The sequence below is a fragment of the Typopeltis vanoorti genome, chromosome 24, assembly GCF_054136105.1.
Source record: "Typopeltis vanoorti isolate ZY-2024b chromosome 24, IOZ_Tvanoo_1.0, whole genome shotgun sequence".
NCBI classification, from domain to species: Eukaryota; Metazoa; Arthropoda; class Arachnida; order Uropygi; family Thelyphonidae; genus Typopeltis; species Typopeltis vanoorti.
Window position 1 is genome coordinate 86074393 of NC_143572.1, and position 1153211 is coordinate 87227603.

Genomic DNA, 1153211 nt, shown 5'->3' on the forward strand with positions numbered 1-1153211 from the left:
CGTAAATTTGTATATTTTTCTTCCACCAAATAAAATTTATAAAAGTCCATCAAAGCAATGTTGTTAAATTGTGATTTTAGCACTAAATCCACCTGAAGCTCAATAAGTTCCATCTGTAACTTTTCTGGCACATTATTTGCATCAGCATCCATCAGACGAGCAAATATAGCAAATGTGGAGTCTTTGTTTTTGAAGTCGGCAAACTTTGTATCAAATTGCTCTATTAGTGCCTTCAGTTCATCTCCATAACAATTATAAGGGATATTTTTATGAGTTGCTAGAGTAGGAAAATGATAACAATTTTTAACTCTTATCTGACTTTCCAACAATCTTGGTTTATTACAAAAAGCTTTGACATGTCCATGCAGTTCATGAACCAATTGTCTTTGTTTTTGCAATTTAAGATTCAGTTAGTTTAGGTATCCAGTGACATCTACAAGGAATGCTAAATCACACACACACATTTGTTAATTGTGTTTCCTTTTATGTCCATAAAATCTGCAATGTCTTGTCTCAGATCATAAAATTTTTAACATTTTATGATCTGAGAATTCATTTTATGAAACGTTTTAACATTTTACCTTTACTCAACCACCTCACTTCACAATAACAAGACACATCTTCATAATCCAAAAATAGGTCTGCCAAATACTCCTTAAATTGGCAGTGATTAAGTGCACATGACTTAATAAAGTTAATACTGGCTACTGCAACTTCCATAACATTTGTGAATTTAATCAATTTTGCACACAGATTTTGTTGGTGGATAATGCAGTGAAAATTTGTTAAATCTCCGGATGGATCTGTAGCTCTATTGCTCTTTCATAAACTATTCCAATAAATCCCTTCTGTGCACCAACCATTGCAGGGGCTCCATTAGTGCATATGCCAGATAGTGAACTTCATTTAAGCCCAAATCTGTCGAAGACCGTGTTGACTGTTTCAAATATATCTTTACTGGTAGTTGTTCCTTTTAATGGCTGAAGTGCCAATAATTCTTCTGTGATGTTGAAATCCGCATCAACTCTTCGAATAAATATTGCTAGTTGTTCTGTATCAGTGCTGTTATCCAAAGCAATTGAAAATGCTTCCAATATAGCAATCTTCTGTTTTAAACTTTTTTTGATATCATCAGCCATAATTTCTATCCGTCGGACAACAGTATGTTTCGATAAACAAATATTCTCAAAGTCATTTTTCTTTTCAAGACATATTATACTTGCAACATCTAGCAGACATTCTTTGATAAATTCTCCTTCACCAAATGACTTAGAATGCTTAGCGATTTTTTTCGCTTACCACAAAGCTGGCTTTGACAATGCTGTGGTGCTGCGTTCTTTGTTTGTTGATCATTTGCTGCTGGGTATCCAAGTTCTTCAACTTCTGTATTTCATCTTTTCGTAGTTTTCCATCAATTTTTGGGTGATCCGCATATCTCAAAGTAAAGTGTCTCTTCAAGTTGTATTCTTTGTTGATGGATACGGATTCATTGCACAGCAAACATACAGGCAGACCTTTATTCAGAATAAAATAATAATCCTCTGCCAGTTGTCTTGAAATTGATGATTCTCTGCATCTACTTTTCTTTTTTTTTTTTGCAATAACCCCTGACATTGTCTCAGATTTATAAGCGATATTCAGAACTGTCAAACAAAACTGTCTTCTACACTGCAGGCACTGAACAGAACACAACATCAATGCAGGCACTGAACAGAACATAACATCAATGCAGGCAGTGAATAAAGCGCAACACCAACACAAGTGCCGAACTGACACGTTGTAACACATTCACACACGCCGCTAGTCAAAGTGAGAAAGAGACCTTGGGTGGAGAAAACAAAGTGTGTTTTGCGCAAGTCATATGATGTCAGCTTAATGTGAGTTAGTAAAACACACCATGTTTTCTCCCACCATGAATCAGACAAACTTCGCTGAACTAGATTAGGGCCGTATCCAGGCCAGGGGTTGCCCATATGTGCTCTACACCATTCCCAGAATTCATGTTGTCTTCACAATTTTGGTAATATGTCCTCTAAATTTCCCCAAGATCTCTAATTTCTCTCATCACCAACAATATATCCCCACTAAGAGTAAATTCTAAATAATTCTTTGATTTCCAAATTTTAAAACCTTACATTTCAGAACATTGAACTGGCATCTCCACTCTCATGCATATTCACTCAATCTCTTCAAGTCTTCTTGTAAGGCCACACTGTTCTCCCCCTCATAGTTCATCCCAACTTTGCATCATGTGCAAACAACTGTGTATCCTTATTCAGATCTTCCCCAATATCATTTACTTATGGGTTAAACAGCAATGACCCTAAAACAAGTTTAATAAAACTAAACAAATACAATTCTACAAGTTTGTATCATCCTGATGCATCATCAGGAGTATTAGCAAAAGTTATACAAAAAAGAGATTAGAAACAATTAATTAGACATGTATTATTATTATTATTATTATTATTACGGGCAACTCCAGGGAGTCATTAGACTCATCGAGGGAGGCCCCAAATCATTTTCATCACAACTATTCGACATTCATACAGTATCTATCATACCTCGCCTTAAACTCATTCACTGTCACAGCATCCACCACAGACTCAGGGAGCGCATTCCACTCATTCACTACTCTAAAAGTAAAGAACCCAGCTCTAACACCTTTACTAACCACACTTTTGCCCAGTTTCCATGGATGTCCCCTAGTCCTCCCACAACCAGCCCTGTTCTCAAAAATATCTTCTGAATTAATTTTATAGAAACCCTTCAGTAATTTGAATGTCTCAATCATATCTCCCCTCCTCCGCCTATCAACCAATTTTTGCAACCCACAAATCCTCAACCTGTTCTCATACGGTTCATTCCACAGACCTGCTATCATCTTGGTCACTCGCCTCTGGATCCTCTCCACCTCCTCCCCATCAAGAAGAAACCTAGGTGACCAAATCTGAGCACAGTAGTCGAGATGAGGTCTTATCAAGGCTCGATACAGAGGAACAATAACCTGCTTGTCTCTGCTTGTCAACGTATTCTTCAGCAACCAAGTGATTTGATGAGCTGATTTGGCCACTTTTGCAATGTGTCCCCTAAATTTCAATTCCTTATCCACCAACACTCCTAAATCTCGTGCCTCATCAATTTCCTGGAGCACGGTTCCACCAATGCAGTAAACTGCCTCCCATCTTTTCACCCCAAAATGCATAACCTTACATTTTGCCACATTAAATTGACATCCATTCTCCCTAGCCCAGACCTCCAATCTATCCAAATCATCCTGCAAAATTTTGACGTCATCTGCATTCACTATTGCCCTACCCAACTTCGCATCATCCGCAAACAAATGAACTGTTCCTCTCAGATCCTTTCCTATATCATTTATGAACAAATTAAACAGCAGTAGTCCAAGAACAGATCCTTGTGGTACACCACTAGTCACAGGCCGTCTTGTGGACTCAACTCCTGAGTAAACCACTCTCTGATATCTCTCCGTCAACCACCCTCCTATCCATCTCACCAACCCTATGTCCATTCCCATATGCTGCAGTTTATTGATTAGAATTCCATGTGGTATCCTGTCAAAGGCCTTAGCAAGGTCCAGCAGAATCACTGTAAACCCATTACCCTTATCCAGTTCAGCCGTCACTGTTATAATACGTGAGCAAGTTACTGAGGCATGACCTACCCTTCACAAAACCATGCTGTCCCCGATACAGTATCCCATTTTCTTCTATCCAATCTTGTATTTTCCTCTTGACTATTTTCTCTAAGACCTTGATAATGATTCCTGTTATGCTGATTGGCCGGTAATTTTCAACAGCAGCCTTGGAACCACCTTTGTGCAGTGGAACTATTTTCCCCTCTTTCCACCCCCTTGGGACTGACCCAGTCCTGAGGCTCAAATTAAACATAATGGTCAAGGGCACTGACAATTCTTTGGCCGCTTCACGTACGACACGAGCTGGTATACTATCCAATCCCACAGATGTATTGACATTGAGGTTCTGTAATAGACTAGTTACCTCTACCTCATTCACCACAATTCCAGTATAAGCTGTTGGTTCCTCCATTTCCGCAAAGCCACCACCTGGATGATATACTCTTGCAAAGTGCTCGCTCAGTAATTCCACAACATCGACTGATTCAGTTACCTCCCTACCCTCAGCATTTTTTAAGATCATTCTACCATGAGCATTTTTCCTTTTACTTGCAACATATTGAAAAAACTGTTTGGGATTCTCTTTAGCCTGCATGGCCAATTTCCTTTCGTAATCTGCTTTTGCTTTTCTTACCACCCTTGTTACCATCCTGGCCTGAGCTTTATACTGTTCATGCACCTGATGGTCACCCTTCTCCTTAAATTCCCTCCACAATTGTTTCTTTTTTTTTGCAGCTCAAGCTTAATAGTGTTATTCATCCATTTAACCCCTACCTGATTTATTATTCGGACTCTTGGTATACAGTCAACCATTGCCTCCTGCAAACAGTTCTTGACCACCTCCCATGCACCATCAACATCCAGCCCTTGCAGTTTTACATGCCATGGCATTGAGCCAAGCACACACCTAAGCTTGTCATACTTACCAGCTCGGTAATTCCACATATACCCTGTCTTAATTGTAAATTCGACTCCTTTAGCCACCTCCCAAGTCATGACCTTATGGTCACTCTCACCAATTGGTGGCAACATGGTCATGTTCGTTACAGCTACATTCTCAGTTGCAATTACTAGGTCCAGCACTCTCTGCCCCCTGGTATTTTCCAATACATGTTGCCGTAGATAGTTGTCCCTTAATAACTGCATAAAATCCAATTCCTTTCTCCCATGTGCCCTCTCCTCTTTCCAGTCAATATTACCATAATTGAAATCACCCATAATAATTACCCTCCTTCCATTCATTTCTTCTATTTGCTTATGCATACTATTCCCACCATCCACTCCATCACCCGGTCTATAGCAGCACCCAATTGTATATTTTATTCTGCTAGATTGTATCTCACACCAAACAGCCTCAAATGTGCTTTTTTCCCCATCCTGCAGTTCAACTTCTATACTCCTTGGCTGAAGCTCATCAGCTATCATCAATAACACTCCTCCCCCCTTTTTATTCACCCTGTCACTCCTGAACACGCTATACCCATCGCATTCAATCCCACTAGCTTTATCATCTTCTGTCAGCCATGTTTCACTAATACCGACAACCTGTGGCCTGGAAGTGCCAACCATGGCCAAAAACTCTTCCTTCTTGTTCCTAATACTCCTGGCATTAGTGTACATGAATCGCAGAAGCCCATTTGTCCCATCCCTACTTTGATTCCTTATACTAATTATCCCATTCTGATTTGTTGTCCGTCGTACTCGCCCGGGCATAATATACTCATTCATACACTTAACTGCCCCCCCTAAAGTCTGCATATCTACTCCCCCCCCTCTTAATAAATCTAGTTTCCCTGAGTCTGTACATCCACTTCCACATCATTCATCAACACTCTTTCTAGTCTCCGTACACCAACTCCATTCAAATGTAACCCATCCATCTTATATAAGTCCTTTCGCCCATCGAACTCATTCCACACATCCACAAATTCCACACCACTCTCCATGCATAACCCACGCATAAAGTCATTGGCAATTATGGCCCTCCTTCTAAACACTTCGCTGTCATACTGCGGTAAGATACTCACCATCCTAACTCTCTCACTCTTCTCTTTTGCTACCTCAAACAACTCCCTCACATCCTCTATCATTTCCATTTTGTCCTCTTTCAAATCATTCGTTCCTGCCACTATTATCATCTCTTTCACCCTCTGTTTTTGCAGTCGAATAGATTCGCTGACGTCCTTTATGTTCGCACCCGGCTGGTACAACTTCGTTAAACTCTCAATTATTACGCCTCTTAATAGCGAATCCCCATACAGCATAATAAATTTAGTTTAATCCTTTATCCAAGTGTGAGCAAACAAAGTTTGCGCCTGAAAGTATCTTCAGGACTGGGTTAAGGTGGTACACACCAGGGCAACTCGTTGCAAAGGTGGAGCAAGCTACCAACACTCCTATCCTAGTATCTCCTATAATGCAAAACACATCTCCTTGCGGATATGTCTATTGTTATGCATTAAGGGAAGGGCCACTACCCAGACCGGTTTCGACCTTTATTGAGGTCTCTTCAGTGGGAGCCAGGCCCAAGTCGAGATATCAGGCCGAAGCATTTGCAGGTCATCTCCACCTATAGGAATTGCCAATTGGTGTGCCACCCTTTTTTAATAAATTACTCTGGATTTAGAGAAAGATGTTGAAAGATGCGGTAAGATACTCACCTTCAGGACTGGGTTAAGGTGTGTACCACCTTAACCCAGTCCTGAAGATACTTTCAGGCGCAAACTTTGTTTGCTCACACTTGGATAAAGGATTAAACTAAATTTATTATACTCTAACCAAGTGGAAAATAAACTTTCCCCATACAGCACTCGCTCCTTCATTTTATTGACGTTTACGTACATTCTATTATTTGCCGTCACAGACTTCCGCCGGTTATTTGTCGGTACGTTCAACACACATTTTTGCATACGCTCCAGTTGTCGTTTGGCTCTGTGTATCGCGCCATTTAAACGGGCAATTTCGCTACTCGCATTTATCTCACCATTTTCATTATCGATCAAATCATCCATTCCTTCGGTGTTTCTACCTTCATTTACACTTTCAGCGACGCTCTCACACATATCTGGCACTACCACGCAATTCTCTAGTACACCGCCATTTTCTACATTCTGACTACCGTTAACGATATCAGTCTCGATACACGAAACACGCTTGAAGTCCTCATTCTCTTTACACTTTCTACACATATTAACTCCACTATCACTTGCTAACCAGACTCCTACCGCTCTTCGCAAGGCATACATCTCACAGACAGCACATTGCATAAATTCTTTTACATCAAAACTCTTAAGCAAGCATGGCGACCTGGCCGCCATTTTTTTCTTTATCGGTGCCATGTGTACGCTATCTTTTCTTAAAAATAATAATTAAAATAACAGAAAGCACGCAAAAATTGCACAGACACACAAGAAACAAAAAGCAAACAATACTACTAAAAATTCTGGTAAAATATCTAATGTTAACACAAAATAATACTGATCTTTTCAGGAGCTCTCGACAAGCCGACGATCTAATCCGTGCGACACCAAGCGACTCCCCTCACATAATGTATCCCTCATTATACGTGCTATCACATATAATGAGGGATACACGTTTTCGCTATAATGCAATTTTAAAAAGTTAATTTTAAAAAATCACAACTGGTAGCAATTTCGCAGTCAACCTGTGCATGGTCATGTGACTTTGTGCATGCACCACTTTGACAAGGTGGCATCATGCTGCACGTCAGTCTCACAGAAAGTGTAGAACTAGTAAGCTCCATTGTTGGAGTCTTCTGCAATGCAAACATTAATGAAAAAAGAGGTAATTGTGATCAAAATACTTCCAACACTAAAAAGAAGAGAAAAGCTATAACACTGGAGGAAAAATTAGAAGTTATAAAGAGGTATGAACGTAATGAGTGCACAGTCAACATAGTCAGAGCTACAGGAATTTCAGAATCAACTTTAAGAACAATAAGAAAACTAAGCTAACGCAGATAAGGGCACCAATTATGGAGAAATTGGAAAGGATGTTTCGCCCAATGGATTCAACGTGAAAATTAACATGCTGTTCTGTTATCCACCTTGATTATCCAGGCTAAAGTGAAAAGTTTGTTTGATGATTTGAATGCTATAGATCCTGATCCTAAAGTGCAATCTTTTGCTGCAAGTGCTGGTTGATTTGAATGTTTCAACGTGTGACATGGATTCCATAATCTCAAGCTGACTGGCGAGGCTGCAGGAGCTGATGTTGCTGCTGAGAACTTTCCAGCAAAATTTCTAAGTGTAATTCAGGAACATGGTTATTTGCCGCAGCAAGTGTTCATTCTCATCGAAATTTGTGTGTTTTGTTTATAAGTTTAAATAATTCATTCATTAAAATTTCTTTTGCTCACAGGTATAAAGTTTTCATTTTTTTATCCTGATTGAAGAAATCCCTATCTCACCCATGCTAAATTCAACTCACTTTATGCAATATCGTGTTACGCAATTATTTCATAGAACCAATGAATTGCGTAAAGCGAGGGACACCTGTATTAGATCTTATGAGAACTTCATAATTGGTACATATTAATAAGTAACCAGAATAAAAATGTTAAATTAATTATTGTATATGTGTTGGTACAATGCTAGTTGCTGCTGTCACATGCATGTCATATTTAGGTCTGCAGCGGTTAGACTTTTATTAGAAGTATTTCTGATAAAAATAGACTAAACTCGATGTAGGATTAAACCTTGATTTTTGTTACATGTGGTTATCCACAGTATATGCAAGACTTCCTTGAACTTTCTTTTAAAACAATTATGAATAATATAAAACATTTTTGTTTATCATCAAACTACTTGATGGCATGTGGTAGTTGCATAGGATGCCAAACCTGATTTATGCCGTCTTCTTTTTTCGATGTCTCTTGCCTGTTCCAATATGTGGATATTCTCTGACCTTCTCATCTGGCCTATATAGCAAATGCCACAAAAGCAATGAATCTCTTAAATGTCTGACTTTTTCATGGGATGATGTCTAGGTTTTGGTAGATGTAAGAATCTGGAGATTTTATGCATTGGTAAAAGAGCTGCTTTAATGTTGTACTCATCGTGCAACTTTTCCACTTTGTAACATTCTTGATGGTAGCATGATTGCATTCTTAAAATCTTATTTAAGTAAAGGAGCTGTCAAAGATGCCTTACCAATCTATATTGCTAACTCACTGCTACTTTCGCACACTGTCTTACCAGTGCTGTTCAAGCACTCAGCCATACTGTCAGCTCCACTTACTTGAGTAACTACATCCATGATCTTTTGCCCACTACCACTCACATTCAATGACATTTCATAATCCATAAGTATGCTACATTTCTTGCACACCCAAACTCTCTCGTGTCTCCTTTTAATTCTCTCCACATAAATATCTTCAATCTCACCCCAAACATACATACTGCATTCATGGCATCTTACAATTTTTGAAAAATCCATGCTACATGCATTCATCTGTTCTGTCTTATTTCTCACAAAAAAGAACCATTTTCCCCCAGCATTGTTTTCGATAACACTCAAATTCTCAGACAAGATGAAATTTCTCTTCTCGGAATTACCTTGACATCAAGCCTCTCCTAGCATAAACACATCACAACCATTGCATCCTCAGCTTCCAAAAAACTAGGTTTTCTCTTTCGCTCAAGACGCTGCTTCACCTCTAAACAGCTGTTAACACTATACAAGTCATAAATCCGCCCAGCTCTCGAATACTTCTCTCGCATCTGGAGTGGGCTCCAAAAAGCTCCCTCAAAATGCTTGACTCAATACATACAGAGGAGAGCAATTAGATTAATAAATGACCCATCCCTCACCAACTCACTCCCCCCCAACTTTCACATAGATGCTTGGTCTCTGCAATCTGTATATTCTATAAATATTTCCATGGGAAATGTTCATCTGAAACAGCATCAATGATTCCCCCCACCCTGTACTAAGCCCATTGGAAAATGTACAGCTGCCGCCCAACATCCTTTCACAGTACACCTCAAAACCCACAGAACAAGTTTCTTTTCCGCCTCCTTCATCCCTGCTACCGCAGTACTGTGGAACAGTCTTTCTCCAGACGTATTTCCCAAGGAATACAACATACAGGTTCAAATCAAATGTAAACAAGTTTCTCCTTTTGCAACCCGCCACCCATATCCGGTACTAACGTACTATAGGTTGACCAGCCAACCTCCTGTATATGGGCTCAACATAAAAAAAAAAATAAATAAATAAAAAGTTCATCTTTTGCACCAATCTACTTTTCACTATCATTTTACTCATGCTCAAAGCTGCACACAAGAAACAAAGAAATTTAATAAATACAGAACTTTAACTACAACGCCTACTGATCACAGCTGACACAACATTTAAATAACTAATTATCACTATTTCCACATACACACAATTTTAAAATTTAAACTTATCTTTTCGCAACAGTCTCTACAAACACAGCTCTCTCTCTCTTCACCACCTTGTGGCCACCAGGTGGTTTTTCAATAGCATCCATTTTGAAATCTTCCATAAAGAGGTTGGCCAAGGCTTGAAGATAAGGGCAACACATGGCAAATCTTTTTTGTTCTCAATATTTTTCCCAAAATATGAAACGTATTTTCCATGCAGTGTTTGAATAGTCTTACTGCGTTTGGTGAGAAAAGGTTTAGCAGATCCCCTGTGTTATCCATAGGTACATTGGTAAAAAGACTGACTACATCTAAACTTGCTGGGCTATCAGAAGGCTCTATATTTAAATATTTTTACCTTTTCAGTAAAATGTAAGCTGCTATTCACATATGATTCTGTCTTTCATATGTGTGGAGCTACCAGCTTCAACAGATACTTTGCGAAGTTTGAGATTGGGGAATCTCTCCCATCTATAATTGACCCTAATGAACACAGTTTGAACATGTAAGAGATATAAAAAAAATAGGACAACATAACATAGGGTTTGGCATTCCATACAACTAACCACAGGCCATCAAGTATGGTCACAAACAAAAATGCCTTATATCGATCATAATTGTTTTACAAAAAAGTTTCAAGGAAGCCTTGCAAATGCCACAAAAATCAAGTCTTAATCCTTCACCAAGTTTGGTCTGCTTTCATTAAAAATCTAACTACCATGGACCTAAGATATGCTACAGAATGTGACAGCAGCAACTAGAATTGTTCCAAAACAAATACATATATACCAGAACGAGAACAATTGTATAGTTCTGGTAACATCTAATATGTGTAATTAATTTGAACTTTTGCTAATACCCTGGGGACTAAACTTGTTTATTTATCTGAAAACATGATCCCAATAGTGGAAGCTGTCTACAAATAATACACTAATTTGGAGGAAAATTGTTCATTGGATATTAGTAATAATGTACACTTAACTCCTTGAGGATATATATGAGGAAATTGAGTATGATGCTAGATTCTGATTAATTGATCTGGTTAATCATTGCAGCATTTTTTTTGTGGGGGGGGGGCTAGTGTAGAAAACCAAAAAATGAAAGTATAATAAAAATTAACCTTGACAATATGGGGTGTTAGAAAAATTACCAAATCACTGTAGGATTCATTCAATCAGTAGAAAAAAACACTATAGCATTTTATTATAGTGTTTTGTTTGCTATTGTAACTGGATGAATAGTTATACTTAAGTTTGTATAATGCTGAAAAGGAGCAGTTAGCTAGTAAGCTGATCAGCATTCAAAGCAGCAGATGGATGGTTGTCATGATGGAAATCATGGTTGCCATTAAATTTAAGTAAGCATATAATTGCCGAGCAATGGAAATCAAAATAGCCAGCTGCTTCAGAAATTTAGTATTGATGGCATCTACAAAGATCATGAAATTGGGCTATTTTTTATACCACACTGGATGGTTATAAACATTCTACACTGTTTGGATCAAAGAACACAATGGATCATGTAACACTTTCATGCTGTTCGAATATGCCAGGAACTGATAAATGAAAGCTGTTTATTATTTATTTTGAAAAATGATCAGGCATTAATGATGATGCTTTAAAAGGATTAAAATGCAGAGTTTATCAATTCAGTACCCTGCCAACAAAAATGTGTGGATGACATCTGAAATTTTTAAGAATTGGCTTATGAGGTGAGACACAGAATTACAGTAGAAATCTAGAAAAACTTGATGATTGTGTGGCACATCCTCACTGAGATTCTCTGAAAAATATTCAATTAGAATGTATCTCCCAACACTACAAATTTGCTATTACCAATTAATACAGAAATCATGAAAAAGCTGAAGATCTTATATCATGAAAGATTGGTAAATTACATAGTTCAAACAATTGAAGAAAAAAAAAAAATCTGCTAACCTCATCTTCAACAGTTAAGGAGGTCTGCAAAAAAGTTTTTTTATACAAGCAATACAGCTTACAGCTAATAGTGAAGAATGAGCATGACCAAAACTGTTTGGCTCACTGTAGTCTTAAGCATTCAGTCACGAATATGCTAGATATGGCTGATTGTGATAATGACACATTAGAAGTGAACAACACTAGGAAATATGACAAGTTTGCATCCATTAATGATTGTCTTTAATCCTGTATCTTAACATTGGAGGACATTAGAAGAACATCAAGGTGATGTGCGTGACACTTCTGAGCTTAAACAAGTGACTAACCAGGACTCTTGAAAATTTCTTGCTGGATTCTCTGTTTACAACCTCCAAAGGCAAGCCATTCCAGTCATACACCACTCTGTGAGAGAAAAATCGAGTTCTCACCCCCCCCCACCTTTCTTGACTGCATTCGTTCTCAACTTTCAATAATGCCATCTCATCCTCTTCCCACCCACCATAAAATAAATTTGATATACTGGTATCCTGTATGATCCTTTCAATAGTTTGTAGGTCTCTATCATATCACTCCTTTCTCTGATCTGCAGTCCACAAATTCTCAACTTCTCATAATCTACATTCTCCTGTCCCGATACCATTTTTAATACTCTTTTACGACCTCTCCGCTGTATTTGCACTACCTTGGAAACCAGGTGTGTGCAGGGAAGTCCAGGTGAAGTTATATGCCTTGTAAAAAGACAAAATGGCTTCCTGATTCTTACATGTCAATATTTGTTTCAGCATTGCAATTATCCAGAGTTGTATTTGCAGTTTTTGCTGTATGGTTTCAGAACTTCACTCTCTTGTCTACTAAAACTCCATGATTCCTACCCTGGTCAGTTTCTTCTAGTATAATATGACATTTGGATATCTCACACCAAAGTACATCACTTTACTAACATTGAACTGATAGCCATTTTCATATGCTCACAATTCCATCTTATTCAAATCATTCTGCGAGTACTGAATGTTACTTCCTGATCACCCTGCCTATCTTTGCATCTTTAAATTTGGGTGTAGAATTCTCCCTTTTTTTTGTAACAGGCTAGAGTTGTGATAGCTTTCACAAATTGGGGTAAGTATCTATTTATTATATGTGGCTATTGCTGCAACATTTGAGAACAACTGCAGAGATTCCACCAGGAACATTTTTAATATCCAAGTTATGAGCACCTGTGGAAGTGGCATCTGCTGCCCCCAGTGATAGACTGCCTGGAGAAAGAGCGTCGTAAGTTCAATTCTGATCGCAGACTAGAGTAACTTTTACATTTTTTCGCCCGGTTACCGAGTGAATTGATCTCTGCCTCGGGGAAGTGGTTTTTTTTTTTTTTTTTTTTTTTTTTTTTTTTTTTTTTTTTTTCTTCCCTAAACTTGAGAAAATCGATCGTAGAATCCATTCTAGTTTTGCACTGTGAACAGTGTTGGGATTTGGAACCAGAAGATGGTGGCACTTGTCAGCCGCCTATCTCGATTTAGCTGCTGGTGGAGACTGAATTGCTCTCTCAGCCTCCAAAAGTTAGATACGGCTAAAAAAATGGCCTCACCTACTCCCTATAGGGGAAGTAAAGTGTCTTAGCTGATTTCAGAAGTTATTCAATTTTCTGATGTCGCTGTCAAAAAAAAAATACGTGAGGCATACATATATTTGTCAGAATTGCTGTATGGCGATTTCCATTCATCATTAATGCAGGAGTTTGAGGAAGAGAGCGATACCAGCAGGTCAGCTTTATTATTTGGGTGAAGTAGTAATGGTAACATCAGGAGGAGAAAGTGGTGGAAGTGCAGGTGAGCAAAGTTGCATTCCATATTCTTAGCAATGGACCAAAAACAAAAGCTTCCATCTAGTCAGAGGCAAGTTTCATTGTGTTGACCTTTAAGTAATCAGATTTAGATCTGCTAATGACTTGTATACGGAGAGTACGAAGATAGGGTTCTTGATGCGAGCCACTTGCTGTTAGCTATAGTTTTTTTATTCGATTGACTTTATACAGAGCCTCCATAACTCACTCGGCATAGACGAAGCCCTTTATTTGGAAAGACCTGTGTTCGATTTCCGTCCATGACACGAGGAACCTTTATCTGGTCTCTTTCGACTAAAAGTAAGTTAACCGGCCTCATATGGTGGTGGAGAGTTTTTCTCCCGAAAACGGGTTTTTCATTCCTCAAAACAGACAAACTGGTCTCATAAACACAGCTACAGTCATAAATACAGCAAGAAAGGCAACCACCTTGCGTCATTATCTCCCTAGTAATCAGCTGTAACTCAACGAGGAAACCACAGAATTAGGATTAGGACTTGATACATTTCTGCTGGACTAGAGAAAACAGGTGAATCTTTGTAGATTTGAGAAGAATGCATGCATGTGAAGATCAATAGATTATAGATAGAATGAGTAGAAGTTCAGATGTTCATCCCATTTGCAACCATTGTAGTGCCAGATGATGCCAGTTCAGGATTGGTGCGAAATAGGGCGTTCTGTGAGAAAGGAGACTTGCAAAATGTGAGACTAAATGTGACTAAACGAGACTAAATGTGACCTCTACGGTTAAGTGGAAGAGAACTGGGTAAAAAAGAGATAAAGAGTTTTGGAAGTGTGAAAACGCTTATTAGCAAAGAAGATGAACATGGAGAAAGAATATGAATAGGTTGGATTGGTTATCAGAGTTTGGAGAACTGTAAATGCAGAAGACGTATATTACTAAATGAGGCAGGTAACCTTCATACAGAGAACGTGGGTAGCAGGAGATCCTAGTTTATAGTTTGTCTATTCTCTGGCATGCAATGTCTGATTTCACAAAAACAGTGGCACCACCTTAGGAAATTATGAAGTGTGAAATTTCGACATTGGAGGTGGATAATAATGGATATAGATGCTGTAGACATAGGTTTCTGTGTTAAGCAGTTCTGTAGGTAGTTTTCGGAATTGAGACCACATTAATATAAAGAATTAATTAAAAAGAAACAATAAACTCGACAAGTTTCGTGTGTTGTAAGACTTACATCATCAGGGGCAATGGTATATAAAAGTTTTACACAAGAAACTGACAATTAATTACACACATTAGATGTTTTTAATAACTTCATAACTGCTAAATAATTGAGAAACCAGAATACAAATGATATATTTTACTGTATGCGTGTTGGAACATTTTTGGTGGTAGGTTGACACGTTCTGTTGTGCTATATCCTAGGTCGGTGGCAGTTGAATGCTTGATGTAAAATCAAACCTTGATTTTATTGCACTGGGTAGGGATTCTAAGCACCTTTACATTTTCTTGTGAAACAGTTATTATCAATATATGACATGTTTGTCTGTTGCCAGAGTACTTGATGGCCAGTAGTAGTTGTGGAATGCTAAACCTGATTTGTGCTCCCTTCTCTTTTCGACGTGTTTTACATGTTCAGACATGCGGATCTCTCCCGCCCTTCCCATCTGGCCTACATAATAAATGCCACAAGAGCAATGAATCTCATAGACGCCTGGTTTTTTCATGGGGTGGTGTGGCGGTTTTGGTGGATGCAGGCATCTTGATATTTTTTGTAAAGGCAGAAAAGCCACTTTTATGCTGTACTCGCGGAGCAACGTAGCCACTTTGTCCGTGACATTTTTAATATACGGCAGCGTGATTGCATTCTTGAAATCTTGTTTGTGTAAGGGAGTTGTAAAATTTTAATCATGCCTATTTTTTGCAATGGATGGTGGTGTGAAGCGATATTTAAAATTCTTCCCGTTATGGTGGGGTTTCTGCATACAGAAAAAGATAATCTTTTTTCCCTCTTCATTTACTTCAACAAGGATATCAAGGAAAGGTAATTTTTTGCGCTGCTCTAGTTCATTAGTGAATTTTTTTATTGGGATGCAGGTTGTTTCAGTGGCGTAGCTAGAAGGGGGCGATCCGCCCCGGGCGACACTTTGAACCTTTTTGAACTTTTACAGTTAATTCTAAAATACAGTCTCGAGAACTCAGTTCCAAATATTGTAATACTGCTGCGAATTTTCCTCGCAATTGTTGCTCGTTGTGAGAGGAGTTTTTCTAAACAAAACTGATTAACAATTACCTATATTACTGTGAAATTGACTTCGCCTATGTCATGGATGATTTTGCTAACATAAAATCAAGAAATATAACATTTTAGAATGTTGAAATTACAGTTTTAAAAATAGACATAGCGTTTTAATTTATTTCCGTATACGTTGTTTTGACTTTTTTGTAGTATTTTTGGTGTATATTGAGAGGGGGCGGCAAACTCAGGGATCACCTGGGCGACCAAAGCTCTAGCTACAACACTGGATTGTTTAGCTAATCTTTAAAGGCAATCAGCTCATCTACCGTTCCCGACTAAAAAGACTGGATAAGAGAATTGGACAAGATGGCGGCTCGCGTGTTAGTGTTTCGTGTCGTGTATTTTTGATGGTGAATTGTGAATTTGACTGATAAGTTTTTAGAGATTTATGTTTATTCTTTAGTAATATCAATTATTTGCTGCTGCCATAAACAGGTATTTTATTTCCCATACTGGTTTATCCAGGTACAGGTAAGTCAACTGACTTCACAAAGGCGATACGCTAGGCCTACTACCATTCGTATCGCCATTGTTGTTGTACTTTAACATCTTATTGCTGGTTGACACGCCTATGCTTGATATTGCAGGCAGTCCTTTGCGGCTGCGGGATATTTTACAAACATTTCTGCTGGCAGGTCTTCAGACCTGCGGGATATTTTATTAACGCACATACGAAGTTAAATCGATATGAGCGTACCTGACGTAGACGTATTCACTGACTTGCTCGATAAAGAGCCAGCTCTTGAACTCATTGATAAACTCCAAAAGAAGTTCAAGCTGACGTGGCCCACTAGTATGATTGACCCCGACACTATTATCGAGTCACTCGATAAAAAGCTAGCACTCAGTTTTATTAAAAAGCTCCTCAAAAAGTTTGAACGGGATTGGCCCGGCTACTTAAATTTGTATTCCTCACCTGAAGTCGATGCTGAGGAAAATGAAGACTCCCCTCAAATGGAGGAAAAACTCAATCTAGTTGTCTCTACCTCTAATCCTTCTGGTCAAGAAGAAACCCACGCACGTAAGAAGAGAAAAATTCTTGCTGCTGAGTCAACAAATGTTGTTGGTATGGACGAGGATGTTCCCATTTCAGATCCCTCTGCTTCCCCCAATGAAAAGGTGCCACCGATTATCCTAAGGGAAAAGCAGAGATGGTCATCACTCAGAACCATCATGGCTAATTCACAGATTCGTTACACGTCTGCTAAAAATTCAGACGAGGGAATACGTATCCAGCCCACCACGGTGGCTGACTATAGAAATCTTACAAAGGAACTGGACACTAGAGGAACCCAATATCACACATTTTCACTTGCCTCCGAAAAAAATCTGAAAGTAGTCTTACGTGGAGTCTCCGAGGATATTGACACTGATGAAATAGTTGCTGACCTTAACCTACAGGAACTACCCCCCATAAAGGTTACTAGAATGTTTAGATCAAATAAGACACCTATGCCTTTAGTTTTAGTAGAAATTCATAACATTTACAAAGACATAATTTAAAATCAATCTGTGGACTCAAAATCACCCCAGAACCATTGAGAAAGAAATCATCTTCTGGGCAGTGCCACCGATGCCAAAAATTTGGCCATGCCCAGAAGCTATGCAAAGCTCAGTTCAAATGCCTAAAATGTGGCGAGAATCACCCCACAAACACCTGCGCCAAGCCAAAATCCACTCTGGCTAAGTGCGCTAATTGTGGGGGTCCTCACCCTGCTAATTATAGAGGGTGTATACATCACCCCAAAAACAGATGGAATGATACAAGTCATCAATCTACCTCGTCATCTAGTGCGAGAGTTCCTGAAGCTCAGGCTACTCAGTTCTCCAAGAGTGAATACATGACAACAGGTGCTCGCCCATCGTTAACTGAGCCCCTTAAGAAAACGAATCTTCAACATCAAGTAAGAACATATGCTGATGTGGCCCGCTCCAATCAGATAGTACAAACCCAGAACCGGAATAATCCACACTCAAATCTATCAGCTGTTATCACCTCTTCTCTTGCAAACATGCTGCAGGATTTCAGCAACTCAAATCCATCCTTAAGTGTCACAAAAAGATTCCTACAGCAAACGCAATCCATATTATCTGCACTCTCTGATGCATAGGAAAAAAAAATCGTCCCAAATTCTCTTAGGATTATCGGTTGGAATGCCAACGGTATAAAAAACAAACTGTTAGAAATCCAGGAATTTAATAATAGATACAATCCAGATATACTGCTAATTAATGAAACTCACCTGAGGCCTGCTGACACCCTGAAAATCAGAGGGTATCAGATTTACAGAAACGACAGGCTTGGGTATAGAGGTGGAGGTACAGCCACCCTTATCAAAAACTATATCAATCATCACTCAATAACCAACCCTACTACCACCAACCTCGAAATCACAGGAATCAATGTTCTCACAAACTCAATTGGAAACCTCAAAATTTTTTCTGCATACAACCCTCCATTAAAGACATTATTGACCTCAGATCTGGATGCCATCCTTGGAGCAAAAGGACCGGTCATCATTGCTGGAGACCTCAATGCAAAGCATCCTGCTTGGAACAGTAAATCTACCAACAAAAATGGTCGCATCCTCTCTAGCTACACAGGATTAAACCATGCTGTTGTGGCTGGACCTACCGAACCAACTCATCTCAGTACATCTTGCACTGCTGATATCCTGGATATAGCCATCCTGCAAGACATTAAACTACAGTACAGCCTTACATCACTAAACGAGCTGTCGTCGGATCACAACCCAATTCTACTGCAATTGGGTGAGCAAGAATGCCTGCCTCCTCCTCATTCAGGCATATCGTGGGAGAGATTGTCTAAAGCACTTCGGGATCAAATAGGACCCATCCCTCCCATTTGCACACCAGAAGATGTGGAATCTGCAGTGACTAGCTTCACCCAACAGATTAAGTCCGCTATAATGGTTGCATCCTACCAGAAACCTGTTCCCAAGCCTGATCGTTTGCCTGAGGACATTATGGACCTGATCAGAGAGAAGAGCAGAGCTAGGAAGAGATTTCATAACACTCGCGCACCTCAGGATAAGACAGTGCTTAACAGATTGAATGGAGCAGTAAGAGATGCACTTAAAACACATAGAAACGAAGTCTGGGATAAAAAGTTAGCCTCTATCTCACCTATTGATCACTCTATCTGGGGTCTACTGAGAAATATCAAAAATAAAACCAGATCCCTCCCCCCTATAATCTCAAACCAGGGCCTAGTCCACACAGATGCAGATAAGGCAGAAGCCATACTTAAAAATCTTGAGGATCAGTGCAAACCTTATAACAACATTGATTTCAATCATCTGTACAAAATCCACAGACAGGTTAGGCATGCGCTAAACCTCCCAGACACCAGTGCCGATCATATTGCACCCGCATCACCTGTTGAATTATATGATATATTATTAAAAAACTTAAGAACAATAAAGCTCCTGGACCAGACAGCATCTCAAACAGGGTGATCAAGCTGCTGCCTCGAAAAGCTATAGTGCATCTGACCAATATAATAAATGCAATCTTAAGACTTCACTATTTTCCTTCCACCTGGAAAATGGCTGATGTGATTCCTATACATAAGCCAGGCAAAGACCCACACTTATTGCAGAATTATCGTCCAATCAGTCTCATATCCAATCTGGGTAAGGTCGCAGAGAAGGTCATCCTCTCACGACTCCAAACCTCAGTAAATGACCTAGACATCCTCCCTAAAGAACAGTTTGGATTTCGACAACACCATAGTACTACCCAGCAAATCCACAGAATTGTGGAATATATCACCACCAGCTACAACTGGCGCCAGTGCACAGGTGCGGTATTCCTAGACCTATCTAAAGCATTTGACAAAATCTGGCATTTTGGACTCCTGCACAAACTTATCTCAGCCGGTATCTCACTAAAAATGGTTCATCTAATCCGTTCATATCTTCAGAATAGATCAATGCAAGTTAAAATTAACGGTTCTACATCGTCCCAGCGCCATATCTTTGCTGGAGTGCCGCAGGGATCTCTACTGGCTCCATTGCTGTTTTCTGTATACATGTCAGACATCCCACACAATCCGATGACTTCCATTTTAGCACTGTATGCGGACGATACGGCAATACTAGCCAGATCTCTCAGACCCCACTTCGTTACTAGAAAGCTTCAAGAAAATCTTCTAAAGCTGGAGGGTTGGTTCTCCAAGTGGAGATTGGAAGTCAATCCCCTGAAAAGCTCAGCGGTTCTCTTCTCAAAAAGGCCAATGTCTCCTGCTGGAGATGTGTTACTATTCAATACTAAAATTCCCTGGCAGAAAGAAACAAATTACCTGGGTGTGATTCTCGACAAAAAGCTATCTTTCAACCAACATATCAAGTCTGCATGTGTAAAAGCATCTAAAGCCATAGCTCAGATCTACCCGCTAATTAATAGAAATAGCAAACTCAGCAACAGAATCAAATTGCAGCTATACCAGATGTCGATTCGTCCTATAATCACCTATGCCTCTCCAGCCTGGAGCCACACCTCTAATACTAACATTATTAAGATATAGCGAGTGCAGAACAAGTGCTTGAGAATGATTTTGAACGCCCCGTGGTATGTTAGAAACAGCCAACTCCACAGAGACACAAATATTCCCTGTATTCTCTCTTATCTACAATCCTTAGCTGCCAAATTTTTTCTAAAGACGTCCACACATCCCAACGATTTCGTTCAACAAGCTGCAGCATACGAGCCAACGGACATATTTAAATATAGAAGACCAAAAACTATATTAGCCTCTTATAGCGATACATAATCTCCATGCCCATTCAGGGCGAGCAAACTGCTCGTAAATTTTACCCTCACTGTAACCACGACAGATAGCGGGGAATATGAAAAGCATCTTGCTTCACCCCTAAAGACATAAATATCAATTGTCAATTCCCGACTAAACGAAAAATCCATTGCAAAAAATAGGCATAATTAAAATTGTGCGAGACAGGGCAATATATCTAGCACACCGATTAAAAGAAACGAAGAATTACACTATCTGAAGTGAACCCCGCACTTAATGGTTTTGAATCCAAGACGATCAAAAAAATTCTTAGTATAGCCCCTGCAACTCCCTTACTTAAGATTTCATGAACGCAATCACGCTGTCGTACATCAAAAATGTCACGGACAAAGTGGCTATGTTGCTCCGCGAGTACAGCATAAAAGTGGCTTTTCTGCCTTTACAAAAAATGTCAAGATTCCTACATCCACCAAAACCGCCACACCACCCCATGAAAAAACCAGGCGTCTATGAGATTCATTGCTCTTGTGGCATTTATGTAGACCAGACGGCAAGGGCGGGAAAGATCCGCATGTCTGAACATGTAAAACACGTCGAAAAGAGAAGGGAGCACAAATCAGGTTTAGCATTCCACAACTACTACTGGCCATCAAGTACTCTGGCAACAGACAAACATGTCATATATCGATAATAACTGTTTCACAAGAAAATGTAAAGGTGCTTGGAATCCCTACTCAGTGCTATAACATCAAGGTTTGATTTTACATCAAGTGTGGTCTGCCTTCATCAAGCATTCAACTGCCACGGACCTAGGATATAGCGCACGTGACAACCTACAACCAAAAATGTTCCAACACGCATACAGTAAAATATATCATTTGTATTCTGGTTTCTCAATTATTTAACAGGTGTGAAGTTATTAAAAACATCTAATGTGTGTCAATTGTCAGTTTGTTGTGTAAAACTTTTATATACCATTGCCCCTGATTACTTACAATTTCAAGTAATCAGGGGCAATGGTATATTATATTAATATAAAGAATTAATATAAATTCTTTATATTAATATGTAGTCTCAATACCGAAAACTACCTACTGGATATAGATGCTATTTAGGTTTCTGTCACGAATCAGAGGTCTCGTCCGGATTGCTATAAGTGATGGTGAATGTCGCAGATATTTGTAAACTATATGTGAAAGTACATTTTTAATAAGATTCTGGCATGGCTTGTAGGTACCGAATAGTTGCATCATGAATTTTTTATTGGATGTACTTTATAAACTGGATTTTTTTTTTTTTTTTGTCACAGTGTATCACTATTATTATTTTTAAGAATCATGATTAGTTCTTTCATGGTCACATGGAAGGATAAAATGGAAATGTACAGATAGAGGAGATAAATTCATGGACATGACATCACAGAGAGAGAGAGAGAGAGAGAGAGAGACTAGTGTTCTTGCCATAACATGGCCTGGACAGTGCCTTCCATTACTATTATTCGGACTTCCTCTCCAGGCTCGATCCGGCAAAGTACGTGATAGTCGAATTATGCACCAGTTGATAGGGATGCTTCATGATTATTTACTGACAGGTTTATATCCGTGCACTGGCAGCCAGCCTGCTGCACTATCGTTTTAATTGATGTACCCTCGAAAATCAGGAAGTTATGGATCTGTAAGTATGTTGGGAATGATCTCGATGGGTATCACCTACCTGCTATGGAGAAGACAAGGGGAACAAAAATCGAAATTTCTCCTGTGGTTATCAAATATGGCATATGCAGTCAGACCTCCAGTAATTCAGGAGGTGGTGCTTCTCTGAACAATTAAGATAATCAAACATGGTGTAGTCTAGTTGGAATTTCATCCAAACAGGAAGGTATCGGTTTATAGCAAATACTCGCTGGTATGGCCACAGCCAATTTTGTGGAAACAGGCTCCACCACAGGACACGGGCGTTGACTTGATACGGAGTGATTGTACGTGGGCTGTTCAATAAGTAATAAGACTAATTTTACTGTGGCGAAACCACTCATCACAATATTAATTTCTGTGGAATAAAGAAATGTTGCTGTCTGTATTAACAAAAGAGGTTGATAGATGGCGTATACGGGTTGATGTGCCAGAGTGTCACGTGACTAAACGCAAGCTTGTTTCGGCGCGACCTGTCTTCGAAATGGAAGCGTTCTTGGAACAGCGTTATGCTATTAAATTTTGTGTGCGTTTGCAAAATTCGGCATCGTACACTTTTAACATGACACGTGAAGCTTTCCACGATGAAGCAATGTCGAGGGCAAGTGTTTTTCGCTGGCATAAAACTTTTAAGGAAGGAAGGCAAAATGTGGAAGACCTTCAACGTCCATCACAGAGACAATGATCAACACAGCAGCGATTATCATCAAGCACGTCAAAAGGAAGCGTCCATTGCTGAAGAATGGCTTCTTATTGCACCACGATAATGCAAGGCCACATATTGCTGGTTGTGTAGTGGACGTTTTGCAGAAGAACAACACATATCCTACCACATCCTCCATACAGTCCTGATCTCGCACCGTGCGATTTCTGGCTGTTTCCTCAGCTCAAGAAACCACTAAGAGGCCGCCATTTCGAAAGCAACAAAGCTGCAGAGGCAGTTTTGAAATAACTCTCAAAAAATGGACTTTCACATGTGTTTAAGAAGTGGACGCAACGTTGGGACAAATGCATCGCGTCTCACGGTAGTTACTTCGAAAAAGACCATGTAAATGATGACGACTAAAGGTAATCTGTTTTCTGTATAAATATAGTCTTATTACTTATTGAACAGCCTACATATTTTGTGCATCGGAATGACAATTATCTGAATATCAATTAGGTAGCAGAGAATACTCATGATAAGATTGAAAGAGAATTTATCGAGATATTGGGGGTAAGATTTTCAAGCAGCCTGTGAAGGAGCACAGGCTGCTTGAAATATTCGATCATAATATCAGAAGGGGAGTGGGGGGATTCATTTAAGAATGTTGTTTCCACCAGCTGGTGATAGAGATCACGCCGTACTGATCTCGGAAGTTATTAAGTATACGGCAGGGCCAATTAGAAAAACGATATATGTTTAACTAGAATTATCATCATCATCATCATCATACATATCAAGGATTTAGGCCTAGTATGGCCTGTTCCGGCCTTAGAAGTCATCGTTGAATCGTTTAAGAGGACGTCCTGGTTTTCTTTTTCCTAATGGCTTGTACTTTAAGGCTTGTTTTGGTAATCTTTCTGTTTTCATTCTTTGAACGTGTTCCATCCATCTATGTTTATATTTTTTAATTTTTTCAATTACTGGTTCTTGGTTTAGTTCTTTCATAATATCTTCGTTTCTTTTGTGATCAAATAGGGTATACTTTGCAGTTTTTCTCATAAACTTCATTTCTGCTGTTGTTAATCTTTGTTTGTCTTTTTGTTTTATCTAGAATTTTTTATCTAGAATTTGTTTTAACTAGAATTAAGAAAGGTTATATCGTTAACTACAATAAGGAAAGATATATTGGATACCACTGGAGTCATGCATATATATATGCATGACTCCCCTGGTCGTCTTAAACTCGCCATCCCATAAACAATCCGTTAGGAATGCTCACAACTGAACCAGTTAGGCTAATGATTAGTTGTATACTTTGAATAAGCCAAGAAACTCTCCGATAAGAAAGGGAAGACGTATTCATGGTGATGTCGGTAAGAAGTCGCATAGAGATATGGGTTGAGAGACGAGATATACTCGTGTCCAAAAGCTAAGGGCAAACTACATTTTTATCTATATTTCAAAAAAATTTCATGGATACAGCCAAACGTGGACATAATTTATTGCCAGCATACTAATAAATTATACATCACAAAAAAACGTGCTAGAAATTTCGTACAAATTAAATTCAATACGTTTTGGGCAAAAGTTACAAATTTCCTAAGGATGTAATTAAGGAATGATGTACAGTGCTTACCGAAAACTATGACGAGAGACATTTCAGTATTGAGAGTATAACCATGCTTAGCACCAAGTGATTCAGGAATTCTTGAGGCAAACTCTCCCACTCGTCCTTCAAAGCAATAATGAGGTCTTATTTTCTGGAGGGTAATTTCGAGCAGCAGTGCGTCTCCTTATTGGATCCCAAACGTACTTTATGGGGTTCAGATCTGGCAAGAAGCATGTTGGCCACTCTATTCTATTAATATCTTGGTCTCCGAAAGTGCTTCCTCTGCTCGTGTACGATGTGGTATCGCATTTTCATAAAAAGGAATTCTTCGCTTACAGCACCACGGGACAATCGAACATGATGCTGAAAAACATCGATCCGATATTGTTCACCAGTCATAGTTCGTTTTTCCAGCAGTTGTAGCTCGGTATGTCCATTACGCAAAATATCTCTTCATACCAAGACCCCAGCACCGTTATATCCCTTTCAAGAAAATTCTCGCGATGGCAAGTAGTACCACTATCACGCCAGATCAAGTGTGATCGAGAATCGGGGGAAAGACTAAAACGAATCATCTGCAAAGAGTACATAAGTCCATCGGTGCCTTGTCCATTTTTTATGGATACAGTACCATTGAAAATGTACTCTACAACGACTTCTGGATAAAGGGATGCACCCTTCGTTCGTATAGGCCTACTTGTCGCAGACTTCCTGTCACAATTTGTCGAGATATTCGGGTACTTGTAATTGAACGGAGCCATTTGCAAGCTTATGTACCATGGTGCGTCGATTACGTTTTGCTGTTATAACCAAAAATCTATCTTCATGCTCTTCGGTAGAGCGATGGCGACCTCTTAACAAACGTATGGAATGAAATTACATATGGAATGAATAAAAAATATGGAATGAATACATTGCATTCGAATGAAACGCTGCCCAGAGCTTGGCTAGAACGCCCTCTGAGATTCCAAACTCTCCAGCAATATCAGTAATTCTGTGGCCTTCTTCAGGCTTTCGGTAATTCTTTCCTGTATGAAATCATCGAGATAATTTGAGACTTTATAAGACCTCCAAGTTTGCAACTTTATTCCTTTGCAAAAAGAGCCTCCTTCCAACACAATTCGCTTATCATAGCGTTTTCACTTTTATCCTATTGAGAGCTACCAAGTGACATTTGAATGTGTACGCTTTGTACACATTCAAATTTTCAAATCGCGCTCAAAAGGGTATCCCTCAACAGGATAAAAGTCAAAAGGCTATGGTGAGCGAATCATGTTTGAAGGAAGCTCTTTTTGTAAAGGAATAAAATACTCAAAATCGTCAGTTATACTGATTGCCACAAGTCGATTCGTCTGAATTTTCGGTTTTAATCCTCAGAAATGGTGTTCTTTCTTAGGTTTTGGACACCAGTCTGTTTCACACGGAACACCAGGGGTTTTATCATGGCTGAGTTATTTCTTATATTTTTAATAATATTATGCTTGAGTTCGACAAAAGGAATGGATGCTCTATGACACAATGCGACTTTCTTCAGGCATTTCATAGGATAGCACATGAGACGCTTCAAATAAACCGGAGATGCACTATTTGTTTCTAATTTACACTGTTGGCTTCAGTATAGTGGAATATTGATGGTCAGGCATAAGTGAGTGGTAATGGGGAGGAGGTATGAATTCACCAGAAATAACATGACTAGTGACGTGCCTCAAGGATCAGTCATTGAACGCTATCATTGTTTAATCTCTACATTAATAATACTTAAAAAGTACCTGACAAGATATTTTCATTTGATTGCTGACGTGCATAATATTCAATGCAATCAGGGATGCTATTAACATGAACGAGTACGCGTAGCACAAGCAGAATGATTTCAAATAGGTTGTATATGTGCGCAAATGGCAATTCAATCTGTGTAAGGGTAAAGGTGCATTCTTTGGCCTAATGAGATTGCGAACGGCATCTTATATTTGTGGAGTTATATTTGGAGTACATGACCAGAGGAATGTTGGAGTGATGATGGATAAGAAGTTGAACATCAGAGGTAGAACAGCAAAAAATTGCAAATATAGCTCATGGAATAATTGCACTGCCAGAACGATCATTGATTTGTAGGAATATGGATGTCATTTCGCCTATATCCAAGGCCTTGATATCATCCAAAGTAGATTATTCCATGGAGATTTGGTCTTCTGGGTTACAATGGAATAAAGAAGCAGCAGGAAAAAATGCAAAGAGAAATAAAGATTTTCGAATATGAAATGTAAATGGCACATTGAGGGTATGTGGACTTTTCAAATTTTAATGCATACAAGATTTAAATAAAAATAAATAAACCAGCTAATGCCCTTTATTCCCTAATAGGGAGTAGGTGTGGCCTTTATATCCTATCTAGCTTTTGGAGATGGAGTGAGCTGTTCAATCTCCATCTGAAGCCAATCAGAGATTGCTGGCCCATGTCTATCACTAATTTTAAGTGGCTACTGATGAAGAGACCAGCAAACAGGTGTTGTCATCTCTTTCTGCCTAACCCTAACAGGATATGTTATTGTCTGAAATAATGTGGGTACTACAGTACGGACAAAAAACCCCGAGTTTCTGGGAGGAAAAACACGCTTGTCTGTGCCACAGATCGACTAACTCGGGAACCGGTCGAAGATAGGCTTAGAAAAAGTTCCTCCAGTCGGCGACTAGCCTTTAACCTAAGTCTAACTTCGAGCAGCTAAGTGATGTAAGCTAAGGATGCAAGCGCCACTTCCACTGAGCTACACAGGCCTCTTTTAATAAATAAATCAGCTAATGCCTTTTATTCCCTTATAGGGAGTAGGCGAGGCCTTTATACCCTATCTAGCTTTCTGGAGTCTGAGTGGGCAGTTCAGTCTCCATCACAAGATTTGTTATTGTTTAAAACTATTTTATATTTTTGAGTAATATTTGTACTTGTATGTACAATTCACTTGTGAAAAGCGCACGAGTTGAATCTATTTAAAATTCTATGCATTTCTCTAGGCTTATTGCAATAGCACATGGATACACAATGCTTTGCTGAAAGAGTGTTGTAATTTCTATTCCAGTCGCTAAGTAGTACAGAAAATTTATCTAATTCTACCTTCGACGAGAGGTCTTGTGTCAGTCAATCTCTCACCCGAGCAAGTTGATTTTTCCTCATGGGAACTTCGGTTCTTAATTTCGCAACACAAGAAAATCAATCTTAGAACTCATACAAAATTTCGGACAATAAATACTGGTGCCAGCTTTAGAGAACACAAAATGATGCCAGTTTTTTTTACCATACTTTCCTTTCTGGATGCCTATTAAAATTCATTGATAACCTTCGGGCAGCTCTCTATGACCGATTTAGGGTTATGATTGGCTGATCATTATTCTTGAAAATTTAGGAGAAAATGGCCTTGCCTACTCTCATTGGGGAATAAGAAGCTTTAGGGTTTTTATCGTTTTATTTTAAATATTTTTCTTGTAGATATTCATTTGTTTATTGTGCCCCAAACTAAATGGTGATGACTTCCTAATACAACACTCTGTGAACATTTTTTTTCTGAAATAGTGTCAATAAGCGGCAAAACACAGACGCGAAAAAAGTGTTCTTTCCGTCCGTATTAAAAAGTATGAAATGTGTGGTAGACGCGACATCAGCAGTGGACAAACAGAAAATAATTCCAAATGAGCAATTTGGGTTTCGCGAAGACCACAATACAGTGCAACAAATTCACCAACTAACAGAACATATAACCGATGGTTTTGACCGGCACCTTCACACTGCTGCTATATTTTTAGATGTTGCCAAGGCCTTTGATCATCAAGCCTTTATCTTCAAACTAATTGAAAACAATATCCCAATTAAACCAGTGAAACTTATATACTCATACATTAGTGAAAGATACATGCAAGTAAAACTCAACGGAATTGTGTCATCAAATCGCAAAATCCTGGCTGGAGTGCCTCAGGGTTCTCTTCTGGCCCCAATACTTTTCACAACTTACATGTCAGACATCCCTCTCAATTCAAGAACAACCATTACGGCCTTCTATGCCGACGACACCGCTATTCTAGCAAGGTCGCTCAGCCCTCGTCTAGCAATCACTAGACTTCAAGGAAGTATCAACGCGCTAGTAATCTGGTTCACCAACTGGAGGATTCAGATAAACCCCCTCAATAGCTTAGCTATGCTGTTCTCAAGAAGAAAGATCTGCATTAAAGAAGACATCTCGCTCTCTGGTCAAAAGATTCCATGGGAATCAGAGACCAAATACCTTGGGGTATTGTTGGACAAGAAACTCCTTTTTAGCAAACATATCAATCTCATTGGCTCCAATACTTCAAAAGTCATTGCACAATTCTACCGAATGATCAACCGCAAGAGTAAATTAAACTTACATAATAAATTGCTTCTTTACCGGATGGTAATACGTCCAGTTATTACCTATGCCTCACCAGCATGGAGTCACACTTCACGATCAAACATTTCAAAACTACAAAGAATCCAAAATAAATGCCTGCGAATGATTCTCTACGCCCCGTGGTTTATCAGAAATTCACAGATTCATCGAGAAACCGGCATTCCATACATTTCCTCCCTTCTCAGCGATCTCGTAGAAAAATTCTTCGTCAAGTTCACGTTCAAACCCGCTGATCGTACAAGCTGTCAATTACAATGAAATAGATTACTACAAATATAAAAGACTGAAGGCTATTCTACTCCCACCTGATCATATCTAATACAACTTCCCCCAGAGGGAGAACTGAATTGCTCACAAAATCTCCTTTCTCAAATAACTCTCATCACTGACAGAGGGGAATATGAAAAGCACTTGTGCTTCACCCATCCTGACACTAGCGTTAATGGTTAATGGTAGACGCGACCTGAAATGGATTGCTATGACGGCGAAGGAGTCATTACGCAGAATGTGCAGGACGAATGCTTTAGTAGTGTTTGTGGTATTGTGGAGTGAGTTTGATGGACAGAAGGATTTATATAAGGTGAATGGCTTGCATCTGAATGGATTTGTTGTCAGCAGTCTTCACAACCTGTTCTTCAACACTAGTTCGAAAGTACAAATTCAGGGAAACCACAATATTTAGGGATCACGCGGCGAACGTGGGCCCAGCTAACCTAGAGTTTAGTGAATGGGAGAGTCGTCATATGATCAACATGTAGCACCTCAGGTTAATTTTAGTGAGCTGAGTGACAGAAGCTGTAAGGGAGGTTGTGGGATGCAGGGAGTGTTGCAGTTTATACACCTTTATGACATTATGTGTATATCCTAATGTCAGAAGTATTTCAAATAAGATTGAAGAGTTTTTGGCATTGGTCAGCAAAACTCAGCTGAAAGTTATAGGCATTAGTGAGATGTGACTGACTGAAGACAATATAGTCATAGGAATAGAATGCAAATGATGTAGTGTCTTCAGAGAGAATAGAAGAAACAAGATATGGGAGGAGGTTTGCTAATGATAGCAGAGGAATTAAAGCTAAAAAAAAGTAGAAGTACGTCACGGGTCAGAGATTCAGAGGGAGTATTGTTCATTTGAAGTTATCTGGTGCGAGATAGAGGCCAAGATTTCCCGTATAATCCAGGAGTTATGAGGACGAACGTTGATGACAAGCACTCGCAAATTAGCATGACGAGTACGGGTTGAGTAATTATTATTGGGCATTCAACTGTGGGGATATAGACTGGGAGGAGGAACGGTCACAGACAGAGAAGGAAATGGAATTTATATAGCTGCTGAGAGATAATTACCTGAGGCAACATGTTATGGAGGGAAAACATTGTTTAAGAGCACTGGATATGATCATTGCATCAGAGAACTTAACACAAACCAATCTAGCTATGCTGCCTCGCTTAGGGAAAGTGATCATGTAGTTTCGACCTAGGATATTGATAGATATGGAGAATTTTCTATTAAGAAGGAATATTATTTCCAGTTGAGTGGAACGTTTTCTGCAGAGCCATGACATTAGAATTTGCAGGGGAGAGTGATGCTGGTAGTGTCTGTGAGCTGGTCAAAGCATGTTTGAAGAAAGCAGTATCTGAATGTATACCTAGATTCAGAAGGATAATCATGTAGGAGTTCAATGGATGAATAAGTTCATTAAGTAGGATTGTACTCAAAGAAAATGTTGTAGAGAGATTATAAATAAAAATGTAATCAGCAGCCCATGAGTAGTATAAAGAGCAGGCAAGAAGGGTAACCGTACAGTATGCTAAGGAAGGCAAATGTAATTATGAGGGAAAGCTAGCTGACAAAGCCAAAAGAAATCCCACAGAATTCTTTCGCTATTTAGCAAGTAAAAGTAGGATGACTTGGAATATTGACTTTAAAAAGTGCCGATAATGGGTAGTAACAGAATGAAACGAAACAGTTGAATTACTGAGTGAGCATTTTAAACGTGTGTACCTTCTAGAGCAGTGATGAAGAACCTATGACACGCGTGTCAGCACTAACACACTTGAGGGTTTCAGGTGACACACCTTGGATGTTGAAAAATATTGGTATTCTGATGAAAAAACTGCGATAAATCGTGTAAGATCGCTCTCAGTTAAGGCGAAGGCAGGTTTGTTCATTGAAAGACCTTTCTACCAGTAGTCAACAACAGAAAAGTCATTAAATGTAATTTAAGTTTGTAAATTCAGTTTATTAAATTAATCGTATAATATGAATTAATACATTTTATATCAATGTTCTATTAAATAAACAGCCTAATATGATATGTATAAGTCACCAACTATGATTATGTAGTTAAATTTATAATGCATGTATGCAAGTGGCTCATCAACAACGTCAATATTTAAAAAAAAAAGTTTGACACACCTGGGTAAAAAGGTTCGCCATCACTGGTCTAGAAGGCGACATTGACTGATAAGAAAATAGTGGTTGAAGAAATGGAGGCGCTTAAAATATTGCAGAACCTCAATACGATCACAGCCGTGGGATGAGATGGCATATCAGCGTATGTGTTATAGAATGTACAAAGAAATTATCAGCTCCTCTGACCAAGTTTAATATAAGCTTTATTGGGAAGGTGCCATTGTGTGGAAATAGGGCAAATAATCTCATTACATAAAAAAGGCAAGTAGTAATTTATAGACCAATCATCATCTCAGGAGTGGGGTAAGGGTGTGGGAGAAATTATCGAAAGACAGAATTCAGGACTGGGTGGATAAGAATATGATACTCTATAAGGGGCAGCATGGTTGGATAAGGGAAATAGTTACTCAGTGGTTTGCTAGATTTTGCAAAGGCATTTAGAAAGGTTCGCGATAGAATTCTGCTGTATAATAGGAGCAAATGGGGATTGATGTAAATTTGGTGATTTGGATTAGAGTGTGGCTGATATACAGATATCAAAGAGTGGTTTATGGAGGAGTTAAGTCTAGGAAAAAGATGGTACTGGTTGTGTTTCACAGAACTAGATACCTGGTCCTCTACTGTTTAGTTTATACATAAGTGATATAAGAATTTATTTAATGGAAAATACTCACGTATGACAGATCTGGAAAGAACAATGGTAAATGATGTAGAGATCCTGTAAGTAAGATTTAAACAGACTAGCAGTATGGACAAAGGTGAATTGCTGCTAATTTAATGTAGTTAAGTGTAAGGTAATGCACTTTGGGTAGAGATCAAAAGAGTCCAGATCTGTGAGCAGAAATTGATGAGACCAGGGATTTGGCTGTGATTGTGAATAGATGGCTGAAATTAGAAATACATGTTGGGATGTAACCAAAACAGCACATCAGATTACGTGGCTATCGAAGAATACAGTAACAAGCCGGGATAGAGAAGTTGTTGTTATTCTATAGAATGATTTAATAAAGCCACATCTTGACTACTGCACACAGATCTGGACTTCCGGATTCCGTGAGGATGAAAGGGTGGAGAAGATCCAGAGGCGAGCGACAAAGATTATGGCAGGTCTGTGGAATGCTCTATTTGAGAATATGACGGTCTAGAGGCCTGGGTTCAAAGAATACCTGGTGAGCGAAAAAGAAGAGATATCATAGAAACATCGAAATTAGTAAGGGGGTTTTATATGATTGACATTGAAGACTTTTTTAGTACATGGCAAGAAGTGAAAGAACAAGGGGTCAAAAGTTCCAGTCATGTAAGGCTGTGATTAGCAAATGTGTTAGGACTAAATGTTTTTGCTTGAACGATGGTGAATGTGTGGAATGTGGTGCCAGAGTTGGTTATGGGTGCTTCATCAGTGAATGATAGATATCGTCTGAATGTTGGATCCCTCTTGATGAGTCTTCTGACTCCATGGAGATACCTGTATAATAATAATAATAATAATAATAATAATAATAATAATAATAATAATAATATTGTTATGAACTACAACATAATCAGGCTTTTCTTGTCTTATTCTTTTGTTCTCTCTCTCTCTCTCTCTGTGTGTGTGTGTGTGTGTGTGTGTGTGTGTGTGTGTGTGTGTGTGTGTGTGTGTGTGTGTGTGTGTGTGTGTGTGTGTGTGTGTGTGTGTGTGTGTGTGTGTGTGTGTGTGTGTGTGTGTGTGTGTGTGTGTGTGTGTGTGTGTGTGTGTGTGTGTGTGTGTGTGTGTGTTGTCAATATCTATAGATAAATATGTAAAAGATATATTTAAATTTTTATATATTAAGATAATTTTAAATATATAAAAGATAGATATACACAAGTGTATATCTATCTTTTCCGGTGGAACATATTGTTGATATTAAATAACCATGCCTTCAAGAGAAATCCATTAGGTACATACCACTGTTATTAGGTTTTCTCTTTTTCCCAAATTTCTAAATTGGGTTTTCATTTACTACTCTACTCTATACATCTTCAAAGAACCAGGTTTTTTTGCTTTGTCATATGCTCTCTCTGATTAATCGAAATATTCTTGTATCTGTCTTATAATAATCTTCAGTGGTTGAATTGGTTCGAATAATGTCATCGTCTAATGTTCCATTCTGAAACCTTCCCTCATCACTTTATATATGAGACTGCTTTCCATAGACGGAGTTTATTTCATATGATGTGTTGAGTATTATGTCTACTCTTTTCTCCTCCAGATACCACTATATTGTCTGAATATAACATCATATAATTATTAGACAGTATCATATTTGATTTAATCTACTTCCTTTTAGTAACACCAGTCATGTGGCCGTGATATGCTTCTTTATTTGTTTTAATGCAGTGGTTCTGAAACTGTGGGGCGCGACCACCAGGGGGCGCGAATAGCTTGAAAGGGGGATGCGGCATACTTTCCTACAGATAAAAATTAAAACTGCCCTAAATCAGTTTTAAAAATAACAACAAATAAAAATGCAGAAAGAAAAACTTTTGATGATACTGGTTTTAATTATCATGAATTTCAAAATAACTAATAATTATTTTCTTCAGTCGCACTTATAAAACGTGTGTGCCAGAGGTGGTGTTGATAGTTCGGCAGCGGCCGCATCCTCTTCAAGGCAGCACTATACACACGCAGCTGAAAACAGCGACTTAATGACAGCCCATTGGCGCTTGTTTCAGTGCAATTGTGCTGATTTGTTTACCTCTTAAAGTTGACTTGATTATGAACAATTGATTACGAAGCGTTTCCTGAATAATGATAGAAATGAAGCTAAGAGTGCTTCTTCAACAAGTGGTGGCAAAGAAGCTACTCGGAGTGTGAAAACAAGAAGGTATGATGAGAACTATTTATCACTAGACTTTACGAAAACTGTAATCAATGATGAAAAACGTCCGCAATGTGTAATCTGTTTAAGTATTTTAGCTGCAGATAGTATGAAACCTAGCAAATTAAAGAGCCATTTTAAAACCAAACATCCTGAGTTTGCAAATAAACCAAAACATTTTTTTTTTTTGTTAAAAAGCTTAGTGGCTTGAAGTCCACCCAACAGAACTTTGATAAAACTACAAATGTCACTTTCAAAGCTCTTTTAGCCTCTTATCTTATCAAGTTTCTCATAGAATTGCTAAATATAAGAAACCACACACAATTGCAGAAACACTGATTTTACCAACAGCGATTGACATGGTATCAACAATGTTCAGTGACTCTTCTGCTCAATAATTGAAAAATATCCCCCTCTCTAATGACACAATTTGCATAAGAATTTCAGATATTACTGAATTTCAGAATAAACTGAATAATCAAACTTAGTATGGCTTCTATTTTGATAAATAAAACCGGAGGGGGGGGGGGGTCGGCTGACAGTGCTTTCTCGTGTCAGGTGGGGCTCAGAGGTAAAAACTTTGAGAACCACTGTTTTAATACATTCAAATGGTTTTGATGTTAGCTCTGGTTTCCTGAGTATACCAGCAGGAAGTCTGTTTCCATTAGCGATCACCAAGCCTTTGTGATATATTTGGATACCTATTATCCAAACACCAAACAAAGATTTTTCGGTTATATTCCGAATTTCTAGTTAATCCCTCTTTAGTTCATTGTCCAGATGGATACCCAATGATAGTCCCATGTAGGAAACTACTTCCTTTCTGTTTTATGCTTATATGTTTTATGCTAACCTGCTTGGCCGAGGGGTTTGAGTATCTGCTCTCCAGCCAAAAGGCTGCAGGTTCGAATCCCGCCGTGGGCATGGATGTTTGTGATTGTCTGTGAAAATTCTAGTGGTGGTGGTGGGCAGTAGATGATGAGGATTGTTGTAGTTGGAGGATTGAGTGGTGGAGACAGAATTGTAGAGTAGGTGCCCTCCCTTGATGAGTTTTTGGACTATAATAATAATAATAATAATAATTATTATTATTATTATTATTATTATTATGAGCCTGTGTAGCTCAGTGGATGTGGCGTTTGCACACCACCGCGCTTGGCCGCACGAAGGAAGACTTCATTTCGAATCTAGTCGTCGACTAGAGGAAATTTTTCTAAGCCTTTTTTCGACCGGTTCCCGAGTTAGTCGATCTTTGGCACGGGCAAGCAGGTTTTTCCTCCAGGAAACTCGGGTTTTTCGTCCTGTAAACTCAAGAAAATCGACCGTAGAACCCACATTATTTCAGATATTCAATATATTATGTTAGCGTTAGAGACCACGACTTGGCGGCACATTTGCGCCGTCTCTCTTCACTGCGTACCGCTTAATTAGTGATAGCTTTGGGCCATCTGTCTCTGATAGGGTACCATTGGAGATTGAACTGCCCACTCAGTCTCCAAAAGTTAGATAGGGCTAAATGGCCTCGCCTACTCCCGTATACGGGAATAAAAAGGCGTTAGCTGATTTTATTATTATTATTATTATTATTATTATTATTATTATTATTATTATTATTGTTGTTGTTCTGGGAAACTCCAAGGAGTGGGAAGACTCGTCGAGGGAGGCCCTAACATCATGTCAAGAACAACTATTCGACATTAACACAGTATCTATCATATCTTGCCTTGAACTAATTCACGGTCGTAGCACCCACAACAGACTCAGGCAGCTTATTCCACTCATTCACTACTCTCGAAGTAAAAAACCTAGCTCTAACACCCTTCTCAACCGCGCTCTTGCCCAGCTTCCATTCATGGCCCCTAGTCCTCCCACCACCAGTCATATTTTCAAAAATATCTTCTGGATCAACCTTATAGAAACCCTTCAGTAATTTGAATGTCTCAATCATATCACCCCTCCTTCGCCTATCGACCAATTTCTGAAACCCACAAATCTTCAACCTATTCTCATAAGGTTCATTCCACAGACCTCTTATCACCTTGGTCACTCGTCTCTGGATCATCTCCACTTCCTCCCCATCACGAAGAAACCCGGGTGCCCATAACTGGGCACAGTAGTCCAGATGGGGTCTTATCAAGGCTCAATACAGAGGAACAACAACTTGTTTGTCTCTGCATGTTAAAGTATTTTTCAGAAGCCAAATGATTTGGTGAGCTATTTTAGTCACTTTTTCAATGTGCCACCTAAAATTCAATTCCCTATCCACCAACACTCCCAAATCCCTGGCCTCATCAATCTCCTGGAGTACTTTTCTACCAATGCGATATACTGCTGCTATTCTTTTCATCCCAAAGTGCATAACCTTACACTTTCGCACATTAAATTGTCATACATTTTTCCTAGCCCAGTCCTCCAAACTATCCAAATCATCATGTAAAATTTTGACATCCTGTGCACTCATAATTGCTCTACCCACCTTTGCATCATCAGCAAACAAGTGAGCACTTCCTCTCAAATCCTTTCCTATATCATTGATGAACAAATTGAAAAGCAGTGATCCAAGAACAGAGCCCTGTGGCATTCCACAAGTCACAAGCCGTCTTTTAGACTCCACTCTTGAATGAACCACTCTCTGGTATCTCTCCTTCAACCACCCTCCTATCCATCTCACCACCCCTATATCCATCCCCATCTGCTCCAGTTTACTGATTAGGGTTCTATGTGGTATCCTATCAAAAGCCTTGGCAAGGTCCAGTAGTATTACTGCAAACCCATTACCCCTATCCAGTTCAGCAGTCACTGTGTTATAAAACGTGAGCAAGTTACTGAGGCATGATCTACCCTTCAAAAAACCATGTTGTCCCCCATACAATATCCCATTTTCATCTGTCCAATCCTGTATTCTTTTCTTGATTAATTTCTCTGAGACCTTGACAATGATTCCTGAAATGCTAATCGGTCGGTAATTTACAACAGCAGCCTTCGAACCACCTTTATGCAGTGGAACTATTTTCCCCTCTTTCCACCCACTCGGGACTAACCTAGACCCGAGACTGAAATTAAACAAAATGGTAAAGGGTACTGATAATTCTTTAGCTGCTTCTCGTACAACACGAGCTGGTATACCATCCAATCCCACAGATGTATTGACATTGAGGTTATACAATAGACTACTCACCTCCACTTCATTCACCACAATTCCTATAATCTATTGGTACATTCGTTTCTGCAATGTCACCACCTGGATGATATATTCTTGCAAAGTGCTCACTTAGTAACTCAACTATATCAACTGATTCAGTTACCTCCCTACCATCGGCATTCTTTAAAATCATTCTGCCATGTACATTTTTCCTTATACTTGCTACATATCTAAAAAACTGTTTAGGATTCTCTTTAGCCTGCATGGCCAATTTTCTCTCGTAATCCTTTTTTGCTTTTCTTACCACAATCGTTACCCTTCTAGCCTGCGCTTTATACCGTTCGTGTGCCTGCCGGTCACCTTTCTCCTTAAATTCTTTCCACAATTGTTTCTTTTTTTTTTCAGCTCGAGCTTATAGGTGTTATTCATCCATTTAATCTACTTGATTTATTATTCGGACTATAGGTATATAGTCAGCCATTGCTTCATGCAAACACTTCTTAACTGCCTCCCATACACTATCAACTTCTAGACCTTGCAGTTGTACATGCCATGGCACTGAACTAATCAAACTCCTAAACATGTCATACTTACCAGCCCGATACTACCACATGTACCCTGTCTTAAGTGTAAATTCCACACCTTTAACCACCTCCCAAGTCAAAACCCTATGGTCTCACTCACTAATTGGTGGCAATGTAGTCATATTTGTTACAACCAAATCCTCAGATGCAATTACTAGGTCAAGTAAACTCTGACCACTAGTATTTTCCATTACACGCTTTCGCAGATAGTGATCCATTAATAACCCCATAAAATCCAATTCCTTCCTCCCATGTGTCCTCTCCTCACTCCAATCAATGCGACCATAGTTGAAATCTTCCATAATAATTACCCTCCTTCCACTCATTTCTTCTATTTGCTGATCATACTATCTCCATCATCTTTTCCATCACCTGGTCTATAACAGCACCTTGTATATTTTGCTCTGCTAGCCACAATCTCACACCAAATGGCCTCAAATGCGCTGTTTTCTCTATTCTGAAATTCTCCTTCTATTCTCCTTGGCAGCAGCTCATCAGCTATCATCAACAATACTCCTCCCCTCATTTTATTCTCCCTGTCATTCCTGAACACACTATACCCATCACATTCAATCCCACTAGCTATATCATCTACAGTCAGCCATGTTTCACTAATACCTATAACCTGTGGTCTGGAAGTGCCAACCATGGCCAAAAACACTTCTTTCTTGTTTCTAATACTCCTAGCATTAGTGTACATGAATTTAAGACCCCCATTAGCCCCAACCCTCCCTTGATGCCTTATATTAACTATCTCACTCTGATTTGTTGTCCTTATTTGCTCTAGCATGTTATATTCATTCTTACATTCGACTGCCTCCCTAAGGACTGTATATCTATCCCCCCCTTAATAAATCTAGTTTCCCTGAATTTGCACATCAATTACATTCAGCAACACTTTCTCAAGTCTCCTTACACCGTAACCGTTCAAATGCAAGCCATCCCTCTTATATAGATTCTTCGCATATCGAACTCACTCTACACGTCCACAAATTCCACACCACTCGTCATACATAACCTACGCATAAAGTCATTTGCAATTATGGTCCTCCAAAATTCTTCGCTGTCATACTGCGGAAAAAGACTAATCGATCTAACTTTCTCACTCTTTTCTTTTGCTACCCCAAACAATTCATTCAGGTCTTCTATCATTTCCATTTTGTCTCCTTTCAAATCATTCGTACCTGTCACAATCATTTCTTTCACCCTTTCCTTTTGCTCTCTAATAGACTCAGTTACATCCTTTATGGTCGCACCAGGTTGGTACGATTTGGCAAATCCTCTACTATCACACTTCGTACTAACGAGTCTCCGTACAGCACTCCATCCTTCATTTTGTTCATGTTCAGACTCATACGTCTAATTTTCCTGTCATACTTTTTATTATTGGCTGGTTCATTCAGTCGACTTTTGCTCATACGCTCTAGCTGCTGTTTTGCCCTTTTTATCGCACCATTCAACAACGCGATCTCACTCATTGCGTCTATCTCATCTTTTTTATTCTCAGTAAAACCATTAATACTATCATTCACACTCTCACAATTCTCTGGTACAACCTCGCCGTTTCTTGTCATATCCCTATTTTCTTCATTCTGAAGTTTGACAAAAATATCACACTCACGATATGAAATACTCTTTAATTTCTCATACTCCTTACATTTTCTGCACACATTCACTCCTTTATTATCATCTAACCCCACTCCGCAAAGCGTACATTTCGCAGCTAGTCCTTATATCCTTAATATCCTTATAAGGACTGGCTTAAAGGGGCGAAGCAAGAATGCTTTTCATATTCCCCGTTATCTGTAGTGGACAGTGTAGGGATAAGGTTATTGAGCTATTATTAAAGCTCTGATCATGGCAGGAGGGTAACAGCAATAGCCGAGCCTCAGTTAGAGCTTCATTAGCTACAGCATTGCTATTCATTACCCTCCAAGGGTATTGGATTGAATGAATCAATCACCGCATCTCACGGTCGATTGATTCCTTCCTATCCTCGCAGCTAGTACACTGAATCATCTCTTTTATACTACAGTTCTTTGTTAACACGTTCATTGGCAATCACGCGATGCGAGTTCTCACCAAACGGCCGATCACGCGTTATCGCGCGGACGTCGCTAACTAAATAAAAAATAAAAAAAATTTGGCCACCACACGAAATTACAATTTTCACCTTGGCAATGAAAGTGTTAAAGATGGCGAACCATCATTACTGGCCGCCATTTTCCTTCGTACTGGGGTCATACATACTTGCAACGTATTTTATCAAATTATAAATTATAACACAATAAAAACACACAAAAAGATGCACTAAGAGACGCAAGGCAAACAAAACTACGCAATATTAAATAAATTTATCAACGATAACTGAAAATAATACTTATCTTATCCGGAGCTTTCACGAACACTACACACTACACACTACGAATCCCTCTAGCGGCGATAATAATAATAATAATGTAGACCCATATTGTACCGTGCAGGCGCTCGAAACCAAATCAGATGGAACATGGCAGATAACCCATATTCCCGTTGTGTCCTATATCTGTATATTGCATGTGCTGTTTGACCAGTTTGTCTGTTTTGTAAAATCTGAGTTTCTGTCAGAAGAAGCTCGTCCACTATATGAGACTTTGGTAACTCACGCTCAGATAAAAAAAAAATCCCTGATAACGCTTCTTTGCGTTGTAAACGGGAAGCGAACCCAGGTCTTTCCTACCAAATAGCATAATTGAATCCGACTAAACTACAAAGGCACTAGGTGCCTGTTTAGCTTGTGTGAGTTGCTTCCAATCATTATCCTGCCAGAAGATTGACCCTTTTGGAATTTCAATATCATATCTGTTCAGAGGAACTTTTTTCTAGGTCTTTTAGAGTTACTCGATCCTTTGAACGAACAACTAGTTTTTTCCCCTGGAGACTTGGATCTTTTAATGCTACATCTCAAAAGTTGCCCTACAACTTATATTGTACTTATATTGCTACAGACAGTAATACGAGTATTAAGATTTTGAGCCATGATATGGCAGCAGTTGTATGTTTAATATATTCCCCCCCCCCCTCTCTCTCTCTCTCTCTCTCTCTCTCTCTGCTGAAATCTAGTTTGTTAATAGCTTGAATTCACTATCAGTGAAGGGTTGAAGATACAGACTGCTGTGTCCTTGTCTTCGACAAGATAATGATGCTTTAAGGAGTCTATACCCGTTTTTGAAAGAGAAGGCAGTAGAAGGTTTAGTTCTTTTTAATGATGGAGTGCTGTAACAGAAAGCAAGAAGTGACGTTGTATCAGAAGCCCTGTCATTTCTCCACATTTCTTCGAAGGAATTTGCAGGCCACTTCATAATTACCTAGTTCTTACCATTAAGTGACCAAGTTATTACTCCGATTAGATTCCCTTAATTAATCCATTTAGCTAAAAAACATTCGCAATCTTTGCAATCATTCCTGATAGCAGTGTTAGAACCAGAACTAGTTTTTATGAGCCCTGTACAAGATTTTATCCCCCACCTTTTTTTTTTTTTAGAAAACAGAAAACAAATAGATAGGAATAGATCGGTTAATTTTTAACTTGAACCAAAAACATTTACGGAATCGGCACCCACGAAGGGAAAATTCAAAATTTGAAAAGAAAATATAATACTGATTATTTTTTGATACCCCATTTCAGGTCGCCTTCGTGCTGGGCCCTGTGCTTGTGCACTCGTTGCACCTGCCTAGTTATGGCACTGCTCATATGTTCACTGAATAGGGTCAATAGAATAAATTATTACGCTTCCTCGCAGGCATTTTACTTCACAGTTATCTATTATATGTCATTATCATCAAATTCCTGCAATGTACCATCAAGAGATGTATAGTCTATTATATGTAGAGTTTCTAATATATCTATTCATTCAGTGGTCGGCAAATGATGCAATATCTTACCGCCGCGAAAAATACGTACTTGCGAAAGGAATCTCCCTCTCTTTATTTTGCAAATAGGAGTTACATAAAATCATTAAAGGTGCTGTATCGTTGTTTGTGAACCAATCGAGGAAGGAGAAGATAATAAAATAAGAATGGGAAAAAAACAATGTTAAAATTGATTGATTTTTAAACAATATATCATTTGTTACATTGATTTTTGTTACAAGACTGGCTTGATATCATGAATATTTTTTCGTCAAAAAAAAAAAAAAATCAGCTAACGACTTGTTATTCAAATTGAAGTATAGGGAGTACGCGAGGCCGTTTTAGTCCTATCTAACTTTTTTTAGGCACACTGAGTGGGGAATTCAATCTCCAAAGGTAGCCAATCATAGATAGCTGGCCCAAAGCTATCAGTAATTAAGCAGCCCCGCAGTGAAAATACGGCACAAGTGCCGCCGTCTCTTTGTCCCTAACCCTAACACAATATTTTTTATGTTTGAAATAGTCTCGGTTCTACGGTCGATTTTCTTGAGTTTACGGGACGAAAATCCCGACTTTCCGGAAAAATAAATAAATCTGCTTGCTCGTGGCAGAGATCGGCTGACTTATGAACCGGTTGAAAAAAAGGCTTAGTAAAAGTTCCTCTAGTCGGCAACTAGAACTCGAAGTCTTTCTTCAGGGAGTTTAGCATTGAGAAGTGCCAACACCATTTCCACTGAGCTACACAAGAGCTCATGTTCTTTCGTGTTTTCTTGAAATAAACGATAAATATACCATATGACGTCTTTTATTCCCTATAGGGACTAGGCAAGGCCGTTTCAGCCCTGTCTCACTTTTCAGAGACTATGTGAGCTGTTCAATGTCTGCCTGTAGCCAATAACAGATAGCTGGCGCAAGACGATTACTAATTATTAATGGCACCCAGCGAAGAGAGTCCTATAAGTGCTGCCATTTGGTTGTCCCCAACTCTAACGCAAAACATTGATGTCTGAAATCATGTTTGTTTAAGTCACATTGGGTTTGTCTGCTTCCACCTTCTTCAGTGCTAGATTAAGGGGTGGGCTGACCGGGAAATCGCCCAGGAGCCAAACGTGGGGCGAGCCAAAACTAAGGCTGGTACTAGGGACTTAGAATCTGCACTCTTTCCAAAAATAATGAAATAATGATTCGCAAATTTCAAATTCAAAAATGTCAGTTGTTTACTTCCGGAAGACATCAATTTTCTGTTAGAAACTTTACAATTTTTAAAATTAAGCGATTTTTAGAACATGGTCCCAAATACGCGGGTCGTATTGAGAATTTCGTTGACAATTCCTATAATGGCAGCAACAGCTGAAAGAAGTTTTAGCAAATTAAAACTTATCCAGACATATTTGCGATGTGGAGTGAGAGATTAAATTCTTTAGCCTTGTTATCTATTGAAATGCTATTCTTCAGAAAATAGATATTAGTGAAAGAATAAAAGCTTTCGCAGATTTCAAATCAAGAAAAAATAGATCTAAATTATAACTTATAATTTTTTCTTTTCATAATTTTTATTTGTAATAATTGTATTGTTTCTTTTTTATGTAATATATAATTAAGAAGTAATATTAAGAAATTAATTAAAATCAATCAATTAATTTTTATTTTAATTAATTAATTAAAATTAATTAAAATAATTAAATTAATTAAGAAATAATTAAGTTATGAAATTATTAATAATTTCAAAAAATACTTATACTTACAATTAGAAAGTACATACGTATATATATATATATATATATATATATATATATATATATATATATATATAAACTTAGGGATATTACACACGGAGTCTGCCCGGGGCGCGAAATTATCTTGGTCTGGTACTGACCTTCTTGAACGCTAAAATATCAATTTTTTCTCTAAAAGCTTTATTTTTAATATTATTCTGACATTGAAGTTCATTTCCCTAGTTTTCCTCCAAATTCTCATTATCTGTGGTCAGTATTCTGAATAACGGAACTTTCTTATTCTAACTTAAAGTTGTTGGAACACTCTTGGCTGATTTCTTTTCCGCATTTCTTTTTACTTATTCCATACATTTACTTCATTCAGAACAAATCTTATTCCATAAAAAATTATTCGATCGCCTTTTCGCCATATTAATTTTTCATATTTGTTTATCTATTTCAATTTGTTATACTAAAACTATGCATAAATATGCATAAATCTTAATGTGTGTGTATGCGTGTGTGCGTGTGTGTGTGTGTGCGTGCGTGCGTGTGTGTGTGTGTGTGTGTGTGTGTGAGAGAGAGAGAGAGAGAGAGAGACAGATACCAAGAAATTATATTTGCTTAAATTATTATTGCTCTTTACACCTATGAGGTGCATGAGGTCATGGGTTTAACTCGCCATCCTCTTCGGTCCAGTGCTGCTTCTCTTGCTCGACCATCCTAATTTGTTTCGTTCATCGATTACCATTCGGCGACATAATTTTGGGTCGTCCCCCTCTTCATTTTACCATCAGGCGCCCAATTCAATGCTGTTCTTGTGTGGTCTGATGTTGGTATTCTCAACCCATGGCCTATTTATGTCCATCTGCGATTCTTTAACTCTATTGTGATTGGTTTGCTTTTTGTTTTGTTGTACGGGTATATTTCAATATTTGAAATTTTATTTGGCCAGTCAATTTTGAAAATTCTACGAAGACATCTTGTTTGGAAGACATCTTGTATGGAAGCCATCAATTTTAGTTTCTTGTCGTTTGGTTAATTTCCATGATTCACTTCCATGAAGTAGTGCAGATTAAACAGTTGCATTAAAAATTTGCGCTTTAAGTTTATTTTTAAATTTAATGATTTCCAAATTTTCTGAAAAGTTTTAAATGCGTAGCAAGATTTTTTTATTCTTATTGTAATGTCTTCGTCGGTACCACCTCCGTGTTGACAGTTGCTCCGACGTAACTCCTACTTGATGTCCATTATAAAGATTGGTCATTCTTTTTACTGTTGAATATTAATATTTTGGTTTTTTTCTTATTGATGTACAAGCCTATTTCTTTAGCAGTTTCCTCTAGTTTTGTTGTCTCAATTTTCATATCTTCAAATCTAGATGATAGTAGTACAATTTCGTCAGCATAGTCTTTATCTTCTAATGTTGCATCAATGTTAGATCTTATTCCAGTTTTCAGGTTTTTCAGGGTGCGCCGCATTATGCAGTCTATGACAATGAAGAAAATCGTTCCAGACATGTCACAGCCTTGCTTAACATCAGTTTTGATGTCAAAACTTTCGGAAGTTATTCCATTTAATAGAATTGGTCCTTTACTTCCATTATTTTGTCTGGGTATCCATAAATGTTCAAGATCTCTGTCGAATGCTGTGATGAAATCAATGAAGTTAAGATATATAGTTGAAATTAGTTCCACACTTTGTTCAATTATGTTTCTGATAATAAAAATTTGATTCCGTGTGCTTCTTCCATTCTAAAACCTGCTTGCGCTATTCTCAGTATTTTCTTAGTGCTACCTTTTATTCTATTTATTATAATTCTAGTGGAGATCTTTGATAATACTAACAATAGACCGATTCCTCTCCAGGTGGTGCAGTCTATAAGATCACCTGGTTTTTTTTTTTTTTGAATTGTTTATTTGTGATTCTTTCCAAGTACTCGCAACCTTCTCAGATGCCCAGATGAAATTAAACAGTTTATACAGTATAGTTGCTAATGATTTTAGGTCAGCTTTGAACAACTCATTACTAATGTTATCATTTCCACTTGCTTTTCTATTCTTTTGAATCTTGATTGTTTCCATAATTTCTTGCACTGTGATTTTTCCCATGTTTATCATTTGGTATGTCCTCGAAAGGGGACTCAATATTTGGATTGATAGAATCATGTTTAACATTTAATAGTTCTTCAAAGTACTCTTTCCACCGTTGTTGGATTTCTTTCCCTTGAGTTAATAGTTGACCATTTTTATCTTTAACTCCACATTCGTCATTTTGGTAAGTTCCTCCAAGTTGCCTTATAATTTTATAAACTTCTCCAAGATTTCCAGTATCATTTGCTCTCTGAGCATTTTCAGCCAACGGGGAAATAATACTTTCTCTTGTCATTTCTGGGGGACCGCTTCACTATCTTATGTACTTCTTGGTATTGCTTTTGGTATTATTCACGTAATTTTTCTCACTTGGAGTTATTTATTTTTTCTTTTATCTTCTTCCTTTTTTTTCAATCAGTTTTAGTATTTCTTGCAATCCATTCTAAGTGTGACTTCTCACGTGCCACTCTTAAAATATCTTCTGCATTTTGGTTCGAAGCTTCTGTACAATTTGCCCAGTTGGCTTCAATCGTATTTTCCTTGTCATTACCATTTGATTCTTCCAAAACTGAGAATCTATTCTTCAGTACATTGGTAAATTTCTCTTTTGTTTTCTTTTTCCTTCAGTTTGTTGATGTTATATTTAATTTTCTTATTCTTTCTTGGTTTTGAATTTCTTGCTAGTAATAGTTTGATTACCGCAGATAGCAGAAAATGGTCTAAAGCTACATCGGCTTCTATGTTGTCCCTCACATCTTGTAGTGTCCTCTTGAAAGTGTTACATATAGCAATGTGATCGATCTGATTTGTTGTTTTTACATCAGGGGAAATCCATGTTATTTTGTAAATTTCCTTATGTTTAAAGATACCACCTACAATAATCGGGTTATTTAATTCACAGAAGGATGGAAAAAGTTCTCTATTTTCATTTTGTTCACCACTCGATTCATTTCCTATAGCACGTTCATCATCCAGCTTTCTTTTTCCTACATCAGCTTTCTTTTTCCTACATCAGCGTTCATGTATTCCATCATAATTAGCAGGTCATGTTAAGGAAATTTTTCGATCACGTTTTGAAGTTAATCATAGAATTGAACTTTATCCATTTCTTCTGCATCATTTGTGGGTGCATATGCTTGTAAGATGGTCAATTTTGTGAACCTGGAGAAAAATAGAGTTTTAATTATTCGGTTATTTACTTGGTTCCATGAGACTTTTCCTTCTTTTCTCACTTACAATTATCGCAACTCCTTTCTCATGTCTTTCATCGTTTCCAGAATACAATATGCATATTTATCAGTCGTTCTTATCTTACCAAAGCCTGTCCATCTTGTTTCAGCAATTACTAAGATATCAATATTGTATTTACTCATCTCGATGACTACCTGCCTAATTTTACCGATTTGATACATGGTGAGAAGGTTCCGTGTCCCGATTTTAAGCTTAATTTGAAGGTGAGTGATTGACCTCATCTGCAAGTGAGGTTCCATAAAGCTTGGCCTCACATGCATCATAGTTGTTGGCTCCTCTCCAAAATCCTGTAAGTAGTCAACTATAAGGGAACCAGGGGTCGTCACTATGCTCCAAAGCATTTCTTGCTTCATTCATAGTTTCTGTAATCACAAATTTTTTACGACGATGATGGGCGATTAGCTCTTTGCTCAACCTTTCTCTTTTACCCAGGCTTAGGAACGAGATAGGGACGAGCATAAGATCTACCTATGGCAGAATTAAGAAAGATATTACATACTTGGTTTTAAGTTTCTCTCTCTCTCTATATATATATATATATATATATATGTGTGTGTGTGTGTGTGTGTGTGTGTGTGTGTGTGTGTGTGTGTGTGTGTGTGTGTGTGTGTGTGTGTGTGTAAAGAGAATTGAATGACTGAGACTGAGAATAATTGCAAGGTTTTAATGGTATAACACACTACTAGTTTCGGCTTTTGACAGCCTTCTTCAGGTGTCTTTCAAAAATGGGAAACAGCAATAAAAGCACTGAAGTTTAAAAACACTGAGAAACAGGAAAAAATTGCAGTACATAATTAACATGAAAAAACGTTGTATAGTTACATTTAAGTTGTTCTTTCAATCGTGGCATTGTTTGGTGAGTGCGTGCTTGCAGTCTCTCTTGAATGCCAGTACTGAACAACAGCCGTGGCTCCAAATAATATAAAAATATCATATCCACGTAACGTTTCCAAAGTTTATATATATATCCTCCTTTTTAAAAAACCTTTGTGGTTCTTCCTTTTCTCATATAAAAAACTCAGCTGATTTTGTCTCTAAAATAAAAGACATCAAACTCTACACATCAGATTTAATGGCAAGTTTCGATATTGTTTCCTTCTTTACGAATGTACCTACTCAAGAGGTTCTTAACCTTCTCCAGATGAAACTATCCAAGAAATTTTTCTCCTTACTCTCGCATTGTGTAAACGCAGGATACTTCAAATATGATAACAAAATTTATAAACAAAACTCAGGTTTAGTTATGGGCAGTCCGCTCTCTCCGATTCTTGCTGATATATTTCTTCAGGAGTTTGAAGAAAAAGATATTAATTCCTCGAGTATTAAACCTAAAATATGGTATAGTTACATTGACGATGCATTCCTCATCTGGGAACACGGCGTTGACAACCTCAACCTTTTTCTAGACCACCTCAACAATTTTCATCAGAAAATTAATTTCACCAGTGAACTTGAATCCAACGACTGTCTCCCCTTTGTGGACTTGAAACTTTCGAGATGCGCTGAAAATATCAAAATCTCCATTTTTAGGAAACCCACTCACACAGACAGATATCTTCATGTTTCTTCCCATCACTACCCTCCACAAAAGTTTGGAATCATTTCAACCCTGGCACATCGACCCAGATCGTTACTTACAGATGAAACAGAAATTGATTACGAACTGAATTTTCTCAAAAGGTCTTTTGTTAACAATGGATTCTCTCTTAAGAAGATTAATAAATTTCTCTCTTTCCACCGCTCAACTGCTGCTGAAGATTCTTCTCCACCAAGAGCATTTATTTCATTACCATACATCAGCTCTCTCTCTCTCTCTCTCCCCAAAAATTGCTAAAATGCTCCAGAAATTCAACATTAGAACTTGCTTCACCACGTTTCCAAAACTTCGCTCCATACTAAGTAAACCTAAAGTAAAACATCTCCCTACTCAATATCCAGGAGTCTACAAGATTCTGTGTGATTGTGGCAGACCATACTACGGCCAGACATCTAAATCCATCCTTTTATGCATGGAAGAACATAAAAGAGACATTTCCTACAACAGAACCAGAGCCAGCGTTCTCTCTAGCCACGTTCTCTTCTCTATCAACTCGGATGAAGGCCGCTAACACCTCGTAGACTGGCCACTAACTTCTAGTATCCATGTGTGCTATGATGAACTCGAAAGAAAAATAATTGAATCTAGAGAAATATCGCTTGATTCATCTCATATTAACAATAGCCTTAGCTATAATATCTCTGATATATTGGATACTGGATAGTGGCAACGCACACGTTGCCACTATCCAATACTGGCGCACTCACACCAGCTCTCTCACGTGTCTACGTCAGTTGGAACTCAAGCATGCATTCCTCTCTTTTAAATGTAAATGTACTTGTGTGTTTTATTCCTAGATCTGTTAATGTATTTTATCATGTCCCTGTTATTTTTTATTTAGTTCTTTGCCAGTGATACCTAAAGAAGGTGATGTATTCAACGAAACTAGTTGTATCTTAACATTAAACTGCAACATTAATCTTATACATAAAAAACGTTGTATTTTTTCAAGTTGTTCTAACAGGCGTGCCATTGTTTATTGTAAGTGTGCGCGCAGGCTCACGTGAACGCCAATATTGAATAATTGCAGCATGGTTATCTGGGATGTTATAACTCAAATTGTTGTTTAAGTGGACAGGGTTCAGTAGGATTTCCCTTGATGCTACAATTTTTCTCTCAAACTCATCATCACAGCGAAAGATATTTTCTGATCTATCCCAGCAAACGGAGTGGCTTTGTTGCTCATCATTAGGATTATTTGAAAAAAGAACATGACTGGATAACACAGTTGCATGAAATCTTTTGTAAGAGATGTCTCTCTTATGCTCTTCTATACGTTGTTCAATAGATTTGTTAGTTTGTCCAAAATAAGGGATATTGCAATCGCATCCTAATTGATATACACCTGGATATTTTAGGTAGTGATGAATAGGCTTTGGATGGCTGATTAGAGAACGGATTTTAGGAAGTGTGGTGAAGAACGTCCTGATATTATATTTTTTAAGGACTTTAGCTAATTTTGTAGAGACTCTGCTAATGTATGGAATGGAGATGCTACCTTTAAAATTAATAGATTCTGTTGTGCACTGCCTAGGAGGATCCAGAAGAAATTTCTTAATCGTTTTTTCAGAGTATCCATTTTGTTTAAAGATAAGAGTGAGGTGATTTATTTCTTTTTGTAGTTCATCTGGTTCATTCAAGAGAGAGCGTGCTCTGTGTCCTAAGGCAGATATAGTTCCAAGTTTTTGTGGTGGAAAATGATGAGAAAGATTATGCAGATATCTATTGGTATGAGTAGGTTTTCTGTATATCGAGATTTTTAATCTTTCAGAGCATCGTGTAAGCATGACTTCCAGGAAAGCTAAGGAGTTATTATTTTCTAGATCAGCAGTAAATTTTATATTGGGATGTTGGATGTTTAGATGACAAAGAAAATCTATGAGAGATGTGTGCCCGTGATTCCAAATAATAAAAATATCATCAACATATTTTTTATATATTTTGTAGTGTGTAGTGTTCGTTGAGAGCGCCTGATAAGATAAGTGTTATTTTAAGTTATCATTTACAGATTTATTTGATTATTACGTAGTTTTATTTGCTTTGCGTATCTTAGTGTGTCTGTTTGGAGGTTTTTGGTGTTTCAATTATTAATTTGATAAAGTATACGATAGAAGTGAGTATGGCTCCCTTAAAAAGGAAAATGGCGGCTAGTAATAATGGTTCGCCATCTTTATTCAATAACTGTTTTTTAAGGAGATTATTCAATCTACTATCTGCAAAATGTATGCTTTGCGCAGTGCTGTTGGTGTATGGTTAGATGATAATAAAGGAATGAATGTGTGTATAAAATGTAAAGAAAATGAGGAATTAAAGTGTATTTCAGGTCGTGAGTGTGATATTTTTGTCAAACTTCAGAATGAAGAAAATAGTGATATGACAAGAAATGGCGAGGTTGTACTAGAGAACTGTGAGGGCGTGAATGTATAAAGTGTGAATAATGGTATTAATACAGAACAAATTAATGCTTTAACAGAAAATAAAAAAGATGAGATAGATACTATGAGTGAGATTGCGTTGTTGAGCGGAACGATACGAAGAGCAAAGTGGCAGCTGGAACGTATGAACAAAAGTCTACTGAGTGTACCAGCCAATAATAAAAAGTATCATAGGAAAAATAAGAGTATGAGTGTGAACTTAAACAAAATGAAGGAGAGAGTGCTGTATGGAGATTCGGTAGTACGAGGTGTGTTAGTAGAGGATTTGACAAAATCGTACCAACCTGGTGCGACCATCAAGGATATAACTGAGTCTATTAGAGAGCAAAAGGAAAGGGTGAAATAAATGATTATTGTGGTAGGTACGAATGATTTGAAAGGAGATAAAATGGAAATGATAGAGGACCTGAATGAATTGTTTGAGGTAGCAAAAGAAAAGAGTGAGAGAGTTAGAATGATTAGTCTTTTTCCGCGGTATAACAGCGAAGAGTTTTGGAGGACCATAATTGCAAATGACTTTATGCGTGGGTTATGTATGACGAGTGGTGTGGAATGTGTGGACGTGTGGAGTGAGTTTGATGGGCGAAAGGATCTATATAAGATAGAGCTTGCATTTGAATGGATTCGATGTAAGGAGACTTGAAAATGTGTTGTTTAATGAAGTGGATGTGCAGAATCAGGGAAACTAGATTTATTAAAGGGGGGGGGTAGATATGCAAACCTTATGGAGGCAGTTGAATGTATGAATGAGTATAATATGCCCGAGCGAATAAAGACAACAAATCAGAATGGGATAGTTAGTATAAAGCATCAAGGTAGGGATGGAGCTAATGGGGGTCTTAAATTCATGTACACTAATGCTAGGAGTATTAGAAACAAGAAAGAAGTGTTTTTGGCCATGGTTGGCACTTCCAGACCACATGTTATTGGTATTAGTGAAACATGGCTGACTGTAGATGATATAGCTAGTGGGATTGAATGTGATGGGTATAGTGTGTTCAGGAATGACAGGGAGAATAAAATGAGGGGAGGAGTATTGTTGATGATAGCTGATGAGCTGCTGCCAAGGAGAATAGAAGGTGAATTTCAGAATAGAGAAAAGAGCGAATTTGAGGCCATTTGGTGTGAGATTGTGGCCAGCAGAGCAAAATATACAAGGTGCTGTTATAGACCAGGTGATGGAAAAGATGATGGAGATAGTATGATAAGCAAATAGAAGAAATGAGTGGAAGGAGGGTAATTATTATGGGAGATTTCAACTATGGTCGCATTGATTGGAGTGAGGAGAGGACACATGGGAGGAAGGAATTGGATTTTATGCGGTTATTAATGGATCACTATCTGCGAAAGCGTGTAATGGAAAATACTAGTGGTCAGAGTTTACTTGACCTAGTAATTGCATCTGAGGATTTGGCTGTAACAAATTTGACTACATTGCCACCAATTAGTGAGTGAGACCATAGGGTCTTGACTTGGGAGGTGGTTAAAGGTGTGGAATTTACAATTAAGACAGGGTACACGTGGTATTATCGGGCTGGTAAGTATGACATGTTTAGGAGTTTGATTAGTTCAGTGCCATGGCATGTACAACTGCAAGGTCTAGAAGTTGATAGTGTATGGGAGGCAGTTAAGAAGTGTTTGCATGAAGCAATGGCTGACTATATACCTATAGTCCGAATAATAAATCAAGTAGGGGTTAAATGGATAAATAACACCATTAAGCTTGAGCTGCAAAAAAAGAAACAACTATGGAGGAATTTAAGGAGAAAGGTGACCGGCAGGCACGCGAACTGTATAAAGCGAAGGCCAGAAGGGTAACGAGTGTGGTAAGAAAAGCAAAAAAGGATTACTAAACAACATTGGCCATGCAGGCTACAGAGAATCCAAAACAGTTTTTTCGATATGTTGCAAGTAAAAGAAAAAATGTATATGGCAGAATGATTTTAAAGAATGCCGATGGTAGGGAGGTAACTGAATCAGTTGATATAGTTGAGTTACTAAGTGAGCACTTTGCAAGAATATATCATCCAGGTGGTGACATTGCAGTATATGTGTTTCTTAACGCCTGAAGAAGTCGGTTTTTACTATGAAGAAACACAATGTTTCTTCCTAGTGTTTTTTTATTGGCTTTTTGTGTTTCTTAACGCCTGAAAGAAGTCGGTCTTTCGATGAAACATGTTGCGTTGTGAATAAATGTAATTGTTTATTCTAACTCTGGGATCTAAGTCAGTATATAAAAATATGAACATATCCCAATTCCGAGTTAATATAACAGATAGTCATATATATATATATATATATATATATATATATAATATATATATACTTTTGGCTTAAGAGTAGATGAGGAGATTGCCTTTTTTCGTAGTCTTCTTAAAAGGTTCTCGTAGTAAAATATTGAGAACCTTTTAAGCAACAAGGTTTCAAAAAAAGATGTTTTCCCTGCTATCACATTGTGTAAACTCCGACTACTTTCAATTTGAGGGGAAAATGTACAAACAATATAAAGGATTAGTAACGGGCAGCCCCTTATCCCCAATACAAGCCAAGATCTTTTTTGAAGACTACTAACAAAAGGCAATATCCTCATCTACTCTTAAGTCAAAAAGTCTGGCTGAGATATGTAGATGACATATTCCCTATCTGAGAAGACGGTACTGATAACCTTCACACTTTTTTAGATCACTTAAACAACTTCCACCAAGACATCAAATTAACAATGGAGGTTGAAGAAAATGGATCTCTTTCTTTTCTGGACGTAAAACTTACCAAGACATCTGACTCCATAAAAATCTCCATCTTTAGTAAATCTACACACATGGATAGATACCTGCATGCGTCTTCACATCACTATCCAGCACAGAAAGTGGGTATCATCTCAACTCTAGCGCATCATGCCAGATCTGTACTGTCAGATGATGAAGAGCTAAAAAATGAACTACAATATCTAAAAAGAACCTTCACGAGTAATGGCTACTCTTAAAAAACTATTAACAAGCATCTATACCGCCACCATCAAACCACCTCAGAAACACAGGACAACCCCAAAGGTTATATCTCCTTACCATACATCAGCTCGCTCTGCAAGAAACTACGAAGAATTTTAAGAAAGTTTAACATAAAAACATGATTCTCTACTCTTCCCTAATTAAGATCAATTATAAGTAAACACAAACCAGCTCACAACCATCTATAGTTCCCAGGAGTACAAAATCACGTGCGACTGTGGTAAGCCATTCTATGGCCAGACTGAGAAATCCATTCTCCTACGTTTCGAAGAACACCAGAGAGACATTGCTTACAAAAGAAATAGAGCAAGTGCCCTGTCAAGCCATGTCCTGTTTTCAGTAAACACAATTAATGAAGGCCGCCAACATGAGATAAACTGGACAACTTCAAACCTTCATATATGCCACGACGAGGTAGAACGCCGCATAGCCGAGTCTAAGGACATTTTTAGGGACCCTCATCATATAAACAGTAACCTTAGTTACAATTTATCCGACTCATTCAACTCTGCTATCAGATATTGGCACACTCGTGAAGTCACACGCGCACAGATGCCCAACAATAGAACTTTAACACAGACTGTAGCTCCAGTTCAAAGTTAACTGAAGTTCATAATAGTCGAATCTCAATGACAAAATGTTTCTTTATAGTGTTTTTTATTTGCTTCCTGTGTTTCTTAACGCCTGAAGAAGTCGGCCTTCCGACGAAACATGTTGCGTTATATATATATATATATATATATATATATATATGACAGAATGATCATTGATTCGGTTAACATACATAGCTTTATGAAAAAATTGAATGACTAGAACCGATTTAATTAAAAAGGTTTTAATATAAACACACTACTAGTTTCGGCCTGTAACAGCCTTCTTCAGGTGACATTATAAAAGAAAAAACACTAAACATTGAGGGTTAAAAGACTATGAACAACATAGACAGTCTTTATACATAATTAGCATGAAAACGTTGTAGTTTTATTTGAAGCTGTTCTTTCATTTCTTGCATTGTTGGGAGAGTGCGTGCTTGCTGCATCACGTGAACGCCAGTACATGATTACAGCTGAATGACTATCTGGGAGGTTGTAGCTTAAGTTGTTATTTAGATGAACAGGATTGAAGATGATTTCTCTCGATTCCACAATTTTTCTCTCTATTTCGTCACTGCAACGGAAGATGTTTGTAGATTTTTCCCAACAGACTTTGTGACCTTGGTTATCATCATTAGGATTAGCCGAGAAAAGGATATGACTTGATAATGCACTTGCTCGCTGTCTCTTGTAAGTAATGTCTCTCATGTGTTCTTCCATACGCATTTCGACAGATTTGTCTGTCTGCCCGAAATAAGGAATATCGCAGTCACATAATATTTTATATACGCCAGGGTATTTGAGTTGATGATGACAAGGTTTTGGGTGGCTAATTAAGGAACGGATCTTTGGAATTGGAGTGAACAAGGTTCTGATATTGTATTTTTTTAGAACTTTTGCTAATTTATGTGAAACAGTACTTATGTAAGGTATATATATTGCTTTTGAATCTATTTGTTTCTTCTGAGTGATGTCTAGGAGGATTAAGAAGGAATTTGTTAATGATTTTCTTGGAATATCCATTAACTTCGAAAGAAGTTTTCAGATGGTTTATTTCTGTAAGCAGTTCATTGGATCATCAAGAAGAGAACGGGCTCTATGTCCCAAAGTGGAAATTATTCCAAGCTTATGAGGAGGGAAATGATGGGACTGACTGTGCAGATATCTGTTGGTATGTGTGGGTTTTCTATATATCGATATTTTTAGTTTACCAGAAGAGCGTGTCGAAATGCGTATGGAAGAACACATGAGAGACATTACTTACAAGAGACAGCGAGCAAGTGCATTATCAAGCCACATCCTTTTCTCGGCTAATCCTAATGATGATAACCAAAGTCACAAAGTCTGCTGGGAAAAATCTACAAACATCTTCCGTTGCAGTGACGAAATAGAGAGAAAAATTGTGGAATCGAGAGAAATCATCTTCAATCCTGTTCATCTAAATAACAACTTAAGCTACAACCTCCCAGATAGTCATTCAGCTGTAATCATGTACTGGCGTTCACGTGATGCAGCAAGCACGCACTCTCCCAACAATGCAACAAATGAAAGAACAGCTTCAAATACAACTACAACGTTTTCATGCTAATTATGTATAAAGACTGTCTATGTTGTTCATAGTCTTTTAACCTTCAATGTTTAGTGTTTTTTCTTTTATAATGTCACCTGAAGAAGGCTGTTACAGGCCGAAACTAGTAGTGTGTTTATATTAAAACCTTTTTAATTAAATCTCGGTTCTAATCATTCAATTTTTTCATAAAACTATATATATATATATATATCCTTACTCAGTGATACTGCTTGACTTTGCAAAGGCTTTTGACAGGATTCCACATGGAACTCTCTTACATAAATTAGAGCAAATGGGTTTGGATCCGAAGATGGTGATTTGGATTAAAGGATGGCTGGCGGACAGATATCAAAGAGTGGTTTACGGAGGAGCTGAGTCCAGGAAAAGGCAAGTGACTAGTGGTGTACCTCAGGGCTCAGTTCTTGGTCCTCTATTGTTTAATTTGTACATCAATGATATTGGAAATACCTTGAATGGAAATATCCACTTGTTTGCTGATGATGCAAAATTGGGAAGAGCGATAATCAATTCAAATGATGTGGATATTTTACAGGATGACTTAAATAGGCTGACGCTATGGACTGAGGTAAATAGCTGTCAGTTCAACGTGGCTAAGTGTAAGGTGATGCACTTCGGGAGGATGACATCGCATGCTGTTTACTATATTAACGGAACTGAACTGCAGGAAGTTGGTGAGACAAGAGACTTGGGAGTTATTGTGGACAGAGAACTTAAGTTTAAAGGGCATATTGCTAAGATTGCCAAAACATCACATCAAATTACATGGTTGTTGAGGAACACACTAACAAGCAGGGATAGGGAAGTTATTATTCCACTCTATAAGGCATTAATAAGGCCGCATTTGGACTATTGTGCACAGATCTGGTCGCCAGGATTTCTTGGTGATGCGGAAGTGGTAGAGAGGATTCAGAGGCGGGTTACAAAGATTGTTGCAGGTCTGTGGGATGTTCCCTATGAGGATAGATTGATGATCTGTGGGCTCCAAAAACTAGCTGATAGACGTAGGAGAGGAGATATGATAGAGGTATTTAAATTGTTAAAGGGATTTTACAGGATTGATACTGATGATATTCTTAAGACCAATGCAGGATGTGAGAGAACGAGGGGTCATCCCTGGAGATTGTGTAAGAGTGTGGTTAACAAGGGTGTTAGGACTAGATTTTTTACTTGGAGGGTTGTGAATGGGTGGAATGCTTTGCCAGAACTGGTTGTGAATGCTTCAACTGTGAATGAATTTAAGGAGAGGTATGACAGGTATTGTCATACCTCTCCCGCGAGAGGGGTCTCCCGCGAGAGTCTTTTGACTCCATGGAGACACCGTTAAAATAATAATAATAATAATAATAATAATAATAATAATAATAATAATAATAATAATAATAATAAGATATATATGTTTACACCTGAAGAAATCCCGTGTAATTAGAATGGAACGTCATGCTGTCAATTAAAATAAATGTCATCATCATATTCCGATATGTACATTAAAATTTGCATGGAATTAAGTAAATGTATGAAATATGTAAAAAAAAAAAAAAAAAAAAAATACATGCAAGAATAAATTAGCCAAGAATGTTCCAACAACTTCAACTTCGAATAAGAAAATTAGAATCCGAAGAGTAGTGACCAACATATAATGAGTTTTTCAATTGAAGGTCATTTAAACGATCTCATACAACGGTAACATGGTTTTCTTCAGAAATTCGAGTGTTTAATACAGTGTACAGGCAAATTGGTCTTTGGAACACATGCAGTTTACAGACAAAAAAATACTTGTGGTAGTGGGGTATATGTGGCGCTTTGTGTAGATGCTGATGGTAATAACGGTTCTGTTTAGTTGGTGGATTAAATGGGGAGACGGAGAATTGTAGAGTGCCCTCCCTTTATAAGTCTTTGGACTCCTTGGAGTTGCCACGTAATAATAATAGTAATATAATTTTTTGAAATAAATGTCATAATGTTACATAGAATATTAATTATCAGTTGAAAAAAATCGCTAGAAAAAAATTGTAATTAAATTAGCAGTACTTTGTACTTTTTGTGCGTTTCGGTCCACTTCTCCTGCCGAACTTGCAACCATCCAAAATCGCTGAGTTCTGTTCCACTCATTAAGTTTTTTTTTTTTTTTTTTTTTTTGGCTTTTAATCGTGTGTTCTTTGATCAGTTTGTTTGTATTGGGAGGTAAGAGCTGACTCGCCTTGAGTTAAAAAAGTTCCTATAAAGGTTCCTCACATCATTATTTTTTAATTTATATATTTTATTCTAATATAAATGTTAATAGTAAGTATTATTCAAAGAGAAGTAAGTATTATTGAAATAATTTAAAATGATTCACATGAATCTTATTCACATTACATATTATTCACATGTAACAATAATAGTAGTATTAAATAAGTGAATAAATATTCTAGCATCTTGGCAATTCTGAACTCTTGGGGTTCTCGTGTTCCAATGTTGGCGTCTGCTGCGTGTATGGATGGTAGGGAGGTAACGCTTCGCGTACTTATCATTGGAAGTGCGCCAGGATTGTAATATGTAGATATTTTTTCATGTGTTTTTATACCAGATTTGAGAATATTGTATTTTTTGTTAACTGTACATGTGCTTTGTGATTCAGTAATGCCTCTTCAACTTGAAAATGATTTCGGAAGCAGAAGAATCATCTAATGTTGCTTTAACTTCGCAAGAGCTAACTGTTCTTCGAGAGATTGACAGGTGAGATGCTGAACTGTACTTGTTCAATTATATCTCTTAGGCCTAACGGCAATGTTTTATCCTGATAATTTCTCATCTGTAAGAATCAAATTATTAATACAAATATAATGATTTCAAATAATCGTAATGAACATTGTTCTCTAATCGTGTCAACTGAAATTTCAGTTGGAAAAAGTTTTATGACATTTTGGCAACTTTCGAGGTGGAAGGCCTTTTCGTGTAATATTTTCCTTGAGGAATAAATCTAATTTTAATCAAAGTATTAATTGAAAAAAAAACATTTATAAATAAGATTTAAATAGGAAAGTAGCTTCAAAATACATACAAGTTTACAAATAATATTATGCGAAAAATTTACAGGTGAACGAAATTGCTAGGTGCGCTACCACATTTTTCCGTGGATAGTATTCTCTTAACAGCGGAGTGAATTCTGGCCGACATCCGTCTGTATGATTAGCCAGTTAAATATTATCTTTTACAACCATAAAGAGGAAGACACCGTGACATAAAAATTACCTTCATAAAGTAAGTAGAGCAGCGGGCACGATATGTTGTCAAAATTCGAGGTTATTTTTTTTAACCTAATGTTTCTTTTAACTCGTCTCTGTTCTTTCGTAAGTTTGGCAATATAGCAATTCTACACTAATTTGAAGATTATATATATATATATATATATATATATATATATATATATATATATATATAAAAGCAAGAAAGATTTTTCAAATTTGAAGATTACACACACATTAAATGTATTTGGGCAGTCCTTTTTTTTTAAATTGCTGATTAGTTGCAATCTGAATGTGGTATACACCCACCAGTTCAGTTAAATATTTCGACCTTGCTTTCACTTGTCAGATGATTTATGAAATCCTGTATCATTTTTTTGTACTATATGTATATTTCAATATAATATATGGTACCATTTCTGCAACAACATCTTTATTTCAACATAACATCTGACAACATTTCTGCAACAACATCTCTATTTCGATATAACATCTGACAACATTTCTGCATCGGTGTCTCTATTTCGATATAACATCTGACAACATTTCTGCATCGGCGTCTTTATTTTGATATAACATCTGACAACATTTCTGCATCGGTGTCTCTATTTTGATATAACATCTGACAACATTTCGGCATTGGTGTCTCTATTTCGATATGACATCTGACAACATTTCGGCATTGGCGTCTCTATTTCGATATGACATCTGACAACATTTCTGCATTGGTGTCTATTTCGATATAACATCTGACAACATTTCTGCATTGGTGTCTTTATTTTTATATAACATCTGACAACATTTCTGCATTGGTGTCTTTATTTTTATATAACATCTGACAACCTGTTCACAACATGTGCAATGTGGCCCCTAAATTTCAGGTCCTTGTCCACCACTATGCCTAGATCTCTCATCTCCTCTACCTCCTTTAAAGTTTTCTCACCAAGTGTATATTTTATGTCCCATTGTCGCTTACCAAATCTCAAAACCTTACACTTTGTAACATTGAATAGACAGTTCCACTTACCTGCCCATTCATGCAATCTATTCAGGTCCTCCTGTAAGGCAATAACATCTGCTTGACCATGCATTGCTCTCCCTGATTTTGCATCATCTGTAAACAGCTGCATATCACCAGTTAAAGTCATCCCAATATCATTAATATACAAATTGTACAGCAATAGTGATCCTCCTCCTTCAGGACGCACTGCTCCCATATATACAACTTTCTGATACCTATCTCACTGCCCATCTCCGATCCAACTCAGAAGTTTGTTATCTAATTGCATCCATTTCAATTATTTAACAGGTTGTTGTGTGGCAGTCTATCAAAAGTTTTGAAAATCTAAGTATACCATTATATGTGCATCTCCCTTGTCCAAGACATTTGTCACCTATAGTACATAAGTTAATAAAACATGATCTCCCTTTAACAAACCCATGCTGATAACCACCACAGAGAATACTGCTGTTATCAACCCATTCCTGTATCATACTTCTCACCAATCTCTCCATTACCTTCACAGACAACTCCTGATATATACAGATTTGCCTATAATTTGAAGCCACAGCCTTATCATCACCTTTATGCAGTGGAACAATTTTACCCTACTTCCACTCTCTTGGACCCTGTGCTGTTATAAGACTTATTTAACAGGCATACCAATGCTACTGTCAATTCTCGGAACAGTAGCTTAAGATGTGTGGTGATATGCCATCAAATCCTATTGCCCTATTTATGTTCTTCTCCCATTCTGTTTATGAATGGGAGAGGAAAGATTGGCAAAACAAGTGTTCTCTGTGAGGTATCAATCCACCTATACCAAGGTATAGGTGGATTGATACAGTAAAAAGTGCCTTAGAAGACAGAAATATAAGATCTGATAATGTTGGAGTCTTGACAGGTAACAGATTGATTTGGAGGAAAATGGCAGATAGGAAGTTAGTAATGATATGTTTTTCATGTAGTACTATCAAGTCCTGTACACCCCTTGAGGGTACATGTCAGGAATTTGATGATGGTTATTTATTTTCTCAGATACCTCCTGCTCACTCATAATTAAGCCATCCTCTCTTATGTCCTCTACACTTAAGTTCCTCATGATTGCACCCTGATCAGGATGAAACACCCTTATAATTGATCATTATAGCTCAATGATCTCTTCTGCAGCAGTTACCATTCTACCATTTTCATCCATTAACATCATCTTACCATGATTATTCTTCCTTCTGTTTCTACTATATCTAAATAAACTCTCTGTGTTTTTTTTTTTTTTGTGTGCCTGATTTGCTAATTTCTGTTCATACTGCACTTTTGTTTTCCTTACTTAGTCACTCTCCTGACTTGTTCTTTATACTCTTCATGTAACTGTCTATTACCATTATTCATCTTGTACTTCCTCCAGATTTCATGCTAAAGCTCCACATTCATCCATTTTACACCTACTTTATTTAGCCTTTTGGCCCTTGGAATACACTCACACATTGATGCTGTTATGTATTTCTTTGTTAGTTCCCATACAGCATTTATTTCCTTATCGCTCAACTCCTCGCTCCATGTTATACCTCCAAGCTGTTTCCTAAGCTTGTCATAATCACCAACGTCATAATTCCACATATATCCTTTCCTCACAAAAGTCTGCATTTGGCTAGCCACAACCCATGTGATCACTTCATGATAACTTTCAGCAATGAAGCTTATTGGTGAAAGTGAAACTCATCTCACAATTACATCCTATGATGAAATGATCAGATCTAGAACTCACGATCGTCACATGCCCTCCTTCACGTGCTACCTGAGATAGTTATCTCTCAAGAACTCAAATTCATTTTCCTTATTCCCAAATGCTATCTCTTTATTCCAATCTATACTGCCATAATTAAAATCACCCATAATAATTACCCTTCCTTTCTTCACTAATCAAAGTTGTTTATACATTTCTTCATCACCACCCTCCACATTTCCAGGCCTCTTGCAACATCCAACTAAATATACCTTCCTGTCTACTTCCACATTACACAACACTGCCTCATAACCATTACCACTATTTTCATCTTTCATGCCTAACTTATGTAGACATAATTCCACTACTCTCATCAGTACTCTCTCTCCCCCTTCATGTTTTTTTCTATCTTTGCAAAAAATACTGTATCCTTCCATTTCTATTCCCATTAGAATATCATCTTCATTCAACTATGTTTCACTTATCGAATGATTTTGGGGCGAATAAACTCAGTCAGGGTGCTTAAGAGAAAAAGCTGTATAACTGAGAGGAGACCTCCACATATCCTTTAAAGGAATGCAGAGAACCAACCAGAGCTTCTGACTTAATGTCCAATTATCACCTTCTCATGGTGCACCCTGTTAGGTATACACTTGGATACTGAATGAATGAGGATGGGCTGGCAATTTGGGATTTAGCCGACCAAATTGTATTCTTATTGGCTTAAACCAAAATATAAAATGATGGTACAGCATGACATGGGCATTGCCTGGTTAAACAGTGACCCTGTTGTGTTCACCAGGGAACCATGGCAAACAGTGAAAAGTCAGCTACTGGAACAAATCCTGAAACACACTCCAACTCAACATCACCAGAGCTCAAGATCAGTACTATCAACATAAGAAGCCTGTATGGCAAAGAAATAGAGCTAGCTGAGGAATTGGATAAGTACCAGATCAACATAATAGGGGTGACTGAAACAAACAAAGACAAAATCTGGTGAGATTTATCTGAGCAATAAATACAAAATGTTATATTCAGGCAATGACAATTGGGGCAAAGGAGGTGTGACTATAGTATTGAACACAAAATACGAGGCTAATCTTCTTGAATGGCAAGCAATATCAAGTAGAGTGATGTGGGCAAATATCAGAATGGGGAACCGGACAATGAGACTTATTTGTGCCTATGGTCCCACAGAAGGTTCTATTAAGAAGTGGTGGAATTTTTTGAGGCTTTAGAGAAAGCAAGTAACATAATGAAAAAAAAGGAAAAGTTGGTCCTTGTTGGGGATCTAAATAGCAGAGTAGAAAATGATTGGCAGACATACAAAAATAGTTTGGAAAAATTTGGAGAAAAGAGCAAAGCTAATAAAAATGTCAAATAACTGTTGGACTTCTACTTAGGACATGGACTTATTACTAACACAATGTTCCAACATACAAATGTGCACAAATTCACATGGAGAAAAGAGACAAGGAATAAGAAAGGTCTCATTGACTATTCTATTGTTGATAATGATGTTTTCCCACTGCTGCAGGACACCAGAGTGTACAGAGGATTTGAATTTGGAAGTGATCACCATTTAGTCTTGAGCAGGATAAAATTGAATTTCATACCAAAAAGAAGAACATGTTAGAAAGTTTTAAAGCGAATAAGAGTTGAGGAGCTCTCAGATGTGAACTGTAGATTAAAATACACAAACATTATTGAAGAAAAAATGAAAGAGTTTGATAACAGGAACCAAACCTTGGAAATTCAGTGGCAAGCTCTGAAGAAAACTCTGATTGATTCAACCAGAGAGGCATGTGGTGAAGTCGAATGTGAGCATATCAAAAGTCCCTGGCAAATAAGTCAGCTTGTGCTCTTAAAGAATACAGAGAAATCTAAGAAAGCTAAATATTGTGTAAAACTAGTTAAAGAAAAGTCATATGAAGACTTTGGTAAAAACATAGAAAATAAATATTATGAAGGGTGGCAAATTATTTTGGAATTAGTAAATGGAATTAGAGATGATAACACTGACATGAAAACTGATGAAAAAGATATCCTTGATTTATTGAGAAATTATTTTAAAAAATTGCTACACGAAACAATCAGTGACAGCACAGTAGTAAAAAACACTCAATAGACATGCAATCAGGAATACATATCCATACTTGAAGTAGAAAAACCCATCAAAAGCCTGAAATGTGGAAAGCAGCGGGACTAGATGATATTTGACCAGAAATGGTCAAGTATGGAGGTATAAAAGTTTTACAGTTGCTGAACTGCATAGTTCAGAAGGCTGGGAGAGAGAGGGGATGAATTCCAGATGAATGGAGTAAGCTCTCATAGTACCCACGTATACATATAAAAAAGGGAAATAAAACTGAACAGAGGTATTTGCCTATTGAGTATTCATGGTAAGATTTATGCAAGTGTACTTGAGAAACGGATGAGAAAGATCATGGAAGGGAAGCTTGGTGAAGAACAAGCTGGATTCAGGCCATATAAAGGCTGTGAGGATCAGATTTTCACTTTACGACATATAGTTGAGAAGTCAGGGACGATAAAGATCTGTATTTAAGTTTTGTAGATCTGGAAAAGGCATATAACAAAATGCCAAGAGAAAAGCTATTCAAAAACACTATAGTTGTATAGTGTCAATGGGGCATTATATCAAACAATGCTTAGGCTTTGAGCTGTAAGTCAGCAGTTAGAATTGAAGGAAATACGGGATGATGGTTTAATGTTAAATCTAGTGTCAGACAAGGAAGTACATTATTTCCTTTATTATTCATTATCTATATGGATCACATTATGCAGGAAAGTGGTATTAAACCTGATTATCAAAATTGGAAATGTTAATATCTTAGCTCTTTGCTTTATGCGGATGATGTTATACTTCTAAATAAATCCGCTGCAAGTCTGTAAGATTCCCTGACTAAGTTGAATAACTCTGCTCAGCAATAACAAGACAATATAATGAAAATAGGCAGAAGCATTGAAAATATCAACTGCATTGTGAATGGAGAACCTATAGAACAGGCAAAACATTTCACCTACTTAGGCACAAATTTTAGTGAAGATGGGAAATTAAATATTGAAATAGACAACAGAATCAACAATGCTGGTATGGTAGGAAGTCAAATGAATAAATTTATTTGGAATACGACAGAAATTAATCAATACACTAAAGTAGCTGTATACAACAGTGTTCAAGCCAATTTTAACTTATGGATCTGAGAGCTGAGTTAGAAATAAAACACTTGACCAAAGACTAGAGATTCCAGATATGAGAATCCTGAGAAAGATTAGGGGCATCAATGGCAACATCGTATTAAAAATGAGGATATTAGGAAAGAACTTGACATTATCATCCAGAAATGTGTTAGCATAGCTAATCTCCGGTGGTATGGTCACTTAAACTGAATGAGATAGGAAAGATTAGCGAAACAAGTGTTCTCTGCGAAGTTGGCATTAAAAAGACTCAGAGGAAGATAGGTGGATTGATGCAATTAAAAAGTGCCTTTGAAAACATAAATATAAGATCTGATAATGTTGGAATCTTGACAGATAAGATTGATTTGGAGGAAAATTGTTGATAGGAAGTTAGTGATGATATAAGTTTTTCATGTAGTACTATTACATGATGATGATAAACTCAATCAGTGAAACCATTTCAACTCCCTTATTTCTGATACTCCTGACATTTGTAAACAAACACAGTAATTAATTTTTAGATCTGTAACTAGTCTTATCCATGTCACTTGTTGTGATTTCTTCACCACACCTGCCAAATCACCTTTATCACCACTCTACATATATCTGCTCATTCTCAACTTCCCCACTCATATCTCAATATACTCCAACTTCATACACATTCACAGCCACTTTCAACATCCACTCTCTCTCTATGCCTTGTTTCCCTGTCTACCTGGCTCGCTCTCCGTTTCCCAATTCCTCTTTCATTCCCATTTACTCTTGCTACTAATGTTTCATGCTACTAAAATCTCTCATGCTATTACTGCTTTCACTACCAATCACTTCTGTCTCTTCAGTATCATTCTCCTGATTTTTCACTTTATCACTTCATCTCTTGCATTCATCACACACTGTACTTCCACACACACAGGGCTTCCATCCAGTAAAAACTTTCTCCAGTGCACTCAGTACAAATCCATTCAAATGCAACCCATCATGCCTGTATAATTTTATGCTTCCCTCAAAGTATATGTCTATCAATGATATAGTTCAGGGTGTGAGAGGAGATATTCAGTTCTTTGCTGAATGATGCTTAATTAGGAAGAGCAATTTCAGGCAGTCGTAGAGTGATGTTATTACCTGAGGATTTGAATAATGTGGTGCTTTGGTCCAAACAGTAGGGATTCATTTCAGTGTTACTAAGTGGAAAGTAATGGACTTTGGCTAGAAAAGATATGTGGTTTATCATATTAGAGGAAGTTTGCTTCAGGTGGTGGAGGAAGCAAGGAAACTGAAGTTTAGTTGATACATCTCAGAAGTTGTGTTACCCAAGAAATTTCTGTAATGCGAAGCACATTGACATATCCAGATAAGGAAGTGATAGTTCCTGAGGCATTAATTTGGCTCATATGGATTTGTTTGCATAGATCTGGTCAGCTGGCTATATTGGAGAGATTTTGAGAGATTGCAGAGACAAAGATCTAAGACTATCTGAGGACTGTAGAATATTGAGTGTGAGAAGAGATTGAAGGAATATGATCTTCAGAGGTTGGTGTGATTAGTTGAAATGTTGGTGAGAGGAGCCTGTCAGATAGAAGGGGAAATATTACATGGGATAATGGGTGATGCAAGAATGAGAAGTCATCCATGGAATACAAAGGTCATGACTAAAAGGAGTGAAAAGGAGGTTTTTTGCTTGACAGGTAGTGAATGCTTCAACACACTACATTCAAGGCAAGGTATGCTAGCATCATCCTTGTTCATCGTTTAGTGTTCATCCTAAAGCACTGAGTCTTTGGATTCCATGAAGGAATGTAAGTAATACTAATACATGATAACATTTCTGTATCAGCAGTAAGTATAATATAGGATACTTACTACTGATACTGCACAGTAATCCAGATATGGTCTTACCAAAGCCTTGCAAAGTGGGGGGGGGGTGTCTTTTAAAAATCAGTTGTATTCTATTCAGCATTGCTGTTAACTAATTCATTTCTTTCACTATCAGCACCATGGGATTAAAGACATCAAGCTGCATATTATATATTGTTGGAACTGAACTAATAGAAAGTGATGACGGTAGAGATTTGAGGGTAATTATTATTATGTCATCTTTATCAGACTGGAGTCAAATGGCCCATTGCAGAAGGATTCAGTGTCACACATCAAACCATACTTTAAAATTTTATCGAGTAACAAGTATGCATTCTAATCATCCACACGATAAACCCATCCTCACTTTTTCTCTTCCTTACACTTTCATTATACACCTTTCAAAGATGACATTCTCTTCTTCTCCTATTTTCTCCCATTCTGCAAAAAATCTGAATAATTTCCATATTATGTCTCAATCATACCCCTCTTCCTGCTATCTGCTGGACTCTGCATATTGCTCTCAATCTTACTTCTTATCCATCATAGTGTTAGGCTTTGTTTAGGTACTTCTGCTCTTTTCTCCCCCCATACCCCAGTGAAGTTTTGAATGGGGGGGGGGGTTGCTAGAATGCTAGAATAGAAAGATAGAATGCTGAGTACACACAATCATTGTTTCCTGAATTTTGAAGACCTTGTAAAAGTCACATCTCATCTATTCATAATTCTTTCCAGTTTTGCATCATCAGCAGCAAACAACTGCTGATGATGCAAAACTTTAATGGCCCAAAACAGACTCTTTGGAAACACCGCTAGTGACGTTTACTCTTCCGGAATATTGCTCCCTTGTACATAACTTGCCAGTACACATCATACGGTCATTCTATAATCCAGCACTAATCTGTTATCCAACACCAGCCATTCCATTTTTATTACCAACTTGCAATAATCTATCAGAGGCCTTGTGAAAATCTAAATATATCACTGTATATGCATGTACCTTGCTCAATACATTCATCACCTTGTTGTAATAAGTAAGTAGATTTGTTAAAATACAATATCCCCTTGAGCAAACCGATATTGTCTATCAAAGAGAATGCTGCTGTTATCAACTCAATTTTGGATCTTGGCTCTCCCTAAGCTCTCAAACACTTAAACCATAACTTCAGACAGACAGATTATCCCTACAGTGCTACATAAGGATAAGCCTCAGTCTTATCATCTTGTTTATGTATCAGAACATTTTTCCATCTTCCCACTCCTTTGAAATTTGGTCCATTTACATGTGACAAATCTTGTAGTGCTCCAGTATTAGAATCTGCAAGATCTGCCATGATTAGGCACCTGAATTCAGATCTCCTAGCTATATCCAAACACAATCAGATTTCTCTTCTCGGACTGACCTACACCTCTGATCTTTCCTGGCACAACCCATATTTCAACTATAGCTTCTGCCTTAGTGTACTTTTTTGGACAAGACACTTCTTCATACCCTCACAGCTGCTAATTCTATACAAAGCCCATATCCACCCAGCCATTGAATATTACTCTCATATTTGGGGTAGTGCACCAAAATCCTCTCTAAGATGGTGGACGGTAGATGACATTGGTGTAGATGATGCGGTTCACTGTAGTTGTTGAATGGTGGAGGAAGAGGAGTAGATGTCCACCCTCAATGAGTCTTTGGACTCCTTGGAGGTGTCATATAATAATAATAATAGTAATAATAGTAGGATTGCTTGATTCTAACCAGATCCAGCTAATTAATGATCTCTCTCTCTGTCACAAACTCGCTTCACAGATGATCAGTGAAGCCTTTTGCTTCACTGAACATCTGTGAAGCCTTGTGCCTTTTCTGCAGATACTTTCATAGACAGTGCGCTGCTGAATTGGCCACTATTATTCCTCCAATCTCCTCTGAAATCATTAAAACATTAGCCACTGCTAACAGACACCCTTTTACAGTCCGTGAAACTCACTTAACCAACTTCATGTCTCCTCCTTCATTTCATCTACTCTGCCTTCCTCAGAGATTACAACCCTCAGCTCCTCAAGCAAAATGCGAACAGATTTCTCCTCTCTTCTGTTCCTCTTTCCCACACATGGCTCTAGTGTGCTATGGGTCTTGTTGCCTTTCGTGTGTGGATCAGATATTTAAAAATGAAATAAAAATTAGGACTCATCATCATCATCATATTCCTGATATATACCATCAAGGGATATACAGGATATGATAGTACTACATGAAAAATTTACATCATTACTAACTTCCTATCTACAATTTTCCTTCAAATCAGTCTGTTAAATGTCAAGACTCTAATATTATCAGGTCGTATATTTCTGTCTTTTAAGGCACTTTTTACTGTATCAATTCACCTATATCTTGGTCTTCCTCTGGGTCGTTTTCCCTGCCAACCATGCAGAGAACACTTGTTTTGCTAATCTTTCCTCACCCATTCTGCTTAAGTGACCATACCACCTGAGATTAGCTCTGCTAATGCATTCCTGGATGCTGATAATGTCAAGTTCTTTCCTAATATCCTCGTTTTTAATATGATATTGCCATCGATGCCATCTGTTCATGCCCCTAGTCTTTCTCAGGATTCTCATATCTGCAGTCTTTAGTCTTTGGTCAAGTGTTTTACTTCTAACCCAGTTCTCAGATCCATAAGTTAAAATTGGTTTGAACACCTGTCTTGTATACAGCTAATTTAGTGTTTTGACTAATTTCTCTCTTATTCCATATAAATTTATTCAGTTGACTTCTTACTATACCAGCTTTGTTGATTCTATTGTCTATTTCCATATTTAATTTACCATCTTCACTAAAAATTGTGCCTAAGTAGCTGAAATGTTTTACTTGTTCTATAAGTTCTTCATTCACAATGCAGTTGATATTTTCAATGTTTCTGCCTATTTTCATTGTCTTTCTCTTTTTAATGCTGACCTTCATACCATATCTATTACAACAGTTATTCAATTTAGTTAGGGAATCTTGCAGACTTGTAGCGGATTTATTTTTTATAGTCTAATCAAGTGCAAAATAAACTTCCAAAATTTATTATTTAGAAGTATAACATCATCCGCATAAAGCTAAGAGCTGAGATTAACACTTCCAATTTTAATATCAGGTTTAATACCACATTCCTTCATAATGTGATCCATATAGATAATGAATAATAGAGGGGATAATGTACAGCCTTGTCTGACACCAGATTTAACATTCAACCATCTTCCTGTACTTCTTTTAATTCTAACTGCCGACTTACAACTCAAATAAAGACTAAGTATAGCCTGATATGATGACCCATTAACACCATATAACTAACGTTTTGAATAGCTTCTCTCTTGGTACCTTGTCATATGCCTTTTCCATATCTACAAAACTTAAATACAGATCTTTGTTATATTCCCATCATTTCTCAACTTTCTGTCGTAAAGTGAAAATCTGATTCTGATAGCCTCTATTTGGCCTTAATCCAGGCTTGTTCTTTACCATGCTTCTCTTCCACAATCCTTTTCAACCGTTTCTCAAGGATACTTTCATATATCTTACCAGGAACACTCAGTAATGAAATGTCTGTAATTCTCACATTCAGTTTTATTTCCCTTTTTAATATATGGGTACTATGAGAACGATACTCCAATCATCTGGAATTCGTTTCTCTGTTCAGGCCTTCTGTACTATGCAATGCAGCCATTGTAAGACTTTTATACCCCTATACTTGAGGATTTCTGGTCGAATATCATCTACTCCTGCTGCCTTTTCACATTACAGACTTTTGATGGCTTTTACTACTTCAAGAATGGATATGTATTCCTGACTGCATGCCTGGTTAGTGTTTTTTACCACTGTGCTATCATCACTGCTTGTTTCATTTAGCAGTTTTTCAAAGTCATTACTCCATACTTCAAGGATATCTTTTTCTTCTCTTTTCATGTCACCTTTATCATCTCTAATTTCTTTTACAGCACCCTTTCCTTCATTTCTGATCTTCTTCAACAACCTCCAGATTATCTTGCCACTTTCGTGATATTTATTTTCTATGTTCCTGCCGAAGTCCTCCCATGACTTTTGTTTAGCCAGGTTTACACAGTGTTTAGCTTTCTTACATTTGTCTCTTTATTCATTAATAGCACAAGCTGACTTATTTGCCAGGAACCTTTTGATATGCTTTCTTGTTTTCCTTCACTGCCTCTTTATGGCAGTGAAGGACACAGTGAAGTGTCCTTCATGGAGTTCTGATTTTTCTATCCTTACAGACAACCTCACCACATTTCTCCCTGGCTGAATCAATCGGGTGTTTTCTTCAAGGCTGGCCACTGAATCTCTAAGGTTTGGCTCCTGTTCTCTAACTCTTTCATTTTTTTTCTTGAATATTATTTGTGTATTTTAGTCTTCAGTTCACATCTGAGAGCTGCTCAACTTTTATTCTCTTTAAAACTTTCTTACATGTTCTTCTTTTCAATATGAAATTCAATTTTATCCTGCTCAAAACTAAATGGTGATTTAGTCTTCCAATTTCAAATCCTCTGTACACTCTGGTGTTCTGCACCAGTGGGAAAACATCATTATCAACAATAGAATAGTCAATGAGACCTTTCTTATTCCTTGCCTCTTCCCTCCATGTGAATTTGTGCACATTTTTATGCTGGAACACTATGTTAGTAATAGCCAGTCCATGTCCTGAGCAGAAAGCCAACAGGTATTTGCCATTATTATTAACTTTGCTCTTTTCTCCAAATTTTCCCCAAATATTTTTGGATGTCTCGCAATCATTTCCTATTCTGCTATTTAGATCCCCAACAAGGACCAACTTTTCCTTTTTCGTTGTGTCATTTGTTTTCTCTAAAGCCTCAAAATTCCTCCACGTCTACCTTAGTAGAACCTGCTGTGGGACCATAGGCACAAATAAGTCTCATTGTCCAGTTCTCCATTCTCATATTTGCCCATATATATCACTTTACTTGAGACTGCCTGCCATTCAAGAAAATTAGCCTCATATTTAGTGTTGAGTACTATGGCTACCCCTTCTTTTCCTTGATTGTCATTGTCTGAATATCACATTTTTTATTTATTTCTCAGAAGGTTCTCACCAGTTTTTGTCTTTTTTGTTTCGGTCACCCCTATTGTGTCGATCTGGTACTTTTCCTCAGCTAGCTCCTCAGCTAGCTCCATTTCTTTCCCATTCAGTCTTCTTATGTGGATGGTACCAATCTTGAACTCTGGTGATGTTGAGTTGTGGTAAGTTTTAGGATTTGTTCCAGTAGCTGACTTTTCGCTGTTTGCCCTGGTTCTCTGGCGAAAACAACGGGATCCTTGTTTAACTGGACGACACCCCAGCCTGCATGAAATTCTGTCATGTTGTACCATGATTTGAAATTTTGGTTTAAGCCAATAAGAATACAATTTGGTCGGCTAAATCCCAAATTGCAGCTCATCCTCGTTCTTTCAGTATCCAGGTAGATACCCAACAGGGTGCACCAGAAGGTGAGGATTGGACATTAGGTCAGAAGCCCTGGTCTGTTCTCTGCATTCCTTTTTAAGACTATGTGGAGGTCTCCTCTCAGTTATATAGCTGACTTGGAAGCTGACATCGGGACCGTAGAGGAAGAACTTCGGCGGGAGTTTATGAAAATGAAAAACGACCTTCATCTTCTTCATGAGGAAGTGGAAGTGATCGGTAAGGAGATACTAGAAGTTAAAGCTAAGTTTAATGTGTTAAACAGAGAAATTAGGACTATAGAGATTACTTTAGCTGAAGTAACTAGAACAGGATTACATATGGGTGAGTCTTTGGTGAATGATTTAGTAATAAATAGTATGGGAGTGATTGGGAGTCAACATAATAAAACCACAAGTGGCCTAGAAGAAATGAGATGTAGTGAGAGTGGAGGTGGTAAGTAATAGAGAGTTGAGTAATGAAGCTGGGAGAGTCATGCTGAATAGTGTAGAGAATGAGTCCATGAGTGTGGACTTGAATGAAGTTAAGAGTGGTAAAATATATGGTGATTCTATGATTAAGGGTATGGAGAGTGGTATGCATGAGGAGTGCTTGGCTGATGGGACAATAGAAAGAGTGGCTTTAGCAATAAAGAGAGGGCATGAAGCAGACAAGATGATAGTTATGGTGGGTACGAATGACCTGAGAGGTAGTATAAATCGGGTAGGAAATGATTTAAGAACATTATTAGATATTGTGAAGAGGAAAAGTGTCAATGGGAGAATAGTGTGTGTGCTGCCTCGTTTTGACAATTACGAGTTAAGTAGACGAGCAATGATAATGAATGATATGATTGCAAGAATGTGCAGAAAAAGAGGTCTGGAGTTTGTTGATGTTTGGAGTGTGTTTGAAGGAAAAAGGCAGTTGTATGCTAGAGATGGACTGCATCTTAACATGGAAGGACATAAGCGATTGAAGAAGTTATTGTTTTCTGAACAGGTTGAAGTTATTGGGCAGGGAAACTAATATTGAAAAGGTTGAGTGTAAGAGAGAGAAACTTTAGCACTGATTATGTATCTATTGATCCTTATAGGCAGAATAAATTGCAGAAGAGAGGGGATAAAAATCGGCATAGGACTACAATAGTTAGTGACTTATATTTCAGTTCTAAAGTCGGTACAAGATCTAGAGGGAATCTGCAATTTTTGTATACCAATGCTAGAAGCATTCGAAATAAGAGAGAAGAATTTTTGGCATTAGTCAGTGAAATCTCACCAAAAGTTGTAGGCATTAGTGAAACTTGGCTGTCAGCAGAAGATGTGGTCACTGGAATTGAATGTGATGGGTACAGTATTTTCAGGGAGGATAGAGAAGATAGAACAGGAGGAGGAGTACTGTTGATGATAGCTGATGTGTTGCAGCCAAAGAAAGTAGTATATCATGATGATAGACATGTGAATGAGAGTTCATTTGAGGCAGTCTGGTGCGAAATAGTGACCAATGCAACCAAATATACAGTTGGATGCTGCTATAGGCCAGGGAGTACGGGGGGAGATATTGAATTCATGCATCAGCAACTTAGTGCAATGAGTGAAGGCTTAGTGATTATTATGGGGGATTTTAATTATGGTGATATCAATTGGAAGGAGGAAATATCACGTAGCAAAAAGGAAATGGAGTTCATACATCTTCTACGAGATAATTACTTGAAACAGCACGTAACTGAAGGGACACGTGGTGTGAGAGTGTTGGACCTGGTTATTGGTTCTGAAGTTATATGCATAAGTAAGGTGTCCTCGTTACCTCCAGTTGGTGAAAGCGATCATGTGGTATTGACTTGGGAGGTTGCAAAATCTGTGGATTTTTCTATTAAGAAGGGGTATGTACGGAACTACAGGTTAGGCAATTATAACAAGCTTCGAAGTGAGCTTGCAGCCATCCCATGGCAGAACATATTGCAGGGGAAAGATGTTAGTCAGTGCATGGGATAAAATCAGCAGGTATCTCAGGAAAGCAATATCAGATTGTGTCTCCATGGTCAGGAGGTCAAACAAGGCAGGCATTAGATGGATGAGCAGTAGTATCAAGCTTGAACTGCAAAAAAAGAAAATGTTATGGAGAATTTACAAGGAGAAAGGCGATCAGGACACCTATGAGCAGTACAAGGCTCAAGCTAGGAAGGTTACCAGCATAGTAAGAAAAGCTAAATCAGATTATGAGAAGACCTTAGCCAAAGAGATCAAGGGTAATCCCAAAGAGTTCTTCCGCTATGTGGCAAGTAAGAGGAAGAATGACTTTGGAAGGATAACCTTAGTGGGTGCTGATGGTATTGAGGTGACAAAATCAGATGTAATAGTCGAGTTACTGAGTGATCACTTTTCAAAAGTCTATCACCCAAGTGAGGATATCTCTATACCTATAGCAATACCAAATATGAGAATTGAAGCTAAAGAATCAGAGGTATTAAATATATTGCAAAACTTAAATGCAAACACTGCGGTAGGCTTAGATGGAATATCAGCTCGTGTGTTGCGTGAATGTGCAAATGAATTGTCAACCCCTCTTACCTGGATATTTAATTCAAGTTTGAACTCTGGTATGGTCCCTAGGGAGTGGAAGTTAGGCAAAGTGGTTCCTTTGCATAAGGGTGGCTCTAAAACTGCGGTATTGAATTACAGACCAATCACCATCTCAGGAGTAGTGGTAAAAGTATTGGAAAAGTTGGTTAAAGACAAAATTCAAGAATGGGTGGATCAGGATATGATACTCTATAGAGGCCAACATGGTTTTGTTAAAGGTAGATCCTGCCTTAGCAATCTATTAACTATTCATAATAGAATAACATCTGAGTTGGACAAAGGAACTGGCTACATAGTGGTACTTCTGGATTTTGCTAAGGCTTTTGACAGGATACCCCATAGAACACTGTTACGCAAATTGGAGCAGATGGGAATGGATATTAAATTGGTGATATGGATAGGAGAATGGCTCAGGGAGAGATACCATAAGGTGGTGTATGGAGGAGCCGAGTCCAGAATGAGGCAGGTGACCAGTGGTGTGCCGCAGGGCTCTGTGCTTGGGCCAATGTTGTTTAATTTGTATATAAATGATATAGGAAACGGCTTAAAGGGAGATATTCAGTTGTTTGCTGATGATGCAAAGTTGTGTAGTGCAATAAAAAATCAAGCTGATGTTGAAAGTTTGCAGGAGGATTTAAATAAGCTGGTAAAATGGGCAAAAGAAAATGGATGTCAGTTCAATGTGGAAAAGTGTAAAGTCATGCATTTTGGGATTAAAAGATTACCAGCTGTGTACTACATCGATGGAAAGGTACTCCAAGAGATTGATGAGGCTAGGGACTTAGGGGTATTGGTAGATAGGGAGATGAAGTTCAGAGGACACATTGCTAAGGTGTCCAAGATTGCACATAGGATTACTTGGTTGTTGAGGAACACACTGACATCCAGAGATAAAGAGGTTATTATTCCCCTTTATAAAGCATTGATACTTCCACATTTGGATTACTGTGCTCAGGTCTGGTCACCTGGATTCCTTGGAGATGAGGAGGCTGTGGAGAGGGTTCAGAGAAGAGTGACCAAGTTGGTGAGTGATATAAAAAATGCTCCCTACATTGATAGATTGAGAGCTTGTGGATTGCAGAGATTGGTTGATAGACGAAGAAGAGGGGATATGATAGAAACATTCAAATTACTAAAAGGTTTTTATAGGATTGATGCAGGGGAAATGTTTCAGCTGTGTGATAGTGATGGAAGAACAAGAGGTCATCTCTGGAAATTAAAGAAGAGTGTGGTTAACAAAGGTGTCAAAACAAGGTTTTTTGCCTGGAGGGTGGTGAATGAGTGGAATTCATTGCCTGACTTAGTTGTGAGCTCTTCGTCTGTAAATGAATTCAAGAAGAGATATGACAGATATTGTTTTGCTAGTTTGGGTCTCCCGCGATGAGTCTACTGACTCCATGGAGATACCCGTAATAATAATAATAATAATAATAATAATAATCATGGAAATGATTAAGAGAGAACATTTTTGACTTTGTGTTTGTCCTGTTCAGACCTATCAAACATGTGCAAAATCTCTGCATATATATATATAAGGCACATGAGAAGAAACAGAGATATGCAAGTTGTCCAACTATGTCATGCAGACTACAAGAGTATACAAAAGAACATGAATGTAGCTTAATATGTCTGTACATGAATGCTAGAAATATCAGAAACAAAGGAACAGAGTTTGTTGTCTTGGTCAATATGTTGGAACCTGAGATTGTAAACATTAGTGAGACCTGGTGGTTATCAGAATCAGACATATGGGAATGATAGAAGAATAGCGAAAAGGAGCAGTAGAAGAGAGGGAATGATGGAAGAGGGGAGAATGGAAACAGTCAGAGAGGAAATGAGAAGAATGCGAGGCAGTGCTGGAACCAGGATAGAGTGATGCCAGAATTGCTCATCTTGATTGCAGGTGAGCAATCAAGGAACAGAGTGGTAACAGGTGTGATGTATGGAGACTCGATGCTCCATAGTGTATAAGATAAGATGCCAGAGGAGTGTTTGCCTGGAGGAATGATAGAAAGTGTGGCTATGGCAATTAAGCGGGGTGAAAGGGTGGATGAAATGATTGTAATTTGGGCACAAATGCTTGAGAGGCATTGTAAATCGGTGGCGTGAGATCTGATATTTTTGCTTGAGGTTGTGCAAAAGAAAACACGGGAAAGATTGTGTGTATATTGCCCATGTATGATAGTGACGAGCTGAGCAGAAGAGCAGTAATAATAATAATAATTATTATTATTATTATTATTATTATTATTATTATTATTCCGGGCAACTCCAAGGAGTTGACAGACTCATCGAGGGAGGCATTAACATCATGTCAAGAAAAACTATTCGACATTCACACAGTATCTATCATGCCTCACCTTGAACTCATTCATGGTCGTAGCACCCACAACAGACTCTGGCAGCTTATTCCACTCATTCACCACTGTCCAAGTAAAAAACCTAGCTCTAACACCCCTGCTAACCACATTCTTGCCCAGCTTCCATGTATGGCCCCTAGTCCTCCCACCACCAGTCATATTCTCAAAAATATCATCTGGATTAATCTTATAGAAACCCTTCAGTAATTTGAATGTCGCAATCATATCACCCCTTTTCCGCCTATTGACAAATTTTTGCAACTCACAAATCTTCAACCTATTCTCATATGGTTCATTCCACAGACCTGCTATCATCTTGGTCACTCGTCTCTGGATCCTCTCCACCTCCTCCCCATCAAGAAGAAACCCTGGCGCCCATATATGGGCACAGTAGTCTAGATGGGGTGTTATCAAGGCTCGATACAGAGGAACAATAACTTGTTTGTCTCTGCTTGTTAAAGTATTTTTCAGACGCCAAGTGATTTGATGAGCTGTTTTAGTCACTTTTGCAATGTGCCCCCTAAACTTCAATTCCCTATCCACCAACACTCCCAAATCCCTGGCCTCATCAATCTCCCGGAGTATGGTTACACCAATGTGATATACTGCTGCTATTCTTTTCACCCCAAAATGCATAACCTTACACTTTGCCACATTAAATTAACATCCATTTTCCCTAGCCCAGTCCTCCAAACTATCCAAATCATCCTGCAAAATTTTGACATCCTGTGCACTCACAATTGCTCTACCCAACTTTGCATCATCAGCAAACAAGTGAACAGTTCCTCTCAGGTCCTTTCCTATATCATTGATGAACAAATTGAAAAGTAGTGGTCCAAGAACAGAGCCCTGCAGCACACCACTAGTCACAAGCCGTCTTTTTGACTCAACTCCTGAATAAACCACTCTCTGGTTTCTCTCCATCAACCACCCTCCTATCCATCTCACCAACCCTATATCCATCCCCATCTGCTCCAGTTTACTGATTAGAGTTCCATGTGGTATCCTGTCAAAGGCCTTGGCAAGATCCAGTAGAATCACTGTAAACCCATTACCCTTATCCAGTTCAGCCGTCACTGTGTTATGAAACGTGAGCAAGTTACTGAGGCATGATCTACCCTTCACAAAACCATGTTGTCCCCCATACAATATCCCATTTTCATCTATCCAATCCTGTATTCTAAATAGCATAATGAATAGCATAATAGCCAGAATATGTCAGAAAAGAGGATTGGAATATGTGGATGCTTGGAGGGTATTTGAGGACAGAAGGGAACTGTATGCGAAAGACCATTTGCATTTGAATGAGGAAGGATGTTGGCATCTGGAGAGATTGCTGTTTTCTGAACGAGTTGGGGTGTCAATGCAGGAAAACGAATTCCCAGGGTGAATGGTAGCTGGGGTTGGCCTCTTGTGGGAAGGGGGGCAACATCAGGTAACACAGAGTCCAGTAGGATCTGAAGGGGATAATGATAGGCATGGAAGCAGTGACATTTTTATGCTTTATAGTAATGTCAGGAGTATCCGAAATAAAGGAGATGAATTGGTAGTGCTGATAGCATCAGCCTGGCCAAAGATTATTGGGATGTCTGAGACATGGTTGATGGAAGATGATATAATAACAGGAATTGAAGTAGCAGAGTACAGCATTTTTCAGCAGGATAGGAAAGGAAAACATGGTGGTGAAGTACTGTTTTTGATAAGTGATGACTTATGTCCTCTAAGAGTGGAGGCTTTGGAAGGCAGTGACACTAATGGTTTTGAAAGCATAAGGTGTGAGGTAGAGGTGGCTAAGACAGGATATTTAGTGGGGTGTTGCTACAAACCAAGGAGCACAGAGGGTGGGGACCAAGAGATGTTTAGACAGTTGAGCTTGGCAAGTGCAAGAAGGATGATTGTTATGGGAGATTTTAACTACAGCATTATAAATTGGGGAGAGGAAGATGCATGTAGCAATAAGGGAATGGAATTTCTAGAATTCTTTAGGGACAAATGTATTAGGCAACATGTAATACAGGGAGCAAGAGGGTGAAGAGTTTTGAATTTGGTCATAGCATCAGAAGAGCTGATAATAACTGAGATGGCATCTCTCTCTCCCTCAGTTGGAGATAGTGACCATGTGGTTTTGACTTGGAAGATGAATAGACATGCAGAAGTATCAAAGAAAAGGGAACGCATGCAGAATTATAAGGCAGGTGATTATAATAGTCTTAGATATCAACTTGGGGCAGTTCCATGGAGGGCGGAATTGGAAGGCTAGGAAACCATTAACCTTGAGAAATTGTGAAGGAATATTTGTTAGCAGCAATAGTAAGCTGTATTTCATGAGTGAATGGTTTAAAGTGGATGACAAACAATATCAAACAGGAAGAACTGCAGGTGAAAAAGATTATGGAAGAGATATAAGGAGAGGGGTGGAGAGCAGATGCAATATAAGACTCAGGCCAGAAGAGTGACTAGTATGGTGAGGAAGGCAAAATTGGAATATGAGAAGAGATTGGCACTAAGATTCCAAGAAAATACTAGGGAATTTTTAGCTATGTGGCCAGCAGGAGGAAAAATGATTGTTGAAGAATTACATTGGCAGGATAAAAATGGGAATAGAGTGACTGATGCAGAGGACATAGTGGAGTTGTTCAATGAGCAGTTTATTGGAGTATTTCATCCTGGAGCAGAAAGTTTTGATACTAGAGGGATAGGGCAGGGTCAAGGTTTAGAGGTGCAAGAGGAGAGTGTGTTCCAAATACTGAATACTCTGGATGTCTGTAAAGCTGTAGGACTGGATGGTATTTCACCACGGGTTTTGAGAGAATGTGCTAAAGAATTGACAGCTCCGTTGACCTGGCTCTTCAATGAAAGTGATTGCGAGAAAGGTACCTAAGGAATGGAAGGTAAGATAGTGCCATTGCATAAGGGCTGTAGCAGACTGGAAGTGTGTCTAATTATAGGCCAGTTTGTGTGTCATCAGTAGTTTTTAAGGTCTTGGAGAAATTAGTGAGGGGCTGTATACAGTGTTGGGCAGATGAGGGTAATGTTATCTGTGAGAATCAATGGATTTGTTCAATGGTGCTCGTGCTTTAGTAATATGATTACTAAAGCACGAGATAATCTATTCGGGCGCTAGAGGAGGAGCTTTCCGGCACGCTGAACCACGAGCTTTAGACGATTCTCTATGACGTCTCATGTGCTTCGGCAACATAAGAATTTGAAAAAATACGTAGTCAGCACATCACGAAATTTGATAACTTGAAAAAGGACTCTACTTCCGTACCACAGCAACCACTCAACACAGGTTAACTTCTCTTCCATTGTTTTGAAGCCTGAAGCACTCATCGCTCTTGCACATGGCCACAATTTCACCATATCTCCTAAAAAAATACCTGCCGAAGAAATAATGATCCAGATAGAATGTGGTATCCGCAACCTTCCAAACCATATTGCCAACAATGTCAGACTGGATGCAGCCGCTCACCAAAGCAAGACCACCAAAAACCAACACATCCAAAGGTGAATTTAAAGCTCTACAGGAAATGAAGAATAACAAAGAAATAGTAATCACCAAAGTGGATAAGGGAAATGCCACTGTGGTTCTCAACCAAAAAGACTACACAGGTAAGCTTAATGCTTTATTATTAGATCGGGCTACCTACCCCCCTATTGAATATAATCCCACCAGCTCTCAAATTAGAACACTCCATAGGCTCCTTAAGAAGGTCACTTCTTGGCCTGTGGAAGTTACCAACAAACTAAAACCTTTTAACTCTAGACCCACCCGAATATATGGACTTCCAAAAATTCATAAACAGTCTGTGCCATTATGTCCCATAGTGAATAGCATTGATTTCCACACATATAAATTAGCCAAACATTTAGCCAAAGCACTCACACACTATACTGGCAACATACCATCACACATAAAAAAACTCAGCCCACTTCAAAGCCAGTATATAAAACCTCTCACTCCAGCATACTGACATTATGGTCAATTTTGACGTCTCCTCCCTATTCACAAATGTCATACTCAAGGAAACCTTCGAGTTCATCCAAGCCAAATTTCCTCCCGATATCTCAGCCCTTTTTCAGTTCACAATGAACTCAGGCTATTTCGTTTGGCAAGGAAAATTCTACAAACAGATAGAGGGGACAGCCATGGGTTCACCACTCTCCCCACCCTTGGCCAATTTCTTTATGGAAATTTTTGAAGAGAAAGCCTGCCCCACATAACCCACAGTTTTGCTTTGCTATGTGGATGATGTGTTCGCTATTTGGCCACATGGCTCAGATACACTCCACTCCTTCTTAACACACTTAAACAACCAACACCCCGGAATCCTGTTCACCTTGGAAAAAGAGGAAAACAACTGCCTCCCTTTCCTAGACACCCTAATCATGCGCCAGCCTGATGGATCCTTTTCTATAAACAGTTTTCTCTGTTTATAGAAAACCCACCCATACAGGCAGATACATTCACCAGCAATCCTGCCCCACACGCAACAATATGGAGTTATTAAAACACTATATAACAGGGCAAAATTAATCTGTTCAGATAACAATGCCCTAACCACAGAACTAAACCATATCCTTAAAACTTTTTTAGCCAATGGCTACAACCCCAAAAAAATATTAAAATCAGTAAACCACAACCTCCTTTCACAATAAAGATTACACTAAATCTGTCACCATTCCCTACATCCGGGCACCTCTGAAAAAATAACCAAAATCCTCAAAATCCTATGATTTGACTTCTTGTTACAAACCATATAAAAAATTGGCATCCCTTATCTGCTCTATCAAAGACCAACCACTTCCCCTAGACCTACCTGGGGTATACCAGGTCCCTTGCAGCTGTAAACTGTTCTACTTTGACCAAACAGGCAGGACAGTGAATATCAGAATTTCAGAACACAAAGACTACATCCGGTTTCACCAGTACAGCCACTCTGGTCTTGCAGACCATGCTCTGGATACCTGCCACAGAATACGTTGGAAGAAAGCCAAAGTAATACACTGCAGCAAGTTTAAGTATAAAAGATTATTCATAGAATCTGCCTCATCTCTAAAAAACGTTCCAAACCTCAACAAATTTGGGTACATGAGACTGCCCCAAATTTGGGAGACTTACATCATGAGAACATCAGCCCAACGGCCAAGACAACCCAATATAGCCTGCTTGGGGAACCATTAGGACTTTAGGAACAACAATAGTTTCTTACCTTCTGCCTCATTTGCTTTATGTAGTGCCTGCATGCACGTGTCATATTTGTATGTTCCCATGAAAATGACAACGTGACGTTGCCGAAATATAGGAAGTATTTATTAAAGTTTCTTTTAATTAATATTCCAGTATACATTGTGAATTCCTTAAATAATTTAATAGTCATGATTGCCTTTTATAATAAAGTGACAAGAGCAGTTGATGAGGGAAAGGCATATACTGCCATTTTTTTTGGATTTTGCAAAGGCATTTGACAGGGTGCCACATGATAAGCTGATATTTAAGTTGCACATGGGTTTAGATGTTGGGTTAGTCATTTGGATTCAGAATTGGCTGTCTGATAGGTATCAGAGAGTTGTGTATGGTGGGGCAATATCAAGGAAGCAGAAGGTTACAAGTGGGGTTCCACAGGGCTCAGTACTGGGACCTGTATTATTCAACCTTACATCAATGACATGTCAATGGATTGCAAGGGGATATTCAGTTGTTTGCAGATGATGTGAAGCTGGGAAGGGTTATCAGTAATAGTGGAGATGTGGCAGAACTACAAGAGGATTTGAATAAACTAGACAGATGGGCAAATGAATGGGGGTGATGATTGATAGAAAACTAAAATTTAGGGAGCATATTGCAAAGGCGGTGAAGGTAACGCAGAGGATTGCTGCAATACTGAGAAGGGCGCTGACCTGCAGAGATAAGAGTTATCATTCCGTTGTATAAGACCCTGATCAGATCACACTTAGACTATTGTTCTCAAATTTGGTCCTCAGGATTTGAAGGGGATAAATTAACTGTGGAAAGGGTGTAGAGGCGGATAACAAAGACAGTTTCCGGACTGTACAATGTTGGTTATGATGATTGGCTGAGGGAATGTGGACTGCAGAGTTTGGTGGATGGAAGGAGAGGTGATATGATTGAGACTTTTAAACTGTTGAGAGGCAGTTACAGGGTGGACACTGGGGAGTTCTGCAACTACAGCACTTAAATTTCATATATGGATATATATATATATATTTTTTTTTTCTTTTTTTTTTTTTTGTTGATCTTGGTTTGAGATGTCATTTCTCAGCTTTCAACCTCGAAGCTTATTATAAAGCTTATCTGACACCGGTTAGTTATTATTTATTGGTTTGTTTGCTGTGTTGTGTTTCATTAAGTTTGTAAATTGTGTAGGTGCGTGTTTCTTGTTCATAGTATGTCTTTAGCGTTCTTTTCAGGCTGTTTGGTGTTCTGCTATTTATATGATATAGGCAGGAAGTAGTGATAGTATTTCTGAATATTTCTTCTCTAGTCTTCTTCTTCTTCGACACTACAGCCTCATGTAGGGCCTTGGCCTCCCATTTTTGCATTTCATAACTCACTACGAGGTGGGGTCATTACCCCCATGCTCAACCATGTGTAATTGTCTGTGTGCATTGTGTTCGTAAGACCAGTTTGCCTGCTTTGCAGGAGGAAAAACTCCAGATAAACTGGGGAGAAAAACCCTGTAGTCCATGCCCAAGACCGGCTAACTTGGCTATGTCTGAGAAAGATCCTTAGCTCCTTACGTTGCCGACAAGAATCGAACGCAGGACATTCCTTTCCCAGGCATATGGTGCAGAGCTTGTAACCACTCAGCTAACCCTGCGGACTGTTTCTTCTCTAGTACATGATGTTATTGTTGGTATTAGTTTATACATGGATAGCATGTCTAGGTATTGTATGGTGTTGTTCTGGTTTTCATTTGCAATATTTGTTTATGTCACCGATTATTATTAAGTATTCGGTTGAGCATATTTCTTAGCGTGAAAGCCAGCAGTTGAGTTTGTGCAGGAATTTTATCACATTTAAGTTAGGTGGCCTGTAAATAGCATTTAGTATTATGGGATGCTGTCAATTGGTGGTATTAATGATTTCGATGCAAAGGGTTTCAGCATGCTCAAACTGATAAACATCTTCTTTTGCTATTAATTTATGTTCAATAAATATTAATATCCACCTCCTTGTTTTGTTTGGCGGCATGATCTATATTGTTGGAAGCCTGGAATTTGGAAAGCAATCGCTTCGTCATTAGTTATGAATTACACCGGTGTAATTCCTAAGATAAGCCTGTAACAATAACCAATGTTTTCTGATGTTAATATGCAGGATGGAGAGTCTACTCGTTTGTACTGTGTGTTGTTTCCTTGCGTCGAGCAAGTCAAAAGTACAATTGCTGGTGTATTCTGGTGTTATTACATCTGTCTGATGGTATAATAATAATAGTATTAGCCAGTATCAAGTGTTAAAGATACAATATTTTTAGGAAGGATAGACACAATTTGTTCTGTTAATGATATCAGATAACTTGAATCCAGTTAGAGTTCAGCCTATAATTGTATTCTAGTAACAGTTTTTCATGTGGCAGTGAGTTTGGAGCCATCTAGGTGAAGTGGAATCTCACAAAATTAAATACATAGTGGGGTGTTGTTACAGACCTGGTGGATTGGTTGCTAGTTATGAAGAAATGCATCACCATATAAAGATGATGGGTGCAAAAAGAGTAATCATAATGGAGCACTTTAATTATTCAAACGTTGATTGGGTAGCAGTAAAATCTCATGAGAATGAAACTGAATTTATAGAGCTGTTGTGAGACAACTTCCTCAAGCAGCATTTGACAGAAGGAACTCATGGTCAAGGAGTAATAGATGTGATTATAGTGTCAGGTGTTTCAGTTAAAGACGTAGCTATTCTGCCTCTGGTTGCTTACACTTTGGTAAAGGATAAAAACAAGAATATAATTTGTCTGTTATAATTTACAGAACCTTGATTGGCTGTCCAATAGGTATCAGAGAGTTGTGTATGGTGGAGCAATATCAAAGAGGCAGAAGGTTACAAATGGGATTCCACAGGGCTCAGTACTGGGACGTATGTTGTTTAACCTTTATATCAATGACATTGTCCGTGGATTGCAAGGGGATATTTGGTTGTTTGCGGATGATGCGAAGCTGGGAAGGATTATTAGTAATAGTGTAGATGTGGTAGCCCTGCAAGAGGATTTGAATAAGCTAGATAGATGGGCAAATGAATGAGGGTTTCATTTTAATGCAACAAAATGTAAGGTTTGGGACACATCGATGGGCCGCTGCATACTCTATGGAAGGAGTTAAACTGGAGGAAGTAGGGGAGACAAGAGATCTGGGGTTGATGATTGATAGAAACCTGAAATTTAGAGGACATGTTGCAAAGGTAGTGAAGGTAACACAGACGATTGCTGCAATAATGAGAAGGACACTGTGTAGAGATAAAATGGTTATCATTCCATTATATAAGACTCTGATCAGACCACACTTAGACTGTTGTTCTCAGATCTGGTCCCCAGGATTTGAAGGGGATTAATTATCTGTGGAAAGGGTACAAAGGCGGATAACAAAGATGGTGTCAGAACTATACAATGTTAGTTATGAGGATTGGCTGAGGGAGTGTGGACTGCAGAGTTTCTTAGAAAGGACCTCCCACGATGAGTCTTTTGACTCAGTGGAGGCCTGAATAATAATAATAATAATTAATAATTATGATGTTAACTAATTATTTAATCCTTACCAGCTTTGATAAGTTAACATGTCACTAACCACATGGATACAAAGTGGCTATTGAAATTAAAATAACATGAATACAAAGTATAAATTAATTGATATATTTTATACATATGGCCATTTGAGTGGTTAACTCTAGTCTCAGATGTCAGTGAGGCTTAGGGAGTTTAAACAGCAGAAAATAATGTTATAGTAATTGTTGTTGTAACAATTCTTTATTTCATCACTAATTGCTGCATAAAGGAGGCTCAAAGAAAGAGAGAACAAATTATCAATTAATCAGCATTCCAGGAGTAGTGTCTAACCACTACTCCTGAATTTCAGGAGTAGTGGTTAGACACTACTCCTGGAATGCTAATGAGAGTAAGTAATGAGACAATAATTATTATATCAAAACAAAGAACTATATTTGGAATCGTCAATTTCACAGATTTAAAATAATCTCCCTCCAACTCCACACAACCTTTACATCTGTCGTACAGGTGTTCAAAGGCACAGTGAAAGTCCTGAACAGGAACCACCTTCACCATATTGTGTTGGGTGTCCTCAGTGTCACTGAAGTGCTTCCCTTTCAAGGCACATGTCATCTTTGGGAAGAGGAAAAAGGCTGCAGGAGTCAAATCTTGTGAATGGGGGGGGGTGATGTTTGATCACCCAGATCAACTTCAAAGCCAGAAACTGCTTCACAAGCACCGCACAGTATGTGGGCACGTTGTTGTGCAACAAAAACCATTTGTTGCCACATGAAAACTGCTGCATCACCTGACTCAAAAGTTGCATCTGCGATTACAACACACAATCGGTCAAAACTATAAACACATTTGTTTTTTACAGGACAGACCTTTGAATAAAAGTACAATCTTATTACTTAATGGACACACTGTGTATGGTGAGAGTTGAGTTGGTTGAAAGGAAACTATGTGATAATACTGCTAGACTTTACAAAGAAGGAGATGTTGTGGAACAGTTATTTTCTGACATGTTGCATGCAGGTGTACAGATGTTGCATTACTCCTAAATATTATTGACCATTCACTGTGGTGACCAGAGGAACAAATTCAGACAAAGCTGTCTGAACCATACACCTGTGTATGGTTCAGACAGCTGTCATTGTAAACTTTTTTAGGTCTTGGTACACTTCTGTAGTAGTTTCCCTAATTTACAGTAAAATTTTATCACAGCTCTTTGCTCCATTCACACACTCCTACTTCAACAGTTGCCATATGAAAACTGCTGCATCACCTGACTCAAAAGTTGCATCTGCGATTACAACACACAATCGGTCAAAACTATAAACACATTCTTTTTTACAGGACAGACCTTTGAATAAAAGTACAATCTTATTACTTAATGGGCACACTGTGTATGGTGAGAGCCAAGTTGGTTGAAGGGAAACTACGTGATAATACTGCCAAACCTTACAGAGGCATTTGTGAGGGTATTGCATCTGTTATGTCAGTTGGAACCAATGGGTATGAATATGAAGGTGGTGGATAAGTGGGTGGCTAATGGCTAGCTCTCAGAATCCAGGAGAAGGGTTTGACTAGCAGTGTGTGTGTCACAAGGCCTTGGTATTTGAGCTGCAAATGATATAAGGGGAAAGTTTTTGGTTGTTTTGCTGATGGTGTAGAACTGGTTAGAGCAGCAGCTACCGAAGATAGAAATCAGGGAGATTTAAATTGATTTACAGTATGGGCAGAGAAGAATGATAAATTTAATGTTTGAAATGATATGAGAAGATTACTAACTGTATGCTACATTGGTGGAAATTGAATGCAGGAAACTGATAAGGCCAGGGATTTAGGGGTGCTGGCGAACTTTGAGTTAAAGTTCAGAGGATATATTGCAAAAGAGGCTAAAATAGGTCATAGAGTTGCATATTTATTAAAGAACATCCTGACAAGCAGAAATAAAGAGGTTATCATATCTTGTTATAAGACTTATGGCTTCTTTTGGACTATTGTATATAGATCTGTTTTCTTTGAGGAGGGGGGGGGATGAGAAAAAGGTGGAGGAGATTCAGAGGCAACTGATCAAGATGATTGCAGGTCTATTGAATGCTCTTTACGAGGATAGGTTTAGATTCTTGGGATACAGAAATTGGTTGATGGGCAGAAAAGGGAAAATATGATGGAGGCACTTACATCGTTAAAGGTTTTTATAGGATCGATACAAAAGAAAGTTTTTGGTCCATGTTTAGTAGTGGCAGTGGTGGTGTGGGAGGGACTAGTGATTCCTGGAAATTGAGCAAGATTGTGGATAGCAAAGGCATGAGGACTAGATTTATTGATTGGAGAGTAATGAAAGAGTGGAATGGATTGCTAGAGTCAGTTGTGAGTGGTTTGACCATGAATGAGTTGAAAGCAGAGGTGCAAAAGATGGTCAGTGCTCATCGAAATGTTTCTGGCCTCCCTTAATGAGCCTGTGGACTCCATTAAGATGATAATGGAATAATAATAATCAACTCTTCTTTCATTTCTCTAATATTTCAGACTTTTTTTATAGTTCAATTCTTAATGTTTCCTGGGTCTTAATATTATTATTATTATGTGATATCCCCTCCCCCCCAGGACCAAACGTAAAACTTTCTTCTGTATCAATCCTATAAAAACCTTTAATGATGTAAGTGCCTCCATCATATTTTCCCTTTTCAGCTCATCAACCACAATGAGTCCAAGGACTCATTGTGGGAGGGTACTCTACTCCACTACGCTGCAAAATAGTCCACGTGAGGTCTTATCAAGGCCTTATAAAGAGGCAAAATAACATCCTTATCTTTACATGTGAATGTTCGTTTCAGCATTGCAATTATCTTTTGAGTTGTATTTGCAGTCTTTGCCACATGACCCCTGAACTTCAAACTCCTATCTATTTAACACCCCAAGATCCCTAGCCTCATCAGTTTCTTCTAGCCTAATCCCACCAATATAATACGACAATGGGTATCTAATCACGCTGAAGTGAATGACTTTACATTTACTGACTTTGAACTAACACTCATTTTCCCATACCCACAATTCCAGCCTATTCAAATCATTTTACAAGTATACTGCATATCAGCAGGATTCCTGATTACCCTACCTATCTTTGCATTATCAACAAATAGCTGTATGTCAGCTGTCAAATCCTTCACAATATCATTAATGTACACATTGAATAACAGTGGACCAAGCACTGATTCTTGGGGTACACCACTAGTTACCTTAAATATTGCAGTCTCACACCCACATATACCCCTTTTTGATATCTGTCAGTCAGCCATCCTCTTATCCATGCTAAAATTCTATAATCTACACCCATTTTCTCCAATTTATGCAGCAGTCTACCATGCTGTATTCTGTCAAAAGCCTTAGCAAAATTCAAAAAGTATCATGGTGTATCCATTCCCGTTGTCTAGTTCAATGGTAACATTGTTATAGAATGTGAGCAGGTTGCTAAAACATGACATTCCCTTAGTAAACCCATGTTGTTCATTGCAAAGTAGAGATTCACTCTCAACCCATTTCTGAATGCAAGCCCTAACCAATTTTTCCAAAATCTTCACCACCACTCCTGAGATACTAATTTGTCGATAGTTGGATACATTGGTTTTTGCACCATCCTTTTGCAATGGAATTACCATACATTCCTTCCATTCGTGCAGAATCTTCCCTGTTCTGAGACTCATATTAAACAGCCTAGTCAAAGGAATGGCCAGTTCAGCTGAACTCTTTTAGCACATGTGCTGATATCCCATCAGTCCCTATTGCTGAATTCTTATTCAGTTTGTACAACAGTTCTAATACCTTGTCCTCATACACTTGATTTTTTTCATCCAGTGAAAAGGTAGCAGTGAGCTAAATGATGTGTATACCAGGTTGATAGCTTTTAACAAAACGGGCACTCATTAGTTGAACAACCTGTTAGATACTGAATGGAGAACTTCTTGACAAGTTATTCATTCAGGATTTAACATGTAAGCTTTACAAAATTACAAAGAAATTTGCATAATACCTGCTTACCAGTGGAAGGTGAGAAACATCTAAGTTGTTGTATATTAAAGTATGTATCAGTATGAATAATATATTGGAATTTATTTATTGTAAAACGGAAGGCTAAAAATCAAGAATAATGTCAGATTAGCCAGATTATGTAATTAGTCAGATTCATGTAAAGGAATAATGGCTTAATTTATGTATTATCAAACTATCATAAAATCGTAAGTCGCTAGGTAAGAAATGAACTAATAGGATCAACGGTCACATCTAAGCTGCAAGTACCTATCGTAACGCCACAGGCTTTAGCTTACGGGGAAGGCTGACGTAAGCGCTTTTCCTCGAAAATAACACCTAATAGCAAGGAGAGAAAGCAAGGGGATCAACCTAAGGGCAATGTGCCAAGCTCATGACTTTTTTTCCTGTTTTCTTTGGGGATTTTGGAGATCGAGGACTCTCGACGAGTGATCGGAGATAGGACAAGCCAAGGGTGTTATGTCGACGACAGCTGGCCGTATTCATGACCTGCACTGAGAGGTATTCTGCAGAAATCCGTATGAGAATCAACAGCTCATGCAGAATGGTGCCAAACGCTGAACGACCCACCCGAGCGAGCAGAGAAAGCTCGTAACAACAGCCATTTCTTGATTTGTGTCCAGTAGCAGAGAACGGAACAACTCAGTCACAAGACGAAGGATGACCTGAGCAACACTTGGCAACTAATAGACCTTCGGAGGGATTTGGTAAAATAAAGACTTTTTGTTTTATATCTTGAGATTGTTTGAAGGTAGAATTTGTGTCTTGATAAAGCCAAGACTGAGGACATTTTAGAGAACTTTGATAAGATAGAGTAATTAATACAGCCAATTCTATTAAACAAAGAATTGTATATCATAAATCTCTAATGTGTATATGAGTGAAATAGTGAAAACCCTTTGTTAATTGAGTAAACTTAACTAAAAGAGAAATGATTTGAGAAATATCTATTTAAAGTAAATGTGAATGAAGGAACTTGACTTGAGTGTAACATTGTTTAAATTATCCATTGTATTACATCTTGCATGTCAATTTATGTGAGAAAGTCAGATTCATATTGAACAGTTTGTATAGATAAGCATAAGACATTAACTTAGCTAGAAATTCAGAAGTTTTGATAACTTGATACAAGATTTAATGTACCTATCTTTTAGCATTAATAAACATGTTTTGTTATTTGAATCCGAGTCTTGCCAGAATTCGAGGTATCAACCTACCATTTATAAAATTCGAACCAAATAGCAGGAAAGAGTTTAGAAAATTATATAATAGAGATTAGATCTTAGGTCACGACTGCAAGGAACCGAGATCTATATACTCACGTGTCAATTTTGATTAACACATATGCCTAAAACCTAGGAATATTTCCCTGAGCCTGAATTATATTCTTGTTATAGGAAGCTGGCTGGTGCAGTTAAAATATAAATTTACCAGTTTCTGAAGAGGAAATATCCTTAGGGGTCAACCCAGGTTATATATTAAGGAGAAAGATATAAAATTTAGGTAGAAGGATATAGAGAAGACTGGATCAATTTGGATCATACTTAAATACATACTCTAATAAGGAAACGAAAATACAGAGACGTTACAAACCTCTTCTGCATCTGTAACCCTCATGCCATCTGCATTTAGAAGAGTTATTCTTTCATGTTCATTCATTCTTTTACTTGCAGCATATCAATAGAATTCTTATTCAATTTGTGCAGCAGCTCTAATACCTCATACTGACACACCTGAATTTTTTCATCCAGTGAAAGGTAGCAGTGAGCTCACTGGTTAGGGCTTGCATTCAGAAATGGGTTGACAGTGAATCTCTACTTTGCAATGAACAACGTGGGGGTGCACAGCAGCTAGGTTCTCATTCCTGCACCCTGTTAGTATCTATTAGGGGAAGCTAAAACTGCTATCAACCAAACACAAGTGATCGAACTAAATTGCTCCCAAATTCCTGACCTAAAGGATCTCACCTGGGGTCAGACCTGAAAATAATATCATTTAATATTGAAGGTTTCTCCAGTGTCAAGCAAGATCTTATTGCAAATATTTGCAGAGATAATGACTGTGATGTACTCTGCCTGCAAGATACTCACAGAGGGGAAGGTACCGCAAGACCTTATATCCATGGCATTAAATTCATCAAAGAACTACCCCATGATAAATATGGTAGTGCAATATTTACAAAAGAAAACTTAATTCCATCGTCCATTGACTCAACGAACAACAGAAACATTGAGATTATTACAATCACATTTAAAAATATCTCAATCACCTCAGTTTATAAACTGCCAGAAGATTCTTTCTCCTTTCCTGACATCCTCCTCAATAATAATGCATGCATGACTAATGTTGTATTAGGTGATTTTAACAGCCATAATATTAACTGGGGTTACACAAAGTCCAACGAAGATGGAAAACTTGTTGAAAAATAGGCTGAAAACTTTCTCTAAACCTGATACACAATCCAAAACTCCCTGCATCTTTCAACAGTGGCAGATGGAAGTGAGGCTCTGACCTCATATATTTTAGCTCAAAAATATTCAACATTTAGTTTAAAAAGGTTTTAAATCCCATTCCACATACTCAACATAGACCTATAATGCTTCAATTCAACCCAGCCATTATGCCTAACACAATCTCTTACAGACAATGATTTAATTTCAAAAAAGCTAATTGGAAGGGTTTCATGGAAGATTTTGACTGCTCCATAGAACCATCATCATCATCATCAAATTCCTGCTATGTACCCTCAAGGGGTGTACAGGACTACATGAAAAAATTACATCATTACTAACTTCCTATCTACAATTTTCCTCCAAATCAGTCTGTTACTTGTCAAGACTCCAACATTATCAGATCTTATATTTCTATCGTCTAAGGCACTTTGTACCGTATCAATCCACCTATATCTTGGTCTTCCTCTGGGTCGTTTTTCTGCCAACCTGGCAGAGAACACTTGTTTTGCTAATCTTTCCTCTCCCATTCTATTTAAGTGACCATACCACCTGAGATTAGCTCTGCTAATGCATTCCTGGATGCTTACAATGTCAAGTTCTTTCCTAATATCCTCGTTTTTAATATGATATTGCCATTGATGCCATCTGTTCACGCCTCTAATCTTTCTCAGGACTCTCATATCTGCGGTCTCTAGTCTTTGGTCAAGTGTTTTACTTCTGACCCAGCTCTCAGATCCATAAGTTAAAACTGGTTTGAACACTGTCTCGTATACAGCTAATTTAGTGTTCCGACTAATTTCTCTCTTATTCCATATGAATTTATTCAATTGACTTCCCACCATACCAGCTTTGCTGATTCTGTTGTCTATTTCTATATTTAATTTACCATCTTCGGTAAAAATTGTGCCTAAGTAGCTGAAATGTTTTACTTGTTCCGCAGTTTCTCCATTCACAACACAGTTGACATTTTCAATGATTCTGCCTATTTTCATTGTCTTTCTCTTTTTAATGCTGACCTTCATACCATATCTATTACAACAGTTATTCAATTTAGTTAGGGAATCTTGCAGACTTGTAGCGGATTTATTTATTATAGTCTAATCAAGTGCAAAATAAACTTCCAAAATTTATTATTTAGAAGTATAACATCATCCGCATAAAGCTAAGAGGTGAAATTAACACTTCCAATTTTAATATCAGGTTTAATACCACATTACTTCATAATGTGATCCATATAGATAATGAATAACAGAGGGGATAATGTACATCCTTGTCTCACACCAGATTTAACATTGAACCATCTTCCTGTACTTCCTTCAATTCTAACTGCTGACTTACAACTCAAATAAAGACTAAGTATTGCTTGATATAATGCCCCATTGACTAGAACCAGTGCCTCCAAAACCCTCAAGAGTATCCCAAATTCATAAAAATACTGAGGAAAATCTCCACCAAACACATCTTCCGAGGATGCCGCACAAACTACTTTCCAGTGACATACAAGTCCAGTATGCTAATTACTTACAACTTTACAACACCAACCCCTTTCTCAGAGGAGACTATCCAAGCAGGAGAAAAATTATGCTCCAGGATGGCAGAGGAAAGGCATTCCTCATGGAAAAAAGAAAGAGAAGCCCTTGATATGACCCATAGTAGCAAACTTTATCAACAGAATTAGGAAGGATTTTACGAAGCCATATGAGCATCCATAGGTAACAGCTAATCAAATTGCTCACCAGCTGCTGCTGAATGGAAAATTAACTAAAAAGCACCCAAAAAATAAAATACTTAGAACCCCAAGTGAGGAACAAAATATGATTAACTCAGATTTCACTATCACTGAACTCAATGCTGCCATAAACCTATTAAAACCTAGAAAATCTGCAGTCCTTGATGATATCTGTAATGAACAAATTAAACATTTTGGATCCAGGACTAAAGAGTGGTTATTAAAATATACAACACTTACCTCAGAACCCTAAGGATAACAACTATCTGGAGGCATTTTCTGAAACCAGGGAAAATTCCAACCAAAGCAAAAAATTACAGGCCTATATCACTACTCAGCAACCTCTTCAAGCTCTATGAATGATTAATTATTTTGAATAGGCTATGACCCCTAATTGAACTCCATCTTATTGCTGAGCAGGCTGGTTTTAGACCAGGCAAATCCTGTACACAAATTCTCAACCTCACTCAATATATAGAAAATGCGTATGAGCAAAAACTAGCCACAGGAGTAGTCTTTGTAGACCTAACTGCAGCATATGATACCATAAACCATCTCACACTCAGAGATAAAATATACAGAATAACTAGAGATTATTGCCTTGTTTTCCTGATCCAATCACTCATGAAAAACAGACGCTTCTTTGTGGAACTGGGGGGGGGGGATAGGAAGAGCCCCTGACTTCCATAAAAAAAATTACCTTCCCCAGGGAAGTGTGTTATCACCATTGCTTTTCAACATTTATGTCAATAATCTCCCCATCATTCCAGGAACTAGAAATTTTATCAATGCTTGATGACCTTGCCATAGCTACTCAATCAAAAAATTTCAAGTCCATTGAAACTACTCTATCACTTGCCTTAAATAGACTAACCACATATTATAGCAGCAATCAATTAAAACCAAACTCCTTGAAAACCCAGACACTGGCCTTTTCCACCTTAACGATAAGGAAGCCAACAGGAAGCTACGGATTTCTTGGGAAGGCTCTAATTTAGAACATCCTGGAACCCAATCTACCTCGGCGTGACTCTTGATCGCACCCTTTCATATAAAAGACACACGGAAAAAACAAAGGCAAAAGTGAATGCAAGAAGCAACATATTAAGAAAGTCTACCTCCTCCAAATGAGGTGCAGACCTTAGCACACTGAGATCTGCTGCTGAATATGCATGCCTGGTATGGTCCAGATCCTGCCATGCTGAAAAACTTGACCCAGCATTGAATGAAAGCTGCTGCTTAATTACAGGATGCCTGAAACCAACACTACTAAAAGACCTGTATACTTTGGCTGGTTGCATCCTCTTCAATTCTTTCATTTGCATTCTCAGCTGATAAAAGAAGCAGACAAATGAATGATGAATGCCACCCACTATTTGGCCAGACCACAGTACCCCAAAGACTAAGATCCCAACATAGCTTCCTAGCAACTGTTGAACCACCTAAAAACCCTACAGAGACAAGACTTCAACAGTGCCTTGCACTATACCCTGAGAGTAATACTGGTATTCCAACAGCCAAATATCTTCCAAGTGGTGCCCATTGGACTGGAATATTTGGAAAATCCTGAACAGACTTCAAACGACAGGATGCTGCAAACAAAACCTCATCAAATGGAGCTACTTCACTGGACCAGCTAATTGTGAGTGTGGAACAACCCAGTAAATGCAACACCTTTTTTCTTGTCAACTTCTTCAATCACTTTGCACAAAAGAGGACCTTATATCCTGCACAGAAAGAGCAGTTGATTGCTCAAAATACTGGAGGAACATCTGACCATATTTATTGTATATAACTTACATATAGTTTTCTTTTTCTTCATATTTTACTTATTATTCCCTGTATAATTCACCAACCAAATTTAAGCTGTTCTCATTTGTAATGTATCCTAATTTGTTGTAAATAATTTATACCACTTACTTACTACTGTACCACTCGTGTTTGGATATGAAATAAATAAATAAATAGAATGCTTGTTGGCTGTTTTTAGTATGCAGAGCCAGTTTATTTTCATACTCAGACTTTGCTTTCTGTTCAACAGTCGTGATTATTTTAGCCTGCTGCTTATTACTTTCATAATGGACATCATCCTTATGCACACATTATTCCTTCCACACCATCCTTTTCTTATGAATCTCTTACATAATAAGATTACACATCCATTTGACTCCGACCCTATTTATTCTTTGAACTCTCGTGAAACATTCTGATATCACATCATTTAAGTATTAAGTATAAGTATTAAGTAAATGTTTCCCATGCACTCTCGATATTCTTTCCATCCAGCAACCAATCCCATTTCATTGAACTCAGTATACTCCTCAGTTGGCCATAATTTTTTGCTTTGTAGTTCAGCATGTAACCTTTTCTGAATGGAACATTCATAAACTTAGTCACTTCCCAAGTGAGTACCGCATGATCACTGTCACCAACCGGAAGCAGAATAGTTACGTCTTTAACTGAAACGCCCTCTGACGCTATAATCAAATCTAACACTCTTTGCCGTGTAGGTCCTTCTGTCACATGCTGCTTGAGGAAGTTGTCCCACAACAGCTCAATAAATGCATTTTCATTCTTCTCATGAGATTCTAAGGTTATGCACTTCAGGATAAAAATATCACATACTTTGCATCATATTAGGGGACATATTGCAAAGGTAGTGAAGGTAACACAGAGGATTGCTGCAATAATGAGAAGGACACTGACCTGCAGAGATAAAATGGTTATCATTCCATTGTATAAGACTCTGATCAGATCATACTTAGATTATTGTTCTCAGATCTGGTCCCCAGGATTTGAAGGGGATAAATTAACCGTGGAAAGGATACAAAGGCAGATAACAAAGATGGTGTCAGGACTGTACAATGTTAGTTATGAGGATTGGCTGAGGGAGTGTGGACTGCAGAGTTTGGTGGATAGGAGGAGGAGAGGTGATATGATTGAAACTTCTAAACTGTTGAGAGGTGGTTACAGGGTTGACACTGGGGAGTTCTTTCGCTTGGTTGAACAGTGGGAAGGAGTCATGACAAGGGGCCATCCCTGGAAGTTACGAAAGGAAACTGTGAGAAAGAGGGTGAGGAGTGGTTTCTTTGCATGGAGGGTGGTTGAAACATGGAATGCACCACCTGATGGAGTAGTGAGAGCGAGAACGGTCAATGCGTTTAAGGAGTGGTATGATAGACTTTGTGTTTCCTAGGAGGGACCTCCCTCGATGAGTCTTGATAGACTTCTGTTTCTTAGAAAGGACCTCCTGTGATGAGTCTTTTGACTCCATGGAGGCCTGAATAATAATAATAATATTGATGGTACTGGATTGCAGGAAATCAATGAGGCTAGGGAATTTGGAGTAATGGTTGAGAGAGATATGAAGTTTGTGGCATGTTGCAAATGTTGGTAAAAATAGATCAAAGGATTACTTGGACATTGAAGAATATAATGACAAGTACAATAATGATAGTGATGTTATCTCTTTATAAAGCTATGTTTCAGCTACATTTTGACTACTTGCACATTTTTGGCTACCTGATTTTCTTGATTATCTGAAGATAGTGGAAAAGATCCAGATGAGCAGCCAAGCTGGTGACAGGTCTGTGGAATGCTTTCTGTAGAAGAGAAAGGATATGATATAAATCTAAAAGTTACTAAAGGGATTCAATAAGATTGACACAAAATTTTCAAGTAGGGATAGAACAATGGGTCACACATGGAAGCCGTGCAAGAGTGTGGTTAGCAAGGGTATGTGTGGACTACATTTTTTTGATTGGAGATTGGTGAATGAGTGGAGTGAAATGGATTGCCAGAAGTAGTTATAGTGTCCCAACTGTGAATGAGTTTAAGAATAGGTATGATAAGTATTGTGTGAATAATGGTTAGCCTGGGTCTCCCCTTGATGAGTCTGACTCCATGGATATATCTGTATAATAATAATAATCCCCAAACTCTGCTCTGGAAACCAGACATAGACTTTTTTCAAGCCATTTTAGGCTTTTGATAAGAGTGGTGGCCTCTTATGACCCCAGAACTGAGCTTTCCCACCTAAAGATATTCACAAAACATCTATGCTCATGACAAGATTCAAACTCACAGCCTGTTGGTTGGAGAGTAGATATGCTAACTGCTCAGCCAACAAGACAAGCTGATTGGAAGAATTAAATGTAATTCAATTCTTCCAATAATTCTGATTGCATTCCTTTTGAGTATTTTTTTTTTACTAGGACAGAGTTAAAAAATTCAAAAGGAATGCACTCAGAAGAATTTTCAATATTTGAAGTAGAACAGCCGTCAAAAACAACAAAGCATAGAAAGCCAGCTAAAGAAATGGAAATATAAAAGACAGCATTCTGAATTATTATTATATGGTATCTTCATGGAGTCCGGAGACTTGTCGTGGAACCCACACTGACATCTATACACGAAAAACCTATCATACCTTTCCTTAAACTCATTTACTGTCGAGGCACTCACATCTAATTCTGGTAATCCATTCTACTCGTTCAGCACTCGCCATGCAAAAATCTAGTCCACACACCCTTACTAACCACACTCTTACCATCTCTAGTGCTCTGACTTTTTGCCATATATTGAAAAATTTCCTTTGCATCAATTTTATAAAACCCCTGTAATATCTTTTAAGTTTGTATCATGTTTCCCTTCCCCCCTATCAACTAAACTTTGTAACCCACAAGCCTTTGTTATAATGTCGTAGTAGTAGTTAATATTTAATAAATATGGTTTAACTCCTTTACTTAACTATCTCTTGAATAATTTGTCCTGTCTCAGCAGCACCTATAATGTGTGTCTTTGTCTTACTGTTATATACTTCAGCCCCTCAGTTTGTCACGTGCACGAATCTGATCTACAAAGAGATTGTCTCAAGGTTAAGCCAACTCGTTAGTAACAAAGCTTCTGAAGTTAACCTCTCTTAAGGTTCTGGGAAAATTTATTTGTTCCGCTGCGCCACCCAGAACCTTTAGATTGGAAAAACTTCTCAGTCAAGAAGTGAACCTGGTGGTTAATCTAATCTGTTTCTATACTCAGTTAACAATTATCAATACCTTCTATAATCAACCATGTTTGCAGTCGTGGTCTTAATTAACAATTACCTCCTGCTTAGATCCGAATTGTTTATGAGTTGTGCATCGGATTCTTAGACACAGGCAACCAAATTAATAAGAGCAAAAGGTTTATTTAACATAATGATCATCATACAGAATAAAGAACTCTCAATTATCTCTGTACTACTAGATTACAAAGTAAAATTAATCAACACACAGTAATTAATACTACAAAAACATTATGTTCAAAGATTCAAAGCTCACATTCTTAGATTATAAAACCAATAATGACCTTTAAGTGTTAATCAAGCTGTCTGGATTAGACATCTTTACAGCTCTTAAACATAGCTAGCAATCAACACAATACAATTATAATACTTAGCACATATTGCTCACCGACTACGATTAAAATATCACAGTTCTGTCTTAATTTTGGATAGAGTCTCAAAATTTATGAAGGTTTAAGATTCTTAAGTACAATTACCTTCCTCTCTCAATTACTTCATTAAAGGTTTACTATACCGAACTCGAGGTTTCCTCATGCATGTCCTTTCGATTCTTGGATTCCTTTCCTTCCAAACATTTTCTTCTCTCTATGTTAAGGCTATAATTCCTGTCAGCTTAGGTTGGTCCTCATGGAGTCTGCATACTGATCATCTATGTCTAGAATATTCTTAGCGTGAGGTGATTCTGCATCCATAAGGCATGCTACCTGGCCACTATCTTTTCCGGAAGTTGCCCGTTGCTTCGAAAATCCACTATTCGTTCATCATAGGGCTTGGAATCCGCGATCCCTCTAATCACAACCTGACACCTCTGACTTCTGCCACCGAGTGAGAACAGAGACTCCAGACAAAAAGTTTTGTGGAGGGTTTTTCCAGCCCTTTTATATCAACCCCTACCAGGACCCCTTGTAACCCTAAATTTTCACCTGACACATTATTCCTTTGCACTCGTGGGTCTTGCCTTTTCATAGCGTCTTCCCCGAAAACTTAGGTCGCCACGTGTCGTATGCCCGCGTGACCACTTGAGGCAACTTACTAATCCGGTGTCATGCCCGTGTACTTTGACCTTATAATCTCAGTTGGTTATATGCAATTTACACAGTAATTCTTTTATATCATTTCTAACAGAAAATATGTATATAACAAATTCATTGTCTAACATACAATTTAGTAGGTATTTTACACAGGAATATTCACAAGTTTTACACTAATTACGGTATCCAACATTTGTCAGGCTATATACAACTTATACTAAAATACAAGCATATCCTTTTCAAGGGTTTTAACTTGTCAAATTATGAATGAAACATTCCTTAGTGAATTGTATTCATTCACATTTTAACACCTTCAACACATTCTCATAGGGAGCATTCTGCAGTTCCGTCACAAGCTTGGTCACTTATCTCTGAATCCTCTCTACCACTGCCTGACCCCCAAGAAACTCAGGTGACCAAATTATTGCCTTCTAAGTGGGATAATAGCTTCTCTATCTTTACTTGTTAGCTCTTTATATGGGGATTACTTGTTTGTTTGTCAACAACCAAGTAATCCCCATGTTAGAGGCTTAATGGACCACTAAGAATGGATTTTTAGATGGATCTTTGCATGGAGGGTGGTTGAGCCATGGAATGGTGAGGGCGAGAATGGTCAGTGCATTTAGGGAGTGGTATGATAGACTTTGTGTTTACTAGGAGGGACCTCCCTCGATAAGTCTTGATAGACTTGTGTTTCTTAGAAAGAACCTTCCACGATGAGTCTTTTGACTCCATGGAATCCTGGATAATGATAAGAAGAATAGGAAGAAGAGTAAAAATAACATTGAATGTTTGGAAAATATAATGTGTTATATTAAATTTTGTTACTAGAATGGCCATTGATATTATTTTCTTCTGTGATTTTTTTTTCCAAGTTAAAAAAATGTTGAGAAAGTTATTTTTCATTAAATAAAAAATATTCTTTGTCCAGTCTGCAGCTACTCACCATTCTGCAAATTCTATTTGCCATGGGCAAACAGAATTTGCAGAATAATATTTGTACACGTGAGCTTGTGTATATAGAAAGGAAGGTTAAATTACCTTATATAATCTTTAGCAACCATGCCACTAATATTGATGCACTATAGACCTTTTGTGAGTGACATTCACATAAAAAAGATTATTGTGGACATCCATAATATCTTTAACTTCAGTTTTTGTCTTCCCTATTCCCTTTCTAACTTGTTGCTTCATTTTTATGTATTTTTAGTAGCCATCAGAACATTTTCCTGCCTTCATGGTTTCTCCTATATCCTTACCAAAATCTCATTATCTTTGGTTAGATATTTTTGCACATAGCTTAGCCCCCTTTTTTTTTTTCTTTCTTTCTTTTTTTTTATCATATTCTTTCAGAATACCTGCATACTTCTTACCATGGACTTTTAATACGATATCTTCTTTTCTAGGACTTTCTATTCAATTTCTTCAATCCACCACAAACTTCTAATGTTTCTTTCTTTGCACAACTTCACTATATGCATCCCTAGCTAAATGAATTACCATTTTCTGTAGATTTTGCCATTTGGTCTCCAAGGTTTGCTTCTTGTTTGCAAACTCTTTTCTTGAATAATATTTATATATTTGACACTATAGTTCACCTTGAAAACTGCATAACTTTAATTCTGTTTAAAATTTTATAGATTTTTTAAAAATTTCTTTTTATCCTGTTCCAACTAAATTCATATGGAGAAAACACGAGGAAAAAAAAAGTCTCACTGATTATATTACTGTTAGTAATATCTGAAAGGATACTAGAAGATGAAGAACTGGATCTTTCTTACTTACGATCCTATGAATGCTTTTGTATCCAAATCCTAGTAAGTAGGTACATAAGTAAGAAAGCTCCAGTTCTTCGTCTTCTGGCATCCTTTCAGATATCAATATTACCAACAGTAATATAATCAGTGAGACTTTTTTTTTCCTTGTGTTTTCTCCATGTGAAGTTATTATTATTAACATCTCACCTACATGGAGTCAGAGAATCATCTTAGAAAGAACACACTATCACACACACAAAGCTCATCCAACCATGCCTTAAACTGATTCAATGTGTCTACATTCACAACACACTCAGGCAATACATTCCACTCACCAACTACTCTCCATGTAGATGGCGTTGATGTAAGTGATTGGTAGTAGAGGTTCTGTGTAGTAGTGGAGACGGAGAGTTGTACATTAGGTGTCCTCCCGTGATGAGTCTTCGGACTCCTAGGAGGTGTCACGAATAATAATAATAAGTGTATACTTTGCTTCCCATCGTTGCTTACCAAATTTTAATATCTTACACTTTGCAACCTTGAATTGATGGTTCCATTAACTTCCCATTTGTGCAATCTATTTAAGTCCTCCTGTAAGGCAATAACATCTGCTTGACCTCACATTGCTCTCACCAATTTTGCATAATCTGTAAACAGCTGCATATTACCAGTTAAACCCATCCCAATATCATTAATATACAAATTGAACAATAATAGTGACCCTCTTACTTCAGGACATAGTCAGCCCATATATACAACTTTCTGATACCTATCTGACAGACAGTCACCGATCCAATTCAGAAGTCTGTTATCTAATTCCATCCATTTCAATTTATTTAACAGCTTGTTGTGTGGCAGTCTATCAGAAGCTTTTGCAAAATCTAAGCATACCACTGTATATGCATCTCCCTTGTCCAAGACATTTGTACATAAATAAGTTAGTAAAACATGAACTCTCTTTAACAAACTCATGCTGATAACCATAGAGAATACTGCTGGTATCAACCCATTTTTATATCCTACTTTTCACCAATCTCTCCATTACCTTCACCACAATTCTAGATATATAGATCGGCCTTATAAATAGGCATGGCAATGTTATTGCCAATTTCCAGGAAGGGAATTGAGGGAATTTGCCATTCCCTTAAGACATATGGTGATATGTCATCAAATCCCATCACCTTATTGACATTAAGCTTACTTATTTCCTCATATATCTTCTGTTCACTCTCAGTTAAGCAGTTCTTCCTATGTTCTCTATACTTGAGTTTTCTATGATTTCACCCTGATGAAGATGAAACGCCTTTATAAATTCATAACTGAATACTTCAACCATGTCTTCTGCAGCAGTTATCATTCTACCATTTTCATCCATTAACATCATCTGACCATAATCATTCTTCCTTCTACTTGCCATGTATGTAAAAAAAAAAAAAAAAAAAAAAAAAAAACTAAGATTTTTTTCTTGCCTGGTTTACTAATTTCTGTTCATACTGCATTATTGTTTTCCTTACTGAGTCACTATCCTGGCTTGTTCTTAATACTCTTCATGTAACTGATTATTACCATAATTCATCTTGTACTGCCTCCAAAGTGCTTTCTTCTTCTAAATTTCATGCTTAATCCCTTTTGATCTTTGGAATACATTCACACATTGATGCTATTATGTATTTATTTGTTAGTTCCCAAGCAACATTTATTTCCTTACCACTCAGCTCCTTATTCTATGCTATACCTCCAAGCTGTCTCCTAACCTTGTCATAATCACCAGCCTTGTACTTCCACATATATCCTTTCTGCACTCTGCATATAGCTAGCCACAATCCAGGTGATTACTTCATGATCACTCTCACCAACTAGAGAAAAGTGCAAAACCACACTTATTATTACATCCTGTGATGAAATGATCAGATCTGAAACTCTTGATCCTTACATGCCCTACTTTACATGCTGCCTGAGATAGTTATCTCTCAAGAACTCAAATTACCAAATGCTCTCTCTTTATTCCAATGCATACTCATCATCATAACACAAAATACGGGTATAGACCATATTGGTCTGTTCTGGTCTCATTATCCATCCAATATCCTTCTTTTGAGGTCTACCCTGCCTTCTCTTTCCATTTGGCTTATATTTTAGTATTTGTTTAGGATGCCGGGTGTTGGCCATTCGGTTTGCATGTTCAATCAATTTTTGTTCAATCAATTACACAGCAATATAAATGATGTGCACTACCACCTACAGTCATCTAAACCAGAACTACTATTCCTTTCAGAACCCCAACTGGTAACATCACCAGCCACCGTACAGTTTTAGTACTACGCATTACACAGCTCTTTCTGCCACAAGGGTGGCACTTGTGCATTTGTGAGAACCAAATTTTGTTGTGGTATCCGACCATGCCAGAGACTGCAAATCTTTGAATCCCCACTATTTGATCTGCTCAAAATTTCTCTACCAAATTAACCTGCCCTTTTCATATGCTCACTCTTTTACTCTCTCCAAACTCCATCGACCACTCTTCAACTGACCTCTTCAACTTTCTTTCTCTAAAGCTTGACTTTCTACAGTCTAAGTACTTCAATAGTGAAGTCATCCTTCTTGGGAACTTCAATATCCACAGCTCATATTGGCTCCCATTCTCCAGTTTCACTGATCAAGCAGGCAAGGATTGAGGTGTTCACCATCAACAATGATCTATTTCAGATTATTAATCTTCCCATCAGAATACCAGACTCCATCCAATTTGCCAACACAGTTGACCTCTTCCTAAGAAGCTCCCTTTCCAGGTATACTGTGGTTATCAGTTCTCTTGGTGATTTGGATCACAACCTCACACAAGTTTCTTTTGCAATAGAACAACTTTCATCCACCACTTCACAGTCTTCTATCCTTTGGCCCCACAAGGGTACCAACTGAGAGGACCTCCATGACTTCTATTCCTCCTTCCCATGGTCCAACTGCTGCTTCAGTTCTTCTGATCCAAACATATGCTCAGACCAAATAACACTTGCCTCCTGCCCAAATGGCAATCACTCCTTCTGTTCTCTTGCCAAGGCCATTTGGCACAACTTCTGTCCACCCAGGTTTCCACCACTCTCAAATCCAGATGGTACTATAGTCATCTCACCAAAAGACAAGACCAACTTACTTGTATCACTCTTCTCTTCTAATTCCTGCATTTGATGACCCAGGCAAAGTTCCCTCCACTCCACAAAGAACAGCTCCCATAGTTTTCTGACTAAAAGAAATCCGAACAATCCTTAACAACCTGAACAGAAGCAAGGCATCTGGTCCTGATGGTATCTCACCTATTGTGTTAAAAAATTGTGCCCCAGAACTAACACCTATCATGTATCACCTTGAATCTATCTTATTCAACTGGCATCTACCTGGCAACATGTAAACAGGTCGACATCCAGCCCAACCCAAAGAAAGGTGATAAAAGTCAACCAATGAACTATCGTCCAGTTGCTCTCATTTCTGTTCTCTCAAAAATTATGGAGAAGGTCCTCTTGAACCATCTAGAGAAATATCAACTAATCAGTGATCAGTATGGATTCCACCACTTGCGATCTACAGCTGATCCTCTTGCTTTCACTACCTATGGACTCAAGATATGGAGAAATATGGAGAAACTCACCTGGTTGCCCTCGATATTTCAAAGGTATTTGATCGGGTTTGGCACAGGAGCATACTCACCATACTGCCATTCTGTGATCTGCCTTCCCCACTCTGCAACTGGATCACCAATTTTCTCACTGGTCGCTGACTACAAGTCATGGGGGGACGGCTTACTCTACTTAGATTTCCCCCACCAATACAGGAATACCTCCATGGTTCTGTTCTTTCACCCACTCTTTTCCTCTTGCATATAAACAACCTGCTCTCACAGACTTCCAATCCTATCCATAGCTTTGCTGACTACAGTATGCTCCATTCCTTCTTTTCATTTGACAAACGTGTTAGTGCTCAAGTATAATAATCCTTAAGATTTACCATGACCTAGACCCTGAGCTGAGATCTCCCTAGCTATATCCCAGTTGGGCAAGGACAACCTTGTAAACTTCAATGCCACAAAACTTAGTTCTGTCTAATCTCTTGCAAGAAAGTGCTCCATTCCTCCCAATTATCTTCACTAATACTGAAATATCCAAACATGATCAGATTTCTCTTCTTGGACTGAATTGCACCTCTGATCTTTCCTGGTACAACCAGTGGTGAGATATAAGGGGCTCGTGCGAGCCCTTTGTTAAATTTTTCTCAAATTTGTGAGTCTCTTGTTCTTGTTTACTTTTTTATTTTTTCAAAAAAAAAATTTTTTTTGAAACATATTAAGCGACAAACTCATACGGTAACCTAACAAAAATTAGTCTATTCAGCAGTGTATAGATTATTTGGAATTATAGTTTCAACTCCTCTATAACGAATGCGTCCAAGTTTGAAAATAAAATAAGTGTATGCGCTATCTTTACCCTTCTCCCTTCTGGTAGCCAATCAAAGTTTTATAAAAGATTATAAAAAGATTTCATTCTTATTATATTTTGATACTTAAAAAATGTTTTTCTTATGTAAGATAAATTAACACAGTTGATTGTGTGCAAATTTTTCATGTTTAGATCATGAAATATTTGTTTAAAAATGATGGCCTTTAGAGGTTGATTGTCCTCTCATACTTTTTTGATTGGAATTTGTACACAAGCTGTATTAATAAAAGTTTTTGTGTGAAATACTGCTTTTTTTTTTTTTTTTTTTTTTTGTGATGTGAGCCCTTCATTAAAATTTCCATAGTTCTCCACTGGGTACAACCATATTTCAACTATAGCTTCTGCAGCCACCAAAAAACTTGATGTACTTTTTTGCACAAGACACTTCACACAAGACACTATTTCACAGCTGCTAACTGGCAAAGGTTGGTCGATTGGTAGAGCCTCTGCTACTAATGGCTCAGTTAAGTAAGTTTGAGCGCGGTTAGTAGTTGGAAGGGGCCAATCGTTCGATGCTGTCGGCACACTCTCCCTCGATGAGTCTTTGGACTCCCTGGAGGTGTCAAAATAATAATAATAATAATAATATAATAATATAAACCCCAAATCTACCCAGCCATGGAATATTGCTCCCATATTTGAGGTGGTGCACACCAAAATTCTCTCTAAGATTGCTCTATTCTGTCCAGAAGAGGTCCAGATTGACCTCTTCTGGATCATTAATTAATGAATGATCCCTCTCTCACAGACCCTTCAGTCCTCTCTTAGATATTCGGTTTCTGTCTTGTGTCTCTTCAGATACTTTCATGGACAGTGCTGTGCTGAATTGGCCACTGTTATTCCTCCACTCTCCTCAAAAATCATTAAAACAAGAGCCACTGCTAACAACAATCTTTTATAGTCCATCTTACTCACCAAACCAACCTCACTGCCTCCTCTTTTATTCCATCTATTTCTGTCCTTTGGAACAGTGTAGACTCTTCTATTCCTTTTACCCATACATGGCTCTAGTGTGCTATAAGTCTTGTGGCCTTTCTTGTATGATGACCAGATATAAAAATAACAAAAGTACTGCATTACTGTGTACCCATTTCTTAATTTTTTTCTTAATCAACTTCTTCAGTACCTTGACCACCTCACCTGAAATGCTGATCTGTTGATAATTTGCTACCTCAGTCTTGAAGCTTCCTTTATGTAATGGAACTATTTTTCTTCTTTCCACCCCTCTGAACCAACTCATTGTTAATTTAACAATGTGGTCAAAGGCATTGCTAATTATCTAGTGCTGACTCGTAATACCCACGCTAATATCCCACAGCTGCAATCACATCGTGATAATTATACATTTTCTGTTCACTTGAATAAAAGTACTCCCCAAAGTACTCCATTCTGATCTAGCTTGAGTTTTTCTCTATCACTGAATTCCAGTCATGTCTTTAATCTCATCCTCCCACTGTCTTTTTTTTTTGGTCTTCCTCTAGCTCTCTTTCCATCTCTAGGATTCCATTCAGATATCAGCTTTGACGATTTTTAAGTGTTACTTCTTGCAATATGACCTGCCCATTCCCATTTGGATCTTTTAATGGCTGTTAAAGTAGCTCTTACCCTGGTATTCACATCAAGGTTCTGCAATATTCTGTACACTCCAGCTCATTTGTCTGTATTTCCACATTAGCCCTTGTTAGTGCAATATCTCCAACAGGATGATATACCCTTGCAAAGTGATCACTTAATAATTAACTGATTTGTTTGCTTCACTTACTCCTTACCAGTGTTCCCTCTAAGCTGGATGTGCGCAAAATTTATGCTTTCAGAATTTCTAAATAATTTTTGAATATACAGTGGTATCTCGCTAATCCGAACTAATAATAATCGTGCTCGTTCGGATTAGCGAAAAGTTCGGATTAACGAATTTTCCCCCAAGAGACAACAATAACTAGCGTTTAAGACAAAAATAATCTGATTCTAATGGTACATCAATTTAATTCTGTAAATAAATGAAGTAACTGATAGAAAAAAAGCTACTGTACTGTAATGTAAAAAATAAAAATTAATACAGCACACAAGTTTATTTTAGTAAAACATTTAGTTTGTATGTATCTGCATTGTTGAGGATTCTGATTTAATAAAATTGCATAGTTCATTACATAAATTAATTTGTGTAAAAATATCACTTTCTGGTACACAACACAAAAAAAAATTTCACAAAATAACACAAAAAAAAAGTTTTTTGATTTCTTTGTAAAAAAGTCACTGATTTTCTTTGGCTTCTTGGAAGCTAAACTTTTTCGAATGCTTCTTCTAGGAGCTGCATTAGCAATAAAATTTTGTGGAATGGCGTATCATTCTGCTTAGCCCATTCTATACACATATTAAAACTGTCAGCTGCCCTTCACGTTTTATTTTTTTTCCTTCAAGTTCTTTATTGTCATCTAATTCATTCTGTAGTGTGATATTTATAATTTCAGCATCTGATTTCATTTCGATTTCACTTTCAGTTCTACCCTTAATCCATTCCATAATATCTGTTTGAGAAATTTCAATATCTGGATTTATATTTTTAACCAAATTATGCACATTTTGAATTTCCTCTTTTTGTGTATCACCGTAGTTATACTGTACTGCAATAATAATAAAATAAATAATAATAGTTAAAATAATAATTATTAAAAAAAATAGTACACAAAATAATAATACGTCATAAATAAAAAAATTTTTCTTTCAATCCGCAGTTCGGATTACTGGAGGGTTCGGACTAAAGAGGTTCGGATTAGCGAGATACCACTGTACTAGTAAAATGAATTGTATGATAAATCATACTTGTAACTTATTTTATTTAGTAATTTCTCCAGTGTCTCCACTCTAATAGGTTACTTTTAGCCTGTTTTGTGGGTGAGCTAACGTTGACAAGCAAGTTGCAGATGCATTTAGCAGCACTCGATGTTCAAAATGCCCCCTTTTGCCTTCATACATGCTCAAAGTCTGTGAGGCCACGTATTGATGGCATTATGCACACCATCCAACAGAAATGGCCACTGCTAATTCTAAATCCACGTTCAGACTGGCGATGCTGAGGAACCATATTCTTGCAGGCTACTTAAGCTCTGACCACAATTTGAAGTCTAATGGTTTCAGATCAGGACTTCCAGATGACCATTCAAAAGGTGATATGTGGTCAGGCGCATTTGCTTCCGACCACTCTTCTGTGGCCCTAGCCTTGTGTGCTGGGGCTGAGCTCTGTTGGAAGGTTCACTACCTACTGTGAAACAAGGTGTTGTTCAGAGGTTGTACCACAGGCTCCAGCATGGTTTCTTGATACACTTTGGCAGAAGTTTTGACCCCCCCCTTTCTTGCAGAAAATGCAACTTGGATTCCTTCTGATATGCTAACCCCCCCCCCCCCCCCCCACTAAACCATCAGTGATGTGGAGTGATGACCACTTTGAATCCTGAGTGCTATGGCACATGCTGTGCTACTATCCAGGGCATATACCTGATCATTTTGGCAGTTAAATTACTCTTCAGTGGTGTAAATCTCATTTCTGAAGAGGATATCTCTCTCTCGTTTGCATAATGTCAGAGAAATGCCTTTGATTTTATCACCCTCTGTCATGTAACTTAGGGCTTTAGGAAGTGTCCAGTAGAATGATGATAGGCTCTCACCCTATGTCATAAGTTAGTACACATGACATTGTTCTTTGCAAAACATTCATCTCTCTCTACATCAATTTTTGTGTTCTCATAGGATTATGGTGGAGGCATGCCTTCACAGCCCTCACAAGCTGTTACATCCTAATGATGTATAATTGACCTGATCACTCAGATACACCTTCTGTATTGTTATAATGGTTAATAGTCTGACACACAAACAAACACATTCTACTGATCCTGAGTGTTTTTAGCATGTTGAAAATAACAGGTGACTGCATTTTAATCTTGTGAAGTGCTATTACAGGTACATGGTTTTCATAATCTCCCCACTGTGTGTTAACCTATACAGCTAGACCTCTCTCTTTCTAATGATGAACATGCAAATGTTGACTGTGCACAGTGACACTAATGGAACTGGGCTTGTGTGAATCCGTGGGCAGCGCCAGGGTGTGTGGAAGTCATAACAGTATTTATGACAAGAGGGTGTCACATAAATTTGTAAATATTTTATAAAAATAGGAAAAATCAGTATATTAAAATGCAGTTTGTATTCGAAAGTAAACTGCAAGGAGGGGGATTTCTTTTTTTTTTTTTTTTTTTTTTTTTTGGCAGGGAAAAAATTTTAGTTCAAATTTTCACAATAGCAGGTGCTGTACCACATGCCTCATTTGTGGGATACGTGCAAATGAGAGTCCTATAAAATGCAGTGTGTCCCGCTGGCACCTCGTAATGAACGCATGTAAATTCTCAGTTGTTGGTAAGAACATAAATGTTTTTGTGAAAAGAAAGGGTTGTTGCTGTGATGCTGACATTGGTGGATAATACATTGTTAGTGAAGTTGTTTTACACAAGCAGGGAATTAGCAGCAGAAGCTTTATGAAAGTTTCTAATGCAGAAATTAATGAAGAAAGGTGGAGGTCTTATCACTCCTGCCAGACTACAATCTCTAATACGACATTTTCAGGAATCTAGAAGTTTGTCAGATTGCCCTTGCACCTGCAGACCAGTGTTATCCAAAACCCTTACCAGTACTGTGATATTGCAAATAAGTGCCTAATGGCAGAATGAGTGGGTGGTGTAAGCAGTGCATGGGAAGCTGCAAGAATCTCAGGCACATAGTGAAAACGTCCGTATTCTGCATAGTGTGTTAAACTTGTATCCATATAAGCTGCAATCTCTTCACCAGCGTTACCAAGTGATACCGCTAAGTGGGAGGAATTCTCAATGTGAGGTTGAACAAAAGTCACAGAAGATCCACAATGGTTGGACAACATCTTCTGGACGGACAAAGTGGATTTTTCATTGCATGGAACAGTTAATGCACATAGCTGTAGAATTGGGTGCAGGACAATCTGCATGCTACTCAGAGGAGCCATTGTATTCACTGCGACCCACTGTGGTCACTGCATCCATTATTGTGGGTCCCTTTTTCTTTGAATAGCTATGTGCAGCAAGGGGCTGGAAGATGTGCTCAGTAAACGTACAGCGCTACTTGCAACTGCTATGCAAAATGTGGTGCGATACTTGTGGGAAAATAAATTTTCTTCACACAGTCGCATTCATGCAGGATGGGGCACCACCTCATATCCCATCTCCCATAAAGCAGTTTCTCATCAACACATTTAGTCAAGAACGACTTATCAGCTGTAATCGTAACTCCACGTTGCCCCCTTGGTCCCTGGACTTGACACCAATAGATTTTTGGTTGTGGGGCTATTTAAAGTCCCCAGTGTACCCAGAGAATGCCATTTTCTGAAGTTGCTTGCATCCACCCAGATATCCTCTATGCTTCAATAAATGGCATTCTCACCTGTTTGCAGCATGTAATTGCTTGTGCCATTGAACACTGAATACACTGAGTAATTACTGTAGTAATATCTAACAGGTTTCCTGCATGTTGATAAGTTTGCAATGCCATCTTGACTGTCTTCACTGCTTTTGCCCTCTATCAGTGAAATTTTGAATTAAATTGTTTTTCCCTCCCAAAAAAATCCTCTCCTTGCGATTCACTTTTGTGCAAACCGCACTCTGATATACCAATTTTTCTGAATTTTATGAATTATTGAAATATTTACAAATTTATGGGACACCCTGTATATAAAGCAAAAGAAAAAAAATTTTTTTTTTTTTAAATAATAATTAAGTGCAATTTTTAGTAAAAGTAGTCAAGTTGCTCAAAATTTATCAGCTTGTTATACTTGAAATCCCAACAGTTTCTGTTCTTCTGCTATTGTGGTTGATGCAAATAGCCTCTTCTTGTCTTTTATACATTTTTCAAAAGAATATATCTTTCTGATATCATTTTTTTCTTTATGCACAAACTCGTAAAATTATTCCATTTCATTCCTTTGACTTTGGTTATTATTTTATTGTGTCAATATGCAATCACTTTTTCTCTTTGCTCCATAATAAATTCACTCAACAGAAAACTTTATACAGAAGCAGTGGATACGACCAGCATCAAAATAAAAGTCAATTGTTTTTATATTTTCAAGAGAAAGGCTTTTATTATGAAAATGTTGGAAAATTTCTTTTCATCTATCACTAATGGAAGTCTGACAGTCATGTCAAAATGCAATTTTTTCTTCAGGTAAACATTTCAGGTAGTAGCGTCCATTAAATCAGGGATTCTCAACCTATGGTACGCATACCACTGGTGGTACGTTAGCTTCTGCCGGGTGGTATGAAAACAGAGTATAAAATAAAAGGGTAAATTAACATATTTTTTTACTCGCAACATGAGTTGAGAATTAAAAATGTATGCACAAATATTTAACAGTTCTACTTAAAATATTTCATGCAATTAAATGAAAACAATTAGATTTTACATTATCATTAAAAACTTTTGTATAATAATATACAAAAATAATACGGAAGTTCAATTTGTATTTAATAAGTATTATTCAAATGACAATGACAGAAAGTAACTCGAATATATTTGATCGGACAACAATGGGAAACAGTTTGTCCATTGTCGTTTGTTTAGCCTCGAGCCGCAGTTACAATTAAGAAAGTAGTGGTGTAAGATTATTGTCTTTGAATGTGAGATTTTATTTGTAAAATTGTCATATTTATATGTAGTTTGTGCCAGAAGATAGAAACTGGAACATGTTTAAGTGGTTAACGAGCGGGTCCTCAAAAAGATCGAAGGGAGAAATGAGTGTAAGCAGGGGAAACAATTCTTCTCTGTGCAGAAGCCACTACTTCGAATCCTAAACAACCGATGGAGGACATCATTGTACAAGAATGCAACAAAAAGCCCTGTACAGCACAATGTAAATATAATCTTAGTTATTTATCATATGGTTTCACATAAATTGGAGAAGAAACTGCACCTGTTCCCCAATGTGTGATTTGTTATGAAATGCTATCAAAACATTCAATGAAGCCTTCTCTTCTTCAATGTAATTTTGAAACCAAGCATGGCGATTTAAAACACAAACCTTTGGAATATTTCCAGAGAAAACTGTCCGATTTGTTAGCAAGGAAAAAACAAATATCTTCATTTTCAAGATTTAACACGGAGGCTCTGGAAGAATCTTATGAAGTCAGTTTAAGAATAGCTAAGGCAGGAAAACCTCACACATTCAGAAAGTCATTAATATTACCAGCAGCTACAGATATGGTTAGAATAATTTTGGGGGAAAAGGCAGCAAAACAACTTGAAATGATTTCATTATCCAATGACACCGTATCACAAAGAATTTCAGATTTGTCTTCAAATGTTAAGGAGCAGTTAATAGAAAAAAATTTAGGCTAGTAAATATTTTTCCATACAATTGGATGAAACTACTGACATTACCAGTATGGCCCATCTTCTTACGTATATAAGATTTATAGATGGGAAAACAGTGAAGGAAGAGTTCTTGTTTTGTGAACTACTGCCTGCTCGAACAACCTCAAATGAAATATTTTCAAAATTAGACCAATTTATGAAAATGAATGATGTAGCAGGGGTGAATTCTCCATTATTATTGTTATTATTATTACGGGTATCTCCATAGAGTCAATAGACTCATTGTGGGAGACCCAAACTAGCAAAACAATAACTGTCATATCTCTTCTTGAATTCATTTACAGACGAAGAACTCGCAACTAAGTCAGGCAATGAATTCCACTCATTCACCACCCTCCAGGCAAAAAACCTTGTTCTCACACCCTTGTTAACCACACTCTTCTTTAATTTCCAGGGATGACCTCTTGTTCTTCCATCACTATCACACAGCTGAAACATTTCCCCTGCATCAATCCTATAAAAACCTTTCAGTAATTTAAATGTTTCTATCATATCCCCTCTTCTCTGCCTATCAACCAACCTCAATCCACAAGCTCTCATTCTATCAATGTAGGGAGCATTTTTTACATCACTCACCAACTTAGTCACTCTTCTCTGAACCCTCTCTACAGCCTCCTCATCTCCAAGGAATCCAGGTGACCAGACCTGAGCACAGTAATCCAAATGTGGAAGTATCAACGTTTTATAAAGGGGAATAATAACCTCTTTATCTCTGGACGTCAGTGTGTTCCTTAACAACCAAGTAATCCTATGTGCAATCTTGGACACCTTAGCAATGTTTCCCCTGAACTTCATCTCCCTATCTACCAACACCCGAAGTCTCTAGCCTCATCAATCTCTTGGAGTACTGTTCCATCAATGTAGTACACAGCTGGTAATCTTTTAATCCCAAAATGCATAACTTTACACTTTTCCACATTGAACTGGCAAACTTTCGACATCAGCTTGATTTTTTATTGCACTACCCAACTTTGCATCATCAGCAAACAACTGAATATCTCACTTTAAACCATTTCCTATATCATTTATATACAAATTAAACAGCAATGGCCCAAGCACAGAGCCCTGAGGCACACCACTGGTCACCTGCCTCATCCTGGACTCTGCTCCTCCATACACCACCTTCTGGTATCTCTCCCTGAGCCATTTTCCTATCCATATCATCAATTTAGTATCCATTCCCATCTGCTCCAATTTGCGTAACAGTGTTCCATGGGGTATCCTGTCAAAAGGTCTTAGCAAAATCCAGAAGTACCACTGTTTAGCCAGTTCCTTTGTCCAACTCAGATGTCAAATCTATTATAAAAAGTTAATAGATTGCTAAGGCAGGATCTACCTTTAACAAAACCATGTTGGCCTCTATAGAGTATCATATCCTGATCCACCCATTCTTGAATTTTGTCTTTAACCAACTTTTCCAATACTTTTACCACTACTCCTAAGATGGTGATTGGTCTGTAATTAACTACCGCAGTTTTAGAGCCATCTTTATGCAGAGGAACTACTTTGCCTAACTTCCACTCCCTAGGGACCATACCAGAGTTCAAACTTAAGTTAAATATCCAGTTAAGAGGGGGTTGACAATTCCTTTGCACATTCACACAACACCCGAGCTGATATTCTATCTAAACCTACAGCAGTGTTTGCATTTAAATTTTGCAATATATTAAATACCTCTGATTTCTTAACTTCAATTCTCACATTAGTTATTGCTACAGGTACAGAGATATCCTCACTTGGGACTTTTGAAACGTGATCACTCATTAACTTGACTATTACATCTGATTTTGTCACCTCAATACTATCAGCACCCACTAAAGTTATCCTTCCGAAGTCATTCTTCCTTTTACTTGCCACATAGCGGAATAACTCTTTGGGATTACCCTTGATCTCATTAACTAAGGTCTTCTCATAATCTGATTAAGCTTTTCTTACTATGCTGGTAACCTTCTACTGCTCATGGGTGTACTGATCACATTTCTCCTTGTACATTCTCCATAACATTTTCTTTTTTTGCAGATCAAGCTTGATACTACTGCTCATCCATCTAACGCCTACCTTGTTTGTCTTCCTGACCCTGGAGACACAATCTGATATTGCTTTCCTGAGATACCTGCTGATTTTATCCCATGCACTGACTAACATCTTTCCCCTGCAATATGTTCTGCCATGGGATGGCTGCAAGCTCACTTCGAAGCTTGTTATAATTGCCTAACCTGTAGTTCTGTATATACCCCCTTCTTAACAGAAAAATCCACAGATTTTGCAACCTCCCAAGTCATGATCGCTTTCACTAATTGGAGGTAACGATGACACCTTACTTATGCATATATCCTCTGAACCAATAACCAGGTCTAACACTCTCATACCACGTGTCCCTTCAGTTATGTGCTGTTTCAAGTAATTATCTCGTAGAAGATGTATGAACTCCATTTCCTTTTTGCTACGTGATATTTTCTCCTTCCAATTGATATTACCATAATTAAAATCCCCCCATCACTAAACCTGCACTCATTGCACTAATTTGCTGATGCATGAATTCAATATCCCACCCTGTACCCTCTGGCCTATAGCAGCATCCAACTGTATATTTGGTTGTGTTGGTTACTATTTCACACCACCTCGAATGAACTCTCATTCACATGTCTATCATCTTGATATACTACTTTCTTTGACTGCAACACATCAGCTGTCATCAACAGTCCTCCTCCTCCTCCTGTTCTATCTTCTCTATCCTTCCTGAAAACACTGTACCCATCACATTCAATTCCAGTGACCACATCTTCTGCTGACAGCCAAGTTTCACTAATGCCTACAACTTTTGGTGAGATTGCACTGACTAATGCCAAAAATTCTTCTCTCTTATTTCGAATGCTTCTTGCATTAGTGTACAAAAATTGCAGATTTCCTCTAGTTCTTGTACTGGCTTTAGAACTGATATACAAGTCCTCTATCCTTCCTGAAAACACTGTACCCATCACATTCAATTCCAGTGACCACATCTTCTGCTGACAGCCAAGTTTCACTAATGCCTACAACTTTTGGTGAGATTGCACTGACTAATGCCAAAAATTCTTCTCTCTTATTTCGAATGCTTCTTGCATTAGTGTACAAAAATTGCAGATTTCCTCTAGTTCTTGTACTGGCTTTAGAACTGATATACAAGTCATTAATTTCAGTAGTCCCTTGCCGATTTTTATTCCCTCTCTTCTGCAATTTATTCTACGAATAAGGATCAATAAATATACAATCACCGCTACTAAAGTTTCTCTCTCTTACACTCAACTTTTTCAATATTAGTTTCCCTGCCCAATTACTTCAACTTGTTCAGAAAACAGTAACTTCTTCAATCGCTTATGTCCTTCCATGTTCAGATGCAGCCCATCTCTCGCATACAACTGTCTTTTTCCTTCAAACACACTTCAGACATCAATAAATTCCAGACCTCTTTTTTTGCACATTCTTGCAATCATATCATTCATTATCATCGCTCGTCTACTTAACTCATCTACTTTTCAATATTAGTTTCCCTGCCAATTACTTCAACTTGTTCAGAAAACAGTAACTTCTTCAATCGTTTGTCCTTCCATGTTCAGATGCAGCCCATCTCTAGCATACAACTCTCTTTTTCCTTCAAACACACTTCAGACATCAATAAATTCCAGACCTTTTTTTTGCACATTCTTGCAATCATATCATTCATTATCATCGCTCGTCTACTTAACTCGTAATTGTCAAAAAGAGGCAGCACGCACACTATCCTCCCATTAACACTTTTCCTCTTCACAATATCTAACAATGTTCTTAAATCTTTTGCTACCTGATTTATACCACCACTCAGGTCATTTGTACCCACCATAACTATCATCTTGTCTGCATCGTGCCCTCTCTTTATTGCTAAAGCCACTCTTTCTATTGTCCCACCAGCCAAGCACTCCTCAGGCATACCGCTCCCCATACCCTTAATCATAGAATCACCATATATTTTACCACTCTTAACTTCATTCAAATCCACACAAGCATCACTCATGGACTCATTTTCTATGCTCAGTTTCATTACTCAGTGCTCTTTTACTTACCCCCCCCCCCCACTTTCACGACATCTCGTTTCTTCTAGACCATTGTAGTTTTATTTTGTTGACTCCCAATCACTCCCATACTAGTTATTACTTCATCATTCACCAAAGACTCACCCATATGTAATCCTGTTCTAGTTACTTCAGCTAAAGTAATCTCTATAGTCCTAATTTCTCTGTTTAGCACATTAAACTCAGTTTTAACTTCCAGTATCTCCTTACTGAGCACTTCCAATTCCTCATGCAGAAGATGGTCATTTTTAATTTTCATGAACTCCCGCCGAAGTTCTTCCGCTACAGTCCCGATGTCAGCTTCCATTCCTAAACACTCCAGCCTATCCCAACACTTCTCGCATATGTCGACATTTTCGTTGTTCTCATTTAGCCAGACCGACTACAGATCCTTCACATTCTTCGGCGCATACATGTAGCAGTTTCCGCAATGCATCCATTGCGAAAAATCTAACGCTTAGCCAGCCTTTCATGTAGAAGTAGAAGTTTTGTGCGCCACTGACGTACGTTTCTTGTTACACGTTGAAGTAGTGAAACAATAACGCCACTGAAGGACACTTGTATCTAACCGATGCACAACTGCAGCACAATTTGAGACAAAAAGCCACACTATACTTAAATTTAAAACTACGTTTTCAAGCCTAACTAAACACGACTGCCACATTCACCACTTGCTGTGCTTGCTGCGCAAGCTCATTACTTGAGAAAGAAGTAATATTTATTTGTTAATAAATGTATGCATTTATAAGCATTCCATTTTGGCTTTTATTTTTGTAGACAGAAGATGTCTTAACTTGCACCGCAATAATTGAGCTTTGCATTGTGTATTGAAGGCTGATGCTTGCTCGTCTAGTGAAAGCTACCTTGGCTTGCTCGGTTGTCGGAGCTTCCAGGTCCTCGCAGCAGCACTGATTTAATGGCCGCGCATAGCCATTTCATCTTAAACACAGGCCATGCACAGTCAAAGTAGCCCTAGCCAGTGAGCTTCAGCCAGCCTTTACAAGTGTGTGTGTTGCTTGGGAAAATTAAGTTACAACCTTTTATGACGATGTTATTGACCAGTTCATAAAGAAGAACCATAGGGTTGAATTTGTATTCAAGTAGCTAAATTGAAAAAGATAGAATATCGTTTGTAAAATAAATGCTGTATTTGTATGATTAAATGTACATAGATTTCTAAATATATAGGTTTAAATGGTCAGTAATTCATTATTCCGCTAATCAGACTTGAATCACTCCTCTCACTCCCTGAATGATAACAAGAGCAAGCGTGAATTTCAAGACCAGCATTCGCCCCTGTGATATAGAATGGAATAAATGTGTTGGTATTTGTTCTGATACAGCACGTGCAATGGCTGGGAAACAGTGGCATTGTTGCAAAAATTAAAGAAGAAGCTCCACAAGCAAAATTTGTACATTGTATTATTCACCGTGAGGCTTTAGCCGCAAGAAATATGCCTGTTGCTCTGAAGACAGTTTTGAATGAAAGTGTGAGAATTGTTAACATCATTAAGTCCAGAGCTATGAATTCACGACTATTTTCCATTTTGTGCAATGAAATGGGTGCTGAACATGATTCTCTTTTACTTCACACTGAAGTTAGGTGGCTGTCGAGGGGAAATGTATTGAGCTGCCTGTTTGAACTTCATTCAGAAGTGCAGATTTTTCTCTCTGACAAACCCTCAGACTCAGACTTGAATTATTTCACTGATGAACTGTAGCTTGCCCAGTTAGCTTACCTGGCAGATTTATTTTGCCACCTCAACCAGCTGAACACAAACTTGCAGGGTGCACATACTTCCTTATTCTTAGTACAGGATAAAACTGCAGCTCTTAGGAAAAAACTTGGCTTCATCATTAAAGAAATCGATACTGGAAACATGTGTTCTTTTCCATTGTTGGATGCTTTCTTAACTAAGAATGAAATTCTTCTTCATACTGAACTGGCAGTGAATATAAAGAAGCATCTTGGGAGTCTAATCACTGATTTCAAGGAATACTTCCCCGAAACCCTGGCTTCAGAATTTTGGATTAGAGAGCCGTTTTCTGTTGATGGCACCTTACCAGAAACATTAACTCCTTCCGAGAAAGATGAACTGATCAAGCTCTCCTTCGACAGAATTCTCAAGCAAATGATTAAGAGGGTGGATTTAACAGACTTCTGGTTGGCAAGAAGAAATGAATATCCAATGATCTCAGAAAAAGCCGTAAAATTTCTGTTGGTGTTTGTAAATACTTACTTTTGTGAACGTGGGTTTTCTTCTCTCATTTATATCAAAAACAAGTACAGGAATAAGTTGAATATTGAACTCGATTTAAGACTCAAATTAAGTCAATTGAAACCAGACATTAAGAAGGTGTGTTTAGCTAAACAAGCACAACCTTCACACTGAAACAAGAATGTGGGTTCTGTAATTAAAAATATGTTACATTTATAGCTTGTACTGATTGTAAGTTTATTTGAGAACTGGAGTACCATTATCAGGAATATCAGTTTGTCAAAATTTGTTTATGTGTTCACTCATTATTATTTTAATTTTTAAAAATTGCACATTTTACAGAACAATCCATTGAATAGATTCAAAGAGTATCTGTTTCTCCAATAAATATCTGAATAAAATAATAAATAACTAAATAAATCACTAGTGTTATAGAGAAATGCTCATTTTGCCCCTGGGATCAATAAATCGTGCTTGAATTAAATGTAGTGGTATGCCACTAAGAAAAGGTTGAGAACCCCTGCATTAAATAATATTGCTCCATGACTTGTGTTAATGTGGAAACTGAATTAATAGTTGTCAAGTTAGTGATTGCATTTCCACTCTATAGTTTTACTTAGTACTGTCTAGGACATAGAATAAAATTATTTTGAAAGGATAAGTCCATTCTTGTACATATTCCATTACTGTATTATAAAATTCATCTACATAAAATTTAAATTGTGAATGCATCAGAAACCATTATTAATCAGATTATGTAATAAGTTTTGATTAGTGGCAGGTGTATATTCTTCATTTTGTTTCATCTTAATTTCATCAATAAAAATTTCAATCTCAGCTCTGACTTAAAATCTCATTTCTCTGAACAACTGTAAGTGAAAACAGTTTACATTGACTTTGTAAGAAATGCATTAATATAAGCAGAAGCAGATTAAAGAAAAAAATCACATGTTATATAAATGTGTTTTGGTTCAGATGTTTACACTCATACTAAAATTTAATGGAATGAATAAGCACAACGGTGCTGGAGGTGTCATGTAATAATAATAATAAAGAGAAATATTTAAACGGCAGGTTCAACTGTTCCAATATTTTATCTCTACAGAGACATCTTCAGGGATACAATATTACAATTGTTAATAACAAACACAAAACAATAAGGAGAAGATATTAGACTATTTAAAGCCTAAAGTCCTATGAGAGGATGCCTGCTATGGGTGCTGTTGGCTAGCCTTAGCAGTTTGGCAGAAGGCCTAAGAATTAGTTTCCAAAATCTTGGGAAGTTTAACAGAACCATATTTATTAAGATTATGTTTTTTTTTTAAAAAATCTGCTGCTGAATCTAAAAAGGGTCATTCAAGTTTGTATTTGCTGTGATGAAGCATAATAGTGACAATGCCTTGTGGATACTTTGCACAGGACTAGATGGAATGAAACTGTTATGCTTCATAATAGCAAATACAAACTTGAAAGAATCTTTTGCTATATATATATTATTTTTTATTTTTTCATATTACAGAATATTTCACTGTTATCTTTTTACTCAGAAATAATATCTTATTTGTTTTTAGTCGTTTTTTTGGCTTCTTGAAATTGAATATTCCCGAAAACTCTAAAAAGAAAGCTCTTCTTGTGAAAGTAAGTTTACTAGTAATAAAACTAATTTTTGAGAGTAATTGTTGCTTGGTTAATTTTTAAAATAAAAATAAGCTGTCTTAGAAATGTGAATACATAATTTATTATTCATCTATGCTTTGCTTTCTAAGGTTTATTTTATTGTTGAAAAAAAAAGTAAAAGTGAAACAGGATCACAGTAAGCAATGCATCCTCTGCAAAAGGGTGGGAGGTGTGCTTTTGTGATATTCCATGCCAAAGGTTGTCAGACCTGAAATCCTTTGGCTCAAGATTTTTTTTTTTACCTCATTTTGTTACATTCATTTGCTGCTTTTATTCTTCTACTAATTGTGATAATCTTTCTTGGAGATTTCAACATCCACAGGTTTTGACTGCTCTCTTTCTCTAACTTCACAGACCAAGTAAAGCTTTGTTGTCAGTATGGATCTAATGCAAACTGTTACCCGACCTACCAGAATTTCATATAATCCCTTTCTTTTTTCTAGCAGCCTGGACCTTTTCTTTATTAGCTTTCCCTCCAAATACACTATGGACACCAGCTTTCCTCTTGGCAATTTGACCCTAGCCTCAACCATGTTTAGGTTGTCATCCTCCTTGCCTCTTATTAGCTATGGCACTACAATGGTGCCATTTAGGATAACCTTTGGGATTTTTGTATCTCTGTCTCATGGTGTGATTATTGCTTCTGCTTTCCTGATCCAAGCATTTGCTCTGATCTGTGTTTTTGATGACACATCAAAAATCTCTTTCAGAATGCATTGATTGTATCAATTGTCTTTTCTTTAAGTATTTCCATAGATGCTGCTTCACTGAAAAGCCCACCACCATGCCTCCAGTATCTTCTACTCATGTATGAACCCTGACCAGCTGCTGGTCATTTTCCCTCTGTCATTTGGTACTTTAAGAAGCATGTTAACAGATTACTTTCTTCTTTCTAATCACTAGCCCTTACCTGTTATATGTCTTGAGACCTCTCATGTCTAGGGATGATATATAAAAACCAAATTAACTCAGAATGACAATGATAAACGTTGATGTTACATCATTGTTTACTAATATACCTTGACTGGACACTATTCAAGTGTTGAACAAAAAATTTTCCAATGATATTAGTATACTTACAGAATTTGTTATGAAATTGGGATATTTTATGTATTTATTTATTTTTTATATTATACCACACATGAAAGATCACAAAACCTATAAGCAAATTAATGCTGTGTGTGGGCAAGAGGATAAGAAGAATGGAGGAATCTGCTCACTTTTTTTTTTTTTTTTTTTGAACAGTTGAAGTTGTATTCTTTAGGGAAGACAGAATGGGGATGGGTGACTGTTCAAAAGAGCAGAAGTTAGCTAAGACTTCACATCACTTGCCTTAGTATCCCATAATGCAAAGCACATCTCCTTGTGGACATGTATAATGCTGTGCATTATGAGAAGGGTCACTACCCAGATTGGTTTCGACTTTGATTAAGGTCTCTTCAGTGGGAGCCAGACCCAGAGGCGATACTAAGGTTGAAGAAATGCAGAAGTCATATTTTCATATACGAATTGCCAAAAGATCTTGCACCTTATTATGAGAGAAGAAGTAGATGGAATGAAAGAGGAGGCGGTGAAGTTGGTTCAGTTAGTAATAGTTAGAAGTGGCTCTTGGTGTAATGATTTTGGAAGGAAGTAGATGGCCAATTCATCAGAGCATTGTCCATGAAAGTATCTGTATAAGAGGTACAAGACAGAAACTGAACATCTGTGAGAGAGAGGGATCATTAATTAACTGGATTGTCCTTTTCTTGATAGAATAGGACAATCCAGTTGCCCTTTTCTTGATAGAATCGAGCAGTCTTAGAGAGGATTTTGGCACATCACCCAAAATATGGGAACAATATTATATGGTTGGGCAGATTTGGAATTTGTATAGAGTTAGCAGCTGTGAAGTAGTATCTTCTGTGAAAAAGTACATCAAGTTTTTTAGCAGCTTCTGAAGCTAGAAATGAAATGTGTTTATGCCAGGAAAGATCAGAAGTGTAGGTCAGTCCAAGAAGGGAAATATGATCATATTTGGATATCTGGGTATCATTTGAAGGTAAGGTGGGATGCAAGCTCTTTCGTTTGAGGGATCTGACAAGACTGAGTTTTAGTGGCATTAAAGTCTACAAGGTTGTCTTGTAGACTTCAATATTGTCTTGGTCCCATTGGGATATAGCTAGGAGATTGGAGTTCAGGCCATTTATCATGGTGCAACTTGAGAATTCTAATACTTGAGCACTACAAGGTTTGTCAAATGAAAAGGAGGAATGGAGTATACTGTCATCAGCAAAGCTATGGATAGGATTGTTAGTCTATGAGAGTAGGTCATTTATATACAAGAGGAAGAGAGGGGGTGAAAGAATAGAACCTTGGGTACTCCTGCATTGGTGGCGAAATCTGAATAGAGAATACAATCCCCCATGACATGTAGTGTGCAAACAGTGAGAAAATTGGTGATCCAGTTGCAGTGTGGAAGACATCCCATAGGATGGTCATTTGCTAAGTAGACCCTTGTGCCAAACCCAATCAAATGCCTTAGTAATGTCGAGAGCAACCATGTGAGTTCCTCCAAATTTTTCCATTGTTTGAGTTCAGATATAGTTGGTGAAAGCTAGAAGATCAGCTGTAGATTGCAAGTGGCAGAATCCATACTGCTAGTTAGTGAGTAGGTAGGTCTCTAGATGTTTCAAGAGTTGGTTGTTGATGACCTTTTCCATAATTTTACAGAGAACCGAAATGAGAGCAATTGTATGATTTTTATGACCTTCTTTGGAATAGGCTGGATATAGGCCTGTTTCCATGTTGTAGGATAGATGGCAGTTAAATAGAATAGATTGAAGAGGCAATACAGAACAAATGTTCATTCTGGAGCAAAATTTTTTAACAATAGGTGGGATACCTTTAGGATCAGTTGCCTCCTTGTTTGTGTTAAGGTTATTATTGATTCTTCAGATCTCTTTCTGGCAGAAGACTGTAGGTGATAAGCATATCTTGGTGGAGTGGAGGGAATTTTGAATAGGTCATCAGTGCAACAGTTGGTAGATGTTGAAAGTTTATTTTTCACTTGGTTAGACTATAATAAATTTAGTTTAATCCTTTATCCAAGTGTGAGCAAACAAAGTTTGCACCTGAAAGTATCTTCAGGACTGGGGTAAGGTAGTACAACACCGGGAAACTCGTTGCAAAGGTGGAGCAAGCTAACATCACTCCTATCTCAGTATCTCCCATAATGCAAAACACATCTTGCGGATATGTATAATGCTATGCATTAAGGGAAGGGCCACTTAATGTTGCCCAGTGTTGTACTACCTTACCCCAGTCCCAAAGATACTTTCAGGTGCAAACTTTGTTTGCTCACACTTGGATAAAGGATTAAACTAAATTTATTATAGTTTAACCAAGTGAAAAATAAACTTTCAACATCTTTCTCTAAATCCAGAGTAATTTAATAAAAAGGGGAACACCCTTTGGCAACGCCTATAGGTAGAGATGACCTTGCTAATGCTTCTGTATGGTATCTCCAACTCTGGGCCTGGTTCCCACTGAAGAGACCTCAATAAAGGTCGAAAAACTAGTCTGGGTAGCGGCCCTCCCCTTAATGCATAACATTATACATATCCGCATCTCCTTGTGGATATGTATAATGGGAGATACTGAGATAGGAGTGATGTTAGCTTGCTCCACCTTTGCAACGAGTTTCCCAGTGTTGTACTACCTTACCCCAGTCCTGAAGATACTTTCAGGCATAAACTTTGTTTGCTCACACTTGGATAAAGGATTAAACTAAATTTATAACAGTTGGTAGGGAAAAGTGATTCCTGTTTGTTGGCCTTATCTTTAGGTGAGGTAACTACAGTAGAAGTTAAAAGAAACATATTATTTAACATATTAAAAGAAAGACAAATACCAAATAATATCCTAAAAGCTATCACAAGTATATATGAAAATAATCAAATACAAATAAGATTAAATCACGAGCTATCATATACGAGAGAGATAAACCAAGGGGTCCGACAGGGATGTCCCTCTCAGCAACTCTTTTTAATATCTACTTAAATGAAATAATAATAAAATGGAGTAAAAATTTACATCAAGGAATTAAACTTTCACCTACAGTTAACTTAAACACTCTCCTCTTTGCTGACGACCAAATAATAATTACAAATTCTGAAGATAACTTACAGAAAGCTATTTTAGATCTAAATGAGATATCCAAAGATTATGATATAATAATATCAACAGAAAAATCAAAAACTATGGGCCTTTAAAGGACAAGATCCAGCAAAAACTAAAATAGTAATAGATAACAAGATCTTAGAATAGGTGAATTCATTTAACTACCTAGGATGTATGATCACATATGAAAATGAAAAAGATATAAACGTAAAAATTGCAAAATATTTAAAAATAACAGGTGTAATTAACTCTATATTTAAACCAAACCTAGTTCAAAAACAAACCAGACTAAAAGTATACAATACATTAGCCTTACCAGTCTTAATGTATGGAAGCGAAATCTGGACAATAAAACAAAAAGACAAACAAAGATTTGTAGCAGCAGAAATGAAGTTTATGAGAAAAACTGCAAAGTATACCCTATTTGATCACAAAAGAAACGAAGATATTATGAAAGAATTAAACCAAGAACCAGTAATAGAAAAAATTAAAAAATATAAACATAAATGGATGGAACACGTTCAAAGAATGAAAACAGAAAGATTACCAAAACATGCCTTAAAGTACAAGCCATTAGGAAAAAGAAAACCAGGACGTCCTCTTAAACGATTCAACGATGACTTCTAAGGCCAGAACAGGCCATGCTAGGCCTAAATCCTTGATACGCATGATGATGAACTACAGTACCACCTGGATGTACAAAAGTTGCAATGAATGGCTTTAGCAAGAGACCATAAGGATGACTACTATTTGGGCAGGAGGTGATTTGCAGCATTTGGCCCTTTCAAAGTCTGATTTGTTGATGATTCTTTTACAGCTGTTGCAAGTTGCAATATAGGGGAGTGAGCAGCTGAAGTTTTGGTCTTTAGCCATTTGTGGTATGCACAGATTTTTACTGCATTGGTGCACTTTTTGGAATATCAAAGCTTGGATGTTGGCTGTTAATTTGCAGTGGAATAAGGGATGAAGGTCTTCATACCTGTGAGGATGATTTCTATTATTCTCTGTGAGCAGAATAACTGATGTAGTAGGTGTTTGAGTTAAAAGAACTGAAGCAGTATACAGATCATGGTGGAAGACATTCCATTTAGTGCCCTTATAGTGCCAAAAGGACACAAATTGTGGGATGGGGTTGTCAGGTATTCTGGTACAGAGATTGATAATCTGTGACAGGCCATTGCTAATGGCAAACACCTCAGCTTCTCTGCCTGCTTTGATTAGTGAAACTGGAGAAGAGAAGCTAATGTGAGTTGTGGAGATTGAAGTTCCCAAGAAGGATAACTTCACTATTAGTGAATTTCTACTGTAGAAAATCAATACTAAAATTAAGGGGATATTAAATCCCACATAGTTTTAAAACCGAATAAGAAACTCAAAGATTGGAATCAGAGAGTTTCTTGCCGAATATAGTAAACTATAAAGTATCGGCGACACTAGCATTAGCCAGTGCAAGTGATCCTAGTACGTAGTACAATCTCGGGCAACTCGTTGCAAAGGTGAGTAAAGTTCAGATCGCTATTCTTAGGTATTTTCCATAATGTAAAAACACATTTCCTAGGAAATGTATGCTGTTATTACATTATGGAGGGAGGTCACTACCCAGACCGGTTTCAGCCTTTTTTGAGGCTTCATCAGTGAGTAGCTAGACCTAATACCGAAGTGTATAGCGAAAAGAACTTATATACTCTGCGAACGAGTTTTCCAAGTAGGTGCAACCATTAAGTTGCTTAAGTATAAAGAGCTAATAAGCTTCATTTCGGCAATGAAAACATTACTAAAATTAAGGGGATATTAAATCCCACATAGTTTTAAAACCGAATAAGAAACTCAAAGATTGGAATCAGAGAGTTTCTTGCCGAATATAGTAAACTATAAAGTATCGGTGACACTAGCGTTAGCCAATGCAAGTGATCCTAGTACGTAGTACAATCTCGGGCAACTCGTTGCAAAGGTGAGTAAAGTTCAGATCGCTATTCTTAGGTATTTTCCATAATGTAAAAACACATTTCCTAGGAAATGTATGCTGTTATTACATTATGGAGGGAGGTCACTACCCAGACCGGTTTCAGCCTTTTTTGAGGCTTCATCAGTGAGTAGCTAGACCTAATACCGAAGTGTATAGCAAAAAGAACTTATATACTCTGCGAACGAGTTTTCCAAGTAGGTGCAACCATTAAGTTACTTAAGTATAAAGAGCTAATAAGCTTCATTTCGGCAATGAAAACATTACTAAAATTAAGGGGATATTAAATCCCACATAGTTTTAAAACCGAATAAGAAACTCAAAGATTGGAATCAGAGAGTTTCTTGCCGAATATAGTAAACTATAAAGTATCGGCGACACTAGCGTTAGCCAATGCAAGTGATCCTAGTACGTAGTACAATCTTGGGCAATACTTTATAGTTTACTATATTCGGCAAGAAACTCTCTGATTCCAATCTTTGAGTTTCTTATTCGGTTTTAAAACTATGTGGGATTTAATATCCCCTTAATTTTAGTAATGTTTTCATTGCCGAAATGAAGCTTATTAGCTCTTTATACTTAAGCAACTTAATGGTTGCACCTACTTGGAAAACTCGTTCGCAGAGTATATAAGTTCTTTTCGCTATACACTTCGGTATTAGGTCTAAGCTACTCACTGATGAAGCCTCAAAAAAGGCTGAAACTGGTCTGGGTAGTGACCTCTTTCCATAATGTAATAACAGCATACATTTCCTAGGAAATGTGTTTTTAACGAGTTGCCCGAGATTATACTACGTACTAGGATCACTTGCATTGGCTAATGCTAGTGTCGCCGATACTTTATAGTTTACTATATTCGGCAAGAAACTCTCTGATTCCAATCTTTGAGTTTCTTATTCGGTTTTAAAACTATGTGGGATTTAATATCCCCTTAATTTTGGTAATGTTTTCATTGCCGAAAAGAAGCTTATTAGCTCTTTATACTTAAGTAGAAAATCAAGTTTTAGAAAGAGATAGTTGAAAAGATCAGTGTGGTTAACAGAGTTTGGATAGCAATAGAGAGAGAGATGGTGCATATGAAAAGGGCAGGTTGTTTGGTAGGAATATTTAAAGACAAAGCAGATCAAAGTGGGGGATTTCAGTTCTGATGAATAGACAACTGCTGCCCAGACAATTGTGGCAGAAAAAACTACATAATATGTAGTTCTTTGTGTAGTTGAAATGGACAATTTGTGTTGAGGTTGCTAGTTGGGGTTCTGATAAGAATGGTAATTCTGGTGGTGATGCACATCGTTTATGTTGCTGTGGCTGTGGATGTTGATTAAGTGGCTGCAGAAACTTTTTTTGGGGGGGGAGGGGGTTTGATTTAAAATTTTTTTTATGATTTTTAAAAAATATTTTTTGTGGTAGAATTTTTATGATCCTCAGTAAAGTTGCATTTCTTTGGATTGTGATCCATTGTATGTGGTGAGGAAGAGATAAAAAGGAAATATCGCATGCAGTGATAGATGACAGGCTAACTAACATACCACCCAAACAGTGTATTTGGTTTTCCTCCAGTCATGACCTGCAGAACCGTTTTACTGTTGTACCCTCAAATGGGACAGAGTCTCCCCCCCCACACACACACAGTATGATTGGCATGTTATTGAGGGTACTCTCTCATTGCATGTGAGAAGAGTTGAGGGAGTGCAGAAATAAATCAGAACACTTTCTCTAGTAATCAATCATGATTGCAGCCACTTTAGATCTCTAATAAGCAAGGTGGTGGTATTTCACTGGGTGATGAAAGACATTTACCACCTGTAGGTTAAGATGGCATTTCCTCCAACTAGGGAAGCTATGCCTTCGCAGTGGCAATGCTTACCAGGTTTGCCAGAGCCCTGTTTGTGGAAACAGGCTATACTGCTGGAAGATGGATAACTTGACTGTGAGAGACTTTATGTTGCACATTAACAGATCTTTAGTATCCCTGCACAACCCTATTTCTCCAGAGATGGCCCAATTTCCATATGTTTCATTTTAAACACAATTTTACTACCATTTTCTCAGTCTCTTCTTTGGTCTTTCATTATGGTTTGCTGACTCTTCTGGTTCAGAGAATGACCTTCAATATTTCATTCAGAAGATCAACAGCATCCATCAAGCACAGCATATTTACCTGAGAACTTGAAAATGATTACTTTATGTTATCTAGCCTTATTTTCCAGATAGTTAATTTAATTGCTGTCCAATCAGGTGGTTATAGGTGTGAATACAATTATAGGCATTGGTGTTTTATGAATGTCTTTAGGTGGGAGATGAATTTCTTTACTTAGTGTGAGAATACAACCCTGCTTATTGTAGATCTGAAATAACTTGAAAAGAGTTTCATACTTCACCTCTGGAAGACAGTGTCGAGGTTATCTGGCCCCTTACCAACTGTATTAATACTATAGATCACAGCTTTTTATGAGCAGGACTCACTTTAAAAACATATCATCATCATTATCAAATTCCTGCCATGTACCATCAAGGGGTGTACAGGATATGATAGTACTACATGAAAAATTTACATCATTACTAACTTCCTATCTACAATTTTCCTCCAAATCAGTCTGTTACTTGCCAAGACTCCATCATTATCAGATCTTATATTTATATTGTCTAAGGCACTTTGTATCGTATCAATCCACCTATATCTTGGTCTTCCTCCGGGTCGTTTTCCTGCCAACCATGCAGAGAACACTTGTTTTGCTAATCTTTCCTTACCCATTCTATTTAAGTGACCATACCACCTGAGATTAGCTCTGCTAATGCATTCCTGGATGCCGACAATGTCTAGTTCTTTCCTAATATCCTCTTTTTTAATATGATATTGCTGATGCCATCTGTTCACGCTTCTAATCTTTCTCAGGACTCTCATATCTGCAGTCTCTAGTCTTTGGTCAAGTGTTTTACTTCTGACCCAGCTCTCAGATCCATAAGTTAAGACTGGTTTGAACACTGTCTTGTATACAGCTGATTTAGTGTTCCAACTAATTTCTCTTTTATTCCATATGAATTTATTCACTTGACTTCCTACCATACCAGCTTTGTTGATTCTGTTGTCTATTTCCATATTTAAGTTACCATCTTCAGGAAAAATCGTGCCTAAGTAGAAATGTTTTACTTCTTCCACAGGTTCTCCGTTCAAAACATAGTTGACATTTTCAACGATTCTGCCTATTTTCATTGTTTGTGTCTTTTTATTGCTGACCTTCATACCATATCTATTACAACAGTTATTCAAGTTAGTTAGGGAATCTTGCAGACTTGTAGCGGATTTATTTAGAAATATAACATCGTCTGCATAAAGCAAAGAGCTGATATTAACATCTCCAATTTTGGTATCATGTTTAATACCACTTTGCTTCATAATGTGATCCATATAGATAATGTACATCCTTGTCTCACACCAGATTTAATATTAAACCATCTCTCTGTACTTTCTTCAATTCTAACTGCTGACTTACAACTCAAATACAGACTAAGTATTGCTTGATATAATGCCCCATTAACACCATATAACTGTAGCATATTGAATAGCTTCTCTCTTGGCACCTTGTTATCTGCCTTTTCCAGATTCACAAAACTTAAGTATAGATCTTTGTTATATTCCCATGCTTTCTCAACTATTTGTCGTAAAGTGAAGATCTGATCCTGACAGCCCCTCTATTTGGCCTGAATCCATCATGTTCTTCACCAAGCTTTTCTTCCACTATTCTTCTCAGTAATGAAATGTCTTTGTAATTCTCACATTCAGTTTTATTTCCCTTTTTTATATATGAGTACTATGAGAGCTCTACTCCAATCATTGGGAATTCGTCCCTCTGTCCAGGCTTTCTGAACTATGCAGCCAGACTTTTATACCACCATACTTCAGCATTTCTGGCCGAATATCATCTACTCCTGCTGCCTTTCCACATTTCAGGCCTTTGATGGCTTTTTCTACAAGTATGGATATGTATTCCTGACTGCATGCCTGTTGAGTGTTTTTTACCACTGTGCTATCACTGCTTGTTTCATTTAGCAATTTTTCGAAGTAATTACTCCATACATCAAGGATAATTTTTTCTCCCATTTTCTTGTCACCTTTATCATCTCTAACTCTTTTTACAACACTTTTTCCTCCATTGCTAAGCTTCTTCAACAACCTCCAGAATATCTTACCACTTTCTTGATATTTATTTTCAATGTTCTTGCCAGAGTCCTCCCATGACTTTTGTTTAGTTTTACACAGTGTTTAGTTTTCTTACATTTGTCTCTGTATTCTCTAAGAGCACAAGCTGACTTATTTGCCAGGAACTTTTGATATGCTTTCTTCTTATCCTTCACTGCCTCTTTAACTTCCTGTGTCCACCATAGAGTTCTGATTTTGCTATCCTTGCAGACAACCTCACCACATGCCTCTCTGGCTGAATCAATCAGAGTTTTCTTCAGGGCTTGCCACTGAATTTCCAAGGTTTGGTTCCTGTTATCAAACTCTTTCATTTTTTCTTCAATAGTCTTTGTGTATTTTAGTCTACAGTTCACATCTGAGAGCTCAAGTTTTATTCACTTTAAAACTTTATTACATGTTCTTCTTTTCAATATGAAATTCAATTTTATCCTGCTCAAGACTAAATGGTAATCACTTCAAATTGCAAATCCTTTATAAAAAAAAAAATAATAATAATAATAAAAAAATAAAATAAAAATAAAAATAACATTGACAAACAGAAAGTTTATTTTATTTATAGAAAGCCTGCTTTCATTCATCTTCATGTACAATTCCATCACCCTTATGTCCACAGAATGGCATACTTAATGCCTTTGCAAATTAAGCTGATGTTATTTGCTTTAATGAGTATATATTACATGTGAATGTAATCCCATATGATCTCAGTTTAAATGGCTATGAAATATTCCTATAGAACAATATAACAATGTTCTATGACAAAGTTACCATGGGGATCCAAAATCCAAAAGTATCATGGATACACCATGATACTTTTGGATTTTGCTAAGGCTTTTGAGAGACTGCAGCATGGTAGACTATTGCATAAATTGGAGAATATGGGTTTGGGTTATAGAATATTAGTGTGGATAAGAGGATGGCTGACTGACAGATATCAAAAAGTGGTATACGGGGATGTGAATCTGCAAGATTTAAGGAAATCAGTGGTTACGACAAGGAACAGTCCTAGGTCCATTGTTATTCAATCTGTACTTAATAATATTGGGATGGATTTGACAAGACACATACACCTATTTGCTGATGTTGCAAAGATAGGAAGGGTAATCAGGAATGCTGCTGATATGCATCACTTGTAGAATGATTTGAATAGGCTGGAATGGGGGCATGGGAAAATGGATGTCAGTTCAATGTCAGTAAATGTAAAGTCATTCACTTTGGTGTGATTAGATATCCAATGTCGTATTATTGGTTGGATTAGGCTAGAAGAAACTGATGAGTCTAGGGATCTTGAGTGTTAGTAGATAGGAAGTTGAAGTTCAGGAGCCATGTAGCAAAAATTGCAAATACAGCTCAAAAGATGATTGCAATGCTGAAACATATCTTCACATGTAAAGATAAGGATGTAATTTTGCCTCTTTACAAGGTGTTGACAAGACCTCACTATTGTGCACAGGTCTGGTCTCCTGCTTTCCATTGTGATTCTGATATATTGGAGAGAGAGAGGGAGAGTGCAAAGGAGAGGGATGAAAATGATATCAGTATTATGGAATTCTGATTATGAAGACAAATTGAGAATTTGACACTACAGACACTAGCAAACAGGAGAATGAGGGGGTGATATGATTGAAACTTACAAACTTCTCTAAAGGTCATTCAGGATTTCAGTGATGGAATTTTTCAATTTATTGAGTGTGGGGAAAGGACAAGAAAACATCCTTGGAAGCTGAGAATGAATACTGCTAAGATGGGGGTGAGGGCTAGATTTTTCTCTCATAAGGTGGTTTGTGGTTGGAATGGATATTGTGAGGTGCAAGCAGTGTGAATGAATTCGAGAATAAGTATGATAGCTGGTGTGTAGTATGTGGCCTACCTCAATGAGTCCCTGACTCCCTGGAGGTCTCTCTTAATAATAATAATGATAATTAATTGCACACTTAATCTTCTATCAGACCCTACCAGATATCGCACTCTGTTCACATTTGCATCCGTCATCTTTGTTTTTGGCTTCCCACTTCTGGGAAGCCAAATCATCATTGTTCACATCTTCTCACCCACCTTTGAATCTCTTATGCCACTCAAAGACTCTTGACTTTTTCAGAGCATCCACACTATATGCCGCTTTCTACAGCTCTGTTTCAGTAGCAGTTTTGCTGATTTTCACACAAAATTTGATGTTAACGTGTTGCTTCAAATTTTGAACACACATTTTTACACCAAAGTTTACAAGCAAATCTCTGTTGTTTTTGCAATAGCCAACTAGCAAATGGCTCTATTGGCTTGAGGTTTACACATGCATTAGTTAAAACATGCACAAAGACAATTACTCACATGACTCCAACCAGATGACCACACAGATAACACTACATGTCCATTCCAGGAATTAAATTGTCGTACCTTGTATATCAAATCTGCACTGATCAGAAAAGCATTAAATAAGATGGATACTAAAGAATTTTCTGGTCTTGATGGCATCTCACCCAATTGTTCTCAAACAGAGCTAACACCCATCCTTCATCATCTCTGTAATATTCATTATACATATCTAGTACTTTTTCCAAAGTATAGAAGCCATCTCATATCTATCCTATCCTAAAAAAAGGTGATAGAAGTCTGCTGACCAATTGCATCACTTCTATCCTCTCCAAAATAATGGAGAAAGTCATCAATAGCCAACTTCTGTGTTACTTTGAGGTCCACGAATTAATCAGCGAGCACTAGTATGGATTTCACCATTCAAGATCAACAGCTAATCTTGTTGCTTACATCACCCACCACTGGACACGTACCATGGAAAGGTTTGGAGAAACTTGTGCTGTCTACCTTGACATTTCCAAAGCTTTCGACCGTGTGTGGCCCCGAGGCCTACTAAACAAATTGCCATCCTTCAATCTCCTTGCCATCCTCTGTAATTGAGTGGCCAGCTCTCTCTCTGGTTGTTATCTGTGAGTCATGGTAAATATCTTCCTCTCTTCGAACTTTACCACCAATGCTCGAGTGTCTCAAGACTGTCTTATTACCTTCTCTCTTTCTCCTGTACATAAATGACCTACTCAATATCCACTAATCCTATTCACAGCTTTGCAGATGATAACACTCTCCACTCATCATTTGACAAACCATGCAGTACTCTGACATCCCAGGCTATAAGATCATCTACAACTAGTGCTTTAAACATTGATCTAAATACTATTCTTCAGTGGAGCGAGAAGAACCTTGTCACATTCATTGTCACCAAAACATAGTCTTGTTTTTTTATCACAAAAGAAATCCCAGGTCACCTACACAGTAATACACAAATTAGTAGACAATATCAGATCTCTTGGCTTGGACTAACATTTACCTTCAGTCTTTCCTGGCATAAACGCATCACATCAATAGCCTTCTTAGCATTCAAGAAACTTGCCATTCTCTTTCATTCAAGAGCCTACTTTACATTTAACCAACTCTTCACTATATACAAATCCCAAATCTATCCATGTTTAGAATACTACTCACATGTTTGTGGTTGTGGTGGATCTAATACTTTCCTTAAAATCCTTGATGCCATCTAGAAATATGCAGTTAAGCTCATAGATGATCCGTCTCTTATATACTCACTTCAGCTTCTATCTCACAGGTGCAGTATTTCAACACCATGTGTATTCTACAACTTCCATGTTGCAACAGAAAGTGGAAGAATTAACATTCCTCCACTTTCTGTTGCCCTGTTCATATAAGAACAGTGGCTGCCCAGCATCCCTTTACTGTGCAACTGCAAACACACTGAACCTGATTCTTTTCATTCTCTTTTATTCCGTCTACCTCTGTTCTCTGAAACAGCTTCCTCAAGAACCCCCAAACCATAACCTGCGATTCTTCCAGAAAAAAAAAGTACATTGATTTTTTATTTTTATTTTTTTTTATCATCATCTGCATCCCACACACACCATACTGATATGCCTATAGGTCCCTTAACTTCTCATGTATGGGATCATTATTAAAAATAAACAAAAAAATCCTTAATAGGAGAATTAGGTATATAACATTATCCACCTGATAAAGATATTTTTAGAGCATAGTGTAGAGTAGCTCTCTATAATATAACAGTAAAGGTAACTGAAATATACAACTAGATAACTGCTTAATATTTAAAACATAATAATAAAGTTGTAAGCATATGCATTACAAAATAAATATTGATGCAATAAAAACAAATGTATAGTAAAAAAAATTACAAATATAACTAGATAACAATATCATCCCATGCATTTATGCTAGTTGTACAACTATATGAAATGATTGTTTACTTCTTTCTTTGCCAAACAGTTTCAAAATATGCCATAAGAATGCAATATTTGTCAGAAGCACTATTACCATGTTCAGCTATTTTCAGCACATTTTTTAAGGTTTTTATATGGTGTTATATTCTACATGTTAGTTAAAATCATATAACGACTAAAATTGGTCAACTTATTTTTGAACTTGTTATTCAGATACTAGTACAGTATAAGAATTTAAAGGGGAATAGGTTTTGATCTTAGTAAATTCACTTTGTCTAGAAATTTTTGGTGTTAGTTAACTGAGGATGACATAACAGGAATTGAAATTGAGTCTAACCTATTCAAAAAGGTAGGTGGGATAAATGAGCTACAGTATTACTGATAACAGAAGAAATAACAGAAAAAAGGAAAAAAAAAAACCTATAGTGTGATGAACAAGGATGAAAATATTTTTGTGACTCCCACCTACGAAAAACTAAACCTATAATTTATTAACGTGGGTTGGCTAAGGATTTTTTTTCCTGTTTTTATTAATTTAATTTTTTTTGTATTTACATAATCCAGATACCTGAGATCACCACCCTACTTATTAGAGACCCGAAGTTCTTGAAGTTTCATGTTTAGTCTTTAAGGCACTTCAGGCCTTGGTGGTCTCGCACTGGGTGATGAAATTCATCTCACAGACGTCCATGCTCACAGTAGGATTTGAATTCATAGCCTGTTAGTTGGAGAGTGGATATACTAACCACTTGCCAACCAGGTCAGTAGATGGAATGATTTTGAAAATGTGTGGTGTTGGGTGCAAGAAAGCTAAATAAAATATTTACGTGTTGCTTTATTATTTATATATTTAGCAGAGTTTTACTGTAAATGTTAAAAGCTGAAGGGAGGGGGATAACAAGGGTATGTATGTTTAAAGCTATATAAAGTTTTCTTCATTTTGTTGTGAAGTAAAATTATACTTGCCAAGAAAATATATTCTTGTTTAATCCTTTATTTAAGCATAAGCAAACAGAGTTTGCATGTGAGTATCATCATCATAACTAGCTATTTGTATATAGAGGCTGTTGACTGCACATCAGTTACCTCTGTATCTCATAATGCAAAGCATATTTCCATATGGACATGCATATTGCAATGCATTATGAGAAGGGTCACTACTTACTGTTTTCTGGTAGCCAGACTCAGAAAAGTACCAAGGCTATATTAATGCAGAAGTCATATATTTTCCATATAAAAGTAGCCAAGGGTGTATCACCTTATCCTTAAACTGCTTTGGATCAGAGAGTAAAAAAAAAAAATTTCTGTAAATATCTCTGATTCAAAATATTTTTATAATAAGGTGATACACCTTACTATCTTTCTGGGTCTGGCTCCCACTGACAAGACCTCAATAAAGGTCAAAACCGGTCTGGGTTGTGACCCTTTCCATAATTCATATCATTATACATACTAAGGATATGTGCTTTGCATGATGTGAAGTCATCAGCTTGTATATACGAGTTTCCCCAGTCCTGAAAATACTTCAGGCGCAAACTTTGTTTGATTACACTTGGATAAAGGATTAAACCAAGTATATAATTTCTTGGTATCTTTAATTTATAGTATAACCAAATGAAAAAACTTCCAACAACTACTTCACGAAGATCATCTTATTACTTATTTTATGAAGTAAAAGTAAGAGCCAGTAAAAGGTTATAAAGGGGAGACAAGAGATGTGGGGTTGATGACTGATAGAAAACTGAAATTCAGGGGACATATTGCAGAGGTGGTGAAGGTAACACAGAGGATTGCTGCAATAATGAGAAGGATGCTGACCTGCAGAGATAAGAGTTATCATACTGTTATATAAGACCCTGATCAGACTACACTGACTATTGTTCTCAGATTTGGTCCCCAGGATTTGAAGGGGATAAATTAACTGTGGAAAGGGTACAAAGGCGGATAACAAAGATGGTTTCAGGACTGTACAACATTAGTTATGAAGATTGGCTGAGGGAATATGGACTGCAGAGTTTGGTGGATAGAAGAAGAAGAGGTGATATGATTGAAACTTTTAAACTGTTGAGAGGTACTTACAGGGTTGACACTGGGGAGTTCTTTCGCTTGGACAGCAGGAAGGAGTGATGACAAGCGAAAGAACTCCCCTGGAAGTTACAAAAGGAAACTGTGAGCAAGAGGTTGAGTAGTGGAATGCATTGCCTGATGGAGTGGTGAGAGCGAGAACGATCATTGAGTTTAAGGAGTTTATGATAGACTTTGTGTTTCTTTGGGGGGACCTCCCCTCGATGAGTCTTGACAGACTTTATGTTCTTAGGAAGGACCTCCCACGATGAGTCTTTTGACTCCATGGAGGCCTGAATAATAATAATAATAATATTTGAGCATTTTTGGTCGAATATCATCTACTTCAGCACTGCCTTTCCACATTTCAAAGTTTTGATGGCTTATTGCTACCTCAAGTATTGATATGTCTCCAGATGGAAAACACTACTATCTTCATAATGAGATAAGCTAACTAATCTTTAGTTTACAAGCTCTGATAAAAGATTCTTTTCATCATAGATGGGATTTGATGGATTTTTTCCCCAACCAGAGGGCATCTACTGCAATCAGGTGAGCTACAGAGGCTGTCCAAATGGCTATATGGATGAAATATATCAAATAATGTCTGTTTTATATCAATGTTAATCTAATATATCCAAACATTATTTCAGTTTCAATGTGCTCTTCAGATCCATGTATTTATAAGCATGACATATAAACACATCAAGGCTCGTCCATGGGCAAAAAAATTTACCAAAATTATTGGCATGATTAATCAGGGCCGCCGAGAGAAATTTTCGGGCCCGTGACAAGTCTGTGGTTCGGGCCCCACTTAAAAAGTGGGGCCCTGACCACAAGTTTCTCCTTTCGTTTTTGATTTCCAGATTTATGATGATACATTTCTGTTGGTCAAATTTTTATTATTAAAAATATAATTTTAATAATTAAAAAATCAAATTAATAAGAATACTTTTATTTTTTCGTGCACAGCCTACACCATACAGTTGCTAACTTTATAAACAATCACAAAACCTTTGTCTATCAAAATACTAACAAGAACGAAGCGTTCTGGCAGGGAACACTACTGTGAATGCAATTACTAGCTAGTGCAGCCAACTGCAACAACCTTGCATGAATGCCTATTGATATCATCACCTGCTGTAACTACAGCTATCCGTGCCAAGAGAATCAGTGTCTTCCGGACACTCACGGCGAACTAAAGAGCTTAGCCGTCTGTCTAAAACAAAACACAGTATCATTCTCAATATGCCATTATCATTATTGTATTATTAAGAATTAAAACCATGCATTATAAACACAGTTATGTGATGTTGGATCCTACTTCGTCTCAATCTATACTTTGGATCCGACTTGTTAGTCACTACGATGTTCTTAAACAAAAAAATAGTTGCTAGTTGATTTCTAATACAAATATAGAGAAAATTTATATTTATTGACTGCGCCACTATATCTGAATTAGTTCAAGAATTGAAGAAAAATCAACCCTCAACTATTTCTCCTTAATATGTTATTAATATGCTGAGTATATTTGACTTACTTAATTCGTCCGCTTTGGTTCGAATATTTTATGAATGGTGCAGTAAAAGAGATTCAGGCAAAATACAACTTTTGATTAACAAAAACAAACATTTAATTTTAAAATCACAAATTTTACACTTAAGTTCAAATCGGTAATTAAGTTATTAGAAACACTTCAGCCTTCCTGACAATACAGTCATACAAACTCAGACAATGGTAATTCTGCTATCTCTATTACAGTTTTCTCACAGTTCCTTAAGTTCCAAATACAATAAAATTGCAGTAACACCTCTTCACAAACAAACACTTTTAAATTTACACTTCAGCTAATTCTCCACAATAGTTACTGTTAGTATAAGGAAATTCTAGGATGAAAAAACTCACACACTTCTCTGTATAGGAATATTAATGGTTGGAATAATCTTACCGATAATCTTCTTTCTTCATCAACTTACACACAAACATTTTTTTTTAACTGTAAACTTCACTTATTAAAATAAATCTTCTAAGCAATAACTGAATTAATCATCGGTCACAATACACATAAACAAACGTTGTTGCATAAAGTACTACTGATCACTCATGAAATAAGGCAACACACAATAATTCCTTAACTTGAGGTTTTATATGCACAGTTGTTCACTCTTCCAGCATTCAATTAATTCTTTAGACACTACAATTCTAAACACAGCTACCGGTAAACTTCAACTTTACAGCCTCTACTATTCGCTCATAACTCTGTGCTTTGCTTCAAGGTTCTGTATGTCCTTGAAAGGTCGGCCCTGAAATTGAATCTCAACTCAAATATCGCTAGTCTATTTAGTAGTCACTCAGTTGTCTTCCGTAGCTATAATTGTTATTCTACAATTTATTAGCTAACCGCCTCTCGACTAGTAGACTTTATTAGCTGCTTGAGTGACTTGCCGACTCGCTATTATCGCACTGTGATTCCCGAATGCTCCGATTCCAACCTAATGCCAATCCTCTCCTTTTTCTCTCTCTTAATTAATCTAATCTCTCGATATTTTCAGCGTTCTTCCCTTTTTATATCCATTCTTCCCGCCTAAATTATTCTTGTGATTTCTTTCTAAAACTCTTTTCAATAAACCTTCTCCTCATGTGGTGTTTCAAAACTCGCACTCGCTTACTTACATGCGTCTCCATGACAACAAAACAAAACATAATAAAATTGAGCTATTGCATAACGTTAAACTTCTACCAACAGGAATAAATAGAGAATATTTACATTTCAATTAATGCGCAGTTAAATTATCAAATACAAGTTCTTATAATATTAACATAGTAATAATTAAAATAGCTTAATAATATTTAATACGGTCTTTTCATTATTGATACATATATCTTTGGTTAAATAATTAAATATTAGACAAAATTAAAGTAGTTATATGAATATTAAATTGTAAAATAAGTTGTTTACATTAAATAATATTTACAAGTCTAACCTTTGTGATGGAAGATCATGTTGGATTCTGAAGCAAATAATAATTACTCCAATCTCTATATATTCAGAATCCAACAGTGACACATCGGGGCCTGACAGTTGGGCCCATGACAAAAGTCTCAGATGTCACCACCTGTCAGCGGCCCTGTGATTAATGATATTTTTAAGCCAGATTCACTCACATATCCTGCTACTCCCAGCCATTTTTCATTCCTTCCACCTTCATTCTGTTGGAATGTTCTCCCCTCCTCCTCCCCATGAAGTATTTCCAAAGAACTAGAATCTTCAACAGTTCAAGAAAAATATCAATAGATTATTGTTCTCCTCACCCCGAACACACATGCCATTTGTTTGCTATAGGCTCTTCTGCCTTTCATGTGTAGGGAAAAAAAAATTTTTTTTTCCTTTTACTTTTTTTAAAATTTTTACTTTTTGTTTACTTTTGGTAAATTAGTGTGTTTGTGTGATCTTTGGTGTTTTTCTGCATTATTTAAATTAATATTTTGATAAGATACGATAGATAGCGTAGCACATGGCACCGATGAGAAAAAAACAATGCCATCCAAATCGCTGTCTTTGTTCAAAAATGTTAACATAAGGAAGTTTGTTCAGTGTAACGTATGCAGGATGTACGCTTTGCGGAGAGCGGTTGGAGCTTGGTTCAATAATGATAGTGGAGGGAATGTGTGCCAAAAGTGTAAGGAAAGTAAAGATTTGAAGTGTGTCTCAGGTCGCGAGATTGATGTTGTTGTTGAAAGTCAAAATGTGATAGAGAATAGTGATATGATAGGAATTTGTGATGTAGTACCAGATAGCTTTGAGAGCGGTGTTGAAAGTGAGAGTGAAAGTAAAAATACAGAGTGAGAGAATGGTTTAACGGATAAAAAAAAATGAAGAGTTAGTTGCAATGAGTGAGATCGCACGGTTGCGTGGAGTGATACATAGGGCGAAGCGGCAGCTGGAGTGTTTGCAAAATTGTTTACCGAGCGCATCAGCTAATAAAAAGCAAATGTTTGATAAAAAAAAAGAATATGATCAGGAGTGTAAGAAAAATGGAGCGAGTGTACGGTGATTCTTTAGTAAGAGGTGTAATAGATGAGAGTTTGTTAAAATTGTACTTACTGGGTGCGAAAATTAAGGATGTAAGTGAGTCTATAAGAGCTCAAAAGCAGAGGGTGAAAGAAATGATAGTAGTGGCAGGAACGAATGATTTAAAAGGAGAAAAAATTGCTATGAGAGAGGACTTGAAGGAATTACTAGAGGTAGCAAAAGAAAAGAGTCCTTGGGTGTGGACAGTAGTGTTTTTTCCGCCAGTTTATCTGGGGTTTTTCATCCTGCAAGCAGACAAGCCTGCCCCATGAACACACAGGGATACAGCCAGGAATACTTAGAGGCATAGGGGTGACCATCCTATCCTCGTACTGTGGTTACGAAATCCAAGCATGCTTGGAAGGTTGTGGGCCTTAAAGGACTATTAAAGCCATTGGGATAAGAAAAGAAAAGAGTGAGAGAGTTAAGATAGTGCGTCTGTTGCCGCGGTATGACAGAGAAGAGTTGAGGAGGGCCATAATTGCAAATGACTCTATGCACAGGTTATGCAGGAGGAGTGGTATGGAGTTTGTGGAGTGAGTTTGATGGGCGAAAGGATTTATATAAGATGGATTGTTTGCATCTGAATGGATTTGGTGTGTGTGGAGACTGGAAAAAGTGTTGTTGAATGAAGTGAAAGTGAATGTGCAGAATCAAGGAGGGGGGGGGAGTGGATATGCAGACTTCAGTAAGGCAGTTGAGTGTATGAATATGTATAATATGCCCAAGCTAGTACGAAGGACAACAAATCAGAATGGAATAGTTAGTATAAGGCAGGGGTCGCCAAACTTCTTTGACCATCAACCCCTTCAAGGGTTTCTTGATGTTTTATTGACCCCCTCTATTTTACTATTACGTAATTATAATAGGACAAGCGAAAAAGACGCTTATGTGAGTTTTTAGATTATTTTATAGTTACAGTGTTTATTGTATGTATAATATAGTATATATTATTATATTACTATTACTACTACTATCACTAGCGATATCACTGGTATTACTAGTGATATTAATATGCTGATATTAATAAACTACTGGCATTAATATCACTGGTAACACTACCAGCCCTTCTCAATTCTTCAACATAGAGAAGTTTAGTTCGTGAATGAATAACGATTGAATTATAATATGCATGTTGATGAATTTTAGAACATTAACGCTCACTTGTATGTCGATGGCAAAAATGAGACTGGGATCGAATACATGTAAGTATAAGTAAATAAGTAACCGCGCACGTGTTGCCATCTCGCTCCTTCCGTACCAGCGGGGCGGGAACCACAACATCCGTTTATTAGTAAATATGTCATTTTGGCCTACTTGATCGTCCTCCGTAACTATTTTCATGACCTTGCTCCATCTTACAGGTCTTATTCATGTCACTGTTCCTACGATTCACTCTTAATTGTGTCATTCAGGATGGAGGTAATCCAAGTTAACCAAATTAAATATTAACTGTACAATGATGTCTTATATTTTTCTATCGACCTCCAGTCGACCCCTGAGCCCGAATCGACCCCTAACAATGTTATATCGACCACTTTGGCGACCACTGGTATAAGGCATCAGTATAGGGGTGGGACTAACCAGCTTCTGCATTTAATGTATGCTAATGCTAGGAGTATTAGGAACACGGAGGAAGCATTTTTGGCCTTGGATGGCTCTTCCTGGCCACAGGTTATTGGCATTAGTGAAACATGGCTGACAGAAGTTGATATAGGGGTATAGTGTGTTGAGGAGGGATTATTATTATTACTACTACTACCCCAAGACCTCATGGACTCGAAGACTCATCTGGGAGGTCCTTTTATCATACATACAGCTCATCATACCATGCCTTGAACACATTCAAAATCCTTCAGACACCACACTCTCAGGCAAGGCATTCCAATCATTTATAACTCTGCATGAAAAAACCTGCCTCTCACTCCCCTACTCACACTCTCTTTATACAGTTTCCAGGGATGACTTCTGGTTCTCCCCCCGATCTCCCACTATTTTCTGTAGATAGAACTTCTCCAGCATTGATCCTATAACAACCCCCTTACCAACTTGTAGGTCTCTATCATATCTCCCCTCTTCTTCCTGTCCACCAGACTCTGCACATTACATCTTCTCAATCTTTCCTCATACTCGACACTCCAGAGGTCAGAAACTACCCTAGTCATTCACCTTTGGACCCTTTCCAACATCTCTTCATCCTTCTGAAAACCAGGTGATCAATCTGGGCACAATAGTCTGTGTGGCCTAATCAAAGCAATATACAACGGAACAAGAATCTCCCTACTTCTACATGTCAGTGTCCTCTGCATCATTCCCAGAAGCCTTTGTGTTGTCTTCACAATTTTGGCTATGTGTCCCCTGAATTTCAGATCCTTATCCACTATCACCCCCAGATCTCTTATTTCTTCCACCTCCAACAATATATCCTCACCAAGCATAAATTTTGCATCCCATCTTTGTTTTCCAAATTTTAAAACCTTACATTTTGCAACATTGACCTCACATCCCCATTTCCATGCCCAATCATTCAATTTATTCAAATCTTCTTGTAAGGCCACAACATCTTCACTACCCTTCATGGTTCGTCCCAACTTTGCATCATCTACAAACAACTGAATATCTCCATCCAAATCTTCACCTGTATCGTTAATATACAAGTTAAACAGTAATGGCCCAAAAACAGATACCTGAGGGGCACTCCACTAGTGCCTTTCCTCTTCCTAGATATTGCTCCCCCATACACAACTTGACTATCAGATAGCCAGTCCCCAATCCAAATGCACTAATCTAATATCCAACCCCATCTGCTCTGGTTTGACTATCAATTTATTATGAGGTACTCTATCAAAAGCCTTTGCAAAATCTAAGTATATTACTGTGTCCTTCTTCTCTGTCCAAGGAAGCAGTCACTTTATTGTAATAAGTAAGTAGATTACTAAAACATGACCTCCCTTTAGCAAATCCATGCTGTCCATCAAAGATAATACCATTGTTGTCAACCCAACTCTGGATCCTAGTTCGCACAAACTTCTCCAACAACTTAACTACAACACCTGACACACAGATAGGCCTATAGTTTGATGCTTGAGTTTGATCACCTCCTTTATGAAGTGGCACAATCTTTCCCTCCTTTCACTCCTTAATTACCTGGTCTATAACAACATCCCACCAAGTATTTGATTCCATTCACCTCTATCTCACACCATACTGCCTCAAAACCACTGGCACTATTTCCCCTCTTGCATCTCTACTTTGTATGGACATAACTCTTTCTCTATCATCAGTAGCATTCCCCCTCCCTTTTTACCCCTTCTATCCTCACGAAACACATCATACCCTTCCATCTCTATTCCTGTCAGCATGTCGTCCTCTTCCATCCATGTCTTACTTATTCTGACAATCTATGGGTGAACAGATGCAACTAATGCAACCATTTCATCTGCCTTGTTTCTTATACTTCTAGCATTCGTATACAAACACAACAGCTCATTTCTGGATCTACAGCTAGTTCCACTGTTACCACTCACTCGATGTGATCTCTCCATGCTCGACTGGGGCCATTTCCCTTTCTTTTTAAAACCCTTTTCAATTCCAACTGTTTCCTCTTGATCCCAGATCATCCCATTTCTTTCCTATCTAGACATTATGCCCTCATCTCCTCTCGGAGCATCCACCTTTCTCACGCTGTGTACCCCTGAGCTTCCCCGTTTCCCTGCTCCCCTTGCACACCCATTCTCTCATTTTCTATACTCATACCACTCACTTACTCATTCATAACCACCTCTTCAATCTCTCCTGTCTTACTCTCCTGCTCTTCCACATCACTTCCCACTTGATCTGATTCATTCTCTCTCACTCTACTCACTTCTCTACCTTCCAGCAACAGTCTCTCCAAGCGACTCACACCATAACCACTCAAATGCAGTCCATCGCTCCCATACAGTTCACTTCTTCCTTCAAACTTATTCCACACATTAACAAACTGTACCCCGTCTCCTCACACATTTCAGCCAGCATATCATTCATAATCCTTTTTCTCCACCTCATCTCACCACAGCCATACCTAGGCAACACGCTGACTACCCTTCCTGTCACATACACTATTCTCTTTTACCCTTCTAAGCAGACTGCTGATATCCATTCTAACTTGCTCTTTGTCCTTTGTCAAATCATTCGTGCCGATTAAAACCATGCTCCTTTGCTCGCTCCCTGCTCATATTCAATGCCTCAATCACTCTACTCATTTTACCACCTGGAAAACATACCTTATGCATCCTATCATCCTGTACACCTTTAATAATGGAGTCGCTGTATAACGTGACTCGCTCATCTTTCATTAACTCTTTCATGCCATCATGATTAGTTTTAATAGTTTTTACCTGAATTTTCTTAATTTCATTCCACATCCATTTCATCTCTTTCCTCATCCAATCAACTTCCGACTCTTGCGTCACATTCTCTCTATCATTCATTTGTTCTAATTTTCTAACTCTTGACTCCCTCTTCTCACTTTCAATGTCATTTATCCTTCTGTGCTTCCGTACTTTCGGTCCAACATGCATCCAACTTTCGCTATCATTCATTCTTTTGATTTTTTCCACTTTCGATTCCGCATCATGCCATTTCCAGTTTCATTCATTCTCTTAATTTCATTTCCTTCCACCACTCTCGCCTCACTTTCCTCCTTTTTAACATCCGTTACGGTTTTTAAATCACTCATTTTCTTTGTTACTGATTTTTTAACATTCTTTCCCCCTCTCCTTCACACCATCCTTCTCTTTCGAACATGCACTCATTTTCTCCGCAACATTCTCGCTACTAACACTTTCTATGATCTATTTCATATTTACATTCATCAATATAGATGAATGCAAATATGAACAAAAGATAGAGAGAATAAAATGGGGGAGAAGTGTTATTGATGATAGCTGATGAATATCCAAGGAGAATAGAAGTTTAACTGCAGGATAGAGAAAAAGAGCACATTTGAGGTTATTTGGTGTGAGATTGAGACTAGCAGAACGAAATATACAGTTGGGTGCTGCTATAGACCAAGTGATGGAATAGATGGTAGAGATACTATGCATAAGCAAATAGAAGCAATGAGTGGAAGGAGGGTAATTGTTATGGGGGATTTCAGCTATGGTAACATTAATTGGAAGGAGGAGAGAACACATGGGAGGAAGGAATTGGATTTTATGCAGTTATTAAGGGATAACTATCTGCGACAGCATGTAATGGAAAACACTAGGGGGTTCGAGAGTGCTTGACCTAGTAATTGCATCTGAGAATTTGACTGTAATGAATATGACCACGTTGCCACCAATTGGTGAGAGTGATCATAGGGTCTTGACCTGGGAGGTGGCTAAATGTGTGGAATTTTCAATTAAGACACGGTACATGTGGAATTTCTGGGCTGGTAAGAATGACAAGCTTAGGAGATTGCTTGGTTCAGTGACATGGCATGTAAAACTGCAAGGGCTGGATGTTGATAGTGCATTGGAGGTGGTTAAGGAGCATTTGCAGGAGGTAATGGCTGACTGTATGCCTAGAGAGTCCGAATAGTAAATCAAGTAGGGGTTAAATGGATGAATAACACTATTAAGCTTGAGCTGCAAAAAAAAGAAACAACTGTGGAGGGAATTTAAGGAGAAAGGTGACCTGCAGGCACACGAACGGTGTAAAGTGCAGGGCAGAAGGGTAATGAGTGTGGTAAGAAAAAATGTATATGGCAGAATGATTTTAAAGAATGCTGATGGTAGGGAGGTAACAGAATCAGTTGATATAGTGGAATTACTGAGCGAGCACTTTGCAAGAGTATATCATCCTGGTGGTGATATTGCAGGAATGAAGGAACCATTAGTTTATATGGGAATTGTGGTGAATGAAGTGGAGGTGAATTGTCTATTACAGAGCCTTAATGTGAATACAGCTGTAGGATTGCATGGTATACCAGCTCGTGTTGTACGTGAAGTGGCTAAAGAATTGTCAGTGCCCTTGACCATTTTGTTTAATTTGAGTCTTGGATCTGAGTTAGTCCCGAGGGTGTGGAAAGAGGTGAAAATAGTTCCACTGCATAAAGGAGTTTCCAAGACTGCTGTTGCAAATTTCCAACCAATCAGCATATCATGAGTCATTGTCAAGATATTGGAGAAGGTAGTCAAGAGGAAAATACAGGAATGGATAGATGAAAATATGATACTGTATGAGGACAGCATGTTTTTGTGAAGGGTAGATCATGCCTCAGTAACTTGCTCACATTTTATAACACAGTGATGGCTGAACTGGATAAGGGTAATGGGTTTACAGTGATTCTGCTGGACCTTGCTAAGGCCTTTGACAGGATACCACGTGAAATTCTAATCAGTAAACTGCAGCATATGGGGATGGATATAGGATTGGTGAGATGGATAGGAGGGTGGTTGATGGAGAGATATCAGAGAGTTGTTTATTCAGGAGTAGAGTCCAAAAGACGGCCTGTGACTGGTGCTGCAGGGTTCTGTTCTTGGACCACCACTGTTTAATTTGTTCATTAACGATATAGGAAAGGATCTGAGAGGAAGTATTCATTTGTTTGCTGATGATGCAAAGTTGGGTAGAGCAATAGTGAATGCACACGATGTCAAAATGTTGCAGGATGATTTGGATAGTTTGGAGGACTGAGCTAAGGAGATTGGATGTCAGTTTAATGTGGCAAAATGTAAGGTTATGCATTTTGGGGTGAAAAGATTAGCAGCAGTATACCACATTGGTGGAACTATAATCCAGGAGATTGATGAGGCCAGGAATTTATGAGTGTTGGTGGATAGGGAGTTGAAGTTTAGGGGACGCATTGCAAAAGTGGCTAAATCAGCTCATCAAATCACTTGGTTGCTGAAAAACACTTTAACGAGCAGAGACAAACAGGTTATTGTTCCTCTGTATCGAACCTTGATAAGAACCCATCTTGACTACTGTGCTCAGATTTGGGTGCCAGGGTTTCTTCTTGATGGGGAGGAGGTGGAGAGGATTCAGAGGCCAGTGACCATGATGATAGCAGGTCTATGGAATGAACCTTATGAGAACAGGTTAAAAATTTGTGGGTTGCAGAAATTGGTTGATAGGCAGAAAAAGGGTAATATGATTGAGACATTCAAATTACTGAAGGTTTCTATAAGATTAATTCAGAGGATATTTTTGAGAACAGGACTGGTGGGGGAAGGACTAGGGGCCATACATGGAAGCTGGGCAAGAATGTGGTTAGCAGGGGTGTTAGAGCTGGGTTTTTTACTTGGAGAGTGGTGAATGAGTGGAATAAGCTGCCAGAGTCTGTTGTGGGTGCTACAACTGTGGAATGTGTTCAAGGCAAAGTATGATAGATATTGTGTGAATGTTGAATAGTCGTTCGTGACAACTATTCAATGTTAGGGCCTCCCTCAATGCGTCTAAGGACTCCTTGGAGTTGCCCGTAATAATAATACTATATATATATAAACATTCAGATTATTAAACTTATAACAAATCTTCATGGTATCACATAGCCTTGCATATTTTTTTTTTTTTTTTTGTTCTGTACATAAAACAATTTGAATAGTGTATCCATTGATAAAAATCCAGTGCACAACCCAGTATTCAGTTGGAACGTTTTGCTCAGCTGATGTACATTCCCTTACAGATGGAAGTTTTTGAAATTTCAACCACTAGTGTTAAACACCAGCGAAATTTAAACATAACAAACCGCAAAATAATGCCTATATCCATATGCATTCTAAAAAAAGCAAGGAGTATACATTATTCAAATGCAATTTTCTTAACCCAATTCTAAACCTGCACAATATTCCACCACAATGCCACCAATGTATGAAAGGGAAATTCAAATGAATAGCATCGGCAGACATGAAATTTCAAGGAAAACAGATACACTGAATTGGGGGGGGGGGATTACAAAAGCTATACCAAAACCCAGACTTATTATTATAAACAGAGATAATACCTATAAAAATAAATGGATTCAGCATGTGAATAGAATGTCATGATCATTATCATCATTTATTTATTTATGTATAAATAGCGAAATATATACAGGAATGTTCATATAACAAAAACTCATGGGAATAAAGTCTATTAAATAAAAGTGCCCCAGGCTGCTTTGTTTTGTACCAAATGGTAAATGCCTAATGGTTTGTAAGCCTCGCTTCAAAAAGAAATTTACTTATGTATTGCCAAAGCTGTTTTCTTAGTCATTGTCTTCTTCGCTGTTCATTAGTTAGCCTCTATGCAAGGGCACTGAATGTATGTGAAAGTGGATGTCTAAGTTGGTGTCCCAACCACCTCTGTTGACTTTTTTGAATTATTTGTATTAGGGGTACTTTGCTGGCTTTCTTCAAGAATGAGAGTATTAGGAATGTGTGTGTCCTAATGTGTGATCTTACTGTGTGTATCCTAATCCAAAGCTATTGATGATGTTAACTGCACACTGAGTAGTACTGTTCCTTGTCTGGTCACCATATGTAAATATGGTTTATCTGGTGGTTTTGTAGAGATAAATTTTGGTATTTGTGGTGATGAGATTGGATTTCCTGGTATTAGATTTTTATGGAATTGAAGAGCTTTGGGCTTTCATTTCACTATGTCAGTTAAAGTACTGATGTAGGAACCGAGATATTGAAAATCATTTGTTTCTTCAAGAGTGTAGAACATTTAGCCTAATATTTCCTGGTATTAGATTTTTATGGAATTGAAGAGCTTTGGGCTTTCATTTCACTATGTCAGTTAAAGTACTGATGTAGGAACCGAGATATTGAAAATCATTTGTTTCTTCAAGAGTGTAGAACATTTAGCCTAATATTTTCTTGTATTCTGTTCTTTAGGACTTTTGTTTTACTGCTGCTGGCTGTCAATCCTACATTTTTACATAAATAATGTAAGTGGATTTGGGCAGGCTAAATGTTAGTCAATTAACACATTATCGTCTGCAGAGCAGAGACTGCTTATATGGTTTGTCTTGCCAAACCTTTGAGAGTTATTCCATACTCATTTCCCATGAGTCTGAATACATAATCAAGGATAATAATAAAAAGATATGGTGCCAGAGAGTCTCCCTAAAGGATTCCAGCTCTTTTCCACCATCTAAATCAAGTGCTTTCTCATTCTTTTGGGTGTTTAGTGCAGTTTCAAATTATTGTATTGTAAAATTGTTACACATGATGAGAAGTTCTTTTTTGGATTATTATTTCTGGCAAAGCATCAGTAGTGAAGTTTGCAGGTAAATTATTAAGCAATTTTTTTTTTTAAGTAGTTTTACCACACCAAGAATTCTTCATTTTTGCTTTAAGGTATCTTGCTATTTTTAGCTTTTATTCTTAATCTTTTGGGCTTCCTTTCTTTGGTATATGATGAATTAGCTATGTGATACATTTCTCTAGTTTCATACATATTTTGATATAGTTCTAATTTCTGACATATAGCCTGGATGTGGTTTTCTTTGTCATTTTGAAAGGTCATATATACTTTATTATTTAGTTATTTTATCTGAGTATGTAGATTGTGCAATCCTCTGATTCCTGTATTGCTGCTTATCATTATTTCTTTATCATTTCTTTAGTGGTTTGTGTTACCCATTTCTTTTGAGAAGATGAATTCTTGGTGACCAAAGTTTTGCTACTACTTCATGGGTTGATTGTACAATGTGAGTGAAGCTCTGGAATGCTTCTTCGGGCACTGTTAGCTTGTTTTGTAGTTCTCTTTATACTGAGTTTGTGTGGTAAGAAGAGTTTGGTCATTCCAGTAATATTTATTTGTTATTCTTGTTTTATGTTTAAAAGCACCAAGATGAAGTTTTATATGTACACTTTCTGTTCTATCATTGGAGTTTAGTTCTACACTATTGTAATTTCTTCAATTTTGAGCTGATGTCATCCACTTTCAATTGATTACAATATTATCAGTTTGTTATTTTGTTCCATATGGATGTTCTCAGGTCCATTTTCTTCCATGTTTGTGTGTGGAAATTTGCTCTGTAGATTATGAGTAGATTACAAGTTACGAGTGTTGCATAGCTAGAATATATCCATCTTCATTTGTTGTGTTGTACATAAAAGGCCGTATATTTATTGTGATTCCTGAAACATCTGATCCTATTTGTGCATTAAAATCTCCACCTATGATGAGATTGTGTTGAACAGTGTAGAGAAAGTCTGACAGTTGATTGTAGAAAGCATTCTTGGTATATTCATCTGAAGTCTCAGTGAGTGTGTAGATACAGGCTATTGTTGCTTTTGGTTTTGAGTTTTACGTTCATTATTCTCTCACAGACTTTGGAGGTAGATGAGATGCGACTATAAATCCTTCTGTTGACTAGGATTCCAATTCCATGAGCAGATTTATCTGCTAATGTATAGATGAAAGTCCATTTATTGCAGCTTGATGCGACTTCATTCCATTCAAAATCTGTTCTCGACTCGTGTTGTTGGATGCAGACTGCATCAAGTTTTGCTTACTCTGCTCTTGTGCAAAGTTCACAAAGTTTTCCATATTTCAGTAGGGATCAAACATTGTGAATGGATATAATGAGAGGGTTTCTCCAGAGTTGATGTTTTGACTGCCTACCTTTTCCTGCTTTAGCTTGTGGACTTTACTGACAGGCTTCATAACTTCCCTTTTAGAAAAAAAAAAAAAAAAAAAAGGAGTGGAAGTTGCACCACACGATCTATCTGTACCTCTTATTCATTTTGTAATCAGCAAAAAAACAAATCCCCCATATCTAGTGATTGGCCCTGACATGCTTCATCAGCTCTGTAATGCTTCAGTCATCTATTGACTACCAAAAAAAAAAAAAGCTACTAAAATATAAACTAAAAGCTTTAAAAAAATGAATACTTTTATGAGACTGGAACAGGCAACAAGGCATAAATGCTGTGAAAGGATAACAAATTCCATTTGTTTTTAGCATTGCCTTCACACCTTCAAAATTCATTTCAGTTTTTTCTTTCTTTCTTTCTTTCTTTTTTTTTTTTTTCATTTTATTATTATTATTACATGGCACCTCCAAGGAGTCCAAGGACTCATTTTAGAAGGAGACACTATCCATTGCGACTCACTGTCTTCCTTACTTAATTCTATGACTACACGACATGCTACCATCAACACACATTGCAATTTACCACCCACCATTACTAGTATATATTGTCTATAAATTGTGCATGTTCTCATGGCCAATTTGCCTGTATGGGGGGGGGGGTCAATTTACCTGATTTCTGTAGTATGAGATGATTTGCTTGCAGTATTGAATTAAATTCGTTTGATAAGTATTAATTTGTTAAAGTGTACTGTTTTTCTAATATAGGCAGTGAAATATTTAGAAAGAGTTCTTATTCAGCACCATCAAGAAAAGGATAAAGCACTACGTGTAGCTAAACAGCAGCAGCAATCCTCAGTGCCATTAGCTGTATCCCTGCCTCTCCCACCACTTCCAGAAAAAGTAGTTGAAAAATCAAATACAGGTTCAGCCACTACATCTGCCACTACGCCAGTCACAACTACTGCCAGTATTTTAACTACTACTACTACTACTACCAGTACTATATCTTCAGTCAGATTACAGCCTGAACATGCCAAAAAAGAGCAGACACTAACTAAAAAGGAATTGGATCCAAAAACATACTGCAAATTAGGCCACTTTAATCTTCTTTTAGAAGAATATGCAAAAGGTAGCTGCTGTTCAGTATATGTCTATTAAAATATTTAAGTGGTTGATTTTATGATTGCAAACCAGAATAGTACATAGTTCAAGTATTAAAAAAAATGAATTTGTTGTTCCTTAATTTAAGTGTTTTTGAAATAAATTTGAATGGAAGTTATAATTATTTTAATAAAGATAATTTAATAGCTTGAAATTTTTGTAAATTTGCAAGTTATTAAAGTTATGCAACATACACCTCTGCATTCTATAGTACTTATCATACCTCACTTTGAACTTATTCAACATTGGTACACTGACCACTTGCTCCGGCAAATCCCTCCAATCACCTGCCCCTCCATCAAAAATCTGCACTTACTCCCTTGCTCACAACATCATTATGTAGCTTTTAGGGATATCCTCTCATTTCCCCACCACCTGCTATCCTTTGCATATGTTCTCTGTGCCTGTCCAGTAATCATCTCACATCAGCTTATATGTCTGTCATATCTCTCCCCCCCCCCCCCTTGTATCTACTGAACTCTGAAATAATTTTCTCAGGTCTGTACTCATACCAATATTGCACTATCCTGTTACAATTTTATAGTTACTCTACTCTTTGTAGAATTTCATTATCTCATGGATATCCATTGACCAGAGCACCGCAACTGATAAGCAATGATCAGTCAATGTTTTATGCATTATTATAATCATAAAATTTTATCTTGACTTGTGAGCACTTTCTCTTCATGATAGCATTCTTGAGTGAACATTTCATAGCTGTTGAAATGTGGTCTCTAACTTTCACTCCTCTATTTAGCATCTCTCCTCACATCCTATTTTACCTGCTGGAGAGAACCACCAATACAGCATAATGCATTCCATTTCCTATAGACAGATTGTAAAAACCTTGTAATTTGCATCATTGGTGCATTGTTCCCATTCATCAGTCCACTACACTGATCTATTCAGATCCTTCTGAAGTGACATCACATCGGAATTGTCTGATATTACTCTTTTCAGTTTTGCATCTGCAAATAACTAATCATCTTCTTCCAACCTTTGGATTGTATTATTAGTACAAACAGTCCCCCAACTACTTACATAAGTTAGCTTCTGCAAACTTTATATAACTCAAATTCTGAGTTGGATTAACCCCTCAGTCATTAATCACACCCTATTGCTTATGTGTTTGCAGTTCAAAGTTCAGTGTGTTTGCAGTTGAAATTTAAAGCATCAACATGCTTTAAAGATTATTTCTATTACTTTCATTTACAGGATGCACATACAAATTAGATTTCAGTATTAATTATTCATGCAAAGTGTAATAATAAAAAGTAAATAGTAACAGAAAGTAGGGAAAAAAATTAATTTGGTCATTTAGCCTCCAATATGAATTATCAAGAGATGACTGAACAGAGTCTTCTTTCTTCTCTTCATAAAGCTCTCATTAATAGGCTAAAAGTGTAATCTATTTCTCTTTGGACTCTTTAAGAGCATTAGGATCCATGCATCCAGTTTCTCCAGTTCACCTTCATGTTGACAGTAGAAATGCCTTTACTGCCATTAGACAGAAATTTTTGTCATAAAAAACTTTATTTATTTATTTTTTTTTATTATGGAATCATTATGTTATAGAAGTATCATGTTTAAAAGTATTGTAAACTTATTGTAAAGATGTTTTTATTGCTTCCTGTGACACAAAAATCAACTTCAAAAACTTTTAAATATGCAGCAGGATACATTATGTATGTAGTACAAAAATTTTTTAAATATAATTATCCAATATGTATCATATAATTTCCTACAAAGCAGGAAATTATTATGACCATCTGAGGAGTGCTGGGTTCCTCATCATGGTATCGGTTGTTGGATGAGAAATGTTTAAAAAATACTTAAATGATGCAATATCAGAATGTTTCCCTGAAGTTTGAAGAATAAATTGGATAGGAGTGAAATGGGTGTGTTATCTATTTAAGCAAGCATTCATAAGAAAAAGATTATGTGAAAGGAATACCATGTGCATAAGGATGTTCTCATTTATGAAAATTATAAGAAACAGGCCAGAAGAGTTACAACTGTTGTATGGAAAGCTAAGTCTGAGTATGAAAAGAAACTGCAAGCTAAAGACAACCGAAACAATCCTATCGTTATGCTGCAAGTAAAAGAAGGAATCAGTATGAATAACTCTACTGAATGCAGATGATATTCAGATGACTGATGCAGAAGAGATTGTTCAACTCAGTATCTGTTTTGCTAAAAGCTATTAACCTGGTATATGCAACATTAAACTAACTGCTATCTCTTCATTGGATGAAGAAACTAAGGTGTATGAGGAGGAGGTTCTAGAGCTGTTGCACAAACTGAATAAGAATTCTACAATAGGGACTGATGGAATATCACCACAAATGCTAAACGAGTGTTCAACTGAAGTGACTATTCCTTTGTATATAATTTTGAGTCTCAGCACAGGGAAGATTCAGCAGGGGTGGACAATATGCATGGTAATCCCATTGCACAAGCGTGGTGCAAAGACAGATGTATCCAACTATTGACTTGTCAGTATATCTGCATTGGTGGTGAAGATTTTGGGAAAGTTGTTTAGGACTTGCATACAGAAATGGGTGGATACTTTAGGATTTGCTAAACTTTTACAGAATACAGCATGGAAGACTGTTATATAAATTGGAGAATATGGGTTTGGATTATAAAATATTAGTGTGGATAAGTGTGTTACATTTAGGCAATGACAATCAAGGAAAAGGAGGAGTAGCCATAGTATTCACTAAATACGAGGCTAATCTTCTTGAATGGCAGGCAATTTCAAGTAGAGTGATGTGGGCAAATATCAGAATGGGGAACTGGACAATGAGACTTATTTGTGCCTATGGTCCCACAGAAGGTTCTGCTAAGGTAGAAGTGGAGAAATTTTTTGAGGCTTTACAGAAAGCAGCTGACACAATGAAAAATGAAAAGGTCCTTGTTGGGGACCTAAATAGTCGAGTAGGGAATGATTGTCAGACAAACAAAAATATTATTTCAGTGGGCGTGGATAGAGAGACGAATTCCAAATGATTGGAGTAGAGCTCTCATAGTACCCATATATAAAAAGGGAAATAAAACTGAATGTGAGAATTACAGAAGTATTTCTCTAATGAGTGTTCCTAGTAAGATTTATGCCAGTATACTTGAGAAATGGTTGAGAAGGATTGTGGAAGAGTAGCTTGGTGAAGAACAAGCTGGATTCAGACCAAATAGAGGCTGTCAGGATCAGAATTTCACTTTACAACAAATAGTGGAGAAATTATGGGAATATAACCAAGATCTGTATTTAAGTTTTGTAGATCTGGAAAAGGCATATGACAAGGTGCCAAGAGAGAAGCTATTCAAAACGCTACAGCTGTATGGTGTCAGTGGGGCATTATATCAAGCAATACTTTGTCTTTATTTGAGTTGTAATTCAGTTACAATTGACGTAAGTTCAGGAAGATGGTTTAATGTTAAATCTGATATCAAAATTGGAGATGTTAATGTCAGCTCTTTGCTTTATGCAGATGATGTTATACTTCTAAATAAATCTGCTACAAGTCTGCAAGATTCCTTGACTAAATTGAATAACTGTTGTAATAGATATGGTATGTAGGTAAGCAATAACAAGACAAAGACAATGAAAATAGGCAGAAGCATTGAAAATATTAACTGCATTGTGAATGGTGAACCTATAGAACAAGTGAAACATTTCAGCTACTTAAGCATGATATTTAGTGAAGATGGTAAATTAAATATGGAAATAGGCAACAGGATCAATAAACTCTGTATGGAAGGAAGTCAACTGAATAAATTTATATGGATTAAGAGAGAAATTAGTCAACACACTAAATTAGCTCAATTAAAGATACCAAAAAATTATATATTTGGTTTAATCCATTATCCAAGATATAATTTCCAAGTATATAATTTCTTGGTATCTTTAATTTATAATATAACCAAGTACTTGGATAATGGATTAAACCAAGTTTATAATTTCTTGGTATCTTTAATTTATAATATAATTTACAATTATAAATTAGCTGTATACAAGACAGTGTTCAAAGCAGTTTTAATTTATGGATCTGAGAGCTGGGTTAGAAGTTAAACACTTCACCAAAGACTAGAGACTGCAGATATGAGAGTTCTGAGAAAGATTAGGGGCATGAACAGATGACATCAATGGCAATATCATATTAAAAAGGAAGATATTAGGAAAGAACTTGACATTGTTAGCATCCAGGAATGCATTAGCAGAGCTAATCTCAGGTGGTACGGTCACTTAAACAGAATGGGAGAGAATAGAATAGCAAAACAAGTGTTTCTTTGCCAGGTTGGCAGGAAAAATACCTAGAGGAAGACTAAGATATAGGTGGATTGATATGGTAAAAAGTGCCTTAGTAGATAGATATATAAGATCTGACAATATTGGAGCCTTGACAGGTAATAGATTGATTTGGAGGAAAATTTTAGATGGGTTGTTAGTAATGATGTAAATTTTTCATGTAGTACTATCATATCCTGTACATCCCTTGAGGGTAAATGTTACCAATTTGATGATGATGAATTCATCTGTAGATCAGTTTTGGTGCATTTATGCATGTTCACATTTTTCCATTCCTTTTTCCAGTCATTATTGTACTCTATCCCTTCACTCACAAACACTAAAATTATGAAAATCTATGAATACAGATATGCAGCAAATTCCACATTCAGTAGTAAGGAAGGTGTAGACATGCACTTCATAGGCTCTCTGCTTTGTAGACAACTTTGTAAACACCTTCTCTAAGAATGTATATTTTGGACATCCTCTTCCCTGCTCTCTTCCTTTCGGATATGTTTATAATGCATTCATTACGCCTCCATACATATCCCAGAGATTTCATCTTTCTTTCTGTGATTGTCTTATTCAATAATCAGTTCTGTTATTTCATGCAAAACATTTTATTGGTTTTTCTTTCTCTCCAATGTACTATTTTCAGTACTCTCCAGTGGCACATTTCAACTGCTTCAGTTTTTTTCCAGCCTGCTTGGAAAAAAACTGAATTTGGAAAAATCTATTTGGAGCATATAAGAATATGCTCCAAACAGATTTTTTCATAAAACTTTTCTGCATGTCTTTATTTATGATAAACATTTCCATTCTTCAGGCTGTTTATTCAAATTCTACTATAGTATGGATGCTTATGAATATCTTTAGATAGATTTTTTTTTTACCATCTGGTAGAAGATCATTGTCCTGTTTAATGGGGCTACCCACTTGAAAAAGTATAACTTTGGGTCTCTGAGCAGGATTTATGAACTATGTGGTCCATAGACTACTAGTGATACTGATGTGTCTATAAATTTAGAACCTTTAGTGGATGAGATTGCCATAAAAAAAAACTACTCTTCTGTGAATGATATCTTCTGACTAACCATATCCAAGCTTCCAATCTGTAATCCATTCTCCTCTTCATAATTTGTTATATCAATTGCTTTGATAGAATCTACAAAAAATTATGTGTATGACTAAGAAGTGATTCCAGGCAGCCAGTAAGAAATGTGGAGAAGTGACTAGGACTTCTGATTCATTGTCCAGTCCTCACCTCCTTGCCTTCCTGCTATTAGATATCTACCTGGTTATATGAGAATGAGCTGCCAATTTGGGACTTACCCAGTTTGCATTTGGTATTTGCTTAACCACACACAAATATGATGGTACAATATGATTGGATGTCACAGTAGCTGGGATGTGCTTAACTAAACAAGATTGCACTGTTTTGGCAGGAAAAAACCAAGGCAAGTCAGTTACTGGAACAACCTTAATCTCAACAGAATTGATGACAGGTGCCATCAATAAGGAGTATCAATGGAAAATACACAGTGCTAGCAGAGGAATTGCAGAAATGACATGTCAACATAATTGGTGTTACTAAGACAGAGATAAAAACATTTACTTCTGAATAATAAATATAAGATAGTATTCTGAGGGAAAATAAGGAATAACTAAGAGTACAGCAATCCCTCGATTAATGCACTTAATGCGTTCTTTAAAATGGGCATATTAATCGAAAACACACTAATCAAATATAATAACCTATGGGAAAAAGTATAATTCATTCCTCAAATTTCTTTTTTTTTTTAACAATTAATTTTTTTTTTTATAAAAGAATTAGGGTCATATTATAAGAATTAGAATCATATCACCCCTCTTCCTCCTATCCACTAGAGTATGTAAATTGCATCTTCTCAACCTTTTCTCTCATATTCGACATTCCAGAGATCGGAAATTACTTAGTCAGTCACTCTGGATCCTTTCCAACATCTTTTTGCCCTTTTGTGGATGAGAGTCACATTAAAAAAAAAAAATCAAGCTTTTTGGAGGCAAAAGAGGCTGTGGACCTGACTTACTAGTTCCAGAATAGTTAGATGTGAAAGTTAATCCAAAGAAGAACTGATTCTAGTTGGGAATATTGTCAAAAGTAGCAAAAGAGTGAAGCATGGTCTTCCATCTGGAAAATGAGAGAGGATTTCATTTTGGTGGCAATAAAGTTATCTGATTATTCTCACTTCAACTAGATAATGGCAGATTGGTGTTTAAGGCATGGGATATAGAGGATCTTGAAGCTTGAATCACCTAAGCAATGCAATGTGTTTTGATAATGAAAAAGAGGAATGAAGAGTACTTTCATCAACAAAGTTATGAGTAGAATTGGATGTCAGAGAGAAAATATCATTGATGTATAGGTAGAAGAATGTAGGTGAACGCACAGAGCCCTGGGAGATACACCAGTGGTTGATTGAAAAATCTGATGAAAGGAAACTATCCACCATGACCCACAATCAACAACTGGAGAGGAAGCTGGCCATCCATTCACAAAAGGGAAGGAGGAATACTGTAAGATGATAGCTTGGTAAGAGGGCCATGATACCAGACTCAATCAAATGCCTTGGATATATCAACAGCTACCATTGGGTCTCACAAAACTTTTCTAGGTCATCTATTCAAAGGTTGGTGAGGTTGGCTAGGAGATGTGCTGTGGAATGAGAATGAGGGAATCCATATGGTGATCACCAAGTAATTGGTGAATCTGCAAGTCTAAAAGCAGTTGGCTGCAGTGATCTTATCCATTATTTTTGATGGTATTGACGTCGGAACAGTGGGACAATAGTTGGAGGTTGACTTTTATCTCCCCCCTTTTTTTAGAGAGCCAGCTGGATAAAAGCTTGCTTCCAAGCTGTTTGATGGGTGTGTATGACGGCTTGAAGAAATGAAAGAAGATGGATGGGAGTTCTGGAGTACAAGCCTTCTAGTAGAACTGGAGGAATACCATCAGGATGAGACTTATTAGTATGAAGAGTTTTTTTCCCTGATGAAAATTCTGATATTGTGAATAGTTTGTGGAATAATGGGAGGAGATTTGCCTTTTCATATACACAAGAGTTGGAGGATAAACTGATGCCTTATGAGAGGCAGAAATTTAGATGGACAAAAGTTGAATTTGATCCTTACAAAGTCTACTTTGGATGTGGTGATTTTGTTGCAGTTAATGAGCTGTGGTATATGCTAAGTGAGAAGCTGGAGTATTAAACTTGACTTGTTGGGCATATGTTGATTTTTTGTCTTGGACTACTTTGGCAAAATTGTCGGAGAATCAGCTTCATGAGAGATTTGAAGAAGGGTTGAGGTTTTTGAGTGGATTGGGGGAATAAAAGTACTTATCTCAGGAAGAATAATTTCTGGCCGAGTGAAAGGTTGTGGTTTTTGACTCAAGCCAATGGTTTAAGTGAAATACTACAAATCATCTCCAGCAAACAGCTTTTTCTTACCATAATATTTTTCCTGTTAATCTACATACTCCAGCCCTCTTCTTCCTATACATCCTAATTATCATTCCATTCATGATCATTGCTCTTCTTTTCATTTTCCTACTTATCATAGAGCTAGAGGGAGAATTGTGAAGGTGCTATCAACAGTCCAAATTCCTTGCTATCTCTTTCACTGTTCCTTGCAAATCCTGACCAGGACTTGCATTTCCTCTCTTCTGAAACACACCTTCAACACCTGTTTCATTTTTGCATCTTTTACCATTGAGTTTTCTCCCACCCTTTCCACATCGCTATAGTACTTATTAGCCTTCTGCTTCAATCACTCATCTTTGATTACTTTTCTACTGACATCTACCTTCTTATGTTTTAACAACCAATCTGCTTTCTGTAAATCTCCTATTTCACTGAGATAAAGAGCCAACAGACTTCACTTCGGCGATGCAAAAATTATTCAAAATTAAGTGGATATTGAATCCAACATTATTTCTTAGCTGAATAAGAAACTCTAAGCTTCTATATCCGGCATGAAACTCTTAGATTTCCTATCTTAGAGTTTCTTATTCAGCTAAGAAATAATGTTGGATTCAATAGCCACTTAATTTTGAATAATTAATCTCCTATTTCACTTTTCCTGTACTTAATTCATTAGCAAACCTCACCAACTCATTTCTAATATCTTCACTCATGTTCATATCTTTTATACCAGCCTCTTTAACATTCTGCCATCATTTCTATGCTGTTCCACTGCCTCTCACTTCTTCCTCTTTCTTACCAACTTACTGTTTTATTCACCATTGTTACATCACATTCACTCTTTCCTACTTTAATTTCACTTATGCTGCTTACACCATTCCCTCTTCTGCTGCTCTTTCATCTTAACATTATCTTTTTTACCTATATGAATGAGTGTTCATTCTCCTTGTCTCATTCTGGTTACTTACGTGCTCATTCATGAATACATTAGCAACCATCACCTCCACATTCAAGTTGTACATTACACATACACACACTCTCCTTCCATGTGCTTTAAAAATCCACAATTTATTCACATAAACTAATGAGTGCAATATAACACAGTTTTCACTTTTAAAAATGACTTGAAATGCTTAATATTAGAGCCCTCAGCATCTGATGACTTTTAGAAGTCCAAGCTAAGGCAACTCAGGAATTCCAAGGATTGTATTCTCATAAGCTCTTGGATCAACTTACAAAACTTTCATGTCACTCGACAAGTACTTGCTGAACTCAGCGATGTCTAACTGCAGTGAGTAGGTGAGAACCAGTGAATTCAGTACAATCTGGCAGCTGGCTTAAAAAGAACTTGTTCCATTTCATTGAGCTGGCTGTCACTCAGTACCTTTCCTATCCAAAGCTTTGCTGACAATAGTACTTTCCATTTGTCCTGCTCATTCGACATACTTAGCAGTACTCTGACATCCCAGGCTATAAGATCATCTACAACTAGTGCCCTATAAACAGATCTTCATACTATCCTTCAATGGGATGAGGACAAACTTGTCATGTTCTGTCCCACCAAAACACAGTCTTGTCTTTTCTCTAGCAAAAGAGATCTCATTTCACTTACCCTCAGTAACAGAGGGTGACCAACTAGTTCAAAACAGCTGTCAGGCCAGTGAAACTTTTATCAAATGGACTAATAAAAGGCGAATGTATGACACTCAGGCAGCACCCATGACTTTTAAATAGTCCAAGCTAAGGCAACTCGGGAATGCAAAGTATTGTATTCTCATAAACTCTGGGATCAAGTTACAAAACTGTCATAGTTTTTACAAACATTCAGTTTTGAAATAATGTTGGATTTAATATCCACTTTGCCTATGTAATTACACATCACCAAAATGAAGCCTTTTGGCCCTTTCTTTAGTAATATATATCTGACTAGTTTTACTAACACTAAACTGGTGGCTTCATCAGGTTTAAATAAAGCACATAAAGTATAGAGAAACAGATAGCAAAATTATCTAAACACTGAAAAATCATCACAGAAGATAAATGATTTATTCTAAAACACAAATGTCAAGTCTCAAGCCACATTAATTGTTGTCATGCAGAGACAGATTGTTGGCAAAATGAAATTCCCAGTTGTTGAAGAATTTGATGAGAGATTTCCAGATGGAATTTAATATGAGACCTTGATTCCTAATCAAAGATCTTTTGTGAATGGATAACTGTAATGGATTCTTTTAGAAGTCTGGAATAAAACTTCTCTCCCAACTATGACATAGTGGAAATATCCTAGTTTATTGTCTAGTTAGTGGATGTGGTATGGTTGGCCAGACAAGATCATTCTTTTATGCTTAACATCTCCCACTTTTTTTTTTTTTTTCACTTCAAATCCACATCTTGTCTGCCATATGTAGTTAGGCCACATAGGCATAGTATTCTATGTACTTGGTTTTTGTGAAAAAAAGGAGGATGCTATCCCTAGGAGACCTGAGTAGGCTGCAAACTGTTTGAATTGGACTTGATTGGATTTGAAGTTTCTTTGACTTGAGGGTGTGGATGATGTCTAGCTGTTGAGAAGAATGGAATGGATGAATCATGGCGATCCTGTGTGAGTAGGCTTACAATACACCTAGAATAATGCCATTATCAGGTTTGTTTGTGATGAGGACATCTAAGAAAATTTCTAAAACATGAACAGTCTACAAAGAGACAATAAATGACAGGTATGTCATTATGAGAATTAAAAGTGCACACACACAAAAAAAAAGCTTCATTGATTAATTGCCTAATTTTTCTTAAAAGATGTATGGATAATAATATTATTCCAAATTTTCTCGACATTAAGAAATGCGTATTTTCAGAAAGAGCTAAGAGAATTTATTGCACATGAACATATTCATCACACAAAGTTTGCTATTAACCAGTTAGATTCCACATGCTTTGATTTGCACCTTGTTCTGGCTAACAAGTTGATGTGGATTGTTGGAATAATATTAGCAGTGTGGTTCGCAGTTCATATCCTGGAAAATATTCTGGAGGCTATTGAAAAAACTTAGAATAAGCAAAAGAGCCTCCAGAATATTTTGCTATCTTCGTGATATTTATTTTCTGTTTTCTAAGGAGATGTGTGATAGGTATTGTGTTAATGGATAGTATTGGTCTCCCACGATGAGTCTTTTGACTCCATCATGGAGTACCCATATAAATAATAATTATTGTTGGTGGATAGGAGGAAGAGGGGAGATATGATAGAGACCTACAAGTTAGTAAGGGGTTGTTATAGGATCAATGTTGGAGAGGTTCTACAGAAAATAGTGGGAGTGGGAGATCAGGGGAGAACCAGAAGTCATCCCTGGAAACTGTATAAAGAGGGTGTGAGCAGGAGAGTGAGAAGCAGGGTTTTTGCATGTGCCTTGCCTGAGAGTGTGGTGTCTGCAGACAATTTGACTGTGTTTAAAGCGTGGTATAATGAGCTGTGTGTATGATAAAAGGACCTCCTAAATGAGTTTTTCACTCCATGGCATCTTGGGTAATAATAATATAATATAAAGTCTTTATCAAAGGTTTCCCATTACTTTTGTTTGGTTAGTTTTACACAGTACTTCACTTCCGTACATTTTTCTCTGTATTTTCTAAGACTGCAAGCTTACTTACTTGCCAAAAACTGTCGATATGCTTTCTTTTTGTTTCTGTGACTAGCTTTACCTTCTTGAGTCCTCCATGAAATTTTCAATCCTTGCAGATAACCTCATCATATGTCTCTCTGGCTGAAATCAATCAATGTTTTACCACTGAATCTCCAAGGTTTGATTCTTGTTTTCAAACTTTAATTTTTTTTTGAATGATGTTTTTGTTTACAGTTCATCTCTGAATGCTTAGACACCTCTTTTTAATATGAAATTCAATTTTATCCTGCTCAAAACTGAATGTTGATCACTTCCAGTTTCAAATTCTCTGTATACAGAGGATATCAAATACTTTTGTACTTGCGTCCTGAACTAGTGTGAAAACATCGCTATCAACAATAACATAGTCTATGAGACTTTTCTTATTTCTTGCTTCTTCTCTCCATGTAAATTTGTGCACATTTTTATGTTGTAACATGGTGTTGGTAACATTCATGCCCTGAATGGAAATCCAATAGGTACTGACTTATTATTAACTTTGCTCTCTTTTTGCAGAATTTCCCCAAACATTTCTATATGTCTGATAATAATTTTCTACTCTGCTGTTTAGATCTCCAAGGACCAACTTTTCATTTTTTGTTTTGTCATGATATAACTTTGTAGTACTATCATAATATCCTGAACATCCCTCTGAGGATATATATTAAGAATTAGATGATGAAAAAGGCATTCACCAACTTTCACTTGATGCTGCCAATGCCATCAGACTGAAAACTGCTGCTCTTCTCCTCTCTTCATCTGTACCAAAATCTAACAACATCTAAGAAAGGAAAGTTAATCAGCAAATTTTTTTTTTTCTAAGTTGGTACATCTATCACATCTGTTTCACAAGCATCCATGTGAAATTGCAAGTCATTCTATCAAGAAGTTTGTTTTATACACTGTCTGAAGCAAAAGTGTTGTCTGTATTCCTTGAAATGGTAAAATTGAGTATCGTGCATTTACAAAAAAAGGCGTTAAAATTTTTTTTTGTAAAAAAAAGATTTAACGCCAAAAGAAATTCATTCAAAGTTCATAAAAGTTTATGGTCACTCTTCTCCTACGTTTTCAACAATTAAGAAATTGACTATTGAGTTTAAATGTGGCCGTACCAGCCTTGAAGATGATCCACGTGAAGGATGTCAAAAAAGTGTAACAACACCAGAAATCATTGATCAGGTGCACAATATGATATTGGATGACCAGTGAGTCAGAGTACATGAAATTGCTGAGACTATAGGCATTTCAAAAGAACGTGTGGGATATATTTTGCATGAAGAATTGCAAATGAAAAAGCTTTGCAAAAGATAGGTGCTGCACTTGCTCACAGCAGATCAAAAATGCACTTGCATGAAAATCTCTGAACAGTGTTTGGAGCATTTTAACAAGAATAAAACTGATTTTGTGCATTGATTTATTACTATGGATGAGACTTGGATTCACCATTCATCACCAGAATCCAAACAGCAGTCAAAACAGTGGACAGAAGCCGGTTTTTCAGCCCAAAGAAGACAAAGTCGGTTCCATCAGCAGGAAAGGTCATGGTATCGGTGTTTTGGGATGCTAAAGGCATTTTGTTTATTAATTACCTTGAAAAGGGTAAGACAATAACCGGGAATATTATTCCAATCTTTTAACAAGACTAGACGAAAAAATTCACAAGAAAAGATCCAGTTTGCTGAAGAAAAAAATCATCTTTCATCAGGACAATGCACCTGCCCACAAAGGTGTTTTGACAATGGGAAAATTAAGGGATCTGCACTATGAATTATTGGAACATCCACTATTCACTAGCCCCTATTCCCCAGATTTGGCTCCCTCTGACTTCTATCTCTTCCCAAAACTAAAACACTTCCTCGCTGGTCACCTTTTTTCTTCGAATCAAGAGGTGATTACAACTGTAGAGGGGTATTTTGCAGATCTTACTGAGAACCACTACAGGGACGGGATAATGCTGGAGCATCGCTGGAATAAGCATATTAGTCTTAAGGGAGATTATGTTGAAAAATAAAAATAATTTTGAAATTATAAATTTGTTTTTCATTGTTAGTCCAAGAACTTTTCAGACCACCCTCGTATATTGTAATTTTGAGAACAGATAAAGGAAATGGTGGTTATGAACATGAAAGATTATAATACTAAAATTTCCCATTTACTCTTTGACCTTCTATCCACCCAATCCTATATCATGCTTTTGCTTAAAAATATATGAAACTACGTCCAAATCTGGACACCAGATTTTCTTAGAAAATTTTTTAGAAGATGCAGCAATTTGAGTTTTCTAAGAAAACTCAAATTGCTGCATCCTATCCCTCCATGACTTTACACGCCTCTTAAAATACATCAATTTGAAGTCCCCTTAAGACCAATTGTGGATAACATCAGCTCTCCAACTTATGCTTTATCAAAACATCTTGTTAATCTTTTAAGACATCACATCAGGTTCTCTGATTGTTTTTTCAAAATTGCAGGCCCATTTCGTCCAGAAACTGTATTATAGAGATCATCTTTGACATCCTTGCTAGGTCTTGGCATATTATCTCTGTTTACCAATGTTACAGTGAACAGAGTATTATATCAGAGATGGGGGGGGGGACTACATCCTTTGGGCCACATGCAGCGTTGTTTTGCATATTTTGTCAGTTATATATCTTCATTGTTTCAAAATTATACATTCTCAAACATTGTGTATATTGTTTAATTATACTTAAAAATTTTACTTTTAAAGCAAAATGTTAAAAAATCAGCCACTATTATTGATCTATCCATTATTCTGTTGTTGGCATTTCATCCTTATCCAATGGTTAGTGCACTACCATATAATAATTTGTCACTAGAGGCCACTATGAGTGCTCATCGCAATGTCAGCTTGACTCAAAAAAAATTTAGGTTTGCACGTGTTGCTATATTGCATATAGCAACACATGCAAAATAATAGCACTATGCTTGCATATGTATTGTTGTTTTATAACAATCTGAACAAGTAGAAATTTTTGTTTAATATGTTTATTAATTTTTTTGAAAATTTATTTGATATGCCAAATGCAAAAAAAAAAATAATAAAATAATTGAGAATTATTTTGTGTACGTTATGTGTACCATAATTATTATTATTATGTGGCACCTCCAAGGAGTCCAAAGACTCATCGAGGGAGAGTGTGCCAACAGCATCGAATGATTGTATCCCTTCCAACTACTAACCATGCTCAAACTTGCTTAACTTTTTGCTGAGCCATTAGTAGCAGAGGCTCTGCCTATCGATGAACCTTTGCTGGCAATGCTCATCAGCATTATGATACACATAAGGGCCACAATATGCCAAATTAAAATGAGAGTCAACAAAATCTATATTTATAAATATGAAGCTTCTGAACTCCTCCACTGCTATCCATTGCATTGCTAAGCTAATCATCCTCTCTCTCTCTTTCACACACACAAAATTTACTACTTCCAACATCTACTCTCCCTATGCTGGGTCTCTCTGACTACCCAGACCTCCTCACCAAATTTTCCTGTTCCTTACCATTGCTGTTGCATTACCATTCTGTTTCTCTCTTCATCTCTCAGACTATTACTATTTCCCTTGCAGAGTATTTCATTCTCTTGACATTGTCAGTGGAATATTCAGTTGTTTGCAGATGATGTGAAGCTGTGAATGGTTATTAGTAATAGTGCAGATGTGGCAACCCTGCAAGAGGTTTTCAATAAACTAAACAGATGAGCAAATGAATGGGGGTGTCGGTTTAATGTCGGTTTTACATTGATGGGAGGCTGCATACTCAATTGGAGGAGCTGTACTGGAAGAAGTAGAGGAGACGAGATTTGGGGTTGAATGTGGGTGATGATTGATAGAAACCTGAAATTCAGATGGCATGTTGCAAAGGTGGTGAAGGTAACCCAGAGGATTGCTGCAATACTGAGAAGGACGCTGACCTGCAGAGACAGAGATAAAAGAATTATCGTTTCATTGTATCAGACCACACTTGGACTATTTTTCTCATTGGTCCCCAGGATTTGAGGTGGATAAATTAACTGTGGAAAGGGTACAAAGGCAGAGAACAAAGATGGTTTCAGGACTGTACAATGTTAGCTATGAGGATCGGCTAAGGGAATGCGAACTGCAGAGTTCGGTAGATAGAAGAAAGCGAGGTGATATGATTGAGACTTTTAAACTGTTGAAAGGTAGTTACAGGGTTGACACTGGGGAGTTCTTTCACTTGGTAGAACAGCGGGAAGGAGCAATGACAAGGGGCCATCCCTGGAAGTCACGAAAGGAAGCTTTGAGGAAGAGGGTGAGGAGTGGTTTCTTTGCATGGAGGGTGGTTGAACCATGGAATGCATTGCCTGATAGAGTGGTGAGAGCAAGAGCTGTCAGTGAGTTCAAGGAGTTGTATGATAGACTTTGTGTTTCCTAGGAAGGACCTCCCACGATGAGTCTTTTGACTCCATGGAGGCCTGAATAATAATAATTCTTCAAAAAACTGCCAACAATTATTTCATTTTATGACAAGACAAAGTAATCAAATTACTGAAGCAACTTATAAAGTAACATATATACTTGGGAGAAAAAGTAAGCCTTAGAAGTGATGTGGAAATCATAAAACAGTGCATTGTCAAAGTTGTAGCATGTTTGGATTCAGATAAAGTTAATAAATACAAACAACTTCTTCTTTCATGAAGAACTATAATAAAACAACAACAACAACAACATGAATTGAATGTGTTTAAGGCACAGTTTGATTAACTGTGTGTATAACAAAGGGACATCCTAATGAGTCTTCGACTCTATGGGATCTTAGGATGATAATAATAATAATGAACATGATAGTGTGTTGTTTGCAGTAATTATGCTATGTTATGTTATGCTAAAATATTAGTGTAGACATTTGTATTAACAGTTGACAGCTGGTAATTCATGGACATTATTCACTTCTTCTTGTGATTCTTCAGAGAAAAAAGTTATAATTTTGATAAATCTTTGAACAATTCACTTTTATATGTAATTGATTGCAGTATTATATTAAAATTAATAATATATTTCTGGTTTGAATTTACTGTTTAAGAGCAGTTTACTAATGTTGAAATATTTTAATTAACAGCACTCTCAGCATACCAAAAATTTTATTCTTTGAAGGAGGATCATTGGAAGGTTAGTAATTCATTTTAGTTATAATTAAACTTCAAAATATACAAAAACAAAATAATTTTTTTATATTTTAGTTTTGTCTAATACTTTTTTAGGACTAAAATACTGAACCAAAAGGATTCAGTTCAGCTATGCAAAATTATATAAGTCAAGTGGATATTAAATCTAGCATTATTTCAAAGCAGAATACACTCCCTGGGATTCAGGAGTTGCTTTTGTGTGGACTATTCAGAGGACACAGACTCTTGGGCACTGCCTATGTCTTATAAGTAGTCCATACTAAGGCAACTCTTGAATACCTGGGAGTGTATTCCTCTAAGCTCTCTGGTCTACCTACTTTATGAAACTTTTATAGTTTCTACTTTGGGCCTTGAAATAATGCTTGATCTAATATCCACTTGACTTATACTTTTTTTAGGAATTCTCATGTAACTAATTTTTTCATGGGATTTGATTTTAATTTCATTAAAATTGTATTATTAATTTTAATTTTTTTAAAAATGCATATTAATGTACAAAACTGTGAGTAATCAATAATGGATATTTCTAATACTAACAAAATTAAAAGGTATGGCAACAAAATATAGAGGAAAATTAGCTTACTTGTGTGGGCTAACTCATATGTGTGTGTGAGAGAGAGGTGTTGCTATTTCCATCTTCTATATGAAAAAGGGGTAGTATGAAAATAATACCCTGTAGGTTTATTTTTATTAAAGCATGGAAGAAAGATTTACACATTATTGAATGGTCAATAGTGATGTCTTGTTCCACCAGAGTGAATAGCACTATGATTGGCCACATGAGTGCAGCACACGAGTAATTCAAAATGGCCACTGCTATAGATAGGTACAAGCAGAGAGTGGTGATTTAATTCCTTACTGTGGAAGATGTGAATTGGATAGAAATTCATACTCAACTGAAAAATGTGTGTAGAGAGGGTACTATTCACATGAGCACTGTTAAGATACATTTAGATGTTAGACACTAAGAGTGGTGAAACTGAGCTGGACTGGATTTCTCAATCCCACCTGCAGCCCAGATATGAGACCTTCTGACTGACACTTGTTTTAAGTTATCTGTGGAATGCATTCTGAGGATGCCATTTTGCAAATGATGTGAGTTGAAACAAGCTGTTTGTAAAGAGCATTAAGTAAACACTTTTACAAGGTTTCCGTATAGCATCTCACTCAGCAGTGGCAAAAGTAACAATTGAAAATGATGGAGACGTTTTTGAAAAATCACAGAATAGTTATGAAAGATTGAGGATTAATCCATGTAAAAGTGATTGTTAAATAAATTATATTTTATGAGATGAAAAAAGTAATAGGCCTTACTTTTGTACTGCCTCTGATATATGTGAAACTATAGGATATTGATGATACTGTATGAAATGGAAATAAGAGAAAGAAATAATCAGTAATGTTGGAGAGAAGGAATATTTGGAAATCAGCAGGAGTTTGTTAAAATTAGTGAGTTAATAGAATTTTCTTGTCTTTTTATCCATCATGTGTGTTTTAGGGGTTTATTATAAATTTGAAAATTACTAGACAAATTTACTGGGTTACATGTGGAGGAAAAAACTATGCTGTGTCACCTTTTGTACTCATAGCTAACTCATTGTCGTGCTGCATTGTTCTGCAGTATTAAGTTATTATTATATTGGTACCTCCATGAAGTCTGAAGACTCATCACGGGAGACCAATCTATCCACACAATCTATCATACCTCTCCTTGAACCCATTAACAAATTCACAACTATCCAAGCAAAAAATCTGACTCCCTTGTTCTGGTCCCTCTAGCCAATTGCTGAAACATTTCTCCTGCATCAATTTTATCAAAAAGTGGTATATGGAGGGGCAGAATCAAGGCGAAAACAGGTGACTAGTGGTTAATCAAGTTGATGTGGAGAGCTTGCAGGATGATTTAAATAGGCTGTCAGTATGGGCAAAAGATAATGGGTTTCAGTTTAATGTGGAGAAATGTAAAGTTATGCATTTTGGGAAAAATAGACTGCAAGCTGTGTATCACATGTAAGGCACTGTACTCCAGAAAAATAGATGAAGCTAGAGATTTAGAGGTGGTGGTAGACAGAGAGTTGAAGTTTAGAGGATATACTGCTAAGGTTATCCATAAGATTATTTGGCTATTGAAGAACACCTTAACATGCAGAAATAAGGAAGTTGCTTTTCCTCTTTATAAGGCCTTGATATGCTCACATCTGGATTACTGTGCTCAAGTCTGGTCACCTAGGTTTCTTGGGGATGAGGAAGTGGTGGAGAGGATTCAGAGGCGAGTGACCAAGATGGTGAATGGTCTGTGGAATGTTCCCTGTGAGGATAGATTGAAGGCATGTAGGTTGCACAATTTGGTTGATGGTTGAAAAAGATAGGATTGATAGAAACATTTAAGTTGCTTAAAGGGTTTTATAGGATTGATGCAGGGAAAATGTTTTAGCACTTGTTCCAGCAGCCTCCCTCTTATCCACTTAACCAGTGTCTTGTCCATCACCATTTGTTCTAATTTGTCTAACAGGGTTTCATACAGTATTCTATGATGGAAAACGATTTAATGCATAGATGTGAGTTTTTGAATGTGTGGAGTGAATTTGAGGGAAAATTGGATTTGTATAAGAGGGACAGCCTACACCTGAATGCTTTTGATATCAGGAATCTAGAAAAACTAATAACTGGTATGAGATTTAACACAGAGAGTCAGGGTAACCAAATTATAAAGGGTGGAATGGTGAGAATGTGAGTGTAAGAGCAATAATGTTATATAATTGTGTTAATGTCGGTAATCAGCTTTTTCATGGAAATGTTGACGAGAGACAATGATTTTTACTTTGTGTTTGTCCGGTTTGGACCCATCAAATATGTGCAAAGATGTCTACATGTATAAAGCACTAGAGAAGAATAGAGATCTGCAAGTTGTCCAACTGTGTCATGCAGATTGCAGACAACAGCATACAAAAGAACATTCAGGTAGATTATTATGCTTATACACGAATGCTAGGAGTATCAGAAACAAAGGGATAGAGTTTGTTGCCTTGGTCAATATGTTGGGACCACAGAGTGTAGGCATTAGTGAGACCTGGCTATCAGAATCAGACATACTAACTAGTATCGAGTGTCAAGGGTATACTATTTTTATGAAGGATAGACAGGACAGGATAGGAGATGAGGGGACTGTGCTTCTAATAATATCGAATGTCTTGAATCAAATTAGAGTTGCAGTCATAGGTCTCAACTCTAACTGGAGTCAAGACATTTGATATCATTAGCAGCACACACCCTCCTCTCCTATCCTGTCATTCCTCCCTAAAAATACTGTACCCTTGACACTCGATACCAGTTAGTACGTTTGCTTCTGATAGCCAGATCTCACTAAAGCTTGCAATGTGAAGTTCCAACATATTGACCAAGGCAACAAACTTTATCCCTTTGTTTCTGATACTCCTAGCATTCATATACAAGCATAATAATCTACCTGCATGTTCTTTTGTATACTCTTGTCTGCAGTCTGCATGACACAATTGGACAACTTGCAGATCTCCATTCTAGTAGCAACAATTTTTCATGTGGCATTGAGTTTGAAACCATCTGGTGTGAGGTGGAATCTAACAAGATTAATTACATAATGTGGTGTTGTTACAGACCTGGTGGATCAGTTGCTAGTGATGAAGAAATGCATCACCAAATAGAAAAGATGAGCGCAAAAAGAGTAATCATAATGGGAGACTTTAATTATCCAAATATTGATTGGGTAGCTGTAGAATCTCATGACATGAATGACAGTGCATTTATTGAGTTGTTGCAGGACAATTCCTCAAGCACCATGTGACAGAAGAAACTCGATGTCAAAAAGTGTTAGATTTGATTATAGTGTCAGAGGGCATTTCAGTTAAAGACGTAACTATTCTGCCTCTGGTTGGTGACAGTGATCATGCGGTACTCACTTGGGAAGTGACTAAGTTTATGAATTTTCCACTCAGAAAAGGTTACATGCTGAACTGCATACATACATAGTTTATTCAAAATATGATACAATGTGAAAAGGGAAAAGAGATATTATAAATTAAATATTGCAAATTATGGTCTTCCAAGTCTCTCTATCTTGTGCTAACTGGTAGATGTCAGATGGAGTTTTGCAGTTCAGCCTACTTATGGTTTCACATATGTATTGCCAAAATTGTTTACATGGTCTCCCTCTACTGCGTTTGCCATCTTCTGGTTTGTACAAGATGAGGGATTCCAAAAAGGACGAGACTTCAGGATGTCTTCAGTTGATGCCCAAGCCATCTGAGTTGTAGTTTTTTGACTATATTGACAAGTGGTTCTTGCTTAGCCAGATTTCGCACAGCAGAGTTAGTGATGTGGTCCATCCAGGTGTAATCAGGGATCAGTCTGAGACATGTAATTCCAAAGGAGTGAATTAGATCTGTAGTTTTTTTTGGTGCTTATTGTCCAGGTTTGAGAACCATACAAGAAGATGGATCTACTGGTTGCATGGTATATAGTCTAATTTTTGTCTTTAATGATACTAATGATGATTTCCATTAATCTACAAAGCTGAACTACAAAGCAGGAAATTATGACTAACTGAGGAGTACACTGAGTTCTGTGAATTTGGATCTGTTGCTGGATGGGAAGAATATTGACATTGCATGGGAAGTATTTAAACAGTACTTAAATGATGCGATATCAGAATTGTCCCAAGAGTTTGAAGAATAAATAGGGTAGGAGTCAAATGGATGTGTAATCTTATTAAGCAAGAGATTCATAAGAAAAGGATTATGTGGAAGGAATACTGTGTGCATAAGGATGATGTCCATTATGAAAATTATAAGCAGCAGGCTAGAATAGTTACTATAGTTGTACAGAAAGCAAAGTTTGAGATGATAAAAGAAACTGGCTCTGCATGCTAAAGACAACCCACAAGAATTCTATCGATATACTGCAAATAAAAGAAAGAATAAATATGAAAGAATATCTCTTCTAAATGTAGATGGCATGAGAGTTACAGATGCAGAAGAGGTTGTTCAACTAATGAGTGCCCACTTTTTGAAAACAATTAGCCTGATGTACTCAACATTGAGCTCACTGCTACCACTTCACTGTATGAAGAAACTCAGGTGTATGAGGATGAGGTATTAGACCAGCTGTACAATGAAGTTGCTGAATTCTTATTCATTTTTACAGCTGAACAGCAGTAATAATGAATAAGCAATAGGGACTGATGGGATATCAGTAAGCTGAACTGACTATTCCTTTGACCAGGCTGTTTATTATGAGTCTCAGAACAGGGAAGATTCTGCAGGAATGGAAAGCATGTTGGTAATTCCATTGCACAAGGGTGTTGCAAAGACCGATTAGCAACTATCGACCAATTAGTATATCAGGAGTGGTGGTGAAGATTTTGGAAAAATTAGTTAGGGCTCGCATTCCGAATATCCCCTTGCTGGATTGCAAGGGGATATTCAGTTGTTTGCGGATGATGCAAAACCGGTGTAAAATATTATGTATTGTTTAGATCTTTGATCTTTATGCTTTAATTCACTTATAGTTCCTCTATATGATGTTTCTTAACTATTGTTTAATTTCTTCTCAGTTTCTCAATCAACTCTTGGCCACCACTTAATTTACTGATAGAGTGTGCAAACTTGGCTGACAAAGGGATTGCCTCTTGCAAGAGCCAATTCCTTTGTTTCAATTCTGGTGCTAATCCTTATTCAAATTTAGGAAAAATTTATTTGATTATGCTGTGCCATCCAAAATTCTAGACAAGGGGAAATTTCATTGTCAAGGATGTAACAATCAGAAATGCACACTATTCCTTAATATGGTATACGGCGGGTCTGGGTCTGCAAGATTTAAAGTAACAAGTGGTGTACCACAAGGATCAGTGCTTGGGCTACTGTTATTTAGCCTGTACATTAATGATATTATGAAGGACTTGACAAGCAGTATACAGCTATTTGGTGATGATGCAAAGATAGGAAAGGTAATCAGGAATGCTGCTGATATGCAGTACTTGCAGAATGATTTGATTATGCTGGAATTGTGGGCATGGGAAAATGGATGTCAGTAAATGTAAAGTCATTCACTTCGGCATGATTAAATATCCAATGTTATATTATATTGGTGGGATTATGCTAGAAGAAATTGATGAGGCTAGGGATCTTGGAGCGTTAGTAGATAGAACTATATTCAGGAGCCATGTGGCAAAGATTGCAAATACAACTCAAAAGATAATTGCAATGCTGAAATGAACGTTCACATGTGAATACAAGGATTCGATTTTGCTTCTTTACAAGGCCTTGATAAGACCTCGCTTTGACTATTGTCCACAGGGCTGATCTCCTGGTTTCGTTGTGATTCTGATATATTGGGGAGAGTGCAAAAAAGTGTTAAAAACGATATCAGGATTGTGGAATACTGAGTATGAAGACAGATTGAGAATTTGTCGACTGCAAATATTTAACATATTTACTCCAATCTTCTCTGTGTATACTTCTGGAAAGCTTTCTGACTTCAGCCTGTAGTTTATTATATTCTATACAGTCAGCAGCATTTTTACTCTGCAGATAGATTTTAAAAGGCTGTTTTTTTTTCCTTTTGATTAATTCCTTTAACTTGTAATTCCAAATTCTGAGCGATTTTTTTGTTTTTCCTAGATTTGTATCCTACACTTTCTTCTGCTGCTTTTAGTATGGTTTCCTTTATATTTTTCCAGTCAGTGTCAATATTGTTTGTGGTTGGTTTTATTTTATCTCTTATTCTGCTTTTATATAAGTTTCTAATACTTTCCTGTTCTAGGAGGTGAGTTTTACACTGTTTATTAGATGTTGATTCATTATCTTGTTTTCTTTTGAAGTATGTGGTTCTTTTTATGAATTCAAGTCTGCTTTCAACTAACATGTGATCACTATCAGTTTCACTTCCTCTAAAAACCCTTGTATCCTTGATATTATTATTTAATTTGTTGTTAATAATAATGTTATCTATTACTGATTTTGTTCCTCTTCTTTCCCATCTGTACTTATGTATATTTTTATGCCTGAACAAAGTATAGCTGATTTTTAGATGCTAACTATGCAGAAGTCTCTTAATAAATTCCATTGTTATTGATTACTGATATTCTCTCTGATCCAATGCATCCTGTTATTGGGTTATTTCCCACTCTAGTGTTGAAATCTCCCATCAAGATTGTTGCTTCGTTTTCATTTGTTTCATCAATACATTCCTGAAATTTTCCGTAAAATTCTTCTGTCTCTTCATCTTTTCCATCTACTGGTGCATAAATTCTGAAAATATTGAATGTTCGATTCATAATTTTCATTCTAACTTTGATTATTCTGTCAGATACCCAAGTATTATCTGAAATTTTGTTTTTCCATTTTTTATTAATCCAAATTGTAACCCCAGATGAAGCCCATTTGACTTCTAGAACTCCAGAGAAGATCATGGCATAATCTTCCAGAATTTGAGATCCCTTCTTTTTTGTTTGAGTTATTGTTGCTATATCAGTGTTTCTATTTTTTAGTTCTTTATTTAGCTCATCAATTTTGTGTGTGATTCCACGGACATTCCAAGTAGCTATTTTTAATTTCTCAAGGAGAAGTCCCTGTCCATTAGCCGGGTCAATTCCGATTAAATCCATCCTATTTTTCTTCTTCAGAGCTTTGCAAGTTATTTGAAATTTCTCCCGGATAGGCTACAACCTTTCGCAGGGTGAATTCGGTGGTGGTGCTGCCACCTTAAGGTCTCAGAACTTGCCTTTTGTGAGGGAAAGCAGACTTCCACTGCTATATAATAGAAAAGATTCACCCCTATCCCTCGACTATGCTAATAGCATTGGAGGGAAGGTGCAAGAGGAACTATAAGAAAGAAAAAAAGAAGAGTAGGGACTAGTCTACAGATAATATACAGATGTATATTACATGAAGCGTCCGTGCGGTTAGCCAAGTGGTTACGCGCTCCTCAAACATATGCCTGGGAAAGGAGTGTCCTGCTTTCAATTCTCGTCACTGATGTGAGGTGCTAAGGATCTTTCTCAGACATAGCCAAGTTAGCCTGTCTTGGCCATGGACTGCAGGGTTTTTCTCCCCAGTTTATCTGGGGTTTTTCCTCCTGCAAAGCATGCAAACAGGTCTTAAGAACACAACACTTCACAGACAATTACTCATGAATGAGCGTGGGTGGTAATGACCCCACCTCGTAATAAGTTATGAAACCCAAAAATGGGAGGTCAAGGCCCTACATGGGGCTGTAGTGCCAAAGATGAAGAAGATATTACATGAAGTAAGGCATGGTCCACTATTAGGTACCTCGGGTTTGCCACACCCATACTCACTAAAGTGAGCCCTTGAGGGTAAATAAAACAGTCATTCCTCCCATTCTTCAATTGTCTGATCGGATATCCCTCAGTGTTCTGTTGACTGCTTTAACAGATGTTTAATGGGACACTGTATATTATCCCAAAATCAAAAAAACCATGGAAATGACTTCTATTTGAATTTATTGACCAAGCATGTTTTCGAACAACTATGTTATACCAACTAGTTTCACCAACTGAGGCTGTTGGCATCTTCAGGGTACATAACTGATATAAGGCACTTAAAGCTAAAAACTGTTACAGACTATAAATCAACTGATTCCAATTATATTTGACAAAACATAACGTGTACAATACATCATAGCGCATGTATGATCTCACTTGTTGTTATTTAGAAACTTTCTATAATTACCACTATAATTCAGTTCTTGTATGTTTAGAGATGTAATGAGGGTCTTCCAGATCTCAGGCCAGATAAATCCTTGGTTCCTGTTAAGATTTTGTACAGAACGGGCAACTGTTGCGGCTTCTTTAATAATTCAGGAGCAGAAATCCTCTTCCATGTAAGGAATGGAGCTTTTATCCCACTCTATGATATGGTTAGTTCTTGAGAAATGAAAGGATAAATGTACAATGCTAAGTTTCTGAGTAATGTGGTGGGAGGAGCTAAAGTGCAAATAACGTCCGGTATCTGTGGGTTTTCGGTGAACTAAGAGACCGAGACGACCATTCGTTTGCTTCTTGATTAGGATGTCCAGAAATGATAATTTGTTATCTTTTTCAAGATCTAGAGTGAATTTGATTGTATGGTCATTTTCTACTTGTTTTCTAAACATAAAAACATATGGTTTTATTCTTATGGAATAAAACTATATATCCATTGCTGATATATGGTTTTATTCCATAAGAAAAAGTTAGATGTTAAACAATGACGGAGCAGGGAAGTGATATCTTGCAGAAACAAACTTCCTAAAATGTTGATAACTTCTTCCGCAGGAATGTTAGTAAATAGAGATGTAACATCCAGGCTTGCGATTAGGTCCGTATTGGAGATGTTGTTCAATTTCTCTACGGAATGTTGTGAATTTTGTATGTAAGCATCCGAATTATAGATGTGTTGTTTGAGTAAATGTCACTAGGACACGTTTACCATGTCCTAGTCACAGATCCAACATTAAAGAATCACAATGATACAAACGATTTATTGCGTCGCATGGTGAACTGGCTTACAGATTTAAAACGAAGACTGAAGTCTGTGCATCCACTAACACCATGACTATATGGCTCTCCAAAATACACAAAGATGGAATACCGTTACGCACTATTGTTGATGGTATCAACTCGCCCACCTATCTGTTATCAAAACACCTTGCAAGCCTCTTCAAACAACACATACATAATTCGCTCCTCCCACCACATTTCTCAGTAACATAGCATTGTACACATGCTAAAAAAGCGAGTTTTGTGCATTACAACAGATCAACAAGATCTCCAAGATGAATTATCACTGATATCTAACAACCTCACCATGAATGGCTACCCTCAGAGACTCGTCCACAAGATACTTTTTTCTGACCTCCCACAAAGACAACAAGACGACACACAGTATATTTCTACAGTCGTCATTCCATACATGGGGACAGTTTCTAATAAAGGCAACTTGTAAGATCTCTTCGTAAATTAGGCAACTCGTAAGATCTCCAAAAGATAGCCATCCTTTCTTCAAATATTCTGGAGTTTACAACATATCCTGCTTGTGTGGTTTAAATTACATCGGCCAAACTTCAAGAAGCTTTGAGATTAGACAAAGGGAGCACATTGGAGACGTTAATAACAATAGAGAAGAAAAATCGGGTTTATCCTTTCATTTCTCATGAACTAACCTTATCATAAAGTGGGATAAAAGCTCCATTCCTTACATGGAAGAGGATTTCTTCTCCTGAATTATTAAAGAAGCTGCAACAGTTGCCCGTTCTGTACAAAATCTTAACAGGAACCAAGGATTTATCTGGCCTGAGATCTGGAAGACCCTCATTAGATCTCTAAAGATACGAGAACTGAATTATAGTGCCAGTTATAGAACGTTTCTAAATAATAACAAGTGAGATCATACACGCGCTATGCATGTATTGTACGCGTTATGTTTTGTCAAATATAATTGGAATCGGTTGATTTATAGTCTGTAACAGTTTTTAGCTTTAAGTGCCTTATATCAGTTATGTACCCTTAAGATGCCAACAGCCTCAGTTGGTGAAACTAGTTGGTATAACATAGTTGTTCGAAAAAATACTTGATCAATAAATCCAAATAGAAGTCATTTCCATTGTTTTTGTGGTCAAGAAAATAGTGTTTTAACATGAATCAAAGAATGTAAAAATTTCGACAAATTACTTTGTTTTGATAGATTGCACATAGGTGTACATTTGTAAGTGGTACTCTATAAGTCGAATCAGCAGTTCGACCTCCTTGCAACAGAGTTGCTGTTATACCTCCTGAGGATGACACAGCCAGAGCGATTTTACCTTGACTTCTCAACTGAGTCAATAACAAATTTAGTAAAAATATTTTCCCAATAGTACCTGTAGCATCAAAAAAAAAAAAATATCCGATTGATTTTCACAGCTTGTTAAAACATTATGAAAAACTTCAGCTTGATCTTAAGTTATTGCAATTGTGTGAGGTGTATTAAATCTGTATATGGAGGCAACAGTTTGTTTGTTATCAGAAGAATGAAATCTTTAACACTTTTGTCACTTATTGACTTAACAGTTGATTCAATTCTCAGTAATGCTTCATTATATATTGATTCAGTAAACTGAGACTGAGAATAAGTAGAACTTTCTTGGTGTAAGATATCTTCTGAAGAATGATTTTTGTAAGTTGACCATAGTGATAGATGGTCAGTTGCAGGTTTTGTTTGCTGAAATGTTGGTTTCAGGGAACGAAAGCTGCAAAGATGACAGTGAGTTCGAAATTATTGCGTTACAATGTACTACACCATAGGTTGCTGAATGATTTAGGTCCTTTCACATGCTTCAAGAGCACTCGTAAATAAAGCATTCAGCATTATGGGGATGTGCACAATAAATACAACCTAGAGCATCGTTCTTTTTCACACCAGGATAACTGTTGTTGTTTACCCTGTCTTCATTGAAATTTGTTTTAATTCTATGTGTAGTATGTAGGTACTTCACTATAGGTCAATGTTTGGGCAAAATTATCTTTGATGCATAGCTTAAAAAAGGCTGCTAATGTTGTGTCCCTTGGTGATGCCACTATGCTGAGTGTGTTACTTTCTGTGTAGTATACTCTTTGGCCATTTTCAAGATGAACTACGATTGGATGGTGCTCATGAATATTATTATTATTGCGTGACATCTCCAGGGAGTCCCAAGACTCATTGAGGGTGTTCAAATCTCTGTCTCCAGTGGGCATGAATGTTATCATAACAAAACATTCATGCCCACTGCGAGATTTCAACCTGCAGCCTTTTGGCTGGAGAGTGAATATGCTGACTACACGGACAACTAGGCCGGCACAGGGAGTTTGGATGAACAAGTATGTATGGACTGTGCACTATATGTTTTGTTATGATATCGAATAGTTCTTTTCACATTGAGGAGAAGGTATCTCTGCTCTTATAATGGAATCGATTTCATGACATCTGACTGTATCTTTAAGCCAAATCAATATGTGAGTGTGTGTGCCAATCTCCTTTTTTTGCTATACTACTGATTACATGCAGCACCTCCACACTCCAAAAATCTTTTGCTTTGTGATGAGATTTATCAATTTCATCAGCTTGCTGTGAAAAGCTCTTATAATGACGTTGTGCCTGTCATTAGTTTTATTACCAGGTAGCAAATTTTACAAAATCTGTGGCCAGTTACTGTTGCATGTGAAGATAATGAAAAGGTCAGTGCCACCATACAGTCTAACATAGACCATTGCATCCTGAGTCTTTTCAGGATGTCTTGTATGTATACGGAGGCTTCCCATGTAATAAGAAGGTAATATTTGAAGCATTTTCATCAGCACACAGTGCATCGCAGAGATGAATATCACGTTCTATCCAAAGGTTTAAACGCATGTATGTGAGATGCTTGGACTCAGTTTTAGCATTCATATCAACCTAGTCTTGATCGATGAGTTGACCATATCTATGTAATAGATTTAAATTTTTTATCCATACCATCATGCAGTACCCGTAAACATTCATTGCTGAAACAGTTTTTCTACTTATACATTCTCCACTTCCTGGATTAATTTATGGTAAATCAATACAATATTTATCCTCTCCTCTGCAAAATAAAAGTGGATATTGGAGTGCATCATAGGGTCTATGCATCTCATATATCTGTTTCAATCTAACTCTGTTTAATCAGTCTAATCTGTTTTGAGACCATGTAAGATTGCGTTTCTGCAGTTAAATTCTTGCCCAGTAATGAAAATCGCTACATCATTAGCTGTGGACACATTGAATCTGCCAGCGTGATGTCCTTTCAGTACCTGGTTTGCATGTATGGCCAGTCTTGTATGTATATACAGGGTGTTCAGGATAAATTTGACATATTTATAATTAATTATATTTTTCCGTAAGTTACATGTATTAACACACACTTCTCTTCATTTAAAAGTTTGGACCCTTCTTCATTCATATACAAGATGTCAGAAAGGATGGATAGCTGGAACCCACCTGAATCATGGAAGAGAATAACTTGTATCATGATGATTCGTGCCCGCCATCAAAATAAGGATATTACGACTGCTGCCCAATGCTCCCTGAATACAGTAAAAACAATCAGGCATGAACTAGAGACTTGCAATGGTGACTACGAGGATGTAGCAAGAAGAAAGATCCCTAGCAGACGATCTGATTGCGTTCGTACAGCAGAATTCCTCGCAAATCTGCAGGAACAGGTGTTGAAGAACCCTGGTATTGGAATTCGGGCTTTGTTCGTGGAGTTGCTAACTGTAGTCAAGCCCTGGATAACAAGGGTAGCCAATGGTAGGCCGTATGTATGGCAGCAGGATTCAGCCCCTTGCCACACCTCTGGGAAAAGTCAAAAATGGTTGTCTGAAAATTTCTACGACTTCACCAGTCCAAATGTTTGGCCTCCAAACTCCCCAGACCTTAACCCCATGGATTATTTTGTATGGGGCGCAGTTGAAAAAGACACCAATCGCACTTCCAGTAATACAAAAGCCCAGTTAATGGATAAAATTAAAACAGTTTTTGCGGCCCTTCCCAGGGAGACTGTAGCATCAGCTTGTTTGAGGTTCCGAAGCAGAATTGAAGCTGTGATCGATGCTAATGGTGGTTATTTTGAGTAAATCTTGTTGATAGTATTGTAATTAACTCTGCCTGTAATGTTTTTTTGTCAATTCATTAAATTTAATAGATACAAAGAAGATTTTCTTTTTCCTTACGAAACTGTCAAATTTATCCCGAACACCCTGTATATATATATATATATGTATGTTATGCTGACATAAGATTCCTTGTAAATCAAATACAATTTCTAAGTTCAACCCTGTGATCTATCTACAACAGATAGCTGCTTGTTTATGTTGGCTTGAAATGAAATAAATTTGTACAAATTTATTATCATTTGGTTTGACTGGCAACAAGCTTCCAGCCAAATAGTACACTTGACCTTGCACCTTGAAAGTACACATGAACCCCTTTTCAGCTATTTGCTTCGCACCAAATGATGTCACTTGAAATGCTGATTTGTAACTTGAATAGTTTCAGTAAATTGATGAGACTGTGGATGTTGTAATGAGTGATAATAATGGTTCAGGAGGAGCTGTGATTTCATTTAGTTTCACCTTTCCATTCAAATAACACATTCCAGGAGATTCATGTCTGTATTTAAGTGCTTTACAGTGCTGACATACTACAGTGATAGTATTAATCACATCTGTTGGATCGGTGGAATATCTTATATTTCAATTATAAGAGAAAGCACACTTTTCCTTATTATTCCAAGGAACCTCAATAATTTTGCTCTGTCTATTTAGTCTCATACACATTGCTACAGAAGTTGAGTGACGTATAGCACTTGTTCTTCATGGCATATTGGGAAAAATATAAAATAGCTACTAATAATTATAAAAACTACTAATAAACATAATAATGGTAATAACGAAAGAACTTAATATCACAATATCTAACAATAGAATTTAACAATATCTAAATAATTTTACAATATCTGGCCACAAAATAGTGAGCCAGATATTGTTAAACTGCAGTACGAGTGATGGAGGAAGGTAAAAAAAAAAAATCACTGGTCCATAATCTGGAGGTGTACATCAATATAAATGCACATAAACTATCTTTAGAACAGCCTCTCTCTATTGGTGATGATATCATCAAAATTGGTCAAATGATTTTTGAGTTATAAGCGAGCATTGAAAACGGACTTTGCTTTATATATATAAATTATTTTAGATTCTGCATTTAAAACAGCATTATTTTATAAATAATAAATTACACGATAACCACAATAATTAACTTTAATGAAATGAAACTATAGATATTTTGTACTAAAAATAGCCGTACATCATCAGTGTGTAGAAACAAGCAATCAAAGGAACTGGATTACAAAATACATATAGCAGTCGGTGGTTTACCAATTAACAATTGTTGCCGCATGCTAGAAATTAGTATTAATAAATAATAGTATTAAAAATATTATTAAAACTATTTTTGATGGTTACATAAGATAAGACTCTCCCACACTTTTGGGGGAAAGAGACAATCATTCCGATTCAGATTTGGCCGATGTAAAAGAGCTTTGCAAGTTTCTTTGAAAAGGCGTCCATATTTAAACCTGCATCTATGGAGAACACAAGCTTTATCCCACTAGATATCGTGTTTAGTGTCAATTCTATGTTGTGCCAGACCAGACTTTTGAGGTTTCATGTATTTGATATAATATTGATGTTCATTAATTCTTTTTTCTACAGAATGGCCTGTTTGTCCAAATTATGTTAGATTACATTCACATGGTATCTGGTAAATGCCAACTAATGATAGAGGTGCCAGTTTGTCTTTTGTAGATGGCAACAGATGAGAAATTTTGTTGGTCAGAAAATGTGTGGGAATGAGATGATACTTCAAAATTCTACCAATCGGTTCCGAGATGCCAGAAATATAAGGGATTGAACTTTGCAGTCTGTTGAAGAATCCTGAAGTGTTGGAACATAGGAGTCAGTTACCTGCTGGATTTGATTAGGGTTGTCAGAAGTTCTTGTTATAAGTTTGAGGGGGAGAGGAGCACACCTTATGTGCTCTATTTATTAAATATTTGATAACACCAATTTTTTGAGAGGTGTGATGAGCAGACTTTTGATGGATGTATCTGCCAGTAAAAGTAGGTTTTCAATAAACACTGGTTGATAAATTACCAGAGGCTGTGAAAGTAAGGCGGATGTCCAAGAATGTTAAACTACCAGCCTTTTCTTTTTCCATGGTGAACTGAATGCGTGGGTAAAGGCTATTGATCTGTTATAAGAAAGTGATAAGTTCATCTTCAGAATGAGGCCAAATAGCAAAGACATCATCAACATAAAGAAACCAATGAGAGGGTTGGGGATGAATGGATGAGAACAAGGTATCTTCTACATGGTTCAAAAAATAGTTTGCCAAAGGTGGAGACAGAGGCTACCCATGGCAGTACCTTCAACCTGCCTATAGATCTTGTTTTTCCAGCTGCCATGGATAGCCCTCTTTCTCCACCTTTGGCAAAAAGTCTGCTCATCACACCTCTCAAAAAATTGGTGTTATCAAGTCTTTACCAGATATCTTGTGAATGTAATATAACATAATTCGGACAAACATGCCATTCTGTAAAAAAAAAAATAATAATAATGAACATCAATATTATATCAAATACATGAAACCTCAAAACTCTAGTCTAGCACAACATAGTATTGACACTAAACACAATATCCAGTGGGATAAAGCTCGTCTTCTCAATAGATGCAAGTTTAAATATGAACGCCTTTTCAAAGAAAGTTGCGAAGCCCTTTTACATCGACCAAATCTGAATTGAATGATTTCTCCCTCTCTCTCTCTCCCAAAAGTATGGGAGATTCTTATCTTATGTAACCATCAAAAATAGTTTTAATAATATTATTTATTAATACTCATTTCTAGCACTTGACAACAGTTTTTAATTGGTAAACCACCGACTGCTGTTTGTGCTTTGTAATCCGATTCCTTTGATTGCTTGTTTGTACACACTGATGATGATCTGTTATTTTCAGTACAAAATATCTATACTTTCATTTCATTCAACTTAATTACTGTGGTTATCGTGTAATTTATTATTTATAATCATGCCACAGGTACCTTTTAAAGATTAGCATTATTTTATATTCTTTCAAAAGATTCTTACAATCTTTCAAAAATACACAAAAATAACATTCCAATATAGCCCACAGTTGAATGAAAGAATCGATAGATTGAATTATCATGTAGTCAAGAAACTAGCATTGGTACTCAAAAAGTTGGCAGTCATTCCCACATTTATATAAAAAACATACAACACTTTATAAACGGAATTGAGGACTTCATTAGTCAGTTTTTTGACGTAACCCTTTTCATAAATATATCAAGCACTGACAATTGTTTTACAAGACAGATTTCCACTTGAACACAACACCGATATATTAAATTCACCACTGAAACTGAAAACAATAATGTGCTTCCTCTTCTGGATACACTTGTCACATGTTTTCCATAAGGTTGTCTGTCCTTCCATCCAGCACAAAAACTAGGGATCACTAGCACCCTCAAAAATAAAGCTCTGACAATTTGCCCTGAGCAGGCTCAGAAAAATAAGTTTGAAATAATTAGTAAAACCAGTGCTTTTTTTCTGGAAAAAAATATGCTGGTACTCACCATGAAGACGTTATTACAGCAACTTCCACACTTTTAGCATATCCTCCAATATACCCTTGTTGTCTCTAGATTGCTTCTTGCTTTTGGTATCAACTGCAGAATGATGACCTCGGAGTAGCCATGAGTCCACATATTTGCTAGGGTTAAACTGAGTGAGAGGAGGTCCTACTATCCTGATACAAGCAGAGATGACATAGATGAAGTTAATATAAGATTCATCTGAGAGAAACCCCTTTCACATTCATTGGAAGATATTGCAGTTGTGCCCAAAGTGTGCTTTAGAGGAAGTAGTATGTCCAGAACTTTATTTTCTTGAAAATATTCATGGAAACCACGAACTGCTTCTCTTTCATTTAAGCAAAATATGCGTGCTAACTTATTAATTTCAGCTTCACCAAATGTCAGATGCTTCCCAGGATTTTCTGGCCAATACTTGGAATCTAAAATCTTAGGATATTCATGCAAATCAGCATCATCTCCTTCAAGCAGATGCTTTCTAACAGCTTTTTTCAGACTTTTATAGAAAGCAGATGAACTTATTGCATGACTGTGTCTTTCATTTTTGTGGAGCTCAATTCCTTTGAACTTCATGTTCTTCTGACTTTGAAGAGAAATACTGTAGGACTAGGATTTTCAATTCTTTCTTCAAAAAGTTGAACTGTTCATAAGAAAGATTCTGGTAATTGGACCACATGTTTATTAAGATAAATATCAATAAAAATAAAAAACTCGACAAGTTTCGTAAGTCGTTTGACTTACATCTTCAGGGGTCAAATGTAACTAAAAGTTTAAACACAAGAAATGAGAAATTACTCAAAATAGTTCATTCGATGCAGTTGTGGCCGTCTAACTGTTCATTAAATTAAATATCTGAATGCAGATTCAGTGCAATACTAAGTTTGAACAATGCTGGATGCTGTCACTTTCTGTTGTTCACATTCACATTGTCCGAGGTCTGACTTGGGTATATTTTTTATCAATGCAGACTGAACTTGGTGCAGAATTAGGACCTGGTTTTTGTTGCATTGTGTTGGAATTCTAAGCATGTTTGCAGCTTCTTTAAATTTTCTTATGTAACAATTTTTTTCAATGTAAGACACGTTTGTTTTTTGCCAGAGTACATTATGGCCGGTTGAAGTTGTATGGTATGCTAGGCCTGATTTGTGTTCTCTTCTTTTTTGCACTTATTTTTAATGTTCGTTCATGTGAATTTCCCCTGATCTTCCCATCTGGCCTACGTAGCAGATGCCACAGGAAGAATGAATTTTATAAACACCTGTTTTTATTTTAAAGGATGATGTGGAGATTTTGGGGGATGTAGAAATCTTGAAATTTTTTCCACAGGTAGAAAAGCAACTTTTGATGTTATGTTTGTTTAGTAATTTGGCCATTTTGTCTGTAACATTCTTGATGTATGGAAGTGTGATTGCGTTCTTGAAATCTTGCTTTTGTGAGATGCTTGTAGGAGGTGTTGAGGATTCTTTTTATTGTCTTAGCTTCATAACTTTTTTTTTTTTGAGGATCTCTGTTAAATATTGAAATCCTTCATTTCTCTGTTTTTCTGTGCTGGAAATATAAGCTCTGTCCCTCAAAGTTTTAATTAAACTTATTTTTTGTGAGGGGTGGTGGTGTGAGGCTGCATTAAAAAATCTTCCTGTGTTGGTGGGTTTTCTACAGATGGAAAAGGATAATTTATTGTCTTTTTCATTAACTTCTATTAGGATATCAAGAAAGGGAAGTTTTTTAATGTTCTTCTTGCTCCAAAGTAAATTTTATGTTGTTGTGTATATTATTCAGGTAATCTTTGAATGCAGTTAGTTATTTTTAGTGTCCGTTCCTGGCCTTATGATGAAAATATCATCTACATAGCGTAACCAAATTTTCAGTTTTTTATGATAATTGGTTAAAGAATTATTTTCAAAATGTTCCATATATAGGTTAGCTAAAGCTGGGGGGGCCCATAGCCAGTCCTTTTTGTTCCCAAAATTTGTTTTGACACATGAAAAAAGTATTTTTTATGCAATATTTAAAAAGTTCTACAATGTCTGAAGGAAAAAGGTCTTCAAGGAGATTCACTGTTTCATATCTGGGAACATTTGTGAACAGGTTGATTACACCCAAACTTGCTAAGATGTCTGAAGGTCCTATGCAAATATCTTTTACCTTCTCAATAAAATCTGCACTGTTCTTAATGAAAGATGTTGTTTTTCCTTTGTGTGGTAAAATCATGTTGGTGAGGTGTTTTGCCAAGCTCGAGGTCAGAGAGTCTCTTCCATCTGCTATCAGTCTTAAAGGAATACCTATCTTGTGTATTTTTGATACATCATATATTCTTGGAACTAATGGGTATTTTGATTGTAGAGTTCTTTTTAGTTCTTCGGTCCAATTGGGTATCTTTTTAACTAGATCATTGGTTTTATTGTGAGCTCACCAAGTGGGATCTCTGTCTAAAGGTGTATAGGTATTAGAATCTTCAAGAAGAGTTTCATTTTTTTGTTATAATCCTCAGAGTCCAAAACTACCATTGCATTCCCTTTATCTGCCTTAATTATAACGATATTTTTGTCTGATTTTAGTTCTTTGAGGGCTGTGTATTTCATGTAAGGTAGGTTCCTGGGTGGTAATTTGCTTTGTAATAGCAATGGTGTGCTCTGTATATGGATGAGATCTGATGTATCACCAGGTAAATTTCTTATTCCTTTTTCTATTTGAGCTATGATGTCAATTTTTGGTAACCGTGAACGTGAACAACAGAACGTGACAGCATCCAGCATTGTTCAAACTTAGTATTGCACTGAATCTGCATTCAGATATTTAATTTAATGAACAGTTAGACGGCCACAACTGCATCAAATGAACTATTTTGAGTAATTTCTCATTTCTTGTGTTTAAACTTTTAGTTACATTTGACCCCTGAAGATGTAAGTCAAATGACTTACGAAACTTGTCGAGTTTTTTATTTTTATTTTTATTGATATTGATCTTAATAAACATGTGGTCCAATTACCAGAATCTTTCTTATGAACTGCTAAACCACAGAAACCTATGCCTATAAGTTGAACTGTAGTCTTTATCTTCCTGTCTGCTTTGTACAAATCAATATTTCTCTCTTGTAAATGTAGACTTAGTTCACTAAGTTCTTGGAGAGCATCACACACACATAAGGCCCAAATCAAGAACAAACTCGCATGATGTTATTTTTTTTTAAAAGGCCCTCATAAAGAACACGATCTGTTTTGCTTCTTCTGCTGTCTTCTTTTGCCTCCAGAAAGTGATGGACGAGGGCTTCATAGTCTTGCCACACTGTAGAAACAGTGCGAATGCTAGATGCAACCCAGTGAGTGCTTAAAATTCTGCCAATTTTAAGTTGAAGTTCTAGAGTCACTACACATTCCTGTTCCTTAACATTCTTAGGTGAAGCATGATAAGTCACATGAAGTTTGTCCATGAAACTCTTAAAGCGATTCACTCCTGTCACACTGTTTGCTGTGTCACTAACAGACAATTCAAGGCAATGGCTAGCACAATTAGAAAACTTCTCTTGCATTAGCCCCCTTACACCATTACACACACCAAACAACACAGCTGCACTATCACAAGTTACAGACAATAAATACGCCTTTAAGTAATCTTCAGATAATCCTAAACACTCAAGATGACTAATTAAAGAGTTTAGAATTCCTCTAGCAGTTACATCTGATAATTCTATCAAATCTAGGAAAACACTCACAGGAGCCGTAAGTTCAGGAAGAACTTTAACACACGATTAATAACGATCAATGTTGTTGTGTTACACACAGTTGTCGATTCATCAATAATAACGATATTTTGTTTTTGGAGTTCACTATATTGTCTATTAATGTTTTTCTCATTTCATTTGCAATGTGGCTCACAATGTTAATGCAATCATTTGCAGAATGAAGAATATATCCCTTGTCTAGGCCATTAAGTTCCTGTAAATTTATTTTGTCTTCAAAGTTGTTAAATGATTGATTTCTCCTCGCAACTTTGTAAGTGCTTCGAAACACTTTTCCTGTTACGTCTTTATTATGAGACAAAGTATTTAGGAAAACTTTCTCTAATGTTTTGTTTTTTGTTCAGATTTTATTTTTTGGCATGTTTTGTGTGCTGCACTCTCCTTATGATCGTAAATCTTTTTTCTTAATGACATTAACTGTTATTTGTGAGATTCTCCAAAGTGACTGATTTTACCATTTGCCCACTCCGCTGAAATTTTTGTTCCCATGTGTTTATTGATGGCAAGACTTCCGACATCACGACTCACTTTACAGCCCAACATTTTATTCTTGACATACAGCCACTCGTTTTTCTCGCAGAAGTAATTTTTCTACAAAAGTGTCCAACATTCGGGCCAATCATTATCAGAATCTGCTTCCATTTGACCACATGGATCTTCGTTCTTGGTTTCGTGATCCTCTTCACCAAGTGTGTTTTCAGTGCTAGTTTTCTGTTTTACAGGATCACAAGTAGATTCAACAATTTCTGCTTCTTCAGCCTTCCTTTTTTTACTCATTGGCATAAAGTAACTACTTATTTTACTCATTTTGAACAATGATTGCACTGATTTAACTTAGATTATTTCAAAACTCACGTGAACACCTGCCTGTTACAAAGTGAATATAGAACTGGTAAACTGATACTGGAAGCAATCGGAAGTGAACACAACTTCCTGTTTCTGGTTGCATACCAATGTATGAAACAGGAAAGCTGGGTACCAACTTATGAGTAATCAAAACTGAACATTCAGTTTGTGAACACAGTACCATCTAGCGGAATATTTATATTTATAATACATTTTGCTATCAATAAATCGCAAATTTTTAAAAACTTAAGAAAAAAGGTGCCAGTACTGTGTACTGTTGCATACCGCCAGAAAAAAAAGCATTGTGTAAAACCTTTATAAAAATAAAAATGGCTACGATGTGAAAGCAATCCATATAATCTGCCATAAAAATATAACCAAAAATAAGACCATAGCCAATTCTTATGTTCCAGGAATATCAGAAAAAATAGAATACTTCAAAAATACACATTTGAACACCCATAAACTCAAAAAGCATACACGGCTCCTCTAAGGATTGCTCTCCTTCTCTTATCCAGCCAGGTGTATACCAGATTACTTATGCAGTGCATGTGTAACTTACCCTACATGGATGAAACAGCCTGTTCGATTCAAAAATTAGAAAAAGAACACAACACATCAAATTATGGAAAATTAGGCCTTTCAGATCAGTCACTTTAAACTTGCCACAGAATTGATTGGAAAGGCCCCAGTCTTTGTATCCTATGAAAACCAGGCATGAGTGCAAATTCAAAAATGTCTGCAAGATGCTAATCCATGAACTCAAAAAGAATGATGGCTTTGAACCATGATTTGGATGGCTCATCTGCAACTTACATAACACCTTGAAAGGAAACAGCAGTTTTCCAAGCATATATAGTTATATATTGGATACAGAAGTCTTGAAGAATAGTAATTGATAGTGAACCAGTAGTCCTCATACTATAAAGAGAACTTAAAAATAACAGGACTATAGTTAGCTTAACCCTAACTAGTAACCACTGATGTAGTTTCACTGATATACAATATATTTATGTATTTAATTATTACTTTTTTTCCCATTTTCTAGAGGTCAGGCCAGGAATCAGCAACTGAGCATGCAGTGTGCTTTAGCTCACTTTAGTGTAGTATAGTGTATTTTGATGGTTGGGTGTATCCTATTGTGTGTATATTCCTGATGATGATCTGATATAAAGGTTGAAATGTTAAGTGTTATTTTATTCTAATTAAAGTGAGTAATTAAACTGAGTTTACCATTATTCATCTTGTGCTGCCTCCATTGCTTCCTTCGTCTACTCATGAATAATTTCTTCATTATTATTTTTAAATAATTTTGGTAGATGCTTGACACCTACCATAATTATTTAGCTCTGACTTTTTGAATAGTCATATATGACTATTGTTAAATAGCTTTTTATCAGTGCCTAAGCAGCATTTATCTCCTTTCCACTTAACTCATTCATCGCTATATTTCCTAGCTGTCTTCTGAGCTTTTCATAATCACCAGCCTTGGAGACATATATAATCTTTCCTCAAAAAAAAGTCTTAATGTGGCTAGCACTACCTTGTGATGACATCATAGTTATTTTTGCCAGCTGAAGGCTTCATCACCCCCATTCATAACTCTATCCTTCTAGGAGTAGGATTAGGTCTTAGATTAGACCTAAGACTAAGTTATTGCCCCTCAAGAAATTCATTTTCCATACTTCCAGATACTATATCTTCATTCCAATACATATTACTTTAATTACAATTATCCATAATTCATTCACTAGCCCAATTTGCCTATACCTTTCTTTGTCACTACTCTCCGTATTCCTGGCATATGGCAAATTGAAATGAAAATATTTCTTCCCATCAACCTCTACCTCAAACTATAAACTCAAAGAGATGGGTTTGCAAAATGAACCCATGATATGAACAGCAGAATGGCTGATTGACAGGTAAACGAAAGTGATGTGTGGAGGTGCTGAGTCTAAAAGAAGGGAGGGGGTGACCAGTGGTGTATTTCACCATATTGCATTTAGTCATTGTTGTTTAATTTGTATGTTAATGATATTGGGGATGGAATAGATGCTGATATCTAGTTATTTGTTGATTATGCTAAGTTGGGAAGAGAGATAAGGATATAGGTAATACAAATGCTCTGCAGATTGGCATGAACGAATTATTATATGGGCAAATTACATTTAAGGTCTATTTAATGTTCATTTCAGACGGAGGACATTGCAGGCTGAGTATTACATTCATGAGAATTTATTGCAGATAGTCAGCAAGGCTATAGACTTAAGGGGTTAGAGGATAGGAAGTTAAAATATAGGGTCGACTAAGGTGATTAAAGAGAACAATAACATCCAGGAAAATGGACATCATTGTCTCACTTTATAAGGCTTTGATAAAATTCTTGTCAGAACTCCTGTGTACAGATATGGTCACCTAGGTTCTAAGGACGTGGGGAGACAGTTGAAAAGATTTATCATCAGTTAATCAAATTGATAATTGGTCTATGAAATTGTGAATATGAACATAGATTGAGGAATGTAATCTTCAAAGTTTAAGGAATAAACAGAGTATATGTTATTAAGGGGATCTTAGTGTATAGACTCAAGTGAGGTTTGTGACTTATGATTGGTGGAGGTGGAACTTGAGATTATCTATGAAAGCTGGATAACCCAGACAGATTATAAAAAGAGTAGGTGAGAGGGGAAGAACCAGAGGTCATCCCTGGAAGTTATGTAAAAGTGTGATGAAGAGGAGGAGTAGTAGATTTTTTACATGGAGAATTGTCTGAATGGAACGCATTATCAGAATGTGTTGTTAATGAAAGAAATGTTAAGGATTTTAAGATTCTATATGATAAATGTGTTGTCAGTTGAATGAACCTCCCAGAGTGAGTCTGCTGACTCCATGGAGGGTGTAATAATAATAAAGGTGTGGTTCAGGTTCTGCACATGCAATGAGTGTGGATATTACTTTTATATTTTAATTTGTTTTATATTTATCCCATACACAAGAAGTACAAGAACTATAGCACATCAGGTGTGAGGTGCAAATGAGAGTTGAGAAAGAAGAAGCCTATTGACATTCTTCTTAAAGAGCTGCAGGTTGAAATTGTTAGGAAACACATCATGAGGAAGGCCATTCCTTCCAGAGGACAGAGGTAGATGGAATAAATGAAGAGTAGAAGCAGGTTTGATGAGTGTGCAGTTGTACTGTAAAGGGATATTGGACAGCATCTGCTCTTGTTTTAACAGGCCTAACAGTAAGTAGAGGAATGCCTCCTGGTTGGCCGAGTGGTTAGTGTATCTGCTTTCCAGCCAAAAGGCTGCATATTTGAATCCCGCCGTGGGCATGAATGTTTGTGATTGTCTGTGAAAATACTAGTGGGTAGTGGGCAGTAGATGGTGATGGTGTAGATGATGCGGTTCACTGTAGTTGATGGATTGAGTGGTGGAAATGGAAAGTTGAAGAGTAGGTGCCCTCCCTCGATGAGTCCTTGGAGGTGTCACGTAATAGTATTGATGATGATGATGTTTGCCAGTTCATTAGAGCAATGACCATCGAAGTACCTGTAGAAGAGACACAGAGCCAAAACATTGCATCTGTGAGATAGAAGTTGAAGTGAGCCTGTGAAGAATGGGTCTCATCTATGAACTGAATTGCTCTTATCTGGGCAGCATTAAGAATTTTTAAGGAGGTTTTAGATGCACCATCCAAAATGTGTGTATTCTAAGCATGAGTGGATTTGGGATTTATATAGGATTAGCAGCTGGGTGGGTGTAAAATAGCTTCTTGAGTGGAAAAGAATGCCTAGATTTTTTAGAAGCTGAGAAAGCTATTAATGTAATATGCTTGTGCTAAGAGAGGTTGGCGATAAATGTTTGTCCAAGAAGAGAGTTCATCTTGTCTGGTGATGTGTGTGTGTGTGTATGTGGTATTGAGGATGAGGAAAGGTGAGCTCAGATCCCTTTTGCAGCATTTAAGGTGTCTAGGTTATCCTTGTCCCATTGGAGGATGAAGATCAGTGTTTAAGCTGGTTGCCGATGAGCTAGATGTAAGGGATGTCTGGGAACTACATGATTTGTCTATCATTGGCAAAGCTATGGATAGGATTTGTAGTGTTCGAGAGTAGGTCATTTATGTATAAGAGAAAGAGAATAGGTGAGTGAGTGAACAGAGTCCTGAGGTTCTCCTGCATTGCCGGCAAAGCTTGAATAGAGAAGAGAGGATGCCTCCCACTATTGACACTCAGTGAACAACCAGAAATCTGGCTACTCAGTTACATAGGGTGGCAGGTAGGCCAAAGGAAGGCAGTATGCATAGCATGCCTTGATGCCAAACACAATCAAAAGCCTTGGAAATGTCAAGGACAACAGCACATGTTTTTCCAAACCTTTCAATGACATCTCCAATGGTGAGTGATGTAGGCTAAGATATCAGCCGTGGATCAGGATTGGCAAAATCTATACTGGTGGTCACTTCTTAACTGTAAGCTTCTAGTCAAACTAGAGCTTCTAGGTTGACCATTGATAACTTTCTCCATTATTTTGGATAGGACTGAGGTGATGGTAATTGGTCAGTAGTTGGACGGTAGGCTTTTGTCTCCCCTTTTTTGGAATGGGTTGGATACATGTTAATTTTCATGAAATGGGATAGGTGCCAGCTGAGTATTGAAGGTTGAAGAGATGATAGAGAACATGTGTGAGCTCTGGAGCACATTTGAGTACGATATGAGAGATGCCATCGGGACCAGCAGTGGTAAGCTATGGAAATTTTAACAAAGGGCTCGCATCGTCGAGCAAAAAAAAAAAAAAAAAAGCCGTATTTCACACAAAAACTTTTATTAATGCAGCTGGTGTACAAATTCCAATCAAAAAGTGTGAGAGGACAATCAACCTGTAAAGGCTATCACTTTTAAACAAATATTTCATGATCTAAACATAAAATATTTGCACACAATCAACTGTGTTAATTATTAATTTATCTTACATAAGAAAAACTTTTTTTAACTATTAGAATATAAATCTTTTATATTACTAGTTTTACCATACGATTGGCTACCAGAACGGAGAAGGGTAAAGATAGTGCATGCGCTTATTTTATTTTCAAACTTGGGCGCATTCGTTATAGAGGAGTTGAAACAATAATTCCAAATAATCTATATACTGCAGAATAGACTAATTTTTGTTAGGTTACCATATGAGTTTGTCGCTTAATATGTTTCAAAAAAAATTTTTTTTTTGAAAAAATAAAAAAGTAAACAAGAAGAATAGGGGCTCGCAAATTTGAGAAAAATTTAACAAAGGGCTCGCACGAGCCCATTATAGCTCACCACTGGGGACCAGACAACTTTGCAGTGTTGAGGTTGTTTATTATTCTGTGAGCGAGTCATTAATGAAAATGAGATATGAGAAGTATTTAAGTATAAATGATTAAAGGGTCCGCCGGACTCCCACCCTACTTTAGAATACCTTGCTTCACCTTTGACATAGTGCATACCATCTATAAAATTCTTAATGTACTGCTAATAGATTAAAAGGATTTATCCCCCCCCCCCCACACACACCAATCCCTCACATATTCATTGTAGTTGTTTTCTCACAAATGCTCTGTTTCTTTAAAGTTTTTTTAATAAGTATTTTCACTGCTCAACTGAACTGACCACAACCATTTGTCTACTTTCTTTTAATAGTATGATAACTCAAGTAGCTGTCGTCAACATTCATACATAGCTCAGCACCAAGCTCATTGCAAAAACTTATCCTTTCATTCTATATACCTCTGTTCTTTGAACAGCCAGGCAATGAAATTCATCTTCCTCTAAGGATAATCACAAGAATCCATGCCCATAGTGGGATTTGAACCTGAAGTCTGTTAGTTGAAGGTATCCTTGATGGGAGATGAATTTCATCGCTGTGGGAAACCCCTTTCTTTCTCACTGGAAGCTTGTAAAATGGCTTGAGAAAAGTTTGACATTTGGTTTCTAGTATGGGGATTTCAGATTATGCAGAAAAATGTTTTTTTTTTCCTTCTTTTTTTTAATAAATATATGTAAAATAATAATAATGAAAAAAAAATTCCTTGGCCCATCAAAAAAAAAGTTAAATGTACTATAGGATTATAACCTTTCATGAGTGGGAGCTCCAGTGAAGTCAAGACTCTGTTGTTTTTGTTATTCATTGTAACAATTTGAGTATCACCACAAATATATGAAATTAAAAAAATATTCATTTAATTAGTTTGCTATGCACAGTGGCATACTTCATCAGGAATAAAGTTTCATTTTAATTTGAAAAATATAGTAGCAGAATGCTTTTTAATACATAAACAGAAATTGATAGAATCGTTGTAAAACCATGTATATTTTGTTGAAGTGTTACACATATGTTTGCATTCTCCAAAATATTACCTTCTTAAATGCTTAGCAAAACTTCTAATCCCTCATGTCAGAAACCTCATACTTGAAGAAATTAAAAGATTTCACCAGTGAGAAAAAGACACCCTTTTGGATTTTACAGAGATATATTAGTGAGTTCAGATGTAATAATAAGTATTTTTACTAATGTGCCTGGAGAAGAAACAACGTTGCTGCTAGAACAGCTGGTAAACACCAGTCATCTTTTTCAGAGACTGTTTAGATAACGTATTCCTTCAATTTGAAGACACTATTAGCAGAAAGTAGGTCTAGCCATACTGCATAAATACAGCTTTATGCAGCAACAAGAAACAACGATCTTGTAGAAAAGGGGATTTTTTATGATAAGTTACAGAAATATACAGAACAAGTACTGAAGAATGACATAATTATTCTTATGGCTGACATGAATGCTAAAGTTGGAAAAAGAAATAATGAGGATGAGAGAGCAATAGGTAATCATCATCAAATTCCTGACATGTATACCCTCAAGGGGTGTACAGGATATGATAGTGCTACATGAAAAACTTGCATCATTACTAACTTCCTATCTACAATTTTCCTCCAAATCAATCTGTTACCTGTCAAGACTCCAACATTTTCAGATCTTATATTTCTGTTTTCTAAGGCACTTTTTACCATATCAATCCACCTATATCTTGGTTTTCCTCTGGGTATTTTTCCTGCCAACCTCACAGAGAACACTTGTTTTGCTAATATTTCCTCTTCCATTCAGTTTAAGTGATCATGCCACCTGAGATTAGCTCTGCTAACACATTTCTGGATGCTAACAATGTCACACAATATAAAATGATGGTACAACATGACAGCAATAGGTAATAGTTAGAGAAATGAGAATGGAGATTTACTGCTATTATTTTCTGAAATGAATTATCTGGTGATAGGAGGAAGTTTATTTAAATACGCAAAAAGCACCTGGATATCACTAGATGGTAAAAATGAACAAAATTGATCACAATACAATCAAAGATAATTTAAAGAACTCAATCTTAGATTTTAACATAAAGTGAGGTGCCGACGTAGGAGTTGATCATGACATAGTTGAAAGTGAGAATGAAGGTATTAATACAGAGCAAATGAATGGTTTAACAGATAATAAAAAAGATAAGATAGATGCAATGAGGATCACATGGTTGAGCAGAGCAATACATAGGGCAAAGCGGTAGCTGGAGTGTATGCACGAATGTCTACCGAGTGTACCAGCCAATAAAAAAAGTATGAAAGGAAAAATAAGAGTATGATTGTGAACATAAACAAAATGAAGGAGTGAGTATGAGGTGTGATAGTAGAGAATTTGACGAAATCATACTAACCTGGTGCGACCATTAAGGACGTAAGTGAGTCTATTAGGGAGCAAAAACAAAGGGTGACAGAAATGGTAGTGGTGGCAGGTACAAATGATTTGAAAGTAGATAAAATGGAAATGATAGAGGACCTGAAGGAATTGTTTGTCGTAGCAAAAGAGAAGAGTGAGAGAGTTAGGATGGTTAGTCTTTTGCCGTGGTATGACAGTGAAGAGTTTAGGAGGAGGGCCATAATTGCAAATGACTTTGTGCATGGGTTATGCAAGATGAGTGGTATGGAATTTGTGGACGTATGGAGCGAGTTCGATGGGCAAAAGGATCTATATAAGATGGATGGTTTCCATTTGAATGGATCCGGTGTAAGTGACTTGAAAAAGTGTTGTTGAATGAAGTGGATGTGCAGAATCAGGGAAACTAGATTTATTAAGTGGGGGGGAGTAGATATGCAGACCTTAGGGAGGCAGTTGATTGTATGAATGAGTATAATATGCCCGAGCGAATAAGAAGGACAACAAATCAGAATGGGATAGTTAGTATAAGACATCAAGGTAGGGATGGGACTAACTGGGGGTCTGCAATTCATGTATACTGATGCTAGGAGTATTAGGAACAAGAAGGAAGAATTTTTGGCACTTCCAGACCACAGGTTATTGGCATTAGTGAAACATGGCTGACTGAAGATGATATAGCTAGTGGGATTGAATGCGAGGGGTATAGTGTGTTCAGGAGTGACAGGGAGAATAAAATAGGGAGGGGGGGGAGTATTATTGATGATAGCCGATGAGCTGCAATCAAGGAGAATAGAAGTTGAATTGCAGGATAGAGAAAAGAGCACATTTGAGGCCATTTGGTGTGAGAATGAGGCTAGCAGAACAAAATGTAAAATTGGGCTTCTATAGACCAGGTGATGGTATAGATGGTGGAGATAGTGTGCATAAACAAATAGAAGAAATGAGTGGAAGGAGAGTAATTATTATGGGAGATTTCAACTATAGTAACATTGATTGGAAGGAGAAGAGGACACATGGGAGGAAGAAATTGGATTTTATGCGGCTATTAAGGGATAACTATCTGCGACAGCATGTAATGGAAAATACTAGAGGTCAGAGAGTGTTTGACGTAGTAATTGCATCTGAGGATTTGACTGTAACGAATATGACCACATTGCCACCAATTGGTGAGAGTGATCATAGGGTCTTGACATGGGAGGTGGCTAAAGGTGTGGAATTTACAATTAAGACAGGGTACATGTGGAATTATCAGGCTGGTAAGTATGACAAGCTTAGGAGCTTGATTGCTTCAGTGCCATGGCATGTAAAACTGCAAGGGCTGGATGTTGATAGTGCATGGGAGGCAGTTAAGAAATGTTTGCAGGAGGCAATAGCTGACTGTATACCTAGAGTCCGAATAAGAAATCAAGTAGGGATTAAATGGATGAATAACACCATTAAGCTTGAGCTGCAAAAAAAGAAACAACTGTGGTGGGAATTTAAGGAGAAAGGTGACCTGCAGGCACATGAACAACATAAAGCCCAGGCCGAAGGGTAATGAGTGTGGTAAGAAAAGCAAAAACAGATAATGAAAGAACATTAGCCATGCAGGCTAAAGAGAATCCCAAACAGTTTTTTCGATATGTTGCAAGTAAAAGAAAAAATGTATATGGCAAATTGATTTTAAAGAATGCCGATGGTAGGGAGGTAACCGAATCAGTTGATATAGTAGAATTACTGAGTGAGCACTTTGCAAGAGTATATCATCCAGGTGGTGACATTGCAGAAATGGAAGAACCAACAGCTTATATGGGAATTATGCTGAATGAAGTGGAGGTGAATAGTCTATTACAAAACCTCAATGTCAATTCATCTGCAGGATTGGATGGTATACCAGCTCGTGTCGTACGAGAAGTGGCTAAAGAATTGTCAGTGCTTTGACCTTTTTGTTTAATTTGTGTCTCGAGTCTGGGTTAGTTAGTGGGGTGGAAAGAGGGGAAAATAGTTCCACTGCATAAAGGAGGTTCTAAGACTGCTGTTGAAAATTACCGGCTGATCAGCATATCAGGAATTGTTGTCAAGATTTTGGAGAAAATAGTCAAGAATGAAATACAAGATTGGATAGATGAAAATGGGATACTGTATGGGGGACAGCATGGTTTTGTGAAGGGTAGATCATGCCTCAGTAAATTGATCACGTTCTATAACACAGTGATAGCTGAACTGGATAAGGGTAACGGGTTTACAGTGATTCTACTGGACCTTGCTAAAGCCTTTGATAAGATACCACATGGAATTCTAATCAGTAAACTGCAGCATATGAGAATGGATAGGAGGGTGGTTGATGGAGAGATATCAGAGAGTGGTTTATTTAGCAGTAGAGTCCAAAAGACGGCCTGTGACCAGTGGTGTGCCGCAGGGTTCTGTTCTTGGACCACTATCTGTTTAATTTGTTCATTAACGATATAGGAAAGGATCTGAGAGGAACTGTGCATCTGTTTGCGGATGATGCAAAGTTGGGTAGAGCAATTGTGAATGCTCAGGATGTCAAAATTTTGCAGGATGATTTGGATAGTTTGGAGGACTGGGCTAGGGAAAATGGATGTCAATTTAATGTGGCAAAGTGAAAGGCTATGCATTTTGGAGTGAAAAGATTAGCAGCAGTATATCACAATGGTGGAACCGTACTCCAGGAGATTGATGAGGCCAGGGATTTGGGAGTGTTGGTGGATAGGGAGTTGAAGTTTAGGGGGACACATCACAAAAGTGGCAAAATCAGCTCATCAAATCACTTGGTTGCTGAAAAACACTTTAACGAGCAGAGACAAACAGGTTATTGTTCCTCTGTATCGAGCCTTGATAAGACTCCATCTAGACTACTGTGCCCAGATATGGGCACGAGGGTTTCTTCTCGATGGGGAGGAGGCGGAGAGGATCCAGAGACGAGTGACCAAGATAATAGCAGGACTATGGAATGAACCTTATGAGAACAGGTTGAAGATTTGTGGGCTGCAGATATTGGTTGATAGGCAGAAAAGGGGTGATATGATTGAGACATTCCAATTACTGAAGGTTTCTATAAGATTAATTCAGAAGATATTTTTGAGAATAGGACTGGTAGTGGGAGGACTAGGGGCCATCCATGGAAGCTTGGTAAGAGTGTGGTTAGCAAGGTGTTAGAGCTATTTTTTTTCTTGGAGAGTTGTAAATGAGTGACATATGCTGCCAGACTCTGTTGTGGGTACCATGACTCTAAATGAGTTCAAGTTCAAGAACAACTATTCGACATACTGTGTGAATGTTGGATAGTTGTTCTTGACATGATGTTGGACCGGCCTCCCTCGATGAGTCTAAGGACTCCTTTGAGCTGCCCGTAAGAATAATAATAGTAATAGTGACAGCAAACTTAAATTAAAACTGCATAGTAATCCATGTGAGCAATTATAAAGAGAAGGACAAATTAGTTAAAAGATCAGAAAGAAAAGGTAAGAATTACATCAGCAGCTTGGCAGATGAAGCACAGAAGGCTGAGCATTAAGAGACAGAAAATTGTATGAGGTGACAAAGAAAATATATTTTCTGAAGAAAGGAAACAGATAAATATTACGAAGCAGTGGTTCTCAACCTTTTGAAAGCAGAAGATCCTTATATTAATTTGAAAAATATGGCTGACCCCCTGTGGCAGAATCTCCTGTGGATGGGATTGGAAATGATTAATCATCATCAAATTCTTGACATGTACCCTCAAGGGGTGTACAGGATGTGATAGTACTGCATGAAAAACTTACATCATTACTAACTTCCATAAAAATAACATAAAAATCCAACAACAACAACAAAAAAAAAACCTACCAACATTAATTTTTGCCAAAAAGAATTTCTTCATCCACTTTACCAACATCTGTAGCCTAAACAGCAATATGAATGATGTGCACCACCACCTACAGTCATCTGCTTGCCAGCAAAGGTTGGTCGATTGGTAGAGCCTCTGCTACTAATGGCTCAGTTAAGTAAGTTTGAGCACGGTTAGTAGTTGGAAGGGTACCAATCGTTTGATGCTGTTGGCACACTCTCCCTCGATGAGTCTTTCGACTCCCTGGAGGTGTCTAATAATAATAATAATCTAAACCAGACTTGCTATTTTTATTAGAACCCCACTCTCAACAACCACTGTCCACATTAACTACCCAAACTATATATTACACAATTCTTTCTGTCACAAATTTAGCACTTGTGCATCAGAACTGATATACCATACAGAAATTGCAAAAACTTCGAATGCCATCTGTTTCATCTGCTCTGTCTAAAAATTTCTTTCCCAAACCAACCTTCCCCCTTTTCCTATGCTGTCTCTAAAGCTCGACTTTTTACATTCAAAATATCCTAATAGTGAGGTTATCTTTCTTGGGGACTTCATTGTCCACAACTCACATTGGCTCCCCTTCTCCAGTTTCACCAATCAAGCTGGCAAGCATGCTGAGGTGTTCACCATCAGCAATGACCTGTCTCAGATCATTAATTTTCCCATCAGAATACCAGACCACTCCATCCAATTTGTCAACATTGACCTCTTCCTAAGAAGCTCCCTTTCCAAGTATACTGTGGTTGTTGGTTCTCCTCTTGGTGATTTGGATCACAACCTCACACAAGTCTCTTTTGCCATCGAACACCCTTCATCAACCAGTTCACAGTCTTGTGGTCTTTGGCATTACAAGGGTGTCAACTGAGAGGACCTCCATGACTTCTGTTCCTCCTTCCCATGGTCACTCCCCTATACTGTAGCTCCCAACTGCTGCAGTATAGGGGAGTGAGAATCATCACCAAATCCAAATCAGACCTTGAAAAGGCTAAATGCTGCAAACTCACCTTCTGACCAAATTTTGGTCACTCCATACGGTCCATTGCTAAGGCTGTTCGCTGCAGCTTTTGTCTACCCAGATTTCCACCAGTCTCACATCTGGATGATACTGTAGTTACCTCACCAAATGATGAGGCCAACTTACTTGTATCACTCTTCTCTTCCAATTCCTGCATTGATGACCTGGGCTAGGTTCCCTCCACCCTAGAAAGAACAGCTCCCTTCATGTTTCCCATAGTCTTCCGACAAAAAGAAATCTGAAGAGTCCTTAATAACCTTGAACACAAACCAAGCATCCGGTCCTGATGGTACCCTTGAACTAACGCCTATCCATTATCACCTCTTCGACTAACCTATTCAACATCATTTACCCTTCAACATGGAAACAGGCCCACATCCAGCTTATCCCAAAGAAAAGTCATGAAAGTCAACAAATTAACTACCATCCAATTGCTCTCTCTTCTGAACTGTCTCATTCCATTAAACCTACTCCATAATTTTAGAGAGAACAGAAGAGTATTGTTTGTATTTAATGTTTCTAATATATCATGTTAGTTACCGAGACATTGTCAGGGAGTACAAAATTAGGCTTGTAATATAAACACACAAAGGCAGCACAAAAAACCAAAACATGTGGAATAAAAGACTAGAGTTCCCAACTAGGTGGGGTACCCTCTATGGACACCTGTTGGCATCCTATGATGTAAACTGGAATCTCTGTGAAATATTAATGTTTCCATATTTTGGGAAGTTTTATGCAACCATATTTATTCAAATCAGGCTGATTTTTAAGAGCAGGATGAGATTAAAAAAACAGTCTTTTTCTTCCTTCTGAATTTATGGAGCATTGTCTTTTTCCAATTAATTCTGTGATGAGCTGTATCCAAAGCATGGTCTTCAAGGCCAGATTGACCATAGTCATCACTGCAGATGTATTTTTTATGTTCTTCCATGCAGATGGTAGCTTATCTTCCTGTCTTGTCACTACTAGGCCAACTTGCAGGAACAAGGAACTCTATATACACCTGAAACTGAGAGGGTAGGAAGTTTGTCTTTAGTGGATTAGTGGACTCATGTTAAAGTTTCTCTTTAACCTGAGTCTTAGATTGACCTAAGTTCCAAGGGACTGGAAAGAGAGCAGAAACATTCTGCTACATAAAGGGGGATAGTGATAAGACTAAGTCTTTGAATTACAGGCCAGTCTGTTTGTTTGGAGTTGTGGTAAAGATGTCAGAGAAGCTTGTGAGGAATGGATTCTGAATGGAATTGATGGGAATGTTTTCTTTGATGGACAGCATGGGTTTCTGAATGAAGATTGTGTTTTAGCAATCTACTTATTTACTATTACAAGGTGACAGCTGCATTGGGCAAAGGGAATGCACACGAAGTAGTATATTTATATTTTGCTAACGTCTTTGATAGATTGTCACATGGCAAGCTGGTAATTAAACTGGAACAGAAGGGATCGGATAGTAGATTAGCACAGTGGATCGGAGATTGACTGTCTGAGAGTATCAGTAATTTGTGTATGAGGGAGCAATATTGGAAGAGGAAAGTCACTAGTGATGTGCCAGAAAGGTCTGTTTTGAGGCCATTACTGTTTAATATATATGTTACAGTCCAAGTAATTAATCGGTTTATATTAATAATTACCGGCTATTATTAATACCAACCAAATAACGAGATTAAAGTAAATAATTTACGAGAATTAATCACACGAACCGGTAATTATTAATACTTCCCAACTATTGATGGTAAATGGAATAATACTTCCCAAAGATAAATGATGGTAAATGTAATAATTTTCAATATGCTAAGTTTGGGAGAGGGTGGGGAAGTACCACATGGCTCCTGGTTTTGGAAATTTATTTTTGTTGGTTTTTGATGTACATGTAAAAGCCCACGTTGAACATTGTGAGCAATTAATCTAATTATGTGTTGATTAAGTAAAAACTCATGCAATTTCACATAACACGTTTCTTTTTCTCTCTTTTTTTCTTTTTTTTTTTTGTCGAAAGCGTTAATGAAGAAGTGTTACAGATACTTCTTCATAATGGATTTATTTTTAGGTAGATAACCATAATTGACAAGTTCGTTAATTGTCAGCTGGACAAGTGTTCATAATTTTGTGATTATGAACATGTGTAATATTACATGCGACTCCCAGCTTCATCTCCCCATCTCCCTGCCCTGGAAGAAGCTTAGTACTGATTACTACGTTAATGGGAGAGGTTGCTTTTTCTTATTTACGTCAGTCACTAGTAAGTGCATACATTTCTCCACATTTTCATTGATTTTACGTGCCCATAAGCATAATAGGAGATTTAGAAATAATGAGAACATGATTTAACGACCAAGTTAATATGTTGAGATCGAAAAAAGGGAAAAATAATCAGTTATTCACAAGAGAAGAGTATTATTCATTTTTAGCGAAAGTTAAAAAGAACAAAGAGAAGGTTTCCCGCAAAACACCAGAAGATTATCAACGGTTATCAAGATATGATGTTGTAAAAATTGGAAATGTTGAAAAACTAGTTGTACCTGTTAAAAATGAAAGAGACCCAATTATGTATTACACTTTCTTGAAGGAAAATTTTCAGTTAATTCATGACACTCATATTGCCATCGGCCATGGAGGATGAAACATAATGATGAAAGAGCTTAAAGAGAAGTATAAGAACATCACAGTTGAAATTGTTATGATATATTTGAATCTTTGTGAACCCTGCCAAAAGAAATTGAGCATTCCAAAAAAAGGGCTCGTTGTTAAACCAATAAAAAGCATCGAATTTAATTCTAGATGTCAGATTGATTTAATTGATATGCAGTCACAAGCTAATGGTGATTATAAATTTATTATGGTTTATCAAGACCATCTTACAAAATTTGTTCAATTTAGAGCTTTGAAAACAAAATGAGCTGAAGTTGCATATCATCTATTGGATATATTCACAATATTTGGAGCCCCATGCATCTTGCAAAGTGACAATGGCTAGGAATTCACGAATAAAATTATTGAAGAAGTCTGCAGAATGTGGAATGAGCCTAAGATTGTTCATGGAAAACCACAGCAAAGTCAATCACAAGGCTCGGTTGAAAGAGCAAACCAAGACATTGAAAAAATGTTATTCACATGACTTGAAACAAATAAAACAACAAAATGGTCGGAAGCGATAAAATTTATTCAATTTAAGAAAAACAGAGCACATCACTCTGGAATTGATTGCAGTCCCTATGAAGCTATGATTGGCCGTAAAGCTAAGGTAGGTTTGAAAACATACCAGTCGATACCTTGTCAAAAATCACGAGTGAAGAAGATCTTGATATGATATTAAAAGATCAAATTAATAAGGATGTTGAATGTCAGAAGATAATCTCAGAGAGGGAAAGCGGTATTAGGACAGAGAACAGTGACAAAAGTGAAGTGGAAATAGATGATACAAGTGAAGACTTATCAGTTGGAGATCCAAACAAAAACAGAAATAAGAGTGTTAGCCAAATCGAAGGAAAACAACATTCTTCTGAAACAGGAACGATTGACAAGGAAGATAACAAAATAAAAATATATAATTAATGTTGAATTAGAAAATAATGAAAAAGTAAGGAAAGTACTTCTTTTGCACTCAGTGAAATCACAGAAAAAATTTTCTGTCTGAAAGCTGAAAAAATGTTACAGCTTTCAATGACTAAACTTCCATTTGCAAATGTAGGAGAAAATGTTTGAATAAGAATTCCAGCCATAGATAGGACTAAGACACCGATAACCTGAATATTATAGCTGTTATAATTTCTGTTGAGAATGAAAACCTATATAAATTAGGTATAAAATATGGCTTGGACAGAGAGACGAATTCCAAATGATTGGAGTAGAGCTCTCATAGTACCCATATATAAAAAGGGAAATAAAACTGATTGTGAGAATTACAGAGGTATTTCCGTACTGAGTGTTCCTGATAAGATTTATGCTAGCATACTTGAGAAACGGTGAGAATTGTGGAAGAAAAGCTTGGTTAAGAACAAGCTGGATTCAGGCCAAATAGAGGCTATCAGGATCAGATCTTCACTTTATGACAAATAGTTGAGAAAGCATAGGAATATAACAAAGATCTGTATTTAAGTTTTGTCCATCTGGAAGAGGCATATGACAAGGTGCCAAGAGAGAAGCTATTCAACATGCTACTGTTATTTGGTGTCAGTGGGGCATTATATCACGCACTACTTAGTCTTTATTTGAGTTGTAAGTCAGCAGTTACAATTGATGGAAGTACTGGAAGATGGTTTAATGTTAAATCTGGTGTGAGACAAGGATGTATCCTCTGTTATTCGTTATCTATATGGATCACATTATGAAGGAAAGTGTTATTAAACCTGACATCAAAATAGGAGATGTTAATGTCAGCTCTTTACTTTATGTGGAAGGTGTTATACTTCTAAATTAATCTGCAAGATTCCTTGAATAACTGTTGTAATAGATATGGTATGAAGGTCAGCAATAACAAGACAAAGACAATGAAAATAGGCAGAAGCATTGAAAATATCAACTGCATTGTGAATGGAGAACTTATAGAACAAGTAAAACATTTCAGCTACTTAGGCACGATTTTTAGTGAAGATGGTAAATTAAATATTGAACTAGACAACAGAATCAACAAAACTGGTATGGTAGGAAGTCAAATGAATAAATGTATATAGAATAAGATAGAAATTAGTCAAAACACTAAATTAGCTGTATACAAGACAGTGTTCAAACCAATTTTAACTTATGGATCTGAGAGCAGTGTCAGAAGTAAATCACTTGACCTGAGACTAGAGACCACAGATATGAGAGTCCTGAGAAAGATTAGGGTCGTGAATAGAAGGCATCAATGGCGATATCACATTAAAAACAAGGATATTAGGAAAGAACTTGACATCCAGGAAGCATGCAGTAGAGCTAATTTCATGTGTTATGGTCACTTAAACAGAGTGGGAGAGGAAAGATTAGCAAAACATGGATTCTATTCCAAGTTGGCAGGAAACGGATGCAGACGAAGACCAAGATATCGGTGGATTGATACAGTAAAAAGTACCTTAGAACAGGGGTCGGCAACCTGCGGCTCTTTGAATGAATAATTGCGGCTCTTTTCGTTATTAAACAATCTATTTTTGAATAATGCAAAATTAATGTTATTTATTAAATTAGAAACTAAAAACCCTAAAATTAGCATTTGCAATAAATTAAGGACATTTTACATTAAGTCAAGGATATTTTACAATCGAAAATAGTACATGCGATGCAGAAAAAATTAATACTTTCATGTTTGAACTCTTTGAAATCATACGCGATAATCCTTCTTTATATTCTATTTACATTTTACAAAAATTCTACTTTATGGTGGATATGACTTCCCATTTAAACGCACTAAATAAGAAACTACAGGGAAAGGGAAATACAGCAGTTTTGCTTTTAGAAGAAGTGATTTCGTTTGAACAAAAATTATATTTCTTTGCGACAGACTTAGAGAAAGGCACATTATTACATTTTCCTACGTTGAAGAAATATCAACAATAACAAGCTGATAATAATTCCATAAATTTAACCTTTTTCAAAGAAATTGTGGTAAATATGTGATCTGCATTTAATGGGAGATTTGAGGAATTTAGAAAGAACAAGGCAACTATGTCATTTTTATTGCGACCACTTGAAATTAATCCTGCCGAATTGAATTTTTCGCCTTCTGGTGGAATTGATGAGGCTGCATTTCAACTTCAGTTAGAGGACCTGAAAACCCAGGATTTGTGGAATTCAAAATTTAGAAATCTTAAAGTTGACCTGGAGGAGTTGGAAAGACAAAAATCTACCTTTGCAATACAAAAAAAAAATGATCTGAAATAGAAGATCTTAAAAAGCAAGATCACATTGTATTTGACACGTGGAATTGTTTACCGGACATTTACATTCGGTGATTTCAAACATACGCATTTGAACTTCTATCGATTTTCGGATCGACATATTTCTGTGAGCAAATATTTTCTAATATGAATTTTATTAAAAGTAAGTTGAGAAACCTACTAAACAACGTGAGTCTTTCGTCATGTTTGAAAATGAAAATTACAGCATATTCGCTGCATATTGAGAAACTATCCCAAGAAGTTCAACAGCAAAAGTCGCACTGAGAAGATATTTTAAATTTAAAAAAAAAAAATTAAAAGAAATAGGTATGTTATTGGATTTTATACACGTTTATGTAAGGAGGAGCAAATCTTTGTTTTATTATTTAATATTTATAAACATCATATAATTTCGTGTGACATGCCACCCCTGTATTTTACAAGTATGATAACGTGTTACTGTAAAATATATATATATATATATATTTTTTTTTTTTTTTTTTCAATGTAGTTTCTAATTTAAAGCAGTGATGAGCAATTAAATAGTAAATCAAATACTCCGTTCGATCCGCATAAAGAATATTTTCTTTTTCTTTGATAAGAAAGTATTAATTTACTTTCCATTATTTAGCTATATTTTAATTTTTTAACCTGCACAAATAAATCCACATGTAAAAATCAATATTCATAAAATAGATATTTTATTAAAATATACTAATTCTGCCGTACAAAACGAACACTGTAGACTGCACAAAAAACCTGAGAGGGCCTCATGCAACCCGCGGACCATTGGTTGCTCATCACTGCGTGCAGCTCCCTAAATTTTTTTTAACAGATTTAATTTTAAAAATGGCTCTTCAATCCAAAAAGGTTGCCGACCCCTGCCTTAGAAGATAGAAATATAAGATCTGACAATGTTGGAGCCTTGACAGGTAACGATTGATTTGCAGGAAAATTGTAGATAGGTAGTTAGTAATCATGTAGATTTTTCATATAGTACTATCATATCCTGTATATCTCTTGAGGGTAAATGTTAGGAATTTGATGATGATATTCCATTGATACAACAGTTTTGATTGGTACTATGACTGTAGTATGTCAGCACTGTGTAGCACTTATTTTTATTTTGTATGGGGGTTTTCCCCTATCGTCTCTGGTCCCTAAGGATGGGTTGATCCCTCCTAATGAGGGATTAAGTACATTTTATGACTATATATTCATGTGTGTTCACAGATCTGGTTTGTCTGTTGTGAGGGATGAAGAACCCTCTATCTCCGTATGAGACCGGCTACTCACCTTCCTCAGAATGTTTGAATGGAAGGGTGAACTAAATGAAATCGCAGATCCTCCTTAACAATTATTATCGCTCATTACAATGCAACATCCGCAGTCTCATCAATTTATTGAAACTATTCAAGCTTACAATTACACATTTCAAATGATGTTATTTAGTGCAAAGAAAATAGTTGAAAGGGGGGAACAGGTCATGCCTACTTTCAAGGTGCAGGGTCAAGTGTACCATTTGGCTGGAAGCTTGTTGTCAATCAAAACAAATGATCATAAATTTGTACAAATTTATTTCATCTCAAACCAACACGAACAAGCAGTTTTCCGTTGTAGATATATCAAAGAGTTAAACTTGGGAACTGTATTTGATTTACAAAGAATGTTACATCAGCATAACATATATTTACAAGCTTTTTAAGTTGGCTATAGAGAATGCTAACAGAGTGCAAAAACTAAGACTGACCATACTTGCAAACCGAGTTCTGACAGGATATCACGCTGGAAGATTCAGTGTGTCCACAGCTAATGAAGTAACGATTGTCAATTCTGGACAAAAACAGCAGAAACATAATCTTACATGGTTGCGACATTAGACTGAAATGGATATACGAGATGCATAGAGCCTATGATGCACTCCAATATCCACTTTTATTTTATAGTGGAGAGGATGGATATTGCATTGATTTACAACAAATGAACAAATTAAAGTAGAGAAACTACAAGTAGAAAAACTGTTTCAACAATGAATTTTTACATGTATCGCATGATGACACAGATGAAAAATTATAAATCAACTAAATAGATATGGTCAACTCATCAATCAATCGATACTGGGTTGATATGTATGCTAAAAGTAAGTCTGAGTGTCTCGCATACATATGTTTAAACCAAATTAAACTTCTGGTAGAAAATTATATACATCACTGCGATGCATTTTGCACTGATGAAAATACTTGAAACATTTTCCAAATTCAAATATTGTCTTCTTCTGATGTGGGAAGCTCACATTATTTCCATGAAAACACTTGGGATACAATGGTCTATGTTAGAGCATATGGTAGTGCTGACCCTTTCATTACCTTCATGTGCAACAGTAATTGGCCAGATATTTGGAAAATTTGCTACCTGGTAATAAGACTTATGACAGGCATGACATTATTGCAAAAGTTTTTCATGACAAGCTGATGAAATTGATTAATCTCATCACAAAGCACAAGATTTTTGGAGCATGGAGGTGCTACATGTATTCAGTAGAATGACAAAAAAGGAGATTGCCACACACTCATATATTGATTTGGCTCAAAGATACAGTCAGATGTCATGAAATCGATTCCATTATAGGAGCCGAGATACCTTCTCTTCACTGTGACAAAGAGCTGTTCGATATCATAGCAAAACATATTGTGCACGGTTCATGCATACCTGTTCATCCAAACTCACCGTGCCGTCCTTTTTGGCCGTGTGATTAGCATATTCGCTCTCCAGCCAAAAGGCTGCAGGTTGGAATCTTGCAGTGGGCATGGATGTTTGTGATTGTCTGTGAAAATACTAGTGGTAGTAGTGGCATTAGTGAGGATTATGTTGTGATGAGAGAACTATTTGATATCCTAACAAAACATATGGTGCGCAATCCATGCAGACCTGTTCATCTAAATACACTGTTCGTGAAGTCAGGAAAGTGTACAAAGAGATATCCAAGATCATTTAGGAATGAAACTCAAACAGGTGAGGATGGATATCCACGATATTGTTGACATGCTCTTTCAGATGGTGGCTGAAATGCCACCATGCATTTCAGCTACTTGTGCCATTTATAACAATAAATCTAAAAGCATGTTTTGAATACATATGGAAACATAATTAATTAAAATGGAAGTAAATGATTCAAAGTGTATCATCATTGAATAAAGTTTTAATTTTTATTAAACAAATATTAGCCAAGGAACGTTTCAAATTGATAATTGCCATATAGTGACTTGTAATTCGGTTTTGCCACAAACCTTTAATACACTCATAAATGTTGAAATTTGCAGTCCGTGAAATCCATCAAATATGTATGCAAGTATATCAACAAGGGCTCAGAGCAAATCCACCAAACGGCAAAAGAGATACTGATGTATAGTCTGGTTTGGTATAAATCTACTTCGCTATGTGCACCAAACCAGACTATACATCAGTATCTCTTTTGCCGTTTGGTGGATTTTATCTTTTGATATTCATGCACCATCCAACTGTAGTTCATCTCACAGTTCATCTCGAAAATGGTCAAAGAGTATATACTTCACAGAACATAATGCTCTCAGTATAGTAGAGTCACCAAGGGACACAACATTAACCGCCTTTTTTTAAGCTATACATCGAAGAATATTTTGCCCAAACGAGTACCTAAATACTACACCTGGCATCTAAACACATTTCAATGAAAAAGACAGGGTGGATGCCAGTGTGGATGATTATCCTGGTGTGAAAAAGAGCAATGGTCTAGGTCAGCGTTTCTCAACCTTTCTAAGCTCAAGGACCAGCAAAATGCCTAAAACAATTCTATGGACTACTAAGTTATGCAATTTTTTTAAAAACCTATGTGAGGATTACCGACATTTGGGAAAAACAGTGCCATTTATAACATAATAAATCTAAAAGCATGTTTTGAATACATATGGAAACATAATTAAAATGGAAGTAAATGATTCAAAGTGTATCATCGAACAAAGTTTTAATTTTTATTAAACAAATAAATAATATGATATAATTATGTTACCACTTACTTTTAAAGAGATGGTTGAGCTTCTCGACCCTTGCAGAGTTGCTGGATATTTGGCTCAATACTGGTCAACTTCAGTCGAAGAGTGGCGCACACACACACTAAAATGATTTCTGTATTTTATTTTTATTTGATGGAGCAATGAAAATCCTTTCTCACAAAGATAGGTTGAAGAAAACTGCATGACGATTTTCAATGCTGCTTCAGATAATTTGGGAAATTCACTTCTCACTGAAGGCAAGATCCAGAATGGAGCCGAACCAAGATCACAGAATTGCATTTTAAGCCCACTGTTATTTGAAAGCTCAATTAACTGTTTTCTTTTCGATAACGAAAGGTAGTTCTCATGACTGTAAGCCTGAAATGGATCGCGAACCCCCAGAAATTTCTTATAAAAGTTATTCGGAAAATATGCTTCAAAATTCTGTTTCAGAGTTTTGAGGTGGTCACAAACCCTTTCCAGAAACTCATAATCAACAAATATATCTTTTCCATTGAAAAGGATTCCAATGTTGGAAAATGTGCAAATTGTCTGTCTTTTACATAACTAATCCATAATACCAGTATTTTTCCCTTTAATGCCTTTATTTTGTAGAAGGCATCAAGAACAGTTAAACAATTTCCTTGAAGGGAGAGATTTAGTTCATTTAATTTCGTAAATTTAATTTTTACGAAAATTTATTTTCGTAAAAATGCCTGAAAGATAGGATAGTGTTGATAACCATGCTTCGTCAATAAGGAGTGAGGCAAAATCAGAATTATGCCTCACTCATTCATTTACAAACAATAAAACTTTGTGCCTTAGTTGAAATGATCTTGTTAGTACTTTGCCCATGGAAAGCCAGCGAATTTCAGAATGAAGCAAAAGTTGTATATATTCACTGCCCATTTCATAGCAGAGTACTGAAAATAACCTGTTATTTAATGGTCGAGCCTTTATAAAATTAACTAGCTTTACAGTGCAGTTTTAAATTCTGGTGGCATTTCTTTGGAAGCTACTGCTTCCCTATGTATGAAACAATGTACCCAATTCACATCCAGAGCTACTTTCTTGACCATAGAAACAACCCCACTATGCCTGCCTAAGGGCATGAGCTCCATCCAAACAGAAGCCTGTACATTTTTCCTACTGGATCCCTTTGTGTATTATGTAATTATTGTGAGTGTGAAATATTTCATCTTCAGTTGTTCGTGATGAGAAAGTTCTACAAAATGGAATATCATCATGAATGATGTTATCATGCGCATATGGGGGGGGGTATGAAACGTTCTCGACCTAACAATGAAAAAACGAATTTATAATTTCCAAATTATTTTTATTTTTCAATATAATCTCTCTTAAGACTAATACATAACAGCGATGCTCCAGCATCATTATCCCATCTTTGTAGGGGTTCTCAGTAAGATCTGCAAAATACATTTATACAGCTGTAATCACCTCTTGATTTGAAGAAAAACACTGACCAGCAAGGAAGAGTTTTAGTTTTGGGAAGAGATAGAAGTCAGAGGAAGCCAAATCTGGGGAATAGGGTGGATGTTCCAGTAATACATAGTGCAGATCCCTTAATTTTCCCATTGGCAAAACACCTTTGTGGGCAGGTGCACTGGCCTGATGAATGATAATTTTTTTCTTCTGCAAACTAAGTCTTTTCTCACAAATTTTTTTGTCTGGTCTGGTTAAAAGATCAGAATAATATTCTCTGGTTATTGTTTTACCCTTTCCAAGGTAATTAATAAACAAAATGCCTTCCAAAACACCGATGCATTCCAAAACATTCCAATGCATTCCAAAACACCGATGCCATGACCTTTCCTGATGGAACTGACTTTGTCTTCTTTGGCGCTGAACAACCGGCTTCTGTCCACTGTTTTAATTGCTGTTTGAATTCTGGTGTGTAATGGTGAATCCAAGTCTCATGCATAGTAATAAATCGATGCACAAAATCAGTTTTATTCTTGTTAAAACGCTCCAAGCAGTGTTCAGGGATTGTAATGCGAGTGCATTTTTGATCTGCTGTGAACAAGCGCGGACCATCTTGCGCATAGCTTTTTCATTTGCAATTCTTCATGCAAAATATATCCTACACCTTATTTTGAAATGCTTACGGTCTCAGCAATTTCTCGCACTTTGGTCGCCGGTTATCCAATACCATATTATGCACTTGAACAATGATTTCTAGTGTTGTCACACTTTTTGGACATTATTCATGTGGATCATCTTCAAGGCTGGTACGGCCACGTTTAAATTTACCAGCCCATTTCTTCATTGTCAAAACTGAAGGAGAAGAGTGCCCATAAACTTTTATGAATTTCGCTTGGCAATAAACCTTCTTTTACAAAAACTTTTATAACTGCACGATACTTGATTTCATCCATTTCAAGGGATACAGACAACACTTTTGCTTCAGACAGCTGTATAAAACAACAAACCACTTGATAGAATGACTTGCAATTTCACTTGGATGCTTATGATATGATAGTTGTACAACTTATAAAAAAAAAAAAAAATTGCGCCGATAGAGTTGGCATCTATGGTCGATGCCGAGAACATTTCAGATTCGTTCCTCATATTTTTATAATTATTTATGAAAAATATGTTTATGAAAAATAATTGTCTATGAAAAATACTAGTAGTGGTAGTGGACAGTAAATTGGTGGCATTGGTGTAGTTGGTGAAGACAGAGAGCTGTGGAGCAGGCGCCCTCCCTCGATGAGTCTTTGGACTCCCTTTAGGTGTCTGTAATAATAATAATAATATCTTACATAGTACATTAAGTGTGCATCATTTGTACCATCAGAAGTCTCATCTATTTGTAATGCATAATAAGAGCTTAAATCTTCCGATTAATGAGATTCTATGTGACATCATATCATTAATTCTGCGACCAACAGTGTAATTTGATTAATTAACATCTTTTAGTAATTTTTTGCCAAACATAGTTTTTACCACATCTTTTATAGCTGTAAATAGTTAATTTTCCACAAGAATGAGGTTTCGCTGTTTTCGCTATGTGCAAAGAGATAGGATGCTTCCAGTGCGTTGCTATTAATCAAATTCATGGCCGCAATTTTATCTTTCCCATGACTAATGTCCCTAAAAATTCATTTGGCTTATTTTTCACATCACAATGTTTAGTTTCTAAAGGTCATCGGAGTTTCCCAGGTTTCATGCACTCGTTCGACAACACTTCATAACACAAAGCAAATTGAAGTTTCTGTTCACTTTCATCTCCACACCAAGTAAACCCGAATTCCAAACATGAATTGTTATTTAAATTAAGGGGATATTAATCAGTGAGTAGCTAGACCAAATTAATACCAAAGGGTATAAAGAAAAGAACTTATATACTCTGCTATACGAGTTGTCCAAAAGGTGCACCCATTAAGTTACTTAAATATAAAGAGCCAACAGGCTTCATTTCGGCGATATAAACACTATTTAAATTAAGGGGATATTAAATCCCACATTGTTTTAAAACCGAATAACAAACTCAAAGATTGGAATCAGAGAGTTTCATGCCGAATATAGTAAACTATAAAAAAATCGGCGATTACTAGCGTAAGCTAATGCAAGTAGTCCTAGTATGTAGTACAATACCGGGCAACTCGTTGCAAAGGTGAGTAAAGTTCTGATCGATATTCTTGGTATTTTCCATAATGTAAAAACACATTTCCTAGGAAATGTATGCTGTTATTACATTATGGTAGGAGGTCACTACCCAGACCGGTTTCAGCCTTTTTTGAGGCTTCATCAGATTCCAACTCTCTGATTCCAATCTTTGAGTTTCTTATTCAGTTTTAAAACAATGTGAGATTTAATATCCCCTTAATTTAAATAGTGTTTATAACACCGAAATGAAGCCTGTTGGCTCTTTATATTTAAGTAAATGAATTGTTATATTTCCTACTGTATTTTTTCTTTGAACTGCTTGTTTCTTCTACTTCAATAGTATCAGGTTTACTTGCCATGACAACACGTGTATCAAAATTAGGGTTAGCATCATCTGTTTCATTTCCTTTTGTTTTCAAAGTCCTAGTTCTAAGCCACTTTTACATTATTAAAAAACGTGTCTGAAAAATATATAAATTCTGGGGTTACTCACGACACACTGTCCAAGTTTCACTTAGTACTTCTGATGATACACCGAGCCTTGGTTAAAGGAGGAAAACCTTAAATAACATAAATCAATAAACAACAAGCAATTGCTTGAAATGTGGATGACACATTTACTTCAAATCTGACAAAACAGCAAGGGAAGGCAGAAGCAATAAAACCATATTGTTGTTCACTTCACCCCTCTTTTATTACTCGTCATTCTGTCGCTACAATAAATTGTAGCGGAAGAATGTTCATGGAATGAACATTCTGCTGCTATTTGTTGTTTTTTTTAAGTATCCGTTTTATTTCAATAATTTTTACTTACTTATTCAATTTCAATTTGATTTGTTTGGATAATTAAAATATATATATTTAATTAATTTAAGTCTGCCTGCAGACCACCCGTGCCATCGTTGCAGACCACAGGTTGAGAAACACTGGTCTAGGTCATGTTTATTTTGTGCATCGCAATGCTGAATGCTTTTATTTATGAATGCTCTTGATGTGTGTGAAAGGACCAAAGTCATTCAGCAACCTAAGAACAGTAAATGGTGTAGTACATCCTACATACCAGGATGTATGTAAGGCTTTGAATTTGAGAGAAGATAGATTCACTGGTCTTATTGTCTTGGCGATGCAATAATTTCAAACTCGATTCATCTTTGAGCCTTTTTTTTTCGCTGACATGTTGGTTCATTGCAACATGACTGACCCTCTATCACTATGGTCATCATCATCATGCATATCAAGGATTTAGGCCTAGCATGGCCTGTTTTAGCGTTAGAAGTCATCGTTGAATTGTTTAAGAGGACGTCCTGGATTTCTTTTTCCTAATGGCCTGTACTTTAAGGCTTGTTTTGGTAATCTTTCTGTTTTCATTCTTTGAACGTGTTCCATCCATTTATGTTTATATTTTTTAATTTTTTCTATTACTGGTTCTTGGTTTAATTCTTTCATAATTTCTTCGTTTCTTTTGTGATCAAATAGGGTATACTTTGCACTTTTGCTCATGCTATGGCATTTCTATCGCTATGGTAAACTTACAAAAACGCTTATTAGCTAAGTTGAGAAGCCAAGGCAAAATTGTTATGGCTATATCATCTTCAGGTATAGCAGCGAATCTCTTGCAAGGTGATCGAACTGCTCATTCTACTTTCAGAGTACCACTGACAAATGTGACTAATGATGCACCTATGTGCAATATATCACAACAAAGTAATTTGTTGAAATTATTACAAAAGGTTTCTTTGATTGTTTGAGATGAATGTACAGTGTCCCATTAAACATCTGTTTAATGGGACACTATACATTCAACAGAACACTGAGGGATATCAGATCAGACGATCGAAGAATGGGTGCAATAACTGTTTTATTTGCTGGTGATTTTCGACAAACACTGCCTGCTGTATCCTGCAGTAGGTAGGATGAAGTGAATGCCTGCCTTAAGAAATCGTCAATATGGAATGATATAGAGAAATTTTCTCTCAAAACCAATATATGTATTCACCTACATCAAGACTCTAATGCACATTTCTTCTCCTCAAAAATATTAAAAATTGGCAATAGTGAAGTAAGCAAAGAGATGGAAAAATTATATTAAGACACCTAAATATTGAGAAAATTGTTTGAACTGCAGGAGAACTGTTATGCAGTATATACTCATCTATTGAGAACATAACACAAACGTCATCTTCTTGATTTAAGAAGAGAGCTATCCTCATGCCTCGAAATGACGCTGTGTCAATAATGAACGAGTTGGTTCTTAATAGGATTAATGGATCTGTTAGTGTTTACAAATGAGTAGATACTCCTGTGGATGTAGATGATGCAGTTCATTTTCCCATGGAATTTTTAAGTTCACTTAATCCACTTGGGATTGCCTGGTCATGAATTTAAATTGAAAACAGGTGTTCCTATTATGTTGTTCTGAAATCCCACACCCCCCGGCAAATCTTCGCAAAGGAACTAGGCTTCAAGTAAAATTGTTGAAACCGAATAGGATGGAAGCTGTGATATTTACAGGTCCTGGTTTTGGGGAAACTGTCTTCATTCCTCAGACATCCCTCATTTCTCCATTTGCATTCAAATGGTTTCAATTCCCAATAAGAGTTTGCAATGGCGATTAATAAAGCCTAAGGACCTTTAGATATGCAGGTTTAGATTTAAGAGGGGAATGTTTCGGACATAGAGAAATTTTCTCTCAAAATCAATATGCTTGTTTGTCTACATGAAGACTAGTGTACATTCCTTCTCAAAAATGTTAAAAATTGGCAATGGTGAAGTACAGCAAAGAGATGGAAAAATTATATTAACAGACCTAAATATTGGGAAAACTGTCTGAACTGCTAGTGAACTGTTATGTAATATCTACCCATCTATTGAGTAATAGATGGGTAGCAATGTAAGTTCACCTTGGCGTAGCAGAAGGGCTCAGCTTGTTTGCATATAAATAGTACTGGGTAGAGATTGAATGATGATATACAATTCTTTGAAGTTGATATGAAGTTGGGTAGAAATATGAGGAATAGACTGGATGCTTTAGCCTTGTAAATGGACTTGAATAGACTTTGTAAACGGGAAAATAAATGGGGCTACTAGTTCATTGTAGCAAAGTGTAAGGTTTTAAATTTTGTGAAGGACAGATGGGATGCAGAGTATAAGATTGGTGGGAATATCTTAGAGTAAGTGGAGGAGATGAAGGATCTGGGTTGTGTTGGTGAATAGGAACCACCAACATCCCCCCCCCCCCAGATCCCTCATCTGTGGTCTAATTTAAAGGCTTTAATTAGACCAAAGATGGATTATTGTGCATAGATTTGGTCACCTGGTTTTCAAAAGGATTAAGAGATGTTGGAAAGAGAACAGAAATCATTGACTATGGTAGTTTATGATCTCTAGAATGTTGAGTAAGAAGACATTGAGGGAATGCAATTTGCAGAGTGTAGTGGATAGAAGGAAAGGTTGGGGGTGGGGACATGATTGAGACATGATTTTTTAAGGAGTTCTTACTGAATTAATTTGGATCAGATATTTCATAGAATGGGTGTAGACATTAGAGAACTAGACACCATCCCTAGAAGCTCTATAACAAGGGTGTGCACAGGAGTGAGGAATAGGTTTTTTTGCATGGAGAGCTGTGGGTGTTTGGAATGAAATGTGGTTGGTGTGGAAACATTGAATGCAGTCAAGTCATGGTATAATGAGCTGTGTGTGTGTGTGTGTGTGTGTTATGAAGGACATTCTGCAATGTGCTTTTTGCCTCCATGGAGGTCTGATGATAATGATAATAATAAAATACTAATAATGTAAGCTTTTCTTGTAGTACTATCATAATATCCTGTACATTTCCTGAGGGTTCATATCAGGAATTTGATGATGATGAAGTTTCCTTACCACTCTTTAAAATCGCACATAAAATATATTATTATTTTAATTTTAACCCATGCATAAGAAGTATAAAAACCAGTGGTACATCAATGTATGTTTAAGGTTCAGGCAAGGATTGGGAAAGAAGAAATTAATATTTTTCTTGAAAAGATGAAGGTTGTAGTTGTTGGAAAATGCATTAATAAGAAGGTTGTTCTAGAAGATACAGGTAAATGGCACGGTTTTCTTCACAATGCATTTGCAATTCTATTGAAAATTGATGCTGGGCAAGAGCTGCTCTTGTTTTAACAGTTCCACCAGAAAGCAGAGGAATGACGTTTGTGAGTTCACTGGATCAGTGACTATGTAAGTGCATGTACAAGAGAGACAGAGCTGAAACAGTGTTGTGTGGTGCAAAAAGTGTTTATTCTAAGCCAGTATTTTCCCAAGTGGGGGCATACACCCCACAGGGGGGCAATTAGAAAATGATGTTGCATTTGTCACTTCATCACCGATATACTCAAAAAACTCACCATTGTCGGCGATAAATTGTCGATGTTGCAACCCTGACTTTTCGAGAAAAAAAGCTGACATCACTAGTACAGCAGTCAACATAATAACAGTATCAAGAAAATCTCAGAAAAGCAAAATGATGAGTCTATTAGAACTTTATTCAACATAAAAGGAACAATGGCATGGCTTTCTGACAAGACAGAAACAAAATACCGAAATTCAACTAGTTTTGAAAAAAAATACTGTTGCCCTTCCCGTCGTCATATTTAGTTGAATGTGGTTTTAGTGCTGTAAATGACTTGCTACTGAAAAAAAAGAAATCATCTGGATATCACAAAACATGGGGATTTGAGATTGAAAATGACTAAATTAGTACCTCAAATAAAAACTCTTTGCAGCAGACATCAAGCTCAAGGATCGCATTAACTTGGATTTTATTTTTCCAAGTTCAGTTCGATTTATGTTTTATAATATACAAAGTGTAATATAAAATTTATATTCATTGAAGAAACTCGAATTAAAAACAGTTTTACTTTTATTCCTCTTTTATTTAAAGTACATATTTATATTATACTTTTTCAGAACTTGGCTGACTATTACGCTAGGGGGGGGGGAATCAAAATCTTTGAGGTGTTGAGGTGGGGCACGATCCAAAAAACGTTGGGAAACACTGTTCTAAGCATATGCAAATTTCAGATTTGTATAGAGTGAGGAGTTGAGTGGATGTAAAACATCATCTTGATTGCAAAAGAAAGCTAGTTTTTATAGGCAGAGGAAGCTATTGCTGTGATGTGTTTATGCCAGATGAAGCTGGAAATGTCATTTCAAGGTGGCAGAATCCTGTCTGGCTGGTGATTTGTGTATTACTTTGTGTGATTTGTGTAATTAGGATAGCTGAGCTGTTTAAGGCATTGGTTACAAATGATCTTTATGCTTGAGATGTTTGAGAACTATATAGTTTGTCAAAAGAGAAGGATGAAGGAAGTGTATATCATCAGCAAAGCTGTCGATAGAATTGAATGATGAATTTATATATAGGAGAAAGAGGGCAGATGATAGAATGGTGTTCTGAGAAGGGTGCCATCCATCATGACACACAATGAACAACCAGAGATAAAACATAAACAACAATACAATAGAATGATGGAATAGAACTAGTTGACCTAATTGCATGGCTTGACAACACTAATTTCTTCACCAATGTGCAAACAGTAGAAGCTATATTTACTCCAAGATCTATGTTCACTCGTTACCATGGAACTTTTTAAGCATTGTATCAAAACACTTGTTTTAAATTCCAAGAGGAATGTTTTTGAACAGAAGCAAGGATTAGACTAGGAATGGTCTCCTCTCTATCTCTGCTGCTAGCAGATTTGTTTATGGAGTGGTTTGAAAAACAAGCCTTGAAGTACCAAGGAACAAACCTAAAGTTTAACCACAGTTTGTAGATGATATTTTCTTTTTGGTCTTTCTTGGGAATTAACTTGCAATTGACTCTCTATGCTTTCATCTCAGTATGGTATCATTGATTATTGACCTGGGATGTCCCAGTTTATCAACAATTTGCTGATAAACACCTCTTTCAAACTCTGTTAGTTCCCTTCTCACAGCCATTTCACCCATTCACGGTTGCACTGACTTGGGAGCATCATATTCCTTCAATTTATACTGGCTACAAACACCTAACTCGTTAGGTGTTTGTAGCCAGTATAAATTGAAGTATAAATTGGCATGATGCACCTTGCCTATGGGGATGTTTATTCACTTTTTTCCAAACAGTGTACATTAATTTGTACCATGCCAAAATAGTATTCATGTTTGGATCAGATTCACTTCTGAATTAGAAATCGATAGATCATTACAATTTTTAGACCTGCTTGTAGAAGTATCTGTGCAAAACAAACTCAAATATTGTATGCCCACACTTTGTAGAACTAACCTTGGCTTTGTGCCAAGAATAACACAGTCCAACACAATTTTTGCTGACTTTTATATGAGACTCGTTTTTTACTAATTTGGGTGTGCTGATTTCAAATATCAAACCCATTTTTCTCTATCACGTCAGGTTTTTCCTCTGTGGCATTTTCTTTTTGCTAATTTGTAAGTTTTTGATAGTTTTAAGGAGGCAGTACTATTTAGAGGATCAAAAAAATCGATTTTTTAATATTATTTTCTGAAAGTATGTACTTTTACAAATCTGTTCCTAACTTTTTATCAAGAAATTCGAAAACTTCCTGAAGATATAGCCTATTATTCAAAGCGGTGCGCAGATCAGAATCAGAGCGCTCACTGCTCTCGCTTGTTAGTAAACGAATAAATGCGTAAGAACCTGCAACGGCACGTACTGGCGCTTTGAATGCAAGAGAGGCAGATAATTAGATACATAACTACTTAACAATATTCATTAAAAATTACAAGAATATTTATAAAAAAATAACAATTTTACTTACACATGAGTTTCAGGGAATAAATTTTTGTTTGTAGCAATTTCTGCTGTGTATTCTGTTTTGGCACTCCCTTTGAATACTCCAACAGTAGTTGGCCATCATGTGAGAATCCCATCTTCCTTGGTACTGATCTTCCATAGTTTTTAAGTCTTGATGAAATCTTTCACCTTGTTCATCGCTTACAGCACCTAAATTCTCAGGAAATCTATCAAGATGACTGTATAGGAAATGAAGCTTTATGCTCTTGTTGCAACCTAGGCGCTGGAAATTTTCAAGCATTGTTTCCACTAGATATTTGTAATTGCACGCTTTTTTGTTTCCAAGAAAATTATTTGCAACCATCGTAAATGAAGTCCAGGTCTCTTTCCCAATTTCATTCATAGAGTTGATGAAATTTGGTTCTCTCATTAAAGTTCTAATTTGCGGTCCATCAAATACACCGGCTTTAATTTTTTCATAACTAAGTCGTGGAAATTTTTCACATATGTATTGGAAACAGTCACCTTGTAAATCTAAAGCTTTAACATACTGCTTCATAAGACCTAGTTTGATGTGTAGAGGTGGAAAAATGATTTTTTCTCTGTCGATTAAAGGTTGATTTATAACATTCTGTTCTCCAACATTTAAGGATATTCTAAGAGGCCAATGTTTCTGACTCCAGTGTTGGTTTCTAGCTCGACTATCCCAGAAGCATAGAAAACACGGAAACTTTGTATATCCTCTTTGAAAGCCAAGTAAAAAGTTCACCATTTTAAGATCCAAACAGATGATCCAGTTATGGTCTGTATATTTTAATAACTTCAGAACCTTTTTAATGCCCTCATATGTTTCCTTTAAGTGGACTGAATAGCCATTAGGAATTGAGCCATATACATTCCCATTGTGTAGTAAGACACACTTGAGACTTCTGCTTGAACTGTCGATAAATAAACGCCACTCATTTGGATGATATTGTACAACACTCATTTCAGTTAGTAAACCTGACACATTGTTACAGTAAACAAACTCACACTCGTGTTTAAAATATTGTACAAGAATACTTTCCCTGCTACGATAAAAAGTTATCTACGTATCTTGCTCCAGTAAGTTTTTTTCATTTAATCTTGAAGCTAACAATTCCGATAATTCCTTTGATAGGCCCAAATCTCTTACTAAGTCATTCAATTCCATTTGAGTAAAACGTTGCGGTCCAGAACTAGAAATTAAATTTTCATTATCTAAATCAACATCCGGGTCTTACTCCTCAAGAACATCTGGCATATCCCGATCATGCTTGTTCTCAAGTAAAGGAAGTCCTTTATAAATTGGCATGGTTATTTCATTGGAATGAGCAACTGCCCGAATTGCTGAGTCGAGATTTGGATATTATTATAACCAGAAGTCTGAACTAAACAAAAATAGCAATCATCTACGTGATTTTTCGGTTCACGCCAAATCATTGGAATGCCAAAAGCTAATTTTTTGCGTTTTCCCTTGCTCCACTGTCGTAAATTTTCTACACATGACTTACACACTTTATTTGGAGCCCATGACTTGTCCTCATCTGCAATTTTTACGTCAAAGTATGCAAAGTACACTTGCTTAACGAAATCAGTGATATTTGTCCTTTGACTGGGAACAGTAAAGCTGCCACAAATGTAGCAGAAGGAATCTACATTGACACAATTTCGAGTAGTAGACATGATGTATTTTCTTCACTGCCGACTAACATGCAATTAACAAGACAAAAAAAACCAGACTTTATTGAAACGTTATAAGCGCTCATCATACTTTTACGATCGATTAACGATTGACTGATTTCGATCGTTCTTTGTCCGCTATGACGCATATCACATTCATTTGTTTTAGGCAGTTGTCATCACCTACTTTTCATCACCTAAATGTATTAAGTCAGTTATCGGCCTCTCTCGCATTCAAAGCGCCAGTACGTGCCGTTGCAGGTTCTTACGCATTTATTCATTTACTAACAAGCGAGAGCGGTGAGCGCTCCGATTCTGATCTGCGCATCGCTTTGATTAATAGGCTATATCTTCGGGAATTTTTTGAATTTCTTGATAAAAAGTTAGGAACAGATTTGTAAAAGTACATACTTTCAGAAAATAATATTAAAAAATCGATTTTTTTGATCCTCTAAATAGTACTGCCTCCTTAAAACTATCAAAAACTTACAAATTAACAAAAAGAAAATGCCATAGAGGAAAAACCTGACGTGATAGAGAAAAATGGGTTTGATATTTGAAATCAGCGCACCCAAATTAGTAAAAAAACAAGTGTCAGATCATAATCAGCAGAAAAAAAAATTTTTTTTTTGTTGGCCAGTGTAATCAATTCACACTGAAGAGCAGAAAGAAATAAAAGATGCATGAATTGGCCACCAATACGTGAAGTCATGTGCATTATACATAAATTTTCTTACTGTTGTACAAGCAAAATAGTTACCACTTTAAGAACTAGAATTTTTATAAAAGAAAAGCTAATTTTCTGACGTATAATAATAAACACTCATGCCACGAAATGCATCGATTACCCTAATATCGGAATGGATTCTCCTTCTTTTGACATGCGCAGAAGTGTCGAAGGGTCTCGCATCTGTGGGCGTATAGTGCTAAGTTTACATTAAGCCCACTCATGCCATTTGATACTTGCACACCAAATCCCATCACCATCAGGTGAGAAAAACTGGCATTATACAAATCCTATGAGATAGAGCCTATATATTCTCCAGCAGTATAGAGCTCAATTACCTCAGTTCATCCCTCTAATGACTGGCTATAGCAGAATATTGGCCAACAAAATCCTATGACAACCCTCTAGACAACTAGATGAACATGAACAACAAGTTTCCTGAGGAGCAGTAATTCTTTCCAAAGCTCTGTCAGTTATGGACAAGATTTCAAAGTTGCTGCTTTAATAGGGCATCAAAGTTGCCTTTTACCTCATCAATAAGATTTGTAATTTTCTTCTGATATACATGTCTGAACATTTCAAGGATTTGGAGAAAAACAAAACAGGAACAATTTAGGCAGCGAATTGAAATGATCCACATAAATTGCAATTTCTAATTTCTACTCAAGAGCAATGAAAGAGTTAGCAGAAACAGTGAAACACAACTGTGCACTGTGGAAGTCAGCGATGCACATAATGCCACTAACCAACAATCATCTACATAGATGATCTGAATCCTTTTTTTTTTAGGCCTACACGATGATCCGAATGCATTTTGAAAATTATGGAGACAACTACCGTGTTTGAATAAAAACTTTAGTTTAATAGAACTGAAATCTACATTTGATTTTGACCTATATGTCAAGGTCATCTTCTGGAGCATACAACTATACACAGGAAACAAGCTACACTACAATCAAACTGGTTTGTTAAAGACACTGACTAACCACTACAACAATTGTTGGCCTGACCTCCGGTGGGGAAAAAAAAAAAAATTATACATCAACGCTAGAGTCCTATTATTATCTGTTTGTTGTAGAAATACATTGGGCACAATAACAAGTATCTATCTATATATATATATATATATATTAACATCATGTACACATTCCAGCCAGTTGGTATGGAATGGTTTCTAATACTAGCTGAGGATTGGCTAGAGTCCTGACTTATGTTGGATCTTACATATTAAGTAGATGATCTGAATCTGAATATGTGCCATCCAGATCCTTGGAATTTTCATGCCATCTTTGTTGTTGATATTTGGGTGGTTTTTCACGATTTTGCAGGCTTCTTTAAATTTCCATTCGTACCAGGTTTTGTGCGGTGTAAAGAGCAGGTGCTTTTCCAGTTGATTTGGTGTAAGGTGTTGAGTGCATGGTCAGAGAGGCCTGCTTCACCATAATGGTTATATTTAATGTGTTCTTTCTTGCGTATGGGGATTGTCTGTCCTGTTTCACCAGTGTACGGTAAGTTGCAGGTGCAGCGGATGCAATAGATACCAGGATGTGCTAATTGGAGGAGAGGATCCTTAGAGGAGTTGAATATGGTTTTAAGTTTAGTGGGTGGTTTAAAGGTGGCACTGAGGTTATGATGTTGTAGGATTCTGTTGATTTTTGCCGATAACCCTTTAATGTATGGGATGGCTATGGTTTTACTGTAATCTAGATTCGTTTTTTGTTGTAGTTTTATGGAGTATTTTATTAACAGTATTTTTTGTTATAGCCATTATTTATGAATGTGTCGCTGATGATTTTTAGTTCTTGTTTCAGGGCTTGCTGGTTAGAGCAAATTGTTGTAGCTCTGTTTTTAAGGGTGTTAATGAATTCATATTTTTGTGATGGGTGGCGGTATGAATTAGCATGCATGTATTGGCCAGTGTGTGTCGGTTTTATTTAGACCGTGAAGGATAGACTGCCTGAAGGAAGACGTGTGTATAATGTGTCTAGGAACGGGAACGAATTTTGGTTTTCGATTTCGATGGTAAATTGTGTGCATTTGTGTTGTTTGTTCAGGTGGTTAAGGAATGTGTTTAGCATTTGTCGCCCGTGCGGCCAGATCGCGAACACGTCGTCAACGTATCTAAGCCAGACTGTCGATCTTAGCGTGGCGGAATCAAGAGCCCTTTGCTCAAAGGTTCCGTGTAGAAGCTAGCAATTGGGGGGGGGGGGGGATAGTGGCGAGCCCATGGCTGCACCTTCTTTTTGTAGGTAGAATTTGTTTTGCCACACGAAGTAACTAGACTGTAGTACGTGGGCAAAGAGGGCCGTAATGTCGGGCGGAAATTTGTTCTGTAGTAGGAGAATTGTGTCATTGATGGGGACATTAGTGAAAAGGGCAGAAACGTTGAAACTGACTAATAAGTCGTCTTTGTCGAGTGTTATGTTTTTAATTTTGTTTATAAAGTGTTGTGTGTTTTTTTATGTAGGAGGGGGATGGACCTACCAACTCCTTGAGTGTTGCCCCTAATTTCTTGGCTAAGTGGTAATTGGGACTGTCTATTCCGTCCACGATTGGTCGAAGGGACACATTTTGTTTGTGTATTTTCGGAACCCTATATATTCTGGGCGGGCGGACGTAGTGGGGGTTTGAGTTTTTTAACTGTGTCTGGTGGCCAAGAAGTGACGGACTTGAGTATTTTCTCTGTTTTATCCTTTATCTTTTTTGTTGGGTTATAATTTACCATTTTATATGTGTTGTTATCGGCTACTAGTTGATTCATTTGAAGTATGTATGTTGACTTGTCAAGGACAACAGTGGCATTGCCTTTATCCGCTTTCATTATTATTATGTTTTCTTTGGCTTTTAATGATTTAATTGCTGCTAATTCTGTTTTTGTCAGGTTGTTCTGTATGGTTTTCTTAGTGTTGAGGACATTACTAGTTTCTAGTCGTATTTTATCTGCTATATTGTTAGGTAGGGACCTGATGCCTCTTTCAATGTGGTAGATAAAATCCAATTTGTTTACGTTTTTAGGTACTATTGCATAGTTCAGTCCTTTATTCAGTAGCGTAAGTTCGCTGTTGTTCAGGGTGTGGCTTCATAGATTAATCACATGGTTCTTGCTTGTTGGTCGCTCCTTGTCTTCCTTGTTTGTTGTTCATTGTTGGTGTTTATCGGGGAGGAAGTCCTCTGATTGGATGGATTCCTGTGATTCGCTGCCATATTTTGCCATTGTTTCAAACTGTGGAATTTTGTCTTGAGTTTTTCTTTATTATTTTCCAGGGTATATTTGACTGAATTGTCAGTAATTCTTTCAAGTACTTGTAGAATGTCTGGATTAATATAGTTCGATAGTTCGGATCATAATTTTGAAACCAGATTTTGTGTTGTAGCTAGGTTTTGGCGGGCTGTTTGAGTCTGTTCTCTAAGCATTGCTTTTTCGGTGCGGTCATAAATACGGAGTGCCTTAGCGGACGTAAATTTCTTTTTTAGCCTGATGCAGATCAGAATAAGATTATTGTCTCTGCATCTCTTTAAAAAGGCCAGCCAGTTGATCAAGTGAGAAATACGAATCTTTAGCTTACCATAGCGATTGCAGCGCTTGTGGGTATCATTTCCATGGATGATCTGAATCCTTTCTTTTATGCTTACATGGTGATCCAAATGCATTTTTGAAAATTATTGAGACAACTACCGTGTTTGAATAAAAAATTTTGTTTAATATAACTAAAATGTACATTCGACGTTTCGACCTATATGTCAAACTGGTTTGTTAAAGACACTGACCAACCGCTACAACAATTGTTGGCCTGACCTCTGGTGGAAAAAAAAAAAATATATATATATATACATCAACGCTAGAGTCCTATTATTATCTGTTGGTTGTAGAAATACATTGGGCACAACAACAAGTATCTATCTATATACATATATTACTACTGTTGTCCTTGACAGGTCAACATACTTCAAATGAATCAACTAGTAGCTGATAACAACACATATAAAATGGTAAATTATAACCCAACAAAAAGGATAAAGGATAAAACAGAGAAACTACTCAAATCCGTCACTTCTTGGCCACCAGACACAGTTAAGAAACTGAAACCCCACTATGCCCCCCCCCCCCCCCCAGAATATATGGGGTTCCTAAAATACACAAACAAAATGTGCCCCTTCGACCAATCGTGGAAGGAATAGACAGTTCCAATTACCACTTAGCGAAGAAATTAGCAGCAACACTCAAGGAGTTGGTAGGTCATTCCCCCTCCTACATAAAAAAACACACAACACTTTATAAACAAAATTAAAAACATAGCACTCGACAAAGACGACTTATTAGTCAGTTTCGAAGTTTCTGCCCTTTTCACTAATGTCCCCATCAATGACACAATTCTCTTACTACAGAACAAATTTCCGCCCGACATTACGGCCCTCTTTGCCCACGTACTACAGTCTGGTTACTTCGTGTGGCAAAACAAATTCTACCTACAAAAAGAAGGTACAGCCATGGGCTCACCACTATCCCCCCCCCCCCCCCCCCAGTTGCTAACTTCTACATGGAAACCTTTGAGCAAAGGGCTCTTGATTCCGCCACGCTAAGACCGACAGTCTGGCTTAGATACGTTGACGACGTGTTCGCGATCTGGGCGCACGGGCGACAAACGCTAAACACATTTCTTAGCCACCTGAACAAACAACACGAACGCATACAATTTACCATCGAAATTGAAAATTCGCTCCCGTTGCTAGACACACTAGTTACACGTCTTCCTTCAGGCAGTCTATCCTTCATGGTCTACCGAAAACCGACACACACTGGCCAATACATACATGCTAATTCATACCGCCACCCATCACAAAAATATGGAGTCATTAGCACCCTTAAAAACAAAGCTACAACAATTTGCTCTAATCAGCAAGCCCTGAAACAAGAACTAAAAATCATCAGCGACACATTCATAAATAATGGCTATAACAAAAATACTGTTAATAAAATACTCCATAAAACTACAACAAAAACGAATCTAGATTACAGTAAAACCATAGCCATCCCATACATTAAAGGGTTATCAGCAAAAATCAACAGAATCCTACAACATCATAACCTCAGTGCCACCTTTAAACCACCCACTAAACTTAAAACCGTATTCAACTCTTCTAAGGATCCTCTCCTCCCATTAGCACATCCTGGAGTCTGTTGCATCCGCTGCACCTGTAACTTACCGTACATTGGTGAAACAGGATGGACAATCTCTATATGCAAGAAAGAACACATTAAATATAACCATTATGGTGAAGCAGGCCTCTCAGACCACGCACTCAACACCTTACACCAAATCAACTGGAAAAGCACCTGCTCTTTACACCGCACAAAAATCTGGTCGAAAGGAAATTTAAGGAAGCCTGCAAAATCCTGAAAAACCACCCAAATATCAACAGCAAAGATGGCATGAAAATTCCAAGGATCTGGATGGCACATATTCAGATTCAGATCATCTACTTAATATGTAAGATCCAACATAAGTCAGGACTCTAGCCAATCCTCAGCTAGTATTAGAAACCATTCCATACCAGCTGGCTGGAATGTGTACATGATGTTAATATATATATATATAGATAGATACTTGTTGTTGTGCCCAATGTATTTCTACAACCAACAGATAATAATAGGACTCTAGCGTTGATGTATAATTTTTTTTTTTTTTTTTTCCACTGGAGGTCAGGCCGACAATTGTTGTAGTGGTTAGTCAGTGTCTTTAACAAACCAGTTTGATTGTAGCGTAGCTTGTTTCCTGTGTATAGTTGTATGCTCCAGAAGATGACCTTGGCATATAGGTCAAAACGTCGAATGTAGATTTTAGTTCTATTAAACTAAAGTTTTTATTCAAACATGGTAGTTGTCTCCATAATTTTCAAAAATGCAATCATCTACATAGTATGTGCATAGTCCCTTATTAGTTTTTGTTTTTCAAATATTTATATTGTGATTGTTAACTCTTTGTAGCTTAATTTTTTATTTTATTTACCATTCTGGTGATTTGAAACTCACTTATTTTGCAAAACTAGTTGGGTGGCTGAATAAGCAGTTTTTACTATCACGTTCTTCTATGTTGTTTAACCACGCTACCGGCGAAGAAGTCTGTAGACGTCAAGTTTATCATGGATGCAAAATGCATATTAAAATTGCAATATCATTGAACTAAATGCGTATTTGACCCATAATGGCCGGTAAGGTGGTTAATACGTCTTACAAGTTCACCATATCTTCAAAAGTTGATTTTACACTTTCTGATCACCCAAATTATGAGATTATCTTCCCAGGAAACTTTAATATTCATAATGTATACTGTAAAGTATGTGTATGTGTTTGTTCTCTTACTTTAATTTTGTTTAATATCTATACCTCAATTTGTCTTGTATGATTACCAATTGAACTTCCTTGTTGCTTTACCGTAAACTAAGTTACTTCTATCTTATGGCCACAAATAGTAAGGATCACGTGTACAAGACATCAGATCTTATATTTCTATTGTCTAAGGCACTTTGTACCGTATCAATCCACCTATATCTTGGTCTTCCTATGGGTCGTTTTCCTGCCAACCTGGCAGAGTACACTTGTTTTGCTAATCTTTCCTCGCTCATTCTGTTTAGGTGACCATACCACCTGAGATTAGCTCTGCTAATGCATTCCTGGATGCTGACAATGTCAAGTTCTTTCCTAATATCCTCGTTTTTAATATGATATTGCCATTGATCCCATCTGTTCACACCTCTAATCTTTCTCACGACTCTCATATCTGCGGTCTCTAGTCTTTGGTCAAGTGTTTTACTTCTGACTCAGATCCATAAGTTAAAACTGGTTTGAACACTGTCTAATTTAGTGTTCTTATTAATTTCTCTCTTATTCCATATGAATTTATTCATATGGAATAAGAGAGATACAAACCATACCAGCTTTGTTGATTCTGTTGTCTAGTTCCAAATTCAATTTACCATCTTCACTAAAAAATCGTGCCTAAGTAGCTGAAATGTTTTACTTGTTCCACAGGTTCTCCCTTCACAACGCAGTTGACATTTTCAATGATTCTGCCTATTTTCATTGTCTTCGTCTTTTTATTGCTGACCTTCATTCTATATCTATTACAACAGTTATTCAATTTACTGAGGGAATCTTGCAGACTTGTAGCCAATTTATTTAGAAGTATAATATTGTCCGCATAAAGCAAAGAGCTGACAAGGGTGAAAGCTATATAACTGAGAGGAGACCTCCACATAGCCTTTAAAGGAATGCGAGAACCGGCCAGGGCTTCTGACCTAATGTCCAATCTTCACCTTCTCATGGTGCACCCTGTTGGGTATCTACCTGGATACTGAACGAACGAGGATGGGCTATCAATTTTTGATTTAGCCGACCAAATTGTATTCTTATTGGTTAAACAAAAATATAAAATGATGGTACAACATGACAAAAATTATTATTTCCAAGTTAATTAACATCAAGTTTTTCTATTAAAATACAAGTATTTTTAGTGGGACTTAGCATACTTGTAAAATCTGTATTAAAGGTATTTTATTACAAAATTCCTTTTGTTTAAGATTTACACTACTGGCTCCCTTCCCTAACTTCACAGATCAAGCACACAGACAGTTCTCCTCTTCCTTCCAAATCTGGTCCTTTTTTTAACCAGCTTTCCAAATACATTGTGATGTGTACTCATTCCCTCTTCTACAAATCGGTTTCTTCTCAATCTCAACCTCGTGCCCCTACATCACTACAGTGGTGCCAATTGGATTTCTACACCCCTTTTCCAATGTCATATTAATGGTTCTGCTCTCCTGATCCAAACACCTGCTTTGAACTAATAACTGAAATAATCAATACTGGAATGAGTACCTTTGTTTTGCACTCCACTGCAAACCTCTGACCTCCATCCTAGCCTTAATTCTCTAAAAATAATAAATATACAGCAATACACTCAATGGATAGAGAGTCACCAGCTTCTTATTCAGCTTGCACTCTAGCCTGAAACAAGTTTAAAAAATTATTAGCAAATCCAGTTGATGGTAACATCCCAATTATAAGGGAAACTTGTCTTTCTTTTCTTCCAACACTTGTGTAGATGACTAAGCAAATCGCCTGCATTTTCACAAACTGCTCACTGCATGCCACCTCTGATCTTTTGCCAGAAGGACATCAGAAAATCCTTATTAGTGTCGATACTAATAAGTCTCCTAGTCCCAATGGTACTCTTCCAGTTATGCTCACAGCTGTGTGACTGCCACATTCATCTGTCATCCTGAAAACATGGAAGCAAGCCTTTATCCAACCAGCATCCAAAAATGAAAGGGAGATAAAAGTCATATCATCCTATTGTTAGATTGCTCTTGGTACTCTTACTCTCAAAGTGGTGGAGAAGGTTATCAACAACCAGCTTCTTCACTTACTGGAAACCTATCATTTAATTAGTGATCACCATTCTCATTCTACAGCAGACCTCCTCACTACCAATTTTGGACAACAGAGGTCATGGAAAGATTTGAGGAAATTTGTGTAGTCACGCTTGATATTTCAAAGGTATTTGATCATGTCTTCAATCAAGGCCTTCTGTGCAAGAAACCAGATTATGGTCTCCCTCCTGCTCTTTGTTATTGGATTGATATTTGATTAAGAAGGAGATAATGGATTGGTTTTAGTTTGGGGACACAATATAGTAACACAATAGGTACGATACTGTGAGGACCAGATGCCTTGTTTGTGTTCAGGTTGTTAAGGATTCATCAAATTTCTTTCTCGCTACCAGGAATGGCTCTCTCCATGGGTGACATGGAGAGAGAGCCATTCCTGATGGAGTGGAGGGAACTTTGAACAAGTCATCAATGCAGAATTGGAAGAAAAGATTGATGCCAGTATGTTATCCTTGTATTTAATTGAGGTAATAACTACAGTACCATCCACCAGGGCTGGTTGGCCGAGTGGTTAGCATATCTGGATATCCGCTCTCCAGCCAAAAGGCTACAGGTTCGAATCCTGCCATGGGCATGGATGTTTGTGATTGTCTGTGAAAATGCTAGTGGTGGTAGTGGGCAGTAGATGGCATTGGTGTAGATGAGGCAATTCATTGTAGTTGGTGGATTGAGTGGTGGAGATGGAGAGTTGCAAAGTAAGTGTCCTCCCTCAATGAGTCCTTGGAGGTGTCAAGTAATAATAATAATAATGTCAGACTGGTTGCAACCAGTGGTGGCCTTGGCAAGGAAACAGAAGGAGCGAATGTCATTTGGACAAGAGTTGTTTGCAGCATTCATCCTTTTGAAATCTGATTTGGATTTGGTGATGATACTTTTACAACTGTTGCGAGCTGCTGTATAGGCAGAATGAACAGCGGAGTTTTAATTTTGAATCATTTGTGGTGGTGTGCAAATTTTTTCTTTTTAATGCATTGGCATGCTTTTTTTTTGTGAACCAAGGCTTGGATGGTGGCTGAGAATTTTGAGTGGAATATGGGATGAAAGCTTTCATTCCTTTGAGAATGATTTCTGTTATTTGGTCTGTTTGGAGGTTGCTGTGTGCAAAACAGACTTGTATGAGGTTGTGATCTGAGTTACCAAAATGGGATTGGATATCCACAGTGTACTTGGATGGAGAGCTAGTTAGAAAGAGGTCAGGTGTGTTGCAAATTTGAGGGGGTTATCAGGTATTCTGGTTTGGAGATCGATGATGTGTCATTGATAGGTCATTGCTAATGTCAAATACCTTGGCATCCCTGCTCTGCTTAATTGGTGAAACTGGAGAAGAGAAGCCAATACGAGTTGTAGATGTTGAAGTTCCCAAGAAGGGTGACTTGACTATTAGGGTATTCTGACTGTAGATTGTCAAGCTTTAGAGATAGTTGAAGAGGTCAGAGTGGTTAATGGAGTTTTCAGAGTGATAGAGCATATGAAAATTGCAGGTTGGTAGGGGTATGTGGAGTCAAAGCAGATCAAAGTGTTGATGTGATGGGGGATTTGAGGGTTTACACACTCTGGCATGGTATGTCAGTTCTGACGAATGCACTTGCCACCTTTATGGTGGAAAGAACTGCATCATGTGTAGTTTAGGCAGTTGAGGTGGACAGTGGTTTTTGAGGTTGCCTGTTGTGGTTCTGATTTTAGATGGCTTTAGGTGGTGGTGCACATCGTTTATTTCGCTGTTTAGACCATGGATGTTAATAAGGCAGTGAATGCAGAAAGTTTTTTTTTGATAATAATCAATGTTGGTGGGTTGTTTGGAGTTTTTTAAGGTTGGATTTTTGTTGTTTTTATGTTTTTTTGATTTTTTTTTTCTTTTATGTTTTTTTTTAAATATTTTATGTCGGAGAATTTTTGTGATCTCAGCAAAGTTACATTTCTTTGGATTGTGATCCATTGTACATGATGAAAAAGATATAAAAAGGAAATGAATGAGACATGCAGTGATATGTATATGACTTGCAAACATACTGCCCACCCAGAGGGAACCAGATCTATTTTCAATACACAGCATTGGCGATTCCCCTGCAACCACTGTATTTAGTCTCTCTCCAGTCATGAATTGGCAAAATAAGTGGCTGGAGGATTTGACACTAGCTGATCAGGAAGCCTCCAGATTCCTTACTAACTGGTTCAGTTCCTTGCACTAACCAGCTGTTGGCCTACAGAATCATTTTATTGCTGTACTCTCAAATGGAGGAGAGTCTGGGGTACCCCCACCCCCCTGTAGTATGATTGATATGTTATTGAGGGTATTACTATCGCTGCATGTGAGAGGGGGGAAGAAATTGGAACCCTTGCTCTAGTGACCAAACATGGCTGCAGCCACTTCAGGTCTCTAATAACCAATATGGTGGCATTTCACTGGGTCAGCACTTCCTCTAACTAGGAAAGATATACTTTTGCGGCAACAATGCTCACTGGGTTTTCCAGAGCCTGGGCTATCAACAGGAAGATGGGGATGACTTGACTGCGAGAGCTGAATATTGCGCATCAACTCTTTCAGTTGTCCATACAGCCCTGATTGTGCAGAAGAGAGTAATCTGCTTAATATGAAATTCCTATCTCACAGACTCTTTAGTCACTTTACATGAGTGTGCTATTTCTGCATTTTCTGCATTATGCAATTTTTTTAAATAGTTACTTTCAATAGCATTGCTCCACATAACTAGTGCAAAAGAGGGCAATCTGCCTAATAGGTGATCCCTACTTCACAGACTTTTCAATCACTTTTCATGGGTGTGCTATTTCTACATTTTCTCCATTATGCAATTTTTTAATAGTCACTTTCAATGGCATTGCCCACTTAACTGGCCACTGCCATTTCTAACATGAAAGGGTGAACAAAAATCTGCCTCTTGGTGAAAGTGACCATTATGTGATGGCCAGAAATATGATTTCCCTGAGGAGAGAGGATCTATTTGGAACTTTAAGGTGGATGATTGTGGAAAATTCAGAATAGTTTGAAGCAAAAACACAGAATGACGAATTAGGTGGAAAGGAGATGATTGCCACTGGGCTGTAATAGAATATTGATCGGTGGCGCTAGTGTCGTCTTGAGTAGCGGATGCAATACACATGTTGCTCAGCTAATTTATTATTGTTTAGTAGATATTAGCAAAACTGTTCTATATATTTGGTGGTATTTTGTTTATTTTTGACTGTGTAGTTAAGTCATGTTGTTTAGTCATCTATTATTAAGTGATATTCTTTTCAGAATCGTTTTTCATTATGGCACCAATATGCACGAGAAAAATGACTGGCGACATAGACGTTGACCTATATCAATGTGCAGGATTTAGTTCAATGCAGCATATATTTAATGTATTCATTGCCGAGAGTGAATGGTTTGTGGTAAGAGAGTGAGAACAGAGAAAATATTTGTCAGAAATGTTTTGTAAATATAAGAAATGTGAGTCACGAAAGAATGAAATGACTGATAATAAGGATATAAGGCAGGATTGTTAAGGTGTTGTGGAGAATGTAGTGGAAGTAGTGAGTGATAATGCACAAAATATGAATGAGAGTTTGATTGAGAGGGAGTGGTTGAAAGTAATGTGGATGACGAGACGCTAGCACGGAAAGAAACTGCATGCTTATGTGAACTCTTTCACAGGACAGGACAAAACATGAGGCTTGAGTGAATGGAGAAATGATTGGTATGGTACAGAAGGATGGAGCATGAAAGAAAGAGTGAATGGGAAAAGCATAAACGTGAGAAATTGGGAGAAAAGAAATAGTATTGTATGGGGATTTGATGACAAAAGGTGTACTTAATGAGAAAGTGATGAAAGCTTGTTTTCCAGGTGCAAAGATATGTTAGTGATGCTGTAAGTATGCAGAAGAATGGAGCGAATGAGTTGATTGTATTGGCTGTCACAAATAATTTGAAAGGTGAGAAATATGCAATGAGAAAAGATATGAAAGAGTTGTTAATGGAAGCGAAAATGAAGAGCAAGAAAGTAATGATTGTGAGCCTGCTGCCTCGGTATGATAGGACAGAACTGAGAAGAAGAAGAGCGATGGTTGTTAATGAGAAGATTGTGCAGGAAGAATGGTTTGAGGTGTTGCATATGGTAGTAGCATCAGAAGATGTATCAATAACCAAGGCAGACACTATGCTCCAATTGAGGAGATTGATCATGCGGTCTTGTTCTGGGAAGTTGCCAAACACATGAAGTTCTCTGCCAAGAACAGGTTTATGTTCAATTACAAGGCTGGTGATTATGAGAAACTCAGCTGTGTCATGGTTTGAGAAGCTACAAAGGAAGAATGTCAGTAGTGCATGAGAAACTCAACAGTGCCATCGTTTAAGAAGCTACAAAGGAAGAATGTCAGTAGTGCATGGCAAGTGGCGAGAGATTGCTTGAGAGTAGTAGTAGTATCAGACTGCTTACCCAAGGAGGATAAACCAAGTTGGAATTAAGTGGATGAATAGGAGTTTTAAGCAAAAGCTGCGAAAAAAGAAAACATTGTGGAGGAAACATAAAGAAAAAAGTGATCAGATGCGGCTGAGCAGTCCGAAGTGCAAGCAAGCAAGAAGGGTGGCTAGTATGGTAAGAAAGGCCAAATCAGACTAAGAGAGAGAATTAGCCAAACAGGCCAAAGTAAACCCAAAAGAGTTTATTCATTTTTTTCGACTTGTTTAGCATATTAAAAAATATGAATGTGAACACAGTAGTGGGACTGGATTGCATATCAGCCCTTGTACTACGTAAGTGTGCAAGAGAATTAGCTTTTCTCTGATGAAGTTGATCAGTCTAAGTCTCAGATCTGGCATGGTCCCAAAGGAGTGGAAAGAGGGTAAGATAGTACCATTGCATAAAGGTGGCTCTGAGACAGCGGTAGCAAACTACAGACCAATTATTATTATTATTACATAACACCTCCAGGGAGTCCAAAGACTCATCGAGGGAGGTTGGTGAAAGGTAAAATACAACAGTGGGTGGATAGGGATTTGATACTCTATAGTGGACCACATGGCTTTGTAAAGGGCAGGTCCTGTCTTTGTAACTTCTTCACATTTTATAATAAATATCAGCAGAATTGGATAAAGGTAATGGCTACATCATGACTACTTGTCTTTGTCAAGGCATTTGACAGAATATCACATGGAAAACTATTACGAAAACTAATATGGGAATGGATGTGAGGCTAGTAGCATGGATAGGGGGATGGCTGACGAACAGATACCAGAGAGTAATATATGATGGAGTGGAGAACCTCAGGGTTCAGTACTAAGGCCACTACTCTTTAATTTGTACATTAATGATATATATTTATTATTATTAATTATTATTATTATTACGGGTATCTCTATGGAGTCAGTAGACTCATCGCGGGAGACCCAAACTAGCAAAACAATATCTGTCATATCTCTTCTTGAATTCATTTACAGATGAAGAGCTCACAACTAAGTCAGGCAATGAATTCCACTCATTCACCATCCTCCAGGCAAAAAACCTTGTTTTCACACCCTTGTTAACCACACTCTTCTTTAATTTCCAAGGATGACCTCTTGTTCTTTCATCACTATCACACAGCTGAAACATTTCCCCTGCATTAATCCTATAAAAACCTTTCAGTAATTTAAATGTTTCTCCCAGCTGTTTGCTGATAATGCAAAATTGGGGAGAGCAGTAGTTGATAAAGATTATGTAGATATCCTGCAGAATGATTTAAATAAATTGACATTGTGGGCAAAGGATAATGATTGTCAATTTAATGTTGCAAAATGTAAGGTTATGCACTTTGGGTTGAAAAGGTTGCATATGGTGTATCATATTGATGATATTGGCTTGCAGGAAATCGATGAGGCTAGGGACTTGGGGATAATGTTGGACAAAGAGGTGAAGTTCAGAGGGCATATTGCAAAAGTTGGGAAAATAGCTCAGCGAATTACTTGGATGTTGAAAAACATGCTAACAACTAAAGATAAGGAAGTTATTATCCCTCTTTATAAGGCTATGATTTGGCTACATCTTGACTGTTGTGCACAGATTTGGTCACTTGGGTTTCTTGGGGACCAGGAGGTGGTTGAAAAGATTCAGAGATTAGTGACCAAGATGGTGGTAGGTCTTTGGAATACTCAATATGAGGATAGGTTGAAGGTTTGTGGGTTTCAAAGTTTAAGTGATATGTGGAAAAGAGGCAATATGATAGAAACTTTTAAGATATTAAAGGGGTTTTATGAAATCGATGCCAGTGAAAATTTTCAATATATGACAAATAGTCAGAAAACTAGGGGGCCATCCGTGGAAGTTGTGTAAGAGCGTGGTTAGTAGGGATGTTCGGGCCAGATTTTTTGCATGGGGAGTGGTGGATGAGTGAGTGGAATAGATTGCCAGAATTGGTTGCGAGTTCTCTAACGATGAATGGATTCAAGGAGAGGTATGATAGGAATTTGTGTGTATATGATAGTTGATTTGGGCCTCCTGCTATGAGTCTTCAGACTCTATGGAGATGCTGTAAATAATAATCAAATACCTTCAAAGTGGCAGGTTTTAGGCCTAACTTCAGCTGCTGTGAATAGGTCCTATCTTTGACATCATTTATAGAAGCAGTCTTTCAAAAACACCTAAAACAGTTGCAGTATTTATTGATTGAACAATGACATATGACTGTTAGGTTTGAGGGTCTAATATATAAACTTATTAAAGTTATCCCTTATCTAACTACAGTCCATGTAGTAAACAATGTGCCAAATGACAGATATTTTCAATTGACTATAGGATAAGAAATTAGTAAACAGAAAAAATTAATAAATGGTCTACCCCAGGGCTCAGTTTTAGCACCTCTCCTTTTTAATCTGGATATTTCAGACCTCCCTGATATGCAAGCCAGAAAATTCTGTTATACAGATGTCATTGCTCTTGCTACTAGACACAGTTTGTTTAAAAATATGGAATAAACTAACATCTGATCCTCTGCTACCAGATTATGTTCATCTCTCTAGGTCTGGTATTCTCTGTAACTGAATATTGTTCACCTGTTACAGAGAATACCAGACCTAGAGAGATGAACATAATCTGGTAGCAGAGGATCAGATGTTAGTTTATTCCATATTTTTAAACAAACTGTGTCTAGTAGCAAGAGCAATGACATTTGTATAACAGAATTTTCTGGCTTGCATATCAGGGAGGTCTGAAATATCCAGATTAAAAAGGAGAGGTGCTAAAACTGAGCCCTGGGTAGACCATTTATTAATTTTTTCTGTTTACTAATTTCTTATCCTATAGTCAATTGAAAATATCTGTCACTTGGCACATTGTTTACTACATGGACTGTAGTTAGATAAGGGATAACTTTAATAAGTTTATATATTAGACCCTCAAACCTAACAGTCATATGTCATTGTTCAATCAATAAATACTGCAACTGTTTTAGGTGTTTTTGAAAGACTGCTTCTATAAATGATGTCAAAGATAGGACCTATTCACAGTTGGCTCAACAGTCCATACACATGCACAAATCTCATCAATACTGAGCTTAATAACACCCTCTGGCTGATATCTGGTCAATCAGATCAATGCAGACTTATTGGCTTCTTAACTTGAGAAACATTCTGCCTCTGCACCTTTGGAGAGCTGATGCTCTCTTTCAAGAGTACAAGAAGATAAGTAATAATACTCTTCTCCCTGTGCACAAGGACATTCTAGACTTGAGAATCAGTTGATTAAAATATGTGAAGTGGAAAACTTAGTTACAGATAATTTCATCTCCAGAGAAGAATGGAGAAGATGGTGGAATACAAACACTGACAATCCTCAACTACAAATGTGGTTTTGAGGTATTAGTAGCCAATCTTCTGTTCTTGAACTTCTCCCTGACTGGTCACTTCAAAGTGAATGGTCTGATTTTCACCCAGCTGCACTATCAGCACTAGAACTGATCAGAAATTTAGACATGTAATTGTAGTTTTTTTATATTATATTCATGTTCATATGCATGTGCCATGTAAATAAATAATTGACCCACTCTGTTCAAGGATTGTTGGTATCAGCAAAACGTTGGTTAACCGAGGAGGATGTTTTAATAGAAATCGAAGAGTATAGCATATTTCAGCAGGATAGGGAAGATAAATGTGGTGATGGGTGTTACACATGATAAGAGGTGAATTGTGCCATCTCAGGTGGAGAATCACAGTGAAATTCACACTAATGGCTTTAAGAGTATATGTTATGAGATAGACATTTGTAAGACAAGATATTTAGTAGGATGTTTGTTGTAGACTATGGAATATAGATGGTGATGAGAAGGAAATGTTTAGGCAAATAAGTTTGGCAAGTGCAGTGTGAATGATCATTGTGGGGGACTTCAGCTGTAGCAGAGAAGATAGCATGTGGTGGGGGGGACATGAGGATCAGGGGTATTAGATTTGGTCATAGCATCAGAAGATCTGATTTTGACTAACCATACTTTCCCTCAGTGTGAGAGTGACCATGTAGTCCTGATTTGGAAGATGAATAGTTATGTAGAAGTATCAAGGCAGAAGAAATTTATATAGAATTATAAATTGCACTTATAAATTTTCCTGCACATTCTCGTTCATCTTTAGTTCATTCACCTCACTTCTCACATCAATCTCTGTAGCAGCAGTATCTCCACTTAAAACATACACCTTTACAAAATGATCACATAGTATATCAACTGTTTTTTCTGCTTCTTGTACTGTAATGCTATTAGCACTGGTTAAATTTATCATTCTATAATCATTCTTTCTCTTTCTGCATAGTGTAAAAATACTTTAGAATTTCCTTTGGCCTGCTTAACAAATTTCTTGTCATAATCTGATTTAGCCCTTTTTACCATGCCAGTCACCCTTCTTGCCTTTGCTTCATATTGCTTGTAGGCAATGCTGATCACCTTTTTCTTTATATTTCCTCCACAATGTTTTATTATTTGCAGCCCCTGCTTTCTGATGCTTCTCTTCTGTTTAACTCCAACTTGGTTTATCTTCCTGATACTATTTCCATCATACAGTCTCTGATCATTATAGACATTCTTCCCTTGTAGCTACTTGTGTCATGACATGGCTTCAAGCTGCCTCCTAACGTTATCATGATTTCTGGCTTGGGAATTCCTTCTGTACCCATTCTTAACTAGAACTCAACTTGTTTAGCAACTTTCTAGGACAAGACTACATAATGACATTCATTGATAGGAGGCAGAATGGCTACCTTGGTTATGAATATATCATCTGATGCTATCACCAGATCCAGCCTATAACTAAATCAACTTCTTTAAACAAGTCTTTCTGAAGTTGGGGAAAAAAAAAAAAAAAGACATCAGTGAGATCTTCCTTACCATACTGTGGCATATAGAGTGACCAGTATAGGGAGGTCAAGCTAGTTATGAGAGTAAGCTGGCTGATGAGGCTTAAAGAAATCACAAAGAGTTCTTTTACTTGTGGCAAGTAAAAAGAAAAATGACTATTGGAGATGACCTTGACAAGTGTTGGTGGCAGAAAAGTGTTGAAATAGAAACAAACATGTCTTTATTATTTTTGGATACATTAGTTGAGGTATCGAAACAATATGCACTCAACTTCTCAGTATATAGGAAGCCAACAAACACCAGATGTTGCCTACGTGCAACACATCTCATCACAACTCATCACAAAAAATATGCATCATCTGTTCTTTATGCAATAGGATCTACAGAATTTCCACCAATTGGATGGGGGATGAATCATTCAATGCTGTTGGCACACTCTTCCTCGATGAGGCTTTGGACTCCCTGGAGGTGTCACATAATAATAATAATAATAGATAAAAGGAACCAAGAACTACAGAGTTCATTCCTACCAAAAATGGCTGCTACAGAACATTAATAAAAAAAATTCTATTTCAGCCTCCAAAACAGTCAGTTGAAGAAGAAAAACCTAGATTTTAGAGGGGGGGGCAGTGATTCTCCTATAAATACAATCAGAAGATAAAATAACGAGGTTACTTCGCTGACAAAACTTAAAAAGTCGCATTCTACTCAATCAGTGAGATCTCTGATCACTTGAAGCCTCCTAAACCTCCACATCTGCCATTTAAAAATGTAGATGTGGTTTACACATTACATTAGACAGACAGGCAGATCTGGAAAGGCACAGCAATTTGTTTCAATAATGAAATACCATGAGCAGACATATTTAAAATAATTATAATACCAGATATAAACTCACGTAATTTATTTTATTAGCTTAAAATTTTTGCCTAAGTATCATAGGAAGCTTCAGTACAAAAACACATAATGGCAGTTGAAAATTAACAGACAATTCTAAAAAAGCACCACGTATTTAGCTAATATAAAATAACTAAAAATGTCAGTAAATTTCTTAACTTTTTTTTTTTTTTTTTTTAAAACAACCTATATAAATTTAGACAATATAAACTTAGGAAAGATTAGTTGATTTAAAAAGTACTATCTCCCACAAAGGGGACACAGGTAGACCTTCGGATCTATTTAAGTTAAGTGAAGTAAAGTTTCATGTAAATTAAAGATACCAAGAAATTATATACTTGGTTTAATCCTTTATCCAAGTGTAAGCAAACAAAGTTTGCACCTGAAGTATTTTCAGGACTGGGGCAACTCGTGGTAAAAGTGGTATCACTTTCCTTAGTATTTTCCCCTAATGCAAAGCACATCCCCTTGTGGAGATGTATGATGCTATGCATTAAAGGCAATGGCCACTACCCAGACCAGTTTCCACTGACGAGACCTCTATAAAGGTCTCGTCAGTGGAAGCCAGACCCAAAAAATGCCAAGGTTGAAGTGATGCAGAGCTTATAAATTTTACCTAAACCAGTTGCCACAAGGTGCTTAAGACCTTATTAAATAAAAATCTCAGGATGAGAGAAAAAGATGTAGAAAGTTTTTTACCTTGGATATGCTATGCGTTAAAGATACCAAGCAATTTTATAAACTTGGTTTTAATCCTATTTCCCAAGTAAGCAAACAGACAAGTAAGTCAAGTTTGTGCCTGAACATAGTTCAAGTTTGAGGCAACTCGTGGGAAAGTGATCAGAGCTTACTCCACCTTTACCACGAGTTGCCTCAGACTTGAACTATGTTCAGGCGCAGATTTGACTTACTTGTCTGTTTGCTTACTTGGGTAATAGGATTAAAACCAAGTTTATAAAATTGCTTGGTATCTTTAACGCATAGTATACCCAAGGTAAAAAACTTTCTACATCTTTCTCTCATCCTGAGATTTTTATTTAATAAGGTCTTAAGCACCTTGCGGCAACTTGTTTAGGTAAAATTTATAAGCTCTGCATCCCTTCAACCTTGGCATTTTTTGGGTAGTGGCCCTTGCCTTTAATGCAAGGGCCACTACCCAGATCCCCTTGCAGAGATGTATGATGCTACATCTCTGCAAGGGGATGTGCTTTTCATTAGGGGAAAATACTAAGGAAAGTGATCTGAGCTTATTCCACCTTTACCACGAGTTGCCTCAGACTTGAACTATATTCAGGGGCGAACTTGACTTACTTGTCTGTTTGTTTACTTGGGAAATAGGATTAAAATGAAGTTTATAAAATTGCTTGGTATCTTTATAGTATACCCAAGGTAAAAAAACTTTCTACAACTCTTGTCTAGTGTTGATAGCATGCTCTGCAAGTCCAGACTGATCAGACTCATGGTATTGAATATAAGACTTGTGTTCTTCTAGCTGAATAAAAGCAGATCTTCTTGTTTGTCCAAAATAAGATAACCCACAAGAGCAAAGAACCTGATAGATGCCTGGATAATTGAGATGTGCAAGCTTGTCCTTAGGAGAAGCAAGAAAGGTGAAGATTTTTCTGATGGGGTGAAAGGCAACAAACAATATTCAACATTTTTAAAACTTATCTATGTGTTCACTAATACCTTGCACATAAGGGATAGGAAGAATAAAAGTTGTTTCTTCTGTGTTTGAAGAGGTAGAGATACTGTAACTGTTAAAAGCTCTTTTGATGAAAAAATGATGTTGTCTAAATTTATTATTATTATGGGCAACTCCAAGGAGCCCTTAGACTCATTGATGGAGCCCTGAACATCATGTCAAGAACTATTCAGCATTCACACAGTATCTATCACACTTTGCTTTGAACTCATTCACAGTCATAGCACCCACAGCAGATCTGGCAGCTTAATCCATTCATTCACCAAACTCTCCAAGTAAAAAAACCTAGTTCTAACATCCTTGCTAACTACACTCGTGCTCAGTTTTCATGGATGGCCCCTAGTTCTCCCACCACCAGACATGTTCTATAAAATTTTCTCTGAATTAATCTGATAAAAACCTTTCAGTAATTTGAATGTCTCAATCATATCACCTCTTTTCCACCTATCAACCAATTTCTGTAACCCACAGATCTTCAAACTGTTCTCGTAAGGTTCATTTCATAGACCAGCTATCATCTTGGTCACTCACCTCTGGATCCTCTCTACTTCCTCCCCATCAAGAAGAAACTGTGGCTCCCAGATCTGGGCACAGTAGTCAAGATGGGGTCTTATTAAGGCTCGATAAACAGGAAAAATAACCTGCTTGTCTCTGCTCGTAACCAAGTGAGCTGATTTAGCCACTTTTGCTATGTGCCCCCCCCCCTGCTTAAGGGTCAAAGCTGTATAACTGAGAGGAGACCTCCACATAGAGGTCTCCTCTCAGTTTAAAGCAGGGGTGGGGTACCTTTTTAGTATCATTATTAAAACACTTAAGGAATAGAACAACGTAGTTAAGGATATAAATTAAATTAAACTTTAATAAATGTTTTCCGATATTTCGGCAATGTCACATTGCCATCTTCTAAAGGAACTTACAAAAAAAGCACGTGCACGTAGGCACTACAAACACAGTAACTGAGAATGAAGAGATGAAGCTATTGTTCTCCTAAAAGTCCTGATGGTGCCCTCTAGCAGGCTAAGTAGGTGTTCTTGGCCGTTGGGCTGAAGGTCTGCTGATGTAAGCCTCCCAAATTTGGGGCAGTCGCATACAACCAAATTTGTTGAGGTTTGGAGAATTTCTTAGGGCTGAGGCTGATTCCATAAATAGTATTTCGTATTTGTATTTGCTACGGTGTATTACTGTAGCTTTCTTCCACCGTATTCTGTGGCGTGTATCCAGAGCATGGTCCACAAGACCAGAATGGCTGTACTTGTGAAACCGGATATAGTCCTTGTGTTCAGAAATTCTGATATTCGCTGTCTGATATTCGCTGTCCTGCCTGTTTGGCCAAAGTAAGACAGATTACAACTGCAAGGGACCTGGTATACACCAGGTAGGTCTAGGGGAAGTGGTTGGTCTTTAGTGGAGCGGATAAGGGATGCCAATTTTCTGTAAGGTTTGTAACAGGAGGTCAGGTCATGCATTTTTAAGATTTCGGTAATCTTTTCCGAGGTGCCTCGGATGTAGGGAATGGTGATGGATTTAGAGTAATCCTTGTTGTGGAGGGGGGAGGGGATCTGTGGTTTGTAGGTTCTAATATTTTTTGGACTTTTTTTGGGGGGTAGCCATTGGCTGAGAAAGTGTTGAGGATGTGATTTAGTTCAGTGTTTAGGGCCAAGTCGTTTGAACAGATTAGTTTAGCCCTGTTGTATAGTGTTTTCACTACTCCATATTGTTGTGTGTGTGGGGGGGGATTGTTGGTGAATGTATCTGCCTGTATGGGTGGGTTTTCTGTAAACTGAGAAAACCAAGGTTCCATTAGGCTGGCGGGTGACTCTAGGAAAGGGAGGCTGTTTTTTTCCTCTTTTTCCAGGGTGAATTTGATTCTGGGGTGTTGGTTGTTTAAGTGTGTTAAGAAGGAGAGAAGTGTTTCAGAGCCATGTGGCCAAATAGCGAACACATCATCAACGTAGCGAAGCCATATGGTTGGTTTTTGTGGGGAAGAGGCTAAGGCTTTTTCTTCAAAGGTCTTCATAAAGAAATTGGCCAAGGGTGGGGAGAGTGGTGAACCCATGGCTGTCCCCTCTATTTGTTTGTAGAATTTTCCTTGCCAAACGAAATAGCCCGAGTTCATTGTGAACTGAAATAAGGCTGAGATATCGGGAGAAAATTTAGCTTGGATTAGCTCTAGAGTTTCGTTGAGTGGGACATTTGTGAATAAAGAGGAGATGTCAAAGCTGACCATTATGTCAGTATGTTGGAGTGTAAGGTTTTCTATGCTGGCTTTGAAATGGGCTGAGTTTTTTATGTGTGATGGTGTGTTGCCAGTATAGTGTGTGAGCTCTTTGGCCAAATGTTTAGCTAATTTGTATGTGGGGGAATCAATGCCATCCACTATGGGACGTAATGGCACATTTTCTTTATGTATTTTTGGGAGTCCGTAAATACGGGGGAGTATAGAGTTAAATGGCTTTAATCTGTTGGTAACTTCTACAGGCCAAGAAGTGACTCTCTTAAGGAGCCTGTGAAGTTTTCTAATTTGAGAGTTGGTGGGATTGTAATTGATGGGGAGGTAAGTAGCCCGATCTAAGAGAAGAGCATTCAGCTTACCTGTGTAGTCCTTTTGGTTAAGGACTACAGTTGCGTTTCCCATATCCGTTTTGGTGATAACTATTTCTTTATTATTCTTCATTTCCTGTAGAGCTTTATATTCCTTGTTGGATATGTTGGATTTTGGTGGGACTGCTTTGGAAAGGACACAAGCTACATCCAGTCTCACACTGTTGGCGACTTGATGTGGAGGGTGGCGGATTCGGCGTTCAATCTGGATCATAATATCCTCACTGGGTATTTTTTTGGGAGCATTCGCGAAGTTGTGGCCACGTGACAGCGCGTTTATAGCTTCAGGCTTCAGGGTGACTGAAGAAAGGTTGATTACGGTATTGGTAGCAAGTTTTGGAAGGACGGTAGAGTTCTTTTTTAGTTTTTCGAATTTTTTCATCTGTCGGCCTCGTATTTTTTTAAATTCTTTGTCGGCAGCGGTACATGAGACGTCACGTAAAATTGACAAAAGTTCATGGTTTAAAGTGCACGAAAGCTCATCTTCGATGGCACGAATAGCTTTTTAGTATCAAGGGCGAAAATTGCTGATTTAAAAACTTCTGCAGGCGACTGGAAAATTTTAACTCTTATATAGTGTGCAATATATATCTCAATAAGTAAATGTGCAACATTTTCATCTGATATGGTATCTTTTAATTACAATTGTGTAGCATATAATTATAACAATCTTAAACTTTTTAGTGAGAAGGCTGAAACTGCTTTTTTTTTTGTGAAAGCTTAGAAATATTAGCGCACTTGTGAAACATTCATAGTTCATTGGCGAGATTTCTGTCAGTGAGTCTTCTACGAAGGCGATTGTTTGCCAGAGTTAATTATGAAAAAAATTGCTCGCATTGATAAGTAGTAGAAAACTGAGAAGCTATTTTCAAGGCGTTATTTTTTAAAGAAGGGAATTTCTCAGAATCAATAAATTTGTAAAAGTCCAATATAGGCAGATTACTATATTTTGATCTCAGAGTGTTATCACACTTCAAATCAATCAACCTCTAATTGCAAGGAATCGAAAGCTTCCTCAGTGTGTATATCAAAAGGTGTTTCAAATATTTGTAACTCAATTCTTTGATTTTTTTTATATCTTCAAATCTCATTTGAAATTGATTCAAAACAATTTGATACTCATCAACATACTCACTTATTGATTTTGGATTGTGTTCTCTTAATTTTGGAAAATGTGTAATAATAAATTTAAGTTATTATCAAATTTTATTTACATGTACATACAAGTACATCAGCAAAGGGGCGAATTGAAATAGACTCGGGTATCTACTTGGATACTGAACGAACGAGGATGGGCTGCCAATTTGGGATTTAGTCGACCAAATTGTATTCTTATTGGCTTAAACCAATATACAAAATGATGGTACAACATGACAAAATTTCATGCTGGCTGGGGCGTCGCCCGGTTAAACAAGGACCCCGTTGTTTTTGCCAGGGAACCAGCGCGAACAGCGAAAAAGTCAGCTACTGGAACAAATCTGAAAGCACACCCCAACTTAACATCACCAGAGTGAAAGATCGGTACTATTAACATAAGACGCCTGAATGGCAAAGAAATGGAGCTAGCTGAGGATTTAGATAAGTACCAGATCGACATAATAGGGGTGACTGAAACAAAAAAGACCAAAACTGGTGAGATCTTTCTGAGCAATAAATACAAAATGTTATATTCAGGCAATAACAATCAAGGAAAAGAAGGAGTAGCCATGTATTCAACACAAAATACAAGGCTAATCTTCCTGAATGGCAGGCAGTCTCAAATAGAGTGATGTGGGCAAATATCAGAATGGGGAATTGGACAACGAGACTTATTTGTGCCTATGGTCCCACAGAAGGTTCTACTAAGGTAGAAATGGAGGAATTTTTTGATGCTTTAGAAAAAGCAACTGACACAATGAAAAAGGAAAAGTTGGTCGTTGTTGTAGATCTAAATAGCAAAGTAGGAAATGATTGTCAGACATACAAAAATATTTTGGGAAAATTTGGAGAAAAAAGCAAAGCTAATAATAATGGCATAAACCTGTTGGATTTCTGCTCAGGACATGGACTGGTTATTACTAACACCATGTTCCAACATAAAAATGTGCACAAATTCACATGGAGAGAAGAGGCAAGGAATAAGAAAATTCTCATTGACTATGTTATTGTTGATAGTGATGTTTTCTCCCTGGTGCAGGACACCAGAGTGTACAGAGGATTTGAAATTGGAAGTGATCACTATTTAGTCTTGAGCAGGATAAAACTGAATTTCATATTGAAAAGAATAACATGTAAGAAAGTTTTAAAGCGAATAAAAGTTGAACAGCTCTCAGATGTGAAATGTAGACTAAAATACACAAAGCTTATTGAAGCAAAAATGAAAGAGTTTCGGAACAGGAACCAAACCTTGGAGATTCAGTGGCAAGCCTTGAAAAAAACCCTGATTGATTCAGCCAGAGAGGCATGTGGTGAGGTTATCTGCAAGGATAGAAAAATCAGAACTCCTTGGTGGACACAGGAAGTTAAAGAAGAAAGCATATCAAAAGTTCCTGGCAAATAAGTCAGCTTGTGCTCTTAGAGAATACAGAGACTAATGTAAGAAAGCTAAACACTGTGTAAAACTAGCTAAACAAAAGTCATGGGAGGACTTTGGCAAGAACATAGAAAATAAATATCAAGAAGTATAATTAACTTCTAAAAAGTACAGGAAGATGGTTTAATGTTAAATCGGTGTGAGACAAGGATGTACATTATCCCCTGTGTTATTCAATATCTATATGGATCGCATTATGAAGGAAAGTGGTATTAAACATTATATCAATATTGGAGATGTTAATGTCAGCTCTTTACTTTATGCAGACGATGTTATACTTCTAAATAAATCTGCTGCAAGTTTGCAAGATTCCCTGACTAAATTGAATAACTGTTGTAATAGATATGGTATGAAGGTCAGCAATAAAAAGACAAAGACAATGAAAATAGGTAGAATTGTTGAAAATGTCAACTGCATCGTGAACAGCGAACCTGTGGAACAAGTAAAACTCAGCTACTTAGGCATAATTTTTAGTGAAGATGGTAAATTAAATATTGAAATAGACAACAGAATCAACAAAGCTGGTATGGTAGGAAGTCAACTGAATACATTTATATGGAATAAGAGAGAAATTAGTCAAAACACTAAATTAGCTGTATATACAAGACATTGTTCAAACCAGTTTTAATTCATAGATCTGAGAGCTGGTCCAGAAGTAAAACACTTGACCAAAGACTAGGGACCGCAAGTTTGAGAGTCCTGAGAAAGATTAGAGGCGTGAGCAGATGGCATCAATGGCAATATCATATTAAAAACGAGGATATTAGGAAAGAACTTGACATTGTCAGCATCCAGGAATAGGTTAGCAGAACTAACCTCAGGTGGTATGGTCACTTAAACAGAATAAGCGAGGAAAGATTAGCAAAACAAGTGTTCTCTGCCAAGTTGGCAGGAAAACGACCCAGAGGAAGACCAAGATATAGGTGGATTGATACGGTACAAAGTGCCTCAGACGATAGAAATATAAGATCTAATAATGATAATATTGGAGTCTTGACAAGTGACAGACTGATTTGGAGGAAAATTGTAGATAGGAAGTTAGTAATGATGTAAATTTTCCATGTAGTGCTATCATATCCTATACACCCCTTGAGGGTACATGTCAGGAAATTGATGAAGCCAGATATTTGGGACAGGAGTTGAAGTTTAGGGGGCACATAGCATCATCATCAATTTCCTGGAGTACAGTTTCACCAATGTGGTATACTGCTGCTAATCTTTTCCCCCCAAAATGCATAACATTACACTTTACCACATTAAACTGACATCCATTCTCCTTAGCCCTGTCTGGGAATCTATCCAAATCATCCTGCAACATTTTGACATCATGTGTGTTCACTATTGCTCTACCCAACTTTGCATCATTAGCAAATAAATGAACAGTTCCTCTCAAATCCTTTCCTATATCATTAATGAACAAATTAAATAGCAGTGGTCCAAGAACAGAACCCTGTGGCACACCACTAGTCACAGGCCTTCTTTTGGACTCTACTCCTGAATAAACTACTCTCTGATATCTCTCCATCAATTACACTCCTATCCATCTCACCAACCCTATATCCATCCCCATGTGTTGCAGTTTACTGGTTAGAATTCCATGTGATATCCTGTCAAAGGCCTTAGCAAAGTGCAGCAGTATCACTGTAAATCCATTACCTAATTTATATAGTTATTTTTATTTTTATTTTTAACAAGTTCGGAAGTTGACTGACTTTTTTGTTATCTTACATTAGCTACTTAGGTGGCACTTTTTAGAATTGTCTGTTATTCTATGCTAATAAAATATATTACATGAGTTTATATCCGGTATTATAACCCAGCCAACAAGGCCGACCCAGTGGCCTGGTTGGCCGAGTGGTTTGCGTATCCGCTTTCCAGTCAAAAGGCTGCAGTTTCGAATCCTGCCATGGGCTTGGATGTTTGTGATTGTCTGTGAAAATACTAGTGGTAGTGGTGGGCAGTAGATAGCATTTGTGTAGTTGTGGTTCATTGTAGTTGGTGGATTGTGGAGGTAGAGTTGTAGAGTAGATGCCCTCCCTCGATGAGTCTTCGGACTCCGTGGAAGTGTCAAGTAATAATAGTAATTATTGTTATTTTAAAAAGGTATCGCGATTGGAACACTTCAAAGGCATTCAGATCGAAAGAGGATGCAAATCAAAGCTGGCAGCACGTACAAAATGGAAACAAAACATCAAGTAGCATGGCAACAAATAAAAATTATCCACATAGATTACCATTTTTTCTCAAGAACATTTCAAAGAATCAGCTGAAATGATGAATTCATTAATTCATTGACACACTCCTATCTGCCAGTACAGCATAATAATGAATTCATGGATTCTATTCTTTAAACATGTTCAAATATTTTCACTAGCATTGTTAACTTATTACTTGTTTTCTAGTTTTTTAGTTTATTCATGTAATTATCTTGATGAAGTGAAACAAAAGAATTTTCACAAAGCTAGTCAAGAAAATAAAGTTTTTATATGATATTTTTTTGTGGAAAAATACTGGAAAACGTATTCCTAGGTGGCAAGCAAAATGATGAGTTACTGGTGATTTCTGCAAGTGTGTAGTCGAGGTGGAGATATTCCAGTGCATGATGTGACATTGACTGATTTAAGAATAGAGGTAGATGAGTTGGAATTGATTCCGATGTTGCAGAATCTTGATGTGTATATTTTCATCAGTTTTGATAGCATTACAGCCTATGTATTAGAAGAATGTGAAAGGAAATTGGCACTTCCTCTGACCAAGATGTTTAATTTGAGCTTCAGTTCTGGGAAGGTACCAGGGGACAGGAAAGAGCAAAATAGTTTCATGCATAAAGGACATTCCAAGACAGAAATTGTAAATTATAGGCTATTCAGTATCGCAGGAGTGATGATTTAGGTATTGGAGAAGTTGGTAAATGACAGAATTCAGAATTGGATGGACATGAATATAACTTTGTAGGGCACAGCATGGTTTTGAAAAGGGTAGGTCTTGTCATGGTATACTGTCTGCTTATTTTTTTTATAATAAAGTGCAGTTAAGCTACTATAAACTAGTGCTCCAGCATTTTATCATTACTGCAAGAGTTTCCCATCCAAATTAAACATCAAACAGAAATTTTAACAGTGGGTACTAAGGAGCAGATAACTTCAGCACAACCTGTGAGTACTTTTAGTGTATTAAATCAGTTATATTTTGATCTAAAAATCAGCCACGTGCAAGTGCCTGCTATGCTTACCATGTGAAGCAAAGATGGTGGCAATAAAAGCCAACAATGAACAAGCACCCCATGTCTTGCTAGTGTAGCGCCGCTGATTGCCAGCAAACTGACAAAGTGCTGCAGCTATAAAATCGATATCTGCGATTAAAAAAAGGTATAATATGCAAGTTCTGTTGCCACTGGATACACACTTCCTGTGCAAAAATGGACGAGTCATCGCACAAGATATATATTGACCTTAACCAGCCTTATTTCTGTTCACTGTGCCTCCCATCCATAAAACAACTCCTGAACTTAGGCAAACGAATTGAAAACCTCGGACAGCACATCAATGCTATGAATGAAACTCTTTCCTCCAAAATATGAGCACTGGAAACAGAAACCAAGCTCCAATCAACTGATAATCAGTGCTGCAACGCAAATTCACCCTTCCCTGTGAATGAACTCCGTGACCTAATCGCGTCAACGGTGCACAACTCAGCCAAAAACAAAAAATTCAATGCTGTTATTTTGAACTTTCCAAAGGAAAACGGAAAAGCACTAAAAGAAAACATCATCAAATAAGCAGAAGAATGCAACATCGATCCTAAAAATATTAAGTGCCATTGTTTCAACCCATAAATAAAAGAAAGGATGGAACGAACTTTCCACACCTTATAAAAATGATTTGGGACTCGCTGACAAGCACATCAAAACTAATAACAACGATCAACAACAAGTTCAAAGACACTTGTCCCCAATCGCGCATACATGCTCGACCAGATTTAACATTTGCACAAAGGGAATAAGGATTCCAGCTTCAAAGACAACTTACAGAAATATGTCAAAATGGTGACTTCAGTTGGATCATCTACTACAGACAACTTAAATTGATGCAAAAATCAAGTGATGCCACTAGCAGCCATCATGATGACCAGTATGCAGGCAATGCATAGGAAATGAGCAAGACCCCTGCGGTCAAGCATATGACTCACAAAACCCTACATATCCACTTCACCAACATCCATGGCTTAAACTCCAACCTTAATCGTGTCCACTACCACCTTCAGTCTTACCTAATCCCACCTACTCTTTCTGACAGAAACTCAAATCTCACCTCTCCCAGCACTATTCATCTCAAACTTCCAAACTACACACTCTTTAACTCCTTTCGACCCAAGGGGGCATCTGTGCATACATCTGCTCCGACATACCTTGCGAGAGCGCACCCAACTTTGACCTTCTTTGGATGAAAATATCCCTTCCCAACCCAGTCAAATTCATATGCCATCTCTGTCGCTCTCCTAACAACCACCCACTCTGAGCTCTCTAATTTTCTCTCCTTAAAAACTGACTTTCTCCAGTCTCACTTTCCCAACAGCAAAATCATCCTCCTAGGATATTTTAATGTCCACAACACCAACTGCTTTTCCTCCTCCAGCTGTACAGATCTTGCAGGCAGAGATTATTATTATTATGGGCGACTCCAGGGAGTCCTTAACTCATCGAGGGAGGTCCTAAACATCATGTCCACACAACTATTCGACATTCTCACAGTATCTATCATACCTTGCCTTGAAATCATTCACTCTCATAGCACCCACAACAGACTCTGGCAGCTTATTCCACTCATTTACCAATCTAAAAGTAAAGAACCCAGCTCTAATACCCTTGCTAACCACACTCTTGCCCAGCTTCCATAGTTGTTCCCTTTTTCTCCCACCACCAGTCCTGATCTCAAAAATATCCTCTGAATTAATCCTGTAGAAACCCCTTCAGCAATTTGAATGTCTCAATCATATCTCCCCTTTTCTGCCTGTCAACCAATTTCTGCAACCCACAAATCTTCAACCTGTTCTCATAAGGTTCATTCCATAGACCAGCCATCATCTTGGTGACTCGCATCTGGATCCTCTCCATCTCCTCCCCATCAAGAAGAAACTTAGGTAACCAAATCTGGGCGCAGTAGTCGAGATGAGGTCTTATCACGGCTCGATACAGAGGAACAATAACTTGCTTGTCTCTGCTCGTCAAAGTATTTTTCAGCAACCAAGTGATTTGATGAGCTGATTTAGCCACTTTTGCAATGTGTCCCCTAAACTTCATCTCCCTATCCACCAACACTCCCAAGTCCTTGGCCTCATCAATCTCCTGGCAGTTCCACCAATGTTGTATTCTGCTGCTAATCTTTTCACCCCAAAATGCATAACCTTACATTTTGTCACATTAAATTGACATCCATTCTCCTTAGCCCAGAACTCCAATCTATCCAAATCATCCTGCAACATTTTGACATCGTGTGCATTCACTATTGCTCTACCCAACTTTGCATCATTAGCAAACAAATGAACAGTTCCTCTCAGATCCTTTCCTATATCCTTAATGAACAAATTAAACAGTAGTGGTCCAAGAACAGAACCCTGCAGCACTAGTCACAGGCCATCTTTTGGACTCTACTCGTGAATAAACAACTTTCTGATATCTCTCCATCAACCACCCTCTTATCCATCTCACCAATCCTATATCCATCCCCATATGCTGCAGTTTACTGATTAGAATTTCACGTGGTATCCTGTCAAAAGGCCTTAGCAAGGTCCAGCAGAATCACTGTAAACCCATTACCCTTATCCAGTTCAGCCATCACTGTGTTATAAAACGTGAGCAAGTTACTGAGGCATGATCTACCCCTTCACAAAAACATGCTGTCCTCATACAGTATCAAATTTTCATCTATCCATTCCTGTATTTTCCTCTTGACTACCTTATCCAATAACTTGACAACGACTCATGATATGCTGATTGGTCGGAAATTTGCAACAGCAGTCTTGGAAACTCCTTTATGCAGTGGAACTATTTTCCCCTCTTTCCACCCCCTCAGGACCAACTCAGATCCAAGACTCAAATTAATCAACATGGTCGAGGGCACTGATAATTCTTTAGCCGCTTCACGTAAGACCTGTGCCAGTATACCATCCATTCCCACAGATGTGTTCACATTAAGGTTCTGTAATAGACTATTCACCTCCACTTCATTCATCACAATTCCCATATAAACTAATGGTTCCTTCATTCGTTTAGTGTCACCATGTGGATGATATGCTCTTGCAAAATGCTCACTCAGTAATTCCACTATATCGACTGATTCAGTGACCTCCTTACCATCGGCATTCCTTAAAATCACTCTGCTGTGTGATTTTCAGAGATGCTGAAACATTTGCCATCGCTAATGACCTTACACGTAGTTCAAATGCCAACCAGAATATCTGATAACCTGAACCACTCTCCAAATACCCTAGATCTCTTCATGACCAATGACCCTTCCAAATACACAGATAGAGGGGCCTCTAGGCAATTCTGACCACAACCTTGTGCTCATCTCTCTCCCCCCCCCCCTATACAACAACGTGTACACAGCCACTCCCATACAAGAGTAGTTTGGCATTATATCAGTGCCAAATGGGACAGCCTCAACAAATTCTATGGCTCGTTCCCATGATTAGACTACTGCTCCGACCTTCCAACCCAAATACATGCACCGAACTTATAACCAAATTAATCCTCACTGGCATGGAAATATACATTCCCCACAGTATTCTGACCTGCCATTCCTCTAACTAAACCCTGGTTTTCCAAAAGATGTGTCAAAGTTGTACAAATGAAAATCCAAACATACCATTACTGGCTCAAATTCAAGAACTCCATCCTCCTTTAGAACTTATACCCAAGCTCGAAATAAATGCAAATAAAACAATCAATGCTTCCATAACAGAGTTTGAAAGAACAAAAAGCAGGAAATTAGTGACCTGTCCAAATGGCAGCTGAGTCTTTTGGTCTCTCCTCAGAGCAATTGGTCATAACCTCCCCAACACTGTTCCCACCCCTATCATACCCAGATAGCTCCATGGCATCATCACCAATAGAAAAGGCCAATCTCCTAGCCTCACACTTTGCTTCCACTGCATGCATAATTGACAATGGCAAATGTCTCCCAACATACAATGTTTACTATCCTTTTGCCAGAAAGAGATCAGTAAAATACTGTCCAAATTAGACACAAAAAAGTCTCCTGGCTCTGATGGCATTCCTCCAGTTGTCCTGAAGGTTTTTGCACCAGAACTGACTCCTGTGCTATGTCGCCTATATATATATATATATATATATACTATCTTACTCCACTGGCATCTATCCCACAGTGGAAATTGGCCTGTATTCAAATGCATTCCCAAGAAGGGTGACAAGTCACTGCCGTTCAACTGCTGCCCCATCTCGCTCACCTCAGTCCTGCCCAAAGTAACGGAAACAAATCATCAATTCCCAACTCCTACGCTACCTTGAAACTACCCGTCTAATAAACGACTGCCAGTATGGATTACATCACTGCTGATCAGCAGGAGATCTGATTACGTATGTACCCACCTCTGGACAAATACCATGGAGAAGTTTGGTAAATCTCAAGCGGTTGCACTTGATATCTCCAAGGCGTTTGACTGGATCTGGCACAAGGACTTATTAAGCAAGCTGCCATTATTTGGCCTATTCCAAGATCTGTGTAGTTGGATTGCCAGCTTTCTGTCTGGACGCACACTATGTGTGGTGGTGGATGGTTCCTTATCCTCTCACCATTCAACTTTTCAGCTAGAGTTCCATAAGGTTCTGTCCTCTCACCACCCCTCTTCCTACTGTATATCAATGACCTACTTCAGCTTACCTCCAACCCAAAAATGACAGCACTCCTCCTCCCTTTCTTATGATAAACCTTACTCCATACAACTCACCTCAACCTATAGAACATCAACCATCACTGCCCTCAGTTCTGATCTCTCTCTTCCTACTGTATATCAATGACCTACTTCAGCTTACCTCCAACCCAAAAACGACAGCACTCCTCCCTTTCTTATGATAAACCTTACTCCACACAACTCACCTCAACCTACAGAACATCAACCATCACTGCCCTCAGTTCTGATCTCCAAGCCATTCTTCAGTGGGGTTCAGATAACCTTGTCAATTTCAATGCTAATAAGACCCAGTCCTGTCTTATTTCTCATAAAAAAAAGAACCATTTTCTCCCAGTATTATTTTTGACAACACTCAAATTTCCAGAGAATTTGAGATGTTATTTCTTGGAATTACACTGACATGAAGCCTCTCCTGGCATAAACACATAACAACCATTGCATCCTCAGCCTCTAAAAACCTAAGATTTCTCTTTTGCTCAAGACATTACTTCACCCGTGAACAGCTGTTAACCTTATACAAATCACAAATCTGTCCAGCCATTGAGTACTGCTCTTACGTATGGGGTGGGACCCCAAAAGCTCCTTCAAAATGCTCGACTCAATACAGAGGAGAGGAATCAGGCTTATTAAGGACCCATCTCTTACCAACTCGCTCCCCCCCCCCCCCACTTTCACACAGATGATCGTTTCCGCATTATGTGTATTCTACAAATATTTCCATGGAAAATGTTCATCTGAAATAGCATCAATAATTCTCAAGTTTACTAAGCTCGTTGGAACACGTGCAGCTGCTGCTACTCAACATCCCTTCATAGTGCACCTCGAAACTCTCAGAACAAGTTTCTTCTCTGCCTCCATCCCTGCAACTGCTGTGCTGTGCTGTGGAACAGTCTTTCTCTTGTTGTGTTCCCCAGGGAATATGATATACAGTCATTCAAATCAAATGTGAACAAATACCTTCTCTCCCAACCCACCTCCCATACATGGTACTAACTTATTATAGGTTGAACAACCAACCTCTCATGTATGGGCTTAACATAAAAAAATATTTAAAAAATGAGTGTTGGATAAAGGAAATGTTTATTCAGTTGATATTGCTGGACCTTTGCAGTGGCATTTGAGCTTTTGATATGGAACTCTATTGCATAAATAGAAGAAAATGAGGATCGATTTGAAGCCATTGATTTAGGTAAGAGGGTAATTGATGGGAAGATATCCAGCATATGATGGAGATGAGCCCAGGAGAAGCCTGGTGACTGATGTTACTCAGAACTCGCGATACTTGATCCTTTGCTGTTTAATTTATACATTAGCGATATAGAAATTTATTTAACGGGTAATATTCAGTTGTTTGTTGGTGATGCAAAGCCGGGAAGAGTGATAGTCAATGAAGTTGATGTAGAGATCCTTCAGAATGATTTAAACAGAGACTGGTAGCATGGGCAAAGGTAAATGGCTGCCAGTTTAATGTGGCCAAATGTAAGATCATACACTTGGATGGAGAGATCATAAGCTGTGTACTATATTGGTGGAACTGAACTGCAGTAAATTGATAAAGCCAGAGATTTGGGGTTATTGTAAGTAGGAAGATAGCTTCAAAGGGGACCAAATGAATGGAGGTGTCAGTTTAATGCAGCAAAATGTACGGTCTTGAGGTTTGGGAAACATCGATGGGATCCTGCATACTCTATGGGAGGAGTTGTACTGGAGGAAGTAGGAGAAACAAGAGATCTGGGGTTGATGATTGATAGAAACCTGATATTTAGGGGACATATTGCAAAGGTGGTGAAGGTAACACAGAGGATTGCTGCAATTATGAGAAGGACACTGACCTGCAGAGATAAAAGGGTTATCATTCCGTTGTATAAGTCTCTGATCAGACCACACGAAGACTATTGTTCTCAGATTTGGTCCCCAGGATTTGAAGGTGATAAATTAACTGTGGAAAGGGTACAAAGACGGATGAGAAAGATGGTTTCAGGACCGTACAATTTTGGTTATGTGGATCGGCTAAGGGAATGTGGATACAGAGTTTGGTGGATAGAAGAAGGAGAGGTGATATGATTGAGACTTTTAAACTATTGAGAGGTGGTTACAGGGTTGACACTAGGGAGTTCTTTTGCTTGGTTGAACAGCGGGAAGGAGTGATGACAAGAGGCCATCCCTGGAAGTTACGAAAAGAAACTGTGAGCAAGAGGGTGAGGAGTGGTTTCTTTGCATGGAGGGTGGTTGAACCGTGGAATGCATCGCCTGATGGAGTGGTGAGAGCGAGAACGGTCAATGAGTTTAAGGAGTGGTATGACAGACTTTGTGTTTCTTAGGAGGGACATCCCCTCGATGAGTCTTGATAGACTTGGTGTTTCTTAGGAAGGACCTCCCATGATGAGTCTTTTGACTCCATGGAGGCCTGAATAATAATAATACACTGATGAGAAGGGATAAAGAGGTTATTCTCCTTTATGAGGCCATATCTGGTTTGTTGCATGCAGATCTGGTCCCCCTGAATTCCATTGAGATGAAGTGATGTAAAGTGACCAAAATTATGGCTGGTCTATGAAATACTCATACTCCTCATGAGAATGGATTGAAAGTTTGTTGGCTTCAGAAACTAACATAAGCCAAAAATAGGACCATGAGTTGTAGAAAAAACATATAAGTTGCCAAAGGAATTTTATAGATTGATACCAAAACTTTTTTTTAGTACATGGCAGGAAAGGAGAGAACAAAGGGTCACCACTGAAATTTGTATAAGAGTGGTTAGCAAGTTTGTTAGGACTCGATTTTTTGATTTGGAGTGTGAATAGTTGAAATGAGTTGCCAAATGTGGTTCTGGGTGCTTCATCAGTGAATGAGTTCAAGAAAAGGTAGGATTGGCATTGTGTGAATAGTAGTTGAGCAGGTCTCCCACAATGAGTGTTTGACTTCGTGGAGATGACCAAGAAATGATGATGATAATTTAGGCCAAGTTGAGCCTACCAATGCTAAATACTTCATCATTAAATTCCTGCCATATACCCTCAAGGGGTGTACAGGATATGATAGTACTACATGAAAAATTTACATCATTACTAACTTCCTATCTACAATTTTCCTCCAAATCAGTCTGTTACTTGTCAAGACTCCAATATTATCATTACCAGATCTTATATTTCTATCGTCTAAGGCACTTTGTACCGTATCAATCCACCTATATCTTGGTCTTCCTCTGGGTCGTTTTCCTGCCAACTTGGCAGAGAACACTTGTTTTGCTAATCTTTCCTCGCCCATTCTGTTGAAGTGACCATCCACCTGAGATGAGCTCTGCTAACGCATTCCTGGATGCTGACAATGTCAAGTTCTTTCCTAATATTCTCGTTTTTAATATGCTATTGCCATTGATGCCATCTGTTCACGCCTCTAATCTTTCTCAGGACTCTCATATCTGCGGTCTCTTGTCTTTAGTCAAGTATTTTACTTCTCACCCAGCTCTCAGATCCATAAGTTAAAACTGGTTTCAACACTGTCATGTATACAGCTAATTTAGTGTTCTGACTAATTTCTCTCTTATTCCATATGAATTTATTCAATTGACTTCCTACCATACCAGCTTTGTTGATTCTGTTGTCTATTTCAATATTTAATTTACCATCTTCACTAAAAATCGTGCCTAAGTAGCTGAAATGTTTTACTTGTTCCATAGGTTCTCCATTCACAACACAGTTGACAATTTCAATGATTCTGCCTCTTTTCATTGTCTTTGTCTTTTTATTGCTGACCTTCATACCATATCTATTACAACAGTTATTCAATTTAGTCAGAGAATCTTGCAGATTTGTAGCAGATTTATTTAGAAGTATAACATCGTCCGCATAAAGCAAAGAGCTGACATTAACATCTCCAATATTGATATAATGTTTAATACCACTTTCCTTCATAATGTGATCCATATAGATAATGAATAACAGAGGGGATAATGTACATCCTTGTCTCACACCAGATTTAACATTAAACCATCTTCCTGTACTTCCTTGAATTCTGACTGCTGACTTACAACTCAAATAAAGACTTAAGTATTGCTTGATATAATGCCCCATTGACACCATATAACTGTAGCGTATTGAATAGCTTCTCTCTTGGCCCCTTGTCATATGCCTTTTCGAAATCAACAGAACTTAAATACAGATCTTTGTTATATTCCCATGATTTCTCCACTATTTGTCGTAAAGTGAAGATCTGATCCTGACAGCCTCTATTTGACCTGAATCCATCTTGTTCTTCACCAAGCTTTTCTTCCACAATTCTTCTCAACCGTTTCTCAATATACTTGCATATATCTTACTAGGAACACTCATTAGGGATATACCTCTGTAATTCTCACATTCAGTTTTATTTCCCTTTTTATATATGGGTACTATGAGAGCTCTACTCCAATCATCAGGAATCTGTCCCTCTGTCCAAGCATTCTGAACTATGCAGTGCAGCCACTGCTAAATACTTTATATCACCTTTATTTCTGATGTTTGCTTCCGTGTACATGTATATCAGCATACCTTTGGAACCACAATTACCCATCCATTCATACTTACAGTTTAGAAAACTGCACTTGGTCATTACATGATCATTTCTGTACACGTGTGCACTCTCTCACACACACTCATTTGTCCCAAGAACGGCTTATCCCTTCCTTCCCACTTGACTATATCATCCCCCCAAACACCTTTAGCATCCCCAATTTTGCACTTTCAACCTCTTATTAAATAACATTTTCTCCAAACATTAATTCAAAATCCATTCAAATGCAATCATTCAGACAAGTGCTTTGTCCATTATGTTCACTTCAAACATCTACAAACTGAACATCATTCTTTTACATAATCTTCTTGTTGACCCATTCACAATCATTGCCCTTATTCTCAATTCTTTCTATGATACCTTGGCTGTAGACTTACAATCTTAATTCTAGCACTCTTCTTTTTCACTTTTTTTCTAGCAACTCTTTCATATCTTTCTTATTGCATATGTCTCACCTTTCAGATTATTTGTGCCTGCTAAAACAGTTAACTGTTTTACTTTCCCCTGTCTGCATACCAACAGCTTTGTGACATCCTTGATTTTTACACTCAGAAACATGCTTTTGTCACATTCTCATGAAGCACTCTTCTTATAGTAGAATCTGCATAAAGCTCTCTTACCTTATTCTCAGTTTCTCACTCTTTTCCTGCTTACTCATTTTCTTCCTTGCTGCATCTCATGCCAGTCACTCAATCTTACATTTTGTCCTGCGAAGGACTTTGTGTAATTGTGCTATTTCTTTCTTCATTGTCATCTTATTCCTTCAACTATATTCTCTACAGAATTCTTCATTTCACACTTTTTATCATTAATATTCATCATTTGATCACAAAAGAAAAGAAATTAAGAAATTATGAAAGAATTAAATCCTCATCCGTCTATGACGGGCTGAGTCCCCTCCTAATGAGGGGGGGGGGGTTACTAGCATATTAATGCAGCCGGTTCACCACTCCGCTGCTGCATCCCCTAGGGCGATATATTTCTGACTGTATCCATGTGTGTTCACAGGGCCAGTTTGCCTGCTTATGGGATGAAAAAACACCAGATAAATTAGGTAAAAAACCCTGCTGGGCACGCCGAAGACCGGCTAACTTGGCTATGGCTGAGAAACATCCTTGAGCTCCTCACGTCTCTGACGAGAATTGAACCTAGGATATTCCTTCCCCAGGCATATGGTTGCGAAGTGCATAGCCACTAGGCTAACTGCGTGGGAATTAGGAATCAATAATAGAAAAAATTAAAAAATAAACATAAATGGATGGAACACGTTGAAACAATGAAAACAGAAAGATTACCAAAACAAGCCATAAATTGCAAACCATTAGGAAAAAGAAAACCGGGATGTCTTCTTAAGAGATATTCAACAATGACTTCTAAGGCTGGAACAGGCCACTCTAGGCCTAAATCCTTGACAGGCATGATGATGACATTCGTGACTTCCTTTTCTGTTTTCAACACATCTCTCATGTCTGCCACTCGCTCAAAGCATTTCGGACATACTATAAGCCTTTGTTTTCATTCCTTACTTTTGGCAGTAAGTACATTGAACACTTGCTACACTGGATAAAATCCTTCATGTTAAACTCTTTAAACAAGTGTGATGTGGCCACATTACACTTGTTTGCATTCATGCTATGTGAAACCACATACAATATACACACATAACAAATCTTTCAGAACAAACTCAATCACATGGTCATAAACACAGAAAATTCTACTGATAACAATCTGTGATATTGAGAAATTCATCATTATTTATGAATGTATCTATAGGCAAATATAGACATTTCCCTATTAAATAAAAGTTAGCCAGGTTGTTCTAATTTGTGCCAAATGGTAAATGTCAGATGGTTCATGAGTCTCATCTTCAAAAAGAAGTTGTCGCATATATTACCAAAACTGTTTGCATGGTCTTCCTGTGTGTCCATTAGTCGATATATAGAGAGCAGCAAGAACACTGAACGTGGATAAAGGTGGATGTCTGAGTTGGTCTACAACCACCGCAGCTGACTTTTCTGATATATATATATATATATATATATATATATACATACACACTATCTGATCAAACGTAACCTACTCAAAACTGTAATCAGACTTTTCCTGTGACACACTTTCCAGTAGTGGACATTAATATGGGATGGGTCAACCCTTTGCTTCTATGACAGCTCTAACTCTGCCAGGGAGACTTTCTATCAGGTGTCGGAATGTTAAACTCTAAAGAGCTGTAGCCAGAGCAGTTCATCAAGTGGGTCTTTGGGGTCTAGAGCAAAGTAGGAGTTCCGTTTCATCCCAAAGGTGTTCTATGGGATTCAGGTCAGTCAGGGCTCTGGGCCGGCCAGTCCATTTCTGGAACATTATTGTCCACAAACCATTCCCTCACAGACCTTTCTTTATAGCAGGTAGCATGCAGACAATATTCATCACTGAATTGATCTATCGTAGAGAGTACGCAAGGGGTCAAAATGTCCTTGTTCCCTTCTGCATTTAGATTTCCGTGTAGTGTTACGAGAGGGCCAAGTCCATTCCATGAAAAACACCATCTCATCACACTTTCACTGTTGGCACTATACACGCTTGCAGGAATCGTACTCCAGGCATTTGCCACACCCAGACCCTCCCATCAGACTGCCACATGGTAAAGCATGATTCATCACTCCAAATAACGTTCCCAATTGTCCACTGTCCAGTGGCGTTGCCCTTGACACCACTGCAAGCACCTCCTAGTGTTTACAGGAGAAATGTTTGGTTTATGGGTAGCTGCTCGACCATTAAACCCCCATTCCTTTTAACTTGACGCACAGTCATCATACTGGATGGACAGATGGTAGCACTGTGGAACTCCCAGGTAATTGTTTCACTCGATATCTGGCAATTTCCACGAACCACCACCTTCAAGGCTCAGCGGTCCCTGTCTGTCATTAAACGCGGCCTACCTGACCATGGTTTTGTTTTGGTTGTGCCTTCATATTTCCACTTCACAGTCACGTCATATTACCCAACTGTTGACTTGGGTAATGTGAGGAGGGTTGAAATGTCTCTGACAGATTTCTTACTGATGTGCAACCAATAACTAGGCCATGTTAGAAGTCACTGAGCTCCCTTGACCTACCCATTCTGCTCGTACTTCTTATCACTGAACAACACACAGCTCCATGCCTCCTTTTATACCAGTAAGTGAGGTCATAGTGTCATCTAACGTCGGCTTACGAATTATAGAGGGGGGGGTGTCCGGATACTTTTGATCAGATAGTGTGTGTGTGTGTATATATATATCTCCCAAACATGAAGTTCTTAAGGTGTTGAAGTCGACTGTTTGTAACCTTCTCCATTACTTTAGACAAAATTGACGTGAGGGCAGTAGGTTGATAGCTTGATTGTAAGTATTTATTCCCCTTTTTTTTGAGAACTAGTTGCATATGAGCTTTCAGTGTGTTGAGGCTTAAGTGCTCGGAGGACATCGTGTTGGGGAGGTTTAATGGAATATTTACAGCACTAGGAAAGGATTAAAAACTAATTTTAATGCTTCCAATATTTCGTCTGTCACTGAGACATCTTCGAGGATTACAAATAATTCTTGTCACACACACAAAGACAACACAATGCTAAATGAAACTTGGGTGACTCTGAAGTCCTATCTAGGTGGTGCATCCTGTATGAGTGTTTGTAGGTGGCCTAGGATGTAACCTTGGGACCTGTGACAATTATTGTTTCCCAAATATTGGGAAGTTTTATGCATCTATATTTATTTAAATTCTTCCATGGGTCTTCCATAGTTTCCAGTCTTTCAGATGATAGAGAACATAGCAGATCTCTTGAATGCAATGGGGAAATTCCATCAGGACTGGCTGCCTTTGTGGTATCCAAGTTATTCAAGACTTCTGATGTCTTTCTGGTGAAAGGTCACAAAAATGACCTTTCCAATTGTTTCTATTAAGAGTCTTTACTGGCTTTCTTCAAGAATGATGGTATTAGGAATGCGATCTTGCCTTGAATATCCTGGTATTGAGTGAAGGCATTTTGTCCCAAAGCTATTGATGATATTAACTGCTTGTTGAGTAGTGATGTTCCATTTCTGGGAACCATATATAAATATAGTTTGGCTGATGATTTTGTGCCGATGAATTTTTGTATTTGTGGTGATATTAGATTTCTAGATATTCGTTAGGATTTTATAAAATTTGAAGAGCTTTGTGCTTTCATTTCACTGTGTCAGAGTATCAACATAGGAAGGAAGGGTACTGAAATCATTTGCTTCAAGAGTATGGTCATTCAGCCTAATATTTTCTCATATTCTGTTCTTTAGGACTTTTGTTTTATTGCTGTTGACTGCCAACCCAATCAGTGCTACACTTTTACATAAATTATCTAGGTGGTTTTGGGCAATCTGAATGGTAGTCAATCAGCACATCATCATTATCTGCAAAGCAGAGAACTGCTTAAGTGGGTTTATCTTGCGGAATCTTTAAAAGTTATTCCATATCCATTTCCCGTTAGTCTGAATATGTAGTCAAGGGCAATAATAAAAAGATATTGAGCTGAAGAGTATTCCTGAACAATTCCAGTGGAAATAGGAAAGCTTTCAGTTATCTTTCCATTAACCATTACTCTTGCATGGCGATTCTGGTATGGTTCTGTTATTGCTTTGATTATTTTCAAGGGTCTGCCATAATAACTGAGAATTTTGAACATCCCTTATCTATTGATTGAATTGAAGTTTTTGAGAAATCTGTGAAGTTTAAGATTAATTAAGGAAGATTTTTATCTCTTGTTCCTTCTAGCAACTTTCTATCTATGAAATATTTACTACAACGAAATCTGTATACTAATGTGCATTAATATGATTAACATACATGAATTGTATCATATTAATTCAGAAGAGATTTTTCTTAAAGTAGTGTAAGATTGAGAAGTGTTTCTAGATGTTGCATATGTAAAAATAAAGTAAAAAGTAGGTGTTTTTTTGGAAGTAGTCAGTGATAAAGAATGTAGTGATTGTGGAAACAATGCATGAGGTTGAGTGATTATTATTAGTAGTAATATTATGATTCAGGCCTCCATGCAGTCAAAAGGCTCATCATGGGAGGCCCATCCTAGAAAACACAGTCGATCATACCACTCATTGACTGTTTGTGCTCTCATCTCTATCAAGCAATGCATTTCACGGTTCAACCACCCTCTATGCAAAGAAATCACTCCTCATCCTCTTGCTCACAACTTCCTTTCATAACTTCCAGGGATGGGCACCTTGTCTGTTCTCGTTCTCCCTGTTCCACCAAGCAAAAGAACTCCCCAGAGTGTCAACCCTGTAACTTTCTCTCAACTATTTAAAAGTCTCAATCATATCACCTCTCCTTCAACCACAAACGCTGTAGTCCACATGTACATTGTAATAGGTAGTAATGACTTTCTTCAGTGAGTTGATTCTTTGGTGCTTACTAAATAATGATAATAAGAATAATAAGAATAATAAGTTAATCAGTGATTACTAAGTTATTAATAATAATTTGAAGAAAAAGCCCTAAACTCTGCCCCACAAATACCCACTGTCTGGCTATGCTGTGTAGTGACATGTTCTCCATTTGGCCACATGGCCTAAATACATTCTACATTTTTTTAATACATCTAAACAAGGGTCCAGGATCCAGTTTACCCTCTTAAAAAAATGAAAACAACAATGATCTCCCATTCCTAGACACTCTGATTGCACACCAGCTTGATGAATCCCTGGCATTCTCCATTTACAGTAAACCTACACATACAGGTAAATACATTCATCAGCAGTCACCTCTCTACTTCCCCAACAATATGGGATTATAAAAACCCTATAGAATAGGGCAAAATGAATCAGTTCTAATAACAGTGCCCGAACTTGACCATATTTTCAACACTTCCTTAGTCAATGGCTACATCCCCCAAAAAATCCGAAAAATATTAAAACCCTGTAACTGCAAACCTCTCTCCTTCCCCTTTAGAGCAAAGATTACTCAAGATCTATCACTATCCCATATATCTGGGGCACATCTGAAAAATTGACAAAAATCCTAAAGAAATACCTTACAACCACTTACAGACTACATAAAAAAATTGGCATCCCTTATCTGCTCCACCAAAGACCAGCCACATTCCCTAGACCTACCAAGTCCCTTGCAGTTGCAAACTGTCCTAGTGTGGCCAAACAGGCAGGATATTGAAAATCAGAATTTCTGAACACAAGGACTGCATCCAGTTTCACCAATACAGCCACTCAGGACTTGCTGACCATGCTTTGGACACCCACCACAGGATACATTGGAAAAAGGCCACTCTATTATGCTGTAGCAAATAAAATATGAGACACTATTCCTCGAATCTGCTTTAGCCCTGAAAAGCTTTCCAAACCTCAATAAATTTGGGAAGCACTCATCCTCAGAACTTCAGCCTAGCAGCCAAGACCACCCAATCTATCTCAATAGGGGGAGGGGCATTTAGGGCTCTAGGCCCGACTTTGGTTGCCTTTCTTCTGCCGCATTTGCCCAGTGTTATGCGCCTGCATGCACGTTGTGTTTGTGATAGCAATTTAATATTGCCAAAATATAGGAAAGTATTAATTAAAGTTATTATAATTAATATTTTAGTCTACATTGTTATTTCTTGAAAAATAATACTTGTGTTATTAAATTTAATGATATATTTGTTATATTGATAAATGAGCAGGGGCGGCTCGTGCATAGGCACTGCAGAACTGCAGCACTCCCAATTTTTCTCGATATATAAATATATTTATTAATTTATTTATATTTGCTTGTAATATTTAATTTTATCATCAACAATCCTATACAATTCTATTATTTTGTATAAAAAATAATAAGAATCCATCTTGTAGCACTTAGGAGGGCCAAGGATGTTAGCAGCACTGTGTTTACCAAGCATATGCACGTCATAGTGAGATGCGAGTTATTAGCATAATGCGGCACTGTCCGTCGCACAGTTCCACTGTTGTTTATATGCAGTTTGTGCCAGTAGTAGAGTGTTTGTAGTGCTTATCGTGTTTACTCCGTCTCTTTAAATATTTGGACATTACATAGAATTAAAGGATTTAATTGTAGTCAAAAAATTGTAAATCCATTCCTTTAATTGTAATTAAAGGAATGGATTTTATTTTTAAGTAATTTTGAATTATACTAAACTATATAATTTTATCAATAACAATATTTTTTCATGAAACAAAACAAGAAGAATATATTTTATTTTTAAGTAATTTTGAATTATACCAAACTATAATTTTATCGATAATAAAGAATATTTTTTATGTTTAATTTTTTTGTAAAATTTTTACCATAATTTTGATGTTTTATCCAAACACGTATACACTGTACTTACAGTGTGTATATATATTTCGAAAGTTGCAGCGCCTCCACGATTTCAAGCCACGAGCCGCCACTGTAAATGAGTATTTGCATTATCGCACCTAAACAATTTCATATATTTCATATTTTATTTTTTAAAATTCTGTCACCATTACATAACTTTAAAGATGATCTGTCTTGAAATATTGGATCAGACAGAAAGATAGAAAGGAAAATAGGCAGAAACATTTAAAGCATTAACTGCATTCCAAATGAATTCAGACCAACTTTTAAGTTATGGATCTGAGAGTTGAGTTATAAATAAAGTGTTCGATCAAAGGCTGGAGACCACAGATATGAGGGTTCTGAGAAAAATTAGGGGAGTGAACAGATGGCATTGATGGCAGTATCATTAAAAATGTGAGGATATTAGTAAAGAACTCGACATTGTTAGTATTCAGAAATGTGTGTTAGCAGAGCTAATCTCAGGTGTATGGTCACCTAAACAGGATGAGTGAGGAAAAGTTAGCAAAACAAGTGCTCTTTGCCAGGATGGCAGGAAAAAGTCCCAGTGGAAAACCAAGATCCAGGTGGATTGATACTGCAAAAAGTGCCTTGGAAGATAGAAATATAAGATCTAACAATATTAGAGTCTTGACAGATAGCAGATTAATTCAGAGGAAAATTGTTGATAGGAAGTTAGTAATGATGTAACTTTTTCATGTAATACTAGTGCAATATCTGGTACATTCCTGAGAGTCCATGTCAGGAATTTGATGATGATGATGACAGAAGGATAGAATACTACTGGAAGCTTTTAAAAATAAGCTGCTTGTATATTTTCTATCATTGGAAGATTGAAAACACTGTCTTGACGAACAAGCATGAAAAGGCTCAACCTTGACATTCTTCAATAAAAAATTTTATACTTTTCAGTCAGTTATGTTTACAAAGTTAGCTTGATAATTCACTTTAGCACATTTTGCACATTGCACCAGTTGTATCATGTAGTAAGGAATATAATTTTAAAAGTGAATTACAAAACTGGTTTTATTTCAGAAATTTATTTTCAGAGTTTAAAAATTTCAGTTTTCATCCTGAAATTTTTATGAACTTGCTGTGTTTTTCAGGATGCACCTTTTCTTTATGGTCTGGGTATTGTTTACTTTCATTTTAATGCCTACCAATGGTAAGTCGAAAAGTTTTATGACTTTAGCTATGCTACTAATTAATAATAATAACTATTATTATTAGCATCGGGTTTCCATGGAGTTAAAACTTGATGTGGGAGGCACTCATTATTACACATAATGCTTATTAAACCATTCACTAAATTTCTGCATTTCCTCATTCACCACACTCAAGCAAAGCATTCCAATTTCCAACCACACTATACAACAGAGAGAGAGAGAGAGAGAGAGGGGTCATTCCAACAGTTTTGAATAACCCATCTCTTGCACTCTCTCTCTCTCTCTACAAAAAAATCTCTTCCATATTAATCTGGCTTAAACCCTTTCAGCTGATATGTCTCAGTCATATCACTTCCTCAGTTTATTTTGATATTCAGATTTCCAAATCTGACATCACCTTGGTTGCTCTTCTCTGGACCTTTTCCAAAATATTTTCATTCCTTGAAAATCAGGTGACCAAATCTGTGCACAATAATCCATGTGTGGCCAGATCATGGCCTTTTGCAGTTGAACTATAACCTCTTTACTTTTACATGCCATTGTTCTCAGTTATAACAGGATGTTCCTTAAATTCAGTTTTTGCTCCACACTTCAAGCTCCCTTGCTTCCTCTGCATCCATCAACGTATCCCTCAGTGTGTGTGTGTGTGTATATATATATATATATATATATATATATATATATATACTGCATCCTGTCTTTGTCATCCAATTTGTCGGGGTGACCTGGGTGTGAATTCCATCTAGGAAGCAAAGAATCTTTATAAAGGCTTTTCAACTAAAGGTGAATCAGCCAATCTTATGTGAAAGTGAAAGGAATTTTCTCTTCCAAAATCAACCAACTAGAAAAAACATACACATATAAAGACATGCTGATCTCATAACCTTAGTTGCTTCAACTGTATTTCTGAAAAAAAAACTAACCCAAGTCTCCTTCCAGACTTTAAAATTTGACACTTTGCAAACTGATCAGACTGGCTGTGGACAACACATAAGAGAGCTATCTGATGGCTAGCCCATTCATTCATGCATACAGCCAGTTTGTTCGATTAGGGCCTCATCCACACTCCTTATATCTAGTTTTATTTATCTCAATTTATCATTTTATTTATTTAAATTTTGTTATTTTATTGTATTTCAAAATTATTTGCATTTTAGTTTTAGCTTTAATTGGAATCTCATTTTATTTTTTATTTTGTAACCATCCTTATAGTGGCACCCTGGCACTCGGTTCACCTCTGTAAATAAGATTAACATTATATGTTCTAGCTTCATCTCATGATAATGCACCAATGATGGCCTATTAATTATTGGCCAAAGTATTTGCAATAATAAAGACTGTTATTCTTTAATTCTTGAGAATATGTGTGCCTAATAATCATAACACCATATAGCTCTTCCCAATTTTGTATCATCTGCAAACAACTGAGCATCCTCATTTAAACCTTTCTGCATATTATTATATAAGTTATACAACTTATACAAGTTACAGTAATAGCCCTTTAAGCAGATCCTGTGTGGCACCACTGGTGACCTTACTCTTCTGAATACTGCCCCCCCCCATATAACTTGTTGAGACTTAACCAACACCCAGTCTCCTATTTAGTTCACAATTCTGTTATCTGTCCCAGTTTAAATACCAACCTGCTATGCAGCATTCTATCAACGTCCTCTGCAAAATCTAAATATACTACTGTATATGCATTACCTTTGTCTAGTACATTTCTCACCTTCATGTAATGTGTAAGATTAACAACTGTGTTGATCCTTATGAAGAATCCTATTATCAGCATCATTCTGGATTCTAATAATGGGTGAGTTTTTAGTTATATATGATACTCGGATACTTCAGTCATTCAGTAGTCATAATGAATTCAGTCCTCATAGAACAAATGTGAGCATATGGTTTCCTTACTAGTAGTCCCAAGCCCAAACTGTTGAGTGGATGGACCATATGTAGATGCCTTGCACAGATCTCTCTGTCGCACGCACGCACGCGCCACACACACACACACACACACACACACACACAGGATGTTCGTATTGATTTTTCTTAAACCTTTGCTGTGTATTGGGTTTTGGTTTCATCATGTCAGTCTTTGTGATATATAACATACAATGTACTATATGCTATGTACTTTATATAAAGTATACATGTTAATGCAATATACATTAATATTAATACAAATGGAGTTTACGAACTCATCAAAGGAAGGCCCATTTAGATACATTTAATAACCATTGGCTTTTGAAATGAAATGTTTCAGGAAAATCGGCAGAACGTAAGACAAATGAACAAGTGCTGCAAGATTTGAATATCCCTTACTCAACAATTTTTAACATAGTTAAAAAGCATCAACTCTATTGATTTGGTCACATTGTGTGAATGGAACAGGACAGACTTCCTTGCCTGGGTACTATGGAGGGTACAAGACCAAGGCGAAGACCAAGATTAACATGGCATGAAATCCTTAGAATTGTATTAGATTTTCAAAGCTGTTGGCATATGAAAAAGCTTGCTTTTGAACAGAGAATGGTGGAATGCTTTTATCCACATGGGAATCAACCATCTTGAACCCATATCTCTCCTTAAAGCCATTCAACAAAGATGCACTCACAGCATCAGCCTTCCAATCTACACCCATAGATAGCTTTCAAGGTTCTACCTCCACTCTCCATAAGCAGCAAACTCTCACTTGTGTCTATACTAAGAACTGTTTACTTACTAACTTGTATGTTTCTATCATATCTGCTCTTGTCTCTCTATTCCTCATACTTTGAAGACATTCCTTCACTCTCTCTTCATATGCACAGTTCCATAGGCCAGTTATCATCTTGGTTACTTGATGCTAGATCATTTCATCTGCTTCCCCATCTCCTTGGAACTCTTGTCATCATAGCTGTGCAGCAGACCAGATGAGATCTTATAAAGTAGGGAGAATAACTTTCTTAGAAGTATTGTATCTTTAACAATGCAGTTATTCTATGCAATCACTTAACTACTTTTGCACTGTGGTCCCTAAACTCTTACTCACTGTCCACAATAACCCCACCTCTCTACTTCATTGACTGTTTGCAACAAAAATAGCTTTACAACTTTGAATGGATATATAAATCTAGTGATATATATTATATAAAAGTGCATAGTAATGAGGCCAAAGTATTGAATGAAATCTTGGAATTTTGATATGTCATGACAAATATCTCACTGATAGTCAGTTTCTTCCCAGATATGACATATCATATCTAATGTAACTTCATCTGCTTCTGTAATTCTTGCCTGTAGATTATCACTGTTTGGGTAAAAGTGGTAAAGGGGCACGTAACATTTTCTTTTGCAAATCCGCCTTGATTTAATTATGTTAGACTTTCTGGTAGAATTAAATAAGAATGGAGTGGGCATAAAATCAGAACATAGGGACCACTCTATTGGAATGTGTGCTCATGTAGCCACATGAGCATAAAATTGAGGTATAGTAATATCTCTATAAAAAATATGCATTCTTTTTGATAATCTTCATCAATCTATAGGATGAAAATTTGGAGCATGTATATGTACACAATACTAGTAATGCTTGTCTCTATAAAAACATTACCTGTGGCACACAAAAAAACATTTGAGTTCATGCACATGAAAATTCTTGAAATCCTGGCATTGTGCTTATTACTTTACCTCTCATGTGAAATATACACTTGTCACTAAAAATTAGACTTGAGAAGTCCTTGATTTTTAATCCATTGTAAAATATGAACACATAATGCTTGATGGTACTTTTTATCAGCATTAGTGATGACTTCTAGAATCTATGGCTTTAAATGTAAATGCTTTCTTAACATTTTTCACTTTTTTAATATTAATCTCATCCATCCTGAAGAGTTTGTAGACTTATAGTACATTAGCACTATGGGTGGGCTAAGGTTAAAAATGCAGGAACTGTGATCTAGAGACCAGAGTGTTTTTTTTTTTTTTTTTTTCCAAACCACTTCAGGCCTCTGGTAAGCAGGGTGATGGTCTCTCACTGGATATCAAAAATCATGTATCCACTCATTCTTTTATATGTGGAAAACAAAGCTCACTCACACAAATTTTTCTAAAACTGTGTAGCCTACTTAGTTCCTTTTCACAAAAAAAAAAAAAAAAAAAAAAAAACACTTTGCATTCAGCTACTTGACCACTCTGCTGTAGCACTTGGTACTGTAACTAATAAAATCAGTTATTTTTCACCTAGTCACAAATCCAACTACAGCTATTAATTTTTTATAGCTGTTTGAATTTGTATAGCCAGTGATGTATTTTTTTAATTAATTATCATTATTTTTTATATGGCACTTGTGGAATAATAACGTTTATTAGACACACACACATTCACAAGGCGAAGCTAGAAAACTTCATGTTGTTATTATGCTGATGCACTGATGATGATGATGACCAGGTCTTATAAAGTCCGCATCTTGACTACCACATCTTCACATGGTTTCTTGTGAATCAGGAAGTAGTCATGGAGAGGATTCAAAAATATGATGACAGGTCTGTGGAATGCTCCTTATGAGGATAGATTGGAGGTGCGTGGGCTGTAGAGTTTAGTTGAGAGGTGGAAGAGAGGAACATGATAGAAACTTATAAGTTCCTAAACAGATTTTATAAGATTGACACAATAAAAATTTTCAATACACGATGAAGTTCCATAAGAATGGATTAGTAAGGACTAATTTTACTTGAGTGTAAATTAGTTGAATAAATTGCCAGAGTGCCAACATTCATTTCCCATCACCCTTCTTGTATCAAAAGATCTGTCATTTATTAACACAATTTATTCTGTTGAGAATTATATGGATGAATGGTAACTGATGTTTAGGCCATGACATCAGATAGTAAACACATCATCTAGATAGAGCTAAATTGTTAGTGTGTAGCAATGTTGAGTGCTGCTTGGTTTTCTAAAAATCATATGAAAATTGGTTAGAGGAAGGAGAAGAGTTGGCTGAAATTTGAAATGTTAATAAATATGTTAATAAATGATAGGACATCAGTAAAAAAAATACCTAAAGAGAATGTAGTTAGGCTTGTAAGTCAGTACTTGGAGGAAGAGGAGAGCTGTTGAAATCTCAAGTGTCAAGACACCTGAAGTAATAATGTTTTAACCCCCCCCCCCAACCAAATTTCTGTTACCTGAGGACTCACTTAATCACAACATATATTGGACCTTAAACTCGTTCATGTTCCTAGCATTCACAACAAGTTTTGACAACACTTTCCACTCAGCATGTGCACGCGCATGCACACACACACAGAAAAGGTTGTAATCCTATAGTACATCAGTATTCTGTGCAGGATTATTTCATTTTAAATAGTCAAGAAACCTATTATAATTACGGCTATTTTGCCTGCTTCAGTTTACGAGTGCCCCTTTGCAGGGGCACTCCTAAACTGAAGCAGGCAAAATAGCCGTAATTATAATAGTTTATTAAGAGGAGTAATATGGGAGTTTTCCCAGAAATAATATACATAGTCAAGAAACCTACTATAGAAACCAAACATGGAACTTTTTAGGCATCCAATATGCGAGATAGTGGGCTCACACGAGGCACTGAAATCCGTATTCTGCCTGCAGGCAATCATAAGCATCCATATTTAGAGCAGAATTCAAACTCACAGCTTTGTGAATTTCTGGAGAATGGATAAATTAACCACTTCACTAACCAAGCCCACACAGTGCTATGTTTTCATGATTTTTGGCAATCCTTTTTGTTTCCTGAATAGTTGTTCTGATGGTGAAGAATGGTTTTTCAGGTTGTTCTTCACCAGTTTTCTCATCAACATATTTTGTTAACCTTTTCTAAATTATGACTTTCGGTTAATTTTTTCTTTTTATAAATTGAAATGATGAAAGCTGCATGTCAGTCATCTTGATTTGGACGAGGCCTTCTGGATTACTCAGCATATCCCTTTCAAAACTTATGCTATCATTTCAGGTAGAACATTGCTACTTAGTTGTCTTTTCACTTTTGAGGTTTCAATAGTTTTCTTCTTCCTCAAGTATTGACTTACAAGTATATGCCTAACTGCATATAACTTCCTAAGAAATAAAGTTATATTTCTTACTGTGTCCTATCGTTTATTATCTTCTTTAATAACATTTCAAAGTAATTACTGTGTACATTGAAAACATCTTTCTTATCTTCAATTTTATAAAAAGAAAAAATTAACCATCAGTCATCTTGATTTGGACGGGGCCTTCTGTGATCTTTAATTCCTTTTGTGATACTTGATTCCCACATTTCTAAACTTTTTTTTATACCCACTAAAACATTTTGCTTCTCTTGTGAGCTTTGCTCTTCTTCAAGTATTGAATTCTGATATTACATTCTTCCTTGGTATTTTTTACTGCTGTCCTGTCATCTGTTATCGATTTAGCAGCAATAGTAAGCTGTATTCCACGAATGAAGAAGAGGACACAATTTGGTGTAAAGTGGATGACAAACAATATCGGTGAAAAAGAGGTTATGGAAGAAATATAAGGAGAGGGGTAGAGAGTTGATGCATGAAGAATATGAGGCTCAGGCCAGGAGAGTGACTAGTATGGTAAGGAAGGTAAAACTAGTATATGAGAAGTGATTGGCCCTAAGATCCAAAGAAAATCCTAGAGAATATTTTAGCTATGTGGCGCCAGTAGGAGGAGAAATGATTGTCGAATAAAAATGGGAATAGAGTGACCGATGATGCAAAGGACATAGTGGAGTTGTTCAATGAACACTTTATTGGGGTATTTCATCTTGGAGAAGTAGATTTTAATACTAGCAGGATAGGGCAGGTTTAGAGGTGCAAGAGGTCAATGAAAGTTTTGCTATGGGAAAGGTACCCAAGGAATGGAAGGAAAGTAAGATAGTGCCATTGCATAAGGGCGGTAGCATATTATTATTATTATTCCGGGAAACTCCAAGGAGTCGACAGACTCATCGAGGGAGGCCCTAACATCATGTCAAGAACAACTATTCAACATTCACACAGTATCTATCATACCTTGCCTTGAACTCATTCACGGTCGTAGCACCCACAACAGACTCTGGAAGCTTATTCCACTCATTCACCACTGTCAAAGTAAAAAACCTAGCTCTAACACCCTTGTCAACCATGCTCTTGCCCAGCTTCCATGCATGGCCCCTAGTCCTCCCACCACCAGTCATATTTTCAAAAATATCTTCTGGATCAATCTTATAAAAACCCTTCAGTAATTTGAATGTCTCAATCATGTCACCCCTCCTTCACCTATCGTCCAATTTCTGCAACCCACAAATCCTCAACCTATTCTCATAAGGTTCATTCCACAGACCTGCTATCATCTTGGTCACTCATCTCTGGACCCTCTCCACTTCCTCCCCATCACGAAGAAACCCTGGTGCCCATAACTGGGCACAGAAGTCCAGATGGGGTCTTATCAAGGCTCGATACAGAGGAACAATAACTTGTTTGTCTCTGCATGTTAAAGTATTTTTCAGAAGCCAAGTGATTTCCTGAGCTGTTTTAGTCACTTTTGCAATGTGCCCCCTAAACTTCAACTCCCTATCCACCAACACTCCCAAATCCCTGGCCTCATCAATCTCCTGGAGTACGGTTCCACCAATCTGATATACTGCTGCTATTCTTTTCACACCAAAGTGCATAACCTTACACTTTGCCACATTAAATTGACATCCATTTTTCTTAGCCCAGTCCTCCAAACTATCCAAATCATCCTGTAAAATTTTGACATCCTGTGCACTTGCAATTGCTCCACCCAACTTTGCATCATCAGCAAACAAGTGAACACTTCCTCTCAAATCCTTTCCAATATCATTGATGAACAAATTGAAAAGCAGTGGTCCAAGAACAGAGCCCTGCGGCACTCCACTAGTCACAAGACGTCTTTTAGACTCCACTCCTGAATAAACCACTCTCTGGTATCTCTCCTTCAACCACACTCCTATCCATCTCACCAACCCTATTTCTATCCCCATCTGCTCCAGTTTACTGATTAGGGTTCCATGTGGTATCCTATCAAAGGCCTTGGCAAGGTCCAGTAGTATCACTGTAAACTCATTACCCCTATCCAGTTCAGCTGTCACTGTGTTATAAAACGTGAGCAAGTTACTGAGGCATGATCTACCATTCACAAAACCATGTTGTACCCCCATACAATATCCCATTTTCATCTATCCAATCCTGTATTCTTTTCTTGACTAATTTCTCTAAGACCTTGACAATGATTCCTGATATGCTAATCGGTCGGTAATTTACAACAGCAGTCTTGGAACCACCTTTATGCAGTGGAACTATTTTCCCCTCTTTCCACCCGCTTGAGACTAACCCAGACCCGAGACTCAAATTAAACAAAATGGTCAAGGGTACTGACAATTCTTTAGCTGCTTCTCGTACCACATGAGCTGGTATACCATCCAATCCCACAGATGTATTGACATTGAGGTTATGCAATAGACTACTCACCTCCACTTCATTCACCACAATTCCCGTATAATCTACTGGTTTATTCGTTTCTGCAATGTCACCACCTGGATGATATATTCTTGCAAAGTGCTCACTCAGTAATGAACTATCTCAACTGATTCAGTTACCTCTCTACCATCGGCATTCTTTAAAATCATTCTGCCATGTACATTTTCCCTTTTACTTGCTACATATCTAAAAAACTGTTTAGGATTCTCTTTAGCCTGCATGGCCAATGTTCTTTCGTAATCCTTTTTTGCTTTTCTTACCACACTCGTCACCCTTCTAGCGTGCGCTTTATACCGTTCATGTGCCTGCCGGTCACCTTTCTCCTTAAATTCCCTCCATAGTTGTTTCTTTTTTTGCAGCTCAAGCTTAATGGTGTTATTCATCCATTTAACCCCTACTTGATTTATTATTCGGACTCTAGGTATACAGTCAGCCATTGCTTCATGCAAGCACTTCTTTACTACCTCCCATGCACTATCAACTTCTAGTCCTTGCAGTTGTACAAGCCATGGCACTGAATATTGGAAGTGTCAAATTATATACCAGTTTGTGCTTCATCAGTAGTTGTTAAGATTTTGAAGAAATTATTAGGGACCATATACAGCTTGGGTAGATGACGGTAATGTTATCTGTGAGAGTCAACATGGATTTGTTAAGGGGTGCTCTTGCTTTAGTAATACGATTGCCTTTTATAATAACATAACAAGAGCAGTCGATGAGGGAAAGGCTTATTCTGCCATTTGTTTTGGATTTTTCAAACGCATTTGACAGGGTGCCACATGATAAATGTTAAAGATACCAAGCTATTTTAAACCTGGGTTTACTCCATTTCCCAAGTAAGCAAACAGACAAGCAAGTCAAGTTTGCGCCTGCAAGTATTGCAAGTCTAGGTGATCCCACTCGTAGTGCAAGACCAAGGCAACTCATGGTAAAAGGTGGATAAGCTCTGATCACTATTCTTAATATTTACCCTTAATGCAAAGCACATCTCCTGGAGGAGATGTATTATGCTATGTATTAAAGGCAAGGGACCACTACCCAGACTGGTTTCGACCTTTATTGAGGTCTCCTCAGTGGGAGCCAGGCTAGAATTAGCAAGATTTTAGTAATACAGAACTTATAAGTATTTTACCAGAACAAGTTACCATAAGGTGTTTTAACCTTATTAAATAAAAATCTCAGGAGGAGATATAGATGTTGAAAGTATTTTACCTTGGGTATAATAAATGTTAAAGATACCAAGCTATTTTAAACCTGGTTTTACTCCATTTCCCAAGTAAGCAAACAGGTAAGTCAAGTTTGCGCCTTATCAGAGCTTATCCACCTTTTACCATGAGTTGCCTTGGTCTTGCATTACGTGTGGGATCACCTAGACTTGCAATACTTGCAGGCGCAAACTTGACTTACTTGTCTGTTTGCTTACTTGGGAAATGGAGTAAAACCAGGTTTAAAATAGCTTGATATCTTTAACATTTATTATATCCAAGGTAAAATACTTTCTATCACATGATAAGCTGATATTTAAGTTTCAGAACATGGATTTAGATGTCAGGTTAGTCAACTGGATTCAGGATTAGCTATCTGATGGATATCAGAGAGAGTTGTGTATGGTGGGGCAATATCAAGGTGCCAGAAGGTTACAAGTGGGGTGCCACAAGGCTCAATACTAGGACCTGTGTTGGTCAGTGATTATCATGGATTGCAGGGATATTCATTTGTTTGCAGATGATGTGAAGCTAGGAAGGGTTATTTGTAATAGTACAGATGTGACAGCCCTGCAAGAGGATTTGAATAAACTTCACAGATGGGCAAATGAATTGGGATATCAGTTTAATGCAGCAAAATGTAGTCTTGAAGTTTGGGATACATCGATGGGAGGCAGCAGACTCTGTTGTAGGAGATGTACTGGAGGAAGTAGGAGAGACAAGAGATCTGAGGGTGATGATTGATAGAAACCTGAAATTCAGGAAACATTGCAAAGGTGGTGAAGGTAACCCAGAGGATTGCTGCAATACTTAGAAGAACGCTGACCTGCAGAGATAAAAGTGTTGTCATTCCATTGTATAAAGCCCTGATCAGACCACACTTGGACTGTTGTTCTCAAATTTGGTCTCTAGGATTTGAAGGGATAAATTAACTGTACCAGAAACAGATAACAAAGATGGTTTCAGGACTGTGCAGTGTTAGTTATGAGGATCGACTGAGGGAATTCATACTGCAGAGTTTGGTAGATAGAAGGAGAGTTGATATGATTGAGACTTTTAAACTGTTGAGAGGTTGACACTGGGGAGTTCTTTCACTTGGTGGAACAGTGGGAAGGAGTGATGACAAGGCACTATCCCTGGAAGTTATGAATGGAAGCTGTGAACAAGAAGATGAGGAGTGGTTTCTTTGCATGGAGGGTGGTTGAACTGTGGAATGCATTGCCTGATGGAGTGGTGCAAACATGAACGGTCAATGAGTTCAAGGAATGGTATGACAGACTTTGTGTTTTCTAGGAAGGACCTCCCACGATGACTCTTTTGACTCCATGGAGACCTGATTCATCATAATAATAATATTGAAAACATCCTCCATATCTTTCGTTTTGCCATCAGGTAATGATGATGATCATGCTGCACTGATCTAGTATATGGATGTTTCAATTAGGACAGGTTACTTCTCGAAGTACAAAGCTGGAAAGCATGATCAGTTCCGGAGAATATTATGCTTGGTAGCATGGTATTAGTTATTTGAATAGGAAGGATTGAAACGATAGTTAAATAATGCAGTATCTGAATGTGTCCCTAGAGTTGAAAGAACAAATAGCATGTGAATAAAATGGATGTGCAATTTTATTAAGCAAGAGATGCATAAGAAGAGGATGGTGTGGAAAGTAGGAGTATGGAAAAAAATTGACTGTGTTGGCTAGAAGCAATTCAGAAGAATTTTATCATTATACTGCAAGTAAAAGAAAGAATTATTGTGGAAGATAACTTTACTGAATTTAGATGCAGTTGGTCACATAATGAGTGCTTGCTTTGCTAAGATTGATCAACACGAGATATGTAACATAATGAATACTGCTGCTACTACTACATTGATTGAAGAGACAGAGGTGATTGAGAAGGAGGCTCTAGAGTCTGCTGCATAACCTGGATAAGAATTTTGCAGCAGGGAAAGATGGAACATCAACATGTATACTGAAGGAATGCTCAGCTAAAATGGTTAGACGCATCACATATTTGTATAATTTGAGCTCAGTTTAGGATATATCCCACAGGAATGGAAAGAGTATATTGTATACACATTGCACAAGGATGGTACGAAGATGGATGTGTCTAACTATAGGCCTATCAGTATCTCTGGAGTAGTTGTGAAGATTTTAGAGAAATTGCTAAGACGTTGCATACAGAAATGTGTTGACAGACAAGCCATACTTTACAAGGAGCAGCATGGGTTTGCTAAAGTGAAATCATATTTTAGAAATTTGTTCATATTTTATAATAATGTTGTTGCTGAGTTGGATAAAGGGAATGTATACAATATGATACTGTTGGACTTTGCTAAGGCATTTGAGAATACATCATGAAAGGCTATTGCATAAAGTGGAGAATATGGGATTGAAATATAAACTATCGACTTGGATAACTGAATATAAATTAAAGATGCCAAGAAGTTATATTTTTGGTTTAATCCTTTATCCAAGTGGAAGCAAACAAAGTTTGCATGTGAAGTCACTTCGTGACTAGGCTATTTGTATAAAGAAGCTAATGACTTCACATCAGTTGCCTTAGTATATCCCATAATGCAATGCACATATCCTTACGGACAAAGGTTGAAACTGGTCTGGGTAGTGGCCCTTTCCATAATGCAAAACTTTATATTTGTCCGTAAGGATATGTGCATTGCATTATGAAATACTAAGGCAATTAGTATTTCATAATGTGAAGTCATTAGCTTCTATATACAAGTAGCTCAGTTGCAAAGTGACCATGCAAAAACTTTGTTTTCCTATACTTTGATAAAGGATTAAACCAAGAATGTAACTTCTTGACACTTTTAATTTATAGTATAACTGAGTGGTTGATAGACATATTATGAAAACAAGTACCATGTTAAAGTAAATCTTCAGTTTAAGCTATTCAAAATGCTACAGTTGTATGGTGTCAATGGGGAATTATATCAAGCAATGCTTAATCTTTGAGTTGTAAGTCAACAGTTAGAATTGAAGGAAGTACAGGAAGATGGTCTAATGTTATATTTAGTGTCAGACAAGGATGCACATTATCTCCTCTGTTATTCATTATTTATATGGATCACATTATAAAGGAAAGGGGTATTAAACCTGATATCAAAATTGCAGATGTTAATCTCAGCTCTACTTTATGTGGACTTCTGAATAAATCCAGCACAAGTGTGATGATGTTATACTTCTAAATAAATTTTGGATTTATTTAGAAGTATAAATGCAATCAGTATAAATCAAGTGCCCCGTGGATTGCAAGGGGATATTCAGTTGTTTGCGGATGATGCGAAGCTGGGAAGGGTTATTAGTAATAGTGCAGATGTGGTAGCTATGCAAGAGGATTTGAATAAGCTAGATTGACGGGCAGATGAATGGGGATGTCAGTTTAATGCAGCAGAATGTAAAGTCTTGAGGTTTGGGAAACATCGATGGGATGCTGCATACTTTATGGGAGGAGTTATACTGGAGGAAGTAGGGGAGACAAGAGATCTGGGGTTGATGATTGATAGAAACCTGAAATTTAGGGGACATATTGCAAAGGTAGTGAAGGTAACACAGAGGATTGCTGCAATAATGAGAAGGACACTGACCTGCAGAGATATATCCATTGTATAAGACTCATCAGACCGCACTTAGACTATTGTTCTCAGATCTAGTCCTCAGGATTTGAAGGGGATAAATTAACTGTGGATAGGGCACAAAGGTGGATAACGAAGATGGTGTCAGGACTGTACAATTTTGGTTATGAGGATCGGCTGGGGGAGTGTGGACTGCAGAGTTAGGTGGATAGAAGGAGGAGAGGTGATATGATTGAGACTTTTAAACTGTTGAGAGGTGGTTACAGGGTTGACACTGGGGAGTTCTTTTGCTTGGTTGAACAGCGGGAAGGAGTGATGACGAGGCCATCCCTGGAAGTTACGAAAAGAAACTGTGAGCAAGAGGATGAGGAGTGGTTTCTTTGCATGGAGGGTGGTTGAACCGTGGAATGCATCGCCTGATGGAGTGGTGAGAGCGAGAACGGTCAATGAGTTTAAGGAGTGGTATGATAGACTTTGTGTTTCTTAGGGGGGACCTCCCCTCGATGAGTCTTGACAGACTTTATGTTCTTAGGAAGGACCTCCCATGATGAGTCTTTTGACTCCATGGAGGCCTAAATAATAATAATAATAATTTTTTGTACAAGTCTGCAAGATTCCCTGACTAAATCGAATGACTGTTATAATAGTATTTGTTCAGCAATAATACCACAAAGACGATGAAAATAGGCAGATGCATTGAAAATATCAACTGCATTGTGAATGGTGAACCTATAAAACAAGTAAAACATTTCAGCTACTTAGGTACGATTTTTAATGAAGATTGTAAATTAAATATGGAAATAGACAACAGAATCAACAAAGCTGGTATTGTAGGAAGTCAACTGAATAATTTATATGGAATAAGAGAGAAATTAGTGAAAACACTAAATTAGCTGTATACAAGACAGTGTTCAAGCTAATTTTAACTTATGGATCTGAGAGCTGAGTTAGAAATTAAACACTTGACCAAAGACTAGAGATCTCAGATATGAGAGTCCTGAGAATGATTAGAGGCATGATCAGATGGCATCAATGGCAATATCATAATAAAAACGGGATGTTAGGAAAGAACTTGAAATTGTTAGCATCCAGGAATATGTTAGCAGAGCTAATCTCAGGTGGTATGATCTCTTAAACAGCATGGGAGAGAGAGAGAGAGAGAGAGAGGAAAGATTAGCAAAACAAGTGCTCTCTGCCAGGTTGACAGGAAAAAGATCCACAGGAAGACCAAGATATAGGTGGATTGATACAGCAAAAAGTGCCTTAGAAGACAGAAATATGAGCGATAAATTTGGAGTCTTGACATGTAACAGATTGATTTGGAAGAAAATTGTAGATAGGAAGTTAGTAATGATGTAAGTTTTTCATGTAGTATTGTCATGTCCTGTACACCCCCCTTGAGCATACATGTCAGGAATTTGATGATGATGATCATAATCACTAGATGTTTTGACCTTCACATTAAGGTCATCATCTGGAGCATACACATATATTCAAATAAACAAGCTACACAACTACTGGTCTGACCTCTGGTACAAAAAAATATCCTTACTACATCAATGCTAGAATCCTGATGTTATTGTCTATTTGGTTACAAAAAATAAATTAAGGTAGAGAGCAGCATGCTCTCACATAATTACTCATATAAGTAAACAATAAATTTGTATGGATGGCAGCCATTAAGAGCTGAAATTATTGCTTAGAGTCCTAAAGTAATAGCTTGCTGGAAAACTTTAGGACTCTAAGCAATAATATCAGCTTTATTTATTATTTATACCACAATAATGGTATAAATTATTGTTTAATACTATTATTGTGGTATAAACAATAATTTATACCACAATAATCGTGGTTTAAAAATCCCAAATTCTTGGGGTTTTTATACCACCATTATTGTCAAGATCAGGATGGTTGATCAAAATTTTGCAGGCTTCTTTAAATTTGCATTCATACCAGGTTTTTGTATGATGTAAAGAACATGCACTTTTCCAATCAGTTTGGTGCAGGTTGTTAAGGGTGTGATCTGAGAGGTCAGGCCAGTAGTTTAACGGTTGACCAAATTAATGTAACTTTAGTATACCATGTAGATTGTAATATAGCTTGTTTCTTTGTATATATGTATATACTCCAGATGATGATGATCTTAATGTGAAAGTTGAAATGTCGAGTGATTATTTTGGTTTATATTAAACTGAAGTTTTAGTTGTTTCCATAATTTTTATAATGAATGCTCATCACAGTGTAACCATGGAAGAATGGACCCCCATTTTTTTCTCTTATTACTCCCTGAAAACACTATATTCTTCACATTCTACCCCACTAACTATATTGTCTTCTGTCCACCATGAATTTATTGAGCTGTTGCATGATGACTTTCTTAAGCAGCATGTGAAAAAATGAACTCAAGGACAGAGAGTGTTAGATTTGATCCTGGCATCAGAAAGATATTACTTATATGATATAGGTTAAGGATATGATTATTTTTCTGCCATTTGGTGACATTGATCATGATGTACTGATCTCCAAAGTGGCCAACTGCAGATTATATGCTGAACTACAAATCTGGAAATTATGACAAACTCAGAAGAATACTATCTTTGGTGCCATGATATCAGTTGAATAACAATGATATCAGCAGTGCATGGGCAGCTTTGTAAAGATGCTCTAATGATGCAGTACCTGAATGTTGTTTTTTTTATGAAGAACCCATCCACCACAGGTTAGTCAACATATAGTACACTAGTACTGTGGATGGACCATAAGGCACTTGTTTATGTTTGACTTGAAAAGCTGTGGATTGTATTCCTTATGAAGAAATACAATCTACAAAATACAAATACAAGTCTGGAAGACTTGTATTTTGTATTTGACAGAGGATAGCAGTGAAAAGGATGAACAAAGAAGAGAATTTTATTCTGTGGGTTTGGAGTTGAATGTGAGAGGGTGTTTGGATAGATTTGCAAGAGGATGAGGAAATTATTGATGCCAATTCTGATGAACAGCAGCCATAGAAGTATTTATAGAAGATGCAGGCTGTAGAGACAGAACACCTGTATGAGAGCGAGTGGAGTTTATTAGTGAGAGAGAGGGGGTTACCAATCAAACTGCTCTTTTCTGTTTAGAATCCAGTATTTTTAGGGAGCTCTTAAGGTCACTACTCCAAATGTGTGAGAGAAGTATTCAGTGATCGTGCAGAGTTATTCCAAGAAGATAAATCTCATTCTGAATAGAGATCTGAGTATTGTCAAGGATAAGATTGGAAGAACAGTGTTCTATTTTATGGGAAATAATCCACAGCTGTGTTTTGCTAGCATTGAAGTTAACAAAGTTTTCCAAACCCTATTGATGAGATTGAAGATCAGAATTTAAGGTAGTGGTAGAGATTAGAATTCTGCAGGTTGTGATGATTTGTATTTTGCAAGGTTTATCAAACCAAAAGGAGGAGTGCAATGTTCTGTCATCAACAAAAATTTTTTACCGAATGGCAATCAGCTGGAATAGATCATTTATGCATAGAAGGAAAAGCATGGGCAAAAAAACAGTCTTGTGAGATTCCAGCATTAGTTGTCTAGATAGAAGATAAGGAGTCATTCACTATCACTCAGAGTGAGAATAAGTAGCCATAAAGCTGGCTACTTAATTGCAGTGCCTTAACAAGGGCGTGACAAAAGAGGTGCTCACCACGGGCACCTCTAACAACTAGGTTTGGGGCGCAAAACGTAAAAAATGTAAGAAATATAAATAAATAAATAGATATAAAAGTCCACTATTTTATATTGTATTTTTAAATTTCGGCAATACACTGCTTTAGACACACAAATTCTGCAACACACTGCAACTCATTTTGATGGGGTTAATAGTAAGTATTTAACATATTGCATTTAGTAAAATTTAACTTGTTACATTCAAATTTTTCAAAATTTTTGTCATTTTTGGATTGGGGGGTGGGAGCGCAAGTTAGACACTTGCCACAGGCGCTTCATACCCTCGTTACTATACTGCTTAATTGCAATTCCTATTATACATCTCCTTAAACCTATTCACTGTTGAGGTGCTCACAACCACCTCTGGCAATCATTTAAACTCATTCTGAACAATTTGTTCATATTTTATAAAAATGTAATGACTGAGTTGGATAAAGGGTATGGATGCATTGTAATACTGTTGGACTTTGCTAAGGCATCTGCTTGGATACCATATGTACGGCTATTGCATAAACTAGAGAATTTGGAATTGGAATATAAACTAATGGTTTGGATAAGTGGGGAACTGACAGACAGGTATCAGAAGGTGGTATATGGTGGATGTGAATAATCCAGATTTATTGGACATTCTCCTTTTCCAGTAAAGCAATACCACCATACCTACGCGCCTCAAGAACTATCTTCATTTCTAAGAAAGAAACTTCAAGCCGTGCATCAGACTTTAGACCTATTACCATCTCCCCTGTGATACTTGGGGGGGGGGGGGGGGGGGCTATCATAAAATCTTAGTCAAACGGCTTCAGCAACATATACAGCATGATTATAGACAGAGAGCTTTTGTCCCTTCGGATGGCTGTGCTGAGAATATATATCTACTTTGTTCTCTTCTCTCTCTCTGATTCCCGATGCCTCCTTAAGCCTCTATATATGGTGTTGCTGGACCTCCAAAAGTCCTTTGATAGCTTTTTCCTTTCTGCTCTCCTTTGAGCACTGTCTATTGCTGGATGTCCTGTGTTATGGAGCTATACTTGGGTAGCTTCATCACTATCACTACAGGATCCTGTGCGACTTCTATTCCCACAATACAGGGTGTTTGCCAGGGTGATCCTCTATTTCCCCTTTTCTTTAACTGCATCATAAATGAGTTTCTTCACTCTTTTCCTAGCCACGTAGGCTACTATAGGTTCTTCTTCCTTTAATTCTATGGCCTTTGTAGATGATCTTATTCTCATAGCCTCTACTAAGATAGGCTTGCAGGAACTCCTTGACCGGGCAGTTGACTTTTTCTTTATTCGAGGCATTTCTATTAATGTAGAGAAATCCTGCTCTTTAGCTCTTGTCCCCTCTGGTCATGACAAGAAGCTTAAGGTCAAGACTATAGAGTTTTCCTTGCACAGGAGGCCATTGCATGCTTTGACCATCCTAGAAGAGTGGAGACCTTCACCTTTGGGGTGAACATGATACCTCGGTATCATGTTCACCCCAAAGGGAAGGTCTTCTTTCTATTCTATCATAGAAGCTGGGATCTCTTCTTTGAGGAAAGCTCCTCTCAAGCCCCAGCAAAGACTGTTTCTCCTTTCCCACTATCTCCTACCTCGTGTTACCAAAAGTTGGTGCTTGGTAGGACATATATCTTGGTACTGTCCCAAACGGATAGGGTTATCTGTTCATCTGTGAGATCATGGCTCCAACTGCCGCCTGACACCAGTTCTGCATATTTCCATGCGAGGGTGAAGGATGGCAGTCTCGGCATTCCATCACTGAGATGGCTGATCCCGTGCCTGTGGCTATCTAGAATCGTGAAGTTAGAACTATCTTCTTCCCCTATCTGCAGAGAGGCTTTCTATAGCCCATTAATACAAGAAGACTTTAGGTGGGCTAAAGGCTGGTCCTATTATCAAGGTACCTTAATTGAGTCAGCACCTGCAGAACACAAGAGATGAGCATCTCTGCTGCACTGTTCTGTAGATGGTACTCCTTGAAAAGAGTCATATCTGGTCCCTTCCCAGCATAATTGGGAAGGGACCAGATATGACACCCTTCCCACCAAACCCCTCCCTGGGTTCAAGTATATTGACCTTATCAGGACGAGGATCATGCCCTCCCCACTCGAGCCTGCACAGCTCGATGGAGTAGTGATGACTGAAACTGTAGGGATGGCTGCCACTACAGTGAGACATTGCCTCATATAGCCCAGTGTTGTTTCCGCACCCATGGGATCCATGTGTGGAGGCATGACACCGTAGTCTCCATTCTGAACAACCGCTTTAAGAACAAAAGTTGGGAGACCATGGTGGAACCACATTATAGGACCTCCACGGATTTGCGTAAGCCAGACTTAATGATTAAAAGAGATGGTGATGTTTGGGTAGTGATAACTAGAACAGGTGGTGGGAACAGGGTGCCCATTAGCCTATAGCCATAATAATAAGGTAAACTATTATAAGAATAACCAAGATCTAGTTAGTAAGATATGGGAGGAGCATGAGGCAACTTATTATTATATTATTATTATTATTATTATTATAGCTTACGAGGTTTACCAGTGCCACCATCTCTTTACATGGCATATGGAGTGCAGATAGCTGTAAGGACTTAAAACAGCTTGGGCTTACGCAGAAGGATATAAAAGTTCTTTCCTTGAGGGCCCTACTGGGCACACTAGTGGCATGGCATTGCCACCAGAGAATGACCACAATAATAACTAGAACAGGCATAGGGTAAAACACTTGCAAAGGCTTAGGCCTATATCAAGTTTGGACGAGATGTCTAGACGTGATGTAAAGGTAATACTGCCCATAACCAGTACAAAGATTTAAAAAAATAATGACCAGCAATATGTTCCAATGATCAGTCTTTGGACCATTATTTTTTAATTTATACATTAATGATATTGGAAAGGAGCTGACAGAAGAAGAAAAAATTGTTTGCTGATGATGCAAAGATAGGCAGGGCAGTCAGAGATGCTACTGATATACAGTATTTATACAGCATTTATAGGGTGATTTGAAAGGGGTAGGTAAATGATAATTGCTATCAATTCAGCAGTAGTAAGTGTTAAGTTATGCACTTTGGCATGATATGATACCCAACAGCATATTATATTGGTGGGATTATGCTTGGAGTAGTTGACAAGTCTAGGGATCTTTGACAGTCCAGGTACAGTCATATGAAGGCCTCTCTACAAGGCCTTCATATGACTGTACCTGGACTACTGCATGAAGATTTGGTCACCTTGGTTCCAAAGGGATAAAGAAGTTTTGGAAAGACTGCAAAGAAAAGATATAAAGATGATATGGGATTATAGAATGTAGATTATGAGGGTACATTGAGAATATGTGGACTGCAGACATGGGTAGACAGAAGAAAGACGGGTGATATTATAGAAGTCTATAAAATTTTTAGAGGCTGTTATAGGATATTTGTTGATAAAATTTTTCATTATAAGGAAATTATGGACAGGACAAGGGGGCATCCGTGGAAGTTAAGTTTGCATTCAGTTAAGAAAAAAGTAAGAGCTAAATTTTCTCTCATAGAGCCATGAGTGATTGGAACAGTTTGCCTCTTGAAGTAGTGAGTGTATCTAGTGCCATTGAGTTCAAAAAAAGGTATGACTACTGGTGGGAGTGATGTATGACCTCCCTTGATGAGTCCTTGGCTTCCTGGAGGTATAATAATAATGACTTTGAAATATTGCTAAATGAAACACAAAAGCTGTGATAGCATGGTTGTAGAAACATTCAGGAAGAATGTAACCAGAAGCAGATATTGTTACTTGAGGTAGAAAAGCCACTAGAAACCTGAAATGTAGAAGCTGGGGTGGATGAGTTTCCACCAGAAATGCTTAAATATGGAGGTATAAAAGTTTTACAGGAGAGCTACACTGCATAATTCATATGGTTTAGTCAGAGGATCAAGTTACAAATCATTAGAGTATAGCTCTCATCTGTTAACAACAACAATTGAAAAAAATAGGTTGGGGATTTCCATGCTGAATGTTCCTGATAAGGTTTATGCATGCATATTTGCTTTAAAAAAATAAATAGAAAAGGTTGCATAAAGAAAAGGTTAAGGAAAACTCTATAAGAGAAACTTGGAGAAGAACACACTGGGTTTGAAAAGACATATTACAAGATGCCAAGAAAAAATCTGTTCAAAATGCTATAATTATAGTGTAAATGGGACATTTTATCAAACTATGCAGTCTACACTGCTTGGAAAGGAGTCAATGTACACCCCCATTCCATTGGCATGGTGCATTGTGCCATGTAACAAGTCACGTGTTTGTAGGAATTAAAAAGCTGTTGCATTTTTAATTTCTATAATCCTAGCTCAAATAAGAAAACAGTGCATTGAGTTTTAATTCCTTACATTTCTGACATCTCAGAATCCATTTCCAGAATTCGTAAGAAATACAATTTACTGGCTACTTTCCTTCCTATCAACAAATTGCATGGCATCCATCTTCAAAAGATCACTGGTCTTCTCTAGCTCTCCCTGGCATCTACCAAGTTCCTTTTGACTGTTATCATTCTTACTTTGGAAACTGGACGCTCTGTAGAAAAGAGAATACAAGAATGCCATTCTTACATTGGCGACAGTAAATCTGAAAAATCTGGCTTAGCACAGAATAGATACAGACCATAACATCCTATGGTCTGAAGCACACTTATTATTATTATTATTATTACCACCCCAAGATACTCATGGAGTCAAAGACTCATCTGGGAGGTCCTTTTATCACACACACAGCTCATCATACAGTGTTTTAAACACATTGAAACTCTTTGCAGACACCACATTCTCAGACAAGGCATTCCAATCATTCACAACTCTGCATGAAAAAACCTGCCTCTCATTCCCCTACTCACACCCTCTTTATACAGTTTCCAGGGATGACCTCTGGTTCTCCCCTGATCTCCCACTATTCTCTGTAAAACTTCTCCAGCATTGATCCTATAACAACCCCTTACCAACTTGTAGGTTTCTATCATATCTCCCCTCTTCCTCCTGTCCACCAGACTCTGCAAATTACATCTTCTCAATCTTTCCTCATACTCGACATTCCAGAGGTCAGAAACTACCTTAGTCAGTCTCCTTTGGACCCTTTCCAACATCTCTTCATTCTTCTGAAAACCCAGTGACCAAATCTGGGCACAATAGTCCATGTGTGGCCTAATCAAAGCCTTATACAGCGGAACAAGAATCTCCCTACTTCTGCACATCAGTGTCCTCCGCATCATTTCCGGAAGCCTTTGTGTTGTCTTCACAATTTTGGCGATGTGTTCCCCTAAATTTTAGATCCTTATCCACTATCACCTCCAGATCTCTTATTTCCTCTACCTCCAGCAACATATTCTCACCAAGCATAAATTCTGCATCCCATCTTTGTTTTCCAAATTTTAAAACCTTACATTTTGCAACATTGAACTCACATACCCATTTCCGTGCCCAATCACTCAATCTATTCAAGTCTTCCTGTAAGGCCACAACATCTTCATTACACTTAATGGTTCGTCTCAACTTTGCATCATCTGCAAACAACTGAATATCTCCATCCAAATCTTCACCTATATTATTAATATACAAGTTAAACAGTAATGGCCCTAAAACAGACCCCTGAGGCACTCCACTAGTGACTTACCTTTTCCTGGATATCGCTCCCCCATACACAACTTGTTGATACCTATCAGATAGCAGTCTCAAATCCAATGCACTAATCTGATATCCAACCCCATCTGCTCTAGTTTGACTGTCAACCTATCATGAGATACTCTATCAAAAGCCTTTGCGAAATCCAAGTATATTACTGTATATCCTTTTCCTCTGTCCAAGGAAGCAATCACTTTATTGTAATAAGTAAGTAGATTACTAAAACATGACCTCCCTTTAGCAAATCCACGCTGTCCTTCAAAGATAATACCATTGTTATCAACCCAACTCTGGATCCTAGTTCTCACAAGCTTCTCCAACAACTTAACCACAACACCTGACACACAGCTAGGCCTATAGTTTGATGCTTGAGTTCAATCACCTCCTTTATGAGGTGGCACAATCTTGCCCTCCTTTCACTCCTTAGGAACTTGACCGAGTGCAAGACTCATATTTAGACACTTACTTCATTAATGTCAGTATAAATTTGAATGCTTGTTTAAAAAAAGTGCTGAGGCCTTACTTCACCATCTGAACTTAAATCGTAACAACTGCCTCTCTCTATCTAAGATATGGGAAAGTCTTATTTTAATCACACACCAATAATTTTTTTTAATAGCTAATGAAGTATCAGTATTGTAATATTTCCTCAGTTATACCATTTATTTTGTTTTATGTATAAATAATGTGGTTCTTATGTCTTCAAATCAATCCATTGTTTGCATTCTATTTTGTAACTAATTATGGCCTGTTATATTCAGGCTGAAATACATAGCCTTAAATAAATAGTATTACTGATCTTTCGTGTTTTTTTGTGTTAATTGAAGAAACCTCTCATGGCATAAGTATCTTTTATACAACATTGCTGCTTTGTTAATGAGTACACTTACATGTGGGGATAACAGGTAGTTAGGCCACTGTATAAAGCACTGGTCAGACCACACTTTGACTTTTGTGCTCAGATTTGGTCATCTAGTTGTGAAATGGAAACATAGGAGAAAGTCCAGAGATGAGTGATTAAGGCAATATCAGAACTGCAATGTTGGCCATAGAAAGAAGTTAATGGAATGTGAATTACAAAATTTAATGGATAGCAGGAAAAGAGGTGATATATTAGAGATGTTTTAGTCAGTGAGAAGATTTTATTGGATTAATACGGGGGGGGTATCAAGAGGAGTATAAGGTGAGAGAAGAACTAGAGGCCATCCCGGAAGTTGAGAAAGCAGTGGTTTTTATTATTATTATTATTATTCAGTCCTCCATGGAGTCAAAAGACTCGTCGTGGGAGGTCCTTCCTAAGAACATAAAGTCTGTCAAGACTCATCGAGGGGAGGTCCCCCCTAAGAAACACAAAGTCTATCATACCATTCCTTAAACTCATTGACCGTTCTCGCTCTCACCACTCCATCTGGCAATGCATTCCATGGTTCAACCACTCCTCACCCTCTTGCTCACAGTTTCCTTTTGTAACTTCCAGGGATGGCCTCTTGTCATCACTCCTTCCTGCTGTTCAACCAAGTGAAAGAACTCCCCAGTGTCAACCCTGTAACCACCTCTCAACAGTTTAAAAGTCTCAATCATATCACCTCTCCTTCTTCTATCCACCAAACTCTGCAGTCCACATTCCCTCAGCCAATCCTCATAACTATCCTTGTACAGTCCTGAAACCATCTTTGTCATCCGTCTTTGTATCCTTTCCACAGTTATTTTATCCCCTTCAAATCCTGGGGATCAAATCTGAGAACAATAGTCCAAGTGTGGTCTGATCTGGGTCTTATACAATCATAATTGCAGCAATCCTCTGTGTTACCTTCACCACCTTTGCAATATGTCCCTTAAACTTCAGGTTTCTATCAATCATCAACCCCAGATCTCTTGTCTCCCCTACTTCCTCCAGTATAACTCCTCCCATAGAGTATGCAGCATCCCATCGATGTTTCCCAAACCTCAAGACCTTACATTTTGCTGCATTAAACTGATACCCCCGTTCATTTGCCCATCTATCTAGCTTATTCAAATCCTCTTGCAGGGCTACCACATCTGCACTATTACTAATAATCCTTCCCAGCTTCGCATCATCTGCAAACAACTGAATATCCCCTTGCAATCCACTGGCAATGTCATTGATATAAAGGTTACATGGAGAATTGTAGGTGAATGAAACGCATTACTAGAAATATGTTTTCAGTTGAACAATCTTTCAACAATGAATTTTCTTGATTTCATGGAGGGTGTGATGATGATAATAATAGCAATAATAATAATAATTTCAGTAAGTAAGGAATGCAGATTATTCAGATAGGTTTTATTTATTTTGTATCCAAACTTAAGTGGTACAGTAGTAAGTAATTGTTACAACAAATTAAGATACATTACACATGAGAACAGCTTAAATTTAGTAGGTAAATTATATAGGGAATAATAGGTAAAAGATGAAGGAAAAATAAACTATATATAAATTATATACATAAGTTATAATTTATATAAATATGGTCAGACGTTCCTTCAGTATCTTGCATATTCAACTGCTCTTTCTCTGCAGAATGTAAGGTCCTCTTTTGTGCAAGGGATCTGAAGAAGGGGCAAGAAAGAAGGTCTTCCATGGACTGGGTTGCACCACACTCACAATTATCTTGTCCAATGAGGGTAGCCCCATTTGATGAGGTTTTGTTTGCAGAATCTTATCAATCATAGTATGAAGCTTTTCCAAGTATTCCAGTACAAGTGGGCACCATGTGGAAGATGTTCAACTGTTGGGATACCAGTATTACTCTCAGGGTGTAGTGCAAACCATTGTTGAAATCTTGTCTCTGGAGAGCTTTTAGGTGATTCAACGGTTGCTTGAAAGCTATGTCAGGATCTTAGTCTTTGGGGCACTGTAGTCTGGCCAAATAGTGGGTGGCACTCATCATTCATTTGTCTGTTTCTTTCATCAACTTGGGAATCTTTGAATTGAAGGGTGTGCAATACCATCCAAAGTATACAGGTCTCTTAATGGTGTTCAGACTCTGAAATTAAGCAGCAGCTTTCAGTCCATGCTGGGTCAAGTTTTTCAGCATGGCAGGATCTGACCCATACAGGGTAGGCATATTCAACAGATGAATAGCAAAGGGTCAAGGCAGAAATCTCAGTGTGCTAGGGTCTGCAAGTTATAGTTTTCTTAGTAATTGTTTTTTGCATTAACTTTTGCCTTTTTTTTTTGTGTGTGTGTGTTTTATATGAAAGAGTGTGATTGAGAGTCACACCAGGGTAGACTGGGTTCCAGGAATGTTCTATATTAGAGCCTTCCCAAGAAATCTGGAGCTTCTGTTTAGGTGGAAAAGGCCAGTCTGGGTTTTCAAGGAGTTTGGTTTTAATTGAATATTGCTGTAATATGTGGTTAGACTAGTTAAAGCAACTGATAGATTAGTTTCAATGGACTTGAAATTATTTGATTGAGTAGCTATGGCAAGGTCATCAGCATAGATAAAATTTCTAGTTCCTGGAAAGATGGGGAGATCATTGACGTAGATGTTGGAAAGCAATGGTGATAGTACACTTCCCTGGGAAGGCTGTTTTTTGGGGGATGCCAGTGGCTCTTCCTATCCCCCCCTCCCAGGTCCACAAAAAAAAGTATCTGTTTTGCAAGAGTGATTGGATCAGGAGGACAAGGCGATAGTCTCTAGTTATTCCATATATTTTATTTCCGAGTGTGAGATGGTTTATGGCAGTGGTGTTCAATCTTTTTTACTACGCGAGCTACTTTTCTATAAAAAGATTTGGTGATCTACTCTCTTATAAGTTATTCGGCAATCTACTCTCTTATATAGATCACTTTCCCCAACCTGATATCTAATTACGCACAAATAAACAGCTAAAAAAAATACACAACTAAAAACTTGATTTGTGTATTTAAAAATTTATTTATCACTTTTAATTATTTTAATACAACAAAAAAAAAAACACAAATATATTGGAATAAAATATTTATTTCTCTATTTTGGAAAACCAAAGTTAGAAAAAACAACAGATTGATTACAAACTCACAAGTTACAGGAAATGCTGGTTGCTTTAAAAAAAAAAAAAAAAAAGTTAATGTGAAATTTGGCATTGTTTGGACCTTGCAATATTTTCATAGTCAAGTTGATATGAAGAAGTGGCCAATTGCAGATAATCATCCAAATGATCATTTGTAATTTGGTTTCTTAATTGATTTTTTATGACGGTCATAGTTGAAAAAGCAGATTCTGCCAAGTATGTCGATCCGAAACACGACAGAATTTTTTGTGCAATATCAGTTAATATTGGGAATTTTTCATGTGCATACTTCCAAATGACTTCATTGTTTATTGATTTTAAATGTAAACTATTCTGAATGTTTATTATCTCAAGTTCTACTTCAGCTTGGTTTATATCAAACAGCCCACTAATTTTATTTGAAATTTCTGTGATGTTCAAGTTTTCTTGAAATGGATTATTGATAAAAGATACAATCATTTCAGTTTTATTGAAATCTTTAAATCTTGAATTTATTTCTTCCTCAACTAATTCTATTTCACGAATAAATTCTTTTAAATCATAGTTAAGCATTTCTTGATTTTGTTCAAAAAATTTTAATAAATATGGGAGATGTCTAAATTCTCACTCATTTATATTTTTCTTTAATAAAAGTAAGTATTGTTGGAAAGTTTTTATTGAACTTAACATGTCAATTAAATTTTTATCTCTACCTTGTAACTCTAAATTTAAATTGCTTAATTTCGTACAGAAATCTACTAAAATAAGATAGGATAAGTGTAACAACCATCTTTTATCACTCAATTGTGGATAAATATCTCCTTTTTCATCAAGAAAATTTTTTATATCGTTAATTAATACAAGAAATCTTTCTAAAAATTGACTTCTGCTGAGCCAGCGAACATTATTGTACAACAGAAGTTCCCTATCATCATCTGCCTGTAATTTAAATAACCGCCGTTGCAGGGCTTTTGCTCAAACAGAATTTACAATTTTAAATGTAATATCCAAAACATCTTTTGTATTTAATCTTTTACAAAACAGTACTTGTTGGAGAATAATGCAGTGGTACGTTAAAAAATCTGGATATTTGTCATCATTTTTACATAATGAAATGAAGCCTGATTTATTACCTATCATTGCAGGAGCACCATTAGTAGTAATAGACACAAGTTTAAAAAGCGGAAGTTTGTGTTGTTTCACAAATTCATCAAATGCCAAAAACATGTCTTCTCCCCTAGTCCTTCCCAATAATAATGGTATAATTTTCAAAAGTTCTTCTTTACTTGAATAATCTTGAAATACCATGCGAATAAATACCATTAACTGAGCAATATCAGTGAAGTCGTTTGATTCTTCAAAGTGTAATGAAAACGCAACACACTGGTTAATATCTGACATTAACCGAGTATTCAGATCGGCACTTAAAATTTCAACTCTTCTCATAACCATTGTTCTGGAAAGTTGTAAATCTTTAATATTTGAAATGATTTCATTTTTATTTTTAAAATTAGAAAATAAAGATTCTGCTGCTACAAGAAACGATTCTTTTATTAACTCTCCATCAGTAAAAGGTTTTTTTGCTTTTGCTAATAAATGACACACTTTCAAAGATGCAATAGTGACTGATATTGGTTTATTTATTGCTTTCGAAATCATATTTTTTTGTCCAGAAAGTCCTGCCTTTAAATTTATAATTTTTGATTTACGTATTTCAGAATTTTGGGGAAAATCTTCATCATATTTTGCATGTAGCGATCGAAAATGTCTCTCAATATTACTTTTTTTTGGAATTGCTACAGATGAATTACAAATCAAACAACAACACTTTCCATTTACCATTGTAAAGAAAAAATCCGTTTCCCATACCATATGAAAACGATATGTCCTCGATTTCTTTCATACACTCATGATTATCCTCAAATTAAACGAAACGCACATGATGTGCTTTTGTTATATGTCTACTTTTGCTATCGAGTTGTTACTGCGACATTGTAAACTTTTATTATTATTTAACTTTGTATACTTGTAATTTCTATTAATTACTTGTGATGTCTTTTACTCTAAACTTTATTCTCCGTTATTCTAATTTGCTGTGCACACTTTCTCTCTCTCTCTCAGAATCTCTCTTGTTTATCTTATTACATGCTATGTTTATCTACCTTTAGTATTACGAGTCTTATGCCTAAGATATTAGAAAATTTATTTAAAATTAGACTGCATTACTAATATCTTTGATTAGCAAAAAGAACTCAAATATACGGCTGGTAGATTGCTCTCTCTCTCTTTCTCTAACACAAATTCCTACATTAAAACTTTCACAAAAAGTCCTGGTCTATTCTTTTTCTTAATTTCACGCTTTGGCCAACTCACTTAGATTCCTACTCAACAAGTCCAATTTATTTTAGAAACAGTGCAGTTATAAATAAACAAACAGGCAGCACTCTTTTAACAAGAAAGTCAAATAACAATTATTTACATTACTATGAAATGTACACAATTTTAACGTTAGGTCTCTATCCATCTATAAAAACTCTTTAATAAAAATTAGAACCTTCTTTCTTCAACATTAAATACTTTCTTTAACACATAAGGTTACCTACTCTCAGTTTACAATTTTTACTTATTAATCTCTAAGCTTACTCATAAAGAGGTTACCTAAATCTGTGATAAGTTATCTTTACACATTTGATATCAACCTCTAACATGCCAATTGATTCTCTTATGGACATTTCTTAACACTATTAAACATATATCTTAAAAGCTTTCTTGTATCGACTATAACAGAAATTACATAAAAGTTTTTAACATGGCAATTCTTTAGTCTCAGATCTTCTTCAGGAAATTTTGGCTCGGCTGCATCTCATCAGGAACGTACCGGACTGTGGGCTCATTCAGCTCCGGCAAAAGGTTACTCTCCCTTGGAAAAAAAAACTTATGAGCGAAGGTGCTTCGGGAAATTTGCCTTGCCTTTTCTCCTCCGCTTGGGCTCGCCAAAAATGCCTGGAAGACTGCCTTCTTTTTTCTTTCGTTTCAACAGCTAGAACTGCCGCCAACTGTTAACTGGATCCCTCTCTGGCCTGGAAACTTTTCTCCGGCAATTTGAAACCTTGTCTGTAGCCTAAAAGTAGTCTCTCTCTAGCGACATCTTGGACTGAAAAGCTCCTTTCTGGAAGCGGGAAACTCCTCACTCAAGCAACGTGGATCCGGGCAACCTCTCTGATGGCGACTCTGGACTGGGCGGCCTCCTCTCTGACAGCAAATCTGGAACCGGGACCCCTTCTGCTTGCTTCAGTCCCCTTTTATTAGGCCACCTCTGAGACCTCGCATGAAGTTTAGCAACCCCCAAAGAATCAGTATGAGTGTTTCATCTTAAGTTTCAAGTTCGGCACGCCTTTGGTTCTCCTCCACTTTCTTTTGATTGTAAGTTGCCAGCCAATGGAAAGTCGTTTGAACTCTTTCTGACTGACTTCGGAGATGTTTACACTTAGAGCCTGCAAGCCTTTCTCATACATACAAGTTTCAATAACAATCTTTCTAATGCCGCCATATACAGCTTCGGCGACAAAAACATTGCCTTTGTTTTTAACAATATTCTTATTAAAGCAGTATATACAGTTAGCTTCAAAAGAGTTATTTACAAAAACATCTAATACAAACTATACCGAGACAAACAAAGTTTATTTTTTTACAATATTCACATGGGACTTAACCTAAGTAAAAAAACGATGTAATGTGCTTTGGAATATTTAATATTTAAGTTACAATTGAGTTTTTACACTTTGCTTATAATCATATTCACTCGGCTCGCTCTTTGACTTCCACTGATCCAAATTAATTCATTTACCCAGACTTATAAGAAAATTACTGATTTGACAATTTTAATGAAAAATAAACAAACAATAGCAATACACTTAAAGCGAATTACAAATAATACAAAATAATGATAAATAAAATATTATGTTTTCAGTTTTAATTAAATTTGTAAGTAAGGAGGAATACACAAGAGATTGACCAAAAATCGCTCTGCGATCGATGGGTTGAACACCCCTGGTTTATGGTATTGTATGCTGCAGTTAGGTCTACAAAGACTGCTCCTGTGGCTAGTTTTTGTTCATAACCATTTTCTATATATTGAGTGAGGTTGAGAATTTGTGATATACAGGATTTGCCTGGTCTAAAACCACCCTGCTCAGCAATAAGATGGGGTTCGATTATCAGTTGTAGCCTATTCAAAATTAATCAATCGTAAAGTTTAATGAAGTTTCTGAGTAGTGATATAGGCCTATAATTTTTTTGCTTTGGTTGGAGTTTTCCCTGGTTTCAGAAAAGCCACCACTCTAGCATGTCTCCAGATAGTTATCCTTAGTGTTCTGAGGCAAGTGTTGTATAGGTTTAATCACCAATCTTTAGTCCTGGATCCAAAATGTTTAATTTGTTCATTACAGATATCATCAAGGCCTGCAGGTTTTCTAGATTTTAATAGGGTTATTGCAACATTGAGTTCAGTGATCGTGAAATCTGAGTTAATCATATTTTGTTCTTCACCTGGGGTTCTAAATATCTTTTTTTTTTTTTTTTTTGGGTGCTTTTTAGGGAATTTTCCATTCAGCAGCAGCTGGTGACTAATTTGATTAGCTGTGACCTGTGGATGCTCATATGGCTTAGTGAATTCCTTTCTAATTCTGTTGATAAAATTCCATTTCTTTTTTCGATGAGGAACGCCTTTATTACTATTATTACGGGCAACTCCAGGGAGTCATTAGACTCATCGAGGGAGACCCCAAATCATATTCATCACAACTATTCGACATTCTTACAGTATCTATCATACCTCGCCTTAAACTCATTCACTGTCACAGCATCCACCACAGACTCAGGGAGCGCATTCCACTCATTCACTACTCTAAAAGTAAAGAACCCAGCTCTAACACCTTTACTAACCACACTTTTGCCCAGTTTCCATGGATGTCCCCTAGTCCTCCCACAACCAGCCCTGTTCTCAAAAATATCTTCTGAATTAATTTTATAGAAACCCTTCAGTAATTTGAATGTCTCAATCATATCTCCCCTCCTCCGCCTATCAACCAATTTTTGCAACCCACAAATCCTCAACCTGTTCTCATACGGTTCATTCCACTGACCTGCTATCATCTTGGTCACTCGCCTCTGGATCCTCTCCACCTCCTCCCCATCAAGAAGAAACCTAGGTGACCAAATCTGAGCACAGTAGTCGAGATGGGGTCTTATCAAGGCTCGATACAGAGGAACAATAACCTGCTTGTCTCTGCTTGTCAACGTATTCTTCAGCAACCAAGTGATTTGATGAGCTGATTTGGCCACTTTTGCAATGTGTCACCTAAATTTCAATTCCTTATCCACCAACACTCCTAAATTTCGTGCCTCATCAATTTCCTGGAGCACGGTTCCACCAATGCAGTAAACTGCTGCCAATCTTTTCACCCCAAAATACATAACCTTACATTTTGCCACATTAAATTGACATCCATTCTCCTTAGCTCAGACTGCCAATCTATCCAAATCATCCTGCAAAATTTTGACGTCATCTGCATTCACTATTGCCCTACCCAACTTCGCATCATCCGCAAATAAATGAACTGTTCCTCTCAGGTCCTTTCTTATATCATTTATGAACAAATTAAACAGCAGTGGTCCAAGAACAGATCCTTGTGGCACACCACTAGTCACAGGCCGTCTTGTGGACTCTACTCCTGAGTAAACCACTCTCTGATATCTCTCAGTCAACCACCCTCCTATCCATCTCACCAACCCTATGTCCATCCCCATATGCTGCAATTTACTGATTAGAATTCCATGTGGTATCCTGTCAAAGGCCTTAGCAAGGTCCAGTAGAATCACTGTAAACCCATTACCCTTATCCAGTTCAGCCGTCACAGTGTTATAAAATGTGAGCAAGTTACTGAGGCATGACCTACCCTTCACAAAACTATGCTGTCCCCGATACAGTATCCCATTTTCTTCTATCCAATCTTGTATTTTCCTCTTGACTATTTTCTCTAAGACCTTGATAATGATTCCTGTTATGCTGATTGGCCGGTAATTTTCAACAGCAGCCTTGGAACCACCTTTGTGCAGTGGAACTATTTTCCCCTCTTTCCACCCCTTTGGGACTGATCCAGTCCTGAGGCTCAAATTAAACAAAATGGTCAAGGGCACTGACAGTTCTTTGGCCGCTTCACGTACGACACGAGCTGGTATATCATCCAATCCCACAGATGTATTGACATTGAGGTTCTGTAATAGACTAGTTACCTCTACTTCATTCATCACAATTCCAGTATAAGCTGTTGGTTCATCCATTCCTGCAAAGTCACCACCTGGATGATATACTCTTGCAAAGTGCTCGCTCAGTAATTCCACAATATCGACTGATTCGGTTACCTCCCTACCCTCAACATTTTTTAAGATCATTTTACCATGAGCATTTTTCCTTTTACTTGCAACATATTGAAAAAACTGTTTGGGATTCTCTTTAGCCTGGTGGCCAATTTCCTTTCGTAATCTGCTTTTGCTTTTCTTACCGCCCTTGTTACCATCCTGGCCTGAGCTTTATACTGTTTCTGCGCCTGTTGGTCACCCTTCTCCTTAAATTCCCTCCACAATTGTTTCTTTTTTTGCAGCTCAAGCTTAATAGTGTTATTCATCCATTTAACCCCTACTTGATTTATTATTCGGACTCTTGGTATACAGTCAACCATTGCCTCCTGCAAGCAGTTCTTAACCACCTCCCATGCACTATCAACATCCAGGTCTTGCAGTTTTACATGCCATGGCATTGAGCCAAGCACACACCTAAGCTTGTCATACTTACCAGCCCGGTAATTCCACATGTACCCTGTCTTAATTGTAAATTCGACTCCTTTAGCCACCTCCCAAGTCATGACCTTATGGTCACTCTCACCAATTGGTGGCAACATGGTCATGTTCGTTACAGCCACATTCTCAGTTGCATTTACTAGGTCCAGCACTCTCTGCCCCCTGGTATTTTCCAATACATGTTGCCGTAGATAGTTGTCCCTTAATAACCGCATAAAATCCAATTCCTTCCTCCCATGTGGCCTCTCCTCTTTCCAGTCAATGTTACCATAATTGAAATCACCCATAATAATTACCCTCCTTCCACTCATTTCTTTTATTTGCTTATGCATACTATCCCCACCATCTGTTCCATCACCTGGTCTATAGCAGCACCCAATTGTATATTTTGTTCTGCTAGATTCTATCTCACACCAAACAGCCTCAAATGTGCTTTTTTCTCCATCCTGCAGTCCAACTTCTGTACTCCTTGGCTGCAGCTCATCAGCTATCATCAATAACCCTCCTCCCCCCTTTTTATTCACCCTGTCACTCCTGAACACGCTATACCCGTCGCATTCAGTCCCACTAGCTTTATCATCTTCTGTCAGCCGTGTTTCAGTAATACCGACAACCTGTGGCCTTGAAGTGCCAACCATGGCCAAAAACTCTTCCTTCTTGTTCCTAATACTCCTGGCATTAGTGTACATGAATCGCAGAAGCCCATTTGTCCCATCCCTACTTTGATGCCTTATACTAACTATCCCATTCTGATTTGTTGTCCGTCTACCATCTTTCCTCTACCATCTCAGAGCACAATTTTTATCCTGCATGGATTGTCTCCTCTGAGAAGGGGGTTGGTGTTGTAAAGTTGTAATTAACATACTGGGTTTGTATATCATTGGAAATGCCTGGAATGTAGTTTGTGTGGCATCCTTTGGGGATGTGTTTGGTGGAGATTTTCCTCAGTATTTTTATGAATAGGGGATACTCTTGAGGGTTTGGAGGGACTGGCCCTATAGTCAAGGCAGTGAAGATATTCCATGAAAACCTTCCAATTAGCTTTTTTGAAATTAAATCTTCATCTGTAAGGGACTTTGTTAAGCATAATGGCTAGGTTGAATTGATGCATTATAGGTCTATGTTGAATATATGGAATGGGATTTAAAATCTTTTTAACATGAGTGTTGGATATTTTTGAGTTAACAAATATGAGGTCAGGGTTATAGCCCTGCTTCCATCTGCCACTGTTGAAAGATGCAGGGAGTTTCGGATTATGCATCATGTTAGAGAGAAGTTTTTGGCCCATTTTTCAACAAGTTCTCTATATTCATTGAACTTTCTATAACCCCAGTTAATACTATTGCTGTTAAAGTCACCTAATACAACATTAGTCATGTATGCATTACTATTAAAGAGGATGTTGGAGAAAGAGAAAGCCTCTTCTGACAGTTGATAAATTGAGGTTATTGAGATATTTATAAATGTCATTATTAATAATCTCAATGTTTCTATTTTTTGTTAAGTCAATGGACAATGGAATTAAGTTTTCTTTAGTAAATATTGGGATATCTCTTTGATGAATTTCATGCCATGAATGTAAGGTCTGGCAGCACTTTCCCCTCTGTGAGTTTCTTGCAGGCAAAGCACATCGCAATTATTATGTGTGCAAATATTTGCAATGAGATCTTGCTTGACACTGGAGAAACCTTTAATATTAAATGATATTATTTGCAGGCCTGGCCAAAGGTAGGAATTTGGGAGCATTTTTGTTTGATCACTTGTGTGTGGTTGGCAGTAGCACTAGGTTCTTGTTCCTGAAACCGCAGGGTGTAGGAACAAGAACCTCGCTGCTGCACACCCCCCATTCAGGTAGGTGAATTATTAAAATTAGGGAGGACAAGATTAGTGGTCGAACTCTTTCTATTACAACACATCAATTATGGTGGAAAATAACTGTCTTAAATTAGGTAACTTAAAATAACTGTCCCAAAGTAAATATTAAGGATTTATGAATCTCTCTCAGTTGTCATCCCATTGGACAATGTTGTGGAAGAGAAGTTATGACTGCTGCTTGTGAGCAAGCAATGATGCATGTTTATTGAGAACACCTTTGCATAAACACTTAACAAATGTCTGACAGATGTTAAGAACAGAATTTCCAACTTGGAACAAAAATATGTTAGTATACTTTTTTCCAACCGGAAAGGCCAAGAATCTCCACTTGGCTACCAGTATACCACCAGAGCATATGTGAAGTGGTAGAAGATTTCCTTATTTGAGACTGCCACAACATTGCTTATGAAAAGCATGAAAAATAAAATGATCTTTGATTTCTGGAACAGAGTTGCAATTTTTTTATTTTTATTTATTTTTTTTATTCTTGACCTATACAAATTACTAATGTGCTATTGGTTTCCAGCCTCTCATGCATACCGGAGTTTGATAAAACTAAACTGCAGATGATTGATATGCAGCCAATGTATCATCTACAAATGAAAATTTTTTCTTTAAAAGCATAATGAAATCCTGGTTATGATCTCTTAGTAGTAGTAGATTTCTGGTTTAGCTTTAATGCATTACTGTAGAGAAACAACTTTTTTTAGCATTATTAGCAGCCTTTCACCAGGAGACTAGTCTAGCTAATATACAACAGGAGAAATTTGATGAATTATACAAATTCCTGCTTTATACCTTTACAATATTTGCAACATTAGTAACAAATGCATTGCAAGTGTGTTTTACACTTGCTAAGGAAAAATCAATTGCCAAACCCATCTGAGGCTAAATAACTAACTAACTGTACTGGAAGTTGAATTGAAAAGCAGATCTCATCTATCCAGTGCATAACAAGAATACTAATATGTTATTATTATTATTACGGGCAACTCCATTTAATATCATATCCATCATATGATTTATTATTATTAGGCACTTCCAGGGAGTCCAAAGACTCATCGAGGGAGGACACTTGCTCTACAACTCTGTCTCCACCACTGACCGCAACTACACCAACGCCATCTACTGCCGACCACCACCACCACTAGAATTTCCAAATACAATCGCAGACATCCATGCCCACGCATGGATTCGAACCCGCAGCCATCAGATATTAAATGATATCCTGAACATCATTATCAAGAACAACTATTCGGCATTCACACAGTATCTATCATACTTTGCTTTGAATTCATTTACAGTCATGCCACCCACAACAAACTCTGGCAGCTTATTCCACTCATTCACCACTCTCCAAGTAAAAAACCTAGTTCTAACACTCTTGCTCTCCATGGATGGCCTCTAGTTCTCCCATCACCAGACCTGTTTTGAAAAATTTCCTCTGAATTAATCTTGTAAAAACCTTTCAGTAACTCGAATGTCTCAATCATATCACCCCTTTTCTGCCTATCAACCAATTTCTGTAACCCACAGATCTTCCACCTATTCTCGTAAGGTTCATTCCATAGACCAGCTGTCATCTTGGTCACTCGCCTCTGGATCCTCTCTACCTCCTCCCCATCAAGAAGAAACCCAGGAGCCCAGATTTGGGCACAGTAGTGAAGATGGGGACTTATCAAGGCTTGATAAAGAGGAACAATAACTTGCTTATCTCTGCTCGTCAAAGTATTCTTCAGTAACCAAGTGATCTGGTGAGCTGATATAGCCACTTTTGCTATGTGCCCCCTAAACTTCAACTCCCTATCCACTAACACACCCAAATCTCTGGCTTTGTCAACATCCTGTACAGTTCCTCTCAGATCCTTTCCTATATCATTAATGAACAAATTAAATAGCAGTGGTCCAAGAACAGAACCCTGCGACACACTACTAGTAACAGACCTTCTTTTTGACTCCCCTCCTGAATAAATTACTCTCTGATATCTCTCCATCAATCACCCTCCTATCCATCTCACCAACCTTATATCCTTCCCCATGTGCTGCAGTTTACTGATTAAAATTCCATGTGGTATCCTGTCAAAGGCCTTAGCAAAGTCCAGCAGTATCACTGTAAATCCATTACCCTTATCCAGTTCAGCCATCACTGTATTATAATGAGCAAGTTACTGAGGCATGATCTACCCTTCACAAAACCATGCTGTCCTCCATACAGTATCCCATTTTCATCTATCCATTCCTGTATTTTGCTCTTGACTAATACCTCCAAAACCTTGACAACGATTCCTTACATGCCGATTGGTTGGTAAGTTTTGGAATCTCCTTTATGCAATGGAACTATTTTTCCCTCTTTATGCCCCCTCAAAATGTTCAGTCACTAAATTAGGTAATTGTTATACATTCTGCTTGTCATCTAAAAAGATAACATTTTTTAAACTCATCTTTGTTAAAGCTTTATAAATACCTTCTTTCTGTAACCTGTCAATGAAGATTAATATATATTCAAACCTGACTTAAAATACTTGGATAAAGGATTAAACCAAGAATATAATTTCTTAGCATCTTTAGTCGACAGTATAACCAAGTGGAAAAACTTTCTCCTTTTATTATATATTCAAGACTTCCACTTACCCTCCTCCTCACTGTTTGCATCAGGAAACCAGGCAAACTGTGGAAGTAGCATCGGCAGAATTCAAGATTGGCAGCATCACTGTAAGAGGTATCAATGGAAAATAAGTGGACCTGTCAGAAGAATTGGTGAAGGACTTGATCGAAATAATTGGTGTTACCAAAACAAAGAAAAGCATGAAATTCAGAGTATCAAATGCAAGATGATATATTTAGTCAATAACTTTCAGGAAAGGAAGGGATAGCTACAGTATTCAACAGTAAACATGAGGATAATCTTCTTGAATGGTAGGCTATATCGAGTAGAGTGATGTGGACAAAAATCAAAATTGGGAATTAGACATTAATGTATTTTTGTCTCTACTTCCATATTCAGATTTCCATAGTTGTAGTGATTCATGCTGAAATTTCTGGAATAAACTACAGCAATGAAATTACCATTTTAATGACAAATAAAGTATTTACAACCTGACATTTTGTCAGTTCAAGCTAGTATTATCAAAAGCAATTTTAAGATACTAACTCAATGGAGTCTACGATTGTAATGACTTCCAGAACAAGGACAGTCACATGCACAGAAAGCAATGTTTTGTGATTATTACTGATAGGTTGATAGCAGTGCACCAAAATTTATGAATTACACCATCATTTCTGTTACAGTTCAATGGGTTTTGAGTACATGAGCCACTTCTAGGAACAGTTTGTAATTTAAACAAGGATGTGCTATATGTGTGTTACAAAACTGTTGAACTGTAACAGAAATGATTGGGAAACTTTACATAAATTTTGGTGCACCACCACCTATTCACCATTCAACAGTAATCACAAAACATCACCATAGAGACCATTACCGTTGTTGCCATCTGTGCCATGAGTGTTTGCGTGAGTGCTTCTATTGAGGAGGAACAATAGAAAGGGTGGCTATGGCAATTAAGAGAGGTGAAAGGGTGGATGAGATGATTGTGATGGTAGGAACAAATGACTTGAGTGGTAATGTAAGTCGGGCAGCGAGAGATATGAGATTTTTGCTTGAGGCTGTACAGAAGAAGACAGAGAGAGGAAAAATAGTGTGCATGTTGCCTAGGTATGATAATGATGAGCTGAGCATAAGAGCGGTGATATTGAATGGCATCATAGCGAGAATGTGTGACGAGAGGACTGGTATATGTGGATGCTTGGAGTTCGTTTGAGGAAAGAGAGGAATTGTATGCGAGAGACCACTTACATTTGAATGAGGAAGGACGTAGGTATATGGAGAGATTGCTGTTCTGAACAAGTCAGTGTGTCCCAGGGAGGATGATAGCAGGGGTGGCCTCTTGTGGGAATGGATACTTGGGAGAAGGGAGACAATTTCAGGTAACACTGAGCCCAGTGGAGTCTAGAAGGGATAATGCTGGGTATAGAAACAATGGCATTTATATGCTTTATACTAATGCCAGGAGTATCCGGAATAAGGGAGAAGAATTCGTGGCGCAGATAGCATCAGCCTGGCCAAAAATTATTGGGATCACTGAGACGTGGTTGACAAAAGGGGATATAATAACAGGAATAGAAGTCGCTGGGTATAGCATTTTTCGTCAGGATAGGAGGGGAAAACGTGGTGGTGGGGTGCTGCTTATGATAAGTGATGACCTATGTCCTCTAAGAGTGGAGAATTTGGAAGGAAGTGAGACAAATGATTTTGAGAGCGTATGGTGTGAGGTAGAGGTAGGCAAGACAGGATATTTAGTAGGGTGTTGCTACAGACCCAGGAGCACAGAGGATGGGGACCAGGAGATGTTTAGACAGCTAAGTTTGGCAAGTGCAAGAAGAATGATTGTAATGTGAGATTTAACTACAGTAGTATAAATTGGAGAGACGAAGATGCATGTAGCAATAGGGGAATGGAATTTCTAGAATTCTTGAGGGACAAATGTCTTAGGTAACATGTAACAGAGGGAACAAGAGGTTCAAGAGTTTTGGATTTGGTTATAGCATCAGAAGAGTTCATAATAACTGAGATGACATCTCTCCCACCAGTTGGAGAGAGTGACCATATGGTTTTGACTTGGAAAATGAATAGACATGCAGGAGTATCAAAGAGATGGGAACTTATGTGGAATTATAATGCAGGTGATTATAATAGTCTTAGACGTCAACTTGGGGAAGTTTCATGGAGGGAGGAATTGGAAGGCCGGGATATCATTAGTGCATGGCAGATTGTGAAAGAATATTTGTTAGCAGCAATGGTAAGTTGTATACCACGAGTGAAGAAGAGGACACAATTTGGAGTTAAGTGGATGACAAACAATATTAAACAGGAATTGCATGCGAAAAAGAGGTTACTATGGAAGAAATATAAGGAGACAGGTGAAGAGAGGATGCATGAAGAATATAAGACACAGGCCAGAAGAGTGACTAGTGTGGTAAGGAAAGCGAAACTGGAATATGAGAGGAGATTGGCCTTAAGATCTAAAGAAAATCCTAGGGAATTTTTTAGCTATGTGGCCAGTAGGAGGAGAAATGACTGTGGAAGAATGATATTGTGGGATAAAAATGGGAATAGAGTGACTGATGCAGAGAACATAGTGGAATTGTTCAATGAACACTTTATTGGAGTATTTCATCCTAGAGGAGTCAGTTTTAATGCTAGAGGGATAGGACTGGTTCGAGGTCTGGAGAGTGTGTTTCAGATACTGAGTACTCTGGATGTCAGTAAAGCTTTGGGACTGGATGGTATTTCACCACGAGTTTTGAGAGAATGTGCTAGGGAACTGACAGTGCCTTTAACCTGGCTTTTCAATGAAAATCTGGGGCAAAAGCCCTGGGAATGGAAGGAAGGTAAGATAGTGCCATTGCATAAGGGTAGTAACAGACTGGAAGTGTCTAATTATAGACCAGTTTGTGTGTCATCAGTACTTAGCAAGATCTTGGAGAAAGTAGTGAAGTACTGTATACAACATTGGGCAGATGAGGGTAATGTTATCTGTGAGAGACAACATGGATTTGTGAAGGGGGTGCTCTTGGTTTACCAATATGCTAGCCTTTTATGATAAAGTTACAAGAGCATTAGATGAGGGAAAGGCATATACTTCAATTTTCTTAGACTTAGCAAAGGCATTTCACAGGGTGCCACATGATAAGCTGATATTTAAGTTGCAGCACATGGGTCTGGATGTCAGATTGGTCAACTAGATTCAGAATTGGCTGTCTGATAGGTATCAGAGAGTTGTGTATGGTGGAGCAGTTTCAAGGAGGCAGAGGGTTACAAGTGAGGTCCCACAGGGCTCAGTTCTAGGACCTATATTGTTTAACCTTTATATCAGTGACATTGCCAGTGGATTGCATGGGGATATTCAGTTGTTTGCAGATGATGCGAAGCTGGGAAGGATTATTAGTAATAGTGCAGATGTGGTAGCTCTGCAAGAGGATTTGAATAAGCTAGATAGATGGGCAAATGAATGGGGTGTCAGTTTAATGCAGCAGAATGTAAGATCTTGAGGTTTGGTAAACATCGATGGGATGCTGCATACTCTATTGGAGGAGTTATACTGGAGGAAGTAGAGGAGACCAGAGATCTGGGGTTGATTATTGATAGAAACCTGAAGTTTAAGGGACATATTGCAAAGGTGGTGAAGATAACACAGAGGATTGGTGCAATTATGAGAAGGACGCTGACCTGCAGAGATAAGAGGGTTATCATTCCGTTGTATAAGTCTCTGATCAGCCCACACGAAGACTATTGTTCTCAGATTTGGTCCCCAGGATTTGAAGGGGATAAATTAATTGTGGAATGGATACAAAGACGGATGACAAAGATGGTTTCAGGACTGTACAAGGATAGTTATGAGGATCGGCTGAGGGAATGTGGACTGCAGAGTTTGGTGGATAGAAGAAGGAGAGGTGATATGATTGAGACTTTTAAACTGTTGAGAGGTGGTTACAGGGTTGACACTGGGAAGTTCTTTCGTTTGGTTGAATAGCAGGAAGGAGTCATGACAAGAGGCCATCCCTGGAAGTTATGAAAGGAAACTGTGAGCAAGATGGTGAGGAGTGATTTCTTTGCGTTAAGGATGGTTGAACCATGGAATGCATTGCCTGATGGAGTGGTGAGAGCGAGAACGGTCAGTGAGTTTAAGGAGTGGTATGATAGACTTTGTGTTTCTTAGGAAGGACCGCCCACGATGAGTCTTTTGACTCCATGCAGGCCTGAATAATAATAATAATAATAATAATCGTAGTCTCCAGTGGTATCTTAAAAATACCTTTAATAATGCTAGCTTGAGCTGGTGAAATGTCAGGTTGTAAATATCTAATTTAGTTATTAAATTGGCTATTTCATTCCTGTGTCTATGGTCCCACAGAATGTTGTACTAAAGTTGAAGCAGAGGAATTTTTTTTAATTCTTTAGAGAAGACAGCTGACACGGAAAAAGGAAAAGTTGGTTTATGTTGAAGATCTAAACTGCAGAGTGGAAATGCATACCAGACATATTTTGAAAAAATTTTGAGAAAAGAACAGAGCTTATAATAGTGCTAAGTATAGTTCGCCCACCGTTTGTGGGTCTCTGCTTCGTGTCTTTCCAAGAATAGTCAATTCTTGCTGAAGGGGAAAAAGAAATGAAGGATGTTCGAATTGGTCACCAACACGCGAAATCATGTGCTTTATAGGTAAAATTTTCCAACTGTTATACAAGCAACATAGTTAATTTTCTGACCGGTAATAATAAACAACTCATCCCACAATACGGACTAATTACCCTATTATCGGAATGGATTCTCCTTTTTCTAACATGCGCAGAAGTTTCGAAGGATCTCTAATCGGTGGGCAAACTATACCTGCTCGATTTCTGTTCAGGACATGGACTAGTCATTACTAATTCCATGTTCCAGCATAAAGATGTGCACAAATTTACATGGTGGAGAGAAGACAGAAATCTCATTAACTGTGTTGTTATTGGTGATAGTGACATCTTCATGCTGGTTCTAGACAAAAGTGGAAGTGATTGCTATTTAGTTTTAAGTAGTATGAAATTAAATATCATATTGAAAAGAAACAAGTAAGAAAGTTTTAAAATGAATCAAAGCCTGAGTAAGTGGCTTTCAGAAGTGAACTGTAGACTAAAATTGTATTGCTCCGTCTCATCATGTCTGAGAACTCGTGACCCTAGCCACAATGTCTCTCCATTTCTTTCTCTCTTTTGTTGCAGCAGTGGCCAACTCCAGAAATAAGTCCAGCGATCTTTTTAATCTGGTCCAACCGTCTTGCTTTTGGGCATCCTTTTTTTTTTTTTTTTTGTCCTTCCACTTTGCACTGGATGATAAGTTTTTTCAGGTTGTCATTTTCATGTCTTGAAATGTGTGTGAAATATTATTTACAATGTCACATAGCTACCTCTTGATTTTTAGCTGACCTTATTCATTAGACCTTTTGTCCATCCAGGAGACTCGCAACATCCTTCTCCAGCAGCACATCTCGAAGCTACTTATTTTGTCCATATCATTTGGAGAGAGGAAGATGCATGTAGCAATAGGGTAATGGAATTTCTAGAATTCTTGAGGGACAAATGTCTTAGGCAACATGTAACAAAGGGAACAAGAGGTTCAAAAGTTTTGGATTTGGTTATAGCATCAGAAGAGTTGATAATAACTGAGTTGACGTCTCTCCCACCAGTTGGAGAGAGTGACCATATGGTGTTGACTTGGAAAATGAATAGACATGCAGGAGTATCAAAGAGACGGGAACTTATGTGGAATTATAAGGCAGGTGATTATAATAGACTTAGACGTCAACTTCGGGAAGTTTCATGGAGGCAGGAATTGGAAGGCCGGGATATCACAAGTGCGTGGTAAACTGTGAAAGAATATTTGTTATCAGCAATGGTAAGTTGTATACCACGAGTGAAGAAGAGGACGCAATTTGGAGTAAAGTGGATGACAAACAATATTAAACAGAAATTGCATGCGAAAAACAGGCTATGGAAGAGATATAAGGAGACAGGTGAAGAGATGCATGAGGAATATAAGATACAGGCCAGAAGAGTGACTAGTGTGGTAAGGAAAGCGAAACGGTCATTTCTCCTCCTACTGGCCACATAGCTTAAAAATCCTAGGGAATTTTATAGCTATGTGGCCAGTAGGAGGAGAAATGACTGTGGAAGAATGATATTGTGGGATAAAAATGGGAATAGAGTGACTGATACAGAGGACATAGTGGAATTGTTCAATGAACACTTTATTGGAATATTTCATCCTAGAGGAGTCAGTTTTAATGCTAGAGGGATAGGACTGGTTCGAGGTCTGGAGAGTGTGTTTCAGATACTGAGTACTCTGGATGTCAGTAAAGCTGTCGGACTGGATGGTATTTCACCACGAGTTTTGAGAGAATGTGCTAGGGAATTGACAGTGCCTTTAACGTGGCTTTTCAATGAAAGTCTGGCTTTGGCAAAGGTGCCCAGGGAATGGAAGGAAGGTAAGATAGCACCATTGCATAAGGGTGGTAGCAGAGTGGAAGTGTCTAATTATAGACCAGTTTGTGTGTCATCAGTAGTTGTTAAGATCTTGGAGAAAGTAGTGAAAGACCATATACAGCATTGGGCAGACGAGGGTAATGTTATCTGTGAGAATCAACATGGATTTGTGAAAGGACGCTCTTGTTTTAGCAATATGCTAGCCTTTTATGATAAAGTTACATAAAAAGAGCATTAAGTGAGGGAAAGGCATATACTGCAATTTTCTTCAGACTTAGCAAAGGCATTTGACAGGGTGCCACATGATAAGCTGATATTTAAGTTGCAGCACATGGGTCTGGATGTCGGATTGGTCAACTGGATTCAGGATTGGCTGTCTGATAGGTATCAGAGAGTTGTGTATGGTGGAGCAGTTTCAAGGAGGCAGAGGGTTACAAGTGGGGTCCCACAGGGCTCAGTACTAGGACCTATATTGTTTAACCTTTATATCAATGACATAGCCAGTGGATTGCAGGGGGATATTCAGTTGTTTGCGGATGATGCGAAGCTGGGAAGGATTATTAGTAATAGTGCAGATGTGGTAGCCCTGCAAGAGGATTTAAATAAGCTAGATAGATGGGCAAATGAATGGGGGTGTCAGTTTAATGCAGCAAAATGTAAGATCTTGAGGTTTGGGAAACATCGATGGGATGCTGCATGCTCTATTGGAGGAGTTATACTGGAGGAAGTAGGGGAGACAAGAGATCTGGGGTTGATGATTGATAGAAACCTGAAGTTTAGGGGACATATTGCAAAGGTGGTGAAGGTAACACAGAGGATTGCTGCTATTATGAGAAGGACACTGACCTGCAGAGATAAGAGGGTTATCATTCCGTTGTATAAGTCTCTGATCAGACCACACTTGGACTATTGTTCTCAGATTTGGTCCCCAGGATTTGAAGGGGTTAAATTAACTGTGGAAAGGATACAAAGACGGATGACAAAGATGGTTTCAGGACTGTAGAAGGATAGTTATGAGGATCGGCTGAGAGAATGTGGACCGCAGAGTTTGGTGGATAGAAGAAGGAGAGGTGATATGATTGAGACTTTTAAACTGTTGAGAGGTGGTTATAGGGTTGACACTGGGGAGTTCTTTCGCTTGGTTGAACAGCGGGAAGGAGTGATGACAAGAGGCCATCCCTGGAAGTTACGAAAGGAAACTGTGAGCAAGAGGGTAAGGAGTGGTTTCTTTGCGTGGAGGGTGGTTGAGCCGTGGAATGCATTGCTTGATGGAGTGGTGGGAGTGAGAACGGTCAGTGAGTTTAAAGAGTGGTATGATAGATTTTGTGTTTCTCAGGGGTGGACCTCCCCTCGATGAGTCTTGACAGACTTTATGTCTTAGGAAGGACCTCCCTCGATGAGTCTTTTGACTCCTTGGAGGCCTGAATAATAATAATAATAATAAGAAGAATTTTTTCTGGGCATCCAAGATTCAGTACCATAGATGAAAATTGAAAACACCAAGTTATTGACCAGTCTTAATTTAATGGTGATAGAAATGTTTCTGTCTTTCCATATTTCTGCAATTACACTATTGCTGACCTCACCATGGTAATTCTTCTTTTAATTTCTGGTTGATATCTACTCTTGGGTGCTTATCAGGGCTCCAAGGTAAATGAATTCATCCACTTTCTCGAAGTCAATTTTGTGTCATTTTCATCAGTGGCCATGCATTTTGTTTTATCATGATTAATTCTTAAACCATATTTCAGGCTTTTCCATTCAACTCTTTTAATGAGGGACTCTAGTTCTTCTTGCTGCTGGCAATAAGAATGGTATTATCTGCATACCTAAAGTTATCTTTTTTACCACCAACTGAGAATCCACTATGATGTCCATTAAGTGCTTTTCTCATAATGTATTCTCTGTAAAGATTGTATAGATCATGATAGAGTATGCATCCTTGTCTCACGCCTTTCTCAACATTGAACCACTGAGATATTTTTCCATCCATCTTCACTGCAGCCCTCTTGTAGAGTTGTTTTAAAATGTGTGTCATATGTTCTGGGATGCCCATCTTACTTAGTGTTTTCCACAAGTTCTGTCCCCTGACATAGTCAAATGCTTTGGCATAATCAATGACGTACATATACAAGGGAATATTAAATTCTTGAGCCTTTTTCACCAAGTGCCTTAAAACATAAATTTGATTTCTGGTTCCACATCCTTTTCTAAAGCCCTCCTGTTCTGCAGTAAGTTGTTGCTTGATATATCATTTCAGTCTTTCTTTAATAATATAGGGAAGAATTTTGCTTGCATGTGAGATCAAGGCTCTAGTTTTATAATTATTGCATTTGTTGACATTTCCTTTTATGTATATTGGGTGAAAATGGATTTTACCCAGTCATCAGACCAATCTCCTGTTTTACAGATTTTATTACAAATTTTTCTGATGATTTCAATTCCTATGGGTCCTAGACATGTGAGAGGTTTACGTGGTATTTGGTCTTGGCCTGGGGTTTTCCCTTTTCTTTAGTTTTTAGAACTTCTTCAGCCTCTTCTTTTAAAATGCATGGTTCCTTATGGATGTCTCTGGGGTTTTCTTTGTTGAATGAGACCGAATTATCTTTCTATAGAATCGAGCAGTAGTTTTTTCTTCTATTAAGGATGTCTATTGGATCAGTAAGAATATGACTGTTGACATCAGCTCTACTTGAATACTTTGGTTTAAATTTTCATTCAACGGCCTTATTTTACTAAATAGGAGACTTTGGTTTGATTTTGATTTGAGTGAACGTCAATTTCTTTGCATATGTTGTTGATAAAGTTGTTTTTATCTATAATGCAAAGTTTTTTGATGATAACTCACTATAGGTCTGCCTATCATCTTCTACTGAAAGTCCTTTTCACTTTATTTCTCATCTTTTCTCGACTTGTTTTAGTTTCATTTAATATCTAGGGTGTGTTGGATGTGGATTTTTTGGGCAACGTATGATTTTGTAGCTTCCAGTAATATTGTTTTGGTTTTATCCAAAGATTCTTCTGGGGTTGTTTCATCAGTGTAATTCTAGAAATTTATTTTCCACTTTAATGCTATACAGGGTGTTCGGGATAAATTTGACATATTTATAATTAATTATATTTTTCCGTAAGTTACATGTATTAACACACACTTCTCTTCATTTAAAAGTTTGGACCCTTCTTCATTCATATACAAGATGTCAGAAAGGATGGATAGCTGGAACCCACCTGAATCATGGAAGAGAATAACTTGTATCATGATGATTCGTGCCCGCCATCAAAATAAGGATATTACGACTGCTGCCCAATGCTCCCTGAATACAGTAAAAACAATCAGGCATGAACTAGAGACTTGCAATGGTGACTACGAGGATGTAGCAAGAAGAAAGATCCCTAGCAGACGATCTGATTGCGTTCGTACAGCAGAATTCCTCGCAAATCTGCAGGAACAGGTGTTGAAGAACCCTGGCATTGGAATTCGGGCTTTGTTCGTGGAGTTGCTAACTGTAGTCAAGCCCTGGATAACAAGGGTAGCCAATGGTAGGCCGTATGTATGGCAGCAGGATTCGGCCCCTTGCCACACCTCTGGGAAAAGTCAAAAATGGTTGTCTGAAAATTTCTACGACTTCACCAGTCCAAATGTTTGGCCTCCAAACTCCCCAGACCTTAACCCCATGGATTATTTTGTATGGGGCGCAGTTGAAAAAGACACCAATCGCACTTCCAGTAATACAAAAGCCCAGTTAATGGATAAAATTAAAACAGTTTTTGCGGCCCTTCCCAGGGAGACTGTAGCATCAGCTTGTTCGAGGTTCCGAAGCAGAATTGAAGCTGTGATCGATGCTAATGGTGGTTATTTTGAGTAAATCTTGTTGATAGTATTGTAATTAACTCTGCCTGTAATGTTTTTTTGTCAATTCATTAAATTTAATAGATACAAAGAAGATTTTCTTTTTCCTTACGAAACTGTCAAATTTATCCCGAACACCCTGTATGTCTCAGCATTTAGGAGTTGGTGATCAGAGCCACAATCAGCTCCAGGAAATGCTTTAACATTTTTCATCATTTATCTCCATCTCCTTTGTTAATAACGATATAATCAATTTTGTTTCTTGTTCTGTCTCCAGGTGTATGGTCTCTGTTTATGTTGCTTAAAGCGGGTGTTAGTAACCATAAGTTCTCTTTCCATACAAAAGTCAATCAGTCTTTCATCTCTTTCATTTTGGGTGCCCAGTCCCTGAAATCCCAGGACTGTCTTGTTGTGGTCTTCCATCCTTTTTCCAATTTTTGCATTGAAATGACTCTTAATGATCAAAATGTCTCTTTTCAGTATTGCATCTATGGCTAAATTTAGATCCCTGTAGAAGAGGTCAATGGTCTCTTTACCTGCATCACTTGTAGGAGGTGTAAATTTGTATGAGTGTGGTTGGTATTGGATTACAGTCAATCCTTAAGGAAATTGTCCTATTGTTGATAGGGTTGTAGCTCAACACTGAATTGCACATACATTTTTTGACAATTATTGCTACTCTGTTTCTGTTTAAGAATGATGTCCAGCAAAATAAATGGTGTTGCCTATCTGTGATGTTAAGTATCCCATGTTCTTCCAATGTGTTTCTGTGATTTCTATTATATCGATGTTAGTCTTTTCATTTCATTTTGCACTATGTTCGGTTTGCCCGTATGTAATCCTTGTGCATTCCAAGAACCAATACATGTGTAATTTCCCTTAATTGGTGCTTTTTGGTCATTGGATTGTGGTTGAGAAAGGTGTCAAGATTGGGAATGCACATTCCTTTCTCCTCTGTGTGCCTGGAAGTACTACCTTGGTTTGCTAGTTACTTTTATTGTCATTCTTCATTGTGGCTATAGTTGTCATGGGAGGATAGTAGAGTGGTTTCCCATTGCCTTCTCTGCCACAGAGATATTGTCAATAATGCTGATTCAGCCATGCCAGTACTGGAATATGCTGTTGTTCACTTCCAGGATATCTTGATTAGTCTGGCCCTCCTACCCATATGAGACCTGACTGTCTTGGGTGACCCTTCCGGTTGCTAAGCAACTGCTGGTATAGCTCTCTGGGTTGTCAGAGCATGCAAACCCCCCTTACCACGTCAAGTGGAGATACCACTAAAATGTACAAATGTTATTTAAGAATCAAACTTTGGAGACTCATTGGCAGACTCTGTAGTAAGTTCATTAGTTAAGAGTATAACATCATCTTGTGCAGTAGATATATGTACCCTTAACAGGATTTTCTAACAAAATAGCTGAAAACATCAACTATATTCTGAATGGGAAATTTATAGAACAAGTAAAACATTTCGGCTATTTAGGCACAATTTTTAGTGAAGATAGCAAATTAAATATGGAAATAAACAACAGAATAGCTGGTGTAGTAGGAAGTCAGCTTAATAAATTTATGTGGAATAAAAGAGAAATTAGTCAGAACACTAATTTAGCTATATAGAAGGCAGAGTGCAAACCAATTTTATCTTGTGGATATGAGAACTGTGTTATAAATAAAAAAGTTGATGAAAGACTGGAGGCCACAGATATGAGAGGTCTGAGACAGATTAGGGGAATAAACAGATGGCATCAGTGACAGTATCATGTTAAAAACAGAGATTTAGGAAGTTTCTTGACATTTTTAGCAAACAGGAGTTGGTGAGCAGTGCCAACCTTAGGTAATATGGTCACAGAATGGGAGAGGAAAGGTTAGTAAAACAAGTGTTTGTTGCCTGTAGACTTTTCATAATTAGGAATTTGATTATATTTGTTAATTAAGTCAACAAGAATTTGACATAGCCTTTTTTTACTTTCTTTTATTTTTTAACAGAATTCTTAATTATTATACTGACATATCATACTTTTGTCCCTTGTTACTGTTAACATTTCTATGCATACCACTAAATGTCACAAGACAAATTACAGTACAGTTCCACAAATTTAGCAGTGCAGTAAATTTTGGAATGAAAGAATCTTGAAGGCAGGGAATCAATTTTACACAAACAAACATTGACTTATTTTGCACCAATCCTAACACTATTAAACTTTCTTTTTCTATATGTTAATCTGGAATGTTAAAGAACACCATAAGAAGGTTATCATCATACTTTATAAATTTTGATAGACACATCTGGACCTTCACAGAAACTTGCTTAAGTTTCTTCAAGATGTGGAAATATATACAGTTATAAACATTTAAAATTTGACCATAGGTCAAACTCTACAATAAACTGGTATTATCCTTATATATATGAAGGAACTAAATTATGCAAGGTGTCAGTGGCTTTTACCCACTTCTTTTAATATGAAAGTGGATAACATCTATCTTAGGTTTTAGATTTCCCCCACCACTACCACCTCAGATCAGGTTTCAGATATGCAAGCCTGCAATTCAGGTCTTGCAACTCCATGGTCTATCTGTCTAGACTGTTATCAGTATTCAGGCTACCTTAGTGGATCTTTATATATTTCTCCTCCTTATATTCTTAATCCCACTGTCCATGTCAAATGATCACTATTCTGTTGTGTCCTCCACATAATTATGAGGATCTATCACTAATTTCTGTGATGTTTATGAAATCCAAGCTCTCTCTTCGATAAGTTCATGTACCTGTTCTTTCAGAATACAATCATGACTTTGCTCCAAAAATTTATTAGTTGTTTTATTCTTCCAGTTGGTATCTCTGATTTTGAAATTCTCCCCAATAATGCTTTGCTTTTCCTCTCTATGAATTTATTAATTTAAATTAGTAAATTTATACAATCCATAAAAAAAAAAGGATAAATTCATTATTTTTTATTCAGTCCCTAAGCAGTAGTCTGTGGCATAGTGCAATATTCCTTAGAAAATTAGTAAACAACATTTTAAAACTCATCTTCTCTTATCTTTCATAATATGCAGATTTTCAAATAATATCAGATAATTATCAGCTTAAGAAGATATTCTCTTATGCTAATACTTAACACCAGTCTTTTGTGATACCAACTCAGCATATAATATCTCTAACTTCCTCAAGCACTACAGATGTAATTTTCACCTATGTAGCTTCTAACTTTGTACAAATCATTTCTGCCTAAGGAGATTGTTGTTACATTTTGTATGATGCACCAACGGCCTACCTAAAATATCTTGATATTGTTTAGAGAAGAGCATTATGACTAAAATGGATTAATAACAAGCAGCCAATGACATGGATTGCCTATCCCTTATGTACTATGATGAGTATGCTACTTTACCGATCAGACATCTACCATTCCTCTGTATAACTCTACACCAGTAGTCCCCAAACCCTTTATCTGCTGACTAGTAAGGGAGCATTTCTCCCTTACTAGGACTCATCCCTGACCCCCTGATTCCAATGCACAATACCCTAAAGTTTGGAATAGAGATCATCATTAAATTCCTGATACGTACGCTCAGCCTGTGTACTGGATAATATGATAATACTACATGAAAAGTTACACCATTGCTAATTTTCGATCAATAATTTTCCTCCAAACTAATCTGTTATCTGTCAATACTCCAACATTATCAGATGTTATATTTTTGTCTTCTAAGGCACTTTTTACTGTATCAAGCCACCTACATCTTGGGCTTCCTCTGACCAACCTAGCAAAGAATGCTTGTTTTGCTAATCTTTCCTCTCCCATTCTGTTTAAATGTACATACCATCTGAGATTAGTTCTGCTAACACATTCCTGAATGCTAACAATGTCATGTTCTTTCCTAATATCCTCATTTTTAATATGATGATGCCATTGATGCCATCTGTTCACTTCACTAATTTTTCTCAGAACTCTCATATGTGAGGTCTTTAGTATCTGATCAAGTGTTTTATTCCTAATCCAGCTCTCAGATCTGTAAGTTAAAATTGGTTTGAACACTGTCTTGTATATAGCTAATTTATCATTTTGACTAGATTCTTTCTTATTCCATATAAATTTATCCAGTTGACTTCCTACCATGCTGGCTTTACTATTTTGTTGTTCTATTTCTATATTTAATTTGCCATCTTCACTAAAAATTGTGCTTAAATATTTGAAATATTTTACTTGTTCTACAGATTCACCATTCAGTTGATGTTTACAATGTTTCTGTCTATTTTCATCCTCTTGTCTTTTTATTGTTGATTTTTTCATACCAAATTTATTACAGTAGTTATTCAATTTAGTCTGGGAATCTTGCAGACTTGTACTGGATTTATTCAGAAGTATAGCATCATCAGCATAAAGCAAATAGCTATGATTAACATCTCCAATTCTAATATCAGACTTGATGCCATTTTCTTTCATAATATGATCCATATAGATGATGAATAAGAATGGAGATAATGTGCATCCATGTCTTACCCCCCTGATTTTACATCAAACCATCTTCCTGTATTTCCTTCAATTCTAACTGCTGACTGACTAGTTAAATATAGACTATGCATTGCTTGTAGAGTTTGAAAAGCTTTCCTCTGGGTACCTTGTTATATGCCTTTTTCAGACCTATGAAACTGAAATACATAACCTTGCTATATTCCCAAGATTTCTGATCCTGACAACCTCTATTTAGAGATTGTCGGGATCAGATCAGGTTTTCAGGTTGTGTGATCCTGATGTAAAAGATCCTGTACTTTTACAATACTCTTTTCTTCATTTCTAAGCATTTTTCAATAGCCTCCAGCATATTTTGCTACCTTCCTGATATTTATTTTCTATGTTCTTACCAAAGGCTTCCCATGACTTCTGCTTAGATAGGTTTACACAGTGCTTTGTTTTCTTACATTTTTCTCTGTTTTCTCCAAAAGCACAAGGTGGCTTACTTGCCAGGAACTTTTGATATGCTTTCTTCTTTCACTTCTTGAATCCATCATGGAGCTCTGATTTTTCTATCCTTACTGACAATCACCACATGCCTCTCTGACTGAATCAGTCAATGTTTTCTTCAGGGTTTGCGACTGAATCTCCAGGTTTGGTTCTTGTTTTCAAACTTTTTTTTATTTTTTCTTGAATGATGTTTGTATATTTGAGTCTACAGTTCACTTCTGAAAGCCGTTCAACTTTGATTTGTTTTAAAACTTTCATGCATACACACTCTGCTTTTCAATATGAAATTCAATTTTATCCTCATTTTTGTGTAGGCTTCTGTGGAGGTAAGACATTTTTAGAACTTTTTTTTTTTTTTTTTTTCAAATAAAACTACAAACAAAGATGTCAAATAGAAACATAGTTTCTATTTGACATCTTTAGAAATCCAGTCAGTTCTCTGCATTCTTTAAAATGGTTATGTGGAAGTCTTCTCTCAATTATAAAGCTTTGACCCTTAAACACCCCTGGAATAGACATAAGGTTGCCAAATGTTCTGTGATTTCATTTAACTCTTTTTGAAATAGTAACAGTTAACATCTCTAGAGTGAAAAATATCTGAAAACGTTTAAATTTAGTTGGATAATCCCAAATTGCCAGCTCTTCCTCTTTTGTTCGGTGTTCAGGTATTTACCTAACAGGGTGCTCCACGAGAAGGTGAAGATTGGACGTTAGGTCAGAAGCCCCAGTCATTTCTGTTCATTCCTTAAAATGGTTATGTGGAAGTCTTCTACCAATTATAAAGCTTTGACCCTCCTTAAACACCCCTGAAATAGAAATAAGGTCTCCAAATGTTCTGTGATTTCATTTAACTCTTTTTGAAATCAAACTTTACTCTTCTTTCAGTTTCTTTAAGTAGTTTGTGTACAATAGCAAATTATTGTTGTCTGAAGTTGTATCTTCTTCCATAATTCACAGGCATGACAAGTTAACAAAGTAGCTGAAATACATTATAAGAAGAAATATATTAATTTATTAATTGTTGATTTATGTGGCTGCAAATAGGTTCATTTTGAATCAAAATCCCAGAATAATCATATGAACTTCTATGTTCATATTTCTTCCTTGTAGTCTTTAAATATCATTAAACTTCAAATATGTATATAACAACCAATTAAATTACATGCATTTTTTATTCCATTAATTTTTTTGCTAATGATATGTTTATTTGAAAAAATTATATTATAGAATTTCTTGAAAGGTAACTATGCCTATGATGTAAACAGTTTCCTTTTGACTGATGCACATCTCTGTATGTAAAAGAAGCTGGTTCTAAATTTCATTAATCTGATCAAATAATTTAACAGATAATCATTCAAGGCTTTGGCCTTTACATTTCACACATACAAAAATATAGTGCTTAGGGCTAAACCCAATGTTAATGCACATGTTCGGAGCTTCCCAGTTAGCTGGCAAAAAATTTTCCTGCCACTTACTCTGCCTAGTTGTGCCTGGAGGAAGATTGAGTTAGTGGTGTGTAGAGGGCACACTCTGAGGACACAGTTTGACTGAGGTTTGGGTACTCCTTGTGTGGGAGTTATGTGCACAAGTTCCTCACCCCACCTGCTTGCTCTAGCTCTTGAAGTTACTTGAATCACCAACTCTTACATGTAATCATATAAATGCTATCATCATTTTAAATGATATAAAAAAACCCATAAAAATATAAAAAAATGAAAAATACAACAATAAGTGTAAAAAATAAAACTAGGTCAACTCCCTACCTTCTCCTGAAAAATATAACACCAAAATTTCTTACAAATAAAAAACACTTCCATCTATTTCACCAATGTTTGGCGTATCCTATACAAACATTGATGACATACACCACCACTTTCAGACATCAAAATCCCATCTACTTTTCCTAACGAAACCCAGTTGGCATTCTCCACAACTACAACTCACTTCGGTTATCCTGAGTACATCTGCGTGATGCATTCTGCGAAAAGGGAGGTACATGTGCCTCCCTTTTTTTTGCAGAATCTGATATCACTTGCTAAAAGTTATAAAGTGAGGTAAGCAGATCTGCTCTGGCTCAAGATCACCCTACCTAATTTTATATCTTTCATTTGTTGTCTTTACTGTTTCCCCAAACTCTGACAACTATGCTGTCCTTTTTGACTACTAATCACTAAAAGTTAATTTCACATAAACGAATTACCCAAATTGTGAAATTGTCTTTCTAACAGAGCTTAATGTCCATAATACAAATTGGTTCCCCTTTTCCAGTTCCACAGATTCAGTTTCCCTTCAAGCTGGAAGGGAAACTGAATCATTTCTTCAGAGGGAACAGGAGGTTCAAGGGATAAAACTGATGAGACCTCAAAAAAGGTTGAAACCAGTCTGGGTAGTGACCTCTCCTCATAATGTAATGACAGTATTACATCTCCTGGGAGCTGTGTTTTGCATTGTGAGAGAATATCAAGAATAGTGAGGGAGCTTGCTCCACCTTTGCTACGAATTGCCTTTGCCGATAGTTTTTCGGCATTGAGAAATGACTGTGGAAGAATGATATTGTGGGATAAAAATGGGAATAGAGTGACTGATGCAGAGGACATAGTGTAATTGTTCAATGAACACTTTATTGGAGTATTTCATCCTAGAGGAGTCAGATTTAATGCTAGAGGGATAGGGCTGGTTTGCGGTTTAGAGAGAATGTGCTAGGGAACTGACAGTGCCTTTAACCTGGCTTTTCAATGAAAGTCTGGCTTCGGCAAAGGTGCCCAGGGAATGGAAGGAAGGTAAGATAGTGCCATTGCATAAGGGTGGTAGCAGAGTGGAAGTGTCTAATTATAGACCAGTTTGTGTGTCATCAGTAGTTAGTAAGATCTTGGAGAAAGTAGTGAAAGACCATATACAGCATTGGGCAGATGAGGGTAATGTTATCTGTGAGAGTCAACATGGATTTGTGAAAGGGCGCTCTTGTTGTAGCAATATGCTAGCCTTTTATGATAAAGTTACATAAAAAGAGCATTAAGTGAGGGAAAGGCATATATTGCCATTTTCTTAGACTTAGCAAAGGCATTTGACAGGGTGCCACATGATAAGCTGATATTTAAGTTGTAGCACATCGGTCTGGGTGTCAGATTGGTCAACTGGATTCATGATTGACTGTCCGATAGGTATCAGACAGTTGTGTATGGTGGGGCAGTTTCAAGGAAGCAGAGGGTTACAAGTGGGGTCCCACAGGGCTCAGTACTGGGACCTGTATTGTTTAACCTTTATATCATTGTCAGTGGATTGTAAGGGGATATTCAGTTGTTTGCAGATGATGCGAAACTGGAAAGGATTATTAGTAATAGTGCAGATGCGGCAGAACTGCAAGAGGATTTGAATAAGCTTATTCAAATCCTCTTGCAGATAGATGGGCAAATGAATGGGGGTGTCAGTTTAATGCAGCAGAATGTAAGGTCTTGAGGTTTGGGAAACATCGATGGGATGCTGCATACTCTATGGGAGGAGTTATACTGCAGGAAGTAGGGGAGACAAGAGATCTGGGGTTGATGATTGATAGAAACCTGAAGTTTAGGGAGTATATTGCAAAGGTGGTGAAGGTAACACAGAGAATTGATGCAATAATGAGAAGGACACTGACCTGCTGAGATAAACCAGTTATGATTCCGTTGTATAAGACTCTGATACAACCACACTTGGACTATTGTTCTCAGATTTGGTCCCCAAGATTTGAAGGGGATAAATTAACTGTGGAAAGGGTACAAAGGCAGATAACAAAGATGGTTTCAGGATTGTATAATGATAGTTATGAGGATCAGCTGAGGGAATGTGGACTGCAGAGTTTGGTGGATAAAAGAAGGAGAGGTGATATGATTGAGACTTTTAGACTGTTGAGAGGTGGTTACAGGGTTGACACTGGGGAGTTCTTTCGCTTGGTTGAACAGTGGGAAGGAGTGATGACAAGAAGGTGAGGAGTGATTTCTTTGCATGGAGGTTGGTTGAACCATGGAATGGATTGCCTGATGGAGTGGTGAGAGCAAGAACGGTCAATGAATTCAAGGAGTGGTATTGAACTCATTGACCGTTCTTAGGTTTCTTAGGGTGGGGGGACCTCCCCTCGATGAGTCTTGATAGACTTTGTGTTTTTTAGGAAGGACCTCCCACGATGAGTCTTTTGACTCCATGGAGGCCTGAATAATAATAATAATAATAATAATAATAATAATTTGTCATTAGTCATGATCTATCACAGATAGTTAAGTTACTAACCAGAATACCTGACAATTCTCATCATTCTTCCCCAACACACTAGACATTTTTCAACGAGCTCTCCCTCTAAATACACTGTGGATGTTTTCTCTCCTCTTAGCAACTCTGACCACAATCTTATCCGAGTATACTTCTCTATAATTTCTTCTCCTCTTAGCCAATCTCAGACTTGTGCCCTATGGCATTACAATTGTGCCAACTGGGATGAACTTCAGAATTTTTATGCCTCTTTTCTATGGTTAAATTGCTGCTTTTGCTTTCTTAATCAAACATTCTCACTGGAATAAGTCTTTTCCCCACTCCACTACAAACCCCTGACCCTCACATAAATCTTGATTCTTTAAAAAAAAAAATGTGCCTCTGTAGTCCATGATAAAAATGCATCAGTATTCTCAGTTGGCTTAAATTAGAAACACCAGCTTCTCATTCTACTTATACTACAGCTAGAAACAGGTGTAAAATGTTTTCAACGATTACAATGCAGATGTCATCAGAATGAAAAAATGGCATTTGAGCCTTCTGCTCTCTTGCTAAGCTTGTTGAGTGTAATGTCTGCCCTTTCTTGTTCTCAGATCCTGATGGTACCATGGTAACTTAACCCAATGATAAAGCAGACCTCTTAGCATCAATATTTTCCTCCAATTCTTGTTTTAATGATCAAGGCAAACCATCTCCTGCACTATCAGACACTAGCCATTGCATGTTCCTTGATCTTTAGGCAGAAGGACATCAGGAAAAATGCTGATTATTCTTGATACCAGCTCCTGGTCCATCTGATATTCTTCCAGTTGTGTTCAAAACGTGTACCCCAAACTGATCAGACATCCTGTATTGCCTTTATGAGCCGTCATTTTTATTTGGCATCTACCCAGCAGCATGGAAGCAAACCTTTATCCAACTTGTACCTAAAAAGTAAGACACAAGTCAGCCATCAAACTATTGTTCCATTGCTCTTGCCGCAGCACTCTCAGAATGATTTTTTATTTTTATTTTATTTTTTTTTTACGTTGGTCCCACAAAAGGCTATTTGTAAATTTATGGTACATTCATACCATGGGTTGGATAGGATTTGTTTTTCCCCATTTTTATTGATTATATATATATATATATATTTTTTTTTTGTATTTTTTACTGATTATTTTTTGAGAAAGTTCAGCTCTTCTCTAGAGACTAAACATGGAGAACTTTTCAAGCTATTTTGGGTCTCCAATAAGCAGGGCAGTGGTCTCATACCAGGTAATGAAATTCATCTTCACCTAAAGACAATCACAAACATCCATGCCTATAGTGGAATATGAACCCACAACCATGTAGGTTGGAGTGTAGATATACTAATCACTCAGCCAAACAAGGCCGTCCAGAATAGTGAAGGTCATCAACAACCAGCACCTTCACTACCAGGAGACTCACCAATTAAATAGTAATTCCAGTTTGGATTCTGCCATTCTCGTTCTACAGTTAGACCTCCTTGCCAGTCTTACCCATCTTTGGACACAGGACATTCAAAGATTTGGTGAAACCTACATGGTCACTCTCATTATTCCAAAGGCATTTGATCATGTCTGGTAACAAGGCCTTCTGAGCAAGTTACCATCATCACTCAGCAGTGAGTGACGATTATACAGACTGCTTAGTATCATCATTATTATATAATTTGCTTGTTGACCCACATTTGACTCCTTAGCATATATTAAGGGGATCATTATCAATCCCATTGGGAGTCTCTGCTCTAAACTTAGTAAAACATGATTAGCAATCATCATTCATTCTTTAAACTTGCCGAACCAGTTCTTCTTTCTTCTTCTCCTCCATCTCTGTTTTCTGGAAAAACTGTTTTTATCTCCCTTTTCTCAAAAGATTGCAACCTTGCAAATAATTGTGCTGTTCAAGAAGAATATAAGTTCTACCTCTGTCCACTGACTAATCCACACCTATTAATGCCCTGTAGGATATACAACTTGTGTTCAAATTAATATAATTTTCTGTATTTTATTATTATTGTATTAACAGTGTTTTTGAATATATTATTGAAGAGTTTGGTGCTATAGTGATCTAGCAAGGTTTGGGAGAAATTGGGCTTCCATGTAAATTCCCATCAGTTGTAGATTTATATAATACCAGGAATTATCTGATGTTCTTGTTCCTGTCTCTTCTACCCTCTAAAAGTTCCCAGCAACATCTTTTTCTAAATCTCATTCATGGAAGGCTGTAAACCGGTTGTTAGATAATCTGGTGCTAAATGTTAGATAATGGAGGTGGTGTATCGTGGTATGACTATGTTTGGAGAACTCCAGAAGCTAAGTTGTTTATTTTTTAAAAAATAGCATTATCAGATAAAAAAATTGTGTTGGAATTAGACTGTATTGTGGAGTTAATTAGTTTTAAATTAAAAGTTTCGTTTTAAATATTGTTAATTTCTTCTTTTGCACAGTCAGTTACGCTGCGTAGCACATAGCACCGATGCGAAGCAGAACAATGGCGTCCAAGGCGTCATGACCGTTTAAAGAATTTAACCAAAGGGACTTTGTGCAGTGTCTGCAAAATGTATGCATTACCGAAAGCAGATGGAAGTTGGTTTGAAAGCAATGGTGGGAAAGTGCGCCGAAAATGCTATGAGAACAAGGATCAAACGTGCTCCAGGTCGTGAGATTGAAATAGTGGACGGAACTCAGAATACGCTTGAAGATGTGTATGTGATGTAATGGCAGATAGGATTGAAAGAGAGATCAAATGTGAGATGATTGAGAGAGAGAGAGTAAAAGTGTTGTACTAAAGAATAGTATGACTGATGTAAAGAATGACGAGTTGGATGTAACGAGGGAGAGATATTATCATCTGGGAGGTCCTTTTATCACACACACAGCTCATCATACCATGCCTTGAACACATTCAAACTCCTTGCAGACACCACACTCTCAGGCAAGGCATTCCAATCATTTACAACTCTGCACGAAAAAAACCTGCCCCTTCCCCTACTCACTCCCTCTTTATACAGTTTCCAGGGATGCCCTCTGGTTAGAGATAGCTCAGTTACGTGGAGTGATACACAGGAGATTAAGCACATGCAGAAAAGTCTGGTGAGTGAGTCAGCTGAAAATAGAAAGAAAGAAGTGCAATATAAGAGAAATGAGAGTTTAACCAAGACAGCAAACAAAATTAAGGGGTGAGTCTTGTATGGCGATTCAGTCATATAAGGTGTGAACGACAAAATATTGACAAAATCGTGCTTTACGGGTGCAAAAATTAATGATGTTAGTGAGGCTATTAGAGCACAGAAATGGTAGGGTGAAAGAGCTGATTGTATTGGCTGAAACGAATGATTTGAAAGGAGCAAAGTATGGCATGAGAGAGGACATGAAACAATTACTGGAAGTGGCAAAAGAAAAGAATGAGAGAGTTAAGATAGTGAGTGTTGCTGCGTTATGACAGACTAGAACTGAGAAGAGGGCCATAAAAAGCGAATGGCTCGATGCGTAGGTTATGCAGGAGTGATGTGGAGTTTGTGAGTTTGATGGGCAAAAAGACTTATACATGAAGGATGGTTTGCATCCGAATAGATTTGGTGTTCAGAGACCGATATGTTGTTGAATGAAGTGAAAGTGGATCTGTAGAATCAGGAAAACTAGTGCCATTTTGGTGGGGGGGGGGGATTGTTAGTACCCTTGATCATTTTGTTTAAGTCTCAGTTCTGGGTTAGTGCCGAGGGGGTGGAAAGAGGGGGAAAATAGTTCCATTGCATAAAGGAGGCTGAAGATTGATGTAGCAAATTAATGACTGATCAGCATATCAGGAGTTGTCAAAGTATTGGAGAAGTTGGTGAAGAGCAAAATACAGGAATGCATAGATGGAAGTGGATACTATATGGGGGAGGGGGCAGCATAGTTTTGCAACGGGTAGGTCATACTTCAGTAACTTGCTCATGTTTTATAATACAGTGACAGCTGAGTTGAATAAAGATAATGGATTTACAGTGCTACTGCTGGACATTGCTAAGGCCTTTGACAGGATACGACATGAAATTCTAATCAGTACATGGGAATGGATATAGGAGGGTGGTTGATGGAGAGATATCAAAGAGTAGTTTATTCAGGAGTAGAGTCCAAAAGAAAGACTGTGACTGCAGGGTTTTGTTCTAGGACCACTACTGTTTAATTTGTACATTAATGATATAGGAAATGATCTGAGGAACTATTCAGTTATTTGCCGATGATGCAAAGTTGAATAGAGCAAGAGTTAATACAGATGATGTGAAAATTTTGCAGGCTGATTTGGATAGATTGGCAGACTTGGCAAAGGATGTCAGTTTAATGTGGCAAAGTGTAAGATGCATTTTGGGGTGATAAGATTACCAGCTGTATACCACATTGGTGGGACTGTACTTCAGAAAATTGATGAAGCCAGAGAGTAGGGAGTGTTCGTGAATATGGAGTTAAAGTTTAGGGAACACATAGTAAAAGTGGCTAAAGCAGCTCATCGGATTACTTGATTACTGAAAAATACTTTGAAAAGCAGGTTATTCTTCCTCCTTGTTGAGCCTTGATAAGACTCCATCTTGACTACTGCATGCAGATGTGGGTGCCAGGATTTCTTGGTGATGAGGAGGTGGAGAGGATCCAGAGGCGAGTGACCAAGATGGTAGCAGGTCTATGGAATGAACCTAACAAGAACAGGTTGAAGATTTGTAGGTTATGGATTGGCAGAAAAGGGATGTTTAATAATTAATGTATCAATTATTGAAAGGAAACCTTTCAATAATTGATACATTAATTACACTGGCCAACAAAAAAAAAAAAAATTTCTGCTGATTATGATCTGACACTTGTTTTTAACTAATTTGGGTGCGCTGATTTCAAATACCAAACCCATTTTTCTCTATCACGTCAGGTTTTCCCTCTATGGCATTTTCTTTTTGCTAATTTGTAAGTTTTTGATAGTTTTAAGGAGGCAGTACTGTTTAGAGGATCAAAAAAATCGATTTTTTTAATATTATTTTCTGAAAGTATGTACTTTTACAAATCTGTTCCTAACTTTTTATCAAGAAATTCGAAAAATTCCCGAAGATATAGCCTATTAATCAAAGCGGTGCGCAGATCAGAATCGGAGCGCTCACCGCTCTCGCTTGTTAGTAAACGAATAAATGCGTAAGAACCTGCAACGGCACGTACTGGCGCTTTGAATGCGAGAGAGGCCGATAACTGACTTAATACATTTAGGTGATGAAAAGTAGGTGATGACAACTGTCTAAAACAAATGAATGTGATATGCATCATAGCGGACAAAGAACGATCGAAATCAGTCAATCGTTAATCGATCGTAAAAGTATGATGAGCGCTTATAACGTTTCAATAAAGTCTCTGGTTTTTTTTGTCTTGTTAATTGCATGTTAGTCGGCAGTGAAGAAAATACATCATGTCTACTACACGAAATTGTGTCAATAGTGTAGATTCCTTCTGCTACATTTGTGGCAGCTTTACTGTTCCCAGTCGAAGGACAAATATCACTGATTTCGTTAAGCAAGTGTACTTTGCATACTTTGACGTAAAAATTGCAGATCAGGACAAGTCATGGGCTCCAAATAAAGTATGTAAGTGATGTGTAGAAAATTTACGACAGTGGAGCAAGGGAAAACGCCAAAAATTAGCTTTTGGCATTCCAATGATTTGGCGTGAACCGAAAAATCACGTAGATGATTGTTATTTTTGTTTAGTTCAGACTTCTGGTTATAATAAGAAAAAAATTGTGTATCGATATCTCGACTCAGCAATTCGGCCAGTTGCTCATTCCAATGAAATAGCCGTGCCAGTTTATAAAGGACGTTTACTAACAAGCGAGAGCGATGAGCGCTCCGATTCTGATCTGCGCACCGCTTTGAATAATAGGCTATATCTTCGGGAATTTTTCGAATTTCTTGATAAAAAGTTAGGAACAGATTTGTAAAAGTACATACTTTCAGAAAATAATATTAAAAAAATCGATTTTTTTGATCCTCTAAATAGTACTGCCTCCTTAAAACTATCAAAAACTTACAAATTAGCAAAAAGAAAATGCCATAGAGGAAAAACCTGACGTGATAGGGAAAAATGGGTTTAATATTTGAAATCAGCGCACCCAAATTAGTAAAAAAACAAGTATCATATAAAAGTCAGCAAAAATTGTGTTGGCCAGTGTTATTGAAAGGTTTTTACAAGATTAATTCAGAGGAAATTTTTCAGAACCGGTCTGGTGGTAGGAGATCTATTGAAACTGAGTAAAAGTGTAGTTAGCAAGGGTGTTAGGACTAGGTTTTTTGCTTGGAGGGTAGTGAATGAGTGGAATAGGTTGTCAGAATATATTGTAGGTGCCATGACTGTGAATGAGTTTAAAGCAAAGTATGATAGATATTGTGCAAATGTTGGATAGTTCTTGACATGATGTTTAGACCTCCCTCGATGAAGCTAAGACTCCTAGGAGTAGTAGCACATGATGATAATAATAATCCTGAAACTCTACTCTAGAGATCACAATACTTTTTTTACGACTTAGGCATTCATTGGTTGAGTGGTTGATGAAATGTATTCTAATCCACAAACAGGCTGCCCTCTGATTCTCTGCTCTCAGCAGATTTGTCTCATTGATGTGCAGATGTGGTAGCTTTTCAAGAGGATTTCGATAATACTAGACAGATGGGTAAATGAATGGAAGTGTTCAGTTTAATTCAGCTAAATGTAAAGTCTTGAAGTTTGGGATACATCAATGGGAGAGGCAATGGATCTTGTTGCAGTGATTGATAGCAGCCTGAAATTCATAGAACATATTGCAAACGTGTTGAATTTAACTCAGAGGATTGCTGCAATACTGAGAAAGACTTGTCATTCCATTGTATAAAGTCCTGATCACACAATTCTGCTCAAAATTTGTTCCACTGGATTTGAAGGGGATAAATTAACATTGGAAAGAGTGCAAAGACAGACAAAAATTATATCAGGACTACAATGTTAGCTATGAGGAGATGAACTGAGAGAATGTGGACTGCAGAGTTTGGTAGATAGACGAAGGAGATGTGATATGACTGACACGTTTGAACTGTTGAGAGGTAATTACAGGATTTACACTGGGAAGTTCTGTCATTTGGTGGAACATGGGGAAGAAGCGAAAACAAGCGGCCATCCCTGGAAGTTGCGAAAGGAAGTCATGAACAAGAGGTTGAGAAGTGGTTTCTTTGCATGGAGGGTGCCTGATGGTGTGCATGATTGCCTGATAAAGTGGTGAGAGCAGGGCCGGCGGAAGCGGGCATGCGGGCGCCGTCGCCGGGGCACGGTTCATAAGTTTATTTTTAAGAAACAAAATTTTTATCATAAAAACAAAAAATTCTTAGAATGGTCAATATTAAAATAAATAAGGCCGGATACACCGAATAAAATTTTTTAAAAAAATCGTATATTGCCGCCTCTTTCAGCCGGCTGTTTAGAATTTTGCAGCGAGATCAGGCTAAATGCTTGCCTGCAGATTGTTGTGTCTACTGCAATCTATCTAAAGTGAAACAGTGAACGGTTTTTATGCGCAGAAACGAATTTTCGTACGAAACATTTGTGGCTAGTTAACCAGTCATGGTACGCATCTAAGTAGGCTATTGACAGTAGCGCAGTGCGGACTGTTATTTCGTCTCTGTGTCGTGTTGTGTAATAATTTCTTGTGGGTATAAAATAGAAATGGAATCAAAAATTTTAAAAAAAGTTATCCGGTGCACAAAATCGTAAGCGTCATGCTGCGAAAGAAGCAGATATTAAGAAACAAACTGGGGCTCTTAATAAATTTGTTAAAATATTAAAATATTCTGATGCAGATTGTAATCAACTTGATACATCAGAAAGCAGAGTTGAAGAACCGTGCATATCATCCAGTTTGCATGAAAGTACTATTGAACAAGATAACAAGACACATGATTTAAGTGAAAAACAGGAGAAGGTTTAGTTGTAGTTGACCACGAAACTAACACATTGTTAGTCTCTGTAAATTTAGAAGATCCAGGTGAATGGGGAAATATTGATGAAAAATTACGAGTTGTTTTAATTGAAATGGGGCCTGTTCAAAAGAAAAGTATAATATATCCCAGAGATACGTGTGGTCGTAAATTTGGCGACACGTATTATAATAGAAAAATGGATGCTCGTGCCAAGAACATAGCTCATTTATTCCGAAACTTTAAATTTTGTTTTTTGCTTTTGTTGCAAACTTTTCGCACCTACTGAATCAAGTAGTCTTGTAGAAGGTTATAACGATTGGAGAAATGTAAGTACAACTTTGCATAGACATGAGACTAGTTTAACTCACATGAAAAATTTCTTAAAATGGAAGGAACTTGATAAAAATTTAAAAAACAAAACTACTGTTGATTGCCAAACTCAAAGCATGTATGAAATGGAAAAGAAACATTGGGCGAGTGTTTTAGAATGCTTGATTGATATTATAAAATTCCTTAGTAGCCAAAATTTAGCTTTTCGCGGATCAAGTGATTAATTATATGAAAGAAATAACGGCAATTTTTAAAAATTAGTCGAACTGTTTGCGAAGTTTGATCCAGTTATGAAAAATCATGTTGAAAGGGCCCTACAATGAAACAATAGAGTACACTATTTGAGTAAAGACAGTCAAAATGAAATATTGGAAACTTTAAGTAACCAATCAGGGATACAATTTTATTATCAATTCGAAAATCTAAATATTATTCCATAATTTTAGACTGCACACCTGATGCAAGTAAAACAGAACAAATGACCATTATTATTCGCTTTGTTTCCTGTGACAATGGAATTGTCAAGATCAGGGAAAACGTTTAGGTTTTGCAGATATATCAGATTTCACAGGACGTGGTTTATGTGCAACAATAATGGAACAGCTGTAAAAATGGGACATTCCCATTGAAGATATGCGAGGTCAAGGGTATGACAATGGGGCAAATATGAAAGGGGAAAAAATATGGGCTCCAAAATTTGCTTTTGAACAAAAATCCTCGAGCTTTTTACGTGCCATGTGCTGCTCATACTCTAAATTTAATCATTAACAATGCAGCCAAAATGAATGTAGATACAATTAGTTTCTTTGCAATTATTCAAGAAATATACAATTTCTTTTCATTTTCTTACAAACGTTGGACAATCCTTTTAAAGTTCATAAAAAAAAATTAACATTGAAACAGCCATCAGAAACGAGATGGGAAAGTAAAATTAATGCAATCCGCCCTCTACGATATCAGTTAGGAGAAATTTACAATGCACTTTTTGAAATTTTAAATTTTAATGAAGAAACTCAGCATGAAGCAGAAATATTATGTGCTAAAATACAGGACTACAAATTTATTTGCTCTCTTATAACTTGGCATGATTTACTTAACAGAATAAACCCTATCAGTAAAATGCTTCAAGACAAAAATATGTACATTACACTAGCTTTAGAATCTATCGAAAACTTAAAAATATTCATACAAGAGTATCGAGCAGATACAAATTTTAAAGAAGTTCTAAAGCGGCAAAAGAACTGAGTGAAGAGGTGGACGGAGAAAAAGAATTTCAAACTGGTACGGAAGTTCGACGACGAAAGAAGACACGACAGTTTGACTACGAGCATCATGACAAACGCCACAATCGCCCAAAGATAAATTTAGAGTGAATGTGTTTTATATACTTCTAGACGTTGCAATGTGTTCGTTAATAGAACGTTTTGAACAACTAAAAACATATTATGATCATTTCAATTTCTTGTATAGATTACTACAAATTAATAACGAAGATTTACGAAAAAATTGTGACGATTTAGAGATTCTCTTGAAGGACGGCGACAATAAAGACGTAAATCCAATAGAACTATATGACGAGTTATGTGCTTTCCGGGATATTTTTCGGAAGGATAATTTAAATATTCAAAACCCTTTCGATATTCTTAATTTTATTTTGTCCAATAATTTATCTTTCCCTAACTTTTCGATTGCTTTAAGAATATTATTAACCATACCTGTTAGTGTAGCGAGCGGTGAACGTTCATTTTCCAAGTTGAAATTGTTTTAAACCTACTTAAGAACATGTCACAAATAAGACCTGTTAGTTTGGCGTTAATAGCTATTGAAAATGATAAATGTGCGGAATTAGAGGTTAAGACCATTATTTCCAATTTTGTGAATATGAAATCAAAAACCCTAAAATTTTAATAAAAATATTTCAAGTATATTTATGTAATTTAATTTATTTTCTATTATTCTGTAAAGATGTTTTTTTTGAATACTTATATTAAATGTTCTAATTATTTCTGAATTCTTTTCTTATTTTCTTATCTATCTTGAGTTTCTTTTATTTTCCTAAAAGATAGTTCCACTTATAAAAATTTTTTACAAGTTATTAAGAATTTAGTATCTTTTAAAATGCAAGAATTTTTTAAACTTTAGTTCAAATAAATTTTAACTTTAATTAAAATTCATTTTAATTTTGTTAGCGATTCGGATCGGTGAGAAGACTATAATCCCTGTATCATTATATTCAACGATTAAAATGAAGTGGCTTTATCAAAATTTGCTTTAACTTTTGAGAATTTTTTTAATATTCGGGTTTTTAACGATTATCCTGCCTAGTCAACACCCCCGGTTCGTTACATTTAGCGAACCAACGTGTGGCTGTTCTGTCAAAATTTATTTAAGAAATTTCAAATAATTTAAATTTTTATTATCGTAAAAGAACCACACACGCCCGGATCATTACAGGGGCGCTTAGATAGAAATTGCATGCGGGCGGCAAAGACCCTAGCGCCGATTCTGGGTGAGAGCACAAACAATGAATGAGTTCAAGGAGTAGTATGATAGACTGTGTTTTCTAGAGTGCATCTCTAATGATAATGAGAGGTGTCTCCTGAATCATAATAATGATAATGTCACTATCTCTGTATACCAATTTCTGTGAATTATTTGTTCAACTTGTACTGACGTATGACAATTCCATAGCTCTTATATTACCATTGTTACAATCTCTGACTTCCTCTATTCCAGGATTTCTTCATCTCATCAAGTTCAAACGTGGTCCTAGTATGGTCTTATATGACTCGATTGCCACTTTGTTTTTGCTGTCAGTATCCTTCTTACCATCAAGTGGTTCTCTGTATCACTATTTTTGCATTTTGTCACCTTGAATCACATTTCCCCAAAAGCTATCACCAAAATCTGTCTTATCTTCTTAATTTCCTGTATTCCAGCCCAGTATTGTACTCATCGCTCTACCTCTGAATTCTAAAGTCAGATTTTACATTTTAAAATATATTGAACCAGTATTCCCATTTATCTGAGCACCTTGCAGGTTTTCTGTGTCAGCTTCACCAGATATATTTCTCCCCAACTTTACATTGTAATGAAACAGTCAAATAACTCCATTCGTTCCTGCCTAAACTATTTGAATGAACAGTTACCCAGGATCAGAGTTCTGTGGTATCCCATCACTCCTACTTCTCCTGTTAGGTACTGCTCCTTGATGCATAACTCTTGAATATTTATCAGATAGACAATCAAGTGAACTGGGGACTAATTCACTAGTTATCCAAGCTAATTTTTCTTTAAATGTTAGTTTGTTATATGACAAAAACCTTTCCAAAATATGTCACCATATATGCTTTTTCTTGACAATGGCTGATGTCACCTTGTTATGAAATATAATCAGTTACTAAAGCAAGGTCTCCCTCTTAAATAACAACTAGCCTTCATAGAGAAAATTGCCATCATTTGTCCTCTCTTGGATCTTAATTATAACTAACGTTTCTAATGCATCATACCACTACAAAGATACATACTTGTCTACATTTGATATTTCATTTTTAACATAACTCTTATGTAGTGAAATAGTTATTTTCCCAGTTTATTTTTCATTTCACTTGAGATGCATGGTGCAGTATGATGCTGTCCACCACCTAACACATTCAGTGTATTCAAAATTCAAAGCACCTCTGCTCTTCTCCACCCATTCTTATTACTGTAGTAGTTGTAATTTATCATTTTCATCTGCATTGAATACTTTGATGTCTAAATAGTTCTAATGACGCTTCATGCAAGTTGCCTCAATACAGTTTTTATACAAAGTTGTCATTCTTTTTCCTCTTCTGCTGGCCACATGGAAGGAAACACAGTTGTGATTTCTCTTGCTTTGCATGTTTAGCCAATTATTATAGTGTTTAGATTGTTACTGCACAGATCTCTACTTTTCGTGCATTTTGTCCACTGCCTCTTTGCTTATACTTTTTCCATACGTCTGGCTTTCTCTATACTTCTGCTTCCTGCATTATTACAGTATTCATTCACCTTGCACCTGTTCTGGTTATTCTCCTTACTCTAAAATACTCTATATTATGTAGGCACTTCCATCTTGAAATGTTTTTAACCTATTCCCAATCAGCAGTCATCTTTCTCTTTCCTTGATATTTACCCAGGCCATTTTCTAAACCAACCATAATCAATTGCCCCATAATTTACATATATTCTCTTTTCCATAAGACTTCAGGCTGTCCACACACCTCCAAGGTGAAGAACAAGTGATCATGTGGGGGGAAAGTTGACATATCAGTCACCTTTACAGTCTCATTTTTTATTTTTATTTTTTAGATGTCAGGCCCACATACGTGAAAGGTTGCAAAAAATATACTGCAGGTTTGGGCAAGAGCAAAAGAAGAAATCACTCATCCTTCTTGAACAGGTGAATGTTGTATGTACAAGGGTGGTCTAAAAAGTTCTCGGCCTAACAGTGAATAATCAAATTTATAATTTAAACAATATTTCCTGTTTTTCAACATAATCTCCCTTAAGACTAATACATTTATTCCAGTGATGTTCCAGCGCCATTATCCCGTCTCTGTAGTGGTTCTCAGTAAGATCTGCAAAATACCCCCCTCTACAGCTGCAATCACCTCTTGATTCGAAGAAAAACTCTGCCTAGCGAGGAAGAGTTTTAATTTTGGGAAGAGATAGAGGTCAGAGGGAGCCAAATCTGGGGAATAGGGTGGATGTTCCAACAATTCATAGTGCAGATCTCTTAATTTTCCCATTGCCAAAACATCTTTGTGGGCAAGTGCATTGTGCTGATGAAAGATGATTTTTTTCCTTCTGCAAACCGGGTCTTTTCTCACGAATTTTTTCGTCTAGTCTGGTTAAAAGATCGGGATAATATTCCCCAGTTATTGTTTTACCCTTTTCAAGGAAATTCATAAACAAAATACCTTTAGCATCCCAAAACACCGATGCCATGACTTTTCCTGCTGATGGAACCGACTTTGACTCTGAACAACTGCCTTCTCTCCATGACTGCTGTTTGGATTCTGGTATGTAATGGCGAATCCAAGTCTCATCTTCTTCTTCTGCAGCTTGTCCCACTTAAGTGGGGTCGCTGTTTCTGGTGAGTCTCCTCCACATCCTCCTGTCTTGGGCTGTAACCATATCCAAGTTCTTCATCCTAAAGTCCTCTTCCACCAGCTCCCTCCATCTCTTCTTTGGCCGCCTGCGCTTCCTCCTCCCCTGCACATCCATCTGCATGACGTTTCTTCCCAGATATTCGTCCTCCCTCCTCATCACATGACTAAACCATCTCAACCTTGCCTCCTGTATCTTCGTTCCTAAGTTCGTAACTTTCACCGTTCCCCCTGACATAGTCATTTCTGAGACGATCCTTTCTGGTCACACCGCACATTAACCTAAGCATTCTCATCTCCACTACCTCCATTCTGCTGATGTTATTTTTCCTCAGGGCTACAGTTTCCATAGCATACGTCATAGCTGGTCTCACTACTGTCTTATAGATTTTACCTTTCAGATTGATCAGCACCCTCTTATCGCATAGCACTCCAGCCATCTCTCTCTCTCTCCAGTTCCTCCATCCCATTTTTATCTTGCATCCCACTTCCTTCTCAACCTCTCCATCCTCTTCCACTGTTGTAAGTATCTAAAGTCCCTAACCTTCCTGATGACATTTCCTTCCAGCTCCAGATCTGTCTCCTGGCCGCCTTCCACTTTGCAACACATATACTCTGTTTTACTTCTGCTCAGTCTCATACCTCTCTCTTCCAGTACTTTCCTCAATCTTTCCAGTTTAGCTGCCACTTCTTCTCTTGAACCTGCACACAGCAAGATGTCATCTGCATACAACATTTTCCAAGGTGCGTCTTCTCTCACCTCCTCCGTCACCACCTCCATCACAATAATATAAAAGACCGGACTTAATGCTGACCCTTGATGCAAGCCAACTGTCACCTGAAAACTTTCTGTCTGTCCCAGGCAGGTCCGAACTCTTGTCTTCACATTTCTGTACATCTCCTGCACCAACCTGACCTATTTCTCCGGTACCTTCTCCCTCAGACACCTCCAGACTTCTTACTTTGGCGCACTCTTGGAGAAACACCAGATGTTGCTCCCGTTGTTTCTCTCGAAACTTTTCCATCATCTGCCGTTACCCAAAGATAGCATCTGTCGTTGATCGACCAGGCATGAAGCCAAATTGCTCCTTTGCAATCTCCACCTCCAAGTCTCATCCATAGTAATAAATCTACGCACAAAATCAGCTTTATTCTTGTTTAAACGCTCCAAGCAACTGTTTCAGAGATTTTCATACGAGTGCGTTTTTGACCTGCTCTGAGCAAGCGCGGCACTCATCTTGCGCAAAACGTTTTCATTTGCAATTCTTCATGCAAAATATATCCTACACGTTCTTTTGAAATGCCTATAGTCTCAGCAATTTGACTTGCCGGTCATCCAATACCATATTGTGCACCTGATCAATGATTTCTGGTGGTGTTTCACTTTTTGGACGTTCTTCACGTGGATCATCTTCAAGGCTGGTACGGCCACGTTTAAACGCGGCAGCCCATTTCTAAATTGTCGAAAACGAAGGAAAAGAGTGCCCATAAACTTTTATGAACTTCGAATGAATTTCTTTTGGCGTTAAACCTTCTTTTACAAAGAATTTTATAACCGCACGATACTCGATTTTGTCCATTTCAAGGGATACAAACAAACTTTTGCTTCAGACAGCTGTATAAGACAAACTACTTGATAGACTGACTTGCAATTTCACATGGATACTTATGACAGATGTACCAACTTTGAAAAAAAAAAAAAATCTTTCCGATAGTGTTGCCATCTCTGATCGAGGCCGAGAACGTTTCAGACCACCCCCGTAGTCTTTGTGGAGTACAAAGTGAGGGAAGCTATGCCAAAGAACAGAAGTTAATGCAATGAAAGAGGTAGAGAAGTTCAGCAAATTTGAACTTGACAATAAATCAATATTGACCCGCAGCTATGCCTTGACAGTTTTGGAAGAATGTGGAGTGATGATGGTGGCCAGCTCAGAACATTGTGCATGGAAATAAGATTCTATTACCAAGTTCAAAACTCTTTGGGCATTGTTACTTTCATCATATGCTACCTCAGGTATTTATTTCTGAATAATTCGAGAGGCATTTTCCATAATCTCTTCCTCCTCACCCTTATTCCTACATGCTGATTACTATTTCCAATTTATTTCACATCATATGAGGAATTTATCATTAATCACCGCTCCGTCGCTCTCTCTCCTTATCAACTGTCCAATTAATAAAGCAGCCTCGAAGAATTACTTTTGCTCTATCTGTTTCTAACTGATTATTTTTTAATAAGTGCACAGAAGCACCATACTCGTGTTTTATTATTGATACTACAGTACTGCATGCAGTAATTTGATAATTTTTATTATTCTATTATAAACAAAGAATAAAATTAGTTTTATAACACAGCAAAACAGACTTGCACATTTTAGTATTCAGGTATGTTAATTGTTAGCGTATCCTTTATGGTTCGTACAGTGATTTCCGACCCACTTTTCAACGTAGGATGAGATCGTTGGAACGAAACCCGATAAGTCACGGACTGACTGTATATACACTAAAGGTTACTAAAATGAGTTTACATGAATTAAATAAAAATAGAGATATGCAGCTGCAATTACTAGTACTTCCGAAATGGTGGAGTGCAGCAGACAAACGTGCCATCCAGTATTTCCTGGTTGCATGATAGCTGAGGTACATACGAGTATGGTATTCACATCGAACTTATTGCAAACTTTCATCATCCCAATTTTCTTCTGTGTATTTCCACTTGAGGTACATGATACCATGCTAGCACTTGCGTATATTTCTACTAACTTCAAATCAACAATTTCATCACATTAATCTGTTAAGTCACGGTGTTATGACATCCTTCGGTAAGGTAGGTACTAATAATTTCATCAATCCGCTGGCGCATCCTCCGAATTAATTTGTTGGTATTGTTGGAAATTTTGTTGATATTGTTTCTGTTTGTATTTATTTGTCGTGTGATGCAATTAGTCGGGTATGGGAATTTCCACTCTCGATAATGTTCAGTTAAACGTGATTTAAAAAGACAGATCCAGTGGCATAGCAATATATCTATGCCTGTGTCGTTTTATGTTTTAGTAATTTTTATATTTTATTATGCCGTTAACACGTTCATTGCCTATCGCGCGATGTGAGTTCTCACCAAACGACCGATCACGCGTTATCGCGTGGACTTCGCTAACTAAATAAAAAAAAAAATTGGCCACCACACGAAATTCCAATTTTCAGCTTGGCAATGAAAGTGTTAAACGAAACAAGCAGTGACAGAAGAGTTGTAGAGGAATGCAACATACATATCAATACTTGAGATAGGAAAAGCTGTCGAAATGAAATGTGGGAAGGCTGCTGGAGGTATAGTCACGAAAACAGAATTGGAGAAGAATGGTTAGCAAAACAGGAGTTTGATGAGAAAATGGCAGGATAAAGACCCCGACCCCGAGGAAGACCAGGGTCCCTTCAGATTAATTCAGTCAGAAGTGCTTTGGAAGAACAAAATGTTATATATTGGAATGTTTACATGTAATCTACTAATTTCGAAAGTTGTCGATATGAGAAGAATAATAACGTGAACTTATTGATATCGGAATTCCGGTTGGAGTGAGTGATATTAGACTGGGAGGCAGGAGGAAGTAGAATACACCATCTAAAGTTCAATGATGCTATTGATATCCTAGTGGAAAACAAATCAGATCTTCAGGAAATCACCACAACGTTTGCCCACACTCTTAGATCAAGAAGTTGATCAGTTGAAATACCTAGGCAATTTGTTTAATAAAGATAAAATATTAAGGCAGGATATTTGAACAGAAATTGCAAAAGTAACAACAACACTCCTGAAACTAAAACCATTATCAATAAATAAACAAGCTTGCAATTACAAATAGATTATTCTTATTGACTCACTAGTTAATTCGGTATTTGCATACAGAAGTGAAACTTAGACCTTCCTAAAAGAAAATTAAAACATTGCTGGCATTTGAAATGGGGTGCTATAGACTATTAAAGATACCACACAATGATCATGTCTTATATTCCGAAATAAGACAAAAAATCAATTCTTTCGCAGATCCGAGAGAGAGAGATAACTAAGATTCGATATAAAAAATTGGACAGGTGCTGCACTTGCACAGCTGAAAGCAAAGTTTCAGTATTTCCTGACATCTACTGGACAGGCCTTTGTGGACTGTGAAGAAGAATCATTGTGTAGTACAGTCATATTAGCCTGAACACCACTTGAGGATATATGAGTACATCAGGAAATTGATACTATATATATATATATATATATGTATGTATGTATGTGTGTGTGTATGTATGTATGTGTGTGTGTATATGTGTGTGTGTATGTATGTGTATGTATGTGTATATGTATGTGTGTATGTATATATATATGTATGTGTGTATGTATGTATGTATATATATATATATATATGTATGTGTGTATGTATATATACAGGGTGTTCGGGATAAATTTGACATATTTATAATTAATTATATTTTTCCGTAAGTTACATGTATTAACACACACTTCTCTTCATTTAAAAGTTTGGACCCTTCTTCATTCATATACAAGATGTCAGAAAGGATGGATAGCTGGAACCCACCTGAATCATGGAAGAGAATAACTTGTATCATGATGATTCGTGCCCGCCATCAAAATAAGGATATTACGACTGCTGCCCAATGCTCCCTGAATACAGTAAAAACAATCAGGCATGAACTAGAGACTTGCAATGGTGACTACGAGGATGTAGCAAAAAGAAAGATCCCTAGCAGACGATCTGATTGCGTTCGTACAGCAGAATTCCTCGCAAATCTGCAGGAACAGGTGTTGAAGAACCCTGGCATTGGAATTCGGGCTTTGTTCGTGGAGTTGCTAACTGTAGTCAAGCCCTGGATAACAAGGGTAGCCAATGGTAGGCCGTATGTATGGCAGCAGGATTCGGCCCCTTGCCACACCTCTGGGAAAAGTCAAAAATGGTTGTCTGAAAATTTCTACGACTTCACCAGTCCAAATGTTTGGCCTCCAAACTCCCCAGACCTTAACCCCATGGATTATTTTGTATGGGGCGCAGTTGAAAAAGACACCAATCGCACTTCCAGTAATACAAAAGCCCAGTTAATGGATAAAATTAAAACAGTTTTTGCGGCCCTTCCCAGGGAGACTGTAGCATCAGCTTGTTCGAGGTTCCGAAGCAGAATTGAAGCTGTGATCGATGCTAATGGTGGTTATTTTGAGTAAATCTTGTTGATAGTATTCTAATTAACTCTGCCTGTAATGTTTTTTTGTCAATTCATTAAATTTAATAGATACAAAGAAGATTTTTTCCTTTTTCCTTACGAAACTGTCAAATTTATCCCGAACACCCTGTATATATATATACAGGGTGTTCGGGATAAATTTGACAGTTTCGTAAGGAAAAAGAAAATCTTCTTTGTATCTATTAAATTTAATGAATTGACAAAAAAACATTACAGGCAGAGTTAATTACAATACTATCAACAAGATTTACTCAAAATAACCACCATTAGCATCGATCACAGCTTCAATTCTGCTTCGGAACCTCGAACAAGCTGATGCTACAGTCTCCCTGGGAAGGGCCGCAAAAACTGTTTTAATTTTATCCATTAACTGGGCTTTTGTATTACTGGAAGTGCGATTGGTGTCTTTTTCAACTGCGCCCCATACAAAATAATCCATGGGGTTAAGGTCTGGGGAGTTTGGAGGCCAAACATTTGGACTGGTGAAGTCGTAGAAATTTTCAGACAACCATTTTTGACTTTTCCCAGAGGTGTGGCAAGGGGCCGAATCCTGCTGCCATACATACGGCCTACCATTGGCTACCCTTGTTATCCAGGGCTTGACTACAGTTAGCAACTCCACGAACAAAGCCCGAATTCCAATGCCAGGGTTCTTCAACACCTGTTCCTGCAGATTTGCGAGGAATTCTGCTGTACGAACGCAATCAGATCGTCTGCTAGGGATCTTTCTTCTTGCTACATCCTCGTAGTCACCATTGCAAGTCTCTAGTTCATGCCTGATTGTTTTTACTGTATTCAGGGAGCATTGGGCAGCAGTCGTAATATCCTTATTTTGATGGCGGGCACGAATCATCATGATACAAGTTATTCTCTTCCATGATTCAGGTGGGTTCCAGCTATCCACCCTTTCTGACATCTTGTATATGAATGAAGAAGGGTCCAAACTTTTAAATGAAGAGAAGTGTGTGTTAATACATGTAACTTACGGAAAAATATAATTAATTATAAATATGTCAAATTTATCCCGAACACCCTGTATGTATGTGTATATGTATGTATATATTAGTGGTGGTAAAGACATTTTCTAAATAGAATATTTGATGATATATTTGATCTCTCTGTAAATGTTATGGATGTATGGAAATATTCCAGCAGTATAAGTTTTTAATTTTTTGTTTTGAGACGAGGGCACACGATTACAGCCAAATTACTACCATAGTCTATTAACTGTTCGGAACATTACTGAAAAGGCCGTGGTTGTGTTAATATCACATATTGTTCTATAATAAGGTTGATAAGAAGACAAATAATTTCCAAAGCTTGTGGATTTGCAATATATTGTACGCTGCTTAGAAAGAAGTGAACGGACACTCCCGTGGGCAAGCTGCATTGTGTAACGAGTTTCAGAGTTGGAAAGAGGCGTTGTGCTAGGATGGCATGTTGCATGCCTATCTGTTCGGTAAATTGTTGGAAAATTGGGCCATTTCAGATCAACAATCAGATATCATACCACGAAGGAAGTTCAGGGAGTCCACTGCTAATGCTACTCACGGAGGACAAAATGCAAACACTACCATTCGTTGGCCGACACGTGAAATGCGGAGTTCTGGGCATCAACCAGAAAACGAATTTGCACAAAAGCATTCTGATCCAAGGCTCACAACATGGATTTCCACGGTAGAATCGCAATATGCTAGTCCTACATTACCCGAACCAACATGCAGTCATTTTCGTTGGTGAAAATAGAGTTTATGTACAGTGGGATGTGGAAGATTGGAAAGCTGTGTTAAGGAGCAATGAATCACGGCACACTCTCTACCAAACAGATGGAGAGGTGTGATTGGGAGGATGCCTGGTAAACGTTTTGCCAGAGTGCGTAACCCCAACTGTAAAATTCGGAAGTGGCGATGTGTGATGGTATGGTCCGTTTTTCTTGGTTCGGACACGGACCTCTGTGGTGCCACGAATGCAACGCTTCGTACTTTATTGCATTTCTACGAAACTTACCATTCTCTTTCAGCAAGACAATGCACCGTGTCATAAGCTGCTGCTGTAATTGCGTGATTTGTTGACATGAACGTCACCACACTGACTGGTCTCCACAGTGCCTGATTTCTACCCTACTGAACATCTGTGGGATGAACTGGAGTGTCAGATGAGTCAAGGGACGTCCGCTCCACAACAGTCCAGGACCTCTTACATGCATACAGGAAGAATGATTCAAATTCCCATTGATCGCTGTCTTGCGCTTTTGAGAGCATGCCCTGTACGATTGCTGCCGTCATCGCAGCGAAAGGGAGGTCTTACATCTTAGGTGGGCGTCATGTCTGTTTGTTCCTCACACTCTGGTGTCCGTTGACTTCTGTCCAAGCAGTGTACTTTAGTATTAATATGGTTATCTGATCTAGTTAGCATCAAATGTAAGAAGTTCGTGTGTGTGTGTATTGGGGGGGGGGGTTTCCTTCAGCAGTTGGTGTGGTAGAAATGCTACTTTACCAACAAATTATAGAAAATGGCGATTTTCCGTTACCTTTTTAGCTAATAGTATCATGTCTGTAGATGTGTGTGTTCAAGGGGATAGTTTGCCATTTTTGACGGACGAAAAGAACCTCCCACCTCCTTATAAGACCGGCTAACTCACCTTCAGTTCGAAAGCGGTGATAAAGGTTTTTCGCTTTATGACAGGATTCGAACCCAACTCTTTCCAACCAAAGGCCTCCTTCGAAACCAACTGAGCTGCGGAAGCTATGTTTGGCTGTTTATGTTTGTGCGTTCAAAAAAGTGAGTTTTTGTATAACATTCTTGTTACCAATTGAAAAGATATCAACATATCTACCATAGTAAGAGATAACACTCGGTGGGGTGGGGGGTAAAAATTACTGTGTTCAGGATCTGTGCTACGACCAGTACCATTTACGTATAAGCCAGACAAACTATACCTTAGAGCCGCACATTACAAGGGTCTACCGCCTCAGTACAGATAACCTATAATTTACCAAGCAACTGGCCCTTAAAAGGCCTAGGTTAAGGATCACAACAACCTTAAATCTGGCACTAATCTCTAGTAATAACCAGCAAATGCGATAAAGAGACGATTACCGTATGTAATCTCGCCCTCTTAATTAATAAGATACATTACTTTCTCATTAACCAATCAAATTCTAACAATATTATTTAACCGTTGCCCGGTTTTTTTATTTATTTTTTTATTTTAACTATTGGCAATTATTTCTGGTGAAATCATATCTCTAGCTCTCAGAATCCAGTTGCACAACAGTTCTAATAATGGTCTCTTAATCTTCCCTGCCGGAGTCAGGTCGTTGCCGCCGGCTGCTATCCACTCCGTGTAGAATATTCATACTTAATCTTTGAATGGTTTGTTGACCGATATAGACAAGGGCTGTAGACAAGGTGTAAGACCACCAGGAATAATGGCCACATCGGTTTCACATCCGAAAGTTGTTTTACTATTTCAGGCCCTAAGTGTCCGCGGAAACTATCCCACACGAGGAGAGCCGGGCGGCGAAATAAGTCCCTGTCCGTTTCTCAGACTGTTCTAATCCAATTTTGAACCATTGTAGTGTCCATCTATCCTTTTTCTTGAACTCTTACATGAATTCCGAGGGGAAATTTCCCCTTCGACATCGTTTTTCTTTTGAATATTATGTAAGGAGGTAACTTACTTCCATATGCAGTAATTGAGAGCATGATAGTGCATCGCGATTTTTCACTTCCAGTTGTGCGCATTATCGCAATTTTTATCACCTTTTTCTGTTGTTGTTTGGTGCAACATATCGAAATTGAGGGATGTTTGATCAGCATTGGCTATTTGTGATAACATGTACTTAGTGCTATTCCTACACATAGCGATGAAAATCCATCACTATCCTCGAAATCTTATGGCCGACGATTGTTGAGTTGAAATGCTGATTCCCTTCAACCGAATTCCAAAATATCTTTAATTGTCATAACATTCACTATCTATTTCTTAAAGTTCGAAACTTTTTTTTTCTTGTGCGAGGTATATACCAAACTTTTTCATTTCTTTTTTCGTAAAGTAAAATCAACCAGGGGTGCGAGATATACGCGAGGGCGAATTATATTCGAGTGAATACGGTAGTTAACCTACAGAAGCAGCCTCATAACTAGTTTATCTTTTATCCGATGGCAATCCACTGAAACGGCCAGCATACTATCATTTATTCATGACATTATCCATGAATATAGTATTTAATCAAAGAAACAGTTCTGGGGATAGTAGCGTGGAAGGCAAATCCGTTCATCCACTTAGTCCATCTGAACCTCTCATCTTTTCAGCACTGCAGGCTGTTATTAGATCAGTTAAGTTACTTCATGGAGGGAAAAAATCTCAAATCCATTCTGTAGAATGAATATCAAAAGCTGTGATGAATTACCTCAAGTTACCTAGAATAATATACCAAGACACGAAATGGAGGAAGTCTATACCACCTGAGGAACCTGACCTGACGATGTGTGTGTCATCGCTAGGTTCGTTTTCAGACATGTTTAAGCAAATCATGTTCGACGCTACGCCAAGAACTGTGATTGAATATCGCAACTGCGTGTAGGGTTCATGCCTTTCCATATAACCTAACCCATTTTAATTCTCAACAATTGCTTCGCTAGAAAAATAGGACTGGTTGCATCTTTTTAATCGCTGCGATTATTTAATTGCATATGCGCACATTCTTATTAAAATGTGTAAGTTATATTTTTGCGACTAAATAATCGCTCGACAGAAGCCCGCATAGCCTTACTCATGTATTTGATTTTCACCGTGTACACTGTTTCCCAATGTAACGTTTTTCAGTTTGCGCTAAATATCACCATCATTCCGATCTTTATTTATCAGATACGTCTGATTTATTACTCTTAATTTATTGTAATTAATAAATAATCCACAAATCTTAAGACTACAGGTTGTAGTAAAAAGGTGTAGCTCCAGTGTTGTAAAGATTAGCTACTTTATTATTATTTAGAAATCACATTTTTGTGATTTCTAAAAAAAATGATGTGTTGCACGCTGATGCGTTCAACACATCATTTTTTGAGATAGTTTTTGAGAGATTTCCAGAAGTCTAAGATGAAGCATTGATTTTTGTTTAGGAATCCATATGGGTGAAGAACCGCAGTAGATCGCCATGAACGATAGTTGTTTTCAAATGGTTCCCAATCAATGGTGTGATTTGTCTGGTGCATAATGTGCAAGCCCAGATTTTTCCCTTTCTATATAGAGGAACAGCCACTCTGAGATCTTCCTCTTTTCTTATTTCAAAACTTCTGCTTGTCTGACCAAGTGCACCCATTCTTTCCCCCCCATATGATGGGTACTTCCAGGTATAAGGTGCCATGTCGTTCAGAATAGTCACATCAAAATATTGACTTCACCTTGATATACTATCCTCTCACTAACATTACACATTTTTAGGGATGTAATGGAACGAGATATTTGTGAGGGGCCTGCAGATTTGAAGGAACTGACAATGTTTCCAAAACTTTGAAATTGATGGCCGGAGTATCCATGCTGTTTGGTTTATCTGGCCACTTAGTATATAATGTTGCACATATATACTATAATTGTATGGTACATGAAAGGCACTTTCCAATTGACAACATATATATGTGTGTGTGTGCACATATACTATAATTGTATGGTACATGAAAGGCATTTTCCAATTGACAACATATATGTGTGTGTGTGCACATATACTATAATTGTATGGTACATGAAAGGCATTTTCCAATTGACAACATATATGTGTGTGTGTGCACACACATATATATATATATATATATATACACACACACACACACACAGTTTGGGAAGAAGTCAGCAGACACCCCCATTGACAAGATGATCGTGCCATATAACCATACACACACACACAGTTTGGGAAGAAGTCAGCAGACACCCCCATTGACAAGATGATCGTGCCATATAACCACTTGCATGTTTGTAGTTGTTTGATTTTTATAGTGCAAAGGTATCAAAGGTCAATACTACTCCACTAACAGGTTATAGCAGTACATATGGTAAACGGTTAGTAAGGCAATTTAATTGCATATGTCTTACTAAGTTAAAACTTAGTAAGACATATGCAATTTAATAATCGCAGCGATTAAAAAGATGCATCCAGTCCTATTTTTCTAGCGAAGCAATTGTTGAGAATTAAAATGGGTTAGGTTATATGGAAAGGCATGAACCCTATCACAAACATCCATTCCCTTGGTGGAATTTGAACGAAACTGACCATTGTCTCTTTCAACAAGACAATCCACTGTGTCATAACGCTGCTGCTGTAACTGCATGACTTGTTGACATGAATGTTACCACACTTGACTAGCCTCCACTGAACCCTAGTCTCAATCCTATTGAGCACGTGGGATGAACTGGAGCATTGGTCTCCACAACAGTTCATGACCTCATTACATGCCTACAGGAAGTATGATATAGACAAATAGGATATCCCTCTCCATGGAAATTTGACTTTTTAATGCCAACTCAGGAAAAAAAATCGACTGCTGAACCCCACTATTTCAGACAATAATATATATGGCATTAGAGACCATGATATGGCTATAGTTGTCTACGGAAGAGAGAACTATAGTTCTCTCTTCCGTAGATGTCAATTAAAAATCTCCAATGGTTGTAGGCCAGCAGTCATGATTGAATAAGATTCGAAATTAGTTTCTCCCTCAGTTTCTAAAAAAGGTTCATTACGGCTAAATGGCCTCGCCTGTTCTCTTTGGAGAATAAAAGACGTTAGTGGATTTTATTATTTATTTATATTCATTTTTTTTGTATTGTTATTTACTATTTTTTACATAGGAAAAGGCTTCCAATAAGTGGGGGAAATGGTCTCACAACAAGAGTGAGATTCATCTCCCACTTAAAGACAATAGTACAAAAATATTGCCCATGCTTTGATTTGTATCCGCAGCCTGTTGGTTGGAAAGTGGATAGAGATTCTAACCACTTTGCCAAACAGGCCTGCAAATGAATCATCTGGCAAAATTTCCGTCATTATGTCATGTAATCGGAAATTAACTAACCCAGTGGATCAGTCCGTAGGATTTTCTTGCATCCTGGTACATTGGATCTGAATTTCCTATAGGAAGTACAACTTTACAAGACATTGGAATTATTCGCTATCTAAAAATGAGCCGGTAGAGGTGGTTCTCACACTGGGGGGTGAAAGATGCCTTTCATCTAAAGATATTCACAAACATCCATTCCCACGACGGGATTCTAACCTACAGCAAGTTGGTTGGGAAGAAGTACACTATGAATTCGCTGTCGTCTTTCTTGGAGACTTAGTGTTCATAATTTCAGATGTCTTCCCCGTTTTCTAACCTCCCAAATACTTCTCCTCAAAAATACTCCTAAAAAAGTATTTACTCTTAGAATGATCTAATACAAAGCGCTCGCCCATACCAGACATTCCTCATTACTGGATCATTTTTTTTAACCAGTAATCATTATACGTTGTAGATGTCAGGTCTCATTTGGTCAGTCATAATCTTGTCCACATTTCCTTTTCTGCAGAACATCCTCCATTCAGCTAATTTCAGTTCCCTTGCCCTCTGGCGCTTCAGAGATACAACTTCCGTCATTGCTATGGCGAACCGACTATCGCTTCCGCTCTTATGATCCAAAAACTACATTCCAAGTACTGATTCTCCAACAAGTATGCCAAAGCTGTATATGATAATACTTGTAATTCAGCACGTATGAAATAGCTGACATCAAAACTCCAACTTCATTCAGTCTACACTACAATCCAAATCTGTTGGAAAAAAAAAAAAGCTTTCTGCTAAATAGTAGTCAGTTTCTGATCTCTCGCTATTGAGGGCTAAAGGGTAGCTACTGCTGTCCGTCTATGCACATCTCTCATCTTTCTCACATCCAGACAGCAGTACGGTGCTATCTGGTATAATTCTAGCTTTTGTATAATAGGCCACATAAGTTACATCCTACCATGAAAAGCCGTTGTGTGTTCCTTTTATTGTTCGAAATCGGAAAAGACAAAATTCTTCATTAATCTGGACATATGAATAATTCCATGAACTGGATTGTTTTTAACCCAACTTGCTCTCAAAATTAACTCTCCAGAAATCATATACATATTGCTTGCTTACTTCATGCTGTCTTGTCTAATATCTATCCAACATGGAAACAAGCTATATCCTACCCAGGGGCGAATGCTGTTCTTGAAATTCACGTTTGCTCTTGTTATCATTCAGGGAGTGAGAGGTGGGATTGAAGTCTGATTAGCGGAATAATGAATCACTGACCATTTAAAACTATATATTTAGAAATTTATGTACATTTAATCATACAAATACAACATTTATTTTACAAATAATATTCTATCTTTTTCAATTTAGCTACTTGAATACAAATTCTACCTTACGGTTCTTCTTTATGAACTTGTCAATAACATCGTCATAAAAAGTTGGTTGTAACTTAATTTTCCCAAACAACACGCACACTTGTAAAGGCTAGCTGAAGCTCACTGGCTACTGCTACTTTGACTGCGTATGGCCTGTGTTTAAGACGACGTGAAGGGAGCGGAAATGGCTATGCGCGCGCATGAAATCACAATGCTCGGTTGTCAGGACTTGGAAGCTCTGACAACCGAGCAAGCCAGTGTAGCTTTGACTAGACTAGCAAGCATCGGCCTTCGATACATAATGCAAAGCTCAATTATTGCCGCGCAAGCTTAAGACGTCTTCTGTCTACAAAAATAAAAGCCTAAGTGGAATGTTCATAAACGCATGCATTTATTAATAAATAAATATTACTTCTTTCTCAAGTAATGAGCTTGCGCAGCAAGCATGGAGAATTTGCCCCTGATCCTACCCATCCCTACTATTACACTCACCTCAGTCATCTCAAAGGGAAAGGGGAACAATGGAAAAACATCGACATTCGACATTTTTACGTCTCTTCACGGTTCAAAAATTAACAATCTTACCCACCCCTTTGGACACAAACTATGGAAAGATTTGGAGAAACTCAGTGTGGTCACTCTACATTCCCATGGCATTTTTGATTCGGCTTGCATAGAGCCTTCCTTGCGAAGCTACCGTCTTACACCATCTCTCGCTAAGTGCCAGCCCTCAGTTTTGCTGCCGACACTACACTTCGTTCCTCTTCTTCATTCAACAAATCATATATACTATTCAAATGATTCATTCTCTATGGAGTGAGAATAATTTAGTATACCTCAACGCAATTAGAACAAGAAAGATCTCGCTTCTTTCCTTCCCTCCTATGCCTTTGGTAACATTCTGATCTCAAATCACCATTAGATTTTTCTTCCTTAGCTGACTTGCACTTGTGTCCTTTCCTTGAAGAAACGCATTATGTGCATAGCGTACAGTCTTCTCGGCCTCCAGAAAATTTAATGTGTCATCCAGACAATACATTACTTTTTCATCTACACAACTCTCAACACTGTATAAATTGCATATCCTTTTAACCTGAAAATACTATTTTCACGGTGGAGATAGTGCACCAAAAACCTCGCTTAGAATGCTTGATGCTATTCTAAAGAGGACACGCCTCTTAATAAATGATTACTTTCTTATAGATTTCCTTCAATTGCATTCTTGTGGACGTCCAGTTTCTGTATTATGCCTTTTCTATAGGTGTTTTAATGGATGGTACCCTAGGTGGCAGGTCAGGTATTTCTTCTCTTTTCTCGATACATATAAACATGGCCAGTTTTGGTCGACAGCCATATGCAGTTGAGGTTCAAGCATATCGAACAACAAAATTGCCACCCTGCGCTATCATTTCATTTACCTCTGGTTTTTACAGTAGTTCACACCAAGATCTCCAGCTGTTCAAGAAACATACCAACACAGTTCTTTCTCCATAAGCAGTTGTCCACACATACACACACACACTGCGCGCTTGTGTTAGAGGTTTTGCAGCACCTCTGTGTTGATCGTATATAAATCCTCATTTATTACACTAATTACGATTATAAAAAACAGGAATTCAATTTTAATGCAATATATTTATAACAGAATATGCGGACATATTTCTTGCACGCGAATTTTTATTTATTTATTAATTATTTTATTTTATTTATTGATTTATTTTGCTGTTCAGAAATAACTGTTTTATAATATGCTGTTACACCGGAAAGGCTGTGAAGCGAAGTTGGAGGTTCGTGTATTATTATTATTATTACTGATTTCCGTCTGGACATTGTACGTTTAAGAAAGTATGTCATTAGGTTTATAAAACATCGTCTCTGATGACTGCAACTTTTGCGTTTATCGATTTAGACCTTGTAAAGATTGCCGCTTGATGTGCACAGGTGGAGCATATTTGTGTCAAGAAAATGATGTATTTGCATCATATTCAGTGAGTTGATCTTCTTGAAGTAGTCCGGATGTAATTATGACCCTTTAACCGTGATTTTAGAGCTGGTGGCAAGACAGCATAAGCGTGCCTTTCGTGCAGCATTGGAATATCGACGTAAGCGTGCCTCCGTAGCCATTGGGATGCTCCCAGATCGAAGACACGTGAGCTGTTGTCCCCTCCGTCTTGAGTGGGCCCTGCCCGATCTCCTGCTGCACTTGCTCCCCTGCGGAACAAAGAGAGGCACTGAGTGCGTGATGAGAGCGATGGAGTTCAGTCTGCGCATGCACCGCACGGCACTGCCAGCAGTAGCTGGGCTGTCGGGGACACAGGTAGAGGCCGAGCTGCGAGTTGCTTTTGTTGGATTTCGGAGAGCGTGGGAGCGACGCTAGCGGTAAAGGTTTGGGCTGGCAAACTTTTGTGGGACGGACCATTTGAGGTTACGAACATCGTTTTGTTTTGATTCTGCTTAAGATGAAGAGTTGCTGTTTTCGTCATCGTTGACAGCTCTAATGTGCGGAAGAGCGCACGTCTCCATTGGAGTTGCTGATTGGTTCTTCCATTACGTTTGCTTTCGTTTGCCTTTCCCCATTCCACCCCCTTTCTCTCCCTCTCTTGTTTCCCTGAAGCTCCTTCCGCTGTCGCCTATGTATCTCTCTCTCTTCAATCGGAGCAATGGTGTGGCGCATGTGAAGCTACAACACCAAGATTTTTGTAAAAATATTAGCGATGCCGGCAAGTTATTACGCTCCTTAAATGTTGCTTGAATTTAAGAAGACAACCTACCACTGCCATTCATTCCTTCCTTTGAAACGTTCACTGCCATTTTTAGTGTTCCAAGCGGGTCTGATAGTCAACGTGACCCTCCAGCTGCCAAGGATGGATCAATAGGACACATTGTGCTGCTGCCACTGCCAGGTAACAAACACACTGTTCTGCTCGTGACGATACGACCGTCCTGCGATAACAAATCATATTTGACGTCACTGCCAAAGAATACAATTTTGTGGATTAAAAAGAGTATGCGTTGTTCGATGCTCTGTTTTACTCTTTTCACGTGCTCAAGAAGTCCCACTGAAACACTTAAGTGTTATTGCCATCATTTTTGATTTGTTTCTTTAAGCTTGCTTAAAAAAAAAAAAAAACCATGGATACTACCCCCATCAAGGTTACTTAAACGACAAAGGTCACTGGACGTTCAGACGCCAACCCTGTCTTCGTAGAGAGGGAGGAAGTCGTGTTTTAGAGGTAAGTCAATCCGTTTCACATCCGCACTTTCCGTCGAGGCAAGAGAAGGAAGTGAAGGAAGTTTATTTCTTAATCTTCCCATTCTACCGCTTTTGTATATGTATGTGTTTACAGTAAAACTCGTGTTTATATATAATTTGCAGTGCTTTGCGATTATTTCTTAATTTGTACCCTATTAAATACCATTGTTGCCCTGAAGTACAGAGTTTATTTTTAGTACTACTTTATAGATAAGATATCCCTGTGATTCATTTTCGTATCTGTTCAATGCAGCATGTGACATACCCGCTATCTGTTGTTTCATTGCACAATAGTCTTTCTTCTTTTGAAAGGAACAGTTCATTAATTCAAAAATTATTATAATTTCGCTGCATTATTTTTTATGATTAATTTACATATTTTATTGTATTTATTTTTTCATTCGTGATTTTGTTATCTTGATTTTGCAATTTTTTTTTATTTTTTTAATGATAACTTCCAAAATGTCTCACTGTCTTCGTAAGAAACAATGTTTTGAAAGAACACTTCCTAAGAATGTATGATCATAATTCTTTTATGGGTACCGTATCTTTCAGCAACAGGAATTATATGTATCATAGTTCCTGCCGCAGAAAGAGTAAGGAATTTTAATTTTTGGAAATTTCATATCACAACTCTCTGTTCTGCTGTGTTGCAATATAAGGACTGATTGTTTGCGAAGAAGGGAGTTAAAACCGGTGCAGAATTTCCTCATGCAGCGAAAATTTTTACTGATGTGTAGTTAAAAAAAAAAAAAAATTAAAGGTTCATTTGAGATATAAATAATGTATCATCAGTAAAAGTAAGTTTTGAACTGAATTTATTTCCTCATAAAATTATTTGAATTGCTTTAACATAAAAAATATGAGGTATAAAAATGATAAGGCAAGTTCATTACAAATTTTAAAAGAAAACAAACAGAATTGGTGAAACAGAAAAATAAGCAAATAAAAATCTAAAAACTAATTGCTTCCAATCTCCGAAAAAAAAAAATTTAAAAAAAAAAAGGTTATTGATTCGATTTTGGAGGGTCATTGTTGACGTCATTTTGTTATTCTTAGCTCATTGTGTCGAGTGTGAAGGGCCACTTTAATGGAATTTGATAAAATGGTAAGTTTCTCATTGCAGGCTGTAATCTTTCGTGGAAAAAGTTCGCCTTTATATTTGAACACCTCATTTTCCTGCTTTAACTCTTTTTCGGTTGTCTTTTTATTTTCCAACTGAAGGACTTCAGCCTCTGCACTTACTTTGTTCCACTTGTGTAGGAACGTTGTAAAGTATCTAAAATGAATTAAAACATTTACTTTTTAATTACCATATGATATTTATGTATCATAAATACATAAATAACGATAAGAAACAAAATTATTCGTTACTTAAATTATATGAAAAAAAAAACATAATCCCTTTCTTTGAAACTTGCATTTTGGATAAGGATACCTTGCATTTTGCGATGTTTCGAAACAGTAATAGGGATTTCCCGTTCTATACAATAATAAACACGTATAGAAGGGGAAATCCCTTTACAATCACATTGTTTACATACGCGTTATCTGTTGGAAAGTCGAGCCCGTGAATAAAATGAATAAAAATTCATTTTTTATCATAATACTAAAGAGCGATTCGTCCCCCTTTCTTACTGGTGCACCGTCACACCCTGAATGCACAAAGTGACCCCCATTGTACGATACTTGGAATGTATATCACGTGTCTCACTATTTTATTTTATTTTATTTTCTACCTGTTATAAACGCAATTAAAATGTAGAAGTGTGTCAGATTATTCACTTTTCTCTGAAACGTAATATCGGGATCTGCATATGATTTGTCGAAGAAATAAATGAAGCCATACTATTCTGTTAGGAAAATGTAACAAGGAATTACTTCATTTATATGGTTCGTTTTTTTTTTTTTAATTCAGTTAATTTTCTCCTTCTTTCATAAACAAGCATTCCACAATCTAGTCAAATTTTGTCGAAAATCACAGGCATTTATTTTAAATGGTTATGTGGTTAACGATAAGAAACAAAAGTATTCTAGGATACTTAAATTATATGGGGGGAAAAAATTAATCCCTTTCTTTGAAACTTGCATTTTGGATAAGGATACCTTGCATTTTACGATGTTTCGAAACAGTAATGCATAATGCACACTAGATGCGTATAGAAGGGGAAATTCCGTTACAATCAAATGTCGTGGCTTTTGCGCCATGACATTCTTAAAATTTGAAATGCATAGTAAAATAAACAATAAAATAAATTGTACATCACGGTAATAAATTTCTTTCCTGTACTTGCAAATTCACATTTCGACATGAGAAGAAAACTTACAAATAAAAGGACAATACAATAAGTGTACATGGTTCTTTGTACATTGAACATCAATGACCTTTGTATCTTTAAGTTAAACTTTTCTTTAGTTTTAAATTTCCAAACTTCAAAAACTATTCTAAGGCAGCATCTCTTCTTGAGCTTAAAGAATATTAGTAAACGAACCCTTAAAAAATAGATATATAAATAAATTTTGTTTCTTCAAATAAAATTCAAGTATAATCATACTGTTTGATCTAATTAATTGGGTTACAATTATATGTACACTATGTCCGGACATTTTAGCAATTTTTAAATGATACAGGCAGGCGAACCGTGATATCGGGTATATCCACCTTTGGCTTTGATCACCTTTTGCACCCTTTGAGAGAGGCTTTCCACCAATGTGCGGCACACAGGTGGAATTCGACTCCCATTCCTTCATCAAAGCAGCACTGAGTTCAACGACAGATCGAGGCCGTGCTGCTCTGGACCTCAGTCGCCGTTCCAATTCGTCCCACAGGTGTACGATGGAGTTGAGGTCAAGACTCTGCGCAGGCCAGGGCAGTCGTTTAACACCCATCTCTTCATACCATTCCATAATAGCTGCAGCTTTGTGGCATGGGACATTGTCGTTTTGATAGTAACACGGGTCCGTTCCATAAAAACTCCACAATGTAGGCAGCACCTGATTATCCAGAATATCAAGGAACTGAGCTGCCTTCATGGAACCATGGACAACGATCAGTGATCTCACTCCGAACCTGCTGAATGCACCGCACACCATTACTCCTCCACCACCAAACTTTACTGTGTGTAAAGTACACACAGTAAAGTAGAGTGGGTACAACACAGTGTGGTAACAAGCGTTCACCAGGCTGCCTCCACACCAACGCCTTGCCATCAGACTGGAAACAGATGAACCTTGATTCATCGCTCCGGAGTACCGTTTTCCACTGGTCATTTGTCCAATTCACATGCTCTTTGCACCAGGCCAGACGAGCCGCCTTGTTCATTGTTGTTGTTGTGATGTTCGGCTTGTATGCCGCTGCTCTTCTGTGGTAACCCAGTAAATGGAGTTCTTTTCATTCAGTATTAGTGCTCACCATGGTGTTACTGGCGCTCTGGAACTCACCCCGGATGGTCTGTGCCAACTGTAGCCTGTTTTTGCGTGCCACTCGCTTTAACACCCTCCTGTCCCAGTCATTTTCGGCAGTCGTCCCGAGTGTTTTCCTGCATTAGTGATGCCAGAATGTCTCCATTTGTTGATCACATCGTCAGCCTTTGATTTTGGATGCTCCAGTTGAGCGGCAGTGGCACGTATGGACATACCACCAATGTGACAGCCCACGATGACACCTCTCTCGAAGTCACCGAGTTCACCTCGTGTTGCCATACCATCTGTATTCAACTGCTACGATCAAATACTGCTTCATACTATCTGTACTCTGGTTTTTATGTTATTAACAAACCTGAATGAAGTGTTCCATAACTTCAAATGACAGGGATGTCCGGACAATTGGTAGAGTGTGTGTGTGTGTGTGTTAATATATTAAATATATTAAATATATATATATATCATTATTTTCCAAATACAAATAAAATTCTCTTGTGAAAAAGTTTTCTATTAAATTAGTTAATAACATAAAAAAATCCTTTATGTTCTCCTACATATGTGTATTGGGGATGGAGGAAACATTTCTTGTGAGAGGTCACTGTTTCTCCGCTACAGCTTGAGTTATACTAGCGTAGTTTTATACGTGCTTGAACAGTAAATGATATGGACCCTTTCGGGTATGAGTACACCTGTCTCAAGTAGAGTGGAACATATGTAATATAGACATTTAACTGGATAAAACAGTTTTCATATGCTTATGAAGGTTGATTTTAATAGTTCTTTGAAAGCTCATTGTCAAAAATACATTTTTGAGAAATATGTGAATGAAACCAGTTGAACATGTAACGAATTTATATTTTATACTTGTTAGTGCATTTTCTTGCAAATAAATGCATCAAAAGCAAAGTCTCATTGAAGTTTTTCTGACTGTAATGGTTCGTCTTCATTAACTTTACAAATATTGCTTTCTGGGAAAGCAGACATAACGTATTGTCGTTTCCTCCAGCTGTCGAAAACGTATTCAACCTATGAAAGTATTCCTTCTTGTTTTCTGACATTGTTGGTATGCGAAATCGATTATTTACAAACTGTCTTGATGGGAAATAAAGGAAGATTTCCACATTCTCGACATCAAAATTTTACTGGTCTAGTATATATATTAATAAAAATGTATTTATATGCATGATATTAGAGAGCAATAATTAATTTTAACAAGACAGGCTACATAAAAAAAATTTCATACAAGGAAAAATCTACTTGTTTAAACAGTGTACCATTGTGGATCTGACAGATGGCGGAAATGTTGACACCATTCAGAAGTTAGCTGTCAACATAATCACCAACCTATTGTAGATTATGTGTATCAGTGACAAGTGAAATAGGCGAGACAGTTTTTTAAATAATCCACTAGTTTATTTTCTCTCGTTCTATTCTTAAATGTGCTGGTCCTCCAGATCGTTCATGGTGCAAAAATTAGCTGCAGAGATTTCCTCTCACCCCCCCCCCCCCTTCTTAGGGGCTAAATTTCACTTTTTAACTAAAACGACGGTTGCAGCTTCTGAAACACGGGTTTTGAAAAATACGGAGTTTTTAACACCTTTTCGTTGATAACTTATCAACAGTAATGTAGGGTGGAAGCGCTGCGGCACTTTTTTTTTTGACCGGATTTTCTTTTTAATATTATTTTTAATTTTGTTTTAATTTTCTTCAGCAGTAATAGATACATTTCGAAATATTTAAAATTATATATTATTATGCTTTTTTTTTTTTTTTTTTTTTTTTTTTTTTTTTTTTTATGTCCGCGCGGTTAGTCTAGTGGCTGTGCGCTTCGCAACCATATGCCTGGGGAAGAATTGTCCTAGGTTCGATTCCCGTCGATGACGTGAGGAACTTAATGATCTTCCTCAGCCATAGCCAAGTTAGCCGGTCTTGAGCGTGGACAGCAGGGTTTCTCCCCCTCCCCCCCCAGTTTATCTGGGGTTTTTCATCCGGCAAGCAGACAAACCGGCCCCGTGAACACACACGGATACAGTCATGAATATCGTGTTTAACATCGCCCTTAGGGGATGCAGCAGAGGAGTGGCGAACCGGCTGCATTAATACGCCAGTAACCCCCTCATTAGGAGGGGACTCGAGACGGATGAGAAGGATAGGGTGTTTTTTTTTTAAAGAATTTTTAAGCCAGTAATCCAGCAATTTTAGCTGGATTTCAAGGTGAAATAATCATGGGGCTCCAGCAATTTTATTAGCACTTCACCGCTGCTTAGCAGTGTGCTATGTTTTTAGAGATTCCAGCCACTCTAGATAAACAATAATTTCTCTTTTGCACCTTGTTTTGCTGGATCCTAACGGGCAGCTATTAGGTCAGAAGCCCTTTTTTCTGATGAATGGTTTCGTCGATCAGGGAGTATGGAATTTTTAGTGTCCCGTATTGAAACGGTGATAATACCATTGAGGAGGTGGTGTATGTGTGTGTGTGGATGGGGGGGGGGATATCGGTATAAAAAGCTTTTATATACCTTTCATTAAAACAAAAATTCTTAATATAGCTTCAGGTTTAACATTAGGAAAATGTCTACATAAGTTTTAGGATAACAGAACATAGGACAGTTGTTAATGATATGTTATTCAGTAGCAACTGTTCTGTAGATTCCATCCATCCATCCAATTCTCATTCTTCCAAGATTGATTGGGTTCCATAATTTGGGGTTTTAGGCAGCCAGCTTGCCACTCCGCTGTTGAATCCACTAAGGGCGAGTATTTATTACTGCAAATATGTGACGGGGTCAGTTTGTCTATGAAAGCCCAGATAAAGGTTCTTCATCATAGACGGAATTTGGTTGGAGCCCTTTCCAACCACAGGCTTTGTCGAAACCACGCTAAGGAGGTTCTACAGATTGAAATGTGATTTGTTGAACCACTTTCTGTAGCTCGTCTCTATATTCGTCATATCAAGCTGGTAAGAAAAAATAACGTTGTCCACACATATACACCATAGACCTCATTAATTAAAGAACAAGTGTATTTCTGAAATTTGTTATTTCATTATTTTGTTAATTAATTACAGTAATGATTTAAAGAAATGTCGTTTTACTTGTTTGCAACTCTGATTGGATTGTCATCTTCCTCTCATCAGATTTCCCCATCCATGCTGGAGTGCCTCAGGGTTCTGTGTGCTCTTACCCACAATCCTTCCTCCTTGACATCAATGACTTCAACTCCTATTCACGGCTTCGCCGATGACATTACTCTTCATTCCTCTTTATCATTCGATAAACCCTGGGTTAACCTAGTGTTGGATGCCTCGAGATATTCCATAACCAGTGACTTGAACACACACACACACTGAACTCCTCAGCATCCTGAAATGCGGGTGAAGATAACTTAGTAAATTTCATTTTCGATAATTTTCCAGTTTCCTTTCAAGGTCAACTTTTTCTTCTTGGGACAAACATATTACTCACATGGTCTCTTAAAAAAATCAAATCCTTAGCTTTAAAGAGCTTGGTGTTGTTTTCCGTTCTAAACATTAGTTTTCTTCCTCTCATAATTCCTAACACACTCTAAGTCAGTCTCAGATTCGTCCAACTTTGGAGTATTCTTCCCACATTTGGAGTGGGGCACCCAAGACTTCTCTAGATGAAGAATTCTTGATGATATTCAGAAAAGGACAATCTGCTTAATAGATGGCCCTTTCCCTCAGAGACCCCTTCAGTCACTTTATCATAGGCGCTCTGTTTCAGCGATGTGCCTTTTTTATAGGTACTTTCATGGACATTGCTCCTCTGAATTGGTGGTACTACCATTCCTCCACTTTCTTCTAACCGTAGAACTAGAGCAGCCGCTGGCCAACACCCATACGCTGTCCAACTTCGAACACACACACCGAACTAACTTTTCATCAATTTTCTTCATTCCATTCATCTCTAATTCTTTGAACAATCTCCCCCATACTGTTTTCTACTGAGTGCATCCTCCCACTCTTTAAGAAACACATCAACAGGCTACATTTTCTTCTTAAAATCACTTGCCCACTGTAATGTTATAGGTCTTGTGATCTTTCATCTGTGGGGTCAAAAAAAAAAAAAAAAAAAGGTACACTTAATACAGCACTTGAACTCAATTGGAAAACGAACAATAGTCTGTGATAAAAATAAATAAAATAAAATAAAAAGAGGGGGAAGGGATGGATATTCCTGGCACATACTGCACATCGGTCTGTTACTATTTCTGCTATTAAGGAAATTGTGTTACATTCTGTAGTGATTCATTTGAGGATTGCGTGTGTGGGAAAAGGAAGTGGGTATTGCCTTCTGTTCATTAGTTCCGAATCGTATTTGGATTTCGATATTTAGTATAACGTTGCTGTCTCTATAGCTACCTAAGGAAACATCATTTACGCAGACAAATACCAAGTATTGTAACTTACAGTGATTTCATGCGTACCCCTCTCAAATATCCGACCTGTATCCAAATTTTTTTGACGTCTGATCTGATTTCCGTATTTACTGATGCTTTCTTTCGGTTCATTAAGGTGTTCTTGGTAATAATACCGGCCGCTGAATTAGAAACCTTTATATTAGAAACAGATAGATGTACCTGCGCAGCCTACTTGCAAAACACTTGGCCACGTGTTTCACCATGGGTTGCAGTCAACTATTTAAGAATGCTGCTGCTGGTCATTAATCGCCAATAGTGCTGATCACAATTGGAAAAAACAAACAATATTTCGGAATTCGATAAATGGCTTATGTGGGTGCCTGTCTGGCTGCAGCTAGGACTCTGAAAACAGCAGAGCTGACTGGCTTCTCACAAGGTGAGATATCCCGGGTATTTAATAAGTGGGGAAATATCAAACGTTGCGTGTCTAAGAGACATAATTGTGGTCTTACGGCAGTTTGTCAGGAATGAGATCGCTGTCGTTTGAAAATGCTTGTACAAACAAACAGAACTTCCTGTAGCAGCAATTGACCAACGCATTTACTGAAGGCTGTTTCCGATATCTCACCGAACTATGCGCAAGGAATGGAAGAGGATCGGTATTGACAGTAGCATGTCAATATGGAAACCACTGATTTCTGCGAAGTTTCCATTAAGTGCCTGGTATGTGTAGAATATGAGCACGTACTTCATACGAAACTAGTGCATTTGAACGAGTAGGAGTTTTCCCAGCCAAGAATTAATGTGGTCCTTTTCTTGAAGTGTAACTCTCTTACTTAGCTCGAAGATTGGACGCCAGTTTGCGGCTGGAAGGAAAATTGCTCCTTCAGTCGGAAACTTGATGTTTTTATTGTATGATTGGTTAGTACTTCCAAATAACATCACAGTTAGAAGCTTTTGTAAACTATTAGGTCCTTACCTAGTTATTTAACAAGTATTTTATTTTACTTTACTGAATCTGAAAATATTTAGTTTTCGCGAGTTCCTTGATTGTACTCAGTAATTTCAAATAGAAAAGTAATAATATGAAAGCGTTCTTGTACCGAAGTTAGAAACTGCCATACAGTAAACCATTGTGTCGTATATTTACCCCAACGTTATATTTTCAATTCCTGCAGAAAACTCGAAATTTACCATCCAGTTGATTGATTGGTGTTTGGATTTTCTGATTATACTGTGAGTACATTATATGTATGATACATTATAACATGTGTACATGATCTTTCGTAATAAAGAATTGACAAAAGTTTTCGAAGTTACTCACCTATATATGCTATTTACATAAAACATTTCTGATATACGATGTGTGTATGTATATATAAGTTTTTTACCTTGGGGATACGTTAAAGATACCAAGAAATTATGTACTTCGTTTTTAATCCTTTTTCCCAAGGAAGCGAAACAATGTTTTGCGCGTGGAATATATTCACGTCTGAGCTACTTGTATATAGAGGCTAATGACTTCATATCACTTGCCTTAGTATGTATCCCATAATGCAAAGCACACCCCCTTTCGGACGTTTTCTTGGTAAAAAACTTTCTACATTTTTCTCTCATCCAGAGATTTTTATTAATAAGGTCGAGCACCTTTTGGCTACTTGCATATGAGATATACAGTATATGACCTCTGCATTACTTCAACCCTGGTATCTCTCCCTGGTCTGGATCCCACCGATGAGACCTCAAGAAAGGTCGAAACCGGTTTGGGTAGTGGCTCTTCCCATTATGCATAGCATCATACACGTCCGAAAGGGGGAGGGGTATGCTTTGCATTATGGGATACATACTAAGGCAAGTGATATGAAGTCATTAGTCTCTATATACACGTAGCTCAGAAGTGTATATATTTCACGCGCAAAACATTGTTTTGCTTCCTTGGGATAAAGGATTAAAAACGAAATATATAATTTCTCAGTATTTTTAACGCGCACACACAGTTTTCATTTTTTTTAATTTTTTCAAAAATTAATTTATTTATTTTTAAGACTACAGCAACAGCGTTGAAAAGACTCCTGCATCAGGAGAGATATCTGTACTTGAAGGATGTCAATTGTAGTGTCCACGCTGAATTATTTCTGGTTTAATGGATTTCCATCCATTAAAGCTCGAACAGTTTTCTTCCTTATTTGCACGCTTGAAAACTTTAAAGCTGTAATAAAAGGTACTATACAAGAAAAATCAAGTACAAAGTCTGTTTCTAGTTAGTAGCGCTTGTTTTCCTTAGGAGAGAACATGAGACTTAAAATGTATCACGTCATGGTGATGTCATCAATATAAACATCTGAGCTCCTGCTAAGGCAATGACCGCCTTGATTGCGAAAGCTAGCCATAGTGAGCCGAGGTGTAACTGTTATGCAGTGAAATCATTTATTGATAATCTCGTGTTCGCAAGTTTGTGCAAGAAGGACAATGGTAAATTGGGTCATTGTGGTCATTCGTTAAAGAAAATAATCCCGAACTTGCAATTCCAAAAAGAATTATTTTCACTATCTATACATCTAATTTTTATACGTTCCTTACTAGCGAACCTTAGTGCCAAACACATTATGGACATTTTCGCATTTCATTTTAAGAGATGAAAACTTGATGGATATAAGAATTACTCATTGCAATATATGTAACCGAAATTTAATTGTGGTCATTCTCAGAAAATTTTAGTGTATCATTTACGCAGGGCCCAGTATATGAAAAGTCTGTTATTTCTGGCTTTACTCCAAGAATAAAATACACGATGCGCAAACGTTTCTACTGAAGTTAATGAAATTTCTCGACTACTTAAAATTGCATTTCTTTGTGTTTGTACGTTGAAAATAAACATTGGTTTCACAGTAAAACTAAATAAAAACTATTTAAGTAAAAGGATTTTTAATTCTATGAATCTAAACAGAATCCCGCGTTTATCTTGTCGAGCAGGCTGGTGTGAGTAGTTTTTTCCCTGAAAACGAATATAGTATAATTCGTGGCAATTCGATTTTTTAACCGTCTTTGCCTCTCCTTCAGTAGGTTAGTGAATAGAAGTCAAAAATATTTATTCCCCGAACTTTTTTATCTAGACGTACCTTAATAAAGAGCAAGGATAGAAATTGCAGAGTATCATATAGCTGCAATAACAAACACACAGAGAATGACGGGGGGTTAACGTTATTTCCTTTTTCAAAGTGATATAAATTCTTTAACATGACTTATAAATTTGTTAACTCGGACGGGACGGTTCCGGTACACAAGGTACCGCCCAACAATGCACAATCTTTATCTTCGCAATCAAGAATCCAATGTTAATTTCTTTGCTAAGTGACAAATGTCACTTATGACATGGCATAAGTTAGAAAGAGAACATCTCTGAGAAAGTAATTTCGGTCTGTAAGAAATGAATAATCTGTGGTTGGCATTGAACATTTTTAGTACGAGATGGAATCAGTATTTTGATCTAGATCAGCATGAGACACCAGATTTGACAAATGCACAAGTACTGCTCTTTTTGAATTAAAATTAATAATTGAATTAATAATTAGATATAATCGATTTAGATAAAAATGTTGCTCAGGCACACATTGTTTAAGTGCATGAATGCTGGTGAATCTTTTTCATATATATATTTTATTCGACAAATTGATGTATTTTTAATGTTGCTTTTTGTAGAAGGTAGAGAAAAGAATTATGTCAAGTGCAGCGAAATGTAGTGTGTGGTGGTGAAAGTAGAGGTGCTACTTGTATATATATCGTACATGCAACACAGCCCACTCTAACAAGTGTCCTTGTGTGAAGAAGTGGTTAAAGTCAACATCTCGGTGTGCATCGCTCTAAGGTATATGCACAAGATTAGAACAACGATCCTGGATCAAGGTCCAGGTTGCACAAGGTAAAACTGTGAGCGACTCCTATCGTGGCCTTAAGGAAGCCTGCAGGTGAAACTGCCATACTGTATCTGACTGTAGCAGAATGGGTCAGTGCATTTCATGCAGGACAAGATCACCTGGATGATAATTGCCATGCAGGATGATCATGTTCAATTGTTTGGGAACGTGCTTTGGTGGATCGGCGATGGACTGTATGCCAGTTGATCCAGGAAACTGGGATAAATCACAAAAGTGTTTTGCACATCCTAAAAGAAAGGCTTAACATGTGCAAAATGATGTTGGAAGTTTATTTTCCACTTGGTTAGACTATAATAAATTTAGTTTAATCCTTTATCCAAGTGTAAGCAAACAAAGTTTGCACCTGAAGTATCTTCAGGTACTTAGGCAACTCGTAGTAAAGGTGGACCAAGCTCTCATCACTCCTTGTCTCAGTATCTTCCATAATGCAAAGCACATCTCCTTGCGGACATGTATATTGCTATGCATTATGGAAAGGGCCACTACCCAGACCGGTTTCGACCTTTATTGAGGTCTCGTCAGTGGGAGCCAGACCCAGAAGTGGCGATACTAAGGCAGAAGCAATGGAGAGGTTATATTTACTTATACGAGTTGCCAAAAGGTGTACTACCTTATTATTAAATTACTCTGGGTTTAGGGAAAGATGTTGGAAGTTTATTTTCCACTTGGTTAGACTATATTAAATTTAGTTTAATCTTTTATCCAAGTGTAAGCAAACAAAGTTTGCACCTGAAGTATCTTCAGGACTGAGACAACTCGTAGTAAAGGTGGACCAAGCTCTCATCACTCCTTGTCTCAGTATCTCCCATAATACAAACTATCAATAATGGTCGAAACCGGTCTGGGTAGTGGCCATTCCCTTAATGCATTGCATTATACATGTCCGCAATTAGATGTGCTTTGCATTATGGGAGATACTGAGACAAGGAGTGATGAGAGCTTGTCCACCTTTACTATGAGTTGCCTCAGTCCTGAAGATACTTCAGGTGCAAACTTTGTTTGCTTACACTTAGATATAGGGTTAAACTAAATTTATTATAGTCTAACCAAGTGGAAAATAAACTTCCAACATCTTTCTCTAAATCCAGAGTAATTTAATAATAAGGTGGTACACCTTTTGACAACTCGTATAAGTGAATATGACCTCTCCATTGCTTCTGCCTTCGTATCGCCACTTATGGGTCTGGCTCCCACTGACGCGACCTCGATAAAGGTCGAAACCGGTCTGGGTAGTGGCCCTTTCCTTTATGCATAGCATTATACATGTCTGCATGGAGATGTGTTTTGCATTATGGGAGATACTGAGACGAGAGTGATGAGAGCTTGGTCCACCTTTACTATGAGTTGCCTCAGTCCTGAAGATACTTCAGGTGCAAACTTTGTTTGCTTACACTTGGATAAAAGATTAAACTAAATTTATTATATACAAAATGATGTCAGTTCGTTGGGTTCCACATCACTTGATTGAGATGCAGAAGTGGCACAGGTATGCAGCTGCTGCTCTCCATCTGGAATGATATGAAAATAAAGTGGAAGCATTCTGTAGCCATTGATGAAACTTGGGTAAGAGCTTATAAGCCTGAACTGAAGAGAGAATCCGAATGCTGCCGTTCAGGATCATCCTGTCTGAAGAAAACTTCACCAGGAACCTAGCAAAATTAAAGTTATGCTGATAGCTGCTTACGATTTGCAAGGTGTCATTCTTCATCATGTTGTGCCTTGAGGACAAACTTTTAACTCGCAGTACTAAAATTTAAGGAGAAAGCGACTACATTTTTTCATGTGTTCTTCACCATGTTTATTGTACAGCAATGCACGATATTATTTGTTGCAATTGGTGATAGAGATGTTGGACATTTGTCAATGGAAGTATTGGAACATCCTCTGTATTCACCGGATATGAGTCCTTGTGATTTTGACATGTTCACCAAAATGGGAAAAAACCTCAGAAATCTGCAGTTGTTTCATGATGTCAGTAGGTGACTCTATCCCTGTATCAACAAGTAACACTCTGCTGATGGTATCCAGCGGCTCCCACAAATTTGAAAACAGTTACAGAGCATGGCAGAAGGTTACATTGAAGGGATGTAATTGTATAGACTTGATAAACTATTTTAAATTTTGTGCACATGTTGCCACTGCTTTATTTACAATCCTCATAATCTGCATTAGGTAGCAATTCTCATATTCGAAATAATGTAAAATTCACATGCCTACTTGAAAAAAATTCATATGAGAATTAATTAGTTGATCAAGCTCAGTCAATTAATTATGGGTTAGAAATGTATGTAGAATGATGTTGCACTAGCTATTACTGTATTTACTCAAATATAACTTGCCCTTGCATATATCTGCATGATGTATTAAATTCATTTCTTAAAGTTTAAAACTTTAAGAAATACTAGGTGGTCTGAAAAGTTCTCGGCCTCGACCATAGATGGCAACACTATCAGCAAGATTTTTTTTCTAAGTTTGTACATCTGTCATAAGCATCCATGTGAAATTGCAAATCATTCTATCAAGTAGTTTGTTTTATACAGCTGTCTGAAGCAAAAGTGTTGTCTGTATCCCTTGAAATGGATAAAATTGAGTATCGTGTCGTTATAAAATTCTTAATAAAAGAAGGTTTAATGCCAAAAGAAATTCATTCAAAGTTCATAAAAGTTTATGGGCACTCTTCTCCTTCGTGTTCAACAATTAAGAAATGAGCTGCCGAGTTTAAACATGGCCATACCAGCCTTGAAAATGATCCATGTGAAGGACCTCCAAAAAGTGTAACAACACCAGAAATCATTGATCCAGTGCATGATATGGTATTGGATGACCGGAAAGTCAAAGTGAGTGAAATTACTGAGACTATAGGCATTTGAAAAGAACATGTAGGATATATTTTGCATGAAGAATTGGAAAATGAAAAAGCTTTGCACAAGATGGGTGCTGCAAAGCAGATCAAAAATGCACTCACGGGAAAATCTCTGAACAGTGCTTGGATCATTTTAACAAGTATAAAACTGATTTTTTGCATTGATTTATTACTATGGATGAGACTTGGATTCACCATTACACAGCAGAATCCAAACAGCAGTCAAACAGTGAATACAAGCCGGTTATTCAGGGCCAAAGAAGACAAAGTCGGTTCCATCAGCAGGAATGGTCATGGCAGCGGTGTTTTGGGATGCTAAAGGTTTTTTCATCTAATTATCTTGAAAAGGGCCGGGGAATATTATTCTGATCTTTTAACCAGATTAGATGAAAAAATTCGTGAGAAAAGACCCAGTTTGCAGAAGAAAAAAATCATCTTTCATCAGGACAATGCACCTGCCCACGAAGGTGTTTTGGCAATGGGAAAATTAAGGGATCTGCACTATGAATTGTTGGAACATCCACCCTATTCCTCAGATTTGGCTCCCTCCGACTTCTGTCTCTTCCCAAAACTAAAACTCTTCCTCGCTGGTCAGCATTTTTCTTCGAATCAAGAGGCAATTGTATGATAGTCTTACAATGAAGAGGTGATAGTCTCACTGCATGAGACCATCAGCCCAATCGCCCAAGAATACCCACATTGCCCTCTAGGGGGCACTATCAGGACTTTAGGAGAAATAATAGCTTCCTGCTTCTTCCACACTTACTGTTTGTTGGGCCTGCATGTGTCTTGTTCTTAAGTTCCTTGAAAATGGCAACGTGACGCTGCCGAAATATTGAAGTATATTAAAATTTATTTTAATGTATATCCTAGTTTACGTGGTAATTTCCTTAAATTATTTAGTAAAAATATAAGGTTATACTATAATCGAATTTATGCATTGTTTATTCTGTTTTCCTGGTACCATCAAACACACTGAACCTTTTGATTTCATTTCTTTAAATCTGTTTCCTCCAGTCCAACTTTCCAAATAATAATATCATCTTCCTTGGATAATTTAGGAAAAATATCCAAGGGCCTGTCACTATCTTGTCAATCACCTCTGGATCTTCCCTACCACTTCCTCATCCCCTAAGAAATTCAGATGACCAAATCTTTGCACAGTAGTCCAGATGCAGCCATACTGTATCAAACATCTGAGTGATTCTGTGAACTTTTTTGCTCACTTTTGCAGTATGCCTTCTGAACTGTAACTCCTGTTAGCCCCAAATTTTAGCCTTAAGAGGCTCCATCTATCAGTATAATACATAATAATACATATTGTTTTTATTTCAAAGTGCAGAACCTTATACCTTTCCAAATAAAATGTAATCATTATTCTTTGTCCACACTGTCAGTCTATTTAAATCATCTTTCAAGATCACTGAAGCTTTATTAAGCATTAGCATTCCCAGTTTTACATCATCAGAAAACAATTAAATAGTCTCCCTAGATCATTTTCCATATCATTAATGTGCAAATTAAATTTATCCAACTCAAATCAACTGTCATTTTATTGTAAAAAGTGAGCAAATTACTAAAACTAGGCCTGCACTTTACAAAGCCATACTGTCCCATTGAGTACTATATTCCCACTCACCCCATTCCTGAATTCTGCTTTTGAACAACTACTCCAATAGCTTAACTATCAGTCCTAATATACTGACTAGTCTTTAATTGCCACATCTGTCTTTGAGTATCCTTTATGCAGTGGAACTATTTAACCCTCTTTCCCTCCCTTTGGACCTTGCTAGAGCTGCAACTTAATTAAACAGCCTAGTCAGAGATACTACTTTGCACTTTCTTTTACAGAGATACAATTTCTTTGCACATTCTCATAATACAAGGGCTAATACTTCATCTAATCTCATGGCCATATTTGAAGTAAAATTCTACAATATCCTAAGCACTTCCAGTTTGTCTCTCTCACTTTTCACATCAGGTCCCTGTCCCATCTTTCACTCCAGTAATGCCATATGAATGATACACCTTCACAAGGTAATCATGCAATAACTCAGCATTAGCCTTTTGTGGTGATTCTTTTTATTTGCCATGTAAAATAGCTCTTTGGGAATGTATTTTCCACTACATTCCTCCATCCCCACAGTTCCTGCTTGATCACTGCTATTCATTGAGCAGCTTGATACTGCTTCCTTCAAATATGTTTTTTCCCAAGCACTGCTGGCATCTTCTTCTCTTGCAGATTCTTATGCTATGAAAGCTCCAAGCTTCCTCCCAAGTTGTCACAATCGCCCTGCTCGTAGTTTTATATATATCGATTCTCAATTGAAAATTCCATATGTTAGCAACCTTTCCACTAAAGACTGTATTGTGTACTCCTTATTCAGAGGCAGTGTGGTTGTAGACAAATCCTCTGATGCTGTCACCAGATAAAGCACTCTCAAGCAGAACCATCTCCACATTCTTTCAGATAATTATCTCTTATTAACTGTATAAATTCCATTTCCTTCTCTCTCTGTAACCCTTCTTCTTTGCTTTTAATATCTCCATGGTTGAAGTTCCCTATAATTATTCACTCTGCACTCACTGAGCTAACTTGCTAATTATACCTCTATAAATGAACTTTCTCAGTTGGCCTTCCTGATGAACTCCTACTCTTAATTGGTTGTAATTCTGCTGTCATCAGCATAGTTCCCTGTTATGTTCTCTGTCAACCAAGTCTCACTAATTCTTATAACTTTTGGCCAAATTGAGCTAACCAATTCCACCATCTCCCCTCCTTATTCTGGATGCTTTTGCCATTTGTATAAGTAAATTACAGTATCACTTTTGGGCTCACAACTTTACTTGTGTTGACTGCACTCTCATTCAAAGTTGAGAGACCTAAGAAACTTTATTCACCATGTTTTTCATCATCACACTCACCCCTATGTCCCAGCAGCTCTTATTTATTATTGTTCTGATTGTTATTACTTCCTAACTTTCTCCTTCTGTTTGTTTACTGAACAACACTTTCTCCAGACCTAATTGTATCTGTTCAAGTATCCATGCATCATATATAACCTTTTGTCCATCAAACTTACTCTGTACTTCTACAAACTGCTTGCCAATGCTCACTCATTTATAGTCATGCCTCTTCTCAGTTCACTCCTAACATATTATGGCAGCAATTTTACGATATTTGTTTTCTCACCCTTCTTTTTTGCTTCTTCCAATTATTTTTTCATATTTCTCTCATACCATATTTTCTACCTTTCAGATCATTTGTCTTTGAATGAATTGAACAAGTCCTTTTCACCTTTTAACTGCTTTTCTAAAGCAGTTAAATATCTAAGAAATATTTCATCACTCGTTGAGCACTCCTATTATTATTATTATGTGACACCTCCAGGGAGTGCAAAGGCTCATCGAGGAGAGTGTGCCAACAGCATCGAACGATTTAATCCCTTCCAACTACTAACCGTGCTCAAACCTGCTTAACTTTTTGCATGAGCCATTAGTAGCAGAGACTCTACCAATCTACCATTTTCACCTTTTAACTGCTTTTCTAAAGCAGTTAAATATCTAAGAAACATTTCATCACTCATTGAGCACTCCTGTTATCATTGAATCATTATAAAATAATCTTTGCTTATCCTGTTTTCTGTTCTCTTGCACTTTTCTTTCTTTTCTCTGCTGTACCATCAACCAGATGTTTCTTCAGCTACTTATACTTTGTCATATGAAAAGGCTTCATTATGCAGTATTTTTCTTATTCTTGCCTCATGTTTCTTCATTACTTCCACCATGTTAGTATTCATGGTTAGTTCACCATCATTCACTTCTGCTGTTGTATTTTAATCTACATAATCTCTGGCATTCACATTTTCGAACTTAAGTGACTGCAGACTTGTTAATTTATGTATCAATTTGTTAATGACTGGTAATGTTTTGATAGCAGTAATATTTGTATAAATAATGGTGGGCATTGATTTCAGTAGTTCATAAGTCCATAATGCTCTTAAAAGATGTAAAAACAAAATGAAAATAAAATTATGGTGATTGACATCATTAAAGTATACTTTAAATGGCATCATTCTGTATACTAATTTATGATGCTAAAAGAATAAGCTTCTGTGCACCAGTTCTGTGTGTTTACGCATTAATATATACATGGATACAAATTGTCTATTAAAATTGAAAGATTTGGATGCTATTAGAATAACACAAGACAAGAAGCATAAATTATTTGATATATTTCATTCATGTGACTGCATGGTTAAATTATTAAATGGAGAAATTAAATTACATATTAGAAATTTCTGAATTGAGATTGATAAGGACATCTTAATGGTAAAATGCAGAAATAGGAACTTCTAGTCCATCCCTAGAAGTTGGATAAAGATGTGGTGAAGAAGAATGTGAGAAGTAGATTTTTGATGTGGTGAAGATATATGGGGAGTTGTGAGAGAGGAATGCATTGTTGAATGCCTGGAGTGTAAACTTCAAAGTTCATTATGATAGATGTGTTGCTGGTTGAGTAGGCCTTCCATGATGAGTATTGACTCCATAGTTACTGAAATAATTATAATAACAATATAATAGCAATTATAATGTTATCAGAAAATAACATGGAAAAGAAGTTGAGAGTATTAAGAATTTTTATTCGGGAGAGAAGTTTCTCGCAGTTGAATGCTTATTAAGTACTGCCTCTAATACTTAATATTAGAGGCATTACTATATATTAGTGAATATATATTGAATATTACTATATATTAGTGAATATATAGTAATATTCACTAATATATTAGTGAATTACACATCAGTCAACTTCATAATGTCCATCTTTTCAAACTACAACCTAACATACAAAAATTGGTAAAACTGCGATAACGTTCGTTGGAACAGTGTGTTATTTGATAGAGATTCGTAGGAATAAGTAACATAGTATTAAAACATTTTTTATTAGTTGTTAATTTATAACTTACAAGCAATTTGTTCTGCTCACATTAAGATTGAAGGCTTCGCCAGGATTAAAAATGAGCACAAAAAAAATATAAAAACATAACAAAGTTGTCCAAATGCCGAGCATCATCCATAAAAGAAAGTAAATTGATTAATCCTAAATATGAATGTGAAGTTGCATGCCATGCTAAAGATACCAAGCAATTTAAACCTGGTTTTACTCCATTTTTTCCAAGTAAGCAAACAGACAAAATGTCAAGTTTGCGCCTGCAATTTATGCAAGACTAGCTGATCCCACAGGTAGTGCAAGACCAAGGCATCTTGCACTACCTGTGGGATCAGCTAGTCTTGCATAAATTGCAGGCGCAAACTTGACATTTTGTCTGTTTGCTTACTTGGAAAAAATGGAGTAAAACCAGGTTTAAAATTGCTTGGTATCTTTAACATAACTATACCCAAGTTAAAAATACTTTCTGCATGCCATGCATTAGCTGTCACCAGGCTTTTGACTTTATGGACACTTCACATCCATGTAATTGTGGATAACTACCTCCCCGTGGTGCATCCTGGGGTGTCTGGAATCCTAACCATTATTGGACCTGGACCCAACACCACTAACAGAGCTCTGGCAAACACTTCAGAACCATGGTCAGGAGACGTGCATATGCGACCACAGCAAAGATGCCATTATAACAACAGAAACGGCCCTAAGTCCTATGTGGCCCACACTCACACTCACCTTTTTACAGCAGCGGTAAGGCACTGACTGAGGCCAGAAGTGCTAAGAATCTCACAGATGAAAACAGGCTGCCTCTTAAATCTATGAAAATGGTAATCGGTACCCTGAATACTCGAACTTTGGCAAAAGACTACAGAATAGGTTTATTAATCCAAGAACTAACCAATATCAACTTGGATATCCTTCTAGTGAATGAAACAAAAAGATTGAAAGAACTGACAGCAAGATGGTACAATGGCTCACAGATACTCCTTGGAGCATCCTCAAACAATGGCAAACAACGTGGAGTGGGCTTCATTGTTAAATCTAAGCTCACCAAGTCGATCCTTTCTTGTAACATCATATCCGAAAAAATAGGTGTACTCGTAATTGGAATAGAGAACAATATAACAATAAAATTAATATCCTGCTATGCTCCAACATCTGTAGCTGATAATCAAGAAATAGAAAATTTTTACATGAATCTCGAACAGGAATTAAATTACAAGTCAACATACACATTCGTTGGTAGTGACTTTAATGCAAAATAGGATGTGGAAAAGAAAATGAAAAGTTTATAGGACCACATGGCCTGTGAGAAAAAAATAGAAGAGGAGAAAGATTAGCTGAATTTGCTGCAGCTGAACAACTCTTTATCATGAACACTTTTTTCAACAAATGCCCAGTAAGAAGATGGACTTGGCAATCACCGAATGGAGACACAAAAAATGAAATTGACTACATTTTAACAGACTATTAAAGACTGGTACAAAATGTTGGTACAACAGGTGAAACATACTTCAACATAGATTCTGACCACAGACTCCTCAGAGCCATTATAAGAATAGACCATAAAAAAGAACAGCATATCAGGGCAACATCAAACCACAAAAGACAACCCAAACAAATAGACTACCACAAGTTCAGGAAGTACATAGAAGAGACTGAATGGACTATTAAGAACTGTTACATAAATGATGACTATATTGACTTTATTAATAAATTCAATGAGTGCAATAAAAAATCAGAAATTCCTGTGAAACAAAAGAAAAGAGAACGACTCTCACCTCAATTTATAGAACTACCGAAAAAGAGAAAAGAACTGAAGAAGTCTGAAAAAAATTTTCTAGAATACAAAATTATCTGTAAGTTACTAAGGAAACGAATTCCAGAAGACTACAAAGCTTTCAGGATACAAAAACTAAGAGAAGCGGTGCAGGCAAAAACCAGCCTGAAAAAAATTGAAAAAGACTTAAATTTTAAAGTCAATTCCATCTGCTTTACAGGATCAAAATGGAGAAAAACATACTAATAGAAAAAAGATAGAAGAAATTGTGCAGAATTTTTATAATGATCTCTATGCAACTAAGTGCCAAGTTTCAGAACCTATCATTCCAAAACCAAGCAATATACCAGCTGTACTTCCAGAAGAAATAGAACATGCCCTTAAGAAAATGAGTAAAGGTTAGGACTTCATCATGTTAAGGCTGAAGAAATCCCACAAAGTGGATTAATTATTTTCAAAGCATTGGCTTCCAGATTCACGTGGTACTTCAAAGAAAGAAAGATTCCAGAGGAATGGAAGACATAAAAAAAACTATCGTCCAATCTGTCTATTTTCTCACATATATAAAATCATGAACAGAGTAATACTGAACAGAATCCAAAACACTGTCGAAGACAACTCCAGTAGAGAGCAGGCAAGATTCAGAAGAGGCTTCTCCACAATAGATCGTATCCAGGTCATTTCATAGCTAACAGAGAAATGCAGAGAATACAGAATCCCTCTATATTTCCTCTTTATTGATTTTAAAAAAGCATTTGATACCATTGAACACAATGCAGTCATCAGTGCCTTACTGGAAATAAATGTGGATCCTACTTACATCCACATGATAAAAGAAATTTACAAAAATCAGACTACACAAATAACACTATTTGATCAACCTATAAATATAGATATAAAGAGAGGGGTCCGTCAAGGCGATGTGATCTCCCAAAATCTATTTACCAGCACTTTAGAATACATTCTGGAAAAAATAGACCTAAACGGAGGAATAAGCGTAGATGGTGAAAAACTACAAATCTTTATGTTTGCCGCCAAAAGACCCAGAAGAAGTGGGTGAAAAAATATACACAATCAGCAGTAAGATAGGCTTAGAAATGAATCTAGAAAAAACAAAATGGATCAAAAACATCTACACAAGTGACAGTCACCTATGTATTGAAAACATCCCTATAGAACAAGTTGACTCCTACAATTACTTAGGACAAACAATAAAAATGAACAATGATTTATATGAAGAACCAGAAAAAAGAAAGAAAGCTACATGGCTATCATTCAACAGACTAAAAGAAACACTTACTGATCCAAATCTTGACATCTCTGCGAAGGCAAAACTATTTAATAGTGACATACTTCCATCACTCACATATGGATCGGAAACATGGAACACAACAAGAAAAGAAAAAGAAACTCTCAGAATAACTCAGCGTGCAATAGAACGCAGGATTTGTAACATCAGCAAAATGGAACATGTTAGAAATATGGAACTAAGAAAGAGATCAGGCATAAAAGATGTGGTAACTGCAGTATATGAAAGCAAGATGAGATGGGCAGGTTACATAGCCAGACTCAGGGATAACAGATGAACATATAGAATACTCAACTGGCAACCAAGAATAAAGAGAAGAGCAGGAAGACCACCTACAAGATGGGAAGATCCACTAGTGAAATCTATGGGTATAACATGGAAGAGAGAGGATCGAGATCGTTGGAGGCATCTGTGACCTGCACTCATGGAGAAATTCTGAGTGAAACCATTTTTTGTATGGTTAGTCAGACCAGTTTTTCTTTTCTTTTAGGCTCAACATCTCCAACATTCTCTCTCTTTCTCATTTCAAATCCATAGCTTGTCTACCCTCTGTAATCTAGACCACATGAGCTTGGTATTTAGTATACTCTCAGGTGATTTTAAAAGGGGGGGTGCTGCCCTAAGTAGTCCTGAAGAGGCTGCAAACTGTTTCAATTGGCTTGAAAGTCACTCTGATTTTATGGTCTTGAAAAGAGTAGTAGTCCTAATGGATAGATTGCCAATGTATGGGATATCAATTGAATCTCTATACTGGACTTTCTGGATATGGAGAGAGAAAGGGGTGGTTTGAAAATAAAATCTTCTTACTGTTTTTTTGAGTAATCATTGAATTGATAAAAAATAATTTTAGAAGGCTTTAAGTTTCATCTTAAGTTCATCTTAGTTGGCCAACGAATGTCAGTGTTTATATATTGTCCTTCGTATCAACCTATAGCCGCGTTCGGTGAGTGTGATGGGTCGGTTGTTCACTGTGGGTAGCACTAGCAGTTGACTCCCTGCACTTCCATTGCATTATGGCATCACTGATTGTTTATCTGAGGTGGCCCAATTTGTCAACAATTTACCAAGTAGATAGGCCTGCAACATGCCATCCTATCACAGTGCTTCTTTCCAACTCAGTCAGTTCTCTTCTCACAGCCATTTCACCAGGACACAGTTGCACTGACTTAGGAGCATCATATTCCTCCAATTTATGCTAACTACAAACAAGCGACTCGTTATTACATGGCACGCTGCACCATGTCGACTGGGGTGTCCAATGACTTCATTCCAAGCGCTGTATACAATATGATACTGTTCTCATATTTGTAAATTTAGGGACACAAAAACACACGTGTTGAACAGATTATTTTATTAATTACTAATAAAATAAAACTTGACATTTCGACCCCTATATCGAGGTCATCATCAGAAGAATACAACTGTATAAGGAACCAAGCTACATGCTCATGCCCTGTATACCGGTAAACTAAATCTACGTAGTTAATAAATCCTTTTTCCTAGCCTGACCTCTAGTGATAAAAAAAAAAATAAATAAAAATAAAATAAAATAAATTAATTTTAAAAAAAATTATATATATATATATTATAAATAAATAAATACAGCTACAATAAACTGCTAAAGTCCTCATGTATTAATATTCTTCTGGATAGTTCTCATTGTTATAAAATGATTTCTTTCAGTTGATGTTGAATGTTCCAAACACTTCACCAGGTTGTCTTCTTGTAGTGGAATTTTTCTAAGGCTAGTCTACAACATCTACAACCTACAATATCTACAACCTATATAACAACCTAAACTAGCCTTAGAAAAATCCCACTACAAGAAGACAACCTGGTGAAGTGTTTGGAACATTCAATAGCAGCTGAAAGAAATCATTTTATAACAATCAGAACATAAGTTAAAATTGGTTTGAACACTGGCTTGTATACAGCTAATTTAGTGTTTTGACTAATTTCTCTCTTATTCCATATAAATTTATTCATTTGACTTCCTACCATACCAATTTTGTTGATTCTGTTGTCTATTTCCATATTTCATTTACCATCTTCACTAAAAATCATGCCTAAGTAGGTGAAATGTTTTACTTGTTCCATAGGTTACTATATCACATTACTTGATACTAGATATCCTGAATGTAGATTGTTTTTAAATTATATTCAGAATTACACTAGTTATTGCCTTTTGTCTTTGAAATATTAATTCCCTTTCCTTGCAAATAATTAAATTAATACCAAATACAAATAATTTCCAAAATGTTCAGTAAAAATTACTGAACATTTAATTTAATCACTGAAATATAAAGTAATAACTCTGTTCAACCAGATCAAATTTATTAGTTTATTATTATTATGTGACAGCACCAAGGGGGTCCTTGGACTCATCTTGAGAAAGCACATTACTTCACTACACAACTCACATTTCCTCTACTTTATCTTCCTACTACAACACTCCCACTATTAACACAAAATGCCATCTACTGCCAACCATCAATAGTATATTTTGTCTGTAAATTGCATATACACTGTTGGGCGATTTGCCTGTGTGCGGAATGAAAAACCCGAGTTTCTTGGATAAAAAAACCTGCTACCTCTGTATGAAATCAGTTAACTCACCTTAAATTGAAAAAGCTCACATAAAAATTCCTCTCAGCACAACGAGAATCAAACTTAGGTGTTTTATAAATGTTAGGGCACAATGTCCCATTATTCTTCCAGGAGGGGACTTCAAAATAGTATGCTTTAAAATAAGTGCCTCCATGGCACAGGAGGCACTTATTTTAAAGCATACTATTTTGAAGTCCCCTCACCCTTCCTGTTACTCTGCAAACTATCTGTTTTAACAAGATCCAGATAGCTCTAAAGCACCAAATTTTAATTAAAAAAAAAAAAATCATTTATCTAGAGCTGTTATATGCATATGAATAAAGGGATAAAACAAACCTAATACATGATTATACATTTAGATAAAATGTACCTAAACCCAGTTTCTGCTTTAGGTACATTTTACAAGTTTCTTTATATTGTCAAAATCCAGGTGATTGCACATGCAGCTTTTGAAAACTAGATTGTTGTCATAGAACTTCTCATGGTGCCATTTTGTGGAAGTACATATAATTTAAAAGATCATTTGTTACTTGATCAGTGTGTGCATTATCATTATTGATATCTGCCATGTTATGAAGTTAATAAGCGCTATTACATAAGTGCCATGTTGTATATTTGAGTCCAAACAAAGAGTCAACATTAAGCTTTTTGTTAAGCAGAGTAAAAGCACCATGAAAACAATGGCAATGAAGAAACAAGTTTGTAGAAATAATCATCTATCATCACATGCACATACTTTTTGAGCATATAATGTTCCCAGAATTCTATGCAATAAAACTAGTTTACACACCAGAACTAGTTTGAAAAAATAGTGAAAATCCTAACCTCAAGCTAATGTATGACACTTAGAATAATTTCAGATCTATGCATTAATAAGGAAATGATTTATAATATAATTACCCAAGATTTGAAGAATATGAAGGCTATGTGCTTTGTAACATATGATCAAAAAGAATTGAGTATTGCTGCAAAGAGCTTGAACTTCACGAATTCAATTATTACAGGTTATGATACGTAGCATTTTTTAGTTTAACCCTGAAACCATGCAATGAAATGCAGAATAGAGATTGAAAATCTCTCCTAAAGCAAAAAAAAAAAAAAAAAAAAATTTGCCAAGAAAGATAAATCAAAGCACTCCTGATAATTTTTTACAATATCGATGAAATTGTGCACAAAGAGATAGCCTTACTGTTAATTATGTCTGTTCTTTAGTCATATTTAAATGTATGCTGCAGTGAATCAGCTGTTATTATTATTATTATTGTTTCCCAAGACCTCATGTAGTCAAAGACTCATCTAGGAGGTCCTTTTATCTCACACACATCTCATCATACCGGGTCTTAAACACATTGAAACTCCTTGCAGACACCACAGTCTCAGGCAAGACATTCCAATCATTCACAACTCTGCATGAAAAAAACCTGCCTCTCACTCCCCTATTCACACCCTCTTTATACAGTTTCCAGGGATGACCTCTGGTTCTCCCCTGATCTCCCACTATTCTCTGTAAAACTTCTCCAGCATTGATCCTATAACAACCTCTTACGAACTTGTAGGTTTCTATCATATCTCCCCTCTTCCTCTTGTCCACCAGACTCTGCAAATTGCATCTTCTCAATCTTTCCTCATACTCGACATTCCAGAGGTCAGAAACTACCTTAGTCAGTCTCCTTTGGACCCTTTCCAACATCTCTTCATTCTTCTGAAAACCCGGTGATCAAATCTGGGCACAATAGTCCATGTGTGGCCTAATCAAAGCCTTATACAATGGAACAAGAATCTCCCTACTTCTACACATCAGTGTCCTCCACATCATTCCTAGAAGTCTTTGTTCCAAAAATAAGACAGCTAGTTCCTCTTATATGACAGTGCTCCAAGTTACAAGTACTCATCAGTGTTAGTTTTTACTGGAAGAACCTGCATGCTGTTGAATCCACCATACATTTGTCAGAATTAGCACCCATTTGACTTTTTTTTTTTTTGCCAAATTTCAACGCACTACCAAATTGTTGCTATTTTGATGACATAGACACCATTCAGAGAGCCATGATGAGTGAACAGTATAACAGAGGAGACTTTTGAAGTCATTCTAGTTGCTTTGTGACCTTTGTTTTTAGTGTTTGAAATCAGACTTAATTTGAAAATGAAACTTGTTAAATTAGAAATTCGTGCCATTGTTTTGTTTCTTTTCTTTCTTTTTTTTTATTGCACCAGTAATTTTCCAGTTATTGAAATATGGCATTATATTGTAGGACCATCACATCATTTTATGCTGAATATCGTTTTGTTGTTCTAGCAATCCTTTTTCTATCTTTTTCTGAAGTTATCTTAGTCACCTCCAAGAACCCTGTCTCCTCCAGAAATTCTCACATCAATTATCCAGTATATCCATGGATTTCCAAGTTAGCCATGTTAAACTTTTCAGCATATACAAATTTACATTAGCAAAATTCTTAATAATTCCTAGGTATTCATCGTAACTAATCCAGTATCTATAATATACAGACAAATCGGCCTTGAGAACACACATAATTTATAGGCAAAAAAATACTAGTGCTGGTGGCAGACAGTAGATGGTGTAGGTGATGATGATAGTAGCAGTTCGCTGTAGTTGGTGAATGGTGGAGACAGAGAGTTGTAGAGTAGGTGCCATCCCTTGATGAGTCTTTGGACTTTTTGGAGGTGTCATGTAATATGACGTTTCTGCCTATATTTCTACTCACTGCAGGGTGAAGGCCTCTCCCATTGTGGGAGGTTTAGGCCTACTACTCCCATGGTGATCCAGTCCATATTGGGAGAGTGGACAATCACAAACATCCATGCCTATGCAGGATTCGAACCTGCAGCCTCTTGGCTGGTGAGTGGATACGCTAACCACTCGGCCAACCAGGCCAGCATATCATGTTCTTAATTCTGTCATTTATCCATTGATCTGGAACAAATCAAAAAACATTTTTAGATGCTCTGATGAACTCAGGAGAAGACTTGTGGAATCGATAGAAATTGTCCTCAATCCAGTTCATCTTAATACTAACCTCTTAGCTATAACCTATCTGATTGTCACTCTCCAGCTGCGGTGTTCATGAGATCATGCCCACCAATACTGTGGCATCCATCATGCCTTCAAATGTCAGCAGTATGTTTGCAAGTTAATTTATAGCTGTTGTTTCTCATGAAATATTTAAATATATATATATATATATTTTTTTTTAATTTTTTTATTTCTCTTTTAATGTCATGCACCTGATGAAGTCTTTTAAGATGAAACTAGTTGTGTCTTCAAATAATAGTTTTTTTTCTATTTTTGGTACCTATCAGTTTCCGGTCATTAAATTTCTTTAAAAATATATATGTATACGTATACTGTGTGTGTGCTTTATTATTATTTTTTTATTTTTTTTTCTGTAATGAAACCTGTTATTTTTCATCAAATTTTTATTTATCCACATTATGAAAATCTTCATTGTTGAAAGCAAAATTATTATAAAAATCTTGACAATAATTATGATGAAAAGATATTTCATAAATTTAACTATTATGACTGAAAGCATCACTGTAGTCAGCTTCTCTTGTCACCCCTTGTGACAAGAGAATATACTCACTCAGAAATTCTTCCAATACAAGAACATTAAAACTCTGTAGATATAACAAGCATCAGTGTAACAAAATCATTTTCCCACAATATTTTATTATGCCATTGCACTTATCTCTTTCTAGCATTTTTGTGAAAGTGGTTTAATTTCTCTGGTTTTAGTTGATTTCAAGTCAGAATCAAGACTATCGGAACACTATCTTGGGAATATATATTTTGAGTTAAACTTAGCTGTCCAAAATATAAATTCCCAACCGAATGTGTACTTAGTGAAATTATGTGTATAGAGCACTGGCACATTGAGTGCTTTTTCAGCACTCAAAGATTCTCATCATGATGCACTCAGCAATTATATTTTTATTTGATTTAGTTATCCATAGCTCAGTTTGTGAGAAGAATGTACGTATTTTGTTAGAAAACCTTGAAAAGAACCTTTATTATTATTATGTGACACCTTCAAGGGCTCATCATGGGGAGGTGTACTCTACTCTACTATGCACACACTGTCTCCACTACACTGCCATCATGTACACAAAGATGCAATATACGCTGGCCTGGTTGGCCTAGTGGTTAGCATATCTGCTCTCCAGCCAAAAGGTTGTGGGTTTGAATCCTGCCGTGGGCATAGATGTTTATGATTGTCTGTGAAAACAGTGGTGGTGGGCAGTAGATGGCGTTGGTGTAGATGATGATGATGGTAGCTGCAGTTCGCTGTAGTTTGTGGATTGAGTGGTGGAAACGAAGAGTTGTAGAGTAGGTGCCCTTCCTCGATTAGTTTTTGGACTCCTTGGAAGTGTCATGTAATAATAATAATAAATAATACTGCCTACCACAAATAATATTTTGTTTCTTAATCACATGTTTTCCTGGCTGATTTGTCTATATGCAGAATGAAAACTATAGTCTCTGGAACGAAAAAAACCATGATAACTCACTTTCAATTGAAAAAGCACTCAAGATTCTCATCATGATGCACTCAAAGAGTGCTTTTTCAATTTAAGTGGCCAATGTACCTTTGTCCTTCCAGTTGCACTAAAGAGTGTTTAAGATCTTTTTAACTGAAGGCTGAGTTAGCTAGTCTCATGCAGAATTGGTAGGGTTTTTCATCCTACAGAAGAAATTGGCCTTGAAAATATGTACATTAATTTTTGTATATGAAGTCAAGTTACTTGCTTTGACAGGGCATTGAACCTAACACATTAAGGTAGAGGTGTATATGTACACACACTCATTCTGTTGATCTTCACTAATATTTCATTCATTGTAAATTATATTTAAGAGTACTTTTAAATATATTCAGTAAAATAGGTGTATTGAGCATTATTTAGGGTTGGGTGCTGGATGAAATTCATGTTAACAGTTTGTAATGACTTCAGTATTTCTGTAAGACATCTAAAACAATATTCATTTTATCAATAATTCATTATTGATTTTCTTTAAAAAAAAAAAAAGGAAATTGGAGAGAAACCCATTATGTCTAATGCTACTTTTAGAATTAATGGCTGAAGAAATTAGCTGAAAAGCAGTTCATAAAATATAGAACATATGCTTACCCTAATAATATAATACTGATGAGAAATTTAAACAAAAGCATCAGAACACAGTTCAAAAGCATTATTATGCGATGCCTACAAAGAATCCAAGGACCCATTGTGAGAGTGCACGCTCACCATTTCCCCTACTTAATTCCTCTAACTACACAACGACACTATTACTATCAATACACACAATGCCATCTACCATTCACCACTGTCAATTTTTTCATTACCACTATTTTTTATCTGTAAATTGCATGTGTTCTCGGATGAAAAATCCAAGTTTCTGGGAGAAGAAATCTTGCTACCACCCTACCCTATGAGATCAGCAAACTCACCTTCAATTGAAAACGCCCGTATAAAAATTCCTCTTTTCATGATGAGAATCGAACTTTTGTTTTTTCTATTCAAAAGGAGTTCAATGTCCCATTATTTTTCCAATTGCACTACAGATGCATGCATTTCTAATTCTGGGTTTAACATTTGAAAAAATGTATTTAGATTTGAGGTGGATACATAAAAGACTTATATGCAGATAACTATAATAATTTCTCAGTTACCCAAATACCAGTGGAGCAGTTTGCTTTTTGAATGATTGAAGGGGTGGTAACTGAATATACAATTATGTCATAAACAGTGAAAAACAAACATTTAACATTTACGTGGTGCTGTACCAGAAGTCATTTGATACTAATTTAAGAAATTGACATTCGTTTGAGGTTGAATAACGGAGATCACTAGCTATCTTTTGACACACTGTTTTGGAAAGAAGTCAGTGGATGCCATAGTGTGAGGAACAAACAGCGATGGTGCCTACATTAATTAGATATAGGACCTCCTTTCACTGTGATGACTGCAGCAATCCTACAGGACATACTTTCCACAGTGTGTGATAGCAATCAATGGGAATTTTGGATAATTCTTAGTGTAGGCATGTAAGAGGTTCTGGACTGTTGTGGAATGTATGCCCCTTGATCTCACCTGCTGCTCTAGTAGGGTTGAGATCGGGAGAGGCCCATCAAGTGTGGTGATGTTCATATCCACATTCACAAACTACACAATTTCAGTAGCAACCTTATGGCATAGTGCATTGTCTTGCTGAAAGAGACATTGGTTAGGTCTGTAGAAACGCCACAAAGTAGGAAGCATTGCATTGTCCAGGATGTTTAGATACCTATCAGAGTTAAATGTTATGACGCCACAAACAGATCTGAGACCAAAACAGGACCATACCATTACACTGCCACCTCCGAATTTCATAGTTGGAGTTATGCACTCTGGTAAGAGACATTCACTGGGCATCTGTCACATTCACACTTGTCCATCAATAGAGGTAGAGGGTTTAGCTTGATTCGTCGCTCCGTAACACAGCTTTCCAAGTTTCCATGTCCCACTGTACATGCTCTTTGCACCACTGAAGATAATGCTAAATGTTCAGGTAATGTGGGACTTGCATATTGCTGCAGCCCTACCATAGAAAAAACCATGTTGTGAGCCTCAGTTCTGAATGGTTTTGTGAGGATTCGTGTTCTGGTCGATGCCCGGATCTCCGCATTTAACGTGTCAGCCCACAAATGCTGGTTTTTACATATTACCCTTCGCAGCACTCTGCGATCGCCTTCGGTGAGTGCTGTGGATCGTACACTGCAGGTAGCACTTGCAGTTGACTCCCTGCATTTCTATCTCAGTATCGTATCATTGATTGTTGACCTGGGATGGCCCAATTTCCCCCCAAAAATGCCGAACAGATAGGCCTGCAACATTTCATCCTATCACAACGCTTCTTTCAAACTCCGTCAGTTCTCACAGCCATTTCACCCGGATACAAACACGTGAATTGTTACATAATACGATGCACCTTGCCCGTGAGGATGTCCATTCACTTCTTTCCAAACAGTGTATTTGTACATAACATTTACTATTGAAAAGTAGTTGTATGCCTGAGGCAAAGTAGTACATTCTGCACACTAACAGAAGTGATGTCCTGTTTAAAAAAGAAACGTAAAATACATACGAATAGTGGAGAGAGATTTAAGCAACTCTAAATTATACTTTTTTCCTTTTAATCCTATTTATCAATATTTTACAGAGAATTTTTGCACAATAGACTAATTCCCCTTCAATGTTCATATCTAGTGAGATCTTTCTTTGGAATTTAGTTATCACTGCTTCTTTTGACTGACTGGGTATTTTTTTTTAGTCTCTAGCACGTTGTTAAAGATCGCTTGCAATTTACTAGATTATCTTGAGCATTTCTCTTGATATATTATCATTGTATAGTTCGCCTACCGATTTGAGGTCCCTCGACACTTCTGCGCATCTCAGAAAAAGAAGAATCCATTCCGATAATAGGGTAATCAGTCCGTATAGTGGGATGAGTTGTTTATTATTACTGGTTGGAAAATTAACTTCTCTTTTATGATTATTGTAGTTAACTATGTTGCTTGTATAACAATTGGAAAATTTTACCTATAAAGCACGTGATTTCGCGTGTTGGCGACCAATTCGGACGTCCTTCATTTTTTTTTCCTCTTCAGCATGAATCGACTATTCTTGGAAAGACGCGAAGCAGGGACCTGGAAACGGTGGGCGAACTTATACTGTTTAAGGATTTCTCTTGATATATTATTCTTTGTGCAGTATTTCGGTGAAATTAAAGCTTAAATCAAAATCTTAGCTCACTCACAATTGCTAATGTACTGTAGGTTTTGCAACCCTTCGTGGGTGGGAGTCACCTAAAAAGTTCGCAGTAATGCCTTTGTAAATTGGATCGAAAGATGTGGATTCTGTGTATTTTACACGCGAAATTTAAAAATGGCACTTGGTTCTTTTCTCAGTATGTCAGGCTCTTTGCTATAAGTATGCAGAAACATAAGCTTGGCTAAGTATTATTGTTCAGTTATTAAAAAAGAGATCACAGAAACCCCCTTCCCCTTTTTGCGTGTGGGAATAGTTGGAAGATTAGCTAAATAGGTGATTTAAAAAGAGAGATTACAAAAAGCCTTCGGCGACATTGTACATATATCAGATAACGGCAAGACCGAATAACGCACCACATTTCCGGTCGAAGGCCAAATGATTTGTGATGAACATCCAGGTTCCCAAAATATTATTATTTATTCTTTACGTTCGCCACAACGCAATTAGAATATTACTAGACCGGTTTGGAATATTGTACATTTCATATTTCCACCATATCCTTTTTGTTTATCAATATTAAAAATGATAAACTTGCTAGCATATTTGATTGTTCGTTGTTATTTGTGCCACATATATAATATTTTAATTTATTATTGGAAATTCAGTGTTACCAGTAAGTGCAATTGTTATTCCCTTTCTCCCCGCATCCACAAAAATAGTTTATATATAGTTAACAGTGATTTCTTATTTTGTTTGATGTATTTGCTTATTATCAATGACTGAGCAGGTGGAGTTGTAGTGTTAAGCAGCTGCATTTCCTTCCGCCTCATAGCCGCCAGCTCCGTTAGCGACCGCCTTGCAGCTGTCTCTTGTTTTTTTTTTTTTTTTTTTTTTTTTTTTTTTTTTTTGTTGTTGTTGTTTCCTTTTGTTGCTTTGCACGTGTTGCGTGCTAGTAACACAGACTATAGGAACTTTTTTTTTTTCTGCTGATGAAAGAAAAGTTGGAAAATGATTATCAGTACGAATGATTTTTTTAAAGTTGTTTCCTGTATTATAAATATTACCGTAGTATAATCGGTTTTGAGCATTTCCTCATTTGATTAAGCAAACAGTTATTGACTTTGCTTAATGCAATAATTAAGTTCGGTAAAACGCTTAAAGAAGCGACTTGGTTTTATACCACGAATGTTGAACTGTCATGTTTAAGGTATTAAATTATCACAATAATATTTATTCGTTTTGTACGTGATAGTTTCATCATTCCAGGAAAAAATTACACGCGAATAACTTCCTGGGCAAATTAAAAGCTAACCTGTGCACAATACATTCTACAATGATGCATAATTATTCATTAATATTTTAAGGAGGTACTCATTGGCAATTTCAGGAAAGCAGTATCTGCTTTCCAAATTCTACCAAAGCTTTTCCAGGATTTCAATACATCTCTTATCCACATTATACTTGCAAGCTACATATAGTGCCATCAGGATTAGTTTGTATATTGTAAATATATATACAAATTATAGGATTATAACTGATTATAGGATTCAGTTCAAGATGAGCCTTTTCTCCTCAGACTTGAGCACTAGTAGCATCTACAATTAGCTAATATTATCTTTAATTAGTAATGAAAGAAGAAATAATTAACTGAATTTAAACTGAAAAAAAAAAAAAAAAGGGATCCTAGCAATTTTGTTTAAAATGGACTGATTACTAGCCTAATATGTTAGCAGTATTTGATCATTTATTTTATGCACTAGTAGATGTAACCATTGTGTGAGGCTTTAACCTAAAGGCTCATAAAATAGTGTTATCTACATTCAGTCCATGTTCTTTCATAGGTTCTCCTTATCAAGGATTAGGCATTTTCCTGTTTCGGCTTCACCAGTCTTTCCACCTTACAGCTGGTCTCTCTCCCTCTCCTTCCCATATATTTATCTACTTCTTTTGGTAGCCAATATCTTTCCATTGTAAATAAATGCTCTTTCCATTTTTCTCTGTATTCCTTGATTTTTTTTCATTCTTTCATAGCTTATTTCTTGAAAATCCCTGTAGACCAATGATTTTCAACCTTTTCCATAATACGGCACACCTAGACTAATTATTAAAATTCTGTGGCACACTAAAAATATATTCTTTTAATTTTTTGATGTTCTGGCAAAAAATAGGCATAATTTTCATTGATTTACACACACACAAGAAGAGGGAAGACTACACACACTAATAAATAAATGCGCAAATTATTACATTATTTCTTTCAATTAATTTGTTTTCATAAATATCGTGGTACACCTCTTTCCTCAGAGATTCGGGGGCTAGTGAAGATACACAAGTATTATAGAGAGGTTTTTGCACTTGGTTATAAATTAAATTAAAAATGCCAAGAAATTATATTCTTGATTAATTCTTTATCAGTGTCAGCAAACAAAGTTTGCACATGAAGTTTCTTCATGATTAGGCTACTTATATACAGAAGCTCCTGACTTAATATTAATTGCCTTAGTATCCATAATACAACCACACATTCTTTCAGGTGCATATAATGATATGCATTATGGGAAGCACCACTACCCAAATTGGTTTCATTGATGAAACCAGTCTGGCTAGTCTCCTTTATTGTGGTCTCATCAGTGGAAGCCAGATCCAGACGAGATACCAAGGTTGAAGTAATGCAGAAGTCATGTATATCCCATATACAAGTAGCGAAAAAGTGTCGCACGTTATTATTAAAATACTCTAGATTAGAGCAAGTTGTGAAGAGTTAACATGCAACAGTCCTCTTCAACCTGGATAGAGGAATAGGCACGAGAACTGGTTTCAGTCAAGTGCTGATACATTACTCCAACCTTGGTATCTCTTTTGGGTCTGGCTCCCACTGATGAGACCTCAATAAATGTCAAAACTGGTCTGGGTAGTGGCCCTTCCCATAATGTATATCATTATACACACCTGAAAGGATGTGTGCTCTGCATTATGGGATCCTAAGGCAATTCAGTCATGCAGTCATTTGCTTACATTTAGATAAAGGATTAAACAAGAATATATATATTTTTTGCATTTTTAACACAAGCATCAATTCCTTGTTCTGTGTCATCTTTCACATTTATGCAGGACATAACCACCATCAAACTTGGTGTGTTGTCATTTGTTGTCCTGTATCACCTATTGCTTGTTCTTCACATGGCAATTATAGTTCTACAATAAAAGATGTGAAGTACATGCAGTCCCTGATTCAGGTACAGCACCTCAGTCACATTTGCCACAACAGAGCATCTGAAGGAGTTGATGTTTGCACAGAGAAGGAAGAATCATTTTACTTTATTGTTGTATTTTATTGTTTTATGGTATTGTAGAAACAGTGGCAAGGAATCTCCAGATCTTTAATAAAAATTTGAGAATCAGCATTATGAGTACTTGATGGACAGTTAACTATGCAACATTCTCAAATTTTTATTAAAGATCTGGAGATTCCTTGCCACTGTTTCTGGTGCTGTAATGTCTGAACTTCAAATCCTAGGGGAAATGGAAGTGTGTTCAGAAAAGAAGTAGAGGGAATGAGGACTGAGTTGAGTGCAGTGAAAGAGATTAAGAACTTTGGGATTACTTTATCTGGTGTAACCAGAACATGATTAGGTGGTGGTGGGGGGAGAAGAGAATTGAGTGAATGAGAGAGTAATGGAGAGAGTGGAAGTAACAAGACGTTGAGATAATGAAAGAACAAGGGGATGAGAGGAAATGAGAAGATGTCATGAGAGTGAGGAAGTAAGGAATGAGAGATGAGGGAAAGACTCAAATTCAAGGGGAGTGATGGCAAAGAGAGATTGAGAGATTGCTGGTGTGGGTAGGAACAAAATTATCAGTGGTATCATATATGGTGATTCATGTTTCAGGATATGGAAAGTAGAAAAATGCTGGAAAAGTGCTTGCCTGCTGGAACGATTGAGAGGGTGACTTTGGCAATTCAGATAAGGCATAATGTGGAAGAGATGATAGGTGGCAGGAATGAAATGGAAAGTATACATGTTCTTAGAGATAATTACTTGAAACAGCTTGTGATGGAGGGGACTCATGGTATGAGTGTTGGATCTGGTCACAAGATCTTGGCCATAACTAACATTGCCTCCAATTGGTGAGAATGATCTTATGGTCTTGACTTGGGAGGTTGCAAAATGGAATCATGGATCAAAATGGATTTTCAGTTAAGGAGGTATATGTAGAACTTTAGGGCAGGTGATTATAAGCTTTGGAGGTAGCTTGCAGCCATGCCATGATATAAAAATTTGCAGAGGAAGAATGCTTGGAAGAAAGCAAAGAGGTATCTGAATGAAGCAATATCAGAATTTATTCCCAAGGTTAGGAGAATAAACTAGTAGGTGTTACGTGGTAAACAGGATCTGCAAAAAAGAAAATGTTGCAGAGGATTTATAATGAGAAAGGTAATTAGCAGTCACGAGCAGTACAAAGCTCAGGCAAGAAAGATGACCAGCATAGGGAGCAAGAAAAATCATTATGAGAATACCTTATACAAGAAGTCAAAGCAAATTCCAAAGATTCTTTCACTATGGAACAGGTACAAAGGAAAAATAACTTTGGTAGGTGCTGATGGTAGCAATGTGAAAGTAGCAAATGTAATAGTGGAGTTACTGAGTGACCACTTTCCAAAGTCTATCACCAAAGTGAGGATATCTCTGTGTCTGATGTAGAAGGAACTGATATCAGAATTAAGGTTAATGAATAAGAGGTACTTAAGATATTGCAGAATCTCAGTGCAAATACCACTGTTGGTTTAGATGGGATTATCAGTTTATTAAAAGAATGTACAAAGGAATTGTCAATGCCACTTATTAAACTGTTTAATTAAATCTCAGCTCTTGTAAGATCTTGCAGGAGTGAAAGGAGAGAAAAATAGTTCCTTTGCATAAAAGAGACTCTGTGACTAAGACTGACTTGTAGTAGAAAATTATAGACCAATCTCTATTCTGGGAGTGGTGGTAAAAGTATGGAAACACTAGTCAAGACAGAATTCAGGAATGGGTGGATAAGAATATGATACTATATGGGGGGGGGGAAGCACGGCCTTATTAAAGGTCAGTCTTTCCTTAGTAATTTATGAATTTTTTATAATAATGACTGCTGTGAGTTGGATAAAGGGAATGGATTCATCATGATACTGCTGAATTTTGCAAAGATGTTTGACAGGATTCATGGAATATTGTTACACAAATGGATGGCTGATGGATAGATACCAGAAAGTATTGTATGGAGGAGCATAGTCCAGAAAGAAGCGGGTGAGTGCTGTGCTGCAACACTGTACTAGGACTGTTATTGTTTAATTTGTACTGATTTGAAGGGAGATAGATATTCAGTTGTTTGCTGATGATGCAAAGTTGGGTAGTGTAATAGTTAATCAAGGTGATGTTCAGACCTAACTTGCAGGGTGATTTATATAGGCTGCAATATGGTATGGGTACAAGATAATGGGGATCAGTTTAATGTGGAGGAATATAAAATTATAGATTTTGTAATAAACACATGCTGCATACCATACTGATGGAACTTTACTTCAGGAAATAGATGATGTTGGTAGATGGAGAAGTTAATAGGGCATATTGCTAAGGTGTTGAAGATAGCTCATAGGATTACTTGGTTATTGATGAACGTGCTAACATATAGAAATAAAGAAGTTATTCAGAGGTGTGACCAAGTTGGTGAGTGGTCTATGGTTCCCTATAATAATAGATTGAGGGTTTGTGGGTTGTAAAAATTGGTTGACAGACAGAAAAGTGGGAATAGAATCATTTAAGTTACTTAAAAAGAGTTTTATAAGATTAATGCAGGGGAAATATTGCAACAGTTGGATAGACATGACAGAACAAGAGGTCATCCTAGGAAGTTGAGTAAGAGTGTAGTTAAAAAAGGTGTGAGGACTAGTTTTTGGTTGGAGAGTGGCAAATAGTGAAATGCAGTACAAGAATCAGTTATGACTGTTTCATGTGTCATTGTGTTCACTGAGAGGTATTATAGATATTTTATAGGAAGTTTGAGTCTCTCTAGAGTTGACTGCATAATAATAATAATAATTGGTTGCATATTTGCTATTGGAATTTGTATAGAAATCTCATTTCCTTTGCAGATTATGCAAATTTGCTCATAAACAGCATGGATAATCACAATCCTTTATGTACTCCTACTGCATGAATGCTGATTTCAGAGGTATATCAGGTGTCATGAAAAATAATATCGTTTTTCTTTGAGCATAGAGCATAAACTGCTGTTTATGTTCTATGCTCAAACTACTGGACCTAATTTATGTTATAGTAATATGTTATGAGTCTTTCAGCCCAACAAGCAAATAATTCTGTGCCCATTCATTCAAATTGTGTTGCCACAAAACCAATACCACAACAGTGCTTGTGTATGGCAGGTGGTTAAGGAGAAAAAATACATCTAGTAACAATTTTCTTGAACAGCTTGTATTCATTGCAAAAAAAAAAAAAAAAACAGTATAGGAGTGGCTTTTCTAAAGACCACAGTTAGGTGGAAGGAAGAAAGTTGCGACATTGGCTCAATATGTTTGGAGGTAAACTGTGTCAAATGTTGACTAGTGGCTGCTCTAATTCTTACATCTTTAGAGGCAAGCAGAGGATTCATAGTGTGCAGTTCAGTAGAGCAAAACTATGAAAATATCTATCAAAAAAGGCATAATACAGAAACAGGGTGCTTAAGAGAAAGTGACTGGAGGGAGTCCTTAAGAGAGGACAATCCACTTAATTTAAGACATTTATAGAAGATCTTGAAGATTGAATATACTACAAGGTTTCTGAAAGAAAAGGAATGGAGGGTACTGTCATGCAGATGGATAGGATTTGAAGTTAGAGAGAAAAGGTCATTCATGTATAGGAGAAAGATCATAGGTGTGAATACAGAATCCTGAGGTTCTCTAGCAGCAATAAAGAAATCTGATCCACCATACCATGCAGTGAAGCTGGAAATCCACTCACAAAGGATAGGAGCGAGACTATAAGTTTTGAATAAGATGGCTGTGATGCCTCTAGCTAAGTGTGTACAGGATGATATAATAGTGCTATATAATTAAATTTATTTTATTACCAGTGTGAGCTCTATCCCTGTAGCAATGCTTTTACTTCAATTAATGCTAGACCACCAAAAGAAAATCAATTATATATTCATTTCTAGCCTCCAACTAGAGGAATTTTTTGGTGATTCTTGGTTTATTTGATCTTAGGTTCTCAGCAGTAAGTCTTCGTGTGCAGAAATTAAAGTTTCTACCCTGTAATTCATAAAAAAATTGACCATAACACTGACAATTCAAACAGTAACATACCTATTGTGAGTTAGGAATATGAGATTGCTTTTAAATACTGTCAATGAATAAAGATAGAGTGATTGCCCCTTGTTCCTTTGGGATGGGGGGGAAAAACATTAGTGAATTCATTTATTTCATTACTAATACTCCTTATCAAAAATTTTCTTCCAGATTAATCTGTTATTTGTACATTGTCTAGTATTGTGAGATATTGCATTTTATTCATCTAAAACAGTACTAATTCAAATACTGTATCAAGGTATAGTGATTAATGCAATACTATTTGCATTAATCACTACACCTTGATCTTCTCTGTTCTTTTCTCACCATTCTAACATCAAACACTCGCATTACTGCTCTTTCCCCTCTTCCTTTCAGTTTTAAGTGACCTTAGAATATCTCTCATTAATGCCATCTGTAACTAAACTCCCATAATTTTTTATCAGAAAACTCATTTTGGTCTTTAATCAATTTTTTTTTTTTTTTTTGCTAACCCCACTCTTAGACTTTATATTAAAGACTGTTGTGCAGTATATTACTAGTTTAATGTTTTGGCTAATTTATGTCTTATTTCATGTAAGTTTATTTATCTGTTGCCTTGCCATACCATCTTTTCTTATTCTGTAATCTATTTGCAAATCTAATTTTCCATCTCTGCTAACTGCCCAAATAGCTGATATACACCCAATTCTTCATTTACACAGTAGATTGGTTCCAGAAAAAAACGGTGTAAATGAAAACCGGGTAAAAAGAATACAGTGCATATGAAAAAATAGAAGAATGGTTCCAGATGTGAAAACCTGATACTGGAAGTTTATTTTTCACTTGGTTAGACTATAATAAATTTAGTTTAATCCTTTATCCAAACAAAGTGTAAGCAAACAAAGTTTGCACCTGAAAATATCTTCAGGACTGAGGTAAGGTAGTGCAATACCAGGCAACTCCAAGCAAAGGTGGACCAAGCTCTCATCACTCCTTGTCTCAGTATCTCCCATAAATGCAAAGCACATCTCCTTGCGGACATGTTTATACTGGTATGCTCTTCCCTTAATGCATTAAGGGAAGAGCATTGCAGTATATACATGTCCAGACCGGTTTCAACCTTTATTGAGGTGTATTTAAGTAAAGACCTCTCTAAAAATTAGACGATCCCGAAAGATGCCCACCTCAGCTTTGTTCCACTCAGTGACAGGCTCACCCTGTCACCAAGAAGAACTTCTCAGTGTTGGCTCTACCCAGTGACTGGCTCTCCCCACCACCAGACAGAGCCATAATCTCAGTGGTGGCTCTACTCAGAGACAGGCAAAAACCTACCCTAAGCAGAGCCTCTCATCAGTGGGAAGCAGACCCAAACGTGAAGATACTAAGGCAGAAGCTAAGAAGATACTAAGAAGAAATAGGAGAGGTCATATTTACCTATAGGAGTTGCCAACAGGTGTACCACCTTATTATTGAATTACTCTGGATTGAGAGAAAGATGTTGGAAGTTTATTTTTCACTTGGTTAGACTATAATAAATTTAGTTTAATCCTTTATCCAAGTGTAAGCAAACAAAGTTTGCACCTGAAAATATCTTCAGGACTGAGGTAAGGTAGCGCAACCCCAGGCAACTCCAAGCAAAGGTGGACCAAGCTCTCATCACTCCTTGTCTCAGTATCTCCTTGCATTGATAGAGTCCCTCTTTCTCCTTAGAATATTTCTGATGACCTCTTGTGTGAGGTCAGTAGAAAAAAAAATAGAAATGATTTTACCAGCTTTCATTATTTATCTTTAAAAGTTGAATTCATACTGCCTAATAATCCAGACAGTGTATTATCTTCTTTGGCAATTTCAATGTTCATAATTCTAACTGGCATAGCTTTTGTAGCTTTACAGATCAAGCTGGAAGGGGAGTCAAACTATTTGCTGTGAATAATAATCTAACACAAATTGTTCATCTACCTACTATATAGAATAACTAATAATCTTTATACTTCTTCTAGTACCCCAGATCTTTTCTTAATCATTAACTTCCCCTCTTGATAATCCTTGTGTTTCCTTTCCTAGAGATCAACCATCTCACAGAAGTTTTCCTATTTGGCAGTGCAACAGGACCAGGTTGGTTGACTTTTGGGATTTCTGCATCATTCTGTTCCATAATCTGATCACCTAATCCAAACAACTGCTCTTACCAAATAACTGAAATAATTTTTCCTAGAATGAAGGAATTAATTCCTCACTTTACTCAGATCTCATGTTCTCTATCCAAGCCTTGGTTTTCAAAAAAGTCAGGGAAAGCAGCCCAACATAAAAATTCAGCCAACTTTCAATAGCCTACTTTTAAACTCAGAAAAACTCTTACCACTTAGTCTATACCACAATCCATAACACTTGCTAAATATATATATATATATACATAAATAAACAAATAATGAGAATTTATCCTTTCTGTACATCTTAATTGTACATCTTTTCAAATTTCAACTCTCTCTCTCTCTGTTTTATTTTATTTTACGATATACAGAAAATCTACTCACATAGGCAGATATATATTTGTAAGCTGACCTCATCATTTAGCAGCATTGTATTATTATTATTAAAACTAATAGAGCCATCAATCTCAGTTCCCGTCAAGCATCTCTCGCAGCTCAGAATTGGGCTTAACCATATATGCCACATTTCTTTTACAATTCTAACAGAATTAATTAAAATACTTATGCTAAGTATTAATCAATAAATCAACGAATTATTTTGTAATATCCTAGGTATGCCAGAAAAATACCCAGAACTTCAAAAATCTGTAATAATGACTGTCAACAGTCAGGTCTAATGGACCATGGGCTTGGACATACACACAAATGCTATGCTTAATCACAGCAAATTAAAATTTGACCTAATTATTATGTATCCCAATTTACATCCTATACCAGCCCCAACAGAGTGCCAGAACTCTAGCCTTCTCAAGTTTAATTTACTGTTTTAATTTATTTTGTGTTGCTTTTATGTTTGTTACAGTTTCTTATAACAAACTTGAAAATGTCTCTTTAAGATGAAATATTGGAAGCATTAAACTGTGGCTTAATTCAATTATTGTTCTGTTTTCTACACGAGTTCTATTTTTCCTCTTCATTTGACAAGCCTGCAGTGTTCAAACTTTTAGCATCTTCCACAACCATTTTAAACTTTTTAGAGAAATGCGTATTAGGCATATAGGAAAAATCAAGAACGGTTTCACACACGTTGCAAAAAATAAGATTAAAAATAATAATTAAAGCAGATAATGTAATTTCTTCAGATTTATCTGCATACAGTTTTCGAAATGATTTGAAATCTAAGGGCATGTTGTTGTCTTATTATGGACAAACTAGCATTCTGCTGAGATCAGAATTCGCGAAATATCGCTATCAGTTCCTCACACCAGTATGTTACATTCATAATCTATAAATTGAAGATGCCAAAAAATTATATTCTTGGTTTAATCCTTTATCCAAGTGTAAGCAAACAAAGTTTGCACGTGAAGTAACTTCACGACTGGGTACTTGTCTATATTGAGGCTAATGACTTCACATCACTTGCCTTAGTATCCCATAAGCACGTCCCCCTTTGAACATGTACATTACTATGCATTATGGGAAAGGCCATTACCTAGACCAGTTTCGACCTTTATTTAGGTCTCATATATGGGAAATATATGACTTCTACATTACTTCAACCTTGGTATTTCTTCTGGGTCTGGCTCCCACTGATGGGACCTCCTTAAAAGTCGAAACTTGCTTAGGTAATGACCCATCCCACAATTCATAGCAATTATACATGTCCGAACGGGATTGTGCTTTGCATTATGGGATACTAAGGTGCGCTTACAATTGGATAAAGGATTAAACCAAGAATATAATTTCTTGGCATCTTTAATGTATAGTTTAACTAAGTGAAAATAATCTTTCAACATTCATAGTCTTTTCAGCCTTTAAAAAAAACTTAAACTTTGTTTTCACTTAAGGCACTACTTTTCATCTGACTAAATGACTCTGCAAATCCAAAATCTGCAGAACATGAGAATACTTCATTATGGGATGGCACACCAAAAGCTTCTAGAAATTCATGTTATCCAGAAGGCACATTTTGCTTAATTGGTGACTTTTTACTGATAGATTCACTCTATTTCTATCATGTGTATTTTTTTCTAAAATTTTCTATAAATATTTTCCTTAGTGTCTTTCTACCAGACTGATTTTCATCATCCTCTATTTGCTCCAAGCCCCATGATTCGTTAACTGTCGCACTTCAAATCCACCAGTCTACCTTATCATGATCCTCTGTCTTTCAGTTTGTCTCTTATCACACAGCATTAATATGCTGCTGTGTTTAAAACGTCTTGGTGTAACTTTTGTCTAATCTAGTAATATTCAATTATTATTTGCCAACAGAGGGGAAATAAGGTTAGTAATTCTGAACAGATTATACTTAACTTGCTATTTGAAATTCTTTTAAAACCAAACAATTTCTACAACTAGATAAAAATATCATCCCTAGGACTCGCCCATCAGCTTTTACTGTTGACATGACCACGGTTACATAGAGATCTTGCTATAAATGTTGAGGTTTCTTTTATACAAGAAACTCTCTCGCTTGATGTCTGAAGAAAGCTTTGTTGATGAATGATAACTGTCAGTGACCAAGTGAATAATTTTTATGGTTAAATTTTCATTCAGTATTCAAACCAATCTACCATTCTCCTTAGTACCAAGGACAAATTGACTCCTCTTTCTCCTCCCCATGGTGTTTGCGGAATTTCTTGCTCATCTACTTGTCATACATTTTATTACCCAGTATGGACTTGCCTGATAAAGAAATAACATGATTTATGCTGCCTTGCTTCCCATATCATCGAGACGATTTGAAACAAGATAATGTGCAGGAGCCAGTTCAAATTTGTCTATTGAGTCCTGTAAGGCATTACTTCATTGTCTCAATTTAAATCATTTTGATAGTATGCCTGTGTTGAAATTGGAGTTTTAACTTGAATTAAGGTTTTTAATATATTAGTGTGTGTGTGTGTCTGTGTTCTGAAAAAGAGGATAAAATCAATCATCAAAGTCATCAGCCATCTCTCTCGCTTCGGTTCTCTCCAAAATTATGGAGAACATCACCAATACCAAACTCCTTCGCTACTTGGAGGTTTACTAGTTAACTTCTTCTCTCTTCCATCATCTATGCGGATGATGATGAGGCCGAATGAACTCTTTTCCACTTCTTTCTGTTCCTGGAGAGCCCGAATAATTCTGTCCATTTAGTGCCGCTTGTGATTTGGTTTTCAGGTCCTCTTTTATTCTGGGCCGCCCTTTGGATGTTTTACCTTCCATGGTTGTATTCAGGGCTTTAGTTGGTAATCTTTCTGGTCACATGACCAAACCATCACAGTCTTCTTGTATTTTGTCTATTTGCTGATCACTAGTGACCAGCAAATGGATTCTGCCACTTTTGATGCACACCTGTTCTAACCATCACCATCCACTTTTAGACAAAATCCGTGAAAGTTTGGATCAACTCGTGATTGCTCTTACCATTTCTAGTGCATTTGATTGACTCTGACACAGAGAAGCCCTCTCAATATTCTCCACCAGTATTGAAGTACTTTCTTATGACTTTCTCTCACTCTCTTCCTCCTACTTATAAATGACCTCTCTCATTCTGACCTCAAATCCTATCCGTATCTTTGCTCACGACAGTGGTATGCTATTATATTTTATTTTATTCATTTGACAAACCTTGTAGTACACAATCATTTTTGAATCTTCAGGATCTCCCATAACCACTGGATTGCCTTACTACTCTCCACTTGAGGTGCAAATAGGCTTGTAAACTACGGTCCAAACAAACTGTCTTGTCTTATTTCCCTAATAAATGTCTCTCATCTCCATATTTTTGCTAACACCAGCTCTCCAAACAATATCAGATTTCTTCTTGAACTGACTTACGTCATCTTTCCTAACATAAATACGTCACCCACCAAAACTTCTTCATAATGGGGGGAGCCCTTTTTTGATGAGAAGGCATTACGTCTAATTTTAGCATTAACATCTATGTAAATACGAAATCCGTCTGATATTGAAATACCGCTCACACATTTGTGATTGTCCCTGAAAATGCTTTATACTATCCAGAAGAGGGCACTTGAATTCGTCAAAATCTCTTATAGGTATTTTCCAGGAGAATACTCTGCTGAACTGACATCACTGCTCCATTTTCTTTTAAGATTCTCCGAAGCAGCTGCTGATAGACATTTATTTGCTGTCAACCTGCAAGTCTACCGTACTATGTTCTGTGGAACAGTTTCCCTTCTCCAATGATGACCCTTCAAGCTCGTATCATCCCTAGGATTCACTCATCAGGTTTTTACTTTCACCTTAATATATTACTCACATGATATTCAGGCACTATAAGTTTAGAACTTTTTTGTGTATAGTGTTGATATTAAGGGAAAGAAAAACTGGTTTTCACTTTATTATTCTTGTTGCCCTTTTAACACTTGTGAATTATGCTATTCATGCGGTTGCTTATCCCTCTTCTCTCAACTATTCTTTTACATCATTTAATTTTGCGTGACTTGTTTATTAAAATCACTCATCCATTTCATTTCTACATAATTTATTCGTCTAATTCCATGAATGCAGTCAGATGGGTTTTTTTTTTAACATCAAAAGACTACTTCACTCCTTCCTCCACATTTTTGACTTTATCCTTTGCAATAATTGGCACTCTGACATTGATTCAAGCTATTTTCGACGTTTATCTTAATTTACTGCCCTACTGCTTCAACATATTCCTTCTGAACTATTATCTTCACTTCCCTGAACATCTCCTAGCTCTCAGAACTACAGTAACTCTCCGGTTAGAAACAGGAGGACAGTCACCAGATATACGGTTAAATCCTCCTCACATGCTGCCTTATGATAATTTTCCCGACAACTATGAATTTCTTGTATTTTTTTCCAGGCACTATTTCTGGTCTCTCAATTAAAACCCCCCGTTGTGATTATGAATGTCTGACATTACTGGTGTAGCCTATCTGTAGATAATGATAACCAAAGTTCAACTCTTGCACCAAATGGTATGCGATAATATGATTATGTGTGGGAATGTACTGTTGACATAAGCGATACCGAATAAATTTAACGTCGAAACAACGCATTTTATTAAAACAGTCATTTATTTTTCTGCCTTGCATTTATCTGTAAGACCAGTACATCATAAGTAGAGTTTCTGAGTGTGTTATTTTTCTGTTCCTGGGATACGAGACATTTTCCAACTTCCGGGAATTCCTAGGACCATTATTTTCGCTCTTAATTTTTTTTTTTTAAATATATTTATTATATTCCAGCACATATCTGCAATGAATGAAATACAGATTTGAAATTAAAATAAAGTATTATAACAAATTCCATTTCTAATTAATATATACAAAGTAAAAATTAAGGTATTTTCTTTACTGTAAGCAAATATATATATATATATAATATAGCAAGAAGTATAATATTTATTATTACATATAACTAAAATATCTGAAAATAACATAGATGCATACAAAATTAAATTTTAAGATTACCGTATATGCCGGCTTGTAAGACCATAAATTTTATACTTCCAATGACAGCTGCTTACCCTTTACTTTTCGTTTATTGTAATTTATGCACGACGTTGTCCAGTACGAGACGATCGGTATAAGCCGAATAACGTTTATCAGTCTTCTGTTTCGTATATTATAATTCACGTCGTTATTACGCCAGTAAGGTTTCGTAAGGATTTTAAAAAAAAAAAAAAAAAAAAAAAAAAAAAAAAAAAAAAAAAAACGCATTCTTTTAATAATATATAATATATATTAGAATAATATATTATTTGAATATATATTCTTCTTCTGCAGCTTATCCCACTAAGTAGGGTCGCTCTTTTTAATGAATCTCCTCCACATCCAAGTTCTTCATCCTCAAGTCCTCCTTCACCAGCTCCCTCCATCTCTTCTTTGGCAGCCCGCGCTTCCTCCTCCCCTGCACATCCATCTGCATGACCTTTCTTCCCACATACTCGTCCTCCCTCCTCGTCACATGACCAAACCATCTCACCCTTGCCTCCTGTATCTTCGCTCCTACGTTCGTAACTTTCACCGTTCCTCTTACATGGTCATTTCTCAGACGATCCATTCTAGTCGCACCGCACATTCACGTGAGCATTATCATTTCCGCTAGAATATATAGAATAATATATTACCTTGATGGACCTGTGATTTCAGTCAGGATTTCTCCACGACTGCAGGCCGTAAAGAGCCCACTATTCCTGTCTTGACTTAGTCAAAATCTTGAAGTAGCTGTATACATGAGACTGATCAAACCAGTTTTAACTTATGGATCTGAGAGAGCTGATTTAGAATTAGTTGATCGAAGACAGGAGACCACAAATATGAGAGTACTCAGAAATATTATGGGAGGTGAAAAGATGGCATCACTTGCAGATCATATTAAACTTTAAAATAATAGGAAGGAATTTGACATTGTAAGTATTCGAGAATGTGTGAGCAGGGATAATCTAAGACGGTTACTTAAATAGACAGGAGAGGAAAGATTAAACAAGTTTTTTTTTTTTTTTTGCCAGAATGGCACATGAAAAAAGAAAAAAATACAGAGGAAAACCAAGATCGATTGATGCAGTTAGAAGTGTCTTAGAACGACTGAAAGATAAATTATCCGACAACATTGTAGTACTGAAAAATAGCAGACTAATTTAGAGGGGAAATTGTTGATAGCAAGTTAGCAAAAATATGAACTTTTCATATTGTACTGCCATAGAATCCTCTACATTCTCTGAAGGTACATAAACCGATAATGATGTTTTACCTTCCATTGTTGTATTGAAAGATTAGTTGGTAATCTTTCTGGTCACATGGCTAAACCGTCGCAGTCTTCTTGTATTTTGTCTATTTGCTGATCACTAGTTAACTACTTTATCCTTGGTAGTATCAAATATTTTCACTTTCGTATTAATGCTAAATAGTGTGTGGATGCATGGGCACTTGACAGGTTCACAGAAAGTACTGAAATATGCTATTAAAAGTGATGCAGGAGGTCCATGCTTAAAGAGCGTCATATAGGGGCAGATCGATGCTTAAAAGTGATATTTCATTTTTTTTTTTTTTTTTTATTTTTTTTTTTTATGGCTCAAAGACATCAAGGTTCATTCTGCGTCAGGACACAGCTCACATCAGTACATATGGTAAATGGGCAGTAGGACAATCACACACATCCATGCCTTTGGCAAGATTTGAACATGCAGCGTCTTGGCTGGAGAGCGGATACGCTAACCACTCGGCCAACCGGACCGGCTTAAATATTAGGAGTAAAATATATATGGCTAATACACTGCTTAGAAAGAAGTCAACGGACATCCCCATGGGCAAGGTGCATTGTTGCCATGTGATGAGTCACGTGTTTATAGCCGGTGTAAATTGGAAGAATATGATGATCCCAAGTCAATGCAACTATGTCTGGGTGAAATCTCTGCAAAAAGGGAAGTGACAGAATTTGAAACAGGCGTTGTGATAGGATGCCATTTTGCAGGCCCTATCTGTTCGGGAAATTGTCGAAAAATTGGACCATCGCAGGTCAGCAAGCAGTGACCTTATGGGTAGTCAACTGCAAGTGCTACTCGCAGTGGAGGACCCACCATAACTCACCGAACGTGACTGTAGGGTGTTACGAAGGATAATATGTATAAACTGCAATTCGTCAGACAACACGTTGAATGCGGAGTTTCGGGAACATCTCGAACACGAATCTGCACAAAAACATTCAGAACCGAAACAACATGGATATCCATTGTAGGGCCACAACATGCAGAGTCGTCTTCAGTGGTTCAAAGAGCGTGTGCAGTGGGACGTGGAAGCTTGGGAAGCTGTGTTATGCAGTGACGAGCACGCTACCCCTCCGAACAGATGGACGGGTGTGGCAGATGCTCGGTGAACTTTTCTTATCAGAGTGCATATCCCCAACTATGAAATTCGGAGTGGCGGTATGGTCCTGTTTTTCCTGGTTCGTTTTCGGATCTCTGTGGTGCTAGGAACATTGAACTCTGAGAAGTATCTGAACATTTTTCGTACTTTTTGGCGTTTCTACGGACCTTACCCGACGTCTCAGTTCCTCCACAGAGCCATGTGGGAGGAACTGAGACGTCGGGTAAGGTCAAGAGACGTCCGCTTCACAACAATCCAGAACTCATTACATGCCTACAGGAAGAATGGTCCAAAATTCCCATTGATTGCTATCGTATGCTTGTTGCAAATATGCCCTTAGGATTGCTGCAGTGATCACAGCCAAAGGAGGTCCTTCATCTTATTAAGGTGTGCGCCATAGCTGTATGTTCCTCACACTATGGTGTCCATTAACTTCTTTCCACACAGTGGAAAGGGATACATAAATTCCTTAAGCTAATAGTTTGGATTAGGGAATTTAAATATCGCATATATATTGCTTGGAAAGAATTCAACGGACACCGTAGTGTGAGTAACAAAGAGCCGTGGTTGTTTGGTCCTCATACTTTCCGAGCTTACGACATTGATCGATGGGGATTTTTGGACCATTCTTCGTGTAAGCTTGTAATGAGGTCCTGAAGTGTTGTAGGACTGACGTCCTTCACTTCACCCGTCCATTCATCCACAAACTACGCAGTTACAGCAGCTTAAGACATAGTACATTTTCTGAAAGAGAAGGGTCACTTCTATAGTGACCACAAAGTAAAACGGCATTGCATTGTCTAAAATTCAGATACCTCTCGGAGTTGAGCGTTCGTGGCACCACAGAGGTCTGTGTCCAAACCAGGACAAACAGGGCCATACATATCGCTGCCTCCGAATTTCATAGTTAGGGTTATACACTCTGGTAAGACGTTTACTGGACATCTGCCACACCTACACCAGTCCATCTGCTTGGTAGAGGGTGTAGCATGATTCATTGCTCCATAACACAGCTTTTCAGGCTTCCACTGTACACAGTCTTTGGATCACTGAGGACTACGCTGCATGTTGGTTCGGTTAAAGTGGGGCTTACATATTACGGTCCTACCATGGAAACCCATATTGTGATTCTCGGCTCTGAATGTTTTTGTGCAGATTCGTGTTCCAGTCGATTCCTGGAACAACGCATTCAACGTCGGCTGACGAATGGCAGTTTTTACATATGATCCTTTTTAATACCCTCAGTTTCGGTGAGTGTGGCGGATCCACTGCGAGTAGCATTTGCAGTTGACTTCATGGGATGGCCCAATTTCTCAACAATTTGCCATACAGATCCTGCAATATGGCATCCTCTCACAACGCCTCTTTTAAACTCCATTCAGTTCTCTTCTCGCAGGCTTTTCTCCCGAGCACAGTTGCACTGACTTGGGAGCATCATATTTCTCCAGTTTATACCTGCTGCAAACAGGTAACTTGTTACATGGCACGATCTACCTTGCCCATGGGGGTGTCCATATACTTCTTTCCGAGCAATGTATATATAAATTGGGAGGAAATATAAAATTCTTTACTTAATTAATGCTTTTCAGTCCTTTTGATACTAATTAGAAATAATATATAGTACATGATTTTTATAACAATGAATAAAAAATAATAATAATAAAGAGGAAAAAATCATGGACTAATAGCGTTTCGTACAGAATGCGCGAGAAACGGTGCCTTTGTAACGCCAGCCTGGATTTCATGGAAGTCTTTCTACACTTCACAAGAATGGATATTGATACATGCACTTCGGATCTCATGTAGCATTTAGTTATACATGATAAAGCAATCGGATGCATTTTTAAAGTGTCAATAAAAGAGAGCATCAGAATCGAAACTTGAATATTCATGATATTCTTTCTCTAAATGTATATGGTAGATATCAAAGCAGTTAATTTTATCCTTTTCATCCTTTTTTTTTTATGCGTTAGAAGCTATAGTTGATTTACTTTCCATTAATAATTACGAGAATGTCCAATGTTTTTTTACATATTAGAGGTTTTCCTCTAATACGTATTTGAAGAAACGTATACGTATTTCGTATATCTTGTGAACAACCAAAAAAAAAGCATGCTGCTTTTTTTTTTTGTTGTTGTTTTACCATTAAAGTCATGCTTAAAAGGTGTAGGTGGTTCAGAAACATTGGACTTCTTTCACCATCACAAAGGACGCTCTTGAAGCACGCTTGATGACTCACAGTCAGCTTTCTATGTTAAGTTGGGGCCACTGCGCGACATTGTACTATGTGCGCACAGCCATTGACCCCCTTTTCACCGTCAGTTCTGGACAGCGAAGTTGTCTCTCGCGGATGTTGTCGAATCTTTGTGGGGGGAAAGGCTTCCTGTTTGTTTCATTTGAAATACTTCTTTTTCAGCGCGGAAATGTGATCTGTCACTGGTTCCTTCAGGAGTGTTTTCTGATAGCTCGTAGCTGCTGCATTTTTTTTCTGATGTTATAACATAGTGCAAGGGTCATTTGCGTACCGGAAGTGTAATTTGACAGTTGATTGAAATCTTGTTACTTTAGGCGAAAACGAATTACAAAAGAGTAGAAAGAGGGAATGAGCTCCGTTTTCCATGCTCTGTTAATGAAGTTGGCATAAAACATTTAATAGGAATTCAGGATGATAGTAGTTTATCCCAACGTCGGTATTGTAACAAGAATTTCGTGTTAGAAATTTATCTGCGTTGAAATTCATTTACTTCAAATTTATTATATTGATTTGCAACTAATATTTAGTTGAACTAAAGCTAAATATTATTTACAAATTAATAAGTAATTTTAAATAAAATAAATTATAAAATTATTTATAAATTAATAAATATTTATAAACTATGCACTTAAAATAAGTATGTATAATGTAACGTTTTTTTAAATCTGTCTTAAGGCCTCCAGAACCCATTCAGAGGGGAAAATGATATCACGAAACCTGCTGTGCTCCGTTCCGTATCTATTTTTACCGCCCGACTATGGAGTACCCCACTTCCCAGTTCAATTTGCTCATTCCTCCTTCCGAAACACTCCATGACTAATTGCTCCATCAAACTTAGGTCATTATTGATTGTTGACCTCACAGAGTCTTCCCATAGTTACATTTATTTTACCATTTTTGAGATATTATTTATTTATTCGTAAGTCCCAATTCTTTTTTATGTTATGATAAGGTACGAAAATAAGAGAAGGAATAATAAATTTATTTATGCGAAAAAGAAAAGAAATACAGTAAGATTCCCGATTGGATTGAAACCGTACAGCGATAGCTGTATACAGTTTAGAACTTTAATAATAAAACTTTCTCTACGAAATGAATAAAACTTACAAAATTAAATCGTTAAACGTTAATTTCAATACCTTCAAAGCACAATCCAGTTGTTTTATTATTGTTTTTCAAAAAAAAAAAAAAACTTTTTCAGCCATCCTTACTCTTGATAATATTCATGCCTTGACAAGATATCGTTTCTCTACCTTGAAATAACTCCAATTTCCAAACTCTTATGGCATAGAACAATCACAGGTATCATCTCAGCATCTAAGAATAACACCTCCGTGTCACAGATGATGCGATATTTACCTTTCGGTCGGGAAGACCTGGATTCAAATCCCGCCTTGGACATGAGGAAAGATTTTTCACTGAAGTTAAGTTAGCCACTCTTATACATTGGTAGTAGTGTGTGCTTTTCGAGAAAACTCAAATTTTTTGTTCTGAAAAATAAGAATTCCTCCGGGGAAACATGAACTAACAGACGATTCGCTTCCTGACCGATATTTCTTCCGTGGTAATTACAAAAATAAATTAACAGCCGAAAAAATTAGGTTTTCTTCTTTCACTTCATTCGTTATCTGAATGCCCGCACAAATTTCTATGCAAATCACAAATGTTGCAATTTTTATGGGGATTTGTTCTCGCATTTGAGGTATTGTCTCACAGAGCATCCTAAAATTCTTCGCTACAGAAGAGTAATTAAATTGTTCTCTCATATTCAGCATCATGCATTTTCTACAGATAAATGTTCTCTGTTCATCACAGTGAGCATAATTCACAGGGTCTTCGAATTCAGTGTTGAGGTAGTTTGTGAATCAGCGGTTGTCTAGAATCGGAGGAAAAGACTGGTGCGAAAAGATCTGCCTTCTATTTATGAGATATTACCATTGTTCCATCAGGATGAGAGAGAAGTAGAAGCATTGCCCAACAACCTTGACAGGCCTTGAGAGGATCATAAGGATTGACTGCCATTTAAGTAGGAAGAAAGCGTAGTGCATTTGGTCCTTACAAAGTGTGTTTTGATTTTTAGTTATTATGAAATATAGTAAAGCAGAATGAGATGCTGGAGCTCACTTGAGCAATTGAATATGTGCTGAATTTTTGCTTGGACTGCTTTGGCACATCTATCGGAGAACCAGTGTTTAGATAGGTGTCGAATCTTTTTAGCGGATTGGGGAATAAAGGTAGTTATTCCAGCAAGAATAATCTAACTTATTTGATCGGAGCAATTACTTGGATCAGGAAAGCGGAAGCAATAATCACACTAGAAAATGAGGCATTGAAATCCCGAAAGTCATCTCAATTGGCAACATTATATTACCATAAGATACAAAGCTGAGAGAGAGGGACGATTCGTGGAAAACAGAACTCGGACATGGTTATACTGTAGTCAGAGGTCCCAAGAATAACGCCAACGGTATATTTAGAGAGAGAATTTCATCAAGAAAAGGTCAAGGTGTTGGGAGAATGATGTGGATTGCCTGGTATTCTGGCGAACGATTTGTGTTTGATCATTATGGACAGCAGACAATTCTGCTCTATATTGATCTGTAAAGTTGGAGAAGGGAATTCAGTATAAATTAGGGATGTCGAACCTCTCCAAGGAAGATTATCCTTGGAGAATCCTCTATGGGTTAATTAGGTTGTATGTTATCATAACTTTCAGAGATAAATAATAAAAAAATAGTATTAGCCGTGAATTAGGTGAGCAGTAAAAGCAACGAATTGAGGTAAACAAATCTTGAGTCAAAGCAGATCATATAAAGAGATTCCAGATCTGATAATGTTTGCCATTCGATATCAGACCTGACAATAGCTCTTGTTCCGTCCTTATAGAAACATGATACAATTTGTAAAGTTTAGATGACCTGTTGAGGTTCATTGATGAATAACAGGTTGGGTTTGGATGTCTGTAAGTGGTGTGTAATATGTCATTAATATATTAATGTTAGACTTGACTAGGGAATCAATAACTATGTGGAAATTGTAGAAAGTTTTTTTTTTTTTTATTTGGTTACAAAGTAAATTATACTTGCCAAGAAATTATATTCTTTAATAATCTTTTATCCAGGTGTAAGCAAGCGAAGTTTGTGAGTGAAGTATCTTTACGAATAGGCTATTTTTACGAATTTTATATAGGCTTCACATCAATTGCCTTAGTATCCCATAATGCGAAGCACATTTTCTTTCAGGCATGCATATAGGAAGGGGTCACTCCCCAGACCGGTTGCGACTTTTATTGAGATACTGTTAAAGTACGGGGAATATCTCTCCAGAAACTGGGCGGTCTACAGGTTCACTCTAAATCTCACTGAGTGACCCTAAAGAATCACTACTAAACTCATCACTCCTGACCTGAATCACTCCAGGAAAGAAAACTCAGCGGTGGCTTCGCTCTGAGCAAAACCACTCTACTACCCAAGCAAGCAAACCCAAAGACGAACATTATTAAACGTCATCAGTTGAAGTTAGACCCAGGAAGATACCAAAGTTGAATTAATGGAAAAGTAATGTACTTTTCCTTATATAAGTAGTAGAATGGTGTATCACTATTATTGAAATACTCCAGATCGCTGATAGTTGTAGAATCAATTCAGCAGGCGCAGAGTTGGCAGAAAATTAAATGCCGAATTACTTAAGTATGAAATTTGGAGCTGGCTTTATGCAGTTGTAATGGGTATCATAGTATATGGAGTAATGTGAGCTTGACGAAACTCGCTGGGTTCATATAACTCGAAATTGTTTGTATAACGTACAAATAATTTGCACGATTGCTCTATGTTGGAAATCCTGCAAATCTTTATATACTTATTGAGAATTTGAATTCTCAGTCGCGGACTTAGCTTGCTGGTTATAATATAATATACCTTACAGTATACAGAAGAAATTTGCTAATAAAAAGCAATAAAATAAAAGTCTAGCTTTTTTTTTTTCTTTTTCTTACTCTAGTAAACGTGTATACTGCCAACTGCTTTATTCTGTGAAGATTCTCTAAAGTTTTCTGTTCGCTATAGCTACTGGATTTTGTGTTCTCTGACTGCTTGCAGACTTTATATACAATATTTAGGTGTATTCAGATTTGAATACACATTTTAAATGATTTTTTAAAAATTAAATTGTTACGTTTGGCTTCACTCTTGTACTTGGCTTATAAAATATTACAAATATTATATGCCATAATTATCTCCCATGAACTGGTTTAATAAGAGACCAGGTCAGTTTATGAAGCCGGTTCTGAAGAAAGAAAGAACGAACTAAGCAATTTCACTTGGTTTTCAGCCCATCCCCTTTTAAGGGATCGGCCATTTCCGGTACAGACAATTCCGAGTAATGCCATCCTCCTAATGCTGACTTGCGGCGATCAATTTCGCTTGGTTAAGGCGGAGAAGCAGGGTGAGAGTGAATAATCATTGTCAGTAAGAGCAATCATTGAGTGGAGTCAGTGAGCCGGGCCACCTGGCTGATACACCCCGTGATTTGCAGCGTAGCATAATTACAGCAGGTGTCGTGAGGGAAGGCACCAGAACTTAACCTGATCGTTGCTTTATAGACAGGAAGTTCTGGTTTTAATTAGGCACCTTTACAAGACCTTTAGGAAAGCAGTTCTTGTTTTATCGAGGAATTTTCAGCTATTTGTAGCAAGTTTTCTAGGAACTGTCTAATTAGACTTTTAATAAAGTGCGATTACAAATTAGTGCAAACCATATGCAATGTAATTGCATAGTTTAGATAATGGAAACTCGGAATAGAATACTGTTTAGTTATTTTCATTTCGCCACTGCTGTGCATCACACCCTACAACCTTAATCATATATAACTACAGTATTGGTTTGTTTGTGAATGAATCGAAAATAGAGCTTCCTTTATTTTCATCGAAAATGAAAATAAAGGAAGGGACAGGAAGTGACTTCCCCTCCCCCCAAATGTTAAATATTGTTCGGTGGAATTGAGTTTATCATTTTGCGATGTATAACTTCAAGATACAACCAGATTTAATGATCGTGCTCATCCAGTATTTATTGCTAGTTTTCTTTCTTATTCTTTCATAGTATCGAGCTTTATCACACTACAAAACTGAGTTTAAATTCGTCACTTTGCATAAACCAGATAGGTTCCTCAGTATGTTTTCTGTACAGTGAAGCAAATTATTAATCCCCTTTCCGTTAGGGGTGACCGTAATTACTTCCTCTTCATTCTAAATAATAATAATAAAATAGGAATAATTCACTATACTTTACTAGAGATTGAATTATAGTTAAATATACTTGCCTATACTACACTAAAGCGATACCTGAATAAACTGATTGTCTGGATTTCTGATAAAATTGCTTAGAATATGTACTAGTGAATGTCATGAGGAAGTGGGAGGGGTATAGTGATAGAAATATTCGATTAGATTTTTATCTTAAGACTATAGTAGCATGCTGTATACTTGTGCCATCAACATTTGAACCTTCAACTTTTATGATAAGATCATACACCGCTACGTAGGTGAAAGGAGAAATTTTTAACATTGAATTAAAATATCACCCAGTTATAATTTTTAGGAAATACAGACTCTCTGCTTACATAAATTCAAACTTATCCTGAAAAAAAAAATCGAGTTATAAAAATTTTACTTCTAGCGCTTACGTTACTCGTACCCCTTACTATTCAACACGAACGTGTTGTGTACAGGTAACCCTCGTATAACGCGGATGTTAGGTTCCACAAAAATGCCGCGTTATGTGAGACTCAGATCACATAGAAAAAGTAGGGTTAGGTTCCGAAATCGTTTTTTTTTTTTTTTTAAGATTATATAAACAATGACATATCCAACAAAAAAATATTTTTATTTAATTCAGGTAATTCACGTAAATTAAGAAAACATAAACTATGAAACAAATACATAGTATAAAATTATAAAAAAAAATATAAATTGTGCGTAAACTTAATTGCACATAATGCATAAATTTTTTAGGCAAAATAAAATAAAGTGTATATTTTAATCGTCATCACTGTCTTCAAAACTAACATTTCGTAGATATTCTTTATTTATGAGTGGCCGGACGTCGTCATCACTTGAAATCTCTTGGACGTCATTAGTATAATTCTCATTGCATACTTCGGCTGGTTTAGTTATCAAGAAGTCAGTAATAAGACTTCGCTTACCACTGTGCTGCAATTTTTTATGAAGCTCATAATAAGGAGCTAAATAAATATCCAATTGTCTCGTGAATTTTCCGGAGTGCTCCAGTGAGAGATCATTATCCATAAAATAACTTTCTTGCCAATTCCAATTCTTCGGATTCATCACAATCAGAATCTTCGGTAGAACTTTCCCCGCCATTTGGTTCGACGTCATCTATTAATTTTACCAGTTCCTCCTCATTTAGATCTATTTCCCATTCAATTAATGCACTATTGAAGAGATTGTAGCACTTATGAAGAAGTTTGCGAAGGTTGAGTCTCATGTGCTGATCGAAACCGAATGTATCTTCAGTCTTGTTCAATTGTTACTTGGCAGTTTTACAGTGGGTGGGTTTATCCCTATTAACAAACGCGTATATTGCAAAAACGCTCTAAGTGGCCATTACTATAATTTTTTTTTTTTTACATAAATATATTTAATAAATATATAAATATATGTACATAAATATATTTACATAAATAAAGTGCTCAGCTTGAGATTAACACACGTATGATTTTTAATGCTCTTTTCTGGCAGAAAACGAAGACAATTTTCAACAATAAACACTTTATACGGTAAACAATTGATGTACATACGTGCTAAAGAGTATTCCCCCTAATATAAATTGGCTACTTATAATTACATGCGCGATACGGGTAGATGCAAATTCAACGAAGATAAAATTTGATTTTTAAGTCGCGCGAAAAAAAAAAGATGAAGGGTTAGTGCAGTTTGTAGACCGTCTTATATCGAAACCGCGTTGTATAAGTACCGCGTTCAACAAGGGTTACTACAATGGCAACTTTTTTAGTGCACTTGAATCTTGTCAAGAAGTTTTTGCAACAGGCACCTTTTGCTTCTAAAGATGCGCTACACAGGAAGTGTTAATATTGGAAGAATTCTTAGCTTCGAACTGAATTCAGCACATAGCACCCTGTAGTTGATTCAGTTTGAGATTCATTGTCATAATACGTATAATTGTAATATTACGACCTAGAACGCTTAAAGGTATTGGCCCTCGTTGCCATCGGGTACTGGTTGTCGAAATGTCTCTTTTGCTCTCTCCTCTTGGATTAATCGTCCAGTTTAATTCTGATGGTTTCGGAATGGGGGGGGGGGAATCCCTGTCAACAAGCAATCAAAAAAATCCCAATTTTTTAAAAGTAAATTTACAAACTTTAGAAATCACTGTATATTATAATTAATATTACTTTTGTAAAATGCAGTATAAAAAATGTAAACATGTGCTAAACTCTTTTAAATATTTTATGATATTAATTTCGAAATGTTATTGGAATACTCTGTACTTTTATTCCCATTCGGCTTACAATAAAAGTACGATACCTAATGTACATGCAGAATTATAGTTCCCAGTATTTTCATGCTAATTTAGTCTTTAATTCAATTGGCTATTTTTGTGACATTTCTTACCTACGAATATTTTATCGCTCCCTCCCCACACAACACAATAGTGCCCAGTGTGTGCGCAAGTGGTTAAGAAGAGAGAAGAATCTATTAACAAGTTTGTTGAAAAGCTGGGGTTGTATTCATTGCGAAAAAAAAGTAGTGGGGAAGTCTGTCCCACAGGACAGAGTTATAGATGGAATAAAGTTGGCTCAATATGTTTGGAGATGGACAAGAGGGTCTTCCTTCTTTGTACGACTGTGTACCAATGCTGATCAGTAGCTGCTCGTGTTCTTGCATGATTAGAGGAGGAATGGTAGTGACCAATGCGATGCAGCAAAAGTACCTATAAAAAGCATAATACAGAAACAGAGCGTCTGTGAAAAAAATACTTCTTGGAGTCTGTTAGGGAGGGAGAGAGAGGTAGGTACCTATTAGGCAGATTGTCCTCTTCTGTATACAATCTAGAATTCTAAAGGAGATTTTGAATGCACCACTCCAAATATGAAAAGGATATTCTAAAGTCGGTCGGATTTGGGATTTATAAATTGTTAGGAGTTGAGCAAGAGAGAACGAAAAAGTTATGGACGAAAAAGAATACTAATATTTGATGCTTATGAGGAGGCTATGGATATAATATGTTTATGCCAGGATAAGAAAAATTGTGAAAGTCAGCCCAAGAAGGAAAAATGGAAAATTGATCTTGACTGGAAATTGGAATATTATCAAACTAGACAGTGAAATAGGATCGTTCTTTGGGGGAGAAAAGATAGGACCTGTTTTTATAACATTGAAAATCATTAGATTATTTTTACCTCATTTGGGAAATGGTGAAATCAGTGTTTAAGACATTTATTATGGAAGATCTTGAAGCAATTGCGTACTGCAAGGTTTCTCGAATAAAGAAGTGGAGTGGCGAATAGTCCCATGAGCAAAAGTATGAATAGGATTTGAGGTTAGAAGGTCGTCGATTTTTTAGAATGGCTTTCTGAAATATCGGAGTAGGCACGCTGTGCGTACTTCGTGGTGTTGTATTTTGTGACCTGCTTTGGTCATCTTATAGAAGAGTTGGAGGAAAAGACTAATGCCAAGAGGGTCTTCCTTCTTTGGGATGTTACCATGGTAGTATCAAGATGTGAGAAAGGGGTTGAAACAGGGAAGGCCAGAATTTATGTCCAATATCTATTGATATATGTTGACAACATATGCCGCATTAATATATTGGATGGACTAAGGGATAGAATTTAGGAGTCCCGTTTTCAAGCCATCACTGGTTTCCATTAAGGAGAGTAGTCTCCCTTATGACAATGAAAATAATCTACCACTTGTATATATTCTCAATAACTATTTGGCAGTTGTAGTCCGGGAAAACTGCGTGAAGAAATTTGTAGCTTAACAATATCTGGAGAATTAGAGGAATGACAGGAGACATGTTCGAAAAACGTGTGTCCATAAAAATGAGTATAGAAATGGCAAAATGATAGAATCAGGATATCTATGAAAAAGTGGTTAGGGTGAACCTGTGCCAGTGGGGTCGTAAATTAATATGATTGTCATTCTTTGGATAGCATGCAGAATTTTTAATAAAAGGTTTTGGTAGCACCCCAAATGAGAGGACATTATTCTGAGTTGAGATTGATTTCAGGTGTTGGGTGATGTTTGTTTGGATAGTGTCCCCATTTACCAACAGCCTGTGGTTTAGAATCCTATATTAGGCAAAAATATTTGTAAATTCTTTAGATAGCAAACAATTTTCATCGTCCTGTGCGAAAAGCCACCAGCCTGTTTCAGGTTTGATTTTGCTTTCAAAGTTTCGTGTTTGGTCTCGTTAGGAGTTTCCCTTATCGAACCCATAGCCCTTCTACGGTACTAAATGTGCATAAAGTTTACAGCCTTTCGTTTCAGTTACAAAACGATTTGTAGTTATATAAAATTAGTCTGTTGGTGCACATATGGTTTATTTCATATTTTTGCTTCACCTCCCTCAATTCAAAAGTATTTGCAGGTTAGGTTGACTTCGATCAGAGAATATGAGGGTCTGTATCTTACCGTTGAACCACGAAATTTCACCGTTTGATAATGAAACGTACGCTGACTACAAAATTCCGCCTAAACAATATGGAAATGCGGAAGTTTTATGTAAAACCTGTATTACCCTTCAGACAAGCAAAACTTTTATTATGTAGAGAAATGGTGTTGCAAACGATTAACAATGCATACCACAATATGTCTGCTTGTAATAGCTTTGATAAATGAATGACGCTGCTATATATATAACAATGCAGTTACAAAAAGCACTTTTTTTATTATTATTGTCTCGAATCATTTTGATGCCTGTTTTCCTCTCGGGTTTTATTTTATTACTTAATATTTGAAACAAACATCTTCATATATAAGAATAATCAGATTTTGTAAAGAAAATTATATTACACTGTTCTTATTTCGAAATTCTTGTAAATGTTATTTCAGACGCCTCTGCAGTCATTTTCGTTGAAGCTGACATTTACTACAATCCATTTGTGTTTGCTTTGTGAATCATACAACCAACAATTTTCTATGAATGCCATAGAACTCAACTTAAAATTTATATTTTGTTTTTTGATAGCCGAAAATTCGATGAATAAAATGTCGTTATTGAAAAACATTTCTATGTCAAGCATTTATCCTCTCAAAATCTGTCATCATTCTCTTGCAAGCCATAAAATCGCTAACCTAAGCATATCATTTTTAACTGTATAAAGTTTTTCTTTTAAATGTAGTCATTTTGAAGCTTTTGCATTTTTTTTTTCAATTTTTATCACCTGTACTTTAGAAATAACGAGGTTTTTATTGGCAATGTCCATAACAAAATAGAAACTTAATTAAACGAAGTGTTTTGCAGTTATACCCAGTATACCTCTTAGAATATCTTGTCAATCTGGCATTACCTTGCTATTGAAACTTTTCAAGGAACATTTATATGGAAAGAAAGTATAAAGTAACACAGAAAATGAAGCACTCGAAATTGATCCTCTGAAGTGTTGACGATTCTATTGTTTTTCAAACTAATGGAATATTCCAGAAGAGCTTTTTTTTTTTTTTTTCTACACACACGTAAATTGCTGCTATTTTAAAAGAAAGCTATTTTTCTTTTTCTGGAATACAAGTAAAATTAATGGAAAAGAAATCTGGAAAGAAAAAAAAGAAGAGACGAAACAGTTAATTAACTATGTTGTTGATTTTATACCTGTCATTAGCTTTAAAATATTACTTATTTCCTGTTGTATGAAGGATATTTTGGGCTCGAATGAGAACGTTCAAAAGTAATATAATCAATTTTGCCACATTAACAGAATTTGTCGCGGAAAAATGGAAATATTTCACGATGACAGTCCTGTCGCCAAACAAACATAGCCATTTTATTTATACACACATAGAGAGATAAATAAGTAAATGAATACATACCGCTTTTAGAATATCTTCTTGGCAATCTGGCATTACATTGGTATTGAAAATTTTCAAGGAACAGTTATATGGGAAAGAGGATATATATATAAAATGTAGCATAATCAATTTCTCATTATGACGAGTTTTGCGTATTTGTTACATTGGATACGTTTATTCTGAGTGTTGTCATTAGCATCAGTGTTCTCCCCAGAAATTTTTACCAGGCGGGCGTACAAAAATTTTGAATGCATTAAGAAAGACCCTTTTTCATAACAAATTAAAATAGTAATTTTATTAGAAATTACTTCAAACAAAGATAATATTTTATATAGTAATTATAAAAGACTAGGATTTTTCTTATTTTCTCATTAAGTAATGAAAAACCTTGTAATGCTCACAGCTTAAAATTCTATACATTAATTCTTCTCTTCTTCTTAGAAGCCCAGTTGTCAGCAGCTTTTCCATAATTAAAATATGTTGGATCTGGTCCCTCCAGTGAAATAGGCATCGGATTACTTAGAGTGTTCTGACTGATGCGATTCCTCATACAGGTTTTTATCCTTTTTAATGCAGAGAAACTCCCTTTTCACATTCAGCTGTGCTCACGGGTAAATGGCCAGTCCAACAGCAGCTAGTTTTGCTAAATTTGGAAAAGGCTCTTTGATCTCAGATGTTGTTGCTAATTTCAGCAGTATTTGTCTTGGATCTAGATTTTTGTATGACTGTCCTATGACGTGCAATGCAAGAAATTGAGCTGGTCTCACAAGTATCGAGACTCTCCGGCTCGATTTCTCATCACTATTAATTAAAAAATATCTTAAATTATTTTCCCATTCTTGCTCATTATTTAACCATGTCAATTCACAACATTAATTAGCCGGGCAGTCAGTAAAACCAGCTGGGCAGTTTGCCCATTCAAAAAGTCCTGGGAAAACATAGAACATAAACAAATATGAAAATTCCTGTCCCTCCATATTTATAAAATTTGGACCGTATAAGTTAATTCTTTATTTAAAATATCAATAATACTTTTTATGTTTTGATATTTGTTTATCTTACAAAAGGCAGAAACGTGTTTACTCCCAATCGAACAAATCTGTCTACGTGTATTTATTGATTGAGCCAAAATTTGAATAGTTACGATAATAATATTGTCCGAATCCTTGATCTATTTTACATGACTACATTTTGTATCCGTTGCTTTTTCATGGAAATTTATCCAAGCATTAATGAAATTTTTAATGAAGTACAAGTAAGTATAATTTCCGATTTCTTCCTCGTTTATCTCTCTGTTTAAAATTACTGAGAATGTTACATTTCCTATTACAGTGCTTACTAAGGCGATAATGCATAATATTTTATGTTGCGTTGTTTCAGAAACCAAAATTTGGCACATGGCTTCGTTTGTTTACAGAATTCCGAGTTTACACTTGACCTTTCACTTCTGTTACTGATAAGTGAAGGTAGTGGGCGATACAGTTTCATGTAAAGCTGACGATTTACTGGCCAATGGAAGCCATCTGCTGAAGGGCCGTTCACCTCTCTGACCTTCCAACCAGAACCCGTCAAGGCCGTTCACAGCCGCGAGCTAAGGCCGCCAGGCCTACTGACTGAGTTCCGCCACTTAGTCTGCTGTTTATCGACTCTTTCTTTTTGTGCGTAGATTTCTTTTCTTTCGTTTTGTACGTAATGATTTCTTTTTTTTTTTTTTTTTTTTTGTACTATGCATAAGTAATATAAACAAAGAACGAAAGAAAAAAAAATACAAAGTAACTACGTATTTCCTTCTCTTCTTATGACAGTGAAGTACTAAATTTTGGTTTAATATAAAGCTGGTTAATTCCTTAAAATATTAGCATTCCTCAACGTTAACGTCACATCGCTCGCACGTGAAATAGTGCCCAGTAAGCTTAACTGATCTTTTATTTCATCTCCCTTAGTACGAACGTTCATAATAGCTGGTAGCAGTTTTCAGTTTATATCTTCGGGAGACCGATTATTCTCGTCCTTCCTTCATTGACGGCGTTGGTTCGATGAGGTGGGATTCATGCGGAAAAGAATCCCGAATATTTATTCCAATTTGTATTTTTATTTTCAAGTTTTATTGAAATTCTGGGCAAAGAAAGTAGTATTCTTTTATATATTTTTTGTGATTTATGTGACTATATTTTATGTGTGTAAATGTATGTATTAAGTGAGTAGACTATTTTTTATATTTATTTAATCTTTAAATAATCGGTACTATTGTATAAACAAAATATGGAATCATTTCAGGCTACTGGCGGTCCCCAATAGCAGGATGGTGGTGGATGAAACATCTCCTACCTGAAAACGTTCACAAATATCCAAGTTATTAACCGAATTTATTATTAAAATCGAACTCGGGATTTTTTGAGAAAAATTTCACTTCACTTGTATTTCTTAAAATTATAAATTCATAAATTCATGAAACGTCTTCCTTCAATCCATCTATAGGTTCAATGTGGGTAATGCATTGACGTTCATATTATCCATACACGAAACTATATTACTGGAAATTTTTGTTACTTGGCTACCCTCGAAAGGCTGTAAAGCATTAGTAAGTTGGTGGGCTAAGGATTTTTTTCCCTATTTTTATTAATTTCATTTTTTACATAGTCCGGAAACCCTGCTTCAGAGAGCAAACATAGAACTTTTCAATTCTCCAGTAATCGCGTAGGTGGCCTCCGGGAGAGGAATTTCTCTCCCACCTTATGACAATCACAAACATCCGTGGCCAAGGCGGGATTTGAACCGGTAGCATGTTGATTGGAGAACCGATACGCTAACTACTCGGCCAACTAAGTATGCTGATAAAAGTAATAAGCGCTTACTAAGTGAAATGTAACTAGGCATCTTAGGAAAAAAAAAGGGGGGGGGGAGAAGTAACATGAAGGAAAAGAATATTTTCAAAAAAACTTTCTCCATTGTATGAAGGAGTAAAGACCATCCTTAGTAGAAACGTGCTAGCAAAAGCATTCATAACAGAATATTCCGCGAGGCTAACACGAAATCTTCTTTTTGAATAGAGTAGCCATATCTGATTGAAATTATTTTATGTAAATCCAGTCCCTTTAAGGTTGTAAACCAATCCTCTGTTAGTACCGTTGATGAGATAAGGATTAACTTACTTCGGAAATCTGTTCTAGAGGCCAAGCATGGAACTGTTTTGGGTCTCCAATAAGCAGGGTGATGATTTTCAGTGGGCTGTAAAACTCATATCCCACTTGAAAACTTTCACAAACATCCATGTCCAGTAAGATTCGAACCTGTGACGCATTGGTTGGGGAGTGGAGACGCTAATCACTCAGTTAGCCAGGTCGTCATATTTACTAAATCTAAATAGTGTGGATTATAACAGCATAAACATTAGGTAGACGAGCAACGCGAACGCGCTGAAGAGAAGCCCTTGTTCTCACAACTGCAATGAAGATAATCCGCCAGTTCTCTTAACATTACGGCGATGCGGCTGTGTTTCATAACTCTATGTATATAATCATTCTGTGAGGAATCTGCTTTTGTATAGGTCTTACTCTTTTTCTTTTCCTACAGAACTTTATGCTTGGAAATGTCTCACAAGCCCAGACTGTTCTGACTTGCGATATTTCATGTAATTTTTATTCTTCGTGACGAACATTTGTGGATCTTGATCGGTAAAAGTAGAGTAAACTAAGGTGCAAGGAATTTGATCTCTCATTCTTCGAGCTCACCACCTTTCATTGGCCGATGTATTCCTGTACGAAAATCACTTTTTTTTTTTTTTTTTTCGGCGAAGCTTTTATCAACCAAACTAAAAACAACTATAACTCATCCTTTGTAGTCTCTCAAGAGGAAGTCAGCCGTATAGCTATTTCTTATGCTAAAGTTATATTATTATTATTATTATTTTGGTAACCTCCCTGAAGTCAATAGACTCATCATTGCAATATATCAACGATTGCAAAGAAAACTTAGGTCCCATATTCAAATGACAATTCTGCCCTATTCGTAAGGTTTCTAATAGGACAGGAATGATCGGGAACATAAGAATTACATTATATATATATATATATATATATATATATATAAACTGTTGGGATAGTGGTTGCTTCAGAAGTACTTGTTCTAAGCCTGTAAAGAGAAGAAATATTGCAAAATAGACCTGGATTCGCTCTTTTCAAAAAACTTATTTTAAGATTGTATTGAAACTAAAACTGATATACTGCAAACTAAACTGCACACAGGAAGAAATAATAAATATCAGAAAATAAAAACACAGAAAAAATAAATAAATAAGGAAAAGAAATCTAGCATGCAGTACTACAAAGAAAATCCTCTGGAGAAGATGCAATAAATATATAATTTATTAAATATGCATTCTGTTCATCAAATGATTATTAAAAATTATATAGCAATATCTGGAAAAACAAGAAAAGATAAATACCAAAAGCTGAAATAAGGCCATTATCACAATAAATAGAAGATTAGTAACTACAGAAACTGCAGAGAGAGAGAGAGAGAGAGAGAGAGATTCTTCTAAATGATGGTTATAAGACACACACGCAAATATTAAAGTTTTGTAAAGAACAGAATTCCGGAAATAATTCCAGCATTAAAAATCCCAATGGAAAGTTGTGAATTCAACACATCACACTGTATTCGTATATTGTCGGAAAACTTTGAGAAAGTTGCACCTGACAAGCTATTGATAATAGTTCCAAGAACTAATAAAGAAGTTATGGAATAGAAACCGATAAAAGACAGACTGTCAATGATGCCTGTTGTTGTCATCATCATTATTTCATATCAATATGGATACTATAGTAAGGAAATGGAAGAAAAATATAAAGCCAGCATTTAAATTGAACACTATACTTAATGCTGCTTGCTGAAAACCAAATAATCAGAGCCAGAACTGAAGATGATCTCCACAGATCAATATTTTCCTTAGACACAATTTCAAAAAATAAAAATTAAAAAAAAATGGAATGGAAATATCAGCAGGTAAAACGAAAATTGCTCGTTTCCAGAAGTAAAAGTATGATTGAAAATAAAATACTAGAACAAATCAGCTGCTTCAAACATCTCGCATAATCCTCTTTATCAAAGAAGTTGATGTTGCTGCGAAAATTTCCTAATAATAACAGGGATGATCAATAATATTTTCAACACTAATGTCAGAAGCTCACAAGAATAAGAGTGTAAAGTTTTGGCTCGACCTTCTCTATTCTATGGAAGTGAAATATGCATCATAAATGCTGCAGGATAATAATACTAGGGAAATGCAGTTTCTACGTAGGACATCAGCCTATACTTTGTGCAAAAAGAAAAACGTAAAGCACTTAAAACACTCAGTAATACATAAAATAAACAAATAGGAAAAAAAAACATGGGTCCAACATATTGAAAGATGGACATTCAAGACCCCCAAAAGATATTCTAATACCGTCTATCCAGTTGTAGGACATAGCAAGATTTGCTTTAAAATTTGTTTGTTAATTTCGGTAAATGAATTTTTTATTCAGTGTGTGGTCATCACCCTTTTTATTAAAGGTCTGAAGAGGCTTGAAAAAATTTCATGTTTAATCTCTAGAACGGAGTTAACTAACCAAAGTCCCACAGATTTGGAACTTTTCGTTCATGTGATTCACATTAAAAAAAAAAAAAAAAAGGAACAATTTTAACTGAAAACTGAGTATTTCTTTTTGTCGTCAGGTTTTTTTTAATTTTTTTTTATTGCATATACACCACTGCCGGCCTGGTTAGCCGAATGTTTAGCGTATCCGCTCTCCAACCAACAGGCTGCGGACTCGAATCTCGCTATGAGCATGGGTTTGATTGTTTGTAGGGGTAGATGAAATTCATCTCCCGATGTGAAACTACTTTCCGCTTATTGGAAGCGTTAAGTGGCTTGAAAAAGTTCTGTGTTTACTCTCTAGAAAAGAGTTTCCGGATTACGTAAACAGTATATAACAATCGACAAAAAAATAAAGAAATAAAAAATATCCTAAGCCTACTCATGGTACCAATGTACTCTTCTAGGTTTTCGAACCTTTCGTGTGCGGTGGTCACAGGAAAAAAGGAACTCTTTAAATAATGTAAATTGATCACGTTTCATGTGAATTCATGAAATGAACAGAAATAAGGATAATCAAAAATTTTAACTCTGTTTGCAATTGTTCACTAATTGCAAGACCATCTTCATCATCTCGTCAATTTCAATGCTAGCAAAACTCAATTCTGCCTTATTTCTCTCTCTCTCTCTCTCTCACACACACACACACAAACTATATTCACTTAAATTTCCAGACAAGATTAGATTTCTCTTCTTGGAATCACCTGACATGAAGCCTCTCCTGGCATAAACACATCACAACTATTGCATCCTCAGCTTCTAAAAAACTGGGATTTCTCTTTCGCTCAAGATGTTACTCCATTTCTGAACAGCTGTTAGCCTTATACAAATCGCAAATCCACCCAGCTATTGAATACTGCTCTCACATTTGAGTTGGATCCCCTATGAGCTCCCTCGAAATGCTTGACTCAATACAGAGGAGAGCAATTGGATTGATTAATGACCCATCTCTTACCAACTCACTCCTTCCTCTTTCGCACAGGCTTTTATTTCTGCAATATGTGTGCTCTATAAATATTTCCATGGAAAATGTTCATCCGAAATAGAATCAATAATTTCCGCACTCTGTACTGAGTTCGTTGGAACACGTGCGGCTGCAGTCCAACATCCCTTCACAATGCACCTTGAAACCCACAGAACAAGTTTCTTTTCCTCTTCCTTTATCCCTACTACCGCTGTATTGTGGAACAGTCTCCCCCACCCTTATGTGTTCCCAAGGAATACAATATGCAGCCTTTTAAATCAAATCTAAACAGGTTTCTCCTTTCCCAACCCACTACTCATATACGGTACTAATGTACTATAGGTTGATTAACCAACCTCTCGTGTATGGGCTCAACATTAAAAATTCAATATGTGGTGATCACTCCCCTCCGATAACTTTTTGGGCAATGAAAGTTTTTTTTTAATAATTCCCTTATTTGCATAACGATTTTAAATAATCATAATTTTATTTTCTTTGGTTCAAATATTGCATATTTTCATTGTCAGAATCTTCTCTGCATTGATGTAATTCCGCGAAATTTTGTATTTTTGCATTACTTAAGAAATTTGTACTAGTTAGATTTCGTTTTCATTTTAATGCTGGAATTAGACAAACTAAAAATATATCTGTAGTACATACCAGAAACTGGTCTGGTTCGTTTGTTGTGCTGATCGTGATTTTTAATTGTTTACATTAATTTTCTTATTTGATTTCGCAATAAGTTTTTCTTATTTGTTCTTTAATTCTTTAGTTTTTGAAATTTCACTTATGAAAATCACAAACCAAAACAAAAATAAATAAAGTTTTTCCTCAAAAGTTTATCTTAAAGCAATATATAAATTAGCATAATGAACGCATCCGAAGCCCAGCTAGCTGGATGAACAACGAGCATTGCGCACGTTTGATTCTTGACTCTAGATTCTTTGTATGGGTTTTTTCAGAAGATGAGTTAGCCGATATCATGCGGATGCAATAGGGTTTTCATCCCACATACAGGAAATATGTCAAGAGAATACACGCAGTTTAATAATAACCGATGGGAGAAATTCGTACTCGGTAACACACACACACACACACACAAAGCAGCGTTTTCGTATTTCAATATTATTATTATTAGCAGGGCTCGACAAATCCGATCGTCCACTCACCCATGGCAAGTAGTTGCGGACTAGAATATTATTTAACAAAATAATAAAATAAAAATAACTTCTCTAATCACGCTACAGCACTATATCATTAATTTGTCAAGCCCTAATTATTAGCACTTCAAATAGTATAGGTGACAACGTACTGTCGACCATTTATTTTCACTAGTGTTAAAGGGAATGATAACTGACTAATTACATATAAATTCTTCACGTGCCAGCTTTTGTTTGGTCGCACTTGGGTTAAAAAAAAAAAAAAGAAGTAGTAGTAGATGATACCATTTTTGTTTTAAACTAAACGAGTAAAAACTGTCTATAAAAATCTTCTCTGAGTTGAATCCATCGTTTTGAAAACAAAAAAAAAACTCGCTGGAGAAAGAATGTCTTCTTACGTATTACTTACGAAAATAAATTAAATATTTTATTCTTTAACACGTTCATTGCTGATCACGCGTTATCGCGTGGACGTCGCCAACTAAATAAAAAAAATTAAAAAAATTTGGCCACCACACGAAATTCCAACTTTCAGCTTGGCAATGAACGTGTTAAAAATGAATTAAATATGGGAGTAAAATCGCATGAAGTGGCTTTTGTTGACTTTCAAAACTGCATAGAAATGTTTCATTTTGATTAACAGTGCAATTGCACACACGATATATTTCTCCCAACCATACGAAGTCGAAATTCTATTTGTTTACGATATTATTTATTACAATTGAAGAAGCAGCACTAGTGATAATATAAAAATATTGAAATATGGATGCATTACAAATATTAGAGTAATCAGCAGTGATAAAAATAATCCAAATGTAATACAGCACTAGTGATAATATGAAAAATAATAAGATAAAGTAAGAATAAAGAACACAAAACGGTTAACTGACTGTTAGTAAGGTCCTCCCATAGTCACACCGGTTTCTTAAAATACAGTATATAAATGAAGGCCATTGCAGAAATCAGATGACTGTATCAAGGATCCTTTTTATACGACGCACATATAATACATAATAACATAATGTGTAACAGTTCTAGTAACTTTCAGAATATGCATGTAGAAATAAATCAATATCATTTAGTCTTTTGAGGTGGTTTCTCAATCTGTCTCTAAACACATAATCTGAAGTTATAATACTTTTGTTTCTTTAAAAATGCTTGTTACTAAGTGTTCGGAATATTTATTAATCCTTTTTGTTCTTGAATTTTGTTTCTAGAAAACAAAACTGCCAGCAATTTTCTGCCATAGTCTACACTGTATGCCAAAATTTTACGTTATCATTGCATAACACCCCCGTAGGATCCCAGGACCTCATTGCGGGAGGCCATTGTATACTACTTTACATGGTCCACCTTGTAGGTATTTCTTATATTATCCACCTACAGAAATAGTTTCTATACAGGCAGAATATCGAGAGTGTCGTAAGATCACTAATGGAATATGCGAATAAATCAAAAATGGTTATATCTGTAATTATTCTGTTTCGGATTCTTTATCATGAGCACGATTCTTTGTCGACAAGACGACATCTTCACCCTAGCAACAGATAATGCTACATTGCAGTGTAGAATTTACCCAGGAATTTTTATTTACCCATGAATATTCTGTTACATACATACAAATGTATGTATGTATATTTAAAGTATTCCCGACTCTCCAGATTTCAGTTTGTTTATTTATTTACGTATGTACGGATAGCACATGGATGTTACAACCGAAAATGCTGCGGTTGCATTAGTTTATAATATATATTTTAACAATTGAATGCAAGTTTATTGTATTAGAGTAATCAGCCGTGATAAAAAAATAATCCAAATGTAATACAGTACTAGTGATAATATGAAAAATAATAAGATAAAGTAAGAATAAAGATCACAAAACGATTAACTGACTAAGAAAGGTGTGTGTGTTAGCAAGGCCCTCCCATAATCACATTGGTTTCTTAAAATTACCACATTGATTTATAACGTTGAAAGTTTAAATGGAATTTTTTTTAACTTGAAAACACAATTTTCAAATTTGTTTAATATTAGTATTCCAAATATGAAAATTATAACTGATTCCTGGCAAAAATATAACATGAATGATGAATCATTTTATTAGGAATGGAGGAGCAGATTACGGAAATCTGATCCAACTTGGGTACGTTATCGTACTGTGGAACATTTACGCTAATTAGCCTGTCATTTAACCTTTGATGTCCGATCCAGTCCAGTGAACTTCTTTCTTATGAGACAACTGTGCCGTGTACTCATCTATCAAGCTACACGCTTCTGGATAGAAGATAATAGCTGTATTCAAATAGAACCTTCCGGCTCCGATTTTTGTCGCCTTCGTTCTCTTCCCACTGTGCACTGCGGTGTCAGTATAATACCTTCTGCAGCTAAAGCCGGGACAGATGGAAGGCACTCTTCAGTCAGCGCTGCTCTTTGCCGCTAGGGATGCTTCTTTGATACAGTGGCCTACGTGCCGAGAGAGCAATAGTTTATGGCGGCTTTAAGGCCACACCAAATCAGTTTGGAAGGGGAGGATTGATGCGACTGCGTTTTAGCTACAGGAATTATAGACCGCTGTGAAATAGGCTCGTTGGCGAATTCTGGAACTGTCGTCTTGAATGATTTTGATGGGAAATTTTAATTTTCTCCCCAATAAATTAGCAGTTCTTTTTCAAGACTACAAATTTTTCAGTGAATTCGATAAAAAGAGCTTCAGTTAAATGAGTTACACTGAGATATATCTCGTAAACAGAAATATTATATAATGTTGGCTACGTTTAGTCAAAAAGATAATTCATAAATCATTTTCTACATCGAACGGAAATAGCTCGCATAAATGAACTATCTTGCACCAAGCAGAATTATTTTATAGTTTAAATGCTTCATTTAGGTCTGCAAAAAATAAATATTCCGAGTGATTCATATTTCGAAGATCAGTACTGGCTGGCTGATCTTCCATATGTATACAAAATAGTATTTCTATGTATGCAATTAGTTAAATTTACTAATTTCTCTTTGTGTAGGACATGAAAATCATTGTGGAACATGTGTTCATCATTATAAAGATGCAGGATCATTATAAAGACTCCGCATACCTTCGGGAACTTGATAGATTAACGGATGCTATTCCATTGTTTAGTACATTGGCATTTATTTTACTGCCTCGTTATTATAGCTGGGCTCATGTTGAAGAGCATTTATCGAGAACATTTTTTGAGGTCAATATGTACTGTTTATAATAATATTTTTGTATTCCCGTTTCTCCCCTCTGTGTACGCCTAATTATTTTCTCGTTTATTTCTTTGTTTCTCATCGTCTAGCACGTATCCAAGCAGTGCAATGCTGTACTTGATATATTTTTTTAAAATGTAATATAAATAATTAAATGTAGTATTGAGTACAACATCATTGCTGTTGCTGAATTTCTTGGTGCGCGTTGGTTAAAGCCAATATAATTTTTTTCTAGTACCCTGATGATGTTGCAAGTCGAATTGTTTAGGTAAATTACTATTTATTATTTAACTACATAGTTATTGCATTGATATTTACGCTCTGCTTACATCGGCTCATCACAAAATAATTCATCTTCGAATGTGTCGGAACCTTCTCATCTTCTCTTTTATTCCATCCTCCCTTGTGTTTTGAAGTAGCCATTTTCGCCCAAGGACTATAATCTCCTGCATTCAAGAAACACATCAGCGGTTGTCTTCTTTGTCTTTAACTATAATAATTTCATTTGCAGCCTTTCATGTGTGGGAGGCTGGTATTAGCATAAATGAATTAGCGTCCCACTTTCCTTTTTTTTCCCCCCGATTTTCAATTATTTCCATTTAAAATGTTTCTCATATTTGTTTTTCTATTTCAGTTTAATAAACATGTGAATATGCTTGTAACAATAATTAGTATAATTTACAAATAGCACTTGGGCAAAATGTTTTTATAAAGCATATAACAGCAAAAGCAATGATGAAAATTTAATAAACTAATATTTATGCATTTCAGAGAAGTATTTTGATAGAATCCGATTACTGCTGGATGTCCTGAAAGTACTGGCATTAAGAACGAAGCCATTGCAAATAATCGAAATGATCAAAAATATACAGAAAAAAATGAATGTGTAATAAGATATCATGACACAAATTCACCGAAAATCCTAATAAGGAAAGGAATCATAATCGGATACAATTTAATAACAGAATTTAAGAAATATAAATTAAATGGGATAAAAATTAAAAAAAAAAAATTCAAATTTGGTTGGATATGCAGAAAATGAAGATGAGCTCCAAAAACAATTATTCAAACTCCGAGAAATATGCTGCAGTTTTAACATGCAAATATCAGTAGAGAAATCAAAAACAATGGTAATTACAAAAGACTAATCAAATGTGAATTAGAACTAAATAGAAAAATGCTAGAACAAGTATTAAATTCTTAAATTTTAAATTCGTAGGAATAACTGTGAACAGTGAAAATATAACACAGAATGAAGTAAAAGAACAATCACTGAAGGCTAAGAAAATATCAGAATGTTTAAACTCAACTGTATGGAAAAATAAAGATCTAACAAAAGAAAGAAAAGTAAGAATATACAAATCAGTAGTTCTAATATTGGCGATGCATGTGAAGCAAGAATATCCAAATATAACAGATAAATGCAACATGCGAAATGAAAATATTTATGGAGAATGTCAATTACAACTCATAAACGCATGGATAAAAAAAGAAAGTCGGAATGAAATCAACATTTTAATAGAATGGACTCGAAAAGAATAGCAAGAGATTGGAAACCAAATACTAAAAGACTTGGTGGTAGATCAGAAAATCGATATACAGACTGCTTGCGTTGAAGTATTGGAGACACAACAAGCTGAAGCTTAAAGGTAAAATATTTTGATCATCTATGAAGTCTTCCCGTAGTCCATTTAGTATCGATGATGCCCATCAGTTGGTTCTATCCTGTGCCTCATTCATTTTTTTTTTTTTTTTTTAATCTTATTTGAATTCTCATGTGTTGTCCTTCTGGATTGTCCTTTCCATCTTCACGTGAACTGGAAAGCCTTGGAGTGTCATCGACATCACAGATTTCTGCACTAGCAAGCAGGCCCGAGAATTAATTCTTTCTTAAAAGTGAGTTATGGGGCAGGTACATCTCTTTACCATTTTGAACCAAAAGAATGGTAAAGAGGAGGAGGGTTGTTGGGTTAGATTATTTTGAATTAAGGCCGGAGCTACAATAATTGTCTATGTTCTGATCACTTTGCATGTTTTTGCCCAATGGAAAGAAGGGGGGGGGATTCCAAGAGTAAAAAACCCTTATACCACCATACGAGAACATTTAACCGACCTTCGAAACGACTTCACGTACTAGACGGGATTCGAACTCATTTCTTTTAAATCAAGGGGTTTCATTCGATGCTGATGTAGATTTTAGGACATGTAGTTAACAGTAATATCGCGAGCCAGCTGGGGAAAACTTGGCGATGATTAGGAACTTCCTCAGCAACTAGTCTGAACTGAATATCCTGACCTCACCTAACTATCATTGTATTAAAAGATTTTCAATAAAAGTATAAAATTTCATATTCTTCATCACCGGATAACTCTTCATCCTCTTATAGTCGATTTCTGCTAGTTTTATTTTATTTTACATTTCTCTCTATTACATTTTTTTTATGTGAGTTGCTCCCATCGTTTTCACTGTCTTATTTGAATCAGTGTTTTGTCCATTATAGTTTACAAACCACCTTTGATCTTAGAAAATTGAATATCCGTTAATCATTAGTAGTAATTCGTGGTTACTATAATAAAATCTCCTAAGTTTGAGCCTGAATGTGTTATCAGCTACGTAGGCTTTTAAAATTAATTTCATTTTCCACTGTAAAGGTGCAACCTTTACATTGTTTCAGTTATGTGAAAGACAAAACCAGAAGCAAGTTTTGTTTTACTTTAACCTTAACAAGAACTGCTTCGGAGAGATTTTCCTTTTAAGTGTGAAAGAAAGGAAAGCAGGCAACAGTGAGCTTGGTGTTCTGGGTGAACACCAAGAACATGATAATTGTTTTTTTTTTCACAAGGCGTTTTCTGCAGGTCAAACTGTCAACCAACAATAATATTACTTAACTGAAGAGTTTTCGGTCAACATCTTCCAGATGTTCACCGAAAACGACCAGAAAAAAAGTGGAACATACATAGTTACTTCGCCACTACATTGCTCCATCGCGCTGTACGTTGTATTCCTACTGGAATACAACGTACGATCTCTATGATTTTAAATTCCGAAGATGAAATTGCATGCTCACAGATCGGAGATTTGATGACATTTTGGAGATACGGAAGAAATCGTAGTAAGTACTGAACGCGATCCTAGAGGAAGGCGGTGTTTGTCGCTGCTACAGCAGCGGCGAAAATACTGGACTCGCTATATCTTGAAGGGAATAACTACGATCTGTAACTAAGTTAAGGCTCAACTTGGCTTTGAAACCAATCCGAGAAGTTTCGGATAGCACCTTCTGTGATTAATAATAATTAAGAAGTGTGTAAGGCAATTTTCAGACTTGAGTATTAGTCCTTGACATGAATAAATGTGGGCACGACTGAGATAAAATGATGACTGGTGTACCCTTCAGAGTTGGTTTTAGGGCTATTGCTAGTTTTCTCGTTTTTTTTTTTTTTTTTTTTTTTTTTTTTTCCGTTAACGATATTAGTATCCATCTTGAAGTCGATGTTTCATGTTGGTTTACGTTTTGTTATCGGTGTTTGCAAATGACACGAAAAGCACAGAAAAAGTTGACTACCTGAAGGTATTTTTAAGCATACTTCATATATGTAAGAATAATTCCCATTCAACTATAACTTCAGAGAGATTAAACTTGATGTTAAACAAATATTAAATGTGATATGCCAAATAGAAAACGATAAATGCCTCGGGTGGAATTTTTTTTTTGGATATTACAAAATCTCATGAAATAATCGATCCATTCTACAGGGCCGTGGTGCGATTTTGTTTGGAACTTTTCGCACAAGTATGGAAAACCGATTAAAATAAATCCATTAATTTGCTAGAGAGGAATGCAAAACAGTGTGTCTGAAGAAGACACGGCTTATGATGAGGAATGCTCCAGAGTTAAAGCTTCACTTTGTGAACACATTTATTAGCAACTTCGTGGTATGTGTGATGTTGGCGTACAAGTTCGATGATAGTGAAGCTGGAAATAGGTCGTACTCTCAAATTCCTCAGATCAATAACAGATTTCACAGTACTTAAGAGAAATGAACATAGCTGTGGTCAGCGGGATCTGAGTAGCTAAAAAAATTGATTTATGAAATGTTTAATTTCATAAATCTCGATGGATCGCTTGTTTGTGAACTTTTCACATCGCTGTACTTACACTTTCCCCGAGGCTCTAGAGTGATCCGGGACCTCTCATTGTTTGGGGCCCTAATTTTTCGTCTCTCTCAGCTAAAGCCTCGTACTGTCCTAACAGTACACCCAATACTTGCTGTGAAACAGTCGACCTTTTTTTCGAGAGTGTTCGGTATCTAAAGTAGGATTCCGGGCTATCTAACTCTTGGCCCACCGTGGTACCAGTCTGCTATAGATTTATATCTCGTGGGTGGGTTAAAAAAAATAAAAAAGAATAATTAAAAGAAATTTTTTTAAAAAAATAATCAGCATTAATAGTGATATTATAATGCACCCATGTTCACATTCCATTATGTCAAAATTGGTCGTTGATCCGGACTGGACATATGATTTTCATATGGCTTTGTTGGTATTGTGAAATGTTTCCCGGAACTCAAACGGAAAAAATATAATAATATTTTGAAACATTCTTTTAATTTCTAAGCTACATTATGTAACCCAAGTTGAAGATTTTGTTTAATGATTGAACGCGAATTACTCTCAAGCTGCCATATCTTTGTACTCAGTGAATGAATGAATCAATTACTGTTTTCGCTGCTGCTGTAAAAGCCTAAAACACACGCTGTTCGGTACTTTTTTTTTTTTATGGGTTACGCTACTTTAACTTCGATGACAGTTTTTGGAAAAAGTGAACCTGGTGATCCAAGTCTCATGGAAGAGTTGTCAGCGGTCAGATGTGTGCGTGTTAGACACATCTGACCGTTCTGTGAATAGAATAGCTAGATAGACTAACATCACCTGACGTGTTCAAGTTCACGCGCAGACACGCAAGTCAAAGGAAGTGCGCTAATACACTGGGTTAGTGGGTTATTTGTTGTTTCGTAAGGTAAACCATGGTAACGGGTGAACTGTTTCTAGACATATGAGAAAACAGGTGGCATTTGCTTTAGTGATAAAAAAAAAAAAGGGAAAAAAAGTCGGCCGTGAAAATGTTCGCGTTAATAATTTGCCACAAATGCGCACACCATATTTTTTACACCAGTGAGAGCGTTATTGGGAGTGATCGGATAATTATCCATTCGCTCATAGCAACTTCCCTGATTACAATCTGCTATTCAGACTTCATAAAATTGTCCGTTGACACGGTGGATGTTTACCACCTTGTCTTTTGTTCCAACTTTATGGCGGAAAAGCCTGAAAACTGCCCGGTTTTTGTAAACACACCTAGTTTCTCGTTTATATCAACAGCACACCAGGTGATCTTTATTTGAATGTAGGTCATGAACAGTTTTCAGATTGCTTTTATGTTTATAAACATTGAGATATCAAAAACAAAAATGTGTCAGTCGGAATTTATATGGTCAGTCATGTAAATTCCGCATGTAGCACTGTAAAGAGTATTTTTGATATATTGGGATTCATCTCGAATTCCACTGTGGGATGGTTGCTTATGAATATCCTGGATAGTAAATAATGTCCATCATCCAGTGTAAGACTACCACTCTGCAGACCCAAAATGGCTTTTTTTAAAAAGTTCCATGTTTGGGAGCTTTGTTTCCAGATTATCTAACCCGTAATCTACTGTGCTACGGTGAATTGCAACCTTTCATTAAAAATGTCAATAAACTGTATTGTCTGAGTCTCCATATCTCAGTCGTTAACGGCGATGCCATTTGAAAAGACCTGGGTTTGAATGTCGTCTAGTACAAGAAGAACCATTAGAAAGTGTTTTCAAGTGAAGATAAGTTAGCTGGTGGGAGTGGTGGATTTTTAATCCCGCAAGATAGACCAACCAGAACGTACACGCAGTTCACAAACATGTGAACTTTGCATGTAGCATTATAGTTGTAACTAATCCGTTTTAGCTTTCTGTGAAACCAAGTTTTTTCACCGTGACAAAAAAAAAAAAGTCTTCAGCATATGTAATTTCGTTTTCCTAATTTTTCAATTAAAATTGTCTAGTTGAAACCACTCAGACGACTCGGACAAACTTTAGTGGCGATCCTAAATATATAAATTTCACCAAGCCAAGAAAGAATAATCATCATTTTAAATCAGCTTGCCAATAGGGGGGGGGGGTATCAACTAATATTGAACCAATTGGTTGACGAACAAAAATAACTGCTACAACCTATCTACATGACCAATAACATCTTAACAGAATTTTATAATGGTTTTACACATACTGTTTTAAATAGGTAGTTCAAAATCGAACTTTTAATTGTCGATGCTTTTGCGAGAACTAAAGAGCTTTAGCAAGGGCACGAAAGTGGGTACTTTTGAAAAAATGCAAAGATTTTATCAAAAGTCAAGCATATGTTTGAAATTTCGATCCGTTTTTTTTTTTTTTTTTTTTTTTTAACGTACGTCTAGACATGTGAGTTTTGCTTAATTTGGCACTGCATTGGTCCGATTGAAATGATTCCATAAATTTTAGAAATCTCACATGCGAAATTTCATTAAGCCACTACGAGACTATTACTATCAGCTCAAATAAAAATGAAATGAACTTTTACCGATTGAAACCAAATTTGAAAGGTAAAGAATCATGTGTACATGGTGAATCCCAAATTTCATTAAATTTCGCCTGGCAGCGCGAAATTATTGCAATATCGAATCGACATTTTGTGCCTTGAATAACTGATTGAAGCAAAAGTTGGAATACTCAACCCATTTTATAAGCATTCCAAATGCCAACATTTCAGTATACAGTGTGAATAGAACGAATCTTCTGTGAACCCTAAGCTATTTGCGAAACACATCTAATTACTACATGGTGATTAATTAAAGCGACACATTTTTATCAGTAAAACTGTAATATTTCCATTACTTGGGTAATAAGTTACTGCCGAATTTTGCTTTATATACTGACTGAATTGCTCAGCGCTGATAATCAGTATAACTGTAAATATTCATTAGCAATCTTAAGACCATTAATTCGTTGCAGAAATTTCCATGGTCATCACATGTACGTAAAACATTCTGAAAATCCGCATGAAAATAAAATATCACCCGTTCAATGTACACTCATAGAACCATTCGGATGGAGAAAAGGGGTTGCGTTACATAATTCGGGATTAACACTGAACTGTAGTCATCCTGTTAAGCAATCCTTCGTATTAATATATATATATATATATATATATATATATATATGCACACACACACACACACACACACACAAAGGATTTCTGTTAATATTAAATAATGTATAAGTAGACTAGCCTAAGATAATATGGTCATCTTACACAAAATGGGCGACGAAAGATTAGCAAAACGATGTGTGAAGCAAAAAATACAAATAAAATAATAATAATAAATATATAAAAAATGGAAGATCAAGATGCAGGATTTATGTAGATAGAAAATCGAAAGTAAAAGCTGACGAAACGCGAAATCCCTAAAAAATAATAGATCGATTAGGAACTAGTCATGAAATACAGTGGTACCTTGAGATACGAGTTTAATTCATTCCATGACCGAGCTCGTAAGTCAAAATGCTCGTATCTCAAATCAATTTTCCCTATTGAAATTAATTAAAATGAGATTAATTCGTACCATCCCCCAAAAAACCACTCCAATTTTTTTATAATAATGTATTTATAATGAACAAATATTGTATACAAAGAAAATAAAACCAAATACTGTACATACATACATACATACATCTAAAAGAGAATCTAAAGAAATAAACAGATGTTGGCGGAGCCGATAAGCGTATGGTATTAATTGTTTTTTTCACTTCACTTTTGCTTAACTTAATTTTCTTCTTCACTAGTTTTCTTTTTTGCCACGCTTTCGTCACGTTCATCCTCAGGGCGTTTCAATAGCAACCTGTCCAAGGAGCTTTGTTTCTTCCTCCCTTTTAGAATGTTTCTGAAATGAGTTAGGCAAGTGTCATTAAATTGCGCCGCTGCACGACCAGTTGCAACTTTTTCAGGGTGTTTCTTTTCAATAAAGTCCGAAACTATTTCTCACATTGCCAACACTTACTTTATGTCACTTGAAGAGATAACCTCCTCTGCCTCTGCGGTTGTACCAATCTCCTGCAGAACCTCCGTATGTTGTTGCGTGTGTAGTTCCGTCAACTCCCCCGCCGTCAGTTCCTCGGAATGTGCGGCGACAAGGTCTTCGATGTCTCCCTCATCCACCTCCAGGCCCATGGACTTTCCGAGGGACACAATCTCCTCCAGCACTTCCTGTTCAGGTCTAAATCCTTCAAAGTCCCTTTCAGCCACAGCCTCAGGTCACAGCTTTTTCCATGCAGAGGTCAAGGTCCTTTTTCTAACACCCTACCAGGCCATATCAATAATTTTGAGGCATATGACAATGTTGTAGTGGTCCTTCCAGAACTGTCGAAGGGTGAGGGTTGTGCTCTCCGTAACCTCAAAAAGCAGCGTCGTAACGTGTTTGGTAAAATGTTTCTTGAAATTGGAGATCACCTGTTGGTCCATGGGCTGTAGGATAGGGGTGGTGTTGGGTGGAAAGTCGAGAACCTTTATAAAGCTGAACTCCTCGAGGATGTCGTCCTCAAGGTTTGGTGGGTGTGCAGGAGCATTGTCAAGGACGAGAAGGGCTTGCAGAGGTAAGTCATTGACCTCGAGGTATTCCTTAACGGCAGGAGCAAAGACCAAATTGACCCACTGCACAAAAAACTGCCTGGTGATCCACGCCTTTGGGTTTGCCCTCCACATAACCTACAGTTTTTCTTTTAAAACCTTATGTGTCTTGAAGGTTCCGGGGTTTTCTGAGTGGTATACGAGCAGCGGCTTGATCTTGCAGTCGCCACTCGCATTTGCACACAGTGCGAGGGTCAACCTATCCTTCATGGGCTTGTGACCTGGCATCTTCTTTTCTTCTGCCGTTATGCAAGTTTTGCTTGGCATCTTCCAGAAAAGCCCTGTCTCGTCACAGTTGAAAACTTGGGAGAGGTATCCTTTGGCTTCGATCAATTCAGCAAAGGTTTTTACAAATTCCTCAGCTGCCTTAGAATCACCACGCCCGACAACGAAGTGAATGCCGGTCCTTTTGCGGAAATTTTCGAATCACCAACGACTGGCTTTGAACTGCTCTTGTGAAGCCTCCTGTGCTGAAGTATCTGGGGTCTGCTGCAGCAAATCTGTGTAAATGGCTCGTGCCTTCTCGCAAATTATAATCTCTGTCACAGTGTCTCCTGCGAGCTGCTTTCCTGTCAACCAAAAAATCAGCAGGTTCTCCATCTTTTCATGGACAGAGTTGTGTAGCTTTGAAATAATTTTAACGCCCTTTGCTGGAATTATAGCCTTTATCGAGTCCTGCTTCAGAATAGTACATATCGTAGAAGCAGTGTGATCGTACTGCGTTGCCAAGTCTATTACTCTTACGCTTTGCTCATGTTTGTCTATTATCTCACGCTTTAATTCCATGGATATCACCTTTTTACTTTTCTCACCACTGTTCTTTACACTCACTTTCTTTGGACTCATGGTTATACGAAAAAAAATTAGCTAAATAACTGTACATAAACTGAACACGACAGAAATGCTTCTGCGGTGAGGTAAACATGTGAACTTGAACGACGCGCGAGACTCCGGAATCTGAGCAGAGTGGTGGTTGTGACGTCACCGAAGCAGGCTCGTATCTCAAATTCTGATTCGTAACTCGAGGCAAAAAATCGACCTAGTGACGGCTCGTATCTCAAAAAACTTGTATGTTGGGGCACTCGTATCTCAAGGTACCACTGTATTAAACTTATTAGTCTATCATAACATCTGCTAAAACCCATAAGAATATACTCCAGAAAATATGAGCATGGTGATCATGTGTTTCATTTTGTTCATTGGATTATCGTTTTGTCTTATGCTTCAAAGGTTTTCATTGAATGCATCACTGAAACAATTCCTATAAATATGGAAATAGAAACAGAAAAGGACTGTTTCACTTTTCATTCTCGTCCCTTATCTGAGCCTCTGCCACTTTCGATCAACAGAGGGTCTTATGTTATCCGCGTTGAAATGCGACGGACATTTGGAAAAGTTTTTTTCCATGTCGCCGAATTGAAGCCTTTGGCTCTTCATATATCTAATAATTTATTAGGACACCTCTCGGCAATACTCATAGAAGGGTTGTAAGTTCTGTTCGCTACAAACTTGGTATTAACTAGGGTCTACCTACTCACCGATGAGACCTCAATAAAGGTTGAAACCGGTCTGGGTAGTGACCTTCTCTCATAATGTAGTCATAAGAACTAACATAAGTCTCTCATAAGAACAGTAATACAGCTCCTAGGAGCTAAGTTCACATTATCGGTAAATACCAAGAATAGTGATCGGAGCTTGCTCCACCCTTTCTATGAGTTGCCTCAGTTTGCACTACCAAATGGGTCAGGTGCCACTATCCAGGTATTTGCTTACGCTTGGAATCGCCGAACTTTATATATAATAAGAAACTCAAAGAGTTTCATGTCGAATATAGAAACATTCAGCATGAAACTCTGAGTTTCTTATTCGGCTAAGAAACAATATGGGATGCATTATCCCTTAATTTAAATAAGTCCATGTCGCCGAATTGAAGTATTTGGCTCTTCATATAATTAGTAATTTGGAAAAGTATTTGCTGTTGATATTTCGGAACTGTTCGATCATGCTGGGTATAACTGCCTATTAAGTAAGCTTCCATCTGATGGTGTGACTTCTGAAACTGCTTTGTCTCTACTTTCAAATTGCACGTAATGGTGGATGGATCTTTGTCCTCACACTTTCGAACTAATGCTATAGAGCTATCACAAGATTTCATTCTCTCATCTACTGTTTTCCTTGTATATATTAACGACCTTCTCCTGCTGAATGCTGGAGAAGGTCGTTATTATTGTTAATATTGGTCGTTCTCCATTTTTTCTGATTACAGTATATTTCGCTCTACGTTATCATTTAACACCTTAAACTAGAGAAATCGCCCAAACCATTCTTAAACCATTGATAACCTTGTTAACTTTCATGCTAGCAAAACTCACTCTCCTCAAAAGAAAAAAAAAATCTTTTGATCTTTACATTTGACAAATCTCTTGACAAGAAACCCTAAACCTCTATTCTTTCTTGGCATATCGCATGTATCGTCTCTTCAGCCTTTAAGAAGCTACCGATAAACAGCTCTTAATTACAGAGTCGGAAAACTATTACAATTCTCACGTTCTGAAGGTGTTTTCCTCAGTTTACTAAAAATTCTTCACTGAATAACAGAAGATACCTTGTTAAATTGATTACTTATTCGTCATTCACTAGTCCACTGCACTTTCTTTCGAGCAAGTTATGCTTCTAGAATTTTTGCGCACATTTTCATCTTCACTGTTAATCAGAATTTGTTTGGTTCCGTTTAGTTTCATTTGGAATTCTGGCTGAAGCAATTAACACTGTGAAGTCAGTGTCTGCATTATATTGTATGTATATGTATGCGTGTGCTCATTGTCAGTCTAAGGATATTAATAATTACCCCCACTGTCTTCCGAATCTTATGGCACGTGCGGTTGCTAATAAACATCCCAGTTCCGAACTTACTGAAGACATTTTCTTCCTCTTTGTGTTTCTTTTGATCAGCTTTTCTTATTTCTCAAAAGTTCAGTTTGCTGGTCTTCAGCTCCAGTGTTAAGAAGTTTCGCCCTTCTCATCATCTTTTTGCACATTTACAGTACCGGTGCTGTAACTTCTCGTGTGTGGGTTAACTCTAAAATGTTACAGTTTAAAAGTACCCCCAGCTGGCTGATTGATATTATTTGCCTGAAAAGTTCGTTCCGCGATGAAAAAATGTTAGAAGGAAATAAAAAAGAAAAAAAATCTTGAATGGCACAGGGAGGTGACGAGATGTTTCTGGTCTCCGATGCCATTTGATTTAAGTTGCATCCTAGTTTATTATTACATTTTATTATTGCTATATAACAGTCACGTATGTTTACTGATTAGTTATGAATTGCAGATAACGTGCTTGTTTTCTGGCAACATATAAATAAAATAAAAACTACAACATGTTTGCTTTTTGAAGTGATATTTAAAGATTTTTTGATGTGTTAAATGGTTTTTAACACATTAAATGTGTGTTAAATCCGAGAAAAATTGTTGAAGAAAATTCTTCGACTTTATTTCGTGGCATCATTCCTACATAAAGTTCTATCAGAGTATTACATCCCCTCCCTTCATGTTACTACTATATTTCTATGCCTACCCGTTTAAGAGTGAGATTTGAGAATATCGTTAGCTATATATAAATTGCATACCGATAAGTATATCAGTTATCAGTCGCGGTATTCCATTTCTTATTCATTTGATAGACAAATCCATATTTTTTTTTTTCTTCCGTTCTCTGTGCTTTCATATGTAATGCCGTATTTTGTTGAATCACTGAAACCTTTGTTTTTGTTTACTGTTGACTTCGCTCACGATTTGAAATACCCGCCTTGTACCGTGCTGCGAGTCATATGTAAGACGAATTTTCTTTATTGACTGTCACACTTTCTTTTTGAGTTTATTGCAAAGTAGTTCAAATTGCAGCCCTATTCAATTCTTGGCTTTTCCTAAATTCTGCACTTAGCTGGGTGTACTGTGGAAAAACCCTGTGAGTTGCTCAGCGCACGGAGAGAGACAGAAATTGGGACACGCGTGATCACCGGTGCTCCTTTTTAGTCCAATTAACATTGCCGGCGTCTGTGATATAAACACTGTCGGACTGTGGCAATAATGGCCTTGACTCAACTTGCCATTGGATTTTCTCCGCTACTGGAATGCTTCAGAGGTGAACGGCACCGCTTTTCTCAACTAGGCTTTTCCTGTCGTTTGCTACTGAACGGAACTCCCAGGTTCCGTACGGCACCTCGCCCCGCTTCGATGGTTTCCGGCGGTCAGATAAAGGGGTGAAGAGCCTTAAACGTGAACGTACACACGTGCATGCGTGCACGTACACACGCGCGCACGCACTCACTCCGATCTCACCGAGGGTTTTTTCTGTTCTCCGTCTGTGCCTTCGGGCGTTGTGCTTCCCACAGGTGGACCGGGCCGAGCCGAGGGGTGGCGGAGGCCTTCATTCCCTTACATGGCTCCCGGTTCCTTCGAGGTTTTTGTTCTCTTTGGTCTTACCATCTGCCTAACCTGCCGCAAAGTGGTATTGACCCGTAGCCAAGCTGCACGAAGAATGGTGTAGTAATATTTGGCAGCATCCATCTCACGACTTTGTGTGCTCTCTTTTTTAAGTTCGAATTTCTCAGCGTTTGCTGATTCTTATTACTTTTCCTGTGCTATATTGCGTCCTGTTGGATACTTCGAAATTTCACCTCTCACGGAGTTTCGACTTGCAAATAGCCTGCGTGTGTGTCTGTGTTGGATTAATGTTCCTTTGTTAGACGCTGACCTGCACAACGGCCTACCACGTGCTAAGTTGAAGTTTCGAAAATATAACCAAGGAAGGTCGAGTGCAATCCGATGATATGTAGGGATACGCTTGGACACATAACTGGGTTAGTAATTCTGTTTTACTTTTTAAGATGCGCTGCTCAGTATTTTTCATTGCGCTGTGCTGCTTTTCTCTTGAATGCAACGCACCGCTTTTGTGTTGTTTCACACCTCCGAGGATCACACGCTACTTAAAATAAAATTGGTATCGCTATATTCATTTTAAAATTTCGAGTTGAAGTGTGTATATATGAAGATGAAGTATATAACGTATGGTAATTAATGCAGGCCCCACTCTACTAAATGAATGAATCATTCCAAAGAAGCGTTTTTTTTTTTTTTTTTTTTTTTTTTTTTTTTTTTGGGAGAGGGGGGGTTTGTCCATGTGTAATGTCTTTCAAATCATCTTATTGTTCACTGATACAGGTATCGTTTTATTGAAACATTGATTTTTATTTTATTGTTTATTATGTTTTGTATGTGTAGCGCATCTTTGTTATTTAAGTGATATTTTAGGATAAAATATAAAATTTGTTACGATTTATAACGTTATAATTAAAAGGAAACCCTAATCCAAGTGAATTGATGCTATAATATACTTTTTATGGGAATTCACCGATTCTCTTGATCATGACTGCTGACTTTCTTTATTCAGAGGCCACTTTCATTCAAACGGAGGTAGGCATACGATTTCAAAACAGAAAAACGAGACCTGGCATTTGGGAGAAAGGAGTGCGAAATTAGCAAAAGGAACTACCTTAACATCGAATTGGTTGTAATCTAATCTTATGGAACTGACAAAATGAGGAGTAAAACTGTTTAATGCGAGAATTTAACTGGAGAATAATTTAAAAGTTATGAACTTATTTCCAATGCTTTTCGGTCATCACCTAAAGTGATATGAGAATATACAATCGGCTGCTGATAAAACAGCCGATGACCTGGGAATAAAAATTTTGTGCGCAGCTGACTAAACAACCCCAACCAACTTTTTGCAGAGAAAATGATCTTCGGCAATGATTATTCAGAAAATAATATAAATGAATGGAGTTGCTTTTGCTTGCTCTACTTAAAAGACAGTCTCTGCCCCAGAAGCCTGCACATTCCCTTTAATTAGTACATTGATTAGGTTTCACTGGACTTTCGAGCCTTTAATTCTGAAGATCAGAGATCAGGTAAAAAAGCCAAGAGGGGAGGGTCCTCTGTTCAATTCCATAGCAATCTTATGCTAGAACGTTAAATTCATTCATAAGTGAGCTCTCGACAGGTATATAATCAAATAAGCCAGAAGGCTTCACCTTGGCATATTCATTAATATGCCCAAGTGAAGCTTTTTAGCTTTATACTTCAGTATTTTCTATAATTGATAGAAAATCAACCATTACTTGTAACTCGTAATAGTATTTTGAATTCAGTGTGAAAACTGTGCTTCTAAATTTTATAACTATATGACTAAATTTATTAGAAATGTTATATTAATTACACATACGCACAAAGTGATGCACGCTTAGTATGTATCCGAATTATTTAAGATAGGATTAAAATTCTTTTATAAAGGTGTGCTGTGTGTGTATATATATACGGTATTTGCTCTTTTGTGGCTGTTTAAAACTGGTAGGGAATCGAAAATCGGTTAGTAAAGCGTGTATAAAAGCGTTTAAATGCTGCTTTATAAGAAAATAAATGAAAGAAGAAAGGCATCGGAAAAATATTTCGAATGGATGCACTGTGTTTGTTGCGAGTAGCAAAAATAAAATAGACACGTCATGCTTTGCGGTTGGTTGTTTTCAAATACACAATTGAATTTATTCATCATGAGGCTAATGCGCGCGTGCATTAGCCTCAGGATATATTCTTTTAATATGAGTCAGTCAATGCAATAAAGTACCGGAAAGTACTGCAGGTCCTTTAATTTAAACAAATTCAAGGAGCCTCTGAACAAGGGTTTGCACGGCAACAGTAATTTAGCATAATTGCTGTGTTTGTGGGTTAAGTATTAATAGTTGTTTTATTTATTCGGTACAATAGTTTTATTGTTAACAGTTTTGTGTGATGATTACGTTTTTGGTTGACGCACTTCCTTATATTTAATATCAATACTGTCTGCTCTTGACAAGTCAAGGACATTCCTGTGAAACCTCAGTATCGGACATTGTTCCGACTCACCACCACTCGCTTAAAAAACATTTCATGTTTGAATTTGCTGCCCTGCGAAACATGATTTGTTCTAGCCAGGAGTTGAATCCTCTAGTTGGTTGAAAATTAATGAAAATTAAATGTTATAAAGTAGCAATTTCATATAAAACGAAAATTGTGGTTATAATTTACATCATTATCTCGAGCATTTTTAGCTGACGTATTAGTTACCTCATTTGATCTCGGTGCAAAAATGCATATATGTCTGCAGACGTATTTTGAAATGTTGTATAGGTTGTCATTCATTTTCACAACACTTGAATCAATGCACTGTGCACATGTAATTTGATTTTGCATAATTTTGCTGGTAAAAATGGACTTATTGAAAAAAAATTAATCAAGTTTCTAAATAGCACATGTCATTTTATGGAATATCATTTCGAATCGTTTTTTACACATCCGTCCGGCTGAATCCAAAACAGAGTTTAATGAGCATATTTCTGCTGATTTACCAAGTCTTTTTTTTTTTTTTTACATTTCTGCCAAGTTATTTCAAAATTGGTGGTTTGATGCATTTTTGTATGAAATTTCAAACAATTGGGACTCTATCCACGGCTGAGGAATAATATCTGTTCAGAAGCAAGTATGAGAAAAACAAATTTAATACGTTACGTATTTTGTTAATGACATCTAACGCTGCTCTTCTTGGATCCGTTCTTGTGATGATATCATTATGCAATTATTGTACACGGAATCTACTACGAAACGCTGTTGTTATATAGCTATTACGAAATGTGTGTTTCTCGTAACTACTTCCCATAGTCGAGAAATCTAAATGCTCTCTCTCTCTCTTTGTTGTTAGGTTGATTATAAGAGCGAGCTCACGAGGAAATGTTATTTTTAGTGCTATCCACCCAGTGTGATAAACCTACCGCCCATTAGTACCGTAGGTGGAATCAGGGTTAGATAATCCAGAATTTCTTGTCTTGAGACCAAATGTAAAACTTTTTCGAGCCATCAAAAGCCTCCGATAAGCAAGGTGGTCATATCCCTGAAATTTGATGCAATCTTGTAAAAATGATACCTTCTCAATTCAGTATGTGGAAAGTATATATTGTACTGATTACATCACAATGCATAATAAAATCAAAGTTCCTAAGTTCAAAACTCCTTTAATAAGAGTTTAAAGTTTGAAAGAAGGGGATTGCTGTGCAACCTCTTCTATTATACACTTTTCATGCTCCTGTGTGCATATAAAACTGTTCCATGGAAAAAAGAGAAGCCTTTTAGGAATAGTCTTTTTTCTGTGTAACCTCGTCTTTACTGTATTTGTTTATAACTGATTTTTTTTATTATTATTCCTTTTCATTAGTTATATTACTGGATAATCAGCTGTTCACCGACATTTTGATCCCGCTCATTGAGACACTCGTATATTACCTGTCCTCTGCGCATTGCTTCATGTGTATCCGTTGCCATAATGTTTAATTACCTCATTAGCCGTTGCTTAACGAAACTTCCGTTTCCTTGGAATTGATTGCTTCATCTCATTCTCAAGTACTGCCATACAGTGTAACTATTGCTTATATTTTAATTACTTCGTAGTATGCTGCAACATTAACACAGAGCGAATTAAAATGACTTCAACCCGAGGGCGGTGATGATTCAAACTCGACGCTTTGAGGAGAACATTTAGATATTACAGGGAGGGGAGGGGTAAGAATTGAGATAGAGTTATTAGTTTTTTTAGCTTTCTAAGTTTTATTAAAATAATGTACTTATTTCCTTAATAAATAACACTTAATTTGAACTTTAATTTCTATAATAATTTAAAAAGTATATTGAAAGTTTTTATGGCTGTGAAGAAATGTGAGCAAAATAATTAAATTTTGCTATGGTTTCTTCAGAGTAGTAGTGACGCTCTCATTGCCCGAGGCCACCTTGCTTCATTGTGAATTAAAAAGATATCCATTCCATTTCTGATACAGTCATCAAGCCGGGGAACAATCACCGGCATTAAATGGTCCGAGATTGAACATCATTTATCCGTCTTACCGTAATGCAAACCAGTCTAGTCGTTTAGATTGCCTCGGAACAGTTTAAAAAATGTGGGATGATATTTTATCCTCTTTTCAAAACGAATTCAGAATACCTTTTTAACTTCCTCCACCCTACAAAGAATTCACGTATCCTGAGTCTGTGATTCAGGCGCTGAATGAACCAAACTCTTTACTTTATTGATTCCCCTATCGATCGTGTGTGTTAGAAAAAAATGAAAGGATGAGAGTGAAAAGAAGAAGCTATAGTTTGAGAGTTAATAAGCACAAGCTGCTCTATAGCATGTATGAGTGAAGAGACTCTTCAGTTACATAGATTGGTTCCGTCGGACTACAGTTGCTATTACTGTTACGTGACACCTCCAAAGAGCCCAAGGACTCATCGCCGTGGGATGTCTGCTGTACTTTACTCTTTTCCACCACACTCAACTCCGTATAGCGTAATTGAAAGAACACCTGGATATTGCGCCCTTCGATTGGAAAAGGCCTAGGTTCGATTCTCGTCGTTACGAGGAATGGAATCTTTATATGGACTTTTACAATTGAAGATGAGTTAATCGATCTCATACGGAGGTAATGGGAATTATATTCCAGGAAACTCGGGTTTTTCATCCCGCATAGAAGCAAATCAACCATGAGAACACACGCAATTTATAGACAAAAATACTATTGTTGGCTGTAGATGGCGTTGTGTGTTGATGGTAGTAGTAGTGTAGTTAGAGAATTAAGTAGCGAGTATGGTGAGATGTTTGTAGTGGAGTTGAATGGAGTGCCCTCCCGCGATGAGTCCTTAGAGGGGTTTACTTTATATATATATATATATATATATATATATATATATATATATATTATTATTATTATTATTATTATTAAAATTAAAATAATACTTTTTTAAAAATGAATTTCAAATATTTTGCTTTGCATTCTACGGTAGATCACTGTACACCATATTGCAGTCTATTGTGAAGCGATTGCTCGCTCCTCAGCTTCTTAAGATTCCATATGTTTTAACTAATAAACGATTTCGTTGTGAAGTGTATTTAGATTAGATATCCATCTGTGCTTGCCTCGAATCAGTCCAGACTTTCGTTGGTGCCAATTATTGCTCTCCTTTGTGTATCCTCTAAGCATAGCAATGTCTTTCCTCGATGTAACGGGCGTTTATACATATAGGAGTATTCCATGTACGGTCGCATCAAAACATTGTGCAATGGAAGGCTTTTTTTTTTTTTTTGTATTGAAAGGTGAGAATGAAATCTTCTTGGTATCTGATAAAATTCTGCTGTTTGGATCTAGCTACTCATTATCGATCACATGAAGTGGCATTATGCCCAAGTTGACAAGTGAACGATTCGGGAATTATTGTTATCTTTAGGCGCCATCTTCCCTCACGCTTGGATATATTCATTTTTACTTGCCAGGTGAAAGACCATCGTTTATTCTTTTATAGAATAATATTAGTTTCGTTACAGAGTAGCGTATCACATCAGTTTTAGTCTAATATTTAGTTGGATAAGAAACACCGACAACGATATCATTAATGAAAATAGTATCTTAACGATATCGAGACAGGCCTAAAACTAAACCATTGGCAAAACCACTTCTTGTTTTGAATCCAGTATTGTGCTTCTTTCTCTATGAAAGGAAAGCAGTCATTCATCAGCGATGAATCTTTTCTTGCACTCCACGAACTGCTCTTCTAAATGCATGTGAGATACCCTATATTATTAAATATGTAAAAAGTATAGTGTTCTCCACAAGAACAGTATAGCAATAAATCACAAAAAAAAAAATTACAACTAAATAACATACCACAACACAAAATAAATAATCATATTTTGCTCTTACAGCTGTTGTGTTAAAACCGTGAGTCAATAAGATTAATATATTACTCAAATACTTTCCTCTAATTTAAATGACTGATTGCTTCTGCTGACTCTTACCTCAAAACGACATGATAATAAGTAATTTCGTGGATATGAGTTTTTTTAATCCATGTTGTTTAGAATATTCCTCAGATAGTTTCCTTTAAATAACTTTCTGAGTAAGTGTCTTTGTGTGTGTGTGTGTGTGTGTGTGGCAGAACCAGTTGACCTACCGATTTGATATTCGATGGGTCAACTGGTTTTTGCCACAAATCGTGCATAGGAAGAAATATGTTAGATAGCTTCTGGCAATGGATTGTCAGACAAGATCAGCAGCGCCAGTTGAACTGTTGTTTTCAATTTATGTGGTGGTTAAAGGGAAGTCCATCTTTGCACCAATTGGTAAGCTTTAGTTGTATTGACGCTGCATGCGAAAATGACGTAATGAAAAAAAAAAAAAAAAAATATATATATATATATATATATATATATATGTGGGCTGTTCAATAAGTAATAAGACTAATTTTACTGTGGCGAAACCACTCATCACAATATTAATTTCTGTGGAATAAAGAAATGTTGCTGTCTGTATTAACAAAAGTGATTGATAGATGGCGTATACGGGCTGATGTGCCAGAGTGTCACTTGACTACACGCAAGTGCTCATCGGCGCGCCTTCGAGGCGCAACCAGTCTTCTAAATGGAAGCGACCTTGGAACAGCGTTATGCGATTAAATTTTGTGTGCGTTTGCAAAAATCGGCATCGGACACTTTTAACATGCTACGCGAAGCTTTCCACGATGAAGCAATGTTGAGGGCAAGTGTTTTTCGCTGGCTTAAAACTTTTAAGGAAGGAAAGCAAAATGTGGAAGATCTTGAATTAGGGAAGACCTTCAACGTCCATCACAGAGACAATGATCAACACAGCAGCGATTATCATCGAGCACGTCAAAAGGAAGCGTCCATTGCTTATTGCACGACGATAATGCAAGGCCACATATTGCTGGTTGTGAAGTGGACGTTTTGCAGAAGAACTACACAGATATCCTACCACACCCTCCATACAGTCCTGATCTCGCACCGTGCGATTTCTGGCTGTTTCCTCAGCTCAAGAAACCACTAAGAGGCCGCCATTTCGAAAGCAACAAAGCATGTGTAAAAACTGCGGAGGCGGTTTTGAAAGAACGCTCAAAAAACGGACTCTCACATGTGTTTAAGAAGTGGGCACAACGTTGGGATAAATGCATCGCGTCTCACGGTAGTTACTTCGAAAAAGACCATGTAAATGATGACGATTAAAGGTAATCTGTTTTCTGTATAAATATAGTCTTATTACTTATTGAACAGCCTACGTATATAAATAAAAGCATGATCATGTGCATTAAAATAAATAGGAAAAATTTTAGTGGAATGCGTGCAGTTTAATTTGTGACACTTGTAGTTGGTCCTTTTTGCACTTGGTGCATTTTATTATAAAATTATAAAATGAGCCAGTCCAAACCAACTTTATTATATGGAAGTAAAACAGGAACCATAAAAAAAGAAGAATGAATAATGGATTCAAACAGCAGAGATCCAATTTCTCTGAAAAACATCTGGATACACCAAGTGGGACCATAAAACAAATGAAGAAAATTTACGATCCCTGAATGTAAAACCAATTAAGTACTATATAAGGAAATATAAAGAAAAATGGTTAGAACATCTAAATGGAATGGATAATAGCAGGCTGTCAAAAATGCTATACGGATATAGAAGAATTGGAAGACCAAGGAAGTGCTGGCATGAGACCGTAACACGCTCCTAGGCCTAAAATCCATTATTTAAAAAAAAAAAATGAAATAAAACTTTCCATCTGGAATCGCTACTTTTTTGTAATCCAATACCGAATAACTCTTTGCAGAAATGAGCGACTTCTAAAGCCCTTCTCATGTTTATAAGGCTATCTTATTATTATTATTTGATACCTCCAGGGAGTCCAAAGACTCATCGAGGGAGGGCACCTACTCTTCAACTCTCTTGTCTCCACCATGGCAACAATCACAAACATCCATGCCCAGGGCTTGATTCGAACCCGCAGCCTTTTGGCTGGAGAGCGGATACGCTAACCACTCGACCAACCAGGCCGGCCTTATTTATACCTTATTTATTGCTTTGATTTCGGCTTTTATGCGTAAATGTTTTGGTTGCGAATATGGAGTTTTCCCTATTTGAATAAGTCAATGATTTGATTTTTTTTTAAATATTCAAGTTAATAAAAATTTAATCAGAATTATTTAATAAAAATTACAAAGGCTGAAATTGAAAATTTCAGTTTCTTGTAAACCTTTTTATATATATTTTTTAAAATGGATGTTTAGTTAAAATCGAGTTTTAGTGTAATTGAGGATCTCTGCTGTTTTTTAATAGTTTATTTGTGACACTCCATTGCGGCATGTGTCGCTGTAGTTGGGAGTTCTATTACAAGGAGTTTTTGCAGGGACTTTGAATTTAAATGAATCAACAATTCAAACAAAATGAACATAAAATCCGAGAAAGTGTTTATTGCTGGGTCAACGATAAGTGCAAAGCGCGTTGCTCGTGTACGTGATATTCTAATGGAAAATGGAGAAATCTCTAATGATTTTGATAGAAGATTGCACCTCAAAAGAAAATTCCTATGGATGGAAATCTTATTAAACAAAAAACTCTGAAAGTTTATAAATATTTATAGTGCAGACCAGGTGTTCAATGCGGATGAATCCGGGTTATATTGGAAAAAAGTGCAAAAACGCACCTATATTTCGAAAAATAAAAGATCAGCTCCTGGATTCAAAGTTTCCAAAGATAGAATTACTCTACTGTTTTGTAGTAATGCATCGGTTGATTACATGACAAAACCAGTATTTATTAACCAATCCTCAAATCCTCGTGCTATGAAATATTAAAATATGCTCTATTTTATTGTTTATATGTTTTCTTAACTTACATGAATTACCTAAATTAAATGAAAATATATTTTTGTTGGATATGTCATTGTTGTTTATATAATTTAAAAAAAAAAAAACTATTTCGGAACATAACCCTACTTTTTCTATGTGATCTGAGGCTCGCATAACGCGATTTATATAACGCGGTATTTTTGCGGAACCTAACATCCGCGTTATACTAGGGTTACCTATACTCAGATCCATAATGTAAAAGTTATAACTACAGCACTGGTGTCAGTTACACTTCTCCGTGGTACATGCGGAAGAACAATGCATCTTTATCTCTTTCGAAAAAGCCGAGTTCATATGTCGTCAAAACATTTATTATAAACGTGAACATAGCCGTTCTCATGTGCAGATAGAAGAGGTTTTTTTTTTTTTTTTTTTCAGTCAAAAAAGCAAGCTGGTTGAAGAAAATGCCATAATCTTTCCTAAAAACATTATGGTAAGAGGATCTGCTTGAGGTCTCATCGGTGGAATTAAACCCAGGAAGAAATGCTATAATTAGTAAAACGATGTATCACCATATTATTAAATACGTCTAATCAGGGATAATTGTGGAAAGTTTTACGGCTTGGTTACAGAGTATTATTATATTTCAAGGAAATTGCCTCAGGTGTTCTGAGGCAATTGGTGTGAAATCAGACACCCTCTTTATACAAGTAATAGACCAGTGGAAACATCGATTAACATTCCTATCGTATTCTAATGTACTTTTAGGAAAGCTAATTACTTAGCAATAACAGGTCATTGAGCCATAAAAATACATAAAATTTAATACATAAAAATACTTGCATCATTAGCTTCTCAGGAGAGAGAGAGAGAGAGAGATGAATGGTAGATTGTGGTAAAAGAATAATTAACATTTCTAGCCCCCCCCCCCAACTTTTGATCAAAATATGCTTTCCTTGCCATCCTAGTATTTTAAGCCAAAACTTCTTTCCATTTTAAGCTACATTGTTCACTATTTGAGAATGTCTGGTTTTCTAACAGTAATCTGAAAAGGGGGAACCCCGTCTCCTTTTATTCGTGCGAACTCCACGGTGCGGCGCAAAGAAACGACACACAAAACCTTTCGAACTGCACGGTAAGATGTCTGAATACGGCGGTCTCCATAGCAACAGGGTTGAGAACAAAAAAGGGAGACCAAAAACCATCCGGCTGAGAAAGGAAGTCACGTTTGAATATTCCTCGAAATGCTGAAACTGCTAAAAAATAGCGAAAAACACACAGTTTTATAAATATTAATAGAATGCGTGTGCTTACATAGACAAGAGAACAGCAGATGACAATTCCCTGAATTTCACTCATGCTTATGATTTCCGAAACTGAATTTCCCAATTTATTCCGGAACGCCCAGGTTGCTGTGTCAAAGTTCGGAAATGGAAATAAAAGGGGTACATTCTGCATTATTTAAAGCAGTTGAATTATTATTACGTACATAATTAAAGAATTTTTAGCATTATTTAAACGCTGTCTACCCCTGTAACACGTACACCTGCGTTTGCGCGCGTGCGCACACACGTGCAAAGTGATAATACTCGTCTGGAAAGTTGCCATGGATTTTAATATTGAGACTGTCGATGTTATATATAAGGGAAACTTTGAAAGAAGCCTTGGAAAAGATTAACGGAATTGTTAAACAAATAGGATATACAGATAAGATAAAGAAAATATTACTATTACATTAACTCCACCGGAGTCAGTATTTCCTCAGTATGCACCAGATTCATGTTCCTCTTTGAATCAGCTTGTTAAAAATAATAATGCATATTCCTTTCTGCGTAATAAAATAAAATTGCAGTTGAAAGCTTTCGAATTCGTTTTGCGCGCACACACACACACACACACACACACCTCTAGTCCAGATCTGTGAACCAATAGTCGCTCGAAGAATAGGATGTTATTATTAGCAGTGGCGTAGCTAGAGCTTTTGCCGCCCGAGGAGGTTCCTGAGTTGCCCGCCCCTCTCAATACACACCAAAAATACTACAAAAAGTCAAAACGACGTTTAGGAAAATAAATTAAAACACTGTGTTTATGTTTATTTTAGTTGCAAGTATAGTTGTTAAAAAATTAATTATTAAATAAATAAATACATTACTAAGTTAACATAAATAAAAGAATCGTCGAAAGATAAAATTCTGCCTCACGTGAAAAGTGCTGCCAGGGGCGGGCCTCCCCCTAGCTATGCTACTGATTATCTATAACAGTTATACTGTGTATTTTTTTACTACGTGAAAAGAAAATCTTGGCTAACTAAATTCATCTCGAAGACTTCAAATTAAAAAAAAAATCTCTTTGAAAAACTGTTGGTTGTTTAAAACAATTTTTGTTGCAAATTATTATTATATATATATATATATATATATATATATATATATATACATACATACTGAAAAGTTCTCCGCCTAACAATGAAAAAACGAATTTATAATTTCTAAATTATTTTTATTTTTCGACATGATCTCCCTTAAGACTAATACATTTATTCCAGCGATGCTCTAGCACCATTATCCTGTCCCTGTAGTGGTTCTCAGTAAGATCTGCAAAATACCCCTCTAAACAGCTCCTCATGATTCGAAGAAAACGCTGACCAATCAGGAAGAGTTTTAGTTTTGGGAAGAGATAGAAGTCAGAGAGAGCCAAATCTGGGGAATAAGGTGGATGTTTCAACAATTCATAGTGCAGATCCCTTAATTTTAACAAAGATGATTTTTTTTTCTTCTGCAAACCGGGTCTTTTCTCACGAATTTTTTCTTCTAGTCTTGTTAAAAGATCGGAATAATATTCCCCGGTTATTGTCTTACCCTTTTCAAGGTAATGAATAAACAAAATGCCTTTAGCACCCAAAACACTGCATCTCAAATGACCTTTCCTGCTTATGGTCCCGACTTTGTCTTTTTTGGCGCTGAACAACCGGCTTCTGTCCACTGTTTTGATTATTTGGATTCTGGTGTGTAACGGTGAATCCAAGTTTCATCCATAGTAATAAATCGATGCACACAAAATCAGTTTCATTCTTGTTAAAACGCTCCAAGCACTGTTCTGGAATTTTCATACGAGTGCGTTTTTGACCTGCTGTGAGCAAGCGAGGCACTCGTCTTGCGCAAAACGTTTTCATTTGCAATTCTTCATGCAAAATATATCCTACACGTTCTTTTGAAATGCATATAGTCTCAGCAATTTCACGCACTTTGACTCACCGGTCATCCAATACCATATTGTGCACTTGATCAATGATTTATGGTGTTGTTACACTTTTTGGACGTCCTTCATGTGGATCATCTTCAAGGCTTCACGTTTAAACTCGGCAGGCCATTTCTTAATTGTCGAAAACGAAGGAGAAGAGTACCCAGAAATTTTCATGAACTTTGAATGAATTTCTTTTGGCGTTAAACCTTCTGTTACAAGGAATTTTATAACCTACGATACTCAGTTTTGTCCATTTCAAGGGATACAGACAACACTTCAGACAGCTGTATAAAACAAACTACTTGATAGAATGACTTGCAATTTCACATGGCTTCTTATGACAGATGTACCGACATAAAAAAAAAAAAAAATCTTGCCGATAATGTTGCCATCTATGGTCGAGGCCGAGAACTTTTCAGACCACCCACGTATATATGAAAGAATCGAAAGTGCAGAATATAAAGAGACCCGCAGTCCTGGCTATTTATCATTACTGAGGTATGGTATAGTGCACTTCAAATTAAAATACTCACTCAAAAGCTATTTAAAAAAAAAAAAAAACTATATACTGTAAAACGGGAAATTTCTTATGATTTTTATTTTCTGTAAAGCAAAACACACAAACTATTTTAGTTTTTTTTTTTTTTTTCTCATACTGAAAAATATCCAAAAAAAATATTCCAAGAAATAACTGTATAGCTATTTCTAGGAGGGTCGGAAGATGTCAGATAAATCTGTGTAACGAATTTACCGCTCTCTTGACGCTGGCGATAACTGCAAACTGAAGATATTTCTTTTGGGATTCCTTTATTCTAGTTTTAATTGTAAAGTATAATTAGTTTCAAGATATAAAAGGAAACGAAAGAACAGAGATACTGAGCAGTAGCACATTCAGGATTTAATCTTGGGGGGGGGGGGACGATATGAGAATAACACTACGCATCGCATACGACCTAGGACTGAGCATCTACAATGATCGCTAATTCATAAGTAGTATAGAAAAAGAAGACACGATACAACATAAATATTTAAAAAAAAATGAATTTTAATTAGGAAAAGATTTTTTGGAAAATTTTCTAGTGTTTTTTTTTTCTTTGGAGGCGGGGAAGGCTCCCTCCCCCTCCGGGGGCGTCACTGATACTGAGTATAATAAGAGAATTAAGTTATACAGTAGCAAACAAGAAAATAGAATAACGAAAACTTAAAATATAAGAAATCTAAATCAAGAATATTTAAATATAAAAAGTCGAAATTGCATGAGGTAACAAACATTATTATACGTATTTAATAGATGCGAAATGCAAAAAAAGAAAAAGAGTGAAAAAATATATTAAAAATTGCCAATCAATAAGCCTGCTATCCTTTATTGACAAACCTGAATTATCAATAGAGTAATTTACGTGCACAACAATCAGGAGAACAAGTAGGTCTCAATAGTAGACCATACAATCTGCGTACAGTAAATCAGATAAAAAAAAATCACATGATTATCCAAAACAGCTGTGACGCATCGCACTCACGTACACTTATGAATGTAAAAGTGATTGACTCTCAACTCTTCGCTAGCCCAGTGATTCTCGTGCTTTTCGCTTAGCCTGAAGATGAGTCTTCACAAACAAGGCATCATTCATTAATGCTGCATTAAATTGATGATTTTTTTTACTCTTTGCTTATATTTTCTATAATTTCTTTGATAGTCGGTGCGCCAATATGGCGCTTTATTTATGAATACTTTGGTTGTTTGTAAGATAATCAATACTAGGGTTCCTATTCGTCCCGTTTTTCCCGGGACAGTCCCGTTTTTTATAAAGATGTCCCGAGTTAATTCCAAAAGTCCCGCTTTTTTTTTTTTTTTTTTTTTAGTATTCTTAAGCAAAAAAAAAGCAAATTTTATCTCGTTTTTGCCAATTTCTATTACAATATTGATGATAATAAATTTTATTTATAATAATCATTAGTATTATAAATAATATAGCTAACTAATGGAGATGTTCTTTTTTCCCATGCTTATGTTATAACAGTATCTTACTTGATCAATACTTTGCGTGTTATAATTTTTAGCGTTTTCTACCCCTATAATGCCGAAACGTAAGTGCAGTGTTAATGATAATATTAGAAGAGAATTTCCTTTCATTAAAGGTGTAGATGAAAATGTGGAATGTACTTTATTAACTGTAAATTTTGCATTTCGCGTGGCTAAAGCTGTGAATTGCGAACACATGAATTTATCAACGATAAATTCATGTGTTTGCAAACAAGGTGCAAGGCAATGGTAACTAATGTTATTGCGCCATCAGCGACAAATCAGATTGAGGAAGAGCTAAAAGAAGTTCGTTTTATATCAGTGCTAATCGATTCATCAAACCACTTTGACATGAATTTAGTGCTTATGGTCATTAGATACTATCATCCAGAAAAAAGGTGTAAAGGTGAATGTGTTGGAGTTAGTTAATTTAGGTGATGAAACTTCAGAACTTTTATTTTCTTATGTGTTGGAAGTGTTACAGAAGTTAGATCTCCTGAAAAAGGTTATTGCTATATTAACAGATAATACAAATACAAACTTTGGTGGAAAGAAGAGAAAGGGAAAGGATAATCTGTACTTCAAAATGCAAGAAAACACTGTGAACAATTTAATTGGAATTGGTTGCCCTGCACATGCGATACATAATGCTGTGCAGATTGCTCCAGATTGCTTACCTGTCAATCTTCAGTTAATAATTAACGAGATTTACCAACATTTCCACATATATTTTGTACGAGTTGAGGAACTTAAATCATTGTGTGAATTCACAAACATAGAGTATAAAACTGTTTTGGGTAGAAGCAAGACAAGATGGCTCTCTTTTGCCTGCAATCCAGAGGGTTATTGCCATGTTCCCTTCATCGAAGTCATATTTTCTTTCGATTACACTCCTGCATTTCCTTGCCAGCCAGTTAAAAACCTTTTATCATACCATTAAATGTATTGAAAAGCAAGATATAACAGTAATTGAAGTGAAGGATCAAACAAACAAACAAACAAACTAGTGGAAAGGTTAAATTGTAGGAAGGCAGAAAAGTTTCTTACAATTACTGTGAGAAAACAGTTGCAAGAATTAGAAAAAAGAAGGACACATAACAGTTGAAAATTTGAAAGCTATGCAGTAGATTTCTACTGCACGTGTATTGAATATATTCAGGAGTGGTGTACACAATTTCTCACACTTTTTCAGTCTATGGATCGGATTAATTTGAAGGGAAAGGATCCTGTGACTTGGAAGAACATACAAGAAAGCTACATATTTATGCAGACAGTGTCAGCAAGTTTTATTGTGAATGAAGAGGACTTATTTGATGAGTTGAGTTTGTGTGTCTAAAAAAATATTGTGAAAGCAAATTTGAAGTGTGAAGTGAACAGAAGGATCCAAGTGTCAGTGATAAATGGTATAAAATGTCTGCTCATTTTACAAAGCAGGGTATAAATTCTGGAGTATTAAATGCCTAGTTAGTTTTTGTTTAGTACTGCCAGGAACTAATGCAGCTGTTGAACGTGTTTTTTCATTAATAAATGCGCTCTGGGTAGATGAAAAAAAAAAAAAAAAACAGACTTACAATTGAGACAGTAAACGTTTTAATCATTGTAAATACATATTTCAAGAATTTCTCTTATGCTGAGTTCTATAATCAAATATCAAAAGAAAAAATTCTTTAACAGGTCCATAAATCTGTTAAATATTTTTCTCATTAAATATTTGTGATTATTAATCCTTTTTAAAGAAGATGTAATGTTAATGCATGTTTACAACAGTATTTAATTTAAAGTGCAACATATATAATAGTTTTATTTTTGATTTTCTTAATTTTTAACATGTCCCGTTTTTTTTAAGTAAACATTTCAGAATGTCCCAGATTTTAGTAAAACATTATGGGAACCCTAATCAATACACATCTCTAGCCCAGGGATGTTTAGACTATGCAATCGCGCGCACACACTTGCTTGTTGGATGAAATGTTGTGTAACCTTAGGTAAGAGGTAGAACTACACATTTGTTACATACGGTAAAGAGATGGAAAATTGAACTGAATTTTTGATAAACTATTGACGAGCTTCTCAAAAATAAACGAAGTTTTCCTTCGTTGTAGAGCATGCGTATATAAGCGGCCCACAAAAGTATTTGCATCTATAACACTGTTCTTTTACTTTTTGGAATGAGTTATCCAATCCCCCGAACCCTTTCGATACTTCATAGCCCCCTGAGTACTTTCACTGGGTCCCCTTGAGTGCTTTATTGAATATCTGTGATAGTTCGTACTCTCCTCCCACGCTATGAACTTCCGCAGCGCAGTAGTTGCGCCACCGTTCGAAATGAGCGATGTTTTCTGCAAACATGCTGCTTTGTTTTTATGGAATCAGCTGGCTGTCTCGTGCCTGCTTGTTGGTCGAGTCTCCAGTTTAAACTTCCACATGCTTGCCATTTACGTCACTGCGTTTTATTTCCGTGCTGATTGAAATTCCTTCAAGATACCTGACAGCATGTCGTAACTCACTTTCTCTGCTGTGAAGGCCAGCGCGTATCTTCTTGGCCGATCCATCTTCCAGGAAAAAGTTATCGGACGGCTTAACTGCCTGGTGGCAATAGCACAGTAATATGGGGTGATGGCCTCCACTGAAATGCTCGAATCGTTGCCCTGATTATTTGTATGTCCAAGGAGCAATCGGCGATCTTCTTTAGCTACGTTCAGCTTATTCTCAAGAACATCAACTTGATCTTCAATTTTAAATTCTTCGATGCTACACGACTTCGTTTTATTTTATTTTTTAGACTCTCGATATTTTCTGCCATTTCAACTTTTATTCGACAGATTTTGAACTGCATTATTTAATTCCGTAACCCTAATTTTTCTTTCTCACTTCTACTTAAAAAATGAAAGCATTTACGAATTATCTGAACTCATCTCATTTGGGGATAGGAATAATATATGGCCCTTAGTAGGGGAATAAAACATTCACCTCTCCTTCCCCACTAATTAACATGTGTACAGTATGGATATTTGCACGGATTTTCGTAAGAACGAAAATCCTTTTGAAACGAGTAAATTTTACGAAGATGGCATCGTCGTGATGCAAGCGATCACGCACACTGACTTTATTTTATTATTATTTTTATTTTTAAGTTAGCATTCACTTATAAGTTAAGACTATATTTCTTTTTGTTTTTATAAATAAGTGCTGTCCTAATTATTAAAAAACATTTTTTTAAATAACTCAAAATATGCTTGTACCCACCAGACAGAATTTCCTTAAATATATGAATTCAAAGTTTGATTAATAAATTTTCACTTAGAAACGTGTTGCGCCAATTGATTACATAAATAAGCATGCCTGCAATTATTATGCAGGTCTGCTTTCAGCATTACACAGCTAAGAAACTTTATCACGGGGAGGGAGAAGAGAATAGCTATTAAACAATATTCGTCGTGCCGAAAATTGTGTTAATAGCGTAGATGGTTTTCCGATATGGTCGAATTAAAGATGACTTTGTTTATTAATACTTTTACAAATTTCCCGCCAAGATCTTTACGATATATATATATATATATATATATATATATATATATATATATTTTTTTTTTTTTTTTTTTAAGCGAGATACAAATAATCTGTGCTAAATGAAAGTAAAATGCCTTGTGGAGGTCGGCCGCACAATTCAGTCCATTACCTTTCACCGAGTGCGAATGTGTAGAACGATGCCGACCTTTCCCATTTCGTAGTGAAAACTTAACGTAATGACAGCGTTAAACGGACAGCAGTTGCCAATGGCCTGGTCACGTGTATTCCTCTCTCCACCACACCCACGCTCAAAAGCACACGTGCCCTAGGGTGTGGGACAGCAATTACATTCCTCTCGCCCCTTCCGTTTACTTTTCCGTTTGTAACTCGGAGTAATTCTCGTTTGACCTTCTTCATCCTTGTTAGAGAAAACCGACGTGGGTGTAACTGGCATCCTCCCCCTTCTTATGACTACCGACTTTTATAGCACCTTCGTATATTCTGTATATGGGTTTGCTATGAGCGTTTTTGAATTAGCGATAAAAGATCCCGTACGTTGTATTGCGCTTGCTGCAGGGAAAGTCTTCGCTCCTGCTTGCTTACCTCGACATTGGTTGCCGGAGTACAAGTTTACAGCCCTCACTTGTGAAGGTCGGGGTTAATTCCTCGCTTGCTGTCTTTTATCTTCAGCAGTGCCCAATTGCCCCAATAAAAGTGAAGGCTTTTAAGAGTTATTAAGCCACTTTCTAGATAAACTGCTGTTAGCTTCTGTAGGTTGTGCCGATCATTAATTCAATCAAGTTTGTTTTATCTGTAATGGTGACGGCTTTTACCATAGAGAACAAACCATATTAAAATTTGTATAACTTACCTTAGAAACGGTTCACTCTAAGGTGCTCCTCGCATGTTAGAGTGAACTGTTGAAAGCTTGTCAGAATGAAAAATCAAATGTGCTGCGCGAAGTACAAAGACAAGCCAGAAATTTTCCGTAATGTTTTTTTTTTTATGTTTTTCTTTCTCGTTTTGTCCCGTAAACATGAAAGTTTACGTAAATTATTTCATGTTCACCAACCAGTTTGTTGATTTATCCGCTTGAGCATCACAACTTACACCATTATTTACTGAAGTGCGCCGAAACGAAGAAAGGGAAAGAAAACTTTCTACAGTAATTCGATTTATGGCTATAATATTCGCTTTTCAAAAAGAAAATTTAATTCTTGCCCACACACGACGCAACGTTTTAGATTCTCCTGTATGGAATTGATATAAATAGGAAAACAAGTATCTTATATACTTATTCCACTTTTGGCAGTCTATTCCACTCATCGGATAAAAAAAAAATCTAGTCAGTCCTACTCCTAAACAGGCTTTTATTGAACGAGTGACTTATCCACGTGTTCTTTCTCCTCCGCTATGTATTCAAAAATTCCACGTGCATTGATTCTATAGGACCCCTTTAGCAACTTATACATTTCTAACTATCCCCTCACCTTCGCCTGTCATCCACAAATTTTCACTCGAAATTCCACGGACTCTGAATTCTCATTCCCAAGAAATAAGTTCGTGACCAAATCTGAGCAATTAGTCCTGATATGGACTTATCAAAAGGAGGGATGATTACTTTAAGAGGATTGGTAATAATGATCGAGCAAAAATAACCCAGTGGATAACATACTTTCTCTTATTTGTCGGTATGTTTTTCAACATCCAAGTGATCCGCTGCTATTTTGCTTGCTTTTGCAGTATGTTTGAACTCGAGTTTCTTGTTCCGTCATTAATTTTCAACAGTATAATACATAGTTTGCAATCTTCTCATCTCAGAGTGCCTGACTGTACACTCTGCTGCATGGAACTGCAAACCACTAGTCTTTGTCCTCAGTGTTAGTTTACTCAAACCATACTAAACACATTTATTTACTAACGCGCGCTCTAGCCTAATATCATCAACAAACAGATATTATCCTTCAAATCATCTTCAGTGTGATTAATGTACAAACAGCAGTGTGCAGAGCCTAGGCCGTACAACCACTGGTCACCTGCCGATTCTTTGATATCGGCCTTTCAGCTACACCATGTCTCCAGCTTTATATCATTAGCTCCAGTTTGCTCAACAGATTACCTGTCGAGGTTCACGGACAATTGGGCTACAGCCAACTACAGATACTTTTTTCAATTCATCCCCTATCATCTGGACAGTCAATATATCACCCTTCGCTATGACAAAAAACAATGACGATTTCATAGGAAGGAAGGAAGGAGGCTGTTGTACTTCAGGTTAAAACTGATCAAAGAAACATAAGGAAGAACCTATGCGAATAGACTGTAGCAAGAAATGAACGAATAAGGAATGTAGTTTCACTCTATCAAGAACTCAAAGAACAATGGTCATCTTCTACTCTGTCTGAAGAGTTTGGCATACAGCTTTCTTCCATCTGCATAGCAAGGTTTATTTCAGTTTATGTGCATTTAATACTTTTAAACTTGACCCTAACCTGGACATGTTATAATTACGTGATCTTTTTCGTCTTATTATTCCTTCCCTCCTCTTTTACCTTGCGGTGTCGAGGATTTCTATTCACTTAACCACTACCCTATCCCCTCTCGGTGTGTCCAATGTCTGTAGATGCGTGTGATTAGATGGGTCGGTTTGCTTGTTCTGGGGGACGAAAAAATCACCCCTACCTCTGTATATGGCCGCCTAATTCACCTTTAGTCGAAAGAAACCAAATAAAGGTTCCTCAAGTCACTGACGTGAATCGAACCCAGGTCTTTCCAACCAAAGAGCTTCATCTATACTAACTGAGCTACGGAGTCTCTGATCTTTTTATCATATAATATTTTATTTTGTGTGCGAGGAAGCCTTTTTAAACTTTAGCCAGTTCCATTATCATTGTATTATAGAAGCAGAGTAAACTGTTAAAGCAGGGCCTCTCTTTCAGAAGGCCGTACTGTTCCCCGTGGAGTATCATATTCTCGTCTACCCATGACTGAATTCGAGTCTTCAGCAGCTTAGCCAAAACCTTTAACTACCGCTCCTGCCATACGAAGTGATCTATAATTCTCTCTGTTTAAGAATCCATCCTTATGCAATAGAGTTGCATGACTGCATTCGTATTCGGATTTTGTAATATTCTAAGCAGCTCCACTTCGTCTACCCCGAGATTTTACACTGGTCCCTGTCACATCATGGGCCAGTGTAAGAACCGTCGTAAAATTATCACTCAGTAATTTAACTATTCCTGTTTTTGCCACCTTCTAGGATTCAACTATTTCTTCTTTTACTTACCACATACATTAAACCTATTAACTATTTTTTCTGAACGATAGACAGCTGTTTTTGAAGTCCCAGATGTCAGTACTTGAGAGTCGTTTGCCACATGATCGTAAATAGTCTGATTTATGACTAAGAGTGCTCAATGGCTATATCTTCTTTTCTTCTCCATAGTATTGTGTACGAGTGTGGAACTTGTTCTCATTATTATTACATTACACCTCCAAGGAGTCCAAAGACTCATCGAAGGAGGAGGGCCAGGGGACTCACGCAGGCGCCAGGATAGTAAAGGCGCCAAAGAGGAGGAAATCTGGGACTTAAAAAAAAAAAACGTTTTTTTTTAAAGTGATTTTTTATTGGTGGTGGGGGGAATAGGGGCGCCAACTAAAGTTTTGCACACAGGCTTCGGACACTACCGGCGCCTGTGTGCGCCCCTGAGGAGGGCAACTACCATCGCCATCTATTGCCCATAGCAGTAGATGGCGATGTTCCCCTTTATTTCAAGAATACCGCTTAGTTTCTAATCGATATTTAAAAGCAGTACGTTTAAATCGAGAAAAATGCTTTTCTTATCAATCGGTGTGCTGCAGTGCAGTTGTTCATTATCGTCAGACGGATAAAATTACTGTACATGTTTTTCCATAAAAAAAGACACATTTTCATTTAACAAAGTCGATGATGAAATACAAATCTTGGAAAAAAAAATCCCTATTTGCCTGGTGCAATTAAGTGTTAAGCTTAGCAGTATTGACATAACTAATTTTATAATTGTGTATTTCTACAATATAAATTAGGAATCTTTAACAATAGCAATAAGGAATCTTTATATAGAGAGTCTTAATTTCTATTCATCAGTGAAAATAAGAATGATATATAATGTTAATCCTCTTTTCCCCTCAGTGACTGCATCTCAGGTTCATTTCCATTTCAAATCTGTACATTTAACAATTTTCAGAATCTTAAAACCAGTAGGAAAACATTTAAGTCTTATCATGTAGAATGACTTCCAAGTGCACTTCGCATTGGTACGTTGAATTCACGTTCGCTGAAATAAATCCACGTCAAAATAGGTTGTTGGCAAATAAGATGGTAATGAGATGCAAGTTTTCAGCTTTGCAGAATAACGAAGTGCATCAGTCTTTTCTGTATCGCTGCAGAATATGTACTTAGAAGTAATCCATGTTTTTGATTTTTGCAACTGTCTAGACTTTGTGCTCATGGGCACAGTCTAGACGTTTAAATCTTAACGAAGGAAGAATAAACATCAAAAAGTTGTTAGATTAAAAAACAAATATTCTAATAGAGCAGGGTTCATTGATTAAACCTGAAGTCCATGGTAATCTTCGTTGGGGAAATTGTCCCCCATTTCAGAAAATCTAAATGTCACAATGGACAAGTACAGTGAACCTGATGATAAGGAACTGCTTGAAGATGGAATACTTGCTACTGATATTATTTATCACATTAACTTTCCTGCAGTCAAAGACTCATCGAGGGAGAGAGAGAAGTTTCGTAATAACAACACAGTATTCATAAATACACCAGAAACAATCAAAATTTTATCTTGGTTAATGAAATATATATATATATGTACAAAGTTTTTTTAATTTGGGTATACTATGTTAAAGATACCAAGCAATTTTATAAGCTAGGTTTTAATCATTTTTTCCAAAGTGAAGCAAACAGACAAATAAGTCAAGTTTGCGCCTGAACATAGTTCAAGTCTGAGGCAACTCTTAGTAAAGGTGGAGTAAGCTCCGATCACTTTACTTAGTATTTCTTCCTAATGCAAAGCACATCCCCTTTGCACAGTGTCGTTGCCAGGTTATTTTGCGCCCTAGGCAAAGTTTACAAGTGCGCCCCTTATTTCATAAACTAAAATGTTTCTAATTGACATTAAACAAAATAAAATTGTCTTTCAGGTTAAATTAATACGTAAATTAATAGGACTTTTTTATTTTCTTTTTTAATTAATTTGAAAATTCTCTGTTATAATTCATTTACAAAAAAAGTTATAAAATACTGAAATTTGATATTTTAAAATGTTAACGTTTTAAAATATTTATCTTAACTGAATTTTAAATAGCGGTAAGTTCATATCATTTAGGTTAGGAACAAAAAAGAACCAAGAGTTAAATAGTAAAATAGTGCGATGTGTGAGGGATAAGGAAAATAAATCCACACCTAAATCATATATCACTATTTAATTTTGATATTTTAATAAAGTATGAATAAAGCATAGCTTGAAGATTTGCGCCCCTTCATCACTTGCACCTTAGGCGGTTGCCAGTTTGTCTAAATGGTAGCGCCGGCCCTGGCTTTTCATTAGGGGGAAATACTAAGGAAAGTGATCGGAGCTTACACCACCTTTACTACGAGTTGCCTCAGACTTGAACTATGTTCAGGCGCAAACTTCACTTATTTGTCTGTTTGCTTCACTTCGGAAAAAAGGATTAAAACCTAGCTTATAAAATTGCTTGGTATATATATATATATATATATATATATATGTGTGTGTGTGTGTGTGTGTGTGTGTGTGTAAGTTAAAGATACCAAGCTATTTTAAACCTGGTTTTACTCCATTTCCCAAGTAAGCAAACAGACAAATAAGTCAAGTTTGCGCCTGCAAGTGTTGCAAGTCTAGCTGACCCTGCACGTAGTGCAAGACCAAGGCAACTCATGGTAAAAGTAGAATAAGCTCTGATCACTAATCTTAATATTTACCCTTAATGCAAAGCACATCTGGAGGAGATGTATGATGCTTTGTATTAAAGGCAAGGGGCAACTACCCAGACCGGTTTAGTGATCTAAACCGGTCTGGGACCTAATTAAGGTCTAATTAAGATTAGTGATCAGAGCTTATTCTACTTTTACCATGAGTTGCCTTGGTCTTGCACTACGTGCAGGGTCAGCTAGCCTTGCAACACTTGCAGGCGCAAACTTGACTTATTTGTCTGTTTGCTTGCTTGGGAAATGGAGTAAAACCAGGTTTAAAATAGCTTGGTATCTTTAACATTTATTATACCCAAGGTAAAATACTTTCTACACACACACACACACACACACACACACACACACATATATATATATATATATATATATATATATATATATATATATATATATATATATATATATATATATATAAAATCTACACTATATGTGGTTGAAACGAACATCCTGTAATGTTATTGAGTGGAATTTTATTTTCTGGTGTGATATCTGAGAGTTTTTAAGCATGTAAATTTTGTAGTTAATATATTTTTGCATGTATGTGCTAGTGGTTTACGTTTGCAATTCCTCCCCATCTTCGACCGTTTGCAAATGTGTAGTTAAAAAGAAAAAGAGGAATGATGCAATTTATATTTAATTGAAGTAAACTATGGATTGCTTTCCTTCTTTTATATAACAGGATGAATAAGCAAAGTTATATCATGATGTATATATTTAAATCTTCTGGGTTAACTTATATGCTGTCAGTTTTTCCTCTAATTTTAAACTCCACGTTATATTTTTGCACCCCTTGATAGATTTCTATGACATACTGTTAGCTTTCTTTCTGTTTAAGATATCGATATTCATTGAAATGACCTTCACCATGAAGACTTGTAAATGATCTGCTGTGTTTAAATACGTTTGGCACGCGTGTATTTTGGCATATTGCCAATTGAGCAGGCGTGATGGCGGCACTCTGTACGAGAAGGCAACTGTTCCATTACTAGGTTACTGCATATCTTGCTGCGGCTTCCAGGCCTTGACCTACTTTGCGGTAGTACGGGCATCGCGAATCTAAGTGTAGCCCATAGCTATCTCGCTTTTACCCCTCCCAACTAGTAATGGCTTATTAGTCAACAACACACATTGTTTTGCCCTGCCCCTCCTTTATTGCTCTGGGAGGAGAAAGTTATATTACACAATGCAGGCTGTTTTGGGAGTCTAAATTGTACGATTAATAGGCATATTGGAAATAATGCGAAAATATTATCAAGTTGCCTCCAATTCTTCTGCCATACTAATTCCATTTTGTAATTCGCATGGAAATTTGATAATCGAAATTCATTTGAGCGAAATATGTTGTTATTTATTATTCAACGAAAATAAATTATCTTTACAAGAATCATTGTCAGAAGTAAATATCCGTTATTATTTTATGTTTTTCCTTTGACACGTTAAATTTTTTGAAAGCAATCGAGAGTGCACACTAAAGAAGTCATGTATAAACTTCATTTATCAAATAAAAAAATATATATATATATTATTAAGACTGAAGAAGTGGTATAAATGATAACATCATGCAATAACGATACTTGTTACAGCAATCCAAGTCAATAATGGAACATAGAAAAATAATACTGTTGCTATTGATTTTGTTAAAAGGAATCACAATCGCTGCCAAACAGCATTATTTGCCATTTATTAGTGCTTTTATCAGTATTTGCGTTTTATTAAAGGTTTCACTGGCCCGGCAGTTGCTTCAAGCTGTTGATATAGGCAGTAACATGCACTTGAATTCCGTGCATTTTTCATAAAAACAGCAGTGGATTTAATTTCGTCAAACTGTTTCTAATGCCACGCTAAAGTATTTTAAACTCTTTTCTTCGTTATTTTTTAGTATAATTGGTTCGAGGATACATTGTGTTTGGTCGGTGAATTTATCGCCCGTGTAAAATTTGTGATTTTTGCCTGCTTTGTTGTGTTTTTTCCTTAGAAAATTAGTGTTTTATAGTATATTAGTGTAGATTTTAGTGTATTTAGTTATAACATACAGTATTTTTAGTCAGATATTTCAACAATAAGTTTAAAATGACGCGAAAGACGCACAAAACAGTAATGCAAAAAGAGCACCTCAGGCGAGACAAGAAGGCTAACGAGGTTATTGGAGTTGTGGAGGAGGTTTCTGAAAATGAATTAACCTCCAAAATAGCAAACTTAAAGGAGATCATCAAAGAAACAACGCGAGAATTACAAAAAGTCGAGAGGCGTTTAAATAAGCATAGGGAGAAAAAAGAAAATTAAGCAGCAAAATAAGAACAAAGGACAGAAACAGATAAGTCAAGAAGTAACTGAAATCAGGTAAGTGACGTTAAAAAGAAAGAAGTTATTTGGCATGGTGACTCCATAATGAAACATGAATATAGATGAGCGAGTTATAACTTCGAGCTTTCCTGGAGAGAAAATTAAGAATATAAAGGAAGCAATTCAAAAACAGAAAAGAAAAGTAAACGAAATCGTAATTGCAGTAGGTACAAACGATTTAACTAGCGATAAGTTCAGTATGAGAGGGTTGTTGGAAGAGGCGAGAGTGAAGAGTGAGAATATGAAAATCATCAGTATTTTACCATAAAAATGAATTACGAAGAAGGGCTCTGATGGCCAACAATTCGATGCGTTGGCTGTGTAGAAGGAATGGAGGCGAGTTTTTGGATGTGTGGAGTAAGTTTGAGGGAAGACTGAATTTGTATAAGAGGGATGGCCTACACCTGAATGTGTTTGGAGTCTGGAAAAACTAACAACTAGTATGAGACCTAACACAGAGAGTCAAGGAGACTAAATTATAAACGGAGGAATGGTCAGAAATTCTGACTCAGAATGTGACTTAAAATGACGGGAATGGGCTTTGTCATGGAAATATTGATGAGGAGAGAACGATTTCAATTTTGTGTTCGTCCGGTTCGGACCTATCAACGTATGCAAAGATGTGTAAGGCACTAGAGAAGAATAGAGATCTGCAAGTTGTCCAACTGTGTCATGCAGACAAGAATATACAAAAGAACGCTCAGGTGGTTTATTAGGTCTGTACATGAATGCTTAGGAATATCTAAAACCAAGGGGTAAAGTTTTTTGCCTTAGTCAATATATTGGGACCCCAGATTGTAGGCATTGATGAGACCTGCCTATCAGAATCAGATATACTAACTGGTATCGGGTGTCAAGGAGTACACTATTTTTAGGAAGGATAGGAGAGGAGGGTCGTGCTGCTAATGATATCGAATGACTTGAATCTCATTAGAGTTGAGACCTATGATGTAGTACTACTGCTAACATTATTTCATGTGGCAGTAAGTTTGAAGCCATCTGGTGGAGGTGGAATCTAACAAGATCAATTACATAGCGGGGTGTTGTTAGAGACCTGGTGGATCGGTTGCTAGTGATGAAGAAATGCATCACCAAATAAAAAAGAGTAATCATAATGGGACACTTTAATTACCAAGTATTGATTGGGTGGGTACCAATCAATACTCTCATGAGAGTAATATCATGATTACTTTCTTCATGATTACATTTCATTCTTCTCATGAGAAGAATGAAAATGCATTATTGAGCTGTTGCAGGACAAGCAGCATGTGACAGAAGGAACTCGACATCAAAGAGTGTTAGACTTGATTATAGTGACAGAGGGTGTTTCATTAAAAGACATAGCTATTCTGCCTCTGGTTGGTGGTGATCATGCAGTACTCACTTGAGAAGTGACTTAGTTTATGAATGTTCCATTCAGAAAAGGTTATATGCTGAACTACAAAGCAGGAAGTTATGACCAACTGTGAGGAGTATAGTAGGTTTCAGTGGAATGGGATCTGTTGCTGGATGGGAAGAATACCGACAGTGTATGGGAAGCATTTAAACAATACTTAAATGATGAGATATCAGAGTGTGTACCGAGAGTTCAAGAATACATAGGGTAGGAGTCAAATGGATTTGTATTCGTATTAAGCAAGGCATTCGTAAGGAAAGGATGATGTGAAAGGAATACCGTGTGTATAAGGATGATGTGCATTATGAAAGTAGCAGGCTAGAATAGTGACAACTTTTGTACGGAAAGCAAAGTATGAGTATGAAAAGAAACTGGCTGTGCGTGCTAAAGACAACCCACAAGAATTCTATCGATATGCTGCAAGTAAAAGCAAGAATGAATATAAAAAAAAAATCTCTTCTAAATACGGATGGCGTGAGGGTTACAGATACAGAAGAGATTCTTCAACTAATGAGTGCCCATTCTCTTAAAAGCTATCAGCGTGGTGTATGTGACATTGAGCTCACTGCTACCTCTTCACTGGATGAAGAAACTCTGGTGTATGAGGACGAGGTATTAGAGCTGTTGCAAAAACTGAATAAAAACAGTAGGGGACTGATGGATATCAGCATGTATGTTGTATTCAGTTGAAATGGCTATTCCTTTGACCAGGCTGTTTAATATGAGTCTCAGATCAGGGAAGATTCCACAGGAATGGAAAGTGTATGGTAATTCCATTGCACAATGGTGGTGACGCAAATTCTAATGTTTCCAACGATTGACCAATTAGTATCTTTTGGGAAAAACTGGTCAGGGCACGCATTCAGAAATAGGTTGGCAGTGAATCCTACTTTGCAGTGGTTTACTAAGGGAAATGTGAGTAAGTTTAGCAACTTTCTCACATTTCTATAACAATGTTGCCATTAAACTAGACAAGGGGAATGGATACACCATGATACTTTTGGATTTTGCTAAGGCTTTTGACAGAATGCAGCATGGTAGACTGTTGCATACATTGGAGAATATGGGTTATAGAATGTTAGCGTGGATAAGAGGATGGTTGACTGACAGATTTCAAAAAGTGGTTTATGGGAGATGTGAGTCTGCAAGATTTAAGGTAACCAGTGGTGTACCACAAGGATCAGTGCTTAGTCCACTATTATACACAATCTATACATTAATATTGGGAAGTATTTCACAAGCGACATACAGATATTTGCTGATGATACAAAGATGGGTAGAGTAATCAGGAATGCTGTTGATATGCAGTACCTACACCCGTCCATCTGCTCGGTATAGGGTGTAGCGTGATTCGTTTCTACATCACACAGCTTTCCAAGCTTCGTCCACTCTTACTGTACACGCTCTTTGCACAACTGAAGACGACGTTGCATATTGGTTCAGGTAATGTGGGGCTTGCGTATTGCGGTCCTACCATGTTGTAAGCCTCGAGTTCTGAATGTTTTTGCGCAGATTCGTGTTCCAGTCGATGTCCTGAACTCCCCATTCAGCGTGTCCGCCGACGAATGGCAGTTTTTACATATTATCCTACGGTCACATTCGGTGAGTGTGATGGGTACCACTTGCAGTTGTCTCCCTGCACTTCCATATCAGTATTGTATCAGTGATTGTTGACCTGGGATGGGCCAATTTGTGAACAGTTTGCCGAACAGATAGATCTGCAACATGACATCCTCTCATAACGCCTCTTTCAAACTCCGTCAGTTCTCTTCTCGCAGTCATTTCACCCGGACATATTTGTATACTTGGGAGCATCATATTCCGCCAATTTATAACGTGATTCGTTATATAACACGATACAGCTTGCTGCACATGGAGTGACTGTTGACTTCTTTCCGTACATATACTGAGGAAGATTAATGTAGAGATCGAAATGTATTTAAAAACTGTTGATAAATCTTGCAGAATAACCTATTGATATGAAATTGAAGTTCTGCAATGGTCAGTAAGAAAACCATCACGGGGTTGTATTCACTTTTTATTTCTTAACTTCGTAATTTTTTTTTTTTTTTTTGTCGAGTCGAGCACTAGACTGTTAATAGTCTTCGGTAGTTCGTTTAAATCTTGGGAAGAGAGGTATATTATTATTACTATTTGACACCTCCAGGGAGGCCTAAGACTCATCCAGGGAGGACACCTACTCTACAACTCTCCGTCTCCACCACTCAACCTCATCCACTATCACAACTAGTGCTTTCACAGACAATCACAAACATCCATGCCCACGGCGGGATTCGAACCAGCAACCTTTTGGCTGGAGAGCAGATACGCTAACCACTCGGCAAAACGAAACAATTTAGGCACCGGGTATCGATCCCCGTACCTTTCACATGCTAAGCGAGCACTCTACCATTTGAGCTACGCCCTCAATTACAATATTGAGAATAATATTGCAGTATGGAAATATACAAAGAATGGGGAATGAATATTGAAACATCGGTATTTGTAAGCGTGTCTAAGGTAATTACACATTCCCATTCATTATTAGAGTATTTTCTCGAAATATGCTTTAATAAACTTATTAGTTTGGTTTAGCTAGATAAAAATCCCATATTTTTATCTAGCTAAACCAAATGTCATAATTCTAGAAATCGCTCCCATACTATATTTCGTTGCGGTGTAGTTTAAATATCGTCAGTATAAAAAAAAAAAAAAAAAAACTGGAAGGACAGATGATTTTACTGAAATGAAGTATTTCGAATCCTTACATATTTTTGCCAATTTTTGTAAGGATTACAAGTTTTCGGGCTATTTGCGGAGAGAAACGAATCGAAACTATATATTCCAACATCTCCGCTCTGATTAGGACAGAAGTGAATAAAAATTAGAACTTTTCAAAACACACACACACAGTGTCTGTGTGATATTGTGGATTCAATCGGTGCACTTGTATTGGCAAAACGATTCAAACTGGTGTTTATAATTCCTAAGCGCAGTTAATGAAAGTTAGGATCTCTATTAAATTTAAAGTCATTTTTGACTTCAAATTTTTGAGTTTCTTTTCGAAACTGTTTCGAAAAGAAACTCATGTTTTCTGCTGCTCCCAATATAACAACGAAATGTCATATATTGGGAGCAGCAGAAAACATGAGTTTTTTTTTTCGATTTCATGTCGGAATTGTTATGTTGGCGGCATCATTCATTATCACAGTAATCCAATCCTGAGTCGTTTCTGACATGTTCTAATTTGACTGTTAAAATAGCTCATTTCAAACGACTCGACAAATTTTAATACTGATCGTAAATAGCGAATTTCACTAGGTCCAGGGAGAAATTATCACTTCAATTCGTTTTACCAAATTAAAAAAAAATAAAAGTCTAGTCATAGTGAGTAGTAAAAAAAATTTCATCGATCACTCGTGAACCTTGGACTGGGTCAACAGCGGAAATTACTGAAGTGGACCTGCCAGACGAAACGGTGAACCGGCTTTCTTTTTTTTCTTTTTTTTTTCTCTCGCCAGAGGCAGAAATTTGTTAAGCCTACAAAATGAAAGAAAAATCAAATAGAAAATTTGTATTTCATGAAACAAAAACTTTTCCGACTAATACAGCCATTTGTCTATTTTTTTTATTTTGAAATGTAATCAATCACAATTACAAAATTGCAGTATTTGAGTATTGATGGTATTGCTAACCCTGTGCACACCCAATAAATTCTTATAATTGTTTACTTGCTGAAATGAATTTCTTATTGTCAGTATTTGTGGCTTTCGCTGTGTGGTTTTCGCTGAAATTGTTCTACAACAAACTGACGTTACTTGAAACTCAATCTAGTAGTGGTACTTTTGTAATAATTGGACGGTTTTTCTTTCGTATGCTCCAAATGTATAATTTTATTTTGTCACCAACAAATGTTGAAGCCAAAATGAAAATGACTTCAAATTTAATAGAGATCCTAACTTTCATTAACTGCGCTTAGGAATTATAAACACCAGTTTGAATCGTTTTGCCAATACAAATGCACCGATTGAATCCACAATATCACACAGACACTGTGTGTGTGTGTGTGTTTTGAAAAGTTCTAATTTTTATTCACTTCTGTCCTAATCAGAGCGGAGATGTTGGAATATATAGCTTCGATTCGTTTCTCTCCGCAAATAGCCCGAAAACTTGTAATCCTTACAAAAACTGGCAAAAATATGTAAGGATTCGAAATACTTCATTTCAGTAAAATCATCTGTCCTTCCATTTTTTTTGTGGGGGAGGGGAGGGGGAATGACAGACGAAGCGACTCTTAAGAAAACGACTCGCATGATATCGAAAAACAGTTATTATAACTGTTTTTCGATCTAGACAACGGACGTTAGTTATGGACAATTGCACCAATTTAAAAATGAGGTGATTCACAATCATTTTTTGTTAAAGCACAGCGCAGAAATCTTGTCTGTTCATTATACTGGATTCGCAGGTTGCATTAGGATTAAGTCCAGAAAATAAATTCATGTAATGGCGTTTAGCGCTCTTGGTGTAAGGTGTAATGCACGGTGCTGTTTATACACTCGAGACACCTGGTTGAAGCTGGCTTTGAAAATGAAGACCACTGGGAAAGCGACAGCTGCCAAGTTCGTTGACCTCCCGTTTTCCCTTCTTTTGCGTTGATCTACGCGCAACAGCTGGCAACTACTGGCCCACTGGGAAAGTTAGCACTGGGAGAGTTTTTGTGCAGTGAAGAAATTCGCCGGCCTAAAGTGAAAGGAGAGGGTTAATGACTAGAGTTAGGCCTCCCCACTCCCTTCTTTCATGCTTAAATGATTTGGCCTGCTTCTACAAGTGAAATTTGGACGTCCTCCCTCCCTTTTTTATGTGTGTGTGCGCGCGCCACATTGATGAGCAGTAGCAACAGTTGGGATTCGCCTGGTTATAGGAATGTCTTCACAGTTTCATATTTTGGTCAAGAGTCGCATATACAGATTGGCACGAGCCACAGTTTGTTGTTGTTTTTTAAGTCTGTAGCCAGCACTCACCTTTTCACAGGAAAAAAAAAGGGGGGGGTATACCCCCTTGATTTTGTCCAGAAACGTCATCATATACTGAATGCAAGAAGTTCTTTCCCATTTTTTTTTTTTCTGGTGTCGACTAACTTAGTCTCAAATTCTGAGAAAAGTCTTACAATGGAAGGTTTCGAATTGTTACAAAATAATTACACACACACACACACACACACACACACACACACACACATATATATATATATATATATATATATATATATATATATAATAATTACAATAACCTCCTCCATTTACTCTAGATGCAGCTTTTATCCGTTCACAGTGCGAAAATTAATTACCCTCAGTAGAGTATACTAAAAATTAAATAAGATTAAAAAGTTAAAGATGTGCATTAATCTGGGACGTCATTTCCAGGAAGAAATGACGTCTCAATTGCTCATAAGAAAAGTATGATTTCACGCTACGTATTAAATAATGTTTAATTGGAGTATCCTTAATTTTATGGACTGCTTCTCCCCATCGTTAGTCATAGTCTGATTGGCAGTGCTGGTTTCTCTCTCCCGTTTTTTTACCCCCCCCCCCTTTTTTTTTTTTTTTAGATCTGAAACTTTAAAGTGAGTAACCAGAGAGTTTTACCGCATCACATGTGGTATTTTTTATTTCTAGAATTGTTTGCGAGAAACGCAAGCATGTTCCGTTCCTAATGCAACTTTAGTTTGCATGGAATCATTCTCCACACGAGTCAAAGTGTAAAAATTGTCATAGAGCTCAACCGACAATAAATCGCTCGGTCATAAACTCTTTCCTTAAATTAAAATGTATCCATTGCATGTAAAATAAGGAGAGAAACGTAAAATAAATAAAAAAGATCAATATAACTTTATGAAAAACGCTTCTTAAGCTACAGACATTTGATAAGGAACTGCACAATGCGCCACATATTTACATACAAAAAAAAAAAAATGTTCAATGTTTTGTGCCGAAATTCTTATGCGCACCTTGTAGGTGTTAACCGATCGTTATTGTTATTATTGTATATAAAAAGAGGGGGGGGGGGAGGAAGGTGGTTTTTGAAGAACGCTTCCACTTAAACACACACGTAAGAAATAACTGTAGTGGTTAAACCATCTGATCGTTCGATCCGAGAAATCTCACCTATTTTCGAGAGTACCTTTATATAAATACTTCTCTGAAAAATAATAGTTCTTTGGTTTAGTTAATTTTTAATGACTCCTGCTTGCGTAACATTTTAAAACTATCATACGTTAGTATTGTGAATGGGCTTAGTGTTAGATAATTCGGGAGCTTATGCTAGAGACCAAACATGGTTCTCATTTAAATACACTTACGCAGTTTTCACATATCTCGTTCAGTATCTAACAGAAATGCCACATTAAGCCACGCCTGTTACCAACATCATGAACCACTCACGAGTTTGTAGAGGAAGATAAAAAAAGAAAATGGCTAGCCATTGCCTTTCCGCGATGGGCTATTTTTTGTCATTACTTTTATATTGAAAATCAATGGCAAAAAATAAACTGTCTAGTATAATATGTCTGATGCCTTGTGGTGTGGAGACTCATAGTCCTGGTTAGAGATGGTTTTCGTTTCACGTGTTCATGCGTCACGACAGCTTACTGAACATAAACTGCGCTAAAGTTCACCACAACCTCCAGTGAGTCAACTTGTTCATATATTTCATTCCGTTTTCAACGTTTTATTTTGGGACAGAACTGTTTTATTGCTTTACGCTTTTTGATACTGGCTAGTTTCATATCTTTAAAAATATTATCCAGAGAGTAAAAAAAAAAAAAAAAAAAGAAATGACACGATCTTCTTTCAAAGAAAAAAAAATCCGATTTTTCTTAGATTACTTTTGGTGAAAGTGAAGAGGTAGGTCGACCTTGAATAAGGTAAAGATCGACCGCTCTTGTGATGTGTGGGACATAGCAGAACATCTGACGTGGCCCAGTTTACTCGCACGAAGAATATTTTCTGTGTTTGTTTCATATCATTTTTATAAAAGCATGGTGTCAAGCGTGTTGCTTTCCACTATAAGTTCCAGTTTGGAAATGAGAAAAACACCTTATATATTAGTGCGATGTAGTGCTTACAGTTCCATTGACCATCAGAGCTTCAGTGTTACAGGTGCTTCATTTAGATGTTCGTTGAATAAATCACCATAGAAAAATGTTGACTCAAAGGAAATTTTAATAGCAGGTATTATTTTAATGTATAGTATTATTAGAAGCCTCCATGTTTTCATTTCATTGGTTCGCTGTTGGACGGATTTTATTTGGGATCCTTATTAAAAATTGGTCGAGCTTTCTCATTTTTTATTGACATAAAATTTCTGCTTTACCGTTGAAGAGGTGATGAGTTTGTGCCCGTTAACATTGTATGTGAGTTTTATCGCATATCATCACATCATCTTTTCCAAAATCACATCTGAAAAAAAAAAAAAAAATTGATACATTACAGACTTCGAAATAATTTTTTAAACAAACAACAATACTGAAAAGGCTTTGTGGAACAAATTGGGGCGCAAAGCCAAAAATCCTCAAAACTACTTACACTACACTAATAAGGCCAATAATGGAATATGCAGCACCAATCTGGTCACCTTCGGCCTCATCGGTAAAGAAAAAATTAGACAAAATACAAGCAAAAGCATCCAAGATTATCATTGGTGCAGTGTCATCCACTAACAACATCAGAGCCCAACCGGAACTTGACCTGCTCGAGGACAGACGAAAATTTGCCACCATAAAATCATAAATAATATCAGAAGCTACCAAAGCGATCATATCTCCCTAAAAACTTATGAACATTGGAATCAAAAATGCAGACTTCACAGATCATCAACTTTACAATATGACGACACTATCAGGAAGGAAATAGGTCTTGATCAGCTAAATGCCCACATAATCAAAGAACCTCTCTTTTCCAGTCCTTTACCTTCAAATACCTCCATAAATCTAAACCTTACCAAACTCTGTACTAAAAAAGAACCAAAATAAATTTTCAAAGAAAAAGGCCTAAATACTATCAACCTTCTTTCATCCTCCAAACAAGTTATTTGTTATACCGATGGATCGTCAGACACCCGAAAGGTGAAAAACTTTCAATAAAAGTTGGATCTGGGAGAATCGCTTCCAATTTTACTAGCGAACTCTACGCAATAAATAAAGCACTTGAAGCCTACTTAAAACTATCATTATCTCAACAATCTGAAGGAATTATAATTTACAGTGACTCGAGATCAGCTATGGAGGCAATCAAAAATGGCAATACCAAGCTTGCACATGACATCCATAAACTCTTAAATCAACTAAAGTGTTTAGGAAATAGTTGCATTTTACAATGGATTCCTGCTCATGTACGCATTAATTACAATGAAGCAGCTGATAAATTAGCAAAAGAGGCCAGAGAACTCAACCAAGAAACTCGCATGATAACGCTTGCTGATGCCAATGCACTAGCAAAAGCTAAACTAATTCCACTGAAATCAGTGATACAACATCAAATTCCCGAAATCAGTGCTGATTTCGGGAATTTGAAAGAATATTCAAATTCTCAAGAACAGAAAGACCTCCACCACGATAGCAAGACTACGAACAGGACATTATAGAAGAATGAGGATCAATACAGATGATACGAGAACATATAGAAACTGCAACAACTGCCCCAATACTGAACTGACACCCACTCACATCTTTACCTGCCCAGCAATTACAGCAGCCTTGCAAGAAATAGATCCTAATCCTGAACAACAGCTCTATACAAACTCATCGACATAGCAAAGCAGTACAAGGAGCACACGGAAACATCTAAGACTCTTCAAAGGACAAGACAACAACAGCAAACAACAATAACTAAAAAATAATATTTACATTAATCTAGAAACCAATTTTTTGACAAGTTTGGCAGAATGAGTAGTATTTCCTTTTTTTTTTAAAGTTGCTGCGTCCTTCCATATTTATTTCTCAGTCCAGCTGAACGATTTTTTTTATTTTTATTTCTATTGAAATTCTGTCATTGTGAGTTCGGTGTTAGTTTTCGTTTTCAGCAAAATGTTTCGAAATGATGCAAAGTAATACCTCCGTTCTGAGAAATGAGAATTCCTCTCACTTTTCAGTAAGATGAATTCTCATTTCAGTCCGAGCTCGTTCTTTTTATGAATTTTTCCCAATCATTTCCATCGTCATAGTTTATTCGAATATGAATAGGGAAATATATCCAGAAATATACATATACCAACAACAACATACAGGGATAGTCTGCTAAGTGAAAGGGAGCCAAGTTGCTCTGTTATGTGACAACTGGTAAATGTCGGATGGTTCATGAGTCTCATCTTCAGTAATAATTTTACTTACGTATTGCCAAACTGTTTTCTTAGCTTTTCTCCTGCTCTCTGCTCATTAGTCAATTTGTAGAGAGCAAGTTCAAGAACGACAGTATTATGAATGTGATCTTGCCAATATCCTATAGCAATGGAAAGCATGTTGACCTATACCTGTCGATAATATAACTGCTTGTTGATTGATGTTTCGTGCCTGGGAACCATATGGAAATATGGCTTGACTTGTGGTTTGTACAGACAAAATTTGGTATTTGCGGTGAGTTCTAGATATTAGTTAGCTTCTATGGAATTGGAGAGCTTTGTGTTTTTTTTTCACTATGTCAAAGTATCTAGGTAAGAAACAAGATTCTGAACACCTTGCTGACAACTAAGTCGGAGTATAGGAATAGGAATAACATTTTAACTCGGATTGGGAAACGATGACATGCGCTCTTTGGTTTTGAAAAGACTGCAGATTACCGGAGTTCGATTCTCGTTATGACATGGGTAATGTTTATGGGCTTCTTTCTCACTTAAAAGTGAGTTAGCAGATGGGAAAAAAATAACCCTGCTTCGTCTGTTGAAATAGAATTTTTTCCCTCTCACGAAACTTTTTTCCCGATCTCATCTGTATATGGTCGCGAGGATGACGTGACATACATTTGTCTTTAGATTGGAAAGACCTGAATTCGAATCTTATCTAGGACAGGTAAAACTTCTAATCGAAAATGAGCTAGCTAACATTCTGGTCTGGTTGGCGGAGTGGTTAGCATATCTGCTCTATAGCTAAGAGGCTGCGGGTTCAAATCTCGCCAGGGATGTATGGTTGTAATTGCCCTACTCACTGTTTAAATGCCTCCGTCGCGCAATTGAAAGAACGGCGGTGCGTTGCGACCTTCGATTGGAAAGGCCCGAGTTCAATTCTCGTCGTGACGAGAGGAATCTTTTTTTTTTTTTTTTGTCCCCCTTTCAGTTGAAGGTGAGTTAGCCGATATCATATGGTGGTAGCAGAGTTTTATCTCCAGGAAACTCGGGTTTTTCATCCCGCAAAGAGGCGTATCAGCAGTGACAACACGCAATATACAGACAAAAAAATACCAGTGATGGTGGTGTGCGTAGATTATGGTAGTGGCGTTTTGTGTAGTTGGTAGATTAAGCAGTGGAGACGGAGAGCTGTAGAGTAGAGGGCCCTCCCACGACGAGGCCTTGGAGGTGTCATGTAATAATAATAATATGGTGGTGGTAGTTTTTTTTTTTTTTTTAATGCAAAACTTATATGTTAGCCTCAGACTACGGGGCAATTTTTAGACGTAATATATTGGAATTGTGCTGTTCGATTTATCCATTCCCGGAATTAAGTAACCAATATATCGTTCCCTTACCATCTGCAGAAATAGATTTCTCCTTCGCTCCTCACTTTACAGCTACTTACCATTACTGACCACTTAATAATGTTCTGACATTTGGAGTGATTCATCTAAGAGCACCATAAAAATCTTTGATTTAGTATAACAGAAAGATTCTTTAATTGATCATAGCTCCCGTCGAGAACTTCAATAGCTCATCGATACTGACAATGCTGTTTGGTTGGAAAGACATGGATTCGAATCTTTTTTTACTTTTTTTAAATCTGAATGTGAGTTAGCAAGTTTCATATGAATGGAGGTAGGGAATTTTCATCCCGCAAAACAGGCCAACAGTCAAGAAAACACACATTTAAAAGATAATACTAGTCTCATAGCTAAGTTGCTATAATCCCAAAACAGGCACAGGATTTAAGTCTGTTGTAGAAACATTCATTTGCTAACTTCATGAACTGCTGCAGATATTTCTATGCTCATTTTGCATCAAAGTGAAACCAGAGTCCCTTTACAGATAAAAATCCTGCAACCTCTTACTGAGGTAGCAGGATTTTTTCTTTCTTCCTTTAATCGATGTTTTTCATCCCACATACTGGCAAGTCGGCAGATTATACACACAATTTACAGTTAAAAAAAAAAAAAAAAACATTTAGTGGGTGTAGAAGACGTATTGTATATGTTACCGCTAAAGCTCGAAAGCCGTTAATGTGCACATTACCTAGCTAATCTGCAGATTAACTGATTTGCTCCGTTAACGTGCGGAATCAAGAGTTTTCCGCATTTTACCTAGGTAATGTGCACATTAACGGCTTCCGTATCGTTAAAGTTCAAAAGTTTGTTTCTCTCATTTCCTTTCCCTACTCCTTCCCCCTTTCCCTCCACTTTTAGTTTGGTTTCGCCAGTGTCACATGTTTTGCAAATTCATTTCCTTAATTGTAATAATATTTTAAACCGTTTGATTCTTTGTATTATAGTTTTTTTAATTGATTGATGATTGATTCTATCAACTAATTTGTTGATTGTTTGATTGTATTAACTTGATTCTTTAGATATCGAAAAATAAATAAATAACATTAAAAGTGTAAATGAAGGTAGAAATACAGAACGATTGGATGATTTGATCGATAATGAAGATGGTGAGATAAATGCGAGTAGCGAAATTGCCCTTTTGAACGGTGCGATACACGAGCTAAAAGACAACTGGAGCGTATGGAAAAATGTGTGTTGAACGTACCGACAAATAACCGGCGGAAGTCTGTGACGGCAAATAATAGAATGTTCGTAAACGTCAACAAAATGAAGGAGCGAGTGCTGTATGGGGGATTCACTATTAAGAGGTGTAATAATTGAGAGTTTAACGAAGTCAATACCAGCCGGGTGCGAACATAAAGGACGTCAGCGAATCTATTCGACTGCAAAAACAGAGGGTGAAAGAGATGATAATCGTGGCAGGAACAAATGATTTGAAAAAGGACAAAATGGAAATGATAGAGGATGTGAGGGAATTATTTGAGGTAGCAAAAGAGAAGAGTGAGAGAGTTAGGATGGTGAGTATCTTACCGCGGTATGACAGCGAAGTGTTTAGAAGGAGGGCCATAATTGCCAATGAATTTATGCATGGGTTATGCATGGAGAGTGGTGTGGAATTTGTGGATGTGTGGAATGAGTTCGATGGGCGAAAGGACTTATATAAGATGGATGGGTTACATTTGAATGGAGTTGGTGTACGGAGACTTGAAAAAGTGTTGATGAATGATGTGGAAGTTCATGTACAGACTCAGGAAAACTAGATTTATTAAGAGGGGGGGAGTAGATATGCAGACTTTAGGGAGGCAGTTAAGTATATGTATGAATGAGTATATTATGCCCGAGCGAGTACGAAGGACAACAAATCAGAATGGGATAGTTAGTATAAGGCATCAAAGTAGGGATAGGACAAATGGGCTTCTGCAATTCATGTACACTAATGCCAGGAGTATTAGGAACAAGAAGGAAGAGTTTTTGGCCATGGTTGGCACTTCCGGGCCACAGGTTGTTGGTATTAGTGAAACATGGCTGACAGAAGATGATAAAGCTAGTGGGATTGAATGCGACGCGGTATAGCGTGTTCAGGAGTGACAGGGTGAATTAAAAAGGGGGGAGGAGTGTTATTGATGATAGCTGATGAGCTGCAGCCAAGGAGTACAGAAGTTGGACTGCAGGATGGAGAAAAAAGCACATTTGAGGCTGTTTGGTGTGAGATAGAATCTAGCAGAACAAAATATACAATTGGGTGCTGCTATAGACCAGGTGATGGAACAGATGGTGGGGATAGTATGCATAAGCAAATAGAAGAAATGAGTGGAAGGAGGGTAATTATTATGGGTGATTTCAATTATGGTAACATTGACTGGAAAGAGGAGAGGGCACATGGGAGGAAGGAATTGGATTTTATGCGGTTATTAAAGGACAACTACTTACGGCAACATGTACCAGGGGGCAGAGAGTACTGGACCTAGTAATTGCAACTGAGAATGTGGCTGTAACGAACATGACCATGTTGCCACCAATTGGTGAGAGTGACCATAAGGTCATGACTTGGGAGGTGGCTAAAGGAGTCGAATTTACAATTAAGACAGGGTACATGTGGAATTACCCGGCTGGTAAGTATGACAAGCTTAGGTGTGTGCTTGGCTCAATACCATGGCATGTAAAACTGCAAGGGCTGGATGTTGATAGTGCATGGGAGGTGGTTAAGAACTGTTTGCAGGAGGCAATGGTTGACTGTATACCAAGAGTCCGAATAATAAATCAAGTAGGGGTTAAATGGATGAATAACACCATTAAGCTTGAGCTGCAAAAAAAGAAACAATTGTGGAGGGAATTTAAGGAGAAAGGTGACCATCAGGCGCAGGAACAGTATAAAGCTTAGGCCAGGATGGTAACAAGGGTGGTAAGAAAAGCAAAAGCAGATTACGAAAGGAAATTGACCACGCAGGCTAAAGAGAATCCCAAACAATTTTTTCAATATGTTGCAAGTAAAAGAAAAAATGCTCATGGTAGAATGATCTTAAAAAATGCTGAGGGCAGGGAGGTAACCAAATCAGTCGATATTGTGGAATTACTGAGCGAGCACTTTGCAAGTGTATATCATCCAGGTAGTGACTTTGCAGGAATGGAAGAACCAACAGCTTATACTGGAATTGTGATGAATGAAGTAGAGGTAACTAATCTATTACAGAACCTCAATGTCAATACATCTGTGGGATTGGATGGTATACCAGCTCGTGTCGTACGTGAAGCGGCTAAAGAATTGTCAGTGCCCTTGACCATTTTGTTTAATTTGAGCCTCGGGTCTGGGTCAGTCCCAAGGGGGTGGAAAGAGGGGAAAATAGTTCCGCTGCACAAAGGTGGTTCCAAGGCTGCTGTTGAAAATTACCGGCCAATCAGCATAACAGGAATCATTATCAAGGTCTTAGAGAAAATAGTCAAGAGAAAAATACAAGATTGGATAGAAGAAAATGGGATACTGTATCGGGGACAGCATGGTTTTGTGAAGGGTAGGTCATGCCTTCGTAACTTGCTCACGTATTATAACACAGTGACGGCTGAACTGGATAAGGGTAATGGGTTTACAGTGATTCTACTGGACCTTGCTAAGGCCTTTGACAGGATACCACATGGAATTCTAATCAGTAAATTGCAGCATATGGGGATCGACATAGGGTTGGTGAGATGGATAGGAGGGTGGTTGACTGAGAGATATCAGAGAGTGGTTTACTCAGGAGTAGAGTCCACAAGACGGCCTGTGACTAGTGGTGTGCCACAAGGATCTGTTCTTGGACCACTGCTGTTTAATTTGTTCATAAATGATATAGGAAAGGATCTGAGAGGAACAGTTCATTTATTTGCGGATGATGCGAAGTTGGGTAGGGCAATAGTGAATGCAGATGACGTCAAAATTTTGCAGGATGATTTGGATAGATTGGAGGTCTGGGCTAAGGAGAATGGATGTCAATTTAATATGGCAAAATGTAAGGTTATGCATTTTGGGGTGAAAAGATTGGCGGCAGTTTACTGCATTGGTGGAAATGTGCTCCAGGAAATTGATGAGGCACGAGATTTAGGAGTGTTGGTGGATAAGGAATTGAAATTTAGGGGACACATTACAAAAGTGCCCAAATCAGCTCATCAAATCACTTGGTTGCTGAAGAATACGTTGACAAGCAGAGACAAGCAGGTTATTGTTCCTCTGTATCCAGCCTTGATAAGACCCCAACTCGACTACTGTGCTCAGATTTGGTCACCTAGGTTTCTTCTTGATGGGGAGGAGGTGGAGAGGATCCAGAGGCGAGTGACCAAGATGATAGCAGGTCTGTGGAATGAACCTTATGAGAACAGGTTGAGGATTTGTTGTTGCAAAAATTGGTTGATAGGCAGAGGAGGGGAGATATGATTGAGACATTCAAATTACTGAAGGGTTTCTATAAAATTAATTCAGAAGATATTTTTGAGAATAGGGCTGGTTGTGGGAGGACTAGGGGACATCCTTGGAAAGTGGGCAAAAGTGTGGTTAGTAAAGGTTTCAGAGCTGGGTTCTTTACTTTTAGAGTAGTGAATGAACGGAATGCGCTCCCTGAGTCTGTGGTGGGTGCTGTGACGGTGAATGAGTTTAAGGCGAGGTATGATAGATACTGTATGAATGTCGAATAGTTGTGATGAATATGATTTGGGGCCTCCCTCGATGAGTCTAATGACTCCCTGGAGTTGCCTGTAATAATAGTAATAGTAATAATTTAAGCGTACTGAAACGTTGCTGTTGTTCCAGCAAATATCTTATTTTCACTTTAACGAGTGCCTAGTAGGTAATGTGCAGATTATCTAGGTAATTTGCAGATTACCTAGGTAATTTGAGAAAAGAAACAATTTTCCGCACGTTAACGGATCACCGTAGTTAATCTGCACAATACCTAGATAATCTGCAGAATAACTGATTTCTGCACTTTAGCGGTAACATATACATGGAGGATCAAATAGCGTGTAGATAGTGGGTTGTGACGAATGGAGTGCCTTACCACATCGCGGTGAGGCACTCCATTCCTTGGATGTGGCACGTAATAATAATAATAATAATAATAACCCCTTTTCCGATTTGTTAATTCTTTCTGCTGTTGTTTTAAAAGAAATGTAGACTCTGGACATCTTTAAAAGTAAGTCGAAATGCAGGAAAAACGACGACTATAATGCAAATATAAACTAATGTAATACTATACGAATGATTATTCTTTGTTAAAAAGCAATCATTCACAGTTTAATTGTATTATTCGTAAATAAACTTTATTTTTATACTTATGTGCCGAGTATAAAGCTACAAACAGACAGACATTGAGCTGAATACGATTTTTGTATCTCTTTCTGCAATAATCTTTTGATTGGTTCTTAAAAGAAGTTTCTTTCCCCCTTCAATCCTGTATTTGTATATATATTGAGCTTCAGTATTCTCAGGTTCCGCGGTATGCACCTCAGCTGAATAACCTATCGTGTTTGTAGTCATCATTAAAAAAAAAAAGCGAATCGGAATGGTTTCGGTTTTCGTTCAATATTTTCACGTGTGTGACCTTGAAACCATGACAAACAAGTTGCGTTTTCTTTTATGAATTAAATTTCGTACGTTTAATTATTTGGTAACTGCTGCAAAACGGTGCGTCATTTGTGTTTATAGGATATCTTTCAGAACGAAAACAAATCAAAAACCTGAATTCCTATGAGAAATGAGCGTGGGCCTGATGTATTCACCGAGTTATGACATTCGATAATTTTGTCATTTAAAATGAACTGACTGTATTCTAAAGTTTTTGTACGGTGAAACCCGTTATCAACATTATTAGGTATATATCACTCGTAATATCAAACAGACATTGGGCTGAATTCTATTAATTAATATTTAAATTCTTTATTTCAGCTCACTCTTGCATAAGGAATTAAAATAAGAATATATGCTTTGTCAGGTATAATTTTGTTTTTCTCACAAATGGAAAATTAGAAATCATTTCTGAGAAGTATGATGTTATTCAGGTAACTCGCATATAACTCCATTTCTGACTGATTTGCTCATCGGCTACTGACTAAGCAATGATCTTGCGTGACACACTTCCAGCACATTTCCGGTTAGTAGGAGGTTTTATCACTCCATTTCCGGTCGCTTCAACTCTTGCGAGTCACGTTAGTACTGCTTTAAGATTTCCATGCCACGATATTTAGGTTCGTATATTTCCCTTTCTTCTTCTTTGCAAGCATTTTTTAGATATACTTGGGGACTTCACGTCCATTAATCAGTAGTAACAACTAATCTTATAAGCTACTTTTTGCTATACTACTTAGGAGAAACGTTCGCTCTCTATGCTTATTAAGAGTGTTATATATATATATAATTGGAGGCGTTGTGATACTATCGCATGGTCCGCATTTTTGGATATTATTGTAGCGCATGCGTATACTATAATTATTACTTGACTGGTGGTTCCCAAGTTATCCTTCAAGAACCGAATAGGTGGGATAGCCATGCCCGAGTAAGGCAAAAGCAGTGTTGTGACGTCAAGTTATTATAAACGTGTGTGTATTATTATATTGGTTTCAAAGTTTACATAAGCAAGCTTTATTTGAAATTTTTTGTTTAAATTTTTGTTGCATTGTCCCGAAATATCTAAAATTGTTAAAAAAGAAACAAAAATCCTTATTTCCCCTTCAATCCTGTATTTGTATAATTTCCGTACAATAAAACCTGTACAATGAGAGCAACATTAAAAACAAAAAAGGATGAAAACCCATATACTATCAGAAATAGTGCCATTGGTTAGAAGAAGAAAAAAAGTAATTAATTTTTCATGTCTCTCTTTCAAAAATGTTCAAACTGTGCCTTCCAGGTACACATAATGAATTAGACTGAAATGATTTTACAATCTTGGGAAGTTTGATGCCTAGTTCGTAGCATACCTAAAATCCACAAGTTACCAAAAAGTCAAAAACAGCCTTTTTTTTTTAAGGGGGGAAAAACTTAACTATGGTAATGTAATTATTATATTAGGAATAATATATTGGAAATATTTGAAGGCAAAGTTATATATAATGTGACTTCCACTCATTTAATGCTGTAAGTCCATAGTACATTAGTACAATGAGTGGGCTAAGGATTTTTTCCCCCATTTTTCTTAATTTCATAATTTTTTTTGTATTTTTTACATATTCCAGAAACCTTGCTCCAGACCAAATAAGGAACTATTTCAAGCCACTTCAGGCTTCCAATAAGCAAGGTAGTAGTCTCTCACCAGGCAATTAAATTCATCTCCCACCTAAATGCCATTCGACCAACATTTGCCAGCAAATGTTGGTCGATCGGTAGAGCCTCTGCTACTAATGGCTCGCAAAAAGTGAAGCAAGTTTGAGCGTGGTTAGTAGTTGGAAGGGAATCAATTGTTCGATGCTGTTGGCACACTCTCCCTCGATGAGTCTTTGGACTTCCTGGAGGTGTCACATAATAATAATAATAATAAAGGCAATCGTAAAAATTCTTGCCCATGGCAAGATTTTCAAGTCTGTTGATTGTAGGGCAGGTATGTTAGCCATTCCGCCAGCAACATGGATTTAAATTCCAGCCAGGATGCAAAGAACCTTTATCAGGTCTTTTCAGTTGAAGGTGAGCTTGCTGCTCTCATATGGAGATAGTTAACTTGCCTTCAATTGAAAATCCCTGAGAAAGGTTCTGCTCTATGATATGCAGTCATCAGGTTTCTAAAGATTTATACAGCCAACCATTGGGCCTAATATGAAAGGAGGGTGTGTGTGTAGAGAGAGAGAGGGGAGGGGGGTATTTTAAAATTTGTGATGGAGGGAACTATAATGATAGATCAAAAATAAGTTCCTTAGAACTATGTTAATGAAGGGATGTTATTATTTTTATAAACTAAAAAATACAGGTATCCCTCCCTTAATGTAGGATTTGATTAATTTGCGAAATTAATTGCAACAATCCCTTTATATACACGGCAAGTTTTAATTAATACGCCTTTAAATTTACCAAGCAAAAACATGCAAGCCTCGAGGAGTGTTTCCTGGCCGAGAGAAAGAAAGTCGTGAGCATGATGACATCATTTCTTCCATTAAGCATTAAGAGTGGGTGTATTACAAGCTCCAATTGTTCTGCTGTATTTACAAATTACATTCTTCATACATTTTTTTCATCCAAATTCTCTTAATGATCTCTGTGAGAATGTGAAAGTTTTATTTTTTCCACCAAATATGATCATTGTTACAACTCGTGGACATGGGCATCATTGCAACTTTTCAAAGCCTATTTTCTTAAAAAGGCGGTAGAAACAGCAACAGGAGAAAATGCAATTGCACTCCAAGAATTTTGGAAAAATTTTAACATTAAGCATGCAATTGAAAACATTCATGACTCGTAGGAGCTAGAAGACAAGTGTCTTCTAGCTGCATGAAAACTGTTTGGAAAAACCTTTTGCCAGAATGCGCTAATGACTGAGGTGGTTTTCAAAATCCTGTGAACAATGTGGTTGAAGAAATCTTTGCAATTGGTGAAGACCTTGGTTTTGAGAGTGTTGATGCAGAAGATGTTAAAGAATTATTGGATTCAAATTCAAAAAGATTTCATTGACAACGGTCTTCTTGAAATTGAACAACAAGGTGTGCTTAAGGGGTGCTTAAGGGTCAAAGCTGTATAACTGAGAGGAGACCTCCACATAGCCTTTAAAGGAATGCGGAGAACCGACCAGGGCTTCTGACCTAATGTCCAATCCTCGCCTTCTCGTGGTGCACCCTGTTGAGTATCTACTATGATACTCAACGAACGAGGATGAGCTGGCAATTTGGGATTTAGCCGACCAAATTGTATTCTTATTGGTTAAACCAAAATAAAAAATGATGGTACAACATGGCAAAATTTCATGCCGGCTGGGGCGTCGCCCGGTTAAACAAGGCCCCCGTTGTTTTCGCCAGGGAACCAAGGCGAACAGCGAAAAGTCAGCTACTGGAACAAATCTGAAAACAAACCCCAACTCAACATCACCAGAGTTAAAGATCGGTACTATCAACGTAAGAAGCCTGAATTGCAAAGAAATGGAGCTAGCTGAGGAATTAGATAAGTACCAGATCGACATAATAGGGGTGACTGAAACAAAAAAGACCAAAACTGGTGAGATCTTTCTGAGCAATAAATACAAAATGTTATATTCAGGCAATGACAATCAAGGAAAAGGAGTAGCCATAGGATTCAACACAAAATACGAGGCTAATCTTCTTGAATGGTAGTCGGTCTCAAGTAGAGTGTTGTGGGCAAATATGAGAATGGTGAACTGGACAATGAGACTTATTTGTGCCTATGGTCCCACAGAAGGTTCTACTATGGTAGAAGTGGAGGAATTTTTTGATGCTTTAGAAAAAACAACTGACACAATGAAAAAGGAAAAGTTGGTCCTTGTTGGGGATCTAAATAGCAGAGTAGGAAATGATTGTGAGACGTACAAAAATATTTTGGGAAAATTTGGTGAAAAGAGCAAAGCTAATAATAATGGCAAATATCTGTTGGATTTCTGCTCAGGACATGGACTGGTTATTACTAACACCATGTTCCAACATAAAAATGTGCACAAATTCACATGGAGAGAAGAGGCTAGGAATAAGAAAAGTCTCATTGACTGTGTTATTGTTGATAGTGATGTTTTCTCCCTGGAGCAGGACACCAGAGTGTACAGAGGATTTGAAATTGGAAGTGATCACTATTTAGTCTTGAGCAGGATAAAATTGAATTTCATATTGAAAAGAATAACATGTAAGAAAGTTTTAAAGTGAATAAAAGTTGAGCAGCTCTCAGATGTGAACTGTGGACTAAAATACACAAAGATTATTGAAGAAGAAATGAAAGAGTTTGAGAACAGGAACCAAACCTTGGAGATTCAGTGGCAAGCCTTCAAGAAAACACTGATTGATTCAGCCAGAGAGGCATGTTGTGAGGTTGTCTGCAAGGATAGAAAAATCAGAACTCCCTGGTGGACACAGGAAGTTAAAGAGGCAGTGAAGGAAAAGAAGAAAGCATATCAAAAGTTCCTGGCAAATAAGTCAGCTTTTACTCTTACAGAATACAGAGACAAATGTAACAAAGCTAAACAGTGTGTAAAACTAGCTAAACAAAAGTCATGGGAGGATTTTGGCAAGAATATAGAAAATAAATATCAAGAAGGTGGCAAAATATTCTGGAGGTTGTTGAAGAAGCTTAGGAATGGAGGAAACAGTGCTGTAAAAGGAGTTAGAGATGATAAAGGTGACATGAAAACAGGAGAAAAAGATATCCTTGAAGTATGGAGTAATTACTTTGAAAAACTGCTAAATGAAACAAGCAGTGATGACAGCACGGTGATAAAAAAACACTGACCAGGCATGCAGTCAGGAATACATATCCATACTTGAAGTAGAAAAAGCCATCAAAGGCTTGAAATGTGGAAAGGCAGCAGGAGTAGATGATATTCGACCAGAAATGCTGAAGTACGGAGGTATAAGAGTCTTACAGTGGCTGCACTGCATAGTTCAGAAAGCCTGGACAGAGGGACGAATTCCCGATGATTGGAGTAGAGCTCTCATAGTACCCATATATAAAAAGGGAAATAAAACTGAATGTGAGAATTACAGAGGTATTTCCCTACTGAGTGTTCCTCTCAAGATCTATGCAAGTATACTTGAGAAACGGTTGAGAAGAATTGTGGAAGAAAAGCTTGGTGAAGAACAAGCTGAATTCAGGCCAAGTAGAGGCTGTCAGGATCATATCTTCACTTTACGACAAATAGTCGAGAAAGCCTGGGAATATAACAAAGATCTGTATTTAAGTTTTGTCGATTTGGAAAAGGCATATGACAAAGTGCCAAGAGAGAAACTATTCAATACGCTGCAGTTATATGGTGTCAATGGGGCATTATATCAAGCAATACTTAGTCTTTATTTGAGTTGTAAGTCAGCAGTTAGAATTGAAGGAAGTACAGGAAGATGGTTTAATGTGAAATCTGGTGTGAGACAAGGATGTACATTATCAACTCTGTTATTCATTATCTATATGGATCACATTATGAAGGAAAGTGGTATTAAACCTGATATCAAAATTGGAGATGTTAATGTCAGCTCTTTGCTTTATGCGGATGATGTTATACTTCTAAATAAATCCGCTACAAGTCTGCAAGATTCTCTGACTAAATTGAATAGCTGTTGTAATAGATATGGTATGAAGGTCAGCAATAAAAAGAGAAAGACGATGAAAATAGGCAGAATCATTGAAAATGTCAACTGTGTTGTGAATGGAGAACCTGTGGAACAAGTAAAACATTTCAGCTACTTAATCACGATTTTTAGTGAAGATGGTAAATTAAATATAGAAATAGACAACAGAATCAGCAAAGCTGATATGGTGGGAAGTCAATTGAATAAATTCATATGGAGTAAGAGAGAAATTAGTCGGAACACTAAATTAGCTGTATACAAGACAGTGTTCAAACCAGTTTTAACTTATGGATCTGAGAGCTGGGTCAGAAGTAAAACACTTGACCAAAGACTAGAGACCGCAGATATGAGAGTCCTGAGAAAGATTCAAGGCGTGAACAGATGGCATCAATGGCAATATCATATTAAAAATGAGGATATTAGGAAAGGACTTGACATTGTCAGCATCCAGGAATGCGTTAGCAGAGCTAAATTCAGGTGGTATGGTCATTTAAATAGAATGGGAGAGGATAGATTAGCAAAACAAGAGTTCTCTGCCAGGTTGGCAGGAAAACGACCCAGAGGAAGACCAAGATATAGGTGGATTGATATGGTACAAAGTGCCTTAGACGATAGAAATATAAGATCTGATAATGTTGGAGTCTTGACAAGTAACAGACTGATTTGGAGGAAAATTGTAGATAGGAAGTTAGTAATGATGTAACTTTTTCATGTAGTACTGTCATATCCTGTACACCCCTTGAGGGTACATGGCAATAATTTGATGATGATGATGTGCATATGAGGACAACGAACAAATAGAATGTGAAGATGAGGTTCCAAAGGAGATGACAATCAAAGAACTGGATGGAATATTTCACAGTTTAGATTCTCTTGAGCAGCAAGTAATGGATATGGATCCAGATGTTAATCGAAGAATTCTTGTTTGCCAAAGTTTAGAGTCATTTTGCTTGTTATTGTAGAATTTATGCTGATAAGAAAAACACTAAAGCTCTTCAAACTACTCTTGATAACTTTTTTTTTTTTTGATAAAAAAAATTGCAGTAACTAATGTAGGTACAAGCATTTATTAAACATTTACTTCGCATTCATTTTTTATCATTTCTAAAATAGTACCATATGAAACAAATTATTAATACAGTAATCGATCATGGACGAATTGTAATTTTTGCCAGTGATTATTAGATTTGATTAACACTATTTTGATAATATACGCGGTAACATCAAGGGATTAATTAATCACGTTAATCAATGGATGCATGTACTGTTTTTTATGGTGGGTTTGAAATTCAATTAGTTGTTGATAATTGATATTTTTCAATTAACTGCTGATGAAATGAAATGGGGGGAAAAATTTATCCTTTTACTGATATCCATTATAGACATAGAAATATGCACATATATGCTGATTATAAAGCAGTTAGAATGTGATAGTTATAAAGATAGATTTGGAAAATTCATGATGTATTCAAAATATGCATATTGTCAGTGCCACTGAGGTTACTCAGTGGACCAAATAAAGGTGCCAAAGGTTGAATTACTGAAAATTTTGAAGAAGTGATATAATGCTCTCAGAGAATCAACTGAAAGCTTGTTGCAGAGGATTAAAAATGGCAGTTTAACCACCCTACTGGCTATGACAACATTTTTATTTTTTTTTTTTTTTCATCTTGTAAAACATGGATGTGAAATGTACCACTAAATTGAATACCATTGAGATAACATGAATGCAAAGTTTATGATGCTTAATGTATACCATCCTATTCATCTGGTTGGCTAATAAGTCTATTTATTTAATTCGTATGGCTTCCCCTTTCTCCCCCGCCCCACAGGATGGATTTAGCCCTCCCAACAAGGGATTAAGTATGTATTTTATGACTGTAGATCCGTGTGTGTTCACGGGGCTGATTTGCTCGTTCTGAGGGACAAAAAAAAAAACTAGTTTTCAGGTGAAAAACCCTCTGTCTCCGTATGAGATCGGCTAAGTCACCTTTAATCAAAAGAGACCAGATAAAGGCTCCTCATTTCATGGACGGGAATTGAACCCAGGTCTTTCTGACAAAAGAGCTTTGTCTATACCGACTGAGCTATGTAGGTTCTAATAACTTAATCATGAGCGTCCATAGATTGGAAAGTTATGGTAAATACTTGCAAGGGAATAATTAGATGACTAATTATTTAAATGGCAAAAATGGAAAATTCCACATGACTAAGCATATGAATTTTCAGTAAAGAAGGGTTTCATGTGGAATTGCAGAGCTGAAAACTAGAGGAAACTTATGAATTGCTTGGAGCAGTACCATGGGAGGATATACTTCAGGGAAAATATTAATAATGCATGGAAGAGGTAAAAGGATGCTTTGAAGGAACAAGTAGCTGACTGCATACCAAGAGTTAAGAGAATTAATTAATTTGGAATTAAATGGATGAGTTACAGCATTATGCAAGAGTTAAATGAAAGAATCATCTAGAAGTGATTCAAAAAGAGAGGTGACCAAGCCCATGAGCAGTATAAAGCGCAGGTCAGAACAGTGACTGAGGTAAGGAAGAACGCAAAATACGAGCATAAGATGGAATTAGCTGAACAAGCCAAGAGTAATCATAAAGAATTTTTTAGTGACCATAGTAGAATGATTTTGATGAATGTAGGGAAGTGACTGAAGCAGATGAAATAGTTGACTTATTGAGTGATAATTTTTCAAGGGTGTATTGTAATATCTTCTTCATCCAGATGAAGATATTACAATAATTGATATGACTGGGATTAATGTGGATATAGGGGGGGCAGAGGAAGTTAAGGTACATAGGATATTACAGAATCTGGATATGAATACATCTGTAGGTTTGAATGGGATATAAGCTCATGTATTATGAGAATGCGCTAAGGATTTGGTAGTGACTTGGACTACATTGTTTGAGTCTCATCTCGGTTAGAGTCCCAAGGGAATGGAAAGAGGAGAAAGGAGATTTCAAGACAGAAGTAGCCAGTTATTGACCAATTAGCATTTCTGGAGTGGTGGTCAAGATATTGGAGAAGACTGTTAAAGACAAAATTCAGGAACAGGATACTGTATTGGAGCACCGTGGCTTTGTAATGGGTACAGCATGCTTCAGTAATTTGCTTACTTGTTATAATAAAGTGACAGCTGAGTTGGATAAAGGTAATGACCACACAGTGATACTGTTGAACTTCATAAAAGTATATTGTGAATACAGGTATATTGACAGGATACCGCATGGAAACCCGATACATAAATTGCATCAAATGAATATGGACATGAAGCTGGTGATGTGAATAAGAGGGTGATTGATGGAGAGATACCAGGCAATAGTTTATTCAGGAGCAGAGTCCATTAGAAAGCCTGTGACTTGTGGCATGCCACAAGGCTCTGTACTTGGGCCACTGCTATTTAATTTGTACTTTAAGGATATAAGAAATTATCTGAGGGGAAAATATTCAATTGTTTGCAATTGATGCAAAATTAGGTAGAGCAATAGTCAATAAAAGTGATGTCAATCACAAAATGATTTAAATAGACTGGCAGTATGGATAAAGGAGAATGGATGTCAATTTAATGTGGCAAAGTGGAGTGAAAAGATTACCAGCTGTTCACCATATTGATGGAATGGTACTATATTGAAGATATAGGTGAAGCACCAGGGATTTAGGGATTGGTGCATAGGGAGTTGAAATTCAGCGACCATATTGCAAAAGTGGCTAAAACCTCATATAGGATTACCTGGTTATTGAAGAACACCTTGACATGCTGAGATAATTTCCTCTTTTAAGGTTTTAATAAGGCCTCATCTGGATTACTATGCACAGATCTGGTTGCCTAGATTTCTTGGAGATGTGGACGAGGTGGAGCAGATTCAAAAGCGAGTGACCAAGATGGTGGTGGTGGTGGATTGAAGATTTGTGGGTGTTGCAGAGGTTGGTCGATCTATGGATAAGGGGAGATATGATAGAGACATAAATTGCTTAGGGGTTTCATTGATATGGAGGAAATATTTCAGTGCATGAATAATGTGAGGAAAACTAGAGGTCATTCATGGAAATTGAATAGGAGTGTGGTTAGCAAGGATATGAGATCTGGATTTTTGCATTGAGAATAGTGAATGAGTAGAATGGATTGCCAGAATCAGTTGTGCGTGCTTTGTCGATGAATAATTTTAAGGCGAAATATAATGGGTATTGTCGGTACTGTAACTAGCTATTCATGGGCACTGTGCAGGATTTTGTTTTTAGCCCTCCTTTTTTTGGAAAAAAAAATAAAGAAAATACTTAAATATAAAGAACTAATAAGCTTCATTTCGGCGATATAAACATTATTTAAATTAAGGGGATATTAAATCCCAAATTGTTTTAAATAAAAAAACAAATACGATAGAAATAGAAAATTTGTTTATAAATATTATAATATATGTTTATGAATAGGCCTTCACAGCAGCAAAATTTACAATTTGAAAATGAAAATATAATACTGATTATTTTTGGATACCCCATTTCAGGGTCCCCTTTGTTCTTTGTCTATGCACCTGATGAGATGAGTCAGAGAACAAAGATTGTGAATGATATAGTAGCAGAAATGTGCTACTATATCTGTATAAGAGTGGTTGACAGAATTTGAATGCTTTTGGAGTGCAGACTGCTGCTAGAAGGGAGAGTATGAGTGCAGAAAATTAATCTAATCAAGTAAGATGCAATGAGTATAGAGAATGAGAGAACAGGTGTGCAGGGTGATCAAGGAAACGGGGAGACTCAGGGTGGACAGGGGAACACAGTGTGAGAAAGGCTGATGCTCCAAGAGGAAGTGGATGCATGTGAAGACTAAAAAAGGGAAGGGAATGACCTGGGGTCTAGGGAAAAAGTTGGATTTGAAGAAGGTTCTGGGATGAATAAGGAGAAAAGGAAATTACTCCAAGAAAATATGAAATCACATCCAATAGATAGTATCAGTGAAACTTGCTATAAATTCAGGAATGAGCTATAATATTTGTATACAGATGCTAGAAGTTTTAGAAACAAGGAAAATGAAATTGTTGATTGAGAGAATCTATTGTCATTGACTTTGGGTTCACCCAAAAAATTGTTGGAATAAGTGTTAGGTTTAGATGAGGATGACATCCTGACAAGAATAGAAATTAAAGGGTATGATGTTTTTCATGAAGATAGGGTAAAAAGTGCTATTGATGATAGAAAACGAGTCATGCAAAGTAGAGATGCAAAAGGGAAATAGCAGCACTGGTTTTTGAAGCAGTATGGTATGAGATAGAGGTGAATTGAATGAAATACATAGTCTAGCTATAAACCTGGTAATGTGGATGGTAGTGACCATGAAATGTATAATCAAATTATCCAAGCAAATAAGAAAAGGCTGATCATTATGGGTGATTTTAATTATGGCAACATAGATACTCACTAAAGTGAGCCCTTTTCCTCAAGGGGTTCACTTTAGTGAGTACGGGCATGGCAAACCCGAGGTACCTGATGCTGGACCATGCCTTACTTCATGTAATATACATCTGTTATATTATCTGTAGACTGGTCCCTCCCCTTTTTTTTTCTTTCCTTCTTTCTTTTTTTCTTGCTACCTTCCCCCCAATGCTATTAGAGTATTCGAGGGCTAGGGGTGAATCTTTCCTATTTTGCTATTTCATCTTATGTGGAAAGGGCCTCTGCAACCCTATCACTTTCTTCTTGCAGTGGCTTCACTCCAAAATGCTACTATGATTGTGCCTAATAATGCATCTCATGCTGCATCGGCTGTTGCGCCGAATAATCAGAGCCGCATTCAGGGCTTAGGCAGAGGGTCCTGTTCGAGAAGTATATTACAGTCTCCATCAAAAGTCAGTGATACCGTGAATGAGCAACAGAGAATGTATAAGATTTATCTTAGAAAGGAATTCTACATAGGTACATGGAATGTCCGGGATTTACAGATGGGTACTCTTGAGATTGTCTGTAAAGAGATGGATAGGTATAAAATTAACATCTTGGGAATTACAGAGACCAGATGGAATGGAGAAGGTCACTTCAAAAGACAGGATGGTAAGCTAGTTATTTACTCAGGTGGTGACTCAAAACATCATGGGGTAGCTGTGATACTGAAGATAACTCAGGCAAGAAGCCTTCTTGGTTATAACCCCATTAATGATAGGATACTTTCCATTAGACTTAAGGCTCAGCCTACCAATGTATCAATTGTGGTAGTTTATGCACCCCACACGGATAGGCCTGAAGAAGAGAGTGAAGAATTCTATGAAAACTTACAAACTGTTTTGGACTGCCTACCAAGGAGAGACATACTGTACATCTTAGGAGACTTAAATGCAAAAGTGGGAAAGAGTATGAGAGTCAGGCTGGAGTGTGGCATGTTTGGTCTGGGTGAACGTAACACCCATGGTGAAAGACTGTTGGAATTTGCCCGTGCTAACAGATTAGTTATTGCCAATACCTGCTTCTAGAAACATCCACGATGGACCTATACTTGGACATCCAACATTGATAGGTCAAGGCACCAGATTGATTACATCCTGGCTCTCCAGCGGTGGAAGACAAGCATCTCTGATGTGTATACTTGTCCTGGAGCAGATTGTGGTACAGACCATCAGCTGGTAAGAGCCAAAGTAAGACTAAGACTCGGAAAACTTCCAGGTCAGGCACATTCCACTAGATTGGATGTTAGAGTAATTCCTAGTGGATCAACTCGGCTGGATGATTTTTTGGAGACTAATGAGGAAATCTCACCAGAAATGCTTTGGGAAGGAGTCAAGATGATTATACAGGATACAGCGAAGACGTATATCTCAGCCCAATAAGAAAACCAAGAGACCCATGGATATCAGATTCAACATGGGAACTAATCAAAAGAAGGCGGTTGGAAAAACAAAGAGACACAGGGACTGAAGAACACAAGAGATTACATAGAGAAATCAGAAGAGCCATCAAGCAGGATAAGGAAAAATTCTATACTAATAAATGTGAAGAAATAGAGTTCCAGATGAGAAGGCATAATTATAAAAGGATGTTTTATTTAGTTCGTGACTTAAAGCACAAGTTCAAGCCTAAATTGAATGTCATCAAAGACAGAAATGGATCATTACTAACAGAAGAGTTGGAAATCAAAAACAGATGGAAAGAATACTGTGAGGAACTGTACAGCAGAGTGGATAAAGAAAATGTGGAGTCCTCCCACCAAGAAAATTTTGATTTGGAACCTCCTCCACTTAGGCATGAAGTTGAAAGAGCAGTTAAGCAGCTCAACAGCAATAAGGCCCCAGGTGCAGATGAAATCCCAGCAGAGTTAATTAAGGCCACAGGGGATGGAGGGATAAGAGTGTTTCACGGATTGATTACAAGGATATGGGAGACAGGATCATGGCCTAGAGACTGGAAGAAGTCAGTTTTCATACCACTACAAAAGGTGATATGAAGGCATGCAAGAATTATAGAACTATTAGTTTGATATCTCATGCAAGCAAAATTTTATTAAAGATCATGCTAAATAGGATTGAGGCCAAAGTTGAGGCAGATATGCCCGAGGAACAAGCAGGTTTTAGGAAAGGTTGGGGCACCAGAGATCAGATCCTTTGCCTTAGACAGATCATAGAAAAATATAAAGAATTCAGACTCCCTCTGGTAACGTGTTTCTTAGACTACTCTAAAGCTTTTGACTGTGTTGAGCATGTGAAACTGTGGGAAGTAATGAAAAGAATGGATTTTCCTCAACACACTATCAGGTTGATAGCCAACTTGTATAAGGAGCAAGAAGCCACAGTAAGAACAGGTGTTGGATTGACTGACTAGCTTCAAGTTGGAAAAGGAGTTAGACAAGGATGTTTACTTTCTCCTCACTTGTTTAGTATATATGCAGAGGCCATCATGCGTGAAGCATTGGATGAGCTCAGGACAGGAATTACGATAGGAGGTAGACTGATCAGTAACCTGAGGTACACTGATGATACAGTACTCCTTTGTAATGACATGGAAGAACTAGGACTAATTCTTGACAAAGTTAACGATATCAGTAATAACAGAGGACTTCAACTCAATTCTAGCAAGACAAAGATCATGGTTCTCAAAGGAAAAACAAACAGAGAATCTCTTGAGAAACAAATGTATCTTAATGGAGAAAGAATTGAGGAAGTCAGCAAGTTTGAGTACCTGGGATCCATTATTAATGTGAAGAATTGCTGTTCAGAAGATGTCAGAAAAAGTTTAGGAATGGCTAAAACAACAGTCAGAGACCTGTCTAAAATCTGGAAGGATGGATCTATCTCCATGGGAACAAAGTTGAGGATTTTGGATGCAGTTGATTTTCCAACAGCAACTTATGGATGTGAGACTTGGAACCTAAAGAAGTCAGATAAGAAACGGATATCTGCTTTTGAGATGTGGTGTTACAGAAGGCTGTTGAGGATATCATACACTGAAAGGCGTACAAATGAATGGGTGTTAGAAAAGATTAGTAGAACTTTAAGGCTCCTTAAGGATATTGACAGAAGAAAGTTAAAATATTTTAGACACATAGAAAGGATGGAAGGAGGACTTCCCAGAACAGTAATAGAATGTAAAGTTCCTGGAAAAAGAGGCAGGGGTAGACCATCAATGAGATGGATGGATGGCGTGTGTGGAGTGACTGATCTTCAGAGAGTTGAGGCTGCCAGAACGGCAAGCAACAGGACTACATGTCGAGGCCTAGTGTGGAACATCATCGAGCATCAGAGTGACCAAATGGCATCTGTAGATGCCCAGTGAACACAGACAGACAACATAGACTGGGATGATGAGATAGCAACCAGAAGTAAAGAAAATGAGTGTCTCAAGTTTTTGAGGGATAATTACCTCAGGCAGTATGTAACAGAGAGCACACGAGGATAGTGAATCTTGGATTTGATCAACTCATCAGAGGATGTAATTATAAATTAGGTATCAAATCACCCTCCAGTTGGTGAGAGTGACCATGAAGTGATTATCTGGTTAGATGCCAGCAGTGTGAGAACTTCTGTAAGGAAGGGGTATATGGAACTACAAGGCTGGTGATTATGAGGAGCTCACGAGACAGCTTGCAGGTGTAGCATGGAATGAGGAGTTAGCTGGAAAGGAGTTCAATGCAGCTTGGAGTTATTCAAGAACTGAATGTCTAAATGTATTCCAAGGGTCAAAATGTTAAATAAGGTAGGTATGAAATGAATGAATGAAGAGATGAAGCATGCGATACAGAGGAAAAAGGCTTTATGGAGGCAATATAAGATAATCAATTTGGAACTTGACCCGGTGCCATGGAGTTGATATCTGCCTTAACTTATTTGTTTAATATGAGTCTTACACCGGGTCAAGTTCCAAAGGAGTGGAAGGAAGGCAAGTTTGGGCTGTTTCATAAGGGTAGTGATAGAACTCAAGCATCAAATTATAGGCCTATCTGTGTCAGTTGTTAAGATAAAAGAGAATTGTGTGACAGGAAGGGTAGTCAGTGTGTTGCCTAGGTATGATTGTGGTGAAATGAAGCAGAGAGCAAAGATTATGAATGATATTCTGGCTGAAATGTGTGAGGAGATGGGAGTACAGTTTGTTAATGTGTGGAATGAGTTTGAGTGACGAAGTGAGCTGTATGGGAGCGATGGACTGCATTTGAGTGGTTATGGTGTGAGTCGATTGGAGAGACTGATGCTGGAAAGTAGAGAAGTGAATAGAGAGAATGAATCAGATCGAGAGGGGAGTGATGTGGAAGAGCAGGAGAGTAAGACAGGAGAGATTGATGAAGTAGAAATGAATGGGGAGTGAGTGGTATGAGTATAGAAAATGAGAGAATGGGTGTGCAAGAGGAGCAGGGAAACGGGGAGGCTCAGGGTGGACAGGGGTACACAGCGTGAGAAAGGTGGATGCTCCAAGAGGAGGTGAGAGTATGTGTAGGCAGGAAAGTAATGGGATGACCAGGGATCAAGAGGAAACAGATGGAATTGCAAAGGGTTCTAAAATGAAGAAGCAGAAAGGGAAATCGCCCCGGTCCAGTATGGAGAGATCACATCAAGTGAGTGGTATCAGTGGAACTAGCTGTAGATCCAGAAATGAATTGTTGTGTTTGTATACCAATGCTAGAAGTATAAGAAACAAGGCAGATGAAATGGTTGCACTAATTGCGTCTGTGCATCCAGAGATTGTCGGAATAAGTGAGACATGGTTAGATAAGGACGACATCCTGACAGGAATAGAGATGGAAAGGTATGATGTGTTTTGTGAGGATAGAAGGGGTAAAAAGGGAGGGGGAGTGCTATTGATGATAGAGAAAGAGTTATGTCCATACAAGGTAGAGATGCAAGAGGGAAATAGGGCCAGTGGTTTTGAGGCGGTATGGTGTGAGATACAGGTGAATAGAATCAAATACTTGGTGGGATGTTGTTATAGACCTGGTAATGTGGATGGTGGTGATAGCGAAATGTATAGTCAAATAAGCCAAGCAAATAAGAAAAGGGTGATCATTATGGGTGATTTTAATTATGGCAATATATACTGGATTGAAGAGATAGCAACTGGAAGTAAAGAAAATGAGTTTCTTGAGTTTTTGAGGGATAACTACCTCAGACAGTATGTAACAGAGGGCACATGAGGATTAAGGGTCTTGGATTTGGTCATCTCATCGGAGGATGTAATTATTAACGAGGTGTCAAATCATCTACCAATTGGTGAAAGTGACCATGAAGTGATTACCAGGGTGGTTGCCAGCAGTGCAAGGACCCCTGTGAAAAAAGGGTATATGTGGAACTACAAGGGGGGGGGGGTGATTATGAAGAGCTCAGGAGACAGCTTGCAGGTGTAACATGGAATGAGGAGTTAGCTGGAAAAGAGATCAGTGCAGCTTGGGAGATTTTCAAAAACTATTTAGTAGATGCAATGTCTAAATGTATACCATGGGTGAGAAGGTTAAATAAGGTAGGTGTAAGATGGATGAATAAAGAGATTAAGCATGCAATGCAGAGAAAAAGGGCATTGTGGAGGCAGCATAAGAGAAGCGGAAGTAACCAATTTCATGAGGTCTACAAAGACCAGGCAAGGAGGGTGACTTGGTTGGTGAGAGTAGCTAAAGAGAGGTATGAACAGCAGTTTAGCTAATGAAGCCAAAAAGAATCCTAGGGAGTTCTTTCGATATGTAGCCAGCAAAAGAAAGAATGATTATGGAAGGGTGACATTGATTGAAGAAAATGGTATAAATACAGCTGTTGCAGAATATGTGGTGGAGATACTTAATGAGCAGTTCATAAAGATCTTTCAATCTTGTGAATGTGACTTCATGGAGAGATTGAGAGCAGTAGATGATGGGGAAAAGAGACTGACTGTAAGTGAACAAGAGGTGTATGGAGTTGAGTAAACTAGATGTAAATAAGGCTGTGGGACTTGATATTATATCGCCATGTATTCTGAAGGAATGTGCCAGAGAGTTGACACCCGCCTTGACATATTTTTTTAATACGAGTCTTGCACTTGGTCAAGTTCCTAAAGAGTGGAAGGAGGGCAAGATTGTGCCACTTTATAAAGAAGGTGATCGAACTCAAGCATCAAACTATAGGCCTATCTGTGTGTCAGGTGTTGTGGTTAAGTTGTTGGAGAAGCTTGTGAGAACTAGGATCCAGAGTTGGGTTGACAACAATGGTATAATCTTTGATGGACAGCATGGATTTGCTAAAGGGAGATCATGTTTTAGTAATCTACTTACTTATTACAATAAAGTGACTGCTTCCTTGGACAGAGGAGAAGGATACACAGTAATATACTTGGATTTCGCAAAAGCTTTTGATAGAGTGCCTCATGATAAGTTGACAGTCAAACTAGAGCAGATGGGGTTGGATATTAGATTAGTGCATTGGATTGGAGACTGGCTATCTGATAGGTATCAACAAGTTGTGTATGGGGGCGCAATATCCAGGAAAAGGAAAGTCACTAGTGGAGTGCCTCGGGGGTCTGTTTTAGGGCCATTACTATTTAACTTGTATATTAATGATATTGGCGAAGATTTGGATGGAGATATTCAGTTGTTTGCAGATGATGCAAAGTTGGGACGAACCATAAAGAGTAGTGAAGATGTTGTGGCCTTGCAAGAAGACTTAAATAAATTGAGTGATCAGGCAAGCAAATGGGGATGTGAGTTCAATGTTGCAAGATGTAAGGTTTTAAAATTTGGAAAACAAAGATGGGATGCAGAATTCATGCTTGGTGAGAATATATTGTTGAAAGTAGAGGAAATAAGAGATCTGGGGGTGATAGTGGATAAGGATCTAAAATTTAGGGGACACATCGCCAAAATTGTGAAGACAACACAAAGACTTCTGGGAATGATGCCGAGGATACTGACGTGTAGAAGTAGGGAGATTCTTGTTCCGCTGTATAAGGCTTTGATTAGGCCACACATGGGCTATTGTGCCCAGATTTGGTCACTGGGTTTTCAGAAGAATGAAGAGATGTTGGAAAGGGTCCAAAGGAGATTGACTAAGGTAGTTTCTGACCTCTGGAATGTCGAGTATGAGGAAAGATTGAGAAGATGTAATTTGCAGAGTCTGGTGGACAGGAGGAAGAGGGGAGATATGATAGAAACCTACAAGTTGGTAAGGGGTTGTTATAGGATCAATGCTGGAGAAGTTCTACAGAGAATAGTGGGAGATCAGGGGTCATCCCTGGAAACTGTATAAAGAGGGTGTGAGTAGGGGAATGAGGGGCAGGTTTTTTTCGTGCAGAGTTGTGATTGATTGGAATGCCTTGCCTGAGAGGTTGTTGTCTGCAAGGAGTTTGAATGCATTTAAGACACGGTATGATGAGATGTGTGTGTGATAAAAGGACCTCCTAGATGAGTCTTTGACTCCATGAGGCCTTGTTTAATAATAATAATAATAATAATGTATTGTTGGAAGTGGAAGAAATAGATCTTGGAGTAATAGTGGACAAGGATCTGTAATTTAGGGAACACATTGCCGAAATTGTGAGGACAGCACAATGGATTCTGGCAATGATGCAGAGGACACTAATTTGTAGAAGTAAGGAGATTCTGGTTCCATTGTATAAGGCCTTGATTAAGCAACATATGGACTAATGTACATAGATTTGGTTACCCTTCAAAAGGACAAAGTGATGTTGGAAAGGGTCTAGTGGTGATTGACTAAGGTAATTTCTGATCTCTGGAATGTTGAATATGAAAAAAAAAAAGGTTGAGAAGATGTAATTTGCAAAGTCTAGTAAATAGGAGGAACTTTAGTGATATGATAGAGACATACAAGTTGCTAAGGTAATGTTATAGGATTAACATTGTAGAGGTAATTCTTGTGGAAGGGCTTAGACGTTGGTTATGCATTTTTTACTAAATAATTTAAGGAAATTACATCGTCGACTAGGATATACATTAAAATAAATTTTAATATACTTCAATATTTCGGCAACGTCACATTGCCATTTTCAAGAAACTTAAGAACAAGGCACGTGCACGCAGGCACAACAAACGGTAAGTGAGGAAGAAGTAGGAAGCTAGTATTTCTCCTGAATTCCTAATGGTGCCCCCCTAGCAGGCAATGTTGATATTCTTGAATGATTTGGCTGAAGGTCTTCTGATGTAGGTTTCGCAAATTTGAGGCAGTCTCATGCAGCTAAATTTGTTGAGGTTTGGATTGTTTCTTAGGGCTGAAGCTGATTCCATGAAAAGCCTTTCATATTTGCATTTACTATGGTGTATTATCGTGGCTTTCTTCCACCGTATTCTATGGCAGGTATCCATTGCATGGTCAGCAAGACCAGAGTGGCTGAACTGGTGAAACCGGATGTAGTCCTTGTGTTCTGAAATTCTGATATTTGCTGTCCTGCCTGTTTGGCCAAAGTAGGACAGCTTACAGCTGCAAGGGACCTGGTATACACCAGGTAGGTCTGGGGGGGGGTCTTTAGTAGAGCGGATAAGGGATGCCAATTTTTTTATATGGTCTATAACAAGTTAAGTCATGTTTTTTTAGGATTTTTGTAATTTTTTCCGAGGTGCCTCGGGTATAGGGTATGGTGATGGATTTAGAGTAATCCTTGTTGTGTGTGTGTGGGGGGGGGGGGGAGTTGTGGCTTACTGGTTTCAATATTTTGGGGGGGGTAGTCATTGGCTGAGAAAGTGTTGAGAATGTGGTTAGGGCATTGTCATTTGAACAGATAAGTTTAGTCCTGTTGTGTAGTGTCATAATGACTCCATATTGTTGCGAGGAGGGGTGGTGGGATTGTTGGTGAATGTATCTGCCTGTATCGGTGGGTTTTCTATTGACTGAGAAAACCAAGGTTCCATCAGGCTGGTGGGTGACTAGTGTGTCTAAGAAAGGAAGGCAGTTGTTGTTTTCTTCTTCCAGGGTGAATTTGATTCTGGGGTGTTGGTTGTTTAAGTGTGTTAGGAAGGAGAGGAGTGCATCGGAGCCATGTGGCCAAATTGTAGAGGATTTTCATAAAATGGTGGGAGATTGCAGAAGAATAAGAGGTCATCCCTAGAAGCTGTATAAGGAAGGTGTGAGCAAGGGAGTGAGGGGCAGGTTTGTTACATGGAGAGTTGTGAATGTTTGGAATGCCTTGCCTGAGTGTGTTGTCTGTAGAGAATTTGAGTGTGTTTGGCAAGGTATGATTAGCTGTGTGATAAAGGGACTTCCTATGTGATTTTTTGACTCTGGGGGAAGTCTTAGTGTAATAATACTAATAATAAACCTCCTGTTTAGTATTATTAGCCTTTCTCCTACCATCCTGATATCAAAATATCTTACTCACTATCTTCATGTGTCTTAACTGTTCATTCAATATTTTAACTTCATCCTCCACAGTGATTTCTTGTATATTATTTACATTAACCTATCAGTTAACTAAGGAGATCATCTCCTATCATCCTTTCTTCTGTTGACCATATGTTGAAAGTGCTTTTTGAGATTTTTCTTCACATGATTAGCTAAGCAGTAACAGTTTTGTGTGGTGCTGGGTTTACTAGTTTTATTTTCTTTATAAATTATGTCATTCTCTGCTCTTTGCACATTTAATGTACCTGACTATTGCCTCCTACTTTATGTTGTTTCATTTAATGTCTTCCAGATTCTCTACTTAATTTCATCATTCATTCATTTTCAATTCATCCTTTTTTATTTATTTTTTAACCCGCTTACCTATTAAAATACATTTGCACATGCTGCTGATATATATTTCTTGAAAATTTTGAAGAGTTTGACTGTAAAAACAAATATTAGGAAAAGATGGGATAAGCTAAGTGCTATAGGTTTGCACATGCTCTCCAGTTTTTAATGAAAATATGTTGCAGGATTAATGAGAACCATTCAAGATAATTTGAGTTAATTCACTAGTTGAAGGTATGATTTACTCTATAAAAAGGAAAAAGAGCTTTTGAACTTCTCTAAAATGAAATCTTCCCTGTTTGCCTTATAATATATCTACACTTCAAAAGCAATTTCCTTTCTCTGAACCTTATTATAGTGTCAGTGTCATTAACCATGCTACCGGCCAAGATGTTTATAGACATCAAGGTTATCATCGATGTGAAGTGCACATTAAAATTGTAATACCATTGATATTACATTGAAATATATGATGAATACGAAGCAGATGAGGATGCGTATTTGATTCGTAATGGCCGGTTAGGTGGTTAAACAGATTCTGAACATGCTTTGAATAATCTGGTTACATGAGATGTTGCAGCTGGGCTCTCTTGCAAGAGAAGTTGTATGACATTGTTCCAGGCTAGTATTATAAAATGCTTATTATTATATCTCTCTCCTTAAAATTTATTCACTAACATTGCACTTACCCTTTAGTAACCCATTCCACTTGCTCATCACTCTACAAAAAAATGCTTTAATTTTCATATCTTTTTATCCACTCTTATTGAATTTCATCAGTTATCCAGAGTTTTGAATACCAACCTATTTTCCTTCATATATAATAACCTATATATTTTATATAATTTATTATATACGTATATACTCCTTTTCACAATGGAATCTTTCACATGTAATTCCAGTATATGCCCAGAATTATAAATTATTTATGCAGTAAACACATGGGCAAAATAATCATCATATTTGATTTATTATTTTTTATTCCTTTTTTTTTATAGGGCAATTCGAGCTTTTCGACAAGTTCTCTATGTTGATCCTAGTTTTACCCGATCAAATGAAGTGCATCTGCGTTTAGGTTTGATGTTTAAAGTGATTTCTGACTATGAATCCTCACTTAAAGTAAGTTTGTTTCTACTTACAGTTAAAATCATTTAATAACCAGATGTTGTTGAATTATGGAGGTATTGAAAATAAAGTAAATTATAAGTTTATTTTATACCTTATTAAAAATAAGATCTTTCTGTTCCTGTATAGTGGATTATCTCTGCAAAAAATATCTGACAATTTTGATTTTTCATATTATGATATTATTACTTAATAATTTAATAATGTTAGATTAATGCCTCTCTCCTTTTTATTACTATCCAGCCCATAGTATTTTGGAATACATAAGATGTTGCTCATGTATTCCAAATTTATGCTGATAAACATCACATTACTACTATTGGTAGGTCAATGGTTAAATATCCAGAAACCTTGCTCACACCTCTAGCAAGCAAGATGAAAACTCACATTGGGCAGTAAATTTCATGTAATTAAATAATTGACATATATACATGTTCCCAGATTTAGGTTTTGCATTAAATCATGTCTGTCACTGCTGAACCATGGGAATTCTTGAGTGCCTTGCCAACTGCAATCTCTTTTGCTCTCTCTTTGGTTTGCCTTTATTATCTTCTTAAGTTATGTTTTAAAGTAATTATCTCCGATGATTGTAAGGTGTATTATAATGAAGCTGTCTGTTTCTTCCACTCCTATATTATATATATATTCATCATCATTAAAATCTTGATGATCATCCGAAATCACCAAATTATACAAGTAATTATATAAATGTAGGTTAGCAGTTAGAATTGAAGGAACACAAGAAGATAGTTTGATTTAAAATCAGGTGTCAGATAAGGTTATTCATCATCTGTATGAATCACATTAAGAAGCAAATTGGTATTAGTCCTAATATCAAAATTGGAATTGCTAAATAACTCTAATACATGTCTGCTGGTTTTCTTAACTAAACTGAATAACTGTTGTAACAAAACTGGCATATAAATCAGCCATAAAAAGATAGACTATGAAAATAGGCAGGAACACTAAAACATCAGCTCCAACTTCTGTTGGAAACCTATTATGGAACAAGATAAAATTTCATCCATTTAGGTACAATTTTAGTGAAGATGATAAATTAAATATAGAAATAGATAATATAATGAATAAGGCTGATATGGTGAAGAGCCAGTTAAATAAATTCATATGGAATAATAGACAGAAATGAGTCAAAATGAAGATATTAAGAAGGAACTTCACCTTCTTAGCATTCAGGTATGTGAGTAGAGCTAATCTCATAATGGATCATAATTACCTTGGCATACATTCCCTGAGGATACTCCTGGAGTACCCTCAGGAAATGTATGCCAAGATACAATCATAGTATCTTAGCACATACCCATGATTGTTCAACATGAAAGTTTATATTAATACTAACACACTCAACAGTTTACCTCCAGATTAGTCTGTTATCAGTCAGCATTTCAGCATTGTCATATGTTATACTTTGGTGTTCTTAGGCACTTCTGACGTCATCAGTCCACCTAGTTCTTGGTCGCGTTCTGAACTCTTTTCATCACAACTTATGTTTAATTTTGTTTTGCTAATTTTTTGTCTCTCATTCTGTTTGTCACTACACCACCATTAGCTCTACTCACATTACTGAATGCTCACTCCCATTGATGCCATATGTTCTCTCTCTCCTAATTTTTCTCTGACTTCTCATATCAGTCTTTGATCACTTGTTTAATTTCTAATCTCCCCCTCTCTCCTCCCCCTCCCTTTAGATTTGGAAGTTAAAATTGGTTTGAACACAGTCTTGAACACTGACTTTAATCCATATGAATTTATTCAGCTGGCCCTCCACCATACCAGTTGCTTATTCTGTTATCAGTTTGTATATTTAATTTGCCATCCACACTAAAAGCTGAACTATTTCTTTTTCTAGGAGTATAATCAGTTTCTTTTTCGGAATGCAGCTGATGTTTTTAGTATTTCTGCTTATTTCTATTGCTGGTTTATATACAAGTTTTTTATTTATTATTTTTTATTACAGTAATTATTCAGTTTATTTAAGGAAACCTGTTGACTTATGTTGGAATTATTTAATCATATATCATCTGCATCAAAGAAATTAACATTCCCAATTTTGATATTTGACTAATGCTTCATAATGTGATCCATATATATGATAGCAGTGACAAGAATATATCCTCGTCTCACACTGATTTTACACGAGACTATCTTCTTTTAATTCCTTCAATTCTAACTGCTAACCTACAATTCAGATATACCCTGTGATTTTTATTATTATTATTTATCTTTTTTTTTTTTTTTATTATTATCCCATTACACCAGATCATAGAGGTCAAATTCATGTATTTTATACAGCACCTTTTCTAGATTGTTATAAAGTTCACATTTGGAAATATTCATGCAATTTAGTAAATGCATTGGCGATGCTTCCTCGATGTTACAGATTTTGCAGATGGGGAAGACTTTTATGCCATTGTTAAACTTCATTTGTCTTGTGTGGCTAGACTTGAGACGAGAGATCATGGTAGTGGCACGACGATTAAACTTGGAGTTGATGCTAGCTCCTGGTTCTTCTGCTGAATACCAGTGGTGATTCATGTCCTGGAAAAACGTTCTTTTCATGTTTTCTTTTTGAGTGGTTTTAAAAAGATTGAAATCTGTGGCAGCCATTTTTGCTGCTTCATCTGCAGTTTCATTTCCATTTAATCCCACATGGGATGGGATCCATTGGAAAATTATTTTGGAATCCTTATGTAGTTTGTTTATGTTTTCTGCTATGTCTCTAAGTATTTTTTGATGGCTAGTGTAGCAGTTCTTAACAGCTTGAAGGGCTGCTAAGGAATCTGTGAAAAATATAAACTCCTTTGGGTTTTGTTTATCCAAATGTTGCAGTGCTGTGTTAATGGATATTAATTCTACATGGTATGAGTTGCATCCAATACTATTAGTTGTTTTTAGTTCTAGGATTAATACCCACACCAACAATGATTTCATGCATTGTTGATTTTTTCTTTATTCTGTTTGTTGGTTGCCAATTTTTAAAAAGTTCACTTGTTCTATGATGTGCAAGGTTGGCTCTTTTTTTTACAAATTTAGTTAGATTTTCTTACCACCTAATTTTTAAAGGAACAAGGTTAGATTCAAATTCTGCTATTTTTTCAGGAGTTGTGTTCCTTAGTCCACATATGATTCTAGCTGCATTTTTCTGAATTTTTATAAGCTTGCGTAAGCTGGTTTGTGATGTTTGCATCCAGATAGGCGAAGCATATTGCATTAAGAGTCGGATAGTAGAGCTGTATATGAATTATAAGGTTTTAACATCTGCTCCCCACTCTTTACCTGAGATACTTTTCATGATATTTAGTCTTCTTTTTGCTCTGACTGCAGCATTGTTGATATGTTTATTGAAACTTAGTGATAGATCCAGAGTAACTCCAAGATATTTAGGGTTTTCATTAAATGTAATTAGTTGACTGTTTAGCTTAATCTTTTTGTCTCTGCTTTTTGAGGTGGTTCATCATCATCATCAAATTCCTGCCATGTACCCTCAAGTGGTGTACAGGATATGATAGTACTACATGAAAAAAATTACATCATTACTAACTTCCTATCTACAATTTTCCTCCAAATCAGTCTGTTACTTGTCAAGACTCCAACATTATCAGATCTTATATTTCTATCGTCTAAGGCACTTTGTACCGTATCAATCCACCTATATATTGGTCTTCCTCTGGGTCGTTTTGTTGCCAACCTGTCAGAGAACAATTTTGCTAATCTTTCTTCGTCCATTCTGTTTAAGTGACCATACTACCTGAAATTAGCTGTGCTAATGCATTCCTGGATGCTGACAATGTCAAGTTCTTTCCTAATATCCTCGTTTTTAATATGATATTGCCATTGATGCTATCTGTTCACGCCTCTAATCTTTCTCAGTACTCTCATATCTGCGGTCTCTAGTCTTTTTTTAAGTGTTTTACTTCTGAAACAGCTCTCAGATCCATAAGTTAAAACTGGTTTGAACACTGTCTTGTATACAGCTAATTTAGTGTTCCGAACTAATTTCTCTCTTATTCCATATGAATTTATTCAGTTGACTTCCTACCATACCAGTTTTGTTGATTCTCTTGTCTATTTCCATATTTAATTTACCATCTTCACTAAAAATCATGCCTAATGTTAGCTGAAATGTTTTACTTGTTCCACAGGTTCCCTTTTCACAACACAATTGACATTTTCAACAATTCTACCTATTTTCATTGTCTTCATCTTTTTAATGCTGACCTTCATAGCATAGCTATTACAACAGTTACTCAATTTAGTCAGGGAATCTCGTAGCGGATTTATTTAGAAGTATAACATCGTCTGTATAAAGCAAAGAGCTGACATTAACATCTCCAATTCTGATATCATGTTTAATACCACTTTCCTTCATAATGTGATCCATACAGATCATAGGTTGCCAAACTTTTTCGGGCCACGGCCCACTTTGCAAGACAAATTTTGTAACGGTCTCCATTATAACAGTTTGAATAAAACCATATTTCAAATATTTGAGACTGAATAAAACTATATATCAAATACTCAATAATGTACTCTCGACATTTCTTCTTATATTCTGACATAATGAAGTAATAAAATTTGCAAAAATATTCACAAAATAAAAGATTTAATTTACACTTTGTATGACTCCACATATCTATCACACTTTTGACTATGTGAGTGTTGGCCAAGCACACAGAAAATAATGAAACTTATTCCTAAACCACTGGTATTTATAGATTTGACTTGCATGCATTGACTTGTTTGCGATACCATCGTAGTCGTGCTTTGAACAAGTCACTGCAAGCACCCATATTCCTGTCAAAACATGCTGAATTGAGAGAATTGCCTACGTAATAGTTCACCGACATACTACTAGTTAAGACTCGTCTGCTGCATGGATAGACTTAAGACCATGGATAGACTTAAAAGTCCTCCCATGACTTTTGTTTAGCTAGTTTTACACAGTGTTTAGCATTCTTGCATTTGTCTCTATATTCTCTAAGAGCACAAGCTGACATATTTGACAGGAACTTTTGATATGCTTTCTTCTTTTCCTTCACTGCCTCTTTAACTTCCTGTGTCCACCAGGGAGTTCTGATTTTTTTTATCCTTGCAGACAACCTCACCTCATGCCTCTCTGGCAGAATCAATCAATGTTTCCTTCAGAGTTTGCCACTGAATCTCCAAGGTTTGATTCCTGTTCTCAAACTCTTTCATTTTTTCTTCAATAATCTTTGTGTATTTTAGTCCACAGTTCACATCTGAGAGCTGCTCAACTTTTATTCACTTTAAAACTTTCTTACATGTTATTCTTTTCAATATGAAATTCAATTTTATCCTGCTCAAGACTAAATAGTGATCACTTCCAATTTCAAATCCTCTGTACACTCTGGTGTCCTGCACCAGGGAGAAAACATCACTATCAACAATAACATAGTCAATGAGACTTTTCTTATTCCTAGCCTCTTCTCTCCATGTGAATTTGTGCACATTTTTATGTTGGAACATGGTGTTAGTAATAACCAGTCCATGTCCTGAGCAGAAATCCAACAGGTATTTGCCATTATTATTAGCTTTGCTCTTTTCTTGAAATTTTCCCAAAATATTTTTGTATGTCTCACAATCATTTCGTACTCTGCTATTTAGATCCCCAACAAGGACCAACTTTTCCTTTTTCATTGTGTCAGTTGCTTTTTCTAAAGCCTCAAAACATTCCTGTATTTCTACCTTAGTAGAACCTTCTGTGGGACCTTAAGCACAAATGTCTCATTGTCCAGTTCCCCATTCTTATATTTGCACACATTACTCTACTTGAGACTGACTGCCATTCAAGAAGATAAGCCTCATATTTTGTGTTGAATACTATGGCTACTCCTTCTTTTCCTTGATTGTCATTGCCTGAATATAACATTTTGTATTTATTGCTCAGAAAGATCTCACCAGTTTTGGTCTTTTTTGTTTCAGTCACCCCTATTATGGCAATCTGGTACTTATCTAATTCCTAAGCCAGCTCCATTTCTTTGCCATTCAGGCTTCTTACGTTGATAGTACCGATCTTTAACTCTGGTGATGTTGAGTTTGGGTTTGTTTTCAGATTTGTTCCAGTAGCTGACTTTTCGCTGTTCGCCCTGGTTCCTTTCATAAACAACAGGAGCCTTGTTTCACCGGGCGATGCCCCAGCCGGCATCAAATTTTTTCATGTTGTACCATCATTTTTTATTTTGGTTTAACCAATATGAACACAATTTGGTCGGCTAAATCCCAAATTGCCAGCCCATCCTTGTTCGTTCAGTATCCAAGTAGATACCCAACAGAGTGCACCACGAAAAGGTGAGGATTGGACATTAGGTCAGAAGCCCTGGTCAGTTATCCGCATTCCTTTAAAGGCTATGTGGAGGTCTCTTCTCAGTTATACAGCTTTGACCCTTAAGCACCCCTTAATTATTAATTAAGTGGTACTTAATTATTTAAATGATTATCTAATCGCAAAATCATGAAAATAATTAATTTTTAAATATATATTATTAATTTCTTCTATAAAGAGCCACCGACCCCTAGACTGCCTGAATGCCCCCAAATGCTTCTGATCCCACCATAGCCCCCCCCCCCCCTCCAGAAGTCTTCCGCGCCCACTGGGTGGGCGGTACCACCCACTTTGGGAACCTATGATATAGATAATGAACAACGGTGGAGATAATGTACATCCTTGTCTCACACCAGATTTAACATTAATCCATCTTCCTATACTTCCTTCAACTCTCACTGCCGACTTACAACTCAAATACTGCTTGATATAATGTCCCATTGACACCATATAACTGTAGTGTATTGAATAGCTTCTTTTTTGGCACCTTGTCATATGTCTTTTCCAGATTGACAAAACTTAAATACAGATCTTTGTTATATTCCCATGCTTTCTCAACTATTTGTTGTAAAGTGAAGATCTAATCCTGGCAGCCTTTATTTGGCCTGAATCCAGCTTGTTCTTCACCAAGCTTTTCTTCCACAATTCTTCTCAACCGTTTCTCAAGTATGCTTGCAGCGATCTTGCCAGGAACACTCAGTAAGGAAATACCTCTGTAATTCTCACATTCAGTTTTATTTCCCTATTTATATATGGGTACTATTAGTGCTCTACTCCAATCATCTGGAATTCATCCCTCTGGCCAGGCTTTCTGAACTATGCAGTACAGCTACTGTAACACTTTTATACCACCATATTTCAGCATTTCTGGTCGAATATCATCTACTCCTGCTGCCTTTCCACATTTCAAGCCATTGATATCTTTTTATACTTCAAGTATGGATATGTATTCCTGACTGTATGCCTGATCAGTGTTTTTTACCACTGTACTGTCATCACTGCTTGTTTCATTTAGTAATTTTTCAAAGTAATTACTCCATACTTCAAGGATATCTTTTTCTCCTGTTTTCATGTAACCTCTATCATCTCTAACTCCTTTTACAGCACTCTTTCCTCCATTTGTAAGCTTCTTCAACAACCTCCAGAATATCTTACCACCTTCTTGATATTTTTTTCCCTATGTTCTTGCCAAATTCCTCCCATGACTTTTGTTTAGCTAGATTTACACACTGTTTAGCTTTCTTACATTTGTCTCCGTATTCACTAAGAGCACAAGCTGACTTATTTTCCAGGAACTTTTGATATGCTTTCTTCTTTTCCTTCACTGCCTCTTTAACTTCCTGTGTCCACATGGAGTTCTGATTTGTCTATCCTTGCAGACAACCTCACCACATCCCTCTCTGGCTGAATCAGTCAGTGTTTTCTTGAAGGCTTGCCACTGAATCTCCAAGGTTTGGTTCCCGTTCTCAAAATCTTTCATTTTTTCTTCAATAATCTTTGTGTATTTTAGTCTACAGTTCACATCTGAGAGCTGCTCAACTTTTATTCGCTTTAAAACTTTCTTACATGTTATTCTTTTCAATACGAAATTCAATTTTATCCAGCCAAGACTAAATAGTGATCACTTCCAATTTCAAATCCTCTGTACACTTTGGTGTCCTGCACCAGGGAGAAAACATCACTATCAACAATAACATAGTCAATGAGACTTATCTTATTCCTTGCCTCTTCTCTCCATGTGAATTTGTGCACATTTTTATGTTGGAACATGGTGTTAGTAATAACCAGTCCATGTCCTGAGCAGAAATCCAACAGGTATTTGTCATTATTATTGGTTTTGCTCTTTTCTCCAAATTTTCCCAAAATATTTTTGTATGTCTGACAGTCATTTCCTACTCTGCTATTTAGATCCCCAACAAGGACCAACTTTTCCTCTTTCATTGTGTCAGTTGCTTTTTCTAAAGCATCAAAAAAATTCCTCCACTTCTACCTTAGTAGAACCTTCTGTGGGACCATAGGCACAAATAAGTCTCATTGTCCAATTCCCCATTCTGATATTTGCCCACAACACTCTATTTGAGACTGCCTGCCATTCAAGAAGATTAGCCTCGTTTTTTGTGTTGAATACTATAGCTACTCCTTCCTTTCCTTGATTGTCATTTCCTGAATATAACATTTTCTATTTATTGTTCAGAAAGCTCTCGCCAGTTTTTGTCTTTTTTGTTTCAGTCACCCCTAATTATATTTATCTGGTACTTATCTAATTCCTCAGCTAGCTCCATTTCTTTGCCATTCAGGCTTCTTATGTTGATAATACCGATCTTTAACTCTGGTGATGTTGAGTTGGGGTGTGCTTTCAGATTTGTTCCAGTAGCTGACTTTTCGCTGTTCGCCCTGGTTCCCCGGCGAAAACAATGGGTCGTTGTTTAACTGGGCGACACCCCAGCCTGCATGAAATTTTGTCATGTTATACAATAATTTTTTATATTGGTTTAAGCCAATAAGAATACAATTTGGTCGACTAAATCTGAAATTGTCAGCCCATCCTCGTTCGTTCAGTATCCAGGTAGATACCCAACTGGATGCACCACGAGAAGGTGAGGATTGGACATTAGATTAGAAGCCCTGGTTGGTTCTCCACATTCCTTTAAAGGCTATGTATACAGCTTTGACCCTTGAGCACCCCCCCTTTGGTACGGTTAATTTTGATTTTTTTATTTGGTTTTCACAGTATGTAGATAAACTTTCAATGGCTTTGTTTAAGTGACTTTCTGCTGTTTATAGGTTGTTACGAGCTGAGAATAGGACCGAATCATCAGCAAACATAGCTATCTATGTTTTTTTTTCTTTATTTATATTTTTATCTAAGCTGCTTAAGTAGATGGAAAAAAGGAGCGTGCTCAAAATGCTGCCTTGAGGGACTCCCTGTCTTATTTTCACTTTCTTGGAAAAGGCATTAATTATTCTAACTTGAATTGATCTATTTCTTTGAAAGTCATAAATCCAGTTTAAAACTTTCCTTCTATCCCAATATGAAAATGTTTGGAAAAGAATTTTTGTCTTCACACTTTTTCAAAGGCATTGCTAAAATCTGTAAAAGCTGCAATGGTAGATTTTTTAGGTTTGGTCTGGAAGTTATCTTGAATTGTCTGGGTTAAGTAGAAAAGTTGATCAGTTGTTGAGTGATTTCTTCTAAAGGCAGCCTGAAAATGTGGTAGTATACTATTTTTGTTTAGATAGTAATTCAAACATTGGAGTATCATTTTTTCCATCACTTTGCCTGTAATTGAAGTCAGTGAAATTGGTCTATACCTTCCTGGTTGGTCTTGAGGTTTGTTAGGCTTTAAGATTGGTATGATTGTGGCTGTCTTCCGGTCTTTTGGAGCTTTTCCTTGTTTTAGGTTATTGTTGTATAGGCGAAGTAGCCAATCTAGAAATAGGAAGGAAGATGTTTGATCATAATTCCTTGTATGTTATCTGGTCCACATGATTTATTTATATCTAGTCTCTCCAAGGTATCTCTCAATTCAGAGATTGTAAATGGATCCCAGAATTATTTGTTTTTATATTTTGGGGAATTTGCAGCGTTTTTTTCCTACTGAGCCTGTTTTGATATTTGATGGTCTTTTCCTAGTATTCGTCTCTAGTTTGCTTATATTTTGAAAATGAAAGGCCAGTGTATTTGCGATCTCCCTGTCTCCTATTTTGATATTTCCATCTGGATCTTTTAGCGTGTTAGTCTCACTTGCCTTTGACAGGTCTCTTTGTAAATTATTAGTCAATTTCCAAAGTTTGGTATCTGAAGTGTTTGGATTTAAGCTGTGGCAATATTCTTGGTAATAACCTAGTTCTTTGTAATATATTATTTTTGTTTAATTTCAGCATTTATCTTGTTGTACTCGATCCTGGTTTCTGGAGAGCTTCCAATTTTTAAGATGATAAATAATTCATTTCATTCAATTATTTTACTGGCAAGTTCCTGGTGAATCTTTGTGTAGTTTGAAATAACTTTTCTCTTGTAGCCCTTTGGGATTCTTTTCTTTGCTGCATTTAGGATAGTATTCTTCCTAGTTATGTAGTGTTTGTCTAAGTCATTATGGTATGGGCGATATTTCAACATTTTACGTACTTCATCCTTGTATTTCTCCCAATTTGCCTTCTGGAAGTTCCAATGTTTATCAGATTGCAGTTGCAGCAGTTAGAATAGGTGATGATTTGGGGAAATGGTTTAAAACAAGCAGAGATACTAGACAAGGAGACCCAATATCACCAAGCATTTTCATTGCACATTTAGAAAGAGCAATGGACAAATTGAAGGAAGATGCCAAAGGAATATCTGTAAACGGAATGAGAATTAACAATCTGAGATTTGCAGATGACATTGTTATTATTGAAGAACTACAAAAAACACTGGAACTGTTAAATGAGGAAGGGAAGAGATTTGGACTTGTTATGAACTTGGAAAAAACAAAGACAATGGTATTTGTTGAGAAGAACATGAAACAAAAGATACAAGTGGATGGAACTGATATAGAAAATGTAGAACAATTCACATATTTGGGAAGTAAACTGACATATGACTTGGACTGTAAAAAAGAAATAAAGATCAGGATTGCAAAGGGAAGAACAAATCTGAAGGCCATGGATAACATCTGAAAAAAGTAAAATGATCAGTCTGCAAACAAAACTAAGAGTACTGGAAACGTGCATCTTCAGCGGTGTACTGTACGGATCTGAAACATGGGTAATAAATAAAGAATCAAGAAAAAGAATTTTGGCATTTGAAAGAACTTGTTACAGGAGGATTCTAAGAATAGGATTGGTACAGAAAATCACCAATGAAGAGCTCTATCAGATGATACAACCAAAAGAGAATCTAATGCAGAAGATTATAAAACGGAAGCTGCAATTATTTGGACACATCTGTAGAATGAGTGAGGACCGGAAGATAAAGACATCTATGTTTGGTATTTTGGATGGCTTAAACAGAAGAGGTAGACAATATAAAAGACTGGTGTGGAATGGGTGTACAAAAACTGCGACACTGTGCACTGGACAAAGAAAGGTGGAAGAAGATAGTGAAACAGGCATCAGACATCAACGGGCAGTGAGCCCATGGTTCGTGATGATGACTGTTGTCCTTTCCCCATCCTTCATAAATTGTAAAATTCCATCAACTGAAATCCTGTACGACTCTTTCAGAAGTCTGTAAGTCTAAATAATATCATTCATCTTTCTCTTGTCTGCAGTCTACAAATTCTCAGTCTGCCTTCATAATCAGTATTCTGTAATCCTGATTTTATTTTTAACACTCTCTTATGCACTCTCTCCACTATATCAGAATTGCAACAGAAACCAGGAGAAAGACGTGCACAATAGTCCAAGTGTGAGGTGAAGAAGCAAAATGGCATCCTTATCTTTACATGTGAACGTTCGTTTCAGCATTGTAATTATCTTTCGAGTTGTATTTGTAATCTTTGCTATATGGCGCCTGAACTTGAATTTCCTATCTACTAACACTCCAACATCCGTACCTTCATCAGTTTCTTCTAGTGTAATCCCACCAATATAATATGACATTGGATATTTAATCTCACCGAAGTGAATGACTTTAAATTTACTGACATTGAACTGATATCCATTTTCCCATGCCTACAATTCCAGCTTATTCAAATTATTCTGCAAGTATACTGCATGTCAGGAGCATCCTGATGACCGTGCCTATCTTTGCATCATCAGCAAATAGCTTTGTTTTGCTTGTCAAATCCATCCCAATATCATTAATGTACAGATTGAAGAACAGTGGACCCTTGTGGTACACCACTGTTTTTTTAATCTTTGTACTAGTTATAGGTAGTACTATCCTTACATCAAATCCAGACATTTTGTCCAGGCTTGATATAGGTCTAAGCCTTTACAAGTGTTTTACCCTATGTCTGTTCAAGTTATCATTGTAGTCATTCTCTGGTGGCAACGCCATGCCACCAGTGTGCCCTGTAGGGCTTTCAAGGAAAGAACTTTTATATCCTTTTGTGTAAGTCCATGCTGTTTTAAGTCCTTATAACTCTCTGCACTCCATACGCCATGTAAAGAGATGGTGGCGCTGGTAAACCTCGGAGTTGCCCCATGCTCCTCCCGTATCTTACTAACCAGATCTGGATTATTTTTATAATAATAATTTACTTTATTATTATGGCTATAGGCTAATGGGAACCCTGTTCCCACCACCTGGGCATCAACTACCCAAACGTCACCTCCTCTTTTAATCACTGAGTCTGGCTTATGCAAACCTGCGGAGGTCCTGTAATGTGGTTCCACTGCAGTCTCCCAACCTTTGTTCTTAAAGCAGTTGTTCAGAATGGAGACCACAGCATCGTGCCTCCTCACACGGACCCCATGGGTGTGGAAGCAACACTGGGCTATATGAGACAGTATCTCACTGTATTGGCAGCCAGCCCTACAGTTGGAGTCGTCACTACCCCATCGAGCTGTGCAAGCTCGAGTAGGCAGGGCATTGATCCTCGTCCTGATAAGGTCGATATACTTGAACCCAGGGAGGAGTCTGGTGCCATCCCTTACCCAGTCATGCTGGGGAGGCACCAGATATGACTCTTTTAAAGAAGCACAGTCTACAGAACAGTGCAACAGAGATGCCCATCTCTTGTGTTCTGTGGATGCTGACTCAATTAAAGTACCTTGATATTTGGACCAGCCTTTAGCCCACCTAAAGTCTTCTTGTATTAATGGGCTATAGAAAGCCTCTCTGCAGATTGGGGAAGAAGATAGTTCTAACTGTGCGATTCTTGACAGCCGCAAGCATGGGATCAGCCATCTAAGTGATGGAACCTCAAGCCCACCATCCTTCACCCTCGCATGAAAAAATGCAGTAGGAATGTCAGGCAGCAGTCGGAGCCATGATCTCATGGCTGAACGGACAGCACTGTCCATTCGGGACAGTATCGAGATATATGTACTGCCAAGCACTAACTTGTGGTAAAAGCGACCAACTTCCTTGTCTCTATTTGTTAGCGTTCTTCAATAGCCAAGCAATCTTATGAGCTGCTGCCTTAGCAACCTTACTAATATGTCCTATAAATTTCAATTCTGTCTTCTACCACCACCCCTAAATCCCTGTCTTCATCTATTTTATGGAGTACAGTTCCATCAATGTGCACAGCTTGTAACCTATTTATCTCAAAATGCATAACTTTACATTTCGTCACATTAAACTGACATCCATTATCTTTTTTTTTTTCTATACTTGATAGCATATTTAAATCATCCTCCAAGGTCTCTCTACATTGCCTTAAATATGACCTTTCAAGTTATTTCCTATATCATCCATGTACAAATTAAACAGTAGTAGTCTTAGTACTGAAATTTGAGGCAGACCACTAGTCACAAGCTTTCACCTGGATTCTGCTCCTCTGTATACCACTTTTTGATACTGTCCAGCAGTCATCCTCTTATGCACCTAACTCAATGTGATCATTGTGTAACCATTTCCTTTATCCAACTCGCTTTTCATTCTATTATCAAAAGTTAGTAAATTACTAAGGCATGACCAACCCTTCACAGAGCCATGTTGACCCTTCAGTAGAGTATTGAAGTTCATAAAAGTTTGTGGGCACTCTTCTCCTTCATTTTCGACAATTAAGAACTGAGGAAAAAAATCTTGCCGATAGTGCTGCTATCTATGGCCAAGAACTTTTCAGACCACCCTCGTACTTGATGTTAATTCGATGGTGTGTCTTGTGTATTCCGTTTAAATTTTTATTACTGATAATGAAACTTAATATGCGATGATCAGAACATCTTTCCTCTTCCTCGCATCTCCATTCATAAACCTGGTGTAAAATAGCATCATTTGCTATTTCTGATCAATGAAACTGCTTCCTCTGGTATTTTCAAATAATGGGGTATTACAGTCATCATTTAGTATGTGTAGGGAATTTGATGCTGAAAACTTTTCCAGATTTTGATCTCTATTGTTTGTACTCTCAGTAAACCATAACACTGAATAGCCTATCTATCCATTCCAAATTAAGCCGTGATTGATGGTAAAATCCATGATGTTGCTCATTTTTTCCAAGTAATATTTTATGTCAGTAAGATAGTCTAGATCAGGAGTGTCAAACTCAAATTGGACTGTGGGCCATTTGCTATAAAACTGTAATCTCAAGTGGGCCGCAAAAATTTTTCGACTAAAAAAACCTACACTAATTAGAATCGAAAGGAAGTGAAAAAATGAGTATAAATAAATTGGGAAAATTAATAACAAAAATTTTATTTATTCTAAACATTTCAAGACATAAAATAATAGTATAATGATTATGACAACTCAAAAAAAAATATAAAGAATATTTTTATTATATTAATATTTACAATAGAATTAAATTAAAATTTTATTTGAATAAATGAAATATTTATATATTTATACATTCTAAAAAAAAGTACAAACTCTCATTAATAACTATCACAAAAATTTATAGAGCCTCCTGTTAGTTTGAAATTTTTTGTTTGCATTGAAATAAAATACTTCTATATTTTTTTTTTTGGGGGGGGTGCCTATATTTTAAATTTTAAAGGAATTTTTAAATGAAAATTATTACTGAAAATATTTTGTGGAAAAATTATAATATTTTCGGGTTAATATATATATATATACTTGCATAATATAATTATAGTAATTTAATTTCAGTATTTTTTTTTTTTCCCCGACACTTGACAACATTTATTATTAACCAGCCTGTCAAAATTTGGACTCAAAGATTGTGAGCATACTGCCTTCATTATAGCAGGTCATTGCATCCATATTGTAACTATAAATGTTGTATGAAAACGAATAAATCGATACTGTATTTACTCGAATATAATTCACACTTTTTTTTCCCCAAAATTAAAGCTAAAAAATCATGGTGCAAGATATATTCAGGGATTTTTAGAAACTAAAGTTTTCAGGGAAAAAAATGAAAATGGGAATGACTTACCAAGAATCTCCTTTTCGTTATAGCTACTTCCGGCCTCGCGAGCGGTTTCCCTGTGTGCATTGTCAAAGTTATCTCTCCAAATAGCGTCATCTTCTTTCCCATTATTCCAAGTAAAAATTACAAGTAATTTACAAGATTTTAGATACGTAATGAATGCCCTTCACGAATGTCTTAGAAGTGAAAGCAGAACGTGAAATAGACAGCAACGGTAGGCCAATAGAGATAGAATAGCTATGAAGATGTGGATATGATTGGTGCGATATTAACAAAAGATCACGTTACCAAAACACAAAGTCAAGCTGACATTTTTCAGCTAAAATGCTAATTCTCTTCAACCAAATTCCCTAAAATCTGAAACTGTCATAACAACGTTCACTCTGTACATCTTAGTTTTAACACATTTACGAATTTTATTGCAGGTTTGTGTTTGAGTTAGTGGGGCACTCATACACATCTAAAAACAATAGATTTTTGCTAGATACTATGTTTGCTGGTGAAACATGGTTTTGCTCGAGTCTAAACAGCATGGTTAATGTGGGAGGGGACATGTGATTTATTAGTTAGTGCCGTTTTTATACCAGTTGTCTCTAATCGCAGTTGGGGAAGGTGTGTTGTTTACTGCGGGGAGCGAGTTATCACCCCTGACGTGAAAGTGGTTAAACTTTATTTTCGTGTGCGATGTACAGTACATGCAAATTTTAATTTCTTTTTTCATAAAGTAAAATCAGGGTACAGGGGTGTGAGTCATATGCGAGGGCGAGTTATATTCGAGTAAATACGGTATTTCTGTTTTATTATAAAAAGCAACCATCCTTTTTTTAAAATCTTTCCTTGAGGCATCAGGGGCTGCCTGCGAGCTGCCAATTTTTTTATTATTATTATTATTATTATTATTACGGGTATCTCCATGGAGTCAGTAGACTCATCGCGGGAGACCCAAACTAGCAAAACAATATCTGTCATATCTCTTCTTGAATTCATTTACAGATGAAGAGCTCACAACAAAGTCAGGCAATGAATTCCACTCATTCACCACCCTCCAGGCAAAAAACCTTGTTCTGACACCTTTGTTAACCACACTCTTCTTTAATTTCCAGAGATGACCTCTTGTTCTTCCATCACTATCACACAGCTGAAACATTTCCCCTGCATCAATCCTATAAAAACCTTTTAGTAATTTGAATGTTTCTATCATATCCCCTCTTCTTCGCCTATCAACCAATCTCTGCAATCCACAAGCTCTCAATCTATCAATGTAGGGAGCATTTTTTATATCACTCACCAACTTGGTCACTCTTCTCTGAACCCTCTCCACAGCCTCCTCATCTCCAAGGAATCCAGGTGACCAGACCTGAGCACAGTAATCCAAATGTGGAAGTATCAATGCTTTATAAAGGGGAATAATAACCTCTTTATCTCTGGATGTCAGTGTGTTCCTCAACAACCAAGTAATCCTATGTGCAATCTTGGACACCTTAGCAATGTGTCCTCTGAACTTCATCTCCTTATCTACCAATACCCCTAAGTCCCTAGCCTCATCAATCTCTTGGAGTACCTTTCCATCTATGTAGTACACAGCTGGTAATCTTTTAATCCCAAAATGCAAGACTTTACACTTTTCCACATTGAACTGACATCCATTTTCTTTTGCCCATTTTACCAGCTTATTTAAATCCTCCTGCAAACTTTCAACATCAGCTTGATTTTTTATTGCACTACACAACTTTGCATCATCAGCAAACAACTGAATATCTCCCTTTAAGCCGTTTCCTATATCATTTATATACAAATTAAACAACATTGGCCCAAGCACAGAGCCCTGAGGCACACCACTGGTCACCTGCCTCATTCTGGATTCGGCTCCTCCATACACCACCTTATGGTATCTCTCCCTGAGCCATTCTCCTATCCATATCACCAATTTAATATCCATTCCCATCTGCTCCAATTTGCATAACAGTGTTCTATGGGGTATCCTGTCAAAAGCCTTAGCAAAATCCAGAAGTACCACTGTGTAGCCAGTTCCTTTGTCCAACTCTGATGTTATTCTATTATGGATAGTTAATAGATTGCTAAGGCAGGATCTACCTTTAACAAAACCATGTTGGCCTCTATAGAGTATCATATCCTGATCCACCCATTCTTGAATTTTGTCTTTAACCAACTTTTCCAATACTTTTACCACTACTCCTGAGATGGTGATTGGTCTGTAATTCAATACTGCAGTTTTAGAGCCACCCTTATGCAAAGGAACCACTTTGCCTAACTTCCACTCCCTAGGGACCATACCAGAGTTCAAACTTAAATTAAATATCCAGGTAAGAGGGGTTGACAATTCATTTGCACATTCACGCAACACCCGAGCTGATATTCCATCTAAGCCTACCGCAGTGTTTGCATTTAAGTTTCGCAATATATTTAATACCTCTGATTCTTTAGCTTCAATTCTCACATTAGGTATTGCTATAGGTATAGAGATATCCTCACTTGGGTGATAGACTTTTGAGAAGTGATCACTCAGTAACTCGACTATTACATCTGATTTTGTCACCTCAATACCATCAGCACCCACTAAGGTTATCCTTCCGAAGTCATTCTTCCTCTTACTTGCCACATAGCGGAAGAACTCTTTGGGATTACCCTTGATCTCTTTGGCTAAGGTCTTCTCATAATCTGATTTAGCTTTTCTTACTATGCTGGTAACCTTCCTAGCTTGAGCCTTGTACTGCTCATGGGTGTCCTGATCGCCCTTCTCCTTGTAAATTCTCCATAACATTTTCTTTTTTTGCAGTTCAAGCTTGATACTACTGCTCATCCATCTAATGCCTGCCTTGTTTGACCTCCTGACCATGGGGACACAATCTGATATTGCTTTCCTCAGATACCCGCTGATTTTATCCCAAGCACTGCTAACATCTTTCCCTTGCAATATGTTCTGCCATGGGATGGCTGCAAGCTCACTCTGAAGCTTGTTATAATTACCTAACCTGTAGTTTCGTACATACCCCTTCTTAATAGAAAAATCCACAGATTTTGCAACCTCCCAAGTCAATACCACATGATCGCTTTCACCAACTGGAGGTAACGAGGTCACCTTACTTATGCATATAACCTCTGAACCAATAACCAGGTCCAACACTCTCACACCACGTGTCCCTTCAGTTACGTGCTGTTTCAAGTAATTATCTCGTAGAAGATGTATGAACTCCATTTCCTTTTTGCTACGTGATATTTCCTCCTTCCAATTGATATCACCATAATTAAAATCCCCCATAATAATCACTAAGCCTTCACTCATTGCACTAAGTTGCTGATGCATGAATTCAATATCTCCCCCCGTACTCCCTGGCCTATAGCAGCATCCAACTGTATATTTGGTTGCGTTGGTCACTATTTCGCACCAGACTGCCTCAAATGAACTCTCATTCACATGTCTATCATCATGATATACTACTTTCTTTGGCTGCAACACATCAGCTATCATCAACAGTACTCCTCCTCCTGTTCTATCTTCTCTATCCTCCCTGAAAATACTGTACCCATCACATTCAATTCCAGTGACCACATCTTCTGCTGACAGCCAAGTTTCACTAATGCCTACAACTTTTGGTGAGATTTCACTGACTAATGCCAAAAATTCTTCTCTCTTATTTCTAATGCTTCTAGCATTGGTATACAAAAATTGCAGATTCCCTCTAGATCTTGTACCGGCTTTAGAACTGATATATAAGTCACTAATTACCGTAGTCCTATGCCGATTTTTTTTTCCCTCTCTTCTGCAATTTATTCTGCCTATAAGGATCAATAAATACACAATCAGTGCTAAAGTTTCTCTCTCTTACACTCAACCTTTTCAATATTAGTTTCCCTGCCCAATAACTTCAACCTGTTCAGAAAACAATAACTTCTTCAATCTCTTATGTCCTTCCATGTTAAGATGCAGTCCATCTCTAGCATACAACTGCCTTTTTCCTTCAAACACACTCCAAACATCAACAAACTCCAGACCTCTTTTTCTGCACATTCTTGCAATCATATCATTCATTATCATTGCTCGTCTACTTAACTCGTAATTGTCAAAACGAGGCAGCACACACACTATTCTCCCATTGACACTTTTCCTCTTCACAATATCTAATAATGTTCTTAAATCTTTTCCTACCCGATTTATACTACCTCTCAGGTCATTCGTACCCACCATAACTATCATCTTGTCTGTTTCATGCCCTCTCTTTATTGCTAAAGCCACTCTTTCTATTGTACCATCAGCCAAGCACTCCTCATGCATACCACTCTCCATACCCTTAATCATAGAATCACCCCTGGTCTAGATACATACTCGCAGGCAAAAGTTTTGATTCTGTTGTACGTAATTTCGATAAGTACCGAGTTCTCATTGCTGTACTGAGAAATTAATTTTGCCTGAACTTCAGGGTTGACCATCAGTATTACAGCTCTCTTTCTTTCTGATTCTTTTGAAAATATTTTATAATTAGTTGGAAAGCCACATATTTTGTTGTTGATGTTGTAAGGTTCTTTTATTAATGCTATCCCATATTTTTTCTAGTTCTGTTAAGTTATTTACAGCCTTGATAGAGCATTGAAGATTTATTTCAAGGCATGCCAGGGAAGTAGTGCTGTTTCTGCTAACTTTATTATTGCTTTCCATAATCTATGTTTTGAATTTTGAACTGTCTATAGTTGTATGTTGGGCAGTCTTTGCTTATTGCTATGTATTTGCAGTTGTTTTGGGGTTTGGCATGCTCGTTATGATTTTGACAATTTATACAGTTCATCTTGGACTCATTTCGTGGGCACTCGTTGAACTTGCGTTTCTTAGAGCAGAATGGACAAGTGTTTTTTCTCCTACGGTCTCATGTATGATGATGGAACATTGCAGTTAAAGCATCACAGACTGCTTACATAGTCTGTGCAATGGCAAATTCTCCACAGCAATTTGGTCCTCACTGTTGGATTGACTTCAGTAATTAAGTTTCTCTTGTTCTTTTTTTTTTTTTTTTTTTTTTCATGGTGAATTTTTGCATCATCACTGAAGAGTTCTTTGTAATTCAAGTGTGTTGAGTCAATTTCATTGTTCATATCGATTTTTCTGGGAATATCATATATAATTAGCCTTGGAAGATGTTTCTTACTGGAATTTGCTACAAATATGTCTTTGCATTCCTTAGAGATATCGATATGTAGCAAGTCTATGCTGGTCTTTTCTTTGGATTCATTTAAAACTTCTCTGTTATTAATACTTTTCATTTTTGTGATTCCAAATTTGATTTTTCTCGGGTCTATTTTTTCTTTTATGATATATTTAGTTTTTGGTTTCCTTGCTGTTTAGTTGTATTTTCGGTTTCACTATTCATTTATAGCAAGGATTGTTTTCAAATTTGTATTTGTTTTTATCATTGTTTTTAATGACTTGTGAATATAGCTGATTAGGCTGAGCTAAGTTAGCCTGTTCCTGCTTGTTTGTAGTAGACTGTAGTTCTTTAGATACTTTGTTTCATTTTTCATTTTATTGAATACCTTCGTTAATTCACTCACTGCTGTTAGTATGTCCTTTTTTTTTAATCATTTCTTAAATTATCGCTTACTTTGGCAATGTTACAGCAAATTGAGGACTTTTTTTGAACTCTAATTCGTCCCTTGCCACCATTTTGGTGTTCATCAAAGTTGTAGTATTATAACATTTGTATTGAATTGCTAAATTTTCTGATGGACAAAGGTAGAAAATGTACTTGCAGTTTTGCTGCTTGTGCCTAGAAGTGATGTTTCCATTGGGTTAGATTTCAGAGGGTTGTTCCTTGTGACCTTTGTGCCTCCCGCCTTGCTATAGCAGTTAATCCTATTATCAGAGGGACGTTGTCTTTAAGGCTGGCTGAACAGTTAATACAGTCTGACTAGCAGTATTCGGTCCAAAAGGATAGAATAAAAAAAATCACTCGTACACTTAAAACTTAATATTATGGAGTAAATGCTGGCCTGGTTGGCTGAGTGGTTAGCGTATCTGCTCTGCAGCCAAGAGGCTGTGGGTTTGAATCCTGCCATGGCATGGATGTTTGTGATGTTTGTGAAAATACTAGTGGTGGTGGATTCAGAGAGTTGTAGAGGAGGTGCCCTCTCCTCAATGAGTCTTTGGACTCTCTGGAGGTGTCACATAATAATAATAATAATAATTACTCATTGTTAGAAAGAACACTGTACAAGCTATCAGTCAGTACTAGTTACATCCAGTTTTCCTTTTTGATACCGCACAAAATCAAGGTAAAAAGAGAGGAGCGATTTGGCACATATGTTCACTTCCAAACCTACTCGTGTGTGTTTCATTAAGGCCACATTAGCAAAAATAATTATTATATCATTAAATTCCTGCCATAGTACCCTCAACAGGTGTACAGAATACTGTGATGATACTATGTGAAAGGTTTACATTATTACAAACTTCATGTTGACACTTTTTTCTGAATTAATCTATTATCTGTCATGACTCCAATATATCATATATTTCAGCCTTGTAATGCATTTCTGACATCAGTTCAACTAATTTAAAAGCTGCATTGATTTGAGAGGGGTAGAATCAGACATCTTTATTGCTGCTTTAAAGACTTTAAGCAAGCATTTGATTCTATAAGCATCAATAAATTGTTTAAAATTTTAGAACAAAAAATAAAATATCAGATAAATAAACTCAATATCATCTTCCAGTATTATAAAATTACTACAAATTTGGAACAGTTGTAAATTTCTGAAATACCACTTGGGGTGTCATGTGATGATGCCTCCTTTCGCCATATTTGTTTAACATGGAATAACTAGTAAAAGAGAATCATCCTGAAAACATGTCAATATCTATGAATGGACCGAATTTACATTGTATAATATGCATAATATGCATATGATATAGTATTATTTACAGATAATAAAGAAAACTTAAAGTGTATGATTGAAAACTGATATAAAAACAGTGAAGACCATGCAGTTAGAATCATGTTCAGTTAAAAATGCAGAGAAATTTTAGTAAAACCAAAACAGTCGCAATAGGGAAATGGAGAATAACTTAAGTTAGATGTGGAAGAAAATAAACTAACAGTTTAAAAATTCAATTACTTGGTGCATTGATCACAGACAGGCTAAATCATGAAGAAATTACTAAAAACAGAATAAATCTAAGATGGTTACTATGATCAAACTTGCCAATATATGGAAAAATAGACATTTCTCTCTAAAGAACTTAAAATCAAAGTATATAGTTCAATAGTACTCCCCCACAGTTTTTTAATGGTGCAGAGACTTGGGTTATCAAATAGAAGGAAGAATAAAGATTGATGTACTTTAAAAACACAGTTTTAGGGAAATAAATGAAACATCATTGACTGAAATGAAAACCAATCTGGAGATTATAGAAGAATTACACCACCATGTTTCAGTAATAACAAGAATCAGAGAAAAATAGTTACATTGGTATGAAAAGTGAGCAATTTAATAAATGAAAAAAAATCACATTTATTTAAAGAAAATGGATAGAAAACATCAAGCGTATAATTGGACTGAACTTTTACAGAAATTTAAATAACATGGCTGCTGATAGATTGGACTGGAAAGCTGTTATTCATGGTAGTCTCATCCTGCCATAGGCAGACGAGGAAGATAATGAAGAAACACCTCTGACTGCATTGACCTACCCACATCTTGCATCTCTGGGTCTTTTTCCTGCAATCTTTGCATCAATCTTGTTTTGCTAATCTTTCTTCTCTAATTCTGTTTAAGTAATCATACGTCTCAAGATGCTCCGTTAACAATGACAGAAGAGTAATTTATCAACTATATAAAAACCAAATTGCAGTCATAGAAAACAAGGGAAACTAAAATAAGAAAGGGCATTGGATAAGGGTGTGGACTCTCTCTCTCTGCTACTTTTAAATATTTACATAGAAAAGGCTCTGAAGGAATTCAGAGTAAAAAATCAGTAGTATAATAAAGATCAATCATGTGGGCTTTATAATACAATAAGATTTGCAGATGACATAGCCTTAATAGCAGCAAATTAAAAAGAACTACAAGAATCACTTCCATAGATGAATAAACTCCTAAATGAAAGATTCAAAATGAAAATCATTGTTCAAAATGAAAAAGATTAATGGAAGTAAAAGAATTTATCTACCTAGGTAGCCTAATACGAGGGTGGTCTGAAACGTCCTCGGCCTTGACCATAGATGGCAACACTATTGGGAAGATTTTTTTTCTAAGTTGGTAGATCTGTCATAAGCATCCGTGTGAAATTGCAAGTCATTCTATCAAGTAGTTTGTTTTATACAGCTGTCTGAAGCAAAAGTGTTGTCTGTATCCCTTGAAGTGCATAAAATTGAGTTATAAAATTCTTTTACAAAGAATTTTATAACTGAAAAAGAAGTTCATAAAAGTTTGTGGGCATTCTTCTCCTTCATTTTCGACAATTAAGAAATGGCCTGCCGAGTTTAAACGTGAAGCCTTGAAGATGATCCACATGAAGGACGTCCAAAAAGTGTAACAACACCATAAATCATTGATCAAGTGCACATTATGGTATTGGATGACCGGTGACTCAAAGTGCGTGAAATTGCTGCGACTATATGCATTTCAAAAGAATGTGTAGGATATATTTTGCATGAAGAATTGCAAATGAAAAAGCTTTGCGCAAAATGGGTGCTACGCTTGCTCACAGCAAATCAAAAAACGCACTCACGTGAAAATCTCTGAACAGTGCTTGCAGCGTTTTAACAATAAAACTGATTTTGTGCATCAATTTATTACTATGGATGAGACTTGGATTCACCATTACACACCAGAATCCAAACAGCTGTCAAAACAGTGGACTGAAGCTGGTTGTTCAGCACCAAAGAAGACAAAGTCGGTACCATCAGTAGGAAAGGTCATGGCATTAGTGTTTTGGGATGCTAAAGGCATTTATTAATTATCTTGAAAGGAATAAAACAATAACTGAGGAATATTATTCTGATCTTTTAACCAGACTAGATGAAAAAATTCATGAGAAAAGACTCAGTTTGCAAAAGAAAAAAATCATCTTTCATCAGGACAATTGCACCCGCCCACAAAGGTGTTTTGGAAATAGGAAAATTAAGGGATTTGCACTATGAATTGTTGAAACATCCACCCTATTCCCCAGATTTGGCTTCCTCTGACTTCTATCTCCGAACTAAAACTCTTCCTCACTGGTCAGCGTTTTTCTTTGAATCAAGAGGTGATTACAGCTGTAGAGAGGTACTTTGCAGATCTTATTGAGAACCATTATAGGGACGGGATAATGTCGCTGGAGCATTGCTGGAATAAATGTATTAGTCTTGTAAGGGAGATTATGTTGAAAATTAAAAATAATTTTGAAATTATAAATTAGTTTTTTCATTGTTAGGCTAAGAACATTTCAGACCACCCTTGTAACATAAGATGGAAGAAGTGGAAAAGATGTGAGAATAAGAATAGCACAAGAAAATAACACTATTAACATCAAAGAGTATGTCATTGAGAACAGTGAAGCACTTTATTAAAAGTTTTGTCTGGAGTGTGGTCCTCTATGGATCAGAGACATAGATTCATCAAAGAAAAAAAAAAAAAAAGGCAAATCAAAACTTCTAGCATTCAAGATGTGATGTTGGCACTAAATGCTGATGAATGCAAGAACAGAAAGTTACAAATGAAGAGATTGAAAGACTGAATAAAAAAGAGACATACTATATACATTAGAAAAAAGGAGAAATAACATGATAAGCCATCTATTAAGACACTCAGACTGGTCTACAAATTTGATTGAGGGAATGATGGAAGGAAGACTCAGTGGAGGGAGACCAAGAGCCTAATACATGAGTGATATCAGAAATGTACAAAGTTACTAAACAGTCAGACTAACAGCACAAAACAGAAGACCAATATTAACAGCCCATGCTACCCACCAACCAAGAGATTGGTGACAGAAGAAGAACAATGTCAAGTTCTTTCCTAACAATTATTTCAGTTTCATTTTATTGGTGAAAATATCTGCTTTTCCTTAATAATTATGGATTTCATTAGTCATCTCTTGAATTAAAAATTGATTGTTATCTATCATTTGTTAGTCTGTGTATGATGTTTAACATCTTTTTTTTTTTTTTAAATCGGGGTATGCCATTGTGTTATTCCACTGAGAAATGATATCGTATAAAAATATTTCACTGCACAGATTTTATTTTATTTTTTTTTTAATATTCTCTTGAGGCACATCACATGATTCTCTAAATGGAGATAATTCTTCTTGAGATAACTAAAGTAGATTGCATTATTATAGTGTCTACCGAAGATTTTACTTTTTATATTGATCTCGTACATGAGAAGTTGAACTTATAACCATATCAGTGCCATGAGGCAGGGGAGTTGAGGATTGAGAAGTTTATTGACATTTTTCTTGAAGAGTTGAAAGTTGCAGTTTCTTTGGGAATACTTCATTTAGAATACTGTTCCAGAGAACAGAAGTAGAGGCAGGTTCATTGTGTTTACAGTTGCACTGAAAAATGGATGCTAGGCACCTGCTGCTCTTGTTTTAACATACCCACAAAAATTGGTGGAATGGTGATGGTCATTTCAGTGGAGCAGTGACCAGGGAAGCACTGTATAACAGACATTCTGAAACATTGCATCTCTGAGATAGAGGGTGAGGTGAGGTGAGGCTGTGAAAGAGGGATCATCTGTGAGCTGAAATGCTCTCCTGTGGACAGTTTTGAAAATTTTTCTAGAGGTTTTAGATGCACTGACCTAAATATGTGAGCAATATTCTAAGGATGAACTTATTTGTGATTTGTAGTTAGTAGCTGGGCAAGTGAATAATAACATCTTGAGTGGAATAGAATGCCTAGTTTTTTAGATACCGACATGGTGTGTTTATGCTAGGAGAGGCTGAAGGCAAATGTTAATTAGTCCAAGCAGAGTGAGAGATCTGATCCTGTCTGGTGAATTATGTATTACTGAGGGTAAGGGTAGATAAGATGAGATTCCTTTTGTAAAAGAAAAGGCATTTTGGTTACATTAAATGTGACCAGATTGTCCTCAACCATTAAAGTGTGGAGATCTACATTTAAGGCACTGGTTGATGATGAACTTGAAGCCTCTGATGTCTGAGGACTGCATGATCAAAAATGAGTAGGTGAATGGAGAATATTGTTATCTTCAAAGCTGTGAATTAGATTAGTAATGATCGAGATTAGGTCATTTATGTATAGGAGAAGAGAGTAGGTGGTAGAACATAGCTTTGAGTTATTATTGCATTGATGGCAAAGCTTGAAGAGAGGAGCTGTCCATGTGGCATGCATTGAATAACCAGAGAGAAAATGGGCTTCCCAAGAGCAGCAGGTAGACCACAGGATGGCAGTTTTGCTTAGCTTGAATGAATCTTGAAGCCAGACTCATTAATCACATTTCTCTGAACTCTTCTATGACACATGCAGGGCTGCCCAATAGGTAAGCGGCATCTTTGTCAAGTTATATTTCAACGCCCCCCATAAAATAGAATTTATAAACTAAAATGAAATTAATTTCAATAAATTTTTATTTATTTAGTATATAAATACAAGATATACATATGTCTATAAAAATAGAGCATTTAAAAATAAATAAATAAAATAAATTATTTTAATTATCACAAAAAAAAATCGCAACACAATTCAAACCTGCTTTGATGCACCACTCATGAAGCAGTACATCAAAGCAAAGTGACTAATCAGTCGTTGAGTTCATTGTTCATTTTTTTTTTATCACCGTACTGTTTATTTTAAATCATGCAATCCATGTAGTAAAGTTTTACTTCATGAATAAGAGCATTGTATAAAAATATAGTATTATATATTGTCTTGAAACGGCACCTTTGTGCAGGGGCACAACCTGCAAACTTGCGTGGGATGGCCCCGGACACATGTCCAGTAGTGGATGATGTAGGCTAAGCAGTCAGGTGTGAACCTTGAATGGTAGAATCCATGCTTATAGCATTAACCAGTGGGCCTACAGTTAGTGGAGAAGTTGACCTGTGTTGACTGTCTTCATTATTTTAGAGAGGATTAAGATGATGGCAGTTGGCTAGTAGTTTGAAGATATGCTTCTCTTTTTTGGAATTGGTTGGATATATGATTGCTTCCACATGTTGTTAGGCTCTACCTAAGTATAGATTATTGTAGAAATGATACAGGACAAGTCAGTACAGTTGGAGAGATGACATCAGGATCAGAAGACTTCTTAGAGCTAAACCTCAGAAGTCTAAAATGCTAATGGAACTGATAGTCGGGCCACCAAAATGTGGAGTGCTAGACTTCAGTGAATTCCTTTTGGCCTCTAGAAACCAAACCATCTATCTACAACTTCACTTTTTTTGAGCCTCTTTGTAGCCCTGAATATATCTCTCAGCCAACAAGTATTATCCTTCCTGCTACCCAAAGTGGATCAACGCTATGAACCACCTTACAATGTTAAGGATAAAAGCAGTGCTTGCTCTCTCTCGCTGGGAATTACCCTCCTTTTCAGTTGTAATTACCCTGCTATTAGAGCTATTAACAGAGTAATTCTAAATAACAGAATTGTGACCTTTGAGATCACTTAATTAAAAGTAAATTGCTTTACTTAGAACCTTCTGTACCAGAAATTGTCTTCAGTACATGTATTTTAACATTTTGCTTTAAATGTTATTTTGTTTGTTTTCAAAACATATAAAAGAAATCAGTTACATCTAAACACTGACAAAATCTGTATATTGGTAACAGTTATATCTATTATGAAATATGATGTGAAATCATTCTTTGCAATAAATTTATTTATTAGAAATTTGTTATCTTTTATTCTTCAGATCAGTGCAATGAAACAGGCACTTTCATTTTCCTGTAAATACTGCAGAAATTATTTTTGCACTTTTTTTTTAATGCTATTTTCAAATAGCATCATGTTAAGCTCAATAGGCTGTCATCGTGGCCAGGTAACTTGACTTTTTACAAACCTGCTTACAATATGGAAGTTAAACCTATCTCATTGTCTGCTATTGTCAGTAAATTGCAAATGTTCTTCTGCAATTTCCCTGCGTTGTAGGTTGAAAAACCTGAATTTTCATGAGGAAAAGCTTCTTCCACTGCCATATGAGACCAGCTAATTGGCATTCAGATAGTCCTGATAAAGGTTCTTTGCATCTTAGACAGGATTCAGTCTGACAGCTCCATCTGAAGGGCATTGTTGATACAAGTTTCCAGACTATGCAAAAAATAAATTAAAAAATACAAAAATAAAAATGAAATTAATAAAAACATAGTAAGAAAACCTTTTGTGGGTTTTCTTTTTAATAATGGATTTTAGATTTTTGTTTCATTACAGAATGCCATATATGGAGATATTGTTGCCATTGTGCTCACAGTTTTAGATACATTGCTGTTTGACTTTTGTGAACCACAAGTGAAGTTAAATTGCATTACTAAAAATTTTGAAATGTTGTAATTTATATATGATAATGTTACAGAAGAATTTTTTCCTGTACCTTTGAAATGCAACAGGTGTTTTTTTTTTTTTTATAATACTCATTTCAGTAATAATATCCAGATATATAATTACATCATATATAATTACAAAGTGCTTAACTTTGTAATTATATATGATGAAAATATCTATAAAATGTCACATACAGACTAATTAAAGGATATTTTTATTTTGAATTATTCCAGTTAAAACTCTCTCTTTCTCCTAACCATTATCCAGTTTTTGACTAATTTTATTTTCTTACTAGTTTGAAATTTTTCATAGGGAGGATTTCATTATCTAAGTTTCCAAAATGTATTCCTTCGTTTTACTATTTCAAGAAAAAAGATATTGATACTGTTAACTGCTGAAACAGGTGCTTCTAAATCTTAACTATTTTTTTTATACAATTAGATTTTCTTCACCTTAGGAAAAAAGAAAAAAAAAAGTGTGTGAGAGAGAAAGGATACATAAGATTGTGATATGAGTTACTGAGAGAAGAACTCTGTGGTTTATCAGTATAGAGAACTGGTTTAAAAAAATTCAAGGGTATTAGGAGAGTGGAAAGGATTATCAGGTATTTGCTTTGGTAGATGTACAAATGTTAACAAATTGAAAGAGCCTTAAGCAGTAAATAAATAAATTTCGTGTGATGATACAGCATTCCCCCTTTATACGGGAGTTCACGGTACCACTAGTCCCCCCAAATTTTATCCGCACTCTGGAACCGGCATAGGCTGACGAATCAGACCTATGGCTGGGTCAGTATTCCTGACTGTAATCTGTGTGTGTCTTCGGACCGGTTTGCCTGCTTGTGGGATGAAAAACACTAGATAAACTGGTGGAAAAAACCCTGCTGTCCATGCCCAAGACCGGCTAACTTGGCTATGGTTGAGGAAGATCCTTGAGCTCCTCACGTCTTTGATGGGAATCGAACCTAGGACACTCCTTCCCCAGGCATACGGTTGCGAAGTGCAAAGCCACTAGGCTAACCACGCGGACCCTTAAGCAGTGAATTGAGTGAACAACAGAAAGGCTTCAGAAGAGGAATGGGAACCATTAATGCTATCTTGGAACTAAAAATACTAATAGAAAGATCACTTGAATGAAATAGGAACATTTACATATGCTTCATAGACTTTCAGAAGGCTTTTGACCAGGTAAAACATAATAAAATGTTCAATATATTAGATAAATTAGACATAGAAGATCATGTACTTAAGATTGTAAAAATGATTTACACCAAACAGAAAATGCAGCTGTTTAACGATGAGACTTCTGTAGTGAAAATAAAAAGAGGAGTTAGACAACATTGTATCCTTTCACCAAATCTATTTAATATCTATAGTGAGACAGTGATGAAAAAGATTAAAAAACAAAAAAATAGGAATTAGTATCAATGGTATAAAATACAACAATCTTAGATATGCTGATGATACCATTCTAATAGCAGAAAACAGAAACAAATTAATCAAATTACTGCAGCTGTTAATTGAAGAACGTAAAGAATTTGGATTAGATATAAATGCAAAAAAGTCCAAATTTATGAAAATCTCAAAAGAAAGCAGATCCGAGCCAGAAATATTCATAAGCAATATGAAAATTGAACATACAACAGAATACAAATATTTAGGCACCTACTTTACTGCAGGTGGGAAGCAAGATAAAAAAAATAAAAATAAGAACAGCCATAGCTAAAGATGCATTCTGGAAAAATAAAGATCTGCTCAGAAGTTCTGTGAGTATTGAGACAAAGAAAAGAACGATAAGAACATTAGTGTGGCTAATTTTCACATATGGAAGTGAGACCTGGATATTCAAGAAGAGAGTAAGGCAACAGATAATGGCCTTTGAAATGTGGAGCTGTAGGAGAGCTCTGAAAATCCCATGGAACATGTGACAAATACAGATGTCCTACAGAGAATGAGAACACAGAGATCTTTATTACAGGAAATGATCCAGAGAAAGATGAGATTAGCAGGACATGTACTGAGAGGTTCACCAGGACAGATGATACTAACAGTTTTAGAAGGGAAAATTATGGGAAAAGGATCAAGAGGTAAAAAACCAAGGACATGGCTTGAAGATATAAGATCATGGACAGGATCACATGGCTATGCATAAACAAAAAGGAAAGCCACCAACAGCAAGAACTAGAAGGACATGGTGTTGCACCCTCTCACTGAGGAAGCTACATGAAGAAGAAGCAGAAGATGTACAAATTTCATAGGGGGATTGTGTAAATTCCACATTGTGTTCAGTTTGATCAGTTATGTTGGAAAGTCATTTGGAGTTGTAGACTTTAAGGCCCCTAGGAAGATGACTTCACTATTTGGATAGCTAGATTGTAGACAGTTGAGCTTAAGGAATAAGAAGGTGAAGGGGCCAGAATAGTTTTCTGAATTTGGTGAGTGGTAAATACAGCAATTGAATATAACAGAATGGGGTAAGGAAACTTTAAAGCAGAGGATTCTAAATTTGACATTCACTAGAAGCAGTGTATGATTTCCCAAAAAGACATGTGCCCTTGTGACAAAATCCTAGGATATTGAAGATGGATAGTGGTGGATGTAACTGCAATTTCGATTTATATCATGAGTAAGAGGTCTAGTATAGATATTTGTAAATGGTGGTGGTGTATACACTCATTTATATTGGCATTTATGCTTCTGATTGGTAAAATACTTGTACAAATGATTTTTTTTAATTACAGTGACACTGTTTCATTTTTTTTTTTTTTAGGTAATAGATGAAAAGATAGAGTAAGGATGATCAGCATTGAGAAGAGATATTCTTGGAAATTATATCTATACAAGAGACAAACAGTGTCTTGGCCATAATGAAGCCTTAAATGCCTCCTGCATATTGCTACTCAGACTTTCCCTTTCAAGCATGACCTGGCAGAGTATATGGCAGCAGAATTATGCACCAGCTGACTGGAAATCCTTCTGAATTATTATTGATAGCTTTTGGCCCTCTGTACAATCTGGTGGCTGACCTGCAGCACGATTTTACTGTATTCCCTTGAAATGGAAAAGGTGTGGTTCTCTAAATACACTTGGCATATCCTGGAAGGGTATCACTCACATTGCATGGACAGGATAGGAGAGGGAACAGAAACCAGAACCCCTGCTTTGGTGGCTGAACATATAGTTCATCACTTCAGGCTTCCAATAAGCAGGGTGGTGTTTCACTAGGCAGTGAAGGTCTAGTTGCTTTCCTCCAACTAGTAAATTATTTATCTTTTTTTTTTTTTTTTTTTTTTTTCAAATTAAGTGGATATTGAATCTAACATTATTTCAAAGCCAAATATAGAAACTACAAGAGTTTCCTGCCGAATATAGATAGAAACTATAAAAGTTTCGGCGGATCCAAGCATAAGCAAACCTTTCATGACAGGGGCAACTTGTAGTAAAGGTGAAGTAAGCTCTGATCACTATCCTTAGTATTTCCCATAATGTAAAACACATCTCCTAGCAGACATATATGATGTTATACATTATGGGGGGGGGTCGCTACTCACCCCTGTCATGAAAGGTTTGCTTACGCTTCGATCCACCGAAACTTTTATAGTTTCTATCTATATTCGGCAGGAAACTCTTGTAGTTTCTATATTCGGCTTTGAAATAATGTTGGATTCAATATCCACTTAATTTGAATAATTTTGCATTGCTGTAGTGAAACTTGTTGGCACTCTTTTGTGTGTGTGTGTGTGTGTGTGTGTGTGTGTGTGTGTGTGTGTGTGTGTGTGTGTTAATGCTTGCTGAATACACTACAGCCTCTTTTTTGTGGAGACAGGGAGAGACTGTATATTGCATATCATCTTTCCATTAGCAGTCTGTGACCGAAAGCAATATGTAATATTGACCCAGGTTTGAAAGGTTAGATCTAATGATAGCATCAAAAAATTTGTCATAACCAAGGTAACCACTATGTCTCCAGCTGAGAAAATAATCATGCAGTCTCAGAGGTAGCTAAGTTACCACAAAGTTAATTATATGACAACCTCAAGAGGCATCTTGTAGCAGTAGCATGGCATATTAAACTGTAAGGAAGGATGTTAGTAGTGAACAGAAAATGGTCAAGAGATATTTAAGGCAAGCAGTATGAAATTGTATATCCAGGGTTAGGAGAATAAATCAACTGTGAGTTAAATGTATGAGTAGCATCATTAATTAGGAGCTACAAAAAAAATAAATAAAAAATTCTGGAGAATATATAAGAGAAGTAATCAGCAGGCTGATAAACGGTAAAAACACAAGTAGAAAGGGTGATTAGCATTGTAATAAAGACAAATTCAAATAATGAGAAGAAAATAACCAAGCAAGTCACAGGAAATCCCCAGGAATCAGTTTTTTGTTTATGATTCTTAAACCAGGTAGGACAGTAGCTAATAAAGACAAACATTTTGCAAGATGATTTGAGTAGGATAAAATCATGGGCATAGGATAAGGATTTCCAATTTAATGTGGTTAAGTGTAAGGTTATGCATTTGATTATGTATGCATTTGAGGAAAAGTATGAAGCCGAGAGATTTTTTTTTTTTTGGATGACAATGCAGTATAGTCATCTAGTACAATAGAGATAGGAGTAGTATTGGGCAAAAGCTATGGCCAATTGCCTTGGCAAGAGACCAAAAGAGATGGCTGCCATTTGGGCACAATCCAAGTTTCTTGCTTTTAGCTCTTTTGAAAGCTGTTTTTGAAGCATTGATTGTTCCTTGTCATTATAATAATAGTAATGTTTACATAGCTTTAAAAGACCGAACTATAGATTTTCACAGCTATTGCTTATTTTATTCTTCACAACCTTTATTAATAGCTACCTGCAGAGTCCATGAATAATGATATTGATGGATTAAAAGTACTGCTGTTATGATTACAATCTGCATTTTATTTCCTTTAGTAATGATAAAAGAATATTAACTGTACTATGCTACTCTGGCATGCAGCTTATGCACTACTTGTGAAATCTATTGTTATTATTGTATCTCTTTAAATTGTCATTTACCTGAAAATGATCTTTTAAGTTTCAGGTGAAAATATTTATATGGAATATGAGAGAAATTAGTCAAAACACTAAATTAGCTGTATACAAGACAGTGTTCAAACCAATTTTAACTTATTATTCCTGATACCTCCAAGGAGTCCGAAGACTCATCACGGGAGGACACCTACGACTGTCTCAACCACTACACCAAACCTCTACTACGAATCATCTCCATCAACGCCATCTACCGCCCATCTCCACCACCACAACAAAGTATTTTTTGTCTGTAAATTGCGTGTGTTCTTAAGGGTCGATTCGTCTGTATACGGGATGAAAAACCGAGTTTTCGGGAGAAAAAACCCTGCTACCTCCATATGAGATCGGCTAACTCACCTTCGATTGAAATCGTCTAGATAAAGATTCCTCCCGTCGTGACGAGAATCGAACTTAGGCCTATTCCAATCGAAGGGCGCTATGTACCGTCGTTCTTCCAATTGCGCTATGGAGGTGCTATGAGTTTCATTTCAAAAGGTATTGATAAGAAGAACAAAAAAAAGCTTTCAAACAAAAAATCTTGCGCTCATTTAAAACTGCCAAGTTTTTCGCACTTTAAATGAATGTTTCATTGCTAGTGTAAACAGGTGGGGTGATGCACGCGAAAGAAATACGCTTGGTGTGTATCTTTTGTATTGATTATAAATACAATAAATATTATAATAATATATATCTGTATTAGAATTTTTTTTCTGATTGGGGCCGTGAAATCTTAATTTTTCCAAAGGGGGCCTTGAAAGAGGGTTTGGGAAGCACTGCCTTAGAAGATAGATATATAAATATAAGATCTGACAATGTTGTAGCTTTGACAGGTAACAGATTGATTTGACAGAAAATTGTAGGTAGGAAGTTAGTAATGATGTAAATTTTTCATGAAGTACTATCATATCCTGTACACCCTTTGAGGGTAAATGTCAGGAATTTGATGATGATGGTGAAAATATTTGTTTAGATACACAAATTGTCTTGTGTCTGTATGTTCATATTTTGGTTTCTCTGGCACAGATGCCCTTTAAAATGCATTGAAGAGGATAATCCTACTGTATGATGAATCCTTTTAAGTTGATATTTGCTAGGATTCAAATCTCAGTGAATGCTGTCATAATATATATTCAGTGATAATCGTTTTCATAAGCATTATTTTTTCATTGCTTTTTGTAACAATATGAATAATTATAAAATTTTTCTCTTTTTTTTAGCATTTTCAGCTTGCACAGATAGATTCAAGCCCATGCACACTTTCCAGAGCTGAAAGTAAGTCTCTCACTTGTAGATGTAAAAACAGAAATAAATAACTTGTATAACACAATTTACTACTACTAACATAATTGTAACTATGCATTTGTGTGTGTGGTGTGCTTATGTGCACTTGCATGTATGTATAGCAGAGTAAAAGCAGTAATTCACTTGAAGTTGACTTAGATACATCCATGTACAAGCTAGAATGTACATTTATATACTAGAATACAGTCAGTCACTTATGGCCACTCATGCTTACAGCACCATTTCATTAACACATTCACCAAATATCACCTTGCTCCTGCAACCATAGACCAAGTGTTATTGCTGTCTTCAAGTCATATTATTTCAAGACTGTTGCTGCTTCTGAGATTGAGAAAACCATCAGAGACTTTTGGAAGGAATATAAAATCTTACATTGTGCACAAAGAATGCAGATAATCACTCAGATATGTGTGAATGGTGTTTGGATGAAGCTGCTGAAAATGTATGTTCATGATACATTGACAGGATTTGACAAAGCCTTTACAAGAGATTGGTAACAAGATAGTGCTGTTAGCTAATGAGTTGGAGGTTGACAATGAAGATATAGAGTGAAAGTGATGGTGAAAGCTCTTTGGAATAAAAACTGCCAAATGAAGCACAGAAAGTTGCAAAAGAAGTTGACCCTCCAAGAAATTTGCAGTGTAAAAATTGGCAGAGGCATATTCTTCAGTTTAGTTTTTTAAGTAATGGACTCCAACATGGAGAATTTTAGCAAAGTAGACAGAATGATGCAAACTCCAGTTACAGTAGCAAACAAATTAATCCGAACGCTTGCATTTTAAAGAAAAATTTTAATTTCGTAAGAAAATAAGTACAAAAATTAACTTCAACTTTACCTGATAATTCATGTGTGTTCCTCTGTTCCTAATAAGTTCATTAATTCGCTTAGGCATGAACTCTACCAACGTAGAACACATTTTTCTTATTTCTGCATCTTGAAACCATACTTTTATAATGGATTGTATTAAGTTATCCTTTGTATCACAATTTAATTTTCCAAGTCTCTTTCACTATGGCCACAAATTTTTTATTGGGTTAATGTCAGGAGAGTTATCTGATCACTGAAGCAACTGGATATTGTGATTTTTAAGGAACTCTTTTTCACTTTTTTTGAAGTGTAGCATGGAGTGAGATCCTACTGGAAGATGAGTTCTTTGTCTTTCTGGATCTGTGAGACCTCTTTTCTCCAATATTTTTATGTATTGGTCACTTTTTAATCATACCATCAACAGGCACAAGTGATCCTGAACTGTCATGTGTAAAACAACCCCAGAACATCTTTTTGTTGGATATTTAGGAGCTTGTTGAAGTGGACGGGAGAAGTCTTCTGAGCAGCTGATTTGCAAACATGGGATACTCGCTCTCCTTGGACAAAGAACTCTCATCTGAGAAAATTACCTTCTTTCACTTCTCAACAGTCTAATCTTTGTATGCTTTTTCCCACTGGAGCCTCTTTTTCTGCATAGCCTTCATAAACAATTGTTTATTTTTTGATCTGTGGGCAGTCCTTCCAGTTTCCAACAATCTTTAATGGATTGTTATATCAGAAACATTAATCCCACTAGCTGCCAAGTCTCAAGCAGACAATCATGAATTTGTTTTTCTTTTCTTAACTAGTAAACGATCTTGAGTAAGTGTAGTTTTCTTTTTTGCCGCATTTTCCTTTATTGTCAGGAGAAAAGGTACCTTTCTCTTTAAACCTCTTTAAAATCACATTAACAGTACCCAAAGCAACACCACACTCACTGTCAATTTTTCTTTTGAGTCATGGATGCATGCTGAGAAAGAGCACATATTTTTATATGCTTTCTTGGAGATGTATCCATTTTATAGCTACACAAAATGAATAAAACGTGAAAAATGTCATGTCATCTTGTTTACACTATTAAAATTGCACAATACTATTAATAAACATCGTAGAGACAGTTAAAACATGCAGCACTTAACCAAAATAGTGAATTAAAACTACAACCAAAAACTTGGCAAAAATTCAGCTTGTAGAAAAGTTTATACAGAAAAGAAACGGCAAGCTTTACAAACTAAATTGGATGTAATGTATAAATTTTTATATTGGGCTAATTTGACATTAGCCCAATATAAATGTCTTCTCATCTTCTGAAGATGAGCCTAGACCTTGAACATATTATGCATCTAGTGAACCATCCTCATAACACTTTGTCACAGTTCTTGAATTTGAAGAATTTGTTTTTGATTACCTAGCCTTCCTTCTCTCCTCAAATGAAATGTCCATTTAATAAAGCAGCAGATTTGAAGAATTACTCTTGCTGTATGTGTTTCTAGCTGATTATATTACCATAAGCACGCAAAAGCACTGTGTACTCATGTTTCATTATTCATTAAAATACAGTAATTTTTATTATAATTTGTACACTATCATTTCATTTCACTATTAAAAAAAAAAGAGTAAAATTAGTTTAAAAGTATAAGAAAATAGACTTACATATTTTGGAATTCAAGTCCATTAATTGTTAACATATCTTTGTAATTCATATAGTCATCCGATTTAATGATCTTTTTGACTCACGGCAGAATCATTGAAACGGAATCCCTTGGAAGTTGAAGACTGACTGTATTATATAGAATGTATTATTTTATCTTGAAGGTGTTTCACATGGAGAGAGATATATACAATGGCTGCATGGTTGCTGAATGGTGTGTGTAGCAGTTTATGTAATTTAAAGTGTGTAATTCCAGGTTGCAAATCACCATGATTGAAGATTACATAGCATTCAGAAAATGAATGCTATGATACAGGATAAAACAACTTTAACAAAAACACAGCTTTGCATAAAATACGATATGGTGCAAAACCAGTACTGAACTTTGACACTGCTTTCAGTAAATTACAGCGTTTCTCTGTATTCGTTTTTTTTTTTTTTTACCATACTCTACAAAATTAATGGAAAAGAGTTACTAAATTCTTCATCTAGCTATCTTCAGAAATTACCATTATATCTGATAAATGTCATCAAATGTTATATAAAACTATGATAATACCACATAATTGTTTTATGTTATTACAACCTTCCATCCAGATCTTGCACTTCAGTCTTCTAGGACACTACTAAATTCATTATTCCACCTAGCTCTTGGTTTTCCTCTGGGTTTATTTTCCTACCATCCTGGCATCGAATACCTGTGATTATCAACACAGATTTGCTTTCCTACCACATTTTTGAATGCCGACAATGCTACTTTCATATCTAATATTTTATTTTTAAATATAATTCAGTTAAATGGTGAAAAAATAAAACTAATGTAAAATGTTTTATTTCAAATCCAACTTTACAAGTAAAAAATTAGTTTCTGCACTGTCTTTATTCTTCTGGATTGGTGCTGTGGCAGATTTATTTTTTTATTCCACATACTGCCATTCATTTACTAAAATTTATGCCTAAAGAGCTGAATATGTTATTACATATGTTCACAATTGATAATGCAGGTGTTTTTCATGTTCCTGCCTATTTTTATAGCTTTGTTCTATTTGGCTACTGATTTTCACACCAGATTTGTTACAGCAGTTATTTAGTTTACTTATGACACTGGGACAGTAGATTTTTTAGGAGTATAACATCAACTGCAATAAAGTAAAGAGCTGAGTTGAATATATGCAATTTTGATCTCGAATTTGATCCGGCTTCATATTGTGGTTCCATACAGATAATGATTAACAGTAGAGATAGTATAACTAGTTTGAATCAAACTGCCTTCATTTACATTCTTCAATATTAATTGCTTGCTTACAGGTTAGATAAATTATCAACCTCACACACACACACACAGGAAGTCACAGAACCTACAATAAGAACAGGTGTTAGATTAACTGATTGGCTTCAGGTTGGAAAGGGAATTAGGCAATGATGTCTACTTTCTCCTCACTTGTTTAGTATCCATGCTGAGGACATCATGCGTGTAGCAATGGATGAGTTCAAGGCAGGAATTAGGATTGACTGATCAGTAATCTGAGATAAATGATGATGATGATGATGATACAATGCTTATTTGTAATGACAAGGAAGAACTAGGCCAAATCAGTGACAAAGTTAATGATATCAGTAAGAACAGAGGACTTCAGCTCAATCCTAGCAAGACATAGATTATGGTTCTCAAAGGAAATACAGACAGGGAAGCTCCTGAGAAACAAGTGTACCTTAATGGAAAAAGGATGATGAAGTCAGCAAGTTTGAATACCTGGGATCTATTATTAATGTGAACAATTTCTGTTCAGAAGACGTCAGAAGAAGATTAGGAATGGCTAAAACAATAGTAGAGGCTTGTCTAAAATCTGGAAGGTTGGATCTATCTCCATGGGAACAAAGTTGAGGGTTTTGGATGCATCTGTTTTTTCAACAGCGACTTATGAATGTGATAGTTGGAGCCTAAAGAAGTCTGATAGGAAAAGGATAGCTGATTTTGAGATGTGTTAAGGAAGGCTGTTGAGGCCGACAAATGGATGGGTGCTAGAAAGGATCATTAGAACTTTAAGGCTCCTTAAGGATATTGACAGAAGAAATTTGAAATGCTTTGGACACATTGAAAAGATGGAAGGAGCAGACTGTCGGTGAGATGGATGCATGGTGTGTCTTGAGTGACTGATGTGGTGTTACAGAAGGCTGTTGAGGATATCATATACTGATGGGTGCTGAAAAAGGATCAGTAGAATGTTAAGGCTCCATAAGGATATTGACAGAAGGAAGTTGAAATACTTTCAACACATTGAAAGGATGGAAGGAGGAATTCTCAAAACAGTAATTGAAGGTAAAGTTCCTGGAAAAAGAGGAAGGGGTAGACCATCAATGAGATGGATGGTGCATCTGGAGTGACTGATCTTCATAGAGTTAAAGCCTCCCGAAAAGTATACAACAGGGAGCCATCTGGTGAGGACTGGTTGACATACCCATGACCATATGGCATCTGATAATGTTCAGTGAATAGATGGAGTTAGAGGAAGCTATGAATGCGATGTAACTAAAGATTTTATTACTTATAATTGGTAAACACTTAATTATTAGTGATAATAAATCACACAACTAGTAATTATCACTAATCGTTACTATTATTAAAGCTAATAGTATTGATAAGTAGTCACTTGATTTCTGTTCATTACATGGACTGATCATTACTAACAACATATTTCTACATAAAAATATGCATAAATCCAAACGGAGAAAGAAGAACTAACAAGAAAATAGAATGGTCCAGGATACAAGAGTATATGTGAATCAGAGGAAGTAATCACCACAACCTAGTTTTGAGCAGTATAAAAAATGGTGGCATTTTTAGTATTTTGCCATGATAAAATCAAAAGCACTTCTCCAGCAGCATACGAACAGCAGACAGATATCATCTTCACAGATGAGAAGATTTTCAACTTCCATTGAAGACTCATTTAACCACCAAAATGATCAGGTATATGCCCCAGATGATTGCTCAGTATGTGCCATAGCACCCAAGATTCAGAGAGTTCATCGCCTAGCATCACTGATGGTTTGGTGAGGGTGATGTATTGGTGGTGGTTGTGGGGGGGGGGGGGGGAGGATCCATGTTGCACTTCAGTGAGAAAGGAATCAAAACCTCTATCAAAGTGTATCAAGACACCGTACTGAAACCTGTGATACCATCTCTGAACAACACCTCATTTAATAGTAGGCAGTGTGACCTTGCAACAGTACTCGGCCCCTGCACGCAAGGCAAAGACCACACGACAGTGGTTGGAGGCAAATATGCCTGACCACATATCACCATCTGATTGGCCGTCTGGAAGTCCCAATCTGAATAAGTCAAATTATAGTCATAACTTGAGAGAGTAGCCCGCAAGAAACGACATCCCAGCATCACTAACCTGAAGGTAGGTTTGGAGTGAGTAATAGCAGTATTTCAGTTGGATTTTGTGTGTGCCGCAATTGATATGTGGCCTCACAGAATTTGGATGTATGTGAAGGCAAAAGGAGGACATTTCAAACAAACATTAAATGCTATTATATGCACGTTAGACATGTGGTTTGTATGTGCTGAAAGTTGTAAATGATTTACTGATGGATTAAAGGTTATTCACTATTCAAATTGTAACTATTTATGGCTAGACCAGGTAGATATTTTACGGATTTTTTGACACTCTTTGTTTGGAAAAGGATAGGTTCAACTTCTTTCTAGAATGTAAAGAATCTTTATAAAGGCTTTTCAACTGAAGGTGCATTAGTCTACCTCATGCAGAGATAGTACTTTTTCGAAACAGGCAAACCAGTGTTATCTCCGCATGAGGTAGAACCATTAGAGCTATGAATGTAATAACCAGACATAACACACTGCACTCATGGCCCTAATTGTTTTCAGTCGAACATAGCATTATAGCTGCCGTAATGCAGTTGGAAGAACAGCGGAAGATTGCGCCATTCAATTGGAAAAGACCTGGGTTCGATTCTTGTCATGATGAAGGGAATCCTTATATAGGCTTTTTCAGTTACATCTACAGGTGGGTTAGGGTTAGCCAATCTCATATGGTAATAGCAGTGTTTTTCTCCTGGAAACTCAGGTTTTTCATCCTGCGTACAGACAAATCAGCCTTCAGAACACACACAATTAACAGACAAAAAATACTGTTGTTGGTGATGATCGGCAATAGATGCCGTTGGTGGTAGTAGTAGTGTCATAGTTGGAGAATTAAGTAGTAGTGGAGAGGATGTGATGTATTTAGTGAAGTATAGTAGTGTGCCCTCCCAAGATGAGTCCTTGGACTCGTGGAGGTGTCATGTATTAATAATAATAATAATGTTATCATGACTGAAAAAATTCACCATCTGTTATCTAGGACATATAGTAAATAAAAAGGCTTATTGTGATAATATTGTACTTATTTAAAGTGCAAAGTATATGAATACTAATGGTCTTTGTCTCTCTCTAAATCTTTCTTTTCTTTTTTTTTTTTTTTTTTTTCAGTTCGCTTTCATATTGCTCATCTGTATGAAATACAGGTATGTATCATTTATAATTTTTGTTGTTGTTGTTATTTACTACCTCAATTGCTGATTAAATTTGAGTGATTGTATAAAAACCAAAAGGATTAAAATTATGAACTTTTATATAATGAAGATAATGAAACTTATTTACGAAAAAAAAAAAAACATGATGGAAGAATAATAATTGCATATTATGATTCTATGCCATAATACAAGTAAAATGTGATCTGAACATGAAGTACTTGAAAGTACTTGACATTGTCTTTATTTTTTTTTTTTTGTTGTTGTTCTTTGATGCTTGGAAAAAGAAAAGGAAAAAAAATAACATGCATTATGTTGTCCATGGGTAGGATGAAATCGAGGAAAGCATTATTTTCATCATATAGCATGTAGTGGACATATTTCAAGTAGTTTCATAGAGGAATACCATAAAAAAATTTTTGCACAGATTTTCTAAATTTATTTGTTAAATAATTTTATAGCTAATGAATATTTAAAGATAGATGGTACATAGCTATCCCTAAAAATGCAGATAATTTCTTGCGCTACATAAAATACTGAAACCCTACAACTTTCTTATTAGTATATGATCAGAAATGATGTTCATAAAAAGTGCATTTAATAATTGGAGTTTTGTTTGGTGACATCAATTATCTTGACAACACTTGAGCCTAGAGCTGTTTTAGGCATTTGTACTGTAGACATTTTCTTTCTAATCGTTTTTGCCATTGAAATTATCCAATCCAAATGTGAAATCTTTCTAGAGCAGAAGAACTGGAGTATCTAAGCACTGGTCTACACATGATAAATGAAAGATGCCAAGAAATTATATTCTTGATTTAATCCTTTACCCAAGTGTAAGCAAACAAAGTTTGTGCATGAAGTAACTTCACAACTGGACTTCAATCACGTCTTAGTATTACATAAATGCAAAGTATATATCCTCGCTGACATGTATAATGCTATTCATTATGAGAAGGGTCACTACCCAGACCAATTTTGACCTTTATTGAAGTCTCATCAGTAGGAGCCAGACCCAGAAGTGATACCAAGCTTGAAGTAATGCAGAAGTCATATTTACATATAGAAGTAGCTAAAAAGTGTCACACTTTATTACTAAAATACTCTGGATTAGAGATAGATGTTGAAAGTTTTTCATTAACGTCATTATTATAAATCATCGTCATTAGTCTCTATATACGAGTTGCCCAGTTGTAAGATTACTTCACCCGCAAACGTTGTTTGCTTACTTAGATAAAGGATTAAACCAAGGATATAATTTTTTGGCATCTTTAATTGATTAATTTTTTTTTTATTATCCCATGGTATTATTACACCAGATCATAGAGGTCAAAGTCATGTGTTTTATACAGCACCTTTTCTGGGTTGTTATGAAGTTCACATTTGGAAATATTCATACAATTAAGTAAATGCATTGGCGATGCTTCCCCGATGTTACAGATTTTGCAGATAGGGAAGACTTTTATGCCACTGTTAAACTTGTTTGGTCTTGTGTGGCCAGCCTTAAGACGAGAGATCATGGTAGTGCACAACAATTCAACTTGGAGTTGATGCTAGCTACTGGTTCTTCTGCTGAATACCAGTGGTGATTCATGTCCTGGAGAATCGTTCTTTTTATGTTTTCTTTTTGAGTGGTTTTAAAAAAAGATTGAAATCTGTGGATGTTGCAGCCATTTTTGCTACTTCATCTGCAGTTTCATTTCCCTTTAATCCCACATGGGATGGGATCCATTGGAAAATTATTTTGGAATCCTTATGTAGTTTGTTTATGTTTTCTGCTATGTCTCTAAGTATTTCTTGATGGCTAGTGTAGCAGTTCTTAACATCTTGAAGGGTTGCTAAGGAATCTGAGAAAAATATAAACTCCTTTGGGTTTTGTTTATCCAAATGTTGCAGTGCTGTGTTAATGGCCATTAATTCTGCATGGTATGAGTTGCATCCAATACTGTTAGTTGTTTTTAGTTCTATATTTTGAGAGCCATAGATGAGTAATCCACTCCCAGAATTGCCATTTGGATTTTTGGAGCCATCTGTGTAGATCTTTATTGAGTCACGTCCATATTCCATTATTTTTGAAAGAGCTAATGATCTCAAGATTTCAGGGTTTTCTAGGCTTTTTTCCTCATGTTTTCCCTATTTCAAAGTTGATAACTATATTTTTCCTGTCTTAATTTGGAGAAAATGCTGGGTAGTTGGCTATTTTATTTTCCATGATTTCATGCATTGTTGATTTTTTTTTTTTTATTCTGTTTGTTGGTTGCCAATTTTTAAAAAGTTCACTTGTTCTATGATGCGCAAGGATGGTTCTTTTTTCTACAAATTTAGTAAGATTTTCTTACCACCTAATTTTTAAATGAACAAGGTTGGATTCGAATTCTGCTATTTTTCCAGGAGTTGTGTTCCTTAGTCCGCATATGATTCTAGCTGCATTTTTCTGAATTTTTATAAGCTTGTCTAAACTGGTTTGTGATGTTTGCATCCAGATAGGTGAAGCATATTCCATTATGGGTTGTATAATAGAGGTGTATGTGACTTTTAAGGTTTTAGCATCGGCTCCCTACTCTTTACCTGAGATACTTTTCACAATATTTAGTCTTTTTCTCTGACTGCAATATTATCTATATGTTTATTGAAGCTTAGTGATGGATCCAGAGTAACTCCAAGGTATTTAGGATTTTCATTAAATGTAATTAGTCGACTGTTTAGTTTAATCTTTGGTCTCCACTTTCTGAGGTGGTTATTAATGGTAAATACACAAATTTCTGATTTTTTGGTTTAATTTATAGTATAACCAAGTGGAAAAATTTTCAACATCTACACTTGATACTGAACTGTACTATAGATATGACAAACTTTTGGAGATGTGATTCATACAAAAATGGTTAAATTAATTACAAATATCAAGTTTTGGTAAATTTCATCAAGTCCTGAAGGAATTATTATGATCATTTTCAATTATTTTTTTAATAAAATACAGTCATTATTATAGAGAAAAAAGAAAAAACACATTATTATTACTAATTCTATTCATTTTACCAAAAACTGAAATTATAACAGCATGAGGATTTTTGGGGAAAAAAAAAAAAACTTCTTTTCATGCAAAACATGAAATGCAGCTTTGTTTTGAATTACTATGAACCAGTTTCATAGTAATTTGAGATTTAGTTGACCAAATTGTATTATTATTGGCCTAAACCACAATGCAGAAATTATGGTACAGACATGACAGAATTTCATACCAGCTTGGGTATGAAATTCTGGTTAAAGAAAGCCCTTGTTGTTTTCTTCACAGAACCAGGACAAACAGTGCACAGTCAGCTACTGGAACAAACCTTGGAACACATCCAAAGTCAACATCACAAGTTCAAGATTGGACTTGAATTTGTGATGTTGACTTTCTTGACATTCTTTCAACATAAGAAGCAACAATTAAAAAAGCAATGGAACTAGCAGAAGAATTGGATAAGTACAAGATCAACATAATAGGTGTAACTGAAAGAAGACAAAAGCAGGTGAGGTTTTTCTAAGCAACAAATGCAGAGTATTATATTCAGGCAATACAATCAGGGAAAAGGAGTAGCTGTAGTATTCAAAACTAAATACAAGAATAATCTTCTCGAATGGCAGACAGTGAATAATGTGGTTGAATATCTGATGGAGAACTGGACAGTGAGACTTATTCATGCCTATGGGCCAACAAAAGTTGGAAGGAAGAAACAGATAAATTTTTTGAGGCATTAGAGAAGCTGCTGACACAATAAAAAAAAATGGTCTTGTTGGAGATCTAAACAGCAGATTAGGAAATGATTACCAGACACACAGAAATATTTAGGGAAAATTTGGAGAAAAGAACAAAGCTAAGAATGATGGTGAGCACCTGCTACATTTTTGTTCAGGACGTGGACTAGTTGTTGCTAACACTGTGTTCTAACATAAAAATGCACACAAATTCGGAGAGAAGATGCAAGGAATAAGAAAAGTCTCATTGACTATGTTTACAGTAATGTTTATCCATTGGTGATCACTTCCAATTTCAAAAGTATACAGAGATGAAATTGGAAGTGATCACCATTTAGTATTGAGTGTGTGTGTGCGCACGTGCACACACACAACAAATCACAAGCTGCATTGCGTCATGCTACAGTGAACCGAGAATAAGTTCTTGGTCAAACATTGAACGTTGTTTCACTTCTGGTATTCAACCTCTAGTGAACATAAGTAAATTAAAATAAATAATGAAATAAACATAATAATCTTAATTAAACTACTTCAGCAGTTATTTATTTTTTCTTATGGTCCTGTTGATTTAAATTTCCACTTTCTGTCTGACATTTGCCATGTTGTTATCTAATTTAATTTCTCTTCTTTTGGTCTTCACTGTGTGGGAAATTCTTCTTTATACCAGTCATAGGTGAGCCATTCAAATCCCTGAGACTTCTAGGCTATCATTTTTGATGATGTTTGGTTGGTTCATAATAATTTCACAGGCTTCCTTAAATATGCATTCGTACCAGGTTTTGAAACAAATCAAAGTTGAGCAGCTATTGGAAGTGAACTGTGGCCTCAAAATATACATCCCTTATTCAAGAAAAATAAGACATTGAAAACAGAAACCAAACCTTGAAGATTCAGTAGCAAACCCTGAAGAAAACATTGATTGATTGAGCATATAGTGAACCTGTCTGTAAGGATAGAAAAATAGAACTCCGTGGTGGACTCAGGAAGTTGAGGCAGTCAACAAAAAGAAGAAAGCATATTGAAAGTTCCTGGCAAGTAAGTTAGCTTGTGCTCTTAGAGAATACAGAAAAATGTATGAAAGTGAAGCCATGTGTAAAATAAGCTGAACAAAAGCCATGGGAAGACTTTGGTAAGAACATAAAAAATAAATACCAGGAGAGTGATAAAATATTTTTGAAGCTATTGAAAAAAGTTTAGAAATGCAGAGGCAGGAATACTGTAAAAGGAATCAGAGATGATAAAGGTGACATGAAAACTGAAGATAAAGATATTCTTGATGTCTGAAGTAATTACTTTGAAAGATTGCTAAATGCAACAAGCAGTGTCAGCATGGCAGTAGAAAACTCAACAGGAATGCAGTCAGGAAGCTATGAAACTGAAAATATTGTAGTGAATGGAGTTCCAGGATTAAACAATGATGACAGAAATGTGAAGGTTGCTGTAGCAGAAGTTCAGAGAATGTTGAAGACATGAATAAAGAAATAGCTTGCATTTTTGGAAATTATGGAGACAACTACCGTGTTTGAATAAAAACTTTAGTTTAATATTACTAAAATTTTACAATTCGACGTTTCGACCTTTATGTCAAGGTCATCTTCTGGAGCGTACAAATATACACAAGAAACAGGCTATACTACAGTCATACTGGTTCATTAAAGACACTGACTAACCGCTACCACAATTGTTGGCCTGACCTCTGGTGGGAAGAAAAAAAAAAATTATACATCAATGCTAGGGTCCTATTATTTGTGTTGTCTATTATATACATATATTAACATCATTCCAGCCAGTTGGAGTGGAATGGTTTCTAATACTAGCGGATTGGCTAGAGTCCTGACTTATGTTGAATCTTTCATATTAGGTTGGCTGAATGTGTGCCATCCAGATCCTTGGAATTTTCATACCATCTTTATTGTTGATATTTGGGTGGTTTATCAGGATTTCGCAGGATTCTTTAAATTTTCTTTCGTACCATGTTTTTGTGCGGTGTAAGGAGCAGGTGCTTTTCCAGTTGATTTGGTGTAAGGTGTTAAGTGCATGATCTGAGAGGCCTGCTTCACCATAATGGTTATATTTAATGTGTCTAATGTTTTCTTTCTTGCATATAGGGATTGTCTGTCCTGTTTCACCAATGTACGGTAAGTTACAGGTGCAGCGGATGCAATAGACTCCAGGATGTGCTAATGGGAGGAGAGGATCCTTAGAGGAGCTGAATATGGTTTTAAGTTTAGTGGGTGGTTTAAAGGTGGCATTGAGGTTATAATGTTGTAGGATTCTGTTGATTTTTTCTGATAACCATTTAATGTATGGGATGGCTATGGTTTTACTGTAATCTAGATTCGTTTTTGTTGTGGTTTTATAGAGTATTTTATTGACAGTATTTTTGTTATAGCCATTGTTTATGAATGTGTCACTAATGATTTTTAGTTCTTGTTTCATGGCTTGCTGGTTAAAACAAATAGTTGTGGCTCTGTTTTTAAGGGTGTTTATGACTCCATATTTTGTGCTGGGTGGTGGTATTAATTCGCATGTATGTATTGGCCCGTGTGTGTCGGTTTTCGGTAGACCGTGAAGGATAGACTGCCTGAAGGAAGACGTGTAACTAGTGTGTCTAGGAACGGGAGCGAATTTTGGTTTTCGATTTCGATGGTAAATTGTATGCGTTCGTGTTGTTTGTTTAGGTGGCTGAGGAATGTGTTTAGCATTTGTCGCCCGTGCGGCCAGATCGCGAACACGTTGTCAAAGTATCTGAGCCAGATTATCAGTTGAATTGGGGGGGATAATGGTGAGCCCATGGCTGTACCTTCCTTTTGTAGGTAGAATTTGTTTTGCCACACGAAGTAACCGGACTTTAGTACGTGGGCAAAGAGGGCCGTAATGTCGGGCGGAAATTTGTTCTGTAGTAGGAGAATTGTGTCATTGATGGGGACATTAGTGAAAAGGGCAGAAACGTCAAAACTGACTAATAAGTTGTCTTTGTCGAGTGTTATGTTTTTGATTATGTTTATAAAGAGTTGTGTGTTTTTTATGTAGGAGAGGGAATGACCTACCAATTCCTTGAGTGTTGCTGCTAATTTCTTGGCTAGGTGGTAATTGGGACTGTCTATTCCTTCCACTATTGGTCGAAGGGGCACATTTTGTTTGTGTATTTTCGGAACCCCATATATTCTGGGGGGGGGGGGCGTAGTGGGGTTTGAGTTTTTCAACTGTGTCTGGTGGCCAAGAAGGTATGAAAATTCCAAGGATCTGGATGGCACACATTCAGCCAACCTAATATGAAAGATTCAACATAAGTCAGGACTCTAGCCAATCCGCTAGTATTAGAAACCATTCCACTCCAACTGGCTGGAATGATGTTAATATATGTATATAATAGACAACACAAATAATATGACTCTAGCGTTGATGTATAATTTTTTTTTTAGGCCAACAATTGTGGTAGCGGTTAGTCAGTGTCTTTAACGAACCAGTATGACTGTATTATAGCTTGTTTCTTGTGTATATTTGTATGCCCCAGAAGATGACCTTGACATAAAGGTCGAATTGTAAAATTTTAGTAATATTAAACTAAAGTTTTTATTCAAACACGGTAGTTGTCTCCATAATTTCCAAAAATGCATTCGGATCACCGTGCAAGCCTAAAAGAAAGGAAAGCAATAGCTTGCTTGCATGTAGTCCTTCACAGGATGAAGTGTGAGATTGAAAGGCTACTGAAACAGCATGAGGTTAATCAAATTGAGAACAGAAAAAAGGAGGTCTGAAGCCAAAAAGAAAATTGTAAGTATAAACAAGAAAGAGAGCATAAGCAGATAATTTTTAAGCCAATTCTATGATAAGGAGAGTACTTCATGAATGCACTACAAAATCTTGTTTTTCTGGTGTGAAAATTAATAAAATTAGTAATGCTGTTAGAATGGAGAGAGGGAAGTGAAAGAATTGATTGTTTTGGCTGGAACCAATGACGTGAGAGATGAGAAAGTGTTGTACGAGGGGAGGATGTGAAAGAGTTATTGGAAGAAGCCAAAAAGAAGAGCAAGAGGGGAGAAGTTTGTAAGTCTGCTGTCATGCTCTGATAGAGGAGAATTGAGAAGGAGAGTGATGATTGCTAATGAATCAGTATGCAGGATGCATAGAAGCAGTGGTGATGTAGTTTGTGGACCTATGGCCTGAGTTTGATGTATAATGCTGGTGGATCACACTTAAATGGATTCAGAGTTTGTGTCTGGAGAGCTTTTTTCACTGAGTGTGGAAATGCAAAGTCAGGAAAACTAAAGAAATTAGGGTGAATGCAGATGTGTGTGTGTAGGCACTCAAGAAGTAAATGAATGTGAGAATGACCAACAAGTGCCAAATCTAGTCTCAAGCAAAAATTTGAATAGGGTAGTCAATTCCAGTAGTAAAAGTGGTTGGGAACCTATAGGGATGCTGCAGTTTCTATATACTAATGTCAGAAGTTTTTATTATTATTATTACTTAACACCTCCAGGGAGACTCAGAGATAATTACTTGAAGCAGAATGTGATTGAGGTGACTCGGGGGGCTAGTGCTGGATCTTGTTATAAGATCAGAAGACCTGTCCATAAATAAGATGGCCACATTGCCTCTGATTGGGAAAAGTGATCATGTGGTCTTGAGTTGGGAAGGATCAAAAGATGTGGAAATTCCAGTTGAGAAGGGGTAATGTGGAACTACAAGGCAGGTGATCATGATACACTTGAAGCTGCTATAGCATAAATATCACAACAGGGCTACTTCTATATAGAGACTAATATCTTCACATCAGTTGCCTTAGTATTAGTAGTCTTAGTATATGGTCTGGCTCCCACTGATGAGACCTCAATAAAGGTTGAAACTGGTGTGGGTAGTGGCCCTTCCCATAATGCATAGTATTGTACATGTCTGTAAATATGTGTGCTTTGCATTATGGGATACTAAGGGAACTGATGTGAAGTCATTAGTCTCTATGTACAAATAGCCCAGTCATGAAGATACTTCACATGCAAACATTCTTTGCTTATACTTGGATAAAGGATTAAACCAAGAATATACTTTTTTGGCATCTTTAATTCATAAGGTAGTAGTTTGGTAGGCTTCAACACTGAAACCTAAGAAATAGTGGTGGAAGGAATCGTCCATGGTGCATTTTGGACAGTGGTTATTGTTGCAGAGATTTGATGTTAGGTCAACAGGAGATCATTATGTTTCACTTTCTTACAGTTTGAGATATTATTAAATTGTTATTATTATTATTATCAAAGATTAAACATTTGCCTATTCTGGCTTCACTGGTCTTTCCATTTTGCAGCTGATATTGGAAAGATATTCGTTCTATATAAATGGTCTTTCCATTTCTCTCTATATTCTTTGATATTTCATTGTAAATCCCTAGCTCTCTTCTAATGTCCTAATTTTTTATATGGTCTAATTCTATTCATCTATTCAATTTATATAGAATAGATTTGGAGATAAACTACATCCCAATCTTATACATTGAATAATTTAAATCTCCTCTGTTAATTTATTGCTTAATTCTTTTATTTTTGTATCTGTATATTATTATTATTATAGTTATCAAAATTCAATATGCTACAGTTATATGGTGTCAATGGGACATTATATCAAGCAATACTTAGTCTTTATTTGAGTTGTAAGTTAGCAGTTAGAATTGAAGGAAGTACAGGAAGATGGTTTAATGTTAAATCTGGTGAGAGACAAGGATGTACATTATTCCCTCTGTTATTCATTATCTATATGGATCACATTATGAAGGAAAGTGGTATTAAACATTATATCAAAATTAGATGTTAATGTCAGCTCTTTGCTTTATGCGGACGATGTTATACTTCTAAATAAATCTGCTGCAAGTCTGCAAGATTCTCTGACTAAATTGAATAGCTGTTGTAATAGATATGGTATGAAGGTCAACAATAAAAAGACAAAGACAATGAAAATAGGCCAAATCATTGAAAATGTCAACTGTGTTGTGAATGGAGAACCTGTGGAACAAGTAAAACATTTCAGCTACTTAGGCACGATTTTAGTGAAGATGGTAAATTAAATATAGAAATAGACAACAGAATCAACAAAGCTGGTATGGTAGTAAGTCAATTGAATAAATTCATATGGAATAAGAGAGAAATTAGCTGTATACATGACAGTGTTCAAACCAGTTTTAACTTATGGATCTGAGAGCTGGGTCAGAAGTAAAACACTTGACCAAAGACTAGAGACTACAGATATGAGAGTCCTGAGAAAGATTATAGGCGTGAACAGATGGCATCAATGACAATATCATATTAAAAACAAGGATATTAGGAAAGAACTTGACATTGTTAGCAGGAATGCGTAAGCAGAACTAATCTCAGGTGGTATGGTCACTTAAACAGAATGGGCGAGGAAAGATTACCAAAACAAGTGTTCTCTGCCAGGTTGGCAGGAAAACAACCCAGAGAAAGACCAAGATATAGGTGGATTGATATGGTACAATATGCCTTAGACAATCGAAATATAAGATCTGATAATGATAATATTGGAGTTTTGACAAGTAACAGACTGATTTGGAGGAAAATTGTAGATAGGAAGTTAGTAATGATGTAAATTTTTCATGTAGTACTATCATATCCTGTATACCCCTTGAAGGTACATGGCAGGAATTTGATGATGATGATAGTTATCAAAATTAAGAGCAATAGTTTAGTTTCCTTTATAATTTTGTGATTATAATTTTCAGATCATTTTGAAATAAATGTATTTAAAAGTATGAATGCTTCAGAAAGATTCTTAAGGAGATACTTAGCTTACCTTAGTATATGAGTTATGCCTAATTATAGATTTTCTGCCATAGTTTTTGATTCTTTGATAATTCATTCTTTGTTATATAACTGAATGTAATATAACATGATATGCTTTTTGTGTACACCTCATGTGAATTTTATTATTTAATAATGGTATAGGGAAAGCATAAAGCAGCAAAGGAGGCATATGAGAAGTTGTTGGAGCAAAAAGATTTACCGCAGTGTGTGAAAGCTGAAACTCTGAAACAGTTAGGTGAGTCCATGTTATATTGCTGTTGCCATTTGATATATGATAAATTGCAATTTAAATTTTATACTACTGATCTTGAATGTTGCTGTTCCATCTGATTGTTTTTATTGTTATTATTTTATGTATTAAAAATTATATATGCATACTCTTTCTGTACATTATATTTCTGAAGTTTTAGGTGCATGAATTTGCACCATAATCCCTTTTTTTTAAACAGGTATTATAAAGTGTTGTAAAAAAAACAGAAAGGGGTACGTGCTGTGAAATAAGTGTGTTCTTTTGAAATGTTAAGTTATTATGAAAAATAAGTGTTCTATAAATTCAGTGGCAGAATTTTAAGAGCAATGCTTCATCTATTACATAATATAGAATAAAATACCAATTCACACAGATATTAATCACCATATTAAAGGCATGGCCAATATAGTCACTTTTTAAAGTGTTCTTAATTTTTGTAAATACATTTCTCTTCTTGGCATAAATGTTTATGCTAAGGATTTATCTTTTCCAGGAATAAACATTTTACAAATATCACTTCTAAAGTATACAAAAAATAGGTTTTCACTTTTCCTCAGGACATTACCTCTGAACAGCTACAAATTCTATATAAATTGCAAATCTGTCCAACCATTGAATTCTCTTGAACATTTGGGGTGATACCCTTAAGAACTCCCTAAAAATACCTGTCTCTGTACAGAAGAGAAAAATCAGGTTTATTAATAGTAACTCATTTCTCACCAGTTTACTTACTTTCTTTCACAGAGAAATAGAGACATTCTATAAATAATTCTTGATCAGTTTTTTGTAAGATTTGGCACCGATCATTCTCTTACTCCCTTCTGTATCAGTTAAAACAAGTGCAGCAGCTATTCACTGCCCCTTTTTAATTCAATTTCCATGCTATCTCTCATGTATGGGATGACTATAATTTATTTATATATTATTGTTATTATTATTATAGACAGTGCCATAAAGGTGCCAGTACACTGTACCATTGTATACCATTCCCCTGCAAAAAAAAAGTACGGTCTGTGTGTGTGTGTGTGTGTGTGTGTACACGTTCTGTACAGTATACTTCTTAAGTTTTAGTTGCATGAATTTGCACCATAAGCCCTTTTTTAAATAAGTATTATAAAGTGTTCTAAAAAACAGAGAGATGACATGCTCTGAAATAAGTGTTCTTTTCAAATGTTATATATGTTTGTATGCAGACTTCAGTAGAAAGGAAAATAATATTAAACTTAAACGATTAACTTATTAAATCTTTGATAAATCATAGGATACCTGTTAGAATGCATATTGATTTAGAAATGTTGATTTTAGGAGAGCTGAAAGATAAGTTGTTTTTGAAAAGAATTAGTGTTATTTGATTCATCTTTATTTGATTACTATTTAATGAGTTTGTTTGTTGGTAATAGTGTTTGTTTCCTCCTAAGAGTTGTTACTTTTATTATACATTCTATTGTATGTTATGACAGTGATTCGAAGAACAATGGTAGCAATTTGAGCTTGCATGATTTTGTTTGCTAGTTAGTGTGAAATGTATTTCACTTCATAGTATGAAAGGTTTGCGGAAAAATAGAGTGAAATCAGTGAGCACATATGTCTGAGGTGTTTGAGTGCAAGATAAATGACAGTGGAGAGTTGAATGATGAAAGGCAAGAAAATGGAAATGTAAGGTTGTTGTCGTTGGAAATCATCATCATCATCAAATCTCCTGCCATGTACCCACACGGGGTGTACAGGATATGATAGTACTACATGAAAAAATTATATCATTACTAACTTCCTATCTACAATTTTCCTCCAAATCAGTCTGTTACTTGTCAAGACTCCAATATTATCAGATCTTATATTTCGATCGTCTAAGGCACTTTGTACCGTATCAATCCACCTATATCTTGGTCTTCCTCTGGGTCGTTTTCCTGCCAACCTGGCAGAGAACACTTGTTTTGCTATCTTTCCTCGCCCATTCTGTTTAGGTGACCATACCACCTGAGATTAGCTCTGCTAACGCATTCCTGGATGCAGACAATGTCAAGTTCTTTCCTAATATCCTCATTTTTAATATGATATTGCCATTGATGCCATCTGTTCACGCCCCTAATCTTTCTCAGGACTCTCATATCTGCGGTCTCTAGTCTTTGGTCAAGTGTTTTACTTCTGACCCAGCTCTCAGATCCATAAGTTAAAACTGGTTTGAACACTATCTTATATACAGCTAATTTATTGTTCCGACTAATTTCTCTCTTATTCCATGTGAATTTATTCAATTGACTTCCCACCATACCAGCTTTGCTGATTCTGTTGTCTATTTCCATATTTAATTTACCATCTTCAGTAAAAATCGTGCCTAAGTAGCTGAAATGTTTTACTTGTTCCACAGGTTCTCCATTCACAACACAGTTGACATTTTCAATGATTCTGCCTATTTTCATTGTCTTTGTCTTTTTATTGCTGACCTTCATACCATATCTATTACAACAGCTATTCAATTTAGTCAGAGAATCTTGCAGACTTGTAGCGGATTTATTTAGAAGTATAACATCATCCGCATAAAGCAAAGAGCTGACATTAACATCTCCAATTTTGATATCATGTTTAATACCACTTTCCTTCATAATGTGATCCATATAGATAATGAATAACAGAGGGGATAATGTACATCCTTGTCTCACACCAGATTTAACATTAAGCCATCTTCCTGTACTTCCTTCAATTCTAACTGCTGACTTACAACTCAAATAAAGACTAAGCATTGCTTGATATAATGCCCCATTGACACCATATAACTGCAGCGTATTGAATAGCTTCTCTCTTGGCACCTTGTCATATGCCTTTTCCAGATCAACAAAACTTAAATACAGATATTTGTTATATTCCCAGGCTTTCTCGACTATTTGTCGTAAAGTGAAGATCTGATCCTGACAGCCTGTGTTTGGCCTGAATCCAGCTTGTTCTTCACCAAGCTTTTCTTCCACAATTCTTCTCAACTGTTTCTCAAGTATACTTGCGTAGATTTTGCCAGGAACACTCAGTAGGGAAATACCTCTGTAATTCTCACATTCAGTTTTATTTTCCTTTTTATATATGGGTACTATGAGAGCTCTACTCCAATCATCAGGAATTCGTCCCTCTGTCCAGGCTTTCTGAACTATGCAGTGCAGCCACTGTAAGACTCTTATACCATCATACTTCAGCATTTCTGGTCGAATATCATCTACTCCAGCTGCCTTTCCACATTTCAAGCCTTTGATGGCTTTTTCTACTTCAAGTATGGATATGTATTCCTGACTACATGCCTGGTCAGTGTTTTTTACCACTGTGCTGTCATCACTTCCTGCTTCATTTAGCAGTTTTTCAAAGTAATTACTCCATACTTCAAGGATATCTTTTATTCCAGTTTTCATATCACCTGTATCATCTCTAACTCCTTTTACAGCACTCTTTCCTCCATTCCTAAGCTTCTTCAACAACCTCCAGAATATTTTGCCACCTTCTTGATATTTATTTCCTATATTCTTGCCAAAGTCCTCCCATGACTTTTGTTTAGCTAGTTTTACACAGTGTTTAGCATGCTTGCATTTATCTCTATATTCTCTAAGAGCACAGGCTGACTTATTTGACAGGAACTTTTGATATGCTTTCTTCTTTTCCTTCACTGCCTCTTTAACTTCCTGTGTTCACCAGGAAGTTCTGATTTTTCTATCCTTGCAAACAACCTCACCACATACCTCTCTGGCTGAATCAGTCAGTGTTTTCTTGAAGGCTTGCCACTGAATCTCCAAGGTTTCGTTCCTGTTCTCAAACTCTTTCATTTTTTCTTCAATAATCTTTGTGTATTTTAGACTACAGTTCACATCTGAGAGCTGCTCAACTTTTATTCGCTTTAAAACTTTCTTACATGTTATTCTTTTCAATATGAAATTCAATTTTATCCTGCTCAAGACTAAATAGTGATCACTTCCAATTTCAAATCCTCTGTACACTCTGGTGTCCTGCACCAGGGAGAAAACATCACTATCAACAATAATATAGTCAATGAGACTTTTGAAATAACTGTAGAAAATTAATGAGACCAGGAATTTGAGATGATTGTGGACTTGGAGTTGAAGTTTAGAGAGCATATAGCAATGGTCATAACAGCACATTAGTGTGCTGTTATGATCATACCTTCCCCATAATAAAGTTTTATTAAAGTCATATCTGGTCACCTGATTCCATGAGGAAGTGCTGGAGAGGATCCAGAGGCAAGTGATCAAGATTATAGCATGTCTACGGAGTGCCCCTTATGAGGATAAATTGAAGGTTTATTGGAGGATAAATTATGAGCCTCAAAGGGTATTCAATAGATGAAAAAGAGGGGACGTGATAGAAGCACATAAAGAAGATTGACACAGACTTTTTTTTTTTTTTTTTTCAGTACATGTAGGGAGGGAGAGAACAAGGTGTCATCCCTGGTCTTCATACGGTTGTTAGCCAGAAGAGTATGGTTAGCCAAGGTATGGGGACAAGTTTTATGCTTGGAGGGTTGTGAATTGGCGGGGGTGGGGGGTTGCAAGTGAGTGCTTCATGGGTTCAAGGAGAGGTATTTTAAGTATCATGAGAACAATAGCTAGAATCTCATGTTGGAGGCTTAATGGATTTTTTACAACACTCAAAAAGGATTAAAATAGAATTTAATACTTCCTATATTTCGTCCTAGTCACTAGGACATCTACAGGGATTACAAATAATATTCATAATGAATATTATCCTCTGCACTATCTACATCCTGCTAGAACATGACCCCACAAAAACACAAGTTAAGAAATTAAAAATCTTACTTAAAAAAGTATCTTCTTGGTCCCCTGATATCTCGTAAAAACTTAAACCTTTCCGCTCCCATCCCCCCTCCGAATATACAGTTTACCAAAAATCCACAAACCCAATTCCCCACTCAGGCCTTTAGTAGATGCCACCAATGCACCTTGCTACATCTCTCTTAGAAAACGTTTTTCCTTCTGACATCTTAGATCTCTTTTCCTTTGCCATTAACTCTGAGTATTTCTCTTGGAAGAACAAAATCTACAAGCAGATAGAGGGAACCGCCATGGGTTCCCCCCCCTCTCACCCTCCCTTGCCAATTTCTATATGGAAGATTTCGAAAAACGAGCCATAGACTCAGCCCCACTCAAACCTTCTATCTGGCTAAGATATGTAGATGATGTGTTCTCTATTTGACCTCATGGCCCAGACACGTTAGACTCCTTCCTCAGTCATCTCAATAGCCTACATCCAAGAATCCAGTTTACTATGGAAAAGGAAAAGAACAATTGTTTACCCTTCCTAGACACCTTAGTCACATGCCTGCCTAATGATACACTTGCCTTCACTGTATAAAGAAAACCCACACACACAGGCAGATACATTCACAAACTCTCCCACCACCACCCCTCTCAACAATATGGCATTATTAAACTTACCAAGAGAGCCCACAATCTTTGTTCCACTGGAACCGCCCTCACTGCTGATCTTAACCACATACACAGCACTTTCCTCTCCAATGGCTACAGCGATCACAGTATCAAAAAAAATAATCAGTTCCTCCCCCATTCCCCGTCCTTCTCATCAACAAGATTTTAAAAATGCCATCACCATACCCTACATCCATGGCATATCCGAAAAAATAGCCAAGATTCTAAAAAAGTACAACCTACACACAGCATATAAGCCCCACCGACCGCAAACTTGCTACCCTTATCCATTCTACGAAAGATCAGCTCCCTCCTCTCTCCCTGCCTGGAGTTTACAAAGTACCCTGTTCTTGTAAGCTGGTGTACTTTGGACAGACAGGCAGATCAACATCCATCTGCCTGGAGGAACACAAGTCTTACATCTGTAAACACAACTATGGTCATTCAGGCTTGGCTGACCATGTTTTGGACACCACCCGCAGGGTATCATGGAAGAAAACCATCATGCTCCACCACAGCAAATTCAAGAAAGAGAGACTTTTCTTAGAAGCAGCAGCAGCTCTCAGAAACCAACCAAATCTTAATAAATACGGTTGCATTAAGCTTCCAAAGATTTGGGAAACACTCATCACCAGAGGTCCCACCTTACATTCCAGGCCACCTACTACCGCCCTAGAGGGCACTCCACCTAGATAGGACTTTAGTGTCACCCACGTGGTTGGGCTTAGTATTGTATGATATTTGTGTGCATGTTACATTAGTTGTTTTTGTAATCCCCGTAGATGTCCTAGTGACTAGGACGAAATATAGGAAGTATTAAATTCTATTTTAATCCTTTTTGAGTGTTGTAAAAAATCCATTAAGTCTCCAACATGATGTCCCCACAGCACTTAAGCCTCTAAATACGAATGGCTAGAATGGGTCTCCTACAATGAATCTTTGACTCCATTTAGATGCCTGAAAAAATAATAATAATAACCCACAGTATTTAGTTTCTAAATTTTCAGATTGCAAATTTTCTGCTGATAATTTTCAGTTTATGTAGTTATCTGCCATGCTATGTCTTTCAGAAGTAGCTCAAAAAAAGTGGTATATAAATTCTTACTTTCTCCTGTCATTAAATTTTTAATTTATTTCATTTGTTTTCAATTAGAGAAATGAAGTATAAGCAGTCTCCTGTGCTTGCATGATTTTAAAAGAAAGGTTTAGGTTTACGTCATCATGTACATACATTATCCGTCAGTTTCCTGTGCAGAACACAATGGTTAATACTTGTTTATCCATAGACTTAAGAAAAGAAAAAAAAATTTTCATTCCATATATGGAGTCACACTGCCTGAAAGAATAAAGCCAAGGCAACTCATGTTGTATTTGTTGCACATCATTTTTGCATTAAGTATAACTTAGGAATTGAAATATTTAAAGTACATATGCCTCAGTAAAATAAATATTATTTATTAACACAAATATTTCTTTTTACATATCATAAAGCATCACCAGCTGGAGTTGGAGAACAATGGTGGAAATTTGAATACAGAAGAACTGGAAAATGTGTGTTAGGATACATTTCTCTCTCACTCACTGTGTGTGTGTGTGTGTGTGTGTGTGTGTGTGTGTGTGTGTGTGTGTGTGTGTGTGTGTGTGTGTGTGTGTGTTTAATACAATTGAGGATAACACTTTCTCAAATTTTTGGATTACAAAAGGCAGGCATTGCAATTTAAGAATTAAGACTGTGTAATTGAAATGAAACATTTGAAACAGCAGTGCTTAACTTTACACAGTCTTCTGTGGAATGAGGACATAATACAGTTGTGTTGCTATTACTCTTGCCACATAAAACAGCTAGAATTTAAAATAGTTTATTAAATACTCAACTAGTTTCATGAAATTCACGTGTTTCACATCATTACATAGATTACAGATTCTTCTCAAGTGCATTCAAGGAGTCAGCTGAAATGATAAAAGACCCTCAATAGTGCATCGTGAAACAAGAGATGAGTTTACATCTTCTACTCTTCTCTCATTAAACACTATATGCACCCAGTTTTCAGTAGTTCACAGAAGACCACGGACCAGCAATAATGTCATAGTACTTGTGTACCACCATTGTTATTCCTGTTTTCAAATACTTAATTTTGGACATTACCTGTTTGAAATCTGTTTTTTATTTTTGGTTATTCACTTACTTCTCCTAATGATGTGAAACATGAATTTTGCAAAACTAGTTGAGTAATTTATAAACTATTTCAAATTCCAGCTGTTTTGTGTGGCAAGAATACCTGAACATGCTGGTTAACATTTTAGATTGATGCCATCTAATTATCTCACAAAAGAATGTGAATATACATCTTTCTCAGGTATTCGAAGCAGTTTTTTTCTGTGTTGTCAAATCTAGTATATTATCAAAAGTTTTGCATGAATTATATTCACAGCAATACAGTAATCTTCAGAAGTCTGGCCCAACTGATGAGACTACAATAAAGGTTGAAACTGGCATGTGAAGTGGCCCTCACCATAGTTTTGCATTATGTACATCCATTAATGTATAATGACAAATTATCCAGTGTAATAAATTTTTGATGTGAAGTGATGAAGGGAACTTTAATTACAGATTTTGTGTATGCATAATTGGATAAAGGATCAAAACAAGAATATAATTTCTTGTCAAGTATGATTCACTTTCCAAGTGGCAAAATGGTGATATGCCATTTTGCTAATTGTGTATGGAAAATATGACTTCTATGTCTATTTTGCTTTCAGAATCTCCACAGGTCTAGGCTCTTACTGAGACTTCAGTAAATGTTGAAACTGGTCTGAGTGGCGACTGTTCCATAATGTTTGGCAAATGTTGACATACTGGGCCATTCCAAGTCAACAATTAGTGATACTATACTTAGATGGAAGTGCAGAGAGTCAACTGCTAGTGCTACCCACAGTGGATAATCCACCACACTCACTGAATGTTACTATGGGGTGCTACGAATGATAATACACTGTTGTCCAAAAGCTAAGGATGAACTATATTTTTGCCTGTATATGAAAAAATTTTCATGACTATATCCATATGTGGACATAAAGTTACTGCCTGCATACTAATAAATTACATTACACAAAAAAATGTGTTATATATCTCGTACAAATTAAAGTGTAATATGGCAAAATTTACAAATTTCCTAAGGACGTGGTTAAGGAATTAATGTACAGTGCTTACAGAAAACTATGTGGAGAGACATTTCAGTATGAAATATGTCTACCAAGCTACAATGTAGCTCTCACAACATCGTACCATGCTTAGCACCAAGTGATTCAGCAGTTCTTCAGGGCTTGTTTGTTTTCTCAAGGGGAATTTCAAGCAGCAGTTGCATTCCCTATTGCATTCCAAACGTGTTCTATGGGGTTGAAATCTGGGCATGCAGGCCACTTGATTTGATTAATATCCTCAGTCTCCAGAAGTATCTCCACTGCTCGTGTATGATGTAGTGTGGCATTGTCATCAATAAAACTTAATTCCTCACCTACAGCACTACAGAACAATCGAACATGACATTGAAGAACTTCATTGCAATATCATACACCATTCATAGCATTTGTAGCTTGGTGTATCCATTAAGCATAATGCTTAATGGATACCCATGATCCTAGCACCGCTATTATCTATCTCTTTCCAGAACATTATCACGATGGTAAGCAGTACTACTTTCACAAGAGATCAAGTATCATCTAGACTACGAGGAAAGGCTAAAACAACTTTCATCTGTAAAGAGTACATTAGCTCATTGATGTCTTGTCCAATTTTTATGGACACAGCACCATTGAAACATGCTCTACAGTGAGCTGTGGATAAACTTGCATCATGAGAACATTAGCCCAACAGCCAAGACAACCCAATAGCCCATTATGGGGCACCTTAGGACTCTAGGAACAACGATAGTTAATCTCTTCGGCCTCATTTGCTCGTTATTAGTGCCTGCTTTGCACTTGTCGTAGTTTTATGTTCCTATGAAGATGGCAATGTAACATTGCTAAAATATAGGAAATATTGATTAATGTTTTCTTTTAATTAATATTTAGTATACACTATAATTTCGTGAAATAATTTAATAATCATGGGTTACCAACGTATAAGCTTATCAACAAGTATTGCAACTGCAATGCAAAAGATACATGCACAGATGTATTCTATTTATATCATGAATAAAGTTATACAAATATGGTTTAATTTACTTTAAATTTGTATTCAAAGAATGAAATGACAAAAATTGCAGTTGCATGGTTTGACAACATCAAGACGCGAACAGTTCTTCTTATTGTGCTATCTTCTATTGAAGGTCAGCGACCATCTTGGCGAACAAACTGCACTCTTGTGCTAATCTGAGCAGTTGTGCACTGCTCTTTCCTGTCCGCGTCTTGATGTTGTCAAACCATGATATTCTTTTTCTTCCTCTAGTTCCTTTGCCATCAATTCTTCCTACCAAAATAGTTTGTAGAAGTTGGTATTTGATGTTTCTCATGATGTGGCCAAGATATGTTTTTCGTTTCTTGATTATTTGTACAAGATGTTTAGCTTTGCCAATAGATTTTAAGACATCTTCATTGGTAATTTTTTCTGTCCATGATATCTTTAGCATTCTTCTCTATAGCCACATCTCAAAGGCTTTGATTTTCTTGATGGTTGTCGCCTTCAATGTCCATGTTTCAACTCCATAGAGCAGAATAGACCACACGTAGCATTTCAGCATTCGGCATCTGACTTCCATGTTTAGGTCTTTATTGCAGAATAGTGTTCTCATTTTCATGAAGGACTGCCGTGCAACTTCAATCCTTGTCTTTATATCTATTTCTGGATCCCACTGTTCATTAAGCCAGCAACCAAGATATTTATATCTTGACACTTGATCGATATTTTTCCCATTGGGTGTCAGTTTCATTGATGTGGGTGTTTGCTGATGATCATGTATTTTGTCTTGTTGATGTTTATATTTATTCCCATTCTTTGGCTTTCTATGTATACTCTGTCAATGAGTTTTTGGAGATCCATAATATTATATGCAATTAGCACTGTGTCATCTGCATATCGTAGGTTGTTAACAATCTTTCCATTTATTGTGATTCCCTCTGGACATTCTTCCAATGCTTTTTTAAAGATTACCTCTGCGTATATGTTGAACAGGAGTGGTGAGAGCACACATCCTTGTCTCACTCCTCTTTTGATGTTAATATCACTGGTGGTAATGTTGCCTAATTGAGCGGTAGCTGACTGATTCCAATACAGATTTGTTATTAGTTTTATGTCTTGTTCGTCTAGCCTTATTTGTTGAAGGACTTCTATTAAGTTAGTGTGTCTGACTTTGTCGAATGCTTTTTCAAAATCTATGAAACACATAAAGACAGATTTTTGTTTTTCTATGCATTTTTGTATAGAAAAACCATTTGAAAGCCGAATTGTGTTTCACTTAGAGTTTCTTCACTTTTTCTATAAATGCGATTCTGAATTACTTTCAAAAATATTTTTAATGTTTGGCTCATTAGACTAATAAGTCGGAAGTCACCATAGGAATTCGCTTTGGGTTTCTCTGGGACAGTGATAAATGTAGATTTGAGCCAATCTGATGGAAATTCATCACTTTCATATATTTTATTAAATAGTTTTTCAAGAAGTTTGATGTTATCTGGTTCGATTAATTTTAAAAATTCTGTTTGCACACCATCTGGTCCACTGGCTTTTCCTGTTTTACTTGTTCGTATAGCATTCTCTATTTCACATTTCATGATTGCTGGTCCTTGAATGTTATCTTTTATATTTATAGGCTTCGGTCTAGTATCATTGAAAAGTTCTGTTACATATTTTATCCAAATCTGTGCTTTATTCTCTTCTTCTAGAACTATTTTTCCATTTTCGTCTCTTAGAGACACTATTTGCTTTTTCCTGAATTTTCTGGAAATTTCTTTGATGTTCTTATACAGATTGAGATTAACATGTTTCTTCTGAAGCAGTTCAATTTCAGTACATAAATTTTTCGTCCAATTTTTCTTGGCTTCTTTTATTTTTTTCTTGATGATGTTATGTGTTTCTGTATATCTGGCTAGGTCTTTGTTTTTGTACATTCTTCTTGTATCATTAAGAGAAAGAATCTCATCTGTCATCCATTCCTGTTGTTTTATATTATTCACATAACCTACTTCTTCAATACTTGTTGTTATGATGGCATTCTTTAAGCTATTCCAAAGAGATTCCACTCTTTTATTTTCTTCTATGTTAATCTGTTGTAATCGCAGGTTAAGCTGTGTCTTGGCACTTTTATTTATGTTCGGGTCTTCAGTTTTTCTACATCAATTTTCTTTTTCTTCTTTTGTGATTTTTTAGCTGATTTTAATCTAAGACATACTTCTGCAACTATGGGATTGTGGTCTGATGAGATATCTGTTCCAGGATAAGTCTTTGCACTCTTTATACTACTGTGGAATCTTTTATTTATCAGTATGTAATCAATTTGATTTCTGACAATGTTATGTCAGTTATCTTGAGGCAATTTCCAAGTGTAGAGTCTTCTTGGTGGAAGTTTCAACCAGGTATTGTTAGATCTTCTTCCTAACAGAAATGGACTAGGCGATCTCCTCTGTCATTTCTGGTGCCTAAGCCATGTTCGCCAACAATTTCTCCATCACCCCTCTTCCCACTTTTGCATTGAAGTCACCCATCACTATGTTTATATCACGTTTCTTTGTTAGGTTTTTAATCTCTTTTAAGTGTTCATAAAACTCTTCAACATCTTCTTCACTTTTGTCAGCTGTGGGTGCATAAGCTTGGATGATATTTATGTTAACGGGGTTTCCCTTAAGTTGTAACAGCATTATCCTTTCAGAAAATGGAATCCAATTTATTACTGATTTATTGATTTCTTCATCTACTATTTCAGCTAAACCATGTCGATGTTTGTTCTCATCATTCCCAGAGTAATACATTGTCGTATTATCTTGTTGACACTTTCAATAAGTTTCCAGTTATAAACAGGTAGAAATATTTTGATGTAGGTCTTGCATCTTATCAGTCTAATTGAAAACAAATTAACAAATTTAAAAGTAAACAGGAGCATTTCTCATACAGGGTCAGCTATGAATTTCAGTGCAAGTGCTATTATATAGAATTAATTACTAAGCATTTGTCATGAAACTGACAAATGATTGTTGGAAATATAATCCTTCATTTTACCTTATTAAATGCATTTTCTTGTCCTTATTTCCTTTGATTAAGAGTTTAAGTTATATCAAAAAAAATATTTGCAACTTTCATAATTAGTTATTAAACTTTTTTTATATACTGTGAAGCCAAGTTATGTCCCAAAAAATACATTTGTGATATTTCTACATATTTCATGGTTATGTTGGCTAATAGCTTCATCAAAAAGATGAATATACTAGAGAATATACAGAAAAATTCCAATAATTTCTCACAGTTTTTTGAAATATAACATTAATAATGAAGTTATTATGTACATCATTTGATATACCAATTGAACATAAAATGTTCATTGTTATTTTAGCATAATAATTTTAGCATAATGGAGGTCTGATAAGCTACGTCAACATTTATGACTTCCAGATATCATGGAGTATGAAACCTCTGGTTCTGTTTATGGTGTCATGCATTGTATCACTTAAGAGGATTCTTTGAATATCCTTTAAAAGAGATTGTCTTCTAGCTAAGGCATTAAAACAGATGACCATTCATCTCACATTGTTCTGAGATATGTAATAATGTCTCCTCTACTTTTTTATATTCAACGTTACCTGAGTGTTCCTTCTTCCAGATTTCAAAACTTTTAAGGAAATAATACCTTTATAATTTGTTTTTCTAATGGTACAAGTTGGTTTATCAGTAGAATAATTTATATAATTATTTGATAATTTTGATAATTATTTAGTAGCCATTTTAAAGAAATGGTGGAATAGAATAATTTCCATTTTGTTGAGGAGAATGAAAGTAGCTGATATGGAAATATCTTCATGTATAGGTTGGCTTCCTGTAGTCTCTAACAGTATTCCCTGTGTTTTTGATTAGAACATTTTGATTAAATGGAAATTTGTTCCTTTTTCAATTTCTAAAAACTTAATTTTTGGGCAGTGGTTGTTAAGAAACAAAACAAAAAAAAAATCCTTTGGATCTTTTAGATTATGTTTCTGAACAATAAAAATATCATCCACATTTTCCCACCATACATAAGTTTTAAGATAAGGGAGCCCATCTCTAAACTGTATTTCTGGAAATAAACAAAGGCAGTGTTTGAAAATCTTTGTAGTGTCAGGAGGAGAAAAATCTTCATGGATATTATTGGATTCTTCAGCTGGGGCATTTTTTGAATTATTAATGATATACTTTTTGAAACAACTGCTGTTTGAAGTGATTTGAATTTTTTTTTGTGTGTGTGTGTGTGTGTATTTTCTAATATGTATGTTTATCTTCCTGACAGATGTTAGTATACAGTGAAACATGTAGAAGTTTATTATTATAATAAATCTGTGAGTTAATTCCACACTTGTAATTTCTATAAATTAAAGATTCCAAAAAATTATATTCTTGGTTTAATCCTTTATTCAAGTGCAAGCAAACAATGTTTGTGTCTGAAGTAACTTCAGGACTGGACAACTCATATATAGAGACTAATGACTTTGCATCACTTGCCTTAGTATACCATAATGCAAAGCACATATCCTTATGGACATGTATAATGCTATGAAGCATTATAGGAAGGGTCATTAGTTATTAGCCTCTATATACGAGTTGTCCAGTCCTGAAGTTACTTCAGACACAAACTTTGTTTGCTTACACTTGGATAAAAGATTAATTAAACCAAGAATATAATTTCTTGGCATCTTTAATTTATAGTATAACCAAGTGGAAACACTTCAAACAACTTATAATTTCTGTTAACTGTTATCCTCATACTTTGGTTTCAGTAAGAAATATAAGTATTTATAAAAAGATTTTATTCTAATTTAATTATAACTGTTAATAGGGTGGATGCATCACACAGTTGAGGCACTTGGTGAGAAGCCACAGCGGCAGGCATATGCCCTCCACTGTCTACAGAAATCTATAGAGACTGATCCTACAAATGGGCAGAGCTTATATTTTTTGGGTCGGTGCTATGCAAGTATTGGTAAAGTCCACGATGCCTTTGTTTCATATCGTAGTTCTGTGGACAAAGCTGAAGCCAATGCTGATACATGGTGCTCAATAGGGTAGAGATTATTTTTCCTTATTATTTATTTATTTATTTATTTATTTGTACAATTCCATTTCATCTATTTATGTTTGTTTTTTTATTGCATTTAATATTTCAGCTATAGTCACCTAAGCTTCATGTTTGGTATCACCATAATTAATACAATTATAGCCACCAAATATTAAAATCTCTAGCATATGCTCTGTTCTAAAAACATATTTGCAAGTATCATTTATATCTTTTGACCTTAATTATGTACTTTGACTATTTGGAAAGATAATTATAAACATGTATGAAACATTTCATGTATCTTTACACTAATAAATAATTTAGTCAAAACTGATATGGATTACAGGAATAGTTTATTATAGCAGGTAGTTTGCTTTAACAAATGTTTCTTTAATATGTCTTGATGTATGCACTGAAAAATGTGAAAGATTTGTGGACTGTTAGAGTGAACAAAAAGAAGGGAAGCATTAATGTATGTGAAAAGTGTATTAATGGGTTAGAGAACCAGGGTCAGCACTGTTGTAGAAGAGCTTAAGCAAGAGTTGGTGAAAATGAAAAGTGAAATGATGCATCTAGAAGATGAGATTAATCACCTAAAGAAGAGATTAGCTGATGTGAATAAGGAGGAGGAAGTTCAAATAATAATTGCATATCATTGTATGGGTACTCTATCTCCAATAAGTCTGGAGACTCACCTTGGGAAACCCAAATTATACACACAAATTCTATCATACCCCTCCTTGAATCCATTCACTGTCAAGGATCTCACGACCAATTCTGACAATCCATTCCACTCATTCACCACTTTCCATGCAAAAAATCTGGTCCACACTCTTACACAATGTCTACAGATGGCCATTAGTTCTCTTACTATTTGTCATATATTGAAAAATTTCACTTGCATCAATTTTATAAAACCCTTAATATCTTGAAAGTTTCTATCGTCCCCTCTTTTCCATCAATCAACTAAACTTTGTAACCCACAAACCTTCAATTTATCCTCATGGGGAGTATTCCACAGATCTGTCACCATCTTTGTCACTTACCTTTGAATCCTCTCTGCCATCTCTTGGTTCCCAAAAAATCCAGGCAACCAAATCTGTGCACAGTAGTCAAGATGTTGCCAAATCACAGTTGTATGAAGAGGGACAACAACTTCCCTATCTTTACTTGTTAGCATGTTTTTCAACATCCAAGTAATCCTTTGAGCTATTTCACCAACTTTTGCAATGTGCAGTGTGGTATTCTATCAAATGCCTTGGCAAAGTCGAGCAGTAACATGGCATAGCTGTTACCTTTATCCACTTTTACTGTCACTTTATTATAAAATTTGAATAAATTACTAAGACAGAATCTTACATGACCCTTTATAAAAGTGCATAACTTTACTTCAACTCTTTGTCCACCATTATTCCCGAGTCCCTAGCCTCATCCATTTCCTGCAATCCAGTATTATCAATATGATACACCATATGCAACTTTTTCAACTCAAAGTGCACTTACATTTTGCAACATTAAATTGATAATCATTATCCTTTGCCCACAATGCCAATTTATTTAAACCATCCTGCAGAATATCTACATCACCTTTATCAACTATTGCTCTCCCAAGTTTTGCACCATCAGCAAACAACTGAATATCGCTGCTTAAATCTTTCGTTTAAGAGGCAATAATTTCATTGATATACAAATTAAAGAGTAGTGGCCCTAATACTGAACCCCATCCATGCCTGCTAGTCTCATATCCATTCCCATTTGCTCCAGCTTTTGTAATAATTTTCCATGTGGTATTCTATCAAATGCCTTGGCAAAGTTGAGCAGTATCATGGCATTGCCATTACCTTTATCCACTTCTGCTGTCAGTTTATTATAAAATGTGAATAAGTTACTAAAACAGGACCTATCCTTTACAAAGCCATGCTGCCTGCTATAGAGTATCTCATTCGTATCCACCCACTTGTATTTTACATTTCGCCACCATTTTCAATACTTTAACAACTACTCGTGATATATTACCTCTGTCTTGGAGTCACCTTTAGGCAGTCATACTATCTTACCCTCTATCCACTGCCTTTGAACCCTGTCAGAGCTGAGATTTAAATTGAACAACTTTGTCAGAGGCAATGCCAGTTCACTTAGCACGTGGACTGATATATCATCCACTCTCACTGCTATGTTCACATTCACCATTTTTTTAAATATACTGAACACATCCAGTTCATCATCCTCAATTTTGGTCTCAGTAACACCAGCAACTGTAAAATCTCCATCTGGATTTATACATATTTGCAAAATTATCACTCAGCAACTTAACTAATTTGTTTGGCTCAGTTACATTCCCACCATCAGCATTGTTTAAAGTCATCCTACCATAGTCATTTTTCCTTTTACTTACTACATGAAAAAAAAAAAAACTCTTTTGGGCTTACTGATTCTCTCTCTCTTTCTCTCATAGTCTGATTTAGCCTTTCTTACCATACTAGTCACCCTTCTTGCTTGCACTTTCTACTGCTCATGAGTATGCTGATCACTTTTATCTTTATATTCCCTCCACAATGTTTTCTTTTTTTGCAGCTCTTGCTTTATATCCCTACTCATTCACTTAATTTCAACTTGGTTTATCCTCCTGACCTTGTGTATGCAGTCTGATACTGCTGCTCTCAAGCAATCTCTGACCACTTGCCATGCACTACTGGCATTCTTTCCTTGTAGCTTCTCAAGCCATGGCACTGTTCGAAGTTGACTTCTGAGTCTCTCATAATCACCAGCCTTATAGTTGAACATAAACCCTTTCTTGACAGAGAATTCCACATGTTTGGCAACTTCCCAGAACAAGACTGCATGGTCACTCTCCCCAATTGGAGGCAGAGTATCTACCTTGGTTATGGATATCTTCTGATGCTATTATTAGATCCATCAATCTCAAGCTCCTTGTCCCCTCTAACATGTTTCATGTAATTATTCCTTAGCAACTGTATAAATTCCACTATCATCTTGCCATGTCCCCTTTCCTCCCTCCATTCAATGTCCCCATAGTTAAAGTCTCCTGAAATAATTGTTCAGCCTGTACTCATTGTGCTATCTGCTGATACATGACATCTACATCTTCCTGTGGACCCCTAGTCTATAGCAGCACCCAACAATGTATTTTGTCCTATTTGCTTCTATCTCAAGACAATCTCAAATGAATCTGCTCTATACCTAAAATCCTCTTTAACTTTTAATTTTGTTGGTTGTAATTCTTCAGCTGTCATCAACAATTGTGGTGTTCTCTCTGTCCTCCCTGAAAATACAATACTCTTTGAATGAGTTTGGTGTTGGGCATTTAGAAAGGTTATTGTTTGCAAAGAGTGCACTGCATCAAGAAGTTCTGGATTTGGTGATAACTTCACAGGATGTTAATGAGGTATTGACACTAATGCCAGTTGGTCTCACTGATTGCTATAATTTTTGGCCAATTTGAGCTGACCAAGCCAAAAATTCCTCACCCATAATTATTCCTAATACTTCTTGCATTCGTGTACATGCATTTTAACAACCCTTTGTACTCATAGTTACCCTTGTGTTGTGTCATTACCAACCAGAATTCAGAAACCTGTGAAATCCCATTCAGCATTATATAATCCCTGTGATAAAGAGGTATGTACACATACTCCTTTATCACAGGGATGGCCAGACACATGTTTGATTTCATCCTCCTTAATATCTCTAGTTTCTCTAGTTTTGCACTACTACACTCTCACTAAACAACACTTTCTCCAAGCATCTGATATCAAAACCATTCAAATGTAGTCCATCAGGCATATATAAATCTTTTTTGTCCATCTGACTCACCCCATATGTCAATAAACTGCACACCATTCCTCCTGCACAATCTTCTCATTGACTTTCGTGGCCCTTCTTTTCAGTTCTATCCTATCATACTGAGGCAGCAGACTCACAATCTTTCCTTTCTTACTTTTCATTTTTGCTTCTTTTAACAACTCTCTCATATCTTCTTTCAGTGCATATTTCTCATCTTTTAGAGGTGTAATGACTAATAAAATACACAAATCATTCTTTCCTGGTGGAACAATGAAAAAATTAACTGATGCTTGTCAGGGAAAGGAAGAGCAGGCATCAGATTTAGTGGTAGTTGGGCATTATATGACTTAGTTGGTAAAAAAAAAAAAAAAAAGGAATGTTTGCAGAGACTTGAGTTGTAAAGACTTGTGCAGGTAAAGGATAATAGTGCTGTTGGAAAAGAAGTCATTAGCATTTCCCCAGATTTGACAATAGTGAGTTGAAAGGAGAGTAGAGATCGTGAATAGCAACATAAATGGTGTGAAGCAAAGGGGGTTCAGATTGTGAATCTGTGAAGTGAATTTGAAGGAAAGTTGGAATTGCAGAAAGTAGATGGATTGCATTTGAATAGGTTTGGTGTTGTGCATTTAGAAAGGCTATTGTTTGCAAAGAATATATAGAATCGAGAAGTTCTGAATTTGGTGATAACTTCACAGGATGTTAATGAGGTATCGACACTAATGTCAGTTGGTGACAGTGATTATGAGGCACTTGTTTGGGAAGCAGTGAAACAAGAAAAGGTTTCTGCCAAAATAGGATACATGTGAAATTATAAACCAGGTGATTATAGGAAGCTCTGTAGTCATCTAGCATCAGTATGTTGGATAGATGAGCTGTGTAGAAAAGATGTTGACTGTGCATGAAAATTCATAAGGCAGGATCTAACACAAAAAGTAGGAGTGAAATGGATGAACAGTGAAATCAAGCAAGCTGCGTTGGAAAAGATAGGCTATGGAGGAGGTACAAGACAGTTGGTGATGATTAGATCCATGAAGAGTATAAAGTGCTGCAGGTGAGGAAGGTGGCAAGTATGATAAAGGAAGAAAAGTGGCATTTGAGAGGATATTGGCTTGTCAGCCCAAGGTTAATTCATGGAAATTCTTCTGCTATATAGCAAGCAAGCAAGAGGAAGAATAATTATGGCAAGTTGACACTGGTGGGTAGCTTACTATTCATTTTTGTGCACATGGCACTATAACAAACTCCCTAATATTACAGATAATTGTGGCATTGTTTCATATTCTTGTTTTCATCCTTATTTTATCTAAGGATAAGCAAAGTAAAGTTGGCATTTGAAATATCTTGAAGATTCATCTAGTTGTTTGCTCTCCATACATAATACATACATACTTCACATAAAGTATCTCTTTGGAAATATGACTCCCACAGATGAATCTTTAATACTGGACCAAACCAGTCTAGTTAACGATGCTCACCATAATGCATTTCAGTATACATGCTGGACAAGGGAGTGGAATGTGCTCTATATAATAGGATTATTATTGTTATGATTACATGAATATCTCCTTGGAGTTCAAATATTCATCATGGAAGGCTCACATTAATTATTATTCACACAATGAATATATATTTCTCTTCAAATTTGTTTACCAGCAGAGCATTTACAACCACTTCTGGTAACTCATTCCACTCATTACCATTCTCCAAGGGGAGAAGAAGAAGGAAAAAAAACTTTACACAGCTTCCAGGGATTACCCATTGTTCTCCCCTATATATACCGTATTTCTCCGAAAATAAGACCGGGTCTTATATTAATTTTTGCTCCAAAAGACACATTAGGGCTTATTTTCAGGAGATGTCTTATTTTTTCATGTACAACAATCTACATTAATTCAAATACAGTCATGTCATCTTCTTCTGGAACATCGTCATAACTCTCCAAACCCCCGAATTTCAGCCTGAATTTCTTGTGACTCCATTTCCTATAGAACCATTGGCCCCAATCTTTCATGTCCAGCAATAGAGCTCTCCTTAAATGAGCACTTCTTGTCTCCATACCTGCTCATAGTGCATTGGCAACACAGCTGTCAGTGATTTTATCCCATGAATTCTCCACCCAAGTCACGACTTCTTGCAGGCTAGGTTTCACAAAGTTCATCATCATCAAATTCCTGCCATGTACCCTCAAGGGGTGTACAGGATATGACAGTACTACATGAAAACATTGCATCATTACTAACTTCCTATCTACAATTTTCCTCCAAATCAGTCTGTTACTTGTCAAGACTCCAACATTATCAGATCTTATATTTCTGTCGTCTAAGGCACTTTGTACCGTATCAATCCACCTATATGTTGGTCTTCCTCTGGGTCGTTTTCCTGCCAACCTTGCAGAGAACACTTGTTTTGCTAATCTTTCCTCTCCCATTCTATTTAAGTGACCATACCACCTGAGATTAGCTCTGCTAACGCATTCCTGGATGCTGACAATGTCAAGTTCTTTCCTAATATCCTCATTTTTAATATGATATTGTCATTGATGCCATCTGTTCACGCCTCTAATCTTTCTCAGGACTCTGATATCTGCGGTCTCTAGTCTTTGGTCAAGTGTTTTACTTCTGACCCAGCTCTCAGATCCATAAGTTAAAACTGGTTTGAACACTATCTTGTATACAGCTAATTTAGTGTTCCGACTAATTTCTTTCTTATTCCATATGAATTTATTCAATTGACTTCCCACCATACCAGCTTTGCTGATTCTGTTGTCTATTTCTATATTTAATTTACCATCTGCAGTAAAAATCGTGCCTAAGTAGCTGAAATGTTTTACTTGTTCCACATGTTCTCCATTCACAACACAGTTGACATTTTCAATGATTCTGCCTATTTTCATTGTCTTTGTCTTTTTATTGCTGACCTTCATACCATATCTGTTACAACAGCTGTTCAATTTAGTCAGAGAATCTTGCAGACTTGTAGCGGATTTATTTAGAAGTATAACATCATCTGCATAAAGCAAAGAGCTGACATTAACATCTCCAATTTTGATATCAGGTTTAATACCACATTCCTTCATAATGTGATCCATATAGATAATGAATAACAGAGGGGATAATGTACATCCTTGTCTCCCACCAGATTTAACATTAAACCATCTTCCTGTACTTCCTTCAATTCTAACTGCTGACTTACAACTCAAATAAAGACTAAGTATTGCTTGATATAATGCCCCATTGACACCATATAACTGCAGCGTATTGAATAGCTTCTCTCTTGGCACCTTGTCATATGCCTTTTCCAGATCGACAAAACTTAAATACAGATATTTGTTATATTCCCAGGCTTTCTCGACTATTTGTCGTAAAGTGAAGATATGATCCTGACAGCCTCTACTTGGCCTGAATTCAGCTTGTTCTTCACCAAGCTTTTCTTCCACAATTCTTCTCAACTGTTTCTCGAGTATACTTGCATAGATCTTGCCAGGAACACTCAGTAGGGAAATACCTCTATAATTCTCACATTCAGTTTTATTTCTCTTTTTATATATGGGTACTATGAGAGCTCTACTCCAATCATTGGGAATTCGTCCCTCTGTCCAGGCTTTCTGAACTATGCAGTGCAGCCACTGTAAGACTTGTATACACCATACTTCAGCATTTATGATCGAATATCATCTACTCCTGCTGCCTTTCCACATTTCAAGCCTTTGATGGCTTTTTCTGCTTCAAGTATGGATATGTATTCCTGTCTGCATGCCTGGTCAGTGTTTTTTTAGCACTGTGCTGTCATCACTGCGTGTTTCATTTAGCAGTTTTTCAAAGTAATTACTCCATACTTCAAGGATATCTTTTTCTCCCATTTTCATGTCACCTTTATCATCTCTAACTCCTTTTACAGCACTCTTTCCTCCATTCCTAAGCTTCAACAACCTCCAGAATATTTTGCCACCTTCTTGATATTTATTTTCTATATTCTTGCCAAAGTCCTCCCATGACCTTTGTTTAGCTAGTTTTACACACTGTTTAGCTTTCTTATATTTATCTCTGTATTCTGTAAGAGTAAAAGCTGACTTATTTGGCAGGAACTTTTGATATGCTTTCTTCTTTTCCTTCACTGCCTCTTTAACTTCCTGTGTCCACCAGGGAGTTCTGATTTTTTTATCCTTGCACACAACCTCACCACATGCCTCTCTGGCAGAATCAATCAATGTTTTCTTCAGAGTTTGCCACTGAATCTCCAAGGTTTGATTCCTGTTCTCAAACTCTTTCATTTTCTTTTCAATAATCTTTCTGTATTTTAGTCTACAGTTCACATCTGAGAGCTGCTCAACTTTTATTCGCTTTAAAACTTTCCTACGTGTTATTCTTTTCAATATGAAATTCAATTTTATCCTGCTCAAGACTAAATAGTGATCACTTCCAGTTTCTAATCCTCTGTACACTCTGGTGTCCTGCACCAGGGAGAAAACATCACTATCAACAATAACATAGTCAATGAGACTTTTCTTATTCCTAGCCTCTTCTCTCCATGTGAATTTGTGCACATTTTTATGTTGGAACATGGTGTTAGTAATAACCAGTCCATGTCCTGAGCAGAAATCCAACAGATATTTGTCATTATTATTAGCTTTGCTCTTTTCTCCAAATTTTCCCAAAATATTTTTGTATGTCTCACAATCATTTCCTACTCTGCTATTTAGATCCCCAACAAGGACCAACTTTTCCTTTTTCATTGTGTCAGTTGCTTTTTCTAAAGCCTCAAAAAATTCCTCCACTTCTACCTTAGTAGAACCTTCTGTGGCACCATAGGCACAAATAAGTCGCATTGTCCAGTTCCTCATTCTCATATTTGCCCACATTACTCTATTTGAGACTGACTGCCATTCAAGAAGATTAGCCTCATATTTTGTGTTGAATACTATGGCTACTCCTTCTTTTCCTTGATTGTCATTGCCTAAATCGACCCACTTCCTTATAACTGCTTGTGTGCACCAGGATTTTTCAGTTTCAAGAACATAAATGCCTGAAACACGTTTCGATCTTATCGTTTTTGCCTTTAGTGATAATTAGAGATTGGGCTTTCTTTCCATCCAGGCGAATTGCCAAAATACAGGTAATAACACATGCACTTTTGTAACCAGTGGAGGTAATGTAGATTGACGAGGCAGCCCTCTGAATAATTGTCATTTGAGATCCTTGGCCCATAAACTGCTGTTTCATCCATAGCAATCATGTTGGAGAGTTGGTATTTAGAAAAGTCGATACCATCAACAAAGTACTTGAATGCAAGTGCACGTTTAATAACTTTAGTATCTTCCAGCTTGAACAGTGTTGTCGATCTTCTTAGAGACAGTTCATATCCCTGAAGGAAACCATCTAGCCAGTGTTGTGATGCTTTGAATTCTTCTGGGGATATTTGTAACTGTGGTGCCATTGCAAGAGCAAATGCTTGAATATCAGCCCTGCACACAACCCAGTCCTTTGCTCTCCTGTCAGCAATCCATTCACAGATGATGTCTTCCAGCTCAGGAAATAATGGTTGCCAACCTGATCCACACTTGTGCTTCTTAGCATTTCCCTCGTCCCCCTGTTGACTGAGGTTATCGTACTCTGCTCGCCATTTTTGGACCATTCTGAGATCCAACTTCTTCTCTTTGCAGAAAGCCTTAAGATTCTTGCCCCAGGAGTCCTCCATGATTCCTTTCTTGCACTTGACAGAATAGGTCTTTCATTTTGCACTCATCTTGTCTCGGGGCCAAAATATTATTCCCTTTAACTCTACCATTAAATTAAGTGTTAATTGAAGATTTACGAAACAGGTGTGGCAACAAAAATGATGACAGTTAAGAATGATGGTCCACACAAAAGCGACGAAAAATTGCTGGAACCAAAATTCAGACCATGTTTCTTTATTTCACACGAGTGCATTAAGTACGTCCATTACAACACACAACGTATTGAATCATGAAGATTCATATTAGACATAACACAGCCAGGTCCGTTTGTTATCAAGTGCGCACGTTATTCGTGCATTGTGTCTGTACTCCGATTGGTCATTTGGCAATATGTCTCGAGTGCATCTGTTTACATAGGCGTTTACCTCTCGTCCAAAGGTGCCCTCTTGGGTATTTACAAATACTTAATTATAATTTATATTATCGTTTATTTTAAGTATTAATGTCAATAATATTATTTATTTATATTTAATTATATATTAATATTATTTTATAATTCAATATGTCTGTCGTGTGTTGCAACAGATGTACTAAATGCGTCCGTCTGGCTGACAATCTTAACTGGGGCTTATTTTCGGGGAAATTATCCCTACCTCTAGTAATATTGAAAATTTTCTTTTTACATCTACTCTGTAAAAACCTTTCAGTAACTTATATGCTTCTGTCCTATATTTTCTTTTCTGCCTATCAGCTAAACTTTGTAACCCACAGACCTTCAGTGTATCCTTATTGAGAGACTGCAGACCAGTCACTATTTTGCTTACTCCTCCGAATCCTCTTCACATCTTGCCAGCCTGGTTGGCCAAGTCGTTAGCATATCTGCTCCCCTGCCAAAAGGCTGCAGGTTCGAATCTCACCATGGGCATGTATGTTATGATTGTCTGTTAAAATACTAGTGGTGGTCGGCAGTAGATGGCATTAGTATAGATGATGAAGGTAGTTGTGGTTGGTGGAGACGGAGAGTTGTTGTAGAGTAGGTGCCTTCCCTCGATGAGTTTTTGGACTCCCTGGAGGTGTTACATAATAATATCACAGGAAACACAGGCACCCAGATTTGTCTACAGCAGTCCAGGTGTGTTCATAACAAAGTCTTATAAAGAGGATAACAGTATCCTTATCTCTGATTGTCAGTTTGTTTCTTAACACCTAACATTCACACTATTTTCCCACTTTTGCAGTATGTCCTCCAAACTCTGACTTGACTCTCTGTTCACCATTATCCCTAAATCCCTAGTGTCATCAATTTCTTGCAGTCCATTCCCATCAACATAATCCACAGCCAGTAGTGTACACACACACACACACACACACACACAAAATAAAAAAGGATAAAAAAAGTTCTGTGAGAAGGCAGAAGTTACAACACATGGTGATTTTTGTTGCCAAAATACAACTTATTTTTCGAAGTATTTAGCAATAATTAGCTCATTCTTTTTGCATTATTATACTTTCAAGTGTTTGTTTGATTAACTTTAAAGGTGGTGTGCTTAATTTTGTAATTTTCAAAGATTTAATATTTTATTCTTGTATACTGTATTGTGTCCGCGCAGTTAGCCTAGTGGCTTTGCGCTTCGCAACCATATGCCTGGGGAAGGAGTGTCCTAGGTTCGATTCCCGTTGGAGACATGAGGAGCTGAAGGATCTTCCTCAGCCATAGCCAAGTTAGCCGGTCTTGGGCGCGGGCAGTAGGGTTTTTCCCGCCAGTTTATCTGGTGTTTTTCATCTCGCAAGCAGGTAAACCCGCCCCATGAACACACAGGGATACAGCCAAGAATACTTTGAGGCATAGGAGTGACCATTCTATCCTCATATTTCGGTTACGAAATCCAAGCATGCTTGGAAGGTTGTGGGCCTTAAAGGCCTGTTAAAGCCATTGGGATGGATAGATAGATAGATACTGTATTATGCATTATGGCACTGATGCTCAAAACAATAGCAGAAGATTTTAACATACATGATTATGTTTGCTGCTTCTTGTGTAAAATGTATATCCTTCACAGAATGAGAGGTTTATGGAAGAAGGAAGAAACTGAAGAATGCGTTTGCTGTAAGTGTTTCATGAGTAACTGCGAAAAGTGTAAAGAAAGTAAGAAGAATGATAGCAGTGAGTTGGAAGATGAGAAGCATGATAATGTAATTGGCGTAGTTAGTGTTACAAGCACTATGAACAACTATATGAATGTTGTGATGGAAAATGAACACAATGACCAGATGGTAATGGAAAAGAAAGTGCACTTACATGGAGTTCTACACAGAACAAAACATGAGATTGAGTGGTTGGGGAAACCTGGCAGATGGTATGACACAGAAGCAAATGAAAGGGGAGAAAAAGCAGAGTATGAAAGAGCAAAAGAATGAAAATAAGGATTGGATTTTGTATGGTAATTCATTAATAAGAGGAGTGCTTGAGGAGCACTTGGCAAAATCGTGTTTTCCTAGGATTTCAGTGATGCTGTAAGGATGCACAGAGTGAATGTGAAAGAAATGTTTATTTTGGCTGGTACAAATGATTTAGCAGGTGACGTGATGTGTGAAAAGACATGAAAGATTTGCTAGTTCATATGAAAAGAAGAGTGAGAAAGTAAAAGTTGGGAGTCTGTTGTCACAGTATGATAGAGACAAGCTGAGATGGAGAGCTATGATTGCAATTGAGTCAGTGTGCAGATTGTGCAGGATATGGGAGTGAGTTTGATGGAAGTTACGATTTATATAAGGTGGAGGGCTTGCATATGAATGGATTTAGTGTCAGAAGTCTTGAAAGAGTGTTGTTCAGTTAGAGTTTGGAAGTGCAGAGTCAGGGAAACTATAATGTTTAAAGGGGATGGGATGGGATGTAGGTGAGCATGGGTCCAAGGAACCTAGAGGTTAGTAAATGGGAGAGTGATCACATGATGCTAAATGTAGCTTCCCAAGTTCCAAACTTTAGTGGCCTAAGCAGCACAAGTTGCAAGGGAGGTTGTGGGGATGAAGGGGTTATTGCAGTTTATCTGTACTAATGCCAGAAGTATTGAAAATAAAGATGGGGAGGTTTTGGCATTGGTTAGCTCAACTTGACCAAAAGTGATAGGCATTAGTGACTTGGTTGACCGAGGATGACATGGTGATAGGAATAGAATGCAGGGGATATGGTGTCATCAGAGAGAACAGGAGGAACAATATGGCGGGGGGGGGGGGGGTTGCTCATAATAGCAGAGGAATAGAAGTGCACGAGGGAAACAGGGATTCAGAAGGCAGTTCATTTGAGATCTTCCAGTGTGAGATAGAGGACAACAGGGTAAAATATATAATTGGTTGCTGCTATAATCCAGGTGAGGATATAATGAAAAATGTTGATGATATGCATCGACAAATTAACACTGATAGTAAAGGTGACATCTATGGTGAGTAAAGCCAAAGCTAATTATGAGATAAAGCTTGCTGATGAAGTTAAAAAAATATCCTAGTGTTATTTTGCTATATGGCAAGTAAAAGGAGGAACAGCTATGGAAGGATAACTTTAAAAAGTGCTGATGATAGGGTGGTAGTAGATCTGATCTTCCTTTTCAGTCATTTCAAACTGTAGGTGACTTTGTAGGCATTGCTCACAAAGTGTTCCTGGTGAGATTTTTACAGGGTAGTTTACCATTGCTTTCCTCAATCCCCCCAAATTTTATTCGGGCTCGGAACCGGCATGTGACCGGGACATATTCATGACTGTAATCCATGTGTGTGTTCACAGGGCCGGTTTGCCTGTTCTGGAGGAAGAAAAAACCCCTACCTCCGTATGAGACCGACTAACTCACCTTTCGTTGAAAGAGACCAGATAAAGGTTCCTCACGTCACTGACGGAAATCAAACCCAGGTCTTTCCAACCAAACCAAATAATTAAATTATTGAGTGAGCATTTTGCAGTGATATACCATCTAGGTGGTGATGTTGCAATGTCAGATATGACATTGACTAATAGGAGAATAGAGGTTGACGAAATGGAGATGCTTAAAATATTGCAGAGCTTCAATGCAAACACAGCCATGGGATTAGATGGCATATCAGCACGTGTATTATGAGAATTGCAAGAAAATTATCAATTCCTCTGACAAGCTTTTAATTTAAGCCTCAGTACTGGGAAGGTACCAATGGAGGGGCAAAATAGTCAAGCTGCATAAAGTATACGTCGAAACAGAAGGAGCAAATTATAGGCACCAATCACCATCTCAGGAATGATAGTTAGATATTGGAGAAATTGATGAAAGGCACAATTCAGGACTGTGGGTTGGAATGTGATACTCTGTAAAGGACAACATAGTTTTGTGAAGGATGGGCCTTGCCTTAGTAATTCACTTACATTTTATAATAAAGTGACAATGGAGTTGGATAAGGGAAATGGCTACTCAGTGATATTGCTATACTTTGCAAAGGAATTTGATAAGATTCCACTATTGCATAAATTGGAGCAAATAGGGATGGATATGAATCTGGTGATTTAGATTAGAGGGTCGCTAATGGACAAATATAAAAGGGTGGTTTATAGAGGAGTTGAGTCCAGGAGAAAGTGAGTGACCAGTGGTGTACCATAGGACTTAGTAATTGGTCCTCTGTTGTTTAATTTGTATATCATTGATAAAAATAATTTAACAGGAAATATTCAGTTGCTTTCTAATGATGCTGAACTTTGAAGAGTAGTGATACATGAAGTGATATAGAGATCCTGCAGGAAGACTTAAACAGATTAGGAGTATGGACTAAGGTAAATGGCTGCCAGTGTAAGGTGGTGCACCTTAGGAACAGATCACAAACTGTATACTATATTGATGGAACTGAACTTCAGGAAATTATCAGGCTCAGGCCAGGGACTTGGAGGCGATTGTGGATAGGGAATTGAAGTTTAGAGAGCATTTTTTTAGCCAAACAAGTGTTCTCTGCCAGGTTGGCAGCAAAACGACTCAGAGGAAGACCAAGATATAGGTGGATTGATACGGTACAAAGTGCCTTAGACGATAGAAATATAAGATCTAATAATGTTGGAGTCTTGACAAGTAACAGGCTGATTTGGAGGAAAATTGTAGATAGGAAGTTAGTAATGATGTAATTTTTTTCATGTAGTACTATCATATCCTGTACACCCCTTGAGGATACATGGCAGGAATTTGATGATGATGATGACTTTTTTTTTTTTTTTTTCCAGCACATGGCAAGAAGGGAGAGAACAATGAGTCGCCAGTCCAAATTGTGTAAGAGTGTAGTTAGCAAGAGTGATAGGACTAAATTTTTAGCTTGAATGAATTGACAAGTGGTTGTAAGGGTTATAAGTGCTTCATCAGTCAATGAGTTTAAGGAGAGGTATGATGATAGATACTGTGTAAATAATGGATCACTTGTGATGAGTCTTCTGATTCCATGGAGACATCTGTATAATACTTTACACTTTGGCACACAGAATTTGCAGCTTCTATCCTTTGGCCTAAACTTTCACTCTACTTAGGTCATCATGCAGGAACTCTACATCACCTTTATAACTTTAATACTGTTGTTCCTCTGGTTTAGCTTCAGCACAAATCCCTCAGATCATGCCCAATATTAATGTAGAAATTGAACAGCAGCAACCCAAGTACAGAGCCTTTGTCAAACCACTGATCACCTGCCTTCTCTTTGATTCAATTTGCCATATACCACTCTCTGCTGTTTGTCCATCAGCCACCTCTTATTCTTATCACCAGCTTCATGTCCATTCACATCATTTGCTCAAACTTACATTATAGGATACTATATTCAACATTATCATGCCATAGCCATTTCCTCTCACCTAATTCAGCTGACACTTTATTAGAATACACCAGGTGAGTGTATTCTAATAAAGCCCCTGCTTTCACAAAGCTATGTTGTCATCCATAGAGTATCATATTGCTGTTCACTCATTTCTGAATTTGGTTCATTGTTGGGTTGTGAACATTTCCATAAAATATTTAATGAAATATTTTCCATAAAATATTTTTCATAAAATATTTAATTATTATTTTTCAGCATGTAGCTAATTCTCTTTCTGTGCAGCCTTTTTTTACATGATATCGAAATAACACATTTTAGAAAATGAAAGCAATTCTATTTTTACATGGCATATTTTGATTTCATTTCATTTGATTTCATCAGTTCATTCTACATCATCTGCTAGGTTTTTTTTTTTTTTTTTCTTGCCACCCCTGCATGAAATATCACTTCTGCTAGTCTCATTTCTTCCATTCTGTTTTAAGTGATTTTACAACCTCAGGTTTGATCACTTCCTTAAATTAAAATTTGTTTGAACACTGCTTTATATACTGTAAGTTTAGTGTTTTCACAAATTTCTCTCTCAATCCGTTAAGCTCTATTCAGTTGTCCCCCACCACCACCATATCAGCTTTACTAATTCTTATTGTTTATTTTCATAATATGAATTTTGAACAGTTAAAAGTCTCCAACCTAGATAATTTCATTGTTTGGATATCACTATATGGGTAATAAGATTATACAATCAGAGTTCAGCATGGTCATCTGAATTAAGGAAGTATTAAATAAATGCAGCAAAAGTAGGTAAGAAAATTTGCACCAGATAGATCATATAGAAGAGTTCAAAGGTTTAATAACCTTTTGTGTGTGTGTGTGTGTATATATATGCCAAATCCGAGAAAAGTATTTTCCTCTCTTCTTATAAAAGATATCATGCATAATTTAATTAAGATAGCTAAGGTGAGCTGTAAGATGCAGTTAAAGTTAAGAAACAACTATGTTTGCTGATGCCTGTAAGTGATTGGGATGGTGATGCATGTCGTTAAATGTTTGCATAGGTGCTTTTGTTTTTTATTTTTATTTTGTGATTTTTTTTTTTTTTTTTTTTTTTTTTTTTTTTTTTTTTTAAATCTTCATTGTCATTATTATTTGTGTTATCTTTCATGGTTGATATATTGTTCAAAACTTGTGATGCAGCAAGGATAGAGAACTTGTGGATATAACTCCCACATGGAGTTCCTGGCCGAGACTCCTTCAAGCATAGCCTCAAGCATTCCCTTCATTGTGCTATATTCAGACTCCCTCCTGGCAAAGTAAGGAGCAGTAAAATTATTCCCAGTTGATTGAGAAGCCTCCTAATGCATTATCATCAAGTTGAGTTCCATAATACAATCTAGCAGCTGGCTTGCAGAAACCGATTTACTGCTACCCTTGAATAGAAGAGGAGCTGTCTTCCTGGTTAATTAATTACAGTATACTCAAGAAAGGCATCGCCTGCACTGCATATCTAAAGAAATGAGGAAGGAAATGCCATCCAGACTACAGGACTAGTTGCTGTTTCCCATAAGAAGAGGATTTTACCCACATAGCTTTCCTTCTGCCTAGTCTCTGATGAAAACTGTCAGACCTGTGAGACTTAAGTAGAGCAAGATCAACACAGCTCTTTCAGAATACTGTATTGTCATTAGCTCCAGGGTCATTCTTGAACTCCAAGTCAAAGTGACTTGGAGTTCTTGTTGTCTTGATATTATGCTATAAAATATTAAGAGCTATTTAGTGTATTTTTTTTAAAAGTTTTTGTTGCTAAATGAGATGTTCTGTGTTCTTTTCTTTTTATACTTAAATTCTATTTAGTTTCATTGAATCTGGGTTATTTGTTCTGAAACAAGTTTGTTTGCATATGTTTTGAATATTGATTACAATATTATTATTATTACTTGGGCATCTCCACAGAGTCTAGAGACTCATTGCAGGAGGGCCATGCCAGCCATCATTGATACAATGCCTGTCAAACCTACTTCATTTGCTGACAAAGCTCACATTTGTCTCAGGAAACTCATTTCACTCAGCTGATCTTTTATTCTCTCCCTTTTCACATCCTGCATTTTGAAAAATTTCTTCTGCATTTATCCTTATAAACCCCTTTAGTAACTCATATATTCTTATCATATTCCCTCTTTATCGTCTATCAATCAAACTTTGTAATCCACAAGCTTTCACTCCATTCTCATATGGAGCACTCCATAAACCATTTTCCATCTTGCTCATTTGCCTTTGGATCTTCTCCACTACCATCTTCTCATCCCCAAGGAACCCAGCTGACCAGATCTGTGGACAGTAGTCAAGATATGGTTGTATTAGAGGCTTATAAAGAGAGATAATTTCCTGATCCCTACTTCCCAAGGTGTTCTTCGATGCCCTCATGAACCTTTGAGCTATTTTGTCCACTTTTGCAATACACTCTCTGAACTTCAACTCTCTTCTATACCATTGCCCTCAAATCTCTAGCCTCGTCAGTTTTCTTCGGTCAAGTTCTGGGATTCTAATACACAGCTTGTGTTCCTTTCATCCCAAAGTGAATAACATTACATTTTGCCAAATTGAACTGGCAACTATTATCCTTATCGTAAACTGCAAAGCAAGATTATGAGAAACTCATTAAACATATTGATAATATACTGTGGCATGATCAGTTGAAGGGAAGGAAATCATTAGTCTCTGAGACTTAATTGCTGATGGCAATGCTAGACTATATTAGGCAGATAAAGAGGGTAGGGAAAAATACATGAATTTTGAAATTATTATTATTATTCAGGACCTCAGTGGAGTCATTAGCCTCATCGCAGGAAGCCCATCTTAAACACCACAAAGTCTATCATACTATTCCTTAAACTCGTTCACTGTTTGTGCTCTCACTACCTTATCAGGCAATGCATTTCAAGGTCCAACCATCTTCCATGCAAAAATGCCACTCCTCACCGTCTTACTCACCACTTCAATTCATAACTTCCAGAGATTGTCCCTTGTCCTTACTTCTTCCTTTTGATCTATCATATGAAAGAACTCCCTGGTGTCAACCCTGTAACTATCTCTCAACAGTTCTTAAATTCTCAGTCATATCACCTCTCCTTCTATTAACCAATAGCCTATGCTATTAGTTGATAAAACACCAGTATGCAAGATAATGGATTCTCTTGCATACTTGTGTTTTCTGGACAAGTGAGTGTGTCAGGACAGGGACACTTTAATTGGAACATACCAGTGATGGCCTCATATATGGATAGTGGCTTGAGAAATGAAAAGGTATACACTATATTGCAGAGCCAGGTTGAGAATGAGGGGAGTAATACCGTATTTACTCAAATATAACTTGCACTTTTCCCAAAAAAATTAAAGTTAAAAAATCGTGGTGTGAGATATATGCAGGGATTTTCGGAAACTAGTTTTTCAGGAAAAAACTAATCGATTGTTTATAATCCTCAGTATTTATATAATTTATAATTGCTCACATTATTTATAAAATGAACGCATCTAAATTTTAATTATTGACATTATGTGATCAGCTGCTCACCTTCATTATGCGATATATTTGAATCATTAGCGACAATGCTTCAGTAATTAAATTAAAACAAACAGCTTCATTACTGCTTCTCCTTTTATCATTTTGGAATCATACAATCTCTGAGTTTAAAACCAGCACTGTAACTTGAACGTTTCTCCATATTTCAAGCAAAAATGACCAGTAATTTACAGGATTTGAGATACATTATGAACAATCCTTCATGAATTACTAATGAGAAGCAAAAGCAGAGTGCAAAATGGGCAGTAATGGTAGGCCAGTAGAGATAGCACAGATATGAAGATGTGCATATGATTGGTGCGGTATAAACAAAAAATCACATCAGAGAATTGTATATGGGGTGCAATATCAGGGAGTAGGAAGGTTACAAGTGGAGTTTTTCGGGGTTCAGTACTCTAACCATTACTGTTTAGTCTTTATGTCAATGATATTGTCACAAGACTACAAGGAAATATTCAGTTATTTGCAGATGATGTGAAGCTTGGGAAGGCTATTAGTAGTAATGCTGATGGTTTGGCTCTTCAAGAGGATTTGAATAAGCTGGAAAAGTGGGAAAATGAATGGGGATGTCAGTTCAATGTAACCAAACGTATGGTTTTGAAATTTGAGAACAGATGGGATGCTTCATATTCACTTGATAGGGGTTATACTAGAAGAAGTAGAGGAAGTAAGGGATCTTGGGGTTGATTATTGATAGAAATTTGAAGTTCAGAGGACAATTGCAAAGGTTGTGAAGACATTTCAGAGAATTGCTGAATATCAAGGAGAACACTGACCAGTAGAGATAAAAGGGTGGTGGTCCTATTGTATAAAACTTTGATCAGAGCACATCTGGATTTCTATGCTGAAGTCTGGTCACCAGGATTTAAAGTAGATGAAATAATGCTGGAGAGGGTGCCGAAAGGGATAACAAAAATTGATATCAAGATTATATAATCTCAATTATAAGGAGAGACTGAAGGCATGCAGACTCCGAGTTTGGTGGATAGAAGATAAAGTGGGAGATATGATCGAGACATTTAAGCAATTGAAGGGTTGTTATTGTATTATTATATTAGATTATTTTGGATTATTATCTGATAAATAATCCATTTGAGTGACACCAAGGTGGTGAGTCATTTGTGGAATGTACCCTATGAGGAGAGATTTAGGGTATGTGGGTTGCAGAAATTTGTTGATAGGTGAAAAAGAGGTGATGTAATAGAAACATTTAAGTTAATTAAAGGGTTCTATAGGATTGATATAGATGAAATGTTTCAGTACTTAGCTACAGGGGACAGAACAAGTGGTCATCCCTGGAAGTTGAGTAAGAGTGTTGTAGTAGGAGTGTGAGAACTAGATTTTTCACTTGGAGAGTTGTGAAATTGGAATGGATTGCCAGAGTCGGTTGTGAGTGCTTTGTCTGGTAATGGGTTTGAGAAGAGGAATGATAGATTGTGCAGATGGTTTAGGTTTCCTGCAATGAGTCTTCAGATTACATTGAGGTGCTGGTACAATAATAATAATTAACTAAGGAGATTTTGCATATGGTAGAACAATGACAAGGGACCATCCCTGGAAGTTACAAAAGGAATTAGTGAGTAAAAGGGTAAGTCTTTTTCATGGAGAGTGATGGAAGCATGGAATGCATTGCCAGAAAGGATGGTAAAAGTGCAGAAAGTGAATGAGTTTTAAGGAGTAGTACAATGGACTTTGTATTGACCTCCTGCAATGAGTCTTATGACTCCATGGAGGTCATGAAAATAATAGAATTACAATTCTAATATTGTAATCAATTAGAATATTGATTACAAGTCTGGTAAATAAACTATGGCAATGAACCTCATCTTACTACCAAACAATATTTATAACCATTCAACCCCACAAGCTGTTTGGCATAGAGTTGAGAGCATCAAATTATCTCTTTGATCTCTAGAGTAGGAATTTTGGATTACCTAACCTTTATCCTCCTTACAATGCTAATGTAATGTACAATAGGCTTATGACTAATGGTTAGATTATCATTATTAAACAACACTGATAAGCAAACAATTATCAAAGCTGTTTTTGTGAAATTGTATTTTTAATTTTCAGAGTATTGTATCAGCAACAAAGTCAGCCAATGGATGCATTGCAGGCATACATATGTGCTGTGCAGTTGGATAAAACTCATACCCCTGCATGGACAAATTTAGGGATTTTATATGAGAATTGCAACCAGCCTCATGATGCACTCAAGTGCTATCTCAATGCCACACGTGGAAAAGGTATGGAAGTTTGTAAATACAAGAAACAAGCATTAGTAATTTTTATTTTCTGGTTTTCTTTTGAGTTTTAGATTTAGTTGATATAGTGCTTTTAAAATTTTTCAATTACTTGAGTTACTTATGTTTTTTTTTAATTATTACTTACATTAGTAGGAGCATAATGCTGTGATCAATTTCTTCTTGCATTCCTTCAACATTAGAAAATTGAAAATACAGTCTTTTAAGTTATGGCATAGTGTTCAAACATCGTGTTGTCATTGTTATATGACGTCAATTCATTTCCACTTTTGGTGATCTTGTGAACATTGGATTTACATTTCATTCAGTCTTTTGTCTCTTCATGCAACAGTTATAATTTAATATTCTCAAGTTCCTTTATGTTGTCTACCCATCTCATTTGCTGTCTTCCTCTTTTCATGCCCTCAACCTCTCCCAAGCTTTTCCAATGATTCATCAAATCTGCTTGACATAATATGTCCAAAGTATATTAACATCTGCTTAGCTCTTAATTCCTCTAAAGTGTATTTTGTCTTTATGTTCTCAAAAACTTTCTTATTTGCCATCATTGCAGTGCATAGGATTTTTAATAATCTCTTTCCACATCCATAAATTGATGAATCATTTCACTTCCTATCTTCTTTTTTAATGATCCTTTCACACCCATACATCACTACTGGAAAGGCCATTGCTTTAAGAATTCTAACTTTTGTGGCTTTATCTTTTCATCTCTAACTTTCATATTTTTTGTCAAGTTTAACATGGCATTTTTCTACCATAGCCTTCCTTCCTTTTAATTTTATTTTCACAATCACCATATTCTGGACTCCAGTAAATCATAATTGAAAATTATGATTTACTATTTTATTTTTCTCAATCATAAATTCATCCAAATTGCTAGAAGCCACTACTACTGATGTTTAAATTAAGCCCTCTTTTCTATTTTATTTTATTTTATTATTGTTATTTTATTACTTTCCCTTTAAATAACAGAATTATCTTCCTTAGTTTCTGCCATAAGGGTTATGTCACCTACATAACTTTATTTTGCTGCATCCAGTTCATGCTGGGGCTTTATCCAAGCCAGCCATTCTTATAACAAATGTTCAGAATAATGAAAAGTATATACTCCTGCTTTGTTTCCCCCCCACACCCCATGAAGAGATGCTTAGGTATTCTCATTACTCTCATCACATGGAAAAATCTATTATGATCAGAACCATCAAATGAGTTTTTATAATAAAAAAAAAACAGATGAATACTTTTTTTTTTGAAATTCTCATGTTCTTTCCACAATCTATCTCATATGTGCTGTCTGTTCTCTAGTTCCTCTTCCTTGCCTGAAACTACCTGTTCTGGAATTTCTCTATTCATATATGAGTAGAGAAATTCCAGAACAGGAATTTCTCTACTATGAGTAGAGCATTTTCTGGATTTCTCTTAATGGTTCTGGAATTTTATTATTTTTTTTTTATAGAATTGGGATAAGTACTGATGTTTTCCATTCTCTAAGTCATTATAAAATAGACTTCCAAACCTGTTCTTATATTGACTACTTTATTCCAGCTGCTCTCAACAATTCCACTGACACTCTATCAGCTTCAGAGATTTTCCTTTTTTGTGGCTGTTCCATTGCCCATATCACCACTTTTTGTTATCATAGGTTCCCCACCACATTCTCTGCGTTAAAATTTTCTTTTGTTTTTAATATCTTTCTTGTACAAAGGAGTGCTTAAGGGTCGAAGCTGTATAACTGAGAGGAGACCTCCACATAGCCTTTAAAGGAATGAGGAGAACCGACCAGAGCTTCTGACTTAATGTCCAATCCTCATCTTCTCGTGGTGCACCCTGTTGGGTATCTACTTGGATACTGAACAAACGAGGATGGTCTGGCAATTTGGGATTTAGCCAACCAAATTGTATTCTTATTGGTTAAACCAAAATAAAAAATGATGGTACAACATGACAAAATTTCATGCCGGTTGGGGCGTCGCCAGGTTAAACAAGGCCCCCGTTGTTCTTGCCAGGGAACCAGGGCAAACAGCGAAAAGTCAGCTACTGGAACAAATCTGAAAACACACCCCAACTCAACATCACCAGAGTTAAAGATCGGTACTATCAACATAAGAAGCCTGAATGGCAAAGAAATGGAGCTAGCTGAAGAATTAGATAAGTACCAGATCAACATAATAGGGGTGACGGAAACAAAAAAGACAAAAACTGGTGAGATCTTTCTGAGCAATAAATACAAAATGTTATATTCAGGCAATGACAATCAAGGAAAAGAAGGAGTAGCCATAGTATTCAACACAAAATATGAGGCTAATATTAAAAATGGCAGTCAGTCTCAAGTAGAGTAATGTGGGCAAATATGAGAATGGGGAACTGACAATGAGACTTATTTGTGCCTATGGTCCCACAGAAGGTTCTACTAAGGTAGAAGTGGAGGAATATTTTGATGCTTTAGAAAAAGTAACTGACACAATGAAAAAGGAAAAGTTGGTCCTTGTTGGGGATCTAAATAGCAGAGTAGGAAATGATTGTGAGACATACAAAAATATTTTGGGAAAATTTGGAGAAAAGAGCAAAGCTAATAATAAAGGCAAATATTTGTTGGATTTCTGCTCAGGACATGGACTGGTTATTACTAACACCATGTTCCAACATAAAAATGTGCAAAAATTCACATGCAGAGAAGAGGCAAGAAATAAGAAAAGTCTCATAGACTATGTTATTGTTGATAGTGATATTTTCTCCCTGGTGTAGGACACCAGAGTCTACAGAGGATTTGAAGTGATCACTATTTAGTCTTGAGCAGGATAAGATTGAATTTCATATTGAAAAGAATAACATGTAAGAAAGTTTTAAAGCGAATAAAAGTTGAACAGCTCTCAGATGTGAACTGTAATCTAAAATACACAAATGTTGTTGAAGAAAAAATTAAAGAGTTTGAGAACAGGAACCAAACCTTGGAGATTCAGTGGCAAGCCTTGAAGAAAGCCCTGATTGATTCAGCTAGAGAGGCATGTGGTGAAGTTGTCTGCAAGGATAGAAAAATTAGAACTCCATGATGGACACAGGAAGTTAAAGAGGCAATGAAGGAAAAGAAGAAAGCATATCAAAAGTTCCTGGCAAATAAGTCAGCTTGTGCTCTTAGGGAATACAGAGACAAATGCAAGAATGCTAAAAACTGTGTAAAACTAGCTAAACAAAAGTCATGGGAGGACTTTGGCAAGAATATAGAAAATAAATATCAAGAAGGTGGCAAAATATTCTGGAGGTTGTTGAAGAAGCTTAAGAATGGAGGAAAGAGTGCTGTAAAAGGAGTTAGAGATGATAAAGGTGACATGAAAATGGGAGAAAAAGATATCCTTGATGTATGGAGTAATTACTTTGAAAAATTGCTAAATGAAACAAGTAGTGATGACAGCACAGTGGTAAAAAACACTGATCAGGCATGCAGTCAGGAATACATATCCATATTTGAAGTAGAAAAAGCCATCAAAGGCTTGAAATGGAAAAGGTAGCACGAGTAGATGATACTCGACCAGAAATGCTGAAATATGGTGGTATAAAAGTCTTACAGTGGCTACACTGCATAGTTAAAAAGGCTTGGACAGAGGAACGAATTCCTGATGATTGGAGTAGAGCTCTCATAGTACCCATATGTTCTTCTTCTTTGAGTGCCATCTCCTATCGGAGGTCGGCGACCACCTTGGCAAATTTTGAGCGATTCTCAGCTATTCTGTGCAGTCTCTCCGAGTTCATACCAGTCCACTGTCTGATATCTGCCAGCCAAGATTTTCTTCGTCTTCCTTGTCCTCTTCTTCCATTTATCTTCCCTTTTATAATCAATTGAAGTATCTTATATTTTTCATTATGAAGTAGGTGACCAAGATATGCAGTTTCCTTCTTTTTATGGTATCTAAAAGTTCACATGATTTCCCCATTTGTTTCAGTACTTCCTGATTGGACGTTTTTGCTGTCCATGGGATTTTTAACATTCGTCTGTATAACCACATCTCAAAGGCTTCAAGTCTTTTTATTGATGTTGTCTTCAAGGTCCAAGTTTCTGCACCGTACAGCAGTACAGACCATACATAGCATTTAACCATGCGTACTCTAAGCTCTAAGTTTAAACTGCGGTTACACAGTGTTGATTTCATCAAGAGAAAATTTTTTCTTGCCATTTCAATTCTAACTTTTATTTCCATTTCTGGATTGCAATCTTCATTTAACCAGCATCCGAGATATTTAAACTTTGCCACTCTTTCTATTTGTCTCCTATTTAAAGAAAGTGCTAAATTAAGAATTGGTTTCTTACTTATGACCATGAGTTTAGTTTTGGTGATATTTATTTTTAATCCCATTTTTTCACTCTCTGCATTTATTAGCTCCAAAAGATTTTGAAGATCCTGAATATTGTCAGCCAGAAGAGCTGTATCATCAGCATAGCGGATGTTACTGATGATTTCACCATTTACACTAATCCCTTCCTTTCTTCCTTCCAAGACTTTTTGAGATATGGCTTTTGAGTAGATGTTAAAAAGAAGAGGTGACAGCACACATCCTTGCCTTACTCCTCGTTTGATATTAATGGAGTCTGTAATAATGTCATCAACTTGAACAGATGCCTTTAGGTTCCAATATAAGTTTTCAATGATCCTGATGTCTTTACCATCTAATCCAATTCTTTTTAATAGTACAATCATTTTAGCATGTTGGACTTTGTCAAATGCTTTCTCGAAGTTGATGAAGCAAATGAATATTACCTTGTTTTGGTCAATACATTTTTGAAATAAGATCTGAGAACAGAAAAGAGCCTCTCTTGTTCCCAAGCCGTTTCTAAAGCCGAATTGGATATCACTGATGGTGTCTTCACATTTTCTGTATATTCTTTTTTGAATTATTTTCAGAAACATTTTGAGAACGTGACTCATTAGGCTGATCATTCTATAGTCATTACAAGTTTTTGCATTTACTTTTTTAGGTAGCATGATGAAGGTCGACTGTAACCAGTCTTGAGGGATTATGCCTGTATCGTAGATCTTATTAAATAGCTTTACTAATATGTTAATGTTGTCACCTTCTAATAACTTTACTATTTCTGCCGGTATTCTATCTGGTCCTAGGGCTTTACCATTTTTAGCTGAGTTCAATGCACATTCAACCTCTGATTTTAGAATGCATGGACCTTCCATATGTTCATAAGTATTTTCTGGGTTCTGTCTGTCATCAGTAAAGAGTTCTATATATTTCACCCATTCTTGTATTTTGTCATCCTTTTTGGATATAATTTCTCCCTTTTTGTTTCGAAGGATACAGAATTGTTTTTTCTTATATATACCTGAGGTCTCTTTCATCTTTTTGTGTAGATTAAAATTGTCATGTTTTTCCTGTAGAATTTCTATTTCTTTACATTTTTCATTCATCTAGATTTCTTTTGCTTTTTTGATCTTGTGTTTAATAATTTTCTGAACCTCTGTATATTTTGTTGGATTATGATTTTTATATGATCTGCGTTGATCCATGAGAGAGAGAATTTCATCAGTCATCCAATCTTTCTTTTTTACTGCTCTATTAGGACATAGGGTATTGGTACATTTCTCTATGAAGACAGATTTCAATTTGTCCCACGATTCATCAACCCTCATGATGTCATCATTCTTGATAAGTGCTAGCTCTTGATTCAGATCTTGACTCAATTTGCTTCTTATCTATGTGTTTTTTAATTTTCCCAAATCAAACCTTTTTTGTTGATGTTTCTTAAGCATAGCTTTCAGTCTAAGTTGTAACTCTGCCACCAGTAGGTTATGATCAGAAGCAATATCTGCACTAGGATAGGTTTTTGTACTCTTTATAGAACTTCGAAATCGTTGATTAATTAGTAAGTAATCAATTTGGTTTCTGACTATATTCCCATTATTATCCTGTGGTGATCGCCAAGTATACAATCTTCGAGGTGGTAGCTTAAACCATGTGTTTGTGATTATTAGCTCCTCTTCCTGGCAGAATTGAAAAAGACGGTCACCTCTCTCATTTCTTGTGCCCAGTCCATGTTCGCCAACTACATCTCCACTTCTACCTTTCCCAACTTTAGCATTGAAATCACCCATGACTATGTTAATATCGTGCTTTTTTGTATTTTTCATTAGTTCTTTTAATTGATCATAAAATTCTTCAATCTCGCTATCACTCTTGTCAGCAGTAGGGGCATAGACTTGTATAAGATTAACATCTAGTGGTTGTCCTTTCAGTTTTAATAACATCATCCTATCTGAGTAAGGGATGAAGCTCAACAGTGACTTATTGATCTCTTTGTTTATTATTATTCCAACTCTGTTTTGATGGTTGTTTTCACAACTTCCAGAGTGATACATTGTCATGTCATTGACTTGAGTTTTGCCTGATCCTGGCCACCTAACTTCACTCATTCCTAAAATTCCAATTTCAAGTCTTTTCATTTCTTGGATAGCATTTCTTAGCTTACCTGCTTCATACAAGGTTCTGACATTCCAGGTTCCTAGTTTTACTGAGCGCACCATGTTGAGCCCGGGGATTCTTCGCACCCCTCTCCCATTTAAGGGACGCCGGTAACTCAGGGCCATTTGTGTAGATTTGCTCGCCATGGTGGTTAGTCTGGAGAGAGAATAGAGCAGTAGTTTCTCCATTTGCTTTCTGCTCTGCAGTATTACAGACGTACACAATAAACTGTGTTGCCATCTGCAATTTTCTAATCACAAGCTTTACCGTCATCATGAGACTTCAACCTTGTGTCAGTACTGACAAAGCTGCTTCCCTTTGCCAGAGGATTGAATCCTTTATTTTTCCTTGTAACCCTAGGTAGGGGGCCCTAACCGGATACTGACAGCCGGAGCCAGCTGAGCCCGGGTTGTTTATAGAGGTCTGCTCCTGTACCCATATATAAAAAGGGAAATAAAACTGTATGTGAGAATTAAAGAAGTATTTCCCTACTGAGTGTTCCTGGCAAGATTTATGCAAGTATACTTGAGAAACGGTTGAGAAGAATTGTGGAAGAAAAGCTTGGTGAAGAACAAGCTGGATTCAGACCATATAGAGGCTGTCAGGATCAGATCTTCACTTTACGACAAATAGTCGTGAAAGCATGGGAATATAACAAAGATCTGTATTTAAGTTTTGTCGATTTGGAAAAGGCATATGACAAGGTGCCAAGAGAGCAGCTATTCAATACGCTACAGTTATATGGTGTCAATGGGGCATTATATCAAGCAATACTTAGTCTTTATTTGAGTTATAAGTTAGCAGTTAGAATTGAAGGAAGTGCAGGAAGATGGTTTAATGTTAAATCTGGTGTGAGACAAGGATGTACGTTACCCCCTCTGTTATTCATTATCTATATGGATCACATTATGAAGGAAAGTGGTATTAAACATATCAAAATTGGAGATGTTAATGTCAGCTCTTTGCTTTATGCGGACGATGTTATACTTATCAAAAAATCCGCTACAAGTCTGCAAGATTCTCTGACTAAATTGAATAACTGTTGTAATAGATATGGTATGAAGGTCAGCAATAAAAAGACACAAACAATGAAAATAGGCAGAATCGTTGAAAATATCAACTGCGTTTTAAACGGAGAACCTGTGTAACAAGTAAAACATTTCGGCTACTTAGGCATGATTTTTAGTGAAGATGGTAAATTAAATATAGAAATAGATAACAGAATAAGCAAAGCTGGTATGTTGGGAAGTCAATTGAATAAATTCATATGGAATAAGAGAGAAATTAGTCGGAACACTAAATTAGCTGTATACAAGACAGTGTTCAAACCAGTTTTAACTTATGGATCTGAGAGCTGGTTCAGAAGTAAAACACTTGACCAAAGACTAGAGACTGCAGATATGAGAGACCTGAGAAAGATTTATAGGCATGAATAGATGGCATCAATTTCAATATCATATTAAAAATGAGGATATTATAAAAGAACTTGACATTGTCAGCATCCAGGAATGCTTTAGTAGAGCTAATCTCAGGCGGTATGGTCACTTAAATAGAATGGGCGAGGAAAGATTAGCAAAACAAGTGTTCTCTGCCAGGTTGGCAGCAAAACGACCCAGAGGAAGACCAAGATATAGGTGGATTGATGTGGTACAAAGTGCCTTAGACGATAGAAATATAAGATCTGATAATGTTGGAGTCTTGATAAGTAACAGACTGATTTGAAGGAAAATTGTAGATAGGAAGTTAGTAATGATGTAATTTTTTTCATGTAGTACTATCATATCCTGTACACCCCTTGAGGGTACATGGCAGGAATTTGATGATGATGATGATTCTTGTACAAATCCTTTGAGTATCCTTTCCATTTTTTTTTTTTTTCACTTCTTCTTCCATCAGACTTTTTTTTTAAAATTACTTTTTTACTACTCCCATTCATTTATCTTTCTAAATAAATCTTTTTTTCTTCTGCGATGATGTTACTTTCTTCAGTTTCTTTGCACCTTTTGTTTAGATGTGTTTATCTTTTCTAACCTGTCTCTGAAAATCTGTATTCAACTGTCTAACTTTCTTTGTTGTCATGCAGTTTCATTTTTTCTTCCTTTTGCTATTTGAATAGTCTCTTCTGATCAGCCATTTACAGTCTTTTTTCTTTGATTCTGCTATTACTGTATATTTTGTTTCCTCCTTACAGTTCTTTTAATTCTGTTCTTTCTCATCCAAACTGTGTAACTTCTTATTATCATCATCATCATCATCATCATCAAATTCCTGCCATGTACCCTCAAGGGGTGTACAGGATATGACAGTACTACATGAAAAAATTACATCATTACTAACTTCCTATCTACAATTTTCCTTCAAATCAGTCTGTTACTTGTCAAGACTCCAACATTATCAGATCTTATATTTCTATCGTCTAAGGCACTTTGTACCGTATCAATCCACCTATATCTTGGTCTTCCTCTGGGTCGTTTTCCTGCCAACCTGGCAGAGAATACTTGTTTTGCTAATCTTTCCTCTCGCATTCCTGGATGCTGACAATGTCAAGTTCTTTCCTAATATCCTCATTTTTAATATGATATTGCCATTGATGCCATCTGTAACTCTCATATCTGCGGTCTCTAGTCTTTGGTCAAGTGTTTTACTTCTGACCCAGCTCTCAGATCCATAAGTTAAAATTGGTTTGAACACAGTCTTGTATACAGCTAATTTAGTGTTCCGACTAATTTCTTTCTTATTCCATATGAATTTATTCACTTGACTTCCCACGATACCAGCTTTGCTGATTCTGTTGTCTATTTCTATATTTAGTTTACCATCTTCAGTAAAAATTGTGCCTAAGTAGCTGAAATGTTTTACTTGTTCCACAGGTTCTCCATTCACAACACAGTTGACATTTTCAATGATTCTGCCTATTTTCATTGTCTTTGTCTTTTTATTGCTCACCTTCATACCATATCTATTACAAAAGCTATTCAATTTAGTCAGAGAATCTTGCAGACTTGTAGCGGATTTATTTAGAAGTATAACATCATCCGCATAAAGCAAAGAGCTGACATTAACATCTCCAATTTTGATATCAGGTTTAATACCACATTCCTTCATAATGTGATCCATATAGATAATGAATAACAGAGGGGATAATGTACATCCTTGTCTCACACCAGATTTATCATTAAACCATCTTCCTGTACTTCCTTCAATTCTAACTGCTGACTCACAACTCAAATAAAGACTAAGTATTGCTTGATATAATGCCCCATTGACACCATATAACTGCAGCGTATTGAATAGCTTCTCTCTTGGCACCTTGTCATATGCCTTTTCCAAATCGACAAAACTTAAATACAGATCTTTGTTATATTCCCATGCTTTCTCGACTATTTGTCGTAAAGTGAAGATCAGATCCTGACAGCCTCTATTTGGCCTGAATCCAGCTTGTTCTTCACCAAGCTTTTCTTCCACAATTCTTCTCAACCGTTTCCCAAGTATACTTGCATAGATCTTGCCAGGAACACTCAGTAGGGAAATACCTCCTGTAATTCTCACATTCAGTTTTATTTCCCTTTTTATATATGGGTACTATGAGAGCTCTACTCCAATCATCGGGAATTCGTCCCTCTGTCCAGGCTTTCTGAACTATGCAGTGCAGCCACTGTAAGACTCTTATACCACCATACTTCAGCATTTCTGGTCGAATATCATCTACTCCTGCTGCCTTTCCACATTTCAAGCCTTTGATGGCTTTTTCTACTTCAAGTATGGATATGTATTCCTGACTGCATGCCTGGTCAGTGTTTTTTATCACTGTGCTGTCATCACTGCTTGTTTCATTTAGCAGTTTTTCAAAGTAATTACTCCATACTTCAAGGATATCTTTTTCTCCTGTTTTCATTTCACCTTTATCATCTCTAATTCCTTTTACAGCACTCTTTCCTCCATTCCTAAGCTTCTTCAACAACCTCCAGAATATTTTGCCACCTTCTTGATATTTATTTTCTATATTCTTGCCAAAGTCCTCCCATGACTTTTGTTTAGCTAGTTTTACACACTGTTTAGCTTTCTTACATTTGTCTCTGTATTCTGTAAGAGTAAAAGCTGACTTATTTGCCAGGAACTTTTGATATGCTTTCTTCTTTTCCTTCACTGCCTCTTTAACTTCCTGTGTCCACCAGGGAGTTCTGATTTTTTTATCTTTGCACACAACCTCACCACATGCCTCTCTGGCAGAATCAATCAATATTTCCTTCAGAGTTTGCCACTGAATCTCCAAGGTTTGATTCCTGTTCTCAAACTCTTTCATTTTCTTTTCAATAATATTTCTGTATTTTAGTCTACAGTTTACATCTGAGAGCTGCTCAACTTTTATTCGCTTTAAAACTTTCTTACATGTTATTCTTTTCAATATGAAATTCAATTTTATCCTGCTCAAGACTAAATAGTGATCACTTCCAATTTCAAATCCTCTGTACACTCTGGTGTCCTGCACCAGGGAGAAAACATCACTATCAACAATAACATAGTCAATGAGACTTTTCTTATTCCTACCCTCTTCTCTCCATGTGAATTTGTGCACATTTTTATGTTGGAACATGGTGTTAGTAATAACCAGTCCATGTCCTGAGCAGAAATCCAACAGATATTTGCCATTATTATTAGCTTTGCTCTTTTCTCCAAATTTTCCCAAAATATTTTTGTATGTCTCACAATCATTTCCTACTCTACTATTTAGATCCCCAACAAGGATCAACTTTTCATTTTTCATTGTGTCAGTTGCTTTTTCTAAAGCCTCAAAAAATTCCTCCACTTCTACCTTAGTAGAACCTTCTGTGGGACCATAGGCACAAATAAGTCTCATTGTTCAGTTCCCCATTCTCGTATTTGCCCACATTACTCTACTTGAGACTGACTGCCATTCAAGAAGATTAGCCTCGTATTTTGTGTTGAATACTATGGCTACTCCTTCTTTTCCTTGATTGTTATTGCCTGAATATAACATTTTGTATTTACTGCTCAGAAAGATCTCACCAGTTTTGGTCTTTTTTGTTTCAGTCACCCCTATTATGTCGATCTGGTACTTATCTAATTCCTCAGCTAGCTCCATTTCTTTGCCATTCAGGCTTCTTACGTTGATAGTACCGATCTTTATCTCTGGTGATGTTGAGTTGGGGTTTTCAGATTTGTTCCAGTAGCTGACTTTTCGCTGTTCGCCCTGGTTCCCTGGCGAAAACAACGGGTGCCTTGTTTAACCGGGCGACGCCCCAGCCGGCATGAAATTTTGTCATGTTGTACCATCATTTTTTATTTTGGTTTAACCAATAAGAATACAATTTGGTCGGCTAAATCCCAAATTGCCAGCCCATCCTCGTTCGTTCAGTATCAAAGTAGATACCCAACAGGGTGCACCACGAGAAGGTGAGGATTGGACATTAGGTCAGAAGCCCTGGTCGGGTCTCCGCATTCCTTTAAAGGCTATGTGGAGGTCTCCTCTCAGTTATACAGCTTTGACCCTTAAGCACCCCCTTCTTATTATCTTCTACTTTAAATGCTTCATTTATATGATGAAGTCCACATGGACTCAAGATTAACATCAGTAAAACAAAGCTTATGATACTTGATAGTAATCACAATGAAAATACTTCAGGACAGCATACTAAGATAGAAGAAGTTGATCTACACTTTGTTGACAGAAGTATTTGGACACTTACATGCCATGCAAATTTTGGATCTTACCATATGCCCATATTTAGGTAGTGTCTGTGTAAGTCTGGTAATAAAATGTGGGATATGCTGCATATTTTGCACTGTAATCAATGTCAAGGTGCCATGTTCAACTGAAACCTGACAGACTTCCAATGTGGGAAGGTAGTTGGTTGTCACATCAGTGGTCTTTCTGTCCATGACATTGAAACCTGTCTCAGTATACCCAAATCCACTGTTGCTTATGTCATTCGAAGATGGAAAGTTGATAATGCAACCAGAACAGGAAAAAGCCCTGGGAGGCCACTGACAGTCACTGACCAAGATCGTCAAGCTCTGTCTCAGAATCTTCAAGCATCTCATACATCTCTTACTGTATATTTTACTGTATACTTGCATGCTATCAGAGATGGACCTCACAGTCAACCTGGAAAACATTTCAGGGACATCTGTCAGCACTAGAAATGTCTGCAGAAAGAGTTTCATGCCTTAGGTTACCATGGCAAAACTGCTGTGAACAAACCACACATCACCTTTCCCCAGTGCCAAACTACATTTGGGCTGGTGTCTTTTACACCATTCCCCTCTGGGCATCTACAGATGCCATATGGTCACTCCAATGCTCGGTGATGTTCCGCACCAGGCCATGCCACACCATTCCTGGACTGTAAATAATCGGAAAAGGATTTTTTAGAGCAACGAATTATGCTTCCAAATGTTTCACTCAGATGGTGGATCTGGAGATTACCCAGGGAACAGTTCCAGCAACACTGCATTCCAGCCGTCAAGTTTAGTGGAGACTTGGTAATGTTATCGGAGTTTCAGTTGGATGGGACTTGGTCCATTGGTGGATGTGCCCAAAATCAAGACATCTGATGGCTACCTGAACATCCTGGACAACTTCATGCTTCCAAAGCTGTGGAAGTACTTTGGCAGTGACTCTTGCATGTTGTTCTTGCCTGATTTTCCTGCCAAATTGCCGATTTTCATGCCAAATTTATTACAGCTTTTATTCGGTTTAGTTGGCGATTCCTGGAGACTTGCACTAGTTGTGTTTACGAGTACCAATTCTAATATCAGTCCTAATGCCACTTTCTTTCATAATGTGATCCATATAGATGATGAGTAAGAGTCAAGATAATGTGCATCCTTGTTTTACCCCTGATTTTACAACAAAACATCTTTGTATTTCCTTTAATTCTAACTGCTGATTGACAACTCAGATATAGACTATGTATTGAACTGTATAATGTTCCATTCACTCCATATAATTCTAGTGTTTTGAAAAGCTTTTTTCTGGGGACCTTCTCATATGCTTTTTCCAGATCTACAAAATTCAAGTCAAGATCCTTGTCATATTCCCACAATTTCTTATCTGTTTGTCTTAAGGTGAAAATCCGATCTTGACAACCTCTATTTGACCTGAACCCAGTTGGTTTTTCTCCAAGTTTCTTTTCCACAATCTTTCTCAACCTCTTTTCAAGTATGCTTACATAAATCTTAGCTTTATTTCCTTTTTTTTTAGATGGGTACTATTACAGCTCTACTCCAATCATCGTGAATTCGACCTTCTAAAAATGCCCTCTGAATTATTTTGCATTGTAGTCACTGCAAAACAAACTTTTACACCTCCATACCTTCATTTCTGGTTGAATACCATCTACTCCCAGCTAGCTGCCTTTCCACATTTAAAGTTTTTGACAGATTTTTCTACCTCAAGTATTGATATGTACTCCTCTTTGCATTCCTCTTGAAAATTTTCTAGTACTCAAATATAAAGAGCTAATAAGCTTCATTTCGGCGATATAAACATTATTTAAATTTAAATAATGTTTATATCGCCGAAATGAAGCTTATTAGCTCTTTATATTTGAGTAACTTAATGGTTGCACCTGTTTGGAAACTCGTATAGCAGAGTATATATGTTCTTTTTGCTATACACTTTGGTATTAATTTGGTCTAGCTACTCACTGATGAAGCCTCAAAAAAGGCTGAAACCGGTCTGGGTAGTGACCTCCCACTAATGTAATAACAGCATACATTTCCTAGGAAATGTGTTTTTTTACATTATGGAAAATACTTAAGAATAGCGATCAGAACTTTACCAACTTTGCGAGTTCTCTGGTATTGTACTACGTACTAGGGTCACTTGCATTAGCTCACGCTAGTGGTCGCCGATACTTTATAGTTTACTATATTTGGCATGAAACTCTCTGATTCCAATCTTTGAGTTTCTTATTCGGTTATAAAACAATGTGGGATTTAATATCCCCTTAATTTAAATAATTTTCTAGTACAGTTCTGTCACCGCTTGCTTTGTTTAACACGTTCATTGCCAAGCTGAAAATTGGAATTTCGTGTGGTGGCCAAATTTTTTTTACTTTGTGGCGACGTCCATGCGATAACGTGTGATTTGCAATGAACGTGTTGACAATCTTTCAAAGTAATTACTCCAGACATCGAGGATACCTTTGCCTTCAATTTTCATATCATCTTTGATTCCTGTTACAGTATCCTTTCCTCCATTTCTTAGCTTTTTCAACAGCCTCCAGAACATTTTGCCACCTTCCTAATATTTATTTTGCATGTATCATTCATTTTACATACAATCATTTTATGAAGAAAAGTATTATTAAATTTGATATCAAAATTGGAGTTGTGAATCATAGCTCTCTTTATACGGGTGATGTTTTAAATTAATTCACTAAGTCTGCAGATTCTAAACTAAATTGAATAACTGCTTTGATGAATTTGCCATGAAAATGCAACAAAAAAAAAAAGGAAAGAAAGACTATGAGGTAGGAACATTGATAATATCTGCTGCATCCAGAATGGATATCTGTAGAACAAGTAAAGCATTTCAGCTAGTTATGAACAATTTTTAGTGAAGATGGCAAGTTAAATATGGAAATAGACAACAGAATTATCAATGCTGGAATTGTAGGCAGTCAGCTGAATAAATATGAAATAAGAGAGATTAGTCAAAACACCAAAACTTGATGCATGCAAAGACAGGGATCAAAAAGGTTTTAACTATGGTTATGTAAGCTGGGTTAGAAATAAAACACTTGATCTGGAGACTACAAATGCGAGAGTTAAGTTCTGAGAAACATTAGGGGAGTGACAGATGGCAGAATTATATTTAATATGGTTTTGCCATTGCTGTTTATTCCGGTAACTGATTTTTCACTTTTCACCCTGTTCTCTGAAAATAGCTCGCTCATTGTTTAGCCGAGGGACACCCATCAACATAACATGCCATCATGATGTACTATTATTTTGTTTTTGGTTTTAGGCAATAGAAAGTATAAGTTTGGTCAGCTAAACAATAATGTTAATTCTCTAAACTTCTGTTCCTGATATAGACTAGTCATTACCAAGACCAACATAAAAATGTGTACAAATTCACAATGGGAAAAAAAAAAAAAACAATGCAAGAAATGAGAAAAGTCTTATTTAACTATGTTATTGTTGAGGTGTGCCAATTTCATATGGTGGTGGACAGGACGATTTTCCCTCTCTTTGAACGTTGGATTTCTCATCCTGCAAATCAGGCAAACCAGCCAAAAAATATATATATATATATGCAGTGTATACAGACATAGAGTTAATCACCCTCTTCCATCAGATCTATTTTTGAGAGTTTGTGTGGTACAGCATAAGTCTTCATGTAAAACAGAATGGAAGATATTGTTGAAGTAAAGCAGAAGCCTAAGGCAAAGGTGGTAGGATGGTGATGGTCTTGAAAACAGCATCACTACAGGCAAGCAGACTTAATAGTTAAAAGAAGAATTGTTGATAGTAATATTTTCATGGTGGTTCAGGTTACAAGGGATTTCAAATAGGAAGTGGTCACTATTTAGTTTTGAGCAGAATAAAAATGAATATTGCATTCCAAAGAAAAATTTGTGAAATTGTGAGCTTTATGTTGAAACATGTTGTGGTAATGATCAGTTCAATTCAGAAACAGAAAATCAGCAGGTGCTTGCCATTATTATTAGCTTTACTTTTTTTTCTCCAATGTGTTCTAAAACATTTCCTGTATGTCTGGTATTTATTTCTTACTCTGCTGGTTAGATCTCAAACAAGAACCAGTTTGCTTTTGTTTTTTCTATGTCAGTTTCCCTTCTCTAATGAATGACTTGCCAAAATTCCTCCAATTTTTTCTAAGTATTATAGTATCTTCTCTGTGAGTATGTATTTAAATACTAGTTGAAGCTCATGTTTAGGTTTAATGGAATTGAAACAGCATTAGAATGAATTAAACATTATTTTAATGAATTTGGTGTTTTATATTTGTCACAGATCTTCAGAGATACAAATATTGGAATTGTAGCAGGCACACAAGCAATACAAGAGCAAGTATATTTGCTGACCTGGTTTGTTGAGGTTGGCATATCTGCTCTCCAACTGACAGGCTATGGGTTTGAATCCCACTGTTAGCATGGATGTTTGTAATTGTTTTGAGATGGGAGATCAATTTCATTGTCTAGTGTGAGACCACTGCCTCACTTATTGGAGGCCTGAAGTCAGTTGCAAATGATATAATGTTTTCAGATTATATCAATTTTGGTATAATCTGAAAACCCCTCTAGAGAAGGGTTTTCAGATTATATCAAAATAAATAAATATATTAAAAAATATAAAATTAATAAAAAATATTTTAAAAAAATCCATAGCCAACCCACAGTTTGAAAGTATTGTCGGTTTATAGAGCTCTTTTGTGGGTGTGGGAGTTGCATAAATAGTGGAAATGATTAGACTCTGGGAGAAACCCTCTAAAGGTGCTGGTAGGTAGCATAATTCTTATATGAGGGTGTGCTAAAAAGTTGTGATAATGACCATGAAGGAATTGAGGTAGAACCCCATCTTATATATATCCCAAAAGAAAAAGAACAAATTATTACAGTTTGATGAAACACGGGGGTTAAAAGATTTTAAGATATGTTCTTTCTTGTGGTTATATCAGTTACTTTAATATCATTTTTGTTCTAGGTGTTTATCAGAACTTTAGTGCTCCCCTCCCCCCATACAGTTTTTCATATTTTAGGAGGCTTTACACTACCATATATATTAAGGTTTGGTTGGTTTTTAAATCTGCTGCCAATTGTGGGAGGAGGGGAAGAATCTCCCCTCTTTCTGCTTACTACGGTGAAGCATAATAGTTTCTTTCCATTTGAATTTGTGCTGAGTGTCCAAGGCATGGTCTGCTACCCGACTAACCATATGGAAGCAAAGTAATACTTGTGTTCCTCAAGATAGATGTTGGTAGAACCTCCACTTTATATAGGAACAGAATATTTGTTCCTCTCTACATCCTACTACCCTCCCAGAATGCAGAATTTTAAAAGACTTTAAGTAGAAACAGGAGAGACCTTTTAATATCTGGACTGTTTTTAATTCCCATCCACTTTCAGTTGTAGATGAGTTCTTTATACTTGCTTAATATGGACAAACTGGAAAATCTGCAAACATCAGTCTTGAAGAACCAAAGAATTACATTCACCTCAATAATTATGGTCAGCTATGTTGAGCAGATCCTGCACAGAATCAAATGATGGAACTTTTTCCATGATTTGATTCATTTGATTAAGCATAGTAGTCTTTACTATTATGGTTCATTAGTAAATGAACAGGAGAGACGCTTTTTAAGAACCAGCTGCAGATCTAAAAACTAACTCAATTATGGATATGTGAAACTGAGACAGGAAAATATAATTCTTAGACCTTCTGTCCAACAACCTACGCTATCTATCAGCAATAGAATGCACCCTTTCCCTGTAGGACTCAAAGTTTAATTCTTATCACCACTGGGTCTTGTGTTGCTTGTATGCATGTCGCAGTTCTTATATTGTATTTTTGAAGATGTCTCTGTGGCAGAGGTGAAATATTGACATCATTAAACTAACATATATTTCTAGTGCTGTGTTAATTCCATTTAATACGGACTTTTTCAATCAAAGGTGAGTTAGCTGATCTCATACGGAGGTAGCAGGGTTTTTTCTCCCAGAAACTCAGGTTTTTCATCCTGCATACAGATAAATCAGCCCTTCAGAACACATGCAATTTACAGACAAAAAATACTAGTTGTGGTGGTGGGCGGTGGATGGCATTGGTGTAGAGGTTCAGTGTAGTGGCGAAGACGGGGAGTTGGTGTCCTCCTGCGATAGTCTATGGGCTCCTTGGAGGTGTCGCAAATAATGATAATAAATCATGCTTCCACAGAAGTTTCTACTAAGAAAAAAATGGAGAAATTATTTTGAGTCATTAGAGAAGGGCAACTGGCATAAAGAAAAAGCAGAAGCTTTTTCATGATGGAGATCTAAATAGCAGAGTTGGATATTAATGCTGGGCGTTGTGGAATTTTTTTGGAAAAAAGGAAATTGAGAACTAATAATAAGTATAAGTACTCTCCAACCAGCAGGCTGTGGGTTTGAATCATGCTATGGGCACAGATGTTTGTGGATTACCCTCTCTTTAGGTGGGGGAGACCCCATTTATTACAAGGCCTGAAGTGGCTCACAAAAAGAAAGTTCCATGTTTGATCTCAAGTCTGAACTAAATGAAACATACAACATATATAATTATATAATATTAAACATATATAATCAAAAATATATAATTTTTAAAAAATTCATAGCCTACTCATGGGATGAATGTACTATAGGTTTATATAAACCTTTTTCAAAGTGGAGGACCACATTAAAAAAAAATAAAATGCTGGACTTATGGTTTTCAGAACATGGAGTAATCATGACTAACATTCCATTCCAACATAAAGATGAGTGCAATTTCTCATATTGTACTTTTTAACATTATATTCATTTCTGTGCTGTTCAAAACTGAATGATGATAACTTCTTATTTCAAATCCCACGTATATTGTTATATCCTGAACCACCACGAAGATATTACTATCAGCACATGATGCAGTTTAATTGGCCTTTTCTTATATTTTCTTTCTATGCGAATTAGTACACATCATTATGCTGAAACACTACTGGATTTGTTATTTATTTTCATGGTATTGATGACAACACAGAATGATAATAAAATAATATTTATTAACTTATTTGCTGATATTTTCCTTCTGTCATATCCAGCATCTTCAGAGCACAAAAACAGTTTGTGACAGTATGTGAAATAACAACAATTTGGTATAACAGTTCAAAGGACTAGTTTAAAAAAATCAGCACTTGGAACAAATTCAACACAGCAGAACTGAAAATCAGTTCTGCTGATGTTGGGAAGATCACTGAAAAAGAAGTGGAACTGATAGAAGAATTAGTGAAGTAGCATGTCAAAATAGTGGTGTTACTGACACAAAAGAGATTAAAACAGATGTGATTCTGCTAAATGATAATTATAAAATCTTAAACAATAGTAATCAACAGAAGGAATGAGCTGTAATACAATTCTATTCTAAAAAATGAGGAGGAACTTCTTAGGTGCCCAGTTTTAAGTAAAGTGATATTTTAAAATGGAAAATCGGACAATGAGACATTAGTATTGATGGTCCCTCAGAAGGTGCTACTAAGGAAAAAGTGGGGATACATTTTAAATCATTAGAGAGAAGGCAGCTAAAAATAAAGGAAATTAATGCTATACATACTGCAATATTTGGGGAAAACCTGCTGAATTTCTGTATTGGACATTTATTGACACCATGTTTGCCATAGTGATGTGCACAAATTCACATAGAGGAAAGACACAAAAAATGAGATAATCCTGTTATTGTTGACAGCAAGGCACATGAACTGTATCCTGAATGGAGAACTATAGATCTGTAGAAGTATTTCATCTATTTAGCCACAAATTTAATGAGAGTGGCAAATTAAATAGGAAAATTGACAATAAATTAAGAGCAAATATCTCATCATTATGTTAATTCTTCTAGCTCTTCATCACTTCTACTGATTGGTCTTACATTTGCTGGTGCCTGTATTAAATTATGTTGAATTTGAGGTTGTTCCGTAGTCGATTTTTTTTTTACTATTCCCTTGGTTCCCCTGGTAAATTTGATCATATTACAGTTGTGTATTAAACTAATACAGAATGCACTTTTGTTGGCTAGGTCCTTATTTCCAGTCAGTCCTAATTCATGATGTATACAGGTGGATTACCCTCTCACATGGCAGGTAGTTGAGCTTACTCTGGGTCATATGTCCCAGTTTTTTTCTCTGTATTCCTAAACAAACTGGTGATTCCTTACCTATTATATAGTTTAATCTGTAAGTCAAGAGCATGATTTTCAGTAGCAAATTTAAAAAGAAATAATGCTGTAATGTTAGTGAGCCATCTGAATAATAATATGTGAAACAAGTGAGGAATTTGCAAAATTACAAGCTGTAACTTTGACTAATTCTAAGGTGGGTGAAAAGTATATGAAAACAAAAAGAAACAAAAAGAGTGAACAGATAGTAACAGAAACATTTTAATATTTAATATTAAAAACAAAGACATTAGATAGAAAGTTGACATTATTAGTATTCAGGAATATGTCAGCAAATCATCTAAGATTGTATGATACATTAGCACTACCGGATGTTATACAAATCTAGAAACCTTGCTGTAGAGACCAAATATGAACTCTTTTCAAGCCGCTTTAGATCTCCATTTAGCAGGGTGGTAGAATCTGACTGACTATGGGCAAAGAAAATCATTTAAGCAAACAAGAGATGAAAAGTTGGAGGAAAATTTCAATTAGTTTCAATTAAAATGTTTTCAATTGAAAATTTTCTTAGGTCTCTGACCATATCAGAGGCCTAAGAAATTACAGTCATTTAGAAAAAAAATGTTTATAGCAAGCTGGTAATGAAAACTCAACTCTCTTAACTAGAAAATGGTGATGATAATCAAATCTAATAAATTGATTGTTATTTAAAAATAAGCATGTTCCTGTTATGTATTTTATTTATATTTATGTATTTTAATTTACATTTTATTTAAAATGTAGGACCAATAAATCCCAATTTGTCAGCACGGGTAAAATTTTTACAAAGTCAGCTTTCTGCTGCTCCTACTACTAATATACAAAGGTATGTAATAATTTCCAACTATTGATATTCATATGTTATGAAATATTTGAAAATGTTGCCTTTTTTTTTTTTTTTTTCATCACAATCGGATTACTTTCTGTGAAATGTAGTTGTATTGACATTTCCTGAATTGTGCTAAACCATTTTTATTGATTTATTTTTAGTTTTTCGCTCATGCCTGCAGAATTACATTTAACACTGGTGAAAACAGGAATAAAATGGAAACAAGAATTGCTTTTATTTTTTATTTTAATTCATGTTTTTACATGTGAAGGCATGCAAATATGCTTGTAAATTGATTGCACTCGTGTGTATAATGAGGCACATCTTTTACTGTATAAAAATATATTTCACAACCCCAATTTGTGATCCTCCCCTGTAAAACAGGTCAACAGCTTGTATGTTAAATGCCCAAAAAGAGTTGGTAATGTTTATAAAATAAACGGCCAGGTGTCATTTGAATATCTGCTTTGATGCAATTACACATTCTCAAGTGTACAGTTTACTACTGTCTTTAAGAAATGGCAATCCACAGGGTAACACTTAGTCAAATATGACCTATCTCCAATATACTGACTTAAATTGGAGACCCAGTGTGTCTTGAGAAGGCTAGTTGCCTCATCTCACTATCAGACATTAGAGAATCCATGTTTATAAATGCAAGCAACCATAAGTGTTTCCACAATATGTAGAGTGATGCTGTCTTGAATTTTCACAGAGGTGCATCATGTCACATGCTCTTCCATTCTGACGGACATGTTTATGTCCATCAGAATGGAAGAATGGTATTGAGGAAGCCTGGGCTCAGTATTTTGTTCCATCGATTAAGTTTGTAGGTAGCATGGTAATGATGTGGGTTTCTTCTCACAGTAGGTAGTATGCTGAATTTAATACTACAGTCATAATAATTATGTACAATATTTGATATTCCAGGACAGAAATGACAATGGCACCAGACTATGGCTTTAGGCAACTGGAACGTCTTCTCTCTGACAGGGAAGGAGTTGGAACTGGTTCAGGAAGCCAAGTGCTACCGGCTAGACTTAGTCGGGCTTTCTTCAACCAAGAGGAGAGGCTCTGGAACTGTCGACCTGGATAAGGGCTGGAAGCTCTACTACTTTGGTGTGAGCCCAACAATGTCTGCTCAGGTGGGTGTGGGGATACTCGCAAGCCCCCAGCTGTCAGACTGTGTTGCTGAGTGGATCCCATTGGGGGGATGGGTATGTGTGTTAAGGCTTCAGATGAAAAACCATGATTTGGCTGTAGTGCAAGCCTATGCACCTAATCTGGAGTCAGAATACTCTGCCTTCCTAGAGGAAGTGAATGCTGCTTTTGACAGAGTGGCAGACATGGAATCAGTCCTGCTAATGGGTGACTTCAATGCACATGTTGGAACAGATGACCAGACATGGAGGGGTGTGGTTGGGAGGAACGGTGCCCCTGACCTTAACGCGAATGGGTTGAAATTATTGGACTTCTGCTGTACTAACAGCTTGTCCATAATGAATACCTTCTTCCAGCACCGAGAAGTCCCTAAGTATACCTGGTACAGGGATACATTAGAACAAGGGTCTCTGATTGACTTCTTTATAGTCTCAGCAGACCTATTTTCCTCAGTGTTGGACGTTTGTGTGAGAAGAGGGGCAGAATTGTCAACTGACCACCATCTTGTTGTGTGCACTCTACGGCTTCAGAAACCAGATGCTACCATCAACGCTGATAGGCCTAACCAGCTATACCGCGTGAAATGGGAGACATTGGAAAATGAGGCTGTGAGGAAGAATTTTGCAGATGGCATTTCCTCCAGGTTCAAAGAGATTCCCAAGCATACTGCAGATGTTGAGGAGGAGTGGAAGCTGTTCAGAACTGCTGTCACTGCCTCTGTGCTCTCATGGTGTGGCAGAAAGCGGCTCGGCGTGGCAATGGGCAGTGAGAAAAGGCCACCTCGGTGGAATCAAGAAGTCCGAAAAATTGTCCGGGCAAAAAAGGAGTCCTACCTAACATGGCTTAGAGTCAGGTCACCTGAGATGCGTTTGCGGTATGCTGAGGCACGAAAAGCTGCTGCTAAGGCAGTAAAGACAGCAAAGCAGAAGGCTTGGGAATCCTTTGGAGAAAGATTAGACTCATCCTATGCAAATGCAAACAAAATATTCTGGCAGACCATCTGCCGCCTTCGAGGGAGGAAATCGTGCACAGCAAGGGCAATTAAGGCCGCTGATGGTGCACTTTTAATAACCGAGAAGGATATCCTCCACAGATGGAGGGAATACTTTGAGAGCCTTCTTAACCCGGGTGGCCCAACAGTTGTGGACATCCAAGAGGTGCAGATCGGGGCAATGACTAGTCTCACAGCAGAAGAGGTCCATTTAGCAATAAAATCGCTAAAATCGGGCAAGGCTGCTGGCGATGATGAAATTCTGCCCGAAATGCTAAAAGCCTTAAATCGAGACGGTGTTCTCTGGCTGACTCGAGTGTGTCAGGCTGCTTGGATATCTGGGCGAGCACCAAAGCAATGGCAGACAGGCATAATAATACCAGTCTTTAAGAAGGGAGACCAGAAGGATTGCAGTAACTATCGTGGCATCTCTCTGCTCAGCCTACACAGCATACACAGGAAAGTGTATGCTAAGTGCTTGGAAAGACAGTGCAGGAGCATAGTTGAGTCAAAGTTCCAGGAAGAACAATGTGGCTTTCGTCCTGGTAGAAGCACAACTGACCAAATCTTCACTTTAAGGCAAGTCTTTGAGAAATCTTGGGAATATGCCAAGAATGTCTACACATGTTTTGTGGACTTGGAGAAGGCATATGACCGGGTTCCTCGGGATAAGCTTTGGCAAGTAGCACAGACAGGCGTATGGAGTGGATGGTCAACTATTAGCTGCCATCAAGTCCCTGTATGAATGCCCAGAGTTTTGTGTCAGGGTAAACAGCACAAAGTCTGAACCTTTCACAGTTTCCGTTGGCCACTGCCAAGGGTGTGTTCTGTCACCCCTCCTTTTCATAATATATATGGACTGGATCGATAGGCACAGCCGAGGCAGTGAGTGTGTCAGAATTGGAAAATGTAGCATTGGACGTCTGCTTTTTGCAGATGACCTAGTTCTGCTTTGCTCTTCCACAGATGACCTCCAGCGGACCCTGGATAGGTTTGTAGCTGTTTGTGCAGATGCCGGAATGAAGATCAGTATGGCCAAAACATTTGTGGTCTCAAGACAACCATCCCAGTGCACTCTAAATGTAAGTGGAGTCCCAATGAGACAGGTGGGGAAGTTTAAACACCTTGGGTCCATATTCACGGATGATGGAAAATGGGACGTAGAGCTAGATACTCGAATTGGCTTAGCAAGCTCAATATTGCGGGAGCTTGGCCGTTCAGTAGTATTGAAGCGGGAGTTAAGCCAGAAGGCAAAGTTGGCTGTCTTCAATACAGTCTATGTCCCCATCCTTACCTATAGTCATGAGAGTTGGGTAATGACCGAAAGAATGTGGACACGAATCCAACCGGCTCAAATGAGGTTCCTTCAAGGGGTTGCGGGACTGACAAAACTCGACAGAGTCAGAAGCTCTGCACTTCGGGAAACCCTCAATACTCAACCGCTGCTTCTCCGTGTTGAGAGATCACAGTTACACTGGTACGGGCACCACCTGGTCAGAATGCCTCAAGAGAGGCTCCCTCAGCAGGCCCTCTTTGCTAAGCCAGAGGGTGGGAGGCCACGTGGAAGGCCAAAGACTCGCTGGATAGATTATATCCAAAACCTTGGGTGGACATGTTTGGGAATCCCACCAGAACACCTGAGCTTGGTGGCAGAGGATCGTGACCATTGGAAGTTCCTCTTGCAGCTGTTGCCCCCACAACCCAATTAGGAAGAGTGGGCCTTAAAGATGTATGTATGTATGTATTTGATATTCCAAAGAATTGTACATATCCTGCATTGTGGCAATTTTAATGTACCTTACACCTTCTAACATAATTATGTTCCCATGTCATAAATACATCGTACATGGTTTGATGAAAATAGCATCATAGCATAGTACTACTTACTAACTTAAATTAGTAGGAAGTTTTCTGTGTGTGTGTGCAGTAAGTCCTTGACTTACGTGGTTAATTTGTTCTGAAGAAATTGAAAATCTGGATAAGTTGAATGATGCTTAAATAAGAACTATTTTTAACATATAGATTAACTTGATTAACGCGATTAATTAATCCCTCGATGTTACTGCATATATATCAAAATCACATTAATCAAGTACAATAATCAATGGTAAAAATTACAATTCCTCAATGATTGATTGCTGTATTAATAATTCGTTTTATATGGTACTCTTTTAGGAAAGATAAAAAATGAATACAAAGTAAATGTTTAATTTATACTCGTACCTACATTAGTTACTGCAATTTTTTATCAAAAAAAGTTATCAAGTCTTTGAACAGTTTTTTTTTTTTTTATTAGCATAAATTCTGTGATAACAAGCAAAATGACTTTCTAGACCTCGGCAAACAAGCATTCTTCGATTAACATCTGGATCCATATCCTTTACTTGCTGCATTTACTTAAGCAATTCTAAACTGTGAAATATTCCATCCAGTTCTTTGATTGTTATCTCCTTTGGAACCTCATCTTCACATTCCATTTGTTCATTGTCTTCATATGTGCGTTGTTTTTCATTTACAAGAAGAGTGTTGTCACTGAAATCTTCTGAATTTGAATCCAATAATTCTTTAACATCATCTGCATCAACACCATCAAAACTAAGATCTTCACCAATTGCAACAATTTCTTTAACCATGTTTTTCACAGGATTTTGAAAATCACCGAAAATCAATTTTGACAATTAGTGCATTCTGCAAAAGGTTTTTCCAAATAGCTCTTATGCAGTTTGAAGATACTTCCTCCCACAAATCATGAATGTATCCAATTGCGTGTTTAATGTTAAAATTTTTCCAAAATTCTTGGAGCTTAATCACATTTCCTCCCGTTGTTGTTTCTACTGCTTTGAGAATGTCTTTTTAAGAAAATAGGCTTTGAAAGTTGCAATGATGCTCATGTCCATGGGTTGTAGCAATGATGTCGTATTTGGTGGAATTTTAGTAAATTTAAAGGCATGTTAATTAAAACTCTTGCTGCGTATATAAAAGGATTGTCGCAATTAATTTCACCGCGTTAAGCAAGGGATACCTGTATATGTTCATTTCAAAGGATAATTAATTCTACAAGTTTTGCTTATGAAAAGAAAACTACTTTGAAAAATTGAAAGTTTATTCGGTATCCTATCGAGTAAATATAAAAGTGTATGTAATTGTAAGAAAACTAATACAAACAGTATTATAAATTCATTATGAATATGTAATACTGTTTTAGTTTTATGTACATTCTGTACTACTGTTGCTGCCCCTCCCCCTTTTTTAATGACCCTCATCATAAATCAATTTATAGTATTGCAGTAAGCATCTTGGGTTTTCTCTTGTCATTCATTGCTGCATGTCTTCAATCCAAATTGCCAATAATTTTTCTTTTAATATGCCTCTTTTCTTTGAAGTGATCGTGGGTTGCATAGGCTGAACTCATCATGTGCTGTATAATGTAAACTTTTTTTTTCTTTTCTTTTATAATAGTTCTAGTAATGCATTTGTTCATTTCGTAAGCATATGCAAACCTATGAACATATTACTTTTCATGTCATTTAATAACAGTTTCCAATTTAGTTATAATGCACCTCTTCTTATCATTATGAATACATGTTCTAATCTTTAGGGTTTATATTTTGTTTATAATAAATACCAATCCAGGTTCCCTAACAAAACACAATTTGCACTCAAGGCAGAAACAAACAAAATGGTGATGAATCTATATGCTGTATGCAAGCTTATAGATTCTGTATTATATGCTTGCTAGGAAAGTCATCCGTTATATTAAAATGGAGGATATTATGGGTGCAGCCATATTTTATAGCCAAATAAGAAAAGAAACTTAAAAAGTTTCAAAAATTTATCAGAGAACTTATGAGAATATAACCTTTATATTCAGAGTTACCTTGTGTCTTTTAAATAGTGAAAGCCAATGCCGATGCCAAAGGTTATATTCTCATAAGCTCTCTTGAAAATTTTTGAAACATTTTCTTTTTGTATTTGGCTATAAAATACTGCTGGATCCATAATATCCTCCATTTTATTATCTTACATAAGCCAAATTATATAGCACAATGCATCTTGCCCATGATGGTGTCTGTTGACGTCTTTCCAAGCAGCTTGTATATTTATACACACACAAGCTGCTTGGAAAGAAGTCAACAGACTATATAGTATAGACTATATATATGTTTCACTTTTAAACACAATGCATAAGAACAATTTTAATGAAAAACTAAACAGAGAAAATTAATGTTTATAATGTATAAGTACTGTTAGGTTCAATTTCTCCTTGATTACTTATTAATTCATAACTTTTTGGCCAACTTCTGGTTACAGTCAGTGTTTTGAAAACTATTTGAGCCCAATCAGTGAGGGTTGTAGCAAATTTTCTTTCTTGGCATTTGTGTTACATATTTATTATTTATTTTATTGTAATACGCTGTTAATTTTTTTGTGAATATTTACTTTAGGACTAAGCAGTTGCCATGTATTGAAGATGCTTGGAATTTTCCAATTTCTCAAGAAATGGCATCCAGGCAGAATAGTGCTGCACATGGACAGATGGTAAGGCTATGCTTTTATAAATTATTTTGTCACAGATCAATGTAATATTCTCACAATTATAATAAATTTAGTTTAATCCTTTATCCAGGTGTAAGCAAACAAAGTTTGCACCTGAAAATATCTTCAGGACTGAGGTAAGGTGGTACATCCCTTGGCAACTCGTAGCAAAGGTGGATCACACTCTCATCACTCCTTGTCTCAGTATTTCCCATAATGCAAAGCACATCTCCTTGCAGACATGTATACTGCTATGCATTAAAGGAAGGGCCACTACCCAGACTGGTTTCGACCTTTATTGAGGTTTTGTCAGTGGGAGGCAGACCCAGAGGGTGATACTAAGGCAGAAGCAATGGAGAGGTCATATTTACCTATATGAGTTTCCAACCAGTGTACCACCTTATAATTAAATTACTCTGGATTTAGAGAAAGATGTTGGAAGTTTATTTTGCACTTAATGACTTAGACTATAATAAATTTAGTTTAGATTAAACTAAATGTATTATAGTCTAACCAAGTGCAAAATAAACTTCCAACATTCTCACAATTAAATGGTATTTGACTTTTGATTAAAAAAAAAAAAAAAAAGATTTTATATGTGAGTATAAATCAAAAAAGTAAATGCAAGTTGCATGTAAGAATAATATCAGATGTTGCAATGCACTATGAGAGTCATCACACTTACTATCTAATCAGAAACAAGTCTATGTGACTTTACTTTGTTACTCATTACATCTCATCCAGGAGTTAAAATAACTGCTCTTTCAAGTTATAACATCAGTGAACAATGTGCTGTTATCAGATTTTGAGTTGGAAGTGATGAATAATTCAAATCTGTTATTGTTGTCGCTGAAGCATTAGACATAGCTGTAGATTTAGTATTTGATCTGAAATATTTAGTATATGCATCTGAAATATCTCATGGTTAGCACTAGATTGTCCTCATACAGGTCAACAGCACAGATTAAAAAAAAGTGTTAAGGATTTGCAAAGTTTTGCATTAGTATCATGAAGGTGATGCTATTATAACAAATTACTAAAATAAAATATGGAAATGCCATTATATGCCTGAAAGCAAGCATCAGTATAATGGAGTAGAATCAGAAAATAAATTCTCAAAAATTTGCTTTAGTATATCATTTCAAATGTACTAATAACAGGTTGTCATCGTTAGCTGGTTGGTATTGTGGTGAACATATCCATTCTTCAACCAATAGGAAATGCGCTTCAATCATGAGCATAGATATTTTGTGAATGCCTTTAGAGAGGGGATGACTTTCATTATTCAGTGTATGACCAACACTGTGTTTATTATGGACCTGAGATTATTTGGAAAAAGTTCTGTGTTAGGTCTCTTAAACAAGATTTTCCAGTTATCAAATGGTTACCTCCCTTCTCTCAAATGTACTTAGGATATAGCCTTTCATGGTGCTTTCTCTGCACTTCTTCAGTTACTGGATCCAAACCACCGTTGCAGTTTCCTAGTGTGGGGAGGGTTTCTATAATTATTGTAGCTCCAGCTGTGTTACTCTCATCTTGAATTTGTAAAGCATATGTCTAACAGTGTTTTCTTCTAACACCAACTTCCTCCCACTGCTTCCTTCACCGCCTAGAAAAAATGGAGCAGTTTTAATTCATTAAAACTTTCACGAAGACTAATGTCCACACACACAGCAGAATATGTGATGTGTGTGAACTGAATGCAGATATATACAAGAGACATGTGATGTGCAAAAAAACATTATTTATGGGATTGCTTAACAAAATTCTATTAGTAGACTAATTTTGCATTTTGATGGCATTGTGTGAAATGTAATTTGGGTATTTATAATAACATGCGTTTGTAATGCCACTAAACTCTATTCAGATATTCAATCTTACACTCCCACATTAAACTTTTGGTAAGTCTTAACATACAAATTGTAAATTTGGTATTAATTTACAATTTGGTATTAAAAAAGGGTGAGGAGTGGTTTCTTTGCATGGAGGATGGTTGAATCGTGGAATGCATTGCCTGATGGAGTGGTGAGAGCGAGAACGGTCAATGAGTTTAAGGAGTGGTATGATAGACTTTGTGTTTCTTAAGGGGGAACCTCCCCTCGATGAATCTTGACAGACTTTATGTTCTTAGGAAGGACCTCCCACGACGAGTCTTTTGACTCCATGGAGGCCTGAATAATAATAATAATAATAAAATATTGTGCAACTGTATGTTTATTATTTTTTAATATTACTTTGTATTCTATATATAATAATGGGTATAGGTATATAGGTTATATGCTCAGTAATATAATTATCCATTTTAGCAGTATTTGCCTCAGTAGGTCTTAGCTTTAAAATTCATTGTATAATTTATTAATTAAATCTTTCCACTCCCCCCTCTCTCTCTCTGTGTGTGTGTGTGTGTGTGTGTGTGTGTGTGTGTGTGTGTGTGTGTGTGTGTGTGTGTGTGTGTGTGTGTGTGTGTGTGTGTGTTTCTCTCCATATTTACTCAAAAATCATCCAACCATTAGTATTATTATCTCTTTCTTTCTTTTTCTCCCCCACTTGTCCTCCAGGAACATGTGCTACAACCTTATGTTATCCATGGTGGATCATTGAAAAGTATGATATTTTGAAATGCATTGAAACTGGAGCCAATCACTTTAATAATATTCAAAAGGACTTTTACATGCATGCACGCACACACAGTTAATTTTCACCGGTAGTTACACTTTTGCGTTGCATCAGGGAAAATAATTTATATAGTCATAGTAAAAAAATCCACTGCTAGCAAGAAAGTTGTACTTAGGATTCACCAATATGTACTAAACATAAATAAATAGCAAGGAGTGGAATTGGAATTTGCAGAGAAATTGACACAAAGAGCATGAATAATTTACTTCTGTCAAGTTACCTATTAAAAACTGTAGGAAGGGCTGTGTAGCTATTTATAAACATTCACAGATTCACCATCAGTCTTTTCTGCAGTGATGTGGGGAGCAGAGGTAATTGACTGCTCATCAACTGAAAAGATTTATTATCTGATGAAGTTTGAAGCCTATAAGTCCTACTTCTACAGTTTAAATAAATGGCAGAGGAAAATTATATGGAATGTCTCTTTCTAAACAGGAGAGCGTGCTACAATATTTCTTGAAGGTCACAGCATCCCAGATCCTATTTTAAGAGTGTATATGTGTTTATTAATTTATTTTCTAATCAGAGTTAAATAAATTTCATGCTTTCTTATGTTTAATCAGTTAAATATGAAGCATAACTATATTTAATATTTTAGGCTCAGCAAGATCAGCAAAGTGGGAGTACAACAAAACGATTAAAGGTTGCATCTGGATCTCATCATGGTGTGGTTAGTTAGCATTTTCACTAAGATATTATTGCAAAGAAATGGCTAATGATGAAACTGAGTTTAGAAAGATATATAAAAGAATGTCTCTTTTTCACATTGTGGATATTTTTGTTGTAAAAATGTTTATTAGCAATAAAATCTTTATAAAATAAATTGATAGCTTGCTTTTGAGCAAGTCTGATCAACAGCTTAGTATATAAAGCTATGGAAGGAAGACACAGTAATGACTGATAATGGAAGAGGAATACATGATTTGAAATTCTTACATGCATACTTTTAAGTTTTTTTGTAAATGAAAGTAATAAAAACATCTGTTACAAAGTATATTCACTCTCTCTCTCTCTCTGTCTTTCTTACTGTTTCCTTCATTAACTTTCGAAATGCTTTTTTTTTTCTTATATACTATACATTTCTCTCTCTATCATCCTCCCTGTTTATAGTTTGTCTCTTTTCCTGTTTCTTTACATAATACATTGTATTTCATGTTATACAAGAACATCTTGGTTTATATTCTACTTGTCACTACTATATACTGTAAATGTGCACATTTTTCCCATTTTCTCTCTCACTCTCTCAATGTGCTCTATCCATTTTAGTTAGTCATCATCTCATGACATTCACTTGAAGTCAATTTTAAATTTGAATATTTTTTTTATGTATTTTTGTATTTTGGTTTAAGCCAATAAGAATACAATTTGGTAATTCGGCTAAATTCCAAATTGCCAACCCATCCTTGTTCGTTCAGTATCCAGGTAGATACCTAACAGGGTGCACTACGAGAAGGTGAGGATGGACATTAGGTCAGAAGCCCTGGTTGGTTCTCTGCATTCCTTTAAAGGCTGTGTGGAGGTCTCCTCTCAATTATACAGCTTTGACCCTTAAGTACCCCCTTTTTTTTTAATGTAAGTAAACATTATCCTTTGACTGTTTTCTTTTGTTCTTATAAAAATAAATTCTGTTTTTGCAGCAGATATTGTCTAAATGTCTTATGAAAATCATTGTGGTACATGCTTTGCTTCATTAAAAATAATAAGCTAAGGTTTGTGTCTTGTTCACAGAAGAAAAGCAGTTTTTGTAAATTTGAATTATTCTTGCTCTCTTCTTCTCATGGAAGAGAGCAAGCTTTTTCAACTGAAGGTGATCAGGTGGTCTCATTTGGAGGTAATAGGTTTATTTTCCTTCTGGAACCCTTTCTTTTTTATCTTGCAAAAAAAGAGAAATTGGCTAGAGAATACAGGTTATTAATGTACATGCTATATATCTTAACCTCAATTGTTTTGGTGTTAATTCAAACCAGTATTGATATCAGAATGTCAAATGGAATGAATAGTCATGATTTCTGTTCTTTATTTCCTATTCCACTTTAAATCCTCATCCTTATCAAAGTCCTAATTTTCTAACAAATACAGGTAAACCTTGACATATGTGGTTTTAATCAATGTAAGTTTCAGTTAATACAGGTCACAAATATTTATGCCATTCCTCTATATATGGTCCCTTAAATTTTGAATAGTTCATCCAATTATGGAAAAAGAAAAAAGATACTTAAATATAGAGCCAGCAGGCTTCATTTCGGCGATATAAACATTAATTAAATTAAGGGGATATTTGATCCCACATTGTTTTAAAACCGAATAAGAAACTCAAAGATTGGAATCAGAGAGTTTCATGCTGAATATAGTATAATGATGAAATCGCACTGATGAAGCCTCAATAAAGGCTGAAACTGGTCTGGGTAGTGACCTCTCTACCATAATGTAATAACAGCATACATTTCCCAGGAAATGTGTTTTTACATTATGGTAAATACCAAAGAATAGTGATCAGAACTTTCCCCACCTTTGCAACGAGTTGCCCGTGTTTGTACTACATTCTAGGACTACTTGCATTCAGCTCACGCTAGTATTCACCAATACTTTTATAGTTTTTATACTATATTCGGCATGAAACTCTCTGATTCCAATCTTTGAGTTTCTTATTCGGTTTTAAAACAATGTGGGATCTAATATCCCCTTAATTTAATTAAGAAAAAAGATGCTTGAAAACTGGTGTCTGTAGACAGTGTTACCAGATTTTGCTTCTGCTGTGCCACTATGCTGCCATAAGCTTAGTTTTCCTTAGGCGACCACCTAAGGCAAACATGTGAAAGCAGTGTTTTCCCTTTCATTCCCTTCCTGTATTTAATAGTTTGTAAAAGTTCACCATACTCAAATGGAAAAGTGATATGCCAGTGAAATCCGATAAGAAGAAACGTAAAGTTATTACTTTGGATACAAAACTTGACATTATTAAACGGTTTGATAATGGTTAAAGCAAGCAAGCATTGGCGTTCTGATAGGCCTGAACAAGTCTATGGTATGGTATGACTAATTATGTCCAAATCTATGTATTCTGTAGATTTGGACATAATTAGTCTATGGTATGGTATGACTAATTATGTCCAAATCTACAGAATACATAGAACAAAGTAAAGTTGCAACAACATCATTCAGTATGCAGTGCACTAGGAACAGAAGTTCTATTTAGGTTGAAATGGAGAATCTTTTAATAACTTGGATGAAAGATCGCAATCAAAAATGGATTTCAGTTGGTACCAACAACATAATGGTATAAGCACTTAGCTTAGCATGTTTTCATTGCTCAAAGAAAACAAATTCAATGGGGATACCACAATATTTTCTGCTAGTGCAGGTTGTTGAAAGTTTATAGCTCAAACTGGAATGCGTAAGTGCCGATAAAGATACAGCTGCCGAATTTTCTTCATGTTTAAAAAAAATAATTGAGGAAAATAATTATAACTGCCAAATTTTTAATGTTGGTATAACCAGCTTTTATTGGAAGAAAATGCTGTCTAGAACTTTTTTAGCTAAAAATCACAACCTGATTACAAGGTCTCCAAAGACCGCTTAACTCTTCTGTTGGGAGGAGATACTGAAAGTGACTTCAAATTGAAACCTGTGCTTATTTACCATATGCTAAATCTGAGGACTTTAAGAGGTTGCAACAAAGCATTACTGCCTGTAATTTGACGAGCAAATAAAAAGTCATGGGTCACACGGGCTTTGTTTGAAGACTGGTTCAAGAGTTCATTTTTCACTGTTTACCAGAAACTGGCACATACTGGCCAATATATGCACATAAACTCCTACCATCACCCAACACAAAAACTAGGTGTCATTAATACTCTAAAAAACGGGTTTCGAGATCTGCTCCAATGAACAAGCACTGAAAGATGAATTTAAAGTTATCAGCAATACTTTTCTAAAAAAATGGTTATAGCCAAAACACCATTAACAAAATTCTCTACAAGACCTCAATAAAAAACAAAGATAAACCAGACTACAATAAAATTATAACCATTCCTTACATTAAAGGGATGTCAGATAAAATAAACAGAATACTACAGAAATACAACCTCAAAACCACCTTTAAACCTCCTGCAAAATTAAAAAGTTTACTCAACTCATTCAAAGACCCACTCCCTCTGCTCGCTCACCGTGGAGTATACCATTTTTATTGTACCTGTAATCTACCATACATAGGGGAAACAGAACGCACAATTCCTATAAGACAAAAGGAACATAAACGACACATTAAATATAATAACTATGGTGAAGCTGACCTTTCTGATCATGCCCTGAACACTTTACATAGAATTGACTGGAAAAGCACCAGTTGTTTACATCACACCAAAACATGGTATGAACACAAATTTAAGGACGCCTATGAAATTCTTATCAACCACCCCAATCTGAACAATAATGATGGTCTAAAAATCCCAAACATATGGAAAGCACATATTCTAACCACAGAACCTTTCTTCCTAAGAGCTAACTATATACAAGACTGTAGATAATCCAGAATCTTAAATCTATTATAACAATTGTCAAGTTAAAAATAGGACATCATTCAAAAGACATATTTCGGTGATTACACCACTTTTTTTTATTATTCAGTTATATAAAACTCTGAAATAATAGTTCCCGACAAGTTTCGTAAATCGTAGGATTTACATCTTCAGGGGTAAGATGTAAATGTAAATCCTATGATTTCCAAAACTTGTCGGGAACTATTATTTCAGTGTTTTATATAACTGAATAATAAAAAAATGTGGTGTAATCACCAAAATATGTCTTTTGAACCAATTAGCCACAGAAGTTTACGCCTGCTAGGACATCATTGTTACTGTAAGAAAACTATCAATATGAAAGAATATTTCTCCCATGTTATCTTATATAGATTTTAGCTTTGATGTAGTTTCTAAATATTTAATTAATTTTTAATTTTATCTATCTTTTTTTTTTTTTTCACTAGATGTCATGCCAGTAGAATAACCGGTGATCAAGTCATTGTTTCTCTAGCTTACTGTGTGAAATGTAACTCAATTTGTCCTTGTATATTTGTATATGCTGCAGATGATGACCTTGATATTCAGGTTGAAATGTCGGGAAATTTTTTTTAAAAAAAAAAGTTATTTATAACACAGTTGTAAAGTCCATTATTTCCAAAATGAATGCTGATCACCATGCAACACTAAAAGAATGAATGGTTCAAGAGTTATTTTTGACTAGCAGTCGAAAATTATTGCAAGCAAAATGATCATACGTTTAAAGTCCTCTTAGTTCTTGACAATGTCCCTGGCCATCATGCTGTGAAGATGTAAAAGTTGATGAACTTTGTGAAGATGTAAAAGTTCTATTTTTATGACTGAACATGACATCTTTGCTACAGCCAATGGACTAGGGCATAATTTCAACTTTCAGTGCCTATTATATTCAAAGAACTTGTGCACAAGCAGTGCAAGTTACAATGACAAAAAGTGCAATTTCTTTCACTGGATTTTCGAACAGTTTTAACAATAGGCAAGCTATTGAAAATATAAGTCATGGCAAGAAGTTATGGCTAGCACAATGAGGACTCTGTGAAGATATCTTCTCATTTACTGAACAAATGACTTTTGTGACTTCAAAAATTAAATTGCCAATCCTATTGAAGAAATTAGCATCATTGGAAAGGATCTTGGCTTTGATGATGTTGATTCCACCAGTGTAAGAGAATGGCTGAATTTACATTCACAGCCACTCACTGTTCTATAAGAACTGACACAGTTCTTATAGAATTGGAGCAACAGTGTGCCTACAGTGAGAAACAAGAAATTGTGACTGAAGGAGTGTGGAATTTCATTAAAGGAACTTAAGCAAATGTTTTGAAATTTGGAAACTATTAAACGACAAATTATGGAGTTAGATCTGAATGTGGAAAGAAACATATTAGTTTCACCAAACCCCAGAAAATGGAATTAGCCATTATCTTAAATTTGATCAAGAGATAAAGAAGGATATAACTGTTCAACCAGTGCTTGACAAATATGTTTTGTAGCAAGTAGCATATCCATTTTTTACTTGTTTTGTAGTTCATTTCTTTAATATATGAACCTTTTTTTAGCTTACTTGCTCTCAAGTTTCACTGGTACACACGTAAAATATTTTAAATGCTTAAATTAAGTCTTCTTATGAATATTCCGAAACATCATGGATGAATTAGAATTTTTCCCATTGTTTTTTTAATTTTGATGTATGCAGTTTCAATATATACAGCACACTCATTACACGGATTGACTGCATATATCGAGTCTTATCTGTATTAAGATTGAGCCTATGAGTAACATTCAAGGTACTTGCATGACATTAGCCTATCACTTGTACCGCCTAATTTGTATTCAAGAATCTGGGGTTTTTTCCTCTCGTATAAAGAGGGAAATCTAGTTGATTAATCACCTGTCACTCTTGCACCTACTCTCTATCATGTAGATGTCTTTTGTATACATCTTTTATAGATTTCCATGTATAAGCCTTTCATTAAAATTGGCATCAGTAATTCCTCTAAATCTTGTAAAAACACATGCATCGACTGACCACATATTCACAGTTTAGCTTCAAAACTCAGAAGAAATTTCTCTTTATTATGTTCTCTGTTCTCCATTCATCATCATCATGAACCATGGGCTCACTATCTTCTTCCATCTTTCTTTATCCAGTGCACAGTGTCGCAGTTTCTGTACACCCATTCCACACCAGTTCTTTATATCGTCTATCCATTCTCTGTATGGTCTATCTCTTCTGTTTAAACCATCCACAATACCAGAATAACTGTCTTTATCTTCTGGTCCTCACTCATTCTACAGATGTGTCCAAATAATTGCAACTTCTGTTTTATAATCTTCTGTATTAGATTCTCTTTTGGTGTATCTTCCAATAGAGCTCTTCATTTGTGATTTTCTGCACCCATCCTATTCTTCGAATCTCCCTGTAACAAGTTCTTTCAAATTCCAAAATTCTTTTTCTTGATTCTTTATTTATTACCCATGTTTCAGATCCATACAGTACACTGCTAAAGATGCATGTTTCCAGTACTTTTAGTTTTGTTTAACAGGCTGATCCCTTTACTTTTCTAGATGTTATCCATGGCCTTCAGATTTGTTCTTCCCTTTGCAATCCTGATCTTTATTTCTTTTTTATAGTCCAAATCATACGTCATTTTACTTCCCAAATATGTGAATTGTTCTACATTTTCTATATCAATTCCATCCACTTGTATCTTTTGTTTCATGTTCTTCTCATCAAATACCATTGTCTTTGTTTTTTCCAAGTTCATAACAAGTCCAAATCTCTTCCCTTCCTCATTTAACAGTTTCAGTGTTTTTTGTAGTTATGATATGATCATACGACTCCAGGGTGAAAGGTTAACTTCAGGGAAGAAATTCAAGTACCTCGGGTCGGTCGTCGAGAGGAATGGTGACCTGGATGAGGAAATACAGCACCGAATAACATGTGGCTGGATGAACTGGAGGAAGATGAGTGGGGTCCTGTGCAACAAGAGAGTGAGTTGTAAGATGAAAGGAAAGCTGTATAAGATGGTGGTGAGGCCGGCGATGCTCCATGGCACGGAGACGTGGCCTATAACAAAGGCACAGGAGAGGATGATGGAGGTGGCGGAGATGCAGATGTTGAGATGGATGAGTGGTGTGACAAAGGAGGACAGGATAAGGAATAACTACATTCAGAGGGACGATCAAGGTGGGACCAATCGGTAAGAAGTTGCAAGAAAGCAGAGTGAGGTGGTTCGGTCATGTAGAGAGAAGGAGTGAGGAGTATGTTGGTAAACGAGTGGAGCATATAGAGGTGGAGGGAAGGAGGAAAAGAGGCAGGCCCAAACTCAGATGGAGGGATAAGGTGGCAGAGGATCTTAGGGAGAAAGGATGGATCGGGTAATATGCCCTGGACCAGAGAATCTGGAAGAAGAAGATTAAAGATGGGAACGCCGACCCCGTTTTACATGGGATAAGGCATAGCGAAAGAAGAAGTGTTTTGTTGTAGTTCTCTTTCATCTTCTTCAATAATAACAATGTCATCTTCAAATCTCAGATTATTAATTCTCATTCCGTGAACAGATATTCCTTTTGCATCTTCCTTCAGTTTGTCCATTGCTCTTTCTAAATGTGCAATGAAAATGTTTGGTGATATTGCATCCCCCTGTCTGGTACCTCTGCTTGTTCTAAGCCATTTCCCCAAATCATCACCTATTCTAACTGCTGCAACTGCATTCTGATAATCATTTTTTAATATAGCTATTAGTTTTTTTATCAATTCCATAGGATTCCAGAACTGCTAATGTCACTTTATGGTCAATACTATCAAATGCTTTCTGAAAATCAACAAAGCAAGTATATATGTTTTTGTTTTTTCTACTAGCTTTCTCTGCTATTAACCTTATTGTCAAAATCTGTTGAATTGTAGTTCTATCCTTCCTAAATCCTGGTTGCTCGTCTGCAAGGTATGCTTCAAATTGTGTTCTCAATCTTTCTGTCAATATGATCATCATCACTTTACCAAGGTGGCTTGTCATGGCAATTGTTCTATAATTTTTACATTCTAGCTTATTTCCTTTCTTGTATAATGTTACTAATATTGATTTCACCCACTCCTCTGGCATTTTCCCTTCTTTCCATACCATATTACATAGTTGGTGCTTTTCTCTAACCATACTTTCACCACCATATTTAATCATTTCTCCAGTGATGTTATCGTTACCAGGATTCTTGTTGTGTTTTAACCGTCCTATTGCTTTTTCTACCTCTCCTCTTAAAATGTCCATATCATGCTCATTACCTGGTGGTGATATCTGCTTCAATTCCTCAGTCAGTTTCCCAATGCTATCTAAATCTAGTTTTTCTTCATATAACTCACTACAGTATCTTGTCCACTGCTGTACAATTTTTTCATTATTCATCAATGCTTTGCCTTTTTCATCTTCTGTGGTCTGTTTTGGTTGCCACTTTCTATTAACGGTTCTGATAATTTTGTATACCTCCCTTGTTTTATGCTCTCCATAGTACTGGTCTATATTATTGCATTGGGCTTCTAACCATTTCATCTTATCCATTCCGACTGCATTTTTTCACCTCATTAAACTTTCTTCTATATTGCTCTTTTATTTGTTCTGATGTATCCCTTCTTATCTTCAACATTCTTTTCTCCTGCTCTAACTTCAGTGTTTCTTGTCTAACCCATTTCTTCTTGATCTTCTCTTCTTCTAATACTATTTCTTCTATCGCCTTCGTTACTCTTTTCACTCTTAGATTCGAATTTTTTTCTTTCTCCATACTTTCTCTTCTAACATTGTTCTGTACCTTCTTCCTATTTCTGCTTCACTTATTCTTGCTATATCTCTTCTATTCTGATGTTGGGTTTATATTTCTTTTTCCATTTCAACTTGATTTTTGCAATCACTAAACTATGGTCCGATTCTATATCCGCTCCTTGAAAAGTTCGATGCTGCAGTACTGATGTTATCCATCATCATCAAATTCCTGCCATGTACCCTCAAGGGGTGTACAGGATATGACTCACAGTGTTTACTACATGAAAAAAAATTACATCATTACTAACTTCCTATCTACAATTTTCCTCCAAATCACTCTATTACTTGTCAAGACTCCAACATTATCAGATCTTATATTTCTATCATCTAAGGCACTTTGTACTGTATCAATCCACCTATATCTTGGTCTTCCTCTGGGTCGTTTTGCTGCCAACCTGCCAGAGAACACTTGTTTTGTTAATCTTTCTTCGCCCATTCTGTTTAAGTGACCATACCACCTGAGATCAGCTCTGCTAACACATTCCTGGATGTTGACAATGTCAAGTTCTTTCCTAATATCCTCATTTTTAATATGATACTGCCATTGATGCCATCTGTTCACGCCTATAATCTTTCTCAGGACTCTCATATCTGCGGTCTCCAGTCTTTGGTCAAGTGTTTTACTTCTGACCCAACTCAGATCCATAAGTTAAAACTGGTTTGAAAACTGTCTTGTATACAGCTAATTTAGTGTTCTGACTAATTTCTCTCTTATTCCATATGAATTTATTCAATTGACTTCCTACCGTACCAGCTTTGCTGATTCTGTTGTCTATTTCTATATTTAATTTACCATCTGCACTAAACATCGTGCCTAAGTAGCTGAAATGTTTCACTTGTTCCACAGGTTCTCCATTCACAATACAGTTGACATTTTCAATGATTCCTGCCTATTTTCATTGTCTTTGTCTTTTTATTGCTGACTTTCATACCATATCTATTACAACATCTACTCAATTTAGTCAGAGAATCCTGCAGACTTGTAGTGGATTTATTTAGAAGTATCATATCATCCGCATAAAGCAAAAGAACTGATATTAACATCTCCGATTTTGATGTCATGTTTAATACCACTTTCCTTCATAATGTGATCCATATAGATAATGAATAACAGAGGGGATAATGTACATCCTTGTCTCACACCAGATTTAACATTAAACCATCTTCCTGTACTTCCTTCAATTCTAACTGCTGACTTACAACTCAAATAAAGACTAAATATTGCTTGATATAATGCCCCATTGACACCATATAACTAGCGTATTGAATAGCTTCTCTCTTTGCACCTTGTCATATGCCTTTTCCAAATCGACAAAACTTAAATACAGATCTCTGTTATATTCCCATGATTTCTCGACTATTTGTCGTAAAGTGAAGATCTGATCCTGACAGCCTCTATTTGGCCTGAATCCAGCTTGTTCTTCACCAAGCTTTTCTTCCACAATTCTTCTCAACCGTTTCTCAAGTATACTTGCATAGATCTTGCCAGGAATACTCAGTAGGGAAATACCTCTGTAATTCTCACATTCAATTTTATTTCCCTTTTTATATATGGGTACTATGAAAGCTCTACTCCAATCATCGGGAATTCGTCCCTCTGTCCAGGCTTTCTGAACTATGCAGTGCTGCCACTGTAAGACTCTTATACCACCATATTTCAGCATTTCTGGTCGAATATCATCTACTCCTGCTGCCTTTCCACATTTCAAGCCTTTGATGGCTTTTTCTACTTCAAGTATGGATATGGATTCCTAACTGCATGCTTCGTCAGTGTTTTTTACCACTGTGCTGTCATCACTGCTTGTTTCATTTAGCAGTTTTTCAAAGTAATTACTCCATACTTCAAGGATATCTTTTTCTTCCGTTTTCATGTCACCTTTATCATTACTAACTCCTTTTACAGCACTCTTTCCTCCATTCCTAAGCTTCTTCAACAACCTCCAGAATATTTTGCTACCTTCTTGATATTTATTTTCTATATTCTTGCCAAAGTCCTCTCATGACTTTTGTTTAGCTAGTTTTACACAGTGTTTAGCATTCTTGCATTTGTCTCTGTATTCTCTAAGAGCACGAGCTGACTTATTTGACAGGAACTTTTGATATGCTTCCTTCTTTTCCTTCACTGCCTCTTTAACTTCCTGTGTCCACCAGGGAGTTCTGATTTTTTTATCCTTGCAGACAAACTCGCCACATGCTCTCTGGCAGAATCAATCAATGTTTTCTTCAGAGTTTGCCACTGAATCTCCAAGGTTTGATTCCTCTTCTCAAACTCTTTCAGTTTTTCTTCAATAATCTTTGTGTATTTTAGTCTACAGTTCACACCTGAGAGTTGATCAACTTTTATTCGCTTTAAAACTTTCTTACATGTTATTCTTTTCAATATGAAATTCAATTTTATCCTGCTCAAGACTAAATAGTGATCGCTTCCAATTTCAAATCCTCTGTACACTCTGGTGTCCTGCACAAGGGAGAAAACATCACAATCAACAATAACATAGTCAATGAGACTTTTCTTATTCCTACCCTCTTCTCTCCATGTGAATCTGTGCACATTTTTATGTTGGAACATGGTGTTAGTAATAACCAGTCCATGTCCTGAGCAGAAATCCAACAGATATTTGCCATTATTATTAGCTTTGCTCTTTTCTCCAAATTTTCCCAAAATATTTTTGTATGTCTCACAATCATTTCCTACTCTGTTGTTTAGATCCCCAACAAGGACCAACTTTTCCTTTTTCATTGTGTCAGTTGCTTTTTCTAAAGCCTCAAAAAATTCCTCCACTTCTACCTTAGTAAAACCTTTGTGGGACCATAGGTACAAATAAGTCTCATTGTCCAGTTCCCCATTCTCATTTTTGCCCACATTACTCTACTTGAGACTGACTGCCATTCAAGAAGATTAGCCTCATATTTTGTGTTGAATACTATGGCTACTCCTTCTTTTCCTTGATTGTCATTGCCTGAATATAACATTTTGTATTTATTGCTCAGAAAGATCTCACCAGTTTTGGTCTTTTTTGTTTCAGTCACCCCTATTATGTCGATCTGGTACTTATCTAATTCCTCAGCTAGCTCCATTTCTTTGCCATTCAGGCTTCTTACATTGATAGTACCGATCTTTAACTCTGGCAATGTTGAGTTGGGGTTTGTTTTCAGATTTGTTATAATGTTATCCATCTTCTTTTAATTATAATCATATCGGTCATGTTCTTGGTTTTCCCATCATTTGATTGCCACGTCCATTTTCTACACTCCTTTTGTTGGAATCTTGTGTTACAGATCATCATCTTGTTGTCCACTGCAAATTCTAACAATTTTTCACCTCGTTCAATTCTTTCTCTGAAACCATATTATCCAATGTTTCCCAACCATCATTATCCATTCCAACTTTGGCATTCCAATCTCCTTCAATAATTAGCACATCTTGCTTTGGTATTGTTTCTATTGTCTCTGTCAGATTTTTATAAAATAAGTCAGTATCCTCATCTGTACTGTCAGATGTGGGTGCATATATCTGGACTGTTGATATGTGAAATAGTTTTGCCTGAAATCTTGCTACTATAATTTGTTTGTTGACTGGTTTGTAGCCTAACAGTGCCTCTCGAGCTCTTTTGTTAAGAAGGAAGCCAACCCCTGCTTCCTGTCATGTCCTGACAGTATTATTTCGCATCCAGTGATCTCTCCAGATGATGTCTCAGCAATAAAAAAACTAACGCAGATCTTCATAAATCGCAACTATCCTACACAACTGATTAACTATTCAAACAAGACGTCAAAAAACCGCCAAAATAACCCTAGTACCAAAACGAACTTCCCAACACAAAAAATTATCAAACTACCATTACAGCCAAAACACTTACAAAGCCTATAAATACATCTTCAAACATACTGACTACAAACTGGTATTCACCACAAACCAAAAACTGGCAAATCTCCTAAAATCCACCAAACCTCACACACAGAAAGAAATATTTGAACATCACAATGTAGTCTATAAATTTCCCTGCCAAAAAGACTGTGATATCACCTATACAGGTTCCACCATCAGGTCTTTATGGGCAAGACTACAAGAACACTTCCGTGATTATAACATCCCTATTCCAGAACATTTAAACACTAAAAAACGTAATATCAAAAAGAAAAATCGAATACAAAGCACAGGAAAAACGGAAATAGCTGTTCACGCCCTTGAACAAAAACATACCCTGCAGATCGACAAGGCCATCATAGTAGACAGACAAGACAATGAAACAATGCTTAGAATATCGGAAACAATAGCCATTAAATGTGACGCAAACTATATCAACGTACACAGGCCCTACATAATCTCCGAGGTTTGAAAGCTTCACAACATAAAATTGAGGTCACAACCCCGACCAATAGGCGATAACACAAACACTTCAAAAACAGAAGCACCTACCCGACCTGACATAGCATCCACTTTCCCAATGTGTTCAGATGACGACCAAGAATAGTCGAAACGGACTGCACACCGTCAACCCCCTTTTCCCCTTCCCCCTCCCTATATAAAAAATCAACTCTTTCTCCTTTTCCCCACTCTATATAATATAGTAATATAATATATATGTTTATATATATATATATATCACTGAAAAAAACCCGGGTTTTTCTAATTTAATTCTCCCAAATTGCCTTCTCCCCCCCTCCACACACTCAGTAGTTTTTGACATCGCAGAAAGAAGAAAAGCCGCAACACCCAGTAAAAAGTATGTGTAAATTTCTCTTCTTTATGCTACATATACTTTTTGGTAAATTTACATCTACACTGCCCTAAGAATCTGTGGGTAAATAGCCAATGGCAGTTAAACAGGAGCACTCCTAAACTGAAGCAGGCAAAATAGCCATAATTATAATAGATTATTATTATTATTAAGAGAGACCTCCAGGGAGTCAGAGACTCATCAAGGGAGGCCACATACTACACACACACACACACACACCAGCTATCATACTTATTCTTGAATTCATTCACACTGCTTGCACTCACAACATCCAATGGCAATCCATTCCAATCATGCACCACCCTCTGAGAGAAAAATCTGACCCTTACACCCTTCTTGGCAGCCTTCGTTCTCAGCTTCCAAGGATGCCCTCTCATCCTTTCCCCACCCTCCATAAATTGAAAAATCCCATCAATTGAAATCCTGTAGGACCCTTTCAGCAGTCTGTAAGTCTCAATCATATCACCCCTCTTTCTCCTATTTGCTAGTATCTGCAATCTACAAATTCTCAACCTGTCTTCATAATCAGTGTTCCACAATCCTGATATCATTTTTAACCGCCTTTGTACTCTCTCCAATATATCAGAATCACATCAGAAACCAGGAGACCAGACCTGTGGACTATTGTGCGCATTGTAAAGAGGCAAAATAACATCCTTATCTTTACGTGTCCACGTTCGTTTGAGCATTGCAATTATCTTTTGAGTTGAATTTGCAATCTTTGCCACATGGCCCCTGTACTTCAACTTCCTATCTATTAACACTGGCAAAGGTTGGTCGATTGGTAGAGCCTCTGCTACTAATGGCTCAGTTAAGTAAGTTTGAGCGCGGGTAGTAGTTGGAAGGGGTCCAATCGTTCGATGCTGTTGGCACACTCTCCCTCGATGAGTCTTTGGACTCCATGGAGGTGTCAAATAATAATAATAACACTCCAAGATCCCCAGCCTAAACCCACCAATATAATACGACATTGGATAGGTAATCATGCCTAAGTGAATGACTTTACATTTACTTACATTGAACTGACATCCATTTTCCCATGCCCACAATTCCAGCTTATTCAAATCATTCTGCAAGGACTGCATATCAGCAGCATTCATGATTACCTTGCCTATCTTTGCATCATCAGCAAATAACTATATGTAGCTTGTCAAATCCTTCCCAATATCATTAATGTACAGATTGAATTGGACCAAGCACTGATCCTTGTGGTACACCACTTGGTTTTTTTTTTATTATTATTATTATTATTAATATTTGTACTCTTTATGGGCAGTACTACCCTTACGTCACGTCCAGACTTGATATAGGCCTTTACAAGTGTTTCACCCTATGCCTGTTCGAGTTATCATAGTAGTCATTCTCTGGTGGCAACGCCATGCCGCCAGTGTGCCCTGTAGGTCCCTCAAGGAAAGAACTTTTATATCCTTTTGCATAAGCCCAAGCTGTTTTAAGTCTTTATAACTATCTGTACTCCATACACCATGTAAAGAGATGGTGGCGCTGGTAAACCTCGGAGTCGCCCCATGCTCCTCCCGTATCTTACCAACTAAATCTGAGTTATTTTTATAATAATAATTTACTTTATTATTATGGCTATAGGCTAGTGGGCACCCTGTTCCCACCACCTGGGCATCAAGTACCCAAATGTCACCTCCTCTTTTAATCACTGAGCCTGGCTTATGCAAACCTGTGGAGGTCCTATAATGTGGTTCCACCACAGTCTCCCAACCTTTGTTCTTAAAGTGGTTTGTTCAGAATGGAGACCACGGCATCATGCCTCCTCACACGGATCCCATAGCTGCGGAAGCAACACTGGGCTATATGAGACAATGTCTCACTATAGTGACAGCCAGCCCTACAGTTGGAGTTGTCACTACCCCATCGAGCTGTGCGGGCTCGAGTAGGCAGGGCATTGATCTTCTTCCTGATAAGGTCAATATACTCGAACCCAGGGAGGGTTCGAGTATATTGCCATCCCTTACCCAGTCATGCTGGGGAGGCACCAGATATGACTCTTTTAAAGGAGCACCATCTACGGAACAGTGCAACAGAGATGCCCATTTCTTGTGTTCTGTGGGTGCTTACTTGATTAAAGTACCTTGATAATGGAACCAGCCTTTAGCCCGCCTAAAGTCTTCTTGTATTAATGGGCTATAGAAAACCTCTCTGCAGATGGGGGAAGAAGATAGTTCTAACTGCGCGATTCTTGATAACCGCAGGCGTGGGATCTGCCATCTAAGTGATGGAACCCCAAGCCCACCATCCTTCACCTTCGCATGGAAATATGCAGTAGGAATGTCAGGCAGCAGTCGGAGCCATGATCTCATGGCTGAAAGGATAGCACTGTCCATTCAGGACAGTACCGAGATATATGTCGTACCAAGCACTTCTTCTTATTATTGTGCTATCTTCTATCGAAGGTCAGCGACCATCTTGGCGAACAAACTGCGCTCTTGTGCTAATCTGAGCAGTTGTGCACTGCTCTTTCCTGTCCACTTCTTGATGTTGTCAAACCATGATATTCTTTTTCTTCCTCTAGTTCCTTTGCCATCAATTCTTCCTACCAAAATAGTTTGTAGAAGTTGGTATTTGCTGTTTCTCATGATGTGGCCAAGATATGATGTTTTTCGTTTCTTGATTATTTGTACAAGATGTTTAGCTTTGCCAATGGATTTTAAGACATCTTCATTGGTAATTTTTTCTGTCCATGATATCTTTAGCATTCTTCTGTATAGCCACATCTCAAAGGCTTCGATTTTCTTGATGGTTGTCGCCTTCAATGTCCATGTTTCAACTCCATAGAGCAGAATAGACCACACGTAGCATTTCAGCATTCGGCATCTGACTTCCATGTTTAGGTCTTTATTGCAGAATAGTGTTCTCATTTTCATGAAGGACTGCCGTGCAACTTCAATCCTTGTCTTTATATCTATTTCTGGATCCCACCGTTCATTAAGCCAGCAACCAAGATATTTATATCTTGACACTTGATCGATATTTTTCCCATTGAGTGTCAGTTTCATTGATGAGGCTGGATGTTTGCTGGTGATCATGTATTTTGTCTTGTTGATGTTTATAATTATTCCCATTCTTTGGCTTTCTATGTATACTCTGTCAATGAGTTTTTGGAGATCCATAATATTATCTGCAATTAGCACGGTGTCATCTGCATATCGTAGGTTGTTAACAATCTTTCCATTTATTGTGATTCCCTCTGGACATTCTTCCAATGCTTTTTTAAAGATTACCTCTGCATATATGTTGAACAGGAGTGGTGAGAGCACACATCCTTGTCTCACTCCTCTTTTGATGTTTAATATCACTGGTGGTAATGTTGTCTAATTGAACGGTAGCTGACTGATTCCAATACAGATTTGTTATTAGTCTTATGTCTTGTACGTCTAGCCTTATTTGTTGAAGGACTTCTATTAAGTTAGTGTGTCTGACTTTGTCGAATGCTTTTTCAAAATCTATGAAACACATAAAGACAGATTTCTGTTTTTCTATGCATTTTTGTATCAATATTTGGGTACAGAAAAGGGCCTCTCTAGTACCAAAACCATTCCGAAAGCCGAATTGTGTTTCACTTAGAGTTTCTTCACTTTTTCTATAAATGCAATTCTGAATTATTTTCAAAAATATTTTTAATGTTTGGCTCATTAGACTAATAAGTCGGAAGTCACCACAGGAATTCGCTTTGGGTTTCTTTGGGACAGTGATAAATGTAGATTTGAGCCAATCTGATGGAAATTCATCACTTTCATATATTTTATTAAATAGTTTTTCAAGAAGTTTGATGTTATCTGGTTCGATTAATTTTAAAAATTCTGTTTGCACACCATCTGGTCCACTTTCTTTTCCTGTTTTACTTGTTTGTATAGCATTCTCTATTTCGCATTTCATGATTGCTGGTCCTTGAATGTTATCTTTTATATTTATAGGCTTCTGTCTGGTATCATTGAAAAGTTCTGTTACATATTTTATCCAAATCTGTGCTTTATTCTCTTCTTCTAGAACTATTTTTCCATTTTCGTCTCTTAGAGACACTATTTGCTTTTTCTTCAGTTTTCCAGAAATTTCGTTGATTTTCTTATACAGATTGAAATTATCATGTTTCTTCTGAAGCAGTTCAGTTTCAGTACCAAGCACTAACTTGTGGTAAAAGCGAGGTAGGAGATAGTAGTAAAGGAGGATCAGTCTTTGCTGGGGCTTTAGAGGAGCTTTCCTCAAAGAAGCGATCCCAGCTACTAGGATAGAAGGGACAGAAGACCTTTCCTTTGGGGTGAACATAATACCGTGGTATCTCCACTCTTCCAGGATGGTCAAAGCATGCAACGGCCTCCCGTGCAGGGGAAACTCTATAGTCTCGACCTTAAGCTTCTTGTCACGGCCAGAGGGGACAATAGCTAAAGAGCAGGACTTCTCTACATTAATAGAGAAAGTCAGCTGCCCGGTCAAGGAGTTCCTGCAAGCTTATCTTAGTAGAGGCTACGAGAATAAGATCGTCTGCAAAGGCCATAGCATTAATTAAGAAGTGCCTAGAGAGTAGCCTATATGGCTAGGAAGAGAATGAAGGAACTCATCTATGATGCAGTTAAAGAAAAGGGGTGATAGAGGATCACCCTGGCGAACACCCTGCACTGCAGGAATTGAAGTTGCACGGGACCCTGTAGTGATAGTGATGGAGCTACCCAAGTATAGCTCCATAACATAGGAAAGAAAAGGTTCTGGACATCCAGCAATAGACAGCTCGAAGGAGAGAGTAGGAAGGGAGACTCTATCAAAGGCCTTTTGGAGGTCCAGCGACGCCATATATAGAGGCGTAAGGTGGCATCGGGAATCAGAGAGAAGAGAAGAAAGAAGATATAATATTCTCGGCACAGCCATCTGAAGGAACAAAAGCTCTCTGTCTATAATCATGCTGTATATGTTGCTGAAGTCGTTTAACTAATATTTTATGATAGAGTCTTAGTAACACAGGGGAGATGGTAATAGGTCTAAAGTCTGATGCACAGCTTGAAGTTTCTTTCTTCGGAATGAAGATAGTTCTTGAAGCACATAAGTATGGTGATATTACTTTACTGGAAAGGAGAATGTCCCCTAAGTCTTAAAGAATCTTCAACGGCACCTTCCGAAGCCTAGATGCAGGAAAGCCATCAGGTCCAGAGGCAGAGAAATTGGATGGAAGAGCTGCTTTAATCTCCTGAATGCCGAAAGGCTGGTATATACTTGCAGGGCAGGAATGGACCTCAATATCGTAGGTTGTCATCATAATCAGGGAAGTGTGGAGGTGGAGCAGAAAAGATTGTACTCCAATATTTGACAAAATCATTATGTAAGTCTGCTAGAGGTGGAGGGGAAGCACCGTCAAGGATGATTTTGGCACATTGCCCTCTATTCTTTTTATAGAGGGCCTGCATAGCTGCATAGGCCCTCTTCCTCTGCTTCCTATTTGACAAAGTCATTGTAGAATGAGACGTAGGCTGATGAGGCATGAAGTGTTCAGAGAATTCAGCATGGAGGTAGTCATTTAACTGATCTGTGATATCCATTCCCAGAATGTGAGTCTGGATGAGATATTTAAGAATTTGATGGTTATATTCTGGAAGAGGAGGATCATCTAGAGATGATGTTGTCGGTCTGAGAATCAAAACATCTTCAACAGGATGGTGGCTGGAGAATGGAAAGGCAGAGACAGGAGATATGGAGATATTACCTGTTCCTACCTGTGGCGGATGGGCTGCCAATTCTTGAAGTAAGGCTTTGTAACTGGCTTTCCATCTATGACACTTGATGGCATTCAAGGATCTTAATGGGAAAGCCTTAAACAAAGCCTCATTGATTTTCTTTATTCCTCGAGCCATCAACTTGATCTCATAAGTGGCAAGGATTTTTTCTTTTTCAGCAGTCCAACGTGCTTTGACACGCTCTGTTCTTATAGCAGCATTGGCTTCAGCTGGATGTTTCGAGGTGTGATGTATGCCAAGGCCAATTGCGGTAGAGAATGCACGATCGCAGACCTGACATATGAAGTGTCTGAGATTGGGAACTCCTTGACCGCCAGAACAAGCATGACGAGAACTTGAATAAATGGGTTGATGACAGTCTTTGCAGAACTTTCTTTTAACTTTTTTCTTCCTGAGGATGCCGCTGGGACGGGTGCAGGATCACCTTCAGACAAGAAACAGACATCTGGATTCACACTTGACGAGTTTCCTGGCTCCGGCCGATAAGAGTCGGAGCCTTCATCTGATGAGTTATTGCAAGCGACTAAACTTAACCCTACCACGGCTGCTAACCCTGGAAAGGAGGAATAGTGTAGCAGGCCAGTCAGTCACCCAAAGGTGTCCAGGCATTGCCCCTAGGAGGCCACCTACTGACACACTTGCGAAGTATATCAGGGGATGTGCAAGCCAAGATAACAACGCTTCGGATTCCCAAGGATTCCTTAAACCTTGCAGACTCAGATCCCCCGTATACCACTTTTTGATATATGTCAGTCAGCCATCCTCTTATCCATGCTAATGTTGTATAACCCAAACCTATTTTCTCCAATTTATGCGGCAGTCTGTCATGTTGTGTTATGTCAAAAGCCTTAGCAAAACCCAAAAGTATCATGGTGTATCCGTTCCCCTTGCCTAGTTCAATGGTAACATTGTCATAGAATGTGAGCAAGTTGCTAAAACATGACATTCCCTTAGTAAACCCATGTTGTTCATTGCAAAGTAGAGATTCGCTGTCAACCCATTTCTTAATGCAGGCCCTACCTAATTTTTCTAAAATCTTCACCACCACTCCTGAGATACTAATTTGTTGATAGTTTGATACATGGGTCTTTGCACCACCCTCATGCAATGGAATTACCATACGTTCCTGCAGAACAGGGAAGATCATTCCTGTGACCAGGATGTTTAATCAGTTCAGCTGAACACTCTTTTAGCACACATGCTGATATTCCATCAGTTCCTATTGTTGAATTCTTATTCAGTTTGTGCAACAGCTCTAATACCTTGGCCTCACACACCTGCATTTCTTCATCTAGTGAAGAGGTAACGGTGAGCTCAATGTTGCATTCACTAGGTTGATAGCTTTTAACAAAATGGGAACTCATTAACTGAACAACCTCTTCTGCATCAGTAGCCCTCACTCCATCTGGATTTAGAAGAGTTATTCTTTCATATTCATTCTTTCTTTTACTTGCAGCATATCGATAGAATTCTTGTGGGTTGTCTTTCGCACGCCAAGCCAGTTTCTTTTTATAATCAGACTTTGCTTTCCATACAACAGTTGTGACTATTCTAGCCTACTGCTTATAACGTTCATAACGGACGTCATCTTTATGCAAACGGTATTCCTTCCACATCGTCCTTTTCTTACGAATCTCTTGCTTAATAAGATTACACATCCATTTGACTCCTACTCTATTTATTCTTCGAACTCTTGGGACACATTCTGATATCGCATCATTTAAATATTGTTTAAATGCTTCCCATACACTGTCGATATCCTTTCCGTTCAGCAACCGATCCCATTCCACTGAACTCAGTATACTCCTCAGTTGGTCATAATTTCCTACTTTGTAGTTCAACATGTAACCTTTTCTGAATGGAACATTCATAAAATTAGTCACTTCCCAAGTGAGTGTTGCATGATCATTGTCACCAACTGGAGGCAGAATAGTTAAGTCTTTAACTGAAATGCCCTCTGACACTATAATCAAATCTAGCTATTTTTGACCTCGAGTTCCTTCTGTAAAATGTGCGTGAGGAAGTTGTCCCGCAACACCTTAATAAATGCATTTTCATTCTTCTCATGAGATTCTACTGCTACCCAATCAATATTTGTATAATTAAAGTCTCCCATTATGATTACTCTTTTCACGCTCACCTTTTCTATTTGGTGATGCATTTCTTCATCGCCATCAACCGATCCACCAGGTCTGTAACAACACCCCACTGTGTAATTTGTCTTATTAGATTCCACCTCACACTAGATGGCTTCAAACTCACTGCCACGTGAAATATTGTTAATAGTATTGCTACATTCATAGGTCTCAACTCTTGCTGGATTTAAGTCATCCAATATCATTAGCAGCATGCCCCTCCTCTCCTATCCGCTCTATCCTTCCTAAAAATACTGTACCCCTGACACTCGATATCACTTAATAGATCTGATTCTGATAGCCAGGTATCACTAATTCCTACAATCTGAGGTCGCAACATATTGACTAAGGCAACAAACTCTACCTTTTTATTTCTGATATTCCTTGTGTTTGTGTACACACATAATAATCTACCTTCATGTTCTTTAGTATACCCTTGTTTGCAGTCTGCCTGACCCAATTGGACAACTTGCAGATCTCTATTCTTCTCTAATGCTTTACACGTGTAGACATCTTTGCGCACATATGATTGGTCCGAACCGGACGAACACAAGCCCAAAATCGTACTCACCTCGTCAACATTCCCATGACAAATCCCATTCCCATCATTAACACAGTTATATACCATTTTCACTCTTACACTCACATTCACATCATTCCTCCCTTTATAATTTAGTTTCCCTGACTCTTTCCAGACTCTTGATACCAAACGAAGTAGGTATCAAGATGTAGGCCATCCCTCTTATACAAATCCAATCTTCCTGCAAACTCACTCCACACATCCAAAAACTCGCATCCATTCGTTCTCATAGTCTACGCATTGAATCATTTGCCATCATAGCCCTTCTTTTTGATTCATTTTTGTCATAGCGAGGTAAAATACTTACGATTTTCACTTTCTCGCTCTTCACTCTTGCCTCTTCCAGCAACCCTTTCATGTCCTCTCTCATACTGAACTTATAACCAGTTAAATCGTTCGTACCTACTACAACTATCATTTCATTTACTTTTCTTTTCTGTTTTTGAATTACTTGAGTTATATTTTTAAATTTTGCTCCAGGAAAACTCAATGTTATAACTCTCATCTATTCCATGTTTTATTATAGATTCTTTCTTTAATAAATAATTTCTTTCTTTTTACTAACAACGTCACTTACCTGTTTCCTTGCTTTGTTGTTTCTTATTTTTCTGTTCATTTTTCTTTTTCTCCCTGTCCACATTTAAACGTCTCAACTTTTTGCAATTCCCGCGTCGTCTCTCTGATGATCTGCTTCAACTTCGCTATTTTGGCGGTTAATTCATTTTTGTTAACCTCCTCCATTTGCACAATAATCTTGTTGGCAGGGCTAACCTTCTTGTTCTCGCCTGCGGTGCTTTTTTTTAGCATTACCGTTCTTGCCCTTTTTGGCGCCATTTTAAACGTATACTAAATATTAAAATGTCTTAATAAAAATATATGATAAAATAATAAATATGCTATAAAATACTAAACTCTCTCCTAGTATACTACAAAACACTAATTTTCTAAGGAAAAACACAATAAAAACAGACAAAAATCACCAACTTTACAGAAGCACTAAATTTGGCGACCCAAATATTAAAATATATGATAAAATGCTAAATACACTATAAAACACTAAAATCTACACTAGTATACTACAAAACACTAAAATCTACACTAGTATACTACAAAACACTAATTTTCTAAAGAAAAACACAATAAAAACAGACAAAAATTGCCAAATTTAAAGGAGCACTAAATTCGCCGACCAAGCACTGTATCCTCGAACCAAAATCAATTATGAGAACAAATTTAGAGTATGTGGACACTCTAATTAATAGGAGAAATAGGGGTGATGTGATGGAGATCTATAAAATTCTTGATGATATAAAAGACATATTTCGGTGATTACACCATATTTTTTATTCTTCAGTTATACAATACACTGAAATAATAATAGTTCCTGACAAGTTTCGTAAATCGTAGGATTTACATCTTCAGGGTTAAATAGAATAGCTTAAAGTTTAAACGAGAAATTAATAAATACAAATCATAACCGTCTGGCTATTCATAAACTCAAATAACAGAATGCAGATATAAATCATTATTGACGTTGAACAATACTGGACGATGTATTCTTGTTCTCATTCATACAGTCCGAGTTCAGATTGAGGTAGATTTTTTATTAGAGCTGACCACACTTGATGGAGAATTAAACCTTGATTTTTATTGCATTGGGTTGGGTTTTTCAGCATATTAACAGCTTCTTTAAATTATACTTGAGAAACGGTTGAGAAGAATTGTGGAAGAAAAGCTTGGTGAAGAACAAGCTGGATTCAGACCAAATAGAGGCTGTCAGGATCAGATCTTCACTTTACGACAAATAGTCGTGAAAGCATGGGATATAACAAAGATCTGTATTTAAGTTTTGTCGATTTGGAAAAGGCATATGACAAGGTGCCAAGAGAGAAGCTATTCAATATGCTACAGTTATATGGTGTCAATGGGGCATTATATCAAGCAATACTTAGTCTTTATTTGAGTTGTAAGTCAGCAGTTAGAATTGAAGGAAGTACAGGAAGATGGTTCAATGTTAAATCTGGTGTGAGACAAGGATGTACATTATCCCCTCTGTTATTCATTATCTATATGGATCACATGAAGGAAAGTGGTATTAAACAGGATATCAAAATTGGAGATGTTAATGTCAGCTCTTTGCTTTATGCGGACGATGTTATACTTCTAAATAAATCCACTACAAATCTGCAAGATTCTCTTACTAAATTGAATAACTGTTGTAATAAATATGGTATGAAGGTCAGCAATAAAAAGACAAAGACAAAGAAAAGAGGCAGAATCACTGAAATTGTCAACTGTGTTGTGAATGGAGAACCTGTGGAACAAGTAAAAGATTTCAGCTACTTAGGCATGATTTTTAGTGAAGATGGTAAATTAAATATGGAAATAGACAACAGAATCAGCAAAGCTGGTATGGTAGGAAGTCAATTGAATAAATTCATATGGAATAAGAGAGAAATTAGTCGGAACACTAAATTAGCTGTATACAAAACAGTGTTCAAACCAGTTTTACTGTTAGTACTGCTCCATTCCTGTCTTTGGTGATATTCAGTTTGGGCTAAACTTGTGCTTTAGGTCATGAACTAAACGAAAATCTTTTTATAATTGTGCCTCCTCATCATTAGTATTAAACTTTTCCTTCTCCTGCCTGATGGCTCTTCTGACTTCTCTATGTAACCTCTTCTTCAAGTCACTGTGTGTCTCTGTTTTTCCAGCCTCCTTCTTTTGATTAGATCCCATATTTAATCTGATATCCATGGGTCTCTTAGTCTTCTTATTGGGCCAAGATACTTCTTGGCTGTATTCTGTGTTATAACCTTGACTCCTTCCCAAAGCATTTCTGGGAGTTCTCCATGCTAGTCTCCAAAAAATCATCCAACTGAGTTGATGTTTGTTTTGTGAACCCACAAGGAATTACTCTAACATACACTCTAATGAGATGTGCCTGATGTGGAAGATTTCAGAGTCATAGTCTTTCTTTGGCTCTTACTAGCTGATGGCCCATACTACAGTCTGCTCCAGGACAAATATGCACATCAGAGATGCTTGTCTTCCACTGTTGGAGAACCAGGATGCAATCAGTCTGGTGCCTTGACCTATCAATGGTAGATGTCAAAGTATAGGTCTGTCATAGGCGTTTCTGGAAGTAGGTATTGGTAATCACTAATATGTTAGTATGGGCAAATTCTTGCAGTCTTTCACCACAAGTGAAAGGCTATTATGTTCACCCAGACCAGTAGGGACCAATCTACAGATAATATAACAGATGTATATTACATGAAGTAAGGCATGGTCCAGCACCAGGTATATTGGGTATGCCATTCCTGTACTTACTAATATGAGTCCTTGAGGGATGAAGACCTCTAGTAGATTTCTGTAAAATAACATCATCTGCATAGAGTAAAGAACTGAGTTTAATATCTCCTATTTGATTGTCAGGTTTAATACCATATTTCTTGAACTGTTGTCCATATAAATAAGTGTAGTGGTAGTGTACATCCTCACCTTATCCTGATTTAACATCAAATACCCTTAGTTCTAACTGTTGATTTATAACTTGTGTGGGTACGTATTTCTTGCTTATTCAATTTAAATAAGTTTCATTTAAACTATATTTTTAACAGTTTTCCCCATGATATCATATACCTTTCAAGATCATGAACTTAAATAGTGATCATTATTATATTCCACTGATTTCAACTACTCTTGGTGTTGTTTTATATGCTTGTATCAATCTTACCTGAAACACTAAATAAATAATTCCCTACATATTCTGACATTAGTTTTATATTCCTCTTTATAAATGTGTATGTTGAGAGCTCAGTTTGATTTGACCAAGCGTTCTTCATTATGTACTGTAGCCATGGAAAACTTTTTTACCACTATAATGCAACATTTCAGGTCGGATGCCATTATTTCATTTATGTCGATTGCCCTCCCATGAGCAGATGTTGGATGTGTCACATAAGTTTCAACTGCTTATACACTTTTCAGGTTTCTGATAGATTTCTCAACCCCAAGTATTGATATGTGCTTCCAAATGCATTCCTCGTACATCTTTTCTACCACATTTCTATCCTCTATCAAATCATTTCATAATTTTTCAAAGTAATTATTAAATTAATTTATTAAAGCTACTAAAAAGTTTAGAAAATTCCATTTCTAAACTGTTTAGTAGCTTCTATAAACATGTTGCCATCTGTTGATATTTATCTTGTATATTTCTTTTGCAGTCTTCCTGCTCCATTTGCTTAGCTACTTTTACACATAGATTATTTTCATTTTTTTCTGTATTCTTTAAGTGTGTGTGTACATTTAATCACATCAGCCATTAAAGGAATATTATAGAGTTTTTAACCTCTCTGAGATGTGGTTTTCATCTCACTCAGGTAATTAGAATCAGTATACATATTCTTAATACAGAACTCTCAGTTATTCGGTTGCTTTAGGAAGTCAGTTTACTCATATATTAGATGAATGTAAGCTTCCATAATTCTATATGAAATATGAAAATTCATAATTCTTTACTAGCTTTCAAATAAGATGCTAACCTGTTCAAGGATTAGCTAACACAGCGTTTGGTTATTTTGAAGGTCACATAATTGAGAAATCACTTAACTTAATAAATGCAAAACTGGATAAATTATTAATTAAAAGTTAACTTTATTCTCTTTAGCTATCTGCTGGGGTTTCTGAGTCAACACCTTCAGTTAGGCAACAGCCTTCTGCTCCATTTTATTTAAATCAACAACAGTTGCAGCTTCTCAGTTGTCTTCAACAAAATCAGGTAGGAATAAATTTGATATGTATGCATTCATAAGAATATCAATAGAATATATAACTGTTGTTAACAAGCATATAAAAATTTTAAATTTTCATTTTCAAGAGGCATCTGTGACATAAAAAACAGTATATGAACACAGAGACATAAGTAAGCTATCACTAATGTATATAATCAAATGTTTCAATTTGAAACTTACAGATCATTCTTGATGTAACTGACAGTTCAAAAAGTAGAATAATGAAAAACTGCATTTCACAAGTGGGATGTGCACCATGTGCTAGAGTGGTATAGTACTATAAAGGTGATACATGGGGTGCTTAAGGTTCAAAGCTGTATAACTGAGAGAAGACCTCCACATAGCCTTTAAAGGAATGAAGAGAACCGACCAGGGCTTCTGACCTAATGACCAATCCTCACCTTCTTGTGGTGCACCCTGTTGGGTATCTACTTTGATACTCAACGAACGAGGATGAGCTGGCAATTTGGGATTTAGCCGACCAAATTGTATTCTTATTGGTTAAACCAAAATAAAAAATGATGGTACAACATGGCAAAATTTCATGCCAGCTGGGGCGTCGCCAGGTTAAACAAGGCCCCCGTTGTTTTCACCAGGGAACCAGGGCAAACAGCGAAAAGCCAGCTACTGGAACAAATCTGAAAACACACCCCAACTCAACATCACCAGAGTTAAAGATCGGTACTAACAACATAAGAAGCCTGAATTGCAAAGAAATGAAGCTAGCTGAGGAATTAGATAAGTACCAGATAGACATAATAGGAGTGACTGGGGAAAAAAAGACAAAAATTGGTGAGGTCTTTCTGAGCAATAAATACAAAATGTTATATTCAAGCAATGACAATCAAGGAAAAGAAGGAGTAGCTATAGTATTCAACATTAAATACGAGGCTAATCTTCTTGAATGGCAGGCAATCTCAAGTAGAGTGATGTGGACAAATATGAAAATGGGGAACTGGACAATGAGACTTATTTGTGCCTATGGTCCCACAGAAGGTTCTACTAAGGTAAAAGTGGAGGAATTTTTTTGAGGCTTTAGAGAAAGCAACTGAGACAATGAAAAAGGAAAAGTTGGTCACTTGTTGGGGATCTAAATAGCAGAGTAGGAAATGATTGTGAGACATACAAAAATATTTTGGGAAAATTTCAAGAAAAGAGCAAAGCTAATAATAATGGCAAATACCTGCTGGATTTCTGTTCAGGACATGGACTTGTTATTACTAACACCATGTTCCAACATAAAAATGTTCACAAATTCACATGGAGAGAAGAGGCTAGGAATAAGAAAAGTCTCATTGACTATGTTATTGTTGATAGTGATGTTTTCTCCCTGGAGCAGGACACCAGAGTGTACAGAGGATTTGAAATTGGAAGTGATCACTATTTAGTTTTGAGCGATAAAACTGAATTTCATGTTGAAAAGAATAACATGTAAGAAAGTTTTAAAGCGAATAAAAGTTGAGCAGCTCTCAGATGTGAACTGTTGACTAAAATACACAAATATTGTTGAAGAAAAAATTAAAGAGTTTGAGAACAGGAACCAAACCTTGGAGATTCAGTGGCAAGCGTTGAAGAAAATCTTGATTGATTCAGTCAGAGAGGCATGTGGTGAGGTTGCCTGCAAGGATAGAAAAATCAGAACTCAATGTGGACACAGGAAGTTAAAGAGGCAGTGAAGGAAAAGAAGAAAGCATATCAAAAGTTCCTGGCAAATAAGTCAGCTTATGCTCTTAGAGATTACAGTGACAAATGTAAGAAAGCTAAACACTGTAAAACTAGCTAAACAAAAGTTATCGGAGGACTTTGGCAAGAACATAGAAAATAAATATCAAGAAGGCAGCAAAATATTCTGGAGGTTGTTGAAGAAGCTTAGAAATGGAGGACAGCATGCTGTAAGAGGAGTTAAAGATGATAAATTGATATGAAAACGGAAGAAAAGGATATCCTTGAAGTATGGAGTAATTACTTTGAAAAACTGCTAAATGAAACAAGCAGTGATGACAGCACAATGGTAAAATACACTCAACAGGCGTACAATCAGGAATACATATTCATCTTGAAGTAGAAAAAGCCATGAAAGGCTTGAAATGTGGCAAGGCAGCAGGAGTAGATTATATTCGACTAGAAATGCTGAAGTATGGAAGTATAAAAATCTTACAGTGGCTGCACTGCATAGTTCAGAAGGCATGGACAGAGACACAAATTAGGGATGATTGGAGTAGAGCTCTCTTAGTACGTATATATAAAAAGGGAAATAAAACTGAATGTGAGAATTGCACAGGTATTTCCCTACTGAGTGTTCCTGGCATGATTTATGCAAGTATACTTGAGAAATAGTTGAGAAGAATTGCGGAAGAAAAGCTTGGTGAAGAACAAGCTGGATTCAGGCCAAATAGAGGCTGTCAGTATCAGATTTTCACTTTACAACAGATAGTGGAGAAATCATGGGAATATAACAAAGATCTGTATTTAAGTTTTGTCGATTTGGAAAAGGCATATGACAAGGTGCCAGTAGAGAAGCTATTCCAAATGCTGCAGTTATATGGTGTTAATGAGGCATTATAACAAGCAGTACTTAGTCTTTATTTGAGTTGTAAGTCAGCAGTTAGAATTGAAGGAAATACAGGAAGATGGTTTAATGTTAACTCTGCTGTCAGAGAAGGATGTACATTATCCGCTTTCTTATTATCTATATGGATCACATTATGAAGGAATATGGTATTAAACGTGATATCAAAATTGGAGGTGTTAATGTCAGCTCTTTGCTTTATGCAAATGATGTTATGCTTCTAAATAAATCCGTTACAAGTCTGCAAGATTCCCTGACTAAATTGAATAACTGCTTTAATAGATATGGTATGTAGGTCAGCATTACAAAGACAATGAAAATAGGCAGAAACATTTAAAATATTAACTGCATTGTGAATGGAGAACCTATAGAACAAGTAAAACATTTCAGCTTCTTATGCATGATTTTTAGTAAAGATGGTAAATTAAATATAGAAATACACAACAGAATCAACAAGCCTGGTATGTGGGAAGTCAACTGAATAAATTTATATGGAGTAAGAGAGAAATTAGTCAAAACACTAAATTAGCTGTATACAAGACTGTGTTCAAACCAATTTTAACTTATGGATCTGAGAGCTGGGTCAGAAGTAAAACACTTGACCAAAGACTAGAGACCGCAGATATGAGAGTCCTGAGAAAGATTAGGGGCACGAACAGATGGCATCAATGGCAATATCATGTAAAAAACGAGGATATTAGTAAAGAACTTGTCATTGTCAGTATCCAGGAATGCGTTAGCAGAGCTAATCTCAGGTGGTATGGTCACTTAAGCAGAATGGAAGAAGAAAGATTAGCAAAACAAGTGTTTTCTGCCATTTTGGCAGGAAAAGACCCAGAAGGAAGACCAAGATACAGGTGAATTGATACAGTAAAAAGTGCCTTAGAAGGCAGAAATATAAGACCTGATAATATTGGAGTCTTGACAGTTAACAGTCTGATTTGGAGGAAAATTGTAGATAAGAAGTTAGTAATGATGTACATTTTTTATGTAGTACTATCATATCCTATATACCCCTTGAGGGTATATATATATTAGGAATTTGATGATGAAATCCAAGTTGACTAGTTTGGATATTAAGTTCTAAGCCAAGTTTCTGTAACGGCATTAATGTCATGATTTTCTTTGTAGTTAGTGGAACTCTGAAGAAAAACACCAGTAAAAGGCAACACTGTGACTTATTAGTAACAAAGCTGATAGGAAGTCAACTGAATAAATTTATATGGAATAAGAGAGAAATTAGCTAAATAAAAAGAAATTAGCTGCATACAAGATAATGTTTAACCTACCTGGCTGGCTGGCTGACTGAATGGTTAGCGTGTCCGCTCTCCAGGCAAGGGGCTGTGGGTTCGAATTCCGCCATGGGCATGGATGTTTTTAATTGTCTGTGGAAATACTAGTGGTGGTGGTTGGCGGTAGATGGCTTTGGTGTAGTTGCGGTGTTGGTGCATTGGTGTCTTTAGACTCCCTGGAGGTGACAAAATAATAATGATGATGATAAAAAAGTAGAGCAACACTAACTCAAGCTTAGTAAGCTATCAAATTATTCTTATTAGAATTGTGTTTCTTAGTAATCTTCTAAAGCTTTACATTACTTGCTTGATTGAAGGTGGAAAAAATGTGGATTTTTACCCTTCTCATTAACTTATTATTTTTTTTTTTTTGAAAATTGTTAAATTCTTTTAAAAAGGTTATTTTATAGTTGTTCATTATGTATTTTAGCGTTATATTATCATTTAAAATCATTATTTTTAATTTGTTATTTTATTACTAATTTTTTTTTAAAATTCAAGCTCAGTTTTATCATTTGTTTTCTAATCTTCCTAGGCTAGTTTAAATCCCCAGCAGAGAGCTCTTTTACAACATTTGCAACAGCAGTATCACCTAATGCAACAACATCAGCAGCAATCAAAACAGCAGCAGATTCTTGCAATGCAGCGAAATTCTGTAAGTTTGAATTATAAGTGGCTAAAATAAATTAAAATTTCAATTTGTTTTAAACATTTATCAGAGAAATTTTATCTTCTGGCTGACCATTTCTACATAAGATTCATCATATAGTTTATGGAATTTAAGCAAAATTATTACTAATTTTAATTAATTTGTTTTATTTATTTATTTTTTATTTTTTAAATGAATAGCTCAGTTTTATAATTTATATTGTAATCTTTTTTACATAACAATATTTCAATTTTAAAAGTATGGTTGTATAATTGGATGACGAGGAAAGATATTTTTTACCTTACTGGACATTGTTTCTGGTGGAATATTATCTTCAGGATTGTCTGGATTATTTTACTTCATTAGCTATTTATCAGGGGACTAGGACAAACTGTGAAAAGTAGGCTTCTGGAACAAAGTTACTCAACATCAATCAAGATAGGCACCATCAATGTCAAAACATTCTCTGAAATGATTTCAAATGAAAATACATGTAAGAGTGTCACTGACACTCTTACATGTGACTTTATTTTTATTTTCAAGCAATTGACAAAATTGATCTAAAATTCAGATTGTTTCACAAATCTCATTAGAAAAAGTAAAATTATAATGTATTTAAATTCCTTTGGTATGAACACTGACCTTAAAGTTAATAATTTTACAATTTTTTAAAGAACTATGGTTATTTTATAATTATTTTACTTAATGTTTATAAATAACATAAAACAAATCATAAATTAAAACAAAAATAATGTATATCTTCAGGATTGTCTGGATTATTTTACTTCATTAGCTGTTTATCAGGGGACTAGGACAAACTGTGAAAAGTAGGCTTCTGGAACAAATTTACTCAACATCAATCAAGATAGGCACCATCAATGTCAAAACATTCTCTGAAATGATTTCAAATGAAAATACATGTAAGAGTGTCACTGACACTCTTACATGTGACTTTATTTTTATTTTCAAGCAATTGACAAAATTGATCTAAAATTCAGATTGTTTCACAAATCTCATTAGAAAAAGTAATATATGTAAACATCCGAGACTAGTAAGCACAGAATGTGAACACAGTAAGTACAGCCTGATTAAAATGGTTGATTAGTGTGTAAACCATAAAATACGATAATAACTGTATTGTGAACTCAGAACTTAGATGCGTGACATATATAGATAGTTAAATATTGTAAATGTAATAAAAATATGGTTATTGAGAATACCTGTTTTGTCTTAACTTATTTCTAGAAATAGTTTGAAATAAAACTCTCCTGTTTCTATCAAAAATAAAAACATGTAATTCAGACACAATTGATTGCTGTCCATAATGTTGAGTTGAAAATAAAAGAGACCATCCATCATTCTTGAATGTCCACCGATGAAGTATCTTCTTATAATCATGTCATGATTAAAAGAAAATACCGTGTAAGGCATTTATGCAAGTGTACAAATTCAAACTCAGTGTAAGGCATATCAATACAAAAGAACACATTTTCACATAATAGGTGTTATTCAAACAAAGATAGGTGAGATTCTTCTAAATAAGAAATATAAGATGTTTTATTCAGGGCAATAATTAACAGGGAAAAGAATCAGTAGCTATAATGTTCACGAACACGAAAATAATCTTGAATGATTAGTAATTCCAAGTAGAATGATGTGTATTGTCAGCACTGTTGAGCAGTCAGACTGCTCTCCTCTGTTATTCATTATCTATATGGATCACATTATGTAGAAAAGTGGTATTAAACCTGATATCAAAATTGAAGATGTTAATGTCAGCTGTTTGCTTTATGCGTATAATGTTATACTTCTAAATGAATCCGCTACAAGTCTGCAAGATTCCCTGACTGATTTGAATAACTTTGAATTTGTAATAGAGTTGGTATGAAGGTCAGCAATAACAAGACAAAGACAATGAAAATAGGCAGAAACATTGAAAATATTAACTGCATTGTGAATGGAGAACCTATAGAACAAGTAAAACATTTCAGCTACTTAGGCATGGTTTTTAGTAAAGATGGTAAATTAAATATGGAAATAGACAACAGAATCAACAAGCCTGGTATGTAGGAAGTCAACTGAATAAATTTATATGGAATAAGAGAGAAATTAGTCAAAACACTTAATTAGCTGTATACAATACAGTGTTCAAATCAATTTTAACTTATGGATCTGAGAGCTGGGTTAGAAGTAAAACACTTGACCAAAGACTAGAGATCACAGATATGAGAGTCCTGAGAAAGATTAGGGACACGAACAGATGGCATCAATGGCAATATCATATTAAAAATGAGGATATTAGGAAAGAACTTGACATTGTTAGCATCCAGGAATATGTTCGCAGAGCTAATCTCAGGTAGTATGGTCACTTAAACAGAATGTGAGAGGAAAGATTAGCAAAACAAGTGTTCTCTGCCAGGTTCGCAGGAAAAAGACCCAGAGGAAGACCAAGATATAGGTAGATTGATACGGTAAAAAGTGCCTTAGAAGATAGAAATATAAGATCTGATAATGTTGGAGTCTTGACAGGTAACAGACTGATTTGGAGGAAAATTGTAGATAGGACATTAGTAATGATGTAAATTTTTCATGTAGCACTATCATATCCTGTACACCCCTTGAGGGTACATGTCAGGAATTTGATGATGATGACTTCTCTGTGCCTATGGTAACAGAAGAGTTTTACTAATGAAGAAGTGGAAAGACTTTTTGATACATTAGGGATGATAGCTGATAAAGAAAAAGGAAAAGTTAGTTCTTGTTGTAGATGTAAACAGTAACATAGGAAATCAATATCAGACATATTGAAATGTTTTAGTAAAATTTGGAGAAATTAATATAGCTAATAGTAATGGTTAATACTTGCTGGATTTCTTTTCAGGACATGGACTAATTATTACTAACACAATCTTCCAATATAAAAATATGTACAAATTCATATAAAAAAAGATACAAGAAATTAGAAAAGCCTCACAGGTTCAGGATACAAGTGTTTATGAAGGATTTGAAATAGGAAGTAATCAGTATTTAGTTTTGAGGTTAAAAATGAATTCCATATTGAGAAGAAAAATATGTACAACAGTTTTAAAAAGAAGCAAAGTCAAGCAGCTTTCAAAAGTTGAACTATAGAATGAAACATATAAATTCAGGGAAAAAAATAAGAGTTTGAAATCAGTAATCAAACCTTGGAGACTCATTGCATGGTCGATGAAACATTGATTTAGCCAGGTAAAGTTGTTTGCAAGGAAATCAGAACTTTACAGTGTATTCAAGAGGCAGTCCTGAATAGGAAGAAAGCTTATCAAAAGGCTTTTAAATATAGAAATGGATCAAAGAGAACTATAATTAATCACATAGATAAAACTGAAGACATCCCAGATGTTTGGAATAATTGCTTTCAACGATTGTTTAAAAACAACCAAGTCTTAATGAATATCATTCTGTTAAACTTCCAAGCCTGTAAGAAAGAGTACATATCAATACTTGAAGTAGAAATGTGGAAAGATAGCTGGTATAAATAATATTCTGTGAGAAATACTGAAATATGGTTGCTACAATTCATAATTCAGTAGGCCTGGTCAGAAGGTCAAATTCTGGATGAATGGAGAACGGCTCTCACAGTACTGATCTGTGACAAGGGAAATAAAATAGAAGGGCTCTCACAGTACTAATCTGTGAAAAGGGAAATAAAGCAATGTGAGAATTACAGAGGAATTACTATCAGAAATTTGGAGATAATAAAAACAGATCTTTACTTTATTATGTAGATGATGTTATACTCTTAAATATATCTATTTCAAATCTTCAGGATTCGTGTAATAGATTGAATAACTGCTCTGCTAAATTTAGCATGAAAATAAGTAAATAAAAAGTCGAATAGTTATGAAAATAGGCAGAAACATGCAAAATATTATCTGCATTGTCCTTGAAGGTCATAGACTAAATGAAATATATTTGCTGTTTAGTACTTGTGTTTAGTAAAGGTGACAAATTAAATTTGAAAATAGCTTATAAAATAAGCAAAGCTAGTATGGTTGGAGAGCCAACTAAGTAAATTTATATAGAATAAGAAAGAAATAGCTTATAATATCTTGTATAGTGCTTAAACAAGCACTATCAAGATAGTGTTCAAACTAATTTTAGCTTGTGGGTTTCAGAGTTGGATTAAAAATAAGACTAGAGGCCAAATATGATAATTTGAGAAAACCAGAATAGTGAACAAAGGATATTCAAAATTTTTCCCCTTGGTTATGCTATAAATTAAAGATGCCAAGAAATTATATTCTTTAATCCTTTATCCAAGTGTAAGCAAACAAAGTTTGCACCTGAAGTAACTTCAGGACTGGGCAGCTCGTATATAGCTAATGACTTCACATCCCTTGCCTTAGTATTCCATTGTCTGTGTTCACTGGGCATCTACAGATGCCGTATGGTCACTCCAATGCTCAATGATGTTCCACACTAGGCCTCGCCATGTTGTTCTGTTGTTTGCCCTTCTGGCAGCCTCAACTCTCTGAAGATCAGTCACTCCACACATGCCATCCATCCATCTCATTGATGATCTACCCCTGCCTCTTTTTCCAGGAACTTTACCTTCTATTACTGTTCTGTGAAGTCCTCCTTCCATCCTTTCTATGTGTCCAAAATATTTTAACTTTCTTCTGTCAATATCCTTAAGAGCCTTAAAGTTCTACTAATCTTTTCTAACACCACATCTCAAAAGCAGATATCCGTTTCTTATCTGACTTCTTTAGGTTCCAAGTCTCACATCCATAAGTTGCTGTTGGAAAATCAACTGCATCCAAAATCCTCAACTTTGTTCCCATAGAGATAGATCCATCCTTCCAGATTTTAGACAGGTCTCTGACTGTTGTTTTAGCCATTCCTAACCTTTTTCTGACATCTTCTGAACAGCAATTCTTCACATTAATAATGGATCCCAGGTACTCAAACTTGCTGACTTCCTCAATTCTTTTTCCATTAAGATACATTTGTTTCTCAAGAGCTTCTCTGTTTGTTTTTCCGTTGAGAACCATGATCTTTGTCTTGCTAGAATTGAGTTGAAGTCCTCTGTTATTACTGATCTTGTTAACTTTGCCAAGAATTAGTCCTAGTTCTTCCATGTCATTACAAAGGAGTACTGTATCATCAGTGTACCTCAGATTACTGATCAGTCTACCTCATATCGTAATTCCTGTCCTGAGCTCATCCAATGCTTCACGCATGATGGCCTCTGCATATATACTAAACAAGTGAGGAGAAAGTAAACATCCTTGTCTAACTCCTTTTCCAACTTGAAGCTAGTCAGTCAATCCAACACCTGTTCTTACTGTGGCTTCTTGCTCCTTATACAAGTTGGCTATCAACCTGATAGAGTGTTGAGGAAAACCCATTATTTTCATTACTTCCCACAGTTTCACATGCTCAACACAGTCAAAAGCTTTAGAGTAGTCTAAGAAACATATTACCAGAGGGAGTCTGAATTCTTTATATTTTTCTATGATCTGTCTAAGGCAAAGGATCTGATCTCTGGTGCCCCAACCTTTCCTAAAACCTGCTTGTTCCTCGGGCATATCTGCCTCAACTTTGGCCTCAATCCTATTTAGCATGATCTTTAATAAAATTTTGCTTGCATGAGATATCAAACTAATAGTTCTATAATTCTTGCATGCCTTCATATCACCTTTTGTAGTGGTATGAAAACTGACTTCTTCCAGTCTCTAGGCCATGATCCTGTCTCCCATATCCTTGTAATCAATCCGTGAAACACTCTTATCCCTCCATCCCCTGTGGCCTTAATTAACTCTGCTGGGATTTCATCTGCACCTGGGGCCTTATTGCTGTTGAGCTGCTTAACTGCTCTTTCAACTTCATGCCTAAGTGGAGGAGGTTCCAAATCAAAATTTTCTTGGTGGGAGGACTCCACATTTTCTTTATCCACTCTGCTGTACAGTTCCTCACAGTATTCTTTCCATCTGTTTTTGATTTCCAACTCTTCTGTTAGTAATGATCCATTTCTGTCTTTGATGACATTCAATTTAGGCTTGAACTTGTGCTTTAAGTCACGAACTAAATAAAACATCCTTTTATAATTATGCCTTCTCATCTGGAACTCTATTTCTTCACATTTATTAGTATAGAATTTTTCCTTATCCTGCTTGATGGCTCTTCTGATTTCTCTATGTAATCTCTTTTATTCTTCGGTCCCTGTGTCTCTTTGTTTTTCCAACCGCCTTCTTTTGATTAGTTCCCATGTTGAATCTGATATCCATGGGTCTCTTGGTTTTCTTATTGGGCCGATATACGTCTTCGCTGTATCTTGTATTATCATCTTAACTCCTTCCCAAAGCATTTCTGGTGAGATTTCCTCATTGGTCTCCAAAAAATCATCCAGCCAAGTTGATGTTTCTTCTGTGAATCCACTAGGAATTACTCTAACATCCAATCTAGTGGAATGTGCCTGACCTGGAAGTTTTCAGAGTCTTAGTCTTACTTTGGCTCTTACCAGCTGATGGTCTGTACCACAATCTGCTCCAGGACAAGTATGCACATCAGAGATGCTTGTCTTCCACCGCTGGAGAGCCAGGATGTAATCGATCTGGTGCCTTGACCTATCAATGTTGGATGTCCAAGTATAGGTCCGTCGTGGATGTTTCTGGAAGCAGGTATTGGTAATAACTAATCTATTAGCACGCGCAAATTCCAACAGTCTTTCACCATGGGTATTACGTTCACCCAGACCAAACATGCCACACTCCGGACTGACTCTCATACTCTTTCCCACGTTTGCATTTAAGTCTCCTAAGATGTACAGTATGTCTCTCCTTGGTAGGCAGTCCAAAACAGTTTGTAAGTTTTCATAGAATTCTTCACTCTCTTCTTCAAGCCTATCCGTGTGTGTGTGGGGGGGGGTGCATAAACTATCACAATTGATACGTTAGTAGGCTGAGCCTTATGTCTAATGTAGAGTATCCTGTCATTAATGGTGTTATAACCAAGAAGGCTTCTTGCCTGAGTTGTCTTCAGTATCACAGCTACCCTATGATGTTTTGAGTCACCACCTGAGTAAATAACTAGCTTACCATCCTGTCTTTTGAAGTGACCTTCTCCATTCCATTTGGTCTCTGTAATTCCCAAGATGTTAATTTTATACCTATCCATCTCTTTACAGAGTATTCCATTATCCAAACATATATCCTTATGGGCATGTATAATGTCATGTATTATGGGAAAGAAGTAATGCAGAAGTCATATTTCCGTATACATACTGGCTCCAACTGATGAGACCTCAATAAAGGTCAAAACCTGTCTTGGTAGTGACCCTTCCCATAATGCACAGCATTATACATATCGATAAGGATATGTACTTTGCATTATGGGATACTAAGGCAAGGATGTGAAGTCATTAGCCTCTATATATGAGTTGCTCAGTCCTGAAGTTACTTCAGGTGCAAACTTTGTTTGTTTACACTTGAATAAAGGATTAAACAAAGAATATAATTTCTCGGCATCTTTAATTTAAAGGATATTCAGTGATAAAAATCGTATTAAAAATTACATTGGTAAGAAACTTGTTGTTTTCATTCAGGAATGTGTGAGCAGAGCTACTCTCAGTTCTGTAATGCTTAGTGCATAAAACACCTTGATTCTATTATCATCAGTCTAGGTGTGGATTGATGCAGTCAGAAGTGCTTTGGTAGACTAACATATAAAATCTGACAAAATTGGATTCCTGACAGATTTTATATTTCAGTCTTCTAATGTAGTACAAGGGTTGTTTAAAATGTCAACATCATCAACATCAAATTCCTGCCATGTACCCTCAAGGGGTGTACAGGATATGACAGTACTACATGAAAAAACTACATCATTACTAACTTCCTATCTACAATTTTCCTCCAAATCAGTCTGTTACTTGTCAAGACTCCAACATTATCAGATCTTATATTTCTATCGTCTAAGGCACTTTGTACCGTATCAATCCACCTATATCTTGGTCTTCCTCTGGGTCGTTTTCCTGCCAACCTGGCAGAGAACACTTGTTTTGCTAATCTTTCCTCTCCCATTCTATTTAAGTGACCATACCATCTGAGATTAGCTCTGCTAACGCATTCCTGGATGCTGACAATGTCAAGTTCTTTCCTAATATCCTCGTTTTTAATATGATATTGCCATTGATGCCATCTGTTCACGCCTCTAATCTTTCTCAGGACTCTCATATCTGCGGTCTCTAGTCTTTGGTCAAGTGTTTTACTTCTGACCCAGCTCTCAGATCCATAAGTTAAAATTGGTTTGAACACAGTCTTGTATACAGCTACTTTAGTGTTCCGACTAATTTCTTTCTTATTCCATATGAATTTATTCAATTGACTTCCCACGATACCAGCTTTGTTGATTCTGTTGTCTATTTCTATATTTAGTTTACAATCTTCAGTAAAAATTGTGCCTAAGTAGCTGAAATGTTTTACTTGTTCCACAGGTTCTCCATTCACAACACAGTTGACATTTTCAATGATTCTGCTTATTTTCATTGTCTTTGTCTTTTTATTGCTGACCTTCATACCATATCTATTACAACAGCTATTCAATTTAGTCAGAGAATCTTGCAGACTTGTAGCGGATTTATTTAGAAGTATAACATCATCCGCATAAAGCAAAGAGCTGACATTAACATCTCCAATTTTGATATCGTGTTTAATACCACATTCCTTCATAATGTGATCCATATAGATAATGAATAACAGAGGGGATAATGTACATCCTTGTCTCACACCAGATTTAACATTAAACCATCTTCCTGTACTTCCTTCAATTCTAACTGCTGACTCACAACTCAAATAAAGACTAAGTATTGCTTGATATAATGCCCCATTGACACCATATAACTGCAGCGTATTGAATAGCTTCTCTCTTGGCACCTTGTCATATGCCTTTCCCAAATCGACAAAACTTAAATACAGATCTTTGTTATATTCCCATGCTTTCTCGACTATTTCTCGTAAAGTGAAGATCTGATCCGGACAGCCTCTATTTGGCCTGAATCCAGCTTGTTCTTCACCAAGCTTTTCTTCCACAATTCTTCTCAACCGTTTCTCAAGTATACTTGCATAGATCTTGCCAGGAACACTCAGTAGGGAAATACCTCTGTAATTCTCACATTCAGTTTTATTTCCCTTTTTATATATGGGTACTATGAGAGCTCTACTCCAATCATCGGGAATTCGTCCCTCTGTCCAGGCTTTCTGAACTATGCAGTGCAGCCACTGTAAGACTCTTATACCGCCATACTTCAGCATTTCTGGTCGAATATCATCTACTCCTGCTGCCTTTCCACATTTCAAGCCTTTGATGGCTTTTTCTACTTCAAGTATGGATATGTATTCCTGACTGCATGCCTGGTCAGTGTTTTTTATCACTGTGCTGTCATCACTGCTTGTTTCATTTAGTAGTTTTTCAAAGTAATTACTCCATACTTCAAGGATATCTTTTTCTCCTGTTTTCATTTCACCTTTATCATCTCTAATTCCTTTTACAGCACTCTTTCCTCCATTCCTAAGCTTCTTCAACAACCTCCAGAATATTTTGCCACCTTCTTGATATTTATTTTCTATATTCTTGCCAAAGTCCTCCCATGACTTTTGTTTAGCTAGTTTTACACACTGTTTAGCTTTCTTACATTTGTCTCTGTATTCTGTAAGAGTAAAAGCTGACTTATTTGCCAGGAACTTTTGATATGCTTTCTTCTTTTCCTTTACTGCCTCTTTAACTTCCTGTGTCCACCAGGGAGTTCTGATTTTTTTATCCTTGCACACAACCTCACCACATTCCTCTCTGGCAGAATCAATCAATGTTTCCTTCAGAGTTTGCCACTGAATCTCCAAGGTTTGATTCCTGTTCTCAAACTCTTTCATTTTTTCTTCAATAATCTTTGTGTATTTTAGTCCACAGTTCACATCTGAGAGCTGCTCAACTTTTATTCACTTTAAAACTTTCTTACATGTTATTCTTTTCAATATGAAATTCAATTTTATCCTGCTCAAGACTAAATAGTGATCACTTCCAATTTCAAATCCTCTGTACACTCTGGTGTCCTGCTCCAGGGAGAAAACATCACTATCAACAATAACATAGTCAATGAGACTTTTCTTATTCCTAGCCTCTTCTCTCCATGTGAATTTGTACACATTTTTATGTTGGAACATGGTGTTAGTAATAACCAGTCCATGTCCTGAGCAGAAATCCAACAGATATTTGCCATTATTATTAGCTTTGCTCTTTTCTCCAAATTTTCCCAAAATATTTTTGTATGTGTCACAATCATTTCCTACTCTGCTATTTAGATCCCCAACAAGGACCAACTTTTTCTTTTTCATTGTGTCAGTTGCTTTTTCTAAAGCCTCAAAAAATTCCTCCACTTCTACCTTAGTAGAACCTTCTGTGGGACCATAGGCACAAATAAGTCTCATTGTCCAGTTCCCCATTCTCATATTTGCCCACATTACTGTACTTGAGACTGACTGCCATTCAAGAAGATTAGCCTCGTATTTTGTGTTGAATACTATGGCTACTCCTTCTTTTCCTTGATTGTCATTTCCTGAATGTAACATTTTGTATTTATTGTTCAGAAAGATCTCACCAGTTTTGGTCTTTTTTGTTTCAATCACCCCTATTATGTTGATCTGGTACTTATTTAATTCCTCAGCTAGCTCCATTTCTTTGCCATTCAGGCTTCTTACGTTGATTGTACCTATCTTTAACTCTGGTGATGTTGAGTTGGGGTTTGTGTTCAGATTTGTTCCAGTAGCTGACTTTTCGCTGTTCGCCCTGGTTCCCTGGCGAAAACAACGGGGGCCTTGTTTAACCGGGCGACGCCCCAGCCGGCATGAAATTTTGTCATGTTGTACCGTCATTTTTTATTTTGGTTTAACCAATAAGAATACAATTTGGTCGGCTAAATCCCAAATTGCCAGCCCGTCCTCGTTCGTTCATTATCAAAGTAGATACCCAACAGGGTGCACCACGAGAAGGTGAGGATTGGACATTAGGTCAGAAGCCCTGGTCGGTTCTCCGCATTCCTTTAAAGGCTATGTGGAGGTCTCCTCTCAGTTATACAGCTTTGACCCTTAAGCACCCCTGTTTAAAATGTTTGGTAAAAAAATAAGTTAAACACATTTTTTTGGAAAAAATCACTTTTATTTCTCAGCATAGTCTCCATCGAGGTCTACACATTTAGTCCAGTGAGTTTCCAATTTTTTCATTCAACCTAAAAAGTAGGATTTGTCAGAATTGTGCAAAAAAGTCATTGACAGCCTTGATGACATCTTCGTTCGAAGAAATTTTTTCTCACTGAGCCAAATTTTTAAGTTTGGGAACAAGAAGTCAAACGGGGCCAAGTCCAGAGAATACAGTGGATGTGGAACCAATTCGAACCTCAATTCATGCAATTTTTTGCCATTTCGATGGCCAATGTGTGTGGCAGTGCACTGTCTTGATGAAAGAGCACTTTTTTGTGTGCCAATCTTGGACGTTTTTTCTTCAGTTCTTCTTTTAAACAGTCCAACAATGATGCATAATAGACTCTTGTTATTGTCTCCCTTTTCCAAATAGTCTCTCATGATAATTCCTTGGGAATCCCAAAAAACAGTGGCCATCACCTTCCCAGCTGACAAAATGGCCTTCACTTTTTACGATGCTCTTTCACTAGGCATTGTTGACTGTTTTGACTGCTGCTTGGACTCGTGTGTAGTGGTGGATCCAGGTTTCGTTTCCAAGCCTGAATCAATGCAAAAAATCCTGTGAATTGCGATTAAACATTGCCAAACACTGCATTGAAATGTCTCTTTGCATACATTTTTGATCGGCAGTCAACAACAGCAGCACCCATTGTGCACACTGCTTTTTCATGTGAGATTTTTCGTGCAGGATATTATACACCTGTTCAGTTGAGATGCCTGCAATCTCACACACTTTCACTCGGCGGTCTTCCATAATGATACCATGGATTTTGTCAATCATTTCCTTCATAGTGACCTCAGGCGGGCATCTGGAGCGAGCTTCATCTTCGATGGACTTACGACCACGTTTAAACTCATTTATCCAAAAATAAATAGTCTTTAATGCTAGTGCAGAGTTCCCATGAACTGCACGTAACTCGGCTTTGATATACACGGCTGCCCACTTCTTCAAATAAAAGTGTTTTATCACTGTATGAAACTCGTTTTTCTCCATTTTTATGAAAAATGTGAACACAGTCATTTTAAATGTTTGCCAAACGAGAACTATGCATCGCACGTGGCTAAAATTTTGGCAGGGATCATGAAAAAGATGATACATGCCGACACTGGTATGAATGAACTAATTGTGTTGCCATCTATTGGAAATTTACCAAACTTTTCAAACAACCCTCGTATACTTGACAAGAAATTATATTTCATCATCATCATTATTTTTTCAGGGAGACCTAGTGGCCTGTTCTGATCTCATTCTATCTTTTCCTTGGTCATCCCTGTTGTCTATGTCCTCCAACTGGTTGGTATGGAAGTATCCCTATGGACTGTCCATTTAGTCAATATGTTCAATATGCTTCTTTCAGCATTTATATACTTTCTTCAATACTGAGTTAGTTCTTTATCTATATTCTTTATTTAGTTCTTTATCTATATTCTTTCTATATTCTTTATTTAGTTCTTTACATACTTCTGTGCTTCTTTTTTTGTTCCAGATAGTATGGCCTACTGTTCTTTGTAGGAATTTCATTTCTCCTATTCCTCTATTATTTTTTCTTGTGCAGTTTTTATGGTCTATAATTCACTGCCATATGGTGGTCTGAAAAGTTCTCGGCCTCAACCATACCTGGCAACACTAACAGAAGATTTTTTTTTCTAAGTTAGTACATCTGTCATACGAAGCCATGTGAAATTGCAAGTCATTCTATCAAGTAGTTGTTTTATACAGCTGTCTGAAGCAAAAGTGTTGTCTGTATCCCTTGAAATGTATAAAATTGAGTATTGTGTAGTTATAAAATTCTTTGTAAAAGAAGATTTAACACCAAAGGAAATTCATTCGAAGTTCATAAAAGTTTATGGGCACTCTTCTCCTTCATTTCAACAATTAAGAAATGGACTGCCGAGTTTAAATGTGTCCTTACCAGCCTTCAAGATGATCCACATGAAGGACATCCAAAAAGTGTAACAACAACACCAGATTTCATTGATCAAGTGCACAATATGGTATTGGATGACCAGTGAGTCAAAGTATGTGAAATTGCTAAGACTATAGGCATTTCAAAAAAAACATGTAGGTTATATTTTGCATGAAGAATTTCAAATGAAAACGCTTTGCGCATGATGGGTGCCAAGCTTGCTCACAGCAGATCAAAATCGCACTCACATGAAAATCCCCGAACAGTGCTTGGAGCATTTTAACAAGAATAAAGCTGATTTTGTGCATCGATTTATTACTATGGTTGAGCCTTGGATTCACCATTACACACCAGAATCCAAACAGCAGTAAAAACAGTGGACAGAAGCTGGTTGTTCAGCACCAAAGAAGACAAAGTCGGTTCCATCAGCTGGAAAAGTAATAGCATCGGTGTTTTGGGATGCTAAAGGCATTTTGTTTTTTAATTATCTTGAAAAGGTTAAAACATCATCGTCGTCATCAAATTCCTGCCATGTACCCTCAAGAGGTGTACAGGATATGATAGTACTACATGAAAAAAATTACATCATTACTAACTTCCTATCTACAATTTTCCTCCAAATCAGTCTGTTACTTGTCAAGACTCCAACATTATCAAATCTTATATTTCTATCGTCTAAGGCACTTTGTACCATATCAATCTACCTATATCTTGGTCTCCCTCTGGGTTGTTTTCCTGCCAACCTGGCAGAGAACACTTGTTTTGCTAATCTTTCTTCGCCCATTCTGTTTAAGTGACCATACCACCTGAGATTAGCTCTGCTAACGCATTCCTGGATGCTAACAATGTCAAGTTCTTTCCTAATATCCTCATTTTTAATATGATATTGTCATTGATGCCATCTGTTCATGCCTATAATCTTTCTCAGGACTCTCATATCTGTGGTCTCTAGTCTTTGGTCAAGTGTTTTACTTCTGACCCAGTTCTCAGATCCATAAGTTAAAACAGGTTTGAACACTGTCTTGTATACAGCTAATTTAGTGTTCTGACTAATTTCTCTCTTATTCCAAATGAATTTATTCAATTGAATTCCCTCCATACCAGATTTGCTGATTCTGTTGTCTATTTCTATATTTAATTTACCATCTTCAGTAAAAATCGTGCCTAAGTAGCTGAAATGTTTTACTTGTTCCACAGGTTCTCCATTCACAACACAGTTGACATTTTCAATGATTTGGCCTATTTTCATTGTCTTTGTCTTTTTATTGCTGACCTTCATACCATATCTATTACAACAGCTATTCAATTTAGTCAGAGAATCTTGCAGACTTGTAGTGGATTTATTTAGAAGTATAACATCATCTGCATAAGGCAAAGAGCTGACAGCTGAATAACTGAGAGGAGACCTCCACCTAGCCTTTAAAGGAATGCGGAGAACCGACCAGGGCTTCTGACCTAATGTCCAATCCTCACCTTCTCGTGGTGCACCCTGTTGGGTATCTACTTGGATAATGAACGAACGAGGATGGGCTGGCAATTTGGGATTTAGCCGACCAAATTGCATTCTTATTGGTTAAACCAAAATAAAAAAAATGATGGTACAAGGGTAAAACAGTAACCGGAAAATATTATTCCAATCTTTTAACCAGACAAACAAAAAAATTCATGGGAAAAGACCCGGTTTGCAGAAGAAAAAAATCATCTCTCATCAGGACACTGCACCTGCCCACAAAGGTGTTTTGGCAATAGGAAAATTAAGAATCTGCACTATGAATTGTTGGAACATCCTCCCAATTCCCCAGATTTGGCTCCTATCTTTTCCCAAAACTAAAACTCTTCCTCGCTGGACAGCGTTTTTCTTCGAATCAAGAGGTGATTGCAGCTGTAGAGGGATATTTTGCAGATCTTACTGAGAACCACTACAGGGATGGGATAATGGCACTGGAGTCGCTGGAATAAATGTATTAATATTAAGGGAAATTATGTTGAAAAATAAAAATAATTTTGAAATTATAAATTAGTTTTTTCATTGTTAGGCCAATAACTTTTCAGACCACCCTTGTACAATAGAGAAGGTCTTGCCAAAACTGTATAAACTCTTATTCTTATGGTTTTGAACTTGATTAGATTAGGTTTTTTTTTTTTTTTTTTTTTTTTTTTTTTTTTTTTTTGTTATGTTTGAAAATATTATTCATCATCCCTGTTATCTTTAGGAAGTTTGAAATTTTGATATCACTCTCAGCTTTTTTTGTATGTGATAAAACACATTCAAGGTATTTGAAGCAGTTAATTTCTTCTAAAATTTTATTTTGAATCATGATTTACTTCTGACTGAAGAAGGTCCTTAGCTGGGTTGGTTACTAGCATCCACAGCCTAGTTTGGTGGTGGAGCTGCCACCCTTGGGCTCCACACTTGCCCAAGGAGTGACAGCCAGAAGAAGAATCCTGATACATAGGGATGGGTATCTGGTTCTCACCAGAAACATCATCCTTATCTTCAACAAACCAGACAACCAATATCTGTCAAAGCAGGATATCTCAACTGTCTAGTAAGGCTCTATATCCCAAACCTCTTACAGTGCTTTAAATGTCACAAATATCATCATTCTCACACTGCCTGTCATAGCTCTGTGATCTGTTTCCATAAGAATGAAAAGTGTATGAGCAAAACACCAAATCTTACTGTGAAGGACCACCTGACATACTCTTGAGCATGCCAAAGGTGGAAGGATCAGAAGGATATTCAAAAAAATTAAATTAAAACAGAATAATCATCATTTATCAGGAGGCAAAGAGGCAATTTGATACTGTTATGGTGTTAAATCCTGTTATTCTGAAATGTCAAAAAGTATCCTACTACATGAAAATCATCTTTTTAAAAAAATAATAGAACACACCACAGAGTATCAGAGATATTCGTGGCATGTTCATCAACAGATAGCATAAGGAAAATAAAACAATTAATATGCCGAGTGCCCTAGAGCAGTGTTTCTCAACCTGTGGTCCGTGGACCACAGGTGCCTCCTGATGATGTGACAGGTGGTCTGCAGGCAGACCTAAATTAATTAAATAAATATATTTTAAAAATGATACTTTTTGTGGTTATGAGACCATAGGTACTTTATTAATATAATTTCGCCTACTAGTTTTGCTAGCGACTGTCTAGCTTTGTCAAGGCTCGAATGGTACACACAAAAAAAAATGAGAGAATACAGAAACGTTGCTAACTGTTAGGCAGTTAAGTTTGAACATATATGCGTGCATGTGTTTAGAAACTTCAGTTAGTATCATGGATACGTGTTGTATGCACATGCGTTACATGATTTTTCGCGTATTGTAGTTCCATTAAACTGAGCGAGTTGATCAAGTTTTTCCATATATCTTTCAGTATGGCACCCTGATTTCTGTTGAGGTTGTTACCCATTTTTAATACCACTGCCGCTTTCTTGAAAATTCTGTAACCGTAATCATCATCCAAATACGACATAGAGCTATTCTCCCAGTCAATTGCATGGGTGGAAGTTGCAAAGTGATGTGCCTAGCCTGAGGAGACCGTCCTGTTGTGATTGACATCCCCAACATGCTCCTTCTGTCTGATTTCCAGGCTTCTTGAAGTTTGCTCAATATGTGAAAGGCCGCACGTACATGGAATTCTATAAACAACCCTGAATATTTGAAAAATGGTACACTGTCTTTAGGAGATCTTAATACTTGTCTGATGGTAGTGGTAAGCTTAAATATATATGTGGTATTTAAGCCTACCACTACCATCAGAAAAGTATTAAGATCTCCTAAAGACAGCATATCATTTTTCAAATATCCAGGTGTTTATTCCATGTACGTGCGGCCTTTCATATATTGAGCAAACTTCAAGAAACCTGGAAATCAGACAGAAGGAGCATGTTGGGGATGTCAATCACAACAGGACAGTCTTCTCAGGCTTGGCGCATCATTTTGCAACTTCCAACCATGCAATTGATTGGGAGAATAGCTCTATGCCTTAATTGGATGATGATTACGGTTACAGTATTTTCAAGGAAGCGGCAGTGGTATTAAGAATGGGTAACAACCTCAACAGAAATCAGGGGTGCCATACTGAAAGATATATGGAAAAGCTTAATCAACTCGCTCAGTTTAACGGAACTACAATACACGAAAAATCATGTAACGCATGTGCATACAACACATATCCATGATACTGACTGAAGTTTCTAAACACATGCACGCATATGTTCAAACTTAACTGCCTAACAGTTAGCAACGTGTCTGTATTCTCTCATATTTTTTTGTGTGCCGTTTGAGCCTTGATAAAGCTAGACAGTCACTAGTGAAACTAGTAGGCGGAATTTTATTGATAAAGTACCTATGGTCTCATAACCACAAAAAAGTCTAATTTTTAAGTATTTTATGACCAAATATGTATAAACGAATTAAAATGGAATAAGTAAAAATTATAGAAATCAAATGGAGACCTAAGAAAACAACAACAAATATCATCAGAATGTTCAAAGGCAGAAGCAATAAAACTATATTGTTGTTCACTTCACCCTTTTTATTATTCATCATTCTGCCGCTAAATTTGCTGCCGCAGAATGACAATAATAAAAGAAGGGGTGAAGTGAACAACGATATAGTTTTATTGCTTCTGCCTTCCCTTTCTGTTTTGTCAGATTTGAAGTGAACATGTGTTATCCACATTTCAACCAATGGCCTGTTGTTTATTGATTTTTATTATTGAAGGTTTCCCTCCTTCAACCAAGGCTATCAACAAAGCACTTCTCAAGTATATCTTGAGAAGTGCTAAGTGATACTTGGACAAAATGTGTCCTGAGTTAACCCCAGTATTATATATTTTTCGGAAACGTGTTTTAATAATGGAAAAGTGGCTAAGAACTAGGACTTTGAAAAGAAGGGCAAATGAAACAGGTGAGACTAACCCTAATTGTGATGCAAGTGTTGTAATGGCGAGTAAATCTGATATTATTAAAGAAGAAGAAACAAGCAGTTCAAAGAAAAAATACAGTAGGAACTATAACAGTTCATATTTGGAATTCGGGTTTACTTGGAGTGGAGATGAAAGTGAACAGAAACCTCAATGTGTTTTGTGTTATGAAGTGTTGTTGAATGAGTGCATGAAACTTGCGAAACTCCTACGACATTTAGTAACTAAACGTTGTGATGTGAAAAATAAGCCAATTGAATTTTTGAAATAATAAAACTTCATGTCTTAATGGAAATAACCTTGTTAATACTTTGCCCCTGGAAAGCCGACGAATTTAAGAATGAAGCAAAAGTTGTATATATTCACTGCCCATTTCATCGTAGAGTACTGAAAATAACCTGTTATTTAACAGTCGAGCTTTAATAAAATTAACTAGCTTTACAGCGTTATATAGCATAGTTTTAAATTCTGGTGGCATTCCTTTGGAGGCTAATGCTTCCCTATGTATGAAACAATGTACCCAATTCATATCTGGAGCTACTTCCTTGACTATAGAAACAACCCCACTATGCCTGCCTGTAAGGGCACGCGAGCTCCATTCGAACAGAAGCTTATACATCTTCTCACTGGCCATATCATTTTTTCAGTGACTCTTATGGACATTAAATCGTGGGAAAGATATAGTTTCTGCCATGGGTTCCATTCTTAGCAAGGCACTGGAAGCATCCTATCTCTTAAGTTTGTGCATAGTGAAAACAGGGAAACCTCATTCTATCGGGGAAAATTTGCTACTTCCAGCTATAAAAGATGTGGTAAAAACGATGTGTGGCAACAAGTTACTAAAAGATGTGGATTTGATTCCTCTTTCAAATGGCACTGTCGGTCGCAGAATTAATGATATGGCAAGTGACGTAGAATCTCAGTTAATATAAAGAGTTAAGAAGAGCCCTTATTATGCGTTACAAATAGACGAGACTATTGATGTTACAAATGATGCGCAGTTAATATGCTACGTAAGATATGTGCATGATAACAACATTCGTGAGGATATTCTGTTTTGTAGAACTTTGCCATCCCGAACAATTGGAGAAGAAATATTTCACACTCTCAATAATTACATAATACACAAAGGTTCCAGTGGGAAGATGTATAAGCTTCTGTTCGAATGGAGCTCGCGTGCCCTTACAGGCAGGCATAGTGGGGTTGTTTCTATGGTCAAGGAAGTAGCTCCAGATATGAATTGGGTACATTGTTTCATACATAGGGAAGCATTAGGCTCCAAAGGAATGCCACTAGAGTTTAAAACTATGCTATATAATGCTGTAAAGCTAGTTAATTTTATTAAAGCTCGACTGTTAAATAACAGGTTATTTTCAGTACTCTGCGATGAAATGGGCAGTGAATATATACAACTTTTGCTTCATTCTGAAATTCGCCGGCTTTCCACGGGCAAAGTATTAACAAGGTTATTTCAATTAAGACATGAAGTTTTATTATTTGTAAATGAACTTAATTCTGATTTTGCATCATTCCTTGTTGACGAAGCATGGTTATCAACACACTATCCTATCTTTCAGACATTTTTTTGAAATTAAATGAACTAAATCTCTCCTTTCAGAGAAATATTCTTTAACTGTTCTTGATGCCTATGACAAAATAAAAGCATTCGAGAAAAAACTGGTTTTATGGATTAATTATGTAAAAGACAGATAATTTGCACCTTTTTCAATATTGAAATCCTTTTTAGTGGAAAATGATATTTTTGTTCATTCTGAGTTTCTGTAAAGAGTTTGTGACCACCTCAAAAATCTGAAACGGAATTTTGAAACATATTTTCCGAATAACTTTTATAAGAAATTTCTGTGGATTCTGATCCATTTCAGGCTTGCAGCCACGAGAACACCTTTCGTTATTGAAAAAAGAACAGTTAATTGAGCTTTCAAGTGACAGTGGGCTTATTGCAATTCCTTGATCTTGGTTTGGCTTGATTTTGGATCGTGCCTTCAGTGAGAAGTGAGTTTCCCGAATTATCTGAACAAGCATTGAAAATCGTCATGCAGTTCTCTACAACCTATTTTTGTGAGAAAGGATTTTCGTCGCTCTTTCAAATAAAAACAAAATACAGAAATTGTCTTTGTGCGTGTGCTAATCTTTGACTGAATTTGACCAATATTGAGCCAGATATCCAGCAACTCTGCAAAGGCCAAGAAGCTCAACCATCTCATTAAAAGTAAGTAGTAACATAATTAGATCATATTATTTATTTGTTTAATAAAAATTAAGACTTTGTTCAATGATGATACACTTTTAATCGTTTATTTCCAGTTTAATTAATTATGTTTCCATATGTATTCAAAACATGCTTTTAGATTTATTATGTTATAAATGGCACAGTTTTTCTGAAATGTTGGTAATTCCTACTTAGGTTTCTAAAAAAATTACAAAAAGTCAAAACGACATATAGGGAAATAAATTAAAAACACTGTTTATTTTTGAAGTAAACTTTAATTCCAATATTCTAAAATGTTATTTTTCATGCTTTTCTGTTTGCAAAATTGTTGATAACATTTTTTTTTATTATTATTATCCCATGGTATTATTACACCAGATCATAGAGGTCAAGTTCATGTATTTTATACAGCACCTTTTCTGGGTTATTATAGAGTTCACATTTGGAAATATTCATACAGTTTAGCAAATGTATTGGTGATGCTTCCTCGATGTTACAGATTTTGCAGGTGTGGAAGACTTTTATGCCATTGCTATTCTTGATTGGTCTTGTGTGGCCAGTCTTGAGGCAAGAGATCATGGTAGTGGCACTGCGATTAAACTTGGAGTTGATGGTAGCTCCTGGATTTTATAATGAGTACCAGTGGTAAGTCATGTCCTGAAGAATTGTTCTTTTTATGTTTTCTTTTTGGGTGGTTTTAAAAAGATCGAAATCTGTGGTATCACTTGATGTTGTGGCCATTTTTGCTACTTCATCTGCAGTTTTGTTTCCCTTTAATCCCACATGGGATGGGATCCATTGGAAGATTATTTCGGAATCCTTATGTAGTTTGTTTTTTGCTATGTCTCTAAGTATTTCTTGATGGCTAGTGTAGCAGTTCTTAATAGTTTGAAGGGCTGCTAAGGAATCTGTGAAAAATATAAACTCCTTCAGGTTTTGTTTGTCCAAATATTGCAGTGCTGTGTTAATGGCTATTAATTCTGCATGGTATGAGTTGCATCCAGTACTGTTAGTTGTTTTTAGTTCTATATTATGAGAGCCATAGATCAGTATGCCACTCCCAGAATTGCCATTTGGATTTTTGGAGCCTACTCAATAAAGATCTGTGTAGATCTTTATTGAGTCAGGTCCATAATCCATTATTTTTGAAAGGGCTAATGATCTCAAGATTTCAGGGTTTTCTAGACTTTTTTCCTCATGTTTCCCTATTTCAGAGTTGATAACTATATTTTTCCTGTCTTGATTTGGAGGAAATGCTGGGTAGTCGGCTATTTTATTTGGATAATCCAAGGGAATTTTATTTTCTATGATTTCATGCATTGCTGATTTTTTCTTTATTCTGTTTGCTGGTTTCCAGTGTTTAAAAAGTTCACTTGTTCTATGATGTGCAAGTTGGCTCTTTTTTCTACAAATTTGGTAAGATTTTCTTGTCACCTAATTTTTAAAGGAACAAGGTTGGATTCGAATTCTGCTATTTTTCCAGGAGTTGTATTCCTTAGTTCTCATATGATTTTAGCTGCATTTTTCTGAATTATTATAAGCTTGTCTAAACTGGTTTGTGATGTTTCCATCCAGATTGGCGAAGCATATTCCATTATGGGATGGATAATAGAGGTATATATGTGACTGTTAAGGTTTTAGCATTGGCTCTCCCACTCTTGATGACATTGTTGAAGTCTATTTCATCATTCAGTTGCTGTTTTATAGACAGTAAGGCAAGATTTCTTAAACACCAAAAAAAGTGCCGCTCGATGCAGATTGCCCTTCCTCCCCCCACCCCCAGCTACCTCTGGAACTTAGTGGTCCGTAGAATTGTTTCCAGCATTTTACTGGTCCTTTTATGTTTTCTTTTTGGGTGGTTTTAAAAAGATCGAAATCTGTGGTATCACTTGATATTGCAGCCATTTTTGCTACTTCATCTACAATTTCGTTTCCTTCTCAAGCCTTAGAAAGGTTGAGGAACGCTGCCCTAGAGGGAGTGAAATTTACAACGGCTTGGATTTTTTTTCCAGAAGAAGAAATGATGGATTCTGGCTATTCACAAAAACGAAACAAGCAAGACTAATGAAAACAAACCACTCATTATAGGAAACCAGATGATACCACCAAAAAGAAATGGAAACATTCCTACAATGGAATTGTCATGGATTCTGATGAAACATAGACAACATCAAGACTCCCTTGCAGAAGTATAAACCAATATGATTCTTCTTGCAGGAAACACGCTTGAAGCTGCATTATGATCCAACTCTCTGTAATGTTACCATTATTTGTAAGGACAGGACAGGGGATTGACCTGCTCACGAAGTATAAACCAATATGATTGACCTGCTCACGAAGAAGTCACCATTTTTGTGGGCAACCATACCCCTTTCCAACAAATCCATTTAGCATGGGCATAAAAGCAGTTGCTGTAACATTCTTGGTCAAAATATAATAGCAGTATGCTGCATCTACTTCTCTCCTCCCACAGATATTTCTCAAGATGATCCTCATGATGTTATATTGCAGTTATCATTTCCCCTTACTTTTAATGGGAGATTTAAATAGACATAATACTGTGATATATTTCCCAAACAAACAACAGAGGAAGAGTTGTTGCGCGTATGCTCAAGAACTCTTTATCCAGCAGTTTCTAAAACATCTAGTTGGTTCCCACATTTTCCTAAGCCATGTGGAATGGTGATTGCACACCAGCCAAAGAAGATCGGAAGAAAGCTTCGGGTATTTTCCATAGGCACCTCACAACAACAAACCTAATTGCTTTGAAACGCACTGCGGTTCGAGCCATATATATCCATCATCAGAGCCAGAAGCAACCCTGGATCCACTTTTTCTGTATCAAGATCAACCAGCAGCCTTAACTTAAACAAGTCATATGTCGCCGAATTGAAGCCTTTGGCTCTTCATATATCTAATAATCCCTTTTTCTTTTTCCCAGAACATAATCTGGTTTCCAAAAAATATCATTCTCTTACTGACCATCTTGTCTAGCTTAAAGCATCCATTAGAGATACCTTCCTAAAAGGCGAGCATCTAGTATCAGTTTCTTCAATATGGAAAATGCTTGTGACACTTCTTGGAATACTGAAAGACTTACATAATTTCTGTCTTAGAGGAAATATGACGAAATCTCCCTCTTTTTATCAAAAATTTCTTATCTAACCAAACCTTTCAAGTCTGAGTGGGAACTGCCCTCTCCCTCCCCTATAACTAAGTAGGAGTCCTTTATTTAAGTTTTATAAACTTTTTACATTTTTTTTTACAACTTTTCAATGATCATTGAAAATGATCTGGCACAGTATGACACAGCCTAACTTGCACCATAAAGCACATACCACCCAACCAACCTCTTATAATTTGAACATTATATACAGGGTGTTCGGGATAAATTTGACAGTTTCGTAAGGAAAAAGAAAATCTTCTTTGTATCTATTAAATTTAATGAATTGACAAAAAAACATTACAGGCAGAGTTAATTACAATACTATCAACAAGATTTACTCAAAATAACCACCATTAGCATCGATCACAGCTTCAATTCTGCTTCGGAACCTCGAACAAGCTGATGCTACAGTCTCCCTGGGAAGGGCCGCAAAAACTGTTTTAATTTTATCCATTAACTGGGCTTTTGTATTACTGGAAGTGCGATTGGTGTCTTTTTCAACTGCGCCCCATACAAAATAATCCATGGGGTTAAGGTCTGGGGAGTTTGGAGGCCAAACATTTGGACTGGTGAAGTCGTAGAAATTTTCAGACAACCATTTTTGACTTTTCCCAGAGGTGTGGCAAGGGGCCGAATCCTGCTGCCATACATACGGCCTACCATTGGCTACCCTTGTTATCCAGGGTTTGACTACAGTTAGCAACTCCACGAACAAAGCCCGAATTCCAATGCCAGGGTTCTTCAACACCTGTTCCTGCAGATTTGCGAGGAATTCTGCTGTACGAACGCAATCAGATCGTCTGCTAGGGATCTTTCTTCTTGCTACATCCTCGTAGTCACCATTGCAAGTCTCTAGTTCATGCCTGATTGTTTTTACTGTATTCAGGGAGCATTGGGCAGCAGTCGTAATATCCTTATTTTGATGGCGGGCACGAATCATCATGATACAAGTTATTCTCTTCCATGATTCAGGTGGGTTCCAGCTATCCATCCTTTCTGACATCTTGTATATGAATGAAGAAGGGTCCAAACTTTTAAATGAAGAGAAGTGTGTGTTAATACATGTAACTTACGGAAAAATATAATTAATTATAAATATGTCAAATTTATCCCAAACACCCTGTATTTTTTTAAATTGGCAATTTAATAGATTTCTTCCAATTATCTAGAGCTATCCTTTATTTCAAAATTTAATTAATTTCATATTTATACCATAAATTTTTGCTGTGTTAAAATTCTTGCTGTGTTACTGTTATCTATTATGTTAGGAGTGTCAATTATTTTCTTTGCATACATTTTTATTTACACAAATAATTATTAAAATTTAAATTGAAAGTAATTTAAATAATTATTATTCCATCCCTTCTTACTCATGATATCTATATTAATTTGTTCTTTAATTTCTTTATTTAAGTACTTCAGGATTTTATGTTGATGATTACCATATATGTCGGCATATAAGACGACTCTCAAATACTACAGAAAACCCCTCAAAAATCCGTGCGGTTAGCCTAGTGGCTGTGCACTTCGCAACCATATGCCTGGGGAAGGAGTGTCCTAGGTTCGATTCCCGTGGAGACATGAGGAGCTGAAGGATCTTCCATAGCCAGTCTTGGATGTGGACAGTAGAGTTTTTTCCCCAGTTTATCCTGGGGTTTTTCATCCCACAAAGCAAGCAAACCGGCCTTGAGAACTCAACACTACGGACATAGGATACACCAGGGCTAAGGGCTTGACTACCTTATCCTGTGAACGGTTTGAGGTCTGATGATTAATAAACCCTCGACACTGCAAGGTAAAAGAGGGAAAAAGGAAGATGAGATGAGAACCCCCTCAAAATCATGGGTGGTCTTATACAGCGAGTATAAAAAGGAAAGCTTAATTTCTTGGATGAACATTTAGGTAGTTAAAATACATCGTTATATAAGAAAATAGGCAGTGTTTATGAACAAATCAGATTAATTTTTTGTTAAATAAATTTATTTAAAATATTACAATAGATGTAAGTCTTAAAAAACAAATAATAATTATTAACCTTAATTTTCACGTTAATTTTCTTCATCATCTGTTGAAAATAGTTCTTCGGGTTAATTTTTTAAATGATTTATATGGATCCCATTTCAAATCATGTGAATTAATTTCATTTTCATCATCATTAGTATCCCACAACAGATCATCTTCCATACCATCCATAGGATTAGAGATACCACACTTTTTAAATGATTTTTATTACAGTCTCTACTTTTACTTTATTCCATGCTTTGATCACAAAATTGCACAACATATCAAGCATAGATCCACCATTTGTAAATGATTTTTCACCAGTCAACATCCAATTATTCCACTCTTCTCGCATGTGATCTTTAAGTGGTTTGTTCAAGCAGATGTCTAGTGTTACAATATAGAAGTCAAACCAAATTTTTTTAAAAAATATATTCTTTCTTCCTCCATTCTCTTACCATCTTCTCGGTTATATCAAACTTTCTTGCAGCAGCACAGTTATTAGTTTGCTTTGCCATTTCAATTACCCTTATTTTAAATCGAGTTTCATACTTTCTTCGTTTTGTTGCTGGTTCCATGATTTTAAATGATAACAATTTTAATAATCCTAAAATTAAAAAAAAAAAAAAAGCAAAATTAATAAGTAATTAAAATTGGGGCTAATCACTTTTAATTTGCATAAATACTAAATCTCTGCTATGCAAAAATAAAACAGATATGCATAAATATAAAAATAACAGATATAACAGCAATACCTGACGCTGCATTAATACAAGAAAGAAGAAATTGGGGGTCGTCTTATACAACCGACATAAACTTAAAATAGCCTAAAATTTAGGCTTCGTCTTATACGCTGACATATACGGTATATTCTAAATCTGTTTCTAGTTCATCATCATCATGCTTTTCAAGGATTTAGACCTAGAGTGGCCTGTTCTGACCTTAGAAGTCATCGCTGAATCTCTTTAGTGGATGTCCTGTTTTTTTTTTTTTTTTTTTTTTTTTTTTTGTTTCCTAATGTTTGTAATTTAAGGCTTGTTTTGATAATCTTTCTGTTTCTTGTTCTTTTATATAATTATTCCCAGTTTTTATTTGTAAGTTTGTTTGTAAGATTATATCTCCCTTTTAGCTATGGCTATGGCTTTTTTTTTTTTTTAGTCCATTTTGAATTATGTCAGAAAATAACTATTTTATGTAAGCTTTGTTTTTCTCTTTTATTATTTGTCTATATTTTTTTCCAATTTTTGATTCATCTTTCCATGTCACAAGTCTGAGAGACTTTTTGAAGTCAGCATCAGCAATAGGGTATTCTCTGTACCTCAACAAGTATGTCTTCATTAATTTACGAAAAACAAAAAAAAATTGTATGTTTCCTTCTTTCCACTAATGTAAATATTTAAAATCTCATCATGGTAGGAAGTCAGGGAATAAGTTAGTTTTGAATGATACCAAACTGTTGTGAATTTAAAAAGTAACATTTTAAAACTTGTTGCTATTCAGTAGTAAATTCTTCACAATAATTAGTTTTTTTTTTTTTTTAAGCGTCAGCATCAGCAACCTACAGGACAACCACCAGTTGCCATACCAGGTACAACAGTTTCTCAAATAGCAGGGATTAATGGAACAGCTGTTACAACAGCAAGCAGTATTCCTGCTGCTGGATATGCATCTCCTGACTCTACAGCAACAAGAGTTGCTGTAATGCCACGTGCTGGTAATACGTTGCCTCAACGACTAGTATCTCAGCCTTATCAGCAGTCTCGGCCGCAAGTTATTACACCAGCATCAAGTTCAGATAGTAGACTTGTGAATGGTTTTACTGTACCTTATTCTCGCCCTTCAAGTCAGCCATCTCCAGCAGCTTCAGCCATAAGTACTGTTCAGAATAGACCACCTAGCACAGGGCTTTCTCCTCAGTCCTGTCAGATTTCAACAACAACTGGTCATATTCAACAAAATAAACCAAATATTTCTACCTCTCATTTAACTGTTGGAAACTCAGCTGTTCTTCATTCAGGTTCTGTACAAAAATCTCAACTGCAACCCTCACCCATATCCACTTCTCAGTCACCACATCCTGTTGTCACATCTCCTGCCAGCACACCAGTTCAGGTATATGAACTTAATATATTCATAATGCTATATTAGCAGTTAGCATAAAATTTTGCTTCAAAATGACATTTCAGAATTGTGTAAGGGTATTTCTTGGATGAATTAGTAAAATTGATATGAATAAATTGACTAAATTAATAGGTAACAAAACACTGTAAACAATCATCCTAGAAAAGCAAAGCTATTTTGATATTTTAATTTTGTACTTTATGATAATTCTAATTAGAAGTAAATATATCCAGTTGGAGGAACTGGGGGATGTTTGTCCTTTTGGACACTCATTACTAGAAGTGCATGTTATTCTTTATAAGAGCTTTTCAATTGAAGATGAGTTAGCCAGTGTCATACAGAGATAGTTGCTTCAGCCATTATCAATCATTCACGTAATCATCTTTATTCTTGTGCCATTTATTCCGAAATTATTTCAGCAACATCTGTATTTTGTTAAAACGTGAATTATTTCTGTCTAAGTTATGGAACTAGTATAGTATATTTAAGGGAAATTTATTTTATTTGCTGAAAATTTAAGGATTAGAGTTAAATAACTAATAGGATACCTTCACATATCCTCAGCTGGGTATGGCTTTTGATTCAATGTCTTGTCTTGACCTTGTAGTAGTTCTTTTTAGTAAGTACCTTTTTGTCATTAAACAGTTGAGGATATCTACAGTTTAAGAATAGGTTGATTAAATTATATTCTGCATTTAGTGATGGTTTGAATCATTGAAGGCTAATTGCTTAACTTCAAGAAAATATTTCAATTAAGCATTCACCAAAACGTTTGTTTTCATTTTTGTACAATCTTTCAATGAATTACTTTACCCATCAGAAAATCTTATGTCCTTGGGAACTATTCTGGTGTCAGGTTGGAAATTTCCACAATTTCTGTTAATAATTTCTATGGTTATTATTATTATTTATTTGACTAGTCTTATTCTCATGATCTAGGTACTTATTCTGTTTAAGTTAATAAATTATGTCTTACTGTCTAAAAGCTCTCCCCCCCCCAATTCAGTTCAAAATTTCTTACTCTAAACCTTAGTTCTCCAACAAATGTATTATGGCATTCAAGTTAAAAAAATGTAACAGATCACAAGTGAACTGAGATTAAAACAGCTATAGGAAGGCATCAACACATCCAGATCTGATTTTGAAATAGCCAAGGGCAAAAAAGAAACTTGTATAAATACAAGTTGTGACTCTTGGTTCCAACTAAATCCATCAGTCATATTGTTGCCCATCTCTTTCTCTCATCTAAATGATTGCTTGTTGCATCATGAGAATTTAGACTAAATTTGTCTAAATAATCAAATGTCTAAATTTGATTTAGACAAATCACATCCTCTCATATGAATATGAATGTCTGAATTCTGATACTTCTCTCAAATTCTGCTTATAATTTATTGTGACACAATTTGGAATGACTATATTTATGTCCCTTTTAGAAGAGGAATAAGTGTGCCATTATGCTACTGTCTCGTTGTACTTGCCTCATCAGCAATGACTGTTATCATCCTTCCCTCTGTATGTGTGAAGAAAAAGCTCTGATATAACATAATTCTTGACATTTCTAGTTCTCTTGCTTCAAAGTCTTACTTTCACTCCTCCTACTAACTGCGTTTGTGTCTTATGATGGACTGAATTTTCTAAAAGTGCAGGAGTGTCCCAGAACTTTGTTCTTTGTATACTGTTTTCCTACTGTCCACCAATGATACTCTCACAGTGGTTTCATCCTATCCATAGTTTTGCTGACAAAAGTACATCTCATTTTCATTAACAAATCATCTTACATTTCTGAAATATTTCAAGCCTATATTAAATGCTAATCTCCATGCTAATTTTCTGTTAGAGATAAAGAATTCTGCCATCTTTAGTCAAATCAAAATGCAATCCTATCTTTCTTTCTCACAAAAAAAAAAAAAAATCTTCACTTTCCGTTACTTTGGATAATACCCCCATCCACAGAGAAGATCAAATTTATCTATTTGAATGTTTACTTTCAATCTTTTTTTTTTTTTTTTTGGTCATAAATTCATTGCATTTATAGATTCCTGAGCTTCAAGAAAACTGTATCCTCTTGAAAAAAAAAAAACCTTTAAAAAAAATTCTAAATGCTATATGCTATCCAAAATAGGGCAGGTCAGTGGATATTTCCCACTTATAGACTCACTCCATTCTTTATTATGTAAACACTTTCTTCCTGTGGCAGATCACCAACAGATAGTAAACAGGCCAGAACCTGTTAGTAACAAGTCAGGAAATTTCCCAGTTGGTGCATAATCCCACTGCCACATACTCTGTCATCTCATGCCTTGAGGAAAGAAGTGTGAGGGGTATGTAATCAGCATTGTCCTGGTCACTGTATGACAAGAAGACTTGATGCTCTCTATATGAGTGTTGTATTATCTTTCACCAAATTCATAATTATTGAATGAAACACAAAAACTGATAGTGTCTCTTCAATTAAAATAAATCTCCCTCAAAAACTAATTTCATTGAAAAAAGACAAAAGATGTGAAACAAGCCAACAGTACAAAAAAAAAAATCACTTTCACATCAACTTCACCAAAATTTATGACAAAATGATGTACACCATCACATACAGACATCTAGACCAAACCTCCTGTTAATTGACAGAAACCCAAATTGCAGCATCATCATCAACCACAGTTCACTTTTTAAATTACACACCTCACAATACCTTTCACCACAAGGGCAGTTTCTATGCCTGTGTAAAATCTTACGTTGCCAGAGAATGCCAAATTTAGAATCCTCTGCTTTTGATTTCCTTTGGCTTAAGGTGTCCCATTCAAAACATTCATCAGCTCTATTTACTGCTTTCCAAATTCTAAAAACCACTCTGATCTCTTCACCTTCCTATCCCTGAAGCTCAACTATTTGCAATCCAGCTATCCAGTAGTAAAGAGTCATCTTCCAAGGTAACCTTAATGTACATAACTTCAACTGGCTTCCATTTGCCGACACCACAAACAAACTGTAAAAGTTCAAAAGTATTTGCTAGAAGCACATCCACCAACCTGAATTCCTAATAATTCTCTGCTTTCCCAATACTCTTGATTTTTAACCAGTTTTTCTTTCAGGTATATTGTAAAGGTCATATCACTTCTTGGTAACTCAGGGCCTGTGTAAGTTTACTCTCTCACAGAATACCCTCCATTCATGCACTCCCAACTTTGTATGCTTTGGCACTATAATGGTATCAATTGGGATGACCTCTGGAACTTTAACTCCTCCTTTCTGTGTTCTGTCAATTGCTTCTGCTTTTTTTTTTTTTTTTTACCAAAACACTTGCTTTGAGCAAGTCACTGAAATTATTCTCACTGGCATGAAAGCTTTGGCTCAACAAAAGGTGTACCAAAGCAGTTGAAGAAAAAAACTCATTTACTGCAGGCAATTGCCACCAAGAATACCAGCTGCATAGTCAGCTTAAATCCATACCTGACAAATGACTTTGTAAATACCAATTGCAGAAAATTTGTCCCATCCATGTGGAAGCCATACCTTATGGTCCCTTGCAAAGACCATCAGATGCAACTTTTACTCATCTGTGCTTCCACTGCAACAGTAGTGTCATCTGGATGAAAGAAGTGGAAGCACAGGTGAGTAAAAGTTGCATCTGATGGTCTTTGATTTTCTCCAACTGCTCCAAGTCACTTCATTCTTACCAGAAACTGAGCATCACATGCTTCCTGTGTTTTTTTGGCAAAAGACATCAGAAGAATACTAAACAACTTAGACACTAAAAGTTTTTAGTTTGTTCCAATGACAACTCTAGTTTTATACAAACATTGTGTTCAAGAGCTTTTATCTCCATAAAAGGGGAATAAAAAGATCTGCCATTAAACTAGCCACCATTTTTCATCACCTCAATCCTGTTCAGAATAATGGAGAAAATCAACTTCTTCACAATCTAGAGGCCTACCAGTCAAATGGTGACCTGCCAGCATGATTCTGCCAATCCAGATCCACGGCTGACCTCTTAGCTTACGTCAGCCACCACTACAGAAAGGTTTTGAGAAACATGCTGTCACGTGCACTCTTGATGTTTCCAGAGCATGTGATCATGCCAGGCATTGAGGCCTGCCTACTAAATTGGCATCCTTTGGTTTATCTGCTACTCCCATAATTGGGTAACTAGCTTTCTCTCTGATCATTCACTTTGTCATAGTAAATGATTCCCCTCTCCTTGAACTTTGCCACCAATGCCTCGAGGCCCTGTTCTGTCACATATGCTCTTTTTCCAATACATAAATGACCTACTGTCAGTTACAATTAATCATATCCACAGCTTTGTTGACCTCATTTATCCCTACTCATTTCACAAACCATTCATTGCTCAGATATCCCATGCCTCAAAATGGGATATCTGAGCAATGAATGGTCTCAAAATCATCTGCTACCAGCACTTTAGACACTCATCTCCATACCATGTTTCAATGGGGTGAGACCTTGTTACCTTCAGTGACACTAAAATGCAGTCTTGCCATTTCTCTCACAAAAGAATTTCAGCTTGCCTGACTTTATCCTCGGTCACATTAGTAGCTTCCTCAACCTCTAAAAAAACTAGGCATTCTTTTCCACTCAAGATAATTCTTTTCACCCATTGAGCTACACTCTATGCAAATCCCAAATCCCCCATCCTTAGAATACCATTTACACATTTGGGATGGTACACCCGAAACCTCTAATGCTCGAAGCTGTCTGGAGGAGAGCATTTCAGCTGACAGATAATCACTTCCTTAGTGACTCACTTCAACCTCTAATTCACAGATGTACTGTTTTAGCTCTGTTTTTTCTCCAGGTACATCCCTGAACACAGCTTCACCAAACTGATAGCATTCATTCCTCTGCATTCTGTTGGACCTGGTAAAACAAGAAGCAGCACAACTACAAATACATCAAACTCTCTTCTCGTCTTCTTTTTTTATGTCATCTACCTCTCTCTTTTCTGGATCAACCTTTCCTCTTAAAGTGTTCTCCCAACATCTACAACCTCCAACTCTTCAAGAAAACTATGGCAGTAAATTTCTTCTATCCTAACCCTCATCTGCACCACCCAGCACTGATGTGCTATAGGTTTTTCTATCTGTTGGGTATGAGATTGATATTTAAAACAGAATAAAATATTTAAAAAAAAAAAATTCATCTGTAGATATGATGAGCTGAGATTGGTCCTAGTCTTGGGCTGCTTCTTCATATTTGCAAATTATTAGAAGACTAAATTCCTGTATATTATTATTAATTTTTATTACTTCAGATAAGTCCAATTTTCAGGAGCATTGCTGACATTTACTCCAAAATCTGTAGTATTGACCTCTGCAGTCCTATTTTCCATATCCAGTTGACTTGCACTACAGCAAACCACTATAATAAATTTGCTCAAAATGACACTACTGCGAAGTCCTAACCAAATTCTCATATGCACAATGCTATGATCAGATGTTCACTTTAAGACAAATACATCATTGGAATATAACAAGGATCTCTATTTAAGCTTGGTCGATCTGAAAAAGACATGACAAGATAGCAAGAGATAAAGTGTTCAGAATACTGTGAATTTTATTATGTGAATGGAATAATACATCGAGCAATAAATAGTCTATATTGGAGTTGTGATTCAACAAGTAGATATGAAGGAGGTACAGAAAGATGGATTTATTAGAGATGCATATTATCTCTACTGTTATTCATCTCTATGTGGATCGATCACATTATGAGTGGAAGAGGTATTAAATCTGATGTCAGAATTGGATATGTTAATCTCAGCTCTTCACGTTGTGTAGATGATGTATGTTGTTAAATAAATCTGGTACAAGTCTTCAGGTACCAAACTATATTGAATACCCTGGATTAGAGATAGCTGTTGAAATTTTTCCACTTGGTTATACTATGAATCATAGGTGGCCAACGACAGGCCGCATGTGGCCCGTAACGTGATTTTGTGTGGCCTGCGACAGGATGAAAACTATATTAAATTAGTTATCAATTTAGCTATTAGTTTTGACTACAGATTTTCAGATTGATATACACGTTATATGCATTATTTCTGATGACGGAAACAATTTATATTCTCAACACGGAATCAAAATTGCTTTAAAAAGATTACTCAATTTATAAAATCTACTGCTTCTCTGTGCAAGTTGTAGTAGTGGGAGTGGTAGATTTCTATGCGCTCCAGAGTAACACATCATTGAAAGTCACTTGCTCTGCTGTGATTACAATGATCAGTTTCAGAGACTCAGTTTCACAGTTAACAGTGTTACTGTTGCAGTTTGGTCAGTTACTTCAGCCTTTGTGTACTATGAGCAAGAAATGTAAGATCTGTGAAGAAAATAGGTCATTTCAGGAGAAATGGGAAAATTAATTTCTGTTTATAAACAATAACAACAACAAACCACAATTCCTTGTGTTTGCAAGTATTGTCTGTGCACAAGGAATATAACCTCAAACGCCACTACATACAGCACCATGCCGCTAAATACCAAGAATACGTTGGACAAGTACGTACTAAAATTGTACGTAATTTTAAGAGAAAGGTTAGTGCTTAGAAATCTGTTTTTACTAAACCAACATCACTTCAAAAACGCTCACTCTTGGCATCGTTTGTTGCAAGCTCAGAGATAACAAAAGCAAAAAAAATCATTATCTGATGGTGAATTTGTAAAACACCGTTCTGTGCAAATGACATATGCATTTGGGGAAGATAAAATTGCCAGTGAGTTTGAAAGTGTCCTACTATCGAGACAAACTGTAACAAAAAGAGTCGAGAAAATAGGTTCTCACATATTAAATAAATTACAAAGTTATTACAGATTCAGCTTACTTCTCATTGGTTCTGGATGAATCAACTGACATAACAGATACAGCTCAACTTCTAATTTTCATTCAAACTGTTTCCAGAGACTTTGTTATTAATGAAGAGCTACTAGCATTAGAGTCACTGCATAACACAGCCAAAGGTCAAGACATTTATGATGCAGTTATGAAGGTTGTAAATGGTACTGATGACATCAACAATCTCACAGCTATTGTGAGATGGTGCCAAATCAATGCGTAGTACTCAAACAGGCTTAGTTGGCTTACTAAGGAAGGCTGGAATCAATTGCACTGCATTATACATCAGGAGGCTCTGTGTGGTAAAATTCTGGAGATAGAGGATGTTATGAAAACTGTAATGAAGTCTGTGAATCTAATTAAGGGCAGAAATCGGGCCTTGATGCACCACAAGTTTCTTTCTTTTCTAACAGAACTGGAAGCAGAATATGACGATTTAGGGTTGTACACAGAAGTAAGTTGGGAGAGTCTCATGTTTATATGGCCTCCCAAAAATCCATAAAGAAGGTTATCCAGTAAGACCCATCGTAAATTATATTGACTCTCCCACTTATCGAATTGCTAAATTTTTGTCACATTCTACCTGCCCATGCTGGACATTCTGGATCATTCATCAAAAATTCGACACAATTTCTTGAAAAAATCAAGGATGTTCAAATCAAAGAGTCTGACTTGTTAGTCAGTTTTGATATTGTTTCTCTTTTTACCAATATTCCAGCTGACACTGTCAATTTATTATATGATGATTACCCTTTGGATATTGCAAAGATTTTTGAATTTGTTATACATTCAGGATATTTCAGCTGGAAAAACAAGATCTACAAACAAATTGAAGGTACTGTCATGGGTAGCCCTCCACCTTTGGCAAACTATTTTTTGAACCATCTTGACACCTTGTTCTCATCCATTCATTCCCAACCCTCTTTTTGGTTTCATTATGTTGATGATGTCTTTGCTATTTGGCCACATGCTGAAGAGAAACTTACCACAGGTAAATAGCCTTCACCCACGCATTCAGTTCACCATGGAAAAAAAAACAGGCTGGTAATTTATCATTCTTAGACATCCTCCTTACACGCACATCTTCTGGTACTTTATCAACGTGTCTATCGAAAACTTACCTTCATCAAAAGTCTGCTCATCACACCTCTCAAAAAATTGGTGTTATCAAAAGTTGTCTGCAAGGATAGAAAAATTAGAACTCCATGGTGGACACAGAAAGTTAAAGAGGTAGTGAAGGAAAAGAAGAAAGCATATCAAAAGTTCCTGGCAAATAAGTCAGCCTGTGCTCTTAGAGAATACAGAGACAAATGTAAGAAAGCTAAACAGTGTGTAAAACTAGCTAAACAAAAGTCATGGGAGGACTTTGGCAAGAACATAGAAAATAAATATCGAGAAGGTGGCAAAATATTCTGGAGGTTGTTGAAGAAGCTTAGGAATGGAGGAAAGAGTGCTGTAAAAGGAGTTAGAGATGATAAAGGTGACATGAAAACGAGAGAAAAAGATATCCTTGAAGTATGGAGTAATTACTTTGAAAAACTGCTAAATAAAACAAGCAGTGATGACAGCACAGTCGTAAAAAAACACTGACCAGGCATGCAGTCAGGAATACATATCCATACTTGAAGTAGAAAAAAAGCCATCAAAGGCTTGAAATGTGGAAAGGCAGCAGGAGTAGATGATATTCGACCAAAAATGCTGGAGTATGGTGTATAAGAGTCTTACAGTGGCTGCACTGCATAGTTCAGAAAGCCTGGACAGAGGGACGAATTCCAGACAATTGGATTAGAGCTCTCATAGTACCCATATATAAAAAGGGAAATAAAACTAAATGTGAATTACAGAGGTATATCCCTACTGAGTGTTCCTGGCAAGATATAAGCAAGTATACTTGAGAAACGGTTGAGAAGAATTGTAGAAGAAAAGCTTGGTGAAGAACAAGCTGGATTCAGGTCAAATAGAGGCTGTCAGGATCAGATCTTCACTTTATGACAAATAGTGGAGAAATCATGGGAATATAACAAAGATCTGTATTTAAGTTTTGTCGATTTGGAAAAGGCATATGACAAGGTGCCAAGAGAGAAGCTATTCAATATGCTACAGTTATGTGGTGTCAGTCGGGCAGTATATCAAGCAATACTTAGTCTTTATTTGAGTTGTAAGTCAGCAGTTAGAAATGAAGTACAGGAAGATGGTTTAATGTTAAATCTGGTGTGAGACAAGGATGTACATTATCCCCTCTGTTATTCATTATCTATATGGATCACATTACGAAGGAAAGTGGTATTAAACATTATACAAAATTGGAGATGTTAATGTCAGCTCTTTGCTTTATGCGGACGATGTTATACTTCTAAATAAATCTGCTACAAGTCTGCAAGATTCTCTTACTAAATTGAATAACTATTGTAATAGATATGGTATGAAGGTGAGCAATAAAAAGACAAAGACAATGAAAATAGGCCAAATCGTTGAAAATGTCAACTGTGTTGTGAATGGAGAACCTGTGGAACAAGTGAAACATTTCAGCTACTTAGGCACGATTTTTAGTTAAGATGGTAAATTAAATATGGAAATAGACAACAGAATCAACAAAGCTGGTATGGTAGGAAGTCAATTGAATAAATTCATATGGAATAAGAGAGAAATTAGTCAGAACTAAATTAGCTGTATACAAGACAGTGTTCAAACCAGTTTTAACTTGTGGATCTGAGAGCTGGGTCAGAAGTAAAACACTTGACCAAAGACTAGAGACCGCAGATATGAGAGTCCTGAGAAAGATTATAGGTGTGAACAGATGGCATCAATGGCAATATCATATTAAAAACGAGAATATTAGGAAAGAACTTGACATTGTCGGCATCCAGGAATGCGTTAGCAGAGCTAATCTCTGGTGGTATGGTCAATTAAACAGAATGGGTGAGGAAAGATCTCCCAGAAACTCAGGTTATATGTGTCACTAGAGAAGTAGCAGTGTGTAAAGATGGCTCCCATTTCAGATAAGTTTTTTGGAATAATTAATTGTAAATAAGTGTGTGTTTATGAGTACGAGTTGCTGTAAAAGTTTTGCACTTGCAGTGTTATTAGTGTGGGTTTTTTTTTTTTTTTTTATTTAAGTTTGTTTATGGTTTTATTAAAATTAGAGCTTAGTATAGTAACTGGCATATTGTCCATGCAGGAATTTAATTTTAATTTCAGTCATTTCATGAAATGTGAGGTGTGCTATATGTATTCGCTTGATTATATAGATAAATTGTGGATATTTAAGGCAGATGGAAGGAGGGTGTGCATGAATTGTAAGCTGAATGAAGACTTAATGAGTGCTAATATGCGGATAACTGAAAGTGTTAGTAGCAAGAATGCCGCAAGGAGGATGAATGCTTGGCTGATAGAAAAGGACAGTGTAAAAGAGCAGCGAAAAAAACGGTAAAAAAAATTTTAAAAAAAGAGAAAGAGCGATCTGAGAAATTTAACAATTGATGATGCAAAAGACAAAAGTGTTAAGAATGTAGCAGAAGTTAAAAAACAAAGTGCAGTTAAAGGTAAGGTGACAAGTGGCGTTAACTATGAACAAGCATGTGAGTGACAACAAAATTGAGAGAGTGAATGAGAGCAAAAAATGTGATGCAAGATTTGAAAGTTAAGTTGGTTAAGGTGAGGCAAGAAATGAAATGGATACAAAATGAAGAAAAGAGAATTCGAGATATGTATGGAAGAGTGAAAATTATGAAAATGAATAATATTGGTATAAAGAGGTATTGAAAGACCCACAAATAGCATTGTATGGTGATTCAATTATTTAAGGTGTGCTGGACGAGAGGATGCAGAAGGTTTGTGTTCCTGGATGTAAAATGAGTAGAGCGATTGAAGCATTGGATATGAGAAGCAAGCGAGCAAAAGAGTTAGTAATTGTAATAGAGACAAATGACTTGACTGGGAACAAAAAACACGTCAGATTGGACATCAGGAGGTTGTTGAGTTGGATAAAAGAGAATAGTGTGATAGGAAGGGTAGAGTGTTGCCCAGGTATGACAGTGGTGAGATGAGGTGGAGAGCAAGGATTATGAATGATATGTTAACACAAATGTGTGATGAGAAAGGAGTGCAGTTTGTTAATGTTTGAAGGACGAAGTGAACTGTATAGGAGCAGTGGACTGCATTTGAGTCCATTGCTCCTATACATTGCTTGGAGAGACTGCTGCTGGAAGGTAGAGAAGTGAGTGCAGAGAATGAATCTGATCAAGTGGGAAGGTTCTAAGATGAATAAGGAAAAAAAGAAATGGCTTGGGTTAAGCCTGAGTTACGTCACATCAAATAAGTGGTATCAGTAGATAGATCCAGGAATGAGCTGCTATATTTGTGTTCAAATGCTAGAAGTGCAAGTGTAAGAAACAAGGCAAATGGTTGCATTAATTGAATCTGTTCACCCAAAAATTGTTGAAATAAGTGAGATATGGTTGGATGAGGATGACATCCTGACAGGAATATAGATGGAAGGGTATGATATGTTTCATGAAGATAGAAATGGTAAAAAGGGAGAGGGAGTGCTATTGATGATAGAGAAAGAGTTATTTCCACACAAAGTAGAGATGCACGAGGGAAATAGTACCTGTGGCTTTGAAGCAGTATGATCTGAGATAGAGGTGAATAGAATGAAATACTTAGTCAGATATTGTTATGGACTTGGTAGTGTGGATGGTAGTGACTATGAAATCTATAATTAAATTATCCAAACAAATAAGAAAATGGTGATCATTAGGGGCAATTTTAATTATAGACTGGGATGATGAGATAACAACTGGAAGTAAAGAAAATTAGTTTTGGGGGGACAACTACCTCAGACAGTATGTAACAGAGGGCACACAAGGATTCAGTCTCTTTGATTTGATATTCTCGTCAGAGGATGTAATTATAAATGAGGTGTCATATCATCCCTCCAGTTGGTGAGAGTGATCATGAAGTGATTACCTGGGTGGTTGCCAGCAGTGTGAGGACTTCTGTGAGAAAAGGGTATATGTGGAACTACAAGGCTGGTGATTATGAATAACTCAGGAGACAGCTTGCAGGTGTAGCATGGAATGAGGAGTTAGCTGGAAATGAGATCAGTGCAGCTTGGAATACATTTAGACATTGTAGAAGCAATGCCTAAATGTATTCCAAGGGTCAGAAGGTTAAATGAGATAGATGTGAAATAGATGAGCATGCAATATAGAGGAAAAAGACATTATGGAGGCAACATAAGAGAAGTAGTTATAATCAATTCCACGAGGATTACAAAGAACAGGCAAGGAGGTTGACTTGGTTGGTTAGGGTAGCAAAAGTGAAGTATGAACAGTCAAAAAAATAATAATAAAATAAAATAAATAAAAGCTAATAAGCCAAAATGAATCCTAGGGACTTTTGATAAAGTCCCTAGGATTCATTTTGCCAGCAAAAAAATAGAAAAAAAAGAATGATTATGGAAGGATGACATTGATTGGAGAAAATGGTATAAGGACAACTGCTGCTGAAGATATATTGGAGATACTTAGTGAGGAGTTCATAAAGGTCTTTCATTGTTGTGAATGTGACATCATAGAGATTTGAGTGCAGTTGATAAGAGACTGACTGTAAGTGAGCAAGAGGTATATGAAGAATTGAGCAAACTTGATGTTAATAAGGTTGTGGGACTTGATAATATATCACCATGTATTTTGAAGAAATGTGCCAGGGAGTTGACATCTGCCTTGACATATTTTTTTAATATGAGTCTTACATTGAGTTGAATTCCAAAGGAGTGGAAGGAGGGCAAGATTATGCCTCTTCATAACAGAGCTGACAAAACTCAAGCATCTAATTATAGGCCTATCTGTGTGTCAGATGTTGTGGTTAAGGTGTTGGAGAAGCTGGCGAGAACTATGATCCTGAATTGGGTTGACAACAGTAGTATTATCTTTGATGAATAGCATAGATTTGTTAATGTTTTAGTAATCTGCTTACTTATTACAATAAGATGATGGTTTCATTAGACAGAGGAGAAGGATCCACAGCAGTATACTTAGATTTTGCAAATGCTTTCTGTTGATTACTGCACGATAAATTGATAGTCAGACTAGAGCAGATGGGTTGGATATTAGATTAGTGCATTGGATCAGAAACTGGCTATCTGATGGGTATCAGCAAGTTGTGTATGGGGGAGCAATATCCCAGAAGAGGAAAGTCACTAGTGGTGTGCCTCAGGAGTCTGTTTGAGGGCCATTGCTGTTTAACCTGTATGTTAATCAAATTGGCAAAGATTTGGATGGGGATATTCAGTTGTTTACAGATGATGCAAAGTTGGGACAAACTATGAAGTGTAAAGAAGAAGATGTGGCCTTACAAGGAGACTTGAATAGATTGAGTGAATGGTCATGGAAATGGGGTTGCCAGTTCAACGTTGCAAAATGTAAGGTTTTAAAATTAGGGAAACAAAGATGTGATGTGGAATTTTCAATTGGTGGGATATATTGTTGGAGGTGGAGGAAATAGATCTTAGGATGATAGTGGATAAGGATCAGAAATTTAGGGGACACATTGCCAAAACTGTGAGGACAACACAACGAACTTGGGAATGATGCGAAGGACAATGACTTGTAGAAATAAGGAGGTTCTTGTTCCATTGTATAAGGCTCTGATTAAGCCACACATGGACTACTATCACAGATTCGGTCATCTGGTTTTCAAAAGGATGAAGAGATGTTGCAAAGGCTCCAGAGGCAATTGACTAAGTTAGTTTCTGATCTCTGTCAAATATGAGGAAAGATTGAGAAGATGCAATTTACAGAGTCTAGTGGATAAGGGAAAAAGAGTGATGATATGATAGAGACCTATAAGTTAGTAAGGGGTTGTTATATGATCAGTGTTGAAGAGGTTTTACAGGAAATGTGGGAGATCAGTGGAGAACCAGTGGTCATCCCTGGAAGCTGTATAAGGAGGGTGTGATCAGGGGAGTGAGAAGCAGATTTTTTTTTGTATGCAGAGTTGTGAATGATTGGAATGCCTTGCATGACAGTGTAGTGACTGCAGGGAATTTGAGTGTATTTAAGACATGGTATGATGAGCTCTGTGTGTATGACAAAAGGACCTCTTAGATGAGTCTTTGACTCCATGGGGGGGTCTTAGGATAATAATAATAATATTCATCTACATTCAGACAAAAACTGGCCAAGAGCAAAGTTGGCAGAGTATACTTATAGGACTTAACCACTTTATCCTACACATACCAGCCACTAGATTAGAAACTTTGCAGAAATCAATGGTTTCCATAAAGACATGCGACTGTCAGTACCGATCCTCTTCATTTCCCTGCGCATAATTTGGTGAAATATGGGTTAGGAACAGCCTGCATTAAATGATTTTGTCAGTTGTCCATACAAGCCTTCTCAGAATGAAAACTGTCAGATGATGACAGTCTTTCTCTTTCCGGACAGACTGGCTTAGGACCATGCCAATTAGACAAGCAATGTGGATCATTTTTCCACTGATTAAACAGTCAATATATCTCACCTCTTGAGAAACCAATCAGCTGTGCTATTTTCAAAATTGTGGCTCCAGCCAGATGGGCACCTATTATAGGCCCTTTATCAAACTCCAAAAGATCCTTTGTGATCAACACTGTTGACAATTAATGAATAGCAACATTCTTAAATAATTGCCTAGAACATGTGATCGAGTATTTTGCATATACCCAGCATAAGTGATGTTTGTATATATGTGCATAAAGGTTTCTAATTTAGTGGCCAGTATATGTAGAATTATGCTTACAAAGTCCAAGGATACTTGGAAAAAGTTGTGCATGATTAAGGGCTTGTTAGAACCATTGATGATTATAATGATGGTTCTTCAGAAGAGGCCAAGAAAAACCTGTGGTAGAGAAACTTGTGGAAGAACAAAACAAGTAATCTAGAAATCATGATATATAACAGTGATGTGTATTTAAGATTTGTTGAACTGGAAAAGGAATAAAGCTGTTCAAAATGCTACAGTTCATCATCTAACAAAGACTTTGATCTAGAGCATCGGTTCCCAACCAGTGGTACGCTTACCCCCGGGGATACGTGCTAGGCCATTCATAGGTACACGAAAAATAATCAGTAATGGCAGAAAAACAAGTAAACTATTTTACATTAAGATAGGCACTTAACAAAAGTGTCAGTATTTTAAAAACAAGGGATACAATTTATAGAAATGGGTTTAAAAGGGGTACACAAGTGGAAAAGGGTTGGGAACCACTGATCTAGAGGATGTCAGAAAGAGAGGATTGTAGATTTCGCATTCTCTGCCATAAAATACAGCTTTTGGCATAAGGAATTATACAATACAGATTATCATGGTGTATTATGATTGTTATTGTTACCTTATATAGGTAAGTTAAAATTAACAGTAAGGTCTGGATGTATGTTACTGGTAGTATGCATCAGGAATTGCAATAAGTCATTTATACTTAAGGGTCACTACCTGTGGGTAGAGTGACTCTTAAGTATAAGTGACTTAATGCATAGCATTATACATGTCTGCAAGGAGATGTGCTTTGCATTATGGGATACTAAGTCAAGTGATGTGAAGTCATTAGCTTCTTTATACGAGTTGGCCAAGTCCTGAAAATAGTTCAGGTGCAAACTTGTTTGCTTACACTTCAATAAAGGATTAAACCAAGAATAATATAGCTACCCTGCTTCTTGAGTTTGAAAAAAAGTGTCATGTAAAAACTGTTGCATCAAATGCATACATTTGGATTTATGTAATGCTGATATCAGTTAAATGTTAATGAAGTTATGTAAATTTTACTTTTTTTTTTATGATTTTTCATTTTAGATGCTAAGGATATATAAACTTTTATTGGTAAATTATATATATTATTTTTATAGGTAACAAGCACATCTCATTTATCCCTTGCCCAGGATCTAAATTTTACAGTTGGTGATCAAGACCTGCAGATTCTGCTTTCTCAAAAAGACATTGCAAGCACATTAGCTGAGGACTTACTAGCACAGTTTGCTGGAGAAGTCATTACTTCCAGAGTGCCAGATCAAAGTAGATCATCTCCAGTCACTTCTAATTCCTGCCAAAGGGATTCCGTTATATCTATTAGAAGACCCTCTAGTGAAGTAAAGTGTTCTGTTTCATCATCATTATCAGCAATCAATACCAGTCATCATTTGTTAGGAGAAGGATCTAGGAGCATTATGTTTCCAGGTTCCATTAGAGATCAAGATAAAACAGACAGTATTCATAGGTATAGTCCTACTATGGTAAAGTTGGATTCCAGTGTAAAAAGTGTACATAAAACAGAAAGTGATACTCGGTCCTTGTTTCAGGATTCCCCAAAATTACTAATGAGTGAACTAAAGGTGAATACAGTGTCCATTCCTACTGTTCATCAGAGTGGTAATAGTGGAAGCACAGATAAAACAGACCACACAAATCTTTTAAGTCCTACATCTTTATCTATTAATATGAGTTCCTCTCAGCTTCTCACAGCATGTAAAGGACTTGGAAAAAATGGAGTTTCCAATACTAGTATAATGGTAGAGCTGTGTCCACCACCTGCACCACCTGATCCACCTTATCCACCACTGCCAAAAGATAAACTTCTGCCTCCTACACCGAGTGTTTTTGTAAGTTTTATTTTTACTCATTTTAATATGTTGATTGTAATTTTAATATTGCATATTCATATATGTATTGAATTTATGTGTATTAGGTCTTCTATGCTACATATTTTATTCTTGTTGAAATATAGCAAACTGGGTTTCCTAAAAGTTTTTGAAAATGGGTTTTCGATACCAGTAAACTAGTTTGTTTGCTGGTAAATGGTAACAAAAATCCTTTAAAAATTAGCAGTAGTTCAGTGTTTTCTGTGGGTATTTCAGTCAATAAAAAAGCACTTTTAATCCATGTTTTAATAATTTGTTAGTGATTAATTTTGTAAAATATCAGTCCTTGTCATCGAATTACGTCATACAGGTGGTTGTAACAACTCTGACAACAACGATGAAGATGGTGAAATTCAATATCTTGATGCTTTAGAAGTGCTGTATGTCACATCTCTTGATTCTTAATTAAATTCTATACAAAACTTACAACTGAGTTCTTCTCTGATAGAAATAATATGAATGGTAGTCAAAATATTCCATAGATCACCAGCAGAAACAGTGTTATACCCCAAAAACATGTAAAGGAAGAATTCAGTAATGAATTTTCATTAATATTCAATTCCAAAATACTTTAGAATAGTTCAGTCGTTATATTGGAGCACTTGTTGATTATCAAAAACTGTCAGAAAAAAAAAAAAAAGTTATAAATTTGACATCGAATATGAACTTTACAGAGGAATTTCTCCAAGTAATACAGGTAAGATTTATGCAAGCATACTTGAAAGGAGATTGAAAAAAAAATTATGAGAGAAACTGGGAGAATAATCTGAATTCAGGGCAAATAGAAGTTGTAAGGATCAGATTTTCACATTTTGACAAACTGATGAGAAATCATGGAAATATAAAAAGGATCTGTACTTTACTTTTGTAGACCTGGAAAAGGCATATGACAAGATGCACAGGGAAAAGCTTTTCAAAACACTACAGTATATTGGATAAATGGAACATTATGCTGAACAATACATAGTCTATATTTAAATTGTAAGTTAGCAATTAGCAATTGAAGAGAATATATAAAGATGGTTTGATGTAAAATGAGGTATAACACAAGGATGTACATTATGTCCACACTCTTATTCATCATCTATATGGATCATATTATGATATAAAGTGGCATTAAACCTGATACTAGAATTAAACATATGAAACTTAGCTCGTTGCTTTATGCAGATTATGTTGCACTCCTAAACACACCAGTGCAAGTCTCCAGAATTTTCTAACCAAATTGAATAACAGTTGTAATAAATTTTGCATGAAAATCAGCAATAAAAAGACCAAATTATGAAAGTAAGCAAGAACATAGAAAACTTCAGTTGCATTCTGAAAGGAGAGCCTGTAGAACAAGTAAAATAGTTAGCTATTTAGGCACAGTTTTTAGTGAAGATGGCAGATTAAATTTGGAAATAGACAACAGAATAAGCAAAACTGGTATGGTTGAAAGCCAGTTGAATAAATTTATATGGAATAAGAGAGAAATTAGCCAAGACACCAAACTAGCCATATACAAGATGGTGTTCAAACCAGTTTTAGTTATGGATCTGAGAGTTGGGTTAGAAATAAAGCACTCGATTAGATATTAAAGCCCACAGATATGAGAGTTCTGAGAAAGATTAGAGGATGGCATCAGTGACAGAATAATATTAAAAATGAAGACAGTGGAAAGGAACTTGACATTGTTTTTCATTCAAGAATGTGTGAGTAGTGCTATTGTGAGGTAGTATGGTCACTTAAATAGAATGGGAGAGTAAAGGTTAGCAAAACAGGTGTTTGATGTCAAGATGGCAGGAAAGAGACCCAGAGAAAGACCAAATCTAGATTAATTGATTCAGTCTGAAGTGCCTTTAGAAAAACAAAATGTTAGATACATTGGAGTGCTGACAAGTAATAGACTAATTTGTAGGAAAATTGTTGATGGGAGAATATTAATAATGTAAACTTATTGATATAGAGCTGTCATAGTATCCTGAACTTCCCCTTGAGGGTACATATCAGAAGATTGATGATGATTATTATATCAACTTTAAAGATAATGAATTGCTGTAGAATTTCCTCATGGGCTCACTTTAGTGAGTATGGGCATGGCAAACCCGAGGTACCTGATGCTGGACCATGCCTTACTTCATGTAATATGCATCTGTTATATTATCTGTAGACTGGTCTTTCTTTCTTCTCTTCTTGCTCCTTACCCCAATGCTATTAGAGTATTCGAGGGCTAGGGGTGAATCTTTCCTATGTCATTTTGCCTTATGCAGCCACTGAAGGGGGCAGGCTAGCCCCAATTGGTGCTGGTCCCAAGCCCGGATAAATAGCGAAGGTTGACGTCAGGAAGGGCATCCGGTTGTAAAACTTCACTCCCAGCTCTAGCTATGATCAAATGAGTCGAAAAGAAAGTGATACAAGGGCTAGGGCATACCCCTTAAGCGATGCATAGCCACATTGCCCTACAGCTGCGAGAAGTGGAAGAGAGCTACCCATCAAGGGCGGGGGCAGTTAAAGAAGCAAGCCCAGCAAGTGGAAAGAATGTTGCGAGTGGGAACATTAAATGTTGAAAGCATGACTGGAAGGGGCAGGCATAATGAGGAAGAGGAAGTTGGACATTTTGTGCATGCAGGAGACAATGTGGAAGGGGGAAAAGGCAAAGGAACTAGGAGACGGGTATAAATTGTTCTACTCTGGAGCAAATAAAGAGGGAAGAAATGGTGTCGGAATTGTGGTGTGTGGCAGAATGAAGGACGAAGTACTGGAAGTGGGTAGGAGGAACGACAGGATCATGCGAATGAAACTGGTCATCTTATGTGTATACGCCCCACAAGTTGGGTGTACAGCAGAAGAGAAAGATGAATTCTGGAACGAGCTAGATGAAGAAAAGAGGGAACTGGAAGAAAACGAGATGGTGATTGTCGGAGGAGACTTGAACAGACACATAGGGAGACAGAATAGGAACTGTGAAAGGGTGCATGGCAACCATGGAGTGGGATGATGAACCAGGAAGGAGAGACAGGATTTTGGACTTCGCAGTAGCTTTTGATCTGGCAATCGTAAACTCCTTTTTCTGTAAGAGGGAAGAGCATTTGATAACATTTAGAAGTGGCAACAACAGTTCACAGATTGACTACATTTTAACTAGAAGAAAACATCTTAAGGCAATAACAAATTGTAAGGTAATCCCAACAGATCAAGTGGTGCAGCAACACTGGCTGCTGTGTGTAGACTTTAAAATAAGGTTGAAGATAAAAACCTTTGAAAGCCTGGGAGGAAGACAATTAAGTGGTTACGCTTAAAAGAAGAGAGCGTGAGGAATCGTTTTAGGGAGAAGGTGTTAGAGAGGATTTCTGATAGACTTGAAAGTGTACAAGATTGGTGGAGACATAATTCAAAAGCATTTCTAAGCTGTGCAATTGAGGTGCTTGGTGAAACATGCGGAAAGATTAGAGAGCAGAAGGAGGGTTGGTGGTGGAATAATAATGTACAAGAAGCAGTCACGGCTAAGAGGAAGGCAAAGCAGAAATGGGACGAGTCAAGTGTGGAAGAGGACAGAGAGAAAAAGCATGAAGCCAAGAGAGTTGTTGCATAGGTGAAAGCCATGGCATATCAAGGCCTTTATGATCAATTAGAAACAAAGGAAGGACAGAGAAAGATTTATCGATTGGCAAAATGTAGAAATAAGGCATCAAAGGTCATCATACATGTGAGGCAGATCAAAGGCTCTGGAGGAAGGGTATTAAAGAGGGATGTGGGTATAAGAAACAGATGGAGAATATACTTTGAAGGGCTTTTGAATGAAGAAAATGCAAGGACTCACAAAGAAGATGGGGAGCCTTATGAGGGGATGGTGCAGAACATTAGTAAAGTGGAAGTGAAGGAGGCCATAAAGAGGATGAAGAATGGAAAATCAGTGGGCCCTGTCGGGATCCCAGTGGAGGCATGGAAGGCACTGGTGGAAGAGGGAATTGATCTTCTGTGGGACCTGTTAATAAAAGTTTGTCAACAGACAAATATACCCGAGGAATGGAGGGGAAAGTACTCTTGTCCCCATCTACAAGAGTAAAGGGGAGACACAAGACTGTAGGAATTACAGAGGAATAAAGTTGATGTCCCACACAATGAAAATCCTATAGATGGTTCTTGATGGAAAACTGAGGAAGGAGGTGGAGATTGCAAAGGAGCAATTTGGCTTCATTTGGGTTAGAGCAGATGATGGAAAAGTTTCGAGAGAAGCAACGGGAGCTACATCTGGTATTTATTGATCTGGAGAAAGCATACGATAGAGTGCCAAGGCAAGAAATCTGGAGATGTCTGAGGGAGAAGAAGGTACCGGAGAAATATGTCAGGCTGGTGCAAACGATGTACAGAAATGTGAAGACAAGAGTTCGGACCTGCCTGGGAGAGACAGAAAGTTTTCCAGTGACAGTTGGCTTGCATCAAGGGTCAACATTAAGTCCGTTCCTGTTTAATATTATGATGGAGGTGGTGACGGAGGAGGTGAGAGCAGACGTGCCTTGGACTATGTTGTATGCAGATGACATTGTGCTGTGTGCAGAATCAAGAGAAGAAGTGGAAGCTAAACTAGAAAGTTGGAGGAAAGTACTGGAAGAGAGAGGTATGAGACTGAGCAGAAGTAAGACAGAGTATATATGTTGCAAAGTGGATGGCAGCCAGGAAACAGATCTGGAGCTGGAAGGAAATGTCATCAGGAACTTGAGCAACAGCTGCCCAACTTCCTTTCCTTTCACAGTTGAACTGCTCAATCACAAACCTTCTACTCCTGGTCATCTTTTATTCCATTACCTCGGTTCTGTGGAATAGCCTCTCCCATGAAGTATTTCTCAAGAACTACAGTTACAGATCTTTAGAAAGAATTTTCAACTAATTACTTCTCTTAAAAACAATCTGTTGTAATCTTTTAAATGGCTCGAGTTCAGGCATTAACTGGTAGATGCATGCCAGTTAGCTCATAGGCCCAAACCTGTCAGTAATGAATCAGGAGGCTTTCCAATCAACTGGCACATTATCCAGTGATGGTGAACCTTTTAGGCTCAGCATGTCCAAAATTTGGAAAATGCCTAACTTGACTCTGCTGTCATCTCCCCCCCCCCCAAACAAAAGAGAAACAGTTCTTTACATATTCATTTATTTAAAAAAAAAAATAGCACAATCATGTGTGGTGTTATGCATTATATATTGAAACGTCAAATAATTACAAAAATGAAATATGAGTAAAACAAACTCAGACACGTAAAATAATAATGATGATGAAAAAACAGTTTCTTACAAAAGAAAAATCATTGATATACAATAGAGAAAACGATAATGCACACTGATAATTGGACTTAAAATAGTGCACTAAAAAATTACCCTACTTGTTTAATGCCAAGAATAAGGTAGAGGGGTAAATTGTGAGTAAAGCCATTGCTAGATTTTAACGGTGCTAAAAGTTTCTAGTATTCAGTTCCAAGCATTTAAAATTTCTTGTTTGTAGTGGCACTCTTCATTCTGCAGGTGATTTCTTTCCAAATCCTCAAGTTGAGACCTCAGGTCGACAAACACTTGAGTCCAGATGCTGGCCTGGAACTCTGCTAACTGCAACTCTAATCCTTCAATTTGTAGCCATTGGAAATCATTTAATTAATTAATTCCATAGTAGTGTATACTACTACATCTGGATACTTAAAATATCAGACCAGTTTAGAACAGACAATTATTTTAATAGTCTTCTAAACTAAATTCTTCTAAATTGATTAAATCTTCTGCCAAGCTCATCATTTATTGAGTTTAAAATGTGCTGGTACTTTATATGCAAGGGCTTCATTTCATTTTGCACATACAGCTGACACCCTCGAAATGTTTTTAGTTGAGGAAAATGCTTAAGTTTTAGTCCCCACATCTCATTTGAAAATTTGAAGTTTAGTTTCAAAGGCTTTTATATATCCAAACATAACATCATTACTTTTACCAAAACCTTGTAACTTTTAAGTTCATTCATATGAACCAAGAGGTCTGTAAAAAAAACATCAGTGTGCTGACCCATGTACAATCACTGAGCTATGAAAACTGTTCAGAATTTTTATTCTCAACATATAACTTAATTTCTTCATTGCACTCCACAAATCTTTCGAAGACTTTCCATCAGCTCCACCAAATCACATTGTTATGCATTAGCAGTCCGCTGCTTCTGCAATAGTGCAGAAAATTCTTGCTTGTGAAGTGGTCAAGTAGCTATTAAATTCATTAGAATGTTTCATATTTCATTCCCTAATGTACTTATTGGCATTCTTCTCTTCTCTCATTGTCTGACCATCGGAAAATCTAACATGACGGAAACTGAGCCAATAAGGTGACATCAGTAGTTTCATCAAAGACAAATTAAAAATATTTACAGTTATTTAAGTCTACTTCTAATTGATGTTGTATGTCGGAGATCATTCATTGATATCACTCCGTCTTTAATGGTATTTCTGCTGACTGGTAAATCCGAAATATGCTTAATAATAGCATCTTTATTTTGCATATCTTGAAACAAAAAAAAAAAAAAAAAAAAGATGCACATTTCAGAAGAGTTATTTTAATAAATTTTCCTTTGTTTTCATGCTGAGCTATGGAGTGAGAAATGCTATAACTTGCTGATGTTAAATTCATAGGGCCTCTTAAGAATTTAAGGAAGTTATTTGATTGACACTGTTTGCATTGTAGCTGCTCAGAAATGTATTTCTTCCTTTCTTCCTCACTTTTTTTTACAAAAGCCACTGATGATTTGTTTGGAAATCTCTTTTTACATTCCGCTTTCTGCTTACTACTGTTTCTTGGCTTGTTTCTTGAGTCGAAAGCTTCGACCACTTCCTTTATCACTTCAGGATTTTTTAATTTGAGGTTCCTCCATAACAGGGCTAGAATATTAAAGAAATAAAAAATTTGTATTACAAATTATGAATTTCACAACAAATGAGAAATATTTATTTTAAGTAACAATTACATAACATCAAATGAATATTTGATTATTATTTATTGTATTAACCAATTGCTTATTGATAACTGAGTTTTTTTACCTCTTCAGCAGTGTTATTGAACTGGCACAAAATAATTCAATGCACTTCTTGTTCACATGAATGCAAAAGCTGAACCGAACTCAAACGGAGAATAGTTTCTTGTTGGTGAATACCGGCTTTCATCATTGCTGCATTATGCCACTGTCACATACTCTGCCTGGAGGGAGAGTCTGAGTAGTTGTATCTGGGAAGCACTAATGAGGCCACGTTACAGCAAGAGACTGGTCACTATCTGCATGGATGCCATGTCCAAGAGTCTGTTGCCTCTCACTGCATGTCCCCATTCTGTTCTTCCATCTATCCATGAATGAACTAATAACAAATTTTATGAACAATGACAATGAGACTGGGGGGGGGGGACTTCCTTATAAATTAATTCCAGCCAAAAAGATACAACATAACCAATCACAACATACAAACCATGCCAGATCTCCTCAATAAAAACTCACTTTCACATCCACTTTACTAAAATCCATGGCATTAACATCAACATCTATACTACCGTTGTCCAAATTACACACTTTAGCCAGAAGGTTGGCCCCTTGTCAATCACTGCATGACATAGAGTGAGTAACTTAGAATCCCCCACTCTGCATTTACTGTTCTCCAAACTGTGATAACCATTCAGACCTCTTTAGGTTATTTTCTATGAAACTCGACTATCTGCAATCCAGCCATCCTAATAGTGACATCATCTTCCTATGCAACCTCAACATTCACAAGTCCAACTGGCTCCCCTTTTCTAACACCACTGACAAGCTAGAAGAGAGGCAGAAATCTTTGCCATAAGCAGTGATCTAACTCAAATTTTACATCTACCTACACAGATTTCTAATAACCCTATTCACTTTCCCAATGCCCTTGGTCTCTTTTTAACCAGTTCTCCTTCCAGATACATCATAGAAGTCACCTCTCCTGTCCTCTCAGAAGCTCAGACCATGATCTGGTGCAAGTCTCGCCTCTCACAGAATGCCCTTCCTCAAACCACTCCTGGCCTTACATTTCTTTGGCATTACAAAGTTGCCAAATGGGATGACCTCCAGAATTTCTACTCCTCCTTTCCTCAGTCTGTCTATTGCTTCAGCTCATCCAACCCTAGCCCCTTTGTCCTCCATTCCACCCAAAATCCTTGTCTGATTTCTAAGCCCTGGTTCAACATTAAATATATTAAATCATTCAAAGAAAAACAAATTCAGCTCACCACAGGTGGCTCGCATCATGATCCCCAGCTTTATATTTGCCTATACCAAAGCATGCAACAGTCAGAAGATCAAAATATGCTTTCATAAAGGCTAACTACAGAAAATTTGCCTCCTGTCCAAATGGAAGCTGTGCCTTCAGGTCACACCTTTTATTTTACACAATTTACTCAGTTGTAGTTCCACTTCTCTCTCTCTCTCTCTCTCTCATCCTAGATGAAGCTGACCTATTATTATTATTATTTCACGCAACTCCAAGGAGTTGACAGACTCATCGAGGGAGGCCCTAACATCATGTCAAGATGTTAGGGCCTCCTAACATCTTGATATGATGTCAGGATCTATCATATCGAAGTATGATAGATGAGTATCTATCATACCTCACCTTGAACTCATTCACGGTCATAGCACCCACAACAGACTCTGGCAGCTTATTCCACTCATTCACCACTCTCCAAGTAAAAAACTTAGCTCTAACACCCCTGCTAACCACATTCTTGCCCAGCTTCCATGTATGGCCCCTAGTCCTCCCACCACCAGTCCTATTCTCAAAAATATCTTCTGTAGAAACCCTTCAGTAATTTGACTGTCTCAATCATATCACCCCTTTTCCGCCTATCAACCAATTTTTGCAACCCACAAATCTTCAACCTGTTCTCATAAGGTTCATTCCACAGACCAACTATCATCTTGGTCACTCATCTCTGGATCCTCTCCACCACCTCCCCATCAAGAAGAAACCCTGGCGCCCATATCTGGGCACAGTAGTCTAGATGGGGTCTTATCAAGGCTCGATATAGAGGAACAATAATTTGTTTGTCTCTGCTTGTTAAAGTATTTTTCAGCAACCAAGTGATTTGATGAGCTGATTTAGCCACTTTTGCAATGTGTCCCCTAAACTTAAACTCCCTATCCACCAACACTCCCAAATGCCTGGCCTCATCAATCTCCTAGAGCAGCGCTTCCCAAACTGTGGGCCACGGTCCCCTCAGGGGCCGTAGGTTTTGTTGAGGGAGAGGACGTGAAATAATGAAAACAAATTTAAAATCTTTTAAGACTGAATAGATTTTTTTTATCTTAAAAGAACCATATTTAATTTTTATTATTTATTTTTTGTTATTTTTTTATATTTTAATGGAAAAAAATCACACATTGGTGCGTGTTCACAAATTTTGCTTCCTGTGTATTTTGGTGCTTAATGAATATTAGTAAATATATGTTTATTCATATATGTTTCATTTCAAAGCAGAAATCTAAGAATTGTAGTTTCAAATATTTCACCTGATATTGGTGTAGCAGTATTGAAACACATCCATCATATTAAATTATTAAACATTTATGTTTTTAATTCTTTCTTTATTACAAATCTTTTTATGTTTCATGTGCTTGTACTGCAAATGTACAATAACAATATATCTATCTATATAAAAACATGAGATAATGTGGCATGTCAAACTTGTATGTAAGATGCTAAAAATGTAATATTTGCATTTGATTTTTGCAATATTCACTGTATATGTTTGTATTGAATATAAATACAATAAATATTATAATAATATATGTCTATATTATGATTTTTTTTCAAGGGGAGGGCGTGAAATATTTTAATTTTTCCAAAGGGGGCCCTGACATCCAAAGTTTGGGAAGCACTGTCCTAGAGTACGGTTCCACCATTGTGATATACTGCTGCTAATCTTTTCACTCCAAAATGCATAACCTTAACACTTTGCCACATTAAATTGACATCCATTTCCCTAGCCCAGTCCTCCAAACTATCCAAATCATCCTGCAAAATTTTGACATCCTGTGCTCTCGCAGTTGCTCTACCCAACTTTGCATCATCAGCAAACAAGTGAACACTTCCTCTCAGATCCTTTCCTATATCATTAATGAACAAATTGAAAAGTAGTGGTCCAAGAACAGAACCCTGCGGCACACCACTAGTCACAAGCCGTCTTTTGGACTCCACTCCTGAATAAACCACTATCTGGTATCTCTCCATCAACCACCCTCCTATCCATCTCACCAACCCAATATCCATCCCCATCTGTTCCAGTTTACTGATTAAAGTTCCATGTGGTATCCTGTCAAAGGCCTTGGCAAAGTCCAGTAGAATCACTGTAAACCCATTACCCTTATCCAGTTCAGCCATTACGGTGTTATAAAACATGAGCAAGTTACTGAGCCATGATCTACCCTTCACAAAATCATGTTGTCCCCCCATACGATATCCCAATTTCATCTATCCAATCCTGTATTCTTCTTTTGACTAATTTCTCCAAGACCTTGACAATGATTCCTGATATGCTAATCAGTCAGTAATTTACAACAGCAGTCTTGGAACCTCCTTTATGCAGTGGAACTATTTTCCCCTCTTTCCACCCCCTTGGGATTAACCCAGAGCCGAGATTCAAATTAAACAAAATGGTCAAGGGTACTGACAATTCTTTAGCCGCTTCACGTACGACATGAGCTGGTATACCATCCAATCCCACAGATGTATTGACATTAAGGTTTTGCAATAGACTACTCACCTCCATTTCATTCACCACAATTCCTGTATAATCTATTGGTTCATTCATTTCTGCAATGTCACCACCTGGAAGATATATTCTTGCAAAGTGCTCGCTCAGTAATTCAACTATATCAACTGATTCGGTTACTTCCCTACCATCAGCATTCTTTAAAATCATTCTGCCATATAAATTTTTTCTTTTACTTGCAACATATTGAAAAAACTGTTTAGGATTCTCTTTAGCCTGCATGGCCAATGTTCTTTCGTAATCCTTTTTTCCTTTTCTTACATCGCCCACCACTGGACAGTGCTATGGAAAAGTTTTGAGAAACTTGTGCTGTCACTCTCGACATTTCCAGAACTTTTCATCATGTCTAGCATTGAGGTCTACTAAATAAATTGCCATCTTTTGATTTGTCTACTACCCTCTGTAATAGTGTTGTTGACTTCCTATCTGGTCATTCACTATATGTCATGGTGGATGACTTCCTCTCCTTCAGCTTCACCACCAAAGCAGGAGTACCTCAGGGCTCTGTGTTATCACCTTTTTCTCTTTCTTCTGTATGTACATAATTGACATACTTTCAATCACCACAAATCCTGTTCATAGCTTTGCAGATGATAGTACTATCCATTCATCCTACTTATTTAACAAACCCTGCAATGCACAGATATCCCAGACATCAAGATCATCTACAACCAGTACCTTAAACATTGATCTATGCACTAACCTTCAGTGGGGGCGAGGACAATCTGGCCACCTTAAATGCCACCAAAACAGTGGCTTACCTTTTCTCTCACCAAAGAGATCTCAGCTCACCTACCCTTACCCTCAGTAATAAGCAAATCACTAGAATCAGCTCTCTCTGCTTGTACTATACTTTCTTTAAAAGAATGAATAAGAAAGAATGAATCTTAGCTTTCCTAACAATATTCATAATTTTTCTGGGCTGTGCCTTATATATTTTGTAACTCCTCTCATCTTATTGTCATGACATTCCTCATACATCATCTTCTTAAGGATCTCCTGTTTAACAAGGTTGCACATCCATTTCACTCTTACCCTATTTGTTCTTCGAACATTCAGATACTTCCTCAGTTAAGTTTCTAATTCATTGCTGATATCCTTCAATAACTGATACCATGTGACCAAAAATAGCAATTTGCTCATAATGATTACTTATTTAACACATTCATGTCACAGCATTTGTAGTAATCTTGCCATCACCATAACTATCTTAAGGGGGTGAGAGAAAATACTGTGCCCTGCAGAAATTTCATGCTTGCATTTTGGCAGACATGCTATGTATCGTTATGGTTCTTTAATCATAACCAAATCTGTGACATGAATGTGTTAAATAAGTAATTTGTATTTAACACATTCTAATAAGTAGTTTGTTTTAGTATATATTAAAAAACAGTAATGTAGGAGAATGCTATATTTGGTTGGTGTATTTGAATTACTCAAAGGTGTAAATATGGGAACCATCATTAATAAGTCCTGTGAGAATGGAAAATGTAAAGGAAAGAACAGGTATGAGTAGAAATACTTTCATTACTGGTAAATGAATTATTAATAGTTAACATTTGTGATATGTGTCCTGTAGGTTGTTTGGGTGAATCAAATAGCATGTGATCCTATAAATTTTAGACATAGATAAGTGAATTTAGGATAGCATAATTTAAATAAAAAATAAAAAAAAAAAACGAGAGGGAAAGAGATTTGTTTGCAAAGTATAAATAACTACAGCTGACATCTACTGTGTGTGTGTATATTATATATTTTGTAGTTCAGTAACTAACTATAGGGAGGGGGATAATCCAATGAACTAATGTTGATCAGGTGATTCCTTTAGGCATGGCAGGAATACATTAGGTTGATATGAGCAGTAAATTATGTTGTAAAATTGGTTGTGCTTGTTATGTGTGTTTCTCTGTGTTATTTATATTTCACTTCTAATAATTTTCTTTGGTTTACTGGGAATCAGTATGCATTTTTCACAGTAATAGGATACATATCTGTTCATTATTGGAATTATCCACACTTTCAGGAATCCTACATTCATTTCTTTCTTTTTTTCTTTTTTTTTTGTCATCAGCTCTTCTGTCTTATCAATAATAGATATCTCTCATATGCTGGTGTTTTGTTGTACTGTAGATCAACAAAATAAATACTTAATAAATAAAAAAAATATATAAATGAATGCTTCCCATTTTTATTCAGGAATAGATAAAGTTTTACTGCATCTGTCATTTTCGAAGACTGGAATAAAAATGTTCTTATACCATGAAAAACTTTCCAACCTCAACAGATGCTAAACTGCAGAAGCAAGAAAAACAAGTAGCTTTGTTTATCCCTAAATATAGTATACAGAGACATTTAACATCTGCGTACTATATTTAGCAACAACTATGTTTGCTTACACTTGGATAAAGGATCAAACCAAGAAGATAATTTCTTGGTATCTTTAATTTAACAGGACCACTAAGTTTTAAATAATAAATTATAAAAATTAATAAAATGATTATTATTACAGTAAAAAGACTATATACAAACTTTAGATGTTAAACTCTCTTATCGTGTGTGTGTGTGTGTGTGAGAGTGATCCACACACAAAGATTGCAAAATTTATAGCAAATTGTGGAATCATGCATACATGGGCAACAGAGTTTAACAGCTAAAGTTTGTATATAGTCTTTTGGGAAGACAGAGTAAAGGAGGATAGATGTGGATGGAATGAATGAGAGAAATAAGGATTGGTTTGGTAAGTTTGAAGCTGGCCTGGCAAGTGATTCCTTTAGGCATGGCAGGAATACATTAGGTTGATCATTGTCCGTGATAGCATCTGTAAAACAGACCTAAGGCAGAAACTTGAATGTCTGAATGAAAAAATGGATTTGTGAGCAAGGAATCATCAGTTAGCCAGAGTTTCCTCTTCTGAATAGCATCAGACGATCTTAAAGAGAATATGGTTGAGTGGATTTGGGATTTATACATTGTTAGCAGTTGTACAGCCGTGAAGTAATTAATAGCTTAGAGGAAAAGTACTCTCAAGAGACCCTGTAACCCCTAGAGAGCGCGTCCCCTGGGTGGCAGATAGGGGAGCCCACCATGTGTGTGTGTGTACATGCGCGTGCGTTGTGTGTATATATATATGGTGGGGTGGTCCGAATATACTGAATAAGGAATCGTGGACCAACAGGGCCATAAGGGGCAATCATCTTGATTGTAAGGGAAGCGGTTCTCCCATGGACCCTTAGCTGGATCTATCCTCTCCTTCTTCTACTTTGAGGAAGACCCACTTACTTTAATCCTTCCTATAAGGCCTTATCAGCCAACTCTTCTTACTTTATGACCCTTGTGCTATTAGAGTACTCGAAGGCCATGGGGTCTTTTCATTTCTGGCCTTACAACTATGTCCTCTCTATAAACCTTACTATATTTCTTCTATAATCTACCCTTTCCCCTTCAATATACCCTATTCCTCCTATGGGTTTTAAATTCGGAAGAAGGCGAGTTCAGAAGCCTTAAGGTAGCAGCCCTACCACTGAACTATTCCATCGTCAGGCTAGTCCCCTGACATGAAGAACATAACCATACTTGTAAGCTGACAGAAACAGATAATCGGATTGAATCTATGGGAAACGACTCTGGAATGGAAAAGATAAAACGAAAATGGAAACGACAAAATATAATACACATAGCAAACTGGAATGTAAGAGGACTAGCATATAAAGAAATAGAATTAGACCATTTATTAAATGAAAGAAATTTTATTTAATTAAAGAAATTAAAAACTGAAACAAAAAAGAAATTAAAAGGAACTATGAGAACTGAAAATTTTAATGTGATATACAGTGGAGTCGATAAAGACCAAAGAGCACAAGCAGGAGTCATGATTTGGATTCATAACTCCCTTTCAAAACAGTTAAAACATTATAAATTATGGAATGAAAGAATAATAGAAGCTAGAATAAAAATAGATAGAGGCTATTTAACAATAATTGGTTTATATGCCCCAGAAGAAGGAAGAGAACAGGATAATATTGATTTTTATAATCAGCTACAAAACATATAATAAAATAAATAAAAATGATTACATAATTTTAGCAGGAGACTTAAATGCAAGAATTGGAAACACAAAAAATAATAATAATATAGGAATACATGGAGAACACACTCTAAACAGAAATGGTAAAAAATTGATTGACTTTGTAGTTTATAATAACCTAAAAATAATGAATTCCTTCTATAAACATAAAGACATACATAAATATACTTGGGCAGCAAGAGGATGGAAATCAATATTAGATTACTTCATATTAAATGAAAAGACATCAAAATTTTCACTAGATGTTAGAATTCACAGAGGATAAGAAATAAGCAGTGACCACTTCCTTAAAAAATAAAATTAAGATTACCACCTAAATGGCTATAAGTAACAAGAACAGAAAGAAAAATTGAAACATTTGTTTATAAAACTAGACTATTGAATGACACAAATGTACAATGGCTATATGAACAAAGAATTAACCAGTATCTAGATAAAATAAAACAAAATGAAGAAATAGAAATAGAAATTTCTAATATAAATATAAAATAAATATATAAATATACGATACTAAATGCAGCAGCAAATGAAAGCTTAGGAAAGACCAAAAAATTCAATAAAAGAAAAAACTGAAGATCTGGGATGATACAATCAAAGAAATAATCAAAAAGAAAACAGAAGCCTATCACAAATGGTTAAGCAGTAAAAGATTAGAAGATGAAATAGAATATAAAAGAATAAGAGCCATAGCTAAAAGAGAAGTCAGAAAAAGACATAGAGAATCATGGAATAAATTTGTTTCTAATTTAGAACATGATTTATATAAAATAAGACCCAATGTATATAAGATTTTGAAACACCTAAATGCAGATACCAAAGAAAACATAAAATTAAACACTGAATTGAAATTAGAAGAATTTCTAAATTACTACACAGAACTGTGGACAGACAAATATTTTAAAAAAGACAACTGGCAAACAATTAACCAAAATGAAAAGGAAATAACTGAAGAAGAATTAGAAATCAGCCTGAAAGAAACAAGAAACGGAAAATCACCTGGAGAAGATAAGCTAGGTTCAGAACTATATAAATAATGATTGAATCAACTTCTAATCCTACTCTTTTTATTCTCTCTGACTCTGCGCTTTGGAACAGCCTCTCTCATTCTGTCTTTCCCAAAGACTACTGTTATTTTTTTATATGTATTTTTATTTATATTATTTCTTCTTCCTCTATGTAGTATATACTGATGAGGTGATTTATTATATAAATCTCTTTTACTAACAATTATTTTTATTTTTGACTCCGAGTATCCCTATATGTTATTATATTTGCACAAAGAGTTCACTCCAATTGGTGCAATGACTTTAACTCACTCTTTCAGAATCCAACTAATCATTGACTCAAAACCTAGTACAAAATAAACACATTTAATAAAACTAAAACAATATATATACACTTCTAGCAATAATACATAACTATAACTACAGATTATATGGATCCAAGGCCTTATTTAAAATTATAAACTTACTCTTAAGACTAAACACTTTTTCTTTCACAATCACAAAAAAATGTTCATAGTCTTTTTCTCTTTCTGTTAAGGCTCTTTTCCAGAAGTTACAAGGCTCTGTACTTCATTATCAGGATCCTTTTCATCAATCAATATAACACACATAAAGTCTTCTTGACTATATCCTGTTTTCCTTTTAGTAGTAATACTCATCAGATCAGGCACCTTTAATACCTAAAAATCTTCTTAATCAATATATTTTCTAAACTTTCACTTTCAGGCATTCTTAATACTTATAAAACTTCCCTATCAATATTTTCTCTAAGAAAAACATTCACTTTAGAATGTAAGCAACAAGTTCTCCTTTCATTCACAATACTAAATTGACAGTCTTAACTTATTTCACCATAAAAACTTACAGTTTCAAGATTTCCTTTTATTCATTACTTATTTCTCCTTGAAACCTAATATTTCCACTATTCCCTTTTCGGAATACACTATAAAATATCTTCCGACTGCCACACACAAAAAAATATCAAGTTCCTTCTAACTTGAATATTTACCGGCCAAAACTTACAGTTTCAAGATTTCCTTTTTTATTCTTTACTTATTCCTACTTGAAACCTATTATTTTTACTATTCCCTTTTCGGAATACATTATGAAATTTCTTTTTGACTGCCGCACAAAAAAAATCAAGTTCCTCCCAACTTGAATATATCTCGGCCAGTTTATAAAAACTTACAGTTTCAAGATTTCCTTTTATTCCTTTACTTATTCCAACTTGAAACCTATTATTTTCACTATTCCTTTTTCGGAATACATTATGAAATTTCCTTCTGACTGCCGCACAAAAAAAATCAAGTTCCTTCCAACTTGAATATTCCTCAGCCAGTGTTCTAAAAAACTTCCGAACGCTCTCTTGTTTACAACTGTAACTTGGATACGCAACGCTTTCCTTGTCAGCTGTCAATCACACATCAAGTTCTCTCCGGGAGCATGCGCACTTCACAAAAGTCAGAAACTACGCACTGCAATAAAATGGCTGACTCGCTGTATCCATCAGCGCTAAAAGAAAGTCTTTCACAAAACACAAAATTCAACATTTTAAAATACAACAAACTTTCTTATAAGTAACACAAATAATCAGTTTAGTAAGTACTTCAATATTTTTACTTCTTTACATGTTACTTCTAATATAACATTTTCATAACGAGCACATCACAAGTGCAGACACTGCGTGTATGAAAACAAAACTAACAAGCATAATTAATACGTAAAAATATTCAGAATTTTTAATATGATTATTTTTACACTACAACCTTTAATTGTTCAAGGAACACATGAATGAATTCTTTTTCCTCCTTTGATGTGTTTTAAGTTTCAACCTTTTTTTGCATGTGTGTGTGTGTATTTATATACCTTAAAAATAAAGACATTAGAGGATGGGTGACCTTTGCATTCTTAATATTGAATCAGATCTCGTCTGAAGATCTGAGTATTACCAAAGCTAAGGGAAGGGCAAGCGAGATCATTCTTACAAGCATTAATACAGGACTATGTTTTGGTAGCATTAAAAACTTGGTTTTCTTCACTCCACTGGAGAATGGCAAGGAGATCAATTTTTAAAACATTCGTTGTTTCAATTCTTGAAGCTTGAATCATTTGATCACTATTAAGATTTCGAAATGAAGAAGAAGAATGGAAGGTGTTGTCATAATCAAAATTATGGAAAGAATTTGAAGTTAATGAAAGAAGCTGATTAATGTATAGGTGGAAGAGTGTGGATGGAAGTACAGAGCACTGGAGATATGCTAGGGTACCTATCTATCCCATTTTGAATGGTACAGTCTTGTTTCCACAAAAAATTTTCCCAGCATCCCTAGACTAACTTTTGGACAACAATATGTCCAGTTTTTCAATATCTGATTTCAAAGATGAAGTGTTTTCGTGTAATATTCATAAAATAAACAACTGTTGCAGAAATAAAGAGCATTATTATATTCTGATAACTTTTAAGTCATATATGAATTTATTTATATTATCAATATGTTAGATAATTTTCTTTTTCGAAAGCCATCAGTGATATTATAACTGTTGTTATATTATCAACTTTATTCTCATGAAAAGCCCATTCTTGTATGCATCCTATTACTGTTGGAAGTATTGCATAATTTGATTAATGATGATTTGTAACACATTTACAATTTAAGTTTTATGTGAATGAATTCTGTAATTATACAGAAATAAGATACATATGAAAATGGGCTCCTTTTGAACAATTTAATAGAGTATGAAAAACATCGCTACTAGGTTAACAACTATAAATTCAATGCTGCATTAACACAGTCATGAACTCCAATAATTATTTTACAAATTATTATTTTGAGACCTCCAGGGAGTCAAAGACTCATCGAGGGGGGGGGGGGGGGCTATAAATCACCCAAACCAGCTGTCATACCTCCTCTTAAATTTATTCATTACCCCTAAAGGCAAACTATTCCTCACTCACTCACTGCTTTGTAAGAGAAAAACCTAGTTCTTATCCCTTTCTTGACTGTGAACAAACTTAACTTCCATGGATGCCCCCGTGTTCTCTCCACACCTTCCATATCCCTGGAAGTTACGAAAGGAAACTGTGAGCAAGAGGGTGAGGAGTGGTTTCTTTGCATGGAGGGTGGTTGAACCATGGAATGCATTGCCTGATGGAGTGGTGAGAGCGAGAACGGTCAATGAGTTTAAGGAGTGGTATGATAGACTTTGTGTTTCTTAGGGGGGGGACCTCCCCTCGATGAGTCTTGACAGACTTTATGTTCTTAAGAAGGACCTCCCACGATGAGTCTTTTGACTCCATGGAGGCCTGAATAATAATAATAATAATAATAATATAATGAAAAATTTCATCAGATACTATCCTATAATACTTATTCAAAAATTTATAGATCTCTATCATATCACCCCTTTCTCCTGTTAACCAGAGTCTGTAATCCACATGCTCACAATCTGTTCTCATAATCTAAATCCCATAATTCGGATATAATCTTTGTAACTCTTCTTTGCACCCTTTCACAGCTTCTTTATCCTCTTGGAATCCGGGAGACCAAATCTGCACTCAATAATCCAGGTGTGGTCTTATCAAAGCCTTATATGCTAACATTAGTAGGAGAATATGAAGAGAGGAATCCCTTCTTTCTAAGTATTTCTATGCTAGCTCATTCACCTGTCCTGGAGATGTCACGCATAACCACAAGTTTTCTAAACCTTTTCGTGGCTGAAGGTTGATAGGGTGTGATATTGTGTGACAATGGCACTGCAGTAGCTTGTTACAGAGAAATTTATGCAGAAAAGAAAACCTGTGCAGACAAAGTTGGAAGTAATGTACAAATATTTACTTATTTTTAAAATAGATGGAAACAAATAGAGTCAGAATAATTTTTCCAATCTGTTGTTTTATTAAGTGAACAATTGATCAGAAGAGACAGCAAAGGCTAGGTACGTGGAAGAACTGTATGCTCATGTTTCATTATTTATTACAGTACTGTATACAGAATTTTTTTTTGTTTTAATTTAATTAGTATATTGTATTACTTCAGTATAAAGAAAGTGTAAAATAAATTAAAAATACAACAAAACAACACATATTTAGCATTCAAGCATGTTAATTATTAACACATCATTATGGTTGATATAGTGACTTCTGACTTATAACAGGATTATTGGAAGGGAATCCCATTCTAAGTTGAGGACTATGATGATGCATCATCACCATATTATAAGCCTTAACACATAGACGATGATACGTTATTTTATTAACCATGTATCAAAAATTACTTTTATATATATCAAGATAGCTCTCAAGGGTCTCCATATGTTTAACTTCCAGTAATGAGACTTTCATAAAAGCCCTCTAGAGGGATGAGTGTTATTGCAAACGAGGAGAGTAGATTCTTTTTCCTTCTGCTGAGGAAAATGACATTTCGATGGCTATCCGACAATAGTAGGAAAGAGATCTCCAGTATAATGAAGCAATCCAGTTAGTGCAATGAAGATCTTTTTTTAGATCACTCATGAGTGAACAGATTTCCCACTATAATGTATGACAGTGTGTGTCAGTAGTGGGGATTCATGTTATGCAACTAAATTATGCATATTAAATCTTCTGCAAAAGTATTTGTTTGCTGCAGTTACCATCAGTGGACTGTAATGATGAAATTTCTAATGTCATTCTTTCTGCCTGTTACTTGGTTATTTTTTACTCCTTTTTTATTCATTACATTAAGAGTAATTATGTATTATGGGAAGATTGTTAATATAACCTGTTATTTTTCATTAAATGACAGCATTGCGGAACGTATGATTTGAAAGTATGGAAGACTGGATGGGAGAAATCTGAAATCCCCCCCATTCCTTTCCTCACTAAATCAATTACTCATTTGATTGCATTTTGAATTCATTCATATGAATAATTGCAAACCTCCTCATGTCTTTTTCTCATGTGGATTTTGTGGAAGACTGTGTTGGACAATATCCATTGCCACTTCATGCTTAATGCTTTTAAAGTATGATCCCTAAAGTACAACATGGATTATAGGTGCCATGAGACATGTTATATAGTGCTATTATATATATTTAGGCAATATTGTGTACAAGATCTATTAATTAGAAAGATAGTGACAATGAACATTTTAGTTATAGTCATAATAAAACAAACATCTTGAGCATTTGATAACTGTATTTAATCTTCTAAGAAACAAGTTTAGCCAAGTGCATGATATGCCTTTAGCATGTTCTGCTATAATTAAAAGATGCAATCCCCCCCCCCCAAAAAAATATCACCTTTCATTATGGAATTTACAAACAAGATAGCCACGTTAGATCTGTTTGAGACAGGATGTAACATAACCCTTCTAAAAAATTTCACAAGTGACTTGCCACAAGGAAGATGGGGGAGGGGGAGATCTGTATGAACTTGTCAATTCTGCATAATTTCCTTCCCTGTGAAACTTTGAAAGGGGGCATAAAACAAAATTTTGCTGCATTTTTATTATATATTTTTGTGTATTTGTTTTTTACAGTAATTTTTATATAAATTTGTTACATTTAAATCAAAAGAAGTGTTGCCCATCTTGTGAACAGAGTACAACAACACATCAGAGGAACATCTAAGGATCTCTGAGTTTCAACAGGCATTGTTTTACACAACATGAATGCAAGACAGAAGTTGGCTGCTTCAATTTGTCTCATACATAAGAAATTTGTTTTTCTTTTGGGGAGGAGCAAATTTAAATATGAAAGACTGTTCCTAGAATCTGCCTTGGCCTTCAAGAACTACTCACATTTGAACAAATTTGGCTTGACACTACCTTTGGCTCAACAACCAAGAACACTTATCCAAGTTCAATAGGGACTTTAGACTTGCTTTTTGTTGTACTTCATTCTTACTTACCTTAAATATTTTAAATATTAAATAAAAGTTATTATAATTAATATGCAGTTGGGACTTCCTTAAGTAATATCATTATGAATAACCCACATATAAGCCTTAATACCACAAATACATCAAAATAATAATAATCATATATCATTATTTTGCTTTGAGTATAATATGATTTAATGCTTAGTACACTTTTATAATTTTTTTTTTATCTGTAAAATTACTAATCAGCTTTTTTGTGTGTGTTGCTCACAGCTTGAAAATAAAAAAGATGCCTTTTCACCTCAGTTACAAGAGTTCTGCTTAGCTCATCCTATAGCTGTGATACGTGGCTTGGCCAGTGTGCTCAAACTTGGTATGTAGTATATAAGTGTACAGTTGAATAGAGTATTTAATTTCATATTTAGAATTCTGCTTATATTTGTTATTTATATTAAACTGAGGATACAAATACATTTGTAGTTCTCAGTTTGTATAAAATGTAGCATTAGAAGTAAAATGAACTTCTTAAAGTTGTGTTCTTATATGTTTATAAACATTTTTAAATGTCCAAAACAACTGTTTAATTTTCATATTTACACCCCTGTTTTGACTTCAGCTATATACAAAACTGAGAGTTTTGTTATTAATCACATCATTAAAGCTTCAACAATTATGTTAATAAAAAAAAATTTTAATGTTCAAGATAATTAATAGACATTTGATTTTGTTAAATCTTGAATGAAGGAGAAAATTATTGTACTATATTTCATTCAGATTTAGCAAGTATCTAAACTCTCAGAGAAATACTTGTATAAGGGTGAAATTGATTCTAAAATAACAATAAAATCCATGAAAAGAAAATTTCCTTATGTATTATAATATTAAGTGTCTTTGTGAATACAACAGAGGTTGAAAATAGGTGAAAAAATGTTAGTATGCCAAAGTTTAGATCAAAGTTACAGAAGAGATAAGCGGATTAAAAACATGTCTGGAGGCAGTCACGTACGCAAAGTCTAAAAGGCGTGCGGGAGTTTCCCGTAGACACGCATAGAAGGAGCGACGGCACGGAGTGCAGAAGAATGCTGGGTAAAAACAGTGACGTAGTAGGGAGAATATCATAGCAGTGAATATATAGAGCTTGGCAACGCCAACTCAAGGTTCTTTTTCCATCTGCTGCAGCCAACAAGATTTGACTTGATGGACGACAGTACAGAACTTGATGGACATCGTCCATCAAGTTCTGGAATGGACGATGATAAATTCTTTCGGACCATTAATCCACAGCAAGTCTTCCCACAATTTTATTTTCTGGGGAGGAGACCGGCGACGTGTTTGCTTTCTTTAGCTATGTAGAAGAGTTAAGGAAGGTAGGTGGGCAGGTGGACTGATTTTCAGCTCCTCATCTTACTGCGTAGCGAGCTTACAGAGAAGGCAAAAGAACTTCCTGTATTCCTCTCCTATCTTGAAAGAAACTCTGGAAAATTCAAAATTTAAGTAAGAACTGATTTCTGAGTTTTCCTGTGTAAAGAGCCCCATCCAAACCTTGTGGAAATTTCACGGGTGTGCGCAGGGTGATGAGGAGAGTGTGACGAGTTACTTTAATAGATTGCTATCTATTACTTGATCTATGAGAGTGTCCTTGGAGGAGAAATCTCATCTTGAGTGGATTACTTTCCAGCAATTTAGATCAGGGTTATGTAATGAATTAAGGGAGGTAATTTACAAGAAACGAGCAAAAAACTTGGATGGATGTTATAAATTGGCTAGGGAGAGGGAAAGAGTATTAGAAGAGATAGCTCATGCTTCTCTAAGACGATTGTTACTGGAAGGGTCCGGTGCACAGATTCCCCTCTACTCAAGATGCCAGAACAATTCCGAATGCTCCGACTATGGAGGAAGCACAGAGTATCTGAGACCACTCGAATGCAGTCACACCTCAATGGAACAGAAAACGGAGATATTAGATCATCAGGAGTGCAGAAAGGAAGTGGGGCTAAACACTTCATTGAGTATAGAGCATGAGATAGAACACCTCCAATTAGTTCCACTAGTCGCTATGTGGGAGTAAACTCCTCTGTACAAAGTGTCCAACAGTGCAAGGGACGTGAGGAAGGTTTAGATTCATGTGGAAATAAAAGGCGCCTTTGCTGCGCTCTCTGATGAGTCAGTTGGCAGACCCAATTCATCTGAGATACCTTCAGAATGCAAAGTGTGGTTGTAGCAGAGGTAAGAGAACAGCTGCCCTTGTCCCTTGTAAAGGGGTTGGTTGAAGAGATCCCATGTAATCCTACTCGACACTGACTGGGGCTCACGTATCTGTAATTCCTATGTTACTGGTCAAGAAATTCAATGATATTTCCCCTGATGGCATCATTGAATTGCAAAGGCCTCGTTAAAATTACAGGAATTGCTAGGGTTGAGTTTCCCTCGATGATGAAGGTGAATGTGAGGCTTTCCATACCGTGTTTCCCAGTGAGTCTCTCGCATGAACTGCTGGTCCTCTCTGAGGTCGCAGATACAAGTGATCAGATTATATTGGGTCTCGACTTCTTGGAGAAGCATCATTTCATGTGCGACTTTGCTAACAAAACAATATCTCTTTATGGGAGGAAGTACCGACCAAAGTTTAGAATAGGGAATGAAAGGAAATTGAATGAAGCATTAGATATTGAAGTAAATTCAGAAGAGGGCTCAAATGAATGGAAGAGGAACTTGTTGCACAGTGCCATCAGTTTATCGAAGTCAGAGCAAGAAAGAAAGAAAGAACAGAAATCGAGGAGTTTTATCTTTTAATGTTCCAGCGCCATCCTAGCGTGTTCACGGAAGAGATTGGCTCCTTATCTTGCACTGACAGAGTTGAGCATGCTGTCCAGATCATGTCAGGCTTTCCCTGTGTATGTAAAGCAATATCAAACCCCCTTTAAGCACATGGATAAGCTACAGAAGTTGTTACAGGACTATGAGAAGGCTGGTATTATCGAAAAATCTAACTCCCAATGGAACAGTCCTTTCATTCTAGTGGAGAAGCCTAACGATAGCTTGAGGTTTGTGTTAGATTTGTGAGAGGTGAACAAGGTCACCAGACCCATTGACTTTCCTTTGTGCAAAATCAAGGAATTGTTGATAGGTCTGGAGGGAGCAAGATACTTCTCAAAGTTGGACCTGAACTCAAGCTATTTTCAAATCCCCCTTAGGAAGGAAGACAGGAAGTACTTTGCTTTCACCACAAGATGGCAAAAGTATCAACTTTGTCGACTTCCTCAAGGAGCCATGAGCTTTCAGTGCCTGATGAACTCCATCCTTTCAGACATGTTGGGGAAAGGAGTCATATGCTTCCAGGATGACCTGTTGATCTACTCGCCTGATTCCAAGAGAGATAGGGAGATTCTGCTAGGTGTTCTTGATAGATTGAGCGGAGCCCGACTCTCTCTGAAGTGCTCAAAGTGTCAGTTCTTCCTGAAGGAGGTCGAATATTTGGGACACATTGTAAGTGAGGCTGGGATAATCCCCACTCAGGATAACGTAACCGCAGTATTAAAAGCCAGAATCCCCACAACTGTAAGGCAAGTTCGGAGATACTTAGGAATGAACTCCTGAGTGTTCAAAGTTAATGGAGCCCATTGTAAAACTGACCAAAAAGGGAGTGAAAATTTACATGGGGGGGGGGGACAACAGTGTGCCTACCAATCCCTAAACCTAGCTTTGACTAGGCAACCTATCCTCACCTACCCTAAACTCAGAAAAACGTTTTACCTCTCAGCTGATGGCACCATTGCCTCAGTCTTGGAACAAAGGGAAGGGGAGGACTTTAGTCACGTCTAAAAGGCACGCGTGAGTTTCCCATGAACACACATAGGAGGTGCCGGGTAAAAACAATGACGTAGTAAGAAGAATATCACAGCAGTGAATATATAGAGCTTGGCAACGGCAACTCAAGGTTCTTTTTCCATTTTGTTCCTGTCGTTCCCGGAGAAGGAAGTTCGAGTGTGGTCAAGAAGGACGATGTCCATAGGTAGCTATGCGGTCAGACAGAGATCCAGCACGAGCATAGGCCTCGGCACAGCAGTATAATCAGCATAGACCGAGATGATATGCGGAACAACATGAACCAATCCTCGTAGACCAGCTTTGCCTACATCGAAGGAAGTGAATCATGAACGTATTCGCTAGCCAGTCCTTTAAAAAGCAGTAAACTGGAGGAAGAAACATCGAGCTGTAAGAATATAACAGATGATCGAAAGAGAAAGCCAGAGTGATCCTAATGCCTCGGGACTTTTTAAATCCTTTGTATATACAGGAATGTTAGATTGTAACGAAGATAGGAACTAATAAGTTATTGGACTTTCAAAGTGTAATAGGACTTTAGCATCTGATCCACATATAGAATGTTATAGCTCTGTGTATGAGGACTTGCAAAGTGTTGTGATTGAATATATAGTTTTGATATAGTCAGTTAGTTCCTGAGACCAAGATTTGGTAAATAATTACCTAACCTAAGAATGTTAAGTAATTAGAAGGAATTCATGATGTGTTTAGTATTAGATATTGATTCACGTTGAAAAAGATTACGATTGCCCAGGTTACACCTGCATGATTGAATTAGTTTAGTTAAGTAATTATCAGTAGTTGTAACATATTTTTTAATGAATAAATCCTTTCTTGTCTACCTAATAACTTGCTTGATCTATGTTCTCAATGCACCACTCATAAAGTAGAACCTGTGCGAATTAAAAACTTTAGGGATAGCCACGACTGCAGTAAAATTGAGACACATCACTTTTGGTGAAATTTGGAATAGTGATTGTATGAATATTGAATATTGTGCCATTCTGAGTGTTTTCTCCCAGACGACGAAGCTTCTCTAGTCTAATAATTTTGGATGGCACAGTGTTAACAAATAAATTTTTCCAAAATTAGAAATGGGGTTAATACCAGAATTATAACAAAGGGATTAACATAATTTTGCATTGGCTCAGCCAGTAGAATAATTGGAGATTTAGTAAGATCTGATAAAAATGAATATAAGAAAAATTTTAAATTAACAAAATTAACATAACTTTACACTTTTCTATTTCCATTCTCATGATCCATTCTCCTCTTTTCTTATAAGAAACATATAATAACTATTAACTGTGTAGACAGTATCTCCTATGTTTGAGGATAAAGCAGTAAAGCAATAAGTTTTAATAATGGCAAACCGTGAGTAGACATATAAATACAAAATTAATAATGGCAAAACTCACGTAAAAAGATTATTTAATAGTATAATTTTCGTCTGTGTAATTTTCACAGGCGAAAATTATACCATTAAATAATCTTTTTATGTGAGTTTTTCCGTTATTAATTTTGTATTAAAGCAGTAAAGCAGTTCTGTATATTGGCTAAAAACTGGTATATTGGAGGCCTAAGGCAGCTTGAAAAAGTTCCATGTTTGCTGTCTGTAGAGCAAAGTTTCTGGATTATCTAAAAAAATAAATAAAAATTACTTAAATAATTTTTTTAAGATTCCGATCTTTGAGTTTCTTATTCGGCTTTGAAGTAATGTGGGATTTAATATCCCCTTAATTTAAATAAATAAAATTTATTTAAAAATCTGTAATCTATCACAGTACTATTATACTATAGGTTTATGATCCTTCATGGCTAGGATTGACATACACATAAGACTGAACCTGATGGTAGCATATCAGGTTCAGTCATCGATAAACTATCAAATTTGAAAAAATGCCTAGGTTTTAATTCACGTACTTTTTTTTTTACTAGATGTATTTCCTCTACATGTTTCACTGTTTATGTGGCTAACAGCATCATCAGGAGGTTGCTTAACATAAATAAAAACCAACAAAAATTAAACATTTTCAAAATAGCAGTTAATATCTATAAGTTGAAAAGACTGGAATGATAGTTTAATCACAAGTATCATTAGTCATGTTATGTGCAGTCTCTACATTGTTGTGTAAACTCTATATGTGATCCCTGATATAGGAGAGGTCTTTAATATTAAAGACCTCTATTTAAAATTAAATAGAGTTTTATTCAATGATTTTCATATATTTTGTTTGAAAACTTGTTGTTCGTATCAGGTTTTCACATCTGGAACCATTCTTCTATTTTTTCATGTGCACTGTATTCTTTTTACACAGTTTTCATTTACACGTTTTTTTCTGGAACCAATCTGCCATGTAAATGGAGAATTGGGTGTAGTTCAAACTTACTGCACCTGTTCTTTGCAAACTTGTATTTCTTTGCAACATGAAAATACATTGCCCACATAGCTAAGTCACTAGTATAAAAGTAAAAATTTTATTTTTTTTAATGTCTTATTCTACTTTTACAATTAACATGGCGACATGATAAAACTTTTTAACATGTAAGTTGCTTACTTCATACCAACTCTGAAGATCTTTTGAAAATGAAGAACCTATCAAAGAAATTGCAGGTTCATTTTCAAAGGGTTGTCTAGGCTGAAGGGATGAAAATAATAGATGGACCCAATTTTACTTTAATCATTTAATAAGATTATCTCTTATAAAATTTTCAAATTTTTATTTCATTCTCCACATTTAGCCATTTTTCAAACTTTAAGGCTTTTTTTAGAAGAAAGGCATCCATAATTGTGATTTTAAACATACATATATGAATGATATTCAACATAGATACTACAGGATACAATACATAATAGAGAACAGAGCTCTCAGAACACCTAAAACAGGTGGCTGCTATCTTGAAATAATTTTTCTGAAAATACAAATAAGATAGGAAAAATTACATGCTAAGCATTAAAATGATAGTAAAACATCAGAAATTGAACAATCTGGCCATAAGTTGTAATTAATTTTAAACTCTTTGAAACAATGAAAATTCTGTAGATCTACTGAATAAAAATGGCTGTCATAATTAATAAAATGTGGACGTGGGCATTTTTTCCATCTGAAGGATAAAAAACTTGCTTTCGTCAAAATCAAAAATTATGAGCTCCAGTCCCCCTAATGATTTCACTTTGAATGACCAGTACAACAAGAGAAAATCATTTTGAAGTTATATGGAGGTAAATGGAACATCATACAGAAAATGCAGTGTCTATATCTAAGATGTAAGGGTGCAGACCCTGTCTCCACTCTTATTCATAATCCATACAGATCACATCATTAAAGAAAGTGACATTCATCCTGCTATCAGAATCAAGTATATCAAACTTAGCTCTCTACTTTATACAGATGATGTACTCCTAAACACATCTTGGTCAAGTCTCAAGATTTCATTAACTAAATTGAATAACAGCTGTAAAATCTGAAGGTTTTTAATCCTGTCGGAACTGTGCCATTATAAACGATGGTGGGTTTAATCCTGTCGTAACTGCACCATTGTAAACAGGGGGCTATCTATTATCTTTATTATACTACTGGCTATTCTCTTTATCCTATTTATTTTTCTTTATGTCTCTATCTTATCTTTTATATATCTCTTTTTTCTCTATACATTAATTCTCTTTCCTTATCACTCTTCAATCTCGTATATATCTCCTTACGCTAAACTGCCTTCCGCACTTGCCTTCTTATTCTTCGAACACCAGAAAATGTATTTGTTTAAAAGCTGCACCACTGATATTCGTTTTCCATTAACAAGATGTGTAACATGCGTCCAGTAGTTTTCTATTTACCCTCAAATTACCCCCGATTAATTAATATCTCTGTAGTCGTGGTCTATTATCTATCCTTTACTATTCTTTCTCCTGGATTCCCGCTAATAGGCTCTAATATTTTTTCGGAACAGTGCATCAAATAATTAAGAATCAGGTGACACTTATTTAATGTTTAAACAACAAACTTTTAATTCACATAAGACAAATTTACACTGCATTTGCAATAATAGAAAAAAACATCTCAACTCTGCATAAATAAATTAGTTAAGTTCCTGCACTTTACTCACACAAATCATATCACATATTTAACTAATTTTCTTAATATATCATAAATCGTTTATACTAAGCAATGGTACTTATTACTTAATTGTTAACTCTTATTCATCAAACACATAAACAATATCTTTTACACACAATTGCTCTTTCCTTTCTATGCTGGGAATATTCTTTAGGTAAGTTTCACCAATTCAGCAAACAGTTACACTATGACTTATTTCAACTACAAATTCCTGACAATTAATTAATCTTCAACTGTTAAATATGCCTATTTAGATCAGCCTCTGCTTTACAGTCCACTAATAAAAGTTCTCTTAAAAGCTTAAGAAAATTTAACAAATGGGTCAACTCACTTTATAGCTGCTACCCACTGTGCACTTGACTTTGAATTGGACTTCTGTTCCCTTTATTTCCGTGTCAGGTTTTTTTCTCTCCCTCTTTATGCCGACGATAGATTTATTTGACGCTTCTGGGGTGCTGTACTTGCCGCACTTCGGACGAAGATTATCGGCTTGTGGTATGCTTGCATGCGCGTTGGACTAACGGAGCAATTTCTTCCCTCTGGTTAACAGCTCCCGGCAAAGACTCGTCAACTTGTCATCAAATATCTGCTTTGCTTGGTGGATCGGCTCCTCGTCATCTTTCTTTTAGATCTCTGGCATGATTTCTCCTGAAGTTGCAATACCGATGACATACATCTGTCGGATAACTGCCGCCGACTTCTAGACGACCTCTGGATCACTGACGAAAATTTCTGGAACCGATGATGTGATCTTTTTGCCAATGCCTTTTATTCGGTCACTTGCGAATCTTTCTTTGCACAGAGATATGTGACTCCCGAACATTTCGGTGAAATCTCTTGATCCTTTTCTCAGACTGACCCTTCCTTTGTTTTTCTCCTAAATCCTATTCGTTCTGGCAGCGGACATTCGTTTGAAGCTTTTGTCAGTCCACCTAGCACTGACCTTGAGCGTTTCCATGTAGAACACACACAAAATTTGACGTCTTTACAAAGAACTAAAAATATACTGTTTACTAGTGGCAAGGTATTGCCTTAATACTACACCTTCTAGAATATTCCCTTATTTGGCAGAGAGCATATACAATTCCCATTGGGATTATTTACAAGTTACAATTCTTACTGGGCTTGACCTTGGTAAAATTTATGTAAAAATATTTAGACTTTTTGGAGCTACATAAATATATTTACACAGCTATAACAAATTTTCTATGAAAATCAGCAATAAAAAAACAAAATTATAAAAATAAGTAAGAACATGGAATATTTTAACTGCATTTTCAATGGAGAACCCCTCTAGAACAAGTAAACTATTTCAGCTATTTAGGCACAGTTTTTAGTGAATGTGAAAAACTGATATGGCAGTACACAATAGAATAAACAAAACTAGTAAGACGAAGAGCAAGATGAATAAATCTATATGGAATAACAGAGAAATTAATCAAAATATTAAACTATTAGTATACAAGACAGTGTTCATTCCAATTCTGACTTATGGATCTAAGAGTTGGGATATCAATAGTATAATGAAGTCAATCAGAGACTCAAGACCACGGATATGAGAGTTCTGAGAAAAATTAAGGAAATTAGCAGATGGCATAGCAGAATCATATATTAAAAATGAAAATATTAGGAAGGAACTTGGCATTGTAAGCAGAGCTCTGAGGTGATACATATGGTAACTTCAGAAGTCTCATAGAAGACGGAGATGTGACAATATTGGACTGCTGACAAGTTATTGATAGACTAATTTGGACGAAAACTGGTGATAGGAAGTTAGTAATAATATAAATGATGTGGCACTGTCATAGTATCTTGTACACTCCTTGAGGATACATATTAGGAAATTTATGAAAATGGTGATGATGGTAGATATTGTACAGTATAGAAGGGATCCTCGCTCAGTGAGTCCTTGACTCTTTAGAGGAGCCTACCTAATAATAATAATAAAGTTAAACACTGGAAAATCCATTTATTATATGAGGATATGATGATTCTGAACTGGAAATGTCTCTCTCTCTAAAGCCTATATAGTTGCTAACAAAGATACCCTTTTATTGAAAAGACCTTTCTGATTCCATCCAGGATGCAAAATATCTCTGTTGGGGCTTTTCACTTTAGGTTTGAGGTAGTTTGTCTCATATGCTGGTTTTGTTGGATGAAACCCCATTCACCTCCATATAGACAAACTCATAAGTTTGACACTCTATATGAGTGTCATAATACTCTGACATATTTCTATGTGCAATTGCAAACTACTATTGTAACCTGTCTGTCAGTGTGTGCATGCATGCATGCAGCTATATTGTATTATTTTTGATATATAATATAATATAAAGCAATTTTAGACAGAAGAAAGATTGTGTTAATCCACTGAACTCAGACCACACTTGAATTTTTAAATTTTGGTTTGACATTTATGTATCATATTTTACTATTCTTCATGTAATTTTTTTAATGTATCTAACATTTATGTAATTTTTTTTATATATAGATTTAGGATTATTTTCTACTAAAACTTTAGTGGAAGCTAATCCAGATCATACAATTGAAGTAAGAACTCAGGTAAGCTAAATCTTGCTTTTTTGGTATAACTCTTTAGATGTATATGCATATTAAAAGTTGATTATTGAAAATTTCATCCCAATATTGAGACCTAATTTCATTTGAAAGTTCATAAATCGTAATAAGTTATATTTGATCAGCGTGTAGAGAAAGCAGGCAGTAAAGATTATTATTTATTCTTTTTTTTTTTTTTTTTTTCAGTACAGTAAGTTCGAGCAGGCTGTGAAATTCAAGAATGTGTATGCAAAGATGTCACTTTGACTTTTATTGAATATCTTACCAAACACAATGCCTACTTATCAAACTGATGAAGACAAAGTAGTAAAAGATAACTTAGTGCATGAAATAAGTAGAATTTTCCAGAGACATTGACAAAACTCAACAACCTATCATACATGTTTTCACCATTTAATGATAAATAATGTTGATCCAGACCGAATAATAATGGATTATATGAACAATTGTCAGACAAATGCTATTGCTCATAAGATTGCGTTTATCTATTAACATATTTCTGTATATGCTATGATTACTATATAACACTGATGCCGTGGGGGACCCATATAACTCAGTATAAGTGGCATGTGCTGTTCACGGTGCTAGACTTAGCTGAAGAGAGGAGCATCGTAAGTTCTATTCTTGGCACTGATTAGAGGAATTTTACTAAACCTTTGTTTTCAACCAGTTCTTGGGTTAGTCAATCTCTGGCACAGGCAAGTGGGTTTTTTTCTCCCTGAAACCCAGGTTTTTTTGTCCTGTAAAGTCAAGAATATCGACCCAAACTATTTTTAGACAGTAAAAACATAGTGTTAGGATTAGGGACCACGAGATGGCAGCACTTTTCAGCCACCTCTCTTGGCCGAAGGCCATGTATAATTAGTGACAGTCTTGGGTCAGTTATCTCTGATTGGCTACCAGTGGAAATCGAACTGCCCCCTCCCCTCCAGTCTCCAAAAGTTAGATAGGGCTTAAACGGCCTTGCCTATTCCCTATACAGGAGATACAGGAGCAGGCAAGCAGCATTTGGCTCTGCCAAGAAAAGATAATAGCTATCTTGTCTTTTTGCAACAAAACACATAATTCACTTGGCAGAATGATGATAATAATAAGTAATAATTGCACAGCTGCTGTTATAGAGAACTAAATCATATTAAGTATACCTATCTGTCATAATTTTTGTGCCATATACCAATTAACTGCCACACTATTGTACAACCAATAGTCTACATGTTGACTATTAGTTTTACATGGATCATGGGATTACTAAGCCAACAGCTATTGTGCTCAGTGATATGCAGTTTGTCTTTAAAAATTAAAGAAATATAAAGTTTTATAAGAGTAGTCCTTAAAATAAGACCTTCATTATACTTAAGACAAACATTGGCTGTGAAAAATATTTGTGTACCATATATAAGGGGCAATTCCCAGAGGACATCACTTCCAGACATTTAGTTTTTAAAAAAAGTACAATAGTACAAAGAAGATCAATTATTGTACGATGAATACTGACCCAACTTCTGACAGTGCAAATATCATTTGCACTGTCAGAAGCTGGCTCCTTTTTTTGGTAAGAAGCATCGCAAGCCTGAACCAGCTACCTTTTGCATTATCATATGAACATGAAGTCATATGGAGGGACGCTTGGCTTATCAATAAAGTAGCTTTGGACATGTGTACCTATATGAAGAGATTTTTGAGTCTCTCCATTGTTTTGACTTAAATTGAAGCAACAGATTGTAAATCTAGATATGGAGGAGGATTATGATGTTGGATGGGGTGAATTAGCATTTGTTTGTACATTCACACATTCCTTTTTGTGTAGTTTACACATAAACCTTTTCTTGTGCCTGCCTTGAGCAGTTGGCCAGTACTGCATGTTTTTTCCACTGTCAGAAGTTGACAAGCCTGTTAAACGTAAGATTTTAAGATCAACTAGTCATTCCATCTTGTTTGAAAAACTAGATATGAGTTGATCATTCCAAGATTTATTATTATGTATTATTATTGGTAATAGGTGGTTTTATCACTGTGTAGTGTAGTCATGATTGTTTTGAATTTAAGGCCATGAGTCCAATGTATCATATCTCTGAATTGCATGTTTTTTGGCTCATATAACTATTTCAGCAGGGTGAAAAACTCAAGTTTCCACTGAGGAAAATCCAGCTACCCAATATGGGCAGTCTTACTTTCAGTTGAAAAGCCTCTATAAAAGTTCTTTGCATCCCACACCAGATTTAACAGGTCTTTCCAATTAGGCCTATTGGATTATGCAGTGCATTATATTTTTTGCATTATTATATTTGAGCATTTCTAGTTGAATATACAATGTATTTCATCACTTGTCTGTGACAATTTCTTTAGCCTTTTTTTTTTCTCAAGTATAGTAGCATCTTGCTCAAGACACTCAGTAGAAAAAGCCTCTATAAAAGTTCTTTGCATCCCACACTGTATTTAAACCTAGATCTTTCCATTTGGGCCTTTTGGATTATGCAGTGCATTATATCTTTTTTGCATTATTATATTTGAGCATTTTTAGGTTGAATATACAATGTATTTCATCACATCTCTTGACTAGAACTGGGCACATTTTTCATCAAGGTTTTCTCCGTGACAATTTCTTTAGCCTTTTTTTTTAATTAATTTATTTATTATTATTTTTTTTTTTTAAGTATACTAGTATCTTGCTCAAGACACTCAATAGAAAATGCTTCTATTATCAATTCCCTATTTTATTGATTAGTACACTGAGAGCTGTATTGCAAGCCATATAGTGTTTCCACCCAATCAACAGACTGGGAATATGAATTTCACTGACCTCTGTGTGGCCACTTCCCTTCTTATTAGTGGAACAGTTCCATGTTTGATCTCTAGAGCAGTTTCCAGATTATTTAAAGATTTTTACCGTTTGTGAGTGAGATCACTTAAAAAAATAGTAATTAAAATAAATAAATAAAAGAAAGCAAATACCACAACAGCACTCCCACACCCAGTATCCTGAATGTGGTTTTAATTTGAACATCTGGATAATCTGGTATCCATTCCCTGCTTATTGGATGCCTGAAGTGGCTTGAAAGTTCCATGTTTGACCTTTAGAGCAGGTTTTCTTGATGTAAAAAAAATTAAAATATCAGAAAATATATAATATTAATATGGTATAAATGTACTATTTAAACAGAATGGGCGAGGAAAGATTAGCAAAACAAGTGTTCTCTACCAGGTTGGCAGAAAAAAAGACCCAGAGGAAGACCAAGATATAGATGGATTGATATGGTACAAAGTGCCTGAGACAATAGAAATATAAGACCTGATAATGTTGGAGTCTTGACAAGTAACAGACTGATTTGGAGGAAAATTGTAGATAGGAAGTTAGTAATTAGATAAATGTACTATAGGTTTATAGAAAAACCTTTTGTGTGTGGAAGCTTCATAAAATCTGTTTTATCACGTTACTTTTCTAAGTTTGCTGTAGTTTAAGTGTTAATAAGGAATATGCCTATGGGAATGGGATAATGTCATGAATTTTTATACATTGCAGTCCCACAGTTTGTTTTTGAATTTAATTAACTGTCATAGCTTTAATACTGTACATGTTTTCTGAGTAGGTTTAGTGATATATGTTTCCTTTAATTGATTTACAGACCTAATGAACTGGTCTCTTCACTTGGTGTTCTCAAGGACTACAATATGCAGATGTTCAAAAAAAAAATCAATAGATATTATTTTATTATTATTAATACAGACCTCCAGATAGTCAGGGACTCATCGAGGGAGGCCACGTACTACACGCACCAGCTGTCATACTGCTTGCACATACAACACCCAATGCCAATCCATTCCAATTGCCCACCATTCTATGAGAGAAAGATCTAGATCTAGCATCATTCATTCTCAGCTTCCAAGGATGCCCTCTTGTCCTTTCCCCTCCATAAAATAAAAAATTCCATCAACTGAAATCCTGTATGGCCATTTCAGAAGTTTGTAAGTCTCAATGATATCACCCCTCTTTCTCCTGTTTGCTAATGTTTGCCGTCTACAAATTCTCAATCCATCTTCATAATCAGTATTTCACAATCATTTTTAACACTCTTCTTTGCACTCGCTCCACTGTATCAGAATTAAAATAGAAACCAGGAGACCAGACCCTATGCACAGTAGTCTGAGTGGTGCCTTATCAATGCCTTGTATAGAGGCAAAATGACATCCTTATCATTACGAATCGAAGTTTGTTTCAGTATTGCAATTATCTTTTGAGTTGCATTTGCAATCTCTGCTATGTGGTCCCTGAATTTCAGTTTGCTATCTACTAACACTCCAAGATTCCTACCCTGATCAGTTTCTTCTAGCATCATCATCATGCCAAAAAAGATATTTTTTTCTCTTTCCATCTATAATCATCACACATGCCATTTCTGTTTTTTTTTTTTTTTTTTTTTTTTTTTTTTTTTTTTTTTTTTTTTCAACTCACATCTGTTAATGTTCTTTAAAACTAAAACCTAGAAATGTTTCTAATCTGCATGTTTCAAATTTCAAAGAGCGAATATTTAATTTTCTAACTCTGCATTCATGTATTTGAGTTTAAATATTCGAATCATTACATGTGTTTAATTCTTTTATTGGGCTCTTTTCACTCCATTAAATGTTAACAAGTTCCTAATTCACCATATTCCACTGACCTTGCATATCACCTATTTTGAATACATGCAGGCAATTAATTTTGCAAAATTATAGAGCCTAATAGGTTTCAGTTTAGCAGTGTTGATAACATTTAACACAGACATTAGACATCTGTCACCATTTTATAGCCAAATAAAATTTTAACATTTTATCAGAGAGTTTATGTTTATGTGTTCAACAAACCTTTGTCATAGGAGTTGCCTTATCTTGAACTACTTAAAAGAAATAAACTCTTGCCAGGAGACTGTATAAATCTTTTTTTACTCTCAATCTTCCAAACCACTGTCACTGGGACCTTGCTGCCATGTTTGCAATGCAGTGCGACCCTTGCATCCAGTTAGAGGGATCCTGTTTGTCTCACTCCACTAGCCAATTGATCCTGGTCTGTCTTGTAGAAACAGAGACCAAAGTAGTGTGGAGTCACTACTGCAGGGATCAATGGTGTTGTACTAAATCCCCTTCCCCATGGTCTGGGGACAGGGCCCATGACTTTCTGTAGTTCTGGTATAGCATCTGAGTGTAGCTTTGCCATTTTTGTCTCTGTGGTGGTGGGGAGCTTGCTGAATCAAACTCCCATTGGGAATGAGTAGTTTTCATCCTCAGGTTTATCAGGGAACTCTCAACAAGCACCAGTCATGTCCAGAAACCATTGAAACATAAAACGAAAACAAAAAAACATTGGAGGCAGCACTAAACATACCATTCTTTTTAATACTATACTATACTCAACCAAAGAATGACCATTCAAGAAAATGCCACCCTTCTTCATCCAAAAGGGTTTGGATGGTTTGCAGGATCCCCCAAATCAGTGAAGAAAGTTTGTTCACAGGACATTCTTATAGAAACAACAAAAGAGACACAATCATAGCATCTCTTTGCACAACATCCTTCAAGGGAATGCCACTCATTGTTACACCCACCAAAACTCTGGGCTGTTGAGGAGTAGCATCAGAGTGGGACCTTCTTGATGTCTCAGATGAAGAGATTTGCTCCCAAATGAAAGATCAAAGAGTGACTTGCAGCCATGAGAAGAATACTCATACATAGAGATGGCCAAAACACTAAAATGTCCTTAATTGCAAGGGAGATCATCCGGCATACTGAGCTGAACATCCCATACTAGGAGGCGAAGAAGCAGTTAAAAAAAAAATAATAATAATAATAATCAACCATTCAGTGTTATGCTGGGAAATCAATTGTAAAGAAAGTACAGCACATAAAAGAAAAAAAATCAGTCAATGCAGTTAGCTGAGTGGCTATGCACCTCGCAACCATATGCCTGGGAAAGGAGTCTCCTGGGTTCGATTCCTGTTACTGACGTTAAGGAGCTTAGGGTCTTTCTCAGACATAGCCAAGTTAGCCGGTCTTGGGTGTGGACTGCAGGGTTTTTCTCCCCAGCTTATCTGAGGTTTTTCATCCAGCAAGCAGGCAAGCCAGCATTGAGAACTCAACACCTCTACAGACAGAGGGTACACTGGGAGTCATAGAGCTAACCACCTTATCCTTGTGTACAGTTATGGTTAAATGATTAGAAAAACCCTTGACACTGCAAGGTAAAAGAGGAGGAAAAGGAAGAAAAAAAATCAATATGCATTCACTCCTGACGACATGTCAGAAATGGTTCTACTACAATGAGAACCCACTAATTAAAAAAAAATTGATGGCATGGATTCCTCCATTTCTCCACAAGAACATAAACCAATAAGTATACCAAGTGTCCTGGAAGGAGTCTAATTTGGACAGGATGGCCTGCCTGCAAAAGAGTCACCATTCTTGTGGGCAACCATACTTCTTTCCTGCAACTCTCACTTAAAACACAGAGAGAGGTAGTTGCCATCCAACTCTCAGACAGATCCTTATAATAGTATGCTGCATCTACTTACCTCCTACTGCAGATATCTCTCAGGATGACCTTGATGACATTATATTGCAGTTACTTTTAATAGGGGATTTAAATGGACAACACTTTTTGGGGTAGTGCTTGTACTGAAATATGAGGAAGAGTCATTGAATGTATGCTTGACAACAACCTCTTGCTCTTAAACACAGGAAGCAGCACCTTCTTCCATGTGCCTACCTGCCATCAACTTAACAGTCTGCTAACCCTCCCTTTTCCCCACTCTTTAAATGGGAAACTGATCGGAACTTATTTAGAAGTGATTTTTGCCCTGTGATATTCATATTTTTACATCATAGATATCATGATGGAAAATTGAGTATGCACATCTTCTTTGTATTATCATAATTTGATTCTGTGATGGTCAGTTCATCCAATATTAACAGTGCAGTAGTGAACCACATGACAAAGTGCATTAGCCAAGCTGCAGCAACTGCTGTAATTCCTAAAACATCTAGTCAGTTTAATTCAGTTCTTCTACAAAAACCCACAACAACAACAAACCGCATCACTTTCAAACATACTCAAGTCTGAGCAAGACACATCCATCATCAAAGCCAAAAGAAATTCTGGACAGTTCATTGTCCAAAAATCCAAAGTAGTAAAATGAACAAATTCTCTTTTCTTTGAGCAGTACTGAAGAATACATTAGACTGTTCACAAAAGTAGAAATAAAAGCTGCTTTGCTTAAATGCTGCCTAACTGCTGTTGGACTAGATAATACCATTATGAAATGATCAAACATCTGTCACCAGCTGCCAAGAATTGACTATTGTACCTTTCAACGGAATTTTCTGTGAGAACATTTTTCTGGATACCTAGAAAAAGGTGATCATTATTCCCTTTCCCAAGTCAGAGAAGCCAGAAAATCTCCAAATAATTACCGTCCAGTTGCTCTGACCAGCTGCTTGTGCAAGATTCTGTAAAAAAAAAAAAATTAACTCTCATGTTTTATGGTTTCTGGAGAGATACATACTTTTTTTTCCAGAACACAATCTGGCTTCTGCAAATATCATTCAACAACTGATCGTATAATCTAGCTGGAAGCATCCATTAGAGATGACTTCCTGAAATGTGAGCACTTAGTATCGGTTTTCTTTGATATAGAAAAAGCATATGACAATACTTGGAGATTTGGAATATTAAAAGACAGGACCGCTCTCTCCTGATTGTATACCCAACAGGGAGGAGCCTCATAGGGTTCAGTTTTAAATGTCACACTTTTTTGCAGTCAAGGTTAACTCAATAATTAAACTTCCTCAAACTGTAAGTAATGTCCTCTGTGTGGAAGACTTTACCATCTTCTGTTCATATAATGTGAGGGTTATAGAAAGACAGCTGCAACAAGCCATTGAACATCTTTCAAAATGGGTGCTAGCAAATGAGTTCAGATTTTCACATCATAAGATAGTTTGTGCGCACTTTTGCCACAGACATGTTCTTTATCCTGATCCAGAACTCCAACTAGGACAAATAATAAATCCAGTTGCACCATAAGCCAAGTTCTTGGGACCATTCCACATGGCCAACTATTTTCTGACCATGGTGGGAGATGTATAACATCCACTGGACTGCAATATGACCCTTTGGTTTTCGAATAACAACTCTTACATGCTCTAGATATTTCCTTTTCTTTCTGCAGGCTGCCCAAATTTTTCACCCCTTGTCTACCCACAGCACTTTGAAACTCATCAGTACTCTGATTTTGTGCTTATTTTCACTGACAGTTCAAAATCAGAGGCAACTTAATATCTGCTGAGAACCTATTGGAATGTAATAACTTTACTGTGCCATAGAGCACTGCTCAGCAGTAAATTCATACATTGCACTGCTACCAAAGTTGCATAATATATTTAGATTTGCAAGGTTCTGTATTCTGAACAAATCTGAAAACAAACCCCAACTCAACATCACCAGAGTTAAAGATCGGTACTATCAACGTAAGAAGCCTGAATGGCAAAGAAATGGAGCTAGCTGAGGAATTAGATAAGTACCAGATCGACATAATAGGGGTGACTGAAACAAAAAAGACCAAAACTGGTGAGATCTTTCTGAGCAATAAATACAAAATGTTATATTCAGGCAATGACAATCAAGGAAAAGAAGGAGTAGCCATAGTATTCAACACAAAATACGAGGCTAATCTTCTTGAATGGCAGTCAGTCTCAAGTAGAGTAATGTGGGCAAATATGAGAATGGGGAACTGGACAATGAGACTTATTTGTGCCTATGGTCCCACAGAAGGTTCTACTAAGGTAGAAGTGGAGGAATTTTTTGAGGCTTTAGAAAAAGCAACTGACACAATGAAAAAGGAAAAGTTGGTCCTTGTTGGGGATCTAAATAGTAGAGTAGGAAATGATTGTGAGACATACAAAAATATTTTGGGAAAATTTGGAGAAAAGAGCAAAGCTAATAATAATGGCAAATATCTGTTGGATTTCTGCTCAGGACATGGACTGGTTATTACTAACACCATGTTCCAACATAAAAATGTGCACAAATTCACATGGAGAGAAAAGACAAGGAATAAGAAAAGTCTCATTGACTATGTTATTGTTGATAGTGATGTTTTCTCCCTGGTGCAGGACACCAGAGTGTACAGAGGATTTGAAATTGGAAGTGATCACTATTTAGTCTTGAGCAGGATAAAATTGAATTTCATATTGAAAAGAATAACATGTAAGAAAGTTTTAAAGCGAATAAAAGTTGAGCAGCTCTCAGATGTGAACTGTAGACTAAAATACAGAAATATTATTGAAAAGAAAATGAAAGAGTTTGAGAACAGGAATCAAACCTTGGAGATTCAGTGGCAAACTCTGAAGGAAACATTGATTAATTCTGCCAGAGAGGCATGTGGTGAGGTTGTGTGCAAGGATAAAAAAATCCGAACTCCCTGGTGGACACAGGAAGTTAAAGAGGCAGTGAAGGAAAAGAAGAAAGCATATCAAAAGTTCCTGGCAAATAAGTCAGCTTTTACTCTTACAGAATACAGAGACAAATGTAAGAAAGCTAAACAGTGTGTAAAACTAGCTAAACAAAAGTCATGGGAGGACTTTGGCAAGAATATAGAAAATAAATATCAAGAAGGTGGCAAAATATTCTGGAGGTTGTTGAAGAAGCTTAGGAATGGAGGAAAGAGTGCTGTAAAAGGAATTAGAGATGATAAAGGTGAAATGAAAACAGGAGAAAAAGATATCCTTGAAGTATGGAGTAATTACTTTGAAAAACTGCTAAATGAAACAAGCAGTGATGACAGCACAGTGATAAAAAACACTGACCAGGCATGCAGTCAGGAATACATATCCATACTTGAAGTAGAAAAAGCCATCAAAGGCCTGAAATGTGGAAAAGCAGCAGGAGTAGATGATATTCGACCAGAAATGCTGAAGTACGGTGGTATAAGAGTCTTACAGTGGCTGCACTGCATAGTTCAGAAAGCCTGGACAGAGGGACGAATTCCCGATGATTGGAGTAGAGCTCTCATAGTACCCATATATAAAAAGGGAAATAAAACTGAATGTGAGAATTACAGAGGTATTTCCCTACTGAGTGTTCCTGGCAAGATCTATGCAAGTATACTTGAGAAACGGTTGAGAAGAATTGTGGAAGAAAAGCTTGGTGAAGAACAAGCTGGATTCAGGCCAAATAGAGGCTGTCAGGATCAGATCTTCACTTTACGACAAATAGTCGAGAAAGCATGGGAATATAACAAAGATCTGTATTTAAGTTTTGTTGATTTGGAAAAGGCATATGACAAGGTGCCAAGAGAGAAGCTATTCAATACGCTGCAGTTATATGGTGTCAATGGGGCATTATATCAAGCAATACTTAGTCTTTATTTGAGTTGTGAGTCAGCAGTTAGAATTGAAGGAAGTACAGGAAGATGGTTTAATGTTAAATCTGGTGTGAGACAAGGATGTACATTATCCCCTCTGTTATTCATTATCTATATGGATCACATTATGAAGGAATGTGGTATTAAACCTGATATCAAAATTGGAGATGTTAATGTCAGCTCTTTGCTTTATGCGGATGATGTTATACTTCTAAATAAATCCGCTACAAGTCTGCAAGATTCTCTGACTAAATTGAATAGCTGTTGTAATAGATATGGTATTAAGGTCAGCAATAAAAAGACAAAGACAATGAAAATAGGCAGAATCATTGAAAATGTCAACTGTGTTGTGAATGGAGAACCTGTGGAACAAGTAAAACATTTCAGCTACTTAGGCACAATTTTTACTGAAGATGGTAAACTAAATATAGAAATAGAAAACAGAATCAGCAAAGCTGGTATCGTGGGAAGTCAATTGAATAAATTCATATGGAATAAGAAAGAAATTAGTCGGAACACTAAATTAGCTGTATACAAGACTGTGTTCAAACCAATTTTAACTTATGGATCTGAGAGCTGGGTCAGAAGTAAAACACTTGACCAGAGACTAGAGACCGCAGATATGAGAGTCCTGAGAAAGATTAGAGGCGTGAACAGATGGCATCAATGGCAATATCATATTAAAAATGAGGATATTAGGAAAGAACTTGACATTGTCAGCATCCAGGAATGCATTAGCAGAGCTAATCTCAGATGGTATGGTCACTTAAATAGAATGGGAGAGGAAAGATTAGCAAAACAAGTGTTCTCTGCCAGGTTGGCAGGAAAACGACCCAGAGGAAGACCAAGATATAGGTGGATTGATACGGTACAAAGTGCCTTAGACGATAGAAATATAAGATCTGATAATGTTGGAGTCTTGACAAGTAACAGACTGATTTGGAGGAAAATTGTAGATAGGAAGTTAGTAATGATGTAATTTTTTCATGTAGTACTGTCATATCCTGTACACCCCTTGAGGGTACATGGCAGGAATTTGATGATGATGATGATGAGGTTCTGTATTGGCAATGAGATGTCTAGAGCTGCAGAAACATCCAGGCTCTCTCAAATCCAATATGTTATGGGTGCTATACTTGGATGTACATTTAGGTTGGATTCCAAGCCACATTGACATTAAGGGAAATGATGCTACAAATACTGTTAGATCATCTCATTTCTCAAGCTTCCATCATCTACTTGTCCCATACATTAATTATCACCTGATCATTAGTCCGAAGCTTTTATCCCAGTGGTACTTATCTTTGAATAGAGAGAGAGAGAGATATGGTTTTGACTTGGAAAATGAATAGACATGCAGGAGTATCAAAGAGACGGGAACTTATGTGGAATTATAAAGCAGGTGATTATAATAGCCTTAGACGTCAACTTCAGGAAGTTTCATGGAGGGAGGAATTGGAAGGCCTCCCGGGATATCATTAGTGCGTGGGAAATTGTGAAAGAATATTTGTTAGCAGCAATGATAAGTTGTATGTCACGAGTGAAGAAGAGAACACTGGAGCAAAGTGGATGACAAACAATATTAAACAGGAATTGCATGCGAAAAAGAGGCTATGGAAGAGATATAAGGAGAAAGATGCATGAAAAATAGAAGACACAGGCCAGAAGAGTGACTAGTGTGGTAAGGAAAGTGAAACTGTAATGTAAGAGGAGATTGGCCCTAAGATCCAAAGAAAATCCTAGAGAATTTTTTAGCTATGTGGCCAGGAGGAGGAGAAATGACTGTGGAAGAAAGATATTGTGGGATAAAAATGGGAATAGAGTGACTGATGCAGAGGACATAGTGGAATTGTTCAATGAACACTTTATTGGAGTATTTCATCCTAGAGGAGTCAGTTTTAATGCTAGAGGGATAGGACTGGTTCGAGGTCTGGAGGTACAGAAGGAGAGTGTGTTTCAGATACTGAGTACTCTGGATGTCGGTAAAGTTTTGGGACTGGATGGTATTTCACGATGAGTTTTGAGAAAATGTGCTAGGGAACTGACAGTGCCTTTAACCTGGCTTTTCAATGAAAGTCTGGCTGCAGGAAAGGTGCCCAGGGAATGGAAGGAAGGTAAGATAGTGCCATTGCATAAGGGTGGTAACAGACTGGAAGTGTGTAATTATAGGTCAGTCTGTGTGTCATCAGTAGTCGTTAAGATCTTGGAGAAAGTAGTGAGGGACCGTATACAGCATTGGGCAGATGAGGGTAATGTTATCTGTGACAGTCAACATGGATTTGTGAAAGGGCACTCTTGTTTTAGCAATATGCTAGCCTTTTATAATAAAGTTACAAGAACATTAGATGAGGGAAAGGCATATATCAATTTTCTTAGACTTAGAGAAGGCATTTGACAATGTGCCACATGATAAGCTGATATTTAAGTTGCAGCACATGGGTCTGGATGTCAGATTGGTCAACTGGATTCAGGATTGGCTGTCTGATAGGTATCAGAGAGTTGTGTATGATGGAACAGTTTCAAGGAGGCAGAGGGTTACAAGTGGGGTCCCACAGGGCTCAGTACTAGGACATATATTGTTTAACCTTTATATCAATAACATTGCCATTGGATTGCAAGGGGATATTCAGTTGTTTGCGGATGATGCAAAGCTAGGAAGGATTATTAGTAATAGTGCAGATGTGGTAGCCCTGCAAGAAGATTTGAATAAGCTAGATAGATGGGCAAATGAATGGGGGGTGTCAGTTTAATGCAGCAAAATGCAAGGTCTTGAGGTTTGGGAAACATTGATGGGATAATGCATTCTGTATGGGAGGAGTTATACTGGAGGAAGTAGGGGAGACAAGAGATCTGGGGTTGATCATTGATAGAAACCTGAAATTTAGTGGGCATATTGCAAAGGTGGTGAAGGTAACACACAGGATTGCTGCAATTATGAGAAGGACACTGACCTGCCAGTGATGAAAGGGTTATCATTCCATTGTATAAGTCTCTGATCAGACCACACTTGGACTATTGTTCTCAGATTTGGTCCCCAGGATTTGAAGGGGATAAATTAACTGTGGAAAGGATACAAAGATGGTTTCAGGACTGTTCAAGGATAGTTATGAGGATCGGCTGAGGGAGTGTGGACTGCAGAGTTTGGTGGTAGAAGAAAGAGAGGTGATATGATTGAGACTTTTAAACTGTTGAGAGGTGGTTACAGGGTTGACACTGGGGAGTTCTTTCGCTTGGTTGAACAGCGGGAAGGAGTGATGACAAGAGGCCATCCCTGGAAGTTACGAAAGGAAACTGTGAGCAAGAGGGTGAGGAGTGGTTTCTTTGTGTGGAGGGTGGTTGAACCGTGGAATGCATTGCCTGATGGAGTGGTGAGAGCGAGAACGGTCAATGAGTTTAAGGAGTGGTATGATAGACTTTGTGTTTCCTAGGAGGGACCTCCTTTGATGAGTCTTGATAGACTTGTGTTTCTTAGAAATGACCTCCCACGATGAGTCTTTTGACTCCATGGAGGCCTGAATAATAATAATAATAAAATCAGGCCTGAAATCAAATTGTGGCAGGTCCAGTCTATGGTCCTTGCAAAGACGTGAGCTTTGTGACAGTGGACTAACCATCATTCATATTTTAATCAACTGCACTAGTTTCATCATTTCATCAACAAGTGCAGTCACATTCATAATCTGAACTATATCTGTTTATGCTCTTTTATTTATTCATATTTATTACCTTGTGTATTGAGACATGTTTTGGCACAGTGTGACCTAAGTGTCCTTGCACCATTAAAACCAAGCCAAACCAATCTCATCAGAAACCTAAGAGGACAAAAACCCTCATATCAGTACCTGAGCAGTCCAATTTCAGAGTTATATGCTTTGCAAATGAATTTTCAATGGGTGTGTAAGTACAATACTAAATTATAGAGCCTAAAAAGCTGCTGGGAATTATATAGACTCCTAGCCAGAGTTTGTTGTATTTAAATAGTGCAAGCTAAGGCAACTCCTGTGCTGAAGGTTTGTCTCATTTACTCTCTGTAATCAAAACTTTTATACTTCTTTTATTTGGCTATAAAATGATTACTGATGCCTAATATCCTCATTAAATATCATCAACATTGCTGAATTGAGGCCTTTTAGGCTGTGTAATGAGTTCATTTATGAAGAATGTTATGTTGCAGTTTTAATGGTGTATTAACAGCACTAGGAAAGAATTAAAGACTAATTTTAATGCTTCCAATATTTCGTCTCAGTCTCTGAAACATAAATAACATATAACACACACAGACGAAGACAACACGGTACCTAATGAAACACGTGGGTGACTCTAAAGTCCTATCTAGGTGGCACGCTCTCTATGGGAGTAGTGATTGCCCTCTATGGTCATTTGTAGGCAGCCTAGGATGTAAACTGGGACCACTAACAACTATTGTTTCCCTAATTTTGGGATAGTTTATATATTTGTTTAAATTAGGTTGATTTCTGAGTGCAGCTGAAGATTACAAAAATAGTCTTTCTTTTTTGAATTTCATTTTATTGTGGAGCATGGTAGTTTTCTTCGAAAAGATCCTGTGAGTGGTATCCAATACATGGTCTGCAAGCCAGATTGACCATAGTAGTGATTGCAGATGTACTTTTTGTGTTCATCTCAACAGATAGTGGCTAATCTACCTGTCTGTCCAAAGTAAGCTAACTTGCAGGAGCAGGGTACTTTATATAGTCACTGAGAAAGGAGGGCGCTGATCTGTGATGAACGGATGAGGGTAGCAAGTCTCCAGTGAGGCTTAAAAGCTGTGTAGAGATTATAAATTATATATTTAGTTTAATCCTTTATCCAAGGGTAAGCAAAGCACATCTCCTCCTCTGCAAGGAGGAGATGTGCTTTGCATTAGGGAAAACTAAGGCAAGTGATGTGAAGTTTTGTCCACCTTTGCTAAGAGTTGTCCCAGTCCTGAAGATACTTCAGGTGCAAACTTTGTTTGCTTACACTTGGATAAAGGATTAAATTAAATACAGTAAACCCTCGATTTAACAGACAAAATTTCCGGTCTGTATGTCACATGTGAAAATTAACACCCTGTTAATTTTAAAATGCTTTTAACCAACAATTAATCTTTTTTAATTATAAACAAGATTTGCTTATAATTAAACTAACAGATTATTTTTGTTATTAATTTCCTGTTATTTTTAACAAGTTTTGGTGAATAGGCCATATGCTTGAAAAACACTGTAGTAATTTAGCTGACATAAATGATTCACCGCTCATAAAACATGTTCGGCGAATGGTTAGGACGTGATCACACCAATCGCACTGTAATTGGTTCTTTTGTTGCGTGGCATGACTTTTCTGTGGCAATTTTATTACATATTTTTTCGTAATTTTAGGGAGTTAATTATTTTAAAAAAACAGCAGAATTCAAAAGTTCAAAAAAAAACTTTATAGTTTTTCAAAGCAGGATTACCTAAATCAAGTGCCTCGACATCGAACATTAACTTCACATTAACTTATCTAAAAGTGTGAAAATTGTGTGTAAAACTATTTTTTTGTTATTACAGTGCTAATATTGATAAAATTGCAGTATAATGTTAGAGATATTTTTATTTAAAAAAATTCGCGATTTAACGGACACCCCTTAGCCCCTATCAGTTCCGTTAAATTGAGGGTTTACTGTATATAATTCATAGTTTAACCAAGTGAAAAAAATTCCAACTGTGTAGGGATTGTACTTTTTTAAACACCTGGCTATTTTTTCCAATGTGCCACAGAAGAAGGGGATAGTGACGGCATTTCTGAAATCCTTCTAAAGGAATGGCCGAGTAATGGGGAAAGAACTGATTATTTTTTTAATTCTGTGAGCACTGTAGCCATTGGATTTGGAAGGTTTTATGTATATGGTTGAGTTCTGTTGAAAGAGAGGTTCCACTGGAACAAAGATTACAGACTATTGGTTAGAGTGTTAATGATGCCATATGGTTGAGAGGAGTGGTGGTGGAAGAGTTTGTGAATGTATCTGCATAAAACTTCAAAAATCTGGGAAACAATAATTGTCAGAGGTCCCAGTTTACATCCTTGGCCACCCACAAACACTCATAGAGGGTGCACAACCTAGATAGGACTAAGTCACCCACATGTTTCATTAAGTATTGTGTTGTCTTTGTATGTATGTTTCAACTGTTATTTGTACTCCCTGAAGATGTCACAGTGACTGAGACAAAATATTGGAAGCATTAAAATTAGTTTTTAATCCTTTCCAAGTGCCGTCAATACTCCATTAAACCTCCGACATGATGTCCTCCCATCACTTAAGCCTTAACATGCTGATATGAAGAATACAACCCTCTTAGATTTCTGCTTGGTCTCTGTCTAAAGAGCTGTCAGGCCAGTGAAACCTAATCAATGCACTAATATTATACAGACTCCTGGGCAGAGTTTATCTTTTAAATAACTCAAACTGAGGCAGTTCCTATGCTGAAGGTTTGTTCTCATAAACTCGCTGATAAAATTCAAAACTGTTATTGTTTTTCATCCGGCTATAAAGTGACAGTGGATGTCTAATATCCGCATGAGTTTCTGTATAATTGACATTCTCCAAGGAAGAATGTTATCAGTGCATGGGAGATAGTCAAGGGGTGTCTGAAGGAAGTAACTAGATTGTATACCTAAGGTCAATAGAAAAAATCAGATGGGAGCTGGATTGATGAGTAGTATTATTAACCAGAGTTGCCAAAAAAAAAAAATGTTGGGAGTGCATATGTATGGAGACAGGTGTTCATTAAGCTTCAAGTAGTAGAATAATATAACATAATCATTATCCTGATAATTATCTTCTTCTTCCTCTTTTATCCTGCTTCACACAGGGTCCACTATGATCATGCGACTATGGGAAATCTCAACCAGCTTGTCGCGGAGTCTGGCATTGGGGAGGATAGGCGGGGCTGTTTTTATGACTGTAGATGTGCATACAGGGCAAGTGTGCCTATTCTGGAGGATAGAAAACCCTAGTTTCTAGGAGAAAATACTCCCTACCTCTGTATGAGACCGACAATATCACCTTTAGTCGAAAGAGACCTGATAAAGGTTCCTCACGCCTTGGACGGGAATTGAACCCAGGTCTTTCTGATGGTAGCGAAGTGAGAGAAGCAAAGAAAATAGTTGAGTTATTGAGTGACTATTATTAGAACTACCACAACTAGTTTCAGCTTGTATCAGTCTTTGTCAGATGCACATTAAAAAAGAAGAAATAACCAGTAAAAAAACATAGAGGAAATAACTGTAAAGAACACGAAAAGTCAGTGTATATATATTTCAACATTGAAATGTTGAAGTCTGCGCATGCAAAACTTTTTCATTATTGGGCGTATGCATGCGTATAGCATCTCGTGAATGCCAGTATTTGACCGCAGCACGATGACAGTCTGAAAGGTTGTAACTATTGTTGAGATGTAGGGGGTTAAGAGTGATTTCCTTTGATTCTATTATCTTCCTTTTTAATTCATCATGGCAATGGAAAATGTTATTAGACTTGTCTCATAGGACTGTATATGGCTAGGGTTTTCTTCATTAGAATTGGACGAGAATAGAATATGACTAGACAAAGCACTGGCTTGCGTTCTCTTGTAAGTGATGTTTCTCTCTCTCTCTCTCTCTCTCTCTCTCTCTTGTGCTCCTCAATACATAACTCGATTGACTTCTCTGTTTGGCCAAAGTAAGGTATGTCACAGTTGCACCAGATCTGGTAAACACCAGGATATTTAAGATTATGATGTCTAGGTTTTGGATCACTCACTAGGAAGCGGATTTTTGGAAGAGGAGTAAATAAAGTTTATCTGCTTTGAAGAAAACGTTAAAACGGAACAGGCTAGAAGGATTTATTATGGAGCAAAGTTAGATCTCTTCTTGAGAGGATATTTGATACAAAATGCACTCTCACTTTTCTATTTAGCAAAAAACTACGTTATCTCAGGAAATTGAACATTATCTAGGTAGTGAAAGTTGGAATCTTATTAGAGTGAGAAGTGAATCTCAAGCCACCAAATTTCAAAATGATAATAAATTGAAACTTATTAAAAAATTTGAAACTCTTAAACAAATACAAAGTAATTTGACTTCTTTGAAGCCACACCTTCCTCCTGACAAAGTTGTGATTAACAAATCAACTTAGAATCTTTCCAATGCAGAGAAAAGTATCCTCAGTAAAGGAGTAAATTTTGTTTTATCTCCTAGATCTATTCTAAAAGAATTATTACTTACTAAGATAGAAAAAGCTACCTTTCTTCCCACCCAAGAGGCAAACCTATTTCGCATTGAATCCATTTTCATCATCAATAATGCCAAACTTTCCCCCTACAGACAATATATCTTCATCGGAACAACAGGCTCTTAAGAAGTTACAAAACAACAAAAATATAATTATTCTTCCCACGGATAAAGGCAACACCACAGTTGTTCTTGACATTGATGAATATCAAAATAAGATGATGGAATTGTTACTGAGTGACACTTACTCGTTCCTCGAGAGAGAAATCCCACTCATGAACTACATAACCAGACCAATAATTTACTGAGAACTACCTCTGAACTACTAGAAACATTCGCCTTTCTTATCGTTCTCTCCATTCGTTTATTCCACGATTATATGGACTACCTAAAATTCACAAGGTAAATGCCCCACTTCAACATACAACCTTTCCAAATATCTGGCAGAATCTCTCAAATGTTTTTTTGGCAAGTCATCGTCTTTTATTAAAAGCTCTGTGGATTTTGTATCATGTATAAAAGATATCATTATTAAGGAAGATGAAATCATGGCAAGCTTTGATATAGTCTCCTTATTCACCAATGTTCCTACAGATGAAGTTCTTTTATTACTCAAGGATAAATTATCTAAAAAGATCATGGCCTTGCTTATTTACTCATTGCATCAACTCAGGATACCATCTATAAACAAATCATTGTCTTGCAATGGTTAATCCATTGTCTCCTGTACTTGCTAACATCTATCTAGAAGATCTGGAAGTTAAAGCCATCTCTTCCTATCCTTTAAAACCAAGAATTTGGAGAAGATATATTGACGACATTTTCCTGATTTGTAGCCATGGCTGTGAATTTCTCCTGCACTTCCTTGAACATCTAAATAGTCAACACCCAAACATAAAATTTACAGTTGAGTTTGAAACTAATGGTTCTCTTCCTTTTTTGGACATCAAACTGACCCGTTTCTCAGAAAAACTTTAAATCTCGATTTACAGAAACCTACCCACACCAACAGATATCTCCACGGTCAATCCCATCATTATCCACCTCAAAACTTTGGAATCATTTCTACTCTAGGATATCGTACTCGCTCTCTTCTTGATGATGAGATAGAACTTAATAAAGAACTCAATTTTCTCACGTCTACTTTTCAACTAAATGGTTATTCTCAAAAAACTACTGATAAATTCCTATTAAATCCTCCTGGTCGCCATAATGAAGAGACCGATAGTGTAAAAGGTAATATTTCTATACCATACGTAAGCTCTATCTCACCCAAATTAGCCAAGGTTCTTAGGAAATACAACATAAGAACTTTATTTACTCCTCTTTCAAAAATCTGCTCCCTAGTGAGCCATCTGAAACCTAGACATCATAATCTTAAATATCCTGGTGTTTACCAGATCTGGTGCAACTGTGACATACCTTACTTTGGCCAAACAGAGAAGTCAATTGAGTTATGTATTGAGGAACACAAGAGAGAGGGAGAGAGAAACATCACTTACAAGAGAACGCAAGCCAGTGCTTTGTCTAGTCATATTCTATTCTCGTCCAATTCTAATGAAGAAAACCCTGGCCATATACAGTCCTATGAGACAAGTCTAATAACATTTTCCATTGCCATGATGAATTAAAAAGGAAGATAATAGAATCAAAGGAAATCATTCTCACCCCCCTACATCTCAACAACAACCTGAGTTACAACCTTTCAGACTGTCATTGTGCTACGGTCAAATACTGGCATTCACGAGATGCTATACGCATGCATACGCCCAACAATGAAGCCAATGAGGGAACAGTTTTGCATGCGCAGACTTCGACGTTTCAACGTTGAAATATATATACACTAACTTTCCGTGTTGTTTACAGTTATTTCCTCTATGTTTTTTACTGGTTATTTCTTCTTTTTTAATGTGCACCTGACGAACTTTGTTTTTGTTTCTCTCGGTTCTAGTCATTCAATCTTTTTATAAAAATGTATAACAACCGAGTAAATCAATCTTCATACATACATATATATATATATATATATATATATATATAAAATTGTTAAAATAAATGGTGAAAAAAAAATCCTTAGTCCACCCACAGTACAGATGTTCTATAGGTTTACTAAAAATCTTTCACAGGTGAGAACTACATATGAAGTCCCATGATATTGGAAATGGTAAAATAATTCTGTTGCATAAAGGATACTTCAGTATTTTCTGAGTGATGGTAAAGGTATTGGAAAAGTCATTGGCAGGATTCAGGAATGGGTGATTAAGAATGTGGTACTCTGTGGTAGTAGAGGGAGGAGAACAACATGAGTTTGTGAAGAGATTGGATAAAAAGAATGGCCACATGATAATACTGCTAGATTTTATAATGGCAAAATCCAGTAGCAACATGGAATGCTGTTATATGGATTACAACAAATAGAGTATATATATGAAGCTGGTCAGTGAATAATATATGGAGGAGCAAAATCCAGGATAAAGCAAGTGACTAGCAGTGGACCACAGGGGCTCTATGCTTGAAAATATATGATACTCTCCTAATAAGTAATGGACTTTACTTCTTATTGGTAGAGTATCATATCTTTTATTAATACTGTTTTCCTTGGACTCATCATAAGAGGCCACTCCACACCATACAACTCAGTGTCTGTTTACACTACTTAATTCACAACCTGCACACTAGGTCACTGCTATCATCTACACATGAACCTTCAAACAACTCAAAGCAGAGCAGAGGCTACTGCTCTATGTATATCACATTGTTATGATGGTAATATTATGCAAATTTATATTTCATTTGGAAAAAAACAGGAATAAAAACACATGCCTGCTGTTAGTTGTTACTGCACCATATGGGGGGGGTATAGTGCTTTATTGTAAATTATATGCATTATTTGGACATAAAGCAGATTGTATTTCGTGCATTCTTATTTTCAGCTTCTCCAGTCATCGGATGAAAATTGGGATACTGAAAGGCGTCGCCAGGTTTGGCGTTGTGAAAGCCATAGATCTCATACTACAATAGCTCGCTATGCACAGTATCAAGCCTCATCATTTCAAGAATCATTAAGGGTGCGTATATTATTTGATTACTGCTTATATTTGTATAATACAGCTTTGTGGAATTATTAGTGCTATATGTTCATGTCTTTAAGAAATAAGTTGCATAAAAATATATGATTATTTTTAGGAAGAACAAGAAAAAGTGCAGGGAACTCACAGGGATTCAGATAGTGATTCAAATTCCTCAATGCCTGCTAGGTATTATTTTTAAGTCGTTTAAATATTTTCATTAAATATTAAATTAGAACTTGAATAAAATTTGGTGTATTTCTTCTATCATGTTTATTTCAGCTATTTAGACACATAGTTTTTTGTAAAGATGGCAAATTAAATATGGAAATAAGCAACAAAATAAGTAAGCGAAGGTAGTATGTATGGTGGGGGGAGCCAGTTGAATAAATTTGGAATAGAGAAATAAACTGGTAGTATTCAAGGCAGTGTTCAAACTAGTTTTAAGTTATGGATCTGAGATTTTGGGTAGAAATAAATCACTTGATCAAAGATTACAGACAGTTCTGAGACATGCTGCTTCATCCTCTTCTCTCTGAATATCATTATTCAGTTGTAGTTTTTTATTTTTCAATGTTCATCATTATCAATCCATATGTCTTCCCTTTACTAAAGTTCAGTATCTAAATTTATAGTCTTCAGTCTTCTCCATTAACGATGCAGAATTCAATAAACATTCTTCTCCTCTAAATAAAGCATGCAGTCTTTCTGGATTCTGTAAGCTAACCTATGCAATCTTTTTGTGGCATTCCTTTTTCAATTCACATTTTCTGTTATACAAACGAAACATGGATTCCCTGATGGTTTCAAATTCTTTGTACCATTTTGAAACTAGTCAGAAAATATGCTTCTTATTCATTTGACTTCTTTGGTTTGATAAACAACACATGTGCGCGCGCGCACACACACACACACACACACAAATGTGTACACATATATATATATATATATTGATCCCATGCATGAGAAGTAGAAGATCCTACAGCACTTTATTGTGTGTATGTATGCAGAGTGCCACAGGAAAAGAAGAAGTTTATTGATATTTTTCTGAAGAGTTGGATATTACAGTTGTTTAGGAGCACCTTATATTATTATTATTATTAACAGAGACCTCCAGGGAATTAGGGACTCATCGAGAGAGGGCGCACACTATTTACACCAGCTATCATTATTATGCTTATTCTTGAATTCATTCACACTGTCTGCACACACAATGGCAATCCATTCCAATCATGCACCACCATATGAGAGAAAAGTATAGCCCTCACCCCCTTCTTAGCGGTGTTCATTCTCAGCTTCCAAGGATATCCTCTTGTACTTTCCCCACCCTCCATAAATTGAAAAATTCCATCAATTGAAATCCTGTATGACCCTTTCAGAAGTTTGCAAGTCTCAATCATATCACCTCTCTTTCTCCTGTTTGCTAGTGTCTGCAGTCTACAAATTCTCAATCTGTCTTCATAATCAGTATTCAATAATTTTTGACACTCTCCTTTGCACTCTCTCCAATATATATCAAAATCACAACAGAAACTAGGTGACCAGACCTTCACACAGTAGTTCAAGTGAGGTCTTATCAAGGCCTTGTAAAGAGACAAAATAACATCCTTATCTTTACATACATATGAACATTTGTTTCAGCATTGCAATTATCTTTTGAGTTGTATTTGCAATCTTTGCTACCGAACTTCAACTTCTTATCTACTAACACTCCAAGATCCCTAGCTCATTAGTTTCTTCTAGCATAATCCTACCATTATAATATGACATTGAATATCTAATCATGCCGAAGTGAATGACTTTACATTTACTGACATTGAACTGATACCCATTTTCCTATGCCCACAAATCCAGCCTATTCAAATCATTCTGCAAGTACTGCATATCAGCAGCATTCCTGATTACCCTACCTATCTTTGCATTATTAGCAAATAGCTATGTAGCTTATCAAATCCTTCCCAGTGTCATTAATGTACAGATTGAATAACAGTGGACCAAGCACTGATCCTTGTGGTACACTATTGGTTACCTTAAATCTTGCAGACTCACATCCCCCATATACCACTTTTTGATATCTGTCAGTCAGCTGTCCTCTTATCCACACTAATATTCTAATTCAAACCTATATTCTCCAATTTATGCAACAGTGTACCATGCTGTATTCTGTCAAAAGCCTTAGCAAAATTCAAAAGTATCATGGTGTATCCATTCCCCTTGTTTAGTTCAGTGGTAACATTGTTGTAGAATGTGAGCAAGTTGCTAAAACATGACCTTCCCTTAGTAAACCCATGGTGCTCATTGCAAAGTAGAGATTCAGTGTCAACCCATTTCTGAATGCAAGTCGTAACCAATTTTTCCAAAATCTTCACCACTACTAGTGAGGTACAGATTGGTCGAAAGTTGGATACATTAGTATTTGCCCCACCCTTGTGCAATGGAATTATCATACATTCTTTCCATTCCTATGAAATCTTCTCTGTTCTGAAACTCATAATAAACAGCCTGGTCAAAGGAATAGTCATTTCAGCTGAACACTCTTTCAGAACACTTGCTGATATCCCATCAGTCCCTATTGCCGAATTCAATTCAATTAAATAAAATCCTGGGGCACTCCAGCATTGATGGCAGAGCTCAAAGAGAGGAAATCATTCACAATGACATGTACCAAATGACCAAAAAGAAAGTTTCCTACCCTGCTATGGAGGGTGGTAGGTAGACCAAAGGATGGCTTGTTGCTTAACAGGTCCCGATGCTTTCAAATTGTCAAGCATGATAGTATGGTCCTCCAATCCTATAGCACATGTCAAGTGGAATCCATACTGGTGTTTACTGATTAACTGGTAGACCTGTAAGTAGTGGAGAAGTTGTCTTTTGGCAACTTTCTTCATTATTTTGGAAACGATTGAAGTAATGCCGATCAATCAGTGGTTAGATGTCAGACTTTTGGAGGGCTTCACTAATGCTCTCTTTGCACATGATTGTTCTCGAGGTCATTTTATTTTATGTCTTCACTTACTGTGTATTGTTAAAGTGTCTCTGATAATGCTAGCTTCACTAGTAAAACATTGACTTGTAAATAATTAATTTAGTCAGTAAATCATATATCATTTGACATAATAGGTGTTACCAAAACAAAGAAGACAAAAGGTTGAAATCTTTCTGAGCAGCAAATACAAGATGTTATTTTCAGTCAATAAGGATCAGGGAAAAGGAGTAGTTATAGTAGTCTTCTTCAACCTTCTGGTTCTGTCTACTGCTGGACAAAGGTCACTCGGTTTTCTGCCTCTCCCATCCATCTCACTCCTGCAATTTATTCCAGTTCATCTCTCCACCTTCTTCTCGGTCTTCCTCTTTGTCTTACTCCATCCATTGGTCTCCACTCTGTTGTTATCTCCCATCACTGCATCTGGCAATATGGCAAGCCCATCTCAACTTAGCCTGTTTAATGTATTTTACAATATCCATGACACCTGTTTGAGATCTTATCCAGATATTTGTCTTCCTATCTCTTAATGTTATTTTTAGCATACTTCTTTCCATGCGATGTTGTGTTGTTCTCTTTTTGTTTAGGGCTTCTTGTTAAGGAGTCAAGGGCTCACTTTAGTGAGTACGGCATGGCAAATCCAAGGTACCTGATGCTTGACCATGCCTTACTTCATGTAATATACATCTGTTATATTATCTGTAGACTGGTGCCTCCTCTTCCTTCCTTGCTTCTTTCTTCTCTTCTTGCTCCTTACCCCAATGCTATTAGAGTATTCGAGGGCTAGGGGCGAATCTTTCCTATTTTGCTGTGTCATTTCATCTTATGCACTGTTGTGAGGCACCAACCCGTCTGTCCAGCATGGTGCTATAAGACCAAATACCTCCCAATGAAGACAATGCAAATGATGAATAAAATAGTTATAGTAGTATTCAATGATAAATACAAGGATAATCTTCTTGAATTGCAGGCAATATCAAGTAGAGTGATGTGGACAAATATCAGAATGGGGAACGATAATGAGAAGGCAGCTGACACAAAAGGAGGAAAAAGTTGGTAATTGTTGAAGATCTGAACTGCACAGTAGGAAATGATTACAAGGCAATATAGAAATATTTTGTGAAAATTTGGAGAAAAGTGCAAAGCTAATAATAATAATGCTAACTACCTGCTGGATTTCTGTACTGAACATGGACTAGTTATTACTAACAATGTGGTGTTCCAACATTAAAATGTGTACAAATTCAGATAGAGAGAAGATTCAAAAAATAAGAAAAATCTCATTGATTATGTCATTGTTGATGGTGATGTGTTTCAACTGGTTCAGGACACAAGAGTATACAGAGGATTTGAAATCAGAAGTCATCGCCATTTAGTTTAGAACAGAATAAAATTGAATTTCTTATTGAGAAGAAGAGTGTGTAAGAAAGTTTTAAAATGAATTAAAGTTGAGCAGCTTTTAGAGGTAAATGGTAGACTCAAACACACACACATTATTCTAGAAAACATGAAAGAGTTTGAAAACAAGAATCAAACTTTGGATATTCATTGGCAAACCTGAAGAAAACATTTATTGATTCAGCTAGAAAGGCATATGATGATGTTGTGGGCAAGGATAGAAAAATCAGCACTCCATGTTAGAGTCAGGAAGTTAAAGAGGTAGTCAACGAAAAGAAGAAAGCATATTGCCATAAACTTTCGTTCATGGCAAGTAAGTCATTCTGTGTTCTTAGACAATACAGAAAAAAAAAAAAAATGTAAGCAAACCAAGCAAAACCTAGCTTTGCTTTCTTTGAAAGCCATGGACTTTGATAAGAACATAAAAAATAAATATCAGGAAAGTGCAAAATACTCTTGAGCCTATTGAAAGCTTATGAATGAGGGAAAAATTACTGTAAAAGGAATCAAATACAAAAAGTGACATGAAAGCTGAAGATATTCTATATGCCTTGAGTGATTACATTGAAAGACCACTGAATGAAACAAATAGAGAAGTATGATAGTAGAAATCATTGAAGAAGAATGCAATCAGAAATACAAATATTAATACTTGCAATAGAAAGTCTGGAATAGAATAGCTTGTAATAGAAAGCATCAAAAGCCTGAAATGTTGTAAGGTAGTTGGAATAGATAATATTTCTCCAGAAATGTTCAAATATGGAGCTATAAACTTCACTGTGTAAAATTTATGGAGACAAAAAAACATGTTAGATCAACTACTTTACTTACAATTAAGAAAATAACACTTGACATTTTGACCTCTCTACCAAGGTCATCATGAGGAAAACATATGAACAAGACATGCTAAATGATGCTACACATAAGTATGCTAAAGTATAACTGTTTGCTAACCATTTACACTATCCTGACCTCGGGTTAGAAAAAATAAATAAATAAATAAAATATTTAAATAATATCCAAAGGATTAAACAAAAAATTATACTGAAACTACATCAAAATATTAAGATAACAGGACTGTTATCTTAATATTTTCTTGTATTAAGCTTCTGCCATCTTGTGCTGAATGCTATATGGGTTGCAGGTGGGTCTTCCAGACTCTTGAAATTACTAATCCATCATTCTTGTTGAGATTCGGATGATGAATCAGCATATCACAAGCTTCCTTGAATTTTTTTTCAAACCAGGTTTTGATGCAGTGTAGGGACTTGGTACCTTTCCAGTTAATTCTGTGAAAAGTTTAGAGGGCATGGTCTGCCAGGCCTGTATTTTCTTATTGGAATTGTGTGTGTGTTCTATTTCCTCTATATAAGGTAAATTGCAGATGTCCTGGATTGTGACCTGGTCCTGTGGACAAGGTAAAGAAAGAGATCCTTGGACAAACTGTGTATACTTTTTAATTTTGCAAGAGGTTTGAAAGTTGCCTTAATATTGTATTTATGTAGTGTTCTATTTTTTCTGATATTTCCTTGATGTATGGTATGGTTATGGCATTTTTGTAATTGTTTTTACCTCTCTTTTTTTTTTAACATTTTTTATATAGGTTTGGCTAATAATTTCATATTCATTTTTCAGCACCTGCTCATTGGAGCAAATTTTTATGGCTTGTTTCTTATTCATATGTTTGCCTGAAGATTACTGATATAGAGATTGAAACATTGAATCTTAATTCTAAGTAAAGTAATTGCTCTAACTTGTGTGTTTCTGTGTCCACAAATTTTAAACAGTGAACTGACCACTGTGTTACCTTGAAAGAACAAATGGAGGTATAAAACTTTTAGCATAATTCAGAAGGCCTGGTCAGAGGGTCCAAGTCTGGATGATTGGAGTAGAGCTGCATATTACCCATCTATGAAAAAGGGAAATTAAACTGAATGTGAGAATTAGAGGAATTTCCCTATTGAGTGTTCCTGGTAAGATTTATGCAAGTATAGTTGAGAAGTGGCTAAACAAAAATAGTAGAAGGGAATCTTGGAGAAGAACAAGCTGGATTGGCCTGAATCCAGCCATCAAGTCAGGCCAATTAGAGGTCAAGATCAGATTTTCACTTTAAGACAAATAATTGAGAAATCATGGGAATATAACAATGATCTGTATTTAAGTTTCAGAGATCTGGAAAAGGTGTATGAAAAGATCCAACTGAAAAGCTGTTCAAAACAAATATCGTGTAAATAGAACATTATACACAGCAATAAATTGTCTGTATTTGAGTTGTAAGTTAGTAGTTAGAATTGAAGGAAGCACAAGAAGATGGCACGATGTTAAATCAGGTGAGAGACAAGAGTGCACATTATATCCACTGTTATTCATTATGGAGGAAAGTAGTATTAAACCTGATATCAAAATTAGATATATTAATCTGTTTTTTACTTTATGCAGATGATATTATACTTCTATATAAATCCATTGCAAGTTTTCAAGATTCCTTGACTAAACTGAATAACCATTGTAATAAATTAGGTATGAAAATCAGCAATTAATAGACAAAGACAATGAAAATAGCCGGTATTAAACATCAGTTGCATCCTGAATGGAGAACCTATAGAACAAGTAAATCATTTCAGCTATATAGGCACAATTTTTAGCAAAGATAAAAAAAAAAAATTATATTTAGAAGTAAACACAGAATTAGCAAAGTTGATATGTTAGGAAGTCAACTGATTAAATTTATATGGAATAAGAGAGAAATTAGTCAGAACATTAGACTAAATGCATACAAGACAGTGCTTGATCCAATTTTATCTGAGATTTGGATTGGAAATAAAACACTTGATCCAAGACAGACCATAGAGTTCTGAGAAATATTAGTGGAGTGGAGTGAACGGATGGTATTAATGGCAGTATCATATTAAAATTGAGAATATTGTAAAAGAACTTGACATTGCTAGCATTTAGGAATGTGTTAGCAGTGCTAATCTCAGGTGGTATGGTCAACTTAACAGAATGGAGAGGAAAGGTTTGCAAAACAGGTGTTCTTTGCCAAATGGTAAGAAAAAGACCCAGAGGAAGGTCAAGATCTAAGTGGATTGATACAGTGAAAAGTGCCTTAGAAGACAGAAATATAAGATCTGATAATGTTGGGATCTTGACAGATAGCATTTATTTGGAGGGAAATTGTCAATAGGAAGTTGTAATGATGTAACTTTTCCATGTACTACTATAATATCCTGTACATCCCCTGAGGGTACAAATAAGGAATCAGTAATGATTTCCAGAATTATTTATTTGTTAAACATAAGTGTTTTTCTTCATTACCATTTCATTTGACCTCATCATAATAAGAAATAATAACAGAATGGTGTACATTAATAAGATAAGCTCTGCAAATTTAGTTTAACTTTTTGAGTCTAGAAGTGCTGATGGTATTGAGGTGACAAAATCAGATGTAATAGTCGAGTTACTGAGTGATCACTTCTCAAAAGTCTATCACCCAAGTGAGGATATCTCTATACCTATAGCAATACCTAATGTGAGAATTGAAGCTAAAGAATCAGAGGTATTAAATATATTGCGAAACTTAAATGCAAACACTGCGGTAGGCTTAGATGGAATATCAGCTCGGGTGTTGCGTGAATGTGCAAATGAATTGTCAACCCCTCTTACCTGGATATTTAATTTAAGTTTGAACTCTGGTATGGTCCCTAGGGAGTGGAAGTTAGGCAAAGTGGTTCCTTTGCATAAGGGTGGCTCTAAAACTGCAGTATTGAATTACAGACCAATCACCATCTCAGGAGTAGTGGTAAAAGTATTGGAAAAGTTGGTTAAAGACAAAATTCAAGAATGGGTGGATCAGGATATGATACTCTATAGAGGCCAACATGGTTTTGTTAAAGGTAGATCCTGCCTTAGCAATCTATTAACTATCCATAATAGAATAACATCAGAGTTGGACAAAGGAACTGGCTACACAGTGGTACTTCTGGATTTTGCTAAGGCTTTTGACAGGATACCCCATAGAACACTGTTACGCAAATTGGAGCAGATGGGAATGGATATTAAATTGGTGATATGGATAGGAGAATGGCTCAGGGAGAGATACCGTAAGGTGGTGTATGGAGGAGCCGAGTCCAGAATGAGGCAGGTGACCAGTGGTGTGCCTCAGGGCTCTGTGCTTGGGCCAATGTTGTTTAATTTGTATATAAATGATATAGGAAATGGCTTAAAGGGAGATATTCAGTTGTTTGCTGATGATGCAAAGTTGTGTAGTGCAATAAAAAATCAAGCTGATGTTGAAAGTTTGCAGGAGGATTTAAATAAGCTGGTAAAATGGGCAAAAGAAAATGGATGTCAGTTCAATGTGGAAAAGTGTAAAGTCTTGCATTTTGGGATTAAAAGATTACCAGCTGTGTACTACATAGATGGAAAGGTACTCCAAGAGATTGATGAGGCTAGGGACTTAGGGGTATTGGTAGATAAGGAGATGAAGTTCAGAGGACACATTGCTAAGGTGTCCAAGATTGCACATAGGATTACTTGGTTGTTGAGGAACACACTGACATCCAGAGATAAAGAGGTTATTATTCCCCTTTATAAAGCATTGATACTTCCACATTTGGATTACTGTGCTCAGGTCTGGTCACCTGGATTCCTTGGAGATGAGGAGGCTGTGGAGAGGGTTCAGAGAAGAGTGACCAAGTTGGTGAGTGATATAAAAAATGCTCCCTACATTGATAGATTGAGAGCTTGTGGATTGCAGAGATTGGTTGATAGGCGAAGAAGAGGGGATATGATAGAAACATTCAAATTACTAAAAGGTTTTTATAGGATTGATGGAGGGGAAATGTTTCAGCTGTGTGATAGTGATGGAAGAACAAGAGGTCATCTCTGGAAATTAAAGAAGAGTGTGGTTAACAAAGGTGTCAGAACAAGGTTTTTTGCCTGGAGGGTGGTGAATGAGTGGAATTCATTGCCTGACTTTGTTGTGAGCTCTTCATCTGTAAATGAATTCAAGAAGAGATATGACAGATATTGTTTTGCTAGTTTGGGTCTCCCGCGATGAGTCTACTGACTCCATGGAGATACCCGTAATAATAATAATAATAATTAGTACATTCATTGTTTATCATGCATATGAGATTTTTAAGTAGGTCTGTAACCTTCCTTGTGTGGCACTTACTGCGGATGATGCTATTACTGTCGACTGCAAGGTTATGTTACATCCAAATTACAGTCAAGTTTCTTACGCGCTTAATTTGACAGACTATGCCAAAGTGATAAACTGGATTAGATGGAAGAAAATCATAGGACTACATAGAAGTCCTTAGAGGTTTGACAGATTTCTTTTTTTTTTTTTTTTTTTTTTGTCAACAAATATAGCCACATTAATTTACCAAATGGAAGACATTTATTCTGATATGCTACAACCTAATAATTGTAAACTTCTTTTTATTATCTCTGTTTTTGCTTGATCCTACTTCTACCTGATTGTTAGTGCCTGGATATCATGAAAAGTTGCTCAAACTCTGAAGATGCTGATTTGAAATCCCCAACTATTAGCAGTTTAATATATATCTTGTTTTATTCTTAATACTGCTAAACATCAAATGAAAAAGTTCTTCTAGTATATAGCAAATTCTTTTCCATCCTCATAAAGTTCTCATGATAATGTAATCAAAATATCAATGTTTAAGAAATAAATAGTCACTGAAAGTAATGCCAAATATTGAAGTTTTTATATATATTTTTTTAATTTGCAAGTTACAGATATTATCAGTATTTATACAGAGTTAATTTTTAGGGGTAAGAAAGGAAGGAAAGCTGGCCTGTTTAAGACAATCAAGTTTGGAACTAATGTAGATTTATCGGATGAGAGAAAATGGAGGCCTCAGTTGCAAGAGCTAATGAAACTCCCTGCTTTTGCCAGAGTAAGTGTTTTTATATCTTTTTTTACCTTATTTACAGATATAACTTTGCTCCACATTACTTGCGGGGGTCACTAAAATGTAATTGGCCAAAAGTTTTTCTTTAGTAATGATTAATTGATGCCAATGACATTTGGCAAGTGTCGATAAAAGAATTTTGAAAAAATTATAATAAATCAGTAATGTGAACAAGCATGAATGAACATTCTGCAACATTGCTCAAGTTATGATCAGGAACATTCACATATTAGGAATGAGCTTGTAAATATGATGATCCAGCTGAATTTTATTGAAGTTGATGCTCCAAATATCCAGGCATTATTGGATGGTAATGATGATGATGACCCATTCATGAATAAGGAATTGCAAGAATTAACAAAATAAACTTTGGTACAAAAAAATGCTAATTCTTTCACTGAGTCCCACCTAAGAAAGTTTTACCAACAAAGATTTTATTTGAAATTGTTCCAAATAAATAAACTTAATACAACATCAACAGAATTCAAAATAGGCACTATCACTGTGAGAAATATCAGTGGAAAATAATTAAAATTGGCAGAAAAAATTCATGAAGTAATATGTAGACATAATTGGTGTTGCTGAAACAAAGAGGACAAAAACAGATTAGACCTCTAAATAATAACTACAAGATGTTATATTCAAGCATTTATAATCAATGAAAGAAAGAACACTAAGCACAAAAATAATCTTCAGTGGCAGAATTTCAAATAGAGTGATGTGGGCAAACAACAAAATGGGAAATTGCATAATAAGACTTTATTTGCATTTGTGATCCCACAGAAAAAGAGGAATTTTTTGAGTCATTACCAAAAGCAGCTGATATAAAGAAAAATGAGAAGTTGGTCCTTGTTAAAGATGTAAACTGCAGAGTAGGTATAGAGAAATGGTATTTTTATGATTGTTATGATTCAGATAGAGAAATGGTTGTTATGATTCAGGACATCCATATACTCAGTGTGGGAGGCCCAGCCTAGAAAACATAAAGTCTATCATACCACTCCTTGAACTCATTTACTGTTTGTGCTTCACCACTCTATCAGGCAATGCGTTCCACAGTTCATCCACCCTCCATGCATAGAAACCACTCCTTTTTGCAACTTCTAGGGATGACTCCTTGTCTTTGTGCTTTCCCCTCCCCTATTCCACCAAATGAAAGAACTTTCCAATGTCAACCTTGTAACTACTTCTCAACAATTCACCTCTTCCTCTGTGTACCAAACTTTGCAGTCCACATTCCCTCAGTCTGTCCTCATAACTAACATTGTACAATCCTGATATCATCTTTTTTATCTGCCTCTGCAATCTTTCTAAGGTTAGCTTATCCCTTTCAAATCCTGGAGACCAAATTTTGAGCACAGTAGTCAAGGTGCAATTAGATCAGGATTTTTACAATGGAATGACAACTGGTATATCTGCTGGTTATTGTCCTTCTCAGTATTGCAGCAATACCCTTGGTTACTTTCATCACTTTTGCAATATGTTCCCTGAATTTCAGGTGTCAGTCATCACAAGAACAATATGTCTCTTGCAGAACCTCAATGACAGTGCAGAAGCTGCTGTGAGAAATTGTGGAGAAATAGGAAGATGGTTAAAGACAACAAGAGGCTCGAGACAGGGAGACCCAATATCCCCAAGCTCTTTATCATGCTTTTAAAAAGAACAGTAGATGTCATAAAGGATAATATAAGGGGAATTTCAATTTAAGGTACTAAAATAAATAGTTTGCAATTTGCAGATGACAAAGTCATTATTGAAGAAAATGAAGAGGAACTAGAAAGAACAGTGTTGAAGTTACGTGAAGAAGAAAAGAGATGTGGACTGATAATGAGCATCAATAAAACAAAAACATTGATATTCAGAGAGAAGAAGAAGATGAAAAAAAAGCAAATAAAGATCAACAGACAAGAGCTGGAAGAGGTTAGGAACTTCACATACCTAGGGAGCAACATGACACATCCTTTAGACAGTAAAAAAGACATGAGATCTCAGATAACAAAAGCTAAAGTAAACCTACAGACAATGGACAAGATATGGAAAAGTAATTCAGTGAGCCTTCCCCTAGAGCTGAAACTGCCAGAAACATGGATATCTACAAGTGCTCTCTATAGTTATGGGTAATAGTCAAAGATTCTATAAGATGAATGAATATTGCCTTCTGAAAGAACATGTTAGAAACGTTCTGTGAATTGGATGGGTACAAAAAGTAACAAATGAAGAGCTGTATCACAAAGTAAACTCCAGAGAAAATCTAATGTAGAAAATAATTCAAAGGAAATTAAAATTTTTTGGACATATCTGCAGAATGGATAACAGCAGAAAGATCAAAACCTTGATGCTTGGTAAAATGGACAGTAGAAATAGAAGCGGATGACCAAGATGAGAGTGAATAGATGATGTGAAAGAGTGGTGTGGAAAGAGTGTGCAGGATTTGAGTCATTGGGCAGTGGACAGAGAGAGAAAAACGGCAAAGAATTGTGAAACAAGCATCAGACACCAACATTGGACCCATGGGCAGTGATGATGATCAATCATTTCCCCAAGATTCCTTGCCTTCCCCCACTTCCTTCAGGGTAGTTCCTGGGAGAAATTTACAAAAAAAAGCAAAGCTAATGATGGATTTCTGTTCAGGATATGGACTAGTCATTACTAATGCGGTCAACTCTCATTGCTCTAAGAACTTGTCCACTCTAAAAAACTCTGAAAAGTTCCAACCAAGATCTCAATTACATACATCAAAACTATGGTAAGAGAAATGCATTATAGAAGATTTTCCACTTATAACATCTATTCTTGTAAGAATAGGTGTTCGGAGACAAGAATCAAATCTTTTAGATGTTTTCCAGTATTTTTCTGCAAAAAAAAAATATCATATAGAATAAAGAACTTTTTTATATTTTCTAGACTAGTTTTGTAAAAATTTCTTTGTTTCAACTTCATCTGGATAATTATATGAATAAACTAAAAAACTAGAAAACAAGTAATAATAGCTAACAACTCTAGTGAAAATATTTGAACATGAATAACAATGGAAAGTGTGTGTTGTGATGAATTAATGAAGACTAAACATGATTTAAAATCATCTCTTGTTTTTTTTGATGCACTGTAGGATGTTTCATCCTTTCAGCTTATTCTTTGAATGCTCTTGGGGGAAAAAAAATGGTAATCTGCGGGGAGCATTTTTGTTTGTTGTCATACTACTTGATGTTTTGTTTCAGTTGTATGTACTGCCAGCCCTTGTGTCTTCTTTTGTTCTCAATGTCTTTGAAATGTTCTGATTGGCATATCTCTCCACATCGGCCTATTTGTCCTATGTAGTGTAAACCACAACTACAAATTATCTTGTAGACACCTGGTTTTTAAAGTGGTGGATGTGGAGGTTTAGGAGATTTCATGTGATTAGAGATCTTGTTGATCGGGTAGAAGACTTCAAATTTTTGGCAAGGTAACCTTGCTATTTTGTCTGTTATCGATTGTATATATATGAAAATCACTGTTCCTTTAAAGTCTTCATTTTCTTGTTCATCTGGTTGTTTTAGAGGTTGAGGTAGAATAGTGTATCTAAAAACAACAGGTAAACACCTGTTGTTTCTAATTCAACAGTGAATTTAATTCAAGGATGAAGGTTATTGAGGTAGATGACAAAATCTTCTAAATGGGTAATAGTACTGGCTCAGATGATAAAATTGTTACTATTACTAGTACTATTATCCAATTAGAAGATTTCATCACCTACCTCAACAACCTTCATCCTCAAATTAAATTCACTGTTGAATTAGAAATTAAAACAATCCTTGCCTGTTTCTCGTTGAAAGGCTTAGACGTTGATTATGCATTTTCACTATATTATTTCAGGAAATTACAACGTACTAGGATATACATTAAAATAAATTTTAATATATTTCTATATTTCGGCAACGTCACGTTGCCATTTTCAAGAACTTATGTACAAGATACGTGCGCGCAGGCACAGCACAAACAATAAATGAGTAAGAAGAATGAAGCTATTATTTCTCCTAAAGTCCTGATGGTGCCCTCTAGCGGGCGATGTTGGTATTCTTGGGCGATTGGGCTGGAGGTCTTCTGATGTAAGTTTCCCAAATTTGAGGAAGTCTCACGCAGCCAAATTTGTTGAGGTTTGGTTCATTTCTTAGGGCTGAAGCTGATTCTATGAAAAGCCTTTCATATCTGTATTTGCTACGGTGTATTATCCTGGCTTTTTTCCACCATATTCTATGGCAGGTATCCAGAGCATGGTCAGCAAGACCAGAGTGGCTGTATTGGTGAAACCGAATGTAGTCCTTGTGTTCTGAAATTCTGATATTTGCTGTCCTGCCTGTTTGGCCGAAGTAGGACAGCTTACAGCTGCAAGGGACTTGGTATACCAGGTATACAAGGACCTGGTATACTAGGTCCCTTGCAGCTGTAAGCTGTAATTAGTAAATAATAGCTTCATTCTTCTTACTCATTTATTGTTTGTGCTGTGCCTGTGCGCACGTATCTTGTACATAAGTTCTTGAAAATGGCAACGTGACGTTGCCAAAATATAGAAATATATTAAAATTTATTTTAATGTATATCCTAGTACGTTGTAATTTCCTGAAATAATATAGTGAAAATCCTTGACTGTTGTTGGATGCATTAGTTGAGGTATCCAAACAAAACACACAAGATGTTACCTACACGGCACATCTCATCACCACTCAGTGCAAAAAATAGCCATCATCCATTCCTTACATGATAGGACCTACAGAATTTCCACCAACATAAATAAAAGAAACAAAGAGCTACAATACCTTAGTTCAATCCTGTCAAAAAATGGCTACAATAGAACATTAATCCAAAAAAAATTCTACTTCAACCTCCAAAACAGTAAACGAACAAGAAAACTAAGACTTTAAAGGAGCAGTGATTTCCCCATATATACAATTGGTCACTGTTGAAAACTTCAACAGCATTTTCAACAGGGAACCTATAAAACAGGTAAAATATTTATGCACATTTTTTAGTGAAGATGGCAAATGAAATTTGGAAATAGACAAAGAATAGCCAAACCCTGTGTGGTGGGAAGCCACATATTTCATATAAATTTATATGGAATAAGAGAGAAATTAGTCAAAAAACCAAACTAGCAGTATAAAAGACAATGGTTTAAATCAGGTTTAAGTTATGGATCTGTAAGTTGGGTTATAAATAAAGCACTTGATTAAAGTCTAGAGAATTCATAGATTTGAGAAAAATGAGAAGCATGAACAGATGGCATCAATGTCAGAATCATATTAAAAATGAAAATATTAAAAAGGAACTTGTTAGCTTTCAAGAATGTGCAAGCTGGGCTATCTAAGATAGTATGGCTACTTAAATAGAATTGGTGAGGAAAGGTTAGCAAAGAAGTTTGATGCCAAATGACAGGAAAAAGCCCCAGAGGAAGACTAGTGTCTAGGTAAATTGATTCAGTCAGAAGCACCTTAGAAGCTTCTGAGGTGCTATCTTAGATATGACAATATTGGAGTGCTTACAATTAATAGACTAATTTATTGGAAAATTGTTAATAGAAATTTAATAATAATGTAAACTTAATCATGTAGTTCTGTCATAGTAGCCTCAAACACCCTTTGAGGTTACATACTGTATTAGAAAATTGAAAATGTTATTTAATTATATAATTTTGCTATTTATTGCCTTATGTGCTGCTATAACCTTTCTTATGGTGCAGTATGACCTTAGTAGTCTTCTCTGCCTGCAGTAAACCAAAAACCTGACCTGTATTCCCTTACATTATTGCTTACGTATTTTCATAGATCTATAACACTATTATGCAGAAGAGCATAAAATTTGATAAAAACAGTGATTTACTTTAGTTTTCATTTCATTTATGGAATTTGTACATGGTATCTATGAAAGACAGAATCTCATTAATGAATATGAAAAATTAATGAATTTCATACTGCTTTAGTTTTTTATATTTTCAAATTTTAGGAAATTGGTTTTTGCCATTCATAATTACAATGGGATATGATATATAGTGGTATTTTTATTTGCCATTTATTATTATTTATTTTTATAATAGGTTGTGTCTGCCGGAAATATGTTAAGTCATGTTGGGCATGTTATTCTGGGTATGAATACAGTTCAGTTGTATATGAAAGTACCTGGTAGTCGCACCCCTGGTCATCAGGAAAACAATAATTTCTGCTCAGTTAATATCAATATTGGACCTGGAGACTGTGAATGGTTTGCAGTTCCTGAAGCATACTGGGGAGTTGTACATAGTCTCTGTGAAAGGTATAAATAATGATACTGTATACTCAAAGCATGAAAATTATTATGAACAGTAAAAATGTAGGTTTAAAGATTTATAATCATTTAGGTTGTTGATTGCAGTTTGTTTGTTTTATCGAGTTTGTATAAAATTACACTGTTTTTTTTTTGTTTTTTTTTTTAATAAGATATAATTTATTAATCATATTGAAAACAGATTCTATAGTTAATATAGAATACTGAATATAAAGTGCTCATAGAGCATTAAGAGCTTATATTTAGATATGTGATTTTTTTTATCAAGGGATTCATGGAATTCAAACCAAATATACACATTCACATAGAATTTTCATATATCTGTAAAATATAAATAATATAATAAAGTAATATCTTCTTTGTTTCTATATTTCACTAAAATTACTTGAAAGAGGAAACACTGAACAGGAAGTCTGTAAAGTTCATTATGATAATCAGAATTTTAGATGTGCCTTCACTTACTTGTACATCACAATTCTTGGCATATCTCATTTTCTCATATTTTTTTTTATCTATTATTTCTGCATATTAATAACAACCAGCATTCTGTAAGCTCACCATCAATAAGTATGATGACATTTTCCTCTACCTCTCATTTATTTTGATTTAATTTCTTTCTCTTAATAGGTTTTGGTAAACTTATGAGGGTTGTTTAAAAAGTTTGGTAAAAAAATAAGTTCAACACATGTTTTGGAAAAAATAATCACCTTTACTTCTCAACATAGTCTCCATCAAGGTCTACACCAGGAGTGTCAAACTCAGTTGGACCGCAGGCCATTTGCCATAAAACTGTATCTCAAGTGGGCCCCAAAAAAAATTTTTGACTAAAAAAACCTGCACTAATTAGAATCGAAGGAAAGTGAAAGGAGTATAAATAAATTGGAAAATTAATAACAAAAATGTTATTTATTCTAAGTCATATAAAATAATATCATAATGATTATGACAACTCAAAAAAAAAAAGAATATTTTTATTTTATTAATATTTACAATATTTGAATAAATCAAATATTTATACAGTCTAAAAAAAAGTATAAACTCTCATCAATAGCCATCACAAAAATTTACAGAGCTTCCTGTTAATTTGAATTTTTGAAATGTTAATGAAAATATTTTAGGGTTAAAATATATATACTTGCATAATACTTATTATGCAAGTATATTTATTATAGTAATTATAGTACTTAAAATTATAGTAATTTTAAGTAATTTTATTTTTTCTCACAACTTGACAACGTTTATTGTTAACCAGCTTGGAAAATTTGGACTTGAAGATTGTGAGCATACAATTATGGCAGAAAGATTGACGTCAGTTAATCTTGATCTGTGGGCTGTTTTGTTACCCTTTCATACATGAGAATAATTGTTCACATAAATATGTGTTTCCAAAATAACATAGAATATTTGCTTTTTTTTTTACCTAAATAACTGTATATTTTTGGAATACACCTACTTCTTGGTATTTTGCTCTTAGAATGGAATCATTTTGGAAATCAATAAGTTCCATTTGAATAAAAATAGGAGCTTTTTTGAAATTAAAAGAAAAAGGATCTGTAAAAAGCAAAATAACTTCTCCTTGCTCCTTAAAATCTTTAAATCGCCTATTAAATTCTTCTTGAACCTTTTTTAGTTTAGGACAATATTGAGAAAAGGTAAAACTTTGATAATTATAGTTCAGCTGTTGGCACATAGGAAAGTAATTTAGAATATTCTCTTTTAAATGATTTTGAAACAAAACTAATTTACATCTAAAACTTGCCAGTGTATCATACATGTGTGTTATTAACTGATCTTTCTCATAAAGTCTGACATTTAAATCATTCAAATATCCTGTAATATCAACTAAGAATGCTAGATCTTGTATACCCATCATTAAGAAATGCAACATCACGATTTTTCATTTCTAGGAACAATTTGATCTTCTCTAAAAGTAAAAAAAAAAGCTTTTTGGAACTTAATAATCAACAAACTGACAAGATAACCAACGAATCTCCGTGTAATAAGGTAGCCCCTTCAAATTCACTCTCCTAGTCTTTAAGAAATTCTGCAAGCTGGCAGTGATTGAGGCCTCTGGATCGGATGAAGTTCACAGTCTTTCCCACAGGGTTAGTATGCTGCTCATTTCTGATACTTTGGAGCACCGGACCCGCTGATGAATAATGCAGTGCAAAGATTGCAGCTTTGGAATGTCTGGATACATTTCCTTTAACTTTGCTGTAAGTCTTGATACAAAGCCTTTATTTTTGCCTGTCATTCCTGGAGCAAAAAAAAAAAAAAAAAAAAAAAAAAAAAAACTTTTTGGAACTTTATAACCAACAAATACCGACAAGATAACCATTGGTTGTCATAGTTCCATGCCTGTTCAGAGGAAGTTGGTATTTTTCGAAAATGCTCCACATGCCATCAAAAATGTCTTCATCTGTAGTGGTTCCATAGATGGGAATCATTTCCAAGAATTCTTCAGTAATATTCATATTGTCATTGCAATCCCGAAGAAACGGAGCAACATTAGTTATGTAGCGAACGTACAGTGCTCTCAATTGAAAAATACTGTACGTTTGCAGATATTTCTTGCAACTGGTCATGCAGATTATCTGCCATTTCGGTTATTCTTTCGATCACAGTATTTCTGGACAAAGAAATATCACGAAATACTTGCACATTATTGGGACATACGTTTTTGGCTGCATTCCTTATCATACATTTCTTAACCGAGGAACCGTCACTAAAAGGTTTGGAATGTTTCGCCAATAAATAGCTGATTTCATAACTGGCTCTCACTGCTGATTCATTGTCTTTCATAATTTTTGAAAATACTTGTTGCCGACTTGGAAGAATTCTTCATATTTTTTAATTTTTCTTCTCTCAGTTTACCCTCAAAGTGTGAATATTGTTCTTTGTGAATTTTATCGTAGTGCCTTTCTATATTATATTCTTCGGTGACACTAATTGTTTTGTTACAAATAATGTTCACAATTTTATCTTTTGTTTCAGTGCAGGAGTAATTCAGTTCCCATTTTTCTTGAACTTTTCTCCCCTCATCAGCAATTATTCTTTTTCTTGTTGTCTTAGAAAGCGCATTGCCTGAGTGAATAAATATATTATTAATAACAATTTTTATAAAAATGTTTAAATAAAAATGCACAAAACTGTAGACCAGTGCATGATACTATTGCAAATAAAAAATAATTTAAAAAAAGGGATTTTCTCACTGCTAAGTTGTCATTGAATTGTGTTCGGTGCACTGACATGTGCTTCAAAGATCACTGATTGACTGTAGCAGGCAATTATAAACTCTTAGCCTGGATTCACATGAGTGCATATGCTGTATGTCACGTGAACAGCTGGTAGCCAAGAGAATTCAGTTTTTTCATCGCGCTACCCGCAGCATGCTATAAATTAACAATGAAAGCTAAATATAGTTTACGATTGATTAGGATCGGATCTAACATTGAAATTGCGATATAAATTTTTATTATATATATATATATAGTGAATGCAGATGACGTCAAAATTTTGCATGATGATTTGGATAGATTGGAGGTCTGGGCTAAGTAGAATGGATGTCAGTTTAATGTGGCAAAATGTAAGGTTATGCATTTTGGGGTGAAAAGATTGGCGGCAGTTTACTGCATTGGTGGAACTGTGCTCCAGGAAATTGATGAGGCACGAGATTTAGGAGTGTTGGTAGATAAGGAATTGAAATTTAGGGGACACATTGCAAAAGTGGCCAAATCAGCTCATCAAATCACTTGGTTGCTGAAGAATACGTTGACAAGCAGGTTATTGTTCCTCTGTATCGAGCCTTGATAAGACCCCATCTAGACTACTGTGCTCAGATTTGGTCATCTAGGTTTCTTCTTGATGGGGAGGAGGTGGAGAGGATCCAGAGGCGAGTGACCAAGATGATAGCAGGTCTGTGGAATGAACCGTATGAGAACAGGTTGAGGATTTGTGGGTTGCAAAAATTGGTTGATAGGCGGAGGAGGGGAGATATGATTGAGACATTCAAATTACTGAAGGGTTTCTATAAAATTAATTCAGAAGATATTTTTGAGAACAGGGCTGGTTGTGGGAGGACTACGGGACATCCATGGAAACTGGGCAAAAGTGTGGTTAGTAAAGGTGTTAGAGCTGGGTTTTTTACTTTTAGAGTAGTGAATGAGTGGAATGCGCTCCCTGAGTCTGTGGTGGATGCTGTGACAGTGAATGAGTTTAAGGCAAGGTATGATAGATACTGTATGAATGTCAAATAGTTGTGATGAATATGATTTGGGGCCTCCCTCGATGAGTCTAATGACTCCCTGGAGTTGCCCGTAATAATAGTAATAGTAATAATTGCAATTATGTTATAGCAGGTCGTTGCAACCATATTGTAACTATATAGTTTGATTGATTTGGATCGGATCTGACATTGAAATTATGATATAAATTTTTATTATTGCAATTATATTATAGCATGTCGCTGCATCCATATTGGAACCAAAAATGTCGTATGAAAATGAATAAATCATTACAATATTTACTCGAATATAACTCGCACTTTTTTCCCCCAACATTAAAGCTAAAAAATCGTGGTGCAAGATATATGCCGGGATTTTTGGAAACTAATGTTTTCAGGAAAAAAACTGAAAATGGGGATAACTTGCCAAGAATCTCCTATTTGCTATTGCTACTTCCGGCCTTGAGAGCAGTTCTTTGTGTGCATCTTCAAAGTCATCTTCTTTCCCATTATAATAAGAAAAAATTACAAGTAATTTACAAGATTTTCGATAAGTAATGAACAACCCTTCATGAATGACTAATGAGAAGTGAAAGCAGAGCATGAAGTAGACAGCAAAGGTAGGCCAATAGAGATAGAGCAGCTATGAAGATATGCATATGATTGGTGCAGTATTAACAAAAAATCACATTACCTAAACACAAAGTCAAGCCGACAATTTTTGAGTTGAAACACTAATTCTCTTCAAACAAATTCAATAATATCTGAAACTGCCATAACAACATTCACTCTATGTGTTTTAGTTTTAACACGTTTACGAATTCTATTGCAGCTTTGCGTTTGAGTTAGTGGGCACACTCACACACATCTAACTAAAAAAGTACTTTTTTAGCTTGAGTCTAAACAGCATGGTTAATGTGGGAGGGGACATGTGATTCATTAGTTAGTGCCGTTTTTATCCCAGTTGTCTCTAATTGCACTAAAGAACTATATTACACATTTGGAGAAATATATTACACAGACAGCAAATGTCTCTGTACTTTATTCAGTGGTACAATAAAACTACTTGTTTTTCTTGCAACTGCAATATAGTGGCAGTTGGGGAGGGCGTGTTGTTTACCGTGGGGGGCGAGTTATCGCCTGATTTCTTTTTTCGTAAAGTAAAATCAGGGATGCAAGGGGTGAGTTATATTCAAGTAAATATGGTTATTTTTGGTTTATTATAAAAAGCAACCATCCTTTTTTTTTAAATCTTTCTTTGAGGCATCATGGGCTACAAGAAATTGCTTTGTGAGCCACATGCGGACTGTCACTTTTGACACCCTTGGTCTACACATTTGGTCCAGCGAGTTTTCGATTTTTTCGTCCCATCTAAAAAGTAGGATTTATCAAATTGTGCAAATTAGTCATTGGCAGCCTTGATAACATCCTTGTTTGAAGAAAATGTTTTCTCACCGACCCAAATTTTTAAGTTTGGGAACAAGAAGAAGTCACACAGAGCCAAGTCCAGAGAATACCGTGGAATTCGAACCTCAATTCGTGCAATTTTGCCATTGCGGTGGCCAATGTGTGAGATGGTGTATTGTCTTGAAAGAGCACATTTTTGTGCGCCAATCTTGGCCATTTTTTCTTCAGTTCTTTTAAACTGTTCAACAATGACGCATAATAGACTCCTGTTATTGTCTTACCCTTTTTCACATAGTCTATCATGATAATTCCTTGGGAATCCCAAAAAACAGTGGCCATCACCTTCCCAGCTGACAAGACAGTCTTCATTTTTTTGGTGCTCTTTCACCAGGCATTGTCCACTGTTTTGACTGCTGCTTGGATGCAGGTGTAGTGGTGGATCCATGTTTCATCTACAGGCATTAATTAATGTGAAAAATCCTGCGAATTGCAATTAAACATTGCCAAACACAGCGTTGAAATGTCTTTTCGAATGTGTTTTTAGTCAACAATCGCAGCACCCATTGCGCACACAGATTTTTCATGTGAGATTTTTTGTGCAGGATATTATACACCCATTCATTTGAGATGCCTGCAATCTCACGCACTTCTCCTCAGCACTCTTCTATAACGATACCATGGATTTTGCCAATCATTTCCTTCGTAGTGACCTCAGTCAGGTGTCTGGAGCGCGCTCATCTTCAATAGACTTATGACCACGTTTAAACTCATTTATCCAAAAATAAATAATCTGTAATACTAGTGCAGAGTCCCCATGAACTGCATGTAACTTTGCTTTGATCTGTGCGGCCATCCACTTCTTCAAATAAAAGTGTTTTATCACTGCACAAAACTCGTTTTTCTCCATTTTTATGAAAAATGCGAACACTGTCATTTTAAATGTTTGCCAAACGAGAACTACATGTTTCACGTGGCTAAAATTTTGCCAGTGGTCATGAGAAAGATGATACGTGTCAACACTGGTATGAATGATTGAATTGTGTCGCCATCTATTGGAAATTTACCAAACTTTTTAAACAACCCTCGTATGCCATTATAGCATTAATATTGTTTTTAACATGAATATGAAAAATCCTAGTTCTAGTATGAGTTAGAATAAGAAAAAATTATATATTAATATTCTCAGTATACTGAACACATTATTACAAAAAGTATAGTTTATTATAAAATTTGCTTCAGATTTCTTGGGTTTGCTAGTGACTGAGTTCACTCTGATTGCATTTGTTAATAGTGAGAAAGCTGGCTGTGAAAAAATAACTTAATTTCAGACAGTGTTGCATTTGCCATCTTCCAGGATTCATTGATCATCATCATCAAATTCCTGTTGTGTACCCTCAATGGATGTACAGGATAATATGATAGTTCTGCATAATTGAGTTTCCCTATTACTATTTCCTTCACATCATCTTATTTGTCAGGAATGCAGCAGTGTCAGATCTTACATACTGATTGTTTAACACACATCTTACTGGATCCAATCCACCTATATATTGCTTTTCCCTTGGGTCTTTATTCTACCATCCATGATTAAACACTTGTTTTGATAAAATTTTCATTCATTCTGTTTATCTGCTCATACCACCTTAGATTATCTCTGTTCACAAGTTCTTGAATGTTACAACATAATAAAACAGAGCACATATTCCACAGTAAAATAAATATTACTTATTAGTCAAAAAATTTGGCTTTACTCATAAAACATCATCAGTATGAGTTGAATAGAATTTGGATTAAAAAAAAAGACACATTCATAGAATCAATTCAATCAAAGAATCCTAATCAATCTAAATAAATGCGAAAAAGTGTTTTTAAATTAGTGTATAGTGTAGTTTTTTATCGCAAATTATGCTGCATTTTTTCAGTTTGGATACAAGTGTCCTTCAGTAGTATTGTTGTTGGGATTTTTTCTTAGTGTTTGTTCTTAGTGCTTCTGCTTCTGAAAATGGCATCCATAAAGAAATGCATGTCGGCGGCACGGAAGAATTCGGTACGAAGATCCAGCTCTGCCTTGAATTTTTCACAGTGGATGCATTGTAAAAATTGCTATATGTATGCAACAAAAAAATGTGAAAGATTTTTGAACTGCTTGGATAAACTAGAAAGCATTGACATATTTGAAAAGTGTCTTGGTAGATTAGAGTGATTAGAAATGGGAGTAATTGTCGGAACCATAGTAGAAGAGCTTAAACAAGAGTTAATGAAAAGCAAAAAGAAACATCTAAAGTAGAGATTGGCTGATGAAAATGAGGAAGAAATTAGTGATATGAAAAAAGAATCAAAGGATAGTCATATATCATTGTATGGGAACTTGATTATTAGAGGTGTGATGACTAATAAAGTGCACAAAATATGCTTTCCTGGTGGGGACAATGAAGCAAATAACTGATGTGTTACAGAAAAGGAAAGGCCAGGTGTCAAAATTAGTCATGGGCACAAATGACTTGGTTTCGAGGAAAAAAGAATGTTGATAGAGACTTGAGGAAGTTATTGTGCTAGGTAAAGAATAAGAGTGTTGTTGGAAAAGTTGTAGGTATGTTGCCCAGATATGACAATAGTGAATTGAGAAGGAGAGCAGAGACAATGAATAGTAAAATGACTGAGTTGTGTGAGGCAGAGAGAGAGATGTGGTATAGCAGCTAGAATAAAGAATGTCGGTGCTGGTAGAATGGCCTCAAAAACACAGGGATTATTATGTTTGTAAACAAATGTAAAGAGTATTCAAAACAAGAGAGCTGAGTAGTTTGTTACATTGATTGAGTCAGTATGCCCAAACATAACTGAAATAAGTGAAACTTAGTTGTGTGAGGAGGATGTGATGTCAGCGATAGAAATGGAAGGATATATAATTTTCTGGAAGGATAGAAATATGAGAAGAGGAGGGGAGTGCTGTTAATGATTGCAGAGGAATTGTCTCTACAAAGTGTGGAAGTTAATAGTATATCAACTTCCACACTTTGTAGAGACAATTCCTGTGAAATTAACAGGCTAGTATATCTTATAGGATTCTGTAGCAGGCCAGAGAATGCAGAGAATACTGATTATGAAATGTTTAGGCAAATTGGTTGGGCATGTAAAAAGAAGGTGACCTCATGGGAGACTTTAATTACAGGAATATAGAATGGAAGGTGGAGATAGTGTATGGGAACAAGAAGAGTGAGTTTGTTTAATTTCTGAGAGATAAATATCTTAAGCAGCATGTGACTGAAGCTAGAGGTTTTAGTGTTTTGGATATGGTTATAACTTCACAAGATGTAATTGTTAATGAGGTGTTGACACTGCTACTGATTAGTGAAAGTGAACATGAGGTACTTGTTCGAGCAGCAATGAAACAATAAAAGGTTACTGCCAAAAAAAAGGATACATGTGAAATTATAAACTGGGTGATTATGGGAAACTCTGTAGTCATGTAGCATCAATATGTTGGGTAGATGAGTGCAGAAAGATGTTGATAGTGCATGGAAATTCATAATGCAGCATCTGACACCAGCACCGTAGAACTGTATACTATTGAATTAGATGCACAGTGAAATCAAGCAACCTGTGATGGAAAAGAAAAGTCTATGGACCAGGTACAAGACAGTTGGTGGTGATCAGATCCATGAAGAGAAAAAAGTCCAGGTTAGAAAGTGATTTACATTATAAAGAAAGAAAAGGTGCAGTATGAGAGGAGATTGGCTGGTCAGGCCAAGGTTAACTCAAGAGAATTTTTCTGCTATATGGCAAGTTGACACTGGTGGATTGTCAGCAGCAGGATAACAGTTGCAAAGGATATAGCAGAGTTACTGAATGAACACTTTATCAGATATAAATGATGCAGTGCAATATATAGAAGGGAGGCAAGTATTAGGAAAATTGGAAATGAAAGAATCAGAAATGTATCAAGGTCAAGTACAACACAAGATGATTTGTCATTGGTCATAGCAAACATAATGCAGTACTTATACAATGCAGTTTCGCTGTAACGCGTAGCAACCCTTGTTTGACGCGGGTACTTATATAACGCGGTCTACAAATTGCAGTAATCTTTCATCTTTTCATATATTTTTCACCACATGACTTAAAAATCAAATTTCTTCTTTAAATTTGTGTCTGCCTGTATCGCGCATGTAGTTATAAGTAGCGAATTTTAGGGGAAATATCCTTTAGCATGCATGTACATCGACTGTTTACCATGTAAAGTGTTAATTATTGTTGAAAGTTGTCTTCGTTTTCTGCCAGGAAAATGCATTAAAAATCATAAGTGTGTTAATCTCAAGCTGAGCACTTTATTTTCTGGTGAGTTACATACAATATGTAATATTTTTTTATGTAAAAAAAATATTTCTATAGTAATGGTCACTTAAAAGGCTTTTGCGATATAGTTGAAAACAAAATTAGTGAATTAATTGATGAGGAAATGAATTTAAATTAGGAGGAACTGGTACAATTAATAGATGGCGTTGAACCAAATGGCAGGGAAAGCTCTGTCGAAGATTCTGATTCTGATGAATCCATTAAAAAATTTAGTTTAAAGAAGCTAGCAGAAGGATTGGACTTAGCAAGAAAGTTAGGAAGCTATTTTACGGATAAAGATCCCTCAACAGATGGCTCCGGAAAATTCACGAGACAATTGGATATTTGTTTAGCTCTGTATTATGAACTAAATAAAATAATAGCAGCATAGTGGTAAGCAAGGTCTTATTACTGACTTCTTGATAACTAAACCAGTCGAAGTATGCAGTGAGAATTATACAAATGATGTCTAAGAGATTTCAAGTGACAACAACTTCCGGCCACTCTTAAATAAAGAAATAAAGAAATTCTGATTACTTGTAACATTTACAAAATGTTCGTTTTGAAGACAGTGATGACGATTAAAATATGCACTTTATTATGTGCAATGATGTTTACGTACAATGTGTAATTTTATAAGTTTATGATTTTTGTTTCATAGTTTATGTTTTCTTAACTTACATGAATTACAAGAATTAAATAAAAAATATATTTTTATTGAGTATGTCATTGTTGTTTATATAATTAAAAGGAACCTAACCCTACTTTTTGTATGTGATCTGAGTCTCACATAACGCGATTTATATAATGCGGCATTTCTGTGGAACCTAACATCCACATTATACGAGGGTTACCTGTATTTTCTTTTATGCTTTGTCATAAAGTAATGATGACTGCTCCATCCACTGCATGACGATGAGTCTCTGACTCCATAGAGGTCAGATGTTAACAACAATAATAATAATAATAACAACAACAGTATCTTTTCATTTATGATTTTTTTAGTGATTATTTCTATGTGAAAATGGCCATCAAGTGGAAAAGTGATATAGTAATTTCTGAATTATAACTAGGTCAGAATAGAGTCTCATAAGTCAATGACTACTGTGTGATATATACACTGGTGTCTAAAACCTAAGGATGAACTACTTTTTAGAGGTTCCAAAAAAAGAGACATGAGATTCCATACTGTTTGGCTGTATCAGTAATTCTGCAGCCTTTTTCAAGCTTTCCAATAATTCTTGCTCTCATGAAATCATCTAGAGAAACATTACAAGACATCCAAGTTTGCAGCTTTATTCCTTCACAAAAACAGCTTCCTTCAAACACAATTCATTTAACACAGCCTTTTGCCTTTTATCGTATTGAATTGCTACCTTGTGTACCCACTTTCTACTCAAAATCGTCAGTTATATAAATTGGCCCAAGCTGATTCATCTGAATTTGCAGTTGTAATCTTCAGAAATAGTGTATACAGTGTAATACAGTTATAATTTCAAAAATAGTGAAGATGATTTATATGATATATTTGCCACATTTCATATTTCTTATTAGACATGAAATAAAAAGTCTGATCCTTTACTGCCAATCATGCAATATAAAATTTTCTATGAATAGAATATTTTTTTCTGAATAAATTCTATAAATGTGATTTAAAACCAGTCAATTTTTTTTTTGTCTTACCTCCCCACTAGGAATAGTATAAACTTCCTTCATGGATCCTGGTGGCCAATCTTGGAAGATTTGTTTGCAGAAAATGTTCCTGTATACCGATTTCTCCAGAGGCCTGGAGACCTTGTTTGGGTAAATGCTGGAACTGTACACTGGGTGCAGGCTGTGGTAAGTACCTTAATTTTAGTAAAATTAAAACCTTTGGCATTATTTTCTAGTTTATAACCTTGAGGGATATATCGTTCATAAGAGTGCTACAGAATTACTGTCACTTCTAGTTTCATATCAACAATTTTTTTCTTCTTTATTGATTAGAGTTTTTCTCATGTCTTTGACATGATCAACTCACATTTTTGTTTTCTAAAACATCCTTGCGCATCAATCCATCTATATTCTGGAACTCTCTAATCCATTTTTGCAGAAAATGGATAAAAGATAATCTTTCATTACCAATTCTGTTTATAAATGACCAATAATGTCTTTAAATATTCTTGAATATCAATAACACACACCTAAAAATTAAAACTTGTCAGTGTCAATCATTTACTATGTTGATCAATATGAGAATAGAATTAGATAAACTGGAGATGTTTAGGATATTAAAAAAATTTCTAGGTGAATGTGACCATGGGATTGGATAACTGGCAGTATCCCTAAACAGACTGTTCAGTTTGACTCTCTGCACTGCCAGAGGACTGGAAAGGGGCAGGGACCTATTACATGAAGGAGGTTCAAAGCTGAAATATAAAATTGTAGACCAATTAATATCTCAGTAGTGGTGAATATGGTATTACAAAAGTTTATTAAGAGCAGAATTCAGTAACTGGATAGGAATGTGATACTCTGTGGGGAAAGCATAGCTGTCTGATGGGAAGGTCTGGTCTTATCAATTTATTATCCTTCTACAATAAAGAGATACCTGAGTTGGATAAGAGAAATGGCTACATCATGATATTCCTGGACTATGTTACATGGAACGCAGTCCCTGTGACATAAATTGGAGCCAGTGGATAAGAGGATGACTTGGCTGATGGACAGACATCAGAAAATAGTGATGAGATTGCAAGCGATCATAGTTATGCTATTCAGCACTATTATTTGGGCCACTGTCATTTAGTTTGTACATTAATATTATTAAGAAAAATTTGAGGTGGACTATCAAGTTATTTGCTGTTGATGCTAAACTGGGAAGGATAATAGTTAATAAATGAATTAGTGGTAGTTGTGAGCATGAATAATTTAGGTAGTGAAAAGGGGAATGTTGATAGAGACTTGAGAAGTTGTTACAGGAGGTAAAGGATAATAGTGTTGTGGAAAAGCCATTAAGATGACTTGAGTAAGTTGAGAAGCAGAGCAAGCATAAAGAATAGCAAGATGTCTGAGTTTTATGTGAGGCAAAGGGGGTTCAGTTTGTGAATCTATGGAGTAAATTTGAAGGAAAGTTGGAATGTTTTTTAAAGTTGATGGATTGCATTTGAATGGGTTTGGTCCTGAACATGTAGAAAGGCCATTGTTTGCTAAGAAAGCACAATCACAAAGTTAATATAGCTAACGATCAAAGTCAAAGGATACTTTTGAAGCAGAATGTTCTGTAGACCTCCTGTTGAGAATATAGTTGATTTATTATTATTATTATTATTATTACCCCAAGACCTCATGGAGTCAGACTTATTTGCTCTACTTTCCTGCTGATTTTCATACCAAATTTGTCACGGTATTTATTTTATTTTATTTAGTTATCTCAGGAAGAGACTTGTAACAAAGGGATAATGATATCAATAATAATAAAAAAGGGATAGCCATCTGCATAGAGTAAAGAATTGAGCTTAATTTCTCCTATGTTGACATATTTAATATCACACTTTCTGTATAATATGATCTTTATAGATTATAAATAGCATGGAAGATAAGTGTACAGCCCAGCCTTATATCAGATATAACATCAAACAGTCTTCTTGTACATCCTTGATTTTTAACTCCATTTACAACTTAAGTGTGGGCTATAGTGATTTATTCAGACAGTAGTGAACAGGAGATGGAAGAGATGGCTCAGACAGTAGTCCTCCCCTTATCCATGGGAGATATGTTCCAAGGCCCCATTCATTATATATATATATATGTACACACACAAACACACGCACACAAATGTGTTTTCCTATACATACATAGCAATTATAAAGTTTAATTTATAAATTAAGCACAGTAGGAGATTAACAACAATCACTACAATAATAAAAGAGAATAATTATAACAATATACTGCAATTAAAGTAGTAAAATACTGTAAGCATTAACTGAACACAAGCACTGCGATACCACGGGAGTTGATCTAACTAAGGCAACTACTAAGTGACTAATGGGTGGATAGGCTGGACATTTTCATCACAGGCAGGATGACGCGAGATTTCATCACGCTACTTAGAAATGTGCACAATTTAAAACATATGAATTGTTTATTTCTGGAATTTTTCATTTAATATTTTCAGACCAGGGTTGACCATGTGTAACTGAAACTGCGGATAAGGGAGGATTACTGTAGTATCAGCACTAAACATAAACATTGAATACGAAGCAGTGACAAGTAGAATGGACAAGTTTCACAATTTTCTCACGTGCCAACCGAAATTTTGGGGAACATATTATTTGATTTCTTTTAAGTATTGGGAGAAACTTTTGAAATAATCAAAAATCACACCAAAATGGTAAAATCAAAGAATATTGTAAAAGTGATTATTGTAAGCCATGTAAGATTGAATGAATGTAAAAATTAGTGACGGAATTTTTACTTCCATCCTTCAACCCTGTTTGTAGCGAGAATAATTTTTATTTGTATTTAAGTGTAATTCTAGCTGCCATATATGGATGACCTCTGGTTCCCTGATCTCCCAATATTCTTTGTAGAACTTCTCCACCATTGATCTTATAACAACCCCTTACCAGCTTGTAGGTCTCTATCATATCTCCCCTCTTCCTTCTCTCCACCAGACTCTGCAAATTACATCTTCTCGATCTTTCCTCATACTCAACATTCCAGATGTCAGAAACTACCTTAGTCAGTCGCCTTTGGACTCTTTCCAATATCTCTTCATCCTTCTGAAAACCTGGTGACCAAATCTGGACACAATAGTCCATGTGTGGCCTAATCAAAGCCTTATACAACGGAACAAGAATCTCCCTACTTCTACATGTCAGTGTCCTCTGCATCATTCCCAGAAACCTTTGTGTTGTCTTCACAATTTTGGCAATGTGTCCCATAAATTTTAGATCCTTATCCACTATCACCCCCAGATCTCTTATTTCCTCTACCTCCAACAATATATTCTCACCAAGCATAAATTCTGCATCCTATCTTTGTTCTCCAAATTTTAAAACTATCATCTGCAAACAACTGAATATCTCCATCCAAATCTTCACCAATATCATTAATATACAAGTTAAATAGTAATGACACCAAAACAGACCCCTGAGGCACTCCACTAGTGACTTTCCTTTTCTGGATGTCGCACCCACATACACAACTTGTTGATACCTATCAGATAGCCAGTCTCCAATCCAATGCACTAATCTAATCAAACCCCATCTGCTCTAGTTTGACTGTCAACTTATCATGAGGTACTCTATCAAAAGCTTTTGCAAAATCCAAGTATATTACTGTGTATCCTCCTCTGTCCAAGGAAGCAGTCACTTTATTGTAATAAGTAAGTAGATTACTAAAACATGACCTCCCTTTAGCAAATCCATGCTGTCCATCAAAGATTATACCATTGTTGTCTACCCAACTCTGGAGCCTAGTTCTCACAATCTTCTCCAACAACTTAACCACAACTCCTGACACACAGATAGGCCTATAGTTTGATGCTTGAGTTCGGTCACCATCTTTATTAAGTGGCACAATCTTGCTCTCATTCCACTCCTTAGGAAATTGACCAAGTGCAAGACTCGTATTAAAAAAATATGTCAAGGCAGGTGTCAACTCTCTGGCACTTTCCTTCAGAATACGCAATGATATATTATCGAGTCCCACAGCCTTATTTACATCTAGTTTACTCAACTCCCGAAGCACCTCTTGCTCACTTACAGTCAGTCTCTCCTCCCGATCATCAACTGCTCTCAATGAAGACACTTTCACAAGATTGAAAGATCTTTATGAACTGCTCATTAAGTATCTCCACCACACATTCTGCAACAGCTGTCTTTATACCATTTTCTCCAATCAATATCATCCTTCCATAATCATTCTTTCTTTTGCTGGCTACATATCAAAAGAAATCCCTAGGATTCTTTTTGGCTTCATTAGCTAACTGGCTTCATTAGCTAACTCATACCTCTCTTTAGCTACTCTCACCAACCAAGTCACCCTCCTTGCCTGTCTTTGTAGACCTCATGAAATTGGTTATTTCCACTTCTCGTATGCTGCCTCCACAATGCCCTTTTTCTCTGTATCGCATGCTTATTCTCTTTATTCATCCATCTCACACCTACCTTATGTAACCTTCTGACCCTTGGTAAACATTTAGACATTGCATCTACTAAATAGTTTTTGAAAATCCCCCAAGCTGCATTGATCTCTTTTCCAGCTAATTCCTCATTCCATGCTACACCCGCAAGCCATCTCCTGAGCTCTTCATAATCACCCCCCCCCCCTTGTAGTTCCACATATACCCTTTTTTCACAGGGGTCCTTGCACTGCTGGCAACCACCCAGGTAATCACCTCATGGTCACTCTCACCAATTGGTGGATGATTTGACACCTCATTTATAATTACATCCTCCGATGAGATGACCAAATCCAAGACCCTTAATCTTCATGTGCCCTCTGTTACATACTGTCTGAGGTAGTTATCCCTCAAAAACTCAAACTCATTTTCTTTACTTCCAGTTGCTATCTCATCATTCCAGTCTATATTGCCATAATTAAAATCACCCATAATGATTACCCTTTTCTTATTTGCTTGGCTAATTTGTCTATACCTTTTACTATCACCACCATCCACATTACCAGGTCTATAACAACATCCCACCAAGTATTTGATTCTATTCTCCTCTATCTCACACCATACTGCCTCAAAACCACTGGCCCTATTTCCCTCTTGCATCTCTACTTTGTATGGACATAACTCTTTCTGTATCATCAATAGCACTCCCCCTCCTTCTATCCTCACGAAACATATCATACCCTTCCATCTCTATTCCTGTCAGGATGTCGTCCCCATCTAACCATGTCTCACTTATTCCGACAATCTTTGGGTGAACAGACGCAATTAGTTTAACCATTTCATCTGCCTTGTTTCTTATACTTCTAGCATTGGTATACAAACACAACAGCTCATTTCTGGATCTACAGCTAGTTCCACTGATACCACTCACTCGATGTGATCTCTCCATGCTAGACAGGGACCATTTCCCTTTCTGCTTCTTCATTTTAGAACCCTTTTCAATTCCAACTTTTTCCTCTTGATCCCTGGTCATCCCATTCCTTTCCTGCCTACACATGCTCTAACCTCCTCTTGGAGCATCCACCTTTCTCACGCTGTGTATACCTGTCCACCCTGAGCCTCCCCGTTTCCCTGCTCCTCTTGCACACCCATTCTCTCATTTTCTATACTCATACCACTCACTTCCTCATTCATATCCACTTCTTCAATCTCTCCTGTCTTACTCTCCTGCTCTTCCACATCACTCCCCTCTCGATCTGATTCATTCTCTCTATTCACTTCTCTACCTTCCAGCAACAGTCTCTCCAAACGACTCACACCATAACCACTGAAATGCAGTCCATCGCTCCCATACTTCTCACTTCATCCCTCAAACTCATTCCACACATTAACAAACTGTACTCCCATCTCCACACACATTTTAGCTAGCATGTCAATTATAATCCTTGCTCTCTGCCTCATTTCACCACAGTCATACCTAGGCAACACACTGACTACCCTTCCTGTCACACTATTCTCTTTTATCCTTCCAAGCAGCCTCCTGATATCCATTCTGACACGCTCTTTGTCCTCTCTCAAATCATTTGTACCAATCAATACTATTAACTCTTTTGCTCGCTCCTGCCTCATATTCAATGCCTCAATCACTCTACTCATTTTACCGCCTGGAAAACACACCTTGTGCATTCTATCCTCTAGCACACCTTTAATATTGGAGTCGCCATACAACACCACTCGCTCATCTTTCATTAGGTCTTTCATGCCATCATGATTTATTTTAATAGTTTTGACCTGAATTTTCTTAATTTCATTCCACATCCATTTCGTTTCTTGCCTCATCCAATCCAATTCAACTTCCTAATCTCGCAACACTTTCTCTCTATCATTAAATCTTTCTAACTCTCGACCCCCTCTTCTCACTTTCACTCTCATTCATCCGTTTTTGTTTCCGTACTTTCGGTCCAACATACATCCAACTTTCGCTATTATTCTTCTCACTTTCACTCTCATTTATCTTTCTTTGTTTCTATACTTTCGGTCTAACATGCATCCAACTTTTGCCATCGTTCATTATTTTTTCGCTATCATTCATTCTTTCGATTTTTTTCACTTTCGATTTCTGCAGAGCCTGTGTAGCTCAGTGGATGTGGCGTTTGCACACCACGGCGCTTGGCCGCACGAAGGAAGACTTGGTTTTGAGTCTAGTCGGCGACTAGAGGAAATTTTTCTAAGCCTTTTTTCGACCGGTTCCCGAGTTAGTCGATCGCTGGCATGGGCAAGTGGGTTTTTCATCCCGTAAACTCAAGAAAATCGACTGTAGAACCCACATTATTTCAGACATTAAATATATTGTGTTAGGGACCACAAGATGGCGGCACATTTGAGCCGTCTCTCTTCACTGTGTACTGCTTAATTAGTGATAGCCTTGGGCCATCTATCTCTGATTGGTACTAGTGGAGATTGAACTGCCCACTCTGTCTCCAAAAGTTAGATAGGGCTAAATGGCCTCGCCTACTCCCGTATACAGGAATAAAAAGGCGTTAGCTGATTTACTTTACATTCGATTTCTGCATCACGCCATTTCTAGTTTCATTCGTTCTCTCAATTTTGTTTCCTTCCACCTCTCACCTCATTTCGTCCCTTTTAACATCCGTTATGGTTTTCAAATCGCTCTTTTTCTTTTTTACTGATTTTTTTTAACATTTTTTCGCCTCTCTTTCAAATGTGCACTCATGTTTCCCCGTGACATTCTCGTTACTAACACTTTCTGTCATCAATTTCATATTTGCATTCATCAGTTCCTCGTTCAGGTCACACTTCGCAACACACCCTTCTTCCATGCATGCTAAACATCCACAAATCATTTATGTAATCGAAGCAATACATATAACAGACCTCACACTTAACGAAACGACTGAAATCTAAATTAAAATCATGGAATGACAATGCTGCCGCCATTTTTTTTTTTTTTCTCTGCAGGTTACTAGGTCTAATAATAACGATTTCGTAATTTAGTTTAGGCAAGAAAAATCCCCCACACTAATAATACCGGTAGCGCACAACGTTTACAGCCGCTCTTACTCAAACAATTATGCATATATACTTAATTATTCATAGAATAACTTACATCAATCAGGAGCTCTTCTTAGACATGTCCACATTGCTTGGCTCACTACCACCCTCTTCCAACCTACTTCTCTACCTACCCTTAATAATAATAATATTATTATTAAGGGTAGGTAAAGAGCATTTGGATGGGGGGGGGGGGTGAGAGAAGGATCTGAAGATAGAAGTTATTTTTAGGGGGAAGAGGAGGGATTTAAGGGCAAAAGTCAGGGTTGGGAGTAACACGGTGTGAGCTGTTTCGACAGGCATTGTTTTCAGAACTCGTGGGGGAAGTGGATACTATGCTATGTCATGTTGGTTAGGTGTTTCTGTCTTTGGTGTACTTGTGTTGCCTCCTATTGGTCGGAGTCATGACCTAATTTTTATGTTATGGAGCTTTCCAACTCTGGGAGATTATGTAGGATCGGTGGACATTTATTGAGTTTTCATCACATTTTATGGCTATCGTTTCCAGTATTCTAAGCATTGTTTCATTTCTTATATGTCTAATATTATGGCCTTGTCGATTTGCAGGGTATGTTTTTGTTCAAGGACATGGACTGATATTTCAGTTTTTCCTGTACTTTATATCCTGTTTTTCTTTTTGTTGTTGCGTTTTTATTGTTTAAATGTTCTGGAATAGGGATGTTACAGTCACGGAAGTATTCTTGTAGTCTTGCCCATAAAGACCTGATAATAGAACCTGTGTAGGTGACAACACACTCTTTTTTTGCAAAATTTGTAAACAACATTGTGGTGTTCTAATATTTCTTTGTGTGTGTGAGATTTTGTAGGTTTTAGAAGTGTTGCCAATTTTTGGTTTGTGGTGAACACAAACTTATAGTCAGTGTGTTTGAAAATGTATTTGTAGGCTTTGTATGTGTTTTGGATGTATGGCGCTTTGATAATTTTTTGTGTTGGGAAGTTTGTTTTGCCTGGTTTTTGCTGTTTTGTTGACGTAATTAAATACTAGTGGTGGTCGATGGCGTTGATGTAGATGATGAAGGTAGTTGCAGTTGGTGGAGATGGAGTGTATACTCCCTCGATGAGTCATTGAACTCCCTGGAGGTGTTATGTAACAGTAATAATAATAAAATTTATTAGTTGCGTTGGGTAATTTCGATTTTGAAAAATTTGTGTTGTTGAGGTAATTATTAGTTGAAAACTTGTAAGCATTTATGAATTGTGTTAAGATGACTGATTTTTTAATCGAATAATGATGGTATGAGTTAAAATGGAGATAGTTTCCGATATGTGTAGGTTTGTGGAATATTTTTGTGGCTATTTCGTTGTGTTCTGACTAATGTCAGGTTTAGGAAATTGATGGATTTGTCCTGTTCAGTTTCTATGGTGAATTTTAGTTTGGCCATAAAAGGTGATGTGAGGGGGGTGGGGGGAGTTGAGTATGAGTGATTCTGTGTTCTGGGAACAATTCAGCTAAATGTCTGCTGATGTTTTGTCCCATAGGCAGCCTGAAAATTTGGATGTACATGTTGTTAAAGTTGAAGAAGTTTGCTGAGATTACTAGTTTGAGTAGGTTTATGATATCACTGGGTGTTAATTTTGTTCATGAATGTAGTATGTGGTCTTCTGTGAATAGTGCATGTACGATGTCTAGTGTTCTGGAGGTGTCCACGTTGGTGTATAACGAAATTGTATCCAGTGAAGTGAGGATGTCTTAATGGGATAAAGTTAGGTTTTTTATTTTTTGGTAAAGGTCGTCTGTGTTTTTTTATCATAAATTTTGACGTTGTAAGTAACGGTTTGAGTAGTTTGGCTACGAATTTTGATAAGGGTGATGTAGTGGTGTTTTTGTAATATTGGCCATATTGGGTAACCATCTTTGAGGGTTTTGATTTGGCCGAACATACAAGGAGTACTTATGGTGCGGGGTGTTGTGTTTTTCATTGCGACTTTGTCTATCTTGTTCTGATTTATTTTATGAGGTCGGGGGTTGGGTCATTTTGGATTTTTTGGTACATGTTTTGGTCGTTTAAAATAGCTGTTATTTTGTTGTGATAATCTGGTTTATGTTGACTACTGTATCTCCTTTGTCTGCTTTTGTGATTATTATATTTGGGTTCTTTTTTAATGATATTAGGGCTTTGTGTTGGTTGGGAGTAATATTGGGTTTCACTATTATTTTGTTGTTTATGATGTTTATTTTCTGGAATATTATTTCTTTGTTTGGGTCAGTTTCTAGTTTTGCTTGGATTTCGATAATAATGTCTTTGTTTGGGGATACTGCAAAGTTTAACCGCTTCGTCAGCGGTGAGGTTGTAATGTGATAGATTTATAATGGAACTGTTTTATGTGGGTTGCGAGGTAATAATATCCAAAGGGTTGGAAGCAATGCATGTGTTGTATTGGGGGACCATTAGGGCATTCCATTTTTTTACATGTCGAGCTTCTATTTGTGTGTAGTCGTTGATGTGTGACTGGGTATTTTCTGAAAAAAGTGCCCATTCGTTTAGGGTCAGTAGAGTTTCCAGCCTTTGTTTGGTGAATGTATAAATATGCTTATTTTATTGTTTTTAAATCTCTCATTTAGGGCCTGTTTTATGAGTGCTCTGGATGCCCAGTAGCAAATTTTTTTTGTTTCTGGGAATTGTGCTGCTGCCACGTACTACCGCAAATTTTGGTGTGATGTTGTGCTTGAGGCAATTTTGAAGGAATTTTGTGTGTATTTTTTGTGCGATGTATGTTAGGATGGCTTTTTGGTATGTTGCTTTCGTGAAGTTTATGCAGTCATTGAATGCATGCCATAAAACCATGACATAGGCTTGTGTTGGTGCATGCATTAAAAGATACTATTTTTAAGTGTTCTGTGCTGGGGGGGGGTGCGGTTGGAGGGGTATGAGTAGACAGCCAACTGATGATGGGATTGTTTTTGAATATATTTTTGAATCTGAATTTTTTTTTTTTTTTCATGCAAACCAAAAATTAGTACAATTATAAACCTACCTACACACATGCAAATGAAAGAGAAGGGTGCGCATGCCATCTAATCACATGCAGATAACACTTCATAATCCTGAATATTGATAATACATTTCACATTGTTTTAACAATAACTGACAGTATTTACTTGAATATAAGGGTAACGCATGCCATCTAATCATATGCAGATAACACTTCATAATCATGAATGTTGATGATACATTTCACATTGTTTTAACAATAACTGACAGTATTTACTCGAATATAACTCGCACCCCTGATTTTACTTTATGAAACAAGAAATGAAAAATTTCACATATGCCTCACACACGAAAAAAAGTTTAATACGTTCACGTTGGAGCTATAGTAACTCGCTCCCCATGGTAAACACATGCCCTCTCCAATAGCCACTATACTGTAGATGCAAGAAAAGCAAGTAGTTTTATCACTGAATAAGGTATAGAGACATTTGCTGTCTGTGTAATATATTTCTCAACAAATGGTGCAATTAGAGACAACTCCAATAAAAACTAATGAATCACATGTCCTCTTCCCACAGAAACTATGCTATGTAGATTCAAGCAAAACCATATGTTGCACTGGCAAAAATAGTATCTAACTAAAAACAATAGTTTTTAGTTAGATGTGTGAGTCCGCCCCCAGCTCAAATGCAAAGCAGCAATAAAAATCAACATAACGCATTTAAAACTAAGAAATATATAGTGAATATTGTTATGGTAGTTTCTGATATTATGGAATTGGCTTGAAGAGAATTAGTATTTCAACTCAACAACTGGCAGCTTGCTTTTATCTTTGGGTTGCACGATCTTTTGTTAATACTGCTCCAATCACATGCATATGTTCATAGCTGCTCTATATCTACTGGCCTACCATTGCTGTTTGTTTCACACTCTGCTTTCATTTCTCATTAGTCATTCGTTGGGATTGTTCATTACGTGTCTCAAGTCTTGTAAATTACTGGTAATTTTTGCTTGAAATAATGGAAAAGAAGATGATGCTATTTGGGTAGGATGCACACAAGGAAACCTATCTCTAGGCTGGAAGTAGCAATAGCAATCATGATGCGAAATATATGTGGGAATTTTTGGAAACAACTGAAGCTTTCAGGAAGAAACTGAAAATGTGTATGGCTTACCAATATTGTTGGTAAGTCATATCCATTTTGTTAAAGCTAAAATTCGCACCACAATTTTTTAGCTTTAATTTTGGGGAAAAAACGTGAGTTGTATTCGAGTAAATATGGTATGTTTATGACAATGTAAAGAAAATTTGCATTTATGTCTAAAAAATTAAACATTAATTGACAATAAATACTTCCAAACCATATTTTAATGACTTACGATTTAATTAAATCCAAATCCACGTATATACACTTTAGAAATCGATAAATTCTTTACAAAACTCACAAAATATATATATAAAATGATGGTAAAGGAGTAATGCCACATCTGGCTGCCTGGCAAATGATGCAACAACTGAACAGGACAAAACTTGTACGTCACATGGAGATAGATGGCCTGGAAACAGGTTGTTTGTTTCATTTTCTTATTAGTTATTATTAATAAAACAGTTGATAGTGTTTGTTTCTTTCTTTATTGCATTTTTATTTGGTATAACTCTACTTAATAAAATTGTATTCTATTAAGTTAAAATATACAAGTTTGCTTAGAGGCCTAAAGAGTCTTAAAAAACGTTCCATTTTTGTTCTCTAGAACAGGTTGCTTAGACTGTCTGATTCTTAACCCATCTCCACTACTAATGTATTATAGGTTAACTTTTTGTAAGTGGTATTCACATTCACACAACCAGCATCCTTAGCACATGTCTAGGAGTGTATAAACTGCCATAGGCCTGAGAGTTAGTCTGTTTTGAACAGACAGGAAGAATTGTTAACACCTGTTTAAAATATATATGTGTGCTTACATTACTATCATTATGACAAATCAGCAGAGCAGTTTTTGCAATTGACAGTAATGAAGCATTCCCTCTGATCTTAATCTCTGCAAGTATCCCATCCATCTTTTTCATGTTAGGCTTGATAGCCTGTCACAACTTGATGGCCTGTCCTGTCTGCATGTCTCCTATGTCTGTAAACTGCATATGTTCTTCTGAACAGTTTTTTTCTGTTTCCCAGTTAAAATACCAGTTTCCAGGCAGAAAAACCCTGCCATTCCTATATGAGACCAGCTAATTCACTTTTGCTTGAAAAAGTCCTTATAATTATAGGTTCTTGGTGTCCTAGACAGGATTTGAAACCAGATTTTTTCAGCCAAAGGGCATTGTCAATACTGACTCAGCTACAGAGGGCATCCTTAACAAGTATAGTTGCATTAATTTAGCCAAAATGTAGAATGCTAATTTTAAGACCTACCTTAATGCTTAAAAATTAATTCATTCTAGTAGATTAATTAATTACAATTTGTATGATTTCCATCATATATTTGATTATCGTGCATTATCATGCTTGTATTTCTGACAAGTGCTTTTTATTCCAAATCTTCCAGGAATAATTCCAGTTTTAATCCCACAAATATTAATAGACAATAAATTCCTAGTTTGTTATTTCCTGATATGGTGTTATAAATTAATACAGTGGAATTCTCATTATAGACCAAGGGAGCTACAGGATTTTGTGTGTGTTTAGTTTGCTATAGTGAATTTTTTTTTAGTATAGCCAATACCTGAGCCTTTCTACTCGTAATTATTATGACTTGCAAGGGTGAAGATTGAGGTAGCTAACAGTAAAAATGCCTGATTACATGATTAGTTATGTTAAGAATTGTGTAGAAATAATCTGTACTGAAAAGATGCAATTACATATTTTAATTTAGTTCAAGATATAGGAGATGTTGTTTGCACAGCTAGAAACTAATGGACAAAAAGAAAAAGTTTGTACTAATAATAAATCTCAGTACAGTGTGAAATATAGAAATTGATTAAACTGCTTAGAAATGTAACAAATTTAAATGGCTTGTCTTGACTGGCAGACATTATTCTTGGTGATTACATGAACTTCATGTGCTGTATAACAAATTTCAATCATTAGAGTGGCATTTGTTGGATAAATCAGACAAAAAAAGTTGGAGGTGGGGGGAGGGTTAATATATTAAATAAAAACATTTTAAGATATATATCACTGTGTTCTGGAAATAAGAAGTGGGGAAATGTAATTAATACTCTTAAGGATTTCTGGGAATTGGATAAGGAAGAAAGAGATAGATAGATAGATAAATAAAGAGATATGGGAGTATAGAAGAAAGTGAAAATGCTTAGAAATGAAGAAAGAAGTACATTGAAGACATTGATACCATTTTGATATCAAGGCTGTTTGTAAGACAGAAAAAAAAGTTCACAGTAAATTCACTATAGCAAATGCCAAAGGTAGAATACTTTATTATGCTGTAAGAATTTCTATAAGTTTGCTACAGTGAGAGTCAATACTTTATAATCAATTAATAACAGGATGACTTGTGTTAATTTAAATATTTTTATTTTTAACCACTTTCAATACAATTATAGGAAAACATTCACAATAAAAAAATCAATTCAATTGAAAACGTGATATATGCGCTATTGACATTAAATAATTGTAATATAATTGCAGCTATTTAAAATAATTGCAATAGATAAATTAGTTAATACAATATTTTTAAATATAAACAGTTAATTACAATTGAACATCAATTGAATTGATGTTCTCTTTTTTGTGATTGTTTTCCTATAATCATATTGAAAATTGCTAAAAAAGATTTACATTAATGTGATTTCATTATTAATTAGTTATGATGAATTCTTTCATTTACGTCTTGATTTTTAGATCAAAACAATCGTATATTTGTGCTGTTATACTATGTTTGCACAGGTTAAAAGCAAAATTTTACATTTTTATTGAACAAAATGCATGTGTATTTCAATTTTCTCAAACTTGTAATAATTTTATTTTTCCCCTCAGGGTTGGTGTAATAATATAGCATGGAATGTTGGACCATTGATAGCAAAACAGTATCAGTTGGCGGTCGAAAGATATGAGTGGAACAAATTGCAGAGTTTCAAGTCCATTGTACCAATGGTCCATTTAACTTGGAACTTAGCCCGCAATATTAAAGTATCTGATCAGAAATTATTTGAACAAATAAAGTAAGTAATTTAGCTAATTTCATCTAAGCAGACACTGGTGCATCATTCTTTGTTTATTTAGTATAAAACTGAAAAAAAAAACATTCTATGGTTTCAGTTTCATTTTACAGATATTATTTTATCAGATTCATATATGTGTGTGTGTGTGTGTGTGTGTGTGTGTGTGTGTGTGTGTGTGTGTGTGTGTGTGTGTGTGTGTGTGTGTGTGTGTGTGTGTGTGTGTGTGTGTGTGAGTGAATGAATGAATGAATGAATGAATGAATGAATGAATGCATGCATGCATGCATGAGTGTGAGACAAGGATGTACATTATCAACTCTGTTATTCATTATCTATATGAATCTCTCTTCATTATCTGCATGCATGCAGAGACAAGGATGTACATTATCAACTCTGTTATTCATTATCTATATGAATCTCTCTTCATTATCTGCATGCATGCAGATAATGAAGAGAGATTCATATAGATAATGAATAACAGAGTTGATAATGTACATCCTTGTCTCACACCAGATTTCACATTAAACCATCTTCCTGTACTTCCTTCAATTCTAACTGCTGACTTACAACTCAAATAATGACTAAGTATTGCTTGATATAATGCCCCATTGATACCATATAACTGCAACGTATTGAATAGCTTCTCTCTTGGCACCTTATCATATGCCTTTTCCAAATCGACAAAAATTAAATACAGATCTATGTTATATTCCCATGCTTTCTCAACTATTTGTCGCAAAGTGAAGATCTGATCCTGACAACCTCTGTTTGGCCTGAATCCAGCTTGTTCTTCACCAAGCTTTTCTTCCACAATTCTTCTCAACCGTTTCTTGCATAGATCTTGCCAAGAACACTCAGTAGGGAAATACCTCTGTAATTCTCACATTCAGTTTTATTTCCCTTTTTATATATGGGTACTATGAGAGCTCTACTCCAATCATCAGGAATTCGTCCCTCTGTCCAGGATTTCTGAACTATGCAGTGCAGCCATTGTAAGACTCTTATACCACCATACTTCAGCATTTCTGGTCGAATATCATCTACTCCTGCTGCCTTTCCACATTTCAAGCCTTTGATGGCTTTTTCTACTTCATGTATTGATATGTATTCCTGCCTGCATGCCTGGTCAGTGTTTTTTACCACTGTGCTGTCATCACTGCTTATTTCATTTAGCAGTTTTTCGAAGTAATTACTCCATACTTCAAGAATATCTTTTTCTCCAGTTTTCATGTCACCTTTATCATCTCTAACTCCTTTTACAGCACTCTCTCTCCATTCCTAAGCTTCTTCAACAACCTCCAGAATATTTTGCCACCTTCTTGATATTTAGTTTCTATATTCTTGCCAAAGTCCTCCCATGACTTTTGTTTAACTAGTTTTACAGTGTTTAGCATTCTTGCATTTGTCTCTATATTCTCTAAAAGCACAAGCTGACTTATTTGACAGGAACTTTTGATATGCTTTCTTCTTGTCCTTCACTGCCTCTTTTAACTTCCTGTGTTCACCAGGGAGTTCTGATTTTTTTATCCTTGCAGACAACCTCACCACATGCCTCTCTGGCATAATCAATGTTTTCTTCAGAGTTTGCCACTGAATCTCCAAGGTTTGATTCCTGTTCTCAAACTCTTTCATTTTTTCTTCAATAATCTTTGTGTATTTTAGTCTACAGTTCACATCGGAGAGCTGCTCGACTTTTATTCGCTTTAAAACTTTCTTATATGTTATTCTTTTCAATATGAAATTCAATTTTATCTCACTCAAGACTAAATAGTGATCACTTCCAATTTCAAATCCTCTGTACACTCTGGTGTCTTGCACCAGGGAGAAAACATCACTATCAACAATAACATAGTCAATGAGACTTTTCTTATTCCTAGCTGCTTCTCTCCATGTGAATTTGTGCACATTTTTATGTTGGAACATGGTGTTAGTAATAACCATTCCATGTCCTGAGCAGAAATCCAACAGATATTTGCCATTATTATTAGCTTTGCTCTTTTCTCCAAATTTTCCCAAAATATTTTTGTATGTCTCACAATCATTTCCTACTCTGCTATTTAGATCCCCAACAAGGACTAACTTTTCCTTTTTCATTGTGTCAGTTGCTTTTTCTAAAGCCTCAAAAAATTCCTCCACTTCTACCTTAGTAGAACCTTCTGTGGCACCATAGGCACAAATAAGTCTCATTGTCCAGTTCCTCATTCTCATATTTGTCCACATTACTCTACTTGAGACTGACTGCCATTCAAGAAGATTAGCCTCGTATTTTGTGTTGAATACTATGGCTACTCCTTCTTTTCCTTGATTGTCATTGCCTGAATATAACATTTTGTATTTATTGCTCAGAAAGATCTCACCAGTTTTGGTCGTTTTTGTTTCAGTCACCCCTATTATGTCGATCTGGTACTTATCTAATTCCTCAGTTAGCTCCATTTCTTTGCCATTCAGGCTTCTTAGTTGATAGTACCGATCTTTAATTCTGGTGATGTTGAGTTGGGGTTTGTTTTCAGATTTGTTCCAGTAGCTGACTTTTTCACTGTTCGCCCTGGTTCCCTGGCAAAAACAACGGGGGCCTTGTTTAACCGGGCGACGCCCCAGCCGGCATGAAATTTTGTCATGTTGTACCATCATTTTTTATTTTGGTTTAACCAATAAGAATACAATTTGGTCGGCTAAATCCCAAATTGCCAGCCCATCCTCGTTCGTTCAGTATCCAAGTAGATACCCAACAGGGTGCACCACGAGAAGGTGAGGATTGGACATTAGGTTAGAAGCCCTGGTCGGTTCTCCGCATTCCTTTAAAGGCTATATGGAGGTCTCCTCTCAGTTATACAACTTTGACCCTTAAGCACCCCAAAGAAAATGAAGGTTCATTTAGAAAAACAAAATTATTCTTTAATCTTTATTTATATATAAGGAGCACATACGCTACATACAATTATTCTTTCTTGGATAAAAATTGGTGTAGAGTTGTCTGGTGGAATTTTTTCTTTCTTTTTTCTTCGTATAAAACTCAGTAGCAAGGGATGGAATTTTCAATTTCCTGGTGAACTTTCATTGATTGCTCAAGATTAGGATCGGCATTCAAGATTTTTTTCTTCAAAATTTTCAGCAATTCTACACATTTCGTCCATTTCTTTGAGGATAAATTCCTTCGGTACCAAGTCAATTTGTTCGTCATTGTCATTGATTTGAGCATCGTAAGAACATTCTCTGTCAAGGTTAATTAGGTTTTCATCAACCTGCTCCTTATCATGTGACTGAAGCAGGTTCTGAACATCACCTTTTTCAATTTCTGTTAATCCTAGATCGAAGCCAAGCTTAGTTATGTCATTGATAATACGGGTTACTTCATTTTCAAATCCTTTAAAATCATTTGCACAATGAGGAATAATCTTTTGCCACGTTTCTCTCAGGTTGCTAGACGTTACTTCACTCCATGTGTCCTTGACATTCTCAATGCAATTTTTAATGCCTTCCAGAATTCTGTCAAAGTCATAGCTTCATCTCCTGTAGTCTTTTCTATTGCTTGTGAAAAAGTTCTTCGTAGATAATGTGCCTTAAAGGATGCGATTACACCTTGATCCATTGGCTGGATGATGGAAGTGGTAATTATGTGGTAAATAAATAACTTTTACATTTTCACTCAAATCATTCAGTGCTGTTGGATGACTAGGTGCATTATCTAATATCAACAAGATTTTAAAATCAAGATTTAATGACTTGCAGTACCTTTCAGCTTCAGGACAAAAACAATTTTTAAACCAATCCTCAAAAATAGTTTTTGTCATCCAAGCTTTTCTATTGAATCTCCAATGAACAGAGAGAAAATTTTTATCTAAACTTCTAAGCGGGCGAGGATTTTGTGAACGATAAATAAAGAGAGGCTTCCTCTTGTAATCTCCAGAAACATTGCCACTTAGTAAAAGTGGAAACCTTGTAGTCAGGCTGTGATTTTTCATTTTTTGCTAAAAATATTTTACTGGGCATTTTTTTCCATAATAAGCCTGTTTCGTCAGCATTAAATATCTGAACATTGGTATAATTTCCTTCTTCAATGATCTGTTGCAATTCACCTTGTACACGAGCACTATGAATATTCGATCACTTTTTGAACCGATCAGACCACTCTGAACTTGCAGATAAAGTTTCTTCCACTACTGACGCCGAATGATTTTTGCTTTCTAATTGTTGTCTTTTTAAAGTTTCAAACAAATTCAATGCTTTTGTTTTTATAGTCATTTGACTAAGAGGAATTCTCTTTTGGTTACAATCTTCTATCCACACTGACAATAGTGCTTCCATTTCAATCATAAGATGGCTTCTGTTTCTCGTGGTTTAGGACACAGACGAGGTCGATGCACTTTGTCCTAGTTGCTTATAGTTTGCAGTGTGGTCTAAAATATGGCAAACAGTTGATTCATTTAGACCGAACTCTCTTGCAATTTTGGCTTTGGTTATGCCAGCTTCATACTTATTTATCATATGCAACTTATCTTCTAAGCTGATCACTCTACATTTCTTCTTGATAGCTGTAGACTTGATAACACAACTTATTTCTTTTAGCATTCATTGTAGGGGTAAATAAGAAGATAAATAAATATCCACATGTACTTCAGGCAACTGTGGACAGTTACTGGAGAGTGTCGACTCGAACTGGTTGCATATGTAGTGGGCTACATCTCGTGGCTGCGATAATTCGAATTTGGAGCGCAATAATTGGAATTTTGGTATCAAATTACATATCCGATAATCAAGGTATTCCTGTATATATATATATATAGGGTTCAAGAAATACCACTTAAATCCACTGGTCATAAAAAAAAAATTTACTTTCCCCTAATAGTATGGACTATAGTAAAAAGTGTGCGTGCCTCTCTTTAATTTTGCAAATAGTCCTTTTGATAATATTTCTTTTCTTCTATCCTGTTACATACTACTTCTTTTCCACTGCCTGCTAACCAATTACTAGTCTTCCATGAGAAGAAGAACTTGATCATTTCTCTCTCTCATCTAACACTGTACCTGAGTTTTTGAGAGGAATTGTGTAACCAAATGCTTCTTCCAATTTTTATGTATGCATATCATATAATGGAATTTCTCTTCATTTGAAATATCTGAAGAAGCATCTAGAAGTCATCTTACTAATCGGGTGTCTGATTTCCTTAACTAATTTTTGTTTAACAAAATCAGCAGTAAATGACAAATTCTTCACATTTCATTTTGATACTGTTTCTGCTAAATTGACATATAAGTGTTTTTGAATTCAATAAATGGTTTATTGAATTTAGATTTATAATATGCTGGATTAAAAATTCACCTCTGTGTTATCTAGGGATGCAATTTCTAGCTGAGTGTATATATCATAGCTTTTTTTTTTTTTTGTTTGTTTGTGAAAATTGAGACTTCAATTTAAAATGGAGACATCTATGTCTCCGTTTTAAATTATTATCCAGTCCCAGGATATTTTTCATACATTGCAGAAAGCATCTTCATTGCACTAGCACGTGAATTCCTTGAACCATTTGTCTTGAAAGCATGTCTTGATCGTTTTTAGTTGATGACACAACAGAACTCTTTTCTCCAGTGTTTTAGTATATCTGGTCCCTTATCCTTACCTTCAGTTTTGCAGCTCACAAAACAAAAAAGGTGTAGTGTGTGTTTCTTTTCATTTGTTGTCCATAATGAAGACTGGATTTATATAAATTATCTATAAAATAATTTAATTATCATAATTTGAAATGGTTTGGTCATGTGATGAGGAGGGAGGATGAATATGTGAGAAGAAGGGTCATGCAGATGGATGTGCAAGGAAGGAGCAACCGTGGGCGGCCAAAGAAGAGATGGAGGGAGCTGGTAGATGAGGACTTGAGGATGAAGAACTTGGATGTGGTGACAGCCCAAGACAGGAGGATGTGGAGGAGACTCGTCATCAACAGTGACCCTACTTAAGTGGGAGAAGCTGCAAAAGAAGAAGAAGATCTATAAAATAATTTAATAGGAAAGACAAATAAGTTGACAAAAACAACAGAAAATTGTCAATACTTGCAATGTAGCCAGAAACTTTTCATAATGTATTTGTCAATAACATGATCCAATCTCCACCTGGTTCTTTGCAAGATAGCCGTGTTTTTTAATAACATTATAAAAAAACATTTTTTCATTATGTATGTTTAAGTAGATAATTACACAAGCTAATTCATGTTGTGAACCATGAAAAGAAGTGTATGCCAATACTATGCTAAAATGTATATGTACTAACTGCATACCTACTTAATGGTTAAAGAGGGTGTTGGAAGAATTACAGTTGGTAGTGAAACAAATGAAAATTGGGCTTGTTAAAATTAATTTTTTTTTTTTTTAATGGTGTGTCTAATTTTAACGTGGTGATGATTTGAAAGTATACGTACTTTCAACTAGTCTGTTTATTTCAGAATTAATCTATAGATGCAGGGTAAGTTTTAGTTTATAACAAGGTGACAGATAAATAGTGCCACCTGCCTATTGTCATAGATAGGAGTTACTTCACATTTCGGAAACAGAAGCAAGGTATTCTGTGCAAACTGACTTTCGGCAGGGACAAACAGTTATGAAGGAATTAGCTTATTAAATTGATTACATAATACTATCTCCTGGTTGAAAATAAAACTTCTCTATTACATTCACTGGAGGCCACCCCTGATGAGATGATGTTTTCAAGTAAAACAGATCTGTAAATTATTCTAAGAAAATAAGGCAGTACATTTTGAATACTTTTTAGAACGAGGCTGAAAAGTCACTCACCAATTGTCTGTGATAACCTCTGGAGTCCTTTATATATGTATATATACATGCAAACATACACACACATACGAGGGTGGTCTGAAAACTTCTCGACCATAGATGGCAACACTATCAGCAAGATTTTTTTTTCTAAGTTGGTACAGCTATCTGAAACAAAAGTGTTGTCTGTATCCCTTGAAATGGATAAAATTGGGTATCGTACAGTTATAAAATTCTTTGTAAAAGAAGGTTTAACAGCAAAAGAAATTCATTCGAAGTTCATAAAAGTTTATGGGCACTCTTCTCCTTCATTTTCAACAATTAAGAAATGGGCTGCCGAGTTTAAACATGGCCATACCAGCCTTGAAGATGATCCACGTGAAGGATCATCTTCACCACGTATTGGATGATTGGCGAATCAAAGTGCATGAAATTGCTGAGACTATACGCATTTCAAAAGAATGTGTAGGATATATTTTGCATGAAGAAGTGCAAATGAAAATGCTTTGCACAAGATGGGTGCCACGCTTGCTCACAGTAGATCAAAAACACACTCACATAAATGAGACTTGGATTCACCATTATCCAATGGTGAGACTTGGATTCAATCAGCAGATTGAATCCAATCAGCAGTCAAAACAGTGGACAGAAGCTGGTTGTACAGCACCAAAAGAAGACAAAGTCGGGACCATCAGCAGGAAAGGTCATTTGGGATGCTAAAGGCATTTTGTTTATTAATTATCTTGAAAAGGGTAAAACAATTTATTTATTTATTTATTCGTATGGAGTTCCCTCCCTATTTCTCCCCCGTCCCTACTGGGACGAGTTAGCCCCCCCTCATGGGGGGTTAAGTATTTATGACTGTAGAACCGTGTGTGTTCACTGGGCCGGTTTGCCTTGTGAACGCACAGGCAAACATTTAAAGTTTCACGGACGAATGTGCAGTTTTGGAATGTCTGCCAACAAAATTAGGTTCCTGGAATTGGCACAGGCATATGGATATTCAGATTTCCCAGTGCAGGTGAAAACGTACTAGCTAAAACAATAACCAGGGAATATTATTTTGATCTTTTAACCAGACTACACGAAAAAATTTGTGAGAAAAGACCCAGTTTGCAGAAGAAAAAAATCATCTGTCATCAGGACACTGCCCCTTCCACAAAGGTGTTTTGGCAATGGGAAAATTAAGACTCTGTACTATGAATTGTTGGAACATCCACCCTGTTCCTCAGATTTGGCTCCCTCTGATCTCTATCTCTTCCCAAAACTAAAACTCTTCCTTGCTGGTCAGCGTTTTTCTTCAAATCAAGAGGTGATTGCAGCTCAAGAGGGATATTTTGCAGATCTTACTGAGAACCACTACAGGGACATCATAATGGTGCTGGAGCTTTGCCTGAATAAATGTATTAGTCTTAAGGGAGATTATGTCAAAAAATAAAAATAATTTTGAAATTATAAATTTGTTTTTTCATTGATAGACTGAGAACTTTCAGACCACCCTCATTTATCAATATATATTAATGAATTGCAGTTAAATGCTAGATGCTAGATATGCTTTTCGTCATTTCTTATTCTCTGATTTAAAGTGTCTGACAATATATGTTCTTATGGTGGTAAAATGACTTCCATGCCACTTCATCCAAAATGAATATTTTTTATTTGATTTAATATTATTGGATACAGTAAAAATAGTAACTAGTAATGGTTGTTTTAAGTAAAGTACATCTTATGGTGTTGATATGTTTAGTATAATATATTTTTTATGCGATTCTTCCCGCAGAAGGTTGTAAAAATATTCTGGATACACACGTGATGGTGTACAGGATATTGTTGTTGTCTTGTCCTTTGAAGAGTCTTGGATGTTTCCATGTGCTCCTTGAACTGCTTTGGCTATGCTGATGATTTTGTTTGTAAAGAGCTGTGGTTCCAGATTTGGATCTATTTCTTGCAAGGCTGCTGTAATTGCTGGGTAGGTAAAGATGTGAGTGGGTGTCAGTTCAGTATTGGGGCAGTTGTTGCAGTTTTTATAGTGTCCTGTTCGTAGTCTTGCTATCGTGGTGGTGGTCTTTCTGTCAGCATTAATTTTGGGAATTTGATGTTGTATCACTGATTTCGATGGAATTAGTTTAGCTTTTGCTAGTGCGTTAGCATCAGCAAGAGTTATCATGTGAGTTTCTTGGTAAATTATAATTCTCTCATATTGTTGAGATGATGATAATTTTAAGTAGGCTTCGAGTGCTTTATTTATTGCATAAAGTTCACTGGTAAAATTGAAAGCAATTCTCCCAGATCCAACTTTTATTTATTGAAAGTTTTTCACCTTTCGGGAGTAGAAGGAGAACACCAGCGCCTCCATTAATCATATTGATGTCTGACGATCCATCGGTATAACAAATAACCTCTTTGGAGGATGAAAGAAGGTCGATAGTATTTAGGCCTCTTTCTTTGAGCATTTCTTTTGATTCTTTTTTTGTACAGAGTTTGGTAAGATTTAGATTTATGGTAGTATTTGAAGGTAAAGGACTAGAAAATAGAGGTTCTTTGTTTATGTGGGCATTTAACTGATCAAGACCTGTTTCCTTCCTGATAGTGTCATCATATTATAAAGTTGATGATCTGTGAAGTCTGCATTTTTGATTCCAATGTTCCTAAATTTTTAGGGAGATATGATCGCTTTAGTAGCTTCTGATATTATTTATGAATTTTATGGTGGCAAATTTTCATCTGTCCTCCAGAAGGTTGAGCCCACACTTCTGTTGGGCTCTGATGTTGTTAGTGGATGAAACTGCACTAATGATTTTGGATGCTTTTGCTTGTATTTTGTCTAATTTTTCCTTTACCGATGAAGCCGAGGGTGACCAGATAGGTGCTGCATATTCCATTATTGGCCTTATTAGTGTAGTGCAAGTAGTTTTGAGACTATTTTTTCCTTACATAATCCAGAAACCTTGTTGTAGACATCAAACATGTAATTTTTCACATCACTTCAGGCCACCAATAAGCAGGGCAGTAGTCTCACACCACTTTCATCATCATCAGAAAGCAATTATGAACATCCTTTCTAGTGAGAATGTTTTACATAAATTGTTTGGTTTCTGCACCCAATAACTGCATTATAAACAGATATTACCATATATTTCTGTAACTGAAAATTTGAAAGATCAGAACAATGTATTTAGCTACATATTATGTTTGGTGCTATAATAAAACTTTGATTTTTTTTCGTGTATGTAGTATAGTGTCTGTGGGAGGGAAGGTGTTTTTTTATTGTGTAGGGTCATTTTCGTTCCAGTTGTTTCTAATTACACTAATGTCACTAAATATAATACATGGATTGTAAATGTCTCTGTACTTTATTTAGTGACACAATAAAATTACTTGTTTCTCTTGGGTATGCAGTATGGTGGTGGTGTCTGTTGGAGAAGGGGTGTTTTTCACTATATAGAGACATTTTCCTTCCAGTATTCAGTAATAATAGATGTAGGGAGTAAAAATCCATCTATGCCTAAATAAAAATGAATCTTTCTATGTATTATATGAAGAGGACTGCATATGATGATCTCCAACAACATACTAGCGCATTCAGGATTTCCATGATTGATAAGATAGAAGAACTGCTGAAAAAAAAAGAGAAAAAACTCATGTGATGAAGATAGAATTTTTTCACAGTTTTTGATAATTGTGATGATGACTGCAGTCATCATAATGCAGTTCCTCATCTTATAAAGAACATATTTTTAGAGTGCAAGGTGTCTAATTGTAAAAAATAGAAATAAATGCACATAACAAGCACGGTAAATTTTACAAGATAATTTGCTGTTCCATCAGTCCATGCATATTCCTGCCACACCTAGATGAATCACCTGATCACCATTATTAGTTTATTGGATAAGTTCCTCCCTGTTTTTATTTACTAAGCTACTAGTAAAGAGGAAGGCAATAAGCTACTTGTTTATTAATAGTTAGTTGTTTATATTTTGCAAACAAATCTCTGTTCCTCTACTCATAACTTTTTTGTAATTATGCCCATCATAATGTGAACATCCACATGTAGAGGTTATAGGATCACAGGTAATTCACTCTTCCCAAGCAACTTATTGGACACATACACACACATATAACACCACAACTGTAAATTATTAGTAATTCATTTGCATTTAATGAAAGTATTTCTATTCATAGCTGTATTTTTCTCTCCCTTATATTTGCCAATCATTCACACATGCCTCGTGTCTCAATAATGTTCTTTCACATATTTACACCGTTCAGTAATTTAAATATACCAACCAAATATAGGATTTACCTTAGTTATTAGTTTCTAATATATATACTGAAACAAACAAACCCACTCTCTACCAGATTTGGTTATAATTGAACAACTCATCACAATATGTGGCATATTGTGATGGGTTCTTGACATGCACACAGGTCATCTTGCCACAAAGGTCAAGGTCACTCCTAGAAGTTTCTTCTCATCCTGATGCAAATATGTTAATAACTTGGATATAGTTCGCCCACCGATTAGAGATCCTTCGACACTTCTGCGCATCTCAGAAAAAGGAGAATCCATTCCGATAATAGGGTAATCAGTCCGTATTGTGTGACGAGTTGTTTATTATTACCGGTCGGAAAATTAACTTCTCTTTTATGATTATTGTAGTTAACTATGTTGCTTGTATAACAGTTGGAAAATTTTACCTATAAAGCACATGATTTCGCGTGTTGGCGACCAATTCGGATGTCCTTCATTTCTTTCTCCCCTTCAGCATGAATCGACTATTCTTGGAAAGACGCGAAGCAGGGACCTACAAACGGTGGGCGAACTAGACCACTGTCCTCTAGTCCAGGTCGTATTCTCGTGCCCCAGTTCTATTCAAAATTTGCACTACACATTTAACACCTATCCTATATTAACTGTATAAGCGCTGCCTTGTTTATCTGATATTTACTCAGTTTCATGGAATAAAATTTGTATTCAGTATTCCCCCCCCCTCCCCCAAAAAAAAAGGAGTAAAAGTCAGCCATCAAACCATTATCCCTTTGCTCTTATTTCAAGTCATCCACTCTTGTTCCACATTTGATCTCTTAGCCAATCATATTCATGATTCACAAACAGTGGAAAGGTTTGAAGAAAGTTTGTAACTGCTTGACATTTCTGAGACATTTAATTAGGTCTGTCATGAAAACTTAATTATCAAGCTACTATCTTAGGGTCTGACTTTCTTTTGGGTCAACCAGTTTTTTTTCTAATCATTCACTGAAGATTGGTGGATAGTTGCTACTCCTCAGATTTCCCCATCATTACCAAGAGTATCCTGGAGTCCAATATTTTCATTCATACTTATCCTCCTTTACACTGCGTTAGCTTTGCATTAGGAAAACCCACCTAATAATGCATCACCTCTCTGTCAATCACTTCTCACAGACACCTAGGAACAGATTCCACGAGGTGTTCACATCCTCCATGAATAACTTGACCCATGTCCACTGCAGCAACTCCATCAGTTCACTCTCATTCTGTGGAGGAGAATCAGCAGTTCTTGCATCTCGTTCTAGCATATCCCACACATATTTAAATAGGTTACAGTCAGGAGAATTTGGGGCCAAGGCAATGTTGTGAATTCATTGTCATGTTCCTCCAACCACTCAGTAGTTGCATGATCCCAATGACAAGGTGAGTTGTCCTACATCCATATCTACAGGGGTAGACCTCCTGTGGAGATGGTTGGCTAAAGTGTTTGTGGGATAATAACTAATGGACCTAGGGCATGCCAGGAAAAAGCTCCCCAGACCATAACACCACCTCCACGGGCCTGCTGAACCCCAGTTGTGCAACCAGGGGATAGGACTTCCTGCTGTTTATGCCAAATGTGAACCCATCCCAGCCACCAACATGGTGCAGCAGGAAATTGAGCTCATCACTCCAGGCAACCTTCTTCTATCTGTCGAGAGTCCACTGCTGACATTCCTAAGCCCATGCAAGGCGTTGTTTGCAATGTCTGCCATGGCAAAGCAAAGTACAGTGCATGGTGCATGTGGAAATGGGTCGAACTGCCCTGCTGTTGTACTGGTTGATGAGCTGTGTGACTGTTGCATGTCATTGCTGAGATACCAGTTGTGACACTGATGCTCACTTCTAGCATCAACTACACATGGCTAACCAATGTGAGCAATTCTGCTGGATGTCTTTTCATGGTTAATCCAGTCCTGGTACATCCTTGATACAGTAATATGGGAGCAACCAACAAGTGTAGCTGTTTCTAAAATACGGGCACCTGCCCTCTGGGTCCCAACTATATTTGCTCTTGGTCAAATTGACTTACGTTGCCACATTTCCCCAATGTTTGTTACTGATTACATACAGAGGATAGGTGTGCCCATTTATAGTAGCCACACGTGAAGTTGATATCGCATGGTACTTCATTATCGTGCTGAGTATGTAAATTGTGTGTGTGTGGGGGGGGGGGTCCTAATGGAAAGCTAGCTCAGTGTACAGTAATGAACTTCTGTCATTAATCTCAACTCCTATACATAATTTTTGCTGATAACAGTGCACTCCATTCCTCTTTCTTCATTTGGCAACCACATATCCAAATGCTTCAGCCTTCAAGATTTTCTATAACCAGTGTCTTTAACACCAATTTCCTTGTCATTTTTAAGTGAGATGAAAAGAACTTTGAATATGTCAGTGTAATTGAAACATCTTATTTCATGCAAGAAAAATCTCACTTCACTTTTCTTTACCTTTGATAATACCAGATCTTCAGTCAAGGTCAGACTTCTCAGGCTGACTTACACCCTCTAGCCTTTCCTATTACATAATTATCACATTTATAGTCTCCTCACTCTACAAAAATGGTCTCACAATAACACAACATAAATTTCAAATTTGCTCAATCTTTGAATGCTGCTTTCATTTGAGATGGTACCTTAAAAATGCTTGATACCATCCGGAAGAGTCCACTTAATAGATGACTCGCTCTCTCTCAGAGATTTACTCTAGTTATTTCTCATAGATATTCTCTTTCTGCCTTATGCGAGCTTCTACACGTATTTTAATGGGCTCTGCTCTACTGAATTGGGTGGTATCATTCCTTTGAGAACATAAAAATATGAGCATCTGCTGGTCAACATTCATACACATTTCAGTTTTAAACTTAACAATCTAACTTCCCATCCTTTCTTTTAATTCTGTGTACCTCATTTCTTCTCTGTAACACTATTTCCCACCCAAGAACCACAACCTTAGCAGTTCAAGAAAAGCATCAACAGGTTTTCTTTTTTTTTTATCTTAACACTTGATCACACATTCTTTTATTATAGGTTTTATACTTCTTATATGTGGAGTGGGTTGATATAAAAAAATAAAAGAATATTATATCACCCTACTCTTATTCTTCAACTCTGAAAATTCGAATGTATGAAACTATCCTCATAGCTGACATTCTGTTGTCCTTATATCATTTTTATCTACCTTTCTGCTCTCTCTTTAAAGTTTCTTCACTCTAGCTCTACAAATTCTATTCTGAAAACATGGTAATCTGGACTTGATCTGATGAGAGCCTTATAAGACTGGAACCACTATATTCATATCACTGTCAGTTCTTCTCACCTTTGCAGTATGTTCTTTGATCTATCCTATCCAAGATTCCTTGCCTTCATTGCTTCCTCCAATATACTTCCACATATTTAATAATTATTAATAAACCATTAAAGAACTTTAATGGTTTATTAATTTTATTTTATTATTAATTTAATGGTTTATGTGCTGGAGTGCCACTGTATAATCGGTGAATACAAATTAAAATTAAATTTGCATGAGAGAAAAGAGGGAGAATTACTGCTTGTCATTTATCAGGATGAGGCTCTTCCAAATCTTTGCATTGGATAGATAGTCATTCCTACTTAAATTTGGTTCCTACTTAAATTCCTACTTAAATTAAACATAGGAGTGCTTCATCACTTGATGTAACAGGCATATATTGGACCAGAGAATATTGTAGTAGGTGTCCACTCTGTGCTGCACCAGGCCAGATTTTTCAGGCTTCTTGTGGGCGATGTAAGGCTGGTGTTCTTACAGTCCTTTTTTCAATTGAACATTCTGTTTATCCAAACTACAAGTAGTGGCAGTCACACTTAATGTGGTAAACACCAGGGAGGAAGAGAGGGACAAGGAACAGATTTGGTTGGCAATAAAGAATGTATGGACTAAACTGTATGTTTTCAGGACTTTGGCAATGGCTCCAGAGATACCAGTCATGTATGGAATTGGGAGTCACCTACATGTTCAGGTTTCCTGAGGAATGGCTTGCAAGTGTCACAGATGCTTTTAATCATCCTTGAGGTGAAGCCGTTCTGTAACATGATGCTTTGGATGATATCGAGTTTTAGTCAAGATCCTCAGGATTGGAGTAGACAACACGTGCTCTGTTAAGTAGGGATTTGATGATGGGCCAAATCATGGATGTAACTGCCTTTGAAGATGGGTTTATGATGAACAGATGTAAGTACTCCAGGCGAAGAATGGGAAAGAAGATATTTGAGAAGGCTAATTTTCCATCCTTTTCTATTTCCATCATGAAGTTGATGTACAGATGTCAGTTGTTAATCATGGTTAGGAAGCTAAGATTACTCTTATTCACAATATCTGATGCTACAACAAATTCCAAACTCTTTTTCCTTCTCCTCACTATGCTGGTTAGACATGATAACTAAATACTTAAGGAATTGATAGCGTACACTAGAAATATAAATTAAATCAACTTTAATATATACTTTCCGATATTTCAGCAACGTCACGTTGCCAACTTCATGGGAACTTAAGATAAAGACATGCATGCAAGTACTACATAACAGCAAATGAGAAACGAAGCGAGGAAGCTACCGTTTTCCTAAAAGTCCTGATTATATATGTTTCCCAAATTTAGGGCAGTCTCGTGCATCCAAATTTGTTGAGGTTTGGCATGTTCCTAAGGGCTGGGGCTGATTCCATAAATAGAATCTTTCAAATATGAAAGACTATTCATGGATAAAGACACGTGCACGCAAGTACTACATAACAGCAAATGAGAAACGAAGTGAGGAAGCTACCGTTTTCCTAAAGTCCTGATGGTGTCCCCTGCCTGGCTATATTAGGTGTTCTTGGCCTTTGGGCTGAAGTTCTTCTGATATATGTTAACCAAATTTGGGGCAGTCTCATGCATCCAAATTTGTTGAGGTTTGGCATGTTCTTAAGGGCTGAGGCTGATTCCATGAATAGTCTTTCATATTTGAAAGATTCTGTTCATGGAATCAGCCTCAGCCCTTAGGAACATGCCAAACATCAACAAATTTGGATGCATGAGACTGCCCCAAATTTGGTTAACATATATCAGAAGAACTTCAGCCCAAAGGCCAAGAACACCTAATATAGCCCGCCAGGGGACACCATCAGGACTTTAGGAAAATGATAGCTTCTTCGCTTCGTTTCTCATTTGCTGTTATGTAGTACTTGCGTGCACGTGTCTTTATCTTAAGTTCCCATGAAGATGGCAACGTGATGTTGCCGAAATATCGGAAAGTATATATTAAAATTGATTTAATTTATATTTCTAGTGTACGCTGTCAATTCCTTAAGTATTTAGTTATCCTCACTATGCTGCCTAAGATAATTATTCCCTCAATAAATCCAAAAATTGAGCTCTCTTATTATTGTATGCTATTTCCTCTGTCCTATTGCCAAACTAATTAGCCGAAACATTCATCACTTCTGTATATTCCCCAACTTATAGTAGTGCCTGGGGTCACCGCCCCTGACATTGGGAAGCAGCATTGTCAGTACTGACACAAGGTTGAAGCCAAATGATGATGGAAAAGCTTGTGATCAGAGATTTGCAGATGGCAATATGATTATATTGTGTACGTCTGTAATACTGCGGAGCAGAAAGCAAATGGAGAAACTACTGCTGTACCTTATCTCCAGAACAACCACCATGGCGAGCAAACCATTACAATTGGCCCCAAGTTCCCGGCGTCCCTTAAATGGGACAGGGGTGCGAAGAATCTCTGGGCTCAAAATGGTGTCCACTTTTAAAATTGCAACTTGGAATGTCAGAACTCTGTATGAAGCTGGCAAATTAAGAAATGCCACAAGAGAAATGAAGAGGCTGGGCATCTGGATTTTGGGAATTTGCGAGACAAGATGGCCAGGATCTGGAAAGTGTCAACAAGATAATATGACAATGTATTACTCTGGGAATGATGAGAACAAACATCGACATGGTGTAGCTGTAATAGTAGATGAAGAAATCAATAAATCAGTAATAAATTGGATTCCATTTTCTGAAAGGATAATGCTGTTACAACTTAAGGGGAAACCCCGTTAACATAAATATCATCCAAGCTTATGCACCCACAGCTGACAAAAGTGAAGAAGATGTTGAAGAGTTTTATGAACACCTAAAAGAGATTAAAAACCTAACAAAGAAACATGATATAAACATAGTGATGGGTGACTTCAATGCAAAAGTGGGAAGAGGGGGTGATGGAGAAATTGTTGGCGAACATGGCTTAGGCACCAGAAATGACAGAGGAGATCGCCTAGTCCAATTCTGTCAGGAAGAAGATCTAACAATAGCAAATACCTGGTTTAAACTTCCACCCAGAAGACTGTACACTTGGAAATCGCCTCAAGATAACCAACATAATATTGTCAGAAATCAAATTGATTATATACTGATAAATAAAAGATTCCACAGTAGTATAAGGAGTGCAAAGACTTATCCTGGAGCAGATATCTCATCAGACCACAATCCCATAGTTGCAGAAATACGTCTTAGATTAAAATCAGCTAAAAAATCACAAAAGAAGAAAAAGAAAATTGATGTAGAAAAACTGAAAGACCCGAACATAAATAAAAGTGCCAAGACACAGCTTAACCTGCGATTACAACAGATTAACATAGAAGAAAATAAAAGTGTGGAATCTCTTTGGAATAGCTTAAAGAATGCCATCGTAACAACAAGTATTGAAGAAGTAGGCTATGTGAATAATATAAAACAACAGGAATGGATGACAGATGAGATTCTTTCTCTTATTGATACAAGAAGAATGTATAAAAACAAAGACCTAGCCAGGTATACAGAAACACATAACATCATCAAGAAAAAAAATAAAAGAAGCCAAGGAAAATTGGATGAAAAATTTATGTACTGAAATTGAACTGCTTCAGAAACAACATGATAATTTCAATCTGTATAAGAAAATCAACGAAATTTCCGGAAAACTGAGGAAAAAGCAAATAGTGTCTCTAAGAGACGAAAATGGAAAAATAGTTCTAGAAGAAGAGAATAAAGCACAGATTTGGATAAAATATGTAACAGAACTTTTCAATGATACTAGACAGAAGCCTATAAATATAAAAGATAACATTCAAGGACCAGCAATGATGAAATGCGAAATAGAGAATGCTATACAAACAAGTAAAACAGGAAAAGCCAGTGGACCAGATGGTGTGCAAACAGAATTTTTAAAATTAATCGAACCAGATAACATCAAACTTCTTGAAAAACTATTTAATAAAATATATGAAAGTGATGAATTTCCATCAGATTGGCTCAAATCTACATTTATCACTATCCCAAAGAAACCCAAAGCGAATTCCTGTGGTGACTTCAGACTTATTAGTCTAATGAGCCAAACATTAAAAATATTTTTGAAAGTAATTCAGAATCGCATTTATAGAAAAAGTGAAGAAACTCTAAGTGAAACACAATTCGGCTTTCGGAATGGTTTTGGTACTAGAGAGGCCCTTTTCTGTACCCAAATATTGATACAAAAATGCATAGAAAAACAGAAATCTGTCTTTATGTGTTTCATAGATTTTGAAAAAGCATTCGACAAAGTCAGACACACCAACTTAATAGAAATCCTTCAACAAATAAGGCTAGACGAACAAGACATAAGACTAATAACAAATCTGTATTGGAATCAGTCAGCTACCTTTCAATTAGACAACATTACCACCAGTGATATTAACATCAAAAGAGGAGTGAGACAAGGATGTGTGCTCTCACCACTCCTGTTCAACATATATGCAGAGGTAATCTTTAAAAAAGCATTGGAAGAATGTCCAGAGGGAATCACAATAAATGGAAAGATTGTTAACAACCTACGATATGCAGATGACACCGTGCTAATTGCAGATGACATTATGGATCTCCAAAAACTCGTTGACAGAGTATACATAGAAAGCCAAAGAATGGGAATAAATATAAACATCAACAAGACAAAATACATGATCATCAGCAAACATCCAGCCTCATCAATGAAACTGACACTCAATGGGAAAAATATCAAAAATCAGTGAGACAGTCATTTTAAGATCTAATTAATATATGTTTTCTCTCATTTTCCACAAACTGTTTTTGTGCTCTGAAGATGCTGGATATAATACCAGTGAAATAGCAAATAAGTTAATAAATATTATTTTCTTATCATTATGGAGGTTTAATGGAATTTTAATGTTTCCAGTATTTCGTCTGTCACTGAGACATCTTCAGGGATTATAAATAACTTTTGTGACAACACACTCAAATACAATACATCACTAAGTGAAACACATGGGAAATTTTATGCAACCGCATTATTTAAATTCCGTTGATTCCTGAGTGCCGCCACAGATTCTAAAAACAATATGTGCAATATGGTTTAAATAAATACGGTTGCATAATAAAACTTCCCAAAATTTGAGAAACATTAATTATCAGAGATCCCGCATTACATCCTAGGCCAGCTACAAACACCTAGAGGTTGCACCACCCAGATAGGACTTTAGAGTCACCCACGTGTTTCACTTAGTATTGTATTGTAATTGAGTGTGTTGTTACAAAAGTTATTTGTAATCCCTGAAGATATCTCAGTGACTGAGAAATATTGGAAGCATTAAAATTAGTTTTTAATCCTTTCCCAGTGCTGATAATATTCCATTATAAACCTCCAACATGATGTCCTCACAGAACTAAAGCCTCAACACATGGTTTCTTATCATTCTGTGTTGTCATCAATACCATGAAAATAAATAACATCTCCTTACTTTAGTTAACCACCTCTCTCTCAAATCTCTTATCTCTCATTTCACTCTTCTCAAGTTATCATCAAGCTTTCCATTTCCTTTCTCACCACCTCTGTTTATCCAAGATTCCTGTTTTCACCCACCCAGCATTCATCCAAACTCATTAATTTTTGTAAAAGTTATTCATCTCAACTAGCATTTCATTTTCATCAAAATGAAATTAAACTAAACAAAAATACTTTTATTTAGTTTAAATATGGTTTTTATCTCTTGTATCTTGAATTTTTATATTATGTTGGTGATACTTATTTTCTTGAAAGAAAACTATCATATTTTACAAAATTATATTTTTTGTATAACATTATGTCCATGCATATGCAATAAAGAAAATTACTTATTTACTTACTAGATACTGCCTTCTTCGAACATTACGCCAGTGCCAGTTAACACTTGATCTAATTAAAAATCTCAGTAAGGAGACCAAGTGGCACGGAAGAGGAAAAAATGAAGCAGCACACTATTGCATGAATTGTGAGGTTAGTTTGCCTTATGTTTAAAGTATTATACTACCATTAAATCCAAAATGTCATATGCAAAAATTAAAAATATTATTCTGAAATATAATTATTTAATTAAGGAGATAAACAATCCCTCATTATTTTAAAGCCGAATAAGAAGATCGAAATCGAAATTTCAGGTCTACCTACTCACTGAACCTCAATAAAGGTCGAAACTGGTCTGGGTAGTGACCTTCCCTCATAATATAAAACAGTAATACATCTCCTAGGAGCTGCGTTTTATATTATGAGAAAATATTAAGGACAGTGATAGTAGCTTGCTCGACCTTTGCTCCGAGTTGCCCTAGTGTTGTACCACCAGACGTTGACTTACGCTTGGACTTGCCGAACGTTCTTCGGCATGAAACTCTTAGATTTCGATCTTCGAATTTCTTATTCAGCTTTAAAATAATGAGGGATTGTTTATCCCCTTAATTAATTAATTTACAGGGCCGAAAAAATAGCCTTTTGGTTCTTTATTGCTGAAATATAATTATTAGCAGTAATACCGCTAGCAGTAGAATACTTGCCAGACTTCAATAGGTTTTGCATGACAGGAATTGCAATACTGCATCACTCACTTCTACTGTTTGTTCAGATGTTTTGCACTACTGTAATTTGTTTAGATTTAGCTTAGAATGGATGGTTTCAAGCTGCTAATGGTTGTGAGAAGATTGTGTTTTCTCTCTCTCTTTGTGTGTGTTTGTGTTTGAATCCTTCTGACTGAAGCCGTACAGATACAACTGTGCTAAATGAAATTCACTGTGGCAAATTATCCATTATAACAAACCATTCCTGTGGTCCCTATGAGTTTGCTATAATTTTTATGCAAATGAGAGTCAGCTGTAATTTACCAGCATTGTAAGTGCAAGGACTATTTGAAGTAAGTTTAAAATTTTTAAATATAAAAATTTAGTCTTCAAACAAAGCCATTATTAATGAAATAGTTGCGTGCTGCTCCCATTCCACAAGTTAAAGGAGTATACTGACTAGACTGTAGAGCATTGGAATAAAGTTACATTTTCTTACTGGTCGAAATTTAATTTTCTTTTACAGCTTTTTGTTTAAAAGAAACCTGAAGAGATTGTGTTTACTCGGATAGACTATAGTCAAATTTTTAAGGTTACATATATCAATTTCACATACAAGAGGTCTCAAGACCTACAACATGACAGAGTTTTGTGTGTGTATATACATGCAAGTGATTAGAGAGAAGAAAGGAATCTGGAAATGTTTCTTGAAGAGTTGGGGGTTAGGTTAGTTGCTGGTAAAATTTATATTGACAGCCTGAATAAATGATAAAATTTACGAGACGAAGAATGTCTTCAAGAAAATTCTTGTTGGAGCAATTTTAATGTTTCATCTAGAAAAGAGAGGCAGTATCCGGACTGATTAACAGATCATCACGGTGAAGGTAAAACTCTGATATTTTTTTCCTTTAAAGTGTATCCTCTTAATATAGGACATCAAATTACCTATGAAGGCTGAGAACGAATTAGAATGACAGGACAGTGTTTCCATTCTCAGCCAATCTTTCATTATAGAGATTCATGCTGTTCATCCTGGAATACAGTTTACTCTTGAAGGGAAAATGGATCGTTGTATTTCTATTTTCTAGGTGTCCTTATTCTTCCCCAGCCAGTTTTTTTCAAAAGAAAGCCCATAAACTTTCTGCCTGTGCTCAGTCACATCACCTTCCTTATCAAAAAAACCACCTTCACATCATACTGCCTCACTGAGTTCTTTGTTAATAAGATCATTAATGGTTATTGCCATCCTTATGTTGGTAATGTTTCTGGGAGGGAAATCACCAAATTACTTAGATCTGTTAGGCTAAAAATATGAATTTTCATCTGATTAACAAACTTTCTTCCTTTCTAGACTCTGCATAGAATAAACTTCCATCTTTAGCTTATCCTGGTGTTTATGAAATCCCCCATGTAGTTGTGGGTTATCTTACTTTTGCCAGACACAGAGATCTGCTTCTGTTTATCTTGATGAACATTTTGAATGCATTACATTCCAAGAGCTAGAACAATCTGGACATCCTGTATATTATGCAATTTCCACCTAGTACCAAACCTTTTAGCAAAGACTAAGGTCCTGTGCAAAAGCCATTTTCTTATAGAACAATGGACTAAAATTATTCTCCTAATGGTTAATTGTTCATACATCCCACCATAGTTTAATAGTTTTTATACACACACACACACACACACACACACACACACATGCAGTATACCATTTATCTGACTTTGAAAATAACATCCCTTCAATTAACCACCCTTGTCTGTCAACTGACTTCTGTTACAGTACCAAGTAATTGTATTTCAATTATCAGAATGGCGAACTGTTTTTATGATGTGGTGTATAAATGGTAGATCACTGTGTGTGTGTGTGTGTGTGTGTGTGTGTGTGTGTGTGTGTGTGTGTGTGTGTGTGTGTGTGTGTGTGTGTGTGTGTGTGTGTGTGTAAACTTGTTTAAAAATGTTGTTAAGACCTAAAACTACTTAAGACAGTGCCTACCACCTTTATGTATTACTCTCATGTTCTCATTGTCGAATCTTTGTTTGTTACTTGTGCTTATTTAATTTGAATTTTATACTGACAATGCACTTGATACTTGGGCTAACATTTTATGAAATAAAATTCTCACATAAGTACACTGTTATTTAATTCATGTCTACTTAGGTTCCTATTCTTCATGATATATGTAATAAGATTAGTAACAAGGGCTGTTTTAGAATTGGCAATCACTGATTAACAAATTGGTCTGTAGGTATTGAAGGAACTGGTTGTTGATGATCTTTTCCATCAGTTTCGAGTATTGAGGTGAACACGAAAAGGTGATAGTTTGATGGCTGACTTTTATTTCCCTTCTCAGAAACAGGCTGAATAAAAGCTTGTTACCATGCTGTTGGATAGATGCCAAAAGAGTATGACAACTTTCAAAGGTGATACCGAAATGGATGTTAGTTTTGGAGCACAACTATCTGGGAAAGACTTATTAGTCAGTCTTTCCCAGATAGTTGAGTATTTTTCTGATTTCCTTCTGACGAAAGATCAGAGGAGGTTTACTGTGGGTGGTTAGTAGAATAGTAAAATGAGATTTGTCTTGGTGGTTTGGATAAGAGCTGGAGCCAAGAAGCCTGCTTTATCTTTAGATAATGTTACTTTTGTACCATCAGGATGAAAGAGAAAAGATGAAACATAATAGGACAAGAGTTTTGTTTAACAAAAGGCAAGCTTGGTGCATTTGGTCTTTATGAAGTCTGTTTTATGTTCATTGATGAATTTTTTGCAGTTTTTACTGCCTATTGTGTAAGCAAAGTGATTAACTGTATATAACTTTTTTATCTTAAGCTAGTGAGTGTGTGTGCTAGATTTTTAGCTAGGACAGCTTTGGCACATTTGTTGGTAAACCAAGGCTTGGATAAAGGTTAGGGATTTTAAATGGAGTGAGGAATAAAGACTCCCATCCCAGCAAGAATAATTTCAGTAATGCAATCAGAGCAGTGTTTGGATCAGGACAGTAGAATCAATAATCGGACCATGAGAAAGAGGCATAGAGATCCCAAAAGGTTATCCCAGTTGGCACTATTATAGTCCCTTAGGTTATGAGGCTTAGAATGGCTAGGAGAAGGACAATCTCTTGAAAAAGAAACATGAACAAGATTATAGTCTGAGTTGCCAAGAGGAGAACCAATGTTAGTGGTGTATTTGGAGGGAGAGCTAGTTAAGAAAAGATCCAAGGTGTTGGAAAGATGATGGGGATCATTTGGAATTCTGGTAAGTAGGTGAATGATATGGGTTTGATCATTATTGACAGCAGACAATTGAACTTCTGTTCCTACTTGGTCTCTTAAATTAGAGAAAGGTGGGGGGGGAAGCACTCAGAATTATTTAATATGTTATTTTTGTTATTGCTTATATATTTTATTGGCACTACTTTATCCAGCAACATACCACTGATACCAGATTGATAAAAATTTAAATTTTCTAATGCTTTTCTAAAGAAATATATTCAATATGCAGGGCTTGACAAATTCACTTGCCTATGGCAAGTAGATTATTATTATTATCCTAAAACCCCATGGAATCAAAGACTCATTAGGAGGTCCCTTTGTCATATGTACAGTTCATCATACCGTGCCTTAAACACATTCTCGTTTTTTGCAGCCACCACACTCTCAGGCAGTGCATTCCAATCATTCATAACTTTCCATACAAAAAAAAACATGCTTCTTCCTCCCTTGCTCACACCCTCCTTATGCAGCTTCCAGGAATAACCTCTTGTTCTCCCACCATTTTATGAAAAAAATTCTTTAACATTAATTCTATAACAACCACTTAATAACTTGTTACTATCATATCACCCCTCTTCCTCCTTCCACTAGACTCTGTAAATTGCATCTTCTCAACATTTCAGAGATTAGAAACTACCTTAGTTAATCACCTCTGGATTCTTTCCAACATCTCTTCATCCTCTTGAAAACCAGGTGACCAAATCTGTGCACAGTAGTCCATATGTGGCCTAATTAAGGCCTTATACAATGTAATCAGAATCTCCGTGTTTCTACAAGTCATTGTCCTCCACATCATTACCAGAATTCATTGTGTTGTCCTCACAATTTTGGCAATGTGTCCTCTAAATTTTAGATCTTTATCTACCATAACAGCAAGATCTCTTATTTCTTCCACCTCCAAGAATATATCCCCACTAAGTATAAATTTCACATCCCATTTTTGTTTTTCAAGTTTTAAAACCTTACTTCTTTTCATAGCATTGAACTGGAATCCCCACTCCCATGCCCATTCAATCAGTCTAGAGCAGATGTGGTTTTACAAGAAGACCACATCTGCTCTACTTCTCATATTTCTTTCCAACTTTGATCATCTGCAAGTAATTGAATATCCCCATTCAAATTTCATCCAATATCATTAGCATACAGGTTAAATTAAACAGCAATGTCCCTAAAACAGACCCCTAACACACACCTCTAGTGACTTTCCTCTTCTGGGATATTGCTTCCCCATGCACAACTTGCTAACACCTATCAGATAGCCAATCCGCAATCCAGTGCACTAATTTAATATTCAACACCATCTGCTCTAGTTTGACTGTTAAACACTGTAATTTATCAAAAGCCTTTTCAAAATCCAAGTATACTACTGTGTATTCATCTCCCTTGTCCAATACAGCTGTCAGTTTATTGCAATAAGTAATCTACTTACTAAAATATGACCTCCCTTTAGTAAATCTGTGCTGTCCATCGAAGATAATACCACTGTTGTCAAACCAAATACTGGATTCTGGTTCTCACCAGCTTCTCTAACACTTTAACCGCTACACCTTACACAGAGGTTGTTCTATAAATAATTTGATCCTTGAATTCTGTCACTTCCCTTATGAAGCAGTACAGTCTTGCCTTTCTTCCAATCCTTTGGAACTTGACCATTTGTTAAAAAAACATGTCAAGGCAGATGTCAACTCCTTTACACATTCTTCAAAATCTGTGGTAATATATCATCAAGTTTGCTCAATTTTCCATATACCCCTTATGCATTCAGTTGGTCTCTCCTCCTCATTATCCACTGCTCTCAAACTTTCCATGATGTAACATTCATAGAAATGAAAGACCTTTATGAATTAAATTAAATATTAATTATTGAATATTAAATATCCCAACTGTATCCTCCACAGCAGTTGACCTTATACTATTTTCTCCAATTACTGTCATCCTACCATAATCTTTTTTTTTTTTTTTTTTTAAGCTGGCTGCATATCAAAAGAACTCCCTAAGTTTTTTTTTTTTTCCCTTCCCATTAGATAACTGTTGCTCATACTGTACTTTTGCTACCCTTACCAGCCGAGTCACCTTCCTTGCCTGTTCTTTGTATTCCTCATGGAATTTATTATTACCACTCCTCTTATGTTGCCTTAATAATACCCCTTTTCTCTGTATTGCATGCTCAATCTCTTCATTCGTCCATTTCATACCTACCTTATTTAACCTTTTCTGACCTTTGGAATACATTTAGACATTGCTTCTACTGGATAGTTCATGAATATCACCAAAGCAGCATTGATTTCTTTTCCATCCAACTCCTCATTCCATGCTACTGTTCCTAAGCTGCCCATAATCACCAGCCTTGTAGTTTCACATATACCTTTCCTTGCAGAAATCCTCACATGGCTGGCAACCACCCAGGTAATCAGTTCATTGTCACTCTCACCAACTGAAGAGAGATTTGAAACCTCATTTATAATAGCATTCTCTGATGAGATAATTAGAGGAGGTCTTCTCAGAACAGTAATAGAAAGTAAAATTCTTGGAAAAAGAGGAAGGGGTAGACCATCAATGAGATGGATTGATGGTGTGTGTGGAGTGACTGATCTCCAGAGAGTTGAAGCCTGCAGAAAAGCATACAGCAGGTCTACATAGCGAGGTCTGGTGTGGCACATCACTGAGCATCAGAGTGACCATACAACCTCTGTGGATGCCCAGTGAACATATGGATGAGATAATCAAATCCTAGACACAATCCTCTCATATCCTCTGTTACATATGGCCTGAGGTAGTTGTCCTCAAAAACTCAAGAAACTCGGTTTATTTACTTCTGGTTGCTATCTCATCATTCTATTCTATATTGCCTTAATTAAAATTGTCCATAATGATCACCCTTTTCCTATTTGCTTGGCTAATTTGTTTTTACATTCATAGTCACTACCCTCCACATTACCAGGTCTATAGCAACATCCAACAAAGTATTTCATTCTATTAACCATACAGCCTCAAAACCACTGCCACTATATCTCCCATGCATCTCTACCCTGTATAGATATAACTGTTTTTCTATCATCAAAAGCACTCCACCTCCCTTTTTACCCTTTCTATCTTCACGAAATACATCATAGCCTTTCATCTCTATTCCTGTCTGGATGTCATCCTCATCCAACTGGGTCTCACTTATTCTAATAAGTTTTGGATGAATGAACTCAATCAGTGCAATTTCATTTCCCTTATTTTTGATATTTCTAGTATTGATATAAAAGCATAACAGCTCATTCCTGGATCTATAACAAGTTTTACTGATACCATTTACTATATGACTTTTCTCATACCTTCCTCAAGGCATTTCTTTTCTCCTTATTCATCCCATAACCTTCTTCATATCTAAATGTTTTCCCTATATCTCAGGCCATCCTATTCTCTTCTTGTCTACATATGTATTCACAGAGCATCAACCTTTGTCATGCTGTGTTCTCTTGTCCACCCTAAGTCTTCCCATTTCCTTTGCACACTTGTTTTCTTTACATTCATAAGCACCACTTCAATCTCTCCTTCCTTACTCTCCCAAGTCTTTCAAATTACTTCTTACTTGCTTAGATTCATTCTCTGCACTCATTACTCTCCATTCCAGCAGCATTTTCTCCAAATGACTCACACCAAAACCATTCAAATGTAGCTCATCACTTATACAGTTCAGTTCAACTTATTCCACACATTAACAAACTGCACACCCTTCTCTTCACACATTTCTGTTAACATATCATTCATAATTCTTGCTCTCTGCCTCATTCCATCACTCTCATACCCAGGCTACATACTGACTACCTTTCATATCACACTATTATCTTTTATCCTTCTCAACAACATCCTGATATCTAATCATACATTCTCCTTGTTCTCAGTCAAGTCATTTGTCCCTACTACTGCTACCAACTCTTTTGATTGCTTACTCCTCATATCCAGTGTCCCAATCACTCTATTCATTTTACCTCCTTGAAAATAAACCTTCTGCATCTTCTCATTTACCACACCTCTAATAATCAAATCCCCATACACCATCACTCACAGGCCTTTCATACTGACATCATTCGTTTTTGTCTTCTTCACTCTTTCATACATATCTGTAATTTTCTTCATTTCACTCCACATCCGCCTCATCTTCACCAACTCAACTTTCAAATCTTACTTTGTTTTTTCACTATCATTCATTCTTGCCATTTTATCACCAGTCACACATGCTTGTTTACTGGCAACCTTGCTCACCAGCTTTATTGTCAATTGAACTCTTTTCCTCGATATCACTTCCGCACACTTTTCGCACAATCTTCTTCAGCTACCATTTCAGTTACAATGGCATGTTCCCTACTCATATTTGAACAAGATATACAATATCTTGTTTAATATCAGCTGGCAAGTCACTATAGACTGGACAAAATATAATATTTTTGTGTTTAATAAAAAATAACTTACTAAACAAAATCTTTAAAAAAAAAACACAGATGCAATACCATTATCACTTGATGGAACTCCTGTTGAGTTATTGTGACATCATTTTTAAAAAATTGGGAATCTTGGAAAATTTAATTTTTTGCATGGCAAGTAGGGTTTTGCATTGTCAAGCCATGTTAATATGTATATATTGAAATAGCAAAGAATGAATTTTACACATAATGTTGCATATGTTTTTACTCTCCCCAGGTTGAAGTATTCAACATACTGTTTGTAAAAGAAGTAGATAAGAAACATGTGGTGCATTGTTTAGATTGTGCCCGAAAAAATAGCCACATTTTGGATGAGTTCGTAGTGTTAGAAGAATATACCATGGATGACCTTATGGAAGTCTATGATAACTTTATTTTGCACCCAGTAAGTATATTTTCTTGTATTTTGTTGATAGTATAGTGAACTTTTTGTTACATACAGTTGTCCCAGAATAAGGCACTTTCCATAAACATAAGGCATACATTTTTATGGAATAAGCTACATGCACCCTCTGTCCAAAAAGAAACCAAACGTTTTGAAAATAGAAGAAACTAGTGGCGCCACCTGTTGTGTCTTTTTGTCGTCTAAAGCAGCAACCTTCATTAGTGTTGTGTCAACTGTTTATGACATTTGTTTCATTAGAAGCAGAGTTATAATGCCAAGAGTGACAGTGTGTTTTGACGAACAGTCAGAAAATGAGTTTCAAACAGAGAGCTGCGATTGACTTTTGTGCTAAACTTGGTAAACATTTTACCAAAACACATCAAATGCTTCAAAAAGCATATAGTGATGAATGCTTATCCCGTACTCAAGTTTACAAGTGGTTTAAGCGATTTCAAAGTGGTCATGAGACGCTTGAGGACGACAAAAAGCCAGGCCATCCAAAAAGTGCATGATTTCATCAAAGAAAACCCAAAATCATCCATGAGATTGATCAAAGATGAATTGGGGATTCCAAAATCAACTGTGTACAGCATTTTGATCGAGAGTTTGGGCCTTTGAAAATTGAATTCGCGATTTGTTCCCCACAAGTTGACCGACGACCAAAAAATTTATCGAATTGAACACGGCAAGGACCTCATTAAAACCACTCATAAGGACTCAGACTTCCTTGAAACGATTGTTACTTGTGATGAAATGTGGTGTTTTGAGTATGACCCCGAAATAGAGTGCTGAGTGGAGACCACCAGAAGAAGGACATCCAAAAAAAAGTCGCTTGGAGAAGTTAAAAGTAAAGACAATGCTGATTTATTTCTACGATTCCAAGGGTATTTTCCACAAAGAATTCATTCCACCTGGCCAAACAGTCAACGGTGAGTTTTATCTCGAAGTTTTGAAGCAATTGACAGTGGGAATTCGTTGCATACGGCATGCATATCATGAATGCAGTCAGCTAGTCACTTTTGCACGATAATGCACCATCTCATTTCTCGAACACTGTGAGAGAGTTGTTGAGCAAAAACCAAGTTTGTGTGTTGGATCACTTGCCATATTCACCTGATTCAGCACCCTGTGATTTCTTTCTCTTCCCCTGACTTCATTTGCCAATGAAAGGAAAGCGATACGACACCATTGAAAACATTCAAGTGGCAGTAACCATGACTCTCAACAGTATCCCAAAAACCGATACAAAAAACTCATTTAACGAATTATTTGACCGTGCCAAATGCTGTATCGAAGCTGAGGGAGAGTATATTGATTGAAATAAATGATTTTAATAATTATAATTGGCCTGTGTTTTATTCTCTATGAAAAGTTTGGTTTCTTTTTGGTTAGAGGGTGTAAATAATATATAAAATTTACAAGTTAACATGTTTCAGTGTAGTGTATTGTAAAATTATGTGGAAAGCTACTCTAACAGAGTTTTTGATGACTGCTTGCACCAACAATTCTGAGTTGAGAATTGACTCCTGATGTTAAGCAAAGTAAAGGAATAATATCACAGTGATAATGCACAGAATAATAATTTTAATAAAAATCACTCAATAATAATGCACCAAAGTCATTATTATTCAGGTAACTTTTCCTCCTAAGGGGGAAATATCTGAGGAATAATGGTTTGTGATATACAGGGAACCATTCACTGTCATAAGCAATCAGGAGATAAGAGAGATCTACATGACCCTCCATATTGAAATGGACTTAACCTATTCCTCTTTCAAGCCAGTAGTTATAATAAACAGTATTGTTATTTATAGATTTATGTATCATTATACCTAAAGAAGGAGTAGCCATAGTATTCAACACAAAATACGAGGCTAATCTTCTTGAATGGCAGGCAATTTCAAGTAGAGTGATGTGGGCAAATATCAGAATGGGGAATTGGACAATGAGACTTATTTGTGCCTATGGTCCGACAGAATATTCTACTAAGGTAGAAGTGGAGGAATTTTTTGATGCTTTAGAAAAAGCAACTGAGACAATGAAAAAGGAAAAGTTGGTCCTTGTTGGGGATCTAAATAGCAGAGAAGGAAATGAAAGGAGTGTTCTGTTATAGTGAATTTCCTTCAGCACTACACTGATGGAATGAGATTCAGTCAAGAATTTTTTTGTAGTTTGTTATTATGAATGAATTCACTATAGTAATGCAGTGAAAATCATCTTTATTTATTATTTAAAAGGATTTCTCCATTTTAGTCTTCTTAGTCCCAGTATCCCATTTATGATGATGATATGGAATTTCTGTAATTCTTCTGGAGTTAAAGTTCTTTACCAATGCTTCTTGGGCAATTTGAGATTTAGCTGACCAAATTATATTCTTATTTTTATACACAATATAAAATGATCGTATATGATAGAATTTCATACCAGCTGGGGGATTGCCCGGTTAAACAAGTCTCCATTGTTTTTGCTAGGAAACCAATGTGAACAGCGAAAAGTCAGCTACTAGAACAAATCCTAAAACACACTTCAACTAAACATCACCAGAGGTCAAGATCGGTACTATTAATATAAGCCTGAATGGCAACGAAATGGAGCTAGATGAGGAATTGGATAAGTACCAGATCGCCATAATACGGTGACTGAAACAAAAAAAAAAAAACAAAAACGCGTGAGGTCTTTCTGAGCAATAAATACAAAATGTTATATTCAGGCAATGACAATCAAGGAAAAGGAGTAGCCATAGTATTCAACACTAAATAAGACTAATCTTCTTAAATGGCAGGCAATATCAAGTAGAGTGATGTGAGCAAATATCAGAATGGGGAACTGGACAATGAGACTTATTTCTGCCTATAGTCCCACAGAAGGTTCTACTTAGATAGAAGTGGAGGAATTTTTTGATGCTTTAGAAAAAGCAACTGACACAATGAAAAAGGAAAAGTTGGTCCTTGTTGGGGATCTAAATAGCAGAGTAGGAATTGATTGTCAGACATACAAAAATATTTTGAAAAATTTGGAGAAAAGAGCAAAGCTAATAATAATGGCAAATACCTGTTGGATTTCTGCTCAGTACATGGAATGGTTATTACTGATACCATGTTCCAACATAAAAATGTGCACAAATTCACATGGAGAGAAGAGGCAAGGAATAAGAAAAGTCTCATTGACTATTTTATTGTTGATAGTGATGTTTTCTCCCTGGTGCAGGACACCAGAATGTACAGAGTATTTGAAATTGGAAGTGATCACTATTTAGTCTTGAGCAGGATAAAATTGAATTTCATATTGAAAAGAATAACATGTAAGAAAGTTTTAAAGCAAATAAAAGTTGAGCAGCTCTCAGATGTGAACTGTATAGACTAAAATACACAAAGATTATTGAAGAAAAAATGAAAGAGTTTGAAAACAGGAACCAAACCTTGGAGATTCGGTGGCAAGCCTTGAAGAAAACCCTGATTGATTCAGCCAGAGAGGCATGTGGGGAGGTTGTCTGCAAGGATAGAAAAATCAGAACTCCATGGTGGACACAGGAACTTAAAGAGACAGTGAAGGAAAAGAAGAAAGCATATCAAAAGTTCCGCAAATAAGTCAGCTTGTGCTCTTAGAGAATACAGAGACAAATGTAAGAAAGCTAAACACTGTGTAAAACTAGCTAAACAATAGTTATGGAACGACTTTGGCAAGAACATAGAAAATAAATATCAAGAAGGTGGCAAAATATTCTGGAGGTTGTTGAAGAAGCTTATAAATGGAGGAAAGAGTGCTGTAGAAGGAGTTAGAGATGATAAAGGTAACTTGAAAACAGGAGAAAAAAAAGATATCCTTGATGTATGGAGTAATTACTTCGAAAAATTGCTAAATGAAACAAGCAGTGATGATAGCACAGTGGTAAAAAACACTGATCAGGAATGCAGTCAGGAATACATATCCATACTTGAAGTAGAAAAAGCCATCAAAGGCTTGAAATGTGGAAAGGCAGCAGGAGTAGATGATATTCGACCAGAAATGCTGAAGTATGGTGGTATAAAAGTCTTACAGTGGCTACACTGCATAGTTCAAAATGCCTGGACAGAGAGACGAATTCCCGATGATTGGAGTAGAGCTCTCATAGTACCCATATATTTAAAAGGGAAATAAAACTGTATGTGAGAATTACAGAAGTATTTCCCTATTGAGTGTTCCTGGCAAGATTTATGCAAGTATGCTTGAGAAACGGTTGAGAAAAATTGTGGAAGAAAAGCTTGGTGAAGAACAAGCTGGATTAAGGCCAAATACAGGGTGTCAGGTTTAGATCTTCACTTTACTACAAATAGTTGAGAAAGCATGGGAATATAACAAAGATCTGTATTTAAGTTTTGTCTATCTGGAAAAGGCATATGACAAGGTGCCAAGAGAGAAGCTATTCAATACTCTACAATTATATGGTGTCAATGGGGCATTATATCAAGCAATACTTAGTCTTTATTTGAGTTGTAAGTCAGCAGTTAGAATTGAAGGAAGTACAGGAAGATGGTTTAATGTTAAATCTGGTGTGAGACAAGGATATACATTATCTATATGGATCACATTATGAAGGAAATTTGTATTAAACATGATATCAGAATTAGAGATGTTAATGTCAACTCTTTGCTTTATGTGATGATGTTATACTTCTAAATAAATCCGCTACAAGTTTGCAAGATTCCTTGACTAAATTGAATAACTGTTGTAATAGATATGGTCTGAAGGTCAGCAATAAAAAGACAAAGACAATGGAAATAGGTAGAATCATTGAAAATGTCAAGTGCGTTTTAAATGGAGAACCTGTGGAACAAGTAAAACATTTCAGCTACTTAGGCACGATTTTTAGTGAAGATAGTAAATTAAATATGGAAATAGATAACAGAATCATTAAAGCTGGTATGGTATGGTAGGAAATCAATTGAATAAATTCATATGGAATAAGAGAGAAATTAGTCGGAACTCTAAATTAGCTGTATACAAGACAGTGTTCAAACCAGTTTTAACTTATGGATCTGAGAGCTGGATCAGAAGTAAAACACTTGACCAAAGACTAGAGACCGCAGATATGAGAGTCCTGAGAAAGAGATAGGGCACGAACAAATGGCATCAATGGCAATATCATGTAAAAAACAAGGATATTGGAAAGAACTTGACATTGTCAATATCCAGGAATGCGTTAGCAGAGCTAATCTCAGCTGGTATGGTCACTTAAGCAGAATGGAAGAAGAAAGATTAGCAAAACAAATTTTTTTCGCCCGTTTGGCAGGAAAAGACCTAGAAGGAAGACCAAGATATAGGTGGATTGATACGGTACAAAGTGCCTTAGACGATAGAAATATAAAATCTGATAATGTTGGAATCTTGACAAGTAACAGACTGATTTGGAGGAAAATTGTAGATAGAAAGTTAGTAATGATGTAAATTTTTACTGTACTACTAGCATATCCTGTACACCCCTTAATGGTACCTGTCAGGAATTTGATGATGATAGATTTGTATGTAGTTATTTTATTTATTTATTTTTTTTTTTTATTTTTTTTTTTTTTTTGTACTTCTTTGCTTTCTCTTTGTTTCTCTTACTATGCAGTATGAAGAATTTTTATTTAATTGATTGAAAAGCGGTATACTATGAGATATGAAAGAAATACCCACAAAAATGGTCAAAAACATGAGGTCAAAATGCGGTTGTCAGAGTGCCTCAATAAGGAATGTGGTCTTTCCTCACAGCAATACAGTACTCACAATTTGATCACAATGTTTCATGCTATTTCTAATGATGTCTATGAGCTCAATTGGCAAAGCTCTCGTAAGTTCATCAAGGGTTTTTTTGGATTTGAGGGGGTGTGAGAGCAGCAGCGTGTCTACCTCAAGCATCCCAGACATACTCAATATGATTAAGGTTAGGTAAACTGGTTTTTCAGTCTATATATATATATATATACACACACGATGTTTCTTTTTGAAGATAGTGGTTCACAAGCTTTGCTCAATGAGGGGCAGACATTTATCCTACAAGATGATGCTGGTCCTCATTGAGCAAAGCTGCATATGAATGGACATAGGATTCAGTACCTCATCTCGATAAGTTGCAGCATTCATGGTTCTTCTAAGAAGCACATACAGATTGGTGTGTCCACCCAATGAGATACCTCTGCCTCCAGAAACCATCACACTATCTCCACTATAAGTGTCCTTTTCACAGATATTAGAGGATTGATAATGTGTTCCTGGTCATCTCCAGACCAGAACACAGTTGGTATTGCTTTGTAGAGCAATTGGAACTTATCTGTTATCTCCCCCCCCCCCATTGGTCTTGTGCTCAGTTGAAATGGAACCTGGTTTATTTCAAGCATTCTCTCCTGGGATATGCAGACTATTGGCTGCCTTGCATATAGGCCACCTTTGTGAATTCTTTTGTGCACAATGGAAATGGATACTAGTGTTCCTGTAGCCAATGTGAAATCAAATTGTAGCTGATTTGATGTGGCACTCTTGTTTTGGTAAGCAGATAATCAGAGATACCAGTCATGTGGTTGTAACTGTGGCCTGTTGTCACTGTATCTCTGAGATGCTATTTTTGACTGTGGGAATTGGTTCCATAGTTTGTGAACCATAGAATGATTCTTGTTCACCATCTGGTTACCTATACCTGACTTTGGCCAGCATCTAGTCTTGCAATGGCTAACCATCTGAATTCATCTGTTAAATGGGTTTCAGTGCAGTTCGTCCAATTATTTTCGTCTAATCAAAATCTTGTCCATTACTTTTCTTGTCCAGTAGGACATTTCGTCTAATGTTATTCATCCAATCCTATTTCGTCCAATCTTATTCATCCAATGCTATTTGTCCAATTGAAAATAATTGGACGAAATGCCCTGAAAGCAGCTGGGTTTGAGATTATTCGTCCAATCCTATTTCGATTTGAAAATAATTGGATTCAGGGCATTTCATCCAATGCAAATCTCATCCAATCCCTAGATTTAGGTTAGTCAGTTGACACAGCTGGCAATAATAGTCAGTTGACACAAAAGAGAAGAGTGCAAGACAATATGCATGGTCCACCTTCACACGTTTGGTTTGGTTAGGTTAGATCAGTTGGCATAGTAGTAGGTTAGTCAGTTGACGCAAGTGACAATAATAGTCAGTTGACACAAAAGAGAAGAGCGCAAGGCAATATGCATGGTCCACCTTCACACGTTTGGTTTGGTTAGGTTAGATCAGTTGGCATAGTAGTAGGTTAGTCAGTTGACACAGGTGACAATAATAGTCCATTGACATCGATGGGACAAATTGAGATTCGATGAAATGTCCTACCGGACGAGTGTTCCCTTGAACAAACTTATAAAAGGACAAAAAATCTTGGACCATCTGCCCTCAAACCGTTAAATGATGTCTTGCATCCAAGAACTTTGCTATCACAAACTGTCATATTCTCATTCCAGAAACAAAATGGAAAACCATCCAAAATGCCTGCTTTTATGCTGCAGGTCATTTACATGACAACACTACTCATGTTTGTTTACGATAACCACTCATTATCACTTTTTTACATAATGTACTTGTCATTTTCATAGGATTTTATCATTTCCCCCGAGTTATTGAGATTTTCTCTTTGATCCTTAATTTATGGAAACCAGTGTATTTCACATATATATTTATCAGTGAAAAAAATAGTTGAAACTCTAACAATAACCATGTATACTCTTAATTTTAATCAGTACAAACTTAATATACTGCAAAAAAAAAAAAAAAGTTAACTGTTAATAAAAATCTGAATTAAATTTACCAGTCTTTAGAATCACAAAGATCATTGCTTTAAAATAAGAGAAAGAAAAGTGAAGATTTCTTATTGAATTTATAGAGTGTAGTAATAACAGCATAAATTAAATTTCATATTGAAAAGAATAACATGTAAGAAAATCAATTGAATAAATTCATATGGAATAAGAGAGAAATTAGTCGGAACACTAAATTAGCTGTATACAAGACAGTGTTCAAACCAGTTTTAACTTATGGATCTGAGAGCTGGATCAGAAGTAAAACACTTGACCAAAGACTAGAGACCGCAGATATGAGAGTCCTGAGAAAGAGATAGGGCACGAACAAATGGCATCAATGGCAATATCATGTAAAAAACGAGGATATTAGGAAAGAACTTGACATTGTCAGTATCCAGGAATGCGTTAGCAGAGCTAATCTCAGCTGGTATGGTCACTTAAACAGAATGGGTGAGGAAAGATTAGCAAAACAAGTATTCTCTGCCAGGTTGGCAGGAAAACGACCCAGAGGAAGACCAAGATATAGGTGGATTGATACGGTACAAAGTGCCTTAGACGATAGAAATATAAGATCTGATTGATAATATTGGAGTCTTGACAAGTAATAGACTGATTTGGAGGAAAATTGTAGATAGGAAGTTAGTAATGATGTAAATTTTTCATGTAGTACTATCATATCCTGTTCACCCGTTGAGGGTACATGTCAGGAATTTGATGATGAAATACTGTAGACACAATAGTAAAATAGCATTTCTCCAGTATTTAAAAAAATTTAAGTTTTGTTAAAAAATAAATAAATTTTATTCCTTGTTGCATATTAAGCATAGTTATAGGCCAGGAATGAATTTGCAGTATTTTCATTCAACGTTGAAACTATTTGAATTGTGAGGTCTTCTGGATGAAACCTCCTTATGTAGCTTGTAAAGGAATGTGGAGAACCTACTGGGTTGGCTTAATCCAGTATCTAATTGTTACCTTTCCATAGTGTGCTGTTGCTGAAACTGTTGATGATGCGGTGGCAATTTGTCAGCTCATCATCATGAGCTGACAAAATACAATGGTATAACATAATCAGATATCATGTCAAATAGTGCATAGCCTAATTATGCATCTTCCCCTCACACACACTTTTTGTGTTAATGAGAAAAACTAGATAGATAGCTTTTTACTGTTCAAAGTTAGCTACTGGAATCACCTGAAAAAATTAAAGGCATGCAGTATCAGCACAAGAAGCATCATCATCAAATTCCTGACATTTACCCTCGAGGGGTGTATAGCATATGATAGTAATACATGAAAAATTTACCTTATTACTAACTTCCTATCTACAATTTTTCTCAAAATCAATCTATTACCTGTCAAGACTCCCAACATTATCAGATCTTATATTTCTGTCTTCTAAGGCACCTTTTACTGTATCAATCCACCTATATCTTGGTCTTTTTCCTGCCAACCTGGCAGAGAACTTGTTTTGCTAATCTTTCCTCTCCCATTCTGTTTAAGTGACCATATCACCTGTAGCTCTGCTAACACATTCCTGGATGCTAACAATGTCAAGTACGTTCCTAATATCCTTATTTTTAATATGATATTGCCATTAATGCTATCTGTTCACACCCCTAATCTTTCTCAGGACTCGCATATCTGCGGTCTCTAGTCTTTCGTGAAGTGTTTTATTTCTAACCCAGCTCTCAGATCCATAATTTAAAATTGGTTTAAAATCACTGTCTTGTATACAGTTAATTTAGTGTTTGACTAATTTCTCTCTTATTCCATATAAATTTATTCAGTTGACTTCCTATCATACCAGCTTTATTGATTCTGTTGTCTATTTCCATATTTAATTTACCATCTTCACTAAAAATCGTGCCTAAGTACCTGAAATGTTTTACTTGTTCTATAGGTTCTTCATTGACAATACAGTTGATATTTTCGGTGCTTCTGCTTATTTTCATTCTTTGTCTTGTTATTGCTGACCTTCATACCATATCTATTACAACAATTATTCAATTTAGTCAGGGAATCTTGCAGACTTGTAGCAGATTTACTTAACATCATCTGCATAAAGCAAAGAGGTGAGATTAACATCTCCAATATTGATATCAGGTTTAATACCACTTTCCTTCATAATGTGATCCATGTAGATAATGAATAACAGAGGGGATAATGTACATCCTTGTCTCACACCAGATTTAACATTAAACTATCTTCCTGCACATCCTTCAATTCTAACTGCTGACTTACAACTCAAATAAAGACAAAGTATTGTTTGATATAATGCCCCATTGACACCATGCAACTGTAGCGTTTTGAATAGCTTCTCTGTTGTCACCTTGTTATATGCCTTCGTAAAGTGAAAATCTGATCCAGGCAGCCTCTATTTGGTCTGAATCCATCTTATTCTTCACCAAGCTTCCCTTCCACAACCCTTCTCAACCGTTTCTCAAGTATACTTGCACAAATCTTACCAGGAATGCTCAGTAGATAAATATTGCTGTAATTTTCACATTAAGTTTTATTTCATTTTTTATGTTTGGGTTGTATGATAGCTCTACTCCAATCATCTGGAATTTGTCCCTCTGTCCAGGCCTTCTGAACTATGCAGTGCAGTCACTGTAAGACTTTCATACCTCCATATTTGAGCATTTCTGGTTGAATAACATCTACTCCTGCTGCCTTTCCGCATTTCCGGCCTTTGAATGTCTTTTAACCACTGCCTGTTTCATTTAGCAATTTTTCGAAGTAATTACTCCATACTTCATGGATATCTTTTTCTCCAGTTTTCCTGTAACCTTTATCATCTCTAATTCATTTTACAGCACTCTTTTCTCCATTTCTGAGCTTCTGCAACAATCTCCAGAATATCTTACCACCTTTTTGATATTTACCAGGGTGGTCTGAAAAGTTCTCGGCCTAACAATGAAAAAACAAATTTATTTATATTATTATTATTATTATTACATGACACCTCCAGGGAGTCCAAAGACTCGTCGGAGGAGGGCATCTACTCTGCAACTCTCCACCACTCAATCCACCAACTACAATGAACCGGAACTACACCAACCCCAATCTATGTCGATGAGTCTTTGGACTCTCTGGAGGTGTCATGTACTAATAATAATAAATTTGTTTTTTCATTGTTAGGCCAAGAACTTTTCAGACCACCCTGGTAAATATCAAAATGGTGGCAAGATATTCTGGAGGTTGTTGAAGAAGCTCAGAAATGGAGCCCACCACTACTAGTATTTTCCAGACAATCACAAACATCCATTCCCATGGCAGGATTCAAACCCCCAGCCTTTTGACTGGAGAGCGAATACGATAACCACTCAACCAACCTGAATGGCATTTCAAAATTAATTTTATTTTTCAACATAATCTCCCTTGAGACTAATATATTTATTCCAGCAATGCTCCAGCACCATTATCCCGTCTATGTAGTGGTTCTCAGTATGATCTGCAAAATACCTCCTACAGCAGCTCCTCTTGATTTGAAGAAAACTACTGACTAGTGAGGAGAATTTTAGTTTTCGGAAGAGATAGAAGTCAGAGGGAGCTAAATTTGGGGAATAGGGTGGATGTTGCATAGTGCAGATCCCTTAATTTTCGTTTTCCAAAACACCTTTGTGGCAGGTGCATTGTCCTGATGAAAGATGATTTTTTTCTTCTGCAAACCGGGTTTTTTCTCAGGAATTTTTTCATTTAGTCTGGTTAAAAGATCGGAATAATATTTCCCGGTTATTGTTTTACCCTTTTCAAGATAATTAAAAAACAAAATGCCTTTAGCATCTCAAAACACCAATGCCATTACTTTTCCTTCTGATGAAACTGACTTTGTCTTCTTTGGCGTTGAACAACCGGCTTCTGTCCACTGTTTTGACTGATGTTTTGATTCTGGCATGTAATGGTGAATCCAACTCTCAGTCACAGTAATAAATCAACGCACAAAATCAGTTTTGTTCTTGTTAGAATGCTCCAAGTACTGTTCAAAGATTTCCATGCGAGTGTGTTTTTGATCTGCTGTGAGCAAGCTTGGCACCCATCTTACGCAAAGCTTTTTCATTTGCAATTCTTCATGCAAAATATATCCTACACGTTCTTTTGAAGTGCCTCTAGTCTCAGCAATTTCATGCACTTTGACTCGCCAGTCATCCAATACCACATCTTGCACTTGATTAATGAATTCTGGTTTTGTTACACTTTTTGGACGTCCTTCACATGGATCATCTTCAAGGCTGGTACGGTCACGTTTAAACTCAGCAGTGCATTTCTTAATTGTAAAATATGAAGGAGAAGAGTGTCCATAAACTTTTATGAACGTCAAATGAATTTCTTTTGGTATTAAATCTTCTTTTACAAAGAATTTTATAACTGCTTGATACTCAATCTTATGTATTTCAAGGGATACAGACAATACTTTTGCTTCAGACAACTGTATAAAACAAACTACTTGATAGAATGACTTGCAATTTCACATGGATGCTTATGACAGATGTACCAACTTAGAAAAAAAAAAAAATCTTTCCGATAGTGTTGCCACGTGTGGTTGAGGCCGAGAACTTTTCAGACCACCCTCATGTTTTCTATGTTCTTACCTAAGTCTTCCCATGACTTTTGCTTAGCTACTTTTACACAGTGTTGTCTCTGTATTCTCTAAGAGTACAAGCTGACTTATTTGCCAGGAACTTTTGATATGCTTTCTTCTTTTTTTTCTTCACTGCCTCTTTAACTTCCTGTATCCACCATGGAGTTCTGATTTTTCTGTTCTTGCAGACAACCTCACCACATGCCTCTCTGGCTGAATCAATATTTTCTTCAGGGCTTGCCACTGATTCTCCAAGGTTTGGTTCCTGTTCTCAAACTCTTTCATTTTTTCTTTAATAATGTTTGTGTATTTTAGTCTACAGTTCACATCTGAGAGCTGCTCAACTTTTATTTGCTTTAAAACTTTCTTACATGTTCTTCTTTTCAATATGAGATTCAATTTTATCCTGCTCAAGACTTAATGGTGATCACTTCCAATTTCAAATCCTCTGTACACTCTAGTATCCTATACCAGGGAGAAAACATCACTATCAACAATAGCATAGTCAATGAGACTTTTCTTATTCCTTACTTCTTCTCTCCATGTGAATGTGTGCACATTTTTATGTTGGATGGTGTTAGTAATAACCAGTCCATGTCCTGAGCAGAAATCCAACAGGTATTTGCCATTATTATTAGCTTTGCTCTTTTCTCCAAATTTTTCCAAATATTTTTGTATGTCTGACAATCATTTCCTACTCTGCTATTTAGATCCCCAACAAGGACCAACTTTTCCTTTTTCATTGTGTCAGTTGCTTTTTCTAAAGCATCAAAAAATTCCTCCACTTCTATCTAAGTAGAACCTTCTGTGGGACTATAGAAACAAATAAGTCTCATTTTCCAGTTCCCCATTCTGATATTTGCCCACATCACTCTACTTGATATTGCCTGCCATTCAAGAAGATTAGTCACGTATTTAGTGTTGAATACTATGGCTACTCCTTTTCCTTGATTGTCATTGCCTGAATATAACATTTTATATTTATTGATCAGAAAGATCTCACCCATTTTTGTCTTTTTTGTTTCAGTCACCGTATTATGGCGATCTGGTACCTATCGAATTCCTCATCTAGCGCTCCATTTCGTTGCCATTCAGGCTTATATTGATAGTACCGATCTTGACCTCTGGTGATGTTTAGTTGAAGTGTCTTTTAGGATTTGTTCTAGTAGCTGACTTTTCGCTGTTCGCATTGGTTCCCTAGCAAAAACAATGGGGACCTTGTTTAACTGGGCAATGCCCCAACTGGTATGAAATTCTATCATATACAATCATTTTATATTGTGTATAAAAATAAGAATATAATTTGGTCAGCTAAATCTCAAATTGCCCAAGAAGCATTGGTAAAGAACTTTAACTCCAGAAGAATTACAGAAATTCCATATCATCATCATAAATGGGATACTGGGACTAAGAAGACTAAAATGGAGAAATCCTTCTAAATAATAAATAAAGATGATTTTCACTGCATTACTATAGTGATTTCATTCATAATAACAAACTACAAAAAAATTCTTGACTAAATCCCATTCCATCAGTGTAATGCTGAAGGAAATTCACTATAACAGAGCACTCCTTTGGCACTTGCAAGCTTGATAGTGAAAGTTAATTGTATAAGATAATTTATTCAAGTGCTCAGATTTAGGAAGAGGGGAACAGCTATGATATAAACAAAAAATGTGAAGATAAATCTTTTGAATTTGAGTTAATTTCAAACAGAGTGGTGTGGATAAATTTCAAATGAGAAATTGAGCAATAAGAATTATTCGCAATTGTGATCTCATAGAAGATTGTAGTAGGGAAGAAGTAGAAGAATTTTTGAATCATTAGTGAAGACACCTGACATTAAGAAAATGGAAAAGCTGATTCTTGTTGAAGACTTAAATATGGGAGAGTATAAAATGAATCCCAAATATATGTTTAGGAAAATTTAAAGAAAACTGCAAATTAATGATAGTCCTTTCTTTTACTATTGCATTGTGATCAGTATTCATTGTCGTAAAATTATGAAAACTATTATAAGAGTTCTAACTTTCATTTCCCAACATTTCAAACCTCATATTGAGGTAAGCATCTGGAGTCCCCCGCACATATTCAATCCACAGTGAAACAGGTTGTATAATATGCCAACGTATCACTAATTTAGCAACTATTATTATACTATCCTGATGCACTAGGTGATGAATTTAATCACCCAGTGCAGGACCACCTAATCCACTTATCAGAGGCCTGAAGTGGCTTCAAAAAGTTTATGGTTGATCTCTAGAGCAGTTTCCAGATTGTTTTATTGTTTTTTTTTAAGCCTTAGGTTTACAACCTTTTGTGGAATGTGGGTTGGTTGAACTGTGGAATGCATTGCCTGATACAGTGGTGAGAGCAAGAGCGGTCAATGAGTTCAGGGAGTGGTATGATAGACTTTGTGTTCCTAGGACGGTCCTCCCACGATTAGTCTCTTGACTCCATGGAGGCGTGAATAATGATATTAATAATATTCCAAATCATCTTGGATCTTTTTAACTGATTTCTGTGTAAATCTGTTAAATTGGCTTCCTGATATACTAGCTTTACTTATTTTGCCTATTTTAAAATGTGTAACATGTTCTATAGTTTCACTTCTAAGAATATAGTTCATAGTTTGTTTTCCTACCTATTTTTATTTCTTTTATATTAGCCCCCCCCCCACACACACACACACATAAGTCCCAAGACCTATGACATGATAGTGATGTGTATGGGTAAGTGGTTAGATGGAGGAAAGGAATTTGTGTGTTTTTTTGAAAACCAGAAAGTTGGAGTCATCGGAGAAGTCTTTTCCAAAGAGTAGAGCTGTAGGGAATGAAGACAGAGGATGAGTTGGTTCAATGAGTTTGTAGTTGAACTGTAAGTGGATGTTGACTGGCAGCTGTTCATGTTCATATATGAGTGCAGAAAAGTAGAGTGATTGTAGCAACCAGTTCAGAGGAGTGGTGCCCATGAAAATATGTATAGAAGAGGCATAATGCAGCAACAGAATGTCTATGGGAAAGTGACTGGTGAAAGGGGGGAGGTGGTATCGATGAAGTGAATTGCTCATTTCACTATAAAATCAAGCATTCTGAGGGAAGTGTAAGGTACACCACCCCAAACATGAGAACAGTATTCTAAGATAGGGCAGATTTGGGCTTTATAAAGTGTCAGGAGTTAAGCAGAAGAGAAGTAGTGTTTGGATCAGAATAAAATACCATATTTTTTGGAGACTAAAGAAGCTATGAACTTGATGTGTTCATGCCAGGATATATTGGATGTGAAAGTTAACCCAAGGAGAGAAAACTGGTCCTAGTTGGTAAGAAGAATATTGTCAAAAGTAAGGGGGAGAGTGGTGTGGTCTTTCTTGGATGTCAGGGAGAGATCATTAATGTATCGGAGGAAAAGTGTGAATGACAGTACTGAGTCCTGGGTTATACCAGCACTATTTGAGAAATCTGATGAAAGGAAACCATCTACCATAATCTGCAATGGCTAGAGAGGAAGCTGGCAATCCATTTGCAAATGGAGCGGGGAATACCATAGAATTTTAGCTTGGTAAGGAGGCCATAATGCCAGATTTGATCAGATGCCTTGGAAATATCAAGGGCAATCAATCACTGCAGTTTTTCTCTGAACTTTTTCATGACTTGCATCTAAAGGTGGATGAGGTTAGCAAGGAGATCTGCTGTGGAATGAGAATTGCAGAATCCATGTTGATGATCATTAAGCAACTGGTGGGTCTACAAATAGTGAAGCAGTTGGCTATTGATGTTTTTTTTTTTTTTTCTTCATTATTTTGGAGAGTATTGAGTCAGGGAGATAGTTTGATGGCTGACGTTTTCTTCCTGTATGTGTTGATTTCCTCCCCCCCCCCTATTATTATAAGCTTTAATGTAGGCTGAGTGAGAGGCTAGAGTTTTTGACTGGAGCCATTGGGCATATGTTGAATTTTTTTGTTTGGACTGGTTTTGCACAGTTGCTGGAGAAGTGTTTAAATAGAGGTTGAGGATTTTGAGTTCAGTGGGGAATAAATGCACTCATCTCAGTGAGAGTAATTAGATCAGAGCAGATCTAATAACAGAAAAGATGCTAAGATCAGAGATTGGAAGCAATCTCATATTCATCAATTTCTTATATTCATATTATATTCTTCAGTCAATTATTTAATATAGCTAAAGATTCTTGAAACCTTTTAATAGAATTGTTTAAGAGGATAATGTGGTCTTCATAAACAATGAAACTGTCTCCTCTTTGAATATTAAGTTAAATACCATATAAATTATCATATACTATATGGATTATATATAATCTTTTTTTCATTCTGCATAATATTCTGTATACAAAACACCATTCAAAACCCAGTTTTCGGTGTTTTTGTTTTCAAAATGAATATTTTTTTTTTTTCCAATCTCATCTAGTAAAACTATCATACATTTATGATTGGGAAGCAGAGATGCTAGCTACTTGCTAAGCTTGTCATCAGATTACATTCCTCCTGAATATTTTCTACTATGACTGTCACTTATCACTTTATTTAATCAGGACATTAGGACACTACAAAATCCTCTCTCCAGAAATGGTACTAAGGAAGTTTAGAAATAGAAACATTTCTAAGCTTCCTTATTACCATCCAAAATATTATGTCATCTTTATGATGTTTATCTTTAATATTGCTTTCCAAATTCTTCCCATGATGTTTGTTTTAGCTACTTTTTATACTTGGCTAACCTACATTTTGTCTTTGCATTCTCGAAAGGCTCACATGCTCTTAGAGATTTCCTCTTTTCATAGATTGTTTTTCTTTAACTTCTTGTGTCCACCATGGTATTCTTATCGGTATTCTTTTCAGAACTCTAATACACATTTTTCTTTTTGATGTTTTTTTGTTTTTTATCATGCAAGTTAAAGTAGATCTGGATAAATTACTGATAACTTAAAAGCCTTTATTTTGTATATTTTTTAAGGATTTTTAGTCATAGTAAATTCTGTTAGTCACCTTTGCTACAGATATCACTATAGCAAATTCACTTTGGTAAACATGTTACCAAAAATCCACCAACGTCCCATATCATCAGCGATATTCTAAGGGAAATTCATTACATGTGTTTACTGCAGTGACAGTTGACTGTATTTATATAAAAAATAGTCCAAAAAGGAAGTTGTTATCCCTTTTTATGATTCAGCCACATCTTGACTACTGTGCAGAGATTTGGTCACCTGGATTTCTTGGGGATCAGGAGGTGGTAGAGAGGATTCAGAGATAAGTGACCAAGATGGTGACAGGTCTATGGAATGTTCCCCGTGAGGGTAGGTTGAAGATATGTGGATTGCAAAGTTTAGCTGATTGGCAGGGAAAAAAGGGGATATGGTAGAAACTTATGATTAAGGAATTTTTTCAATACATGACGAATGGGAACTAAGGTCACCCTTGTAAGTTGTGTAAGGACTAAATTTTTTGCTTGGAGGGTGGTGAATGAGTGGAATGGATTGCCAGAATTAGTTGTGTCCTGACAATGAATGATTTTAAGGAGAGGTATGATAGGTGTACTATGTATATAAGAGGTTAGTGTGTTTCCCACACTGAGTCTTCTGACTCCATGAAGATACTCGGGTAATAATAATTATCATTTATTATTACTATTATTGCATTTTATTTGTTTGCTTTTTTTTTTGCATGGCATGTTCTTCTTTGAAGGTGGCATATTTGAATTGTAGAGCTGAATATCAGGAATTCTATATCAGTGACTTTCCAGATGAATAACTGTGAGTGATACTACCAAAAACCTCCATTGCCATCTTACTAAATTTACTTTTTGTCTAAGGAGTAAGTTTTGGATGACAATGGTAGGAAGAGCAGTAGTGAATAAAGATGGTGTAGAGTTTCTGCAGGATGACTTAAATAGATTGGCAATATGGGCAAAGAATAATGGCTGCCAGTATAAGGTCATGCACTTTGGGATGATAGATCACGAGCTGTATTGTGATCTCATGTGTGCAAGAAATTGATTGCATGGATTATTGGGTGATAGCAGAGTGTAGAGATCATGTCGCAAAGGTGTCCAAACAACATGTCAGATTACATGGTTGTTGAAGAACATGCTGACATGCAGTGATAGGAGATTTTTATTTCCCTTCATAAGGCTGCATTTAGACTACTGCACTCAAATCTAGTCACCTGTTGATTAGATTAATTTCTACATAGAAACCCAAAAATTATTTTACAGAATATTAGAAATATAAGAAATGGAAAAGGCATGTCCTGTTGATTATGGAGAATGAAATAATGGAAGATGAAATATTTTCTGAATTATCACATGATAGCAAAGGCTAGGTGTTAGATATAGAAAGAAGCTCAGTATATCTTACAAAGATTTGATGAGATACATTTCTTCACAATGGTTTTCCTTTTTTCTTCCCACAAGATATTATTAAAAGCTTTCTTGAAATATAAAAAACAAAAATATTATTTCTTTATCAAATCTGTTGTGTTTTTCACTATCCATCTCAGTTCTGGATATTTCTTCCTGCCTGAATCTATATTGACCTTTGCCGAGTTGATTTTCCATTAGTCTTTGATCTTTACTATCTTACCAGGGGATGCTAAGGACAGAAATTCTTCAATGATTATAGCCAGTCTCTGTTATAACATTTTTTTTTTTTTTTCAGTTAGTATGTTGTTATTGCCACTTTCCAATCTTTTGGGAGCTTGAGCAGCAGATTTTCCTGGGTAATGAAATTATTGTCTTTAATTCTTTACCACTTTGAAGCCTTTAGAAAACCTCCAATTGATTATCTTATTCTTCTTTTAATCAGATTATTTTCAAATATGCAAGAAATTAGCCTATGGTTTTCTAGCATAATAATGCCTGTTCTTTCAGTTTGCCATACCAACTATGTACTTTATGAAATTTTCTGGGTGCTTCTTCCTGAGATGATGACAGTTTCTTCAAGTTGCAACAAACCCTTTCTCACTTGTGCTATAGTAAAGGTGAACTGCTTGCTGAATTGAAGGGTTTCCTGGCATTAGGCATTTTCAACATAGACAAGTATTTTATTTTCTGTAGATTAATCCCTTGCATGTAGAAAAAGCTTATTCAGATGCCTGGTGATTATATTAAAGGATTGTAGATTATAGTTTCATTTGATTCTCATTATAGCAAACACTGCTATAACACACCTTTAGTTTCTATAACAAACTATTCAAAACTCTTGTGCAAAATACAATGCTGCATCTAAAAGAAATTCACCACAGCAAACCATCCATTGTAACAACTATTCTTGTGGATCCTCTGTGAAAGGTATGTGAAAAAAACATTGCACATAACACAATTGTTACCATTATTTCCTCAATCTACATATGATCAATTTTTTAAATCTTCATACATCTATCATCATCTTCGGTCATTGAAACATATTTCCTGGTTGTACCATGTGAAATGCTTGCTTAATCTTTTGTTGTATTTTAAATAATGTGATTTTTTAAAAAATGTTTTATTTTGAGAGTTCCCCTTTGCATGCAGATTTAAATAATTTTTGTGTTGGGTGTGGTATTGGTTCCAGTTAAATTATCATACAACATTGAAATACAGTAGCAGTATTTCAAAGTATAATAGCAGATGTCATACATTTTAGTTTGTTGTATCTATTTTTTCTTGTATTTATTAAACCCATAAGTATTAATTTTTTTTTCTCTCTCTCTCTCTCTTAGGTTCCACATTCCACGAGCACATCATGACAGCAGTTCATCTTTGATAAGTAATTATATTCCCTTCATTAACTGTTAACATCAAAAATAGAGTACAAAGTAAAAGACCCTAGTAAATTATTAGCACCAAAAAACAAGTGGCCTGCCACAAATAAGACACAAGACTTGTCATTTGTTGGAACCATTTTCCGCCTTCACATATTTATGCATATTTTTGTCATGCAAAGGATTGATGTTATCAGTCTCTTTGGAAGACGAGTACGTGGAATTCATAACATCAGGGACTGTGCCATTTTGTTGTGAACATTTGCTGGACTTCTTCATAGGTGTCTTAGTTGTGCGCCTTATTTGAGAAGTGTTATTGAAGTTAAATTTTTACAGATAAAGTGTAGAGGAAGTGAACTGCTTGATGAATCAGTTTGACTGATCCAGAGCCTTCGATGGACTTATGTAAAAGTTTGTATTGTCAGCGTTGAGAAAGATATTGGAAATTGTTATGTAAATAGGTTTGGTGTACTGCCTTTTGTTGACTGTTACAAATATGATATGAAATCACATTTTGTTAAAGTTCAGCCAACATGATAATATTTGTTTTTAGGTGAAATAACTTTTTTTGAGCTATGCAAGGGTGTACATTCTGGACAGTTACCTTTGCTGGTATATTTTATTTATGAAATTATTTCCTTCACTTCTGTTGGACTGTTCTTCAGGGAAGGATAGTTATTTTGGAGTTGCCAATCTTAGCCTATGCCAAGTCATGATCACTGCCATTACCAGCAAACAGACCTTGTGATAAAACTGTACCACCCTCTGTCAATATAAGCACTACATATGTTTATAACATTTTGTAAGTAAAGACCGCTGCATTGTGTGCAGTGTATCAATATACAATATTGTGAAATAATAACTTTCTTCTGTAATATACATTTATTTCTAGAAAAACAGTTGAGTCCTGCTATACAAAATACACAGTTGTAAATCTTCTGGTTGGTAGTTATTATTTGATCATTAATCAGAAAGGTATTTATATGTATTTTGTAACATTTCTGTTCATGTTCTGTACTTTACAACTCAGGAAGCTGAAGACTTTTTTTTTTAATTTTTTTTTTTTTTTTATATATTGTAAATTTATTGACTATCCATAATTGGATAAGTATCCCTTGTTAATTCTTCATCAAATCCATTTTCTTTATTAGGTGTCATATCTTGACACATCATGTTAATGTGTCAAATTATGCTTATTCTGTAATGTTAACGAGGCCTTCTTATGTGAGAAACCGATCTCACACCATCACAGAACATATAAATATTAAAAAAAAAAAAAAAAAAAAAAGGAAATTCTGTGCAACATTGTTTCTTTCATGTTTATTATATTTATGCGTTCAGTTTGTATTTAAAAATGTCTGTCCCTCAGAAATTAATAATAAAAACAAAAAAAATGTTCTACATTAAAATAGAGGTTCATCATTTGAAAATTAATACATGTAAAACAGAATAAAAGTATGAAAGAGTTAAAACACTGAAGAATTATGATCTCGCATAATTATGAAACATATCTTTTCAAAGATTTTGTAGAGAGGGGTGGGGGGCGATTCTGATAAATTAAAAGATGCAGCTGTATTTGTAGGACTAATATTAAGTTCATTTTTTAAGAAAATTACATATGTAAAAAGAGCAAGTTCTGAGCAAGCAGGAGGTTAGCTGCATTTTAAAAGTGCCTACTTTGCTGACATTATTTTTATTAATTAATGGTATTGCTGTTGTAGAATTATTCAAATTTCAGAGGTACATTAATGTCAACCAAATAGCCAATTTTGAAATACAGTCACTCATTTTCAAGTACTTACTTAGCTCACTATTTTTTGCATATGAGTTTTTTCTTAGTGCATTTATTTTTTTTTTTTAAGTTGAGGAATAAATTGTCAAAATCAGTCAAACAACACAATCTGTAGCCATGTCTGATACATTTTACTTTCTTCTTTCTTTAAACATCCTTTTACTCCATTTTGGTTCAGTTGTGCAAAATTATCGGGGGACCTTTTACAACCATAAGAAGCAGCTGCATTTCATTGAAAGTGATTGAAATGTAATCAGCGAAGGCATATAGAAAATGCAATAACCTTGCCAATCTTCCCTTTATTTTAGTCTGATAGAGCAGAGTTTTTCAGAGGACCTTAAGCAGTATAAGAAACAGCTATATTCCCAACTTCATTGGTTCTATATTCCCAAATATATCTGTTGGAAATTTTTTTTTTTTCCAGTTGGCCTACAAGGTGCTGAAATTCTCATGGGAGAATAAATAACCTAAGAAACGATTATATTTCAAATTTAGTACTTAGCTTTAAATTAGAAGAGGGTAACCTGAATATGTACTATAGAGAAAGTGTCTTCCCTTTCATTTTAATCTGATAAGACTGAATTTATCAGAAAACTTACAGCAAAATAAGAAACATTTACATACTAAATTTTGTCAAAATAGTTGAATGATGTGGCTTGGGTGTGTGTGTGTACACAGAAGTGAAGGGGAAAAAATATGCTTTGTGCTTCTTGGGTGTTTTTTTCTCTGTGTGCAAAGTACCTCTAATTTTATTTATTAGATTCAGTGATTCAAATTTGTCATAATGTGTTGGTTGATTACCTTCATTGAATGAAAGTGGTAGATCAGTAATATTCTATTTAATAATAGAACCAGATTTACAGTAGGTCAAATTTTGGCCCTTGTGATTCTTGTATGAAGAGTAGTCAATTACTATTTACGGTACTTGATTGCAGTCCTAGCCATTATTCTTGATTATTCTCAGACTAAAATTGGCCGTTAGAGATTTTCCCCATAAACTTAATGGAAAATTGAAAAAATATATTCCATCAACTATCATTTTCTCATAAATTCCATATTATTTTATATATAATCAATGTTATTATATATAAATATAAGAAATTGAAACAAATGAAATGGTGCCTTGTAAGTTATAATATATTTTGTGTAAAAACAGCAATATATGACACGGTAAATCAAAACTTCACTGTCACTGGTCCATTTGATACTTGTCACATGCTTCATTACTCTGGTTTTCAGTTGTACATTCTGTATCTGTCCGATTAGTTTTATTGAAGTGATTTTGAAATCTGTGTATTTTATTTTTGTTTCAATACTACACAAACACATCAGAATGTCTCATAAATGTGTTAACTGTTGTGACCTTTTCTGTTAGGTATATAGCAAATTTACAATATATTGAGACAAAACAAAATTTTAGACGTCTAATTTAAAACAAACAAACAAAAAAAAACCTGTATTCTTCTGGAATTAAAGATGGTGGATGGGATGAAAATTTTCTTATGCAGTTTTACAAATTTTACATACTTTATGTATAGAATGATTCTGCATCCTGTCATGAATTTAAAAAATGTATTTTCTACATCAAAAACTAATGAAAAGGTCAAAATAAGCATGAGTCCAAAAACCACATTTCTGAGTGCAACTCTTGATAGTTGCAGCACAAATGCTGACAACATGCGAAGATGATAGACTCAGCTCAATAAATCATGTGATTGTAAACAATCAGATTAATATCTAAGATGAACCTAGAATTGTGTTCATTCTAATGAATTCACTTGGAGCCAAATATCAGTTACTATTTGCTTGTGTTTCTAAGTACACACACATTTATATATATATATATATATATATATATATATATATATATATATATTAATTCCATACTTTCAGATGTTTCATACACTTCATCACTCACTGCCTTTATGAGCATGACATAGTTTCTGCATCACAAAATGAAAGACATGAAGAAGAATTGTGAGGGTACTCGTCTAATGCCATGGAATCAATGCACTGGCACACAGAAGATTGCATTGGAAGAGGATATCTCTGAAGCAGTTGTATAGAGAGTCCTGCTCAAGTAAACATGAAAATCATTTCCAATAGATTAAATCACTTTTATCAGACAGTTATCGTCATTGGTTGGTATTTTGTCAGTGGTTTCTACAACAGTGTATGTGGATCCAAAATTTCTCTTGTATATTTTTCAGATGAGGTGATGTTAAGATGTATATAGTAAAGCTTATTTAACTGAAATGGAACTCCCCTTTTAAAGGAGAGCTTCATTCCAGTTAAATAAGCTTTGCTGTATACATCTTAATATCTAATTACAGCGTGACATGAAATAATTTGAGATCTCTGTACTATAATAACCACATGTAGTTATTCAATCAAGACACCTGCAGCAGTTCTCCATCAGTCTGTGGGAATGTATGTTCAGACACAGATTAATAGTGCCACATGTTTTGCCAAAAAGCTTGCAGGATCTTTGTACATTTACTTAAAAAACCTGATAGAAAACATCTTCCACAATTTTTTTCAGTGACATTCTGTTGATTGGAGGAGGAATGTGGGAATTCATGGGAAGCTCCACCACAATTCAGTCATGTGGCCCAAGGGTATACTGAAAGTTGGATTGGTCAAGGTGGACCAATTACATAGCCTCCTTGATCACCTGACCTAAATTTTTTGGAGTTTTATTTGTGGGATCATATGAAATCATTGATGTGCTTCAAGGTCTTTCTATTCAAGTAGGGAATGGTGATGAACTGAAAGAACATGGCAGTGTAGGTCATTTTGAACGTCCCTTGTGAGATAAAGTTGGTGTAGCTCAGTGGAAGTGACGCCTGCATCTTCTGCACTAGGCCGCCCAAAGATAGACTTATAGTTCAAGTCTAGTCGCTGACTGGAGGAAGTTTTTCTAAGCCTTTCTTCGACCGGTTCCCGAGTTAGTCGATCTCTGGCATGGGCAAGTGGGTTTTTTCTCCCAGAAACTCAAGAAAATCAACTGTAGAACCCACATTATTTCAAACAGTAACATATATTGTTAGGGTTACATACCGAGAGGTAGCAGGACTTGTTTGCTGGTCTCTTCATCAGTGGCTACTTATAATTAGTGATAGACATGGTCCAGCTATTTCTGATTGGCTACCAGTGTAGATTCAACTGCCCACTCAGTCTCCAAAAGCTAGATAGGGTTTAAAGGCCTTGCCTGCTCCCTATAAGGGAATAAAAAGGTGTTAGCTTATTCTCTTCTTATTCCTTATGAGAATGTTCATCCTATATTATTTCTTTTGCCAGTTACCAAGGGATTTACATTTACTTCTTGACATTTTGCCTTCTATCTGCCTTTCAGGTTGTTACTGTTCATGCTGCTACTACAAAGAGCTCTATCTCAGAAATGCAATGTGTTCCAGACCAGTGTCTATTAGGGCCTTTTAGTTAGTTTTGAATGTAGAATATGGAATCATCCTATGTCATCTTTTACTATAACAAACTACCAAAATCTTGCAGCTGAAGCTCCACAGAATCAAAGCTATTCTAAAAGAAAATCACTATAACAGAGCTTTCTCTTAAAACTGTTTGGTTCATACAAGCTACTATACATTTGGAGAGAGAGAGGCTTGTCACTCACCTTAAGGAAATAAATGTGTGTGCATGGTGTGTTATCCAAAAGTTTTCAGATTGACCTCAAGTGTGCATATGGACAGAGTCATCTCTGACTTACCACAATGAAGCATGTTTGTGTTCAGCATTACAAGTCTTTTTATTGTTGATTTTTTGTACAAAATTTATTACAATAGCTGTTCATTTCAATTAGAGATTTCTGCAAGTATGTGGATTTATTTGAGAATATAATATAATCTGTATAAAGTCAAGCACTAAGTTTGCTATCTTCAGTTTTGACTTCATTTTAATGCAGATTTACTTCATAATGTAATCCATGTGGATTATAACTAGCAGTGGGGAGAGTGTGTGTGTATATATATATATATATATATATATATATATATATATATATATATATATGTTTTTACACATGCTTTTATACCAGTGTTCTACATCTTCAGTTCTTCTTCATCTACATCTAAAATTACATGGTGTAATGTTCCAATTACACCATGTAATTTTAGCATTCTAAAGAACTTTTATTTGGCACCTTATCATGTGCCTTTTCTGGATCTACAAAACTTAAAAATATAACAAGGTCTTTCTTGTATTCCCATGTTATCTCAACTGTCACTTTTAAAATAAAAGTCTAGTCCTGATAATCTCTACATGGCCTGAACTTAGTTTTTTTTCCCCTTTCTTTCTTTCTTTCCCAAGTGTTTCTTCTATGATATTTTCTTTGCCTTTTCTTATATATGATCGCATAAATCTTACTAGGAACATTTTGTGGGGTGATTCCTCTGATAATAATTCACATATCCAGTGTTTTTTCTTTTTGTAACCTGGTACTATGAGACGACTACTTCTCTAATTGTTTAAATAATTATACCAGATAAAAACTTGTGTAATATATTTTATTAGCATAGAATTTTTGCCGAAGTATCATAGGTATCTTCAGTACAAGAACACATAAAGGCAATATAGGCAGTAAATATGCCTACTCATGGTATTTCATTATTGAAACAAATATCCTCTAATTCAGGGCTGTCCAAAATGCTGCCTGTGGGCTAAATGTGGCCCACCAGTGGGTTTTGATTTTCATGAGCGAAAAAAATAAATAATTTGAATCGAATGCATCTTAGATATTGTAATTCAATCTCTAATCGATAATCTTGATATTGGTAATTTTATTTGGTATTTTTACATCACTATATACCCACGTGTTTTTCAAATATTAGATATGTCGAAGAAGTATTCTTGCAGTTTTCTTCCAATGCACATGCTCCAGGTGCGATTAGTGTGGTTTCTTTGTTCAGCTATTGAGGGTGTGTCACTGCTGTTCACCAAATTTATAGATACTCATTGTGATGATGCGGCCTTCGGATAAATCTTTTTTTTTAATACGGCCCTCAATTTACCTAAGGTTGGACAGCCCTGCTCTAATTATCTGGAATTTGACCTGAGCCATCTGAATTATACACTGTGTAATTCAAAATAATTAGTCTCGCATTTGTTGCCATTTAAACACAAGGATAATCTTGAATGACAGGCAGGTAGAATGATGAGTGCAAACATCAAAAGGAGGAACTGAACAACTTCTTTATGCATGTGGTCTCACAGAAGGTTCTACTAAGGTGGGGGAATTTTTCAAGTCATTAGAGAAGGCGGCTGACATAAAGAAATAGGAAAGGTTAGTTCTTGTTGGAGATCTAAACATCAGAGCAGGAAATGAATACCAGATATATGGAAATGTTTGGGGGAAGTTTGGAGAAAAGAGCAAAACTAATAATAAAGATAAGAACCTGCAGGATATCTGTTCAGGGTATGGACTAGTCCTCACTGATACCATGTTCCAGCATAAAGATGTAGACAAATTCATATAGAAAGAATATACAAGAAAGAAAATTCTTATGGCTGTGTTTTTATTGATAGCTATATCTTCACTCACACTGGTTTAGGACACAAGAGTATACAGGGATTTCAAATAGGAAATGATTGCTATTTAGTTTTGAGTAGGTATATTCACTTTTGATAAAAAGTGAATATAATGAAGAAATTTTTGAAAAAATCAAATTTGAGCAGCTTTCATAGGTAAGTTGCAGCCTCAAATATACAAATAGTATTCAGGAAAACACAAAGTTTGAAAAAAAAAAAAAAAAAAACCTTAGACTTGGGGCAGACTGTGAAGAAAACATTGACCGATACAGCCAGAGAGGCATGTAATGATTTTGCCTGAAAGAATAGAAAACTCACCAAGTAAGTCATCACCTGTCATTGCTGTATGAATACAAAAAAAAATGTAATCAACCAAAATAGCTAAAACAAAAGTTAAGCGAAAACTTTGTGAAGAATATCAGGAAAATTGCACAATGTTCTGGAGGCTATTCACAAAACTAATGGCCATTGTAAACAAATCAGAAATGATAGATATTCTAAACATGTGGCGTAATTTTATTTATTTATTTTTGTTTTTTTTATGTGACTCCACCCATGAAAGGTTATAAATCTAGTATATTAGTACCATGGGTGTGCTAAGGATTTTTTTTTTAATTTTTATTACTTTTTTATTTATATATGTTATTTTTTGTACATAACCTGAAAACCCTCCTTTAGCTAAACATGAACCATACATAAACATACAGTTGACCCTTGAACTGTGTGGATCCACTTATGTGTGGATTTTTTTCAATAAATATATTGGAAATTTTTTTGAGATTTGTGATAATTTGAAAAACTCCCAGGTGAACTGCGTAGCCTAGAAATATCGAAAGAATTAAGAAAGAGTTCAGTATGTCATGAATTCATAAAATATATGTCGATACTAGTCTATTTTATCATTTACTATCATAAAATATACACAGATCTATTATAAAAAGTGTAAAGATTTATCAAAACTTATGCACACTAACACTTACAGACCATACATGGAGCCATCTGCAGTGTCAAGAGAAATGTAAGCAAACGTAAAAATGCAATATTAAATCATCACTGCATAAAATTAACTATCATTAATTATTAAATTTATTTAATTAATTAGAATAAAATAATTTTATAACAATTCATTAGTGTATAGGCTAGATCACCACCAATCAATCATTGATTGCACTAGGCTACTATATTAAAGCCATCATATTCTGCTTCATTATCAATGCATGAATTGTTAGACCTGTAAATAAATGATCTTTTTCACAATTTCTTTTCATTTTTGATGTCTAGTGTTAGTAATACATAAAGTATCTACAGTGTTTTGTATCATGTAAGACAATATTGATATAGGTATTGTAAATGTATTTTCTCTTCCATGTGATTTTCTTAATAAGATTTTCTTTGCTCTAGCTTACTTTATTGTAAGAATACAGTATATAATACATCTAACATACAAAATATGTGATAATGAACTGTTTATGTTATCAGAAGGTTTCCGGTCAACAGTAGGCTATTAGTAAAGTTTTTAGGGAGTCGAAAGTTATATGCAGATTTTTGAACAACGGGGTTGATGCCCCTAACCCTCACGTTGTTCAAGAGTCAACTGTATGTATGTATGTATATATATATATATATATATATAAAGAAAAATGGCTTGGTTCACCAAGTAATTAGCATATCTGCTTTCCAACCAACAGACTGCAGATTCGAATCCCATCATGGACATGGATGTTTGTGACTGGGTTTAGGTGGGAAAAGTATTTTGCTGTCAGGTGGGAGACCGCTATCCTACTTAAGGGTAGCCTGAAAAATTGCCATGCCACACACGACAGTTCTATGTATGGGCAGCTGTTTAGAAGTAAAAAAAAGAATGTTGATATGTTTCTTGAAGGGTGAAGGGCTGAAATAAATCTTTTGGAGCAAAACAGTATGTGTGTAAGACTACTTCAAAGATCAGAAACTTATATAGAATGAAGGAGGATGATAGGTTTGGAGCTGAACCACATACATATAGGTTACAACCAACGGCTGCTTGTGTTTGCATATGACCAGAGGAAGAATGGTAGACAAACCAGCAGAGCAGCATGCATGCAGATACCTATAGAAAAGCTCAGTGCAGCACAATCTATAGGAAAGTGACTGGAGAGACCAAGTGAGAAAGGAGGTCATCCACTAACTCTCATGAATGCAATCAAGCACCCCAAGGGAGGCCCTATACCACCACCCCGAATGTGAGATTAACCTAATGAGGTAGGGAAGACTCAAGATCCATGGAGGGAGCATCAAGAGTTGAGCAGAAGAGAAATACTGCTTAGAACAAAAAAAAAAAGAATACCAAGTCCCCCAGAGGCAATGTGTCATGCCTGTGCCAGAACAGGACAAATGTGAATGTCAACTCAAAAAGAGAAAACTGATCCTACCCAGCAAGCAGAATATCACTAGAAGTGATGGAGAGTTAGGTGTATTCCCCTTCACTCTAGGAGATGAGACAGGATTGCATTTTGGTAGCATTGAAACCTCTCACAAAAACCACCATGCATGATGCAATGTGGAGATCTCAAGTGAGATGCAGTTGCAGAAGATGCCAGCTGTGATTCAGTGATGAATAACATGTTGGATTTGAGTCTGCTAATGGTGGTGCATGCCATTGATGTTAGAACCACATGTGGATGTTGGTAAAATCGATTGGAAAGTTTTTTTATGTGAAATTTTGCCGTTTCATTGGAATTTTATTGTCAGTATTTTTAACTGCAGTGGCCCTAAATTTCCCATGCTGTCCCTCATGGTCAAGAGGGAAGCATTAAGAAAAAACCCATAGAGCAGGGGCATGCAGTAGATGTCTCCAAATAATGCCCCTGCAGTTCCTATACCTGGACCCCCCCAAGGCAGAGCAAGCAGGAGCAGGACCATTATTCTGAATATCTACTTTGAATGCAACATACTTATTTATTTACATTTATTACTGTGAAAGATTGCTGAATAAAACCAAAAGTGACAGAATAGTGGTAATAAATATTCCAGAGGAATGCAGTCAGGACTACATGTCAACACACAAAATATGAAGAGCTGTCAAGAAGATGGAAATAAAACTGAACATGAGAGTTAAAGAGGAGTGTCACATTCTGGATGTTTAGATCTCTTGTGGTACCCATCTAAAAAATGAAAATATTACTGAATATGAGAATTACAGAGGAATTTCCTTATTGAGTTGAAAGGAGAAGAGACTAAGAAAAATAGTGGAAGAGAAACTTGCAGAAGAAAAAGCTGGGAAGGACAAATAGTTGAAAAATCATAAGAATAGAATTTCATAATGACAAGCTCTAAGAGAAAAGCTGTTCAAAACACTATAAATTACAAAACACTATAAATTATATGATGTAAATAGAACAGTATGTATAGTTGAGTTGCTATCCTGGTTGGCTGAGTGGTTAGCGTATTTACTGCCATGGCCATGGATTTTATGAATGTCTTTTGTGGGAAATGAATTTTTATAAGTTATGTGTTAGCAGTTAGAATTGAAGGAGGTACAGAAGATGGTTTGATGTAAAATCAAACAATGGGAAAAGGGTGATCATTATGAGTAATTTTAATTAATTACAAGGTCAAACACTATCTCCACAATCATTCATCGTCTATATGGAACACATTACCGATGTCAAAATGGGAAATATTAATCTCAGCCCTTTATATATATATAGATGATGTTATACTCTTCAATAAATCCATTTCAAGTCTGGAGAATTCCTTAAACAATGCCTGCTGTAGCATATTAGTTTGAAAATAAGCAATAAAAAAATGATATTGAACCCAACATTATTTCAAAGCCAAATGTTTGTAGAAACTGAAAGTTTCATAATGACCTAAAAGCTTATGAGGAAACAATCCTCGGCATCTCTGAGCCGAGGATTACTTAGAAGACCTGAGCATTGCCCAAGTTTCCATCTTTTATTAGTCCATTTTATTCACCTTTTATTAGTACATTCGATAAAGGTTTCACTTGCCTGACAGCTGTTTCACACTAGTTGGTTCTCTTCAGACCAGGCAGAAACCTTAAGAGAGCAAAAGCTCTTTCAGTAATAAGGAAATTGAAATGTCAGAGAAATGTATTTTCTCTAAGTGAACTCTTGATACGTAAAAATAATTACTAAATAAAGAGCCAAAAGGCTTTATTTCGGCGATGTACACAGGCAAAGTGGATTTTAAATTATTATTACCCATGACACCTCCAAGGAGTCTGAAGACTTGTCGCAGGAGGACACCTACTATACAACTGTCTCATGACCACTACACCGAACCTCTACTACCAATCAACGCCATCTACCGCCCACCACAACTAGTATTTTTTGTCTGTATAAATTGCGTGTGTTCTGGAAGGCCGATTTGTCTGTATTCAGGATGAAAACCCCCGAGTTTCCAGGAGAAAAAACTGTACTACACCCGTATGAGATCGGCTAACTCACCTTCGATTGAAAAAGTCCACATAAAGGTTCCTCCCGTCTTGAAATAGTATTGAATAGAAATTCAATACTATTTCAAAGCAGAATGTTTGTAGAAACTATGAAAGTTTTGTAAGCTGACCTGAGAGCTTACCGGAATACTATCCTCGGTATCCCAGAGTTGCCTTAACTTGGACTACTTAGAGGACATGATGCACTGACCGAGAGCTCACGAAAAATACATTTCGATTTAGCTGGCCTGAGTGGTTAGCGTATCCGCTCTCCTGCCAAACGGCTTTAGGTTAGAATCCTGCCGTGAGCATAATGTTTGTGATTGTCTGTGAAAATATTAGTGGTGGGCAGTAGATGAGGTTTGCCGTAGTTGGTAGCGATGGAGTGTTGTAGAGGTTGGTGCCCCTTCCTCGATGAGTCTTTGGACTCCTTGGTGGTGTCACATAATAAATTCTTTAGTGCTCAATGAGAGTTTTTGCTCTCTTAAGGTGTCTGCCTGGTCTCTGAAAAGACCCAACCAGTTTGAAACAGCTGTCAGGCCAGTGAAATCTTTATCAAATGGACTAATAAAAGGCAAATATATCGGTGCTTGGGTAGCGTTTGTCTTTTAAGTAGTCCAAGCCAAGGCAACTCGGATGCTAAGGATTGTATTCTCGTAAGCTCTCGGGTTAACTTATGAAAGTTTCGTAGCTTCTACAAACATTCGGTTTTGAAATAATGTTGGATTTAATATCCACTTTGCCAATGTAATATAAAGATAGTCTGAAAAATATAGGAAGATTGAAAACATCAGATGTTGCATCCTGAATTGAGAAACCAGTAGACACTGTAGAATAAGTAAAACGTTTTGGCTATTAAGTAAAATTTTATTTTAGTACAGATGGCAAAATAAATGTTAAAGTAGACATATGAATAAGCAAAGCTGGTATGCTAGATAGCTGAATTTCATTATATGAAATGAAAAAGAAATTAATTAACGCTTAAAGTAGCTGTACCTGAGAACTGGGTTAGAAATATGGCAGACAAATGAGACTTCCGAGAAAATCAGTGGAAACAATTTCATAATCATAACAAATCAAGAAATTATGAAGGATCTTGACATTGTTAGAATTCAAGAATATGTGATTAGAATTAATCTCATGTGATATTATCTCTTAAACAAAATGAAAAAAAAGAAAGAAAGAATCGGTTAGCAGAATAGGTGTTTGATGGCACAAAAACGATATATAGACCAATGTACTGGCTACTTTTGCATTTCATGAAGTGAGAAGTGGCTTGCATGAGTGAGACAGAACGTGCACCTGTTATGGCAGATCACACATCAAATCACTTAAGTCTGATGTTTGTCCTAGTTTTGCTGAGGAATTTTTTACCTATGAAAGAAACAAGTTTTGGAATTCCAAATATTCTTGTAGGAAAAAAAAATTAGAAATGCTATTGGATCAAATCCTGTCCACATTTGGAAAATATAAATTAACTGTCAAAATATTTAACATTTTGAAGTGACAGCTGCACCGTCATCTTCGGTGGCATTTTGAGAAGAGATAACGAGAATGTCTTTCATAAGTTAAACAACATGAAAATGTGCTGTGCTGCATATATTGTGCATAACGCTTTGCAAACAACCGATTATTGTTATAATTATTATTATCTTAGACTTCTGGAAGGAGGGAGAATATACATCACCCAAACCAACTTTCATACCATCTCTTAAACTCATTCACATTAGATGCAATCACGACTTCAAAAGGCGAACTGTTATACTCGCTCGCTGCTCTCTGAGAGCAAAAATCTAAATCTTATTCCTTTCTAAACCGCGAAGAAACTGAACTTCCATAAATGTCCCCATGTTCTCTCCCCTTCTACATAACGGGACATTACATCGGACGATATCTTATATAGTGTTTATTCAAAAGTTTATAGGTCTATCACATCACCTCTCTTTCTAACCAGAGTCTGTAGTCCATGTACTCACAATCGGTCCTCATAATTTAAATTCCATAATGTCAATATAATCTCTTGAAGCCTTTTTTTGCACTTTGTGTACAGCTTTTTGATACCTTTTGAACATAGGAGACTAAATCTCCGCACAGTAGGCTAGGTAAGTTATTAGACCTTGAAAAGAGGTAAAATGACTTTTTTTATGGTGACATGTCAAGATTCGCTCCTTGAGTTTCATTCGCAACTCTTGCTATGTGACCATTACACAAAGATCCATAGCCTAAGAATTTCTTGTGGCATAATCCCGTTAATATAATATGGCAGTGGAAATTAATAACTCCAATCTGTGTAACCTTACGCTTACAAAAGATGACAACCATTTTCCTTTACTCAAATTTTTAGCCCATTCCAATCTTTATGTGAGTGATGGATATCAGTTGCATCCCTAATTGCCCTGCCTAACTCATCATCAGCAAGCAATTGACCATCTGCTACATCCTTCGTTAATATCATTAATCTATATATTGAACAACGATTTACCCCAGGGTCAAAGAATGAACCTTGAAGCCAAGAATTTATAATCCAAACTTAAATTCACCGGTTTATGCAACAGCCTTTCATGTACTATCCCATCAAATGTCTGAGCAAAATCATACAGTATCATAGCTGGGTTTTTTCTCCCGAAAACTCGGGTTTTTCATCCCGCACACAGACAAATCGGCCCTTCAGAACAGACGCAATTTACAGACAGAGAATACCAGTTGTTGTGGTGGTGGAGGTGGGCGGTAGATGGCATTGATGGAGACGATTCGTAGTAGAGGTTCGGTGTAGTGGGTGAGACAGTTGTAGGTGTCCTCCCGAGATGAGTCTTTGGACTCCTTGGAGGTGTAAGGAATAATAATAATAATATCATAGTGTATCCATTCCCTTTATGCAACTAAGCATTGTAACATTGTTATAAAATATGAGCAAATTGCTAAAACATGACTTTCCTTTAGTAAACTTATGCTGTTCATGCTAGAGTATATCTTGTCTATCTACCTATTTCGTTATGCAAATCTTACCAACTTCTCTAAAATCTTCAACACCACACCACAGATACTGATTGGTTGGTAATTAGACACAACAAAATTGCACCACTCTTGTATCAGGGAACTATCATATGATCCTTGCTTTCCTGTGCTATTGTTGGATTCTAATTATGTAGAACATAGAATAAATGTTATTTGATTCAGAATCCAACATGATTTTCCATCACAAAGGCTGCGTTTGTAAATATTATTTAATGTAAATAACGTAAATATAATTTGATATCATATAACTACCTTAATTATATCAATTATTTAATCAAAGAAATGTGTTAATGGTAAATAGATTCTGTATTAAATATTATTAAGCTATTTTATTTATTGTTATGTCAATATTATAAGAACTTGTATGTGCAATATTAACTACGCATTTATTGAAAAGCAAATATTCTAATTATTCCTATTTGTGTATAAAGCTTAACGTATGTAATGACTCAATGTAGTAGTATAGCCTTGTCTAACATTGGCGAGAATGTTTATGTTTGTCTGTTGTCATGGAGACGCGTGAAATAAACGAGCGCGAGTGGAACAGAGCGTGGGATAAAGAGAGAATAACAAATATATATATAAAGTAAGAGTTGGGATGGAAACTTGGAAGTGAAAGGTTCTTAAGGGTAGGAGTTAAGTGGATAATTTTTATAACGCAAGAACGTAACGAATTTTACTGTTAGCTGAAAGTGAAGTCAGCAGTAATAATAGAAGGAAAATTAACGCTACAATCGGATATAATAAAAAGCTGGACGTTCAAAGAAGAATTCTGAATAAACCCAGCTGGTCTAGTATTGCAGCTTATTTCCGATTTGCCCTAAAGAGAACCTCACAGTGTTTTAATTAATTTATGAGTGGTAATAAGGATAGTTGAAGTACCCTGTAATTGATGCCTAGAATTCTGAAGCGCAATTGATAGTGCTTTAAGTATAACTGCGGATAAGTTTTGTAGATGTATTTTTTTCTTTAAGTGTGATAAGTGAATTCCAGAAGTTTGCTCACAACATAATTGATGTTCTAGGAACCATTTCCGGTAAGGTCTATCATAGTGTATTATTAACTTTAACTGTGGAAACCCTTCGTGATTGAGAGTTGGAGATAAGAATTGTTTGAAAGATATTTTCAGCTATTAGATCCTGTAATATTTTGAACTTATAGCATGACTGAAAAATGTGTGAAAACTAATTAGATTGGATGTTCAGTTATATTCATTTAAGTGTAAAAACTTTATAACCCAGAAACTAAGAAGGTGTATGTGAAGACTTGGAAGATTGTGCTAATGTAATTGACTTGACTTAATGTTTGACTTATTTCTATTGTTTAAAATTAAAGTAAAATTTATGTAAGTGTTATATGACCTATATTAAATGCTTTATTTGTTAACCTAACTGTTGTATTTGCCTGAATTTCTTTTTACTGCACCGTTCACAAAAATTCGAATCTAGCAGGAATCCCAAAGAGAGAAAATAAATACTTCGGCCTGAATGAATGAGAAGACTGCTAGCTAACTTTGAATTGATCCTACTATTTCATTTAGACTTATCTAAGGATAGAGTGGCGCAGTATAATAGAAATTTCTCTACCCTTAGATTAGTGATCAATTTACAATTAGTTTTCTTTTATTTTATGAAAGTGACTTTTAACAAGATGGCGGTTTCGAACATCAAGAGAACAACGTCACGACACTATCATTCCTGAACTGAGACTCCAGTTATAGAAACATGCCAAAGGCATACCTACTGATATTTCATCTGTCCCCAACTGCCAAATTTTTATTCAGGTTATGCAAAACCTCTTCATCTCCATTTTCGTGCACCCTCTAACTCATCCCGTAGTTCGATAATAACAGTTTACCATGTTACATACACATGGTTGTATATCTTAATATAATGATCATTTGAATTGAATGAGTTAATTGAACAATCATACGTATACTCCTGCATCGAGTGATCGCATTTTCACAAAACTTAAACAGCATATTAATTGCAACTTTCAAGGTAGAATTTTATTTGGAAAATTATCTTTTTGAAGTGCCTGGATTTCTCTAATGTCATTCAACTAATATCAAGTTATATATGCATATTCTTTTTTGCTTTACATAGACTAAGCGCTTTCTCTATCCAATGACTATTATAAACAGCTGTTATATGAAAGAGGATAATAGGACAAACGTGTTTACTTACCTGCTATGCTTAGTGCTACAATACATTATTTTGTTTACATGCATGCAGCCCCGTCTGTGAGAGGGGGGGGGTGTCTTTCGATTATGAATGCTGTTCCAATTGTGTCTAATTACATTAGTTGTTGCTAAATATAGTACACAGATGTTAAATGTCGCTATATACTGTATTTAGTGATAAACAAAGATACTTGTTTTTCTTGCTTCTGTCATATGGCTTCTGTTGAGGCTGAAAAGCTCTTCACATTATAGGAACACTTTATTCTTTTCGGAAAGAATATATTTTACAAGATAAATTTCTGTTTCATCAACCCAATGTATTTCTGCCATGCCTAAATGAATCATCTGAACAACATTATCTGTTAATTGGATTAGCCCATCCCTACAGTTATTTACTGAACTACCAAGGTTTATACAGTGGCTGTTTATGATTCGTTAGTTATTTATACGAGTACATTTAGTATCATTCGCAAGCATTTGTTTTGCATCCGTTGCAAGTTTAGCACATTCGGTTTTCTGGAGTGTCGCACTGATTTGATCGTCGACTTTTGAGAGCTCCTGAAAAGAGATTGGCAGTATTTTGTGTTAACTTTGGCAATTTTACTAGAATTTTAAGTAGTATTGTTTTCTTTTTGTTTCTTGGTGTGTCTGTGCAATTTTTGTGTGTTTTCTGTTATTTTAAATATTATTTTTAAGATAAGATAGCGTACATATGGCACCGATAAAGAAAAAAATGGCGGCCAGGTCGTCATGTTTGTTTAAGAGTTTTGATGTAAACGAATTTATGCAATGTGCTGTCTGTGAGATGTATGCTTTGCGAAGAGCGGTGGGAGTCTGGTTAGAGGGTGATAGTGGAATATGTGCAGAAAGTGTAAGGAGAATGAGGATCTCAAGCGTGTTTCGGGTGGCGAGAGTGATATCGTTAACGATAGTCAGAATGTAGAAAATGGCAGAGTGATAGAGAATTGCGTGGTAGTGCCAGACAGGTGTGAGAGCGTCGTTGAAAGTGTAAATGAAGGTAGAAATACAGAACGAATGGATGATTTCATTGATAATGAAAATGGTGAGATAAATGCGAGTAGTGAAATTGCGCGTTTGAACGGTGCGATACACTGAGTGAAAAGGCAACTGGAGCGCATGGAAAAATTTATGCTGAACGTACCGATTAATAACCGGCGTAAGTCTGTTATTAGTCGGTACGACAAATAATAGAATGTTCGTAAACGTCAATAAAATGAAGGAGCGAGTGCTGTATGGGGATTCGCTATTAAGAGGTGTGATAGTTGAGAGTTTGACGAAGTCGTACCAGCCGGGTGCGAACATAAAGGACGTCAGCGAATCTATTCGAGTGCAAAAACAGAAGGTGAAAGAGATGATAATCATGGCAGGAACAAATGATTTGAAAGAGGACAAAATGGAAATCATAGAGGATGTGAGGGAATTACTTGAGGTAGCAAAAGAGAAGAGTGAGAGAGTTAGGATGGTGAGTATCTTACCGCGGTATGACAGCGAAGTGTTTAGAAGGAGGGCCATAATTGCCAATGACTTTATGCGTGGATTATGCATGGAGAGTGGTGTGGAATTTGTGGATGTGTGGAATGAGTTCGATGGGCGAAAGGACTGAAGATGGATGGTTACATTTGAATGGAGTTGGTGTACTGAGGCATGAAAAGGTGTTAATGAATGATGTGGAAGTGGATGTACAGACTCAGGGAAACTAGATTTATTAAGGGGGGGGGAGTAGATATGCAGACTTTAGGGGGACAGTTAAGTGTATGAATGAGTATATTATGCCCGAGCGAGTACGACGGACAACAAATCAGAATGGGATAGTTAGTATAAGGCATCATAGTAGGAATGAGACAACTGGGCTTCTGCGATTCATGTACACTAATGCCAGAAGTATTAGGAACAAGAAGGAAGAGTTTTTGGCCATGGTTGACACTTCCAGACCACAGGTTGCTGGTATTAGTGAAACATGGCTGACAGAAGACGATAAAGCTAGCGGGATTGAATGCGATGGGTAAAGCGTGTTCAGGAGTGACAGGGTGAATAAAAAGGGGGAGGAGTGTTATTGATGATAGCTGATGAGTTGCAGCCAAGGAGTATAGAAGTTGAACTGCAGGATAGAGAAAAAAGCACATTTGAGGCTGTTTGGTGTGAGATAGAATCTAGCAGAACAAAATATACAATTGGGTGCTGCTATAGACCAGGTGATGGAAAAGATGGTGGTGACAGTATGCAAAGGCAAATAGAAGAAATGAGTGGAAGGAGAGTGATTATTATGGATGATTTCAATTATGGTAACATTGACTGGAAAGAGGAGAGGGCACATGGAAGGAAGGAATTGGATTTTATGCAGTTATTAAGGGACAGCTATCTGCAGCAGCATGTAGTGGAAAATACCAGGGGGGCAGAGAGTGCTTGACCTAGTAATTGCAACTGAGAATGTGGCTGTAACAAACATGACCATGTTGCCACCAATTGGTGAAAGTGACCATAAGGTCATGACTTGGGAGGTGGCTAAAGGAGTGGAATTTACAATTAAGACAGGGTACATGTGGAATTACAAGGCTGGTAAGTATGACAAGCTTAGGTGTGTGTTTGGTTCAGTGCCATGGCATGTAAAACTGCAATGGCTGGATGTTGATAGTGCATGGGAGGTGGTTAAGAAGTGTTTGCAGGAGGCAATGGCTGACTGTATACCTAGAGTCCGGATAATAAATCAAGTAGGGGTTAAATGGATGAATAACACCATTAAGCTTGAGCTGCAAAAAAGAAACAATTGTGGATGGAATTTAAGGAGAAAGTGACCAGCAGGCGCAGGAAGAGTATAAAGCTCAGGCCAGGATGGTAACAAGGGTAGTAAGAAAAGCAAAAACCGATTACGAAAGGAAATTGCCCATGCAGACTAAAGAGAATCCCAAACAGTTTTTTCAATATGTTGCAAGTAAAAAGAAAACTGTTCATGGTAGAATGATCTTAAAAAATGCTGAGGGTAGGGTGGTAACCGAATCAGTCGATATAGTGGAATTACTGAGGGAGCACTTTGCAAGAGTATATCATCCAGGTGGGGACATTGCAGGAATGGAAGAACCAACAGCTTATACTGGAATTGTGATGAATGAAGTAGAGGAAACTAGTCTATTAAAGAACCTCAATGTCGATACATCTGTGGGATTGGATGGTATACCAGCTCATGTCGTACGTGAAGCAGCTAAAGAATTGTCAGTGCCCTTGACCATTTTGTTTAATTTGAGTCTCGGGTCGGGGTCAGTCCCAAGGGGGTGGAAAGAGGGGAAAATAGTTCCGCTGCACAAAGGTGGTTCCAAGGCTGCTGTTGAAAATTACCGGCCAATCAGCGTAACAGGAATCATTATCAAGGTCTTGGAGAGAATAGTCAATAGGAAAATGCAAGATTGGATAGAAGAAAATGGGATACTGTATCGTGGACAGCATGGTTTTGTGAAGGGTAGGTCATGCCTCAGTAACTTGCTCACGTATTATAACACAGTGACGGCTGATCTGGATAAGGGTAATGGGTTTACAGTGATTCTACTGGACCTTGCTAAGGCCTTTGACAGGATACCACATGGAATTCTAATCAGTAAATTGCAGCATATGGGGATGGATATAGGGTTGGTGAGATGGATAGGAGCATGGTTGACAGACAGATATCAGAGAGTGGTTTATTCAGGAGTAGAATCCACAAGACGGCCTGTGACTAGTGGTGAGCCACAAGGATCTGTTCTTGGACCACTGCTGTTTAATTTGTTCATTAATGATATAGGAAAGGATCTGAGAGGAACAGTTCATTTGTTTGCGGATGATGCAAAGTTGGGTAGGGCGATAGTGAATGCAGATGACGTCAAAATTTTGCAAGATGATTTGGATAGATTGCAGGTCTGGGCTAAGGTGAATGGATGTCAATTTAATGTGGCAAAATGTAAGGTTATACATTTTGGGGTGAAAAGATTAGCAGCAGACTACCACACTGGTGGAACTGTACTCCAGGAAATTGATGAGGCACGAGATTTAGGAGTGTTGGTGGATAAGGAATTGAAGTTTAGGGTGCACATTGCAAACGTGTCCAAATCAGCTCATCAAATCACTTGGTTGCTGAAGAATATGTTGACAAGCAGAGACAAGCAGGTTATTGTTCCTCTGTATCGAGCCTTGATAAGACCTCATCTCGACTACTGTGCCCAGATTTGGTCACCTAGGTTCCTTCTTGATGGGGTGGAGGTGGAGAGAATCCAGAGGCCAGTGACCAAGATGATAGCAGGTCTGTGAAATGAACCTTATGAGAACAGGTTGAGGATTTGTGGGTTGCAGAAATTGGTCGATAGGCGAAGGAGGGGATATATGATTGGGACATCCAAATTACCGAAGGGTTTCTATAAAATTAATTCAGAAGGTATTTTTGAGAACAGGGCTGGTTGTGGGAGGACTAGGGGACATCCATGGAAACTGGGCAAAAGTGTGATCAGTAAAGGTGTTAGAGCTGGGTTCTTTACTTGTAGAGTGGTGAATGAGTGGAATGCGATCCCAGAGTCTGTGGTGGATGCTGTGACAGTGAATGAGTTTAAGGTGAGGTATGATAGATACTGTATGAATGTTGAATAGCTGTGATGAATATGATTTGGGGCCTCCCTCGATGAGTCTAATGACTCCCTGGAGTTGCCCGTATTAATGATAATTATATTAATAATATTGACATTGGAGGTATGGGACCAAGCTGGAGAGGCACAGGAATTACAGGATGGTTTACCAGCCTTGGGATACTACTAGACAAAAGATTGTACCTAGTAATATTCTGAGGAATTAGGTTTCTGCCTGCCATGGAATTTTAGTATCAAATAGAGCGATAGAGGTAATTTTCTAGTGTAGAGCATGGCTACACTTTTTTGTAGCCATGCTCTCTGCCTGAGAAGAATTTTTCAAGCTTTAAAATGCTATCTTTAAGTTCTTTGGTTAGAAGGTGAGGACGGAGTGATCTAACTAATAGTGTCATGTCATATGCATATAGAGCCATGATGGATACCATGGGTTCCTGGGGATATCGGCCATGTATATTGATATCTAACTGGCCAAATAATATCGGGGGCCAGTGTCAATTTCAATTTCCTGTGTAACTTCAGCCAAAATTCTACATTTGGTTGAGCTAGCATCATTTATTTTGACCTCCATCTTTCTATTCGTGAGATATGATCTCATTAAATGTGTAATATTCGTTGATATGTTAGTAATAATAAGTTTATAAAGCAAACCCTAGTGTCAAAATTTTCAAAAGCTTTTGTAATGTACAGGAATGCACTGGTGTGTTGTTTCCAGTTATATCCTGTAGTAATGTATTCAATTAGGTGAAGAATCAGTTGGGTGGTACTATGATTTCGACCAAAGCCAAATTGTTCATAGTATATGATATTTAATCTATCAACTGAATCTTGAAGTCTGGAGCGGATAATTTTTTCAGTAATTTTTCCTAGATTTCATAGCATGCTGATGGAGCGATAATTTTGAGGTAAATGTGGATCTTTGCCTGGCTTGTGAACTGGAACAATGTGAGCAATTTTCCAAGAGGGGGACCCCCTCTTGGAAAATTGCATTTATAATATTAACTAGATGTACTTTAGCTATGCAGGGTAGCAATTTCATAACTTTGTTTATGATGCAATCTGCACCAGAAGCTTATCTATTATTGAGATACTTGATGATCATACTTATTTGTTGGTGAAGTAGAAGAAGCCAGGTTTGAATTGTTGCCAGGTTGGTTTAGTGTGCATCTTACATGACAACGAACCTTATATATATGATTGATGTTTAAATTTTCATATGTAGGCCTGCATTTTTTTTCAGATTACATGCTAGAGCCTGTGTAGCTAAGTGGATGTGGCGTTTGCACACCACGGCGCTTGGCCGCACGAAGGAAGACTTGGTTTCGAGTCTAGTCGGCGACTAGAGGAAATATTTCTAAGCCTTTTTTCGACCCGTTCCCGAGTTAGTCGATCTCTGGCACGGACAAGCGAGTTTTTCCTCCCGGAAACTCGGGTTTTTCGTCCTGTAAACTCAAGAAAATCGACCGTAGAACCCACATTATTTCAGACATTAAATATATTGTGTTAGGGTTAGGGACCACGAGATGGCGGCACATTTGAGCTGTCTCTCTTCACTCTGTACCGCTTAATTAGTGATAGCCTTGGGCCATCTATCTCTGATTGGTACCAGTGGAGATTGAACTGCCCACTCAGTCTCCAAAAATTTAGATAGGGCTAAATGGCCTCGCCTACTCCCGTATACGGGAATAAAAAGGTGTTTGCTGATTTTTTTTATGCTATAACTTCTGCTTTTTCAGCATCAGTATGTGCTAGACCCTAATCTGATTGGGTAAATAGATGGTAATTTATTTGCCCACTGTTGGTTTCTATGATAAGCTTCTCTGACTGAACTGTTCTGTTTGTTGAGGAGTTATTTATCTTTAGGAGCACATGTGTTATGATATCTTTTCCATGCTTTGTCTCACTAATCAAATATTTGTTGATTTGTTTAGTGAGATTTTCTATTGCTTTATCAAATTCTTCTGTTGATTTTATGCCAGATATAGGACCAATGTATTTAGGAAGTACTTTTGATAATGTCTCCAAAGCTATGAAGGAGTAAGAGGGAGATAGTTTTTCTTGATTGCATAATTTAAGTAAACTAAGGTTGTGGTCTTACGACAACTCATTCAATTATTGAACTTTGTATTGATATTTAACGTTCTGTAGAATTGCAATATCTGAGACAACAGATCTGCCAATAGCAGTGTGATGAGTGGTCTCACTGAAACTAGCCACTGCAATATAATTTGACCCTGTATAATTATATAGAATGCGACGTTTTGGTTGTTTTGCTATTCCAAGTTGAATGTTTTGAATTCAGATCCCACGATGATGGTGGACTACCTGATGCCCAGAATTGGTCTAAATCAGGCGACAATAAAGGTGACCTTTAAGCAGAATAGATTTTGAGTTTACCAGCTGTGTTGTGTATACCTCAATTTCTGTAATCTCTAAATTTGTAGTTGGTGGGTTGGTTATTGAAATGTGCTTAATGGGGTTTTTGATGAAAATTGGCAGTGCCACATCCTTTGTAATCCAGTCTGTTATTTCTGTAGAACACGTATCGTCTCAATTTCGGATTATCTGCAGGTCTTAGGTGGATTTCATTTATCAGTATGATGCCTGGATTATACCTTTGTGAGAATTATTGTAGTTGCATTGTGTTGTTGGTCAAGCCGTTGGTATTCTAAATGGCAATTTGAAGGGAGTTAGGAAGAAATTTATTTCTAATCATTCGAGAGTGCTGTTAGGATAGAGTGAGCGTGATGTGCTTGTTTTACTTAAATTCCGAAGAATGGGAGATAGTGAAGTAGTAATGTTCGCATCCAGGCTAGTATGAGTTTGATCCTTTGTCGTTACTTTCATGAGATGTGCCACTTCGGCTCTGCCTCCTTTTGTTGTGTATAATGAATTTGAAGAAATTCTTCTTCCCCTATCCATGTGCAAGGTTGAGAAGTTGACTGATTATTTTTAATGCCAGCCGGTTCTTTGGATAGTAGCTACATCCAGGGGCGTAGCTATATGGGGGGGGGGGGGCGCCGCGGGAAGCACTTTGGACATTTTTGAACTTTTGCAGTTAATTCTAAAATGCAGTCTCGAGAACTCAGTTCCAACTATTGTAATACTACAGCGAATTTTCCTCATAATTGCTGTAAGTGTTGATAGTTGTCAGAGGAGTTTTCTAAATAAAATTGATTAAGAATTACCTACATTACTATGAAACAGACTTCGACAATGTCATCGATGATTTTGCTAACAGAAAAGAAAGAAAAATAACATTTCAGAATGTTGAAATTAAAGTTTTTCTTCAAAACAAACAGTGTTTTAATTTATTTCCCTATACGTCGTTTTGACTTTTTGTAGTATTTTTGGCATGTACTAAAAGGGACGGCAAACTCGGGAATCGCCCCAGGCGGCAAAGGCTTTAGCTACACCACTGGCTACATCCTTTGTAATTGGCCGTTGGAGGGCCACTGCAGTCGGCACATTTGGCCGGTGCGATTTTACAAACGGTGCAGGTGTTAGTGGGATGATTCTCACCATATATTAAACATCTGTAATCAGCCCTGAATAATTTCGGAGCATGGCCACATATTAGCATCTGTGGCACTAACGTGATGATATTCTTATCCCTAAAGGTTCAGGCATTATCCTGATGAATGAGCCCACAAATGAATGTTAGATCATATACATTTTCATATTAATTTTGAATCTCCGCCAAAATCAGTGCCATCGGGCTCTTGTCAGCTCGAAAGATTCTGCTGCCCTTAAGCAGACTGTGACAGCAGAGATCGATTGCTGTCTCCTCCGTAATAAAGTCCTTCATCACTCCTCTCAGTACTACCTTTAGATTTCTTTCTGAGCTGAGGGAGAATGTATAACATGGCATACCCACGCTGTCCATTACCTTAGTGAATGGACGAAAATCACCTACTGTGGTGAACTGAATCTTGAATCCCTCTTCGGTGTTTTTCGCCCATCAGTAGGCAATTTCCTGATCATTCATGACTGAGATAAGTGTCCTCCATTTATTCTTTTCACGCAGGATGGCTGGAGGCACCTTCTCTTTAAAAGACTATAAGGGTCGTTATTCTGGATATCATCATCCCCCTGTTATCGTTACGTATTTTCCTCTGTTTTGCACGTATGTGCTTCTTTGAATTCTGTGGGTGGCGAAACCACCAAGTTAATTTTTATCCTCCTGTGGTCTCATATCATCCCCTTCTGTGTCATTATCTGTCATGGAGTAGAGGATCAAGAACCCTGGCCATTCATCCTGGAATTTTTTAGTAATTTTTTGAGCACCTCATGTGCAAGCTTTTTATCCAAGTTTTGGATTAAGTCATTCGTGTGAAGATTATTCATAGTTTAAGCAACTTACCTGCGTAACAACCTATTTTTCTCAGACAGTAATAAAATCAACGACTCCAAAACATCAGACTTTAAAAAAACTACACTATCACAAAAATCAGACGCAACATCCACTCTCTTAAAATAAATTAACCACTAGACCTACATTACAATCATCAATCGTCATCCCATCTATTTACGATTACCAGAACGTTACTCTTTGCAGAAGGTGAAGCTTATCATCTTTTATACTTCCCGTTGTCTGATTCCTAGGAAACCATGATCGGAAAAAACTTATGAGCATTTAGCTCGCTTGTGAGGGCAGGAGGTGTTATATAGCATCATTGGATATTAAAATGGCTTTAGATCTTTAATGCTTTTAGAGGCCTTTTTCATTGTAGTTTGCAGCTTGTTGCATCAGTTGATTATGGTGTGTAGTCGTTTACGAAAAGAACTTTACTGCTAGAGAGTGTAAGAATGAGGAGATATATATGGGATATTTGTATCTCAGTGAATCTGAACATTTCTGACGAACCACAGAGCATTTAGTATCATTCGTAAACATTTGTTTTGTACTCTTTGCAATTTAATATACTAACATTGGAGGTATGGCTCCAAGCTAGAGAGACACAGGTAATTGTAAGACAAATCACCATTTGATAGAGTAGTAGTTTGTTCCTTGTGTCTATTAATCAAGGTAGAGTTGAGCGATAGCTTTAGATACTTTCACACATATGTTCCTAATAAGATTGTTGAAGCATAGTCTTTTGTCTAGTATTATTTCAAGGTATTTGGCTTCTATTTGCCATTGAATTTTGCTATAAGAACAGTGTCCCCTTTGGGGGATGCTAGTCTTCTACTGAGGGTTAACTTGCAAACTCCAGTCAGTGAACAATTTTTCTAGTTTTAAAATGTTATCTTGAAGTGTTTTGGGTACGAGGTGTGGATGAAATGATCTAATTAATATTGCCATCATCTGCATAAAGGGCCATGTAGATTATTATTATTATTATTATTATTATTATTATTATTATTATTTATTAATTAATTAATAATATATTTATATAATTAATAATAATAATAATAATAATAATAATAATAATAATAAAGAGGGCGCTTTAGCAGCAAGTGGCCGCAAGCATGCTATTTCTATGCTCCCATATTTTAAGTTGCAAAGTAGATCTTTCCTTGTGAATTAAAATTTAAAGTACATCAGTGAACTCCGTTCTTCAAGACGAACACATAGATGTAAAAACTGTATCTGTTAAGTAATAAGTAAAATATAAGTATTCAAAGTCCGAAGTATACGTTGGTCAACTACGCGAGAAGAGAACAAAGGAAGACGCCATATTAGAAATTACAGCAAGATCGTCAAACAAGAAATATGAAGTGCTACAAATGCCAAGAAGACCTAACGGGGGAAGAAAACCACGTAATATGTAGGAAATGCCAAAGAAACATGCATTTTCTATGTTCAGGATTGTCTGAGGCTACTTGGCAGCAAAAATCAAACAAGAATTGTGACGAGTGGAAGTGTCCCCATTGCAGAGACAAAGGAATGTTGCCTTCGACCGCAGGCGGAAAACAGCCAATGCAGAAAACAACTGCAGGCAGTAAACAGCTATCAACAACAGAGGGAATTAAAAACAAAGAAAACAACAACGGAAACCCAGGTGAGCCAACTTTAAATGCATTACTTGAAAATAGATTACAAAACCGAAAAGACTGTTTAATCGATTTTGTTGGAGAACTATTTCAAAAACATACCGCACAAATTACAGAAAAATTCAACCAATATGAGGAATTTATTAAATATAATAATAACTTGGTAGAAGGTATGTTACAGACCGTTAGAGAAATTAAAAACTGCGTCAAAGAGCTAACTGAAAGACAGCATAATTTAATTAAAGAGACAACGGACCTACGGCAAGAACTAAACTCTTTAAAGCAACAGTGCCAGCTCTCAAACCAACAGCAGCACAAAAATGACCTCCTCATAAATAGCTACGGAACATCTAAGAGACACTGTAATACAACTAAGCCAAAAAATCGGCTCTCCCATTGAATCAAGAGACATCCAGTCAGTGCATCGGTTACCACAAAAAAGGAAAAGAGAAAATAATACCCGTCCTTCTCCCGTCGTAGTGCGATTCAACAACAGCCTAACAAAAACTGCACTTATAAAAGCTAGCAGGATTAAAAATCCAGTAGTAAAAGATCTGAAAGGAGACCATGACAACACCCCAATATACTTGTCCGAATACCTTACGCCATATTATCAGAAAATATTCTACCAAGCAAGGAAAGTAAAAACAGAAAACAATTACCAGTTTATATGGATAAGAGACAGCAAAATATTCCTTAGAAAGACACAAGACGCAAAACCAATCGAAATAAAATCCGTAGATGACCTCAACAGGCTGTCACATTGAAAGGAATATTGACAACTCGTAAAGAAGGAACAGCACACCAATCAACATGAATGCAGACCATCAAGCAGACGTAATCACCCCGGAACATGATTACTGCCACATTCTGAAATCAATAACAGAATGGAAACAAATGACAATCCCCAAAAAAGGACTATCTATTCTCCACGTCAACATCAGAAGCATTCAAAAATACTAGCTGACCCTGCAAGCTTATTTGAAGGAAGATATAGACGAAATAGACATTTTAATACTGACTGAAGTATCTATGATAAACGAAGAGGCATCCTCCTACGAAATGCCACACTTCCAACAACACAAACACTGCAGACAAACAAAAGGAGGAGGTGGTATAATAATATTTACCAAACATAAACTAGAAGTAACAGAAATAAACTATAAATTAGAACACGCAGAAAACATATGCATCGAAATTAAAAACATCAAACAAGAAAACTCCCTGATATTAAACGCAATATACAGACCACCAAACTTAAGCACCACAAAATTCCCAGAAGAACTAAACAGATGGTGTTCAGCCACGAAGGTAGGCACCTCAAAATACTTGATAATAATAGGAGACATTAATATAACATTAGGAACATAAATAACAACACAGAACAATACCTAGACCTATTATCGGCATATAACATAACCCCATCCATACAGTCGTATACACGAGAAGAGATAGTCGGAAACACAACAACCTCAACCTGCATTGATCATATAAATATAAGGGCCGCTCCAAACAGCCACACAGCAGCCGTCATAACATGCAAACTGGCAGACCATTATTTCACAGCATTGCAGTTACACACTGAACCAGAACCCATAAAAATCACTGAGACTATAAAACAGTATCATAGCATTGTAAACGAATCAATAGTAAACGATGAAATCAGAAAAACAGACTGGATGCAGATAGCATCTTTAGACTCTGCTGAAACTGTATATTATAATCTCAAACTTGCATTTAACAAAATATATAACAAGCATTAACAAAAATAAAAATACGCCCCCAAACGAAACAAAATCCATGGATAACAGACAACATACTAACAGACATACAAAGAAAAGATGCCCTATGGAAACAACTTAAGAAGTTGCCGAACAATATCGCTTTAAAAGCAGAATACAAAAGAAAACGGAATCTCCTAACAACCCAGATTAGAACGGCAAAAAGAAACTATTACAGCAAAAAATTAACAACAGCTCAGCATGACATAAAGGAAACCTGGCACCTGATTAATGAAATGCTGGACAATATACACAGAACCACTGCCTCAGAAACAATAAAACACAGCTTTGCCTGCGACCCCAAATCCCTCAAACAGTTGGCAAACAACTTTAATCAGCACTTCGTGAACTCTGTCCAAAAGCTACAAGAAACAACCTTTCCTCACACAAACAAACATTCTCCACTAGGTCCACGAGCAACCCAGTCGATGTGGTTACCCACAGTAACAAAAGAACTATCACTGGCAATCAATCCTGACAAAGGACCGGGGATAGACATAATCAAACCAAAAGACATCAAGAAACACTCAACCGACCTACTAGAAACAACCTTTCCTCACACAAACAAACATTCTCCACTAGGTCCACGAGCAACCCAGTCGATGTGGTTACCCACAGTAACAAAAGAACTATCACTGGCAATCAATCCTAACAAAGGACCGGGGATAGACAGAATCAGACCAAAAGACATCAAGAAACACACAACCGACCTACTTCCAGTTATACAAAAACTGTTAAATAAAATCTTCGAAACGGGACACATACCTGAAACACCGAAGACTGCATTAATCACACCCATACACAAACAGGGAAAAAGAAACATAATAAGTAATTACAGACCTATCGCCACGCTGCCTGTAATCAACCAAATCATGGAGTGCATTGTACATCAGAAACTCTCCACATACGTTGTAAAATTTCAAATCATACCCAAAACACAATATGGCTTTCAAAAAAATAAAGGAACAGCAACACTCCTGAAAGATTTCACAGATCTAGTAAACGCTGCATTGGATAAAAACAGAATAACAATAGTGGTATTCATTGACCTAACAAAAGCATTTGACACACTAACACATTAAACCTTGTTAATGAAACTTACCCATATCGGAATTGGAGGTCGTCTACTCCAGTGGTTTAAAGCATACACGAAAAACAGAAAGCACATCACACGTATAGGATCAGCATACAGCACAGAGGTACATGTAACCTGTGGAGTACCGCAAGGAGCTGTCCTATCTCCCATTCTATTTAACATATACACACATGACATAAGCCAACTCCCTCTAAAAAGTAAAATCTTCCAGTATGCAGACGACACGGCCATAGTATCCATTCACAACAATGCAAATATCGCTTACAAAAATATGCAACACGACATCAATCAAATTACTAACTGGTTAACCGAAAACGGCATATATATAAACCCTGGAAAAACAAAGCTAATGATATTCAAAAACCCCCAAACCCTGCCCATAGAAACTAAATATCTCACTATCAAACATTCATCCTCCTATACACAAAATGCAGAACCTAAAATCACAACCATCACGCAGGTGAAAACAACATGCTATCTTGTTATGTCTAAATCCAACCCTATTTGCACAAAAAAAAAAGAAAAAAAAGTTAAACTGTAATAGCAGTTAGAGTCTTCCAAGCACGTACCAACAAACAGTAAAATCAACACCTGGCTTGTGACCAGTATAGGAACACAACCATGAAACTACCACCCTCTATCATCTATTATCTTCCTCAGATAAGCTCTGCTAAGCTTCGAGGAAGAAAATTATTAACTTGCAAGTATCTGTTATACACAGTTGTAATGCGTTATAAATATTATATATATGTAATTACTACAGCAACTATGTATGCAATTCATCTGAGACATAAAAAAATACTAATAATAAATAAATAAATAAAATAAATAAATTATTATTATTATTATTATTATTATAATTTTGTATATTCTAAATTCAAAAATTCTATATAATCCTTATTGTAAATATTTACAATATTTACAATAAGGATATTATTATTGTAATTTATACCCATACCCATTTTATTATAAAATAAAATGTTTTAAAAAAAATTATTATTATTATTATTATTATATATATTCTAAATTCAAAAATTCTGTATAATCCTTATTGTAAATATTGTAAATATTATCATTGTAAGTAATTTATACTGAGACATAATAAAATGTTTTAAAAAAATTATTATTATTATTATATTTTAACGATGTCTCCATGGAGTCAAAAGGCTCATCTCGGGAGACTCGACATTGACACACTAACCATTATTTACACAATACTTGTCATACCTCTCCTTAAATTCATTCACAGTTGAAGCATTCACAACCACCTCTTGCAAAGCATTCCATTCATTCACAACCCTCCAAGTAAAAAATCTAGTCCTAACACCCTTGTTAACCACACTCTTACACAATCTCCAGGGATGGCCCCTCGTTCTCTAACATCCTGCACTGGTCTTAAAAATATCATCAGCATCAATCCTGTAAAATCCCTTTAACAATTTAAATACCTCTGTCCTATCTCCTCTCCTATGTCTATCAGCTAGTTTTGGAGCACACAGATCATCAATCTATCCTCATAGGGAACATCCCACAGACCTGTAACAATCTTTGTAACCCGCCTCTGAATCCTCTCCACCACTTCCGCATCACCAAGAAATCCTGGCTACCGGATCTGTGCACAATAGTCCAAATGCTGCCTTATTAATGCCTTATAGAGTGGAACAATAACTTCCCTATCCCTGCTTTTTAGTGTGTTCCTCAACAACCATGTAATTTGATGTGATGTTTTGGCAATCTTTGCAATATGCCCTTTAAACTTAAGTTCTCTGTCCACAATAACTCCCAAGTCTCTTGCCTCATCAACTTCCTGCAGTTGAGTTCCATTAATATAGTAAACAGCATGCGATGTCATCCTCCCGAAGTGCATCACCTTACACTTAGCCACGTTGAACTGACAGCCATTTACCTCAGCCCATACCGTCAGCCTATTTAAGTCATCCTGTAAAATATTTACATCATTTGAATTGATTAGCGCTCTTCTCAATTTTGCATCATCAGCACACAAGTGGATATTTCCATTCAAGGTATTTCCAATATCATTGATGTACAAATTAAACAATAGAGGACCAAGCACTGAGCCCTGAGGTACACCACTAGTCACTTGCCTTTCCTGGACTCTGCTCCTCCGTAAACCACTCTTTGATATCTGTCCACCAGCCATCCTTTAATCCAATTCACCAGCTTCGGATCCATACCCATTTGCTCTCATTTATGTAACAGAGTTCCATGTGGAATCCTGTCAAAAGCCTTTGCAAAATCAAACAGTATCACTGAGTGATGATTTCCTTTATCCAACTCCACTGTTACTTTATTATAGAAAGTAAGCAAATTGCAAACAATATCGGGGTCAGTAAGGATCCAAAATTCGATTGGGTTGATACTATTTCATTTATCTTGACCTGCATCTTTCTGTTCATGAGATATAATTTTATTAATGTATGATCTTCAATGGTCTATTAGAAATAATAAATTTATACAGCAGCCCATACTGTAAAATTTTGTCCAAGCCTTTGCGATATTAAGGATACGGCACTGGTGTGTTGTTTCCAGTTTTATTCCATGATGATGTTTTAAATCAACCTGTGAATTTGCTGGATAGTGCTGTGATTTCGACGGAAGACAAATTGTTCTTGTGGATTTTTAGATTATTAACTGATTCTTGAATTCAGAAGAGGATGATTTTTTCAGCAATTTTTCTTAGATTTGATAGCAAGCTAATGGGGCTGTAATTTTAAAGTAGATGTGGAACTTCCCGGCCTATTTACAATGACTGACTAGCAGTATCTTAAATAGTTGTGTGCAATACGCGGTGACGCACGCAACCAAGTGGTTTTGCATATACGCTGAATGCATGACGTTTATGTAACATCTGCATAGAGGTTTCTAATTTAGTTGCCGTTTGTGAATTCTTACCATTATTGCTTTGATGCGCTTCTACCCTGGACTCTGGACTTATTAGTACTCTCTCCTCCTCTCTTATCTCTTCTCTCATTACTAAAAATACTATACCCTTTGCAGTCGGTCTCAACGACTGATTTTGATAGATTTCCCTAATCACAACAATATTATTCGTACAACCTATTTAATAAAACAACAAACTCAACTACTTATTTCCTGATGCTTCTGGCATTTCTTTCATTAAATGTTTGGTATCGAATCATTTATTGAAGGCTGTTCCTGATTCATATCCTCCTAACTTTGTGCGGGGAAATGAGGTGGATTGGTATTAGCATTCGCATGCCAATAGGGAAACCACTGATTCCTGAGAAGAACAGAAAAGTTCGCTTACTGTGTTGTCAGGAATATTGTGACTGAACACTGGAATACTGAAATAAAAGTGAAGTGGGTCCGTCGAGTCATGGTATATCTTGTTCTATACCGATGAGAGAGAGTTTGGTTGGAGCCTATGAAGCAATGAACCCAACTTGCTTTTAAACACAACTCAAGGATCTGGAGTTGTTGACTGGTGGGGCATGTTCTGGTGGTACTGAACTTGTCCCTGGACATTGCTGTAAAATCGAGTGTCCTCCACTATGAAGGACATTGTTGGCCATGAAGACAATCCTGCAATGTTCATGACTTAATTTTTAACGGTATTAACAACGCCAAACTATTTAATCCAGGGGTCAGCAACCGGCGACCCACATGGCCCAAACGTGCATATTTGGCGGCCCATAAAGGTTTGACCATATTTACATGGCATGTGTCCCGTAAAATTTTATCATCAAGAAAAGACGTTATGGACATTCAAGAGGATGTTATCTACTACTCAACTGTTAAATGGTTAAGTAGAGGTGCTGTGCTAAAAAAGATATTTTTTAATTTACGTGAAGAAATAGATATTTTCATGACAGAACACGAAAATACTGTTCCACACCTATGGGATGAAAAATGAATTATGTCTCTTGCATTTATGGTAGACATTACAACAACTACCATAATGAACTTAATTTGACACTCCAGGGCCAAGGTAAATTACTTGCAGAAATGTTTCCTGTCAAAAGCTTTTGAAGGCAAACTATGTCTGTTGAAGAAATACATGATGGAAGGAAATCTACATCATTATATACGTTGCAAATCTGCATCTACAGTTGGATGGCAAACACAAAAGGAAACTTTTGTTGGTATCATTGAAGAATTTTCAATACGATTTGCGGATTCTCATAAAAATATCATCGAAATGCGATTATTTTTGCACCCTTTTAATCGACATTGATTACGTACCAAACCAACTACAGATGGAAGTTTTGGAATTACAGCACAATGAAGCATTGAAGAACGCATTTTCGTTAGAAAAGATCCAAAATTTTTATCGATGCTAACAAAAAAAAATTGAAGGTTTAATTATTTTAACAAAAAAAGATGGTAGTTGCATTTGAAAGCACGTACATTTGCGAACAAGCATTTTCTGCTATGAGTTTTAGAAAAAAAAAGAAATTTCTTCTCAACTGACTGATGAATATTTGCATGCTTCGATTCTAATTTTCACCTTAGGTTATCAAGTGGATCTAGATAATTTGTACAAAATTCAGTCCATTTCAAAACAAGAGTTAAAAATTATAAAAATTCAGACATAATGGTTAATTTTGATGTCACCTCTTTATTTACCAATGTACCACATATACACTCTTGATTTGATCAAGTCTAAATTTTCACGGATATTTTTGAATGATTCAAATTTACTATGTATATAGGTTACTGTCCATGTGGAGGAAAAATATACAAACAGATTAATCGTACTACTATGGGTTACCCCCCTCTCCCCCTTTAAAGCAAACTTTTACATGGAATACTTTGAAAACAAAGTACTTACCACAGCTACATACAAGCCACCAGTGTGGTTACGCTGTGTAGATGTTGTGTTTACAATTTGGTCCCATGGACAAGTTTGGATCCATTTGTCACCTACCTAAACAGTCAACACCCCAAAATCCGCTTCACAGTAGAAAAAAAATCTAATAACTGTTTACCATTTCTTGACACATTAGTCACCCGCCTTTCAGATGGATCACTATCTTTTTCCATTTACAGAAAGCCTACACACACACACACAGGAAGATACCTACATAAACAATCACATCATCATCCAGTCCAACATTATGGCATTTTGAAAACACTTACACACAGAGCCAGAGCCATTTGTTCTAACGATACAGCTCTGACCACAGAACTCCAATATCTAAGCCATAGGTTCCTAGGCAATGACTGCAATTCCTACAAAATAGATAAAATACTATACAGCTGCATTACTCCTCCCTCTCCTAATACACAGGAACACAACATGACCATCTCTATTTTCTTTGTCAGAGGTACATCAGAAAAGATAGCCAAAATATTGATGACACATATCCTTCACACACTTTGAAACCTCATGTCAAACTAGCAACTCTGATCCCGCCTAAGAATAAACTTCATCTTTAGCATACCCAGGAGTGTACGAAGTTCCCTGTGACTGTAACTTGGCCTACTATGGACAAATAGGAAGATCAGCTAGCTTCCGCCTGAAAGAACATAAAAAATATATTCGCTACTATTATGGCAGGTCACGCTTTGGACACTCCTTCACATAGGGTTAGATGGAAGAAAACGAATGTGCTATTTAGGACATTCGTTATTACAGATCTGAAAGATTATTTTTTGAATCAGCAATGGCTTTGAAGAATTCTCCTAACCTGTACAAATATGGTTGCATTAATTTGCCAAAAATTTGGGAGACTGTTAACGTAAGAGCAACTCCCATATAGCTGTAATGTTTTTTTAACAACATTAGAGAGAGCCAAAAAAAAAAAAAAAAACTTAGTCACTGTCGCCTGTACATGCGTGTTGTGCTCTAATGATGCTGATTTGAAATTTAGTGAAATATAAGCAGCTAATAAATCATCTTTTGATTAAATTGTTTGTTGTTGTTAATTCCACTAAAAATTAAGTCATGAATAACAGTCAACACCTAATCTTATCAGTTAGATCCAGCAATGTTGACTTTTTATGCAGAATGTTGCACTTGTTTCATGGATGACAATGCTACTGTCCATCGCCTAATAATTGTTCAGCAGTGGTTCCGCGAACATCACAAAACCCGAATCTGGACTTAATTGAGAATGTATAGAACATGTTAGCAAAACAAATTCTGGAACAATGTCGTGGTCCTTGAAATCTGAGCCAGCTAAAGGACGATCTGGTGAACGCACGGTGTGTTGTAGACATAGCTGCAAATCAATACTTTGTTGAATCTTTACCAAACGACACACGTGATGTAATTTGAGCTTAAGGAGGTCAAACACAGTATTAAATAAAAGTTTCTAATTCAGTGTCCGATATGTCCAGTTACTTTTATCATGAATGACAACTCCTCGATTATCATATTCGGCGATAATGATATTCTTATTGTGCTTAAGAGAATGATAAAAATGAAATTTCATTTCTTGTGCGATTGGCTTCAGAATGCTTCCTGAAAATAAATTTTACTTACAATAAAGTAAATGATGCCACGAAAGCCTTTAATAATATGAAACATGAAGCCTGTGAGAGCAATAGTTTTTAGAGCTACTGCAAAAATCTGAACCTTTAGAAATGACAGAGATTTCATCATTAGGCAATGTATGGTCTGATATATTATTAATTTTCTTGGAGTCCATATGAGAATGAATGGTACGTTTCGTCTTTTTTTAATGATAATCATAATAATAATCGGCTAACACCATTTATCCCCTTATAGGAAGTAGGTGAGGCCTTTAAACCCTATCTACCTTTTCCAGACTGAGTGGGTAGTTTAATCTCTACTGGTAGCCAATCAGAGATAGCTGGCCCATAATTATCATTTATTATAAGTCGCTACCGATGAAGAGAGGCAAACAGATGTTGCCATCTCTTGGTACCTAATCCTAACGGAATATGTTAGAGTCTGATATAATGTGAGTTCTACGGACGATTTTCTTGAGATTACAGATCAAAAAACCCGAGTTTCCGGGAGAAAAAAAAAAAAAAAAAAAAAACGCTTGCCCGTGCCAGAGATCGACTAACTCGGGAAACAGTCTAAGATAGGCTTAAGTACCTCTAGTCAGCGACTAGACTTGAACTGATGTCTACCTTCTCGCGGCCTAGCGGATGAAAGCGTCACTTCCACCGAACTACAAACAATGATTATCTATTTGAATTATGACATTTTTAAATTATCATAAAAACTCGCACTAATTCAGAAGAAATTATGCACAAAGTATTATAGTCTTGTCGATAAAAAAATCACCTAACTCAGTGGTAGTAGTGGCAGAAATATATGAATTAATAAAGAATAGCTGTTTATTATTATTATTATTATTATTATTATTATTATTATTATTATTATTATTATCTCGGGCAACTCCAAGGAGTCGACAGACTCATCGAGGGAGGCCTTAACATTATATCAAGAGCAACTATTCGACATTCACACAGTATCTATTATACCTCGCCTTGAACTCATTCACAGTCATGACACCCACAACAGACTCTGGCAGCTTATTCCACTCATTGACCACTCTCCAAGCAAAAAACTTAGTTCTAACACCCCTGCTAACCACACTCTTGCCCAGCTTCCATGTATGGCCTGTAGTCCACCCACCACCAATCCTATTCTCAAAAATATCTTCTTGATTAATCCTATAGAAACCCTTCAGTAATTTGAATGTCTCAATCCTATCACCCCTTTTCCGCCTATCAACCAATTTTTGCAACCCACAAATCTTCAACCTGTTCTCATAAGGTTCGTTCCACAGACCTGCTATCATCTTGGTCACTCGTCTCTGGATCCTCTCCACCACCTCCCCATCAAGAAGAAACCCTGGCGCCCATATGTGGGCAAAGTAATCTAGATGGGGCCTTATCAAGGCTCGATACAGAGGAACAATAACTTGTTTGTCTCTGCATGTTAAAGTATTTTTTAGCAAACAACTGATTTGATGAGCTGTTTTTGCCACTTTTGCAATGTGCCCCATAAACTTCAACTCCCTATCCACCAACACTCCCAAATCCCTGCCTCATCAATCTCCTGGAGTACGGTTCCACCAATGTGATATACTGCTGCTAATCTTTTTACTCCAAAATGCATAACCTTAACACTTTGGCACATTAAATTGACATCCATTTTCCCTAGCCCAGTCCTCCAAACTATCCAAATGATCCTACAAAAGTTTAACATCCTGTGCACTCACAATTACTCTACCCAACTTCGCATCATCAGCAAACAAGTGAACACTTCCTCTCAGATCCTTTCCTATATCGTTAATGAACAAATTGAAAAGTAGTGGTCCAAGAACAGAATCCTGTGGCCCACCACTAGTCACAAGCCGTCTTTTGGACTCCACTCCTGAATAAACCACTCTCTGGTATCTCTCCATCAACCACCCTCCTATCCATCTCACCAACCCTATATCCATCCCCATCTGCTTCAGTTTACTGATTAGAGTAACATGTGGTATCCTGTCAAAGGACTTGGCAAGGTCTAATATAATCACTGTAAACCCATTACCCTTATCCAGTTCAGCTGTCACTGTGTTATAAAAGGTGAGCAAGTTACTGAGGCATGATCTACTCTTCACAAAACCATGTTGTCCCCCATACATTATCCCATTTTCATCTATCCAGTCCTGTATTCTTCTCTTGACTAATTTCTCCAAGACCTTGACAACGATTCTTGATATGCTAATCGGTCGGTAATTTTCAAGCAGTCTTGGAATCTCCTTTATGCAGTGGAACTAATTTCCCCTCTTTCCACCCCCTGTTTTTTAGTTTCGCGAATCGGATTGATTTAAAGAGATTGGCTGCAAAAGGAGATTGAAAATGTTTAATTCGACAGCAGTAGAAATTACTTGCTATATCCTTCAATATTTTTTAAAATGTTATTCTTTTTATGTCTTCGCGGTTAGCCTAGTGGCAGTGTGCTTCACAACCATATGCCTGGGAAGGAGTGTCCTAGGTTCGATTCAGTCGGTGCCGTGAGGAGCTGAAGGATCTTCCTCTGCCATAGCCAAGTTAGCCAGCCTTGAAGTGGACAGTAAGGGCCCCCCAGTTTATCCTGGAATTTTTCATCCCAGAAAGCAGGCAAACCGGCCTTGAGAACTCAACACTACACGACATGGGATACACCGGGGTGTAAGGCTGACCACCTTATCTTGTGAGGATTTGAGGTCCAATGATTAATAAACCCTCGACACCGCAAGGTAAAAAAGGGTAAAAGGAAGATGAGATGAGATTCTTTTTATGCATTTAGCTTCACCATTTCTTTTCTCAACACAGATGTTTATCTAAAATTCCTCTCTTCATGGAGGATACGAATATCGTGACAAGTTCCCAATATGCATAAAGAAAACATTTCTTTGCAACCTTTTGTAAACTGCATTTCCTGTCTAACTTATAAATTTGCAAATTTTTAAAATTGTTTAAAATTTTATAAATGTTAAAAAAAATTTAAACATTCGTCAAAAATTCTCTCCTGATTTACTGGAAATTCTTCATCATTTATTAAAAATTCATATTTCAAGAGAAGTTTGAATTTAGTTAGTTTAGATGATGTAGTTTTGCTCTTCACATATATTCACTGGGAGGCACACAGGGAGATCACTAGCTAAGCGGCGTGGTCTCCCTGTGTGCTTCTGGTTACGATTGGTCGTTTGCGTGCTTAATCGGCATGTTCGCTTATGCACCTCTGGTTACGATCGGTCAATTTACCTAGGGAATACACCCTATAAACGCATAACGCATAACGTTACTGGCTGGATCGGTGAAGCAAAAATGCTTTTCTTTTCCCCCTTTATCTCTGTAAGTGATACTGTGAATGGGGTATTATTGAGCTACCTGCTCGCCCTATTGGGGCCTGAAGTTAGTGATGTTCGCTGTGTAGTAGAATAGATTTTGGTCTTCTGTATTTGCAGTGTATTGCTTCACTGTAGTTGTTGGCTTGTTTGATCAGTGGATTTGAGTGCAGGGTTGCCTTGGAAAAGAATTTCTCAGCTAAGTCGTGGAGATGCGAGCGGATATAAGGGATGTTTACTTCTCGGTGGATCTGGGAGTTTCTTATGTACCATGGGGCATCTAGGATCATTCTTAGGCACTTGTTCTGGATTCTTTGTATGTTGGTTTCTGAGGTATGACTCCATGCTGGAGAGGCGTAGGTGATAACTGGGCGAATTACAGTTTTGTACAGCATTAGCTTGTTCCTTACATCTAGTTTGCTTTTGCGGTTGATCAGGGGGTAGAGTTGTGCAATTGCTCTGGATGTCTTCACTCCTGTTAGTTTGATGTGATTACTAAATAGCAGTTTGCTATCCAGTTTCACACCAAGATATGTTGCTTCTGTTACCCATGGGATCTTGAGTCCGTGAAGCTGGATGTCATCCTTGCTGGTGACTTTTCTTCTGGAGAACAGCACAGCAGAACTTTTCAGGGGATTTACCTGGATCCTCCAATCTGTTAGCCAAGTTTCTAGTGTGTTGATGCTGCCTTGCAGCCTTCTAATTCCTAGCTGAGGGCTGCGAGATCTTGAAAGTATCGCGGTGTCGTCTGCATATAATGCTGTTATGATATTTCTGGGGTTTGGGGGGATATCAGCTGTATAGATCGAGTACAGTAGAGGTGCTAAGAGGGAACCCTGTGGCACGCCTGCACACCCTATAAAGCGACCGATCGTAACCAGAGGCACACAGGGAGACCACGCCGCTATGCTAGTCTCTGACAGAGAGAGAAACACGAACGTCACTGTTATGTAACTTCCGCCTCATCCTCTTCCGGTGACGTCACGTCCGGTAGCGAACGAAGACAAGGTGCCCGCTCACGCATTAATGCGTCCGCTGCGGTCTCCCATAGGCTACCATGTTAAAGAATCAGCCGTTTGAAGGGATAGAGTCCGATATTCGAAATGGATTAATTCCCAAACCTGAAACGGGCCCTAATTTTAGTAAGTTGCGCTATTCTCACTGAAAGGTAACAAATTGCATGACATGCTAATATCGGAATTTAGATTCGAGACAATCTTTCTCATTCCCTTTATTATACATTAAAGTTATTACGTAATAATTTTGCTCCTGACATTGTAAAATGTCAATTATAAAGCAGGTAATGGTATTCCTTAGCGTCTATTTCCGCTAGTAGCCTGTGGAAGGATGCGACATTACTTAGTCCTTAGTCTGTTTCAGGTATCAGCTGAAGTGTTTGTTATTGATTGATTTGTTACATTGGTTTAACATTAATGGATGTTCACTGTTGATATAATTTACCGTAGATTAAATAGCTGATAGCAAAAGTGATTTCTTTGCTTTCACTGTGGTTAGTTGAACAAATTTTACACAATCCATTAGAAGGATGTGTTACAGTCATGTAACATTTTTTACATTATGAATTATCGCTCATAATTGAATAAAAAAAAAGTTCATTTACACACACATATATATATAATTTTTAGTATTACGAAATTTTTTTTTGTTATTCGGATTATTATATTATTGTTATTATTATGAGGATCGGCTGAGGGAATGTGGACTGCGGAGTTTGGTAGATAGATGGAGAGGTGATATGATTGAGACTTTTAAACTGTTGAGAGGTAGTTATAGGGTTGACAGTGGGGAGTTCTTTTGCTTGGTGGAACAGCAGGAAGGAGCGATGACAAGGGGCCATCCCTGGAAATTAGGAAAGGAAGCTGTGAGCAAGAAGGTGAGGAGTGGTTTCTTTGCATGGAGGGTGGTTGAACTGTGGAATGCATTGCCTGATAGAGTGATTATTATTATTATTATTTCCCAAGACCTCATGGAGTCAGAGACTCATCTGGGAGGTCCTTTTATCACACACACATCTCATCATACCGTGTCTTAAACACACGCAAACTCCTTGCAGACACCACACTCTCAGGCAAGGCATTCCAATCATTCACAACTCTGCACGAAAAAACCTGCCTCTCACTCCCCTACCCACACCCTCTTTATACAGTTTCCAGGAATGACCTCTGGTTCTCCCCTGATCTCCCACTATTCTCTGTAGAACTTCTCCACCATTGATCTTATAACAACCCCTTACCAACTTGTAGGTCTCTATCTTATCTCCCCTCTTCCTTCTCTCCACCAGACTCTGCAAATTACATCTTCTCAATCTTCCCTCATACTCAACATTCCAGAGGTCAGAAACTACCTTAGTCAGTCGCCTTTGGACCCTTTCCAATATCTCTTCATCCTTCTGAAAATCCAGTGACCAAATCTGGGCACAATAGTCCATGCGTGGCCTAATCAAAGCCTTATACAATGGAACAAGAATCTCCCTACTTCTACACGTCAGTGTCCTCTGCATCATTCCCAGAAGTCATGATGTATGATAGACTTTGTGTTTTCTAGGAAGGACCTCGAATGATGAGTCTTTTGACTCCATGGAGGTGTGAATGATGATGATAATAATAATTATTATTATTCAGACTGATATACAGCCATAATGAAATAGATGATGGAAATAGTAACAATGTGTTTTGAGGCAGTATGGTAAGAGAAGTAGTGGTGGATAAAACGAAATATTTAAGCAGATGCTGTGGAGTGGGGGATGTATCAAGAGAATGTAAAAAAAAAAAAAATGCTTATAAATAAGAAAATGGAGATGGCATCCAGATTCAAATAAAATGAATTGAAGGTCTTCACATTGACCATTTCAAGTTATTGTATAAATGATGTGTGGAGTCTCTTTCCAGTGTCCTGAAGTGTTTACTTGGTGGTGGCAAGCCATATGAGGACTTATTTGAAGAAAGGATATATTTGGAAAATCTGAGACAACTTTTAATCTATAATTTGGAATGTAGAATTGGGTAGAAAGAATTCAGTACTGCTTAGTCACTATTCAAGAATTATTTAGCAGAAGGAATGTCAGAATGTTTTCCAAAAATGAGGAAGCTAAATAAGCTATTGGTGTGAAATGAAAGAATGAAGACATTAAGCATGTAGCAGTCGATGTAGTTTCAGCATAAGGGAGAGGCAATAATCAGTTGCATGAGGAGTAGCGCAGGACCAAGAAGATGACCTGCTTGATAAGGATACCGAAAAATGCAATATGAGCAGCAATTTGTTAATGAGGCAAAAAAAAAAAAAGGCCATGAGTTCAATTTGATACTGTAATCAGTAGTATGATTTATGGGAGGATGATATTGGTTAGTGAAAATGGTAGAATGAGAACCATTGCAGAGGATATAGTTGAGTGGAGTGGAAAAGGAGGAAGATGGATTGATAAAGAGTGAGCTAAAGGTGATACAATATATAGGGAATTAACTCGATGTTACTGAAGTTGCCAGACTTGATGACATATCACCACATTTTATAGAATGTTTCAGTGATATGACAACTGCTTTAATATACTTTTTTTAACATGAGTTTGACAATTCAGTTTCCATTATAAGAGTGGAATGAGGAACAAAATGACTTAATTTCATAAAGGAGTGATAAGGCTATGGCTTCAAATTATAGGCGAATACGCAGGGCCAGTTTTATCATTAGGCAAATGTAGGCAGTTTCCTAGGGTCGTTAAGACTTGGGGACACCAGATTTTGCTACATAGTTCGGGAAAAAATTACAACCTTTGAAAAAAATGAGTAAAACCTTGATTAATAATAAAAAACTGAAATAAGTCAAGCTGTCCTGGTGCTTGCTGATAATCCTACATTATTTTCGCTTTTCTCTATTTCTTCCACTCCCCTGCTCTTTGTATACTTAACCTCAAGTGCAGAGATTTTTCCTCCTGGAAAATAAATAACATTAAAAAAAGTTATTTTTTTAATGTTCATAATGATATTATTTTTATAAATATCCACATGTGTAGGTGTATGTGTGCTTGTGTGAGTATATCAAAATATGTATAGAGAGACAATGTATAGAGGTGCTTAAATTTTCTTTGCCTAGGGGCATCAGATACTCTCAGACCGGCTCTGCGAATACGTGCATCTGGAGTTGCAGTTAAAGTATTAGAGAGGTTCTGGAGAATAACTGTGGATAATCACCTGTCCACCAATACCCTGAGATCCCTTATGATACAGAGGACATTGATGTAGAAATAAGGAGATTATGATTCCCTCATATAATACCTTAATCAGATCATATTATTATTATTATTCAGAACCTCCATGGAGTCACTAGACAACACAAAATCTGTTATACCACTTCCTAAGCTTGTTCACCATTCATGCCCTCATCACACTAGTAGGCAATGTATTCCATGGTCTAACCACCACCACATATATAGATTACTGTGAACAGATCTGATAACCTGGATCTGAGGGAATGTGGACTGCAGAGTTTGGTGGATAGAAGAAGGAGAGGTGATATGATCGAGACTTTTAAACTGTTGAGAGGCAGTTACAGGTGGACATTGGGGAGTTCTTTCACTTGGTAGAACAGCAGGAAGGAGCGATAACAAGGGGGCCATCCCAGGAAGTTACGAAAGGAAGCTGTGAGCAAGAGGGTGAGGAGTGGTTTCTTTGCATGGAGGGTGGTTGAACTGTGTAATGCATTGCCTGAGAAAGTGGTGAGGCAAGAACGGTCAATGAGTTCAAGGAATGGTATGGTAGACTTTGTTTTTTTTCTAAGAATTACCTCCCACGTTGAGTCTCTTGGCGTCATGGAGGCCTGAATAATTTTATTTATTTATTCATATGGAGTTTCCTCCCTTTTCTCCCCCATCCCTATTGAGGTGAGTTGAGCCCCCTCATGGGGGGGGTTAAGTATTTATGGCTGTAGATCCGTGTTTATGGGGCCCGGTTTGCCTGTTTGCGGGATGAAAAACCCCAGATAAACGGGGAGAAAAACCCTGCTGTTCACGCCCAAGACTGACTAACTTGGCTATGGCTGAGGAAGATCCTTAAGCTCCTCATGTCGGTGATGGGAATCGAACCCAGGACACTCTTTCCCCAGGCATATGGTTGCGAAGCACATAGCCACTAGGCTAACTGCGCAGATGCCTGAATAATAATAATAATATTGGAAATAGTCAAATGGTGGTTAAGTATGGTAATTTTTTTTTGTCTCTGAAATGTTGAATATGAAGAAAGATTGAACAAAGTCTGTTGGAGAGGAGGTGAATGTGATCGAGTCATATAAGTGGGTAAGAATATATTACCGTATTAATGTTGAGTTCGAGGTTATATCATAGTGTGTAGTGTTCGTGCAAGCTCCTGATAAGATAAGTACTATTTTCAGTTATCGTTGATAAAATTAGTTAATATTGCGTAGTTTTGTTTGCCTTGCGTATTTTAGTGCGTCTGTTTGTGTGTTTTTGGTGTGTATAACTTATTATTTGATAAAACACGTTGCAATAATTATGGCACCTGTACGAAGGAAAATGGCAGCCAGTAATGATGGTTCGCCATCGTTATCAAAGAACAGCAGTATAAAAGAAATGAGTCAATGTACTAGCTGTGAAATGTATGCTTTACGGAGTGCAGTCGGAGTGTGGATAGATGATAATAAAGGATTGAATGTGTGTAGAAAATGTAGGGAGAATGAGGAATTGAAGTGTATTTCGGATCGTGAGTGTGATATTTTTGTCAACCTTCAGAATGAAGAAAATAGCGATATGACAAGAAACAGCAAGGTTGTACATGAGAATTATGAGAGTGTGAATGATAGTATTAATGGTTTCTCAGAGAATAAAAAATATGAGATAGGTGCATTGAAGGAGATCGCGTTGTTGAATGGTGCGATAGAAAGGGCAAAACAGCAGCTAGAGTGCATGAACAAAAGTCGACTGAATGAACCAACCAATAATAAAAGGTATGACAGGAAAAATAGGCGTATGAATGTGAACATGAACAAAATGAAGGATAGAGTGCTGTATGGAGACTCGTTAGTACGAGGTGTGTTAGTAGAGGATTTGACAAAATCGTACCAACCTGGTGCGACCATAAAGGATGTAACTGAGTCTATTAGAGAGCAAAACGAAAGGGTGAAAGAAATGATTGTTGTGGCAGGTACGAATGATTTGAAAGGAGATAAAATGGAAATGATAGAAGACCTGAATGAATTGTTTGAGGTAGCAAAAGAAAAGAGTGAGAGAGTTAGAATGATTAGTCTTTTGCCACGGTATGACAGTGAAATGTTTAAAAGGAGGGCCATAATTGCGAATGACTTTATGCGTGGGTTATGTATGACGAGTGGTGTGGAATTTGTGGACGTGTGGAGTGAGTTTGATGGGCGAAAGGATCTATATAAGATGGATGGCTTGCATTTGAATGGTTATGGTGTAAGAAGACTTGAGAAAGTGTTGCTGAATGTAGTGGATGTGCAAATTCAGGGAAACTAGATTTGTTAAGGGGGGGGGAGTAGATATACAGTCCTTAGGGAGGCAGTTGAATGTAAGAATGAATATAACATGCTAGAGCAAATAAGGACAACAAACCAGAGTGGGATAGTTAATATAAGGCATCAAGGTAGGGTTGGGGCTAATGGTGGTCTTAAATTCATGTACACTAATACTAGGAGTATTAGGAACAAGAAGGAAGAGTTTTTGACCATGGTTGGCACTTCCAGACCACAGGTTATTGGTATTAGTGAAACATGGCTGACTGTAGATGATATAGCTAGTGGGATTGAATGTGATGGGTATAGTGTGTTCAGGAATGACAGAGAGAATAAAATGGGGGGAGGAGTGTTGATGATAGCTGATGAGCTACAGCCAAGGAGAATAGAAGTTGAATTGCAGGATAGAGAAAAGAGCACATTTGAGGCCATTTGGTGTGAGATTGTGGCTAGCAGAACTAAATATACAATTGGGTGCTGCTATAGACCAGGTGATGGAAAAAATGGTGGTGACACTATGCACAAGCAAATAGAAGAAATGAGTGGAAAGAAGGTAATTATGGGAGATTTCAACTATGGTCGCATTGATTGGAGTGAGGAGAGGACACATGGGAGGAAGGAATTGGATTTTATGCGGTTATTAAGGGATAACTATCTGCGACAGCATGTAATGGAAAATGCTAGGGGTCAGAGAGTGCTTGAACTAGTAATTACATCTGAGGATTTGGCTGTAACAAATATGACCACATTGCCACCAATTGGTGAGAGTGATCATAGGGTCTTGACTTGGGAGGTGGCTAAAGGTGTAGAATTTTCAATTAAGACAGGATACATGTGGAATTATCGGGCTGGAAAGTATGACAAGCTTAGGAGTTTGATTGGCTCAGTGCCATGGCATGTACAACTGCAAGGACTAGAAGTTGATAGTGCATGGGAGGTGGTTAAGAAGTGCTTGCATGAAGCAATGGCTGACTGTATACCTAGAGTCCAAATAATAAATCAAGTACGGGTTAAATGGATGAATAACACCATTAAGCTTGAGCTGCAAAAAAAGAAACAACTATGGAGGGAATTTAAGGAGAAAGGTGACCGGCAGGCTCATGAACGGTATAAAGCGCAGGCCAGAAGGGTGACGAGTGTGGTAAGAAAAGCAAAAAAGGATTACGAAAGAACATTGGCCATGCAGGCTAAAGAGAATCCTAAACAGTTTTTTAGATATGTAGCAAGTAAAAGGAAAAATGTACATGGCAGAATGATTTTAAAGAATGCCGATGGTAGGGAGGTAACTGAATCAGTTGAGATAGCTGAGTTACTGAGTGAGCACTTTGCAAGAATATAGCATCCAGGTGGTGACATTGCAGAAACGAATAAACCAGTAGATTATACGGGAATTGTGGTGAATGAAGTGGAGGTGAGTAGTCTATTGCATAACCTCAATGTCAATACATCTGTGGGGGTTGGATGGTATACCAGCTCGTGTAGTACGAGAAGCAGCTAATGAATTGTCAGTACCCTTGACCATTTTGTTTAAGTTGAGTCTCGGGTCTGGGTTAGTCCCAAGCGGGTGGAAGGAGGGGAAAATAGTTCCACTGCATAAAGGTGGTTCCAAGACCGCTGTTGTAAATTACCGACCGATTAGCATATCAGGAATCATTGTCAAGGTCTTAGAGAAATTAGTCAAGAAAAGAATACAGGATTGGATAGATGAAAATGGGATATTGTAAGGGGGAAAACATGGTTTTGTGAAGGGTAGATCATGCCTCAGTAACTTGCTCACGTTTTATAACACAGTGACAGCTGAACTGGATAGGAGTAATGGGTTTACAGTGATACTACTGGACCTTGCCAAGGCCTTTGACAGGATACCACATGGAACCCTAATCAGTAAACTGGAGCAGATGGGGATTGATATAGGGTTGGTAAGATGGATAGGAGGGTGGTTGAAGGAGAGATACCAGAGAGTGGTTTATTCAGGAGTGGAGTCAAAAAGACATCTTGTGACTAGTGGAGTGCCGCAGAGCTCTGTTCTTGGACCACTACTTTTCAAATTGTTCATCAATGATATTGGAAAGGATTTGAGAGGAAGTGTTCACTTGTTTGCTGATGATGCAAAGTTGAGTAGAGCAATTGTGAGTGCACAGGATGTCAAAATTTTACAGGATGATTTGGATAGTTTGGAGGACTGGGCTAGGAAAAATGGATGTCAGTTTAATGTGGCAAAGTGTAAGGTTATGTACTTTGGGGTGAAAAGAATAGCAGCAGTATATCGCATAGGTGGAACCGTACTCCAGGAGATTGATGAGGCCAGGGATTTGGGAGTGCTGGTGGATAGGGAGTTGAAGTTTAGGGGGCACATTGCAAAAGTAACTAAAACAGCTAACCAAATCACTTGGCTTATGAAAAATACTTTAACATGCAGAGAGAAGCAAGTTGTTGTTCCTCTGTATCGAGCCTTGATAAGACCCCATCTCGACTTCTGTGCCCAGTTATGGGTACCAGGGTTTCTTCGTGATGGGGAGAAAGTGGAGAGGGTCCAGAGACGAGTGACCAAGATGATAGCAGGTCTGTGGAATGAACCTTATGAGAATAGGTTGAGGATTTGTGGGTTGCAGAAATTGGACGATAGGCGAAGGAGGGGTGATATGATTGAGACTTTCAAATTACTGAAGGGTTTTTATAAGATTGATCCAGAAGATATTTTTGAAAATATGACTGGTGGTGGGAGGACTAGGGGCTATGCATGGAAGCTGGGCAAGAGCGTGGTTGACAAGGGTGTTAGAGCTAGGTTTTTTACTTGGAGAGTGGTGAATGAGTGGAATAAGCTTCCAGAGTCTGTTGTGGGTGCTACGACCGTGAATGAGTTCAAGGCAAGATATGATAGATACTGTGTGAATGTTGAATAGTTGTTCCAGACATGATGTTAGGGCCTCCCTCGATGAGTCTGTCGACTCCTTGGAGTTTCCCGGAACAATAATAATAATGTTGAAGTGTTTTTTCATAGAATGGGGGGGTGTTAAAGTAAACAAGAGGCTATTCCTGGGAGTTATAAGTGTGGGGAGTGTAAGCAGGCGAGTAAGGAGTAGAATTTCTTCATAGAGAATGATGGATGATTATAATGCATTACCTGAGAGTATGGTGAGTGCTGAGACAGCGAATACGTGGTTTGATAAGCTTTGTGTGTGTCATTCAGACTTTCTCTCAATGAGTCTTTTGACTCTGTATAGCTCTGACGATAATAAGTTGGATGATTTTATTTCTGAGTTGTCTAACAGAAATGCAAGATGTGTCTGGAAGTTTATTTTTCCTAGTATAACTTTCAATCTGTGTATACCTTTCTAAAATAAAATAGCCTAGAATAATTTGCTGATGATGGAAAAACCCAGGACAGTAGTTATTAAATATGATGTTAGCTCCTTCAGGATGATTTAGATAGTTGAAGTTGTGGGAAAAGAATAATGGTTGTAAAAGGTAAGGTTATGCACTTTGGGATCAAAGGATTGCAAGTTTTTAATTACAGTGCATTAGACTACAGGACAACCAGGTTAAGGATTTATTCATGATAGTAAACAGGGAAATGAAGTTTAGAGATATTGGAAAAGTGAGTAAAATTGCTCAGAGAATATAATTTGTTGAATAGTTAGTGTGACTAGTGACAGTCTTTAGGCCACATGGATGTTTCTGTATAATAATAGTAATTAATGCAATCATGGTACCTTGGCCTTTCCAGAACATACTTCTATGAATATATTTTTATGTAATGTAATTTCCATTCACCACAGAGACTGTAAGTTTGGAATCCCAGTTCTATTAAAGACCAAACGTTGAATTTTTTTCTTGTTGCTTGAGGCTTCCTGTAAGCAGTATGGCAGTCTCACACAAGGTGATGAAAACCTTCTGACTAAAGACTGGCAAACATTCATTCCAAAGAGATGTGTAAACCCATATATGCCCTGTGGTTGGAGATTAGATATGCTACACACTCAGCACATCTGGCCATTAGTGATTGTTCTGACTTTTGGAAAAATATTTCATAAGCTTATTGCAGGATTAGTCGATCTTTAAGTTGTAACACTTGTAGATGATCATCAATTTGATTAGATTACAATTGGCTTTATTTATATTTATTTTATTTGTCTTTTTAATTATGGCAAAAGTAGCTAAGATTATTATTATTATTACCCCAAGACCTCATGGAGTCAAAGATTCATCTGGGAGGTCCTTTTATCACACACTCATACCGTGTCTTAAACACACTCAAACTCCTTGCAGACACCACACTCTCAGGAGGCTTATATATTTTTGTCTATTAACTGTGTGTATTATCCAGCTAGGTTGTCTGTGTTGCAGGATGAAAATGCCTGCTACATTCATAGAAGACCAGCTAATTCTCTTTTCATTGAATACCCTTATCAAATTTCTTCAAGTCCTAGATGAGTGCACACTTGGGTTTTTCCCAAATGAAGAACAAATTATTATGCTCATTGTCTTCACCCGATACTGGAAGCATCTAGGTATGTGATATCAGAGAGTTATGTAGGGAAGAGATTAAATGCATAGTCAAAGAAGAAGGTTACAATTGGAATCATTACTTAAACGTGTGGACAGACTTATGTGTTCGTCGAACATGTTGTTTATTATTTTAACGGTATAATAGAACACAGAAACTAAGTAAATAATTAATTTATTGACTTGATGGTGATATTTCGCTGGTATTATAACCAGCATCTTCAGAGCACAAAAACACTGTTTGTCACAATACGCGAGACTAAAACAATATGGTGTACTTAACCAAAATTGTTGCAGCAACACAAAGACTAGAGTCCTGATTTTGGTGCCCTCTATCTGGGAAAAAAAAAAAAAAAAAAAAAAACGCTATCATATATTACTAGAGTCCTAGAAAAGTGCTAGCTTTTTCTTAATATGACTGTCTCCCAGATCTTCGGCAAATTAATACAGCCATATTTATTGAGATTTGGAGTGTGTTTTAGGGCTTCTGTCGCCTCTAAGAACAATCTCTCTGATTTATATGGGTTTCTGTGTAGTACTTTTGTGTTTTTCCAGTTGATCCTGTGTGCAGGGGTATCCAGAGCATGGTCTGCTAGGCCCGACTTCCCATAATGATATTTCCGGACGTATCGTTTATGTTCGCTGATGCGGATATTCACAGTTCTTCCTGTTTGACCGTAGTAGGCTTGATTGCATGAACAGGGTACTTGGTAGACTCCTGGATGTGATAAAGGAGGAATGCTGTCCTTGGGTGAGCGGATGAGGGTGGCTAATTTGCTACATGGTTTGAATGTAGTGCGTAGTTTATGTTTATTGAGAATTCTTGAGATCTTTTCAGATGTGCCTTTAATGTAAGGGATGGTGACTGTTTTGTTGTAGTTCTCTGTGGTGGATGGTGGGAGGGGTTTCTTAGGAGTGTTTAGTATTTTGTTTATTTTTTGTGGATTGTAGCTGTTGGCCAAGAAGGTGTGGCGTAAGTGAGTCAGTTCAGCAGTAAGAGCCTTGTCATTTGAACAGATTGCTCTCGCTCTATGGGTTAGCGTTTTTAATATGCCATATTGTTGAGAAGGATGATGGTGTGATTGTTTGTGTAAGTATCTGCCTGTATGTGTGGGTTTTCTGAAAACTGAAAATGATAAGGAACCATCTGGGAGACGTGTGATGAGTGTATCCAGGAAGGGCAGACAGTTGTTGGCTTCCAGTTCCATAGTAAAGTAGATTTTTGGATGTTGGCTATTTAAATGTGCTAAGAATGTTTTCAATGTCTCAGAGCCATGTGGCCAAATAGCAAGCACATCATCAACATAGTGTAGCCAAAGTGTTGGTTTGAGAGTGGCTGTATTGATTGCTTGTTTTTCCAGGTGTTCTATGTAAAAGTTGGTTGGGGGGGGGGAAGGGGGGGCCTATGGCTGTCCCATCAATTTGTTTGTATATTTTCCCTTTCCATGTGAAATATCCTGCATGTATTGTGAATTTGAATAGTTCAAATATATCAGGGGGAAAGTGTGACTTCAGTAGATTGAGGGTTTCTATTAGTGGTACATTTGTGAATAGTGAAGTGATGTCAAAGCTTACTATTAAGTCTGAGCTTTTTAGGATGAGGTGTTGTAAGATGCTTTTTAGGTGTGCTGAATTTTTGATAAAGGAGGGAGAATTGTTAGTGAGAGTGGCTAGTAGCTTCGCTAAATGTCTAGCCAGTTTGTATGTGGGACTATTTATACTGTCCTCTGAATCCAAAACATCCAAAAATTATTAAAAAAAGTCACTTCCTGGCCCAAAGACACAGTTAACAAACTCAAACCCTTCCATGTTAAAACACCGAGGATCTATGGATCACCAAAAATTCACAAACCAGGCACACCCCTACGCCCAATTGTGGACAGTATAAATAGTCCCACATACAAACTGGCTAGACATTTAGCGAAGCTACTAGCCACTCTCACTAACAATTCTCCCTCCTTTATCAAAAATTCAGCACACCTAAAAAGCATCTTACAACACCTCACCCTAAAAAGCTCAGACTTAATAGTAAGCTTTGACATCACTTCACTATTCACAAATGTACCACTAATAGAAACCCTCAATCTACTGAAGTCACACTTTCCCCCTGATATATTTGAACTGTTCAAATTCACAATACATCCAGGATATTTCACATGGAAAGGGAAAATATACAAACAAATTAATGGGACAGCCATGGGCTCCCCCTTTATCCCCCCCTAGCCAACTTTTACATAGAACACCTGGAAAAACAAGCAATCAATACAGCCACTCTCAAACCAACACTTTGGCTACACTATGTTGATGATGTGCTTGCTATTTGGCCACATGGCCCTGAGACATTGAAAACATTCTTAGCACATTTAAATAGCCAACATCCAAAAATCCACTTTACTATGGAACTGGAAGTCAACAACTGTCTGCCCTTCCTGGATACACTCATCACATGTCTCCCAGATGGTTCCTTATCATTTTCAGTTTTCAGAAAACCCACACATACAGGCAGATACTTACACAAACAATCACACCATCATCCTTCTCAACAATATGGCATATTAAAAACGCTAACCCATAGAGCGAGAGCAATCTGTTCAAATGACAAGGCTCTTACTGCTGAACTGACTCACTTACGCCACACCTTCTTGGCCAACGGCTACAATCCACAAAAAATAAACAAAATACTAAACACTCCTAAGAAACCCCTCCCACCATCCACCACAGAGAACTACAACAAAACAGTCACCATCCCTTACATTAAAGGCACATCCGAAAAGATCTCAAGAATTCTCAATAAACATAAACTACGCACTACATTCAGACCATGTAGCAAATTAGCCACCCTCATCCGCTCACCCAAGGACAGCATTCCTCCTTTATCACATCCAGGAGTCTACCAAGTACCCTGTTCATGCAATCAAGCCTACTACGGTCAAACAGGAAGAACTGTGAATATCCGCATCAGCGAACATAAACGATACGTCCGGAAATATCATTATGGGAAGTCGGGCCTAGCAGACCATGCTCTGGATATCCCTGCACACAGGATCAACTGGAAAAACACAAAAGTACTACACAGAAACCCATATAAATCAGAGAGATTGTTCTTAGAGGCGACAGAAGCCCTAAAACACACTCCAAATCTCAATAAATATGGCTGTATTAACTTGCCGAAGATCTGGGAGACAGTCATATTAAGAAAAAGCTAGCACTTTTCTAGGACTCTAGTAATATATGATAGCGTTTTTTTTTTTTTTTTTTTTTTTTTTTTTTTTTTTTTTTTTTTTTCAGATAGAGGGCGCCAAAATCAGGACTCTAGTCTTTGTGTTGCTGCTACAATTTTGGTTAAGTACACCATATTGTTTTAATCTCGCATATTGTGACAAACAGTGTTTTTGTGCTCTGAAGATGCTGGTTATAATACCAGCGAAATATCAGCATCAAGTCAATAAATTAATTATTTACTTAGTTTCTGTGTTCTATTATACCGTTAAAATAATAAACAACATGGGATCATTACTGTTCGACTTTTATGTTAACAGTTTTGTAAATGGATGGTAGGAGATATTCTGTTGTTTGCATATAATGCAGAGATTTACTAGGAATAGTGCTGATGCAGTGACTTTTCAAAGAGGATTTGAATAAGCTGGAAGAGTTGACAAATGACCAGAGATGTACTTTAATGAAGTTAAGGTTATAAATATTGTTATTCACAATTGAAAGGTTGTTCTCTGTTGGTGAGGAGAACATTACTAGAGGAAGTGGAGGAGGAAAAGAAGCTTGGGAAGATGGTATATAGGAAGTTGAGGTTCAGAGACAAATTGCAAAAATTATGAAGATAATTGAGAGGATTTCCAAATTGGAGGATAGTGACTGGCAGAGAGAAAGGTGTGGGAATCCTGTTGTATAAACCTCTGAACATATCACATCTGGATAATAAGCAGATTAGTTGACAGAATTTTAAAAGCATAAGCAAATTTTGAATTAGAGAGAATGCAGTCGATATAGAGTTGATTACAAAATTTGTAGAATGGTGGCTGTTTAGGATAGCATTTGAGAACATGTAATTTGGTATGTAGAAGAAGGGGTAGTGTAATTGAGACATAAGTTGTTTAGAGGTACTTAATGGTTGGGCACTAGTGAGACAATTTAAAGGCTGTCAAGAGTGTAAATAACTGAGTTTGTGTAGCTTCTAAGGCAGGTCTCCTACAGTAGCATTTTCCAAATTTTTTTTTACGACGGAACACTTCACAAATCCTGAAATTTTAATGGAACTCCTTCGTTAGAGTCACAGCATTTAAAACCATTCCAGGCTCATATTAATATTAATTTTTCACAGAACACTTATTCACTTTCCATGGAACACAATTTGGGAAACCCTGTCCTACAGTATTTTTTTACTCTACTGAAGTTTTGTAATAACAATTATAGAAATAGTAATAATAATAATTTCAAAATTAGTTATAGTTGAATTATTTTGCTTGCAGATATGTTTTCCAGATATGCATTAGTACAGACATTATCTTGGAGGAGACAGTTTTTAATTTGGTCTCCAAATCTACATGCCTTGTTCATTGTATGTAAACACTATCCTCAGGTTTATAGTAGCAAAAATGTTTTGCCTTGGAGATCAAATGGGAAGATTTCACATGTAATGCAACAAGGTCAGGATAATTCTTTAACCTTTCTTTTAAGCTTACACAGTGATCCGAATGCATTTTTGAAAATTATGGAGACAACTACCATGTTTGAATAAAAACTTTAGTTTAATATAACTAAAATCTACATTCGATGTTTCGACTTTTATGTCAAGGTCATCTTCTGGAGCATACAACTATACACAGAAAACAAGCTACACTACAATCAAACTGGTTTGTAAAAGATACTGACCAACCGCTACAACAATTGTTGGCCTGACCTCTGGTGCAAAAAAAAAAAAAAAAATTATACATCAACGCTAGTCCTATCATTAGTGTTATCTGTTGTTGGTAGAAATACATTGGGCACAACAACAAGTATCTATCTATATACATATATTAACCTCATTATTATACTTGTACATTCCAGCCAGTTGGTATGGAATGGTTTCTAATACTAGCTGAAGATTGGCTAGAGTCCTGACTTATGCTGGATCTTATATATTAGGTAGGCTGAATGTGTGCCATCCAGATCCTTGGAATTTTCATGCCATCCGCTGCACCTGTAACTTACCGTACATTGGTGAAACAGGACGGTCAAACCCTAAAAGCAAGAAAGAATACATTAGACACATTAAATATAACCATTATGAGGAAGCAGGCCTCTCAGACCACGCACTCAACACCTTACACCAAATCAACTGGAAAAGCACCCGCTCTTCCACACAAAAACTTGGTATGAAAGGAAATTTAAGGAAGCCTGCGAAATCCTGATAAACCACCCAAATATCAACAACAAAGATGGCATGAAAATTCCAAGGATCTGGATGGCACACATTCAGCTTACCTAATATATAAGATCCAGCATTAAGTCAGGACTCTAGCCAATCTTCAGCTAGTATTAGAAACCATTCCATACCAACTGGCTGGAATGTACAAGTATAATCATGATGTTAATATATGTATATAGATAGATACTTGTTGTTGCGCCCAATGTTTTTCTACAAACAACAGATAACACTAATAATAGGACTCTAGCATTGATGTATAATTTTTTTTTTTTTTTTTTTTTTTCACCAGAGGTTAGGCCAAAAATTGTTGTAGCGGTTGGTCAGTATCTTTTACAAACCAGTTTGATTGTAGTGTAGCTTGTTTTCTGTGTATAGTTGTATGCTCCAGAAGATGACCTTGACATAAAGGTCGAAACGTCGAATGTAGATTTTAGTTATATTAAACTAAAGTTTTTATTCAAACATGGTAGTTGTCTCCATAATTTTCAAAAATAATTCTTTAAATTACATTAAATATATAACGAAGACAGTATTTTTTTAATTACATTATTATTATATAACGCACTGAATTATATAATAAAATATAATTCACTTTTGTTCCAGCCATTTATTTTAATTTTTTTTAAAGATCTGTTAATGAAGCCAGAAGTGTTTTCTGATGCAAGCCTCCTTCAAGCTCTGCATAATGTAACCTCTCCTACCGTACACCAACAAAGTGAAACAGCCAAATGACATCCAAATAACTTGCAGAATATTTCCTTGATGAAAATCTTTTATTTCCAAACAATCAGTATTTTCATTGAAACAAACAGATTTTGCAATACAGTAAGCCTTTTCAATTTTTTATCTACAGAAGCATGTTTTTATAGGTATTTATAGACTAATAGTAAAAAGAAGAGACTGAGGAACTCAATATGATGAATTTTTATGCAGTTTGATTAAAAGCAGCATGATGTGAGGAATCCTCACTGTTGGCTCTGCCCAATGGCAGGCTCACCCCCACCACTAGTCAGTGCCATAAACTCAGCTGTGGCCTGACTCAGAGACAGGCAAAAACCCACCTCCAAGCAGAGCCTCTCATATCTCAGTGCACTGACTACTTCAACACTAAAGCACATCAGTGGGAACCAGACCCAGGGGTGATACTAAGGTTGGAGTAATGCAGAAGTCATATTTTCATATACAAGTAGCCAAAAAGTGTCGCACTTTATTATTAAAATACTCTCAATTAGAGACAGTTGTTGGAAGTTTTTCCACTTGGTTATACTATAAATTAAAGATACCAAGAAATTATATACTTGGTTTAATCCTTTATCCAGCAAACAAAGTTTGTGCCTGAAGTATTTTCAGGACTGGGGCAATTCGTATATAGAAACTACCGTAATCACTTCACATCACTTGCCTTAGTATTCCATGTTGCAAAGCACATATCCTTATGGGTATGTATAATGCTATGCATTATGGGGAGGGTCACTACTCAGACCGGTTTCGACCTTTATTGAGGTCTCATCAGCGGGAGCCAGAGCCATTGTCATAGCTTCTATATATGAGTTGCCCCAGTTATGAAAATACTTCATGCACAAACTATGTTTGCTGACACTTGGAGATACAGGATTAAACCAAGAATATAATTTCTTGGTATCTTTAATTTATAGTATAACCAAGTGGTAAAACCCTCCAACAACTATCTCTAATCCAGAGCATTTTAATAATAAGTTGTGACACCTTTTGACTACTTGTATAAAAAAATATGACTTCTGCATTGTTTTAACCTCTGTATCACCTCTGGGTGTGGCTCCCATTTATGCACTTTAGTTTCAAAGTGGTTGCCACACTGAGATATGAGAGACTCTTTTTGGGGGCAGGTTTGGGCTTCTATTGAGCTTATGATCCTGCTCGGTGGGGATGAGCCTGCCATTAGGTAGAGCCAATGCTGAGGGTTCTACTCTGTTGCAGGATGGGCTTGTTGCTGAGTGGAACCACTGCTGAGTAAAATTATCCTTCGGATCACTTGCACTTGCTGAGTTTACATTGATCTGGTGAATCGCCTGAGTTTTCAGATACCTCCCTTTACTTATATAGTGAAGTGGTTGCTGCACTGAGATATGAGAGGCTCTGCTTGTGGACAGGTTTTTGCCTGTCTCTGAGTGGGGCTACTGCTGAGTTTATGACTCTGCTCGGTGGTGGGAGTGAGTCTGTCATTGGGCAGAGCCAATGCTGAGGATTCCTCTCCGTGGCAGGGTGGGTCTGTCACTGAGTGGAACTATCCCTAAAATGATCCTTCGGATCGCTTGCACTTGCTGAGTTAAGAGTGATCTGGGGGATTGCCAATTGCCTGAGTGTTTGGAGACCTCCCTTCACTTATATAGTGAAAACAGTCTGGGTAGTGACCATTCCCATAATGCATAGCATTATACATGTCCGTAAAGATATGTGCATTGAATTATGGGATAATAAGGCAAGTGATGTGAAGTCATTAGCTTCTGTATACAAGTTGTCCCAGTCCTGAAATACTTCAGGTGCAAATTTTGCTTACACTTGGATAAAGGATTAAACCAAGTATATGATTTTTTGGTATCTTTAATTTTTAGGGTACATAAAGACAATGTTCAAAAACAAGAGGTCAAAATGAGATTGTCAAAGTGCCTCAGTAGAATGTAGTCACCCCCTCATAACAATACAGAAATCACAACAATACTTCATACTGTTTATAATGGTGTTCAGGAGCTTAGTTGATAATAACAACCATTACACCTGCAAAGCTCTCCTAAGTCCCTCAATGTTTTAGGAAGGTGAGGGATTAAGAGCAGCAATACATCTACCCAGAGCATCCTAGTCCGTACTTATTATTACTGTATGGGCACCTCCATGGAATCTGAAGGCTCATCTTGGGAGACCCAAAATATCCACACAATCTATAATACCTCTCCTTTAACCCCCCCCCCCCCCCTTTAACAGACATAGCACTCACAACTGACTTTGGCAACCCCTTCCACTCATTCACATCTCTGCAAGCAAAAAAATCTAGTCTTCATATCCTTACTAACCACACCTTTATTCAGTTTCCAGAGATGAATTCATGTTCTGGCCCCATTAGGCAAGTGCTGAAACATTTCCTTTCTATAAAACCCTGCAATCCACACACTCTCAATATATCCTCATAGGGAATATTTCACAGACCACTCATCATCTTAGTCGCTAACCTCTGAATATTCTCCACTGCTTCTTCATCCCAAGAAAACCAGGAGACCAGACCTGAGTACAGTGAACTAGATGTGGATGTATCAAGGCCTTATAAAGAGGAATAACAACTTCCTTATCTCTACTTATTCAATAGCCAAGTAATCTTATGGGCTACCTTAGCAATATTTCATCTAAAATTTGACTCTCTACATACCACTATCCCTAAATCTCTAGCTTTATCTATTTCCCAGAGTACAGTTCCACAATGTAGCACAAGGTTTGTAATCTGTTTATCCCAAAATGCATAACTTGACATTTCTTCACATTAAACTGAAAGCCATTATCTTTTGCCCTGTAAAAGATAATGCCCAGCGAAAGATTAAATCGTTTTGCAAGCTCTCCACATCACTCTGATTAACTATTATTCTGCCTAATTTTGCATCATCAGCAAACAACTGAATATTTCCTTTCAGGTAATTATTTCCTATATCATTTATGTACAAATAGTAGTGGTCCCAGCACTGAACCTTGCAGCACACCACTAGTTACCCGTTTTTGTGTTTATTCACCTGTTTTTGTGGTATGATAAACTTTGTGTTTCCCAGGAAAGACCTCCTGCAATGAGTCTCTTGACTCCATGGAGGCCTGAATAATAATAATATTCTTCTTCTTCTTCTGCAGCTTCTCCCCCCTTAAGTGGGGGGTCACTGTTGATGATGAGTCTCCTCCACATCCTCCTGTCTTGGGCTGTCACCACATCTAAGTTCATCCTTAAGTCCTCTTCTACTAGCTCCCCTCCATCTCTTCTTTGGCCGCCCACGCTTCCTCCTTCCTTGCAAATCCATCTGCATGACCCTTCTTCCCACATATTCGTCCTCCCTCCTCATCACATGACCTAACCATCTCAACCTTGGCTCCTGTATCTTCGCTCCTAAGTTCGTAACTTTCACTGTTCTCCTTACATAGTCATTTCTCAGACGATCCTTTCTGGTCGTCTGAGAAATGACTATGTAAGGAGAGCTGCAAATCCACCTAAGCATTCTCATCTCTGCTACTGCCATCCTGCTGATGTTATTTTTCCTCAAGGCCACAGTTTCTATAGCATTCGTCATAGCTGGCCTTACTACTGTCCTATAGATTTTGCCTTTCAGATTGATCGGCACCTTCTTATCGCATAACATTCCAGCTATCTCCCTCCAGTTCCTCCAACCCGCTTGTATCTTGCATCCCACTTCCTTCTCAGCTCCTCCATCTTCTTCCACTGTTGAACCTAAATATCTAAAGTCCCTCACCTTCCTGATGACATTTCCTTCCAGCTCCAGATCTGTCTCATCTGCATACAACATTGTCCAAGGCGCATCTTCTCTCACCTCCTCCGTCACCACCTCCATCACAATCTTAAACAGAATTAATAGTATTGTAAAAACTTTACAATACTATTACTTTTTTTACTCTCTGCTCACAAAATCAACTAACTGAACTTCTAATCCACTCACAAAGAAGTTAGCTAACTATGTTAAGTTATTTCACAAAATTTATTCCAATTACTAACATGCCAAATGACTCTTATAGACACATCTTATTACAATTAACTTAATTCTTATCAGTCCATGTATTACGTATCTCCTAGATTACAAAAGGGAATGTATAACAAAAGATGGAACAAACTTACAGAGACTCTGTGTCGCACACTCATCCAAAGTGTTGCACTAAAGTCCCTATGCTTTTCCTTTCATCTTGGGCCTTAGGCTTCCTTCTGGAGAGTCTTGCTTCAGGTAGCATCTTGTCGGGATAGTAGCTGGCTTTGGACTGCAAATCTCCGGCACTCGAATAGCTCAGGCAAGAGGTTTCAGCATATGGCAAGTTGTCCAGCGCTTGAAGTTCGCTCTGTGGCTATTAGTATAGGTAGATCTCCCGCTGCAATGACATCCGACTGAAATTGCCTTGGCTATTTACATTGGCTGTTCTGTTGTCATTCCCATTCTTCTCCTCTGGCATGGGCTCGTCGTAACATCCAGTCCTCTGAATCCTACTCCCAATATTTCTGCCTCTAACTGCTGATTCCTTTCTGTCGATCTTCAATGTGTTTTTTTATTTCTCCATCTCCGGGGGTTTCAACACTCCACCTTGCGTGGAGTGTTGAGACCCCCGAATAATAATAACGCGTGATTCTTTGATCTTCTGTTTCGACTGACCCATTCTTTCTTCTCCTGGTATACTAGACAAATCCAATTAGACGGACACCAGAACTCTGGGGCCTTGCATGGAGTGTTGAGACTCCCGAATAATACGGCATGATTCTTTGATCTTCTGTTTCGACTGAGCCGTTCTTTCTTCTCCTGTTATACTACACAAATCCAATTAGACGGACATTGGAACTACTTGTGAATTGTGCTGTTCCTTTTAAGAATGACCTTGACAGTGGGCATAGACAGAGCTTGTAAACAATGGGTTCAAAAGCACTTAGTTAAACAATAACATATAGGTTGGAGTGACGTAGCATTTTCTTTTGTTTCTTGCATACTTTACCCATTCTTTGTTTACTACGTTTTTAGCCAGATAAAATTTATCATTGAATTATATACATTCTTTTATACACGTTTAAATTTTTTTTTATGCAAAATTTTTAGATGTGATGTCTGTAAAAATTGATGTAGAGCGCTCGTAAAATTTCAAGCTACATCGAATTTTACAATCGCCCACCCCTTCATGAAAAAATTTTAAGCCATGAAAATTTTTTTCTTACTGTGTTTCTGTGTTGTGCTTCGTGCATTCTCTGGGTCGGACAATACTCAGGTTTGTCATTTATATTTGAGCAGGGAACGCAGTCAGCCTGACCTTGGACTCTTTTTGGCATGACTCACATTGTGATTCATGTTTGTCATTATCCTTTGGCATTTTACCCCTTTACGATACCCTGCTCTCGTTCTAATTCTCCCGTTGTCTTGGCGGTGACTTTCACTACTACTTTTCTCTATAATGTTTACTTCTATCAGATTCTTTACATCTTTTATTGTGGCCTTTATAACTTCCTTCTCATTTGCTGCTACCTTGACCCTCGAGATGTGTAAGGTCTCCCCCTCCTTTTACCTGTTCAGTGTCTCTAACAGTTGGGGGAATCAGGCAAAGAATTTTCTCCATCTTTCTGATCAAAATTTCTATTCCCCCCTCCCCTTATATAAAGCAGTTTCCATAATGGGGGTTATGGGAAGTTTCCATAATCCCCATTATGGAAACTTCCTTTTTAGAGAAATCACAGGAAAACCTGTGTTTCTCTAAAATGTCAGTTCCAAGTACTATCTTTTCCGTAGTCTAGAGGTTTCTGGGAGAATTAATATCTCTGGCGAGACGGTCAACTCAAAACCAGGCAGCCATGTTTACTTTTGTTTTTACAAGGCATGAACAGAGGAGTTCGTAATTCCATTTAATATGATCGACCTCTTTAGCATAGTGATACAGTCGGGCACCCAGGATTTCAGGTTCCTGAATAAAGATCCTGTAATCACTGAAACATGAGAACCAGTGGCTAGCAAAACTTTGCACTGTAGCCCTCTTATTTTTCCCTGTATCACTCTCATAGATCCTTCATGCTGATTTCTGTTTCTTCGCGTTTTCTTTGCTCTCCGTGTGTGATGGTGGTGAGTTATTACCATATTAGATTCCCAGTGTGTCTTTCTATTTGAGTCTCTTCTGTTGCTATAGCAATGTCTGGCAATGTGCCCAAACTTATTACATCTGTAGCACTGAGGTACTTCTCTCCTGTTTTCCTTTTTAATACACTCACGTTCAGGGTCCAGCTGTTCCTTGGAGGTTGCTTTAAACTCCCCTAACTGGTTTAGAATGTAATCAAGTTTATCTATCAATGGTTGTTGCAGTTTTTCTACCTCCCTTTTGATGATGGAGTTTAGTTCCTCCATGTTAATGGAATCAGCGATTGTCAGTCTGTTCTGGTCTACTTTATTTATTTTTGTAACCTTATTTTCCTCTTTTTCTGTTGGTTTTTACTTTTTTCTTTAGGATTCCCTGGAATTTTTTCCTTCTTAACCTCAGTTTTTGGATCTCACACTTCTGTAATGCTGTGTATCTGGCTGGCACTAGAGGCAGGATGAAGATCGCCTAGCCTTTCCTCTTTTTCTTTTATTGCCTGATAGCATTCTTCTAAATTACTTATCTCCCTCTTATATGCTGTCTCTTTATACTCCTCTTTTACTCCTAACCTGAATTGGTTGAATACTGCCTAATCAAGATTGAATGATAAATGCACGTAAACACAAGAAAGATATTTAATTAACCAAATATTTCGGTCTGGAAATAGCAGACCATCTTCAGTGGTATTACAAGAACAGTTTAAAAAAATACAGAATACTAACAATGGAGCGTTAAAAATAGAACACGCCACGTGATGTTATATCACTAAGCATTAAGTATAAAACAGAACATTTTGAAGTAGAGGCATGATTGAAAAAAAAAAAAAAATTAAAGAGTAATCTTGATTAGACTTTCCCAGATTTTTGATATAGATATACAGTCATTACGATTCAGGTTGGGACGATGAAGTAAGGCCTCCACGCTTTCCTTGAACAAACGTTCGAACCTATAACAGGATCTATGTAAGAGGCAAGTCCTGGACCAAAAGATGCTGTGGTCAGTTTCAATCCCGTGTTGAGCCAATCCAGACTTTTCAGGTTTGTTGTGAAGAATGGAGGATTGATATTCTTGGATTCTTTTTTCAAGAATACGTCCAGTCTGTCCAAAATAGGAAAGATCACAGTTGCAAGGAATTTGATAAACTCCAGGAAGAGATAAAGTTGAGCATTTGTCTTTAGGAGAAGGAAAATGAGAAGACAATTTGTTGATAGGTGAATACGTAGTTGTTAAATCATATTTCTTTAAAATGTCCTTGTCAAAATACGGGAATTATAAAATGCCTCATCAGAAGAGCCAAAACTAATTGTTATACTTTTGATTATCTACAGAAAGAACTTTCTACTATCCAACAACACATAAAACTCAATGGCTTTTCTAAAAAAAAGTACTCAACTTCTTCTCAATTCTTATAATCCTCCACAAAACAACAAAGTTTCAATACGTCGAGTGCCTATTCCTTATATCTCCAGTATTTCAGAACCTATCGCAAGAATTTTAAAGAAATATGATTTAACAACTACGTATTCACCTATCAACAAATTGTCTTCTCATTTTCCTTCTCCTAAAGACAAATGCTCAACTTTATTTCTTCCTGGAGTTTATCAAATTCCTTGCAACTGTGATCTTTCCTATTTTGGACAGACTGGACGTTCTCTTGAAAAAAGAATCCAAGAACATCAATCCTCCATTCTTCACAACAAACCTGAAAAGTCTGGATTGGCTCAACACAGGATTGAAACTGACCACAGCATCTTTTGATCCAGGACTCGCCTCTTACATAGATCCCATTATAGGTTTGAACGTTTGTTCAAGGAAAGCGTGGAGGCCTTACTCCATCGTCCCAACCTGAATTGTAATGACTGTATATCTATATCAAAAATCTGGGAAAGTCTAATCAAGATTACTCATTAATTTTTTTTTTTTTTCAATCATGTCTCTACTTCAGAATGTTCTGTTTTATACTTAATACTTAGTGATATAACATCACGTGGCGTGTTCTATTTTTAACGATCTATTGTTAGTATTCTAGCTTGTATTTTTTAAAACTGTTCTTGTAATTAATACCACTGAAGATGGTCTGCTATTTCCAGACCAAAATATTTGGTTAATTAAATATCTTTCTTGTGTTTACATGCATTTATCATTCAGTCTTATGTCACAAGTATCCTTAAAACAGCAAATTCTTATCCTTCATGGGGAAAATGCTACCAAACATAATCAAGATGGCTCTTTTCATCACTGGACACGCTCAAGCTATTAGCTAAAGTGAGCAGCCTATTGTAATAATGATAGATTCTTTTTTCTCTTGTCTGCATTTTTGCAGCCTCCACACATTCGGACCCATGTGTCTAACTTTGGAAAACTGAGATATCAGGGTATCCTTGAATTTATTGTATTCCAGAGTGTCTCTCAGTATGGGAGAGGAATACAAAAACTTCTTGGCCCTGCCAATCAATTTATTCCTTAATATTATTAGAAGCTGGAAGTCCGACCAGTTGCCAACGTTCCTTAGCTCCTCTACAAACTTGAAGAAGGGCGACACATCATCATGGTCCTCTCCAGAGAATTGTGGGATGATGAGGTGTGGATTTACTGTTCTAAAGAATTCTCTATCCCCTATCGTGTTAGTACTAGTGGCTCCTGACTCAAGGCTGTTCACATTCATGGTTCTTAAAATATTTTCTTTCACTATTTATATATATATATATATATACAGTAAAACCCCGTTTTTACGTTCCCGCAATTTACGTTTTCCTGCTATATACGTCAGTTTCCATTGGTCCCGTCATAAGGCCTATTCTTATGATATATTGTTTTCTTTTCCTGTCATTAACAACTTGATGTGGACGTTATTTCCCGTTATTTGCGTTTTTTCTCAGGTGACAATACTGATTTTCGAAATCGATTTCTGTGGAATTATGCGAATGTCTGTTCCCAGATGGCATTGCTTTCGGCTGTAAGTTTCGTTTTTGCCATCGTGGTGACTTGCACGCTTGAAGCAATAATGTAGTGATGAGAGATACCGTGATTTTTCAATCACAGTACGAATTGATATTGCAGAATTTCTGTTACTTATTTTAGGGTCTGAAAGTTGCTTTCAAGTTGCAGTGGTGGATTATCCATGTTAGTAACATGGAGAAAAAAAAAAGAAAATGTATTTCGGTAGAAGAAAAGATGGCAATTCTGCGACGTGTAGATTGGCATGCCGGAACATGTGTGCATTTAACAAAAGATCTTGGACTCTCTGTGTCCACTTTGAACACGATAGTAGAAAACAGGTCAAGCATTGAACTCAATGCAAAGCAATCTGGCGCTATGTCAAAAAAAAAAAAAAGAAAAGCAAAAACAATCAACAATTAAAGATTTTTTTAAATAGATAAATGTAAGTAATTTTAAATTCATTTATTTTCAGTTATTAAATTTTGTAATCGAGTATGTAGACTCACATACTAGCAGCAAGTCATCTTTTAGCCTTTTTAAAAAAAATTTTTTTTTTTTACACACACATATATATATATATATATATATATATATACACACGCGCGCACGCTTTCTATTTAGTCGCCTGAATCTTTATTTACAAAACTGTTCCAATCCACTATTGTTTATTTTAATTACTGTGGATTTTATCCTGCCGGCTGCTGCACCATTGTAATGATATGGGTTTGCTTCCGTTATTTCTATAACGAGGCTGTTATTTGCCGCTATTTGTAATACCTTTATTTTATTATTTTATATGCTTTCCATATATATTCTCCTTTCTTATTCCATCCTACTGTTGCTTAATAGTTTTATCTATGTTTATCTACTTTCGTACTACGAGTCGTATGCCTTGGATACTAGAAAATTTGTTTGTTAAGACTGCACCACCAGTATTGTTTAATTGGCATTAAACTCAGAAATACGGCCGGTTGATTTCTCTCTCTCTCTAACACAAATTCCTTCTGTGAAATTTAACACAAACAGTTGTGGTCTAAATGCACTTAACTACAACGCTTCTGCTATCTTACTTGGTTCCCGCTCTTAGGTTCGCTTTTATTTAGGAACAGTGCATTGTAATTTGAAAGATCAGGTGGCACGCTATTGACATATAAACAAAAGCACATTTTATTTACACTAGTATAAAAGGTACATTCATCAATGAAAGGGAGGTTGTTCTCTCTTCCTATCTGTTAAATCTTTAGCATAAAAATAGAACCTTTCCACTTCAATATTAAATAACTTTACAATACTATTACTTATTTTACTCTCTGCTCACAAAATCAACTAATGAATTTCTAATCCACTCACAACGAAGTTAGCTAACTATGTCAAGTTATTTCACAAAATTTATACCAATTACTAACATGCCAAATGACTCTCTTATGCCAAATGACTCTCTTATAGACACATCTTATTACAATTAACTTAATTCTTATCAGTCCATGTATTACGTATCTCCTAGATTTCAAAAGGGAATGTATAACAAAAGATGGAACAAACTTACAGAGACTCTGTGTCGCACACTCATCCAAAGTGTTGCACTAAAGTCCCTATGCTTTTCCTTTCATCTCGGGCCTTAGGCTTCCTTCTGGAGAGTCTTGCTTCAGGTAGCATCTTGTCGGGATAGTAGCTGGCTTTGGACTGCAAATCTCCAGCACTCGAATAGCTCAGGCAAGAGGTTTCAGCATATGGCAAGTTGTCCAGCGCTTGAAGTTCGCTCTGCGACTATTAGTATAGGTAGATCTCTCACTGCAATGACATCTGACTGAAACTGCCTCGGGTATTTACACCAGCTGTTCTGTCGTCATTCCCATTCTTCTCCTCTGGCATGGGCTCGTCGTAACATCGGGTCCTCTGAATCCTACTCCAAATATTTCTGTCTCTAACTGCTGATTCCTTTCTGTCGATCTTCAATGCCTTTTTTTATTTCACCGTCTCCAGGTCCTTACATGAAGTGTTGAGACCCCCGAAGAATACGGCATGATTCTTTGATCTTCTGTTTCGATTTACCCATTCTTTCTTCTCCTGGTATACTATACAAATCCAATTAGATGGACACCAGAACTACTTGTGAATTGCACTGTTCTTTTTAAGAATGACCTTGACGGTGGGCATAGACAGAGCTTGTAAACAATGGTTTCAAAAGCACTTAGTTAAACAATAACATATAGGTTGGAGTGACATAGCATTTTATTTTGTTTCTTGGAAACTTTACTCATTCTTTGTTTACTACGTTTTTGGCCAGATAAAATTTATCATAGAATTATATACATTCTTTTATACGTGTTAAAATTTTTTTTTATGCAAAATTTTTAGATGTGACGTCTGTAAAAATCGATGTAAGGCGCTCGTAAAATTTCAAACTACATCGAATTTTGCACAACCTCTGTAATCTACATTCTCTTGAATGCTCTTCATAACCAACATTCCAGAATCCTGATATCACTTTCATTATTTGTCTTTGAACTTTCTGTAGTGTTTTCACATCACAATGTAAACTTGGTTACCAAATCTGAGCACAATAGTCCATATTTGGTTTGATCAATGCCTTATATAGATGCACCACCACTTCCTTATCCCTACATGTCAATGTACATTTTTTATCATAGTAGCAATACTCTGTGGTCTTTGCAACATGTGCAGTGTGCTCTCAGAACTTCAGTCCAATATCCACCATCACTGCAACATCCCAAATCTCATGCACATTCTGAATTACAGCTCCACCAATATCATATGTAGCCTTATATCTCTGTATCGCAAAAACCTTGCATTTATTAACATTAAATCTGCAACCCAACTCATTTGTCCAAGCTAAAAGTCTATTCAAATCTTCCTGTAGAGAATTAACATCAGCACCACTCCTGATAATGCTACTTAACTTTGCATCATAGCAAATATTTGAAGATTTCCAGTCAATTCACATGAAATATCATTAACAAACAAGTTAAATAGTAGGGGCCCAAGAACCCTAAAGCATGCCACTAGTCACCTTCCTTTTCTGAGACAGCTCCATCATACACAACTTGCTGGTATCGTTCCAGCAAGTTGTGTATGATTGGAGATTGGAGAGCCAATCTCCAATCAATCTAACCAGTATACTATCTGTTCCTATCCTCTGTAGTTTGTACAGCAACTTATCATATGCTAATCTATCAAATGCTTTTGCAAAGTCCAAGAATATCACTGTATGTAATTCTCCCTTATCCAACACATTCATAACCTTATCATAAAACATAAGCAGATTGCTAAAACAAGATCTGCCCTTCACAAGCCATTGCTGACCATTATAGAGAATCTTATGTTCATCAACCCAATCCTGTATTCTATTTCTAACCAATTTTTCCAATACTTTGATCATAAATGGAGATATACAGACCGGTCTATAATTGGAAACTTCTGTTCTCAAACCATGCTTGTGGAGAGGTATTATTTTACCTTCTTTCCACACCTTAGGAACCTTACCCACTGCAAGACTCATTAAATATCTAGGAGAAGGACATGGCTAATTCTTTTGCACATTCTTTAAAAATATGTGATGATATGTCATCCATTTCTGGCCTGGTTGGCTGAGTGGTTAGCGTATTTCCATAGCTTTATTAACATCTAATCCAAGCAATACTTGACACACCTCTAATTCTTTCACCTTTAATTCTCCTAATTCTTGCCTCCCTTTTACATGTTGCATTCTCCTTGTTATATACATTATCTCTTCTTTCCAATTCACATTCCTATAATTAAAATCTTCCATTAGGATCATCTTCCTTTTACTTGCCCAACTAATTTGTCTAAACATTTTGCAATCAATACTCTCCACATTCCCTGGTCTATAACAGCATCCTATTAGACATATTCTTCTATTGATCTTAACTTCACACCAAACAGCCTCAAAGTCTTCACATGTACTACTAGTTTCCACTTCGACTCTTGAAGGCACAATTTCTCTGCTACCATTAACAATGCTCCTTCTCCTCTCTTCATCTTCCTTCAGATAATTCTATATAATCCTATCAAGATAATCCTTCAGATAATCCTATCAAGTTGTGACAGTATATTATCCTCAATCAACAAAGTTTCACTTACTTCAATTATCTTTGGGCATACTGATTTAATCAATAATACAAACTCAGCCCCTTTATTTTGTAGGAGAAAGTCTAATTTAAAAAAAAAATTGAAAAGTGTATAAGAAAGTTTTTTTTTTAAAAAAATCAAAACTGAACTGCTTTCAGAGATAAACAGTAGACTCAAATACACAGATATTATTTAAGAAAAAAATTAAAGAATTTGAAAATAAGAATCAAACCCTTGAAATTCATTAGCAAACTCTGAAAAAAAAACAAAAAACTGTATGATTCAATTGGGGAAGTATGAGGTGATGTTGGCCTCAAGATAGAAAAATCAGAACTCCATGATGGACGCAGGAAGTTAAGGATGCAGTTGTTGAAAACCAGAAAGCATATCAAAAGTTTGGAGTAGGTAAATCAGCATGGGCTTAAACAGAATACATAGAAAAATGTAAGAAAGCCAAGCACTTTGTAAAAGCAGCTAAACAAGTCATGGGAAGACTTTGGTAAGAATATAGAAGATAGACATCAGAAAACAAAATGCTCTGGAGGATGTTGAAAAAACTTAAAACTGGAGGAAAGAGTACTGTTAAAGGAATTGGAGATGATAAAGGTAATATGAATACTGAAGATATTACTCATATCTGAAGTAATTATTTTGAAAGACTACTGAACAAAAAACCACAGGATTGGAACTTGGAATGTTAGAAGTATGAACCAAGGTAAGCCGGGAATAATAAATATGAAAATGGAGTGCAAGAAACTGGATATATTGGGAATAAGTGAACTTAGATGGACAGGAATAGGCCATTTTCAGTCAGGTGACTATATGGTGTATTACTCAGGACATGAGACAAGTCATAAAAATGGAGTATCTTTCTTACTCAGGAAAAAGATGGCTAGGTATGTATTAGGTTATAATCCAGTGAGTGACAGAATCATTGCTCTCAGAATGAGTGGACATCCAATGAATATGACCATCATTCAGGTTTATACACCCACTACAGAGGCACCAGAAGAAGACATTGAAGAATTTTATGGCAAGTTACAAGAAGTGATAGATGCAACACCAAAGCAAGATTTATGGCTATTTATCGGAGATTGGAATGCAAAAGTGGAAGAGACTGAGGAATAACAGGTCGTTTTGGTTTAGGTATTCGTAACACTACAAAGAAGAGACTAGTTGAGTTTAGTGCGGAATTCTTTGTTTGTTGCTAACACCTGCTTTAAACAGCACAAAAGAAGATTGTACACATGGATATTACCTGATGGACAATACAGAAATCAAATTAACTATATACTTGGCCAAAGAAGTGCAATTCAGTCTGTAAAGACTTTTCCAGGTGCAGAACTGTGGAACAGACCATGAGTTATTAGTGGCTATGATACATGTGAAATTACGGAAACTGAAAACTACGCAAATGGCAATCAGATATGATCTTGGAAACATACTAATTGAATACAATATTAGTATACAGAACAGATTCAACACACTCAATTTGTGTGAAAGAGAACCAAGTGAATTATTATTATTACCCCAAGACCTCATGGAGTCAAAGACTCATCTGGGAGGTCCTTTTATCACACACACATCTCATCATACCGTGTCCTTAAACACACTCAAACTCCTGCAGACACCACACTCTCACGCAAGGCATTCACAACTCTGCACGAAAAACCTTCCTTTCACACCCTGTTTATACAGTTTCCAGGGATGACCTCTGGTTCTCTCCCCTTTCTCCCACTATTCTCTGTAGAACTTCTCCACCATTGATCCTATAACAACCCCTTACCAACTTGTAGCTCTCTATCATATCTCCCCCTTCCTCCTGTCCACCAGACTCTGCAAATTACATCTTTTTAATATTTCCTCACACTTGACATTCCAGAGGTCAGAAACTACCTTAGTCAGTCGCCTTTGGACCCTTTCCAACATCTCTTCATCCTTCTGAAAACCTGGTGACCAAATCTGGGCACAATAGTCCATGTGTGGCCTAATCAAAGCCTTATATAACGGAACAAGAATCTCCTTACTTCTACGTATCAGTGTCCTCCGCATCATTCCCAGAAACCTTTTGTGTTATCTTCACAATTTTGGCGATGTGTCCCATAAATTTTAGATCCTTATCCACTATCACCCCAGATCTCTTATTTCCTCTACCTCCAACAATATATTTTCATCAAACATAAATTCTGCATCCCATCTTTGTTTTCCAAATTTTAAAACCTTACATTTTGCAACATTGAACTCTCATCCCCATTTCCGTGCCCAATCACTCAGTATATTCAAGTCTTCTTGTAAGGCCACAACATCTTCACTACTCCTTATGGTTCGTTCCAACTTTGCATCGCCTGCAAACAACTGAATATCTCCATCCAAATCCTCACCAATATCATTAATATACAAGTTAAATAGTAATGGCTCCAAAACAGACCCCCTGAGGCACTCCACTAGTGACTTTCTTTTTCCTGGATGTCGCACCCCCATACACAACTTGTTGATACCTATCAGATAGCCAGTCTCCAATCCAATGCACTAATCTAATATCCAACCCCATCTGCTCTAGTTTGACTGTCAACTTATCATGAGGTACTCTATCAAAAGCCTTTGCGAAATCCAAGTATATTACTGTTTATCCTTCTCCTCTGTCCAAGGAAGCAGTCACTTTATTGTAATAAGTAAGTAGATTACTAAAACATGACCCCCCCCCCCATTAGCAAATCCATGCTGTCCATCAAAGATAATACCATTGTTGTCAACCCAACTCTGGATCCTAGTTCTCACAAGCTTCTCCAACAACTTAACCACAACACCTGACAAACAGATAGGCCTATAGTTTGATGCTTGAGTTCGATCACCTCCTTTATGAAGTGGCACAATCTTGCCCTCCTTCAACTCCTTAGGAACTTGACCAAGTGCAAGACTCATATTAAAAAAAATATGTCAAGGCAGGTGTCAACTCCCTGGCACATTCCTTCAGAATATGCGGTGATATATTATCAAGTCCCACAGCCTTATTTACATCTAGTTTACTCAACTCCCAAAACACCTCTTGCTCACAGTCAGTCTCTCCTCCCCATCATCAACCACTCTCAATCTCTCCATGAAATCACATTCACAAGATTGAAGGATCTTTATGAACTGCTCATTAAGTATCTCCACCACACAGTCTGCAACAGCTGTCTTTATACCATTTTCTTCAATCAACGCCATCCTTCCATAATCATTCTTTCTTTTTCTGGCTACATATCGAAAGAACTCCCTAGGATTCTTTTTGGCTTCATTAGCTAACTGCTGTTCATACCTCTCTTTAGTTACTCTCACCAACCAAGTTACCCTCCTTGCCTAGTCTTTGTAGACCTCATGAAATTGGTTATTTCCACTTCTTTTATGCTTCCTCCATAATGCCCTTTTTCTCTGTATCGCATGCTTAATCTCTTTATTCATCCATCTCACACCTACCTTATTTAACCTTCTCACCCTTAGAATACATTTAGACATTGCATCTACTAGATAGTTTTTGAAAATCCCCTCCAAGTTGCATTGATCTCTTTTCAGCTAATTCCTCATTCCACGCTATACCTGCAAGCCGTCTCCTGAGCCCTTCATAATCACTGCCCTTGTAGTTCCACATATACCCTTTTCTCACAGGGGTCCTTGCACTGGTAGCCACCCAGGTAATCACCTCATGGTCACTCTCACCAATTGGTAGATGATTTGACACCTCATTTATAATTACAGCCTCTGATGAGATGACGAAATCCAAGACCCTTAATCCTCGTGTGTCCTCTGTTACATACTGTCTGAGGTAGTTATCCCTCAAAAACTCAAGAAACTCATTTTCTTTACTTCCAGTTGCTATCTCATCATTCCAGTCTATATTGCCATAATTAAAATCACCCATAATGATCACCCTTTTCTTATTTGCTTGGCTAATTTGACTATACATTTCACTATCACCATCCACATTACCTGGTCTATAATAACATCCCACCAAGTATTTGATTCCATTCACCTCTATCACGAGAAGAGATTATGAAGAGAATTGCAAGAAGAGATTAAAGATATAATTAAAACAGAAGCAAAGAAGAATATTCCAACAGTTTGTAAGAAGAAAAAGACGTTTAAATGACTGTCAGAAGATGCCATCAAAACTGCTCAGGAAAGGAAGAAAATGAAGGCCATAGGAAATTTGCAGGAAGTACAAGAAAGGAAAAATAAGAGATCTTTTCAAGAAGATCAGAGAACTAACAGGGATGTTTAATTCCAAGGTGAAAATACTGAAAAGTAAGTAAAAAGGATATCTTACAGAAGCTGCAGACATCAAAGAAAGATGGAAAGAGTATACAGAAGCGATTTATGGAAAGGACTCCAAAATTACTGAGAAATTTGAAGAGCAGGATTATACACAGGAGCCAGTACCACTGGAGAGTGAAGTGAGGTGGGCACTGCGACAGCTATCCAGGAGGAGATGGAATGCCTATTGAGCTGCTCAAAGCCCTGGGAGAAGAGAGAGTTAAAATTTTAACAGCTCTATGTCAGTGAATTTGGATGACAACTACATGGCCTAGGAAATGGAAAAATTCAGTTTATATACCTCTATTGAAGAAAGGCAATGCAAGAGAGTGCAAAAATTACAGAACTATAGCACTGATTTCTCATGCAAGTAAAGTCTTACTTAAGATCATTCAGAAAAGACTGGAACCATTCATGAAGAGAGAAATGCTAGATATACAGGCAGGATTTCAAAAAGGCAGAGGAACAAGAGATCAAATCCCCAATGTGAGATGGATAATAGAAAGAGCACAGGAATATCAAAAGAATGATAGAATTTTTGATATTCCTGAAAAGTTAATGTAGATAGATGATAGATTGTAGAAGTAGGGAGATTCTTGTTGCATTGTATAAGGCTTTGATTAGGCCACACATGGACTATTGTGCCCAGATTTGGTCACCTGGTTTTCAGAAGGATGAAGAGATGTTGGAAAGGGTCCAAAGGCGACTGACTAAGGTAGTTTCTCATCTCTGGAATGTTGAGTATGAGGAAAGATTGAGAAGATGTAATTTGCAGAGTCTGGTGGACAGGGGGAAGAGGGGAGATATGATAGATACTTCAAGTTGGTAAGGGGTTGTTATAAGATCAATGTTGGAGTAGTTCTGCAGAAAATAGTGGGAGATCAGGGGAGAACCAGAGGTCATCCCTGGAAACTGTATAAAGATGGTGTGAGTAGGAGAGTGAGAGGCAGGTTTTTTTCGTGCAGAGTTGTAAATGATTGGAATACCTTGCCTGAGAGTGTGGTGTCTGCAAGGAGTTTGAGTGTGTTTAAGCCATGGTATGATGAGCTGTGTGTGTGATAAAGGGACCTCCCAGATGAGTCTTTGAGTCCATGAGGTCTTGGGGGTAATAATAATAACAGTAATGTCTACCTTTGTTTCCTTGACTAGCAATGCTTTTGACTCTGTAGATCATGTGAAACTGTGGAATGTGTTAAGAACAATGGGAGTACCAGAGCATTTCATTATCCTTCTGAGGAATCTTTATTATGAACAAGAAGCTACTGTCCGAACAGATCTTGGAGAAACTGAGTATTTCACTATAGGTAAAGGGGTGCAACAAGGATGTATTTTATCTCCATCCCTGTTTAACTTCTACAGTGAATACATTTTAAGAATGGCAGGACTGGAGGAGTCATCAGTTGGAATTAAAATTGGTGGAAGAAATATTAATAATTTGAGGTATGCAGATGATACCACCTTGCTAGCAGAATGCAAAGAAGATTTGGAGGAACTTATTATGAAAGTTAAAGAAGAAAGTGCTAAATATGGTCTTAAACTTAACCTCAAAAAGACAAAAGTTATGGCAACATGTAAACTTAATGATTTGAAGTAGATGGGGAGAAAATGGACGCAGTTAACAATTTTGTGCTCCTATTAACATTTTAAGAATGGCAGGATCCCGAATCGATAAAGATGGTTATTGTACTGAAGAAGTTAGAAGAAGATTATTACTCGGAAAGAAAGCAATGACAAGTTTAAGCAAGATTTTTAAAGATAAAGATATTAGCTTCATAAAAGACATGGTATTCCATGTGGTACTGTATGGATGTGAAAGTTTGACCCTGAGAAAGAGTGAAAGAAGGAAGATAGATGCATTTGAATTATGGGTTTGGAGATGCTTACTAAGAATACCATGTACTGCAAAGCAAACCAATAAATCAGTGATAGACAGAATAAAGCCAGATTACTCCCTCGAAGCTGTGATCATCAAGCAAAAATTGTCATACTTCAGACATTATGCGAGCAAATGACAGTCTGGAGAAGATGATGATGCTTGCTAAAGTTGATGGAAGGAGGAGAAGAGGAAGACCAAGAATTTGATGGGTTGATGAAGTTAAAGAAGCAACTGGAATGCACTTGGAAATTCTGAAAGATATGGCCAGGAACAGATGTGAATGGAGAATGTATGTTCATAGAATCACCAGGAGTTGAAAGCAACTCAATGGAACATAACAACAACAACTGAACAAAAGAAAAAGTCACAGAACCATTGTAGAAAATATCCAAGAGGAATGCAATTAAGGATACATAATCAATACTTGAAGTAGAGAAAGCTATCAAAAACATGAAATGTGGAAAGGCAGTTGAAGCAGATGATATTTTTATTTTATTATTATTATTATAAGCTTAAACATGATAAAATTCTTGCACAAACTCAATTGTTGGCTTTTACGCCAAGAAGTATGTTCAACTGAATACCTAATGATAACCAGTGATATAATCATAAATATTTCAAACGAAAAACATAACAACACTGTACAATACCTAGATATGCTATCTATGTATAACCTAATACCAACCATAACATCATGTACTAGAGAAGAAATAGTCGGAAATGCTATCACTGCTTCTTGCTTAGATCATATAAACATTCATGCACCACCAAATAGTTACACTGCAGCAGTCATAAAGTGCAAAGTGGCAGACCATTACTTCACGGCTCTAAACCTGCACACTAAGACAGTATCCATGCAATGGTCCACATTTGGAAATTATTACTATTATTATTATTCAGGCCTCCATGGAGTCAAAAGGCTCATCGTGGGAGGTTCTTCCTAAGAACATAAAGTCTGTCAAAATTCATCCCCTCCCCAAGAAACACAAAGCCTATCATACCACTCCTTAAACTCATTGACCGTTCTCGCTCTCACCACTCCATCAGGCAATGCATTCCACGGTTCAACCACCCTCCACGCAAATAAACCACTCTTCACTCTCTTGCTCATGGTTTCCTTTCGTAACTTCCAGGGATGTCCTCTTGTCATCACTCCTTCCTGCTGTTCAACCAAGCGAAAGAACTCCCCAGTGTCAACCCTGTAACCACCTCCCAACAGTTTAAAAGTCTCAATCATATCAGCTCTCTTTCTTCCATCCACCAAACTCTGCAGTCCACACTCCCTCAGCCAATCCTAATAACTATCTTTGAACAGTCCTGAAACCATCTTTGTCATCCGTCTTTGTATCCTTTCCACAGTTAATTTATTCCCTTCAAATCCTGGGGACCAAATCTGAGAACAATAGTCTAAGTGTGGTCTGATCAGAGACTTATACAATGGAATGATAACTTTTATCTCTGCACATCAGTGTCCTTCTCATAATCACAGCAATCCTCTATGTTATCTTCACCACCTTTGCAATATGTCCCTTAAATTTCAGGTTTCTATCAATCATTAACCCCAGATCTCTTGTCTCCCCTACTTCCTCCAGTATAACTCCTCCCATACAGAATGCAGCATCCCATCGATGTTTCCCAAACCTCAAGACCTTACATTTTGCTGCATTAATCTGACACCCCCCCATTCATTTGTCCATCTATCTAGCTTATTCAAATCCTCTTGCAGGGCTACCACATCTGCACTATTACTAATAATCCTTTCCAGTTTCGCATCATCTGCAAACAACTGAATATCCCCTTGCAATCCACTGGCAATGTCATTGATATGAAGGTTAAACAATATAGGCCCTAGTACTGAGCCCTGTGGGACCCAACTTGTAACCCTCTGCCGCCTTGAAACTGCTCCACCATACACAACTCTCTAATACCCATCAGACAGCCAATCCTGAATCCAGTTGACCAATCTGACATCTAGACCCATGTGCTGCAACTTAAATACTTATCACATGGCACCCTGTCAAATGCCTTTGCTAAGTCTAAGAAAATTGCAGTATATGCCTTTCCCTCATCTAATGTTCTTGTAACTTTATTATAAAAGGCTAGCATATTGCTAAAACAAGAGTGCCCTTTCACAAATCCATATTGACGCTCACAGATAACATTACCCTCATCTGCCCAATGCTGTATATGGTCCCTCACACAAAAAAGCAACACAAAACAACAATAGATGAAGAAATATTCAATCACGGAATAAGAAAAATCGACTGGAAGCACATGGTGTCACCAGATTTAATAGATACTTTGTACAACAATATTAAACTCTCACTGGATGAAATATATAAGAAAAGCTCCAAAGAAGTCAAAGTTTGTTCAAAAACAAGCCAAAATACTTGAATAATGCAAAGATAATCCTTGACGTACACAGAAAGGCATCCTATGGAAACAATTAAAGTAATATCCAAATAATGCAGATTTAAAAACTGAATATAAGATAACAAGGAATTGCCTTACAATGCAAAAAAAAAAAAACACTATAGAGACAATTAACCTCTGCACAAAATAACATGAAACAAACCTAGCATCTGATCCTGGAATGGATTGTGTTCCCAATATCACAGCCTTTGAAACCATAAAACACAGCTTCATGAAAGATGCTGAATCTGTCCAGCAACTAGCAAATGACTTTAACCAATACCTTGTAGACTCCATCCATGAACTACAGAGAAATTTCCCTCCAATCTCAAAACGTGAACTTCCACTTGGACCACAAACAAAACAGACATTATGGTTCCCAACCATAAAAGAAGCAGAACTTCTCTCTGTAATACAAGAAATCAAACCAAACAAAGATCCAGGAATCGACTGTATAAGACCTAAGGATATCAAGCTCGTGCAACTAGCCTAGGCCCTATCCTACTAAAAAATAAATAAAATATTTAAACCTGGATAAATACCAAGTATGTTGAAGATGTCCATAATCAACCCATATGCAAACATGGAAAAAGAAACCTAATCAATAATTACAGACCCATAGCAACACTACCAATTATCAATCAAATTATGGAGCAGATCGTACTAAGGAAACTCACAATATATACAGAGAACTTTTGTATTATCCACAAAGCACAATATGGTTTTGAGAAAAATAAGTGAACAACATCTCTCTTGGAAGATTTTATGGACACAATTAATACTGCCTTAAACAAAAACATAATTGTCATGGTAGTCTTTATCAATTTGACTAAAGCATTTGACACGCTCGCACATCAAACCTTAATAGAAAAGCTAAGACTTGTTGGAATAGATAGGCCTCTGTACAGGGTGGTTTAGAAACTACCTTCAAAACTGAAAACAGATCACATGTATCGGATCAAACTGCAGTAGAGAGAGTTACCAGTAACCTGTGGAGTGCCACACTGTTCTCTCTCCAACTCTATTCAACATTTATATGCACAATATTAGCCAGCTACCTCTCAAAGGCACTGGCAAGAGGGAAATAGTAGCACTGGTTATTAGGCAGTGTGGTGCAACGTGGAACTTGACAGGAAAACATATTATGTTGGATGTTGTTATAGACCAGGGAATGTGGAGAGTGGTGATGAAGAAATGTATAAAAAACTTGAATTAGTGAACAAAGGAAGGCTAATTAATATCCGTAATTTTAAGTATGATGTATACATTGGAATGAAGAAATAGCATTTGGAAATAAGGAAAATGAATTTCTTGAGTTCTTGAGAGATAACTATCTCAGGCAGCACATAAAGGAGGGCATGCGATGATTGAGAGTTCTAGATCTGATCATATTGTCAGAGAATGTAATTGCGAGTGAAGTTTCAGAGTTTCCTCCAGTTTGTGAGAGTGATCATGAAGTGATCACCTGGGTTGTGGCTAGCCATATGCAGACTCTTGTGAGGAAAGGATATATGTGAAATTATAAGGCTGGTGATTTTGACAAGCTTAGGAAACAGTTGTGCTATAGCATGAAATGAGAAGCTGAGTGATAAGGAAATAAATGCTGCTTGGGAACTGACAAAGAAATACATAACAGCATCCATGTGTGAATGTATTCCAAAGGCTAAAAGGCTGAAAAATGGATGAATGAGGTACTTAAGCATGAAATCTGGAAGAAAAAGGTATTTTGGAGGTAGTACAAGATGAATAATGGTAATAATCGGTTTCATGCATTTGCGAGTGAGCAGGAGGTATGTGAGGAAATAAATAACCTTCATGTCAATAAGGCAATAGGATTTAATGACATATCACCACCCATTTTAAGGGAATGTTCCAGGGAATTGGCAGTAGCTTTGGCATGCTTGTTTTAAGAGTCTTACAACAGCACAGGTTCCAAGGAAGTCGAAAGAAGGTAAAATTGTTCCATTGCATAAAATTGGTGATAAGGCTGTGGTTCATATTATAGGCTGGTCTGTATATCTCTAGTTGTGGTGAAGGTAATAGAGACATTTGCGAGAAGTTGGATACAAAATTGGGTTGAAAACAGCAGTATTCTTTGTGGTTATCAGCATGGGTTTGTTAAGGGGAGATGATGTTTTAGTAACTTATTTATGTACTGTAACAGGGTGACAAATACCTTGGACAGGGGAGATGCATATACAGTGGTGTACTTGGATTTTGCAAAAGCTTTTGATAGACAACACAGCAAACTATTAAATAAATTGAAACAGATGGGATTGGATAACAGACTTCTGAGTTGAATCAGTGACTGGTTGTCAGATAAGTATCAGAAGTTGTATATGGGGGTGCAGTATCCTGTAAGAGGAAGGTCACTAGTGGTGTACTGCAGGGGTCAGTATTGGCACTATTGTTGCTCAATTTGTATATTAGTGATATTGGGATGGGTTTCACTATTGATATGCAACTGTTTGTAAATGATGCAAAATTGGGGAGAGCAATGCAGAGTCACACAGATGTTATGGCCTTGCAAGAAGACTTGAATAGATTATATGAATGGGCAGGTAAGTGGAATTATCAGTTCAGTGTTGCAAAGTGTAAGGTTTTGAAATATGGTAAGCAATGATGGGATGCAAACTATACACTTGGTGGGGAAACTTAATGGACATAGAGAAAATGACAAATCTAGAAGTGGTAGTGGACAAGGACCTGAAATTCAGGGGCCACAATCTCTTCTCATATTCCAGTTTTGCCTTCCTTACCATACTAGTCACTCTCCTGGCCTGTGTCTTATATTCTTCATGCATCTTCTCTTCACCTGTCTCCTTATATCTCTTCCATAGCCTCTTTTTCACATGCAATTCCTGTTTAATATTGTTTGTCATCCACTTTACTCCAAATTGTGTTCTCTTCTTCACTCGTGGTATACAACTTACCATTGCTGCTAACAAATATTCTTTCACAATTTTCCACGCACTAATGATATCCTGGCCTTCCAATTCCTCCCTCCATGAAACTTCCCGAAATTGACATCTAAGCCTATTATAATCACCTTCTTTATAATTCCACATAAGTTCCCGTCTCTTTGATACTCCTACATGTCTATTCATCTTTCAAGTCAAAACCATATGGTCACTCTGTCCAACTGGTGGGAGAGATGTCATCTCAGTTATTATCAACTCTTCTGATGCTATAACCAAATCCAAAACTCTTGAACCTCTTGTTCCCTCTGTTACATGTTGCCTAAGACATTTGTCCCTCAAGAATTCTAGAAATTCCATTCCACTATTGCTACATGCATCTTCCTCTCTCCAATTTATACTACTGTAGTTAAAATCTCCCATAACAATCATTCTTCTTGCACTTGCCAAACTTAGCTGTCTAAACATCTCCTGGTCCCCATCCTCTGTGCTCCTTGGTCTGTAGCAACACTACATTACTCCACGACAATGCTTTCCCTTCCTATCCTGCTGAAAATTGCTGTATCCTGCTACTTCTATCCCTGTTTTTATATCCTCTTCTGTCAACCACGTCTCAGTGATCCCAATAATCTTTGGCCAGGCTGGTGCTATCAGCACCACTAATTCCTCTCCCTTATTCCGGATACTCCTGCATTAGTATAAAGCATAAAAATGCCATTGTTTCTATACCCAGCATTATCCTCTCTAGACTCCACTGGGCTCAGCCTTACCTGATGTCGTCCCCCTTCTCCCAAGTACCCATTTCCACAAGAGGCCACCCCTGCTACCATCCACCCTGGGACACACCGACTCGTTCAGAACAGCAATCTCTCCAAATGCCTACATCCTTCCTCATTCAAATGCAAGTGGTCTCTCGCATACAATTCCTCTCTGTCCTCATGCCCTCCAAGTATCCACATATTCCAATCCTCTCTTCTGCCACATTCTAGCTATTATGTTATTCAATATTATTGCTCTTCTGCTCAGCTCGTCACTATTATACCTAGGCAACATGCACACTATCCTTCCTCTCCGTGTCTTCTTTCGTACAACCTCAAGCAAGAATCTCATATCTCTCGCTGCCCAATTTACATTATCTCTCAAGTTGTTTGTTCCTACCATCACTTTTATCTCATCCACTCTTTCACCCCACTGTTCATTGGGTCCCCATACATTACACTTCTTACCACCCTGTTCCTAGATTGCTCACATGCATCCCTCACTCTCTCTCTCTCCTCTAACACTTTCTCTCTGTGCTACCCTACTTACCTGCCTTCCTGACATCACTCACTCCCTGGTTCCAGTGCTCCCTTGCATTCCTCTCATTCCCTCTCTCCTACTGTTTCCATTCTGTCCTCTTCTATCATTCTCATATCTCTCTCTCTCATTCCTTCTCTTCCACTTATCATATTCTCTCCTCTTCTATCATTCATATAACCCTCTCTCGTTCCCTCTCTTCTACTGTTCCAATCCTCTCCTCTTCTACCATTCTCATAACTCTCTCTCATTCCCTCTCTTATACTGTTCCTATTCTCTCCTCTTCTACCATTCTCATAACTCTCTCTCATTCCCTCTCTTATACTGTTCCTATTCTCTCCTCTTCTACCATTCTCATAACTCTCTCTCATTCCCTCTCTTATACTGTTCCTATTCTCTCCTCTTCTACCATTTCCATAACTCTCTCTCATTCCATCTCTTCTACTGTTCCTGTTCTCTCCTCTTCTATCATTCCCATAACTCTCTCTCACTCCTACTCTGATTCCCCTTGCATTCGTCTCTTCCATTTGCCTAATCGCATCTTTCTCACTTCTCACCTCATTCTCTAGATATTCCACCTGCTCTTTCAGCTCATCTATCTCTCGCTGCAAGTCAGCCACTCTTTATTTGCCATTCATCCTCCCAATTGAGACCATCTCCGAATGTAATCATTCAACCTTTCCACACTCTCCACTCTCATTATTTTATTCATATTTCTCTCACCCTCTATCATACCACTTATCTCTCTACATGGAGAATCTCCTGTCTCTGACTCAACGAGGTCAGTTATAGTCTCAACGAGGTCAGTTGGGACGGTGATTTTGCAACACCCTTTATTAGATTGCCAGACAAGTTGGTTACTAAATTGGAATAGATGGGTTTAGACAATTGATTGGTTAATTGGATGGGTGTCATATATAAATTGCTGATTGGCATCAGCAATTTATATATGGGTTGGGGTAGTATATTGAAAGAGGAAAGCCATGTGTGCTGCAAGGATCTATCTTGGAACCATTATTGTTTTTATTGATATTGGGATAGATTTAATCTGAGTGTTAAAGCTTATGTGCTGGGAGAAACTCGTGTTGAGGCTTAATGGAGTGAAACAGCACTGAGAAAGGATTCAAAATAAGATTTAATTCTTCCTATATTTTGTCTGTCACTGAAACATTGTCAGAGAGTACAATGTGAGATGTAACATACAAAAGCAACACAAAATTAAGTGAAACATGTGGATGAAAGACTATAGTCCTAACTAGGTGGGGCGCCCTCTGTGGCACCTGTTGGTGGCCTAGAATGTAAACTGGAATCTTGAAGTATTAGTGTTCACCATATTTATTTAAATTAGGCTGGTTTCTAAGAGCAGCTGCAGATTCAAGAAATAGTCTTTCTCTTCTAAATTTACTGTGATAGAGCATGGCAGTCTTCTTCCAATTGATTCTACAAGCTGTATCTAAAGCATTGTCTGTAAAGCCCAATTGCCATAGTCATGACTGCAGATGTATTTTTTGTATTCTTTCATGCAGATGTTGACTGAACTTCATGTCTGTCCATAATAGGCCATCTTGTAGGAATAGGGCATTTTATATATTCCAGCCACAACACAAAGAGAGAGGATAACTTTAGTAGTATGTATATTATGCAAGTTTTTGAGAGTGTGATGAGTATGGAAATTGTGAATGTGTTAAAGACACAGTTAAGTGTGGTATGATAGACTTTGTGTTTCCTAGGAAGGATCTCCCACGATGAGTCTCTTGACTTCATGGAGGCCTGAATAATAATAATAATAAGTGCTCTTTATGTGTGATAGTGGGGAATCTCACATAATGAGTGTTTTGACTCCATGGATGTTTACTGTTAATCATAATAATAAAATTTCTTAATTATACTGTATGTAATTGTGATATATTTTTTATTCTGATCATTGAAGAGTGAATTTTATTTTTATGAGTTAAATTTTTTTTTTTAGCAGGATTGTTTTCAACCTCTTCTAGTATATGTAAAACTAAAGGTGAGTTTTTTTTTATCTTGTTTAAGAAAGAAAGCATATGAAATATTTGAGAAATTTTATGTTTAAACACTTTTTAAGTCAATATACGCCAGGTGTCAAGTTTTAACAACTCACATATTTGTACACCTGAGAACATCATGTTATGTAGTGATCAGGCTATTGGATGGTGGTTTCATTGTTAAACTGATTCTTGGATTAAAATTGCTTGAAGTTCAGTCCTGTGGTTCACTGGTAAGATGTAGCTTGCTGCTTACAAATGTTGTGTATATGCATCTAATGTTATAACATTCTTTTTGAAAAGCATATCAGAAGTATACTGCTTGGAAAGAAGTCAATGGACACCACAGTGTGAAGAACAAACAGCCATTGCACCCACCTTAATAAGATGTAAGACCTCATTTTGCTGCAATGGTTGTAGCAATCCTTTGGGACATACTTTCCACAAGTGCACAATAGCAATCAATGGAAATTTTGGACCATTCTTCCTGTAGGCATGTAATCAGGTGCTGGACTATTATTATTATTCAGGCCTCCACGGAGTCAAAAGACTCATTGTGAGAGGTTCTTTCTAAGAAATACGTCTATCAAGACTCATCGAGGGAGGTCCCCCCCTAGGAAATACAAAGTCTATCATACCACTCCTTAAATGCATTGACCGTTCTCATTCTCGCCACTCCATCAGGTAATGCATTCCATGGTTCAACCACTCCTCACCCTCTTTCTCACAATTTCCTTTCATAACTTCCAGGGATGGTCCCTTGTCATGACTCCTTCCCGCTGTTCAACCAAGCGAAAGAACTCCCCAGTGTCAACCCTGTAACCACCTCTCAACAGTTTAAAAGTCTCAATCATATCACCTCTCCTTCTTCTGTCCATCAAACTCTGCAGTCCACACTCCCTCAACCGATCCTCATAACTAACATTGTACAGTCCCAACACCATCTTTGTTATCCACCTTTGTACCCTTTCCACAGTTAATTTATCCCCTTCAAATCCTGGGGACCAAATCTGAGAACAGTAGTCTAAGTGTGGTCTGATCACAGTCTTATACAATGGAATGATAACCATTTTATCTCTGCAGGTCAGGTCAGTGTTCTTCTCATTATTGCAACAATCCTCTGTGTTACCTTCACTACTGTTGGATCCTAATTCTTCTCAATCTATACTTTGCATCCGACATTTAGTTATTACGATGTTCTTAACCTAAAGTTAAGTTGCTAGTTGATTTCTAATACAAATATAGAGAATATTTATATTTATAGACTGCGCCACTCTATATCTGAATTAGTTCAAGAATCAAAGATAAATCAACCCTCAACTATTTCTCCTTAATATATTGTTATTATATATACTGGCCGAGAATATTTAACTTACTTAATTTACCCGCTTTGGTTCGAATATTTTACGAATGGTGCAGTAAAAGAGATTCAGGCAAAATACAATCTTTGATTAACAAAAACAAACATTTAATTTTAGAATCACAAATTATACACTTAAAATCAAATCAGTAATTAAAATATCACAAACATTTAAGCTTCTCTGATAAGTACAATCATACAAACTCAGACAATGGTAAATCTGTCATCTCTAGTACAGTCTTCTTGCAGTTCCTTAAGTTCCAAATACAATAAAATTTGCAGTAACACACCTCTTCACAAACAAACACTTTTAATTTTACACTTAAGTTAATTCTCACCAATAGTTACTGTTAATATAAGGAAATTCTAGGATGAAACTCACACACTTCTCTGTATAGAAATATTAATGGTTGGAATAATCTTACCGATAATCTTTTTTCTTCATCTACTTATACGTAAACACTTTTTATAACTGTAAACACTTTAAACAGTATACGGCACTCATTAAATAAATCTTCTAAGTAATAACTGAATTAATCGTTCGGTCACTATACACATAAACAAACGTTCTTGCATGAAATACTATTGATCACTTATGAATTAAGGCAATACACAATAATTCCTTAATTTGAGGTTTTATATGCACAGCTGTTCATTCTTCCTGCATTCATTTAATTCTTTAGGCAATATATTTCTAAGCACAGCTAACGGTAAAACTTTACAGCCTCTACTATTCGCTAATAACTCTGTGCTTTGCTTCAAGGTTCTGTATGTCCTTGAAAGGTCGGCCCTGAAATTGAATCTAAACTCAAATATCGCTAGTCTATTTAGTAGTCACTAAGCTGTCTTCCGTAGCTATAATTGTTATTCTACAATTTATTAGCTAACCGCCTCTCGACTAGTAGACTTTATTAGTTGCTTGAGTGACTTGCCGACTCGCTATTATCGCACTGTGATTCCTGAATGCCGAATGCTCCGCTTCCAACCTAATGCCAATCCTCTCCTTTTTCTCTCTCTTAATAATAATTTATTAGCTAACCACCTCTTTACTAGTAGACTTTATTAGCTGCTTGAGTGACTTGCCGACTCGCTATTATCGCACTGTGATTCCCGAATGCTCAGATTCCAACCTAATGCCAATCCTCTCCTTTTTCTCTCTCTTAATAATAATAATTTCAGCGTTCATCACTTATATATCCGTTCATCCCGCCTAAATTGTTCTTGTGATCTAAATCTCTTTTCAATAAACCTTCTCCTCACGTGGTGTTCCCACTCGCGCTCGCTTACTTACATGCGTCTCCATGAAACAAAACATAATAAAATTGAGCCTTTTTTACATAACATTAAATTTCTACAAATAGGAATAAATATAGAATATTTACATTTCAATTAATGCACAGTTAAATTATCAAATACAAATTCTTATAATATTAACATAGTAATAAATAAAATAGCTTAATAATATTTAATACAATCTTTTCATTATTAATACATATATCTTTGATTAAATAATTAGATATTAAATAAAGTTAAAGGTAATTAAAATGAAAAGCCAAAAGGCTAGTTTTCTGGCAATTTAATAGTTATTAAATGGATAAGAATCCTATTTTATTTTATAGCCAGTAAGTGAAACTCAAGATCGAGAACTACGATCTAAGGGTTTCAATGCCGAAAAAACTATCGGCGAAGGCAATTCGAAGCAAAGGTGGAGCAAGCTCCCTCACTATTCTTGATATTCTCTCATAATGTAAAACACAGCTCCTAGGAGATGTATTATTGTTTTACATTACGAGGAGAGGTCACTACCCAGACTGGTTTCAACCCTTTTTGAGGTCTCATCAGTGAGTAGGTAGACCTAGGAAAATATCAAAGCTTAGTGAAAAGAACTTACATACTTTCACTATACGAATGCCATAAAGGTGTGCTTGTATTTTGTAATTAAAATGAAAAGCCAAAAGGCTAGTTTTCTGGCAATTTAATAGTTATTAAATGGATAAGAATCCTATTTTATTTTATAGCCAGTAAGTGAAACTCAAGATCGAGAACTACGATCTAAGGGTTTCAATGCCGAAAAAACTATCGGCGAAGGCAATTCGAAGCAAAGGTGGAGCAAGCTCCCTCACTATTCTTGATATTCTCTCATAATGTAAAACACAGCTCCTAGGAGATGTATTATTGTTTTACATTACGAGGAAAGGTCACTACCCAGACCGGTTTCAACCCTTTTTGAGGTCTCATCAGTGAGTAGGTAAAAACTATTGCCTTCACCGATGAGGGAGCTTGCTCCACCTTTGCTTCGACTTGCCTTCGCCGATAGTTTTTTCGGCATTGAAACCCTTAGATCGTAGTTCTCGATCTTAGGAGTATCAAAGAGATGGGAACTTATGCAGAATTATAAAGAAGGTGATTATAATAGGCTTAGATGTCAATTTCGGGAAGTTTCATGGAGGGAGGAATTGGAAGGCCAGGATATCATTAGTACATGGGAAATGGTGAAAGAATATTTGTTAGTAGCAATGGTAAGTTGTATACCACGAGTGAAGAAGAGGACACAATTTGGAGTAAAGTGGATGACAAACAGTATTAAACAGGAATTGCATGTGAAAAAGAGGCTATGGAAGAGATATAAGGAGACAGGTGAAGAGAGGATGCATGAAGAATATAAGACACAGGCCAGAAGAGTGACTAGTGTGGTAAGGAAAGCAAAACTGAAATATGAGAGGAGATTGGCCCTAAGATCCAAAGAAAATCCTAGGGAATTTTTTTTTAGCTATGTGGCCAGCAGGAGGAGAAATGACTGTGGAAGAATGATATTGTGGGATAAAAATGGGAATAGACTGACTGATGCAGAGGACATAGTGGAATTGTTTAATGGGCACTTTATTGGAGTATTTCATTCTAGAGGAGTCAGTTTTAATGCTAGAGGGATAGGGCTGGTTTGAGGTTTAGAGGTACAGGAGGAGAGTGTGTTTCAGATACTGAGTACTCTGGATGTCAGTAAAGCTTTGGGACTGGATGGTATTTCACCATGAGTTTTGAGAGAATATGTTAGGGAACTGACAGTGCCTTTAACCTGGCTTTTCAATGAAAGTCTGGCTTTGGCAAAGGTGCCCAGGGAATGGAAGGAAGGTAAGATAGTGCCATTGCATAAGGGTGGTAACAGACTGGAAGTGTCTAATTATAGGCCAGTCTGTGTGTCATCAGTAGTTGTTAAGATCTTGGAGAAAGTAGTGAGGGACTGTATACAGCATTGGGCAGATGAGGGTAATGTTATCTGTAAGAGTCAACATGGATTTGTGAAAGGGCGCTCTTGTTTTAGCAATATGCTAGCCTTTTATAATAAAGTTACAAGAACATTAGATGAGGGAAAGGCATATACTGCAATTTTCTTAGACTTAGCAAAGGCATTTGACAGAGTGCCACATGATAAGCTGATATTTAAGTTGCAGCACATGGTCTGGATGTCAAATTGGTCAACTGGATTCAGGATTCGCCCTCTGATAGGTATCAGAGAGTTGTGTATGGTGGAGCAGTTTCAAGGAGACAGAGGGTTACAAGTGGGGTCCCACAGGACTCAGTACTATGACCTATATTGTTTAACCTTTATATCAATGACATTGCCAGTGAATTGCAAGGGGATATTCAGTTGTTTGCGGATGATGTGAGGCTGGGAAGGATTATTAGTAATAGTGCAGATGTGGTAGCCCCCCAAGAGGATTTGAATAATCTAGATAGATGGACAAATGAATGGGGGGTGTCAGTTTAATGCAGCAAAATGTAAGGTCTTGAGGTTTGGGGAACATCGATGGGATGCTACATACTCTATGGGAGGAGTTATACTGGAGGAAGTAGGGGAGACAAGAGATCTGGGGTTAATGATTGATAGAAACCTGAAGTTTAGGGGACATATTGCAAAGGTGGTGAAGGTAACACAGAGGATTGCTGCAATTATGAGAAGGACACTAACCTGCAGAGATAAGAGGGTGATCATTCCGTTGTATAAGTCTCTGATCAGACCACACTTGGACTATTGTTCTCAGATTTGGTCCCCAGGATTTGAAGGGGATAAATTAACTGTGAAAGGGTACAAAGGTGGATAACAAAGATAGTGTTGGGACTGTACAATGTTAGCTATGAGGATCGGCTGAGGGAGTGTAGACTGTAGAGTTTGGTGGATAGAAGAAGGAGAGGTGATATGATTGAGACTTTTAAACTGTTGAGAGGTGGTTACAGGGTTGACACTGGGGAGTTCTTTCGCTTGGTTGAACAGCGGGAAGGAGTGATGACAAGGGGGCCCTCCCAGGAAGTTATGAAAGGAAACTGTGAGCAAGAGGATGAGGAGTGGTTTCTTTGCATGGAGGATGGTTGAGCCGTGGAATGCATTGCCTGATGGAGTGGTGAGGGCGAGAACAGTCAATAAGTTTAAGGAGTGGTATGATAGACTTTATGTTCTTAGGAAGGACCTGCCACAATGAGTCTTTTGACTCCATGGAAGCCTGAATAATAATAATAATAAATTGTGTAGAAAATAATTGCCGGCCTGGCTGGCCGAGTGGTTAGCGTATCTGCCCTCCAGGTAAAAGGCCTGCGGGTTTGAATCCTGCTGTGGACATGAATGTTTGTGATTGTCTGTGGAAAAAAAACAACTAGTGGTGGTGGTGGTTAGCTGTAGATGCCGTTGGTGTAGTTGTGGTCAGTTGGTGGATTGAGTGGTGGAGATAGCTGTAGAGCAGGTGCCCTCCTTCAATGAGTCTTTGGACTCCCTGGAGGTGTCAAATAATAATAATAATATTTCAAAAGGAGATATTCAGTTGTGTGCTGTGATTCAAAGTTGTATAGGGTAATAATTAATCAATGTAATTTAGAAAGCTGACTGTATGGGCAAAACATAATAGATGTCAGTTTAATGTGGAAAAGTATCAAGTTATGCATTTTGGGATACAAAGATTACAAGCTGTATACTACATTGAGGGAACTGTATTCCAGGAGATTTATAAAAACAAAGATCTGGGGATACTATTAGATAGAGATCTGATGTTAATAGGGCATATTGCTAAAATCGCAACAGTTGTTTATGGGGAGAGCAATATCCTGGAAGAGGGAAGTCAGTAGTCATGTGTCTCAGGAATCTGTTTTAGGGTAATTTCTATTTAATCTGTGTGGTAATGATATTGGGAGAGATTTGAATGAGGATGACCTATGAGGAATAGAGCAGATGTTGTGGCCCCACAAGAAAACTTGAATAGACTTAGTGAATGGGTATGGGAATGGGAATACCAGTTCAACATTGTGAAATGTAAGGTTTTAAAATTTGGAAAACCATGATGGGATATAGAATTTGCTCTTGGTGGAGATATATTGTTGAAGGTGGATGAAATAAGAGATCTTGGATGATGGTGGGATAAGGATCAAAAATTTAGAGGACACATTGCATAATTGTGAGGACAACACAACAAGTACTGGCAATGATGTAGATGACTCTCACTTGAACCAGAATCTCCTTACTTAGAATTCTGGTTCTGTTGCATAAGGTCACATATGGACTGCTGTGCACAGATTTGGTCACCTGGTTTTCAAAAGGATGAAGAGATATTGCAAAGTGTCCAGAAGTGATTCACTAAGATAGTTTCTAGTCTCTGTAATGTTGAGAAGAAGAATTGGAAGACCAAGAAAGTAGTGGCATGAGACTGGAACAGGCCTCTTGGCCAAAAATCCATGAGAGGAAGAAGAAGAGGGTAATAATAATAACTTGCAAAAGGCTGTCTGACTTGTTGATATATCACTGCATATTTGTAAAAGGTAGGTCATGTTTTAGTAATTTACTTGCATTCTGTGATAAGGTGACAAGTGTGTTGGATAAGGGAGGATCATATACAGTGATATTGGACTTTGCAAAAGCATTTGATAGATTACCACATGATAAGTTGGTGTACAAGCTGCGAAGGATGGGAATAGATAAAATATTGGTTACATGGATCAGAGATTGGCTTCCTGAACAATACCAACAGGTTGTGTATGATGGAGCAGTGTCTGAAAAAAGAAGGGTCACCAGGCATGCCTCAGGGTTTTGTTCTTGAGCCCCTGCTGTTTAACTTGTTTGTAAATGATATATCCTGTGGACTGAAGGGGATCTTCAGTTATTTGTTGATTATGCAAAGTTGGGAAGAATTATAAAGTAGCACTGCTGATGTCGAATCCCTTCAGGAAGATTTGAATAGGCTTTTTACTTGGACAAAAGAGTGGGGTTGTAGTTTTAATATCAATAAGTGCACATTTTGGAATGCTGCACCTTGCAGAAATATAAGGCTGTGTACTGTATCGATGGTGCAATACTGCAGGAGGTGGACGAAATTAGAGATTTGGGAGTGATGATTGACAGTAGACTGAAGTTTAGAGGGCATATTGCTAGGGTTGCACACTAGTGTTGCTATGATAAGAAGTACTCTAACATGCAAGGATAAGGAAGTGGTTGTGCCACTGTATAAGGCACTGATCAGACCACCCATGGACTATTGTGCTCAGTTCTGGATGGTGATGAAAGGGCTTTCCTAGCCTAATATAGCAACATCCAGCTAAATATCTCATCCTCTCAACCTCCACCTCATGCCAAGATCATTGCTATTATTTCCCTCTTTCATATCTACCTTATGTGCATGTGTAATTCCCCTTTTATCATTAGTAGCACTCCCCACTCCCCACCTTCTTGTCCTTTCTATTCTCATGAAAAACATTGACCCTTTTGTTTCTGTTCCCATCAGATATCATTGTCATTCAACTATATTTCACTTATTCCAATAATTTTTGGGCAAATAAAGTCAGTTAGCAAAACAATTTTATCTCCCTTATATTTTATGCTTCTGGCATTTGTAAATAAACATAGCAGTTCACTTTTAGGTCTATAACCAGGCCTACCTAAGCTACCTGTTGGTGACTTGGGTAGGCCCGTTTATAATTTCCCCACTACATCTGCCAATGATAAAAGGCAACTCGTGAGGTTAGATTATCAAGTTAACAAATAGGATTGGAAATTGGCCGTCTGATAGATGCCAGAGAGCTGTGTTTTGGGGAACAGTACCAAGGAAAAGGAAGGTCACAAGTGGAGTTTGACAGGAATCAGTACTGGGATCTTTGCTTTTTAACCTTTATGTCAGTAATATTGTCACTGGTCATTTCAGGGTTGTAGAGAAATATTCAATTATTTGCAGATGATATGAAGTTTGGAAGGATTATTAGTAATAGTGCCAATGTAGTAACACTTCAGGAGGATTTAAATAAGCTGAAACAAATGGTCAAGTAAATGGAGATATCAGTTAAATGCAACTAAATGTAAAGTCTTGAAATTTGGGATCCACCGATGCAGAACTGAATTTATTGTTGATGAGACTCTGAGCTATACCTTATCTGTATTGAGGTGAGACCTTTAGCTACAGTTTGTCTAGATTATGCGTAAATCTGGCCAGGGCTGCATTTACCATAAGGCACAAGCTGGGTCCTCACTCTCTATGGGGCCACATTTTAAAACCTTACATTTGAACAGACATTTGAAAATTCACGAAAAAAAATTCTTCTATATTGTCAGTAAAGTGAAAGAACATAAAGTTGCCTTGTTCCATTGCACTGATTTAAAGAATAAAAGACAGCAAATTTACTATTACTAAATAGATTCATTGCAAAGGCTGATCGCTAGTCATTTCAGGTGTGATTATTTTCGCACATGGGAAATTCGTTTTTATTTTTGGGAAGAGACACAATAAATAAATTATGCAGCAAAAAAAGGGTCAAATATCGTAGGACAGTAAAGGAGATTCCAAGTAACACCGTTAACGGCTCTAAAATCAAAGTTCATAGATTAACAGCGGAGGGGAGGGGGGTGTAATTGCATGATAAAAGGTAGAATGTCAATGAAGTTTTGATCCATGAAAAATGCTGGGGTAGTCTGGCTACTTCATCCACCTTGGCCAGTAGGGAGGCTAAGTGTCATTCATACGCACACATAACAACTGATAGTTTAGTTACTGTTATTGGGATAGTATTCATAAAGCAGTATAAAGGCATTTATACCTAATTATATGGTTAAAGTAGTTGTCACAGTTAGTAAGAATATATTTTTCAGTGAATTTATTATTCGTATTTTACTGTAATTCATTTATTTTAACAAAAACCAATGCTACTGTTTCTATTTTTGTATTTTTTTTAGCTTTTAACGTAATTATTTATTTCACTTTTGATAGTATAATACACATGATGATGCCAAGAAAGTTTGAATCCAGAGCTAGTAAAAGAAATGACTCAGAGAAAAGGAAAAGCAGCTAAATAGTCAAAAGGGGACAATTTTTCATCTTACTTCTGAAAATGAAGGAAGTGAAGAATTTCATAGAACTGAAGTTGTACCTCAAACTTCTTGGAATGAAAGCAAAGCATTGGTACCAGTATCAGGAAGAGATGAAAGTGAAAATGAAGAACATCAAAATAATAATTATTATTATTATTCAGGCTCCATAGAGTCAAAAGACTCATCATGGGAGGTTATTCCTAGGAAATGCAAAGTCTATCATACTGCTCCTTGAACTCATTGACCATTCTTGCTCTTACCACTCTATCAGGCAATGCATTCCATGGATCAACAACCCTCCATGCAAAGAAATCACTCCTCACCCTCTTGCTCACAGCTTCCTTTTGCAACTTCCAGGGAGGGCCCCCTTGTCATCACTCCTTCCCGCTGTTCCACCAAGCGAAAGAATTCCCCAGTGTCAACCCTGTAACTACCTCTCAACAGTTTAAGTCTCAATCATATCACCTAACTATCTACCTATCATATCTCAATCTATCTACCTTCAGCCGATTCTCATAACTAACATTGTACAGTCCTGAAACCATCTTTCTTATCTGCCTCTACCCTTTTCACGGTTAATTTATCCCCATCAAATCCTGGGGACCAAATTTGAGAACAATAGTCTAAGTGTGGTCTGATCAGAGTCTTATACAATGGAACGATAATTCTTTTATTTCTTCAGGTCAGCATCCTTCTCAGTATTGCAGCAATCCTCTGGGTTACCTTCACCACCTTTGTAATATGTTTGCTGAATTTCAGGTTTTTATCAATCATCACCCCTAAGATAATAAATTTAGTTTAATCCTTTCTATCCAAGTGTGTGCAATCAAAGTTTGCACCTGAAAGTATCTTCAGGACTGGGGTAAAGTGGTGCAACACCGGGAAACTCCTTGCAAAGGTGGAGCAAGCTACCAACACTCCTATCTCTGTATCTTCCATAATGCAAAACACATCTCTTTGCAGATATGTATAATGTTATGCATTAAGGGAAGGCCACTACCCAGACTAGTTTTGACCTTTATTGAGGTCTCTTCAGTGGGAGCCAGGCCCAAGTGGAGATACCAGGCAGAAGCATTAGCAAGGTTTGGCCGTTTGGCAGCTCCTCCTATAGGAGCTGCCAAATGGTGTGCCACCTTTTTATTAAATTACTCTGGATTTAGAGAAAGATGTTGAAAGTTTATTTTTCACTTAGTCAGACTATAATAAATTTAGTTTAATCTTTTCTATCTGAGTGTGTGCAAACTTGCTCCACCTTTGCAAGAAGTTGCCCTGTGTTGTACCACTTTACTCCAGTCCTGAAAGTATGTTTAATTATATTTAAACTTAAATATCAGCTTTTCATGTGGCCTTTGCAAAATCCAAAAAAATGGTAGTATATGCCTTTCCCTCATCAACTCCTCTTGTCACTTTATTATAAAAGGCAATCATATTACTAAAGCACGAGCACTCCTTAACAAATCTATGTTGACTCCCACAGATAACATTACCCTCATTTGCCCATCACAAAATAACTTGACATTGGCCTATGATACAGTCTGGATCCAAGGCTTGCTCTCAAAGCTCAGTTACATCATAAAATGCAAAAAACAATGTTGCATTTCCTAGAATCCATGCTCACAAACAGAAAAATTTGGATCCATATTGGAGGAAGGAAAAGAAGACCCACATTCCTTCAGCATGGCTTGTCCCAGGGCTCTGTTTTTTTCTCTTTTTAACATCTATACCTCGGACATTCCCTCAATAAGATCAAGCAATTATATGTATGCAGATGACATGGCAATACTTTACCAATCACCTTCTTTCAATTCTCTGGAGATTACCCTGAACACAGATTTGGAGATTCTCAAAACTCCTAAAACAAGGAGGCAAACCACTAACTCAACCTAATTCTCTGTGGCAGCCCAGTCAAGCATGATCCTCATTCACAATACCTGGGAGTGAACCTGGATAGAAGTACCCACAAAAATCATATTTGTAAAGTTAAAAATAAAATAAAAATGAGAAACAACATCATCTTGAGATTAAGTGGAACTAGCTGGGGTTGCAGAGCCGAGGTACCTAGAATCTCAGGCCTGGCCTTGCTTCCTCTGCTGCAGAGTACTGCACAGCAGTCTGGGAAAGAAGTGCTGTGCTCACAGAAACATTATTGACTTCCAACTGAATATAACCATGTGCACAATTAGCAGGACCCTGAAATCCACCTCTCTGCCATCACTACAACTGCTTTCCAACATAGCTCCACCAAATATACGAAGAAGGCAGGCTTCACTAAAAGAACTGGAGAAAATCGCAAATAACTTCCCACTGACTCTACTCTCAACCCTTATAAATATCGTTATAGAACCCAACTGAAGTCAAGGCACCCATTTTGGGACATAACCAGAGCCTTTTCTGGTTCAGCACCCTCAACTCACAACATGTGGAACGAACAATGGACTATGAACTTGCCAATAAATGGGTCTCTTGTGAAAGACTCCTGCAGCTGCCATCCTGGCTTCACCCTTCCTAGAAGGTTATGGACAACTATTAACAGAATCAGGGCAAATGCAGCTATCTCCTACATAAATGGAATATGGCAAATAGCCCTTACTCTGACTGCATGCATATTCTATAGACAATCAAGCATATCATCAGTGAGTGCCCCTTTGCTGTTTCCGCGGTGACCTGCAGGAGATGCATGAAGTGTCAAAGGAGGCTCTAGAGTGACTTTCAACATCTATAGCTGAACTCTGCCATAAGAATACATCTTCATTCTCTTGATTCATCTTCTTCATAAATTACTTTTCGATAGCTTTTAAATAGCAGTATCAAGGGATCTTTGTTTTTTAAGTTTATATGACATTGTCGCTCTCCAATCCATGTCACAAGCCTATTTTGCATAACCATTTCTTTGTGTTGAATTCTGAATATACCATATTTTTTGATAGATAACACGCGCGTTATCTATACAAAAAAGTCTAAATTCATTAAAAATGAACATGCGCGGTATACATTTGAAAGGTATGAGAGGTAAATCAAATGGAATAACAAAACTAAGGTAGAAGTATTACTTAATATTTATTGAACATTACACTATTCAAATCCAGAAAATTCTTCATCAGACTCAATATTGAAAGAATCAGTTGCATTAAAAATTTCGTTTGGTATTTCTTCAGCTTCATAATCATTGTTACTTGACTCCACTGCATTCCCTTGTGCTTTAATGAAACCATTTCTAACACAGTTTCCACTTACAGCAGCCCAACTTTCTACAATCCACCTAACTAGATCTTTATATGACGTTCATTTCATCTGCCCTGTTTTGTTATATTCATGGATGCCATTCATCATCCAGTCTTCCCACTTAGCCTGCAAATTTTTTTGAATGGTTTATTTACTGCAAGATCAAGGGGTTGGAGTTTTTTTTGTTAAACCACCTGGAATGACAGCCAATTTAGAATACTTTCTTACAATTGTTTTAACTTCTGCTGTCGTGTATGCCCTACACGAATCCAACACTATCAAAGATTTTGGGTTGAAAAATGCCATTTTTCTTTTTCGCCACACATTCTCCAACCAAAATTTCATAACCTCGGAATTTATCCAACCTTTATCATTAGCAGTAACAATAATATCTTTGAAACACAACCTTTTGGAACAGTCTTTCTTTTGAAAATCACCTGCAACCATCTGCAGATACACAGAGAACCACAGTAAAGTTAGACCTTTCGTGCTCTGTTGTAGCAACTGAAATCTCTTTTGCTCTCTTCAGATTCACAGTCCTAGTACTAGGCATGTCAAAACTTATGGGAACCTCATCCATATTCCCAAAGTGACACGCATCAACCCCACACAAGTTTTCTCTCAGAAACAAACGAAATTTAGCTACTTTTGCTTCCCAGTCACACGGCAAATTTTGTCCAACACTGGTGGAGGAGTGCACACTTAAATTGTTTCTCTTCATAAATCCAAAAACCCAAGATGAGTAGGTCTTGAAATCCTTTATCTTATCGTTTTGCGCAATTCTTTTTGATTCCTACAACACACGGACAGCAGATATTCTCATACCTTTAGCTCTTTCACTAACAACCCAATCAAACAGTTTTTTTTCTATGGTTGGCCACAAGCACCTTCTAAACCTCATAGCAAGTTTCCTCGTATGTAAACATTTCAGAACTGTTTCAGCCTTTCACCATTCACGAACACTACTTTCTCCAACACTGAACAATCTACCAGCTTCACAATTCCCTTTTTCCTTTGCTACTTCTACCACTTCAAGCTTGAATTGTGCAATGTAGGATTTTCTCTGAGAAGTACTTCTGTCTTCCATTGGTAATTCAGATCTAATAACAAAATATAAACAAATAATGATTTATTTTATGAAATATTTTAAAACAGGACGTACGGAATAATCTACCACTGCAACTAGCAACGCACGTGCGTTTAAAGAATTCCTCCATCCTCTGTACTTCCTAACTCTACTGCTAGTTGGCACATGCGAGTTATCTGTACATCAAAAGGAGTGATGAAAATGTTGGGGTGTGCGTTATACATTAGGTGCACATTATCTATTTAAAAATGCAGTACTATTATACCAAAAGTATAGTATATTCATTCCCTTTTCCCCAACTTTGCTTACACCATTGTAAAATGCGAGTAGATTGGTAAAGGAAGACCTACCATTAACAAAGCCATGTTGTCCTCAGTAAAAGATCAAGGACTTAACTAGCCTCTCTACTCCAGAGCTACAAGACTAGTATATCATTGGCTGCATCAGGTCTGTCTTTACCTTTGTATAAGGGAATAATTATCTTGCCTTATCTCTACCCAGTAGGAATTGTGTTCATGTTGAGCTCTGGATGAAACCACCAGTTTAGGGTCAGAGCTAATAATTTAGCATTCATCCAAGCCCACTGCTCTTTGCATCCAGCTATTTCAGTGGTTTATCACAACTAGCTCTGCCACCTGTATCTTTTCATCTAGATCCATCTCATCTTCTTAGAGGATTATCTTTCCATGGCCATTCCTCCTTCTGCTCACTGCATATTGTAAGAACTCGCTCAAATTTCCCTCAACCTATTCAGCTAACTTCTTTTCCTAGTCTGATTTCATCTGCCTCACCATCTTTGTCACTCACCTGGCCTGTTCTTTAAACCATTCATATGTTTGCTCATCACATTTTTTATGTGAATCACTTACAAAGAAGGCTGTAAAAAGCTTTTTCACTTGGTTAGAAATTAATTGTCAAGAAATTCTTGTTTTATCCTTTATCCAAATGTAAGCAAACAAACTTTGTTCATGAATTACCTTCAAGACTAGGCTACTTGTATATAGAGGCTGACACAACTAGTCTAGTCGTGAAGATAATTTATGTGCAATCTTTGTTTTCTCACACCTGACCTGCATGGAGTCAAATGACTTAATTGCATTAAACAAGAATATAATTCTTGATATAATTTTAGATAACCCAAAATTTACTGAGTAAATTGTAGGTTATCCATACTGAGGTCTGTTATAAATGTGATACCCAAATAGCTTGTCTAGCTTCTGCGTAAATCCTGTCCTGACTCTAGACACCAAACATTTTACTGATAACTGATAACTTCTTTGGCTTGATGGATATCAATCGCGTGGATTCTGATCCCTTCATCGGTATGAAAAAGACTTATATTAAAGGTTAGCGAGCACTCGGCTCACCCTGATTAGGGCTATGCGGAAGCGCCTGAGCCGAAAGGTAGTGCAGCTTTCGGGCGCTTAGAAAACTCCTGAATGAGTTGCTTGGAATGAAAAGTTGCTTAGGTGAAAAAGTAGCGGTAGTGTTACGAAGCAATGTGGAAATATATGGGATATCAGCATCAAGATGCAGGAGAGCATGTCAATGGGTGATCATGGAGAAGATGACTTGAGTATTCCTGAGGAATTTCTTAGTATCGGCTTGGCTGGGGTTCATGTTGCTAAAGGCTATTAGCATCTCCCCTAGTGAGGCAGCAAGAATCTGTGCAGAATTTTCACTGTAAGCTGTCGAGGCTACGGGTAAAATCCGCAGAGAGAACGCAGAAGCGTTTATTTTCTCGGCGGGAACACTCCGCACTGTGACTTCCGGCGAAGGTTTCGTGGCTTGAATCTGAGTGGGCGGAGCCAACGCCGCTCTTGTCTTCCGTAGGTTAGATGGGTGAATTGAGCAGCCTTTAAAATTTGCTGGATGGGGGCCGCCACAATTCGCACGTTTAGCAGGTGTAGACGATGATTTTGTGCAAGTGTGCGAGGGATGGTTGTCACCACACTTTACACACTTGTAATCTGCTTTACATAACTTTTGTGCATGCCCAAATTTTTGGCAGCGGTGGCATTGACCGGCGGATGCCTTTCTTCTGAGTGGTTCGGTCTTGATGACTAAGTTGCAGACTATAGTAAGGTCATATATTGCTCTGTGGTCTTTACTGATCTCCACTAAGACCAGAGGCATGGGGCGCTTGTCTGCGCAGTACATGCACGAGATCTTAATTGGTTCAAGACCTTGTGATCTGAGGTCAGTAGCTATTTCATCAGTTGTTATGGTTTCTGCCAGACCTCTGATGACTACCTTAAGGTTTTTTTCACTTTTCAGTTGGTATGTGTGATATGGGACTTTCTGTTCATCCATAAGTCTGGTGAGCTGGCGGTAGTCCGTTGCTCCTTCGGGCTGTATGCGGACTCCATCATCGGTGTTTTTAGCTGATGAGAACTTGATGTTATTGTTCTTCATCGTCTCTGCAAGTGACGACCAGTTTTCTTTAGCTCTCAAGATTACTGGTGGAATCCTCTCTTTGGGCTGTGTCAATGTTCCTGTTCTTTCATCAGCTAGCGCTGATGTATCCATTGGAGCTGTAGTTTCCGACGTCTGAGGTGTTATTTCAGGATCTGTTGCAGGGGATTTTTTCTTTCTCTTCTTCCGTTTAACTTCCTGAAAGCCACTGGAGTTTGAAAGAGAGATGTCTTCAGTTGTTATTGCTGGCTCGCAGGCGTTGTCATGTGAAGGGTGAGGAAGTTCAGAGGGATGGGTATCCTCTGTCTCCACTTCAAGGATCTGGTGTGCTCCGATTTTATCTGGCCATTTTTTTATGTAGCAAGTTGCCTAAATCCTTGAATAGCGGCAAGAGTTCCTGAAAATTGAGATCGTCGAAGGACTTGTCCATGGCTAGGCTTATGAAAACAAAATAGAAACTAAAAAGTCTTACCTGCTCTGCTTATCGAGCACGAACCTACGGTCGGACCTCCCGGGATCACTTTTTCCTAATAACCAAACATTTTAGTTTTTCAAGTGACTTCATGCTTCCAATAGGTAGTATGGTGGTCTGGCGAAAATCCCCCCCCCCACCTTAAAACATTCAGATCCATACCCATTGGTGGGATTTCAACCCCAAGCATGTTGGCTGCAGAGCAGATTCTCTAACCACTCAACCAATCGAGCCAGCAAACATTGTTGTTGACAGTAACATTTTATCGTTGTCGTCGTTTAAATGTTCATCTGATATTTTGATAAATGATATGTGTTATGATGCCAAATGCACCATTTAATTAAGAATGCTTCAAATCCAGAAATTTCATAAATTTAGGTGATATTTTATGAGTTTTTAATTTATATAAAAGCACTTCATAGAAAAGCTATATAACTTGACGTTTTACATATAGTGGCTTATAATGGAAACGCCCGATTGCATCGGTCCGAGGTTATACATTATTTACAGAATAGGTGCTGCTTTGTAGTTTTGTGTGGTCGTTTGTTAATAAATAAAGATAGCTTTGGCATGTCGGATTTTAATGGCAGAGATAGTGGAACTGTCTATGGAAGTTGTGAAGGGCCTGATGCCATGTATGTCAAACTCCGATCATCAGATGGACACGAATTTATTATTAAAAGGGAACATGCCCTGACCTCCGGTACTATTAAAGCGATGTTGAGTGGGCCAGGCCAGTTCTCCGAAAACGAGACCAATGAAGTAAATTTCAAGGAAATTCCGTCTCATGTGTTGCAAAAAGTATGTCAGTATTTTATATACAAAGTGCGCTATACTAACAGTTCCACTGAGATTCCGGAATTTCCCATTGCGCCAGAAATTGCACTCGAACTTTTAATGGCTGCCAATTTTCTCGATTGTTAATGCTGTAGGCGTGTAATATAATTTGATAAATTAGTTTGTTTCTGATTTAATTTGTCGTTTTTGCAAAATAACATTATAATAAAAATGATTATTCATATTTTTCTGAGTTTTGATTCCTTTCGTTTATAAATTACATCATTGCTAAGCAAAATTTTAGGGAAAAATGACTGCCTTATAATTACTTGTATTACTTGTCTGGATTGTTATGGAATAAAGTTTCCCTAAATGTGATTTGCACATTTTTTTTTTTTTTTTAATTGTGTACAGTGAGCTGCAACGCATGCGTGATAACATTGTTTCCTTTTGAAAATATTATAAATGCATGCTTTAGTTAATATTCTGATAGTTATAATAAAATTACGTTCAAGTAAATCATGACTGCTGTTGGAGGTTTGTAGTAGATGTATAACGGTTCAAAATTTTATGTAAACAATTTATGAAGAAATTTAACTCGTCGCAAATTTATTTCTCATATTACCTTTATTGTACAATGAAACCTGTGGAGAATTCACGACTAAACAAATACACGTAATAACCACAGTAATAAGTAAATATTTTATTCCTAAGTATCTTAGGACATCGTCAGTATAGTCAGTACTAGGTGTTTGTTTAGTAATATTACCTGGCAATACATCATACGTATTTATTATGGAAATGTCATTTATTTTTTAATATAATACAATAAAATAGGAATAAGAATTAACCAATAATCCTGTCATTTGTCATTACGATAATTCGAGTGGCAACATTCTCAATTCCAGTTATATCGGTATTAGTAATTGGATAACTGTTGCTTATAATAGTTATATTTTAGGACTAAAAACGATTTTTTCATTATGTAACGTTAATGTGATATATGCCGAACTCCATTAAACTGGTCAAAATTGCTTCTGAAGAATAATTTTAAAAAGTCAATTTTTTTAGATTTCTGAATTCATTATGTACTAATTTCTAGTAATATATACTAATTTTTAATATGTACTAATTTCTAGTACATATTTAAGAAATAAGAGTTATTAATTTATTATTATTATTATTTTACATTCCTCGTTTTTGCGCTACATTCAAAAAATTCTTTTTATTGTTTGCATTTCAAATCATCATCATAGTTTATTTATAATTTGTAAATAGGGAAACGAACTAAATAAATAGGAATAAGAAAAAGTTAATCGTTTTATGTAGGTTTCCAGAATTCTATGTTTTGAGCCAGTTGAGTTATTTCTTATGGAGAAGAGTATCTGTGCTGATAAGGTGGTTATTGTTTGCATTTCAAGTACATGCTTATTAATCAAAATTATTGTTATTTATTATTATTATTTTGGAGTGAGATATCTACATAAATTTGTCTTAAGTTCTGTTCACTTTGGAGTAACATCATGCACTTGAGGCTTTCAGATCAGTATATTCAGTACTTTTTTTTTTTTAAGTTCTGGTACTCATTTTTTGCTAGCAGGAAAAATTGAAGGTTTTATGGATATGAAAAGAAAGCTAAAAAGGCTACCCATCTTGCTACTTCATAATGTGATAGTGTTTGCTTTCTTAAAGATAGTAGCTGTTGCTTTCTACTTTTGCCGAAATAGAAATTTTCATGCCCATCTTCTTTTCCACTCCAAGAGTTCCATTCATTTACATAATGCATGTCCAAATAGGACCACTGCAACCCACCAAGGCAATTCCTAGGAGTGGACTTGGGGGGGATAAAACTATATCTCAATTATTTAAAAAAAAACATAAATTTCTTGAATTTAGGGGTGGCATATACCCTAACAATGGTCCTGTATCCAAGTCTTATTTTGATAATTTAGCCAGTTGTATTTTGCACAGACATCATTTTCTGATCAACAGTCCAGCAACTTGCCAGTTATTCCTTGCTGTTGGATGCTGATACATCTTGAACAAAGACAATCAATCATCCATTTTTTTTTTTCTTTTTTTTTTCAGACAGTCAATCATCATGAAAAAACACAGCCTCTGTAGTTAGCTCTTGACTCATTTTCTCACTTGTTTTAATTTCTTAATTGTGGAGGGGGGGGGGGAAACTAGTAATCATTTTCATTTTTTACTTTATGATTCAAGGCTTCTTTTTTTTTTTTTTGTATTCTTTTTTGATGAACATATCATGCAAAGGTCAGATAAGACCTAGCAAAATTATTTACTTAACATATTTGCAAGAGGAAGAGACAAATTGGCTCATGTTGTACTTGAGGCAGCACACCAAAATTTGCCTAGTACTTATCTAGTATATACTGGTAGTTTAGCACTAAAATGAAAATGACTCCATATAGTGAAACACATCTTCTTTTACCAGCACCATGCTGCACAGATACAAGCAACACAAAGTAAATTTTATTGTAGCATTAAAAACACACAGATACAGTCAGTGTGTACTGTATTTAGCGAAAAACAGAGTAATTAGAGTATATATATATATATATATATCATTTTCTTTATACCCTCTTTTACCTTGCGGTGTCGAGGTTTTATTAATCATCGGACCTTAAACCGTTCTCACCGCTACACCCCGGTGTATCCTATTTCCTGTAGTGTTGAATACTCAAGGCTAGTTTTCCTGCTTTGCAGGATGAAAAACCCAAGGATAAACTTGGGTAAAAACCCTACTGTTCATGCCCAAGACCAGCTAACTTGGCTATGGCTGAGGAAGCTCCTTCAGCTTCTAACATGACTGATGGGAATCGAACCTAGGACACTCCTTCCCCAGGCATATGTTGTGATGCACACAGCCACTAGGCTAACCGTGCAGATATATATATATATATATAGAGAGAGAGAGAGAGAGAGAGAGAGAGAAGATAATTAGAAACAACTGAAATCCTTTCTCTTACTTTGTGTGGCAAAATAAATTTTACCTACAAAAAGAAGATACGGCCATGGGCTCACCACTATCCTCCCCCCAATTGCTAATTTTAAATGGAAGCTTTTGATTCCTTTACTCTAAAACCTACAGTTTGGCTTAGATATGTTGACGATGTTATCTGGCCACGCAGCTGCCAAACGTTAAACACATTCCTTAGCCACCTGAACAAATGACATGAGCATATAGAGTTTACTATTGAAATTGAAAATCAGAACTCACTCCCATTCCTGAATACTGAAAAATTCCGTGAAATTCCGAAAAATTGAAAAAATTCCTGAAAAATGCACACAGCCACTAGGCTAACCGTGCAGATATATATATATATAGAGAGAGAGAGAGAAGATAATTAGAAACAACTGAAATCCTTTCTCTTACTTTGTGTGGCAAAATAAATTTTACCTACAAAAAGAAGATACGGCCATGGGCTCACCACTATCCTCCCCCCAATTGCTAATTTTAAATGGAAGCTTTTGATTCCTTTACTCTAAAACCTAGTTTGGCTTAGATATGTTGACGATGTTATCTGGCCACGCAGCTGCCAAACGTTAAACACATTCCTTAGCCACCTGAACAAATGACATGAGCATATAGAGTTTACTATTGAAATTGAAAATCAGAACTCACTCCCATTCCTGAATACACTAGTCACACATCTTCCCTCAGGCAGTCTATCCTTCACTGTTTACCATAAGCCTACACACACACACTGGCTAATACGTACATGCTAACTGATATCACCACCCTTCGCAAATATTTGGAGTCATCAACACCCTCAAAAACAGAGCTATAACAATTCGCTCTAATGAACAAGCTCTTAAACAAGCTAAAAAATACTATTAATAAAATTCTTCATAAAACTTCAAAAAGTAATATAGATTACAGTAAAACCATAACATTCCCATACATTAAAGGGTTATCAGAAAAAAATTAATAGAATCATTATAATCTTAATGCCACTTTTAAACCACCTTTAAAATTAAAAAAACATATTCAACACCTCTGAGGATCCCCCCCCCCCATTGTCACACCCTAGAGTTTTTGGTGAAGCAGGCCTCTCAGATCATGCTCTTAACATCCTACATCGAATTGATTGGAAAAGTATTTGTTCTTTGCATCATACAAAAACTTGGTATGAACGGAAATTTAAAGAAGCCTGCAAAATTTTGATTAACCACCCTAATCTTAATAATAATGGGGCTTAAAAATCCCAAGAATTTGGATGGCACACATTCAGTCCACTTAGTTTCCAGCAAACCCTGACTTTAGGACTCTAAGCAATTTCATTTTTTATTAGTCACTATCCATACCAGTTGCAATATATATGTCTACTTATATTAGTAATTTTATTTCTTTATTTATTTATCTGTTATTTTCTGTATAAACATGTTACTCTCCACTTAATTTAACTTTATAATCTAATAGATAATAATAATAACAACAGAACTCTAGCTTTGTAGTGAGGTTTTTTTTTTAGCACCAGAGATCAGGCAAATAGTTTTAACGGTTGATCAATAACTTTAGCATGCTGTGTAGATTGTAGTGCAACTTGTTTCTTTGTATATATACAGAGCCGGTGCTAGGGTCTTTGTCACCCGCATGCAATGTCTATCTCAGCGCCCCCTGTAATGATCCGGGCATGTGTGGTTCTTTTACGATAATAAAAATTTAAATTGTTTGAAATTTCTTAAATTAATTTTGACAGAACAGCCACACATTGGTTCGCTAAATGTAACGAACCAGGGGTGTTGACTAGGCAGGATAATCGTTAAAAATCCGAATATTCAAAAAATTCTCAAAAGTTAAAGCAAATTCTGATAAAGCCACTTCACTTTAATCGTTGAATATAATGATACAGGGATTATAGCCTTCTCCCCGACCCGAATCGCTAACAAAATTAAAATTTATTTGAACTAAAGTTTAAAAAATTCTTGCATTTTACAAGTTACTAAATTCTTAGTAACTTGTAAAAAATTTTTATAAGTGGAACTATCTTTTAGAAAAATAAAAGAAACTCAAGATAGATGAGAAAATAATTCAGAAATAATTAGAACATTTAGTATAAGTATTCAAAAAATTACATCTTTACAGAATAACAGAAAATAAATTAAATTACATAAATATACTTGAAATTTTTTTAAATTAAAATTTTAGAGTTTTTGATTTCATATTCATAAAATTAGAAATAATGGTCTTAACATCTAATTCCACACATAAATCATTTTCAATATAGCTATTAACGCCAAACTAACAAGCCTTTTGTGTGACATACTCATTCTTAAGTAGGTTTTAATCAATTTCAACTTGGAAAAGGAACGTTCACCGCTGGCTACACTAACAGGTAAGGTTAATAGTTCTTCTTCTTCCTATCATGGAATATAGGCCATGTGGCCTGTTCCGGTCTCGTGCCATCTCTTTCTTGGTCTTCCGATTCTTCTTTTTCCACTTATTTTGTATCTGTATAATATTTTTGGTAGTCTGCTGTTGTCCATTCGATTTAAATGTTCTATCCATTTTTGTTTATACTGTCTTATGTAGTAATTAATTGGTTTGATTTTTAAGGATTGTAAGATTTCATTTGTTTTGTGGTCCCACTTGGTCTTAAAGCAATTGAAAAGTTAGGGAAAGATATTATTGGACACAATAAAATTAAAAATATCAAAATAGTTTTGAATATTTAAATTATCCTTCCGAAAAATATCCCGGAAAGCACATAACTCGTCATATAGTTCTATTTTATTTATGTCTTTATTGTCGCTGTCCTTCAAGAGAATCCCTAAATCGTCACAATTTTTTCGTAAATCTTCGTTATTAATTTGTAGTAATCTATACAAGAAATTGAAATTATCATATGTTTTTAGTTGTTCAAAACATTCTATTAATGAACACATTGCAACGTCTAGAAGTGTATTAAATACTTCTTCTTCATCTATGATCTCTTATGCTTTTAAGCGTCGAGATTTTGCCAAAGAGATTTCCATGCCGTCCTGTCCGAGGTTTGTTCTTTTGCTTCTTTCCAGTTAATTCCCTTCTTTTCCAATTTTTCTTTAATTTCCTTTTGCCAACCTTTCCTGGGTTTGCCTATGTTTCTTTTTCCTATTTTCTGGCTTTTGTATACAGTTTTTGCTATTCTTCCTTCTTCCATTTGATTGAGATGTCCAAACCATCTCATTTGGGCTTGTGTTATGAATTGATTCAGAGGTGCAACTTGAAGGCTGTCTCTTATGGTTTGATTTCTTATTCGGTCTAGTCTTGTTTTTTGTGCCACTTTCCTGAGATATTTCATTTCAATTGTTCGTAGTTTATTTGTGTTTCCTGTTGTTAAACACAAAGACTCACAACTGTATGTTAATGTTGGTAGAAACACTGAACGGTACACTGCCATTTTGGTATTTTGGGTGACCTTTCTTATCTAGGAGTGGGCCTCTCATTGTATAGAATAGCTTTGTTCCCCCTCTTATCCTGTTGTTAATTTCTGTGTCTAGTCTACCAACTTCTTGTTCCAGTTGGTGATTCTCTATTTTTATTATGTGTTTTTGTTGGTCTAGATATGATCATTGTTTTAGTTTTATTTATATTTATGGTCATATTCCTTTTCTTTGTTTCTTCATACCTTTTTTGTCTTGAAGCATTTTACTCACAGGGTTTATTCTGTTAAGTAAATCATGCCCGGTTATAAGAGAGCAAATAAATTTGTAGTCCTTTATTTTAGCACATAATGTTTGTACTTCATGCTGAGTTTCTTTATTAAAATTTTCATTATTTAAAATTTCAAAAAGTGAATCGTAAATTTCTCCTGACTGATATCGTAGAGGGCAGATTGCATTAATTTTACTTTCCCATCGTGTTTCTGATGGCTGTTTCAATGTCAATTTTTTTATGAACTCAGCATGAAGGACATTTCACTCTCTTACAAACATTGGGCAATCCTTTTAAAGGATTGCCCAAAGTTTGTAAGAGAAAGAAAAGAAATTGTATATTTTTTGAATAATTGCAAAGAAACTAATCGTATCTGCATTCACTTTGACTGCATCATTAATGATTAAATTTAGAGTATGAGCAGCACATGACATGTAAAAAGCTTGAGGAATTTTCTTTAAAAACAAATTTTGAAGCCCATATTTTTTCCCTTTCATATTTGCCCCATTGTCACACCCTTGACCTCGCATATCTTCAATGGTAATGTTCCATTTTTCCAGTTGTTCCATTGTTGCACATAAACCATGTCCTGTGGAATCTGATATATCTGCAAATCCTAAAATGTTTTCCCTGATCTTGACAATTCCATTGTCACAGGAAACAAAGCAAATAATAATAGTCATTTGTTCTGTTTTCCTTACATCAGGTGTGCAGTCAAAAATTATTGAATAATATTTAGATTTTCGAATTGATAATAAAATTGTATCCCTGATTACATTACTTAAAGCTTCCAATATTTGATTTGACTGTCGTGACTCAAATAGTGTACTCTGTTGTTTCGTTATAGGGTCCTTTCAACATGATTTTCCATAACTGAATCAAACTTCGCAAACAGTTCGACTAATTTTAAAAAATTGCCATTATTCCTTTCATATAATTTATCAGATGATCTGCGAAAAGCTAAATTTTGGCTGTCAAAATTTAGCTTCAAAGAAATTGCCAAGAATGCAGGGGTGCTTAAGGGTCAAAGCTGTATAACTGAGAGGAGACTTCCACATAACCTTTAAAGGAATGCGGAGAACCGGCCAGGGCTTCTGACCTAATGTCCAATCCTCACCTTCCCGTGGTGCACCCTGTTGGGTATCTACTTGGATACTGAACGAATGAGGATGGGCTGGCAATTTGGGATTTAGCCGACCAAATTGTATTCTTATTGGTTAAACCAAAATAAAAAAATGATGGTACGACATGAAAAAAATTTCATGCTGGCTGGGGCGTCGTCCGGTTAAACAAGGCCCCCGTTGTTTTCGCCAGGGAACCAGGGCGAACAGCGAAAAGTCAGCTACTGGAACAAATCTGAAAACAAACCCCAACTCAACATCACCAGAGTTAAAGATCGGTACTATCAACATAAGAAGCCTGAATGGCAAAGAAATGGAGCTAGCTGAGGAATTAGATAAGTACCAGATCGACATAATAGGGGGTGACTGAAACAAAAAAGACAAAAACTGGTGAGATTTTTCTGAGCAATAAATACAAAATGTTATATTCAGGCAATGACAATCATGGAAAAGAAGGAGTAGCCATAGTATTCAACACAAAATACGAGGCTAATCTTGAATGGCAGTCAGTCTCAAGTAGAGTAATGTGGGCAAATATGAGAATGGGGAACTGGACAATGAGACTTATTTGTGCCTATGGTCCCACAGAAGGTTCTGCTAAGGTAAAAGTGGAGGAATTTTTTGAGGCTCTAGAGAAAGCTACTGACAATGAAAAAGGATAAGTTGCTGCTTGTTGGGGATCTAAATAGCAGAGTAGGAAATGATTGTGAGACATACAAAAATATTTTGGGAAAATTTGGAGAAAAGAGCAAAGCTAATAATAATGGCAAATATCTGTTAGATTCCTGCTCAGAACTTGGACTGGTTATTATTAACACCATGTTCCAACATAAAAATGTGCACAAATTCACATGGAGAGAAGAGGCTAGGAATAAGAAAAGTCTCGTTGACTATGTTATTGTTGATAGTGATGTTTTCTCCCTGGTGCAGGACACCAGAGTGTACAGAGGATTTGAAATTGGAAGTGCTCACTATTTAGTCTTGAGCAGGATAAAATTGAATTTCATATTGAAAAGAATAAGATGTTTAAAAGTTTTAAAGCGAATAAAAGTTGAGCAGCTCTCAGATGTGAACTGTAGACTAAAATACACAAAGATTATTGAAGAAAAAATGAAAGAGTTTGAGAACAGGAATCAAACTTTGGCGATTCAGTGGCAAACTCTGAAGAAAACATTGATTGATTATCCTTGCAGACAACCTCACCACATGCCAGAGAGGCATATGGTGAGGTTGTCTGCAAGGATAAAAAATCAGAACTCCCTGGTGGACACAGGAAGTTAAAGTGGCAGTGAAGGAAAAGAAGAAAGCATACAAAAGTTCCTGTCAAATAAGTCAGCTTGTGCTCTTAGAGAATACAGAGACAAATGCAAGAATGCTAAACGCTGTGTAAAACTAGCTAAACAAAAGTCATGGGAGGACTTTGGCAAGAATATAGAAAATAAATATCAAGATGGTGGCAAAATATTCTGGAGGTTGTTGAAGAAGCTTAGGAATGGAGGAAAGACTGCTGTAAAAGGAGTTAGAGATGATAAAAGTGACATGGAAACCGGTGAAAAGGATATCCTTGAAGTATGGAGGAATTACTTTGAAAAACTGCTAAATGAAACAAGCAGTGATGACAGCATAGTGGTAAAAAACACTGATGAGGCATGCACTCAGGAAGACATATCCATACTTGAAGTAGAAAAAGCCATCAAAGGCTTGAAATGTGGAAAGGCAGCAGGAGTAGATGATATTCGACCAGAAATGCAGAAGTTTGGTGGTATAGGAGTCTTACAGTGGCTGCTCTGCATAGTTCAGAAAGCCTGGACAGAGGGACGAATTCCCGATGATTGGAGTAGAGCTCTCATAGTACCCATATATAAAAAGGGAAATAAAACTGAATGTGAGAATTACAGAGGTATTTCCCTACTGAGTGTTCCTGGCAAGTATACTTGAGAAATGGTTGAGAAGAATTGTGGAAGAAAAGCTTGGTGAAGAACAAGCTGGATTTAGGCAAATAGACGCTGTCTGGATCAGATCTTCACTTTACGACAAATAGTCGAGAACGCATGGGAATATAACAGATCTGTATTTAAGTTTTGTCAATTTGGAGAGAAGCTATTCAATACGCTACAGTTATATGGTGTCAATGGAGCATTATATCAAGCAATACTTAGTTGTTATATTAGTTGTAAGTCAGCAGTTAGAATTGAAGGAAGTACAGGAAGATGGTTTAATGTTAAATCTGGTGTGAGACAGGAATGTACATTATCCCCTCTGTTATTCATTATCTATATGAATCACATTATGAAGGAAAGTGGTATTAGACACGATATCAAAATTGGAGATGTTAATGTCAGCTCTTTGCTTTATGCGGATGATGTTATACTTCTAAATAAATCCACTACAAGTCTGTAAGATTGTCTGACTAAAATGAATAGCTGTTGTAATAGATATGGTATGTAGGTCAGCAATAAAAAGACAAAGACAATGAAAATAGGCAGAATCATTGAAAATGCAACTGTGTTGTGAATGGAGAACCTGTGGAAGAAGTGAAACATTTCAGCTACTTAGGCACAATTTTTACTGAAGATGTTAAATTAAATATAGAAATAGACAACAGAATCAATAAAGCTGGTATTGTAGGAAGTCAATTGAATAAATTCATATGGAATAAGAGAGAAATTAGTCAGAACCAGTTTTAACTTATGGATCTGAGAGCTGGGTCAGAAGTAAAACACTTAATCAAAGACTAGAGATGGCAGATATGAGAGTCCTGAGTAAGATTATAGGCGTGAACAGATGGCATCAATGGCAATATCATATTGAAAACGAGGATATTAGGAAAGAACTTGAAGTTGTCAACATCCAGGAATGTGTTAGCAGAGCTCATCTTAGGTGGTATGGTCAGTCAAACAGAATGGGTGAAGAAAGATTTGGAAAATAAGTGTTTTCTGCCAGGTTGGCAGGTAAACGACCCAGAGGAAGACCAAGATATAGGTGGATTGATATGGTACAAAGTGCCTTAGACGATAGAAATATAAGTGCTGATAATGTTGGAGTCTTGACAAGTAACAGACTGATTTGGAGGAAAATTATAGATAGGAAGTTAGTAATGATGTAATTTTTTTTCATGTAGTACTATCATATCCTGTACACCCCACCCCTTGAGGATACATGGCAGGAATTTGATGATGATGATCAAGCGTTCTAAAACACTCGTCCAATGTTTCTTTTACATTGAGTCTGGCAATCAATAGTGGTTTTGTTTTTTAAATTTTTATCAACTTCCTTTCATTTTAAGAAATTTTTCATGTGAGTTAAACTAGTCTCATGTCTATGCAAAGTTGTACTTACATTTCTCTAATCGTTATAACCTTCTACAAGACTACTTGATTCGGTAGGTGCGAAAGGTTTGCGACAAAAGCAAAGAACAGAATTTAAAGTTTTGGAATAAATGAGCCATGTTCTTTGCACGAGCTCCCCATTTTCCATTTTTCTATTATAATATGTGTCGCTAAATTTATGACTATATGTATCTCTGGGATATATTGCATTTTTTTTTGAACAGGCCCCATTTCAATTAAAACAACTCGTAATTTTTCATCAATATTTCCCCATTTACCTTGGTCTTCTGAATTTACAGAGACTAACAATGTGTTAGTTTCGTGTTCAACTACAACTAAATCTTCTCCTAACTGTTTTTTCACTTAAATCATGCATCTTGTTATCTTGTTCAGTAGTTGCAATAGTACTTTCATGCAAACTTAATGATGTGCATGGTTTTTCAACTATATAATCATAATTGTAGTTTTTCGTACATAAAAAGAAATGTTATTTCAGTGTCGATGGTTTCATAAAATCTAATAGATTTGTCTGACGGCATAAGTTCTTTTTCTTGTCACACAAAATTTCTTCATAGCAAGCTAATGATTTTTTTATTCCTTTCCTTGTGACTACAATTCATTCCTCGTTAGAATCTATGTCCTCCAAAATCTGTAAACCTTTCTTTTATGATTGTTCTTACTGTGGATTCCTGTAGATCGCACTTCTTTGCTAGCTCACAAATTTTCATTCTGCCTTCAAAATCCTAAATAATGTTGAGTTTTGTTTCCAAAGTCAATGTTTTTCTTTTCTTGCTAGCTGTAGAAGAATCGGACTTGCTTCTTTTGGATGACATTATTATTTTTTATGTGATAAAATTTTTATCAAGAACGTAACATTAAACATTCGCAAGGTTTGTAGACTATAAAAATCGCGTATGAATGGAGACTGCGCGAAACATGTCAGTGCTTGTTCACAGCATGTGTGACACTGGCGAATGCGGCCAGCACCTGAAAAATATGACTAGTGGTGAGGCGTGAAGCGGGACGTGAATACGTACATATAAGAAACTGCGTAACTCCAAATTCACATAAGTCGGGGTATGACTGTATATATATATATATATATATATATATATATATACACACATACATATATACTTATACTCCAGAAGATGACCTTAATGTGAACATCGAAACATTAAGTATATAGTTTGGTTTTATATTAAACTAAAGTTTTACTGTAACACGGTAGTTGTATCCATAATTTTCGTAATGAAAACAACTGGAATGAACACCATATGGCATAGTTATTAGCCAAATAAAATAAAAGTTTTATTGTAGCACTATAATAAAATACAGTTTTGTTTGAAGGTAATCTCATGTGAGACAGCCTTGCTTGAATGTATTAATATATAAATGTGAAAGCAAACATGAAAGTTATTTTTTAAACAGTGGGTGGCAGTACCCTTCGTTTGGTATACTACATGAATATGTAAATAAATTGCATGTTTACCTAGTACCTGTATGTCAAAATGTCACAGTTAATATACGTTGTACCATTGTGTATTCTCCCAAAAAAGCACTGATTACATCAAATATCTAAACAATAAGTATAGTGAAAATGAAAATTTCATTTCAATAACTAAGTTGATTGAATACTAGATAAATGTTTAAAAATATCACAAATTTCTATATGTATTATTATTATTATTACCGGCGACTCCAGGTAGTCCTTAGAATCATCGAGGGAGGCCCTAAACATCATGTCCACACAACTATTTGACATTCTCACAGTATCATACCTTGCCTTGAACTCACTCACTGTCACAGCACCCACATCAGACTGGCAGCTTATTCCACTCATTCACCACTGTAAAAATAAAGAACTCAGCTCTAACACCCTTGCTAACCACACTCTTGCCCAGCTTCCATAGATGTCCCCTAGTTCTCCCACCACCAGTCCTGATCTCAAAAATATCCTCTGAATTAATCCTATAGAAACCCTTTAGCAATTTGAATGTCTCAATTATATCTCCACTTCTCTGCCTATCAATCAATTTCTGTAACTCACAAATCTTCAACCTGTTCTCATAAGGTTCATTCCATAGACCTGCTATCATCTTGGTCACTCGCCTCTGGATCCTCTTCACCTCCTCCCTATCAAGAAGAAACCTAGGTAACCAAATCTGGGCACAGTAGTCGAGATGAGGTCTTATCACGGCTCAGTATAGAAAAACAATAACTTGCTTGTCTCTGCTTGTCAAAGTATTTTTCAACAACCAAGTGAGTTGATGAGCTGATTTAGCCACTTTTGCAATGTGTCCCCTAAACTTCATCTCCCTATCCACCAACACTCCCAAGTCCCTGGCCTTATCAATCTCCTGGAGTACAGTTCCACCAATGTGGTATACTGCTGCTAATCTTTTCACCCCAAAATGCATAACCTTACATTTTGTTACATTAAATTGACATCCATTCTCCTTAGCCCAGAACTCCAATCTATCTAAGTCATCCTGCAAGACTTTGACATCTTCTGCATTCACTATCGCCCTACCCAACTTTGCATCATCAGGGAACAAATGAACTGTTCCACTTAGATCCTTCCCTATATCGTTAATGAACAGATTAAATAGCAGTGGTGAAAGAACAGAATACTGCAGCACACCACTAGTCACAGGCCGTCTTTTGGACTCTACTCCTGAATAAACTACTCTGTGATATCTCTCCATCAACCACCCACCTATCCATCTCACCAACCCTATATCCATTTCCATACGTTGCATTTTACGGATTAGAATTCCATGTGGTATCCGGTCAAATGCTTTAGCCAGGTTAAGCAGTATCACTAAACCCATTACCCTTATCCAGTTCAAACGTCACTATGTTATAAAACTTGAGCAAGTTACTGAGGCATGATCAATCCTTTACAAAGTCATGCTGTCCCCTGTGCAGTATCTCATTTTCATCAATCCATTCCTGTATTTTTCCCTTGACTACTTTTCTCCAAGACCTTGACAATGACTCCTGATATGCTGATCGGTCGGTAATTTGCAACAGTAGTCTCGGATCCTCCTTTATGCAGTGGAACTATTTTCCCCTCTTTCCACACCTTCGGGACTAAACAGACCCCGAGACAGATTAAACAACATGGTCAAGGGCACTGATAATTCTTTAGCTGCTTCACGTAAGACCTGTGCCTGTATACCATCCAATCCCACAGATGTATTCACATTAAGGTTCTGTAATAGACTATTCACCTCCACTTCATTCGTCACAATTCCCCGTGTAAACTAATGGTTCCTTCAATCTTTCAATGTCACCACCTGGATGATATACTCTTGCAAAGTGCTCGCTCAGTAATTCCACTGTATTGACTGATTCAGTGACTTCCTTACCATTGGCATTTCTTAAAATCATTCTGCTGTGTACAATTTTTTTTTTTTTTTTTTTATTTGTTTCAGCATATTGAAAGAACTGTTTGGGATTCTCTTTTTGCATAGCTAGTTTCCTTTCATAATCCGTTTTTGATTTTTTTTATTACACTTGTTACCCTTCTCGCCTGCGCTTTATACTGTTCATGTGCCTGCAGGCCACCTTTCTCTTTAAAATTCCCTCCACAGTTGTTTCTTTTTTTGTAGCTCAAGCGTAATGATGTTATTCATCCATTTAACCCCTACTTGTGTTACTATTTGGACCCTAGATATACAATCAGCCATAACCTACTGTAAATGCTCCTTGACCACTTCCCATGCTCTATCGACATCGAGCCCCTTGCAGTTTTACATGCCATGGCCACTAAACCAAGCAATCTCCTAAGCTTGTCATACTTGCCAGCACGGTAATTCCACATATACCCTGTCTTTATCGGAAAATTCCACACCTTTAGCCACCTCCCAGGTCAAGACCTTATGATCACTCTCACCAATAGGTGGCAACATGGTCATATTCATTACAGTCAAATTCTCAGATGCTATTATCAGGTAAAGCACTCTCAAACCCCTAGTATTTTCAATTACGTGCTGTCTCAGATAGTTATCCCCTTAATAATTGAATAAAATCCATTTCCTTCCTATCACATCCCTATGTCAAACGTTACTGTTTAATGGAGGTGTCTGTATATTGTAACAGTGAATATACTCCCCCCCCCCCAAAAAAAATAAAAAAAAAAAACCTGAGATATTATTGTTTCTGGTCAATCATCTGAATTGAATGTAGTTAAGTACAAATTACAGGCAAGAAGGTGGCCAAGATGATGAAAGGAATTCCAAAAGAGGTTAGTTCGCTACATGGCAAAGTAAATAGAAGAATGGCTATGGAAGGATAATTTTAATGAATGTTCATTGTAGTGTTTCATGATATAAACAACACCATAAAAAAGCAATCTTATATTTCTTTAGATTTCTGCCCAGCATTGTCAAACCACAAGTTACAACTATGGTAAAGATGCAGCACTCACCTTCTTGCAAAACATACACAAACCAAAACATTTGTAATTTAACAGCAAAATATTTTCATGGTAGCTAGAAGTTTATTTTTTTATTTCGATAGACTGTTGTGAGAGTGTGTGTGGGAGGGGGAACATATATGTATTTATAAATATAAACATGTATATGCAAACAGCTGGGTATAATAAATTTAGTTTAATCCTTTATCCACGTGTGTGCAAACAAAAGTTTGCACCTGTAAGTATCTTCATGATTGGAGTAAGGTGGTACAACACCGGGCAACTCGTTGCAAAGGTGGAGAAAAGCTAACATCGCTCCTATCTCAGTATCTCCCATAATGGAAAACACATCTCCTTGCGGATATGTCTAATGTAATGCATTGAGGAAAGGACCACTACCCAGACTAGTTTCGACCTTTATTGAGGTCTCTTCAGTGGGAGCCAGGCCCAAGAGGAGATCCCACTGAAGAGACCTCAATAAAGGTCGAAACTAGTCTAGGTAGTGGCCCTTCCCCTAATGCATTACATTAGACATATCTGCAAGGAGATGTGTTTTGCATTAGGGGAGATACTGAGATAGGAGTGATGTTAGCTTTCTCCACCTTTGCAACGAGTTGCCCAGTGTTGTACCACCTTACTCCAGTCCTGAAGATACTTTCAGGTGCAAACTTTGTTTGCTCACACTTGGATAAAGGATTAAACTAAATTCATTATTGTCTAACCAAGTGAAAAATAAATTTTCAAAAAAAAAAAAAAAAAACAGCTAGGTAGGTCTGCATCACTGGTTCTTTAGTGATGCAGATCCATATTATATTCTTATGATTTCTCAGTTATTTCTCTTGAAGGGAAAATGTGATTCTGACAGTCTGTTTGGCCTGAATCCAGCTTGTTGTTCTCCAAACTTCTTTTCACAATTTTTCTTAACTTTCTTAAGGATAGTTGTATAAATCTTACCAGGTAACAGTGATTATGTAATTTCCTCTGTAATTTTCACATTCATTTTTATTTTCCTTTATATAGATAGGTACTAGGAGAGCTCTATTCCAATCATTTCATTTGGATTTTTTCTCTTTGATGAGGCCTTCTAAATTATACAGTGTAGCTATGGTAAAAATTTTATAACCGCATATTATTATTATTATTATGGGCAACTCCAAGGATTCCTTAGACTCATCGAGGGAGGCCCTAAACATCATATCAAGAACAACTATTCGGCATTCACACATATCTATCATACTTTGCTTTGAATTCATTTACAGTCATGACACCCACAACAAAATCTGGCAGCTTATTCCACTCATTCGCCACTCTCCAAGTAAAAAACTTAGTTCTAACACCCTTGCTAACTATGCTCTTGCTCAGTTTCCATGGATAGCCCGAAGTTCTCCCATCAACAAACATGTTCTGAAAAATTTCCTCTGAATTAATCTTCTGAGTTAATGAACCTTACGAGAACAGGTGTTCTCGTAAGGTTCATTCCATAGATCAGCTATCATCTTGGTCACTCGCCTCTGGATCCTCTCTACCTCCTCCCCATCAAGAAGAAACCCAGGGGCACACTAGTCAAGATGGGGTCTTATCAAGGCTCGATAAAGAGGAACAATAACTTGCTTATCTCTGCTCGTCAAAGTATTCTTCGGTGACCAAGTGATCTGATGAGCTGATTTAGCCACTTTTGCTGTGTGCCCTCTAAACTTCAACTCCCTATCCACCAACACACCTAAATCTCTGGCTTCGTCAGCCTCCTGGAGTACAGTTCTACCAATGTGATATGCTGCTGTTAATTTTTTCACCTCAGAATGCATAACCTTACACTTTGCTACATTAAACTGACATCCATTCTCATTAGCCCAGACTACCAATCTATCCAAATCATCCTGCAAAACTTTTACATCATGTGCATTCACTATTGCTCTACCCAACTTTGCATCATCAGCAAATAAATGAACAGTTCATCTCAGATTTCCTATATCATTAATGAACAAATTAAATAGCAGTGGTCCAAGAACAGAACCCTGTGGCACACCACTAGTAACAGGCCTTCTTTTGGACTACTCTCCATCAACCACCCTCCTATTCATCTCACCAACCCTTAGCAAAGTGCTGCAGTATCACTGTAAATCCATTACCCTTATCCAGTTCAGCCATCACTTAAAATGTGAGCAAGTTACTGAGCCATGATCTACCCTTCACAAAACCATGCTGTCCTACATACAGTATCCCATTTTCATTTATCCATTCCTATATTTTGCTCTTGCCTAATATCTCCAAAACCTTGACAACGATTCCTTATATATATATATATATATATATATATATATATATATATAATATATATATATATATATGACAGAATGATTATTGACTCGGTTAACATACATAGTTTTATGAAAAAAATTGAATGACTAGAACCAAGATTTAATTAAAAAGGTTTTAATATAAACACACTACTAGTTTTGGCCTGTAACAGCCTTCTTCAGGTGACATTATAAAAGAAAAAACACTAAACATTGAGGGTTAAAAACTATGAACATCATAGACAGTCTTTATACATAATTAGCATTAAAACGTTGTAGTTGTATTTGAAGCTGTTCTTTCATTTGTTGCATTGTTGGGAGAGTGCGTGCTTGCTGCATCACGTGAATGCCAGTACATGATTACAGCTGAATGACTATCCGGGAGGTTGTAGCTTAAGTTGTTATTTAGATGAACAGGATTGAAGATGATTTCTCTCGATTCCACAATTTTTCTCTCTATTTCGTCACTGCAACGGAAGATGTTTATAGATTTTTCCCAGCAGACTTTGTGACTTTGGTTATCATCATTAGGATTAGCCGAGAAGAGGATATGACTTGATAATGCACTTGCTCGTTGTCTCTTGTAAGTAATGTCTCTCATGTGTTCTTCCATACGCATTTCGACAGATTTGTCTGTCTGCCCGAAATAAGGAATATCGCAGTCACATAATATTTTATATACGCCAGGGTATTTGAGTTCATGATGACAAGGTTTTGGGTGGCTAATTAAGGAACGGATCTTTGGAAGTGGAGTGAACAAGGTTCTGATATTGTATTTTTTTAGAACTTTTGCTAATTTATGTGAAACAGTACTTATGTAAGGAATAGATATATTGCTTTTGAATCTATTTGTTTCTTCTGAGTGATGTCTGGGAGGATTAAGAAGGAATTTGTTAATGATTTTCTTGGAATATCCATTAACTTCGAAAGAAGTTTTCAGATGGTTTATTTCTGTAAGCAGTTCATTTGGATCATCAAGAAGAGAACGGGCTCTATGTCCCAAGGTGGAAATTATTCCAAGCTTATGAGGAGGGAAATGATGGGATTGACTGTGCAGATATCTGTTGGTATGTGTGGGTTTTCTATATATCGATATTTTTAGTTTGCCAGCAGAAGAGCGAGTCAGTTTGACATCAAGAAAAGGCAAGGAATTATCCGTTTCAAGCTCAGCAGTAAACTTAATACTTTGATGTCGGCTATTGAGATGTTTGAGGAAAACCGTAAGGGATTCATGTCCATGGCTCCAAACAATGAAGACATCATCCACATAACGTTTCCAAACTTTAGGTGTTAAAATAAAGGAAGAGATAGCCTTGGTTTCAAAATCTTCTAAGTAAATATTTGCAAGAACAGGAGATAAAGGATTACCCATAGCCAGTCCATGATTTTGTTTGTAAATATATATATATATATATACACACACACACACACACACACACACACACACACACACATACTGATCGGTCGGAAATTTGCAACAGTAGTCTTGGAACCTCCTTTATGCAATGGAACTATCTTCCCCTCTTTCCACCCCCTCTGACTCACCCAGAGCTGAGACTCAAATATGGTCATATTTGAGCATTTTTTTGTCAAATATCATCTACTGCAGCTGCCTTCCTACACTTCATTCTTTCAGTGGCTCTTTTTTTATTTCCAATATTCATATATTCATGATTGTATTCCTATTTAGTGTTTTCCATACATGTGCTGTCACTGCTTGTTTCATTTAGGAGCCTTTCAAAGCAGTTACGTCATACACCTAGAATATCTTTATAATCAGTTTTCACGTAAACTTCATCTCAGATTTCTTTTACAATACCCTTTCCTCCATTTCTAAGCTTTTTCAATGACTTCCAGAATATTTATTTTTTTATGTTCCTACCAAATTCTTCACATGATTTCTTTTTAGCTAGTTTAACACAGTTCTTGCCCCCCCCCCCCCCCCCAGAGCACAAGCTGGTTTACTCATCAGGAATTTTTGATCTGCGATTTTCTTTTTCTTGACTGTCTCTGACTCCTCGAGTCCAACATCAAATTCTGACTTTTTCTATCCTTGCGGACAATCTCACCACATGCCTCTCAAGTTGAATCAATGTTTTCTTCAGGGTTTTTCAGTGAATTTCCAGGGTTTTGTTCTTGTTTTCAGACTTTAATTTTTTCCCGAATAATGTTTTTTATATTCTACAACCACCTCTGAAAGCTGCCCAACTTTGTTTTGTTGTAAAACTTTCTTACAGTCTTCTTTTCAATATGATATTGTTTGCTTCTGTTCAGAACTAGATGATCACTTCCAATTTGAAATCTTCTATGCTCTTGTGTCATGACCCAATTGGAAAATATTGCTGTCAACCATAACATACTCATTCAGACTTTTCTTATTTCTTCCATCTTCTCTCCATGTGAATTTGTACACATCTTTATGTTTGAACATGATCTTAATAATACTCAGTCGTGTTGAGAGAGGACTTGAAAGTATTGTAAAAGGTAGCAAAAGAAAGAGTGACAGAGTTAGAATGGTGAGTTTGTTGCCGTGGTATGACAGAGAGGAGTTTAGAAGGAGGGCCATAATCGCAAATGACATTATGCGCAGGTTATGCAGACGGTGTAGTGTGGAATGAGTTTGATGGGCGAAAGGATTTATACAAGATGGATGGCCTGCATTTGAATGGATTTGGTGTGCAGAGACTGGAAAAAGGTGAAACCAGGGAAACTAGAACTACCAAGGAGGAGGGGGGGGGGTGGATATGCAGACATCAGTGAGACAGTTGAGTGTAAGAATGTATATAATGTACCTGAGCCAGTATACTAAGGACAAAAAATGGGAATGGGATATTTAGAATAATGCATCAAGATAGGGGCAAAGGGATCACTGCATTTCATGTATACTAATGCCAGGAGTATTAGGAACAAGAAGGAAGAATTTTTGGCCTTGATTGGCTCTTCCTGGCCACATGTTATTGGCATTAGTGAAACATGGCTGACGGAAGATGATATTGTTAGTGGGATAGAATGTGTAGGTTATAGCGTGTTGGGGAGGGAGGGGTGTTATTGATGATAGTTGATGAACTGCAGCCAAGGAGAATTGAAGTTGTATCGCAGGATAGTGAAAAGAGCTCATTTGAGGCTATTTGGTGTGAGATTGAGACTGGCAGAATAAAATATACAGTTGGGTGCTGCTATAGACCATGGAATGTCTATAGCAGCACTCAACTGGTGATGGAATAGATGGTGGAGATAGTATGCATAAACAAATTGATGAAATGAGTGGAAAGATGGTAATTATTATGGGGGATTTCAACTATGGTAACATTGATTGGAAGGAAGAGAGGACACATGTGAGGAAGGAAATGAATTTTATTCAATTATTAAGGGATAACTATCTGAGACAGCATGTAATTGAAAATACTAGGGGTGTGAGAGTGCTTGACCTGCTAATAGCTCTGAGAATTTGACTGTAATGAATATGACCATGTTGCCACCTATTGGTGAGAGTGATCATAAGGTCTGTCACCTAGGAGGTGGCTAAAGGTGTTGAATTTTCAATTAAGACAGTGTATATGTGGAATTACCATGCTGGCAAGTATGACAAGCTCAGGAGATTGCTTGGATCAGTGCCATGGCATGTACAACTGCAAGGACTGGATGTCGATTGAGCATGGGAAGTGGTCAAGGAGCATTTACAGGAGGTTATGGCTGATTGTATACCTAGGGTCCGAATAGTAAAACATGTAGGGGTTAAATGGATGAATAACACCATTAAGCTTGAGCTGCAAAAAAAAGAAACAACTGTGGAGGGAAATTAAAGAGAAAGGTGACCTGCAGGCACATGAACGGTATAAAGTGCAGACCAGAAGGGTAACGAGTGTGGCAAAAAAAAAGCAAAAGCGGATTATGAAAGGAAACTAGCTATGCAAGCTAAGAGAATCCCAAAAAGTTCTTTCAATATGCTGCAAGCAAAAAAAAAAAAATGTACACGGCAAAATGATTTTAAGGAATGACGATAGTAAGGAGGTCACAGAATCAGTCGATATAGTGGAGTTACTGAGTGAACACTTTGCAAAAGTATATCATTCAGGTGGTGACATTGAAAAAATGAAGGAACCATTAGCTTATATGGGAATTGTGACGAATGAAGTGGAGGTGAATAGTCTATTACAGAACCTTAATGTGAATACATCTGTGGGATTGGATGGTATACAGGCACAGGTCTTACGTGAAGCAGCTAAAGAATTATCAGTGCCCTTGACCATGTTGTTTAATCTGTCTCGGGGTCTGTTTAGTCCCGAAGGTGTGGAAAGAAGGGAAAATAGTTCCACTGCATAAAGGAGGATCCAAGACTACGGTTGCAAATTACCGACCGATCAGCATATCTGGAGTCATTGTCAAGGTCTTGGAAAAAGTAGTCAAGGGAAAAATACAGGAATGGATTGATGAAAATGAGATGCTGTACGGGAGACAGCATGGCTTTGTGAAAGGTAGATCATGCCTCAATAACTTGCTCAAGTTTTATAACAAGGGGATGGCTGTACTGGATAAGGGTAATGGGTTTACGGTGTTACTGCTGGACCTGGCAAAGGCATTTGACAGGATACCACACGGAATTCTAATCCGTAAACTACAACATATGGGAATGGATATAGGGTTGGTGAGATGGATAGGTGGGTGGTTGATGGAGAGATATCGGAGAGTTGTTTATTCAGGAGTAGAGTCCAAAAGACAGCCTGTGACTAGTGGTGTGCCGCAGGGTTCTGTTCTTGGACCACTGCTGTTTAATTTGTTCATTAACTATATAGGGAAGGATCTAAGAGGAACAATTCATTTGTTTGCTGATGATGCAAAGTTGTGTAGGGCGATAGTGAATGCAGAAAATGTCAAAATCTTGCTGGACGACTTGGATAGATTGGAGTTCTGGGCTAAGGAGAATGGATATCAATTTAATGTAACAAAATGTAAGGTTATGCATTTTGGGGTGAAAAGATTAGCAGCAGTATACCACATTGGTGGAATTGTACTCCAGGAGATTGATGAGGCCAGGGACTTGGGAGTGTTGGTGGATAGGGAGATGAAGTTTAGGTGACACATTGCAAAAGTAGCTAAATCAGCTGACTTGGTTGTTGAAAAATACCTTGATGAGCAGAGACAAGGAAGTTATTGTACCTCTGTACTGAGCCTTGATAAGACCTCATCTCGACTACTGTGCCCAGATTTGGTCACCTAGGTTCCTTCTTGATGGGGAGGAGGTAGAGAGGATCCAGAGGCGAGTGACTAAAATGATTGCCGGTCTATGGAATGAAACATATGAGAACAGGTTGAAGATTTGTGGGTTGCAGAAATTAGTCGATAGGCGGAAAAGGGGAGATATGATTGAGACATTCAAATTGCTAAAGGGTTTCTATAGGATTAATTCAGAGGATATTTTTGAGATCAGGACTGGTGGTGGGAGAACTAGGGGACACCTATGGAAGCTCGACAAGAGTGTGGTTAGCTGGTTTGTTAGAGCTGAGTTCTTTACTTTTAGAGTGGTAAATGAGTGGAATAAGCTGCCAGAGTCTGTTGTGGGTGCTATGACAGTGAGTGAGTTCAAGGCAAGGTATGATAGATACTGTGATAATGTCGTATAGTTGTGTGGACATGATATTTAGGGCCTCCCTCGATGAGTCTAAGGACTCCCTGGAGTCGCCCGTAATAATAATAATGTCCTAAATGGAAATGCAGCATGTACTTACTATCATTATTAGCTTTAATCTTTTCTTCAAATTTTATGAAATCCTTTCTGATAATACATCTGGTATATAATTTTCGGTAATTGAACTTCATATTTAAAAGATGGGTGTATAAGAATGTTTTGAAACGAATCAGCGTTGAAGAGCTATAAGATGTGATAGCTGTTCAAATTCACATGGGGAGAAGATGCAAGGAATAAGTATTGTCTCACTGACTATATTTTTGTTGACAGTGATGTTTTCCCACTATTTAGGACACATGAGTATAAAGAGATTTGAAAATAGGAAGTGATCATCATATGGTGTTGAGCAAGATAAAATTCAACTTCACATTGAAAAGAAGGACGTGTAAGAAAGTTTCGAGACAAATCAAAGTTGAACTATCAGATGTGAACTGTAGACTCAAATACACAAACATTATTCAAGAAAAACCGAAAGAGTTTGGAAACAAGAACCAAACCTTGGAAATACAGTGGCAAACCCTAAAGAAAACTTTGATCAGCCATTGAGACATGTAGTGAAGCAATCTGCATGGATAGAATAGCCAGAAATCCATGGTGAACTCAGATAGTTAAAGGGGCAAACAAGGAAAAGAAGAAAGCATATTGAAGTTTCTGGCAAGTAAGTCAGCTTGTGCTCTTAAGGAATACAGGAAAAAATGTAAGAAAGTGAAGCATTGTGTAAAATTAGCTAAACAGAAGTTATGGGAAGGCTTTGGAAAGAACATAGAAAATAAATATAAAATAAATATCAGGAAGGTGATAAAATATTCTGAAGGCTATTGAAAATGCTCAGAAATGGAAGAAAGAGTAAAAGGAATTAGATGATAAAGGGAGATATGAAAACTAAAGATATTCTTGCTGTATGGAGTAATTGCTTTGAATGATTGCTAAATCAAATAAGCAGTGACAACATAGTGGTAGAAAATGCACAGAAATACCATTTGGAATATGTATATTTATATATATATATATATATCTGTAGTTGAAGTAGAAAAAGCTATCATAAACCTGAGATGTGGAAAGTCAGCTGGAGTAGACGATATTAGACTAGAAATGCTAAAGTATGGAGGTACAAAAGTTTTACAGTGGCTACACTACAGTGGTGCCTTGGTTAATGATGGTAGTCCATTCCAGGATTACCGTCATTATCCAAAGCGCGATTCCCCATAAGATTTAATCGAAAATCGATTAATTTGTTCCGGCTCCTCCCCACAACCATAGTACATATTAAAAGTGCAGATAAAACTCATTTAAAATGTCATAAAAATATGGTAAATATCATTTATTTATTATACAGTTGGGGTGTATATGTATTTGCTACAAAAAATTAACATTAATAAAATGAATTGTTCATGAAAACAGTTTTTAATTATCAATCTTCACCAGAAGGACAGTCGGACTCACTTCGGAGGTTTTTGACAAATGGACCTGTAAAAAACATGTCTAGGGTTGTTTGCTTCTGCCTCTTTTTTAAAATGTTTCTGAAAAACTGAATGGACTTTTCATTAAATAGATCTGCAGTTCTGATAACCTCAGATTTGTTTGGATTCCATATCATAGCAACATTTTGAACTTCCTCCCACTTTGCCAAAACATTTTTGATTTCAGCAGTCATAATTTATTCTTTCTCTCCATCCTCATCTTCAGATGAAATTTCCTTTTCTTCACATTGCTGCTTGAAAAGTTCTTTTAGATCGTCAGTAGTCAGTTCTCGGTCATGCATCTCCACTTATTCTTCAACATCTTCCTCTACTTCCAAGTTAAAATCATGAGCAATTGCCACAATATCCTTTACCAATTTGTGTCTTTCATCTGAAGTTTCTTAATTACCAAAAGAAGGACACAGTTTCCTCCAATGCTGCTTTGAGACATTTCATTGTTACTTCTTGCCAAGCCTTTAAAATTAGCCTAATTGCTATGACAATGTTGAATTCTTCCTTCTTAGGGTTATGTTGGCAGCCTCACACATTTCAAAGCATCTGGTAAAAAGTGCCCTTGTGTAAAGTTTTTTAAAATTTGCAATTATCAGCTGATCTGTAGGTTGAATCAGAGATGTAGTCTTGGGAGGAAGAAAAATCACCTTGATAAAATCTAATTCCTCTGGTAGCTTTTTTTGTATGCCCATTGGATGGCCAGGTGCGTTATCCAAGTTTAAAATGGCTTTTAGAGGCAGATTGTTTTGCTCAAGATAGGCTTTGACAGTTGGTCCAAACACTTTGTGAATCTAGTTTCTAAATTCTGTTCTTGTGACCCAGGCTTTGCTGTTAGACTTCCACAAAACATCGAGATTGGATTTAGACACATCGAACTTTTTGAATGCTCGGGAATTCTCTGAGTGGTAGATTAACATTGATTTTACCTTGCAATCTCCACTTGCATTTGCTGCTAACAGCAATGTTAACCTATCATTCATTGGTTTATGTGCAGGAAGTGTTTTTTCTTCTTTTGTGATAAATGTCCTGTTGGACATTTTCTTCCAAAATAACCCAGTCTCATCACAATTGAAGACTTGTTGAGGTAGGTATTCTCCTCCTTCTATAATTCTTGTAAAGCTATTGACAAATTTATCTGCTGCTGCTGCTGCTTTGTCAGCACTAGCTGCCTCTCCGTGTCTGACCACACTATGAATTCCTGTTCTCTTTTTAAAGTTGTCAAACCAACCTCTGCTACCTTTGAAATCATCGTCATCTACCTCAGAACTTGATCCCGAAGTTCTGAGGTAGATGAATAGATGATTTATAGTAGATAGATGATTTATCAAGATTTGAAAAGAAGATAAATCTGTTTAGCTTTCTGACAGATTGCATTTCGAGATGTAGTATCACCTGCCATTTCTCTTTCTTTGATCCAAATTAGTAATAGATTTTCCATTTGCTCAAAAAGAAGCCCTCAGACATTCAACCTTGAAGTTCTCTTAGCAACCTTAGCTACCATAAGTTCTTCTTTCTTAGCCAAAATGGTTGATATTGTAGAATGACTGGTTTCATATATTCGAGCTAGCTGCATAACTTTCACACCTTCATGATGTTTTGCTATTATTTCTTTCTTCTGTTCAATAGAAAAAATTTTTGTGTTTTTTTTTTTTTTTTCCCCCTCACTAGCTTTCTTTTTTGGGACCCATTTTGTCACATGGTAAAAAATATCCACTCTATAAATTGAATTTTTTTTAAATACGGTATTATTACAAATTGTACAACACTAAGACTAGGGATACAAAGAACTCATCATCACCTGAAAATAAAAGTAAAAGTTCAAAAAAAAAAAAAACTTTTTGAAATATAAGTTAACAGTTAAATTCGAAACCTGCAATTTTTGACTTAGTGCATTTTTCTTGTAAGGTGACGATATTCGATACAGCACTTATCATAACATACACTGATTAGCAGCTTATAGATACAACGATAATTATACAGATGAGATTTGATTTTGCCTTTGGATGGTGAACGAACAGTCACATGCACCTGCCGATTTATTGTCTATATGAACCAACACATAAAAAATACTCATTTTCATCATAAAACGCATTTATAACCACAAATTTTAAAATAAAGCACAGTACACTACAAGAAAAGAAACAATAAACAGAAAACGTAAACAGCTGGCTATGATGGGTCAAACATATCTGAGCTTCACAGCTATGCTGCGTGGCTGTTCTCTATTCGACAATGTCTTCCTGCGCGTGGATGAGTGCGATCAAAAAATTTGGTTTTTTAGATTGGATAGAGGTTCACATATATGAGCTGTTAACCAAGAGATTTTTTTCTTACAGCCACTCATCGTTAACCAAGTACGTCATTATCTAAGGCCATTGTTAACCAAGGCACAACTGTATTACGAAGGCCTGGCCACAGGGTCAAATTCTAGATGATTGTAGTAGAGTGCTCATAGTGCCCATTTATGAAATATGGAATAACTATGTGTGAGAATTACAGAGGAATTTCTCTACCGGGTGTTCCTGGTAAGATTTATGCAAGTATTCTTGAGAAATAGCTAAGAAAAATTGTGGAGGAGAAGTTTGGAGAAGAACAGTCTGGGTTCAAGCCAAACATAGGTTGTCAGGATCAGATTTTCACTTTATGACTAATAGTTGAGAATTCATGAGAATATAACAAGGATCTGTATTTAAGTTTTGTAGATCTGGAAAAGGCATATGAAAAAGTGCTAAGAGGAAATCTGTTCAAAACACTCCATTTATGTGATGCAAATTGGACATTATATATCGAGCAATATATAATCTCTATTTAAGCTGTAAGTCAGCAGCTAGAATTGAAGGAGGTACAGGAAGATAGTTTGATGTTAAGTCAGGTGTGCAACAAGAGTGCACATTATCTTCACTGTTATTCATCTATAATGATCACATTATGAAGAAAAGTGGTTTTAAACCTAATATCAAAATTGGAGATGTTAATCATAGCTCATTACTTTATGCAGACGATGTTGTATTCTTAAATAAATCCAGGACAAGTCTACAGGATTCCCTGACCAAATTGAATAACTGCTTTAATAAATTTGGTATGAAAATCATCATTAAAAAGGCAAAGACAGTGAAAATAGGCAGAAACATTGAAAACATCACTGCATCCAGAATGGAGAACCTATAGAACAAGTAAAACATTTCAGCTATTTAGGTACACTTTTTAGTGAAGGTGGCAAATTAAATAATGAAATAGACAGCAGAATTAGCAAAGCTGGTATGGTAGAGTCAACTGAATAAATTTATATGGAATAAGAGAGAGAGATCAGTCAAAATACTAAACTAGCTGTATATACAAGACTGGTCAAACCACTTTTAACTTATGAATCTGAGAGCTGCTTTAGAAATAAAACATCTGATCAAAGACTAGAGACCACAGATATGAGTCCTAAGAAAGATTAGGGTCATGAACAGATGTCATCAATGGCAATATCATATTAAAAACGAGGGTATTAAGGAAGAACACATTCCCGGATGCTTTGTGTTAGCATATTATGGTCACATAAACAGAATAGGAGAGGGAAGATTAGCAAAACAAGTGTTCTCCTCCAGGATGTCAGGAAAAAGACCCAGTGGAAGACCAAAATGTTGGTGGATTGATAGAGTAAAAAGTGCTTAGAAAACAGGAATATAACATCTGATAATATTGGAATGTTGACAAGTATAACAGTCTAATCTGGAGGTAAATTGTTGATAGGAAGTGAGTAATAATGTAACTTTTCATGTAATACTATCATAAGATCTGGTTCACCTACTGAGGATATATGTCAGTAATTTGATGATGATGGTAATAATTTCCTATTCTCCAAAGACGGCCAACTTTTCCTCTTTCATAGTATTATTTGCCTTCACTAATACCTCAAAAAATTCCTCCACTTCTTCCTTAGTTGAACCTTCTCTTTAGCCATAGACACAAATAAGTCTCATTGTTCAGCTCCCTGTCCCCCCCCCCATTCTGATATTTTCCCAATATCACGCTGCTTGAAAAACTGCTTGCTATTCCATAAGTTTAACCTTGCTTAGTTTTGACTACTGTAGTTATTCCTTTTACCCTGATTGTTAATGCCTGAATATAACATCTTATATTTATTACTTAGAAAGATCTCACCTGTTTTTATTATTATTATAATTATTATTCAGGCATCCATGGAGTCAAAAGACTCATCATGGGAGGTCCTTCCTTAGAAACACAAAGTCTATCAACACTTATCGAGGGGAGGTCCCCCCCCCCCCCAAAGAAACACAGTCTATCATACCACTCCTTGAACTCATTGGCCTTTCTCGCTCTCACCACTCCATCAGGCAATGCATTCCATGGTTCAACCACCCTCCATGCAAAGAAACCACTCCTCACCCTCTTACTCACAGTTTCCTTTCGTAACTTCCAGGGATGGCCTCTTGTCATCACTCCTTCCTGCTGTTCAACCAAGCGAAAGAACTCCCCATTGCCAACCCTTAAACCACCTCTCAACAGTTTAAAAGTCTCAATCATATCATCTCTCCTTCTTCTATCCAACAAACTCTGCAGTCCACATTCCCTCAGCTGATCCTCATAATTATCATTGTACAGTCCTGAAACCGTCTGTTATCTGCCTTTGTACCCTTTCCACAGTTAATTTATCCCGTTCAGATCCTGGGGACCAAATCTGAGAACAGTAGTCCAAGTGTGGTCTGACCAGGGTCTTATACAATAGAATGATAACTGTTTTATCTCTGCAGGTCAGTGTCCTCATTATTGCAGCAATCCTCTGTGTTACCTTCACCACCTTTGCAATATGTCCCCTAAATTTCAGGTTTCTATCGATCACCAATCCCAGATCTCTTGTCTCCCCTACTTCCTCCAGTATAACTCCTCCCATAGAGTATGCAGTGTCCCATCGATATTTCCCAAACCTCAAGACCTTACATTTTGCTGCATTAAACTGACACCCCCATTCATTTTCCCATCTATCTAGCTTATTCAAATCCTCTTGCAGGGCTACCACATCTGCACTGTTAATAATAATCCTTCCCAGCTTCCCATCATCCACAAACAACTGAATATCCCCCTGCAATCCACTGACAATGTCATTGATATAAAGGTTAAACAATATAGGTCCCAGCACTGATCCCTGTGGGACTCCACTTGTAACCCTCTACCTCCTTGAAACTGCCCCACCATACACAACTCTCTGATACCTATCGGACAGCCAATCCTGAATCCAGTTGACCAATTTGACATCCAGACTCATGTGCTACAACTTAAATATTTAAATATCAGCTTATCGTGTGGCACCCTGTCAAATGCCTTCACTAATTCTAAGAAAATGGCAGTATATGCCTTTCCCTCATCTAATGCTCTTGTAACTTTATCATAAAAGGCTAGCATATTGCTAAAACAAGAGCGCCCCTTCACAAATCCATATTGACTCTCACAGATAACATTTCCGTCATCTGCCCAATGTTGTATACGGTCCTTCACTACTTTCTCCAAGATCTTACTAACTACTGATGACCCACAAACTGGTCTATAATTAGACACTTCCAGTTTGCTACTGCCCATATGCAATGGCACTATCTTACCTTCTTTCCATTCCCTGGGTACCTTTCCCGCAGCGAGACTTTCATTGAAAAGCCAGTTTAAAGGCACTGTCAGTTCCCTGGCACATTCTCTCAAACCTCGTGATGAAATATCATCCAGTCCCAAAGCTTTACTGACATCCAGAGTACTCAGTATTTGAAACACACTCTCCTCCTGTACCTCTACACCCTGAACCTGCCCTATCCCTCTAGCATTAAAACTGACTCCTCCAGAATGAAATACTCCAATAAAGTGGTCATTGAACAATTCTATTATGTCCTCTACATCAGTCACTCTATTCCCATTTTTATCCCACAATATCATTCTTCCACAATCATTTCTCCTCCTACTGGCCACATATCTAAAAAAATTCCCTAGGATTTTCTTTGGATCTTAGGGCTAATCTCCTCTCATATTCCAGTTTGGTTTTCCTTACCATACTAGTCACTCTTCTACCCTGTGTCTTATATTCTTCATGCATCTTCTCTTCTCCTGTCTCCTTATATCTCTTCCATAGCCTCTTTTTTGCATTCCTGTTTAATATTGTTTGTCATCTACTTTACTCCAAATTGTGTCCTCTTGTTCACTCGTGGTATACAACTTACTGTTGCTGCTAACAGATATTCTTTCATAATTTCCCACGCAATAATGATATACCCTGGCCTTCCAATCCCTCCCTCCATGAAACTTCCCAAAGTTGACGTCTAAGACTATTATAATCACCTGCATTATAATTCCACGTAAGTTCCCATCTCTTTGATACTCCTGCATGTCTATTCGTCTTCCAAGTCAAAACCATATGGTTACTCTCTCCAACTGGTGGGAGAGATGTCATCTCAGTTATTATCAACTCTTCTGATGCTATAACCAAATCCAAAACTCTTGTACCTCTTGTTCACTCTGTTACATTTTGCCTACTGTAGTTAAAATCTCCCATAACAATCATTCTTCTCACTTGCCAAACTCAACTGTCTAAATATTTCCTGGTCCCCACCCTCTGTACTCCTGCGTCTGTAGCAATGCCCCAATGAACATCCTGTCTTGCCTAGCTCTACCTCATACCATATTGCTTTCAAAATCATTAGTGTCACTGCCTTCCAAAGTCTCCACTCTTAGAGGACATTGGTCATCACTTATCATAAGCAGTACTCCACCACGCTTACCCTTCCTGTCCTGCAGAAAAATGCTGTACCCGACTTCTATTCCTGTTATTATATCCTCTTCTGTCAACCACGTCTCAGTGATCCCAATAATTTTTGTCTAGGCTGATGCTATCTGCTCCACCAATTCCTCTCCCTTATTCCGGATACTCCTGGCATTAGTATATAGCATATAAATGCCATTGTTTCTATATCCAGCATTATCCCCTCTAGACTCCACTGAGCTCAGTGTTACCTGATGTCGTACCCATTCCCACAAGAGGGCATCCCTGCTACCATCCTCCCTGAGACACACTGACTTTTTCAGAACAGCAATCTCTTCGGATGCCTACGTCCTTCCTGATTCAAATGTTAGTGGTCTCTTGCATACAATTTCTCTCTGTCCTCAAACGCACTCCAAGCATCCACATATTCCAGTCCTCTCTTATCACACATTCTAGCTATTATGTCACTCAATATTACCGCTCTTCTGCTCAGTTCATCATTATCATACCTAGGCAACACACGCACGCTATTCTTTCCTTTCTGTGTCTTCTTTCGTACCACCTCAAGCAAGAATCTCATATCTCTCACTGCCCTATTTACACCACCACTCAAGTCATTTGTTCCCACGATCACAATCATCTCATCCACCCTTTCACCTCTCTTAACTGCCAAAGCCATCCTTTCTATCATTCCTCATGGCAAACACTTCTCACACATCCCATCTTGAACACCACGGAACATTGAGTCCCCATACATTATACCTCTTACCATTCCCTCTCTCCTACTGTTTTCATTTTCTCCTCTTCTAGCACTCCCATATCTGTCTCATTCCGTCACTCCTACTGTTTCCATTCTCTCCTCCTCTAGCACTCCCGTGCCTCTCTCTCATTCCGTGTCTCCTACTGTTTCCATTCTCTCCATTTCCATATCCAATTCCATTCTCTCCTCTTTTATCATTCACAAATTTCTCTCCTCTCCTATCATTCCCAAAACTCTCTCTCTCCCCTACTCCGATTTGCCTTGCATTTATCTCTTCCATTCTTCTAATCTCATCTTTCATACTTATCATACTTCTCCCAAGACATTCCACCTCCTCTTTCAGCTCCTCTATCTCCCTCTGCAAGTCATTCACTCTATATCAAAATTCACTCTCCCAAACAAAACCATCTGAACTTTCACAGTCACTCATGCCTTCTACACAGTCAACTATTATTTTCTCATTCACATTTTTTCTTCATTCTCTCCTATCACACTACTCGTCTTCCTGTATTCATTTCCCATTACTGGAGCAACAAGTTCGGTTATTGAGATATCTGCTGCATTTATTTCCTCCCACTGCCTGCACTTTAAATGCACACGAATCCCATCCTCTCTCACAAGCCAGACATCCAATTCCCGAAACACATACATGCCGCAATACTGTATGCCACAAACTCCCTTAGTATATTGCTTATAATAGAGTGCCCAAATCCCATGGACTTGGTGACACGTCATTTGCGACAGCAGCTGAATACTCCATGATTCGTTACTGCCGAGGGACTACTAGCGTAATCGTTTAATTATTCAAAATTGAAAATAAATAAACGCTAAATAAGTAAACAATTACAAGCAAAACATTAAGTACACTAAATAAAATGAAATAAAACTAAATACAGTAATGAAAACTTAGCTTCGTCTTGTCTTCCACCGTTATGCATCCGCCCTGTCTTCTCGGTAAACAAAATACACAATATCGCAACAGCACTAACTTCATAAAACAGCCACTATAGTACACTCGTATTCCAGAGAAATAATTTAGCACTCAAAAACATAAAAAAAACAGACTATTTGTCATCTTTGTTTCATTAATATTGTTTTATGTTGATCTGGTATTTATTCAATTCTATTGCTGGTTTCATTATTTTTTGCTAGTTTCCATGATGATGTGAATCTTGCACTCTGCTGATGTCGAATTGGTGTTTGTTCCAGTGCCTGACTTTTTTTTTGTTGCTCAACAATAACGTCCTTGTTTAAAGATGACAAAATTCTGTCATGTTGTACTCACATTTGTATTATTGTTTAAGAATGCACTTTGATTGCGTAAATCCCAAATTACTAACTCATCACTATTCATTCAGTATCCAGGTAGTAGATACCGTTTAACAGTATGCACAAGAAGGATTGCACATCATCAACTTCCTGACATGTACCCTCAAGGGGTGTACAGGATATGATAGTACTTCATGAAAAATTTACCTCATTACTAACTTCCTATCTACAATTTTCCTCCAGATCAGTCTGCTACTTGTCAACAGACTCAAACATCATTATCAGATCTTATATTTCTATCGTCTGAGGCACTTTGTACTGTATCAATCCACCTATATCTTGGTCTTCCTGTGGGTCGTTTTCCTGACAACCAGGCAGAGAACACTTGTTTTGCTAATCTTTCCTCGCCCATTCTGTTCAAGTGACCATACCACCTGAGATTAGCTCTGTTAACGCATTCCTGGATGCGGGCGATGTCAAGTTCATTCCTAATATCCTCATTTGTAATATGATATTGCCATTGATGCCATCTGTTCACGCCTCTAATCTTTCTCAGAACTCTCATATCTGCGGTCTCTAGACTTTGGTCAAGTATTTTACTTCTGACCCACCTCTCAGATCCATAAGTTAAAACTAGTTTGAACACTGTCTTGTATACAGCTAATTTAGTGTTCCAACTAATTTCTCTCTTATTCCATATGAATTTATTCAGTTGACTTCCTACAATACCTGCTTTTTGATTCTGTTGTCTATTTCCATATTTAATTTACCATCTTCACTAAATATCGTGCTTAAGTAGCTGAAATGTTTTACTTGTTCCGCAGGTTCCCCATTCAAAACACAGTTGACATTTTCAACGATTCTACCTATTTTCATTGTCTTTGACTTTTTATTGCTGACCTTCATGCCATATCTATTACAACAGTTATTCAATTTAGTCTAGGAATCTTGCAAACTTGTAGCGATTTATTAAGAAGTATAACATCATCTGCACAAAGCAAAGAGTTGACTTTAACATCTCCAATTCTGATATCATGTTTAATACCACTTTCCTTCATAATGTGATCCATATAGTTAATGAATAACAGAGGGGATAATATACATCCATGTCTCACACCAGATTTCACATTAAACCATCTTCCTGTACTTCCTTCAATTCTAACTGCTGACTTGCAACTCAAATAATGACTAAGTATTGCTTGATATAATGCCCCATTGACACCATATAACTGGAGCGTATTGAATAGCTTCTCTCTTGGCACTTTGTCATATGCCTTTTCCAGATCGACAAAACTTAAATACAGATCTTTGTTATATTCCCATACTTTCTCAACTATTTGTCGTAAACTGAAGATCTAATCCTGACAGCCTCTATTTGGTCTGAATCCAGCTTGTTCTTCACGAAGCTTTTCTTCCACATTTCTTCTAAACCGTTTCTCAAGAATACTTGCATAGATCTTGCCAGGAACACTCAGTAGGGAAATACTTCTGTAATTCTTACATTCAGTTTTATTTCCCTTTTTATATATGAGTACTATTAGAGCTCTATTCGAATCATTGGGAATTTGTCCCTCTGTCCAGGCTTTCTGAACTATGCAGTGCAGCCACTGTAAGACTTTTGTACCACCATACTTCAGCATATCTGGTCGAATATCATCTACTCCTGCTGCCTTTTCACATTTCAAGCCTTTCATGGCTTTTTCTACTTCAGTATGGATATGTGTTCCTGACTGTTGAGTGTTTTTTACCACTGTGCTATCATCACTGCTTGTTTCATTTAGCAGTTTTTCAAAGTAATTACTCCATGCTTCAAGGATATCTTTTTCTCCTGTTTTCATGTCACTTTTGTCATCCCTAACTCCTTTTACAGCATGCTTTCCTCTACTTCTAAGCTTCTTCAACAACCTCCAGAATATTTTGCCACCTTCTTGATATCATCATCATCATCAAATTCCTGCCATGTACCCTCAAGGGATGTACAGGATATGACAGTACTACATGAAAAAAATTACATCATTACTAACTTCCTATCTACAATTTTCCTCCAAATCAGTCTGTTACTTGTCAAGACTCTAACATTATCAGATCTTATATTTCTATCATCTAAGGCACTTTGTACCGTATCAATCCATCTATATCTTGGTCTTCCTCTGGGTCGTTTTCCTGCCAACCTGGCAGAGAACACTTGTTTTGCTAATCTTTCCTCTCCCATTCTATTTAAGTGACCATACCATCTGAGATTAGCTCTGCTAACGCATTCCTGGATGCTGACAATGTCAAGTTCTTTCCTAATATTCTCATTTTTAATATGATGTTGCCATTGATGCCATCTGTTCACGCCTCTAATCTTTCTCAGGACTCTCATATCTGCGGTCTCTTGTCTTTGGTCAAGTGTTTTACTTCTGACCCAGCTCTCAGATCCATAAGTTAAAATTGGTTTGAACACAGTCTTGTATACAGCTAATTTAGTGTTCCGACTAATTTCTTTCTTATTCCATATGAATTTATTCAATTGACTTCCCACGATACCAGCTTTGCTGATTCTGTTGTCTATTTCTATATTTAGTTTACCATCTTCAGTAAAAATTGTGCCTAAGTAGCTGAAATGTTTTACTTGTTCCACAGGTTCTCCATTCACTACACAGTTGACATTTTCAATGATTCTGCCTATTTTCATTGTGTTTGTCTTTTTATTGCTGACCTTCATACCATATCTATTACAACAGCTATTCAATTTAGTCAGAGAATCTTGCAGACTTGTAGCGGATTTATTTAGAAGTATAACATCATCCGCATAAAGCAAAGAGCTGACATTAACATCTCCAATTCTGATATCATGTTTAATACCACTTTCCTTCATAATGTGATCAATATAGATAATGAATAACAGAGGGGATAATGTACATCCTTGTCTCACACCAGATTTAACATTAAACCATCTTCCTGTACTTCCTTCAATTCTAACTGCTGACTCACAACTCGAATAAAGACTAAGTATTGCTTGATATAATGCCCCATTGACACCATATAACTGCAGCGTATTGAATAGCTTCTCTCTTGGCACCTTGTCATATGCCTTTTCCAAATCGACAAAACTTAAATACAGATCTTTGTTATATTCCCATGCTTTCTCGGCTATTTGTCGTAAAGTGAAGATCTGATCCTGACAGCCTCTATTTGGCCTGAATCCAGCTTGTTCTTCACCAAGCTTTTCTTCCACAATTCTTCTCAACCGTTTCTCAAGTATACTTGCATAGATCTTGCCAGGAACACTCAGTAGGGAAATACCTCTGTAATTCTCACATTCAGTTTTATTTCCCTTTTTATATATGGGTACTATGAGAGCTCTACTCCAATCATCTCGAATTCGTCCCTCTGTCCAGGCTTTCTGAACTATGCAGTGCAGCCACTGTAAGACTCTTATACCACCATACTTCAGCATTTCTGGTCGAATATCATCTACTCCTGCTGCCTTTCCACATTTCAAGCCTTTGATGCCTTTTTCTACTTCAAGTATGGATATGTATTCCTGTCTGCATGCCTGGTCAGTGTTTTTTATCACTGTGCTGTCATCACTGCTTGTTTCATTTAGCAGTTTTTCAAAGTAATTACTCCATACTTCAAGGATATCTTTTTCTCCTGTTTTCATTTCACCTTTATCATCTCTAATTCCTTTTACAGCACTCTTTCCTCCATTCCTAAGCTTCTTCAACAACCTCCAGAATATTTTGCCACCTTCTTGATATTTATTTTCTATATTCTTGCCAAAGTCCTCCCATGACTTTTGTTTAGCTAGTTTTACACAGTGTTTAGCATTCTTGCCTTTGTCTCTGTATTCTCTAAGAGCACAAGCTGTCTTATTTGACAAGAACTTTTGATATGCTTTCTTCTTTTCCTTCACTGCCTCTTTAACTTCCTGTGTCCACCAGGGAGTTCTGATTTTTCTATCCTTGCAGACAACCTCACAACATGCCTCTCTGGCTGAATCAATCAGTGTTTTCTTGAAGGCTTTCCACTGAATCTCCAAGGTTTGGTTCCTGTTCTCAAACTCTTTCATTTTTTCTTCAATAATCTTTGTGTATTTTAGTCCACAGTTCACATCTGAGAGCTGCTCAACTTTTATTCGCTTTAAAACTTTCTTACATGTTATTCCTTTCAATATGAAATTCAATTTTATCCTGCTCAAGACTAAATAGTGATCACTTCCAATTTCAAATCCTCTGTACACTCTGGTGTCCTGCACCAGGGAGAAAACATCACTATCAACAATAACATAGTCAATGAGACTTTTCTTATTCCTAGCCTCTTCTCTCCATGTGAATTTGTGCACATTTTTATGTTGGAACATGGTGTTAGTAATAACCAGTCCATGTCCTGAGCAGAAATCCAACAGATATTTGCCTTTATTATTAGCTTTGCTCTTTTCTCCAAATTTTCCCAAAATATTTTTGTATGTCTCACAATCATTTCCTACTCTGCTATTTAGATCCCCAGCAAGGACCAACTTTAGCTTTTTCATTGGTCAGTGGCGTTTTCTAAAGCATCAAAAAATTCCTCCACTTCTACCTTAGTAGAACCTTCTGTGAGACCATAGGCACAAATAAGTTTCATTGTCCAGTTCCCCATTCTCATATTTGCCCACATTACTCTACTTGAGACTGACTGTCATTCAAGAAGATTAGCCTCGTATTTTGTGTTGAAAACTATGGCTACTCCTTTTCCTTGATTGTCATTGCCTGAATATAACATTTTGTAAACAAGATCTCACCAGTTTCGACCACTTTTCGACCGTTTCCCGAGTTAGTCGATCTCTGGCACGGGCAAGCGGGTTTTTCCTCCAGGAAACTCGGGTTTTTCGTCCCGTAAACGCAAGAAAATCGACCGTAGAACCCACGTTATTTCAGACATTAAATATATTGTGTTAGGGTTAGGGACCACAAGATGGCGGCACATTTGAGCCGTCTCTCTTCACTGCGTACCGCTTATTTAGTGATAGCCTTGGGCCATCTGTCTCTGATTGGTACCAGTGGAGATTGAACTGCCCACTAAGTCTCCAAAAGTTAGATAGGGCTAAATGGTCTCGCCTACTCCCGTATACAGGAATAAAAAAAAAAAGGCGTTAGCTGATCTCACCAGTTTTGGTCTTTTTTTGTTTCAGTCACTCCTATTATGTCGATCTGGTACTTATCTAATTCCTCAGCTAGCTCCATTTCTTTGCCATTCAGGCTTCTTACTTTGATAGTACCGATCTTTAACTCTGGTGATGTTGAGTTGAGGTTTGATTTCAGATTTGTTCCAGTAGCTGACTTTTCGCTGTTCGCCTTGGTTCCCTGGCGAAAACAACGGGGGCCTTGTTTAACCGGGCGACGCCCCAGCCAGCATGAAATTTTGTCATGTTGTACCATTATTTTTTATTTTGGTTAAATGCAGTTTTGATAATTGTGTAACGTACTATAGAAAGAATGAACATTCCTGTTTTCTTTACCTTATGAAATTGCCTGATCTCTGAAATCAAAGCACCACTCATTAAGATTAGGACCTGTGCGAAGTCAATCGTGGAAATTAGCCACGACTGTATTTAGAACAAGTTCATTAAGAGTTTGAAGTTGGGTATATTAATAGCTAAATTCCAGAATCATAATTGAGTCTGGTTGTTAACTCTCTGACAAGGAGACTACTCTTGTATAGGAAATAAGATAGCACAGTTGTAACAAACGAATCTTTCTTAATTCCAAAAAGGAGTTAATTCCAGATTTGCATTCAATGAAATTTGGCCCAAACCCAAGTCATTCTCTTTGTTTGCTGAGATTTGCACACATATCCAATAGAATTAGCGGCCTCAGAAAGGATAGAATTTAGCTAAAGCAGATTGTAGTAGTAGTAAGGCTTAAGAAGGACAGAATACTATAAAAGCTAGAATTAAAAAAGTAATTAATAAAAAGAGAGTTTAGACAAATATAATTGATAAGATTAGTATATAATACTTTTATTTATTTATGCTTATGGCTACATGAAACTGGTAAGTGAAAGGTACAATCACAATTTCCAGAAACAAATGACGAAAATCTTAACATATGAAAGTTCATTACATAAAAGACACAACTTGCTTTCTAAATCTTTCCTTTTTTTTTTAAATAAAGCAAAAGTAACTTGTCATAATCAAGCCAGGGACAATTATCGTCCTGCTGCAACAAGTATGACAAGGCTGCATGTTCTCACAACACTTCACAACATAAATGTAACTGTATCCGAGGTTTAATCATCATCAACGTCTATTATGAGGAGGAGTTCAGAAAGGATAGAATTTAGCTAAAGCAGATTGTAGTAGTAGTAAGGCTTAAGAAGGACAGAATACTATAAAAGCTAGAATTAAAAAAGTAATTAATAAAAAGAGAGTTTAGACAAATATAATTGATAAGATTAGTATATAATACTTTTATTTATTTATGCTTATGGCTACATGAAACTGGTAAGTGAAAGGTACAATCACAATTTCCAGAAACAAATGACGAAAATCTTAACATATAAAAGTTCATTACATAAAAGACACAACTTGCTTTCTAAATCTTTCCTTTTTTTTTTAAATAAAGCAAAAGTAACTTGTCATAATCAAGCCAGGGACAATTATCGTCCTGCTGCAACAAGTATGACAAGGCTGCATGTTCTCACAACACTTCACAACATAAATGTAACTGTATCCGAGGTTTAATCATCATCAACGTCTATTATGAGGAGGAGTTCTGCTGATACTGACCAGGACTGTGTGAGTGACTATGAGAATAACGTCTTCGTGGTGAGACGGGACCATGATCTTCTGTTTCCTCCATAACCACCACCATACCAACTACAGGTTAAGGTCCAGGCTGGAAAGCCAATTCAAGGCCTCATCCGTCACCTTGTGGATGTCCTGTAGGCCACCACCGTGAAATTGGTGCCTTGGGCAGTCGTACACAATGACTAATCGTCTGAGCCACGGGAGAACAATCATAATAAGGGTGATCTTACAGCCCCATTTATGTAGAAGGTAGCCACATCTGCCCTGACTAGGTCTGATCCTGTTTATTGATGACCAAATCTTCCTAGGAAGATCATAACCAGGCTGCGGAGCACAGGGATCTTCTACCAGGAAGCCGTTAGGAGCTTGTTGGACTGGTATTTTCTCCTTATGTCAGATATTGATGGCAGTGCAGCTGAAGAGAGTTCGTCCATGGACCAGAGAAGCTTTCTAGATTTGAGGCGAAGACTAGGTGGGGTTATGAGAGTCTGGTGTAGGGGCAGGAGTCGGTTGCTCATTGGTTTATTAAATTCCTTAATCGAGGCTTGTCTTCTCCGTATATGTGGTGGAGCAATGTTAGATAGAGTAGGCAGCCAGGAGAGAGGGGTGCTTCTCACTGTCCCACTAATTGTGCGCATGGTAGAGTTTAGCTGGGTGTCAATAATGTTAGTGTGCGTACTTCTTTCCCAGACAGGGGCACAATATTCTGCTGCAGAGAATGCGAGGGCTAGTGCAGACGACCTTAGGACTTCTGCACCACAACCCCAGGTTGTTCCAGCAAGCCTTGAAATGATATTATTTCTGGTTTTAATTTTATTGGAGAGGTTGATGATGTGCCTTTTATAGGTTAGGCTTCTGTACAGACTCACTCCAAGGTATTTTGGGTGAGGCTCGTGTTCTACCATTTTTCACAAAACCACTTTTGTCATATGCATTCTGTTAAGGTACTATGCCCATATATATGCTGCATATTTTTTTATGGCCCTCCGCAGCTTGTTTGCCTTTTTTGAAATAAAAAAGGAAAATATTATTATTTTATATTATTATTAAAATATGCCGGTAATGTATGTCATTTCCTTCCATTTCTAAAAATATGTTACACACATGCAACTGAAGTAGGCCGAACGAAAATTCACTGAAAGGTTATGTGAAATGTCGCCTTTCAACTGCGCAGTAGCGCAACAGTAGCAACAGATGAAGCGGCGTAAACTTGTACTAACTCATAAACCGAATGAACTTATTTGCCATCCCAATATGTTACATGAAGTAAAGCATCGTCCAGCATCAGGTACCTCGGGTTTGCTGCTCCTGTACTCACTAAAGTGAGCCCTTGAGGTAAATTAATTTTTCATTTAGTATTATACAATTTTCTTTTCTTTCCCATTCGAAGGAAAAGACTATTATTACTGATATTGTGAAATGCGTTCTACAATTACGACTACTTCTTTCTTAATCCTATATCTGTTACTTCCTTTGGTGTCAAATGATCCCTGTACTGAGATGAATAGTACCAACTTATTATTGTCATTTTGGTGGATTTCATTCACCTTTGCATTTGTTGTAACTGAAATATAATTCACTTAAGACCATATGCTGATGCCCAGAGAGTTCAGCCCATCACTGCCCATAGTGATAGAATCAATAATTCTGAAACATTAGAATGCTGCACAATTATTATTACTACATGTGTCTGCTGCCATTAGCTCATCATTTCAGTCGGACAAAATTTGTAATAAAATTGTTAATGGTAGGTAATCCTAAATGTAAAAAAAATAATAGTAATAAATAAACAAAAACTCCCAAATAGAATATGAAGTATATATGGCATGAATTTGTCTCAACAAAAGGAAACTTGCTAAATATGTAAAATGTATTAATCTGTATATATTAGAAAAGATTCCTGATTTCCACCTTTTCATAATAGACATTTTAGTGCTCCTTAGAAGTTTAAAATTATTGCAATGCTTTGAAATTACAGATTTAAAAACTGAGATGCATATAAGTACAGATAAATGCATGCAAGAGGAAGACAAAGTTTATATTTTGATGAAATTCCATGGTATGAGAATGAAAAATTCTTGTCAAGTGCTGAGAATCTTATTGAATATCTTTGAAAAGCAGAAGATAATGTATTAATGATACAGTCACATCCTGAAAAAATTAGAATTAATGAAATGTTTGCAAATGGATGCCGAATACAGATTTTTTTTAATTTTTTATTTTTTATTTTTTTTAGAAAATGATGTGGTGTGCTCTACAAGAACCTATAACCTGTTTTCTTTCAATCAGGACTTGGCTGCTATCTTTAATTGAATGGTTTCACACCATCATTTGTAACATTATACATTATGAAACTACAACTACCTTGTTAGATTAAAACTTTAGTTTAATATAGACCAAAATATACACTTGACGTTTCGACCTTCACATTAAGATTATCTTCTGGAGTATATATACAAAGAAACAAGCTGCACTACAATCTACATGGCATGCTAAAGTTACTGATCGACCATTAAAACTATTTGCTTGACGTCTGGTGTTAAAAAATACACATAGAATATAAAGAATATACAACACTTCGTAAACAAAATTAAAAACATAACACTCAGCAAAGATGAATTATTAGTGTCAGTTTTGACATTTCTGACCTTTTCACAAATGACAATTCTTCTACAGAACAAATTTCTGCCCGATATTACGGCTCTCTTTGTCCATGTACTACATTCCAGTTACTTCATGTGGCAAAATAAATTTGCCGACAAAAAGAAGATATGGCCTCACCACTACCCCCCCTTCCTAATTGCTAATTTTTATATGGAACCTTTTGAGCAAAGTGCTCTTGATTCCTTTACTCTAAAGCCTACAGTTTGCCTTAGATACGTTGACGATGTTTTCATTATCTGGCCACACGGCCACCAAATGAAACATTCCTTAACCACCTGAACAAACAACATGAGTGCATACAATTTACTATTGAAATTAAAAATCAGAATTTGCTTCCGTTCCTGGATACACTAGTCGCACGTCTTCCCTCAGGCAGTCTGTCCACTGTTTACCGCAAGCCTACACACACCGGCCAAAATATACGTGCTAACTCATATCACCACCCTTCGCAAATATTTGGAATCATCGACACCCTCAGAAACAGAGCTATAACAATTTGCTCTAATGAACAGGCTCTCAAACAAGAATTAAAAATTATTAGCAATATATTTATAAATAACGGATATAGCAAAAATACTATTAATAAAATGCTTCATAAAACTTCATCAAAAGGTAATATAGATTACAGTAAAACCATAATATTCCCATACATTAAAGGGTTATCAGAAAAAAAATTAATAGATCCTACATCATTATGATCTTAATGCCACTTTTAAACCACCTTTAAAATTAAAAAAACATTCAACACCTCTAAGCATTCTCTCCCACCCATTGACACACCCTGGAGTTTATTGCATCTATTGCACCTGTAACTTACCTTATATTGGGGAAACTGGATGTACAATCCTTATCCATAAAAAAGAACACAAACGACACATTAAATATAATAATTTTGGTGAAGCAGGCATATCAGATCATACTCTTAACACCCTACATCGAATTGATTGGAATAGTACTTGTTCTTTGCATCATAAAAAACTTGGTATGAACGAAAATTTAAAGAAGCCTGTGAAATTTTGATTAACCACCCTAATCTTAATAATAATGAGGGCTTTAAAATTCCAAGAATTTGGATGGCATACATTCAGCCCACTCAGTTTCCAACCAACTCTCACTTTAGCACTCCAAGCAATTTTTCATCTTTTATTGGCCACTATCCATAACAGTTGTTGCAATTTATATGTATATTTACATAATTTTATTTTTGTTTATTTATTTATCTATTATTTTCTGTATAAGCATGTTGCTCTCCACTTAATTTAACTTTGTAACCTAATAGATAATAATAATATCAGGACTCTAGCTTTGTAGTGAGGTGTTTTTTTTTTTTAACACCAGAGGTCAAGTCAAATAGTTTTAATGGTTGATGAGTAACTTTAGCATGCCATGTAAATTGCTTGTTTCTTTGTATATATATATGTTACCGTTAAAGTGATAAATCCGGTTATTAATTATAATTACAGGTTATTATTAATAATTACCGGTTAAAGTGAATAATTTACAAGAATTAATCACTTTAACCGGTTAAAGTGAATAATTCCTAGAGTAGTCTGGTAAATGTAATAAAAACATGTTTCTAGGTTTTATATATAGGTATTCATTCTCAATAGAAATTATAACAGCTTAGGTTAGGTTAGGTTACTTTATAATGAAAAAATTAAAGAAAGTACTTCTTTTGCATGCAATGAAATCAGATCTCATTACAAACTAACCTAACCTAACCCTTATTGGTTAGGTTAGGTAGGTTAGTTTATATTGAAAAAAGTAAGGAAAGTACTTCTTTTGCACTCAGTGAAATCAGAAATCATAAACTAACCTAACCTACACTAAACTGGATGTCGCATGTCGAACCAGAGTGTAATCATAGTTTGTCTTGGGCAGATTAATGGGGATGAAGGTTGAACGTTGTTGTGGGCCGAGCTTAATGATTGCGGGCAGATTAATCGAGATAAATAAAAGCTGTTGTGGGCAGATAAATGGGGATTATAGATAAACGTTGTTGCTATACCTCTTTCCTCATCAATGGAGAAAAACACTGATCAGTTCCTCTGCGATTCATCTAATATCCCCATTCATCTGCCCACAACAACTTTTATTTGTTATCCCCATTTATCTGCCCACAATCATTAAAATTGGCCCACAATAACGTTTATCTTTCTTCCCCATTAATCTGCCCGCGACAAACTATGACTACACTCTAGGGGTGGCCCTTTCCTTACTTTTTTCATTATAAACTAACCTAAGCTGTTATAATTTCTATTGAGAATGAAAACCTGTATATAAAACCTATAAACATGTTTTTATTACATTTACCAGACTCCTCTAAGAATTATTCACTTTAACCAGTAATTATTAATAATAACTGGATTTATCACTTTAACCGTAACATATATACGTATACTTTAGAAGATAATCTTCATGTGAAAGTCGAAACATCAAGTGTATATTTTGGTTTATATTAAACTAACGTTTTACTCTAACACGGTAGTTGTATCCATAAGTTTCATAATGTATTCTGATCACCATGTAAGCATGAAAGAAAGGAGTGTAACATCATACTTGGATTCACAAAGAAAAATTAAATGAACTGAATATGAAGATAACAAATCCATGTAATTTAACTTAAATTTTTGGTTGGTTTATTAGTTAAAATTGGGATGGCCTCTCGTGGGAACAGGTGCTTGAGAGAAGGGGGAATACATTGTGTAATGCTGAATCTATGGGAGTCTGGAGGGAATAATGATAAGTATAGAAACAGTGACAATGCCTGGATTCTTTATACTAATGCTAGGAGTATCCAGAATAAAGGAGACTACTTGGTGGTGTTGATAACATCTTCTTCTTTGGCACTACAGCCCCATGTAGGGCCTTGGTCTCCCATTTTTGGATTTCATAACTCACTACGAGGCGAGGTCGTTACCCCATGCTCAATCATGTGTAATTGTCTGTGATGCGTTGTGTTCTTAAGACCGGTTTGCCTGCTTTGTGAGAGGAAAAACCCCAGATAAACTGGGAAGAAAAACCCTGCAGTCCACATCCAAGACCGGCTAACTTTGCAATGTCTGAGAAAGATCCTTAGCTCCTCACGTCAGCGACGGGAATTGAACGCAGGACACTCCTTTCCCAGGCATATGGTAGCAGAGCATATCACTAGGCTAACCGCGCGGATGGTGCTGATAGCATCAGCCTGTCCAAAGATTATTGGGATCTCTGAGACATGGATGACAGAAGATATATACTGACAAGAATAGAAGTAGCAAGGTATAGCATTTTTGATGGGATAGGAAGGTCACATGGGGTGGTGGAGTACTGTTTATGTAAAGTGATGACTTATGTCCTCTCAGAGTGGAGGTTAATGGCACTAATGATTTTGAAAGCATATGTTGACGGAAGATGATATACTGACAACAATAGAAGTAGCAAGGTATAGCACTAATGATTTTGATTTCTAAGTTGGTGAGTGATGTAAAAAATGCTCCCTACATTGATAGATTGAGAGCTTGTGGATTGCAGAGGTTGGTTGATAGGTGGAGAAGAGGAGATATGATAGAAACATTTAAATTACTTAAAGGTTTTTATAAGATTGATGCAAGGGAAGTGTTTCAGCTGTGTGATAGTGATGGAAGTACAAGAGGTCATCCTTGGAAATTAAGGAAAAGTGTGGTTAACAAGGGTGTGAGAATGAGGTTTTTGCCTGGAGTGGTGAATGAGTGGAATGCATTGCCTGACTCAGTTGTAAGTTCTTCATCTGTAAATGAATTCAAGAAGAGATATGATAGATATTGTTTTGATAGTTTGGGTCTCCCGCGATGAATCTACTGACTTAATGGAGATACCCATAATAATAATAATATTGTGAGGTAGAGGTGGGAAGGACAGGATATTTAGTGGGGTGTTTCTATAAGCAATGGAGCATAGAGGTTGAAGAGCAGGTGATGTTTAGGGAGTTCAGCTTGGCGAGTGCAAGAAATAAGATTGTTATTGGAGATTTTAACTACAGCAGTATAAATTTGGAAGAGTTAACTGCATATGTTTTAGGGCCATTACTATTTAACTTGTATATTAATGATATTGGCGAAGATTTGGATGGAGATATTCAGTTGTTTGCAGATGATGCAAAGTTGGGACGAACCATAAAGAGTAGTGAAGATGTTGTGGCCTTGCAAGAAGACTTGAATAAATTGAGTGATTGGGCAAGCAAATGGGGATGTGAGTTCAATGTTGCAAAATGTAAGGTTTTAAAATTTGGAAAACAAAGATGGGATGCAGAATTTATGCTTGGTGAAAATATATTGTTGGAAGTAGAGGATATAAGAGATCTGGGAGTGATAGTGGATAAGGATCTAAAATTTAGGGGTCACATCACCAAAATTGTGAAGACAACACAAAGACTTCTGGGAATGATGAGGAGGACACTGACGTGTAGAAGTAGGGAGATTCTTGTTCCATTGTATAAGGCTTTGATTAGGCCACACATGGACTATTGTGCCCAGATTTGGTCACCTGGTTTTCAGAAGGATGAAGAGATGTTGGAAAGGGTCCAAAGGCGACTGACTAAGGTAGTTTCTGACCTCTGGAATGTCGACTATGAGGAAAGATTGAAAAGATGTAATTTGCAGAGACTAGTGGAGAGAAGGAAGAGGGGAGATATGATAGAGACCTACAAGTTGGTAAGGGGTTGCTATAGGATCAATGGTGGAGAAGTTCTACAGCGAATAGTAGGAAATCAGGGGAGAACCAGAGGTCATCCCTGGAAACTGTATAAAGAGGGTGTGAGTAGGGAAGTGAGAGGCAGGTTTTTTTCGTGCAGAGTTGTGAATGATTGGAATGCCTTGCCTGAGAGTGTGGTGTCTGCAAGGAGTTTGAATGTGTTTAAGACCCGGTATGATGAGATGTGTGTGAGATAAAAGGACCTCCTAGATGAGTCTTTGACTCCATGAAGTCTTGTTTAATAATAATAATAGTAATATATTAAAATTGAAATGGAATTGCTAAAATTCTTGAGGGAGAATTGTCTTAGGTAACATGTAGTAGAAGGAACATGGGGTTCAAGAGTTTCAGATTTGGTAATAGCATCAGAAGAGCTGATTATAACTCAGATGGCATCTCTGCCCCAGTTGCAGAGAATGACGTGGTTTTGACTTGGAAAATGAATAGACATGCGGGAGTATCAAAGAGAAAGGAAAGTATGTGGAATTATAAGGCATGTGATTATAATAGTATCAACTTATGGCAGTTACATGAAAGGAGGAATTGGAAGGGTGAGCTATCATTAGTGTTTGGGAAACTGTGAAACAATATTGATTAGCAGCAATAGTAAGCTATATACCACAAGTGAAGAAAAGGACACAATTTGGTGTAAGTGGATGACAAACAATATCAAACAGGTTAAAAAAAGGTTATAGAAAAGATATAAGGAGAGGAGTGGAAAGTAGATGCATGAAGAATATAAGACTCAGGCTGGAAGAGTGACTAGTATGGTAAGGAAGACAAAACTGGAATATGAGAAAAGATTGGTCCTGAGATCCAAAGAAAATCCGAAGGAATTTTTTAGCTATGTGGCCAGTAGGAGGAGAAATGATTGTGGAAGAATGACATTGGTGGATAAAAATGGGAATTGAGCGACTGATGCAAAGCACGTAGTTGAGTTGTTCAAAGAACACTTTTTCGGGGTATTTCATTCTAGAGAAGTAGGTTTTAATACTAGAGGGAGAGGACAGGATAGAGGTTTAGAAATATAAGAGGAGAGTGTGTTTCAAATACTGAGTACACTGGATGTCAATAAAGTAGTGGGACTGGAAGAAATTTTGCTATGGATTTCGAGAGAATATGCTAAAGAACTGAAAGCTCTGCTGACCTGGCTTTTCAATGAAAATCTGGCCAAGGGAAAGATATCCAAGGAGTTAAAGGAAGGTAAGATAGTGCCATTGCATAAGAGGGGTAGCAGACTGGAAGTGTCAAATTATAGACCAGTTTGTGTTTCATTAGTAATTGTTGAGATCTTGGAGAAATTAGTGAGGAACCATACACAGCTTTCGGCATATGTTGGTAATGTTGTCTGTGAGAGTGAGCATGGATTTGTTAAGGGAGTGCTCTTGTTTTAGTAATATGATTATCTCTTATAATAAAGTGACAAGAGCAATTGACGAGGGGGAAAGGCATATTGTGCCAATCCAATTTTTTCAAATTTTACAAAGGCATTTGACTGGTTACCTCATGATAAGCTGATATTTAAGTTGCAGCACATGGGTTTAGATGTCAGGTTTAGTGAACTGATTCAGGATTGGCTATCTGATAGGTATCAGAGAATTGTGTATGAGGTAACAGTATCAAGGAAGCAAAAAGGTTACGAGTGGGGTACCCACAGGACTCAGTACTTGGACCTGTATCGTTTAACTTTTATATCAGTGACGTTGTCAGTGGATTGCAGGGAAATATTCAGTTGTTTGTAGACGATGTGAAGCTGAGAATGATTATTAGTAATAGTGCAGATGTGGTAGCCCTGCAAGAGGATTTGAATAAAATGGACAGGTGGTCAAATGAATGGGGATCAAATTCCCGATAACCGTTCATTCCTCAAAACACTTCACATAGAGGAAGACAGTCTCCTCTTGTCCAGGCGGGAAGTCTTATGAAAATGGGAAGAAAAGATCTGGTTCCGAAGGTAATGATACCATGGATTATTCAGACGAACATAAGGGGTTTGATCAAACGTGGCAACAAATTATTGAAAAGTACATCTGGAAAGGTATGAGAAATGATTGAAAAGTACATCTGGAAAGGTATGAGAAATGATTGAAAAGTACATCTGGAAAGGTATGAGAAATGATTGAAAAGTACATCTGGAAAGGTATGAGAAATGATTGAAAAGTACATCTGGAAAGGTATGAGAAATGATGTTGCTAAATATGTGTCTTTTTGTCATGTGTGTTTCAATCAGAATCTGATGGTGTCCAAAAAAAAAAGAGGGACAGTGGGTTAATTAATACTGAGAGAAAAGGGCACAAATCATACAAATCAAGCACTGTGGTAAACAAAAACCTTAACAATAAAGAGTTGGATAGAAAGTCTGACCAACTTCCTAGGAGGGGAGATACTGAGACTGTAAAAGGAAAAAAAGGGGGTGGGGGAAAACAAAATGATTCATGATCCTCTCCAGAGAGTGAAGAAAATAAATTGTAAAAAAAAAAGAACTTTTTTTTTTTTTTTTTTTTTTGAGGAAAAGGGGGCCTTTGTAAAATCTCTTGCATAATTAATTTTTTTTTGGTTAAAACTTTTGCATTCGATTTTACAGGGTTTTTGAATATTTTGAATTTAGAAATTGTATTGCACTTAAACGAGTAAATAATTTTGCTGTAAAAGTGCATAAAATGTCAATGTAAATTGACCTGTATGTAAAAGGATAAGTAAGGGATTAACCCAGATTATCACGATGACGAAGCAACATAAAGAGTTGCAGGGTCATGTGATGTTAGAAAAAGGTGCCAAGAACGGAGGAAACAAGAATGATTTCATCATGCTGGCTGCTAATCCTGTAAACTATTAAGTAAAGAACAAAGGACTGGGAATTGTATAAAGGAGGACTGAGACAAACTGAGGGGGGGCTTTTGCTTTTGGCTTTTGATCTTCATCTCCAGATAGTAGGTTCAAAGTGCCGTCTGGTCCGGAGGACATGCTTCCAACACACGGGTTAGAGGCCATATTTCCCAATGATGGTTCCAAGGAAACAAGAATATGCTACGAGAGCATAGGCACCCACAGACTTTGAGGTGACTATGGAAATTCCCCAGCAAGTTCCCTACGGAAATTTCAACTAACAGCTTTCCAGGAAACTTCTGTATTAGGACTGCCAGAATCGTCCAAGGTGCTACAATCGTCCGGGAACAGGATGCAATGTAAAATTGATACAAAAGGTTGTGTTAACTGATTGGACTGTCTATCCAGGGGTTTAAGTAAGCAAGCACCGTTTTTGTTTATGTCACGGGCTTACAAATCGATGTTCTATGTGGAATACAGCATCGATTATAGGGAATTGTATGTAACTAAGCAGTAATTAAGTCATTGTCTTTAAGGGAAGTTTAAATGTTAACTTGTTAGTTTAACGATTGAATATGTGCTTAGTTGTGATATAGGAACTACTATTTAAGTCAAGTTAGTTGGTATCGTAAAATTGAGGTTACTAAGCAGAGTGTATTGAGAGTTTGAAGGTTAATATTGCCTTTCTAATAAGTGAAAGGGCTTAGAGAGATTAATTCTCTTATTTGTGTATTGCATTTTTTTTTTTTTTTTTTTTTGCTTAGAATAAAAAAATGTTTTGTTTTTTAACTACCTTAACTATTCTCTAGCCTATGCACTATCTTCAAAAAAATTAGTGAACTGCATGCAGATTAAATTTTGGTTAGCCATGACTTGCATTAATGCAAAATCGTGTATAGTTAAAATTTCCTGTTTTCCTCACCTTAACCCTCAAGCTATATTAATTCGATCAGAATGGCACAGTTGATAAAAAAAAAAAAAAAAAAAAAAAAAAAAAAAAAAAAAGAAATTTTTTAATTTCTGATTGATTTGTGCAAGAGTTGGTGAACTACATATATTAAATAGGCTGACAACTTTAGGCCTGTTTAACAGCAAGGAGGGGGACAGAAATTTGACTTAGTAGGATTAACTGGTAAGCAGGTAAATGTCTTATCTGTGTAGAGTGAATAGAAGTTAAGGTACCACAACATCTTTGACTTTGTACTACCCAGGGTAGTACAAAGTCAAAGACGACACCGAACAAACAAACAGTAAATTATAAATAAAATAATATATTTTATAACACAGAAGACATTATTTTACAGTGGCTCAGACGACAATATTTAACATCGGTTCCATCAGCAGGAAAGGTCATAGCATCAGTGTTTTGGGATGCTAAAGGTATTTTGTTTATTAATTATCTTGAAAAGGGTAAAACAATAACCAGGAAATATTGATCTGATCTTTTAACCAGACTAGACAAAAAAATTCGTGAGAAAAGACCCAGTTTACGGAAGAAAAAAATCATCTTTCATCAGGACAATGCACCTGCTGACAAAGGTGTTTTGGCAATGGGAAAATTAAGGGATCTGCACTATGAATTGTTGGAACATCCACCCTATTCCCCAGATTTGGCTCCCTCTGACTTCTATCTCTTCCCAAAACTAAAACTCTTCCTCGCTGGTCAACGTTTTTCTTCGAATCAAGAGGTGATTGCAGATCTTACTGAGAACCATTACAGGGATGGGATAATGGTGCTGGAACATTGCTGGAATAAATGTATTAGTCTTAAGGGAGATTATGTTGAAAAATAAAAATAATTTTAAAATTATAAATTTGTTTTTTCATTGTTAGGCCGAGAACTTTTCAGACCACCCTCGTATCATGGTGTATCCATTCCCCTTGTCTAGTTCAATGGTAACATTGTTATAGAATGTGAGCAAGTTGCTAAAACATGAGCTTCCCTTAGTAAAACCATGCTGTTCATTGCAAAGTAGAGATTCCCTGTCAATCCATTTCTGAATGCGAGGCCCTAACCAACTTTTTCAAAATCTTCACCACCATACCTGAGATACTGATTGGTCGATAGTTGGATACATCGGTCTTTGCACCACCCTTGTGCAATGGGATTATCATACATTCTTTCCACTCCTGTGCAGTCTTCCCTGTTCTGAAGCTCAAATTATATATAGGCAGAGTGGATATTAAATCCAACATTATTTCAAAGCTGAATGTTTCTAGAAACTATGAAAGTTTCGTTAAGTTGACTTGAGAGCTTACAAGAATACAATCCTTGGCATCTCCAAGTTGCCTTAGCTTGGACTACCTTAAAAGACATGGGTGCTGCCCAAGCATCCATATATTCACATTTTATTAGTCCATTTGATAAAGATTTCACTGGCCTGACAAGCTGTTTCAAACTGATTGGTTCTCTTCAGAGACCACTATATAAGTCAAGGGTTTGCCCCAAAAACTAGGCGATTCTGCAGATCATTCTAATGAATGACCTGAACAGATACTTGTCATATTCCCACAATCTGGAAAAGGCATATGACAAGGTTCCCAGAGAAAAGCTTTTCAAAACACTACAATTATATGGGGTGAATGGAACATTATTGTTATTATTTGACACCTCTAGGGAATCTAAGACTTATCGAGGGAGGGCACTTACTCTACAACTCTACTTATACAGAGCAATACATAGTCTATATTTAAGTTGTCAATCAGTAGTTAGGATTGAAGGAAATACAAAAAGATGGTTTGATTTTACATCAGAGATGATAAGATAAGGATGCACATTATCTACTCTTATTCGTCATCTATACAGATCACATTATGAAAGAACGTGATATCACCTGATATTAAAATTGGAGATGTCAAACTCAGCTCTTTGCTTTATGCAGATGATGATGTACTCCTAAACACATCTAGTACGAGTCTCCAGGATTCACTAACTAAATTGAATAGCAGCTGTAACAAATTTGTCATGAAAATCAGCAATAAAAAGACCTAAACTATGAAAATAGGCAAGAACAATGAAAACTTCAGCTGTATTCTGATGGAAATCCTATAGAACAAGTAAAATATTTCGGTTATTTAGGCACAATTTTTAGTGAAGATGGCCGGTTAAATCTGGAAATAGACAACAGAATAAGCAAAACTGGTATGGTGGGTAGCCAGCTGAATAAATTTATATGGAATAAGAGAGAAATTAGCCAAAACACCAAATTAGCAGTATACAAGACAGTGTTTAAACCAGTTTTAAGTTATGGATCTGAGAGTTGGGTTAGAAATAAAGTACTTAATCAAAGACTAGAGACCACAGATATGAGAATTCTGAGAAAAATTAGGGGAGTTAACTGATGATATCAATGGCAGAATCATATTAAAAATTAAGACATTAGAAAGGAACTTGACATTATTAGTATTGAAGGATGTGTCAGTAGAGCTAATCTAAGGTGGTATGGCCACTTAAATAGAATGTGTGAAGAAAGGTTAGCGAAACGTGTTTAATACCAAGATGGTAGGAAAGGGACCCAGAGGAAGAACAAAGGTCTAGGTGGATTGATTCGGTCAGAAGTGCCTTAGAAGCACAGATGTTATATATGACAATATTGGAGTGCTCACAAGTAATAGATTGATTTGGAGGAAAATTGTCGATAGGAGACTAATAATAATGTAAACTTAATCATGTAGTGCCGTTATGCTTGTTATAACCTGAACACCTCTTGGGGTTACACATCAGGAAATTGATGATGATGTATAAATAGATATAATATAAACTCAGCCATGTTCACATTTATTAAAAACATACTCGTACTCATTTCAGCCAACATATTCACTAAACATAAGACTTAAACAAAATAGCATCTCTTCAGCAACAGCTCAAGTACAATATCTTATTGCTAAGAGTACCATCCAACCAATTTATTCATGTGCACTTTTAAAATTGTACATTATTATTATTATTATTGAGCACAGCCCTGAAGTGTCACAAGACTCTTTGTTGGAGGTCCATCTTAAATAACACAAAATGTATCATACAATTCTCATTCACCATTTATGCTCTCACTATCCTGTCAAGCAATGGATACAAAAAAAAAAAAAAATCACTCCTAATCTTCATGCTCTCCAATTCCATTCACATTGTGATGGAACTTCTCAGTGTGAAGTTCACTGCACAACATCCAGTGTTGGCTACTTGTCCTCATTCTTTCCCTTTGTGTACCATCTCCCATAGTCAACATGTAAGATAAAGAGTTTATTTACATATCCATATAACTGTTGCCTAGTACTACTAGACCTACATCAAGCAGTTATTCAAAATTATTTCTATTAAAAAAGCAATTTTTTAATAGAAATAATTTAATAGAAATAAAATAATTTTAAATAGAAATAATTTTAATATAAATAATTTTGCCCCCCCCCCCCACCAATGCAAAACTCACAGCATAAACAGGCCCTAATTCTATTTGTGCAGTTCTGGTCATCGGACTGCTAATGGCATTGCAGGTAGAAGAAAGAAACTGTGCAGAATACCGTACTACATATTCCAGTGACCACGGTTGTATGAATTTCTATGACTTTTGCTAGGTGACATTGGTGGATAATAGTATTATTATTATTCAGGCCTCCATGGAGTCAAAAGACTCATCAAGGGGAGGTCCCCCTTAAGAAACACAAAGTCTATCATACCACTCTTTCATTGACCGTTCTCGCTCTCACCACTCCATCAGGCAATGCATTCCATGGTTCAACCACCCTCCATGCAAAGAAACCACCTCTCACCCTTTTGCTCACAGTTTCCTTTTGTAACTTCCAGGGATGGTCTCTTGTCATCACTCCTTCCCGCTGTTCAACCAAGTGAAAGAACCCCCTAGTGTCAACCCTATAACCACCTCAACAGTTTAAAAGTCTCAATCATATCACCTCTCCTTCTATCCACCAAACTCTGCGGTCCACATTCCCTCAGCCGATCCTCATAACTATCATTGTACAGTCCTGAAACCATCTTTGTTATCTGCCTTTGTACCCTTTCCACAGTTAATTTATCCCCTTAAAATCCTGGGGACCAAATCTGAGAACAATAGACCAAGTGTGGTCTGATCGGGGTATTATACAATGGAATGATAACTGTTTTATCTCTACAGGTCAACGTCCTTCTCATTATTGCAGCAATCCTCTGTGTTACCTTCCTGTAATACAAAGTAATACAAAAAAAAAAAAGTTAAACAAGACTTAGAAAATCCTGCATATGTCGCTGAGATCTATGTTTGATACTTCTAAGAATTTTGTTTCTTCATGCAGGATGTGACTTTATGCCGAGTCTTTAAAGCATGCATGTCAGAAGACTCAATAGAATCAGAGCTGAGCACAACTTTATTTTTTTCATTATTTTCTCAAGTCTTTTCATACTTGTGTTTATTTCTATCCACACATGCAAATATGCAAGTTTTTTTTTGTTTTTTGTTTTTTTAGCATCATTGAATGAATATATGGAAGTTGTTGTTTTGTTTACATTTACATATCTTTGTTTATTTATATATTTTAGAAATAAAATATGAACAGTTGGTAGAACTACTGAGTAATGATACAGTCTTGTTGATAGATGTGCGTGAATCCAAAGAGCTAGAAACTGATGGAAAATTGCAAGGCTCGATTAATATTCCATGTAAGTAGCTTTATGATTTATGTGAAAATTGTTTAATGTTTGCATAGATATGTATATGCATGACAATTCAACAAATATCTTGACTTTCTGAAAATCTTAACCTTGAAACTTCATTTAGAGCACATGACCAAAAAGACTTTGAACAGCAAATTAGATTTTAGCTACTTCAATCTGCACTGCTTGGAGGTATCCAGATGTAAAGATCAAGGATGTTAGTGAAGCTGTTAATTAGAGAAGCATATTTCTCCCCTTTCAAATAATTTGAAAGGGGAGAAATATACAAATGAGAGAAGATATGGAAGAGTTGTTGAAATAAGTAAAAATGAAGTGTAAGGAAGTTAAGATTGTGAGTCTGCTGCCTCGGTATGATAGGACAGAGTTGAGAAGAACACCCATAATTGTTAATGAGTCAGTGAGAAGATTGTGCAAGAAGAATGGTATGAAGTTTATGACTGACTGCATTTAAGTGTTTTTGAGTTAGATATTTGGAGAAAGTGTTGTTTAATGAGAGTTTGTAAGGGCAGTACCAGAGAAATTAGAGATATTGGGGGGTAGGGGATATCTCTCCCAATATCGCATTCAGCATTGCATAAAATTATATATAATACCAAATGCGATTTCACAGGTTTCCGATTCAAATGGATTGGTAATGACATTACACAAAAGTAATTGTGGATACAAAGAGATGTTGAAATGCATGTTCACAAATACCAGAAGTATCAGGAATAACAAAGAGGAGTTTTTTTTCCATTGGTCAGCTCAACTTGGCCAAAAATTATAGGCATCAGTGAGACTTGGTTGACAAAAAATGATATTGTTACAGGAATAGAATGTGAAGAATATTTGTATTTTCAGGAAGGATAGAGGTAATAGGATAGGATGCAGAGTATTGCTGATGATAGCTGAAGAACTACAACCAGCAAAATTTGAAATTAAAGAGGATTTTAGGTCTCGGGGAGATGATTCGTTTGAGGCTGTCTGGTGTAAGGACATCAGACAGTGAGGCCAATAATAAAAAAAAAGATTGTTGGCTGCTGCTATAGACTTGGGGGAGATCCACAGGAAGGTGCAGGTGCCATGTATCAGCAGATTAGCACAATCAGTCCAAGTCAAGCAATTATTATCAGAGACTTCAATGGGGACATAGATTGGAGGGAGGGAGGAAAAAGGGCATGGCAAGATGGAAATGTTATACAGTTGCTAAGGGATAATTACCTGAAACAACATGTTATAGAGGGAACCAGGGGTTTCAGAGTGTTGAATTGGTAGATATGTCCATAACCAAGTTAGACACTGTGCCTCCAAATGGGGAGAGTGACCATGCAGCCTTGTTCTGGGAAATTGCCAGATGTGGAATTCTCTGTCAAGAAAGGGCATGGCAAGATGGAAATGTTACACAGTTGCTAAGGGATAATTACCTGAAACAACATGTTATAGAGGGAACCAGAGGTTTCAGAGTGTTGAATTGGTAGATATGTCCATAACCAAGGTAGACACTGTGCCTCCAACTGGGGAAAGTGATCATGCAGCCTTGTTCTGGGAAATTGACAGATGTGGAATTCTCTGTCAAGAAAGGGTTTATGGAACTCTCTCTCTCTCTCTCTCTCTCTATGTTCACTGGGGCATCTACAGATGCTGTTAGGTCATTCTGATGCTCGGCGATGTGCCACACCAGGCTTCGGCATATAGTTCTGTTGTTTGCTTTTCTGGCGGCCTCAATTCTCAAGATCAGTCACTCCATACACACCATCCATCTATCCATCTTATTGATAGTCTATCCCTTCCTCTTTTTCCAGGAACTTTACCTTCTATTACTGTTCTGAGAAGTCCCCCTTCCATCCTTTCTATGTGTCCAAAATATTTTAACTTTCTTCTGTCAATATCTTTAAGGAGCCTTAAAGTTCTACTGATCTTTTCTAACACCCATTCATTTGTACACCTTTCAGTATATGATATCCTCAACAGTTTTCTGTAACACCACATCTCAAAAGCAGATATCTGTTTCTTAGGTTCTAAGTCTTACATCCATAAGTTGCTGTTGGAAAAACAACTGCATCCAAAATCCTCAACTTTGTTCCCATGGAGATAGATCCATCCTTCCAGATTTTAGACAGGTCTCTGACTGTTGTTTTCGCCATTCCTAACCTTTTTCTGACATCTTCTGAACAGCAATTCTTCACATTAATAATGGATCCCAGGTACTGAAACTCACTGACTTCCTCAATTCTTTCTCCATTAAGGTACACTTCTCTTTCAAGAGCTTCTCTGTTTGTATTTCCTTTGAGAACCATAATCTTTGTCTTGCTAGGATTGAGTTCAAGTCCTCTATTATTACTGATCTTGTTAACTTTTGTCAAGAATTAGTCTTAATTCTTCCATGTCATTACAAAGGAGTACTGTATCATCAGCATACCTCAGATTACTGATCAATCTACCTCCTATCGTAATTCCTGTCCTGAGCTCATCCAATCCTTCACGCATGATGTCCTTTGCATATATACTAAACAAGTGAGGAGAAAGTAAACATCCTTGCTTAACTCCTTTTCCAACTTGAAGCCAGTCAGTCAATCCAACACCTGTTCTTACTGTGGCTTCTTGCTCCTTATACAAGTTGGCTATCAACCTGATAGTGTGTTGAGGAAAACCCATTATTTTCATTACTTCCCACAGTTTCACATGCTCAACACAGTCAAAAGCTTTAGAATAGTCTAAGAAACACATTACCAGAGGGAGTCTGAATTCTTTATATTTTTCTATGATCTGTCTAAGGCAAAGGATCTGATCTCTGGTGCCCTTATCTTTCCTAAAACCTGCTTATTCCTCAGGCATCTCTGCTTCAACTTTGGCCTCAGTCCTATTTAGCATGATCTTCAATAAAATTTTGCTTGCATGAGATATTAAACTAATAATTCTATAATTATTGCACACCTTCATATCACCTTTCTTATGTAGTGGGATGAAAACTGACTTCTTACAGTCTCTAGGCCATGATCCTGTCTTCCATATCCTTGTAATCAATCTATGAAACACTCATATCCTTCCATCCCCTGTGGCCTCAATTAACTCTGCTGAGATTTCTTCTGCACCTGGGGCCTTATTGCTGTTAACCTGCTTAACTGCTCTTTCAACTTCATGCCAAAGTGGAGGAGATTCTAAATCAAAATTTTCCTGGTGAAAAGGCTCCACATTTTCTTTATCCACTCTGCTGTACAGTTCCTCACAGTATTCTTTCCATCTGTTTTTGATTTCCAACTCTTCTGTTAGTAATGCTCCATTCCTGTCTTTGATGACATTCAATTTAGGCTTAAACTTGTGCTTTAAGTCACGAACTAAATAAAACATCCTTTTATAATTGTGTCTCCTTATCTGGAACTCTATTTCTTTACATTTATTAGTATAGAACTTTTCCTTGTCCTGCTTGATGGCTCTTCTGACTTCTGTATGTAATTTCTTGTATTCTAGTCCCTGTGTCTCTTTGTTTTTCTGACCGCCTTCTTTTGATTAGTTCCCATGTTGAATCTAATATTCATGTGTCTCTTGGTCTTCTTATTGATCTGAGATACTTCTTCGCTGTATCCTGTATTATCACCTTAACTCCTTCTTAGAGCATTTCTGGTGAGTTCTCCTCATTCATCAACCTCAAACATCAACTCGGTTGGATGATTCTACTGTGAATCCACTAGGAATTACTCTATGTTGGCAACTTGTATAGGTAAATATGACCTCTCCTATTGCTTCTGGCTTAGTATCTCCATGATTGGGTCTGCCTCCCACTGACGAGACCTCAATAAAGGTCGAAACCGGTCTGGGTAGTGATCCTTCCCTTAATGCATAGCAGTATACATGCCCACAAGGAGATGTGCTTTGCATTATGGGAGATACTGAGACAAGGAGTGATGAGAACTTGGTCCACCTTTGCTCGGAGTTGCCTGGTGTTGCACCACTTACTTCGGTCCTGAAGATATTTTCAGGCGCAAACTTTGTTTGCTTACACTTTGATAAAGGATTAAACTAAATTTATTATAGGAATTACTCTAATATCCAATCTAGTGGGATGTGCCTGACCTGGAAGTTTTCGGAGTCTTAGTCTTACTTTGGCTCTTACTAGCTGATGGTCTGCACCACAATCTGCTCCAGGAAAAGTATGCACATTAGAGATGCTTGTCTTCCACTGCTGGAGAGCCAGGATATAATCAATCTGGTGCCTTGACCTATCAATGTTAGATGTCCAAGTATAGGACTGTCGTAGATGTTTCTGGAATCAGGTATTGGTAATAACTGATCTGTTAGCACGGGCAAATTCCAAAAGTCTTTCACCACAGGTGTTATGTTCACCCAGACCAAACATGCCATACTTTGGCCTGATTCTCATACTCTTTCCTTTTGCATTTCAGTCCCCTAAGATGTAAAGTGTGTCTCTTCCTGGTAGGCAGTCCAAAACAGTTTAAGTTTTCATAGAATTCCTCACTCTCTTCTTCAGGCCTATCTGTGTGGGGTGCATAAACTACCACAATTGATACATTGGTAGAACTGAGCCTTAAGTCTAATAGAAAGTATCCTATCATTAATGGGGTTATAACCAAAAAGGCTTCTTGCCTGAGCTGTCTTCAGTATCACAGCTACCTCATGATGTTTTGAGTCACCACCTGAGTAAATAACTAGTTTACCATCCTGTCTTTTGAAGTGACCTTCTCCATTCCATCTGGTCTCTGTAATTCCCAGGATGTCAATTTTATACCTGTCCATCTCTTTATAGACAATCTCAAGAGTACCTATCTGTAGACCCCAAACATTCCATATACCTATGTAAAATTCCTTTCTAAGATTAATCTTATATCTTCTGTGTTGCTCATTCATAGTATCACTGACTTTTTATGGAGAACTATAAAGCTAGTAATTATGACAGACTTTGGAGGCATCTTGTGTGTACCATGGCTAGATAAACCACAAGGGAAGAATGTTAGTAGTGCATGGGAAGGGGTTAGAAAATGTTTGAGAGAAGCAGTATCAGACTGCATACCCAAGTTCAGGAGGATAAACCAAGTGGTGATTAAGTTAATAAGTAGAGATATAAAGCAAGAGCTCAGAGAAAAAAAAAAGAAAGCACTGTGGAGGGAATATAAAGAAAAATATGATCAGCATACTCATGAGAAGTGCAAGCAAGAAGGATAAAAAGATGACTAGTATGGTTAAAAAAAAAAAGGCCAAATCAGATTATGATAGAAAATTAGCTAAGCAGGCAAAAGTAAATACAAAATAATTTTTTCGTTTATGTAGCAAGTACAGCATGGTGCAACAGAAAAAAAGTACTGAATTTTGACATCCACTTCAGTACACATGCCATGAGATATGCCATTCGACTGCATGCACATTAATAGAAGAGCATGTGTAGAGTCTACACCATTACATTTAGCTATAGCAATGGTGTTGATGTTGGAAGAAAAGACATTTATTGTTGAACATTATTTCATCCATATGAAGTTAGTGGAGCAAATGGTCCAAGGTGTGTCAGCATTTAACAGCAATGGACTATGCTCCACAGTGAGAATACTGCATGTGTGTTGGCTATGAAGATCTGTCCTTCCTTTATAATGTGGTTCTTGGATGAAGTGTATTTCCATCTAAGCGGTCATGTAAACAGATGAACCTACAGCTCTCTTGGTTTCTTGAGACCTGAATTTGTTCAAGAGAAACCTCTTCACAGTGAGAAGGTCACCATCTGATGTGTCGTTTCTGGCCATGGCTTAACTGGGCTCTACTTCATTGAAGAGGGTGGTGTAACCATTACCTTGAATAGTGTCATGCAAAAAACATTCCATTTCATGCACAGGTATTCCAACAGGATGGAGCACTCTGTCACACATCATGTGGTTCTAGAGCCTATTTATCAGAACACTTCCCCAGGAGGCTCATTTTGAGGTTCACTGAATTCCCTTACCCTTCATGTTCTCCTGATCTCATATCACTTGGTGTCTTCATTTGGAGTATGTTGAAGGAATGGGTATTCCACCATGACCTGCCTTCAAACCTTGATGAACTAAGGGATAAAATTACATGATGTGTCCAGCAGATGTCGTAGCCCTTAGTCTCCAAGATGACAGAGAATCTTCTCGTGCACACTATGAAACCTGTTGTAATCTACCGTCATTAATGCTTTATTTGACCAAGATTCCACTGATAGTTGTGAATGTACATATTATCGTGTGTAAACATATGTTCCTTGTTAATAAGCCCATTTACTCCATAACATATATCGCTGTAGTTATTCAGTACTTTTTTTTGAGCTCGTAGTAATAGGAAAAATGATGGTAGAATGACTAAATAATGCTGATGGTGGGAAGGTGACAGAGGCAAATGAAAAAGTTGAGTTTACTGAGTGATCATTTTGCAAAGGTGTGTCATCCAGGTGGAGATTTTGCATTTGCTGATGTGGCAGAGAGACATATCAAAATTGAGGTAGATGAACAGGTGTTCAGCATATTGAAAAACATCATTGCATAAGAATTGGCATTGCCTCTAGTGAAGTTGTTCAGTCTAAGTCTCAGCTCTGGCAGGGTTTCAGGAGAGTGGGAAGAGGGTAAGATAGTTCCATTGCATAAAGGTGTGCCTCTTAGACAGAAGGAGCAAACTACAGACCAATTAATATATCAAAGTGATTGTTAAAGTACTGGAAAAGTTAGTTAAGGGTAAAATCCAACATTGTATGGATAGGGATTCAGTACTCTATAGTGGACAGCACAGCTTTGTAAAAGAGTTAGTAATTTATTCACATTTTATATTTAATAAAGTGACTGCAGAATTAGTTAAAGGAAATAGCTATACTGTGAATACTACCAAAGTTTTATGTATTACTGTGGTATTCTGTCAAATACATTTGACAGAAAGCACATGGAAAAACTATTACAAAAGTTGGAGCAAATGGGAATGGATATGAAACTAGTAGCATGGAGGGGGGGGGGCTGACAGACTCCATGGTGGAGTAGAATCTAGGAGAATGAGTGTGACTAGAATAAGGGAGAGCAATACTCAATAAAGGTGATGTAGAGATTTTGCAGGATGATTTAAATAAATTGGCATTGTGGGCAAAGGATAATGATTGTCAATTTAATGTTGCAAAACATAAGTTTATGCACTGTGAAAGAAAAAGTTACATGCTGTGTACCATATTAATTGTACTGAATTGCAGGAAATTGCTGAAGCTAGGGACTTGAGGGTAATGATGGACAGAGTTGAAGTTGAGAGGGCATATTGCAAAATTTGATAAAAATTGCTCTAAAGATTACTTGAATGTTGAAAAACATGCTAACAAGTAAATATAGGGAAGTTATTGTCCCTCTTTATAAGGCTCTGATTTTGCCACATCTTGACTACTCGCACAATTTCATTAATTGGGTTTCTTGAGGATGAGGAGGTGGTAGAGACAATTCAGAGATGTGTGACTAAGATGGTGACAGGTCTGTGGAATTTCTCCTATGAGGATAGGTTGAAGGTGTGTGGGTTTCAAAGTTTGATTGATAGGCGGAAAAGAGGGGACATGATAGAAACTTATAAGGTATTAAAGGGATTTTCTAAAATTGATGCAAAGGAAATTTTTCAATATAGGAAAAATAGAGAACTTGGGGTCATCCATGGAAGTTACATAAAAGTGTGGTTAATAAGGATGTGCGAAATAGATTTTTTGCATGGAGAGTGGTGATTCTGTGTAATGTAATTTTGCCAGAATAAGTTGTGAGTTTCCACAGTGAATGAGTATACAGAGAGATGTGATAAGTTTTGTGTGTAAAATATTTAGTTTGGGTCTCTCACAATGAATTTCTGGACTCCATGGAGATACAGCATAATAATAATAATGACGATGTGTTAGTTGTTTCACGTAGTTGGTGAAGTAGGCAGTGGTGGCATCGAGTTGTATCAAAAGTTTGGCTCATTTTATTCAGAAGTTGTCAGATGTTGATATATCACCATCAGACATTCTTGCTAGTTTGGACATTGTTTTTCTGTTTACCAGTTGGAGTGTTAGACCTAATTAAAGGTCTTTTCCTACTGGGCATCACTAAAGTGTTCAAACATTGTTTCTATAATTACAGAAAGCCAACACACACAGGAAGATACCTACATAAACAATCACATCATCATCCAGTCCAACAGTACGGCATTTTAAAAACACTTACACACAGAGCCATTTGTTTTAACGATACAGCTCTGACCACTGAACTCCAATACCTGCGCTATACATTCTTAGCCAACGGCTATAATCCCTACAAAATAGTTAAAATACTACATAGGCCCATTACTCTTCCCTCTGCTAATACACAAGAATACAAAATGACCATTTCTATTCCCTATATCAGAGGTACATCACAAAAGATAGCCAAAGTATTGTTGAAACATTGGCTTCGCACCACTTTCAAACCTCATGTCAAGCTGGCACTCTGATCCGCTCACCTAAGGATAAACGTCACCCTTTAGCACACCCAGGAGTGTATGAAGTTCCTTGCGACTGTGACTTGGCCTATTATATTATGGGCAAACAGGAAGATCAGTGAACATTCGTCTGGAAGAACATGAAAGATACATTCACTACTATTACTATGGCAAGTCAGGACTGCCAGACCACGCTTTGGACACTCCTTCACACAGAATTAGATGGAGGAAAACGAATGTGCTATTTAGGAGTCGATATAGATCTGAAAGATTATGTTTTTGAGTCAGCAATGGCTTTGAAGAATTCTCCCAACCTTAACAAATATGGTTGCATTAATTTGCCAAAAATTTGGGAGATGGTTATCCTAAGAAAAACTCCTGGATAGCTGTTTTTTTTTTTTCGTTAGAGAGCGCCAAAAATAGTACTTTAGATCTTTCGTCTTTTGCAATTATATTGTTTCACTCACTCACTGTCGTGTATACAAGTGTGTTGTGCTCTGATGATGCTGAGTTGAAAATCAGCGAAATATAAGCGTTAATAGAACATCTTTGTGATAAAAGTGTGTGTGGTGTTGTTAATACCGTGAAAAATAAGTCATGAATAACCATCAACACCTAAGCTTATCTGTTAGATTGTTTCTTTAAATTAAAGATACCAAGAAATTATATTCTTGGTTTAATCCTTTATCCAAGTGTAAGCAAACAAGTTCGCACCTGAACTATTTTCAAAATTGGGGCAACTTGTGTAAAGAATCTAATGACTTCACATCCTTTGTCTTAGTATCCAAAAATGCAAAGCACATATCCTTACAGATGTGTAATATTATGCATTAAGGGAAGAGTCACTACCTAGACTGGTTTCGACCTTTATTGAGGTCTCATCAGTGGGAGCCAGACCCAGAGTTGATACTAAAATTGAAGAAATGCAGAAGCCATATTTTCATATACTGAGGTGTCTCATCTTATTATTAAAATACTCTGGATTAAAGATAGTTGTAATTTTTTCCACTTGGTTATACTATAAATTAAAGATACCTAGAAATTATATTCTTGGTTTAATCCTTTATCCAAGTATGAGCAAACGAGTTTGCACCTGGACTATTTTCCTGACTGGAGCAACTCGTACAACCAAGAATATAATCTCTTGGTATCTTTAATTTATAGTATAACCAAATGGAAAAACTTAAAACAAAACATTGTTTCTATTCTAACTTAATTTGGTGGAACAGCGGTTTTTATAGAGAACCGTTTAGATTGGAATGGGTAGTCCCTTATCTCCTCCATCTCTTGATCTATTCATGGAAAACTTGGGGACACATTTCCTTGTTCAAACTATACTGAAACCTAGATGTTATTTTCATAATCTGGAAGCATAATTTTTCAGCCTTGCAGCAGTTTCTTCTTTCTCTCTTTCAGTTTTCCCAAAATGTGGTATCTGTAATGTACCACACTTTGCCTTTCACATATCCCATAGGTATTGATAGGGCTTTCAAGTGATAAAATTTTTATTACTTTTTTTTTTTTTTTTTGCTTTTATGTTTTCATTGTCTGATTGTTCTAGATAGGTGCAGACGTATTCTATAATTAATTTCTCAGTAATTCTAAAGAATGTTTTTAAAAAATGTGTTTCTTGGTGGTGACTGACCACAGGACTGTGGCTAGTTGGCACCATGATTGTGTTCCGTTGGCAAGGTTTGAACTGCTTGCATAAAAAGTTTACATTCTAATAGTTTCAACCATGTGGTCAGAACGTTCTTCTAAATTTCATTTGTCTCGTTAAATTTATTTTTTATTATTGAAAATTTAAATTTCATAATTTTTGTTTCTACTGTATGCATATTGGATTTAAAAAAAAAAAAATCAGCTAACGCCTTTTTATTCCCGTATATGGGGAGTAGGCGAGGCCATTTAGCCCTATCTAACTTTGGATTTGTATAACTAAAAATGTATTTAATAATTAAAAAAATGTTTCCATTGTTTTTAATTTGTTATAATGCAAATATTAAAAAATATATATATAAAAAAAGCTGCAATTATTTGTGTTTAAATAAAATATTATTATTACTTCTCCCAAACTGCCTTTGTCCCAGATGGGGTATGCCAGCATTTCTAAAATTTTAAAACGGGTACATGGATACTGAAAGTTTTGGAAACACTGCCTTAATTCATTCCACTCTAATATAAATTTCATATCCGAGTTGGAGAAAGGAAGCAAATTTTCCTGTCTAGATGTTCTGATTACAAAGAATCCAGATAATGGATTCTTTGTGATTTGTAATTCTTAAGAGGTTCTCTGCTAGCCTACTTACTGGATGCTATCTTCATACGTTGTCTCTCCCCCTCATCATCCTTCTCAAAACCTAGGTGTAACCACATCCTTAAGAACCGGATAACTTCTGTCATAACTAAAGAAGATGAAGAACTTCAAACCATTTCCAGTTTTTTGGTTCTTAATGAACACTCAAAAAAAACACAGTCAACAAAATATTATTTTCAGATAATCCTTCTTCAAAACCAGAATATAGTACGAGTACTCAATTTCCATTCCTTATATCGGTAATGTGTTACTCAAGATTGCTGCCCTTCTCAAAGAATACAACACTTAAGTAGCTTTCAAACCAATCCAAACCATTCATAGCTGCCTTGGATCGCTGAAGGAGAGTATTTTTTTTCTACAAGCATCTAGGTGTTTATAGAATATCATGTTCCTGTGCTTTTGCTTATGCAGGCCAGACAAGCCACAGTTTTAAGGTGAGAAAGAAAGAACCATACTTTGATTACAAATCACATTGTTGGCTGGGATTCCACCATGCTCTGTTTGCAAGAAAATTATTTTTTCTAGACAAATCAAGGCATCTACGGCAGTAATTCAGTCACATGACTCCTTAACAGAAACCAAGGATTTCTTCTAAATGATGCCTGGAAATTGCTAATCAGTATCTTTTGATATATCAAACTTTAAGTTCTCCAGCAATTAATTACCTACAAACTCTACAAAGAGACAGCTGCCATGTACCATGCATCATTGTAGACATTTAAATTATGTTGAACTATGCTGTTATAATGATTTATTTATTAATTTAATTTTTTTTAACATTGTCTGTTGTCCTCATTTCTTTCATAAAAAGCGCCTAATGAAGCTGCCATAGATGTTTGCAAAACTGGTTGATTTTGATTAATCTTTAGTGTATTATGCAACAATTAATAAAAATTCCCCGATACTTATATAAGTTGGATTTGTAAGATACAATTAAGAAAGTTTAACGAAGTTGTAGAAATCCTTCATGATGATTTCAATAGATTGTTAGTGTAGGCAAAGGATAATCATTGTCAGTTCAGTGTTACTTTAGGATTAAAAGATTGCAAGGTGTATATTGTATTGATGGAACTGTACTGTAAGAAATTGTTGAGGTTAGGGATTTAGGGCAGATGGTGGATAAGTAGTTGAATTTGAGCATATTTCCAAGTGGGCATAGTAACACAGAGAATCATTTAGATGTTGAAGAATACACTGACACCTGTGGATAAGAGAAAGATATTATCTTCTTTATAATGCTTTGATATTACTACTCCTAAATTACTTTGCACAGATTTGGTTGCCTTTCTTTTTTGGAGGTGAAGAAGTTTCAGAGACAAGTTGTTAATGATTACAGTTCTATGGAATGCTTCTTGGAAAGATAGGTTAAAGATTTTTGGGTTACAAAATTTGTTACAAGTGTTTGGGGACTGCAGAGGATAGATAGATGCAGAATATTTTGATATGTGACAAAGGGGCATCTTCATTGGAATCTTCACTTTCACATGAAAGGGCTTGCATGTTTGAAGGATGTATTGAGCTATGCTGGTAGTATTTTACCAGCAGGAATTTCCAGTCTAAACAGGTCAATACTGAAGAACCAGACTAAGAGGGATTCCAATTGGGTGTGATGGTGTTCCAGAGGAGCAGCTTCCCAATAGCATCTGCTACCTCTTGGGATGGAGGCAGGTTACCTATCCTTTTGGGTGACAAGAGTGATAAAATCAGCGATGGCATTCCACATTTCTAGTTAGGTGGGCTACTGCCAATCCTCTTCTAAGCCGATTCATCATCTTAGAAGAAAAGACTATTCCCCCCCCTCCATTAAAACTATGAATATGTTACATAGACGAATTAGCTCACAGTATCTGGCATCTCTGGGCCTTGCAATCCCCAGAAAACCTAGTTTGGTAGAGATATGGAGCTATCTGACTGGATGTGCTACTCTCATGCAAAATAATAAACGCAAGTGCAAAAAATCAAATTTCATGATTGCTACATACAACACAAGAACATTAACAGACAATGAAAAGGAGAGGAATTGATATATGAAATAAATAAAATGAAATGGGATATAAGACTAAATGAAGTAAAAAGAAAATTTGAAGATTGCATAACACTGAAATCAGGAAATGTGCTTTATTGGAAAAGACCAGGTGATGTCAAACAGAGAGTAGGTTTCTTTATAATCACGAGTATAGCAAACATTTCTAAATATGCAGGAATATCAAATTGGATAGCATATATATCATAGTTCAAACATCAGAACAGAATTCTATGAAAGTAGTAGAAATATATGCATCAACCAGCAGCTATGAAATTGAAGAATTCTGTGACACATCCAATACAGTACAGTAGGATATTACAGCTTACACAGTAGTGTTGGGAGATTTTAATGTACAACTAGAAAAAAAAAATAAAAATTAACTTGAGAAGTGTATAGGAAAAAATGGAATAAGAGAACAAAATGAAAGAGGAAATATGATATTAAACTTCATGGTGAGGAACCAGTTGCATGCTATGAATGCATCTTACAAGAAAAAAACAAACCGAACATGAACATGGATAATTCTTAATAGACAAACAAAAAGTGAAATAGATTATATTTTATCATCACATATAAGAATAATTAAAGATGTTTCAGTCATCAGTCAAAATAGGCACAGGAAGTGATCACAGAATAGTTAGAGGGAATATAACAATAGAAGAAAAAATTTACCAGAGGAAAGAGAATGAAACAAAATATGTAAAGATAAATAATGACACATTAGTAGTCAACAAAAAATATATCAAGAAATTGCAGAAAAATTATATAGTCAAAGAAATAACATGGTTGAAAATGTAAATCTTATTCTAATCATTATAGAAAGTGCACATAAGAATGCAAAGGATAAAAAGGTTAGAAAATAAACACCTCTCAGAGAAAACAAAAAAAATTCTGGAGAAAGAAGCAACCAATTTGAGAAGGAAAAAGAAATACAGTAGAACTTACAAAAATAAATAAATAAAACAATCAGAAAAAATATTAAAGCAGATAAAAAGAAAAGAGAAGATAAAATGATACAAGAAACAATAGACGAGGAAAAAGAAATACAATAGAACTTACAAAAATAAATAAAACAATCAGAAAAAATATTAAAGCAGATAAAAAGAAAAGAGAAGAGAAAATGATACAAGAAACAATAGACAACAACAAAAATATGAAAGTACTATGAAACAGTCTCACAATAAGAAAAAAAGAAGAAATAATACTAAATGATGAAAATGGACAAGATATCAAAGATGCAAAGAAGCATAGTAAAAAAGGGTTAGACAGTATTTTTCAGAATTGTATAGCACCAGAAGCACTGTTCAAAATACCTGGAATCCAGAAGAACAGGAAGAAGAAAGTATTTCAGAAATACAACATTTTGAAATATAACATAACAAGCATTGAAAGATATGAAAAATAATAAAATGGCAGGAGAAGATGGAATTACATTAGAAATGATAAATTAGAAATGATAAAAGCAGCAGGAGAAATATTAACAGAAGAAAAAAAAATCTTGTTTAAGTTAAGGGATATTACATCCCATATCGTTTCTTAGCCGAATAAGAAACTCAAAGAGTTTCATGCCGAATATAGTAGAAATCTTGTTTAAGTTAAGGGATATTACATTACATCCCATATCGTTTCTTAGCCGAATAAGAAACTCAAAGAGTTTCATGCCGAATATAGTAGAAACTATATAATAAAGTTCGGCGATTCCAAGCGTAAGCAAATACCTGGATACTGCAGCAACTGACCCTAAAGGTAGTGCAAGCTGAGGCAACTCGTGTCAAAGGTGGAGCAAGCTCCGATCACTATTCTTGATATTTACCCATAATGTGAACTTAGCTCCTAGGAGCTGTATTATTGTTCGACATTATGAGAGAAGGTCACTACCCAGACCGGTTTCAACCTTTATTGAGGTCTCATCAGTGAGTAGGCAGACCTAGTTAATATCAAGTTTGTAGCGAACAGAACTTACAACCCTTCTACGAGTTTTGCCATGAGGTGTCCTAATAAATTATTAGATATATGAAGAGCCAAAGGCTTCAATTCGGCGACATATAACTTGTTTAAGTTAAGGGATATTACATCCCATATCGTTTCTTAGCCGAATAAGAAACTCAAAGAGTTTCATGCCGAATATAGTACAAACTATATAATAAAATTCGGCGATTCCAAGCGTAAGCAAATACCTGGATACTGCAGCAACTGACCCTAAAGGTAGTGCAAGCTGAGGCAACTCGTGTCAAAGGTGGAGCAAGCTCCGATCACTATTCTTGATATTTACCCATAATGTGAACTTAGCTCCTAGGAGCTGTATTATTGTTCGACATTATGAGAGAAGGTCACTACCCAGACCGGTTTCAACCTTTATTGAGGTCTCATCAGTGAGTAGGCAAGAATGGGAGTTCATGTCTTTCATCATCGGCCTTTGGAGTATAAAGATTGCTGAGGGTCAGCAGGTAGTAATAGGGGAGGTTAAAGAAAGGTAGAGTAGGATAGTAGGAGGTAAAAAGAGGCCTCAGTCAACCTGTTTAGCTGTGTAACCCAGAGGTTGTGGCTAAAAGGTCTGTAAAACATAATCTCCTTACCCCTGTTCTAAAAAAAAAACTTAAAATTTATACTTCACTTTATACGAAAAAGATAACTTTAGGTTACATTAATCCAGGTGTCTGGAAACGTTCTCTCGTAACCCCTAAAAAAATGAAAAACGTTTGTTAAAATTTGGAACTTAGATTATTCTTAAACTATGCCTTACAACTGAAAAAGAAAAAAAAGAAAAAAAAAAACTGCGATAGCGGGATCCGTATTGAGGTGGACTTTTTCAACCAGAGAACCGAGAGTTGGGGGAAGAACCCGGCCCGAGTGATGCAGCCCACAAGGAGCTGCACCGCCTCGACGTAAGCCTTCGCAGCCCGGGTTCTCAGGTCTACCCCCTCCTTAGTGAGCTAGAGAAACCAATAAGTTGTACAACAGAATTAAGTATTTAGTTGGTCCTGAAAGGAGGACAAGTTTTTAGTTTGCCCTTAACTCTTTTTTTGTTGTATTTTTCTGTAAGATTTGAGAAGCTACTGTTTTTTCCCGGCCATTTATTATTTGGTGAAGAGCTTTATACAGACTCCTTTCTGTTTCTTCGTTTAATTCAGGGATTCCTTTTAGCTGTGCTGGGTTTAGTTCACTTAATCTTTCTATATAGAGGTCTCCCCATTCTAAGCTTATGGTCTCAGGACCTGTGAGGAGTATAGGTGCTCCTATTTTGTCTATTGCCCTTTGGAGGATTACCTCAGAGTCTTCTGGGATTAAACGCATTAGAACCCTTTGGGCGTCCACGGCGGGGATAGATTCTTCCTCCGATTCCTCGGCTGAGGTAATATTGCCTTTTCTTGATTTTTCAGTCTCTTCTTGATTTTCTATTCTGATCTCCCTTTCTTCCTCTTCCTCAGAGTCAGATACTTCTTCTGGGCATGTATTATCTGGTTTTGTTCTCTTCGTTTCTCCTTCTTCGGGGCTGATTGGTCTTTTTTCTGTGTTGTTGCTGGCTTCCATTTCTTGTACTTCTGTGGTCTCTTCCGTCTCGATGCGAGTTTTCCTTGCGTTACGTTTCTTTTTTTTTTTTTTTTTTCATTCTGAGTTTTTCGTGGTGGCGGCTTGATTTCCTGTTGTTACTGTCACGATAGCTGAGGGTTGAATGACTGGAAAGTCTTCCGGCTCCGTTGTTTTAGGCTCCTCTGCTGTTTTGCCTATAATTAGAATGTCGTCCTTTTTTTCGGGTTCAGGTTTATTTACTGGAGTGGCTGCTGGGGTTGGCGATATAGCACCTCCTATTCGTTCTGCTTGTGTCCTGTTGGGACAAACGTCTACCTTGTGGGTTGTATTTCCACATTTCAAGCAAGGTGCCTCACACTGACCTAGGGCATGTCCTGCCGCCATGCAGTTCCTGCATTTGTTCTTCGGGCAGTCTGCACCTAGATGTTCGAGTGATCCGCAACGAAAACATTGCTTTCTTACACCAGGGTAGTTGACTACTACCCTGGCAGAGCCTAGAAATACAAAGTTGGGGACCTCAGCCTTCATCTCCATAAGGAAGGTCACCTCGCCAGTCTTCCAGTCGGGGTAGTCGGCATCGTTGGTGATTTTGACGTCCCGTACGTCTCCCCATTTTGAGAAAACCTTTTTGATTATCTCACTCCCTTCCTCGAGATATTCTACAGGGAACCTTTCTATTCGTAGTGTCTTCAGTAGACTTCCTACTACGAAGGGATAGATCATTTTCCCTTCACATTCTACACCTGCCATTAACTTATTCCTGGTTTCTATATCTTTCACAACTACCTGGTATCTACCTGCTCCATAAGGGGTAAAACCAAATATCTTTTGTGCCCCTACTATGTCGGCGAGAGCTCTCGCTAAAGTCCTCTTCGGTATGTTGACGCCTGCCTCTATACCGAGGGTCTTCACTCGCGGCAGGAATGAAGTCATTTGGAAGAGAGAAAAATATCTCACTATGAATTAAGTCCCGGAAAAATGGATAGACCTTTAAACCAGGGCCAAGCGTTCCCCGTTTGCAGAAATCTCCTGCTACACTACATAGAGGCGGAAGACTACAAGCAGGCACAAGGCAAAAAGAGAGGAAAAATAACTAAAAAAAAAATTCTCACCAAGGCTGGAAGTTTCTGGCAGCAGGACTGGAACACGCAGCTTTCTTCTAGATTCGTTGGATCGGACACTCCTCACAAACTGGAACAAACTGGAACTGGAATTCATAGGCAGACCTAGTTAATATCAAGTTTGTAGCGAACAGAACTTACAACCCTTCTACGAGTTTTGCCATGAGGTGTCCTAATAAATTATTAGATATATGAAGAGCCAAAGGCTTCAATTCGGCGACATATAACTTGTTTAAGTTAAGGGATATTACATCCCATATCGTTTCTTAGCCGAATAAGAAACTCAAAGAGTTTCATGCCGAATATAGTAGAAACTATATAATAAAGTTCGGCGATTCCAAGCGTAAGCAAATACCTGGATATTGCAGCAACTGACCCTAAAGGTAGTGCAAGCTGAAGCAACTCGTGTCAAAGGTGGAGCAAGCTCCGATCACTATTCTCGATATTTACCCATAATGTGAACTTAGCTCCTAGGAGCTGTATTATTGTTCGACATTATGAGAGAAGGTCACTACCCAGACCGGTTTCAACCTTTATTGAGGTCTCATCAGTGAGTAGGCAGACCTAGTTAATATCAAGTTTGTAGCGAACAGAACTTACAACCCTTCTACGAGTTTTGCCATGAGGTGTCCTAATAAATTATTAGATATATGAAGAGCCAAAGGCTTCAATTCGGCGACATATTTGACACGAGTTGCCTCAGCTTGCACTACCTTTAGGGTCAGTTGCTGCAGTATCCAGGTATTTGCTTACGCTTGGAATCGCCGAACTTTATTATATAGTTTCTACTATATTCGGCATGAAACTCTTTGAGTTTCTTATTCGGCTAAGAAACGATATGGGATGTAATATCCCTTAACTTAAACAAGTTATATGTCGCCGAATTGAAGCCTTTGGCTCTTCATATATCTAATAATTTATTAGGACACCTCATGGCAAAACTCGTAGAAGGGTTGTAAGTTCTGTTCGCTACAAACTTGATATTAACGAGAAGAGTGATTCTCGTCAGTAGAGTGATCAGAGGATCTTGGGAGATTGGTAGCGAGTGTCGGATCAAGAACGGACCACGCGATTAACATTGGATTACATCTTATAGTGAAAATATCATAGTGGTTCAAAAACGGACCTCCCTGACCAAGGACTAAAGTGGAATGAAAGAACCTACCAAGGTAAGGTTTAGTCACTTTATTTATTTTAAGCGATATACAAATAGCAACAAAACCACAACGGAAAAACCATACACGCACCAAAATGGAAAGCTTCGAAGATTTACTACAACATCTAAACAGAGATCAAGCACTAGAGTTATTTAAGTTAATCCTTAAAAAATTCGACACCGAATGGCCAGGTTTTCTAAACTTGTACGCACACACAGATGAACCAGAAGACATCGAAGATGACGAGAGAGAAACAAACAACACGACATCCCGCCCACCCGAGAACTTAAAACAGACAAACGTCACAGAAGAACACATAGGGAAAAGACGCAGAACCACGGACGACCACATGGAAGACGCCGCACCCTCACAAACAGCTCCGGAAAAGAAGGAAAAGGTCCCCCCGGTAATTCTCCGGGAAAAAGAAAAATGGACCACAGTAGCACAAAACCTTAGAGAACACAATATTGATTACTCCTGGGCCAGAAACACAGACGAAGGGGTTAAAATACAACCAACAACAGTAACAGACTACAGAGATATAACCAAAATAATGGACAATAACAAACTACAATATCACACTTTCGCACTAAGCAGCGAAAAAAATCTTAAAGTTGTACTCAGAGGAGTCACAGAAGGCATCACCTCTGAGGAGATTGCGGCAGACCTCACCCAACACGGCCTGACACCTATCAAGGTCAGCAGGATGACCCGATCAGACAAGCGACCAATGCCACTAGTCCTAGTGGAAGTCCCCAACACACAGAAACACATCTATGAAATAACCGCCGTCTGCGGTCTAAGAATAACTCCAGAACCACTAAGAAAGAGAGCATCAGCAGGGCAATGTCATCGCTGCCAAAAGTTTGGCCATGCCCAAAAACTCTGCAAAGCTGAGTACAGATGTCTCAAATGTGGCGAAAAACACCCAACTATTACCTGTTCCAAACCAAGAACCACGCCAGCCACATGTGCCAACTGCGGTGGACCCCATCCTGCCAACTATAAAGGATGCATTCATCATCCGAAAAACCGTGGGGCAACAAGACCCCCCCAATCACCTGCTCCAATTACCACCCAAAGATCACAGTTTGAGACTGATCAAAGAAAACTAAACCAAACAAGTCAGGAAAGACCACAATTCCCCACCAAAACCTACGCAGAAGCAGCTCGCCCCAAGAATGCAGTACATACCACTCAGAAAACCTCCAACATAGCAGCAATCCTGACCTCCTCATTAGCCACTATGCTGCAAGAATTTAGCCAAACAAACCCATCGTCATCCTCAACGAAGAGATTCCTTCAAGGAACCCACTCCATACTAGCAGCTCTCAATGAACACAACTAAAATACAACCAAACTCACTCCTGATAACTGCCTGGAATGCCAATGGCCTCACCAACAAGACCCTAGAGCTACAAGAGTTCGCACTCAGAAGAAACCCCGATATTATGCTGATTAGCGAGACTCACCTGAGACCTGCTAACAACCCAAAAATAAGGGGGTACACCATGTACAGAACAGACAGACTAGGTGCCAGAGGGGGAGGCACAGCCATCTACATCAAGCCCTACCTCAACCACAATACCATACCCAACCCACCAACCACCAACCTGGAGATTACAGGAGTAGAAGTACACACCAGAAATGCAGGAAGCATCAAGATATATGCAGCCTACAACCCACCAAGCAAACACCTATTAATATCAGATCTGGATTCCATCCTAGGCTCCACAGACCCCATTCTTATGGCAGGAGATTTGAATGCAAAACACACTGCCTGGTACAGCTCCACGGTTAATACAAGTGGCCACACTCTACACAACTACACAGCAGCCAACTCAGCCACAGTTGTGGGACCTGTTGAGCCTACCCATCACAGCCCAGTTGGCAGATCAGACGTGCTAGACATCATTATTTTAAAGAATATCAAATATCAGTACCAACTGGAAACAGTAAATGAATTGTCATCAGATCATAATCCCCTAGTACTCAAACTAGGTACACTAGATCAATTCTCCCCACTACACTCATTCTTAGCATGGGACAAACTGTCCCATGTCCTACCAGAGCACATCGGCCCAGTACCTATCATACATAAAAAAGAAGAGATAGACACCGCAGTAAAAAGCTTAACAGACCAAATCAAGAAAGCAATTGCTTCAGTCACCAGAACCACACTCATCCATTCAACCAGCAGAATCCCAGAGGAGATTACCAACTTAATCAAGTCCAAAAATAAAGCCAGGAAGAAGTACCATAACACTAGAGCCCCACAAGACAAAACTATCCTAAACAACCTAAACAAAAAAGTAAGAGATGCACTACAAAATCATAGAAACCAGGAATGGGAAAAGAAGTTAACATCCCTAAACCAAGCTGATCATACTTTATGGAAATTTTTGAAGATCCTCCGTAGAAAAAATCAACCCTTACCCCCCATGCAGACCAAGCACGGAATAGCACACATGGATAGAGACAAAGCTGATGCACTGGCTGACAGTCTGGAGGAGCAGTGCAGACCTGCATATGAAAACCTGAATATTAGTCATATATATAATATTCATATGCAGGTCAGGCATACTTTAAAGCAAACAGAAAACTGCCCAGACCACATCACTCCTACTACCCCAACAGAAATATATAACATCATCAAGCATTTAAATTCAAAAAAAGCCCCAGGACCAGATGGAATCACCAATAAAATCATAAAAATTCTTCCCAGAAAGGCCATAATCCATATAGTCAACATAACAAATGCAATAATCAGACTACAACATTTTCCCATAGCCTGGAAAATTGCTGATATAACACCGATAAAAAAGCCTGGAAATGACCCACAACTTCCCCAAAGTTACAGGCCCATTAGTCTAATATCCAGCCTTGGCAAAATAGCAGAGAGAGTTATCCTTTCCAGACTACAAGACGCCACAGAGAAACTTAAAATCATCCCTAATGAACAATTTGGTTTCCGAAAGGAGCACAGTACCACTCAACAAATACACCGCCTGGTAGAACACATCACAGTCGGCTTTAATTGGAACCAGCACACTGCAGCCATTTTCTTGGATCTAGCAAAGGCATTTGACAAAGTATGGCACCAGGGCCTACTCTACAAGCTTATAAAAGCCAACATACCCATAAACATCATCAGACTGATCAAATCCTATCTCTCAGACAGATACATGCAAATAAAAATCAATGGAATTGTATCATCCAGAAGAAAAATTCTGGCAGGCGTACCCCAAGGCTCTCTTCTGGCCCCCCTACTCTTCTCAATTTATGTAGCCGATATCCCACAAAACCCAAGAACAACCATCACTGCCTTATATGCCGATGATATGGCAATATTGTCCAGATCTCTCAGCCCCAAGCTGGCAACCCAAAGACTACAGGATAGCATCTCCACTCTTGCAAAGTGGTTCTCAAATTGGAGGATTCAGGTCAATCCACACAAAAGCTCAGCGATGCTTTTCTCCAGAAGAAAAGTACTCATCAGTGATGACATCCAACTCTATGGGAAAAAGATTCCATGGCAAGCAGAAACCACGTATCTGGGAGTTAGATTGGACAAAAGACTAAGATTCAACAGTCATATTAAACACATCTGCAGCAAGACAGCCAGAGCCATAGCACTGCTATACCCCATGATCAACCGCAGAAGTAAACTGCACACACAAAATAAACTACTAATATACAAGATGGTATTACGCCCGGTAATCACGTATGCCTCCCCAGCGTGGAGCCACACCTCACAGTCTAATATCCTAAAACTCCAGAGAATACAAAATAAATGCCTTCGGATGATCTTGGACGCACCGTGGTACGTCAGAAACGCACAGATCCATCGGGAGACCAAAATACCATACATAGCCCCCATACTACACGACCTAGCAGAGAAGTATTTCACCAGAGCAATCACTCATCATAACCCACTGATCAGTCAAGCTTCAGAATACGATGAGACAGTCTACAATAAGCACAAAAGACCGAAAACAATTCTGCTCCCAGCTGATATTAACTAACTATACTGCCCACAAAGGGAGAGCATAAAGCTCAAAACTACCCCATTCACCTGTACACCAACCCAGACAAAGGGGAATATAAAAGCATATTTGCTTCGCCCATCCAGTCAGTAGCGTTGAGCTTGATATTAACTAGGTCTGCCTACTCACTGATGAGACCTCAATAAAGGTTGAAATCGGTCTGGGTAGTGACCTTCTCTCATAATGTCGAACAATAATACAGCTCCTAGGAGCTAAGTTCACATTATGGGTAAATATCAAGAATAGTGATCGGAGCTTGCTCCACCTTTGACACGAGTTGCCTCAGCTTGCACTACCTTTAGGGTCAGTTGCTGCAATATCCAGGTATTTGCTTACGCTTGGAATCGCCGAACTTTATTATATAGTTTCTACTATATTCGGCATGAAACTCTTTGAGTTTCTTATTCGGCTAAGAAACGATATGGGATGTAATATCCCTTAACTTAAACAAGTTATATGTCGCCGAATTGAAGCCTTTGGCTCTTCATATATCTAAAAAAAAATCTATTTAATAAATAATACTCTTGTGCATAAAGAGTAACAAGAAAAAAGATAAAAAATTACATACCTATAAGCTTGCTATAACAAGTATATAAATAGTTTATAAGAATAATAACAAACAAAACCGCCACATCATTGGATGAATCTCAGCCTAAGGAACAAGCTAGATTCAGAATGGGATTTAGCACACTCAACCTCAACCATTTGTACACATTGAATCAGATAAGAGAAAAAATGCAGAGAATGAAACTTACCATTATACTTAGGTTTTATTATTATTCAGGCCTCCGTGGAGTCAAGACTCATCGTGGGAAGACCTTCCTAGGAAACACAAAGTGTATCATACCACTCCTTGAAATCATTGACCATTCTTGCTTTCAACACTCTATCAGGCAATGCATTCAATGGTTCAACCACCCTCCATGCAAAGAAACCACTCCTTACGTTCTTGCTCACAGTTTCCTTTCATAACTTCCAGGGATGGCCCCTTGTCATCATCGCTCCTTCCCGCTGTTCCACCAAGTGAAAGAACTCCCCGGTGTCAATCCTGTAACTGCCTCTCAGTAGTTTAAAAGTCTCGATCACATCACTTCTCCTTCTACTCACCAAACTCTGCAGTCCACATTCCTTCAGCTGATACTCATAATTAGCATTGTACAGTCTTGAAACACCATCTTTGTTATCTGCCTCTGTACCCTATCCACAGTTAATTTATCCCCTTCAAATCCTAGGGCAAATTTGAGAACAATAATCTAAGTGTGGTCTGATCAGAATCTTATACAACGGAATGATAACTCTGCAGGTCAGTGTCCTTGAGGTTACCTTTGCCATCTTTGCAATATGCTCCCTGAATCTCAGTTTTCTATCAATCATCACCCCCAGATCGCTTGTCTCCCCCTACTTCCTCCAGTTGAGTATGCAGCATCCCATCGATGTATCCCAAACTTCAAGACTTTATATTTGCTGCATCCCCATTTATTTGCCCATCTATCCAGTTTATACAAATCCTCTTGCAGGACTGCCACATCTGCACTATTACTAATAACCCTGCCTAGCTTCACATCATCTGGAAACAACTGAATATCCCTTTGCAATTCATTGACAGTGTTATTGATATAAAGGTTAAGCAATACAGATCCCAGTACTGAGCCCTGTGGAACCCCACTTGTAACCTTCTGCCTCCTTGATATTGCCCCACCATACACAACTCTATGATACTTATCAGACAGCCAATCCTGAATCCAGTTGACTAACCCAACATCTAAACCCATGTGCTGCAACTTAAATATCAGTTTATCATGTGGCACCCTGTCAAATGCCTTTGCAAAATCCAAAAAAATAGCAGTATATGCCTTTCCCTCATCAACTGCTCTTGTCACTTGATTATAAAAGGCAATCATATTACTAAAGCAAGAGCACCCCTTAACAAATCCATGTTGATTCCCAGTGCTGTATATGATTCCCTCACTAATTTCTTCAAGACCTTGACAACTACTGATGACACACAAACTGGCCTATAATTAGACACTTCCAGTCTGCTACTGCCCTTATGCAATGGCACTGTCTTACCTTCCTTCCATTCCGTGGACACTTTTCCTGTAGTCAGACTTTCATTGAAAAGCAAGGTCAATGGAGCTTTCAGTTCTTTAGCACATTCTCTCAAAACCCATGGTGAAATACCATCCAGTTCCACAACTTTACTGGCATCCAGAGCACTCAGTATCTGGAACACACTATCCTCTTGTACCTCTAAAACTCGAACCTGTCCTATCCCTCTAGTATTAAAACCTATTTCTTCAGGATGAAATACTCCAATAAAGTGTTCATTGAACAACTTCACCATGTCCTCTGCATCAGTCCCATCGATTTATCCCTCTATTCCCATTTTTATCCCACAATGTCATTCTTCCCCAATCTTTTCTCCTCCTACTGGCCACATAGTTAAAAAATTCCTTAGGATTTTCTTTGGATCTTAATGCCAATCTCTTCTCATATTCTAGTTTTGCCTTCCCCACCATACTAGTCACTCTCCTGGTCTGAGTCTTATATTCTTCATGCATCTGCTCTCCACTGCTCTCCTTATATCGCTTCCATAATCTCTTTTTCACTTGCAGTTCCTGTTTGATATTGTTTGTCATCCACTTCACACCAAATCGTGTTTTCTTCTTTACTCATGGAATACAGCTTATTATTGCTGTTAACAAATATTCCTTCACAATTTCCCAAGCACTAGTGATATCTCACCCTTCCAATTCCTCCCTCCATGGAACTGTCTCAAGTTGATATCTAAGGCTATTATAATAACCCGTCTTATAATCCTGCATACGTTCCCTTTTGATACTTCTGCATGTCTATTCATCCTCCAAGTCAAAACTACACGGTCACGCTCTCCAACTGGGGGAAGAGATGTCATCTCAATTATTATCAGCTCTTCTGATGCTGTGACTAAATCCAAAACTCTTGACCCTCTTGTTCCCTCTATTACATGTTGCCTAAGAACATTTGTCCATCAGGAATTCTAGAAATTCCATTCCCTTATCACTACACACATTTTCCTCTTCTCAGCTTATACTGCTGTAGTTAAAATCTCCCATAACAATCATTCTTCTTGCACTTGCCAAGCTCAACTGCCTAAACATCACCTGTTTTTCACCCTCTATGCTCCCTGACTTGCATCAACACTCCACTAAATATCCTGGCCTGCAAACCTCTACCTTACATTATATACTTTCAAAACCATTAGTGCATTGTCCTCCAAAACCACTACTCTTAGAGGGCATCATCACTTATTATAAGCAGTACTCCACCACCACATTTTCCTTTTATCCTGCCAAAAAAATGCTGTAGTCTGCTACTTCGATTCCTGTTATTATATCATCTTCCGTCAACCACCTCTCAGAGATCCCAGTGATCTTTGGCCAGGCTGATGCTATCAGCACTACCAATTCATCTCCTTTATTCCAGATACTCCTGGCATTAGTATAAAGGTAAAAAATGTCACTGCTTCTATACCTATCATTATCCCCTTCAGACCTCACTGGACTCAGTGTTGCCTGATGTTGTCCCCCTTCCCCCAAGCACCCATTCCCATAAGAGGCCACTCCTCCTACCATCCACCATTGGAATTCTACTTTCCCTGCATTGACACACCAACTCATTCAGAAAACAGCAATCTCTTCAGATGCCTACATCCTTCCTCATTCAAATGCAAGCGGTCTCTTGCATACAATTCCTTTATGTCCTCAAATGCTCTCCAAGCATCCACATATTCCAATCCTCTCTTCTGACACATTCTGACTATTATGCTCTTCATTATTACTGCCTGCTTTTCAGCTGATCACTATCATATCTGGGCAACACACACACAATCCTTCCTCTCTGTGTTTTCTTTTGTACAACCTCAAGCAAGAACCTCAGATCTCTCGCTGCCCGATTTACATTGCTTCTCAAGTCATTCATGCCCACCATCACAGTCATCTCATCCACCCTTTCACTCACTTAATTGCCATAGCCACACTCTCTATCTTTCCTACAGACAAACACTCCTCTGGCATCCTATCTTGCACACCACAGATCATCAAGTCTCCATACATCACTGCTCTTACCACTCTGTTCTTTGATTGCTCGCCTTCATCCCTCCCTCACTCACTCTCTCTCTCTCTCTCTCTCTCTCTCCTCTAACTCTTTCACTCTGTGTTCCCCTACTTAGCTGTTGTCGTGGCATCACTCCATTCCTGGTTCCAGCACTCTTTCTCATTCTTCTCATTCTCTCTCTCTCTCTCTGACTGTTTCCATTCTCTCCTCTTCTATCATTCCCATAACACTCTCTCATTCCCTCTCTTCCACTGTTTCTCTCTCCTCTATCGTTCCCATACCTCTTTCATTCCCTATCTTCTACTATTTCTATTCTCTCCTCTTCTATCATTCCCATAATTCTCTCCCACTCCTACTCTGGTTCACCTCATTCATCTCTTCCATTCGTCTAATCTCATCTTTCATACTTCTTATCTCATTCTTGAGACATTCCAACATCTCTTTCGGCTCATCTATCTCTCTCTCCGTGATATCATGACCATCTCCAAAAACTTCAGAATCGTTCAAGCCTTCCACATTTCCCACTCTTATTTTTTCATTCATATTTCGCTGCTCGTTATTCTCACCTATCACACTACTCGTCTCTCGAATATCTCCAGCTTCTGACACAAAGAGGTAGGATATCATAACATCTAGCTAACTGAATTCTTCCCATTGCCTACATTTTAAGCATATACACACTGCCCCTTCTCTCACCTGCCACATATCCAACTTCTGGAATGCATACATGCCACAGAATCCTTTATTATGTTACACAAAATAGAATCCTTGAATGGGGGAGGACTTAGTGACAACTCAGAGGATAATTTCTATGCTGAACAAACCTTGACGTGTAAGGAAGTAATTTTGCCTCTTTATAAGGCTTTGATAAGACCACACTTGGATTACTGTGCGCAGATTTGGTCTCCCTGGTTCCAAGGGGATAAAGAAGCTGTGGAAAGGGTGCAAAGAAGATTTACAAAGATTATATCCGGATTATGGGATTTAGATTATGGGAACAGATTGCAAGTATGTGGATTACAGACTCCGGTTAACAGGAGAAAGAGGAGTGATATGATAGCGGTCTATAAACTTTTGAATGGATGTTATAACATTTCAAATGATGAAATTTTTTGTTATATAGAAGGTGGGGAGAGAACATGGGACCATCGCCATCCATGGAAGTTAAGGTTGTTCTCAGTCAAGAAAGGGGTAAGAGCTAGGGTTTTCTCTCAGAGAGCAGCGAGTGAGTGGAAGAATTTGCCCTTAGGGGTAGTGAGTGCATCAAGTGTAAATGAATTTAAGGGAAGGTATGATAGCTGGGTTAGGTAATTTACAGCCTCCCTCGATGAGGCCTTGACTCCCTGGAGGTCTCAGATAATAACAATAATAATAATTCCAAATAAATAAAAGAAGTATGCTAAGGAGATACTATCTCACCCCAGTCATTCAATGCAGTATTTGAATGTGTCCTGAGTGAACTGTCGATCCACATCGATGCTAAAAAACTAAATCATTTATGATATCCTGATGACATTGTAGTAACAGCAAATAACATAAGACAACTAGAAGAAATGATGAATGAATTAATCATTCAAATATACCATATTTTTCCATGTATAAGACTATACTTTTTTCTAAAATCTTTAGACCAGAAATTGGGGGTCGTCTTATACGTGGGGATAACCGATTGAGAGACCTGTAGTTGCCTGGAGAAACTGCCAGTACCTTGTCTCTACAAATAGGCTTCCGTCAATCACTAGTCTTTGTTAACTCTGTTGATTGACATCATCAACGACTGATTCTGAATAAACCAATCAGAAGTCTGAAAGCATTCATATATCTGCAACTCGTTGGTGGGGTAAGTTAATGCATTAACAATATTTTGAGCACTAACTCATAAAAATGTCTGAAAATATAAAACGATTGTCATGTTCTTCAAAATTCAAGTTAAAAGTCATCGATTACACAAAAGAACATGGAAATAAAACTCCAGAGAGGTTTGGACCTCCTCCCACTGAGTGTATGATTAGACAGTGGAGAAAACAGGAAGAACAACTACTCGAGATGCCAGAAAAGAAGAGGGCCTTAAGAGGAAAACCAGCAAAATGGCCAAACTTGTAGTAGAGGCTTAAGACTTGGATTATGGAGCAATGCCAGAGTGGGATATGTGTGTCAACCAAACTTATTCAATATGAGACAAAAAGATTTGCAAGAGAAATGAACATTGTTGATTTCACAGGAAAGGCAAAATGGTGCTTCGACTTCATGAGGAGAAAAGGGTTGATCATGAGAACATGAACCAGAAAACGATATGTCCAGAACTGAGAGTGATGCATAATTTCTTAGTATGTATCTTAAAAGTATTACCTAATTACTAAATATACTTTGAATATTTAAAAAAAATATCAAATGTGTTCTGTTTTATGTTTAAAATGTTGATTTCTTAATTTTGGGTTTGAAAAAGTAGGATTCATCTTATACATGGGGGGCTGTCTTATACAGGAAAAATACAGTAGTGTCAAATAAAGTAGGATTATTCATAAACTATGAAAAACTAAAGTAATGATGAATATTGAAGGAAACCAGATAACAGATATAATAGTAACAAAATATACAGGAATACATATACCTAGGAAGAACTTTTACATTTAAGAAGAAGCAGCATTCATGAAGAAATAGAAGAATTCAGCTCGACTGGGTGGCTTTTGGCAAACTAAAAAGATTCCTGTGCAGTAAAATAAAACCAAATAATAGAGCCAAACTTTCCAGTGTATCATCTCAGATATGACTTATGGATCAGACAAATGGCCAATAACCGAACATATAATGGACAAAATATGGAAAACAGAGTGTAGAGTAGAGAGAGCCATGCTAAACATCAGACTATAAGACAAAATAAAGAATGATGATATAAGAAAAGAAACAAAAAGTGTTGGATAAAGGGAAAGAGATTTTAAAACTGAAATGGAAGTGAGTAGGATATATTTATATGGATGAGAAGTGATAGATGGACAAAAGCAATCACCCAGTGGCATTCATATGAAGGAAGATAAATGCTGGGATGACCAGAGAAAAGATGGAAGGATGACCTAGTGGAGAATGCTGGCATAGGGAAGCTTTCAACAGCTGCTGTTTCTAAGTCCTTTTCATAGCCATATATGGTAATAGGCCTCACCAAAAGATGGAAACAATGGGGAAGGCCTATAACCATAAATGGTTATAAAAAGGGCTTAGAAGAAGACAGAAGGGAGTTAACAGGTAAGAGTGTTGTCAGCAAAGCATGATTTGTTGCTCTGAGCTTAGCAGATAAGTGAAATGGGATTGCCAGAAGCATTTGGAATGCTTTTTAGTGAATAAATTCAAGGAGTGATATGATAAGAATTGTGAATCCCTGGATTAAGGGTTGAGAATCCCTAATGTTCCTGCGTGAAAGGGAATGTGACCTTCATAGTTGTCGATTACTTCTATTTTCCACAGAACACACAAAAACAATCTTATTTACCAAACGCGGGACATCCTTGATGTTCGTCCCCTTTTGTTGCACTGTCCTTGAGACTTGCATTTTGTGAAGCTTGAACACAGTTTAAAGCACTTTACATTGTACAAACAAAGCTTCTAAGCTATTTCTTATAAATCAGAACCACATCAAATGCTGAGCCGCTTTCTAAGGCATTGCCCTTGAAATATACAGTTTCAACATATACTTGCATGGTTTTTCACAATCACAAAATTATTACAACTACAGAGTTAATATATACCTTATATACAAAATTTGTAACAAAAATTTACAATCAGTGTTAAATTACAATATCCTTCTTTATTCAATATTCGTGACCTCTGTAAAAGTCTATGCAAAGTTAAGAAAATAAAAATTCCAACCGCATCGAATTTTACAGCTACCCTCTGGGTGCGGCACTGATTCCCTGGAAGTTACGAAAGGAAGCTATGAGCAATATCGCTGATAGAGTGGTGAAAGCAAGAACAGTCAATGAGTTCAAGGAGTCAAATTCAGGCCTACATGGAGTCAAAAGAATAATAATATGCAGGAATACCTGTTTTTCTGCTTCACTTATGCTTAAGAATGCATAATATTTACATTATCCTTTACAGTGAGTCACTGTCTATTTACTATATCCTACCTATTTAAGAATAAATAGGTAAGAAGTTTTTCTTTTCATTTGAAATTGCATTTATTTAATTAAGAACAAGGATACTCAATCTCAACTTCCCCATCCACGTCGCAATATACTCCATCTTCATACACACATTCACTGCCACTTTCAACATCCACTTTCCCTATGCTGTCCAACTGGGTTTCCCCGTGTCCCTTTTCCACTTGCATTCCTGTTCTCTCTTCGTCTCTCCTGATTTTTCCCTTCATCTCTTTCTTCTGATCTTTTGCATGCATCACACACTGTACTTCCACACACTTCTTCCATCCAACAACACTTTCTCCAGTACACTCCTCCCTCAAACACATGCCATACATCCAAGAATTATATTCCCTTCTCTTCACACAGCTCTGCTAGCATACATTCATGATTTGGCTTTCCTTTACAACTCATCATCGTCACACCTCGGCAACACACTGACAACCTTTCCTACTGCACTGTTATATTTCACTCTTCTCAATACCCCCTGATATTTATCCTTGCATCCTCCTCATGTCCACTTAGATCATTTGTCCCCATAATCAAGACTGACTTTCTTGCTCGTTTCTTTCTCTTGTCCAATGCCTTAATTATCTTACTCATTCTCTCACCTGAATAGCTGACCCAATGGACTCCCTCAGCTCAGTAACCAGTCCTCTAATTATGGAGTCTCCATATACTGCTATCCTGGAATCACTTGTCACCTCATTTACTCTTTTTTCTTTCATTCTGTTCTCTTGCACACTTTCACTAGTTTCCACTAGATGTCTAACATCAGTCTGCATATTCCTCATTTCATTTTTCATTTTCAATAACTGTTTCATTAATTCTTGCATTCCAACTGTTTCACTCTCTATCACTTCTGCAGTCTCTCTACCTCTCCTTCTTTCGCACCTTATTTCCATTTCCTCATTCATACTTTTTTTTGCTCCTTTATCACTAACTTTTGCTTCTACATCCTTGCATTCTTTCACTCCCTCAGTTTCTCTAGCTTTCATTTCCGTTCTACTTAAGTCAAGAAACTACTTAAGTCAATTACCGCATGGCCTGAAAATACGGTCAAAAAACTATTTCCTCACTACGCACGCTCCCCAAGAATTTACAGGCTACCGAAAATTCACAAAGCAAACACACCGTTAAGACCTATAGTTGAAGGAATTGATACCCCGACATATCACTTAGCCAAAAAATTAGCGGCAGTACTCAAGGAGGAGTTGGTAGGTCATTCCTCCCTCCTATATCAAAAACACATAACACTTCATAAACACCATCAAGGACATTACATTAGAAAAAAATGATTTATTGGTCAGTTTTGACGTCTCTGCCCTCTTCACGAATGTTCCAATCAATGACAATTCTTCTTCTACAGAACAAATTCCCTCCAGATATTACGGTCGGGTTATTCTGTATGGCAAAACGCCTTCTACTTACAAAAAAAAAGGCACAGCCATGGGCTCGCCATTTTCCCCCCCATTGCTAACTTTTACATAGAACATTTTGAGCAACTTGCCTTAGGTTCCTCCCCTCTAAAACCCAAAGTCTGGCTTAGATACGTTGACGATGTTTTCGCAATCTGGTCCCATGGCCGCCAGACATTACACATTCCTTAGCCACCTAAACAAACAACACAAACTCATATATTTCACAAATGAAATTGAAAAACGCAACATACTTCCGTTTCTGGATACACTTGTCACACGTCTTCCCTCTGGTAATCTTTCCTTCACTGTTTACCAGAAACCAACACATATGGGACAATATATACACATAAACTCCTACCACCACCTAACACAAAAACTAGGTGTCATCAACACGCTAAAAAACAGGGCTCAGGCGATCTGTTCCAACAAACAGGCACTGAAAGACGAATTTTAAATGATCACTAATACTTACAAAAAAACGGATACAGCCAAAACACTATTAACAAAATTCTCTACAAAACCTCAATGAAAAACAAAGACAAACCAGACTACAGTAAAACTATAACCATTTCCTACATTAAAGGAACGTCAGACAAAATAAACAGAGTACTACAAAAATACAACCTCAAAGCCACCTTCAAACCTCCTGCAAAATTAAAAAGCTTGCTCAACTCATCCAAAGACCCACTCCCTCCACTAGCCCACCCTGGAGTATACTGGATTTATTGTACCTGCAACACACCATATATAGGAGATACAGGACGCACAATTCCTATCAGACAAAAAGAACATAAATGACACATTAAATATAATAATTATGGTGAAGCTGGCCTTTCTGATCATGCCTTGTGAATACCTGACACAGAATTGACTGGAACAGCACTAGCTGTCTACATCGCACTAAAACATGGTATGAACGGAAATTTAAGGAAGCACGCGAGATTATTATCAACCACCCCAATCTGAACAATAATGATGGTCTAAAAAGCCCAAACATATGGAAAGTATATATTTAACCCACGGAATGTTCCTCACTAAGAACGACTATAAACGGACTGTAGGAAATCCAGTATCTTAAAAGCAAAAATAAGAATTGTAATACTAAAAATAGGACATCATTGTTTCTAAAAGAAAACCATGTGAAAGAATGTTTATTCCTGTCATTGTAAATAGAATTTAGCTTGATGTGATTTTTTTCCCCACTAGAGGTCATGCCAGTAGAATAACATGTGATCAGAGCATTGTTTCTTTAGCTTACAGTTAATAATGTAACTCAGCTTGTCTTGTATAGTGACGTATGCTCCAGATGATGATCTTGATGTGAATATTGAAACGTCGAGATAATAAAAAAGTTTTTTAACACGGTTGTAAATTAAATTTTTAAAATGAATCAATGCGATGTGCTTATGCCAGGAAAGACTGGAGGTAAGCATTAATCTAAGCAAAGAGATCTGATCTTGTCTGGTGATTTGTGTATTACTGAGGGTAAAGGTAAGTGAGAAAAATTTTGTGCGAGAAAAAGCAAGACTTTTGTTGCCATTGAATATAACAAGGTTGTCCTCACTCCATTGGAGGATACTATGTAGAACAATGTTTAAGGCACTCAAAGTAGGATGAGTCAAGAGAACTATCATCTACAAAGCTGTAGATGATAGTTCTTTCTCCTGTACATAAATGACCTATAAGTAGGTCATTTATGTACAGGAGAAAGAGAGCAGGTAATAGGACAGAGCCTTGAGGTGCTCCAGCACTGAGAGTGAAGCTCAAAGAGAGGGTGCCATCTACCATGACTATCAGAGAATGACCAGAGAAAGCTAGCTACTCAATTACAAAGGGTGGCAGGGAGACCAATTGCAATTTTTTAGTGGCCCTCGATGCCACACATGGTTGAAAGCTTTGGAAATGTCCAGGGTGACAACACAAGTTTCTCCAAACCCTTCCATGGTATGTGTCCAGTGGTGGGTGACGTAAGCTACAAGGTCAGTTGTGGATCTGGAATGGCAGAATCTATATTGATGGTCACTGATTAATTTCTGGGGCTCTAAGTAGTGGAGGAGTTGGCTATTGTTGACTTTCTCCATTATTTTGAAAAGGACAGAGGTGATGGCAATTGATTGACAGTAGACTTTTTATCACCCTTTTTTGGAACTAGATGGAGATGAGATTGCTTCCATGCTTTGGGATAAGTATCCAGATATGTATAATAAATTATAGAGATGATGTAGGACAGGTGTTAACTCTGAAGCAGAATGTTTAAGAGCAATTTGGGAGATGCCATCAGCACCAGAAAACTTTTTAGTATCCAAGTTATTTAGTAGTTTTATGATGAATTTTTGTCAAAAAAGATGGGAGAAATCTTTATATGGACTTTTTCAACTGAAGGTGAGTTAGCCAATCTCACATGGAGGTAGCAGGGTTTTTCATCCCTCATACAGATAAATCGACTCTTCAGAACACATGCAATTTACAGATAAAAAAATACTAGTTGTGGTGGTAGGCAGTAGATGGCATCGATGTATATAATTGGTAGTAGAGGTTCAGTGTACTGGTGGAGACAGAGAGTTGTACAGTGGATGCATATGGTACTTGGATTTCCATTATGGTAGGAGGTGATTTCCCTTGGTCATCTATGCAAGAGTTGATACCAGGTGGTCAGCTTTATCTTTGGGTGTAGTAACAGTGGTGCCATCAGGATGAGGCAAAGCTGGAGGTGCAAGAGAATAGAAGGTGCATCCAGCCGCCTTAACAAGGGACCAGAAGGCCCAGCTTTCATTTGGACAGGAGGTGAGTTTTCTGCTGGTGGCCTTCATGAAATTGGATTTGGATTTACTGGTGACTGATTTGCACATGTTGTGTGCTTTCGTATAGGCAGAGTATGAAGCTGGAGTTCTTGATGCAAACCATATGCAGAAAGCAGAACTGTTTTCTTTCACTGCTTTGACACATTTTTGGTTGAACAAGGGCTTGGAAAGTGAATTATAGATTGAATGGGGGATGAAGGCCTTCATATCAGTGAGAATAATTTCTCAATGCAGTGCTCCTAAATTTAGCACTCTCTATTTTGAAGACAGGTTAGTAGCCTTTCACCATCTTTCAAGCCTTCACTGATAGTGAGTTGAGTTTTCAATGATCGCTTTTTGTCGAACCTGTAAATATTTTTCTTCAGGTGGCTATCGCTATAGCATCAGCCACTATTTCCACACAACTACATAGGCTCCTAAAAGAGGTCAGGAAACTGTACTGATTTTCAATATAATTTCATCAGTTTTTATCAAACAAGGGTGTGTTTATTTCTGCTGAGCATTTATTGGAAGGTGACTAGTCCAGTTTTGTGTTACGTTCTTTCATACAATATCATAAGGGACTTTGTGGCATGCAGTACTTGCAGCATGATTGCGTCTCGGGAATTGGATATGTGGCTTGTGAAAGAGAGCAGAGAGCGTATGTGCGCAAAATGCAGGCAGTTGGAGGAAATAAGTGCATTAGAAATATCAATATCCGACCTTGTTGCTCCAGGAACGGGGAACGAATGTAAGAAGACAAGTAGTGTGATAGGAGAGAATGAAAAAAATATATATATGAATGAGAAAATAATAGTTGATAGTGTGGAAGGTGTGAGTGGCTGTGAAAGTTTAGGAGATGGTTTTGTTTGGGAGAGTGCATTTAGATTTAGGGTGACTGATCTGCAGAGGGAGATAGATGAACTGAAAGAGGAGGTGGAATGTCTTGTGAATGAGAGCAGAAGCATGAAAGATAAGATTAGGAAAATGGAAGGGATAAATGCAAGGCGAATCAGAGTAGGGGAGAGAGAGAATTTTGGGAGTGTTAGAAGAGGAGAGAAAGGTAACAGTTAAAGAGAGGGAATGAGTGAGAGGTGTGGGGTTGCTAGAAGAGGAGAAAATGAAAACAGTAGAAGAGAGGGAATGAGAGAGAGGTATGAGAATGCTAGCAGACGAGAGGATGGAAACAGTAGGAGAGACGGAATGAGAGAGATATGGAAGTGCTAGAAGAGGAGAGATGGAATAAGAGAGATGTATGGGTGTGCTAGAAGAGGAGAGAAAGGTATGGGAATGCTAGAAGAGAGAGAGAGAGAATAGCAGTAGAGGAGAGGGAATGAGAGAGACCTATGGGAATGAAAGAAGAAGAGAGAATGGAAACAATAGGAGAGAGGGAATGGTAAGAGGTATAATGTATGGTGACTCAATAATCCGTGGTGTTCAAGATAGGATGCGTGAGGAGTGTTTGCCAGGAGGAACAATAGAAAGGGTGGCAATGGCAATTAAGAGAGGTGAAAGGGTGGATGAGATGATTGTGATGGTAGGAACAAATGACTTGAGTGGTAATGTAAGTCGGGCAGCGAGAGATAGGAGATTCTTGCTTGAGGTTGTACGGAAGAAGACAGAGAGGGGAAAAATAGTGTGCGTGTTGCCTAGGTATGATAATGACAAGCTGAGCAGAAAAGCAGTAATATTGAATGACGACATAATAGCTAGAATGTGTGACAAGAGAGGACTGGTATATGTGGATGTGTTTGAGGAAAGAGAGGAATTGTATGCGAGAGACCGCTTACATTTGAGTGAGGAAGGACACAAGCATCTGGAGAGATTGCTGTTCTGAATGAGTCAGTGTGTCCCAGGGAGGATGATAGTGGTGGCCTCTTGTGGGAATGGATACGTGGGAGAAGGGAGACAACATTAGGTAACCCAGTGGAGTCTAGGATAATGCTGGTTATAGAAACAGTGGCATTTATAGGCTTTATACTAATGCCAAGAGTATTCAGAATAAAGGAGAGGAATTGGTGGCGCAGATAGCATCCTGGCCAAAAATTATTGGGATCGCTGAGATGTGGTTAACAGAAGAGGATATAATATCAGGAATAGAAGTCGCTGGGTACAGCATTTTTCGGCAGGATAGGAGGGGAAAGCGTGGTGGTGGGGTACTGCTTATAATAAGTGATGACCTATGTCCTCTAAGAGTGGAGGCTTTGGAAGGTGAGACAAATGGTTTTGAGAGCATGTGGTGTGAGGTAGAGGTAGGCAAGACAGGATATTTAGTGGGGTGTTGCTACAGACCCAGGAGCACAGAGGATGGGGACCAGGAGATGTTTAGACAGTTAAGTTTGGCAAGTGCAAGAAGAATGATTGTTATGGGAGATTTTAACTACAGTAGTATAAATTGGAGAGAGGAAGATGCATGTAGCAATAGGGAAATGGAATTTCTAGAATTCTTGAGGGACAAATGTCTTAGGCAACATGTAACAGAGTGAACAAGAGGTTCAAGAGTTTTGGATTTGGTTATAGCATCAGAAGAGTTGATAATAACTGAGATGACATCTCTCCCACCAGTTGGAGAGAGTGACCATATGGTTTTGACTTGGATGATGTATAGACATGCAGGAGTATCAAAGAGATGGGAACTTATGCAGAATTATAAAGAAGGTGATTATAATAGGCTTAGATGTCAATTTCGGGAAGTTTCATGGAGGGAGGAATTGGAAGGCCAGGATATCATTAGTGCGTGGGAAATTGTGAAAGAATATTTGTTAGCAGCAATGGTAAGTGTATACCATGAGTGAAGAAGAGGACACAATTTGGAGTAAAGTGGATGACAAACAATATTAAACAGGAATTGCATGCGAAAAAGAGGCTATGGAAGAGATATAAGGAGACAGGTGAAGAGAAGATGCATGAAGAATATAAGACACAGGCCAGAAGAGTAACTAGTGTGGTAAGGAAAGTGAAACTGTAATATGAGAGGTGATTGGCCCTAAGATCCAAAGAAAATCCTAGGGAATTTTTTAGCTATGTGGCCAGTAAGAGGAGAAATGACTGTGGAAGAATGATTTTGTGGGATAGAAATAGGAATAGAGTATCTGATGCAGAGGACATAGTGGAATTGTTCAATGAACACTTTATTGGAGTATTTCATACTAGAGGAGTCAGTTTTAATGCTAGAGGGATAGGGCTTGTTCGAGGTTTAGAGGTACAGGAGGAGAGTGTGTTTCAGATACTGAGTACTCTGGATGTCAGTAAAGTTTTGGGACTGGATGGTATTTCACGATGAGTTTTGAGAGAATGTGCTAGGGAACTGACAGTGCCTTTAACCTGGCTTTTCAATGAAAGTCTGGCTGCAGGAAAGGTGCCCAGGGAATGGAAGGAAGGTAAGATAGTGCCATTGCATAAGGGTGGTAACAGACTGGAAGTGTCTAATTATAGGCCAGTCTGTGTGTCATCAGTAGTTGTTAAGATCTTGGAGAAAGTAGTGAGGGACTGTATACAGCATTGGGCAGATGAGGGTAATGTTATCTGTGACAGTCAACATGGATTTGTGAAAGGGCGCTCTTGTTTTAGCAATATGCTAGCCTTTTATAATAATGTTACAAGAACATTAGATGAGGGAAAAGCATATATCAATTTTCTTGGACTTAGAGAAGGCATTTGACAATGTGCCACATGATAAGCTGATATTTAAGTTGCAGCACATGGGTCTGGATGTCAGATTGGTCAACTGGATTCAGAATTGGCTGTCTGATGGGTATCAGAGAGTTGTGTATGGTGGAGCAGTTTCAAGGAGGCAGATGGTTACAAGAGGGGGTCCCACAGGCCTAGTACTAGGACCTATATTGTTTAACCTTTATATCAATGACATTGCAAGGGGATATTCAGTTGTTTGTGGATGATTGGAAGCTGGGAAGGATTATTAGTAACAGTGCAGATGTGGTAGCCCTGCAAGAGGATTTAAATAAGCTAGATTGATGGGCAAATGAATGGGGGTGTCAGTTTAATGCAGCAAAATTTAAGGTCTTGAGATTTGGGAAACATCGATGGGATGCTGCATACTCTTTGGGAGGAGTTATACTGGAGGATGTAAGGGGAGACATGAGATTGATCTGGGGTTGATGATTGATAGGAACCTGAAATTTAGGGGACATATTGCAAAGGTGGTGATGGTAATACAGAGGATTGCTGCAATTATGAGAAGGACGCTCACCTGCAGAGATAAAAGGTTATCATTCCGTTGTATAAGTCTCTAATCAGACTACACTTAGACTTGGTCAGATTTGGTTCTCAGATTTGGTCTCCAGGATTTGAAGGGGATAAATTAACTGTGGACAGGATCCAAAAACGGATGACAAAGATGGTTTCAGGACTGTACAATTTTGGTTATGAGGATTGGAGGGAATCTGGACTGCAGAGTTTGGTGGATAGAAGAAGCAGAGGTGATATGATTGAGACTTTTAAACTGTTGAGAGTTGGTTACAGAGTTGACACTGGGGAGTTCTTTCTCTTGATTGAACAGCGGGAAGGAGTGGTGATAAGAGGGCCATCCCTGGAAGTTACCAAAGGAAACTGTGAGCAAGAGGGTGAGGAGTGATTTCTTTGCATGGAGGGTGGTTGAACCGTGGAATGCATTGCCTGATGGAGTCGGGAGAGTGAGAACAGTCACTGAGTTTAAGGAGTGGTATGATAGACTGTGTTTCTTGGGGAGTGGGGACTTCCCCTCGATGAGTCTTGACAGACTTTATGTTCTTAGGAAGGACCTCCCACGATGAGTCTTTTGACTCCATTTAGGCCTGAATAACAATACTTAATAAACAATTCTTTACTTCTGAAAGAACCACCAAATTTTTTTTGACATTTGGCATTGTTTTAAAAGTACCAAAAATGTTGTATTTATAGCTACAATAGAATGTCGCCATCTTGTTTTACATCTGTATAGTTGCGGAGAGGTCATTTTCACACACAGTTACTCTTCTATCTTCTAAAAAATGCAGGCATCTAAATTAGCAAAAATTATGTTATTTATTTTAAAATGCATGAAAATGAATCTGTGTTTTTAAGAAAAACAGGTGGTTCTGCAAATTATCTTTATTATGGGTTACTTGTATAACTTGAAAACAATAATTGTTTCCCTATCTTGTGCATCTGCCCCATGTGCAAGTAAAACATGAGACAATTCAAAATTGTCTCATGTCGCATTTGTTCAGCTTGAATGCATTAACTACATTAGTGGGTTTCTGAAGTCTAATAAATTGGCTCCAAAATAGTGGCAATCAGAAAAAACTCACTGTCTTTGTCTGCTTGCCACTGTTTATTTAGAGCCAATAAAATGTGTAATAAAACTCTCAGAAAACATTAAAGTTGTTTGTGTCTGTAAAATCAGTATAAAGAAATTATATATTTTAAAAACTGTTGTACTTCTTTTATCAACATTCAAGTTTTAATATCCAGTATTAATGGCTGAAATGTTGCATGTTCATCATAAGCCAAGTACTGTTGTCTATCAGCATCTACGAGGGTGGTCTGAAAAGTTCTCACTCTCGACCATCATGCTGATAGTGTTGCCATCGACCGATGGCAACACTATCAGCAACATTTTTTTTTCTTAGTTGGTACATCTGTCATAAGCATCCATGTGAAATTGCAAGTCTTTCTATCAAGTAATTTTTTTTCACTGTGTCTAAAGCAAAAGTGTTGTCTGTATCCTTTAAATGGATAAAATTGAGTATCGTACAGTTATAAAATTCTTTGTTATAGAAGGTTTAATGCCAAAAGAAATTCATTTGAAGTTCATAAAAGTTTATGGGCACTCTTCTCCTTCATTTCGACAATTAAGAAATGTGCTGCAGTGCAAACCCTGAAGATGATCCACATGAAGAACACCCAAAGAGTGTAACAACACCAGATCAAGTGCACGATATGGTATTGGATGACCAGTGAGTCAAAGTGCATGAAAAGTTGCAAATGAAAAAGCTTTGTGCAAGATGGGTGCCAGACTTGCTCATAGCATATCAAAAATGCACTCGCATGAAAATCTCTGAACAGCACTTATAGTGTTTTAACAAGAATAAAACTGATTTTATGCATCGATTTATTATTATTGATGTGACTTGGTTCACCATTATGCAACAGAATTCAAACAGCAGTCAAAACAGTGCACAGAAGACAAAGTCAGTTCCATCAGCAGGAAAGGTCATGGCATCGGTATTTTGGGATGCTAAAGGCATTTTGTTTATTAATTATCTTGAAATGGGTAAAACAATAACTGGGAAATATTATTCTGATCTTTTAACCAGACTAGATGAGAAAATTCATGAAAAAAGACCCAGTTCCCAGAAGAAAAAATCATCTTTCATCAGGGCAGTGCAACCCTACCCACAAAGGTGTTTTGGCAATGGGAAAATTAAGGGACCTGCACTATGAATTGTTGGAACATCCACCCTATTCCCCAGATTTGGTTCCCTCTGACTTCTATCTCTTCTCAAAACTAAAACTTTTCCTCGCTGGTGAGCATTTTTCTTCGAATCAAGAGGTGATTGCAGCTGTAGAGGGGTATTTTGCAGATCTTACTGAGAACCACTACAGGGATGGGAGAATGGTTCTGGAGTATTGCTGGATAAATGTATTAGTCTTAAGGGAGATTATGTTGAAAAATAAAAATAATTTTGAAATTATAAATTCGTTTTTTCATTGTTAGGGCGAGATCCCTCGATGAGTGTTTGGACTCCTTGGAGGTGTCACATAATGATAACTTTTCAGACCACCCTCATATTTTAGGTTGCATTGTCATGATTATGTAAATTATGTAAAAAAAGCTCTTACAGTATAAAACATGCCATAGAATAGGCATTACATAAATAAAACTGACAATTCAACTGAAATTCCTGTTGTGATGTTTTTTTTACTCATCATTGCCTAAAATTTCTCATCCAATTATGGACGTACAGATCAGTGCTTTTTTCTAATCCTGTATATATATATATATATATATATGTTTTTTTTTTAAGTAATTAAGATGATAATTCCTCTTTACTTTTGTTTATCAAAATTGTATTCTTAAGGTAATGCACATGATTATATATCATTAACAATGCAATACGATGAATGGTAAGATGCATTTTAACACTAGATAACATATGCAACTGAAAATATGTGATGTGTTGTGGAAACATTCTTACTCAAGTATAATACATTAAGTTTAATCCTTTATCCAAGTGTAAGTAAATAAAGTTTCACCTGAAAATATCTTCATGACTGAGGTAAGGTGGTATTTCCCATAATGCAAAGCACATCTCCTTGCGGACATGTATACTGCTATGTATTAAGTGAAGGGCTACTATCCAGACCTGTTTCGACCTTTATTGAGGTCTCGTAAGTGGGAGGCAGACCCAGAGTGGTGATACTAAGGCAGAAGCAATGGTGAGGTTATATTTACCTATACGAGTTGCCAACCGGTGTACCACCTTATTATTAAATTACTCTGGATTTAGAGAAAGATGTTGGAAGTTTATTTTGCACTTGGTTAGACTATAATAAATTTAGTTTAATCCTTTATCCAAGTGTAAGCAAACAAAGTTTGCGCCTGAAAATATCTTCAGGACTGAGGTAAAGTGGTACATCCCCTGGCAACTTGGAGCAAAAGTGGACCAAGCTGTCATCACTCCTTGTCTCAGTATCTCCCATAATGCAAAGCACATCTCCTTGCGGACATCTATACTGCTATGCATTAAGGGAAGGGCCACTACCCAGACCGGTTTCGACCTTTATTGATTGACAAGACCTGAGTAAAGGTCGAAACCGGTCTGGATAGTGGCCCTTCTCTTAATGCATAGCAGTATACATGTCTGCAAGGAGATGTGCTTTGCATTATGGGAGATACTGAGACAAGGAGTGATGAGAGCTTGGTCCACCTTTGCTCTGAGTTGCCAGGGGATGTTACCACCTTACCTCAGTCCTGAAGATATTTTCAAGTGCAAACTTTGTTTGCTTACTTGGATAAAGGATTAAACTAAATTTATTATTGTCTAACCAAGTGCAAAATAAACTTCCAACATTCTTACTCAAGTGTTATCAATGGAAGCTGCCAATTAGATTGGAAAGGAAAGCATTAATTTTTTTAATGTAGATTTATGTAGAAAAATGGTTAGTAAGAGCATATAAAGCTAGATTGTACAACCCATATTCAAAGACAAATCCCCACCCACATGTCACTGACTTTGGAAACAGTAATAATTATAAGTACATTAGCACAATTACGTTTAAGAGTTCTTGAATATACTGAATAATTAAAGTTAAATTCATGTTACAGTGGCCACTCTTGAAGAAGAATTACAGCTTCCTGCAGAAACATTTAAAACAAAGTATGGAAAATCCAAACCTGTTAAAAATGATGCTCAAAGTATTGTTGTGAGCTGTAAGTCTGGCCGTCGAGCAGCAAATGCTATGGAGAAGCTCTTAGCCCTTGGTTTTGAAAAGTAAGTATTAAACCGATTTCATTATTATTAACAGACCACCATGGAAATGATAGACTCATTGCAGATTTCACTTCACCAATAACATATTAGTTATATTCTACTATAAACTCCTCGTATCCACAATACATTTTGACAATATATTCCACTCATCGATCCCTTTTCATGGAAAATAAATTAAATAAAATAAAAAAATCCTGTTCTTGATTCCTTGTGAGTATACCATTTACACAATTTTCAGGGGAGGTCTGTTGTTTTCTTTCTCCCCTCCAAACTGCATCACAATTATGATGAGGAGGAGGAGAAAGGAATAACCTTGCTCCCCTTCCAAGGAGAGCCTCCATATTCTTAGCAAATATGAAGGCTTTATTCAATACTAATGTTGGAGTCATTGTGGTTAAGTTTCTTTTTTTAGAAGAAAAATATGCTGAAATGCTTGTTAGAGCATTCCTGAAAGAACTCAAGCTTTACAATGCAATTGCAAATTTTTTTAGAAAACAATTCAGAAACTTTTACATATTATGAAAACAATGATGGGAGCTTGTCTGTTGCTGCTGAGTGTTTATTGGAAGGTGACTAGCTATAAATAGCTCAGTTTTATGTTATATTCTTTATAGTTAACAAACATGTGCTGTTGTAAACAAACATGTCTGAATGTGTGGTTGTAATCTTTAGAAATAGTGTTCATCCCTAGGTTTTTGACACCAGTGTATACGCATAGTTGCTCTTATCTTGAGCAACTCAAGTTTCATTGTGCAAATATTGCTTGTCAGGATACACTATTGAAAATGTTGTGGTAAAAATAACAATGAAATCTTATTATCTTTTCTTGAAATAGTTATAATCCCAAGCAATTTTTCTCTTTTTTTTATACAATATCTTTATTTCAATTGTTCGTTCATTTTTCCATCTATTTGTTCATCCTGTGTTACTGAATAAATGTTGATAGTCATTTTCTGTAATTTCAAATTGATTTTCCATTCCCCATCTACTAACTATATTGCAAAAAAATCAACATGTAAGCAAAAGACAAAATGTAAAAATTAAATTACAGAATAACTTATATTGGGTGTGGAAAAAATTATTTTATCATCAGCAAAATTTTTGCCATGTTTTGCAACCCTTCTCAAAATAACCTGTGGATAGCAAAGTTGAATAATTTTGTCAGGAAGAAAATCATTATAATAATTCTAATTTATCATGAAGGGGATAATAATAATTATTATTATTATTACATGACTCCTCCAGGGAATCCAAAGACTCATCGAGGGAGGGCACTTCCTCTACAACTCTGTCTCCACTACTCAATCCACCAACTACACCAACGACATCTACCGCCAACCACCATTAGTATTTTGACAGACAATCACAAACCCGCAGCCTCTTGGCTGGAGAGTGGATATGCTAACCACTCGGCCAACCTGGCCAGCATATTTATGAAGAGAAAAACTAACTTAAAAGATCTGTAGGCAGTAAAGATATTCCTAAAACTGTTCTTGAAATCTTGTGAATGTTTAACAAAGAATGAAGAATTTAAAGGTAAATGAGGAGAGAATGTTTAGCAGATGTTTTACAAGTTTATAAGTTAGACAGCTAATGCAATTTACAATAGGTCTCAAAGGAACTTTCTTTATTCATCTTAAGACCATAAATTCGAAGAGTTGTGGCATGATAAACCCAAATCTTGGTTTAAAAAAATCAACATGTAAGCAAAAGACATAATGTAAAAATTAAATTACAGAATAACAACTTGTATTAAGGGTTGAAAAAATTATTTTATCATTAGCAAAATTTTTGCCATGTTTTGCGACCATTCTCAAAATAACCTGTGGTTACAGCAAAGTTTTGAAATAGTTATTATCATGAATGACAACAGCTTATCTCTTAGCAGTTTCAGTTATAACGATATTCTTATTTTGATTAAGAAAATGATAGAGCTAAATTTTTTCTAGAGAGAGATTGGCTTGAAGAGGTAAAGATTTGAACACGATATACATTGGCTGAAAGCAAATTCTACAGGGTGGGCCAAAAGTCGCAGAGGGGTTTCAATATTTAATAACTCCTTTATTTTTCGTTTTAAATTTACAATACCATTGCATCATATACAGTATATATAGGAAATAAATTTACACTAGATGTGAAAAATCAAATCTTGTAAATGGCATCCATTTTCTGCTTCACACAATTGTGCCCTTTCTAATGCATTTTTCATGACACCTCTTAGTGTTTCAGGTTCCAGTGCTCTTATTTTGGCCCGAATATTGTTCTTCAGCTGTTGGAGTGTCTGAGGCTTGTTAACATAAACTTTTTCTTTGAGATAGCCCCATAGCAAGAGATTAGGAGTTGTCAGATCTGGTGAACACGATGACCAGCTTATGTCGCAACTGCTGGAAATTATTCTTCCCTCAAAAATTTGCCTGAGCAGTTGATTGTGGCCCTTCTTGTGTGAGCTGTCACTCCATCCTGTTGGAACTACAAGTCATATTTATCTTGAACTGCTGGGAGTAAGAAATTTTCAATCATAGACCAATATTCATCTCCTGTAACATTGACAGGGTTCCCAACGTGGTCTTGAAAAAAAAAAGTAAGGTCAGATCACTTCTTCTGATGTCACCCCACACAGGATCGGACACTTAAGGGGATGCAAGTTCCCTTTGGTGAATTGCCCTACGATTTTCCAAACACCAAATCCTGCAGTTTTGTTTGTTAATGAAGCCATTCAAATGAAAATGTGCTTCATCTGACATTATCAGCTTGTGGATAAATTTAGGATCTCTCTCTCCTTGCTAATTCTTGAAATCTCACTGCATATTGAAATCTGTGGGCATAATCTGGTGGCTTCAGCTGTTGCACCAGCTGGATTTTATACAGAAACAGGCTCAAGGTTTTAAGAATACGCCAGAGTGACGTCCACGAGACTCACCTGTACAGACCGCCTTTGAGTTGGTGTGTTCTGGTCTTCTGCAACACTCTCCCTTACATGCTCAACTGTGGCTTCGTTCCTAACCGAGCACGGTCTGCCTGTTTGTGGAAGGTCACTTACTGAACCCTGTTCCTCAAAACAACCAATCAGACGTCTAATCATTGATTCGCTTGGAGAATCTCATATGCTGTAATAGCAATGATATACCTTGGGGTCAGAATTATTGATTCTTGGTTTTCATAGTAAAATTTCACAATTTGCATTTGCTGTTTGTTGGTGAATTTTTCCATGGTTAATCTCCTTGGTCTTCCAAAGCTGTATAACTGAGAGGAGACCTCCACATAGCCTTTAAAGGAATGCGGAGAACCGACCAGGGCTTCTGACCTAATGTCCAATCCTCACCGTCTCGTGGTGCACCCTGTTGCGTATCTACTTTGATACTGAACGAACGAAGATGGGCTGGCAATTTGGGATTTAGCCGACTAAATTGTATTCTTATTGGTTAAACCAAAATAAAAAATGATGGTACAACATGACAAAATTTCATGCTGGCTGCGCCTTCGCCCGGTTAAACAAGACCCCCGTTGTTTTCGACAGGGAACCAGGGCGAACAGCGAAAAGTCAGCTACTGGAACAAATCTGAAAACAAACCCCAACTCACCATCACCAGAGGTAAAGATCGGTACTATCAACATAAGAAGCCTGAATGGCAAAGAATATGGAGCTAGCTGAGGAATTAGATAAGTACCAGATCGACATAATAGGGGTGACTGAAACAAAAAAGACCAAAACTGGTGAGATCTTTCTGAGCAATAAATACAAAATGTTATATTCAGGCAATGACAATCAAGGAAAAGAAGGAGTAGCCATAGTATTCAACACAAAATATGAGGCAAATCTTCTTGAATGGCAGTCAGTCTCAAGTAGAGTAATGTGGGCAAATATGAGAATGGGGAACTGGACAATGAGACTTATTTGTGCCTATGATCACACAGAAAGTTCTACTAAGGTAGAAGTGGAGGAATTTTTTGAGGCTTTAGAAAAAGCAACTGACACAATGAAAAAGAAAAAGTTGGTCCTTGTTGGGGATCTAAATAGCAGAGTAGGAAATGATTGTGAGACATACAAAAATATTTTGGGAAAATTTGGAGAAAAGAGCAAAGCTAATAATAATGGCAAATATCTGTTGGATTTCTGCTCAGGACATGGACTGGTTATTACTAACACCATGTTCCAACATAAAAATGTGCACAAATTCACATGGAGAGAAGAGGCTAGGAATAAGAAAAGTCTCATTGATTATGTTATTGTTGATAGTGATGTTTTCTCCCTTGTGCAGGACACCACAGTGTACAGAGGATTTGAAATTGGAAGTGATCACTATTTAGTCTTGAGCAGGATAAAATTGAATTTCATATTGAAAAGAATAACATGTAAGAAAGTTTTAAAGCGAATAAAAGTTGAGCAGCTCTCAGATGTGAACTGTAGACTAAAATACAGAAAGATTATTGAAAAGAAAATGAAAGAGTTTGAGAACAGGAATCAAGCCTTGAAGATTCAGTGGCAAACTCTGAAGAAAACATTGATTGATTCTGCCAGAGAGGCATGTGGTGAGGTTGTGTGCAAGGATAAAAAAATCAGAACTCCCTGGTGGACACAGGAAGTAAAAGATGCAGTGAAGGAAAAGAAGAAAGCATATCAAAAGTTCCTGGTAAAGAAGTCAGCTTTTACTCTTACAGAATATAGAGACAAATGTAAGAAAGCTAAACAGTGTGTAAAACTAGCTAAACAAAAGTCATGGGAGGATTTTGGCAAGAATATAGAAAATAAATATCAAGAAGTGGGCAAAATATTCTGGAGGTTGTTGAAGAAGCTTAGGAATGGAGGAAAGAGTGCTGTAAAAGGAGTTAGAGATGATAAAGGTGACATGAAAACAGGAGAAAAAGATATCCTTGAAGTATGGAGTAATTACTTTGAAAATCTACTAAATGAAACAAGCAGTGATGACAGCACAGTGATTAAAAACACTGACCAGGCATGCAGTCAGGAATACATATCCATACTTGAAAAGAAAAAGCCATGAAAGGCTTGAAATGTGGAAAGGCAGCAGGAGTAGATGATATTCGAACAGAAATACTGAAGTATGGTGGTATAAAAGTCTTACAGTGGCTGCACTGCATAGTTCAGAAAGCCTGGACAGAGGGACGAATTCCCAGTGATTGGAGTAGAGCTCTCATAGTACCCATATATAAAAAGGGAAATAAAATTGAATGTGAGAATTACAGAGGTATTTCCCTACTGAGTGTTCCTGGCAAGATCTATGCAAGTATACTTGAGAAACAGTTGAGAAGAATTGTGGAAGAAAAGCTTGGTGAAGAACAAGCTGGATTCAGGCCAAATAGAGGCTGTCAGGATCACATCTTCACTTTACGACAAATAGTCGAGAAAGCATGGGAATATAACAAAGATCTGTATTTAAGTTTTGTCGATCTAGAAAAGGCATATGACAAGGTGCCAAGAGAGAAGCTATTCAATACGCTCCAGTTATATGGTGTCAATGGGGCATTAAATCAAGCAATACTTAGTCATTATTTGAGTTGCAAGTCAGCAGTTAGAATTGAAGGAAGTACAGGAAGATTGTTTAATGTGAGACAAGGATGGCCATTATCCCCTCTGTTATTCATTATCTATATGGATCACATTATGAAGGAAAGTGGTATTAAACCTGATATCAAAATAGGAGATGTTAATGTCAGCTCTTTGCTTTATGCGGATGATGTTATACTTCTAAATAAATCCGCTAAAAGTCTGCAAGATTCTCTGGCTAAATTGAATAGCTGTTATGATAGATATGGTATGAAGGTCAGCAATAAAAAGACAAAGACAATGAAAATAGGCAGAATCTTTGAAAATATCAACTGTGTTGTGAATGAAGAACCTGTGGAACAAGTAAAACATTTCAGCTACTTAGGCAAGATTTTTAGTGAAGATAGTAAATTAAATATAGAAATAGACAACAAAATCAGCAAAGCTGGTATGGTGGGAAGTCAATTGAATAAATTCATATGGAATAAGAGAGAAATTAGTCGGAACACTAAATTAGCTCTATACAAGACAGTGTTCAAACCAGTTTTAACTTATGGATCTTGGAGCTGGGTCAGAAGTAAAACACTTGACCAAAGACTAAAGACCGCAGATATGAGAGTCCTGAGAAAGATTCAAGACGTGAACAGATGGCATCAATGGCAACATCATATTAAAAATGAGGATATTAGGAAAGAACTTGACATTGTCAGCATCCAGGAATGCGTTAGCAGAGCTAATCTCAGGTGGTATGGTCATTTAAATAGAATGGGAGAGGAAAGATTAGCAAAACAAGTGTTCTCTGCCAGGTTGGCAGCAAAACAACCCAGAGGAAGACCAAGATATAGGTGGATTGATACGGTACAAAGTGCCTTAGACGATAGAAATATAAGATCTGATAATGTTGGAGTCTTGACAAGTAACAGACTGATTTGGAGGAAAATTGTAAATAGGAAGTTAGTAATGATGTAATTTTTTCATGTAGTACTGTCCTTTCCTGTACACCCCTTGAGGGTACATGGCAGGAATTTGATGATGATGATGAAGAAAAATTTTTAAAAAAATTAATTAAAAATTTGTTATGTACCATCATTTTTTATTTTGAAATAAAAAATGATGGTACAAATCTGAAACACACCCCAACTCAATATCACCAGAGTAAAAGATCGCTACTATCAACATAAGAACCCTGAATGGCAAATAAATGGAGCTAGCTGAGGAATTAGATAAGTACCAGATTGACATAATAGGGGTGACTGAAACAAAAAAGACAAAAACTGGTGAGATCTTTGTGAGCAATAAATACCAAATGTTATATTCAATCAATGACAATCAAGGAAAAGAAGGAGTAGCCATAGTATTCATCACAAAATACGAGGCAAATCTACTTGAATGGCAATCAGTCTCAAGTAGAGCAATGTGGGCAAATATCAGAATAGGGAACTGGACAATGAGACTTATTTGTGCCTATGGTCCCACAGAAGGTTCTACTAAGGTAGAAGTGGAGGAATTTTTTGATGCTTTAGAGAAAGCAACTGACACAATGAAAAAGGAAAAGTTGGTCCTTGTTGGGAATCTAAATAGCAGAGAAGGAAATGATTATGAGACATACAAAAATATTTTGGGAAAATTTGGAGAAAAGAGCAAAGCTAATAATAATGGCAAATATTCTGTTGGATTTCTGCTCAGGACATGGACTGGTTATTGCTAACACTATGTTCCCACATAAAAATGTGTACAAATTCACATGGAGAGAAGAGGCAAGGAATAAGAAAAGTCTCATTGATTATGTTATTGTTGATAGTGATGTTTTCTCCCTTGTGCAGGACACTAGAGTGTACAGAGGATTTGAAATTGGAAGTGATCACTATTTAGTCTTGAGCAGGATAAAATTGAATTTCATATTGAAAAGAATAACATGTAAGAAAGTTTTAAAGCGAATAAAAGTTGAGCAGCTCTCAGATGTGAACTGTTGACTAAAATACACAAAGATTATTGAAGGTAAAATGAAAGAGTTTGAGAACAGGAATCAAGCCTTGGAGATTCAGTGGCAAACCCTGATTGATTCAGCTAGAGAGGCATGTGGTGAAGTTGTCTGCAAGGATAGAAAAATTAGAACTCCATGGTGGACACAGGAAGTTAAAGAGGCAGTGAAGGTAAAGAAGAAAGCATGATCAAATGTTCCTGGCAAATAAGTTAGCTTGTGCTCTTAGAGAATACAGAGACAAATGCAAGAATGCTAAATGCTGTGTAAAACTAGCTAAACAAAAGTCATGGGAGGATTTTGGCAAGAATATAGAAAATAAATATCAAGAAGATGGCAAAATATTCTGGAGGTTGTTGAAGAAACTTAGGAATGGAGGAAAGTGTGCTGCAAAAGGAGTTAAAGATGATAAAGGTGACATGAAAACGGGAGAAAAAGATATCCTTGAAGTATGGAGTAATTACTTTGAGAAACTGCTAAATGAAACAAACAGTGATTACAGCACAGTGGTAAAAAACACTGACCAGGCATGCAGTCAGGAATACATATCCATACTTGGATATGTATTCCTGTAAAAGCCACCAAAGGCTTGAAATGTGGAAAGGCAGCAGAATTAGATTATATTCGACCAGAAATGCTGAAGTATGGTGGCATAAAAGTTACAGTGGTTGCACTGCATAGTTCAGAAAGCCTGCACAGATGGACAAATTCCTGATGATTGGAGTAGATCTCTCATAGTATTCATATATAAAAAGGGAAATAAAACTGAATGTGAGAATTACAGAGGTGTTTTCCTGCTGAGTGTTCCTGGCAAGATCTATGCAAGTATGCTTGAGAAATGGTTGAGAAGAATTGTGGAAGAAAAGCTTGGTGAAAAACAAGCTGGATTCGGGCCAAATAGAGGTTGTCAGGATCAGATCTTCACTTTACGACAAATAGTCGAGAAAGCATAGTAATATAACAAAGTACTGTATTTAAGTTTTGTCGATTTGGAAAAGGCGTATGACAAGGTCCCAAGAGAGAGAAGCTATTCAATACGCTACAATTATATGTTGTCAATGGGGCATTACATCAATCAATACTTAGTCTTTATTTGAGTTGTAAGTCAGCATTTAGAATTGAAGGAAGTACAGGAAGATGGTTTAATGTTAAATCTGGTGAGAGACAAGGATGTACGTTATCCCCTCTGTTAATCATTATCTATATGGATCACATTATGGAGAATCGTGGTAGTAAACATGATATCAAAATTGGAGATGTTAATGTCAGCTCTTTGCTTTATGCGGATGATGTTATACTTCTAAATAAATCCACTACAAATCTGCAAGATTTTCTGACTAAATTGAATAACTATTGTAATAGATATCGTATGAAGGTCAGCAATAAAAAGACAGAGACAATGAAAATAGGCAGAATCATTGAAAATGTCAATTGTGTTGTGAATGGAGAACCTGTGGAACAAGTAAAACATTTCAGCTACTTAGGCACGATTTTTAGTGAAGATGGTAAATTAAATATGGAAACAGACAACAGAATCAACAAAGCTGGTATGGTAGGAAGTCAATTGAATAAATTCATATGGAATAAGAGAGAAATTAGCCAGAATACTAAATTAGCTGTATACAAGACAGTGCTCAAACCAGTTTTAACTTATGGATCTAAGAGCTGGGTCAGAAGTAAAACACTTGACGAAAGACTAGAGACCGCAGTTATGAGAGTCATGAGAAAGATTAGAGGCGTGAATGAACAGATGGCATCAATGGAAATATCATATTAAAAACGAGAATATTAGAAAAGAACTTGACATTTTCAGCATCCAGGAATGCATTAGCAGAGCTAATCTCAGGTGGTATGGTCACTTAAATAGAATGGGCGAAGAAAGATTAACAAAACAAGTGTTCTCTGCCCAGGTTGGCAGCAAAACAACTCAGAGTAAGACCAAGATATAGGTGGATTGATACGGTACAAAGTGCCTTAGACGATAGAAATATAAGATCTGATAATGTTGGAGTCTTGACAAGTAACAGACTGATTTGGAGGAAAATTGTAGATAGGAAGTTAGTAATGATGTAATTTTTTTCATGTAGTGCTATCATATCCTGTACACCTCTTGAGGGTACATGGCAGGAATTTGATGATGCTGATGATTAATTTAAAAAAAAAAAAGTTATTAAAATTTCAGATCCATTTGTGACTTTTGGCCCAACCTGTACTTGCAATAGAATAAGGGATGCTATAAAAGCATTTATGAACATGAAATCCATGAAAGAAATAGTTTTCAGAGTTACTGAAAAAAAAAAAAAAAAAAAAAAAAAAAAACATTCAGTGTTTTAAAAAGATTATTCTATTTATTATTATTATTACCCAAAGATCCCATGGAGTCAAAGACTCATCTAGGCGGTCCTTTTGTCATACACACAGCTCATACTGTGCCTCGAACGCATTCTCTGCAGACTACACTCTCAGGCGAGGCATTCCAATTATTCACAACTCTGCATGCATAAAACTAAAACCTCCTTCTCACTCCCCTGCTCAAATCCGCCCCTACACAACTTCCAAGGAAGTAAATTTAGATTTATATATTTTTATGTATTTAGCTCTCTTCCATTTCTTTTCCCAAACTGTTTTACTAAAAATACTCTCTCTTTATGAGGAATATGAATACTGTGAAAAATTGAAGGCCTTTTTAAAATACGTAAAGAACATTCTTTTGAGACCTATTATAATTTGCATTAGCTATCCAACTTATAAATTTTCAAAACGTGTCAAAATGCTCTCTCCTTATTTACTGAAAATTCTTCATCCTTTGTTAAAAATTCAGTAGATTTCAAGAAAAAGATTTCATGAATAACTTTACTGCCTACAGATTGTTACTTAGTTCAGACATAGTTTTAGTCTTCAGAAATAGCTGCTTTCTGATATATTTGAATTATTATGTAATGATTTTTGCTTTAAACACAGGTTATTTTAATTGCTAAAATAATGAAAGAGGCCATCCCTGGAAGTTATGAAGGGAAGCTGTGAGCAAGAGGGTGAGGAGTGGTTTCTTTTCATGGAAGGTGGTTGAACTGTGGAATGTATTGCTTGAGTATAGTGAGTGAGTATCAAATTGCACTTCTTAATCATGTTATTTAAGAAGTGTTACAGAATCGTATTCAGATTTAGCTTAATGTCTATAGACATCATGGCTGACTGTGGAGGGGGGGGGGTAAATGAAAGTTTTCCGGTGGATAGGGTTCCTAAGGAATGGAAAGAAGGCACAATAGTACTACTCCACAAACATGGTTCTAGGACAAAAGTTGCCAATTATAGACCAGTCTGTATAACTGCGGTTGTAGTCAAATTACAAAACATACACACTAAATATTGCAAAAATCAAATGCAAATAAATATTACATTTTTAGCATCTTATATACACATTTGACATGCCACATTATCTTGTATTTTTATATAGATAGATAGAAGGATCATCATTAAATTCCTGACATGTACCATCGAGGGGTGTACAGGATATGATAATACTACATGAAAATTTTACATCATTACTAACTTCCTATCTACAATTTTCCTCCAAATCAGTCTGTTACTTGTCAAGACTCCAACATTATCAGATCTTATATTTCTATCGTCTAAGGCACTTTGTACTGTATCAATCCACCTATATCTTGGTCTTCCTCTGGGTCATTTTCCTGTCAACCAGGCAGAGAACACTTGTTTTGCTAATCTTTCCTCGCCCATTCTGTTAAAGTGACCATACCACCTGAGATTAGCTCTGCTAACGCATTCCTGGATGCTGACATTGTCAAGTTCTTTCCTAATATTCACATTTTTAATATGATATTGCCGTTGATGCCATCTGTTCACGCCTCTAATCTTTCTCAGGACTCTCATAACTGCAGTCTCTAGTCTTTGGTCAAGTGTTTTACTTCTGACCCAGCTCTCAGATCCATAAGTTAAAACTGGTTGTATACAGCTAATTTAGTGTTCCAACTAATTTCTCTGTTATTCCATATGAATTTATTCAGTTGACTTCCTACAATACCAGCTTTTTGATTCTGTTGTCTATTTCCATATTTAATTTACCATCTTCACTAAATATCGTGCTTAAGTAGCTGAAATGTTTTACTTGTTCCGCAGGTTTCCCATTCAAAACACAGTTGACATTTTCAACGATTCTACCTATTTTGATTGTCTTTGACTTTTTATTGCTGACCTTCATGCCATATCTATTACTACAGTTATTCAATTTACTCAGGGAATCTTGCAAACTTGTAGCGATTTATTTAGAAGTATAGCATCGTCCGCATAAAGCAAAGAGCTGACATTAACATTTCCAATTCTGATATCATGTTTAATACTACTTTCCTTCATAATATGATCCATATAGATAATGAATAACAGAGGGGATAATGGCCATCCTTGTCTCACATTAAACATTAAACCATCTTCCTGTACTTCCTTCAATTCTAACTGCTGACTTGCAACTCAAATAATGACTACTAAGTATTGCTTGATTTAATGCCCCATTGACACCATATAACTGTAGAGTATTGAATAGTTTCTCTCTTGGCACCTTGTCATATGCCTTTTCCAGATCGACAAAACTTAAATTCAGACCTTTGTTATATTCCCATGCTTTCTCAACTATTTGTAGTAAAGTGAAGATCTAAACCTGACACCCTGTATTTGGTCTGAATCCAGCTTGTTCTTCACCAAGCTTTTCTTCCACAATTCTTCTCAACCGTTTCTCAAGTATACTTGCATAGATCATTCCAGGAACACTCAATAGGGAAATACCTCTGTAATTCTCACATTCAGTTTTATTTCCCTTTTTATATATGGGTACTATTAGAGCTCTACTCCAATCACTGGGAATTCGTCCCTCTGTCCAGGCTTTCTGAACTATGCAGTGCTGCCACTGTAAGACTTTTATATCACCGTACTTCAGCATTTCTGGTCGAATATCATCTACTCCTGCTGCCTTTCCACATTTCAAGCCTTTGATGGCTCTTTCTACTTCAAATATGGATATGTATTCCTGATTGTATGTCTGTTGAGTGTTTTTTACCACTGTGCTATCACTGCTTGTTTCATTTAGCAATTTTTCAAAGTAATTACTCCATACTTCAAGGATATCTTTTTCTCCTGTTTTCATATTATCTCTAACTCCTTTTACAGCACTCTTTCCTCCATTTCTAAGCTTCTTCAACAACCTCCTAGAATATCTTACCACCTTCTTGATATTTATTTTCTATTTTCTTGCCAAAGTCCTCCCATGACTTTTGTTTAGCTAGTTTTACACAGTGTTTCGCTTTCTTTCATTTGTCTCTGTATTTTCTAAGAACTTTTGATATGCGTTCTTCTTTTTCCTTCACTGCCTCTTTAATTTCCTGTGTCCACCATGCAGTTCTAATTTTTCTATCCTTGCAGACAACCTCACCACATGCCTCTCTGGCTGAATCAATCAGTGTTTTCTTCAAGGCTTGCCGCTGAATCTCCAAAGTTTGGTTTTCCTGTTCTCAAACTCTTTCATTTTTACTTCAATAATCTTTGTGTATTTTAGTCTACTGTTCACATATGAGAGCTGCTCAACTTTTGTTCGCTTTAAAACTTTCTTACATGTTATTATTTTCATAGAAAGAAAGATAGAAAGATTATTATTACACTCTCCATGGAGTTGACAGATTCATCTTGGGAGGTTCATTCAACTGACAACATATTTATCATTAAAAAAAAAAAAAAATCACCTAAAGCCTTTTTTTTCCCGTATACGGGAGTAGGCGAGGCCATTTAGCGCTATCTAACTTTTGGAGACTGAGTGGGCAGTTCAATCTCCACTGGTACCCAATCAGAGACAGATGGCCCAAGGCTATCACTAATTAAGCGGTATGCAGTGAAGAGAGACGGCTCAAATGTGCCGCCATCTCCTGGTCCCTAACCCTAACACAATATATTTAATGTCTGAAAATAATGTGGGTTCTACGGTCAATTTTCTTGAGTTTACAGGACAAAAAACCCGATTTTTCGAGAGGAAAAACCTGCTTGCCCGTGCCAGAGATCGACTAACTTGGGAACTGGTCGAAAAAAGGCTTAGAAAAATTTCCTCTAGTCGCTGACTAGACTCGAAACCAAACCTGCGGCCAAGCGCGGTGGTGTGCAAACGCCACATCCACTGAGCTACACAGGCATATTTATCATATAGAATCTAAAATCCTTAATACTTCTTGCATTAACGACACATTCTGTTAATGCATCCCATTTACTGACAATTCTGCTGCATGAAAAAAATCTGCTCCTCACACCCTTCTTCACCACACTTTTACACAACTTCCTGGAATGACCTCTGGTTCTTCCCCTCTCACCTTCTACTCTTTTTATAATCTCCTCTGAATTAATCTAATAAAACCCTCTCACTAACTTAAATGTCTCTATCATATCACCACTCCTCTTCCTATCCACCAAACTCTGCAGTCCACATTTTCTCAACCTCTCTCCATAGCTAGCATTCCAAAGTCCTGACATTGTCTTAGTCACTCGTCTCTTGACCCTCTCAAAGGTCTCCACATCACATTGAAAACCAGGTGGACCAGATATGAGCACAAGTTAAAGTGTGGTCTGACCAGTGCCTTAAGCAGTGGCACAACCACTTTCTTATTCTTCCATGTTAGAGTACTTCTTAATATAGCAGCACTATGATGTGCAACCTTTGCAACACTAGCAATATGCCCTCTAAACTTCAGTCTGCTGTCAACCAAAGCTCCTAAATCTCTAATCTCATCCACTTCCTGCAGTACAGCTCCATCAATATAGTACACAGCTTTATATTTCTGCACTCCAAAATGAAATACCTTGCACTTACTGATATTAAAACTACAACTTCACTCTTTTGTCCAAGTAAAAAGTCTATTCAAATCTTCCTGAAGGAAATTAACATCAGCAGTGCTACTTATTCTTCCTAACTTTTCATCATCAGCAATTGAAGATCCCCAGTCAGTCCCCAGGATATATCATTTACAAACAAGTTAAATAACAGGGGCCCAAGAACATAACCCTGAGGCGTGCCACTGGTTACCCTTCTTTTTTGGAACACTGCTGCATCATACACAACCTGTTGGTATATTTCAGTGTGCCAGTCTCTGATCCATCTAACCAATATTTTATCTATTTCCATCCTCTGTAGCTTGTACATCAACTTATCATGTGGTAATCTATGAAATGCTTATGTAAAGTCTAAGAATATCATCTAAGAAGAAGGATATCATGTTTTGATGTAGTTATTTAATTTAATTTTTTTTTTTTTTTTTCACTAGAGGTCAGTCCATCAGAACAGCACTTCCCAAACTGTGGGCTGTGGCCTTTAGTTTTGATGAGGGTGCTGTGAAATAATGAAAACAAATTTAAATTGTTTTAAGACTAAGTAGATTTTTTTTTTATCTTAAAAGAAAAGTATTTAATTTTTATTATTATTTCTTTTTTGTTAGTTTTTATATTTTAATGGAAAAAATCACACATTGGTGTTGGTTCACAAATTTTGCTTCCTGCATATTTCCCCGCTTAATGAATATTAGTGCTTATTCGTATAAGTTTCATTTTAAAGGTATTTATAAGAAGCACAAAAAAGCTTACAAATGCAAAATCTTGCACTCATTTAAAATGGCCAAGTTTTTCACCCTTTAAATTAATGTTTCATTGCTAGTGTACACAGGTGCAGGCAATGCCTGGGAAAGAAATACACTTGGGGGTGCAGGGCAACTGAGCTGATAGCACAGATCACATACATCAGAACTATAAATGCTGGGGATTCCTTTATTTAAGTAATTCATTAATTTCATCTTGTTAGTCTGTGGTGTGTCAGTATCAGTATGTGTTTTTTTTTTTTTATCATCCATCTCATAGTTAAATTTTTAATGTTGAATAGATCAAATAATAGAACCCTGAGATGGATAAGTGGCTGATTAAAAAAACAATCAGCACGAGACAGTAAGAGGCAGAAATTGTCGTGTGAAAAAATTCGAAAATACAATCCTCATTTGAAATATTAGTTTGGATATAACGATCCAAACAAATCTATGCGTGTAATCTACTGAAAATAGTTATCAAATGATTGCATGCGACCCCAAAAATTTTGTCGCCATTTAGGTACTGTTCATCGGGAATATAAGAGTAAGACAATTGAGTTTTTTCAAAGAAAAGCTGAAGAATTAAAACGACAAACTAAATGTTTTTCAAAACATATTAAATTGAATGACAAATTAGTAAAAGTATCTTTTGAAATTGCTTTGTTAATCGCAAAAACAAAGAAACCTCGTACAATTGGTGAAGACCTCATCTTACCAGCAGCACTAAAAATTTGCGAAACTATCCATGGTTTCGAAATATCAGAATTTTAAAAAACTTCCTGTGTCTAATAACACAATTAAAAGAACAATAGATTGCATTGCTGATAATATCATGTCTACATTAATTTCACGAATCAAACAGAGTAATGCATTTGCCATTCAACTTGATGAATCTATGGATAATACAAATGACGCTAATTTAATGGGGGTTTTTTAGATACCTCTATAATTTTCAAATTCATGAAGGTCTACTGTTTTGTAGAAATCTTTCCAGTACAACCAATGGAAAAGATATATTTGAAAAAGTGAGTAATTTTTTTAAAGAATATGAACTTGATTGGCAAAAGTGCATCATGATTTGCACTGACGGTGCCGCAGCCATGACGGGGAGAATTTCAGGTTTTGTAGTAGAAGTAAAAAAAGTTTATCCAAATGCAAGACATGTTCATTGCCTTATCCATAGAGAAAACTTAGTATTTCGATAAATGGAAGAATCGCTGAGTAAAGTGTTATCAGAAGTTTCCTACTATAGTTAATTATATAAAAAGCAATGCTACTAATACAAGACTGTTTCGTATTTTATGCTCAAGAGATGGATTCCAATTACAACACTCTTTTATGTCAGAAAAAGGGTGGTTGTCCTGTGGAAAAGTTCTAAAACAAGTTTTAATATTGAAAGATGAACTTAATATTAATCTCTGAGTAAAGTGTATCAGAAGTTTCCTACTATAGTTAATTATATAAAAAGCAATGCTACTAATACAAGACTGTTTCGAATTTTATGCCAAGAGATGGATTCCAGTTACAACACTCTTTTATGTCACACAGAAAAAGGGTGGTTGTCCCGTGGAAAAGTTCTAAAACAAGTTTTAATATTGAAAGGTGAACTACGAATTTTTTTTTCTTGATAAGAATCCCATCTCATTTTTGTGATCAAAATTGGTGTTTCATTTCTTATCTATCAGATTTTTTTCGGAAAAGTTAATGAATTGAATCTTTCTCTGCAAGGATACAGCACTAATATATTAACACTAAACATTAAATTGCAAGTATTTCAAAGTAAACTTTCTGCATGGTTAAAACGTTTTAAGGATAATAAAACGGAAATGTTTACTTCTCTTCATATGTTAAAATAATATTTTACTATCAACAGAAAATAAAAGGATAATAATTAATCACCTCACAAATTCTGTGGGTTTTTTGAAAAATATTTTCCTAATTTGAATGAAGATAAAGAATATGATTGGATAAGAACACCATTTCTTCCTTCTTCTTTACAATTTAGCAATCTTCCATGGTCATCCCAAGAAGAACTAACTGATATGAAAGCAGATTCAACCCTCGAATTAGAATTTGTCAACAGTGATTTATCCGAATTTTGGATTCGGCGACAAAAAGAATGGCCTTCATTATCAAATGCAGCCTTCAATATGCTAATTCCTTTTGCATCTACATACCTTTCTGAAATAGCATTTTCATCGTTATTGGTAATTAAAAATAATCACAGGTCCTGCTTATCAATGGAAGCATTGGAAAGAAATCTAAGAATTGAAGTTTCAAATATTTCACCCGATATTGACTTTTTGTATAGCAGTATTGAAACACATCCATCACATTTATTTATTTATTTATTCTTATGGCTACATGAAACTGGTAAGTGAAAAATATAATCACAATTTCCAGAAACAAATGATGAAAATCTTAACATATAAAAGTTCATTACATAAAAGGCACAACCTGCTTACTAAGTCTTTCTTTTTTTTTTAAAAAAAAAATATAAAGCAAAAGTAACTTATCATGATTAAGCCAGGGACAATTATCATCCTACTTCACCAAGCATGACAAGACTGCATGTTCTCACAACACTTCACAACATAAAAGTGGCTGTATCCGAGGTTTAAGTAGAGAGCAGTTGTGTGAGAAAACTTGATCCATTAGAGCAGGCCTATTTTACACTGTATCATCATCTTCTAACATGAGGAGTTCTGCTGATATTATGATGAGGACTATGAGAGTGACTACTAGAATAACGTCTTTGTGGTGAGACGGGACCGTGATCTTCTGTTTCCTCCATAACCACCACCATACCAACTACAGGTCAAAGTCCAGCTGGAAAGCCAATTTAAGGCCTCATCTTGTGGATGTCCTGTAGGCCACCACATCCATCACATTAAATTGTTATTAAACTTATTTTATGTTTTTAATTCTTACTTTGTTTATTAATAACTGTTTTATGTTTCATGTGGTTGTACTGCAAATGTACATTAACAATATACATTTGTTGTACTACTTCAGCATCTAAAGATGGCGTCCATCAAGAAACGTATGTCACCGTCATGGAAGACTTCTGTACGAAAGTCTGGCTCTGCCTTGGATTTTTCGCAGTGGATGTGTTGCTAAAACTGCTATGTGTGTGTGCACTGAAAAATGTGAAAGATCTGTGGACTGTTTGGGTAAATAAGAAAAATGAAAGTGTTAATGTATGTGGAAAGTGTCTGGATAGATTAGAGCGATTAGGAATGGGAGCAAACGTTGGGACCATAGTAGAAGAGCTTCATCAGGAGTTAGTGAATGAAAAGCAAAATGAAACATCTGGAAGAGGATATAAAACAGCTAAAGGAGAGATTGGCTGATGAGAAGGAGAATGTTAATCATATGAAAGAAGAATCAAAGGATAGTCATATATCAGTATATGAGGACTTGATCATTAGAGGTGTGACTACTGATAAAATGCACAAAACATGCTTTCCTGTTGGATTAATGAAGCAAATAACTGATGCGTTACAGAAAAGGAAATACCGGGCGTCGAAATTAGTGGTAATCTTGGGCAAAAATGACTTAGTTGGGAAGAAGAAGAATGTTGATAGAAACTTGAGAAAGTTGTTGCAGCAGGTAAAGAAGAATAGTGTTGTTGGGAAAGTTGTAGGCGTGTTGCCACCCAGATATGATAACAGTGAATTGAGGAGGGTGGGGATAATGAATAGTAAGATGGCTGAGTTGCGTGTGGCAAAGGGAGTCCAGTTTGTAAATTTGTGGAGTGAATTTGAAGGGAAGTTCGGAAGGTATAAATCTGATAATGACATTTGAATGGATTTAGTGTTGGATATTTAGAAAGGCTATTGTTTTCTGAGGAGATGCAGAATCAAGGAGTTAATCTAGCAAATGATCAGAGTCTACCTGTGACATAGGATAGCACAAATCAACTGATTGTACAGCAAGAGGAAGTGGTTGCACCTGTACAAGGTGATATACTCCAGATGATGACCTTAATATGAAAGTCGAAACATCGGGAAATTAAAATAATTATTTCTAACACAGTTGTAGTCTCCATAATTTGTCTGAAATGAATTACTGAAAAAAAAAAAAAGAAAGAAAGAGTCCAAAAACAAGAACCAAAACTTGGTGTCTAATTGGCAAACTCGTTGATTCATTGATTGACGGATAGAAAAATAAGCACACTGGTGGACATGAGAAGTTAAAGAGTCCTGGAAAAGAAGTAAGCTACCAAAAGTTCCTAGGAAATCAGTTAGAAGATGCCCTAAAAAATAAAGAGAAAAATGTAAGAGAGCTAAGCTATATGTAAAAGTGGCTGAGTAAGTCACGGGACAATTGGTAAGAATTCTTCTTCTTTCTCTATGCCATATCCCGTGTTAAACGGGGTTCGCGTTCCCATCTTTAATCTTCTTCCAGATTCTCTGGTCCAGGGCATCTTCCCGACTCCATCCTTTCTCCCTGAGATCCTCTGCCACCTTATCCCTCCATCTGAGTTTGGGCCTGCCTCTTTTCCTCAATATGCTCCACTCGTTTACCAACATACTCCTCACTCCTTCTCTCTACATGACCGAACCACCTCAGCCTGCTTTCTTGTACCTTCTTACCGATCGGTCCCACCTTGATCGTCCCTCTGATGTAGTCATTCCTTATCCTGTCCTTCTTTGTCACACCACTCATCCATCTCAACATCTGCATCTCCGCCACCTCCATCATCCTCTCCTGTGCCTTTGTTATAGGCCACGTCTCTGTGCCATGGAGCATTGCCAGTCTCGCCGCCATCTTATACAGCTTTCCTCTCATCTTACAACTCACTCTCTTGTCGCACAGGACCCCACTCATCTTCCTCCAGTTCATCCAGCTGTATGTTATTCGGTGTTGTATTTCCTCATCCAGGCCACCATTCCTCTTGACGACTGACCCGAGGTACTCGAATTTCTTCTCTGAAATTAACCTTTCACCCTGCAGTCGTATGATCATATCCTCGTCACTCCCCGTTGATATATATTCGGTCTTTACCTGGTTAATTTTCATGCCTCTCTCCTCCAATACCTTTCTCCACTCTTCCAGGGTCTTTTCAAGCTTCTCTCGGGATGATTTGCAGAGAACAATATCATCGGCATACATCATGCTCCATGGCGCCTCCTTCTTGACGTCCTCCACTAGTACATCCATGACCAGATCAAAGAGGTAGGGGCTCAGAGCTGATCCCTGATGGAGCCCTACGACAATGGGGAACCCCTCTGTCATGCCGACACTATACCTGACGTGAGTTTTTGCTCCCCCATACATCTCCTTCACCAACCTCACGTAATTTTCTGACACCCCCTTCTTCCTCATATACCTCCTGTCTGGCCACTCTGTCATATGCCTTTTCCAGGTCTATAAACACCATATGTAGCTCCGCCTGCATTGCCCTATATTTCTCCATCAATCGCCTTAGCGCAAATATTGCATCCATTGTCCCTCTTCCTGGCATAAATACAAACTGCTCCTCACCAGTTTTTGTTTCCTGCCGTATCCTTCCTTCAATTACTCTTTCCCATATCGTCAACATGTGTGACATCAGCTTGATCCCTCTATAGTTGCCACAATCTTGAACATCTCCTTTTCCCTTGTAGATTGGGACGAGAATGCTTTTCCTCCATTTCTCTGGTATCTTTTCCTGTTGGGCTATTTTCCTCATCAGATCCCATGTCTACACCCTCACTGCCCAAGCTTCTACACACTTCTCCAGGTATCTGGTCCGCCCCCACAGCCTTTCCATTCTTCTTTTTTCTCAGTGCCCAATACACGTCCTCTCTGCTTATGTCCTGCACCGATCCTTCGTTTGCCTCTCCATCCTCACACCTCTCTCTTAGATTCTCCTCGTTTAGTTGATTACGAAAATATTCTTCCCATCTTCCTCTGATTTTGTCCTCCTCTTGTAGTACTACTCCTGTGGCGTCCTTTATCTGCTTGACTGATGTTATGTCTTTCGAGGCCTTATCTCTAGCTTTCATTATTCTCAACAACTTAGTTTCACCACTGTTTCTCTCCAGTACTTCATAAACCTCTTCAACTGCCCTCGCCTTCACCCTTGCCACAGCTCTCTTTGCATTTTTCTTTGCTAATCTATATGCCTCCTTGTCGGCTCTGGTTCTAGTCATGTCCCATTTTTTTCTTTGCCTCTTTCTTTTCTCTGATCTCCAACTATACCTCCTCATTCCACCACCATGCCTCCTTATCCTCGGGTGGCCCCTTTCCTGATGTTATACCGAGCTCCTCTTCTCCAATTTTTCTAATATTCTGACTATTTACGTCCCACCATTCTTTCACATCCTCTGGTAACGTCATTCCTTCCAATACCTTTTCTTTAAACTCGTTCCTTGGACCTTCCTCTTCCAATTTCCACCACTTTATTTTTCTATCTTTCTGCTACTTCTGTCTATTCTTCTTTTCCCCTTTTATATCACAGTCTACCACAACCAACCTGTGCTGTGCCACTACACTTTCTCTGTTAATCACTTTACAGTTTTTCACCTTCTTCGTATGTTTCCTTCTGCACATAATATAGTCAATCTGACTCATCCTGTCCCACTCTTATAAGTTATCAGGTGTCTAACTCTCTTCTTAAACCACGTGTTAGCTATAGCCAGGTCAAAGGCCACAGTATGCTCTACGATTCTTTTAACTTCTTCATTTCTTTCACCACTACTCCAACCCCTGTGCACCCTTCCTTCACCACTTCGTCGCCTTCCTACATGTCCATTCAGGTCTGCTCCGACAATCACTCTCTCACCATCAGGGATTCCCATTACTACCTGGTCTAGTTCCCTCCAGAATGCCTCTTTCTCTTCCTCATCACAACCTACTTGTGGAGTGTATCCATACACTATCACAGCCATGCTTCCTCCGATCTCAAGCTTAACACTCATAATCCGATTGTTCTTCTGGCATACCCCGCAGACTCTACCCTTCAGCTCCTTGTTGATGATGATTCCAACTCCATTTCTTCCATTCTCATTCGCCGCGCTGTAAAAACAGTTTATATCCTTCCGCCAGCTCCTTTGCTTTATTGCCCTTCTACCTTGTCTCCTGCATGCACAAGATCTTCAGCTTCCTTCTTCTCATCATGTCTACTATCTCCCTACTCTTCTCATTCATTGTACCCACATTCAGTGAACCGATTCTTACTTTACACTCTCTTTCTGTTGGACTTGCTTCTCTAGCCGAACCCGTCCTTGGTTCGGTAGCCCAAGCCCACTTCTCACAGTCCTCGGGCGACAGAAGTGCACGTTGCTTACGGGGGATGCCCTAGCTGTTGTCCTTTCTCCGTTATTCGACATTTCATCCCTGGTTTTGGCATGTTTTTTTATGGCCGGATGCCCTTCCTGACGCCACCTTCCCCCATTTATCCAGGCTTGGGACCGGCACCAAGATGGGCTATTGGTAAGAATGTAGAAGATTAATATCGCAAAGGTGGGAAAATGTTCTAGAGGCTATTAAAATGAGACTTAGAAATGGAGGAAAATTACTGTAAAAGGAATCAAAGGTGATAAAGTTGATATGAAAACTGAAGATTAGAATATCCTAGATGTCTGGAGTAATTACTTTGAAAGACTTAAATGAAACAAACAGTGACAGAACAGTAGTAGAAAATATTCAAGATGAATGCAAACAGGAGTATATATCAGTACTTGGTAGAAGAAAGCTATCAGAAACTTGAAATATGGTAAGTCACCTGGAGTGGATGATATTCAACCAGAAATGCTTAAGTATTAAGGTATAAAAGTTTTGCGATGGCTACCCTGCATAATTCAAGAAGACCTGGTCAGAAGGTCAAATTCCATGTGATAGAAGTAGAGCTTTTCCATCTCTAAAATAGGGAATAAAGCTAATGTGAGAATTACAGAGAAATTTCTGAACTAAGTGCTTTAGGTAAGATTAAAGCAGGCATACTTGAGAACTGGCTAAGAAAAATTGGGAAAGAGAAACTTGGAGAAGAATAAGCTGGGTAGAAGCCAAATAGAGGTTATCAGATTTTCATCTTATGACAAATAGTTTTGATATCATGGTAATATAGCAAGGATCTGTATTTAAGTTTAGAAATCTGGAAAAGGCACCCAGAAAAACACTTTTCAAAACACTACAATTGTATGAGGTAAATGGAATATTATACAGAACAATACATAGTCTATATTTAAGTTGTAAGTCAGCAATTAGAATTGAATGAAATTCAGAAGCACGGTTTGATGTAAATTAGGTATAGTACAAGGATGCCCTTATTAATCATTCATCTCTGTGGATCACATTATGAAAGAAAACGGCATTATTATTATTAAGAGAAGACCTCCAGGAAGTCAGTTACTCATCGAGGGGTGCCACATATTACATGCACCAGCAATCATAGTTATTCTTTAATTCATTCACACTACTTGCACATACGATATCCAGTGGCAATCCATTCCAATCATGCACCACTCTATGAGAGAAAGATCTAGATCTCATCCCCTTCTTGGTGGCATTCATTGTCAGCTTCCAAGGATCCTTTCTCCATCCTCCATAAAATGAATTATTCTATCAATCGAAATCCTCTTTGATCCTTTCAGAAGTTTGTAAGTCTCTGGACTCCTTGGAGATGTCACGAATAATAATAATAATAAAAGTAACGAAAACTTATCTTTTTCTTTGCTCTTTACGTGTATTCCAAGTAGCTTGCACCAAGTAGAAAACCAAAAAAAAAAAAAGTTTATGAAAGAGATTTATGAAATTCTAGTGAAACTAAATTTCTTTCTTCTGATATTACTATGTGATTTCTTTATTTTTTATTTTTTTTTTATGATTCATACTGCATTTTTCCAGATGTGAACAGCTGTAGCAGAATTAAGAATATATTCTAGAATCATTACTTTATTAGGAGTGAGGGTAAAATGGAAACTCTCCTTAAAATGTTGTTATTACTCAGTTTTATATATGCTTAGTGAGGTTAATTACCATTCTATTTATGCATACATTATTGATATGCAGATATGTATGTAACTTGTTGGCTTTTTACATGCTTAGAATGTATATTAACTCAATTTGAAAGTAATAAATGGTTATTTATTTTTAAGTGTCCTCTGCTACTCGGGGAGCTTTTTGGATTGGATAGCCCATAATGGTCCGATGGAAAAGCCATAGCTATGAGCTGTATAAAATTTAACATCATGTTTACATAATGCCGAGTATCATTTACCCCTTGATAATAGAAAAAGATTAATGCAAAACATGCTTGCACACAGCTTAATTCTAGAATCATGGGAATGCTATCATTTATGCAACAAATACTTGAATAAAGAAAACTTTAATAAATACTTGTATTTATTTATTTATTCATGAACTGAAGCATATAAACATGCATTACACGAAATGTTTCACTAGTTACAAAATAATGGTATTATGAAATTAAAAGTAATGGTAATATTATTCAAAATTATAAAATTGCTTCCTAAAATACAATTCTTTTGAAGTTAGAAATCCTTCAACAAAAGATGTTAGAATCAGTACTACTTGCTTTCATTAGCATACATATAATCAGGCCTAAATGGATAAAAAAGAAACACATATTAACCCAACTTAGAAGTTGTTAGCAGTATTTCATTATATTTTTCTTTCTTAGATAACAGTGTTTACTACTATTCCATGCTGCTGCCTTTCTCATAGTAGTTCCCATTATAACCTACTGCAGTAAGTTTTTTAATATTAATCAAACTGAGAAGTTACAAAACTATAATATGTGCATGCGTGCATCTTGTTAGGGAAAAAGAAAGAATGTATTAATGGTTTTGAGGATTGCATTCATTAGGGAAAACACATGGAATCTACATTCCAAAGAATGAAATAGATTGCGATGAAGAAAGAGGATTGTATGTTTGGAACTGAACTGTGTGTAGATGTTGACTAATGGCTGCTGTTATTCATATATAATTAGAGGGATGCTGTCTAGTTCATTAAAGCACCATGCATGAAAATACCTATAAAATGACAGTGCAGAAACAGAACAATTATGAGAAAACAGTTGGAGAGAGAGCAAGAGAAGGGGGGGGGGGATTTCATTAAGTTGATTGCTCACTTCTGGATGCATTTGAGCATTTTCAGAGGTTTTGGGTGGATTTGGGATTTATAAAGCTTAGGAGTTGTGCAGAAGAGATAGTATTTTCCCTGAAGTAAAATAACATAGCAGTTTCTGCTCATATTACACTAATTTAAAGAGCTGTGTAATGATTGTATAATGAATTTTGATTAGATCTCATGATAATTGATTATTCACTAGTTTAAATATTAAAATTGATCAGCTATGTGCATCTTGATTTCAAAACTCTCATACTAATATTATTACATAACACCTTCAGGGAGTCCAAAGACTCATCGAGGGAGGGCACCTACTCTACAACTCTCCACCAACTGCAACTACCTTCATCATCTACCGCCGCCCACTACCACTAGTATTTTCACAGACAATCGCAAGCATCCATGCCCACGGCAGGATTCGAACACACAGCCTTTTGGCTGGAGAGCAGATACACTAACCACTCGGCCAACCAGGCCTGCAATAACATATGTATAATATATATAATGTGTATAATATATTATACAGGGCTTCCCAAAAGTTGCTGTGTATTATTATTAAGACATTAATGTTGCCTAATGGGGACTTGGAAGGTCAGAGCAATTTTGAGAAAACAGTGTGTGAGAGAGAGAGAGAGAGAGCAAGAGAAGCAGAGGGGATTTCATTAAGTGGATTGCTCACTTAGTAGAATATGTGATTTAGTCATTCAGGCTATGGATTTCTCAGAATAAAGTATGGATTTGTCAGAAGTGCGATATATTGTTGGACCACGATGCAAAGAATGCGAAACTGTCTGAAATGATAGAAGATAGTGTACATGAAAGAAACGGGAATGAAACAAAAGCTAGAGAAACTGAGAGAGTGAAAGAATGCAAAGATGTAGAAGCGAAAGTTACTGATAAGGAAGTGAAAGAAAACATGACTGAGGAAATGGAAGTAAGGTGTGGTAGAACAAGAGTTGGCAAGATTGCGGGAGTGATAGAGTGAAATTGTTGGAATGCAAGATTTAATGAAACAGTTATTGGAAAATGAAATGAGGAATATGTGGAGTGATGTCAGGTATCTAGTGGAAGTGTGCAAGAGAAGAGAATGAAAGAAAAAAGAGTTAAAGAGGTGATGAGTGATTTCAGGATAGCAGCATATGGAGATTCCATAATTAGAGGGCTAGTTACTGAGAGAATCCATCAGGTGTGCTATCCAGGTGGGAGAATAAGTAAAATAATTAAGGTGTTGGGCATGAAGAAACGAGCAAGACGGTTAGTCGGGATTATGGGGATGAATGATCTAAGTCAGTGATTTTCAATCTTTTCCATAATACGGCACACCTAGACTAATTAAAATTCTGCGGCACACTAAAAATATATTCTTTTAATTTTTTTGATGATCTGGCAAAAAATAGGCATAATTTTGATTGATTTACATGATTTACACACTCAAGGAGAGGGAAGACCAGACACTAATAAATAAATGTGCAAATTACGATATTATTTCTTTCAATTAATTTGTTTTCATAAATCTCGCGGCCTAATAATAAATACACATGGTCTTTTCCATTGTTTGTTTATGATAGTCTATGCAGTTCTTTATATTACCATCTGGGGATATTAACTGCCAAAGTGCAGATAAAATTCAACAGGAAAAACAATATCAGAAAATAAGAAAACATCAACCTATCAAAACTAAAAGATAGCTCAAGCAGAAGTCGTTTTTTAGAACAGATGTGCTTGAAATTAAAACCCATCTTCCAGAATAGCGGAAAATGCTGGGAAGAAGGGAAAGAAACTGTTATCTCAATAACAGCTTACCTCCTCCAAATGGGGTGCAGACCTTAGCACACTGAGATCTTGGCACTTTGCTATTCTTCTGCTGAATATGCCTGCCTAGTATGGTCCAGATCATGCCATGCTGAAAAACTTGACCCAGCATTGAATGAAAGCTGCTGCGTAATTACAGGATACCTGAAACCAATACCACTAAAAGACCCGTATACTTTGGCTGGTATTGCACCCCCTTCAATTCAAAGATCTGCATTCTCAACTGACGAAAGAAGCACACAAATGAATGATGAACGCCACCCGCTATTCGGCTAGACTACAGAGCCCCAAAGACTAAGATCCCGACATAGCTTCCTAGCAACTGTTGAACCACCTAAAAATCCTCCAGAGACAAGATTTCAACAGTGGCTTGCACAGTAACTGGAGAATAATACTGGTATTCCAACAGCTGAACATCTTCCACGTGGTGCACTTGGACTGGAATACTTGGAAAAGTCTCAACAGACTTCGAATGACAGGACGCTGCAAACAAAACCTCATGAAATGGGGGCTACCTCATTGGACCAGATAATTGTCAGTGTTGGACGACCCAGTCCATGGAACACCTTCTTTCCTGTCTCCTCCTTCAGCCACCTTGCATGACAGAGGACCTTATATCTTGCACAGAAAGAGCAGTTGATTGCACAAGATACTGAAGGAACAGCTGACCATATTTATTGTATATAACTTATGTGTAGTTTCTTTTTTCTTCATATTTTACTTATTAGACCCTGTGTAATTCACCTACCGAATCTAAGAAGTTCTCATTTGTAATGTATCCTAACAGAAGAACTATCGAATGAACTTTGTGAAGAATTAAATTGTGATATACTGTGTATCAGTGGCGGCCAGTGAAAATTTTATGTGGGGGTGCTGCATATACAAAAAAATAAAAATAAAATTTTCCTAATCAGTAACCAATTTATTAATAAATACATTTCCATATTAAAAAATTGCTTTATTAAAAATATTTCACCCTCACCACGAACAGATAGCAATAAGTTTCGTATCTCACAAAAATAACGCGCAAGCATATGATACATATGATATACTGCCCAAACGAGCAGTGTCGGGAATGACTTGTAACGTGCAATCACAAATTGCTAAGTATAAACGAGATGGCTGAATTTGGCCAAACGCGATAATTCTGACACTGCGTTAGATCGCAGTGTATTTGTTTCGTGTAACGATAATTGAGAAATATAATTCTGTGATAAATTCATAATTTATCTGTAATAAATAAATAATTATGTGTTATTTTAACAAAATAAAATAAGATTTGCAAAAAATAGTTCACCCTTTCGTATCTCAGAAATAACGCGCTCAAGCATACTATACACTGCCCAAAGAGTAGTGTCAGATTCACTGGTTACGTGCAATGAGAAGTGCAAACGAATATCGGCGAGACTGGCTGCAATTGGTCGAACGTGATAATATCGACGCTGCGTTAGATCGCAGTGTATTTGTTTAGTAATCTAAAGCGTTAATCGAACAATTCCAAGTATTAACTATTCAATCATGTTAAAGGTTATATTGCATTTATATAATGTTGTAAGCATTGTTATTATTTATAAACAAACAAAATTTAAATTTTTTATTTTTTCCTTGGAGGTGCTGCAGTGTCGCAGTGCTTATGTACAGGCTGCCACTGCTGTGTATACAAGAAATACAGAGATATAAATCAACGTCACCCAAAAATTCCAGAATCGAAACTGGCAGTGGAACATCACCATAGCAAATATGATAGTACCATTTTCATTAGACCAGACCTTCAGATCCGAGCGACATCTATTACAGAGGAGAATGACATAGAGATGTGTCATACAGTTGAGTAATTCTGTCATTTATTCCATCTACAACCCCCCCCCCTCCCCCAAATATAGCTTTCTCTTTGAAACCTCCTGTCAATCTTAGCATGCAGAAAGTGCCTTTCGATATTGGTGACTTTAATAGCCACAGTAGTGTCTGGGGTACCTGCAAGATGCTACAAATGGAGAGGCTTTGTTGGAATTGGCTGAATCATACCGGCTATCCTTTATCCACGATAGTAAACATCCTCCTCTCTTTTATAGCAGAAGATGGAAGCAGGGCTATAACCTAGATCTCATCTTTGCGAGTGAAAGGGTAGTCCACCAGTCAATAAAGCTGTTTGTACGCCTGTTCGAAATTCACAACATCGACCTATAATGTGTCAACTACTAGCAGCACACAAATTGTTCACTTTAGATGAAGATATAATATTAAAAAAGCGGACTGAGAAATTTTTCCAACCTTTTTGATGAAGAAATCAAGAATATTAAACAAGTTCCAGAGGCCTATGACCAATTCACCCAAGTCATTCGGATATGTTCCTGAGAAGCCATCTCAACAGGATCTAGAATTAACTATTTCCAGGGATTAACTCCTGAGATAACTGCTCAACTGATAGAATACTGCAACTTATTTGAAAGAGATTCTTTTAGTGATGAAACTATAGCAATTGGATAACGGGTTGTTACATCTATATCTGAAGCAAAATGCAAACAACCGATAAAATGAATGAATGAAATGGATATGGGAATAGTAGCTAGCCAAAGAGCTTGGTGGCTACTTAGATTTCTCAGCAATGATCCAAAGAAAGCTTCGACATTCTAATGCCTTGGCAAATCAAATAGCACACCAACTTCTAGAAGAGACGGCTCAACAAGTGCCGCCATCTCATGCTACCTAACAACATATTTAATGTCTGAAATAGTGTGGGTTCTACAGTCGATTTTCTTGAGTTTCCGGGAGAAAAGACTCGCTTGCCCTGCCAGAGATCGACTAACTCAGGAAAAGGTCGAAACAATGCTCAGAAAAATTTCTAGTCGCCTACTAGATTTGAAACCAAGTCTTCCTTCGTGCGACCAAGCGCCGTAGTGTGGAAAAGCCACATCCACTGAGCTACACAGGCTGAAAATTGTCCCTAAAATCCAGACTATTTCATACAGTTAGCAGGTGCCGGGCACACACATAATTATAGATAGTCACGGATCCCGGAGACAAATTTCCGCTCTGTTTTCAAAAGTTTGATAGGGCTAAAACGGCCTCGCCTACTCCCCCTTATTAGGAAGTAAAAGGTGTTAACCGGTTTTTTCTAATCTAAACGTTTTTGATTTATTTTTCCGAGTTACCTTAACATATGACATCATTGATCTTATTCATCTAACAATGATTCAGAGCTCATCGTTCTAGACCCAAGGGTTTAGTTTAAAAAAAAAATCTTTTAATTTCATTAAAAGATTTTTTTTTTAAACTGATTGGCTCTGAACCTTCTAATGGCAGAGAAGAAATTCCGTTTTTCCACAAAAGCGATTCAAAATATTTAATATTATTATGTGGCACCTCCAGGGAGTCCAAAGACTCATCGAGGGAGGGCACGTACTCTACCACGCTCTGTTTCCACCTCAATCCACCAACTACAACGAACCGCATCTACTTTCATCATCTACACCAACGCCATCTACTACAGACCACCACCACTAGTATTTTCACAGACAATCACAAACATCCGTGCCCACGGCGGGATTCAAACTTGCAGCCTTTAGGGTGGAGAGCAGATACGCCAACCACTTGGCCAACCAGACCGACATTATGTTATAATTATAATTATGTATTAGGAAAGAAAACATAGCAGAAAAAAGAAAGAAATGATCTTGTATCATAAAATGTAATAATTTTTTTATTCAGAGCGCTAATTATGTAAGTAGTTAACATATTTGCTTCAATGCTGGTAGGTATACGAGGATAAAATTAGTCATAACATTAACAAAAGATGCTTATAAATTAACAAGATGCAGAAATAAACAAGTAACTATGGTGTGTTGGGCAAACATCATAGAGTACACCCAGGCTGACATCTGATGAGTGAGATATTTGCTTGAGTGGTGAGCCAACACATTTTTTTCAAGTCTTGGATTATGTAATACTTAGTGAGCAGAATCATCCAGCAGACTATTAAAACTGCGTAAACATAAGAGACACACAAACAGATCCCAGAAATTATAATCTCCGTCCCTATTCAAAGTCTTCTAGTATATTGTGATGATATAATATTGATTACAGTGGGCATTACATATCTTTTATGCATCAGCACCACTCCAAAGAAATAACATTATCTGTTAAAAAATGAAATAAAAGGTGCCAAGTACATTTCTTGGAAAGAAGTCAGCAGACACCCACATGGACAAGTGCATCATGCCGTGTAACGGGTTACGTGCTTGTAGCCGCTATAAATTGTAGGAATATGATGCTCCCAAGTCAGCACAATTGTGTCGGGGTGAAATGGCTGCGAAAAGTGAACTGACGGAGCTTGAAAGAGCGTTTTTGAAAGTCGGCATGTTGCATGCCTATGCGTTCGGCAAATTGTTGATAACTTGCGCCATCCCAGGTCAACATTCTGTGATACCATACAAGGAGGAAAGGGCAGGGAAGTCAACTGCAAGTGTTACCCGCAGTGGACAACCCACCACAATCACTGAACATGGCTACAGGGTGCTACAAAGGATTATATGCTAAAACCGCCATTCATCGACCGACACCTTGAATGAGGAGTTCCAGACATCGACTGAAACGCTAATCCGCACAAAACATTCAGAACCGAAACTCACAACATGGGTTTCCATGGTAGGACTGCAATATGCAAGCCTCAACATTACCCGAACTAACATGCAACGTTGTCTTCAGAGGTACAAATATCGCGCACAGCGGGACCTTGAAGTTCGGAAAGCTGTATTATGGAGCGTCGAATCATATTAGACCGTCTACCGAGCAAATGAATGAGTGTGCGTGTGGCGGATGCCCGGTGAATATCTCTTAACAGAATGCGTAATCTCAACTGTGAAATTTAGAGGTAGCTGAATGTTAATGTCCTGGTTTGGCCTCAAACCTCTGTGGCTCCACGAACATTGAACTTTGATATCTGAACATTTTGGACAATGTAATGCTTCCTACTTTGTGGCGTTTCTAAAGAACTGACCATTGTCTCTTTCAGCAAGACACTGCACCATGTCTTAAGGCTGCTGCTGTAACTGCGAGTTTGTGGACTAGAACGTCTGTATAATTGACTGGCATCCACAGAGCCCTGATCTCAACCGCATTGAACATTTGTGGGATGAACTTGATTGTTGGTTGAGATCAAAGTACGTCCGCTTCGCGACAGTCCAGAACCTCATTACATGCCTACAGGAAAAATTTCCACTGATCGCTATCGCACGCTTGTAGAAATTATGCCCCGTAGGATTGCTACAGTCATCGCATTGAAATGAGATCCTACATCTTATTAAGGTGGGTGCTATGGCTGTTTGTTCCTCGCACTATGGTATCCTTTTACTTCTTTCCAAGCAGTGTATGCACATGGGTTAAGAACCTCTTCAAGTGTATCTTGAGCAGGTGAAGGGGAAATTGAGTGAGTGAGGGAGGTTGTCACAAAAAAGCAAAGAAGATGGGAAGTTGATTTCGTGAGTTTGAAGCTAAAATAATTAGCTTCTGAGACTATGAGGCCATTGTTTTGCATCTGTTAATTTCATGTTCTGTTTTTCCCCCTTTATATTAAAAACCCTGCCACCTATAGGATACTGGTCATCTTATTCATGCCACCCCCGATGTTCTAATGTTGTGCGGAATATGAGTTTTTAAGGTGTTACATACATGAGAAGTATTGAGTGGAATATCAGAGAATAGTAATTACTTGGAGGCAAAGCAGATTATGGATATTATATGTAAGGAAGATCCTACTTCACTCGCTCTTACTTTTGATAATGTTTCCATATCATTTCAAACTCTGTTTTCCCTTCTTAGGCTAACTTTCGCATCCATCTTATCCTGTGATAAACACATTACATCAATAGCCTTCTTAACCTCTAAAAAAACGTAGTATTCTCTGTCGTTCAAAACACTACTCTCTCTCCAGCTTCCTCCAATTAACCGTACAATATTGTTTTCATATTTGTATATTTCTAAACCTCCCTAAGAATTTTTAATTGTATATATATATATATATATATATATATAATATATACAATCTCACCCTCTTATATATATATATATAAGAGGGTGAGACCACTTACTGCCTAGTAAGTGGTCCTCTCTCTCTCTCTCTGAGGCACACACACACACACACACACACACACAGAGAGAGAGAGACTCCCCTCTCCAGTGATTATGGAATCTGCTGAACTGGAAATTGCCATTCCCTCACTTTCATTTATCACATAAAAACTAGAGCATTCGATCGACCTCTGTTCATGGGCATAGCCTACTATGGAACACAGGTAGACGAAGATACTAACGAATCATGATAATGTCATATTCCAACATAAGAACGTGCACAAATTTACATGAAGAGAATACACACAAGAAATAAGGCCTCACAGACGATGTTATTGTTGACAGTGATATCTTCATGCTGTTTCAAGATAGACAGAAGGTTCACACAGCAGATTTCAAAATGGAAGTGATCATTAGTTCATTTTAAGTAGGATGAAAAACAGAAATATCACATTTAAAAGAAAAACGAAGGTTCTGTAGGTTGCATTGAAGTTCATTTCCTGTGTGTTAAGAGATCTAATTAGGGTTTTTCATATCTCTGGGAGTATTAAACCTTCGTTCCTGTTAAGGTTATCAACAGAGCGAGCAACTGTAGTTGCTTCTTTAAACATTCGGATTGGTAGTCTTCTTCTATGTAAGGGTTAGTTATAGAAAAATGAGATGACAGTCCTGATATGTCTTGTCTGTTGTTTTTGATGTATGTGCTCCTTCTGTCTAATTTCGAGGCTTCTTGATGTCTGCTCAATGTAACTTGAACCACATGAGCATGGAAAATTGCATACTCCAGCATATTTATAGAAAGGATGGGTATCTTTTGGAGATCTTAGTAGTTTACGAATTGTTTCTATAGGTTTGAATGTCACTCTTATTTTGTGTGGTTTGAGGAGATTAGCGAGCTTGTTGGAGATGTTACTCACATATGGAATTGCGATAGTTTTGATATATTGAGTATCCTCTCGCTCTCTTTGTGGTGGTTCAGAGAAAAGGATTTTGTTGACGAGTCTTCTTGGGTAGCCGTTCAAGTAAAGATTATTAGATATCAATGTTAACTCGTCTTGAAGGTCCGTATTATCTGTTGTAGTGCGAACAGCTCTTTTCTTTAACATGTGTACTATGCTGAGTTTTTGAGAAATATGGTGAGAGGAGCTGAAATGTAGATAGCGACCTGCATTCGTAGGTTTCCTGTAAACTGATAGGTTTATATGGTCATTACTTTGCTTCTTAATTATGATATTTAAGAACGGCAGTTGTTTGCCTCTTTCAAGTTCCAGAGTAAATTTAATAGAATGATGAAAGGAGTTGATCTTATTGAGGAAGTCAAGTAGGTCATCCTTTTTGTGGTTCCATACAATGAAGATGGTTCCATACAAAAAAGGATGACCTACTTGACTGCCTCAATAAGATCAATTCCTTTCATCATTCTATTAAATTTACTCTGGAACTTGAAAGAGGCAAACAACTGCCGTTCTTAAATATCATAATTAAGAAGCAAAGTAATGACCATATAAACCTATCAGTTTACAGGAAACCTACGAATGCAGGTCGCTATCTGCATTTCAGCTCCCTGCTCTCAACATGTTTCTCACAAACTCAGTGTAGTACACATGGTCCGCACCACAACAGATAATATGGACCTTCAAGACCACTTAACATTGATATCTAATAATCTTTACTTGAACGGCTACCCACGAAGACTCGTCAACAAAACCGTTTTCTCTGAACCACCACAAAGAGAGCGAGAGGATACTCAATATATCAAAACTATCGCAATTCCGTATGTGAGTGACATCTCAAACAAGCTCGCTAATCTCCTCAAACCACACAAAATAAGAGTGACATTCAAACCTATAGAAACAATTCGTAAACTACTAAGATCTCCAAAAGATACCCATCCTTTCTATAAATATGCTGGAGTTTACAATATTCCATGCTCATGTGGTTCAAGTTACATCGGGCAGACATAAAGAAGCCTCGAAATTAAACAGAAGGAGCACATACGTCAAAAACAACAGACATGGCATATCAGGACTGTCATCTCATTTTTCTATAACTAACCATGTCATTGATTGGGATAAAAGCTGTTCCCGTTACATAGAAGAAGGCTACTACTCCCGAATGTTTAAAGAAGCAGTCGCTCGCTCTGTTGATAACCTTAATAGGAACCATGGTTTAATACTCCCAGAGATATGAAAAACCCTAATTAGATCTCTTAACACACAGGAAATGAACTTCAATGCAACCTACAGAGCGTTCCTTAGCAACAGCTAGTTAATCATGTACACGCGATACGTGTATCACTCACGTTCAATGCTATTTCACTTTGGGGTTCTAACGATTCTATTAAAATTCTAACGGTTATAGTTATAACTATAATCGTTAGAATTTTACAGTTATTCATATTTGTGTAATGTTTTTTAGCCTAAGTGCTTGTATGCTGAAGTTGCCAACAGCTAAAGTTTGGTGAGTCTACCAGGTTTAATAAATATTTATTAGTTAACACTTGATCCATTGTCCAAGTAATTACTCTAGTTAGATGATCATGAAAATAAACATTCATTAAGACATACTGTTGTTAGAGATTGGCGTTGATGGTAGTAGTAATGTCGTAGTTGGAGAATTAAGTAGTAGTGGAGAGGATGAGATGTACTTAGCGAAGTAGAGCAGTGTGCCTTCTGACGATGAGTCCTTGGACGCCCCTGGAGGTATCACATAATAGTAATAATAATAATACTATAATGCTGCTGTTGATTCACTGGAACATTTGCTTAAAACGCATGGTGATATTATCAATCACTCCTATCAGTTTATTAGCAGCAACTTTATTCAATCCATCACAACACATCCTCCTGCTCTCTCACCATCAGTCTTTTCTCCTTCATTCACTCTAAACTCGAGCTATGGATGATTTATTAGAATGAAGTTCTTTGTTGATTGTTCCTTAAAATCTTGGCTATGCCTTCCATAATACCTGACATTCTATCATGGTTAGCAACTGGTCAGAGCTTCTGTAGCTCAGTCGGTATCGACAAATACATCTTTGGATGGAAAATCTTAGATCCATATTACCGTTAACATTTACAGGGAATATGGATCTAAGATAGCATTTAGAACTTCTAAACTGAGAGTGTGTTAGCTGGTCTCATAGGAGGAGCAGGGATTCCCTCTCTTTAAGCTTGAAATTTTCATTCTGCAAAACTGACAAACCCAAGTAGAATAATACACCCACCAGATTTGTAGAATACAACTGTCAACTGATATTATTTGGATAATAAATCCTGCTTTTACTATTCCTATATGAAAAAATACCTTTGGTTTTTTCCTTTTCTGTTTTTTTCCCTGACTGGCTACATTCTGTTCTTGCTACACTTTTACTATTCATACTATTTCTGTTACCTTTATGACCTGTTTTGTACTCTTTCTGCAGCTGATTACCATCATAGATGCAGCTTCCGTTGCCACTTCTTCCATATTGCATACTTACTGTCACCATTCATACACTTGTCTCTATAAATTATGGAACGAAGAGAAAAAAACACGATAACTCAAAAAACTATGATGAATTTTAATGCAATTCAGTGAAAAGAAATATAACATGAGTTTTGAATGAACCGCCCACAAAATAGTAAATAGTTTAATTCAGTAAGAAATGAGTACATAAAGACAATGGTCAAAGCAAAAGAAAATATCAGCGAACGCCTTTTTATTCCCGTATATATAGGGAGTAGGCTAGGCCGTTTTAGCCCTAACTAACCTTTGGAGACTAAGTGGGCAGTTCAATCTCCACTGGTACCAATCAGAGATAGATGGCCCAAGGCTATCACTAATTAAGAGGCACACAGTGATTAGTGACGGCTCAACAAGGGCCGCCAACTCGTGGTCTCTAACACTCGTATTTATGTCTGAAATAATGTGGGTTCTACGGTCGATTTTCTTGAGTTTACGGGACGAAAAACCCGCGTTTCAGGGGGGGGGGGACCGCTTGCCCGTGTCAGAGATCGACTAACTCCGGAACCGGTAGAAAAAAGGCTTAGAAAAATTTCCTCTAGTCGCCAACTAAACTCGAAATCAAGTCTTCCTTCGTGCGGCCAAGCGCTCCGTGGTGTGCGAACGCCACATCCACTGAACTACACAGGCTCTATGGTCAAAGCAAGAGATCGAAATCAGATTGTCAAAGTGCTGAAATAAGAAATCTGCTCCTTCCCCCAAAGAAATATAGCTCTCCACAACGATGTTTCATACTGTCTGTTTATAATGGTGGTCAGAAACTGAGTTGGTAATAAAAACGAATCATACCGCAAGGCTTTTCTAACTCCCAAAAGGTTGTAGGGATTGAGGGTAGCAACATATCTATCTAGAGTATCCTGGAATTTCTCAATAGGATTAAGGTTAGGCGATCTGACTGGCCAGTCAACACAGTGGACAGTCTCTTCTAGAAGACATGGGTGCATGAGCTTCGCTAAATATAGACAAACATTATTGTCTTATAGGATAAAAGACTCCCTATCGCACTTCCTTATCACTTATGGTCATAGGGTTCAGGACTTCGTCTATATTTGCAGCATTGCTGGCTAGGCTAGCAAGCAAATATAGGTCAGTGCATCACCCCAATGAGATGTTTCCCGAACCGTCACACTACTTCCGCTACACTACTTTCGTCATAGGTGTCCCATTGACGAAATTAAAGGGATCATAACTTGTCCCTGGTATTTACCAGATCAGAATGAGCATAGTATTGCCTTGTTGAATAATTCGGAATTCATCTGCAAAAATTACCAACCCCTCTCTAATTGATCTTCTGTCCAGTTGTGGAGACTGGACCATTTCAAAGATTCTCTCTTGTGCAGTGGGGATAGGGCACGTATACAACCGTTGGCATATAGACCACCTTCGTGAAGCTTACTGCACTCAGTGGAATCAGAGCTAATATCACTGTAGCAGGAACATTAGTATCGATTCCAATGTTCCTGTAGCAGACGCGAGGTCAGATACTACCTGAATCGGGTTGTCACTCCTGATTGGCAAGCAGAAATCCATCATGGGGATGAAGGAATAAATCTTATTCTCTTCAGTAGTTTATGTGAGTATCTTTGGAGAGCTCTATGCTCGTGAGTTCCTGGAACAGCTATTCCAATTTTCCTCACCTGAGTGTGAAAATTCGGAAATTCCCATAATTTTGACTGTGCATTACATTTACAGAAAAGTAATAAGACTTTAAGGAAATTCGTTGAAAGATACTAGCAACCAATGATAAGAAAGAAATTAGCTTTGTTGCTAAAATAATCACACTCTGCTGGAGAGAATATTCCTTGCCTGAACAGCAAGCCAAATTAGTATTCTAATGCACAAAGAGTTAGTAAGTTTGTAGCAAAATTAGTAATACAAAATAAAGTAATGAATTATTATTATTTTGGAAGATAATAAAAATAATAATAATATTTAATATACATAATATATAATAATAATTATTATTATCTTACATTCTATGAAGCAGAGTATAGAAATATACAAGACCATCATTAGACCTGTTGTTTTATATGAAGTAGAAACTTAAAGCATAACAGATCAAGATGCAGGGATGTTGCAGATCTCAGCTAATCAGCTAACACCTTTTTATTCCCATATAGAGAGTAGGCGAGGCCGTTTAGCCCTATCTAACTTTTTGGAGACTGAGTCTGGCAGTTCAATCTCCACTGGTATGCAATCAGGGATAGCTAGCCCATGGCTATTACTAATTAAGTGGCAAGCAATGAAGAGAGACGGCGCAACAAGTGCTGCCATCTCATGATCCCTAACGCAAACACAATATATTTAATGTCTGAAATATTGTGGGTTCTACGGTCGCTTTTCCTGAGTTTACGAGACGAAAAACCCGAGTTTATGGGAGAAAAATCCCGCTTTCGTTAGTCGACCTCTAGCATGGGACAGAAATCGACTAACTCGGGAACCGGTCGAAAAAGGCTTAGAAAATTTTCCTTTAGTCGACGACTAGATTCGAAACCAACTCTTCCTTCGTGCGGTCAAGCGCCGCGGTGTGCAAACGCCACATCCACTGAGCTACGCAGGCTCGATTTTTGAAAATAAAATCCTTAGAAAAGTGTTGGGACCTGTAAGAGACAACAGGTGAATGGGGAAAACAATCACGAACTATATAATCGCTATAGATCCCCAATTCTAGTTGATGAAATTAGAGGATGCAGATTATGATGGCTTGGACATCTTGAAAGAATGGGTGAACAGAAAATGGCTAGACAAGCATTCAAGGCGACCCAGAGGTATACAGCAAATGCGTTGGGAGAATGACATCCAAAAAGACTTAACTGGTCTGAAATTCAGGAATAAAATGCAAGAACCCAATACAAAAAGAATTGGAACTTGTTACAAGCACAAAGAACCTTAGAGGTCTAGATAATTGAAGAAGAAGATTTATTATTATTAAACATGGGTCTCCATGAAGTCAGAGGACTCGTCGTAGGAGATTCATTATTCACAAAATACTTGTCATACATCTCCTTAAACTCGTTCACTCACGACGCACTCACAACCACCTCTGGCAAACCATTCACCATCCTCCAAACAAAACATCTAGTTCTAATATCCTTGCCCTTGCTAACCACACTCTAACACAGCTTCCACTGATGACGCCTTGTTCTCTCCGTTTTTGTTATATACCGAAATAGCCTTCAGTGTTAATTCTATAAAACCCATTTAATAACTTATATAATTTTATCCTGTCTCCTCTTTGTCACCTATCACTTAATATTTGAAGCCCACTGAGGAAGCATTCCATAGACCTACCAAAATCTTTTTCACTCGCCTCTGGATGCTCTCCGCCATTTCATCCTCAAGGAATCCGCGAGTGCAGTATTCCAGATGTAGCATTATTAAATCTTAACGTAGGGGATTCTATCTCTGCAGCTAGTTTGTCCTTCAACAAGCACATCATCTTAAGTGCCAATTTGGTTACCTTCACATATGCCCTCTTTTTCTTAAGTGCATCCCTTATGCACTTAAGGCCACATTAAACTCTTAGCCATTTCACCTTTATCCATACTGCTAGTCTATTCAAGTCTTCCTGCTGAATCTCTTAATCATTTTCATTTCACATGCTCCTCCCAGTGCTGCATCATCAGCGAACAATTGAATATGTCTTCTCAATTAATTTCATATATTATTGATATATAAATTAAACAACAGTGGACGTAGTTCTGAGCAGTGTACTAGGCCACTGATCACTTGCCTACCTTTGGATTCAAACCTTCCACAAACCACTCTTTGATATCTGTACATCATCCACTCCGTAATCGAAAACACCATATCCATCTCCATTTGCTCCAATTTATGCAATCGAGTTCCATATGAAATCATCATCATCATCATCATCATCATTATTATTATTATTATTATTTTATTCACATAACCGATACACAATCAAAACAAGATATCATATAAATAAAAAATTGACTGGTCAAACAGAACAATTCAGATTCTACCTAAGAATCTAAGAATAGTCCGTTAGGTAGCGTCATAAAATATAGACTGTTCCAAATAATGCTGTTTTTTGTAGGTCATATGGGGTCACTTCATTGATTTTTAATTGCTGTAAATAGTTGGACAGCTCCTTTGAAGTTGCACCAAGTGCACCGATAACTATTGAAATGACTTTGGTGTGTGTTTAAGCCACAGTCGGCCAACTTCGATTGCCAGATCAAGATATTTAGTAATTTTTTCCAGTTCTTTGTTGTTGATGTTGTTTTCACTGGGTACTGCGATATTGATAATCCAAACCTGTCGATGTTCGCTGATTGTGATGTCATTTCTATTGTGTTCCAAATGCCGATCAGTTTGTATTCTAAAGTCCCAGAGAAGTTTTGCTGTTTCGTTTTCCAATGCAGTCTCTATTTTATGCTGCCACCAGTTATCAGAAGTAGGAAAGAAAGCCATATTTTTGCATATATGCCAATGAACTATTTTGGCCACTTGATCATGGCGGTATTTATAGTCAGTTTCAGCTATTTTGCTGCAGGCACTGATTAGATGTTCTACAGTCTCATCTTTCTGATCACATAATCTGCATTTGCTGTTATTATTGATGTTGAAAAATTTTGCTTGGATTGCATTATTTGTAATGCCTGTTCTTGAGCTGCTAGAATAAATCCTTCTGTTTCTTTTTTAATATATCCGTGTTGTAGCCATCGCCGTGCCTTGTTCACGTTAATTTTGTCCTCAGAATCTCGAAGAAATTGGCCATGCAAGGGTTTATTTTTCCAGCGCACATATCGATATTTTGTTGTTACTTTTTGTAATCGGATTTGTTTCCTGTTGCTTTTAGAAGGCCTTCTTGTGTAATTGCTTGAAGTATTGGCTCAGAGCTATTGTCGATGTAATTTCTTAAACCAATTTCTTCTTCTTCCACAGTCTGTCTCACTTGCAGCAGATCCCATCCACCTATTCTCCTCGGTAGGTACAACCGGTCAACATCACTTCGTGGATATAATGCATGATGCATAGTCATTAATTTTCTAGTTTTGCAGTCTAGTTTGTCCAGGTCTTCTATTCAGAAGTTTTCAGAACTTGTTTTCAGAATATTTCTAATTCTTTTGAAGTATTCTGATGTTGCCTGTTGTTTAAGTTTCGAGTGGAGAATATCATTAGCTTCCAATATTCCTAGGTATTTATAGTGTTCGTTAGCTGAAATGGCTTTCATATATTTCTCTAGATCAAAATTAAAATTGCTAGTGTCATTAATTTTTCCTTGTTTAATAGATAAAATTGCGCATTTATCTATATTTTTAATCTATATTTATCTATTATTATTATTATTATTATTATTATTATTATTATTATTATTATTATTATTATTAAAAAGAGGGCGCTTTAGCAGCAAGCACGCTATTTCGATGCTCCCATATTTTAAGTTGCAAAGTAGATCTTTTCTCGTGAATTAAAATTTAAAGTACATCAGTGAACTCCGTTCTTCAAGACGAACATATAGATGTAAAAACTGTAAGTATCTGTTAGGTAATAAGTAAAATATAAGTATTCAAAGTTCGAAGTATACGTTGGTCAACTACGCGAGAAGAGAACAAAGGAGGACACCATATTAGAAAATACAGCAAGATCGTCAAACAAGAAGTATGAAGTGCTACAAATGCCAAGAAGACCTAACGGGGGAAGAAAACCACGTAACATGTAGGAACTGCCAAAGAAACATGCATTTTTTATGTTCAGGATTGTCCGAGACTACCTGGCAGCGAAAATCAAACAAGAATCGTGACGAGGGGAAGTGTCCCCATTGCAGAGATAACAAAGGAACCTCGCCTTCGACCGCAGGCGGAAAACAGCCAACGCAGAAAACAACCGCAGGCAGTAAACAGCTATCAACAACAGAGGGAATTAAAAACAAAGAAAACAACAACGGAAACCCAGGTGAGCCATCTTTAAATGCATTACTTGAAAATAGATTACAAAACCTAAAAGACTGTTTAATCGATTTTGTTGGAGAACTATTTAAAAAACATACCGCACAAATTACAGAAAAATTTAACCAATACGAGGCATTTATTAAATTTAATAATAACTCGATAGAAGATATGTTACAGACCGTTAGAGAAATTAAAAACTGCGTCAAAGAGCTAACTGAAAGACAGCATAATTTAATTAAAGAGACAACGGACCTACGGCAAGAACTAAACTCTCTAAAGCAACAGTACGAGCTCTCAAACCAACAGCAGCACAAAAATGACCTTCTCATAAATGGTCTCCCAGAAATAGCTACGGAACCTCTAAGAGACACTGTAATACAACTAAGCCAAAAAATCGGCTCCTCCATTGAAACAAGAGACATCCAGTCAGTGCATCGGTTACCACAAAAAAGGCAAAGAGAAAATAATACCCGTCCTTCTCCCGTCGTAGTGCGACTCACCAACAGCCTAACAAAAACTACACTTATAAAAGCTAGCAGGATTAAAAATCCAGTAGTAAAGGATCTGAAAGGAGACCACGACAACACCCCAATATACTTGTCTGAATACCTTACTCCACACTATCAGAAAATATTCTACCAAGCAAGGAAAGTAAAAACAGAAAACAATTACCAGTTTATATGGATAAGAGACAGCAAAATATTCCTTAGAAAGACACAAGACTCAAAACCAATCGAAATAAAATCCGTAGATGACCTCAACAGGCTGTCACATTGAAAGGAATATTGACAACTCGTAAAGAAGGACCAGCACCCCAACCAACATGAATGCACACCATCAAGCAGACGTAATCACCCCAGAACATGATATTCCCACATTCTGAAATCAATATCAGAATGGAAACAACTGACAATCCCCAAAAAAGGACTATCTATTCTCCACATCAACATCAGAAGCATTCAAAAATACTGGCTGACCCTGCAAGCTTATCTGAAGGAAGTTATAGACGAAATAGACATTTTAATACTGACTGAAGTATCTACGACAAACGAAGAGGCATCCTCCTACCAAATGCCACACTTCCAACAACACAAACACTGCAGACAAACAAAACGAGGCGGTGGTATAATAATATTTACCAAACATAAACTAGAAGTAACAGAAATAAACTATAAATTAGAATACGCAGAAAATATATGCATCGAAATTAAAAACATCAAACAAGAAAACTCCCTGATATTAAACGCAATATACAGACCACCCAACTTAAGCACCACAAAATTCCTAGAAGAACTAAACAGATGGCTTTCAGCCACGAAAGTAGGCACCTCAAAATACTTGATAATAATAGGAGACATTAACATAAACATTAGGAACATAAATAACAACACAGAACAATACCTAGACCTATTATCGGCATATAACATAACCCCATCCATACAGTCGTATACACGAGAAGAGATAATCGGAAACACAACAACCTCAACCTGCATTGATCATATAAATATAAATGCCCCTCCAAACAGCCACACAGCAGCCGTCATAACATGCAAACTAGCAGACCATTATTTCACAGCATTGCAGTTACACACTGAACCAGAACCCATAAAAATCACTGAGACTACAAAACAGTATCATAGCATAGTAAACGAAGCAATAGTGAACGATGAAATCAGAAAAACAGACTGCATGCAGATAGCATCTTTAGACTCTGCTGAAGCTGTATATAATAATCTTAAACATGCATTTAACCAAGTATACAACAAAGCATTAACAAAAATAAAAATACGCCCCCAAACGAAACAAAATCCATGGATAACAGACAACATACTAACAGACATACAAAGAAAAGATGCCCTATGGAAACAACTTAAGAAGTCACCGAACAATATCGCTTTAAAAGCTGAATACAAAAGAAAACGGAATCTCCTAACAACTCAGATTCGAACGGCAAAAAGAAACTATTACAGCAACAAATTAACAACAGCACAGAATGACATAAAGGAAACCTGGCACCTGATTAATGAAATGCTGGACAATATACACAGAACCACTGCCACAGAAACAATAAAACACAGCTTTGCCTGCGACTCCAAATCCTTTAAACAGTTGGCAAACAACTTTAATCAGCACTTCGTGAACTCTGTCCAAAAGCTACAAGAAACAACCTTTCCTCACACATACGAACATTCTCCACTAGGTCCACGAGCAACCCAGTCGATGTGGTTCCCCACAGTAACAAAAGAAGAACGATCACTGGCAATTCAACAAATTAATCCTAACAAAGGACCGGGGATAGACGGAATCAGACCAAAAGACATCAAGAAACACTCAACCGACCTACTTCCCGTTATACAAAAACTGTTAAATAAAATCTTCGAAACGGGACACATACCTGAAACACTGAAGACTGCACTAATCACACCCATACACAAACAGGGAAAAAGAAACATAATAAGTAATTACAGACCTATCGCCACGCTGCCTGTAATCAACCAAATCATGGAGCGCATTATACATCAGAAACTCTCCACATACGTTGAAAAATTTCAAATCATACCCAAAACACAATATGGCTTTCAAAAAAATAAAGGAACAGCAACACTCCTGGAAGACTTCACAGATCTAATAAACGCTGCATTGGATAAAAACAGAATAACATTAGTGGTATTCATTGACCTAACAAAAGCATTTGACACACTAACACATAAAACCTTGTTAACGAAACTTACCCATATCGGAATTGGAGGTCGTCTACTCCAGTGGTTTAAAGCATACACGAAAAACAGAAAGCACATCACACGTCTAGGATCAGCACACAGCAAAGAGGTACATGTAACCTGTGGAGTACCGCAAGGAGCTGTCCTATCTCCCATTCTATTTAACATATACACACATGACATAAGTCAACTCCCCCTAAAAAGTAAAATCTTCCAGTATGCAGACGACACTGCCATAGTATCCATTCACAACAATGCAAATATCGCTTACAAAAATATGCAACGCGACATCAATCACATCACTAACTGGTTAACCGAAAATGGCATATATATAAACACTGGAAAAACAAAGCTAATGGTATTCAAAAACCCCCAAACCCTGCCCATAGAAACTAAATATCTCACTATCAAACATTCATCCTCCTATACGCAAAGTGCAGAACCTAAAATCACAACCATCACACAGGTGAAAACAACACGCTACCTTGGACTTCACTTCGATGCAGATCAAAGTTGGAATAGCCATACAAACTACCTACATACCAAGCTTAGGATAATAGCAAGCAAACTATACAGATTAAAAGACATTGCCCCAACCCACATAAAAATACTAATCTATAAAGTATTATGTGAAAACATTTTAAGATATGCAATCACATCATACGCATTCTGCGCAGACTACAGACTTAACAGGCTACAATGGTTGCAATATAAAATGATAAAACTGATATTCTGGGAACAACCCACTCTTATGCAGGAAGCATGGACAAAACACAAAATATTTAAGGTGAAACACTTACGCCACTACACAGTCATGTTAAAACACTACTACAGCCCAACATATAGAGTAACCAGAACAACATATCAAATAACAAGACCACAGTCAACAAACTACATAACATATAAGTACAACAAATAAGTACGGCAAAGCCACCCGAAACTTCTACGTACCTGACATGATAAACAAACTGCCGTTCGACAACAGAAACCTAGGAACATACAGAGAGCTGAAACAGGCACTATATAAATATTATAGCGAGAATGAAAATTAGAGCAATTCCTGTTTCTCTATCCCCCACCACACATATACACACACACACACACACAAACCACGAAACCCCCCCCTCTCAAAAACTATCACTACAAGAACACAAAGAAACAAACACACCATGTCTAAATCCAACCCTATTTGCACAAAAAAAAAAGTTAACCTGTAATAGCAGTCAAAGTCTTTCAAACACGTACCAACAAACAGTAAAATCAACACCTGGCTTGTGACCACTATAGGAACACAACCAAGAAACCACCACCCTCCATCATCTATTATCTTCCTCAGATAAGCTCTGCTAAGCTTCGAGGAAGAAAATTACTAACTTGCAAGTATTTGTTATACACACTTGTAATGCGTTATAAATATTATATACATATAATTACTACAGCAACTATGTATGCAATTCATCTGAGACATAAAAAAAAATTCTGTATAATCCTTATTGTAAATACTGTAAATATTATTATTGTATGTAACTTATACTGAGACATAATAAAATGTAAAAAAAAAAAAAATTATTATTATTATTATTGAATTGTGTGTGTATGCTGCATTACTGCATTGTATCGTGAATTGTGTGCACATTGGTGCCAATCCATATTTAGCTAGTTTAAAAAAATGTATATTCATATTTATAAAATGTACTCTGCATTTTGTATATAGAATTTTCGTACTGTACAGAAAAGATAATATGTTTTTCATTGTGTGTGTGCAGATACTCTATGTGATAGTAAACCTTATCATTTTCACTGTAAAAACAAATAAGTCGTTTATAAAAAAAAAAAAAAAAAAAAATTATTATTATTATTATTATTATTATTATTATTATATTCTAAATTCAAAAATTCTGTATAAACCTTATTGTAAATATTGTAAATATTATTATTGTATGTAAATTATACTGAGACATTATTTAAGATGAAACACTTACGCCACTACACAGTCATGTTAAAACACTACTACAGCCCAACATTTAGAGTAACCAGAACAACATATCAAATAACAAGACCACAGTCAACAAACTACATAACATATAAGTACACCAATCACCACGGCAAAGCCACCTGAAACTTCTACGTACCTCACATGATAAACAAACTGCCGTTCGACAACAGAAACCTAGGAACATACAGAGAGCTTAAACAGGCACTATATAAATATTATAGCGAGAATGAAAATTAGAACAATTCCTGTCTCTCTCTCCCCACCACACATGCACTCACACACACAAACCTATGACAACCCCACCTCTCAAAAACTATCACTACAAGAACACAAAGAAACAAACACACCACGTCTAAATCCAACCCTATTTGCACAAAAAAAAAAAAAATAATAAAAAAAAAGTTAAACTGTAATAGCAGTCGAAGTCTTTCAAGCACGTACCAACAAACAGTAAAATCAACACCTGGCTTGTGACCAGTATAGGAACACAACCATGAAACCACCACCCTCTGTCATCTATTATCTTCCTCAGATAAGCTCTGTTAAGCTTCGAGGAAGAAAATTACTAACTTGCAAGAATCTGTTATACACACTTGTAATGCGTTATAAATATTATATATATATAATTACTACAGCAACTATGTATGCAATTCATCTGAGTTATAAAAAAAATAATAAAAAATAAATAATAATAATAATAATGATAATAATAAATAAATGAATAAAATAAATAAATTATTATTATTATTATTATTATTATTATTATTATTATTATTATTATTATTATTATTATGTATATTCTAAAATCAAAAATTCTGTATAATCCTTATAGTAATTACTGTAAATATTATTATTGTATGTAACTTATACTGAGACATAATAAATTTTTTTTTATAAAAAAAAAAAAAAATAATAATAATAAAAAATTGTTACTATTATACTCAAGATAACTATTGTATATATGTATGTGTAAATATTTTAGCAGTGAACAAAAATATTATTTATTTTAAAAAAATATTATAATTTAAAAATATTAATAACTCACCAGTATTTGTTATTCACAATTGTAATGTATTATAAATATTATGTTTTATCTGAGACAATAAAATGTTTAAAAAAATATATATATATATAGCCTGTGTAGCTCAGTGGATGTGACATTTGCACACCATGGCGCTTAACCACACGAAGGAAGACATCTTAGTTTCGACTCTAGTCCCCGACTACAAGAAATTTTTCTAAGCCTTTTTTCAATCAGTTCCCGAGTTAGTCGATCTCTGGCAAGGATAAGCGGGTTTTTCGTCCTGTAAACTCAAGAAAATAGACCATAGAACCCACATTATTTCAGACATTAAACACGAGTGTTAGGGTTAGGGACCACGATATGGAGGTACTTGTTGATCCGTCTCTCTTCACTGAGTGCTGCTTAATTAGTGATAGCCTTGGGCCAGGTATCTCTTATTGGGTACCAGTGGAGATTGAACTGCCCACACAGTCTCCAAAAGTTAGATAGGGCTAAACTCCCTATATACGGGAATAAAAGTGCTTTAGCTGTGTAGGGCAGACGGATGCACGTACGCTGTATCGCTGCTCCTAGTTTTATAGGTTTAAAGTGTTAATTAACTCATGTTTCTAACTTGGAAGTGCTACTATTTAATTCTATTACTCACGGTGAAGACAGGGACATTCAAATTACCAAAATCGGATAATTAAGATTCAAATTCTCAGTGTTGGAAGTTCATGGAGTGTACTGCAGTCACCAGCCAACGAAGAACAAAGGACGTCGCCATTTTAAAAGTCGCACTATAGTCGCTAATGGGAAGAAAGGCTAAAGGTCACCGAGACAGCGAAGTTCAAGCAAAATGAGCTGTAACAAATGCAATAAGCCATTAAGCGATGAAGGGGACGGGCCGCAGTGTTCCGGATGTAACAAAAAACAACACTACCACTGTTCAGGAATCTCAGAAAGCACGTGGAAAGCAAAAGGAGCTGTGAAACGGACCGAATGACGATGTCAACAGTGCCGTGAGAAAACGAAGAACAAAGACCAGACACCAAAGAAAAATAGCGACGCACTTCAAAGTAAGCCGTTTCCGGATCCTAAAATTATAGATAACGTTGATTCATTTAAATTCATGGTGAAAGACTTATTAAATGCACACATAAAACAAATTAACAAAAAATTCGAGGAGTATGAACATTATATACAGTTCAATAATGAGACCTCTGAAGAAATGTTAGGAACCGTGCGAGAAATAAAGACGAAATTAACGGTAGCGATAGAAACGCAAGAAACACTCCAACGCGAATATCAAGAATTGCGGAAAGCATGTGTTCCATTTCACTCAAGTGTGAAATGGAACACATGCTACAAAAAGAAAGAAAAAAAGAACTTCAAATTGAAGGAATTACGAAAGAAAATACAGAAGACTTAAGCAAAATAATGCAACTGATCAGCAGCAAAATTGGAATTCAAATCGCAACCACAGATATCACCTATATCAACCGAGGCCCACAAAAAAATAATGAGAAACCGCCACCAATCATCGCTCGTTTTACCAACAGAAATCTGATAGACTCTATTCTTACAGCAAGCAAGAAAATAAGGCCGACAACAACGATCCTAACTGATAAGATATTCCCAACACCAATCTATATAACGGAACACTAGACTCCATACTTTAAAAATCTTCTATACCAAGCAAGGAAGACAAAAACAGAGAAAAACTACAAGTTCCTGTTGACAAAGAATTCCCAGATATTTTTGAGAAAGAATGAAAACACTCGAGTATACATAATTACAAGTGAATCCGACTTACACATCCTACCAATATAAAACACTAACTCTTTACATCCTTAAGAATAAGATTAGAACTCATTTAAAAACTATATAATGGAGATCTCAAACATAGGCGAACATATTCAGTCAGACAACATAAACTTCAAGGTCTCTGACTCTTTGAAGAAATGGTCAGACAACATTTCCACCAACACCAATTTCACTATCATACACACAGACATAAGAAGTATAAAAAGCACTGCCTTGCATTGATAAAACAGCTCAATTATACCATGATAAACATAGATGCGCTAATACTGACCGAAGTTGCAATAAACGACAGAAATTTACGCATACAACATAAATAATTATCAAACCTACAACTTATGCAGACCAAACAAAAGAGGAGGTGGAATTGTGGCATTTATCAAAGAAAAATACAATGTGACAGAAAAACAAACTCACTTCGAACTTGCGAAAACACTAATTTTGGAACTAACAAATAGCCACAATAGTATCAAATACACAATAAACACAATATACAGACCCCCAGATAATAATCCACTCCGTTTTCTTCACGAGTTAGAAATATGGCTAAGCGGCATCTAACCGCGTACAACACACAGGCTCATCCTAATAGGAGATATTAACATAAATACTCTTGACCACGCTTCTTCAACCACTAACACATATCTTGATATATACTAAGTCAGTACAACATAAACCCTACCATTAACTCCCCAACAAGAGAAGAAATACTCAATAACTCTCTAACACAATCATGCATTGATCATATAAACATACGGGCTCCCATCCATACATATACATCATCAGTAATTAACGTAAAAATTGCCGATCACTACTTTGTCTCAACTTCGTTTTATTACGTTTCCTACCTCCCTCCCACCACCACAAAAGAAGTTCACAGAAATATACAAAAAAGCAACAAAACCTACACAAACGAGGCGACAAACAGACAACAATCCATGGATAAATGATGACATACTAAATACTATTACTGAAAAAGAAAATCTATGGAAAAAACTTAAAAAGTCACCCAGTAACACACATTTACAAACCTTATACAAAAACACAAGAAATAAACTAACAACAAAAATTCGTAGGGCAAAAAGACGCTACTACTTCCAATAATTCATGGAATATAACATCAAGCAAACACGGGCTACACTCAACGAATTAGTAACCCGAAAAAAGAAAACTTCAGCGCAAGATTTTATTGCAAAAAGCTTCGGTCAGGACACAAACCAAGAGGAACTAGCAGACTCATTCAACCATGCTTTCACAAACAACATCACTCAACTCAAAAAAGACAAACTACCAACGATCAACAAAAAACTACCGACACAAAGTTAACAATAAACGATGTATTTTCCACCCATAACAAAACAGCAACTGAAAGAAGCACTCCTAAAACTAAAACCAAAGACCACTCCAGGAATAGACAAAATAAGACTCACAGACCTTATAACACACTTTGAACAAATAAATCCAATACTTTTGAAATTCGTGAACATAATATTCGACACAGGCATTATTCAACATACGGTTCTTTTATGAGATCACATCAGATACCCACGCAACTCAACAACCTACCAAGAAAGTTAAAACACGTAGATAACTACAGAACATTAAAAAACGAACTCTGGAAAATATACCAACAAAGTTAAGAAACCATTAACACTAATATACACATCACAAATCACTAGCATCGAATGCTTACATCCCATACATAAACAGTAGTAACAACACAAATAGTGAAGGCTAAATCCCACTCTCTTCATAAAAGCTAACCCAAGCTTCGAAGTAGGTGGGATTAACTTGCCTCACTCATCTACAAGTAATCCTTATAAGCAAATGCAGAAATTTGTATGTATAATCACTCTTTCTCAAACTTAAAAAAAAAAAAAATCTGCATATTGTACTGAATCTTTGTAATGTACAGAAAATATGTCTCATGTGTATATATACGTAAATACTATGTATGATAAATCTTCTCATTGTGAAAAAAAATACTAATATTATTATTATTATTATTAACATAATCCTGTGTAACTCAGTGGATGTGGCGTTTGCACACCACCGCACTTGGCCGCACGAAGGAAGACTTGGTTTCGAGTCTAGTCGGCGACTAGAGGAAATTTTTCTAAACCTTTTTTCGACCGGTTCCCGAGTTAGTCGATCTCTGGCAGGGGCAAGCAGGTTTTTCCTCCCGGAAAGTCGGGTTTTTCGTCCTGTAAACTCAAGAAAATCGACCGTAGAACCCACATTATTTCAGACATTAAATATATTGTGTTAGGGTTAGGGACCACGAGATGGCGGCACATTTGGCCATCTCTCTTCACTGCGTACCGCTTAATTAGTGATAGCCTTGGGCCATCTGTCTCTGATTGGGTACCAGTGGAGATTGAACTGTCCACTCAGTCTCCAAAAGTTAGATAGGGCTAAATGGCCTCGCCTACTCCCGTATACGGGAATAAAAAGGCGTTAGCTGATTTTTTTTTTTTTAAGATTATTATAGTAGTCATTCATTATACAGAAAATTCTGTACAATCTTCATTGTTAATAATCGAAGGACATGTGTTGTAAATACATAATATAGAGGCAAAAATTGAAATTTTTAATTGAAATCCAATGTAGAAAATTAATCATATATGCAGCACTTAGTGCTGAATTTTGAGAACATTATACGTTAGAATGTCACTCAATATGATCATTGTATATGTGTAAATATTTTAGAAATCAATAAAATTATATATTATAAATTTTAAATATATATATATATTATTATTATTGCCAGTAAAGGTTCGTCCATTGGTAGAGCCTCTGCTATCAATGGACTGCAAAAAGTTAAGGTTTGAGCGCGGTTAGTAGTTAGAAGGGGACCAATCGTTCGATGGTATTGGCACATTCTCCCTCGATGAGTCTTTGGACTCCCTGGAGGTGTCCCATAATAATAATAATAATATTATTATATTATAATATATTATAATACAATAATAATAATAATAATAATAATAATAATAATAATAATTATTATTATTATTATTATTATTATTATTATTATTATTATTATTATTATTATTATTATTATTATTATTATTATTATATAATATTTATTATATATTTATTAATTATATTTATTTATTAGTGTAGCTCAGTGGATGTGGCGTTTGCACACCACCGCGCTAGGCCGCACGAAGGAAGTCTTGGTTTCGAGTCTAGTCAGCGACTACAGGAAATTTTTCTAAGCCTTTTTTCGACCAGTTCCCGAGTTAGTCGATCTCTGGCACGGGCAAGCAGGTTTTTCCTCCCGGAAACTCGGGTTTTTCGTCCTGTAAACTCAAGAAAATCGACCGTAGAACCCACATTATTTCAGACATTAAATATATTGTGTTAGGGTTAGAGACCACGAGATGGCGGCACATTTGAGCCGTCTCTCTTCACTGCGTACCGCTTAATTAGTGATAGCCTTGGGCCATCTGTCTCTGATTGGGTACCAGTGGAGATTGAACTGCCCACTCAGTCTCCAAAAGTTAGATAGGGCTAAATGGCCTCGCCTACTCCCCTATATACGGGAATAAAAAGGCGTTAGCTGATTTTTTTTTTTTATTTATTATATTTATTTATTTTATTTATTATATTTATTATATTTATTATATTTATTTATTATATTTATTATATTTATTTATTATATTTATTATATTTATTTATTATATTTATTATATTTATTATATTTATTTAATATATTTATTATATTTATTTATTATATTTATTATATTTATTATATAATATTATTATATAATATAATTATATAATAATAATAAAATTTATAGCCTGTGTAGCTCAGTGGATGTGGCGTTTACACACCAAGGCGCTTGGCCGCACGAAGGAAGAGTTCGTTTCGAGTCTAGTTAGCGACTAGAGGAAATTTTTCTAAGCCTTTTTTCGACCGGTTCCCGAGTTAGTCGATCTCTGGCACGGGCAAGCGGGTTTTTCCTCCCGGAAACTCGGGTTTTTCGTCCCGTAAACTCAAGAAAATCGACCGTAGAATCCACATTATTTCAGACATTAAATATATTATGTTAGGATTAGGGACCACGAGATGGCGGCACATTTGAGCCGTCTCTCTTCACTGTGTACCGCTTAATTAGCGATAGCCTTGGGCCATCTATCTCTGATTGGTACCAGTGGAGATTGAACTGCCCACTCAGTCTCCAAAAGTTAGATAGGGCTAAATGGCCTTGCCTACTCCCCGCATACGGGAATAAAAAGGCGTTAGATGATTTTTTTAATAATAATAATAATAATAATAATAATAATAATAATAATAATAATAATAAATTATTATTATTATTATTATTATTATTATTGTTATTATTATTATTATTATTATTATTTAGAAAGAGGGCGCTGTGTAGGCATATGAACGGTTGCATGGTTGTATAGCTGTTCCAGGTTTTTTATACTTTAATGTGGTTCAAACTCCTGCTGTTAATTTAAAAGTGTCAGAAAGTAACTCTACTTGTCACACGGAAGACAGTGATATATAATTCATCGAAATCGGCTAAGTGGAACCCAAATTTTGAGTGTGCTGAAAATTGAGCAGAGTTCACCGTGGTCAATAACGAGCATAGAACAAAGGACGTCGCCATCTTTACAGTTGCCCAAGGGAAGAAAGGTGAATCATGAAGTGAAACAAGTGCCTGAAGGAATTATCGTCTGACGGAAGTCATATAACCTACAGAAAATGCCTTAGGAATCTTCACTTTACATATTCCAGACTTTCAGAAACAACATGGCAACGCAAATCCAATGCCAAACGAGAGGAATGGAAATGCTTAAACTGCAGAGAGAACAAAGAAACGCCGTCACCCACGACGCAACTGATTACGCTGGCCGCAGAATCGGACGATGAACTGAACAGACAAAAAAATACCGATGAGTCTTATAATTTGAGTTCCGTAAATTTATTACTGGAAAAAGGTTTAGAGAATATAAAAGCCAGCTTAGTAAACCTTGTCCAAGAACTCTTTGAAAAAAAAATCAGCTAATGCCTTTTTATTCCCGTATGCGGGGAGTAGGCGAGGCCATTTAGCCCTATCTAACTTTTTAAAGACTGATTGGGCAGTTCAATCTCCACTGGTACCAATTAGAGATAGATGGCCCAAGGCTATGACTAATTAAGCGGTACACAGTGAAGAGAGACGGCTCAAATGTGCTGTCATCTCATGTTCCCTAACCCTAACACAATATACTTAAAGTGTGAAATAATGTGGGTTCTACCGTCGATTTTCTTGAGTTTACAGGACGAAAAACCCGAGTTTCAGGGAGTAAAAACCCGCTTGCCTGTGCCAGAAATCGACTAACTCGGGAACCGGTCGAAAAAAGGCTTAGAAAAATTTCCTCTAGTCGCCGACTAGACTCGAAACCAAGTCTTCCTTCGTGCTGCCAAGCGCCACATCCACATACACAGGCCTGAACACAGAACTCTTTGATAAACAGAATAAACAAATAATAGAAAAAAATAGCGAATATGAAGAGTTTGTTAAATTTAATAATTCAAAAATCGAAGAAGTCTTACAAACGGTAAAAGACATTAAAACCATCATTAACGCACTAACTGCCAGGCAGCACATATTGATAAAAGACACATCGGAACTTCGTTAAGAATTTAATTCACCGAAACTACAATACGAAGTTTTAAACCAACAACAACATAAAGAAGACTTTGTCATAAACGGTCTTCCAGAAACTGAATCCACACAGAATCTCAGAGACGTAGTTTTAAAGTTAGGCCATGCAATTGACACCCCCTACAACATAATGATATTCAGACAAAAATCGGATTCCCAGGAAGAACAAAAAACAAGGCTTGCCACAACCCACACCAGTAATAATCCATCTGACAAGCAATGCTACAAGAGACAATCTCATAAAAGCCAGCAGACTGAAAAAAATAGTTGTCAAGGATTTAAATGCATCGCAAGACAAAACGCCAGTCTATCTGAGTATTTAACACCTTTCAATCCGAATCTTGTGAACCAAGCAAGAAAAGAAAAAACAGAAAAAAAGTATACATTTTTGTGGATCAAAGACGGCAAAATATTCTTGAGAAAGTCACAGACTTCAAAGTCTATACAAATAAAAAGCTCGGAAGATATAGACAGGTTGCCAGAATGAAACAAAATACTCCAACTTAGTTCAAAAAGAAGACCTCGTCACAACAGAAATGAATGTGAACCATCAGATAGATGTAATTAGACCAGAATACATCAGAAATTGTACTTCCTAATCGCTTGATGCATGGAAACAACCCACAGTGCAAGCGAGAGGTCTCTCAATCTTGCATATTAACATCAGAAGAATCCGAAAACATTGGTTATTGTTACAGGATTATCTGAGGAATTACACTGATATTATTGATATAACGATTCTAACAGAAGTATCCATAACTAATGACGAAGGGACTGCTTTCCGACTTCTAGGCTTCCAACAACATAGATCATGCCGCCAAACAAAAAGAGGGGGATGGAATATTAATATTTATCAAACATAAATTAATAGCAAAAGAAACTGCCTATCAGTTTGAGCATGCTGAAACCCTTTGCCTCGAAATCACTAATACCACCAATAGACAGCATCCCATAATACTAAATGCTAGTTACAGGCCACCAAACCTAAACATGATAAAATTCTTGCACGACCTCAATTGCTGGCTTTCATGCCAAGAAATATGCTCAACCGAATACTTCATGATAATTTGGCGACATAAACATAAATATTGCAAACGAAAACCAGAACAACACTGTACAATACCTAGACACCCTATCCATGTATAATCTAATACCAACAATAACATCATGTACTAGAGAAGAAATATTCGGAAATACTATCACTGCCTCCTGTCTAGATCATATAAACATCCGAGCACCACCAAACAGTTACACTGCATCAGTCATAAAGTGCAAAGTAGCAGACAATTACTTCACCGCTCTAAGCACACCAAGACAATATCCATGCAATGTCCCACAAAAGAAAAGCGACAGAAAACAATAATAGACAAAGAAATAGTCAACCACGAAATAAGAAAAACAGACTGGGAACACCTGGCATCAGATTCAGCAGATATCTTATAAGCCAACATTAAACTCACACTTGAGGAAATATATAAGAAAGCTGCAAAGAAAGTCAGAATTCGTTCAAAAAAACACAAAATCCTTGGATGACACAAGAGTTAATCCTAGAAATACACGGAAAGGACGCTTTATGGAAAGAATTGAAGCGATATCCAAATAATACAGCTTTAAAAACTGAATATAAGATAACAAGGAATCGCCTTACAACACAAATCAGAAATGCAAAAAGGAGCTACTACAGAGAAGAAAAAAAAATAACCTCTGCACAAAACAACATGAAACAAACCTGGCGGATCAATGAGATGCTAGATTGTGTCCCAAACACCACCGCCTGCGAAACCATAAAACACAGCTTCATGAAAGACGCAAAACCTATCCAACAACTAGCAAATGACTTTAACCAATACTTTGCAGACTTCATCCAAGAACTGCACAGAAATATTCTCCCAATCACAAAACTTGGACCACAATCAAAACAGAGACATTATGGTTCCCAACCATAAAAGAAGCAGAACTTCTCTCTGCAATACATCAAATCAAAACAAACAAAGGCCCAGGAATTGATGGTATAAGACCTAAGGATATCAAGCAACATGCAACTTGCTTAGGTCCTATCCTACTAAAATTAATAAAAAAAAATATTTAAAACAGGACAGATACCAAGTATGCTAATGACCGCCATAATCACACCCATATATAAACATGGAAAAAGAAATTTAATCAGAAATTACAGACCACCCATAGCAACATTACCAATTATCAATCAAATTATGGAGCGGATCATACTGAAGAAATTTACAGCATACACAGAGACCTTTCATATTATCTCCAAAAGACAATATGGTTTTCAGAAAAATAAGGGAACAACATCTCTCTTCGAAGACTTTACAGACGTAATTAATACCGCCTTAGACAAAAACAAAATTGCCATGGTAGTCTTTATTGATCTAACTAAAGCATTCGATACACTCACACATCAAACCTTGTTAGAAAAGATGAGGCATGTTGGAATAAATGCCTTTGCACAGGTGGTTTGCAAACTACCTTCAAAATAGAAAGCATATTACACATATCAGGTCAAACCGAAGCAGAGAGCTACCAGTAACCTGTGGAGTACCACAGGGAGCTGTACTCTCCCCAACTCTATTCAACATTTACACGCACGGTATTAATCAGCTATCACTCAAAGGTAAGATACTTCAATACGCAGACGATACAGCTATAATCTAATTTCTATATTTTTGAAATTATGAAGAAATACAATTTTGCCACTTCTTACAAACCTATCAACCAAATTTACAACTTGTTACCTTCTCCTAAGGACATATTCTCACCCTTGATGTTACCTGGTGTTTATGAGATTCAATGCTCATGCAAATTATCTTACTTTGGACAGACAGGTAGGTCTGTTCAGAAACGCATCTCGGAACATCAAGACCACATTCGTCTTTTTAAACCGCAGAAATCTGGCCTCTCTCAACACGGAATTGAAATTGCAAACCATAGGATCCATTAGGAAAAGTCTAAACTTACATAGATCTTTATATAAACATGAACGTTTATACAAAGTTGTGAAGTCATACTACACAGACCAAACTTAAACCGCAACGATGTTGTTACTATTCCTAAAGTATGGGAAATTGTCATATAAAATTGTGTTAAATAATTTTTTTTTTGTACTACTGTAGCACGTTATGCACTTTTAATGAGATTCTATTGTAATCATGCGCCCTCACTGTATGTTATTCCTATTATTATTTAACACTACTGATGATGTCCTAAGATACTTAGGATGAAATATTTACAATTAAATAATTTTCACTATGGTTAATACGTGTGTTTCTTTTAATTATGATCGCACCACAGGTTTCGTTATTTAAAAAAGTTATCCATAATAACGCAAGCAGAGCCCAAACAAATATGCAACATGACAGAAATCTGATCACAGACTGGCTCACGAAAAACTCCATACACCTAAACTCAGAAAAGACATTAATGATATTCAGAAATCCACCCACTCGACCAGCTGATAACAAATATATAACCATCCAACATTCACTTCCCAACATAAAAAAACACACAGAACAGCAAAACAGCTACAATCCCTTGCGCTGAAATAATACGATACCTTGGAATTTACTTCGATGCAGATTAAAAGACATAGTTCCTACACTCCTAAAAACACTAATATAGAATGCACTATGCCAAAATATACTAAGATACGCTATAACAACATATGCTTTCTGTGCACCCTACAAACTAAATAGATTAATGTCGCTACAGTACGAAATGATAAAACTAATCTTTTGGGAACAAAGAGACAATAATGACTTTATATACACTGCAATGTCAGAACACAATATACTGACAGCAAAACATTTATGTTACTAAGCAGCTTTGCTAAAACATTATTTCGATGCCAACTACAGGACAGTCAGAAATACATACCATATAACAAGACCTCAGACAACTAATTATGTCACATATAAATACAATAATCACTACGGAAAGGCCACGCGAAACTTCTACATCCCAGACATGATACCTTTTGAATACAGAAACCTCACAAACTACAATAGCCTGAAAAGAGCTCTAAGGACATACTATGAATAAGAAACACGCACCCAAAATACCACACAAACGCAATGAAACACAATATATTCGTTCAGGCTTCCAGTTCAGCGACGCATCAATACATTCCAAGTGACGCGCGCGTGTGTGTGTGTGTGTGTGTGTGTGTGTGTGTGTGTGTGTGTGTGTGTGTGTGTGTGTGTGTGTGTGTGTGTGTGTGTGTGTGTGTGTGTGTGTGTGTGTGTGTGTGTGTGTGTGTGTGTGTGTGTGCGTGCGAATTTCTCAATCAACGGCTGCAGTGGAAATCAAGCCAATTAAACACAGATTTGATTTATAGCTTATCAACACAGCAAATAAGTGAAAGCTGAGAAAATACATCTCATTTCATCGAAGATAAAAAAATAAATAAATAAATTGACCATTGACCATTGACATTACTGACAGGATGGGTGAAGCACAAGTGCTTTTCATATTCCCCTTTATCTGTAATGAGAATTATTTGGGAATGGGAAATTTGTGAGCAATTAAGCTCGCCCTCTGAGAGCAGTAGTGTTAGCTATGATCGGTTGAGAGAAGAATAGCCTTCGGTCTTTTGTGTTTGTAGTAATCAGTCTCATTGTAATTGAAAGCTTGCACGATTAGTGGGTTTGAATGTGAACTTGACTTCACGAAGAATTTTTCTGCAAGATCACGAAGAAGGGAGGAGATGTATGGAGTGCCGGTTTCTCGGTGAATTTGTGAACTTCTGATGAACCACGGTGCATCCAGGATCATCCTAAGGCATTTGTTTTGGATTCTCTGTAATTTTGAAATGTTTGATCTTGAAGTGTGGCTCCATGCTGGTGAGGAGTAGGTAATGACTGGGCGTATTACCATCCGGTAAAGAAGCAATTTATTATGTAGGTTCAATTTGCTCTTGCGGTTGATCAATGAGTAGAGCTGAGCTATAACTTTGGAAGATTTGGAGCAAATGAGATTGATGTGTTTGTTGAAAAGGAGTTTCTTTTCCATCAATACCCCAAGAAATTTGGTCTCTGATTGCCATGGGATCTTTTGACCAGAGAGCAGGATGTCTTCTTTGTTGCAGATCTTTCTTCTTGAAAACATCATGGCTGAGCTTTTGAGGGGGTTTACTTGAATTCTCCAGTTGGTGAACTAGTTTGCTAGCTCATTGATACTTCCTTGGAGTCTAGTGATTGCTAGATGTGGGCTGAGCGATCTAGCTAGAATAGCGGTGTCGTCGGCATTAAGAGCCGTAGTAGTTGTTTTGGGGTTGAGAGGAATATCTGCCATATAAGTTGTGAAAAGTATTGGGGCCAGAAGAGAACCTTGAGGTACTCCCGCCAGGATTTTGCGCCTTGAAGAAACAATTCCGTTGAGTTTTACTTGCATGTATCTTTCATTGATATATGAATATATGAGTTTCACTAGTTTAATTGGGACATTGTTTTCAATTAGTTTTAAGATAAGGCTTGATGCCAGACCTTATCAAAGGCCTTGGCAACATCCAAAAATACAGCAGCAGTATGAAGGTGCCACTTAAAGCCATGAGTGATATGTTCTGTTAGTCGGTGAATTTGTTGCACTGCGTTGTGAGCTTTGCGAAACCCAAATTGCTCATTTGGGATTATTTTCTGTTTGTCCACTGCTGATTGTAATCTTGATAGGATGACCTTTTCTATTACTTTGCCAAGACAAGAAATAAGACTGATGGGCCTGTAGCTTTGGGGAAGTTGTGGGTTATTACCAGGTTTTTTCAGAGGTATAATGTCCGCGATTTTCCAATCAGAGGGAAAGTATTGGAATCTTAAAATGGAATTGGTAATATTAACTAGATGAATTATGGCTTTCCGTGGGAGTAGCTTTATTATTCTATTGGTAATGCCGTCAGGGCCGGGGGCCTTTTTATTCTTCAGATGGGAAATAATATTTATTATTTCTGTTGGAGATGTGGGGGTGATGGTTTCTGAATCATCCTTAGGCTGACTTAGTGCATTTCTAACTTTACGATGAACATTGTAAATAAGATTGATATTTAAGTTTGCATAAGATGGACTGCATTGATTTTCCAGATTGTCAATTAGGGCTTCTACTTTTTCTTCATCTGTGTGTGCAACTCCAAGATTGGTCTTTAAAGGGGAAGTGGTTGTCTTTTGGTACGAAGAGATTTTACAAACTTCCACATGGAGTTATCTTCTGGGTTGATTTCCTTCAGTTTGGTTTCCAATTTGGATTTCCTGTGGACCTGGAGGGCTTCTCGAACCTATCTCTTCAAAGTGTTTTAAGGTTGCTTTATCCTGCGGGGCTTTGGTGTTGTGATATCGCTTTCTGGCCTTGTTTTTGGCCCTAGGTCCATTATCTCTTCTGGGATCCAGTTAGGAGCATGGAAGACAGTGGTTTGAGTGATTGATGCTATTGCTTTGCCTAGTTAAATTGTTTACAGCTTATCTATTTTTTCTTTTTTACGAATGACAGGGGGAGGACCGATGTGGATTGGAAGAACCTTAGAGAGCTTGTCCCATGGTATGAAAGAATGATGGGGAGAGAGCTGGTCTTGAAGTCCTAACCTGAGTAGGGTGGGATTATGATCTGAGTTAAGCTCTTCTACTGTCTCCAGCTGGTATTGATATTTGATGTTTCTGAGGATAACTATGTCTAATACATCAGAACTTCCTGATGGGCTGTAGTGGGTGGGCTCAGTGGCTCCAGCTACTATTGATGAGTTGAGTAATGTGTAGTTGTATAAGGTACGGCCTTTGGCGTTGATTGACGAACTGAACCAGGCCGTATGTTTGGAGTTAAAGTCTCCAGCTATAATTATGGAATCCGTGGAGCCGAGGATCGAGTCAAAGTCTGCTGTCAATAGTGGAATACTGGGAGGATTGTATGCTGTGTAGATTTTGAGTTTGCCAGCGTTATTAGTGTGCACCTCCACACCCGTCACCTCAAGGATTAGAGTTTGGGGGTTGGTCAGTGAGTTGTGGCATAAATAATTTTTGATAAAAATAGCTGTTCCGCCTGCACTAGAGTTAAGTCTGTCTGTCCTGTATAACCTCTTAGTTTTGGATTGTTTGATGGTCTGAGGTGGGATTCACTGATCAAGATTATGTCCGGATTGTATCTTTTTGCAAATTATTGCAGCTCGAGAATTTTGTTTCTTAAGCCATTGGCATTCCATGCTGTTATCATGAGAGAATTTGGTTTAAAATTTTTAAACATTATAGAGAGCTGTTAATATGGATTGGGTTTCTAAGTAGAATCTTTTTCTGGAGGATAGTGAGGTGCTTGCTTTGCTGAATTCATGCAGCATTGTTGCAAGTGACAAGGTTAAAGCTGATGTGAGATTAGAGCTTGTTCGCTCTTGCGATGAAGAAGTCTGGGTTCTTACCGCTTCCGCATATGATTTAGACATGGTTGAGGGTCGAGTGCCTTCCTGTGTTGTCGAATGTGAGGTAATATGATCTAGAGGGTGAACTGCTTGGATGTGCATTGTGTCATTTCTTGGAGGAGCGTGGTTACTTCTTAATGATCCACGGTTTTTTGGATGGAAAAGGCAACCCTTGTAATTAGAGTGGTGCAGTCCTCTAATCCAGATCGACCTGCCTGTTGTGCCAACTTTACAGTTGGCACAACAGGCAGGTGTCGATCTGAGTTTGGTGCAGGAGTTGGTTTGATGACCCTCACCGCATTTTAGGCATCGATATGCAGCTCTGCACAGTTTTTGGGCATGCCCGAACCTCTGGCATCTGTGGCACTGCCCTGCCGATGCCTTCTTCCTTAGAGGTTCGGTTGTGATTTTAAGCTTACAGATGTCCGTTACTTCATAGATGCTTTTTTGTGTGTATTGGAGATTTCGACCAACACCAGTGGCATTGGTGTTTTATCTGACCTCAACATTCTACTGACTTTAGTTGGAGTCAGTCCTTGATTGATGAGGTTAGCTGTGATCTCATCAGTTGTGATGCCTTCAGCCACTTCTCTTAGAACTACCTTTAAGTTCTTCTCGCTTGCTAGTGCAAAGGTGTGGAAGGGCAGTTTGGAGTTGTCAAACATTTTCGTCATCAAGCGATAATCAGTGACAGTAGAAGGGTGGATCTTTACACCCTCTTCAGTATTTCTTGCCCAGGAAAAATTGATATTTTGTTCTTCTAGGGACCATGAGACTGAGGTCCATTTGTCTTTATCTCGAAGGATAACTGGAGGGACCTTTTCTTTTCTGTCTTGGGAGATCTGATTTTGTTGAGTTGTTACATTATCTTCCAATTCACCTCCCGATGTTCTGCGTCTTTTATTAGATTGTTCCTCATGAGAACAATCGAACTGTTGGAGAATCTTTGTAGGTAGAACAGGTGTAATGTCCTCTTCTATGTTCAAATCATCATCTTCAGTGTCATTTACTTGAGTGAAGAGATTCAAGCAACCAGGATAGTCTGTATCAAATTTCTTAAGGATGAATTTGGGAATGTCAAGTGACATATCTTTGTTTAGCTGTTGAATGGCTTCCTTGATATCGTTTACATTCTCCATTCTTGTGTACGAAATATTAAGATATATTTCGGATAGGTATGATGGCGAATAGAACCGGCTAGGGCCAGAAAATTGTATCAAAAGTTAAATTCTTACCTTCTATTCCGCAAACAAAGCAGATTCACAATATCTAAAACTCACTAGTCACCACTGAAATCAAAAAAACATTCTTTGCAACAACAATAACCATCATGCGAGACTACTATGCGAGCCGCCATCTTTTCACACTCCAAAATAAATAAATAAAAATAAATAAATAAATAAATAAACACTATAAATAAATATTTATGATGTTCGTCAGCTGAAATTGCTTTCATATATTTCTCTTGATCAAAATTAAAATTGCTAGTGTCATCAATTTTTCCTCGTTCAATAGATAAAATTGCGCATTTATCTAAACCAAATTCCATTTTGATGTCCTTACTGAAATTACGAACTGTATTCAGTAGTCTATTTGCTGAGGTGATTTTCCCTGTAACATCAAGTCATCTGTATACCACAGATGGATATTTTAATATTATATTTAGGAATTTCATATCCAAGTTTGGTTTTCTTCAAAATCATAGACAAAGGAATCAAAGAAATGTTGAAGAGCAATGATAACAAGGAATCACGTTTGAAAATTCTACATAATAATAATAAAAAATTTCTACATTTAATGTTAATATCTCCAATTCGTTCATTATTGACTATTAAAGTTGTTTTTGATTTCATAGCAACGGCAGAAACTAACGTTATGGTTTTGTTAATTCCAAATATTTGTAGTAATTTTAGGAACCAGAAGTGTGAGAGGGAATCGATTGCTTTCTGATAGTCTATCCATGCCATGTCTAAGTTAGTTTATCATCTTTTTGAATTTCTGAGAATCCTTTTATTAATAATGATCTGGTCTTTTGTTCGTCTAGATTTTTGAAAATTGCCTTTTTTGTTCAATCGGATAAATCTGATAAGTAGTGGGGTATGGAAATTGCTATGATTGCAGTGAACAACTTAAGAATAGTTGGTAGGCATGTTATTGGACGATAGTTACTTGGCTCTGCCCCCTTATCCTCATCTTTCATGAAGAGAAAAGTACACCCAGATATTAGCCAGTCCTCCATTTAGCCTGACTGCAACAAATGATTAAATTGTTCTGTATTTGAACTGGTTAGATGCTTTAACCAAAATCCATGTCGTTCATCTTTGCCAGTTTTCACTCCAGTTTTTTAATTTTCTAGCTTGTGCACTGACCATTTCTTTAGTGATAATGTCATTTTGCATTTTCTTTTGTTTCTTTTCTGATTCTGTTTCCTTAATCCATGAGGCATCTTTGTTCTTTTCAATAGGAATATTCCAGATTGACTCCAACATTTGAATGTTTCTTCGTTTTCGGGTGAATGATTGTTTGCATTTGTATTTCTCTTGAGATACTAAAAGAATTGACGTTGTTTCTGTGAAAATTGCATATATTGTGCATATTGGTTTATTCTTGTTCGTATTTTTTAATTTTCTGTGCTGTAGCTATAATTCTTTGTTTTAGCTATTCGATAACTTCAGCAATTGTTTAGTTGGCCAAATTATATGTGTTAATCTTAAACCTCTTTAAGTTTCTCAAATCAGTTCGAAGTTTGTTGACTTTTCCTTCCAACCAGATATTCCATGCTGCAGATTGCTTCAACCTCGGCTTTTGCTTTTGCGGCTCAAAGCCAAGCATCAGTGTAATGGTATAGCCTTTGCTCTACATGAATTCATTGTTTCCTTTGATGGTTTTTATCACAGTATTTGCATCCAAGAGGTGCTGGTTTAGCTTAGATTATGTAAAGCTTTTAATGGTGGTAGTCTTATGTGGTCATTTATGGAGTTCATATTATTATTATTATTATTATTAAGAGGGCGCTGTGTAGGCATACGAACGGTCGCACGGTGATATCGTTGCTCCAGTTTTTTATAGTTTTAAAGTGGTTCCAACTCCTGTTTTAAGTTGAAAGTGCTCCCAAGTAACCCTACTTATCAACGAGATCGGCTAAGAAGAAACCAAATTTTGAAGTGCTGAAAAGGGAACAGAGAGGACTGTGGTCAACAACCAGCGAAGAACAAAGGACGCCGCCATCTTTATAATCACGCCTCACTGCCTAAGGGAAGAAAGATGAGTCATGAAGTGTATCAAATGCCTGGAGGAGTTATCGCCCAACGGAAATAATATAACTTGTACGAAATGCAGTAGGATTCTACACTTAAAATGTGCCGGCTTTTCAGAAGCAACCGGGCAACATAAGTATGAACCCGATGTAACACGTGAGGAATGGAAGTGTGTAATCTGCATGAGGAACAAAGAAACGCACTTAAGGCAGCCACCTACGATGCAGCCGATTATACCGGAGGCAAAATCAGATGACGAATTGAACAGACAAAAAAACGCAGGTGAGTCCTATAATTTAAACTCTTTAAGTATACTAATAGAAAACGGTATAGTGACTATAAAAGCCAGCTTAGTAGATCTTGTGCAAGAACTCTTTAAGAAACAGAACGATCAAATAACAAAAAAATCTAGCGAATATGAAGATTTGGTAAAACATAATAATTTAGCAGTAATAGAAGTGTTGCAAAGGTAAAAGACATTAAAATGAGCATTAACGCACTAAAAGACAGGCAACACAATTTGATGAAAGAGACATCCGAACTCCGTCAAGAACTTCATTCTCTAAAACTACAATACGAACGTTTAAATCAGCAACAACATAAAAAAGATCTTGTCATAAACGGTCTTCCTGAAACTGCACCTACAGAAAACCTCAGAGACGTGGTTTTAAAATTAGGCCATGTAATTGATATCCCCCTACATTCAGACCATAAATCGGATTCCTAGGAAGAGCAAAAACCAAGGCTTCCCACGACCTGCACCAGTCATAATTCGTCTTAAGAGCAAGTCCACAAGAGACAATCTCATAAAAGCCAGCAGGCAGAAAAAACCAGTTGCCAAGGACTTGAACGCACAGCAAGACAATACACCAATCTTCCTATCCGAATATTTAACACCATTCAACCAGAATCTGTTGTACCAAACAAGAAAAGCAAAAATGGAAAACAATTATCAAATTTTGTAGACCAGAGATGCCAAGATATTCATAAGGAAGTCACAAACTTCAAAGCCGATACAAATTAAAAGCACAGAAGACATAGAAAGGCTGCCACTGTGAAGAAAAAAGCCTCCTAAATAGTTCAAAAAGAAGCCCACAATAAAAAAAGAACGTGAACCATCAAGACAGATGCAATAACACAGGATATATCGGCAATTTCACTTTGATCCGACCTTTCAGATCAATCATTTGACTCTCAAAGATCTGCCTACTTCCAACACAGCAACCAAATCAATAACAAATATATGTATATATAATCAGTATCACCCTCAGATAAGCTAATTACAAAGCTTTGAGGGTGCAGTTGAGTTACATCCCAGTAGTAGTATTTATCTAACATTATTCACTTACATTCTGTAATGAATTCTAGTAGTAAACAGAAAATGTGATAGTAATACTTCAGTTATATATTTAAGTTTAAAATTATATATTTAATTTACAATTTAAATTTAAAAATTATTATTATGTAAACTGCAACATAAGTAATATTGTTTAACTTGTAAGTCATTAAAAATAAACACGATTACTATGATTATTATTAATGGTAATAATACACACTTTTTATTCTTGTGTGAATAAGAAATTCTGCAAATGATAATGATATTAAGAGTAATTATAATTCTTACTGAACCATTTTGCAAGAAAAAGATGCATTGTTGCCTAAATATTAGTATATTCATGTAATTATTTGAGAAATAATAAACTATAAAAAAATGATGATGATTATTATTATTATTATTATTATTATTATTATTATTATTATTATTATTATTATTATTATTATTATTATTATTTCATCCTTACAAATATGCTTGGAGGATGAAAGCTGAGAAATTACATCTCGCCAAAGATTTAAAAAAAAAAATCCAAACCCATATATCACATTTCAGTGCTGTAGTTACAGCACTTAAATACACTAAAAAAAATTAAAATTGCAAATACAGTATATATGTGTGTGTGTGTGTGTGTGTGTGTGTGTGTGTGTGTGTGTGTGTGTGTGTGTGTGTGTGTGTGTGTGTGTGTGTGTATAACTCATTGTTAAATGAATAAATACTGTATTATTATTATCATTATTATTATTAATATATTATACAGGGGAAAAAAGAAAGAAAGAAAGTACGAATCTGTACGAATGTAATTGTTACAAAAAAAAGAATTAAACCTGTTGTAAATAGGTAATTATGCTGTAAATATGTAATCACAATATTAATTATAAAAAAAAAAAAACTAATGGCTTTTTTTCCCTAATAGGGAGTAGGCGAGGCCTTTATACCCTATCTAGCTTTTGGAGACTGAGTGGGCAATTCAATCTCCATCAGTAGCCAATCAGAGATAGCTGGCCCATGTCTATCACTAATTATAGGCAGTTACTGATGAAGAGACTAGCAACCAAGTGCTACCATCTCTTGGCGCTTAACCCTAACAGGATATGTTATTGTCTGAAATAATGTGGGTACTTCGGTCGATTTTCTTGAGTTTACAGGACGAAAAACCCGAGTTTCTGGGAGGAAAAACCTGCTTGTCCATGCCAGAGATCGACTAACTCGGCTTAATTATAATTTTAATTAAAATAAAAAAGGATTGAATTTTTTAAAAAGAAAAATATCTAATCAAGTATGTATCATATGCAATCAAATGCATGTAATGTATGTATCATATGTAAACAAATGTATGTAATGTTGTATCAAAAAGAATCAAATGTATGTAATGTATGTATCATATGTAAGAAAAATATTAAAATAATATTTTTTTAAAAATAATAATAATAATAATAATAATAATATTTTTTTAACATTTTATTATGTCTCAGTATAAATTACATACAATAATAATATTTACAATATTTACAATAAGGTTTATACAGAATTTTTGAATTTAGAATATAATAATAATAATAATAATAATTTAATTTTTTTTTTTTTTTTATAAACGACTTATTTGTTTTTACAATGAAAATGATAAGGTTTACTATCACACAGAGTATCTGCACACACACACACACAATGAAAAACATATTATCTTTTCTGTACAGTACGAAAATTCGATATACAAAATGCAGAGTACATTTTATAAATATGAATATACATTTTTTTTAAACTAGCTAAATATGGATTGGCACCAATGTGCACTCAATTCACGATACTATGCAGTAATGCAGCATACACACACAATTCAATAATAATAATAATAATTTTTTTTTTTTTACATTTTATTATGTCTCAGTATAAGTTACATACAATAATAATATTTACAGTATTTACAATAAGGATTATACAGAATTTTTTTTTTTTATGTCTCAGATGAATTGCATACATAGTTGCTGTAGTAATTATATGTATATAATATTTATAACGCATTACAAGTGTGTATAACAGATACTTGCAAGTTAGTAATTTTCTTCCTCGAAGCTTAGCGGAGCTTATCTGAGGAAGATAATAGATGACAGAGGGTGGTGGTTTCATGGTTGTGTTCCTATAGTGGTCACAAGCCAGGTGTTGATTTTACTGTTTGGTGGTACGTGTTTGAAAGACTTTGACTGCTATTACAGTTTAACTTTTTTTTTTTTGTGCAAATAGGGTTGGATTTAGACATGGTGTGTTTGTTTCTTTGTGTTCTTGTAGTGATAGTTTTTGAGAGGGGGGGGGGTTTCGTGGTTTGTGTGTGTGTGTGTGTATGTGTGGTGGGGGAGAGAGAAACAGGAATTGCTCTAATTTTCATTCTCGCTATAATATTTATATAGTGCCTGTTTCAGCTCTCTGTATGTTCCTAGGTTTCTGTTGTCGAACGGCAGTTTGTTTATCATGTCAGGTACGTAGAAGTTTCGGGTGGCTTTGCCGTACTTATTTGTTGTACTTATATGTTATGTAGTTTGTTGACTGTGGTCTTGTTATTTGATATGTTGTTCTGGTTACTCTATATGTTGGGCTGTAGTGGTGTTTTAGCATGACTGTGTAGTGGCGTAAGTGTTTCACCTTAAATATTTTGTGTTTTGTCCATGCTTCCTGCATAAGAGTGGGTTGTTCCCAGAATATCAGTTTTATCATTTTATATTGCAACCATTGTAGCCTGTTAAGTCTGTAGTCTGCGCAGAATGCGTATGATGTGATTGCATATCTTAAAATGTTTTCACATAATGCTTTATAGATTAGTATTTTTATGTGGGTTGGGGCAATGTCTTTTAATCTGTATAGTTTGCTTGCTATTATCCTAAGCTTGGTATGTAGGTAGTTTGTATGGCTATTCCAACTTTGATCTGCATCGAAGTGAAGTCCAAGGTAGCGTGTTGTTTTCACCTGTGTGATGGTTGTGATTTTAGGTTCTGCACTTTGCGTATAGGAGGATGAATGTTTGATAGTGAGATATTTAGTTTCTATGGGCAGGGTTTGGGGGTTTTTGAATACCATTAGCTTTGTTTTTCCAGGGTTTATATATATGCCATTTTCGGTTAACCAGTTAGTGATTTGATTGATGTCGCGTTGCATATTTTTGTAAGCGATATTTGCATTGTTGTGAATGGATACTATGGCAGTGTCGTCTGCATACTGGAAGATTTTACTTTTTAGGGGGAGTTGACTTATGTCATGTGTGTATATGTTAAATAGAATGGGAGATAAGACAGCTCCTTGCGGTACTCCACAAGTTACATGTACCTCTTTGCTGTGTGCTGATCCTATACGTGTGATGTGCTTTCTGTTTTTCGTGTATGCTTTAAACCACTGGAGTAGACGACCTCCAATTCCGATATGGGTAAGTTTAGTTAACAAGGTTTTATGTGTTAGTGTGTCAAATGCTTTTGTTAAGTCAATGAATACCACTAATGTTATTCTGTTTTTATCCAATGCAGCGTTTATTATATCTGTGAAGTCTTCCAGGAGTGTTGCTGTTCCTTTATTTTTTTGAAAGCCATATTGTGTTTTGGGTATGATTTGAAATTTTTCAACGTATGTGGAGAGTTTCTGATATACAATGCGCTCCATGATTTGGTTCATTACAGGCTGCGTGGCGATAGGTCTGTAATTACTTATTATGTTTCTTTTTCCCTGTTTGTGTATGGGTGTGATTAGTGCAGTCTTCAGTGTTTCAGGTACGTGTCCCGTTTCGAAGATTTTATTGAACAGTTTTTGTATAACGGGAAGTAGGTTGGTTGAGTGTTTCTTGATGTCTTTTGGTCTGATTCCGTCTATCCCCGGTCCTTTGTTAGGATTAATTTGTTGAACTGCCAGTGATAGTTCTTCTTTTGTTACTGTGGGGAACCACATCGACTGGGTTGCTCGTGGACCTAGTGGAGAATGTTCGTATGTGTGAGGAAAGGTTGAATCTTGTAGCTTTTGGACAGAGTTCACGACGTGCTGATTAAAGTTGTTTGCCAACTGTTTAAGGGATTTTGGGTCGCAGGCAAAGCTGTGTTTTATTGTTTCTGTGGCAGTGGTTCTGTGTATATTGTCCAGCATTTCATTAATCAGGTGCCAGGTTTCCTTTATGTCATTCTGTGCTGTTGTTAATTTGTTGCTGTAATAGTTTCTTTTTGCTGTTAGAATCTGGGTTGTTAGGAGATTCCGTTTTCTTTTGTATTCAGCTTTTAAAGCGATATTGTTCGGTGACTTCTTAAGTTGTTTCCATAGGGCATCTTTTCTTTGTATGTCTGTTAGTATGTTGTCTGTTATCCATGGATTTTGTTTCGTTTGGGGGCGTATTTTTATTTTTGTTAATGCTTTGTTGTATATTTGGTTAAATGCATGTTTAAGATTATTATATACAGCTTCAGCAGAGTCTAAAGATGCTATCTGCATCCAGTCTGTTTTTCTGATTTCATCGTTCAGTATTGTTTCGTTTACAATGCTATGATACTGTTTTGTAGTCTCAGTGATTTTTATGGGTTCTGGTTCAGTGTGTAACTGCAATGCTGTGAAATAATGGTCTGCTAGTTTGCATGTTATGACGGCGGCTGTGTGGCTGTTTGGAGCGGCCCTTATGTTTATATGATCAATGCAGGTTGAGGTTGTTGTGTTTCCGATTATCTCTTCTCGTGTATACGACTGTATGGATGGGGTTATGTTATATGCCGATAATAGGTCTAGGTATTGTTCTGTGTTGTTATTTATGTTCCTAATGTTTATATTAATGTCTCCTATTATTATCAAGTATTTTGAGGTGCCTACTTTCGTGGCTGAAAGCCATCTGTTTAGTTCTTCTAGGAATTTTGTGGTGCTTAAGTTGGGTGGTCTGTATATTGCGTTTAATATCAGGGAGTTTTCTTGTTTGATGTTTTTAATATCGATGCATATGTTTTCTGCGTATTCTAATTTATAGTTTATTTCTGTTACTTCTAGTTTATGTTTGTAAAATATTATTATACCACCGCCTCGTTTTGTTTGTCTGCAGTGTTTGTGTTGTTGGAAGTGTGGCATTTGGTAGGAGGATGCCTCTTCGTTTGTCGTAGATACTTCAGTCAGTATTAAAATGTCTATTTCGTCTATATCTTCCTTCAAATAAGCTTGCAGGGTCAGCCAGTATTTTTGAATGCTTCTGATGTTGATGTGGAGAATAGATAGTCCTTTTTTGGGGATTGTCAGTTGTTTCCATTCTGATATTGATTTCAGAATGTGGCAATTATCATGTTCCGGGGTGATTACGTCTGCTTGATGGTGTGCATTCATGTTGGTTGGGGTGCTGGTCCTTCTTTATGAGTTGTCAATATTCCTTTCAATGTGACAGCCTGTTGAGGTCATCTACGGATTTTATTTCGATTGGTTTTGAGTCTTGTGTCTTTCTAAGGAATATTTTGCTGTCTCTTATCCATATAAACTGGTAATTATTTTCTGTTTTTACTTTCCTTGCTTGGTAGAATATTTTCTGATAGTGTGGAGTAAGGTATTCAGAAAAGTATATTGGGGTGTTGTCGTGGTCTCCTTTCAGATCCTTTACTACTGGATTTTTAATCCTGCTAGCTTTTATAAGTGTAGTTTTTGTTAGGCTGTTGGTGAGTCGCACTACGACGGAAGAAGGACGGGTATTATTTTCTCTTTTCCTTTTTTGTGGTAACCGATGCACTGACTGGATGTCTCTTGGTTCAATGGGGGAGCCGATTTTTTGGCTTAGTTGTATTACAGTGTCTCTTAGAGGTTCCGTAGCTATTTCTGGGAGACCATTTATGAGGAGGTCATTTTTGTGCTGCTGTTGGTTTGAGAGCTCGTACTGTTGCTTTAGAGAGTTTAGTTCTTGCCGTAGGTCCGTTGTCTCTTTAATTAAATTATGCTGTCTTTCAGTTAGCTCTTTGACGCAGTTTTTAATTTCTCTAACAGTCTGTAACATATCTTCTATCGAGTTATTATTAAATTTAATAAATGCCTCGTATTGGTTAAATTTTTCTGTAATTTGAAGATGGCTCACCTGGGTTTCCGTTGTTGTTTTCTTTGTTTTTAATTCCCTCTGTTGTTGATAGCTGTTTACTGCCTGCGGTTGTTTTCTGCGTTGGCTGTTTTCCGCCTGCGGTCGAAGGTGACGTTCCTTTGTTATCTCTGCAATGGGGACACTTCCACTCGTCACGATTCTTGTTTGATTTTCGCTGCCAGGTAGTCTCGGACAATCCTGAGCATAAAAAATGCATGTTTCTTTGGCAGTTCCTACACGTTACGTGGTTTTCTTCCGCCGTTAGGTCTTCTTGGCATTTGTAGCACTTCATACTTCTTGTTTGACGATCTTGCTGTATTTTCTAATATGGCGTCCTCCTTTGTTCTCTTCTCGCGTAGTTGACCAACGTATACTTCGAACTTTGAATACTTATATTTTACTTATTACTTAACAGATACTTACAGTTTTTACATCTATATGTTCGTCTTGAAGAACGGAGTTCACTGATGTACTTTAAATTTTAATTCACAAGAAAAGATCTACTTTGCCTACTGTGTATCACAAACACCTACTGTGTTTCGACTGTGTATCAATTATGTGAATAAAATAATAATAATAATTATTATTATTATTATTATTATTATTATTATTATTATTATTATTATTATTATTATTATTATTATTATTATTATTATTATTATTATTATTATTATTATTATTATTTTATTCACATAATTGATACACAGTCGAAACAAGATATCACTGCAATGGTATAGCCTTTGCTCTACAGGAGTTGATTGTTTCCTTTGATGGTTTTTATCACAGTATTTGCATGTATGAGGTGCTGGTTTAGCCTAGATTATGTAAAGCTTTTAATGGTGGTATTATTATTATTATTAAGATCCTCTTGCCAATGTAATAAATTCATGTTTAAGTATGTTTTCGACTGTTATCTTGAAATCAGAAATGTATTTTATTTATGCTTATGACTACATGAAACTGGTAAGTGATAAGTACAATCACAATTTCCAGAAACAAATGAAGAAAATCTTAACATATAAAAGCATTACATAAAAGGCACAACCAGCTTTCTAAGTCTTTCCTCTTTTTTTTTTTAAATAAAGAAAAAGTAACTTGTCATGATCAAGCCAGGGGCAATTATCATACTACTGTAACAAGTATGATAAGGCTGCATGTTCTCACAACACTTTACAACATAAATATAGCTAGGTTTAATTAAAGAGCTGTTGTGTCTTGTGTGAGAAAACTTGATCCATTAGAGGGTACCCATTTCACATTACGTCATCTTCTAACATCAGGAGGAGTTCTGTTGATACCATGACGAGGACTATGAGAGTGACTACGAGAATAACGCCTTCGTGGTGAGACGGGACCGTGATCTTCTGTTTCCTCCATAACCACCACCATACCAACTACAGGTTAAGGTCCAGGCTGGAAAGTCAATTTAAGACCTCATCCATCACTTTGTGGATGTCCTGTAGGCCACCACAGTGAAATTGGCGCCTTGGGCAGTCGTACACAATGAGTAATCGTTTGAGCCACTGGAGAACAATCACAACAAGGGCAATCTGACAGCCCCATTTATATAGAAGGTAGCCATATCTGCCCTGACTAGTTCTGATCCTGTTTATCGATGACCAAATCTTCCTAGAAAGTTCAAAACCTGGCTGCGGAGCACAAGAATATTCTACCAGGAAGCTGTTTGTTGGTAGATTGTTGTACCAGTGTTACCTCCATATGTCAGATATTTATGGCAGCGCAGCTGAAAAGAGTTCCTCCATGGACCAGAGAGATTTTCTACATTTGAGACGAAGACCAGGTGGGTTTATGAGAGTCTGATGTAAGTGAGTTGCTCACTACTTTATTAAATTCTTTAATTGAGGCTTGTCTTCTCCGTATGTTGGTGGGGCAATGTTAGATAGAAGAGGCAGCCAGCAGAGAGGGGTGCTTCTCACTGTCCCACTAATTGTGTGCATGGTAGAGTTTAGCTGGGTGTCTATAATGTTAGTGTGTGTACTTTCCCAGACAAGGCACAATATTCTGCTGCAGAGAATGAGAGAGCTGATGTAGACAACCTTAGGACATGCATTACAACCACAAGTTGTTCCAGCAAGCCTTGAAATGATGTTATTTCTGGTTTTAATTTTATTGGAGAGGTTGATGATGTGTCTTTTATGGGTTAGGCTTCTGTCCAGGCTCACCCCAAGGTATTTTGAGTGAGGCTCCTGTTCTACCATTTTTCCACAGAAAGAAAGGTTGAGTTGTCGATTCGCCTCTGCATTGTACATGTGGAATACTGAGGACATTGTTTTCGTTGGATTTGGCTTCAAGTAGCACTGCTTAAATTACTCTTCCAGGGTGTTCAGGTCTGTGTTTAGGGTTGATTCTAGGTTGGTAAAGGAGGTGGATTGACGTAAGATCGCTACGTCATCGGCATACAGATACTTGCTGGTTTTGGTATGAGGTAGATCATACACATAAATGTTAAAAAGTATAGGGAATAACACAGAGCCCTGAGGAAGACCGTTGTGAAAGAATCTGGGCCTGCTCTTTTTTCTGCCAATATGGACCTGGACCTTTCTGTTGGAGAGAATAGAATCAAAAAGTTTTAAAGTTTTTTTACACTTTATAATACATAATATTTTCTAGTTTTAGGAGGAGACTTCTGATCCAGTCGGTGTCATAAGCAGATGTTAGGTCAATGAAAGTGGCTCCAGATATACGTTTCTTCTGGAAGCCTGCTTCAATTTGATTTGTCGGGGCCAGGACCTGGTCACAGCAACTTCTTCCTGGCCTGAAGACAGCTTGTTCAGTCTGGAGTGCTCTTTCGATGAGTGGTGAAATTCTTTTAAGGAGAATTCTTTCAAAGAGCTTAGAGGTGATGCAAAGCAAGGAGATAGGCCGCAGGTTTTTCACATCGTTTGGATCTTTCCCTGGTTTGGGCACAGCCATTTTTTGATTACCCGCCACAGCTTTGGTAGTTTACGAGTCATGATAATTTCTGAAAAAAGGGCAGCCAGCCATGTTTGACCATGTTGACGAAGATGCTTTAGGAACTCAGGGAGTATACCATCCACTCCTGCAGCTTTGCCATTCTTGGTACGTTTTAAGGCTATTTGTACCTCTTCCCGACGTACTGGGTGTACGAGTTCAGGAAACTCGGTTTCCATCTTCAGGATTTGTCTGATGGAAGCTTGTACAGCAATCTTCCTGGTAGAGCTGGGATGAATCTTGGAGATTTTCAATAAATGGTTAGCGATTTGATCAGGAGTTATCTCTGTTGTTTTGTGTGTTGTTGGCTCTGTTCCACCTAATTTTCTCAGAAGTGACCAGCTTCTCCGACTAGATGTGTCAAAATCGTGTTCATTGATGGTTGGGATCCGTCTTTCCTTTCTGTTTTTATCCAGGGTTGATATGACGCATTAGCAATAGTTGGATCTTCAGATTCCTCATATTTGGCTAGGAGTTCCTCACTTTCTCTACTCCAACACGGGATGTATTGTTTTCTGTAGCCTCTAGGGATAGAGGCTTTTGCTGCAGATTTTAGTATTTTAACAAATATAGGATAGCAATTAGGAGTGGATGGAATTGCTCTAATGGTTTGCTCGATTTGTTTCTGAATTGCAGTCCAGTTGGACTTGCGGAGATTCCATCCAACGATTGGTGTTCCGCTGATGACTGGGATTAATGTTCCTATCTCTCTCTATGTAGTACGATGTTGACTATTAGAGAATCTGTTAAGGATGGTTCTAATTGATGGTAGAGGGCGGTCTTTTGAGTCTTTTGTGACTATGCACAGATCTGGGGTGTAAGCTCTGTTCCATACAGCTGAGTGAAGAGTGCCATCTTGCTTGGCATCATAATTCAAATACAAGTTATATGTATCCATCCAGTTAGCTAGATTATTACCATCCCAGTTGTTAGAGGAATAGCCCCACATGGTGTGATGGGAATTGAAGTCACCAACATAGATAGCAGGGTGAGGAGGAGGAGGAGGTCGGTCCATCTGATCATAGCAGGATTGCGATGGAGTTTTGTAGACATTGTATATGGTGATATTATATTTTGTTTGTAGACATTTTATATGGTAAATCAGGGATAATGGCGAGAAATGCAGAAAAGGCAGTGACCACTTTATCTAGATGGAGAGCTGCTCAATTAGCTGGCCAGGATAAAGGACAACAAGAAAGGAGACCATACCTTGCCTCAGGGTGCAGTGACCTTCCAAAGGCAAAAAAATGGAGTATGTAGATTATCAAAGAGGTAGCAAAGAAGGTGGCTCAAATACAGAATGGAAGTTGGTACAAAAATGTTAGATCATGAAGGAAAAGAAGCACCCGGAGGCAGAGATTATAAGTATTTTGTAGCAGCAAACGACCTACAAGGAGTGAGAGAATTGTTGGAATAGGTGCCTCCTCCACCAAGAAAAACACGAGCTGAAATGATGAAGGATGTGATGCTGATTATTATGGATACCGTGATGATGATGTTATCCTTGTTGCTCTAGAATTGGAGAAAGATAAAGAAACTATAGAAAGTGCCTTAAAAGAGTGGAAAGCTCGGAAGGAAGTTTTATTGTCTGGTGATATAACTACAAGTGGATAAAAAGATGAAGTGGATATCTATGCAGTAGCAGATGAACCTATTAGTGATGAAAAGGACAGTATATCGAAGACAGAAAGAGATGAAGATGGCCAGCTAAGATTCATTGCACATGTTTCAGTTCCCTCACAAAAAGAGGTAGAGAAAGCATTGGTACAAAGAAAAAAAAGATGAACTTCTGAGGATCTATACAAGTGATTCTCTTCAGCAAGAAACAGATGAAGTCAAAACACTACTTGGAATGAGATGAACATTTCATAGAATTTAGTCCTATTTGCATTATAATAGATTCATGAATTCATGCCATGGAATTCAAGTGACACATATACTAAAGCAAAGAAAGGATTGGATTCTGGAAATCCATCATCAGAATCCCAAGAAATTAGTTGTAAAATAAAATGTTATTTATGATGTGTATATATAATAAGTGACGTTGAGAGATTGTATATAGTATTTTATAAGTATTCGAGCAATTTTTATTGTCTGTGTGGGTGTTTGTTAATTAAGGAGTGTTTAAAGGATTTGTATTGTGACATAAGAAAAATAAAGTTCGAAAAATAAAGAGAACCAGTTTTTATGACTGACTTGAAATAAAAGAGAGAGAGAGAGAGAGAGAGAGAGACCTACAGGGAATCAGAAACTCATCGAGGGAAGCCATACTATTTGTACCAGCTGTGAGAGAAAAATGTAGATCTCACCCCCTTTCTTGATGGCATTCATTCTCAGCTTCCAAGAATGTCCTGTTATCTGTTCCCCATCTTCCATAATATGAAAAATTCCATGTTAAATGCCGTATGATCCTTTTTAGAAATTTGTTAATTTCAATCATATCAGAACTCTTTCCCCTGCTTGCATTCTACAAATTCTCAGTTTATCTTCATAATCAGTATTCTGCAATCCTGATATGCTAAGAATACAGCATGGAAGACTTACATAAATTGGAGAACATGGGATTAGATTATAAACTATTAGCATGGATAAGAGAATGGTTTACTGAAAGATATCGAACAGTGGTATATGGGGGATGTGAGTCTGAAGGATTTAAGGTAACCAGTGATGTACCACAAGGATCAGTCATTGGTCCACTGTTATTCAAACTCTACATTAAAGATATTCGGAAGATTTGACAGGTAACATACAGCTATTTATTGATCATGCCAAGAATAGGTAGCGTGTTCAGGAATGCGGTTGGTATGCAGAATGATTGGAATAGGCTGAAATTGTGGACATGGGAAAATGGATGTCAGAAATTTTAAAGTCATGCACTTTGGTGATTATATATATCCAATATCGTATTATGTTGGTGGGGTTATACTACAAGAAATATGTAGGGATTTTGGAGTGTCAATAGAATGGTAAAGTTCAGCAGTTATGTAGCAAAAATTGCAAATACAATTCTAAAAATTATTGCAATGATGAAATGAACCTTATAAATAAAATTAAGTAAGTCATTTTGCCTCTTTATAAGGCTTTGATAAGACCTTACTTAGACTATTGTGGGCATGCCTCGTCTCCTGGATTGCGTTGTGAATTTGATAAGTGGAGAGAGTGCAAAGCAGAGTGGTAAAAATTATATCAGGATTGTGGAATGATACTGATTGAGTATTCGTAGACTGCAGGCAGGGCCTGTTTTATCATTAGGCGAACCTAGGCAATCGCATATGGGCGCAAGACTTCGGGGAGCCAGATTTTGCTACATATAGAACTATATAAAACTAACAGGAACTCCTGTATTCCATAAAATTCATATATGTAAGCATACCATTTCTTTACTGGACTTATATACACGTCCAGCAAACCTGGATAATATTCTGTCCACATGCTGAAAGAACATGGATAAGAAGTGTAGTTTGGCAGTCATGTCCATTAGAAGGGACAATAATCCTTTACGATGAAAAAAACACTTAACTAAATTACTTGGCGTATGTAGTAGCTATGTTCAGTTGCCTACAGCAAGAAACGCAGTTGCTCGCCGTTTGCTCGGTAACCGGAATCTAAGTTATATCAGACTAAATACCTATAAGTTATATTCATTTTGCTGCTTATTTTCATCGTATAATTATAGTTTTTAATGCCAGCGCAAAATAAGAAATCCTTTCATACATTATTCACTATACAAATAAATAACGGAAAAACTCACGTAGAAATATTATTTAATAGTATAATTTTCGCCTGTGTGTCACAGGCATCTTCAGTACAATTAGGCACAAAAATTAAACATTAACTGACAATTCCAAAAAGCGCCACCTAAGTAGCTGGTGTAAGATAACTAAAAAGGTCAATAACTTTCCTAAAAAAAAAAAAAAAAAAAAAAAAAAAAATTTAATACAATAAAAAGTTAGGAAAGATTAGCTGATTTGTAAAGTACTATCTCCCATAAAGGGGATAGACGTAAGCCGTCGGATCTGTTTAAGTTAAGAGAATGAAGTAGAGTTTCACATGCTTCTTTATAAAGGCGTTCCATGAGAAACTGACTTTTGTGAAGAACTCTTGTCTTTCTCCAATGAACTCTGTGTTTAGTGAAGATGGCATGTTCTGCAAGTCCAGACTTTTCAGGTTTAAAGTATTCAATATAAGATTGGTGTTCTTCTAGCCGAATGGAGGCAGATCTTCCCGTTTGTCCGAAATAACATAATCCACAAGAGCACGGAATCTGGTAGACACCTGGATGATTAAGATGTGGAAGCTTGTCCTTTGGAGAAGCGAGACTTCCGTTTGACTTCCGTTATTTATTTGTATAGTTATGTCTACTCACGGTTTACCTCTTTTAAAACTCATACTTTATTCACTTCATATTGTATCACTTTGGAAGATCAATGTCACTATCGATTTTTTGGCTAATTATAAGGGGGACCGGAAAGTAATCAATTATTTTTAATAGGCCATTTTTAGCCGATTGTTTTTTTCTTAAATTGTTTTTTTGGAAGCCCATACAATCTAGGGGTAAGTGGGTGCATAGATTTTAGTTTTTTTTATAATTTCTATAGGCCAGTTATTCATTCCACGTAAAGATATTTTTGGAAGCCCATTGTATGGGCTTCCAAAAATTCATAAAGAAGGTATACCATTACGCCCAATAGTTGATGGAATCTATTCTCCCACTTACCAACTGTCAAAGTATCTTGTGAAGATTTTACAACAACACATTCACGTCTCTGATACTTATATTAAAAACTCAAAACATTTTATAGATAAAATAAAAAACATCCCCATTTTTGAAGAGGATATACTTGCAAGCTTGGACATTACTTCTCTGTTTACTAACATTCCAGTGTTTGAAGTCATCAACATCTTAGACAACTTATTCCCAAAAAACATCACTACTTTGTTCAATCACTGTTTAACTTCTAACTATTTTATTTGGCAAAAAACGATCTACGAACAACTCACTGGATTAGCTATGGGCAGCCCCCTATCACCTGCTTGTGCTGACCTATTCATGGAAGATCTAGAGAAAAAAATCTTAACCCAGATCATTCCAAAACCGAAAATTTGGTACAGATATGTAGATGACATCTTTATCATTTGGGATCATACGAAAGAAGAACTAATGAATTACCTCAACCAAATCAATAGTTTCCACAATACCATCAAATTCACATTAGAAATGGAAAAAAATAAAAAAATTGCAATTCCTTGACATTTTAATAAAGAAACAAACCAATAATAGTGTCAACCTATCTGTATACCGAAAACCTACAAATACTGGACGTTACCTCCATTTCAACTCAGCTCATCACATAGCTCAGAAACTTAGCATTATCCATAGTCTCAAGAAAAGAGCTATACAGTATACGACAGACAAGGATGACCTACTAACGGAATTAACCACAATATCCAGAGAACTTTCCTTAAATGGTTACCCAAAAAAGACTCTATAACAAGATTCTCTTTAATGATATACCACATCAACAACGTGATGACGTCCAATACATCAGTACAATTACGATTCCTTTTGTCAGCAACCTTTCCAAAAAATTAGCTAACCTTTTAAAACCGCATAAGATCAGAGTGGCATTCAAACCAATCAACACTATTCGGAACTTTTTAAGATCACCAAAAGATCCTCACCCATTCTACAAGTACTCTGGAGTATATAATATACCTTGCTCAAGTGGTATTAGTTACTTAGGTCAGACCTCTAGAAGCTTTGAAACGAGAAAGAAAGAACACATAGGATATGTCAGAAATAACAGACAAGACATTTCAGGCCTTTCATGCCACTTTGCCTCTACTAACCATCATATTAAGTGGGATAAGAGCCTTATGCCATACATAGAAGATAACTACCATTCAAGAACCTTTAAAGAAGCAGCTACAGTCGCCCGTAAAACTGAAAAACTAAACAAGAATCAAGGTCTAATTTTACCAGAAATTTGGAAAACTTTTATCAGATCATTAAACATCAAAGAAATGAACTTTCATAACAATTACGTAATGAACCATAACGAATAAATCACGTTAACGAGACACGCACATTGTCACGCACAATACCAATTTTTTGTATGAATTAGAATTATCAGTTATAACCTAGTCTGTAACCTTCATTTTAGCTAACTAGTTTGTATTCCCTGAGGATGCCAATAGAAAAGGATTGGCGAAACATGTAGGACGATAAAATAAAGCTACTTGACAAAGATTATAAAAAAAGTGTAATAGTCTTATGTTCCTAATTAAGTTTTCTTTTTTATTCATAATCTTAGTTCGAAGGTTAGTTCACAGATTGCGCGAAGGTTCGCACTTTTAAATTTTGCTTTATAGAGAATCATATGTAATCTTGAATCATATCATGTAACACAGAATTTTTATAAATGTAATCTGTAGGTTTTTGCATTTCAATTTTCTTGATTTCCCCCAATCACTCCCTATAAATTGAAATAAACAGCAGTTATGAAGTCAACTGTTATGTACATATTTTCGGTATTATGAGGCAGTTTTGAAGGAGCGATATTTTCCCTTCACTTTATCCTTCGAAACATGTGTAGGTGCATGCGTTAAAATGAAAATTTATTTCCAAAATTTTCATAACAGAATTAATTCGCCTTTAATGGCTAACCACCTCCCAAAATTATCACCCCCCCCCACACACACACACGAAAAAAAAATACTGCTAGATAACATATGTGCACTTTCTTTTTGTTTGAATTCGTTATTTTTCCAAAGTAAATGTACTGTTGCAGTTTTAAGCAAAAGACAAAGGTGACAAAATACCATTGGATATAAATTTTTGATATTAAAAAGACTCACAATTGGAAACCCCGAGTAATGTTTAACATCATTTGTTGTTCATTAATAAAAACGTTCCTAAAATTGAAATGTGCGACCCATATAATTTTATTTTCAAGGAAAGAAAGCAAAATGCGATATTTATTTCATTAAATGTTATTTAAAAAATATAAATATTTGCTATAATATTTCCAATGCAAACAAACATTTTGATTATTTATTTTCAGTTTTTATTTGGGAAGAGACAAATAAAAAGTGGTATTAGTTACTTAGGTCAGACCTCTAGAAGCTTTGAAACGAGAAAGAAAGAACACATAGGATATGTCAGAAATAACAGACAAGACATTTCAGGCCTTTCATGCCACTTTGCCTCTACTAAACATCATATTATTTAAAACTTTGTATCGTAAGAAAGTAAAGAAATTCGAAGATACACGATGGGAGAGTCGAACTGAGTCATTAAAGCCCCTAAGATATAATTTGTCCGAAGTTTGCGAAACACTGCAAGAAATATCTCAATATGATAGTTTATGTGGATTAAGTGGAAATACCATGAAATTAGATGCAAGTAGTCTTCTTAAAACTTTAAGGAAGTTCAAATTTATCGCATCCTAAGTAATGTGATATAATATACTTTTTGAAATAAACTTTACAAGTAAACAACTTCAGAATACAAGCCTTGAGATAAATGGTGCCATAAATTGTATTAATGATACAAAGAATTTTTTAATGAAAATCCGAAATGAGGATGAATTTGAAAAGATGTTAACAGATGCGGAAAAAATAGCTGAGGTCTTAGGTGTAACGCCTAATTTTGAACAAGAAAGAGTTAGACTTAGAAAAAAAAAAAAAAAAAGAAACAATTTGTGTATGAAGCAGAGGATGAATTCATAACAGATTTTAAACAAAAATTTAAGGTACATTTTTATTTTTCAATTATGAATTTCAAAAAATTACTCCAGCAGAACTGTTTAAAAAATGTTTGATATTGGAAAATTATTTAACACATGATAATTCTAGAGATATTTATGGAACAGATTTATGTAGTGAATTACAATAATAGCAAGCCTAATTCCAGAAAATACTTCCTCATTAGGTGAACTGTCATACATATGCAAAAAGAATTTAGAAAATAGTGTTCCAAATGTGTTTATTGCTCTGAGAATTTTTTCGCCATCGCCAGTATCGGTAAGAAGCTCAGAAAGGAGTTTCTCGAAATTAAAACTTACAAAAACTTACACTCGCTCTATGATGGCTGAGGTCTAGCAATAATATCTATAGAGCATGAAATTGCATCTACAATCACTATAGATGAATTATTTCAAAACTTTGCCAAAGCAAAAGCCCGGAAGATTAATTTTTCATAATTTTTGTATTCAAGATTAATTTTCTTGCTACACAGATATTAGAAGTAATGATATACAGTATGTATACAAATGTATTGGTTTTGATTAATAATAAATTTTACATATAAACTTTTATATATAAATGTTCTTAATGATATTATTTTTATAAATATCCACATGTGTAGGAGTGCTTGTGTGAGTATGACAATATACAGCAATTCCTCGATTAGTGCGCCTAATGCGCTCTTTAAAACAGGCGCATTAATCGAAAACGCGCTAATCGAATATAATAACCTATGGAAAAAAGTATAATTCGTTTTTCAAATTTCTTTTTTGAAACCTTAATTTTTTTTATAAAAGAATGAAGGTATGTCTCAGGGCCGAGTTAAAGGAACATCATGAAGCTGGAAGACAATACGTCCAGCTTCATGATTTCAAAATTTATATTCTGAACATATTCAGAATATAAATTTTATTATTCTACTTCTTAAAAAGAATTGAGGTAAATTTTGTACGAAAAATATTATACGCTGCCATTTGTTGTAATCGGCTTGCAGGCAATTTTTATGATCGGCCATAAACAGCGGTATTCTCTTTCCCGATTGTTGAAAGATTTCGATGTATGAAAATTAACGATATTCATGAATATTTCCATGTTTAAAAATATGCCACTTGGTCACTGAGATTTGTTACACAGATATCATTTCCTTCAATTTTGAGAACAGAGGACGCCGCCGATTGTTATAATTCGCTTGCAGACAATTTTTATGACCGATCATAAACAGCAGTATTCCTTTTCACCAATGTTGAAAGGTTTCGATGTGTAAAAATTAACGATACACAAATATTAGGAGTTTTGGATCTGAGCTTTTCGACATATTCTGGAATATTATTCTCTTCAGAATATTTCCACTATGAAATATTTATTCATAAAAAATGCCTTGAAAACTAAAATGACAAATTCGAGGAACTTCTCGCGGAACACAGTTTGGGAAACTCTGGTATACATAGTGTACATGGAAGTAGTGTAGTATGCCATTAAAAATAACTTCGTAAAATGTTTTAAATCGGTAACTAAATTATTTCATTCTGGTGAGTGATTTTTTAAAATAGTTAGCCATAAAAATGTATAGACAGAAAATTTTTATAATCTGTAAGATTTATTTTAGATGTATATAGGCGCACTAATCGAATTTGGGTATCGAAAAAAATGACGCACTAATTACTGCATAGGGACAATGCATAGGGGCGCCTAAATTTTCTTTGCCTAGAGGCGTTAGATACTCTCGCACCCACCCTAACTGCAGGCACTAGAAAACAAGAGAGAGAGAGAGCAATGATATGATTGAAAGGCGAGAGGCATCCTTAGAGAATGAATGCAGCCAAGAAATCGGTGAGTTCTGGATCTTTCTCTCATAGAGTGGCTTGTGATTGGAATGGATTGCCATTGACTGTTGTGTGTGTGCAATATGAATAAATTCAAGAGCAAGTGTGACAGCTCGTACATTTAATATGTAGCCTACCTTGATGTGTTCCTAACTCCCTGGAGGTTTGTTTTAATAACAATAATAATTATAATAATAATAATGATATGCTACAGCGAATGTAATCACATATGTTAAGATTGCTGATTGTTTCTACATTAACTAACTCCATGACACAATACAGTGTACAAAGAAACAAATAGTAAACCTTTGAAAATCAGTAAAGTAAGCATACTGTCTGTAGAAATTGATTGGATTGATTGTTTAGGTGGAAATGGCGGCCCGTGTGTTAGTGTTTTGTGTCGTGTATTATTGATGATAGAATTAAGAGTCAGATGAGTCATGTGTTGTTAATTAGTGGCGATAGTTTTTGAATGATAAATGATATATATACAGAGGTAAGTGTTCTTCATTTTCTGAGGTTTTTTAAGGTGAAATATTTGCTACCGATGCTGGTAGATCGATTTGATCTACGGGATATATATATAGAGAGTAACATTTTATTGCTGGTAAACACCTAAGAGTGTCTACGGGATTTGCTAGTGGACCCTCAAAAGTCCAGAGGATTGTCTTTGCCTGCTCGGGGCACCTGAGGGATCTCTACTCTTTCTCCATCTGTGTCTCAACACATTTTAATTCTTGAAATGGAAAAACTTCTGAATGAGACCAAATTCGAAGAAGTTTACAGGGAATTCCTCAGACTGGGAAAGCTACTGAGTGATAATTGGCCGGGAAAAGTTAAACTGTATGACACGTTTCCCCCCGAATGTGTCTCAGACGCTGTCGCTGAAGATCATTTAGAGTCGATGCCTTCTACTCCTTCAGACTTTGTAGAAGTGCGTGCTCGCAAAAAGCGAAGAACAACAGAAGAACCGCACAATGACAATACTGTAACGAAACAGGATTCTCAGGGTTGGGACGACGCTACTTCTCCCAAAGAAAAGGTGCCTCCGGTCATCCTTAGAGAAAAACAAAAGTGGGCAGCTTTACGACCCACAATGTCCAATCTGCATATTGGCTTCATTAAGGCCAAAAACATGGATGAAGGCATAAAGATTCAGCCAGCAACAGTGACAGACTATAGAAGGTTGACCAAGGAACTGGACGACAGAAGCATCCAGTATCATACCTTTGCGCTCAGTTCGGAAAAAAATTTAAAAGTAGTCCTTCGTGGTGTCTGTGAAGACATTGACACAGCAGAAATCGCTGCTGACCTAAATTCTCAGGATCTGCCACCAGTCAAAGTGAGCAGAATGTACAAAGCAGACAAAACTCCCATGCCATTAGTCCTTGTTGAGATTCACAAAATATATAAGGATATCTACAACTTAAAAACAGTCTGTGGTCTCATCGTCACACCGGAACCACTCCGTAAAAGATCATCTTCTGGGCAGTGCCACAGGTGCCAAAAGTTTGGCCATGCCCAGAATCTATGCAGAGCAGAATATAGATGTTTAAAATGTGGAGACAGTCACCCAACCAATACCTGCACTAAGCCAAGGACCACCTCAGCCAAATGTGCCAACTGCAGTGGCCCTCATCCGGCGAACTACAAAGGATGTACTCGACACCCAAAGAACAGACGGATGGAGGCAATCAGTCAGCCCTCCTCCTACAGTACAAGAACACCAGCGGCCCAGACATCAAAACCGGAGACTCAGCGACCACAGTCGGAGACCTCCAACCAAAAGCAAACAAGAAGTTGTGCCGATGTGACCCGTACAATTAGGCCAATTCCAGAACAAAATCAATCAAGAGCACCTAAAAACCTAACAGCTATTATCACGGCCTCACTAGCAAACATGCTACAAAATTTTAGCCTATCAAACCCTACTGAAACCTCCACTAAAAGATTTCTTCGTGAAACACAGGTCATCCTCACAGCTCGCATAAATGAATAGCAACAAACTCATTCCAGCATCTCTTCAAATAGTTGCTTGGAACGCAAATGGCCTCAAAAACAAAATCCTGGAACTCCGTGCCTTCACATCTAGGTATCAGCCAGATGTTATTCTAATCAGCGAAACTCATCTAAGACCCTCAGACAATCCTACAATAAGGGGCTATCACCTATACAGAAATGACAGACTACTCTACAGAGGCGGTGGCACTGCCATCTTCATTAAAATCTACATTAAGTACCACTCTGTGAGCATTCCTTCAACCACTAACCTTGAGATCACAGGAGTGGCAGTAGTCACCAGCTCCACTGGCAAACTGAAAATCTACTCAGCTTACAACCCTCCCCAAAAATCTCTACTTCACTCTGATCTAAATGCCATCTTAGGCATTAGAGGGCCCACCATTATTGCCGGGGATCTGAATTCCAAGCATCCTGCATGGAATTGTTCAACCACAAACAAGAATGGTTGCATCCTTTTCAATTACTTAGGATCAAGCAACGCTGTTGTGGCAGGCACCACCGAACCAACTCATCTCAGTACGTTCGGCACTGCTGACATCCTGGATATAGCTATCCTGCAGGATATTAAACTTCAGCACAGTATCATATCTATGGATGAACTATCATCCGATCACAATCCAATTCTACTGCAGCTAGGAAATCAGGAATTCCTGTGTCCTCCTTCTCACTCCTACATTGAATGGGAAAGACTGTCAGCAGCACTCAAGGATTATATTGGACCTGTTCCTCACATACTCACAAAAGAAGAAGTAGAAACTGCAGTTACAAATCTCACACAACAAATTAATTCTGCTATAAAGGTAGCTTCCTCCTACAAATCTGCCCGCAAGCCAGATCGCTTGCCTGAAGACATCATGAACTTAATCAGAGATAAAAACAGAGCTCGAAAAAGATTCCATAACACGTGTGCACCACAAGACAAAACAAATCTAAATAGACTAAATGGGGCAGTAAGAGATGCACTGAAAGCTCACAGAGACTATGTATGGGATGAAAAGTTATCCTCCATTTCACCTAGTGATCACTCCATCTGGGGACTACTGAAAAATACCAAAAACAAAGGCAGATCCCTTCCCCCAATATTAACTGATCAGGGCCTTGCTCACACAGATGTGGACAAAGCAGAGGTTATAGCGCACAGCTTGGAAGAGCAATGCAAGCCTTCGTATGGAAACCTTGACTTTGACCACATACATAAGATTCACAGCAAGGTCAGACACTCACTCAAACTTCCTATCACCAGCACTGACCATATTGCATCAACATCACCTGCTGAGATATATGACATTATTAAAAATCTAAAGAACAAAAAAGCTCCTGGACCAGACGGCATTACTAATCGTGTGATTAAACTTCTGCCCCGGAGGGCAGTAGTGTACCCGACCAGTATAATCAATGCAATTTTAAGATTTCACTATTTTCCTTCCACCTGGAAACTGGCTGACGTAATTCCCATACATAAGCCAGGCAAAGACTCACACCTATCCCAAAATTATCGTCCAATCAGTCTCATCTCAAATCTGGGTAAGGTTGCAGAGAAGGTCATCCTCTCACGACTTCAGACCTCAATAAATGACCTAAATATCCTTCCAAAAGAACAGTTTGGTTTTAGGCAACACCATAGTACTACCCAGCATATCCACAGAATTGTTGAATACATCACAACTGGCGCCAGTGCACAGGCGCTGTTTTCCTAGACTTATCCAAAGCATTTGACAAAATCTGGCATTTTGGACTCCTACACAAGCTTATCTCAGCCGGCAACTCACCTAAAATGGTTCATTTAATCCACTCATATCTTCAAAATAGATCAATGCAAGTAAAAATTAGCGGTTCTACATCCTCCCAGCGCCACATCTTTGCTGGAGTGCCGCAGGGATCTCTACTGGCTCCATTGCTGTTCTCTGTATAAATGTCAGACATCCCACACAATCCGATGACTTCCATTTTGGCCCTATATGCGGACGATACGGCAATACTATCCAGATCTCTCAGACCCCTTTTCATTACCAGAAAGCTTCAAGAAAACATACTAAAGCTGGAGGGTTGGTTCTCTAAGTGGAGATTGGAAGTCAACCCCCAGAAAAGCTCAGCCGTTCTTTTCTCAAAAAGGCCAATGTTTCCTGTAGGAGATTTGTTACTATTCAATACTAAAATTCCCTGGAAGTCAGAAACAAATTACCTGGGTGTAATTCTGGACAAAAAGCTATCTTTCAATCAACACACCAAGTCTGCATGCACAAAGGCATCTAAAGCCATAGCACAGATCTATCCGCTAATTAATAGAAATAGCAAGCTCAGCAACAGAATCAAATTGCAGCTATACCAGTTGACGATTCGTCCTATAATCACCTATGCCTCTCCGGCCTGAAGCCACACCTCTAATGCTAACATCATCAAAATACAGCGAGTGCAGAACAAGTGCCTGAGAATGATTTTGAACGCCCCGTGGTATGTTAGAAACACTCAACTCCACACAGACACAAATATTCCCTATATTTTCTCTTTTCTACGATCCTTAGCCACCAAGTTTTTCCTAAAGACGTCCACACATCCCAACGATTTGGTTCAACAAGCTACAGCATACGATTCAACGGACATATTCAAATATAGAAGACCAAAAGCTATATTGGCCTCCTTTAGTGATGCATAATCTCCATGCCCAATCAGGGCGAGCATTCTGCTCATAAATTTTACCTTCACTGCAACCACAACAGATAGCGGGGAATATGAAAAGCATCTTGCTTCACCCCTAAAGACATAAATGTCAATTGTCAATACTGTCTGTACAATAAATAAAACAAACACTCATATATATATATATATATACGTAATTAATTTTTTAACTTGGGGATACTGTATATTAGGGTTACCAAGTAATTTTAGAAGCTTGGTTATTTAAATAACCAAGTTAAATAACCAAGCTTATAAAATTACTTGGTAACCCAAATATTATTGAAATTAGGATTTACTCGGGATGTATACGTTTATAAAATTAACCTCTCTTTTTAATTTTATAAATGTATACATCTCTCGGGTTCTAGTCAGTTAGATATAATAGAAATCATCACATTCAGCATCATTGTAAGATTAAACAATACAAAATGAGGGTAGTTGCGGGAGGGATTGTTATCCTTTCACTTCGGAGTGAAGAGCTAGCATGAACAGTATTCTTTTAAATATAACATAACGGTAAATAATTACAACCACGTCTCTAGAAATCGCCCAACGCTGAGGTTGAAACTGGTTTCATGGAAAATGTGGAGAAGTAAATGTTATTACATTTACTTCAATATTACAGACATCTCGGATGGATACAAAGTATGTCTTATTTGTCTCATAATAGTTTTAAAAAAATAACTCACTTTTTGGCACCGAAAATCACCACCTGAACTATCTTCTTTCCTCTCCCGGAAGATATAATACATCATATACGCAGAAAACCCACAAACGTTTCTGCTATCAGCAAATGTCTTGTGCAGACTTCAGACATGAAATCGAAAATCTTCAAAAATGTCCCCTTTGAAACCATAGCTAATTGGCATATATCACTGACAGCATTACTAATTTATATGCGATAACAAAACTCAGAGTCACTTTTCACATTGTGTATCTGACTTTCATATGTTTTTTTCTTTTCAAGTTATCACGATCTTTCTTGTTTTTCCTTAATTTACGGAAACCAATGCACAATTTTC

At 36.7% G+C, this 1153211-nt stretch overlaps 2 protein-coding genes and 2 pseudogenes across 8 annotated transcripts; all 4 read left to right on the forward strand.

The window, feature by feature from the left end:
* The first annotated feature begins 58872 nt into the window (after nucleotides 1–58872).
* Nucleotides 58873–861109, forward strand: Utx (Utx histone demethylase). Of its 2 annotated transcripts, XM_090413874.1 has the most exons (29): nucleotides 58873–59100; nucleotides 122399–122465; nucleotides 154545–154908; nucleotides 171448–171497; nucleotides 275139–275197; nucleotides 516786–516906; nucleotides 552024–552078; nucleotides 559066–559100; nucleotides 569798–569891; nucleotides 584359–584584; nucleotides 605511–605683; nucleotides 626819–626900; nucleotides 633501–633594; nucleotides 636866–636937; nucleotides 663520–663630; nucleotides 668040–668159; nucleotides 695176–695745; nucleotides 711486–712235; nucleotides 734281–734380; nucleotides 744439–744509; nucleotides 766099–766233; nucleotides 766352–766422; nucleotides 776412–776538; nucleotides 782624–782838; nucleotides 794506–794650; nucleotides 808936–809120; nucleotides 829343–829469; nucleotides 837983–838150; nucleotides 858228–861109. In XM_090413874.1, the coding sequence occupies exons 1-29, from the start codon at nucleotides 59024–59026 to the stop codon at nucleotides 858252–858254; spliced, it is 4491 nt and encodes a 1496-aa protein (XP_090270000.1). In that variant the 5' UTR covers nucleotides 58873–59023; the 3' UTR covers nucleotides 858255–861109. The 2 variants fall into 2 exon arrangements, with proteins under 2 accessions (XP_090270000.1, XP_090270001.1); XM_090413875.1 differs by lacking the exons at nucleotides 58873–59100; nucleotides 122399–122465; nucleotides 154545–154908; nucleotides 171448–171497; nucleotides 275139–275197 and adding an exon at nucleotides 362084–363027.
* A 38447-nt stretch (nucleotides 861110–899556) lies between these two features.
* On the forward strand, nucleotides 899557–1085634 carry LOC150093521 (rhodanese domain-containing protein CG4456-like). Of its 6 annotated transcripts, none has more exons than XM_090413523.1 (6): nucleotides 899557–899660; nucleotides 914007–914183; nucleotides 943590–943631; nucleotides 1017617–1017679; nucleotides 1061039–1061204; nucleotides 1085397–1085634. In XM_090413523.1, exons 1-6 carry the CDS (start codon nucleotides 899576–899578, stop codon nucleotides 1085461–1085463), a joined length of 600 nt encoding a protein of 199 aa, XP_090269649.1. In that variant the 5' UTR covers nucleotides 899557–899575; the 3' UTR covers nucleotides 1085464–1085634. The 6 variants fall into 6 exon arrangements, with proteins under 6 accessions (XP_090269649.1, XP_090269651.1, XP_090269647.1 ...); XM_090413525.1 differs by having other exon boundaries at nucleotides 943593–943631; XM_090413521.1 differs by having other exon boundaries at nucleotides 899560–899660; nucleotides 1017560–1017679.
* On the forward strand, nucleotides 961035–961538 carry LOC150093522 (elongin-C pseudogene; annotated as a pseudogene).
* Nucleotides 1085635–1139032: 53398 nt separating the features above from the next.
* On the forward strand, nucleotides 1139033–1139783 carry LOC150093523 (pre-mRNA-splicing factor ISY1 homolog pseudogene; annotated as a pseudogene).
* The last annotated feature ends 13428 nt before the right edge of the window (nucleotides 1139784–1153211 follow it).

Coding starts and splice junctions, on each gene's coding strand:
- Utx (XM_090413874.1), top strand. CDS start 59,024: ATGATTTCGGAAGCAGAAGAATCATCTAATGTTGCTTTAACTTCGCAA. Junction 794,651..808,935: donor TACACTGGGTGCAGGCTGTG/GTAAGTACCTTA, acceptor TTTTCCCCTCAG/GGTTGGTGTAATAATATAGC. Junction 809,121..829,342: donor AAATTATTTGAACAAATAAA/GTAAGTAATTTA, acceptor TTTACTTACTAG/ATACTGCCTTCTTCGAACAT.
- LOC150093521 (XM_090413521.1), top strand. CDS start 899,576: ATGTTAAAGAATCAGCCGTTTGAAGGGATAGAGTCCGATATTCGAAAT. Junction 914,184..943,589: donor TTCACATGTAATGCAACAAG/GTCAGGATAATT, acceptor TTTTTTTTTTAG/CAGGATTGTTTTCAACCTCT. Junction 1,017,680..1,061,038: donor AGGCTCGATTAATATTCCAT/GTAAGTAGCTTT, acceptor TTCATGTTACAG/TGGCCACTCTTGAAGAAGAA.